This window comes from Lissotriton vulgaris, chromosome 4_1 (genome assembly GCF_964263255.1).
Source record: "Lissotriton vulgaris chromosome 4_1, aLisVul1.2, whole genome shotgun sequence".
Lineage (NCBI taxonomy): Eukaryota > Metazoa > Chordata > Amphibia > Caudata > Salamandridae > Lissotriton > Lissotriton vulgaris.
This window is the reverse complement of record NC_141691.1, coordinates 600,237,767-601,391,199: the sequence shown is the minus strand read 5'-3', so window position 1 is coordinate 601,391,199 and position 1,153,433 is coordinate 600,237,767. Positions and strand designations below refer to the sequence as shown.

General features: G+C 45.5%; 1 protein-coding gene, 1 long non-coding RNA gene and 1 pseudogene across 7 annotated transcripts; all 3 read right to left on the bottom strand.

The window, feature by feature from the left end:
- Positions 1-432,736: 432,736 nt before the first annotated feature.
- LOC147722309 (uncharacterized) lies at positions 432,737-439,452 on the bottom strand. Its single transcript, XR_015309868.1, has 2 exons — positions 438,820-439,452; positions 432,737-434,800 (listed from the first exon to the last, which is right to left on the bottom strand). It is a non-coding gene; the product is annotated as an uncharacterized LOC147722309 (long non-coding RNA).
- A 3,023-nt stretch (positions 439,453-442,475) lies between these two features.
- Positions 442,476-950,990, bottom strand: SEPTIN7 (septin 7). Of its 6 annotated transcripts, none has more exons than XM_086964822.1 (14): positions 950,929-950,990; positions 838,653-838,755; positions 752,624-752,730; positions 704,832-704,932; positions 644,011-644,145; positions 618,605-618,722; positions 612,400-612,492; positions 554,309-554,405; positions 521,897-521,948; positions 511,775-511,900; positions 495,245-495,265; positions 489,237-489,372; positions 468,442-468,581; positions 442,476-443,167 (listed from the first exon to the last, which is right to left on the bottom strand). In XM_086964822.1, the coding sequence occupies exons 2-14, from the start codon at positions 838,660-838,662 to the stop codon at positions 443,128-443,130; spliced, it is 1,176 nt and encodes a 391-aa protein (XP_086820948.1). In that variant the 5' UTR covers positions 838,663-838,755; positions 950,929-950,990; the 3' UTR covers positions 442,476-443,127. The 6 variants fall into 6 exon arrangements, with proteins under 6 accessions (XP_086820948.1, XP_086820950.1, XP_086820949.1 ...); XM_086964824.1 differs by lacking the exon at positions 950,929-950,990 and adding an exon at positions 869,302-869,514; XM_086964823.1 differs by lacking the exon at positions 950,929-950,990 and adding an exon at positions 869,146-869,164.
- Positions 950,991-1,085,445: 134,455 nt separating this feature from the next.
- LOC147722307 (uncharacterized) lies at positions 1,085,446-1,086,414 on the bottom strand (annotated as a pseudogene).
- Between the last annotated feature and the right edge of the window lie 67,019 nt (positions 1,086,415-1,153,433).

Sequence of the window (1,153,433 nt, the reverse complement as noted above, 5' to 3'; positions counted from 1 at the left end):
CACTTGTGTTCTTTGACTCTCAGTTTTGGTTTGAAATGATTATATAACGAAAGAGTGTTCATGTGTTCCACGATTCCTGAGGTATTCTAAAGATCATGTTCTGGTTTGTCTAAGACATGGATCATTCCATAATGATCCATGAGACACTGTAGCTAGCTAGGTAAGGGGATTTCTGACACTGAGATGAGTTTTGGATCATCCTAACTCACTGAGGTTCTAGATCTCTATGCACAGTTCTGTGGGAGAACGGAAACCCTGCTACATGGCGCCCAACGGTTTGGTTGGTCTTAAAACATGACACTCGAGTAGTATAACATTCATACCTTGACACCTTCATTCCCGTTTCCGGTAAACGGTGGTGTCGGAAAACCTACCTGTTTTTGAAATAGGTCTTTTCAAGCTTGAATTCTTTTTTAAACGGTTTCTTTGAATTGCAACCCAGTTGTGCTACAAAGTGTTCTTTGTCTTTTTTCACTTCCTGTGCTACCATGGCCGTGGACATAGCGCAGCATAGCCGCGTCGCGGTTCGCGACCACTTGAGGGCATATAATGTCCCTGCGGAAGGTTTGGCTGTGGTTCTAGTGGTGAGTGCGGAACATGCGTACCTGTACGAATTGTTTTATTCCTGGGTGACGTTTCCGGAAGTAAACGCTAATTCGGGTGTCTACCACTCATACACTGCCTCGGCTGTTCCGGCGGCTTATGCTCCGTACAGAGCACTGGAAGTACCTATAGATGTTTGGCAGCACGGAGTTTGGTTTGGTGGCGCCCTACCCCATTCTTTAACGGCTCCGAGGTTAGGTCCGTTGTCCATTGCGGGCACAGCCTGGCCCGCCTTGGGCGGATTTACTCCTCATCCTAATCGCGCCACTTGTAATGTGGGTGATCTGCGGCGTCTTCATGATGTCGCGGTTGACGTGATTAGAGCGCTTGTTCATTACATTGGTCGTAATATACATGGCGCAGCCCCCGCAGGTGCGCAGCTTCGAGCGGAACAGGCTGGTTTAAAAATCAGTCCTGTCTTGGTGAATTCCGTAATGGGCAAAAAGCCAGAAAATAAGGATGATTTTCCTTACTGGCTTGCCGAGAAATTCGACCAGCTGGAGGCTGTATTTCCTAATACGACTCCGGGTGAAAAACACCGGATTCTTACGCTTAGTTTACCGAAGGATTTAGCCCCTGAACTTGCTGACTGTGAAACATGGGGTAAGACTTTGCAGCGGTTTACTCGAGGTGCTTTGGCACCCCGTCAGTGTCGAACCTGTCTGCGGTCCTAAAACGTGTTCAGGATGATCACGGACCGGAGTCGGCGGTTGAGTTGGGTATGCGCCTGAGCGGTTCATTTGAGACGGTTTGCGGTATTATCCTTGCTAATGTAAAAGGAGATGCAGTGAACTTTCAGGTGGCCAATGGTCTGGCGTTAGTTCCCGATGCCGAGAAACCCCGTCAGCTAGCAAGAATTATTGTGGCGGCTTATAAAACGGTTGGCCGCAATTCTAAGGGTGTAAAGGTTTTTCTTGAAAAAGAAAAGAAGCAGCCCCAGGGACAGTCTTCGGAAACGGGTGGAAAACCCAAGTCCAAAAAACAAAATTGGCCTAAAAAACAGAATCAGGGTAAGCAACAACAACAACAGACACAGGTTTCTAGTCCGGCGCCTTCACAACCTGCGCAGTCGGATCGAGTTTATGAATTGCGCGATCGCGCTACGATTAAATCGCCTGACAGATATCAGGCATCTGACCAACGCTCTCCTCGTTCCTTTCAGGACTCATCGGCTCCGTCAACCGGTGGTGGAGGGGGCGGCAGGGGCAGGGGTGGCCAGCAAGGACGTGGCCAGCCCCGCACGCGAAGTGAAGGGGATCAGCGGGACGACTCTACGCCAAAGAGACCGCAGTTTGCCAAGAAGAAAGTCGCTGCCTTAACGGCGCATCGATATGCCCCAGATAGTGAGAACGCGGCTTCGGAATCTGACGTGGGCTCTGACCTTGCTGGACAGCGCGGCGGAGATTACCATAGTGAGAGAGGCCCTCCGTCCACTGTTGAAGGTGACAGCGACTGAGACTTTTATTGTGATTGAAACAGCTGATACACATGTTGCTCCCCCTGAAAGACTTTTTGAAATTGTCCTGTTAATTGAAGGTGACATGCAGCGAACTGTAAAAGGGGTATTTTGGGAGAATCTTTCGGATACGTATGACATTTTGCTTTCGGAGGCTGACTGGCCCCCACCTTTTGTTCTCGCAGCTCCGCGAGGGGAGGAGGTAATCCTCCCCAGTTTCGCGCACACTGTATCGAGAGTGGAAGCGCTGCATTTTGCAGAAGAGTGGGCTCTGGCGCTTGCGCCGGCTGTGTACCGAAATCAGTGTGGCTGGGATAAATTGTCCCCTAGCCATGAGATTCCTTTACGGTCACAGCCACAGCCACAACCCCAGTATCCCATACGGCGTGAAGCTAAAGCTTCGGTCGCGGCTATCCTTGAACAATTGGAATATCAAGGTGTAATTGAAACGTGTGTGTCACCAATGAATAATCCCCTTTTTACTGTTAACAAGCCGGACGGCTCATATCGTCTGGTTTTGGATTACCGGCATTTGAACTCGCATTGCCGTAACTGTGCAGTACAGAATACTCACGGCTCTGCCCTAGTGAATAGTCTTGAGCGGAAACGGTTCAAAACCACGCTTGACATTTCCAATGGTTTTTATGCACATAGATTAGATGGTCTAAGTTCCCAATGGACCAGTTTTACGTGCGGCGGCGTACAAAAAAAGTTTAATCGACTCCCAATGGGATATAAAAATAGTCCTGGAGTGTTTTCCGCCCGCATAGTCTCTCTTTTAGAGAGTTTCGATCCAGTTGCATGTTCGTATGTGGATGATATTTATCTCACAGACGACGAACTTTGGGTGCATCTGTGTCGAGTAAACAGCATAATTTGTAACTTTGCAGACATGGGTTACAAGTTTAACTTTGCAAAATCGCACATTGCGGAGTACACAGTGTTGTTTCTAGGTTATGAACTTAACCATGAAGGAAAGGGATTGGCTCCTCAGTTCCTGGAGAAGTGCGCGCAGTTGCGCTCTCCGACAACGCTGAAAAAATTACAGTCTTTACTGGGTTTTTTGAATTTCGGGAGGACATACATTCCGGAATATGCCCAGCGTATCAAGCCTTTATATGCCTTGGTACAACCATCTTTTTCCAAATCATGCTGGCTGCCTGAGCATTCAGCCATTCTGCAGTCCTTGCAGGCTGATATGCTAGCTTCTGACTACTTACAGACTCGTGATAACCAGACCAACCTGGTGATAAGAATTATCCCTGGGACGGTGGGTTTCACGTACCTGACTTTTAATGAAGGGGATACTGTACGTATTGCTTACAAGTCACACTTGTACACTTCGGCTGAACTGCGTTTTTCCACTGTGGAGAAAGTATTAACGGCTGTGCAGATGGCAATTCTTAAGGAACGTGCCCTGTCACAGGGAAAGCGCATGTTGGTTGTCACCCCGTGTCCAGCCTTGGAGGCGGTCACGAAAGCCAGTGTACCGAATTCTAAAGCTTTGCACCCTCGGTGGATTCAGTGGGCTACATCCTTGACATCTCAGGATGTCACGTTTATTTTTGACGCCGCTTTACGGTCGCAGGAGTATTTACAGTATGAATTTGTTCATCCTGCTCCTTTAGCAATGCGGCCGTTGGAGGATTTCCATTGTATCATTTACACGGATGGTTCGGCGCAGGTTGCGCATGGCTCTAAACACGCCTACGTTTCCGCTTGCGCCATTGTGGTCGGTGCCATGGTGAACGAGGAGTTCAAGTCCAGTGTTGTGCACACGCAAACGCTAGGGGACTGCACCGCACAATTAGCAGAGCTTCGTGCTCTTATGCTCGCATTGGAGTACGCTGATCCTTGTGTGACGACTTTAATCGTAAGTGATTCTTACTACTGTGTCCAGTCATACAATGAGAACTTGTTCTTTTGGATTCAGAATGATTTTCGTGATTCCAAGGGTAGCACAATAAAACATAAAATGATCTGGGTCCGAGTGGCGGAACTTAAAGAGAAACTGCCGCTCGTGTTTGTGATTCATACTCTCGGCCACCAGCGCGTGGGGGTCCACGCTGTTGGCAACTCGCTTGCTGATGAGGCAGCGAAGTCAGCGGTATCAAAATACTTAGTTGCAGCGGTCACGAGGTCCAAAAGCAAAATAGATGATGACATCTTGGCGGCTGTTGCTGCCACGGAGAAGGGAGGTAAATATCCTGCGGGGTTCCCTTCGAAGTACACATACCACTTAAGTCCCGATAAGGTTCCTTATGTGAAAATTCCTGAAGTTGGAGAGCGTCTAGTTCCCAACTCGGATCGCAGAGCTTCTCTGATTACAGCGGCTCATGAAGGTGTGGCGTCTGCGCATGCGGGCGTCTCAGCCACTGTATCTCAGCTACAACAGAGGTTCTGGTGGCGGGGACTGTACAAACAGACGCGCGATTATGTCCTTATGTGTGACATTTGTCAGCAGATCAAGCCTTCTACTGCTGCGCGTCCGCCTCAGACACAGTTGTACATCTCTAATAAACCACTTGGTTGTGTTTATTTGGATCACTGCGGTCCTTTTTCTTCTGATACTGCGTATAAATACATCTTAGTAGCAGTTGACTCATGCACACGCTTTGTATGGGTATGGCCGCATCGAAGCGCTGATTCGCGAACTGTCATTAAGGATTTGCGTGTCTTTGTGGGAATCTTTGCTTGTGGTACTTTCCATTCGGACCAGGGTCCGGCTTTCGCCTCTAAGGCGTATAAGGATGCTATGGTTTCGTTGGGAGTACAGGTGAAGTTTTCAAGCCCCTACAGGCCTGAGGGCAATTCTGTAGTAGAAAGAATGAACCGCGACTTAAAGCAATCTTTGACAGCCCGTGTTATAGGCACTGGTAGAAACTGGCTGACCCACCTCTATGGCGTGCAGCGTGCGCTTAATAATCTCCCTAGAAGGTCTCTGGGTGGGCGGACCCCATACGAAATGCTCTTTGGTATCAAGATGTACGTACCTGACCTTGATGGTGCAGACTGCCAGGCCCAGGCCGCGGCCTTTGACGTAGATGAACATTGCAATGTTTTACAGGATCTACAAAAGACCAGAGACAGTCTTGCAAAGGAACACTTGCCCTCCACGTCGGATGATGCGTTGCAGATCCCGGTAGTTGGCTGGCTACCCCAAGTTGGAGAACTGGTTCGAGAGAAGATCGATAACAAGAAAGAGTTTGGTCCCTCATATCGAGCACCAGTCCGAGTACTTGGAGTGAAGGGCACAAGAACAGTCATTTTACCACCACTTCCAGGTCGTAAAGAAAACAGATTTATTTCTATTGACAATGTCAAGACACACAGGGTGGCCGATTCTTCATAGCATGACACCGGCTGTATCCTGTCCTTCCATGGTGAGGCACTCTGTGCTGGCTATTACATCTGGTGCAGATCAGGAGGTGTCCCTCGAGATGCCTGCCATAACTAGTCCTTTATTAAATACTATTCCTGTTACTAACATTGATGAGGTGACCTATGCAGATCCTGCTGATTTATCCATGTCCGATTTACAAGCTCGTTTGGCTAACCAATCCAGATTCTCTTTTGACTCTGATTCGGAACTTTCAAAGAAACCATCGACTATTGCAAAATATGCCACGTTGTTTAAAAAACATTTTTTAATTCCACCTTGGACATACATTTGGCTGATACTATTTTTATTTCATCTTTTTATGTCGATTGGTTTTGTGTTTTATTTTTTCCGACTGATCGATGGCCATTATGTGAAAGAAAGAACAGGAATTCGGTACCTTAATGGAACATTGGCCCCTCTTTCCTCCTCACATTCAGTACACAGACTAAAGAGAGACTTACATTCAGTACAGATTACTGCTTGGCCAGTCCTTGATGGGATTGTGTGGGATGCGGTTGGGTTTCAGATACATGGCCCCACAGAAGTTATTAATGTTCCTAATGTGCTTAGAGTAAACATGGGAGATGTGATTAAGCAAAATGTTCGTTCTGATGATTGGGATCTTCAGGCCGTAGAAGCATTGTTCTCTGATTTGAAATATTATGCGGCCTTTGATGCTGAGGATTTGTACTTAGATTCTGTCAATTATGGTGATTTGTTTTGTTATCAACATTATGGGAATCATTTCTTACACAAGACAAGTTCCAGGAGGGTTCCTGTGAATTACACTCAGTGGGAACATTTCCCTACTCCCTTACAGGGGAGCTCAAGTACATTTCTGGGAAAATACTCTTATTTTACAGATTTTAATCAATCGAATCCTGAGTCGTTTTATTTTAAAGTGAACCAGAAATTCATGCCCAAAGTTAGACTTACTGATACAAAATTGCTGTATTCAAAGTCCTTTTTAGAAAGGTTATCTGTGGATGGCTATAGTTATAGTTATAGTTATGGAAGGATGCTATTGACCTTAAATCGGTTTGGGGTACCAAAGATTGGCAGGTACAAGGCACTGAGGCTTTGCATCGTGCATGTCTCATCCCGAATCACATGTTGTTTTTAAATTCTACTGTTTCTCAAACAACATGTTTTGGATTGGCTACATCTAAAAAATTAAATACCCCCACTATCCCTGACTTGGAAGAGTATTCAGGTTGGAGTAATTTCACTACAATATCCATCAGTGGGATACAAGCGCTTTTGCAGAATTCCTCCTTTAATATTTCCCGTTTTGATCCGGAGGGGTGGCTTTTGTGGCAAAGAAGCACTGATGCTTGCCAACGTAGGTTTTTGGGTTTATCTGAAGGTTTTACGCACATCAGGCCAGATCCCAGGTTTGAAACAGATCACACTGTTACCACTTATTCAGTAGGTAAATTGTGTCAGAACTGGTTACAACATTCCACTTTGGCTGCAGTTAAACTGCATCTGTCCCAGTTGAATGAGAATATAGAGCTAAATGATTTTATAAAAGGCCTGACTAGGGGTAGATCTAAACGCTTTATTTATGCTGTATACAATGAAATTTGGAAATTTTCACAGGTTGAGGCAGCTAAACGCCTGAGAGCGATTGATCAAGCAAATTTGGAAAAAGTGCTAGCAGTAGTAGATAACAGTATTAACATGCTTTCTTCCAGGATTTACACATTGGATAATATTGTTTCTTCTGTTGTTGATATTGTACATGATGAAGTGTCCACGTTATACCATGGTCAAAATCAATTGCGTTCTGTAATGCAGTTTGCCTGGACTCTACAGACAATTAAGGCAGGTCGAGTTCCCTGGAACTCATTGAACGTTTCATCCCTTTTCGCCCCTTTTAATCTTACTGAAAAACAGCGCATGCTTTCAATGCGTGATGCATCATTTTCTATGTTACATATTGAGAAGCTAGAATCCTTGCCTTTCTCTGTTGCTGAAACCACTACTGCCACGTGGCTGATTCATAGTTTAATTACATTACCATTTCCTTTATATAAATTTACTAACTGTATGCGGTATATTGCTATAGGACGATATGAACCACTAGGCAATGCATTCTTACACGAGGCATGGTCATTACCATACACATACAGATGTCTGAAGGATGGAAAAGAAGTGAATCTTAATGGTGAGGATTGCACACAGTCACCTGACCAGTCATTAATATGCAGACACATTCAGTTACACGGTTCTTGTAATCAGGACCGCCCAAATTTAGCATGTGTTTTAAAAGGCACGCCAGTTCCAGCAGTAGTTCCTACGTTTACATTATTAGCTAATGGTAGTTATTTACTTTTAAACAACGAATTATGTTGTGGTTTATTAATTGGTGTGGCTTATGTGGTAACTGTATCAGAGCGTGTGGTGTGCTGCAAGAATGTTCTATACCCACCCACGCATGGGTCTTCAGATGTCTCCATCTGGCCACGGATTCCAACCTTGGAAGCAAAATTCAATGGTTTAAGCAGAATAAGGGCCCTTTTGTCTCAAAAACAAGTGACCCTGAGTTCGGCCCGGGAAACTTATGTCCTTCACATAGCTAACACCCGCACAGAGGTGCAGGCGCTTTTAAATACTGATTTGCCGTTTCATTTCTGTGAACTGGTGCACCAGATTTTTAACGCTTCTTCAACGACTGGGCTTGCACATTTTTTTAAATTAGTAAGCAGTGGCCTCGTGACTACATTTGAAAAAGTTTTTGGAATCATTCCCACGTTTTTCCACACTATTTTTTCGAGTTTGTTTGGTGGACTACCTGTGTTGCTGGCTGTAGCCGCAGGAATTCTGTTGGTGTTTTTCTTCATAAAACATGGATGCCCGTCCTGCGCAAGACGCCGTTCAACGCCTCCTGACACTGTGCCGTAATCGGATGCTCAATTACTATGGAACATTGCCGCTTGCAGCATTAAGCACGGCCTATAGATTGTCATTTCGGTTCACCGACTTCACGTGTGTCCAACCTGTGTTTCACTGCCTGAGCTGCGAGTTCGATTGGGCCATTGATTTGTGCCTATGCTTGAGGACTGCTCCTGACGTCGATTTTGATCAGCTAATGCGTCCCGTGGTGGCTCACGAGCTGATCTGTTCTGGCGAGAGAGTTATGGCCTTGGCAGCGATAAATGGAGTTCTGGGCCAATGGGAGATCTCTGCAGCGGCGGATGCCTTTCTGACACACAGCGATCTGGTGAACCCACCGAGTTGTCCTCTGACGTTACAGGAGGATCCGATGCTGGAGGAGCACGTATGTTCTTTCCCATTGCTAAATTGGATTGCTGAACTATTTTCGGATGATGGCAGTGATTTCATGCTGGAGGCTGTGGCAACTTTCTTTGCATATACTTTCCAATCATGAGATGCCTGGGAGGAATGCTTTGTTGTGAAATATGACTTTCCCCTCGCTGAATTGTAGGGATGGACTATGTTCAGCTGATGGAGAGTACAATCATGTGATGTCGCTGGGGAGAACGTCAATGTGGCACATGACTTTGGAAATCGGATAAGTGCCTTGTTTTTTCTCTTACAAACATTTGAATTGATGAAACCTGGTCCTACATTTCATATTTTTGAGACCTGGCGGATGACTTTTGGTTCAAAAGTTTTGTTTTTATTTTTAGATTTGAGGCCACTGTAGGCATTCATACATATTCATTCATACATATTTTTAGCTTATTTTAGCTCAAGATTATTGAACTTTGCTTTCAATTGTTGTGTCTGATTTAGTATTGCCTTTTCCCTTATGTTTGACGGTGCTCGGACCAATGGGGGGGTGTCATATGGATACTTCATTACATATATTGCGTTAAGTTAGCATGAGTGTATTACATGTTTAAACAGCCGGTTTGCCTTCGGCTTCAGTTTTGCACACGACACATACTTGTTGTTGTAGCTTTCACCCTAGAAGCGGTGAGGTGGTTTATTTGAGAATAATATGTTATTTCTATGCTATCAGCTTCGCCTGGTACACTTGGTACAACTGTCTGCACACTGAGAGCTGCACACTCTAAGATTAACCTAACACAAGGTTGCTGGGAGGCCTGATCCTCGCACCACATTAGACATAACACAAATAATGTTGATGCCAACATTTTGGGCTCTACGCGGGTTTAAGATAGAGTTACACGGAATGAACGTACACACTTGGTGCTGCGCAAGAAGAGAGCTGGTAGCTGTTGATGTGAACTGCTCCTACTGACATTGAGAGGTATGGGGCCGCCCTGCTAAAGCCCGAATGAGACCTTCATATATATAAAATAATATGCTAGATAGGGTGCGCGAAATATAGGTGCTATCGACTTCTATAGATTTTGCATTATAACATGCTAGCACCTTTTGCTTACTATGGATTAGTGACTATGCTGCTGACTCTGATTTTTATAATCTGCATTTTGGTATTATACAAGATACTGCGTTTGAGAACTTTGCATTGAATAATAAATATTTCAAACTTGCACTTGTGTTCTTTGACTCTCAGTTTTGGTTTGAAATGATTATATAACGAAAGAGTGTTCATGTGTTCCACGATTCCTGAGGTATTCTAAAGATCATGTTCTGGTTTGTCTAAGACATGGATCATTCCATAATGATCCATGAGACACTGTAGCTAGCTAGGTAAGGGGATTTCTGACACTGAGATGAGTTTTGGATCATCCTAACTCACTGAGGTTCTAGATCTCTATGCACAGTTCTGTGGGAGAACGGAAACTCTGCTACACTCCCTTTCGGTTGTTTTGAAGGCTGGTAATCTGTATGCTTTGTCTAGTTCGAACGGGTGATCAAATTTGATGTTAGTAATTTTGGGAATCATTTCTTTGATGAGGGCTATGCACGACCCCGCTTTGTCTTCCTCGCCCTCCGGGACTCGGATTCTTATGCTCCCCCTTCTGTTTCGATCTTCTAGATCCGCCGTCTGCCTTTGGAGTGCTGCTGTGGTCCTAGTTAGGGCCATAAGAGCTTTATTTGTTTGTTGGTCTCCGTCCTCTATGTCGCTTACTCTCTGTTCCACCACCGTCAGTCTGTTGTTTGCCGCGTGGATGTCTGCTCTGACCGCTGCTTGTTCCAGTTGGATTACATACGTAGTCTGTTTTCTTGTTTTGGCAAGGTCATGGACCTCCGCCAGTTTTTTCAGAATCATGTCGAGTGTGCTGTTGATACCTGGTCTTTGCTTGATGGGCGCGTCTGTTAGTGTTTCTCTTTTGTTCTTTTTCGACTGCGGTTGGACTTTCCCCTCGCTCCCTGCCATGATGGTCAAAAAGGATACAGAAAAGGGGGTGGTGATGAACAGAGTGTCTGAATTAAGCAGACCACTCTTACCCAATCAAGAGATCAGGGCTTAATCCATCACCGTTTTTTAGCTCACTGCATCACCCCAGTTCAGAACCTGGCTATATGCAAATTAGCCTGACCCCGTGCCTCATGGGAACAGGGCAGACCAAACTACCAAGCCAATTCTTCACTGGTAAGGAGACAAGCTTCCGGGGACCGGTTTCCGGCATTTCAGCCGTCGTCGGCCCGGCTTGCTTGAATCCTGGTGGTGCAGTGAGCAAGGGACTCATGTCTGAGTATACCCTGCCACACCTGTAGTGGCCAAAAACGATACAGAAAAGGGGGTGGTGATGAACAGAGTGTCTGAATTAAGCAGACCACTCTTACCCAGTCAAGAGATCAGGGCTTAATCCATCCCCGTTTTTTAGCTCACTGCATCACCCCAGTTCAGAACCTGGCTATATGCAAATTAGCCTGACCCTGTGCCTCATGGGAACAGGGCAGACCAAACTACCAAGCCAATTCTTCACTGGTAAGGAGACAAGCTTCCGGGGACCGGTTTCTGGCATTTCAGCCGTCGTCGGCCTGGCTTGCTTGAATCCTGGTGGTGCAGTGAGCAAGGGACTCATGTCTGAGTATACCCTGCCACACCTGTAGTGGCCAAAAACGATACAGAAAAGGGGGTGGTGATGAACAGAGTGTCTGAATTAAGCAGACCACGCTTACCCAGTCAAGAGATCAGGGCTTAATCCATCACATGATGGTCAGTCACCTCTTCGCTTGTTGGAGTTCGAATCTTCTGCCCCCTTTCTGAGTTATGGGATGGTATCTCTGCTCTTGTGAGAGTTCGTTATTATCCCTTTTGGCTTTCTCTTTCAGCCCAGCTTGTTTTGTTGCCATGCCGGATTGCTTTGTGGGGTTCTCTTGGTCGGGTTTTCTTCGCGATGACCGTGTTGACGCCACTCCACCTGTTTGTTTTGCCTTTTAGGGGTGGTCGTGCCCCTCCCTACTTCTGTGGTGGTGATTTCCGGTGTATGGCTGCCCTATCCCTATCCAATTCTGTGCCTTGCCTCTTCCCTTGGCGATCTAGCTTACTCACATTGGGGGTGCTGTCCCTATGGTTATCCGTTCTAGTGTTGTTTTGTGCAGGGGAGCCAGGTAGTGTGGCGCCTGCCTTTGCCGCCTGTTCTGCTCTTCTACTTTCTGCTCTACCCCCTTTAGGCGTTCATGTGCAGTGCTCCCCTCCTTTTGAATAACGCCACATCCGTGACCCCGTCACTGCGTGCTGTAACCCCACGTCTGGTGTAGATCGGCTGTACTTAAGTCTGGCTGTGGCGCCACTGCCGGTCATCCACTATAGCTCTGTGGCGTAATCCCTGCGTGATTCCTGATTCCCCGCAGGAGGCGGTCATACACGCGCCTTTGGTCGATCTTTCCTCGCATCTGCTCTCCTCAGCTCGCATCAGCTCAAGTTATGCAAGTGAGGGGACATCTTTGTCCTTACGCTTCTTAGACGGTGTTGGGCCTGCGCTCTTCTCTTAGTTTCACTTTCCCTGTTCCCTCGCCGCTCGGGGCTCGCGATCTTGCAGGGCTTGTTTGACCTTCACCTGGGCTCAGCTCTCTTGCAGCTGCTCCCCTCACTTCCACACTCTTGTGATCCGGAAGCTCTCCTTGTCAGCTATTATCACTGGGTGGCTTCGGTTGTGGCATGGCGATCGGCACCCCCCTGTGTGAATGACCTGACCTTAGTGTCCTCTTGAGGACCCACGGTCCACACTGAGGCTCGACTCGTGGCCCCCACCGCTCGCTTGTTGTTTCACTTTGAGCTATTGGCTGTTTGTGCGTCTTTAATAGCTCGTTAGCCACCCCGTGTCTTCGGATGATCGTCTTTGCTTTGCTCTGCCCCCTTAAGATTAAGATGGTGCCCTTTGTGCCTTGTGTCTCTCCTTTCGCTTTTGTTGATTGTTATGTTGCCGCCATTAGCCTCTCTGATGCTTTTTGTGGGGTTTGGGTTGGGTTAGTGCCTGGAGAAGTGCGTCGCCAGACGGGTCCCGTTGTTCTCCTAGACTAGGGTTCTCAGCCGCTTGTACTCCTTGTCTGGATCCCGTCTGTGTATCCTGCCTGCTGCTCCTATCTATCTGCTGCTTATTATTTTCATCGGGTCCGCACTATCCCGCTGTCGCTTCTGCTCTGTGCACATCACCTAGGTTCGCGTGACCTCCATTGTTCGTCCTCTTTCCGCACCTAAAATGGCAGCCCCCTCTGTTTAATTTCAGTTTCACTTCTTCGACCGGGGTCAGGGTCTTCTCTCCTACTCCCCACGGGGGTTTAAGGGGGGGTGTCGCGGGAAGGGAGGCCTCTGCACTGACCTTAAATGTTTAGGTGCCGAGTGAGACGCTGCTGGTCCAGGCGCTCTGTAGCTCTATTTGGCTATCGTGGTGGTGTTTTCAGTTTCTAGGCGCCATCTTTGGGGTTCATCCACTCTTCAGAAAGTTTCGGGATTTTGTCGTTTAAACTTCGCTGCGGGAATTTGCATCAGGGGCTGTCGGCTTCTCGAGCCTTTCCAACGCACATGGGGGTCATTCTCTCTTCTTTTCGTGTGGTGGTTGTTTACGAAATCCTTCGGCTGCTCCCAGGGTGTGACGGAGCGGCAGATTTAGGCAACTTACCTCATTGCCGTCCAAGCCACGCCCCATAATTTTAATTTCTATCAACATATTACATTATGTAATTTTATCTAGTCCACTTGAAACTTTTCTAGCTATGAAAGGTTTATTCTCCCTGTCTGCGATCATTGATTTACATCCATAGTATGTTAGAGTGTTAAGCTGTCTACTGTGATTCACTTTGTAAGTGAAAGAAAACTCTTTTTCCGAACTAATCATGTATCATTACTCTACAGTGGTTATTTGATGAAAAGTCTGGTTCAATGTGCTTTGTAATATATTGTAAATATTAATCTTTTTAATATGTATAGATTGTAAATTAAAATTTGTTTTGTATGTATTTTTATAGCCTTGAAGAAGTCCTGTGTGCGACGAAACACATTGCGTCGGCTATCAATTCTGTGCTGTTTTTAATGAAAGAAAACTTGAATAAAAGAATAAAGAATAAAAGGAGAACACTTTTCCCAGTATCTTGACTGGCAACGTGATTTATCTGGGAGACACATTGTTCATGTCATTTGCATTAAATTGTTGACATCCAGTATCATATATTGGGAAAAAACTATTTTTCTTTGGCTTTTAATTCTGGATACAAATCTCCATTAGTAAGTAGTTTATTACAGGATTTGAGTGCAGAGCCATTTTTTGTCTAATATATCTTTATGTGGTAGGCCAAAGGGGCAGCTGAATTGAATTGCCCCTTTTCCCTTGGGCATTTTCATATGATAGAGAGGTACAAGAGAAATGTCGCATTCCTGCCTGTTCAATCTGCTTTTTATTTTTAAACTTTATGTTTGTTCAAGATAATACCACGGATAGAAGCACCTTATGGAGGGATAAGACATGACATTTCAAGTGGTAATTGTAGGTGTTATTTCTCCCCACCAGGAATGCTCTCCTACAATTTGACAAAAGTTCAAAACGTGGGTAAACGCAGTCATGGCAAGTTATTATTCACTAGAAATGGTCCCTTCTGTTGCTTATCTGTTTTAGTGATAGGCTCATTCAAACCTACTCATCCTGTATTTGTAGTGGTTGATGATTTAGAGGTTTACTGCCTGTGCGGTAATAGTTCCTCTGGGTAGTTTGGGAGCTATATTTTCAGTGTTTTATGTAGCATCCAAAACAGTAGGTTTGCAATTGGTCGGAAGCACTCTCAGCATCTCTGAACCCTTCTAGGTTTTACAATGCCCCAACAACAAAGAGGTCCTCTGAGAGTAAGATTCCCATCCTGGCTAAATGTTGCCTTGCAATTTTAACTAAGGTCAGCGGTAGCCCAGGGCTATGTCGTATCAGGACTTGGGGTGCTGTGGCAGCTGGTTAATTAAAATAGTAATAAGGGGGCACACACATGCACACTCACTTCCACCCACCCACAAGCACACACTGGCGCACATACTCACAGCTATCCTTGTACAAGCACACACTGGTGCACATACTCACACCTACCCCTTCATTCACAAACATGCACGAGTGCCCATACTCACACCCATCTTTTCGTATGCATACACATGTGCACAGATTCCTACCCACGTATTCCTTCATAAGCACACAAGCACGTACATACTCACCCTCACCCATTCACTACCACATACATCCACACACCACTTCACAAGCACACACATGCAAATACTCATACATTTATACATACACACGCACCCAAATCTATACTACTATTATAAAGAGAGAACTCTCACCTTTGAGCCAGGTAAACTCGGGAACCACAGCGCCAATCTACACACCTGATACATCTTTGAAAATGTCAGGGTGTGCAGATGGACATAGGCTACATGAAATAAAAAAAAAACGTAAATTAAAAAAATTAACTTTAAAAACAAAGTAGTCCCCTGAAAGAAGCGCTGGCCGCGACGCGCTGCCCGCAACGTGCGTGATGACGGGACATGGAGCGGCGGTGATGTGAGGAGCAGCAGATCAGGTAAGGCATTTACAAACACGGAAAATGTCGGGGCGGGAGGGGGGCTGGAGGTGGTCCGTGTCCGTGTTCTGACGGCAAGAAGGAGAAGGAGGAATCCCGTCAGCTGCAGCACTTCGAGTGTAGGGGAGCAGAGCAGAGCTGACCGGCTGATGGCTGAGGGCGGCCGAGAACGGAGCGGAGCAGGGTGGAGGAGCAATCTGCCAGCACAGGGGGTCGGGGCTGCGGGGGCCGTGAGGTACATCACACCTACCTCTGCTCGCTCCACCACATGCTGCCCCCGGCCCCCTTCTGTCCCGGCCAAAAATGCAGCCCTCAGCCCCCTTCTGCCCCAGGCAATGCTGGGGCGGGCTGCTAGTATTCAATAAAGTAGTTACCTGGCGTGCAGTGGCAGTGAAGGCAAGACCAGTGAGCGTAGGTAGGGAGAAGCACAAAGCCCTAAGAATGAGTTGGAGGCTTCAAGAGGAAGGGAAGAAGCAAAAGAGCCTAGAGTCTTCCCTTATTGGCTGATCTTGTCATGGGCCAACCAATGAAAGGAGGACCTTCCCTAACTCATCAAAGAGTGGGGTGGATTATATGAGAGTTGCTGATTCCACTCTACCTTGTGACGACTTGGGAAAGGATGGTGTGAGGTGACTCTGATAGGCAGTCAGCGATGGGCACTTCAGGGCTTAAACTTAAAGCTTCGAGGGTTGACTCCGTAAGTGATGCTCCCCCATGTCATTAGTGGCAGGATCCTCACAGGGTTTTTCTGGGCTGACGATGTGATTGCCCTAAGTTCTATGAAAACGTCAGCAACCTTTGCAACAAAGGAAACTGGGAGGGTGGGTTGATGAGCACAGGATGAGGGCGGGAGTGGGTTTTTCAAAGAACAAGGGCAAGAGGGTGGGTTTTAAAAATAAGGGAGATTGGGGGGAGGTTAGGGGTGAAGGAGAGAGCATGAAAATTCAAAAAAGTAGCACCTGCAGGAGCCTGCAGTGCAAGGACACTGGCCACAAGAAGCAGTACTTGGTCCATGTTCCACAGCATGAGGAAGACTTAACACGCAGGAGGAAGCCAGAGGTGGGAAGGAGGCCCTGACCGTAAGAAGCAAGAAAAATATAGTGAAGTGGGAGCCAGCCAATGAAAAGCAATAGTTATTGATGGACGGGCTCTCAGTACCTTTTAAGATTTTTTTTTTAATGCAAAAGATTCTGCAGGCGAAACCTAAAAAGCAATATCGATCTTTGAACTAAAAGGCTGCATATGGTCACTATTTTGCCATGCACTGGTGGCTCTATGAAGTTGAGAATGAAGCTAGGAAGCTGACTGCATGGTGTAATAAATGTGAGGAAGGTAGGAGATGGATAGATCCAAGGTAGGATAAAGATTGAGCAATAGTAACTAGGAACTCACAGATACACACTTTTCCAGCATACTCTCAGTGGCTCTACACCATGGTGGGAGTCGGTTTGACAGATCTCCTGGTCTTTATTCAGGAGTTGTAGATGCATATGAACCACATCGAAGACCGACAGACACTGGTGGAAAAGGTCATAGTGGAGAACATTTTGGGAGCCATCATTCGACTACAGAATGGTAAAGCTTCCGGGGCTTAACTGCTTGCCACTAGAATTTTTTTAAGAGTTGTCTTGGAACGTCACAGGACTGTGGATGCTCAAATGGTCTAGAATAGCTAGGTATGTATCATGGATCTATCACACAACTTTAGATGCGCTGCTATTGTCCGTATTAATAAGGAGGCAAAACCCAAAAGCGAGCGCGCTTTGTATAGTCCGGCATCACTTATAAACACATAAATAAAAATCCTTGCTAAGACACTGTTAAACCACCTCCATAGAGCGATTGGATGCTTAATCTACCCAGACTAGTCTGTTTCATGCTGGAAAGGAGCAGCAGATTGCATCTTAAAAGACCATGTGGGTGTGGTATACTTGAAAATTAATGCTGAACCAACTGTGGCTCCCTTTTTAGACGCTGCCAAGGCCTTTGATTCAACTGAATGACCATATATGTTTGTGGTCTTAGAGAAGATGAGCTTTTATCCATATCTGATTGCTGGTTTCAGCTGCTGTATGCGGCCTCAGCAGCCTATAGGGTCCTCGCCGAACCGTTTTGTTTGGGTTTAGACATTTATATGGGATGTCCACTCTTCCCAGTGTACTTTGCTTGGAAATAGAGCCTTTGGCTCCATGGATACAGATATTAGAAGGAGGCCTTTGATTGCATTTCTACTGGGAGGAAATAATATCCCTTAATCTGGACGATTTACAGTTATATAGTGTAGATCCCGAATCCTCCCTGAATCTAATTTTCATGATATTGAATTTTGTGTAAACTGAGACAAGCCTGTACTTTTCTATGTGACCTCCTGGCGGTTGAGCCCGACTCTCGGTAGGTACTTTAATTAAGGGCTTTAATTATTTAGGGATATGAGTCACGGGAGACAGGAAGATTTCCCTAGATCGCAACTTACCTCAGATACTGGTTACACTTAAAAATGGTGTATACAACACTGGTGCTCGTTCCCCCTTTCAACTTTATACCAAATCATAGTACTCAACAAGATCAATTATGTTCTGCAGAACATATCCAATTGGGTACCAAACGACCTATTTAAGAGCCTGGATGAGACACTATGCATTCTACTATCAGATGGGGTGGGGAGGGGAGGGACCCAGATTTGATCTGCCACTCTGCAGAGGGGTGTGTGATGGGGAATTGGACTTCCGGGCACACATAAAGTCTACAGTGCATCATAGGTGTGGCACAAAATGAGAGGGCCTTATGGTCTCTACAATAACCATCTCTTAGGGGAGAAAGGCAAGTGATGGGCAACCCTGGATTTCTGGCAGTTATATATGGGAAAGAGAAGGTGGATTGCTTGTCCGAACACTTGGTTAGAAGTTGGAGCGACAGTGTTTAGAATCTGGAGTGACTCGGGTTAGAATATGGAGTGGCTCTACCAAGTAGCTTTTTGGGGTGGGTATGGATTGGGAAAGCTTATGTTGATACACCCCACTGTGGGTAGTTGACAGACTTACAGAGCTGAAACGACTACCTTACATTTGCCGATGAGATTTGATTGAAATTACAACGCTGCCTGGCTTAAGTGGATTTAGGGCTTTAAAACATTTACTCATTTTCAGAAAGATGTTGAACTAGTTGAAACTGAGGTTTTCAAATACTTACAATGTAGACATGCTCTTAAACTACACACTTAGGGTGACAAAGTGGTCCCGGAATGCTCACCACTGGAACACTTATTACTGTCTGAGACATTATCACAAAATAAATCTTAATGATTCAGGGAACTTTAATTAATAACACTTTGTCACTACTAGAATGGAACCTAAACTTAAGAGAGGTGGTTGACTCTGAATAGAGGAAGCCCTGCAACACACCAAAGAAATTGGCATAAGTGGTCATAGGATGAGATATGAAATATAGCCTTCAGTCCCTATAAACTCACCCTCTACATCTCTGCAGACATAGACTCCCATGATGAAAATGTTGAGTCCTCTGCATTGCTGTTGCCTTAATGTATTTATTTATTTATTTATAGTATTTGTAGAGCGCACTGTGACCAGATGGTATCCTGGAGCTGAGGCGTCTATTGTCCAGGTAGGGGAAATGGGGAATGGTGACAACAATAGCAGGCACTTTGTTTTGGGGACAACCAGGTCTTCAGAGTTCTTCAGAATTTCAACAGGTCGGTGTGTGATATTAAGTGAGGGGGCAGCTTATTCCATAACTGAGCCGCTTTAACTGAAAAGGCTGGTCCGCCTTGGCGCACCCTTCGAAATCTATGTTCCTAAATGAGACTTAGTGGCCTTCTCTGGTGTATCTTTATAATCTACCTTGCAATGGTCTTGAACTTCTATGTGCGTCATACTTAATTTGCCATCGATAATTGTTACAAGAAAAGTAACCAAATACAATTATTTTACGAAAAAAGTTCGAAACAAAGCAACTGTGTCGTGAAGCCTCTATGACATTTTCTCTTAACTAAGTTTCCCTCAACATGTTGAAGCCACCATCGCCCTAGTGCTTTCGTACCTTGATTATGCAAACCAGGGCTGTGATGTATCCACCTGCAGCCCCTCAGGTGCAGGGGGCCCCATCCTCCAGTAACACCAATTCAGCCTACAACGTATGAATTTCTGTCAGATATGGGAGTCTTATGGGCCCCCTACCACATTCTGCAGGGGGCCCCCATCATTTTATGTTGTGCCACTGGATCCAGTGAACTGACTTCTGAGCCTCTCTCTACTTACTGTGTGAGTCACTGAGAATCCATTAAGCGACTGCCAGACAGCTCCAAGATCTACCCATCCGGACTTGCGTCTCTATCCCTTAAATCCTTACACATATTTCCGGTGGATAGATGCACAACATCTAAAGCAATGTGCACCCCTCTGCCTTCATGAGAAACTCTGGGGCATATTATCAAGCAGGGCGTTAAAATTATCGCCATTTTAGCGGCAGAAAACTGCAGCTAATGTGGCGCTAATGGGCTTGATAATATGCCCTGGAGAATTCGAATAGCAGCCCATGTTCACACCAGAACATGAGTTTCTATTGGAATTCACAAGCCCATATTATTAAGCCCATTATCGCCCTTTAGCTGCAGTTTTCTGCCGCTAAAACTGCGCTGATTTTTAACGCAATGCTTGATAATATGCCCCTTTGCACTTAGCACCAAACAAAATCATTATGCGTTTTGATGCCCCATCTCTTGCCCAGCCTTTCCTATAGAAAGTAGCAAACTGGTGGAAGCTCTGTTAAGATGGATAAGCTGTGCAAGCAGTGCTTAATTTGAGCTGGTGCTTTCAGGTGCTCGACACTGACATGTCATTGTCAAAACCGACCCTTATGACAGTCTGCCACTGTCTGCCTAATTTAGGTATGTCCACAACAACAGCCGTTTATTAATTGGACATACACTAACAATGACTAAAAACAGCCACCCAAATCATTCTTATAGCTTTGTGGGCTTGAATACTACCAATTGTCAAACCTATGTCACCAGGTGGGCAACTGCAACTATTCTCACACTTTTCCACAAGACTTCATCCTTATGTGTAGCTAGCAGTTCACCACACCATGGGCCTGATTCTCAAAGGAAAACTTACACTTTTGTGTAAGTTTACTACTTTTCAGTATTAACAAAGGTGAGTTACTACTAGTAAAGTTAGACTTTTGGTCTAAGTTTATCTTTGTGAATACCGAAAAGACGTAAAGTGAGACTTTTGGTCCAAGTTTACTTTTGTGAATACTGAAAAGTAGTAAAATCATACAAAAGTGTAAGTTTACCTTTGGGAATCGTACCCCATGTTTGGAGCACATCTCCGAGCCTCATGCACTTGGCCAACACTTCCATGTGCATCAAACTGCAACCCACAGCCTCTCAAGCATGCACTCCAAACAGGGGCTAGAACCTCCTATATCAAAGTGCTCTGTGGCCTTGTCAGTGGAACGAAGTGCTGTATAAATTCTAAGATACAGCCCAATATGTGTATAGCAAGGCCTCCCCTTTGAAAACGACATATATTCCTTGAAGGATACGCAACTATGGTTTGAAAGGCAAGCACAAGCAATAATTATATTAATGTTTAATGCACAGACTTCCAAAAATAGACACCAGCATTCATTAAATATTTATACTTTGCAATTCAGGTTAGAGGAAGAAGCGTCACTGGTTTATGCAGAAGCTATTTTTGCTGAAAACATAATGCATTTACGATAGATTTTCATGAAAATTCTTGTTAAGTGAAAATTTCTATTTTGGGACTTCCGCAGAGAAAATATGTTGCAGACTACCAACACATTTCCTGGTTAAAAAAAAATAGTGCATAATGCACGTGTATCTAAACAGAACATTTTAAATAACATAACAGTTGTTTTTTTCTATTGCACATTTTTCAGATTCCATTATCTACATATAGTGCAGTATGCAAACCATGAACATTTCGAGCAGTTTCCCATAGCCATTCGTAGCGTATCTAAAATAATACCAGATGAAGTGCTTCATAGACATACATGCCATACGGGCAACTTTGATGCATGGCCAGAAGCGTCTAAGCATAGATGAAGCATACAATTCCATCATCAATGAAAAAAGAAACTTTTTCGTGACTACAAACTTCATAACTAGCCCGCACCTGCACCGTGTACTAGGATAAGCGATGTGGCGATAGAGCATTCATTTAGGTAGTCATGGAGCTTAGAAGATGAACTATATCACTCCTTGTGTATAGCGCCTATCAAACATAGCTAACAAGTTAATGGGGGCAGCGGCTGTAACATGTTAGGGGGTAGTGGTCATCTCTCAGACCAACTTGCAGTTCCTCCAGGAGAGTGTCCCACCTGCTGAAAATAGGTGGCCCTTTTTATAAGGCCTTGCAACAGTTTTGCGCTTCCGTTGCGTCACTTTTTGTGATGCAACGGTGGGATAAAACATGCTTCCTGTTGCGTCCTATTTACAAAGTGACGTATCAAAGCAGATGTGTCACTTTGCAAACCCCTGCGCTACATTATACCTGCGTCAGGTACAATGTATGCAGGGTCGGCGTTTCCACGTAAGTAAGCCTCGTAGAAGTGACGCAGTGAAATCTACGTGATTTCACTGCGCTACTTCTAGGGTGCAAATGGGTCAATATCTTACGCCTGCCTCCCAGCCGGCGTATGACTGATGCAGGCCCTTTCACATGGGCCCCATGTGAAAGGACCCATTGCTGGAGTTGCGTCACTTTTGTGACACACTCCAGCAATGCATCACTTTTGCGCCTACAGATACGTCAGAAATACTGACGTATCTGTAACTCCTTGCGACATCATACAGTAAATATGACGCATCCATCTTGTCGCAAGGAGGGCGTACTGAGAAGTGATGCATTGCTGCATTCACGCAGCGATGCGTCACTTCTCATAAATGAGGCCCCCTGTACCTGCGCAAATACCCTGGGGCATATTCACAAGGCCCTTGCGTCACTTTTAACATGGAAAAAGTGAAGCAAAAGTGGCGTAAGGGGGTTGTAAATCTGCCCCCTAGTGCGCCGACGTGGAGAGTGCAGGAGGACTGGAGGACTTCCATCTTTGGGTGATCAAGCGCTTGGCAAGGTCTATGCATCCTATCACTGCCTTGTTTTTCTTGGTCCAGCGCAGCATTCCTAGCTGGCACATCTCCCAAGTGTGCAATGTGGAGTATCCTGTGCAACACGCTAAATGGCGAGTGACTCCTAGCTAGTAATGGATGAGATTGATGGGCAGGTCCTGAACATATAAAGGAAGTTAGCATCAAGGGTAAGGTAGTGAGGTAGACAGCATCTGTTCTGTAAAAGTACCGGTTGATTTTGTGAGGGGTGAGGTCAGCTCTCTGTACAATATGTAATATTGTATTAGCTTGAAGCCAGTATTGCGGGACACCAGTGCAGGGTATGCCAGGATGTTCTGCCACTCTTTATCCGTGCAAGGGCGGGCCAATTTAGTGTCCCAGTGTTGTTGCATTGTAGTAAGTGGCACTGCGGCATGTGTGCATAATGAACGGGCTAGCCATCGTGCCAGGTGATGACCGCCCCTATTACATATACATATTGGATTGTTAGGTGCATAGCTTGTTCTTGCTGTAAGGCACCCCAGTACATTCCAATTCACGTATTGAGGGAAGTGTACAGCAGGGGTGGGCACAGAGGCAGTCCAGTCTCTGCAGTTAGGTCCTCTATTGAGAGAACAGCTCAGTCGCTGTACATGTAAGATTGTAGGGTGACCAGGCGTCCCGGATTTGCCCGGACGATCCCGGTTTTCACCTGCTGTCCTGGCAGATTTCAGGAAATGTAGCTTCTGTCCTGGTTTTTAGAGAGGGGCAACTGAACATTGTGGGAGGTACTTTTTTATAATTAACAGGCAAGCTACTTGGTTTAAAGATTTCGGGGCATATTATCAAGAACAAGTAGAACAAAAGGGGAGTGGAGAGAGGAGAGAGTAGTGGATTCGGTCTCCCCGGCCACGATTTTCATAAACAAAAAGAATCCACCTGAGTGTTATCGGTATGGTCCCTACAATGGTGGAGCACTGATGTAATCACTATGGAGGTATTTTGTATTTTAAGGTACAGTACCTCTCGTGTGCGCACACGTCAGGTACTGTACATTAATATACAAAATACCTCCACCACACCTCTTTTAGCAATACCAGCACGGAGGCTCATTAAAAAAATGTTTAGACCTCACATGCCAGGTATTTTTTAACTTTCACTCATTAATTCACTTCTGACCTCACCACTCACTTACCATCAAAAACCCTCACGTACCACACATAGTGATTACATCAATGCTCCTGCGTAGTCCTTGGTTGGTAGCACACCGCGTTCCGTTGAGGGATGCAAAGACCCCTATGAGGAATCATGACACCAAGGCCCTTTTGGTGTGTGAGGGGTATTTAACCCCTTCCATGCTGGGCCGTTTCCGCCGCTGTGCGGTAAACAAAAGAACAGGGCGGGCCGTGACGAACCCCAGCCGTCATCAGCACACGAGCGCCGCAGAACGTGACGGCTGGGGTTCGTCACCAGCATGGAAGGGGTTAAAGAAACACAGTGTGCTCCCCACTATTGTAAGGATGATACCGATAACACTGTTTATGAATATTATCAAGAACGGCGTTAAAATTATCGTCGCTTTAGCGTCAGGAAACCGCTGCTAAAGCGGCGATAATGGGCTTGATAATATGCCCTTGGGGGGCAGTAATGTATGGTGCCGAACTCTGGGGTTACTCGTGTAGATCGTAGATTGTTACCACAGAAAACAAATTCCTCAGACAGTTGTTAGCTTTGCCCCCCAGCACGCCTCTCTTACCGCTGAGGCTCGATTTGGGCCTCAGACCAATAGACGAGGAATTGGGTCTTAAACCGTTAACATTTTGGCGAAGGCTCTGGACCACGCCGGAGCTCCTCAATTACAGGCAGGAGCTTCTAGAAATCCTGAGCCTCCCAAATGTGGGGAAAATCCCATGGTTTAAGTATATAAAAAATGAATTTGGGAAATTGGGAGTTCCCCTACTGTGGTCTGATACAGAGACAGTTTGTAATAGGGTCTCACGCAAGCACCTGGCAAAACTGTATTATGATAGCAAATTAACTGCCTCCATACATAACTCACAAATCGGCACCTTATCTGAAACATTTTTAATGACCAAGGATTTTTATAATTTTGAGTATGTTTTAGATTACATTTTGCCTATTTTAACCAGAAAATTATATTTACAATGGAGATACGGCAGCCTGCCAATTAGAGCTTGTACGAGCAAATGGTGCCCGTCCTCACCAAAATACTGCCCTGGTTGTAACTGCGAGCAGGAAAATGATTTGCATATATTGTTTTTTTTTCCAGCTTATCATAAGTCTAGAAGGTATTATATCATACCTCTCTGTAAAAATCTGGGTTTTACACACTGTATGCAAGCCTACAGAATTCTTAAAACAGATATATCCAGTGCGACTGTTTTTGCTGTAGCAAAATTTTCTGGCAGCTATATATATAAGCGCAGGTTTTGAATAAATACTGGCTAAATTTAAATTTATTCGCACAAGCACTTTTTAACTGACTGCTATAGATGATTGGATGGATGTATTTTAACTGTTAGGTATGTTAAGTATAAACTGATGGATGTATTTTAACTGTTAGGCATGCTAAGTAGCATTTGGAATTTTGATATCTTCATTCTGCTTGCTTTTACTGCCTTGACCATTCTTGTATACTGTATAAATTTTTTTTTATTTGTAAAATGTTGCGAAATCTTTTATGGCAAAAACTTGCCGAAATAAAGAATCAATGATGATGATGAATTGACATAGAAGCCCATGTTCTGGTGTGAACATGGGCTTCTATGGGAATTCACAAGGGCATATTACCAAGCCCATTATCGCCGTTTTAGCAGTAGTTTCCTGACGCTAAAGCGGCAATAATTTTAACGCTGTTCCTAATAATATGCCCCTTCATTTTATGTATGTTCTAACTGCCTGTTCTGTAATTCACGGCTGAGGAGCACTGTCATTCTGTGCGCTCGCTTGAAATCAAACTGTAGTCCTTCTTCTATTTTGGCAAAATGTCCCGGTTTTTGGCTTTAAAATTTGCGTGCTATGTCCTCCAGGGTCGCGGTGTCCTCCATTTCGCAACCCCTGAGCTATCTTGCTACCCATTGTAGTTGGGAGGACAGGTGATAGTTTTCTAACTTCGGCACTCCTAAACCACCATGATCAGACTGGAGACAGATTTTAGCAAGTGTCACCCTTCCACGCGTAGCATACTAAATAAAGTTGCCTGTCAGGCGCTCAAGGGAGTTGAAGAAGGGATTGCTTCCATATAGGGGTAGTACAATATGCGTGGCAGCATTACCATCGTCGCGAGGACTATACGGCCGACCACTGTAAGTGCTCGGGTCTGCCAGCATGACATCTATGCACGCAAGGAGGACATTGCAAGGGTAAGATTTCCATCCCGGAGATTAGAGGGAGTATGATACATCCGCATGCCCAGATAACGGAATGTTGTGGGCTGCCATGCCGAAAGGGCACCATTTATCTAAAGAGCAGTGACAGGCGTTGTGGCAGTAAATGGGAAGAGGTAATATTTAGCCCATTTAACCCTGAGTTCCATTACCTCGGCAAACCTGCTAAGTAATTGTGCTACGCTTGCCGGGAGGACCTTGTGGATGTCTTTAAGATACAGGAGCAGGTTGTCTGCATAGAGCAAAACAGAGTGGTCATTGTTGAGCTTGCGCCCGCAGGATGTGGGCCAGCTGATAGTGGGTACCTCTGTGGATCAGAATTGTGTCAGACATGAGGTTCCCCGTTTTTACCCTGGCAGTGGGGAGATTGTAGATGAGTCTGATCAAATGGACAAAACAGATCACAAGGCCAAGTCGAGGAAGCACCTCAAACAGATAGGCTTACTCCAGAGAGTTAAAGACCTTTACTAATTCAAGCACCAGGCATCTCGCACGTGGCCATGTGACTTGGTCATACTTTATTGCACAAAAGAATCACTCAGATTTCTTGTTGGCATAACTGCATTTTGGTTCGGATGGACCAGTTGTGGGACTAGGGGGGACAGCCACTCTGCTAATATCTTAGCAAGTATTTTACAGCCTGCGTTCAGAAGCACTAACTGTCGGTAGGATTCCAGCACCTCTGGATCCCAACTAGGGGCCTCATTTGATAATAATAATCATTTATGAGGCCGTGCATGACTTTTACGCCGTCGGTGCGTCACTTTTTGTGACGCACCAGCAGCGTAAAAAATGTGCCTTGTTGCACCATATTTACAAAGTTTCGCATCTAGGTAGATGCGTCACTTTGTAAACCCCTGCGCTACATTATACCTACACCAGGTATAATGTATGCAGGGGGGGCGTTCTGACGCAAGAAAGGGTCATCGAAGTGACGCAGTGAAATCTATAAGATTTCACTGCGCCACTTCTAGGACACAAATGCGTCAATTTCTTACACCTGCCTCACAGCAGGCATAAGACTGACGCAGGCCCTTTCACATGGGGCTTGCCCCAGGTGAAAGGACACATTGCTGGAGTTGCGTCACTTTTGTGACACACTCCAGCAATGCGTCACTTTTGCGCAATACAGATACGTCAGAAATACTGACGTATCTGTAACTCCTTGCGCAATGATGCGTCATACTGTAAATATGATGCATCTTTGGTATCGCAAGGAGGGCGCAATGAAATGTGACGCACCGCTGTTTTCACGCAGCGATGCATCACTTTTCATAAATGAGGCCCTGGGTTTGGGTAATTCTTTGCGTAGTGTGAGTGGGAGACAGGCAGCTGACATGGCTTCGTTGTATAATGTTTTCAGCCTTGGGGCCAAGGATGTGGAGTAAGCTTTGTAGAATTCAGGCAGTAGCCCGCCAGGACACGTGGTCTTGCCTGAGGCAAGTGCTTGAATGGCCTCCTTAACCCCAAAGAGTGTAATGTTTCCACGAACCTCTTCTCCCTGCTCAGGAGTTGCCCTGGGAAGGGTCACTTCGGCCAAGAAGGTCTCAACCTCATCCTCATCTACCATCGCAGAAGCTGCCGATGTGTGTATAATGGAGCAAAGTGCCGCATAAATACAGCGTCTATGCCCCTTAGTGTGTGTATGAGGACCCCAGAATCTTCACAAGTGACCAGTTTGTCCACCGTGGCTGGTCTTGGTGAATCAGCCATGCAAGAAGTGTCGGTGGTATCATTGAATCAATTAGATGGTTGAAGTATTCCCTAGTTCGTAGCTAATGTTATTTCTGTTTGTAATTTGTGATTGTGTTCATTAGGGTATCGCCTTCTGATCCTTCAATGAAACCATTGCACTTCCCCAATCGGGGTGGAAGCTTCCCCTAAAAGCACCTTTTTTTATCCCAGGTTGGAATGTTCTCAAATTAATCAAGAACGTTTTAAAGTGAATTCTCTTCAATGCTTGTCATCCAAGTACAGGTTCTTTGAAGTTTAGTTCATTTAAATAACAGTGAAATTAAAGGCATTCCAACTGTGTTCAATTGTATACAAATAAATGTTTGATTCTAAAATTTCACATGTCTCGATGCATTTCAGGCTAATACCCTTCTTCGCTGGATATATTACTCTGTAGAATAACAGAAAAGACTAAAAAAAACTAAATTTCAAGAGTAGGCTATAGGCATAAATGAGTGTCATGCTCATTATCTCTTCTGGACACTCCAATGGTGAAATCCATTGTGTGTTAGGTTTCTTACCATCGCTGAACATGACCAAGTTATGGGAATGGTAAAGCTTCTGGAATTATTGAGCGCAAAGTGTTAGACAGAACCACAGTTTTGTGACGGTGAAGCCAGGAAGTAGTCCAATGAAGAGTATCCATTGTTTTGACCCAAATAACTAAAAAATGACAATCCTATTCTGTGTAGGGAAAACTGGAGATTCCAACTTTGACGGGGGTGTGCACATGTATACTCCTGACCATATGGTCTAATCCATTTGATTCAATAATTCATTCAAACAAAAATTTCATTTTCCATGAGTATTCAAATGTTTTATTTTGTGTTATACTCAATCTTCATTTTGTGCAAATAAATTCTTTGCAGATCCATATTGCTTTTTAGTTATCCACATATACCCAATGCATTTCGAGTTATACGTCACCCTTCCTCAGGGATCTGTGTGTGGAAAAACAAGGACATTTTGAGCCAGCCTCATAATACATTTAATGTAATCACAAATACATTCTATGCAACGTATTGGTCAATGTAACACAATGTAAAACTTCAATTGTGTTATTCAATATACATTAATTCATCAAGAATATCAATAAACGCTACCCTGTGATTACTTATTCAATGAAAAACGCAGAATAACATGATTCGATTGGTTGAGGTTACTTTCGATACATACGTTCAAAACAAACAAGCTGTGTAAGATAGTCTAACTTCTCTCAATTCGAGAGTACCAGTACGCAAGTTAAATCAAAACAAATGAAAACCACGAGAGAAAATAACCCCCGTTTTCCCGGGTTTACTTACAGAAAAGTGGAAACTAACTGTTCTCTCGATATTCGGCCATGCCGAGTCCCGCTAACTGTATTCAACCTGCTCGTGTTGATAACTATCATGTTATTAATGTAACTCAAAGACAAAACTCACAAAACCCTGCATGGATTGGAATGGATGGCAATTTCCAAATAGCATCCAAGTGGCTGGAAGTCAGCATATGCATGTAGATGAGGGGTATGGGGGCGTGGGGCGGAAGCTTATTAAAACAATAGAAAGTCTCACAATACGGCCCCCTGGTGGTGGGCATGAGAGCGCAAGGAGCCAATGGTGACACACATCTTGTTGAATTTGCAAGTTTTCCACTTCAAGTCATGAGCTATTTTCTCATATCCGAGCAGTTGCCACAGTTACTGAAGCCACAGTTCTATAGTTTGAGATGTTATCTCTTTCCATTACCCCAAAATAGTTGTTTAGAAGCCAATAGCAAATGCAAGATTCTTTTCCCTCTGGCTGAAACAATGGATGTGTACTAACTTTTGGGATCCACAAAATGATAGATACTGGACTTTTATTAACCCCTTCACTGCAGCGGCTATTCCGCCGCAGTGCTAAGGGGGTGGGAGGGCCGCGCGGCGGTCCCGTGCACGTGACGGAACCGCTCCGTCACGGCACGCGGGTGAGCTGTGCTTGTGATGGAACAGTTCCATCACGGCCCCGCCCACGCTAGAGAACGTTAGCGCAGACGCGGAATTCGCGCCGCGCAGGAGCGGCGAGAGGGCCGTGACGGAACCGTTCCGTCACCAGCACAGCCCACCCGAGGCGCGTGACGGAACGGTTCCGTCGCGAGCATGGGAAGGGTTAATGTGTCTTGGCTCAATTCGGGCTATATTATTGAGAACAATTTCCCAGAACAAACCAAGTTTGGAGCATAACCATAGTATGTGCAGATTCATGCATGATTTCCCACATTGTCTCTAACATGCTTCGGGCATGTTTTATCTATAGCATGTAGTGACACAGGGGTGTAATGCCACCAGTATTAAATCATGCAAAGAGTTTGTTGCCCCTGTGCATGGGAAAATTGTTCTTTTGTTTTTGTGTACACCGCATCCCAGCTTTTCTGATCCAACAGAACCCCACGTCTTTCTCCCAACTTCCATGATAAGCAATGCCTTGTCTTGAGAGTAGTATATATTATAGAGCAGTGCTTCCCAAACTTTTTAGACCCTTGTCCTACTTTTTAGCATGACAAACGTTCTTAACCCACCTAGCTTTAATGGACATGTGGTGGGAGATTTTTTTATGTAACTAAAGTGTTTTGTGGTAGCACACTGTCATGTACAGACATTTTCAGTTGAACTGGCCGCTGAATGTTTACAGGCATAAAGTTTTACTGATAAAACTATATTGTTCACAAAAGAAAATGTGTGAAAGTCGGGTTTCAGTGAATATTCTTCATTTGCACTTCACCAAGAAAAAGTGCCTCTATTTGTTTTGACCCTATTATTTGTTTCTATCACACAGAATTGCAAAAAATAATGTGCTTCATTTTGGCTTTTGGAACAGCTGAATGTGTACATTACATTTCCATATATTTACATGTTGTTGTCTGTTGCAAAAGATTATATCCTACAGCCTTTCCTTTCAGAGTCTCTGTACCCCAGCAAGATTGTCACATAGTTCACTTTATTTTACTTTCCTGGACTGCAGTGTGAGGAATTGTTAAACACCAATCAATGCCCTCAGATGACAGTCTGATATTTGACCTCTGTGATTAAAGCACAGCAAATGTGACAAGAAAAAAACAGAATCTAAAGACATCTTTATTTATTGCTTGGACTTTCCAGCACCAGTGGGTCACAATGCACAGTTTGGGGAAACCTTTCTAGAGACTAGGAAAATGCTGTGCTCCGTGATTTATTTGAGCAAGTGGTTTCTGGTGCTGGACACTGGCACTTAATTGGCAGCACTGGCACTTATGACAGTCTGTCACACGGAGGGCTGTTTGACTGATTTAGAGTGAGCACAAGTTTGTTTATTAATTCAATAAACGTTAAAAATGATTAGCTGCCGCCCATGCTAATCTTAGAGCTTTGGGGCCCTGGAATAGTCTGAATTGTCACACTTGTAGGAATGTGATGCTCAGTAGCTGGTTTGGTACTGTCATTGGCAGGGCTGGCAGGGGCAATGGGTCGTGTAGGCTGCAGTGGCCTCCTGATGAGGGCCCTGGCTCTTAATTTCTTACAAATTAAGCACTGGTTGTGCTATTGTGAGAGTTTAGAGCAATTTTTCAAAAGGTGCTATTGATCATGTAGCAGCCTCCTTTATGTGTAGTTGTATGATTGTAAGGAATAGTATGTCTCCCTCTCATCATTCGACATATGATTTTGAAGAGCTCATATTCCCATCACGATAAGTTCTGTAGCCAGCCGCAGCTCTTGCAGGTAAGAGTGGTGGGCGGTGGGGCCGGGTGGGGGGATTTCGACAGACGACCACGAGGGAAAATTAAATAAATAATTCATTTTCTCTCTCCTCGTCTGTCGAAATCCCTCCCCACCCGACCCCACCGGTCTTACCTGCATGAGCGCGGCTGCCTGCGGCCGCACACATCGCTGTGTTTTCCACACCTGGAATCAGATTCTGTCAAAACCTGAGGAATATTTTGCGTTCCTCACTACAAGTGTTATGAGGGTGGGTAAGAGGTCAGTCTCTTGTACTGGGTCTGCAAGTTAATATAAATAAAGCAAAAACAATGGTAATCAATAGAAAAATCAATAAGCGGGGAACCTGGCCTTGAGGGTGCCTGAGAATACAAATACTTGGGATTAATTATTGACTACAAAGGTTCATTCTTTGCTCACAAGCAGAACATTCATGCAAAGGCCCCGGCCTTACTATCAGCCTTTATACCATTATATAAATCCGTCAATGGCTCACTACTTGATCCAGTGGTGAAAGTAATTAATGCAAAATTGCTAACTGTGATTAGTTATAGCTTTGATGCCTTGCGAGGGAGAGAAGCATCCACTCTAGATAAAATTGTCACTAAAACTTATAAAGAGCGATTTTGTTTACCAATATCTGCATCCCCTGCTTAGGTCCGATTGGAGTTTGATGCTGTTAAACAAGTCATTGCAAGAGAAGGAACCCTTTTAAACGACTGTCTAACCTTAGATCAACAAGACTATTCAATAAACTCTCTGCTCTGGGCTGATTGTCACACAGTTTGCCAACCCCCTACTAGAATGTATATGAGAAATGCCTTTACCAATCTCGGAGGGTGAGAACTTTGGAATGCACTGGTCACTTCACAAGTCTTTAAGAAATCTATTATTAAGAACATGAGAATATTGTCATGAAACAAGGATCACTTGACTTTAGCTAAATGATCTCATGCTTGGATGGTCATGAACTGTTACACAGCACTGCTCGGCCATCTGTATTATTCTGCTAGATCTTCAAGTCATATATCCTAATCCTCATCTTACTACTGTGATCTCCCAAATAACACTTTCTAAACTCTTCCTTCCCCCAATCCCACCATTATCCTATTTAGTTAACAGACTTGCATGTCCACCACTCAAATCAACTCATATTTCCATATACTACTCCACCACTAATCCTTTTTGGTCTACTGAGTAGCGTACTACTCACCAAAAAGTGCTTTGACGCCTCATCCTGGGTAGTAAGCGCTATATAAATATTATTGTTTAGCCTACCTGCCAGCCCCTGACCAAGCCTCTTGGTGGGCTAAGAAGAGGGACAATATGTTGTGCAGTCTTTACAACAAACCAGATACCTGTATTTGTCTGGCGCTTTTGATCAAAAGACAAAGACTGTTAAGGCAGCTGTTTAAGATAAGAGTTAGATCGGAATGATCCGATTTTAAACAAGCGCCTGGTGAAATTCCTGATACTGGCAGAAAAGAAAAGAAATTCTAGAATATCTCAAATATCCCTTGACATTTTACATTTATTATACTTTTGAAAGATATGGGATTTTATCATTTAAATCTTTCTAATATGAATTGTTGCCTAATATTTTAATTAAACAGACCCAATGGCCCCAGGTCTCTAACATCACTCTTGTTCTGGGTGAGACATAGAGGTTTTGACAGCTCTGTAGTTTTGGAACCCAGAGGACCATCCACAGCAGACTTGCCATCAGATTTTGTTCCATGAAGCACTGTATCTTGTCTTTTTCATCCAGGAACCATTCTACCAAATAATACATTTGCACAGCATTGTAATTGTGGCGTATGTCAGGCAAATCCAACCTTCCCTGTTTAGAGGGTGTCTTGGCAACTCGGCAATGCAGTCACAGTTTTTTCCCCTCTTACATCTTGTAGCTGTGGGATCTCAGCCTTCTAGGAAGGCAGTGGCAGGGACTGAAATGCGCAAGGGACTGAAAGATGTATAATATTTTCTGGAGGATTCACATTTTAAATTATTCTACTCTCTTGAGCCAGGATAGGTCATGGTTGCACCACGAAAATATGAGAGCTTTATCTGTCTTAAATAGAATATTAAAATAGCTTTTAGTGAATTCATATAAGTCTTGGGTTAAAAGAATCTCCCGCCATGTGAGTCTTTATGTGTCCTTTGGAAGAGGGTCTCAGTCTGTAAAGTCGTAGCTAGTTTTTGTCCCCCTGCCAAAATCAAACCAACCAATTTACTGAAATTGACTTGGAGGCCTGCTAGTCAATGATATTCCTCCAAGACAGAGATCAGCCGCTGGATGGAGTAACGGAGTGCTCTGGGAGTAAGCAGGATGCCATCAGCAAAGGTCAACACCTTAAAAGTGAATTTCCTGGTGGTCATATATTTTTGGTTAGAGAGATTCAAGGTAGAGTGCTAAGAGCATCGGTATAAGGGGACAGTCCTGGTTTGTGCCCTTCTGGATCACTACCCTTGGGAGAACTTGCTATTCACTAGCACTTTAGCCACATTAAGGTGTAAAGTGCCTTGTCTCGGCCTATGAATCTACTCTCAAAGTCGGCTCTGACAAGCGTCGCCTTCATCATGTCCCGATCAACTCTACCAAATGCCTTCTCTGCATCCACAGATGGCATTATCTCCTCCCTGTTTATCATATGGAGAACTTATTTGGTGCTATCACTAGTGGACGTGGTCAGGACGAAACCAGTTTGATCTGCATGATCAGGAACAGCACTATGCAGTTCGCCGAGATCCAAGTCAATATATTTGCATCTATATTCAACAGGGATATAGGGCGATAGGATACACACAAAGTGGGGGTTCTTATTAAACTTCATGATCAAAGTGATAGTGGCTGGGGATGGTTAAAGCTATTGAACACTTTGACAAGGAGTGGAGTTGAGTTGACTGAGTATTAAAATGCTGTTAGAATGCTGCGATATTGCCGTCTGGAAGCCTTGCCTGATTTTCAAGTGTTTAATCACAGTAATGATCTCCACAACTACGATATGTTCTCCCAGTTGCTCTGCCTCAGGGGCAGACATGGTGGGAAACCAAGCCTTCTCTAGATCTCATTTGATTTTAAAACCGGACCAGACATTATCAACGTGACATTCAGGAAGCCATATTTTTAGTGATTGTCGATAACACAAGATATGGTAAGAGGTCAAGCTTTTCTTTTTTCACTGGATGGGTACTGTAAACTACCAAAAGGAAGTTCCACTTAACGTTGGTATTTTTTTGTTGTGTTGAGTTTTATAGAACAACAACTGATAGTCCCCTCGCATCCATACTGATGGACACAAAGGCCCCCTTTTTACCAGCATGCCGTGCAGATCTCAACATTTTGGTAAATACTTGCCATCCGCAAATCTTCCCTAGGATTGATCCTTAGTCCTGCCCCCGCAGTCTTCCCGGTCTGTGTTTAGGTTAGTCTATTTAAGTCTGAGCTCCAGGATACCCGTAGGGTGGCAGTTGCGCTATATAAGAACTTAGTTCAATTCAATTCAATTCAATTCAACCTCTTTATCAAGTTTAATAAAGATTCTGTCTCTTCTCCCTTCGCAGTTAAGATCCTCTCCTCCCAAATGATAGTACATTTTCTGCATACTTACGAACAAGCATTCCATTCCTTCACTGACTTTTGGGTTAATTGCATTTGAATCTTTAATCAGATTGATTCCATCTGGCCACAAATAGGCGCTTACTTGGCTCTTAACCACTATATAAGTAAGTTTCTCTGAGCTAACCCATTAACACACTTCTTGCACACTTGTATTTAAGACTGACGGAGTGCCAGGCACTTTTTATCGTAATGTATTTATTTCAGTTCCCAGGGGCTGTGTTACGGAAACTTTGCAAGAGTAAAAATACAATTCAAAACATGGTGCCCTTTTTCTGCTTGCGTAACATGGGATGAAGCAAGCACATTTTCCCTGACTCTGTATTACTGAATTGTTTTCTGTGAGGGAAACTACGCACAAATGGATTGTAGAAACCTTCCTAAACATATAAAACGCATTAAGTATTCATTTGATATGTTTCATATGTAGTTATAAAGACATTTTAGTACATGTCCACTCAATAAAATAGAGCAAGAATGCATCATGCATAGAAAGAGGAAAAAACAAAGAGAAAAAAAAATGTTTCTCCTTGTTACCATCTGGAATGCATACCGATTTCACGCCATCCTAGGTTTACAAATTTAGTGGCCAGATGTGAGAGGTGAGGAATGTGTTCCATGCCATAACTGGCTCATTAGATGGATAAAAAAATAGAACAGTTTAACATAAATGATTATTGTTGGGGTAGAAAAGTCCGCTGTGCTACAGATGAGCATTTGATATGATATGACACATGTGAAGTACTGTAAAAAAAATCTGAACGCCATCCTATTGCAAAATCAGGCAGCAATCAGCCCTGCAATTGTAATTCCCATTTGCATTAAAGCTTCTTCCAGGGCAGTGAAGCACAACATTAAAAACACAAAGAGGCTTCATGATCTAAAAGCTTGCTTGTACAGTAAACGTAAGATCACAGTTGACCTGAGCACATATGATGCTCCACAGAATTATGGCGAGCATATTCAATTACCCACAACTAACACCCGCCAAAAATGTGTAGCAAACATATTTAATTACTGACTGAAGCTCCACTCAGATTGCATACTTGAACACTTGCCATTCTATTTTTGACCTTTGCCAGGGGTTCAAATATACCACTTGCCACTTTGTAACCTTTGTTGAGCAGGTCAAATCATTCCCACTACACAACAGTCTCGTACATATGTAATGCTTTGGGATAGTCTATCAGAATACACTTGTATGTTTTGTGCCTAAAACTTTTTTCGCAGAATACCACACATTACGTTGTTAATTCAACAGAATAACTATTTGAGGAGCAAACGTGCATGATTCTGTAACTCGACACATCTCTCTTGCCACACACCCATCACTCATCATTCTTGAAACCTTTTAAATAAAATGCAGTGCTTGCAAGAAACAACCTAACTTAAACTCACGGATGACGATTCAGCATAATACTAGCGGGGTGACATCTCCCACCCTTTGACGTTAATGACATTGAAGGAAGTGACATCATATGACCTTTGACCATGAGTCTTCCCAGAAAGTGATGTTACATGGCTTTAACCCTGATGACATCACAAAAATTGACATAGCTTAAATGTCATAACTGTATGATTAATATTAAAGCACAACACAGACTGATGCCTAAATTAGATTTCACCTATATTAGGGTGCCAGGGGGAACATTACTCACTTCTCTTTGAATTACTTTAAAAATGTAGTGTTAGTCTGAAGAAGATATAGAGCCACAAAACACAGAAGTGCATTAGAAACCTAAATTATTTATACCATAAGTTATCATGATTTGAGCTTCATTAAAGTATTTCACAATAAGACATCAATGTATACTTCACAGGGAGAGGATAAATAGATGTTAAAAAGACACAACAGTGTTTATGTTCACATTAATTAATTGAGAGACCATATGTTGAATGTGAACTATGTTAGTGGTTAAAGTATTCCTTACTGTAAATACATTTTGATTTCTCATCATTTGCTAGGTACTGTGAAACAAAGAGGTGAAGTTTTATTTAAAATACGTATTTTTTCACGTATTAGCAGTAATGAAAGATGCCAACAAAAGGTGTTTGTTTTTAGACTATTTTTTAGTTGATCAGAAGGGTGCACATTGCACTGCTGAATTTAAGTGCAATGCCCCAGCCATACTGAAAGATGCAGAAGTAACTACTGCTCATCAAGGTATTGTTTACCTTCTTTCGTCTTCTGTTATTGTAGTGGTGGGTGGTTATCTTTGAAAGGGGTGCTTCGTAAGGCTTGTCCTGAATTGTAGCAAGGAAGCAAAGCTAGTGAGCCTGACCTCTTCAATGAAGGTTTGGGGTGGGGGGACTCTCCTCCTGGGAAAAGTTTGAAACAAACAGGACATTTTAAACTACAATTTTCACATACATTTTCTGAAAAGCCATAGACTCTGAAAGGGCACTCATTAAGTATTCATGTGCTTTGATGGTGTGAAAAGCCAATGAATCATGATGCTCACATTGAATTTACACCATCGTTTTTTAAAAAAAGTGAAGGCTGTCACCAAATGTAAACAGTTGTTATTGTGCAAAGGCCAGCATTTTATAATGAGTGACAGCTGTATGCAAGAGAGGCCCCATTAAACCAAAAAATGACATACATAGGCCAGTGCCAACATTTTGCTGTAAGTTCCATTCATATAACAGGGGTGCTCATTATGACAAAAAGTACCTCTATTATGTCAGGGCATGCATTTTCAGATGGTTGCTCTCGTCCCATATGCCCCAGCTATCCTCCCTTATAGCAAGAATTAAATCCGATGTGCCCCATGACAAGAATTTCCTCCAGGAAGTCAGCAGTTGCATTTTGCCATAGTTGTTCCATATGCCAAGTATTACTTCTAGTATTTTAATACTAAAGGGCATATTCACAAGTCCCTATCACCACCACAACGTCACTGAAAGTGACGTTGTGGTGGCGATAGGGGCCTCACCTTATTCACAAGGCGGGGTTAAGCGACGTAACGTGGCTTAACACTACCTTGTGAATAGTCCCCCTTTCACGCTGTGTTTAGCGGGCAGTGGGTGTTGTGGTGGGCATTCCACCACAACACCTATTGATATTGACACTGCCCCCTATTCACAAGGGCAGCGTAAATAGGAGCTAACGCCAAACTTAAGACCAGGAAAACCCTGGTCTTAAGTTGGCGATACAAGGAGAAATGCTTTATTTCTACTTGTTTTTGCATTTTCCATGTGTGCTGCCTTGTGTAGCACAAATGCAAAATGCCATGGTTTGTTCATGTACAGGAAGGTGTCCCTTCCTGTACAAAAACAACCCTTTTAAAAAAAATGCAGTTTTGTAACTTACATTGTTGTAGATGATTCTAGGACTCTAGTAAATATTCCTGATTTCATGCCCTTATGTGGTTATATCAAATCATACCCATATATAGGCATAAGAATCATACCCATATTAAGACATAGCCAATGCAGTCCAAATACGGCATGGCTACTCCCATAGACTCCTAGAAAGCACAATGCGTTCCTAAACAAACCAAGCCTCCAGCAGCCCGGGAATTCCCCCTGCTTCTGTATTGATTTGTCCTAGAACTCCTGGAGTCCTGAAAGAACTGTGAGTTCTTAGTGACGTCTTATGTCCAACCTTACGTCAAACTCGGCACCTTCCAGGTATAAATATTCCAGCATCTGCCTTAAGCAACACACGGTGGTTTGGAGCAGATCGGCTATCTACTTGCCCGACGCCCTGCTGATGCGAGTGCCGAAGGAAGCCGACCCTCCCTGCTGACGCACTGAGAGAGACACTGTCTTTTCTCCTGCCGAGAAATCCAGCTCCAGTGTTTCCCTGTCACCCTTGCGGGTTGCTGGGAGATCGAGTCCTGAGAAAGAGATACAAGACCTCCTTCATTCTATAACCAAGGTACGGAGCTGATTAGACCCATAGAGAATTCTTGATTCAGATTCTTGGCAAAAACAATAACTCATCTACTCCTTCCCTGCACTAGGCTTAGGTTAGGTACACCGGGGTAGGTGTATCTTAGAAACACCAGTTGAGTACGTTTAGTCATTATTTTATCACTGTATGTATTTTATCCATTTTAAGTATCCTACGGGTTAGAAACCATATAAATGCTTTTACAGTATTATTTCACGATACTCATTTTAGTGTACGCACTTTACTTTATGACAAGTATTGCAATTGTGGCAATTCACTTCTCTTGCATCAGAAAGAAGACTGCTCAATAAATAACCTTTTTATTGAAAACGCCCGTCTCTCTGTTTCTCTGCAATCCTGGTGAAACTAAGCATGCTCGATTAACTGAGTGAAATAGCTATCCATTATTTCCGCGACTCTGGAGATATACTCCTTATTCTGGGGGATCAAAGTTGTCATATTTATGCGGTTGTCGGAAACTAATCCCTTCTTGTCTCTTCAGGAAAGTTAACACCTTCTTGTTTACTCGAGAAAGTTTCTAGTGACCTCTGAGCTAGCTGGCATTTCATAATTAAGTCTAACATATTCAATAGAGACCTAGTCGACCTAAGTGCTACATCTAAACTATTGTTTATGTTATTCCAATGTGCAGAGCCTATTGGGACTATAGGAACTACACTACATGGCGCCCAACGTTTGGTAAGGCGATAATTTAATGCTAGATACTAGAGTAACTCAGTCGTGCTTTTTCACACAGACCCCTTTTTCCGTAAAATCTCCAATAGACTTCTGGAGTGGGTAAAAGGTTAATATCCGCCAGAACTTAGTAGGAAGAGATTCCTATGTATTAGTTTTTTGGTTTATTCAACGTTGAAGGATACAGTGTTCCAAAATATTGTGCACCTAATCTTTGTTTCCTTCAAACTTGCTCTGTAAACTTTCATTAAACAATGTCAACTAACGGCGACAACAACGAAACCGGTGGAGCTGCAGTAGATGCGACTCAACCAGGTTTTGACGTTACAGGGTTTAATGAAAATGACCTGGATGCGAAAAACATCCCGGTAAATGTATGGAAAAGTGTAACTTACAAACTAATAAATAGTGGTGTATCATCGAGAGGTGGTACAGTCATATTTGTGATAGAGGCACATGAATGTCGGCAAACAGAGGTATTCTATTCTTGGATAAATTTTCCAGCAGCAAATGCTGTAACACACGAGTTCCACTACTACAAAGCAGGGGACCTCCAGCGGAATACGTTCCTTTTGAGGACGTTGAAATTCCACTAACTTACCAGGAGCATCAGCTCTGGTTTAATGGTGCCCTAAAACATCAAAATCACATTACCAGGCTCGGTCCACTAGGTAGACCAGGAGCCACATGGCCGGTTCTAGCCAGCTATACACCACATCCTGACATTGAAGAAATGTCTGTCAGAGAACTTTTAGTTCAACTAAAACAATTAATTAAAATACATAGACAATTGGTACAATATGTCATGCGGACTTTAACAGTCCAACCTGCTGTAAAAATTCCACAGCACACCCCTCACCAGGGGAACACTAATAAAATTACACCACAGACTATACAATCAGTCATTGGTAAATTACCCGCAAAACGGGAACAAATTCCGTTCTGGTTAGCTCAAAAAATTACTCAAATAGAGGCAGTACTTCCTGATACTACCCCTCACGAAAAACACAGAATTCTGACACTCTGCCTACCAATGGGGATTGCACCACATATGGAGGACTGTGACACTTGGGGAACAGTCTTTGCTTCAATCTACACAAAAACACATGGTGTTCCGTCTATGGCGGTTATACCAGACGTACTAAGACAGATTCAAAATGAATACGGTCCAGAGCCTGCTTTAAATCTAGGCATGAAATTACTGAAAGACTTTAAGCAAGTCTCGGCTATACTACTAGCCAACATAAAAGGAGAAGCAGCATCCGTGGCGATCCGTCAGAAATTAAAAGAAACTGAAATAGCAGACCAGCCTTTTGAACTAGCCAGAATAATTGAAAAATCCTATGAAGAATTAGGTAGAGATAGTTTGGGTGGGAAACCACTAAAACCACAACTAACAGAAAATCCTGAAAAGACTTTCATTATAAATAATCTAATAAATCCTAAAAAGAAATGGGAAGGTAATAAACAGACCTCTCCCAGAGAAAAACAGTTTCAGTCCAGAGGAAGGTCTCCCCAACGGAGAGATAGATCTCCAGAACGGGGGGGCAGGTCTCCACAACGGGAGCCCTCTGAGAAAAGATATAACTTTAGAAATAGGGATAATTTGAAAAAACCTGACAGATATCAAGATATTGATACACGTCCCTCTCGATCTTTCCAGACTTCCTCACAGAAATCGGAAAGAAGAGGACGGTCAGAACATAAAGAAGAGCGCGTCAAGTCCAAAGACAAAGAACCTGCTCACCAAAGTAAAAAATTACAGTTTCCCAAAAAGAAGGTAGCCAGTATTAAAGTAAAACATGCCGAGGATCCTGAGGACACAACTCAAGAATGGAGAATGGGCCCAGTCAATGCTAGACAGCGCAGCAGAAGTGACCATAGCTCGCAAGATCCTGATGAATCTTCTGGAGACAGTGGACACGAATGAATACATTCAGGTGGAAACTGCAGACACCAGAGTTAGTGTACCCCATAAATTATATGAAATAACATTGCGTATAGAAGGGGACATAACTAGGAAAATAAGAACTCTCTTTTGGGAGAAGCTATCTAAAGGCTATGATATTCTTTTAGCTGAGAAAGACTGGCCACCAGAATTTGATAGGGAGTGCCCACATGGCGAAGAAATGATTATGCCTGCCTTCTCAAATCACATTCCAATTCATAAAAAATAAACATATGCTAGAAAATGGGCAGTGGCCCAAGCTCCTGCATTATATAAAAATCATGTAGGATGGGATGAGGATTCTCCTAACCATACAATCCAGTTAAAAAATCAACCTACTACACAAAGGCAGTATCCTGTTAAGCAAGAAACTAAAAAACAAGTCCGGAGATCTTAGATCAACTTGAGTACCAGGGGTGATTGAAACATGCACCTCACAAATGAACAATCCTTTGTTTCCTGTCTCCAAACCAGACAATTCATATCGTCTAGTATTGGATTACAGACACTTAAACTCCTGTTGCGAAACATTTGCAGTACAAAATTCACACAGTGCAGCACTGATGAATAACATCGTGGGCAAAAAATATAAAACAATATTAAATATTTCAAATGGTTTCTTCTGTCAAAACATTGCACCAGAAAGCAGATATTTGACCGCTTTCTCTAGTATGGGGACCCAAAAGCAATTTTGTCATCTCCCACAGGGATTCAAGAATAGCCCAGGATTATTTTCAGCCAGAGTAACAAAGTTACTACAAATGTATGATGATGAGGCATCATTATGTTATGTTATGTTATGTTATTTTTGTCTTGTATAGCGCACGGCTACTCCAAAGAGTGTCCCGGCGCTTTATTGCAAACCTGTATCACAACATAACGGAAAGGAAAAACAGAACAATGGGGAGATCCCTAACTAACAATCAAGACTAATATCTACAGAGTAAAAAGCCAGGTTTTAAGGCCCTTCCTGAACGCCAGCAGATTGGAGGTACTGCGCAGTGTCACTGGCAGAGTATTCCAAAGCTGCGGAGCCAACAGTCTGAAAGATCGACCTCCTATACGTGCCCTTTTTATGCGAGGGACCACGGCAAGAAACAAAGACCCCGACCTCAGGGACCTTGCAGGATGGTAAAAAGCTAGCCTTTTTTGAAGATATTTTGCTCCTGAAGCATGTAAAGCTTTATGGGCCAAGGTCAGGGCCTTTAAGACTAGCTGCTTTCGGATGGGGAGCCAATGGAGTGACTGCAGGAGGCCCGAGGTTCTAGCACGGCCGGGTAATCCAAAAATGGCCCGTGCTGCCGAGTTCTGGACCACCTGCAGTCGTTGCAGCAGATACCCCGGCAGGCCGAGATAGAGGATATTTGAATAATCCATTCTCAAGCCGATTATAGCCTGAACCGTTATCTTCCTGTGATCCTCCGGTAGTATAGGAAGAAACTTGCGGAGCATCCGGAGGAGACCGAAACAGGTGCCAGTGAGACCAAGAATCTGGGATCTCAGCGTCAGGCCATTATCGATCTTAATCCCCAGGTTCTTGGCTAACTGGGAAGAGCCTGCAGGGGAAAACATATTAGCAGGCCACCATTCCTGCCAGTCTGGGTCCGATCTGCAGCCGAAGAAAAGTACCTCCGATTTATCCGAGTTGCACTTGAGGCTGTTAAGCTGGAACCAATTAAAAACAGCCCCAAAGCAACCCCGGATACTCTCTCCATCAAAATCTGCTCCTTTCCCGCAAGTAAAGAGGAGCTGGGTGTCATCGGCATAGGAAACGATCTGGGCCCCGAAAGATTCCGCCAATGCCGCCAGAGGGGTCATAAAGATGTTAAAAAGAGTCGGGCTCAGCACTGAGCCCTGAGGGACTCCGACGCCCAGTGACGGCATCTCGGCGGAGCTGGAGGAGGCCCAGACCGTTTGTCGACGACCAGCCAAGAATGATCGAAACCAGCTGAACACCGTCCCCCTCAGACCGATCTCATAAAGTCTGGCGAGGAGACCCTCGTGGGGGACGGTGTCAAAGGCCGCCGACAGATTGAGCATCACAAGCATCGCTTTGCCTCCTGAATCCAGCACCTCCTTAATTGCTTCTGAAACTTCCAGGAGCGCTGTTTCGGTGCTCAGGTTGGAACGGAAGCCGGATTGGGTGGAGTGCAGTAGTTCATGGGATTCCAGATAATCGGAGAGCACCATGTGCGCGTGCTTCTCGAGGATCTTGGCAAAGGCGGGCAGAAGCGAAATAGGCCTGTAATTAGCCAACACCTCCGAGTCCAGGCCGGGCTTTTTAAGCAGAGGGATGATCATCGCCTGCTTCCAGGCCTGAGGGACCACACCCTCACTCAGAGAGCGGTTCAAAATAGGATTCACGATGGGATTAATGACTTCAGCCATCTTAGCCAAATATTTGGCAGGGCATGCGTCAAGAGGTGATCCTGATTTAAGGCAGGCCATCAGGTCCAAGGATGAGGAAACTGAAAGTGGTGGAAAGTCTGCCAGAACCGGGTCTGCACTAGCTGTTAAAACAGAGACACCCTCTGAATAGTAAGAAACTTCAGACCCCTTCAGGGGAAAAGAGTCCTGAATCAGTTTGATCTTGGAGGTGAAGAAATTGGCAAGGGCACTCACCCATGCCTCCGTGGGGGGTACCTGAGTCGAAGGAGCACGAGGGGCCATAAATTCCCTCACAATGGCGAATACCTCCTTGCATGAATTGGAGGCAGTCTCAATTCTCCTCGAAAAATAGCCTCTTTTTTCAGAGAGAATGTCACGATGGTATGCTTTGACAGAGGCTCTGTAGGCAGACTTTGCCGCGAGATCATATTGCGAATGCCACGCTCTCTCTGCCACCTTGCACTGCCGCGGTGAGGCCGCCAGTGCTTCGGTAAACCAGGGGGCAGACGCCCGTTTCGCAGTATTGCGAGGAAGCCTCACCGGGGCAAGATCATCCAGCCTCTCCGTGAGCCATGATTGCAACAATTCTGAATCCCTTTCTAGGTCCCCTGTCAAGAGGCATGGGTGAGCCAGACATGCCTGTGCCAGCAGTTCTGGAGTCACCCGGTGGTACGCCCTCGATCCTTGGCAGAACTGCCGGGGAGGAGCACTAGATGGTTTTCTTGCCTCCGACGCATAGTATTTGACCAGCCTGTGATCCGACCATAGCACCTGTAAAGGCACTGACATCTCTATAGAAGTCGTTGAGAAGACCAGATCCAGGATATGGCCCTTTTCATGCGTCGGTCCACGGTGCTATGGAGAAGGCCGAGAGGAGCCGTCACATCCATCATTTTGATCGTGTCTACATCCGTTTCATCATCCATATGGATATTGAAGTCGCCTGCCAATATGCAGTGCTCAGATCTCAGCACCAATGTCGAAATTATCGACTGGAGCTCTTCAAAAAAGGTGCCTGTCGGCCCCGGGGGCCTATATACCAGAAGTCCTTTAAAAGATTGGTGCGGCGATAATACTATGGAGAAAGCAAGGGATTCGCATCCCATGATAACATCCATAGGAAGAGTGGTGCACCCCCCCCTCGCCCTTTCAGTCTATCTTGCCTAAAGATATTATAATCAGGGGGGGTAGCTGCAGCAATATCGGGGTTAGAAAGCTCCCCTAGCCACGTCTCAGTCAACATCAGGCACAGAGGCTTTTCTGTTACCAGAAGATCATAAATATCCAGAGCGTGCCGGCTGAGAGATCTGGTATTTAAAAGCAAACAAAGATGCTTGACGCTATCTACCTCCCTGTCTAATACGGGAACCCGAAATTTCTGTGGCAGCCATCCACAATCAGGGCACCGACTCTTACCCTTGTAGCGGGCCGGAAATACCTTACGGCAAGAGCCCCCCATCTTTTGTAAAGACCGGAGCTTCTGCGCCAAATATTGGAGCATGATGGTAAAGAAGATTAAAGAGGCCGCCAGAGAACAGTCCAGTCCGTCGCCCTAGTCGCCTCCGGGACGCTGACGGGCGCAGACGGGCTGGACTCTGGCGTGACTCCGGCGTCACTACAGCGAGAACGCTGCGCGTAAGAAGGATCGCTTTATATGCAGGCCAACGTGTCCTTGCGACAGCTGGTCTGCTAGCAGAACTGGCGCCGCCAGGCGTCCAGGAAACTACCCCCAATATGGCGCCCAAACCTGCAAGAGACCGGGGAAACCAGTGACCCGCCAAGCGCGGTGAAATAACAATTATTGTGCAAGTGAGGGAGAGGCGCTCTACCTAAAAACAAGGTACAACAAACAGAAATTAAAAGAAATAGAAAAACGGGATAAGTTTAAAAACGCTGCCGCGTTATTCCTGCTATGCGCTGCGAAGCAGTCTTGCGTGTCAGGTAGCTGTCATGTAGCTATAGATGATAGGAAGGAGCCCGCCTATAATGCCCCCTTATATGCAGGCCAGCTTGTCCTTGCGACAGCTGGTCTGCTAGCAGAACTGGCGCCGCCAGGCGTCCAGGAAACTACCCACAATATGGCGCCCAAACCTGCAAGAGACCGGGGAAACCAGGGACCCGCCAAGCGCGGTGAAATAACAATTATTGTGCAAGTGAGGGAGAGGCGCTCTAAATAAAAACAAGGTACAACAAACAGAAATGAAAAGAAATAGAAAAACGGGATAAGTTTAAAAAACGCTGCCGCGTTATTCCTGCTATGCCCTGCGAAGCAGTCTTAAGTGTCAGGTAGCTGTCATGTAGCTATAGATGATGTCCTATGTCGACGATATCTATCTAACAGACGATGACCTGGAGACACACTTGAAAAGAGTGAACACCATAATACTTGGGTTCACATCTGAAGGGTACAAATGTACTTTTAAAAAGTCATGAATTGCCCACCTCACTGTCCTATTGTTAGGATATGAGTTATCAAGTGAAGGCAAAAGCCTAGCAGACAACTTCTTAGAGAAGTGTGCAGTACTACAAGCTCCAAAAACGCTGAAAAACTTACAATCAATTCTAGGCTTCCTGAATTTCGGAAGAACTTACATTCTAAATTATGCAGAGAGGGTTAAACGGCTGTACAAACTAATAAAACCTGATTGCAAAGCAATTAATTGGACTCAGGAACACACAGAAATTTTACGATCATTACAAACAGACATGTTAACTAAAACAAAACTGCAAACATGCGTAAACGAACGTAACCTTGTAATCCGAGTCATCCCAGGAAGAGGCGGATTTACATACCTAACCTCTAATGAGGGAGAAACGGTACCAATAGCTTACAAATCACACTTGTATACACAAGCTGAAATGAAATTCAGTTCCACTGGAAAGATTCTAACTGCGGTACAAACTGCTGTAGCAAAATTAAAGAGCCCTGGCACAAGGTAAACGCATAATAATCGTTACACCGATACCTGCCCTAGAAGCAGTAACAAGAGCAAGCATTCCGAATGCTAAAGCCTTACATCGGAGATGGATACAATGGGTTACTCCTCTTGCAGTATCAGACATATTATACTAATTTAATCCTAACTTAAAAACGCAAGAATGTCTCCAATAAGAATACGAATGTCCTCTGCCAGCTGAAATTCTACTTCTGGAACAGTACACCTGTGTAATATACACAGACAGATTTGCACAACACTACGTTGTGGATAAAAAAGTTTACAATGCTGCGTGCGCGATTGTAAAAGGTCGCTGGCGCATAGGTAAAATTTAGACCGTTAATCACTAAAACTGAATCGCTCAGAAACTGTACAGCTCAGCGAGCTGAACTACAGACTTTTAAGATGGCGCTTGAAAATGCAGATCGCGAATTCCCCACACTAATAGTGTGCGATTCGCATTCCTGCTTCGAATCTTACAATAATTCCATGCAGACCTGGATTGAAAATGGTTATAAAGATGGAAAAGGTGGCACAATAAAGCATAAAAAGCTTTGGGAACAAGTAGTTCTTTTACAGAAAGAATTACGAAAGTCTCATGTGATACATACGCAGAGTCTTCAACGTGATGGCGTTCACGTTGCAGGGAATTCATTGGTTAATAAAGCCACAGCGGCAGCTGGTCAACCGGCTTCCGTAGCTACGAAAAAGCGTTCTAAAAAGCAAATAGATGGAGAAACGCTACTAGCAGTAAAAGCCTCAATGGAAGGCAATTATGCGGCGTTACCTCTAAATTATCCACTCAGAAATATATACATAATTGATGCGAACTCGGTTCCTTTTGCTCAAATCCCTGGGGGAACCGGAGAGTCTTCTTGATTCAAGAAGCACACATGGGAATGGGTCTGAGGCACCAAGAGATCCTGAAATCTCTAATAGAATTGCAATCAAGATACTGGTGGCCGGGAATGAGCGTGCAAGTTTATAACTTTGCAATGGATTGTGAGGACTGCAATAGAGATCACAGTTATGAACCGGACCAGATATCTGACTCTAGCACAGTAAGACCAGCCCAGACACCTTTATTAGACAGCATTAGACTATCTACACGCAAGCGTCTGACCATACAAATGCGATCCCATAAATATTAAGACGAGATTCATTTGGATGTGGCCCCAGCACTCGGCTGACGCCAGAACTGTTATAAAAGATTTGCAAGTCTTTATCGGCACATACGCAATTGGCATGCTACATTCTGACCAGGGTCCAGCGTTTAGCTCTCGAGCTTACAAGGAGGCCATGACCAGCTTGGGTATTGCATTGCGGTACTCTAGTCCATTCCATCCTGAGGGAAATGCGGTAGTGGAGAGAAAAAACTGTGACATAAAGCAATCTATAACAGCGAGGGTATTTGGTTCGGGTGATGGGTGGGCCGAACATCTAATAAGTGCCCAACGTAGTCTTAATAATCTGGCAAGAAATTCTCTGGGTGCAATCACTCCGTATGAACTTTTGTTTGGTACGAGAATGATAATCGAAGATCTTGATTGTCAGACTTCAGTGGTGGAACAAAAAAGCGTTTGATATCAAAGATCGTTTGGCTGTTTTACAGGACTTGAATGAAACAAGAAGAAGTCTAAGTAACACAAAGCTAAAGCCAACGGCCACTGAAGAGAAACCACCTGTCCCAGCAAGACCTGTCTGGATTCCAAAGATTGGGGATCTGGTCAGAGAAAACATCGCGGTAAAGAAGGAATTGGGCTTTCTTACAGAAAAGCAGTACCTGTCTTAGCTATCGGCGGAACAAGATCAGTCGTACTACCGCCACTTGCTGGTAAAAAGGGAAACAGAGTTGTATCAATCGACCTGGTAAAACCACAACCATGTGGCCAATAATAAGTAGTAGGCCCAGTGGACTCCCAAGAAGTAGCAGAAGACCAAACCTTGCTACAATCCAAGAGGTTCAAACTGAGAGACTAATCACATTCGATAAACCTGCAGTGAATAAAAAAGGACTATGCAACAAAGCCATGGAACTTGTGCCTCATGAAACCCAAATTGCAACAGTTCGTCAAGAAACACCTGTCTACAATGATATAGCCTCTGACTATACTAACATAACAAAGGAAGAAGCAACTACAAAGATTAATAACAATCCTGATGCCATCCAAACAATTGACAGAACTGCATCTGGCTACTTCATCAATTTCGATGACTTCTCTCATGATCCAAGTGAACATGAAGACAAGCCAGCAAAAAAAACTTTCAAAGACAAAATTACAGAACTCTTTCATCAACTTGGGGAAACATATCTGATTTCACCGTGGATCGAATTATGGGTTGTGTTAGGTGTACTTTTCCTCCTGCTCTGGCTCATTCTAATTCTAAGCTTGGAAAGAATGATTGATGGAAAATACAGTGCAATGGACACTGCAAGTCAGAACATCAACTTGGTTCTAAGACCTCACAGATCCTCACACATTGAAAAAAGAGAACTATCATCAGTGAACATCACAGCCATTCCTATACCTGGTGGTGTAGCATGGGACGCTACTGATTACTACATCTATGGCCCGGTTGAACTCTTGAAGTATCCACATCAATTCAAGATTTCTTTAAGTGACTTTGTATCACCTAGTAGTTTCTCTGATGATTGGGACTTTGAAAATATTAACAATATGATATCAGATTTAGAAATGTCAGCTAAATATACAGAACATGATTATTTACAGGGTTCATCAAATTATGAAGAAATGTATTGCTATAATCATTATGGGCATCACTATTTGCATAAATTGGCAAATCCTAGAAATGTTTTTATGTATAATCAATGGGAACATTGTCCAACTCCGCCAAAAGGCAGCTCAAAAACATTTTATGAGAAATTCCCATACTTTTCAGGGTTTAATATCACTGATCCAGAAACGTTTTATTTTAAAATTATGAATAAGACAGGAATGAAAAACATGTTGACAAATACTAAACTGATTTATTCAGAAAAATGTTATAAAAAAATGTTTGGTTTTGAATTTTGGTAAAACAACATTGAGACAAAAACCATTTGGGGTACAAAAGACTGGCAGGTACAGGGTTTAGAATCATTATTCAGAGCCTGCATGATCCCAGAACAAATAATGTTCCTGAATGATACCATTCAACAAACGACCTGTCTTGGCATAGCCAGGATAAAGGACTTAAACAAACCGTCTATACCAAAACCCATACATGATAGTAATAGCACTACAGAAATGGAGATAGACGTATCCCATATTTTAAAACATAACAGAACACTCCCTAACTGGAACAAATGGTTGATCTGGCCCACAGACACTAATAACTGTCAAGATAGATTCCTGAACAAAATACAGGGGTTCAAACAGAATAGGCCAGACCCAAGATATTCCCAGAGACAACATCCAGGGATAATAACAACCTATAATGTAGGAAAAATATGCCTTGAATGGCTACAGAAATCCACACTGCCTGAAATTAAGCAACACTTGACTTTACTTAAAGAAGGTGCTGACTTGCGAGATTTCTTACTGGGACCTCGCAAACAGCGCCAAAAACATTTCATATACGCCGGTATATACGCAGCTTACAATGAAGCTTGGAAAGTAACGCAAATTGAAACTGCAGAAAAAATACGAGAAATTGATTGTATTCATTTGGAAAAATCACTGTCTGTAGTGGACAATGGGTTAACGACTCTGTCCTCCAGAATTTATTCACTGGACAGCATTGTATCATCTGCTATTGATATAATAGAATAGGATATGCTAATGTTACAACATGGCCAGTCCCAATTATGTTCTATTGTACAGTTAGGTTGGACGTTACAAAACCTGCGTTCAGGCTACGTGCCATGGCGTCTGATAAACACAACGTCATTATTTCTATCTTTAACCTTACTGATAAACAAATCTCTTTGGCACAAAGAGGGGCAGACTATACGGTGCTGAGCATTGAAAAACTAGGAAGATTACCATTGACAGTCTCCGAAAGACCTGTTATTGAATGGATAATACATGGCACCATTACAATTCCGATAACGACTTTTCTGTTTCAATATTGCCAAAAGTATATACCAGCAGGCCTGTATGAAAGGTTGGGTAAAGGGTACATCAAGTCAACCTGGAATTTACCTTACACACATAGATGTTGGAGTGGGGGCAAGAAAGAGGTATTCCTTAGCGGTAACAACTGTAAAAATTCACTAAGCGCTACACTTCTGTGTCAAGGAATTAACTTACACGGAGCCTGCGAAGGTTCTGCAAATAACCTTTCATGCCACCTGCACGGCACCTCTGCTACACAGATAGAGCCTTTTTTCAGACAACTTTCCAACGGCAGCTACGTTCTAATAAGTGACCACAGCTGTTGTGGCATGGTGCCAGGAACGGCCTATCTCGTGAGCGTTACTTCCAGGGTCACTTGTTGTATGCAAGTATTGTATCCAAACAACAAGCCAGACATGGAGGCGGCAATATGGCCTTCTTTGAATATAATTTCTATTCGAATTGATACTTTAAGCATAATGAAGTCTATTCTTTTACAAACAACTGTGCCTTTAACCTCGTCCAGAGAAACGTATGATCTGCAAGTTGCAAGGACAGCAGCAGAGATACATACATTATTATCGACAAATTGCCCCGTACATTTCGTAGAAATGTTAAGCCAAATCTTAAACATGTCTGATACCAGTGGCATCGCACATGTATTTAAGACAATTTTTTCGGGACTATTAGCACCCTTTGAAGCAGTCCTGAGCATCTTCCCGAATTTTGTGCACTCTGTGTTCGGCGGCCTGCCTCTCATCTTGGGACTCGTAGCAGGAATCTTATTTTTGTTCCTTCTGCTCCGATATGGCAAGTCAAGTCACAGACAGAACTCAGGCTACAATGGAAGACACAATCCTAGCAATGCAATACCGAGAGCGGATTACTAAAGACCTCGGCTTGGCTCGGCTAAGAGATCTGAATACTACCTGGTTTCTTTCATTCAGACCAATCTGGCAAGATTGCATCTTACCTGTTCTACGATGCCTGCTATGCGGAGAAGAATGCGTGTTAGACATCTGTCTCACACTTCCATCAGCAGTATCTATGGATATCAATATTTTGCTTGGTTCAGTAACGGCTCAAGCAACGTGTTGTCCCCAGCGGCTACCCATTCTGATGACGGCATTCGTTAAGACCTCACCATTACGATTAGGTGGCGGTGAGGTACGAGATGAAAGAGGACACAGGTACAACCTTCTGTGAACATTGCTGACCCAGATAACGCTGACGGTAATGCATCTCACATATGCACTATTTCCACTTTTTCGGAAATGGCCAAACTTTCACCTACTGTTGTAGACGATTTTTTTGCCAGCCTATCTGAATTAATGTTCTTTCCTAACAACGAGAATAACTGTTTAAAAAGTAAGCACATGGCGTTCCCTGAAATCTGAATTCGGCCTTCAGTTTTGGTAAACAGAACCTAAAAAACTTTGGAACTATTTTTTTTTCCCCCCATAGAGCGAAATTGATTTTTTCCAATTCCCAAAATATATATATATATACTTAGTCTCCAGCACATGTACAGTCTTGTATAACCATGTGATGAAATGGTCTCGAACTTCTCTTCTGTATTAAGAGCCATTTCATAAATGTAAATTTCGTGCTTCATTCAGTCAACATTTTAAATGTACAATATATGCATTATCTGAATGACACCACTGCTTACAAAGAAACGTACAGTATAATACTCATTTTCGTGTATATACCATTTCAAATGCATTTTATGTATTTCGGGGTGGGATGGAAAACACATGCATAGTTATGCTTAAACATTGTTTAGTATTTAGTAATGATGGACATTATACATGGAGTGGGTGTTGTAGATGATTCTAAGACTCTAGTAAATATTCCCGATTTCATGCCCTTATGTGGTTATATCAAATCATACCCGTATATAGGCATAAGAATCATACCCATATTAAGACATAGCCAATAAAGTCCAAATACGGCAAGGCTACTCCCATAGACTCCTAGAAAGCACAACGCGTTCTTAAACAAACCAAGCCTCCAGCAGCCCGGGAATTCCCCCTGCTTCTGTATTGATTTGTCCTAGAACTCCTGGAGTCCTGAAAGAACTGCGAGTTCTTAGTGACGTCTTATGTCCAACCTTAGGTCAAACTCGGCACCTTCCAAGTATAAATATACCAGCATCTGCCTTAAGCAACACACAGTGGTTTGGAGCAGATCGGCTATCTACTTGCCCGACGCCCTGCTGATGCGAAGGAAGCCGACCCTCCCTGCTGACGCACTGAGAGAGACACTGTCTTTTCTCCTGCCGAGAAATCCAGCTCCAGTGTTTCCCTGTCACCCTTGCGGGTTGCTGGGAGATCGAGTCCTGAGAAAGAGATACAAGACCTCCTTCATTCTATAACCAAGGTACGGAGCTGATTAGACCCATAGAGAATTCTTGATTCAGATTCTTGGCAAAAACAATAACTCATCAATAACTCATCTACTCCTTCCCTGTACTAGGCTTAGGTTAGGTACACCGGGGTAGGCGTATCTTAGAAACACCAGTTGAGTACGTTTAATCATTATTTTATCATTGTATGTATTTTATCCATTTTAAGTATCTTATGGCTTAGAAACCATATAAATGCTTTTACAGTATTATTTCATAATATTCATTTTACTCTACGCACTTTACTTTATGACAAGTATTGCAATTGTGGCAATTCACTTCTCTTGCATGAGAAAGAAGACTGCTCAATAAATAACCTTTTTATTGAAAACGCCCGTCTCTCTATTTCTCTGCACTCCTGGTGAAACTAAGCATGCACGATTAACTGAGTGAAATAGCTATCTATTGTTTCCGCGACTCTGGAGATATACTCCTTATTCTGGGGGAGCAAAGTTGTCATGTTTACGCGGTTGTCAGAAACTAATCCCTTCTTCTCTCTTCAGGAAAGTTAACACCTACTTGTTTACTCGAGAAAGTTTCTAGTGACCTCTGAGCTAGCTGGCATTTCATAATTAAGTCTAACATATTCAATATAGACCTAGTCGACCAAAGTCCTACGTCTAAACTATCGTTTATGTTATTACAATGCGCAGAGCCTATTGGGAATATAGGAACTACACTACAACATGTGTGATGCATGAAGCAGCACACATGTAAGTTACAAACTGGCATTTTAGAGTTGTTTATGTGCAGGAAGGGACACCTTCCTGTACATAAACAAACCCACCTTCTTAAAGACACCCTTGCACTCTGGTGCAAGGGTGCCTGCGTTGGCGCTAAGTAGTGAAACCATCGCAGGGGGAATAGGCAAGGCAGCACCATGTCCTTGTGAATATGGTGCAGCCTTACTTTTCCGCTTATGCCTCTGTCCGCCACTTCCTTGTGAATATCCCCCTAAGTATTTCCTCTGATATGACAGTATGTTGTCATAAATACCTGGCGTGCTAAGAATATGCCTGAGCCAGCATTTTGCTATGAGAGCCTCTATAAGCCAAGAATTATATTCAGAATGGCAAGGCCAAAGGCAGACTTTCAAGCATTGCCCCACATTCGCTCTCATGCTCTCTTACATTCACTCACACTTACTAAATCACTCTCATTCCCTCGCATCCACTCATTCATTCTCACTCACTCTCTTGTACTTACACTTACTCTCACTCATTCTCACTCCTTCACACTTACTCTGTTACTCACTCATATTTTTTTACTCACACATATTTGCACTCGCTATTACTCACAGTCACATAGTCTCACTCACTCACTCATTCATTCTCACTGTTAGTCACTCACTGTCACTCATGATCACTCACTCACACACATTTAAAAGCATTTTCTTCTATGGCACATCCTCTTGCTCCATTTTGTATTACCAATACAAAGGGGGACCCCTGCAAACGAATAATGGGCAGGTGGGGCAGGAGAAAATTCAAGAAAGCCACCACCAACAACGGTCACCCGTCCATATATAAAAATTACAACAGGCCCAAGGGCAGGTTTCTAGTATTGCATACCAACACCTTGGGCTGACAATAACATAAGTTCAAAAATTCAGGGAAATGATAAATTAGCAAAATTATTTTTATTTTATTTTCATGATATCAAACACAGTTATCACATTCCAAGACAGTGCATAACTAGATACATACAAAATACCTATAAGTATATAAATGTAAATATGTCCCACCCGTAACAATCATAGCCATCAGTCATACCTGCACTCGCTCAAGGTGACATACTCGTTCATTCCTCAAAACAAACACATTCCTAGAACATCGCAAATCACTCCAGATGGTAGAACTGCCACTTGATGTTAGAATGGAGCATTCTCGTGTGTCCTCCCGATAGTGGATGGAAAACAGAGTCTAAGAGCACAAGAAGATTTAAACGCTAACGCACGTTTCGGTGTAACGCTCTCAATGGGGCAACACCTTCATCAGGGCGGAGGTAGATACACAGTGTGGGACACACAAACAAACACGTCAGATATGCCTTGATGAATAGGGAATTCACTAGGGGGCATATTATCAAGACAGGCGATAAAATTATCGCTGCTTTAGCGGCAGAAATCTGCTGCTAAAACTGTGATAATGGGCTTGTTAATATGCTATATGGAATTCCAATTGAAGCCCATGTTAGATGTGAAGGACATCTAACTTGGGCTTCAATTGGAATTTCATAGAGCATATTATCAAGCCCATTATCTCCGTTTTAGCGGCAGTTTTCTGCTGCTAAAGCGGCGATAATTTTGTCGCCTTTCTTGATATTATGCCCCCAGATTTCTTTTTTTCAACATCCTCAATACGACCAAACCACTCAAAAAAAGCGATATCTATGGTCCGAGGTATTTCATATAGATCGATCAGAGAACTAGTCCGAGGGCCGTAGAAGCTGCCAGGAGCGCCACCGGAGGATCAGTAATAAATCTGCTCGAGAAGTCAGTCAGGGGATACATCAATGAAGGCTAAAGAATTTGAATAGAGGTGATGGGTCCGTCCTGTGGGGTGATCCTCCGTTCGTCTGCGGGGTGGAGATCCCTCCAGTCGAGACACGTAAACGGAGCTGGGCCATTCTGTATTACACCAAGAGTGTAATAAAAATGCTGCTTATTATCATTATTAAAATACCAAAAATGGGCAGGAATCAAGGATGGTGCAGCCCCGATGGCCATAGAGCTGTTGCACGTACGAAGCTGAATCTTTATGAGGGGTACCAGTGGTTTGTTTTATTTCAAACTAGCTTACCCGTCGTGCGTTGCTGCGATCTCAGAAGAAAGGAATTTAAGGAAACTTGTTATGATAACTGTGAGAAGTTGGCCTGGTATATAATGCTCACTAATTCTTAGTGATCACTTTGTACCATGCCAAGCAACCCTTATGGTGATGGTTGTAATTCAACCTTGTAGACCAGTTATCCTAGTGGTAACGTGGACAAAGCAGTCTTAGGCTAAACTCTGAAAGGCATGTGAAGCCAGCTGTATTACCATACACAACCCCCTTGAATACCAAATGAAAGGGACACCACACAGATATATATTGAAAATATATATTGATTTATTAACTATAAAATCCCCTGGACTCTTTATGAGCACAGAAGCACAAGCGTTAAATCACAAGACAGTTTAAAATACACAAAAGTTGCACAATATGGAGGAGCCCTAGGGGCCACCTAAACCATATACTAAGAAAGTGGTATAAGAGATACCAATAAGAAAGGGAACAGGCCTAGGGCCTTGGGAATCGCTGGAGCTATTCGAGACTAGCAGTGACTAAGTCGGGAAAGGCCCGCGGGACTCGGGTGCAGTGTTCAAAGTGCACACACTTTCCAATGCAAAGTCTATGGTGCGTAAAAAGTACAAAGTTAGAAAGTTAGGAACCTTCCGAGTGACCTATGGAGCTGAAACTTAAGTCACAGGCCCTTGAGATGTGTACCAGTGTAGGAACACCGGCGGAGTTGAGTTACCTCACCCACAGGAAGCGGGTGCACAGGGTCGAAGTAGTGTCGGGTTTCGTCACGCTGGTCTATGGTGCTTGGAGCTGAAGATGCTGCAGGCGGCTCGATGTGAAGGGTTACGGTGGATCCAAGGGTGGATCTGAAGATGTGAAGACCTGAAAGCAGAGGGGACAATGTTCAAAGTCACTAGCCAGTGACTACCGTGGAACCAGATTGGAACCAGGCGATGTCGGGTGCAAACAGGCGTTGTCGGGTAGCTTCTCTCTGCAGCCACGTGGACACCAGGAGTCGAGGACGTCCAGGAGTCGGTCACGAGCTGTCCCACGCAGGTTTCTCGCTATTGGCGGTGTCGGCGACCTGATCATAGCAAACAGGCCTTGGCTAATGCAAGCCACGCAGGAATCGAAAGATGCTTAACACTCGGACCAGCAAGGTCAGAGCGAGTGCTCCTTTTAACAGGAGCTTGGGTAGGTCTGGAGCAACCAGACCTGCTGTGTAGTTAGTTGGTTTCGTCGCCAAGATGGCCGCTGACCACGTGGCTAGTGGCCGGGATGGCGCGTCGAGTGGCACAATGCAAAAGGGCCCCACGCAGATCGTGGAGATGCTGGAGGGCTCTTCTTCGGTGCAAGGGCTGCTCGATGGTGGGGGTTCTCAGTCCCCAAAGCACAACATCGAGGATGCCTCAGATGCTGCGCAGTCAGCTTTTCGAGTGTCTTCCAAGATGTCCGGTCCCACGTCACTCGGTGCTTCCACAGGTCCCTTCTTTGCAGGGACTGTGGATCGGGCTCTGAGAGGTCTGGGAGTCTGGGTCTTGTCGGGCTCTGGGCTCGGGCTCCGGCGGGAGGCGGCGGCAAAGCAGACGTCGAGTTGCTGGTTGGTGCCTGTGTTCACAGGGTGACCACTCCTAGGCCACAAGGGAGATTCTCTTCAGTCTTCTGAACAGCAGAATGTCGAAGTCCAGTCTTCTTCTTTATTTCAAGTTGATTCAGGATGATCTGCTGTGCAATGGCACTGCTCCCACTCTTATTCCCAATCTGAGGGGTGGATCACATACTAGGTCCCTCCTCTGGGAGGAACCAGGAAGGGGGGCGGTTACACCCCCTTTCCTTTGTCCAGCTCCTCGCCAGCCCTGGGTCTGGAAAGTCCCAGGACCGGTTTGGACTGGCTTATGCATGGGGACACCTTGTGTGCCCCGGGCATGTCTGATTCTATTCAGCCCTGTCCTACCCAATACACAAAACCCTGTCTGGGGTGGTGCTCGCACCTCCCAAGGCAGGAAACCCTTTGTCCAGGCCACCATCTGCCGAGTTTCGGTCAGCAGCAGGAGGCCAGACTCGTGTCTGTGGTGGCAGCATCCATTTTGTGATGCTGAGGCTCTGGTTAACTTTAACCGGGGTTAAGGCTACACACATGTCGTGTCCCTCTAGAAGGGTGGAATGCTATCCCCGTTGACAGAACTGTCGAGGGGATAGTATTCCAATTCGTATAACACCTTACTCAACATGTTTTGATAAAGCCAAACCAAAGATAGCATTTAACCGCGAGGATTATAATGCACTTAAGAGTATATGGTATGGCAATATCCCGGAACAGCTTAGGGAGTGGTTCCCGACAGCTGCAGACAGGCTCAGCTCCTGCTAGAGCACTATCTCACATATTTCCAAGCACTCTGCCTCCAGGATTGATGAGGCCTTCCATAGGAGTGGCTGATAGGAACATATGTGTCCAGTTTAGGGTTAGGCACAGACATACTGTACCTAAGTAAGAGGTGATTACACCAACTTACCCCAGCTGAGTGATCAGCCAGTTGTGTCAAATATGGAGGCCAGGCCAGGGGTGGCACAATACATGCTGCAGCCCCTGGTAGGCCTTGGACACACCTATGCCCTGGGTACCTAGGGTACACTACTACAGGGGCTAATAAGGTGAACCAGTTCCAATTCTTAATGCACCTAAAGTGCATTTGCAGTAATTTAGAGAGAGAACAGCAGGCTGTGGGTCTGATTAGCAGGCCCACAGCCACATTGAGTCATAAACCAGTGAAGCAAAAAGCAAAAATTTGGGGTGACCATAGGATAGCAGACTCTACTCTCCTACATAACCCCCCCCCCCCCAAACGCAGGGACATTAGACTAACCTTGACCAGTTGTGTCTTCATGTTCTAAGTGGAAGTACCTGGAGAGACCATCTGCGTTGCCATGGTCAGTCCCTGGCCGGTGCTCCACTGTAAAGTCCATCCCCTGTAGGGAAATGGACCACCTGAGTAGTTTGGGGTTTTCACCCTTCATCTGATTAAGCCATAAGAGGGGCTTGTGGTCGGTCTGAATCTTGAAGTGAGTGCCAAATAAGTATGGTCTCAACTTCTTCAGGGCCCACACCACATCAAAGGCCTCCCTCTCTATAGCTGACCAACGTTTCTCTCTGGGGGTCAGCCTTCTGCTAATAAAAGCAATGGGCTGGTCCTGGCCATCTACATTAAGCTGTGAAAGCACTGCTCCCACTCCCAACTCAGAAGCATCTGTTTGGACAATGAACTCTCTTGAGTAGTCAGGACTCTTCAGGATAGGTGCAGAGCACATGGCCTTCTTCAGGTCATCAAATGCCTTTTGACAGACTTCTGTCCACTGAACCTTTTTGGGCATCTTCTTAGATGTCAGATCATTAAGAGGAGTCACAATGGACCCATAGTTCTTAACAAACTTCCTGTAGTACCCAGTCAGGCCCAAGAAAGCTCTGACCTGAGTCTGGGTAGTTGGAGGGGACCAGTCCTTTATGGTCTGGATCTTACTCTCCAGTGGTTGAACTTGGCCTCCACCTACAAGGTGGCCCAGGTATACAACCTTGCTCTGCCCTATCTGGCACTTTGTTGCCTTGATAGTGAGGCCTGCCTTCTGCAGAGCCTCAAGCACTTCCTTCAGGTGGACCAGGTGATCCTCCCAGGTGGAGCTAAAGACAGCAATATCATCCAGATAAGCTGCGCAAAAGTCATCCAACCCAGTAAGGACTTGATTCACCAACCTTTGGAAGGTGGCAGGTGCATTTTTCAAACCAAAGGGCATCACCACAAATTGATAATGCCCACTAGGGGTAGAAAATGCTGTCTTGGCTTTAGACTCCTCAGATAACCTGATTTGCCAGTAGCCAGCTGTCAAGTCAAATGTGCTCAAATATTTGGCAGAAGCCAACTTGTCAATGAGCTCATCTGCCCTTGGAATAGGGTGTGCAGCTGTCCTGGTGACAGCATTGAGTCCTCTGTAATCCACACAGAACCTCATCTCTCTCTTGCCATCTTTGGTGTGAGGTTTGGGGACCTGAACCACTGGGCTAGCCCAGGGGCTCTCTGAAGGCTCAATAACACCTAATTCCAGCATCTTTTGCACCTCAGTCTTTACACAGTCCCTGACGTGGTCAGGTTGCCTGTAAATCTTGCTCTTTACAGGAAGACTGTCACCAGTGTCCACCACATGTGTACACCAGTTAGTCTGACTGGGTGTCAATGAGAACATATGCCTGTATGCCTGTAGAACTTGTCTGCAGTCATGTTGCTGATGTTCAGTGAGGCTGCCACCTAAGGCCACACCATCAACTGAGCCATCCTCAGGGTTCTGAGTGAGCAGGTCTGGGAGAGGGTCACTCTCTTCCTCCTGTCCCTCATCTGTAGCCATGAGCAAGCCCATGTCTTCCCTGCTGACATATGCCTTCAATCTGTTTACATGGAGCACCCTGTGGGGGCTCCTGGGAGTTCCTAGGTCCACCAAGTAGGTAACCTCTCCCTTCTTCTCCAGAATTGTATGGGGTCCAGACCATTTGTCTTGGAGTGCTGCTGGGGCCACTGGCTCCAACACCCATACCTTCTGTCCAGGCTGAAACTCAACAAGAACAGCCTTTTGGTCATGCCAAGCTTTCTGTAATTCTTGGCTAGCCTCAAGGTTTTCGGATGCCTTTTCCATGTACTCTGCCATCCTGGAGCGGAGACCAAGTACATAGTCCACTATGTCTTGCTTAGGCTTTTTGAGAGGTAACTCCCATCCTTCCTTCACCAGACACAGGGGTCCTCTTACAGGGTGCCCAAACAACAATTCAAAGGGGCTGAAACCAACACCCTTTTGTGGGATCTCTCTGTAAGCAAACAAAAGGCAGGGCAGTAGGATATTCCATCTTCGCCTGAGCTTTTCAGGTAATCCTTTAATCATGCCCTTCAGGGTCTTGTTAAATCTCTCAACAAGCCCATTACCTTGTGGATGATAAGGAGTGGTGAACTTGTAGTTGATACCACATTCCTTCCACATAGCTGTCAAATATCCTGACATGAAGTTGGCATCTCTATCAGATATTACCTCCTTAGGAAACCCCACTCTGGAGAAAACTCCAAGTAAGGCCCTGGCCACAACAGGAGCTGTTGTGGTCCTAAGTGGAATTGCCTCTGGGTACCTGGTGGCATGATCCACTACCACCAGTATGAATCTGTGCCCAGATGCTGTAGGGGGATCCATTGGACCTACAATATCAATCCCCACTCTCTCAAAGGGAACCCCCACCACAGGTAGTGGTATTAGGGGGGCCTTTGTTGTTCCAACTGCTTTACCACTGGCTTGGCAGGTTTCACAGGAGCGACAAAACTCCTTGGTGTCTTCAGAAATGTGGGGCCAGTGAAAGTGAGGGACAAGCCTGTCCCAGGTCTTATTCTGGCCTAAGTGTCCTGCTAAAGGAATATCATGGGCTAAGGTGAGAAGGAAACCCCTAAATTGCAGAGGTATAACCAACCTCCTGGTGGCACCAGGCTTGGGGTCTCTACCCTCTGTGTAAAGGAGTCCTTCATCCCAATAAACTTTATGGGCACCTTGAGCATTCCCAGCAGCCTCAGCAGCAGCCTGCTGTCTGAGGGGTTCAAGAGCAGGACAGGTTAACTGAGCCTGCCCCAAGTCTGCCCTAGAAGGTCCCCCTGTCCCCAGAAACTCAACCTGATCAGGTTCAAGTTCTTCAGAGACAGTTCCTTAAGGGGTCTCAAGACCAGCTTCCTTTGAAGCTTGATCCTCACTTGCAGGCAGTTGGGAAGGCACAACCTTAACCCTCCTGTTCTTCTTCTTGGAAGGTGCTTGGTCCATTGTTCCAGGATCCAAGACCTGAGGTTCAGAGAGGCACTTTTTGGCCTGTGACCTGGTCACAGCAAGGACATGTGATGATATCCCTAACATCTCTGCATGAGTCCTGTACTCAACTTCTGACCATAGAGAGTTCTGCAGGTCATTGCCCAACAAACATTCAACTGGGAGATCAGCACTAACCACAACTCTTTTTAGGCCAGTTACCCCTCCCCAGGAAAAGTTAACAAGTGCCACACTATGTGTAGTAGTGACATTGCTGGCATTGGTCACCAGGTAATTATCACCTGGCATGATTGTCCAGGGTCCACAAAGTTAGGTGTCACCATAGTGACACTGGCACATGTGTCCCTGTAAGCTTGAGCCACTTTGTTATTAATCAAAGGCGTCTGCCTGTATTTGCCCAGGTTACTGGGGCTTATGTCAGGGGTCAAATCTATGTCCCCTTCACAAATCAGAACAGCCTGAGTTGAGTTGAGTTGAGGTGATACCCACTACCCCCTTGGTTTGTGGACCAGCACTGCTAGCTGTACTAGTGGGTGCAGTTGCCTTAGGGGCTGCAGTGCTGGGGGCTCCACCCTTTTTACACTCACTTGTCCAGTGAGAGGTGTTTTTACAAGTTTTACACCAGGGTTTCTTCTGACCTTCTTTCTTCTTCTTCTTGGAAGTTTGGGACCCACCCTCTGTATCATTTTGGGGCCCTGTTGAAGACTTCTGGTCTTAGCTTTCTGCTCCCCACCCTTCTGGTCTGTTTTCTTCTGGTCACCACCCTGGTTCTGGTTCTGGTTCTTTTGCTTAACTCTGGTTCTTACCCATTTATCTGCCCTCTTTCCCAATTCTTGGGGAGAGGTCAAATCTGAGTCAACCAAATGTTGATGCAACTGCTGGTTCTGACAATTATTTAAAATTTGTTCTCTCATCAGCAGATTATACAATCCTTCATAGTCTGTAACCTTGCTTCCCAGCAACCATCCCTCCAGAGCCTTAGTGGCACACTCAACAAATTCAGACCAGTCCTGAGTCTGTGTCTTCTGGGTATCTCTGAACATTAACCTGTACTGTTCAGTGGTTAAGCCTAACCCATCAATCAGAGCACTCTTCAGGACCAGGTAGTTTCTAGAATCCCCATCACTAACTGTGAGGAGTCTGTCTCGGCCTCTACCTTCAAAGGAGAGCCACAAGATTGCTGCCCACTGCTCCTGAGGGATCTGCTGTACTCTGCAGGCTCTCTCCATTGCAGTGATCCATTTATGGATATCATCCCCAGCTTTGTAGGGGGGCACAATCTTACTCAGGTTTCTATTATCAAAAGACCTGTCTTTATCCTTGTGGATATTGCTGCCACCAGTGGGTTCTATTACCCCACTCTCTCTAGGCTGTCTTGCTCTAGCAAGTCTCTCTTGGACCAGGGCAACCTCTAGTTCTCGCTTCTGGATCCTAAGCTCAGCCTCTCTCATTTTGGCCTCATGTTCCCTTCTCTGAGGGCTAGTCATCTCCCTTCTGGAGTGACCATGAGAGCCTCTAGAAGCATGGGATTTGTCAGAGTCACCTGAGTGAGTCCTTCTCCTCCTAGGCTTCTGGTTAAGTCCGCCTGGGGGTCTGAATGGGTTGTTACCAGATTCATTCCCAAGTAGGCTTAAGTTAGCCTGGTTCAGTCTACTGACCAGCACCTGACTATTTCTGTCATCATCTGACTCACTGCTTCCCCCCTCTTCCTCTTCTTCCTCTTCCTCTTCCTCCTCTTCTACCTGAGGAGCTCCAGTGATGGGGGCTTCCTCATCTACCAGGATGATAGGTGCAGGGGTGTCTACAGTGTCATCCTCTGAAGGATGGCCTCCTTCAGCATCCCCTGTGGGGTTTGCCTTAGAGGGCTTTAGAGTCTCTAACTGGTCTAAGAGCTCTCTTAGGTGGTCTGTAGTAGGGGAAGGCCCTGTCTTCAGACCCCTTAAGACACAAAGCTGTCTTAATTCCTTAAAGGAAAAAATAGCAAATTTGGATGGTGCCCTTGGAGGGTCACTCTCAACAGGGATGTTCCCAGTGGAACCCTCTGCTCCAGACATTGCTCCAGTGTGGGTGGATGTGTTGCAATCTACCTACACTGGTGTTTACCGACTAAACCTATCTAGTAGTTGTAGCTAGGGTGTGCTACTCCCTTTACTCTACAACAACTAAGTTCAGTAGAACTTAAGTATACTAGTCTTGTTTTATATGTACCTAGCAGGTACCTGTATGATCTTTCAAATGATAATCTCAAAGATTGTAATGGTAAAACAACAGCAAGCTCAGATCCCAATCCGCTGCTCACCAATGTGAGAAGTTGGCCTGGTATATAATGCTCACTAATTCTTAGTGATCACTTTGTACCATGCCAAGCAACCCTTATGGTGATGGTTGTAATTCAACCTTGTAGACCAGTTATCCTAGTGGTAACGTGGACAAAGCAGTCTTAGGCTAAACTCTGAAAGGCATGTGAAGCCAGCTGTATTACCATACACAACCCCCTTGAATACCAAATGAAAGGGACACCACACAGATATATATTGAAAATATATATTGATTTATTAACTATAAAATCCCCTGGACTCTTTATGAGCACAGAAGCACAAGCGTTAAATCACAAGACAGTTTAAAATACACAAAAGTTGCACAATATGGATGAGCCCTAGGGGCCACCTAAACCATATACTAAGAAAGTGGTATAAGAGATACCAATAGGAAAGGGAACAGGCCTAGGGCCTTGGGAATCGCTGGAGCTATTCGATACTAGCAGTGATTAAGTCGGGAAAGGCCCGCGGGACTCGGGTGCAGTGTTCAAAGTGCACGCACTTTCCAATGCAAAGTCTATGGTGCGTAAAAAGTACAAAGTTAGAAAGTTAGGAACCTTCCGAGTGACCTATGGAGCTGAAACTTAAGACACAGGCCCTTGAGATAAGTACCAGTGTAGGAATACCGGCGGAGTTGAGTTACCTCACCCACAGGAAGCGGGTGCACAGGGTCGAAGTAGTGTCGGGTTTCGTCACGCTGGTCGATGGTGCTTGGAGCTGAAGATGCTGCAGGCGGCTCGATGTGAAGGGTTCCGGTGGATCCAAGGGTGGATCTGAAGATGTGAAGACCTGAAAGCAGAGGGGACAATGTTCAAAGTCACTAGCAAGTGACTACCGTGGAACCAGATTGGAACCAGGCGATGTCGGGTGCAAACAGGCGTTGTCGGGTAGCTTCTCTCTGCAGCCACGTGGACACCAGGGGTTGAGGACGTCCAGGAGTCGGTCACAAGCTGTCTTACGCAGGCTTCTCGCTGTTGGCGGTGTCGGCGACCTGATCGGAGCAAACAGGCCTTGGCTAATGCAAGCCACGCAGGAATCGAAAGATGCTTAACACTCGGACCAGCAAGGTCAGAGCGAGTGCTCCTTTTCACAGGAGCTTGGGTAGGTCTGGAGCAACCAGACCTGCTGTGTAGTTAGTTGGTTTCGTCGCCAAGATGGCCGCTGACCATGTGGCTAATGGCCGGGATGGCGCGTCGAGTGGCACAATGCAAAAGGGCCCCACGCAGATCGTGGAGATGCTGGAGGGCTCTTCTTCAGTGCAAGGGCTGCTCGATGGTGGGGGTTCTCAGTCCCCAAAGCACAACATCGAGGATGCCTTAGATGCTGCGCAGTCAGCTTTTGGAGTGTCTTCCAAGATGTCCGGTCCCACGTCACTCGGTGCCTCCACGGGTCCCTTCTTTGCAGGGACTGTGAATCAGGCTCAGAGAGGTCTGGGAGTTTGGGTCTTGTTGGGCTCTGGGCTCGGGCTCTGGCGGGAGGCAGCGGCAAAGCAGACGTCGAGTTGCTGGTTGGTGCCTGTGTTCACAGGGTGGCCACTCCTAGGCCACAAGGGAGATTCTCTTCAGTCTTCTGAGCAGCAGAATGTCGAAGTCCAGTCTTCTTCTTTATTTCAAGTTGATTCAGGATGATCTGCTGTGCAATGGCACTGCTCCCACTCTTATTCCCAATCTGAGGGGTGGATCACCTACTAGGTCCCTCCTCTGGGAGGAATCAGGAAGGGGGGCGGTTACACCCCCTTTCCTTTGTCCAGCTCCTCGCCAGCCCTGGGTCTGGAAAGTCCCAGGACCGGTTTGGACTGGCTTATGCACGGGGACACCTTGTGTGCCCCGGGCATGTCTGATTCTATTCAGCCCTGTCCTACCCAATACACAAAACCCTGTCTGGGGTGGTGCTCGCACCTCCCAAGGCAGGAAACCCTTTGTCCAGGCCACCATCTGCCGAGTTCTGGTCAGCAGCAGGAGGCCAGACTCGTGTCTGTGGTGGCAGCATCCATTTTGTGATGCTGAGGCTCTGGTTAACTTTAACCGGGGTTAAGGCTACACACATGTCGTGTCCCTCTAGAAGGGTGGAATGCTATCCCCGTCGACAGAACTGTCGAGGGGATAGTATTCCAATTCGTATGACACCTTACTCGACATGTTTTGATAAAGCCAAACCAAAGATAGCATTTAACCGCGAGGATTATAATGCACTTAAGAGTATATGGTATGGCAATATGCCGGAACAGCTTAGGGAGTGGTTCCCGACAGCTGCAGACAGGCTCAGCTCATGCTAGAGCACCATCTCACATATTTCCAAGCACTCTGCCTCCAGGATTGATGAGGCCTTCCATAGGAGTGGCTGATAGGAACATATGTGTCCAGTTTAGGGTTAGGCACAGACATACTGTACCTAAGTAAGAGGTGATTACACCAACTTACCCCAGCTGAGTGATCAGCCAGTTGTGTCAAATATGAAGGCCAGGCCAGGGGTGGCACAATACATGCTGCAGCCCCTGGTAGGCCTTGGACACACCTATGCCCTGGGTACCTAGGGTACACTACTACAGGGGCTAATAAGGTGAACCAGTTCCAATTCGTAACGCACCTAAAGTGCATTTGCAGTAATTTAGAGAGAGAACAGCAGGCTATGGGTCTGATTAGCAGGCCCACAGCCACATTGAGTCATAAACCAGTGAAGCAAAAAGCAAAAATTTGGGGTGACCATAGGATAGCAGACCCTACTCTCCTACAATAACATTCAATTTACATTGTGTAATTTTTATTGAAACTTATTCATTTTAATATGGAAAACATTTTAAAGTGTTGTTTTAATTCTGTTTATTTATACGAGTGCTTGTGGATACACAGTATTTTTTGTTTTTCCGTCTGGTGCGTACACGAATAAATCAGAAGGTTTTGCGACGAGTGAGCTGGCCACATACAGTTGTTCATGTGAGAAGCACGGATTCTCCAAATCTAGTCCACACACTTGCAGCGATTGTCCTTGTGCTTTGTTGATGGTTATTGCAAAAGCGAGTCGCACCGTAAACTGTAAACGTTCAGTATTGGAAAGATTATGAAGGCCCTGGGGGGCCGGGGGACCGATATTTAACAAATGTTTCTTTTTTTGCCAGAATCCTTCGCGGAAGTGTACTCAACAAGTTTTAACAATTTTATTCATTTATTTATTTATTTTTTGCCAGAAACCTTCGCGGGAGTGTACTCAACAACTTCCCAAAGTTTCATGGCGTTTGGATGAATTGTGTAGTAATGCATAAAGGACAAACAGACATACTTTCGTTTTTATATATATATATATATATGTCACTTTAAAAACTTTAGGTGCAGCTTCACTATTAAATCCTATCGGGAGATTTTATGTCATTGCACCTGAACCCCATGTTGGTTGCTCACATCTGAACATGCAAATCCCGTGTCTTCCCATTCCCCGGGGGACTGTGTAACCCTGGATGGCCTAGCAGAAAAAATGCATGAAGGTGCACATACATTTTATTTTGCTTTTCATAAGGCTGACATCTTGTTCGATGATGTGACATCATCATTCAGTTCTGCCTTTTGAGTCAGCAAAATGTGGCATTCTGGTGCTTATATTGTCATTTACAGATCATAATCGCCAAAAATAGTACGTTATGGTGGCTCAAAAGTCAGAATTGGCTGGGTGTGTCAAACATGACATGGGGCCTCTTACCACTTATCTTTTATTTTTTTTATAAAATACTCTAATGCATTTTAAAGAATGTCTCACATGCAAAACCAAAAGTACTCTTGGCTAACATGTTTTGAGGGCTTACTCTTTCAATTACATTGTCAAATAAAACAGAACAGACAATGCTAATCTTTCTGGTTTTAGTGTAATGAAATGTGTTATCCTTACTTCACTAACACACAACACAAGTGCAACATGGACAGCAGTAGTGCAACCTCCTCTAATGCAAATGGACATGCCATTTTCCCACCCTTCAACCTTCCTTACATAAGACATTCTCTTCCTCACATCCTTTTTTTCTGCTCCTCTTTCTTACACGTCTTTACTTTTCGCTCTCTGCAATTATCGAAGGAACATTTTTAAAATGTGCTTTATTGAACACAAATTTGTATTCAACAATTTAGCAGCATCAATTAAGAGACCCCATTGTGGATGTCTTAAGAGAAAACAATATGCAGGAAAGATCAACATATTGGTAATTTCGAGGTAAAACAAATCTTCAATTGTGAAAAAGCTAAATAATGAACTGCTGGACTTGTTGTTGATTTTCTGGTTTTCTACATATTGTGAGCAGTTATAACCTACTAATACAGTATTATTTGGTGCAGTTCTGCTTCCTCTTAAGTAACAATGACGAAGTTAGGCATACACATGCCAAACTCTTTGCAGTCTGCCCATTGCTTACAATGGGCTCTATTGCTGCCTTTATTTGCTTTAGGCTGTCCTGTTTGAGCTGGTCCTTCCGTTGGAACATCCCTTGTTTACTGTATACACTTTCTTAAATCTTGTTCTTATCTTGTCCCCTTTGCTGTGTTTTCAAAAACAGAGGTCAATGGTCAAGCTTTGTCTTCTGAGGAAGCTTGGAGTTTATTTTTCTTTCTCTGACATCAAAGTGAGAGAATTTATGTGACAATCCTACTTGGTAACCACATGAGTGGAGAGGCTGTAGAATGTTATTTTTTGTAGCACACACCCAAAATTAACTTTACTCATATTTCAGAATGTATAGGAATTAGTAAAGTACAAATTAAGCACTTTTTTTTGTAATTCTCAAGTGTGGTGGAAAAAAATATTTGAATACGATCAAAACACTTCAGTACTCTAGGTGATGTAATTTCCACACATGATCATTTGTGTGCAGTAAAACTGTATGTCTGTGCAAATGTAATGGCCATTTAAATTGAAAATGTGTTGTCTGTAATGGCAGTGTGCTACCACGCTATGCATACTCCACACTAAGTCACTGTACTTTACACCACTTCAATTTACAACCCTCTACTCCTCTCTATGGCTTCCTCTCTAAGCCACGCCACTCCATTCTATGTCATGTCCCTCCACTTTACGATATTCCACTCCACATTTACCCATGTGACTTTCAGACTTGTCTGGTCAGTGAGTCATGTGTTCTCTAGCTGTGCTACGATCATTCCACACTTTATCGACTGCATGAAGACATACTGTACCTAAGTAAGAGGTGATTACACCAACTTACCCCAGCTGAGTGATCAGCCAGTTGTGTCAAATATGGAGGCCAGGCCAGGGGTGGCACAATACATGCTGCAGCCCCTGGTAGGCCTTGGACACACCTATGCCCTGGGTACCTAGGGTACACTCCTACAGGGGCTAATAAGGTGAACCAGTTCCAATTCGTAATGCACCTAAAGTGCATTTGCAGTAATTTAGAGAGAGAACAGCAGGCTGTGGGTCTGATTAGCAGGCCCACAGCCACATTGAGTCATAAACCAGTGAAGCAAAAAGCAAAAATTTGGGGTGACCATAGGATAGCAGACCCTATTCTCCTACAATAACATTCAATTTACATTGTGTAATTTTTATTGAAACTTATTCATTTTAATATGGAAAACATTTTAAAGTGTTGTTTTAATTCTGTTTATTTATACGAGTGCTTGTGGATACACAGTATTTTTTGTTTTTCCGTCTGGTGCGTACACGAATAAATCAGACGGTTTTGCGACGAGTGAGCTGGCCACATACAATTGTTCATGTGAGAAGCAGAGATTCTCCAAATCTAGTCCACACACTTGCAGCGATTGTCCTTGTGCTTTGTTGATGGTCATTGCAAAAGCGAGTCGCACCGTAAACTGTAAACGTTCAGTATTGGAAAGATTATGAAGGCCCTGGGGGACGGGGGACCGATATTTAACAAATGTTTCTTTTTTTGCCAGAATCCTTCGCGGAAGTGTACTCAACAAGTTTTAACAATTTTATTCATTTATTTATTTATTTTTTGCCAGAAACCTTCGCGGGAGTGTACTCAACAACTTCCCAAAGTTTCATGGCGTTTGGATGAATTGTGTAGTAATGCATAAAGGACAAACAGACATACTTTCGTTTTTATATATATATATATATATGTCACTTTAAAAACTTTAGGTGCAGCTTCACTATTAAATCCTATCGGGAGATTTTATGTCATTGCACCTGAACCCCATGTAGGTTGCTCACATCTGAACATGCAAATCCCGTGTCTTCCCATTCCCCGGAGGACTGTGTAACCCTGGATGGCCTAGCAGAAAAAATGCATGAAGGTGCACATACATTTTATTTTGCTTTTCATAAGGCTGACATCTTGTTCGATGATGTGACATCATCATTCAGTTCTGCCTTTTGAGTCAGCAAAATGTGGCATTCTGGTGCTTATATTGTCATTTACAGATCATAATCGCCAAAAATAGTACGTTATGGTGGCTCAAAAGTCAGAATTGGCTGGGTGTGTCAAACATGACATGGGGCCTCTTACCACTTATCTTTTTTTTTTTTTATAAAATACTCTAATGCATTTTAAAGAATGTCTCACATGCAAAACCAAAAGTACTCTTGGCTAACATGTTTTGAGGGCTTACTCTTTCAATTACATTGTCAAATAAAACAGAACAGACAATGCCAATCTTTCTGGTTTTAGTGTAATGAAATGTGTTATCCTTACTTCACTAACACACAACACAAGTGCAACATGGACATCAGTAGTGCAACCTCCTCTAATGCAAATGGACATGCCATTTTCCCACCCTTCAACCTTCCTTACACAAGACATTCTCTTCCTCACATCCTTTTTTTCTGCCCCCTCTTTCTTACACGTCTTTACTTTTCGCTCTCTGCAATTATCGAAGGAACATTTTTAAAATGTGCTTTATTGAACACAAATTTGTATTCAACAATTTAGCAGCATCAAGTTAAGAGGCCCCATTGTGGATGTCTTAAGAGAAAACAATATGCAGGAAAGATCAACATATTGGTAATTTCGAGGTAAAATAAATCTTCAATTGTGAAAAAGCTAAATAATGAACTGCTGGACTTGTTGATTTTCTGGTTTTCTACATATTGTGAGCAGTTATAACCTACTAATACAGTATTATTTGGTGCAGTTCTGCTTCCTCTTAAGTAACAATGACGAAGTTAGGCATACACATGCCAACCTCTTTGCAGTCTGCCCATTGCTTACAATGGGCTCTATTGCTGCCTTTATTTGCTTTAGGCTGTCCTGTTTGAGCTGGTCCTTCCGTTGGAACATCCCTTGTTTACTGTATACACTTTCTTAAATCTTGTTCTTATCTTGTTCCCTTTGCTGTGTTTTCAAAAACAGAGGTCAATGGTCAAGCTTTGTCTTCTGAAGAAGCTTGGAGTTTATTTTTCTTTCTCTGACATCAAAGTGAGAGAATTTATGTGACAATCCTACTTGGTAACCACATGAGTGGAGAGGCTGTAGAATGTTATTTTTTGTAGCACACACCCAAAATTAACTTTACTCATATTTCAGAATGTATAGGAATTAGTAAAGTACAAATTAAGCACTTTTTTTTGTAATTCTCAAGTGTGGTGGAAAAAAATATTTGAATACGATCAAAACACTTCAGTACTCTAGGTGATGTAATTTCCACACATGATCATTTGTGTGCAGTAAAACTGTATGTCTGTGCAAATGTAATGGCCATTTAAATTGAAAATGTGTTGTCTGTAATGGCAGTGTGCTACCACGCTATGCATACTCCACACTAAGTCACTGTACTTTACACCACTTCAATTTACAACCCTCTACTCCTCTCTATGGCTTCCTCTCTAAGCCACGCCACTCCATTCTATGTCATGTCCCTCCACTTTACGATATTCCACTCCACATTTACCCATGTGACTTTCAGACTTGTCTGGTCAGTGAGTCATGTGTTCTCTAGCTGTGCTACGGTCATTCCACACTTTATCGACTGCATGAAGACATACTGTACCTAAGTAAGAGGTGATTACACCAACTTACCCCAGCTGAGTGATCAGCCAGTTGTGTCAAATATGGAGGCCAGGCCAGGGGTGGCACAATACATGCTGCAGCCCCTGGTAGGCCTTGGACACACCTATGCCCTGGGTACCTAGGGTACACTACTACAGGGGCTAATAAGGTGAACCAGTTCCAATTCGTAATGCACCTAAAGTGCAGTTGCAGTAATTTAGAGAGAGAACAGCAGGCTGTGGGTCTGATTAGCAGGCCCACAGCCACATTGAGTCATAAACCAGTGAAGCAAAAAGCAAACATTTGGGGTGACCAAAGGATAGCAGACCCTACTCTCCTACAATAACATTCAATTTACATTGTGTAATTTTTATTGAAACTTATTCACTTTAATATGGAAAACATTTTAAAGTGTTGTTTTAATTCTGTTTATTTATACGAGTGCTTGTGGATACACAGTATTTTTTGTTTTTCCGTCTGGTGCGTACACGAATAAATCAGAAGGTTTTGCGACGAGTGAGCTGGCCACATACAATTGTTCATGTGAGAAGCACGGATTCTCCAAATCTAGTCCACACACTTGCAGCGATTGTCCTTGTGCTTTGTTGATGGTCATTGCAAAAGCGAGTCGCACCGTAAACTGTAAACGTTCAGTATTGGAAAGATTATGAAGGCCCTGGGGGGCCGGGGGACCGATATTTAACAAATGTTTCTTTTTTTGCCAGAATCCTTCGCGGAAGTGTACTCAACAAGTTTTAACAATTTTATTCATTTATTTATTTATTTTTTGCCAGAAACCTTCGCCGGAGTGTACTCAACAACTTCCCAAAGTTTCATGGCGTTTGGATGAATGGTGTAGTAATGCATAAAGGACAAACAGACATACTTTCGTTTTTATATATATATATATATATATATGTCACTTTAAAAACTTTAGGTGCAGCTTCACTATTAAATCCTATCGGGAGATTTTATGTCATTGCACCTGAACCCCATGTAGGTTGCTCACATCTGAACATGCAAATTCCGTGTCTTCCCATTTCCCGGAGGACTGTGTAACCCTGGATGGCGTAGCAGAAAAAATGCATGAAGGTGCACATACATTTTATTTTGCTTTTCATAAGGCTGACAACTTGTTCCATGATGTGACATCATCATTCAGTTCTGCCTTTTGAGTCAGCAAAATGTGGCATTCTGGTGCTTATATTGTCATTATCAGATCATAATCGCCAAAAATAGTACGTTATGGTGGCTCAAAAGTCAGAATTGGCTGGGTGTGTCAAACATGACATGGGGCCTCTTACCACTTATCTTTTATTTTTTTTATAAAATACTCTAATGCATTTTAAAGAATGTCTCACATGCAAAACCAAAAGTACTCTTGGCTAACATGTTTTGAGGGCTTACTCTTTCAATTACATTGTCAAATAAAACAGAACAGACAATGCCAATCTTTCTGGTTTTAGTGTAATGAAATGTGTTATCCTTACTTCACTAACACACAACACAAGTGCAACATGGACAGCAGTAGTGCAACCTCCTCTAATGCAAATGGACATGCCATTTTCCCACCCTTCAACCTTCCTTACATAAGACATTCTCTTCCTCACATCCTTTTTTTCTGTCCCTCTTTCTTACACGTCTTTACTTTTCGCTCTCTGCAATTATCGAAGGAACATTTTTAAAATGTGCTTTATTGAACACAAATTTGTATTCAACAATTTAGCAGCAGCGAGGTTAAGAGGCCCCATTGTGGATGTCTTAAGAGAAAACAATATGCAGGAAAGATCAACATATTGGTAATTTCGAGGTAAAACAAATATTCAATTGTGAAAAAGCTAAATAATGAACTGCTGGACTTGTTGTTGATTTTCTGGTTTTCTACATATTGTGAGCAGTTATAACCTACTAATACAGTATTATTTGGTGCAGTTCTGCTTCCTCTTAAATAACAATGACGAAGTTAGGCATACACATGCCAACCTCTTTGCAGTCTGCCCATTGCTTACAATGGGCTCTATTGCTGCCTTTATTTGCTTTAGGCTGTTCTGTTTGAGCTGGTCCTTCCGTTGGAACATCCCTTGTTTACTGTATACACTTTCATAAATCGTCTTCTTATCTTGTCCCCTTTGCTGTGTTTTCAAAAACAGAGGTCAATGGTCAAGCTTTGTCCTCTGAGGAAGCTTGGAGTTTATTTTTCTTTCTCTGACTTCAAAGTGAGAGAATTTATGTGACAATCCTACTTGGTAACCAAATGAGTGGAGAGGCTGTAGAATGTTATTTTTTCTAGCACACAACCAAAATGAACTTTACTTATATTTCAGAATGTATAAGAATTAGGAAAGTACAAATTAAGCACTTTTTTTGTAATTCTCAAGTGTGGTGGAAAAAAATATTTGAATAAGATCAAAACACTTCAGTACACTAGGTGATGTATTTTCCACACATGATCATTTGTGCGCAGTAAAACTGTATGTCTGTACACATGTAATGGCCATTTAAGTTGAAAATGTGTTGTCTGTAATGGCAGTGTGCTACCACGCTATGCATACTCCATACTAAGTCACTGTACTTTACACCACTCCACTTTACAACCCTCTACTCCTCTCTATGGCTTCCTCTCTAAGCCACGCCACTCCATTCTATGGCATGTAACTCCACTTTACGATATTCCACTCCACATTTACCCATGTGACTTTCAGACTTGTCTGGCCAGTGAGTCATGTGTTCTCTAGCTGTGCTACGATCATTCCACACTTTATCGACTGCAACAAAGATGTTGACCTATCCCACACTGATAGCATGTGAATCTGAATGAGAAGCGCTTGTGGAAATCCAAAAGCGATGTTGCTCAAGTGGCCGGGGTGAATACAGGACTCTGACAGTAGGGTGTGGCCAACGGCCATTCCATGTGACGTCTAGCGGAAGCAGGACAAAGTGCCAAACCCGGCACCCATAACTTTCTGAACGTAGCCATTGGTCATGCCCTCTAGCTTCTGCTGGAAAGCTGTCGGAGTGCAGTGTGTGGCTGAAGCCACGTCATACTCCCGGAGTGTGCAGGGAAAGGCAAGTGTCATACCCAAAGGGCTGTTGGAACCAAAACCAGGCTGCTAGGCTAATAGTTCAGCTTCTAAGAGGGGGTTCGATCAGGCAGGTGACTAGGGACCTCCATTGACTGCCGCGGCCACAGAGATGAAGATTTAAGGCATGCTGCACGGTGTTCAAGGCGCTGCATTTGAGATGCCCAGGCTTTGTGAAAGCTCGCATTGTAAAATATTGTCTGATGGGAGAACTGCGATCAAGCCATTTTCACTACTTGGTCACCCCACCTACAAGAAACTCAGGATTAGAGGTTGTAGGTTCTCTATTGCAGCCCCTCGCCTCTGGAACACACTTCCATTGGAAATGAGGTCGTCATCTGCCTACACCAAATTTAGGCAACTGCTAAATAAGTGGTTATTTACGCAGGCTTATAAATAGTAGGGAAGCATCACTTTTCATTATCTAGCGCCAAGAGACCTACCTGGTGATCACGATCTCTATAGTTAACCCATAACATAACATAACATAACATAACATAACATAACATAACATAACATAACATAACATAACATAACATAACATAACAGAAGTGCAGGGAACTTAGATCCTGCTGGGTATGCTGTAGGCTCTGTTGGCCAGGAACAAGGGGCAGGGTTTTCTATAGCTGGCTCTACAAGGCCCTCTCTATGCAAAGCCAATGTGGTTCCAGGGAAAGTGGAACTGGCTGCAGGAATTATACAGGGAAATCCGTACCCCCAGCCCACTAACTATAGGTTTACCACAGGTCTCCATTTTCTCTGCACAACTTTTCCTGTTCAGGGCTTTTCATTCACAAATCATTGGTTTAGGCATGGTATTTTTACTGGTCCTATTGAAATTAACCTTCCCCCTCCCAGAATACATGGATCTATTAACGGAACATATAGGACTTTGAACAACAATGATGCAGAAATACTGAACAGACTAGGCCAATAGTCAGGCTTATTAAGTTATAACGTTGGTGCAGTGAGCAGAGGACATGGCCGAAGTGTAGAGCCCGTGCCCAGAGTCTAGCTGGCATTGGCGATGAACGTGCCTAGCAGGTTGTGCAAGAAGTGGTCCTGAGCCCAAGGCCTGGCATCTACTAGACATAGTCAAAGGTTGAGCCCCACTGGCTCTTTTGGAAAGGGTTGATAAGTTCACTCCGGTCCTGCAAGCAAACTCTCATGGGCATTGGCAAAGCTGCAGCCCAATGAATTGTCGACTAAAAGGCCACTCATCAGCTTCAGTGGGATCACTGAAGATGACCATCTTGTTGAGGTATGTGATGCCCGGAGGGATGTCATTTCCAACGTTGTCTGTGACATCATGTGTGTCGTCTGGAGCAGCCAATGGAAGGGAGGTGTGTGTGCACACCTCACCATAATTGGTAAAGACACACAGCTCTCAATTTAAAGGGCCTGTTTGATATAAGATCTATTTTTATATTTGAAGTGCGTTGCCCTGCAATTATATTTTCAATCAAATCCAAGAATGACATCCAGCATGACTTTTGTCCCCGCACCTCATTATTTTTCTTTGGGCATGTCTCTGTGATGTTACAAGAATGTAATGGGCTGATGTTTCCCTTCTCGTATAAAGGGCTTCACTGAGTTGCAAAAAAATTGAGAAAAAAAACGAAGCATTGTTTATATTTATAACTGTATGCATTGTAAAGGATTTTCAGTGCACAGTCGGTTGCATCGCAGAAACACTTTTGGCAGCAGACCAGCGCCTCAATTTGATCTCGGGCTTCCATCAGCAATATATTTTCTGCCTTCCTCAACAAACCCCACCGCAGTGCTCTCATCTCGAGCCCTGTGATGTCATTTGGCTTTGAGGAAGTGACTCTTGATTATTTAATGTACTTTCATTTCAGAGTCTCAGGGCTTAATCTTTGTCTTAGTTCCCGTTCCGCCTTAATGCACTGCAATCTAGTATTTATCTTTTGCTAATGAAATTGTGTAATTATGGGACCATTTCATTATTATCGCCATTACACGTCTGCAATGTTTATATTTATTTTTCTGCTGTACCTCAAGCAGCTATCAGATTAGCGGAATATCAAACTCGCCAAGTTTTTTGTTTTCTAAATAGAGAACAATCAGTGGCTGTACCACACGTCATTACCGCTGCTGTTAATAGTCTGTTGTCTCTGTTGTTTATTAAGGTTGAGCTAGTAAATTCACCCAATAGTAAATCTAATCATGAGTTCATGATATCCACCATGAATACATAAGCGATTAATTGACAGAAAAAGTATTTCTATTGGATGTTTCCATATTTTTATTGATAATTCTCAAAACAGGACTGCTGCTTATTAGTCGGCGGCTTCCACCACCCTAGCCCTAATTTTCATCACTAAAACTGCTTTGGAGGCATGGGTATGGCTTCCCACATGACAACAATTATTTTATTTTTGGCAAATTGCATTATTTACTTATTGTTCCTTTTCCCTTGTGCACTTATTTTAGCTGTCTAAATTGGAAGTCCTTACAATTGGGCTCAAAGCCCGTCTTAATTGTTTAAAAAACGAACCTGCTCAGGATGAAAGAGTGTAGTGGTGTTTCGAGTAAATTATGAAATTATTTTCATTGATGAGATTAACAGCCGAAAAGAGGCGAGAGGACATTGTACCACCTCCGAGGATTGCAGTTCATCCACCAACCACCGTCATACAAAACGTTTCATACATTTCAGAGCCCTCTGTGGCGTAATCTAAAATGATGAGTTCCCCTGCAGAATGTGAGTGCCTAATTTGAGCTGGTGGTATCTGGTGCTCGGCACCGGCATTTAATTGTCAACACCTGTACTTATGAAAGTCTGTCACATGGTGGCGCTGATTCCCTATGTTGGAGACAAGCTCAACAACACAACAGCAGTTGTTTATTAATTAAATATGCATTAAGAATCACTAATACCTTCTGCCAACGCCATTCTTTTAGCTTTGGGGGCCTGGAATAGTCAGAATTGTCATACTTGTGGTAGTGCAATGGTTAGTTGTTTTGTACATTGTAATTGGCAGCGCTGACAGTGACAGTAGGCTGCAAGCGGAAGTGGCCTCCTGACAAGTGCACTGGAACATATTTTTTCCGGAATCAAGCATCCTAGGACCGGTTTCTGGCTATCAGCCGTCTTCAGCCCGGATAGCTTGACTCCAGTGGGGTGGAGAGCATGGGACTCACGTCTGAGCATACCTATCCCACTCGGGGTGACAAATGCAAAACAACAGTTGATGGACAGAATGCAGAACAATGTCATACATACACCCCAGTACAGAGATCTGGGCCTAAATCCATCGTTTTTTTGCACTCCACACAACCCCAGTTCAGACATGACCATATGCAAATCAGCCTTGACCCTGTGCCTCATGGAAACAGTCCAGCCCGAACTGCCAAGCCATGTCTTTCCTGGACCGGAATCAAGCATCCTAGGACCGTTTTCTGGCTATGAGCCGTCTTCAGCCAGGATAGCTTGACTCCAGTGGTGTGAAGAGCATGGGACTCACGTCTGAGCATACCTATCCCACTCGGGTGACAAATGCAAAACAACAGTTGATGGACAGAATGCAGAACAATGTCATGCATTCACCCCAGTACAGAGATCTGTGCCTAAATCCATCATTTTTTTGCACTCCACACAACCCCAGTTCAGACATGGCCATATGCAAATCAGCCTTGACCCTGTGTCTCATGGGAACAGTCCAGCCCGAACTGCCAAGCCATGTCTTTCCTGGATCGGAATCATTCATCCTAGGACCGGTTTCTGGCTATCAGCTCTCTTCATCCAGGATAGCTTGACGTCCATCACCACCCCCTTTTGTACCGCTATGTTCGCCATAAGGTGGCAGGGTATGCTCAGACGTGAGTCCCTTACTCACTTTGCCACTGGATTCAAGCAAGGCGGGCTGAAGACGGCTGAAATGCCAGAAACCGGTCCTCGGAAGCTTGTTTCCGGTCCAGGGAAGGCATGGCTTGGTAGTTCGGGCTAAACTGTTCCCATGAGGCACAGGGTCAGACTGATTTGCATATGGCCATGTCTGAACTGGGGTGGCATAGTGGGCTAAAGAACGGTGATGGATTAAACCCAGATCTGTTGACTGGGTGTGAGTGTTTGATTGGTTCAAATGCTCCGTCCATCACCACCCCCTTTTGTAATGCCTTGTTTGCCATAAGTTGGCAGGGTATGCTCAGGCGTGAGTCCCTTGCTCACTTTGCCACTGGATTCAAGCAAGCTGGGCTGAAGACGGCTGAAATGCCAGAAAACGGTGCTCAGAAGCTTGTTTTCGGTCCAGGGAAGGCATGGCGTTGCAGTTCGGGCTGGACTGTTCCCATGAGGCACAGGGTCCGACTGATTTGCATATGGCCATGTCTGAACTGGGGTGGCAGAGTGGGCTAAAGAACGGTGAAGGATTAAACCCAAATCTGTTGACTGAGTGTGAGTGTTTGATTGGTTCAAATGCTCCGTCCATCACCACCCCCTTTTGTACCGCTTTGTTCGCCATAAGTTGGCAGGGTATGCTCAGACGTGAGTCCCTTGCTCACTTTGCCACTGGATTCAAGCAAGCTGGGCTGAAGACGGCTGAAATGCCAGAAACTGGTCCTCGGAAGCTTGTTTCCGGTCCAGGGAAGGCATGGCTTGGCAGTTCGGGCTGGACTGTTCCCATGAGGTACAGGGTCAGACTGATTTGCATATGGCCATGTCTGAACTGGGGTGGCAGAGTGGGCGAAAGAACGGTGATGGATTAAACCCAGATCTGTTGACTGGGTGTGAGTGTTTGATTGGTTCAAATGCTCCGTCCATCACCACCCCCTTTTATACCACCCCTAGGAATGAACTTGAAATACAGATTGGAGTCATTGGCACTCCCAGGGATAACCTCTGAACATAGGTTGGAGTCACTTGCACTCCCCAGGATACACTTGGAGCAAAGGTTGGAGTTACTTACACTCCTGGGGATGCAATCAAAACACAGGGTGGGGGAAAAAGGGAACATGGTGGCTAGCTGATAGCGCTGGCCGGAATTTTCCCTCTCTTGGGTGTTATAATCATGCAATTTTGATGTTTGCCACTGGGAAAGTTTAAACACGTTTCTTCGGGTTCGTGTATAGGTCCTCACATGATTCTGGGGCGCTTCCTTGATTGGCATTCACTAGCGGGGTCTGAGTACCCAAATAACAGACAAGAATCAGCTCTCACCTCAGCAGGAGGGTTGCAGTGAGTGCAGTGAGTGCCGTGGCTCAAAGACTCTGGGCAGAGGCAACGCTGAGGCTTTGCACAGATTTGTTTCCTGGGAATACCAGACAGTGTTAACACTGACTGGGGGTTGTCTCTGATTTCTTTGATGACGGCGCAGGAGAAGAAGAAGAAGGAGAGTAACAAAGGAATGTGCCATATAAGCTCAGAATGAGGAGTCTGGTCATGGGACATAGGAAACCCCTGAGACACTCCTGTACTCCCAACTTCAGGCAGGAAAACAAGAGGAAAAAGTTAGGAGCAATTGGGGCAGGAGATGCTATGAAAGCTGATTTGGGGAGAGTGAATAATAGGTGTGGGTTGCGAAACAAAAATACATGTTTAGAGGGATTGACTGATGGCAGGAGTCAGCAGTTATCCCTGATTTCTCCTCCTGTACAGACTATCACTGGGAAAGGAGAAGCTAACCACACTGATTAAGATACAAGAAACCCTGACTTTCAAATAAAAGCACCTGGTCTTATTTTGAACTCTTTACATTGTTCTGTTGACAGGAATAAGCCAAAGAAACTGTAATGAGTGTGGCTAAATCCACTGACCGCATTAGGATTATCCCTCTTTAAGATCTTTCTTTAAGGTCCAGTCCAAAAAAGAAGTTTACAAACCCTCTCTATTTCATAAACATTGCTTGACAAACTTGTCAGGCCCACAACAAGTGTCTATTATCCCCTTGGAAACTGATAAGAAGAGCACAGGGGAAGACATGGTAAGTTTTGATATGGTAATAGATTTCAGGTGTTATCAGGGAAAGGGGCAGAAGAAGACCAGACTGGTGAGATACAAACACAGACCTATGCTGCACAGTCCCAAGGCCCCAAAGGTCATACAAGAGTTGAAAGGATTCTAGCACCTTTAACAAAAGAGATTAGAGGAACATTTTTTGTTAAAAAAAAGCAAGGATACAAGAGGCCTGTGATACTCTGTAGGGCAAAAAGAATGCTCTAATGGAGAGAATGTGCATTATTAAAGACTGTCTAGAGGAACTCAATAGAGAGGTTGAGGTTATTTGCAGTGAGATCCAAGCGTTAAACACAGGAGAGAAAGAACTCCGTGATGAGATAGAATCTTTGGAAAACAACACAAGATGAAATAATGTAAGAGTATTGAAAATTCTTGAAGGCACAGAAGGAGATGACCTTAAATAGTGTTTATGATAAAGTAGTTTAAGGAATTTACTCCTTTTGTTGACTCCAACGAGTTTGAAGCAGATATACAAAGGATCCATCGTGACCCTTTTATGAAGAATCTAAATAGGAAAAACTGTGGCAGGATCCTGATGAACTTCATATCATACTCTCTAAAACAGCAAATTCTATCTGAGGCCCTAAAAAACGTCAAAAAAGGCGAGTGGTCTTTCTGTGTTAGGTCAGATATCTCCAGGGCTACATAGGGTAGACAGGCGGAGCCGGGGACGTTTTTTCCAAAATCTTAGAGTGGTGGGAGTCACTGCCCAACTGAGATTCTCGACAACGCTAACAATTATGTGGAATACCAAAATGCATCACATAAGAGGCCCAAAGGAGGTGGGAAACCTAGTGGAACAGATTAATGCACAACAGAAATAAAACTAAAACTCAAAGGGCTCAAATGGGTATAATGAGAATACCCAACATGAATTCAGGGAGGGCTGGAATGGGTTCCGATACAAGAAGAAGGTGGATAGATAAGAAATCCAACGGTGGGGAGCATCTGGGAGAAAAAAAAAATTTAGTCCTCTTTCGCAAAAAAGCAAAGCAAAAAGATGAAGGACTAAGGAGCTCACATTAAAGAAAAAATTGAATTCCCTAGAGTACAATGTGAGATTCAAATAAGTATTTACTACTAAGTGCTTTAGCTTGGAATGTGAATGGCCTTACAGTGAATAGTAGAAGGAGAACAACCCTGGAGAATTGAAGGCAATCAGACACTGATATTATAATACTACAGGAGACTCACCTATTACGAGAGGCCTGGAAGAGTTTTCTGCAGAAACAAAAATGGGTTGAACATTTTGTGTGCACTTCAATAATGCTGAGTAAAGAGTGTGGCAATCCTGATTAAAAGCTCCACCCAGGTAACTTTGGGGGAATGCATTGTATATTCAGGAGGTCCATGGCTAATTGCAAAAGTAAAAATATACAGGGCATGTTAGGCTTTTGTAGGATTTTATGGGCCAAATATTGATGATCTGGCACCCTCCGAGCTATGTACTGCTAGCTGCTGGAGGTTAAAACCTCTATAGTGATAGGAGGAGATTTTAAGGTATTATTGGACTCCACTCTTGATAAGTCCACTAAAAGGGGTACAGCAAGCTCCCCTAAGATGAGGATGTGTGTGAGGCAGTTGATGAAAGACTTGTGAAGTAATCGATTTCTGAAAGCAAAGGGCCAGTAGAAATAAAGGCTTTAATTTTCATAATAAAAAATATGGATATGCTTCCAGAATCGATTTTTTTCTTGTGGAAGCCGGGCTAGGTGAAAACGTCAAATAGATAGGTCACCTCCCTGAACACCTTACAGACCACTCCTCAGTGAAATTAGAACTCTTCCTTGACAAAATATCAGTTCCCCCTAGATTGTCTCTAAATGGAACATTACTGCAGGACCATGCAGTAACTGACCAGCTGAAAAAAGATACAGCAGATTTTTTCAAAATAAACAACAACTCCGCTCCCCCACAAACAATCTTCGACACTTATAAGGCTTTCATTAGGGAAAGAATAATAAAAACAGGCAACTTATAAACATAAAGATACTAAGAACAGATGAAGAGATTTGAAAGCTAGAATTGAAAGACTCCAGAGAGATGTGGAGATCATCTATAGTGCTAAGGATCAGAGTACTTTGGACAATAAAATTAAAGAAGCAAGAGCTGGATTAGCAGAATATCTGGAAGGAATATTACAGGGCTAACAAAAGACTAGTAAACTAATTCACTATGAATATGGAGAGGACTATGGGAAATTATTAGCCTAGAAAATTAAAGTGGGACACAGAAAAAACACCTTCACGGGAATTGAAATCAAATAATCTGGTAAATGGTACATGGCTAATGTAGCTATACATCGGGGCGTCACCAGTGTTTTTCACGAATTATTTAGAGATGATCTAGGAGCCTCCGAAGACCAGCACTGGAGATGGCTCAGGGAGGATGCCTTTCCGGCACTTGACTCTCAATTAAAACAGAGCTTAATTCAGGAGATTAGCATGGAGGAGGTGAGAGGGTTATCAAGGCATTAAGGAGAGGATAAGCATCTGGCTTACCAAATGAACTATATATGGTTCTAAAAGATGAGCTATTTTCAGTTTTAACAGACGTATTAAATGACCTTTTTTCTGAAGGCCACAATTTGCCACGGTCCTGGGATGAAATAGCCATTAGTGTAATCCTGAAACCTAACAAGAATCATAAATTTGTTGAATCATACAGACAAATCTTGCTATTAAATAGCAATTATAAGATTTATACACAAGTGTTAGCAAAGAGATTGGAGAGTGTGATCAGGGGCCTATACCTGAAGATCAAAAGGGCTTCATAGAGGGAAGACAACTCCACGAGCTAACACATGATGTGGTGGGTTTGATCGAGATGGCTACAGAAAGAAAAATTCAATTGTCAATACTAACGTTTGATGCCACTAAGGCATTTGATAGGGTGAGTTGGCCCTTCAAACACTATGTGATAAAGCAATATGACTTGGGAGTACAATTCTCAAGGGCAATTGTAATGTTATGTTGCGTATAGTTCTAGAGCGCACGTTTAGCAAATGGTTTCATTGCACAAAGGTCGATTTACAAAGAGCCTACAGCGAGAATTGTAGTAAATGGAAATCTAACTAAACAGATCAATATAGGAAGAGGGAGGCTGCAGGGGTGCCCGCTGTCACCTCTGCTCCTTAACATATATATCGAACCCTTAGCAAACAGAATTAGACGAAATCAGGACATTATCCCCTTTGAACAGTGGCGGCTTGTCCGCTTTGGCAGAGGAGCGTCGCCGCACTACTTTTAAGCAGTGCAAAGTACAAAACATAAAATGATAATAACTTTGAGTTGCTATTTTATGCTTCAAGCTGCTCTCGGGCCGCCCAAACCAGTCATGCGTACTTTCTCTGTTCTCCATGCAGTCTGCACTACAGCCTGCATAGAGAACATGCCCACCCCTCCAGCCCTTTGCTGAGCGCCGTGTCATGAACAATCACAATGCTGCATTGAAACATTGTGATTGGTAAGCACCCAGGCTCCCCTGACCAATCACAACGCTGCATTTCAGCATCGTGATTGGCCAGTTGTGCCTGGCTGGGCTTCCTATTCCAAGATGAGGAGAGCAGGAGCAGAGAACCGGTGGCCGGTGACCCCACAGGAATCTGTAAAGACAGTCCGTAATCTAGGTGTTATCTTTGACTGTCAGCTAACGCTAGAAGCGCAGGTGACAAAAATAGTGGGTTGTTGTCTGGCCATCATTAGGTCACTGAGGAAGATTTTTCCCCTGCTGCCCTCCATTGCTCGCACAGTGATGGCGCGCAGTACTATTCTCAGTAGATTAGACTACTGGAACGCCCTACTGCTGGAAGCTCCCAACTTCCTATTGGATTGGTTACAGAGAATACAATCTATGGCAGACAAATTGGTCCTGGGTTGGCCTAGAAGGTCTTCTTCCTCACAGGCTTTAGCAGAACTACACTGGCTGCCGCTAAGGCAAAGAGTTAAATTTAAATCTCTTTGCCTGGTGTTTAAGGCCCTCAATGGGAAGGGGTTGGTCTCCTTTCAAAATAAATTTTCCTGGTATGCACCCATGAGAACCCTGCGCTCTTCTGGGGCAAAGCTGGTGAAAGTACCTAAATTCAGGAAGGTGAGATCAGGTGGCAGATGTTTTGAGGTGGCGGCAGCAAGGCTTTGGAATGCCCTGCCTCTGGAACTCAGACAAATTAATGAGATTATGCCTTTTAGGACAAGGCTAAAAACATTGCTCTTCCCAAAGATTTAATTATATGTTGTAGTGCGGCCTCATGAGTGCGTATTTCTGAAAGGTTTAGCGCCAGGATGCCTGCAAGTTGACAGATGCGCTTTAGAAGTACAATAAATAATAATAAATAAAGGTACGTTTATTTTATTTTATATTGTGCACTCCTACACCCCCGTGCATCACCCCCGCGCTCTTCACCTGCAACACACGCCGCGACAGCCCCCGCGCGCCATGCCATGCACATAATGGAGGGGTGGAAAAAGATGCGCTCTACGCGGATGATCTGATGGTTTACACCCAGGACTTTGTAAGCTCCTTTCCAAGGATTAAAACACATGTGTAAGATGCAAAGAGATTGGAGAGGCTTGATCGAGGGCCTACTTCACAAAGATCAAAAGAGCTTCATTAGAGGAAGACAACTCCACAAGCTAACACACGATTTGGTGGGTGCAATTGACATGGCTACAGAAAGAAAAACTCAATTAACGATACTAACCTTTGAAGCTGCTAAGGAATTTAATAGGGTAAGTGATTCAATAGGGTGTGATCAAGCAATATGAATTGGGAGAAGAATTTTCAAGGGCAATTGTTATATTATGTTATGCTATGTTACGTGTATTTCTAGAGCGCATGTTCACCAAATGGTTGCATGGTGCTATGGTCAATCTACAAAGAGATGACAGCGAGAATTGTAGTAAATGGGAACCTAACTAAACTCACCTCAGCTCTTTAACCCTTTCGATGCTCATGACGAGCTCAGCTCGTCATGAGGCACAGTTGAGCTGTGGTGATGACGAGCTGACCTTGTCATGAACAATGATAAATCTGCAAATCTAGCACCGGGGGGGAAAACCTCTAGCAGCCAAGGTGTTAACCTAGCTATCGAGCCTCCACAAACAGAATTAGAAAAATTCAGGACATTATCCCCTTCAAATATAATGGAGGAGTAAGAAAAAGTTGTGCTCTATGCTGATGGGCTGATGGTTTACATCCAGGACTTTGTAGGCTCCTTTCCAGCGATTTTGCAAACTCTGAATAATTTTGGGAGGGTTTCTGGATATTTGGTAAATCAGTAAAGAATGGAAATAATGGCATGAAATAACCACTGTGATAGCCCTCTTGAAAAAAGGAAATAAGATACTTAGCGGTCCAGGTAGTACAGGAACTTTATAAAATGGCCCAGGTTAATTTTGATAAATAATGACAGAAACCAAGAAATGACTGAGATCATGGGGGTGCCTCCCCCTTTCGATCTTAGGAAGAACAAACGTAATAAAAATGGTGATGCTCCCAAAAATGTACTTTAATTTTTAATATAATCCCATTAACTTTTAAACCAGACTGGATTAGGGAATTACAGGGGGAGATAAGTAGTTTTATCTTGTTATCAAGGGGGTGAGAATTGCCTGGAGGAAACTACATATGAATAAAGCAAAAAGAGGCATAGCAGGGCCAGATTTTCAGCTTTACAGCTGGGCCTTTCAGCTAAAGAATATAAGAATATTGCTAAGGTTTTCAAACTCCTCCTTTATTCCAAGCACTGATGAACAATCTGCCCCAGGGTGTCGACCACTTCCGTTTTAAATTTGGTCACCCAAATTTCTTCAAAAAGATTAGACTGAATTCTCTGAATGCTGCTTGTAAGCTTTGGGTCCAGGTCAGGCGGGTGCTTGGGTTACCCTATTATAGTGGATTTGCACCGATATGGAGCTCACCTGGAACACTGGAATGACTACAGAATATCTAGCAAGGCTCTTGATAGAACCTGGTGTGACCAAATAGGGTCAATTTATCGAGGAAAATCGACTGGTCTCCTGGGAAACCTTAGCTGGGATCACAAACAATATGTTATCTAAATTTAAGTTTAATTAATTGGCAAGTTGGGCACATGGATCGTGTAAGGATGGGGAAGGAAACATGGAGTGGGAAGAAAAACTACAAGGGTACCCACCTCAAAAAAGAGAGGTCTCTAATTCGTACTGGATGCTGGTGTGAGTCTTTACCTTGCCAAATGAGACTTGGAAGAGGGACCTGCCGACGCTGAAGTTAACACACTTATGGCAAGTATCTATGTCTTCTCTCTGGGTTTCTGTAAAATCTGGACCTCTCAGAAAAAAATATCTATTTACAATAGACAGAGCATAGAATGCTGAAGAAACTATCAGGCTTAGGAGGTCAAGAGACGAAGTTTTGCCTCAAGTGTGGCATGGAGAGGGCAGGCGACATCCAAATGTTCTGGAAGTGTACCACTATCCAAGCATTCTGGCAAGAAGTGGTTAAGGCTCTATCAGATATATTGAGAAAGGAAATTAAGGTACACCTTTCATTGGTGATCTTTGGCATTTTAGAATGTGTTGGGTCCTTGTTAAAGTTACGGAAAAAACAATCATCACTATTATTTCTACTAATCTTGCTTGGACAGAGAGACATCTGCATGAAATGGGTGTCACCTGCACACCTGATCTTTATGGATTAGGTAATCTCGGCTCAGGGGGTCAGCAGGTTAGATCACAGCTGTTACTCGAGTAAAAGAGTAGAGATGTGGGAGTCCTGGGAGCTCTGGTATAAGGGATTGTTTAGGGAAATATGAGTATCCTCAGCAATGTGAATCTAATGTCCAATGATTATCGGATAGAAAATCACTAAAGTGAGGGACACCAAGGCCGTTACGAACATCCTACAGATTGTTGGATAAGGTCTTGGACCAGGAGGAAGGGAATTACAATCTCTAAATTGAATGTCTTTTCTGCCTGAGCTTCCAACTTTTATCGAACATGAGGACAAAAAAAAAGAATGTAACACAGGGTAGGGTACAAAGTTGATGCATATATCAAAGACTTGAAGTGCTTTCTCTTGGCATTACTGCCCATCAGAGAAATACAGGACTAAAGTCATTAATCATCCTTGCACTGTGATAGTTCTAGCATCAAGGTTGAAGAAAGGGTCCTGAGGTCGAACACACCAGAAGCCCTGGAGTAATTCACACAGGACATGGAGAGGACATGGAGGAAAAGTCTATAGTCTTTGAAGACGGGGATGCTCGGTCCTGGAGGTGGTTTAGTGTGCACTACCTGATATCAAGTACTTAGTCTAGTTCTTCCACTTGTCTGAAGTTCAAAGCAGATCTCAAGGCTTTGACTCCAGGAGTCGCTGGGATCCACAATAGCTGTGCAGGAGGGAGTGAGGAGGAAGGCGTCAAGGGAGCGGGTGCCACGGGAACCACTGGTTCAAATGGACTTTAAGGAGACTGGAGCTCTTCTTGGTTCTGGCAGGATTCTTCAGGTGAGTGGGAAGGGTGAAGCTTGTTTTGCAAGGAGTGAAGCCAAGCCGTGATTTGGGTTTGTGCGGGGTTTATATACACTCTCTAAGGCTCTATGGATTGTAGCTAGATCACTTGTGGCACATGGGGCACATAGTCGTCTGGAAGATTCTTGAACCTTGGGGAACACACATGTTAGTACACTCTATTTGACCTTACAGAATGGATAGGGGCAACGTGTTGATCTGAACCAAATAACAGGAAATTAATGTATTGTTTTCACTCGAATGTGCATTATGGAAAATACCACCAAGGCCCCAGTAACAGCGAGAGCAAGGCTAGCCATTGGCTCACAGGATTCTGTGAGAAGCCTGCAGGGATTTAATGGAAGAACACACCAAGGCACTAGGAACAAGGAGAGCAGTTAATCCATTGATCCCCTACATTTGAATATTCCAATTCCAATTCCAAAAATTCTTTATTTCGGCCGCATGGGCCATAAAAGATACAGTAAAATACAGTACATAAATACACAGTAAAATGGAATGCATATATTACACAATATTTACATATAAAAAGGCTAGAGGGTCTGCATGAGGTAAGGAAACACAGTGGCACCAATTCAGGGGGACATTTTCTTCCTTATTAACCAAGCTGCCATTAGGAATTTTGATACCGCAAAGACAATGTGTCCCAGGGTATTGGTTTTCATAACCCTATATGCTTGTAGGTATTCCCGAAAATCCAGGTTTCGGCACAGCGGAGCAATCCAACGCTTCCTGGGATTCTGGTATGCGTGGCAAACAAACATTATGCGCAAATCATCTTCATTCTTGGTTTTACAACAAGGACAGAGTTTGTCACCCCCAGTGAGCCATTTGTGGGTAAATACTTTGGTGGGGAGTGTGCCAAACCTCCATTGCAGGAACAATTTCCTCGCCAAAAGAGGAAAAATAAAATCCATAAAAGGTTCAAAGAGGTAAGAATTTTTGGACTCCATAAAACGACTCGTCAAGGTGCCGGTGCTATGAGCATTGTCCATGTCAGCCAAATTTTTGTTTTTGTACAGCTGGGCAAGAGTTTTGCGTGTGATCCTTTGACAACCCTGAACTGGATCATCCCAGAGGTCTGGCAAGTTCAAACTGGACAATTCTGATTTAATAAAAGCCAGCCAGGGGATTTTGTTACTGCCATTCAACCTCAGTACATGGATAAGGTCCTGTCTATAGTGATGCAGTTCCTCAGTGGACCATATCCGATGCCAGAACTTCACGGGTTTGGATAAAAGATCTTCAGCGATGGAGTGTAGGCCCAAATCCAATCTTAGGGGGAGGAGTGGCGTTCCCTGCGGGAGAGCAAGTAGACGTCTCAAGAATGTATTTTCCACCGCTAACAATGCCTTCCCTTCTCTGTAACCCCACAGCTCGCTGCCATACATGGCTGCTGCCTTCGCTTGAGTTCTATAGGTTTCAAGGGCCGGGCTTACAGGCTTAAAGGTGGATTTATTTGCCACCTTCAGGAGTGCGCCCGCTAGCTGGGATAGCTTCAGCCTTGATCTCGCTATCTGGCAGTCCCAGGCCAGGTTTTCTTGTAATGTTACCCCCAGATAGACAAAGGTCGAGACCCTCTCAAGACTAACTTCCCCCAGTTTTGGGTTGGGTCTGGTTCTGGCAGGGGGATTAAAGATCATAAACTTAGTTTTTTCTGTGTTGACCTCCAACCCGTGTTGCCGACAGAAAAGGCCAAAACCATTTACAATCCTCTGGATCCCCATGGGGGATTTGGAAAGCAGGAGGGTATCATCAGCAAACATGATTGCCGGAACCCTCCTGCCTGCCAAAACCGGGGCGTCATTGTCCTCGACAGTGTCAAGATGTTGAATGACACTGTTAATGAAGAGGCAGAAGAGGGTTGGCGCCAGGACACAGCCCTGTCTGACTCCTCTAAGGACAGGGAATTTGCCCGAGAGCTTACCATCCCTCCCACACCTTACTTGGGCATAGTTGTTCTCGTGGAGCCTGATGATAGTACTAAGAAGGTGTGGGGGCACTCCTAGCTTCTGCAAAACCTCCCAAAGTTTCCCTCTAGGGACTAGGTCAAAGGCTGACCTCAGATCCACGAAGACCATGTACAGTCTTCCACCCTCTATGGTGACAGTCTTCCAATATAGGAGAAGAAGGCGGAAGATCTGATCCATGGTCGACGTGTTCTTTCTGAAGCCAGCCTGAAGGGGGGTCATGATGTCATTTTCCTCCACCCAGTCCAGGAGGTGATTAAGGATGAGGCGCGCAAAGAGCTTTTGGGGGACATCTATTAGGCTAATGGGCCTGTAGTTGGCGGGGAGCAGAGTAGATCCCTTCTTGTGGATCGGAACAATCTCTGCCCCCAGCCACGACCCGGGGATTGACATACCTCCTAAGATGGCATTAAAAAGAATAAGGAGGTATGGGCCCCAGATGTCCAGGTGGTGCCTAAACAAATCCCCAGGTAGCCTATCTAGACCCGGCGCCTTCCCCGCTGGTAGTTGCTTCAGGGCTGCCTCCACTTCCCCCAGGGATAGTTCCAATTCACAGTCCTGTGTGCCGCAAGGCGCAACCAGAGCTGTGACAGGACAAGGATTGGTATCTTGATAAAGTTCCCCGAAATGGGCCTCCCAAACCTCGGGGGCGATATTGGGTTCTACTGCATTTTTGAGTTCCCCTGTGCCATTATTAACAAGGGCCCAGAATTTACGGGAGTCCCTAACTTTTAGGGCATCACAAAGATCATGCCAGTGGTTCCAGTCCCACTCGGTCCTGGCAGACGCCATCACTGTTTTATAGTGTTTCCTATGGGCACGCACCTTGGCCTTGTTTGACCCCTCTTTTATTGCAGCAATGAGCTCAGACTTTGCTGCCCTACAAGAGGAGGTATACCAGGTGGGAACATGGGTCTTTTTCTTTCTATTTGGCACCAGCGGGTGGAATACCTCAGCCAAATCTCTTACAAGACCCTGGTGGATATCACCCAGTTTCTCATTGTATTCCGGGGTTCTTGGTGCGTTTAGCAGTGCATCCACCTCCATAAACCTTGGGATTGCCAACCCGTATAGTTTGCTAATGGCCTCTTCTGAGCTCACAAGTTTTCCCCACTTAACCCGTCGCCTGCTGGTTGTGAGGACCAAATCCCCCTCATCTCCCCCTGAGTCTTCTACCACTTTTCCCGCTACATGGGGAGGCCACTGGATATTTAAACACAGGGCATTATGATCGCTATCTGACCTGTTTATTACCCTGAAATCGTGGACTTTAGGCCAGAGTGAGATATCCACCATGATGTAATCTAGCCTCGACTCATGACCCTTCCTATTAAAAGTGCACACTGAGGGAGTATCGGAGATGGTGCGCCCATTACAAGCCCTCAGTGCGTAGTTCAGGGTAAGGGACATGAGCTGTATTGCAAGGGGGGACCAGGCTTTAGGATATGGGGAGGACGAGGGTGGGACTCCCCAGTAGTCATCTTCAGCCGTGAGGGCACCCTCCGACATGCCCTCAAGGGGTTCAAAGTGGCAGTTGAAGTCTCCTCCAAGCACCACCTTGAGGTCTCCCGGCAGCTGCCCCAGGAAGGAGGAGAGGTCGTTTAGGGTGGGGGATTCGTCAGGCGCGGCAACCGGTCGAGAGTAGACATTCACAATGGCCCAAGATGGTTTGCCAGGCCATGTGAGCCGAACACACTGGATGTCCTGCGAGGACGTAAGTACCTGTTCCGCCTGACATCCGGTGTGACTCGCAATCCAGATTGCCAGCCCGCCTGACGGCCTCCCCCTCCCACCCCATTTGGCAGGAATCTCAAATACATCAAACCCATTCCTGATTACAGTGTCCCGCGCCCACGTTTCTTGAAGGAGGAGGATGTCGCTACTGGCCACTAGATGGTCCCACTCCGGTGTGCCTTCCTTGTTTGCAATACCCGCTACATTCCACGAAACAATTCTCAGGCCCTGATCTGTGGGTAGAGCGCCTTGACCCACAGTGGGGGATTGCGTAGGGACTGTGGGTGGATGAGTTCCTGGCACGATGGTAGATGGACCAGCCAGCTCGTCCCCCCCGGGTTGCAGGATGTGGCCAGTCCCGGTGTTGTGAGAAGTCCCCTGTAAGCCCAGACTGTCACCGCTGTTAGGTGGTCGATCACTAGCGTTAACCTGCGGGGCGTATTCTATTGCGGGGGCTACAGTCATTCCCACCCGACTTTGCGCTTTGACTTTAGCATTAACCTGGGGGCCAGGTTCAGCTACAGGGGCTCTGCTCTCTCCCACCCCCCTGAGAACCTCATCTACCATCTTTCCCGAGCCAGACGACGTGTCACTGATTTGTAGTCAGTCGACCTGGTCTAGGCAGGAGAATCTGTTGTGATGTATGAAGTTTACCTGGGCATGTGGAAGGTGGTGCCTTGGTCTGTAGCGTGAACCATCCACAGCAAAGCCCACTCTAGTCCACCCCTTCTCCCCCCTTGCCTCTGTGCTACTTGCATTTGGGTAGAAGTACGAAAGGGGGACTAATTCTATGTTGGACTTGTCAGGCCTAGCAAGCCAATTAGAAATGTAGTTGGCTACGTGGGGGCTTTTAAAACTTATGATGATGCAATCCCCAGCCCTATTCTTTGGGGTGGACCAATCCAAGGGATCCTCCTAGCCATCAGGACCTCGCCTTTCAGGTTAGGAGGCAGCGGCCTGTTGATGCTAAGCCAGCTTATCACCTTGTTGCGTAACGAGTCTTGGGGCTCCCTCATATCACCAGTTAACTCAGGTACTCCCACCATGATTACCGTGTAAGGGACAGCTTCTGGGGGCAGGTTGACCACCCTACGCCTATCACATTGGGGAGCGGGACCATCAGTAGAGCCATTTGTAGGGATCACAGCTCCCCTAGTCTGTGGCGCTGGAAGTTGCTTTGATCTCCTTGGGGCCGGAACAGGGGGCCTGGGAGCCGAGGGCAACAAAGGGGGCGCCTGAGGAACAGGCGCACCGTCCGTGCCTAGCAGCACCGCATTAGCGCCCTGTGACGGTGTAACGGACCGCTGGCTATTCACCAGGGAGGCCCGGGGGACTGGAGGGGGGTTAGTCACATTTGTGTCTGTCCCAGGGCTTTTCCTTAGATGACTGCTTTCCAGGGCCTTCAATCTGGACTCTATGGCGTCCAGTTTAGCTGCAATGGGGGTTAACAAGTTCCTCATAATGTCAGTGAGTGTGTTAACTAGTGAGTCAGTGCTAGTAGAAGTGGAAGTTGCCCCACCAAAAATAAAAGGGCCCGTGTGCAAGGGTAGGGAAGTAGGAGCTGGAGAGCCCGTGCGATTCGGCCTGGACCCTGATAGGTTGAGGTCAGGAGAGGCAGAAATGTCTATGCTGTCAGTCTGATTTAGCTCTACTGTGTCCACTTTGGCCCTCTTAGCCTTCTTTGCTTTCCTGGACCTTTTCCTTTTGGGGGGGTGTTCTACTATGCTGCCTACATCATCTATGGGCAAGTCGGCCTGACCTGCATCTTGCAGGACTGTTCCCCTGCTTTCCGGAATGGTAGTATGGTCAGAGACCCCAGATAGCCGGGAGGAGTTCCTGTCCCTCTGCGTCAAGGGAGTTCTTAACTGCTGAAGGACCGACTCAATCGTCTGGTCAATGCTGTCCATTAGTGACATGTGGGTGGCATCCAGTGTGATTGGTGTACTCGCATCTGTAGAAAAGGTATCCCCCTGATCCAGAAACACACTTTCCGGGCCCATCTCGAGGTGGGCCTCAGGGATTGACGAGCATTTACTAGCTAGGCTACTCGTCTTTGGGAAAAATTTATCCAGAGTGCTTGTACCTTGTTGGGCGGACTTGCTTCGTGAGGTTCTGGTCGCCATGATGGAGTGTGTAAGGGGAGCTAAGAAAGGCCCGGGGCGTCAGAGGGGTGGCCCGGTCCGGTCTCTGCCGGCCTCTAACGGCCTAGAACGGCCCGCTCTTTGCCCGGTCTTCGCCCCGGTGTCCGCCCCGCGCGCGTCCCGCGATGCGCGTGGGCAAGTTCACCTAAGTATGACAAGGGGGCGTGGCACTGGGAGGGGGCGCGGCGCGGCGGGAAGAGGAACCAGCTGACGATGACCAATGGAATGCTGGTCCTCGCAGTCCCGCTCGCCTGCGCCTCTCACCTCCACTGCGGCCGGACTCTCAGGCGGTGTCTCCCCAGGCAAGCAGACGTTGGCTCCCAGCCAGGACAGTGGCGAGCAGGTCAGCAGGGCAAATACTCCACACGAGCGGCACCCGCGGAGCGGGGGCCGCGAGGAGTTAAGTAGTGGCTCAGGCGGGGGGGCGCGGCACTGGGAGGGGGCGCGGCGCGGCGGGAAGAGGAACCAGCTGACGATGACCAATGGAATGCTGGTCCTCGCAGTCCCGCTCGCCTGCGCCTCTCACCTCCACTGCGGCCGGACTCTCAGGCGGTGTCTCCCCAGGCAAGCAGACGTTGGCTCCCAGCCAGGACAGTGGCGAGTAGGTCAGCAGGGCAAATACTCCACACGAGCGGCACCCGCGGAGCGGGGGCCGCGAGGAGTTAAGTAGTGGCTCAGGCGGGGGGGCGCGGCACTGGGAGGGGGCGCGGCGCGGCGGGAAGAGGAACCAGCTGACGATGACCAATGGAATGCTGGTCCTCGCAGTCCCGCTCGCCTGCGCCTCTCACCTCCACTGCGGCCGGACTCTCAGGCGGTGTCTCCCCAGGCAAGCAGACGTTGGCTCCCAGCCAGGACAGTGGCGAGCAGGTCAGCAGGGCAAATACTCCACACGAGCGGCACCCGCGGAGCGGGGGCCGCGAGGAGTTAAGTAGTGGCTCAGGCGGGGGGGCGCGGCACTGGGAGGGGGCGCGGCGCGGCGGGAAGAGGAACCAGCTGACGATGACCAATGGAATGCTGGTCCTCGCAGTCCCGCTCGCCTGCGCCTCTCACCTCCACTGCGGCCGGACTCTCAGGCGGTGTCTCCCCAGGCAAGCAGACGTTGGCTCCCAGCCAGGACAGTGGCGAGCAGGTCAGCAGGGCAAATACTCCACACGAGCGGCTCCCGCGGAGCGGGGGCCGCGAGGAGTTAAGTAGTGGCTCAGGCGGGGGGGCGCGGCACTGGGAGGGGGCGCGGCGCGGCGGGAAGAGGAACCAGCTGACGATGACCAATGGAATGCTGGTCCTCGCAGTCCCGCTCGCCTGCGCCTCTCACCTCCACTGCGGCCGGACTCTCAGGCGGTGTCTCCCCAGGCAAGCAGACGTTGGCTCCCAGCCAGGACAGTGGCGAGCAGGTCAGCAGGGCAAATACTCCACACGAGCGGCACCCGCGGAGCGGGGGCCGCGAGGAGTTAAGTAGTGGCTCAGGCCGGGGGGCGCGGCACTGGGAGGGGGCGCGGCGCGGCGGGAAGAGGAACCAGCTGACGATGACCAATGGAATGCTGGTCCTCGCAGTCCCGCTCGCCTGCGCCTCTCACCTCCACTGCGGCCGGACTCTCAGGCGGTGTCTCCCCAGGCAAGCAGACGTTGGCTCCCAGCCAGGACAGTGGCGAGCAGGTCAGCAGGGCAAATACTCCACACGAGCGGCCCCCGCGGAGCGGGGGCCGCGAGGAGTTAAGTAGTGGCTCAGGCGGGGGGGCGCGGCACTGGGAGGGGGCGCGGCGCGGCGGGAAGAGGAACCAGCTGACGATGACCAATGGAATGCTGGTCCTCGCAGTCCCGCTCGCCTGCGCCTCTCACCTCCACTGCGGCCGGACTCTCAGGCGGTGTCTCCCCAGGCAAGCAGACGTTGGCTCTCAGCCAGGACAGTGGCGAGCAGGTCAGCAGGGCAAATACTCCACACGAGCGGCTCCCGCGGAGCGGGGGCCGCGAGGAGTTAAGTAGTGGCTCAGGCGGGGGGGCGCGGCACCGGGAGGGGCCGCGGCGCGGCGGGAAGAGGAACCAGCTGACGATGACCAATGGAATGCTGGTCCTCGCAGTCCCGCTCGCCTGCGCCTCTCACCTCCACTGCGGCCGGACTCTCAGGCGGTGTCTCCCCAGGCAAGCAGACGTTGGCTCCCAGCCAGGACAGTGGCGAGCAGGTCAGCAGGGCAAATACTCCACACGAGCGGCACCCGCGGAGCGGGGGCCGCGAGGAGTTAAGTAGTGGCTCAGGCGGGGGGGCGCGGCACTGGGAGGGGGCGCGGCGCGGCGGGAAGAGGAACCAGCTGACGATGACCAATGGAATGCTGGTCCTCGCAGTCCCGCTCGCCTGCGCCTCTCACCTCCACTGCGGCCGGACTCTCAGGCGGTGTCTCCCCAGGCAAGCAGACGTTGGCTCCCAGCCAGGACAGTGGCGAGCAGGTCAGCAGGGCAAATACTCCACACGAGCGGCTCCTGCGGAGCGGGGGCCGCGAGGAGTTAAGTAGTGGCTCAGGCGGGGGGGCGCGGCACTGGGACGGGGCGCGGCGCGGCGGGAAGAGGAACCAGCTGACGATGACCAATGGAATGCTGGTCCTCGCAGTCCCGCTCGCCTGCGCCTCTCACCTCCACTGCGGCCGGACTCTCAGGCGGTGTCTCCCCAGGCAAGCAGACGTTGGCTCCCAGCCAGGACAGTGGCGAGCAGGTCAGCAGGGCAAATACTCCACACGAGCGGCACCCGCGGAGCGGGGGCCGCGAGGAGTTAAGTAGTGGCTCAGGCGGGGGGGCGCGGCACTGGGAGGGGGCGCGGCGCGGCGGGAAGAGGAACCAGCTGACGATGACCAATGGAATGCTGGTCCTCGCAGTCCCGCTCGCCTGCGCCTCTCACCTCCACTGCGGCCGGACTCTCAGGCGGTGTCTCCCCAGGCAAGCAGACGTTGGCTCCCAGCCAGGACAGTGGCGAGCAGGTCAGCAGGGCAAATACTCCACACGAGCGGCACCCGCGGAGCGGGGGCCGCAAGGAGTTAAGTAGTGGCTCAGGCGGGGGGGCGCGGCACTGGGAGGGGGCGCGGCGCGGCGGGAAGAGGAACCAGCTGACGATGACCAATGGAATGCTGGTCCTCGCAGTCCCGCTCGCCTGCGCCTCTCACCTCCACTGCGGCCGGACTCTCAGGCGGTGTCTCCCCAGGCAAGCAGACGTTGGCTCCCAGCCAGGACAGTGGCGAGCAGGTCAGCAGGGCAAATACTCCACACGAGCGGCACCCGCGGAGCGGGGGCCGCGAGGAGTTAAGTAGTGGCTCAGGCGGGGGGGCGCGGCACCGGGAGGGGCCGCGGCGCGGCGGGAAGAGGAACCAGCTGACGATGACCAATGGAATGCTGGTCCTCGCAGTCCCGCTCGCCTGCGCCTCTCACCTCCACTGCGGCCGGACTCTCAGGCGGTGTCTCCCCAGGCAAGCAGACGTTGGCTCCCAGCCAGGACAGTGGCGAGCAGGTCAGCAGGGCAAATACTCCACACGAGCGGCACCCGCGGAGCGGGGGCCGCGAGGAGTTAAGTAGTGGCTCAGGCGGGGGGGCGCGGCACTGGGAGGGGGCGCGGCGCGGCGGGAAGAGGAACCAGCTGACGATGACCAATGGAATGCTGGTCCTCGCAGTCCCGCTCGCCTGCGCCTCTCACCTCCACTGCGGCCGGACTCTCAGGCGGTGTCTCCCCAGGCAAGCAGACGTTGGCTCCCAGCCAGGACAGTGGCGAGCAGGTCAGCAGGGCAAATACTCCACACGAGCGGCACCCGGGGAGCGGGGGCCGCGAGGAGTTAAGTAGTGGCTCAGGCGGGGGGGCGCGGCACTGGGAGGGGGCGCGGCGCGGCGGGAAGAGGAACCAGCTGACGATGACCAATGGAATGCTGGTCCTCGCAGTCCCGCTCGCCTGCGCCTCTCACCTCCACTGCGGCCGGACTCTCAGGCGGTGTCTCCCCAGGCAAGCAGACGTTGGCTCCCAGCCAGGACAGTGGCGAGCAGGTCAGCAGGGCAAATACTCCACACGAGCGGCTCCCGCGGAGCGGGGGCCGCGAGGAGTTAAGTAGTGGCTCAGGCGGGGGGGCGCGGCACCGGGAGGGGCCGCGGCGCGGCGGGAAGAGGAACCAGCTGACGATGACCAATGGAATGCTGGTCCTCGCAGTCCCGCTCGCCTGCGCCTCTCACCTCCACTGCGGCCGGACTCTCAGGCGGTGTCTCCCCAGGCAAGCAGACGTTGGCTCCCAGCCAGGACAATGGCGAGCAGGTCAGCAGGGCAAATACTCCACACGAGCGGCTCCCGCGGAGCGGGGGCCGCGAGGAGTTAAGTAGTGGCTCAGGCGGGGGGGCGCGGCACTGGGAGGGGGCGCGGCGCGGCGGGAAGAGGAACCAGCTGACGATGACCAATGGAATGCTGGTCCTCGCAGTCCCGCTCGCCTGCGCCTCTCACCTCCACTGCGGCCGGACTCTCAGGCGGTGTCTCCCCAGGCAAGCAGACGTTGGCTCCCAGCCAGGACAGTGGCGAGCAGGTCAGCAGGGCAAATACTCCACACAAGCGGCACCCACGGAGCGGGGGCCGCGAGGAGTTAAGTAGTGGCTCAGGCGGGGGGGCGCGGCACCGGGAGGGGCCGCAGCGCGGCGGGAAGAGGAACCAGCTGACGATGACCAATGGAATGCTGGTCCTCGCAGTCCCGCTCGCCTGCGCCTCTCACCTCCACTGCGGCCGGACTCTCAGGCGGTGTCTCCCCAGGCAAGCAGACGTTGGCTCCCAGCCAGGACAGTGGCGAGCAGGTCAGCAGGGCAAATACTCCACACGAGCGGCTCCCGCGGAGCGGGGGCCGCGAGGAGTTAAGTAGTGGCTCAGGCGGGGGGGCGCGGCACTGGGAGGGGGCGCGGCGCGGCGGGAAGAGGAACCAGCTGACGATGACCAATGGAATGCTGGTCCTCGCAGTCCCGCTCGCCTGCGCCTCTCACCTCCACTGCGGCCGGACTCTCAGGCGGTGTCTCCCCAGGCAAGCAGACGTTGGCTCCCAGCCAGGACAGTGGCGAGCAGGTCAGCAGGGCAAATACTCCACACGAGCGGCTCCCGCGGAGCGGGGGCCGCGAGGAGTTAAGTAGTGGCTCAGGCGGGGGGGCGCGGCACCGGGAGGGGCCGCGGCGCGGCGGGAAGAGGAACCAGCTGACGATGACCAATGGAATGCTGGTCCTCGCAGTCCCGCTCGCCTGCGCCTCTCACCTCCACTGCGGCCGGACTCTCAGGCGGTGTCTCCCCAGGCAAGCAGACGTTGGCTCCCAGCCAGGACAGTGGCGAGCAGGTCAGCAGGGCAAATACTCCACACGAGCGGCACCCGCGGAGCGGGGGCCGCGAGGAGTTAAGTAGTGGCTCAGGCGGGGGGGCGCGGCACTGGGAGGGGGCGCGGCGCGGCGGGAAGAGGAACCAGCTGACGATGACCAATGGAATGCTGGTCCTCGCAGTCCCGCTCGCCTGCGCCTCTCACCTCCACTGCGGCCGGACTCTCAGGCGGTGTCTCCCCAGGCAAGCAGACGTTGGCTCCCAGCCAGGACAGTGGCGAGCAGGTCAGCAGGGCAAATACTCCACACGAGCGGCTCCCGCGGAGCGGGGGCCGCGAGGAGTTAAGTAGTGGCTCAGGCGGGGGGGCGCGGCACCGGGAGGGGGCGCGGCACGGCGCGAAGAGGAACCAGCTGACGATGACCAATGGAATGCTGGTCCTCGCAGTCCCGCTCGCCTGCGCCTCTCACCTCCACTGCGGCCGGACTCTCAGGCGGTGTCTCCCCAGGCAAGCAGACGTTGGCTCCCAGCCAGAACAGTGGCGAGCAGGTCAGCAGGGCAAATACTCCACACGAGCGGCACCCGTGGAGCGGGGGCCGCGAGGAGTTAAGTAGTGGCTCAGGCGGGGGGGCGCGGCACTGGGAGGGGGCGCGGCGCGGCGGGAAGAGGAACCAGCTGACGATGACCAATGGAATGCTGGTCCTCGCAGTCCCGCTCGCCTGCGCCTCTCACCTCCACTGCGGCCGGACTCTCAGGCGGTGTCTCCCCAGGCAAGCAGACGTTGGCTCCCAGCCAGGACAGTGGCGAGCAGGTCAGCAGGGCAAATACTCCACACGAGCGGCTCCCGCGGAGCGGGGGCCGCGAGGAGTTAAGTAGTGGCTCAGGCGGGGGGGCGCGGCACTGGGAGGGGGCGCGGCGCGGCGGGAAGAGGAACCAGCTGACGATGACCAATGGAATGCTGGTCCTCGCAGTCCCGCTCGCCTGCGCCTCTCACCTCCACTGCGGCCGGACTCTCAGGCGGTGTCTCCCCAGGCAAGCAGACGTTGGCTCCCAGCCAGGACAGTGGCGAGCAGGTCAGCAGGGCAAATACTCCACACGAGCGGCACCCGCGGAGCGGGGGCCGCGAGGAGTTAAGTAGTGGCTCAGGCGGGGGGGCGCGGCACCGGGAGGGGCCGCGGCGCGGCGGGAAGAGGAACCAGCTGACGATGACCAATGGAATGCTGGTCCTCGCAGTCCCGCTCGCCTGCGCCTCTCACCTCCACTGCGGCCGGACTCTCAGGCGGTGTCTCCCCAGGCAAGCAGACGTTGGCTCCCAGCCAGGACAGTGGCGAGCAGGTCAGCAGGGCAAATACTCCACACGAGCGGCACCCGCGGAGCGGGGGCCGCGAGGAGTTAAGTAGTGGCTCAGGCGGGGGGGCGCGGCACTGGGAGGGGGCGCGGCGCGGCGGGAAGAGGAAGCAGCTGACGATGACCAATGGAATGCTGGTCCTCGCAGTCCCGCTCGCCTGCGCCTCTCACCTCCACTGCGGCCGGACTCTCAGGCGGTGTCTCCCCAGGCAAGCAGACGTTGGCTCCCAGCCAGGACAGTGGCGAGCAGGTCAGCAGGGCAAATACTCCACACGAGCGGCCCCCGCGGAGCGGGGGCCGCGAGGAGTTAAGTAGTGGCTCAGGCGGGGGGGCGCGGCACTGGGAGGGGGCGCGGCGCGGCGGGAAGAGGAACCAGCTGACGATGACCAATGGAATGCTGGTCCTCGCAGTCCCGCTCGCCTGCGCCTCTCACCTCCACTGCGGCCGGACTCTCAGGCGGTGTCTCCCCAGGCAAGCAGACGTTGGCTCCCAGCCAGGACAGTGGCGAGCAGGTCAGCAGGGCAAATACTCCACACGAGCGGCTCCCGCGGAGCGGGGGCCGCGAGGAGTTAAGTAGTGGCTCAGGCGGGGGGGCGCGGCACTGGGAGTGGGCGCGGCGCGGCGGGAAGAGGAACCAGCTGACGATGACCAATGGAATGCTGGTCCTCGCAGTCCCGCTCGCCTGCGCCTCTCACCTCCACTGCGGCCGGACTCTCAGGCGGTGTCTCCCCAGGCAAGCAGACGTTGGCTCCCAGCCAGGACAGTGGCGAGCAGGTCAGCAGGGCAAATACTCCACACGAGCGGCCCCCGCGGAGCGGGGGCCGCGAGGAGTTAAGTAGTGGCTCAGGCAGGGGGGCGCGGCACCGGGAGGGGGCGCGGCGCGGCGGGAAGAGGAACCAGCTGACGATGACCAATGGAATGCTGGTCCTCGCAGTCCCGCTCGCCTGCGCCTCTCACCTCCACTGCGGCCGGACTCTCAGGCGGTGTCTCCCCAGGCAAGCAGACGTTGGCTCCCAGCCAGGACAGTGGCGAGCAGGTCAGCAGGGCAAATACTCCACACGAGCGGCACCCGCGGAGCGGGGGCCGCGAGGAGTTAAGTAGTGGCTCAGGCGGGGGGGCGCGGCACTGGGAGGGGGCGCGGCGCGGCGGGAAGAGGAACCAGCTGACGATGACCAATGGAATGCTGGTCCTCGCAGTCCCGCTCGCCTGCGCCTCTCACCTCCACTGCGGCCGGACTCTCAGGCGGTGTCTCCCCAGGCAAGCAGACGTTGGCTCCCAGCCAGGACAGTGGCGAGCAGGTCAGCAGGGCAAATACTCCACACGAGCGGCACCCGCGGAGCGGGGGCCGCGAGGAGTTAAGTAGTGGCTCAGGCGGGGGGGCGCGGCACCGGGAGGGGGCCGCGGCGCGGCGGGAAGAGGAACCAGCTGACGATGACCAATGGAATGCTGGTCCTCGCAGTCCCGCTCGCCTGCGCCTCTCACCTCCACTGCGGCCGGACTCTCAGGCGGTGTCTCCCCAGGCAAGCAGACGTTGGCTCCCAGCCAGGACAGTGGCGAGCAGGTCAGCAGGGCAAATACTCCACACGAGCGGCACCCGCGGAGCGGGGGCCGCGAGGAGTTAAGTAGTGGCTCAGGCGGGGGGCGCGGCACCGGGAGGGGGCGCAGCGCGGCGGGAAGAGGAACCAGCTGACGATGACCAATGGAATGCTGGTCCTCGCAGTCCCGCTCGCCTGCGCCTCTCACCTCCACTGCGGCCGGACTCTCAGGCGGTGTCTCCCCAGGCAAGCAGACGTTGGCTCCCAGCCAGGACAGTGGCGAGCAGGTCAGCAGGGCAAATACTCCACACGAGCGGCACCCGCGGAGCGGGGGCCGCGAGGAGTTAAGTAGTGGCTCAGGCGGGGGGGCGCGGCACTGGGAGGGGGGCGCGGCGCGGCGGGAAGAGGAACCAGCTGACGATGACCAATGGAATGCTGGTCCTCGCAGTCCCGCTCGCCTGCGCCTCTCACCTCCACTGCGGCCAGACTCTCAGGCGGTGTCTCCCCAGGCAAGCAGACGTTGGCTCCCAGCCAGGACAGTGGCGAGCAGGTCAGCAGGGCAAATACTCCACACGAGCGGCTCCCGCGGAGCGGGGGCCGCGAGGAGTTAAGTAGTGGCTCAGGCGGGGGGGGCGCGGCACTGGGAGGGGGCGCGGCGCGGCGGGAAGAGGAACCAGCTGACGATGACCAATGGAATGCTGGTCCTCGCAGTCCCGCTCGCCTGCGCCTCTCACCTCCACTGCGGCCGGACTCTCAGGCGGTGTCTCCCCAGGCAAGCAGACGTTGGCTCCCAGCCAGGACAGTGGCGAGCAGGTCAGCAGGGCAAATACTCCACACGAGCGGCCCCCGCGGAGCGGGGGCCGCGAGGAGTTAAGTAGTGGCTCAGGCGGGGGGGCGCGGCACTGGGAGGGGGCGCGGCGCGGCGGGAAGAGGAACCAGCTGACGATGACCAATGGAATGCTGGTCCTCGCAGTCCGCTCGCCTGCGCCTCTCACCTCCACTGCGGCCGGACTCTCAGGCGGTGTCTCCCCAGGCAAGCAGACGTTGGGCTCCCAGCCAGGACAGTGGCGAGCAGGTCAGCAGGGCAAATACTCCACACGAGCGGCTCCCGCGGAGCGGGGGCCGCGAGGAGTTAAGTAGTGGCTCAGGCGGGGGGGCGCGGCACCAGGGAGGGGGCGCGGCGCGGCGGGAAGAGGAACCAGCTGACGATGACCAATGGAATGCTGGTCCTCGCAGTCCCGCTCGCCTGCGCCTCTCACCTCCACTGCGGCCGGACTCTCAGGCGGTGTCTCCCCAGGCAAGCAGACGTTGGCTCCCAGCCAGGACAGTGGCGAGCAGGTCAGCAGGGCAAATACTCCACACGAGCGGCCCCCGCGGAGCGGGGGCTGCGAGGAGTTAAGTAGTGGCTCAGGCGGGGGGGCGCGGCACCGGGAGGGGGCGCGGCGCGGCGGGAAGAGGAACCAGCTGACGATGACCAATGGAATGCTGGTCCTCGCAGTCCCGCTCGCCTGCGCCTCTCACCTCCACTGCGGCCGGACTCTCAGGCGGTGTCTCCCCAGGCAAGCAGACGGTTGGCTCCCAGCCAGGACAGTGGCGAGCAGGTCAGCAGGGCAAATACTCCACACGAGCGGCACCCGCGGAGCGGGGGCCGCGAGGAGTTAAGTAGTGGCTCAGGCGGGGGGGCGCGTGCACCTGGGAGGGGGGCGCGGCGCGGCGGGAAGAGGAACCAGCTGACGATGACCAATGGAATGCTGGTCCCTCGCAGTCCCAGCTCAGCCTGCGCCTCTCACCTCCACTGCGGCCGGACTCTCAGGCGGTGTCTCCCCAGGCAAGCAGACGTTGGCTCCCAGCCAGGACAGTGGCGAGCAGGTCAGCAGGGCAAATACTCCACACGAGCGACTCCCGCGGAGCGGGGGCCGCGAGGAGTTAAGTAGTGGCTCAGGCGGGGGGGCGCGGCACTGGGAGGGGGCGCGGCGCGGCGGGAAGAGGAACCAGCTGACGATGACCAATGGAATGCTGGTCCTCGCAGTCCCGCTCGCCTGCGCCTCTCACCTCCACTGCGGCCGGACTCTCAGGCGGTGTCTCCCCAGGCAAGCAGACGTTGGCTCCCAGCCAGGACAGTGGCGAGCAGGTCAGCAGGGCAAATACTCCACACGAGCGGCACCCGCGGAGCGGGGGCCGCGAGGAGTTAAGTAGTGGCTCAGGCGGGGGGGGCGCGGCACCGGGAGGGGGCGCGGCGCGGCGGGAAGAGGAACTAGCTGACGATGACCAATGGAATGCTGGTCCTCGCAGTCCCGCTCGCCTGCGCCTCTCACCTCCACTGCGGCCGGACTCTCAGGCGGTGTCTCCCCAGGCAAGCAGACGTTGGCTCCCAGCCAGGACAGTGGCGAGCAGGTCAGCAGGGCAAATACTCCACACGAGCGGCCCCCGCGGAGCGGGGGCCGCGAGGAGTTAAGTAGTGGCTCAGGCGGGGGGGCGCGGCACTGGGAGGGGGCGCGGCGCGGCGGGAAGAGGAACCAGCTGACGATGACCAATGGAATGCTGGTCCTCGCAGTCCCGCTCGCCTGCGCCTCTCACCTCCACTGCGGCCGGACTCTCAGGCGGTGTCTCCCCAGGCAAGCAGACGTTGGCTCCCAGCCAGGACAGTGGCGAGCAGGTCAGCAGGGCAAAGACTCCACACGAGCGGCACCCGCGGAGCGGGGGCCGCGAGGAGTTAAGTAGTGGCTCAGGCGGGGGGGCGCGGCACCGGGAGGGAGCGCGGCGCGGCGGGAAGAGGAACCAGCTGACGATGACCAATGGAATGCTGGTCCTCGCAGTCCCGCTCGCCTGCGCCTCTCACCTCCACTGCGGCCGGACTCTCAGGCGGTGTCTCCCCAGGCAAGCAGACGTTGGCTCCCAGCCAGGACAGTGGCGAGCAGGTCAGCAGGGCAAATACTCCACACGAGCGGCCCCCGCGGAGCGGGGGCTGCGAGGAGTTAAGTAGTGGCTCAGGCGGGGGGGCGCGGCACCGGGAGGGGGCGCGGCGCGGCGGGAAGAGGAACCAGCTGACGATGACCAATGGAATGCTGGTCCTCGCAGTCCCGCTCGCCTGCGCCTCTCACCTCCACTGCGGCCGGACTCTCAGGCGGTGTCTCCCCAGGCAAGCAGACGTTGGCTCCCAGCCAGGACAGTGGCGAGCAGGTCAGCAGGGCAAATACTCCACACGAGCGGCACCCGCGGAGCGGGGGCCGCGAGGAGTTAAGTAGTGGCTCAGGCGGGGGGGCGCGGCACCGGGAGGGGGCGCGGCGCGGCGGGAAGAGGAACCAGCTGACGATGACCAATGGAATGCTGGTCCTCGCAGTCCCGCTCGCCTGCGCCTCTCACCTCCACTGCGGCCGGACTCTCAGGCGGTGTCTCCCCAGGCAAGCAGACGTTGGCTCCCAGCCAGGACAGTGGCGAGCAGGTCAGCAGGGCAAATACTCCACACGAGCGACTCCCGCGGAGCGGGGGCCGCGAGGAGTTAAGTAGTGGCTCAGGCGGGGGGGCGCGGCACTGGGAGGGGGCGCGGCGCGGCGGGAAGAGGAACCAGCTGACGATGACCAATGGAATGCTGGTCCTCGCAGTCCCGCTCGCCTGCGCCTCTCACCTCCACTGCGGCCGGACTCTCAGGCGGTGTCTCCCCAGGCAAGCAGACGTTGGCTCCCAGCCAGGACAGTGGCGAGCAGGTCAGCAGGGCAAATACTCCACACGAGCGGCACCCGCGGAGCGGGGGCCGCGAGGAGTTAAGTAGTGGCTCAGGCGGGGGGGCGCGGCACCGGGAGGGGGCGCGGCGCGGCGGGAAGAGGAACTAGCTGACGATGACCAATGGAATGCTGGTCCTCGCAGTCCCGCTCGCCTGCGCCTCTCACCTCCACTGCGGCCGGACTCTCAGGCGGTGTCTCCCCAGGCAAGCAGACGTTGGCTCCCAGCCAGGACAGTGGCGAGCAGGTCAGCAGGGCAAATACTCCACACGAGCGGCCCCCGCGGAGCGGGGGCCGCGAGGAGTTAAGTAGTGGCTCAGGCGGGGGGGCGCGGCACTGGGAGGGGGCGCGGCGCGGCGGGAAGAGGAACCAGCTGACGATGACCAATGGAATGCTGGTCCTCGCAGTCCCGCTCGCCTGCGCCTCTCACCTCCACTGCGGCCGGACTCTCAGGCGGTGTCTCCCCAGGCAAGCAGACGTTGGCTCCCAGCCAGGACAGTGGCGAGCAGGTCAGCAGGGCAAAGACTCCACACGAGCGGCTCCCGCGGAGCGGGGGCCGCGAGGAGTTAAGTAGTGGCTCAGGCGGGGGGGCGCGGCTCCGGGAGGGGCCGCGGCGCGGCGGGAAGAGGAACCAGCTGACGATGACCAATGGAACGCTGGTCCTCGCAGTCCCGCTCGCCTGCGCCTCTCACCTCCACTGCGGCCGGACTCTCAGGCGGTGTCTCCCCAGGCAAGCAGACGTTGGCTCCCAGCCAGGACAGTGGCGAGCAGGTCAGCAGGGCAAATACTCCACACGAGCGGCACCCGCGGAGCGGGGGCCGCGAGGAGTTAAGTAGTGGCTCAGGCAGGGGGCGCGGCACTGGGAGGGGGCGCGGCGCGGCGGGAAGAGGAACCAGCTGACGATGACCAATGGAATGCTGGTCCTCGCAGTCCCGCTCGCCTGCGCCTCTCACCTCCACTGCGGCCGGACTCTCAGGCGGTGTCTCCCCAGGCAAGCAGACGTTGGCTCCCAGCCAGGACAGTGGCGAGCAGGTCAGCAGGGCAAATACTCCACACGAGCGGCACCCGCGGAGCGGGGGCCGCGAGGAGTTAAGTAGTGGCTCAGGCGGGGGGGCGCGGCACTGGGAGGGGGCGCGGCGCGGCGGGAAGAGGAACCAGCTGACGATGACCAATGGAATGCTGGTCCTCGCAGTCCCGCTCGCCTGTGCCTCTCACCTCCACTGCGGCCGGACTCTCAGGCGGTATCTCCCCAGGCAAGCAGACGTTGGCTCCCAGCCAGGACAGTGGCGAGCAGGTCAGCAGGGCAAATACTCCACACGAGCGGCACCCGCGGAGCGGGGGCCGCGAGGAGTTAAGTAGTGGCTCAGGCGGGGGGGCGCGGCACTGGGAGGGGGCGCGGCGCGGCGGGAAGAGCAACCAGCTGACGATGACCAATGGAATGCTGGTCCTCGCAGTCCCGCTCGCCTGCGCCTCTCACCTCCACTGCGGCCGGACTCTCAGGCGGTGTCTCCCCAGGCAAGCAGACGTTGGCTCCCAGCCAGGACAGTGGCGAGCAGGTCAGCAGGGCAAATACTCCACACGAGCGGCTCCCGCGGAGCGGGGGCCGCGAGGAGTTAAGTAGTGGCTCAGGCGGGGGGGCGCGGCACCGGGAGGGAGCGCGGCGCGGCGGGAAGAGGAACCAGCTGACGATGACCAATGGAATGCTGGTCCTCGCAGTCCCGCTCGCCTGCGCCTCTCACCTCCACTGCGGCCGGACTCTCAGGCGGTGTCTCCCCAGGCAAGCAGACGTTGGCTCCCAGCCAGGACAGTGGCGAGCAGGTCAGCAGGGCAAATACTCCACACGAGCGGCACCCGCGGAGCGGGGGCCGCGAGGAGTTAAGTAGTGGCTCAGGCGGGGGGGCGCGGCACCGGGAGGGGCCGCGGCGCGGCGGGAAGAGGAACCAGCTGACGATGACCAATGGAATGCTGGTCCTCGCAGTCCCGCTCGCCTGCGCCTCTCACCTCCACTGCGGCCGGACTCTCAGGGGGTGTCTCCCCAGGCAAGCAGACGTTGGCTCCCAGCCAGGACAGTGGCGAGCAGGTCAGCAGGGCAAATACTCTACACGAGCGGCACCCGCGGAGCGGGGGCCGCGAGGAGTTAAGTAGTGGCTCAGGCGGGGGGGCGCGGCACTGGGAGGGGGCACGGCGCGGCGGGAAGAGGAACCAGCTGACGATGACCAATGGAATGCTGGTCCTCGCAGTCCCGCTCGCCTGCGCCTCTCACCTCCACTGCGGCCGGACTCTCAGGCGGTGTCTCCCCAGGCAAGCAGACGTTGGCTACCAGCCAGGACAGTGGCGAGCAGGTCAGCAGGGCAAATACTCCACACGAGCGGCACCCGCGGAGCGGGGGCCGCGAGGAGTTAAGTAGTGGCTCAGGCGGGGGGGCGCGGCACTGGAAGGGGGCGCGGCGCGGCGGGAAGAGGAACCAGCTGACGATGACCAATGGAATGCTGGTCCTCGCAGTCCCGCTCGCCTGCGCCTCTCACCTCCACTGCGGCCGGACTCTCAGGCGGTGTCTCCCCAGGCAAGCAGACGTTGGCTCCCAGCCAGGACAGTGGCGAGCAGGTCAGCAGGGCAAATACTCCACACGAGCGGCACCCGCGGAGCGGGGGCCGCGAGGAGTTAAGTAGTGGCTCAGGCGGGGGGGCGCGGCACCGGGAGGGGCCGCGGCGCGGCGGGAAGAGGAACCAGCTGACGATGACCAATGGAATGCTGGTCCTCGCAGTCCCGCTCGCCTGCGCCTCTCACCTCCACTGCGGCCGGACTCTCAGGCGGTGTCTCCCCAGGCAAGCAGACGTTGGCTCCCAGCCAGGACAGTGGCGAGCAGGTCAGCAGGGCAAATACTCCACACGAGCGGCACCCGCGGAGCGGGGGCCGCGAGGAGTTAAGTAGTGGCTCAGGCGGGGGGGCGCGGCTCCGGGAGGGGCCGCGGCGCGGCGGGAAGAGGAACCAGCTGACGATGACCAATGGAATGCTGGTCCTCGCAGTCCCGCTCGCCTGCGCCTCTCACCTCCACTGCGGCCGGACTCTCAGGCGGTGTCTCCCCAGGCAAGCAGACGTTGGCTCCCAGCCAGGACAGTGGTGAGCAGGTCAGCAGGGCAAATACTCCACACGAGCGGCACCCGCGGAGCGGGGGCCGCGAGGAGTTAAGTAGTGGCTCAGGCGGGGGGGCGCGGCACTGGGAGGGGGCGCGGCGCGGCGGGAAGAGGAACCAGCTGACAATGACCAATGGAATGCTGGTCCTCGCAGTCCCGCTCGCCTGCGCCTCTCACCTCCACTGCGGCCGGACTCTCAGGCGGTGTCTCCCCAGGCAAGCAGACGTTGGCTCCCAGCCAGGACAGTGGCGAGCAGGTCAGCAGGGCAAATACTCCACACGAGCGGCAGGGGTTCAAGCATAATAGAAATTTCGATTGTGGGCAACGCATCAGTCATGAGGGTGCCGGGGAAACAATAGTCATGAGGGTTTTAGAGGGGACATCGGTCATGAGGATGCTGGGGAAACATCAGTTATGATGTAGCATTCCATAGAGCGCCATAGGAATAAAGCAACATGAGCGTTGTGTGCTAGAACACTACGCAGAGGATACAAGAGGGAGTTGTGACAGAAAGGGGGCAGGAGGGGTCGTGACATACCCTGCTATGCAGATATGGTGATATCTTAAACAAACAATAACTTGTTTAGTATTTTGTTATTAAAATTTCAAGTCATTGTTCCTAATATAACACATGATATACCTTTTAACAATCTCTGTATTTACAACACGCAACCTGTGTTTGAAACTAGGGGACCTCTTAAAGCTGAAATACAAATAAAACGTAAATGACGGATGCAGGAAATATGTGAACCACAAGGCGCATTTCTACCTTCTGTGATTCATAATTTATTACTGGAATTATTCTTAATGTAACAAGTACATCAGCCGCAACATCATGACAGCACATTAGTATCATACCATTTCCCTTAGCAGAAAACATTCACTTTGTCTCCAGTGTCAATACTTTAATACCATACCTGAATCAAAACAAGACTGTATAGGTTGAGGCTTCATCGCGATCTTCACGTAGAAATAGCAAGAGCAACTAGAGATCATAATCTCTGAACAGTGAACACTGAAGTCATCTTCAGTGATGGAAAGCAAACATCACAGGTCTAAATCTTTGATCTTTCATTCTGTTGAAAATACTTCTCTGTGTCCAGCAAGTCTTTGAATGCTCCAGACATAGCTCTGTGGGTTTACAACTCTGGCAGCAAGGGCCCAGCTGCAGCAAATAGCTAGTTTGATTGCGGAGAACAAATGTTCTGAAACACGAGGAGCTTTTACTCATGAATCTAAGATTGCCACCAGCTTGGGAAGACCCTTCTGAGTCTCATGGCACCCTGGGCCTAGTCTGCCTCGACTTCATCTGTATGTTTTGTGTGCATCACAAATATGTAGTTTCATACCAGGCGGTGCCCACAGTTTGTGCATACTGCTGACCTTTTCTGCAGAGAAAACCCTAGGATGAGCAGGTCTCCATCTAGCCAGTACACAGGTGAGCGTGGTCTGTGGTGTGTAAAAGCATTCTCAGGGATACAATATTCTTGTAACAGCATGAGCTGATCTTCACATGATGTCATCTATGAAACACTGGATGGGGCTTGGGTTTGACTGAAAAGCATAGAACATTTGGAAGTTGGGAGTGGAGAGCTGAGAACAGCAGGGAAAGGGGTCTGAGCCTAGGGAGGTTCAGTGACCAGCTTCTCCCAAGAGAAATTTCACAAATGTTGTCCCAGGTTAGAGTTTACATTGAGAAAACTACCCAGGAATATCCCTTATGCTAGCCAAGGAGAAGGTCTGTGATGTCTGTAATGCTAGCAGAGTATCCTGGGTAGTGATGAGACCTGCGAGGTCTTGTTCATCACCGACATACCAATTTACCAACAAATTACTTATGTTAAGTGGCATTGGAGGAAAGTTTAACCCTTTCCACCACAGGCACTGACTACCAAGCTGGGAGGTAGATCAAATTGATTAAGAGAATGAATGCTGTCCAGGACAATCTAGGTCAGTCAGTCTGACATCTCCCTAGTACCTTAGCATAGGTATAATGTAGGATGGCGGTAACATTGCTCATGCATGCAGTAGGAGGAGGAACAGAAATGAATGCTGCACCTCAAATAACTTAGAGAACATAGGGAAACCTTTTAGTGTTGCATACACAGTGGAGAAAATATCGTTAACCCAGTTATCACATGTAATATGAAAGATTACTTTGTTTATTAACTTATGGGCAAGATGCCTCTAAATTAGACACATTGGTTGATAGAGTATTCAGAGCGAGTAAATCAAAGGCAATATACCCCTAGATATCTTCAACACATTACCTCACCTGCTTAATAGTTAATAATGTTAAATTTTGGGAGCAAGTTGAAGGTGTAGATCATAAGTTCACGTATAACTTCACATTACTGGATAAAATACGGCTAGATATGGACCTTTACGTATTTTACTATTTCCTCAGGGCCGCACGGTATAAAGTTGCTGCCAGGTTGTTCTCTTAAGATATTAATCGAAATATTTTAATTGTTATAAGTAATGGGTCAAATACAAACAAACGCCTATGCACGTCGGATGATGAATGCCCAATGAACTGATAGACTGTAAATGTATTCGTTTCACTAGTTTGCTTTCACTGAGGAATATAAAAAAGTTTATGTATTCCTAAAGTATTACTGGGTAGAGAGAAGTTTATTGGAACTTCCTGGTTGGCGATTAATGTGATGGCACCCCTGAGAATTAACACTGTCTATGCACGTTGATTTATTAATAGGTACTAAACACTCTGACATTTAGTTAATTGAGCATGAAAAACATACAAGACGTCACAAAGGAATAAAGCAGGAACCTGCAAGAGAGGAAGTATCTTTTAGTGGAGGTGAATTGAAGAGTTTTCAGCTTTGATATTTGGCTCGCTGGCATTTAATTGTCCTGGGAGGCTACTGAGCAGAGCTTAAGGCACAGCACACATTCATTTGCCAATTAAGCACTGACAGTGATGTATACATTGTACTTGTACAACACAGAATAGGCTCTCTAGAAATATTTTTATAAAGAAACAGCTGGCCAAACTAGAGTACTAAACCTTTCAGCCGCGTTAAAGAACTAACAGGGACATGCATCAACCTATTTAGGAAGTGCAAACGGTGCGAATCGCAAAATTCGGCCGTTTGCGATTCCTAAATAGGTTTTTGGGATGCATCAAGCATTTTTGGTAAAATCGCTATTTTTAGCGAATTCCAAAAATGCGATTGCTTTTAAGGAATCGCAAATTTGCGATTCCTTAAAAGCAATGCATGAATAATTTTAAAATTGCGAATTCGCAATTAGGGGGTGCAAATTACCACGAGGTTGAACCTCGTGGTAATTTGCGAAAATGTGTTAAAATGCTCTATTTTGCATTTCAAAACACTGTCATGTTACAGACACACATGTCCTTAGGACATGTGTGTTTGAAACATGCACTTAAAAATAAATTTCAGGGGTGCAGGGGGGGGTCCTTTGGACCCCCCTGCACCCATGGAATGCATCAACATTTTGCGAATTCTAATTTGCGAATTCGCAATTCCCATTGATTCCTATGGGCCTTTTGGCCCATAGGAATCAATGGGAATTGCGAAATCGCAAATTGGAATTCGCATAATATTTGCGATTCAGCAAAAATTGCGATTTTTACTGAATCGCAAATTTTGTGCACTTTCAATCATGCATCACGTTTTGCGATTCCTTATTTGCGATTCCTTAAAAATCGCTAATAAGGAATCGCAAAACGTTTTGTTGATGCATGTCACCGTAAGCCACGTTTTCTAAATGCAAATTGAGTCTACTTTCTATGTCAAAACATACTACAAAGTGTAGTTTTTAGATCAGGACCTATGTGTCTACACCAGTAGAAAAAAGGTACGGGACATACTCCTCATCTGTGCCATTGCGTGCAGGAAATGTCCTCAGAAAAACAAACTCAGGGGCATATTAGGATGTTGGACGGACCTGCGTCCGTCCGCCACCCCAGAGTAGGAGGGACCGTCCACAGGGGCTGCGGCGGTCCCTCCGTGCAGATTAGGATGTGACCGCCACCCTGGCGGTCACATCCTGTATATTTAACATTGCGGTGGGTGCTGCTTGAAGCAGCACACGCCGCATTGTTAAAAAACCATGTTTTCCATTGCGTGCACGAAGCTTCAGGTACAGCGTGGTGCCTGCTGCTTCGTGCCGCAAAGGCAGGGGGGTACCATAGGTACCCCCCATATGCACCCCCAGCCCCCCTTCACCCCTGGGGGCCCACAGCAGGCCCCCAAAGAAAAGTCCCTATGCCTTTCCACAGCGGAAATGCCGCCGTGGAAAAGCATAGGACCACTGCCATTCTTATATGGCTGGCGGTGTCTGATAGACACCGCCAGCCATGTTAGAGCTTTGCCGCCACGGTCGGGAGGCGACCGCGGCGGAGATGCGGCGGATGGAAAAAAGATCCCCCAGCCATCCTAATCTGGCAGGGGGTCTTTTTTTCGTCCGCAGCGGTTAATCTGCATCCTCCGGGCCGGCGGTGGCTTCCGCCGGCGCCACCGCCGGCCCGGAGGATGCGGATTAACCGCAATCCTAATGAGCCCCTCAGATGGGACGAGTCTCTGCACTTTTAAATCACTCCAGACTACAGAAAGAGTATGTCTCTGCTTCTACTCTCGCGACCACACCCTTGAAGAACTGCTCTAAATATAATGTACCTGAAGGCTGGCAGGCTTACCTTAAATAGATAGCAATATATATTGCATATATATATGAGTCAAGAACTGGATGATGACAAAGTCTCTCAAATGTCCTACTTGTTTGCCCACCCAAAGAAAGGGTGACTTCACCTAGTAACTACTGAGCCATTCTGCACTTAGTATTCAAGTTGAAGGTGTGAAGGGTCTTGTAAGAGGGTTCACCTTAGTAGTCAAAAACATAAATGAAAAAACACCTCCTTGGCAAAGTTGGAGATGTCGGATTGTAAATTAGGAATAATGCAATGGTTGATATACAAGACAGCAAAACTAACTTCAACCAGTTTTGGAAAATAGAAAAGCATGCAGTCTTCAGAACTAGAGAATCTGATAAAGAATCAGGCTGTAGAAAAATGGATAAAAAATGTATAGACAAAGGGGCTTTAATGTTGGAATTGAACACAACGCAAAATAAGGGAACTTATGTGTTTAAGCACATCCATTTCAAAGCAAAGCTGCCAGGCAAGAAATGATTCACAGCAAAAAGAGTTAGCACCTTCTTGGATTGGGAACTTCAGGTAAAGACTCTAAAGGCAACCATCTTCGATAGGATTAGATACACGGATAGCCATGCCTTCTTTGGCAGGAGAATATGAACCCCTTGTTTTACAACCATTCTCTTTTTCACACTCCAACACTCTGCCTGCCACCCTTTTGGCGGTTGCTTCACTTGGCATGTTGCACAGTTAACCGGCCAACCTAAGATACGGAGATGCCCACATTGGTAGATAAGTCTGGGAAAAGACACCACACCTTGCACTTTGCTCATGGACTACAGATGAGCTGCCATGAAAGTGCTGCTGTCTCTTGTGTGGATGTACCAGACCACCCCCTCCCGAAACTTCGGTCTTATCAGGATACCATACCAACAAGGGGACATGAACTGAAGAAGCACTTTCCCAAGAATGTTAGCTGGATGGAAAACATCAGACTTCATTCAATGTTCCACAGGGGAGACATGGGCTAGTGGGCCTCAACCATAGTGATTGGGATAACGTGTCTCTGATATCATGAGGTCTGTTCTACTATGGCTCAGCAAATTGGACCAAGCACAACCTTACCACACTTGAGCCTGACGGTAGTGAGGGCGAGCAGTCAAAGGCTTCTCATTGAGTTAGATTGGGGAACAGTGGCCCAGAACTCAAACAGTCAAGCAACAGACACAATAATTCTCTGTCAAGCTCAGTGCTTATCTTTAGTAAGATGAAAGTATAATGTCAGAGTAAAACTAAATACTACACAGTTCAATAGTGGTTCAGCTATAGGGTTCAACAGTTCTACCTCTAGGCTCTGGTTAATCTCCACACCACCTTCAGTGACATATAACAATTCTAGGGTGTTCGCCAATCTCTACGGTGACTTATCAGGGGGTTGGGTCATAGACAAAGATTAGGCACAGGTGCATGTTTACTAAGCGATTAGCACATAAACTATATCTTAGTACAGTTAACACTGGTAAATATTTACTTGCTAATGGCAGATGTATCAATGTGCATTACAGACACAGTCTCTCTGTTTTTGATCTCAGGCCCTGTGTTAACTGTGCAGTTGAGGCAAGGCTGAATGTGGGACTGGCTGGTGCACTGTGGCAGCATCTTCTCAGTGTTGCTGGCAGGGTAGCAGCCTTGGTCATCACTTGATGGGGAAGTGATGAAGATCATCAAATGGTAGATCCAGTTGTATATTGTACTTATCTCAACAATAATCTGTAAACTATTTGGAGTGAATTAGTTCTATATCTCTCCTGTCCCATTTTTCATTTTCTTTCCTCACCTATTTTAACTTTTGGCCATTTAGTAACATAATTAACAACACAACTTTCAGATCCTATTTTACTAATAGGTGGCTATGGTGCTTTGGTTTGTGATTATATATGCACACACAGCTAATTAAGCTAGTAAGCATAGAAAGAGCTCAACGTTAGTTCACTAATGGGATGAAACTATCTAACTAGAATTGGAACTTAAGAGATACAGTTTAATCATATATATCTGCAATGTATGCGTTAATCTGATGTCTTTACCCATTAGCATAGAGCCTCTGACCTACACGTTACTCCAGATCTCTGATAGTACTTGATCTATTTCACTATGATTGAAACCCATGACTTATGGGTTACACACCAATCTCTCCACCCACTGAACTTTTGGACTGCTATTATAAATTGAGGGCCTGATTTACAAAGGGTCTCTGCACTCATGGAGGATTCTCTGCAATGAGAATTCGCATTGTGGAGAGATTTTGCCATGAGAGCGGAGACTCCCCCACAACTGCGGGACCTCACCCATGAGTTTGGGGGCCCTTTGATGTTCAAAACCTGTGACTTCTATATTACATAGTAATTCTGCAGTACTTTATTAAACCAATTATATTTCTCATTTGAGCTGGAGCCGGTGACCTAAGATTTGAATTGGTTGCATAGTTTGTAGTACATACATGTAGACACTGAAATATCTCAACCATATTTATGTAGTGCCTTCTTATTTTCCCTAGTGACTTTTTTTCTCTTTTTGTTATTTTACCTTTTCTCTCCATTTCTGTTCCTATTTGCCAGCTGTGCTGAACATTTCTATATTTTTATCCACACAATGTCTGAGGTTTCTGCAGTATGTTCCTATTTTGCTCATTTTCCAGTTTTTCTTTCCTCTCCATCTATTCAATTCTAGTTATTTTCCAGTGCTTTCCTTTCACCTCTTTTCCTTCTCATTTACATTTTTCTGTCTTGTCTTTATTTTGTCATTCATATCTCCTATCAGTTTTGAAAAATGTATTGGCAGCATCATTATAATTTAATGAGAGAGATAGCATAACCTTGAACATAATTTGATCTATGCCCTCTGGTCCTCTAACCTGTTCTGTCCCATTTGCTCATTCTCTTTCCTTCTCGTATCCACCTCGTACACATTTACTTTCCCAACTGAAAATTGATCTTCACTGTTGCTCCTTGTGTTAATCTAATGAAACTCACTGAATAATACATTTATGAACTAAAGCGATGGTGGTTTTATAAGCAAACAAGAGGACCTTGTTAGACAGTCAATGGTGGTGCCAATGTTTAGCATGAAAACTATACTGCCTTCGTATACAGTAAACAAGCATTTGCAATACAATAGGTCTCGCATTTACATGAGTTTGAGCTATTGACATTGCAAATGACAATGCCTTTTATTTTTGTTTTCGCTTTTAAAACCTAAATAAAAGGCATTGTCATTTAAAATGTCAATAGCTTAAACTTGTATAAATGCGAGACCTATTGCATTGCAAATGCTTGTTTGAAGGAGGCCTCGAAACAGGTCTCTATCGGGCTCAGGCTGCCCATTCTTTTTCCAGACTGAAGTGACAGCAGACACATCATGTGCGCGTGCTCACGCTGCTCACTTCTCACTAGTGGAGAAGTTACGGCATGACGTCATGCCAGGTGAGCGTTGTAGGAGAAGGGAAATCCTTTAAAGAATCATTTTCTCTCTGGATTTACCTTCTATTTTTGAGACTCCTGAGCAGCAACATTATCGTGATCTCACCAGGGCTTTAAGTGGAAGCTTTTTCACTATTATATACGAGGTATATTTGCTGCTTATTTATCTTATGCGACTAACAACCATTGACAAAGCCAATAGTCCTGACGTGTAGCTAAGCTGTTACTTGTTGTATCATATATCTGGATGCAATGACAGAAACAGCAAAATACAAGATGGCTGGCACACTATGCTAAGCACAGATTTTTAGCTTACGTGTTTTTAAGTCATGCCCTTAATTACATTGGCCAGGCCCCTTTGAGAGACCCCCAGTTTTTTCATCCCACTGAAAGCCCTGCATAGGGACACCCCCCTGTATTGCATGAGCACTAACTTTACATCTGCGCAATGACCTTTAGAAAAGAGACTGTGCAAGCATTTTCCATGAATACGTCAAAAGCGACTAAAAAGGTGCAGTTGCCTGTTTCGCACTTTTGTTTCCTTGCTTCTATGTTAAATGCAAGCTTCTCATTAGAAAAGAAAAATATCACAGCACACACTTGCCAAACTGCTTGTACGCTATGGACTATCACTGTTGCACGAAGGGCTGGATCGTGATGCCATGGTGTGAATATGTGAAGTTGACGATGGTCTTTTTCTGTCTAGATACAAAATAAGTTCGATAATCAATTGAAAAGAAAAATGACATAAATCAAATGTCAGGATAAACTAATAAAATTTGGTTCATCTGTATTCAGGCATTAATTGTTTGAATCAATATTAGAGGCTTAGGTAAACTCCCTTTTTCTACAGTATACTGTATTTGGTGGCCCGACCTACCCTCTTTCCCATTTGGCCCAACCCCACCTTCTTTCATAAACTTTTAAAAAGTTGGCATGTTCATCATTTAACCATTCTGTGCCTCTGCCTGCCTATGAATACATGGTAAACAGACATAATAATGAGTTGTTAATGTCGACTTGCACTTATATTGAGTGCAAAATATAGTAATACAAAAATATCGACTGTCAGAATATTGTTGTCAAGAATATCAAATTTAAGGTAAGTAATATAGTTTAAAAAAATATCAGTCATTAATATCTTTTGCTAAAATATCATTGTTAAAAATATCGTGGTTTAAGTTAGTGTTATGTATTTTAGTGTGTATTTTAAATTAATGTGTTCTATTTTTTGTGTAAGGATTGCATTTGTTTTTTAATATATCTCTTTAATTTTTAGTAGTAGGGTGGGAATTAATTTAATTATAATACATTCATTAATACTTTTTAGAAGTTATGACTTTTTGTATAATTTAATTTTGCGTTTTAGTTCTGTAGCAGGCTGTGGGTTCATAGGGGAATAGGGTGAGAAGTAATTTAATTATAATAAATGTATTAATAATTTTTAGAAGTTATAATTTTTTAAATACATTTAATTTTGACTTTTAGTTCCGTAGCTGGTTGTGGGTTTATAGGGGAATAGAGTGGGAAGTAATGTAATTAGAATTCTTTAATTGATATTTTTTATAAATTCATATTTATGTATTTAATATTTTACATTGTAAATTGTGGTGACACATGTATTATTAATTAGTTATTAATTGGTTGTTAATTATTAATAATTAATTAGTAAATGTGTTAATTGTGTCTTTTTTAGGAGTGGGTTGTGCATTTATATGGGAGTAGGGTGGGAAGTAATTTAATAATAATTAATAAATTGATATTTTCATTTAATTAATATTCATGTATTTAATATATATTTTCATACTGTTAATTGTGGTAAATAATCATTATTAATTTGTTATTAATTCATTAATAAAAAATATTAATTAATTGTTAGTTATGTTAATTGTGTCATTTTTTAGGAGTGCATTGTGGGTTTATAGGGGAGTAGGATGGGAAGTAATTTATTTATAAATAATGAATTAAAATTTTATTAAACAATATTTATGTATTTATTGTTTTATATTGTTCATGTTAGAATTAATTGTAATATTATGTATTTATTAATTGGTTATTAATATTTATTAATTACATTAATTGTGTAATTTTTTTAAAGTGCGGGTTGTGGATTGAAGGGGGAGTAGGCTAGGAAGTAATTATATTTTAATATATTTTAAAAAAGAAATTATATAATATTTATTTTACGTTACTTTATGATGTTAAATGTCTGAATTAATGTATTACTATTTGTTTTCAAATTGCTTGTTAATTGTTACTAATTAATTAATTAATTATGTTAATTGTGTTATGTTTTGCAATATTGGTGGGGTAATTTATAGGGGAATATGGTGGGAGGTAAATTATTTTGTATTAAATAATTAATTGTTTATTAATTAATATTAATTAATTTTCTGGGGTGGGAATAGTAAATTATTCCCCTCCGCGATTCGACACTTTCCCTACTATAGCACTTGCTGGAGTGGGAATAGTAAATTATTACTCTCTGCAATCCAACACTTTCCCTACTGTTGCACTTGCTAGAGTGGGAATAGTAATTTTTACCCCTCCACTTTCTAACACTTTCCCTACTGTTGCACTCTCTGGAGTGGGAATAGTAATTTATCCCCTCCACTATCCAACACTTTCCCTATTGTTGCACTCCCTGGAGTGGGAATACTAAATTATCCCCACCGCTATCCAAAGCTTTCTCTACTGTTGCACTTGCTGGAGTGGGAATAGTAAATTATTCCCCTCCGCTATCCAACACTTTACTTATTGTAGTACTTGTTGGAGTGGGAATAATAATTTTTACCCCTACGCTATCCAACATTTTCCCTACTCCTGCACTCTCTGGGGCAGGAATAGTAATTTTTACCCCTTCGCTATCCAACACTTTCTTTACTGTTGCACTCGCTGGAGTGGGAATGGTAATTTTATCCCCTCCGCTATCCAACACTTTCCCTACTGTTGCACTCTCTGGAGTGGGAGTAGTAATTTTAACTCCTATGCTATCCATCACTTCCCCCTACTATTGCTATCCCTGTAGTGGGAATAGTAATTTTTACCCCTATGCTATCGAACGCTTTCCCTACTGTTGCACTTCCTGGGGTAGGAATAGTAAGTATTTCTCCTCCGCTATCCAATACTTTCCCTATGGTTGCACTTCCTAGAGTGGGAATAGTAAATTATTCCCCTCCGCTATCCAATACTTTCCCTACTTTTGCCCTCTCAGTAGTGTTGAGAGTAATTCTTACCGCTCCTCTATCCAACATTTTCACCACTGTTGCAGTTAATGTAGTGTAAAATGTATTTTAAAAAGATTAAAAATATTTTTATTTATTATATATATATTTTATTTGTATTTGTATGTTACAGGTGTACTTGTATATATATATATATATATATGTATTTATAATGTTCTAACAATTTATAATGTATTCAAATAATTATTTATTTAAATTATTAAGTACATATATATTAAAATTTTAAACATTTTCTAATAATGCTACCTATGTTTTTTTAATCATATGTATTACTTTTTTTACATTATTTTTTAAACATTTTTAAAAAAATGATATTTTTAACAATATTTTTAACAAATATATTTTTGTCACAATATTTTTGTAGGTTGACATTTCTGTCAGTGATTCGAATACACATCTGGGTCAGGATGCCAGTTGGGCTATTTATGCATTCACTCCAGACTGTCAAACAAAGGGAGCTGATGTTTGCCCTGCATATCCTGATCACTAGGCTGATGGGTCTTCCTGAGCTAGAGCGGGGGGAGGAGTTGACACTGACACCTAAGTAGGGCTGTGCCTGTGCTCACACAAAGATGTCTACACCACCGTAGCATGTCTGGAGCCAGGGCCGGAAAGTGTAGGGTCTTGGGCACTACAAAGACCTTTCTTTGAAGTTTGCCTACATCAAAGACTGTAATGGGTATAAACACTGGACCTCTGACACAATACACTCATAACACTTCTGGGTTGAGCCCATTCTGCCAGGAAGACGAGCTAGATAGCTGTCAGGAGGGACTGTCACTTTGCTGTTTGCTTTGCTATGTCGGTCTGCTGCTTGCTGCTTCTGTCCTGGGAATGAAAGGACTGGACTTTGCTCTCAATCATAGACCCCTAAAAATCCGAAATCTTGGATAAAGAACCTAGCTAGTAAAAAAGCAAAGAGGTTTTTCGCTCAGTAGGAGTCAGAAAAAATGGCATGAAAGGAAAAGTGTCCTTTCTTGAGTCCCCTCACTCACCAGGGTTTGCCCACGGTGACATGCTTCATCATAGGGACCATCCAACTCGCTGCGGGTTGAGGCGTGCTACGGCTTGCGACACTACATAGGAGCACTTTTTGTGTGTGACTATGTGTCGTGTAGTGGTGTAAGTGGAGTGGGTGAGTTAAAAATATCTAACTAGTGGGGCTTAACAGCTTTATTCAGGCTCCTAGTTGATATGTTAAAAACGGGGTCGATCTTTAGGGTTCCTGTCTTCAATAGGTCAGGGGTCCCTAGTGGACGAAAACTAGTTTTCAGCTTCCCTAGTGCTCTTCTTCAGTACAAACAGGGTCCAGTCCTGTGTGTACCACTCCTCAAGTGACCTAAAGTGAGGAAAAATTCGGTCGCGCTGCAACTATTAAGCAAGCGAGGTTAATACATACGATACAATGATCACATAGTATCTGTAAATAGAAATGAAAACAAAATTATCACGTACAACCTACTCCCTGTGGTGTAGGTGAGTTCTAAAAACCACAATACAACAGTTCACTCATCCATTTAGGGTGTGTATACTCAAAGCTCTCACGCGCTTTGCCATGCTAGGTTTAGAAGACAATACACACTCCTTATGCAGCCACATATGAATATAACGCCGTAAACCAGTGCTTGGTATAAATTAAAAACAAAGGGTTCACCACGTGACACTACCCTTAAAAACATGACGACCCAACAACAGTTTTTTTTGGTTACGTTCTAGTGTTGGATCAAGCTTTTTTAGTGAATTCAAGAACACACAAAAGTAAAAGTTAGTATATGCCTCTTGTAATTCCTATGGTGATGTTTAGTAATGCGCGTCATGCCATTTTTTCTGACTCCTACTGCTCGAAAAACCTCTTTTCTTTTTTACTAGCTAGGTTCTTTATCCGAGATTTTGGATTTTTTGGATCTATGATAGAAACAGGAGGGTGGACCTAGCATATCCCTCTTTCTTCCCCCGTTTTTTGATTTTGGGCTTTGCTTTCTACATCCTGCTTCCAAGGTTTTCGAGAGCTTGAGGATAGCTGCCAAGGTTTTAGATTGCTATGTGTGACATTTTCATAATGTCAGTGTAATTATGAGTGACATTTCAAAGACTATGAGTGACAATTTCTCGCGAGCAAAATCAAACAATGAAGAGGGAAACAGATAAATATCAGCAATTACATTCATTTGAGCAATAAGAAACTCTAAGATCTTAAAACTGCAGCAAAGCATCAGAAAGAGAAGGGCACTAACCAAAGAAAACGTGACTGCTCCCCCCACCTGAATAAAATGAAGCACTTAAGTCCATGGAAAAGCTAAATATCAGGAATTATGCCCTCTAAACCAATATAAAGAGATTTAGAAAGACATTTAAGCTACTGCAAAACCCCTGATTTGCAAAGTAACTAGCCTACTGTCCCTTTCTAAGATGACGGTTACAGGAAGGGGATCTGAGAGGAGCCATTTCATTTTTCAGGCTAACAACAGTTGTGTCTTTTAAAAGTCCTTGGAGATAGACATAGCACACAGATGATCGATCAATCATGTAATTAAGAAATGATTTTTAGAACAATTTAGGGGCTGATTCTGATGCGGGTTGGAAACCTTCTCGATCTAATTGGTTTGGAAATGGTTTCCAACCCACTCAGATCGGTAGAGTCCGACCGATGGAGTAGGATGCATCCGGATGTTTCCCGGTACGATTTGGTTGGACTCCCATTGACTTCAATGGGATCATATGTTCCTAACCGCATCATAATTGGGCCCTAGGTCAGTAAGACATGTTCCCGATCTGATTTGGAAGGAGCAAATGCTGTTAGGAGGCCTTCCTAACCGCATCAGAATCAGGCCCTAGGTGGGAATACTTTCCTAACCACATCAGAATCAGGCCCTAAATGTGAACTGTGACTAGTCCAAGTGTTATCTACTTTTTTTAAGGGACCAGTTCTCCCTTTTCCGTTGTCGTGCTGCTTTCCAATAAAAGATTTTTGTTTTTGGCAGGCTAAGACCACGTGAGCTGTGTGAATTAACCTTGCTGGCATTGAAAGTAATTGTAATGGGCTGGCAGCACTGGCGGTGTGCTAGCGCTATCAATAATATTTCAAGTACATTTTCAAGAAAAGAGTACTCACTGAGGCACAACACTTGCTTTGTAAGGCTACTCAAGAAGTGACAATTGTACTGGCCGCACCTTGCTCCTGCCGCAACTACTCCCACCACAGCAAACACCGGCACGATTGTGAGTGTAGCTCAGCAGCTGCTGCACAGGAGGGGCTGGTGGGCTGCTGAAGAACAACTCCAGAGGCCCCTGCGGTCCATGCGGGATTAAGCTGATCTGCTGGTCGGTTTGCTTGCATGTCTGACAGACTGACTGAGATAATAAAATAACCATGCAGTGAGCAGCACGCCCTGGCAACTCCCTATAGCCTGCCACGACTAGTTCATTCAATTGCAGCCACCACTCGCTCACCACACACGCCACAGTGTCCTGAACATATAGTCATTAATCATGCTGCGGCGCGTGTTGCTTGAATCTGTTACATTGTAGCAGTGTATATCTGCAGACTCGCCCCAAAGCCTTCCGGCAGCAGCTCACATTGTGCTGTGCCACTTTAGACCACACCAGCTTTCGTTTAAGTCAGGGAATAATGGTGCATGATTATTTAGCGCTGAAGAGGCGCTATTATACATGACTTTGCATTGCAGTGCACCTGATACGTGGTACTTGGCAAGGCTGCTTGAATTGAGCGTGCCTCTTGTTTAGAAATCTCAGATCCATCAAAGACTTAACATGCAACCCCTGGGCCCCTCTGCTGAGAAGTCCTAATTGCCAAGTGGTGCCAATTCCAGTTCCTAGGCCCTGGAAAGTGAGTTTGGGGTGGTACTAAGACGAACCCAAGGCATCAACACTGATCGTCTTTGGAGCGGGCACCTGTCTGCAACTCAGAAACCGTGCCGCTGCCGGCACCTGAGCTGTGGTCCCGCTCAACACACCGTTCGCGATGTGTACCACAGGCTATGACAATGCCGCAGCACCTCCAAAGCTCCACCCCTACACAAGTCTCGATCACCTCACCACCTGCTCTAAATATTTTTGCAGGTTGATAATGGGAACACAATATTGAGGTATAACACCAGTTCTTATACTTTCCTTCCTCAACTGCACACATCTCGCCATCGTATCCAATCAACTTCTCTCCTGATTTTTGCCTCCTCTGCCAGAAATCTTAGGGGGCCATTACGATGTAGGGCAGATCGCCACCTTCCGACCGGCGGTGGCGATCCGCATGACATCTTTCCCTGCCTGCACTCCATTTACCCCCGCCATATTAAAATGGCGGGGTACAGTGGCGGACAGAAAGACTGTCCGCCACTTTAGAGCAGGCAGGCAATCATTACGATTGCCTGCTGTGCGGCCCTGGGCCATAATATGGTGGCAGTACCTTGCAGGCACCGCCCGCCATATTATGATATGTGCGGACTTTAGCCTTTCCATGGCGGTGATGCCACAATGGAAATTGGCTGCGGGCTCGCAGGGTGTTGGTGGGGTGGGGGATGCACTTGGGGGGTACATTTGCATACACAATGTGGCAGGCACCGTGCGGTGCCTGTCACGTTGTGCGTGCCAATGCACAACATGCAACTTTTGCATTGCGGCGAGGGGTGCTTACAGCACCGCCCAACGCAATGTCAAATATACGGGATGCGACCGCCAAGGTGGTCGGTCCCGTTTACCGTTACGGTGGCGGGCGGATCGTAATGGAGCCCTTAGTGTCCCTTTCAGTTCTTTTTACTTTAAACATTTTTTTATCAGTAAATAGAATTAAAGCTGACCAAAACACTTGCAAGAACAAAAGCAATGGCAATGGCTAATCCATACAAAAGGAAGATGGTTGTTTACTGCAACAAACAGTAAAATGATGGAAGGAATGCCTCAATTAATCTCAGCCACAGGTGATTGCTAAGGCTCTCATTCCAGCCCATTGTTAACAACCACTTTGATGTTGTAGAATCTAGGGCCATATGTATTAAAGTTTAGTTTTGCGATTCTCAAATAGGGATTTTTTGGGAATCGCTATTTGAGAATCGCAAAACGCTATGTATGTGGGATTTGCCAATAATTTAGCGAATCCTACATATTCCTTAATTGCGAATTGCAAAGTGCAATTCGCAATTAAGGAATACCTCCCCATTCATTCCTATGGACCCCTATGAATGGAAGACATTCTCAATTTGCGATTCTCAATTAGAGAATCGGAAATTGAGAATGCAATTTCAAGGGTGCAAGGGTGTCAAAAGGACAACCTGTTGCACCCCTGAAATAAGCATGGGTGCACATGTGGCGCACATACATGCCCTAAGGGCATGTATGTACTTCACATTGCACTTTGAGAAATGCAAAAAAGTGAATTTTTCAAAGAAATCGCAAATTACCACCAACTTGAAGTTGGTGGTAATTTGCTATTCCTTAAGGTCAAATTGCACTTTTTTGGTGCTTCTTACATTGCATTTAAGGAATTGCAAAATTTGTGATTCCTTATTTTGCACGCAGATTTGCCTCATACATACTACTAAGTAAATTTGTGATTGCAAATACCAAAATTCGCTGAATTTCAGTGTTTGCAATCAATCGCAATTTTGCTTGATACATATGGTCCATACAAAGCAAGTGATTGACCGAATGTGGATCAATGTCACACATTCATCCCAGTCCAAAGATCTGGGCCCAAATCCATCGTTTTTTTGCACTCCACAACACCCTGGGTTAGACAATGGCGATATGCAAATCAGCTCTGACCCTGTGCCCCATGGGAACAGTCCAGTCCGAACTACAAAAGCCATGTCCTTCCCAGAACGGAATCAAGCATCCGAGGACCGGACCGGTTTCGAGGTAACACCTCTCATCAGCCCGGCTAGCTTGACTCCAGTGGTGTGGAGTGCCTGGGACCCACGTCTGGGCATCCCCAGTGCACTTAGGGCGGCAATTGCAAACAAAACAAGTGATGGACCGAATGTGGATCAATGTCACACATTCATCCCAGTCCAAAGATCTGGGCCCAAATCCATCGTTTTTTTGCACTCCACACCACCCTGGGTTAGACAATGGCGATATGCAAATCAGCTCTGACCCTGTGCCCCATGGGAACAGTCCAGTCCGAACTACAAAAGCCATGTCCTTCCCAGAACGGAATCAAGCATCCGAGGACCGGACCGGTTTCGAGGTAACACCTCTCATCAGCCCGGCTAGCTTGACTCCAGTGGTGTGGAGTGCCTGGGACCCACGTCTGGGCATCCCCAGCGCACTTAGGGCAGCAATTGCAAACAAAACAAGTGATGGACCGAATGTGGATCAATGTCACACATTCATCCCAGTCCAAAGATCTGGGCCCAAATCCATCGTTTTTTTGCACTCCACACCACCCTGGGTTAGACAATGGCGATATGCAAATCAGCTCTGACCCTGTGCCCCATGGGAACAGTCCAGTCCGCACTACAAAAGCCATGTCCTTCCCAGAACGGAATCAAGCATCCGAGGACCGGACTGGTTTCGAGGTAACACCTCTCATCAGCCCGGCTAGCTTGACTCCAGTGGTGTGGAGTGCCTGGGACCCACGTCTGGGCATCCCCAGCGCACTTAGGGCGGCAATTGCAAACAAAACAAGTGATGGACCGAATGTGGATCAATGTCACACATTCATCCCAGTCCAAAGATCTGGGCCCAAATCCATAGTTTTTTTGCACTCCACACCACCCTGGGTTAGACAATGGCGATATGCAAATCAGCTCTGACCCTGTGCCCCATGGGAACAGTCCAGTCCGAACTACAAAAGCCATGTCCTTCCCAGAACGGAATCAAGCATCCGAGGACCGGACCGGTTTCGAGGTAACACCTCTCATCAGCCCGGCTAGCTTGACTCCAGTGGTGTGGAGTGCCTGGGACCCACGTCTGAGCATCCCCAGCGCACGTAGGGCGGCAATTGCAAACAAAACAAGTGATGGACCGAATGTGGATCAATGTCACACATTCATCCCAGTCCAAAGATCTGGGTCCCAGGCACTCCACACCACTGGAGTCAAGCTAGCCGGGCTGATGAGAGGTGTTACCTCGAAACCGGTCCGGTCCTCGGATGCTTGATTCCGTTCTGGGAAGGACATGGCTTTTGTAGTTCGGACTGGACTGTTCCCATGGGGCACAGGGTCAGAGCTGATTTGCATATCGCCATTGTCTAACCCAGGGTGGTGTGGAGTGCAAAAAAACGATGGAATTGGGCCCAGATCTTTGGACTGGGGTGAATGTGTGACATTGATCCACATTCTGTCCATCACCTGTTTTGTTTGCAATTGCCGCCATAAGTGCGCTGGGGATGCTCAGACGTGGGTCCCAGGCACTCCACACCACTGGAGTCAAGCTAGCCGGGCTGATGAGAGGTGTTACCTCGAAACCGGTCCGGTCCTGGGATGCTTGATTCCGTTCTGGGAAGGACATGGCTTTTGTAGTTCGGACTGGACTGTTCCCATGGGGCACAGGGTCAGAGCTGATTTGCATATCGCCATTGTCTAACCCAGGGTGGTGTGGAGTGCAAAAAAACGATGGAATTGGGCCCAGATCTTTGGACTGGGGTGAATGTGTGACATTGATCCACATTCTGTCCATCACCTGTTTTGTTTACATATGGTTCATAGTCATTTAGCTATTCGCAAAAAAGTCAGTAAGACGATATATTCAACAAGGTAATGACAGTGTGGGTCACTCTGAAGATTGAGATATTCAGTAGACTGAGGATTTTAGCAGTAAAATAATACATCATATAACTGCCTATATTACAAATGACTGAGGCACCTACTATGTTTGCTTTATCCAAAGCTGCTCTGTCCAGGGTGTCTACTGCAGCAAACAACAAAATGATGGAAATAAAGATGGGATTTATTCCCTCCAGTGGGGAATGCTTCAGACCACTTTCCAGTCCAATGTTTTTGACAACTGTGCCACTCTAGACCGAAAGAATCCAGTAACAAATCAGTCTTGGCCATGCTCCAAAAAGAACAGTTCAGTCTAAACTGTGAGACCCAATCTCGTTCAGAAGGGAACATCAAGTTAGGCCTACTTAGGCCTTTTCAGTTAGATAAAACTAGAGTCCTGTTGCACGGCGAGAATGGGACCCACATCTAGGCATACCTGCAAAACATCACAAAATGATGGAAGGAATGCTTGAATGAATCTCACAGGACATTGCTCAGGGTCTAATTCCAGCCCATTGTTTTTCACCCATTTTGTCACTGTAGACATAGATTAACCATATACAAATCAGTAATGAATGGTACCCCTGAGCTCCGCGATAATAAATATCAGAGTTTAAAATGTTTCAATATGCTCTTTCAAATTGCTTTTTTTTGTCTTCTCATACATCCAGCAATTTCTCCAGTTTTGTAGCCAACATGTGTTTTGTCATATAGATACATCAACCAATGACTTCATCAAGGCTACAACAATAATGTAAAGTTTGTACACATAAACAAATGACCTCATTATGGCTACAAAAATAAATTAATGGGTGTACATCAGTACCAAAACCACGCTATTATAAGCTCCCCATCACTGCACCGTGTCTGGTTATTTGGATTGTTCGATGTTAAGAAACGATATAAGAACCCACTTAAGGCATGAGGGTGCACATAAAAGAGAGGGAAGAAAGTGAAGTGGGATATAGTATCAACAATAGAGAGTAGTGTTTAGACAGCAAAATAATATAAAACCTTGGTAGAGAAAAAGAAAAGACATATCTACCTTATATTACTGTAATAACCATGTAAGACCAAGCTAGGGCTTAAAATTACAATGTTCACATGGCCCATGTGCCAACAAGGATAGGGTAGAAGAAGCTCAGGAATTGCTGAGAGATATTTCCACTGTCAGATGAAACAGTCTTGAATTAATTTACGATAATAAATAATGTTTGTGGAACAGCATGAGTGCCTTGCCGGAGCTCCTGCTGAGCTGCACCAAAATCCGACATAAGACTGTACCCCAAGAAGCCCAGACGCTACTCAGCAGAAGCCAAGGCACTCTGGAAGCTGGAGAGAGTGCTGCAGCAGCGAAAACAAGCTGGAGTTGGCAGAAAAACGAGCATAAAATCCGACCCGGCGAAACACTGTGCGGCCAAGATGGCGTCCGCGACACCCGACTGGCACCGGAGCACCTAGGAGCTCGTTCGCAGCCCTACGGAGACGGAGCCCGCAAGCGGAGGCGCCGTAACATGAAAGCCTGCCCAGCGGTATAGTATAGCTGCTACTGGGTGCCTGGAGGAGGAACGGGGGAACGGCCGAAGACCGGCCGCCTTTACCAAGATGGCGGCCGGCGCGATCGGTAACCGGTGACGAGGAGCTGGGGCCTTTTGCTGCCATCCCCGCTTGGAGGTGAGGCGGGGGGACGGCGAAATCGGAGACCGGAGGAGCTGCAGTGTGGCTCGCGGTAGGAGGCGGTAACTGGCCGAGACCGCGAGGCGCGGGAGACCAGGACACACTCGGCAGCCACGGGCAACTGCACCAACATGGCAGCGGCGGTTGGAGGACGCCCGGGGGGGCGGCCAGACGGTGAGAGCCTTGACTTCGCCCTCCTGCAATGCCCGCCCCCCCCCTCCCCGCCGGAGCGCTGTGCACTCGCTGCACCGACGGCCTGGCCCTTTTTGAGGGGGAACTTGCACTAACAGCGGGAAGGACTGGTTTGGAGGTCCTGGGCGGCCGGTGGCACAGTAAGACGGTCCCCACGATGCGCAGAGGCGCCTCCAGCCCACTATAACCGGTGGAGAGACTAAGGACCGGGTCCAAAGTGTTGTGAGGAGTCACGAGTCAAAGGTTCCTCCGTGGGGAGGCACCGAGGGGCACCATACTGCACTACAACACTACCTACGGTGCTGAAAGCTGGACAGTAGCCGCCTCCTGATCGGCCCCAACCACTTCTTAGACACGCCAGAAGTCGGTGGCCTGCATCCTACTGCGGGAGCCCTTCCCGAGGAACGGGCAGCCATGGGGAAAAGAGACCCGGTCCCTAAATCCAGGAAGCAGGGCCCCATGGATAACTTTGCGGCGCCAAGACATGCGGCGGAGCAGCAGTTTGTGCCATCCGGAGCGCGGACAGATACGGCGATGTTGATGGAGGCCATTCAGGCGTCCAGAACTGACATCCAGGAGTCCCGGGCAGCCCTGGAGGTGAAGATTGGGGAAGTGGGCTCTGAGGTTACGCTGCTGCGACAAGATTTTCGGAATCTGACGGACAGGGTGGCGGCGACGGAAATGAGAATTAGCAAAAATGATGCATCAATATCATCCCTGAAAAAGGATATGGCAGAGCTACAGGTCTCACACCGTCAGTTGCAGTGGAAGGTGGACGATGCGGAAAATAGATCGAGACGCAACAACCTTCGCTTTGTGGGCTTTAGGGAGGGAATTGAGGGGAAGAACATGTCCTCCTTCCTCCACGCCTGGTTGAAGACCACCTTCCCAACAGCACAGATCTACACGTGCTTCATCATTGAGAGGGCGCACAGGGCCCTTCTGGCAAAACCTCCGGAGGGGGCGAGACCGAGACCAGTCATAGCGCGCTTCTTGAACTATGCAGACAGAGACTTGATCTTACGAGAAGCCAGGAAGCTGGGGGAGATCCGTTTGGAGAATACGACCATAATGATTTTCCCGGACTACAGCCAGGAAGTCTCGAAACAGCGCCGCTCATTCGACTCCGTGAAGGCAAAACTGAAGACCTTGAACATAACGTACATGCTCCTCTTCCCCGCAAAGCTCAAGGTGCTCTACAAAGACAAGTCCATATTCTTCTCACACCCAGAAGATGCGTGGCAGTGGCTTGAGGAACGTCCTATCCTAAATAGCCGCTGGACGGGAAGCACTGGACAGATCATTCCAGGAAAGGTGGCGCTAGGAGCTTCCGAAATCACAGCGACGGAAAACACGAAGGATAAAGAAACAGACACCGGCGACACCGTATCAAACCTGTGGTACAGGGGACATGAGAGGAGGCAGATCAACATCGCCGGGAAATGACTCGGTGGCAGGCTCTAGGTTCAGTTGCCTGCGGAATCGAATCCGTTCGGAAGGAGATGAGGAGGACGATTCAGAGGGCCGTGCATCCGGAGGAGAGGAGGAAGATGTCATGGGAGATTCAACGCACCCGCTAATCAAAGAAATTCAGCATTTGGAACAGGACTCATCGGGGCAGGTGCCCACTATGGACACACAGGACTCGCACTCATGAACGATGGTGCTCGGGGACCAGGGAGATTGCAGCTCGACTAAGGGGAGCACGCAAGTTGACACGCCCGTCACTGTTTTTTGAGTTTCTCTTACTGTTTTTTGGTTTGTGATGGGAGGGATGTGTGGGAGGGCGACAGGCCTTCTCCCGTGGATAGTTTGGTCCCATGTTGGGATGCGACTGGAAGGGGAGGGAGGTGGGGAGTGTCAAGGTTTTCGAAATCCCTCGAGTTGGGGCCAGAGAGGGACAAGGGGGGGAGAAGGGGGACAGTTAGCGGGACGCAGCAGCACACCTTGATCTACCACATCACTCTTCCACCACAGGGACGCACCAGGAAAGAGAGTCGCCTTACACTATGGCAAGTACATTAGACACCCCGCAATTGGGTGACAAGGGGGTCACCATCTTAACATGGAATGTGAATGACTTAGGGTCAAAGATCAAGGGGGGCTGGTGAATGCCTACCTCAAGAGAGTAGCGCCAGATATCATCCTACTACAGGAGACTCACCTCAGAGGCAATAAGTGCGCGTTCATAGCGAGAGGCCACCACGTGGTACTGGCACATGCAGGGTACACGTCGGATTCCAGGGGGGTGGCGATCCTAATTAAAAAAACGGCCCCATTCAGTATCACCCGCACATGGCTGGATCCTCAGGGGACTTATGTGGGCGTGCAAGGGACATGGAAAAGATGTAGGTACACTATCATTTCGGTGTATGCACCTCCAAAGCTCCAGGCGCGCACCCTCAAAGCAATCACCTCCATTCTCATGGATACAGCGGATACCATACAAATAGTAGGTGGCGATTTTAATGATGTTATGTGTGAAGCACAGGATCGTACAGGGACTGCACGCAAAGGGGGGACACGTTCGGCTTTAGCACGACAGATGAATGTCATAGGACTCACTGATGTCTTGAGGTGGCTCCACCCTACGCAAGCGGCTTACTCTTTCTACTTAGGGGCGCACAGGGTCTTTTCAAGATTAGACTACATATTCACATCCAGACAGAACCTAACCTCGAGTGACATGGCGGAATATAAAGCGAGGGGAATACCGGACCACTCTCCACTATAGGCACAGTTGGGACAGGAGAGGGGAAGGGGAGGGGCTGAATGGCGCCTAGCGGCATGGGACCTCCAAACACCGGAAATACTACGTGGCATCAGAGCTGACATTAGGGTGTATGTGGCCAAAAATGAGGGAACGGTCGACTCAGGAGTCACCTTCTGGGAGGCGATGAAGCCGGTACTGAGGGATCGAATACAGAACAGGCTGGGGGAGGTACGGCGGGCACAACAGGTCGAGGTGACTAGCCTGGAAACGTCTATCTTGGCCCTAGAGGCGGAGCACCAACTGCGGAAGGAGGCAGTAATACTCAGACAACTGTTAGATACACAAAGAAACTACAGGGAAATGGTCTCCAATGAGGCACGAACCCAATCATTGGCAACCCTCCACCGATTGTATGATGTGGGGGACAAGTCCAGCAAACTCCTGGCCTGGCTTAGCAGAAAGGAAAGGGCGGCGAGGTGGGTGGAACAGATCACATCGGCAGAAGGTAGGCAGGTGCACTCAGATGAGGCCATAGCAGACGTATTTGCGTCCTATTTTGAACGTTTCTATGAGGCCAAGGACCTGGGTACGGGTGAAGATGCACAGCGCTATATAGGAGACACGGAGATACCGGTACTGTCCTCCGAGGCCAGCGTGGGTTTGGAGGCGGAGGTGACTCTAGAAGACATATCTGATGCAATAGCCTCACTGAAGCCGGGGAAAACGCCACGGCCGAATGGCTTTCCGGCGGAGTTTTTCAAACGGGCGACTGATCTATTGCAACGCCATTTAAAAACCCTCTTCTTAGAGGCATACCAGGCGGGGAGCCTACCACCGGACCTCGCCTTGGTCACTATTGTCCCGATCTATAAGGAAGGCAAGCCAAGGGACGAATGTGCCTCATATCGCCCCATCTCCCTCCTTAATATGGAGGTGAAGATCTTGGCCACTATTCTAGCTAAACGTCTGCGGTCAGTCATAACAGACCTCATACATATGGATCAGTTGGGGTTCTTGCCAGACAGGGCGACCAAGTTGAACCTCCGCCGCACGCATAATTGGTTGCAGGAAGTCAAGGGGAGGAGTGCGCCCCAGTGGTTCCTCTCCCTCGACGCGGAGAAGGCCTTTGACGCGGTACACTGGCCATTTCTAATGTCGGCACTACAGAGGTTTGGGTTCGGCCCCAAGTTCCAAAAATGGGTCCGGCTCCTATACACAGCTCCGAGGGCACGGGTTCGGGTTAACGGGAGGCTGTCCCGTGAATTCCAGATCGGCAGGGGCACACGCCAGGGATGCCCGCTGTCCCCCTTCTGTTCACACTCACCATAGAAATTCTAGCGGTAAAGGTCAGACAGAACCCTGGGATTCGGGGCTTTTCATGGGGAGACTCCAATTCCGCACAGGAAAAAATATCCTTATACGCTGATGACGTGTTATTGTATATCACCGAGCCGGAAACTACAATCCCGGAACTGTTCAGGGAGCTAGACGGCTTTGGTGCTAGGGCGGGTCATACCATAAACTGGCACAAATCGGTCCTCTATGACCCGCAGGGCCTGGAGCGAGGGGGGTGCCTCCCGGAGCAACTAGTGCATACCCCGGAGGGCTTCCAGTACCTGGGTATATACATTACCCTGGATAGGGAACTTTCCTTAAGTAAAAATATAGCACGAATCACGGCAGCGCGACAACAGAGATGACCAGGTGGCGGCAGCTGCCGCTCACTTTATTGGGCCGAGCGGCGATATACAAAATGATTATCCTCCCGAAGTTTCTGTATGCGCTCCAGAATGAGTACTACCAGCTGCCAGCTAAAACGATAACCAAAATTCATGCGGACCTTCGGGCCTTCCTGTGGTTAGGGAAACAGCAGAGAGTGGCCCTGTCGACTCTACAGTGCCATCAGTACAGCGGAGGGATCTCCCTTCCCAACCTAGAGGCATACTACTGGGCCGAACACCTCACTCCAATCAATGATTGGTTACACGCATCAGCGGACCACCCGACCTATGCGTTGGAGAGGTTTAAAATGTCCACCAAAAACCTATTGTACTATCTATACGGAGGGGCGGTGCGGGCATCGCTTTGACCGGCCACGATTATCACACTGAACGCTTGGAACAAGGCCACTAGACGTATGGGGTGGGACAAGAGGCCTACCCGACAGACGCCGCTGTGGCACTGCCAATGGTTGAGAGAACTCAGTAAACTGCACGGCTTCCGGAGGTGGGATGATATAGGAATCTCAACAATTGGGGATGTGATTGCAAGGGGTGAGCTGAAGTCCTTTCAGGCGCTTAGAGATGAATTTGGGCTGCACAACACTCAGTTCTACAAATATACACAGTTGAGACACGCATGGAGGACACAAAACATCTTGCTCGCAGATATTCCAGAGTATGCACCGTTGGAGGGTAGGTTGCTTCAGGAGCAGGTCATGGGCCGGGCGGTATCCCTCACATATAAAACCCTGACAAACCACATGCTGGGCGACCTGACAGGGCTAAGGAGAGAGTGTGGAGGCAGACGTGGGAGGAATGGAAGATCTGGATTGGGAGATTGTGCTCATGCATCCCCGTGAGGTGACGATTAAATCGAGGCTACGCCTCATCCAACTGAATGTGCTCCACAGAACCTATTTTGACAGGGTACGCCTCCTTAAAATGGGAAGAATAGCAGACCCGGCATGCCTTAGGTGCCGCCACCAACGAGGTGATTTTTTCCACACGATTTGGGCATGCAACATCATACAAACATATTGGGGACACATATTCACAGAGCTAGATGAGGTCTTGGGAGTGGCTCTGATGCGCGACCCTAAATTAGAGTTATTGGGCATGACAACCGAGGTGGACCTGCCTCGCCCCCAGCTTATCTTCTTGGTACTCGCATTGGTGGTGGCAAAAAGGGACATTGCAAAATATTGGGGGGCGGCGGAAATGCCAGACATTGAGGAGTGGAGGAGGGGCCTGGACTTGTATATGGCCGCTGAAAGAGTCACTTTTAAAGCCAGAGGCTGCCCCAAGAAGGTCCGGAGAGTGTGGGAAAAATGGAGGCAATATCATGGATTGGAGGGGGGCCAATAAGGGAAAGAGCTGAGGGGCGAGAGGGACTAGAACACAGTGGATCTGTCAGAAGTAACAACGTGGGCCTTGTGAACATTGACTAATCAGACTATATGAGGGGGATGGCAGGACTCCTTGATCCGGAGGATGTAAGGTGGGTCCGGGGGAGTGGGGGGGGGAAAGGGGGTGTATGCGGCCTTTTGAGGGGTTGTTTATTTGTTCATGTTGTGGATATACTCGACACACTAAGAATTGTGGAACCAAAAAGTTGCGCAAACAGCGGACAGAGGCGGAATGTTGACGCCCTGCCGGCTGCTGATTATCTAGTTGACTATGCTTACTGATGCAACAATAAAAATAAATTTAAAAAAAAAAAAAAAAAAAATAATGTTTGTGTTCTTATCCACAAGTCTTTTCTCAGTTGGGGGGTTGGGGTCGCTCACCTAGGGTGCAGGTGCAGGGCACCCCACAATAGGTGAAAGGGGGATATGTGGTTTGCGGGACCAGTGGAAACCACATTAAGGAGGAGGGGAGGTTTGGTTGGGGGGTGAAAGCATTTGTAAAATGAGCAGCAGCAGTGCCTTATAGACATAGGATTGTAAATGATGAGTAAGTGTAGTATTCTTTCGCTCAATGTAAATGGGATTTTGAACAAACAAAAATATGGAGCCTTAATTAGATGGCTAGCTTCCTTTCAACCCCAAGTACTAATTTCCAGGAGACACACTTAAAAAGTAATTATTCTAGAATATTCCTCCCAAGATGGTATTTGCCTTTTTTTGCCTCTGCAGGACTGGGTAAGAGAGGAGTAGTGATATATTTCTGCAGGGGTCTCCCAGGGGAGTTTGGACAAGTGAAGAGAAATCCTCAGAGGAGATGGGTATGGGTTGAGGGTAAATTAAATGGTATGATATTGCATTTCATTACCTACTACGGCCCCATTGCGGATAACACTACTGCTGTGTGCAGAATTAGTGAATTATTAAGGGGGGTATCCGGGAAAATAATTATGGGAGGTGATTTTAATTCCATTCAGGATTTAAAGAAAGATACCTCGAATAAAAATAAAAAAATGAGCTCAAACCCAAAACTAAAAAGGTGATTGTGGCTTTAAAACAGGAGCATATTTTGATGGATCCTTGGCGTGCTGCCAATCCGTTGAAATTGGAATTTTCATGTTATTCAAATCAATACCATACAGCTTCTTGAATTGATTTTTTTTTTAATATCACAATCCCTGGGTTGTACTACCTCAGATATAGATATGAATCCATTCTCCATCCATTCTTTTATTAAACTTAATATAGAAATTGGGGTAAACAGGAGGCTAAGATCCAGGTGGCAGATGGATCAGCTCCTTCTGCCGGACCATCAATGGGTGGCTGATACAAAAGATTGGATTGCTGAATTTTTTAAGATCAGTGAGAATACAGCAGCCATTTTTTCAGTTTGGGGGGTTAAGGCTTCCCTTCATGGGCAATTCATTGCATTATCCGCCTCTCAAGTTAAATTGAGGAAAGAGAAGATTTCTAAACTCCAGAAACAACAAAATGTAGATATGTACAGTCTATAGGTATGGGGGACGCTAAGGCAAAGATAGACAGAGCCAAATACGAGTTAAAGGAGTTTTTTACGCTGGAAGACATTGCCAGCTCCAGAACTTATCTTCAGCGCATTTATGAGGAGAGTCAGATGGTAGCCAAATTGCTTTCTGGTAGCACTAAAACCAAACAGGAAGCAGCCACCATCACAGAAATTATAGAAAACAAAACTAGATTGTCTTTAACAGGTACAGAGAAGATAGCTCGAGTCTTTCTAGATCATTACTCCCCTCCCAGTTATGCACCACTAAATATGAAGCTGGAATGACTCAAATTAACAACTATTACGAGGGGGTCGAGCGTCCTACTCTTTCAGGGTCAATTGTGGAACAGCTCCTGCTAGACATTTCTGAAGAAGAAATTACAAGTGTTATAAAGTTTATTTCAGGAGCAAAAGCCTGCGGAGCTGACGGCCTCCCAATTGAGTTTTATAAAACTTTTTCAAAAGAGCTAACCCTGTTTTTGGTAAACCTTTTTAACAACATTTCTCAGGGAGGCTGGGTTCCTCCATGTTTTAAGGAATCTATATTAGTGAGTTTCGTTAAAAAAAGGGAAAAATAGCAAAGATATTAGCTTGTATAGGCCTATCAGTCTTCTTAATGCGGATTTGAAAATATTAATGAAAATTTGGGCACAATGCTTTACTCCCATCGCCCAGGAGCTTATTCACTGTGATCAAACTGGGTTTGTAGCTGGAAGGTCCATGTCCACAAATACTGGGTTTTTAATTCAAACTCTTGACTATGTGGAAAATAATAAAATACCTACCCTCATTACCATGGTCGATGCCGAAAAAGCATTCGACCTGGTAAATTGGGACGCACTTTTTTTTGGTTTAGGTAAATTCGGCATTCCGGCTCAAGTTTTAAATATGTTTAAAAATATCTACCAAGGTGCTCAAGCTAGGGTGATAGTTAATATCGACTCAATAGGGACAGTGGAAATAAACTGCGGTACTAGACAAGGGTGTCTGATGTCGCCTCTACTTTTTACTTTTTCCATTGAACCCCTTGCTGTAAGAATCAGCGCAAATCCTCTAATTAGAGCTCCTTGCGAAGGGATGTTTAAGTTAAAATTATTTGTAGAGGATATAATTATGTACCTTTGCCTGGATAAACATATCGTGGAAGAAGCTCTTCTAGAATTTAGCAAATTTTAGCAAATAGGAGGCTATAAAATGAACCAAAATAAAACAGAGATTTTAGTGCTCAATACGAACTGCAACTTTTTACCCACGATTTTAAGAACCCAGGCCTTGCAAGAAGAGCCAATCAGATATCTGGGTGTCAATGTCTCGTGCCACGTGGATCAATTATTCAATCTGAAATATATAGCTGGGCGTAATAAATGAAAACCCTATTGGACAAATGGTCCCTTCTGCCTTTGACTTTGATCGGGCGTGTAGTTTGTCAATGTACCCATAAAAATGAATGGCAAATATTTTAAGGAAATTGACTATATGTTTAGGCAATTTGTTTGGAATAAAAAGGCATCAAGGGTTAAACTGCCCATATTAAAATTAGAGACAAATCAAGGGGGTTTAGCCTTACCAAACATCCGCACCTACTACGAGGCTGCGTTACTAGATCTTACGGCACGTCTATTGGAACCCAATGACCAGTTGGACACATACTTTTTTAAAGAATGATTGATAAATCTGGCACACAAATTCCAGTTTTTTTAAAAAACATCTAAACTACCGAAAAAGTCCCGTTATAAGACCGTTTGTGACTATTCCGACCAACTCCAGTTGTGGTTAATAAATATTTCTGATGTCTCTCCCATGGCGAGGGAGACTGGCTTCATATATTTTTCACATGCCCGAAGCTTGAAGCCTTTTGTAAAAAAAAATGTTTTAGCAATGAGCCAGTCAATTAAAAAAAAGGCCAATCCCGAAACAGAAGTGGCTCTCTTCGGGCTCTCTAAAGTTAGGTCGGATTCGACCAAAGCCAAAGAGACGTACATCTCAATCTGCGCTACAGTAGCACGCTCATTAATTTTCCAAAATTGGAGGTCGGAAGAGATTCCTTCCTATTCTAAATGGGTAAATAAAATGGCAAGAACAAGGAGATTTGAGGAAGTATATGCTGAACGTGTTGACTCAACAAAAAAGTTTGCAGTGGTTTGGAAGTTCTGGGAAATTTGGCTGTATTATAGGAATCTTAGCACTTTAGCATTTTGCACTTTAGAAAATTAAGCACTTTAAATGCATGGCACTTTAAACCCCTAATAGGGGGAAAAGAAATGTTGTTAAATGTTTTTATTATATATGTGCGTCAAATACGGATTCACGAGGGTTGTTGTTTCCTGATTAACAATGCGATGTAATTCTTTTCTCTGCTCTGCTCAATAAAACATTTAAAAAATAAAATTAAAAAACAAGGATAGGTACACTATGATCACCACTATTGGAAAGCAATGATTGATAAATCTGGCACACAAATTCCAGTTTTTTTTAAAACATCTAAAATACCGGAAAAGTCCCGTTATAAGACCGTTTGTGACTATTCCGACCGACACCAGTTGGTTTTTAAACAGGCGAACTTGCTCAGGTTTGCCTTTTTGAAATTGGAGGAATGTATGGGGTTCGGCCCGCATATAATCTCTTTTAACCGGGGTTCCAATCGCCCTGGTTAATGATCTATATAAAGTTAAATTAAAGGGAGTGGAAAATTGGTACTCCTTAATTATGAAACACAAAGCACTCCCCCTGGTTGATGAATCCTTGGACAAAATAACTTGGGAGACCAATTGTTCCTTCTCTTATCAGGAATGGCAGGCTATAGCCCAGCTAGGAAGTAAGGCCCTGAGAGCAGCTAATTTTAAAAGGATGGCCTTCTTGTCACGGTGGCTTTCTTATTATACTCCGAAAAAGCTAAACAAATGTAATCCTGAAGTGGTTAATAAATATTTCCCATGTCTCTCCCATGGCGAGGGAGACTGGCTTCATATATTTTTCACATGCCCGAAGCTTGAAGCCTTTTGGAAAAACATTTTTTAGCAATGAGCCAGTCAATTAAAAAAAAAAGATCAATCCCGAGACAGAAGTGGCTCTCTTCGGGCTCTCTAAAGTTAGGTCGGATTTGACCAAAGCTGAGGAGACGTACATCTCAATCTGCGCTATAGTAGCACGCTCATTAATTCTCCAAAATTGGAGGTCGGAAGAGATTCCTTCCTATTCTAAATGGGTAAATAAAATGGCAAGAACAAGGAGATTTGAGGAAGTATATGCTAAACGTGTTGGCGCAACAAAAAAGTTTGCAGTGGTTTGTCCCACAAAGTTTGCAGTGGTTTGGAAGTTCTGGGAAATTTGGCTGTATTATAGGAATCTTAGCACTTTAGCATGTTGCACTTTAGAAAATTAAGCACTTTAAATGCATGGCACTTTAAACCCCTAATAGGGGAAAAATAAATGTTGTTAAATGTTTTTATTATATATGTGCGTCAAATACGGATTCATGAGGGTTGTTGTTTCTTGATTAACAATGCGATGTAATTCTTTTCTCTGCTCTGCTCAATAAAAAATTTAAAAAATAAAATAAAAAAAAACAAGGATAGGGACACTATAATCACCACTATTGGAAAGCAATCTTACCCAACTCAGATTCTTTTTAAGGTAAAGCAGCTTCAGTAGGCAAAAAAATACATAACCAAAAACAGTTACAAGAATTAGATAAAACAGTAATAATAATAATAATAATAAGACCATTTCTTAAGCGCCTGGTTACACCTATGACGGTGTGTCCCCGCGCTGAAAACTACTGCTCTCAGATGAAGCTAAAACCAAGTTACACTAAAATCCTAGATTATATCAGAAAGCTATTTACTTGGGAAAGAGAAGAGTTTTTAGATTTTGTCTGAATCTTGTTTCGGAAACTAAGAAGCATAAGAATTGAAGGTGTTTAACAATTTTGAAACTATACTAAGGAGAGGGATGAAGGGGAAGAAGGGGAATAAATAACAGGAAGACCAAGTTAACAGCAGTTAAACAATTATCAGAAAAAGGGGATAATAATAATATATAATATAAAAAATCTGAATAAGGAGTAACACAATTTAGAACTCAAGGCAGAGAGAAAGAAAATCAAGGGGGTTTAAAATTTTCAGATGAAGTACAACTGGGGGATTTATGAGCAGCCTCATCCAGTACAGAGGTCAATGATAACCAATATAACATTCTATTTCAGAAGGAAAATACATAGAGGAGAAGGCAGTATCTAATATATGATAATAACGAACATTATTCCACCAGGCTACATAAGAGATATTTGAAGAACATTTCCAATTAATAGCAATCTTTTGAAAGGCAAAAGCCAACATAAGATCTAACAAGCAGAAAATTACAGTGTGGTGAGTGGATCTCTTTAGACACACTACCCAAACAGAGAGTCAAGGGGGATAATGGACAATTTAGATGGAATAATAGGGACAATTGAGACCAAACATTTTCTCTGAAGTTATAGGGGGACAATGGAACAACATATGCATAAGGTAGCCAGATTGGTGATCACAGGACCAACATTTTGGAGACGAGTACATGAAGAATCTTGCTAGCAGAGATGGGGTGAAGTAAAGTCTATGATAGAGGAAAAACACAGATTGGGAAGTGGAGGCAGTTCTTAAGGTTTTAAAGAGTTTGTCCCACATGTTATTCCAAAATGGGAGAGTCCAGGTACATCCCAAATCCAGTTCACACTGCAATTTTATCTTAGATTGGATCTGGCATAAGATAAAAAGCGGAGAAGTTTATAAATAAATGAAGCATTAGGAACAGAGGTGAGAACTGAACCAAGAGAGGAATGAGAAGAGGGGGAAGGGAGAGTAAAAAATAAAGAACATTGGGAAGAATATTTATAAGAAGAAAAAATTTGGGTAAAAAGGAGTGAGGATTTTTGAATAAGAGTTGGAATTGTGAAAAGGGTAGAGCATCATTATTAGCGAATAGATCGTTAACCCAAATGATACCTCTTTGTCTCCAAGTTTTCAAACAAATCGGTTTGTTGTTGATAAGGATACATTGGTTGTACCAGAGAGGGGAATGATGAAATAAATTGTGAGATGCAGGCTGCGAGTGGTAAATTGGTTTTAGAATATTACACGTATGTCTAAAATGGGAAGAGGAGATTATGGATGTTTTAGCTGAGAAGGCTATGACTTCACGAGGGATAAAAGGAGAAAGAAAGGAACATTCAATGTCCAACAAGAAGGGGGTAAATGAGGATCGCTTCAAAGAAAGCCATCTAGAGGCTTGTCCGAGACAGAAATCCCTGTGCTATCATAAACTACACCATCTTGTTTTGCCTTCCTAAGAGAAGCTAGGGAGATTCTGGCTTTTTTTGTTATTCCAAATGAAACTTAAAAGGTTAGAATCCAATTTCTTGAAGAACGAAGCAGGGATATTAACTCAGATCATTGAAAGTGTTTCTGAAATTATGAGTGGCACCATCATTTTGATAGGGTCCAAACGACCTCACCTGAAGAGGAATTGGGGATTCCAGGAAGAGAAGAGCTTGCAACTTTAAGCATATATTAACATTAGCTGAATCTGAACCAATAATGGAGGAGGTAAACCAGATGCCCAAATAATTAATTTTGGAATTATTCCAATAAAGCCCTGTGGCATAGAAAGAAGGACTAAAAGTAAGCTTATTGTGGGGCATAACTTCGGTTTTGTCAGAATTAATTCTATAACCCGAAACCGAGTAAAATGAAGCAAGTTCCTGAAGAAGAGCTGGAACGGACTGATCAGGCGAGGAAATTAAAAGGAGTATGTCGTGAGCATAAGCAGAACATTTCAGATGATCAGTTCCATACATAAATCTACAAATTTCAGCATTATTTCCAATTCGGGATAGGAAAGACTCCAAAGCAAATATAAATAATTGAGGGACAGAGGGCATCCCTGACAGACCCCACTGCCCGACAGAAAAAAGCTTGAAATTTTCCCATTACTAAATCGGAGGCCATGGAAGATTGGTAGAGTAAGGAAACGTATGAGATTTGGGCCTAGATGTATCATCGTTCCTATTTGCGATTTCTTAATAGCGATTTTTACCGAATCGCTATTAAGAAATCACAAATTGGGATGTATGTTTAAAATCGCTATTTTTTTGCGATTCCTTATTATTCCTAATTTGCGAATTCGCAAGTTGCGAATTCGCAAATAAGGAATAATTTCCCATTCATTCCTATGGGCCAGGAGGCCCATAGGAATGATTGCGAAATAATTCTCAAATTGCGAATTCGCAATTTGCTAATCGCAATTTGAGAATTATTGCAAGGGTGCAGGGGTGTCTCATGGACACCCTGCTGCACCCCTGAAACTTACATTTGTGTGCATATGGCGCACATACATGCCCTATGGGCATGTATGTGTGTCACATGCCACCCTCAAAATTACCAAATTTTGGTTTTTGAAAGGATTTCGCAAATTAACACGAACCTCTAGTTGGTGTTAATTTGCGATTCCTTAACCTGAATTCGTAAATTAAAAAAGCTTCATACATGGCATTTAAGGAATCGCAAAATTGTGATTCCTTAAATGCTTAAGCAAAATAAGGAATCGCAATTTTTTGCGATTCCTTATTTTGCTAATTTCACGTACATCCCAAAAGATGCAAAATGTCCGTTTGCGATTCGTTAAGGCCGAAATTCCGCGAATTTCGGCCTTAACGAATCGCAAAATGCTTGATACATCTAGGCCAAAGTGAGGACCTAACCCATGCCATGCTAGGGATTTGAGCATGAAGGCCCAATCAATTCTATCAAATGCGTTCTCAGCATCAATAGTTTTAGCTGCTAGAGGGTGCGAAAGGGAAGAATCCTTGCATAAAACATTTTTTTTTAAATCTAGAATAATCCGAGGTAGTTCTTCCCCTAATGAACCCTGACTCATCCATCTCAATCATTAAAGGAAGAGGGGATCGAAATGTAAAGCAAGCAATTTGGCAAACATTTTATATTCAACATTGACTAATGAAATAGGCCCGTAATTTTTACATCTTTATGAATGAGACAGATAGTAGCTTCTTGGAAGGAACCACCAGTAGAACCTGATGCAGAGGAACATTGATTGAGATGTAACAGCTTATGGAGAAGAAGATTAGAACAATGGAGAAAGAATTTAACAGTGAATCTGTCTGAGTCAGGGGACTTATTCTTCCTAAGATATTGAAAAGGCTGAAGGATCTCAGATATAGAAATGTCAGCCTTCAAGGATGAAAGGTCTCTCTGAGTATCAAGGGTGATCTTAGAGTGTCTATTAAAAAGGGTGGTGGAGGATATTGAGGGTTGTAGAGAGATCGGTAATACTTAACACATTCTGCTAGAATTTCGGAGTCTTTAAAAACAGGAAGACCTTTATCATTCTTGTCAGAATCTAAAATACGAGACTGTTTATGGATTTTCAGCTAATTAGCTTGGAGCTTACCCATTTTATTGCAGCCATCGTAATAACAGGCGCTACTTCAAAGTCGAATTGAAGAGGCATTATCTGTGGAAATTTTCTTAAACTTTAATTTTGCACAAACAAGAACTTTTAAATTAGCTGGAGAAGAAGAAGAATGTTGATGTTCCAATCGTTTGATATCAAGAAAAAGGAATTGATGTTGTTTAAGAAGAGATCTCTTTCTCTGAGAAAGGAAGTCAATGATATGACCTCCAGCAAAGGCTTTGAAGGTGTCCCAAAGGTATTGTGGAGAAATAGTAGGATCTGCATTAACCTCAAAACATTCCTCAGAGAAAGTCAAAAAGGAAGATGTAAAGTCAGGATTGAGCAAGAGACAATTACTGAATCTCACTCTATTGGATTTGGAATGCACAAGGAGAAGATCAAGGTCAGTAATGACAGGGGCATGGTCAGAGATTACAGTTGGTTCGATAGAAGAAGCAAAAAGATTTTTGGAGAGTGATTTAGAAACAAAGATATGGTCCAGTCTAAAAAGAGAACTATGTGGAAGGGAAAAGAAAGAAAATTCTTAATTAGAGGGATTGCAGATTTTCCATGAGTCCACCAGAAGACTTTGGGATATAAAGGAAAGGAATTGCATTTTGTGGGGAATAAATTTAACTGGAGATTGATGATCGAAAAAGGGGTCCATTACTTGATTACAATCACCACCCAAGATTAAAAAAATAATCCCCATATTGAGTACACTTTGGGGAAATATTGTGCCAAAAGTAATTGTCAGCTTGGGTAAGACCATAAATATTACAAATAGTTATGGGTACATCGTTAATAATTAATTTTACCAAAATCCATCTGCCTTCAGGATCAACGTCTTGAGAAACAGTTACCAACTTTAACTTCTTATGGCAAAGAATCCTTCGCCCTATTTAAAGAAGGAGAAACAAAAACAGAACCCACCCAACCTTGTTAACGTCAAGGCCTCGGGCTCTGAAAGGTGAGTTTCTTGAAGAAGAATGAGGTCAGGAGAATATTTAGCTACATGAGATAAAATTCTCTGCCATTTCATAGGATTAATTACTCCTTTAACATTCCATGAAACAACAAGAAGTGCAAATATATAAACAGTAACAGTCTTGTAGGACAAAAAGGTACATCAAACATGAAAATAAAAAAGATATCAGGAAGAAAAGGGAGAAAAACAAGGGTAGAGAGAAAAAGCGAGAGAGAGAAAATAAAGAGGATCAGAGAAAGAGAGACAGAGAGACAGTACATGTCAACAATGACGACTGCAAACACATAACTGATGAAGATGAACAAATAGAGAACAGTCGACGATAGCCCCTGGCAAGACGGCACAGCAAGGGAGATGAGTCGACAGACAAACGGAACGTAACAAGGTAAATGACTAGGCATTAGAACATCGAGGACCCTGAAAAGAAAAAGGTGAGTCTATCATCACGAAGAACACTAAGGTCATAGAGAAACATAAAGAGCAAGTCTGTTTATACAGAAGAGAAGCTTCATCCAAAAACAAGGATACCATGCAGGAGGAGGACCTTTCAACACAAAAGTCAATTATTTTGATGAAGAGGCTGAGGTCTCCATAGAGCTGGGAGAATATAAATGACAAAATTGTCATAGCTCTGCAGAAGCAGTGAAGGAGGATGTTTTATTCTCAATTGTTACTTTAATGAGGCAAGTATGAATCAAACCAAAGCAGGTTCCCAAAGAACATAGTTGTGGTCGAAGATCTAGGCGCTCCTTCCGACTAGCAGCTGCAGCTCTTCAGAAATCCTGTGAAATAAAGATTTTAAAACCTTGCTATAGGGGAGGAGCTTCGTGCGGATCCAAGATGGACGCGTGAGCACAGGGCTCCCGAGACCCTTTCCGCCTCCCGCATTTATCCTGCCACATATCCTGGTTCTGACGACGGGTTCTACTAGCTGGCGCCCTGCTGACACAATATCTTCTTTTAAAAATCGATTTGGCCGCCGGGAACCGGACTCTCTGCATCTTGAAACGTAGAGGCCTACATCGACGATTATCCGCGGACTCGATACTTTGAAGTACCCAGGTGGCAATTGAACAACAACGGTCACTGAGATCCGACCGTCGCCCCTGTGGTACTTTCGGTTTCGTTTTTGGTCACCATCTACTGCGACTTGCTGTCTGTTGAAACTGCTGGCCTGTGCCTTGCTGCCGGCCCCAGGCCTATCTCCTGCCTCTCACCCTCATCCCTGACTTCGCAAGTTGGTTCTGCGGAGAGCCATTCTCACAAGATCTCAAATGGCCCGACTGGGCTTGATACCCAACATGGCGGGCAGGTCGGATAGTGAGAAGCGGGCCACCAGGGGCACATTCCGAGGGGGTGTTGCCCAAACCAATACTATTGATCGCTTCGCCCGCCCGAAGGGATCCCCTGGTGGAGTGGGTAAAATCTCGGATGAGACTAGAGATGGCTCTCCTGCAACGGAAGACTTGACATTGCGGGATGTCATGGGCGCCATTGCCAGTGTGAAGACCTCGATGGGTCAGCAGTATGAGACCCTGGCTTCAAAGATAGACACTGTGGCGATTGAAGTCAACCTCATCAGGACGGATCTCGCAAAGACCAACGAGCGGGTCAAGTCGCTGGACATTAAGACCCCAAGTCTCACGACCGATGTCTCGGACCTTCAGGCGGAAGTTCGTAATCTCCGGACATCAAATGACTTGTTTGCCCGTCGGCTGGATGACTTCGAGAGCCGGGCCAGGCGCAACAACGTTCGCATTATTGGTGTTCCGGAAAACTCCTCAGAATTATCTACGGATCTTTTGGTGGAGGACCTTGTGCTGCATCATCTAGCACCTAAGGGCCTCAGCAACTTTTTCACAGTGGAGCGCGCCCACAGAGTTCCAGGTGGTAGGCCTAAACTGGGCGCCGCACCAAGACCTATTATAGCCAGGATTTTTAATTTTCGGGACAGAGACGCTATCCTGCAAGCATCACGCACCAATGGACCCACAAAATTTGACAAGGCGTCGATCAGTTTTTATCCAGACTTTACCCAAGTGGTGCAAAAACAACACATGGGCTTCACCGGGGTGAAACGGCGCCTTAGAGACATGGGACTAAAGTACGCCATGCTTTTCCCGGCTCGATTGAGGATCGAATATGAGGAGCGTGCACTCTTCTTTGACCGCCCGGAGGTTGTCCGTGACTGGCTTGATACTTTGCCGGCGCACCGTAACCGACCGGAACAATCAAAAGTCGCTGAAGGTGGCCTGGAGGAACGGGTGGAGTGAGTCCCTACCGGTGTGCCAACTATACAGACTTACGGCGGGGTTTGATTATTCCTATGTACATAAATTGTTGATTACCCGGGGTGGGAGGGCTCGGGATTCTTCCTCCTCTAGGGGGTTCGTTCTCTCTTTTCGTAGATTAGTTTAATGAGGCGACAGGCACACTGCAAGTTGGGGTGGCTCGCGGGTATAACTCAGGGGTGCAGGGTGGGAGTGTGTGCTCTAGGGACTTTCCTGGGTGTGGGGGGGGGGGGCTTTTTTTTTCCTTGTTTACTCCGAGGCTCTATTTTGCTGCATACTTTGTCCATTGTGCCTGTTTCTTTGTGGGGGGAGCACAGTTCACGTTTCTGGAATGGGGGGTAGGGGGCTGAGGGTGCTGAGTTGGAATGTTAATGGTCTGGGTGATTGGATCAAGCGGGGGATAGTTTTACAATATTTGAAGCGTCTTTCCCTGGATATAGTGTTGCTGCAGGAGACACATCTGATAGGGAATGCTTGCCATGCATTGAATAGAAGGGGATATCGTCTGGTGGCAGGATTTACTACTGGGTCGAGGGGGGCGGGCGTCCTGGTTAGGAGTTCCCTCCCCTTGGAGATAGATGATACTGTGCTGGATGATAGAGGCCGATATGCGGCCATTACGGGCCGCTGGGAGGGGAAGACGATCTCCATACTCTCTGTATATGTCCCACCGGGTTTACAGTCCACCACGTTTTCTGATTTGGGTAGGGTGGTTTTGAACTTCCCTTAGGGCATGTTGGTTGTTGGTGGGGACTTTAACTCGGTTGTTTGTGGCAGCGAGGATCGTAGCCTCCCCAGGACTCTTTTGACATCACAGTTATGGTTGGGCAACTTCCTGGATACGCTGGGTTTAGTGGATTGCTGGAGGTAACTGCACCCTGGACAGGCACAATATACTTTTTATTCGGGAGCGCATGGGAGTCTTTCGAGGCTTGATTATATCCTAGTGCCAGCGGTGCAGATGGTCTCTGTGAGGGAAATTCGACATCTAGCTCGGGGGATCTCGGATCACTCCCCTCTTTGGCTTACAATTGATGTGCAGCTGGAAACTGAGGGCCGGGTTGCTCCAATTAACCCCTGGCATCTAAGTAATCCGAAAACTAGGGCTGGGGTGGTTAAATGTATGGATCATTACTTTGCCGAGAACGTGGGGTCTGTGTCCTCCTCCCACTCCTTGTGGGAGGCCTATAAGACAGTTATCCGGGGTCAAGCCCTGCCCCTGATTGCTAGCGCGAGGAAAAGCAAGAACGAGGAAGTGGTGTGTTTGGAGAATGAAATCACAGCTTTGGAAGAAGAGTTGGAATCTGGGGTTACATCTGAGGGTTTGCATGTTTTGGCTCTTAAACAGGCCGATTACAGAGCTCTGGTGACGGATGCGGCCAGGATGATGAGTCGTGAGCAGCCGGGGCGTGTGTATGATGTTGGTGACAAGGCCGGGAAGTTGATTGCGTGGTTGGATAAGAGAGAAAGGTTGAATCGGGTGGTGCCTGTTGTGGAAAGAGAGGACGGTGCGTGGGTTGTGGACCCGGTTGAGATAGTCGCGGTCTTTGCTCAGCACTTTCAGAAGGTCTACGCGCCGGTCTCGGACAGGCCGGAGGAGGATTCACATTTGCTACTTAGGGATATCGCGCTGCCTAGCCTTTCGGAGTCAGACAGGGAGCTTATGGAGGTGGATTTTTTCACTGGTGAAATAGCGCTCGCTATCCGCTCCCTTCGCTCGGGGAAGGCCTCCGGCCTGAATGGTATCCCTATAGAGCTGTACAAATTGTGTCCAGACAAGATGGCGCCGCACCTTCGCCAAATGTTTCTGGAATCGCGAGATCTCGGAACCCTTCCCCGGGATCAGAGATTGGCGTCCATTGTAGTCACCCACAAAGACGGGAAGCCCCGTAACCAATGTTCGTCATACAGGCCGATCTCGCTTTTGAACGTTGAGCCCAAAATTTTGGCAAAACTTTTAGCAAATTGTCTGATTACAGTGATCAGTGATTTGATACACCCTGATCAGTCTGGGTTCATTCCTCATCGCAATACTGCCCTCAATCTTTGCCGCCTTCACGGTGTACTGGCAAGGGGGGGGTCACTTCGTGAGCCGGCCATCTTGGTTTCTTTGGATGCCTCGATGGACTTCGACACAATAGAATGGCCGTATTTGTGGGCGGCCCACGCAAAATTTGGGTTTGGCCCCAATTTTATTGGGTGGGTCAGACTTCTTTATGAACAACCACTGGCCCAAGTGGTGGTCAATGGTAGGGCCTCAGAGCCTTTCGTCCTCGGAAGAGGCACACGACAGGGCTGCCCGTTGTCACCGCTCCTCTTTGCGCTCGCTCTTGAACCCCTTGCCGCGTGGCTTCGGTGGGAGCCATCGCTTAAAGGCATTAGTTGGTCCTCTGATTTTGAGGACCGTATATCGTTGTACGCGATGATATTTTGTTATACCTCACTTCCCCTCGTAAGTCATTAGGAGTGTTGTTCGACATGTTACGCTCATTCGGGAGGAACTCTGGCTTGACTATCAATTGGGCCAAGTACTGCATCTACCCGCTTACTGAAGAACTGCCCCTGTTGCCCCGTGTCTGTCCGATACCGGTATCGCACGACGGCTTTAAGTATTTGGGGATTTACATTTCCTTGGACTCAGCCGTACGGTATGAGAGGAATTTGCTTCCGCCACTCCGCCGGCTTCGATCGGACGTTACGGCGTGGTGTGGTTTGCCCCTGTCCCCGGTAGGGAGAGCGGCCCTGTTTAAGATGATGTCCCTCCCCCGATTCCTGTACGCCCTCCAAAATACGCTTGACTTGGTGCCTGCCAGTTATTTCCGAGAGATCGAGGGCCTCCAGAGGAAGCTGGTGTGGGGCGGGCGACCTCGCATTGCACTGGTGAAATTGACTCAGCCCTGGTACGACCGTAGCATAGCGCTGCCCGATATAAAACGAGACAGAGGGCTTGACGGGTATGTCCCTGATAGTACCATCTCTCTCATCTATAAAAAGCTCATCAATGACCGCTCAGATCTTCTTGTACAGCTTCGTGGGGCATGGACCGGTGATGGGCTGGAGTTGGATGATGAAGATTGGCAGGCCGCGATATCATCCCCTAAGGAAGTCGCGATTCCGGCGCGTCTCCGGGTGGTGCAATTGAAGATTTTACACTGCGTGTATGTCATGGGTCGACGCCTGATGAGTATGGGTTACTCTATGGATGGGTTGTGTAGATGCGGCTGCGGTACGCTTGCTACTTTTCTCTATATTTTGTGGGAATGTCCGGACGTTGTGGTATACTGGAGACGTGTGCATGCTGTTATGGAAGAGGTTACGGGTGTTTCATTATTGCCTGAGGCCAGAAGGTAATCACATGCTGAGGAAAGGCGTCTTCCTACTGTCACGAAAACTTAAGACTAAGGAAAAGGGAAAAACTTACGATTGGAGTACCCTGTTACCTTTTCGAAATTGGAGCGGCGGGTATGACTAACTTGGCTGACTCCTGGCACTCAGTTATTTGTGTGTGTTTGTCACCAGCAGATTTTTCTGCTCTCCACTGTTTGTCACAATTTATGTTCGTTTGTTTTGGACACTTCTTTTCTTTCTTCTTATTTCTTTTGAGAAGCAAGTGACTACCGATGATGAGACAGGGGCCTGTCTGGAAATTGCATACCAGTTACCCAGTTGGTGGTGTTTCCGTGAGGCGTCTCTTGCTTCTCGCACATTTTTTGTCTCTAGTAAGAGCTTAGTCCAACATTAGGTGTGGACTTTTGCGACCAACCTTTGTTTTTGGTCACTACTTGTGTTGTTCTGTGGTGCTGTCCGGGAGAACAGGTGTTTTTTAACGTGGGCGGAGTACAGTGCATCACCTCCTTATAACGTGTATAAGAGAGTGTCTGGGAGCAGGATGTTTTGACCGCCCCTCTTTCTGAGTCACTGATATATCCTTACGCCATTGGATTGGGTCTTTAGTTGAATTATAGATTTAGAGTGGAGGGCGACCCTTTCCTTATTCCCTCTGAGCTCCGAGTTAAGGTTTGAGGCCAGAAGGTGCCTGTTGAACGTTTGGGAGCCGAATGATTACAGCATTGCGCAGACTCAATGGGCCACCCTCGGCAACATGGTAGCGAAAAGAGACATAGCCCAGCTGTGGAGGTCTCAAAGGGCACCTCTGGTTTCAACCTGGAAGGAAAACATGGATTGGTGCATGTTTAGAGAAAAAACTGTATACATCGCCCGTGGTAGGCTCAAGAAATGGGGGAGGATATGGGGTCAATAGAATTTGCATCGTGGAGAGATCTGCACCCCCCCCTTTTGTAGAAACCACTGATATTCCTCTGTCCCCATGACCGAGCATTCCACACATCCATATCCTATTGAATATTGCTTGCTTGCCTACTCTCAACCCCTCTTCCCTCCTTGAGACTCCTTATCCATTCTCACATCAGCTTTTTAGCTGGGTCGCTCCCCCTGCTATCTGAGACAGCCACTTATATTATAGATATCACCTCGGATTTTTGTTGGTATGTTTGTTTTAAAAAAAATGTAAAATGTGAAACCTTTCATTTATCCTCTTACCATCACAAGATCATCGCATTGGCATATAATATCGCTGCCGGACCCACGGGGCGTTGGCTGATGAGCTGTGTACTATTTTTGATTTCGATATTTACTGCTACTGGCCGGCCCCTGTGGTTGTGGGTCTGAATTTGTATTACTTTTCTTGTAATAAAGGTTTTAAAAAAAAAATAAAAAATTCAAACCTTGCTAAAGAATTTGCTTTTTAGCCATTGCTGCGTTGAAAACTTTCAGTAGATCATTCAGCTCCAGGAAAAAACATGATGACACCTCTGGGTTTGGACGATGAGGCGAATGGGATAGGGCAAGGACCTAGACGATGCGCTCTCTGAATATTCAAGTGTGTCGAGGAAGGCAAGTTCATCAGCTGAGGCAAAAAGGAAGTAAAAAAGGATACAGGGTCCGCACCCTCCAATCCCTCTTGAAGACCATAAAGGCAAAGGTAATTCTTTGGATTTCTATTTTCCAACTCTTCGGAGTGATCCTTTGATACCACCACCTCCTTCTCCAGTATTGCAATTTTCAAAGATTCATCATGCACATCACTGACACATTGTTCTAAAACCAAGATTCTGGATTTCATTTGAGACCAGTTATCATGCAAATTCTGGATATGCCCATTGGTTGGCTGATTTTAAAAACAACGTTAATTTCTGTGAAGAGGAGGTAGCGTGAAGAGGTGACGCCTTAAGTTTCTTCAGTCTGCCCATAAAGCGATCTAGGGAGGTTTGACGTGCTGGATTTTAGCAATAGTATAATTTACTATACCAACTCCAGCGTGCGCAACAGCAGCGAAGGTGATGGAATAGTAAATTATACCATTCCTTAGGTTAGAGAGCCCCCTACAGCAAGTCGATCTAATGACTTGCGATGTAAAAGTATCGCTTTCTAACAACGCGGTTGTTGTAACGTCCGTATTGTAAAAGGAATGCAATGTAATAGCAGCGTTGTCAACGCCGTTACCCATGCCGTTTTATATATATATATATATATATATATATATATATATATATATATATGTAAATGTAAATGTAGGTGTACTTATATAGCGCAACCTGTCACCCAAAGGGCATCCTGGCGCTTGCTTAGGGAACCCGTCCTGGTATTCCCCTGTGAGAGGCCCCGGCAGGGTGTCCACAGGGTGAAAGCCAGGCATCCCGCCGCGAGGGGCCGTAGTGGAGATTAAGCAAGCTATTGCCCAGAGTTGCAGAGTGAGACCCCGTGAGTCGAGTAGGCACCAGAGTGAGAATTATCGAGGCCGTGGAATTTTGAGCCCGAGACCCGCTGAGGCGGGTAATCGAACCCTGGTCCACGGTCGATCCCAGCTTCCGGGTCTGCCGCCTCTAACCACTGAGCCACACTACTCCAATATATATATATATATATATATATATATATATATATATATATATATATATATATATATATATATATATATATATATATATATATATATATATATATATATATATATATATATATATATATATATATATATATATATATATATATATATATATATATATATATATATATATATATATATATATATATATATATATATATATATATATATATATATATATCCTACTGGCGCTCGCCAGTAGGTATATATAGTTAGGATTTTTTCGAGGGGCGTGGCTTGGATGCCGAGGAGGTAGGCAGCGTGAGCTCGGAGCTCCGTGCCCGATCCCGGAAAATATCCTGAAAATTCATTCGAACCCCGAGATAAAGGACACTATCCGGTACTGGACGGTACTGCGGAGGGTCCGGGACCCACGGAGGACGACACCGAGCCTTCCCACAGCAGTATCTCAACTTTGAAAGCTGAACTCGGCCGAGAAGTCGCGGACCCCAAAATGGCGGCGAGGGCATGAGATAGCTTGTGACGGAGACATCTGCCCGGAGACCCACTGAAGACCGCTCCCGGACACGCTAGAGGTGTTGGCGGCCGCGTCGCGCCTCTCCCCAGGTGCCGGATGGACTTTGGGCGCGCCCTTGGGCGGTGGTTGAGGACCGTCTCCTGATTGGGGCAACAACGGTGCGACAGTGACCCGGAGACGAGAACCCCGGACCTCTGGCGCAACTGGCGCTGGCCGGGCCACGACCGCTCGGTGCTTCCTGCTTCTTGGTGACATTTCTGGGCCTGAGAACCCGGCCGGAGGACGGTGCCCGGCGACGCTCGGAGGGCGACCAAGAACACACTTGAGGACCACCGCCCATCCCGGCCCAGATGGGGAAGCCGAAGGGGAAGGGAGATGGCGCGACCGACACTGAGGCGGCGGATGGAGCGGAGAGAGACCAAGCGGCGTTACAGCGGATGCAGGATCGTATCCTGGAAGCCATCGCCACCACAAAGGATGCCCTGCGGCAAGATATAGCTGAGGTGGCAACGGGCTTGGGCCTCCTGAAGGCCGACCACGACAAACTTAAGGACAGGGTGAAATCCGTGGAGACCACGGTTAAGGACTTAGCCCCGGCCCAGGCAACGGTGAAGGCCCAGATGGCCGACGTGATGGACCGTCTGAAGGTGCTGGAAAGGAGGGCCGAGGATGCAGAAAACAGGAACAGGCGCAACAACGTACGCCTAGTGGGCCTGCCGGAGAAAATTGAAGGCGACGACATGGTGGGCTACTTGGATAACTGGCTGCGGACGGAGGTGGCACCAGAAGGTCTGTCCCCCTTCTTCTCCCTGGAGCGGGCACATAGAGTTCCGGCGCGTCCGCCAGCCTTGGGCCTTCCTCCTCGCCCGGTGGTGTTCAAGTTGCTCCATTACCGGGACAGAGACTGGCTTTTGCAGAGGGCGAGAGAGGCAGGGCCCTTTCAAGTGGAAAACAACAGAGTCACCATGTTCCCGGACTACACGTTTGAGACTCAGCGACTCCGGGCAAACTTCCTGTCCCTCAAGCGGGAGCTCCGCCAGGAAGGCATCAAGTACTCCCTGTTGTTTCCTGCCAAGCTAAGAGTGGTGGTGGATGAGAAGTCTTTATTCTTCACGACTTCCGCGGACGCATGGGACTGGTGGGACACTTATAAGGCGGGAACGGACGGTGCTAAGGCCAGGGAGGAAGAGGCTAAGGTGGAAAAGCCGATCAGGCAGTCCCAACGGATCAGAAGGAACCGCAAGAGGACCGGGAAACCTTCGATGTCGCAGACGGAGGCGGAGAGGCAGGCGGCCCTACAGGCGGTGGTGGACTTATCTAGAGCCGCCAGGACTCAGTCTGGGAAGGGTACGGATTCGGAGGCCCCGGGCACGGGCTCAGAGACAGGACAATCGGAATTTGGTGGAGCCCGGGGCCCTATTGTGACGCCGCAGACCTCGGGAGAGATACTGGAGGCGTGTTGAACTGGTTTGGCGGAATGCACTCGCTGGTTGGACACCGGGGCGATGGACCCGCAGCAGTGGAAAGATATTGATTGAGGTTTTGGGGAGCTGTAATGTGGGGATTGTGGGGTGGAGCGCGCGGGGCTGATTTGTTGGAGGTCTTATAGCATTGAGCCGCGCCTTACTGGCCCCTAAGGTCATCGCAGTGGGGACTGCGAATATTACCACCTTTCCTTGAGGGGTGGTCGGGAGTGTTGGTTTGGATGGGGGTACTTCCAGTTGCGGGGGGGCCTGTCCTGGGAGGGTGGGAGTTGAGAGCAGTTGGGGTTGCTCAGGGGGTTGTAGTTGTTGGAGGGGTTTGGCTTCCTGTTTGGGGAGGGTGGGGGGGGGGGCCCGTGGTCACGGGACTTATGCGAACACTGTTCTTTGCTGTATGGTCTGGTTGTGTAGGGGGGAATGGCTAGTACTGGAGCGTTGAAATGTGTGACCTGGAATGTGCGGGGTATGCAGTCCATGACGCGCAGACATAAGGTTCAGGCGTACCTCAAGCGTAGGGGGGTTCACATAGCGTTTCTGCAGGAGACGCACCTAAATAAGCAGGAAGGGGCGGCTCTACAAAGGCGCTGGAGGGGGCAGTTATTCTACACGACATTTTCAGCATTTGCGAGGGGGACATTGATTTGGATACGGGCGGGGGTCCCCTTCCAAGTCTCGAAGTCGTCGATAGACCCAGAGGGCAGGTATGTGGCGGTGGAAGGAAGGCTGAGAGGCAGGATGATTTCTCTCTGTAATGTGTATGCTCCTAATGTAGACCTGCCCGCTTTCTTGTCTAACATCTCGGGCAAATTGGCGGGTTATTTGGCAGGGCCGGTCCTCTTGGGGGGGGACTTCAACTCAGTTGAGGATGTGCTACTAGATAGGTCCCATCCCCCGCTGCGCGCGTCCCCAGCACATAGGATCGCCAAGCGTAGATTAGAATGGCAGGAGAGCTGGGCCCTCACGGATGCATGGAGGGCGTTGCACCCCACCACTAGGGACTACTCCTTTCACTCGCACCTGCATGATTTACATGTGAGGCTGGATGCGTTTCTTTGTTCGGAATGTGTGCTCCCCGCGGTGGGAGGGGCGGAATACTTGGCCAGGACGATATCGGACCACAACCCCTTGTTGATGTCTCTGGAATGGATGGTGACTGTTAACTGCGTGCCAACATGGCGCCTGCAACCTGACACCCTGGACGACTTGTTGTTCAGGGAGGCCCTGAGTGAACGTATTGAGAGGTATTTTGAGGAGAACAGTGGCTCGGCTTCCACGAGGGCGGTTGAATGGGATGCTTTCAAGGTGGTGGTGCGGGGACACTGTATTGGGCACACGGCAGGGGCGCGGAAGACTCTGTTGGATGACTTAGACAAGGCTGAGACACGGCTGAGGGATCTTGAGAAGAGGCGCCCGAATCACCCTGAACTGCAGGAGGGGCTTAGCGGGGCGCGGGAGGGGCTGGCGGTAGAGCTAGAGCGGCTGCGTAGCTTCGACCACAAGGCGTACGTGACGAGGGCGCATGCGGAAGGTGATAAGGCGGGGGCGATGTTGGCTTGGCTTGCTAACCCTATCCGGGGGGGAGGGCCGATCATGAGGATCCAGGAGCCAGGGGAGGAGCCTTGCCACTCCCAACCCGGGATCCTGAACAAGTTCCGAGCTTATTATGAAGGGCTCTATCTGAGTGGTGACACGGGAGGGACGGAGGAGCTTGAGGAGTTCTTAGACGGGCTAGAGTTGCCGCGAGTGGAGGACTCGGAGGCAGAAGAGTTAGGGCGGCCCATCTCCCTCGGAGAAATAGGTTGTGCTGTAAAACAGATGGCTAGAAACAAGACCCCGGGCCTTGACGGTCTACCGATCGAATTTTATGGCAAATACCTAGAGCATCTTGCTCCGCGGCTGCGCGAGGTATACAATGAGGCGCAGGAGAAGGGCCGACTCCCGGGCTCTATGTGCGAGGCCCTTATGATCCCACTCTTGAAGCCGGGCAGAGAGGGTGCGGCGCTGTCCTCGTATCGTCCGTTGTCTATGTTGACGACGGACTACAAGATCCTCAGTAAAATTCTGGCCAACAGATTGCTAGTGCACATGACGGGCCTGGTTCATGGTGACCAGTGCGGTTTCATACCGACACGCAATACCACTCATAACATCCGTAGACTTACGAGACTGATGGGTGCGGACTGGCCAGACACCGTCTCCCCATTTGTCCTGTCCATCGACATTGAGAAGGCATTTGACAGCCTCGAATGGGGATACCTGTATGAGGTGATGCGTCGCTTCGGGTTGGGAGACGGATATATACAGTGGACCAAGGTCCTCTATACTGAGGCGGTAGCGAGGGTCCGGGTGGGTGCACTGATCTCAAGACAATACCCGATTAGGCGTGGCACTAGACAGGGTTGTTCCCTATCCTCGCTACTGTTTGCGTTGGCAATGGAACCCTTCGCTGCGGTAGCCAGACTGGGCCGCCACTACGCAGGTTTGCCTTTTAGGGGGAGGCCACACCTCATCTCCCTATATGCGGATGACTTGTTGATGTTTTTGGCCGATGCCGGCGCCGAACTTCAGGGGGCGCGGAGGCTACTGGAGCAGTTCGGTAGGTTATCGGGCCTGAGGGTCAACTGGCCTAAATCCTGTCTGTTTCCCCTGAGGCCGGGAGAGCCGTGCCCACTCACTGCTCAGGAACTCCGGTGGGAGCCGCGCTGCCTACATTATCTAGGGGTTTATGTTTACCACGCCCCGTCCAACCTGCTGGATGGCAACATAACTCGCTGTATTAACGCCCTGCGTGGATCTATGGACTTCTGGGCGACTCTACCGCTCTCCCTGGCTGGTAGAATTTCCCTGCTTAAAATGATAGCCCTGCCCAGGCTTTTGTATTATTTTAGGACACTGCCGGTATGGATCCCGAGTTCGGTTTTCAAACGCCTGAGGTCACTGATCATAGCGTTCCTGTGGGGCACGGGTAGGAGACGCATAGCGCTCGACACGCTGTTACGCCCCAAAGATGAGGGAGGTATGGCAGTGCCGGACTTCGAAGGATATTACCTCGCCGCGCAGCTGCAGACTTTTACTCAGGAGGTGGCGAGAGTATATAGAGGTCCCGAGGACGCGAGAGCCGAAGGCACCCCGCGACACGTTCTGGCTTATATTACGCTGCACCAGAAACTCCGAGTGGGAGACCTGACGGTCGAGGAGCAGACTTTCCGGCTATGTTGGGACCGGGCCCGTAAGCGGGCGGGTGTCCGCCTTATGTATGCCCCCGAAATACCGCTGGGAATGGTCACTGCCCTCCCACATGGAGGTGACTGGTCACGCTTGCTAGGGTGGGAGGAGGCGGGAGTACACGTGCTGGGTGACCTCTACGAAGATGGGGTGTTGCTGCCGTTTCGGGACCTGCAGGAGAGATTTGACCTACCGAGGGGTGACTACCTGCTGCACGCGGCAGTCACGGGCGCCATGCGAGCCCACTGGGGGGAAGGGCTGCAGGAACCAGGCACCTCGATGGCTTGCCAGTACGCCATGATGGCGGCGGGAACCTTTAAGGCCGTCACGTGCCTGTACTCGAGGATGCAGCGGGAGGCCTTGCAACCTTTGGCAGCCCTGAAGGCCAAGTGGGAGCTGGACCTCCAGGTGGAGATACCAGACACGACCTGGGGCCAACTGCTGAGGAGGGCGCGGAAGAGCTCGAGGAATGCCAGGTTCCAATTGATCCACTTTTATGTTATCCACAGGGCATACCTCACGCCCGGGAAAATCCAACAGTACTTTGGGGCGACCGACGCTGCTTGCCCCAGATGTAATACAGCGGGGGCGGATCTATGTCATATGCTGTGGGATTGCCCCTCTTTAGGCGACTATTGGCAGGAAGTTGGGCGGGCCCTTAACGGCGCGACGGACAGGGATATCCAGTATACTAAAGCAGTTGGCATCCTTCACTGGTTCCCACACACACCTAGAAATACGATGTCAAGTAAATTTATAGATTTAGGGCTTATCTTGGCCAAGCGGGAGATCACACGAAATTGGAAGTCCAGAGTGGGGCCCGCGTATAAAAGATGGTATGGGGAGTGTCTGAGATGACCCGCGTGTGATAGTACCCTACGATACCAGATGGCCTGGAGGTCGAATGACGAGAAAGCACTGGAAAGGGCGACTGCATGGGAGGTGATGGTGCAGGCGCTCAGGGATGTGGACGATGAGGGGCAGGAAGGCGAGAGCGAACTAGCTGGAGCAGACCCTAACACTATACAGGAGAACACACCTTAGCGATTGTTTGCTTCCTCCTACAACACACCGGGCACTAATACATGGTTACTCAAGCGCAGCGCGACCACGGGGGAGGGCGGGTAGGAAGCTGGTTTGGAGGGATGTTGGGGCACCGAAATTTGGGGAGGGGGAGGGGCGTAAATCACAAAAGCATTCCAGGGTTATGTGCAAAATGAAGCGGTCAGACAATGTAAGAAGTACGAGACCAAGACGGAAATGAAGCCACCCGCGTCAAGAGCGGGGTGATCCCCCCGGATGAAGATCGAATGTCTTCAATTGAATCGGTTCATGTCGTGCTATTTTTGCTAAATATCTTGTCTGTACATTTATATTGGTGATGCAATAAAAATGATGTTATAAAAAAAAAAAAAATAGTTAGGATTTTTTCTCTATGGGATTTTTGAAAATTCTATGTCTAATAACTTTGGCGTTTGTGGACGGAATTGGCTGAAATTTTCTGGAAAATGGCACATTTTGTTTCTGAGCAGCCCCTGAAAATTTGGGGGGGTTTCATCAAGGGGGGGCAAGAAAAAAGGGGGGTCCCAAAACGCGTTTTTCCCATGTTAATTTCCATAGGACGGTTGGCCTCACTTTTAGCCCGAACGGCTGAATGGATTTGCACGAAACTTGGCAAAATTGTAGGGACTGTTAGCCCGATGTGCCTTTGCTAGGTCTCAATATATGTGCTTCAGTGGATTTTGAGAAATTAATGTTTAAAACAAGATATATATCTGTAACAGCGCTCCGGGCTGCGCTCCGGTCCGCTTACTTTTCGTGAAACGGAACTTTGCGATGCGAAGCTGATTGGCTCTCCGGTGTCTGTCAACATTCTAAACAGTCCGGAGCGGCCGCCATCTTAACTCTCGGTAGGATCGAGAGAGAAGAAGAGGCCAAAACAAAGGGGGAAATTACCATAAGGGGGCATAGTAGATCCTCGTTGACCCCCTAGGTTTTATGTGGAGGTTTTAAAAGGGCCCAGGAAGGTAAAAAAAAAATAATTTTTTTTTTGCCGTGGTGAACGCCAAGTTCGCGAACCGGGAAGTGTTCTGGGCAGCAGACTATAAGGATAAAAGAATGATAGACTTTTCTAATACTGTATGTTAATTGTTTGTTGTTTTTGTTGTTTTTTTTTGTTTTCTTTATTTTTAAAGTATTTTTTTTATTTTGATTGTGTTTCATAATTCATTAAATTTTCTAACATTTCAGTGTCAGAAATTTCAAAATTGAATATAGGGTGTAAATTGTCCTCATTTTGAAGCAGGTTATCCACTGCTTCAACACATTGTAGTAGTTCCTGGTCTCTACTTTGATCCATAAAATCATCAATTTTTTCTTGGCTGCTCTCCTCCAGTACAATTGTAAATTTAACTTGTTGCTCGCCTTCCATTTTGCCTGAAATTTTGATTAAAAAAATATATATTAGTAGAGATAGGGCACTGTTGGGAATAATTTTAGATAGGCAGTTTTTATCAGTGAATTTATCTTTTGGCAGTGTATAGTATCAGAGTGGAAATAGGACTATAAAAAAGTGTATGTGATTTAACCAAGACAAGCCTAACTCCATTCATAACTATAACAGAGAAGTCTATCTAAATCTATAACTACTATAGAGGGATAGTATATATCTATCAGAAAAAGTCTACCATATTAAGTTATAGTGCACAATATACTTCAGTTTTAAAAATAACAACTTACCTTCACAAAGAAGTTGAATTGTTTGATAGCTATTCAAATGTGATGTACAAGTACAACAAGAAGTAGCAGTCAAAATGGCTGTGTTTTCTTCTCCTCCTTTATATATATACAGGTATATAACCAATCAAATGTTAGATAATAAAAGTAGAAAATGAAAGTAACATTTTTATTGGTTGTCAATTCCAACACTTCAGATGTGTTTTGTGAAGTAATTTACCTCACGGTACTTAGAGAGGTCTACAGGCTTAATGGCTAAATGGAATTTCAATCAAATTTGTGAAAATGAAAGGGATTGTTATGTAGTATGAGCTAATCTATATTTGGTGAGAGTGTCTCTAGTCGTTTTTCTGTAAATTACTTTCCCACCTTTTTTTTGGACCGCTTCACAGGAAGCGGCTCGGTTCGCGAACTTTAAGCGTCACGGGGGTCCACCATTTTGTGTTTCGGTCGCATTAAGATACAAGATGGAGGACAAATAATGTTTAGAATGGGTAGAAGGGGTCATGGTAGACTTATCTTGACCCCCTAGGTTTTCTGAGGGTGGCTGAGGAGGCTTATATGTGCGGAAAAAAAACATTTTTTTAATAGATTCCGTGAGGTTAGCTTTCGGTTCGCGAACCGGGTAGCGCCTCGGGGAGCGTAATTTGTGGAAAATTAGTGAAAAAAGTTAGAAAAAAATAATAATTGAGAGTGATCAGATGAAGGGTAGCTCTGAGAAGAGCTTTTGGGTTTATGGTACATTTAGGTACTTATAAGTAGGTACCTATGCACAGTCTTAAATTCAGAATGAAAATTCTGTTGCCCTCATCTGAGAAGTGAACTCCATCTCCTCTGTAGATATCTTGCATGTAGTAACGTAAGTTATTGTTGTACAAGGAGCCCATTCCATGGTCTCTCATGTAAGCTGAAACAGATTTGTTTACATGCTTCCTCGCTTTCTCAATTTGTGGACAAAATTGGTTGGACCACCTCCATTTCTGTCTTTGGCATATATTGGAATATACCAAGGCAGTTTGAGGTAAAAGTGCCATTAATTGCTCAAAGGTGTCCTTTAAAAGCATTTCCAGACCTACTCCAGTCAAAGTGCCCAAATCATTACCTCCACAGTGCACAATTAACAGGTCAGGTTTTGGCAAATGCATAAAGGTTTTCACCAATGGTATCAATTGGTGACATTTTAATCCTCTTTGGCCCAACCACTTAATTTCCACATCTTGTAAATTGAGGTTAGGTAAATTTCTGTTCTCAGCATACCTTTGAGCCCAGTGGATGTAACTATGTCCAACAATCCAGACTTTAAACATGGTGAGAGAAGGTTGTGCTGCAGTCAGATGAAGTGTGGTAATGAAAGGGCAGTTGAAACAGTAGGAGTTTGTAAAGAAAAAAAACTGTGGAGTTTCAGTGCTAATGATTCATTAGCAGTGATTGGTGCATTTCCATTTCTGAAAACAGAAGGTTAGGGTGCATGGATGTGTTCTTTGAAAGATGCAATTTGAATGGTCAAGGAAAAAACATTTAATGAAAGATTGCACTGGATACGCAGGTGCAGTGAGAGTTCAGAGTTCAATTGAAACATTGTTGTGTGAATTTGCAAACATGAGAGGTCTTCCAGGAGGTGGTTGCTATGGAAAAAAGGCAGAGAGGGCAGAGGGGGAAGGGTTTTGATTTGAAAAAAGTGAGGGAAGAGTTATGATTGGCCAATATGAGAGATATGTGTAATGAATATCTGTATTTCTGTGCTTTTAATAGCTGCAGCCTCTGGAGTGCATCCTGTTTGATCTGCTCAAGACAATTTGGTGTACTTCTGAGACTGTTTTGAAACTCAAAAAGTATTTGCTAAGGTGAGAAAAGATTTATTTAATTTAGAAAGAGAATAGTATGATTTAAGGAGAAAATGATGAAGAAAGCTGTGTTTTTAAAATGTGGCTTTGTCTCAAGTGAAATACAAATAGATTTTGTTTCTTTGAGAAATTGTAATTGCATATTCGGTTTAGCATTCTGGCATGCAGTAACACAAGTTATTGTTGTACATGGAGCCCATTCCATGGTCTCTCATGTAAGCTGAAACAGATATGTTGTGTTTAAAAACGATTTTTGAAAAGAATTACATTTTTGGATATGTTCTGCTAGAGCTTCATAGGTTGTTTGGGTCATATTTATAAGGCATTTGAGTGTCTAGGATGTTATTTTTCCCTTTTTAAATGGAAAGCGTTCTTCATGGGGCAAGTTTGTTGTAAATATGTTCCCACCTGTGCTTTGCAAATTTAGATTTTGATTATGGGAGTTACATAGCCATGTTAATAATGTCCCAAAAATGGTGCAAGGGCATTCAATAAAACGCTTTCATGTGTCTCAAGGACATTTTCAGTCATTTCTTCTTGAATGCAGGTATACAATTGATTTATATGCTGTGTTTAAAAACTATTTTTTCAAATCAATTACATTTCTGGATATGTACTGCTAGAGCTTCATAGGTTGTTTTGGGTCATATTTATAAGGCATTTGAGTGTCTATGATGTTATTTTTCCCCTTTTCAATGGAAAGCGTTCCTCATGGGGCAAGTTTGTTGTAAATACGCTCCCACCTGTGCTTGGCAAATTTAGATTTTGATTATGGGAGTTACATAGCTATGTTAATAATGTCCCAAAAATGGTGCAAGGGCATTCAATAAAACGCTTTCATGTGTCTCAAGGACATTTTCAGTCATTTCCTCTTGAATGCAGCTATACAATTGATTTATATGCTGTGTTTAAAAACCATTTTTTGAAATCAATTACATTTGTAGATATGTACTGCTAGAGCTTTATAGGTTGTTTTGGGTCATATTTATAAGGCATTTGAGTGTCTATGATGTCATCTGCATTCGTGTGTTGGCCTCACCTCAAACAAACAAAACAGGTGATGGACCGAATGTGGATCAATGACACCCATTTACCCCAGTCCAAAGATCTGGGCCCAAACAAACCTTTAGATAGGCCACACTTTATCGTCAACCTGAATAAATCATTTAAAAAGTTAGGGAGAGATTTATGATTGTTGTATGCCTGTTTTATACCACTGTGTGTCATTTTTGTGACGCAGTGGTGGTGCCAAAGATTTGCTATGTTATATAATAAGTAGGGTGTTAAGTTTATGATGACTGTTATTCATTTACTGTTTGGTAATAGTGGTTAATAACAGTTTTTTTATTATATTTTTCCACAGATTCAACTGCACATCATTTATAAATTGAAAAAATGCCAACTAAAAATCGTATTACAAAGGCGAGAAAACGTCAAAGACAGCAAGATCATGTATTATTGCAGCAGTCCTCTATCCAAAATACTCGTAAAATCACCAAGAAAGCTCCGGGTAAGAGCACGAAATCATTCATAAGAAATATTTGTAGTAAAAAAAGTATTTCTCCCAAAAATGTTTTAGTCCAGAAAAAGAAAAGCAATTTAAATGGAAAGGAAAGACCCATCAAAAATGTTACTGGTAGAGGAAGAGATAACTCTGTGCATGATAGTAGAAGGAAACAACAGTTTAGGGACATTCGAAAACGAATGTTCCGCAACAGAATAATAGTTAATTTATTAAAAAATATTAAAAAAGGCCAACAGAAAGTGGCATTTTATAAGAAGAAGAAAAATGTAGAGAAAATTATTGATCATGCTTTTGAAATTAAGCGAAAGTTGTTTATTTTGGTAATCAATAGAATTAGGACACTAAGCAAGGTAATTTCTGATTTCAAATCAAATAGTAGATGGAAGAGAGTAGTAAATCGTAGTAACTTTTGTGAAGTTTTTTCCGGAGAATGGATGCATAGTTCAAGTTGTGAGGCATTTTTTAATGAGGAGAGTTATTTTCAGGATAATGATTTGGTGTTTGCAGTTGACACCAGTGGTCGAGCTTATGAAGTGAAGGATGGTTGTCCAGTTGAAAAAGAAAAACTTGTGACAACAGAGACAGACGAGGTGTTAGGTAATGAGGTTTTAGGAAGACGTCCTAAGCGTCCTGTGTACACCTGGAAGTGTAGTTCTATTTGCAGTGTGCGACAGGATTCCATCAATTTGCTTTGTGATTTTGTACGGACATTTAATAAGAAAAGTTTGAAGCAGAAAATGAAGTTGTTGCAAGAATTAGATCCTTGCAGAGTGAGACAAGTGACAGGTTTGCGTGGTCATTCACTGGCTTGTCTTTCCAGGAGAGTATGCCAGAGTGTTTTTCATCATTTCAGGATGCTAGCAGTGCATCATAATAAAGTCAGGAAAATAGTGAGAATGTTGTATCATGCTAAGAGTCCAGCAATTATGCTTAAACAATTATGTGCTGCTCTTTTGCATGGTTCTGAAATAGATGTCAAGAATATTTGTGAAGAAATTGAGTTTTGTTACTTTAGAAATAAAGATGAGAATGTTCAAATTGACCCAGAAGTAGAGGATAATGTTGAAGATAATGTACAGGTTTCCAGTACAGATAATTTTCAGAAGGAAATTGCCACGTTTCAGATGAAATCAAGTGAGAGGCCTAATTTCACTTGTGTGTGTTGTCGACGCACTTATTATAAGAATCAGACTAAGTTAGTGGATTTATATGCAAAAAGTGAAAGGGAAAATAATAGTGAATGGAAGGATTTTGCCACATATTTGATGGTAGAAAATTCTTTTAATTTGGGATCGGATCAACGTGTGTGTACTTATTGTTGTAACAAATTAAACAAAAACCAGATGCCTGCTAGGGCGGTTCATAATAATCTTGAATTAGTTGAGATTCCTTCTGAATTGAAGGATTTAAATACTTATGAATCTATTTTGATTCAAAGTATTCATCCCTTTCAGGCTATTGTAAGAATGGAGCCAAAGACAGGGAAGTTACCTCCATCAGATTTACAGAGAGGATTAAAGGGAAGAGTTGTTTATTTGCCTCTAGATTTGAACAAAAACATTAACACAATTGGAGTAGAAAAAGTTGAAGAGGAACCTTTGGTTATCTTGGTTAATGGTGTTCCGACAAAGAATAAGAAAATATGGCAAGATTTAGTGGATGTTAGGAAAGTCAAAAAGGCAACATTGTATTTGAAGAAAAATAATAAGTACTATATAAATGTATATGTTGCAGAAGAGGAAGTAAGTGATGAAGAGGATAGCGATTTGTGTGCTGGCCAAATTGAGAAAGTAGAGGCCTCTAAAAGTGAAGAAATATATGAACATTATAGTGTTCATCCTTTGCATTCCAAGGAAGTCATGGGGAATGCAATTGAGTTGTTTCAAATGAAACAAGCCAAAGGGAGTCCCATTAGTGTTTGGGAGGAAAGTTTGGAAGCTCGGTGTTTCCCACAGCTATTTCCAACAGGTCAAGGAGGAAGATATGATGAGTGGTCTCATCAAATTCCTGCGTCTGAATACCGGACTTTACGATTGTATGCAGAAGATCCTAGGTTTCGTCAATGCATTCCCTATTTGTTTCATCTCTTGTTTGAAAGCGATCTGTCTGGACTGTCATATGCAGTGAACCACATCTTAAAAAGTGGTATACAGATGCGAAACATCTCGGCAAGTGACTTTATGCATAAAGTCAATGTCCAAGACAGTATTTTGGATTCTCACCTAATTAATCTCATGGCGTGTCAGCGTGGTACTAATGAGTACTGGTATCGTCGTCATGGTGATTTAAAATGTATGCTGAGGAACTTAGGAACTCCAACATGGTTCCTTACTCTGAGCTGTGCAGAGTATGGCTGGGAAGACTTACTTGAAAGTCTACGAGAGGCAAATGGAAATATTGAAAACATTGAATTCAAGACACCAGGAGAACTGTGTTCTTAGGATCCAGTGAATGTATGCAGGTACTTCAATCATAGATTTGAAGCTATGATGTCTTTCATCACAAATAAGAAGAATCCACCTCTTGGAGAGGTGTTGGATTTCTTCTGGAGAAAGGAGTACCAAGCAAGAGGTGCTCCTCATATACATATGTTGCTGTGGATCAAGGATGCACCTAAATTTGGAACAGATCCGGATGAGTTAGTGATGAACTTCATAGAACAGTATTCTACGTGTGCTGTTCCAAACGCAACGGAGAAGAAAAGCCTAAGAGAACAAGTTCTACGTTTCCAAAGCCATCGTTGTGGAAAGTACTGTCGTCGTAAATTCAGAAACAAGGACAAGTTCTACACCAAATGTCGTTTCAACTTTCCACGACCGGTGATTTCTAAAGGAAGAGTGAACAGTTTGATGTCTTCGCTGCGACATAATGTCACGAGGAAATCATCCAAAAATATATACAGTTTGAAAAGGAACGAAGAGTCCAAGTACATCAACGACTACAACCCAGTGATTTTGTCCATGTGGAATGCTAACATGGATATACAGTTTGTGGCTGACAACTGTATGGCTGTGGCTCGGTATGTGACATCTTACATCACCAAAAAAGAAAAGACAGAACTGAAGGATATGTGGGAGGACATTTCCCATGAAAAGAGCCTCAGCAAGAAGTTGTACAGTTTCAGTCTGAAGATGTTGTCGCATCGAGAAATTGGAGCTTATGAATGTTCTGACCGGTTGTCTTCAGCAAGTCTCTATGCCAAATCCAGGAGTATCGTTTGGGCGAGTCTTGGTCTTGCTGCAACGCGAAATCGAGTTCTAAAACCTGTCCGGGAAATTGAGTATTTGGCAGAAAAGGAACCAAACAGTACCAACATTTTGAAGACCAACATGTTGGATACATATTATCCAAATCGAAGCAGTCACCTTGAGAATGTTTGTCTATATGAGGTTCTACAAAATTATATATTCAAGAGGAACATCAAAGAAGATATTGAGAATGGAGTGTATGCTGTAATTGGAAGTGAGGGATGTCTGGTCAAGCAAAGAAAATGCCAATTAGTAAACCATCGAAAATTGAGTGGCGAATCTCCAGAAAAAAAGGAGTTTTTCTATTTAGCATTTTTGCAACTTTTCAAGCCTTGGCGTGCAGAAGAGGAACTGCTTGGAGATTTCCTCTGTTACGAAGACTCTTTCACTGCTGCTAAGGAGACCATAGAATGTCCTGCTTTTCCCAAATATCAAGAAATGCTAACTTTGGAAATTGAGCAGGAAGCAACGATTGCAGCCGAGATTGCCAGAGACAGTTCTCAGGACAGTCAGAGTTCTGTTTCATTGAGTCAAGATCCACTTGGAGGACCTATTATCGAAAATGAAGCTGCCACTGCTATGAATGAAGTGGAAAGAGCCATGGCACATGCTCAGGAGGATTCAGTTAACTTAGAAGACTTGGAAAAACAACTCAACGTTGAGCAGAGGAAAATATATGATGAAGTTACCAAGCAAATTGAGCATGGATTAAGTCATGAGAAGAAAGAGTGCTCATGTACATCGTTGAAGCCTGTCCGACTGTACGTGAGTGGAGAAGCGGGAACTGGAAAAAGTTTCCTCATTAAAGCAATTTCTTGTTATTTGCAGGAAAGGACTGAGTCATCGCTGTCTTGTGTTGTCACCGCTCCAACTGGACTGGCAGCACATAACATTAAAGGTATTACTTTGCATCGTCTACTGATGCTGCCAGTGGAGCATGACAACAAATTACAATACCACAAGTTATCTGGGGATGCTTGTTTTGAAGTTTCAAGAGTCTTGAGGAAAATGAAACTTCTTATCATTGACGAAGTAAGCATGGTTTCCAATGTCATGCTTGCCTTTGTGCATTTGAGAATTGCAAGAAGTTCTTAAAACTGAGTATGATGTGTTATTTGGTGGCAAACACATCATTGTTTTCGGAGATCTTCTGCAGCTGACACCAGTAAAAGGTCAACCTGTGTTCAAAATACTCACGCATGAAGATACCAGGAAGTGCCTAGGGAGCATTGGCAACGTCAATATATGGTTAAACTTCAATTATGCTGAACTGCATGAAAATATGCGTCAGGCGAAGGATGAAGATTACAAGAATATTCTACAAGATATTAGAATTGGAAAAGTGACCGAGCATGGGAAAGAAGCTTTCAATGCACGATTACTGTCAAATTTATATCCAGAAGAAGACGTTGTGCCTGAGAATATTTTTCAGAAAATTACTGAGAAGAAATCTGGAATATGTTTGATGCCAACTCTTGCAGAATGTTCCATCTTCAACAACAAAATGTTGAATTTAGAAAAGCAAGAGATTGTGAAACTTGAAGCTATTGACAAAATAGAGCATATGGGATCAACAATTATTTTGTCAGAGAATTTGAAATCAAAATTGGATTCATTAGAGAAGACTATATCTAAAACAGCGGGTTTTGAAAAGACTTTAAATGTGTGTTTAAATTGCCGAATTATTTTGAGAAGGAATTTACATGTTGAAAGAGGTCTGGTAAATGGATCAATGGGTAATGTTGTTGATTTTGAGAAATACAGAAATAGAGATGGAATAGAATTTTTAAAAATTAAATTTGATGGCATTGAGGAAGTACAGCTAATTGGTCGTTGTTCTGCTAGGTTTTTGCTTGTTAAAGACTTATATGTTCGCCGTAAACAGTTTCCTGTTTGCTTGGCATATGCGGTGACAATCCATAAATCGCAAGGTTTAAGTGTAGATAGTGCATTGGTGAATATTGGCAGTTCTGTGTTCAAGGAGGGTATGGCATATGTGGCATTGTCACGAGTTAGAACTTTATCGGGATTGTACTTGATTGACTGTGATGTCACAAACATTTGTGCGGATCTAGATTGTGTTAAGGAATACAATAGGTTAAGAAGAGAGTATGCGCCACATTTGCCTCAATATCCTTTGATTGAGAAACGTGTGGTAGGCCGTAAACGAAGAAATATCAGTAATAGTAGGGAGGTTGTAGCAAAAAGCCAAAAAGTCGATGAACCGAAAATTGTAAGCAGAAAGAAAGTGGATTCTGTTGAAGATGTTGTCGGTTTTCAATTTGAAAACAGTTCTGGTGTCAACTGCTATGCAAATGTAGTGGTTAATGTTCTCTTTTCACTAGAGACTTTAAAAGAACAGATTGTGTTCAATTCGGAACAAAGTTTATGCTGTTTGTAGAATTCTGTGTTAGAGAAATGTAGCACTGATCGAACAAAAGTAGAAAGTGTGTCTGAAATTCGTTATCTGTTAGATGAATGTTCAGGTCAAACAGACTTCTCTGAAAATAATCAGCAGGATTGTCAGGAGTTTTTAATGTATATGTGTAAAGCTGGCGACCTCACCCGTCGGGAATGGTGGAGTCCGACCTCTTCTGATCTGTCATTTCCGGCTTCTCCACAGGATCACGAGTGGGTACACGGAAACGAGACTACTAGCGAGTACGAAGACAATGGGCCCTTTAAGTGGGCGTCGGCATACGAGGGTGGAGCCCCGTCCCTCCGTGACGTCCCTGGCTCTGGATTGGTTAAAACAGGGGAAGTCCTGTACACAGTGTGTGGAGACACCGCGAGGAGAGAGGCGGAACCCGAGGAGACGGAGAAGCGGAGCACGCTGGAAGCAGAGACCGGAAGGACCGAAGAAGGAGCCTCCAGAGGAGCTGGAGGAGAAGCTGAACCACAAGGCGAGCCAGGAGGCCAACGACCCTGCGGACCGCCGTGCCACACTCCCGAGGGAGGAGTGTGGCTGACACAGGTACGGCGGCGTTTGGCGGCTTGGCTAGGAAAGCGTAACGATAGCGTGTAGTGCGCAGCTGTGTATAAATCTTTCCTCCACGACCTTCCACTCCATTTTCCCCTACCCTCACCCTACCTTTTTCTTACCGTACCCCTCTTGCACTGAGCACTGTAGATACCAATAGTCACACCGGGTGTAAACCACACACTCCCTGGGCCCCCTTGGTGAAAACCCTGTAGAGGACTGTGACCTAACGGCTTTCCGTCCTGTTGGTCTTCTTTCTTACATGTGGAGAGATTCCCGACGCCCGAAGAAAGAACGCCACTTCCTGGGGAAACGCCTATAGACGAACAGCGCCACGGACTCCAGTACCTTTGCCCGGGAGAGACTAACTTTCAGGACTCGAAAGACGTTGATTAATAAGCCTGTCAGAACTATAAAAATAAAACCTTCCTTAAACCCTACGGTTGGTGTCACGGTCGTCCCTTCACCCACGTCCACACTGGTGTCAGAAGTGGGATCCTCTCCTTCCCAAACGACCATGGCAATGGAACAAGTGATCCAAACGCTTATTGATGGACAACAAAAATTAGAATGGGCAATAGGCCAACAGATAAATACAGCTGACGCTGACCGGGACTTATTCAAAATGTCCATGACCCAACAGTTGGACGCCATCCAAAAAGTTGTACAAACTCCCCTCTCGACAAACGCCACAGACCGGCGACCCATAGGGCCACACCCGTCAGGGGTAGCCTTACAAAAATATGTGAATGGGGAAGACCCGGACGCGTTTCTGCTAAACTTTGAACGGGCCGCCAGGGCATGTGGGTGGCCGGAAGAAAAATGGCCTTTCTTTTTGGCGCCTTTACTCTCGGGAGAGGCACAAACTGCCTATCAAGTGGCAAACCAATCAGGAACATCATCGTATGCCGAGATAAAAGCGGTGATTTTAGATCACCTAGGCATGGATGCGGAAGCATACCGGTTGCGGTTTAGAAAAGAGAAGGGAATACCGGGTGAGAACCCAAAGACCATGTATCTACGAGTAAAAATGGCGGCTGAGAAATGGCTCCGACCAGATATCCGGAGTAAGGAAGAGGTCATGTCCAGTATTATACTGGAGCAGTTCATGGAGGTCTTACCATATGGGACACAGAGATGGCTAAGACAACATCCCGGACTAACGGCAGCCCAGGCCCTAGAAATGGCAGCCAATTATAATCGAGCAGCACCCCGGTCTTTTCCCTGGGAGAATGAGAAAAGTACCAAAGCTATAACATCGCCAACCAAACCGGAGAAAAAAAAAACTATGCCAGAACCTGTTAAAACACGGCAGTTCAAGTATGACGGCCCCCCTACGAGAGGACCGCAGTGTTTTGAATGTGGGGAGTGGGGTCACATAGCCCGGATGTGCCCCCAAAGGAAACCCTCAGAAGAACCCATGGAGGTCGGATACATCCCAAGAGCGGTCATGTACTCTTCAGAAATGGGCCCCTCCTTTTACGTAAGGGTACGAGTCAATCAGAAGCTAGTGAAAGCCTTACTAGATTCGGGTTGTCGACAATCAGTAATTCAGGAGCAACTCTTACATCCCGATCAGATAGGCCAGGAAGGGACTGTACTGATTAGGTGCGTCCATGGAGATGTCAAACCCTACCCCATGGCCAGAATTACACTACACCCTATAGGTAGAGATCCCTGTTCAGTAAAGGTGGGGGTCGTGAGGTCTTTGCCCGAAGAGTTGATACTTGGAGTGGATAACCCAGACTTCCTATCCTTGTTTAAAAGAGAGTTGAAAGAAAACTCTGTAGAAGCCTACCTGTCAGCAGACCCATGGGTGTTAGACAAAGGGTTTAAATTCGCACAAGTCAATGATCCCTCTCTGTTAAACGCCTGGGAAGCAGCACACGTAGCACAAACCAACACCACCAAGAACTACCCTAGGTTCAGAATAGAAAATGATCTGCTTTACAGAGAAAGCAAAGAGGGAGAACCAACCCAACTGGTAGTACCCCAGGAGTTCAGGGACCAGATACTCTTCTATGCTCACACCCACCTTACTGCTGGGCATAGCGGTAGTGAAAAAACTACACAGAATATTCTAAGACTCTTTTATTGGCCAGGAATATATAAGGAAACTGACGCATATTGCAAACAGTGCGAGGTGTGCCAAAAAAAGAATCTAACACGTCCACCAGCAGTACCTCTACAGCCTATGCCCATTATAGGCAATCCCTGGGATAGAGTAGGGATGGACCTGATTGGTCCACTACCACGTACATCCCGTGGCCACACATACGCTCTTGTTGTGGTGGATTACAACACTAGGTTCCCAGAAGCCTTTGCGCTCAGTACCCCGACTACTAAGAACGTAGCGGACAAGTTGGTAGAGCTGTTTTCAAGAGTAGGGTTCCCACGTGAAATTCTAACGGACCAGGGAACACCCTTTGTTTCACGGATGATGAAAGAAGTGTGTAAAACGCTTGATCTCCATCACATCCGAACGTCCGCATATCATCCGCAAACGGACGGCCTCGTGGAGAGGTACAATAGAACCCTAAAAACCACCTTGAAAAAACTACTGACTTCCGAAAATAAGGATTGGGATAGAGTCTTACCCCTAGCGTTGTATGTAATAAGAGCTCAGGTACAGAGTAGTTTGGGATTTTCACCCTTTGAATTGCTCTATGGCCGCCAACCCCGATCTTTGTTGGAAATCACAAGGGAAGCCTGGGAAACAGAAGGGGCTGCAGAGCAGAGAAGTTTGTTAGACTACACCCAGCAATTGAGATCTCGGTTAGGTAAATTGAGAGACCTGGCGTATTCAAACCTAGAGAAAGCTCAAGTTGCTCAAAAACAATGCTATGACAAAGGAAAGAAGTGGAGGACCCTAGAAAAAGGGGACTGGGCTCTGGTACTACTTCCTTCCTCAACCCAAAAATTCCGAAGTGAGTGGAAAGGTCCCTATAGAGTTATGGAAACGTATGGACGTACAACATACAGTTTACAAATGTCCCAGAATAGGAGACAAACTTTCCATATCAACCTTCTAAAAAAATGGATTGGACCATGTCCACGTCAGGCCAACTTAACTCTACCGGAAGACAAGAGTGGGTCCACCCTGAATCAATTACCAGTGAATTCAGAATTAACAGAAGTAGAGAAAGAAGAGCTACGGTCGACTCTCCTGCCCTTCTCCCCTATTTTCTCAGACACACCTGGGTGCACCCATATGGCAGAGCATCAGATACGTACAAAAGAGGGTCAAATAGTAAAGCAAAGGCCTTATCGCATTCCAGCTGCAAAAAGAGCTGATGTAAGAAAAGAGGTACAGGACATGCTTCGCCTAGGGGTAATCAGACCATCTAAAAGTAATTGGTCCTCACCCATAGTTATGGTCCCTAAACCTGACGGGTCTACCCGGTTTTGCATGGACTTCAGAGCCCTAAATGCCGTGTCCTCTTTTGATGCATTTCCAATACCCCGTGTGGACGAACTAATAGAGAGGATTGGGGATGCCCGTTACATTACCACTCTTGACCTGACCAAGGGCTATTGGCAGGTACCACTCAGGGAGGAGGACTGCCACAAAACGGCATTTGCAACGGAAGATGGGCTCTTTGAGTTTACTGTCTTACCATTTGGACTCCATGGGGCCCCTGCTACCTTTCAGCGGTTAATGAATAGGGTACTGGCAAAACACACCTCATACAGTTCGGTGTATCTGGATGATATAGTCATCTTTAGTTCATCCTGGAAAGAACATCTGATACATGTGTCCAATATATTAACCGCACTACAGGCAGCCGGACTCCATGTGAATGCAAAAAAATCAAGAGCGGCATTCCCAAAGGTGAAGTACCTGGGGTTCATGTTAGGGGAGGGAGTCATAGCACCCCAGGAGGAAAAGATCAAAGCCATTACAGGAACTCCTTTCCCAACCACGAAGAAACAGTTACGAGCCTTTCTAGGTCTTATAGGGTACTATAGAAGGTTTATAAAGAACTTCGCAGATCTTTCTAGTCCCTTAACAGACCTTTTGCAGAAACACGTCAGAAACGTGCTGCCAAGCCCACCCTCAGACGATGCCATCAGAGCGTTCCAAACACTGAAAAATGCCCTTACCACCAGTCCAGTTCTCATCCCTCCTAACTTTGAGAAGCCCTTTTCACTAGCGACTGATGCCTCTGACACCGGCATAGGAGCTGTGCTATCACAGGAAGGGGATGACGGTGTCGAACATCCTGTGCTCTATGTCAGCAGAAAGCTCCATCCAAGGGAACGGAAGTACCCCACGGTGGAAAAGGAGTGCCTCGCCATCAGGTGGGCCGTTGACAAACTGAGGTATTACCTGGAGGGTAAATCTTTCATCTTGTATTCAGATCACGCTCCCCTCCAGTGGATGCACCGAAACAGGTCCCAGAACGCTAGAATACTTCGCTGGTTTCTCTTCCTGCAACCGTTTGCCTTCAAGGTTGTGCATCGAAAGGGGGTTGACAATGGGAACGCTGACTTCCTCTCCAGAATGCCCATTCTCCCCGATCGGGAGAATCCAGGGGGGGAGGAATGTAAAGCTGGCGACCTCACCCGTCGGGAATGGTGGAGTCCGACCTCTTCTGATCTGTCATTTCCGGCTTCTCCACAGGATCACGAGTGGGTACACGGAAACGAGACTACTAGCGAGTACGAAGACAATGGGCCCTTTAAGTGGGCGTCGGCATACGAGGGTGGAGCCCCGACCCTCCGTGACGTCCCTGGCTCTGGATTGGTTAAAACAGGGGAAGTCCTGTACACAGTGTGTGGAGACACCGCGAGGAGAGAGGCGGAACCCGAGGAGACGGAGAAGCGGAGCACGCTGGAAGCAGAGACCGGAAGGACCGAAGAAGGAGCCTCCAGAGGAGCTGGAGGAGAAGCTGAACCACAAGGCGAGCCAGGAGGCCAACGACCCTGCGGACCGCCGTGCCACACTCCCGAGGGAGGAGTGTGGCTGACACAGGTACGGCGGCGTTTGGCGGCTTGGCTAGGAAAGCGTAACGATAGCGTGTAGTGCGCAGCTGTGTATAAATCTTTCCTCCACGACCTTCCACTCCATTTTCCCCTACCCTCACCCTACCTTTTTCTTACCGTACCCCTCTTGCACTGAGCACTGTAGATACCAATAGTCACACCGGGTGTAAACCACACACTCCCTGGGCCCCCTTGGTGAAAACCCTGTAGAGGACTGTGACCTAACGGCTTTCCGTCCTGTTGGTCTTCTTTCTTACATGTGGAGAGATTCCCGACGCCCGAAGAAAGAACGCCACTTCCTGGGGAAACGCCTATAGACGAACAGCGCCACGGACTCCAGTACCTTTGCCCGGGAGAGACTAACTTTCAGGACTCGAAAGACGTTGATTAATAAGCCTGTCAGAACTATAAAAATAAAACCTTCCTTAAACCCTACGGTTGGTGTCACGGTCGTCCCTTCACCCACGTCCACAATATGTTTGATGTATTGCAAGATGAGGGTGTAGATGTAGATCACCTGTTTGGGCTTTCTTATCAATGGCAGCATGACTGCGAGAACTGTAGGGTATCAAGTACTACTAGTGTAGACTCAGAAAGATTTATATATTGAACTTTGCCAGACAGTAAATCAGTCTCCTTTAATAAGCTAGTAACTGCAGCGGATCACAACATGGAGTGTAGCCAATGTAAATCTGAAATGCTGTCAACATTATTTATTCGAAGTTATGGCCAGTATGTCATTTTAATGATCCAACGATGTAGGCCTGATGGATCAAAATTGTCAACTTTAATAAAAAATGTTGTTGCTTCTCAGCTGTCAATATCAGGAAGGACTTTTGTAACTGTAACAATTATCTATCACGATGGTCCTTCAACAACATCAGGACATTACACAGCTTATTTAAAGTCTAAAAACGGCTGGTCATTCTGCAACGATTCTGTTGTAACTTTCAAAAAAAAATTGCCGTTTGACCTTAAAAATTCTTACCTGGTGTTTTTAAAACCAAAATTTTAATGAAAGAATCTCGGGATTTCCTCTGATGAATTGCAAAAGGTTCATCAAGTAGAGGGAATGTAAGTCTGCAATGCTGTCTAGATTATTGGTCCAAAACTTTTAATTATAATGTCGATTTAAAAATCCAACTATATAAACCTGATGCAAGTAAGTCTGCTTCATAGTAAGCAGTATCAGTGTCATAGGAAAAGGAGAACATGAGTGAGAAAGAAGGGTAAGATATTAGTAGTCCAGGATTGTGAAAATAATCTTAAATGTTTTCTTTTTGAAAGTTGCGAAAATAGAAAATGACGGGATTTGATTGGAAGAATTACAAGAGTTGTGAATCGCTGCAACATGATTTGGCCAAGTGGAAACATGTGGTAGAATGTGAGAAGTCTTTTCTTGTATGTAACATATTTTTCAAAACGATGGAGGTTTTCTTTCAGAAAGTGGCGGGCTGAAAATATTTATAGCACAACAGAGTGGACGCTGTTCATAGGACATCCTTCGACGTCATTGAAAGTAAGTTAATTTTAAGGAGTTTTGAATTCAGATTTCTTAGGTTGAATGGGTTTTTTAAACACAATCATTTTGATTGTGGTTTTTTTTCCCCGCTGTTACATGATGAATACCTTCAAGTCACTGATTTAAGTGAAATTTGATACATTCTGAGAACAGCAAAAATAAACCATTTAACATGTATAATTAATGTTCTGCTTTTTGTACTTATGATATACATTTAGAAATGTGAGGTAGATATGGAGAAACTGAGTCTTCTGTAAGTGTCAAAGTAAATGCTTACAGTGCAGTACTTCTGGGTACTGTTTTCTTAAAAAAAACTGAATATGCCTCACCTCAAAGAAACCTCTTGAAAGGACACATCTTATTTGCATCCTGAAACAATCATTTACAATGTTAGATACAATTTTATGATGGCTTTACATCTCTTTTGCGCTGCTATTGCATCACTATTGTGAGACATCAGCAATGCAAAAGAAGCACCATATTCCAAAATAGGCCTCACTTCATCAGCATGAAGATACTGTTTGTTTAAAATAAATATCTTTAGGATTGTGTAGGGGACGTAGAGAAGCAGAGGCTTCTGTAAATGTCAAAGTTGTTGAAAAACTGTTTCTTCTTGAACCTTTTCCCTTCTTTTTTCTAATTTTTAAATACATGTTTTAATATTTTTGGAAATGTTTGTTCTCTCTTTTACAGATTGAAAGTATGAACAAATATTTTTAAAAGTTAACAAGAATTATAAGGTAAATGTTTTCTACTCTTTTTACCCGCAATGCACTGCTGATGATGTCACTGACCATGTCATGAATGATGTAATAAGAGGACATGACTTACTTCATTGGTAGGCCTTCACATGTATTATCTCCTCTGTATTCTTCAACAAGCGTAAAATTGATATGCAACCCTGAGTAGGCCTCACCTTAAACAAACCTCAGGAGACACCACACCTTATCGTCATCTTGAATTAAGTATTTAAAATGTTAGGGACAGATTTATGATATATGTATGCATGTTTTGCGCCACTGTGCGTCAGTTTTGTGACACAGTAGCGGTGCAAAAGATATGTTATGAGGCGTCGAAATTACAAATTGATGCATTTAGGCAAATGTGTCATGCTGTTTTAAAATCGTGCCACATGAAACCGATGCAGCACTGATGAAAAAGATGCACCATGTTGCAAGACAGGCCTCACAAGGAGTCATATGTATCAAGCTAATTAGAATACTTTGGCGACATATTTCTGCTGATAAAAAAAGCAAAACTTTTATTGCCTATGTTGATGATATGGCTCTATGTTATTTACATTTCTTTGCTGTTTCAATTAATCTTTTTCAGTTATTTCTTCTTTTCGTTTTTCTATTTTTTCTCTCTGTTATTCCACATGTTTTAATTTTATTTTGAACATTCACTCACATTCTCCAAGAAACTCTTCTTTGTTATTGTTCTACTCTCTTTTTTTTCTTTCACTTCCTTATCCATTTTGTTTTTCGCAATTATAACCTCTTCCATCTTTTCTTCGTTAAATAGATCTATTAAACAGTATCTCTGGTTTACTCCCTATAGCTGTCTTTCTTTTAACATTACTCTCTGTTTACTTCCCTTATACTAACTCTTCTTTTTAAAAAAAAAAAAATTTTGGGTTCGCTTCTAGTTCGCGAACCGGGCAGCTAACTGGAAAGCGAACCAAAAGAAATAGAGCTTGCCAGAGTGCTAAACATTCTAGCAATTTTATTTGAAAGGGGAGGTAGTTCTGAAAAGAACTTTTTTTATGTTTTTGTTGTTTTATTGTGTTTTTTTTTTCTAAACATTTTTTTGATTTTTTTGTATTTTTGCACAGTTTTATATTTTTTTTTTGTTTTTGATGGAGGGGAAACAACAAAAACAGGCATTGAAAAAGGCTCAACAGGAGCAAAAGAAAATTACTGTTTGGGTGGGTTAGGGCAATTGTGATTCTCGTAAGCAATGTTCATTAAGTTTACGCTCATGTTCCCACATGAAAGCAATGCCCCACAATACAAGCAGGTTAGCTTCATGTGTTTGAAGTTCTTTTGAATGTTTGGCACGGTTTCCTGTGCCTCTCCTCCAGTCAGAGAGATATGCAAAGTTGACCTGGCCACAGGAGTTGTTGGGGGATTATCCTGCAGGTCACGCAACTCTGCACGGCTGTAGTTGAGTGGATGCCACCTGGTCATATGGCGATGCATGGTATAGTTTCCCATGCTATACTTTTTTTCAGTGCCTCTTGATAGCCTTTTTTTACAGATAAGGCAGGTGGCATATTTGGCATTGACTTTCTTCTCCCCTCGAGGGATTGAAAAAAACTGCCAGATAAAACTAGTTTTCCGACGGGAAACACGGGGCAACTCCTGTAAGAACTCTTGTTCTTCTCTCTCCTCTTCTTCAAGTTCATCCTCTTCCTCCTCCTCTGTGTTGGCAATGAACCGAGATGATGGTCCTCTCTTCTCATGAGGAGGTGAAGGTGGTGGTGGGGGTGCACCAGCTGAAGCAAGTACAGAAGCCATTGCTCAATTATATGTAAATGGTCTTTCTCTCACCAAGATGAAAGTCAGAGTGAGGAAAGAAGGAGGGGTTTTCATCATTTGGGAAAAGCAAAAGTTATAAACCAATGAAAAGTGTTAATTTAGATCACATGACCTAGTATTACATCATTAGGAAACCAAAAGTGAAATGAACCAATGAAAAGTTTTATTAACAAGTCATATGACCTGTTCCGCTCACGTTACGCGGTGCGCGCCGCGTCCCGGATCGTTTCCGGTTCGCGGTCCGGAGCACTTCTGGGAGCGCTAACGCGGCGCGCCATAAGACGCATTACGCGACAAAGTGATACGTCGCGCTTCCGCAAAACGTCACAGTTGCGCAAACGAAACGTTTACCGGTTCGCGGACTAGGTCGCGGCATCAAGATGAGCTAACGGAAAGCTTCCCAGTTCGCGAATCGAAAGCGAAGCAAAAAAATATTTTTAAAAAAATTATTAATAAACATCTAAAATATATTTTTGGATTTAAAGAAGAATACATTTTACAGCTTCAGATGTTAGCTTTTAAAAAACCAATCAAATTCACTGAAAAAACCATAGGTTATAGACCATATATAGTTAGGAATTAGCATTTACAAAACCAATGAAATTCACTGAAAAAACCATAGGTTATAGACCATATATAGTTAGGAATTAGCATTTACAAAACCTTAATTTACTCGCACAAAACCATTGAATTTCGCATATATAGTTAGTTGCGCTAACTATATATCGCGCACCCGCAATCCACTGCTGATGATGTCACATATTACATCATTCATGACATGGTCAGTGACATCACTGATGACATCACTGATGACATCTCAAATGACATCACTGATGACATCACTGATGACAACATCCAGTGACTGTATGTTTCTGTAAAGTTAAAATATGTCTTACATATTGAAGAATGAGTGGATGTATAAGTGTCTGGAAGAAGGATTTAGTAGGTGCATGACTGACTGTATGAGAGAATGATTAAATGTGTCTTACTGAGTGCATGGGTTAGTGACTAAACTGTCTTAATTTGTGCATCATTATATCTGTTGTTCTACAAACTGCTGCATGTGTTGATCAGTAGCTATATAAGTAACTGTATGGGTTATTCATTGGTTGTCCAAGTATTTGTATGGGAAACTGAGTGTGTGTGTATGGGTGGCTGGGAGGTGTGTGACTCTGTACATAGATGTGTGAGTAGTTGATTCACTATATGTATGGGTTCAAAAGTGCATGTGGAAACAGCTGTATGGGCGGTTGACTGTGCATGAGTGTATTAGTGAGTGAATGGATATCTCAGTGCTACATGTCAAAGTAAGTACATATGTAAAACACAGTACATGTGAGAGTTGACATATATAAATAACTGTGCATAAGAGCCAGTGAATGTGTGAGTGGCTGTATGGATCATTGTGAACATGTATCAGGGATTGTATAAGAGAGTAAATATGTGTTAGTATATGTTTGAATAAGTAAGGTGTGTATAACTGTATAGTTGAGAAAATGGAGGTGTGATTGATTTTTTGCATAACTGACTAGGTGTGTGAGTAACTCCATGGATGAGTGACAGTCTGTGACTGTCTGTTTACACTGATTGTATCTAAGGTTATATTAGAGTCTGAAGAGGTTCATGGCATTATCACATGAATGATATCATCAGTGATGTGATCAGTCATGTCAAATGAGATGTTATCAGTGATTTTATCAGTGATGTCATTTGAGATGTCCTCAGTGATGTCATTTGAGATGTCATCAGTGATGTCATCAGTGATGTCACTAACCATGTCATGAATGATGTAATATGTGACATCATCAGCAGTGGATTGCGGGTGCGCGATATATAGTTAGTGCAACTAACTATATATGAAATTTCAATGGTTTTGTGTGAGTAAAATAAGGTTTTGAAAAGGCTAATCCCTAACTATATATGGTCTATAACCAATGGTTTTTTCAGTGAATTTTCAAGGTTTTGTAAATGCAAATTCCTAACTATATATGGCCTAAAACCTATGTTTTTTCTGTGAATTTCAATGTTTTTTTAATAGCAAATATCAAAAGCTGTCAAATGTCAAGTACGTGACAGGTAAAAACTTTTTCGTGTTTATGCACGCTGATGTGCTTTGAACGCTGCCCCCCCTCCCCTCTTTTCTCTTAGTAGTACTCTCTCTTTGCAGATAGTGAAGAGTAGTTAACGCAGGCCTTTACCCCCGTTGTAATCCGTCGTGCCTGCTTGTCTCTCCATTTGATTGATTGTTATCCAAGCATTTACTGTTTTACAATTGATTCTCTTTGGTTCATTCTCTATTTACAAACAAGCACAAAGTCGCAATACTCTGTTTAGTCTTTGCAGATAGTGAAAAATCGTGAAAAATCGTGTAAAAAAATAAAGTAATCGAGCAAAATCAGTAGGCCACTAATTGGATCTCTTTTTGACCTCGCTAAAATAGAAATATTAGGAACAACCCTTCATGAGAAATACGAAAATAGTGAGATGAACTGAGCTCCACACCATGAGGGCTGCAAGACAGCTCGGCTCCGTCACCCACCCCGCCCAAAATAACGACAAACCCTATGCAAATATTAAAAATATATACAACACACCAGCAAAGAAACAGGGTAAAACATTTTATTAAATAACTATTTACATAACTATTTTATACTTTTTATTGCCCGATCCGGCTAGCTCAATCGATCGAGCATGAAACTCATGCACTCTGATAGCAAGCGTTGCTACTGATGCTATGCAGACCAAAACTGGTTTTCAGTTTGTACATTTTTCTAGATTTTTCCATCCAAGGTTGGTTGAGTTTGTAGAACGATGGCTTCAGATTTTCAACATACGGTGTGGTGGCGCGGACTGGGAGGGGGCGCTTCGCTCCTGCCCCCTCCCCAAGTAAGATTTTCATACGTGAAAGTACGTTAATGGTTTTGGTCCCTGAGTTGCTTCGATGTCACTGCCATTCTCAAATGGCATAATGTTGTATTCTCTATACTTATGTTTTACTGTATCCCTTTAAGTCTTACATTCCATTTCCCTGATGTCACTTTCCATTCTGTTCTGCCTTGTCAGTTAGCTCCCTGCTTTCTGATGGGATCACCAGTTATTCTCTGTGGTGCATAATAAATGCCTTATATTTAATTAATAGCCTTATATCTTCATTTACATCACATGGCGACGATGAGCAGAGCGAGCTAAACAACCACAGAGGGAGAAGAACTCCACTGGTGAGAAAAGAACCACACAATTATTTCAAAACTTGACAACAGAGGAAAAAACGTCATACTGAGAAGAAAAGAAATTTAAAAGAAAAGGAAAGAAAAACACCTTTTGAAAAATTACATCTTCTTCATGGGAAAATTCAAATAAAGAACTGCATCTTCTTCATGGGAAAATTCAGATAAAGAAAGAGACATTCTTTGGGAAAAGAAAAACCATAAAGATCAAAGAAATCGACATATACCAACTGATTCAAACTATTGGTGAGTTCAAGAGACTTATGATATATTTCGAGTTTGTTTGTGTTCCTTGCAAGTAGTGGACAATCGTCGTTTGAATCCTCAATTTAGTAGAAGCAGAGCGGAGTATAACTGTTGTAGTGCCTATTTCCCTTTGGACTGCCTAGTGGTTGACTTTTGAAACAAGACGCACTATTTTTGTGGTCGACTTTTTATTTTTGCCATCAATCTTAGTCGGATCCACGAAAAAAAAAGGTTTTCTGCATCATTTAAACTTTCTGCATTTTTCAAAGTGCCGTCACGAAGACGCAGCGCGAGCAGTCAGCGCTTACCTGGTCCTTCGTGCACATCGTGTCACCACCAGTCATTGTAACGTCATTCCGAATGCCCAGCAGGAAGTCAGGCAACGCGAACACAGCGTCAGGCGACGTTGGGCGGCAATGACGCATTGACGCCACGCAGACACCATTTTGTTTCAATTGTATCTAGGCAACGCGCTACACGAGCGCTGTTTTCATTGAACAGTAACCTAGCAACGCGTTATACCAGCGCTGTTCCTTACATCGAATCGACGAGGAATTTAGATAACGCAGCTTATAACTAAAGACACACTCTGGGACTTGTTATTCAAAAAACAAGCATCAACAAACCACGTAAGGAAATCATTTCGTTTGTTTAAAAGATAGCACAAGTAATTTCTGAAACAGTCTACAAGTACTGATTGACTTTAAACTGAATAGTCTATTTAAAGCACCTTATAGCTTTGCAAATGTGTTCCTTTGGTTGTGTGTTTCGAGTGGAAGAGTTCTTGCATCAATAAAATTCGACTAGCTGTATGTAGAGAAGAAGAGTGGCACCTACAATAATTTTTTTTTTCCTTTTAAAAAAGGCCATATACCAATAGTGTATTATTTAAAAGAAATTATTATTTTTTTAAAATGGAAAACCTCAATGTTATTGTGCCTCCTATGTTCCTTCAAACTACTGGAGATCCACCCATTGAGTGGGATGAATGGATAGATATCTTTGAAAATTATATAGAAGCGCTGGATGGGAAGGATTTCAGCGCAACAAGGAAAAAAGCCCTTTTGTTAAGCGCCCTAGGCAAGGAAGGACAACACTCATTCAAATATCTTCCAGTAGGACTAAATCAAGATGGAAGAGCAATAACCAATGTGTATACAGAAGCAAAAGCTCGTATGAAGAAGCAGTATGCAAAGGAGGTAAATATTGTTATGGCCAGACATAAATTTTACACTCAACCCCAAAGGATTGACGAGTCAGTAGACCAATTTGTGGCTAGGTTACGTGAACTGTCCATCAAATGTAGCTTCGGAGAGATAAGAGACGAAATGATACGAGACCAGTTGATAGTGCAGTGTCGCAATAAAAAGATGCAGGAAAAACTGTGGGCTGCAAAAAATCCTACCTTGCAAATGGCCATCGATATAGCGAAAGTGGTTGAGGAGTCAAATGCATGCATGAAAGAGATGGAAAAAAGAGATAATGGAAAGGATAATGCGCAAGGGAATGGGGTTTCTTGTATTGAACATGATGAAGTCGCTGCAGTAAACAAGAAAGGTGCAGATTTTAGTGATAGAGGCCCGAGGCGATTCAACAATGGCTTCTCTAGCAATGAAAAAAACAGATTTCAAGGAAGGATGTGCAGTAGGTGTGGGAGCACTTTTCATAACTCAGATTTTAGGAGGTGCTTTGCAATTGATAAAGTATGTAGAAAGTGTGGGAGGAAAGGACATTTCTCCAAGATGTGTAGAAGTGGTAATACAGACAAAGTAGCTGTTGTGGAGAACAGGGAAACAGTGAGAGACATTGTTGGTGTTGAGGGTGCCAACAAAATATTGTGTTTGGGTGAAGATGGTGTGAGTGAAGGTGTGCCTGGTAGAAGATTCAGGCCAAAAGCTCAATTTCTTATTGATGAAATAGAGATCCAGTTGATGGTTGATCCAGGGTCATTGTGGACCATTATTCCCAAGGATATGTACTTAGAGTATTGGAAAGATGTACAATTGCTACCCAGTGATATTAGTCCTTGTGGTTACCAAGGTGAGAGTATAGATGTAATAGGATTTATGGTCTGTGTAATATCATTTCAGGACCGTTCCGTCAAGGGAAAGGTGTATGTAGCAAGATCAGGTCCAGCAATTTTGGGATGGGGGCAACAGTATGACTTGGGTATAATCATTAATCCTAGGGCAGCACAACAGGTAATGGTTGTAGACAGTATAACCACGGATTCAATTGTTGAAGGGATGAATGGTTTGTTTGATGAACACATTGGAGAGTTAAGAGGTTATGTACATAAGATTATTCTGCGTGATGATGCTGTGCCTATGCAACACAGGGTAAGGAAGGTTCCATTCATTGCACGTGAAGAAGTGAGAAAGATGTTGAAGGAAATGCTTGACCAGGGAGTGATAGAACAGATTGAAACATCACCCTGGATTTCCCCCGTAGTTATTACAACCAAATCTGACGGAAAATTTCGTTTTTGTGTGGACCTTCGCACCCTGAACCAGAACATTGTAGTAGATAACTTCCCGTTACCAAACATCAACGAATTAGTTCTGTCACTAAAAGGGGGGAAATACTTCTCTAAGCTGGATCTCCGCAGCGCATATCATCAGATAAAATTACATCAAGACTCCAAAGCATTGACAGCTTTCATAACAACAGAGGGCATTTATCAATTCACACGTATGCCCTTTGGACTTGCCTCTGCAGCTGGGGTGTTTCAAAGAATGATGGGGGCTGTACTAAAAGGGGTGAACAACGTTGTGTATTTCCAAGATGACGTTCTGATTTTCGGAGAGACTGTCGAAGAACACAATGTGATTTTAAAAAACGTTTTGGAGAGGATGGAACAAGCTGGGTTGACTCTAAAAAAAGAGAAATGTAAATTTGCGGTGGAGGAAGTTGAATACCTTGGATATACCCTATCGGTTGATGGTGTGAAACCCAAGAGGGATTTATTAGACTCTATTAGGAATGCACCAGCTCCAGGCGACAAAGATCAGTTGAGGTCATTTCTCGGCCTCATCGAATACTATGCCAAGTTTGTGAGAGACTTTGCAGAGAAGACTGAAAATATTAAAATGTTGTTGAGGAAGGGATGCAAGTTTGTGTGGGGTGCGGAGCAAGAAGAGTGTTTCAGAAGGATCAAGGTGGAGATTTGTGATGCAGGCATCCTTACACCATTTGTTACCAACCGTAGGTCAGTCTTGACTGTTGATGCGAGTGCTGTGGGTGTTGGAGCGGTGTTGGCTCAAGTGCACGAGTCAGGGCTCAAGACTGTTGCTTTTGCCTCAAGGACACTCACAACAGCTGAGAGGAACTACTCCATAATCGAGCGAGAGGCTTTAGCCGCAGCGTGGGGTTGTGAGTATTACAGGATGTACCTGTGGGGGTTCAAATTTACGCTCCTGACAGACCACAAACCCTTAGTTAAAATTCTGTCACCTGGGGGAGCTGGGAAGGGTTCTGCGAGGTTAGCTAGACTCGCTGCTAGGATTCAAGAGTACCTGTACACTGTTGAGTACATTCCGGGTTGGAGGAACTGCCAAGCTGACGGACTCTCTAGACTCCCACTACCTTGGGAGATGGTAGACAAGTTGGGTGTAGAATCACTCAATTCTGAAGGGTCTGTGGCTGCTGTAGATGAGGTGGTGGATATTTGTGCTGGGGCGATTAGTAAGAGTCTGTGGAACACCTCTATGGTTAAGGATGTGGTGCTAAGAGAAGTGAAAGACTTGATCGTGAAGGGTCCAAGGAGAGAGAGTTGCCTATCCCCCGCTCTTCGGCCTTATTTAAAAGTACTCGAACAGTTGTCTGTCTTGGATGGAGATGGGTTTTTAATTTTAATGGAAGATAAATTCATCCCTCCACAAGATGTGAGGTTTACATTATTCAAGCTAGCTCATGAGGGTCATCTGGGCCAGTCCCTCACTAAGAGGAGAATTAGGGAGAACTTTTGGTGGCCCGGGATGGACTTAGAAATCTCCCAGTGGGTAGAGAAATGCACTGATTGCTTAGAGAGCGAAAAGAGGCTTAAAGTCGGTAGTCACGTTGGCTGTGGCTCAATAGTTGACCCTGGGTGTCCATGGCACACTATATGTCTCGATTTCATTGGTCCGTTTTACCAGTTGAGCCAAGATATGAGATTTGGGTTGGTAGTTGTTGATATTTCCTCAAAATGGTTAATTGTTAAGTTCATGAAGGAGATCACTACAAATAACACTATCACTGTGTTGAATGACATTTTTAGAGAGGAAGGCTTCCCGACAAGGATTGTCACTGATAATGGGACGCAATTGACTTCTCTAGAAATGGCCAATTTCTTGAAGAAGTGCGGAATTGCACATTCAAGAACCTCACTTTACAACCCTCAAGGGAATGGAATAGTCGAGAGGGCGAACCGGATGGTTAAAGGCGCAATTCAGATGGCAATCTCCTCTAGATCAGACGTGAGAGGATTAGTTAATGACCTGGTTTGGGCCTACAGAACTACTGAAAATGGCGTGACTGGGTTGGTCCCTTTTAGTATCATGAGGGGACGTTCTGCTGGCACCAAACTTGTCGCTGCTTGGATGAAAGAGTTGTTAAATGTTGGTCCTGACAATCCTGTTGTTGTTAGTGATCCGGTTGGAAGTTGTAAGATTGCAGTAAATGATTGGGTGAAAGTCAAACCTGGTCGTGTTGGGGTTGGATTGACGAAGTTCAGGGGGCCATTTAAAGTCAGGTCTGTCCATAAAAGATTTGTAACTCTATTCAATGGTGAGAGTTGGAACTTGAGGCGTGTGGCACTGTACAAAAAGGCTGAATGTGACCGTGAGATTTCTTCTAAGGAAGCTAGTGCCCAAGCTGAGTCTGGCTGTGATGTTTCCCCCAGGGAAGTTAGCGTTGGGAGAGCTCACAGGGTGAGGAGACCTCCAGGTTACTTACATGATTTTGTTTGCAAATAAGGTCTCTCCCTGTAATGGAGAGCATGTGCTTGCATTTTTTTTTTTTTTTTCTTTCGCTCCTTTCTTATGAAGGGGAGAGGATATGTTGTATTCTCTATACTTATGTTTTACTGTATCCCTTTAAGTCTTACATTCCATTTCCCTGATGTCACTTTCCATTCTGTTCTGCCTTGTCAGTTAGCTCCCTGCTTTCTGATGGGATCACCAGTTATTCTCTGTGGTGCATAATAAATGCCTTATATTTAATTAATAGCCTTATATCTTCATTTACATCACATAAGTTCTGGATGTTGGGTGCCATAGTTCAGAGTTCTGAGCAGCGCTTGTAACACTGTCTGAAGCTTATTTCCACCTAATGCAGCTTCACTATTCTCAAAGTAAGTGAGGGTCATTTGTGGACCTGACTGCATTTGAAAACAATGTGATATGGTACCTCCCTAAACCGCTTGACGGAGGCCCCCGAGGGGCGGTGTGATGGCGCGGACTGGGAGGGGGTGCTTAGCTCCGACCCCCTACCCAAGTCTTATAGCACTGGTGTAGCCTGAGATCGCCCCCGACAAAATCCGCCATTCAGCTGAGTTGCGCCCACTCTTGCGGTTCAGCGATAGGCGGCTGCCACAGGACTCTCAAAATAGCCGCAGGCTCTTTCCTTTTTGGGCGTGGTCCACTAAAATGGCCCTGGGACACCTTGGAAAGCGTCCCCTCAGCCTTGAAGATTCTACAAAAGTCTTGGGGGCCCCCGACTCCCGCAGGCTTCTGGTGGGGAGCGGCTGCCATGATTGCTCGTGGAATGGCCACGACTGAGCTACGAGATGGTGGTGCTCTCATGCTGACGCCAGCTTTAGTCTGAAACATCCAGAAACACTGTAGACTACCAATTCGATCAGTTCCGGTAGCGCCCCAACATGACCCGGTAGAGAAGAACTTGCCCTCCCCTCTTTGACTGATGGTTCTTGTTGCCTGTCCCCTCTGTTGTCATTTAACAGAACTTTTTGGACTGCTGAAAGGGGTTGTGTTTCGAACGCTGGTTGGTGGAGACATTTTGACTATATTCTTGACCTACGTTGTCGCGTAATGCGTTATATGACACGCTGCGTTAGCGCACCCGGAAGTGATCCGGGGCGCGGCGCGCAGCGCATAACGTAAGCATAACAGGTCATGTGACTTGTTAATAAAACTTTTTATTGGTTCATTTTACTTTTGTTATTTTAATAATGAAAAGCTTGGTCATATGACCTAAAAAATATGCTTTTTATTGATTTCAAACATTTTTTTTTTTTAAACATATATGTTATAATGTTCCAGGCTAATGTGCTTTCCCGGAAAATTTACAACTGTCCTGCAAGTAAAATATATTCCTTTTTCGAGAAAAAGGGCGTTTCTTCGTCCCATGACGGGGCCGTTGAGTAAAAGAGGCTCGGCCTGCTGTCTTACTCGCCGATACGCCTGATTATCAGATTCTTATCGATCACTTTATGTTGCAGGAGTGGAAAACACAACTGCCCTTGACCATTTATCTTTACTGCGTTCCTACGTATTATACCTTTTATCCGTCATGTAATTGGACTGCTTTATTTCACTTGCCTTTTACTGATTCGAAAACAGTGACTAAAAGTAAAAACTTTACCAATGTAAATACTACTACCATGTTTTGTTTTAAAAACCTTTATTGTGAAAATGTCAGTATACAAATACGGGCCTATAACCACGTGGGCCGGCCACGGAGCAAACTGGAAACGTATATGATGAGGAGACATTTACACTGTAGAGGAACATAACGAGCGGGCCATTAGGTTGCAAGAACTAAGGTGTCTAACAGTTGCGGAATCGGTGGACGTACATTTTGTAATTAAAATACGACAAAGCCACTTACAAAAAAATCATCTAGATATACATTTGCGGGCAAGTACCATTGGTGACGTTAATTCGAACTTTCAATAGTACAGTAATCAATAACACATCAGAACTTAATATCAATAGGGATGTCGAAATATTCAATCAATTCTCGTCCCCGCCCGCCATGAGCATCAAAACTGCATTCATATCTCGTGATATCAAGGTTGTTCAACCAGTACACAACAAGGAGTTACGAGTCCCATTTATACCGCCGCCATTTTGGGCGAGGCCGGGCAGGTCCAAGATATAGTCAAAATGTCTCCACCAACCATCGCCCAGACCAGAACCCCTTTCGGCCCTTTATGCTACAAGATGGTGTCTTCCATTCAGAAAATATTGTTGGCAGCATTTTGAAAGGAAAGATAAACAGCCGTTCTCCTAGTGAGTCTCACATTGTTACATTTAGGAAGAATGTTGAAGAGTAGTATGTTGAAAATCTGAAGCCATTTTTCTACAAACTCTCAATCAGCCTTGGATGGAAAAAAAAATCCTGAAGAATGTACAAACTGAAAACCAATTTTTGTCTGTATAGCATCAACAGCAACGCTTGAGTCAGCTTTGTGTGAAGCCGCCATTTTGATTCAATCAATAACGTCCCCCTGCACACATTCAGGGACCTTGTCGTGTCTTCAGGTCAAACGGATTGTGGGACAAGATGCAGAAAGGAAAAGGAAAAAAGTTCCGCCGGACCTCGGGAGCCGGCCGCCTATGTCATGGGCGATCTTTGGCCACACCAGGGCAATAGTGAAGCTGCAGCAGGTGCAAATAAGCTTCAGACAGTCTTACAAGCACTGCTCAGAACTCTCAACTATGGCACTCAACATCCAGGACTTGCCATCCGGATCTTGGCGCCTTGTGCTGGTTCCAACCTATTCACACATCGGTCCACTACTGACATCACCTCATAAGCCAACGGGGCACCCCACGCCGACTTTCGGCGCAGCATTGTAGGATGGCCACACCAGTGCGGCAATTTGCTGGACACCACCTCGGTGCCATCCGGATCTCGGCGCGTTCGAGTCACTGTACCGCAAGAGTGACCGGAACTCAGCTGGACACGCCGTCTTTCGGCGCAGCATTGTAGGATGGCCACACCAGTGCGGCAACTTGCTGGACACCACCTCGGTTCCATCCGGATCTCGGCGCGCTGTGCTGCCTTCGGCCTACTGTAGCCGCAAGTGCGGACGCAACTCAGTTGGACGGCGAGTGAAAAGATAAGGGGCGCCGCACTGCAGCCGAGGAGCCTCCATCTTGGGGGAGACGCACAGCCCCCACTGACTGACGCGTCCTTACAGGCCAACGGGGCACCCCACGCCAACTTTCGGCGCAGCATTGTAGGATAGCCACACCAGTGCAGCAACTTGCTGGACAACAACTCGGTGCCATCCGGATCTCGGCGCGTTGTGCTGCCTTCGGCCTATTCGCACATCGGTCCGCTACTGACGCCGCCTCACGTGCCAACGGATTTTCTACGCTTTTTGTAGCCCTATGCCGCATAACAGGTCATGTGACTTGTTTATAAAACTTTTCATTGGTTCATTTTACTTTTGGTTTCCTAATGATGGAAGGCTTGGTCTTATGACCTAAAAATAACACTTTTCATTGGTTTAGAACATTTTTTTTTTCCAAACGATGAAAGCCCCACCTTGTTTCTGGATGTTTCAGACTGAAGCTGGCGTCAGCATGAGTGCACCACCATCTCGTGGCTCCGTCGTGGTCATTCCGCGAGCAATCATAGCAGCCGCTCCCCACCGGAAGCCTGCAGGAGTCGAGGGCCCCCAAGACTTTTGTAGAATCTTCACGGCTGAGGGGACGCTTTCGAGAATGGAGCCCAAGCCCTAGCAGGCAAGCGTCCGAGTTCCAAGGTGTCCCAGGGCCATTTTAGTGGACCAGGCCCAAATCCGAAGAGCCGTCCTCCATTTTAAGAATCCAATGGCAGGCGCCTATCGCTGCACCTCAAGAGTGGGCGCAACTCAACTACATGGTGAGCGAGACGCTGTAGCCGCAAGAGCGGGCGATAAACAGCTGAATGGAGGATGAGGCACAGTGTAGCAAAAGCGGGCGGAATGGCAACTGAAACGGTAAAGGGGCGCCCCAGTACAGCAGACGAGCCTCCACCTGGGGAGGCCCATTCACGCCGCCTCCCCCACGCCCCCCCCGGGTGCCCCACGCCGTTTTTCGGAGCAGCATTGTAGGATACCAAAACCAGTGCGGCAAGTTACTGGACATCACCTGGGTGCCATCCACATCTCAGCGCGTTCTGCTGCCTTGGGACTATTCGCACAACAGACCGCTACTGACGAGGCCTCCCCCCGCACCACCCGGGACGCCCCACGCTGTTTTTCTGAGCTGCATTGTAGGAAACCAAAAACCAGTGCGGCACCCAGGTAACATCACCTGGGTGCCGTCCAGAACTCAGCACGTTGTGCTGCCTTGGGACTATTCGCACAAAAGACAGCTACTGACCATTGTTGCTTCTTTTTGCCAAAAAATGTTTAACGGTATTTACAGTTTTTGTTGCGTTCGATATATTTATAAAGTTAATAAAGTTTTATAATCCTACTTTGTTGGAGTACTATATATTTTTAAAAAATCGGGTGAATGGGGCCTTGAATCGGGTTATTGTCATGTGTGGGCTTTGGAAGTGTGCTGCTACAGGATCGGACATTTCAAACTCAAATGCACGTTCTTTTTCTTACCTTTCCGAAGCATGGAGCGCAATAGCAGGCAGAGAAAGGGTGATGCAAGTGTTGAACACTGCCTGGCCTGGCAAGTTGCTGGCAGTGCCCCCCCCCCCCGCCCGCTCCTGAAAGAGGGCACACACACACTGCCTCCCCGAGTACTTCACATATCTTTAAAAGACCATGCGCTTGTTAATGAGGTTTAAATGGTTTATCACCCCTTCTAGAGCCCCTGCATCGGCCCTCTGACGTTTCCTGGAAGAATTAGCACGTAACACAATACCAAGCCCTGTCAGCTGAAACCCCCGAGGAATCGGTTTTTGCTTGCAGGAATCGGGAGGCGGGAGACTAGCACTGAAATCGGTAGTCTCACGCCTGAATCGGGAGGGTTGGCATGTCTGGATTCTCTGCAGCTGGGGCCATAAACTACATCCGCAGGGCTAGGTGATAGCCTGGGACCGGCCTGGACAATCGGACACAGAGGAAGAGGAGTGTCAGAGGGTGCGGTAGTGAATAGGGTGAAAGGGAGGTGTCGGGCGGGCACAGGGTGTGATTCTCAGGGAAGAGCAGCGCAGATGGGGGGAAGTTTATGGCCCATGCATGAGAGAGAGAGCGGGGGTGACCAGTGTGTGGGGGAGATGCTTGCGAGGGTGGGGAGCCGTGCTGAGAATCGACGGCGTGCAGAGAGTGGGTCTGGTCAAGGCATCTAAAATGGCTGCCGTGCACGACAAAATTGTGCCATTGGAAAAAAGGCAAGATGGCGCATACAATGTTTATCAATAAGGATTCATTTATAACAAAATATTTTATCGCAGTGACAAATTGGCGGTCAACACTTCCTGATTTCCATCGAATCAAACGTTAACAGACGTCACGCAGCAAAAAAAAAAAAAAAACGCTCACGCACAGCCGCTGGAAGACATGTATCAACATATATGAGCCTCCTCAGCCACCCTCAGAAAACATAAGGGATCAGGATACGTCTCCCGCCACCCCCTTATACCTAGTAATTTAATTAAAACGAAACACAAAATGGCGAATTCCTGTTTCGCTACCAGTTTGCGGCCCAGTTCGCGGCCCGAGAAGCACTTCTACCGTGAAAAATCAATTTTTTTTTATTTTCCCCACGGGACCCTTTAATAACCCCAACATCATTCCTAGGGGGTCAAGAGGGGTCTACCTTGCCCCCTTTCATTAAATTCCCCCTTCGTTTTTCACCTCTTCTTCTCTCTCGATCCTACCGAGAGATAAGATGGCGCACGCACAGCCGCTGGAAGACATATATCAACATATATATGAGCCTCCTCAGCCACCCTCAGAAAACATAAGGGATCAGGATACGTCTCCCGCACCCCCTTATACCTAGTAATTTAATTAAAACGAAACACAAAATGGCGAATTCCCGTTTCGCTACCAGTTTGCGGCCCAGTTCGCGGCCCGAGAAGCGCTTCTACCGTGAAAAATCAATTTTTTTTTATTTTCCCCACGGGACCCTTTAATAACCCCAACATCATTCCTAGGGGGTCAAGAAGGGTCTACCTTGCCCCCTTTCATTAAATTCCCCCTTCGTTTTTCACCTCTTCTTCTCTCTCGATCCTACCGAGAGATAAGATGGCGGCCGCTCCGGACTGTTTAGAATGTTGACAGACACCGGAAAGCCAATCAGCTTCGCATCGCAAAGTTCCGTTTCGCGAAAAGTAAGCGGACCGGAGCGCAGCCCGGAGCGCTGTTACAGATATATATCTTGTTTTGAACGTTAATTTCTCAAAATCCACTGGAGCACATATATTACGACCTAGCAAAGGCACATCGGGCTAACAGTCCCTACAATTTTGCCAAGTTTCGTGCAAATCCATTCAGCCGTTCGAGCTAAAAGGGAGGCCAACCGCCCTATGGAAATTAACATGGGAAAAACGCGTTTTGGCACCCCCCTTTTTTCTCAGCCCCCCCTTGACGAAACCCCCCCCAAATTTTCAGGGGCTGCTCAGAAACAAAATGTGCCATTTTCCTGAAAATTTCAGCCGATTCCGTCCACAAACGCCAAAGTTATCAGACATAGAATTTTCAAAAGTCCCATAGAGAAAAAATCCTAACTATATATATATATATATATATATATATATATATATATATATATATATATATATATATATATCCTTTTCACGAGTGCTGGTAGTGGAGAAGCACTGTCGGCGGGCGGTCCGAGCCGGGCACCAGCGGTCCCAATTAATTCTTTTCACAAATCAAATCTGTATGAAATGATAGCCCGGACACCTTTTCTGTGCAAATATAATAGATTTAATGGCAACAACAACGCGTTTCGGCGGTTAAGCCTTGATCACGCTTACCGTCTCGCCACAAGAACATCAGTTTAAATCCACAAACAAGTGCAAAAAACAGGACTGTTTTGCAGGTACACTCAACATGATGGTAAATGTGTCGGCCATCTTAGTATGTCTTAAAAGCTTAAATAATAGCAATGTGACAAACAGAACATATATAAGTCCAATATTCAATGCAAACCCAACATAGCGCCCTAGTGGGCGATCACGAATTGTAACGGTGATTAAACAAAAACATAATGCCCAAGTGGGCAAATCAAGACCTCGAAGCACTGAAAGCATATACAGCGCCCTAGTGGGCATATAAGGAAAGTCAATGCCTTAAAGTTCTTGCCCCAGTGGGCATTATTGATGATGGGTGCTGTGTCCCTTCAAAAGGTAAGTTCTTCACAGAAAACCTACTCTGCAAAACATGTTCTAAAAGTCTGAAAGAAAAAGAGAATTTAAAATTACTGAAAGTCAGTACTGACAAGCTACGATGCCACTTGTAATTTTACCGCAGATGTATTGCAAGTTCTTCATTAACATTTAGGCCACCGGGTATAGTACATTCGAAATCGATAATGTAGGTCGATTCAAGTTTCCTCAGGGAAAGTTCACGGTTACCCCCTCTCATTCCCAGATCTATCTTATCAATCACCACCATGCGGAGTTTAGTTTCATCGCTGAAGTGGTGTGTCTGAAAATGACGAGCGACAGGGTATGTTTTAGTTTTATTTCTGATGGCTCGTAGATGTTCCAAGATTCTTTTCGTGGCTGTGTGTTTGCTGCTACCAACATACCACTTATGCATGGACATATTAGAATGTAGACACAATAAGTGGTATCACAGGTCAGGTGTTTTCTTATGTAGAATTCCTTTCCCGTGGTTGGAACCACCAGTTTATCACAATTAACACTTCCCCTGCACGCTTTACACTTTCTACAACACTTATAGCCAATTCTGGTAGTGATATTCCTGGTAAGTGTGACATGATTGTGGCTGAGTTCATCTTTCAGGGATCTACTTTTTCTGAATGTAATCTGCGGATTACTGGCCAAATCAGATTTGAGATGTTCATCATTCAATAAGACATGCCAATGCTTATTGAATATGTCTCTTATCTCATTGGCTTGACCACAGTAAGTGGTAATAAACCTTACACTCTTGCTACTCTCTGGTTCTTTGGTAGAGTAGAGCAGGTCAGTCCTAGCAATCTTGTCAGCTCTTTCACATGCAGATTGAATGGTTTTGTTGTTGTAACCACGTTCAATGAATCTGTCACACATCACTTGTTTCTCCCTTTCAAACGATTCTGTAGTGCTACAGTTCCTCTTGGCCCTCAGCAATTCCCCGTAGGGGATACTTTGTATCAGATTACAATTCGTGATCGCCCACTAGGGCGCTATGTTGGGTTTGCATTGAATATTGGACTTATATATGTTCTTCACAACTCTACTTATATATTATTTAAGCTTTTAAGACATACTAAGATGGCCGACACATTTTCCATCATGTTGAGTGTACCTGCAAAACAGTCCTTTTTCTATGTTTTTTGCACTTGTTTGTGGATTTAAACTGATGTTCTTGTGGCGAGACGGTAAGCGTGATCAAGGCTTAACCGCCGAAACGCGTTGTTGTTGCCATTAAATCTATTATATTTGCACAGAAAAGGTGTCCGGGCTATCATTTCATACAGATTTGATTTGTGAAAAGTATATATATATATATATATATATACATATATATATATATATATATATATACATATATATATATATATATATATATATATATATATATATATATATATATATATATATATATATATATATATATATATATATATATATATATATATATATATATATATATATATATATATATATATATATATATATATATATATATATCGACAGCCACTCCAGGAAACCACCTCCGAACCAGCAGGGTCGGCGAAGCAGGAGATAGACCACAGCATTCAGGTGAATAAATTTATTTTTCCAGATTTTTTCCGCTAGCAACCAAACATATATATATATATATATAGATATATATATATGTGACTTAGCGGATACATTTATTTTTGTTAAAAACTGATATTGTATTGTTTATAACACTTCTTTCTCGAAGAACAATTTATGAAACTTACAAAAAAGACAAGAACCAGTGCTTAGTTTGATGTTTTGGTAACAAACATTCCATACTGTTATCTGAGTTCTAGTTACATGGTATTGGAGGGTATCTGATATTTCATTAGGGCTTGCAGATTCAACTAAAGGATTTATTTAGCCCCTAAGGTATTATTGTTGGGCTTCTGTCTTCTTCTGCCAGAGTTAATCATGGTAGACCTCAAGAACCTTAAGTCTGGCTCTTCGAATGAACTCAGCATTTTGTCTGATCCACTGCCCGCCCTCCTCCCTCCAGCAACTTGAGCCCCTCATGGGTGAGTAGCTGCGCTTTACAAACCCTGATTGATTTGGTTGGTTGTATTGGAATGGGCAATCAGCATATCTTATTTTCTTTTGAGTTTTAGCAGTTTCAGTGCCTGTGGACACAAAAAAGTAACTTCTCTTAAAGGCTATAGGCATACCTTTCAAAGCTGGACTGCAAAACTGAGAAGTGAACAATGGGCTGTTCCCTACTTCATTGGGATTTTGTGGATTTAAACCAAACTGTGGGAGGCAGATAAGAGTGAGCAGCACTGGGGATTCATACAAGATAGCTGTTTCTAGCCCAGCTAACATACAAAAACCACCTTCCTGGGACTCCACATATTCAAAGGTGCAACCAGCATTGGGTATCCCAACCTCTAATGATAACAAGAATCATGTCATGCGCACACACACACAAACATGAACACACACACACACATGCATGCACACACACACACACACACAAGTTGTGAAGTTGTGGTGAATGCATATTTTCATTTACAGAAGACTACCAGAGAACCAGTGGTCAGGCTCCCAAACTTGGGCTGCATGTAAAAAGGCCTGTCCCCTGCAATTCTTAATCAGCTTCTACCAACTATTAGTTACAATGAGGCCAGAAGTCAACCAGTTTGAAGAGTATTGCTTTGGGTTGTCTCATCTCTAGCAGAGTCAAGTAATATTTTGGTGAGCAACTCACACATTGAAAACAGTACCTGCCACGAGACATGATGTGAGTTAGAGGTGTGAAGTTGGGCACTTCAGGACAGCCACATTTTCCTGAATTCACCTGACTTTTCTGAGGAGAACTTAACTCAATCTACAGCCATCACAGTGGGGTGGAGGGACTACCTGCCTCAGGATGCCTCAACCAAGAAGGGTAGGATATCTTGCAGCTAGAAAAAGGCTTATGGTATGGCATGGGGTGGGGACAATGTATCTTATGTTATTTTTCATTTATAGCACGCATGGATACTCTGAGCAGTGTCCTGGTGCGAGCATTTAAGGAGTATAGAGATCAAATTAGGCAAAGAGAAATGTTTTCAGGTTTTTCTTGAACAGATTTGGAGATGTAGAGGAAGAAAGCTGGTTCATAGTGGGGCTCAGACTCTAGTGATGGTGAGGGTGTGCATAGGTAGACAGGGCAGATGGGACTTTGTCATGCGGTACGGTGTAGGGCTGGTTGAGCTGGGTATGGGAGGTGGATGTGCCTGTAGTAGAGGCCCTAATCGGCATCAGCTGTTTCTTTCGACCCGTGCTATCGCAAAGGAATGTTTTTTATTTACGTTCCAAACTTTGCAAACTTTACACTTTTCATAGACTTCAGGGGCACATTTACAAGAAAGTGACGCATATGTAGAGATGCATCAGTTTCCCTGCGCCAGCCTGCGATACCCTTGCGCCACCTTGGATGGCGCACCATGGCATAAGGATTGACAGATGCATCAGAAATTCTGATTCATCTGTTGGTCCAAAAGTCACGTATTGCTAGAGTCTTGTCGCAAGCATGAGGCAACTCCAGCAATGCGTGTTGAGGCCTATACTTATTGTACTGCATCACTCCTTATGCCTGCTTTAAGCATGTGGAAGGTTTTGACGCAGTAGTGTCCTAGAAGTCCTAGTGTCCTATAAGTGGCGCAGTGAAATCCTGTAAATTTCACTGCGTCACTTTTATGAGGCTTTCCTGCGTGGGAACACCCACCCTGCATACATTGTACCTGATGCAGGTATAATGTGATGCTGGCGTTTACAATGTGATGCATTTCCCTAGATGCGTTACTTTGTAAATTGGTCGCATTGTTTGCCCTGCCATTGCGTAAAAAAAGTGTCATAATGGAAGTGTAAGGAGTCGCAAGGGGCTTGTACATCTGCCCCACAACGTTTAAAAAAAACTCCTAGCTGTGAATAACTGGTACCTCGTACATAATGATATCAAGAGCAGGATCACACAGTGCTACTGCGGTGTTATGGACATCCAACACTGCACAGCCTACACATGGTTGCCAGCTGTGTTTCTAAACGTGATACATAAAAGGAAGAAGAGTTCATAGATCCCCCCATCCATGACAGCACTGGGAGTGCACAGAAGGATGACTTATGGCCTAATTGTTAAGCTCGTTGTTGTTTTCCAAGAGATCTGTGTACAACACATCACAGAGGCCACATATTTATCATATTGGTCATTCTGCATGACGCATATTCTTCCATTGGGATTTGTGAAGATCTGTGTTGTTATGGTTACATTACTGACCCAAAGAGTCATTTAAATATTTTACTTAAGTTGGAAAAATAAAATATGTGGTGCCAAAAGAATGAAGCATGCTGGAACGGTTCATTTGAAAGGGTTCCAAAGGAGTCCAAAACGTTGAAAACGTTTAAAACAAATATCCATCAGCGGAAAATATTTGTATATACAATTTGAGAAACATTGCTTGGCCCTTATACTGCATGGTTTCATGTGTTAAATTCAACCCATCCCAATTGTGGGTTTTACTGCATGCGATTTCATCACATCCAGTATTTCACCCAGTGTTTCTGTATACGAAATTACCATGCACTAAATAGTGTACTGAATATGACATGGGGAAATAGGCCCTAAATCCTACTCTTGCTCAGAGCATTTCGGAAACGTGGAAAAAGAGAACTGCAAACAAATCGCATCAGAAAGAAAAGATATTTACCATACAAGTTACTTTAACACCTTCGAATCTGATGACGGAGCCGCTCCGTCATCAGCTGCGGGTGCGCTGTGCTGATGACGGAGCGGTTCCGTCATGGCGCGGCACTGATTTCGCGCCTGCGCAGCGCGTTCTATTAGGCGGGCGGGGCCATGACGGAACTGCTCCGTCACGAGCACAGCGCAACCGCGGCTGGTGACGGAGCGGTTCTGTCACCAGCATGCGGCTGCCGTGCGCCCGCCCCGCCCGTTTAGGGCTGCGGCGGAATAGCCGCCGCAGCGATGTGGTTAATAACAATGCAAAATGATTTTGCACTTGTAAACACCTTCAATCGTAGGAAGTGGGGCTTGATTCCGCCCCAACCAAACGCACAGCATGAAAGTGCCTCATTAGCGAACATGTATACATAGTTAATCTAAAAGATTTTTCTTGAATGGGGAGGAGGACGAGTGGTCGTAATGATCTGTGACAGTTACCCCTGACGAAGGGCACTGCGTTGCCTGAAATGCATTAGGTTTTTACCAAATAAACACTGTCTGATGAACCTCAAATGTGTTCATGTTTTTACAAGAGGCCAGAGGAGCACATTTTAAACATTAGAAATTTGGAAATGGCGACGAGGGTAGGCCACGCCCACGAGGAACATGGCGGCCGGCTGAGAGCCGGTCGAGGCTGCACCTAGGAGCCCCTGATGACTGAAAGAAAAGGCCGAGCTTTTCGCGAGAAAGATCCGAAGTCTTAAGCCCCCTACACTAAGGTGAGATGTAGATTACCTGCGCCTTGAAAGGATCCCGCGCATTGCTAAGTTGGTTTCGTTTGCTTTTCCCCTACGAGGTAACGGCCGGCTCAGACACGCGAGGAAGCGGCCGGCGCTAGGACCTGCGCCTACCGTGTCACTGCTCATGCTGGAAGAACGCCGGCGGTGTTTGTGGAGCAGCTCTCGCTTCGCTTTATTCCAGCTCCGATTAAGAGGACCAGCGTTTAACGTGCATAAACAACCCTGTAATGCTTTGGCAGGGGAGCAGCTTTACCTATTTGCGGTAAGGTGGGGGGAGAAGGGGGACTTAGTAGTAAATCCCTCGTTTTCACTAGGGAGGCAGGGTTGTATGGAGCAAGCACAGATTAAGACTCCAGCTGTTAATAACAACTCTGTACACCTAAATGTGCTACCAGTGCAGGAACAGGCTTTAGTGAAACCTGTTGATTTAGCCAAGGAGCCAATAGTAGTTGCTTTAACTGCAGTTGCCGCGCCTGCTACTGTGAACATAAGCCTGAGTGCGGTGAGAAAAAGAATTACCCCCCACTAAGAAGGAACAGGTATCAGTTGAGATCAAGGGTAGAGCTGAAGGAAAGGGGTGCGCTGGAATTTGAAGAGAGGGAGAGACATATGGCATTAACCCCCTGCAAAAGGAAAAACAAAAAGGCAACTTTAGTAAAAAAATCTAAAGGAGTTATTCCCGATAAACAGGTGGTGAAAAGTACCCCCTCGCTTAAATCTTACTGTAAAGTCCTATATCAGACTATGAGTTCCACTACGCAAATGGAGGGTAGTACCAGCACTGTACCCTTAAAAAATCGTTTTGGGCCTCTGGAGAACTTGGGCAACATGGAAGGCGCTGGGTTATTGGACCCCTTGAACGGGGGAGTGATATGCGAGGAAGTTGGGGGCGCAGAGACCCTGGTATTGGCTGGTTCAGGGCATCAACAGGTTCAGCCGAATCCTCCTGAGTCTAAAAATTCTGGTATACCCCCCACACCTTCTATTCTACTTTCCTGCCCTGTCCCGCCTGTAAATTTAACTAAAGCACTATCTGGCGATAAAATGCAAGGAAAGCAGGACACCAGACCTAAGAGTCAGTCGGTAACAGCTAAATCTGTACAAAATAGCTCTAAGGGGGTTTGTGAAGGAAATACGAGGCAGGATCTCAATAAGGACAATCACTCAGACTCAGTCTCAGCCCCTCCCAGAACTAGAAGAGGACCTGAAGAATTATGTGAGCAAGAGAATGATCGCTTGGGTGATCTCTTCCGATCATTGAGAGGCGACATGATGTCAAAATTTGAGATATCGGAGACCAACCAAAAAACAATACATGATAGATTTGACCTTTTGGAAACCAAGTTACATGATGTCATTCTTCGCACGGATAAATTGGAAACAGAATTAACAGCATTGAGCAAAACTGTACATGGAAATTTAAAAGATATAGATACTTTGAAAGCTCAAAACAGAACATTGGCCATGGATGTTGAAAGATTGGAGACCCAGGCACGTAGAAATAACCTAAGGATTCTGACAATACCAGAGGGGGAAGAACTGGAAGACATAAAGGGATTTGTTTGCAAGCTTCTGAGAGAAGGCGTATTAAAAGATCGCCCAGATATTGACCTGGAAGCGGAAATTCAAAGAGTACATAGAGACCCTTATAAGAGACGCACAGACAGGAAAGCCCCAAGGAAAATATTGGTAAATTTTCAAACATTTAGTGTTAAGGAGCTCATTCTAGGGAGATGCCTGTCGAAAACAGACCTTCGTTATCGGTCCAGTCCCTACCTTATCAGGTCCGATATAGGAGCCAGAACTGCACAGAGACAATGGGAGCTGGGCACCAGGATGCCAGACCTGAGATAATTGGGAGCTTACGTGCAGATGAGGTTCCCTGCCTTGCTCAGAATCATGTGGAAAAATAAGACCTATAGTTTTTCACAGCCTGAAGAGGTTGATAATCTTTTAGGCCGCATGAGAAACGATCAGGAATATCAATAACGGGTAGATTTTGTGATAACTCTTAAAAGTACACAATCCCCAAAAAAATATAAAAAGAGGGAAAAAAATATATATATATATTAGGGATTAAATAAAGAATAAATTCAAGCACTGAAACACTAAATCAAGGTATAGGGAACACGACTCAATTAACGTCACACTTTTTACTCGCTATAACATAGTTGATTCGGTCAGGGGATCCTCCTAGGTGTTCCAAAAGGCGAAGCCATCGTCTGGTATGTTGGGGGAGTCCCTCAGGGGGAAGGGTGTTCACTGGGTGGAGGGAGCAAAGGGAGAAAGATAAAAAATAAAAAATCCTCATATATAGGCAAATATATTTTGTATATAGCTATGGATGGATACGAAATGATAGCAGGGTTATGAGTAATTTATATAAGCTTAAAGCCCTCTCATGGAACATTAATGGCATGGGGGAAAAAAAGAAACAGAATAGGGTTTGTGAATTCTTAAAAAACTCAGATGCGCATCTTATAATGCTTCAAGAAACCCATCTAGAGGCAGATATCTGTAGTTCCCTTTTTAAGAAACTAAGGTGGGTTCAGGAAATAATCTGCTCCAAGCAATCTGGCACCACAAGGGGGGTCTCCATCATAATTCGAGCAAATTGTGGGATAAGTTTGAAAAAATATGAGACAGACCAATCAGGAAGATGGCTGGTAGCAGCAATACATATTCAAAACATCCCATATACACTGGCTGTATATTATGGTCCAAATGATGATAACCCCGGCCCACTATCTAAGCTAGCGACAGCATTAATAGGGTCAACTGGCCCGGTAATCTTGGGAGGAGATTTCAATCTGGTCTTTGACCAGAAGCAAGATAGAACTTCTAAAGCTAAATATCACTCTCCCTCAAAATCACTCGCTACCTTAGATGCTATAATGAAGGACTTCAGTCTTTTAGATGTATGGAGGAAAAAATACAGAACTTTACCAGGGTTACTTTCTATAGCAAGAAATATAAGAATTACTCTAGGATTGACCATTTTTTAGTTGATTAGCATTTCCTCACAGATATCAATTACCTTTCCTTCATACCGGTAGGGATGTCAGACCATGCAGTATTGGAAATGGTAATTGTATTGAATTTATGTCCTTTAAAAATAAGATGGACCCTGGAAAGATCACTCTTGTTAGATGACCAAGTAAAAAGAGATGTTAAAGAGAGAACTGCAGAATATTTTATAATAAATTCAGGCACCTCAACCCACAGGTAGTGTGGGAGGCTTATAAGGCCTTTTTGAGAGGGGTTTTAGGCTCTTTAATGACTTATAAAAGAAAGAATATGAAAGTTAAGAGAAAGGAAGACCTGGCGGTAATAACAAGAAAGGATCTTGAGTTACAAAATGCAATTTTAACTAACTCCAAAAGGGTTCATTTGATAGAGAAGGAACTTACTGAGCTACAACTTCAGCTTAAAGTCTGTGATGAGAAAATTCTTAAAGAAAAGTGGGAGACCAGTAGATTAAAGAACTTCGAATACGGAGAAAAATGTGGAGCCCTCCTAGCCTGGAAATCTAGAGAAGAAAGAACGAGGAACAGCATTAAAGCCTTACTACAAAGACAGACAGGAGACCTGATAGAGGCAGATGCCGAGATCAGAGAGGAAGCAAGGAGCTTCATGAGAAGCCTCTACACGGAAGATAAAGACCCTAATGTGGATGAGATAGAAACCTGGTTGCTTTTGAAAAATCTACCTCAAATTTCAGAACTGGATAAAATATACTTGGAAAGTGAGATAACAGAAGGGGAAATATTAAACCAACTAAAGAAAATGAAACGGGGAAATGCTGCAGGCTCAGATGGGCTGCCGGTTGAGATCTATATGGACTAAAAAGATCAGCTATTACCTATACTTAGCGCACTTTTTAACCTCTTATTAACTCACAGCTACTCTATTCCCCCTTCATGGGCTGAAGCCACAATAACGCTCATAGTAAAACCTAATAAAGACCCCAAGAGAATAGAGTTGTACAGACCAATTTCACTTTTAAATACAGATATGAAAATATACTCCGGAATCTTAGCAACTAGACTAGCGAAGATAATAAAATCTATAATCCATCCTGATCAAAGAGGTTTTATTCCAGGGAGACAGCTAAACGAATTAACATTCCAAGTGATAGGGGCTATAGATTATGCTAATGATAAAGACCTCCTGTTGGCCCTGGTTGCGATAGATGCAGCTAAGGCCTTTGATCAGGTCAACTGGAAGTATTTATGGGCTACAATGACGGCATTCGGGTTCCCTCTAACTTTTATTAAGGGTGTCAAATCATTGTATCATAACCCAAAGGCAAAAGTCTTGGTAAATGGAATATTATCTGATTGGTTCGACATATCTCGAGGCACCAGACAGGGTTGTCCTTTATCCCCTCTTTTGTTTGATGTCTACATGGAGCCTTTTGTTTGTGGAATTAGAGATGACCTTACAATTCAACCTTTCAAGCTGGGTAATATGACATTAAAAACTGCCCTGTATGCAGATGACCTCCTCTTATATACTTCTAATCACTCTGTAGCAATACCCAGGCTATTTTACTTATCAGAAGAATTTGGAAAATTATCAGGCTACCAGATTAATAAGGAGAAAACAGAGATAATGGGCTGGAATAATAACATACCCATACAGGGCGTGAAACAAAAAATGCGATATTTGGGAATTTATTTAACTCAAGAATTAAAGAACATACCATTACTTAGTTGGCAGACAGTGGTCAAAGACATTAATAAAACTTTAACAAGATGGGGGAATCTGTCACTAAATATCTATGGCCGAGTTAATCTCATCAAAATGACTATCCTTCCCAAATTGACTTTTTTATATAACTGTATCCCTTTATCATTCTCTTTGAAAGACATTAATATTATCCAGGGTAAGATTGGATCATTTATATGGGCTTGTAAATCATCTAAGATAGCCTGGAAAAAATTGAGGAGGGGTCTAAAAATCGGAGGTTTAGCCCTCCCAGACTTATTATCATATTGCCATGTCTTTCACTTTAAAACCTCAGGCTACTTGCGAATACGTTAGACGCATCATCACAGGGCCGCTTGTTCCAGGCTTTACTATACGATCTACCTTATGACCACGACTACTTCTTATTCAAGTTTGGAGACCAGAATTTTTTTAAAAAATTTGCCTTAAGATACTTCAGACTGCACTTAGAAACTGGGGGTTTATTCGGAAGGTTTTTAATATTCCTTATTATCAAACACACACTCCAATTTGGGATTCCCCGGGAACGCCCCTATGTCTCCAAGATCAGCTCTCACAACCTTTGAGAATAGCTGGACTACAAAAGTGGGGAGATCTATGGGTAGACTCGGGCCTAATGGATTGGAACTCCTTAACACAACTTACAAATGGACAACTTACCAGGTTTAAATATTACCAATTATCTGCTTGGTGGTCAAGTCAGAATCTGCAGCGGGAAAAAGATCAAGCTCTTCTTGATGCAATTTGCAGGGGGGGGTGATGGATAAAAGAAGTATCGTTTTGGTATAAGTTGATAATCAAGGATGAAGAGAACAAACTACATTCAGAGGTGATAAATCTATGGGAAAACAGTATAGCGGAACTTCCCGAAGACGGTAGTAAAATATGGTTAGACACCTTTACCCTATCCCAGAGGTTAATCAAACCAGCTAATTTAAGACGTAATCACTTATTTACAGTTTATAGAGTATATTGGACCCCGGCCAAATTGCATAAGATAACGCAAAATAACTATTACTGTCCCCGTTGCAACTATAACACAGCATATGATGTCCATATCTTTTTGGAGTGTCCGGTAATTCAGGACTTTTGGAGAGCGATAGTTGGTTTTTTAGGTGAGGTATTAACAACAACTATTATATGCTCACCTAGACTTGTATTTTTTGGTTTACTGAAAGACTATAACATTAACAGTTTAGATACACAGTTTATCTTTTATGTAGTAGTTATTGCTAGGAGACAAATTTGCAAAGAGTGGAAGTCAACTGCCCCCCCCAGATTTGCAGAATGCTTAAAATATATAATGGAAGTATGCAAGATGGACATGGTTGGACGTAACGAGAATACTGAGAATGTCTGGTCTAAACTTGAGGTCTGGTCGAATAAGTAAATGGTCCGATGATTATGCCAGAGGTTGTGTCGGTCCTGTCCTCCCCCTGGCTTAAAGCTTTCTATCACCGGCTAAGCGGAGTTGGATAAGGAAAACAACCTACCTCTGGGACATCCCTGTCTGCTATGATACTGTCTCCAGGGCGGACTCGGAAATGTCATTATAAGAGGCAACAGCGAGACCCATCTAGAGCATACAAAATCTGGTGGCATATATGAGGACAAAAAAAAATTTGGAAATGGCGTTTTGAAATCCATGTGGGTACTAAATTGGAGAAAAATTAGGACAAATTGAGAACATTAGTAGAAAAGTTCACGAAAAAGTTTAGACTAACTATGTAAACATGTTCGCTAATGAGGCATTTTCATGCTGTGCGTTTAGTGGAGGCGGAATCAAGCCACACTCCCTATGTTTATGTTAACCCTGGTGTCATTTGGGCAGGGCACTCACCAAGCTGCACACAGCAACAGAAATAACATTGTATTAAGAACACAGAATTCGGAGTGCATCCCGTAACTATTGTTGTATGTTCTACAAACATCTTTAATCGCACATAAATAACAATGTTGTATCAAAACTAGTACCATAGCACAATAGAGTACAACACCCACAGCATCTACTGTCATTCAAGTTGTGCCACCCATGTCCTATAATGGACACATTGCAATAAGATCTGACACAGACACATGTTTAACACTCCCGGGCGCTGAGATCCTTGGAATAAGGATCCACTAGATCAGCATATTATGTCATCATACAAAAAAAGAGTGCACAGTAATATAAGCCCAACAAAAAATTGGTCACAACAACTTTATTAGGTGAACTTAACCACCCCTTGGTACACACTTAGAACTATACCCCCATAACTCTAGTGAAACTATCTAATTCCAGTTGCGCTATCCTACTGCCCACCCTCTCCCCAGCTATCCTTGATCCCTGGCAGCTATATCCTTCTAAAACCCACTCTCCAACTAATCCATAACATATTCATACATCCTCTTACAGCTACACACCTATCCTCACTACCATAGCCCCAAACTATGTACAAATATTAAGAGAGGGTCTATAGAGCACTCTTTTGCCTGGGATGTGGTCTGGTGGTACAAGCTTACCTCCGCCAAGTTCTGATTTTGGAGACTTGCTGGGAGGAGTGAGATGGGATGAGGGGAAGGGCTAGTGGCTGCTAGCATGCTGGATGGTGGGCATCTATGTGGTGGGCAGTTGGCGCAGCTGTCCCTGTAGTGTCTGGGTATGTGATTTCAGTTCCCCAATATGGCCATATGTCCAGTTGTGACTTGGCTGATGAATTCCTGGACAGCATGTATCCCCCTGTTTGCTCTCTACTCCGCAAAATCCACCGCACATTGCCTTTCGTGAATCTCCTGATGCATCATATCAGGATCCTGTGTCATTTGGGAGACCTGGACTTCTGTTGCTGGAACCAAAGCAACTAAGCAATGTTTTCAGGCAGTGACCCAGGATAAAGCAAAATCAGCAAATTCTCATGGATTCCTAAGGGTTTCTCAGCTTTATAACATCTAGTGAAAAGTCTGTGCCACAGTGCTGCTGCTCTTGCTGCTATAGGCTTGACAGTCTTCTGCTGCTGACACCACATGTGGGCCCCAAGCCTCTGTGCTGTTTAGCCGTGGCATATCCTCCTGCTTTTCCACATCCTCCTACTCCACACTTTCCAGCATGATGACATCTGGTAAAACAGATGTTCCTAATCTTGAGTCTTCTTGCTACTTGGGGGCAATGGAGGAGGTGCATGGCTTGTAGAGGGCGAGTCTAAGTCCTCCTGTGGTTTGTCGCCTGCTAGTACAGAATTTTGTATTGTTAAATGAAATGACACTAGTGACATAAAACAATTGTGATGTGATGATATGAGTAATGCCTGACCACATAGAGCTTCATTTGAAAGATGTCTCTTCTGTTACCATCTTGCCCTGCAATGGCCAATATTGAAATAAACTGTGCCCTTTGGGACCTGCCTGCCCTATTTGTACTGGGTCATCATTTTCAGAAAACCACATTAATGTTATATATCACCATTTCTCAAATCTCAATTGAACACTATGCATATTCTATTATGTATGTTTTATTGGCATCATAAGACACCATTTTGGTAGGCATTCTAGTTGTTTTATAGCTGTCCTAACAGGGATGTTTAATGATGGCCACTGCATAGTCTCTCCACTTTAAAGACTAAGCTACGATTAAGCTACTGTTTCTTTGTAGTTGGCTGCTATATGTGCCACTTATTTGATGCATTTTGGGAAAATTATTTTTAGCAGTTGTCAATGTTTGTTTAATGTGACATTGTAATAAAATTTAAAATGGGATTCAAATATTTGCTCAACTCATAACCACCCTTGTATTTTTTTTACATAACCCCACTTACATCTGGCCCAAAATGGTAATAGACTCAGCTGTCGCGTTCCCGAACCAGCTCAGCTCTGGATGCCATTTTGAGAGGGCAGTTTCTATTGACATCCTGACACGTGCTGTCATCGTTTTATCTCTCCCCTAATGGGGTCATGTAACGTTGGATGCTTCAAGGCTACTCAGTGGGCGTGTGCTACAAACACTACCAAAGGGCTGAAGGCATGCCTAAGGTATGTTCACCTAGCCGTAACCTTGCAACTCCCCACTCCTGGCTTTTCTGCAAAATTTCCACAAGAGCAGATGGTGAGCTTCCCTACTATTACGAGGCTTTTAAACTATTACAACTATTGTGTGCTAATCATTAACTTACCACTTCTAGTGTAAATATACTGACGCACTATAACTTACACAAGGAAAACAATTTAGAGCAGTCAATAGCTCATTCTTTGGAAAAAACCCAACACTAGTACCAACACCCTCCTCAATGAGAGGTTGATTTATGTAAAATTGCCACTGTATTAATGAGACTAGTAAGGAACATGATTTGGATATTGGTTGTTTAACAGAGACTTGTTTTAAAGATACCTGCGGACTTATATAGAGGTTTGCTTCCAGAAAATCACAGCAGTTTTTTTTCAAACCAAAAAAACTGTTTTTTAGCGGTTTTCCTTAAAAGTTCCCTCTAAGGCCTTTTTATGGAAGCTGAACAAAGTAAGGTGCTTGGAATTCTCTAGGTCAAAATCCAATTTTGCAAGCACACTCCTAGAATGCTCTTCTGACCTATCACCCACAATCTGTCTCAAATGTATCCCTTGATTTACTTGCTGAATTCCTTTTGTGTATTAATATAGATAATTCAGCAACCCTTCTAATAGGTGACGTAAATAAGCATTTTGATCATCCTTCATTAACATTGACCACATGTTCTTTGGAGGTGTTTGAGATATTTGGTCTGACTTTGGACAAACTGATACCTACATATAACAAAGTATTTAGAAAACAGGGTCACGCCTTTAAGGGTTGTTGGGGATAGGGCATTGAATATCAACCTAAAAAAAAGGAGCGTGCCACAAACGACCATCAATTATAATTTTGATGCTCAGAACTTTTTCTAATGTCAGTTGGTAATTATAAACCAATTACTTCACTGTATTTTCTGTATGGTGTATATATTGCCACATATAAGTTTTTCAATAAAAAATTCAGCAATATAAAATCCTTTTCATATCAGGAATTGTGATCCTGAAAATATTCAGCAATAGCAAACCTTTTCCATACCTAGAATTTCTTCAGATCATGCTCCCATAATCTTAAACCATCACCACTTTGATTCAAAATAAGATGAGAAACAATGAACCTAAATTATTAGAATAAGATTAAAACAGTGGTTTTGTAAAAGATTCAGACATTCATTTATCAATTAATGAATTACATTCAGTCTATTTGAGGATACAAAAATGTGCGCAAACCATTCTTTCTTAGAGCCTACTTGCTTAGAATTAACCACTTCACCTGAAGTTGAGCTTGATACCCACTCAATGTCTTTTAATGGTAAATTGCAGAACCAAAATGATCCCCTGGTCCAATCCAGTGCATATTTTATACACTCTGCAGGTCTACATGAACGTGTTTCGGCCTCATGTGTTAGAGTGTAAGCATTTCATTTGGAAGCTCTTCATCAACGTAAGTGGTGTTCATCAGCCAATTATCTTCTCTCTGTACTTGAGAGACATAATACTTAGTATTTCAATGGCCCTGTTCACAATTTTCATTGACTCCACTACTTTAGTGAAAGCTCCTAGCGACCCTAATAGTCTTTAAATTCAATAACTCTTATCGAAGTGGGAGCACAATTTTCAAAAATTCCACATATCGAAAAAGTATTTATTTGGTGAATATTTAAGAGACCAAGAAAAAGGTTTTATATTGATTAAAATTTTGGTGAAATTGTCATATGTGCCTGTATATTTGTTTGCAAAAAAGATTATGAAGTAATTGGTTAATAAACAATGACGGACATTATAAAAATGTCCGTATGTCAGCATTATAATTGATGGTGTCATTTATGATTGATTGAGGCACCATCTTTTTTTCACTTCAATACTCATAACAAAGGCAATACTCTTGATGTCATATGCATAAACTCTGCATCATGAACTATGCTGACACCTGTTGCTCTAACCTATGCAGACCATACTGGCTTTTCCTTCCTTTTCTTAGATCAGTGGTTCCCCATCTTTTTAGAATTACCACCCACTTTTTAGAATGATACATTTTCGTGACCTGTCTAGCTTTAATGGCCATGAGGAGGGTGATTTTTTAATGTAGCTAAAGCATCTTGTGATAGTGCACTGTCCTTTACAGACAGCACATTTTCCATTGAAATAGGCATTACATTTGCACAGACATACAGTTTTACTGATACAACGGCACACAAATGACCATGTGTGGAAATATGGTTTCAGTAAATATTTATCATTTGTACACCACCAAGTAAAGTGCCCTTGATTTGTTTTGATCCTGTAAAAATCTTTGATTCCACCACATTTCAGATTTACACAAAAGAATGTGCTTCAGTTGTTGCTTCCCTAACTGCTGAATGTGTACAGTTCATTTACAGGAATGCATATTTTGTTGTGTGTAACAAAAAAAGTCTGTCACATAAATCACTTTACTTTTCTTTCTCCGACTGTAAAGTGAGGAGAGTCTGTAAACACCAATCCTCATGTTAAAAATCAGCAGTTTTTCAGAAGACATAGCCTGACATTTGGCCTCTGTCTTTGAAGTGCAGCAGACGCGGTAAGATAAATACAGAATTTAAAGGCATCTTTATTTAGTGCTTGGATTTTCACAACTGATCCAGCGGAAACTGTAATTTTTTTAATAATCATTCACTTTATCTCTAATCCGAATCTTTTCTGTAACTAAGAGTTTAGGGCCATATAATACTCAGTTTTCACTTAAACATCTCTGGTCCTCCAATCGATCTTTAGTAGAGCTAATAGGGACTCAATAATAAGAGACACAGATGCAATTTCCTTCATGAGGCCCTATAAAGAAGGAAAAACCTAACCAACAACTATAATCACAATAAATATGTAAAATATCTCATCAATAAAGACAAAGTCTGAATACTTATCAAGTTACTTTTATCTAAATATTTCAAAATATGAATGGTCAATATACAAGTACATAGGATATATCAATTCTTCATTATTTTGTTATTACAGGTAAATTCGCAATAAGGAAAACCAGTTCATGACATATACATCATAAAATTCAATAGCAGATGTGAGAGGGAGAGAGATAGAGAGACAAAAGAAAATAGACATCTTTGCAATATCAGTATTGGGGATTTCTCGAGGTAAAAGACCAGTTCCTTAATAAGGTCTATGCCCTCAAGATTTGCAAAGGTGCAGCTAAAACAAGAACTGTAAAAGATAGCGATCCCACCACCCAATCTGGCGGCACAATCAATGTGAGTGATTGAGTAGCCTTCCATGATGGCCAGGGCAAGAGCTGGGGTTGAGTGGGTGTTAAGCCAGATTTCCATTAAGAAGAGGATATCCCAGTTATTGTCATTTAGCAAGTCCCAAATGTAGCTTTTGGTGGTGAGGATTTTGCCTGCTTGGTCCAAACCTGCCACCCCTCCAGTTCACTTTAAGACATTCTTGTATATCGAATTCATAAGAGCCTACTATTGACGGAGGGTGATCTGGGGAAACAATATAATTTCTCCTTTAGTAACTGGACTGGGTCCAGCTGACTAGAAACCATTGTTCTACCCATTCTAGAGAACCTGTCTTTGGACCATAATCTATTGATATGCTGTCACCCAATTTCAAAAGTCCATCATTTCTCACATTATTCCCCCACTCTGTGCAAGCAGGCAGTGTCAAGAGAGTGGTAGCCACAGCTTTGGATGAACTAAGATGATCCGTTGTCATGGATCATTTAGTGGCACTAATTTAGTTTGTTCTATTGAGTGTGTTAGAAACCATAAACCATGACCTCTCAATAGATCAGCTCATGAGGATTGGTGTACACAAAACCACATTGTTTTGGACCCAAGATTTCTTACATGCTTGAACTCTGAAAGTTATTCGCTTCATTTTTCTTGACTAAACACAAACTCACATACAGGGACCCCACAGATTCAATCTTTTTCACGCAATTATTCAACCTATGTATCCTATATCTTTCTTTTCTCATTCAATTGTTCCAGCAACTCTTTTTATGTATGTGGACGACGCACAATTGGTCATAAAAAACAAATAAGATCAGAGGGCAATCAAAGCAATTCCGTTTCAGTGCCTAATTGCGTTTTATACTTGGATGAGCTCCAACCAGGTGATACTGAATGGAGATAAAACTGAGATTTCACTCCCTATGTCTCATTATTTTTCCTACAACTTACCTTCTGCCCACTCGTAGTGGGTTACTGCCCTGCACCATTATCTTGTGTTAGGAACCTGGGGGTTAAGTTTGTTGCACAATTGTCTCCTACACGTTAAATTAGAGCAGTGGTCAGCTCATATTTTACAATCAAAGGCATTCCAAATTGTGATCATATTACACCCTCACTCGCTCTACTGCACTGGCTCCCCATTAAGTCAAGAGTGATATTCAAGTCTATGTGCCTGGTGCATAAAACTCTGTATGAATGAATGAAGAAAGAAGAGATATTCATAAAAGCGCAACTGGTGATTCAGAAGAAGCACCCTGTTGTTTGCGTAAGGCAGGTAGGGGAGGAGTCTTACAGCTCACCGAACCTCACTGTTTTGAATTGTCCCTTTAACAGGATTTCGGAATATATGGGAGGGAGGATCGGAGATTATTCCAGAGACCTGGAGCTAAAACAGAGAAACACCTGCCCCTAGATCTGGCTATGCAAAATATGGAGATGCACAAGAGGTTGTGGTAAGGAGATCGGAGAGACCATGCATGAGAGTAGTATTTTAGCTTGTCTTGGATATAGCAGTGACCCCTTTGGTGGAGTGCTTTGTGAGTGATCATAAGCATTTTGAAATGTATTCTAGAGTTGATCGGTAGCCAGTGTAGTTCTTTGAGCCCCTGACTGAAGACTGACGTTTGGAGATATTCCAAATAAGGACCTGATTTAGATTATATAGATGGATTACTTTGTCACAGCGGTGATGAATATCCTGTCTGCCGAAATATAAATCCCAATATGTCCGATTTATATTTCGGCGGATGGGATATCTGTCACTGTCATGACGGAGTAACCCTTCCGCCGAGATCTAAATCAGGCCCTAAGTCTGACTGTGGCATTTTGTACACACTGCAGACAAGACAGCAGATTCTGGGAAGCACCTAGATAGAGTATGTTGGCATAATCCAACCTGGAGGCGATAAGTGCATGTACAATCCCCTTTGGGGGTGTCCAGTGGCATATATTCTAACAGCTTTCTCAAGGAGTTTAAGACACTGAAGCAGGTAACTCCTGTGGCATTGACATGGGGTTTGAAGGAGAGGGCAGTGTCCATCATGACCCCCATGTTCCTAGCAGCTGTAGAAGAGGTGGAGGCTGGCTCTAAGTCAGAGGGCCAGAGACACAGAGCGCCAAGGGGAAGAAGATACAAATATCAAAATTGTTGGAATTGAGTTGTGTACAGCTGTTATGTATTCATTGCGTAACAGACTTAAGACAACCCTGAAAGTGTCCAAGTACGGTGTCGTCAAGTTGATGGAAGGATAGCACTAGTTGGGTATCGTCTGTGTAAGAGATGATGTTCAAACTCCAACTTTGCCCAACTAAAGCTATTGGGGCCAGATAGACAATAAAGAGGGTTGGACTTAGTGATGACCCCTGAGGAACACCACAACTAATGGCTCTAGACTTGGGAGGTAAAGGGTGAGAGAAAAACTGTGTGTTGTCTATCGGCTAGAAAGTAACAGAGTCATTTCAGAGGACAGCCCCTGATACCCGCCTGCTCCAGCCATTATAAAAGGATCATGTGACACACAGGATTGAAGGTAGCGGAAAGGTCTGGTAGGATGACCCCTTCTGCTGCCCTAAGTTGAGGATATAGTCGGTGATTCAGAGAAGAGCTAGTTCTGTACTGAAGCCCGCACAGAAGCCAGACTGGGTAGCATGTAGAATCTTGTTCTTTTCTATATAGCTTGTGATCTGATGGTTCACCAGGGATTCTAGCATCTTGCCAAAATGTGGGAGGAGAGAGATGGGCCTATAATTACTCAGGGTGCGTGGGTCGGTATTTGTTTTCCTTAACAAAGGAATCACCAGTGCCTTTTTTCCAGTTTAGAGGCACTTTTGCACACTCTAAAGACAGATTAAAGAGGGCATTGATTTGCGGATTAATGACAAGAGCGGGCTTGGCGAGCATGAAGGGGGCAGGATTGGAGAGTCGAGTAATATATGATTTTATGAATTTTTTTCTCTGAATCAGCTCGTGAGATTGACTCAAATGATTCAAACCGTGCCATCATCTTGTGTATGCTAAATGTGGAGTAGATTTTTTCCACTTTTGGATGGAAGAATAAGGGGATGTGTTCTGACAGAGACTGAGATGCAGGCACACTTTGTTTGCTGGCCTCTTACTGCAAAAAAGTTTTGACAATTTTGAAAATCATTCTGGGGGTGCTATCAGTGGCTGCGATTTGTGAAGAAAAGAAAGCAATTTTAGCATTGTTTATGTTTCTCCAGAACTGTTCACGGCAGTGCTATAAGCTCACTTGGCCTCAATGTCAAAAGGGCTGATTACGATGGTTTCCGCCTGCCATCGCTGCTGTAAAAGGGACCACCCGCCATAGGTGTGGCGGTCCCGCAAAACGAATTAGGATGCGCACGCTACACTGGCGGGCGCATCCTGTATGTTTACATTGTGGCAGGTGGCAGCACCCGCCACAATGTAATAATACAAGTTTTGCATGTGCATGTACAACGTGGCAGGCACCATGCGGTACCTGCCATCTTGTACGTGCACATGCAGGGGGGTACCATAGGTAACCCCACGTGCAGCACCCCACCCCCCACCCTCCCGGGGGCCCGCAATGAGCCCCCAAAGGCATTCTCTGTCTGTCTTTTTGCGTCAGGAACTCTTCAGCAAAAGACAGGCATCATAATGCCCACGGCGGTGCCTGCACGGCACCACCTCCGTTGCCCCATAGTACCGGGTCCCGCAAGGCGGGCAGAAAAGTTCCGCCTTGCGGAACCATGGCGGACGGTCTTTCCGTCCTCCGCGGTACCTTTCCCATTCCCACTGCCATCCTAATGTAGCGATGGGAATATTCAGGGTGATGATTGGAAGTCCGCCACCGCCGGGACGGCGGTCCTCACTGCCGGCCCGGCGGTGGCGGACTTCCCACCATCGTAATCGGCCCCACTTGCGTTCCAATTGCATGCATTTGAGTTTTTCTTCCTGTAGACTAGATGTAAACCAGTTAGTGGACTGTGTAGTTTGCTCACTGGAGAAGGTTTTGGAGGAGTCAAAATATTAAAAACTTGTACTAGGGAGTTGTTGAAGGAATTGATTGCATTCTCCATTTCTTCCAAGGGGATCACCTCAATTTGAGAGAACATATGTGATAAGCTGCACTCAGGGATGTTCTGCCCCGTCTGGAAATGTTCATGGGCATAGTATGGCCCGACTTGGCGAAAATGATACATGGAAGGGCACTAGAAAGTGATCTGTCCAGACAAGTGGTGGGGGGGACCAACTGTAAGGGAGTGGTAGTTAGAAAATATCAGACCCAGAGTATGCCCACCAGTGTGAGTGTCCCCCGTTACCAGTTGTGGAAGTTTAAAGTCACACATGGCCTCACTGAATTGCTCTGTTGGTCTACAGCTAGGATTGTTCATGTGGACATTGAAATCTCAGAGGACTACAAAATTGGAGTATTGTAGGTAGAAGAGGGTAGGTGCAGTGATAAGAGCATTGGGGGCTGAGGCAGAGGCTTTTAGAGGGCAGTAAACTAAAGGTCCTGATAGGGAGAAATTAGGGATTACTCGAGGTAAAAGACCAGTCCCTTAATAAGGTCTATGCCATCAAGATTTGCAAAGGTGCAGCTAAAAAAAGAACTGTAAAAGATAGCGATACCACCACCCAATCTGGCAGCACAATCAATGTGAGGGATTGAGTAGCCTTCCGCGATGGCCAGGGCAATAGATGGGGATGAGCGGGTGTTAAGCCAGATTTCTATTGAGAAGAGGATATCCTAGTTATTGTTATTTAGCAAGTCCCAAATGTAGCTTTTGTGTCTGGGGAGGGATCTTATGATGATTAAATCAATATGAATATAATTTGGGGAGAGGGAGGAGGATCTCTTGCCACCCTTATCCCGAGATGGAACACAGGAGCTCAAGGTGTTACATGGGGCTGCACTGGAAGAGGGTCAATTAATCTTACTCATAAAGCAGTGGGAAGAAAGGCTAGCCTGCTGGGCACGAAACAGCTGGGTACCGCAAGGTTCAGGACTGTGGGCCATGAAGGCATCCTTACCATAGTGTAGTTTTGTTGATTGGGTTGGGGAGAAAAGGGCAGCATGGCTGGTGCTGTATGCGCTCCGGATGCGGAAGGGAGCAGACGGGCTTGCGTTTGGTGCGACGGCAGCGCACCCGCTGGACACAGTCGCTAATTGTCCTTTCCCTTACTGACATAAAATAGGCTGAGAGAGCTCTGGTAGCCCTCCCACCTCAACCACTCGTGTGCTGACCAGAATAAAAGGTAAAAACGGCGTCTGAGTGGGAATTACCCCAGAAGAAGGACTATTTTGCAACTAAAGTGCTTGTGCATTAAAAATGGGTTTATCTTAGCAGTGCGTGTCTGCGCCCTTATTGACATGAAAGAGGCTGGGCGAGCTCTGATAGTCCCTTCCACCTCAATCACTCTTGCCCTGAGTAGAACACGAGGGAAAAATGGCGCCCGAGTAGGGATTACCCCCTTTTTCCCAACTAAAGTGCTTGTGCATTTAAAGAAGCTTTTCTCAAAGGAGTCTGTATTTAGCAGCTATAGTTTTCAGAGTTTTCACACAACGCTTTCACAAATTTCACAGATGTAACAGTTTTAGCATAGCTTAAATAAAATGGCAGAGTAATGATCCTACATGTCTTAGCGCCCTTATTGACATAAAATAGGATGTGTGAGCTCTAGCAGCCACTCCCACCTCAACCACTCGTGCACTGAAGGCAGCTAGAAGGAAATATGTCATTTTAGTGGGGATTATCCCAGAAGAAGAACTATTTCCCAACTAAGGTGCTTGTGCATTTAAAGAAGCTTTTCTTAAAAGAGTTCTTGTGTGCACGAACTAAGACATCTCTGACAGAGCATCTCAGTTGGTATTGTCTTTATTGACTGTAGATCTCAGCATCAATGACTTCTTCATGGTCTCAAAGTTTAGCGAACAAGAATTGATGGCCAGGCCTTCTCGTTAGCCACACAATGGAATAGCCTTCCCCTTACTCTGCAGTGTGAGCCGAATGTCCTGAATGTTCGGAAGTATTATAAAGCTTGTTATATCCATTTAATACTAGCTATCTAACTAGCTGCTGTCCCTGCTTCAGAGTCTTGGTGACATCGGCTAGAAAAGTGCTCTATAAAAGCCTAAAAATAATGAAATGAGTGGCTCCCAGGCTTTTCATTGTGAAAGAGCATTTTTTTTTCACCAGATAATATCTGTGATGTGATTGCTTGACACATATATTTCAGCAGTGGAGAATCAGACAAGATTAACAGATCAGAAGTTGCCATGAAATTTGTGTTACCTAATGCACATGCCATGTTTACCTGAAGTGTGGCATGGGCTTATTTAGATGTGTAGTGATGGTATATCTAGCACTCAGATGGATGCTCAATACCTTCTTCTTTAGTTCCACCTTTTATTCCCTCAATGCTACAACTGATTGTATTGATAATCTGCTCCACGCATAAAGTCAGTTCGACTCCGGTGCACTTTCACCCTCGGTTCTAAGGGTTTCATGTCTGTGTTTGAAAAGGAGGTCCCTGACATGCTGTTTGTAGCCCTGAAACGTCTTCTTGTCATCTACAACAGTGCAAGGGGACTTGGAGGCAGCATTGATCTCCTGTATGATGTTATGCCACATCTGCGGTCTTACCTTCATTCACGCTAGTCTTGTGAAGCAAATTACCCATGAGCCTGCGGTCTTCCTTTCTTGCTTCTTCAGCAAGTACCAGCAGTTTAGGTTCATTAAATTTAGCCATTTGCATTCAGTCAGAAGCCATGGTAACCAGTTTGGTGTTTTTAAAGTCTGGATTGCTTTTACCTTTTGAGACTGGAATGGATTTTAAATCCCAGAATGGCTTTCAGTAAACATGTTCATTAAAGGCGGCTTCCACAAGCGAGCAACATATTCAGCAGGTTGCAGTAGTCAAACTGCCATGCATCCAGATGGTGTTTCTTGACACTGGCAGAGAAGATGGCATCCAAAAATGTTTTTTTTCCTGTATTTTTACGTGGTTTCCTGGTGATGCGGTGTCATCGTGCATGGAATTGCTGGTCAGTAATATTGCTTGGTGTTACCAGCCGCAGATTCCTTGCAAAAATATTGCATCACAAATTTGATTTGATTTGAAAATTTATAGAGTGTGCCCATGCCAGAGGGGGGGTCTTGGCGCTTGGGTTGATGTAAGTAGGATTGCCAAGGATGTAGTGATCTGACTATGGAGTGAAAAAGCAGGTTTTTTCGACTTTTCTAAACGCCAAAAGCGAGGGGCTGTTTTTTATCGAAACTGGGAGAAGGTTTCAAGTCTTAGCTGCCTGCAACATGAAGGTTCTTCCCCCGACCTGACCTGCTTGAATTTATGTACTTGTAAGAGTTTTGCGTGAACAGATCTCAGGTACCTAAATGGCTCGTACCGTTTCAGATGTGTTTTTAAAAAGTGTGGTCCTGGACCATGAAGGGCCTTGTAGGCTAGGCAGACTGTTTTAAACATTATCCTCTTCTCCATCGTCAGACCAATGAAGGGCTCTCAGTCTGTGGGCGACTGGCTCTGATCTGGAAATATCCAGCACCAGCCTTGCTGCTGCATTCTGTAAAGGCTGAAGTTTAGTTAGCTGTTGAATTTGTATCCCAGCATACAAGGCGTTGCCGTAATCCAATCTGGACAGGGCCAATGGCGTTACGAATATTTTACATGACTCTTGGGGGATAAAAGGTTGTAGTCTTCTTATAATTTTTAAAATGAACCACACAGCGGAGGACAAATTATTTATCTGGGTGTTAAAGGTCAATTTATTATCAAATATAACTCCCAGATTTCTGACTTTGTCCACTGGGGTTGGGCTCTCGCCCAAGCTATCCGGCCATCATTTTGGCGACCAAAAGTTCATATCTGCCCCCAGTAGCATAACTTCGGTTTTGTCACCGTTCAATTTTAAACAGTTGAGCTGCTATTTATTCAGCAATTTTTTCAAGACTTTGGCTGGGAATGGGATTCTTGAAATTGGTCTGTAGCTACTGGGTTCATTAGGGTCCAAATTAGTTTTTTTTATGAGAGGGAGGACTGAGGCTGTTTTCCCTGCATCTGGGAAGTAGCCGGACTGTATTGTTTTAGGTGAATACCAAATTCAGTTGTTCGCTAAGCAGTTCTGGGAACATATGCATAATCTTAGGTGGACGGGGGTCTGTTGAGTCCCAGACCTAATTGTCATCATTACCTGGCTGATTTGTTCCGTTGATGGGGGTGAGAAACAGAGCCCAGAATCGGTGTCCATGCCTCGTTCTGATACTCTGAGACCCTAAGAAATGTATTACTTCTGGGTATTGTACATGGAGTTACTGGACGGAATTGGGAGTACTGGGTCTGGTATAAGTGCCTCTGATTTCCACCCCACTCATAATTGAGAACTTGATGCTTGCAATGGAAAGAGAGGGGCGGAAACTAGAGTAAGGCAACTTACTCTGCCCTGGGTAGGCGTTCCATGGGCATTCCATGGGTGTTTCGAAGCAACCCCAACAGGTTTTGATGCATTCCCAAATTTACAAAGACTTGCAAATCCGGGAATGCTCCAAAATCTTCCAACTTTCCAGAGTGGCGTAACTAGGAGAAATATCTTTATTTCTCCTTGTTTTTCGTGTTTCTATGTATACTGCATTCTGCAGCACACATAGAAAGAGGAAATAGCCTCTAAGGATTGTTTTTGTGCAAGAAGGTGTTCCTTCCTGCACACAAACAATCCTGCCCACAACAGAGGCACCCTTGTGCTAGGCAGCCAAAATGGTGCCATCGCAAGGGAAGAGGACAGGAATGCGCCGTTTTGGATAAATACAGATTATTCTCGCCCTTTCCCTGTGAAGCAGGGCAGAGCAGCAAGGTGAATTGCTGAACTGCTCTGCGCCACAATTTTCATAAATATGCCCCAGAATGTTCACTCTATGCTAAGTAGAGAGGCAGGGAAGCTAAAAAAGACTACTGAAGAACAGACACGGTACAAACCATATGAACCACACCGAAGACGTTCAGCAGCAGTTTAACAAATTTGTGGCAGTGACTCGTTTCATATCTTCTCCTTATGCTCCTTTTCTATATCTCCCTTGTATATTCCTTATGTTTCTGGACAAAATTAAAATATACATACATTACTGATAGAACAGTAAGCGTGATTCATTTATTGCCCAGTTTTATATTGCTCAGACCCTACACCAGGCTGCAGATCTAGCTGTGTAATTAAGAAGCGGATAAAGGGTGCTCGCAAGAAGAGGGGTGCAGTCTAATGCTTCCACTGCCTTGAGATGTGTGTGACCCTCCTGTTGGCTTCATCGCTTGATTAGGGGAACCCAAAGATTGTGGCTCCATAGCTAGACATGTGTAGAAAAGAATGGAGAGGAATGTCCATGGTTCCATGACACACTAAATGCAGCTTGACTCCTGTGCTGCCAGATGGGTCTCCTGCCCGGCCAGGCGATGTCCAGTATCTCCATGTGGGAACCCTTCTGCTAGGCTGATCTTCACATCTGATTCGTCAACGATGGGACCAGCATTGCATTAGATGACGGGGAGGCGCAATGGGGTCTAGCAGAAATAATGCTGCCTCCAATATCTTCTGAGTTCACGGCCGGAGTGGCCATTGGGTGTTTTCCCAGGAGGCTGGAAGGGTGGTGGCCAGTTTTGTTACAGGGAAATGGTTTTGCAGCGGGGCTGCAATATTGGCCCCTAGTAACAAAAGCAACAAGCAAGCATTTCTAGACTCCAGGGGCCAGGCAGTGCTTCCCCTGGGACTGGTCTGATGAAATTGCCAGCGCTGCTTTGAGTTCTCAGTCCGGGTCAGATTGAGTAGGGGTCCATGCATGCGCTTTGGAAATAATCTTATTCAAATAATGACACCATTTTGTTTTCCGTATTACATGTTTAATAATATGATATCTGCACTCCTATAGATGCTGTGTTAGAGCAAGCAGAAAGAGGACACTAGCTACAATGGGGCAGGATGTGGGCGTGTGTAGCAGGGCGGGGAAGAGACATATGTTGAAGCAATGGGAGGGGTAAGGAATAAGTAGCCAATCAACTATTTCTTCTGAATTATGTTTCCCTGAAATTCCAGTCATTAACCGATAAGGAGACATTTATTACAGTATGTTTATTTAATGCTCTGTAGGCATCTGTTTGTTCACGTTCTGAACTTCAGCTGCTTTTGGAAATGACACAGTAAACTTCTTACAATATTTGGTTTAAACAATTATAAGGTGCATAATTGTGTATCTATTTCACATTGAAGAATTCACATTAGGTTAACGTATCTGCAGCCATTGAATCTCTCTGCATGATGTGAGATTGTAAGTAATGAAATACCTTCTGATGTACTTTATAAGGATATTGAAAGTCCTATTAGAGTGTTATGGTTTTAAAGGAGGGACCCATGGGTGAGGTGCATTTTCCATACTTGGCTAGATTTAGAAACACTTTAGGGGTGCAGCAGTAGTGGCATATTAATTATTCACACTCACATATGACACAGGCTACATGACATGACAGGTAGTAACTAGTCTTATTGACTGGCTCTGAGGTTAGTCATACCACAGGAGGCTTTCCTGAGTTGGATTCTCACTGCTAACACATGTGGTGATCTGAAGGTCACCAGCTCGAATATCAGCAAGGCAGAGTCAGCCTTCCATCCATCTGAGGTCAGTAAATTGACTACCCTAAATTGATCTATATGTAACATCTGTAATTTAAAGCATTTAGAAACAGCAGCAGTGAGGAATGAAGGGACTAAACAAAAAACATTTATTATTATTATTATGGTTATCAGTAATAGTAGTAGCAATAATAATAATAGGACTAATAATAATAATAATAGGAATACTAATAAAAACCATAATAATTACAATAATCACAATAATAATAATAATAATAATAATATCAACAATAATGTTATTATGGTTATAATATCAATGCCCATATGTTCTATGAATGTTCCTGATTCTATTACAGGACCGGAGGCTTCTGATTATGCTTCTCAAACTTTACTGCATCAACACAGCAGCCAATGAAAATGCATTATTTTCACAATAAACAATAAATTACTACATTTCCCATGAACACCATGGTTATAGGCACGCCCCCACAGTCCATAAGAACCCCTTGCGTGCATTTCACATCCTCTTTCTTTGCTGCTCAAGTCAGAGTTAAGTGCACCTCCCCTTGGGTTCCCTCACTCTGCTTGTGTTTGGGTTTTTTCCCTGTGGGGTTAATGTGCTGATTGCTGTGCCGATTAAGGGCAGATTATTGCTTTGTGCGGAACGTTCCGCGTGTTAAGTGGATTGCTATTGCCAAATGTTTATTTAATGCTTATTTAATGCGCTTTTGTTAGGCTTTTCATCGAGCGCTGCAGCACTTTTTCTCTGACCTGTATTGTGAACCACTTTCAGAGCCGGGTGATCGGGGGCTTCTCCCGCGGGACCACGCGCTTCTGGAGCGCCGATGAAAGCGGTCTCTGACCGGCAGGGGGGCCGCCACGCAAATCACAGAGCCCGGTACCGGCAGCCTAAAGGCGCGCATAGGCTTCCCTCATACGCCCTGACGCTCAGGCCGGGTGGCTCTCGGCCGACGCGCGCGCCCAAGACGCTTACCAATTTGGGCTAGTTTTTGGTAGGATTGGTAGCGTTTGGGCGGCGCGCCTCGGTCCGACTCCTCGGCTTCCTGGAACGCGATTTTCGCGCGTTCTACACACCGGCAGGACCCCCTGTAGGATCGCCAGCGTTTTGGGAGCGTCTGGTTGTAAAACAATTGGCCCAGAGTGCGCACACGCTCAAGGGATAAAAAGGGCCCAGGTCTCTGACCTCCTTTGACTACAGCATTGCTGAGGGGGTTTGGGAAACGTTACCTACTCTGTTTAGTGTGCTTGGGCTGACCCCCCCCCATTACCCCCATTACCTCCCAATGTGTGTTTCTGCGTTATCTGCAGTGTGTGTGCCTTCATCATGGAAGGTTGGGTGAAATATCCAGATGAGGACTATAATGATGGGGATGAGATTGTGGATGGACTGCAGGAGGCTGTCCTTGATGACAATATAGTAGAAGCATTGGATGCCTCGGTCCAGGCTTCAGTGGCTAAAGCTATAGAGACGAAAGTCCCGCAGACAGTGCAGCAGGCACTTGCAGTGGCTCTACGTCCTATTCGTAAACAGCTGGAGGGTTTTGCCAAACGTCATGGTTATGAGGGGAAGAAGAAACAGAAGCAGGCAGCCACTTCTTCCGCAGCAGGCTCGGCCGAGCAGACACAATGGCCGCATGCACAGTCATTGGCCTCCCTGCCAGCGAGAGGATCATCTGACCACCCTTATGTGGGTGGGAAAGCTAAGGCTAAACGCCCAATTCCAATTGATACTGACACCACTACAACAAATACGGACACAGGTACCGATACAGATACCTCGGAGGAGCATCCTCCTCCTCCTAAGAAGGCCAGGGTCGATCCAAAGGCGACGGAGGACAGAATCAGAACTTTTAGCTTTGATCCTTCAGAGATAGTCCATCCCCAGTCTTCGGACTGGATCCCGCCCTCGGCGGTCTCCGAATACCTACATGAGAACCTCCGGAAGAGCTTCAGTAGAGAGGTTCGTAATCGCTTAAGGTCGGAGTGTCCGCGCCCTGAGATTCTGGATGGCGTAGCAGACACTCCGGAGATTGATGCAAGCATGCTTACCTTCTTAAGAAAGTTTTCAAAAGATCCCAAGAGGGGGCTGGACAGGGCTTGGCGGGGCTGCCAAGACAAGATGCTGGACGTCGTGGGGCCCCTAGCAAAAATTTTGGAGATGGCCCTGAAGGCCAAAGAAGGAACGGAGGCTGTGGATCCGGATATCTTGGCGGGCTGGGCTCAGCGCGCCATTTGCCTAGTGGGCAACGCCAATTGCGCTATCTCTTCAGAGAGGCACAAGTCACTACTACTCAGGATGGACAGCAACTTAACAGAGCTTGCGGAAGCGGAACCCGGACCTTTGGCCAGGGGTTTCCTATTCGGTGATAGATTCGTTAAGGATGTCACGAAATATGTAGGAACTTTCACCGCCCTAGATAAGGCTCAGAGTGGAATAAAGCGAGCCCTTACTCAGGGGGTTTTCACCAGGGCCGGACGAGGCGGGGGTCGCTCGTCAGGCCGAGGATATCAGCAAGGCTCCCAACGTGGAGATTTCGGCCGTGGACGTGGGGAGTGGGACTCCACCCGCGGTGGCACCTTCTACCCGTCCAAGCGGAGATTTAATAGAGGACGTTTCCAGTCGGGAAACAATAGAGCGTCCTTCAAATCGTATCAGAATTCCGGTGAGTGTCACAAATGTTTCCCTTCTTCCATTGGGGGGGCGCATGCAGCATTGCATGGCGCAGTGGCGAGCTTTGACGCAGGATGCGTGGGTACTACAGACTGTCCAAGGGTTTCAGCTGGAGTTCTACTCCCGCCCGGCGCAGGCGTTTCCCCCTCCACCTCTCCATTTTTCCCTACAAGATCACAGTTTCATAAGCGAAGAGGTGGCAGACTTACTGAAGAAAGGGGCGATCTCACGCTGCCAGGGAGGTCCTCGAGCTTTCTTCAGCAATGTCTTCCTTGTCCAGAAAAAAGGGGGTGGCAACAGGTTGGTGCTCAACCTCAGGGACTTCAACCAATACCTGACTTACAACCATTTCAAAATGGAGGGTATTCATCTCCTAGCAGACTTGCTGCAGGAAGGGGATTGGTTTGTCCGCCTGGACCTCAAGGATGCATATCTGTCTATACCGATTTTTCCTCCTCATCGCAGGTTTTTACAATTCATGTGGGACAACCAATGTTACGAATACTTAGCTCTTCCCTTCGGTCTCTCCTTGGCTCCATGGTACTTCACAAAAGTGATGAAGCCAGTGGTAGCATTCCTCAGGGAAAGAGGGGTACGGTTGATCATCTATCTAGACGATATCCTACTCATGGCACAGGATCAAACCAGTCTTCTGCGACATCTGACCATGACTACGTCCTTACTCCAAAGCTTAGGATTTGTAATCAATTTGAAAAAGTTGGTGATGATTCCGACACAGGCAATATACTTCCTGGGGTTCATGATCAACTCCCAGACCGCGCAACTGTGTCTTCCTCAAGCCAAGTTGCGGGATTTGAAATTAGAGATAAGGAAGTTGTTAGACAGTCAAGTAGTCACTCTCAGGACGCTGGCCAGGGTCGTGGGTATACTGGCATCGTCCATTCAAGCTATCTTTCTGGGGCTGCTGCATTACAGGGCCCTTCCACGCCTCAAGATCCAGCACCTACAAAAGGGCCTCTCGTACACCGACTCGGTTCCTCTATCGGAGGAAGTACGAACAGAGCTGCAGTGGTGGCTAAGCCACGTGGATGCCTGGAACGGCAGGGCGATCTTCAGATCCCAGCCAGAGGTAGTGATCGAGTCCGACGCCAGCAGATGGGGCTGCGGCGCGCGCTGTGGAGAGGTTTCTACAGGCGGCAGATGGTCGGTACAAGAGCTCGAGTTGCACATAAATTGTTTGGAGCTGCTGGCGGGGTCGTTTGCGATTCGCACGTTATCCCCGAGGCAGACATCTTGTTGCATCCTCCTCCGTTTGGACAACGTGTCAGCGGTGAGGTATATCAACAAGTTGGGCGGCACGAGGTCGTCGATGCTTGTCCAGATAGCCAAGGATTTTTGGCACTACTGTCTCCAAAATCACATCTCGGTTGTAGCGGAATACATTCCGGGTCAGGCCAATCAGGTAGCGGATTGGAATTCCAGACACTTGAGGGACTACAGCGATTGGAAGCTGCTCTCTCGTGTTTTTCAGTGGCTTCAGGCGACATGGGGACCGTTTCAGACTGACCTGTTTGCCTCCAGGCTAACGTTTCAGATTCGCCGGTTCTTCAGCTGGAGACCCGATTCGATGGCGACGGTGACGGATGCCTTTCTTCAGGACTGGTCACAGGGGATTCAATATGCCTTTCCCCCCTTCCTCTTGATTCCCAGGGTGATGACACAAGTGATCAGGCAGAAGGCGGAAATAGTCATGGTGACTCCGTGGTGGACGTCACAAGCTTGGTTCCCCAAGCTTTTGCAGTGGAGCTGCGATCGTCCGCGGATGCTCCCGGACTCGAGGTGGTTATTGCAGGGCCCTCAACAGGAACAACACGCGTTGCTAGTGGAGGGCAGACTATCACTGATGGCATGGAGGCTTTCCGAGAACAGTGGCGGTTGCCGGGAATTTCGAGCAAAACTGCCGAGTTCATCAAACAGGCATGGGCGCCTTCCACCAGGAAACGTTATTCCTCAGCCTGGAAGAACTGGGTGGATTGGCGCGTGGGACGACATCTGGATCCCGTGGGGGCAGAGTTGTCCCAAGTTTTGAATTTTCTAACGGAAAAGGCCGGGGACGGCCTAGCATACCGGTCGGTCAATAATTTCCGTTCGGCTATTTCAGCGGGTCATACTCAGATAGACGGGAAACCGGTAGGTATGCACCCGATGGTGTGCAAGCTGTTAAAGGGCATCAGGGTAGCCAACCCACCCAAACCCAAGTATACCGGGTTGTGGGATGTGACTTTAGTATTATCATTGCTCAACAGTTGGCCGGTCAATGCTCTTCTGTCTAGAAAGCAGTTGTCGGCAAAGTTAGCTATGTTGCTGTGTTTATCGTCTTGCAGAAGGTCTTCGGATGTGAGAGCGCTCGACGTAACAGGTAGAGTGTTCACCCCGGAAGGGGTTTCTTTTCATATTACAGGTCGAACTAAAACTTTGTCTCGACACATTTCATACAATGCTTTTCCTGCAAATGAAAAATTGTGTGTGGTTCAATGCTTAAAAGCATACGAGGAATGTACCAAGGCCATGCGGCCGCAGGGTTGCAATCAGTTATTAATTGCCATTCAGAAACCTTTTAAGCCTGTGGTAGCAGCCACGATAGCTTGATGGCTTCGATATGTGATGAATGAAGCTGGTGTGGATACACAGATCTTTGGTGCTCATTCAGTGAGAGGCGCTATGGCGTCAAAATCATTTGGTTTGGGGTCAAGTATCCAGGATATCATGCGTTGTGCAGATTGGTCGTCTGAATCGACATTTAAAACGTTTTATCATAAGCCGGTGGGAGATATTACTTCAGTTGTATTTACTCAGCGTTAAACTAGCATAATCAGAAGCCTCCGGTCCTGTAATAGAATCAAAAATTTGCTAGCATTCGCGACAAGAATTTTCAATTCTATTAAGGACACGAAGGCGAGGATTATCCCACCCGGCTTAATGTACTGTATGTCATACGCTTGCCCACCCAAAATTTCAGTGATTACGGTGGTGCTATTTCCTTTATTTCAGGAGCTGAGAAAAAGTCGGACTGAAAGACGATGGACGTCGAGATGTTAATCTGAAGTTGTTCTTCCATGTTGGAGGATTCGTTTTGGTTCAAGTTCTGGACTTATCGCCTCAAAGAAAGAGGATGTGAAATGCACGCAAGGGGTTCTTATGGACTGTAGGGGCGTGCCTATAACCATGGTGTTCATGGGAAATGTAGTAATTTATTGTTTATTGTGAAAATAATACATTTTCATTGGCTGCTGTGTTGATGCAGTAAAGTTTGAGAAGCATAATCCTCGCCTCCGTGTCCTTAATAGAATTGAAAATTCTTGTCGCGAATGCTAGCAAATTTTTGATTCCCTACACATTGAAATTCTCCTCTGCACTCAAGCTGCTTCACGCTACAATTAAAAGATGAGGCTCTCAACATATTTTGATCTACATTTCGCATCAGTCCATAAATAAGTCCCAGACGCTAGAGTGCCACAGGTGAAGAGACCATCAGATTGCTTCAAAGGTGCTTGGGAGGTAATGCTGTTATATGAGACCTGATTGGTTCAGTAGGAACAAATATTTAAAATGCCATAGGAATGATATTTTAATATGAAAAGCTATGATTAACGCTGACGGCCCTACATATTGATTGCAAAAAACATAAATTAAATGTAGTAGGTGATATTTCACTGTATTAAAACCTACAGTTGGGAATTTTGTTCCACAAAATGTCACTGATTATTTGTTGGGAAGGAATTCAGCATTGGTTAAAGTCTCTCACAAACTCTAGGGGTAGAAGATTGATACTGTATAATTCTTGCCAGATTCTCTTCGTAGCTGTCTGCCTGGATCTTGTAATAAAACATAATTAAATAATACATACATCTATGTATATAAATACATATCTATATAGATACATAGAGGGCCTTTGGGGTGTCTATGATCTGCCATTGGTCTTTCTGACTGTCATTTACAGATGCTTCCATCCTCGATAGCACTGCATGGGTTAATGCTTCATTCCACATCAGCCATTGTCTTGCTTATCTTGTGCAGGTCTACTTTTTCACATCACAGATGTACGCCCACCTGAAAATGAGTGAGCTTCAGTGTCATGGCTTAAGTTTAAAATTTTCCTTTTGTAGTTCCACTTTCATTTCTTTGCTTCTTCTCTTTTTATTTTAATATTTCTTAAGAGGATACAACTGTCCAAATTCACAAAGGGTTTGTGTTGGGTTTGTGTTAGTTCTTTATCAAAATCCCAACACAAAATCCTTTTTTGGGGTTTACAAATCAACGCAAATTGGTATTTGTGTTGGTTTGTAAGAAAAAGTAATGCAAACCAGTGCAAGGAGCTCCTTTGCATTACCCTGCATCTACGTGGCGTTCCTTAGGTGGTACATGGGCGTTTCAGCACAACAACCCATGTTTTTCGATGCAAAATCCTACCTACTAACATTAGTAGACAGGCTTTTGCACCAACAATGAATGCCACTTAAGGACAGGCGTTAGAAAAAGGAGAAATGTTTTTATTTCACCTACATCCAAAGTGGGAAAAGTTTAAATTTAGTTTAAGCATAGTATTTTGGACTGGCTGGGTACCCTTTCACTACAAAACGTTTGCTAGGCTCATGCAGACTGTTTTGCGCGTGGTGCTTGGCAGCCTGATTGTCGCCAGCGATAAGAAGAGAGTAGGATAGTGTCATATCTCTTTGAGTGTTGCGCTGCATTGTGTGACAAGTTTGTACATTTGTGCCCACAGCTCTCCAGACAGTGCTAAGGGCTTGCTTGCTTGCTTCTCATTTCATTAGCAGTGCGCCACATACCACATGGCCACTTCCCATAAATCAGGAGACCATTATGGAACATTATGGAATGCTGTTGTCCATAGTGTATCATTGTTTTACCAGTCCAAGATGACCAACAAGTTGTTTATATATGTGGCGGCCATGCTGGAACTTTAAAACAACTATACACTATTTACAATATCTGTGAAAAGATGAACACCTGCTGCTACAGTTAATATAATTGTTGAAAGCATTTTCCACCCATGTTGAGAGAGCAGCATGTTTTCTTATTTCTACTTGTCTTCTTCTATTATATTGTGTATATACCGTTGAGTTTCTGGGTGATCTAAAGCAGTTGTGGCAGAGGGTGAATGCAAGAATGAGTCGGTGGATTGACAAATGGATGCACGAGTTCAAAGGGTGCATACATGATGACTTATTGAGTACCTAAACTCATCAATGACACCAAAGGCAATTTTACTAATAAGTCCTACCTATTGGCATTACCAATGCTTGTTCAGTCTATTCCAGTTTCTAGCTGCTTTAAACAGCAGGAGGAGGCAACTTTGTGTCTGCTGCTGCTGTAAACACTGCATGATTGATTGCGGGCCTACTGGGGTTTGCTTACATGTACTCCAGCACCGGATAACTATGCACTTGAAACCCTCCGAGTATATAATGGATACACAATGCCTGCGAATAGTGACGTGCATGTGCATCGTACTTAAAGCAGATTCCATTTCCACAGCACTTGAAGCTAAGTCTGCTAAGTGCACGTCTTTGTTTGACCATATATTACATTTACGTAAACTGTGAACTGGTGAACTGTAAAGCATTACTTATTGAAATCCATCCTAAACATGCAAAAGTTCACTGGCGCAGTGCGGGGTACCGCCTGTCACGTGCGCAGCTTGGCCTAATTAAAATAGCCTGCAGTCGTAATCAGTGTTACTCTGGGCATGGCCTGTGTTTGTCATCCAATATGCAGTTATGCTGGTCACGGGTGGAATGTGCGTATGTACATCTTTGCATTGCAGCACATCTCCAGCGTTCTGCCTGGCAATAGCCTGACAGGGGCTAAAATTGGTTGGCCGTTCCCCTGGTGACCCAGGTTTCCAGTCAAAACACCCACTTGTTTTCAGGGATGTGCGTTTTCCATGACACGCTGCATTGCTGGCATCGGGAGGTGTACCCTTACTGGAGGTTTGCCACAGATCCACTGTACGGCTCAACGCACACAACCCGGTACTGGAACATATGCTAGAAATAACCAGCAGTGTGCTTGTCTAAGTCAGCTATTTACAAGCTAGGGGTTTACAAAATGTCTCAAGTTAAAATAATTCGAGGTGACTATTTATGATGCCAGGAACACGGAGGGGGTCTGGAACCTACTCTTTCGGAAGGGAACAATCAGTCATCATACTGAGATAACAATGTGCTCACAAATATTTATATGTCATAAGTAGCATATTTGCTTCTCGGTAAAATAAAATGCAATGGCAAAAGCACTTTTATTTAAATAACTGAACAAACTCACTTACGTATCAATTTAGCAAAGGTCAAAAACGAAATGTTTCGTAGTTCTTAGTAATGGAGCGCGATGGTGCTCTTTAATTTGTAGGGGTGTATTATGATCACAAGTAGTCTGCACCTACATGTTTTCCTTCGTTGTGTTAAAATTTGGTCTTTAGGATGTACTCTGTTAAAACATGTGAAAGTGAAATGTTACAACTATTATGTGCCTTGTAAAGAAAAACTTGGCAGCTGTGTTTTGAATAATGTAATAATTTTGCAATTGCTTAACAAAGTTGAATATAATGCATAGACATAAACGTGCGCTGGATTAAAGTTGTACACATGTGGCAACTAAAATTTAAATGTGTAAAAGTTATCAGGCTGCTTATAATGATTTGTGCATTCAAATGTGCTCATGTAACATGATTATTTAGAAATGCTTAAAGAAACTGTTCATATATATGTATTCTCGTAGGGCCTATGTGCTTTATTCTTATGTTGGCCGATTTCTGTTGGCCTGAAGTGTATTCTCCCGGGCGGCTCTCATAGTGGGGTAGAGAGATGAATTTCATGTGTATGTTGGATTTGTTCTGTTCCCACAATTCTATTGCAGGTGGAGAAAGTTGTCTTTGTTAGTTAGAATAACGTATTTTGTTTTAGGAGTTAGGCTCAGGAAGAAGAGGAGAAGATACTTTTATGCAAGAAAGCTGATAATTAGGAGCCAGTGTTCTTTCTCACTGAAGGAGGTTTGGGAATCAAGGTCATTGAGCCAGGAGCTGGGAGTATCGAAACTAAAGGAGAAAATCACCTATGAGAAGTGCCCCGCAGGATGAGGTGGTCGAGATGCAAGCAGTGGGAGTGTTTTACGTTTTGTGTTTTGAATTAGGAGCAGTGTCCCGGGGGTTGAGTCAGGAGAGGAGGTAAGGAGATCGATGGAGAGGGACGGAGCATCATAGAACGAGCTCTGTAGCCTTGGCTACTTGACTCATACAACACAACTGCACTTCATAGGAAGTCTTCACGAGCTGACACTTTTCCTGAACTGGCCCAGGGAATGCTAAGTGAGGGTGTCACAGTAGTGATAGTGTAGGGATAGACTAATGCTTTTCATTTATTATTCCCAAATGAATATAGATCTCGACGTGGGGCAATCATTGACTGTGTCCTGGTTCTGGAAGTTGTAATTTAAAAAAAAAATGTAAACTTTATTTTTCAGTTATAGAATAGTAGTCACATTGCATTTCAAACAGTAATCCAACATATCTATTGAATCGTACCTGACAGCAGCATATACAGTGATGAACATTAAAGTATTCCACATGATGGACCAGCCCATTACCAAAGCGATCTGGTCCAACCCCTCAACCCCCGCCCGCAGCTCCGTCTCAAAGATTCAGATCCCAATCGGCAATATTTCCCATATGTAGTAATGGAACAAGGTCTAAGTAAACCTACCAATTCTGAAAGGGAAACCAGTGCTCAAATAAGGAAAAACTTCCTCACTAGCTCACCCCCTCAGGCACCAACCCAGCATCCACCTGTGTGGCAGAAGTGCGCTTGGCGGTCTCAAAATAGGACCTCAGTGGCCCCCATATGTCCCATGGTCGCGACACAGTCAGCATTAGACTGGTGTATGTTTAAGTGTTAGTGTTGCAGTTTACCAGACTCCCCAGCCAATCCTACAGTTTAGGAAAAGACTTCTTACCCCAGTGTATGGCCACCACTCATTTAGCCAAGAGCTACCCCAATGATGCAAGTTTCCTGATTTTCTTAGGAATTTCTACAGTGTAACCCAACAGGGCAATCTCTGGAATGGGGACCAATGGAAGACCGATTATCTTCCCTAGTGTCTCGTGCACCTTCGACCAATAGGATTGCAAGCGTGGACATGACCAAGCCAAATGTATAAAATCGGCATGTGGCGCAGTACATTTCAAACAGGTGTGTAGTGGTTCAGCGTCAATCCTGTGTGCCAAGGCTGGGGTAAAGTAAGCGCGGCGGAGAAATTTAAAATGTAGCAGCTTATGGCGAGTATTAAGTGAAATGTCTTTGGTGGCCTCACAGCATTTGACCCACTGCTCATCTGTGATGGTGCACCCCGTGTCTGCCTCCCAGGCTTGTCTAAGGCTAGAGTCATTCGCTGGCAGGATCCTGGCGCAGGCCCTATACATTTTAGAGATGAGGCATGTGCCGCCGGGGGTCTCTAACACCAGTGTGAGTGAAGGGAACGAGTCCGGCTCCGTAGGGTACGTGGGAAAGGTAGCGCACAGCGAGGATTTCATGCGGCTCAGTAGGAACCTTGTCATGAATTTGCAATCAGTGAACCGGGTGTCCTCGTCTATTGAAAAAACATGTCCCCCCCCCCGGAAAAAAATCACTGACTTTCGTGATGTCTAGCGTAGCAAATGTGTTCTGCACCAGCCTTTCCCCCGGATTCGGAACCATCTGGCGTTGGGTAAGGGGAGGGTGGAGGAGTACAACTGCATGGTGCCTGTACGCTTCCTCAACTTATCCCACGCCCAGGCAGTTCTGGACACCCTCTGCATGTCTTGTCTGTCACGAGGAAATCCCCGGGGGAGTACCTCGCATAGTTTGTCAGGCAGCACCAGGTCTGCCTCTGGTCTCAGGAAGGGAATGCGTGCATCAGGGTGGAAACAAGCGAACGCATAATGACATTGCGCCACCAAATAATAGAGTTGAAAATCCCGCACATTGAATCCGCCCCTGTTGTACAGCAGTGTCATAGTAGTCCAGCGAACTCGCGGTCTCCTCCCACCCCACACCAGTCGGGTCATGAGTGTCTGCAAGGTGCGGAAGAATTCATCAGAGAGGGGGATTGGGATGTTATTAAAAAGATATAAAAATTTAGGAAGCACCACCATTTTTAGATAGCCCCCGGCCCGCCAGAGACAGTGGCAACCGTAGCCATCTTTCTACCTGTTCCTCTAACTTGTGAAAAGTCCACCCGTACTTTAAGCGAATGATTTGAGTGGTGTCTAGATGAATATGTATGCCAAGATACTTTACAGAATCCTGGCACCATTCGAGAGGAAACTCACAATCCCATTGGGTCGTGCAAGTCGTAAGTGGGAAAATGGTAGATGTGTGCCAATTTATACAAAACCCTGAAAACCGCCCAAAACAGATGATTTCCCGGATAAGCGGGGGCAAATTGATGCACGGCTCCCGGACGTATAGGATGGTATCGTCAGCATATAGAGAGGAAATTAGCGGACCTGTGCGTAATTGTAACCCTCTGTGTAGATGCTGTTCCTGGAGATGTCGGACCAACGGATCCATGGCCAGGATGAACAAGAGCGGGGACAGGGGGCAGCCCTGTCTGGTGCCGCGATATAACCAAAATGGCCTGGACTGGGTGCAGTTCAGATGGAGCCGCGCCAATGGGCCACTGTATAATAGGGAGACTGTCGAAATGAATCCATAGGGGAGTCCCATGCGTTGCATCACCTCTACGAGGAAAGGCCACTCTAAGGAATCGAACGCCTTTTCAGCGTCCAACAACACCGCAGCTGTGGGTACATCGGGCTGTATCCTGTGTAACACAGCAAACCACATGCGGAGATTCAGGGATGTAGAGCGCCGGGGAACAAATCCAGACTGCATTGGGGACATGATATATTCCATTAGTTGTGATAGCTTATTGGCAAGGACTTTTGCTAGAATTTTATAATCTAGGTTCAATAGGGATAGTGGTCTGTATGAACTGCATTGTTTGCGGTCTTTGCCGGGTTTCGGAAAGAGCATGATTACGGCTTCCCATAGCGTGGGGGGGAGGGTCTGTTTCTCCAGTGCCTCCGCGTAAACCTCAATTAATTAATTGAGGGGCCAATATGTCTTTAAATTCTTTATAAAAATACCCGGTGTAGCCATCAAGCCCCGGTGCGGAGGAGCTGCGCAAGGTGTCAATGGTCAGTAGAACATCAGTAACTGATATAGGCTCTGACATAAAGTCGAGCATATATTTCTCTATGAACACTAACGCGATCTCATCAAGAAACTCAGTTTGGGCAGTACCATTAGGGTCAGCCTTTGATGAGTATAGCGCAGTGTAATATTCCAGGAACCTTCTTTGATGGCCGATGTGGTGGTAAGTGTGGCGCCAGAGGAAGAGTGTAGTTCCGTAATGTAGGATTTGCTGTAAGGTGGTCTCAGCATTTGTGCTAACACTTTGCTGGGACGTTCGCCCTCACCATACCTGCGTTCAGCCTGGTACTTCCCCATATACAGAATCTCCCTCTCTGCTGCGTCTCTATAGTCTGACAAAAGGGCAAGTCTTTCCGCCCGATCTGTCGGATTCTGGAGGGAAGAGAGTCACGAGTCTAGCCTAGCAATGTCTTGTTCGAAGCAGGTCAATGTATTACCAAGATCTCTGAGCACAGCAGCCTGCTTGGAGAGGCATATCCCTCTCATGACTGCCTTGAAACCCTGTCCACAAGAATTGTTTATGCCGTTCTTCTCGTGTTGGAGTCACAAGTACAGCAAGAGGCTGCGTCCCAATATGCCCTGCTGGGTTTATAGTTGGGAATCCATTTGTTGGATTGTAATGCCCTCACACACCCTTTCCAGTGTCATGCTTCATCATATGGGCTGCTCCTTGTTGGGTCGGCGGTGCAATACCCAACGGGCTCCCTCGAAAAGGGCACTTTATCAGAGATCTTTTTCCAACAGCTGTTAGGTGAAGTGCGGGTGTGGGGTGTGGGTGTGGGGCCAGAACCGTGTAGATGTGTAGTGGTGAATTTAAAATAGGATTGGGAGTACCTAGCATGAATTTAATTTATTCTGGGGCGAGTGTTACGTCTCGTGGTGGAGTGTCCTTTGTTAAGAATTGTTGGTCAACATGTTTCTCGCTTCTAGTAGACTATACAAGCGATTCTTCAGGACCATGAGAAAGAACTATCTACACTTACTGCTATTAAAATGAGAATTACTCACTGGAAATTGTTTTAGTTGTAGAAGTACCTGATGTATCCTGGATCTACCTGTTACAAGGGAAACATAAAGTATTGTAGGTATCATACAGGTGCATTCAGGGAGTGTGGTTAGGGAGCTGAACCAACCCACCACGCAGGGGGAGAGTAGCCAGTAATCTATCCTCGACCATGTGCCATGTGGGCCAGAATAATGAGTGTATTTGGTTAGGGTGGGATTGTGTTGTCACCAAATGTCAATGAGTGTGTACTGAGCTCAGAGAGCCTTCAGGGCCTGTCTAGCCCGTGGTTTAGCGTCTAGTGCGCTGGACAAGCTATCTAGTGTAGTGTCTATTAATAAATTTAGGTCTCCCCCAAGGAGTAGTGCATGAGGGTCATGTTTCGTAATCTGGGCATTCAGGTCATGGAAGAACTCCGGGACATCTACATTTGGAGCGTATATCTTAGCCAAGGTACCTTTGTGCCCGTATAGGGTAACTGTGACTATCACAAATCTACCCCCGGATCACGAGTCACATCAGTAAGAGTAAAGGGGATTCTTTTGTTTATCAGTATGGCAGTGCCTCTATCGTAGTTACTATAGTTAGCAAAATATCTATGTGTGCCCCAGCTGGTGCCAAACTGACCCGAATCAGTAGGGGGGAGGTGTGTCTCTTGTAAAAAGATTATGTCGACCTTGTGTCGGAGGAGATAATGATTCACCAGGCGCCGTTTACGAGTATTATTAAGGCCCCTGACATTCAAAGTCATAAGAGTAAGAGCTAAAGGCCCCTGAATATTACCTAAACGTGACATTGAAATTCCATAGAAAAGCATTTTTGTCAGGGCTGTGAGGAGACCTTAACTTAGCAAGCAATGCGACACTAACAAGTAACCTCGAACATTCGCTGTACTTGAACTTTCCCATAACCCCCCTCCCCCAACCCAGCCACCTATCGTCCCCTAGGTGGCCAACCCCTAGCAAGGAAATTTGCTCGGGGATCATAGTGATCGCCGGGCAATTAACTGTGGACCAATTAACCAACGTTGCAGATACACCAGAGGGTGGTGGCAGCCCCGTATCAAGCCGGCAAGTGTCACATCCATATGAAAATATCAAAAGAAACAAAGCAATTTCCTCTGTAAACAATGTAGATCACATAAGAAAGATAAAATGCCCTCATTCAGCACCAGTGTTCGAAAACAGATCCGCACTTGCGTCAGAGCCGCTGTGATGTGGGTAAGCAAGTGCACCTTCCATCAAGTTATGTGAGTTCCGTGTTTTATAGGTGCGGTAGAATTCCTGGGCCTCCATGGGGGAGTCAAATATCCGCGATCTGCCACCCACACCCACCTTCAGTTTCGCAGGGTAAAGGATGCTGTATTTTAGTCTGAGATTGCGCAACTTGGCCTTAACTCCCAGATATTTGCGCCGTGCCTCCTGGACCTTTGCAGTAAAGTCAGGGTAGAATAACAATTTGGACCCCTGCCATTCAACGTGCAGCGTTCTCGTGCTGGTCGGAGCGTGGTATCCCGGTCCCTAAAGTTCAGCAGGCGTGCTACGATGGGTCGAGTGGGGAAGCCTGGGTTCGGTCTGGGCCCCAATGACCTATGGACCCGTTCTATGACAAAACCAGGAGTAAAGGCCTCACTCCCGAACAAGTCAGTGAGCAACTTTTCAACAAAAAGGTCCATTTGGCCCGTGGACGTCGTCTCTGGAACCTCCACTATGCGGACGTTGTTGCGGCTTCCGCGTGCTTCCAAGTCCTCATTTTTATGGCCACTTCTTTAAGTAGCCGCTCCGCCCTCTCCAGCCGCTTCAGTGATTGTGCTGTCCCATCCTCCAAGTCAGAGACACGAGCCTCAGCTACGACGAGGCGTCTGTCGTGGCCCTGCACTTTGGCGCCCAATGATGCAATTGTCTGGTCTAGGGAGTCAAAGCGAGAATCCAGCGCCTTAAATCCCACCATCATTTCCAGCAGCGATGAGGCAACGGAGGCTTCTGAGGTCCCAGGAGGTGCTGTGGCAGGGCCCTTTTCAGCCATGGTCGCGCTGTAATGTTGTGCACTCTGTCACTTTTTCAAAGGGCAAGGTTCTCTGTCTGGGATTCTTGCGTCCCATTCCTCGAATACAGGGCGGCAGGCGAGAACAGGGGAGGGAGGGGGGTACAAGAGGCAACGTAGCGCTCACAGTAAGTGGGTCAGTCGTCAATGACCACAGGCCTTGGGAATTCCACGGCACAGAGTAATAGGATGAAGCCAGTGCGTGTTCTCGGTGGGAGCTGTGGCTTGCTGGCGAGGGCAGGACAAAATAGCGGCACCCCTTCTTGGCGATGTGAAAAAAGCAGTGCCAAACGTAGGTGTTCCAGTGCAGGCAGAGCACAGAGGGTCAGCGCGCCGAGTGCAGTGGCGATTGCTTCATTCAGCAGCAGCGCTCATTAATGTGCCACAGGCAGGGTTGTGGTAATCTGGAAGTGCGGGCTTCATTGTTGTTATTATGGCCTGGCACCGTCCTGTTGGCCTCTGCAGCACTTCAGGGAGTCCTCAAGGGCAAACGGGGCCACTCAGCTATGCTAGGCGGCCGCCAAGCGCACACCCGCCTCCGCCGCAGCTGCCACAGTGCAACACCAGTGCCCAACCCCCAGCGTGGGAACTCGAAGGGCCCTGCCCCCCTCGCGTGCCCAAACTATCGAGGCTGCGGGGGGGGGGCAGAGCGACCGCCCCAGCAACCGCAGCGCATCAAAGCGGCAAGGAAGGAGGCGGCGGCACTACAATCACGGGCCAGACTCACCCAGACTGATTTATTTTTTATTTTATTTATTTTTTTAAACTTATAGAGCGCAAACAAATACCACGAATGGTGTCTCGGCGCTAGGCTGACAGAGAGGCAGACAAAGAGGCAACTCCTTTACATTTATTGACTGAATAGCCAGGTCTTCACTTGCTTTCTAAAGATCATCAGTGACGGGCTGCATTTTATTTGATGGGACAAGGTATTCCAGAGCCTCGAGGCAGCTACCAAGAAGCGTCTGTCTCCCCATGTAACTGTTCTAACCCGTTGAATACAAAGGGATGCAGATGAGGCAGATCTTAAAGCTCTCTTAGGGACATAAACCAGCAGTGATTCCCTAAAAAAGTCAGGTCCTTGGCTGTTCAACGCCTTGTAAATAATGCACAATGCCTTAAATTTGGTTCTTTTTTTCACTGGAAGCCAATGAAGTTGGTAGACAATGTGGGAAATGGGCGCAAACTTAGGAGTTTTGGTCAGGATTCATGCAGCAACGTTCTGCACCATTTGTAATTTCTTAAAGACCTGCTCCTGGGCATTCAACAGAAGCCCATTGCAGTAGTCCACCTTGGATAACACCAAGGAGGACATAAGTGTTTTCCCGGCAGACAGGGGAAGGAAAGGTAATAACTTTTTCACTTTTCGTAGCGTGTAAAAGGAGGAGGAGACCACTGCATTAGCATGATTGGTGAAACTTAGTTTGCTGTCAAACAATACTCCTACGTTTCTCACCTTCGAAACTGGAGTAGGTGGATTACCCATTTCTGGTGGCCACCAGACCGGGGACCAAGCTGGTTTTAGGTCTCCAAACACCATTACCTCGGTCTTATCGGTGTTTAGTTTTAGACAATTACTGTCCATCCAGTGACTAATGGCTCTCATGCCTATCTGAAAGTTGGCCGCTACCTCACTCCCGTTTTTATGCACTGCTAACACCAACTGAGTGACGTCGGCATATGAAGTCACTCCCATTCCATGGATTTTAATGACCCTCGCCAAGTCCGACACATAGATGTTAAAAAGTGTCGGACTTAGCGAGGATCCCTGGGGGACTCCACAAGGCAGCACAAATGTAGGTGAATAAAAATTCCCCATTCTTACCGACTGTTCTCTGTTAGACAGAAAAGAGACCAGGAGCTCCACAGCTTTGCCCTGTATGCCCATAGCTGTGACACGGTCGATCAAGATGTTATGATCGACCGTGTCAAAGGCCGCCGAGAGATCCAGCAAGATCAGGATTGCCGTGCCACCCTGGTCCATGATCTGTCTGATCTCTTCGGAAGCCTTTATAAGAGCCGTCTCCGTTCCATGGCCTCTCCTAAACCCGAACTGGGTGTTATCTAGCAGGTTGTAGTGATCAATGTAACTGGCCAGCTGTTTATTTATTATTTTTTTGAAGTATTTTGGATGGAAAAGGGAGGGCTGCTATAGGGCGATAACTTTTTAATTCCAAGGTGTTAAGAGTGGGTTTCTTTAGCAGTGGCTTTATTATGGCAGTTTTCCATTTTTGAGGATAAATACCTGATTCGCAAATAGTACTGCAGATATTCTCCAAAATTGGAGCTACTACCTCGGTTGTTGACTTAATGATGGTCGGTGGGCAGGGATCCAAAGGGGAACCCGACATAGTTGTTTTGATAAGATCTTTTATTTCTGAAAGTGATGGAGGGATGAATTCATTCAGAGAAGAGGATATGAACTGTGCGTTCTTGTGGCTCTCTGATGGTTCCCCCATTATATTATTGTTGAATTTATTGAAGATTTCTGTGACCTTGGTCCTGAAAAAATCAGCCATCTGATTACAGAACTCTTGAGTAACATCTGTAGTATTTGCTGTTGGTATATTTGTTAATGTTGCCACTACCTGGTATAATTGTTTACTGGAATTCTGGGCTTTTTCTATCTGTTCGGTAAAATATTTGATTAACAGCTTCCTGTAGACTGATAATGCTTGTTTGTATTTCTCTTTATCATTGTTGTCGTAGTTGATTCGCCAGCACCTTTCTAGATTGCGGCATTTCTGTCTTTCTAATCTTAAAGTTTCGGAGAACCAAGGGGCTGATGGTGTTGCGCGATTTGGGCGCAATTTCTTAAAAGGCGCTACTTGATTAAATGTATCTGTAAGCCATTGGTTATAGTTATTTGCTGCCAGTTGAGGGTCTGGCGTTCTAGATGGTTTGTTATTTTCCAATTTCTCAGATAGTGTCTTTATATCTATATTTTTCCAGTCCCTGCACGTTCTAAGTTGCTTTTTGGCCGAATGTTGATTTTTATAATTTTTAACACGGACGTGAAAGACCACCACTGCATGGTCTGACCATACAATAGGGACAACAGTGGGGGAAGTAATGGCCTGGTTATTTGTAAATAGGCCATCAAGAACATGACCTGCTTTGTGCGTGGCTGTAGTGACTAGCTGGTTTAGGCCAACGGCCTTAAAATCCTCAGTAAGGCTCAGTGTGTCTTTATCTGCTGTTTTTTCTAAATGAAAATTAAAATCTCCTAGTATAGTATAATCAGAGGCTTCTGCCACTGGTTCTAATAAAGTGCTAATAGATTGGAGAAAAGGCATTCTAGCAGCTGGGGGACAATAGAGCAGAACTCCATTAAACATTTGAATGGGAGATAGAGTGATGGAAAAGGCTAATGTTTCTGCAGGAATGTTATCTAGTGTCTCTGTTTTTAGTGCTAGTTCTAGCCGTAAAATAATAGCAAGGCCACCCCCTTTTTTTCCTGTCGGTCTATCTTGTCTAGTGATATAGTAGCCCTCCGGAATGGCTGCCACAAGGTCAGGGTCGGAAGCCAGATCGGCCCATGTCTCTGTTATAAACAGAATATCTAATTTGTGTGCCGAAATTAATTCGGCCACATCTTCTCTATGTTTACACATAGATCTGGCATTCACCAGTGCGCATTTAATGCGTGTAGTCTCGTTACTAGAAGCTCCTGATATCAATGGTATCTGTGTGAGGGAACCCGTTGCTTTAAAATTACAGTTTGGGCAGATTATATGTGACATGTTAGAGCACTCCGCTAAGTTAAAATGTGGGCATTCTTTCAGAAACATAGTGTTTTTTATGTCTAGCAGGTCAGAGAAAGTATATTTCAGGAACTTACTAGACTGGCGAGATACCCGGCCAGGGGAAGGGGCGCTGGGCGCGGGTCCAGCGCGGACTGGCGCAGACTGGCACCCCTTAGGCGCGGCTTCGGCACGGAGACGGTGCTCCCGCTGCGCTCTACCGCTGCGCTTCCGGGTGGCCATTTTATATCCTGTGCCCCGCCCCAACTGTAACACTACCTCCGTTGGGATTGGTGAGCCAGCGCTGAGGCACAATGGAGCTGACCCTGCCCTCCACACAAACGGCACAGAGCCGCGATGGAACGGGGCTAAGGGTACAAAGGGCAGAACAATAGTGGTGAGATTTTTAAGTTTAAAAGGACATTAACAAGAATATACAATTCGTACATCAATTGCATCTAGTAAAATACGTTTTTTTTTTGATCCGCAAAGCAGCGGTCCGCTCCCGAAGCGGCAGGCGGGCGCTCCACGCTGTTGTTCCGGGACACCGGGCGTGGCCGCGCTGGTCACCCCCCCCCCGCTGTCTTCCGCACGACGCCTCTCCGTCCCAAAAGGATGTAGACGAGCAGCACTCAGCTGTTCGTGTGCTGCCTCGCTTCCGCCGCTTTGTGCATCATTTTTCGCATCTCTAGTAGGGCGATGGATTGGGGAAATTGCTCATGAGTCCGGCTGATAGCTGGAGCTTCGCCAGCTGGTGGGCATCTTTGCCGCCGGCTCGGCCACGCCCCCCCTGGAATTTGTCATTCTTTTTATGATTCAGTGTCTTGGTCTTGCTCGTAGATTTGGATTCATTCCCATGTACGTCTACAACCTCGTCTTGAGGTGCTTGTATGTCCAGCTATTTTTGGCTTTGTAATAAACCCACTAACTTGGAATTCGGAGTCTAAGATTCTTCAGAGCCATGGTTCTTTAAAGTTGTTAAGCTTATCATAATGAGTTATCTCTCCCCTCTACACTTCTCAGCAGGCAATAAAGATTCATTGACCAGGGGTTCCAGAGTAAAATTGTAGTGAGGAAACCGGCCACATCATTAGATTTGTCACTGTCCTAAAAAAAAGTACAGTGATACCTCTGAACGGTGTATGAGAAGGAAGGCCTCTCATCCATGCTACCAGCCTACTAACAATTGCCTGTTTGATGAAGTTTTTCTAAAGGTTGTGCACCAAACTAGCTCCAGAGTTAAATGCACACAGGTCCTCATAATGCTGCTGAGGAATAGCAAGTCAAATATTAAAAGCAAGGTTTCCAGTAATTCCACACATTATTCCATGTTTTTGGGAAATAACGGGGGAATCGGATTTTACTTTCTAGCAGACGAAGCCTAGAGGCGAAATACCCGAGGTATGCAGAGGTCCTTAAAGGCTTAGAATTTCCATGGAGCAGCTGCTCGCATTACTGTTCAGTTCAGTTCATTATACTTTACTGGTCTTACTGGAATTCTCAGGTCACTTGTGGTGAAGGACTGAGGGCCCGATTCTCAAAGGTACAATTAGACCAAAAATCTAACTTAGACCAAAAGTCTACCTTTACTACTTTTCAGCATTCACAAAGGTAAGTTACTATAATAATTTTACTACTAGTAGCTTTACTACTAGTAATGTTAACTAGTAGTAAAGTTACTAGTATTAACTTACCTTTGTGAATACCGAAACGTAGTAAAGTCAGACTTTTGGACTAATTCAGGCTTTTGGTCTAACTTTACCTTTGTAAATCGGGCCCATAGACTTCAGGTGTGACCTTAGGCTTCAGGTGTAAACTTAGACTTTGCAATGCGACTCACTTGGCTCTTGTCTGCAGAGACAATGACCTCCTATCTCTCCTAGGGTGGCATCTGTTCAGAGAATTATAACCATGAACAAACTGCTGCCCCAGAAGGGAAGGGGGGTTGGGACAAAATAACAAAACAGGGAGACTTACATGCCCTCCATCTCAGTCACTGTCTTCTTGGAGCCATAGGTATGTATCTTTTCAGTCCTTGAGAGTGTTGTCATGATATGTGAGCAATGCAGTGCACAGCCAGCTGCACTGCAAATATAAGTAGAGAGGTTATTCAACAACTGAGTAGTCATGAAATATTCCCTCCTTCCTTTGACAGTCATACACTATAATGAATCTATTGCTGCATAGACTTCCAATAATCAACTGTTACCCTTGAAGTTGCAGCACTCTCGGCAGAAGCTATATTGTGTTTTCACATCTCACACTAGGTAAACTTGTTTGTTCAACCCTAGTCACAAGGTGCACAAGAGTGTGCTTTCGGATTCAGACAACAGCACAATAAAGGATGGCGCATAAAAATGTCAATGGGTGCTAATACCAAGGCCGCTATATACGTGTGAAATAATACCCACAATGTCTCAATGTTCAAGAGTTGTCCTGGTTTCTGATTTTCAGCATCATTAAAAGAAGTCTTTGGTTGATACGCTTTTTGTTAGTGCACCAACCTTAAGGATGGTACGTAGCCATGTTTTCTCCTTTTAGGTGCGGAGTTGTAGAGATGGTGTTTGCTGCTTCACTGGATTTGCAGGGGAGAAGATGTCCGCAGCTCAGAGATTCATAGGCAATCCTTCTGGCGTAGCAGGGATGGGGTTTGCAACATTGCTGGATTTGCAGGGCAGGAGATGTCCGCAGTGTTGGAGAGTTGCAGGAGAGCCATAAGGCAGGAGGAGCTCGGCAGAGTCGTGGAGACGTTCAGGTGAGTGGGATCGCTGAAGAGGATCCATCCTCTTCAACCTGTGGGATCCTCGTTTGAGTATGGTATACATACCGTTCCCAAATCCTGATGAGTCAGCCCAAATATCTCCAAAGTCATGTGCCTATGAGTCAGCCCAAATATCCCTATAGTCATGTGCCCAAATATTACTGTAGTCATGATGAGTCAGTCGGAAGGTCCTGGGGGACGTTACTGTTTGTACTTTGGTGTTTCATGACTCGGTAGCATGGGCCTCAGGGGATAATTACCATGCAAAGAACGTTGTCAAGTCCATGGGACAATGAGTTCCATAAACAGCCAGGAAAGGATTGAGACGTGTGCTCGATCCCACAAGCCCACCACACACAAGTTACAAGAGGAGTGAGAACACAAGGATGTCAGGGTCATGACTGACTTCAGGTGTAATGTCATACTTCAGATCTAAGTTTACCTTTTTGAATAGGGCCCTTAGTTTTCAAACTTCACAGAGAACAAAAAAGGAGAGGGATGCTGGAATTGCATCCATTCTTATCCTCAGATCCTGATTACATTGAGGTGATGCTTTCTCCAGTGCAGAGTGTGCTAGGTGTTTTTCCTCAGACAATCAAGCAATCAAGAACTGGTGAAGCATTCTTTTGCAGTTACCTGTATTTTGATAATTAAAATTTGGGATTTAAGGGGGGGCGTGGCTTGGCGGGCGAAGATGGCGGTCGCAGCCTTGTAGAGCTCCCGCCGGCCCGGACTGAATCCGATCATTTATCCTGACCCCCGAGCCCACTGTTGGTGCCCAGTGACTGAATTCGATCCAGTGAGGTCTCCAGTCTGCTTTGGTGTGTCGATCCTGCGATTCCTCCCTTCCTGTGATCGAGGGGAGACGGCGGCGGAGTGCGGCCTGGTGGCTGACCGGAGACCGGGGTCCTCGAGTTTCGCGACGCCTGGTGGCACTGTGACCTGGCGGGTGCGGGTGGCATCCGCCGCGCCGTCCTTGGCTCATCTCATCGGCTGCGATCGCCTGGAGTCTGAGGCGAAGCCAGCGGCTCCTACCCGTCGGCTCATCCCCTACAACGACCGGCGAGTGGTGGCAGTGAGGCGGGACCCGGCGACGGTCGGGTGGCCGGACTTCTTGTGCCCGGGGGAGATCGGGGCTGGACTGGTGGTCGGCTGGGCCGGCTGCTCCACCTCCCCTGGCCTGGCCCACGGGTTACGGCGACCCATGGACTGCGGATCTACTGATTCATCCTGATACCCTGGACGGCTGCTTGTGGGGTCGAGTGTGGGTGCGGCCTGACCTGCTGGGGTGAAGCCGGGGCCTCGATTTCCGCGACATCCGACTGCGGCGTCCCTCCCTGGGACCTCATCTGGGCCGCTCCGATCCAACTACTGTGGCGGTGCCCGAGAGTGGGGGTGGCCCTGCCCAGCGATCGCCATGACCAGGGACAGAGGAGGAGGCCCGCCCAAGCATGGACCCATCGATAAATTCACGGGGCCGAGTGGTGGCGCTGGGGCGACCGGTGGCAGCGGCGGCCCCGGACCAGACAATACAGCTATCCTGGCGGCCATCACCCAGTCTCGAGACATGCTTGATGCCAAGATAGGAGCGGTTGGGGCGGATGTCACACTCCTACGCCAGGACCTTCGCAATGCAGTGGAGCGGATCGCCGGGGCCGAGACCCGTATCACGGAGACTGAGGCGGACGTTAGTGGCCTAAAGAAGCGCCTGGCGGAGGTGGAAAGCGTCCAGAGGACACTGGCGGCCCGCGTGGAGGATGCAGAAGGGCGCGCGCGGCGCAACAACCTCCGCTTCATCGGTTTTCCGGAGCGGTGCGAGAAAGACAGCATGGAGAGGTTCCTGACCGAGTGGCTGGAGGGCTGGCTCCCTGAAGGGGCGCTTTCTAAATGCTTTGTGATTGAGAGGGCCCATAGGGCTCTGGCCCAGCGGCCACCGGAGGGTGAGCGCCCACGGCCGGTTATAGCCCGCCTGCTGAACTATCATGACCGGGATGTTATCCTGCGGGAGGCGAGGAACAAGGGCTCCCTCGCCTTCGAAAATCATACCATCATGATTTTCCCGGACTACACGAAAATGGTGCAACAGCAACGGCAATCCTTTATGGACGCTAAGGCTAAGCTCCGGGGCCTCAAGCTCCAGTACTCGCTCCTGTATCCAGCTCGTCTGCGGGTGATCTATCAGTCCCGTACCCACTTCTTCGACTCGCCCGAGGAGGTATTTCGCTGGACGGATGAGGCGGTGCGACTCCGGCCCCACGCACAGCCGGGACTGGATCCGGGCAGGTCTCCGGGATCGTCGCCGGAGCGGACACATCGCCAGCCCAGGAAGGGCCGACATCGGCGGTCTCGCTCCAAGAAAAGGTCGGCGTCCGCCTGTGCGTCGCAATCGGGTGGCACTAGGGACTCTGAACACTCCGATGCGGGCAGCTGAACACTGTTGGGCCTCCACATATTCTATATGCTGCGAATGGACTTGCTCTGCTTTGGCCGGTGAGACTGTTTAATTTTGTTCTTGAGGTGCCGGCCGGCTCCCATGTGGAGACCTCAGCTATAGACATGGGACACTGTGTGGCTCGGAGGGTACCGTATGCGGGCCTCAGACCCTCACGGATGTGAGTGTTGGTTGGGGGGTGGTGAGTGTGCATTTTGGTGGGGTTTTGGGGATCCATTGGTATGGCGGGCCTTGAGTCCTCTGTTCTGGGCTCGGGTCTCTCCATGCCGCGACAGGTACTTCACTGTTTTCTGAGGTATTGGGGTGGTGGGTGCGGGGTGTGGGGGGACGTTTTGGTGTTGCACTTGTTGTTGGGGGGGCTCTGGGTTGGAACGGGGGTGTTGCGTTGGCGGGCTGGGGGGGTGGGTCCACACATGTCGGGGGCTGGGTTTTCTGTCAATCTGCGGGTAGCACCTGGGTGGGAGGGTGGGCCGGATTTTGGACTGTATGTCGATAATGGCTAATGCTGCGAACGTCCCTCCTTCGAAGACCCTGCGGGTGGTGACATGGAATGTGCGGGGTGTCCTGGATAAGATTAAGCGTGGGGCTGTGTTGCGGTGGGGGAAACGGGAGATGGTGGATGTCCTTCTGCTTCAGGAAACGCACATGTTGGGCTCCAAGGCCCTTAGCCTCCAGAGATTCGGCTATCACCAGGTCTATCATGCTGGCTTTACGAGGGGCTCACGGGGGGTGGCCATACTGATTCATCGTAGGGTGGCCTATGTCCACGAGAAGCAATGGATTGACCCCCAGGGCAGATTTGTCTTCGTTAAGGGCCTACTGGGTTCCGAGCCGGTGGTTTTTGGAAGTGTTTACGCCCCTCCCCCCCTGCAATGGGCACTGTCTGAGCGGCTGTTTGCGTTGTGGGACGAGATCCCGGAGGTCCTGACTGTGGTGGGGGGTGATTGGAATGAAGTCATGGATGTGGGCCTGGACCGCCAGCGGCGAGCGCATGTGGTGTCTGACCCCCCCCCCGCGGCTGCCCCCACCCGGTTGAGTGCGACGGTGCGCAGTCTGGGCTGGATAGATGTGTGGCGGCATTTTCATCCTGCGGTACAGGCCTTCACGTATGTATCGGCGGTGCATGGGTCTTTCTCGAGGCTCGACTACTTGTTTGTACCAGGGGCCTGCCTGAGTCGTGTTCGGGACGCCACGATACTCCCCAGGGGCCTTTCAGATCATTCCCCCGTCCTGGCCACTCTGACCCTCCCCGCTAAGCGACAACCTTTTCGCTGGCGTATGTCCGCCTGGCAGCTGCAGCGGCCGGACTATGTGGCGCACCTTCGGGAGGCAATCGACCACTTCTGGCGCGAGAACCTGGTGGGGGGCGCCGACGCTGTTGTGGTGTGGGAGGCACTGAAGCCCACGATCCGGGGCATTGACATAGCTTGGTGTGCGGCCGCTCGGAGGGAGCACCGGGAGGCCATTGTGGCAGCCGCGGCCCGTGTGGAGGAGTTAGAGCAGCGTAGTAGACTTGGGGGTGAGGAGGTCGTGGTGCGCCGGCTTCTGCAGGCCCAGCAGGCTTACTCCTCTGTCCTTTATGAGGAGGCCCGACTAGCGTGGCTCGCCACGCGTAGTAGGGTGTATCAGTGGGGCGATAAGTCCTGCACCATGCTGCATAGACTATGCCAGGCGACTTTCCAGCCCCTGGAGCTACCCGGCCTCATGGCAGAGGATGGCTCAGTCATGACCGATCCGGACCAACTGGCGGCCAGCTTTGCCCGCTACTACGAGACGCAATACGCTCCCCGAGACTCACTGGGAGAGAGCGAGATTGCCTCGTACCTAGATGACTTACTCCCACAGGCCGTCCCGGAGGAGACTAGAACGGCCTTAGAGGCCCCGCTTACGTCTGAGGAACTGGGGGAAGCCCTTGGCCAGCTGAATACTGGGAAAGCGCCCGGCCCTAGTGGCTATCCTGCCGAATTTTATAAAAAGTTCCACGTCCAGCTGGGACCCCACTTCCGCAATGCGCTGGAGGCAGCGCGGTCTGGTGGCGAACTACCTCCTGATTGGCGTCACGCTGAGATAGTGGTCTTTTTGAAGCCTGGTAGGGCGCCTGACCGTCATGATTCTTACAGGCCTATCTCCCTCCTCAACATCGAGGCCAAGATCTTGGCGAAAGCCCTGGCGAACCGTCTTCTGCCCCACATAGCCGACCTGGTCCACCCCGACCAGGCCGGGTTCATGCCGCACAGGGCCACCCGACATAATATCCGGCGGGCGCAGGCAGCGGTCGACGCCATGAGCGCTGGGGATGAACAGGCCGCGCTTCTCCTGGCGGACATGGACCGAGCCTTTGACTCGGTGAGCTGGGCGTATCTCTTCACCTTGTTGGCCCGCCTAAACCTCGGGCCAGTCTTTCTGTCCTATGTCCGTCTCCTTTATACCAATGTTACGGCGTCGGTCCGAGTGGCAGGCGCGGTCTCAGGTCGCTTCCCAATCGGCCGCGGTACCCGCCAGGGTTGCCCGCTGTCCCCATACCTCTTTGCCCTGGCCATGGAGCCCCTCGCGTCGCGAGTGCGACTAGATGCCCAGTTGCGGGGATTTGTCTGGAGTGATACCCTTACGGATAGAATTGCACTCTACGCGGACGATGTCCTCCTATTCCTTACGGACCTGCGGCGCTCTGGCCCTCGAATCCTGGAGATCATGCGGGGGTTTGGCGAAGTCTCTGGGCTTACCCTTAACCCTTCTAAGTCGACCCTATGGGTTTTACGTGGTGGAGTGGTTGCCGATGGTTGGGCGGCTGACCTGCGTGTAGCGACGGACGGCCTGAAATACTTAGGTGTTTTCCTCTCGACTTCGCGGGCCGCGGCCTGGTCTCGTAGTGTCCTGCCGGTGTGGGAACGGGTCCAGACGGATGTTAAAACGTGGTCCAGGATGCCACTTACGATCTTTGGGAGGTCGGCCATCTTTAAGATGGTGGCATTGCCGAGGCTGTTGTACCAACTCCAACATTTCCCGCACCCTATTGGCATGGAGTGGTTCCGCCAGGTGAACTCCGTGCTGGGCCGCTTCCTGTGGGAGGGTGGAGCAGCCAGGGTGGCCCTGAAGACATGTTTCTTATCCACCTACTGCGGTGGCTTGGCCACGTCCGATCTCCTCTCCTACTACCAAGCTTCGCATCTACTTGTTCTTAATGACTGGTGGTACGGGGACAGGAGTGATCCGGCATATGCTCTGGAAAGGCATCTTATGGGTGAACGTACGCTCCACACCATTCTCTACTCGGCGCGTATACGCCGTGGGTTGCCCTCGGTAACGAGGGTGGTCTTTGCAGTGTGGCGGCAGTCTTTGCGTCGCATGGGATGGTGGGGCAAATTAACGGCGGAAACGCCGTTGTGGCATAACGGTCTGCTCCCGGAACTGGCGGCCCTGGCTGGGTTCGAGGGTTGGGAGACTATCGGAATAACGCAACTGGGCCACGTCATGTCCGGCGCGACTCTCAAATCCTTTGCAGACCTCCAAGTGGACTTTCAGATGCCTCCGACCCAGTTCTTCCGCTACTTACAGCTGCGTCATGCCCTCGCCCCAAGCATAGCCGGCCTCGACTCCCTCCCGGAGTTCAGTCCGATTGAGGCGAAAGTCTTTATGGGTGACTTGGGAGACAAGAAGGTCTCTAGGATCTATCAGACCCTTGTTATTCACTGCTCGTCTACTCTCAGCTCCCTCCGGGAAACTTGGGAGGTGGACGTGGGCACCTTGGATGAGGACGACTGGAGAGAGGCTCTGGAGTCCCCGCGTGGCGCCGCTATCGCGGTCCGGCTCCGCCTCATACAATTCAAGTATCTGCACCGTGCCTATTACACGCGTGAACGACTGTGGAAGGCTGGTTTGATTGCGTCGTCGGAGTGCCTGCAGTGTGGAGAAGTGCCTGGCACCTTGTTGCATACAGTATGGTCATGTGGTCGCGTGGCTGGCTTCTGGAGGGGTGTATGGAATTGCCTGGCTGAAGTCCTGGGCTGGGACCTTCCCCGTACCCACCGGCTAGGCCTGCTACATATCATGGAAGGGGTTGGGGGCAACATTTATAAACGTCATCTGCTGCTTCTGGGCCTGGTGGTTGCTAAGCGAGACTTGGCTCGGGCCTGGAAATCTGTGAGGGCCCCCCCCCTGTCGGCATGGAAGGCGGGGCTGGACTACTTTATGGGTCTTGAGAAACCAATTTTTGAGGCGCGGGGCTGCCCGCGCAAGCACTTCAAGATCTGGAAGCGGTGGGCCGAATACCGTGGTTTATCCTTGGAGCCCCCGGCAGAACCGGAGGAGGACATATGATCGCAGCACTGTCTCTGGCCCTACTGGCGCAACCCGGGTTGCATCGTACCTGCTTCTCTTATGCAAACCATTTATATGTTGCCTCTGTACATGTGTGGAAGGGGGGGTGGGATGGTGGGTGCGGGTGGGGGTATAGTTGGGGTCGGGTTGGGTGGTGGGGGGGGTTTTTAATGCTGAGCTTCATTAATGCTTGATTAATATCTCTTGTGTATGTTATCAATACATTGATCTTGATGTGGTGATCTTGGTGTGGGAGGGTGCCACATACATGTCATTCTTTTGCTCAAATAAACTTGGTTGTGAAAAAAAAAAAATTGGGATTTAAAATGTGCAAATTGGGTTCCATTTTATATTGAAAGATTGTACTCTTCATGCCAACTAATGGTTTGCAAAGTACATCTTTTGTCTGTGTAGTTGGGTGAAGTGAGGCAACTTCACTTCGGTGAAGGCAGCAATTGTGTAACTTTGCTCTAGTTTGCCTGAAATAGGCCCACCCACTCATGTGGGTACGGTTTTTATTGGGAGACATGTAAGAATATTGGGTAGTAGAACTTTTACAATTTGTCTAAAATTCTGTAGTTTTTTGTCACAGTCTGTGATCCTTGGCATGTTGGGACTTGATTCAAGTGACATCACAGTGGACCCTCCTGTTTCTCTGGTTTTCAGAAATGTCTGAGATAAATTGGTTCTCCTAGGTGTCAACTGTCCCTAGGACGCCTTTTCCACCATAGTGGTATTTTGTCCAAAATATCCTGATGTGAAGAATATCATGGGCTAGAAAATAACAGGCATGAATATAATTTAGATTTTATTTCTAATATCATTGTAAAAAATATCACAATGTTTAATATTGTTGTAATCTATATCATGTTTTTAATATGCACTGAGTGTTTTGTTTTAAAATATTTTCGTAGTTTATAAACTGCATGTTATGTTATTGCATGTTATATCTTTTATTTTTTATTGTTGCAGTGGGATGTAGGGTTTAGAAGGAAAAAGTGTGGAGTATTCTTTTTACTTTGTAATTTTCTTACATATATATATATATATATATATATATATATATATATATATATATATATATATATATATATATATATATATATATATATATCCATTTTTGATAAAAAATGTGCCATTTTACTTCAGTGATATATTAACATTTTGTTGAAAAATGTTGGTTAATTATTAATCATTTTAAAAATATAGATATGCTATTTATATATGATATTGTGTCCTTTGGCTTTTTTCGTAATTGTATGCTCTTTTTTATTTAATTGGGTTAATTTTTTTATTTTAATATTTTGTTATAATTAATGTGAAATCAATAATTAATCTGAGATTTATTACAATTTTCAATGAATTTTAATTAAAAGTCAATAATATGTTTACATAAAAACATTGTTTTTAACAAATTGCATTATTAGATATATGTTTATGTTTAGAGAATTTGTTGAGCGCACATACACTGAAACGCCACTTGGCGCTAATTGGAGTTTGGAAGCAGTCCCAAGGAAGCTTCTAACAATAAGCTTGGGTGAACAGCCAAGTTTTCAGTTTTTCCTGAAACCAATGTAGCCCGGCGTTAGTCTAATATCAATCGGAAGAGAGTTCCACAATTTGGGGCCTAGCATAGAAAAGCGTGAGCCACCCATTCTCTTATGCTTGAATCTAGGAGTTGCCAGCAGATTCATTGAGGCTGATCTTAGATTCTGTTTGGGATGGTAGGGTGAAATCTTAATGGAGATAAATTTAGAGCCCCTATCGTGGAGTGCATTGCAAATTATGCAGCTTGTCTTGAGCATAGACCGCTGAACCATGGGAAGCCAGTGAAGCTGCTTCATCAATGGCTTAGTGTGGCACTGTCTTGGTTGCTGGGAGATTAATCTGCAGCTTGGTTCTGTATCATCTGCAGTCTATGGGTTTGATTGACTGGGAGACCCAAGTAGATAGCATTGGCATAATCCAGGCTGGACATGATCATGGGCAGCATGATCACCATATTTGCTTCCCTAATAAAGAATCTCCTGATTTGATTGAAATTTCTTAGCTGGTAGATGCATGATGATGTGACCAGGCTAATATGTGCATGCATAGATAGTTTGGTGTCAATTTGGATGCCCAGGCTCTTTACAGAGCTCTTAGGGATAGGGGAAGTGCCTACAGTAGTCGGCCAGTGGCCTGGCATCCAACGGTGGAGTCTCTTGTTTTAAATGACTGTCTCTATTTTATCAGAGTTCCATATTGATGTGGTTATGACCATATAAAATTAACCCGCTTAATTGTACTTAGTATATTAGTATTTATCAATATTGTAATTGAGGGTTTTACCTTTTTTAAATTAACAGTGAAATTTTAAAAAACTGAAATATTCAAATAGGGAATTATTCTTTTTAATTTCATTTTATTTTTAGCATTACATTTTTTAAAGATTAGGTGTGAATGAATATATAGTTTGTTTTTTAAAACAAAAATCTTTTTTTTTTAAATATTCATTTTTTTTACTTTGCATCTGTAATATTTACTTATGTTTTATTGTAGTCTCTATTGTAAATTTTGTATTCTTGTATTTGTTATCGTACATGTTAGTGTTACCCCAGAGTCCAACACTTTCCCCAATGTGGCTAAGTTTGTGTGAGTAGCAAATTTAGCCTCTACAAATTCCAACGCTTTCCCCAGTTTGACTAAGTTTGGAATGGGAATAGTTAATCTGACTTCTCCAAAGTCCAATGCTTTCCTGAATGTGGCTGTACTCAGAGAAGTAATAGTAAATCTGACCCCCCAAAGTACACACTTGCCCAAAAATGGCTCTGTTTAATGTGGGAATAATACATTGGACCTCCATGAAATGATACAATTTGCCAATATTTGTAATTTTGTAATTTGGGTATTTATATAATATGTATATCCATATGTATATATTGTATTACATTTTAGTTAATCACTCCAACTTTTTATTCTATTCTATTCAGGTGCTGCCCAATCCGGCATCCCAGTGCTCCAGACAACTTACCTGCCAGTTTGCTAGATATGCTTTAAGGTCGGACCACTGGGGGCGTGCAAGCTGCCAGGCTGCTTGGCCTTCGCTCTGCTGGGTTAGGGGAAGGGTATCCACGAATGCCGGGCCCTTCAGTTGCACGTTTACTGGTGGGGTGAAAGCTCTTTGCATGAAAGAACAGCCGAGGGTGGCCAAGCAGTCCATCCCTAAAGGGACCTAAACAAACGTTTTGGTGACATAATTTTATTAACACAAAAGAATCTTTTTTTATAGTACACAAACATTATTTTTTATTTGTCCACATACATTTTAACATGCAATTCATTTAAACATAGTATACAGTTTGTTTAATATGAAAGCATTTTTACACATTATTTTTATACATTGTTATATATAAAAAGTATGGTAAAAATATTATATTTATTTTTTAGTTTTTTTAATGTATATATATTTATTTAAAATGTTGTATCTATTTCACAGAAGAAAATTCAATGTAAATTGTTTTCCATGCTGTATATTAATGGACCGCCATCAACAATAGCTGTTTGTGTATTCGTTCTATTGTTTTCTAAAAGATGTAAGTATTATTTACGTCAGTTTTGTTGCCTGTTTAACCTTGATTTTGTAGTCTGTCTTTGTCATTTTCGGCTACTTGTGGACTTTGCAGAAAAGAAGGGTGGTTAATTTTTTAACCAAAATAGCATTTTCTTTTTACTTAATTTTCCAGTTTTCATGAAGCATTTTTAAAACAACGTATTATGTGGGTTTTGGATGGATTTCCAGGATTTATAACATCATATTGGGGGGCGTGGCTTGCCGTGCTGTGAAATGGCTGCTATCTAGGCGAGCTCCGCAGGCCAAGACAAAATCCTGGAAATATCCGTGTTATTGGTGAGCGCATGTCGAACTGCCGGTTAAGGGAGCGGAGCGAGGAAGGCGGCCGGCGCCAAACTTGAGGCTGCAGCATCGCTAAAGCGGTGGGCCGCGATCTCTACACGGGGTTTTAGATAAGGTGTTTCCCCCGAAAGTATATCCCCGGATCGGAGCCGCCGGAGGATAAGAAGTACCCGGAGCGGGCTTGCAGCATTGAGCGGACTCCCCCGACGGTAAGAGGGCGGCGAGGGGGAGGTGTGCCCTCGCGGCTGCTCTGGCCGTAATGGAAACCTGCCACTGACACGAACATCGTCAATACCCGGCAGGGGCCCTGTGAAAGTGTGATTTGGGAAAGAGATGCGCCGGAGATTACAGGGCGGGATTAAGGCGGAGGCCCATTGACGCTGCATGAGGCGGCCGCAGTCCGTGTTGTGGGGACATCGAACCTACCTCTCGTGCCCTGGGGAAGGGTAAGTGACGGTTCCTGTTGCTGCCTGTGCCCAGTTTCTTGTAGCCCACGGAAGACCCTTAACCTGGGTATTCGGCATTAATTGGACTTATCACTGCATATCCCCCCTGAACGGAAACACCATAGGAGAGCACAGGCACTGGGGGCCCTGACCGAGGACTGTGTGATTGTTTTGGAGGCATATGCTAATTGCGCAAGGGCAATGCGGGCCTAAACTGCTGCGGCTCAGGTCCAGTGACTGGTTGGTAGACGGTGTGGCCTGTTCTGAACATCTCTGGATCAAGCAGCGATTGACTGGTGCAGCGCACGTTTTAAATTCCGATCAGTTACCGTCTGCGCCATGGGCAAACAAGACACAAAACAATTGAAGTTAACCTTCGAGCAGAGGAGAAACACACGGTTCATGGAACATGACTCGGAAGCAGGAACGGAGAAGCCATCAGACCCACAAACGGAGGACAAGGGAGAAGATCTACACACTTTAATGCTCGAAATGAGGTCCAGTTTGCGGACTATAGACTCTAAGTGGGACACATTGACCTCTCAACTAGACACTGTGAAGACGCAAGTGGATGCACACGAGACTAGGCTGGATGTGCTGGGGAACAGGGCCTCAGACTTTCGTGACTTTCGAGTGGGGATGAAAGAACAACTCCTCCAGATGGACAAAGTGCTTGGCATAATTTGCGCAAAGAATGAGGATTTGGAGGCCAGGTCTCGGCGAAACAACCTCCGTATTACTGGCATACCGAAGACGACAGCAATTGCTAAGATGGAGACCTACATGGCAGACTTACTCCACAAACTATTTGACCCGCACCTTTCTTCAGTCTTTGCCGTGGAAAGGGCGCACCGCGCTCTAGACCCTCGGCTGCCGGTTGGCGCTACTCCCAGACCCATCTTGGCCAAGATCCTGAATTATCAAGATCAAGATACAGCCCTGCGACTAGCCAGAGGTAAAGGCACGATCACCTATGGGGGAAATACTGTCTCCTTCTACACAGACTTTACCCCTGCTGTGCAAGCGGTGCGGCGGAAGTTCCTGCAGGCCAAACGTCTCCTGTTGCAAGCCCAGATTCCATTTGCACTTCTCTATCCCGCCAAGCTGAAAGTATCTTATGATGGCACTTCCCAATTCTTCACGGATGTTAAATTGGCCCTCAAATTCGCAAAACATATTGGGGGAAGGCATCCAAACAGCGCTCTAAAGAACTGGCTTCTGAAGTGACAATGACTGACATGGATCTTCATCCTGAGACCCCCTTGGAATATTCAAAGAAAACTCTCACCTGCATGGTTTGGTTTTTTCCTATGTTGTGTTTGGGCAGTGCAAATTATTTGTTTATTTTTCATACTGGTATTTGATTTACAGCACTATCGAGGTTGTCTGCTGAGTTTGTGGGGCCGCATCTGTTTTTTACATTAGGTTGGAACTAGCGAAGGCATCTTCCATTAGTATAGATTGGGAACAGGCATCGCAAGCAAACCTGTGGGTTTGAGTATCTGGGGTTTTTGGTGTTACGGGAAGATAGCTATGGTTCATCGTAATGCTCTTGGCCACCCTGAGTAATCAGGGGAGTATGCCAGCGACACTGCGCCCCTGAGGGTGAGCTTCCGCTAGTAGTTGCAAGTTTTGAGTTGTTTGGGATGGGTATTCTGCAACCTGTTTGGGGTTTGGAGTGGGTGGTGGGTTGGGGGGTGGGGTTGTTTTAATGTTCGCCAGATCCATGCTTTTATATTTGTATGCTACATGTCATGTGAAAATGTCTACGATAATATGCTATGCTCCTAATACTTTGCTGCATTATATTGCATAACTCCCTAATGTCCGTCAGTGTGGCGTGAATATAGTAGAGATAGCACGTAAAAATATGAAGCCAGCTGTGGTTGTTCACCAAGCTGGCCTAGCTTTCAAGAAAAAATTCTTGGTTTTTTCAAGAAACCCTCACTCACCCTAGTGGTGACATGCTTCATCATCGGGTCCACTGGGGAGATCGAGTACCTCCCCAGTGTGCTACGACGCCAGGAGACTGCGGAGCAGGTTTTGTGAGAGTGAAGAGTGAAAAAAAGGTGTGATTAAAAATGTCAGAGGTTGTCCCAAAAAATCATTTATTTGCTGGTCAACTTGACATATTAAAATTAAGAACTATGTGCAGGGAAACTATCCAAAAGAAATACAGGTGTTTCCCTGTTAGGGGAAGGTCAACATGTTTCTGCCCTTTAAGTGTTTGAATTTACAGGGCTTTCGTCAGGACCAGTAAGCGAGTGTTGCCTCAACAGGTATAGGCGCGCTAAGGCCTACCCTGCCGTAGGCAGTGAAAGTTAAAAAGTTGTGCTATGTGTAAAAATTGGTGCGTGAAATACAAACCAAAAGGCTAGGGGATTTTCCTCTATTGCGAGGGGCCCAGAAGTCTGCAGGTGGGTGAAAGACAGACAAACAAACAATACACACAACATAGAAAGAATAGACAGTCATTACTGATCTAGCATTGTTGCCATTCAACTCATAGTGCGGCGTGGTACGTGCTAACAAACCTATCAAAGGCCGTGGCCGTAATGGAATGCATTCTGGAATGGAGGTTGTGCCCAAGAACCAGCTTTGTGAACAACCACAGCTGGCTTCATATTTTTACGTGCTATCTCTACTATATTCACGCCACACTGACGGACACTCTTCCTTTGTTGATATATCTACTAATTGGGGACTGAGAGTGCCCTTGAACCCTGTCTCTCCCTTTGGTGACTGATAACTCCCTAATGACCTCGTTCAATTTCCTTACATGGACCATCCGAAGGTTAAATGATGGGAGAAAGGCCAGGTTAGTGCATTCATATTTACTCAGACATAATATCGATGTTTGCCTGCTACAGGAGACACACTTAAACACTCTCATTTTGCCTAGATTGCGCCATAGCAGATGGGATGCGGTTATTCCTCTGCATACTCTAACTACGCTAGAGGAGTCACCATGCTGATGAGACATGGGATGGATTTGAAGGGAGGTGAACAACAACTAGACCTTGAAGGTAGATATGTAATTATACAAGGTAACCTAGCTGGCAGTCGTCCACTGGTGATAGTTGCAGTATATGGCCCCAAGACTACTGACACACCTGAATTTTTTCAAAATGTATGGGCGAAAGTGAAAGCGACAAATTGTGATACTATTATCTGGGGAGGGGACTTTAATGCCTTTCTTGATGATGAACTAGATAGGAAGGGAATATCTCGAGCACTACACCCTCTAGCTAGCGCTACATTGCAAGCCATTCTATCAGATGGTTGACATCTGAAAGAGGGAACACTCATTGATTAGGTAGGGCACTTGCACTTCAGAATACCATAAGGCATGTTCGCGACTGGATTATTGGTTAGTATCTCGAGATGTAACTATATGGACGAAAGGAGTCCTGCATCTTCCCCGATCCCTTTCGGATCATGCATCCTGTCTCTTGCGCTTGGAATTACCACATTCCATACCTAGGATGTATACCTGGAGATTGCCCCAAGACGCCCTTTTAGATGACGCCTTTAAGGAAGAAATAAGAGGTGACATTAACGACTATTTTTCCTTAAACACGGGATCGGTGTACACGGTGGCTACGTTATGGGAAGCCTTCAAAACTATGATAAGGGGCAACTGTATAGCAAGGCAGGCCGGAGTGTTGAAGGCCATACGGGGGACTCTAAACTCACTTGAGAAACAGATTAGGGACTTGGAACAACAATTCTATACTACTGGTGAGCCCACCACTATGGCCTCGCTGAAAGAAAAAATATTGGAATTTGAGGAAGAAGCGATCAGCGAATTCAAATTCCTAGGTAAACACGTTCAGGCTAGGAGATATGGAGAGGGCGATAGGCCTGGGAGAACGTTGGCGGCAATGCTCCGACCCCCCAGATCCTCTACATTTGTCACTGAATTGAAGACGGCGGACCACTCTATGATCAGGGGACAGAAAGCTATACTTGATGAGTTTTCCAGGTTTTATTCCCAGCTCTACACCACTACACAGAGCTCCAGCCCGAGGGCCTGCTGCCTTTTCTAGACTCTCTCGAGTTGTTATGGCTGAGTAATGCCTACAGGGAATATCTGGATTTCCAATTTACAGCGAACGACATAGCGCAAGTCATAAAAAGCCTACTTTTAAACAAAGCCCCCGCTTCAGATGGTCTAACCACCGCCTTTTATAAAACTGATGTTGAGGAATTAGTGCCCCGACTATTAGAACTTTTTGAGGAAGCCCGTGAAACAGGTGTTCTACCGCCGTCGATGCAGGAGGCTATTATTATTGCCCTTTTAAAACTTGGGAAGCCTGAGGATGAACTAGATTCCTATAGGCCACTCTCACTGATTAATGTGGATGTTAAAATATTGGCAAAGCTCATTGCTAACTGGTTGCAACCTTTGCTCTTATTGGTGGCCCGTCCGGACCAATCAGAGTTTATCCCCAGGAGGTCCACCTCCCAAAATCTTAAAAATGTATTCTCTGTATTGCATTATTTGCACCCAGACTTACAGGCAGCCGCTGTATTTTTGATGCCACAAAGGCATTCGATACTTTAGAATGGCAATATTTATTTGTGATCCTTGGACGTATGGATTTCAGTCCGTTGTTTATAAATTTAATTTGTCTGCTTTACACGCAGCCACAGGCACGTGTGAGAGTGAATGGTCTCATCTTGGCACCCTTTAATATTTCACATGGAACGAGGCAGTGCTGCCTGCTGTCTCCCCTGCTATTCACGATGGAACTACTCGCGGCGAGTATTCAGCAACATCATACTGCCCATGGGATTGGATGTAGTGCCCTAAGTCTTCTAATTTCCCTCCACGCTGAAGATGTCAACTTGTATGTATCTGATCCAGAAGCAAATTTAGACCCGTTATTGAAAGAATTCATCAAATGTAATGTAATGTAAAAAAGTTCTTATATAGCGCAAACTGCCACCCTACGGGTATCCTGGTGCTCAGACTAGAGGAAGTAACCGTCAAGCGGAGGGTCCAGAGAAACTGAAAGGGGAGGGATCAAGCCTTGGGGAAGACCCAAGTTTTTAGGTGCTTTCTGAACTCAATTAAGGAGTTGATTTGCCTGATACTCTGAGGTAGCTCATTCCAAAGGTGAGCAGCAGCCACGCTAAAAACCCTCCCCGCATCCTAGAACGCTTGAATCTAGGAATTGCCACCAAACTTGCGCTGGAAGAGCGGAGCTGTCTCTTGGGGAGGTACCAGGTAAACTTTTCATGTAATGGGACAGGGCTCAGATCGTGTACCGCTCTGTGCACCAGGCAGAGTGATTTAAAGTGAGACCTTTTCTCAATAGGCAACCAATGGAGATATCTCAGAGCAAGAGTAGTGGAGGATCTACGTTGCCTATTTAACGCCAAGTTTGCTGCTGCCGACTGGACTCTCTGCAACCCCTGAAAGATATACTGTGGAGCCCCAAGATACAGGGAGTTGCAGTAGTCCAGTCTGCTCAGCACTGTGCTTCTCACTACAAGGGGGTGCAAGTCCTTTGGTCGTATTGGAAGTATCTGATGCAACATACGCATCAGAGCAAAGCACACACTGGCTGTCTTGTTTGTCTGTGATTCCATTTGGAGATTCTTATCTATCAGAACCCCCAGATTACGCACCGTGATGACAGGGACCAAAGTTTCCTCCTCGGGGGTAAGCCTAAACTCCAAAGGTATATGAGAAAAGACATATTGTCCCTGAGCACAAAACAACAGTTACTAGTGAATTCTGAGAGAAAAGAAGAACCAAATCATATTCTTTCTTTTTCAAAGTTCATTAAATCAGTTCCTTTTTATTTTCTTTTTTTCTTTTCTCTTCAAATATCAAAGGGTCTTCATCACATTTTCAATCTTCATAATTCATAAGTTCATACAGAATGTAGCCAACAAAGCAAAAACCAATGCCAACACGTGTTTCGTCACGGGAAACAATCACCCAATGACTTCTTCAGGGCATAAAGGGAATTTTTCTTTCTTTCTTTCAAAGACACAACAACCACATTCCAGGTGTCACCTATTTCTCATGTAACAATATAAAATCAAATTCAAATATTCTTCATATGCAACAATCTACATCCTTCATCAATACGCTCCGCTCAATCGCTCAATATGTTTCCACAGGTCAAAATTGTTCAGAGAGAATAGTAAAATTATATCTGGGAGAGTACTCCCTTCGACATCAACTAGGGTTCCGAAATCATAATCAATTACTCCAAAGGTATATGTATAGGCAACTTCGCAGAGGAGCAGTACAGCACCTCAGTTTTCCCTCCATTAAACTGCAAGGAGTTCTTCTGTAACCACCCTGCAGTCTGACGCATACACTCCTGAAACGCATCCAGGGAAACTGCATGTTTTCGTTCCATGGAGAACGCCAGTTTCGTATCATCCGCATAGTTGACCAGGTCAACTCCGAACGATTTGATGATGGGAAACAAAGGCTGCAAATAGATATTGAAGAGAATAGGGCTGATTGCAGAGCCCTGCGGTACCCCATAAACTACCGGGGATTTGCAAGATGAGAACGGTGCCAAAGTTACCACCTGCTGTCTCCCAGCCAGAGAGGACCACAACCACTGCAGAGCCTGTCCCTTCACCCCAATCTTCTCCAGTCTTTCCACTAGAATTGAGTGGCTCATTCCCGTTGTCGGCCCGCATACGTAGGTTGTCCAGCATAGTGGTTAAAGCTGACTCAGTCCCATGACCCGGCCGGAACCCAAATTGGTCCTTATCCAGTCATTGATTATCCTCCAGAAAACAAGATAAAATCCTGCTTACAGCCTTTTCCAGGATTTTAATTGGAAAAGGGAGGAGAGAAATCGGTCTGAAACTTGCTGGAATTGTAGGCTCCAAAGAGGGCTTCTTAATCTGGGGTGTCACCACCGCCTGCTTCCATCCGTCCGGAACAGTACCTTCTTCTAGGGACTGATTACATATCTGCCGCAGCCAGGGAAAGGTTGTTTGGCCGAAGGTCTTCCAGACTTTATGGGGCAAGGGGTCAAGGGGAGAGCCTGAGGTCACACTATGCGCCAAGATGTTAAAAGAGAGGTCTGTAAAAATCTGGAAGCTAACCAGAGTGGTTAGCTGCCCCAGATCCCCTTCCGTCGCATGTATAGAATTGTCCTACACAACGTTATCGATGGCTTGGAAAGCACCAACAATTTTAGCCACTTTGTCAATAAAGTGGAAGGCAATCTCATCGCACAATTTCTGCGAAGCCACCACTTTATTACTCAAGCTAGTTGGGGCAGAGAGATCCCTAACGATCTTAAAAAGTGCTTTAGTACCATTAGATGCTTGTGAAATAGAGTTAGCGTAAAAGTTAGCCTTGCACTCTAGAATAAGCTCCTTATATTTAATCTGCGCTAATCTCAGTTCTTGCTTATTCACCTCTAGGTACTTCCTTCTCCATTTCCTCTCTGCCTTCTTGCATATTAGGCGTAGCTGTTTCAGTTCATCGTTATACCAGGGTGCTGTGATTTTATTTTTAATTTTTAGCTTCTTTACCGGAGTTAACTGATCCAAAGCGTCAGTTATATATTTATAGTAGGTGTTGTAATTCTCCTCTAGTGTGACGGAGGGGGTAAAATAATTTACATTAGGGAGGGTTGGATGAGCACTATTCTTCCCTAATTTCGCCCACTCCCTTCCTCTCCGGTAGGTCGGTGAGCATTTAGAGTTATCTACTGGGCAAGGTAACATAACATTAAAATGAATTAAATAATGATCCGTCTAATTTTGAGGTATTATATTTAATACTTCAGTTTCGAGTGGACTGGCACACAGCAAGTCCAGAGTGTGTCCTCCTTGATGTGTGGGGGATTTAACCAATTGTTGAAGGCTAAGGTTCGCACAGGGGTGATTCAAATCTCTCAAATGGCTGCTCAAATTCCCATTCTCTCACAGATTGAAATCTCCCAGAATGATCGTTCTGGACTGTGTTAATGTTAGATTAGAGATGGTATCTAAAAATGATTGATATTGAGTGGCACACCAGAACTGACACCTCCACATGCTCTTTAACTAGCGACCGACTGTTGATCAGACCGTAGGTAAGGGGTTTACTCACATAGTTCTTTGTGGACAGCGGGTGAATAGAATCTTTATATACCCTCTTACCTAGATCAGTCAGCTGTTCCCTGGAGTATGTCCAACGTCCTTGTTCGCAACCGAAACGGACATCGTGGCTGGCTCTAGGTGTGAATGGGCACAGACGGGCTTGCATCTGGCGCGCCTCCGGTGCACCATGGGCGCGCCCGCTGCGCACTTGCATTGCCCGAGTAAAATAGGCAAGCAGGTATAGGCAGCCTCACCACTAGTGCGCACAACAATATGGCACCCGAAAAATGGCAAGAGACCTCAGCCAAGATAGCGCTGATGGCGGGATTAAGGTTGTAAACCCTGCTCGAACAGCGGGTGAAATAAAGTTTTTACAATGCGAGTGTGCGGACTTTTAATTCTACATAAGTGCCCTTTTACAAAAACAGATTTGAAACATCAACATCACACTAAAGATTTAGTGTTCTACAAGAAGGCAATTCACAAGTCAATTTGCAGCATAAACAGCCCCGATGTTCCTTTCCTCGAAACCAACACAGGAACAGGTCAAATCCTTAGCCTTAACGCTGCTCGCTTGCATTGCTCGAGTTAAATAGGCAAGCAGGTATAGGCAGCCTCCACTAGTGCACACACCCATATGGCGCCGAAAAATGGCAAGAGTCCTCAGCCAAGATGGCGCTGATGGAGGGATTAAGGTTGTAAGCCCCGTTCGAACAGCGGGTGAAATAAAGTTTTTACAGTGCGATTGTGCGGACTTTAAATTCTACATAAGTGCCCTCTTTTAAAAACAGATTTAAAACATCAACATTAAACTAAAGATTTAGCGTTCTACAAGAAGGCAATTCACAAGTCAATTTGCAGCATAAACAGCACTGATGTTCCTTTCCTCGAAACCAACACAGAAACAGGTCAAATCCTTAGCCTATAACCTTGGTGGCCTCTCCGGAATATCGATTAATTAGGCTAAATCTGTTATTTTCCCCCTGACTGACACAACTATCCAATCTCAATCTGAGTTCCCCCCATGGATGACAGAACCTGTGAAATATTTAGACATATGGGTTAGCAGGGATATCCAAGTCTTGTGGTATGTGAACTATGGTTGGAAGAGAAAGTCGCTGCTTGGGCTGGGCTCCGGCTCTCATTGGCCAGGAGGATAGCTTTGGCCAAGATGGTGGTACTCCCTAAATTTATTTATTTATTTGTAAATCTTTCACTCCCTCTCACAAAAGCCTTTTTTTAAACCCTAAGGTCCCAATTGATCTCCCTGATATGGACGGGAGGACAAGCTAAAGTCTCCTGGGAACTTCTGACACTTCCTTTGCGGCAGTGGGAGCTTGGAGCTCCGGACATACAATTATATGCATGGAGCGCACAAGCGCAGTTCCTTCACTACTGGGCACATCCTACTCCATTTCAACCCCATGATGCAGTGGAGGTGGCAGTGGAGGCACCTCTCCCTCTACAGCTTGCCCTATATAAAGAATGCAAACGCCCTAGAGAAGATATAGATACAGTAGAAACTATGCAATGGGCCTGGAATGAGCATTGGAAGAGGGCCGGCCCGCCCTTCCTGTATGCCCTGGCAATCCCCATAGCACATAACCCAATGCTATTCCCCACGGGAGAGGGCATTGGAAGGACCTGGCACATAATATGAAGCTACACACATTTGCGTATCTTTACCCCTAAGGGTCTTTCCAACCACCCCCATCGGCCATGGAGGAGCGACAGGTGTCTTTTTCTGGATTGTTTACATATCACAAATTCCGAGCTATGTGTAGGTCCCTACATGGCACTTTTCCGGAAGCCCCACCCACCCTCAGCGCATTAGAAATTGTTCTCAAGTCAACCTCGCCCGCCGAATAATCACCAGAATATACAACCACACGCAGAATTCAGCCCCTTTGACAAAACCAAGGGCAGTACAGGCATGCAATGCAGATCTATAGACTCCATTCACAAAAGACCAGTGGCTTTATTGTTGTAGCCAACTCACAGCCCTCTCCCCTAATTATAAGCTTCGGCTAATCCATTTTAAGTTCCTACATAGATTTTACAAAACACCTAGTAACATACATCACATAGATCTCAAGGAGGATGAAGGTTGCTGGAAATGCGGGCGGGCCCCGGCTGGCTTCCTACATGTTGCATGGGATTACCCAAGGTTAGAAAAATACTGGCTTTACGGGGACTGCTAAGGTATGTTGAAGACACTCCTGCCAAGCTTAGGAAACTACACACACTGTTGCTCCTTTTCACTAAAAGGCGGGTTGCCATGCATTGGGGGAGAAAGCGGGCCCCATCCAAAACTGACTGGATAGCAGACATAACATTTGGGCACTCACAAGTGACCACATTCTGGGAGCTGATGCCTTCCACATCTAGACCCAAAGACATATGATAACCATTTGTGGTGTGGGCCCATGAACATCAAGAGCTAACTGCTACCGAGATACCTTAGGAATAAGCATGTGGGAAAAGGGAGGGTCCGCGACATATAGGTTGGAGATATGGCAAATATGCAAATGTGTCAGATTATATTATTAGCTTTTTAAATTTTCTGGTTGTTTAATATTGAATGCGATCTGTCTTGCAATGATTATTGTATTGATGATATTTCTTCATTCTGTTTAAGGAATCTACCTTTCCTGCTGTTGGGACTATATGTCGGAGCAATCAATAATGCATATGTCGTCGTAATTCACATGACTATGTTACGTAATGATAATTCTGTATTGCATAAGCTAAAGACTGGCTGTGTTTTCAACTGGTTGTCTTGTTGTATTATTGAAACTGTCAATTAAAAAATGTAAAAAAAATAACATCATATTAGATGTTTTATTTTTGTGTGGTTTATATTTCCATTTTTTTAGGATCTTTTCATGGACACTTTTTTGGAGATTACTTTATTTGGTTTGTGATGTTATTTACGAGTACTTCAACAAAACTGTAAGTGTTATTTTAATGTATATAATGTATATTATTGGATGGGAAAAATTAATGTGGTGATGTTTTTTTATACAACGTGGTATTATGTATTCCTATTTTTTTTTATATGTGAGGATGTGTGAATACGTCCTAGACAATTGTTTGGCTAATTGAATCACTTAAGATCATGCAGGTTTTTATATGTATTTATTTATAAATTACTTGCAATTTTCTTTATCATTTTGAATAAATAGGTATTGAATATTTACTTTTGTTTTGAGATTGATATTCAAAAAGGGTTTAAATATTACGTATAAAAATAATTATGAAATATGTTTTTTATTATTTGAGAAGGTTTACAATGTGTTGATGTTAAGTGTGGTAGTTTTAAAGCAGTGTTCTTGCAATTAAGGCCTAGCTAAATGCTAACATTTATTTGCTACAATTTAATGCATTTCTTTAGTTTTGTTGGATGTTTTTGGATTGCTTTGGGTTGAGGATTGCTTCATTCTTAGTCCCTTGCAGCTTTAATCTTCTTTGAGCAACTCTACAAATTGGTATAGTGCAGAGTGGCTTTTCCGAGGAATTGTGCCACCTTTCCACTGCGTTATTTGTGTTTGCTTATTGGGGCATGGTGCTGTGGTGCGTAGTTCACCATGAAATCTGATTCCTGGATTGGTCTCTGTGACCTGGACTCTGAGTCCTGATTGGTGCAGTCGACCAACTCATGTATCTTAGAAGTTATCCTAGTGGGGCTTTATATCGTTTGAAGTTTAGAATATCATAATATATAGTGGTTTCTTTTACATGGATGCCTGCTAAAGGTGCATGATTTGTAATCTCTTGTGTAAATTCTAGGTTAGCTGCATACTCTAAACTCAGGTTGGATTTTTTGGAGGTGCCCCCATTTGCTCTAGTTAAAATGATGCTGACACCCCTGAATTGGAGTGTGTGGGTAAGTTTTCTGTACAGTGGAAATTATTGCATGTTCAAAGTCTGTGTCGACTTCCTGAGGTTTATATTTCTATGTTTGTTGTTTTCTTTCATATGTGTAAGCATTTTATTATAAGTTCACTTTGTTTGTTGGGTAACAGGGCACACACTAATGAGATATTTGGATTTTGGTATTTAACATGTATTGTGTACATTGTATGGTGGAGGGCACAACTTAAATGGGCCATCCATCATCCATGTAATACATTGTGTTCAGGTTACTAAAGAAAGTGTTATTAGTTGCATAAACCTTAATTTATCTGCCATTTGTGGGTTGTCATATAGTAAGCAAGTGCCATTTTTATGTGTGGTTCGTAAGTGTTAGGGCACGTCTATTCCTTCAAATCTTCTGGGTGCTACTCGTGTTTCCCTAGATGTTCTATGTGTTCTGGTGATTAATCTTTTTTTGATATACAAGGGAGTTGGTCTTTTGCCTGTTCACGAACATATGGAATTATATTTGTCAGTATTAGTCCTGCTGATCCTTGTGAGCTTCTACTGGCCTCTTTCAGGTCCTGTAAGACATTTCTTTTTGTGTAATATTCGGGGAATTATTTTGCTCCTTAACATTTTATGCAATGTCATATTTAGTGGTAGCCCTGCCATGGCATGCAACTGAGTAATGTTTAGTACAGTTCCATTCTGTTTTTCCACTGGTGGTGGTGGTGCTCTCTTTACTATATTACGATATTTCTTATAACTTAATATAAGCTTCTCTTCTTGAGATTTGATGCATGTTGCTGCCTCTATCATTTTAACTGTGTGTTTTAAAAAATAAAAATTCTATATTCCTTTAAAAAAACAAATATTACATATTTTAATGTTTGTGTATACATTTGTTCATTATAACTGCACATCATTTCTACTTACATTTTGGATATTTTCTCGACTTAGGCTACGCTATACATTTCTGTTGCAAAGGGCTGCTTCAGTCTGGTTTTGATGCCAGTTGGCATTTCTTTCAGTCTGTTGAGATGAAGAGCTATATTAGTTGCACTGGTTTATTTTGTCGTAATACTTTCTGTTTTGATTATGTTAGTATTTGTTTAGTTTAAATTATGTTAGGTAGTTATTTTGGTTACTTTTTAGTTTGCCTTTCTTCGACTTGTAATTTTTAAATATCTGTGGCTTTATTTTCTTTTTCCTTTTTTAAATTTTTTGTGGAGATACCTGTGTTTTGGAGATAAAAATGAATATTATTGTTTTAGTTATTTTTTTTTAATTGTTTAATTTAATTATTTTTGATTGAAGTTACTATAAGGTTACATTATTTGTATACACAAGGAGATGATGGTCGGAGCACTGAAACTTTTCAGACACTCACCCCCAGTCACAGATCTGGGATGAATCCATCATCGTTCTTTAGCTCACTTCGCCACCTCAGTTCAGACCCAGCGATATGCAAATCAGGCGGGCTAGCTTGAATCCAGTGACAAAGTGAGTAAGGGACTCCTTGTGTTTGCTACATTCTTTGTATAACTTACTTCATGGGTTGAATGTAATATTCTTTTGAAGTGTAGCAATCGTCTTATGTGGAGTTTCAATCCAGCTTAGTGATGCTTTGCTGCTGTGGTTGCTTGTTAGGATTTTGTTGCATTTTTTTATGTCCTTTTTTTCTATTTTTAAATTGGAAATATGTTTCTATTTGTTAATTGCTTTTTTGTTTAATTTCATAGGATGTTCTTAGAGTAGTTTTTTTAAAGTGTATTATATATATCAGTCAGGCATTCAAAAAGCTTTTATTATCGGTTAAGAACCATAAATAAAATGTGTACAAATTTACAAATAAGATAAATAAATAATTTAAGACATATTACATGAGAGTCCTAAAGCGTATTGTCCAGATAACATTTTTTTTAAAAGGGTTAAGAATGTGCAAACATACAAAAGCACTGCATGAATTAAAATAACAGTCCCTTTGGAAAAAACCTAGGCATTTAGTGGAGAACCTTGTGATACAATAATTAGATTACTAAAGTATCAGTAGTATGTGGGCTTCCAATTTTCAATTTTGCACACCTTGTGTACCACATTGACAGGAGAAATCTGGCCGTTGCAAACACTGTCATAGGGGAGGTGTCGTATTAAAGAATTCTAAATACCTCCCAATAGTCCCTCAAAACCCTGGATTTACAAAGTAAGAAGATCCATTTGGCTCTTGCCTTAGAGTAAGATGGGCAGAAGAGCGGAACGTGCAGATCTGTCTCACTACTGCCCTCACACCCTGGGCAAGAACTCTCTACTCCTGAGACTTTGGACCACTTAAGAGTTAAAGCCCTCAGTGGTAATGAGCCATGTCTAAACTGGGTATAGAGTTTTTTGGCCAGAGCGGGCTGGATATCATCCAGGAATTTTTCAAAGTGAGGGTGGGCCTTAATGTCCAAAAAGGTGTTAGTCAGCCTGCCCAAAGAGGAGTTAGATAATATGAGACCAGTTTGGTAGCGCTTGAGTGTCAAGCTCAGCGATTTCTTGGATGTCAGTACACAGGTCTCCTCCGGCGAAAACCACATGTCCCCCAGTCCCAGCGCCTGACAAAGGAGCTTAATGTGGTTTAGCCAGGGGATCTTCTCCACACCCCTTCTCGACAAGAGATCTCCCAAGTCCTCCCTATAGCATATAAGCTCCGGGGTGGACCGTAGACGTCTCTAGTATAGAAGGGGGTGGTTTGACACAATGTCCTGTATCGGTACCACACCTAAATCCAACAGTAAAGGAGTCAGAGGAGTACTTGAGGGAGGTCTCAGGAGGCGCCTGATGAAACTGTTCTCAGTGAGTGAAAGCGGGGCAGTAGCAACATGGCCCCAAAGATCTGCACTGTAAAGCGCAGCCCTTCTCGCCTGCGCTTTATATATTTCCATAGGCGGGCCCAACAATTTTAGTGAGGATTCATTAAACACCTTTAGGATACCGCCAGATGATTGGGCCAACTTCAGGTTGGCCTTTGCCAAGTGGGACCCCCAATCCATTCTATCATTGAGTGTAACCCCCAGATAGTCAAAGGTAGACACTCGGTCCAGGACTTTTCCATCTAAATGGGGGTGGGGTCAGTTCGGGACTTTGGTATTAAAAACCATGTACTTGGTTTTGGAGAGATTAATCTCCAAGTTCCTTGCTCTGCAGAAGGAACAAACTGCCTCTAATGTCTGCTGAATGCCCATTAACGATTTAGATATTAAAAGGGTATCATCCGCGAACATTAGGGCAGATATCTTACGCCCTGCAAGGCTTAGAGAATCTAGATCTCTAGATCCCTGTAAATGTTCTATCAACCCATTGAGGAATAGCGAGAAGAGCTTGGGGGGCAGAACGCATCCCTGCCTTACTCCCTTTTCCACCGAGAACGGAGCCGACAACTCCCCATTCCTTCCATACCTCAACCTTGCGTAAGTACCTTGGTGCATTTGTTTAAACAAATGACACAGATAGGCCGGGGCGCCCATCTCTAATAGTACGGCCCAGAGCTTATCCCTCTGGACCAGGCCAAATGCGGCCCGTAGGTCCACAAAAATCAAATATAGACTCCGCCCCCAGGGTGACTGTCTTCCAATAGACCAACTGTAATCTAAACAGTTGGTCAATGGTGGAGACCTTTGCGCTAAAGCCCGCTTGAAAGGAGGTTAGGATGTGATGGTCGTCCATCCAACTCTGCAACCTTGTTAATAAAAAGCGGGCAAATAATTTCTGGAGGACGTCTATCAAACTAATGGGGCGGTAGTTGGCCGGGTCAAGAGGGGAAGCCTTTTTATGGATAAGTATGATTTCCGCACCCAACACGGTTGGGGGGATCTCCATACCCTGGAGGATGGCATTGAAGTATACCCAAATATATTATATATATATTAATTATATTTTTTATATATTTTGGGACATTAATTCCTGCTGATTCCGCTCTGGAGAGCACGGAGAGCAGGCAAAAAGCATAATTTTGTGATTAATGGGTTTGGTTTGCTAATTCCGCTCTGGAGAGCACGAAGACTCGTCTTACAGGATTCAAGATTCCTAACAGACTTCCATGTCACGAACAGCTGGAGACAAAGAAACATTCACTACGTCTAGAGGATTATCTGCGTTAAGATAAGTACCTTATTGCCTGACTTGCTTCTTTGACACAGACATTATCAAGCACCTTCTTCTTTTGAAACTGAAATGCATAGTTTATTTTATTTTTCTTTATTTTTACTTTGGTGCCTTTTTATGATGGGAGAAGAGCCGCTGCTATATACGTAAGTGCATGACACATTAAGAAACTTTGTGGTTAACTAGTATTGGGGGGATCCTACTGATGTGTGTGTGTGTTGTGTCTCACTTACAGGACAGAAGGGGTAGAGCATAGGAGAAGGGTCTCCCACTCCCGAAGACATCCCTATTCTGTGTTACGCAGCAGCAACGTTATTGTTTCTTTTATCCCTTTTCCCCTTTCCCCTGTGGTGGTGTTATCTGTGGTGTGTGTATACAGATACTCATAGGTATCACCATATAGGGGACAGGATTAACTAGCATCTATCATCGTTCCTGCCATATCCGCCTGTAAGGTTAGTGGTTAACCTACTCTGTATGACAGAGAGGTATAGCTTATAATAGTACACTATACATTCTTGATTTGTGAGTATAGTAGTCATGTGGGGAAGAGTCATCTTGACTAATCTTCTGAAATGGAGATGGTTGTCTGTGGAGCTTGTGTTTGTGGGGAGGGAATTCCATAGTTTGGCTGCATGAACAGAGAAATATGTTCCACCCATGTTTTTTTTCTTGTATGTATGAATTATGAAGCGGGAAGGCATTCTTGAGCGTGGGTTACTTTGTTGTATTTGTTGATTTTCTTCCTGAAGAAGAGTGGTCCTTGCCATGTATTGCTTTGTATGTGATACAACGAAGCTTGAAGGAGTATCTTCACGCAACTGTTGACCAGTGTAGTGTCCACAAGGCAGGGGAGATATGGGTGTGTGGCTTTACATGTAAGAAGGGTTTAGCAGCAGCATTCTTTGTTAAACTAACTTTCTTGTCAAAGCTAATAAATACATTTGTAACCCTTTTAACAAAAAAGATGAATTGTGTTTTAATAGCTCTATAACCATGTGAAATGCATCTATGTTATGCTCTGATTATGTGTTTAAGAAGAAGAGAGAAAACAGACTATCTTTTTAAATGTATAATGTGATGAAAATTGGTAGCTAGAACCAGTTGTTTATTTACTCGTATCTGTAAAATTATAAATTTGAATGGAAATTACTCAAGAAAATTCCTTTATAGGAAAGATATTATCACACTACAATCAAGGTGAATACCTTGGCTTCAGTCAACTGTCAGTAACTTTAGATCTCTGTTTAGTTAAGTGCTAGCATTCTTGTCCCACTAGTGTAGACTTCGGTTTGGTCTGAAAAATTTGAGAAAAGCGTTTGAAATATCCATTTCTTTTCTCCTGAAACAATGTAATGCTTTGAATAAAAAAAACTCATGATTTGCCTCTAATGTGTTGCCCTTCTAATTTCAATTCTTCAGTTTTCTTACAAGTATCATCTGCATGCACCCTGAGGAAATGGCGTGTATTTTTCAGTACTCTGGGTTAAAATTTTCACCACCACCTTTGAGGCTGGAGTAAGGATTGCTTTTGATGCTATTGCTTCTAGGGACTTGGGCAATTTGGGTAGTCATGTAAAATACTGTGATTTAGGAGGAAGCGGTAAAGCCAGAAGAGAATTCCCCACAGTGGCAACTCCTGCTTCCTGGTACTCCTCAAGTTTTATGAGACCTTTGACATCATCAGTCATCTGACTTTGCTATAGATTACCTTTGTATGCACTAACATCAAAGACACAATATTGGAATGGTTCCACTTCTTCTTTGACAGAGAACAATTCGCTGAAATGGACGCATCTACATTTTGAGTGCTGACTGCCACATGTGGCACCTCGAAGTGTTCAATACTAGCCTCCATGATTTATAGCTTTATGTGGATCGAATGAGAGTATTATTTTGCCAACAGTATTTTACACTTTACAAATATGCCAATACTAGACGTTTTTACTTGAAATTGTCATCAGACAACGACGTTCTAAAGCTAACATCATGTCCGTTTTATGGCTTCAGGAGTCTATTCAGGAGTTGTTGTTGGATGGGCCCTGGTTCTTTAGTGTCTAGAATGGGGGACTCGCTCTCAGTGAGGACTCACAACTGTTTTTTGGTCTCGCATAGCAACGCAGCACATGATCTGCTCGCTCTTGGCGAGATCTTTTGTTGTCGATTTAACTTGCGAAGCGGGGGTGGAAGCTCCCATGCTTCTTATTGGCGTGGCTCCCAAATGCATATTTTTTTATTGGGAGGGAGGAATTTTTAGCTACCTCCCTGTCTCCTGCTCGGCGTGCCTGCCCGGACAAGAGCTGTGCGCGCGCACAGTGTCTCCTTTGCTCGCAGTGAAGCACATAGCTCTGGAGCGCCTAATCACCAAAAATTGCGAGTAGGAGTAGTGCTTGTTAATTATTCCAATAAATGTAAGTCACTGTCAGGGATACTTCGGCACACAATTCAGGGTTATAGTCGCTTCCACAACGATTGCTTCACACTACGATTGGTATGAGTCTGGGCACTTATCGTCCATCCTCGTTCTGAACTTAACGCCGTTTTAAGAGGAGGACCAGTATGGAGGTGGACGCAAGATTCGTGTCCAAGCTGCACCTGGCAGTGGATTACGCAGCAGGAGCGTTCTTGCTTGCGATAGGTGTGTTTGGATCAGAGGAGCAGAAGCTTCAGTGTTTTGAGGTGTGTGCGCATCTTCTCTGCCGAGCAGAAGACGTGCAGCATTGCAGGTTACCGAGACGCCGATTGGTGCGCCGACATTTTGGCAGGTAAGGGAACAATAAAGCCAGCAGAGATAGTGACCTGCACAAAGTCACACAATTCGTGCACGTAGAGGAGGCACGATTCTTACTCAGATTTCCGGGTTCGCTTAAGTCACAAGGGCACAAACCGAAACAGTGCTACACAAACACTATGGGGTGACACTAAAAATAAGTATGCTCAAGCATAATGCAGCTAATTATGTTTTTTTGTCGTGGATTTTATGAAGCTCATTTCTACCCCAGCGTCATCTCGCATTTTTAAACACATGAGTGTTACCTACCGGAATTTGTTTTATCAAACTTAGAACGATGAAAGGCAAAGTGCACCGCTGGGGTCAAATATGTGAATGAACAGGTGAATTGAATTGTGAGTCATGCTCTGCATATTTGGGGTGAAACGATGCACCCAGCACCTTGCAAAGAACATCAAAATGGCGAAAATGCAACAATTATAAGAGCTGTTCGATTTCGCATTCATTTTCATGTAGAATAGATGCTTGTCGCGACATAACGAATGCTAATACAGTTCTTTAGTTAGCCATGTATGAGCTGTCACAGTTTCCGACACCAGCTGCTGTATAAATGCATGCGTGAGCTTTTCTCCTCTCTGACACTGTTCTCTGATGTGCTCTTTCGTCCACTGATTAACACGCTGATCTGTCCAATGCTCCCTCTGTTAAACGCTCGCCGCTGACACGTGCTGTTGTCTTCTGGTCGGTCACTCGTTCAAACCTTGACGAGGTCAACGCAGCTTTCCTAAGATGACTATGTTGCCTTAAATTTGGCGATAAAAGCACCTGCTTTTTATGACAGTTAATACATCAATTGAGGTATTAAGCTCTCTACGTAATTCTGGAACTCGTAACTTCTGTTCTAGGTGTGAAATAGTTAAGGTAAAAGTTTCTGCTATTTAGTGCCAGTGTCCCCTCTCCACCTGCAAAGTTGTGATGCCTCCTGCGCTGCAGTAGGGGTTACATGTCACACCCCAACCTTACGAAGGAAAATAACAACATGTTCCCTCGGGCTATGTCTGAGCTCAGCCAAAAGTGATGTGAATTAGCTGATAGGCGCACTACATAAAATATGCAAACAAAATTGTCAGGATGGCTTAGTGAGTTGATCGCAGGTCTCTGAAATAGGCCGTGATCTGCGTGTCACGCCTGGAATCACACAGGGAGACAGTTGCATCTCTGCACGTGATTTAAGGGTAGAGGTTTTGCAATGGACCACCGATTAAAGAGATAGAGCCACCTAAATGAGAAATTGTAACCAGTTTTTGCGGCTGTATACACACACTCGTGCACACACACGCACACACACACACACACACACACACATACATGTGTAATGTATAAAACCACTAACTTTAGGTTCTAGATCAGCGTGCTACCCACTGCAAAGCACTTCGGTGCCTCGTCAGGGGTATTATGCACTATACAAATGCCATTACTATCCAGTACAATACAATATCCATCAACGGAACACTGCATGCTGGGGCATGTAGTTTCATTGGCCACATTGCAAGTCAAAGCATGCGGACACCATACTTGGATTGTGTGACCCTGGTGACCCGGCCACTCTTGGCATCCATGTATTTTTTTCTAACAAGCATTTGCAATGCAATAGGTCTTGCATTTACGCGAGTTTACGCTATTGGCATTGTAAATGACTGTCTTTTATTTAAGTCATAAAAACAAAAATAGGGCGGTAATTTACAATGTCAATAACTCAAACTCGCGTAAATGCAAGACCTATTGCATTGCAAATGCTTGTTTTCTTTGAGTTGAGCGGGAGGGTACCTGTCTTTAAGGTGCACACCTTATATTAGTGGGGGCTGGGATGAGGAATAAATGCATCTGGTTAAAGCCTGTGAACATCAAAGCCTCATGTAATCACGTTCAAAATGCATTTCTTTTGAAGCCCATGGCAGATTTGTCTTGACTAGAGCCTAATTTTGTAGGACATTTTCACTCTCTCACAGGTACACACATTATATTAGTAGGGACTGGGATGAGGAAGAAATTAGAATATCATTTTGCTACAACAAGAAACAGTCATCCCCTGCCTGACCATTAGAGGGTTACTCACTGAGGCTTGGGTTTTTTCAGATGTTTGTTCCAGCGATTACTTTGAATTTGCACACAATGAGAAATCACTTTCCTAGAAGACATTTTACAACCTCTTCCGGGTATGGACTTCCCAAGATGTTGCAGCGCCCTTTCCCCAAACTTAAAATGTTCTGAATGTGTGTGCATAACTCTTTGAGTCTCCACAGCCCGCTGTAGTCCAGGGTCTCAACATGAATTTGTGAACGAGCTTTGTTGCGTTACATCATGGATGTTAAATAAACTGTAAAATTGTGTTTGCCTACCTGAGATAAGAGCCCATTCAATCAGTTAGCACGATCGGATCTCGTGCGACCTTTGTGCTGTCCTGCTGAAACTGTAAGTAAAAAAAAAAAACACTTTGAACTCGATATACAACGTAGGCTTAAGAAGACCTAGAGTAGTGTTCCACGCAGCAGCTAAACACACACAAGCGAAGCAGAAAACAATGCACCACAAATCACCACTGCTTTGTTTTCACCGACTAACAGCCTAAAATATATGCTATCATATTGAGTTGAAAAAAGCCCATTAAATAGGTTAAAATTGGAAGCTCGCTATGTGGTGGTGATGAGTACCAGATTGTGAAAAAACAACCCCAGCTGTAATGGAAAGAATATTCTGTTGGTTTCACAAAATGAATTGACCTCTGTGGGAGAGCCTGGTCTACGGCCAACATGAATGGGACTCCCTGCAAGCAATTCTGTTGTGGGACAGATTGGGGCAGATTGAGGCAGATTGTCAGGCAATTATGACTCCATTGTTCTGGAGCATACTCTGAAAACATCCTAATAATACAACATTACGCAATTATTATGTCTGAGCTAGATTTTTCCATACTTAATTGAGACAGATGTTTTAACGATGTTCAAAATGTATGACAGACATTCCTACTAGTAAAATTGCCACACAAGAGAAAGGGTAGTAGTTAGGACACAAGGGACAGAATAAATACTAAATACATCGGTTTACAGTTTTAGTCTGCGCTGCAGTCATAATGAGCTATATCTAATTTTGTTATTTTGTTTTTTTTTAATCTTAATTGGCCACAATATCTTTTCTATTGTTGGTACATGCAAGAACCTGCTATTGTCTCAGGTCGCCATTCACCCAAGAGCACAGTGACGAATCAAAATGAAATGCCAATTTACCTATGGTCCACAAAAGATGCTTTTCTCCATTTCCGGTGTACCCCCATTCTTTGTTTGACCTTTAAACATGTCACATAATTTCGGAAGCAGCTACCAGTTGCCAGTTTCCTGACAGAGCAAAGTGTGTTGATGTTCCACACAGAGCTGCTGTAAATTAAACTAAGGCTTTTATTTATATTTTCTCTTTCAAAAGAGGTCAGATGGTGACATGAAAAATGCACTTAATAAAATGCGTACTCTTTTTTTCCTACATTTTAATAAATAAAAAACATGAAAAGTGTCATTCACTGTTTGCTCCCTACTTATTGATCAAAAAAGCATTTAATTTCAACCATAATCCATTTTGTGCTACGGAGTGCGGTACATTTTGACTTGTCAACAAAAATATATGGACTGCACCTTTCAAGCACATTATGTACCTCTAGGAACCCCTCTGTAGGATTCGGAAGACACCTATTTACTGCCCATAATCTATAGACATACATTTCGGTATTTACACTAACAATTTCTAATACAAACTGGGGGAGAAGGGTGAGGAAGAGTGAGCAGAGGTTTAACTCTCCTTGTCGAACCTGGGAAGTTTGAAGCAAATTTATCCGGGTTAAAAGGGGTGTTATGGCCTTACAGGAGAGGAATAACATTCATATGAACGGCGCAGCGTTATCTTTAAATGATTAGAGCTTCATTGGGTGGATAGGAGGCAGGTTGGATGGTGGCTCCTACTTGCATGTAAAGTGTGTTATTTTTAGGTATGGGTGTTCTGATATTGTTGACTTAGGGCTTCAATAGAGTATGCCATGTCATTGCTATAGGGCCCTTGTGCAGGCCCCTGTCCTCCTCCTCTGCTCTCAGCTGCAGCCCAGTTGAATGGAGTTCGAATCCAAGTTGCCTCTGAGGCTGGGAATTAGAATTTCCAAAGCAGGGTAATGTTGCACTTTGCAATGAGAAGGGTAAGATTATCTAGCTTGTAGAAGCACTATCTTTCTTGGATCATTCGTAACTTCCAGCGCAATTGATGGCCAATCATGGGGAATAGGTTTTGCTGTGATGATGGAGAGAGAGTTTGTGATGTAGGTCCAGCATGGTCTTAGGCAGGGACAGGACCAAAGCTTCTGATCTCAAAAGAGCCCCGGGGGCAGGAGGCAGACACTGGAGGGAAGCATTTGTTGACAGTGGCAGGAAACAAGTAGTCTCTGTGTGGGATAACAATAATGAATTCGTTTGAAATCTGTGTTATGGAATTCGAGGGCCTGTGCCTACTCCCTGTCACGAAGGACACTGCTCACATCAATTTCCTATCTATCAGTTGTGACTGCAGTATTGGAAGAGGCGGGGGAGTAGGATCACGGTTTATAGAACTGGGATATATGACCACACCCATTCCGCACAGTATACAAGGCCTGGGCAACTGGGTGAAATTCCGGTGCAGTGGCAGTAATGAACATTTACATAAAAGCATATACTAAAGTATATACAAGAGGTATCGAATACTTGACCTAAAAATGTGCTCGACCTCAAATGCAGAAAGAAGTTCTGAGCGAGCCAGGGACATTTTTCTTCTACTATTCACCAACACCCTTGATGGGTGAGCAGAGGTGAGGATATCTGCCAACCCCACAAGCTGCTGGATGGCACTCAAAAGCATGAGCCCCAACATCATAAGAGCCTGTTGTGTCCCGCATCCAGTGCTTGTAACTGAAATCTAGCCCCACTGAAGAGTATTCATATGCGATAGCCATTTAATTACGCTCTCTCTACAGCAGACTCAGATGTCAATATTGCCATTGATCTCTTGAGAGTGTGAACTTACTTGGGATGTAACGAAGAGGTGTACATGAGAATGGATATTGGTGAAGGGTCCTTCATATTGAGCATTTAGCAGTAAGCAAGAAGTGGTACCCGATGGGAAGGTTCCTGTGTTGAAGTAAGAACAGCCAAGAAATGATGGTCATTATCGATGATGGAGGAGATGCTCTTTCAAGCCAGGGACTTATTTATACAAAACTGCTTGTATCACACACAATGCCCTACATATGGTCAGTCCACACTACCTGGGTGACAATCTAAAGATCTCCAGGGGGCACTGGACTACTGCGAAATACCATAACACTGCTACTTGAACACCCAACCTTTAAAACGGAACGACTCATGACACAATCATTCTCAGGAAGCCCGACCAGATTATCGAACTCCTTACCTCCGAACCTGCGCAACACCACTTCGACCGCTGTCTTCAAATCCGAAAGATGCTTTTTATGCCTTTAACTACTCTTCTCGATTTGGTAATCTTTAGGCAAGCTGCTAACTCCAGTAATGTACATACTTCTTGGGAATATCTAATCTGTGACTTTATATGGCTTGTAATCCTATTTCTTTGTAATCATGTATCTCTGTAACAAACCTTGTTCATTGTAAAGCACTCTAGCACCTTGGGTATGTCCGCACTACATGAAAATGCATATATTAATGTTTGGTGGCTGATTTACTAAGATTTTATGCCATGTTTGAACCGCAAAAGTGACGCAAATCTGTGCAAAATCTTTATGTCTGATTTTCTTTCCAGCACTAAACTTGTTTAGCACTGGAAATAGTGCGAAAGTAAAGCGCATTACTTAGCACCAAGAGGCCGTACCATGGGTGGTGCATGGGTTTTCACATGCAACCACCCAAGCCTTCTGACGCTAAACTCAAATTATTAAATAAAGTAGATAGGGTTTAGTGTCAGGTAATAGCGCGCCCTTCAACCAGGCGCTATGAAGAAGTACTTTTTTTTTCCTCTATTTTCCGACTTTGCATGTGTGCTGCACTGTAAAGCACACATGCAAAGTGGGGAAATGTGCAAAGTGGGGAAATGTTTAAAATGAGTCTAAGCATAGAATTTAGTACTGGAAGGGTATCCTTCCAGTACAAAACCTATGCTTGACTTAGAGAGCGGCATGAAGTAGTCCTTTCTTTATCACATCGGAATCATTATGCAGGTCCGTTGTTCACGTCAGCTTCTTTGAAGCCGATACGGACGTTTTCCTTAGTAATGTGACAATCGCCAAGTAATGAGGCGAGCAGTTGGTTAAAGCATTGGAGCCACTGCCCTGACACTAAGAAGCAACCTAGATGTAATGTGTCTTTAACCGCTATCTTTGTTTCCCAAAGTACCTAAGGACGACCATAAATTAAGATTGGTCAGATCCAATTTATAATCTTAAGATATATATCGCTCAAGCAAATTTCAAGTCCTGAAGATGACCGCACAATAATATAGCGGTCGAAACGCCGTTGACGCTTCTCTGTGGACCAAATTGAATTAAGGACACAATACTCATGTATATGTTGTTCCTTTATCCCAACATTTCATGGTTTTGTTTGCCACCTGTCTGGTTTGTGATATATGTTTCCCTTTATGTACACCAGCACTTTTGTCTTGAGCATATCTGTTTTTTAGAACTATTTTTGTATTATATGTAATAAATATGGAATTTTGATATCAGTAACACTGTCTTAAAGGGCTTCTTTAACCACTGTTTATCTCTCTCTTTCTGATTCTTTTTATTCTTTAACTGAATATGTGGGATTATATATAGTGTTCATTGATCTCTCCCCCTGAACCTTTTGTTAGATGTACTGACTTACAGAGACACCCTTGCACTATGGCGCAAAGGTGTGCCTGTGCCCTAATTCTGTAAATGTGTCACTCTGCTGTTCTCTCCTTCTACCGCAGTGCAGCATTTGCGACTGCTGCGCTGCAATGCACTGCACGAGAAATTGTTAAATCTGGCCCCTTGTGGTGGTTAAAAGAGGTTGATGGATTTCCCATATGAAATGATGTTCCTGCCGGATGTTCAGACAGGGAAATCCTAAATAACCAGGGAATGTCCAGAACTGGCAACCATAGACCTCGTTCAAAGGCCGGTACCATGTCTTTATAATTCGAACAGTGGATATAACACAGGTAATAACGAAAACATGATGACATAATAATGAAGCTGCACACTCAGCTGTAAATGAGGGGGCATATGTACAAGCCCCTATGGCCACCACAACGTCACTTTTTCCGACGTGGTGGTGGCGATAAGGGTTGCCTTATTTGCAAGGCAGATTTAGCCCACTTAACGTAGCTTAACAATGCCTTGTAAATAAGGCCCCCTCTCACGATATGGTTAGCGTGAAATGGGTGGGCAGTAGGTGTTGCAGTTGGCGTTCCACAGTAACACCCATGGATTCTGACACTGCCTCCTATGTACAAGGGCAGCGTACATAGGAGGCCGTGCCAAAATGAAGACCAGGGAAAACCTGGTCTTTACTTGGAGAAACGAGGAGAAATGTTTTATTTCTCCTCGTTTTTTGCTTTTTCCATGTGTGCTGCCTTGGGTAGCACACATGGAAAAAACAAAATGCCTTGGATTGTATATATACAGGAAGGTCTCCCTTCCTGTACATAAACAATCTGTTAAAAAAGAAAAAGGCCATTTTGTGACTCTCATGATTGTTTATGTGCATGAAGGGAGACCTTCCTATACATAAACAATCCTCCCCTGCACACAGACACCCTTACACTCTGGTGCAAGGGTGCCTCCGTTGGCGCTACACTGCTATGTAGCGCCAGTGCAGGGGGAAACGCAAGCCTACACCACATTCTTGTAAATATGGTGCAGGCCTGCATTTCTGAAGTGGCAGAACGCAGCATTAAGCCATGCTGGCTAATGCCTCACTCCACTACAACCTCGTACATATGCCCTGCAGGCTCATCTCTCCTATAAGGTACTGCGGGCATATTACCAAGCAATAGCGATAATTATTGCTTGGTAAGAGACAAAAATTTACCGCAGCGCTGCGGCGATTTTTACCGCAAATAAACCTTGGTATTACCAAGGTTTAATGCAAATGCGGTAAAAATCGCCGCAAAGCATGAATATCGCTGAAAAGTCAGCGATAATCATGCATTAGCGAGCTAATGCTCTTATCCATGTTATCCACCTCCCATTGGATAACATGGCTAAGAACTGCTCAGGGCAGGTGTTAGCTTTTGGAGATATTCCCGCTTAGCGTGAATATCTCCAAAAGTTGGTAATAGGAGATAGCGATGTTAGCAACTGTTTTCAGTCGCTAACATCTTGGCACGCCCACTTTGCATCTCATTAGTGATAAATATCACTGACATGCAAAGTGGGGCCCAAGATGGTCGCTATCTCCTACTAGCTGTCGCTAACTGGTGTTAGCGGCAGCTAGGTAATAGGGAGATAATTTTATCTCCGCTTTCTTGGCTTTTAAAGCCAAAAAAGCGGAGATAAACCCCCTTGATAATATGCCCCTGCATCCTCCTCACATTATTGGCGATAAATTGACAATATCTCACACATTAGGAGGCAGAAGGAAATATCCTTCTGGGAACCGTGCCCGACTATTGCAGCTGAGCCAAATGACAGATGAATTCTAGGAACACGAGTAACACCTAGCCATGCCCTTTCCCATTAATTAGAGGCCATTTGGCGTGGGTGTGTGTTACTATGTGTTTTTTTTTCCAAGATTCATTCTTTTGAGAATACATTCAAAAATCACCACCACAGGTCTGCACAGGCACAATTCCTTAGAAGCATAAAGTGTTCTGTATTAGTTAGTCCATGGACTGGACTGAACGTGAGTGATGAGGGCGCAGTCAGTCAGTCCGCCTGCAGGATGGGAGCCGGCGTGACCTTTGAGCTGGCCTGCTGCCACTGAACATTAAACACGCTCTCACCGCGTGTAACTCGATCTGCGCTGCAGGCTTCAGGACGGGAATAGTGTTCAAACCCACAGCTGAGCACACACCGGCCAGACAAAAACCAACGTTACACAAAGCAGAACTGCTTTGTTTTCACCCGCTAAACAGCCCCGAATATTATGGTGTCATGTTCAGTTCAACAAAGACCCAAAACACGGTGAAGTTGGATGGTCGCGCCTGGGCGGTGATGGCTGTCAGATTTTAGAACCAACTATCTGAAGGCATAAGAAAACATGTTCAGTTGTTTAATTGGGCTCTTCAGGAGAGCTCGCACCTGGGCTGAGCAGGAGTGAATGTTGCAGTACGTAGGTGTGTTGTGGGACAGGCCATCCATTTCCGCTGAGCTAAGGACTGTGGAAAGGTGAAGTGGTCTGACTCAGTGGCGGCTCCTCTGCGTCCCCCACTGACCAGGTCCAAAAGGAATAAATCAAAATGATGATAATTAATTGTTATTATCATTTTATTCTTCCCCTTTCTCAGCTGGGTTGGAGCGGGCCTGCTCTGCTCACAGAGCAAGGGAGGAGTGGTTTGCCCACTCCAAGTGCGCATCACCCTTCGGCTGGCCATCTCGGGCCAGTCAAACAGTCATGCGCACTTTGTATGTTTTTCACATTTAGAACATGCTCAGCTTCCAGTTCTCTGGCCGAGCGCCAATCCACGACGCTCAGACCAATCACAACGCTGCATTGCAGGATGAAGACGAGGATGCGGTGGCTGCTGTGGCGGCAGAAGACAGGTAAGTGCTTATTTACATTTTTTTCATTCTCTCCAATCCCCCCCAACACCGTTGAATACCAGCCGCCACTGCTGTAGAAGGCAGGAAAAAAGTCCTAGTCACATTTAGCCACATTTACTTATCTATCTTTAGTGATTGTCACATAGACTTCAAGCATCATTCTTTTAATTTAATTCCATATAGATCGAAATCGTATTAGATTGTCAATCGAGCACAAACATTGGCAAAGCCAATAGGTCTGCCATTGTCTGCTGTTTTGTTTTGTCATGGTCTTTGCAAAACTTTGTTTGAGAAGCTTACGGGCGTTTATCAATCTAAACAAAAAATTTACTTAAGCCAAACTCTTTTTTAATCTAAAAAAGCACATATAACCATGGTATTGCCTGTTACTGGAGGGAACTACTTCGTGTGAAGATGTGCTCCTTGTGAGGTAACTCATAGTGAGGTCAAGCAATAGCTGAAGTGAGGTGAAGCATTGTCCCTTGATGCACGTTTGAGTGGGTTGGAGAAAAATATGAATGACACAACAAGGGAAAGGTGTGGTGCAGCAGCCAGAGTGGCTGACTCTGGAGCACAGGGCTCATGGTCCGATCATCGACGGCAGCTCAGTTCAGCATCCTGTGACTCTGGGCAATAGCTCACTCAATCTCCCCGATAGCCCCCAGCACCTTGAGAGACCTGGGGTGAGTAGTTCGCGCTTTACAAAAACCGGATACAGATATGCAACCAAAGAAATGTTTGAAGTGTAGTTGAAACCCCCTATATGTAACTATGTCATACACCTAATTTTAGTACAAAATCAAAAGGCCTAGGCTAACACAAACCTAAAATAGCCAATTCTTCTGCCTCCTGCTTTTAACCCCTTCGCTGCGGCGGCAATTCCGCCGCAGCGCTAGGGGGGTGGGGGGGCCGCGCAGCACTCCCATGCTCGTGACGGAACCGCTCCGTCACAAGACTTGGGTGCGCTGTGTTGATGACGGAGCGGTTCCGTCACGGCCCCGCCCGCTCAACAGAACGTCCAGCGCAGGAACGGAATCCGTGCCGCACAGGCGCGCAGAGCGGGCCGTGACGGAACTGCTCCGTCATCAGCACAGCGCGTCTGTAGCTGGTGACGGAGCGGTTCCGTCACCAGCATGGGAGGGGTTAAGAAAGAAAGAAACAATGAAATAAAGAAAGCTCAAAACTAAAAAGGAAAGAAGGAAGAAAGATAGATAGAAAGAAAAAAGGAACAACAAATGGGAAAAAAACAAGAAAGAAAGCATGAAAGAACGATAGAAAAAAAGAAAGAAAGAATACTTTCCTAAAGCAAGCATGAAGGAAGACAGTGTTTCCTATGTTGTCAGGCTTGTGCCATGGGTGTATCCCAAACTATGTTTTGGTAGTGTAATTTGAAGGTGTGGGTTTTCAAGGACTTAATGTATCTCGCAGGGTTGTAAACCAACGATAACAAGAGCTGGGGTGAGCATAATGTTATGCTGCCAGTGGGTTGGAAGCCAGACTAATGTTATCTTTCCAGGAAAGGTAGGCTACCCATGGGTGCCAAAAAGTGGCAAACCTGCCATTTATGTCACTTATAACCTTTATGGGTTATATTTATGAGCCCCTGTGCGTCGCATGTGAAAAAAGAGATTTATAAAGCCACGCAAGGCCACCTTGCATTTCCCTGCATGGATTCATACATCTCAAGTAATGTAATACACAGACGATCGCTGAATTGCATTAGTCTACACCAGGGAGGCGTTTCCATGGGTGTTGCATGGTTATTTCCATGCAACATCCATGGATTTTGACAAATCTCTAGATTTACAAGAAGTTGTAAATCTGGGAATGCGCAATAAGATATGCCTCCCCAGGCGTAAATGAGGAGAAAAATCTTTATTTCTTCGCTTATTTTCCTCTTTCTATATGTGTTTCATTCTGTAGCACACATAGAATGAGGAAAAAGTCTCTCTGGGTTGTTTCTGTGCAGGAAGGTGCCTCTTCCTGCACAAAAACATTCCTGCATGCAATGCAGGCACCCATGCACTACGGTGCAATGGTGCCTGCCTTGGCGCTAGGCAGCCCATTGTGCGCCAGTGCAGGGGGAAAGACACAAATGCACCTCATTACCTTAAACATGACACAGTCCTGCCCTTTCCCAGTGACGCAGCGCAGTACAGCAAGATGACTTGCTGCGCTGCAACACTTTTTCAAACATATGGGACTTAGTGTATTGAAGCACTTTAAAGGAGTCAGACAGTCTAAGTGCATGGCAATGAAGAACTTTTAATTATTGGTGCAGTGAGGGTAGCCTGGGGACAGAAATAGTTTCTGAATACTTCTCATTATTAGCAGGCCGGGAAAGAGATGCTTATAGTCTTTCATGTGCTTGAAAAGGAAAGCCAGAGGCCACCACCGGTAAGTTAGGATAACAGGCTGTAGTGTAGTTCCTATCTTCCCAATAGGCTCTGCACATTGGAATAATATATCCTGTAGCTTAGACGTAGGACTGAGGTCTACTAGGTCTCTACTGGCAATATTAGACTTAATTGTGAGTGCCAGCTAGCTCAGAGGTCACTAGAAACTTTCTCGAATAAACAAGAAGGGATTAGTTTCTGACAACCGCATAAAACATGACAACTTTGTTTCCCAAGAATAAGAAATCAAATGTCTAGAGCCAGGAAACAATAGATAACTATTTCACTCAGTCAATCGGGCATGCTTAGTTTCACCAGAGGTGCAAGAGAAATAGAGAGACGTTTTCAATAAAAAGGTATTTATTGAACAGTCTTCTTTCTCGAGCATTGAATATGAACTGCTACAATAGTAAAGCTTACTATGAAGTACGATGCATATAATACGAACAGTATTATAAATTAGTACTGTAAAAGCATGATATGGTTTCTAAGCCATAAAGTGCATAACATGTATAAAATACATAAAATACATACAGTGATAAAAGGATGACTAAAATGCTCAACTAGTGCTTCTAGAATACGCCTACCCCGGTGTACCTAACCTAAGTCTGATAAGATGGAGGGAGTATAAGAGGAGGGGTTTAAGTCGAGGAGTTTTCTGCGAGGAATCTGATTCCAATAATTCTCTAAGAGGTCTAATCAGCTCTGTACCTTTGTTCTAGAATGAAGGAGGTCTTGTATCTCGTTCTTGGGACTCGATTTCCCAGATACCCGCAAGGGTGGCCTAGAAACACTGAAGCTGGATTTCTCGGCAGGAGAAATGACAGAGTCTCGCAGTGCGTCTGCGGAGGGTCAGCTTCCTTCGGCACTTGCTACTGCAGGGCGTCGGGCAAGTAGATAGTCGATCTGCTCCAAACCACCGTGTGTTTGTTTAGGCAAATCAAGGCATATTTATACTTTGAAGGTGCCGAGTTTGACGCATGTTTGGACTTAGTAACGTCACTCAAAGGCTCATTTCTTGGAAAACGCTGGGAGTTCTAGGAGAACTTAATATTCAAGCAGGGGGAAGCTGCTGAAGGCGGGTTTTTCCAAGAAAACGTTGTTAATTCTTGGGGCTTAGTGGAAGAATCCATGCCGTATTTGGGCTGTGTGGTTTAGGCCAAATAGGGTAATGATTTCTATGCCTATATAAGGGAATGATAAAGTATACCTATATAAGGGCATGAATTGGGACATTTATGCTAGGGTCCATGATTCATTTACAACAAGGCTGCTCTCAGGGTGCCAGTCATATCTCACCAAGGAGTAGCGTGTGTAGAGGCAGAATCTGGTTAATTTTAGGTGCTCCACTGGGATAGGCTGTCACAATTATGTCATTAATACACAATACCTGTTTGCTAGCTCTGCAACCATAACATGAGAGCTGAGGTCCAGCTTTTTTGGTTTATGTCGTGGAGGGGAGCTTGGCAGCAGCTCTACTCAGACTCGTTTCTACTATGTCCTCCTTCCTTTGAGAAGGTAGGTGTGCTGCATGATGGCCACAAAAAAGCAATGGCAGCCTCCTATGCAATACAGCCTGCGTGGAGAACGGCAAAGTGCGCATGACTGGTTTGGGCAGCCAGAGAGGGCTGACCAAACAGTCTTTGTGCACTCAGGAGTGGGCAAACCATTCCTCCACTGCTCAGAGAGCAGAGCAGCCCGCCTTCCCGCCCACCGCCCCCAAAGCAAACATAAAATGGTAATAACTTTTAGTTATTACCATTTTATGTGTTGGCTTCTCGCAATGCGAGAAAGCAGTGGGGCAATGCTCCTCCACTATAGTGGTGGAGCCGCCCCTGACCCTGAGAGGGTACTTACAAGCAGAGACGCTGAACATATGTTTGCTGGGGTGCCCCAGCACCCCTATAATAACCATGCTGGCATTCTGAAGGTGAATGTGCATTAAAGATCAAATTTAGCTTTTATTAATCAGTCAGGACATATAAAGCACAGCAAATCACTCGAGAGGGTTTCAAGGTGTTAGAGATGCTAGCTGCTTTGAGGTACTCTGTTAATTCGAACAGCCAGGCCCTGTGTCCTTTCCTGTTTTCCTGGAACGATGATGGGTCCTAAGGGGCATCTTGACACATTTGCTTTGTGTTCAAAGACAGAGGTCAAATGGCAGCCTAGTTTTTTTGGCCAATTACTGCTTATTCTTTTGAAATGGAGACTGATGTCTACTTTTCTGTATCTAACTGCAAAGTGTGAGGATTTTTTAAAGTGCACTATGTGACATTCTTGCTGGTGTGAAAAGGAAGGCTGTAGGATGTATTTTCCTCTAACACAACAAAATGTAAATAGCATTAAATGAATTGTATAATATTTCAAAACAAATAAACATTTTGGAAAACCCAAATGACATTTTTTCCTAATTCTGAAGTGTGATGGGCATAAAGATGTTAATACTATCAAAAAAACAAGATACTTTTCATGGTAATTTACAAATAACAAATATTCGCTGAAAGCTAATTTCTGTACATTATCATTTGTACAGTATATAGTTTTGTCAGAAAAACTGTATAACTGTGCAAAGTTAGGGGCATATTATCAAGAACAGCATTACTTTTATCGCCGGTTTAGTGGCAGAAAACTGCTGCTAAAGCGGCGATAACGGGCTTGATAATATGCCCTGGAGAATTCCAATAGAGGCCCATGTTCACACCAGAACATGGACTTCTATTGGAATTCTCAAGGGCATATTATCAAGCCCATTATCGCCGCTTTAGCAGCAGTTTTCTGCCGCTAAACCGGCTATAATTTTTAACGCATTTCTTGATAATATTCCCCTTAGTGGTAATTTCAATGGAAAATGTGCTGTCTGTAAATGACAGTGTGTTACCACACCATGCTTTAGTAATATATTTATATATATATATGTCAGCTTGGTCCTAAATGCAACACCAGCTGCATAGTACACTCTTACCACTCTCTTTCTGAAAGATCTGGATCATTTGCGACAATTGCTCTTTGTGTGATCGTTGGATTTTTCAGAATCCCGATGAGTTCAGTGATGTAACATTGATGGCAGCACCACCAGTCTGAGAATTGTTCCAGTACCAGTGCCCACTAGAGCTAAAGTAGCTCCTTCTGCATTGGGAGCTTTCTCTCAGATTCGTCTGAATGCTCAGCTGCAGGAGTCAGACTTAGAGCTGCAGAATTTACTGAAGCACCTGCAGGGGCACTGTGAAGGCATCATTCATTGTGCATCCACTGAATTGCCGAGCAGTGTGTGTGCTCTCTTTTGTCAAAGCAGAGTCTGCCATTCTGCCCTGGTTGCCTGCCACCAACCAAGTTCAAAGTAGAAGTTATGCCCATGCTTCTTTGCTTCTGAAGACAGTCATAGTAATCACAGCGTTCAGCCTGACAGGTGAAGAGCAGATGATGGCAGTTAGTAAAAGTACAAAGACTACAAAGAGCTGGAACTGAGAAAAGGAATTTGAGTTTTGTTTGTTTCATTTTATGCAAAAAAAAAAAAAAGTTTGATAATTTTAAACCAACTTCCTGGGGTCACTAAAGCACAATTTGTCCTTATTAAAAACAGAAGTAGGAATAGTTATTCTTCTGAGACCCATGTAAAACTGCCAGAATCTCAGAAGGGGGCAACATGATGTTGCTCCTCAGAGCGAGATAATGAGAGCGAGGGAATTTGAGAAATTGTTAAACAGGGTACTGTAGAAGTGTTGCTGAGCCAACAAATTAACAGTGAAAGCCAAGCCAAGGGTATCTCTTGGCTCTAAGAGCCCAGGCACTAGCTGAGCCATGGGAACATTTGGCATGGAATTGGCAACACATATTTTCTAAAAATATGATAAAGTGTCTTAAAAACTCAAAAAAATAAATTTCTTTAAGAAGTGTTTTACCTTAGTACTTCAGATTATACCACTGCATTCAGAGGCATTTATTTAAAGTGATAGTTTTTAAACATGAACTTAGGAACATTAAAGCCCCCTCCCAATGACAATGCCATTGGTGAACTTAGAGGCAAGTCAGTTTGGCATGTGCAACCTCTAGGTGGGTTGTATTTTTATTTTACATGGAGCAATATTATACCCCATTGCTTCAAACACAAGATAGACTCTTGTACAGCGCAAACACTCAACATTTCTTCATATGCAATAATGAAAAATAGGAGGCACAAAAAAGTAATTAATTGCCTAGGGCTTCACTATTTAATCAAGTGGCCAAGCCGGGATTTGTACCCGGTTTCCAGTTTTCACATTATGTAATTCAGCCCTTTCTCGCTCCTGTTTGAAATTAACGTTTATTGCTATGTCTTACATTTTTGGTGCATGAGGTTAGATAGCAAGCAGAAGCTACATGAAAGCTCAGTTTATTTTGGGCTTGAGGAGTTAAGAGGATCACAAGCACCTACTCTCGTTTGCAACTCAGAGACCAGGACACTTAACTAATTGTTGCCCCTACGAAGGAATTTTCTAGGGTGTATTAACAATAAATCCCTGAATTAAGGGTGTTTATGTAGAAAACAAGGATTCTCTATTGTTCTTTCTTTTTGTCGCTAGTATGACTAGAAACCTTTTTTGAATTTATTGATTTGTGTAATATATGCAATGAGGATTGTATTGTGAGACTGGCTTGGTATGTGTGTTGTAGTGATTGTGAGCCGGATTGTGGTTGTTTCAGGGTTGGTGGAGCCTAGGTTTTCCCAGGGTATATACATACTGTTATAAGTATTGTTTGTTGTGGTAAAGGCAGTTGAATATATTGTTTATAACCTTTCCAGTATTATAATAATCCTTGGAAATTGTGAATACATTTTTTGTATTCAATTTCTTGATAAAAACTGTGCGATAAAAAGAGTTGCTTTTGTACTCAAATCTTTGGGCTGTGCTGCGACGTATTGCACACTGAAATCATTGATGAGATATACTTCTTTTATTCATTTACCAGGCGGTTTATTTTTTTTTTCAAGGATCATCAGCAGAACCTATACTTTACTCTGGGTATTGTCGCAGGAATTCTGCTCCTACACAGAACTGTGCACAGAGACCCACAACCTCAGTGAATTGTGGTGTACCAAAAAACTCACCTTAGTGCCTAGAAACCCTAACCAACCAGCTTCAGTGTCACATTAGCTCTTTGTCCTATAGCTATGGAACCAATGATTAGACAACCCAGAACATGCGACATGTGTTATACTCAGGAATGGTGGGAAGCAAGAACACTCTTTCGTTATACTCTCATACCAGTCCACAACAGGAGTAAAAGAGACACGGAAAAGGGTAAAATATTTATTTTAACAATTTGCTCTAAGATGCAGTATCTTTGCTAACATAAGCAGACATATGATTAGAAATAATATGATCAGCATTGTTACAATTCCATAAAACACAAAGGGAGCAATCATATTACAATGATGGTGAAAATAGGTCCTAGAGCGCCTAGTAAATGAACCTCCCTAGCTAGGAACTGCGGGGCATATTATCAAGGGGGTTTATCTCCGCTTTTTTGGCTTTAAAAGCCAAGAAAGCAGAGATGAAATTATCTCCCTATTACCTAGCTGTCGCTAACACCAGTTAGCGACAGCTAGTAGGAGATAGCGACCATCTTGGGCCCCGCTTTGCATGTCAGTGATATTTATCACTAATGACATGCAAAGTGGGCTTGCCAAGATGTTAGCGACTGGAAACAGTCGCTAACATCGCTATTTCCTATTACCAACTTTTGGAGATATTCGTGCTAAGCGCGAATATCTCCAAAAGCTAACACCTGCCCCTGAGCAGTTCTTAGCCATGTTATCCAATGGTAGGTGGATAACATGGCTAAGAGCATTAGCTCGGTAATGCATGAATATCGCTGACTTTTCAGCGATATTAATGCATTGCAGCCGATTTTTATCGCATTTGCGATAAACCTTGGTAATGCCAAGGCTTATCTGCGATAAAAATCGCCGCAGGTCGGCGATACTTTTCTGTCTCTAACCAAGCAATAGCGATAAATATCGCTATTGCTTGGTAATATGCCCCTATGTTTTATAAAATATAGAAGGTCTCTTAGGCTTGTGTGGGGGACACCATACCTCTAGAATCAGCAGGAATGGATCACATCAGGATCTGCAAAAGCTCTCTGTCTCTCTGGAAAAACGGGATTCTTCCAAGTGTCTGAAATCATGCTTACAGTGCAATATTAAAGGCGCCAGAATCACGTTGGCTGCAGCTGCATATATGTTATGGCTAAAACGTGAGCCGTTCATCCCGAACAACAGCTACTTTGTTATGATAACCTTGGAGGCTTTAGCACTCAGTGTGCAGACTAGAGTCACGATGTAAGTCTAGGGATGCTGAAAACAAGCCATTCTCATGTGAAGCATTTCACGCAGACTAATTTACAACAACAGTTTATATGCAGTGTCGTGTGCAAAAGCAGTAAAAAGCTAAAATGGCGTTTAAACTTCTAATAAGCCTATGCTAACATAGCAATGTGCGCAACAAGGCCTAGCCCACACTACAGTATTCTGTGCCTAAAATAAACCTGGACACTGCTGTCAGTGTGAGAACTGTTTTGTATGAAAGGATATCATAGCAAATCTGAAAAATCACAAATGTATTGTATTTAATGGAGGCATTAAATAATGCTGCTAGTTTGACACTTGCTCCATGTCTTTGAAGGAAGTTTGCTTTGGTTGTTCCTGCAGTACCACACTTGTTCCATGTCTTTGAAGGAAGCTTGCAGTGACCCTGCGGGGAACATACTTTACGACGCGGATGTTACCCCGCGCTACCATTACGACGCGTCTCTTACATCTGCAAGTCGCAACCACGACTTGCGCTGGAGGGCGCTCAAGGACAAGGAATAGTTAATTTACTATTCCAACACCTTCCTTACTATCCACGGGGACTGGTGTTGGAATAATAAATTAAACTATTCCTAAGTCCGCACCCTACAGCGCAAGTCATGGTAACGACTTACATTGTAAAACACGCGTTGTAACGGTACGCGTGGTAATAGCCCGCGTCGTACCGTCATACATACGACCCTGCAGTGCCACACTTGTTCATGTCTTAGAAGGAAGCTTGCAGTGGCCCTGCAATACCACACTTGTGCCATGTCTTTGAGGCAAAATTGTACTGGCCCGGCAGTACCACATTTGTTTCATGTCTTTGAATTAAGCTTGCACTGGCCCTGCAGTACCACATTTGCTTCATGTCTTTGTGAAGGAAGCCTTTTTTTATATATTTAATTTGTATTACTGAGGTATGTTAAAACACATTACAAATGAACTAGGCATCCCCTAGTTCGTTAAATTCACAGGAATAGCAAATAGTAAAACCACAGCCAGTAAGAAGGCACGGTGGTAGAAAACAGAGAAACCTCAACAAATGTCGCTCTCGGATTAATAAAATCCAAATAAACAGCTTCATCTTCAGCCACCAAAAGGCAATCTCATAATTCCCCAATTTGTTTTACTTTGCCCACGCTCTCCCCTTATATCCTCTTTCTACCCCTTTGTCACAGGATGAGTCCACAGACCAAGAGGTTTTATGTGTGATATGCTATTTATTGTTTAGACATGAAGCGACACCCTCCAACAAGTCCTAACGAAGGGTAAACCAGTTCTCTGCTTCTATGCTTCTGTATGTCCTCCGACCTTCTCTCTGTAGTTACTTCACTTCTGGAGTGGTTCCTCTGAAGCCAGGAGGTCCTCGGGGAAACAAAGGCACAGGCGCTAATAACTGCGTCCTTTAACTGACACATGTACCCTTCACCATCACTGTGATTATCATGCACACTCACTAAGGACTAGGAAGTGGTGGATTCATCAGGTGTTCTTTTATCATCTGTGTCTCTATTTAGCAGAGACGTGCTCTTTGGTGATGGAGGAAAATGGCGTGGAGATGAGGTGTCCGAAAAATAACGTGTCTTGCTCCCAGGACATCGCCTTACACTTTAATGCACCCTGTTAGGCCTGTACTGTACCCTGAAACCCAAACCCATCTGCTTGCCCAACCCGCAGAAGCCCGAAGCACTTGCCTGAAGCCGTGGCTCCTCGACAGAGCCACGGCCACCACGTCCCGCAAGCCTTCCCGTTGGCCGCCCTGGCTCCCGTCCTCCACTTGTTCCTTCTATGTCTATGTCAGTGCATCCCATCTGGGGCCAAAGTCCTCTTGCCGGACTGCTCGCTCTCCACTCTTTTTCTCCGCTGCCTCGCTCTCCTTTGGATCCGTGCGTTCTCCTCCTTGTGCCAGCGTGTCCACAGGTGCTGCTGACTCCGGAGAGGGTAATGCCGATCCTCCCCTTTGCACCAGAAGTTCTGGTCCCGCAACAGATGACGCGAACAGAAAACAGGTTTTCTCTGTGCCCTTGGGGCTCCTGTCACAAGCCCCCAAGGCCTCTTTATTACACCCTTACTCTCAGCATTGTCTTGAGCCAATCAGCAAAGTGTGGCACTACTTTGGACCTCCAATTTTGTAAAACGTACGATCTTGCCACCAGTATAGAGAGAAGTATTACCTTCTGATGTCCCATCGCTAATGGCATATGACCCAATTTTGTACAATGCCAAATCATATGAGACCAGTTTCTGTTATCAACCTCATCATTCCTAAAACATTGATTCAGATGGTCTTTATTTTATTTAAAAACTGTGGAATCTGATAAATTAAACACTTGGGGAAAAACTGCATTCTGCCAAAATTAGCTCCCCTCAGTTTTTTAAAATGTAATTCATTCGATCTTTGCCAGATGTCTCTTGTCAATGTTATCCCTTTCTCCTCTATTAACACCTTAGCAGCTATGGAACGTCCAGCTCCAGTGCTGAACGTTCCATTGCGCAGGTGCAGTTGGAACGTCCAACGGCCGACGGCAGCACTCCCGAGGTAGTGGTGCCGTCGGCCGCTGGTATAGGCGCAGCGCTTAAGAGGTTAATGTTGCTGAGATCTGGCTATAGGTATCTATGTTATCACATGACAACAGGTACCAATGCCAATACCTACTTTCCTCTTCTGCGGAATACAAATCACATTTTCTGTTAACTCCTTTTTCTCTACCAGGGCCTTAGGGTCAATATGCTGTAGATAACCACACATAGCCCTAAATGACTATTGGAGCCAAGCTTTATTACCGCCAGGTTTTCTGTTTTTCACTCCCCAGGAAATCATATAATTTATCAAACCCATTGGCTTGGCAGCTTTTAACAGTGTGGGCGTCCATAACTTTCCCATTACCCCACTCAATATGCCCTACAGTTGATTCATAACTTGTGTAAGGGAGATAATTTCTTTTAAACAATAGTGCTTTTCTTTTTAAAAAAAAACAATTGTAGAGTCGTATACCTCACTTTTTTAGGAAATTTAGAGAAATATAAGGGATCAAAAATGTGGTTCTCTGAAGTCATTGTATCCTCAAGATCATTGTGCAGATGATTAAATAACAAACAGGGGTTTCTTAATCTAAAAGAATAATGTGCAAAATAATAAGTGCTCAGGTCCGGAGTTCCTATATAAAACTTCTAATAATAGTCTATGACTACCTTTAACCCATACAAATTACAATTCAAAGAAACCGGTACTGACTGGCGCTGCAGTAGCACACTTGTTCCTTGTCTTTCAAGGAAGCATGTTCTTCCTGCCACTGCGGTACCACACGGATTCCATGTAATGGAAGAAAACGTGCACTGGTTCGCCAGTACCACACTTGTTCCATGTCTTTCTGGGAAGATTGTGATGTGCTTGACCAGTGCTGTATGTCTTACGCTTATGAGCCAAGGACCCGTTGCACTCCTACTCCCTGCACTCTATCTATTTCTGTGTATTTTAGACCAAAGACTGCTTTAGATGTCTCACTAGCATGATGTATTCTCAACAATAATACATAAGCTTGGCTTTGGGTAAACCCACTTCAGTTATTCATCAAACAGAGTGTCAGTTACATATTGGGTCAGCCGTTCAAAACAGCATACATACAATTGGGCCATGTATAAGTTCTCTTCAGATATTAGCTTTGTTTGCAATATTTGGCCCTGCCTAGTTAACAACCACTGACCTTTAGGATGTAAGGTAGTCTGGGTAACAGTATTTTGCCTGCTTGCTCTGTGTTACTCTTCATCTAGAGGAGTCCTACCTCAGAAGATATTTCCTTTAGTTCATCCTTCAACAACTCACCAGTAACTGCAGACTAGAGATAATTGAGTAATGAAAATGCCAGAAGCTTCACTGCTATTGCTACTGGGCTACAACAAGGCATCCCTCCTGCAAGCTTCAAACCCATGACACCATATTGAAACAGTATTCTGAGTACTCTACCATTTTTACTGTTCCATGATGGCAGACTAGTTCAAAGTGTTACTTTTTTTTGTGTAGGTGGCATATGTTTGCACTACAAAGAAAACAGCCACCTTGTTTTTTACAATTAAATCAATTTTTATTAGCAAAACACTTGGCAAAACCTTACATTGCATCATTGCCTACAACCCAACGGGCTGGCTGCATTCAGGTCATTAAATCGGAAGAAAACCCATGATGTACAGCAAATCTGTATAGGTTAAGTACACATCAAGCCGACTACAACCCAATCTGGGCTGGCCGTGTCAAAACTGGGAAAGAGAGCACGAGACGGCCAAGGTCATACTGAAACCAATATGAAAGAAGACCTGCTGAGTGTGACGTATATTTGACGGAATTAGACGGAATGTATTCTTTTGAAATATGAGTTGGATATACAATTGTTAATCAAATATATCGACTGATTGAAAAAATCTATGAAACTGGAAAATATCAAATTTCAACAAGTATGAATAAAATACTGAAGTGTTGAACAGAAAACAACCTTTGTTGAAAACTTTATTGTCCACAACTTTGCTGACAAGTTCAGCACACAACTGTCTGTGCCCTATGTGACACTGGCATTGTATAGTGCCAGCGCAATCCTCAGCCATAACAGCAAGACCAGGACTACTAAGTCTGGCTTTTCCAGAGCTAATAAACTAGAACACAGCAAATGAAAACATGTAAAAGCCTGTCCTAATATGACCACAACACCCCCCCCCCTTCCCTTCCCCCTCCTCTCCCACCCAAACCCTCTGCAGGTGATTCGCGAAATACAGGCATCGGCTGGATGCGGCCCGGCAAGGAGGGCACATGCAAAACATGTCACAGAGGAAGCCCAACAGGGGCCAGCAAAATCAGCCAACCCCTATTGGTCCTGTATCAATTTCAGAATAACCAAGTAAGCATGGAAACATGGCGGCCGTAGGCTAACGCGGCTCGCACGTCGGCAGTCTCCTGAGACCTTTGCTGCTACTACGCGATGGCTGTAACTAGCTGCAATTGATGGAAACCGATGGAAACTGTGCGCGGTAGCAGACCTTTCTCCCCGTTACTTTGGAACTGCTCTTTCTGACCTGTAATCACTGAGGGACGCTGCGATATCGAGGACGCTGTACTCCTGTGGCTTCCCGTTGCGGCTTGCTGTCTGGGAACTGCTCTCCCCGCGTTGATCCGCCAAGCGGCGTTTTTTGAGAGCTGAGAGCGCTGCATCCCCGTGAATGTGCCCGCCATACGTAAGATTGCTCTCCACTCTCCCACTTTGTGGGCGGGCAGCCGTGGAGATCAAGCGCGGCCGGGCGGCCGCTGCTCGGTGCACGCACACGGCGGCTGCCGCAGTTACCAGCGGGCGGAGAGGGGAAACCTCCTTGAGCGTGCTGTCGTCTCCTAGGGAAGAGCGAAATGCTGCGAAAGCTGCGAAGGCTGTAACGAAGGCTGTAACAGAGCGCGCTGAAGTGGAGAAGGAGAGCCAGGAGCTAAGTACACAAAGCCTGGAGGACCACGATACAAGTAAGGTATTTGATTTATTTAAAAAGGGTGCAGAGGTAGAGGCGAACAGTCTGCTGCATACTCCCCACCACCACCATACCCGCAATTAAGAGTCACTAGAAGTAAAACTAAAAATAAAGGAAAAGCGGTAAGTTTGGAGGGGGATAAACTACCAAACCCAGAAGTCAAGTCAAGTCAAGTCAGATAATTTATATAGCGCGCTACATACCCAGAGGGTCTCAAGGCGCTTGAAGAAGGGTGGGGAATTACATGTAGAATATCCAGGTTTTAAGTTGCTTTCTGAATGCTAGGTGGTTCTGAGTGAGGCGAAGGTGAATGGGAAGTGAGTTCCAGGTTTTAGCCGCCAGGTAGGAGAAGGATCTTCCTCCCATGGTGGTTTTGTTGATGCGAGGTACAGCAGCAAGGGCTTGGTTGGAAGAGCGTAGCTGGCGGGGGGGAGTGTAGAAGGAAAGTCGTGTGTTGAGGCATTCGGGTCCAAGTTCGTAAAGTGCTTTGTGTGCGTGGGTTAGGAGGCGGAATGTTATCCTCTTATTGACGGGGAGCAAGTGGAGGTTTTTCTGGTGACCAGAAATGTGGTCTTTATGCGGGATGTCTAGTATGAGTCTGGCTGATGCGTTCTGGATGCGTTGGAGTTTTTTCTGAAGTTTTGCGGTGGTACCGGCGTATAGGGTGTTTCCGTAGTCCAGGCTACTTGTAACCAGTACGTGGGTGACCGTTTTCCTAGTTTCGGTGGGTATCCAGCGAAATGTTTTTTTGAGCATGCGAAGAATGTTGAAGCAAGATGATGAAACGGCGTTGACTTGTCTGGTCATCGAGAGTGAGGAGTCCAGGATGACGCCCAGGTTCCGTGCGTGGTCCGTCGGGATGGGTGCTTTTCCAAGGGCCTCTGGCCACCAAGAGTCGTCCCAGGCGGAGGGGGAGGTACCTAAGATAAGGACTTCTGTTTTGTCTGAATTCAGTTTCAGACGGCTGTGCTTCATCCACTCGGCTACTTCTTTTATTCCTTCATGTAGGTTGGTTTTGGCGGTGTTAGGGTCTTTGGTGAGTGAGAGGATCAGTTGAGTGTCATCAGCGTAGGAGATGATGTTGAGGTTGTGTTGCCGTGCGATGGCCGCGAGGGGGCTCATGTATACGTTGAAGAGGGTGGGGCTGAGTGAAGATCCTTGTGGCACGCCGCAAATGACTTCAGTGGCCTCTGACTTGAATGGTGGGAGGCGGACTCTCTGAGTTCTTCCGGCAAGGAATGAGGTGATCCGTTCCAGTGCTTTTCCTTGGATTCCGATGTTTCTGAGGCGTTGTAACAGGGTGCTATGACAGACTGTGTCGAAGGCTGCGGAGAGGTCGAGGAGGATGAGGGCGACTGTGTCTCCATTGTCCAGTAGAGTTTGAATGTCGTCTGTTGCTGCGATGAGTGCGGTCTCAGTGCTGTGTTTGGCTCGGAAGCCGGACTGTGAGGAGTCAAGGCATTTGTTGGTTTCGAGGAAGGCAGCGAGCTGGTTGTTGACAGCTTTCTCGATGACTTTGGCCGGGAATGGAAGGAGCGAGATGGGGCGGTAGTTTTTGAGTTCGGTGGGGTCAGCTGTGGGTTTTTTCAGAAGGGCGCTGAGTTCGGCGTGTTTCCAGCTTTCCAGGAAGGTGGCGGAGTTGAGGGAGCAGTTGATGACGTCTCGGAGGTGTGGTGCTATGATGGAGTCTGCTTTGTTGAAGATGTGGTGAGGGCAAGGGTGTGTGGGGGATCCTGAGTGGATGGAGTTCATCAGGCGGATAGTGTCCTCAGTGGAGATTGGGTTCCAGTCATTAAGGGTGTTCAAGGTGGGTGAAGGTACGGCAGAAGGTTGGGAGGGTTGGTGTCCAGGTTGGTTGTCGAAGCTGTTGTGGATGTCTGCGATTTTGTCGTGGAAGAACGAGGCTAGGGAGTCGCAAAGGGTTTGAGAGGGAGTGATGTCGTTGGAGTTGGCAGTAGGGTTGGTAAACTCTTTGACGATGTTGAATAATTCCTTGCTGTTGTGGGCGTTGTTGTCTAGTCGGTCTTTGAATGCGGCTTTCTTGGCAGTCCGGATCAGTTGGTGGTGTAGGCGGGTGGTGTTTTTGAAGGCGTCCCTGGTGCTGGTGTTTGGGTCTTTTTTCCAGGCCTTCTCAAGGGAGCGACAGAGTTTCTTGGATTTCTTAAGATCATCGTTGAACCAGGGGGCGTTTTTGCTGCCTAGTTTGATTTGACGTTTTTTCAGAGGTGCTAGGTTGTCGGCGCTGTTGGTTAGCCATTGAGTGAGGTTAATGGCTGCTTGGTTGGGGTTCGAAGAGTGGGCAGGGGCGTTTTGAAGAAGCGATGAGGAGATCTGGTCGATGGTGATTTTGTTCCAGTTTCTTCGCAGAGTAGGTTGAGGATGGTTGTGGGTTGTGGTCTTTTTGTAGACAAAGTGAACGCAGTTGTGGTCCGTCCAATGGAGAACTGTGGTGTGGCTGAAGGAGATATGTTTGCTGGAGGTGAAGATAGGGTCGAGTGTGTGACCTGCGTAGTGAGTGGGGGTATTAACAAGTTGTTTGAGTCCGAGGTTGGCGAGATTGTCCAGAAGGGTGGTGGTGTTGCTGTTGTTGCTCTTTTCCAGATGAAAATTGAGGTCTCCCAGTAGAATGTAGTCCTCGGAAGGGAGGGCGTGTGGGGTGATAAAGTCAGTGATGTCTTCACTGAATTGTGCACGGGGTCCAGGTGGCCTGTAGAGGAGGGTGCCTCTAAGTGTGGTATTGGGGTCGGTGTGGGTCTGGAAGTGAAGGTGTTCGGCGCTAGCGAGGTTGACGTCTGAGCTGGTTGAGATGCGGATGGAATTCTTATGGACGATAGCGATGCCTCCTCCTGTTTGGATGGTGCGGTCCTTACGGATGATCTTGTAGCCTTCCGGGATGGCAATGGTGATGTCTGGGGCTGAGTATGCGTTCATCCATGTTTCTGTTAGGAAGGCGACGTCCGGAGAGATGGTGTCTAGTAGATTCCAAAGGTCGATGGCGTGTCTGTGGACCGAGCGGGTGTTGAGCAGGATGCATTTTAGGTGGTTGGTGTCAGATCTCTGTTTGGTGTTCGTGGGTGAGGAGATGGTCTTGGTGCCGTCATACTTGCAGGAGTTGCATGCGAAGGGTCCATGGATGTGTCCAGGAGCGGCTAGGGCGCAGTTGGGGAGTCGACCGGGGTTAAGGGCTAAGAGGGTGGAGGCGTCGTATGTAATGCGGGTGGGGAGGGTGAGACGGGGGCCAGGGGGTCTGGCGCTGGGCGCGGTCCAGGCGCGGACGGGCGTAGACGGGCTTACCTTTGGCGCACCTTCGGCACGGCCGCAGCGCGTGGACGCTGCGCGTTGGGACATCTGACTTAAAAGGGTAGTGTAGGGGGGCGGAGCGTGGGATGGTCAGGTGGGAGGCGGTCGCGGGGAGGCGGGCCAGGGGAAAGCACAACAACAAAATGGTGGGAGGGATTCAAAACAAAACTTAGCACAAAGCCCAAAATGAATAAATGCACCAAACAGTGAGAGCGCTATTCAGTCAACACTGCTGCAATTCCACAGTATAATTCCCAATGCAATGCTATTTAATGAAAGCGCTACCCAATCTCAATGCTGCACAAAGCGCTATGAATTTTACAGCAATAACACGCACGAGTTTTAGCAGCAGCAGAGCAGCAGAGCTACGATACCAATCACGAGTGCTTCAATGAAGTGAATTCAGCTGTGAGCGCTGTAGCAGTGATAGCGAGCTAGAGCCAGGGAGCGTGGGGGAGCGACCGTTCGGGACGAGGTCCAGGCGGTCACAGATTAGCCAGGGAGGTGTAGAGCCCTGTGCCTGTGTTCGTGGGTGGGAGGGTCAGGTGGGAGGCGGTCGCGGGGAGGCGGGCCAGGGGAAAGCACAACAACAAAATGGTGGGAGGGATTCAAAACGAAACTTAGCACAAAGCCCAAAATGAATAAATGCACCAAACAGTGAGAGCGCTATTCAGTCAACACTGCTGCAATTCCACAGTATAATTCCCAATGCAATGCTATTTAATGAAAGCGCTACCTAATCTCTATGCTGCACAAAGCGCTATGAATTTTACAGCAATAACACGCACGAGTTTTAGCAGCAGCAGAGCAGCAGAGCTACAATACCAATCACGAGTGCTTCAATGAAGTGAATTCAGCTGTGAGCGCTGTAGCAGTGATAGCGAGCTGGAGCCAGGGAGCGTGGGGGAGCGACCGTTCAGGACGAGGTCCAGGTGAGCTTCAAAAGAAGGTGAGGACAAAAAAAAAAGAAAATAAACACAACAAAAGAAGAAACACCTACCACCCAAAGCAAATCTCAAAATAAGAATAAGAATAAAAAAGCAAAAGCCCCTGGAGACATAACCCCCTCCTTGAAAACATATTTCAAGGCCCTACCACAAGTGCTGCGGATTACCCAGGACATGGCTGCGGATTTGGAAAGCACTAGCTTATTGCAGGAAGATCAACAAACTGAATCTACCCTAGGATTAAGTGCATCTTTTGTTACTTCATTAGAACAGGTGGCATTGGAAACAGTTGAAACATCTTTCAGGCCCGAAGAGATTGATCTGCCGTTATTAACAAAACACACAATAAGTCCTAGTGATAATCCTCTTCCTGACCAGTTAAAGAAAACCGCAGGAAAAGATGCCCTGGGAGTAGAAGCAGGGAAGGAGAAAACCGCAACTCCCCATAATTCTGACTCGGCTTTCGGTAACGCACTTGAGGCAATAGTATCCTCCATCGCAGCAATGAGGGAAGAGATAAGGCAGGACTTTGTGGTCTCCAAAACTAACCAAGCTGAGATAAGGGTAACATGTGAGGAGTTGAGCCAAAAGGTCGACAGTCTGGGCGGAAGAACGGAAATGCTGGAAAACTCGGTAGGCGTTTTGACCGCAAACCTGGAGTCAGTAAGCTCTAAAGTACGTACCCTCCAAGGGGAAGGTGAAAATATGAGAGAAAGGATCGAAGTCTTGGAAAATTATTCCAGACGTAACAACATTCGTCTCTTAAAAGTTCCAGAAGGGAAAGAAGGTAGCGATCTGAAATCTTTCATAGTACAGTTATTAAAAAGCTCTCTCACATTGGAAGAACCAGCTGAGGTGCTTGATAGAGATATCCAGCGAATTCACAGAGATCCGTTCCGTTTAAACCCAGCAAGAACCAAACCGAGGAGAATCTTAATTAACTTCTTGACCTACACGCTCAAAGAAAAAATTTTGAATCTTGCCTTGAAAGCAGGTACTATGAAAGGCCCTGATTTCTCGTTTGAAATACGATCGGACCTATCCAAAACCACACTGGATAGGCAGTGGGAGCTCGGAAGACACATGTATTCCTTTAGATCACTTGGAGCAACAGTACAAATGAGATTCCCTGCATTCTTAAAAGTTATGTATAACAATAAGATGCACAATGTTAAATCTATACATGATGCTGATGAACTGTTAAATTCTATAAAAGACCACGTTCAAATTCAGGTATGGCTCATAAATAGACAAGTCAATATAGCAAATCTCGGAAACGAATAATAAAAAAATAAAAAAAAGGGAAATCAGGTTAAATAATCAAAACTAATAAATAAAAAGGGGAAAGGAGAATATAAATAAAAAAGGGGAGGAGAAGGGAGGGGGAAAACAAAAACAAACAAAAAAGAAATGTATACATACACAGATATATGATACTGAAGTAATCTATAGATCAAACTTTGATTTGAGCCTTATGGTTTAAAACTACATCTTATCTTTAATAATAAAATCAAGTCTCCCATCTTTCTTGTCCTTCTTTGTTTATTTAACAGAGGTAGCAATGAAGAGTTAAGGAGACTGCGGAGTGACGTATATCTGGCTAAACACCAAGCCAGAAGAAATAAGGGAGGGTTTCCAAGGGGGTGGGGGGGAGGTGTGAGGGGGAAAAAAATGAAAAGTCCTCATTTGGAAAACAATGTCGAAATTCTAACCATAATTTATACTTTTAATCACATACGTGATACGTTTAAAATAAAAATAATAAACATCAAAGCTTTAAAGAAAGGGATGGAAGAAAGATGCCATAAAGAAACAAAAATAAAACATGACAACAGTTAATTATATGTCCTGAAACGTAAATGGCCTGCGCGTGAAAGGGAGAAGAGAGCGAATTTTCCAATATCTAAGGGACTCTCAGGCGCTGGTCATTGTGTTGCAGGAAACACACCTTCTTAAGTCAGAGGCAGCTAACATAATGAAAAAACAAAGGTGGATAGATAAATTTTGTTCTACAGACCACAATGCAAATATAAGAGGAGTAATATTTATATTAAAAAAATCAGCAAAAGCGCAAATATGAGAATATAAAGAAGATAATACAGGGAGGTGGCTAATAGTCAGAGTCTCTCTTGATGGACAAATGAGAACATTGATAGGCTATTATGGCCCTAACTCAGATGATCCATCACACTTGGACGCTGTAAGAGAGCAATTAATATCAGTACAGGAACCAATAATTTGGATGGGAGACTTTAACATTGTTTTAGACCCTAAACTAGACAAATCTACTAAATCTAGAGTCTCCAGTTCTGTCAGATCTAGAAATACTCTTAAAAACATCATGACACACCTGGGTCTCGCTGATTTATGGAGAGAACGCGCCGGCAACAAACCCGGTGTGTCTTTGAGAAACAGCCGATTCAAACATAAATCTAGAATCGATTATGTTTTTTTTTAGTTATTGTCTAAACGATATAGTAGAGTCGATCGACTATATACCATCACACCTCTCAGATCATTCTGCAATAAAATTCGCTTTAAAATCTAGTAATCTGGCTAACCACCCGTCTTGGTCTTTTGATCGGACATTGCTGTTAGAGGATGAAGAAGTCAATTTTCTCTCAATTGAATCTTTAGTCTTCTTTGATATAAATAAAGACTCCGCAGGTCCAACAGCTGTCTGGGAAACCTTTAAAGCCTTTCTAAGGGGGCAGATCACTAACAGAGCCTCCTATAGGCGGAAAATATATATTCAGAAAATAAAAAACCTAGAACAGGAAATGAAACTTTTGGAACCTAAGATCGCTCCGTCTCTAACAACATCTGATGGTCATGAAAAAATGGCTGAATTGAAATCTCAATTAGAAATCACTTTACAGGAAAGAATAAATAAAAGATGGGAAGCAAGTAAATCCTCTCATTTTGAATTTGGAGAAGCTGCAGGGAAGGTACTAGTGGAAAATAAGAGCTGAAAAAAATCTCAATTACATCAGAGAAATTAAGATACCTGGAGAAGCAGAAACAAGATCCACTAGTTCAGAGATAGGAAGAGCCTTCTTCGATTTCTTTGAGGAGATTTATAAAGAGAATCTCCCTAACGATCAGCAAGCAAGGGATAGTTGGCTAGAAGCCATAAACCTCCCGGCTCTATCAATAAGCCAGAGCAACCTTTTGGAGGCTGAGATCACTGAAGACGAGGTCAAGAAAGCAATTCGCCACTCTAAAAAAGGAAAGGCGGCCGGTCCAGATGGACTGCCTGGAGAAATTTATAGAACTCTTGAAGATATAGTAGCCCCAGTGCTCACGTCACTTTTCGACGGCATATTGATACAAGGGAAGCAGCCCCCAAAAACCTGGGGAGAAGCAACAATCGTGCTTATCCCGAAACCAGGGAAATCAACACTGGACTGTGGGTCATACAGACCAATATCATTACTCAACAATGACTACAAACTCTTCACAACTACAATATCTACAAGACTGGCTAGTGTCATTGGAAAAATTGTTCATCCTGACCAAAAAGGTTTTATCAAGGGCAGACAACTAGCGGAGCTTACACATGAAGCTGTGGGAGCTATAGATATTGCTACGGCTTTCTCTCTACCATTAGCCACATTAACCCTAGACGAAACTAAAGCATTTGACAGGGTTAACTGGCTATACCTTAACGCTGTCTTGAAAAAATTCAACTTTGGGGAGAATTTTCGTAGGATAATTAAACAGCTATATAGTACTGCTTCTGCCAGGTTACTGGTTAATGGATCTCTAACCGAACCATTTGAAATAACTAGAGGCACAAGACAGGGCTACCCGCTTTCCCCTCTCCTATTTAATCTTTATATTGAACCGTTCGCTCAGCTTTTAAGGGACGAGTCTAATATTCCATCTTTTAGCTTTGGAGAGTGGGAAAGGCGGGTAGCAATGTACGCTGATGATATCATGGTTTTTACATCAGACCCAGCTAGAGCATACCCAGTAGTTATCCACCGGGCAGAAGAATTTGGAAGAATATCGGGATACGACATCAATTCCAGCAAAAGTGAGATAATGGTTTGGAACATACCCAATATCCAGTTGGAGGCAAAAATATCCACATCGATGCGCTATTTGGGAATTAGAATAACTCAAGACGTTGCGAGAATTGGGCTTATTAATTTGGAAAAGATACACACTGAGACCAAAAAACTTTTAAAATCTTGGTCACATCTTCGACTCTCTACCATTGGTAGGGTGAACCTGGTTAAAATGTGTATCCTCCCAAAATTCACCTTTATGTTTAATTCTATTCCTACTGCCTTTGACTCAAAAATGATTGAAAAATCACAAAGAGAAATAAATTCCTTCATATGGAACTACAAAACCACAAGAATTGCGTGGAAAAAGCTAAGGAGAAGGAGAGAGAATGGAGGCCTTGCACTGCCAGATCTACTATATTATTCATGGGCATTCCAACTATCACACACAAGAATGCTTTTAAAGATGCCATCTAACCTTGCAACTGACTCCATGTATAAGGCTATGCTAATCGGGGCTAATCTAACATCGGATAGTTTTATGGTTAAATTTGGATGTCAGAAAAACTTCAAAAACATTAAATTAAAAATCGTACAATCATGGGCAGAAATATGGTATAACATCAGTAAGAAACTGGGTCTCTCATATTATTCCAACTACGCCCCCATTTGGGATTCACCAGGATTGCCACTTTGTCTGAGGGATAGTCTTTCCACCATAATTGAACAATCAGGTATTATAAGATGGGGTCAACTACTCAAAGAAGGCTGCCTTATAACCTGGGACGAGTTATACAAATTGGTTGGTGTAGGGCTGTCAAGATTTAAATATATTCAACTAAATAGTTGGGTGAGATCTCAGATTCGTACTGATGCGAACCTAGGGAAAACAAGCTTAATAGAACAAAACTTGGTAGAAAGAGCTATGGGGGGAAAGGAGGTAACTACCTGGTATTGGCAGTTGTTAGAGGAAATTGACGGGGAATTTCAACTCCCAGACGATCTATGGAGAACGGCAATTGGTACCTCATGTGAGGAAAGATGGCAAAATTATTTTTCTCTACTATACAAAACAGTAAAGCCTTCATGGCTAAGACGGAACCATCTATTCTCTATACATCGTGCATACATAACCCCACTAAAACTATCTAAATTCTTACCAAATAAAAAATGCAATAAATGCAACTGGCCAGGGGCCTGTGACATACACATGTTTTTTGAATGTCCAGACATCCAGAAATTTTGGATCAATGTGAAGAAAACTCTAAATTCTATCTTAAATACATCTTTAGAAATAACTCTTTCTCTCGTAATTTTTGGATTGGAAGATAACATCAAAGGATTGGCAAGGTCCTTTCTCTTCTACGCAATTTTGCTGGCAAGAAGACAAATTTGTATAAATTGGGTAGAGAAAACACCTCCATTACACTCTCGGTGGCTTTCCTCCTTATATGAAACATCTAAAATGGACCTTAAAAGAACAACTAGTAAGAGGCATATGGCTTTTTGGAACCTATTAATTAACTGGAGATAAACCCGGGTTTTTTTTTTTCTTTTTCCCCCGGGTCCAATGATTATGCCTCTTATACTCCTGGACCAGGGTCAGTCAAGTCGTGTTAAAGGTCCTACAGGTTGAAAGATACCTAGATTGAGTAAAACATCTCTAACTCTTCTTATGGGACATCTCTACTACCAATATATCAAATCACGTCTACAAGCCGTGCAAGGTGGTTGGTATGCTCCTTATTGAAGAAAAGGCAAATGAGGACACAAAAAAAAAAAAAAAAAAAAAAGCAGGGCACGCCAACTCTTGGAACTCTCCATAGAAAGAATGGAAATAAAGGGGGCCCATATCTTTGCATAGTCAGATTTCACCCCCATGGTGGCCATGGGGGTGATACCCAAGAGAGACCACAGATTATGGAGCCATTGGGTGTGGTCCAGAACCGTATCTGTTTTCCAGGCCGACAAGATCACTCCATGGGTGGCATTTAATGCCAGAGTGATCTGCCTGCCTTCGAGAGAATGCAGAGGAAAGGTCAAAGCGTTGGGCAAACCTAGTATAGTGTAAGCAGGTAGCCTGGGAATGGTGATATCAAAGGCCCTGTCTATCTCGTCAAGGATTCTTTCCCAATATCTCATAATTTTCAGGGAGTTCCACAGCAGAGGAAGCGAGGGTACCAGGGCTCCCACCCCCCCTCCAGCAGAGACCTTCACACTGAGGATTCCATTTGGCTAAACGAGCCGGAGTGTAATACCAGTAAGATATGATTTTATATGATGTTTTTGTGTGGCCCTTGGAATGTGCAGTGTGGTGAGTCCTGTAAAAAACATCCTCCCACTCTTAGTCTGATAGTGTGCCCCCAATTTCCGCCTCCTGTTGTTTCTGCCCCACAGTCCGATCCTTACGGATACCCTGGGAGAGGAGCCCATATATTTCTGAGATAAGTGTGTGGTCATCCTTTTTCAGTAATAGCCATTTTTCGAATGAGAGCATGGGCCTGCTTGCCAGAGGGCGTATTTGATAGCCCAACACCCAGTGCAGCATCTGTACATGAAGGTAGTGGTCCGAACGGGGGAGGTTATAATCAACTGCAAGTTGATCAAAGGGAATATGGCCCTCGAGGTCGAACAGGTGGCCCAGACGCTTGCAGCCACCCGCCACCCAGCACGAGCTCGCCCCCTTTACCATACCCGGAGGAAAGTCAGGGTTCGAGAAAATGGGGGACAAAGGAAAAGGAAACGTTGTGAGGTTCGCTGTAGAGGACACCCACCACACCTTGTTTTTTAGAAGGCAATTTGGACTTTTATTTATGCCAAGGCTCTTCTCTGCAGAAGTCCACAGAGATCAGACTGACATAGTCTACAGTGCTCTTTCAAGTGTGGCTGATGGGGGATTAGATAACCTCAGGACACATTCAGGCTCCAGTGTAGCTTACCTCAACTGAAGTGGATCATACTATTGGATAGATGTGCGAAATGCTCAACCTGTGCCTCCTATGCCACCATATGTCCCAACTCTGCTCCTTCCTAATGAGCAGTGTACCTGTGGATGAGCAGGTTGCTTGTGTGAGGGCAGGATAGTCACCTTGTTTTGTTAGTGTATTTTGACGGGTGTACATGTTTGAATCTAGGATTAGCATTGTCTTTTGTGAGTGCAGGTTAAGTGGCCTACAGCGTAAGGGGTGTGACACTGCTGTAGTGTGAATGTGAGTTCCCTGAATGTCATATCTTTGTATGCATGCACTTTGCAAGGGCCAAACCTATTGGCTTTGGTCATGCTTTTTAGGGTTATGACTTTATCTTGCATAAATGCAGTGCAGAGAGAGGGAAATACAATAGTGTGTGTATGAGAATGCTAGTGAGTTTTGATATGGTAGCTGCACACTATATTGAAGGAGATCGAGGCATGTCGGGGACAGCTGACAGACTGAGATGTCACCCTAATAAGGGGGCGGGGCAGTTACTTTGCTTGCATTAGTGCCAATGGAAACCTACCTACGCTACTGCACGTACACAGCTAAAATTGAACCGGGCAGTTGATTGAAGTCAATGGTGATTGAAGTTTGTGTTAGAAAGGTTACACGGAGCGATATAATCGAAGAATAATAGTTGGCTCTGAAGGTTACCTTATCTACCGGGGTCACTAATCAGCAGGGTACTTCCATAGTAGAAAAAAACAAGAAAAAGAGACGTGTCAGTTCACTGACCGGTTAAACAAATAGCATGAGCATAGGCCCATCTGACGTCACATTCATTGCCCCGGTGCTGGAGCACCGCCACCAAAGATTAACTTGATGGTATTTGTACAAAAGCAGACCTTTATAGTGCCAGGTCTGGCTTGACTGAAATACCAGGATGCAGCAGACCATGGTAAAAGATTACTATAAAAAAATGTGTCCAAACCTTTCAATAAATACTAACACACTGAGTGTACATTTGGGAAATAAGGTTAATAAAAGATCAGTGCTGACTGAAGAGATTCTTTTGTATTGTATTGTACTGTGCTTACGACTAGGCATGGGCGGAAAATCCGTTCCGCTCGCGGATTTTGCGGATTTTCGGGAAATTCGCAATCCGCGAGATTCGCGAATCTCCCGCAAAATCCGCAAATCCGCGAGCAGCGGATTTTGCTCGCACTGCTCGCACTGTTCGCGTGAGTTCGCGCCCCGCGAATAAGTGCAAAATTGCAGAAATACGATCTTAGCAAAACTGAAAGTAACTACTTACCAGGTTCAAAAGTTCAGGCTCATCATTAGTAGCCATTTCCTGTAGTGCTTCCTGAGGGGCCCCTCCAGAGTTCAGTTGCCAGTTGAAACTATTATGTGACCCTGCTCTGAACCTCAGAATAGTTACACATATGCCACAAAGGTCCTGAATTACAGCTAAGGGAGACAAGCAGGAGCCAGGCTGGAAGTTAAAATCCATTAATCAGCCCCTAATTCATTATTGTCAGTTGGGGCAGGGCAGGTGTTGTAACTAATTTTGCAACAATGAAAGCACTTAGCAAGTGCAAAAGATCACTAATCAGGGCGCACTAAGGAAGCAGGTGCCAGCTAAAAAAATATTCTGTGACACATTAATCAGCCCCAAATTAATTCAGGTCACTTGAGGCAGGGAAGGTGTGCTTTGCTTTGCCGAAAATAATGTACACTGGACAACCAGAGGGTGTGGTGATGAAACAGAGGGTGGCATGGGTGGGCCAGAGGGTGGCATGAGTAGTCAGAGAGTGGCAGTGGTGACAGAGAGTGGCAGTGATGAAGAAGAGTGTCCCAAACAGGCTGGACACGTAGAAACAACAAGTTTGCAAAACTTGCGACCCGACAGGTAAGTTCGCAAATTGCGAAATTGTAAAAACCCTCGCGAACTGGCAGAAACACGGGCGAACACAAAAAAAAAAAAAAATCCGCAAATTCGCGGGAATTCGCGGATTTTGCGGATTGCGAATCCGCAAATCCGCAAAATTCGCGAACGCGAGATCCGCAAAATTCGCTCATGCTTACTTACGACCCCTATGTGGGCGGGGTCTGAAGTGCTTCTCGAAGATTAAACAATTTTTATAGGGTTTTACCAACTTTAGACATTAGCAGTTGTAGCAGGATGAGATCAACCATATGGGCAGCATCCTTTTTTAGACAATAGCAATTGTAGCAGGATAAAAAACAAAAACAGGTAGCAATTTATAGATGATATACAATTTCAGTACATGAAAGAAATCAATGTTCAGTACCTGCACAAACAATAGGCTAGTAGTAAATTGCACAGGCTCATAATGATGTAAAACGTCAGAGTCTTTCAGCTACGTGATGCCATGTAAAAGCTTTCTCCCTATGTTCTAGAAGGAGGCTCAATGAAAAATGGGGATGGGTTGCGGAACTTGGAAAAAGAAACCAGGGAAAGCATGAGTGATAATGGTATAATGCTTACCATATTATGAAGGAGGTGGCGGGTAGCCGGGGACCTGTGGCCTTTAAATTTGGCCTGCATAGCATTGTATCCCAGGCAGCGGCTACAGGACCCCGGCGTATATGACGGGCCTCCTCCCAATGCAGTGCAGAGCTTTCTCCCTCTCCCCATCTAAGTTGTGCCTTGTTCAATTGGGAGAGAGCCGGGGGATGTTGGGTTCTCCAGTGCATTTTTAGTCAACGCTTTTCCAACAGGAGGGAGAGGTGTCGAAGCGCAACCAAACCCTGTGATTTGTCTGTGGCCAATACCTAGGGTGGTAGCTTCCCATTAATTTAAAGTGGTAAGTTCTGTGACTGTGGTTAATGAAGTATTATTGGATGGATTTGTCAACAACAAAAAAGGAGAGGAAAAAGGGAAATGCAAACAAACCAAAATCATTTTTAAAAGTTAGTGTTATTGGCTTTCTAGTCATATCAGTTGACTGTTCTCAGTTTTCATTTTGGTAATGTGGAGTTTTCTACTGTGCGCGCTGTGAAAATAAAGCATGCCGAATATTCGGTCAGGATGGAGAAAGGTACCTGGCTGGAGACGACTGTATATACATGAAGCGAGAGACACAGTTTGGAGGACTCAACATTTTCTATCAGGACTTAAGGACTGGGGGGACAATTTAAGAAGTAAAAGAACAGTGGCGGAGGAGCGTCGGCCCACTACTCACGGAGCAGTGTAGAAGAAAAAATAAAATGAAAATAACTGAAGTTATCCTTTAATTATTAGCATTGTCCTGATTGGGCGGGGTTTGGCTCCCCTGACGTCTAAAGTGTGCATGACACTTTGGTCGACCATGTCGAGCCGGCCAAAGCGTCATGCACACTTTGCATGTTCTTCACCCAGACTGCATTACGGTCTAGGTGGAGAACATGCCCAGGCCCCCAGCTCCTGTCTGAGCACAGAACCACAGCGCTTAAACCATTGCAGTGTTGTGATTGGCTCAGGGGAGTCTGACTGCTTACCAATCACAATGATGCATTGCACCATTGTGATTGGCTGTTGGGAGCATGGGTGCTTCTTCCTGGAAGAGACATGATGTGGGAGGGACGGAGAAGAGACGTGGTGAGATCAGGTAAGCCAATTTTATAAATGTTTTAAACTCTCCCCCGCCCCCCGCTCCGTGTCCCCGGTACCGTACTGGCCACCACTGTAAAACAAGCTATAGAAAACGATGTAATAGCAGCCGCACCGTATGACTCATGATCTAGGATAGCAGAGCATGCTATGAAAGTTTGGACACAAAATAGACCAAATAATTCATTTCACATCGCACCTTTTGGAAGTTACAGCCACAGGCGTCACTGCACTTTTCGACGGAAACTAGTGCAAATACCTCGATATGTCATGGTCTGGCACAGTACTAGAATAATTTGCCTGGAGCAGTAAATGATGCCTATGCCTATGAATATTACTGTGCCCTAGAGAAATTCCTAATGCACAGCAGACAGATATTTCTACCACTGCTTAAACAATGTAAAAAGGAAACAGTAGGCCCAAACTGAACTAAACTAAACTAAAGAGCCTATACAAAATTCTGTCAGGAGAAATACAACTGGTATTAAATATTTCACCAGGATATCTATTCTTCATTACTGTTCCTGTGCAAGTTAATAGCCAGCCAAATGCATGTGCTAGTTTAAAAACGTTGGGGCATATTTATGAAAGGGGGCCCAAAATGTGATTTATGAAGCCATGCAAAGCCACCTTGCGTGGCCCTGAGTGGCTTCAAATATCTGGAGTAACAGAATGCAGCGCAAATCACTGCATTGCGTAACTGTGTACCATGAAGGCGGTTCCATGGGCCTCGCGTGCGTGTTCCCATGCAACTTCCAGGGTTTCTGACGCATTCCCACACTTACCAGAAGTGGTAGATGTAGGAAGGCGCCAAAAAGACATGCCTTCGCAGGATATGCGTAACCAGTAAAGAATATGCCTTTCTAGATTGTTTTTGTGCAGGGAGGTGTCACTTCCTGCACAAAAGCAGTCCTGCGTGCAACTCAGGTACCCTTCTACCATGGGGCAAGGGTGTTTGTGCTGGCGCTATGCAGCCAAAATGGCACCAGTGCAGGGACGAAAGCAGAATTGCTCTGCCTTCTTTTAAATACAGCGAATTCCTGCTTTTCCCTTTCACGCAGTGCAGTAAACTGGCTTGCTACTCTGCATGTCTTTTTTGTAAATATGCCCCAAAATATCAGAGTGGATGGTATTTCATGCCAGGTTCAGCCATCCCATGCCAGGCTACATCTGGGTGTTGCTAAACCTTTCAAATATGCTGTCAATTAAATTAGGATGCTGCTTGAAATTTCACATGATGTTTCCATTAATATAATGCTCAATGTGCTAACATTACTTAGATATGCATCGGACTGCTAGCTATCCATCAGTTTACACACTACCGTGATGCGAGATCCTCAGTCTGTACAGCATGCATTGCCATGCCAGGTTCCACTGTGACCCTTTGTGTACAGGACCTATTTCCATGGCAGTGTCCTCATCCCCCCCATAATGAAGGAGAACACTGCAATGCTAGTTTCCATTTTGGCTCCAGTGTGGGTACTTCACCACTGCCCTATCAATGCCAACATTGTTCCAGGTTGGAAATACCCATAGCAAAGCCAGTTTCCACAGTGTCCCAGTATGTCAGGAACACTACTAAGCCAGTTTCCACATTGCCCAAGTACATGAAGGATCATTAAAATATTTGCGGCTCCATTGCACTGATGTGTACATCATAGGTAGATTGTCAATGTTTATATTTCCATGAAATAAACAGTACAGTGCAACATCCATGTAAGTTTTCACATTACCCTAGATTAATGCATACAGTGTGGTGCAGTGTTCTACATTGCCACAGTATATAGATCTCTCTATTTCAAATAACAAGGGGCCCAAATAGTATCAGCGAGGGACCTCGGGGAGCTTATTATACAAACACAACAATGGTCCCAAGCAAGGAGACAGAGGATAGTTGAAAATAAATATAGACTCAGTCAGTTCTATATTGCTGACGACATGCCCAGCCGGACAGAGGTCTTCAAAGTTTATACTTGAATAAGGATTTGTAACACAAAATAACACCTTCAACAATTCACGTGCGTGGGGCACAAGCCTGTACCCAACCACAACAATACATAGACACAGACAACACATAAAAGGGCTTGCAAGGAAAGAGCAGCAGTCTCTGTAGAATTCCAGTCATACAGAGACATTTTTGTAGGTACCATTACATAGCATTGCATAGAAATTCATTACACAAGTATATGGTACTCAAAAAGTCGACGGCGTTTCGCAAAAGAGGCTTATATTCAAAGGCAATTATTGTTTTGTCCTGATGATGGACCCCATCATTTAGTAGGGGGTCCGAAACGCCGTCGACTTTTTGAGTACCATATACTTGTGTAATGAATTTCTATGTATTGTTGTGGTTGGGTACAGGCTTGTGCCCCACGCACGTGAATTGTTGAAGGTGTTATTTTGTGTTACAAATCCTTATTCAAGTATAAACTTTGAAGACCTCTGTCCGGCTGGGCATGTCTTCAGCAATATAGAACTGACTGAGTCTATATTTATTTTCAACTATCCTCTGTCTCCTTGCTTGGGACCATTGTTGTGTTTGTACAGTATATAGATCAACATTGCAATAACATAACTTAATAAAACTTTTCACATTAGCTGGGTCTGACAAAGCGCCATTGAAATTTGAGAGTTACCATTGGCACAATATACAAACATATGTCAATTCCCACAATCGCATGGTATGTTAAGCGCCAATGCCATTTCCCATGGTCTCATTCCTTTGCTGGTAAGGAGCATGCTGGGGCTGCTCAGACAGACCATTCTTCGATCCAAGCCATGAAGTCAATTCTAGAGCACATTTCTAACATGGGCTGAAGAGAAATTAGTTTCATAGGTAACTTGTAAATTCAATAGAAAGAAACAAGTCACCTGTGAAACCAGTTGATTTTAACGTAGTGAGTCTCTGGTGCGAGGAACAAGTTGGTCAGCCACTGTGTTGCCGCAGAGGGAGAGCGGGTTCAAGAGAGATTCAATCAAGAGGGAATGGGCTAATAATCCCTCCCCCTTCTGCCTGACCGTATTATCGCCTCAGTTATATGTAAAAGTCCTCAAAAGAAGAACCCATTGTGTGTCTTCTATGATTGTTCCTCAGCACAGAGCACATTTTATGAGACAGGCTAAAAATGACTGAGAGTAAACCAACCAAAGGCACACAGTAGATGAAGCCGCCACATTAGCAGCCACCCTACCAGATGCAGGTGGGAGGTACATCAGGGGTGGTTGGGTTCTGACACACTTCAAATACAATCTCGTTTTGGTAGTTGGTTCAGGTGACCCTGAATTTGGTCTGCTATGTCTGTGTCAGTTCTTCCCTTCATTCTAATTTCCAGACGAGGTTTTTTTAGTATAAAAACATGCTCTATTTATAACCATAGAAAGCAATGTCATCACAAGGTCGTCTGTTACAACGTAGAATCCAATGAAAAATGACACAGTTAACAAAAGCATAATTGAGTATTATACTGAGGTTATCAACATAAAGTTACCTAGCATTTCTGTGGGTTTTATATGTAGGAATAGAAAGGGAAGAGAAGGGAAGGGAAGGGGAAGAGCTTTACAAAAGAACCATTTATCGAAATGTATATCATTCACCAGTAAACAAACAATCTTAGACAACTATCATATATTTGACTTTAAGAGGGGCAAAATACAGGAGTTGCTCGTATTGGGGAAAAAAACCGGGGTGGGGTTCCGGGGGGGATAATGGGGACAACGTAGATAAACAACGTAGATAACAAGCATTGGCATAGCCAATACGACTCGCCTTTGGAACCTTGTAAAGTATTTAGCCATGCAACAGTTGATGTTGTTGCACCAAGGATATTGTGCTGGATAACTAAACACTTGTTGTAGCTAATCTTACTTGTTGTATGATATATATGGATGCAATGACAGAAGCAGAAAAATGCCAGGCATGCGGCACACTATGCTAAGTACAGATTTTTATTTTAGACGTTTTAAGCCATGCCCTTAACTGCATCAGCCACGCCCCTGTAAGAGACCCCCCAGATTTTTCATCTCACTTAAAGCCCTGGTTTCAACCTTTAGACAAGCTTACCAAATGCGTCACTTCCTGCATGGGGTGTGCGGACGACGGCAGCATGTATCATTGGCCTTTTTATGTGAATCTTGTACGTTGCCTGCATGACTGCTTCGGTTTGAGAAAGAGGGGATTGAGGCCTTCTTTAATCGCACTCACTGAAGCGTCCCAGCTTTCAGCCCTAATGGGAAATGAGAGTCCAGCTTAAGATATTATATCGGAGTTGGCTTTAAAGCCAAGTATGCAGGCCGGCTGACACGTCCCCGCAGGGGACACTCATAAGAGGGCGGCCCCCTTAGTGCCACAAGATGGCACACGGAGCAGACCAGTGTTCCGAGATCCCTGATGGAGTCCCGCTCGTCACTTCCGGCCGGGTGGGGGCGGGGGAGAAGTATATATTCCTCCCCCGCCCACCTGGCGGCCTCTTTGTCCTTTGTCCCCTCACCCTGTCGCCGTTTGGGTGCCCTCTGGTCGCGCAGGCCAGAGGCCTGGTCTGGCGTTGGTGTGCTGTCTTTTCCGCCGGGTTAAGGCTTGGTCTCTCTTGCGGTGAGTCGGTTTGTTGAGGGTTTGGTATTTATGCCGTTTCAGGTGAGGGGACAGTGGGGGTGCAGAGGCGAAGCCTCGGGTCGCGGGCGGTGTGTCCCGCCCTGCACCCTGGGAGGTACTCCGGTGCACGGCCTCGGCTTTTGCGGGGACATGTGGGTCGTTTGAGTGGGCCCGCGTATTGTTTAAAGTGTGCACTTGTGCTGGATTCCACGCAGTGGACATAGATGGAGATATGTGAGGAGAGAAAAGGGGCCGGTGGTTAACACTGCTGACTTTGGTGCGTGAGTTCAGGGTTCGAAGCTCGGCTGGGACCTCATTCAGGGTTTCCTCTCAGAAGTTCCTTTTAGCTTGTCTTTATTGTTCGAGCGCGTTTGTATTCAAGTTGGTACTTTGGGGAGTTAGTGGGGAAGGCTCTGTCCGGCCATGGCTGGATTGCTGATGTATAAGGGGGGGGGGGGGGGGGGGGGGGGGGAGTTTAGGAGTTCTCCTGATCTTATGCAGGCACACAAAATTTTCTTGACCCGAGAGTAACTACAGGAGGTGGCGGGTGGCCATCCCTTGGGCTCATTATATAGCGATTGCAAGGGGCTCAGTTCAGCCGGTTGTGGACCCTGTGGTCTGGCGGTGGGGGTGGGGGCCTGTGTGATGGGCCCAGCACGTGCTTGGCCAAGGAACCCCCACAACTGCCTCACGTTGCACGACCTGGTGTGCATATTTTAACTTCTGTCCATCTCTCCCGCTTTGGGTCATTTTACCTTCGACTTCCCAGACGAGAAATTGCTTAATTGTTACCGCTTTCGTAATCTAGCGCGATCCCAGTAGGGCTTCTGCTAGGCCCAGCCTACCCCCAGGTGCCTCAGAATAGTCATGTGAGAGTACGGTATGCAGCCCAGACAAGGAGAGAGGCCGGGGGTTACAGTCCCTTCTCAGGCAACTCTTCCCTTTTCTCTTTTAGTCATAAAGTGAACTATGTGACTTGGATACCAAGATTGTTCGGCCAGTTGGTCGCGCGTCTTCTGTTTTGGCTAACGGTGTGGTGTCGTTTAGTTTGTAAGCATTTGGCTTTGTGGTAATTACTGCTTTAAGACGACACATTTAAGGTTAAACAATTTTATTTAACTAATGGCTGCAGCGTCTGGCAGACTTGGAGATTTTTGGCCTGACGACCGTGCGTGGGAAGTTCATGGATTGAATGATTGAATCACTGGCCTCATGGGGCTGGGAAAGCGATGTTTATTGCGCGTTGTTTCAAGAGTTGAGGACAACATTGGAGTGGTTTCGAAGTAATCATTGTCGACTATTTTGTTTAGTTTTAGCTAGAGTGCGGACTGATATGGGTACTATTCGCATGCTTTAATGCGGAAGTGCCAGTTTCACAGACACCCCCTTAACCTCCTATCCGCATGAGCCTTTTCGTGCTGCTCTCAGCAGAGAGGCCAATGGCGGTATGGGCTCCAGGTGGCCGCTTCTCGGCTTTCATACGCAACCGGTAATTTTTTACGCTTCTTTAACTAACTAGCGCGCTCCGGGCATGGCCCACTGGTGTTCCTGCGTCTAGCACGGGCTGCGCTGATTTTATTAATACAGCTTTCTCTGTCTAATGTATACTTCATTCTCTATGTATGGTTCTTATAGGCGGTGGACCAATGGTTCTCCGGAAGTGGGAGGGGCTATCTCCTCATCACAACCGCTAAGCAACGATTGGCTAAGGCCACAATGCAAATTGGCCCATCAGGTGGTAGGCTGCGAGGGGCGGCTTGCCTTTGGATCGCCTGTAAGATAACCCACCATGTTGGCATATGTGTATGCTAATAAACCTGCAGCTAATTTTCTCCAACAAAAAGTTGTCTTGTCTGCTTATTTATCCGACATGCATGTTGCTGCGAGAGGGCTAGTGTGTGGGCCGATATTGGCACTATGCAGACCGACCGACACGTCCCCGCAGGGGACACTCATAAGAGGGCGGCCCCCTTAGTGCCACAAGATGGCACACGGAGCAGCCCAGTGTTCCGAGATCCCTGATGGGGTCCCGCTCGTCACTTCCGGCCGGGTGGGGGCGGGGGAGAAGTATATATTCCTCCCCCGCCCACCTGGCGGCCTCTTTGTCCTTTGTCCCCTCAATCTGTGTCCGTTTCCCTCTCTACCGCATACCCGGCGCTTTCAGGGTGGGGGGAGGGAAATGTCTTCTAATCTTTTTATTTGTGTTGCAGGCGGAGTTACAGAGCGATCCAGAGGCGGAAAGGTACCCGGGAGTACCCTCTTCAGGAGCACAAAGGATGCTGAGGCCTAATATCCCCAGGAAGTCTGTGCGGTGGACCCTGGGGTGCGACGGCGCCCTGCTATCCTACGAGCGGTTGGAAACCTGTACAACCGGGGGTCGCTTGAACGCTCCGCCCCTCATAGGGGGGGGCGTGAGCAAGAGGTTTGACCAATGGTTCACCGGAAGTGGGAGGGGCTATCTCCTCATCACAACCGCTAAGCAATGATTGGCTAAGGCCACAATGCAAATTGGCCCATCAGGTGGTAGGCCGCGAGGGGCGGCTTGCCTTTGGATCGCCTGTAAGATAACCCACCAGGTTGGCATATGTGTATGCTAATAAACCTGCAGCTCATTTTCTCCAACAAAAAGTTGTCTTGTCTGCTTATTTATGCGACATGCATGTTGTTGCGAGAGGGCTGGTGAGTGGGCGGATATTGGCACTAGGGTTGGTGGATCGCTGGATGTTAGGGACATTCAGGATGAACTACAAAATTTAATGAAATCAGTAACTACAACTTTGCTGCTCCCCCCTCCCCACCCGCTTGATCTTCCCTCTGTCTGTCACTATTTTCCCCCTCTCCTCTGGCTATCTTACTCCACGCCCCCTTTCTCTCACCTACTCTTTCTTTCTACACTCTCAGCGCTCTCGCTCCTCTTTCTATCCCTTACCTACACTTCGTTCTTGCACCGCTCCTGTTTCTTTCGCCTCGCCCTCTCCTCCTCTGTCTCTCTCCCTCTTCCTGCTTTCTGTCTTTCTCACTCGGTCTGCCTTCTTTTACTAGTGCCACCATTCCTCGACCTCTAGTCACGCCTGCCCCCTTTCCCATCTTTCAACTTTCGCCCCTCCATTCCATCTCCTCTCTACCATCTCCTTCTCTCTTGAAGGTTCTCTCACACTAGCGTGCGCTTGTCTGCAGACATTCATTTTACTGATTGACATACGCAGCCGTTTCTGAGCTTTCCCAAGCTACGAGCCTGTACACCAGAAGAAATATTTCTAATTTCTGCCTGAAATACAAATATTTATTTATTTATTTGTTGCATTCTATGTAAACAATTCCTTGTTTCCGTATTGTTACCGGAAACGTGCCTAAAAACTCGACGCTTCCCCTATCGACTGTACATCCAGTTCACAAATAATGAAAAAAACTGTGTCGAATTAGAGGGGGCTAAATTTCCCTTTGTTTTTACGAGGACTTCTTTGTTCACTAAAACCATTATCACGCTCCTTCTCTGGAAATGCACCAAAAATCTGGAACGTTATCCCAATCCATATCAGAACTAACCCATCCTTCAAAAAATTCAAAAGTCAGCTCAAAGACCTTTTCCTCAACCAAACTCTTCCGAAAGGATAGCTGCCGCCTAACACTGAATAGTCCCCATTGGAGCATACAGTCACTTTGATAAGAAGGCTTTTATATCACCTACCTCTTGAATTGCTCCTCTGTCCCCCCTCCCTGAACAGGATTCGTCACAAATCAATGTGTTTACTACTGTTATACTTTGTATTTGATTGCTACATAACAAATGTTGTAAAGCACTCTGATACCTTCGGGTCTGGCCAGCACTTATATAAAACTCTTAAATATTAAATAAATAAATAAAATTGTGAATCCTGATGTTGCCCATTGGCGACCTAGATAAATAGTTTAAATGTAAGACTGCAAAGCCCCTACTTGGGTGCCTCTTTGGTGCAGGCAGCAACATTGTACATTATAGAGGCATGTGGGAATATGAGGGTACAGTATTGGGCAGTGTTCTTAATATTCCTTCGACTTACGCATAAAACAAAGGGGTTCCATGCTATGCTCTGAACACAGTCAGGATACACAGTTACACCCACCAACACAGTGGTTAACTGTAAACAGACATCCACTCTCTTCACTTCGCTAAACTGTGTGATCTTGAGCAGATACCATCGCCTTCCCGGTTCCTTCACTTTCCCTCTGTCTCCATGCCTAGCAAAATGGAGAATCCTTATGAACAGGATGTGTGGTGGTGCTAACAGAATTTACGCAAGTCTTTTACGTTGAGAAGATGTCATATAGAAGTGGTGTCAGCTTCACAGCACTGTGCCTACGGCGCTACTTATGCTATTAGAATCGAAAGACTATCAAAGCGATTGTTGACAAAACCCGGCTAGCTGCTGACAGGCTATTCCTCTAAAACCTTGGCAGGGAGCGGAAGGTTTGAGATATTCCAAAGGAAGAGAAACAACATTGTAGATCATGAAGGGGTTCCGGGCTAGGCTCTGAATACAGTCAGAGTACACAGTTACACCCGCCGTCACAGTGGTTAACTGTAAACAGACATCCACTCTCTTCACTTCACTAAAGTGTCTGATCTTGATACCGTCACCCTCCCGGTTCCTTCACTTTTCCGCTATCTCCATGCCTAGCAGAATGGGGAATCCTTATGAACAGGATGGTGGTGGTGTTGACTGAATTTAAGCAAGTCTTTTAGGTTGAGAAAATGTCATATAGAAGCGGTGCCAGCTTCACAGCACTGTGCCTACGGAGCTATATATGCTCTTAGAATCGAAAGACCATCGAAGCGATTGTCCACAAAACCCTGCTACCTGCTGACATGCCATTTCTCTAAAACATCGGCAAGGAGCGGAAGGGTTGAGTTATTCCTAAGGAAGAGAAACAACATTGTAGATCATGAAAGGGTTCCGTGCTATGCTCTGAATACAGTCAGGGTACACAGTTACACCTGCCATCACAGTGGTTAACTGTAAACAGACTTCCACTCTCTTCACTTAACTAAACTGTGTGATCTTGATACCGTCGCTCTCCCGGTTCCTTCACTTTTCCTCTATCTCCATGCCTAGCAGAATGGGGAAAGCTTATTAACAGGATGGTGGTAGTGTTAACAGAATTTACGCAAGTCTTTGACGTTGAGAAGATGTCATATAGAAATGGTGCCAGCTTCACAGCACTGTGCCTACGGCGCTACGTATGCTCTTAGAATCGAAAGACCTTCGACCGTTGTTTTTTGCGCTTGTCGACAAAACCCTGCTAGCTGCTGACATGCCATTTCTCTAAAACCTGGGCGGGAGCAGAAGGGTTGAGTTATTCCAAAGGAAGAGAAAAGAGTTTTCGACGAGGTGCGCAGCCCGTCCCGCTAGTGGTGGGTGTGAAAGTGTGAAAGTGAAAGCATGCATAGCGTGCTTCAAGAACAAAACAAAACTAGTGTACACAAACACACTGCCTCCTGTGACCATTTGCAGCGGCGGAATAGAATAAAAAAAGTACTTACCCACTAATTAGAAAACAGTGTCTACCCCCGCCAGTAAAACATCCAATCCCTGGGGGGGTGGGCCAAAAGAGGACAGGGATTAAAATGCCTCTGGTGCAATCATTACACTATATTTAACATAATCCGTGACGACAAATGGCACACATAAATAAAAATTGGGGTTGGAGCTGAGACACGACTTCTGGAACCGTATTGATTCCAAGAAGCCCTTGCATGGCGTTAGCAGTGAATGCGCGCTGCTAACGCCAGGCGAGATCTAAAAACAAAGGTACAAAAGAGGCGGGGAAGGGAGACAACAAATACAAAAAAAGAAAAAAGAAATCGTACCTGCTGCCCTCTAGCATGGCGTTGTGCTCTTCGGCTCCTCTCCACAGCTGCAGGCAGGCAGGCACAGACTCCCAGCCTGTCCTGCGGCCAATCCTGAAGATGCTCTCAGATGAGAGCAGCTTTAGGATTGGACTGAGCGCCAATGATTGCACTCCAGGACAGACTGGGAGTCTGTGCCTGCTCTCTCCAACTCCAGCAATGCAGCTGGGGTTGGAGAGGGATCACTGCACATGTGGTTTTTGTCCGGCCTAAGAAAGCCGGCCAAAAACCACATGTGGAGTGTAGGTAGAGCACACCACTCCCCTCCAACCTATCATGACACTGGCCCCACCCCAAGCTAAATAAAACCATAATAAAATGTGTATTAAACACGTTTAATTATCGTTTTATTTTTGCATTTTTTAAAGTGCGGGTGGAGAGGCAATGCTCCTCCACCATAGCGGAGGAGCTGCCCCTGGCAAAATACCCGGCTTTCAGGAGATGAACCTTCAACATGACCTAGAAAAAAAGGAGCACAGACGCCTCCACAACAGGTCCTTCTTAATCATATATTGAACAAAAGATGAATGAGCCCTACCGAGTCTATGATTATGACACAATAAGTTCCACCATCTTATGAAAGTAATCTGCATAGTGTCTTTCCAAACTTAACTTATTATTTGCAAGGCAATAGCAATATGAAGGTCCACACACTTTCCAGTCATGGTATCAACAATTTTGAGAGGATCCTCCTAGAAAAATGGATGCTATATCAAATGGTAATTGAACAGAGCATATATCAACAATTTTATCCCAAACCTGTAACCGAACAGTGTAAACTTTAGGAAATTTGAAAAACATGTGTAAAACATCTCTGATATCTGCATTACATGACCATCACTTACATCTGCTGAGAGTTTAATTTTTAAAAAGAGTAAGGTGTTAACAATAACCTGTTTTAAAGAAAAGAAATGTTTAAGTGGTACTAGCGGAACAAGAAGTGGAGTGGATTTTAGACCTGATTTTATTTCCACAGGGATATTGGAAAGGATTGACTGTAGTAGTTTTCCCATTGCAATTCAACTTTGATTTTGTCTCTGCGATAATCTAAGGAAGATAAAGGGCTAGATGTATCAAGCCATTTGCAATTCGCAAAGGCCGGAATTCGCAGAATTCCGGCGTTTGCGAATCACAAACGGTCTTTTTGCATGTTTTGGTATGTAACAAAAATTCGCAAAATAAGGAATCGCAAAAATTTGCGATTCCTTATTTTGCTTAAGCATTTAAGGAATCGCAATTTTGCGATTCCTTAAATGCTAAGGGCCATATGTATCAAGCAAATTAGCATTTGCTAAATGGTATGTATGAAGCATTTTGGCAGCAAAATAAGGAATCGCAAAATTTGCTATTCCTTATTTTGTGATTGCACTTAAGGAATCGCAAATTGTGCAATTCCTTAAATGCAATGTATCAAAGGAAAATTAATGCAAAAATGCCCATAAGGATTCGCAAAAAGTTGCGAATTCTTTTTAAAAAGCAATTTATTAAAAATCCAAAGGTGCCATATGACGCTCATGTCATTTTCAGGGGTGCAGCAGGGTGTTCTTGTGACACCCCTGCACCCTTGAAAATATTCCTAAATTTCGATTAGCAAATTGCTAATCGCAAATTTCCCCTGGCCCATAGAAATGAATGGGAAATTTGCGATAAGCAATTTGCAAATCGCAATTTAGGAATGTTAAGGAATCGCTAAAAAGAAGCGATTTCCTACATACATACCATTTTGCAATTTCTAAATAGCGATTCCTTAAAAATCGCTATTTAGAAATCGCAAATGGTCATGATGATACATATGGCCCTATGAATGTAGCATTTTAGAATTGCGAATTTAGGTTAAGAAATCGCAAATTACCACCAACTTGTAGTTGGTGGTAATTTGCAAATTCTTTTAAAAATGCACAATTTGGAATTTGTGAAGGTAGCATGTGATGTACGTGCGCCATATGCACACACATGTAAATTTCAGGGGTGCAGCAGGGTGTCCTTGAGACAGCCCTGCACCCTTGAAATTATTCTCAATTTGCGATTAGCAAATTGCGAATCGCAAATTGCGAATTATTTCACAATCATTCCTATGCGCCTCTTGGCCCATAGCAATGAATGGGAAATTATTCCTTAATTGCGAATTCGCAAATAAGGAAGATTAAGAAATCGCTAAAAAATAACGATTTTCTACATACATCCCATTTTGCGATTTCTAAATAGGGAATCCTTAAAAATCGCTATTTAGAAATCGCAAAAGGGTATGTGATACATCTACCCCAAAGACTTGTAAATTTTAGACGCTTTCCATTCAATACAAAAATCAATGACATTGAAGGAAGGGGCAGTCATAAGGAAAGATGTTAAAGAAAGAGCAGGTAAAAGCTGTGTAATAGAGTGACTCAATTTGTCAAATGTGTTCTGTGAAGATGATCACGTATCAAAAATGGGTTTTAATGTACTAAAGGAGATGAATTGATTACATGTAAAGAGTTGATCCACATTGATACATTTATAAATCTAATGATGCCAATAAATGAGTTTATTACGAATTTGTATTATACCTTAAAAGGGAGAATCTAAACATATACAACGAAAAATGAGGTGGAAGAATAAAAAGCTTAGCATAGAATAGAGAATGATTTATTGTAAGTGAGGAAAGAAAGTGGGATTTACGTGAAAAATATAGTAAATCTTTGAAGGAAAAAGGAAATATAAAATTAAATTCTATTTGCTTCCAGACTGTGGGGGGAATAGCAGAGGCTGGAGTGAGGAAGGTCCACATTTGTTTGAGGATGAAAGAAGATTGGCAACAATTGAAATCCAGAAGTGAACTTGTATAGGGAGATGTGTGTTGTTTTAACATCCCATAAAACATTTCTGAGGATACTGGAATCTTCACAAGCAGCACCAATAAACGATAATTAACAATTGGGAGCATCATAATTTTATTAGTATCCGTTCTACGCACCAAGAAAAAAATAAAGGCAACCATTGTCATAGCTCCCTAATTGAAGAAGAATATTTAACACCCAGACATTTAATGGCTGTAGAGTTCCATGAGAAACCAGAATTTGAAAACATTTCTTTTAAACAGTATTTATTTAATTTCATAACCTTTGTTTTGGCAATATTTATTTTGTATCCAGTGACCCTCGAATAGTCCTGCAATAACTGAAAGCATATTGGAAGAGTGTATTAACAGAATATTGTCTGCATAAGCATTAAATATGACCTCAAATACACCATGCTTGGAACCTATATAACCAGGTGATCTACTAATTTCTTCAAGTAAGGTTTCTAAGGTTCATGTAAATAAAAGTAGAGAAAGAGGACAATCCTGTTTTGTACCCCATTTTAAGTCAAAGTAAGGAAACTGGAGACCATTAACAAACAAAGACATTTGAGGTGTAAAATAAAGCATATTAGGGCCAAATCTGTGCCAGTGTAATGCTTTCAGCAGAATTTCCATTCACTCGGTCAAATACTTTTTCAGCATCTAATCTAATTGCAGCTATATGTACCTACTATGTGATGCAGAGTGTAAAATATTGAGAAAGGATCTGGAATTATTAGTGATATATCTTCCTCCAACGAAACCGGGCTGTTCAATGCTTATTAAGTCAGGAATACATTTATTAATTTAGAGTCTTCATAGTGTTTGTGAACAGTTATTGTGTACCGTTCCTTTTATATTTTTTTAGATTTTCAAGAAATTAGTTATTTGATATTTATTAGTTTATAAAGCGCCTCAACCACCCCCTAAGGGGTATCTCAGTGCTATGGAACTGCTGCAGCCGGTCAGAAAAGGGAAACAGATTAAAACAGTACAGCTTTGAGGAGCCTTCTGAACTGTACGTGATCCAGGCATTGCCGCAGATGGATGGGAAGTTGTTTCTAGTAGAATGGGGCTAGGTGGAAGAAGGCTTTACCACCTAGACATGATTTTCTGCAACGTGGGACAAGGAGTAGAGATTTGGTCCTAGATGGCAGATATTTAGTACATTTTTGTGCCAGTTAGCTAGGACCTTTGCCATTCAAGGATTTATGCACAATGCAGCAGATCTTGAATCTGATCTGCTTACACACTGGGAGTCAGTGCAGTTGCTACTAGAGAGGGAGGGAGGCAGTTCGGGCGGTAGCATTAAAGACCAAGCGAGCAGCGGTGTTCTGGACTACTTGCAGTCTGTTCAGTGAAGCTTCATTAGCTGAGATCAGAAGAGCATTGCAGTAGTCCACCTGACATCTTGCCTGCTCTTTTATGTCCACCCATGGCCGGACAGGGATCCAAATCTAGCCCTGGCCCTGGCAAAGTGCTCGGGGGAATTGGGGGTGCGGCTGAGCTGTTTGCCAGGACCGGTTTCGGCCGATTTTGTTACAGGGGCCCAAAGCCATCCCCCACCCTGGGAGTCCACCGCCACCACCGGGGAAAACCTGGTGCCCGCTACGGCCAGTCCGGCCTTGTTTCCACCATTGTATTTAGCTTTAATTTTAAGTAATGTTTCACAAGAATTAAGGGTGGAGTTCTTATTGAAATTGAATTTGGTTTGTCTGAGATGGGCTAATATAATTGATTTGTACAAGGAGAAATATTCATGTGCAAGTCTTCAATTATTTTTTAAAAGGGAAGTAGTTTCAACCGTTGCAGTTTTTTTCTTGGCTGCTACGTAATTGATAATAAAACCTCTGGCTGTCATGTTGAAAGCATCACATACCATATCAAAGGAAATATTGAGTGAAATTAATTCCTCAAACTTAGCAACAAAAGATTTATCATTTAAAAAAGATGATCAAAAAGACATCTATTTGATTTAGGAGTGTCAAAAACAAGATCCCAGTCTAAAGTAGCAGGGGCCTGGTCTGAAATAAGAATAACATTTATATCTGCATTTTTAAATAATTCTAACAAGGTGGGACTCAAAAAGATGTAGTCAATCCTGGATCTAGACTGGTGTACAATTGAATAAAAGGTATGTTCCAATTGTTTCAGAACTGGAAATACACCAAGCATCAATCAAACCCCTAGATGAAATAGACTGTTGTAAGGCTTTTTGCATTTTAGTAGGTGTAAATCATGCAGTAGAATGTCTGTCAAGAAATGGATCCATAATTCGATTAGTGTCACCTCCCATCACCAAATTGGTATTGAAGCAAGACATTAATTTGAATGAAATATTTGGCCAAAACTTCAAATCAACCCCAGTGGGACCATACACATTAAATATCGATAAAGGTACATTGTTTGTCTAATGGTGTAGCAAAAGCCTTCTACCTTCAGCATCAATTTCTTGATGCTCCACAGTGATCAAATAAAGATTTGTGAAGTAAAAAAATAACCCCATTCCTATTATTGACGGAAGAAGAGCAGAAGCAGTGGCCAACTCAGTTTTTCTTCAATGAAAGTACGTATTTTTCCATTAGATGAGTCTCTTGCAAGAGGGCAATTTGACATTTTAATTGCAATAGGTGAGTAATAACCCTTTGTTTCTTATCTGAATTGAAAATACCTGTACTATTCAAGGAAAATATTCAAAGTGAATGCATAGCTACAAGTACAGATTGTTAATATAAAACAGTCCAGAGAAATCATATCAACATATCAAAGTAGCATATCAACAATAACAATTCTGGTGAAAAATTAAATAAGGTGAAACATATATGCAGTAGAACAAATATGTAAGTAATAGGGAAAAGGAGATGAGAAAGAAAAATGAAGAATGACCAAATAGGAAAGAGAAGAAGAAGAAGGAAAAAAAAAAGTAAAGTAGGATGCAGCCAATAAGTTCCTCTGAAGATAGAAAGAAAAGAATGGCAAAAAGATGGAGCTACCCAACTATAATTAGGGCACAAATGTAAAGAGAAGATAGAATTGGAATCAAGAAGTGATGAAACGCAGAGGCAAGAGCCCTCAAGATCCCAAAAATTCAAAGACTTTATGAGTAACAATCATAGAAGTACAAAAGTACTGCGCAGGGAACAATATGGAAACACTAACCAGCCTGGAGAGGAATAGAAAATAAACAGATGGGTGAACGGGGAGACATGAAAGATGCAACAACATTGTAGGTATATCCCTCCACTCAGCTGACAAGACAAGAGGAACCTGTGGTGGAGAGGAGGAAAAACAATACATCAGTGAAAACATAATTAACCAAGTTTAAAAAGAAAATTCGAAACAATACAAAGGAATAACAGACTATGAAGATATTTCAAGACCCATAGCATCTCCTTGATGACGGTGTAGGAATTGTCATAGTTGGGCTGGAGACTCACAAAAAGGGGTCTTGTCTTGAAAAGTAACCTTGAATAAACATGGGTGCAAGAAACCAAATCTAGCATTCATTGATTTCAAGGCTGGACGTATTACAGTAATTCCTTATGATGAATGGGTGTGACCTGTTGCACGCCCTGAGCACTGTAGACTTTGTGACCTAGCCATAGCATCTGCTTCCTATGTTTTGCCACTGAAAGAATCTTCATAAGATCAGTATATCGTAAGAAGAAAGCAATAATGTCTCTAGGCAGGGCATACTGGCTGATGTGGAGGTTTGAGGACCAATTTGATGTGCTTGTTGTATATTAAAAAGAGGAACACTTGAGAGGTGACTCAATTTAGGAATAGCAGACTGAAGAAAGGTAATCATTTTAGACCCCTCCTCTCCTCCAGGAATACCTTATATGCTCAAATTATCATGCCTGTTTCAATTTTCCAACTCTTCGATTTGCTTTTTGAGGAGATGAATTTCCATAGACATGGAGTCCACCTTGGTGATGACATCCTGTGCATCACTAATGCGTTGTTAAACATTTGCTATCCTGGACTCCAAGCTGCACCATTTCTCTTCAATTTGTTACAGTGTTAGATTGGTTTTAACTATGAATGCTTTTACGTTCTTAATTTCCTCCAGAAGATTCTCCAAGGTGAGAATAGGTGTTGATTTAGGAGGTGATTTGGGGTTGGTTTTATGGCATTTGTTGCCTCCAACAGATGAGTCTTTACGAGGTAAACCTCTGAAGTAGGAGAGGTGAAGCGTTTCGGGATAGATATTGCTGAGGCCATTTTAGTGGTTATAGACTCTGACATATCAGAAGAATTAACACCACAATGAAGGGTACGAGAAAGTGTGCTCCTGTGGGGTGAAGTTTTACTGATTGATTTGTGATGTGTGGATCTTTCCATCTACATTTGAGAGTGAAATAGCCAAAAAGATGATAGAGGATAGTCTCACAAGTGTAATTGCATATGGAAGAAAGTTATTCTGCCATCTATCAGCAAAGTACTTAAAGAATAAACAATTTGTGAATATAGAGCTTAGTGAACGTGGATAGCTTGTTTATTAAAAGTCTTAGGCATAAAAATCATCCAGTGATGATTATTTGCCACAATCACAAGTGGGATGAAGATAACATGCTTCCACAATATAGGTCTACAAAGAAGGCACCAGTAGTCGGGTTATGAAACTTTAATACTTCTGGCCACAGCCAAAACAGGATGGAATAGACAGAGAGGTCTTTTTGTGTAAAGCATACATTTCAGGGGAGGGAAGCAATGACAATGGCAGCTGCAACAGCAGGATGCAAGGCGAGGCAATTAAATCAATTTAAGTGAAAGAAGAGGTACGAACATGCTCTGAAAAATGCTGTGTGCCATGTCCCTACACCACCCTGCCACCCACGCTCACCTTCAACTCATTATAAGTGTTGGCAGTACCACAGAAACCCTCTCTTAAGCCACCAAGGGAAAGAGAGCTTCACAGACTGTCGGCCATCATGCGAGCACTCAAGCCACGTCCCCCTCACAAAGAGGTTTTAACTTGTTCATTCTTTGGATCAGAATCGGGACTTGCAATGTTGCACCAGTCTCAGGTTTCCAGGCACAACAAAGGCAGGCAAACACCCAAAAGGTGAGGATGAATGCTTGCAAATAGTCTAACCAGTGGCAATCGCTCAGGTTAGCATTCCAACCCATCATGTTTCTCCCACTGTGCCTCTCTAGACAGAGGCCCACCTAATGCAAATCAGTACTGACCATGTTCCTCATGGAGACAGTGCATCCCGAACCTTGTCATCTCACCCTTCCACCCTGCAGCCCATTGCTTTTTAGTTGGGTAATTCGAGATTCACCCCCCTGGAATCTCACTGAATAAGCTATGCCCCTACAGAGAAGTCACAAGGTATCTGGTGAGGTATTGTCACAAGGTGAGAATCATACACAACAACTAGGGGGCACTATTATCAAAATTTGAAAGTAGGGTAGAAAGCTGGATAAAACACCCATTATCATTTTCAGGTAAAACTGCCTTAAAGAATTACAGTAATACCCAAATTGTTCTACTTATTTCTTAACATCCTTTCATTCTAACAAGATTTTCTAATGTTTAAAAGCTTGATGATCAGGCTAGGTTGGGCAGAGAAGCAGTCCGAGTATGGGTGTGCGTACTGCAATCATCTCCATGTCGCATATATAGGACAATAAAACATTTTTCTGAGAGCAGCAGATATTAAAATGGGCCATGGCTAGTGATGTGTGAGGCTGAAGGATGAATCTAGAACTGTGTTTGATAATCTAAAAGGAAATGCTGTCTATTGTGCAGAGACTATCATTAAAAAAACTCATTTTCTGATTTTCCTTGTCTCTTATACATACGCTGACCACGGCTTGGCCTATCTTTCATCCAATATGATACTGCCAATTAGTTTGCTGAGCCAACACTCAGAGTAGACTCTATAAATTGCCTGTTAAGCAACAAAAGAGGATTGCGGAAGTGTGTCTGAGGAGATGAATAGTTTCTAAGCACTAAAAAGATGTTGGTTTGGATCACATGGACGAAAGCATACACACCTTAAACTTACCTTCTGAAATAAATGAAAGAAGCCAAATAGTGAATAGCTGAAACAGTAATGAAATGTTCAAAGAAGAGCGGAATAAAGAACACAAGAGCCAATTCTAACAGACATATTTGCACTTTGTGTGCATTTTTAGTCAACACATTTATAATTTACCTTTGTCTGCCTCAACATCTTGTATTCACGAGGCAGCGAAAGTATGTATTTTTTATGCAGTCAGAAGCATTTTACCTCCTGGGGAAGGCCATAGATTCGAAAAATTATGGGTGCCCGGCAAGTTCATGCCTTATCCTGTGGTTTTAAAACTGATAAAAGTGAAGACATTTTGCTCCAGGACAACATACATTAACTGACGTATTAAAACGAGTGAAGAAGTAATATGTAACTTAAAAAAGGTTTTTCTTTATAAACTTGTGATCAGTTCAAAAGCGGAGTGAAAGTTTTTTTGCTAAAGGAGAGAAAACAGGTCGAATTGTGTATGTTATTAATTTGAAAGATATAGTGGTAAAAGTGGGCATTTTAAACCACATATGTTCAGTTTGGGGATTCTTGTGTATGATATCACCCTTTTCGAATCCCGTGTCTAATTCATTCAGTTTTGCCCCATGCTCCTAGTGGTGCAGGTTTTAGTCTGTCTAGTGCCTCAGTGTTTATTAGATTCATATTGTATTTTTGGGCTGGATGGCCCAGATTGCCACACAAACATACTGAGGACTTCTAAGATGTTACCGAAGAAAGAAAAGAGTCGGTTAAATCCTACATTCAGTCTCAGATGAGTCTTTGCAGGATCTAACGTGGTACTGTCAACAGGGAAGGCTTGCCCCTGAGTGACAAGCCGGGCCAACTAGAAGCAAAAAAGAGGTGCAACGCAGGAGTTGCATAAAGGTTCCATCAAGGTACCACCTCTCTGACTGGCTCCTTGTATTCTTCCAGAGTGCTCGCTCTCCTTGAACTCTTTCTTTCTTTTCATGAGGCGCTCCATGAGAGTGTATGTCGTTTCAGCTGTCTCTCTTGTATGCAAGTTCAGGAAACAGTAAACTGCTGTATTTCTTTGAAAAGGTTTTCTTGCCTCCTATCTTTCAGCTTAACTGATTCCATGTATCTATTTCTCATATGCCAGTGATTAAAAATGTTCTGTCTATGAGGTAGTTTAGTTTAGCCAGTGCTATTTACAATTAGCATAATGTAAACAATCCTCTTCCTCAATTCCACATCTATGCCAAAGGCACTGGGCGTAAGGGAGTGGGAGGTGCTGAAGCACCCTCAAAATAACCATGCTAGAGTACAGAAGTCAAATGAGCAATGAGGAGGCCTTTACATTTGATTTTTATCCTGTCACATTTACTAAGCATTCAAAGACAGAGATCAAATGTCAGGCTTTGTCTTCTGACAAATTGCTGTTTATTCTTTTTAAAGGGAGCACGTGAGAAACAAAAATGTTCATATAATCAAAACAAATCAATACACTAGAAGATGCCACTTTCCACAAATTATCAATTGTGCAATGTATAGTTCTATTAGTAAAACTGAATGCCTGTTAAAAAGTACTGCTCATTTCGATGGAAAATATGTTGTCCGTAATAGCAGTGCACTACCGCACCACGTTGAAGTAATATAGTTTTTCACATAATGTGCTCCAAAATGTACCACCAGCTACATACCACATCCTAACCAACCTGCTGTTGACTATATTTACTATGCTTGTTCTATTGTGTGACATATGGATTTTTTATAACCCCTGTGACTTCAGTGATGTAACATTATTGCCATATACACAATATATAGTATAGAAACTCAATGGAAGCTATACAATTCAGGTTGTCCTGACCCAGCCGGGGCAGGAGTTTATTACCAACAAACAATGTCAGATATACAATACAATTTTTCAAGACACAAGCCTGTGCCGTACTGACAAGGAAGGAGGAAATAGATATAGGGTGAAAAAGAGGGTGATTTTCAGGCAAGGAAAGAGAGCAAAGACAGGGCACTGCAAAAAATGCAAAGATTACTGGCAGTGTCGCCTGGAGTGGAATGTACACAAAATTTTTGAGAATATTACGAGTGTCAACCCACTCTTGGGTGTCGACGTTTCGATCCCTAAAAGCTCTAATAGATGCACGGGATCATCATCAGGACTTATTTAAGTAGCAAAACATGCCTGAATGAGAAAAGCCTGTTTAGAGAAAAAAGAACAAAAGGAAACAAAGTTTTTTACAGATCCTTAGCCAACAAAGAGTTCATATAGAACTAACTGCCCACGTTGTAATTACATTCGAAATCGCGGTGCGTGACCCAGTGCATGGTGTTTTGTGTTGAGTAAATAGATTAAAACATACAAAGCTACACAATGCATATTGTCATAACTTACGGAATCGCAGTGGCATGCGTGAGTTTCATTCAGCTCTGGGGCTCTGTGATAAATGTGAGCCTAGTCTAAGTATATTTGACAGTGCCAAGTTATCTTGTCTTTAGTTTAACAGATCCGTGAAGGGGATAAGGTCAGACGGGTAGTGAGTCTAAGGAAGCTTTCAAATCACAGTCTAGGGAAGAATGTAATCTATTCAAACCATTGGAACATAACCAGCGTTTTAACGTACCATGTGGTTGAGCTTACACATAAGATTCAGTGGAGTTCAATGGTTGTCTTGATATGGTCGTTTTTTAAAAACTTCAACGTCCGTCTATGAGTGGCTGCACTGTAATTAAGGAATCAGTCAGGGGTTTAAAACCGGGAAGTTGCAAAAGCCAGCAAGCATATCCCGTGTGGGGATGAGATGGTTACCTTTTAAGTCGCGTGCTAGCGTCGGAATCTGAAGTACAGAGGCATCAATGGTACCGTACTTTTGTGTCAGTATTTCCAACTTTTTTCTTTCTGGGGAAATGAAAAGGAAACTCGGCTTACATAGAAATGCGAAGTGGTGGTCAAACCGTGATTTTGTTTAAGACATAAGCAGGGTACTCACGAAGTTACAGTTTTCTGGCTTGCCTCGCCCTGGGCTTCAGTAATGTGGATACCGGGCGCTGAAACAAGGGTTTAAGAATCAGCGTGCGCGGAGTAAAAGCTGCGCCCGATTCGGTAATGGGGGTCAGAGATAGCCTGGCGGCACGAGCGTTCCACTTACTTGGTCATGATATGACAGCCGCCTCTCCCAGGGGTGCTCGGTCGATGCCGGATACAGAGTGGAGGCATGTCCGCAAAAGCGGCTTGTAAGACTGGCTCAGATCACGTGTTGTGAACGGTAGGCGCCATTTTTGAACGGCTAACGCGCTAAGGTGCCGGCCATCTTTGAATGGAGGGCGAATAGCAAGCTATGGATAGACAGTATTTGGTTGCGAGTGCCATACTGCTAGGAAAGGGCATTATGGAGACAATGATAGAGTGCTATCATCAACTCCAGATGCCTGGTTGCGCTCAGAATTTCTCATCAACAGAAATTCTGAGCGCAACCATTCATCTGGAGTTGATGATTGAGAATTATTTTATTACTATTAGTCACTTCTTCACTTATGCACAATTGTCACTTCTTTGCACTTATGTCACTATCATCTTAATTGTTCCAAGTAGGTTCACAATAACCCCTGAAGATAGCACTCTATCATTGTCTCCATAATGCCCTTTCCTAGCAGTATGGCACTCGCAACCAAATACTGTCTATCCATAGCTTGCTATTCGCCCTCCATTCAAAGATGGCCGGCACCTTAGCGCGTTAGCCGTTCAAAAATGGCGCCTACCGTTCACAACACGTGATCTGAGCCAGTCTTACAAGCCGCTTTTGCGGACATGCCTCCACTCTGTATCCGGCATCGACCGAGCACCCCTGGGAGAGGCGGCTGTCATATCATGACCAAGTAAGTGGAACGCTCGTGCCGCCAGGCTATCTCTGACCCCCATTACCGAATCGGGCGCAGCTTTTACTCCGCGCACGCTGATTCTTAAACCCTTGTTTCAGCGCCCGGTATCCACATTGCTGAAGCCCAGGGCGAGGCAAGCCAGAAAACTGTAACTTCGTGAGTACCCTGCTTATGTCTTAAACAAAATCACGGTTTGACCACCACTTCGCATTTCTATGTAAGCTGAGTTTCCTTTTCATTTCCCCAGAAAGAAAAAAGTTGGAAATACTGACACAAAAGTACGGTACCATTGATGCCTCTGTACTTCAGATTCCGACGCTAGCACGCGACTTAAAAGGTAACCATCTCATCCCCACACGGGATATGCTTGCTGGCTTTTGCAACTTCCCGGTTTTAAACCCCTGACTGATTCCTTAATTACAGTGCAGCCACTCATAGACGGACGTTGAAGTTTTTAAAAAACGACCATATCAAGACAACCATTGAACTCCACTGAATCTTATGTGTAAGCTCAACCACATGGTACGTTAAAACGCTGGTTATGTTCCAATGGTTTGAATAGATTACATTCTTCCCTAGAATGTGATTTGAAAGCTTCCTTAGACTCACTACCCGTCTGACCTTATCCCCTTCACGGATCTGTTAAACTAAAGACAAGATAACTTGGCACTGTCAAATATACTTAGACTAGGCTCACATTTATCACAGAGCCCCAGAGCTGAATGAAACTCACGCATGCCACTGCGATTCCGTAAGTTATGACAATATGCATTGTGTAGCTTTGTATGTTTTAATCTATTTACTCAACACAAAACACCATGCACTGGGTCACGCACCGCGATTTCGAATGTAATTACAACGTGGGCAGTTAGTTCTATATGAACTCTTTGTTGGCTAAGGATCTGTAAAAAACTTTGTTTCCTTTTGTTCTTTTTTCTCTAAACAGGCTTTTCTCATTCAGGCATGTTTTGCTACTTAAATAAGTCCTGATGATGATCCCGTGCATCTATTAGAGCTTTTAGGGATCGAAACGTCGACACCCAAGAGTGGGTTGACACTCGTAATATTCTCAAAAATTTTGTGTACATTCCACTCCAGGCGACACTGCCAGTAATCTTTGCATTTTTTGCAGTGCCCTGTCTTTGCTCTCTTTCCTTGCCTGAAAATCACCCTCTTTTTCACCCTATATCTATTTCCTCCTTCCTTGTCAGTACGGCACAGGCTTGTGTCTTGAAAAATTGTATTGTATATCTGACATTGTTTGTTGGTAATAAACTCCTGCCCCGGCTGGGTCAGGACAACCTGAATTGTATAGCTTCCATTGAGTTTCTATACTATATATTGTGTATATGTTGAATAAGCTAGGTTCCACTGTTTTTTATAACAAAGTTATACCCATGGCTCTTAGCTATCCGTTGGGTTCCCCTTGTCTTAATAAAACGTAACATTATTGCCAGCACCCCCACTCTATAAATTGTTCCAATACCACTGGTGCATTTCAATTGTAGAATGTCAGTTCATGCAAGGGCCCTTGTTGATACACATCTTTTCAACTAACCTGTTTTGTACGCAGGTCTTGAGTGAAGCATCATACTGTTATTTAAATAGCTCAAATATCTGGAGAACACTTATCAGCTTTTACTTCAGTACTGAGTGTTAACACAAAAGTTCTGAAAAAGACTAGTGTTCATCAATGAAGCATACACTGTGTTATCCATAATTCACGTCACAAAATATAATACTTTTTTATAGGATCCACTGAAAACAGTGCAGGGACCCATTCAGAGGACTTTACACAAGTTTCTAAAACTACACAGTGATATAACCAAAAGCAATAAAGGAAGTATGTGCACAGACATTACAGCTGACTGTTAGAAAAATCACCCAAAATACTTCTTTTATCAGCAACACTGTTGGACCTGCCCTTTTGCCAGGGTTAGCCCCAATCTTTTTGCTTTCTTTCTCCTATTCTTTTGACCCTTTTCTGTTGGCCTTAGGACTCTGGGCACTTTACCACTGCTAATCAATGCTAAAGTGTGTGTACTCTCTCCTGTAAAAATGCTATGATTTGGTTTACACCTGTTTAACCTATTTAATTTACTTGTAATTCCCTTGTACAGTGGTATCAAGTATACCCAGGGCCTATAAATTAAATGCTACTAGTGGGCTTGCAGCGCTGATTGCGCCACCCACAGAAGTAGCCTTCCAAACCTGTCTCAGTCCTGCTACTGGAGGGCTCAGGTGTGCAGTATACTGTCACATTGGCGTGGCATTTAAAACGATTTGCCAGACCTTAAACTCCCCTTTTACTACATATATATATATATATATATATATATATATATATATATTTCAGCGGTAATTCCTGATCTGAAAATGTTTGGAATAGTGCCCAAAAATCCTGCTTACTGTAGTAGGTGGATTTTGCATTACTATTTTTGGAAATGTCACTTTAAGAAAGTGAAGCGGAGGAGAAAACTAGGACCTATGCCCTAGACACAAGGTGCACTACTATAATTAACTCAAAGAGTGTACACCATTTACATTCAAGTAATGATCAAGCTTAAACACTATATATTCCAGAACTAGAACCATGAGCAACCTTCCAATGTACACAAGTCCATCATAAAATCATCACTGAAGCGCTGGATGTAGCTCATTCATGCTTTTATTATACAAACATAGGCACATCACAGGAAGATTTGTTCCACATGTGATAGATGGTCTATAAGCAGTTCCCATGTTGATTAAACAAATCCCAATGCATTTCGGGTATAAACAATAGCCCTTCGCCAGGGGAATCCAGTACCTCCGAACAATGGGGTCTGGGGATGAGCCAACGACTCAGGCTTCCCCTCTCTTCACCTCGGTATCAGGTTGCATGACAGATTAAGCACCATCTTTTCAAGTAGACGCTGTATCGGGTTGACAGCGCCCTTTCACTCATTCCCAATTTGAGTTTCGGTTGTTGACACTCGTGTGTACAAGACGATTTTCTAGCCGCTGTTTGGAGGTACTGGATTCCCCTCACGAAGGGCTATTATTTATGCCTGAAATGCATTGGGATTTGTTTAATCGACATGGGAACTGCTTAGAGACCATATATCTCATGTGGAACAAACCTTTGGGTGGCCAGGCTGAGCGTCCTCAGAGGGTGCACACTTTGGAAATCTATTCTGTTTCTCCTGTACACATTGAATTATAATTTTGTTTACCAGAGTGCAAAACAGCTGTTATTTCGCTTTTCTACTTTAAGAAAGTGGGAATTTTTCAGTGCTTATGACTATTTGTGCTTTACAGCCTGGCTGCTATCCATGTCTGGGCCTGGTTGACAGCTACACTTTGTGCATACTTCCCAGACAGCCATTACACTAGAAGGGTTGGGTGTGACAGAGTTACATCTGCAATCGTCTGCATACTGTTGCCCTTCCTGGGTTGGGAGAGAGTGAGGTGGGGCACACTTACATTTCTATAGACTGACATGTACCCCCTACTGATGTCTGGAGCCAGGGTTGGGGTTGAAAGGGAGTGTTGTGCACTTCTAAGGTTTCTTTTGAAGTGTCCACTAGACCAAAGACATTTTAGGTATAAGTACAGTGGCTCTGACCCCATGTTTTCAGAGCCTTTTTGGAACGGGGACTGAACCTCATGTCAGAAGGACTGTTGCGCCAAGGACTCATCTAGACTGATCATCTACTGTTGCCCAGCTGCCTGCTATCTGCTGGTGCCTAAATGACTTACTGGATTGCTTTTCTGCTTGTTGGCCTGCTGTCAGCTGCTCCCTGACTCTGATTTCACTAGGGACTTTTGGGCTGCCAGAAGGAACTGCAATATAGCCTATTTGCCATATTGTGCTGGTCTGCCTGCCCCTTTGTGCCACTAAGGTGTCCTCTCAAGAGCCCCAGTGTGGGGTAAACATTGGTTGCTGCTCCTGACCCCTGTTCTCCCTCCAGCATGTGGTGGGCGCTTGAATTTCCATTTCAAAAGCCTAGCGCGCGTACATCGCTTTGAGAGGCCAGAGGATTGGTGTATTTATTTGCCTCAATACGCCAGATGCGATCTGTCCCTAATTTGCTGCATTGCACATTACCAGGGAAGAGTTCTGCCCATTAAATCAAAACTGGACCCGAGCTGTCCCTCTTTTGCCATCCTGTGCTCCGACAATGAGGAATTTTTGCCATGCAAATCAACACCACACACGAATTGTACCTATTTTGCCATGTTGCATCCCACGCGGCAGCCTGACCACCCCTTGCCGATCACTTGAACCAGCAGCCCCTTAATTGGAGAAGTGCACAGCCAAGCGGGTCCAAGGAAGGCCTCTTGTGCTTGCACTGGGCATACTCCATATTTAAAGATCCCCAGATCATTCACTGGAACCTTTGGGTGCTTTGCTTTGTACGCACCAAAGGTGTCTGGGGATTATTCAAATGGTGTTCGTGGAAGGCGAATTACCGTTTTACAGGTACTAGGTGCCCAGGTGTTCTGGTAACCTACAGTCTAATCCTAAAGGGCGCACCATTCAGTAGTGTATGAACAGTACCATATAAGACCTAATAGGAGCACAGATGCTCCTATGCCCCATGTTTTCTGGACACATTTGACATTCTCCTTCAAAAATGCCTACCTGAGGAAGTCTTTGGGAGTACTTACACTTAAAATTATATGCATTCAAAGCTGACTACTACTTAATTCACACAGTATTTATGACTTCATATTGTTTTGACCTAACTGAATTCCCCTAAAGAGGACCTGTAATACCTGAAAATTGATTATAGTTGCATAGAGATATTTGGTGGTTTATGTGGTTTCCCTCTAACCTAGCTGCTCCCTTTCATGTCCTGCTGTCATGGTATATGTCATGTTTCCTTGCATTATCAGGATAATGAGTCCTAGGATTTGCATGGTATGCACAATATTTCCAATTCATGTTGTTTTAGTTTGTGATGTATGTATAAAAAGCTTTATATTTTTATACAATCTTGTGTGGGCTCTCTTTTGTAGTGAGTTCATTGTGCTGCTGGTGTGAGGGTTTGGAGCAAACGCTTTACACATTGCTTCTAATGATAAGCCAACCTGCTCTACGCCAAGCTAACAGAGGGTGAGCACAGGTTATCTTTGGTGTGTAACTTACCTGCCCTGACTACAGTGGTGGGTTCTGCCTGGATCAGGTGCATACCCTAATCAACCAGAAGCCCCATTTCAAACAAACACTTATAGTGCAAGTCTTGACAAAGCGGAGAGATAGTTTTCAAAGAATTTTTATAGCACTTGCTACCTTAACAAAGCCTGTTTCTAAGCTTACAAACAAGAGACCAAAGGAATAAGAAGATTGTGAGGCAAAGGATTCTATTTCATTCCAACTCAGTAACCAAGTTTCATCCTTTGCACACTTGACTCGCTAAAGGTAGCAAAAGCAACAGAGAAAACCTACCCCAGTGAGTGGTAGAAGGACAGCACATCAGACACAGTATTGTTAAATCTGTGTCACTTCTAGAGACGAGGGGCATAATTTAGAATGCAGTATAGAACAAAACCCTCAAAATAACCACACGACTCACAGTCCACAGCATGTACATCTTTCACTCCACTTACAGCCACTTTACATCCACATATGCCCTGAACCCCAGCCTTTTGGCATTAATGCATCCCTCAGCCACTCTACAGACCATATTGTTGGGAAAATATTTACGAGTGCCCATGGTGTACAGCATCACTAAAAACCACCGGCAGAGCCTCTGAGTCCCAAAGGCGAGAACTATTGGCTTTTCCAATGCTTGTTATTAGTTTGAAAGGGGTATTGTGCTCATATCGGGAAGAACATGAATATAATGTCATCCTCCTTATTATTTTCCAGTGCTGTATTAGAAATGTCATGCCATAGATGTGCCAGCCACTAGGGGACTAGTTAAAGAATTCTTTGTATGTTCGGATGGAGGAGAATGCAGTGCCCAGCCTTGGGTTTCTATTGCTGATTTTTAACGTACTGAAAAAATCATTTATTGAGTGTGTGTGTGGATGGTGTGAGCTTTAAAAAAAAAATATTTTGAGAGGGCGAATCTCCCTGTTAAAGACGCTGCTTCTTTCATTTGGGAGAATGAGTCTGAGTACTTCCTGCTTGACATTTTCCATTGCCATATTAGAGTGTTAGCACTCTAGATGTGCCAACAACTGGGGGATTATTTAGAGAAGCTTCTTGAGATGTGCTGTGGTGGTGCACAGTGTGCTAAAGGCCAGGCCGTCTACACTCATTCACACCTACCCAGGACTATGGCCGACCATTATGCTGGAAAACGAGTTGATTCAGCAGACAAACTCTAAGCTTTGAGATATGGAAGTTTCCCAATACCACTTGATACAAGTACCACCCTATTGCAATATGGTATATTTAAAAAGCAAATAGGGATCAGTAAAATGTTACCTTCCATCCAGAACAAAGCAGAGGTGCAGAAATGTATACACATTTCTTATTTAAAGACATACAGCCACATGCACCAAAGTCCGGTTTTGCGATTCCTAATTTGCGATTTTTACCGAATCGTAAATAAGGGATCGCAAAACAGGATGCATGATTGAAAGTGCATAAAATTTGCGATTCGGTAAAAATCGCAATTTTTACTAGGGGTGAGCGGGAAATCCGTTACGCCCGCAGATTTTGCGGATTTTTGGGAAATCCGCAATCCGTGAATTTTGCGGATTTCCCGCAAAATCCGCAAAAAAAAATCCACGGACGTAACGGGTTCAAAAGTTGAACCCCCACTCATGTAACTATTTTACAATGGCGCCAGCAAGCTGCCAGCGCTGTTGTAAAATAGTTACAAAGTTAGCTTGCACAGGAACCACTAGATAAAACGAAGCAGGTGCTGCTTTACTTTATCTAAGTGCTTCCTGTGCAAGCTAACTTTGTAACTATTTTACAACGGCGCTGGCAGCTTGCTGGCGCCATTGTAAAATAGTTACAGCTCACTCAAGGGACCCCTGCGCCCTTCGGGCGATTGCATAGTAACACACACATGGTCGCTCGAACTAGTTGATGCTCAAATTCAGTGACTCATTCATTAGCCCAAAAACAATCGTGAGCATCGTCGAGGCTGGACAGGTGTGCCTTCTTCCCAAATCTACCGTGGAAAATCAGCTGTGATGCTGGATAGACTTTGCATCCTTGACCTTCACGAGCGCAATACCCGTGCTGTTCCTGTGACCAGGAGCTTCTTTCTCTTCATCTGCTTATTTATTTATTTATTTATTTTCTGACACTTATAGAGCGCGAACAATTACCCTTGGGTGTCTCGGCGCTGAACTGATCTTTCTCTGACCTTTTATACACACAAGAGGCACATACATGAGTAGGCACATTGTGTTCGCACGGGTTTCTGCAAGTTCGCGAGCGTTTTGTACAATTTCGCAATTTGCGAAATTGTACAAAACCCTCGCGAACTTGCAGAAACCTGTGCGAACACAAAAAAATAAATCTGTGAGGATTCGCGGATTTTGCGGATTTTCGCAATCCGCAAATTCGCAAATCCGCAAATTCACGGATTGCCAATCCGCAAAATCCGCCCATGCCTAATTTTTACCGAATCGCAAATATTATGCGTATTCCAATTTGCGATTTTGCAATTCCCATTGATTCCTATGGGCCAAAAGGCCTATAGGAATCAATGGGAATTGCGAATTCGCAAATTAGAATTCGCAAAATGTTGATGCATTCCATGGGTGCAGGGGGGGGTCCAAAGGACCCCCCTGAAATGTATTTTGAAGTGCATGTTTCAAACACACATGTCCTAAGGACATGTGTGTCTGTAACATGACAGTGTTTTGAAATGCAAATTAGAGCATTTTAACACATTTTCGCAAATTACCACGAGGTTCAACCTCGTGGTAATTTGCACCCCCTATTTGCGAATTCGCAATTTTAAAATTAATCATGCATTGCTTTTAAGGAATCGCAAATTTGCGATTCCTTAAAAGCAATCGCATTTTTGGAATTCGCTAAAAATAGCGATTTCACCAAAAATGCTTGATGCATCCCAGAAACCTAGTTAGGAATCGCAAACGGCCGAATTTTGCGATTCGCACCGTTTGCACTTCCTAAATAGGTTGATGCATGTGGGCCATATTCCCTTCTAAAACACAAAATCATAATCTTCGACCTTGTAAATTATGCCAATTTAGATAACGTATTACTAAGTGAACCTTGGTTTTTAGAGGATTCTACTCCAGATACCTTAGGCACTCTCGGAGTTAGATTGTATCTATTTAATTGTAACAGAGAGGCGAATAAAAAGGTAGCGGGGTTGCTGCAATTATAAAATGTCATGTTCTGATCTCAGCGCTGTCCATTGAACTGCTTCATGATGCAGACACGCTGCTGTTGAGGCTGCATCTCATTATTAGCTCACGCACGATTTTACGTACATACAGCCACCCTAGCTAAATGTGGATTTTCCCAACCAATTTTTTTGAACTTCTAAGCTCTCCACTGATTAATCATTCGCATGTGATGACAATTGACGATTTCAGCTACTGGGCCAATGGCCCAAGGGCAGGACCCAAGAACCTACAATTATGGCATTAACTCGTTTCATTTTAAAACTCTTGACTTGAATATTTCTCCATGTGTTTGGTCAGACAGAGTTAAAATAATCAGCAGGTAGTAGAAGATGAAGCCTGAGGCCATGATTACTACGCTCAGAAACACTCAGCCTAAGCTGAACTTGAAAGTAGATAATGCTGAAAAAGAATTTACATTATGGCTAAAGAAGCAGGTAATTTACTTGCTCCTAGGGTCAAGAGCTAAATATTAAAAATAGCTAAACTGACTCCAAGGTTTGCTCCAGCTAGTAGTAGCTAATACAGAAGTATGCCACCTTCAATGTCAATCGTGGAAGAATTATGATGAAGTACATAAGAACAGATTCAAACAAGGCATGATGAACTGGAAACTTACATTATATAGGGTAAAAACAGCATATTACACCAATAAGAATTCCGAAGTCTCTGACATCCTGAAAGAGGTTTTTAAAATTGTGAACAAACTTTCTTCAGCACGCAGAGCCTCACCAAGATTTACACCCTCTCAAAGTTTGCGAGAATTATTTTATTTGAATTTTAAATGAATAAAATAGAAGCAATTAGATAAGCCAAGTCAAGTTGAATTACTGTATATTGAAACTCATAATATATCTATAGCTAAATGTCAACTGATTGATTTGGAAATGCTAAAATGTTTGATGACAAAACTAAGTCTGGGTCCTCTTTATGACCGTGACCTCCTGAAGCTATGAAAATAATCGAGTTTGCAATCATAGAATCCTTGTTGACTAGACTACACTTAATGCCTCACTCACCTTACAATAACTGACCCACACAGGGCATAGTATCAAAATCTTTATAACATGCCATTGAAATCCCATTGTTAAAGAAACAGATGGCAATCCTTTAATTGCTAAAAATGATCGGCCGATCTCTTTGCTACCTTTTGGTGGTAACATATTAGAAGTGCGTGTAGCGCATGGTATATGCAGTCATCTTCAAGTCTCCAGCTATCTTGATCCCTCACAAGCTGTTTTTTGTCCAGCACATTGTACCGAAACTGTGCTGTCAGTTATGATTGTTCTAAGAAATGTTATAGACAAGGGATTGGTGGTTGCACTATTGGACTTGTCGGGCACCTTCTACAATGTTACCATGTTCTGATGGTGTGGATGAGGCAGCAATCCTTAGCATTCCCCTTTGATTTGAGTGAAATCATTTCTAGAGGCTCATGCAAAGGCTATACAACGTTCCCCTTTTTTGGCAACAAGTGTGCCTGTAAAATGTGGAGTCCATCAAGGCTACTCTTTAAACCCTCATCTATTTACTATATATGTCAGACCTTTAGGCTAGACAGATGACATGCAGATCATACTATGTTTGGATGGTAAAACTTCCTCACCAAAGGATTTTAAAAACATGCCCTTCATCTGTGGATGGGAAATAACCACTTGACATTAAAAGCAGAAAGAGAAGTTTGCAATTATTAATAGTAGACTCGTATCGACCTCTGGCATCATCAATACTAGTCCCTGAAAATGGATCCGTCCCCATACCCAAGGACGCCCCAACATGTCTTGGTGCAAAATGGACAGCAACCTCTCAATGACACCCCAGACTGCGTCTGTGGTTTTCAAATCCCTCTTTCTGCTGTATGTTCAGGACGTCAGTGCCCTTTCTTTCTGCGGAGGCTCTTAAAATGGCACTCATTGGGTCAAGGCTAGTTTATGCAAACTCTCTGTACCTAAGACTCCCCAGAAATTACATGTAAAAATTGCAAGCAGTGAAAAACACAGCTGCACAGTTACATTTTCAAAGTACCAAACAGCTTCATTGGTTTCCATTTAGACCGATAATTCAGTTTAAAAGATGCACCTTCAAGGCACTACATAGAAAGGCACCCTCATTTTCGGCTACACGTATCACTCGACCTGAACCTACTCGTGCCCTATGTTCATCATCAGCGAAAAGCCTAATGTTGCCCAGATATGCCAAAGAAAGATCTGGAGGGAGCAGTTTCTCTGTGCAAGTGCCTGGGTTGTCGAGCTCTCTAACTAATCAGTTCCAAACTGAAAGGGAGTTCATTTCCCTCAGAAAGAACTTAAAAACAAGAGTCTTCAAATTAGTCTATACCTACACAGTCGTTTTTCTGATCAGGGTTCTTTTCAGTGTTACCTCACACTTGGTCACACAAAGAGTTACGTACCTAGTTCCAAGAAACCATTGGTGAACGTGTCCTTAACATAACAGAACATAACATTTTGGTTTTACGCCAACCTCAGCTCTTACGTCCCTTTCCCACTCCCACCATTGACTTCCTGTGCAGACTTGCGGTCCTTAGCCTCCTGTTCAGTCTGGTCAGTCTGGACCTCGGTTCCAGCTCCACTGTGCTGTGATCCAACAGCAAAACGACCTCCCGCCCATGTCAAAGGGCTCAATGCCCCCACGGTGCAGGCATGAATGCAAGTCTTAGGTGAGGCTAGTCATCGCCCCATTGGATTCTGCAAGAGGAGAGCCACTACCCCCTCAACTCCTTCCACAGGGACTCAGTTCACATACACTGGGTGCCCCTTGGTGCAAAATTGCTTCCAAGCTTGAACTGTTGCGAAAGAGTATGTATCCTTACTCCAAACCTAGTGCATGCAGATGAGAGCCAATGGCAGAGCTCAAAGAGGAGTCATCCTCCCCAGACCTCTGCTGCACCCCCTTCAGAAAACTATTGTTTTTTGCTCAGTTGTTGTCAAACCAGAACACTGTTAAAGAACCAATCGCAAAGAGAGAGTAGAGGGGTTACATTTTAAAACACATTTTTAGTAAATGTTTCCTAACTGTGCAATACCATTAACTTATCTCATCATGTCTGGGGTTGATCCTGACCTGTGTAGAAGAGGACCAACCTCCCTGGTTCAGAGTGTGGGTAAAAGTGAAGCAGTATCAGAATTCATCATATATTTGGTGCCTCCACCCGGTTAGTGGGGTACAGTAAACTCCATTTACATTAATCTCTCTGGCTGAAGAGAAACACAGGCTCTGCTCCCACGTGTCTCAGCAGTCCAAAGCTCCATCGACTTGTTTACACCCAGAACTCTTCAGAAAGTAGAAGGCGCATACATCTCACTCACTCATCTGTGGAAGCATGTTGATCACTAATACCAAGCACACTGATTTTTGTGGCACTCATTCATAAGTACAAGGCAACATTCCATTATTTCTTTCTTCCTCATCTTGGATAGGGCAACATCTTTCCTCTCTGGAGGCCCATCACTCAAACGTGTCCTGCAAGAGGGCTATTACTCCACAGTCTAGAGGTCTCATCTGGAAAGCTTGTGGTGGTCTGACGTAAGCGTGAGCCAATATCTGGAGGAGGTTCAACCCCTGGATAGCGGGGCATGATCTGACTTGGTACCTTAAACATCACCCACTGGAGTTGGTGGTCTTATCAGTAGTGACTAGCGTTGTGTTACCCACCTACTGCCTACACAGGAATCTGCAGGTTTGGGTACAAATGACTCCTCTGCATCTTCTGCATCGTGCACCTGATGAGATGGGCTGTGATACAGATGTCCCCAGGGAATGTGCTCCTTTCAGACCTGTCCTAGCACCGCACAGATCCAGCCATGGGATGCTCAGGGGTCTCTCCTCCAGGTGGGGGAGCCTCTGATGTTACTGATTCTCCCAGAGGCAGATCTTTGATCTTCACCGGGCAGTGTCCAGGGCAAGAAGGACTGCAAAGCAGAAAGAACTCTCGCTGTCAGATCTCATGCAGAACTGTGTGTAAACTTTCAGACATACATACTCTCACTTGGCTGACTCTCCTTGCAGAAACACACTGGTCATAATACGGCAGACTCCTTGACACCCGGAATGGATTACCTTACCTTTCCTTCCTGACTCGACATACAACGTTCTTAGAGCTATTTGTTATATCAGGGATGCCCTAAATCCATTTTTAAATAGTACTTTAAATGTTTAGTGAATATTTTTTGCAAACAAATATTTTACATTTGTTTAGCCTTCTTTCTAATTAAGCTCAAATAGATTCAATTAAATCTATTTTTAATTACGTTTTCATTCTCTTAAGTATGAGGTATCTTAAGTGTCTATTACAAGTATTTTTACATTACATGTTAGGTGTATTTATTAATTAATTTTAATTACAGTAAATCATTTTGCATTATATCAATTATATTAACCTTTGACTATCTAGTGCCTGTTGTATGAGTGGTTATCTTGATGCAGAATTGGTGATGTGTTGATTTTCTGACGTCGGCATATCTTGCTCCTACCTCCTTCACTCTTCTTTTCCCACTTCTTCCTGCCATGAATCTTGTAGAGATGGCTTTGTTTATTAAACCAGATTTTATTGGGTTTTAAGAAAAATGTTTAGTCACACGGGCCATAAAGTAGATACAGGATGTTGAAATGAATATACTCAAAAGCGAAAACAACAACAGAACGTACACAGTGACACCCACCCATCCCACCCCAATATCAGGTGACATCATGCATGTCTCGCAACAGAATAAGCATTAGTTGTGGCTTTGTATCCCGAACTTCCTCTTCCAGAAGGGAATCAGCAGAGCAAACAGGATCCAAAACACCTCTCCAGGCACACTGCAATTTCTAGCCCCATACAATGATCCATCCTCTTTTTCCACACCCCGGGGGATGGAGGCACATCACCTTGCCATGTCTTGGCTACATCCCTTTACTCCAGAGTAAGACCCGTAGTGCTGACTCTTGACTTTGCTTTCTTCATTACAGGGCATTCACCCTTTCACCTCCTCTTTGTGCCTCTCCCACCCAGCCCTCATTGTCAGGAAAGACACCAGGAGAGATGAGGACGCCATAAACTCAATCAACGCCACTGAATCGGAAGCAGACGCAGAGGAGTGGACCAGAGATTGGTGGCTACCCCCTGAGGACGCTGAGAGGCCCGCCGCAACATGTAGTGTGTGCGTCCGGATAAGCAGGGGTTGGGTCAGCTTTGTGGGGAGGAGAGTAGGCCATTTCGCGGGATGGGCACTGCACGTGTAACACAGGAGGACTTCACTATTGAGACATGTATCACAAAGACCTCTTCACTGTGCCTCCCTTTATTTCACTTTCCTTTCTTTTGTTTTGCACAATAAACAAAAGCCCCTTGTGTAGAATATCTGTGACAAAAGAACAGACCAACCCTTGATTTTGTTGCATAAGAAGAAAGGAGATATGCTCCCTCCTTCTGCAATGTTTGAGTTCTTTGTATTGTTTCTTCACATTACTTCTACAAACTGGCATTCTTGTCGATAAAAGCCAGGGTAAGGAAACTTCCATGGTGATCTGTTGTTTAACCAACTGTAATACCACAAATGTGGTGTATGTGATCAAGTGTCCATGTGGGCTCCTGTGTGTTGGGATGACAATACGCAAGGTGTGTGTCCGCATCTCGGAACACTGCAGCACAATTAGGTGCAAAAGGGACGTCACCAAGCTCACTGCCCACTATATCGAGAAGGACCATAGGGCCTATCAGCTATAGTGGTATATCCTGGAGAAACTGATACTAAACCATACGGACAAGACAAACACACTGCTCCACTTTGAACAAAGATGGGTGCATAGGCTTCACACAGATCGCCTTGGGCTCAATGATAATATTCCGCGGGGAAGCCTACTGGCAGTATGAAAAGAAACGCGCTCACTCGGAATAGTGACAACGACGGGGTGACAACCTCTATAATCATTCCCCTCTGGGTAAACATAATAATTTCCATGATCCCAGTCGAAATAGAGCATACTTGGGATCTATATATTACTCAAGCATGTTTAGCCTCAGTCCAGAATAAACAAAAACAAAATGATACATAAAATAATAATTGTTATCTCCGTTATTTTTTCGTTCTGAGTGGTCTTTCGGGTGAGTTCATATATTTCCCCTACGAACTTTCCGGCCATATATGGCTACCAGACCAGGGTAGGGAACTACATCCTCCAGACTCTCTTGTTCACACACGTCATTACAATCCACGACATCCACGTTCAGGCAATACCCCGACGTACACCCCTCCACGTTGTAATCCAGGAAGCTTATCAGCCCCTCTGCTTCCTCAATGTGGTGTACCAGCAGCAAGGAGCAGAGAGCATTAGGTGATCCTTGAGTGGCCTGCCTTCTTAAGAAGTAAGGAGTGCAGGGTGGGTTTGGTCGCTCCATGATGACTAGGAGATCCATAGTTACCATGGAAGAGGAATTGTATAACTTTGCAGAGAGCCGGTCACACATTGTTTTCGGTCATGTTCTGCTGCGGGATTATTTCTCAAAGGACCATCCTGTTATACCTATCTCGATTTAATGTTTTGCATCTGTTAGTTATGGTTAAACTTGATTACAAGCGTGAGAGTGTTTCCATATCTCTGGCATAGTAGACTGTTCAGACCTGCCAACACAAGACTCTAGAATAATGTAAACACATGTAACCAGTGTTCAACTATTATATATGAAAATACCAGAACATACTATACCAATTTTAGTTCTGGAGTTAAGTACTATTTTTAACAGATGATGTTGTCATCTCCTGAGGGGGATTCCTCCCAGCTGTAATGTTTTGATTTGTTTATATTTTCCTTCCCTATTTGTGTATCCCTGGCTGCTTTCATTAGTGTGCGACTACAAAGGACACCACCCCTCCCTTGACCGATTCTCTGGTATCCCCTAAAGCATAGGGTAAGGAGTAGTCTTTAAACTATGATTAATTACCAAATACTGTTGACATTTTAGGACCTGTTTCAAATAAGCATGTAATGCTTTGCTTGATATGGTTAATAACAACTAAATGCAAGCTTGAAGTCTTACATACAATTGATGTAATGACACCCCCTCCTAACACAAGGGGGGACCTACTACATGAACTACACACACTCACAAACCACTGTTTACCCTGACTAGCTACTTGCATTGGGCGGGGTGTTAATCAATCATAGGGTGCCTTTGTAAATATTCATGCAGTTCATTAGATAATGTTTTTCGGCATGTATGTGATAAGTGAAATATGGATGCAAATTGTCCTTCGCTCTTTCCTTTTGTGTGTTTTACCTGATCCAGGTGAAGGACAAAATATGGATATTAGTATCCCAGTAGGATCACTTGGGTTAACATATAGGTGTAATGTCTCACATTAGTGTGTACTACATTGGTGGACCCCTATAATTGTTTTGATATGGATCCAATAACACTGATGAATGTCCTAGACCTAGTAGGCTAAACAATATGGGCAGAAACATGTTGGTCATTTTAAAGATGGACTAAGGTCATCACTCTCTAAGGTTGCATCACTCAATTTGATTTTAGTGTATCTAGGGTCCTCACTATTATAGGCAATAGGCAAATCACTTCTTCTGTGGTTAACTTAATTAACTCCTCCCTGCACCCACCTCACTCACCTGTTAGTAAATCTGCAGTTAAACAGAGGTAGAAGTTGGTCAGGTATATGGGGACCAGGGTGCTCATGTGTTTTTAATTTTACAAAAACAGTTCCCTTACCGGAATTGTTAATGGGGATCTGGAGGTACCTCCGTATGAGAGTGAAAAGGGGTGGGTCAAAAGCGGTTTAATTAATGGAGTCACTTGAAGCGTCATGATGACTAAAAAATATATTTTTTTTTAAAGATAATGTAAGGATGCTAAGTTTTGGAAAGTCTCCTTGTTATGGATTTCTAACAACATCTGCACTAGGTACAGTCTGGTTAGCTATTAGTATTATGTGTTCTTTAAGCACCTGTTTTATCATATATCATATGTACTAAATCATTGTGTGGCAGACTATCTTATACAGCGTGCAATACAATTTAAAAAATATGACTTACATGTTTACAATGCTTCCTGTTACATATTGGGACTTCATAGCTCTATAAATACACAAGTCACCATTATACACTGCACCAACCAGGATTCAAATCTGTGATTCACTGGTCTCACAAACAGACATCTGCAGTGTTTGCGTTAACCAACTGAAGTTTCATATGTAAAAGAGTGCATTTCCCATCAATTAGTTCAATGTGTATTTATTTTTCATTTTAGGTGCATGCATTATTTGATATGCAGTTGCTGTGCTGAAAAAAACTAACAAAAGGCTTATATACTATTTTGTTGTTTTTAGCCATGTCTTTGACCCGACCGCCACAGGGCTCATGATCAAAGTTGGCATACTTTTGTATGCCAACTGCAACCGCTTCATGTAAATAAAGTTAGTCTAAAAACACGAAAAATAAACAAAGACGCATTTCCAGGCCATCTTCATTTACAAGTATTTACTGAAGCATTTGTGCACCCCTTGAAATGCCGCAATGGACCCTCAGGGGGACGCGCCCACCAATTTGAAGACCTCAGTGTATTTATGACTGGTTAACTTGGTTGTTAAGCACATTCTGCCCATCTAGTTTTGTAACTCTTGCTACCATTAGAAGAATTTCTTTGGAAATCACTTGTAGGTACTTTTTCAGTAGCTGAGATGTGTTACTACAAGCAGTGGCGTGTTTTCCAGAGCAGGGGGAGGTGCACTTTGACTCCCTTAACCTTTGCACTGATTTGTGGTGTGAAGGAGAGCTGGGAGTCACAGAAAAAAATGCCAGGCTTCTTAGGGTTGAAGGAGGCATCCATGGTCTGATAGCCAGATGAAGGCCAGTGAGTTGGCTTCTATTCTGTGTTGCTCCTCGTACCATTGAGGGCCTGAAGCACTTCTGGGCTGAGTGGTAACCATTCCTCATCATTAACAAAACTTGATGGCCCCTTCTGGTTGCACTAATCAAGAGGCTCATCACATCTGACAGGATGTGACATTACCAGTGATATGAACCAATAAGAGATTTGTTAGAATAGTGAAGCCTGGTCAGGTGAGGTGTCTCGGCTTCCACTGCTGGAGGCCAGGTCATTTTCAGGGTCTGTCTAGCATCGAAAGCAACGCTGAGGGAGTAGCACATCAATTTCTTACATATGTGATTTGCAGCTGCGGAGAAATAACGGGCACACTGCACCGTGCCAGATCCTGATCAATTGGAAGACTGAGAAATGCAAAACTATTTGTAGGCAATATATTTGTAACCTGAAAAAATGTAAACTAAGTAATTTTTCTTTATTTTTTTAATACAAGTAAAAAAACAACATTCTTGTTGCGAGGACTAATAGCCTAACTCCTTCAGAAGAAATTCGGAGGCAGTCTCTGCACTATGGAGCCGGCACCGAAACATTAATCATTTAATCCGTTGCCACTTTTTAAAATTCTTAGTCCTGTTGTGCCTTTGGTAAGGATTTGGGGCCTGCGATGTCTTTATGGTACAGCCCCCTTCTGTTTCACCCACACCAATGCTGTCTTTGTCTTGCTGATGAAATGATGAGTACTGAAGAACCGCTAGCAACACAGATTTAAATGAAGCAAAAAGAACCCAATATGTTCTTGCATCACATTTCGTGCATTTCAGATGTAAAAGATGATACACAAAATGCAACTCTGCAGAAAGAGGAACTCTGACTGAAATACACATGATGTCTTCACAGAACCAACTATTTAATATGTATCCTTCGATATTGCAATGCAAATAGTGAATGATTCACTTTTTTTCCTGTATATTCAATTTCTTTAGGGGAAGAGTTCAGACAGACTCCGTGAACCCCAGAGTTCGGTGAACCCATATTGGCTCGCGCTGAGCCCTTTCACAGAAGCAGCGCTTTGTCAGCAAGACATGAGGCCATTCTGACGCAGCCAATCAGAGAGCGAAACGTAATCAGCAGGAACGCAGCCGAGGCCAACAAGCAGCCCACTTGGCAAAATGTGTATCGAAAAGAACTGGCGGAAAGGGCAACTTAACTTCCTGGCAATACATTAGGCTGTGTTATGGTGTTTGTTGGAGTTTCCTTAACTGAACGTGTTAGTTAATATGTGGGAATTTGTCACAATGCAGGATTTCTTTCATGATTCGTTTTAGACGAGGAAGACAAGATTGTTGTCAGGTTTTTTACTCCCAATTGTGTGCAGTTACAAGGACATTACACACTAATAAAGACGAGAGTGTTGCCCGGACGACACATACTACCTCTGAGATGGGAAGCTGGCTTGGCCATCCTCCCTGGCTCGCCTGGCCAGGTAAACGTGGACGAGCAGAGACATTCTAGTTCCAAGGAGGTGGAGGAATGCGTGTAGGTACAGTACAACACAATTACACAACACAATGTTAATAAAGGTGTGAAGGCCCATTCCACGTTTTTGTACATACACACTTTAATAATATTTCAAAACATATAAATATTGTATAGTAGAATGGGGATCAAATGGCATAACATACACAAAACACAATGAAAGTAATTCTGAAACTAGCAACAGTCTTGAAAATGAGAACTCATAACACAATACCAACACGGTTGCTGCAATGATGGAATGTTCAACATATGTACTGTTCGCAATTGCTCCCTGATCACAAACACAGCACTGTAAAATGGAGAATCCCAAATCTCCTCTCCTAGCTGACCAACTTTATTAGGGATCACATATCATTATAACCCAACACATACATAGAGCAAACACACAAACCAAGTGAATCAAAGAAAAATAAGTGGCCCTCATAAGTTAAAGTAGGGAGAGCCCACATCCTGGTATCCTTAGATGCTCCAGGTATGTGGTTCCTCTCTAAGGGGGCACCAACCTCAATAATGGAGGGGGACATATTGCAATTTTGATTCACAGGTAAGGGTGTACAAGTCCCCCATTCCCATTGACAAAAATAAACCTCTCTTTGGTTAAATAATTCATTTTGTTAAATTTCGCTTTTTCCCAGTTATGGGTATTTCTATGTATTATTTAAGTAAATTGGTTAAAATACTCTGTGGATCAGTAATTTGAGATTTGTTTTGAATATTATATATCATAATACCAATCGAGTAACTGTTTGCTAATCAATTTGCTGGTATTAAGGGGTTCTGTGGGAACATAAGTTATGTTGTTGCTACAGTACAAACCCATCGACACAACACTCTTACTAGCCCAATCCAACCCTTCTCAATCCAGCTAGCAAGCAGGGCACCCAGATGATGAATCGCTGCACAAATTCGAGGGTGAACTAAAATCAAAACAATAAAAATTGTTGCACGGAGCCAGTTTCTTCTGCAGGCTTAATCACCATTCAGTTCATTTGTCCTAAAGCTGTAGTTTCTTGAGGAAGCCCCTTTTGGTTTTTTGATGAGGGACTGAGAGGGCTTCAAGGCACCTCTAGACTCATTGGGCTGGCCGCAGCCTTCCAAACAGCCAAGGTCAGCACAGTGGACCAACAGCTCTTGTTTCCAGCCAAGAGGAAAAAGGTAGCACCACATTCTGGAGGCACAAACATCAACCGAGTCCAGAGCAAAACACCCTTTCAAGATGGTGGGCTTATTTGTATATTTTGCAGTCTTACAAATGTGATTTAATACATTTTTAATTTTCGTCTGGTTTACCTTTCTGACTTCCCCCTCCAAGAACGGTAGGCCTCTCTCCCTCTAACATCACCTAGTGGCGCTGTGTTGGACAGGTCTCAGGTCACGGGTTTCCACTGGCATAGCCTGCTGACGCTTCCTCAGTGGAAATCCTGGAATTCCTCCACCTCTAAATGTGCAGGGCCACTACATGTTTAGTGAGATAGGTGAATCGCCAATTTATGATGTTTCATATGCACCACCAAACTTGACAGTTGATCAGGTATGAATATTTTATGGGGAGTTTAGATTGTTCATTGTCCATAAGAGCTGCAAAACGACTTCTTTGACAATAAAAATGGCACTCTGATGATCAGTAATTTTTCTCACATATTCTCTTTGGATAAAAACCCACAAACATAGGCTTGAAAAAGTCAAGACTATGGCCAGATCGGTTTTCACCTGCACATAAGAGTAGATTTTTTGGTTTTCGGGGCTTTCACCAAGAATCACAGTAAAAATCCTAGAAATCTGTGACAGTTGTATAGTAGAGAAGTGTTCCTACTTCTTAAAGTGAACTAATGCAGATGTTTACCCAATACTCACATAGTCGAATTATGGAACTCTCAATAAAGACAGGCCTGCCCTTTCGTTATTAGGTAGTCTGGCAAAAGGCTTATATTTGTGAAATAAAGTATGAAAGAGAGATGAAGAACGGGAGCAGTTTTGGAGTGTGCATTTATTTTGATATGGTAGGGAGCCAGGAGTGCATGTTTTGATTGGGCAGACGTTGTGTGCTTCCACAAAAAAAGTGCTTGCACTCCACACACCTGTGATCATTTTGTTTTATTCATGCAGCTATCTGAGCTTGAACTTTCAGGAGCACACAAATAACATTGGACAATTTATGTTGTTGTAATCTGGCAGCACCACAGATGGGAGAAGGGCAGTTATTAACCTACTTGGAGTTTTAGGTCTGGCTTGACAGTTCAGCGGTCACATACCTTTTTAACCCACGCCAGCATTATTCCAGAGTTCTTTGCTTCTACACAAATACATATCCATCCCCTTGCTATTTACATTAGAGGTCCACATTACCATCCAACTTTAAAGTCAGTCCTACTGGCATTGCCAATGCTTGTTTAGATTCTGGCTCCAACATGGAAGCAGTTTATTTTATCAGTATGAGCATTCGCATGGAAGGCCCAGGCTTACATTCCAGCTCTTTGGGGGTGTGTGGTCATTTGCATTCTTGCCCCTGCTGCTGCTCTCTCTTCCTCAGCAGCAGTGATCCTCAGCTCTGTATTTTCCACTTGCTCATTTTAAACCTGATTTATAAAGCTAATGAACTCAGCCACTGCTCTGTGAAGATTGCAGCCAAGATCATTCATCAACTGGGTAAAGGAATTCTTGGATTCTCCACGCTGCACGATTGCAAATGACGCCCTCCAGCAATTTCTTTTAAAGACTGAAGATGCTTGACCTGCCAGGTATGCTCTACCAAGGCTCTCAAGGATAAAGCAGAGTTTCTTCCAAAGCAAAATGTAATTTACTCCTCTCCTGGCACATTATAATCATTCAGTTTACAGAAACGTGTCTCAATAAATGTCTATTCGTAATCATCATCCTCTATTTTGGGCTCTTACGAACAGCTCAGGATATATACGTATACTCTACAGTTCCTTGAGCTTTGATTGATATTGCTTTTACCACTTTTAATGTTGCCCCCTTAGTTCTTGTGTATGAGAGACTGTGGTTCATCTGGAAATTGGGTTTAGCTTTTTACCACATACTAGCTTACGCGTTGCTGCGATCTCAGAAGAAAGGAAATTTAAGGAAACTTGTTATAACATTCAATTTACTTTGTGCCATTTTTATTGAAACTTATTCATTTTAATATGGAAAACATTTTAAAGTGTTGTTTTAATTCTGTTTTTTTATTCGAGTGCTTGTGGATACACGGTATTTTTTGTTTTTCCATCTGGTGCGTACACGAATAAATCGAAGCTTTTCCGACACGTGAGCTGGCCACATACAGGTGTCCATGTGAGAAGCACAGATTCTCCAAATCTAGTCCTCACACTTGCAGCGATTGTCCTTGTGCTTTGTTGATGGTCATTGCAAAGGCGAGGCACACCGGAAACTGTAAACGTTCATTATTGGAAAGATTATCAGGGCCCTGGGGGGCCCATATTTAAAAAATGTTTTTTTTTTTTTTTTTTGCCAGAAACCTTCGCGGGAGTGTACTCAACAACTTTTAACAATTTTTTTTTTTTTGCCAGAAACCTTCACGGAAGTGTACTCAACAACTTCCCAAAGTTTCATGCCGATCGGATGAATGGTGTAGTAATGCATAAAGGACAATCAGACAGACATACTTTCGTTTTCATATATATAGAATTAGCTATGTGTATTTTCAGACACACAGAAACCTGTAAAACACTTGTAACACTCTTGCAGTAATAAAACTCTGAAGAGTGCTATCAACACATGTCCAGCAGGTCTAGGTTTAGGGTAAGTGTCTGGGGTTCGGTATTTCTGAGATTTAGATTAATATTGAGGTTAGTTTTCGGGTTGGTGTGGGAAATTGGATTGGCTTGTCCTTATGTTCAGGGTTAGTTCGGGAATTTTAGTTGATGTTGACTTAGTGTTACGTTTAGTTAAATTAGGTTTAGGGAAAGGGTAGGTTACGGGCAAGGTTAGATTCATTTACATAGATTACAGAGGTGACATGATTTGTAACTTAATTGAGGCACAGTGTGTGTTATTTGATGTATTTATTTTGCTGAATGTCATTTTCATAGCTAATTTATGACTTGTTTGTTAGTGTGTTGGCTTTTTGGATGCATTACATGTCATAAAGTGACAGCGCTGACCACTAATTTTTACTTTTTAGACACGATAACATGTTTGGATTTATAGTTAAATTTCTTCACACAATAAAAAAGAGCGTGCGCAAAGGTTGTCTAAAAGATGCAACTAAAACACTGGCCCTTTGTAAAAAATATCTACTATGCAACAACTATCATGAATGCCTTTTAAATTCACTTCATCTTCTAACTCGGATTCATGACATTCTTCTTTGCAGGCGCAGCTTAACTCTGTTATTGCTGTTTGTGCAGCAACGGGGCTCTAATTCCTACTTCCACATTGTAGTAACCCAAAGTGTTTGGCATTATGAGATTCTCTTTCTACGGCAGTTAGAGGAAACATACACAAATCTGGGACGTCGTCAGTTTTTCGCTTCACTATTCCACGCACTCCAACATGGAGTACAAAACAATTGTCGGTACTGGAAAGCAGATTTCTAATTTGGGACCATTTTAGATGGTAAAAAGAGATCATTCTTTAGAATGGGGAGGAGGGTGTGCAGTGAGGAATATGCAGTTAGATAGAGCATTACAGAGGTAAGTCACTTGTTTTTCTGATGGATACTTCTAACCATAGATTCCTCACCTTTAGAACAGATAAAACAGCAGTAACTTCTAAGGTGGAGGGTCCGTGTAGTGAGCTCACACCAAAAAGTCTTGCAGGACTGAACCGGAAAAATGCCATTCTCAACAGACTTTGCTGTCAAATCAGCAGTTATTCATGATCATGTGCGCTGATGCTCACATTGTCGGCAGGCATTTGCCCAGAACAGGCACTCTGCACACCAACGTAGTGGTGGCAGCCTTTACCCTTTTGGAACAGGCTTTCAATCAATCAATAAATCAATCATAGCATTTGTAAAGCGCACTACTTACCCGTGAGGGTCTCAAGGCGCTGGGTGGGGGGTGGAGGGGGGGGGGGGGCGGGGTAGAATGCTGCTACTGCTCAAAGAGCCAGGTCTTGAGGAGTCTTCTGAATGTCAGCAGGTCTTGGGTCTGCCGTAGGTGGATGGGGAGGGTGTTCCAGGTCTTGGCCGCGAGGTGGGAGAACGATCTGCCGCCAGAGGTCGCTCTTCGGATGCATGGGACTGTGGCGAGGGCGAGGTCGGCGGAGCGGAGCTGGAAGGTGGGGGTGTAGAGACTGAGTCGTCTGTTGAGGTACGCTGGTCCGGTGTTGTGAAGAGCCTTGTGTGCGTGGGTAAGGAGCTTGAAGGTTATCCTCTTGTTGACAGGGAGCCAGTGTGTAGTGATGTAATAATTACCTTTTTGGACTCTGCTGCGTTCAGTCCGTCGTTCTCTGGATTTAGAATGTTCATGCCGCTGTATTCTATGAGCGGCAGTTGGTGTTTGGCTGGAGTGGGATTAACACACTTGCTTGGTCGCTCTGAGGAACCTGTTGTCATGAAATAAACCCATGTTCATTAACCCCCCGGTGTCCGGTGTCATCACTAAATTTGCAGGTCTCCCAGGTGGGGTGTATGGCTGCGGCACGGGATGTCGAGGATCAGGCATGCAGAGGCGTTCTGGATGCGTTGAAGCGGTTTCAGGAGTTTGGCCAAGGCTCCAGCGTAGAGGGCGTTTCCGTAGTCCAACCTTCCGCTGACGAGGGCCTGGGTGGCTGTTCTTCTCGTTTCGGTGGGGATCCACTTGTAGATCTTGCAGAGCATGCGGAGGGTGTTGAAGCAGGCGGAAGAGACTGGGTTGACCTGCTTTGTCATGGAGAGGTGGAGTCGAGCATGACCCCTAGGTTGCGTGCATGGTCAGTGGGTGGTGGAGCAGTTGCCAGTGCGGTCGGCCACCAGGAGTCGTCCCAGGCCGAGGGGGTAGATCCGAGGATGAGGACTACCGTCTTGTCTGAGTTTAACTTTAGTCAGCTGTTCCTCATCCATTTGGTGACAGCTTAGTTTATTCGTGGAGGTTTGCTTTGGTGGTGTGGGGGTACTCGGTGAGGGAGAGGATCAGCTGGGTGTCATCGGCGTAAGAGATGATGTCGAGGTTGCGCAGCCGAGCGATGTGGGCGAGTGGTGCCATGTCGATGTTGAACAGCGTTGGGCTGAGGGATGAGCCCTGGGGTACGCCGAAGATGATCTCGGTGGCTTCGGAGCGGAAAGGGGGAGGTGAACGCTCTATGTTCTGCCAGAGAGGAAGGAGGTGGTCCAGCCCAGGGCCTTCTCTTGGATTCCAACGTTGTGGAGGCGTGTGCATAGTGTGCGGTGGCAGACTGTGTCAAAGGGGCCTGACAGGTCCAGGAGGATGAGGGCCGCGGTTTCTCCGTTGTCTAGCAGGGCCCTGATGTCATCGGTGGCAGCGATGAGGGCAGTTTCGGTGCTGGGGTTGCTGTGGAACACGCACTGAGACGGGTCCAGAATGCTGTTCTCCTCGAGGTAGCGAGTCAGTTGTTTGTTGACGGTCTTCCCGATGACCTTCGCGAGGAACAGGAGCAGGGAGATGGACCGGAAGTTCTGGAGGTCCTTGGGGTCCGCCTTGGGTTTCTTGAGTAAGACGTTGATCTCGGTGTGCTTCCACAAAGATCTATTTTTGTAATATTTTTTTTAAAAATTTGTTATGTCAAGAAAAAAATTTTGGATTAACTTTTCCAAGTTATGTAAATGATGAATTGCTAATCAATGTTTTGTACAAAAAATAAAAAACAAACATTACAAAAATGGATCTTTAAAATGAAAAATATACAAAGAGAAACAAATAAAAAGTGAATGTAAGTCACGGTTTTCTGTATATCTAGATTATGCTGTACGTTGTTCCTGAAGAAAATTGTGTTTAGAGTCATACCAATTTGTGAAATAAAATAGGTCAGTTCAGAGGTTTTTCATATTATGTGGATCTGACGGGGATCCGGAGTGGATGGTGTTCATGATTTTGATGGTGTCGTCATCATTTATGTTGGTCCAGGAGAGTACAATATTGATAAGGGGGTTATACCCAGTTAGAGTCACGGGGACCTGGGTGGACAGTTAGTGATAAGAAGGGGTCCCAGTAACGTAGAAGTAATGCTCACACGGTACAAATGGAATCAAGCAAAAAGCAACTTAGTCCACAATGTTTTATTCACACTGTGGAAGCATATTGAATATACAATGATTCAAAGCAATTAGTGGTTTTTACAGTGCCCCAAAGTAGTAGAGAGGAAGGGAGGGTGTGATAGTGTAAGGAGGTAGTGAAAAAAGGAGGGGGAAATTTTAGATACTGGTGTAATCAGCAAATATAACGATTACTTATATATGTTACATAGAACTGTACATAAAACAGGACCGTTAGGTTCATACAACTGATTCAGGCAAAGATCATACTCCACATAGTTCATAAATGAAGGCAGTCTGGAGTGGAGTTGATATAAAGAGACTGGTAGTTGTCGACGTTTCGACCCTCATATATGCAGACAGTGATATTCTTGCTGTAGGGTCTTCATCAGGACAAGGCGAGTGGGACACACAACCTATTTAATGTAAAAATATAGTTTTAGAGTAGGGTAAATTATCCCTATGTTTAGTATGAACAAAGAGCACATCAGCACATGAGGATTGGCATATTCCCGCTCAAATTTACTAGGGCTAAGAATGGGAAAACTTAACATTGCGTTGAAACCTCAGAATTATTTAAATCTCAGAAGTCAAATTGGCATATTACCGCCTAAACTTTACTAGGGCTCAGAATGGGAAGAAACTTAACATTGCGTTAAAACGTCACAGTTATTTAAATCTCTGAAGTCAGGAGCAGTTGGGAATAGGCTGGCCGTCATCAATGGATATGGACAACACACTTATAAGAGAAAACATTCAGGGGGTTCAGAGCTGTTGAAGTCATAGACTAATGACCTCAGAATTAGTTCAAGACTGATCAAACATTCATCGAATGTCGAACTTACCACGAAAGTGGTATAGTCAGGACCCGATGTTGTCTGTATTAAGGTCGATCTAGTAGATCTGTGGGTTAAAATTCAAAGAGGGACGATATAATCGTAATGGAATAAAAAGGGGGTCAGTACGTCACATGGTTGGTCAGCCGGAGACAGATGACTCACCATATTGCAAGATTTCTGTTGTTTAAAATGCATGCCGTAGTCCTGGATTTCAACGATGAAGCCAATTCTGTCAAATACAATAATAATTGGCCATTTAGGGAATCTTATCACATCCCGGATAACAACTTATCATTTCACATACAAGAAAGGCACTCACCCGATCGCCGTATTTAAAACACGTCCGACGGGACTGGGGTTGATTTGTTCGAATTACAATCAAGATGCGTCTGGAAACAAGGGTTAGATTACCGTTAGGGACATGGCCCGTACACCCGTAGACAAGGACTATGACTAGCGGGTATGATTGTTAGGGATTTTTGATAATGCTTACCAAGTACGGAGTGAATCACGTCCTGTTCGCTGCTCCAAATCGCAATGGCGAAATTGGGTTCCGGCTTTGGTGATATCACCAAGGGAACGGGATCACGCGATCTACTCGGACCGTATCTGCATGGTAGATAGACTATTATGGGTTGCTAAGTTACCGCTTGTCAGCCATAGACATGGTGAAAAGACTATCCGCGTCGCTCAGTAACATACACTTTGTATGATTGGAACGTATAGTCAAAAGTTGTTCTCAGTGTGACAATTGAAGGCAAAGCACGGGTCAACGTTGTAATGAACATGAAGTAATTTGCAGGAGATGCATCGCACCTGATACATTGATAATAACGATCATAAATACATCATGTAAAAATAAACATTTAAGAAAAAGAGGAAAAAAGCGATTTATCCCCTTGCAAATGCAATATGAACCAAACATGGTGTACCTCTCACAAGAGGGTATAGGCCATTTCTTGGATCTAAAGTGGTGTACCTCTCACACGAGGGTAAAGACCACATCACCTGGTCGATAGATTGTAGGGAATTTGAACATTAAGTGACGACTGTGTCATTCATTGGAGACATATAGGGTTTGTTACATAGGAAACATGGAATAGCTATACATTTGTACAATGTCCCAAATTACGAGAAATGACGTACCTCTCACATGAGGGTAAGGCCATACCCCTGATAGATGAAGCGGTAATTAGGATAAAGTGGCTAATTGGGAGAAAGAGCTATCGAGTTCATTGAGCCCAGATTCAATTGAGTCTAATGCGTACATCCATTTTAACTCCCGGGTGTTGAGGATGTTGGCGATATTCCCACCCCGGGGTCCCAGCGTGGCCTTTTCAATGATAACCCATGTAAGGCTCTCAGGTGAATGTCCAGCTGTGGTGAAGTGATCTACCAACGGAGCCCCTGGCACTTGGCACCGAATTCTGCTCATATGCTGGAGTATTCTTACTTTCGCTTTCTGCTGTGTCTGGCCAATGTATATCAAGAGACAAGGACAGAGAATGGCGTAGATGATATTTGACGAATTGCAGTTAGTGTGCGTCTTCATTAGGATCTTGTGATGACGGTAGGTGAATTCTTTCGTTTGAATGGTGCTGTCACATGCTTTGCAGCTGCCACATCTGAAGTGACCGACTATAGGGGGTAAGTTCCACAGAGTGGTGACAGTAGGATCCATTGGTGTCTTGAGAAAGGAGCGGACCGCATGGTCTTTGATGCTTCTCGCTTTTTTGAAAGCATGTAGAGGGGGCTCTGTTTGGTTGATATCATCAGATATGAGTTCCCAGTGGTGGTTGATTATGCGTCTTATTTTGTTACTTTTGGTATTGAAAGTAGTTACACATACTATTCTTTGTTCTGGGTGATCTGGGTCGACCTTGGGAGTCAACAATTCTTCTCGGGGGTAGAACCAAGCCCTCTTCCTAGCTCGTTTGATTAGTTGCTTGGGATAGCCTCTGCTTGTGAGTCTCTGTTTGAGTTCTTCTGATTCCCTAAAATAGTCATCTTTGTTCGAACAGTTTCGGCGTATACGTAGGAATTGCCCGAAGGGCAAGTTGTCTCTTAGGGCCCTCGGGTGATGACTGTTATAGTGTAACAGTGAGTTCCTTTCTGCTGGTTTGCGGTATAGTTTTGTTAGTAGGTGTCCAGAGTTTTCATAGATGGTAAGGTCAAGGAAATTTATTTGGTGATTGTCAGATTGAATGGTGAACTTTAAAAATTGAGACTGCGTATTCAACCAATCGAAGAACCTTGTTAATTCCTCCAGATTGCCATTCCATATCAGTAGGATATCGTCTATGTATCTCATCCAGAGACCAAGGTGGTCTCTGAATGGATTCACCTGATTCAACACAGTGTCCTGTTCAAAAGCTGCCATGTATAGGATAGCTACATCCGGTGCAAAAGGAGCCCCCATTGCTACTCCCGATGTTTGGATATAGAATTTATCCCTGAAGATAAAAAAGTTTTTAGTCATGGCTATACGGAGTAGAGCCACAATGAATTCCGTGGGCACTTGAACTGGCGCTGGTCGTTGTTGTAGGCACCGAGTAATGACCATCAATGCTTCATGTTGAGGAATGCACGTATATAAAGATACAACATCGTAAGTCGCCAGACGTTGTTGTTGTGTATCAAAGGATACGTTTTCGACAATATTTATGGTGTGCATGGTGTCACGAAGATATGCTGGTGTGGCCTCTGCAAGTGGTTTGAGAAAGAAATCGATGTATTTTCCCAAAGGCTCAAGGATGGAACCACATCCCGAGACTATAGGATGACCTGGAGGGTCTGCCATGGATTTATGAATCTTCGGGATGGTGTAAATTGTAGCCAACCGAGGGTGCTGTTTGTTTAGAAAATTGAATTCCAGTTCTGATAGGAAGCCCTGGTCAAGGCCAGCCTTAGTGATCTCCAGGATTTCTAGAGCAATGGCTTTCGATGGGTCCGCTCGTAGTTGCTGATAGCTTGTTCCATCATTTAATTGGCGATAGATTTCAGACTCATACGAGGTAACATCCTGCACCACGATTGCACCACCCTTGTCCGCAGGTTTAATGATCAATTGCTTATTGCGAGCTAGCGACTGCAAGGCCAGTTTCTCTTCTTTGCTGGTATTGTATCTGGTAAAGCACTTGGTTCCCAGTAACTGTAATACATCACGTAGTACCACTGATTCATAGGCCAATATTTTGTGTGACAGGACACTGTTGAATGGTACAAAAGTTGATGGGGGTCTTAGCCCAGTTACAGAAGATTGCATAGTTGGCACTGAGTTACGGAAAAAATATTTTAACCGTATTTTGCGGAAAAACTGGAATAGTTCAGCACGGATGGTGAAGGCATCTGGGTGGTTGGTAGGTACATACGATAATCCTTTGCCCAGTACTTTAATTTCATTTTCGTTCAGAGTGTGCTTAGATATATTTACAACCGGGCTGGCAGCCGCCTCAGGGGCACCGCCCAAGAGTCTTAATCGGGGATAATTCTCATAGTTGCCTACCATCTGTAGGTTTTGTTCCTGGTAACACGTTCCCCGTGTTGTGGTTCCGTCTGGAAATGTACCTGTTTTTGTGGTTGGCCACGACCTCCATTCCATGCATTTGTGTTCTGTTGAGATCCACGTTGTTGGCCGCGTTGCCAGGTGTTGCCTCTGCCGCGAGGGGGTCGCCATGTCCCCTGGCGTTGCCCTAAAAAAGGGGGGTTTTGATACTGATATTGCTGATGATAACCAGAGTCTGAGTAGTTTTGCTGGAAACTGGGTCCCGGCTGTTCTTGCTCGCCCTCCGAGCTATAGGAGGAGTCCGAGAAGGTGTAATAGTTTCGTCTTCCTCTGGGTGTACCCCGGCCTCGGTTGGTGAATCTACCTTGGTTATCTTGTCGGAAGTAATCCTCTTGGAGATAGGGATAGGTCTTCTTTTTGTCATACAGCCTAATATCACGCGCCAATTTCTCTAGTTTTCGATTTTGAGTTGTTAGATCAAAATCCTTTAATATTGCTTCTAGGTTGGTTAAGGTCTCCTTAGCACTTGCGAAGTTAGCATCAGCCGCTATTTCTTCTTTTAAGGTCTTGATTTCCGCTGTGATTAGATGGATTTGTTCCGCGGCGGTTTCCACGCCAAGGACCATCCAGTGACGGGAGCAGTTGTTCGCAACGTGACTGAAACCCTCTCTGAATTTTGGTACCTCCACAAATATAGCTGGCTCGATCTTTATTTGCAACCCAATGGGGATAATGTTTTCTTTAAGGTATTTGGTGAGGAGGTGACCATGCCACCGAGTCCGGACCAGCTTCTTCTCCAGCCGCTCAAGACGGGAAATTTTATCTTTCAGTGTAAAGTCAATGGTAGAGATATCAGAGGAAATGAATACGTTGTTTGGATCTTCTAATAATTTATCTATATAATCCTCAGAGTAGGATAAGAGTTCTGCCATGATGTGCAAAGATCAAATAAATTGAACATGAAGTGAAACCTCGCAGAGCATTTTCTGCACGAAGTACAATATTGATAAGGGGGTTATACCCAGTTAGAGTCACGGGGACCTGGGTGGACAGTTAGTGATAAGAAGGGGTCCCAGTAACGTAGAAGTAATGCTCACACGGTACAAATGGAATCAAGCAAAAAGCAACTTAGTCCACAATGTTTTATTCACACTGTGGAAGCATATTGAATATACAATGATTCAAAGCAATTAGTGGTTTTTTACAGTGCCCCAAAGTAGTAGAGAGGAAGGGAGGGTGTGATAGTGTAAGGAGGTAGTGAAAAAAGGAGGGGGACATTTTAGATACTGGTGTAATCAGCAAATATAACGATTACTTATATATGTTACATAGAACTGTACATAAAACAGGACCGTTAGGTTCATACAACTGATTCAGGCAAAGATCATACTCCACATAGTTCATAAATGAAGGCAGTCTGGAGTGGAGTTGATATAAAGAGACTGGTAGTTGTCGACGTTTCGACCCTCATATATGCAGACAGTGATATTCTTGCTGTAGGGTCTTCATCAGGACAAGGAGAGTGGGACACACAACCTATTTAATGTAAAAATATAGTTTTAGAGTAGGGTAAATTATCCCTATGTTTAGTACGAACAAAGAGCACATCAGCACATGGGGATTGGCATATTCCCGCCCAAATTTACTAGGGCTAAGAATGGGAAAACTTAACATTGCGTTGAAACCTCAGAATTATTTAAATCTCAGAAGTCAAATTGGCATATTACCGCCTAAACTTTACTAGGGCTCAGAATGGGAAGAAACTTAACATTGCGTTAAAACGTCACAGTTATTTAAATCTCTGAAGTCAGGAGCAGTTGGGAATAGGCTGGCCGTCATCAATGGATATGGACAACACACTTATAAGAGAAAACATTCAGGGGGTTCAGAGCTGTTGAAGTCATAGACTAATGACCTCAGAATTAGTTCAAGACTGATCAAACATTCATCGAATGTCGAACTTACCACGAAAGTGGTATAGTCAGGACCCGATGTCGTCTGTATTAAGGTCGATCTAGTAGATCTGTGGGTTAAAATTCAAAGAGGGACGATATAATCGTAATGGAATAAAAAGGGGGTCAGTACGTCACATGGTTGGTCAGCCGGAGACAGATGACTCACCATATTGCAAGATTTCTGTTGTTTAAAATGCATGTCGTAGTCCTGGATTTCAACGATGAAGCCAATTCTGTCAAATACAATGATAATTGGCCATTTAGGGAATCTTATCACATCCCGGATAACAACTTATCATTTCACATACAAGAAAGGCACTCACCCGATCGCCGTATTTAAAACACGTCCGACGGGACTGGGGTTGATTTGTTCGAATTACAATCAAGATGCGTCCGGAAACAAGGGTTAGATTACCGTTAGGGACATGGCCCGTACACCCGTAGACAAGGACTATGACTAGCGGGTATGATTGTTAGGGATTTTTGATAATGCTTACCAAGTACGGAGTGAATCACGTCCTGTTCGCTGCTCCAAATCGCAATGGCGAAATTGGGTTCCGGCTTTGGTGATATCACCAAGGGAACGGGATCACGTGATCTACTCGGACCGTATCTGCATGGTAGATAGACTATTATGGGTTGCTAAGTTACCGCTTGTCAGCCATAGACATGGTGAAAAGACTATCCGCGTCGCTCAGTAACATACACTTTGTATGATTGGAACGTATAGTCAAAAGTTGTTCTCAGTGTGACAATTGAAGGCAAAGCACGGGTCAAAGTTGTGATGAACATGAAGTAATTTGCAGGAGATGCATCGCACCTGATACATTGATAATAACGATCATAAATACATCATGTAAAAATAAACATTTAAGAAAAAGAGGAAAAAAGCGATTTATCCCAACAGAAATCTTGCAATATGGTGAGTCATCTGTCTCCGGCTGACCAACCATGTGACGTACTGACCCCCTTTTTATTCCATTATGATTATATCGTCCCTCTTTGAATTTTAACCCACAGATCTACTAGATCGACCTTAATACAGACAACATCGGGTCCTGACTATACCACTTTCGTGGTAAGTTCGACATTCGATGAATGTTTGATCAGTCTTGAACTAATTCTGAGGTCATTAGTCTATGACTTCAACAGCTCTGAACCCCCTGAATGTTTTCTCTTATAAGTGTGTTGTCCATATCCATTGATGACGGCCAGCCTATTCCCAACTGCTCCTGACTTCAGAGATTTAAATAACTGTGACGTTTTAACGCAATGTTAAGTTTCTTCCCATTCTGAGCCCTAGTAAAGTTTAGGCGGTAATATGCCAATTTGACTTCTGAGATTTAAATAATTCTGAGGTTTCAACGCAATGTTAAGTTTTCCCATTCTTAGCCCTAGTAAATTTGGGCGGGAATATGCCAATCCCCATGTGCTGATGTGCTCTTTGTTCGTACTAAACATAGGGATAATTTACCCTACTCTAAAACTATATTTTTACATTAAATAGGTTGTGTGTCCCACTCTCCTTGTCCTGATGAAGACCCTACAGCAAGAATATCACTGTCTGCATATATGAGGGTCGAAACGTCGACAACTACCAGTCTCTTTATATCAACTCCACTCCAGACTGCCTTCATTTATGAACTATGTGGAGTATGATCTTTGCCTGAATCAGTTGTATGAACCTAACGGTCCTGTTTTATGTACAGTTCTATGTAACATATATAAGTAATCGTTATATTTGCTGATTACACCAGTATCTAACATTTCCCCCTCCTTTTTTCACTACCTCCTTACACTATCACACCCTCCCTTCCTCTCTACTACTTTGGGGCACTGTAAAAAAACACTAATTGCTTTGAATCATTGTATATTCAATATGCTTCCACAGTGTGAATAAAACATTGTGGACTAAGTTGCTTTTTGCTTGATTCCATTTGTACCATTGGTCCAGGAGAGTAGGCGGTTGGTGCAGATGGTGGTCGTGGGGACAGAGGTCTCAGTGGTTGTCGGGGCAATCGTGGCGTTGAAGCTGTCGGGGATGTCAGCGGTCTTGCGATGGAAGAAGGTGGCAAGCGAGTCGCACAGGTCTTGCGAAGGTGGGATGTCGTTGATGTTGGAGCTGGGGTTGGGGTTGAAGAGTTCCTTCACGATGTTGGAGAGCTCTTTGCTGTTGTGTGCGTTGTTGTCTAGGCGGTCTTTGAAGGAGGCCCTTTTGGCGGATCTGATGAGGTGATGGTGTCTGCCGGTGGCGTTCTTGTGGGCTGCGAAGCTGTCCGGTGTTCGTTCACGGTGCCAGTTCTTCTCTAGCTTCAAGCAGATTTGCTTGGAGGTCTGGAGGTCTTAAGTGAACCAGCTGACGTTCTTGCTGGTGTGGCTGTTGGAGGGTTCCTTGAACGGGGCGAGGGTGTTGGCGCAGTCGTCGATCCACTGTCTGAGGTTGCGGGTGGCAGTGTCGGGGTCGGTGGGGTCGGCGGGTGGGTTCTGGGCGAGGTTGGTGGTTAGCTGGTCTTCGGTGACTTTGCTCCAGCAGCGGCGAGGGATCTGTTGGGTGCGGTGGTGCCTGGTGGATTTCCGGAAGGTGAAATGGATGCAGCGATAGTCAGTCCAGTGGAATTCGGTGGTGTGAATGAAGGAGACGTGGGGGCTTGTGGAGAAGATGGGGGTCAAGCGTGTGGCCGGAGGATTGGGTGGGTGTTGTGACGCGTTGTCTGGGTCCAAGGTTGGTGAGGTGTTGATCAAGGTGGTGGGGTTGGTGTCGTTGTTGTTCTCGAGGTGGAAGTTCAGGTCCCCGAGGAGGATGTAGTCCATGGAGGTTAGGGCGTGTGTGCTGACGAAGTCGGCGATGGAGTTACTGAACTGTGGTCGAGTTCCGGAGGGTCTGTAGATGAGGGTTCCTCTGAGAGTGTTGTTGGGGTCGGTGTGTATCTGGAAGTGCAGGTGTTCGGCGGTGCTGAGGGTGTCGTCGGTGTTGGTCGAGACTCTGAGAGTGTTCCTGTGGACAATAGCGATTCCTCCTCCTACTCCGTTGGTGCGGTCCCTGCAGGTGATCTTGTAGCCTTCTGGGATGGATATGGCAATGTCGGGTGCTGAGGAGGGGTTCAGCCAGGTCTCCATCAGGAAGACGACGTCTGGGGAGGTTGAGTTGAGTAGGTCCCAGAGTTCCACTGCGTGTTTGCCGGCGAAGAGGGTTTTGAAAAGGATGCATCTGAGGTAGATGAGTGCTCTCCTGGTCGGTGGGTTGGTGGGTCGGATGCTGCTGAAGCTGCAGTTCCGGCAGGAGAAGGGTCCTTGGGTGCGCTTCGGGGTGGCCAGGAAGCAGGTGTGTGATCGTTCGGTGTTGAGTGCATGGAGGGTGCTGGCATCGTAGCGGTGTCGAGCGTCGTGGTATTTGCGGGGATCAAGGCGTTCTGGCACTGGGCGCGGTCCAGGCACTGACAGGCGCAGACGGGCTTGCCTTAGGCGTGCCTGTGGCACGGGCACGCAGCGGCCGCCATAAGAAGGGGAGGTGGGAGGGAGGAGCAGCTGGGATGTGGGAGCAGATGAATGGGAGAGCAGGGGGGCGGGGCCGCAGGGGGCACAGCGGCGGGAAACGGGAGTGAGGAAAGGCGAGGGGTATAGAAGACAAAAAGGCCACAGGGCACAGAATGGCACAAGGGGGGAAGGAGCAATGAAATGCAGACAAAATAACAGTGTCAACAAGCAGCACAATACGCTAAGGCAAAAGTGAAGCTAGTGGGGGCGGGGACGCAGAGGATGCAGCGGCGGGGAAAACGGGGGCAGGAACGGCGAGGGAAATGGCGAGGGGAAACAGAAAGGCACAGAAATAACAAGGTACAGGGGGGAAACAAAGGGCACAGAAGTAAAGTACAGGGGGGAAGAGACAAAGTATACAATGAACACAGGGCAATACAATACAACAGAACAGAGCAACAGCACAACAGACCAAAGTACAGGGGGGAAAGAGAAAGTATACAATTAACTCAGGGTAATGCAATACAACAGAACAGAGCAACCTCAGAACAAACCTACGGCCTACCACTGACCACCAGGGATGAGGTGCAGGTGGTATGCTGCAGGTGGAGGAGGGACTCGCACTTCTTCAGTAGCAGCAGCAGATGGGCTGAGGGCACGGGCACACAGGTGGTGCTGTGCATCGTGGGGAGCGACCTGCTTAAGAAGGTTCAAGGGTAAAGGCTTTCAGACTTTCTGGAGGCTGCCTTTTGGACAATGCACAGCAGATGTTAATGCAGAGGACAATCCACCTTAATGGAGTCCTTTTCTAATTCTGCATTTCCTGACCCAGAGAATCCCACAAAAAGCTGATCGTCACCCGATGGTCTTTGGTGCGATTTATGTAGAACCTTAAAGCCCATTTGGGGACAAGCCGATGGAGTCTCTTCTCCTTCTTTCAAGAGGTGAGATGAGGCAAAGAATGCTGGAAGAGTGAAGGACGTGAAAAGGAGTCCCAATTTTCATCAAGAAAATAGACAAGGTCCACAGCACCACTTGGTCCGTAAAAAAAAGTTGCTGTAGAGCAGCTAGAAGTAAAGAGCTCATAATGCACTCACACGGTAAGCTTAAGTGATTGCAATGAGGAAGACAGTTTTGAATGTCATAAGACACAGTGAGCAGCTGTGTTTTGGCTCAAAGAAGGCACCCATGAGGAATCTCAGGACCAAATTAAGGTTCAACTATGGCATTGCAAACAGTTTGGAAAGGAATCTTGAATAAACTGCATTAAAACAGGTGACTTAGACAAGGATGGTTGAACAGGGACACGTAAAAAGGCTGACAAATAACCTTTAATACTGCCCACCACAAGACTTTAGTGGGTCAAAGTAAACAAGCATCCAACAGTTTGGCTTCTAATGGGTCTGTATTTGATCACTACACACCGGGCCACAAATATGCCCCACTACCGGATGCAAATAGACTTTGTAGAGGGACGTGTGGCAGCAGGGATAAAATTCATATCCTCAGATGGTAGATGGAACACAGTCAGCTGCCTGCTCAGAGGATAGATACTCATGCCCGGAAGTTCTGGGTACCACATGCTACTGACCCAATTTGAAGCCATTAGGATAACTTGGGCCAAGTCGTTCCTCATCTTCTTCAGAACCTTGGGAAGGAGAATCAGGAGAACAGGAGTCCTGTAGTCCTTGTTAGCCGGAATGTTTCTACCACAAAATCTTTCTTGAGAACTCCAATGAACAAATGTTTTGACACAATGCATTCTTTACAGTGGCAAAAAAGTTCCAGCCAGGGTTCTCCCCACTGTTGGATGCTGCCCTGTGCAACCACCATTCATGATACACTAGTAGGCTCCTGGCAGAGCTCATCCATCCTGCTATTTAAATATCCTGCTAGGTGGTTAACAATCAGGGCGATGTCCTGACACCCCGCTAACTCCATAGGTGCAGTGTCTTTCAGCACTGGGCCCAGAACCTCTCTCTGTCCTGCTTGTTTCAATACTGCATGGTGGTGTTTCTGTCTCTGTGAGCACCGGTAGAAGCTTCCCTTTGATGGATGTCAGAAAGGCCTTTAGCACCAAGTGAATTACTCTCAACTTCAAAAGAATGATATGGAGCTAGGTTTATGCCGGAGGCCAGAGTCCTCTGATGTCCATCTCCCCAAAATTACCTCTCTACTCCAGCAATAACTGGGTGGAGCAGGGAAAGGGGGGCTGCAGTTTCTCTAATTGCAGTCCAGCAGCCACCATTGCAGATCTCTTACAGTCTCATCCGAAACCTGGATGGAATCAGACAGCTTTCTTTGGTGATGGGCCCATTAAAACTTCAAATTTCACTGTAGAGCCAAAATATGCCGTCTAGCGTAGTCACCAAGCAGGATGAAGGAGGTAAATAGGCCAAGAAGCCTCAGAACTGCTCTAACAAAGATCCAGGACCAAGTGTTATGAATGTCTGGACTTGTGATGGAGGGAAGGCCCTGAACTACACCATATTCAAGACAACTCATATAAAAGGAAACCTCTGAGAAGGAGTCAGGTGCAACTTCAGCACTTCGATCGAGAACCCCAATGATGTCAGGAGTTTTGCCGTTATCTGGCGGTGGTGCCCTGCTGACTGTGGCGAGCCAGCACTATGCAGCCAGTCATCAAAATACGGAAAAGCTGGTACCCTCAAACTCCGAAGATGGGCCGCGAGCACCAACATCACTTTCATGAACACTCAAGGGGCACTGCTGTGGCCAAAGCCAATTAATAATAATAATAATAATAAGGGGATCTTATCATGCGCAGACTTAGCCCAATGGGCATCAAGGCGCCTAATTCCAAATCCAGCTCATAACAAAGAACTCTGCAGCTCAACCTGTATAGGCTCTAGAGAAGCACCATGTTTTTAGGGCCTTTTTAAACAGCGCCAGAGAGGATAGCGTCTTCATCTCCGTCGGCAGGATGTTCCAAAGCTGTGGAGCAACGACGGAGAAGGCCCTAGCTCCCCATCTGGTGAGCTTAAAGCGAGGGACGGCAAGTTGGAGTTGTCCAGAGGAGCGTAAACACCTTGGAGGGTGATAGCGAGTAAGCAGGGAGCTGATAGCGCCTTTAGGTCCATCCTCGAGAGCTCTGTAGGTCAGAAATAGAATTTTAAAATGAATTCTGTGCTGGATAGGCAGCCAGTGAAGGTCTCTCCTCGCATCAGTAGCAGAGGAAGACCTGGGAAGATCCAGGACAAATCGTGCAGCAGCGTTCTGCACTACTTGCAGTCGATGTATGAGGCCCTTGTTGGATTCCATGTAGAGAGAGTTACAATAGTCCAACCTGGAACCAACAAGGGCGACTGCAATCTGCTTGCGTGCTTGGGGGGACAAGTAGCTGCGGATTCTGTTGAGTGTCCTGATCACGCCCCAGCAGGTCGCAACAGTCCGATTCACCTGTAGAGACATCGAGAGTGATGTATCGAACACCACACCCAGATTTTTGGCGGATTGAGAGGGAGTGGGGCAAGTACCAAGAGAGGAAGGCCACCACTCACTCGACCAGATATCTTGGTCCTTCCCAAAGACCAAAACCTCAGTCTTGTCGCCATTTAGCTTCAGGGAGTTGGTAACCATCCAATCTGCAACATGTTGCATACATGACCTGAAGCTAGAGGCAGATGTTATGACAGAGGACTGGGTGAGTGAAATCATAATCTGGGTGTCGTCGGCGTATGATACCACCTCCATCCCTAGCGATCTTACAAGCCTAGCAAGGGGGGCCACGTAGATGTTGAATAGGGTCGGACTTAATGCCGACCCCTGTGGCACCCCACATTGCAAAGACTTTGCTGGGGAGAGGTGGTTGCCGAGCATCACTCTCTGTTCCCTATCCAGGAGAAAGGAGTTGAGGAGACTCAGGGCCGAACCAGTGACACCTGCCTCCCTAAGCCGATATGTTAAAATGGCGGGAGACAGGGTGTCAAATGCGGCCGTGAGGTCCAATAGCACCAGAACAGTTGTTTGTCCAACATCAACCTTGCGTCGGATGTTATCGACTACAAAGGTGAGGGCAGATTCTGCGCTGTGATGTTTTCGGAATCCATGCTGGGTAATGTCTAGGTACTCTGAAGCTTCGAGGAAGGAGGATAGATGGCGATTCAAATGTGCTTCTAAAATTTTAGCAGGTGCAGGGAGCAGGGAAATGGGTCTAAAATTTTTCAATAGACCGGGGTCAAGTGAAGGCTTCTTGAGAAGCGGCTTCACAATTGCCTTCTTCCATTACTATAAATTGAAATGATTCTGGTCTACCTGGAATCTCAGGTAATGTATGTGGAACTGCAGGAAGGTTATATGAAAATACACGTTCAGCAGGACCAAGGCACCATCCAGTTGCCTAGATCCATAGAGGACAGAACCTGGGCCAGCTTGAGCATTTTGAATCTGTCCTTCTGTAGGCAATTCAGAGGGCAAAGATCTAAAGTAAAACAGAGGCCTCCATCCTTTCTTGTCATGAAGAAACAGTGGGAGTAACAACCTATCCCTACTTTGTAAGCTGGAACACTCTCAATGTCTTCTTACGAAAGTAAAAAACGCAACCCTTGCAGCAAGATGGAAACTGTGCTACTCAGAGCTGCACTGATGTTTGAGGAAGTGGCAGTGGGTCAAAAAGGAATAGAAGGGCAGAGCCCTGCTGAATTATCTGGAGGACCAATCTGTTAGATGTGATGAATCGCCACCCTGCCAGAAAGTGTTGGATACTGCCTTCCACATGGTGGGTACGCTCAGCTAAGGACTGCAGGAGAGGTGAGACTGAGAAGATTGCTGCCCTCAGGGACTTGTATCCTGACTGCTTGATATTTACCCTCAGCCAAGAAAGGACTGGGGCAACAGCTGAAGGGTTGGTGAGCCTGGTGCTTCCTGTACGCCAACCCTCAAGAGTAGCCCTGGAAAGGCCATAATTGGTGGGGAATCTGTCTGGCAGGGGGTGGAGAGACATAAAGAACATTGTGTGGCCTGGCTGTTTTTGAAATGTTCTGAGGTGGAGTCAGCTTTTTAGCCAAAAGGCACCGTCCATCTAAAATCATATCCATATGGGATGCCTGCATATCTCCAGAAACTCCCGTGGACTGCATCCACACATGGTGACAGAGCATCCCACTAATGCAGACTGCTTGTATTAAGCAATTGTTCATATCCTGGCCAACATGAATGACGTATTTCACAGCATCCTGACCATCTTGATTGGTTTGAGCAACAGTCGGTCAGAACTCTCTGAACTTGTCCCAGAGGGCATCTCTGTATTGGTCTAATAGGCAAACTTTATTAACTGAGCTAAACATCAAGCTGGTCAAAGAGAACATTTGATTCCCTAATGTCTCAATTCTCTTTAATTACCCTGTCCACATGGGTCCCAGGGAACTAATTGTGATCCACTTTGCTGGTGGAAGCCCGGATCACCAGACTCTCTGGAGTAGATTCAGCATCAGAAAAGCAGCATCACTTGGCAACGGTCTGCGGCATCTGGCCACCTGCGTGTTCACCAGTGGGGAAAGAGCAAGGCTTAGACCAGGTGCCCTTCAGAGTATCCATTAGGGCTTCTTTGAATGGAAATATTGGCTCAAAGGAAGTTAGCTGAGGCTTGCATGTAAAACAGAGTACATTTGTGTCTTCCCACAAACTCAAAGGGAGAGAGTTCCACAGTTTGTGCTCTACTGTAGTAAAACACAGTCTCCATAACTGACCTATCTGGACCTGGTTGTAGCAAATAGAATTGATTGGCCTATCTCAGGCAGGATGACGGTTGATAACTAGAAAATGTATTGGCCATAAAGGAGGGTGATCTGAGGTGTAGGCCATTATGGGTAACTGTTAGGGCTTTAACGCTACCCAAGAGAAAATAGACAGCTAATATAGCAATCGCAATGCGGGTGACATATGTGATCTTTTAGCAGAATGAGAACAAAACAAAGATGTGAAAGAGAATTACTTGTTTTGTGCCCCAAAAAATGTTGAATAGTTTTTAAATTATACCATTGGAGCATGACTGAAAACGAGCCTTGGTATAGGCATAAAGGGCAACACAAGACAAATCACAAAACGTGATTATCCTCAAAATGTCTTTTGTGGCTCAAGGTTAAGCAAGACCCTTGAAGTATGCAGGAATTACCACAAATCAATATTTATCGACTAATGTTACTGCATCCAAATATACCATCTCACAAACTACATAGGTATTGGTTAGCTAACTGAGTAAATTGGCAGGTACATCATGCTTGTATTTCGTTCAAGAATTTATAAAGTCACGTAAGTAGGGAGATGGGTCTACAGAGCACACAATGCTGGGGATGTCTGCCTTCCACTGGAGCAACAGTTATATGAGAATGCCCCCAATCGGGGGAGAGTGTATCTCTAATAGTTCATTGTGCTGTATGCTTGACACAAGATGTATGATTACATATGGAAATAGTTTTAATATGTCTTTGAAAATCTACCTATTTTTCTAGTAAAGCGATTTTATAACTTATAACAGCTCCACCTCCAGTGTCTTGTATTTCATGGCAACTCCTTGAGAAAGGCAATTTCATTTGATAGGAGTATGCTGGATTAATGAAAAGTGTTGTGAAGAATTTGGAAAAGGTATCATTAATTGCATTGTCCTTAGAGGTGATACAATAGTTGGCTTTGAGTGAATGAATGTTCTGTTGGAAAGTCAGTTTGCATTATACATTAGCTTTCCTCCACTCTTACTGACCCCCAAAACATTTGATGTACGAAGAAGAGGGTAACTGTTGCTCTCATGGTATAGATGTTATTTACATCATCTTAGTCTTTCCAGTTTGCCACACGTCTGAACTGGGGTCAATTTAGGAAGCGTCCTCCTATTTAAAACCGTAAAATTATTTGCTTTACTTTTTTTTTCCAATGTGCAATAGGTGATATATTTTCCCCAACCAAAGCTTTGGGGGTTTCTCAAATCATATTCACATTTTTAACACTTCCAGAACAGTTGCAGAAAACCGAAAGTTTGCCTTTGATATGCTGCACGGAGACGTGTAAGTTCCATGGTGGATGCTTTACTTATCTGTAGGAGGTGAGACAGAACTAAACTAGCAAAGGTCTAGAAACAAAAAGATATCTCTTATGTCTGAGGTCATGATGTCATTCGTTTTTAATGTGTTTATTGAGAAGTAGTCAATGCAATCATAAGATTGTGAAGAACGTAGCAGCGAGTGCATTCTCTTGTGGTGGGTTGGTTTAGTCACCATCAGTTAAGCCAGGACTTGTTTGAAGGAGATTAAAGTCGAGATGTCATTCTCGTCTCTGATTTTTGCATGTTTTTTTCTGTCTTCAATATGAAGTGGGGTTCCTTTCATCACACACAATTTACAACAGTTCCTTGCACAGATCTGATAAGACTAGTTATGCATTAATAAACATTAACAATATGTATAGTTTCACTTTCTGCTCCTCCCAACTGTCAATTGAGAGCTTCAAAATCTGAAAGATGTGTTTGTTGGAGAAGAAACAGAATAGAGAGTATTTTTTTGTCAAACTTATTTTTATTGGCATTTGGTTCACATAGGGCAATAACACAAATAGTACTACATTATGCAGTTATTCAACATGTAGTATACCCAGCCAGAGAATATTTGTAACTTTTTCTCTGGCTTTTCGAGTCCACTAAAACACATTATTGAAGTGATGTTAACAACCCGATGAATCTCGAACATTATATTGCATCGCAAATTAAATAATATAATCATGATAATTGCCCCGTACAGCTAATTACTGCTCTTTTTGGGAGTGAAAAGTGTGGGAGAAACCTTCAAGCTAGCAGCATACGCTGACGACGTCCTCATTGTGACAGAAGACCCAGAGAGATCTATCGAAGCTCTAATGGACACTGTAGATCAATACGCGCAGGTGTCAGGATACAAACTAAACAGGAACAGGAATATTTAACTTCTATAGACAAGGGAAGGGGTCAACGCTAAAACTAAACAGAAGGGGCAATGGGTGACTAAACGCTGGCTCAGAGGTATGACCAACTACCTATGAAATATTAGCGAGGGCAGTTACAATGCAGTGTTAGGACTACTGAATCTAGTTTAAATGCAATATTCAAAGAAGGCTCCTACTGCAACTCCGCATGCACGCAACCACGCAGCACTCCAACAGACCGTGCTCTGCTGGACCCTGCTCACAATAGAGGATGCGCTCAAGACCATGAAGAGCATCCACCCAGGAGCCTGTCAGATCCTTGCCTGCAGCACATCTTCCACAGAGCAACAATCACCCCCGAGCATCACCGCACCATCAACTGCTCCATCGAAACCACCACCTATGCGACAACTGGAAATGTGTTGAGATCAACCGTCAGCTGAGGAAGCCCTCCTCAGACCCGACCGATTCCAAGAACTTCAGACCCATCTCCCTCCTCCCCTTCCCAGCCAAGGTCATAGAGAAGGCCATCAATCCCTAACTCTGAGTTCCTAGAAGTAAACCGCGTGTGGACACCTCTCAATCTGTCTTACGAAGCAACCACAGCACGGAGACCGCACTCAGCGCTGCCACCAACGACATCTATTCCCTCTTCGACCGGGGTGAGACTGCAGCTCTCATCCTACTAGACCTCTTGGCCGCCTTGACACCGCCTCCCATTGCACCCTAATCACGAGACTCCACAACGCCGGCATCCAAGACAAGGCAGTGGACTGAATCCACTCCTTCCTCACTAGCCGGACTCAGCGAGTCAGACTACCCCTGTTTCTCTCAGAAGCTACAGAGACCAGCTGTGGAGTGCCCCAGGGTTCCCACCTGAGTCCTACACTCTTCAACATCTAGATGGCCCCCCTTGCAGCCATTGTCAGAAGCCACTGACTCAACATCGTCTCATATGCCGATGACACCCAGCTGATCGTCTCCCTCATCAACAAACCCAAAACTGCCAGAACCAACTTCCACAGGAGAATGAAGGACTTTGCCATCTGGATGAAAGATAGCTAGCTCAACTCAAACAAGACTGAAGTACTCATTCTGGGACCCACCCCTTCAGCCTGGGATGCCTCTTGGTGGCTAGTCGCACTGAGATCTCCTCCCACCCAGACAGACCACGCATGCAACCTTTGCATCATACTGGACTCATTGCTCACGATGAACTGCCAAATCAATGCAGTTTCCTCAGCATCTTCCACATGCTCTGCCTGCTCTAAAAGACGTTCAGATGGATCCCCCACAGAATCCAGAAAGATGGTCACACACGCACTCTCACCAGCAGACTCGACTACAGCAATGCACTCTAAGCCAGAGTCACCCAGAAACTGCTAAAAAAAAAAACGACAGAACATAGACAACGCCACAGCCAGACTGGTCCTTGACATCCCCCATCACAGCCATCTCCCATATGGGCGTTTTCTATTTTGGACAGGGAAATTAAAAGTAAACAAAATGGGTGCCACAGCGTAATGATGCTTACAAGTTATGCACACATGTATATCATCACAATGGGGCTGACCATTCTGACTTTTTTGTTTTTGCCAATGTTGCAACAATGTTTTTTTTTTTGCCGATGCTGTTCAGTGCGGACAACAAGCATTGGCAAAAGATCAACTAATGTAAATGCAAGACTTATTGGCCTTGCCAATGCTGGCCTCTCTTTTCAAAATAAAAGGAAAAATAATATTTCCCTATACCTCCCGCTAGATTTGGGACTGTCCTGATTTCTACCTCCACCATGAACAGGAAAGGAATTCACTAATGCATTTGTCAGGACATATGCGACTTTTGGCAGGGAAGGGGTTGGAGGTGTTAGTGGATAGCCACAAATATGCAAGTTTATGGAGCCATACGGCATTCCAGACCAGGACAGTACTCCCACTTCCCTGAAGTAGATTTACTTATGACAAAATCCTTTTACAAGTGCAGAACGTTTGTGGATTAAAAAAGAGATATCGCACTTGTAAAAAGGGATTTTTTGCATGCGTAAGCCAAACCTACACACACAAATATCTTCATGAACAGTGGCTAGCAGGTACAGAACTTGGCACATTTATGGTTCAGCAATTATGCTTAAGGTCGGACGACTCATTTATCTAAAAGGACATCGTCCATGGTAGCGGGAGGGGGGGTAGATGGAGCTCTCTCTGTCACGTCGTGATGCAGTCTAGTAGTTGGGGGGCGGAGCCGGGAACCAGGAACAGGAATGGGAGGGACAGGAGATCGAGGGGCAGTTAAGAATAGAACATGAATGAATAAAGAAGTATGGAACCATACTCCCCGGCTCCTGTAATGATTGAGGGGAAGGCATGACACTGGCGACGAGGGTGGGATAGTAACTGAAGCCCCACACTGCCTAAGACCCCTGCCGCCCATAGACGGCCAAGAAAACAGAGAGCCTGCAGCCTGTGTCAGCGCAACGCGTGAGGAGCGCGAAGATGAAATGCCCACACGCCGCGCCTGAATGCTGCCTTTCTTGAATGACCAGTAACTGAAGAAAAGAAGGGAGCTGCCCGCCGAGCACGGTGAGTCTGCAGCCTGTGTCGGCATAGCCTGCGGGGGCTCGGAACCAAGGTCACATCCAGCAGTGCGCGCGTATGCTGCACAAAACGCGAAGATTAACGCTGCTCTAAAGAAAGTGCTGCCCGTGCCCCAAACCTGCTGATCAGCACAGCGGAGGCATTGCCCGCTTACCTGTGTGCCTCCAGAGGGTGATTGCCCGTTTGCCTGTGTGCCTCCAGAGGGTGACCTGACACCTGAGAGCCTGCAGGGGTCCCGACGCGACGCTCAGAAAGAGCGCGAAAAGAGAAAGTGAAGACCGGACTCGAGACTGCCTGCCGACAGCACCAGAGAGGTTTGGGGTGAGTCCTGAGCATTTGCGCTCCCACATAATGAGCCAGCAAAAATAAATAAATCAGAGACTTTGAACTCAGCATTTACACGAGGAAATCTCGAGCAGATACAAGCAGAGTCTGTCTCGAGCGGCGGCCATCTTAGAGTCAGGCGCCAGCCATAGGCCCCCCATTAGACTGTACGTGTCGGCCATGGTAGAGTCAGGCAGTTGTAGAATCTGCCAACAAGTGTGAGAACATACAATTCTTGAAGTCAACAGAAAAGCACGAGCAAAGGCAAGAGGCCTACCAAAGAAACAAGCACAGGCAAGTGCAAGAAGAAAAATAAGCGAAAATACAATACTTGAAGTCAACAGAAAACATAAGCAAAGGCAAGAGGCCTAACAAAGAAACAAGCACAGGCAAGTGCAAGAAGGAAATAAGCAAGACTGACACACACACGACAAGCATTGATGAATGCACGACAAACAAGTAATAAAACAAGACTGCGTAGACACAAGAGATGGAATGAGGAAACAAGCACAAGTAAAAACAACGGTAGAGTGAACAAGCACAAGTGACCGCAGGAAACAACCAGTGGTGAAGACTAGAGGAAACCACAACATGCCTTGGCAAATACAAGAGAACAAGCCCTAATGAGCACACACGACCAGTGCAAGCAAACACGAACGACCAAACACAACAACCACAAACAAAGAATCATACCGCCAACGGCTGAGTGGCGACCAAGCTGATCTCAAGAAATTAAGTCCGTTTACCTGAAGCTTGCATACTACACCATCGTGAGCGAACACGAACGACCAAGTGACGACCAAGCTGATCTCAAGAAATCAAGTCCGTCTACCTGAAGCCTGTGTACCACACCATCATGCCTATGAGGAAAGACATGCATAAACCCAATCCCTGCATTGGAGTACCTCCTCCAGTGGCACAGACCAGCGCTCACTGTTTAGGTCCTGAATGGTCCAAGTGGCTGGAGTCGGTGGACGAATTCCTCACAACGATCGGTGAGTGGAGGGATAGCAGACGTCGACTACTACTGCTTCAGCTGGTGGGTCACGAAGGCCGACGTCTAATCAAAACACTTCTAGCAAAAGACACAGAGACATATAGGGGACTCAGAGAGACGCTGCTCGCTCATTTTTATGCGAAGGAAGACGTGGATCATGCACGCATTGCTTTCAACGCAGCACGGCAGGAACCATTAGAACCCTTACCAAGCTTTATTACCCGACTGCAACGTCTAGTGACATGTTGCCACTTCGACACCTTCACAAATGAAGATGCAATCCGACTGCGGGTGATTGAAGGCTGTTCGAAACCCGACACCAATCGCAAGATCATTCAAGGGCGGTTCTCGCTAAAAGAGATCATCAGGAGAGCCGAAATTGGAGGGCGGGTCACAGCGAGGGAAGCGTCCAAAGAATTCCATCAAGAAGCAGGAAACAAAAAGAGAAGAAAGGAGACACTCCCCATGTCCGCGAGGAAAGCTCAGGAGTCAAACAAAACCCGAGAGAGGGAGGGCGAAAGCGGACTAGAAGCAAGACACCATGAGAGACAAAGTGACAGGGAAGCAGGAATCGGACTAGAAGCAAGACACCATGAGAGACAAAGTGACAGGGAAGCAGGAATCAAAAAAAAGAGAAGAAAGGAGACATTCCCCATGTCCACGAGGAAAGCCCGGGAGTCAAACAAAACCCGAGAGAGGGAGGGCGAAAGCGGACTAGAAGTAAGACATCATGAAAGACGAAGTGACAGGGAACTCCCTGAGTCACCAACACAAAGGACAACGGATAAGGGTGTGCGAAAGACTGGGACGACCAGGAACCGTGACAACCGGTTTGACATACCGCCGAGAAGCCACCCAACACACTACTCTGGAGACATGTCAAGCAGTGACACAGACCACACAGAGGAGGCCGAAGACAGTCTACTCAATGGTCTTAACAAACACTACAAACACCGGCGAGGGGACAAGTCACGTCCTATTCGGAAACCAACATACTACTCCGGAGAACCATCGAGCAGAGACACAGACCACACAGTCTACTCCGGAGAACCATCAGGCAGAGACACAGATTGCACAGAGGAGACCGACGACAGTCGACTCAACAATTATGAAGAAAGGACCAAACACCGGCGAGGGGACAAGCCACGTCATCCCCAGAAACCGATACGCACGTACACTAGAACAACTCAAGATACATATGCTCAAGCCATTTGTGATCTGGAGAAAACAGAGAAGAGTCAAATACTCCAAGACCAAACCAAGGAAGTAAACACGTGGCCAGCAAACAACCCTCGAACAACTCAAGACGCATACGCTCAAGCCATCCGTGATCAGGAGAAAACAGAGAAGAGTCAAACATCTCAAGACCAAACCAAGGAAGCACATACGTGGCTAGCAAACGGCCCCGTCATAGCAATAACTCAAAAGATGCACCCAGAGGAGCATCTCCTCGATAACGTCGACTCCAGGAGTGCGTCGTTGACCGACTCAGAAAGCATGTCCGGACAATCACTGAAATCAACAGAGCCCTGGTACCGACAACGGTCACAGTGTCCACCATTTGAAAATACAGTGGAAGCAAAGGCCGCCTTCCCTGTCCAAAGCAACACACCTCAGGCCAACAACCAGCAATGTCTGAACTCCCCACAAGACAACATGCCATGTCAGCCCCAGGAACACCATAATGTGAAGAACACACGTCACCATTGAAGGGGTCAGCAAGGCTTACGCAAAAAGGACACAGAAGAAGCACAGATGCAGGTGACTGTACCCGCTGGGCGGAAAAGGACCACCCAGTCACCATACCCAGAGGGGCCAACACGTTGGGAAAGAGAGGGCCTCATCATCAGTCAGAAGGAAAACGTGCATCTGTGTTGTCTGAGATGCCTGTTCAAGGACAGGAGGACAGTGCTGTCTTTGACCGAATAAGACAACGAGAAATAGAAGTGCATGCAGGCGCGCGGAAGAAAACTAAAACAACGGGCACACGTGCAAGCGATCAATTGCCGCTCAAACAAGAACTACAAAAGAATACGAACAGCCGACATCTAGTGGAGCCATCGACAACCGCATCTCAAGAAGCGATACTCCTGTCAATACAGCCGGAAAGACACAATGAAGTGTCTCCAACAGACTGCACCCTGCTGACACCTGAGAAACGGACCGAGTTTGAGCCTGTGATGGAGATGTGTCTCATGACTCAAACAGGCGGGCCGCCACCCCGTGCAGCTGATCAAGATATCATAGAAGTGTCGGGAATCAATTTTGTTTGTTAAAAAGGGGGGAGATGTCACGTCGTGATGCAGTCTAGTAGTTGGGGGGCGGAGCCGGGAACCAGGAACAGGAATGGGAGGGACAGGAGATCGAGGGGCAGTTAAGAATAGAACATGAATGAATAAAGAAGTATGGAACCATACTCCCCGGCTCCTGTAATGATTGAGGGGAAGGCATGACACTCTCCAGCTCGCCAGGGTACATCTTAGCAAGCTCCGCGGAAGCACAAGGGAGACAGAGGCAAGGGAAAGAGAAACAGAGGTGAGGAAAAGTGTGGCTACATTAATAGAGGTAGGCTAGAGAGAGTAAGGAGAAATGGAGCGAAACAGAGAATGGATGAAAGGGAGAGCAGGGTGTGGTTGGTAGGACTGTTTTTTTTTTTTTAAGGGCTGCTTCGTTTGAAAAAGAATAAGTAGGTGGCCCCAGGGTTTGCTTAGAAGCACGAGGCCATTGTTATAAAAGATCAGGGTGCCAAATACCAAGGCTGCGGTCTTGATTCCATCCACCTCGTGTCTCTCTAATCCAACACCAGACACTCCCTGCCTCTTTACTAGGTTCGCAGATCTTCTTTTACGTCCCTGTTTTCTCGCTAAGTCACTGTTTTTCAGCTTTCTTTTCCTTCTTCATTTCCCCGTTCGTGTTTTTCTCTCTCTTGTTCTGTATCAAACCTGTTGAGGAAAACTAAGTGCCAGTCCCCAAAAATGAGTAGTGATTGGCACCACCAGGGGTGTAGCTTTAGGGGGTGTTGGACCCCTCCCTAAAAAAAGAATTATTCTGTAGTAAATAGTTGAGGACACTGCTCTCACTCAGTGGGGTCTGTTGAATTTCACCCTGGATTTTTACATGCACACACAGACAAAAATACACACACTCTGTCTCTCTCTCTCTGTCTCTGTCTCTCTCTCTCTCTCTCTCTCTCTCTCTCTCTCTCTCTCTCTCTCTCTCTCTCTGTCTCTGTCTCTGTCTCTCTCTCTGTCGCTCTCGGTCTCTCGTCCCTGCCTTAAAACGTGGTTAGTTTGAAAACTATAATTGTAACTACTCCTAACAATCCGCACTCCTCTCTTTCCACTGCCTCTTAAGCCCCTGTCGTGTCCTGTCCTGCTTTTAATAATGTATTTTAACAAGGTATGCAATAGTGATTGTTGGGAAATGTGCAGCTTAACTCTCCCCCACCTGTTACTGACCAAGCTAAGCCCCTGGGCCCCACCTGCAACCACCAGTTCATATTAAGCACTGGGCTGTTTTGATTTAGCATTTTGACCCCGGTTATGCTGGGCAGGGCTTTTTGCTTGTGGGAGCTGGGCCCACGCCCAGGGCGCTGACCTTCAGAGGGGTCCTGGAGCTCCCTGCAGCAGTCTCCCTGCACTAAGGTCGAACGAAAATTTTGTTAATAAACTTTTTCTGAAGGCTGCTGGCACCCTCGTTGGTGTTTTTTGTTTGGCAGCACTCTTGCATCTTGCCACCTCACCTTTCTTATACTCCTCCCAAATTTTCAATAATTAAGACATTTAAAGAGGGCAAGTGGGAGAAAGCCTCAGATTTGGTTTCACCCAGACAACTCCATAAACAAAAGGTCAGCTCTAATGCTGCGGGCTGCACAGATAGTAGGTTCATCCCAGCATACTTCCCATCAGCACCCCATCATTTAGCCAACGAACAGACAAGGAGTGTGGGGGACAAAAGGCATTCTGTAAGCTACAGTAAGGAATTATGTTATCTACCCCAGTGCTAGAAAGTAGGAGGATCCTGCCAGATCCCTGTTTCAGCAGCTATTTTGGGCTGGATCTGGGATCAAGCTGACCCAAGGAATCATGCTGAATTTGTCCTAGTGGCATTTTCCAACACATGGACATAATTCAGCAGTGCTCGCATGTGGTCTGCATTTGTTTGAAGCAGAAACCTGCAAGCAGCAAGTGGGATTTCTAATTTTCACTTACAACTGGGCACCAACAAAGGCCAGATTTAAAACACCATCACACCTTCTTTTGGTAAAGTATCAGCCTGGCTTGGAGCTATCTGGAGCCTAACACCGAGACACCTAAGCAGTGGAAGGAAAAAAAGGAGCCGACAACAAGCACTGGCAAAAACCAACTATGGTTTTTGAAAGGCAAGACCAATTGGCTAAGGAAACAAAGGAGCACAGGATGTTATCACTTCACAACTATTTAAGAGAAACTGCCGGGACAGTTTTTTAAAAACTTTATTTCAAACCCTATCTAAGCGATATGCTTGCTCTGCAAGACTGCAAGATTTATCTGTCTGAGTAATTAGAAAAATATTGATTTAAATGCCACCTACCGGTTTAAAAAAAATAATAATTCTTCGATTGCGATACTCATCCTAGTGTAGGGTGTCATAGTGCTTTACATCACACACAGAAGTATACAAATAAATGTACAGGAAATTTTACAGAAAGCAATGATGGTTATAAGGTGTAGGAATCACACATCATCCATACTTGTAGACAGTATATGTTGAGTGAATGGTCATGAGAAACACCAACTCAGGATATAGAACATAACACAATGATTCGGGTTCTCTGTACTAACAAGAACTATCAGGTAGATTCATCAAGCCGAAATTGGCTCGTAAAGGGCCAGATTCTGAGAATCTGGCCCTTGGCGAGCGCTATTTTAGAAATCGCTAAATTGCGATTAATTGCATTTAAGGACTCTCAATTTGAGATTCCTTAAATGCAATTCATGAACCAATTTAAAATTCCGCATTCGCAATCTGGGGCCGCTATTTACAGCGAAGTCTAACTACGTGGTAAATAGCAAAAACTTAGAAAAATGCACTTTAGTGCATTTTTCTAAGTGTATGTTACACACACACATGTCCTTTGGACATGTGTGTGCGCAACACCAGTGTACATTACCATTTCAGGGGTGCTACAGGGTGTCCTTTGGACACCCTGGCACCCTTGAAATTGCTTCCTTATTTGCCTCCCCATTCATTCCTATGGGCCTGGCCCATAGGAATGAATGGGAAAGCCATTCCTTATTTGCGATTAGCAATTAGCGAATCGCAAATAAGGAAGCAGTAGAAATCGCATAAAATATTGCGATTTCTACATGCATCCTGTTTTGCGAGTCTTTAATAGCGAATCCTTAAAATTCGCTATTAAGGACTCGCAAAACATAACCATGATGAATCTGGGGGTTAATTACTTCCCAAAGGAACCCTTTTTCGCAATCTTAGAATAACAACAGATTGAGAACAAAACAATAAGAACTTAACCCATGACTTACAATTGGCCTGGAACCCCTTGATGCCTGTAGAGAGATCATAGTGCTGTATTAGAAAGCTTCCAACTTATGAACTGCAAGTAACAAAATGATTTCAGTGTCAAAAGCAGTAGCACACTTGCCTATCTACAGAAAATGCAAATCTGTGACCTCAGGCGCGCAACACCCATTGGACTCACCGGGCTTCAGCCCCAACCCCCCCCGCCCCCCCCCCCCCACCCCCGTCGTGTGTGGCAGCCCGGGATGAGACGCTTCCCGGGCACACACTCAGCCGCACCCAAACCCTTCACAGGTCTTTAAAAGACCATTTGAATGTTAATTAGGCCTTGCAGTTGTATCACCCCTTCTAAGAGCCCCTGCAGCTCCACTCTGCCTACTGATTAAAGGTTCGGCCCCCCCCCCCCCCGAAATTTTTTCTTATAACCCCCCCCCCCCCCCCCCCCCCCCGAAATTTGGCTCAGTGTGACCTGCATGTTACATAATATGCTTTGCAACAGGCACATTAACCCTCTATTCTACAGTAGGAGTCAAAACTGTGACTGAACACAGAAGTCTCCAAGAACTGAGTTACACTGGTGTAGCTTGGTCAGTAAGGGTGGAGGGGTGGGGAGTTCCGATTTTCCAACAATCACAGTGGGATATAATATTAAAAAACATTTTACGACTAGCAGGGTGCATGATAGGGTCTAAGGGGGCAGTGGATAGGTAGATGAGTATGATTGGTGAAAGAAAACACAACATATATATTTTTTAAATAACCAAAATGTTGGACGTTTTTAAAAAAAGAGAAGGAGTGTGTGTGTGTGCGTTTTGGTTGTGTGTATGGAACAATTTCTGGTAAAATCCAACAGAAATTTCACAATACCCGAATGAAAGCCCATGTACCTATTTATCAGAAAAAACATTTACTAGAGAGGTGTAACACCCCCCCCCCCTTCAATCTACGCCCCTGCTGTGTTAGCCACTAGAGTTATCTTACTGCTATTATAATCCCCCAAAAATTTGCTGACGACATAATGATCCGTGCATCAGGTGTCTTAACCCTGTAAGGTATTCTAAAATGCAGCCTCTTTGTGACCAATTAAGTAATCTAGAACAGATTTACTGTCACATACGTCCTTGTTCCCCATTTCATTGCAGCAGATAAAAAATAAACGTATATGTTGACTGTCAGACTACTTTTTAAACGTTGCCCCTCGTGAGTCCACCCACTTTCTTTGCCACACCTTGACAACAAATTTATGGCTTCCTGGAGATCATTTTCTCCGATTCCATCACTGATCCAGAGACCCGTCTAGTTTTAACACACTGTTTTTTTAAAACAAATGTAAGTGATGTAATTTTGTAACTTGTGACTCGCTGATCCGCATGTAAAGCGCTCTGATACCTCCGGGTCTAGCCAGCGCTATATAAAACTGCAAATAAATAAATACATCTTCTTTAAACTAACTGCTAGCTTTCATCGAACTGCTTACGTACAACTGAGTAGAGACTGCCATCTGCTGGCTCCATTAGGAAGAACAATATGCTTGATGTAGAACTGATAACTTTTTATAAACACCAAGCGCAGTAAAAAGAGTTATTGCGAGGCGGTTTTCCCCAAAACATCTCAATATCTGAATATGTTTTGGTATCAGAGGGGCATAATCTTTGTAAACTTATGAGCGAAAGCATTGTTTATAGGACTATGTGACCAAGGAGTCACTGCCACACGAGACTGCTCTATGTATCAATAATCCCAAATCTATCAGACCCCTAACGATTTGTTTAGTTTTCTTTTGGACGAAAAAAGTAAAATTAACCCCTTTTTATATGAGGGAATATTCTTCTTGGGCCAAGGGTGACTATCTTGAAGCAGCATTTCTTGCTATTTATTACTTTGTTTCTCCTACATGGTGGAACACATTAGAACCAAGTACTCATCCAAGGGGTGCTTTGAAGGCGAGCTAAGCTTTTTCCAACGAATAAGTAGGTTCGTTTTACTCCTTCTTTAGGTGGCAACTATTAATCTTATTTTAGGCTGACTCAAAGTATGCGAGTAATTGTGTCTTTCTTATCCCAACCTTTGGTGTAATCTGCTCACAGATCCTCAGCATTAGCATATTCAGACATGCAAAAAACGTGGTGAAACAAGCCCATGAACCATCGTAAGCCACAAACCGGGCTGTGGTAAGACACAACTACCCACAGAATAACGTTTTAGGAATAAGGACCAAAAATTCAGGAGTAATTCAGAACTTTCATTAAGTATAACACAAGAAGCTTCAGAATAACTCGATGACTCAGACCTCTATTTGTCAATTAGCAAAATCTCTGACACTGCACAGTATGCTAGTAATGCCTGTGGTATATGGAAGTGGCAATGACAACCTAGGCCTCGTAGTGGGGCCTACCTTACTGCTGTGCAAATAATCGACACATAGCCTGTCTACTGTTTAGGGGCAAAGACCACGTGCGGTCTTACGCCCGTTTATTTATAGCCGAGGGCTACCCCGCCCCCGGGCTGTATGCGTGCGTGTCTGGACGGGCCGGGTGGCTCCGACAGTACATCCCTCCAAACTCACAGATGTTCAGTCCAGCCTCACTCAGTCTTTTCCAAAGCGTACTCTCCAAGCGTAGTCTCGGTGCCTTTGACTGGGGTTTGGGTTTGGTCTCAGGTTGTACCGTTGGCTTCGTTGCGATCCGGCCCTTGGCTCCTCATATGATCCTGTAGCAATATTCTCCATTGTTGGGGGTGCGGTGATTCCTCCTGCACTTCCTCGGCTTGGCTCGGACTCTCTCTCTCAGGGCTCCTGGGCTTCCTCCGCAGTGACCGGCAGGTCTTCTGCAAAGTCCCAGTCTTCCTGCCTTTGCTCGGGCGCGGTTTCACCGGGATTCACTCTCTTGAACCAGGATATATTTCTCGTTACAACTCGGGTTCCTCGGGATGCAGACACCATGGTGCCATGAATGTTCACAACTTCCCATATCTCCGGCTCAAATGTAGTTTGGTATTTCCACTGATGGTGGCGAGTCTTGAGGACTACCCGGTCGTCAACCGCAAGTGGTCTTACTCCTGATCCCCTCTCTCGACTCACTCTCTCATTGGTCTTCCTTCGCCAATCCTGAGCCTCCTCGTGGTCTAACTCTGGCGCCTGCCACGCAGGGCTCACGGGTATACAGTCTCGTGGTGGCCTCTTAAACATAACGTGTGCCGGGGCGCACTTGGTAGTGCAGTGAGGTGTTAGCCGATACGCATTCAAGAACTGTGACAGACATTCCTTCGGCACCTCGCCTTTCTCCACGCCAATCCGGAGTGCTCGATTCATGGTCCTCATAAACCGCTCCACCTCTCCATTGGCCTGGGGCCATTGCGGCGTGATTTTCCTGTGTCGTATGCCTCTTCTTGCTAGATACATCTGAAATTCCGCGCCTTGGAACGGAAGCCCATTGTCCGAGCGTACTTCATCGGGGAACCCAAACATGGCGAATACCCTATCCTGAGCTGGCTTCACATGGCTGAACGCCGTAGATGGGAGCACCTCCACCACGGGGAACCTTGAGCACGAGTCTATCAGCACCATGGTTTGTCGCCCATCCGGGAAAGACCCAAAATCAATGCTTATTTTGGACCACGGGGTATCACACAGTTCTTGAGTGATGATGGGGGTGTGGAGTGGGCTCCCTGCCCGTGATGACGCAGGAGTGGCAGTCGCGGATTTCCTGCTCCACCGCATTGTCCATGCCCGGGAACCATATTCCCCCCCCTCAGCCGAGCTTTTGTCTTTGCTATGCCCTGATGGCCTTGATGGGCTAGTCGAACTACTTCCTGCTGCAGACTGGTGGGAATGACGATCGTGTCCCCGCGCAGAACCACGCCATGGGGTCCTGTGCTTAGCTCGCTTTGCGCTCGCCACATGTGCTGGCGAAAAGTCTGTTCCTCGGCCGTGAGGGCACCTGCTCCCTGTAGAAAGTTCTTCCAACTCCTGTCCTCTAGAGTGCGCTTCACCTTCCGCAGGCATTCATCTCTGTCAGTGGCGGCCCCAATTTCTTCCAGAGAGTGCTTTGGGGCAGGCTTCCTGCGACAGAACCTTCACAAACTCCTCCACTTCCTCGAGGTCCTCGTGTTCCCGTCTCGCTGATTCCTGACACGGGTGGCGGGATAGGAAATCCGCCGGGTTGTTGACCCCTGGCCGGAAGATGACCTTGAATCGGTACGTTTGGAGCTGGACAGCCCATCTCTCAATCCTGGGAGGCGCGAGCCTGGCGGTCCCCGCGAACAGCGGAACCAACGGCTTGTGGTCGGTGACCACGGTGAATTCATGGCCAAACAAATAGAGGTGGAAGTACTGGCACGCCCACTTGATGGCCAATGCTTCACGTTCGATCTGTGCGTAGCGCATCTCAGTCGCTGTCAGTGCCCTGCTTGCGTAGGCCGTGGGGACCCACGAATGATCTTCCGCCTTCTGTAGCAGGACTGCTCCCAACCCCACCGGGCTGGCGTCCACTAAGACTTCAGTTTGGCGATGCGGTCTGAAGTATGCCATGACCTTGTCATCCACTAGGGCCTCCTTCACCGCCCGAAAGGCCTCGTCTTCCTTCCTCGACCATGTCCATGGCCTGCCTGACTTGGTAAGTACTCTCAGTGGTTCCGACAGGGACGCCAGATTAGGGATGAAACGGCCACAGTAAGTGGCCATCCCTAGGAAACTACGAACCTCCGTTGCAGATGTTGGTTTCGGTGCTGACCGGATGGCGTCTGCCTTTTTGGGGTCCACTCTCAGCCCTTCACGCGAGAAGATGTATCCAAAGAATTCGACTGATTCGTTGTAGAATGAACACTTCTCCCAGTGCAGGGTTAGCCCGTGATCCGCAAGGCGTTGAAGCGCAGCTCGCAGGTGCCCGTGGTGTTCTTCTAGGGTTTTTGAGAAGACTAAGATGTCATCGCTTAGGTTAATGACGCCTGTCAGCCCAGACAGTGTCTCTCTAATCGCATTTTGAAAAACCTCAGCTGCAGAGGACACCCCGAAACTTAGGCGCTTGAACCTGCAGAGGCCAACATGGGTCGAGAACGTTGTGATGTTGCGACTGTCCTGATGAAGCTCAAGCTGGTGGTAGCCTGCATTAAGGTCCAACTTTAAAAACCATTTGGCCCCATTTAAGTCGGCCACGATGTCATCCATCGTCGGCGTTAGGTGCCGTTCCCTTTTTATGGCCATGTTCGGGAGGCGCATGTCCACACATAGCCTGATGGCGCCCGGCTGTTTCGGCGCGACCACCAGAGGTGACACCCAGGGTGTGGGTCCCGACACTTTTTCAATCACCCCTAGTTTCTCAAGTTTGATCAGCTCGTCTTCCACCTGCGGCCGCAGGTGGAACGGCACCCTCCGATGTCTGAGTGCGGTTGGTTCGACCCAGTCCTTGGAATAGTGTCGGAAAATCTCGCAACAGGGCATCGGCGTGCCTCTCGTGCACTTGGTTGGCGAAGAACACAAGTTGGAGATCCTCTGCTGTGTGGCAGCTTAGCAGTGTGCCTCTTCTGCCCCCCGTGACGTGGAACTTGGTGTTCACCTTTTGGTCGTTGCACGATACCTCCACATCGATCACCCCTCGCAGGGGTAACAGCTCATCACTGTCATATGTATAAATCCTTGCCCTCGAAGGCAACAGCGGCGGACGAGGATCAAGTTGTTCATATTGTGTGCTGTCCATGACATTTACCGACGCCCCTGTGTCGATCAACGCTTTCACCAGGGACCCTGCGATGTCAACTTCGCACATCGGTGGTGGCCTTCTCCTTGACCCATCTCTCCCCACAAAAGAGATGAAGACATCGTCATCGTCCTCCTCCTCCAGCCGGAACGCCGTCTGATGCGTGTCTGCGCAGGGGCCAGGGTCATCCAGGGAGACTTGACGCACGGCCTGCGTGATGTTCCTTCCGCCAGAGCCGGCACGGCGGCTGCTGCGGCACACCTTCGCAAAATGGTTTAGTTTTCCGCAATTTGAACACTATTTTCCCCGTGCAAAGCACCTTCCGTTCGGGGGATGTTCCATCCCGCAATTTCCACACGCCGACCGGGGGCGGCCGAGGCCTGGTTCCGTGGCGCTGAAGGCGGGGCACGTCTGCGCAACACATCCACGTGCTCCTCTTTAACCGACACCTGTTTCGCCGGGACCACCGGACCGTCGAGCGCGGCCTGCATTGCCTCTGCCCGCGCGTTGGAGAGCTCATGGGATCTGGCCAGCACCAAGATCTCTGTCCAGGCTGATCCGAGGCTGGCGCAAAATCAATCGTCGCAGCTGGACAGACCTGCATCCTTGGATCAGTTGCGCCCTGATCTCCAGCGTCCGATCTGGCAACTCGCAAGACGTGGCAAGTTTCCGTAGCCTGGCATAGAAGACATCGATAGGCTCCCCTTCCGCTTGACGGGCCTGGCGCAGTTTGAACCATTCAAAATCCGGGTTCGCACGGGGGTCGAAGTGGTGGTTAAGGGCCGTGACGGCCGCGGTGTAGTTATCACCATCGCCTCTGTCTGGTAGAGTCTCGAAGAGTTCATATAGCTCGTCCCCTCCGTAGCATAGCAGGAGCGAGCGTTTAACTCTGTCGTCAGTCTCTCTTACCCCAATGAAGTAGTGTTCCAGGCGTCCTAACCATAAGCGCCAACGCGCCGCTGCAGTGGAGGGTTCCGCCAACTCGCTAAATGGCGGGATCGGAGCCGCCATGGCATGGCCTGGCGCCGCAGCGCGCGACGTTCGGGGCAGGGTTTTGGAGTGGTAGACCGCCTTGCACCTGTCCTGCGTTCGGTAGTGGCCCTGGTGGCGGGGTGGGGACCCGCGGGGCAGGCCCTGTGGCCGCCACCCCTCCGGTGGCTTGCACACTCATCACTTGGGTAGGTCAGGCCAGTGGCCCACAGATGCGTCGGGCCAGCGATCGTAGATAGCCTAGCAGGGAACGTGAGCAGGGTAGCAGCAGATCCTTCTCCCCCAGTGAGCCTCCTGTCCTTCTTGGGGTGTGAACACAGGCTGCAGCTGGCCGCCTATTGGGAAGGGCGCAAGGAAAAACGGGCCTCCTCAGTCCAGGAGCAGCTGAGCTCGGAGCTCCGCGAAATGCGTGAGCAATCACTGGGTGTCGTCCGTTTTCCGCATCCGCGAGATGCGTGAGAGTCGGCAGGGGGGCGCGGTGAGGACCAAACCAGTCCCTCCGATAGGAGCGGCGCGCGCTTCCCCTCCCCTGCGGTGGTAGGCCTGGAGCGGCGCGGGACAGCGAACGTCACAGGGCTCAGCAGCGTGCACCAGCCCCCAGGCGCCGCGCACCTTGGGTCATGCGTCTCACCTCCAGCGCCGCGACAGGCGCGAAAGCACCCCTGGCTCCTTGAGGACGGAGCGGACTCACTCACGGGGTGGCACCCACCAAGGATGATGGCGCTGGCCGCCGGCTCCAGCGCAGACTGCGCGAGCGCGGCCCTGGCAGCCCCGTGGGACGGCAGCAGGTACGTCGGTGTGGCGAGGCGTGGGTGGGGACCCGCCTCGTCGCCAATGTGGTATATGGAAGGGGCAATGACAACCTAGGCCTCGTAGTGGGGCCTACCTTACTGCTGTGCAAATAATCGACACAGAGCCTGTCTACTGCTTAGGGGCAAAGACCACGTGCGGTCTTACGCCCGTTTATTTATACCCGAGGGCTACCCCGCCCCCGGGCTGTATGCGTGCGTGCGTGTCTGGACGGGCCGGGTGGCTCCGACAGTACAATGCCCAATTATTAAATAATTACGAGAGCAGAAGTAAAATTGAAATTCCTTGTCTTAATGGCTTCAGAGGCCACTACAAAGAGGAGTAGCGAACAAAACATAGAATATCAATGTTCAGCAGTAACCAGGTAATCATTATGCCCCCGATTCACAAAACTGCCCCTGGAAAAGAGGAACATTTACAAGGGTCAAGCTTACAAAAAGATGGAAATGTGCTCTTCCTAATTTCTTCCTACACGTGGAGTAAATTTCAGATTTATTTTTTGGAACTCACAAAGAATTCGATGAGTACTCTGGGAAGTCAGAGGTTTGCAGGAGAGTCCAGATTTTTTTTTAATTCCCGTTTATACCAAAGTGAAATAATCTTTACCTTCATAATCGTGCAATGGTGCCCATTTAAGTGTGCATAAATGTGTGCATTAGTGCAACTGCACTTTAAAATTAAAAAATGTTCATCTAATAATATTCTTCCACATGGAGAAACTCCTCCTCCTCCTGCAAACCCAAGTTTTGCTCCTTCACCCTGTAGATATCCTGAAAAAAGAAAGTTGTTGGGTTCAACGGCGTCTGTTGACTGACTGACTGACCTGGGGAACAAAAACTAGCATGGCATTCTCCAGTGCTTGTCACATGGAGGACACCCCCTCCAATTTGGCTGTGGCTCCTTCTGTATATCGAATATGGGAGTTGACGGACAGTGGTTTTTAGGTCTCGCCTGTCGATGCGCATGCGTATCGAGCTTGCGAGACTATGGGGGCTTAACCACTCTTTAACTAACTTGCAAGGAATCGTGGCGATTCCTTGCAGTGCCCGTGACTTTTAAGCTCAATACGCATGCGCATTGAGCTTAAAAGCGCGTGCACATCTCACAGCCTCCCCCAGCTCCGCCCCCTCACTTCTTGATTGCACGGCTGCTAGTCCGTGCCTCCCCTACTCTCCTCCCCCCTCCTCCTCCTCCTCCTAACACTCGGGTAAAATGTCTGAGATCTTTGTGTGGCGTAACATTTAAATTGCCTATGAGGACCTCCCCTAGCGCTTACGTCACTCTGGCTCCTTGGATGGAGTGGCAACCGAGATCGGCAGTACACACGGAGCACACATATTCTCTTCTACCCGTGTGTCGAACCTTCTTCGGGAACTTGTAGTCGTGGTACCGATATCTATGCGTTTTTTTCCTCCTGTCAGATGTCTCCAGCTGCATTCATTTCTGGTAAGCCCCCTCTCTTTGGTGTTAACTTTCGGAAAGCGACGCGTGTTCAGCTCCGCCCCCTCACTTCTTGATTGCACGGCCGCTAGGCCGTGCCTCCCCTACTCTCCTCCCCCCTCCTCCTCCTACTCTCCTCCCCCCTCCTCCTCCTACTCTCCTCCCCTCTCCTCCTCCTACTCTCCTCCCCTGCCTGCCGTGTCGCACCTCTCCCCGCTCCGCCCCCTCCCCTGCCCGCCGTGTCGCACAACAACTACTGCCGATATCCCCCAAAGCAGCACCGAGAACTAGAGGCACCTATAACCTCATCCGAAATCAAAGATGCGAAATGCTAACTTGCCAAGGCAAAAGTCAGACTCCCGCTGGAACTTTACCAAGCATATGCTGACTTCCTAGTCCCAAAACTGGATAAACTGTACAGTCAGCAGCAACTGAAGTCACCCGACTGCCCACCCTTAGGGAGGCCCTTTTGGTCTCGATCCCCAAGCTTGGCAAAGACACTAGTGATCCCTCGTTTTACAGACCATTAGCAATCTTACTCTCGGATTACAAAATTATGAGCTGAATTCTCGCAGATCTCATGCTACCATTGATTTCTCACTTCTGCAAACTAATTTGGTGCAATGGTTGCCACAGAGCGGCACTAGCTAAACTTGAATGACCCACTGATGGAGGCAGCCTGAGAATAACAAACTTTGAGCACTACTACCTTGCATAGCAGCTACAATGGGTTTGCCGCTGGTGTCACTCATCTCAACAATAAGGACACAGCACCAGCGGCATAGTAAGTGGAAATAGTATTGCACCACTTCTGTCAGTTTGTGCATTCTGTCCCTCCTTGCTACGGCTTAATAGGAGTGCTACACATGTTTTCATAGACGTTTACATATCACTGCACAGACCCCCTTCCTATGCACGACCATCCTACTTCAGAGCAAATTAAACCCTGAAACTGTCTAAACCGCAGCTAACCTGAAGCAGTGGCACTGTGCAGGATTAGTGACTGTGGTTGGCGTGTTTCACTATAAACATCTTTTGTCCTTTCATTCGATTATGGACCAATCCAACATCCACAGAGGTGAATTCTTAACCTACAACACTTTGACTCGCAATCTTCAATCTAAATGGAATACTGTACTTGATGAACAGCAAACACATGTGGTCATACAAAAGTGTTCATACTATGGGCTCTGGCCGACGTCTCCGCTAGGTGACCAAGGCGCTTGGTGCTCACATAGATCACCTTGGAATGGCTCCAAGACAAATGAAAAACAGAGTTGGGGAGGGCTTTAAATAACACAGAATGAGAGAACACTGGCGTACCCAGCAACAGTTTCCAGAAACACAACATTCAAACGTGTACAGTTCTTTGTAATGCACAGAGCCCATTTTGCTGCTGGGAAAATACATATTTTTTTCCCTTTGAATAAATGCCCACTGCCGATTTCAGACATGTTGGACATGCTATGGTCATGTCCCTCTCAATCAAATTTCTGACTGAAAGTCACCTCTAACCTAGAACAGATAACAGGACATACCACTTAGCATACCTGGGAAGTTTGCGTTCTAGGCATATTAATCAATTGAATTGGGCATTTGCTTAGTATTTTCTTTAGTCTTCAACATGACTGGAGCAAATCTTCCATCCAAGCCCTAACAAATATAGATTTTTGTAATGTATTAAAATGTATGACATTTTGCTTGTTTCTGAACAGTAAGAGATTTTTCATTCTTTGCCTACAAAACAATAACGTTGGCATTTTCCCTGCTTACCTCCCTGCCCGTATTATATCCATTGGTGCATAACCATCCATTTAACCACTTTTCTTAGGTTATAGCTCCTCTGCCTGAAAACTGGAAACCAGTTTTCTGTGTTTTTAGCAGCAAGGAAGGTATTTAGACAACAGTCCATCAGTAAAGTCAGTCAAAGACTAGGGGACACCACCACCACATCCACCACATCCACCGCATCCACCACCGCATCCACATCCACCACTTCCACCGCATCCACCACTTCCACCGCATCCACCACCACCACATCCACAACCACCACCACCACATCCACCACCACTTTCACCACATCCACCACCACCACATCCACCACATCACATTTGTATTTGTTAGATGAATACATCTAAGTCACGTACATACAAAACATGTTGCATTACAAATGGTATAGGTGTCACATTTGAAAAAGTTTAAAGTATTGGCATTGTAAATGACAAAGCTATTAATTTGGCTATTTACAAGACCAACACATAAAAAAGAATTTATTTACAAAACCAATAGCTCCAACTTTTCTAAAGCGAGACCTATTGCATTTCCAATACTTGTTTGAAGGTGGGGCTCCTCATGGAGGGCTGTACTTCTGTTCTTCACTTAGGGGTATGGCAACTCTGGGGTAGAGTTAGCGGTTGGACAATATCGGACTCTTTCTGTTATGCTGAATAATATTAGCCCCACCTCTGAGTACAGTATCCATTTAGACCTGTGACTAATATTCTGTGCCTTCTTCCCACCTGTCAGAGCGGTGCACCAAGAACTCACACTCACAGCCTTCTGCAGACCTGGCACCCAACCCATCAAGCGCCCTGATCTAGGTCACTCAGCTTACCACTGTCAGTATTGTTGCCTCAGTCCTCTACCACGTATGTTGCCCTAGTCATGGTAAACAGGGCAGTGCGACGAGAGCAGACCTCACTCTAGGCATTACACTAGTTTCCACACGACTAACCTTAATCTGGAGTCCCCGGGAGAAATGTACTACTTAACACAGTCAATACGTAAGGTTCTAGAATGAACAAATGGGAGGATCCGGGATTTGGTGTGCTTGTGAAGGGACAACCAAATCAAAGCAGCATGGTCAGTAATGAGTTCAAATGTCCGGCCTGCTAGATATCAAGTGAGATAGTTAATCACCCCATTGCATGCAAGATATAGCTTTACATTGATGGAGTAAGACTTCATCCTGTGCCAAGAGTTCCAGACTGGCAGAGAATGGGCTATTTGCAATGATCGAGAACTTGTGAGAGAACGATAGACAGATCCTTGGCCGGAAGCATCCATCAGCAAAAGAAAAGCTAGAGAAAAATCAGGTGTGATTAGCACAAGGTGTTTTCATAGGGCATGCTGTAAATCTCAAAATCCCTCTTCTGCCCCAGAAGTCCAAAGGACCCATTTTGGTGCATCTATCCAGAGTAACGAAGTAAAGCTGTAACTTGATCAAATACATTTAGAATAAGCCGTGCACAGTATTCAACAAGCCCCACAAAAAGCATTAACATATTTTTTACATTTGGGATCTCAGGGTCAGCAAAATGGCCTGGACTCTTACACTGAGGTTTGATATAACCACTTTCTTGCACGGCCAGGCATGCTTGGGTTAGACAGACAGTCTAGTCAAGGTCTAGAGAGGATGATACTATGTGATTAGGCTGCCACAGAGCTCTAATGGTCCTGAAACTCTTTGCTGTTTAAGCATTGTAAAGTTGACGGTGTACCATGTGAGCCAAAGGACTCGGTTCTAAAGTGGAAGAGGCCATATGGAATGTCAAATACAGTGTTTTTTCCAATCTTCAAAAGGGAGAGGACTTTGTGAACATTTCTATGTCTGGTTTCTGGCCAAGCAATACACTTTTGCCCAGGTTGAAAGCATTTTGGCATTAGAAAACTATCAGTTGCCAATTTATGCATATGCGTAGACTTCTAACATGCTTTAGTACCAAGACGATACGTGAATTCCATTATCTGATGAATTCTTCTATTAAGGCTAACAGCTTAAGGAACTAGGCAAAAGACCCAATACCTTGTCTCTATTTTGAAAATTACCGATTTTAGCTCAATAGTCATAATGTTTGCCTCACTTGGCTGACTTTATTGGCTCTCATACCAAAGGACACTCGTCCAATTCTTTCGTGTTGTAATTTAACAAAAGAACTGGTAGTATTTTTTAAACAAATGTATTAGCTTTTATAACATTCATAAAATTATTTACAGACCAGCCTATGCTGGCCGAGTACACATATCAGTGCAACATTGATCTCACCACAACTCATGTATTAATGTCGTACGTTTTCGGGTCCAAAAGAACAGGTAGTATGACAGCATGCTCCTTACTTACCCAATTTTACTTTCAACATTTGTAACACTTCATGAGTTGTCCACTAGGTACTAACAAAAAGGGGTAAGGCCTCTGGAGCGTTAATGCTTTGACAGTAAATAAGAAGTGAAGTAGTAGGTCTTCAAGGTGGCCACACAAGTTTTATTAATAACCCCTTGAAGGTTTGACGCTTTCAACAAGACCATCTGTTTCAGGGTAGAAGTTGGTGATTTTTATGGCTTTTATTCATAGTACATATTGAATTCCCTTTATTGCTTGAGGAAAAAACCAGACCCTGGTCCATTTTCAGCATAAAAAAGCATGGAGTGTGGTTGCAATCCTTGGAATACCAATATAGATTATACCCTCTTTTGGAGAGTTTATAGGGCTCACTAAATTAAAGATAAACAGCGGACATACACTTCAATGATGGGGAGCAGTTGGAAGCATGCTTACAGGATTTTCTTTTGATATTTCTGATAAATCTTACAAGCTGCCCTGTGTCTCTGGACTTCAGCCAGGACCATTGATCAATAGAATCATCTCAGCATAATTTTGGTCACCTTTTGAACACCAAAGCTGTGGCCCACAGGTTTCCATGTTGCTCTGGTTCCTTTTGTATTTGGTTCATTCGGTACAGGAGGCCTTCTTCAAACAAAAGGAGGTTCTATCTTTCTGAGTAAATGGTTGCGTAAATATTCGACTTCGGTCAATTTATTTTCTCTGTCCTGGCCCATATGTAGACACTTGTACCCAAGGCTAACAGATGCACCAAAAATGCTTATCTTTAAAGTGCGCACTAATCTATGGTACCTTAGAAGAGGGTTGTAGTAGGAATGGGTTAATTAGGAAAAAGGAGCATCAGATGTCCAAGGGTGCTCCAGACAGGAGAATTCATTTTAAAATCGTTCCTGTGAGCTTATTACATGGGGATTCTGGAATTAAGGCTACCTGTCAGCCTTCATGTATCTCCACACCTTGCATTCATATACATTACGACAGATATACTGGTGAGGCTCCATGAACAGGTGATCGTGATATCCGAACCTTACTCTTGAACACAAGACAGATACTTTGTGCTGATAAAGATACTCAAGCAGCCCATCAGGAAGGTGGTCATTGTGTACGCCATATATCATGGACTCATTGAAGCTGATGACCTAGTGTAAGAAAAATATGCGCTAGAGTAGGCAAGGCTTCTACAAAATGCTTGGAGCAAATCTGCCTTTTCTGCATAGTCGCCGAAAAATTTCTCCTTTTTCTGGAAATTATTTTTGCTGGCTTTAAGACTTTGTCACTTCTAAACGGTAGTAAAGTGCCTGTGCTTCCCCTCCAAAATGCATGTACATTGGAATTCCTATTTAATGCCCCTATAAAGTAAATTATAAATAGTGCCTAAAGTGTACCTATGGCTGGAAAATTAAATGTCATAAACGGGCTGCAGTGTAAATCTACTTGATCCACATATGTGGCAAAGATAGGTCCTTCAGAGAAGCACCACTGTACTCTGGCATGGCCTAAATATACATGTCCAGCAATGACAAATGGCAAGGAAAAATGCCTTTGCCATGTAAGCAAGTGCTATTTTTATATATGCAGAAGTAACTCCTAAAGTATACTTTATAAGTCCACAGGGCAGGGTCCCGATTTATAAAAATAGGGCGCCTTTACATATCTGGGTTAGTGTGCCTTCACAATGAAATAAAAGGCAAAATGCTTTTCACTGTGTAGGCCTGACTAGACTTTCCCCAAAAGGTCTAGGTGAGATGAAACTCTTTATTTTCCAATCCCAGTTATGAAAGGGCTATATAAATGCTTCAGAGATTTTTGCTATTTTGATAACTTATGGAAGTAACTTTATAAAAATTGCCATTAGACTGTCGGAGCCAGAACTGGCTTAAAATCAGTTCTGCCACTCATCACATCTCCAGACGTGGAATACACATCCTTGGCTGGGACAGTTAACTTTAGTAGGGAGAACAATGGCCTGCCTCTGGGCACAGGAAGGTCCATGGGTGCTAGCTGCTGACCATTTAGTAGAGATTAGCTATCTGGGAGTGGACGGAAGCAGTTTTCAGAACAAAAGGCTACTTTTGCGCTACATCATTTGACCTTGAGATGCCAAGAAGAACTTATCCTATTCACTCCCAATCCTCTCCTTGACAGTGAGGCTCCAACCACAGTAGGAGGGAAACCAGACTTAGCAGGTAGGGGGTGACCAAGAAGCTAAGGACAGATCTGCCTGATGGCAGTTGGGTTCTGCCATGTTAAAACAGGGGATCCCAGATAAATATGCAGTAAGGCAAAGAGGAAAATACGAACAAGGCACCCGAGACATTGTGGAATATCTAGTCCCAAGAAGGTCTAAGACAATGCCTTTCTGGGTACAAAGTATTGACTACGCCATCAAATATATGTAAGACCTCACGAGAAAGGACAAAGGATATACGTAAAAGGCGTTTATCAGGGATAGAAAAAGGAAGCCCACGCCTGATTTGTCTCCTTCGGGGCCTGCAGCCGTTTTCAACTGGCTGTTTTGATTAAACGTGTAGTACCCGAGTGCAGTATTCCGCAAACAAGAAAGAGTTTTAAATTTAAAGAACACACTAAGATTACGACATTGAAAAAACGATTTGGTTTGTTCCGACTTCACGCGTGAAAGTGTTTAAAACGAAGTCTACATCTCTACGCCGTTTTAACTTCAGAAACCTTCCCTTTTCTGTATGTTTAAAGAATCTCACTGAATTTGTCCTGATGAAGACACAAAGCATGTGTCGAAACGCGTCGACAGGAATCAGCATCTTCAATTAATTTCGGGAATCATCTATGTGTTAACAATTCCCTGATTACTGTACAATCTTTATATTGAAGATTTGTCTTTAAAAACAAACATCTATCCCCTTTCTTTTAACCATGTGTATTATTGAATATGTTCATATCAATTTTTATAAATGTAATTAAATTTTCTATGTTATCATACAATAATTTTCCTTGAGTCTTTTTCTCCTTATGGTGTGTTTACCTCCCTGCATACTTGTTTCTGCCAGACATTGTGTTTTTTATTTTGCCTGGGCTTTTACCCTTGCACATGATTGCTTTACCCTGACCCAGGAAATTCATCCCATTCAGGGGGTCCTTGTTATTTTACCATAAAGTATGGCAAAGAGGAAACACTGGAAATGGAGAGGGGGGGGGGCTGCAATAAAATAGTATTGGGTAGGAGATTTTCTCCAGTCACTGGCTAGAACACAGGATACATTAAGCAGCTCAACCACAATCTCCTAAGAGCATAATTTAGAAGATTCCATCTGAAGGAAAAATTGCTTTAGGAAGAATTCCAACTTCTGACTCCTGCTGGAAGAAGACTCGCACCAGGACTCCTAAATTCTGCTAGCACCCAGGAACTCTAAGAGTCTAGTGGTTGGCCTCCTGTTTACCTGCTTCAGAGAGACAAAAAGCATAAGGACTCTTGGCTCCAAGAGGGCCCTGCTGACTAAAGAGGACTAGAACCTGCAAGAGACCTGGCTGGAGAGAGAGAACAAGGTGCCCAGAAGAAACGTGCCCTGAGGAGCTAGGACCAGCAGGACTCACCAGTAGAAGATTTCCAAACAGTTGGAGACCAAGTCGGAAAATAAAATCTCTGTCAGGTACAGCCCACTTGGTGTATCCAACCTCCACTCCAAAATGGTAGGACTGAAATTGTGCCTAGGTTCCATATCTACCGCAAACTGTTTTTTCTGTAGTGGTCGACTTCTTTCTAGGCACTTTTGGCCTTATAACTTTATAAAACCATATCACCGGTTCCTCCTAAACAATTTTCATGACCTTGGTATCTTTTTGCTCATTCAATTTTTTTAGATTGGTTGGGGGATTTTATTGTGTGGTATTCTTTACTCTTAAATTGCTGGTATTGCTTGAACTTTGCACACACCTCTCTAAGGATTGGCTTCTGCCTGTGACGTAGCTACTAGATGTTGAACAGAGATTCTCTAAGAACTATGTTTTGAACTAACTGGAGTGGGTTTATAGGTGTACACCATCCTAAATAAATAACCCCATTTGTGACAGTGCTCCAAATAGGCTTAGTTCATAATTAATAACTTACTTACCTTTGGTAATACCTTATCTGGTAGAGACAGGATCTAGCCACGGATTCCTTACCTTTGAATTATCCCCAGGCGTCAGACTGGATCCCGATTTTTTATTTTTTTTACAGCGGTTCCACCTCTGACGGTGGTAGAGGGCATCAAAGTACACTGTAGAGACATCGTCCCCTGGATTGTGGCCTCGACAGAGTCCATTCTAAGCTCTCCCCTGAAGTGCTGATAACCGTTTCTTCCGTTACTAATTTCTGTGCCAAAAATGCAGAGTCACTTAAAGAAACTGCCTATGGAAACAGTGTGCCCAAAAAAGAGTCACCTTTATGCCAAAAAAATTACTAAGTCTTAATGAAATAAATAAGAATGCGCAGAAAGTGATCTTGTAGGTAAAAGGAGAAACCAGTTCACAGAACAGGGAGGATTGGAGGGTAGGTAAGGAATTTGCAGCTAAATCCTGTCTCTACCAGATAATTGTGTTACCATCGGTAACATATTCATTGATAGAGACATCTAGCCGCAGATTCCTTACCTTTGAATTAGATGCACAAGCAATACCATGCCCAGATGAGGGTCTGCAAACGGATACCATCAAAGATCCCTGAATAGGACTAGCCTGTCTGTAACAAGACAGAGTGACCGGGCTGTCTTAGGAATATAGGTGAGGCAAGGGAGCCGTCTCTCCAGAAGAACTGTCTTAAAGTCTGTAGGGAACTGAAGTCAGTAAGACATTAAAAAGCATGGGGAAAACATTACCCCTGGTAGAGGAATAAAGAAGTGTCAGACGACAACGTTCCATGCAAACAAATACTAGGCAGTTCCCTTGATGGTACCCGAACCGCGGTTGGACAAGGCTGAAGGACATAGAACAGCCAATGCCACTGAGCCAGAGCTCCATGTCATAGAAAACAAGTATGTGATATAAACCTGCCCTGAGAAACAGGGAAAAGGGAATCTGAGAATACATCCACGATGGAGAGAGCACCAATCAATGCTTCAACAGAAGTACTGCAAGAACAACAACAACAACAACTATTGGTATAGACAACTCTTGTTTCGAGAAAATACTTCAAGAGAAAAGGTAACCCTCTGGGACTATCTAACATAGAAGCTACAGAGAAGGAAAGAATAAACAATTGCATGTGCAACAACCAAGTTAAGGTCCCACTGGAACACAAAGAAAGGCAGAGTTACATAAGCAGAATCGTAAGCCCTTTGAAAAATTCAGCATAACAAAAAGATACATATAATTACACACATCCATCGGCCATAGACTGAAGCTGTCAAAATTATTGATACATATACGAGGACCGAGTTGAGTAACCAGCAACATGGTACTGTGTAAGAGGATAGAGGTAGTAGAGGACATCACACACCCCAAAAAAATAATGGCAATCAAAACATGAAAACAACTCTATTGACTGATATGACTGTAATCAGGCGGGTGATAGATGAATATGAAAGAAAAATGCAGGTGTGAAAACCCTGCTAGACTAGCGAAAGGAAGCCCACCACTGGGGTCTAGAAAAGATTACGTTGAAACAAAGGCCAACACACGGAAGGCCTGGACAGATAACTGGCCTCAAATCCAATAGAAAAATAAATATCAGACAAAGCAGGACCTGACTGAAGCATTGATAAGAGATAGAGTACATAGTTGTGCAGGGAAAAGGCCCCCACGGAAGTGGAATTCCGAAAACAAAACATCAGTATGGGGAAATAAAACGGAAGTAACAGAGTTGCAGAGGATACAAGCAGAATAAATGTTGAGGCCAGGAAGGAATGTTTCTACAGGAGACAGGACCCAGAAAATTGAATGGAAGGTATAGTCTAAGTATAGCAAAAAAAACCTTCAGTAAACCACAATTAGGGAGGAGAAAAGACCCAGCATCTTCCATAGGAACAGGACAGAAGAAGAAGAGAGAATACTTCAAGGAGAAGGAATCCACAAAATAAAGTAGAAGTGGTATAACTAACACCAGAGGGCTAGAAACCTTATGACGTCCTGTGAGTAGTGGGAGGAACTCTCAGGAAAATAATCTGAAGGGAGCACCAAGTAGAAATAGAGAAATTAATCAATGGAATAGACTAGAATAACGTTGATACCACCACTAAATACGATCTGGTGAACACTCCCACTGGTAATCAAACCCTACACAATTGGCCGCCTATAACAATGGATATTCTTAAATCCATCTTGAAGTCTATCAAATCCGGCTCTCCGCAGGATCCTATTCCTATGAATATTATGAAAGAGCTGGACTCCTCCTCCCTTAAAATCATTGTCGACTCCTTAAATTCATCCTTGGAGCTTGCCGAAGTACCCGGTCTATGGAAACATGCTATAGTAACCCCTCTCCTAAAAAAAACAACAGCAGACCCTGATATCTTAGCTAATTATAGACCCATCTCCCTTCTCCCAGCCTTCTCTAAATGTCTGGAGACACATGTACATTCTGCCCTGACCACTTTTGCCGAAGAAAACTCCCTTCTCCATCCAACCCAATCGGGTTTCCGAGCGGGTTTCTCTACAGAAACCGCTCTGCTGGGAGTCTCGGAGACTATCCGGAAACTTCTTGACGATGGTCAAACGGTTGCGCTTATTTTACTTGACTTAAGCGCAGCCTTTGACACTGTGTCTCACAAAAAGCTGCTTATCCTGCTTGAAAATAATGGAATTCAAGGCAATGCCTTGAAATGGATCAAATCCTTCCTGGAACAACGGACCTTTCAGATAGCGTCATCCATGGCATGCTCAGAATTATTCAACTACCCACATGGAGTACCGCAGGGATCAATTTTGAGCCCTCTTTTCTTTAATCTGTACTTAAGACCCCTGGCAGATTTAGCCGAAAAATCTGGGCTGACGTTTATGATGTACGCGGATGATTCCCAGATTATTTTCAGGCTATCAGAATCCCATCCTTCTTCTCCGTCTCTGCTCAAACAAGGTCTCCAGAACATCTCCAATTGGATGAATGTGAATCAGCTGAAACTAAACGGAGACAAGACAGAGATTCTTTTAATGGGAAAACAACCTGACCTATGGAATGCCACACACTGGCCTTCCCAGATAGGAAATGTTCCAACACCAGTTTCTCATGCTAGGAATCTGGGGATAATCCTGGACGACACATTGTCTATGAAGCAACAGGTAAGCAAAGTGGTTGGACTCTGCTTCACCATCTTGAGATGGCTCAAAAAGATACTATGGATGCTGCCCATCTCTATGCAGAAAACAGTAGTCAATGCCTTAGTTACATCCCGGCTTGACTACGGGAATATTCTATACCTAGGTGCCAACAAAGGAACAATAAAAAGACTTCAAATGATTCAAAATGCGGCTGCCCGGATTCTCTGTCAAATACCCAAAAATACCCATGTGACCCCTTACCTGCGCAAACTTCACTGGCTCAGAGTGGAAAACCGCATCAAATTTAAGACCTTAAACTATATGTTTAAAATAAAAGCAGGCACTGCACCCAAATACCTTCAGGCACTAGTGCACCCCTACATCTCTAAAAGAAATTTACGGCCACTCTCAGCAGCAACATACTGTGTGCCCAGATTTAAACTTTCCAGAATGGGAGGGAGATCCTTCGCACATCAGGGTCCCTCTATGTGGAATACCTTACCTATCCACATACGCAAAGAAGAGAGCTATTCTAAGTTAAGGAAAGAAATAAAAACCTGGTTATTCGATCAATAATTCTGAATGACCTATAACGTTCCACTCTCACTGCTTGCTTTGTCTGTGGCGCCGGGAAACCCTTCTTGGGTAGCAGCTGCGCCTTACAAGTTCATAAAATAAAATAAATAAAAGCCCCCTTGTGAACCAATCCCAAGAGAGATGGAACCATAATGCTCATGGAACAAGCGTTTGAGAATGGAACTAAAGAGGAGAACAGCCACGAACACCAAAAAAAGGGCTACGTGGCGACATCTGAGGAACAACACTTTCAGTAACTAAATGCCATGGTTGGTATCTGAACGGTCATAGAAATGTTGCCTGTGGGAACAAAGGTACAAGGCATTTCCCCAAAGCGAAAAGTAAAAAACGAGTCTTGCAGGGATAAAGCAGAGTAAAGATAGCAAGATGGTGGCACAGGAGAAAAGAGTTGTGAGCGAAAGCCACCTATAGCCAACATATGGATAAGATACCGCAACAAGGGATCAGTGGCAGAAGCGATTCTTGCCAATGCACAGCGAGAGCAGCAACATAAGTGCCAAAACACACTGAAAAAGGACCTAAGTTGGAACACTGCCTAGGCCAGAAGCGGACAATATACTGAAGGCCAAGGACTAAACCACGCATCCTCCTGCTTTTGCTAGGGAAAGAAGGACAGCAGATTGAGATTAAGGAATGCCCCATGGTGAAGATAGATGCACCTGACAAAAAAGGAGAGGGGGCACTGATGCAAGGCAGAAAAACTTGCACTATCTTTCCAGAGATACATAAATTGACGTCCACCATAAGGGAAACTAAATTGCCAGAACCATATGTAGGAATGCCTATAAGGGAAACTGAAGATGGTCCCTGTAGAACAGGGAACAAAACAGTTCACCCACACATTGCAAGCAAAATACCCTATACAGAAAGAGAACTTTGGAGGAAAAAACTTCTTCAGAAAAGAAAAACACCATGAGCAACAGGCATTGAAACCCACATATCGCCAAAAAGTAATACACGTCCCAGAAAATAGGAACCATAGCCTGTCATTGACAGTTTAAGAAAGAAGAAAACCTGCATAAGGCAGGAACACCTCAACGGGTGCAAACAGTAGGTTGAATGGGCGCTTTGAAAAGATAAAAATAATACAACGGGCTCTGCCCTAGGATGGCTAATATGTGAAAGAAATCAAAGAGGAATGTCCCCCCCGTACAAGTCTAGTACGGGAGGAAGTAGGTAAACAGTGTAGAAAAACAGAGTTAGGATTCTGTTCCACCCCAACTGTCTGAAAAACGCTAAAATGCAGACTCGACCTGAGTGCCAAACAGATGTACACCATTGAAGGCATGTCTATCAAGGTGGCTTAAACCGCTTTCAGAAAACAGAGTTGGGTAGCCAGGCATGGTGGCGGAGTGCCACTAAAAAGCCATGACTCGCCCTACATAGTCTTTGGTATTCATGCCACATCCAATCAGCAATTTAGCTGCTTGGTGCCCATTGTGGAGTATCTGGGTAAGATCATTCCGGGTCTCATCCAGAAAGGAGGGTAGCAGGGTCATGATCAAATCCCACCTCCCTGAGAAAATCGACCAGATCACAAGTTGTATTAACTGACCGCAAGGCTGAACTTGCCGTAGAGAAAATATGCCTACCATAATTGTCGAGACTCCCTGTCCGGAGGTACATTACGAAGGGTGCTTATGAGGCTGTACCCGCTTCCACCACAAAATTGTGCAGAGTAGGCTGCCATAGAAGACAGGCCGGCCCCTCTGGGCAGGGCGGTGTCTAAGTGCTATAGACAGGTCCACAGAGGCCCCAGTAGAGGGATTAGCCCAGGACCCCAACAAAATATCATATAAGGCTTCGCTGAGTGGGGTGCACAGCCTCAACCCCTTTGACCCTGAAGAAGCACACCAATCAGTGGTGAATAAACAAAGTCTCTTCTCCTCCAAAAACCTGTTCTCCGAGAGGAAAAACAGTAAAGGGTTCTTCACAAGTAGGACAGCTGTCCGAAGCGCCTCCCGCACCGCCCCCTGAAGCCATCTGGCGTAGATGTGGCGATGTCCTCCGACATCAATGTGGCGATGCTGTCCAGCATGAATGTGGCAACGCGGTCCAGCATTGGAGAGGAGAGATAGTAAAGCATCATTTGGCACCACCAATGTCGAAGTTGGCTGATCGGGCACTGGCATCGCAGGTGGGAACCCTGAAGGGCTGTGCACTGGAGCAGACATGGATTTGACTACAGATCTAGTGGGTCTAACTGAAGCCGAGGGCGACCACACCAGCATAGATTCAGTCAAGGCTCCTCTGACCTGCTTGTGGCTGAAAAGCACACAAGAGGGAGGAGAAGACTTAAAGATGGCACTTAGGGAGGGATAATACTCCCAGATCTTGCCCAGAGTCTCCCTGGCTCCAGGGAAGGTAGGGAGGTGCGGGGTAGACTTTTGCCCCAACTCCTCAACCAGAGGCCAGGAAGGGTCATCAGAGATGCAGAGCGTACACAGCAAAGTTGCGGAATTTCACCGCTTGCATCTCAACTTACCTTTGGAAGTTAAGGTCGTAGGACGCCCTTGAGAAGGATTTCTGGAGCAGGCTCTTGAACTTTCTCTGGAGCGAGAATAATACCATGGACATTGTGAAGTCTGTCACAACCGTGCCGCCAAGAGCTTCATGCAGCATTCCCGCAACGCCTTTGGGAGAAGTTGGCAAAAGGAGTCGCACTGCTCAAAGTCATGGTGCTCCCTGAGGCACCACACACAGAGTCTGTGGCCAACAGCTGCCATCCACAGGACCAACAGGGTTTGAACTACGAGTACATTAGCAAAAGGCACCAAACTGTTCCGTCTACATAAATGTTAAGACAGGCCTGAAGAATCACTCTCCGGATCCGCACTAGAAGAGCTGAAAAAAAGATTCTTTGCATTAGCACCCAGCTTAGCATGACTGTACAAGACTTCAGAAAAATATTAATCTATGATGAAATCAACCCTTTTGTGATGAATATATTAACTTGGAGGGTGCTACTGCTGCAGATGAAAGCTTTATACATTGGCTGAACAATACCGACCATCACTTAGATTTCACTCAAAACCTTAGTATAGTTGCAATACCAAATGTTGTATCCCCTGATAAACTCAGTTCACAGGAAACATATCAGTTACGTTTATAGGAAATCCACTGATAAAAAACATTCCTTACTACTCTATGACCGCCATCATCCAAAGGCCTTCAGAGATAATCTCCCATGGAAACATTTTAAGAATTTGGAGAAACTGCTTTGGCTTAACCTTTTATGTATAACATAAAACATTGGCTGAGAAATGATGTCATCAGAACTATCCCAATAGAATAATTAAATTTAAAAAATCCTATGTAGGTGCACAGATTTAGAATAGGGATGTATTACTTGAGACTCGCATCAAAGCCTTCATTGATAGAATCACCTGTAACACAACATTCTCCTTAATTTGCAAAACAAAATATTGAAAAAGATTGGAGCATTCTAAATGCAGGCCTCATCTCTCTAGAAAAACTTTTGTGCTTCTCCAAATAGGGAATAATCTACATGGAGTGTTGATCCAGACAAAACCCCAGAAAGCAGTGGCCCCTGGCGTTCAAAAGACACTGGGGTCTTTACCAGATGTGGCTGGCATTTTTCCTTGTGGGAACTGCCGTGTTTGCAAGTATTCTAAACATACCAGTTCCCTTGATCTGGGCCTTCCCTGTGCCTGGGTATCAAAGATCTCAGACCAATTTGCAACACAGATTCTGTAATTTACCTGTATTTGGGCACTTGCATACTACAATACATTGGCATGACAAGTTGGAAGAAAAGACATGCATCATTGAACATCACAGTAACATTAAAATCAGGAAAGTTACAGACAAAACTAGTATCAAATTCAAATTCAAAAGTGCTTTATTCGAGTATTACTCATAAAAGCAGACGTACAAACATGTAATAAGAAAGTCAATTAAATTACAGTAGTCATTTTAGACATAAGCACATAATCACATTATTAAAAAGTTATTTCTCAACATAATCGCAGGTGTAAAGTTCATTACTATTAAAAATACAGTTAAAAATGATTATAATAACATTGTACCAAAAATCATTAAAATTACATTCCGAATGACACATAAAATGAACCGTTACAGAGAATAGACAATAGTCTAGCAGTCTCTGGACAGCTAGGCAGAGAGTAGTTACCCTACTAGCAATCTCTGCCTTATTACCCATGCCCACCCCAAGTACTTTGCAGTGGCAATTGTGATCCAAGTCGAAGAAGTAGATCTAACAATACGCATCACTACCATGCTGCTTTTTGTACCTAGGTTCCTGCACATAGGTGCCAACCAGGCTCGCCTTGGAGCAGAATATGCTTGGCAGGAAAACAGAAAGTGACCAAGAGTTTCGTCTCCTTCACCACAAACTGGACAAATAGCTGGACCTCCTGCTTTCCACTTGGATGTTAAATTGCGGAGAGGGAGGGAGCCAACCCTTAGTTGAAAAAGCAGTTTCCTATCCATGGGGTTCGATATGTAATCCCAATACAATTCGTACATAGAGTACAGTTTAACTTCAAGAAAACTGCTGGTCATTGACCCACTGTTGGTACTAAGCAAGCTCCTACTAGCAACCCGTTCCCAAAAGATGTTTTTTAAGGTTGACTTGTTGGGAAATGATGCCCCAACTGGATCGGACCATAATGCATTTAGTCCTAGTTCGAAAAGTGCAAGTTTTAATGCTTTGAACCATCTAATTTTATTATAGCGATCTGCTTTGATAACATCAATGAACCCATCCGCGTAGTGGGAGAGCTCAGGCGTGGTCCAAAGCCTACGCCAGTATAAAATCGGTCGTAGTTTGGCCATTTCCGAGATTTCTCTCCTGCCAAGCTCATATCTCAAGGGCAATAACGGACTACTCTGTGGGGTACCTCTGAGTGTCCTAAGGAATTTATTCTCTGATGTTTGGAGTTCCTGCAGATTTTCATGCCCCCACAGCTCAGCCCCATACAAAGCTGACCCAATAGCTTTTGCCTCGTAAATGATCAGGGGTGGTTTAATCGGTTTGGTCAGCGATTTCCTATGTTCCTTTATAATGGTACCAGCTAATTGCTTGTGCCTTAATATTGCAATATTAAGATGTTGGTGCCACCTATTGTCATTAGAAATAAGGATCCCCAGGTAGGTAAATGATTTTACAACCTCGAGAATGTGTCCACTCAGAGATATTAGGTTTAAAATTTTTATGCGGGTTAAAAACCATGAGTTTTGTTTTAGAAGCATTCACCTCCAAACCGTGATCCCCACAGAACTCGTCAAATATTGCCAATGCTTTTTGCAAACCACTTGGGGTTTTAGATAAAATTAGAGTGTCATCGGCGAACATTAAAATAGGGATTTTTACACCTGCGAGAGAGGGAGCATCCACAACCTGTGATTGCATACGGGGAACGATACCATTGATAAAAAGAGTGAACAAAGTTGGGGCCATTGAGCACCCTTGCCGGACCCCGCGCTCAACAGGAAATTCGCAGTATCATTACCGTACCCACCCCATTGGATTTTGGCGTAAGTACCTTCATGCAGTCTCATAATCAAAGATAACAAGACCCCAGGAACCCCTACAGCCACAAGCACATCCCACAGTTTAGCCCGCGGTACCAGGTCGAAGGCAGCCCTCAGATCGACAAATGCCGCATTAAGGCTGCCTCCACCTAGCACCACGGTCCTCCACTGGATCAGTTGGAAACGAAACACTTGATCCACAGTGCTGGTTGCCCTGCGGAACCCAGCCTGGAAGGGAGATAAAATATTGTGATCCTCCACCCAATCGAGCAATCTGTTAACAATCACTCGTCCCACAATTTTTTGGACAGTATCAATTAGACTGATTGGGCGGTAGTTGCAAGACTGGGCACAATCTCCCTTTTTGAATACCGGAATGATAACAGCACCCCGCCATGATAACTGGATATCTGCATCTCTGGCAATGTGGTTTATTAACAGGTAAATGAATTTACACCACCTTCCAGTGTCTTTTAGAAAGACGTCCGCTGGAACCCCATCGTTACCAGGAGCACGGCCACTATGGACAGTTTTAAGGGCAGACAGTATTTCACTCTGCGTGAAAACATTATCTTCTGCCAATAAAAGGGTCGGGCAACTACTATTTACCGTCAGATCCCTAGTTGCATACTGTTCGCTAAAGAACTTGACCCAGTCATCCTGTGGGACGTTATTGGTACTTGCCTCCTCAATCCTTTCTTGACCCCATTTGACAATGTGCCAAAATAATCTAGAGTGTTTTCGGTCACTTGCACATTTCAGCTTGTTCCAATGGGCTTCATCCCAGTCTCTTTTTGCTTTGGCAATACAGATTTTATAATGTTTCCTAGCAGATCTAATAACCCCCACATTTTTGCTCTTGATTGCGACTCCCAGAGAGGTTCGTGCCACCTTACAGTCATGATTATACCATTTAGCAGCTCTATGAGCACATACCCTTTTTCTGTTTACAGGTTTTAAGAAATGGCATTTGATTTCATTGAAGAGAATCTCATGAACCTTGGTGGTATTATCTTGGCTCGGGGAGTTACCAACCACACTCTCTAGGGCCATAATAGCCTTATCTGTCGCCTCTCCTATTTTCTCTAAAACCAGCTGGTCAGTCCTAACACTTGACCACCTCAGCCTGCGCATGTCGTTTGTTGGTACAATCAACGGGGTAAAAATTTGTCACAGGGGCTAGGAACAATATCATCAGACATAACACATAAAGGGTTATGATCGCTCTCAAGCCTTTCCATAACAACCATATCGCTAACAAATGACCAAAGAGACATGCTACAAATGACATAATCTATGCGGCTTTTGCTTCTTCCGTTGTTGAAAGTCATAGCTGGTACTCTATCTGACTTTGTCCGGCCATTCAAAGCTCTTAGTCCTTGTTCGAGACGCATTGCGTTTAGACCAATGATATCTTCAGTCCATCGTGTTACTGGAGTAGTGTCTAGTGCAGGAATATCCCATTGCTTATCTTCTTCAGCACCCAAGAAAGCCTCACCAGTATCTAGAGGCTCAAACGTGCGATTTAAATCGCCAGCAATGATTATATTCTTCCTACAGGAATGTATCTCTAAAAGGTTGTACAGGGTCAGAAGGACCTCCGATTTTCCTACACTTCCACCTCTAGCATATATATTATAAATATCGATGGAAATGGATGAAACACTCGTGAGTCTGATGAGCTGGATATCTTTTTGATGGAGCTCCACATTTTTCACTACAGCTGTTAGGGACTGACGGACCCATATGGTGAGGCCCCCCATCGGGCGACCTTTAGGGCCCTTAGTTGCCGGAACATAAAAATTTAAGTACCCCAGAACGAAAACAGGATCACAGGCCCATGTCTCTTGAAAAATACAAACATCGTACTGGCTAACAAACCCAAACCAGTCTCCACAGTCCAGTTTGGAGCATAGCCCAGCCACATTCCAGGACAATAAATTCCCAGTGCCATTTGCCGTGTTTAATGTAGAGCTGGGAACAGACCCATCAGTACCATTATCATTTACATTTACATTAGTTGGTCCTGCTACAACCTCAGAGTTGCAAATCTCATTTTGAGCACCTATTAAATGGCTGTGCTCCCCAGGAGTACATACATCAGGGGTAATTTGCAACAAAGACATGGGTTTAGATGGTTGTCAATCACAGGAATCTAAGTTTGAAAGGGCAGAGAATCTATTTTCCAAGCCTAGTCCCCATTCAGTAAAACCAACACCCTTGCTGCCCCGTTTGGACACAACGTTCCATTTTGTTCTTAAAGTACTTGAATTCGGGCCTCTACCTTTCCGAGGATAGAAAAAGTCCAAAGTCAATGGAACAATTGAAGTGGATCTTCGCTGAGGAGGTAAGATGTTAGGCAAGATGTTTGGCAGGACCTCAGGGTCTGAAAAGTTGAGGACAACACAATCCCCCTTGAGCCTTTTTACCCTGTTACCAATCCACTCTACCCTTCTAGCATTTACAAGTTCTTCTGATAATTGCTGCTTTCCCCAGGGAGAAATTACCATGTTGTTGGTGAGCCATGATAAAGATTTGTTTATTAAGGATGACGTTGTTTCGACCTCACCAGATGCTAGTGGAGGAACATTTGCAAGTACGAGAACTAGTGGCGAAGCTTCCACTACCAGCTCGAAAGACTCTTTCCCAGAATTAGGATCACCAATTGGAGGAACGAGGGGAACAGCACCAGAGGCACCACCAAGTGGATTAATCAATGGTACAACTAGAGGATTTGGCGCAGCAATAGGAATAGGTCCACTGGTTTCGCATGATTGTATTTTATTCACCAGTGGCTCTACCCTGGTCATGATAACTTCAGGGAGGTTTCCTACTTCCCCCAGGGTTTTTTCTAGTATACCTTCCAGTTTGCTGACCTCAGCTGTTAGTTTGTCTATTTTACTAACCAGGGGTTTAACTATAGCTTTGATTTTTGAATCCATCATGCTCCATATTTTGTTAAATTGAGCATTGGAGAGTGTAACATAAGCTTCCCCAGTCAGATCATCCTCCTCATTTTCAAGTATTTTCCTTGGTGGTGGTGTTGCCACTTTGTTTCTAGCAGACCTTAAACCCCCCCGTTTTTGTATGACCCTCCTTTTACCCCCAGTAACCCTCGGGCTGGAACAGGGACGGCAGTAGGAGTAGGGGGCTCATTATTAGTAGATATCACAGCCACCTCTAAACTGTCACTAATGTCTTCAGAAGTAGCAACTATGCCACTAGGCTGGATGGTAATTGTATCCTGCAGATAGTCATGTACCACACCGGAGATGCTACTGTTTAGTAGTGCAAAAGGATCCTCCATCTCTTTGTCAGCCAAAGGAGATTGGCTAGATAAGTCTTATCCCAGTGAGGTTCTCCTGTCACTATTTATTTTAGCCACGACTTGAACAAGATAGTTCTCCATGGTGTTATTAACTGGAGTTTGCTTTTTCCCGGGCATGATTTAGATGGACAATACACTCAGAGCAAAAAGGTTACTCACAGGATTCGGCAGAAGATCTGATTACCTGATACAGAGTAGACCAAGGAGGCCTGTGTCCAGACGTGTGCAGGAAAATTTTCAGGCAGGGTCCCTGGCCCAACCCAACCTAGTCCAACCTCAGACGGCCCGCCCTTTGCCCAGGCTTCGCCCGGCGTCCCGCTCGCGTCCCACGGAGCGGACCTCAGCGCCGATTTAAAGCGCCTCCGGGCGCTGGCGCGAGGTCAGAGGTGCGCGCCGCCGCTGAGGCTTCCGGGAACTGTGGTCCCGGGGCGGCGGCGCGATGGAATGCAAAGATTGACTCTCGGGCGGTGGCGGCGTTCGTGGACCCTTGAGCAACACACTCCAGGTAAGTTTCCAGGTAAGCTTGTAGATGTCCCGAGGCTCCGCCGACCTCAGCGCCGATTTAAAGCGCCTCCGGGCGCTGGCGCGAGGTCAGAGGTGCGCGCCGCCGCTGAGGCTTCCGGGAACTGTGGTCCCGGGGCGGCGTCGGTCCGGCTGAAATGCCAGAAACCGGTCCCCGGTAGCTTGTCTCCTTTCCAGTGAAGAATTGGCTTGGTAGTCTGGTCTGCCCTGTTCCCATGATGCACTGGGCCAGGGACCGACTAATTTGCATGTAGCCAGGTTCTGAGCTGGGATGGTGCAGTGAGCTAAATAACGGTAATGGATCAAGCCCTGATCTTTGGACTGGGTAAGAGTGGTCTGCTTAATTCAGACACTCTGTTCATCACCACCGCCTTTTCTGAATGGTTGCCAAGAGGACATCACAAACTTTAAGAGGAAGATCAATCACCCTCAACTGTCACCTCTCCATCTCTACGCATGAAGCTGAAGGGTATGCTGGTTTTGGCACAGCACTTGCCCTGTTGCTGCGACACAAGGTCCTCCTGTATGGTCAACCTGATAGGAGGAGAAATGCTCAAGCTCGGGGGATGTGGGTAGCACAACCTCTGAGCCTAATCCAGAGCCACTACGATAACTTGGGCTTTGTCGGTCAAATCTTCTTGAGAACTCAGGGTAGTAGTGATATTAGAGGAAAGTTTGGGCTGGACTGTTCCCATGAGGCACAGGGTCATACTGATTTGCATAAGCCATGTCTGAACTGGGGTGGCGGAGTGAGCTAAAGAATGATGATGGAATAAACCCAGATCAGTTGACTGGGGGTGAGTGCTTGCATTGTTCAACACTCAGTCCATCATCCCCTTTGGTTTTGATTAGAGGAAAGAGGTACAGCAGTCCTGAACTCCACTTGAGATAAAATGCGTCTCTAAGCAAGAGGTAACCTTGGAAACTCCAACTTGCAGAAGCAATGACTGCGTATTCTCAGCGGTGGTAAACTGATCGAACTAAGGCTCTCCACACTCCTTAAAAGGTGTGTGCTACCTCCGGATGTAGATGTGGTTCGCCAGGCACCTCCAGCTGAACTTGTCCACCATGGCATTCAAAGAGCCTGCCAGGTGCTGAACAACCAGGAAAATGTTCTGGTACTCAAGCCAGTTCCAGAGGGGCAGAGCCTCTTGACACAGGGCACACAACGCCACCCTGCTCTGCTATGTACAATACCACATGGCTGTAGTGTTGTCTGTGAACACCTGAACCAGCCGCCTTTGATGGACGGTAGTAAGGCTTTCCATGCCAGCTGGATCGCCGCAGATCCAACAAATTGATGTAGAGCTGGGACTCCACAGGAGACTTAAGTCCTCTGATCTCCATCTATCCCAGATGGCTACTCCAACACAGAAGTGACACATATGTCACTGGGATAGGGGTCTGCCACTCAACCAATCACAATTGATAAGCCACCACTGCAGGTCTTTTGCAGTGCCCTCCGATATCTGAAACAGGTCGGAGAGAATCCCCTGATGCTGTGCCCACTTGGACTTCAGGCATGTTTTACCTGCAGCAGGCTGTGAGGCAGAGCAGTCTCTGAGCCAGCCTCACCAAAATCTAGGATAGAGGCTAAAACATTGGTATCATCACCGGAATATGCTGGACTCACTGTTCTGGAGGATAGGCTGCAAAGTGCACTGTGCCCAGAATGGCTCTGATGAAAGGGAGTATCTGAGAGGAAGTCATGCAAGAATTCAGCCCGTTGATAAAAAACCCTAGTGAATGCAGGTGGCAGATTACTGTCTGGGTCAAATACTCCTTCAACAGCCAGCCATCGAAGTAAGGGTGGACTGGAACCCATGACCTCTGCAGATGTGCTACAACCACCGCAATCCCCTTGGTGAATACCAGAGGTGTGCTCGTGAGGCCAAAATGGAGCACTGCAAATTGAAAGTGCTCATAGCCGACCATGAAAATCATGCAACATCTATAGGCAGGCAGGCTGGGGACGTGAAAATAGACACCTAAATAATCCTGCAAGAGCAAGGTCAGTCTCTGGGATCCAGGACCAGCAGAGCCTGAGCAAACATGAGCATTTAAAACGTATTTTTAGAGTAAGAAACTGAGATGGCACAGGTCTAAAAGGGGACAGAGGCCTCAGTCTTTCTTCAGTAGCAGAAATAGCACCCATGGCCACTCTCTTGGTGAAAACGAAGGGGGGAATTTTGAGAAGTTTGATGCTGTGTTTTAGTATATTTAATATCCGCTTGTTCGAGATGATTGACTTGAAGGTATCCCCCTATTCTTCCCCTCTGGTGTTGTATTGCGTGTGTGGCTTTAAGGAGTCACTTGTTAGCTGGTATATCTCCCTTTGGGCATGGACCGCCCTCAAAAGGGCTGTCTCGGAGAGTACAGCCAATACTGGAACACAGCCTATGCAGTGGTTGCTTGGCTAAAGCCTTGTTTTGGAGGGGCTGCACCATGTTGGAAACCTCCACTACATGGTAGTCTTCTGGCAGGCATGCCTCACTCTGTGAAGGATCCACGGAATTGCAGTGCTCCCATTGTCTGCCCAGTTTCATTGTGCTTCTTGATTTGTTGCAGTGGCACATTCACCACTGGGCTCAAAAGGGTGATGCATGAGAAGGGCATATTAATGAAAGAGGTTTTAACATCTGTCTTGAACCCTGAGACTCTCAGCCAGGTGTGTTTTTCTGAAGGTTGTTCTGGAGCACATATGCCGGCTGGTTGTTTCTGTCGCATCGAGAGCCAACGTCTGACAGGTGTTGCGGATTGTCTTGCCATCCTGTTCACAGTATTAGCTCTTTTCTTATACTCCTATGGGAGAAGCTGCATGAGTCTTTCTAGCTTGTCCCTCTCTTGATGGACAGAGCGGTTGACAAGGGTGTTGGAGTTTTAAATTCTCCAGAGTTGCTGCACCTCTCTCAATCTTCCTCCTTACCAGCTCCATGAGTTTACACTGCCTGTATGGCGGGCCCGGTTGATGTGAGTGTGTCACCTCTGTTCCTTGCAAAGGCCATGATGATCCACAGAACATTCTCCTTAATGTAGATGTGATTCTGCAAGGAATGCTTGTATGTCTTTGACACATTTTTTCACTGTAGCATGCTCTCAAAAAGACTCCTTCCTCTGGTCGAGGATATACTGTAACATGGGAAGATACAAGTTCCTCTCTTACGAGGGCATCAGTGTCTCTTAATAGGAAACAGGAAACCTTTTCCTCCTTGAGCTACATTGCTGTTCTCTTGACAAGTGTGTTGTAATAGCCAGGTCATCTGGAAGAGAGACCAATGAGGGATATGTCTCAATGCTCTTCTCAGGAGAGTCCGTGTCAATATCATGTCAGACCCACTCCTGTTGTTCATGTCCATCGAAGAACGTGGTCTCTAAGTCTTCATAGTCAAAAGAATACCTAATTCTTTTCTTCTCGATGGTTGCGCAGATTGATGCTGTGGTAGCGCTGAGTGATGTTGTGATGGCGAACGAGTGATGCTGTGGCGTTCTGTGATGCTGTGGTAGTGCATAGTGATGTTGTGGTGCCCCTGAGTGATGCTGTGGTGGTGCTGAGTGATGCTGTATGCTATGCTATGTTTTGTTTTGCTATCCTATGCTTTGATTTGTTATGCTATGCTATGTTTTGCTATGCTATGCTTTGCTATGCTATGCTATGTTTTGCTATGCTATGTATTATGATATGCTAGGTTTTGTTGTGTTTTATTATGCTATGCTTTGTTTTGCATTGCTATTTTTTATGCTATGATATGCTTTTTTGTGTTTGGTATGCTATGCTATGTTTTGTTAAGCTATGCTATGTTTTGTTGTGTTTTGCTATGTTTTGTTATGCTATGTGTTGTGTTTTGTTATGCTATGTTTGGTTATGTTATGCTATGTTTTGTTATGCTATGCTGTTTTGTTTTGCTATCCTATGCTTTGTTTTGTTATGCTATGCTGTTTTATTATGCTATGTTTTGTTGTACTATGCTTTGTTTTTTTATGCTTTGCTATGCTATGTTTTGTTATGTATGCTATGTTTTGTTGTGTTTTGTTATGCTATGCTATGTTTTGTTTTGCTATGTTGTGTTTTGCTATGTTTTGTTATGCTATGCTTTGTTTTGTTATGCTATGTTTGGTTATCTTATGCTGTTTTGTTCTGCTATGTTTTGTTATGCTATGCTATGTTTTGGTATACTATGCAATGTTTTGTTTTGCTTTGTTATGCTATGCTATGCTTTGTTTTGTTATGCTATGTTTTGTTGTGTGTTATGCTATGCTTTGCTTTGTTGTGTTATGCTATGCTATGTTTTGTTTTGTTATCCTATGCTATGTTTTTGCTATCCTATGCTTTTTTTGTTATGCTATGCTATGCTGTGTTTTGTTATGCTATGTTTTGTTATGCTTTGCTGGTGATTGAGGGTGAGGGTGTGTGAGGGTGAGATGGTTGTGAGGGTGAGGGGGTGTGAGGGTGTGTGAGGGTGGGGTGTGTGTGAGGGTGGGGGGTGTGAGGGTGAGTGATGGTGAGGGTGTGTGAGGGTGTTTGAGGGAGAGTGAGGGAGGGTGAGGGGGTGTGAGGGTGGGTGTGTGAGGGTGAGGAGGTGTGAGGGTGAGGAGGTGTGAGGGCGAGTGAGGGTGTGTGAGGGAGGGTGAGGGTGTGTGAGGGAGGGTGAGGGTGTGTGAGGGAGGGTGAGGGAGGGTGAGGGGGTGTGAGGGAGGGTGATGGGGTGTGAGGGAGGGTGAGGGGGTGTGAGGGAGGGTGAGGGGGTGTGAGGGAGGGTGAGGGGGTGTGTGGGAGGGTGAGGGGGTGTGAGGGTGGGTGAGGGGGTGTGAGGGTGTGTGAGGGGGTGTGAGGGCGAGAGTGGGTGAGGGTGAGAGGGTGTGTGAGGGTGAGAGGGTGTGTGAGGGGGTTAGGGAGGGTGAGGGACAGGCATTGGACATTGAGGGACACAAGCACGGAGCGCTGAGAGGAGCAGGCATGGGGCAGTGAAGGACACTGGTTTGGGGCAGTGTGGGTAAAACATGAAAACAGGTCGAGACCTAAAAAAACTGAAGACCCAACTTCTACTAATGGCACCAGCAATACTGATGTGATAAAAAAGAGCTGTGGGTGAAACGCACTAAGATAAATAACGCAGCGGTCTTTTGAAATGAACGGCCACATGACATTCTGGATAATAATAAGTGTTTAGCCATGCAATAGTTAATGCTGTTGTACCAATGATATTGTGCTGCATAATTAAATACTTATAAGGTCCCAAAGGCAAGACCTATTGGCTATTCCAATGCTTGTTCAAATTGAAGCAGTTCAAGCGCTCAGTACCTGCCCATTTAAAGCACCCAAGCATTGCGACTGCGCTTCTGAAATGTGTGTGCACTAACGAAACCTCATAGCATAACATATTGTTGTAATTAATGCAGCACCCCAAATGCAATATATTGTACACAGCTGCAGAGTTCTCAGTGCAACAGCAGTTTACAAAACACCCAATCACACACCAAGACGCTGCACCAAAACCACAACAAGCGAATCACACTGGTCCTTAGACCCATCAAACACTACTCACGCAGATCACATGGCAGACTGACACTTACACCTAGCGCTCTGAAACCCACTTCAGCAACTCATCGGGGTTTGAAGTGTTAATGCAGCTACAATACAATATTGTATACAACATTGTTTCCTACTTGGAGCCCAATGAAAGAAAGAACAGGACAAAGAGGTAAGAGAGGCAGCAAAGGGGCAAAAAGTGAGACCTGATACTTCTTTTGTCTTTTAATCCCCCCCCTTTTTCAGTTCACTACCCTCCAGTTTAACTCCACTGCCCCAGTACAGATATGAATGTGGTGGGATTGAGGGATGAAGGGGCATGCACACAGCTGTCTCATGGGGCTCGGAATAAATCATAGTCCATTTGGGCTTCATATACTTGTCGGTAACACGGTTTGAAACCCATGGCACAATATATCCCTGTTAACAATGATTGGCCAATGCCTTCCACAGGTCTGTGCGTTAAGCTACAGCATCACTCATTAAAGGGATTTTACATATTCTGGGTGAATACCTGATCTAAACTGAGTTTTTTGCACTTAACTGGATTCCCCTGCTCTGGGAAGAAACAAAATGGTGGCAGGCTATCCATTATATTAGAAGAAACGTACAGTCTCACTTTTTATAAAAACAAAGGATGGCAAGCATTTTAAATATATGATGTTAGTGGAAGATGTCAGCCTCCCTTTATTTGGATGTTGTCATGAAATCTAAAAAGAGATTCATTTGTGGAGCAGAAAATGCCCATATATATTCTCTTGGTCTGAACACCATTTTAGTAGGGACATTGTGAAAATGCAGAACAAGCTCGGTTTTTAGGTCTCGCGACCTATCAATGCGCACAAGCGCATTGAGCGGAGCGAGAATTCAAGTGCTCAAAACACTCGTCAAACCAAGGGTTTCGTTCCTGCGGTTTTCTTTAAGTTCACGTGGCCACAGGCACGTGCTTTTGGACCATAAACTCTGTTTACCAGCTCCAGCACCTCCCCTCTCTCCAGCACCTGCCCTCTCTCTCCCCGCAAACACAGCCTTACTTGCATTTCTCCTCCCCCATCCCCAGCCAGCTTCCCCCAGGCCGTAGCAGCACTCCTCCCACACCTTTGAAGTGAAGCTTAGCTTCACTTCAAAGGCCCCTGCTGCTTCACACCCTCATCGCCAGCTCTCCCCTCTCGGCCCCCTCCCCTGCCCGCTGACATCACTATTGTCAGCTTGCGGTGTCATCAACATGAAACATGAATATGATTATAATTTCTGCCAACAGAAGCACTCATAATAATAATATTACTGTTAATAATAAGGATTATGGATGTTCTAACTCTCTTCCAGGATATGGAAGTTACTACGTGGCTTTCTCCAATCACAGGCCAGCTACAGACACACCCTTTCAAGGTCTACCATTGTATCCTTCTCTAACAGCGTGGCACCTCCCTCTAGGTGCCTACGTCACTTTCCTTCTTGTGCTGGGATTGGTGCCATCTACATTCGCAGGTGACATCACCTGGCACAGTGACGTTTGACTGCCCCCAAGGGACGGAGAGAACAGGTTACACACAAAAATGATATCGTGAGTTTTAACAAATCAGCGGCTACCTGCCCACCTCGCCACATGGCCGTTTCTAGCATTATCACATATGTAGTGTGGACGGCAAAAATGTGTGGCACACCCTTCTCGAGAGCGGCACGCCTTTCATCACTAGCGAAAATGCAGAGGCAACATTAACGCGGGGCATCTTTCTCGACATCTCCCTATGCACAAGCACCCGTGTGCTGGCCAGTCATAGTCCTAGTTCTGAATCGTAGGGATCATTATTGAAATCATCAACTTTGAATTATTCCTTGCTGCCTGCATGGAATCCGGAACACCTCTTTCAATATATATTACCAGTCAAGGAAAAGACACTGAAGAATGTTCATCACTGAAAGTAATTTTCCATATAGTCTCAGTGAAGTCGGTCAGGGACGTATTTTCCTCCTGAATGCTGTAGGAGAATTATTGAAACAGTCTAATGTAGCCTTTAAATGCCCAACACTCTGTCATGGAAAAAAGGCTGTCTGTTAACAAAAAAACAGCAAGAAGAGGAAAAGCAGCCTGATAGACTACCACTAACGAGATTAACAAGCACTGGCGTTGCCAATAGGTCTCGCAGTAGGAAAGTTGGAGCTATTACAATTGCAAATAACAATGCCTTTTAGTTTTGTTTTGATTTTAAAAACATAAAGGGCTTTATCATTACAAAACCAATAGCTCCAACTTTCCTACTGCGAGACCTATTGGCAACGCCAGTGCTTGTTTTTGTTATTTTTTTTTAAATACGATTGCTCCACCTAAAGAGGAAATATGGGCAAATGTATATTTAAGATTCTAGTGAGAGACGAGGTAGAGAATGTATTTTATTTATTTAAAAAGAGCATGAGCTGTAGTGCGATAAAAATGGCGCTACATAAAAAAGTAAGCGGATTTCGGGCATTTCTGTCAGAGGGGGATCTTTTATCAGAAGCGATACAGCTCGGTTTGATTTGTAGTAGATGTTGAACTGAACCTCAGGCTTGGAGCTGTCACTCTCTCATGATGTTGGGGCTCTGATATGAACTCTGGGGGCTCAGTGCCGGAGTGTGGTGAGACTTGAAATATTTGACGGTGTTTATGCTGTGAAATTCCGAGGGGAGACGTCAAACTAGACCTCATAAACCTTGCTGGCCGGCCGGGAGAGAGGCAGCGCTGTAGGTGCTGTGGAGGTGGGGACGGAGTAAGGGAGGGTAGGGGTTGGTCTAATACGGAAAGGAAAAAATCAAAACACACCATGAAGCTGACAGCACGTGTACTAAAAAAACAAATCAAGCATTCTTAGCACTCCACTGTGCTGTCCAAAGTATTAAGCACTGTTTTGCAGTTTACCACGCTTCATGTTTTAAACAGCACAGCGCTATCAATGGGTGTTTATATTAGTGCGGTTTTGCTAAAATAAACCAGCATTGTTAGCACCCCGGTGTCCAAAACATGAAGCGGGTGTCGGGTAACAAAACGTGAAGCGCAGTGTTGGAGTATACGGCACTTCATGTTTTAGACAGCACAGCGCTCTCAATGCTTGCTTATTTTAGTTTGGTTTGCTAAAATAAACATGTATTGTTAGCATCCTGCTGTCCAAAACATTAAGCACAGAAGCGGGGAACGAAGGAATGAGACAGAATACTACTGCAGGGGCGGTGTGCACTCCAAGGGAGGTGTGGCACTTCAACAAACTGCTACAAAATAAAGAATCATTGTTAACATGAAGTGAGGTGTTCAAGAAGTGGGTTCGTGTGATTTAAAAAAAAAAAAAGTTAATGAAAAACTTCCCAGTTTTATTGATGTGGCTGAGAGGTCCATTCACACTTAGAATTGTATTAAAGATGGTGTGGGCTGTCCTAAAGTAAATATGACAAAAAAAAAACACCAGTCTTACGGATCGGAAAACAACTGACGGTATGATCTGTGGGACCCAGACAACAAGAAGGACTTTTCCTTAGGAATGTCAATGTGCACGTGTTTCTTGGCAGCACAAATACACCGAGCCAATAGTAAGGTGTCCATCGGTATTCTGCAGCTCCTCACTGTGGCATGGGCTGAAAGTTAAATAAAAGACGCGATCTGTGGTGGGGGAGGGAGTTGAAGCGCTGCTGGGCTGACGTACAGGTCAGTGGCGGAGAAACATTATTTATCACGAAGATTAATAAAACAAGGGAGAGAGGCTGAGTGCTGAAAGCAAAAGAAAACCAAGCCGCGAAAGGGAAAGTGATCGGATGGAGGCAGAGGGGAAAGCACGGGAAATACAAGCACTCGGCATTGCTGTGGGTGGGGGGGAAGGGGAGCTTGAGCGCATTGCTTTGAAGTCGGATGCTGGGGCGGGGGAGCAGCAGCTTTGAAGTCTAATGCGGGGCAGACAAATGGTGTTTTGTAACGTGGCTTCCTTTCAAGTTTAATGGGGGGGGGGGGGCGCGGGAGAGGAAATGGTGAGCACGCGTTCCTGTGAAATCGGAAGGGTGGGAGGGAACAAGCATATGGGGTGTGAGCGAGAAGTGAGGCTGAGCGAGAAGTGAGGCCGAGCGCGCGCTGGCGCAGCTTCGCGCTTTAATGCCTCACATGCATTGGGGAGAATCCGCACACCAAAACCCTCTTGGAAGGATTGCTGGTGGCCCTCTATATGTCTCGCCAGCAATGCTGCACATTGGCAGACCGAGACCTAAAAAGTCAGGAACTAATTTATATTTTGTATTTCTTCACAAGCCTGCTAAATAATACTCTGACATATAATCAGGGCCACTGGAATTACTTGTTTCTGCCGCCACAACATTTTCCAAATAATCTAAGATTTTCCGGCAAATGTAACAACTGCTGCATAATTTGAATGGTTTCCCCCCCCCCCCCCAAAAAAAAGTTGTTTCTAGCACAATTGGATCAAAACGTATTGAACAAAAAGCTTAACAGGTGGTCTATAGTTTTTTCTTGACAGCTGATATTATGAGATCAAAGCACCAGCATGCACAGTGTTGTTGGGTACAATGCCATTATTTTCCTTACGGTGTTATACATGGCATTAAGCCGCTTTGCAGGTACACTTTTACAAAACATCGATCAATTTAGTAAAATAATCTTGCTTCTTTCACACAAAGCCATAAGGAAACTGTACAGATGGTTCTCGAGGGTTCACGCTTTCATTCCCATCATGTAAATAAATGAGCATTGCCATTTTGTCTCTGGTGTAGTGGAAAGTTTAATATGAAGGGTGATGGTGTCGGCAGCAGCACAGATTTCCTTAACACAGAATAAGACAGTTCGTAGAAACAGGATGGACATCACATGGTTCCTTCACATATAGCAGAATCGGTACAAAGCAGGTAGCTAACACACTAAAGAGAGTGAGAGGAGTTAAACTATTGTTACATGCTATCGCTGAACAGACGTAAACATGCAAGAAATACAACAATCCTGGAAGAAACAGCCAAAGGTCCTATTGAATTATCATAGATTCATGTACTCAACATAGGATGATGAAACCTCACCTACCTATGGCGGTACCCCACTCTTTACTGGTTGGAGTTTCCTAGGTATGGAATCCCTAGTTTGAGTGAGGCTATGTCCCTCAAACCAACATTTGTGTTCTCTCTTTTTAAACTTAGATCTATATTTAAATTGAGCTCTATATTAAAATTGTGTGTAGATGAGGTAAAAATGATTTGACTGATGTCTCCCCATTACAAGATTCAAAACAGGAGGGTCAAGCAACGGACATTACTTCTCTTTCGGGTTCCCATGTTTCGGAGCTCAACTATTTCTCCTATGGGATCAGATACCTTACTCAGGTTAAAGTTCTTGGTATCTTACATTAAATATTGTGAAAAAGTCCTTGATTCATAGGGCATATCATACAAGTACCTTTAAAATATAATTTGTTTTATGATGGGACGGGACAACAGCAGTGGAAACAGCTATCGTACTATCATCTTTTCTCACAGCTACTCTTGAACTAAATTTTTCATCCTCTTCCTTTTAATGCTCGAGCCTTACATTTTCTATTCTTACTACTCTAATTCCCTTTCTCTCACATGCATCCCTTTTCACTCAGATTTCTATTTCTGTCCATCCTCTGACATTGTTCTCTTTCCATCCTTTTCAATTCGCTAAAGTTCACCACATAAACAAGTCTTCCAGACATTTATCTCACTATTGCATCCCACACATTTCTTCATCACATCTTTCTTTCACATATCTACTAGTTTTACCTTCTTCACACACCCTGCTCTCTTTTCTGTTACACGCACTCCTTTTATCATAATCATTTGTTAAGTGCCTGGTAACACCAACGGTGTGTCCCCACACGGAGCAGAAACTCACAAATTAGACGAGATAGGTAGGAAGGCCCTAGCTGTAATATTTCACAGTCTATTCCGGTTTATAGGTGAGAAAAAAGCAAGTGTCCAGCCTTTTCATAAAGGCAGCTTGACGTGGCTCTTTCCTCAAATCCATTGGAATGAATTCCAATGTTTTGCTGCCAGGTATTTGAAAGAGCACACTCCTAGCCTGGCCTTCCTGAATCTGGTTACTAGAACCAATGACTTTCCTTTTGATCTTAGGCTTCTATTGGGGGTGTAGGGTGTAATCATGGCTTGCAGATAACTTGGGCCTTAATTTGCTAGGATACGATGGCAGAAACACATTGCACTGAACAGGATCCTCTTGCCCACAGGCAACCAATGCAATTTGGCGAGGGCCTTTGTGTTGGACGATCTTCTAGGTAGATTCAGCATTAGCCGGGCCGCGGCATTTTAGACTGATTGCAGCTTCATCAGCCTTTTTTCTGCTACACCTAGGTATAGAACATTGCCGTAGTCAATCTGGGAGGTGACCACTGCATGTATTATATTTTTTCTGGCTTGAACCAGTAGTAGGTCAATTATTTTCCATAGGGTTTTCAGCATTCCGAAACATTTGCCTGTTATTTTTCAGATTTGAATTCATATATTAGGTGGGGGTCAAGCCATACTTCAAGGTTCTTGACTTCGGTTTTAGGGGTTGGGAGCTGGCCAAGTGCTTCCGGCCACCAAGCTGATGTCCAGATAGAAGGCGCTCTTCCCATTACCATCACTTTTGTCTTACTGCCATTAAGTTTTAAGCAGTGGCCTGCCATCCATGCTGTTACTTCCTCCATACATTGGAAAAATGTATGTGAATTATGTTCGAGGTTTTGCGATAGTGTGACAATAAGCGGGGTATCACCAGCGTAAGATACAATGGACACTTTGTGGCCTTCCACTATATTAAAGAAAACAACTGCTAATGGAATCCCCACTAGTAAACCAAATGCACTACTATTGTAAAGTATAACACATTATACAGTGCTTGATATGAATCATTTGTAATCAATGAAACGAAACTGTGTTAAAAATTCTGTTCTGTATTTTCATTTATGTATTCACAAGTTCAAAAGAATCATTAATAAACTGTGTACTCTGATTTAACAAAACTCAATCTATGCAATGATGTTGGTTAAACACATTTTGAAAAAAACATGACCGTCAATCAGCAATTAATATACATTGTTGACAACGTTATCATAACTCAGAAAAGGCCCAATGCATTTCGGGGTGATCCCTTCCTCAGGGGCCCTATAAGGTAATGAACATGAGAAATATAATCAATCTTAAATGTCAAACTAGATTCTTAAACAACTTGTAGCTCAATACTCGCTCAACTTTGTATTCAAAAATTCTAATAAGGGATTTACTGAATAACAATTCAACAGAAAAGACACTCTGATGAAAATATAATTACATTGCGATGTAATGATGAACTTATTGATAGTTCAATTAAAAACTAGTTGTGGTGAAATATGGAAACAAAGTTACATAGCCAAGATCCTCCACCAAGCTACTACTCGTAGAATTATCCAAATGTGATAAAGCATACAGAAGTGCATGTTCAGAAGCCTCCACCAAGCTTAAATTCCAAAAGAAAACTGTTGATATAAGATACATCATTATCCAATTAAACCTCTTTGCCGGAGGTTGTAGACTAGTAAATGAAAAAATAATCTGTGGTGTATATTTAAGTCTGTGAGTGCACTCACCGATAAAATCTAATCTGTTCACTCTAAATTCGGATGTCGCAGAACTGCTGAGCTATGTATGACGGTCCTCAGCTGATAAATCTGTGATGATTAAGCATAGTGATCTAAATATTGGTTGTGCCCACTATTTGTCACTTTTTAATATCAACGTGAGAAATCTTTGAATGACTCACCAGGCTATAAAACACTGTCGTATTCTAGGAGAAACGTGGTTAGTTCGATGGTGCTCCGTTTCTGCGGAGAAACCGTCGTGGTATTAATATAACTGATAGAAACCTAAGTGGGTGCTATTATTCTCCAATACGTGTCTCACATATAATAAGCGGCGCATTCCAAATGGATGTGCCGAAGAGTAAAAAGCCGACTCACCCCAAATATGAGAATGTCGCAGGGTTCCTTTAAACCCAGTCTATGTTCATACAATCGTTTAATCTGTAACAAGTCCGGAAGATGTAATTAATATCTATGCAATAATGTTTCCCTGAGGCAGGTTCTCATTTCATTTACGCGCTATAGCAGTGCTTCACTCACCAGTAGAAAGCATCTTGAAATAATCTCTCCATGACTCGGGAAACGCGACAAACGCAGAAACGAGAGTCGGCGGAAATCGAGTTAAATGCACACGGGCTTCCTGATTGCATTACTCGCATGCGCATGGAAAGTGGACTAGACAGAATTGCCAATTACTAAACAGAGTCGGTTTCTACGCCATGCTGGAGCTGTTAAGTAGTCCATCTAAAATGAACTATCTCTATGTAGCAGCTAAATAAGTTAAATGGTATGGAAATTCTTTGCTGCAATGAACGGACATATTTAATCAACGATGGTGATGATGTGATGTACAAAACTATTGCGGTACTAAGTACATATAGTGTGTTCTCAAAAGCACGAAAAACGCGACAAGCGCAGAAACGAGAGTTGGCGGGAGTAGAATAAAATACACACGGGCTTCCTAATCACATTACTCGCGCGCGCATGGAAAAGTGAAAGAATTACCGTTTTGCAAAACTGCTCAGTGGCATGTGAAGAAAAACCATGAAACAACCTCTAGGGTTTTTCTTCACATGCCACTGAGCAGTTTTGCAAAAACGGAATACCCTAGTGTATTAGCTGGTTACGTAACTTGACCATTCACTCAGCACCGCATGCATTTAGTATCACACTATCCCTAGACTCGCACTAGCTCGTTCATTTAGCACAGCGTTACCACACTACTACACTCACTATGTTGTTATCTGCCAGTTCTCACATGGCGCACTAACTGATTTTGTCTACTACACGGTAATTCTTTCACTTTTCCATGCGCGCGCGAGTAATGTGATTAGGAAGTCTGTGTGTATTTTATTCTACTCCCGCCGACTCTCGTTTCTGCGCTTGTCGCGTTTTTCGTGCTTTTGAGAACACACTATATGTACTTAGTACCGCAATAGTTTTGTACATCACATCATCACCATCGTTGATTAAATATGCCCGTTCATTGCAGCAAAGAATTTCCATACCATTTAACTTATTTAGCTGCTACATAGAGATAGTTCATTTTAGATGGACTACTTAACAGCTCCAACATGGAGTAGAAACCGACTCTGTTTAGTAATTGGCAATTCTGTCTAGTCCACTTTCCATGCGCATGCGAGTAATGCAATCAGGAAGCCCGTGTGCATTTAACTCGATTTCCGCCGACTCTCGTTTCTGCGTTTGTCGCGTTTCCCGAGTCATGGAGAGATTATTTCAAGATGCTTTCTACTGGTGAGTGAAGCACTGCTATAGCGCGTAAATGAAATGAGAACCTGCCTCAGGGAAACATTATTGCATAGATATTAATTACATCTTCCGGTCTTGTTACAGATTAAACGATTGTATGAACATAGACTGGGTTTAAAGGAACCCTGCGACATTCTCATATTTGGGGTGAGTCGGCTTTTTACTCTTCGGCACATCCATTTGGAATGCGCCGCTTATTATATTTGAGACACGTATTGGAGAATAATAGCACCCACTTAGGTTTCTATCAGTTATATTAATACCACGATGGTTTCTCCACAGAAACGGAGCACCATCGAACTAACAACGTTTCTCCTAGAATACGACAGTGTTTTATAGACTGGTGAGTCATTCAAAGATTTCTCAGGTTGATATTAAAAAGTGACAAATAGTGGGCACAACCAATATTTAGATCACTATGCTTAATCATCACAGATTTATCAGCTGAGGACCGTCATACATAGCTCAGCAGTTCTGCGACATCCGAATTTAGAGTGAACAGATTAGATTTTATCGGTGAGTGCACTCACAGACTTAAATATACACCACAGATTATTTTTTTATTTACTAGTCTACAACCTCCGGCAAAGAGGTTTAATTGGATAATGTGTATCTTATATCAACAGTTTTCTTTTGGAATTTAAGCCTGGTGGAGGCTTCTGACCATGCACTTCTGTATGCTTTATCACATTTGGATAATTCTAGGAGTAGTAGCTTGGTGGAGGATCTTGGCTATGTAACTTTGTTTCCATATTTCACCACAACTAGTTTTTAATTGACCTATCAATAAGTTCATCATTACATCGCAATGTAATTATATTTTCATCAGAGCGTCTTTTCTGTTGAATTGTTATTCAGTAAATCCCTTATTAGAATTTTTGAATACAAAGTTGAGCGAGTATTGAGCTACAAGTTGTTTAAGAATCTAGTTTGACATTTAAGATTGATCATATTTCTCATGTTCATTACCTTATAGGGCCCCTGAGGAAGGGATCACCCCGAAATGCATTGGGCCTGTTCTGAGTTATGATAACGTTGTCAACAATGTATATTAATTGCTGATTGACGGTCATGTTTTTTTCAAAATGTGTTTAACCAACATCATTGCATAGATTGAGTTTTGTTAAATCAGAGTACACAGTTTATTAATGATTCTTTTGAACTTGTGAATACATAAATGAAAATACAGAACAGAATTTTTAACACAGTTTCGTTTCATTGATTACAAATGATTCATATCAAGCACTGTATAATGTGTTATACTTCACAATAGTAGTGCATTTGGTATACTAGTGGGGATTCCATTAGCAGTTGTTTTCCTCAAGCAGGCTGGCTGCCTTTCCCAAATAGCACACTAACCTATTCTAAACATTTACTACACTTGAAAAAACATAGCATCACAAAAAGGTGTGCGCAGGTAACTACTTTAAGTTTAAACTTCCACTATATTAGCAAGGGGTCCCATATATAGGTTGAACAATGTGGGGCTCAGTATTGACCGCTGGGAACTCCTTGTAATAGGGGAGATCTTTTGGAAGTGAATGTGTCTTGTGTAACCTGGAAACCCCTTTCCACCAGGAAGGATTTCATCCAGATTCTAATCTCTGTAGGAAAAGGCCATGGGAGACTGTATCAAATGCTGCACTGAGGTCCAACAAGATCAGTGCAGCTGTGTGTCCTTCGACGACCCATTGTCTTAGAGTTTCTGTGGCCAGGAGCAAGGCGGTTTCAGAGGAATGTGCGGCACGGAAACCTGATTGTGAGCAGTGTAGTAGGTCCTTACTATCGCTGTGTTTAGTGAGCTGATTGTTAACTATTTTTTCTGCGATTTTAGCAAAGAAAGGTAGGAACGAGATGGGGTGTAGATTATCTAGTACCTCATCATCTATTTGTGGTTTTTTCCTTAATGGGCGGCCCATAGCTTGCTTCCATTCATAGGGAACTTCTCCCGATTCGAAGGAGCGGGAGATAAGTTCTGATATGAAAGGTACAATACATTTTGCTCCTTGTAATAATATTTCAGGACGGGCTGGGTCACTAGGTGAACCTGGCGTTAAAGTTAAAACATGGCTCTTCGCTAGACAGCTCTAATTATACATCTTTAATGAACCAGTGGGAATTCTCAGCGCCAAGACGCCCTTGGGCAATCGCGCGCTATACAAATAGAAAAATCAAATCAAATCAAATTTGATTCAGTTTTCAAATTTCCTTATTACATTTGGCTCTGGCATTATAAATTCCTCTAGGGTTGCAACTTTGACCTCTGTGGATGTAGTGTCTTTGGGGCTAGTGGCCTGGAGTGTTTCTCTAAGGAAAGTATCATAGATTTTTGTCACTTTCTCTGCAAAGAAGTCAGCAATTCTATTGCAGGATTCCACTAATGTGGAGTGGGGCTCTGTTAGTCGATCTGCTGACTGTAGGGATTTTAATATGGCAAACATCTCTTTTGAGGAGTTTTTGGCCATTTGAATGTTCCCAGTGAAGAACTCACGAGTTTTATTTATCAGAGCGTAGTATGTTTTTTGTGGTTTTAATATTCTCCTTTAATGTTTGCACACTTATTCTTACTCCACCTGCGTTCCAACTATTTGCACTTTTGTTTGGCCTTCATTAAGGTGTCAATTAACCATGGAGCTGAGATGCTCTCCCTTCTTGTCTTTTTGGTCATCAAGGGTGCTATTTCATTCAGCGCTTTGGTTATCCATGATCCCATTTGTCTATTGGCTAGGTTAATATCCTTGTCCAGCTCCGGCTCATTTTTTCATAGAGCCCGAGTGAACGAGTCAGGATTAAACTTCTCCCACTTCCTATGGGTTACTAACTTTTTAAGTAAGTGGACTCTTGTGTTTGTGTGTGGGATCTGAAATGGGATTACGTGGTGATCGGACTATGGGATTGGACAAGATTCTCCCACTTCCATGTCAGTTGGGTTAGTGAAAATAGGATCTAAAATGTGCCTTGCTTGATGTGTAGGTGCGTTAACATTTTGGGCAAGGTTGAAGATCAGGAGGTCTTCACACACAGTGTGTGCCTCTGGTCTAGTAGTTTCATTAAAATGTATTTTAAGGTCCCCTAGAACGAGGAGTTTGCTGTGACGTATGGCTGTGTGTATGATTTTTTCACCTAAGCTGGTTATGAATTGTGTTTCTGGGCCTGGAGGACGGTAAATCCTATTTTCACTTACACTCACACTGTTACCGCTCATTGACATGCTCCTCTCACAAACACATGCACACATTACATTCACTCTTTCAAATCCACTATCCCTTGCAAGCCCCACCAATTTCAGGATTACCTATTATGCAAAGTAGGCACCAGCATGTGAGACTCACTCCTTTCAGCGGGCGTGACAATAGATCAAAATAATATTGATTTGATCTTGAAAGAAAATTACAATCTAGTTTTCTTGAATATTCTTTCAAAAAGATAGAAACATTTTATCATCTCAAAGAAACAAAACCTTTCCATTAAAGACTATAGAGAAAATACTGTATTAATATAATGTACTCATTAATAACAAAGTACATAAACCAGAGACATCAGATTCACATAACCGCTTGTCTCTTAAAAGCTAATTTTCTGGCAGCTGCCAGTTTGTAAAACAATGCGGTGTATTGGGTTTTAGGAGATAATTTGCGAGGGGGCTACTGAACTTTCGACTGCCTAGGGGCCCCTCCACATGGTTTAATCCGGCACTGAACTTGTCCTTCTCACACACCTAAGCTCCCTTACACTATGCCCTCGGTTTATCATATTCTCTTACTCAGCTACCGTTTCTCACAACACTTTCACGTTCACTCTTACCCAGACGCACACACTCAAGGAGGGCTGTGGTCCCTATACCAGTTTAAATGTTGGATGATCATTTCTGAAAATTACCATGAAGAATATAAAGCTGTTTTTCACAGTGACAGTACTGACTTGGAGGCCCTGCTGATAAGGTCCGAGAGAAAATCCTATGATGGATTGCACACTCAAATCAATGCAGTGTTCATTTCAAGATGAAACATGGTTATTTAATAATAAAATTGGACCAAAAGTAATGTTTGAGGTCATTTACAAATTACTGGCGTTAGTGTCGATAATTTTTTTTTTGTTTTCATATGTGTTGAGAAGTAACTTTTACCTAGTAGGCCTTTTTTTTTGGAGCAGCCCAGCCACAGTCTAAATATGCTATATATTGGAATGTGTGTGCTAACCTCCTCGTACAGGATTTGAATGTAAGCGCATCACACATTGTGCAATTCCAGCCTCAGTGTTCCACCTGTTCAAAATGCTGAGGTCAGTCAGTGAATGTCATGTCCATTTCTAAGTGTCAGTATGTTAATAGCAGCCACCAACTATCAGGAATGCCCAACTTATGCCAGCATGGATATCAGAAACACACAAAAAAAAATCACTTTTCCATAAAAAAAACTGAAAAGCTAAAAGTTGAAAAAATGTACCTCTCACTAACTTATTTGAGCATTACTTTGAATCTGAAGTCCTATCCGTCTCACTTAAGGCAATGTTGCTCAACACCAATTTAGCTGCCAAACACTGACATGAGGTTGCAGGCCGCACTGAGTAAAACTTTTCAGACATGATCAGTCTTATGAAAACGTATCTTTCCACACTGTCCGTGCCCCTACCTTGGAACATTTGAATGCTGCTGGATTGCACATTTTTAGCGTAGTCTGCACTAATCGTTGAGGAGGTCCTGTGGCCATCGGTGGACCATTCCCAAGATTTTTGGGAGAATCCGGTCTAAGAATAAAACTTATCCAAACTGCTCTTTTTAACACTGCTCTCTTAAGGACTTTGCTTAATCACCACTCGATTAATCAAGGTATCACTTTCATAAAAAAAATAAGTGGACAATTCAGATAGCATCCGCATATCTTACAAAGTTCTATGTGTGTGATATTTTACAAAACAAAAAAAAGTAGAAAACAGCACTACATGAATACAGTTAGATTTGGCTTAGTAAAATACAGGCCTGGTTGAATATAAGCAATACCAGTTTTATATTGAGGACATTATGAAAAACGGCCTACTAATGCATCTAGATAATGTGAGGAACAAACAGACAAAGACAATTAAAACACGCATCGCGATCTGTTTACATAAGAGAAGCTACTTTTTTTATTTGAGCAGATAACAGATGGGCTATAACACATTTAATGGGTGTTACAGAACTCATTTAGTACTGAATCGTTTCAGGCTAAAATATTACATGACAACAGAATATGTTTACAGAACACTTTAAAATGAAGTAAAAGAGGGCGCTATAAAAAGCCTGAGGTACATTGTAAGCATATACCATTTTCACCACCGAAAATGTCGAAATAGGCTCAATTGAGTTTAAGGTAACTTGCAACAAGCTACGTTGCAAGGAAATATGGTCCTCTAGGTATGTAACAGTCGTAGCATATTATGGAAACTTCTAATCCAGACACATTCAAAGGTTTTGCATAATGGTATACCCTGCAAAGCAGCAAACACCAGAACATGATTGTGCATAAGTAGAATTATTTTATTTGCTTAAAAATGATAAAAATAAATTTTAACAGAAAAAGGACTTGGGGTAAACAGCTTGCTTTGCTACACCCTAAACAGTTCAAGGCATCTCAATTTTCATCACGAATTATATAAAAAATGTCATACTGTTAAATCCATTATTAATGGTACAAATGGTGCAAAATTGGTCGATAGAGCCCAATCAAAACAGATGTCCCGTCTGGCATTTGGGCCACTAATACAAGTGTTGTGCTCAAAATATCTTTCCTTTCTTCTTGTTCTTTTCCAAAGTTCTAAGGAAAATGAAAGAAAATCGTTAAAACATTCGCATTACAAATCGATTAACAGGTTTAAAAAAATTGTATGCAAATAAACACAAAACAGATGCTGTAAAAACCCAACATAGCTCATTACGCCCTTTATGCACAGCTTAAGTTAAGCAGTTAAGTGCTTCTAGAATTAAACTTCTAAATTTCCAATCTGAATTATTTCTTGTTAACCTCCCTTTTTTCCCCCTTGAGGCGACTTGTCACTGGGAACAACATATAAATTAAACTGGGCACAACTACAACACACAAGACACAGGATCTATGGATTACACATCAGCAGAACAAGCACAATTCTCAAGGCAAGGTGGTTGGGAATAGTATTAAGTTGGATTGAAGCTCATTCCAGAGCTCTGGACTTAAAAATCCCAAGGGGGATCCCCCTGTACATTTGACTTAAAGTGCCCTATAAAAGTAAAAGGAACCGTGCTCAAGGAGAAAGAAACAGGTAAAGACAATGGTAGAAATCATGCCCTAAGGCAGAGGTCCTTGAACCCAACGTATTGCTCCCACTGGTAGCCAGTGCAACGCTCTGTATAAACCTAACACATGCAGAGACGAGGATGCATTTATGGAAACATCTTGCTGTGATAAAGTAGGTCTCTTAATGATCACCTGGTGCTTATAGCTTAGTTAAAAGGAAAATGCTACTTACCAGTATGCATCTGTTTTTGGCATGTACAGCTGCTGAGTTGCACACTATGCATAGATCGCCACCTAGTGTTGGGCCCAGATGTTTGCAGTTTGTTGTTGTCCTGAAAAGTTATTTGGAAGTCACGAGATAGTCGACTCCTCCTTAGGACCACATTGCGCATGGGAATCGGCTCCATCCCCAGATTGTTTTCCGCTATTAGGGAAATGATGGAGCTTTGCAAGAAAAGGAAGGGTGCTGATGTAATTTGTATCTAATTAAGATAATACTGGAATAGACAAGGGTAGCCAGGGAGGCGGGTGGGCGTGTGCAACTCTGCAGCTCTACATGCCAAGAACAGATGCATACTGGTAAGTAGCATTTTCTGTTCGAGGCATATGAGCTGCAGATTGCACACTATGCATAGATTACATAGTAGTACCCACTCTTAGCGGCGACCACCCCTATCTGTTGCAGTAGTTTGGAATAATGTTTTAACCCCTTCCATGCTGATGACAGAACGGTTCCGTCATCAGCTACGGGTGAGCTGTGCTGATGACGGAACCGTTCCGTCATGAGCCCGTTAGAACCTTAGAACCCTCAGCACAGCGCGAAAATTCGCGCCGCGCTGAAGGGGTTAAAAACAGCCTGGCCCACATTAGCTTGTTGCTTTGTTTGCACATCTACACAATAGTGTTTTGTGAATGTGTGCGGTGTAGACCATGTAGCTGCTCTGCAGATGTCATCTAGGTGAATGTTCCCTAAAAATGTCATTGTAGCCCCTATTTTCCTTGTAGAGAGGGCTTTAGGAGGCACAGATAACGTACGTTTAGCTTTGTGGTAACAAATCTGTATGCATTTGACAATCCATCTAGCTATCCCAGATTGTGAAATGGGATTACCCTTGTGTGGTGGTGAGAAAGACACAAAAAGTTGTTTTGTCTTACGAAAAGGTTGTGTCCTTTCTATGTAGTATAGCAATGATCTTTTAACATCTAATGTGTGAAGAGCTCTTTCTGCTACTGCTTGTGGTTGGGAGAAGAAAACTGGCAGTTCCACAGATTGATTGAGATGGGATGGAAAAATGACCTTGAGCAGGAATTTTGAATTAGTACGAAGAACTACCTTATTTTGATGCATTTGCAAGAAGGGTTCTTGGATGGTTAGTGCTTGTAGTTCACTAACTCTCCACAGAGAAGTAATAGCTACTAGGAAAGCAACTTTCCATGTTAAAAATTGTAATTCACATCTGTGTAAAGGTTCAAAGAGAGGTCCCATTAACCGTGTGAGAACAACATTTAAATTCCACACAGGCGAAGGTGGTACACTGGGAGGAATTATTCTTTTAAGGCCTTCCATAAAGGCTTTAATGGCAGGCACTCTGAACAGAGATGAATGTTGTCTGTTTTGCAGATATGCTGCTATTGCAGCAAGATATAGTCTAATAGACGTATAGGCTAAGTTACATCTTTGAAGATGCAGTAAGTATCCTATGATGTGTTGAATAGACACATTTAGGGGATCAATATTGTTGTTGTGACAATATATCACAAATCGTTTCCACTTGGCCGTGTAACATGCCCTAGTGGTTGGACATCTAGCTTCTTTAATGACATTCATGCAGTCTGGAGGAAGGTTCAGATATCCAAATTCTAGGACTTCAGGAGCCAGATCGCAAGGTTTAGCTGAGCTGGGTCCGGGTGTTCGATCTCTCCACGGTTCTGTGTTAAGAGGTTTGGAGACATGTGCAGTTTTTGGTGCGGTACTACAGACAGTTGTAGCAGTGTGGTGTACCACGGTTGTCTGGCCCACGTTGGAGCAACTAGGATGAGGGTCCGAGAATGCTGCTGTAGTTTGCGCACTACTAGTGGCATGAGTGGTAGAGGTGGAAAAGTGTACGCAAATCTGTTTGACCAATTCATCCATATCGCATTGCCTTTTGACAGTGGGTGTGGATATCTGGCGGCGAAGCTTTGGCATTTTGTGTTTTCGTGGGTGGCAAATAGGTCTATTTGAGATTGTCCCCACATCTGAAAGAACCGTTGAAGAACTTGCATATGAAGTTCCCACTCGTGGGTCTGTTGCGTTTAACGACTTAACAGATCCGCTGTAGTATTTTGTACTCTCGGAACATGCTGGGCTAGGAGGAATATGTTTTGAGGTATAGCCCACCTCCATATGTCCTGTGCTAGTTGAGTTACATGGAGTGTGTGCCTCCCTGCTTCTGTATGTAGTACATTGATGTCATGTTGTCCTTGCAGACTAACACAGCTTTGTTTGCTACTTGCTTCTGGAAAGCTTTTAGTGTTAGGAATATTGCTAGTAACTCCATCTGATTGATGTGGAGTAATTTTTGTTGCGGTGTCCACCTGCCTTGCATGGTGTGTTGCAGCAGGTGGGCTCCCCAGCCGGAGAGTGATGCGTCCGCAGTCTAGATTATCTGAGGAACTGGCTCTAGGAAGGGTCGTCCCTTGGAAAGGTTTTTGGTGTTCCACCACTGCAGAGAGCGATGAGTCCGACCGTCTACAAACACTATGTCTGTTAAGTGATGTTGAGCCTGGTTCCATTGACGTGATAAGCACTCTTGTAGCGGACGCATTTGAAGTCTTGCATGGGGTACTATGAAGATGCAAGAGACCATCATCCCTATGAGTTGCATGAACACTTGTGCTGGGAGGGAGTGTTGTAGCTGAAACTTTGTTAGAAGAGTTTGCATGCTGGCTATCCTTGCTGGAGTGGGATAAGCTAGCGCTGTTGAGGTGTTTATTATGGCACCGAGGTACTGTTGTACTTTGGATGGCTGTAGAGGAGTCTTGGTGTGGTTTATTGTGAAACCCAAGTTGTGGAGCAGTTAGATGGTGGCATGAGTGTGTTCCACGCATTGATTGTATGAGCTGACTTTTATGAGCCAGTCGTCGAAGGTACGGGAAGACATGGATGTGCTGTCTTCGTAGATTCGCTGCCACTACTGCTAAGCACTTGGTGAATACTCTTGGTGCTGTTGTGACTCTGAATGAGAGTACTTTGAATTGATAGTGCTGCCCGTCTATCACAAATCTGAGATACTTCCTGTGACTCTTGTGAATAGGAATGTGGAAGTATGCGTTCTTGAGATCTGGTGTAGCCAGGAAGTCGTTTTGCAGCAGGAGCGGAAGGACTTGTTGGAGTGTGACCATGTGAAAATGGTCTGACTGTATGTATATGTTTAGCGATCTGAGGTTTAAAATAGGCCTTAGAGAGACATCCTTCTTTGGAATCAGAATATATAGAGAGTAAACCCCCTTGTTTTGTTGGTGCAGAGGAACTGGTTCTATTGCACTTTTTTCTAGCAGGGATACTACTTTTTGCTTTAACAGTGATAGATGTTCTTGTGACATTGGACGCTGTTTGGGTGGTATGTGTGGGGGAGTAGATGTTAGTTCTTGACAGTAACCTGACTGAATAATTTGTCGCACCCACCTATCTGATGTGATGTGATGTTGATCTAGGCAGGCAGGAATTGTTGAAGTCTTCCCCCCACAGGAGTGGAATGTTGGGGGGGAAGGGGAGGAAAGTCATTGGGTAGGGGTAGAGGCAGAGCGGGAGTTGTTGTTTTTGCCTCTGCCTTTGTTGTGGTTACCCCTGTAACCCTCTCTCTGGTAGCCCTTAGTGAATGTGGATTGACCAGGGGTTTTGTAGGAAGTGGAGGGACTTTCTGAGGAGTAGCCTCTTGTGTTGCCTATGTATGATTAGCGACGAAAGGAACGTCTGGGAGCTTGCTGCTGAAAGGCTCCCATAGATTTTGCTGTATCGGTGTCTTTTTTCATACATGTCAACATTTGGGCCAAATAAATGTGTCTCATCAAGTGGGTGATTAAAGATGGAATTTTGTACCTCAGGTTTAAAACCTGAAATACGTAGCCAGGCATGTCTACGTAGTAGGGTGCTGGATTGATGGCCCTTGAGGGGGTATCTGCAGCGTCTAGGGGACAACGAATGGAAGTATTAGTGATATTTTTACCTTCCTGTATAAGTTCATTAGCCCTGTCTTTGTATTTGTCTGGTAGGTGCTGCATTATGGTCTCTAGTTCATCGTAATGTGCCCTGTCATATCTTGCCAGCAACGCTTGGGTGTTGACAATGCACCAGATGTTAGCTGCTTGTGCCGCTGTTCGCTTGCCGGAGGCGTCAAGGAGCTTAGATTCTTTGTCTGGTGGTGAGGCCTCACCTGATGTCTGGGAATTAGCACGTTTACGTGCATTAGATACTACTAGAGAATCTAATTGTGCTGGACCTTTAATATAAACTGGGTCTGCAGGGGCAGCTTTATTTTTTCTCAATGTGAGGATTGAGGACCCTAGCCCTGACAGGATCCTTGAAAACCTCTGTTAAGTGCTTGATGACACCCTTAAGCATTGGTAAAATGGCAGTAGACCTTTGTGTGTTATCAAAAGTGTCTAGTAGGAAATCTTCCTGCACTGCATCGGTGTGTAAGTCCACCCCATGATATTGTGAAGCCCTTTGGACTAGTAGGTTAAACCCTATAGTGTCCTCTGGCGGGGAAGGTCTGGAAGGGTATACATCATCTTGTGGGACTTAAGGCACATCAGGGGTATGGAATCATCCCATGGATTAGGTGACTGAGGGGGACTATTGGTGCCTGCTGGGTCGTTTGCACCATGCTATGTCGTCAGAATTTGGGTCTACATCATCCTCTGGATTAGTAGATGGTGTAGGTGAATAATGTGGTGGTGGAGGTGTAGGAGGAGGAACAATATGGGGAGGTGGTGGATTAGGGATCCTTAATGGAGAGGTTGCAATGTCCGTCTGTGGAGGGGGAGGAGGTGCTGGCGCCTCAAGTGGTCTCTTCTTGGAGCTGAGAGTAAATTGTCCGGTTTTAGGATCCTTTACAAGAGTTTTCTGATTGGGATCCGGTGTAAAAAGTTCTTCTGAGTGGGACAAATCCTTTGGCGTTGAAGTTTTCGGCTCTGTAGGTTTTTTCGGCACAGAGTCGGTAGCTGGTGCCGACTCTTGGCTTAGGAGTGTTCCTTTTGCAATGTCTTTTACCGGAACCTGTTCCGGGTTTCTTTTCCGGCTCCTACGCGTGTGAATCTGGCACTTTGGGCGTTATTTTTACTTGCCTCCGAGTGCGGTTTCGGCATTGATGAGCTGCTGCCAGTCTTCAGCGCCGTGTGCTTAGGTGTCGGAGCAACGGTCGCACAGTGGAGGAAGATGGCTTCTTCTTCGGTGTCGGTATAGGATTGGCACCGGGAATAGGCTGGCTCGAGTCCGAGCCCACTGAAGGCTTAGTTGGCTTCTTTACCGGGCCCGAAGGCGGGGCGTGGGAAGCAGCGTCTTGGTGTGCACCCGGGCCCGAAGGGGAGGGTGTGACCGAAGCCTTTTTTGAGGGTGTCAAGGAAGGGTTGGGGGTCGACTGTCTTACTTACGACCCGTTGAGCTGGAGTGATGTCCTCGACGTCGGAGTCTCCGGCATCTGAGGATCCGATACTCTCTTCGGCGTGCTGGTGTTCTGACACTACGACACCCTTTTCGAAGATGTCGTCGGGGATCAAATCTGACGATCGAGCCATAGTTCTCCGGGCTCGTCGGTCCTGAATGGTTTTCTTGGAGTGGAATGCGGCACACGCCGAACAGTCTTTGGCCCCGTACTCCGGTGAAAGGCAAAGGTTGCACACCTCACGTAGATCGGTGTGGGGAAACTACGACCCACATTGAGGAAATTTTTTGAATGGCGTTCTTTCCATAAGCCAGAAAGTAGGGCCTACATAGGCCTGAAGGCCTTCGCCGACGACCGGAATCGAAGACTTCGAAGTGAGAGAGAATCGCGTCGATGTAGCGCGATCAAAACAATACCATTGAACTGGGTGAGGATTGCACGCCGAAGGAAAATTGGTTCCAAACTGGAGCACAGGAAACACATCCGAGCCCGATGGTGGAAAAAAACAATCTGGGGATGGAGCCGATGCCCTGGCGCAATGTGGTCCTAAGGAGGAGTCTCCTATCTCGTGACTTCCAAAGAACTTTTCAGGACAACAACAAACTGTAAACATCCGGGCCCAACACTAGGTGGCGATATATGCATAGTGCGCAATCTGCAGCTCATATGCCTGGAACATAAAATTTCTGCACTGTTCGTAGCCAGAAGCATGGATGAGAGAACGGGCAATGCACGACAAAGCATGTATATTGTCACTAGCGGAAGCAAAGTTTTACACGTCTCTTGTCCATGTGGGCAGGCTTCGCAATGGAAGATTTAGTAACGCGCTTGGCCCCTCCTGTTTCACTTCATTTTAGTCCATGCATAGAAGACCTGGGCAAAAGGACTTTGTAAAGAGCGGTCTTTTTGTGTTGTTGATAGGTTTTAATTACTTTAACTGCCTTACTGATCCAACCCGCTCATCACGTCAGAATCCTTGCACCTGTGGTATAGAATACCTCTGTTTTGAGCCAGAACAGCAGCAGTGAATAGCTGTACCGCAGACAGCAACAAAGCCAGACAGCAATTTCCCTAGGTTTTTAGTGTGAGCATAATTTTGAACGCAATATTTCCTAATCTTAGCCTACATGGGGTCTACTGGCATACCAGCTAGCCACCTATGAATTTCTTTTTGGCTTACTCAAATGCAAGAATTTGGTTACTGGATAACATAAGGAAAATGTTATTCATAAATAAAGCGGAGAAACTTAACCCTGCTCACAGTAAAGCAAGTTTTACGAAAGAACCACTAGCCCACCCACGAGGTATTCTAAAGACTGTTAGAAACTTTGGTGCTAAGTTTGAGTGATAATTTAAAACCAGGTTGCTGAATACTGGTCAACATCTCTGGCCTGTGACTGCAGTTAATGCGGCAAGTTCCTGAATGCTCATATGCCCTTTAATCCAGATTCACAAAGATTTTGTTATGAGTAAGTTTGACGTACCTTTCTTGTACTAATGCCTTACTCCTGAATTACACGAGCAAGGCAAGATTAATCCTGGCTTACTCCTGGCACTCAGGAGACTCACAAAACTATCAGCAGCATTTTTGGTTATCAGCCTTGATGGTGTTAAACTATTAAGGAAATCAGACAACGAGAACATACATCTGGGATACAAATATACTCAAATTGTATATGATGATCCACATAACGGTGTTGGATTACAAGTATGTAATGTTTTTCAGCGAGCCAAGTAAACACATTTCTAAGACAACCTGTCCAACTACCTTGTCATTACGCAAAGTAGGACACATGCAAACTTTGTAAACATTTTTAGTAAACCGAGGCCAATTTTCAACAATGGAGGTGGGGAGGGGGTGGGTGTAAGAGTGTTCAGGCTAAGTGATAAGGATAGAAGGACTACCACTAACACAGGGATTACAAATATCACTTCTGCAACAGAAGTGGCCCATAAATATGCTACCCCATAAAAAGAGAACATTTAAAAACAGATTAATGAGGCCCATAAATATACATTGGAATCAACCTGTCCAACTCACATTTTGTAATATAGTGAAGAATATTAGAAAAGTAAACATTTGTACTTTTTCTTGCTAAGATCAAAAGTCTCGTTTTCAGTGAGGTTATCTGGTATCAGGTAAAGAAAAGAGATCGGTTCCAACCGTTGTGCAAGTTGAGCACCCAACCATGCACTATATCTAGAACATACAGTAGGTAACTGTTTAACATGGTCCAATATTACATCGAAGGGTTCTGGCAACATGCCCACTAGGCCGAAGGTTGTCTGCATTGTTAATGTCACTAGAACCACGAGATGGTAATACAGTATCAAATCACCATATATATATTTTTTATATATTACTTCAAAGTGCAGCTAACAATGGGCACTGGTTGGAAGTAGAATGCCCAGGTTTTGTTTTGGCCCAGATCTACAAAAGGCTTCGAAATAGATGACAACACACACTGGCCCCTACCACCACAGGAAGGCTGGACTAAAACCTTAAAATTGTTGCTCTTCTAATAATGATGTACTTCACCCTGATGCTTTCCCACTTTTGCACACACATCTTGTATTTTTGATTCTGCATAAAGCAGTGCTATGCCATATTTACACATGTTTAATCCTGAAATGTCCGAGCTGCACCTTGGACCACCATTAGTCTGCTGGATTTCTCACCTGCATTTCCTCCAGTGATTCTCGAGGATCTTAACAACAACCGAGATTGGTTGCATGCTTGTATGCAATTCAGATACAATATTATTACTTACACCAGCATGCAAATCCAGAAAAGATCCATGCTGCAAAATGAAATGGCTACTTACCTGCAGGAGTAATTTTGTGGCTTGACGCATTTCCTGGATTTGCATGCTGCTCATTATTCCGACATTAAGTGGTTGGGTTTAGAATTATCTTGAAAGTCTACTCCTCCTGCCCCTCCCCTCTTTGGGAATCAACCATTTAGTGCCATGTCGTTCCCTCTGACGTCAGACGCCCCCGCCCGAAGTCATATTTCATCTTTGATTCTTTTATTTGCAATGTTCGGCTACCTTTCCCTTTCCAGTATTTTTCTCTGCTCTCTTTAGACTTTCCTGTTTGTCAGTCTCCTCATTTCAGGAGAGGTTGGAGGATTTCAAGGGAATACAGAAAATTCTTCAAACTGCAAAACTATTCCTACAGGTAAGAAACTATTTAGTTTTGCCCCATGAATCTTTTCTGGATTCGCATGCTGTGCATCGATTATGTAGCTGTATTGCCCTTCCCAGGAAAGGTTGGGTTGAAATGAATTTGAGGATGTGAACAGGTGTTTTTGTACTTTCCGTCCCACCTGTGACTGTTTGCATGGATACCCACGTAGAATTTTTAGGTTTTGCCTGGCGAAAGCTGCGCTCTGCGCAGCTTTTCCGCGCAGGCGAAAACCTAATGAGTATTGTAGTGGAGTTAGGAACGACCCCCGTCATTTATTGGCTAGCTCCATAAATGGAGCCTAGCCATTGGACGATGGGCCTGTCCGTCAATGCCGGACCAGATTCGGGGGCGTTCCCGAGATTTTTTGGCTTTTGGCGACGTCACGCAACGTCAGCCAAAAGCCGGGAACGCCCCCGAATCTGGTCCGGCATTGCCGGCACCTGCCTTCCTGCTCCTGATTGGTGAAGCTGTGTGGACGTCACTGCTGGTCCGCGAGGGAGCCCACTCCTCGGGAAACTTCGCCGCCCGCCTGCCTGAGCTAGAGACGGGCCGCCGCGCTGCCTGCGGCGACCCGGAAGTGACTAGCCGGCCGGCCAATCCTAGCGCGGCCGGCCGGAAGTGCCCGCCCCCCGCAGCCCGGGGGAAGAAGGAAGACGGCAAGAAGTATGGCGGCCCACGCGGGGCTCCCGTGGCCTGGAGGGAGCCTCGGGAGATGCGGAGGACGTTGCCGGTCTCCCATGCCGAAGAGGGAGACCGGAGAAGTGCCCAAGAGATTGCCACCGTCGACGTTGCCGGTCTCCCATGCCGAAGAGGGAGACCGGAGAAGTGCCGCCGTCGCAAGGTGCAGGTGAGTCGATTTGTTTTATTTGGGGCTAGGGGAGGCTCCCTCCCGCTACCCGTGGCAGCAGTGGGTGTGGGGGGCACGCAGGAGTGTTGAGGTACGCCCCTGTGGGTGTGGTGAGGCAAGGAGGAGAGTTGAGGTACGCCCCTGTAGCGGTGGGCGGGCCCAGCACTGTCACCCAGGCTCGGCCCCCTTGCTCTGTATTGCTCACAGTCACACACCCCCTGCAGTGGAGCCGGGACTCGGACGGAGGCAGCACCGAGGCCATGGCGGACAAGGACCCCGAACAACCCAAGGCCCGCAGGGCGAACGAATATTTACAACAAGGGGTGGTGAGGGACAGAGTCTCTGAATTAAACAGAATACTCTCACCCAGTCAAGAGATCAGGGCTAGATCCAACACCGTTTTTTAGCTCACTGCACCATCCCAGTTTCAGAACCTGGCTGTATGCAAATTAGTCTGTTCCTGTCCCAGTGCATGATGGGAACAGGGCAAACCAAACTACAAAAGCCAATTCTTACACTGGGAAGGAAACAAGCTACCGGGGACCGGTTTCTGGCATTTCAGCCGTCTTCGGCCCGGCTTGCTTGAATCCTGATGGTGCAATGAGCAAGGGACTCACATCTGAGTATACCCTTCCACGCTTAGGGTGGACAAAAATATTTACAACAAGGGGTGGTGAGGGACAGAGTCTCTGAATTAAACAGAATACTCTCACCCAGTCAAGAGATCAGGGCTAGATCCAACATCGTTTTTTAGCTCACTGCACCATCCCAGTTTCAGAACCTGGCTGTATGCAAATTAGTCTGTTCCTGTCCCAGTGCATGATGGGAACAGGGCAAACCAAACTACAAAAGCCAATTCTTACACTGGGAAGGAAACAAGCTACCGGGGACCGGTTTCTGGCATTTCAGCCGTCTTCGGCCCGGCTTGCTTGAATCCTGATGGTGCAATGAGCAAGGGACTCACATCTGAGTATACCCTTCCACGCTTAGGGTGGACAAAAATATTTACAACAAGGGGTGGTGAGGGACAGAGTCTCTGAATTAAACAGAATACTCTCACCCAGTCAAGAGATCAGGGCTAGATCCAACACCGTTTTTTAGCTCACTGCACCATCCCAGTTTCAGAACCTGGCTGTATGCAAATTAGTCTGTTCCTGTCCCAGTGCATGATGGGAACAGGGCAAACCAAACTACAAAAGCCAATTCTTACACTGGGAAGGAAACAAGCTACCGGGGACCGGTTTCTGGCATTTCAGCCGTCTTCGGCCCGGCTTGCTTGAATCCTGATGGTGCAATGAGCAAGGGACTCACATCTGAGTATACCCTTCCACGCTTAGGGTGGACAAAAATATTTACAACGAACGAAGGCGTGGGCCACTTCGAGGGTAAGAGGGGGCGCGGGAGATCGGAGAGCTGGAGAGTGGGCCTGGCTGGGGAGGTGTGTGACGGGGGGAGAGGGCAGGGGAAGGGGTGTGTTGTGGAGACACGCAGTTGGGGTGGTGTGTGGAGCAGGGTTCAGAGGAGGAAAGAGGGTCTGAAGTGGGGTAGATGTTCTGTGGGATCCCCACGGGAGATCAGGACTGGGAAAGGGGCGGGTGATATTTGCACCAGGGCCCAGGGGGTGAAAACGATCAGTAGTTGGTAGGGTTTGCAGGGGGAATGTATGTGTATAATATGTTGATGATGATTGATGACGTGGCGCCGCCGGCGTCGCCGCGGCCCTTACTTTAGTGTTCCTGGCCCGGTGGGTGGGGAGGGAGGGAGGGAGTGACGCATTATTTGGGCTGGTTTTGGTCCTGCAGGGGATTGGGCTGTGCGCACGTAGTAGGCAGAGTGCACAGTTTCTTTTCTTCAGATTGCGCCCATTTGCCACGCTCACCCCCAGTGACTGCCCAGTGCCCACCCCAGCATACCCTCACTGGCCGGCCGCACCTCAGCACACCGAGTCATGCGAGCCACTGATCTTACTGGCTCCATGATTCAACAACAACTTCAGCGCCAGACAACCAGCGCGAGTGCGAGACCCGATGTTGGTGCAGTTGAGGACTCACTCAGGACAGGCAGCAACTAGTACTGTGTGTTGTGTACTAGTAGCCTGCCAGCTAGAGCCAGTAACACCAACAACACCAGGTGATGAGACAGGCTGGGCTGGCAGTAGCAGGCCTAATGCTGCCATTAGCAGCAACCTAATGCAGTTCACTCACTGTCTATGAATGCGTGCAACTAGTGCTTAATTTGTACCTGTAGTTTCCGGTGCTCCGTACCAACGGTCAAATATCAACATCAGGACTTATGTCAGTCTGCCACATGTTGGCATTGTTTATCTGATTTAGAAAAGAGAACAACAGTTGTTTGTTAATTCAAAATACATTACAAATAACTAATACCTGCAACCCAAGCCATTCTTTCAGCTTTTGGGTCCTGGAATAGTCTGAAGTGTCACACTTGCAGGAGTGGGATGGTTAGTAGTTGTGTAGGTACTGCTTGGCCCAGTCTTGGAATCTGGCTGTGGATGCATACACAGTAGAAGTCCCTCTCCAGCAGCCTGTTTTTAAGTCTGGCCTTTGTTTTGTTAGACTATTGCTTGCCTCAAAATCTTACATAATATGTATAGATAGAAGGGCTTTTGGTCGTTTGGCATCATAGGTTGGGCCGTTAAATTGCCCCTCACAATTTGCTTCCGCCCCCACAGCATGAGGCATTGGGTCATCATACTTAACTTATTGACTCCCTTCCGTTTGACTGACCGCACAATGAAGTGTGCTTTATTCTGTATGTTTTTATATTAACTTTAAATACTAGCTATTTTAGTTTGCCTGGACTCTTTTTTTAATTTAAAGTTTATCTTCTAAAGTGTTGAAGTGGCATTGTAACATTGTAGCTGCCTGCAATTTGAGTTCTTGGATAGATGGTGATTTGTTTGGCTCGTTAACAGCAAATAATACAGAAATGCGCAGCATAACTGAAAGGCTTGTTGTTTGAAGGACATCACTAATAACATCACTACTTAAATGTAAGATGTTTTTTTTTGCAAGCGTAAGGTGACCACATTCAGATGGCACCATATTTTTCTATTTTCCTTTTTTAAAATGTTTGTAGTATGTTTGTAATAAAAACCTAATCGTCACAGAAGCTTTCGAAGGCCAGATATTTTGCTTTGTTACTGCTTGTTAGTAGGAAGAATTGAGGGTGCTCCGAGCCACTCATTAAAGTCCATTCTCCTTCTCACTATTGAAGTGAATTTATGGACTGATCATATTTACGATAAACATGACTTTTTTTTACTTCCCACCGACATAGATTTGGCTTAACCTCATAGATGCTCGTAAACATCCCTCCCCAGTGCTGCGCTGTCCATTGGAACTAGTGCTGAATGGACGTCCAATGGTCGTGCGCAGCACTGGGGAGGTAGTGCTGCCGTCGGCCAACGCCCCGGCGCAGCACTTAAGGGGTTAAGATGTCCAGTTGACATGTATTCGCCATTCATTAAAGCAAGTTGAAAGCCTTGCCTGCTGAAATTTGTGATACTGTGAGTAGTTAACTAAGAGAGATAACAAGTATTATAAGGTGAATGTACCAATATGCACTTTAACATGCTAATTTGCACATGTGCTGTAGAATGACTATTTATAGGGCGGGGCACTTTTCAAATAAAGCCCATTGTAAAAAAGTTAACTTCTGTTTTGTGTAAAGCTGATACAGGCTGGTAATGTCTAGCTCTTGGTATCAATTCTAATCCTAGCTATGATGTCACGAAAGCCCTTTAAGCAAACACACCCGTTCCCTTCAATAAAAGAAAATAATCTCAATTTTTGGGGAAAATTGTAAATTCACCGATTGAAGAGACCGATAGGTGTATGGACCCAATTACCCCACGGCATCAATGTGTGGCACTTTTTTATAAGCAATACAACATCGCCACTTTAATAGATATGCCAGGAAGCATAAATAGTAGTGATTCCCCAAAATTACCCTAAAGGGAGGTATTAAAGTGCTGGGCCTAAATGGGGTCCCTATTGACTTATTCAAAGACAATAGATTGGTGAGCCCCACTATTATTCAACGTATTGAGGAGTGCAGAATACACTGACCCCCCGGCTTCTTGGTATAACTCAGTCATTGCCCTATTTTCATCTTGATCCCCAGTGTGTGTGGGGGGTCTCGCAGTGTGTGGGGGGGGGGGGTCTCGCAGTGTGTGGGGGGGGGGGTCTCGCAGTGTTTGGGGCTCGCAGTGTGTGGGGGGGCTCGCAGTGTGTGTGGGGGGCTCTGTGTGTGTGTGTGTGGGGGGGGGGCTCTGTGTGGCTGTGTGTGTGTGGGGCTCTTTGTGTGTGTGGGGGGCTCTGTGTGGGTGTATGACAGGAAGCATAAATAGTAGTGATTCCCCAAAATTACCCTGAAGGGAGGTATCAAAGTGCTGGGCCTAAATGGGGTCCCTATTGACTTATTCAAAGACAATAGATTGGTGAGCCCCACTATTATTCAACGTATTGAGGAGTGCAGAATACACCGACCCCCTGCTTCTTGGTCTAACTCAGTCATTGCCCTATTTTCATGTTGATCCCCAGTGTGTGTGGGTGGTCTCGCAGTGTGTGTGGGGGGGGGGCTCGCAGTGTGTGGGGCTCGCAGTGTGTGGGGAGGGCTTGCAGTGTGTGGGGGAGGCTCTGTGTGGGTGTGTGGGGGGGGCTCTGTGTGGGTGTGTGTGGGGGGCTCTGTGTGTGTGGGGGGGGCTCTCTGTGGGTGTTTGTGTGTGGCATTTGCGAGAGATTAAGCTATTGGCATTGTAAATGACAATGCCATTTATTTATGTTAGAAAAAAACATAAATAAAAATAATGTCAAGAGCAATGCCAATAGCTCTAACTTTAACAAAGGCAAAACCATTGCATTGTAAATGCTTGTTTTTTAAGGTGGGTACGAGAGACCATGTGGCTGCCATTCAGATATCTTTAATGAAGACATTCGCTATGAATGCTAATGTGCTCCTTTTCTTCCTTGTAGTGTGTGTGCTTGGTCTCTGTCCTAGCACTACTCCAACTGTTTAGAAGCATGTTTGGATTGTTTTATCTATCCACCTTGCAATGGTTTCCATGCTGGCCGGTGGTTGGTGCAAAGATAAAGAACTGGTTTGCTTTCCTGATCTTTTTTGTAAATAATACATGAATGATTATGTGTGTAGGGTTCCATTTTCCTGTGTTTTAAAATCTTGAAAAACAAGCTGGCAGCTGTATTGCCTATTGAAATGGAATTTGTAAGAAGGGTTCTTGTGTTGCGAGTGCTTGCAGTTCATTAACTCTTCAGAAGGATGTGACTGCAATCAAGAAGGCCATCTTGAGTGTAGGCATTTCAGATCTACTGTGTGGCTCCGCTCGAATGGGGGTTTCTGGAGCTGTGTTTGCATTAGTTTTAGATTCCGTAGCAGTGCAGGCACTGTCTTTGGTGGAACTGTCCTATTTCCTGTTCCAAAAATCTTTTTATCGCGGTCGTATTGAATGCACTTATTCCTATGACCCCTGAAGTTTTTGCTACTATGGCAGAAGTGTGGATTAAGAGAAGCATATGATAACACCTCGAGGTGAGTGAGGTACTTGAATACCGTGGTGCTGTGTCCAGTTACCCGTTAATCTTTGTCACACTAGTATATGGGCATTTCCCTGGTTTTCTGTGGGAGCCCTTGTTGACCAAACTCCATTTTCTCAGTAACCATGCTGCAAATCTGAGGGTTACTGGTTCTGGGTGGGATATATGTCTTCTATTCACAGATAACATGTCTGGGGGTAAGATGGCAATCTCATTCTTCTGCTATTTACCATCTCTAATGGCTATACAAATGATGTCTGTCTGGCCTACTGAGAAGCGATGAGTATCACGGTCATGGGTATCATTGACATTGGGGGGGAAGGCATATGCAAATCTCCATGATCAGAATATTGACCGGGAATTCTCCCACGACCACTGGTTTGGGAACCTTGATGCAATGTTTTGGAATTTTGCATTCGCTTGTGTTGCAAAGCGGTCTATCTGTGGTTTCCTGAATTGGTGGAATAGGTCTTCAAATATTTGCTGCTTCAGCTCCCACTCACGTGAGAAGTTTGTCTGCTTAGCCGGTCGATTTTTGTGTTTTGAACCCCTGGTAGATTGACAGCTACTAATGTCTTCTTCTCTGAATGGCCCGCCTCCATACATCCTGCACTAACTGGGGAAGTGCGTGACCTCGTTCCCGCGTTTGTTGAGATAAAACATTGTGGTTGTATTGTCTATTTGAATATGGACTGTTCTTCCCATGACATGTTTTGGAACGTCTTCAGTGCCAAGAAAACTGTCTTGAGATTCAGTATTTTATGTGCTTTACTGCTTCTTCCTGGACCCACAGGTTCCTAATGTTTATTTTTCCCCATAAGAGCTCTTCACCCTCTGTGGGATGCGTTTGTTGTGTTGGTCAGTGATGTTTTTTTTGTGTTCCCCCCCACTGTATTTCGCTAAAACATTTGTGTGTCAACCCCTAGATTTCCCCAACTCATCGACCCTGTAACTACCTCTATAGTGGTCATGTGTAGCCTTGCATGTGGTACTAGGGTTATGCACGATGCCATTATTTCCATTGTTTTCTCCACTGTCCTCAAAGTCAGAGACTATCCCTTCAGGTAAAGGTAAGTTTGTTCTGTCATTTCCATGGCTCCTTTGCATATTGGGAAGGTTTTTGCTTCGTTCCGAGTTTAGTCTTGCCAGAAAGTCTTTTCTCTTTGTGGCGCTGATGAACTCTCCTTGTTTTTTAAAAATCCCAATTAATAGTGTTTGTATAACAGTCTTTATGCTCTTCTGGCATTGCTGGTCAGGCTCTGTACTGGATAAGGAGCTTTCTATCTGGCTGTACACAGTGTGTCAGCATGGGCTCTTTTTGTTCTGCCTCTGTTGAGCTCACTAAGGGGGTGCCGCAGGGCTCTTGTTTGAGCCCAACACTTTTTAACATCTATGTGCCCCCCCCCTAGCTAACCTTATGAGAACGTACGGATTCATCCCAGTGTCATATGCTGATGACACTCAGCTTCTCTTCCCTTTTAAGACACTTAGCGCCGCGGTCAAACAGTCCTTCTCTGAAGGTACAAAGGCCGTATCGAAATGGATGGCCTCAAATTTTCTACAGTGTAATGTGGAAAAGACTGAAATGATGCTCGTTGGGGAAGCTACATTATTGTGGACTCCAGACTGGTGGCCCTCAGACCTAGATTCCGTCCCCAGCCCTAAGCAGGTTATGAAGAACCTTGGTGTGCGGATTGACCAGGGTCTCTCTTTAAAGGAACACGTAAATCAAACAGCTGGGTCCTGTTTTCACGTTATAGGACTTATACGTAGAGTGTTTCCTCTTTTACCAGATACTGCTAGAAAGACCCTTGTTCAGGCTCTAGTGCTCAGCCGCTTGGACTATTGCAATGGACTGTTGCTTTCAGCCAATGATAGCCTACTCAGTAGGCTTCAGGTGGTGCAAAATACTGCCGCTAGGTTAGTTCTAAATGCACCGCCTAGATCCCCCCACGCCCGTTGCTGGAAAAACTCCACTGGCTGCCGATCCGTCAACTTTAAGATCTGTTATGTTGTTCACAAGGGCATACACTGTCTGGGCCCAGCGTATCTGGCTGGGCGGTTTGTCCCCTACAACCCAATATGCAACCTTCGTTCGAGCAACCAGTCCCTTCAAATTCCAACTATCAGAAGGGCTAGACAGGGTGGGAAAGCTCTTTCCAATGTGGGCCCATGCCTTTGGAATAAACTCCCTGACTCCCTTAGGCAGTGCACCAATCACCTGATATTCAGGAAACTTAAAAACATTCTTATTCCAATCTTCGCTTCCTTAGTTTTCTAGTTCCTTCCATCTCTGAGCTGTTTTCTTTGCCTTAGCGCGGAAATACTCCTTCGGGAGTCGATTCCAGCGCGGTACAAACTCATAAATAAATAAATAAATTGCTACATAAGGGTAGGCATGTAGCCTGTGTCTTCTCAAGTGTGCCACCTCAAAAGAAAGGTTCTGTGAATACCCTTTGTGCAGACTTTATGTCAAAGGGAATATGCATGAACTGGTAAAGTATCTGGTCCACTGCGAACCTCGAGACCTTCTTATGCTTTTTGTCCATCAGGACATTGAGGGAAGTGTCCGCAAGTTCTATGGTTGCCATACTTTCTCACTTCCGCAGGTACAGGATAGCAGCTTGCCGAGTGATCCTTTTGAACATTTGCAGCTCTATGAATCTGGTTAATGCACTCAAGTACAGAATAGGTCTGAGTGATTTCTGGCTTTTATGCCAGGAAGTAAACTAAATAGACCCTTTTGTTTTCCTATCCTTCTGGTACATTTTCTATTGCACGTTTGCTGAAAAGGTCCTCGACCTCTTGCGGAAGTTGCAGTTCCCAGTCTTTGTTGCAAGTTTTTTTTTCAGTTCTTTACAATATCCATGTTGTATTATGTTTAGAGTCCATTAGCCATAGGTGATTTTTTACTTCGTTCTTTGGGGAATTGTCAGTTGTTACCTCCTAAAAGTGTTGAATGTAGGGAGGGCCCAGATGGTAAATCATTTGCTTGGAAGACCTGCTTCTGTGGGTGGGGTGCCTCTTCCTCTAGCCCTTTATTTAAAAGACTGCCTTGCCACACTGGGTATAGCCACTGAGGTGGTATGTATTCTGAGCTGGCTGTCCTGCAGCACAAAGCTAATGTGAAGGGTGAGTGGTTGTGATGCTCCCCTTGCCGATGGTCCAAATGGTTGGCAACGCCCAAAGGAGAAAGGGGAGGGAGGGATTAAAGATAGACTACCAAGATAATACAAGAGTCAGCCACTATATGGTGGAATAGTGCACAGATTGGGAATCCAGAAAGGAGTCATGCTGAAAAACGACATGTTCTACATGGCTTCCCCTAATGTAGACCTCACCTACTAAAATCCTTGACTTAGGCGTGAAATAAGCGTTCCGAGACAGGCTGTTGTTCATGACAGGAACCTCTGACTGATGCATACCTTTGACCAGCCCATGGTGCATGTGTTTCTGAGTTGGTGCCCAATATGATCCTGCAGTCATGTTCTTTTCCAGTCACCAGTGCATGCAGATTATGTAAAGCATTCCTTATTAGCAGGGATGCAACATCTGCCTTGCCTACGTCGTGATAGGGAAACCTGAACGCAAGAAGCAGCCCTTACACTTGCAAAGGTTTGGCCATGGGTACAAGGAATCCTCTCCGACATTTTGCCTCTAAAGGACTACCTCTTCCATCCACCCAACTCAGAGTCTATTGATGAATGAAAACATGTAAAGCCTGAAAGAGGTCATTGCCTCCATACTATATGGACACCAAACATTCATGGATAAAATCGACGATACTGCTTCACAACTCCTAAGTTTCTATGGGCAAACTCACTGACTGAAAACAGTATGAGTGAAGTGGACGATATAGACTTGTCTAAGAAAAAAGCCCATCAAAGCCTTTTCGAAAGCCTAAAAAATTCAGCAGCATAAAGTCAACGAACCAGAAAATGGCTGTGCATAGTCTCACTGAGAAAGACAAGGATGAAATTCAAGATGCACTTGCTCCGAGGGGCAATCACATAAAAGACCAAACTCTTACCTCACCAAACAAGCTTTAGCCGCTACCAGGCTGCTGCAATCATCCTCAAGTTACACTAAGAACACTACTCCAAAAAACTCGTACTGTATCCTACAGGGGTGCAAGGCTTGAGAGGAATGTTAAGAAGTATAACTCCACCAAGATGTCCTTTCCTAACTTTAGTCAACTCATTCAAAATACAAAATGATCCTTTACTCTCAGAAATGACTTTAAAGACACCAAATATATCAAGACGCTTCCGACCATACTTGGAGCCCCGTTGGGCACTACGGCCCACACCGCTTTTTGAAAACAATGGTGGCTACATACAGAAGTACAAGAGGGTCCTATTTACCAAAGACTCTGCATATTTGCTCCACGTGGTGTCAATTTCGTTTTAAAAAGGTACATTCTGCTCCATACAGGTCACGATTTTAAAATCTATGTTCCCGATACTAAATGTCTCATGTTATGAGTAACTATCCACATATTTAGATTATCACTTCTTCAGAAGGGGGTGACTTACCGAGCTCTGCACCCAGCAATATATTATCTCAGATACTCTGCCTACCATCTGTGTACAAAATATATTTCATAAACCCTGTTGGCTTACGCTTTAATTGACTGTTCTGAAACTACTCCACTGTCCATGACAGTTTTTCCCAAATGTTTCATTATATAGTCCCCCTAAATAGTACTTGATGGAATGTCTGACACTCTATATCTGAGCAGAAGCTTCTCTGATCTCATTTACATCTTGGTCCCTACCTCAGACATATCCAGCGCAAACTGTGGAAGCCAAAAATTAGAGATCCAGTGCAAAGAGAGTTTATTCATAGGCTGATACAGGGAAACTTCAAATTAAATTCCCTGTCAGCATCAAGTCGAGGAGATATTTCAAGAAATACAATCACAGTATCTGCATTGACACTGAATGATGTCTGAACGACACTAACACCAAACAGCCTCCTTCTGAGCTCTGATGTTGATATCAAACTAGGACTGGTGGACAACACGAAAATCTAAGTTTTCAGCCTACCTGAAAATTATCTGTTACTTTTACGACTTTCAGATCAGGATCTAAGGCTAGGAGTGGGTGGGGTGGGCTTCTTAGAGAATCCAGTCCTGGAAGTGATTTCATCCCAAGGATTACTGGTGACATTGAAAAAAAACCTCCTTTCTTGTTTAATGAATCGATATACATCAAAGCACCTTCAAACAGGTAAAATCAGACAGGACCGACACCTTGCTCACTTAGCTCAATTAACAGTACCCGAATGCAGTAAACCCCAGGACCCTTGATGCACTGCATACTCTGGGTGAGATTCTCTCAGTAATGGCCTCCATGAATAGAGTGTCTCTTGGGGAGGTTGGGTGGGTTAGATTCTACCCAGACAGTGTAGGATTTCTAGCCCGTCTCCCTATATCCCTCGGACAATCTGCTTTGTGTTAATGGAGAACTACCTTATACCATGCTCCGAGCATGCTCATTTTAATAATTAACAAGGATCCCTCAGGGGGCATCTAATTTCGCCCAATCCGACCTACTAAAGGAGATAGATATAGGCAAAAGTCTTGACAAACCGACTTCATCAGGCCTGCCCGGTCTGATTTTTCCATGACCAGCTACCTTTACTGCAGCTTACTCCACTGGACTACACAACAACAGAGACCATTCTCAATTCACTGTGATATCTGTCAACACTAATTTAAAAATAAAAAAACATTTGGTGGACCAGGCCTGGGATCTGTCAATCTTGTCATGATGCAACTACAATATGGTCCAGCCAACCACAACACCTGAACTAAATGAAAATCATACCTTGTAAAAACTGGTGTCACCAGTGATTTTTGTCATGGTGATGGAGTCACTCTGCCATGTCTGTCCTAATCACACAGGTGTATGTAACAGAGACTGAAGCACACTTCTCATTCATCTGTGCTCCTGATATCCTTTTTTTGGGTTATCCTCCATGCGTCTCTGAAATACCTATCCAAAAGCATCACCTTCTGCAGTGGATCTCCCTCGCTGGGTTTTGTAGGCCTGGTCAAGTTACTGCCCCCCCACCGTTTCTTAAGACCTTTCTTAATACCTCCATTGCGAGTCCAAAATCAAGATATACAACACTCCACAGAAACCTTACAGATTTTTCCTTGGGGGAGAAAAATGTACAGAATACAACTGAATTCAATGTTGTTCCAGATGTCAGATGGAAATTTTACAGTACCCTCCTTTCAAGGCTATTACTAAGTAACGTAACTGATGTCTGTCTTATTGATTGAAATAGCACCCCAATACAAGCAGAGATATTCCAAAGCATTTTTAGCCATTACCCACTGAAACAGCTGGTTTACCTAATCAAGTGTTAAATTAACATATACAAATAACCATTTGCGTCCATTCGTATTGCGCGTCATAGGGTTCTAAAATACATTATACTTCTCAATAGATTTCTGCTGCTCATAATGATGTGGAACAATCTAGACTTACGCCATTCTTACAGACAGTGGAAAATGGCATTTAGCTTCATGTTACCACGAACCGCATTTAGACACGTCACTCAAGTCCTGCAAAACTAATTTGGAAATGGCTATTACCACAACACAATTCCTATCCTATGAACAACTTAAAAAGGTCTTGATTCAATATTGTAACATCATCTGTGCCCTCTCTTACCATAATTATAGCAGATTTTATCTAATCTGGAAGACTGTTTCCAAACAATCAACACTATTAAAAGATCTACCTGGGATCCCTAGGAGGACTAACTAGATGTAGAAAGCCAGAAGATGGCCCTTGATTGTGCAGGTATCGATCGATGTATGCTAGACATGGACAAATCCTACACACGAAAAAATGTATGCTGGCTAAACTATATAGCATGGATTTATCCCAGCCGCTAGATGTCCCTGATTTTCCACTCTAGCTTCTACATTCAAAAATATAGTCTGGGATTCCCCGGAAGTGCACTGCTTTGGAGTATAGAGACAACAAGTTTATGAGCACCTTCACCAGGATCTTATTGCTCCAATACAAAATTATTTGTATACTTGACTTTCAAAGGCAGGCATAACATGCAATTGACAGTCAAAAGATATCCTGTTTGCCCTCTTCATGATACAATACCACACTGTTGTACACTGGCTGGAACCAGTACTCCATGATATCCCCTTTAACTTAACAGGTTTATGGCCAACGTTAAACTGCTGAGAAGGCTTTGTCGTCACTGTCACCTCCTGCAGTGAGACCACACATCTAGAATGTACATTTTACACAGAAGAATCCTGGGTTCATTTCAGAGAAATGCCCTCTCTATATGAAAAAGACGGATTTCCCAACAAATCTTTAGCCTCATTTTACGATATAATGACTTCTCTAATTCAAAGGGGGAGTGAATTTAGTGTTTACTTTCACCCCTGTCCACCTACTTTACTGTGCTATAATACCAGGAGTAAGGCCCAGTACTTATAACACTATTAGTCCATCTGATAGGAGGAGCTTTCCAATGACCAGTTGGGGGTTCACGGACAATTAGGAATCTGGTATCCCAGAATGGTGATTAATCATCCAACATTACCCATAGAACTTGAACCACATGTCCAATTGGGCTACTTATCTGCTTGGGGTAGGGTACGGCCAGCCACTGTAGGTACCTCGTTTTTTAAATTAACTGTTTGGGTTTAAGCCTGGTTTCCTTCTTTAATATAACCCAGAGTGGGCCTGAAACACATTCCTCTGCATTTAAATCTCTCATTCCTTGTAACGTGCAACATGTGAAGAACATCACAAGGGGATCACCTAATAGGCTTATACTCTGAAAGTACTCTCAAACTATAGGCATAATCAAGTGATTGATGGTTAGGTCTATTCACATGGGTCTGGGTATCTTGGAAGGACAGCAAAAAGCACTCTTAAAATTTTAATTATGTAATACAAGGGGCAAACGTGTGCCCTTCGCATAGGTTTATTGTGAAATTCCCTATTTGTAACAGTTCCATTTTCCATGTACCCTCAGGTCCGACAATCTAGCTTGAAAGTCACATAAGGTAAAGTAGAAACTGAGTTGAAAGATGAATGGAAGACTTTTAATGGCAATGTAGAATAAACAGACCACTAACAGCCGTGGAAATGCTTTGGGCACCCTTGTCAGTTTCCTAACAAATGGGATCATAATATGAAGCAGACAAAAAACTCAGATGAAACAGATTATTTCTAGGCTTTAAAAAAATCATATAGCAACACATTTTGTCAAAGCAACCCTACAGTTGTATAAAGTAAGCGGTATTGAAGAATGACCTATGAGAGAGTGACATTTTTATCAGTGAAAGATGCACAGCATAGTCCAGTCAGCTACAGAAGCTAAAGAGGCTAGGAGCCCTCCTCGAACGCTGGAGGGAGTGGACAAGATGGTGACACAGCCTGATGCACTTGGTATTACTTTGACTGACAGCAGGACTGAATCAGGCTCACGTTTTATTTTGCCAAGTCACCAGACACCAGAAATGGTACATACATTATAATGTATCCATATTGTACTTTCTTAGTTGCATTTTTGCCACTTCCTGTTCGCAGTTTGTGCTCTTTTCATTCAAAACTTTTCAGATATTTATAAGTACTAATGAGCAATTAATGCATAAATGCCTTAGACTGATGGGGAAGGGCGGAGGAGGAGGTGCTAGGAGAAGAGGAAGTAAAGGGAATCCGTAAGCATCCTATCTCTTTAGAATGTTCACAGTTGTTCTACGCATTCACACATGAAACAACCTTGGCAGTGGCACCAGCAGACTCCCAATACCACAATACCTCTACCTCCCACAGGATCCAACGCAGAAACTCCACAGTTGGGCCTACATGCTTAGATTCAATCCTACGCTGACGTCACGCCTGGAGTTCCCCTTGTCTGCGTCAGAGTGCCCCGCTAGAGAGGCTCCACACTCCTGCCCCCGCATGCGTGTAAACAACCCCGCGCGCCTTTACGCCGTAAAAAGGCAATGACATCACCCGCACCATCGATCCGGTCGTCACATAATTGTATAACTTCCTAACGTCACCCACACTTTCACGCCTATTGTTGACAGTTCACAGTTTCACATCGGTAGCTATGACCCCGATGACAGTTTGATGGGAATACATTCAAACAAGACTAAACACGATAACACTGGGAAAATATACACAAAAGCAGAATATTCATACATGCCCACTGGTGGCAAACTCAACCAGAACATGAAACGCTACCGATGAAAAGCACAAATCAACCGGAGGGCCCCTCCCCAAAAGTTTTTCTCTGATGTCTAACGATTGTAATGGTTGTGAATCAGTAACAATATGTATGCTTATGTTTACAATTGCTCCGCAACCAACCGTAATGGAGTGTCAATATAATGTAATAATGTAAAGATGTCAATGAGTAATTAGAAATTTAAAATCCCATAAAAACAAATTTTAAACAAGAAAAATGCCTTAGACTGAAAGTTAGGAGGTGGAGTTTATATTTTTCCAATGGGAGACTAACAATCAATACAGTTAACAGAACAAGGTGTCACTGCAGTACCTAGAGGAGTTCTGCTGTTCCAGAATACGCTGTTGAGCTTCCCAATTCAACTTCTCATCTTCAAACTGGCGGCGCTTCTCCTCCAATTCTTTGTGTTGTGCTTCTAAATTCTTTTTCATTTGCTCATGACGCCGCTGGAGCTAAAAATCAAGAAAAATATCTCAAGAAAATGTTTTGTGGTTGTGTTTCAGGTTAAAATCCCACCTCCACAGACTACAAACGTGTTTGCGGTATGGCCTCTACTAATTTATACAGTAGATTACAAGAGGAAAGTTCCATAAGGTCTCATTGATAGAATGACTCTGTTTTTTGCAATGGGGATGTTGTGTGCAATGTATATTAAATAAAAAAGTATTTAAATATTACAATGATATATACTTCTATTATTTAGAACACAGAGAGTGGACTTGTGGTTGCGAAATAGAAGTAAATAAACAATTAAAGTTCCCACTCATGCCTAGCTCGGCAAACAACAACACCTACACCAAATTCACTGCTCATGTCCTCATCCTTGATGTAACAGAGGACTTCATAAATAACAAATGATCTCACTAGTAACATGATATATTACCTTTCCTTTAACATTATGAATGGCACCTATGGATAAAATGTAAGCTCTTTGAGTATGTTGTAATTTAAAGATGAGAAGTGTAGTCCACTTATTTTTGTAATACATTTTATGAGGTCTTAAAAATTGCATTTGGTACGCTAATTATGGTTTGCATGGCAGGTGTGTGAGTTATAGTTTGTGGAATTTCGGAGTGATTCCTTAACCATAATTGGACTTTTTTTGTGAATTTCAGAGGCTTTTAATGAACACACATTACACCTTCGGCCGTGCAGAGTACGAGCTAGTCACAAGGCCTTCAGATAAGGCTAATGTCTAACCCTCCACTGGTGGCCAACCTCTACTGTGTACAGCTCTTGGTTGTGCGTAAATGGACATAGGTTAGGCCTAGCCCTGCCGTCAAAGCTCCATGGACAGTCGAAACCAGCTATACATGCTTTCAGTGGTGAGCTGAGAGAGTTGGCAGCACAGCATAACCTATGCCCCTGCAGCCAACCCTCTGAACTTCACCCAGCAGCAGCTTTGTCCCTGCAGCAGGGGCCACCCCTCAACAGTTGCAATATTCCTTTTAAAAAAAAAAAGAAATTAGCTTTAAAAATAGCAATAGCTCAACTATTAATTAAGTGGATCCTCTGTGGATTCGGCAGAAGATTCTCTATTCCAGTTTGAAAAATGAAGGCATGCCAATGGACAAGAGAGGTTTTCCTCCCTTCATCCATTGCAGATCTGTTGATCTTACGCCAAATTTAACCGTCCACATGGTCTGGGTGGCTGGCTATCGCATAAATATTTCTGTTGCTACGGTCATTGTTTAAAGTAATGCACTGAGCACCATAGTGTAAAAACTGAATATGGCATTAAGGGAACAGGGTGTGTTTGCCCTGACCCCAGAACCATTTTGAAAGCTCCAAAAGGACCCTTGCGCATTCAAATAAAATTATAATGTTAATGTTAATGAGATTTCTAAAGCGTGCGAATACCCTGGGGTGTCTTGGCGCTGAACTGGAACGCAAACCCTGAAGAGAGTTGGAAGGGGGTGAGGATTAATTTAAAAAATAACCAAGTTTTCAATTCTTTTCTGAAGGAGAGGAGAGAGTTAGCCGCTCATGTGTGCAGGGAGTGTATTCCATAACTTGGCCGCGCAGTAGCCAAGGCTACGGTCTACCCAACTCACAGTTCGGAACCTTGGTACCAACATTAATCTGGCATTAGTAGATCTTAACTATCTGCCTGGGTGGTACCATGAGAAGAGGTTTTTTAAAGGTACCGGTCCTATCCTATTCACTGCTCTATATGCAAGGCAGAGTACCTTAAACTTAATACGTTGCACCACAGGCTACCAATGGAGCTTCTGGACCTCCTCTTTGATTGATTGGTACTTGGGTATGTTCAGTAAAAGCCTGGCTGCAGCATTCTGCACCATCTGAAGTTTTTTCAGATGTTGTTTCTGTAGCCCAAGGTATAGGCCATTACAATCTAATTTTGACAGCACCAAAGTTGTTACAACTGTATACTATAAAATGATGTGTATATTATAAGAGAACATTACTCTCTCAGGACCCTCAAATATCCTAGTTTAAAAAAACGGCAAATCCTGAATAAATGCCTTTTAAAATATTAATTTCTGAACCTCAGCAGTACATGCCTAAGGGCCATTCATAGCAGGGGTTAGCCACTGGCGAAGGGTAAGGTGCAGGGTCTGACTGACGGCCAGGCTGTGTGGTCAACTCCTGGTGCGCACAGTCAAAGGTCCTATGCAGAGGGGGTTCGCTGACTGTTGAGGGCTGGATAGAAGGCCTGGTTGCAGACTAGGCCTGGAAGCTAATCCCAAGTATGCATGAACTATGAGTGCACGTAAAAGAGACTGGCCACCCATGGGAGGCAGTAAACAGGGCCTGATGATAGGCCCTATGTACAACTCTAGTTGCGCATGGCTGATAGCCGGAATGGATTTACCATGACAACTTAAATCTAAATCAGTTACCTCAAATTTCATGCAAACCATTGAAATGGTCCCAAACGAATTAAATAATAGATTTACCCACGGTGATCCCTGCAACAGGCTTAATTTGAAAAACAAATAGCAAATTTAACAATTAATTTCCTGTCAAATTTAGCGCATATACGTCAAAACGTGTTAACATTGAGAAATTAACACTTTTTGCCCCTCTTAGCCATGCCCTTTAACACATCTCCATAAACTTCACCATGTTAAAAGTGTGTAAAACATGCCAAGTATCCGACACATTCCGTGCAAATCTATGAAGGGCACCAACAATACTGTCAATTCAAAGACTATTGACCCTCCATACCATCCACTTTGTAGGCCCCATCGGCTTTCAGTGAAGCGGAGATACCTGCACTGGAATTAACCTCGTAACAATCTGCATATTTCATGCTAACTCATTATACAGCACAAAATGCATCAACAAGCGATCACTTTTCAACCACCTAAACTGTGCACTCGACAGATGTGTATGTAACTAAAAGCATCAAGAGTAAATTAAATATGCTAAGAGCCTGCCAACTGCTGTTCAGATCTGTGAAACTGTGCCAAAGTTACTAGCAAATCAAACGTTTTTGACACCCCTGCTTTTCATTTTAACACCATTTACCTTTCAGATCTACAAGAAAAATCAGTTATTTACCTCAGTATTGCTCCTTTCGGTGGATGGTATGTCGAGCCTTGGATTTCCCACGTTTAGAATATCCCCTTGTCTTTTTTTATCGCATCCTCAGAGGCACAGTGTAGAACAATTGTTTGTGACAGTGTGTCAAACTCTAACCTGAAGGGCATTGCCAAAAGGTAAGAAACTTGTTCTTCTGATGGATATTTCTAACCACAGATTCCTCACCTTTGCACTAGACATCAAAGCAGAACTTCCCAAAGGTGTAAGGTATGGCGAGTGAATGTGGCATGGCAGATGTCATGAAAAGGAACTTCTAATGCTAATACAGTCTTCTTGGCCTTTCCTCCGTTAGCTCTTAGACCCGAGGGTGGCTTTTAGCTAGTGTGTAGCAGATCTGAATGGTGAGTGACTAGCCTCCTTGAAAGGGTCCTCTTTTGCCCCAACCTGCCTTACTTGAATACGTGAAGTTTATAAAGACCTGTCTGGTGTTCTTTCGTCCTGTTGATGTGCGAGCTCAACTTCCTCTCTGTGTGAAGGTGATGGAGCTCACTTCTTTCAAGTGGCGGGGAGGAGTGAAGAATGCAGGCAAGGCGATCTGCTGGCTACTGTGAAAGAGCATTACAACCATCAGACATTACCGAGGAAGGCCTCCCAACACAAATATAGAGTGTTCATTGACAGTACCTGCAGCTCACTAACAGGGCCGCACGTGCCATGCCCATGCGGAATACCTTTTTCAGCATCAAGAGCTTTAAGGAGCAGCTGAGCACAGGCTTGAAGGGTGTACACAAGGAATGTCAAACCAGGTTATGGTCCTTAAGGGGTATTACAAATGTTTTGGGAGGAAGCATGTGTTAATCGTTTTATGCAACCCATCACAGCTGGTGGCCTAAACAAGGGTGGTTAGTGAGGTTAATACAGAATGGCTGAAAGGGCGGAAGAGTAACCTTTCACTGTGACCACTGTAAGGCCTTGCTGGGCAAGGGAAAGAACAAACAAAGGAGCACTGGGAAATGTGTCTTATAAGGTGTTGGTATTTCCGGCATTAAAGGACTTCGTGGAAGGGCGTCTGGCAGCAAGCACAACATCCACCAGCTCAGACAACAAGTCAAGCATTTTAGCGGCCACTGTTCAGTCTCTACATGTGGAGGGATACGTTGAGGAGATTTGTATGCTGGAACCTGTCCTTGTGCTGGACAGGAGGTGAACCAAAACTGAAACGTGAATGGAGGATAAATGATCAGAATCTTTGGGTACCACACTCTCCTCGCATAGTCCAGGGCAAACAAGATGACTTGGGCCTGATCTTTCCTGATCATCTTCAGAAGCTAAGGCAGGAAAGGCATCAGTGGGAAGGCATACAGGAGTCCCTTACTTCATTCCAGCCGGAATGAGTCTCCCAAAAAGTGCCTTGGTTAAAATGGCAGGAAAACTGCTGACACTGCATGTTCTCTATGGGACTGCAAAATGGGTACAATAAAATATACGACTGGCAAGCAGGGATACAATCTAATCTTCTGGGTCTAGGATGCCAAGGCTGTGAGCCATAGTAAGCATTCTTTATTTGTTGATCTGCAGAAAATAATTTAAACTGCGAAGATCCAGGATAGGCCTGAGGCTCCTTTCCTTTTTTGAGGATGAAAAAGTAGCACTAATACCATCCACACAACCCTCCCCCTACCGCACCCCTCCCCGGTACATGGAGAGTGAAAGATGTACCTCCTGCATCAGGGTTGCTAGGTACGCCTCCAAAATCTGTTCTATCGAAGGGAAGATGGGGTGGGTAGGAAAAAATGACAGGGCATAGCCCCTTTGAATTATCTGTAAGAACCATTTGTCTGATGCACTGGACCTCCAGATGGGGAGGAAATGTTTAATCCTGCTTTTCACTGACCTGCCATGGCCCGCAGAGGTCAAACTAAGGTGGCTTAGTAGCTGTTGCAGCAGAGGAGGAGGAAATGGTGGATTGTTGACCCAGCTGACCTGAGCTGTGTCGGATGATGCCACACCCATGACGTGCCACACCTATGATCTGAAAGGACTGGACAGTTTGCTGTGCCACCAGTTGAGAAGCTGGACGTTCCCTACAAGCTAGACCTCCTTTAATAGTCTCTGAATTTCCTAAATTGATGGTGAAACGGTCGCTGGAGCCAGTAAACACAGACCGCATGCAGTAGCACGGCTGTCCATAAATCTTTATAGCACAGATTCCGGACTCATTGAAGGGCATATCTATTAGGGGCACCTACATAGCACCTGAAAATCATGTCGACCTTATCCATGTGCGCCTTTGAAGCACAACACAGGTGCCAATAGCCCTGCCAAGGAATTCAGCAGTATCCATGCTTGCACGGATGATGCACTTCACTGCATTGTGTCATGCACTGCCTGAGACAGAGAATTCCAAGGTCCTCCAGGACAGCTAGAAAGATCTTGCTAGTGAGAATATTCATTTGCCAAAAGCAAGAGTTCCAACTATGTTAGCCATGGTTGAAGAATTGCTCTAAGAACGTTTATTTTCATCTCAATGGAGGGCAACTGAAAGTCTAGCAGCTCGGCTGCCCTCCAGACCACTGCCACAAATGAAGAACTTACTTCCATTTGTGTCCATGCAGCACGTCAAGCTTCATCGCAGAGAAGGTATTTAGCTGACTGGCATTTGTATATCCAAGCATAGTACATCTTCAGTATAGTGATGGGGAGTAAATCGCCTCGCTCCTTCTGTGATCAGTATCTTGGGTGATCCTATGTGTTTCTCGTACAGGGTCAAAGTCAAAAAGAGTGAAGCTGCTGCTGAAAGCTGCATAGCCACAGAAGCACCAGGTGAGAGTCAGGCTGCATAAAACCCAGTTGCCCTTGCATGCTCTTGCAGCACAACATCTGTTGAGCTCAAGACAACATCAGTTTGGGGTCAGATTTGGGAGTCAACACTGCTCTTCTATTGATGCAGTGGAAGCGGCTGGTGTGGAAGTCTGTACTAGAGTTGGTAGGGACCCATAAACAGGTTTCAAGGCAACAAAGTATTGGAGGACATCCTGAAGGCAATAGAACTGGAGGCCCCGCAACTCTATGCTGCTTGAACGTGCAATAAAGGTAGTCAAGATTGTGGTGGGGTGGGTTAAAGTCTGGTTTTGACTTTTTATGTTTCCGCTTGGACTTCAACTTACCTTAAGACTGAGTAAGAAGTGGATTGATTGACGGAACCACCCTGTCACAGGGACTGCAAACTGAAGCAGGAGCTAGACTTGTATTTCAACTGCAACCTCTTGTGTACGGTGATGAACAGCTTCTCCTCCTGGTCCTTGATCACCTTTGGGTGCTTGTGGGCACACATGCTGCACAACTTAAAGAGTCATGCTAGGAGCCCAAGCACCAAACACACCTCATGCAGGTCCATAACCAACCCCTGCTCCCAGCACCCTTCGCATGGCTTTAAGCCTGTAGATTTCAGAGGGGTTATCATTTCAGAGCACAATGTCGGAAAGTTATTAGAAGTGGTCTGTAAAACAGAAAAGCACAGAGTAAAACTCTGTATTCACTGCCAAAGTTGCAGAGTAACAGAAAATGGCGCCAGCACAAAAGTGTGGCGCTTGCATGCAGCTCTGCTCCTTCAGTTCCGGGGCACTATGGAGCCAACACAGAGCTGCACATGACCCTCACCTGCTGGCACGTGGGAGCACAGCTGCTGAAACTATGAATCCAGTTTGGCACCTGGGGATACTCTAAAGATGAAGAACCTGCATTTAGAATTTTCCATCATAAGACTAGGATGTCTGCACTAGGCTTGACTTGCGAACAGCCCGTTACATTGTATGCAGATTGCTTAAACAGCACTAAAGTAATTAGTCCACAAAAATGTCACCCCTTTTTTACCTTGCCCCGATTTGATGAACCTCCTGGAAACTTGTTCTACAAAAGAAGACTAAAAATGGTGAGTCTGCCAAATGACATGTGGATTCATAAAGGAATGCAATAGTAATTAGCAAATTAACACTTCTTTAGCTCAGCCTTTTAACTGTGGCCCCACCCAAAAATCAATCTGCATGAATCTAAAAATGAGAAGGGTAACCTAAATAAGCACCAGAATCTAACTATATTTATCCAATGCGCTGATCTTGTAGGCAAACCAAAGAAATCCTCTTCAACTGTCAGAGACCTCTCTATAATTTAACCCTTTGAAGCCCACTCAACACATTTATATTGTAATACAAATTTCTCAAAAAACTACTAAACTGATTTACCATAAGTCAAGCAAAGGCACTGCTCCGAGTAAAGTTCAAGTTTTATAGCAAGCCTGGTGTAAGTCAAAATAATATTTTTTCCTCTCTAAAGAAGAGCACAGTTTACCTTTTTATTCTACCCCATCCTCTTTTACACACTTAAGCCCCTGATGGAGTTGGTCTTGAAGGTTAAAGTGAATTTATGGTTAGGAGTGCTTATAACACCTCAATGAGGTTAGAACCACAATCCATAACTTGCTCAGGAGTCAGCAAACCATAGCTCGTACACCAAAGCACAAATATTTGTTGTATAAAATGACCAATGTCCAATACTTCCAGGCCAGATAAACGGAGATCTAAATAAAAGGTACAGCGTACAGGACTTACGCAGTTACTAAATAAGACCACTTTCACAATTATATCTGCCTTTTTTAAACTTCTGGAGAAAACAAGAGCTCATTTGCTCTTCTGAAATCCTCCCACACATTCTCAAAAAACGTTTAATGGAAAACTTTCCATATAACAACTAACATTCGACTGCCAAAACAGACCACTGAACTTAACCTTGCACTTTAAAAGAACACTGTGCATATAAACAGTGTTAACCACTTTAGCAGACATTGTTCTATTTATATTTTACTCGTTGAGTAAAATGTTGACAATAAGCAGACAGACACGAACCTCCCATTAACTTTCTCAAGCCACCCTTTAATGATTCACGGCCCATCACCTCCAGTAGTCAAGCTTTGAGTGAATTCTCTACGCGCTCCTCCAATAGTTTTCGATCTAGGGTGTTGTGGTTTGACAGTGGACACCAGGGTCGGATTGGGATCACAATTCGGCCCGGGCACTCACCAAAAAAGTGGCCCACATTCCCGGATCCTCCCTTTCATCGGTCACCATCTAGTTAGTCTCAATAAACAGAGAAATGTTTGCTAAATTAAATATTTTAAAGCTTCTAGAGGCACACTGGTTCAGGAACCCCTTTCTATGCTGCATAACATCATCCATGTCTGACAGCATAGGAGCCTCTGATAATTAGATCTACAAAGTTTGCCTTTTTGCTCACGTTTTACAGGTGACGTTCAGTTCATGATATAATACTCTACTGAATTCATCTTTACTTAGTTACCCGCAATCAGGGTCCCATCTGGTGTTGCCGCATGAGTGCAATTAGTTTAGGACTCGCTGACATCTTCATGTATAGTACTGTTCATTTATTTTAAGTCTTGTTTTAAATGCTTGTTTACAGCACTGACATTGGTCCACTCAGTGCTTTCTGTACTTTTGTAGGTACACGTTTTCAGGACTGACCTTAATGCCATATCCAGTTATTTACACCCGGCACTCCCAACAAGGCCTAAAAGACAATGGGCCTGTGGTGACAACACCGGACCACTTCTCCTACCCCCTCCCAGCCCACCATAGCCTGAGGGGAGAATGGCCCTACGGCCACAAAATCACCTCCTCCCTCGGGCCCCCATGGATGCCTCTGAATATTCACACCCTACCCATAACCTGAAGACCAGGGCCCAGCAGGGAATGACACTGCTTCTGCCCAGGCAGGTCCCACGAGGCAGGGGGCCGAGGTGAGAATGCCCTGAAGGCCAGAGCAACACCAATCTCCAATTACAGCAGGTCGGGAGAGAGCCTGTGTTGCTAGTGCAGCATTAGAGGCCTGACGGGGACTTGGGAAGACAACAATAAGTCTCTCGATCTGGTTTTTAAAATAAACGGCCCACAAGTGTCCCTGAAGCATACATGCCAATAGACCCGATTCAGGCGGGAGTCTACCGATTTTTCAAGGCAAAAATTGCTTTCTTTGAGCTGTCTCCCGCCTGAAATTGCATTATTTATAATAGAAGTCAATGGGGAATTTTCATTCTCCCGATTTTATATTGTAAATTTCCCACGTCCCTGTCCTAAAATGTTGGCATGTATGCTGAAGCACCGGCCCACCGGCCAATGCCCGACTGCCCGCCTTCCCAATCCGACCCTGGTGGACACCGGAGCTAGCATTGAGCAAGTACGCCCGGTACCAGTTGAAGATCGCAAGTGTATGCCACTCTCAAAATAAAAATAAAAACATTCCACTTTAGATGCAAGTAAGACTACTCACCTTCTAGACAATGTGACAGACATAACCCTTATGGAGACCTTTGCTTAGGCCAAACAGAGCTCAAGATATGCTGACACCACTGGGGTAATGATTCATACAAAAGCAAAAAGGCTCTATCCACTATTATTTTCTTTTCAGGAGGCAGGCACAGACGCTTCTGACCATGAGAGTGTGAAACGTCGGCCTAGTAGGCCAAAATCATGCCTGGATTCCCAAAGCATTACCATCACCGTAAAATAACTTGTTTTTCACACAGCACAATATATCACGGTTTATTCACAAGCGCTGATAAATAGGAAGTGTGCCATTACACTGTTTTAAGTTTACTGACAGGAGTCAGAAGCATTAAAGGTGGATTTACAAACTCATGACCTGTTGGTCTCACACAAGGTTTGCAATGCCCACTTAACTTGCCGAATCATTTTAATTACTTAGGGGGGGGGGACCAACAAAAAGTTCAATGCTTGGCATTGAGTCCCAACTTTAAAGTGACAACACTAGAAACACTTAACCTTCTTAAGGGGCATTGATGTTACTAGCATTCGTTGATCGCACTTGTCAAAGTGTCATTGATGGAAAGGGGTAGGCAAATGTTACTGACCAGTCTATTGACAGTGCATTCCCTTGGGATAGGTGGTGAGGGTACCTGAAAACAAAGTTTTTATATTTGTAGGCATTGTAAACAGGTCTATTTGTGGTGTTCCTCTAGGCTTGGAAGATTGTGTCTATCACTCTTGGTTTAACTGTCAATTGTGCAAGATACTTATTGCCTACTTAGTCAGTCTGCTTTTGTGTGTTGTTGTCTACCAAGATAATCCTCTTTTGGACCGACCATCTCCAGATGCCCTGTGTAACCTTGGATAGAGCATTTGATCTTGTGCCCCTCCCGCCGTCCCCCACACCTCCCTCTCCTGTTCATGTGTACAATTGGGTTGAAGTTGTCTGTGTGGATCTGCACTACTTTCCCTGGATCTTTGCAGAATGCATTTCCAAAACATCTGTACATTTTACGGCCTCTTGTGGTGTCCACCAATCTGTGAATTTTAGATTCCCCATGTGTGCTCCCAGCCCTATGTGGGATGCATCCATCGTTATGGTCAGTGTATAGACAGATTGCTTTAAATGTCTCCTGTTATGTATTGTAATAACCACCTCTGTATGTCTGTGCAATTTCCTCGTGACAACCACCAGACCACTCCAATACCAGTTGACTGAGACCACTGACTTTCCAGCCACTCTTGTACAGGTCTCATAGGTAACCTGGCGGAGGGAGAGAGGCTTATGGGAATCCAAAAATCCATTATGGCCAACGTAGTGTGGTAAAGGCAAACTTGGCATTATCAGTGCAGCACCTCATTTTGGAGTTCGAAAGGTTTGGCCTTTTCTAATTCAGCCCCCAGGCAGGTCTTTTTATTCGTCGGGTGGGGGTGAGGATTTCTCATTGTTCATTTAGACAACCACTATAGAGCCACATTTTGCGAAAATTTGCATTGCTGATTTTACCTCAACTGGTCTGACTTTAAATTGCTAATGGTGATTGGTAATGGCTCTTGTTCATCCAAATAGGGAAATAAGCTTTTTTTCAGCTAGCGGTCATGTAATCTCCCCTCTGAATCACTTTCTGTAGAGTGGTCATTTTTGAATTTCTGTGTCGAGATAATTTTTTTTGGAATCTTAAGTCAATTAGTGGTCCTAATGAAAGGTCTTATTGTGGATTTCGGAGTCAACTCCCTGACTGCATTCTCCCTATATTGCCCCCTTCTTCAGGAGGTCCTGTACTTGCTGCTGCAGTAGCTTTAGATCTTCTGTTTTGCAGGCTCTCTATTTTGGCTTGATGTTGGGAGGTATTTCAATGCAAAAGCCATATTTTAGGTTCAAACTCGATTTGATGGAGGTGGTTTCCCAGCATTCTTAAAGGAAGCCTCCTATACCCCGAACAGATTTACATGTTGGGGCGTACTGGCTGAGGGTTATTTGCTTGGTGTGCCATATCATCTTGGGCATTTGCTCCTGCCTCTGTGCTCTGGCAACAAAATTAGTGTCTCTGCAGCAGAGGGTGTTCCCACTATGGATTTACCCCTTGCATGCCTGTCCTATGACTAATATGTTTTTTTGTGGTTGAAGGAAATTAAGCCGTCTTGTTGATATATTGGTAGCGAGTATGGATATTTTGAGGACACCTCTAGCTTGTAGTGCTCCCATTGCCTTAGCTGTGTTATCCTTCTCCATTTGTTGTAAGGATTCATCTACTGCTGGTCACGAGAGGATCTACCCTGTACAGGACATGTTGATTGTCAATGCCTGTGTTTCAGGCTTGAATCCTCAGACGGTGAGCCAGTGTGGTGTCACTTCACAGCTGCCTGCTAGTCAAATCTGCAACATCCTGGGAGAAATTCAGGCATGTATTTGAAATCATTTTCTACTCCTGGATGACAACTTTAGCCATATTTTTTTTATTGTTTTGGCAGATGTTGCACGAGATCTTCAATTTTGACTCATTGCTGGTAATCATATATGCAAAGCAGGGCATGTGTGCCTTGTGAAACACAACTGGAAGCCTGCTGTTCCTCTCCATTCTTCAACCTACTATGTTAAGTCTTTTGCTCTCCCTATCTGAAAGTGAACCTGTTGATGCAGGCACATTAGCCCTCTTCCTAGTTGTGGACACTATTAGTGAGTTCGCTGTCATGTTGGTGTAAAGGTGTATAGGTATAGTCGGTCCTAGCTTGAAGGCTAGCATTTCTTTCCCAACTTGTGGTGGTTGCCTTCAAAGAAGCTAGCTCTTTAAAGGCCTCTTTGCCTTGCTCTATAAAGCTAGAGAGCCTGGGCAAGAACTGGTTCCTCTACTAAGATGGTTGAGGTATCTCTGGTAGGAAGCAAGTCTTTGCTTGTTCTTTCCTGAGTTGCACTATGTAGAAGTCTCCTCTTTTTTTTTCTCCAAGGTAGCTTATTACATTTTACCATATCAAAGGAAAAAAGTCATAGTAGGATGTCTCTGCGTATAAGTATAGGCTTCAGGAAGTACTTTCTGTATTTCCTCCTCTCCCTTTGGATTAACATTCGCTTTCCATTTTCGCGCGATCCATTGTTTAGCATTATTCTCCCTTGTTATTCACTGACACTCAGTTGATTTCACTCAGTTGATTTCAAACCCAGAAGTATTACCACGGGGTCTGGATTCACACAGATGCCCAAGGTGTCTCTGAAGTGGCTCAAATATTCCTTCCAAAAGTTCTTTTAGACAGGCCATGACAACTATACCTGCAAGTCAACTCTTTCATTGGCACTCATGTGAGCAAGTTCCCTCTACAGTCCCATACATATTCTTTATTTTAGCTGGGGTAATGTGCCACAAAAGCATGTGCTTGTACATGGATTCCCTATTCTGGATACTGCGACAGGGAAAGACAACTGTCACACAGGCACCAAGCATTTCAAACTAGGATCCTCTGCCATTATTTCATATGGCAATTGTTTTTCAGGCCCTGTATCTAAGTATTGCATATATAATCTGATACTCTTAACCACTCCATTACAACAAGAGGTCATCTGGAGAAGAGGGTCATAATGGATAGAAGATCTGTTTCTACTCTAATAAGGGTTGTTTATACTCCCTGTAGAGCTACTCCTGAAGCTTTCTTTGGAGTGACTTGGTGGCTTCCAAGACTATGGGTGTCTCAACCCAAGGCCTCCTTTCCCCTATTTTTCCAGGGTTTGCTGATTGATTTTAAAGAGGTGTTTATTTATTTTATTTATTTTAAAAGTTTTATATAGCGCGGACAAGATCTTTGCAGATATCAGAGCGCTTTACATAGATGGATACATGATGGGGCGTACTCATACCAATAAATCAAATCAAAACAGTACAAATAGGTTACATAGAGGGGTACATGATGGGGGCGTAATCATACAAATAAATCAATAAATCGAACAGTACAACTAGGTTACATACGGGGTATGTGAGGGAGACTACTCATACAAGTAGGCAAAGGGGTCAAGCAGGTAGAAGCATGTAGTACATTGTTAACATAGTTCTAGATACTAGTTCAAGTGCATTTAGCCATGAGGATAGCCTTTACCTCTTTTTTAAAGAGTGTAGTAGATGGGATAAGCCTGGTTTCTGGAGGGAGAGAGTTCCAGATCCTAGGTGCCATTCCAGAGAAGGAGCGCTTATATGTTTTTTCCTTCCGGAATCTTCGCGGTTTCAGCAGAAGATTATTTGTGCCTCTAGTGTTTCTGGTTCCGCCAGATATTGTCAATTTCTGGGCGAGGTAACCGGGTGATTTAAGGTGAACCGCCTTGTGTGTCATGCAGGTGATTTTCAGGTGTATTCTGGCTTCAAATGGCAGCCAATTCAGGGCTCTCAGGTCAGGGGTAATGTGGGAGTGCTTTTTTGACCCAGTGATGAGTCTCGCTGCAGCGTTTAGGGAGGCTCTTAGTGGTGCGGTTGTGGTTAGGGGGAGTCCGACTAGTGCGGTGCTGCCGTATTCAATTCGGGGGAGGACTATAGCTTGTACTGCGGTTTGGAAGTCTTTGGCTGTGAGGAAGGGTTTAAGTTTTCTCAGAGTATTGATCTGAAAGTTCGCGCCCTTAGTTGCCTTGCTGATGTGTTGCTGCATGTTGAGATTGGTGTCAAGTGTAATGCCTAAAGATTTTGCTGAGTCCACGATGGTGGGTTGGACATTGAGTGCAGTTAGGTGTTTAAGCCAAGTTTGAGCAGTGGAGCTCTTAGCTGGAGGTGAGATCAGAAGGAACTCTGTTTTCAGGGCATTGAGTTTGAGGTGATTATCGGCAAGCCAGGATTGGGTGCATCTGATTGTTGCGTTCAGGAGCAGGATGTCATTGGGAGATTGTAATTTGAGATAAAGTTGGGTGTCATCGGCATACATGTGAAAGTGTACATTGGATGCTTGTAGCAAGGTGGTGAGTGGTTCCATGACTAGGTTGAACAGAGTTGGGGATAAAGAGGATCCCTGGGGGACTCCTAACGTTACAGGTATTGGCGAGGACATCAGGTTGTTGCTCTTGAATTTCTGCGTCCTGTTGTGAAGAAAGGAAGTAAACCACTTGAGAACAGTTCCAGATAAGCCCATTCTTGTGTTTAGGAGTTCTAGCAGATTCTCATGTTTAACGGTGTCGAATGCTGAAGAGAGATCAAGAAGGATGAGGAGGCAGGTGTCGTTTTGGTCTAGCATTTGAAGTGCGTCGTCAATTATGTGCGTCATGGCCGTTTCAGTACTGTGTCCCGCTCGGAAGCCTGACTGGTGCGGGTTGAGGAGATCAAATTGCTCAATGTGCTTAGTCAATTGTAGTTGTGCGCATTTTTCTAGTAGTTTGGCGAGGGTGGGAATATTGGTGATGGGTCGGTAGTTGTGGAGGTCAGAGGGGTCGGCTGTGGGCTTTTTTAGTAGAGGTGTGACTTGACCAACTTTGAGGGAGTCAGGGATGCTTCCTTGTTGGAGAGAGCTGTTGACAATTTTAGTCCAGAGAGGGAGAAGCAGAGGGGTAAAGTCTTTTACTGCGGAAGCAGGCAAGGGGTCCGTGAGGTGATTGGATGGTTTCAGGGTGTTGAGCAGTTTACCAATTTCTTCTTCCGAGTATGTGCCAAAGGTTGACCATGTAGCATTGTTTTTTGGTTAAGCGGTTGTTGGGCACTGGGGTTTGGAATGGAGGCTTGCATCAATAAGGAGATCGCTTTTTATGTTGTCAGTTTTTTGGATAAAGAAAGCAGCGAAGTCTTCACAGGAGGGAGCTTTACTCGCAGTGTTAAGTGGTTGGGGTTGTTCCTTGGATTGTGATCTGATAAGCTCAAATGGTTTTCTCGGTCTGTTTTTTGCCTGGTCGAGCTGGCGGCTGAAGAAGTCTGATTTTGTACGTTTTATTTTCCTGAAGTAGGCGTTTCTCTTTTTCTTCAGGTCTTTTAGGTGCATTGCAGAGGGAGCTGCTCTCCAGATACGTTGGACTCTTGCAAGAATGCTGCCCCTTCAGTCTTGAGATACTGTTTCTTCCGTACTATGCTGAGCACTTGTTGTTTGGAGTTCCTTGCTGAGAGACTCTTATTTACTGGCAATGGTGTGTATCCCTTCTCTCATGTATGTTTTCCTTCCACCTAGCTAGAGCCCTTCTGGAGTTGAAAAAGTGTGAAGATTTGCCCCTACATGTACCTTTTGGTTTCGTCCTGAGGGAGCTCCTTCAACTTCAGTGGTGAACAAACAGTTGAATTCCTCACTGTTGAAGGCTATTTAGGTGTCTTCTAGACCAATATTTTGGGTCAGACCTAACAAGACCATGCAGCATTAAGGGACTAGATTTTTTGACGGCGGACAATGCTCTTTTGGTGTCTTTTCCGGTAAGACCATAGTTACAGTCGTTGAATGGATGGAGATGGTGTAGTGGTTTGGAGAGCAGGATGGAGATGAGATATCGAGGTATATGATGTTCCATTCCTTGAGAAATCCTTCAATTCCACCTCCTGCTAGTGTTATGTATAGGGGAACCCTTAAATGTAAATCACTTGCTGCTGTGTCAAGACTTCAATAATGCTGCTCCTCTTCCTTGGATCCTCCTTTAAGAAGGTCTGTCCTGGCATGCTGGGGTACTATCATTGTGTCAGGGCACCCTGGCTTGATTCCTGTGTCATCAATTGGGAGTGAAGTGCTGTCAGCTCCTTCTTGCGGGCTGATCTTCTTCTGAATTCTTCTCTAAAGTGAGGTCTCCCATGGACTTTGCGCTGTCATTATTCATTTTCTCAAGCAGGTCATCGATTGCCACTCCAACAAGGCTTACCCTAGTAAATGGCATGTATACCACTGATGTTCTTACCTCCTACTTGAGGCCATACAAATGCGGTCATGCAGGTCTCCTGAGTATTGTACCAGTGCAAAGATGTCTGCTAGCTGTATCTGCAGCATCCAGGGCTAACTTTAAACAGGTGCTTGCTGCCTTTCTGTCCTGGATGAAATTCTTTGCCCTTTTGTCGTACTGCTCAGGGAGGCGTTTTAGGAGGGTCTTTATATGTTTCCACTGCTGTTGTCTGTACCCGTTTAGCAAGGTGTTGGCGCTGGCAACCCTCCACTAGATATCTGGACAACACTACATTTTCCAATTCACCGTTTCCACCCACTTGCTTTTCTTGTCAAATGCTGGGACCATTGCTGAAGGGTCATTAGTCCTCTTTTGTGTCATGGAGACTATAATGGAGTCTGCACTGACACAGCCAATGATGTATGCGTGTTCCAGACCAGAATGTTTGTATGTTGTAACTATAGGGGTGACTGTCTTGGCTATGGACGGCTCTCTGAATGCCTCTCTTCTGTAGTCCAACACAATGGGCAGCATGGGCAGGAATTGCATTCTCCTTCAATAGGCCAGCAATGTTTCCAGAAGCAAGCAGGACGCTGCCTGCTCCTCCCAGTAGAACGCTGCTTCAGTAGCCATCTTTATGATGGCATTATAATGGATATCTTCTGGCAGTGAAGGTCTCGAGTGGAATGGATCGACACTGCCAGTGAATCCTGTATCTCTTAATGGAGTCGTCTAACTCCTTTTTCCTCATCAGAGCTCCCATCTTGGTCTCAAGGTGTCTCTTCTTCATTTTGACTGAGTGCTTTCGATTCAATGTTGATTGTCGAAGTCTTTCTTTTTGACGCCGAAGGCTCCACTGCATTCCTCTTGGTCGTCCTTTGGGGTCAAGGTCAGTTCACAGGATTTGAAACCTGTGGTATCCCTGGATTTGGGCTAGTTTCTGTCATCCACAACAATTACATTTTTTTTTTGCCTGTGTGACCTCGGGGTACTTTGAATCCGAGGAGGTCTGCTCCATCCCCAGTAGCCCTTGGGTTGTTAACCTATTGCTTGCAACATTAGGTGTCTCTTGATGTTGATTTTTTTTTAATGACTTATCACTATGGGTGTCCTCAGTTCTGGGATGGAATCTTGACTCTGTGCCATATCAGTCACCCTCGCATGCTTCATTGTAGTTTGCCAAGTTCTGTTTTTCTCATGCCTGTAGTATTTTTGGCTACAACTCTGCACAGGCGCCGCAGTCCTCTGTCTGGTGGCACAAGTTGCATACCCCATGATTGACCTCTTGTTTAAATTTGTGGTGGCAGTTAGGGCAGAACCTTAATGGCATTTGCTCCATTTCTGCGCTACATTCTCCGGGGGACAAACTGGTGGGTGAGAGGGGCTCAAAACCAATTTTGAGAGGGAAACTGATTTTCATGTAGGTCTTTCAGTGTTTTGTTCTCTGATAAAAAAACCTGTTTATTTTCCTGAAAAAACTGCTTTTTTCTTCTGCTTGTCCAAGGAGGAGCTCCTACCTTGAGATCCAGACCTAAAGGTGGGGGACAATAAATAAAGATCCTAACTACACTGGAAGGCTTGCAGGACGTGTGTCTGAGCACAGTAAAGGCTGGAAATAACACCAAATGGTAGGCAGCGCATACTCACTCAAAAAAAGAGAGAGAGAAGCACTATAAGGATAAACAGTTCTGGACCTAACCACTAGACTTAAGAGGATGTCTAAAATCCATACGGTTTGACTCACACAGACCATCCGCCTCCAATGAAACACCATTATGTTACAAATGGTCCCTGACCTGAAGAACATCAACATTTAATCAGACCTTATATGTTGAAACACATCTCAATTTCCCTTACTGGGTAGGAATAGACAGATTTATAAACATTATTCATATTCGACCTGTACAGCACACCAGTGAAATTCTACTGCAAGGACTACCACATTAGACCATTAGACAGACGCCCCAGCCATCTGAATCTGGTGAGGACATTTAGTCCCAGGCTGATATTGTTGCTCAGTCAGTGTAGATATTATGGCCTTAGGATTCTACCACTCCTATATTAACTACACTGACTGACAGCAACCCTCTTTCCATACATAAAACATTCATATACTGTATCCTGCAAACCTTATCTCCTAGCATTCCCTCTAACCTTCGCTAATAATTTAAAAAAACAAAAAGAACATTACATAGCTAGTTGCCTGTCATCAACTCATACTCACCCCTCCCCCCCTCAAGAACCCCAACCTGCATATAAAATATTACTAAAAAACTAACAGGTGTTCGGCAAACCTGTTCTACTAACCTTCCTTGTGGATCCCTGAAGGCCTTGCTCTCCTCCGTAGACTAGAGCAGAGAGCCTCAGCCAAGCAGGCTGCAGCAGGTCTTCGAGAGTTGAGAAATCAGCTGACTCCTGGTCTGCACTGAACCATGCGAGGCAAGGGAGAGAGGGCACCTGCTTTTCCCCTGGCTGCCTCGAATATTTGGAGACCAGTCAAAGGAGTTAAAGGCTGAGAAAGCATTTGGACATCCACATTTCATCTACCATTCTACCACCTCCATCAATTCTCTGGATAAGGAGCGGAGGCAGAGAATCAGTGCGAGCCCATCAACCTCTCTCATTAGATCTGTGAAGACCTGGGTGAGGAAGCTACTTGCTTCACGATTAATCCACAGATAACAGCAATTTAGAAGTCACCTCCGTTAATAACAGGATTCTGACTCTGGTATTCACAATAGGGGCTTCATACGGAGGCAATACACAAAAAGATAAATAAATATAATACATATTTTATTAATGGGGCATGATACCATATGCCACTTCAAGGCTCTTTGACTCACTGTAAGATTGGAATAGACAAGACAATAAAAATCTCTAAATGATGACACCGGTAAGGACGTGCAAGCATCTTCTATAACGGTTAATAAGGCACACTCCAGGTGAATGTAAAAAGCACGTGAGAGAAGTGAGACCTTTGACAAATTTATATGGAGCAGGAAAAATCTATGCACAGCATATTCATTATTTTAAGATTTAGTATCTCCAAGGAGAAGTTAACATTTGGGAAAGGTTGAGGATGATGTCCCCATGTTGGTATTAACTAAAGCACCCTTGCTAGAACGAATTACCGCTTTAGGGGATAGGCTGACAAGTATAGAGTCTGCTATTAAAGCCAACTCTTCACCTGTTATAAAGATGGCAACACCCAATTGCTCCATTCCATTAACTGCACCTGAAGTGCCTATGTTAATTGACACAACAAAAACTGTTTTAGCTCCCAGCATGTTACCTCCAACTGCTACTAAAACCGCGCACAAACCTTTGTTTAATACAAAAAAGGTCCGGATTGAAAGACAACCTCCTAAGAGTCAACCCCCACTGGTCACTAAAATCGCCCCTAATCCTTTGTCAACAAATTACTTGCTATTAGAGCAGAGCCAAACAGAACAGCACGTATAGACCTACCTCCGGAAGCCGCCCCCTTTGTGCTCGTTCTTTCAGGAGTACCAGCTCCCGCTCACAGGAAACCCGAGAGATATCAGGACCTATTATACAAGGTCATTTTCTGGTTAGCTAAAAATAGACCCCTGCCACCCAATATGGATGGTGGTATCCTGAGTGTTAGAAGGGTGGGCTGGTTAGGGTCATTACCTAAGGACATTCCTGGGGACCTAATCCTTGTTAAATTTAGGAATAGGAACATCGTCCCCTACTTACGATCCTCCCAGCCCCACGAAGGTGACGGCCCCATTTCCATTTGGGATTTGTATGATTTTTATCCGTGTACCCCACACATCCCTTTACCAAGATCTACAGCAGCATACAATTATTTGCTAGAAAGGGGTGGTATCAGCTTACCAGCCCCCCATAGATATGACTTATTCTATAAATACTGCAATGTTTGAATAGCTGTTATTAAGGGTCAAGCTTACATTTTAACCCAGTCAGTAATGCGGTTTTTATGTAGTATGTTCTTAAGCGAGGAAAAGGCTCCTATAGATTGGGCATATGTCTCTTTTAACTTGTATTATATGTAATTATGAAGAGCCAATAGCTGAGTGTCAAACTTGTTAACCTATTTTTCTTGGGAAGCATTCCTGAATTGACTCTTTATATCTGTATTAACATTGACACAAACGTCTTTCTATGCTATTTAATTGTTTTTTAAACAAGATTCTTGAAGGAAAATTTTAATTGTTTGTATAAATTTGTATATATTAGTTGTGTGTTTTGTGTATGTATTTTATATGCTTGTCTTTTATGAAGAAAAACTTCGAAATAAAGACGTTAAAAACTGAAACTGTATTAACTAAAGCATCAATACAAATTTGATTCAATGAACAACACTAAAACATAAGCAATTGGACATGTTTGCCTTTTCACAGAAGATTAATAATGTGTGTACAGTAGAAAATGTGCGAAGTTGTATTAGGTCATTTGTCATTAAATACCTCTGCTTCAGAGTCCTTCAGTTTCTGAATTTTTTCTTTAACCTTCATTTCAAAAACCTGCTCCATTTCCATCTCCATTTTTTTCATCTTGCTTACGTGGTCTCTTCTCTCCTCTTCCATTTGTGCAAGCGGGCTCCTATTTTAAATCCAAGGGAAAAATGAGGTCCATAGACTTGACACTTTTGATGCACAATAAAATACATGCTGTATGCAAAGAAAAAAACGGTACTCACTTTTTCATTGAGCAACATCTAAAAATAAGTAAAGACATCAGGAAATCACACTAACATCAAAATTCCATATTAAGTATCACAACATGAGTGAATCTTTATGAATTTCTTGCGCATACTTCAGAGACACAACTAGAAGTCCTGGAAAACCACTGCTTTGTCAAATGAATCACTCATAAGTGCAATGGCTTAGGTTTATCTGATCCTGTAGCAATTCCATTTGGCTGACTACTTAAACATCCAGATATGCGTAAACAAGAGTAAAAAAAAAACACATGAAAGTTTGAGCTTGGATAATAGTCCCAAGAGACTCATTAAATATTTAACTTTGGGAGCTTGTCAGCATATAATTGATAGTAAGCACACCACTAAGATGGGAATAAACGCATTCACGGCAATCTACAGCAATGAATAATTTTGTACACACCTAAACTGTAAACAGGACCTTTAGAAAGCATTAAATACACCGGAGCGTGTTCAGTCCATGACACGAATTAACCAAACATCACCTATTTGGACAACTTTTAGAGTTAAAATTCAGCATAATGAATCATCTCCAAGTTAAATATAGCAATTGTTTTAACACACAAACTATCTCCGAGGCCTTTGTATCGCAAAAGAACACATTTCAAATTCCAAAGAAGAAATCAGACCCCCTTGGTGCCAGAAATGTGACTCTACCTTCTCATATACTTCAAAGACAAAACAATCCACAACAGCACAACTGCTTCCTTATCATTAATCCAAGATAATCTGATCACAACTATAGCAATTCAGCAGTTTAAATGAAGCATTTGAAGAACCTATAAGAAATCCTTCGAAATTGTAAGGTACAGAAACCCTTTTAGCTCTAGTAAATATCTAATCCCACCAAGGTTGCGCTGTACTGACATTCTTGCAGCACTCTATTTTCCATTCTTTCCTTTCGCAACGCAAAGAATATATTTGACCTTGTTTAAACTTGCTAGATTTGATACCTAAATATACTGACCTTTTTGCAGTTTAATTATTTTAATGGCAAGGTACATGTACGTCAGGAATTTGAATGAAGGCAATGAATTAATGGTAAAATGAACAACTACACATACCCTACTGCCAACTGTAAACTGAATGGAAAAGAAACAACTCCTGCCCAGTCTTGCTTGGGTTACTTCTATAATAAGCATTGGCAAAGCTAACCAGTATAACAAGATAACAAAAATACTCCCACTGCTTCGCCATTCCATAGGAGCGTGCAAGTGTCACTATGTAGGTCTGTGCCTAAGGAACGGATGTGGGCATTTTTTTTGTATTTACCTATTTAAGATAGAAATGTGGAGCACCTTGGCAACAAATAGAAGCTGCCAGGACCTCTAAAAAATTAAATGAAATACAGTTCTTTAAAGGACCGGGTGAAAAGGGGGGCAATAGAGGAGCTCATGGGGCAGGTGGGGGAAGCAACAGGTAGTAGGCGGGGTGAGGTAGCAATAAAGGAGTGGGGCAGAAAATGGTAGCTGCTGGGCTATTCCCCCCAAACAAAAACTACATTCAAATATTTTATTTAAAGAAGTAAGGGAGCAATGGGTGAGAAGCAGGGAGTTGTGGGTAAAGTAGTCGGGTGCTTTTTTTTAGGGGGAGCACACAAGAGCAATAAACACATGAACTCAGAGTGCTTAATTAAAAAAAAAGTTCTTCCATATAAATTGTGAGAAGTGGAATGATAGTCAACAGACAATCTAAAGGATGGTAAAGCATTCTTGCTCCCATGGGACAGAAACAGAAGAAAAGTAAAGTAAGCCATTAAATAAGAAGCAAACAAAAACACATTAACTGATGGCTATGCACAGTAATGTCTTTAACTCCCTTGTGCACATCATTATTCATTTATTGCTAAAAAGTGATTCAGTATCTAGGGACCAAAAAGGCCTTGTTGCCACAATTAACAGACCCAGAGGGAGAGAGTGCACCCTGCTATTTTCTCTATTTATTTAAACTGTACAGGCCTAAATCTACTGGCAACTCTTGATCTAAAAGTTTAACTACACTTCTGAAAGTCAAAACTCCTCCCAGTGTGGACTGGGATTTCACCTCACTAGTACGAGTGAATTCTCTGAATTAAGCATTAACATTATTATTGGTCCTACATAGCTCCTTTATGAATACATTTGCAGCAATTTTAACCCCTTAAGCGCTGCCGTCGGTCGTCGCGTGCACTACCTTGGTAGTGCTGCGCACGTCCGTTGGCCGACGCGGCCCCACCCGTTAATCGAACATTCAGCATTGGGCGCTGAACATTCGACGCTCTAAACGGGTTAAACACAGTTGAAAGAGATGGAGAGTTTCAAGGATCTCTTTTTGATTTTAGCTTCACGTAACCAGCAAGTACAGCTGTAAGTACATTTCACCGATTGACTCCAAAAGTAGCTAATCGAATAGGTTTACAGTTTATAGACACATTTTTGGCAATTCTTTTCCTTCTTACTGTCCCTTTCCATTTCATTCTCGGATCTTACAGTATTGGTTCCACCAATACTGTCACACCTAGTGTATCTTAAATGCCTGCACATATTTAAGATATGGCTTTTCAATCTGAAAGTCTCCTATGCAGTTTAATTTTGAGCTGCTCCTCAAAGTGGGAGCTTAACCTGAAATTTCCAAAAGGTAACGATTTCACTTCAGGTTTCACTATTGCTTAAATTATCTTTTTAAAGCTAAGACTGCTGAGGCTGAAATTGTGAATACAATGCGTGCAGTGATGTAACACACTGATAGTGGGCTCTGGAGTCAGAGTGACTTTTTCACAACACCTGTTAATGGTTTACAGTGGTAGATAAATTTAAAATCCTCTAACTAAATTAACTAATGGTTTTGCATTTTTATATAACACAAGTGTAGCAAGGAAACGATTGATCAACAAGACAACTGTCAACCCCTTATAAATAAACAAGTGCCTCCTTCAAAGTTTCCGACAAGGTGTTACTAATGCCCTCCCCACAGAGGCGCACGGCTCTCTGCAGTCGGACTAGAGTCAGGACTCAGGAATGACTTGTAGGCTAATCATTTTACTCAGAAAGCAGATATTTACTCCAGCCCAGAAAGTCACAGCACAGACCATTTGGTGGGCAGGTTAAATTCAGCTGAACTGGGCAGGATGTCCAGTTTCATGCATCCTGGCTATTATTCCACCAGCCACCGTGTAGGGCAAACTTAAAATTTCCATTACTCTGTAGTAGTAGTCTTGAATTCCTCGAAAGAGTTAACTTAGCTGATTTCTGAAAATCTTACAGACGCACAGTCCTACTCCGTAAGTCGAGGCAAAATCTTTGTAGATCGAACATAATGCGTGGCTGGTCACTCTAATCAGGAAACATGCCGCTAATGGACGGTCTGCTGCTTTTACGCAAGGACGGCGAGATGGTGACTACATAACTTCATTTCAGCATTTCTAGGCTTACAAATGAAAATAAATTGCGTACTATTTGTTGTGCACATGGAGCCTAATGGGGTTTTCGGGTTTTGGAAGTCGTACAGATTAAATACATTTTATTTGGCTGCATAGTTACAAATAACATTTTTGGCATTCCAAAAAAGGAGGAGAGAAGGAGACACTCTTACACTATACCTTTTCCACCTTTAACTCTAGAACTAATAATGCCCAACTGACTGCTGTATGGCAAAAAAGTGTAGTCTCCCGTGACACTGGCTCTACACAACGCTTACTATGCTCTACATGAAACTGGAAAGCCTGGTGCATAATCATACACAATTGAGATAGGTTTGCAGAAAACATCTCTCAAGTAGGACCTAGGTCTAGTTGGTGGCCAAACGCGCTTCAGATGATCCCCCTAGTAATGCTCAACGACAAACGAATTCCCCATAGGGAAAAGCTGGCGCAGGTGGAGCTAGATGAGATCTGATGGCCTACGATAAGCAATTATTACCCATCGCACACAACGGTCTCAGAGGGGGCGCTGGCACAAGTAGTATCTGATGGAGGCTCCATTTGTTTTGAGAACCCGCTGACAAGTATCCTAAACTAGTTGTTTCATCCAAGTTTTTTAAGTTGGCGTCTCTATCAGTTTCTTGCACATTGTTCAGGCTGCTGGCTTTAGGAGTTCAAAGAGAATGTAGAAAGGTCATCAGATGACAAGGGGTTTTGCAGAATGTGACTAGGGTCAAATCGAGTAAAACGGCACAGTTCCATTCTGTTATGAGCAGGCTGAGCCCAGTGCATACAGGGGCAGAACACCACACTTATTTGTGTGTTTTACTATCGCACTATTGAAGGAGATGGCATTTGGGCGCTTTATAGAAAACTGCAGTTACATGTGCACTATATGTTTAAATTCAGCAAACAGGCTGAGAGGGGCAGAAAGGAGGAAGAGAGAAGAGCAGGATGAAAGGAACCGTTCCAGGGAAGAAGGATCAATATGGAAAGGGGGAGGGAATAACGGTAAGGGTCAATCAGTAAACAACCAAAAAGATCAAAGCAGAAAGCACTGTCTTCCGTGGCACGGAGGGCTCATTCTTTGGTGCGAAGTGTGTACCCCTGAAAGTCAGACTGGGGGTCACGGGCCAGGTTTTAATGCAGAATAATTGACAGCACTTTCATTAGGTAACCTGGATTACCCCTTGAGATTTTTTCTTCTTTACCCAAGTTTATGCAACTCTACTTAGGAACAGATGAACATTGTCCCTTTCATACCATTAGCAAATGATAAATAACTGCCTGAAAATTATGTAGCGGATGTGACGTCACTAACAGCATCAACAGACACAAGCAGTAAATTACATGATTCCACACGCATACAGACATAACTATAGTAAAGTTATGATAACCTTGGATGCAGCAGACAAATTATTCTTTCAAATCGATTTAGATTCGTGGGGCATTGCTGTAGAGAAAGTTGTGTATATTCTCGGCGATCTAAGAGTTAACTTCTACTGTTCTCGTTTAACACAACTTGTAAGGTAGGTGTGTAATGCGACCTTTCGTAAATAGGACGTATCAACACAATTCTGGCAACCCAGCATCCAGAGTACAAAAATGCCAAAATTGGATATTGGATATTGGATGGGTATTTATAGAGCGCTAACGTTCGCTCCCAAGGGAGCATCTTGGCGCTGTAAAACCTGGGACCAGAACGACGGGAAGGTGGTGGGGGGCTAGATGGCTGCTTTAGTCCAGTCATCGGAGAGATTAAAAATCCACGTTTTGAGGAGCTTCCTAAATGGCTTCTCCTGCGTCTGAAATCTAAGATGCCTAGGCATGCTGTTCCAGGCTCTAATAGCAAGGGAACTGAGTGTTTTTCCACCCTTAGTCTTCAGGTTGAATTTGGAGGGGGTCATAAGGTTTTCTTGTGAGGATCTGAGAGTGCGACCCGGGGTGTAGTGAGGGAAGCGTCTCGACAGGTAGGATGGGCCGGATTTGTTGAAGGCACAGATGCTGCAATTAAACGTTATTTCCAGATGGTTCGCAATAAACAACGAGAAAGTCAGATCCGCAAATGTAAAAATTTGGAGGGAATCGTTACAAAAATCAACTCTCTACAGTACTGAACATGAATTTCAGAAATAGTTTCTCAAGGAAATTTTGAGATCACTTGTGGATATTTTGCAGTTTGAGGGATAGTAAATTTAACGTCACAGATAAGATTAAATACAAATGTGCATTAAAGATTAAAAGAAAACTTGCATTAAAGATTAAAAGAAAACTTGCACTTTGAAAAATCATATAAAATTTAATATAATTTCAAGTAGTAGCATCAGCCTTTGAAATAAATTAAAAATACCACTTACATGCCGTCAACAGTGTCATATCTAAAAAACAAAAATATAAACTCAGCATGCAATAAAGCAATCAAATTAAAAGCACAGATTGCAAACGTATGGTTCAATTAAAGAAGCAAATTAATGTAAACACAGCAAAATCAGTTGGCAAAAAAACAAATCTAGGCTTAGGAAAAGTGAGTTAATTAGAACTTAACAATTAGTGTGCATTAATAGCAGGTGATTCTTAAAACGCTGCACCAAGCAGATTACTACGAAATGGCATCACTGGTACACATGCATATACATTGTGTGAATTAATATATACAAATTCCTCAGAGACATGAAAAACTATTACTTTGATTTTCTGCTACATTAAATATATGCTTTTTAAAGTTTCAATCCTTTTATGAACTAAAGGTCTACAACCCTAATGTGTATGTGATATGCAATGCAATATACACATTACAGTTACATTATTCTTTTAAAGGATTATGTTACTTACCCTGTAGGCATCTTTTTTTGGCATCTATGGCTGTTGACTCGTATGCTTTGCATACTCCTGCCATCTAGTGTTGGTTCCGGATGTGTGCAAATGGTTTTTCTCCAAAGAAGTCTTTCCAGTCACGAAGTAAAGTGACTCTTCCTCTTGGTGATAATGCACATGGGCATCAACTCCATTGTTGGATTGTCTTCCGCCAGGCAGGTGAGAAGGGAGTGTGAGCAAGCATCAGTAAAGAGATGTCCATGCATATAGAAAAGCAAAAAGGAACTGCAACGGCCACAGGTGTACGGGGAGGAGGGTGGGCGCATGCGAATCTGAAGCACTACATGCCAAGAACATATGCTTACAGGGTAAGTAACAATCCGTTCAAGGCATGTGTGGCTGTAAATTCACATGCTTTGCATGGACTGTAAAACCATATTCTCCAAAAGCAGTGGCTAACCTGTGGGTGTTGTGTTTTTTTTTTTTTTGGAAAAGAGTACATAGCACTGGCTGACCTACATTAGCTTGTTGGCATGCTAGAACATCCACACAATAATGTTTAGAGAGTGTGTGATGTAGATCATGCAGCTGCCGTACTTATGTCAGCTATTGGGATATTGCATGGGAGACCATGGAAGCCCCTATTTTACAAGCAGTGTGTGCTCTAGGGGGTGTAGATTTAGTCCTTTTAACTTTGACGTAAAATGTCTGAATACATTTAATTATCCATCTAGAAATGTTGGATTTAGATATGGATTTTCCTTTTGACGGGATGGAAAAGCAACAAAGTTGTTTAGTTTTACAGAAATCTCTGGTTTTGCAATGTAGTACATTAGAGCTTTTTTTTTTTTTTTGAAAAACTATTGACAAAATAGGTGCAGAATTTAATTTCGACATTTTCATTGCGGAAATCCGGTACATATTGCTTCGGTATGGGTGTATAGATGGTGAAATTACAAGAATCATAGGCGTATAAGGTGAATGTGCACTACATACAAAGTAAAGAGATTTATACACAATGCAGTATAGAGATATACAGTCCAACATTCCACATTCTGTTCTAGTTACCATTTTTCCCACCTATTAAGACTGCAGTTAGTTCCTAGTGACTTCTAGGTATGGAGAAAAAATGTTTTTTTTTTTTTGTTTTTTTTTGCAAAAGAACTTAACTAACGTCATCACCACAGCATACAGTTGCGTTTCTTCATATAATGGTGTCTTCCACTACATAGAGCTTATACATTGGTTCAGAGGTCACAATTGCTGCTCCTACCACCCCACACAAATCAAGGAAGCTCATAGCATTTCACCCTTCTAATCATCCTCCTCCTCCGACTCCAGTTCTTCATTCTCCGACAATGGTTCACATGGTTCCCCCCTATATTTATTCCAAGGCGTCCATACTTTATTCCATTTACGCGGACAAGCCCGCAACATATATACTGCTCGTTCCTTCACCATGAGGAGGTCCATATTTCTAACCCAGCCCGACACTGTTGGTAATTCCGGAGCACCCCATTTTTGTGCTATGTCCCTTTTTGCCACTGTCATAGCTAATGTGGCCCACAGCTGTTCATACCTGTTCAGGTCAGTAGGATCCCAAATGTTTAACAGACATTTGCGAGGTTCCGGCAGGAGTGACGTCTCAAGGGCCTGGGAGACTGTTCGCATAATCTGTCTCCATACCTCTTGAAGCAACGGGCAGTCCCACAGTGTGTGAAGCAGGGACCCCTCCTCCCCGCATCCCCTGAGACAGAAGGGGTGTGGTGTCTTCTGTATCTTGTGCAAGAGTGTTCTGGTATAGTAGGTGCGGTGTAGGATCTTGAGTTGTACCAGCCGAAACCTAGCTGAGATGCCCACCTCCCTTGGTGAGGCCAACGCCTCGTTCCATTCCGAGTCATCCATATCCCCGAGTTCCCCGGTCCATCGCTCCCGGAGTTTCTGTGTGGGGTCCGGCAGGTTATTAACTAGTTTTTTGTATGTAAGGGAGGTTGCCTTCTGTTCCATAAAGTCAGTCAGCAGCCTGTCCTCCAGTGGAGAGGACTCCGGGAGTACTGTGTCGGGAGGGATTGCATGCTGTAAGGCGTGTCGGATTTGCACATACCTGTAGGTTTCAGTGGGCCTCATATCATACTGTTGCTGCAATTGCGAGAATGCGACCACTGAGCCCGCATCCCAAAGGTCTCCTACAACCGAAATTCCCAGTCGGTCCCATTGTGCGAAGCCCTTACTGGCTCTTAAGTTCCCTAACGATTTCGTGTCCCACAATGGCGTCATTTTCGTAATTTTCCCCTGCCATCCGAGCCGTGACTGTGCCGTATGCCACAGGGACACCGTGTGCTGTGTCGGACCAATCAGTTTACGGGCCCGTGTGCGATTGTACAGTGCCGCAAGCATGCCGTCCGTTCCCAGCTGTGACCAGTCCGCTTGGTAAGCGGGGTCCCCCCGCGGGACGTGGATCCATTGGTTTATTACTTTGAGCTGGGAGGCCCAGTAATACAATTGAAGGTTGGGTAGTGCAATCCCACCTTCGTACCAGCTTTTAACTAATTTATCGTGAGCTATACGGGCCGGGCTATTGCTCCATAGTAGCGCAGATACAAGTGTGGCGACCTGTTGGAAGTAGCGTGGGGTCACAACGTGGGGAGTATTCTCTAATACGTAAAGAAATCTAGGGAGAGCCATCATTTTGTATAGTGCTGCTCTTCCAAGGAGGGTTAATGGCAGGGTGGCCCAATATTTAACGTCAGCACGGAGACGTGCCAGAGGCGGCACCAGATTTGCATTATAGAAGTACATTAGAGCTTTTAACGTAAGTTTATGAAGAGCCTTTTCAGCAACTGAGTCTGGTTGAGGGAAGAAAACAGGCAACTCATCTGATTGGTTAAGGTGGAAAACAGAAACCACCTTTGGAAGAAATGTAGTGTTGTGCTAAGGACCAACCTATCCCAATGTAGTTGAAAGAAAGGTTCTTCTAAGGTTAATGCCTGGAGCTCACTGACACGCATAAGTGAAGTAATGACAATTAAAAAGGCGACCTTCCAAGATAGAAATTGGAGGGGACAGTTATGTAATGGTTTAAATGGTGGACCCATAAGTCTGGTGAGAACAAAAGTGAGATTCCAGGTGAAATTCTGGGTGGAATTACCCTTTTAAGGCCTTCCATTACGGTCTTAATAACTGGCGCAATGAACAAAGGTAAGTGTTGTCTGTTTTGTATATAGGCAGCCACTGCAGCTAAATGTAAGTGTATTGAAGTGTAGGGAAGGCCAGAGAGCTGTACATGAAGGTAGCAAAGAATGTTTTGTATAGATGCATGAAATGGATCAATGTGCTATTACAGCAGTAAAAGAAAAATATTTTCCATTAAGCTGCATAACATACTCTACCCGTAGCCCTACAAGCTTCTTTAAAAATGGTCATACATTCAGGTGGGAGATTTAGGTAACCGAATTCTATGACCTCAGGAGCCAAATCTCAAGGTTGAGTTCCCTTGAATTTTGATGCCTGATTTCACCATGGTTCTGAGTGAGACAGTCCGGGTTGAGGTGAAGCTTCTCATGGGGAACTATAGGGAGTTCAAGTAATGTGGTGAATCAGGGTTGTCAAGCCCAAGTGGTAGCTACTAGAGTGAGGGATGTTTGCCTGAGCCTCCAAACCAGAAACGGGAGAAGCGGAAATGCGTAGGCAAATATCCCTGACCAGTTCATTGACCTTGGAGGCAAAGTTTAAGCATTTTGTGTTGTCTGCGGATGTGAACAGGTCTATCTGTGGAAAACCCCACTTGTGGAGGTATGGGAGGAGGTCCTGGGGCTGGAGTTTCCACTTGTGGACTTGCTGCCGCATCCTGCTGAGGAGGCACGAAAAGTTCTCTGCACCCAGGGGGTGTTCCGCTAACAGATGGATGCTGTGAAGTATTGCCTAATGCCAATTGGTCTGACACTGGCATGATAATTGTAGAGAGTGTGCCCCCATAATTGTAGAGAGTGTTCCCCCCCCCCCTCATTTTTTTAACATAGTACATGGCTGTCATATTGTCTGTCCAGTCTTAGACAACCTTGCCTATCAGGTGTGGTAGGAGCACTTTCAATGCTAGCCTGAAGCTCAAGGTAATTGAGGTGGAGACCCTGGTGTTTGGTGTCCCATAGACCCTGAACATTGAGATCCTGTAGGTGAGCTCTCTATCCTGTGAGGGAAGAATCCGCTGCAGAATAATTTGGTGAACAGGGTCGACGAATGGTCACCCTTTTAACAGGTTTTGTGTGTTCCACCACTGCAGAGAGAGATGGGTGTGGCTGTCCATCATCACAATATTTTCTAATTGACCCTGTGACTGAGACTACAGTTGTGCTAGACATTCCTGCAATGGTTTCATGTGTATTCGTGCACGTGGCACTATGGTGATGCTTGAGGCCATCATACCCAGCAGACTCCATTATTTTGACTGTTAGTTGTTGATTGGCTCGAAAATGTGGTAGTAGTCTCTAGAAAGTTTGAAACAATGCTGCATTGCGATAGGCTAAACTCACCTGTGTGTTGAGAATAGCCCCCAGATACGGTTGAACTTGTAAAGATTGAAAATAGGATTTTTGTACATTGATGGTAAACCCTAGTTGATATACTAACATATCTATAGTGACCAGAGTGTGTTGGTGAAACAGAGAAAGGGTACTGCCATGGATAAGCCAGTTGTCCTGATACGGGAAGACATGGATGTTTTGACTGCGTAGATATGTTGCGACCACTGCTAAGCATTTGGGGAACATCCGGGGTATAGAAGTCAACCTAAATGGCAGGACTTTGAACTGATAAGGTTTGCCAGCTATGACAAACCTATAAGGTTTTTGCGGTGTTCTTGATAGATTGTGATGTGAAATTAGGCTTCAAGTGTAGTGCTGACAGTCACCTGGTTGGAGAACTGAGATCACGTCATGGAGGGTGACCATATGGAAATACTCTGAAAGGATTTAATGATTTAAGGGCCTGAGATCTAAGATGGGCCGTTGTGAGCCATCCTTTTTGGGGATGAGAAGGTACAGGGAGTATAACCCTGACCCTTGATGTTGAAGTGGGACAGGCTCTATAGCTGCTTTGAGCAAGAGAGTTTTAACTTCTTGTTTGGGCAGGTTTTGAGGTTCCACAGAGAGTTTGTGTGCAAGGTGAAATGTTTGGAGGTGTGATGAGAGGCTCCAGACAATAACCATGTTGGATAATGTCCAACACTCACTGATCCAATGTTATAGATCACCAGGTCGGGAGAAATTGTTGTAGTTGGCCCACACAGGTGTTAAATGATTGGGGGAAGAGAAGGGAGTCACTATTTAGTGGTGGATGGGTCACCATGTGAGGAAGCACCTTTGCCATGACCTCTGGAGTTTCTAACCCTGTACATGCCAATGTAGTAGCCTTGTGAAGGAGAGTTGTGATTGCAGTTGATATATGAAGAGGCATTTTAAGATGCTGCTTTTGAACATGCCTTATCTGAAGAGTGGCAAAAGGAGCCACTGGGCGGGGGATGGAGGGGGGGGGGGGGTGATGGGAGAGTGATATAAACGTCCATGTACTTCATCTTTTCTAACGCTTGGTCAACTTGTAGATCAAGCAGATGTTTCTTATCAAATGGGGCATTTGAGAGTGTTTGCGGAATTTCTGGCTTAAAACCAGTTATGTGCAGCCCAGCATGTCTTTCCAGCAACACACTGGTATTACTATCCCTGGTAGTACACTGGTATTAATATCCCTGGCAGCTGTATACACGAAATCAAGAGCTTCTATAGACTCTTTATGGAGCTAGACCTAGTGATATGCTGTAGCCCTTGTCAAGAGGTACTGACATCAGGTGGTGTCATCAGGAGGCAATAGTTTAGCAGGGTACAGGTATGGATCAGTGTCCCCTGGGGGAACAACAACATAATCTGATCAGGGTCTGTGGGATGCGGTACATCATGAGAATCATCACACCCATGCCCGCCTGTGAGGAAATGTGGGGGTCACTCAGAGAATGAGGTAGAGATGGCGATAGTGGTGAAATGAAGGGTGGAGGAGGGGATAGTAGTAGTGGTGGTGGTAGGGCTGGTAGAAAAGAGTGTAAGGGACTAGTAGCCTTGTCTGTCTTCCTCTTTTTAACATGCACCAGCAAGTCCAATACTTCTTCAAAGGAAAGTTGGCGCTTTGATGGAGGTCACTCCGATACCACAATCTTGGCTAGGATGTGGCCAACCTGAGGCTGTATGTGCAGCCATTTCTGCCGTGGATCAAGCAGTTCCACGGTTACTTAGCGTGGCACCTCGGACAGAAATGGAATGGAGTCCATTCCATTTCCAAGGCATTCTAAAACGGAGCAGAAAAGATAGAAATATAGGCCCGTAAGGACAAGGCTCGAAGGCCGCGGTTGGGCACTTAGATCCAATGGTCGGTAGTTTCCTAAATTTCAAAGTGCAAAGACGGGAACGCATTCGATAACAATACAAATAAGGGTAAGGATAGATTATGAACCAAAAGGAGTCCTAAACAGTCTTAAACCGGAGCTCAGTAATACACTTCCGAAACAGATGGCAGAAAGAAAACAATCTAAAATGGAGTTGATGCTCATGCACATTATCACCAAGTGGAAGAGTCACTTTAGCGCATGACTCGAAAGACTTCTTTGAAGAAAAAGAACTTGCACCCAACAGAAGATGACAGGAGTATGCAAAGCAAGTGTATCTACAGCCAGCCATGCCTCAAACAAATATTTTATGAAATTCTAGCAGTACAGAGCCTGGCTTTCTAGTAAGAGTTACTATGGTTACATATTCAATTACCACAGTTATTTTTAAGCATTACATTAATTGAAAACAGAGAAGTAGCATTTGAACAGTTGAGAGGTATATTTGATGGCTATGATAGTTAAAAGCAGTTGGAGCTACATAACCTATAGCTTCATGTGTAATACTTAAGACAATGTCAATCAATACTGAAGTGTACTTAAGTATTACATTAGCACTTTGAAGTAGCAGAATCAAAGTGAATAGGGTGTTATATAAGTATGTCAATGTGAAACAGAAAACCTGCATTCTTGTGTACAGCATATCGGGTTAGGGTAAGGTTATTTGTAGTCATTGCCTTTTACTTGATTAATCTAGATCCAGATCAAACAAAGAGAACTGAACATTGCATTTTTTCAGAATGAAAAAAGATCGGAGTCATTTTGTCACCCTAGCTAAATGACAAGGAGTGCTGGTTCATTATGGCCAAGGGGAGTACTAAGTCTGTGAGAGGACGCAATGATGTAGGAGGGAATTATTCAACACGCACTTAAACATGTCCCAGGAAGCAGAAGTAGAAGTATAGAGGGTGACATTTTAGCAAAGGCAAACAAATATAGAGAATGGTCAAAACAGGAACTTGCCATAGGAAGGTTTTGGAGTGGTATGGACGCATTGTTATTTAAAAATAAGAGGTTTATGAAAATTGTGGTGGGCCAAGCCAGTGGACTCCGAGTACAAGGGTCCATGTTTTATTCTAAGCCAGCAGGCCTGGTGTCTTAATGAAAAAAAGGTGGCATTAAATATCACCAGACCTAAGATGTCACGAAGATTAAGACCTTTTGGAATGGGCAAATAAAACTATTGAGAGCCTATCAAGTAACCTACAACAATGAGTAACTTCTCAAAGTGGAAAGGGAGGCAACACAGGGTGGTAACACAATGCTGTGGCAGGGAAGGAGATCAAGATTTGAAGTAGTGACCGCTCCACCGCAATGGTGGAGGAGCGCTGCCCCACAGCCTGACTCAGAGCCAGCAAATGTAAAATAAAACTAGGTCTTGCATTGTTTAATTAATTTGGCGGCTCCTAACCAGCAGTGTTGGGAGGAGTGGGCTGAGGAATGGGATTGGGGGGGGGGGGTCAGGGGGGGAGGAGGAGTGCTACATGCACTCCACTCCCTAAGTGCTCATCTGTGTTTGGCCAGCCATCTCGGGCCGACCAAAACACACATGCTCACTTAGGTTTTCTCCAGTCCAGCTGCATTGAGCAGCCAGGCTGGAGAAACCCCACAGACTCTTGGTCTGAGCAGGGCATCTTTCCTGACCGCTCAGACTAATCCCTGCACTGCTCTGCAGCAAGGGGATTGCATGGAAGTCTGTCCCAGGGGCTGCTGGGACCCAGGAAAAGGAGAGGCAGCTAACGCGATGCTGGGGGAGGCTTGTGGCAAAAGGTAATTTTTGAAAAAATTATTCTATTTTTAACCACCCATGCGCTGTTCGCAAAGCCTCCCACCCGCCCCTAACCCTTTGTTTATGGTGGCCGCCACTGGTGGAAAGTTGCATGCTGCAAACACAGTGAAACCGAAGGTTGGTCTTTATGGAAGACAGATAGCAAGGTCAGGTAGGGCAATGGATGTCCAAGCGCCCCTTTATCCCCCTTTGCCCTGCATACACACCGATGGCACATAAAGGCACCACCACTATCCACACACTGAACGTGCGAGGCATGCACACCGCGTGCAAGCGATACTCAGTGTATGCTTACATCAAGCCCCACCATGCGCAGATCGCGCTTTTGCAGGAGACACACCTCACCTCAGGGGAAGTAACGAAGCTGCGCAAGCGATGGCGAGGACTCCTCTGCGTCACTACATATTCAGCTTATGCCAGAGGTACCCTTATATGGATTCGGCTAAGCGTCCCATTCCAAGAACAATCCCGAACCATCGACCCCGATGGACGCTTCGCCCTTCTACAGGGGTTACTAGATGGGGGGGGGAGTATATACACTCTATCCCTACCCTTAAGTACATATACACAAGCCCCCTGGATTCTGGGAGGGAACTAAAATTGCGTACAAAACACAGCACTGGATAGATCCTATCCTCCCCACCCAGCATCCCACATTACAGTGCAGGCAAAACGTTTCACGACATGGACAGCGCATTGGTCCCTAACGGATGTCTGGCGTTCACAGAACCCCACCACCAGACTTCACTCATTTCACTTGGTGCCCCATGATCTCAAGGTACGCTTGGACAGTTTCCTCTGTTCTCCCACTATCCTGCCCATCATTTCTGACTGACTACCTAGGTAGGATCCTGTTGCACCATGACACCCACACAATCACGCTCCAGTGGCGCCCGCCCTGCCCATCTGTCCCCACTTGGCGCCTCCCCAAGGACTGTCTAGACGACCAGGTTTTTACACAGACTCAGGCGGAGCACATACATGCTCAAGGGAATGGGACGCCTTTAAAGTTGTCATACGGGGCACATGCATTCAACACATCACAGGAGTCCGTCAGGTCCTGGAACGTGACATCCAAAATACAGAGCAAACTCTGGCCGCACTCACGAAGAAGGAAAAACCCAGACTAGGCCACGCTGGCTCAAATCGCTGACGCCAAGACTGCATATGAGGAGGCGCTGCGAGATTGCGTCGGTATAAATTTGCAGTGTATACTGACCGGGTGCACGAAGGAGGAGACAGGGCGGGCACGCTATTAGCATGGCTCGTCAAACAAGATTCGACCCTCCCGCCAATCACGACCATCCGCAGAGACCTAGACACTTTCCTCCACTCGCAGGTCTCCATTCTAGAGGCCTTCCGAATGCATTATGCACTGCTATACACAAGCCCTGCTCCAATATATGCAGCAGTCCTTACCAATTCCTGAGTCAACACCAGCTGCCTTGTATAGATCGCAACGACCGACAGGACCTTGACGAGCCCATTGGTGCGACTGAAATCAGGCAGGCGATGAGGGCGTTGGCCACTTGTAAGGCCCCCGGTTTGGACGGCCTTCCAATGGAGCTCTATCGCACCTTTGCACGCCAACTAGTACCTCAACTGGTGACTCAATTTCAAGCGGCACTCGGAGACGGCACCTTGCCCCAGTCCATGCGCTTGTCGGTTATAATGTCCCTTATCAAACCGGAGAGAGACCCCCACCAACTGGGTTCCTATCGGCCCATGGCTCTATTGCCCGCGGATATGCCACAGTCCTCCCAAAACAGACCCACCCGGATCAGAATAGGTTCGTGCCGGGCAGGAACACCTCCTATAATATACGGCAACTGTTCCATGTACAGGAACAGATACGGGATCGCTTCCTGGTTTTGGACCTGGAAAAAGCATTTGATACCCTCTCATTGCCATATTTGCTTCAGGTCCTGTAATGCATGGGGGTAGGGCCTCGCCGCCGGGCATATACCAAGCTCATGTACTCCACGCCCACCTCCCGAGCGCGGCTGGTAACCCTCATTTCCGCTCAGTTCCCGGTCCGTCGAGGCACCCAGCAGGGATAGCCACTCTCCCCCCTGCTCTTCACCATGGCGATTGAACCACTGGCGATCCATCTTCGTGCCGCGGGCGAAGGGTGGGGAATCCCAATTGCTGACTCCACTCATGTAGTATTGATGTACACGGATGACGTGCTCATCTATGTCCATGATATTGCGGTGGACCTCTCCCCTATACTCCGCATATTGCAGGATTTTGAGGAAGTAGCAGGACTCAAAGTCAATTGGCCAAATCTACCATATATCCCCTAGTGCAGGCCATTCCCCAGTGCCCTCTGAGGCTGGGTAGTGTAAACATCTCCTGGAGCCCCCTAGCGGTCCGTTACCTGGGAGTCCGGCTATATCACACACCTCAGGACATTTATGAGGGTAACTACCGCAGAGCGATGGCTGGCATCAGATCCTCCATACACTTTGGGAAAGATCTTGCACTGTGTCACAGGGAAAATGGCAGTCGCCAAGATGATCCTCATTCCGAGACTATTATACTACTTCTCTAACCTTCCGGTAGTTCCCCCAACGTTCCTTTTTTAGAGACCCTCATATGGGGATCCGGTCGCAGGCGCATTTCCCTTGCCAAGCTGCAGCTGCCCCTCTATCAAGGGGAACTAGCTGCCCTATCCTTTGAGGCTTACTTTCTAGCCGCTTAGCTACAATGGGTATCGCGCTGGACAGCAGGCCGGGCACATGGGGAAGTGCTCACAGCAGCCAGGCAAATCAAGATTCCAATCACCAACCGAAAGCTACTGCCAGGGGCGGCGACGCCTCAGACCAAGCCACTCCAGGTGATGACAGCACATGCCTGTGTTGCGCATCCAAGGGGTGGACCAAGTAGCACCCCCATACGCCCCCCTCCTGGCGCTGATGGGGTTTCCAAAGAGTCGAGTACACTACATGGAGCGGATGCTGCACACATGGTCTGAATGCTCATTGACGGACGTAGGCTCACTATACCTCAACTAACAACTTCAGACCTTTGAGACGCTCATGGAAGACATCAACCTCCCTAGAGGACAGTTTCTTCTATATAGGCAGCTCACGCAAGACTGCCGCAAAATGTGGCAAACAATAGATACAGAACCCCCTACACACATGGTGATTCACACGATACTACAGATGGGTCCCGGGCAACACTTAGTCACATGGATATATAAAGGCATACAGACCCTTATGCAACCCACCCTTGCACCCCTCCGGGAGAAATGGGAAACAGACTTCCATAGGCTACTTCACAATAAGGAATGGACTCGTGCATTAGAATTTACTAAAAAAGTGTCCTGTAACTATCGCTTTAAAAACATACAACTGCATATATTACACCAGGCGTACCCTACTCCTGAAAAGTTACAGAAGTACTTCCCCGAAAGCTCCTTCAACTTTCCCAGATGCCAGGAGCCCAATGCCTCATTCCAACACATGCTATGGGATTGCCTGACGCTCCACGGCTACTGGGACACAACCAACACCACACTTATGACGGTCACGGGACTCCCAGACCTATAAACATGGGAGGCTAGCGTCCTTGGAGTCTGCAAACGCCGTAAAAACATGTAAGTGGAAATGCGCTTTACATCCTTGGTGCTCCTCCTGGCTATCCTCCTGGCTAAGCGATGCATCACTATGCATTGGAAAGCACCGGGAGGCCCTCTTCTAGCGGCATGGGTGGGTGCAGTCAATAAGTGGGGCGCTGCAGAAGAGCGAATACTTCGCACAGAAGAGGTTAAGAGAATTCGTAAGCATCCAATTTCTATGCCATGGGCCATGTTACTCCACTCCTTTACACAAGAAACACTGGCGACACCGGGATTGCAGACTGCCAGTTCTCCTGGGGCACTCGCGGCCCCTGTGGTTGCCCGGGGTGACTCGCAGAGGGCCTGGCCGCCTGGCGGATCGCGACTGGCAGCTACGAGCGGACCATAACTGCATCTCCATATGGGCAACCTCTGACACTCTTCCCCCCCCCCCACCGCTCTCACCTGCGAATGCCTAAATAGCCACCCTGCACCATTCAGGCGACTACCCTTAAACGGTAGCAATATACGACAGTGTACCCCAGTTCTATCTCCCAGATCTGTTTAAGTTTATATTAATGCTGGCACACCACCACCCCTATGATATAATGCTCACAGAGAGAGCACGCCTCACATCCCAGCGTACAACAGACTGCCTCCCATGAGTGCTGACACTACCCCCCCAATTGTCCCTTAGAACCATCGTCGACTCTGAGGCTATGCAGGAGATTGTAGACCATGATGTTACTCGACCTCATGCCAAGATGTAAAGTACATGTGAGATATCTTGTGTATGTCAATGACCTCGGTACTGATGTGATGTACGTAATTACAGAAATGCCAATAAAAATGTTTTTTTTTTTAAAAAGGTAGGGCAGTGGATGAAGTCACGTCCTTGAGACTCCACAGCAATGAAAGTGGAGACGGTGGTCATAGATATTAGACAGAGTAAAAAGAGTAGACACAAGATAAGGGAGATGCAGTGCAATTGTATTTACAATTATTGAAGCACCTTCACAGATGGAAGGTAGTCCCGTTTATAGAGTTGGTGACGACATACAATGGTTATGTAGTTGAAGGGGATATGTTTAGGAGTCCCTGCTTCAGGATAAAGGGACCTCAAATTGCAGAGTGGTAATGGAGTGCTGCATAATATTAAAAGGCTAAAACAAAGCTGACAAATAAAATAGACTGATTTATGTTGTAAGTAAAATTTAACAATTTTGAGACTAAAGTCTGCCTCATCACATAGGCCATTCTGATGCAGATATGAAACAAGAGGGCACACACCATGCTATCCCTTTACACATATCCCATCACACTTTTCTCATGGTTGCCACAATTTACCAACAGCTTGACCTTCCATCACATTTTGTATGCTCACCACATCACAGTTTTCCTTTGGCAGTCCCCATCGTGCGGTTCCTAAACATTTGAGTGTTTTGTCAAATTTGTACATTAAGTTTTACAGTTTTTAAGACCTGGGAGAGGGAAAATTGTATTTGCTCTACTGAAAAGGCATATAATGAGAAGCAGATGGGGAAACCAATATCAAGCGCGTGGAGGGAGAATGCATCAACGGTACATGGAGTATGGGAGACTAAAGGGGAAGTTCAGGAGACTGCAGAACAGCTTAGAGAATTAAGGGAAAGCCCATGTTTTAAAGAACAGGGGATGAATTTGGGAAAGTGCAGGAGGATCCCATTCCTTGGTGAGCAGTATTGCCATCATAGTCCACATCGGGAAGCTGTACTACTTTACAGTAACATGAGGATAAGCAAAACAACTCTGCTTTTGCTCATTTGATTTTCCTTTACAGCCCTCTGTCACGATGAGAGCTGACATAATGGAGTTACGGGATTGGTGCAATTAGTGTGCGAGATTTTGAGCACAAACTATTCCAGGACTTCCAGATTCACAGAAACTAGTAAATTAATTCGCCAAAATCAGTTTTAAGTTTACACTTTAGAAAACGCGCTGTATAAATAAACTCAGGCGGGTTCAACTAGCAAGGATTAGTTTCACCTTGCAACTAAATAAAAAGCTGCACACAACAATTGCAGTTAAACACGTAATTTCCATTCGTTTCTATGCACCATCCATGTGAATCACTACAATTAAATTACCACTGCACAATGTAACGTTTCATCTGTTGCTGTTTTTTTATACTTTAAATCACGCTGGCTGCCCAGTTGTAAACGCTGCTTCTCACTTAATTTACGCTAAGGGGTCGCAAGAGCTTAAAATGGTTGAAAATATTTGGAGTTGAAGTGCTCCGCATAACTTTATAAATTAATTAAGAGTACAATGCACTGTGTTTGCTGCTAATAGATTGTATGGCTGCAAAAGAGGTCTTCAAAAGCATGGAGAACTCTTTTCTATATAAACAATCTTTCACCTACACAACCTCTTGTTCCATCTTTTATCAGGTTATTAAATGACATTCGAATTTAACAGGAATACAGAGATCCTCTATGTTTGCATACTTTCTGGGGCCAAAGTTCATTTCCCTGGGAAAGCGGCTCTGCTGACAATCCTTTATGAATCTCAGACTGTGGAATTTCGGTTTCCGGATCTTTAAATGGCAGAGGAAAGATAAAGCAGGCGCGTGACATCCATTTCCGGTGCTTGATCAAAAGACAGAGCCCGGCACTGTTCAGTTCTGAACATCAGCCCGTGCAAACGTGCAACTCTGGAGGATGAGCAGCATATGGATTGATCGGGGAAGGGGGCTGAGGCTGGTAAATGATAGACATCACCAGAACTGTAATAAGTCGCAAGCTCTTTATTTCGAACCCTGCATCTGTATCCTGTCACTAAAAGAGTAAAGCATTCCGCAGCCGCCGAGCTGGGCTGCAAGTAGAATGGATGCCATTCCCCATGTTCTGGAGGGCGTGCTTTCCTTCCGCCATCTTTAGGTGATTTTCATATATGTGTCTGGTTGATGAGACTTAAGGTTGAACTGAGTGTACAGTGAATGGTGACATTTATGTAAGGGGCACGATATAACAGAAAACGGAGGGCGAGGATATCCTCTAGCCGAGTTTGCAAGTTTCCAAGATGGGAGCTGGAGGAAAGAGACGTGCCTGGAGCAGACTCCAGTAAGAGCTATGAGAATGGAGGGCAGTGGCATTTCCTTGCAACATGTATCCCAAGGCAGATGAAGACCTTCAGGGAACAGGGGTGGGGGAAAGAGTTAGCGGGTAAAAGATGCCTATGACATGTGGTAACATCAGCAGGGTCAAAGTGAGGTCTCCCGGTTTGATGGTTAAACTTGACTGGGTAAGGAGCATTTCGCTTTCTCATCTTCCAGAAGGCTTGAAGACCTGGCTCTTCAGCCTCCCTTAGCACACTGTGGCTGGACAACTCTAACTCGCCCTCACCTTCTTCTGTCTCCGCTAGCGCCAGGACACCTCAGTTGGGGGTAGCTGCGCGCTTTAGAAGCTTAAATACATACATACATTTGCTGGACAGTATTAAAAAACCATAGGAAGGATTTCTTTTTTTGCAGGCCACCATGAAGACGGGAAGGGTTCGTGGACGATGATGGAGATGATTTGTTAACAGGGAACCTAGTGGAAGGGCAGAGAGAAATGGTGGCGGTATTACCAACAATTCTGAGAAAACTGGACAGAGGTAAGGAAAACCCCTGTGGTAATGGGAGTCCAGACTGAAAGTGGTGGAGAGACAGGTGACCGGAAGGTAAGCCAGTGCATTAATGCTGGACTATAAGGTATACACAGACTTGAGGACGGACAGATAGACAAAGGTTTGTGGACAGGTGGAGATCCAGGAATATAGTTTGTGAAGGACGGCAGGATAGAAATATAGGCAAACATGAAACCTGCAACAAACAGGTATTTGGGGTTCCCTGCCACCGTTCCAAACACGGTGACAGGGGCATTGCAGTTATATTTTGCAGAGCAATTGTTTCCCCCTCCCCCAATCTTTCCACCACCAGGAAGGCACAGTTTGTCACCGGTGCCAAAATGAATCAATTGAAAAAGCACAATTCCCTTGTAAGGTAGTCGGAACAAGCATCTCTGAACACGTTAGTCAAGTGGTTATTTTCAAATTTCAAAGTAAATCAGATCACACTGTCGCCTTTTTTTATTTTTAACAAAAACTAGAATTGTATCTGCATATCAATCAGCACAGGACTATATGCTGAGATTAAAGGATGTGACTTTGCTAAGAATCATGGCTTTTCTAGCAAAAGCGTTAGCTGTAATAGGAACATTCGAAACGGCATATGCATGCTTCCAAAAGAGCTGCACTACATCAATACCTACTTTGTGAGCTGCCCTTTATTTTTGTTGTTATCTACTCCATTGCACGTCACAGCTGCCAGTTTTCTGCTTCTGTAGTTCTCGTAATGTACATTGTTTGTGACATCTTTCAGGTCCTGCATGTGAGTTCTGTGAATAGAAATCCAAATGTGGGTTATACTAGCTGTCTGAACCGGGTGCAGCTCACTGAGCGCTCTCAAGCAGTAAGGCCAATTGCTCTGAAAGAAAAAGTTACTTACCTGGAACTGTAGTTCTCCAAAAGCGTCATCTTTCATAGATTCACATGTTTGAACCATCCCAGTCGTCGAGCTGGGGGTGCCACAGTAAAATAAAAGCAGCAGTTACACACTAAAATGATAGGGCAGTGAAGTGACTTCATAGTTTGGACTATGCCACTCTTTAATAGTCATTTGATGGGCCTGCAAGCATACTAATCTTGTGCGCACCCAAACATTTTGTCCCTCTAAAGATAGTGGGGTGTCTACATTTTTTCCTGCTACCGGAGGGTGACTGCCGACATTTTACACTTGCCTAGTAAATGTTAGATCTTTACCTAAACATGCTGTAGATGTATTTGCCCTTCTATCACCTGCCACCTGGATATCATTTTCCTTAAGGAAACCTGGATGACTGACTCTTCACTCCCTGATTTGCGAATGCCATACTTCCAGGTTATCTGATTTCCCATTTTGATAGACAGGATCCTAGAGGAGTTGTAAGTAGCATAATATACCAGTCTTCATAGTGTAAAGCAATCCATTTAATTTTTTACGGAGTTTTATATAGCGCGAACTTGACCCGGTATCGGGTATCGGAGCGCTTTACATAGCACCACGTTACAGGAGGACAAACATTCATTTAAAAAAAATATATATGTTTTTGTTAGGCACGGGGAGATTAAGTGATTTGTCCAGAATCACAGGATGTTCAGCTTCAGTGCCGAGACTCTAACCCGGTTCCCCAGATTTGAGGTCGACCGCCCTAGCCGTTAGGCTAACTCCTCTGCCAATTAATATAAATAAAAATATTTAATTCAATATTTCAATCAACTATACGCAGCAGAAGGAACTGTTTTCACCATTAAACTGTGGTCATAGCGCTCTTTCCCGGGGGCACCGATTCATCCCTCTCCTGGTCACTACGTGGAGTTCACCAACTCTTATAGATATAATTTCCTACTACTGTGCTCAGTTGTCTAATTTTACTATATTGTATTGGATTTCAAACTCCACAGCTAAGACCTAACAAAACACAGGCCCAAGCACCGCCTCATGTTTTCCTTGCTTTGAATTTAAATCTATTGGTCACTTCTTCGACTCTCACAACAGGACACACACTTGATCTGATATTTTAGAATAAGCATTCTATTATAATTGGCATATCACTCTCAATTACGTGGTCAGATCATTTTACTGTGCTTTTTCATTTTAAAGATGGCGACAACCAGTCCCTGCAACACTTTGATTTTAAACCACTTTAGACTTGGAGCAAGATTCGTGAACAGTCCCTTGTGAACGTTTTAGTCTAATCCTTCCCCCATTGGAGGGCGCTTTTCAGGATAATATCAATCATTGTTAATAATTGGCTCATATCAGCTGTGACCATCTTAGCCCCCTAAAGTAAACGCTTCAGGTTGCCGCTACACCTCAGGCCCATGGTTCTCACAGGCCTTGAGGGAAGAAACAAGCAAGTGTAAAGCACTGGAAAGAATATTGAGAAGGAATTGCATCCTTTCAGACAAATCCTTCTACAAAGTAGAGGTAAAGTATCAAACTTATCAAGAAGACACAAGGAGACTTTTATATGCAGACAATTAATGAGGTCCCTAATGGCCCTAAGGAAATCTTCACAACTGTTAAATCTTACTTAAAACCTTGGATGTGCAGTCCTGCCAATACTCCCCTCCTTAGACCTTTGTGAATGCTTGTATCCGAACTTTTTATTGACAACAGGGAAAATGTAGCTCGATTTTGTTTTTAGCTCCTTCAGGTAGCATTGACGCTTTGCCTGTTACGGAGCCGGCTACCTCTCCTAATGGGCCGCAGCGCTTTCAATTAAACAGCTGGCTTGAGAACTTGGCACAAGCTTTCCTAAAGTGTAGATTCGGCTCCCCGAATGAACCTTCCTGAGCAAGAGGGATGGGAAGAGTTGCCACTGACACCTGAATAGGGCTGTTCCTGTCCTCGTACAAAGCTGTCTCCAACCCCATGAAGTGTGTACGGAGGCAGGTCAGGGAAAGGCAGGGTCTTGTGCACCACAAAGACTTTTCTTTGAAGTGTGCCTACTTCAAAGGCAGAAAGGGGTATACGATTGTGACCTTTGACACCCCAAAAGCAGAACTCTCCTGGACTGAGGACATTTTGCCAGTAAGAAGAGCTGGATGCTGTAGGAGGGACTGCTACTCGGTCTGCTGCTTTGTTGTGCTGGCCTGCTGCTTTTGTCCCAGGAGTGAAAGGACTGAACATTGCTTTCTGTATTCTGCTTCCAAGGCTCTCCAAGGGCTTGTGTGTGCTAGCCTCCTGTTAAGAAGTCTCAGGGCCATCAAAGACTTCACTTGCCAGTGCCTGGGCTTTTCTGCTGAGAGTCCTGACTTGCCAAGTCGTGCCAAATCCAGTTCCTGGCCCTTGGAAGTGTAACTTGGCAATTTTTGGGAGAAAATCCACACATCAACCCCCAGCTCCTGTTTTCAAAAGAAATGCTCTGCTGCAAAAGATACAGGCATTGCTGCTGCCTGCACAGATGCGTGGTTCCCGCTCAACGCACTGACAACGTCTTAATTCATGCCCCAGCGTGCCATCGCAGCACATCAGACAAATCGCCGCAACTCGAGTCCTGAGCATTTTGACACCAACATCCGTGGAACCCGCTCCGACTCCAACACAGCACCTGCTTCGCAGCAGAGAAACTGACAAATTGCTTGCTTCGCAGCTGTGACATCGATCCAGCACCTGCATCGCTTCCCCAGTGTAGTAAGGACAGATACATCGCTTTGCTTTCCAGCACCTCACCTCCCCTGCGCCTGGCACCGTGTCTTTGGTTTTATGACGCATCTAAGGTACCTATGCTAAAAAGAACACATCCATTGATTTCTATGGACTAAAACTTGCTTAATCTCTTAAAAGTTTTGACTTGTTTATGTTGGATTTTTGTCATTTGGTATTCAGATAAATGTGCCTATTTTCTTAACTGGTGTGGATTCCTTTTGCAAAGTTTTCACTGTGTTTCACTGTGCCTGGGTACAAAACACTTTACACATTGCCTCTGAGATAAGTCTGACTGCTTGTGCCAAGCTACAAAGGGGGTGAGCAGGGGTTATCTTAGCTGTGTGACCCCCTAACCCTGATTAGAGGAAGGGTCCCTATGTGGACAGGGTGCAAACCACTGCTAACTAGAGACCCCACTTCTAAAATATCACATTTTCTGCAAATTCAATTACAAAGGTAAAATGTCACACGCCATGTCTTCTGCTGCTTATTTTTTTAATACAAAGATTGGTGTTTATGAAGTCCTCTCACTTTGTATTCAGAGAAAAAAAGTAAAGTATATGACTCCTGAAGTCTGTAAGGAAAAATGGAGGATATCATTTTTCGTAAAAATAAACAAAATGTAAATAGCCCTAAATGAAATGTACACATTCAGGAGTTAGTAAAGTAAAATGAAGCCCATTTTGTTTTTTGCGATTTTGATGTGTGATGGAAGCAAAGATTTTAGTAGTATCAGAACAAATCAAGACACTTTACTTGGTGATGCGCAAATAATATATTTTCACTGAAACTCTACTTCCACACATTATCATTTGTAAGCAATATAGTCTTGTCTGTAAAACTATATCTGCACAGATTTCGTGACCATTTCAGTGAAAAATGTGCTGTCTGCAAACAGTAATGCACTACCACGCGATGCTTTAGTTACATAAAAAAATTGCTTGCCTCATTTCTGAGTTGAGAAAGTGTGTTGTACTATAAATTGGGTCGTGGTTGTAAAAACATTTGGGAAGCACTGATCTGGAACACAAGCTTTGGCACTGAACCCAGTTCAGTTTTTGTCCAAATCACTGAACAGAATAGACACTGGTGGAATTTTATAATTTATTAAGTTCAGCTTGGATCAAGGTCACTTTATTGCTCTCGTGCGGTTAGACTTATCCACAGCATTCTACAGTGTTGAACTTCATATTGCTTACACAACTTTAAAGTGTTTGGGTCGATGGGCAAAAAAATGAATACATTTTTTGCTTTCTAACAGAAGCCAATCAATCACTATCTCTACCTTTAGGTCAAAATACTGGGTGTCAAATTTGACACAAAATTGTCCTTCTACCCCCATACATTGGCCACTGCTGGCAACTGTTTTTTTTACTACATTCTTTAAAGAGAGTTTAGGACATGTCGCCTGTCTCAATGCTTTTGTACATGCTCTGGTTACATCCAGATTGAATTTATTTTACCTCACTTCATCAGTGTTTGGTAAGTTTGCTTGAACTGGTTCGTAATACTGCAGCCAGGTTGCTGTTGAAAATACTGCATCATGGTCATAACACCATATCCATACACTGCCTCCCAGTGAGAAAAGATTTAAATTTAAATATCTCGTCCTTACATACAGGGCTTTTCATGGTATGGGTCCCAGATATATGAGTGAAAGTGTAAAACATTCTCCAATCAGGTATTTTAAATAGTCAAATGCAAGAGTAAATTCCTAGGATCATGTGGTTGAGAAGAGCTTGGTTTCTCCTTTGCCTTCCTGGCCACAAAACTAAATGATTTTCTGGTTACTTTACGTGTAAATGACAATAAGATTTGCTTCAAATAACAGTTGAAAGCCTGGCTCTTTAGATCTGCTTAACCAATGCTCACATACACTCATTCTGTCTCCTCCTACTCTTGTAGTGAAAGGATGCCCGATCGGGGTATGCGTTGAGCTTAACCATTGACATACTCAACTCATTCATTTAAAACATAGCACTGAACCTGTAATAAATCATTCACATTATTTTAAAAAAAAGAAAACTTTAACCAATTTGACACAGTCAGATTGAAGACCATACCCAGAGAGAGCACCATCCTTCAGATTTCATAAAGCACTAGTGTGAAGGAATAATACAAGTAGGTGACACCTGCTAATGGAGAGGAACATGGGTCACATATCAACCATCAAAAGATTCCAATTCTGGAGAGCTACAGTTACAGGTAATTAACTTTTTTCTTCTCCAGAATTGGATCTTTTCAAAGATTCACATGCTTGAATCAAAAATAACAAGCAATCATTGATATAATACAATTATTTGGGAACGGAGCGTAATTGACAAGAAGGCCTAGCTATATTGACAATGGTGGCATGGAATGGCATGACCAACTGCAGCATTCTTCTGAGCCATAGAGTCTAGGCAATAGAGTAGAGTACATGTTTGCCAGTTTTTAAATGTTGCAGCACAGCAGAGGTCTCCTATTAACACTCCAATAAAAACAAAGCTGTTGGTGTAGACATGCATTTAGCTGAATATGCTGGAATCCGTCCTCGCAAAGGATTGCTAGCCTTATCATGGCAGACACCAAGCAAGCTACACTCCGTTTCAAAAGAGATTGTCCTTTCCTTGGTGGACCATACACTATGAGCCATTGACCACATTTTCTAAATGTGCTCGCTCTGTCCAAGTAAACTTTAAAGCAACTTATGACATCCAGAGTATTATGATTTATTTCTGTAGGACAGGGATTTGTGAATAAAGTTTTAAGCATTACAGGCTTTTTCATGTGAAAATCTGATGGTACTTTAGGTATGAGGCATGGATTAGTTCCTAAAATAATTACTGTCAAAATTGTACATTAGGTTCATTCACTGTAAAAGCCTGAATTTCTCCTACTCTTCTTGTGTAGGTAATGATAATGCATTGAAAGGAAGGAAGCACAAAACACCTTGTAAATGGTTTTTATGCATCTTGTACAGAAAATCAGAAAAGCCCTGATGAGAATCTAGGTATTGATTCCCCTTGATTCAAAACGCGTCGGCACATCTAAGAAGCAAAATAAGACAAAAAGACAAGATCCTGTTTTCAAACAGTTTGAATCAAATTCTGTTTTTGATCAAATATGTCATTAATGTTTTGTTGCTCCTTTTGACTATAAGTATTTGGTCTTAAAATGTTGATAATGATTCACTCATTTGCAATTTATTGAGGTCATAAGTATTTGTTTGTTTCATGTGAAATTGTATATTTAGATGTAGTTTGTTAAGTATGTCCTAGTGATTATGTGGATCTTAAATAGTTTATTGTAAATAATTTGCATAAGTGTTTGTATCTATTGTACAGAAGAGTGGATTATTCTTTCCTTTTCACACATAAAAGATCTAATGAAAATATTTAAAAATTGGAAATCAAAAAGGTATAAATAAAATACCGGGGCAAACAGAAAGAAGTTGTGTTTGGCCATTGAGCAGGAATTATAAAAGCTTAAAAAGAATGTGTGGTTTAAGCAATCTTGTTGTTGACCACATCACTTTAGCATACAGAAATTCTTTTGCGAGATATAAATTTACGCATGGCACTAACATTTGTTTTCATTACTTGGCTGCTGCTGCCTGTGTTGGTGTGTTTACGACTTTGGAGGCACAAGTGTTCTACAGTAATAACGACCACTGTCAACGTCAATGGGGCACATGTATTGGAGAGCTATTAGCTTTGCCAGTGTCTTTTAGCCATGTTGTAAAGCAGTGTGGCTAAAAGTTATTTTTAAATAAACACTATTACATGGGAGGGTTTCAAAACGCTTATAGGCCTATTTAAAATAACTTTTAGCCATGCTGCACAGCAGCCATGGGGCTCTACAACATGGTTTAAGGATGCTGCCAAAGCCAATAGCGCTCACATAGGCGAGACCTACTGGCTTTGGCATGCTTGTTTCTTTCTGAAGTTTCTGTATTAAGTTGGTTAAATGAGTCTCTGGTTCTCTGGATGGGAAAGCTCTGCATTGGTCTGTATAAAAATGGCTCTCAATATTTGAACTTTCTCTGGATTGTAAGCACTGACTTGTACTTGTTGATTGTTAGACCTAAATGTTGAAAAAGTTAAAGAGTATTATCAAGGGAGCTCTCTGTTGCTTCGAATGACCTTCCTTGACCATTGAATCATTAAGGGAGTGAAACATCTGCCATAAGGGAGCACTATGAACTGAAAATGCTCCTGTCCTACTGGGAACCGCAAACAACATTTACGGGCCTACAAGACCAGAATATCAAAATCATTGTCCTGCAGGTCCAACACTACCACCCAGTCTTCAGGACCCAAGGTAGACTGAACCTGGCGTAGCAAAAGCATCTTAAATATGTCAATCTGCAGGAAGGTGTTGAGAGAGCAACAGTTTTACACAGGACAAACACCTTGTTCCTTCTTTGAAACAAGGAAAGGGGGGAGGGGAGAGCAGCACGGGAGTAAAACCCAGTTAAATGCTTCAGCAGCTGGTACCCTATCTATAGCCCTCTGGCTAAAAGGGCATGCAATTTTGTCTGCGAGCAGACATGTGTTTTTTTGTCAGCGACCCTGATGGGGGTGGAAGGTGCAGAGGGTTAGAAAGAAATTAGTGGGAATAGGCATGTTTTACACTTTGGAGGACCCATTTGTTGGCAGTAATGTCTTCCCATACCTGGAGAAAAAGACAGATCCTGCCACCTGTAGAGTGGCTGTGCGCCGGCAAGAACACATCACAGTGGGTTCGAAGTTTTGGCTGCCATGGGGTCGAGGGACTACACTGTGCATTGTCCCTTATGTCCTGAGAATTACCTCTGGGAGCTACAGCCCGATCTCAAAAGGTCAGTGGTGCCTTTAATGGGGCAGTAGGGTCTGGCTACGTTGATATGCCAAACTCCAGGCACACATCTCCTGCCCTCGCTGAAGAGCAAGTGAAGTGGAGTAGGCGCCCCTGTCAGGCTGAAAAACCTCTGTAAGGCTGCTCGTATTAACCTCCATAGTCAGGAGCTACAGGTGAAAGACCTCTGCAGCCATTCTGATCACTATAGCAAAAGAAGCACTAGGGAGAGGGACTAACCCAGTATCTGGTGAAGTAACCAGACTACTGGCTTCCTGGACGTCTTTGTACAGATTGTCCTCATCGTACGGTGGGATAAATGTGTCCCCATCATCTCCAAAAGTCTGCCTTCAGTCTGAATCTGAGTAAAACGTTTGAAGTAGCACCTGTGCATGGCTGAGTGGTAAAGGCAATGTGTCAGATTAGAAGGATTGCCAAAAGGCTGCGCCCCTAAAAGCTTAGAGAGTGGCCTTAAATGAAACTTGTTGAGCTCAGAGTCAGAGATCAGAGTTGTTGCGGAACCCAAGGTGGGCTCGAGAGCCACAGACCATGCCAGGGGGAACGTGCCAACAGAAGTTTAGCTGATGCACTTGTGGATCCTTAGCTGCCCCACGAGGGAACCAGATGCGTGCTGAAAATAGGTAGCATAACCTCGCTAATGGCCTCAATTTGCAGCGACATTGGCAATTGACATGGAGAGTCGGTAGGCATTGGGGCAGCTCAAGGGTTCGGGAGCAAGACTGTTGTCCTTGCGCCTTCTCTGGAGAGTGATAATGGAGGAAGGAGAAGATTTACGCTTCGACTTCTTGTGCTTCATCATTCACTTACCCGAAGACTTCAACTGCATCGATGGCTGCCACAGCAACAGGACCATCCTTTCTACTTCGACCAGTCATGACGCGGAGTCTTGTGGTGTTTTGCAACTGAGCTCTGCCTCGCGATCCCGAACAGCCTTTGGGTTCATCTGGGCAAAGTCACAGGCTCAGAAATCATGCTCTGACCCCGAGATGCATACCTGGTGGAGATCTATCACAGTCGTTTATTTGGGGCAGTCCATACAAGGTTCAAACCATGTTGTTTTACTCGCTAGTACTGTCAATGAAGTTTGTTGCCAGGAGCTAGAAGTGTGACTTCTTGCAAGAAGGAGACAACAGGGAAGTCATCAACTTAAGGACTGCACACTCTAGGAAGATTTCTCCTTGACGTTAACAAGAGCACAGAAGTCAGATGGAGTGGATACCTTCCTGTGCCTCTGCTTTATATTGTGCCTTTTGTGCTTCAAGGGGTGCATGGTTAACTCACAGCACTGCAGTATGAAAAACTGGCTCAAAACCATTTTGCAGCTGACCTCTCACAACCAAGAAGGGGAGTCAACACATAAAGGCAACAGAGACTATGGTGCAGGTGAGGGCTTGTTTCTTCAAAAGCACTGCATACAAAGACATTCGGCACTGTTAACCTGAACTTTAACAACCAGAGCCCTAAGAGCAAGGTTCTAAGGCAGCAGGAGAAAAATGGCTATGCAACTTGCCACTTTCACCTTCTCTTGCACTGTACATGTGTACATGGCCGATAACTCCAAATGAAAGGGTGCCTGCGGAGGTGTTTTCCTGACAGGAGGATGCTTGGTACAGTGCCTGGATACCTTTTAATGCCTTGATGTTCTATCAAATTTCTGTTGTGGGTAGGATTTTCATTACTCTGCATGAATAACAGTTGGCAATTGTGGGACCTTTAACCAAATGTAGAACACAGAGAACAGGAGTCTAGAAGATGACTTGTTTCTAAATGAGGAAGACAATTACGATCTACTGCAAAAAGCAAGTGGCAGGGAGAAAATGGCTTGAAGCCAAACAAATGCAGCATAATTTACCTTAAGTAAAGGTAAAGGCAAAGAGAACCTTCAAAACACCAAAAGAATCTTGAGAAGATAAAATACCAACCCACATAGTGCTGTTCACCAAGTAATGAGTTATGTTTTACAGGATTGTTGTAATACACTTAAGGAGTTAAGAAAACATTTGCAAAATTAAACGCCATGTGAAAATTATGAAAATTTAAGAGCAATGACATTCAAACTATGCATATTTTTATTATCTTATTTGAGGGTCCTTTAATACTCGCCAACTTTTTGCAGATTCTGCACAAAACAGGTTGCAATTTTCTGCAGCATTCTGTACTACTACATTTAATTAAACAGGATTGTTTTGGGTAAAATGTGTGGATATGCTCAAACTGTAAAAATATTTGGATCAATGTTTTACCACAAAGAGAAGCATTATAAAATATACCACAGCCTACTTTTATGCAAAAAAAAGCTTACCTTATCAACATATTTCGTAGAATTGTAAAATCGCAATGTTCACCATTTTCCACTAAACAAATAGGAAACATTTATTAGGTTACAACATAAATACTTTCCAAATCCTGTAGCATATACTACGATCCATTCAATTCACACAAGACCATAACTTTTAAAACATACCAATCATTTTGATTTATTTGGCCAACTATGGGTAACCTCTTGAAACTGGCATTGTTAAAACAAAATAGAAACGAACACTTGTCATAATTCTGCGCAGGTTGCACAAATTCTGAATTTAAAAACATTTGGAAAAAGGACATAGCACTTCGTAGAGTGAAGACCATTAAACTATTGTTCTCACAAACAAAAATTGGGGTTAGACAACTTTTTTTGATGATGGAAAAAAGATTTAATTACTAAATTATATAAACATTGCTTTAAATCGAACAGTATTATGGCTCTAAGAGAGATTCCGTCCAACAGCTCCTGAATAGCATAAAAATAGAGGAATAAAGCAGTTCATGTAACAACATCCAACAAAGGTTTAACACGGTCTAGCGGTTGTATCATCATGCACCATCTAGGAAAGAGAAGCATGTGCAGCATACATTTTTTGTGATGAGAAGTTGTTTAGGTGGGTGTGTCAATAGTATGTTTTACTGTTGGAAGAAAGCTATGGAAGGGGCACAATAAAGAATAAATTGAAGAGCTTATGTATCCATAGTCAAAACAGTGGGGACATGTCAGCAGGGAGTGAGCATTAACAAATAATATCAATGAGCCCTGCTCGCTCTCAATGGGGAACCTAGTAACTAGATTTACTCTTGCTCACCAGCTGGGTCCTTTTTCCTCTGATCAGCATAACTGACCCTACCACTCTACCCTACCCACATCTAATTATGCATTCTCATTAGCAGGCCCATTCGTACTTTGAAATCTGTTTTCCTTTTAGAACCTGCTGCAAATTTGCCCCACATCATAACAGGCACAATTCTACAAGCAACTGTACCAGAAGGCAAATGTTGACAAAGATGAAAATTAGGAAATCTGTTATATCATTAAAAATAGCAATATCAGAACTCAACAGAAGACCAAAGAGATATCAGCCACAACTTCCATTCAATTCAGCTTCTAAATTTGAAGTAAACTCAATTCGGGAGCCAGCTAGCAGTGGTGGTACATATGTGATAAGAAACCAGTTTGAATAAATAGGAATACGGCATAAAATTAAATCTCATGCTTCGAAGTACTTATAAGAACCTTACAAGTTTGGTTTGGCAAGCAATTTCAATTGCCTCACAGAAATAACATCTTGGAATGGTAAGATGGAACTTATATCGACAGTTAAACGTCAAAAGCAATCGTGCTAAACTTATAAAGTTTTATGCTACCTTTTCAGAAATGTCTTTTCTGGGAGTGCAATATTCACCCCGCAGCGTGCGGACAATAGAAGATTGATGCATCTGATGCTGTCTTATACCCTAGTAATACTCAATTGTAAAAGGCTAGGTTTAAAGTTGGTATGCAGAAAGAAAGAATGTGACAGGCACTGACAATGCTGGAACAGACAAAAGGGATGGCAAACTCAAACAGAGATGAAGAGGTGGAGGATACACGGACTCAAATTTGATCCTCTCGGCCAGTATAGAGGCCAACCAAAGCGATAAGTTATGCAACTGTTAAAGTTGTTTATGCAGGGTACACACAGTGAGGCATAATACCTGCATTGGTCGGGCATTGATTTCCCAACCAAAAGCCATTCAGATCACCATCATTTTTTTATAATATCAGGCATCCTCGTGGTAACATTGGACACCTGGTTAATAAGAATCAAGGTTTGGACACTGCCAAGGATGTAAAGGCCAATCATTGGGCAGTTGCCCCAGTGATGTGTTGCAGAGATACACCATGAATGGAACCGCAGTTAAATTCAAAGTCAGCAGTACATATGTACTGTAAGAAAAAGAAATACGTATTCCATTTCATTTCTGGAAAAATGCAAATATAAGACAGGTAAAAATAGCAACAAAGGTTGGATGTACATGAGAGATAAATTGCAAGACAATAAACAAATCAAAACTCCTTGCATTATGCCCAACATGGATGTCAAAAAGAAAAAAAAACCCAATCATTTATTTATTTATTTGTTGTTTTCTATAGCGCAAATCAGAACCAGAGCTTGGGTGTCAGAGCACTTTACATTTCAACCAACTTCGATATTCGCAGATATAAAAAAATTTCACATTACGAGCAAGTCCAAGTAATCACTAACATTGGCATATATTTTTCGATACATCAAACAGAAATAAAGAATAATAATAGAGATCATTAGGTTTTAATCAAGACTGCCATTTCGTGTTTAAATTTAAGATAATAACTTTCCTGATATCTTCGATATCCAAGCTGTTTATAGCATTGTTATGTTAGACTCATTGATACGCTATGGGAGAAATGTACCAATCAGAAAGGATTTTGTCTCCTATTTAAATCGTGGCGCATAGGTGATTATTCTGATAAACGTGGGAGCAAATTCCAAATCCTTGGGGCAGCTCCAGTAAATGCTCGATGGCTGTTTTTTTTTCTTACGGAGTAATGCTAGTTTCAGGAGAAAATCCTTCGCTCCTCTCGAGGGTCTATTGCCTCCGGACAGCGTGATTTTATGGGGTAGGTAATGGGGCGTTTTGTAGTGTATTGCCTTGTGTGTAATGCACACGATTTTTAGCTCTATTTTTACCTCAAATGGAAGCCAGTTGAGCGCTTTCAGATGTGGGGTGATGTGGTCGCATTTTTTTGTTCCTGTTATAAGTCTGGTTGTTGCATTGAGACATGCTTTTAGGGGAGCTGTTGAGATCTTAGGGAGTCCTGATAGAGTTGCGGAGAACAATTGTTACTTACCTGTAAACAGGTGGTTCTCCAGTATTGGTGTCTTTCATAGATTCACATGCTTGAATATTCCCCGTCGTCGAAGTGGGAGTCCCACGGTAAATAAAATAGCAATAATGCTAACAAATATATATATATATATAAATATATAAAGTATCATATAAGTAGTAAAACAGATAAAATATATACTGAAAAACCTTTACAAAGGTTACTACATAGGAATGCATTAGAGAGAAAAAACTCATTTGCAACATATCAGTGTCATTATGTTAGTCCAAACTGCAGCCAATCAGGCTCAAGCACCCTCTAGAACCTTCTGCTCAGAAGCTCAAGCCCTCAGATTTTCGTAGCACTAGTAATAATAGCGCATGAGGAGAAAAGAGCCTCTGAGGGGAGGATGGGTGGGTCGCATGTGAATCTATGAAAGACACCAATACTGGAGAACCACCTGTTTACAGGTAAGTAACAATTGTTCTTCTCCAGTATTAGGGGTGTCTTTCATAGATTCACATGCTTGAATAGAATAGATAGCAGTAACCTCCTAGAGCTGAGATTGCAATATTTCCAAACAATTGAAGAACAATATATAGCATACAAGCAAGGCAATCTCAAGGATGGAGGAGGGAAAGAGGCTCACCTTATTTGAAAAGATGACGAAGCACTGCTTGCCCCACTGCGGTATCCGCTTTGTTGACAGCTTCCAAACAATAATGTCTGGTAAAGGTGTGCCTGCTGGACCATGTCGCTGCACGACAAATCTGGTGTAGAGGCACTCCGGCAAACAATGCGATGGACGACGCCATCGCTCTCGTAGAATGTGCTCTCACTGGAGTAGGTAAAGGCCTGCCAGCCTGCTGATGGCAAAACGATATGGCTGAAGAGAGCCATCGTGTTATTGTCTGTTTAGTCACAGAGTGTCCTTTGCGCAGTAGTCCATATGCTATAAATAGCTGATTGGATTTACGGAAAGGGGCTGTTCTAGAAATGTGGAATTTTAGACAACGTTTGATGTCTAAAGAATGTAGTCGCTGTTCCGCAGGGGATTTAGGATCCGGGAAAAAAGTCTTTAAGAAAACTGGCTCGTTCAAATGGAAGTCAGTAGGTACTTTTGGGAGAAAAGAAGGATTGGTACGAAGTGACACTCCATCAGGTTTGAACTTGCAAATATGGAGGTTTGATGGTGAAAGCGTGCAAGTCACTTACACGACGAGACGAAGTCAAAGCCAAAAGCAAAGCCACTTTCCAGGTTAGAAACTTGAGGTTTGAACGATGAATTAGCTCAAATGGAGGTTTCATAAGTTGTGATAACACCACGTTGAGGTGCCACGCTGGAGGAGGGCGCCTTAACGGAGGGAACTTCCTGAAAAGTCCTTTAAAGAACTGTCGGATGATTCTGGATGAACAGAGAGACGTAGAGCCATCATGACGGTAGCGTGAGATGGCCGCCAAAAAGACTCTCAATGTGGCATGTGAAAGACCAGACTGAGCAAGACTTAAAAAGAACGGTAACAGTTGGTCTGGAGTGGAACTGATAGGGTGTACGTTGGATGCTGCGCACCAATGACAGAAACGTTTCCACTTTAACCTATATGTTTTGATTGTTGATGGAGCTCTAGCTGACGCTAGAATGTCTCTACAGTCTTGAGGTATACTTAAAGAGGCAAATTCAATGAATTCAGGTTCCATGCCCACAATTGAAGCGTTGACGGGTCTGGGTGACAAACTTGTCCGCCGTCCATTGTCAGTAGGTCCGGACGTGGATGGAGACGAATGGGTTTGCATTGGGACATTAGAAGGAGTTCTGAAAACCACGCCTGTCTGGGCCAACGTGGGGCGATTAAAATCAAGCGGCAGGGTTGCCTGCGCATCTTCCACAACGTTCTTGGCACCAATGGGAGTGGTGGAAACGCATAGGCAAATAGGCCGGTCCAATCCATGAGTAGGGCATTGCCGCTGGATTCCGGATGTGGATGCCAACTGGCGAAAGTCTGGCATTTCCGATTCACTGGAGTTGCAAAGAGGTCCATCTTGGGATGACCCCATTGGTGGAACACGAGGTCCAGAGTCGGCTGGTGTAACTCCCATTCGTGAGTGGATGACGCAGACCTGCTTAGGGAATCTGCCAGTATGTTTGACGCTCCCGGCAGATGGACTGCTGTCAAAGAAACGTGGTGACGAAGTGCCCATTCCCAAATCCTTTGGGCAAGACAAGACAGGGGCTGAGATTTTGTGCCTCCCTGTTTGTTCATGTAGTGCATGCTGGTGGTGTTGTCTGTTTGAACCAGCACCGATTCTCCGTGCACCACTGGTAAGAAAGCCTTTAGCGCTAGTAAGATCGCCAGCAATTCTAGCCTGTTGATATGCCAGGTTTTCTGAGTCGCCGTCCACTTTCCTTTGATGGAAAGGTCCAGGAGATGGGCTCCCCATCCGTCCATGGACGCATCCGTGGTCAATGTCAGATCTGGAGTCTAGGTAAGGAAAGAGACCCCTTGGCTCAGATTGGTCCGTTGCTCCCACCAGAGCAGACTGGTCTTCATGCAAGCTGTGACTGTCACTTGGTCGTTGAACGACCCCGACACCTGTCGCCATTGTAGGTCCAATTCCTCCTGAATAGGGCGGGTACGTAACCTGCAATTCGGGATCAGTGTGATACAAGATGATGCCATCCCCAGAAATGATTTTAACATTCGCACTGAAACTGACTTTCTTGATCTGATGGTGGAGACCAGATGAACTATCTTCTGTCTCCGCTCGGTGGAGATGAACGCTTTTGACACGTCCGTGTCTATAACAGCCCCGAGGAATGTCCTGCTTCGCAGAGGTGTGAAATGTGACTTCTTTACATTGATGGTCAACCCTAGAGAATTGAAGAGGGTGAGGCACAAACGTGTGTCGTGATGCAGCTGGCTTGCGGATTGGGATTTTAAAAGACAATCGTCCAGGTAAGGAAATATTTGGACTCCCTGAAGACGCAGATAAGCCATGACCGGGGCCAGAACCTTCGTGAACACACGAGGAGCTGATCTGAGGCCAAACGGTAGGACTTTGAACTGATAGTGATTGTGTCCCACTTTGAACCTCAAGTACTTTCGATGTTGAGGAATGATTGGTACATGAAAATAGGCGTCTTGCAGGTCTATTGTCGTCAAAAAATCGCCGCTGCAGAGAAACCGCAAGACTTCTGACAACGTTAACATGCGGAAGGACTGTTGCTTCAGGAAGAGGTTGAGATACCTCAAATCCATAATGGGACGCCACTCCCCCGTCTTCTTTAGAATGAGGAAGAACCTCGAATAGAAGCCTTTCCCCCGCTGAGATACAGGAACCACTTCGACTGCACCCTTTGTTAATAATAGTTGAACTTGATGTTGCAGTTCTTCTAGATGGGGAGGTGGCGGACCCGAAGGCGGAGATGGAGGAGGAAACTCTGTGAATTCCAAGGCGTGACCCTTGCGCACAATGTCCAACACCCATTGGTCTGATGTTATTTGAGACCACTGAGAGTAGAACTGCGAGATTCGACCTCCAACATCCTGTTGAACTGGCAAGTCATTGTCGTTTGTTGGCGTTGTTGGCACCTCTATAATTGGACTTTCCTCTATAGGGTCTGGATTGTGGTTGACGAGCAGATTGCTGATTTGAGTACCGTTGGTTTCCCTGATTGTACTGGCGGTACTGTGACTGTCCTCCTCGGGAAAAATTGGACGAGGTGCCCCGTCCCCGTGCTGCACGAAAGGGCTGTTTCTTAAATTGTAAGGATCCAAGCGACTTTGCCGTGTCGGTATCCTTCTTTATGGTTTCCAAAGAAGCATCGATTTGGGAACCGAACAAAGATTCGCCATCATACGGCATGTCAATTATCATTGACTGGACCTCTTGTCTGAAAGATGTAGATTTTAACCATCCCTGGCGTCGGAGCGCCGCCGCACTGGCAAGGATACGGAATGCAGTATTCGCCACATCCACAGCACAGTCTATAATCTCCTCCGAAGCTCTTTGACCATCCTGAAGGACCTGGAGCGCTTCCGCTTTGGATGACTCTGGAAGCTGCGCAAGAAAGATGGACATGTCTGACCACATTTGTCGGTCGAAACGACCCAAAATTGCGAGAGCATTCGCAGCACGGGCTGAAGTTGAAGCCATGGACGAAAACTTCTTTCCGATTGCATCCAATCGTCGACCCTCTCTATCGGGAGGGGAAGTGACAGGCGCTGCAGGATTGCGTGCACGACGTTGTGCTGCCTGAGTCACCACTGAGTCTGGCTTTGGATGAGAGAGCAGACAAGCAGGCGAGCCAGTTGGAGCCTTGTACTTTTTCTCCAATCTAGGTATTTGGGCCGGCAAGGAGTTAGGAGCCTTCATAATCTTCTGCCCTTCCTTCCAAATAAATTCTATAATTGGTATGGTATGCACCTGCTTATAAGGCTGATTTTTAAAATCATACAGAAAACATTCTTCGTCACGCTGGACCCTTGACAACTTGAAGCGGTCCGCCGCTTTGTCCATAAGCTTATGAAAACTAGCGATGTCCACAGGAGGTGAATCACTTGAAGTGCCCTGTTGTGGCGAGGGTGTTTGAACCCGATAGTTATCGAATTCCGCCATATAAGGATCCTGCTCACCATCTGAATCCTGATAAACCTCTCCTTCCTCTCTCTCTGGCTCTGAGTCAGTGTCCGTATGTGGATTAGGAGATAGAGGAGCACTCAAATGTACTGACGGAGCAGACTGTCTAGGAGGTGTTTGTAGAGGTTGATGCGAAAGTGCTACATCAGCAGATTCATGAACCGGAGTACCCTGGGGGGTAGGTGGAAAGCGTCTATTGTAATCGTCCAACATGTGTTGGAGGTTAGAGAAAAGTGTCATTGGAATAGACGTCATTGGAATTTGCACGCATTGGTCTTCGTGCTGATCTACCTGCTCAACTTCTTCTTCTTCAGAAGTAGTGTCCTGGCATTTAATGATCAAATCTGATGGACTCCGGGCATCCCCATAAACAGTGTCATCCGGAACTGACTCAGTCTCATGGTCTGACACGAACAACTGAAGTGGCGGTTGTAGAGCAGGGGATTGAAAGTGGAAAGCGGAATCTTCCTCCTTATTGAATGAGGACTGTACAGCAGAAACTGAAGTGTCCAAGGGCACTAAAGGCATGTTGGCGTAGGATGAAGAACTGGAAGTTGCTGTCAACGCAGAGCTCTGCGTAGACGATGACGATTTAGAAGCAGTCGCCGTAGACGGTGAGTCTGTAGGCGTCTCCGTGGACCTAGAAGGCTTAGGCACTACTGTCGCTGATGTGCTCATCGACGAGCTCGTCGACGATGTTGTCGTCGACGATGTAGTAGACGTCGACTGGGCCGTCGACGGTGATTGTGTTGTAGGCGGCATCTTAGACATCGACGGCGCCTTCGTCGACGGCGCCTTCGTCGACGGAATCTTCGTCGACGGAATCTTCGTCGTCGCCGTCATCCTCGTCGTCGACGGGAGCTTCGTCGTCCACGGGAGCTTAGCCATCGACGAGGTCTTCGTCGACGATGGAATTGACGACGATGGTTTCTTCGTCGACGATGGCTTCTTCGTCGACGATATGATAGGGATCGTCGACGGGATTGAAGAAACAGAGGCTTTCGTCGACGTGAGAGCCGTCGTCGAGACTCTCGTCGACGATGACGACGCCGATGTCGTCGTGACTGCAGTCGTAGCCGAAGCCACAGCAGCCAATCTCGTCGTCGGAGTGGTCGTCGACGAGCCCGTCGACGACCGCGCTTTTAAAAGTGTAACCACTTTAATAGAAGCTGGAAAAGACGCCTGAGAGCCAGGTCTCGTGGGCGTAGTTATAACAGGCACAGAAGTAGTAGGTGGCACTGTAGCCACAGTCAAAGCCAGCTTTCTTTTCTTTAGGAAAGGAGATGGTAACTCCTGAACACTGCCACGCTTAGAAGCCACAGAAGAAGGAGCTGACTGAAGGCTTTCTGCGTCAGAAACAACCGTGTCCTTATCTTGAAGGCGCTTAAGCCATAATAGAAGGCGACCCTCCCTGTCCTTAAGGGTTTTAGGATTGAAAGTTCTACATAACCTACAATCAACCACTTTGTGATCAGGATACAGGCAGTAAATACACTTGTCATGAGGGTCCTTCTCAAATAAACGCAATTTCCCACAGGAGGAACAAGGTCTAAATAAAGACTTCTTACTTGACATCTTGTGAAAAACTGAGAAGAGTAGATAAATGGAAAAGAACTGAGCAGAGCTCAGGGAGACTCCCTTCACACGACGTGCGGTAGAAAATCTGAGGGCTTGAGCTTCTGAGGAGAAGGTTCTAGAGGGTGCTTGAGCCCGATTGGCTGCAGTTTGGACTAACATAATAACACTGATATGTTGCAAATGAGTTTTTTCTCTCTAATGCATTCCTATGTAGTAACCTTTGTAAAGGTTTTTCAGTATATATTTTATCTGTTTTACTACTTATATGATACTATATATATATATATATATATATATATATATATATATATATATATATATATATATATATATATTTGTTAGCATTATTGCTATTTTATTTACCGTGGGACTCCCACTTCGACGACGGGGAATATTCAAGCATGTGAATCTATGAAAGACACCCCTAATACTGGAGAATCCATTTTCAATTCTTGATATGACCAGTGCCTGTACTAGCATTTTCAGATCCCAGGATCGAGGAGTGGAGTAAGTTTCTGAAGTAATTCAGATGACAGCGAGCTTTTTTTGCCATTGCGTTGTTGGTTGGTCGCATGTTTAGATCTTTATCCAGTGTGATACCGAGGGATTTGGTTGAATCAACTATCGTTGGGGTAACGTTTAGTGCTGTGAGCATCATGGTCCATTCTTTAATCTTGGCTGAGCTTTTAGGAGGGGAGATCAGATAGCCATTCAACTGTTTTCTTGAGGACTTGACTCAGTGTTCATCTCTTCCGGTGATGATATCTTCATATACAACTGAGTGTAGTCAGCATACATGTGAAAGTAAAAGTTAGCCTTATGCAGTCCCTCTGTTAATGGTTCGCACTATAGGTTAAATAGTGAAGGTGATAGTTGATCCTTGTGGAATCCTAATTTAAATCGAAGATGGTGAGGATAGCTTGTTATCTACCAGGAATCTACGCAATTTGTTCTCTAGGAATGAGTATAACCATTTCAGTACTATTCCCGATAAGCCCATCCCATTTTCCTAATAATGTGGGGTGGTTTACTGTGTCAAATGCCGATGATAGGTCCAGAAGGATCAGGTGACAGGTTTCATTACGGTCGAGGGCTAGCAGAGCGTCATCTATTATGTGTAGGATTGCTGTTTCCGTGCTGTGGTTTGGTCTGAACCCCGATTGGCAGTCATTAAGTAGTTCAAAATCCATGATGTGTTGACTTAGTTGATTATGCGCACATTTTTCTAGTACTTTGGCTTGTAGGGGAATGGTTGTTACTGGGCGAAAGTTGTTTGGGCCAAATGGGTTCTCCATAGGATTCTTCCTGGGACCCTCAACTTCATCCTTGACTCCTCCCTCACCATGACCCGCCACATCAACGCCGTTGCCTCCACCAGTTTCAACTGCCCCTGCATCCTCCGAAAGACCTTCAAATGGATCCCCCCCCGAGCACAGAAAAACAGTCACCCACGCACTCATTACCAGCAGACTGGACTACGGAAACGCCCCTATGCCCGTATCAACCAGACCCTTCTACACAAGCTCCAAACCATCCAGAAAGCCGCAACCAGACTTGTTCTTGGGACCCCTCTGCACAAACACATGACAACACCTTTGTGACCTACATTGGCTCCCCGTTGAGAAGGGAACCTTCAAGCATCTCACCCACGCCTACAAATTCCTCCACAACATCGGACCCAAATACCTCAAGGAGAGAGTCTGTTTCCACGCACCCAAAAGAAATCTCCGATCCGCCGACCTCGACCTAGCAGAAACCCCCTGCATTCACAGGAGCAGAGCAGGAGGAAGGGCCTTCTCCTACATCGAGGGCAAGGCCTGGAACGAGCTCCCAGTCAGCATCAGACGCTCCCCGAACCTGCACGTTTTCAAGGAGGACCTCAAGACCGTGCTCTTCAACTGAGCAGGAGCTGCCAAACGCCCCCACCCCCTCAACCCCCAGCACCTTGAGACCCTCACAGGTGAGTAGCGCGCTCAATAAACCCCTGATTGATTGATTCTTTAGGAGAGGGATAACCTGGCCTATTTTTTGGCAGTCCGGAATTGATTCTTGGGCGAGCAATTCATTAATTATTTTAGTCCAGTAAAGAATGACCATGTGGTTGCAGGAGAGCCAGCATTTTGATGGCAGGGGGTCATTGTAATGATTGATTGGTTTTAGTGATATTAATATTTTGGTAATGTCACCCTGATCACATAATTTGAAGGTTGACCAATGGGCATTATTTTTGGGCATTACTTGTGTTAGTAGTGCCTGGCTCTTTCTCTCATCACTCCTTAGGTTTGAGGCTTTTTCAGCGTTATTTTTTAGCTCTCTCTCCAATGAGCTGGCTTTATCAGTAAAGAATGTTGAAAAATCTTCACAGTTCAGATCTGATTTAGATGCTAAAAGGGAGGATTTGGCTAATTTATTTGATTGTTCCTTTAGTAGATCGAAGAGTTTCCCTGGTCTGTTCTTTGCGTTTTCAAATTCCTTTCTAAAAAATGTTTTTTTTTATTTAAGTAAGCTTTTATTGTAGGTTTTTCTGGTCATTCTTAGTTCTTTTAAAAGTGTGTGTGTGTTGGGGGGGGGGGGGGGGGGGGGGGAGCTTGTCTCCATTTTCGTTCTGTTATTCTGAGTTTACATCTTTCTTCCTTAAGTGATCAGTTGAACCATGGGTTTTATCTTTTATCTGTAGTCTTAAGTTTTAGAGGGGCAATATTGTCAATTATTTTAAATATCGTACGATTGTAGTGGTCTGTCAGCTCACTGACGTCCGTTAGATCAGAAGGTGGCTGAAGTTCTTTCTCGGCCTGTATTGTTAGAGTCAGGTCTCTAGTGTCTCTCACCCTATGTTTGGGTTTGATTGGTTGTGAGATGGTTTTCTTTTTTTGGCTGGTATTTGGAAACTGATGACGTGGTGATCAGACCAGTCGCAAGGAACAATTGAGATTGCTTGAATCGTATTTTCTTTGACGATGATCCAATCTAATGTATCTCCTTTGGAGTATGTTGGTAGGGCACATGTTTGTACTAGTGAGTGGTTGACTAGGAATTCTTTGAGAATTTTGACTTGATTATCTTGGCTGTCGTTCCAGTGAAGATTGAAGTCTACTAGGAATGTATCATTGGTGTGAAGTTCTGAGTTAGTTGAAATAATTTCTATTAGATGGTCTATGAAAGTTAGGTTTTTGCCTGAGGGGTCATAGAATGTGTGTATTTTGTACATTTGGTTGTCTGTGAATTGAGCTGTGAGACCCATGTATTCACAAGAGTCTATAGGGTTTGAGGATACTTTAGAGATGGTGATGTTTGATCTGTGGCTACAGGCCACTCCTCTACACCGTTTGATTAGCCTATCTAGTCTTATAATGTTATAGTTAGGTGGCACCAGTATGTCTAGCATGGGGAGGAGGATTCAGATAGCCTTGTTTCAGTTAGAATAGCCATGTCAGTATCTTGACACAAAATTAGGTTGGCAATGTCAGCGGCATGTTTCATCGCTGAGCGGCAGTTGATAAGTAGGCATAAGATCTTTTTTGTAGGCTTTTCTAGGTCCGAATTGGAGTCCGGCCCCTCTGGGCTTAGAGTTATTTCTTTCAGGTTATTAGCACTTATTTTCCTATGATTTGCATGTGATATTCTGTTGGTATTAATAATTGGTACCACCTGAATTTTCTGGTCCTTTGTTTAATCTTTAAGGTTGGACGTCGTGTCATAGGAGAGTATTATGTTTTGGGTTTCTATGTCCGACAGATATCTAAAAAAGATAAGTGGACAGTAAATTCTGTTGGAAAGAGGCAGTGGGGTTGTGTTGAGCTTTTTGTGGAGACTGTGAGCTAATTTTTGGCTCCGGATAATTTTGAAGATATAACTTTCTGAGAGCAGTAGAGTATTCTTCATGCTCCTGAAAGTGTTTCGCATGTCTGTAGCTATTCTCTCTGTTTGGGCCATAAGCATTTCTAATTCCTTCACTGATGGTGCAAGTTGGTGTTTTTGTAGAGGGACTGCTGATCCGTGGCTGTTTGTTTATAATTTTCATTCTTTCAGGAGTTTTTTTTTAGCTTTGAAGGGCAGGTCCTGTGTTAATATTGGTCAAGTAATTTCTCGCCTCAAGGCCCTGATTGTTGTGTGCTGTGTCCGACGGATCAATGATTTGCGAGGTTGTGGAGGTATTAGCATCTGATGTGAGAGGATTAAGCAGCTTGTTAGATTTTGCTTCTATTGCTTCTATAGGGTTATTGCTGCTTGTTTTGCAGATGTCTATTCTTGGGTTGTTTGTTGTAACGTGTGTCTTTGTGTATTGACTAGTATAAGAGCATCTAGAGTGTCGACTCTCCTGGCTTTCTTTTCAGTTGCCCTCATAGGAGTATGTATGGAGGTGTCTAAGGGGTCGTATTGTTGGCGAGTTGAGATTGGGATGTTAAGGACCTGATCTTTTAGTGTGGTAAAGTAATCATCAAATATTTTTTTTAGAGGCTTTATATAGCGCTGGCTGGACCCAGAGGTATCCGAGCGCTTTACATAGGAAGAAGGTGGTCACAATATAAAACAAAACAAAACAGTCAATAGCATATAGAGCCAACATGTCAACATATTAGTAACAGCTTGAGTTAACAAAAAATAAAATACATTGGTGGGAGAGGGTGAGTGCTATAAACAAATAAAACAGGGAGGTGAGAGATCAGATTTTGTAGGGTGTTATGGGGAAGGGAAGGGAAGAAGGGCAACAAGGTGTAGGCAGTTAGGTTTGAGATAGGGAGGAAACAAGGGGAAAGGTAAGTAGGTAGGAGGGGTGGAGGTGGGCGAGGAAGGGAGAAGTGGGCGCTGGGGAGGGGGGCTGACCCAGTAGAGTGTAATGGGAAGGTGAAAGGTTGGGAAGACGGGGCACCGTAGAAGTGTAAGGGGAGAGTTCAGGGCGCTGGTAGGGATTCCCAGTATTTATTAAGGTGGTGTATTTTGAGGCCTTTTTTGAAGCTGGAGTAGGAAGGATTGCATCGCAGGTCTTTAGGGAGAACATTCCAGATGTTTGGGGCATTTCCAGAAAAACAGCGGGCTTGAGAAGATTTGTTTTTTAACATGGGTGGGACTAGGAGGAGAGAATTGGTGCTTCTCATGTGTCGTGTGCTGCCAGCTTTGCTGATTTTATTGGCCAGATAAGGTGGAGTATTTCGATGGATGACTGTGTGTAAAGCAAGCAGTTACGTAGGCGGATCTGCCTTCAATGGGGAGCCACTTAAGGGGTTTGAGGGCAGGGGAGATGTTAATGTTAAAAATGATTTATAAAGCGCATGTACCCCAGATGGTTTCATGGCGCTATAAAGGCTCGGAGATTATTAATGGACAGCTTTAGTTATAGGCTTGTGCAAATAGCCACGTTTTAAGGGATTTCCTGAATTGCATTAGCTCAGTACAGGAGTGGATCTCCAACGGGAAAGTGTTCCACAGTCTAGGAGCAAGAGTGGCAAATCTGCAGCCGCCCTGACGGACTCGTTTGAATACGGGGATGGTAAGAAGTGAGAGGTGAGCAGAGCTGAGGTACTGGGACAGGGTGTGCCTAGATATCAAGGTGTTAAAAAATGTGGAATTACTACCATGCAAAGATTTAAAGATGAGGCAGCCCACCTTAAAGGCACAGCGTTAAGGGATTGGGAGCCAGTGAAGTTTCCTTAGTAAAGGGGTGGCAGACTGCCACCTGGATTGATGCAGGATCAATCTGGCCGCCTGATTTTGGGCCATCTGTAACCGTTTGAACAGATAGATAGGCATGCCCAAGTATACAGAGTTGGCATAGTCCAGGAGAGACAAGACCGTGGCGACCACCACTTGGATCAGGGCTTCTTGTGTGAGGAACTGATTTATCTTTTTGATCTTCCGCTTTTGAAAGAAACATTTGGAGATGACTGTGCCAACCTGGGTTTTTAGAGTCAGATCATGGTTGAGGGTAACGCCTAATGTTTTGGCCGAAGGGGTAGGAGAAGGACCCAACTCTGATGGCCAGTAATGAGTACCCCAAAATTTAAGGCTGTCCCCAATAAGAACAAGTTCCGTATTCCCAGGGTTTAACTTAAGGCGGTTATGGTCCATCCACTGTTGGATATGTAACATGGTGGCCTGAAATTTGGTGATGGAACTATAGGAGTTATCAATCGGGCAAACTAGTTGCAGTTCATCTGCATAGTTCAAAACCGTCACATTCCTGTCTTTAAGGGACTGGATTAAGGGGAAGATGTAAAGGTTGAACAGATGGGGAGAAAGAGCAGAACCTTGGGGTACACCACAGTTGGTTTTGCGTTGTGGGGCCCTAAAGTGGCCTAGGCGGACGACCTGGAAGCGATCCTCCAGAAAGGAGGAGAGTCAAAAAGCCGCTATACCCAGAATGCCGGCTTGTTTGACACGGTTGACCAAGGTAGCGTGGTCGACCGTGTCAAAGGCGGCGGAGAGGTCCAGTAAGACCAGTGCTTGAGGAGAGCGTTTATCCGGATTGTCACGGAGAGTGTCCAGGACAGGTAAGATAACAGTTTCAGTAGAATGGGCTGGCCAGAAATCTGCCTGATAGGAATTAAGATATTTAGATTCTTCCAGGAAGGCTGACAGGCATTTGGCTACGTAAGCCTCTAGCACTTTTTCCAAGAACGGGAGTAGAGAGATGGGACAATAATTGGGTAAAAATGTGGGATCAGCACCAGGTTTGTTCAGAAGGGGGACCACAGTGGCTTTTTTAAAGGCTTTGGGAACTTGACCGGTAGCAAGTGACTCATTCAGTAATGTCAGTGCTGAGCCTGGATAGACTGATAAACAGTCCTTGAGTATGTGAGGTGGGCAGCAGTCAGAGGGAGCTCCAGATTTAACTTTAAGGAGGAGCTCCTGAAGAGTCTCAGTGCTAATGGGGGGGTAACAGCTGAGGACGCATTAGTTTCTGTGTATGGTAGTAGCGGATGACATGGTGGGGTGCAGAGGAATGCTGGCTTTGATGGTAATGATTTTTTCTATAAAGTAGTCATTTACAGAATTACAGAGAGCTTGAGAAGGCATGAACTTTGTGAGAACCCTGTCTGGGTTGGACAGTTCATTCATAATAACAAAGATTTCTTTGGAGCTTTTGTTAGAGTTAAGAATGCGTGAAGAGAAATGAGCGGCTTTCGCTGCGATGATAGTCTTCATATATTCTTTCCGGGTTGATATGTACAGCACATTCTTATCAGGGAAGTATTACCATCGCCACTGCCTCTAGTTGGCGTGAGGCCAATTTCTGGGTTTTAAGTTCAGGAGAAAACTATCTCTGGGCGTCGGCACATCGGGCAAATGTAATTTTCCTGAGAGGTGCGTGCTCGTTACTGGTCTCGAGAAGCCATTGGGAGAGGTTTGCCTCAGTGTCGTTGATGTCATTGCCTGGAGACGGGGTGGTGTTAGTCAAGGTGTCGAGAAAGTCTTTTTTATTGATAGCATTCCATTTCCTGGCATAGCCGCCTTCAACTGTTCTGATTTTATGAGGGGTCTGGAGTATGATCATGACTTTTAGGAGATAATGATCACTCCAGATCCAAGGGTCAGTTGTAAGAGTTGAAGTGGTCGTGCCATTAGTCCACACTTGATCTAGAATGTGCCCCTTCACATGGGTGGAAGAGGAGACCTGCTGTGTAAAATTTAAGTTAGTAAGAAGATCAGACAGCTCAACAGATTGAGGTCCTTCTAGGGGATCATTGTACCAGTAGTTAAGGTCACCTATGAGGAGGACCTTAGCGTGATCGGTGGCGAGTTTCGCCATCTGCTCGCTAAGTAAAAGGGGAAAGTGAGCCATCTGATAAGGAGGCCTATAGACTAATACACAGACAAAGATGTACATGGTGGAATCCAATTGGATTATTATGTTATCCGCCTCATTGAGAGGGAGACAGGGCAGGGTACTGAACCTGAAGTTGGTGTTGATAATGGCTGCGACTCTCCCTCCCATTTTACCTGTTGAACAGTTGGCATATATGATATAATAGTTAGAGTTTATGGCTGCCAGCAAATCAGGGGCAGAGTCTTCAGTAAGCCATGTTTCTGTCAGCAGCAACAAATCAGGTGTGTCAGTGAGCAAGAGGAGAAGTTGGTGTTTAACCCCTTAAGTGCTGCTGACGGCCAATGGTCGTCAGCAGCGCTACCTCCCCAGTGCTGCGCACGACCATTGAACGTCCATTCAGCACTAGTTCTAATGGACAGCGCAGCACTGGGGAGAAATGTTTACACGCAGCTAAGGTGTTAACGAGGGAGCGTGTGTTTAGGTAGTAGATCGATAGAGGCATGGGCTGAGGTTTAACCAGGTGAGGCAAACCATGTTCGGAGGTGGTAGAAATCTGTATTTCAGGGAATGCACACCTTTCAGAAAGGATTCCTTGCTCCGAGAGTAAAACCTGTTTTTCATTAGTAAGATAAAAAAAGGGGTGAGTGTATCAATTTTAGGGTGTCTAAGGAGTAGGTAATAGCACGGGCATGGTGCCTGGGCCCTGGGTCCGGATGGGCACGGACGGGCGCAGAGGGGCTTGCCTTTGGCGCGCCTTGGGCACGCCGCCGGTGCGCCCGCTGCATGCATCTGCTACGCTTCAGCGCTGCTGCATGCATTTAGCTCCGGTCCCCGCCCACAGCTCCGGCCTCTCGACACCTGATTGGCTGTTGCAGAGAGAGTCACTCGGGGCAACAGGTAAGCCGGAAAAGCTGACTTACACACAGGGTCGAGTTATAGCAGTTATTAAAAGCACAGGAAAACACAGTAAAATAATTCTATCAGTGCAATTTTCTAATTCTGAAGTTTTAAAAGTAGTGTTTTGCGGAGAGGATAGCGTTTCCGTAATCAATACGTGACAAGACAAGGGATTGGACGACGAGTTTAAAGTCACCAGTGGGTATGAAGGGCTTAATTTTCTTAAGCTGATGGAGCAGGAGGCGGGCTCCTTTAGCTGAGTTTTTGATGTGAACATTAAGAGATAGACTATTATCGATGGAGATACCTGGGGATTTTACTGCGTTAGATAAGGAGCAGTTGAGGGCGTTGAGGTTGGAGACCCAGGTTTGGATGGGGAGATGGTTATTTTTAGGGGAGAAGAGAATGATTTCAGGTTTTGGGGGGTTATGTTTGAGGTGATTTAATTGGAACCGGGATTGAATCTTAGTAAGAGTGTTGTTAAGGTGTACGATATCAGCATGGGTTTTGATCTTGTGGAAGAGTTGGGTATCATCGGCATAAAGGTGGTAGTTGATACCAGCTTGTTTTAGAATGAGAGTGAGAGGTTCGATGAGATTGAAGAGAGGGAAAAGAGAGAATAGAGCCTTGGGGGACTCCTAGGGAGACCGGAGTGGGTTTAGATAAGCAGTTGTGCATTTTTTGATTTGCTGAGATCGTTGTTGGCGGTATGAGACAAACCATTTATGTGTTGTGCCATTTAGGCCGAATTGATCTTTGAGAACATTAAGTAGGGCAGAGTGGTTGACTGTATCGAACGCGGCAGAGAGATAAAGGAGGATCAGTAGGCAGGTTTTACCATTGTCGAGGAAGTGGTGGATGTCATCGACAATGTTAAGCATGGCCGTTTCAGTGCTGCAACCTTTACTGAAACCGGATTGTAGAGGGTCTAGTAGGCTGTAACTTTCAATGTGATTATTTAGTTGGAGCAGGACACATTATTCGAGGGCTTTGGAGAGAAGGGGGAGGTTAGAGATTGTTGTGAGTGTGTGTACAGGGCTGTGTTTGATTGAATGGGGAACATATTCCTTTCCATCAGATTTGCTTCTATTTTGATCTACAGCAAATAACAAGTGTTAAGCAAATGTAAACTCCAGTGCAACTTGTTCTAAATAGGAAAAACATAGATACAATACCTGCTTCTAATATTGAACAGTAGTTTAAACAACTTAAACTCCTTTGTGTTAATTAAATTTCTTGATTTTAACATTATAGGATTAAACACTACAAGTAATTTACAAATAAGATCACAGCATTAAAAACAAATTGCTCATTTATGAGAATGTTAAAATAAACTTGGCTCTGATGATGTCTGAGGCTATCATGTGCCTAGGAAAATTAGAGTGAAATTAATGCTCAATCCATGTTAATAATATTCAGGATATTGGCATTAGTAATTTAACTACATTTAATGAATGAAAGATTTTACATAGTTGTTTCAATAAAATTATGGCCTTGATTAAACCTTCCTGGAACTAGATTGGACACCACAGGTCTGTTTAGGATATCACTGTTTTCTTGAGAAATAATACCTTTGTAGGAGATACGCAGGGTGGGTTTATGCCACTGAATAACATTATCAAGGGGTGGAGCGTAGATACCAGAGAGTAGATAAGAGTATGGTATGAGTTTTATTGTTGAACAGTGTTTCAGGATGAAGATATCAGACATGCCCATGGAGAATCTCATGTTTCCACTAAAGTGGAAGATGTTTCCACTAATGTAGGAGATAAAGGGATACATTTCACAACTTTAATATAGATAAATATAATTTTGCAACAGTATATATATATTTTTTTTTTATTAAATGGAATATACTCGCAAATACCTAAGGATAGGCTAGAATTGCAAATGCTACTTACCAGTATGCATCTGTTCTTGGCATGTAGGGCTGCTGACATTCATATCTGTGCATAGATCGCCGCCTAGTGTTGGGTCCGGATGTTTGCACATTGTTGTCCTGGAAGAGTCTTCGAAGTATCACGAGATAGGTGGCTCCTCCCCTGGACTACAGTGCGCATGGGCATCGACTCCATCCCCAGATTGTTTTTAGCCATTGTGGCCGAGATGGAGTGAACTATGTGAATGATGACCATGCCATGAAAAAATCTGTAAATACTGCAGCTGCTACAGGCGCCGGGGGGAAGGGCGGGCGATATGAATGTCAGCAGCCCTACATGCCAAGAACAGATGCATACTGGTAAGTAGCATTTGCAGTTCGAGGCATGTGGGCTGCTGAATTCATATCTGTGCATAGAATACATAGCAGTCCCCCCATTAGCGGCGGCCGCCCGTGCCAGCTGCAGCAGTTTGGAAAAGTGTCTTGAGAACAGCCTGACCCACAGCTGCCTGCTGTTTGGAATGCACGTCTACACAGTAATGTTTAGTAAATGTATGTGTGGTAGACCATGTGGCTGCTCTACATATGTCCTCTAAGGGAATGTTTCCAAGGAAGGCCATAGAGGCCCCTAACTTTCTGGTGGAGTGGGCTCTCGGTGGAATTGTAAGAGTGCGTTTAGCTTTTGCATAACAGATCTGAATACATTTCACGATCCACCTAGCAATACCAGCCTTGGAAATAGCGTTACCTTTGTGGTGTGATGCAAAGGCAACGAAAAGCTGCTGAGTCTTTCTAAAATCCTTGGTCCTGTCAATGTAATACATTAGGGCCCTTTTAACGTCAAGGGTGTGGAACATCCGCTCCGCCAGTGACTCAGGATTTTGAAAAAACACCGGCAACTCAATTGTTTGGTTTATGTGGAACTGAGACACAACCTTGGGTAGAAATTTAGGGTTAGTGCGGAGCACTACCCTGTTAGCATGAACTTGGAAGAAAGGCTCTTGGATTGTGAGGGCCTGCAGCTCACTAACCCTCCGTAGCGATGTAATTGCTACTAAGAAAGCCACTTTCCAAGTCAAGAACTGAAGTTCGCAAGAGTGTAGTGGCTCAAAAGGAGGACCCATCAGTCTTGTAAGAACCACATTGAGGTTCCATTCTGGAGCTGGTGGTGTCCGTGGTGGAATGACCCTTTTGAGTCCTTCCAGAAAAGCTTTGATAGCAGGCACCTTGAAAAGTGAAAGGTGCTGTCTATTCTGGAGGTATGCGGCCATCGCAGACAGGTGAATGCGGATGGAAGTATATGCCAAATTACACTGGTACAGATGGAACAGGTAACAGATGATGTTCTGAATGGAAGCATCCAGTGGGTTAATGTTATGGTTTGCGCAATAAATGACAAACCGCTTCCATTTAGCCGCATAACATGCTCTAGTAGTGGGCTTTCTTGCCTCCCGAATGATGTCCATGCAATTGGGAGGAAGATTGAGGTAGCCAAACTCTAGGACCTCAGGAGCCAGATCGCCAGGTTGAGCTGTTGCGGATCTGGGTGCTGAATGTCGCCATGGCTCTGCGTCAGAAGGCTGGGTGTGAGATGAAGCCTTTGATGCGGTACCACGGAAAGTTCCAGAAACGTGGTGTACCATGGTTGGCGAGCCCACGTTGGAGCAACTAGGATGAGAGTCATCGAGTGCTGCCTGAGCTTGCGCGCCACCAGTGGTATCGGAGGTGCTGGGGGAAAAGCGTACGCAAATCTGCCTGACCAGTTCATCAATATCGCATTGCCCTGCGATTGCGGGTGTGGGAACCTGGCGGCGAAGCTTTGGCATTTTGCGTTCTCCCTTGTGGCGAACAGGTCTATCTCTGGATGACCCCACCTCTGGAAGTACGGTTGGAGTACAGATGGATGTATCTCCCACTCGTGCATTTGGTGGCTGTGTCTGCTGAGCAGGTCCGCCATCTGATTGTCCTTGCCCGGGAGATGTTCTGCCATGAGGAAAATGTTCCTCTGAATGGCCCACTTCCACATGCTCTGAGCCAGATGAGACAGCTGCGGAGAGTGTGTGCCCCCCTGTTTCTGAATGTAGTACATGGCCGTCATGTTGTCCGTCCGGATCAACACGACCTTGTTGCACAGATGTACTTTGAATGCCTTTAAGGCCATGAAGATTGCCATCAGTTCCAGTACATTGATGTGCATCTTCTTTTGCTGTAGTGTCCATAGTCCCTGCACTGTGTATTGGAGTACATGCGCTCCCCATCCCTGGAGAGAAGCGTCCGACGTCAGGACAATCTGTGGCACAGGCTCCTGGAACGGTCGGCCCTTGCAAAGGTTTTGTGGATTCCACCAATGCAGAGAGTTGTATGCCCGACCGCTCACCAACACTAGGTCTTTCAGTTGCCCGTGAGCCTGAGTCCACTGACGTGCTAAGCACTCCGGAAGCGGACGCATATGTAGTCTCGCGTGCGGGACAATGGAGATGCAGGAGGCCATCATGCCGATCAACTGCATGAACACTCTCGCTGGAAGCGAGTGTTTAGGTCTGAATCTTTGGATCAGCGACTGAATACTGGCGACTCTCACTGAATTTGGCTGCGCAGTGGCCGCCAGAGTGTTTATTGTCGCACCCAGATACTGCCGTATGTGGGCGGGCTGGAGATGGGATTTTGGGTAATTCAGTGAGAACCCCAGATCGTGCAGGAGGTGAATGGTGTGGGACACGTGGTCGGCGCACTGCTGTTCCGACTTTGCTTGAATGAGCCAGTCGGCCAGATAGGGGTAGACGTGGATGTTCTGACGTCTTAGATGCGCCGCCACCGTTGCTAGGCACTTCGTGAAGACCCTGGGCGCTGTGGTGACCCCAAAAGGCAGAACCTTGAACTGGTAGGGCTGGTTTTGAATGGTGAACCTTAGATATTTTCTGTGTGAAGGATGCAGGGGAATGTGAAAGTATGCATCCTTGAGATCCAGAGTCGCCAGGAAGTCCCCTTGCCGAAGCAGTGGGAGAACCTGCTGCAACGTGAGCATATGGAAATGTTCTGACAGAATGTACAAGTTGAGGGGTCTGAGGTCTAGGATGGGCCTGAGGGATCCGTCCTTCTTTGGAATTAGAAAGTACAGGGAGTAAACCCCTGTACCCCTTTCCTGCAGTGGAACGAGTTCTATTACCCCTTTTTGCAGCATGACGTTGACTTCCTGCTGCAACAAGTGCAAGTGCTCGCCGGACATAGGACGGCTCTTTGGAGGTATGTTGGGTGGAGTGGATGTGAGCTCCAGACAATAACCGTATTGGATAAGAGATCTGACCCACCTGTCCGTGGTGATGGACTTCCACACGGGAAGGAACTGCTGTAGTCTCCCCCCGACCGGTGTTGCGTGGTCGGGGGGCAGTGACAAGGCGTCACTGTTTGCTGGCGGTGGAGGACCTGGAGCTGTTATTTCCACGTCCTCTGCCTTTGACGTTGTTGCCCCGGTATCCACCCCTACCCTTGTTGGTATATGAGGATTGGGTGTTACTTTTATAGAATTGCGTGGATTGTGATGCTTGACCCCTTGAGGTGCCTCTGTTATTGGAGCGGCGAAAGGAACCACCCCGAAATTGCTGGGACTGCAGGGCACCCATAGATTTAGCAGTGTCAGTGTCCTTTTTCATTTTTTCGAGGGTGGCATCCACTTCTGGGCCAAACAGGTGGTCTGGATTGACCGTTTGGTTTAGGATGGTAGTTTGAATGTCCGGTTTAAAGCCTGATATCCTGAGCCATGCATGTCGGCGCAGCAGAACGCTAGTGTTTATCGCTCGTGAGGCGGTATCAGCCACATCTAGAGCGCACTTAATTGAGGCGTTGGTGATAAGCTTCCCCTCCTGAATCAACATTTCGGCTGCCTCTTTATACTGATCTGGTAAGTGCTGTAGAAGGGACTCTAGAGTGTCATAGTTTGCCCTGTCGTAGCGTGCAAGTAGCGCCTGCGTGTTGGATATACGCCACATATTGGCTGCCTGCGCAGCAATACGTTTCCCTGAAGCCTCAAACACTTTTGATTCTTTGTCTGCGGGAGGAGCATCACCCGTGGTCTGCGAGTTGGCTCGTTTACGTGCGTTGGAGACAACCAAAGAGTCAAGTGGCAACTGTCCTTTGATATACGTTGGATCAGTGGGCGCTGCCTTGTACTTCTTGTCAATACGAGGATTAATGACTCTAGCCCGGGTGGGCTCCTTGAAGACCTCTGGCGCATGTTTTAACACTCCTTTGAGCATTGGCAATGTCTTCACAGTTTTTTCAGCCACTGAAAAGGTGTCAAAAAGAAAATCGACGTCCACTGGGTCTGCATGGAGGTCGACGTCATGGTTGGCTGCAGCTCTTTCAATTAGAGCGTTGAAGGCCGCAGAGTCTTCTGTTGGGGAAGTTTTTGCAGCAAAAAGCTGTGGCTCGTGTCCCGAATGAGGGTCCCCAGGGTCGCCCCCGGCAGACCATGGCTCAGTGACATCCTCCGGGTCTGAGTGAACTGGATAAGCATACTCATCCTCATCGTCTCCATCACCCTCCCCAGCATTAGAATGAGTGGGTGAGAGTTCCTGATCCTGTGGAGATGCAGGCTCCATAGGGGCAGATGTACCCGCAGAGTTCAACTTCTTTTTAAGTGGGATGTGAAAATGCTCCAACGCTGGCTCCGGGGTGATTTTCTGTTTAAGGAGAGAGAGCTTGTCTATGTTGGCGTCGATGATCACCTCTCGACGCTCCTCCTCCGCTAGCGGTTGGTGGCGCGGGTTTGGAACCACCAACGATGCTTTCGGCGTTGAAGCCAACTTTAAGGGCACTCCGGCCCCATGTTTTGCTGCAAAAGCCTTTGGCGCCGTCTTCGGCGGCAACGTGAAGAGAATCGGCGTCTGCGCCGGTTTCTGTAGAGGCTTGGGCGGCACAGTGTTCTTTGGCTCGACCGCCGCGCCCCCCTCCCGAATACGCTGAAGGGACTCCGTGACCTTCTTGGTGAACGAGGCGGAGGGACGGACCTGCTCGAGAGAGTCTTCCGAAGCCGGGTTCGGGTCGGCAACCAAGGCCGCAGTCTTCGGAGCCGACGCAGCTCCCCCCTTTGCCTTGTCAAGTGGAAGCGGTGCAGCCAGAGACTTGGGGTCATCCTGCCGCTTCTTCGGGGCCTTCTTATGGTCATCGACCTTCTTGGTGTCGACGCGACTCTTCAGAGCGTCGACCAACTTCGGGGCCGACGCCGCCGCGTCGGGCGTCTTCGCCTTCGGCTTTGACACCGTAGTCTTCGGATCGGCCATTTTGGCGTGGCTCTTGAGCTCGACGGCCATCTTGGATTTCTTCGGCGCCGAGGCCTCCGAAGCCTTCGATCCAACCAGTGCGACTTGCGCTTTCGGTTTCGATACGGGTGTCGTCGACACCGATGGTTTCACTTTCGGTTTCTGCACCGGGAGTGGTGCCGCACCAATGTCCGTGTCCGGGCCGGAAGGCGGAGCCGTGGGACGGGTATCGAGGTCTTGGTTAAGGCCCGAAGGCGATCCCTCGACCTGGGCCTCATAATGGCTGATGGCCCCGGAGTCAGTCTGAGGAAGCTCCTCTTCCGAGCTATCCTCTACGGTGGCAATGGCCCCGTCGTCGTCCCCTACCTCCTCGACGACTTCCTCGAACTCCTAGTCTTCCGCGTAGTAGTGTTCCTCGACCTCCGACGCCGGGTTAGAGTCCGAGACATTCTGGATGGTGTCGTCGAGCTACCGGAATGACCTACCCACCCTCAAACGACAGAGATTACCAGTCCTCACCGCTATACCTAGAGAGGCTAAAGACAAAACCACCAGCAATCAGGAGAAAATCACCAACTGCCTCCTAATCAACTGCAGATCGGCCTCACTACATGCAACGGACCTAGCCGAAGCTATCCTTACACATGACATTGACGTTGCGTTCCTCACGGAGACATGGCTAAACAAGGCATCTCCTCCCTGCCTTGACATGCTGGTACCTCCTCGTTTCTCCCTCATCTCCAAAGACAGGATTGATCAACGAGGAGGTGGGGTTGCTATCATCCACAAGGACAGCTGGAGCATCACAGAAACCTCCTCCTTCGAGTACAACTCATTCGAATATCTATCCGCTGTCATCAAAACCAAAGACAACGACTCTCTACTTTGTCATCTACTCTATCACCCCCCGGGCAGAAACAACGAGTTTGGAGATCAACTATCCAACCTGATTGCACAAGTCGCCCTCGGTGATTCCAACAACATAATTCTTGGTGACCTGAATCTCCGATGGAACGAAATCCACAACCCTCTAATCAAATCGCTATCCAGCCTCCTCGCCGACAACAACCTTACGCAACATTGCACTGAGGAGACGCACTACAAAGGAGCCACAATGGACGCCATCATCGCACAAAAGAACTCAATCACGGTCAACCACATACTACCTGTTGACTGGTCAGATCATCATATGATCCTATTTCACATCAATCACCCCATCATCCCGCTCAAACCTCCCCAAGACCCCCCCAAATGGTCAAGAAACCTCTCCCAAGTACCCCAAGACATTCTAGAAGGTCAACTAAGTTCACTTCTTCCAGACAACACTTTGCACCTCTCGACCAATGATCTCATCGACCACTACAACTCCGAGCTAGTTTCCATTCTCGATAATCTAGCTCCACTAAAGCTCAAAAGAAGCCGTGCCACCCCTTCTAGAACCTGGTTCAATGCGGACCTCAACGCAGAAAGAAGATCCTTGAGAGCCAAAGAAAGAAAGTGGAGAAACAACCCAACAGCCATCCTTCGCTTACAACTAAAAACAGCACGCAGGAAATACAACAACCACATCAAAAACAAGAAATCCAGCTTCTTCCGAGAGGCACTAGCCAATTCCAAAAACAGACCTAAGGAGCTCTACAACATTATCAGACGTCAAACATCCAAGCCTCTGCCCTCACCCCTGCAAGAGTCCAAAGAACTATGCGATAACTTTGCCACCTTCTTCGACGATAAAGTCTTAAAAATCGAATTATCTCTAGACATCAACAACTCACACCTCCCGAAGAACAACGCGGCCATCCCACAGGCCCTACCATCCGGCTCCTCCCCCCTCCGTTGGCTAAGCTTTCGCCACGTGCAGGAAACTAAGATAATCTCGTTGATCTCGACCTCCAAACCATCAGCTCACATCTCAGACCCCATATCCCCCTCACTAATCAAAAAAACGAAGCTCACCTTAGCACCTATCTGGGGCAAAATCATAAACAGCTCCCTACAAAGCGGAGTGGTCCCCGACTGTCTAAAAATGGGACAAGTCACCCCTTTGCTGAAAAAACCTGGTCTTGACTCTACTGACTTGAACAATTTCAGACCGATATCTAACCTCCCTCTACTTGCCAAAACACTGGAACGATGCGTTCTCCTGCAATTGACTCATCATCTGGATAACATCAATCTCCTAGACCCCCTCCAATCCGGCTTCAGACAAGGCTGCAGCACAGAAACCGCGATGCTGAACATCATGGACGATATTCACGGTTCCCTTGACGCTGACAAATGCTGCCTCCTCATACTCCTTGATTTATCCGCAGCTTTCGACACGGTGGACCATGAGCTCCTCATCAAGACTCTGCAAGTAAGAGCTGGCCTCGGCGAGGTAGTTCTCGATTGGTTTCCTCCTTTCTACACAACAGCTCGCAAATAATAAAAATGAAGAACTTCACCTCCGAATCCCAGCAAGTCAACAGGGGTGTCCCCCAAGGATCAGTACTTTCTCCTCAGCTCTTCAACATCTATATGGAGCCGCTCGCCAAACTACTCAGGAATGCCAATATCCACTTCCACCTCTACGCGGATGACACACAGATCTACCTGGAAACCTCTTCAATTAACGACATCCACCGAGTAAATGCCGTCTTAAATGATGTTCAAGATTGGCTGACAAAGAATCACCTGAAATTCAATCCCGACAAGACCGAAACTCTTCTCATCTCAAACAAAGAAGACAACCCTCAAATCATCGAGTGGCTGAAGTCGATCGATGCTCTTAAAGGTTCTCTCACGCTAGCTGATTCCGTAAAATCTCTGGGCTTCACCTTAGACCCCAAACTAACCTTGACAAACCACATTAAGAACTCGGCAAAAAGCGCATTCTTTAACCTCAGACTGCTGAACAAAATCAAACCTTTCATTCCCAACAAGGACCTCAAACTAGCCACGCAATCTCTAGTTTTATCTAGACTGGACTATGGGAACTCAATCCTAACAGGCATCCCCAAATCACACCTGGCTCCATTAAAAACAACATTGCATGCAGCAGCAAGAATGATCACAGGATGCAAAAAATCCGACCACATCTCCCCTGCACTCAAAGAACTTGAATGGCTCCCGGTGGATATGCGTAGCACCTTCAGAACGGCCTGTCTAACCCACAAGGCCCTCCACACCGGAAAACCAGAATACCTGGCAAACAAACTCACAAAAGCTGGCCAAAGTAGAATCTTGAGAAGCTCTAACTCCCTGCTGCTCATCCTACCAAAAACCAGAAAGAAGAAAACTGCGGACTGCTCCTTCTCAGGGAAATGCCCCCAAAATATGGAACCCTATCCCCCCCGCATATCAGAACCATACCGTCCTATGCGGAATTCAAGAGCCAACTCAAATCCTTGTTCCTCATCCGTTCCCTAGGTCCTGGGTAACTAGGATCAACATCCATCCCCAGAACTATGTGAGAACTCTGTACCCTATTGCCAAGAAGTCCTACTGTACAAACTTCTCCTCTCCCCTAACTGTCATTTGATGATCACCTTTATTTGTTACTTGTCTTTTTGTCCACCTTTTCATGCCTTTACTGTAAAGCGCTCTGCTACCTTCGGGTCTTGTTAGCGCTATAGAAAACTTCTAAATAAATAAATAATAAATAATCCTCCTCGAAGATGTTCGCCGGAGGGGGTGCCGAACTCTGGGCCTGCAGTCTTGCGGCCCGGCATAGCTTGAGAGTCTTCTCCGACCGGAACTTGGAGCAGGCCATACACTTGGCCTCGTCGTGGTCCGGTGACAAGCACTTATTGCACACTGGGTGCACGTCGATGTGCGGGTACTTTGAGGCACACACTGGGCACCTCTTAAAGGGACTTCGTTCCATGATGAAGTAGTCTGGAGCGTCGTGTAGGCCCGTCCGCGCAGAAAGCACGCGGAAAGGCAGCAATGGTTCGGAGCCGATGAACAAACAAACCCGAACGATAGACAATACTGACGCGAGTCCTAAAGACCTTTTGGTCTCAAGTAAAGAAAGTTAAACAACTATCGATTCCGACAGAGGGAACCGAAACACATCCGAACCCAATGGTGGAAAAAAACAATCTGGGGATGGAGTCGATGCCCATGCGCACTGTAGTCCAGGGGAGGAGCCACCTATCTCGTGATACTTCGAAGACTCTTCCAGGACAACAATGTGCAATCATCCGGACCCAACACTAGGCGGCGATCTATGCACAGATATGAATTCAGCAGCCCACATGCCTCGAACTCACTGTGCTTACCCCGGGCGTGGGCCGCAGATGTTGCCACAGGGGTCAAACACTTCCCAGGAAAGACCATGGGCAGACAGGGGTCTCTCGCCACTCCACAATCTAAATTGAGGCCTCACTACCTGGGCCCTGTGCCTCATGCACCCGCCTGGTCCGCGATGAGGATTGTTGGTATGGAAACCCAGGCTGCTGTGGCTATGTGTTGTTCCTCAGGAAGATATGATCTTCTTGCCTTAAATGTTGAGGTCAGATTTCGGTGAAGCGGTCAGTCTTGGGCTGCTCTCTGACCTCGCCCAGCTGCCCGTGGGTGTTGCTGGCAGATGCACCTCTATGGGGCGGATTCGGACGCTTGAGTTCCGCACCACTCTTGGTGGCGTTCGGTCTGTGATGGGTCCGGTGTTTCAGTGTGCTGCATCATACCATCTCGTAGCGCCTTCCGATACAGAGCTGGCGACCCCCGCCCCCTCCATGCAGTCCCGCGGCCTCTGTCCTCACCTCAGGCAATATTCCTCACTTGCGTGTCTCTGGGGGTATGGCGGCGCGGTAGACCCAAGGCCAGCGGCTTGGCCAGCCTGATTAAGTGGGCACACACACCGCCTCGGCACTCACGCGAGGTCCGACGCACGCACCCGCAGCAGGCTGCACTCTAAAATGGACTTTATCTGGGCCCCCGGGTGATCAACAAAATCCACTGATGAACAGGGCACCGGACGTCCTCCGGTAGTTGAATCTCCTTTCAGGTTGCGCATAGATGAGCCGGATATACGGGGGAGAGACGGGATTTGCGGAGCTTTTATAAGCGGCGGCCATTTCTCTTCGCCGCTCAGCCACTCCAACAAAATATTCTTTATGTGTTTTGTTGTTTTCAAACCTTTACAGCTACTGCATTTAAACTGATGCGCACACTTTTATTGAAAAATAAATGTGAATTAAAATAATTGATGGGAAATGTACTCTTTTACATAATGAAATGCCAGCTGGTTAATGCGATCACTGCAGATGTCTATTTGTGAGACCATAGTCACAGAATCTGTGTTTATAGGGCTATGAGGTCCCAGCACGTAACAGAACACACTATAAATATATAACTCATTAATTTGTATTACACACAATACAAGATAGGCTGCAAAACAATGACTTTCTGAACATGATAAAACAAGTCTTCTCAAAGAATACATATTAGTAATAGCTAATCAGACTATCTAGTGCAGACAGTTTTATAAATCCATTAAAAGGACACTGTCGAAAACTCAGCCTCCTTAAATAGCCTCTCAAAAAGAATAAAATGTTTTAATCTCAATGCTTGAAGAGACTACATAAATACCGAATCCTCTTTCACTCTAACACAGAGGTACCTCCAGATATCCCTTACCGATTCAGGGATGGTTGTTTTTAACAAAAAGTATGCAACTGTTTTTGTGAAATTAAAAACACATGGACACCTTGGTTCCCATGCACTCGGCCAACTTTGGCCTCTGTTTATATGCAGATGTCCTTTCAGGTGCATCAAAAGGGTGGCAGGGTGAAAGAAGTCAAAAAGGGTCCTATTCGGAGCCTTAATTGCCCGAGCCACTGGGGCATAAGAGTACTAGAAAGCAGAAAGGAGCAAAATCCATGGATAACAGCAAAGAGATAGCCTAGAGAAGGACTTCTCATAGAGATGTCCTCAAGAAGGTGTTGAGAAATGTGGGTTCTTTTTTTAAAAGGACATTTTTACCACTAGTGAAACAAGTGGATTTGCACTGGGGCAAAGGTGAAGGGCACTTCACCCCAATTATGGATTATCATAAAGTGGGTAGGAGGCTTTTTCCTTCTTAGCACTGGGGCCCCGATCACCCTTGCTGCACTGAGAACAAATCCAAGCAACAAAGGGGCGAGGCGCGGGTATTCTTCCCCTTTTTGACAAGGGGTTAAGACACAGGAGTTATGCCCCAGTGGAGTGGGCAGGAAAGTAGGTATCATTGGTGCAGTGGAATTGGGGCCCTGGGGTGCCTATTAGAACTGTTGTACTACCATTACTTGTTTGTATTAAGGCTCAGTCCACCTTTGCAGTGGCAGTGTGGCTTTGGGCATCGGACCAATGGCCCAAGAAAGGTAAACATTGAAGCAGAGGAGACCTTAGCATAGGCCTCACAACTGGCAGAAAGAAGGGTGGGAGGTTGGAGTAGGGGGGTAACAAGAGCCTGCTTCGCAAGGCATTAGCTCTCATTATTAGGCAGGCGCAGTGAGACTTGGACAGGAGTGCGATAGGTCCACTGCATCACAATTATCACTGTCTTGCTTTATAAAAATGGCTTGCGGGAAGCCTCAATGCTGAGGCCACCCATGCTGTAATGAGACCGGCAACGTGTTGCAGCTCATTTTCTCTGAAAGAGAGAGAGTGTTTCAAGACTAGAGTGAAGACCAGGCTTGGTGGGGCAGGGGTGAAAGAGCAAGCAGGGATAGCATGCTACTCAGACCCTCTGCAGTTATCAGTAGTGCAGAAGGTGCAGTCGCACTGCAGGCCGGAAGAGTGAGGGGTGCAGAATACCCCAATTAATTGGAGAAGTGTTTCTTGTTGTCCATTTCCGTTTTAATTTTTTTTTTTTTACGTGTTTGCACTTTTAAAAGTCTCACATTTGGTGTGGATTCCGAGCTACTGAAAAAGAACCCCAGGAAATGATTTTCAGGGCTGCACTCCCTGCGTTCTTCCCATGTTTTCCACAAAGCTTTGGAGGAGTGGCCCGATTTCAAATCATTTTGGCTGAGGGGACTCAGAGCAAAATCTTTTGGAGACCTCTGACATTGAAATTGAATTGAATTTAATGTAGACAGAGCGCGAATTGCTGCCCGGGGGCGTCCAAGCGCTAGCATGACAGAGCGCTAGCCTAACATAGGGCTACCCATTCGCTATCAGCCAGGGTCTCAACAGGTAAGTCACATATACAACATATGTTACATTATTGCACCATTTGTAGACCGCAGACATATTGAGAACACATTCAGAGATTTCACTCTACGCAGTTCCTTCACCTTCTCACGCAACACTAGGTGGCATAGTCAAGCAAAGGATGCCCACTCTTTACATGCACACGCTGCATACAAGACAAAACTATGATCGCGATGGTAAACGAGAGTCCGATCAATACCTGCGAAATGGGAGATGGAAAGAGCATCAAACAGAGGTCGATTAGTGAGAAAAAAAATGCCCTCAAGCTGACAACTAACTGTTGGTAGACTGCAGCATAAAAATAAAGGGATCAACAGCATTTCGCATAATAACTACAGGTACCAGAGAGTCGTGCACGTCCTTACCTTCTGCTACTCCCCAAGGATACTGCCGCCCACGGACTCTTTTGCCATTCACTTCAATGGAAGTATTACTACCGACCACGGCAAGAGGTAAGCGGTCCTAAAAACAGAGAGGAGATTTAAAGAACTGTGTTTAAAAGCTACTACATTAAATATTTTGAGGTGTCGGCTTGTACGTCAGGAATGAGAAAAGTCTTAACAGCAAAAACACGTAGCAAAATGTGACTTCTTTTCATACTGGCATTACAAGAAGTACTTTGAAAATGAGTTTTTAATAGCCTCAATAACCACGTTGCTGACAACATGGGGGAAAAGGTGAGCCTAGGTCTGGATCGGTGCGGACTCAACGGCCACAGGCGCTCTCATCAGATAAGAGGGAGGCACTATGTCTTCATAGGCGCACCCTACAGATTGTTTTTGGTCCAGGGTGCCTTCACACAAACCTCACAGAAATACAGTTTTGAAACTTGTAACTTGAATTTTGACCTCAGAAAAACGTAATGTAAAGACCTAAAGTGCTTATGTATTTGTAACTGCTCTTATGCAAAGTGCTCTGACGCACACCGGGACTAATCCATGGTATACAACACAGATAAATACTGGACTATGGGCCATGTTCACACGGGTGGGAACCAGTGCAAGTTAACTACACTTATTTCCCTTAAAAAAATGAAGTTTCAGTTAAGTTAGAGAGTTATGTTTAGGGGTGTACTGGCTACAGCGTAAAACTTAGGCACAAAGGGCCTTATGTTTGTACAATGCATTTGGTAAAAGTGGTCGCAATATGCATCGACTTTTACAGAATGCATTGTTTTTTTGCAAACCAGCATACGTTTAAACAATCAAGTTACTTACCTTTGGTAACAATATATCTGTAAGAAACATTAGTTAGTTATAGATGCCTTACCTTAGAATTACCCCCAGGCGTCAGACTGGATCCGGAAAGTTTTTTCATCAGCAGTTCCTCTGCACGTCGGAAGGTGGCGCCAGTCGGTGCCGCGTCCGTCGTCAGCGTCGCGGTCCCCGGGATTAAGTCTGAGTAGCTTCTTATACGCCACCCTCGCGCGCTGTCAGTTCTGTACACGACTTTCCGCATCAGAAACGCAGAGCCATGCAAGACACTGACCACTGGTGCACAGAACTAGGGCTCCTGAAAGGAGATCCTTAACCCTAGAAATCAGTTGGCAGAACGGGGAGGATGGGTGGGGCAGTAAGGAATTTATAACTAACTAATATTTCTTACAGATATATCGATACTGAAGGTAAGTAACTTGTTCATCTGCAAGAAACACATTAGTTATAGATTCCTTACCTTAGAATAGATACCCCAGCAATACCAAACCCGGTGGTGGGTTTGCAAACCAAGATCACACCAGAAAGTCCTGGAGAACAGAACGGCCAAAGAAACAGTCTCTCCGGACTTGGCTGTCCAGACAATAGTGTTTCGTAAACGTGTGCAGTGATGCCCACGTAGCTGTCCGACAGATGTCATGTACAGGAAATTCTCTACCCAAAGCAGTAGTGGCTGCCGTCGCCCTGGTGGAATGGGAGTCTCCTTTTCAGCCAGAGAATAGCATGCCTTAGTACACAAAATGACCCATCGAGAAATAGTGCGCTAGTGTACGGACTGAACTTTCACATAGCCAACAAAGAGTTGGTCACCTATCCGGAACGGTTTTGTGCGATCCAGATAGAAAGAAAGCACACGTTTTGGGTCACACGTTTTGGTTCCAGACTGTGGAGCCTCTATTCCTCTTTCAATGGAAAGAAGGTGGGCAAAGTGATGGTCTGCCCCATGTGAAAGGCAGTAACAACTTTAGAAAGGAAGGATGGACGGGTCTTGAGAACCACCTTGTCAGGATGGACAGACAGGAAAGGGGGTTTGGAGGAAAGAGCCTGGAGCTCACTCACTCTTCTGGCAGAAGTGATGGCCATCAGGGACGTAGTTTTTAAAGTCAGGAGTCTCAAAGGACAGTTGTGAAGTGGCTCAAAGGGAGCGCACATTAAATTGGTTAAAATGAGATTCAAGTCCCACAGAGGCATAATGAAGGGAATAGGAAGAAAGAGATGAGTTATGTCTTTCAAGAAACAGCTAACAACCAAGGACTTGAAAAGAGAAGGTTGATCTGGCAGGTGAAGGAAGGAAGGCAGAGATGGCTGAGAGATAGCCTTAGATAGTGCCCTGAAAAGAGCCCTGCTGGGCTAAAGAAAGAATGAACAATAGGACTTCAGAAAGAGGGACAGAAAGGGGATCCACAGCCTTTGATGTGCACCATGCCACAAACGTATTCCGCCGGCAGGTGTATACCTTCTTAGTGGAGGGACGCCTGGCTGCCAAGATTACATCTCATACTTCCGGAGGCAGGTCGAAAGACGTCAACTGCCGCAGCTCAATCTCCACGCAAGGAGGTGGAGGCAGGACAGGTTCAGGTGGAGGACCGTCCCCTACTGCTGCGACAGAAGATCCTCCCAAAGAGGCAGGATCTATTGCCATGTTGAGCAGCTCAGGATACCAGACTCTTCATGCCCAATCCGGAGCCACAAGAATGACTTGGGCTCGGCCGCGCCTGATCTTCAGCACTTTGGGCAGAAGTGATATAGGAGGAAAGGCGTACAACAGAGCGCAACTCCACTCACGGCGAATAGCGTCGCCTAGCATGTGCCGCCTTGGAAATTCCAACGCGCAGAATTGCTGAAATTGTGCGTTTTCTTCTGAGGCGAATAGATCTAACCAAAGCTCTTCCCACTGTTGAAAGAGACCTTGCACCACCTCCGAGTGAAGACGCCATTCGTGATCCATCATGCATCTGCATTTGGTTTTGGACACCCTGGCGTTCAGGGAAATTAGCAGGTTTTGAACCACCAGGGATATGCCCTGATGTTCCAGCCATGTCCAGAGGCGGAGGGCCTCCTGATATAGGGTACACAACCCCACCCACCCTGTTTGTTGCAGTACCACATGGCAGTGGTGTTGTCTGTGAACATCTGCACTACTCTCCCCCAGATAGAGGGAACAAATGCTTTTAGTGCAAGACAAATCGCCCGAAGCTTCAGAAGGTTGATGTGGAACCCGGACTCCGCCGGAGCCCAGAGGCCTCTGATCTCCGCCTCTCCCATGTGGTAGCCCCATCCCAGAAGGGATGTCTCTTTCACCACTGTGTGGTCTGGTTGGAGAAGGGAGAGGGATCTGCCGTTGACCCAATCCCGGTTCGTGAGCCACCACTGCAATTGACGTGCAGTGTCCCTCCAAGATCTGGATGCAATCAAACAGATTCCTGTGATGCTGTGCCCACTGGAACTTCAGGTCCCACTGCAGAGCCAGAATATGCCACCTTGCATGATCGACCAGCAGGATGCAGGAGGCCATAAGAGCTAGCAGCCTCAGGGTCACCCTGACCAAAACCCGGGATAGAGCCTTTAAGATCAGAATCATAGCCGGAATATCCTGGACTCACTGCTCTGGAGGATTGATCCGAAACCGTGTCGTGTCCAGAACCACTCCGATGAAGAGGGAATCAGGTGTGACTTCGGCACATTGATGGAAAACCCCAGCAAATGCAGGAGGTCGGACATAGTCTGGAAGAGGGAGACGACTGCCTGGGGCGAGTCCGCCTTCAACGGCCAGTCATCGAGATAGGGGAAGACTGACACCTCTGATCTGCGCAGATGAGCTGCGACTACCACCATCACGGTAAGTTGAAAATGCTTGTGGCCTACCATGAACCATAGGTAACGCCGGTGGGCAGGCAGGGCGGGGATGTGAAAATAAGCGTCCTGCAAGTCCAACGCTACCATCCAGTATACCGGGTCGAGGGCAGACCAGGCCTGAACAAGCGTCAACATCTTGAACTTCCCCCCCCAGAGGAAGTGGTTGACGTTCCGGAGATCCAAAATATGAGGCAGGCCTTTGTCCTTCTTGGGGACCAGAAAGTAGTGGGAATAACAACCACAACCTACTTCTGGGACAGGGACGCACTAATGGCTCCCTTGGCCAAGAGAGCCGTAATTTCCTGCTGGAGAAAGGCCAAATGATCCTTCAACATGCAGTGGTATTGCAGTGGCATGGCTGGAGGGGTAGCCTTAAAGGGGAGGCAGTAGCCCCTTCGGACTATCTGCAAAACCCACCTGTCCGACGAGATGGTGCGCCAATGGGGAAGGTGATGGCGAATCCTGCCTCCCACTTGCGTTTGATGGGCCTGAAATGTCGTACTAGGAAGGTTTGGAGGCTGCCGCCGAGGGGAGTTGGTGGACTGGCCCACCCGCTAGCCCCCCGGAACCACTGCGGTTATTCCCACATCCCCGGCCGCATGACGGTTGGTTACCTTGCTTCGGCCTGTGGCTCTGGGCGGGACGTAGCGGGGCAGCCCTTCCGTAGCCACGAAAGGGGCAAAAAGCAGACTGCGCAGAGAAGCCGGAGAGGCCCAAGAACTTGGCCGTAGCCCATCAGTCCTTGAAACGCTCTAGATCGTTGTCTGCTTTGTCGCCAAAAGGCGACGGCCATCAAAGGGCATGTCCATCAAGGTGTTCTGGACTTCCCCCGAAAAGCTATTGGATCCCATCCAGGAGTAGCGACGAAGGGTTACAGACGTGGAAATTGTCCTGCCTAGAGAGTCGGCGGTATCCGACCCACAATGGATGGTAAACTTAGGGTCATCCCTCCCGGCGGCGATAGCCTGGGAGAGCACTGTCCGGGCCTCCTCCGGAAACTGGGGCAGCACCTGCGCAACCGAATCCCACACAGAGTGGGAATAACGGCCCAATAGACATACATTGTTTACCAACCGCAGTCCCAAGCTGGCTGAAGAGAAAATTTTCTTCCCAAGACGGTCCAGCTTCTTGGATTTCCCTTTGTGTGCGTGTGTGTGTGTGTGGGGAAAAAAGGGGGGGGGCTGGTGGAATTAGGGAATGCGCTCTTGAAAGTGGATGCTTGGACCACTAAGCTCTTCGGGATGGGGTGTTGGGAGAGGAAAGTGGGGTCGCCTGGAGCCAAGCGGTGGTGTTGGGCAATTATCCTATCCACAGGCCATGACCAAGTGCCCAAAAAGAAATCGGTAAGGACCTCATTAAACCGCAGCTGGGGCCGCCCTACGCAACACCACTGTGTACGACGCTCCCTCCTCCATAACCACGGTAGGAGGAGATAACATATCAAGGTCAGGATATGTGTCAGGACCACTGGCATTCCCCAGGTCCTCTCTCTAGTCCTGCTCAGATCCCATCTGATCAGTCAAAAGGGTCACCTGACCCCTCCCAGTACTCCTCCTCAGCCTCAGGTTGCCAATCTGGCCAAAAAGGGACCCCAGGAGTGAACAGGGGCACAAAAACCCCTCTCGGCACTGGATCAGCTCCGGGTCCACTTTGGGATGGAGGCCGGGGTCGATGACGGCTGGGGACACGACCGGCATCGGTGGCGGTTGTGGTGCCAGAGGAAGTGGCGCCAATGGAGGTGTAATGAAGTCTACCGGCCGTAGCCGAAGGAGGAAAAGGGCCAGGCCCCCCAACCGAGTCTGCGGGGGCCGAAGGCACGGCGGCGGGTTCGGGCCGCCCAAAGATGGCATGCATCGCTTCACAGAACGTGCAAAGTTGGACGGGAGTCGCACGGGTCCCAGAAAGGGAGGAAAGCCCGGAGTCCACTCTTAAGTCTCTGCGCGCGGAGCCGCAGGTGGGGCACAGCCCGCTCTCTGGTCGCATCAGCCAACTGACTGGGAGAGGTCGAAGAGTGACAATACTTCTTCGACTTCTTTTTGTGCTTCGACTTAACCGAACCAGAGTGCGAAGACTTGGACGAGTGGTGATGGCTTTGCGACCAGGACCTCGAACGGCGCGGAGCTGACCGCCAGCGATCAAGCAGCTTTAGGGACCGCTCCCGCAAAGCTTTTGGCACAATCGACCGGCAGTCTGAGCACGACTTGGGGTCGTGATCACGCTCCAGGCAAAAGAGGCACGCGCGGTGCGGATCCGTAACCGACATCAGTGGGGGTCAGGAGCCACTGGCCTTAAAACTGGGCATCCCTCATGCACCAGGAGTCGTAGACTCAAAAAAGAATTTGAGAAAAAGTCAGTCAAGAAGTGACTGGAAGTACCGCTCTCTTCGGATCTGCACCCGTTTCAATTTGTGATTCTGTATGTAATCGCAAATCTATTTTGTGGTTCGGTAACAGGTTGCCAAACTGTACTTTGGGTTTTGAACATACCAAAAAGCTATTTTGCAGGTCACAAAGGCTCCGATTTTGCAACTCAGAGGTTTTGTAACATTAAAATAGCTTTGAACGTAAGGTCCTAAAGTTCACCAGTTAAGCTAAAATCTCTGCTTATGCTCCCTCCTCTAGTACCGTCACTACATCTTAACTTCCATACTGAGCACACACCTTTTCCTACAGCATTCAACTACACACACATAGAAAACCATTAAGTAATGTAAAATATCAACAGCTACACCTATATTGAAAGACACTCATTCACACAGAGGAAGGAGTCGGACTTCTAGTAACAACACTGCCCTTAGTTTTTGCCCCTAAGCTCCCACAACATCAACTCTCCTGCCATTACTTCTCAAAGGTGGAAATGAGATGTGAAACTGCATCATGGGTGAGAGTTGGCATTCGCCTCTAATCTGAGTTTTTTCAAGGAATTAAATTTCTTTTTTATAAACCTTACGAGCTAGCCTTGCATAAGAGTAGACGTACTTCTTGGCACCCTAGTGTTAACCAAAGGATTAGGCTGAATCAGCCTTCAACACCTTCGCAAATGGCAGGGGTGTCTTTCTTTACTAACTCTGCCCTTGCTCAAGCGCAGGGTATTTATTTCCCTCATTCCAAGGAATATAATTTGCTTTTCTCATTCACCTTCCCAAAAGTGGTTTCTCTGTAGGAAGCTGGCTCTGTATACAATATTGCCACTAGGTGGTAATACCGTGCACAGAGTCTAGGGGTTCCCCAAAAGTGTACAGGGCTCAATTTAAGACTAAAGGTGCTCTATTAGTGGTAGTGTGGGCGAGCAGCCTTAGGCCTAACAGAGGAGTGTAAGAATTTTATTGCACAACAGTGATCAATAATTGACACACAAATCAAGTAAGAGACAGACCAATTTTATAAAATTCTTTATTTTAAGACCCAGGTCTTCGTAAATAGGCATGTTTTTAATTAAACTTACTTTTCACTTTGAAAACGTTTTGGGGGTAAGCACAAGCATGGGGGGACCCCAAAGAAGCTCCAAACATACATCACCAGTGGCACAGTGGTGGCAAGGTTCAAGGTGCAATTTCAACATCGGGCACCCAATGCTTTTCACTGAGGATTCTTTGGTCTGCAAAAAGGCCGCAGTCGTGGCACCGGTGGTGGCAAGAAGACGAACAACAGTAGAGGTAAGTTGGGATGTAGGGGGTCACAGGTGTACCAGCGTTTCAGCTCACCAAGGCCTGGGGACTTTGGGTGCAGGGGTGCCTTTCGATGTCGAAGTCGTCTTATTGGAGCTCGTTGCAGTCATTGGGAGCCTCTGGATTCACACTTCAGGTGCCGTTGGGGAGGGCAGGATAGGTCAGCCAACGCTGGACAGGAAGTCAGGATCGCCGGGGAGACTTCACTGTATAGGTGAGCCACTCGTACTCAGGCTGTGGGCGTTGAGCGCAGAGTGGGCAGGAGACACAGATCTACCTGGATCCAGAGTATTTGTAGTAGGTTTCTTCAGGACAGATCTTGTGTACACGCGAGACTTGAGTCTTTTTCGAAGGCAGCAGTCCTCCCACAGGTTTCAGAGGTCGCTGGCTGCAAGACAGGTCGCGGTTCGCAGATGCTGGAGACAGGCCAGTTGGGATGGGGCAAAGGAAGTTGTCTTCAATCTTCTCTACAGAGGTTTTTGAGGGGAGTAGCAGGTTAGGCCAATAGGCACCTTAAATGGGGTGACCACACCCTCTATTATGACAAACTCCTGAGGGAGGGCGGCATAGACCTAGCCCTGATGGGGGGAGGGGGAGAGGGGGGGTCCACCCATCTTTAAGGTGGCAGGGACTGAAAGATTTGCTTCACCTCACCTCCCCTACCTAGGGGTGGAGTTAGCATTTGGGCACACCACCTATTCTTAGGTTTTGCCGCTGGTTTTCCCACCCAAAGTGAGGGTGTAAACATGGGGCTGCCATCTGCTGCAAGCAGCAGAGGCTGGGGTCACATTACAAAGTCAGCAGGCCTTTGAAGCTTCCCTCTTCGAGCACTGGCCCATCGTGGGGGGAGGAGGTGTGACACCTCTGCCCAGGATATGCATTGTTTCTGGTTCCAGAGAGCAGGGTCTCTCTACCCAGGGGTCTAGAAACATGTCTGGTGGTGGCTGGCTGCTTACAGCTGGTCAGACACCACGCCAGAGTTGGCAGGTTTTTAGGGGGCACCTCTGAAGTGCCCTCTGGGTATATGGTACAATAAGTTCCACACTGACATCAGTGTGGATTAATAGAGAGGAATAGTTTGGAACCAAACACTCCTGTATTCAATGAAGCCACCATGGTGTTGGAAAACTCTAGTTGACAGAGCGCTATACAAAACCCCCTTAAGGTAAGATAAGATAAGTTGTCGAGTTTCCAGCCAATGTACTCTCTATGGTTCTGCTGGCACATACAATATCAAGGAATGAGCTCTGATATTGTAGGGGCATACCGGCTGATGTCAATATGCCCTCACCTGAGGTATAGTGCACCCTGCCTTAGGGCTAAGAGGACTGCTAGAGGGGTGACTTACCTATGCCTTCAGGCAGTGCTAGCTGGAATGGCACCCAGCCTGGGTGCCTCTCCACTTTATCGTTTTCACCCTCACAGGTGCATGCATGTTGCGACGGTAGTGGCATGGTCCCAGCAATAGGGGATCCCAAGGGACCCTCTTCAGCCTGCAGGCCCTAGGTACTCAAGGTACCATTTACTAGGGACTTACTGGGGGTTAGAAGTACCAATTGGGAATTTGTTTTTAGGGCAGAAGCACTGGCACAGGGGTCCTGGTTGGCAGGAATCCTGTGCAATACAATCGAAAGCACATCAAAACCAGGCAAAAAGTGGGTGCTTAATGATGCAAAAGAGGCACTTTCTCACAGTCCCTTATTAGCTCCAATGCCTTTTCTAAATGTAGAGGGTGTATTTCCCCCTTCTTGGTGAGGAGCAGGTGGGACCTCCTGTTTTTGCTCCCTTGCCTTGGATGTATTGATATCAGTAATCTTTGGCAATAGCTGCGGACTTTAGAAGTGGAAGCAGAGCTGAAGTATCGGAGGAGAGCAAGGAGAAGTTTGTGGCAGACGGAGGTTATTGGAATGCGGCTCCCACTCACTGCTTCTGTCCTACACACCTGATTCCTGCGATCGCGGCCAAATGGTGCGTGTTCAGGAAATTGACGGGTCCTTGGAACAAAGCATCTACCGCTCCCACAACACCAGGAGGTGCCGTGCCTCAGCTTTTGCCCAGCCCAGCCCCCAAGAAATGAGCCACAGATCCAAAGCGACGAGCCACCATATTTCGAAAAAGACCATGCACCAGGATATAGAGGGGTGGTGTTTCCCACACTGTCAGCCTGGGCTTTTTATTTCCCACGCTCGCCCCCACTCTTCTGCATTTCTTGCCTTTCCCGCCTCAAAGATTCCCTGCAAAGTGACACCTGTCACTATTCTATTCGGAAGCAGGCAACTGCTATATGCTTGCAATTACATACATGGCAACATTTTAGGAACAAATCTTTTTAAATGGCACTTCACAGAATGTACACAGCCAATCGCCTACAACCACATGGGCGGCGGCTATGGAAGGATGCTCAAAGTATATATGTACATACATAGCTACAATGCCTACATTCCGGAGGCCGGCAGCGCTAAGAACATGCCTAATATATAAAAACAAACTAAAATCAGCAAAACACAAGTGCTGGCCGAAAAACAGGAACCCGGGCCAGGAAAGGCAACCCCTCCCACCCTCTGACAAGAAAAGTAAAGAGGGAAAAGAAAATTTGGCCCATACCATGCTCCCTCAGGTGCTAGAAAGTGACCCGACCGCACCTACCCGGTTCAATCCAGATCCACCTGTCAACCCCAGTAAGTAGCACTCTATTACTGTGTGTGCGGTATCAGCTGAAGGACTTGCAAGACTGGGGCAAGTGACTTCACGGAGGCCTTTTGATAACTCAATGAACGGGGCTCATAGTTCTGCATATTTCTCGCCTTTCTGGTCCTGCACCAGAGAGGCGTTCCATAGCGAGGGTCATCCATAGCCTATGAAGCCAGGTCTTATGTTCCAGGATGGTAGCAGTGCCCAGGTGTACCAGAATCGCTCGACAGGCGGCGAGAAGCGCTAATGCCATCTGCCTACCTAGCAATGACTAACAGGAAGGTTATTGGGTTCGAGAGTCCTAGTAGAGTGTAGGCGGGGAAGCAAGGAATTTCGGTCTCGAATGCTGCATTAATATCATTGAGTACATGCTCCCAGAATCTCTCCAGTCTCGGACAGTGCCATAGAAGATGTGCAAGGGATCCCGTCATGCCGCAACCACGCCAGCATTCCTCTGTATGGTTCTTATCCCATTGATGGATACAAGCAGGCGTGAGGTACCAATAAGATGCCACCTTATATGCAGACTCCACTCCATGCCGTATGAGGAGTTCTATAATGGATATGGTCCCACTCATTGTCCGTAAGAGCCCATCCCAGTTCCACCTCCCAGCGGAGTTGGCCCCTCGAGCGATTTCCTTTCTGGAGTGGCGCAAGGAGAACATAGAGTACCACTATAAGATGTTTATCGTCTTTCTTGTTCGCTATCCATTTCTCGAAAGGGGTACGTTTGAGAGAAACATGAGGTAAGCATGCCCCATAGGTGGCCCAGTGCTTTAGTTGGAGGTAATAAAACTCGGCAAGTGTGTGGAAGGCCGAGATCCTGACGCACCCTATAGAAGGAAATGATGCCATCAAGTTCAAAAAGGTGGCCCAAGCCTTTACAGCCCGCTTCATGCCAATGCTGAGCAACCTCAGACCTACATCCCGGGGGGAAGTCAGAGTTATTAACCGTCGGTGTCATCGGGGAGGGAAAGGTGGTTAGGTTTCTCGAGAGCGCCACAGCGTCCCACACCTTATAGTCACAGCCGTGACTGGAGAGTAAGGACCCCACGCTCCGATCGACGTGAGCCAGATCTCCCGCCAGATATTCGCCCCAGCTACTGCCTGATCCATGAAGGTCCAGTGCTTCTCGGAGAGGGGTCGATTCTATTCCAATACAAATCGGAGTTGGGCGGCCTGGAGGTATCTATGGACCAAAGGTAGATTCAGCCCACCCTCGCTTTTAGGTCCCGACAGCTGTGCTATGGAGAGGCGCGCCTTCTTGTTGCCCATATGAATTTGTTCAGGGCCAGGTGCAGAGCCCGGACCGCCTTGGGAGGAGGTACAAGAGGCAGAGTCTGGAACAAATACAAGATCTTCAGCAAGATTGTCATCTTAACCGCAGCAATGCGCCCAAACCAGGACAAATTATGCCAGGTCCAGCCAACTAACGCCTTCTTGGTCTGGTCCACCAGTGTCTAATAGTTCCGCTCTAAACTGCATGGGAGCGAGGAGGTGAGGTAGATGCCCAAATAGGGCACCGGGTCGCTAGACCAGTGTAGAGGAAGGCTCTGACTGAGGGCATCTGTGTCTGTGGCAAGGACAGGTTGAGCACCTGCGATTTATTAAGATTAACTTTAAAGCCGGAGATTTGTCCAAAGCACTCCACTTCTCTTGTCAACACGGGGAGGAACTGGAGAGGCTCAACCAGGGAGAGGATGACATTGTCCGCATAGAGGCTTACTTTATGAGAATCACCCCCAAAACGCAGACCCTGGATGCCCGGGTGGTCTCGGACTCGCTGAGCGAGGGGCTCCATGTACAGGGAGAATAGGATGGGAGAGGGTGGACACCCTTGCATCGTGCCCCTGGCAATCGCAAAGCGGATCTAGGAGGACCGCCATGAGGGGGTTCAGCCGAGCCACCAGAATGCCCACGAAGAGCTTCGCATCAATGTTAAGCAGCGAGATCGGGTGGTAGGAGCTGCAACGCCCAGGGTCTTTCTTAGGCTTAAGGATTAGGGAGATTGCGGCCTCAGACATGGAATCCGTGACCATCCCGCAGTCCAGGAAAGAGTTAAAAAGCCGGGTCAAGAGAGGTGCCAGCTCCTTACAGATTGTTTTATAGAACAGGTCTGGGTAGCCGTCGTTACCCAGGGATTTGTTCAGCTTCAGCCGCGAGATGGCGGAGATAACCTCCTCTAACCGAATGGGGTCTTCGAGCGGCTCCGCCTGCGCTTTAGGGTGGCGAGTAAATTTACTGGACTCTAGGTAAGCGCCTGCGTCATGGGACCCACCCAGGTCCTCGCTGTAGAGAGATTTGTAGAATTGTCTAAACTCCTCCACAATTTGAGAATCCAAGGGGACCTCCTCGCCTGAGGACCACTTCAAGGAGGAGACGGTTACAGCCACGGCTTTGGCGCATAGTCTTATCACGAGCATCCTCCCATACCGATCACTATTCAGATACAACTTGTGACGGAGGCGCAGCAGCGCATATTCTGCCCTATTAAGGTCAATGCATTTTAGGAGCATTTGCTTGTTCTCCAAGGTCCTGCAGACCCTTGGGGCCCTGTGCGTTTATAAATTCCCTCTAACTCTGTTACTTTGAGTTCTAGACTCTGACGGGCTTCCTTACGCTTTTTGTTGTCAGTTGAGGAGATTGCTATGAGTTCCCACGTATCACCACTTTGAGAGTTTCCCAGACAGTTGCTAATGAGGTATCACCGTTGTCATTGTGATGGAGGCAGTCTGTGAGCTTCGAGCACACACTCTCTACAATTCTAGGTGAGGGTAAGAGTCCCACCCTCAACCGCCACCTGGCGAAGGTGGATCTAAACCCCTCCGGTTGGATGTGAATAGAGATAGGAGCGTGGTCAGAAAGGGAACGGGTGCCTATAGACGCTTCACTAACCATGGGTAGGAGCGTATTGGAGACAAGGAGCAGATCTAAACATGCAGGTATTGTGAGCTGCAGAGTAATGGGTGAAGTCCCGAGCGGTCAAGTGTTTAACGCGCCACACATCGTGAAGCACATTGTCGGCCAGCCATTGTTTGCCTTCTGAGGAGAGGGCACCCACCAGAGTGTGTCGCTGGCCGGACGGATCGGGGTCGTTGTCCATAACCAGGTTCAGGTCTCCACCAACCACTACCGCAGAATCAGGGGAGGCCAGGCCTTCAGCTACATTTCAAAATAAAAATGGCTCTTGATGTGAGTAGATATTAATCAGAGTAAGAGGTGTAACCTTCCATTGTATCCGGAGTGCAGGGACCCTGCCCTTGGATTCGTAAAACGTGGAGAGGACCTTACCCTCAAACTTTGCCCCCAGGAGAAGGGCCACCCCATTCTTTTTTACGGCGCACAAGTATTGGTGCAGGAAACGCTGCATGCACACCCGATTATTGTCCTTAGATACCAAGTGGGTCTCCTGCATCAGACAAATATCCCCCTCGGAATGCTCTAGTAAAGAAAGGATAGCTGTGCGCTTTAAAGGGTGGTTTATGCCCCAAACATAAGACTTACTATCTTCAGGTCCTTTACCATTCAGAAGGGGGGTGGTATGCGATGCGCAGATATGTCAGGCCGTGTAGCACGCTGGAGGAAAGCCTAAGCAGGCAAAGGCCAGTGAGTGGGAAACTGAAGGACATGACCTGGTACGGGACCCATCAAAAAGGAACAACGACAAACACAAATAAGCAAACAACCCCTTGTGATTCAGCAACATAAACCCCCACCTCCCCCAACTAGTGAAAGTTGAGCCAGACAAAAGTTTGTCAACAGAAAGTAGACAATGGAGGACGTGGCTCATTGGCAAAGTCAAACAACAAGATACTTGATCCATCCGTAGCAGCAGACGTACCACTCTGTGGGAAGATATGAACTGTTCCTGTACGCCTCTCCGGCCTCCGTTCAATTACTCCATCCCGGGTACGCCTTACCATTCATGTCTAGGGGAGATCGGACGTTCAATAGGCTAACTCAAAGAAAGCACTGCCTCTCTCTCTTTGGCCATCGTCACTGGATCCGGACGCAGTCCCATGGTAGACCTGCCAACCTGTTGCCAGGTTGGAGGTTGGCGCGATGGGGCATCTCTAGAACCCTGATCATGCCCGGGTGACGTGGGGGCCTCCAGCTCCTAGACCTCCAGTGCTTCCTTGAGGGAACAAATCTGGTGCAGCCTACCTTGATGTTTAAAGAAGATGCGAAATGGTCACCACTCAAAATTCTCTCCTTTTGAGTAAGGTGGACTTTGCCAGGTCTTGATATAAAGCGGGTATGTCCTCTGAACTGGATAGGATGGAACTCTCGGGCCCTGCGAATTATCAACTCAACTGGAAATTGTGCACACACGAGAATGTCTGGTGGCGGTGCCTTATTTCCTCTGGGTAGGCCCAGTCGATGCACCCGGTCCATCCGAATCTCTTTAGTGTCGACCTCTCCCAGGACCTGGCGGAAGAGCGCCAGCACGTAGGCACGAAGATCGTCCTCCTCCGCCTTTCATGGAACTCCCCGGATTCGCACATTGTTTCGTCGAGAACGGTTCTTGAGTTCTTCAGCGTGTGCCTGGAGGTCAAGATGTTGTTCCGGCAGATGGAGAAGGTCTTGCTGCAGCATATGGATCTCTGCAGCAGCAGCAGATTGACACTGATCACTCCTGAGGCACAGCCGGGAGAAAGCGCTTGACATTTGTTTTTAAAAACCACTGTATTAGTTGTTATTTTATCTTAACTGCTACTCACTTCTGGGCATTTTTCCCCTGCACTCCAGCCAAAATTCTCCCGCGCAGCGGATCTTTGCGCTGCCGCGGGTTGAGATAGCCACTGCTGCCATTTCGCGCAAAGCCCTTGGCCACGCCCACTCTTGTGAGGCCACGCCCACTACACCCTACATCAATGTGCATTCCCCAGACGCGCAGTGGGCGCGCCATCAGCGCGTCAAAGATAAGCCCGTCAGCGCCTGTCCGTGGCCGAACGGGGCAAGGGGCATGTCACTCTGCCCATTTTATTCAATACTCCTCTACCGATCTGCTCAATCTGCATGCCCCCTGGCCTCTCGCCCTGACCGCCGTGTTGCAGCTTGACCAACTGGGTCTGGGCCATGCCCGAGAAGTTTTTCCTGAGCTTGACGCTTGCTCGGCTTCTGTCCCGCATCGGCCCATCATCCATCCCCCTCTAACCATATTACCCCCTAACCCTGAGCTTAAAGTGAGCTACCTCAATACTCGCTCACTAGCAAAACACCAGACAGAAATTTTTCACCTTCTAGAGACCGATAGTCCCGATATATTGTTTATAACGGAAACCTGGTTGCATGACGGATCCTCTCCTGACATCCTGGCAGCCATTCCACCTGGCTATTATATCATTCAAGCCAACAGGGCCTCTGGCAAATCCGGAGGGGGAGTGGCAGCCATCATCAAACTTCCAACCAGATTCTCCGTTCTTACCGTACCCTGTATTCCTCAGGTCGATTGTTTAGCACTTCGGCTGGAATCCTCTGTGTCACCCCTTATTTGTGTCTTAGTTTACCGCCCTCCTCCGCCTATGCCTGACTTTCCGACTATGTTCGGAGACCTACTGTCTCAGGTTGTCAATAACTCTAAAATCTTAGTCCTCAGAGACTTCAACTATTGGCCCCTGGACGAGAAGGAGAGTGCTTGCTCTGCGGCCTTCTCTGATCTCTTACGTGGACTGAATTGCTGTCAACATTAACTCTGCCAAGCACACAAAAGGCCATATATTGGACCAGGTCTGGACCTCTAACCTAGAGATCTCGGCCCCCCTTATACTGCTGTGTGCATGGTCTGACCACTCCCTTATTTCTTTTACCCTCAAAGCCCCTATTTTCCCCAATAGGCCTCTGGAGGCGAACTTCTCGGCCCGGAACTGGAATAGAGCTGACATTAGCCAATTTGTTGACCTACTCAGCACCTCCATTCCCCCAAATCCGACTCAGTAGACACTCAAGCTTCTGACCTAACCTGCTGGCTCGAATCGGCCAGCGACACGGTTGCCCCCCTAAAACGGGTCAAAGTTAGGCGCCCTCATGACGCCCAAAAATGGTTTACAGAGGACCTTAAAGTCCTGAAACTCGAACTTAGAGAAGCGGAGCGCCGTTGGCGTAGAAATTACGTCCCTGAAGCTAGGCAAGAGTATTCAATTTTACTCAAAGGGTACAAGTCCTCCATTGTGTCAGCGACATGAGGCAAGACGACCGAACAGACTTGGAAAAATAACACAGCAAGGTACGTTTAGCAAGCAATGAACATCACAGGAGGAGAGTGCTGCCTATGTAAAGAAACTGTATCTCTCTGGGTTTAGCACCGGTAGCCAGTAGTTAAAATAAAATTCTAATGTTAGTGTGAAATAGCAGAGTGAGATTACTGCCGATAACACTAAGTTCGACTTGGAGTTTGTTTTCACTGGGTAGGACATCTGTTTTTTTATCAGGCTGGCACTGGGTCTGGGACATTAAATAAATACTTGACACGGCACATTGGTAAAATGCGGTTACCAGTTGGGGGTTGTTTATAATACATTCATAGCTTCATCGCTGACTGGCATGTGACGTTTTTATACATATGTCAGAAAATATGGCTATAATTAGAGATAGAGGATACATAGGAAAGGGATTGGAAATAGGGGATCGTATAACAATGAGCAAGGTAGAACATTATATGATTGAATATCAATACATAGTTTTTCCATTATAGACTGCAGCTACCAAGGAAGAGAGGAATTAAAATCGATTTGAAAAAGGCATCACATTAAAAAGGACTGAAAAGTATACCTTACCGTTTTAAATAACAGGTCAGTTTACAAATGTAATTTTGGGTAATTTATATGCAAACAATAGGTATACAGGGCAATATGATTTAGTTTGAATTTACCCTGTTTAGGACGTCTCTTCAAGAAAGTTATACCACGAATCGCTTGCCTCCCCTCTGCAACTGGAAACAAGGAACATTACCTGTGTGAGGTACCCATGATATAACTGGGGGTAAGAATGCTTTCCATGTTAGTACTTAGGCCCATCAATTAAACAAAGTTACATATAGATGTTCCAACTCTTACAGTTCCCTTCTCCCTTTTAGGTTTTATCTTCTCACTAAATTAACTTTGAAGATTAACTTATATTTATCTATAAAAGAATCCAGATAGTTCAGGCTACCATCAGAATTTAAGGTGAGATTATAACTGTTAATAACCTCTGTATTTTGTGACATGTCTGTAGTCAACCTAATAGTACCCATGCTATGCCCCTTAGTGTCCCTGACTGCTAACAACTAAGTCCAAGTACTTATTAGTATCTCAACTCATTAGGAACTTCACAAACCCTGAGAATATAATACCTTTCCTTACTCAGCCACCTTATGTGTAATGTGGTGTTTCACAGCCGATGTAAAAATGTAATTGTGGCATTAAATGTTGGTGACTAAATCACTTGTCCTTCTTTTTTAGTTTAAGGCATGGGTATATTATATTTTGTTTGTAATTTCAGGTACCCTGCACACACTTACGGAAGAGAGAGTCAATACTCTCTCTTGTCTGGTCCTGAGGAAGGTGGTTTCAATCCACCGAAACACGCGTGGACCTGGCGTGGACAAGACACAAATGACATCTGTGTCACTTTAACCTTAGAATCAGCCTTTTGCTAGGATTGGAATAAATGTGGAGAATGTATGAATGTGTCAGTGTGATTGTTGGTTGATGTGTGAATGGCAGGGATATATTGTTTTTGCTTTATATAAAAGATTGAAATTCTAACAACTCTGTGAAGATCATGGTACTGTGTACTACAATTTTAAATTGAACTGAATTGAGAATGATATTTATGAACTTGATGTATATACAAAAAATGATTTAAAAAAGTAAAATATATAATAAAAAACTATATATATCTTTTGATACACTTTAAAAAAAAGAAAAAGAAACAAAATATATAAAATGAAATTTTTGTCGTTGCCTTACCTATGCTATTAAGAAGGGGAATAACATTGCTTGATGACACAAGTTGTGTAAGTAGGAACTGGCCAAGGGGGGATTTTTGTATGCTCATATTGTCGTTTTTCTCTCTTTCCCCTGGTCATTTATCTAAACATAGAGAGGGTCCCATTTTTCATGTGACTGCATTCACGGTTCTTTAACTGTGGGATATTTGTTAAATGTATGTTCTGTAACTAGGTTTGTTTTCCTAATTGTGATTACATGGCTGTGAAATATCTGTGCACCGGGTAGGTCTGTTTGTGGTTTGTTGACCCCATTAATCCAGTGCCCAAATCTATACTAGTGCTCTGCAAATAACAACGTCTAGTAGAGATTTCAATATTATGGATAAACTCGAACATTTGGGTTCTCCGATGAGGAGTTCCCCTCCCTGTTGGGTCTGGTAACTGATGGGAATAACACTGCCCCAACTACACTGGGAGATAATAGTGAGTGGCAAAATCTACTAAATTTAAAGAAAAAAAATGAAGCGTATAGAGTCACATGCATTTTACATGCTTGCATATCTGAAAGAGGGTGTTATACCATCTGGCCTTAGGGTTCGCAATGCCCCCGCTCTTTTTATTGAGGTTCGCAAGTTTCTGGAGCGGTGGTCACTGATTTCAAACCGCTGCTCCAGAGACTGGATGATGTTAATCATAGAGACTGCGAAAGACCTATTAATAGCCCTTAGTAAAGAAATTCAAGAGTTAGAGGATAAACTACAGACCTCTAGTGCTGTAGATGATGCCAAAAATAAACTTGAAAAGATACAATCGGAAATGAAAGACTTTGATATTTATCTAACCAATAAGAAAACTGAAAAATTGAAAAAAGATGTACGTTGGTTTGCAAAAGAAAAAATCTATCCTTATCTGAACCCCAATTACTATCAAGGAGGCAATCAGGCAGGTTACAACCCCAATTTTGACAACACCTATAGAAGAAACTATACAAACTTTTCAGATACTGGTTCCTCTGACTCTGAGAATGATAATTACCAAGACTCAGGGAGGGGACGTTACAACGCCAGACCTCCTTACAGAGGTAGACAAGGATTTCAAAATACTCATACCCGGGGTTTTTTATCGAGAGGCCAATACAGGGGGAAAAATGTGCACTGGCAACAAGACAGGGGAGGACAACAAATGATGAGCCCTCAACCTCAGCAACAATATGTAAAGACGCGAAACCAGCAATATTGGTGGTAGACCCATCTGACAAGACGAATGCAGACAAATTAATGGACACAATACCAATATACAACTTATCGTCCGTCCATCTCAATAATGAAGAAACAACACTTCTCAGCAGGGGGTTGTCTTTTGTACCCTGTACCCCCCTCAATAAGTTTAAACTCCATGAGGACTTGTTTGCATTCTTCAGAAAAGTCAGACTGAAGAAATACTTTGAGGGTAGAGTAAAGGAAGAAGAAAATCTCAATCTATCAGGTTGTAAACCACCCTCCATTTTTACACCCACCCTGGACATGGTAGGACCCGAAGTGCAAATTTTTGAGCGCAAGGTACTTCAAGACATCACACGTCTTCTTACAGGTGTTAACAAACCTAGCTTTAATTTATCAAAACAAGAAAACTCAGCCCTTAAAAACATCGAGAGAAACACAAATTTGATAATAAAACTATGTGACAAGGGCGGGGGTATCACTATTTTTGATAAAGAGGAATATAACAAAAAGATGCTAGATATGCTGATGGTTGAGGAGCATTACAGGTTGGCCCATCCTAGGGAGTTACAACGTCTCAGTACCACGATAAAAGAAGTGACCAACACTGCCTTTGAAGAGGGATTCATCTGTGAAGATGAATTAATCTTCCTTAATAAAACCTGTCCGGTAGTTCCAGCACTTTATGGTCTACCTAAGACGCATAAAAATGAAATCAGTCCACCCATGCGACCAATTATCTCCACGATTGGGTCCAACACGGAGCCACTGTCCAAATACGTGGACAAGTTCTTGTGCCCTTTGACACAAAAATACGAATCATTCATCCGTGACACAGGAGACATGATTACCAAGATAGAGGGGTTGTCCTTTGATGCAACTACAGACATCCTAGTGACGCTTGACATTGAGGCATTGTATACCAACATTCCTCAATGTCAAACGTTACAGGCAGTGTCATCCTTGCTACATAGGCATCCTGGAAACAGACCAGATAGGTTTATCTTGCAGTGCCTGGAAATTGTATTGTTATAATAACTTCTTTGACTATGATGGTGCCCTCTACAAACAAGTGAAGGGCACCAGCATGGGAGCTTCTTGCGCTCCCAGCATAGCGAATACCTACATGGGCGAGTGGGAATTAAGAAATATATACAAGGAGGTCGCCCCCTTTTTTGAAAATGTCCACCTATGGCGTCGATTTATCGACGATATTTTTTTTGTTTGGCACGGGACTGAGGTCCTATTGCAGGAGTACATAAGATGGTTAAATTCAAGTGACCCAAATCTTAGATTTACTTCTAATTACCACACAGACAAGGTAGAGTTCTTGGACATAGAGATTAAGGCAAATAATGGAGCACTGGAGGTAAGCCTCTTTCGAAAACCAACTGCAAAAAATACAATCCTTCAATTCGGTAGCTTCCACCCACACTGTCAGAAGGATTCAATACCGTTCGGCGAATTTCTTCGAATACGCCGAAACTGTACGAATCTAATGGAATATCATCGCCATGGAGAAGCATTAAAATCTAGATTAATCAGCAGAGGTTACCCCCATCGACTGGTTAGGCAAGCTTTCAAAAGAGCGAAGTATTACGACCGTGACTCTCTGAGTGGTACCAAACGGAAACCCACAGAGAGATTAACTTGTGTCATTAATCACTCATCGCTGAACTATAAGATCAAGAATATAATTAACAGAAACTGGGGGATACTTGAAACAGAAGAGAGCGACACCTTTACCTCTAAACCACTAGTGGCTTATAGAAGAAACAAAAACTTAAAGGACCATTTAGTCCACACTAGGAATAAACAGAGGTTGGGCAGTACACAGACATCTATAACAGGACAAAATCCAATATTGGCTAACCATAGATGCGGATCGTGTCATGCCTGCGATGCCGCAATTACAACTGATTCCATAGAGTATAACAACTATAAAGTAATTCTAAGATCACTGACAAATTGCAGGAGTAGCAATGTCATTTATGCTATCCTGTGCCCATGTGACCTCGCCTATATTGGTGAGACAGGGCGAGAATTCCGCATTAGATTCAGTGAGCACAAGTCAGCAGTGAGACTGAAGAAAATCTCAGCACCCTTAGTGCAACACTGCATAGACCTGAACCACAATGAGACAGAATTGCGGTGGTGTATCTTAGAAAAGGTACAACATAAAAGAGGACAGCCTATGGAATATATCCGCAGGAAACTGGAGAGTTTCTGGATATTCCAATTTGATAGTGTACGTCGAGGACTCAATGAAAACATAGCGTGGTTTGTCACGAAACGCTTATAAATTGGTTAATCCTATTTATATAGCACTAAGGAATCTGTTCTACTCTACAGTTATGTAAATCTTGAATTTTCTGTGTCCTCCCTGACAAGATGTTATTTTACTCAAAATATATTTCCCTACTGGGAGATACACGCTATTTAAAAAGAATCCAGTCTCTTCCCAATTTTGACTGTTAATTATTTACTTTTTAGGTATGAACAGAATCGGACTCCATTCATTAATGGCGTCCACACACAAATGTATCAGTAGTGTGGTAGTCTGTGGGTTTTGGGTCTTTAATGATATTTTGCTGCTTTTCTTAGAATATATTTCCCCACTGGGAGATACATGCTATTTAAAAAGAATCTAGTCTCTTCCCGATTTTGTTTCTTAATTATTCACTCTTGATGCACGAACAGAATCGGACTCCACTTATAAATGGCGTCCACACACATATGTATTAGTAGTGTAGCAGTCTGTGGGTTAATAGTCTAATATTAATATAAATAAATGTCAGACCTTGAATTTAGACACATGCAAATTCAAACGTTGCAATATAAACAACGCGCTCTGACCCATGACAACAACTCTTATATTTCACTCCTAATAAAATCTTTATTTATGTCAGAAATAACGTAGACGCCTTGTAGGAGTATTAAGGTGATACCATCTAAAGATGGGACCGCACTTCGGGATCGAAAATGCCAAGTTGCTGCTTGCTTTAACCACTTCCGGTTCACAGAACGCCATACACACAAATCGCGCGCACCTTTGACTACTTAATGCATGGGTTTCAGGAACCCTGTTCTGCATTAATCTGAACGAGCGTCATGAGGCAAGACGACCGAACGGACTTGGAAAAATAACACAGCAAGGTACGTTTAGCAAGCAATGAACATCACAGGAGGCGAGTGCTGCCTATGTAAAGAAACTGTATCTCTCTGGGTTTAGCACCGGTAGCCAGTAGTTAAAATAAAATGCTAATGTTAGTGTGAAATAGCAGAGTGAGATTACTGCCGATAACACTAAGTTCGACTTGGAGTTTGTTTTCACTGGGTAGGACACCTGTTTTTTTATCAGGCTGGCACTGGGTCTGGGATATTAAATAAATACTTAACACGGCACATTGGTAAAATGTGGTTACCAGTTGGGGGTTGTGAGAAGTTGGCCTGATACGTAGTGTTTCCAATTCTGGAACCACTTGGTATCAGTCCAAACAAACCCCAAAGATGTCTGGTTGTAAGTCAACCTTGTTAGACAAGCTATCCTAGTGGTAGCATGGACTAAGCAGCCTTAAAGGCTTAACTTAAGAGGTCGTGTTAAGCGAGCTGTTTTACCACATACAATCCTGTAATCAAATGAAAGGACACCACACAAGTATATATTATAAAAATATATGTATTTATTACTAAATTACTCCCCAGTACTCTTTATGAGGAAAGGGGCACAAGCGTTAAATCAAAAGCACAGTAAAACATATAAAGTTGCACAATTATGGATGAGGGCGGGTGGCCACTCAAACCATATACTAAAAAAGTGGTATAAGGACCACCAATCGAACAGTGGTTAGGCCTAGGGCCTAGAGATTCGCTGGGAGCAGTCAGGACTAGCAATGCTGAAGTCGGGAGTAGCCCACAGGAGACGGGTGCAGCACGGAAAGTGCGGCTCGCACCAATGCAATGTCAATGGTGCGTAAAAGTTACTTAAAGTGAGTTAAAAGATACTTCCGCTGAACCTAGAGGAACAAAACTTTAGACAGACCCTAGAGGTGTGTACCAGTGTGGGAACACCGGCGTTGCAATGTTACCTCACCCACAGGCCGTGGGTGCACAGGGTCGAAGTGGCGTCGGGTTTTGACACACAGGCTCTTGGTGCTTGAAGCTGTTGCAGCTGCAGGCGATGTGAAGCAGAAATGTCCGGTGCGATCCAAGGGTGGATCGAAGTAGAAAAGTACCTGAAAGCAGAGGGGACAGAGTCTGGGTCACTCAGCAGTGACCAGGGTGGAACCAGGACGGAACCAGGCAATGTCGGGCGCAATCAGGTGGTTGTCGATAGGCTTCTCTCCGCTGTCACGTGGGCTCTGGGGCATCTGCGACGTCCAGGAGCGGGTCACGATCTGTCCCACGTAGGCTCTCGCCGTCAGCACCGTCGGCTTCAAGATTGCAGCAAACAGCACTTGGCAAAAGCAATCCACGCGGAACCGGGAGATTGCTGATCACTCGAACCAGGAGGGTCAGAGTGGGGGCTCCTTTTCACAGGAGCTGGTGCAGATCTGGAGCAACCAGAAAAGCAAGTCGTATTTCGGTTTTCGTCGGCACAGGGGCCACAAGCCAGCTGGCAAGTGACCGGGCCAACGTGTCGAGCCGCCACAAGCAGAAGGGCCCCACGCAGCACTCGTCGAGTGTGGAGGGGGTAGCTTTGGTGCAAGTGTAGCTCGGGGTGGGGGCTTCTCAAACCCCGGTGCACAGCTTCGAGGGTCACTCGTGGGCTGCACGGTCAGCGTCTCATGGCCTTTTCAAGATGGCGTGCCCCACGCTTCCGGTCGCCTCCACTGGTCTCAGCTCTGCAGGGACTGTGGATCGGGCTGGGAGAAGGCAGGCAAGCTTGATCTCGTCGATCTCTGTCGCTCGAGTTCCGGCGGGAACTGCAACAAAGCAAGGGTCGAGGGCTGGATGGTGCCTGTTTGCACAGGGTGGTCACTCCTTGACCACAAGGGAGATTCTTCAGTCTTCTGCGTTGAGTAGAAAGTCGAAGGGTCCAGAATTCGTTTCTTATGTTTCTTCAGGATGATCTGAGTTGCATTGGCACTGCTCCCACTCTTATTCGAATCTGGTGGGCTGGACATCCTGCTAGGTCCCCTCCTATGGGTGGGACCCAGGAAGGGGGGGGTTACACCCCTTTCCTTTGATCCAGGCCGCGCTGGGACAGGGGCTGGGAGGCCCCAGAACCGGTTTGGCCGGATTATGCAAGGGGCAGCCTTGTGCTCCCCAGGCAGTGTCTGGTTTCTTTGAAACCTCCCTACTCCAATCCACTATCTCCTGTCTGGGGTGGTTTGACACCGCCCTGCGACAGGAAACTCTTTGTCCAGGCCACCATAGGCTGAGTTTCGGTCAGCAGCAGGAGGCCAGACCCGTGTCTGTGGCAGGGGCATCCATTTTGTGGATCTGAGGCTCATTTTAAATCAACCGTGTTTCAGTAAAGTAACATGTCTTATCCCTCTAGAAGGGTGGAATGCTGCCCCCGTCGCCAGAACTGGTGAGGGGGTAGTATTCCAATTCGTATGACACCTTACACGACATGTTTTGATAAAGCCAAACCAAAGTTGCTATATAACCGCGAGGATTATAAGGCGCTTAAGAGTATATGGTATGGCATTATCACGGATCAGCTTAGGGAGTTGTTCCAGACAGCTGCAGACAGGCTCAGCTCATGCCAGAGCTCCATCTCACATAAAACCACGCACTCTGCCTCCAGGATTGATGAGGCCTTCCATAGGAGTGGCTTACAGGCAATATATGTGTCCAGATATAGGTTTAGATATAGGTATACTATATCTAAGCAAGGGGTGATTACACCCACTGGCCCCAGCTGAGTGATCAGCCAGTTGTGTCAATTTAAGAACCAGCCAGGGGTGGCAAAAGCTATGCTTCAGCCCCTGGTAGGCCTTGGTGGCACCTATGCCCTGAGCACCTATAGTGCAAAGTACAGGGGCTGACAAGGAGTCCATTTCCAATTGTGGTATGTACCTATAGCACATGTATTATAAATTTAGAGAGAGAACAGCAGGCTGGGGGTCTGATTAGCAGGCCCACAGCCTCAGTAAGTCGAAAACCAGTGAAGCAAAAAAGCAAAAATTGGGGTGACCATAGGATAGCAGACCCTACTCTCCTACACAACCCCCCCCCCCCCCCCCCCCAAACGCAGGGACATTAAACTTAACCTTGACCAGATAAGTCTTCATGTTCTAAGTGGAAGTACCTGGAGAGACCATCTGCATTACCATGGTCAGTCCCTGGGCGGTGCTCCACTGTAAAGTCCATCCCCTGTAGGGAAATGGACCACCTGAGCAGTTTGGGATTTTCACCCTTCATCTGATTTAGCCACAAGAGGGGCTTATGGTCTGTCTGAATTAGGAAGTGAGTACCAAACAAGTATGGCCTCAACTTCTTCAGGGCCCAAACCACAGCAAAGGCCTCCCTCTCAATAGCTGACCAACGTTTCTCCCTGGGGGTCAGCCTTCTGCTAATAAAAGCAATGGGCTGGTCTTGACCATCTTGATTAAGTTGTGAAAGCACAGCTCCCACCCCCAACTCAGAAGCATCTGTCTGTACAATGAACTGTTTGGAGTAGTCAGGACTCTTCAGGATAGGTGCAGAGCACATGGCCTTCTTCAGGTCATCAAATGCCTTTTGACAGCTAACTGTCCACTGAACCTTTTTGGGCATCTTCTTGGATGTCAAGTCATTCAATGGTGTCACAATGGACCCATAGTTCTTTACAAATTTTCTGTAATACCCAGTCAGGCCCAAGAAGGCTCTGACTTGTGTCTGGGTAGTTGGAGGAGCCCAGTCCTGGATGGTCTGGATCTTGCTCTCCAGTGGTTGAACTTGACCCCCCACCTACTAGGTGGCCCAAGTACACAACCTTGCTCTGCCCTATCTGGCACTTAGTAGCCTTGATAGTCAGGCCTGCCTTTTGCAGGGCCTCCAGAACCTTCTTCAGGTGGATCAGGTGATCCTCCCAGGTGGAGCTAAAGACAGCAATATCATCTAGATATGCTGCACAAAAGTCATCCAACCCAGCAAGGACTTGATTCACCAACCTTTGGAAGGTGGCAGGTGCATTCTTCAAACCAAAGGGCATTACCACAAATTGATAATGTCCACTAGGGGTAGAGAATGCTGTTTTGGCTTTTGACTCTTCAGCTAGTCTGATTTGCCAGTAGCCAGCTGTCAAATCAAATGTGCTCAGAAACTTGGCAGAATCCAATTTATCAATGAGCTCATCTGCTCTTGGAATGGGATGAGCATCTGTCCTAGTGACAGCATTGAGACCTCTGTAGTCCACACAAAACCTCATTTCTCTCTTCCCATCTTTGGTATGAGGTTTTGGCACAAGGACCACTGGGCTAGCCCATGGGCTCTCTGATGGCTCAATCACTCCAAGCTCCAACATCTTTTGCACCTCAGCCTTTATACAATCCCTGACATGGTCAGGTTGCCTGTAGATCTTATTCTTCACAGGCAGACTGTCACCAGTGTCCACCTCATGGGTGCACCAGTTAGTCTGGCTGGGTGTGAGTGAAAACATATGCCTGTGGGCCTGCAACACCTGTCTGCAGTCCACCTGTTGCTGCTCAGTGAGGCTGCCTGCCAAGGCTACTCCATCAACTGAACCATCATCAGGGTTCTGGGTAAGCAGGTCTGGGAGAGGGTCACTCTCTTCCTCCTGTTCCCCATCTGTGGCCATGAGGAGACTCATGTCCTCCCTGTCAACAAATGCTTTCAATCTGTTTACATGGAGCACCCTGTGGGGGCTCCTATGGGTTATAAAGTCAACCAAGTAGGTGACTTCTCCCTTCTTTTCAATGATAGGGTAGGGTCCAGTCCATTGGTCCTGGAGAGCTGCTGGCCCCACAGGGTCCAACACCCACACCTTCTGCCCTGGTTGGTACTCAACCAGAACAGCCTTTTGGTCATGCCAAGCTTTCTGTAATTCTTGACTTGCCTCAAGGTTTTTGGATGCTCTCTCCATGTATTCAGCCATCCTGGAGCGGAGACCAAGTACATAGTCCACAATGTCTAGTTTAGGCTTTTTGAGAGGTAACTCCCATCCTTCCTTCACCAAACTCAATGGACCTCTTACAGGGTGGCCAAACAAAAGTTCAAAAGGGCTGTAGCCAACCCCCTTCTGTGGGACCTCTCTGTAAGCAAAGAGCAAGCAGGGTAAAAGGATGTCCCATTTCCGCCTAAGCTTCTCTGGTAAACCTTTTATCATTCCCTTTAGGGTCTTGTTGAACCTTTCAACAAGCCCATTGCACTGTGGATGGTAGGGTGTGGTAAACTTATAGCTTACTCCACACTCTTTCCACATTGCTTTCAAGTATCCAGACAAAGTTGGTACCTCTGTCTGAAAGAACCTCCTTTGGAAAGCCCACTCTTGAGAAAACTGCAATGAGGGCTTTTGCCACCACAGGAGCTGTGGTGGTCCTCAGGGGAATTGCCTCTGGGTACCTGGTGGCATGATCAACTACCACCAGTATAAATCTGTGCCCAGATGCTGTTGGAGGATCCAGGGGACCCACAATGTCTATTCCAACTCTTTCAAAGGGTACCCCCACCACAGGTAGTGGTATCAGGGGGGCCTTTGTTGTGCCACCTGACTTACCACTGGCTTGGCAAGTGACACAGGAGCGACAAAACTCCTTGACATTTTCTGACATGTGAGGCCAGTGAAAGTGTGGAACAAGACTGTCCCAAGTCTTATTCTGGCCTAGGTGTCCTGCAAGGGGAATATCATGGGCCAAGGTAAGAAGGAAACCCCTAAACTTCAAAGGTATAACCAACCTCCTGGTTGTGCCAGGCTTGGGGTCTCTAGCTTCTGAATAAAGGAGTCCTTCATCCCAATACACTTTATGGGTACCTTGAGCATTCCCTGCAGCCTCAGCAGCAGCTTGCTCTCTGAGGGGTTCAAGTGAAGGGCAATCTAATTGGGCCTGCCCCAGGTCTGCCCTTGAGGGTCCCCCTGTCCCCAGAAACTCAACCTGGTCAGGTTCAAGCTCCTCTGAGACAGTCTCCTCTTGGACTGCAGAATCAGTTTCCTGTGAAACTTGATCCTCAACCTGGGGCAAGTGGGAAGGCACAGCCTTAACCCTCTTGCTCATTCTCTTGGGTTGTGGTTGGTCTATTGTTTCAAGATCCACCACTGGTTCAGGAAGGCACTTCTTAGCCTGAGACCTTGTCACTGCAAGGACATGAGCTGAAATCCCTAGCATTTCTGCATGAGTCCTGTACTCCACTTCTTACCAAACTGAGCTTTCAAGATCATTGCCTAACAGACAGTCTACTGGGAGGTCTGCACTCACAACAACTTTCTTTAGGCCATCTACCCCTCCCCAGGAGAAGTTCACAACAGCCACACTATGGGAAGTAGTGGAGTTGCTTGCATTGGTCACTAGGTAACTTTCACCTAGTACAATCTGACCAGGGTCCACAAAGTCAGGTGTCACCATTGTGACACTGGCACAAGTGTCCCTGTAGGCCTGAGCCAGTTTCTCGTTGATTAAGGGAGTCTGCCTATATTTGCCCAGGTTACTGGGGCTTACTGCAGTGGTCAAAGATAAGTCCACATCATATAGGAGAACTGCCTGTGTGGGGATTCTGACTAGGCCAGATTCCACCTCAGTACCCAGGGTCAACCCTACTAAACCCTTTGGCTGTGTACCACCACTGCTAACTGTACTAGGGGGTGCAGGTGCTTTAGGAGCTGCAGTGGTGGGGACTGGATGTTTCTTAGTGCATTCACTGCCCCAGTGTGAAACTGATTTGCAGGTATTACACCAAGGTTTCTTTGGGCCATCATTCTTCTTTTTCTTGTTTCCATTTTGGGAACCCTCCTCCTTATTGCTAGTTTGGGGGCCTGAAGACTTCTGGTCCTTTTCTTTATCTTTCTGATTCCCACCCTTCTGGTCAGTTTTCTTCTGGTCACCTTGGTTCTGGTTTTTCTGCTTAATCCTTGTTCTGACCCATTTGTCTGCCTTCTTTCCAAATTCTTGGGGAGAGGTCAAATCAGAGTCAACAAGGTATTGATGCAACAGCTGGTTCTGACAGTTATTAAGGATCTGCTCTCTCATCATAAGATTGTACAATCCTGTATAGTCTGAAACTTTACTTCCCTGCAGCCAACCCTCCAGCGCCTTAGTGGCACAATCTACAAAATCAGTCCAGTCCTGAGTCTGTGCTTTTTGGGTGTCTCTGAACAACAACCTGTATTGCTCAGTGGTTAGGCCAAACCCTTCAATAAGAGCACTCTTCAGAACAGAGTAGTTTTTGGCATCCTCAGGTCTAACAGTGAGGAGCCTGTCCCTCCCTTTCTCAGAAAAGGAGTACCACAAAATTGCTGCCCACTGATCCTCAGGGACCTGCTGTACCATGCAGGCCCTCTCAAGAGCAGTCATCCATTTGTGGATGTCATCCCCTTCCTTGTAGGGGGGCACAATTTTTGTCAGGTTTCTATTGTCATAGGCCCTGTCTTTTTCTTTAGGAACTTTGCTGCCACCAGTGGCATCTAAGCCAAACAATTTTCTTTCTCTTGCTAAAGCAAGTTTAGCTTGAGCCAAGGCTACCTCTTCCCTTTCTATTTGGAGTTGGACAGCCCTCATCCTGGCCCCATGCTCTTTTCTCTGGGAGGGAGCCATCCCTCTTTGAGATTCTCTTGAGGCACTAGAAAGATGAGAGTCCCCTGATTGAGATCTCACCCTCCTGTTACCTGGGAGGATTTGGTTATGAGATCTGGAGTGGTGCTGGCCCTCTCCATTCCCATGTAGGTCTAGGTTGGCCTGGTTAAGCCTGGCAACCTGTACCTGGTTTCCCCTCTGATCCTGATCTTCAGGCTCTTCTAAATCTGAGCCTTCCTCTTCCTCCTCCTCCTCCTCTTCTTCTTCTTCATCTGGAAGATTCTCATTCTCAGGGGAGTGTATCCCTTCACCTGCTTCTAAGGGAGCCTGACTCACCTTATCTAAGTCATCCTTTTCTAGGAGAGCTACTAGGGAAGGAATGGTAGGGCCTCTGCCCTTTTTTAGCCCCCTGGCTGTGCACAAGGCACTCAGGTCTTTGTGGCTAAGGTTGTCATATCTGGATGTTGTCCCTATAGGATCAACTATTACAGGAGCAGAGCCTGAGGCTCTACCTGTATCAGACATGACTGCTAGTGAGGTGTAAGTGATGCACTTACCTACACTAAGTGTTTTCCTACTGTACCTTGCTAGTGAGTTGTAGTCAGGGTGTGCTAATCCCTTTAATCTACAACTACTAAGTTCAGTAGAACTTAATATGCTAAGCTTTTGATTTATATGTACCTAAGGGACTTGATGTGATCTTTCAATTTGATGTAAAGATTGCAATGGTAAAACAAACAGCAAGCTCAAATCCGCACCGCTGCACACCAATGTGAGAAGTTGGCCTGATATGTAGTGTTTTAAATTCTGGAACCACTTGGTATCAGTCCAAACAAACCCCAAAGATGTCTGGTTGTAAGTCAACCTTGTTAGACAAGCTATCCTAGTGGTAGCATGGACTAAGCAGCCTTAAAGGCTTAACTTAAGAGGTCGTGTTAAGCGAGCTGTTTTACCACATACAATCCTGTAATCAAATGAAAGGACACCACACAAGTATATATTATAAAAATATATGTATTTATTACTAAATTACTCCCCAGTACTCTTTATGAGGAAAGGGGCACAAGCGTTAAATCAAAAGCACAGTAAAACATATAAAGTTGCACAATTATGGATGAGGGCGGGTGGCCACTCAAACCATATACTAAAAAAGTGGTATAAGGACCACCAATCGAACAGTGGTTAGGCCTAGGGCCTAGAGATTCGCTGGGAGCAGTCAGGACTAGCAATGCTGAAGTCGGGAGTAGCCCACAGGAGACGGGTGCAGCACGGAAAGTGCGGCTCGCACCAATGCAATGTCAATGGTGCGTAAAAGTTACTTAAAGTGAGTTAAAAGATACTTCCGCTGAACCTAGAGGAACAAAACTTTAGACACAGACCCTAGAGGTGTGTACCAGTGTGGGAACACCGGCGTTGCAATGTTACCTCACCCACAGGCCGTGGGTGCACAGGGTCGAAGTGGCGTCGGGTTTTGACACGCAGGCTCTTGGTGCTTGAAGCTGTTGCAGCTGCAGGCGATGTGAAGCAGAAGTGTCCGGTGCGATCCAAGGGTGGATCGAAGTAGAAAAGTACCTGAAAGCAGAGGGGACAGAGTCTGGGTCACTCAGCAGTGACCAGGGTGGAACCAGGACGGAACCAGGCAATGTCGGGCGCAATCAGGTGGTTGTCGATAGGCTTCTCTCCGCTGTCACGTGGGCTCTGGGGCATCTGCGACGTCCAGGAGCGGGTCACGATCTGTCCCACGTAGGCTCTCGCCGTCAGCACCGTCGGCTTCAAGATTGCAGCAAACAGCACTTGGGAAAAGCAATCCACGCGGAACCGGGAGATTGCTTATCACTCGAACCAGGAGGGTCAGAGTGGGGGCTCCTTTTCACAGGAGCTGGTGCAGATCTGGAGCAACCAGAAAAGCAAGTCGTATTTCGGTTTTCGTCGGCACAGGGGCCACAAGCCAGCTGGCAAGTGACCGGGCCAACGCGTCGAGCCGCCACAAGCAGAAGGGCCCCACGCAGCACTCGTCGAGTGTGGAGGGGGTAGCTTTGGTGCAAGTGTAGCTCGGGGTGGGGGCTTCTCAAACCCCGGTGCACAGCTTCGAGGGTCACTCGTGGGCTGCACGGTCAGCGTCTCGTGGCCTTTTCAAGATGGCGTGCCCCACGCTTCCGGTCGCCTCCACTGGTCTCAGCTCTGCAGGGACTGTGGATCGGGCTGGGAGAAGGCAGGCAAGCTTGATCTCGTCGATCTCTGTCGCTCGAGTTCCGGCGGGAACTGCAACAAAGCAAGGGTCGAGGGCTGGATGGTGCCTGTTTGCACAGGGTGGTCACTCCTTGACCACAAGGGAGATTCTTCAGTCTTCTGCGTTGAGTAGAAAGTCGAAGGGTCCAGAATTCGTTTCTTATGTTTCTTCAGGATGATCTGAGTTGCATTGGCACTGCTCCCACTCTTATTCGAATCTGGTGGGCTGGACATCCTGCTAGGTCCCGTCCTATGGGTGGGACCCAGGAAGGGGGTGGTTACACCCCTTTCCTTTGATCCAGGCCGCGCTGGGACAGGGGCTGGGAGGCCCCAGAACCGGTTTGGCCGGATTATGCAAGGGGCAGCCTTGTGCTCCCCCCCAGGCAGTGTCTGGTTTCTTTGAAACCTCCCTACTCCAATCCACTATCTCCTGTCTGGGGTGGTTTGACACCGCCCTGCGACAGGAAACTCTTTGTCCAGGCCACCATATGCTGAGTTTCGGTCAGCAGCAGGAGGCCAGACCCGTGTCTGTGGCAGGGGCATCCATTTTGTGGATCTGAGGCTCATTTTAAATCAACCGCGTTTCAGTAAAGTAACATGTCTTATCCCTCTAGAAGGGTGGAATGCTACCCCCGTCGCCAGAACTGGCGAGGGGGTAGTATTCCAATTCGTATGACACCTTACACGACATGTTTTGATAAAGCCAAACCAAAGTTGCTATATAACCGCGAGGATTATAAGGCGCTTAAGAGTATATGGTATGGCATTATCCCGGATCAGCTTAGGGAGTTGTTCCCGACAGCTGCAGACAGGCTCAGCTCATGCCAGAGCTCCATCTCACATAAAACCACGCACTCTGCCTCCAGGATTGATGAGGCCTTCCATAGGAGTGGCTTACAGGCTATTTATGTGTCCAGATATAGGTTTAGATATAGGTATACTATATCTAAGCAAGGGGTGATTACACCCACTTGCCCCAGCTGAGTGATCAGCCAGTTGTGTCAATTTAAGAACCAGCCAGGGGTGGCAAAAGCTATGCTTCAGCCCCTGGTAGGCCTTGGTGGCACCTATGCCCTGAGCACCTATAGTGCATAGTACAGGGGCTGACAAGGAGTCCATTTCCAATTGTGGTATGTACCTATAGCACATGTATTATAAATTTAGAGAGAGAACAGCAGGCTGGGGGTCTGATTAGCAGGCCCACAGCCTCAGTAAGTCGAAAACCAGTGAAGCAAAAAAGCAAAAATTGGGGTGACCATAGGATAGCAGACCCTACTCTCCTACAGGAGTTGTTTATAATACATTCATAGCTTCATCGCTGACTGGCATGTGACGTTTTTATACATATGTCAGAAAATATGGCTATAATTAGAGATAGAGGATACATAGGAAAGGGATTGGAAATAGGGGATCGTATAACAATGAGCAAGATAGAACATTATATGATTGAATATCAATACATAGTTTTTCCATTATAGGCTGCAGCTACCAAGGAAGAGAGGAATTAAATCGATTTGAAAAAGGCATCACATTAAAAAGGACTGAAAAGTATACCTTACCGTTTTAAATAACAGGTCAGTTTACAAATGTAATTTTGGGTAATTTATATGCAAACAATAGGTATACAGGGCAATATGATTTAGTTTGAATTTACCCTGTTTAGGACGTCTCTTCAAGAAAGTTATACCACAAATCGCTTGCCTCCCCTCTGCAACTGGAAACAAGGAACATTACCTGTGTGAGGTACCTATGATATAACTGGGGGTAAGAATGCTTTCCATGTTAGTACTTAGGCCCATCAATTAAACAAAGTTACATATAGATGTTCCAACTCTTACAGTTCCCTTCTCCCTTTTAGGTTTTATCTTCTCACTAAATTGACTTTGAAGATAAACTTATATTTATCTATAAAAGAATCCAGATAGTTCAGGCTACCATCAGAATTTAAGGTGAGATTATAACTGTTAATAACCTCTGTATTTTGTGACATGTCTGTAGTCACCCTAATAGTACCCATGCTATGCCCCTTAGTGTCCCTGACTGCTAACAACTAAGTCCAAGTACTTATTAGTATCTCAACTCATTAGGAACTTCACAAACCCTGAGAATATAATACCTTTCCTTACTCAGCCACCTTATGTGCAATGTGGTGTTTCACAGCCGATGTAAAAATGTAATTGTGGCATTAAATGTTGGTGACTAAATAACTTGTCCTTTTTTAGTTTAAGGCATGGGTATATTATATTTTGTTTGTAATTTCAGGTACCCTGCACACACTTACGGAAGAGAGAGTCAATACTCTCTCTTGTCTGGTCCTGAGGAAGGTGGTTTCAATCCACCGAAACGCGCGTAGACCTGGCGTGGACAAGACACAAATGACATCTGTGTCACTTTAACCTTAGAATCAGCCTTTTGCTAGGATTGGAATAAATGTGGAGAATGTATGAATGTGTCAGTGTGATTGTTGGTTGATGTGTGAATGGCAGGGATATATTGTTTTTGCTTTATATAAAAGATTGAAATTCTAACAACTCTGTGAAGATCATGGTACTGTGTTCTACAATTTTAAATTGAACTGAATTGAGAATGATATTTATGAACTTGATGTATATACAAAAAATGATTTAAAAAAGTAAAATATATAATAAAAAACTATATATATCTTTTGATACACTTTAAAAAAAAGAAAAATAAACAAAATCTATAAAATGAAATTTTTGTCGTTGCCTTACCTATGCTATTAAGAAGGTGAATAAAATTGCTTGATGACAAGTTGTGTAAGTAGGAACTGGCCAAGGGGGGATTTTTGTATGCTCATATTGTCGTTTTTCTCTTTTTCCCCTGGTCATTAATCTAAACATAGAGAGGGTCCCATTTTTCATGTGTCAGCTAAATCCCTATACTTTTCCAACAAAATTTTGGAATCAGCTAATAAAGCTACAGATATTTTCTCGATCGTGGAGGAACTATCCCACCCTGACATGGTCTCCATTAAACCTCTTCCCTCACAGGGGCTTTGCGATTCTCTCAATCACTTCTTTGTCGAAAAGATTGAGAAAATCAAAAACAGCATCTCGGTATCGCCTTTATCTGACTCGCCCGGGTCCCTCGCTGACCCTTTCAACCCCCTTTCTCTCACTCAGATCCCCCTCATTTTGGAGGCGGACTTTCCCGCTCTTCTAAGCAAAGTCACCTCAGGGTCTCCCACTGATTGCTGCCCTCCCAGAATCTTACGCGAGGCCTTCACTGCTTGTCCAGCCACCCCCCTTAGCACTTCTGAATAATTTCCTCTCCCTTGGCCTAGTCCCTAGCTCCTTTAAGGCAGCCGAGGTAGTGCCTATTTTAAAGAAACCTACAGCTGACCCCCACGATCATGAGCAATTTCCGCCCTATCTCCCTCCTTCCATATCTTAGCAAGGTGCTAAATCTCACGTCACCAACATCTTGAGCCCGTTTGTGGAGCAATCTCATTTCCTCGACTCTCAACAGGCTGGGTTCAGACCCGCCCACTCCACAGAGATGGTCATACTCTCTGTCATGGAAGAACTGCGTAGGGGGGCCGACTCTAACATCAGTCAGGCCCTAGTGCTCCTGGACTTGTCGGCCACCTTTGACACGGTCGACCATGCCATCCTAGCAGACTGTGTCGGACATGCTGGCATCAGGGGCACTGCCCTGGACTGGGTCCGCTCGTTTCTTACCGGCCGCCAACAGGCGGTCCGGCTATCTCAGTTCTCCGCTGACAGGGTGGGGTTGACCTGTGGCGTGCCGCAGGGCTCCTCTTTATCCCCGTTCCTTTTTAACTTATACCTTACCCCCTTGAACCGGTCTCTCCGAGATAGGAATGCCACTGCTTTCAATTACGCAGACGACATCCAGCTGGTCTTCAACATCGACCCCTCGGACCAGTCGGTTTTAGATTTTCAAACCACCCTCTGTCACATTAGCAACTGGACGGGGGAAAATCACCTTAAGCTTAACCCCGACAAGACCGAATTGGTTCTTGTCGGGGGGCCTTTCAACCCTTGGAACTCCAATTTCTGGCCTACCAGCTTGGGTCCTCCCCCTCTTCCAGCTGACTCAGCCAAAAGTTTGGGGGTTATCATCAGTAAAGATCTCTCGATGAAGCCCCAGATAAACGCCACTGTCTCCTCCTGCTTTTTCCAATTGCGGAAAATTCGGAAAATTGCGCCCTTTCTCACCACCGAGGCGCTCACCTTAGCCCTCTTGGCGCTAGTCGTCTACAGGATTGACTACGCCAACTCCTTGTACGTAGGCATCCCAGATTATCAACTCAAGCGTTTGCAGCTTGTCCAGAACCAGGCGGCACACCTCATCTTCCATCAACGAGGCATCATCACGTCCGCCCCCTACTAAGATCTCTGCACTGGCTCCCTGTTTCTGAACGCTGAAAATGTAAGTTGGGCTGCCTTGTCTTTAAATCTCTGGCGGGCCTAGGTCCCACCTTTATCTCCTCCCTCATTCATCCCTATATCCCCTCCCGCAATCTTCGATCAGCTCACTCGGCCCTACTCAAAGTCCCGAGAGTCGAGCGTAAGAAATGGGGAGGTTTAAGATTCTCATTCTTTGCTCCATCTTTCTGGAATGCCCTCCCATTGGACATAAGGCTTGCTTCCCCCTATACCCACTTCAGAGCTCTCCTTAAGACTCATCTGTTCCGCATTGCGCACAATTGAAATGTTCCTTTCTTCTCCGGCCTTTTTATTTTGCCCCTTTTCCCTCTCCTGTTGTTGCTTTGCACCCCCTTGCCCTGCCCAGGCTGTGCCCTCTGTCCTTTCTATACCAGCGCCAAGAAACTGTATAGTGTACGTCGCGCTTTACAAATACCTTTCACATCACATCACATCACATCCTCGTCCCTGGTCGTGTCGTGATCCTCGAGGGAGGCTGCACTGTCGCCAACCTCTTCAAATCACGCCGGAGCTCCATGGCAACGTTTTAGGAGGGGAAGTGGGAGATTCATTCAAAATAATCAGGAGAATGTATTTCTCCCATTGACTTCTATTGAGGCCTTAATCGGGTCTGTTGGCATGTACTGTGACTAAATAAATTCTAGTTTGTAATTACCTTACCTGTCAGGAGCACGGATAAAGCACCGTGGCAGGCAGGTTACTGGCTGTGCATACTCTGACTTGCACAAGACCAGTCCCTTTTTGCAGACGCCTGCCAATGGAATAGGGTTTTTGCAAAACGGAATTGGGAGGCATGAGACTAGCCTTGAAATCGGTGATCTCCTGCCTGAATCGGGAGAGTTGGCATGTATGAGGGTATCCCTCAATTATGAGGCAGGAGAGCACCAAATTATGCTCAACGGGTGTCTAAATTATGCAGCATGAAAATGCAAACTAAGCAGAATATTTGTTGATATTAATTTTTCATTATTGTGTAATTTTGACAAAAGGTAATGCTGTCTGGCCAAGTGCTTCTTCTGATTAGCGCGTTCAATAACCAAATACAGAAATAAATAACTGAAAGATGACCAGTTAACATCTGCAAAGGCCTTTCCGCTGTGTGCGAAAACATTTTGCCACAGTGTTTAATAACCTTGAATCAGGTTCAGTTAGAGACAATTTATTTTGTTAAAATATGCAGAATATGCAGCAGATGATAGATTATCAGGCAAATGCTGCAAATCCATAACTAAGCGAAAATGCGGCACCCACAGAATTGCATAATTCCAACGGCCCTCGTTGCAGCGCTCAGACTAACAGGCAATTTTACAGGTGTACAGATAATACAAGAATAAATCAATCAGGATTTATAAAGCACTGCTAATAACCCAATAAGGTATCCAGGCGCTTGCAGGTCCCGGAGGCGTATTCAAACAGCCAGGTCTTGAAGGCCATTCGAAATTCCGGAAGCGAGGTGATGACCCGGAGTTGCGTGGGGAGACTGGTTCCAGGTCTTTGTTGTGATGTGGGAGAAGGAATGTCCTCTACTTCTGCTTTGGTAGATGCAGGGAGTATGGGCAAGTGAAAGGGAAACAGAGTGTAGTCTTCTAGACGGTTGATGGAAGTTCAGGCTGTGGTTAATGTAAGAATGTCCTTGGTTGTTTAGGGCCTTGTGTGCATGGGTGCGCAGCTTGAATCGGCATCTCTTCTAAAAGCAGAGCCATTGACGTTCCTGGAGGTGGGCTGTGATGTGGAATCATCAGGGAAGGCTGGGAAGGAGTGACTGTGGAGTTCGGTATGTTCTGAAATCTCTGCAGGAGGTTAGCGGCGATACCTACTATGCAGAGGGCGTTGCTGTAATGAGGGCCTGTGTCACGGTGCGTCTCATGTTTAGGGGTGCCACTTGAAGATCTTACATAGCATGCACAGAGTGAGGAAGCAGGCAGAGGAGACTGCGCTGACCTGTGATTTCATGATGAGCTTGTTGTTAATGATTAGGATTCCGAGGTTTCAGGCGACGTAAGAGGGATTCGGTGTGCGCCTTTGGTCAAGAGTTGTTCTGCTGATGTCGAAGATCAGTACTTCAGTCTTGACTGTGTTCAGCTGCAGGCAAATGTTCATTCAGTCGGTGACGCTTTTCATGCATCAATGGAAGTTGGTTGTAGTGGTGGTGGCGGAGTCATCGGTGAATGGGATGATTATTTGGGTGTCATCTGCACAGGAAATTATGTTGAGACTGTGGGATATGACTATTTAGGCCAGCGGGTTAATATATGCGCTGAAGAGTCTATCCAACCCTGTGACTGGTCAGACCATCATATTGTCACATTCCACATCAATGAAAAAGTCAAACTCAACCCGGTTCAACCCTCTAGACCTAAAGTCTGGAAAAGAGACCTGAAAAAACTCAACCCAGTCTCCTTACCCCCGAACAGACGCGACATCCTACTCCCGCCCACGGGCGCTACGGATGTACAATCCCTGAATGACCACTATCTCAACGCCATGACCTCAATAATCAATGAGGCTGCTCCTATGCAGCTAAAAAGAGTCTCCGCTAAAATCTCCAATCCATGGTACGACGGGAGTCTCAATGAAGATAGACGAGCCATGCGAATGGCAGAGCGCACCTGGAGGGCAGCTCCCTCTGCACTGCACCTGAAAACCCTTAAGAAAAAGAGAAACGCCTACTTCAGGAAAATAAAGCGCTCAAAAGCAAACTTCTTCAGCCTCCAGCTCGACCAAGCAAAAAACCGCCCAAGAAAACTGTTTGAGTTAATCAGAACACAAACCAAGGAACAACCCCAACCTCTCAGTACCTTGCACGAAGCACCCTCCTGTGAAGACTTCGCCGTTTTCTTTACCCAAAAAACTGACAACAAAGAGTGATCTCCGCGCTGACGCAAGACTCCACACCACACTCAACTGCATAACACCCTCTGGACCCAAAAACAATGCTACATGGTGAACCTTTGAAACCTACTCCGAAGAAGAAATAGGCAAACTGCTCAGCACCCTGAAACCTTCCAATCACCTCACGGATCCCCTCCCTGCTAACGCTGTCAAAGATTTCACCCCACTACTCCTTCCACTCTGGACTAAGATTATCAACAGCTCGCTCCAAGAAGGAACCATCCCTGACTCCCTTAAAGTTGGACAAGTCACACCTCTGCTAAAGAAACCTACTGCCGACCCATCCGACCTAAACAACTACCGTCCCATTACCAATATTCCCACTCTCGCCAAATTATTGGAAAAATGCGCTCAACTACAACTGACTAAACACATTGATCTATTTGATCTCCTCAACCTTCATCAATCAGGCTTAGGAGCAGGTCACAGCACCGAAACTGCTATGACTCACATAATCGACGACTCCCTTCAAATCCTAGATCAAGAGGATACCTGCCTCCTCATCCTTCTTGATCTCTCTTCAGCGTTCGACACTGTTAAACATGAGAAATTACTCGATCTGTTGAACACAAGAATGGGTCTTTCCGGGACTGTTCTCAAGTGGTTCACCTCCTTTCTACACAACAGGTCACAGAAATTCAAGAGTAACAACCTGATGTCCTCTCCAATACCTGTTTCGTTAGGAGTCCCCCAAGGATCCTCCCTTTCACCAACATTATTCAACTTAGTTATGGAACCTCTCACCACCTTGCTTCAAGCATCCAATGTACTTTTTCACATGTACGCAGATGACACTCAACTATATCTCAAATTACAATCCCCCAATGACATCTTACTCCTGAACTCTACGATCAGAAGCACCCAATCCTGGCTTGCTGATAATCATCTCAAACTCAATGCTCTGAAAACAGAATTCCTGCTGATCTCACCTCCCGCGAAGATCCCCATCACGCAAACCTGGCTTAAACAGCTAACTGCACTCAATGTCCAACCCACCATAGTGGATTCAGCGAAATCCCTAGGCATAGCTCTCGACTCCAATCTCAACATGCAGCATCATATCAGCAAGGCTACTAAGGGAGCGAACTTCCAAATCAATACCCTAAGGAAACTTAAACCCTTCCTACCAGCCAAAGACTTCCAAACTGCAGTACAAGCACTAGTCATCCCGCAAATTGAATACGGCAGCACCGCCCTCTGCGGTCTCCCGTTAACCACTACTGCACCCCTAAGAGCCTCTCTAAACGCTGCAGCGAGACTCATCACTGGATCAAAAAAGCACTCTCATATCTCCCCTGACCTGAAATCACTAGACTGGCTGCCTTTTGAAGCCAGAATACATCTGAAAATCGCCTGCATGACACACAAGGCTCTACACCTGGGCTCTCCCGGATACCTCACTCGGAAGCTGTCAATCTCTGGCGGCTCTAGAAACACCAGAGGCACAAACAATCTTCTGCTAAAACCTCGAAGATTCCGGAAGGAAAAAACTTATAAACGCTCTTTCTCAGGAATGGCACCCAGAATGTGGACCTCACTCCCTCCTGAAACTAGGCTCATCTCCTCCACTACACTTTTTAAGAAAGAAGTGAAAGCTATTTTTATGGCCAAATACACCTGACCTATGAGCATGGATCTAGAAAGACTATACACCGACCTGTATCATTATGTTCGAACTCTATGACTATGTATTTCACCTGCATTATTGACGCTACTGACTATCTATGCACACTTTTAACTGTTATATTTATACTATTGATTTGCTGTACTAATTTGCTCCCTCACGTACCTACCCTTCCCATTTATTATGTTTAAATTCACTCTTGTTGGTATTACCGGCTTTGTAAAGCGCTCTGATATCTGCAAAGATCTTGTTCGCGCTATATAAAACTTTCAAAATAAATAAATAAATAAGAGTGTGGGGATGTGGGATGAGCCCTGGGGGACATTGCCAGTGATCTCCTTGGGTTCGGAGGTACACGGTGGAAAATTGATCCTCTGGGTTCTTCGGGTGAGGAAGGAGGTGATCCATCTGAGCACATCGCCTTGGACGCAGATGTAGTGGAGTCTTTTGATCAGCGTGTTGTGGGATACAGTGTTGAAGGCTGCCGAGAGATCGAGGAGGAGCAGAGCTGCTGTTTCTCCTTGGTCGGATGTCGGTGGTGGTTGTGATCAGAGGGGTTTCGGTGCTGTGATTACAGAGGAAGCGGGTTTGGGATGTGTCAAGTAGCTGGTTCTGCTCCAGGTGTGCCACGAGTTGATTGATTATCTTTTCCAGTACCATCACTGGGAATGTGAGCAGGGAGATTGGCCAGTAGCTTTTGTGTTTGCTGGGGTCAGTGAAGGTTTTTTTACGTAGTGGTCTGACATCGACATGTTTCCAGGCGTCATGAAATGTTGCGGTAGTGATAGAGGTGTTGAGCAGGTTGGTGAGTTTGTGACCGATCCATTGCTTTCCGAGGTTGACGGTGTGGGCATGGGTCTGTGGGAGCTCCCAAATGGATGGATTTTATGGTGAAGGTGGTGTCCTGGGAGGAGAGGAGGTTCCAGGTGGTCAGTCTGTGGTTTCTGTCGGTTGCGCTGGTGGCGTATCTGTCTTGGAAATCCATAGGTGTGGGCTAGAGTGTGTGTTTGGGGTGGTGGCAGCTCCCTGGGACTCCCGCTTTGCTTGTGGCCATAACTGTTAGAACGGCGGTGATTTGGAGACTGTCAGTTCGTTTTTAGAAAAATGCTATCGTTTCCTTTCTGTTCATTTTTAAATTCTGCCTAACCACCTTTTGTTATACAGGTACATCGCGGGCGAGCTCTGACTCACCCGTTTATTTTGGCAAGCCTCTCCTGGCCCCTTTTCACCGCAGCGGGTGTTACGGTGGTGGTGAGGGCGGGCGGCCATCTTGAGAGGAGTCCCTCTCCCCAGCTGAACTGGTGGCAGCGTTCTAGCTGGGGGAGAGAGGACACGGCATAAAATTAGCATGCCTGCAACAGCGCGCAGCGGTCGCGCATGGCGGGCGCGCCTCAGGCGCGCCGAAGGTAAGCCAAAGGTAAGCCAAAGGTCAGCCAAAGGTCAGCCCGTCTGCGCCCGTCCGCGCCTCGGACGCGGCAGACGCTGGACGGGCTGGCAAGCAGGCCCTGACCTCGACTATAACTAATATTAGTTATACACGATCGTTTCTGATATCCTTACGCCCATCACTAGATAAAGGTCTGCCAAGTGCTACTATTGACCCTGTAAGGCTTAGCTCATGCTCGGCCTGCGGCTTTGCATGCGGTATCAGTAACTCTACTTCACTGAAATCCAGCTGTGATGTAGCCTCTATTTCAGCAGCCCTAATAAATGCGCGATCAATGTGTAAACATGCTTTAGAAACCTTTTCTTTGTTGGAAGATGGTACTTTGGACCTGATATTTATTACGGAAACTTGGTTGGATGGTTCGAGCGCTCCCGACATCGAACTAGCCATTCCAAGAGGGTTCAAGATCCGTAGGAAGGATAGGGTTAGTGGTAGAGGTGGAGGGTTAGCAATCATTTTTAGAGAGTCTTGGGAGCTTAATGTGGAAGATTCAGATGATCTCGCGGACGGCGAGATTGTGAATTTCTCGCTAATTTTGTCCCCTCATTTCACTCTGGGTGGCTCCCTCATTTACCGTCCCCCTGGCCCCGCGGGACGATTTCTTAAAGCTCTCTTGGAGACTCTCGTCCCCAGAGCAGTAAGATTCTCTCGTTTTTTGCTGCTCGGTGATTTAAACATTCATGTCGATTGTCAGGAACGTCAGGAAAGTAAGCTCCTATCTGACTCCTTTGACCTGGCCTCTCTTACCCAATGGGTCTCCTCCCCTACTCATTCGGGCGGTCATATTTTGGATGTCATCTGTTCTAACTTTTCACTGAAGGTTGAGGCCCCCCAAATACTAACTTGGACTGATCACCAGCTTATTAGATTTTCTTGGTCAGCCTTGAAAGACTCACCTAAAGTCTACCTGAATACACGCCTCCCAAAGATCAATGTAGGCAATTTTTCTGCTTGGCTGGATCAGAATAGGCCCCATTTGGGAGGAGAATTAGATTCTGCTGTGCAGATTTTTGATAGGTGGATTCGAGCAGCCCTGTCTGTCTCATCGAAGGCGACTGACCCTGGTAGAAGCAGGATGACTCCCTCACAACCATGGTATTCGCCCCATCTTCGAGCTAGTAAATTAGTCTGCAAAAAACTGGAGCGAGCTTGGAGGGTGGCTTATTGCCCACAAGCAAAGGTAGCTTACCGCTCCGCTCAGCGAGAATATTATGCCAATATCAAACTGGCCAAAACTGAATATTTTGCCAGAAGAATTGAGAAGGCGAATAACAATAGCCGTGAGATTTTTTCTATAGTAAAAAGTTTCCTTTCTCCATGTGCTGAACAAATTTCTATCAAACCCTCTACGGAATGGTGCGAAAGCCTCTCCTCCTTTTTCTTGACTAAAATTGCTAAAATCCAGCAAAGTCTTAGAGCTATTGGTGGGGGGAGCTGGACTGAGGATAGGGTTGGATCTAATGTTGAACCCACGCACACCATGGATGATACCTTAGTGGCAATCAAATCGTTAAAATCAGGTGCCCCTGGTGATACCTGCCCGGCCAGGGTGTTGGCTGAAGTGGCAGAAGCAGAGGCACCTGAGGTTTCTCAAATAATGGGTCTATCTTTCACATCAGCCAGGGTTCCTAACGAATGGAAACAGGCTAAGTTGCTTCCTTTGTTAAAAAAGGTAGGTGCAGATCCTACTGTGCCTAGTAATTACAGACCCATATCTCTACTTCCAGCTATGGCAAAAATTGGGGAGAAACTTGCTTTTGCCCAGCTGAATGCCTTTGTAGAAGCCTCGGAGGTCTTACATCCTGCCCAGTCAGGCTTCCGTGCAGCTTATAGCACTGAGTCGGCGCTGGTGGAGATTACTGAGGCTATTAGGGAGTGTCTGGACAGTGGCGGCAGAGCGGCTCTGATTTTATTGGACCGCCTGCCGCGTTTGATACTGTCCCTCACTCACTCCTTTTGACCCGCCTGGCGGAGATTGGTGTGGTGGGTTCAGCACTGAAATGGGTGAAATGTTTTTTATTTGACAGGTCTCAGCAGGTTTGGATCCCACCTTTTTCATCCTCAGTCAGGCCCCTCACTACCGGGGTTCCTCAAGGTTCCACATTGAGTCCCCTGCTTTTTAATATTTATCTTACCCCTCTTATTGTGCTGGCCGAACAAATGGGAGCAAAAATCATAGCGTATGCAGATGATACGCAGCTTTTATTTACCTGGCAGGATGCAGCAACTAACACAGAGGTTGTCCGTTCGTGCCTTTCCGCTGTGTTTAACTGGTTAGCAGCTGCACAGCTGAAGTGCAAGAAGACAAGACAGAAATGTTGCTGTATGGCCAATTCCCATCCAATTTCAGAGAACTCTTGTGGCCGTCTGATTTTACCCAGCCAGGCTCAGTTACTATCGCTGCCAAGAATTTGGGAGTCTGGTTTGGAGAGGATCTGAGATTCGAGGCACACATAAAAAAACTCACTGCTGTGTGCTTCGGTTCTCTCAAAGCCATGAGAAAGTTCTTCCCGTATCTGCCATCATCAGCTAGAGAGTCGGTTGCGAGAGCTTTAATTTTATCTAGGCTCGACTACGCCAACTCTCTTTTTAGCGGCACTCCAGCTTTCTTAGTCGCCCGACTGCAGATTATCCAAAATGCGACAGCACGGTTGCTGTGTAATATTCCAAGTAGAGAAAGCGTGCGAGCACACCTAAAGGAACTTCATTGGCTGCCGATTGCTCAAAGGATAACTTTTAAAATCCTCACTTTAGCATTTAAGGCAGTCCATGATATGGGACCATCCTATCTGAGAAAAAGATTCAGCCGCTATGTCCCCACTCGGCCGCTACGTTCAGCCGGCTGTAATTTCCTGAGTGTGCCCCGCTTTCAGCGAGTACGACTAGGAGGCTACTCGCTTGCTGTTGTCGCAACTCGGACTTGGAACTCCCTTCCCCTCTCCCTGAGATCGACTGAAAATTTTGTCTCTTTTAAGAAAACACTAAAAACTTATGTTTTTAGAACAGCCTATTAGTGTTATTATTCCTTTAGTTGGCCACTTGCTTGTTTTTCTTTTTCGCGCCAGGATACTCTGGTAGTAATGGAGCGCGCTATAAAACAGCAAATAATAATAATAATAATAATAATAATAATAATAATAATAATAATAATAATAGAGTTTGAGGTTTCTGTGTATGGTTGTGGTCTTGTAGTGGAAGAAGTCAGCGAGGCTGTCACACATCTCCAGTGAGGGTGTGATTATTTTGCTGGCAGCCCGTTGGAGAATTCCTCAACAATGTTGAAAAGTTCCTTGGTGATGTTATCGCTGGTTTCAATACGTGCGGCTAGGACGGTCTACTTTTTTGCGCTCAGCAGGCGGTGGTATCGGTTGAGAGAGGTCTTGAAGGCTGGCATGTCAGAGGTGCCTTTTCTGGGGTACCATCTCCTCTCCAGCAGTTCACTGTCTCGTTTCTCTGTTCTGCGTTATACGGTGCACCAGCTGGTATTTTTTTGGAAGATTTTCTCTGTATGTCGCTCTTGATGGGGACGATGCTCTCTGCACAATTGGTGATCCAGGCGTCTAAGTTTTTCACTCCCTCCTTGAGGTTGGTGGCATTATTGGGGTTGGGAGTGTTTAAAGCATCCATCCAGCTGGTCTTTGAGATTTTGTTCTACCTACGGTAGGGGGTTCTGGTCGTCTTGAGGGGTGGCAATGCAGGGGCTGGAGATGCTGAAGTGGATGATGGAGTGATTGGTCCATGTGAGTTCTGTGGCATGGCTTTATTTGAAGTGGTTGCTGGAGGTGAAAATGGAGTCCAGCATGTATCCTGCTGTGTGTATAGAGTCGTGGAAGATATGCACAAATCCAAGGCTTGTCATTAGGGTAGTCAATGTGGAAATTTAGGTCGCAGACGCACATGTAGTCCTTGTAGTCTTAGGCTAGGAGCGCAATAAAGACCTGGGGTCAGTATGAGAGGGTGCCTCTAATGGTTGCCTTGTCATCCATGTGGAGCTTTAAGCGGGTGGTGGTGTTTGTGAACTGTATGGAATTTTTCTGGATGATGGCTGTTCCTCTTCCCGGCTTGTAGGTGCGGTCCAGGTGAGCGATTTTATATCCGTCTGGGATCGCTGTGGCAATTCCTGAGCCTGGTCTTGGTGAGGAAGACTATGTTGAAGGCGAGGAGGTCCCATAATTCGAAGGAGTACTTGCAACGTGAGCTTGTGTTGAGAAGGGAGCATGAGAGTTGTTTTTGTTCAAGTGGTGTCTCTGATGTGTTTGGTGTTGAGGTGGTCGGTGAGCTGGTGTGTGTGCTATGGCAGGTGAAGTGGCAGTGGGTGCAGCTGAAAGGTCCTACAGTGGAGCATTTTTCGGTGTAGTGGCAGTGTTTGTTGTGGCTTTCGGGATCGAGGGTGTAGAGCTTGTCGATGGTTTATCTTTGGGGGTCGGGAGGGTCCAAGGTTGAAGGTCTGAGTGGGCACGGGTTTGTCTTTGGCCAGTGTTAGACCTGGCCCCATTGTTGTCGGTCTCCCTTCCATTTTTCGGTTTTGTCTCAACTGTGTTTGCTGGTGTTAGATGCTCTGGGCGCTGTGCCACTGCCATTCAGTGCCACAGCACGAATGCTCCCTATTGTAAATTGACTGTATGAATTGGTATAATCTTAATTGACCCAAGGAACAGGATAGGAAAATCGAATTTAGTATGCCTGAGCTCCGAATATTACAGTGCATCTCTTAGTGACGATTATTTTTATATTCTGTGATTGAAAATTGAAATTGAAAATATCACTTTTAGGAAGTAGGTATTTTCTTGCCTAAACCTTCCAGTGTGCTCTGCTGTTATGTGTATTGGCTGTCCGATTTTGGAGGGTCAGGGCAGGCTGAGCCCGACCTGGATTGAATAGAGAGATCTGCAGTTGGAGCATGGGGAGGGGTGACCTTTTGATCTGAGCAGGGCTGTGCCTGGCAAGGTGAATGATGGCGCCACCTCCCACTGTGCGTCTGATGGCAGACCCCCTCTTCCTGAAAAGCAGGATGCAGACTTGTAAACAAAGTGCTCCAGGACGACACCAAACTGGTTCTGGCTGGGTACAGTGATTTGTGACTTTCTGAGAACAAAGACTTTTGGGGTATAAAGATCTGTGCTAAAACCCCTACACGGTGTGTTACTTCTGGATGCCAAGACGAACCTCTGTCCATGTAGCTAGAGGGAAAGGACTCCAACTTTCATCCGTCTTGCTGAAGCAACTACCCAAGGGCCTTATTTGAGCTTGCCTCCTGCCGAAGTCTCAGGGACATTAGACTTCAGCCATCCGGATTCCTATTTGAGGGGGATTCTACTAGCAGGTGAAGTCTCTTGAGAATTCCAGAGCCTCTGGTTCTACTGCGGGGAACGCAGGCTGAAAGTCATTGCATCGCTATTGTGGGCCGCCGCAGCTGAGGAGCTGTTGCCGTTGAGAGCCCGCATTGGCCTGTGTTACCAAAGTCATAGTGATCGCTATTGTGGGCCGCCGCATCTGAGGAGCTGTTGCCGCTGAGAGCCCACATTGGCCTGTGTTACCAAAATCATCGCTATCGCCATTGAGGGCCGCTGCAGCTGAGGAGCTGTGCCGCTGAGTGCCCGCACTAGTCCCCACTTAGAGGATCTTGTTACCACCTGCATGTGCCCGCATTTAAGCCCCGTCCCAGGATTATCGTGAGTGCACGCCACGGACCGCTACAGCTGGGAGATGTGGCCGCTGCAAGTCCGCCTGTCATCACCGCGGCTTCCTTGTGAGGCTGCGTGCCTGGTCCCTTTAAATCTCAGGTACATTGTGCACCACCTGGTCTCGTGGACCCAGGCCTTGAACTAAGTTCGTTCCACACGCTTTTTGAGTGCCTTTATTGCTTTTGAAGTGAATCTGTAAGTATGTGCATTGTGGCTACTTGAGCGCTTTTAAGCCTCGTGTTCAGTCAATATAAAGATAACTTTTTCTAGAACTACTTGTGATGTCCATTTGTAGCGTCTTCCCTGCGTTATTGTGTATGGTCATAAATGCTTCACACACTGCCTCTGAGATAGGCCTGTCTGCTCGTGCTATGTTACCACAGGGTTGAGCAGGGGTTATCAAAGGGTTTAGCCCCCTTACTCTGACTTAAGAAGGATCCCTATTTGGACCTCGGCACCAGCCGCTGCCAACTAGAGATCCTCATTTCTAACAGCCAGCATAAAGTAAGCTTGGGGTTGGCAGGGCTTCTTTTGGTGGGAAGAACGGTGAGTGGAAAAAACCAGTCGGGAAAACTCCAGCAGGATAACCCAGGCAGAAGCTTTGTCACTGGATCAGTGTGGAACAAGCAGGAACCGGAGGCCACAAGCAAGTGGCAAGCTAGGTGTCCAGGTGCCTGAAGAGGAACACACATCACTATTTAAGTGCACAAAAAAGCAAGATAACTCAACATGCTGATCCAGACAACACAAAAGGAAAACATGTGCAGCAAGACATCAGCAAATTATAATTGATTGTCCGACGCGGGCTTAAACAAACATAAGGAACGAAAGAGGACTGCATTTATATGTGTGTTTATCCCTCAAAGACACCTGGAACTCATACCAAGCTAAAAAAGACAGAAGGGAAAAGCGTGTGGACATGCCAAGTCTTCCCACTCTAATAACTGGATAAAGATTATTATCCACAAATAAAAACATGTTTTGAGAGAGTTCAGAACATCTGCCTTTTTCGGAACTGCTATATTATGCAACATTAAACTGCTCTCCTAAATTAACTTCTGTGCGGATTTTGGACTTCCTAAGCTTCTGAAAAAGACTCAATGGGTTAAGAGCCAACTATGTGAACTGCAGATCACAGGCTGGAATCCCGGCAGGATAAAAGCCTCAATACTGTGGCAGCAAACACTTCAAGTACTCAGAATAACTTTTAGTCTAGTTTAATTGCGGTCGCACTGAAACCAGGATGGCATTTTTGCTTAGTGTTATATCACGTTCTGAAATGTCAAATTATTTTCTGCCTCATTGAGGAGTAAGTCCAGTGAATGCCAAATCTCTCACGGTGGCTCGATTTCGTGGTGAGGTACACACTTCTAAGTGTGCCTACTAAAAACGGAATGAAGGTACTAAATATCTAGTGCCGGTGAGTTTGTGAAAGGTAAGATTCCACCGAAATACACATCAACTAAGACCCATGCTAATAGTCTGAAGGATGAACGTGTTGCTGTACAACACTGTTAAATGCTCCGTAAACCTGCATTTCCAATGCAGCTACATACTGTTCACAAAAAAAAAACACGAATAGCAAATCACACCAGTGTAAGAGAAAACAGGAGCGTTTTTAAGGGCACCTGTGTTAAACGGGTACCTCTTCAAGTTTGCTCTCTTCTGCTGTCTCGAATGTTGAAAATGCTTCGTTTTCCCAAGTCGCCAAACAGCTGCACAAATCAAAAACAAGCAAAAAATAACCCAACCTTGTTATGTAGGCTTAGATAATTGCTGCGCAAACGAATCGGCCAAAAGGCCTACTGCCACAATATATGTTGGACTAGAATGCTCATTCGAGTCAGCCCTCGCTGCAGAGGGTACTAGGGCGCTGTCTGACAGCTAAAGCGCTCCCTTCCAGAACGAGAACACACAATTGCAAGAGTTTAAGCTATTGGCATTGTAAATGACAACGCCCTTTATGTAACCGTTTTGATAATTAACACATAAATAAAAGGGACGGTCATTTACAATGCCAGTAGCTCAAACTCTTGTAAATGCGAAACCTATTTCATTTCAAAGAAGCGGACGCTATTGTCCCGGGCTGCTTGGAAAGTGACACAGCGCATGGCACGCTGACTGTTGCAGGAAAGCAAGTGGTGCCTGCAGTAGGGGAAACTCATTGTAATGGGCTTCCCTTTCAGGACAAAACCAAATCTGGATTTCAAGGAAAATGGAAGCTGCACTTGGTTTAGCCTCAGTAAAACCTATTTTGCAAATGCAGCAGCTATGGAAGGAAGGTAGCATAACAGAGCAGAAAATAATATATCCACTCCATTGGGACACTTAGCACTGCCGATGGAGAAAAACACCTTGCAAACATCAATCAGACATGATGTGTCAGGGACCACTGATGGAGCAAGTATTCGAACGCTAAGCGACTTGCTTGTATCAAGAACCTCGAATAATGTTAATAGATTAATTCAACCTGTTTGTCTTACTAATATTGCATATTTTACACTACACGGGATGTCCCAGTGACGCTTGCCTATGTGTTTACTAAACAGTAACAACGCTTGCCTCTAAAATGACCGCTGCTTTGCGGGAAATTAGTCTGCGCATGCGGTGGTCATACCCATGTGATGTGATGCATTCGCAGTTCTGGAGGGAACTTGTTGCTCATGCGCAGTACTGCTAAAATGGCCGCTTTGTTTTCTTACATGCTCCGTGCTTGCATTGCCGCTTTTGTCTGTTCTGCTTAACTTCTAATGCTATAGTTATTATAAAGTAAGGGTTGTAGTATAGCCAATCACGGTATACAGTGTATTCATTTTGTCCAGTGTTTCTAAATTGTTTTCGCTTACTTTTCATGTATCCTATTCCTTGGGCCTGGGAGGCGCTTGCTACTCCATATTTGAAGCTCCTATGGTCCCAGTCACGTGATGGGGGGAAATGAACCTTGCCGCAGTGGAACTCAGCCAGCTGGCAGCCAAAGCTAAGATGCTCATGAGAACCGACCGGTTACCCAGCAAGACGAAGCTGAACTGTACCTGCAGTTGCAACAAATGTATATAACTAATGTGTACCCCATTGTTCTTTGTAAACCATATGCCATGGGAAGGTAGAATTTAAGGGCTGGGTACGAAAATGAATATTAAGCCTGAGAAAGTCTAAAATTTAGGAGGTGCAATGACCTAACCTCCTCCTTTGACCAATCAAAAATTAGGGAACCTCTCACTTGCAACATTGGTGGGTGGTACACTGACCCGAAAACAGTATAACTAGCCTAGGTTTAGCTAGAGAATTTGTCCGACATGTCCGAATAGCTGACCTGTCACTGACCCAGCGAACTCTATAGGTGATTGATACAGAGAGCTGCGGAGCACTCTGTCCGTATTTCCACAGACTCAGTGGGGGTTTGGGAAACCTTAAGTGCTGGCGAAGCACTTTGCTGGGAGATTCGAGAAACCCAATCAGGGTTATTGGCAGATTCCTTGCAGAGAGGGGGTAGCGCAGGCGTTGCATCCGAAGCTGCAGGTGTTGGTCGTATCCTTTGGTGAGCCCGGTCCTGATCCAAATCCTGGGGTTATCCTGTGCTGACTGTCCACGAGTTGTACCTGCTCGCCTACTGGCAACCTAAGTCTTTGAGGGTCCCTTCCCGCCTTTTCCAACTGACCCGTGGCCAGGGTTAGTCATCAACCTATCCTAGGTAAATATAACTGAGTGTGGGTGTTTATCTAAATTTCTCTCTTGTCCTGAATAAAGCGTAACTGCCTACGTCCTTTCCCTGTTTCCATAAATAAGGTTTTCGTGCAAAACTGGTCTATTAGCATGTTCCACTTTCTTCCTACCCTTAGTCAAATGCAGAATCGTTTGCATATATAGTTTGTTCCATTCTTACCCTCCCTTTAGAGAATAAGCACATCTGGATAAATCAAGTTGCATAAGTTTCGTTTCTTATGAACCGTTAGTGACTTTCGAAAGCCTGCTTTGATTAGTATGTTCCCTTTCTTTACCCGCCTTTAGTAAGGTTGTGAAAGTCTGTTGATCTAAAATAGCGTGTTCCTTATTTTTCCCTTCCCTTTATTTTTGATTTCTAAATGTTTCTTACTCTCATTCATAGCTATACAATAGTTTTAATTCGAGGTATAGATCGAGTTATAGATAGTTTGATCTGTGTAAATTTGTGACTCATGGCATATGATGAAGAAGAAAATTAGATAAAGGTGTTTAAAACTTCTTCCGTCTGTGGTCATTATAAAAGTACAAACTGTTATTTCAATATTGCATGGTATTTTTGGTGCTGTCTACTTAATCCCACAGCTAGCTCCTGATCTATTGGGATCTTAGGTACCTGTTTCAAGGATTGGTAAGTCAGGTACATTAAACAAACAGAAAGGAACTGAATTGCTGATAACAGTGTGTAGGTTACCTGATTAAAATATATATATGAAAGTTATTCTTATGGGCCCAAGTGTGCATTATGTTTAGTCCAGTGACCTGCGCGCTCTATCACCACCAGCTCTCCTTGCACAATCTAAGATGACACTCAACATGGCTTGACATAAGTGAGTAGTAACTCAAAGAGCAGCAAAGACACCGGTGCGTTATTCATTGGCTGGAATAAAGTTTCAGCTAAGAACGCTGTTTATGTGAATACACATGGCATGGGTGCCCGAGTACCTGGGTGATAAGGAAGAGTGGCATAAATAGAACTTTCAGACGGGTCCTGCACGTCATTAGCACAGGTAAGCAATCAGGTAGAGGTGTATATGGACGGGGTTAACCCTGGACTGTACACAAAAATCCTTTGCAACCTAGGGCTGCTATACTGAAGAGCAAACAGAACATCAACCATCCGAATACAAAAGGCGCAAATTACAAATATTCCATGCGGCACCGTAGATTTCACCTCGTGGGCCTACTCTGATCACGGAAGCAAGTGACGAGCTACATCCTGTCCGTGCGCTCCGTGGAAAAAAAAGATCTGTAAAATATGCTGGCAGGCTTAGAGACTGCTCTTCCATCGGTTTGAGATCCGAATAAAGCCTATTTATAGAAGAGTGCACTTGGCTCTGGGCTCCTTTTCCTTGGTTAAGGGAAGAGGGATGGAATGTGGCAAGGCTCCAGGAGCGAGAACAGATCTTTCTCGAGAAAGATTGCACTTGGCAGCTAACTGGACCTAATGTTCCATACGCTACTGCTCAACAACAAAACAAGGAGAATAGGTTACCCTGCTCCCAAACTTTGCATAAACATGGAATATTCCATTCGGGCTGGCCTCTCAGTTACTAGAGAGCACACGCGAGAGATATGCTCTGCCTTCCAGTAATCCAACTGTTCACCACGGCGCATGCTCTCCACACAACACCATCTCCAGGACTCACGTCTCGGTTCAGAGACCGCAAAGGTATCTCTTAAAGGGGAATGTGTGCGAGCAACATTTGTTATGTCTGGCGAGAGGGGAATGGTCCCTGCGTTGTATTCGGCGGTGCTCCTCTACGCTCCGTGCCCAACTGCATTTGAATGTGCTAGCCTGAATTGTAGTCACACTGACCTAGCATGTGCGTAGAGGCCCGGTACAGCCCCTCGCAATGTGAGGTCCCAGACCGGTCTGTGCTAAACAGCGGACTACTATTACTGTCCAGGGTTCGTCACAGAGCAGTGGTGGCAGCATACCATGTTTGGTGATTTACAGGTTGACAAAACCTTTTTATTGTGTCAGTGCGTTTAGCCTTCCCACCCCTCGTGTAAAATTCCTCTCTGTCCGACTCATCACTGTCAGCTGACATTCTGTGTGTATGTTGAGTGCATTTGCATGTACAGTGAGCCTGAGCTCTGTGCGTCGAGTGCAGGTGCAGTGTTGTGTGGGTCCGTCTGCCTGTATTTTGGGGCCCCCTGGTTTAATCTGGCACAAGATGGAGGGAGAGGATAGCTTCCACAAACAATACATTGCTTGTGTTCTTGTGACGGAGGGGTAGAGACTCCACACCGACGTGAGAAGGATGGAGACAGGGCTAGCTTTCGAAATTCCATGAAGATGGTATGTGTGTGTCCAACAGTGGGATCCAAAGCATCCCACATTGCTCCAGGCCCAGGATCTTCTTGACCAAGGGAGGGAGTACTCCGTAGTGTACTCAAAGAAGTGCTGTTTGCCCAGATTTATGTCTGCCTGACAGCCAGTCTCCCACAAGTGAGGTGACATCCTCTGAAGTCTCCACTCTCTGCAGGAGTAGGCGAGGAGCTGCCTGAAAACACTAGAAGCCTGGATGCCTGCTGGGAGCGGAAGCCTGGCGGAGGTGAAACTGTCTGGGAAGGAGAGGCCCATCGTGTTCTAGGCATGAAGAGCACTTGTATGAGGCTGGCAAGCTTAAGAGTACGCTCCAGGAGTGAGATGCGTGGAGAAGGGGGTCCCATGGTCTCTATACATAGTATCTGAGAAGCTGTAACAAAGACCGAACCAGAGCAGGTCATCTCAAGTTAACCCAGCAGCCTGAGACAAGTCACAGTGAGGAGTACTGATACTGTCACCAAGTACATTCCATTGCAGGCGAAGCCCCAAACTGACCAGATTGCTGCAACTGCCCTGCACGAAGGAGAACTCGGCCGCAACTCCCAACAGCAATAGCTGGTATGCCGGGTCTAAGCCAACGTCAGACCATCACAGTATCAGGAGACCGCCTATGCACACCTCGAAGCATTCTGCACCAGAGGCCAGACCATGCCTATAATCTAGCTTATGGGACAGTATCTGCGGGATCCTCGAACTCAGGAGGACGATTACAAGGGATAGGAAGTTAGCACAACTTACGCTCTATGGTGAATGACCGAACTGTGCTATATTTATTTTTGAAGTGAGATTAAAAAAATGCTTTGTCTTAAAAGATACGAATTTGGGCTGGACATTATATTATTCAGTTTCAGGACTGTGGAGTCCTGAGAACCTGCCGCCCAGAAGGCGGTGACTGCTTGCCCTCGCTACCTTGAGTTTTTTGCGGAAACGGTCGTACTTGGCCCACTTTGTAAAGAGGCATAGTGAGATGGCCCCAGTGGCAAATGACTTTAACCACCACACTTGGGGCAGAGTAGCTACGGCCTGTCCTGTGCCCCTCCCCGACCGGGATCCGACAGTGCAAACAAACATCCTAAAAAATGTATCAAAGTACCGACCATGCTTATTTTAACAACTTTATGTATAGTGCTTTTTACTATGAAAGTAATCTGTCCCGTAACCAAAATAAAAACAACTCGAGCATGATGAAGTGGTCGGCTATTACAAAGATGTGGAAAAATCAAAGACCTTTAGGGGATAATGATGGTTTTCAATATGAACAGGAAATATAGGAGATGAAAAAATTACTCAAGCTGTAAGGCTGGTTAAATGGTAAAGTGGAAAGGGCCGATGACTTTCTTACAGCAAGTTAATAAATGGCCAGTTTTATCGTATAATACTTGCTGCTTCCAGCTCTATGGAATGTAGCAATTACATTGTTCTTAAATCACTTACCTGGTAAGTAAGAAGCTCAGAATCAGCCCTGAATTGATTTGGACGCGAGACATGTCCATCACACAAGACAGCAGCCGCAAATGCTCAGTTGAGTGCTAGCTCATGGGCAACTTAAACCACTCCTTTGCTCCTTTTCATCTTTCAGGGGAGGTTTCTGCAATACCTTTTTAGGCCTGGCTAGAAAAAGCTGTGGCTGTCGAGAGAATAGGAAGCACATGTCTGAACTGCTGAGTTTCTATTAAGTTCCAATGTGATGCCAGTCGCTAAACTAAAAAACAGGGTCATGGTTCCAGGAATGTAGTAGTTATACGTTGGTTCCAGGAATGTAGTAGTTATACGTTTTGGGAGGCTTGGAATCCTTATCAGCAGTGCAAAAGCAACTGATGAAACAGGACAGATTGTGACGGCTTCGTATTAATAGCCCCCCTGCCTGAAAGGTCCACTCTATGAAAGAAAACTGCCCTTATTTTGAAACTGTTACCAAGAGGGGGAAGGCGGAGAGTCAATCGAACGCCTTCATATCTGCATTGGTCATGTCGGCGTTTTCAAAAAGTGCCCCTAACCACGTTGACCCATTTTTTCTGGTACAGGAGTGTGCTTGTGAATCAAAGGAAAAATGAAATGATTAAATTCAGTTCTGTATGTGAAGGTGAATCTCACATGACTTCTTTACACATATTTAACTACTTGTATATTTCTGTTACAATATACTTTTTCGTTCTGGCATATAGACTGCTTTAACTATCTGAATAGCCTAAAAGCATTATATAAAACATACACATAAATATATACCTAAAAGGGGCCTTTAGGTCAGTCCTGTGCGTACATTGATCTAGTCAAATGTCATTAAAATGTTGCCTCAAACCACCCCAACATACAGCTTGGAAAAATAGGTGAGTGCACACCAGCCATTAGCTCGCTCACATTGTGAGTAATGGCATTTTGCTTTAAAAAAAATTCTAAACAAAATGTTATTGTTTTTAATTATTACCAGCTAGCTGTCTGTCACCAAATATGACAAATAAATATTAAATCTCGGCAAATTGTAATGCTCTGACCAAGCATAAAACCTCTACTCCTCCCGGACTCAGTATCTTAGACTTTCCCAATATGTAATAGCAAAACTACTAGACTGAGGATGTTGTCACATCAACCCTTGCATCATAGGCACAGCATCTTAGGTTACTTTCTCCCCAGCCCGAGTGTGCCATGGCTGGGCATGCTAAGAGTTATAATGCAGCAATCAGACTTTTTCTCCATCGTGGAATCCAGAGGGTGTTGGACGAAGCCCTATTATGATTATTACCCAAGCCCTGAAATCCTCTACGAGCGCACATATGAGGAAGTTCCCAACATGTGTGCTCAGTTACATTAAAATTCTCTACAACCCAGTCTAGGCTCACAGAGCTACCGTTAATGATGGTGGTAAAGCAGAGCGCATTAAGGGACACAGATTAAGGTGACTTGGACTCTAAAAGCTTACTTCACGACCAGTCAAGGAAGTCATCATGGAAAGTGTCAGATAATTATTGAATAGTTCCCCCGCAAAGGGGCTGCAAAATGGGCCTATCATGGACGTAAAGGGACTAGTAAGATACGTTCTTATGATGAGAGCTTGCAACCCAAAGTACTAGTTAGCATCATCACATGTGAATAATGGACAATTTTAAAACTAAGCATACCCCTTTTGAAATTACTTATACATGGCATTTAGGAGCTAGGCCTGGGTTGTGAACTCTGCTCTGTTCGCAGGGTTTGCAGAGTTTTCTGCACTCCGCGGAGCTAAAGGAGTGCTGAAAACTCCACTCCGCGTAGTGAAGCAGAGTTTTATCCCCGCTTGCAAATGGTAAGTTCGCGAGCGCGAGCTACAACTAGGGTAGGATTTTTACCAGAGCGGCAAAAAAACCAGCACGAACAGCAGTTAGCAAAGCACTCTACCCCTTGCGGAACTTCAGAGTATTTTTGTCACAGCGCGGAGTTCTGCTTAGCAAAACTCCACGAACTACGCCCAGGCCTGTTTAGGACCCGGAATCTCCACTTCAAACAATGTGTCCTTGGCTTCATGGTCAGCAACTGGAAAACAATTCTACTGTTAACACTGATGTGTATTTCGAAGACTGCCAACAGGCGCAAAACCATTTAAGGCATCTCACAGACCTCAAAACAGGTCAGAGTGTCAATGTCCTGTGGATACCAAAAAAACGGTCTTTGTACATATGAATTTAAAGAGGATGACAGAAAGTGTCACTTTCTAATACAGAGAAAGCTTGCAAACAACTTATTTCCCCAGTTTGAAAAAGGTTTTTCAAGTTCACCACAGCCCAGATGAGAGATCAGATAGTGGTGCACAGTGGAAAGAACAATCATAACAGAATTACCTTACTTTAACAGGTTTATGTACCTTGATTTTTTTTACAATCCGGTTTTCTTCTTCATCATCTGTTTCAGGAAATTCGTAAATCTTAATTTTATGTTCTTGTATTTCTTTCATTATCTAGAAAATGAAAGAAACCAGAATCAATTTTCAATTCTTTTCATTCGACATTTTTCACCAACTTGAAATTTCCTCAACATTTGGATTTTGCGACATATTGCTTGTTTGTTAGCTTTGAATTGTTTTGATAATGCTCAAAGTGTGCTTATTTCAAGAAAATGTAGTACTGTAAAAATAACTGAACAGAAAGCATGCAGGTAAGAAGCAATTATGACATTAACCGCAAGCAGCATTTTAAAATTGAGTTTCATCAGGGCCTTACAATACACACGGCATACAGGTCTATCAATCAATAAAGATTTGTAGAGCGCAGTTGCATCACCTGTGAGGGTCTCAAGGCGCTGGGAGTTGCATGTTCTCCTATTGGTTGATCCTCCAGGTCTTGAGGCCCTTTTTGAACTGCTGGATCAATGGTGAGGCTTGGAGGTGTAGAGGGAGGTTGTTGCAGGTCTTCACCGCCAGATGGGAGAAGAGGCGGCCTCCACTGATCACCCAATTGATGCGTCGAGTGGCTGCTAGGGAGAGGGATTCGGAGCAGAGTTCCCTAGTAGGTTGGTGGAAGTTCAATCCATTGTTGAGGTACGCCGGTACTTTGTTGTGTTGTGCCCTGTAAGCTGGGGTGAGAAGCTTGAACTAGCATCTCTTTGCGACTGGTAGCCAGTTAAGTTTCTGAGGTGTGGGGTGATATGAGTCCGTCTGGGGAGGTCGAGGATTAGTCTGGCTGCTGTTTTCTGGATAGTCTGGAGTTTAAAAAAAGGAGTTGGGGCAGTTATTCCTACGTAGAGGGAGTTCCTGTAGTCTAGTCTGCTGGTTACAAGCGCTTGCTTGACTGTTCGTCTGGTGTTGGGTGGGAGCCATCTGAAGAAGTACAGAGTATTCGGAGGGTGAGGAAGCAAGCAGAGGAGGAGTTGTTAACCAGCTTCTTCATGGATAGCCGACTGTCAAGGATGATACAGAAGTTGTGGGCATGTTCAGTGGGTTAGGGCCCAGCTCAGGAGGCCACCATGCGTTTTCCAGGGGGTGTCCTTTCCTTTCCTGAAAAGGAGTACTTCTGTCTTGTCAGTGATGAGTTTGAGACAGCTGTTCATCCAGGCGGCCACGTCTGTCATGCATCTTTGGAACTTGTCTTTGGTGGTTGCTGGGTCATTAGTCAGGAAAAGTATGAGATGAGTGTCGTCGATCGCAGCTGGCGGGTCGGCGTGTAGAAGGTCAGGCGGTCGTTGAGGGACCTAGGGCCCAGGTCGTGGAGGGATTTGTGTGCGTGGGTGAGGAGTCTGAACGTGATCCTCTTGTTGACAGGGAGCCAGTGTAGGTCTCTCAGGTGGCTCGAGATGTGGCTGCGTCGGGGGACGTCCAGGATGAGTCGGGCGGAGGCGTTCTGGATGCGCTGGAGTCTCTTCTGAAGCTTGGCTGTTGTTCCGGCGTAGAGGGTGTTTCCATAGTCCAGTCTGCTGGTGATGAGGGCCTGGGTGACCGTCTTCCTTGTCTCGGTCGGAATCCATTGGAAGATCTTGTGGAGCATGCGGAGTGTGTGGAAGCAAGATGAGGAGACGGCGTTGACTTGTCTAGTCATCGATAGGGAGGAGTCCAGGATGATGCCCAAGTTGCGTGCGTGGTCTGTTGGCTTGGGTGCGGCGCCTAGTGCTGGGGGCCACCAGGAGTCGTCCCATGCGGAGGGCGATGATCCCAGGATGAGGACTTCTGTCTTGTCCATGTTCAACTTTAGGCGGCTGTTGTTCATCCATTCGGCGACGTCTTTCATCCCTTCGTGGAGGCTCGCTTTGGCGGTGTCGGGTTCTTTGGTGAGGGAGAGGATCAGCTGGGTGTCATCGGCGTAGGAAATGATGTTCAGGTTGTGATTGCGAGCGATGGCAGCTAGTGGTTTCATGTAGATGTTGAAGAGAGTGGGGCTGAGCGATGATCCTTGCGGGACGCCGCAGATGACTTCGGTGGCCTCCGAGCGGAACGGCGGGAGGCGTACCCTCTGTGTTCTTCCGGAGAGGTATGAGGTGATCCAGTCCAGGGCCTTCCCTTGGATGCCGGTGTCGTTGAGTCGTTGGACTAGGGTGCGGTGGCAAACAGTATTGAATGCAGCGGAGAGGTCTAGGAGGATGAGTGCCGCTGTTTCACCGTTGTCGAGCAGGGCTCGGAAGCCTCGGATGTCGTCAGTGGCTGCGATGAGGGCGGTCTCGGTGCTGTGATTGGCTCTGAATCCGGACTGCGATGGGTCAAGGGATCCGTTTGTCTCGAGGAAGGCGGCCAGTTGCTTGTTGACGACCTTTTCGATGACTTTGGCCGGGAAGAGAAGGAGCGAGATGGTGCGGAAGTTCTTGAGGTCAGTCGGGTCCGCTGTTGGTTTCTTTAGTAGTGCGCTGAGCTCGGCATGCTTCCAGCTCTCAGGGAAGGTTGCTGTGTTGAAGGAGGTGTTGATGTCTCGGAGATGGGGTGCGATGGTGGGGGCCGCTTTGTTGAAGATGTGGTGGGGGCACGGGTCGGTCGGCGATCCGGAGTGGATGGTGTTCATCATGCTTGTCGTGTCTTCGGGGGTCACCTCGGTCCATGTCTGGAGGATGGCGGCTGGGTGCGTAGGTTCGATCGATGGGTGCGGGGGTTGAGCGCCGAAACTGTTGTTGATGTCGGAGATCTTGCGGTGGAAGTACGAGGTGAGGGAGTCGCAGAGGTCCTGTGAGGGGGTGATGTCGTTGTTGCCGGTGCTGGGGTTGGAGAATTCCTTGACGATGTTGAAGAGCTCCTTGCTGTCATGGGCGTTCTTGTCCAGTCGTTCCTTCAGGGATTTCTTCTTTGTGATGCGGATGAGCTGGTGATGTCTGCGGGTGGCGAGTTTGAGGGCGGTCATGTTGTCGGTGGTCTTGTCGAGGAGCCAGGTCTTCTCGAGGGTGCGGCAGGCCTTCTTGGAGTCCTTGAGTTCGTCGGTGAACCAGGGAGCCTTCTTGCTTCTGGGCCTGGTGAGTGGGTCCTTCAGTGGGGCGAGGTCGTCAGCACTTGTGGTCAGCCACTGCGTGAGGTTGCAGGCTGCTGTGTTAGGGTCCGTTGTCCTGACGGGTGGGTTCTGGCTGAGGGAGGTGGCGAGCTGGTCGGCGGTGATCTTGCTCCAGTTCCTGTGGGGAACCTGCTTCGGGTGGTGGTGGACCGTGTTCTTTGCGAATCGGTTGAGGGCATCTTGGCAGCATTCTAGGTCCTTGAAGGTCTTACTGGCATTCCATCTTCTTTCCTTCTCTCTGCAATCCCGTTTCTGGATTTTCAGTTTTTCTGTGAACCAGTTGGGGTGTTTTGTTCATTTCTTGGAGTAAGTGGGTTTCTTTGGTGCGACTTCATCGGGGTTTGCAGTGAGCCAGTTAGCAAAGTTGCCCACCGCTTGTTCTGTGTACAGTGGTGGTGGGAGTTCAGGGCGTTGTTCTGATATCTTTGCCAAGTGGCACGTTGTCTCGCTGGCGGTTGAGGCGGGAGGTGTTAGTGGTTCTGAGGTAAGAAAATGGATGCAGTGGTCGTCAGACCAGGAGAGTTCTTCTGAATATATTACCCTGTTGCTGGCTGAGAAAATACAGATGAGCGGTTGCCCCGCTGTGTGGGTGGGGTAGGAGAAAAGCTGTTTAAGTTCACGGTTGACCATACTTTCTAGGAGGTCAGCCGTGATAGCATCTTCAGTGTTCTCTGGTGGAAGCATAGGTCTCCTAGGAAGATGTAAAGAATCAAGTGGATGGCAAAGGGTGGATGGAGTCTGAGATGCCATGGCAGAAGACAGGGCGAGATCCCAGGGGTCTGTAAGATCCGAGGCACCCTTGCCTACAGACCCCTTGGTCAGAGATTAGAGTCTCTCCAGCAGTATCAAAGGTAACTTGTTCCTTTAATTGAGAATTCAAACTACAGACTCCTCATCACGTGAATAGATACCAAAGCACTGTTTCCCAAGGTGGGTCTGTGAAATGATTCAGACCAGGAAATCCTGCAGAACTGATCAGCCGAAGAGCCAATTAAGCCGAATATAGCTATCCAGGCAATAGTGCTTTGTGAATCTGTGAATGGATGCCCACATAGCAGCCTGCCAGATGTCCCAGACAGGTACACTGCACAGCAGAAACTTTCGCTAAGGTGGAATGAGCATGTAGGCTTTCTTTTTTTGGGGGGGGGAAACCTTTATTTGACATTTCAACCAAGTACAAACACGGGCCTACAACCCCCAGGGCCGGCCGCTAAGCAGTTGCAACACAATAAAACAATCAAAACCAAGACTCAGCATCCCAGGGAGCAGATTCGCCACGTCCACCATACGTACTGGTTGTAAAACATATCAGGTTGGTAACAGGATAAAAAGGTTTCACTTTATAATATAAGATAGAAGGATCAGGTGCCATACAATATCTCAAGTTGCGAAAAAAAGGGGGGGCGAAATAGCTATATGTCCACGGTTAAATCATCTTCGTGTAAGTCAGCGGCGTTAAAACATACTATTCAGGATTAAGCAAGCATACAAATACAGTTTGCGCCAGCTGAATGTCCACCCCGTAGCACTGAAACATCGCGAGAATTGAGGCACATCTGAAAACAGCAAAGATGGCCATAAAAATGAACCCATTACACTGACCCGGAAAGGAAGAAAAGAAAAGGGCAAATAAAGATAAGAAGAAAAAAGGCCATATGGTCGATGGCAATATGCCATCTTCACCCCTAACTGGGGTATCGGGAGAGCTTAAAAACGCTTTTGCATAGTTGGCAACTAGGAGGGTCCTTCATGGCCCACAGAATTCTATAAGTAAAATCACCTACCCTCCACAGTGTGCCCCTTGCCAGTGGACTGCTAGCAGCCTAGCACTGAAGGAAACTGGTGGCAAAAGTATTGGAAATGGGTGGCAATTGCAGAGGGAGCCTGAACCTACCCTTTTCCCAAATTCAACAAGCCCGAAACACACAGGGGTCACAGTAACTGCTTCCTCACGGTCAATGCAAATTGTCTTTCAGAGGTCACGCGATTCCTGCATATCTAGGCTGAGCCATACTGCAAATTTGCGTTTCCACTCTTCAGGCTTGGCGATTTCTTTTTCCTACGGCTATGTTTCAGAATGGAGCCTTCAGGCCAGTTCATTCACTGTTCGACCTCCGTATAATCGATACAAACTCCACTAAAACTATGTGAGCGGCATTAATAATAAGACTTAAGAGACAAGGCAACAGAATGTGAGAGTTTTAAGAGACAGCCAGAGGCAGCAATTCTGTATGCAAGTCTGAATCCCGGTGACATTCACAGTACAAGAGATTTTGAAGGGTGACTCACAAAGGACAGGGATAAGTCTAGATTCTTAAAGATAAATCCTGCTTCAATGATGGGCATCTCTGAGACTGCATAAACAAGACACTGGCTTAAGGAATGTGTGTACAGGTGCAGGAAGAGACAGACCAATATTTCACAGGATTTGAGGGAGTCTCTTTGTTCAGCGAATAATAACAATTTCACACCAAAGTCCTTTACGGTCTTTCAATCCAATCTGTACTCTCGGGCAATAATTCCGCCAGAATGCTGGGGCAACAATTCCACCAGAATGCTGCTCCACCACCATCAATCGCCTTCTCTGGGTCAGTGTTCATGCCCTTCACCAAATCAGGACCTCCAACCCTACTTCATAGCACCACCTAGTCACTCTTTACAGCTTATACACGTTCTGTTCACTCATACCACACCGATAGGACGAAGTCACTACCTACAAAGGGCTATGGCTGCCATCCATGTAAATCCAGTGGAGAAAACAGTCCGTCTGACCTATCACGACTAAGTCTTAACTTAAGGTGTGGGCAGAAAAGCAAGACTGATTACTGTCCTAACACATTGCTTTATTGAGGGTTGGGCTACACGTGGCTCTAGTAAAAGAAATGTCAATACTTTTCACGTCTACAGAGCAGAAAAAGGTTTTCAATGTGGCCTACTGTTTCACTGCCAGATCCAGTCAAAATCAAGGGCTGAATACACCATAGGTTGTTCGGATCAGTATTTTTCAACATTTAGCTTCCAAACTGAAGCACCTCATTTATAGGCACGTCAACAGAATGTTATGCAAACAATCTAAGAATTGAAGCAAACAACAATCTCCTTCCACCTTACCTGTCTTTTAAACTGTTGGCATTCTTCTGGCGTGAGTGTGTCTGCTTTGGCAATAAGTGGAATGATATTAACTTTTTCATGCAAACGCTTCATGAATTCTATATCCAGTGGTTTTAATCTGGAGAAAAGTTAAAAACACAAATATGAGAAATACTGCAATAACACTACACGCAGAATTTCTTGCCAAAATAGTCTACTTCAACTTTAAGAAACAAAATGCATTAAATTGATAAATATCTTACTGCAGGATACCACATGAAAGTTTCTGGTTTTAACTAGGATGGTTAATGTAGAGTAAAATGGTCACCAATTTGATTATTTAGTGCAGTACAAGTTAAAAAACATCCTTTGCTATTTAGCCCTATCCTAGGTCCTCGAAAGCTATATATATATATACACACATACATACATATATACATACAGACACAAATTACACACACTGTCTATCTAGCTTAACCATATGGATATAAGACTTGCCTTATTGGCAGACAATTCTCTTACACAGACCCATACCATGCTACTAGAAACAGGCATCCAAACGATTTGTGCTGCATAGAGTTGGTCCTACTTTTCCAGTTGACAAAATAAACAAGCAACTTGTTCTCTTGGATCCCAATCAATACACCTGCGTTTTCGATTAGAGGAATTACACACCCCTGCCTCATGCTCAAAGAGGTTGCTGGTGAATCATGGTTCATTCTGTTGGATTCCTCTCTCGAATCATAATCCATCAGCTATGATACTGGTTGTAGTGTCCTCTTTTGCTCCGTAGCCTCACCTATTTTCGGTGGTTAAGTCTTTTCCTTCACTTATCGTTATGATTGTGTGGAGAAACCTTGGCATATTTTGTGTAACATGCATGAGACAAAAAATACTGGCACTGATAGTAGCCAATATATTTCTGGTTACTGGTTAGACCCTTGTAATATTGATGCACAAATAGGATTCATGGCACAATACGAAGCAGTGATATCGAAAACTATTAAACTTATTTACAAAGTTTCAAACAAATGGCTTCATATATTTAATACTGATAACTAAGGCACATGAACATATTATAATAAGAAGCTTTGTTACGTTAATGGAATATGCAAGTGTATGTCATGGCTATTCTAGGTTGGACTTTGTTTTTTTACAAGCAAAAAGGTCTAAGTGACTCATCTGCACAAACAAACAAATTAAAACTATCTGTTTTAAATACATAACGCATGGGGCCACTGATGGTTTATTTCGAACCAAATTGTACACCGAGAAGGTATACTGCCATTTTTCGCTTAAAGACTCAATTGACAATGATTGTCCTATGGAACTTCAGGTGCTAGAGTCCAACAACCCAACATTTGAAAAATAACACCAATGGCTATGCTGGACCACAAGAAATATTAAAAGCTCCAGTGATTTACAAATGTGTACTTTAATTTAGATTACATCTTGAACTTTGAGTGATCCCATGGATCTCTGAAGAGTATGGGGTGGTGAAACACACTTAAGGAGGAAACCCCCCCTGTGGCACAATGGGCGTTTGCCCGACTTAGCGGCCCTTCAGGAATTTTGGGGCTGGGATGCCATTGGCAAATCCACCCTGGGCGACGTTGTGCGGAATGGTTCCCTCAAATCGTTTCGCGATCTGCAGGAGGAGTTTGGCAAGCCCCAGTCGCAAATTTTCAGGTACCTCCAGCTCCGGCACGCGCTCACCCTTAATCTGGAGGGTCTTGACTCTATACCGGAGTTTAGTCCGCTGGAGGCAAAAAAATTTATGGGAGACCTCGAGACCAAAAAGATATTGCACATATATCAGACCCTGGTCATCCATAGTGCGTCCCAGTTGGAGAAACTGAGGGGGGCATGGGAGGAAGATGTGGGGGTCTTCGAGGAAGAAGATTGGAGGGAAGCCTTAGCCGTACCTCGGGGGGCAGCCATAGCTATGCTTCTCCGCCTCATCCAATTTAAATATCTCCATCGAGTTTATTTTACTTGGTTGCGGCTGTGGTGGGTGGGGCTGGTGGCATCCCCGGAATGTCTCCGGTGCAGTGGGTCGGAAGGCTCATTCCTACACACAGTCTGGCAATGTTTGTCGCTGGACCGGTTTTGGAGAGGGATATTCGCCTGCCTTTAGGAGGTCCTGGGGTGGTCGCTTCCACGTACTCCGCAGTTTGCCCTTGTTCATGTGATGGAGGGGATTGGGGGCAACCTTTATAAGCGGCATTTGTTATCGTTGGGTCTCACATTGGCGAAACGGGATATCGCCCGGTTGTGGAAGGATGTGCGGGCACCCTCGGTGGCTGCCTGGAAAAATGGATTAGACTTCTGCATGGGGTGTCCGCGTAAGCCCTTCAAAATTTGGAAGAGGTGGGCTGACTATAGGGGCCTGTGGCTGGAGCCCCTAGCTGAAACAGACGATTTTTCGCTGGAATGTGGATAGGGACAAGGTGGGGGGGGCCTGGCGCAGTGTGGGTGGTTGGTTGTGGTGTGTGTGTGTGTGTGTGCTCGGGTGGGTGGGTTTCAGTGGTGGTAGGGCAACTCTGGGGGGGAGGAGGAGGGAAATAGTTGGGGTTTCAGGGGGTTGTTATTTTCAGTAATTCTTACAGTTGATTATGCTGATAATCTTGTTTTTCTTCAAAAGTCAATTGCTGCTTCATGCCTCTGTAATGTGATGCTGCAGTGGACTCTGGTGTACAGGGTCATGCGCCTATTGTGCAAATTGACGAATAAAGATTGTTTTTTTTGTTTTTTTTTTTAAGTAGTAGTTCCTCCTCACAGCTTCTCCAGCTCTTCTTCTTGGCAGTCTTCTTTGTGCAAAGGAGTTCTAAAGTTAAGGGGTCTGGGCCCCACTTTTTTATAGTCCAAAATCCTTTGTTCTCAGGGGCAGAGTGTGTCTGTGCTCAGCCAGAAGCACAAGTTACTACTTGTGTAACAATATATCTGTAAGAGACATTAGTTAGTGATAGATTTTCTTACCTTAGAATATCCCCAGGCGTCAGACTGGATCCGGAAAATTTTGCGTAGCAATACCCCTCCGCGTCCGTCGTCGGCGTCATTAGCACCGGAATGACGTAGTCTGAGTACTTAGACGCCGCCCATGCGCGCTGACGTCCATTCTGATACACAGCTTTTCTGCGCCAGATACGCAGAGCCATGATAGAACCAACACTGGTGTATAAAACTAGGGCCCTGAAAGGGGATGACCTTAACCCTAGATATCGGTTCGCAGAACGGGGAGGATGGGTGGGTCGGTAAGAACCCTAGATATCTGTTCGCAGAACGGGGAGGATGGGTGGGTCGGTAAGGAATCTATCACTAACTAATGTCTCTTACAGATATATCGTTAAACAAGTAGTAACTTGTGCATCTGAAAGAGACACGTTAGTGATAGATGCCTTACCTTAGAATAGATACCCCAGCAAAACCAACCCCGGTGGTGGGTCTGCGAACCAATAATCACACCAGAAAGTCCTGGAGGACAGAACGGCCAAAGAAGCCATCCCTCCGAACTTGGCTGTCCAGGCAATAGTGTCTCGCAAACGTGTGCAGCGAGGCCCACGTAGCTGCCTGGCAAATGTCCTGCAAGGGCACTCCTCGGCCCAGGGCAGTGGTAGTCGCCGTGGCCCGAGTGGAATGAGCGCTTAGTCCAACAGGGGGTTCCTTCCTAGCCAAGGAGTAACATGCCTGGATACCCAAGATGATCCACCGCGAGATGGTCCGCTTGTGCACCGCCTTTCCCTTCTTAGCGCCACACGTAACCATCAAAGAGTTGGTCATCCACCCGGAACTGGTGTGCGATCCAGATAGTAAGAGAGTGCATGTTTTGGGTCCAGACGGTGGAGCCTCTGTTCCTCTTTCGAGGGATGCGGAGGCGGAAAGAAGGTGGGCAAGGTAATGGGCTGCCCGATGTGGAAGGCCGTGACAACCTTAGGCAGGAAAGAGGGTCTCGTCCGCAACACAACCTTGTCCGGATGGACAGAGAGGAAAGGAGGTGTAGAAGAAAGAGCCTAGAGCTCACTCACTCTCCTGGCAGAGGTGATGGCAACCAGGAAAGCAGTCTTCAAGGTAAGAAGGCGGAGAGGACAGTTATGGAGCAGCTCAAAGGGAGCACACATTAGGTAGGTAAGTACAATATTCAAGTCCCACCGGGGCATCGCGAAAGGAACAGGAGGAAACATGTGTGTGATGCCCTTCAAAAATCTATTAAGAATCGGGGACTTGAACAAGGAAGGCTGATCAGGGAGCCTTAAGAAGGCGGAAAGGGCAGAAAGGTAGCCCTTGATAGTGCCCATAGCAGAGCCCTGCCGGGCAAGAGAAAGAAGGAAGAGAAGAACCTCGGAAAGAGGGGCAGAGAGAGGATCCACAGCCTTTGCTGTGCACCATGCCACAAATCTGTTTCACCTGCAGGCGTATACAGACTTCGTGGAGGAACGCCTGGCTGCCAGAATGACATTACAGACTTCGGTAGGCTCCGATTAAGAGCTTCTGAGAGGGACACAGGTGTGACTTCGGCACGTTGATGGAAAACCCCAGCAGATGCAGGAGATCGGCCGTAGTCTGGAGGTGGCTGACGACTGTCTGCGGCGAGCCCGCCTTCAACAACCAGTCGTCGAGGTAGGGGAAGACTGACAACCCTAACCTGCGCAGATGGGCTGCGACCACCGCCATCACTTTGGTGAACACCCGTGGGGCGCTGGTAAGGACGAAGGGGAGCACGGTAAATTGAAAGTGCTCGTGGCCTACCGTGAACCGGAGGTAACGCCGGTGGGCCGGCAGGAGTGGAATGTGAAAATAAGAGCCCTGCAAGTTTAACGCTACCATACAGTCTCCGGGGTCCAGGGCAGCTAAGACCTGAGCCAGGTCAGCATCTTGAACTTCTCCTTTCGGAGGAAGCCGTTGACGTTCTGTAGGTCCAAGATAGGGCGTAGGCACCCTTTGACCTTCTTTGGTACCAGAAAGTAGTAGGAGTAACAACCACATCCTACTTCTGGCCCAGGAACGCGCTCAATGGCACCCTTGGCCAAGAGGGCCGTGACTTCCTCTTGCAGAAGTTGCAAGTTATCCCCCAAACACGGTGGAATTGCGGTGGCATGGCTGAAGGGGTTGCCTCGAAGGGGAGGGAGTAGCCCCTTCATACGATTTGCAGCACCCACCTGTCCGACGTGACAGTGCGCCAGTGGAAGAGGTGATGGCGAACCCTGCCCCCCACTGGCGTCACATGGGCCTGAAAGCACGGACTAGGAGGGTTTTGAGGCAGGGCTGCGGGGGAAGGTGTGGACTGGCCTCGCCGTTGTCCCCGACCGCCGCCACCGCGGTTTCCGCGGCCGCCACCGCGCTGTTGAACATTCTGCGGCCCGTGGCTGGCAGCACGTGTGGGGGCGCCCCTTCCGTGGCCGCGAAAGGCACCCGTTTGCTGGCGTGGGGCCGAGAGGCCCAAGTACTTGGCCGTAGCCCTGGAGTCCTTAAATCGCTCAAGCGCATGGTCTGCCTTGTCCCCAAAGAGACTAAGGCCATCAAACGGCATGTCCAGGAGAGTGGCCTGGACATCGGCCGAAAAGTTGGCGGACCTCAACCAGGCGTGGCGTCGAACCGCCACCGTCGTTGCCATCGCCTTGCCCAGTGAGTCCGTGGTATCCAGCTCACACCAGATGGAATACCGCGCTGCATCTCGAACCTCCGCAAGGGTTTGGGTGAGTTTTGCCCGGACCTCCTCCGGACATTGTGGCAGCACGTCCGCGACCGCGTCCCACAGGGTGTGGGTGTAGCGGCCCAAGAGGCGTGCGGTATTAACTGACCGCAGTCCCAAACTCAGTGACGAGAACACCTTCTTCCCGAACTGTTCATAGCTCTTGGATTCCCGATCGGGCAGAGCAGTCGGGAATGCGGTCTGGGAAGTGGGGGCCTGGAGGACCAGGCTCTCGGGGTGGGGTAGGTGGACAAAAAGCAAGGGTCGCCCGGGGCCGGGCGGTAGCGTCTGGCCACGTTCCTATCCACAGGCGGACCTGTGGTGGGCTTGGACCAAGTGCCCACAAGAACGTCACACAAGGCCTCATTAAACTGCAGCAGAGGCTCATTGGAGCTTGCCTGCGGTTTAAGGACCTCAGTGAGGTTGTTAGTCCTCACGGCCGCGACAGGGAGCTCAAGGTTTAAGGCCTTGGCCGCCCGCGTCAACACTACACTATAAGCAGCCCCCTCCTCCGTAGCCACGGTGGGAGGGGAGACAAATCCAGTGTCTGGCGAAGTGTCAATTCCACTGGCCTCCCCAAGCTCATATGTCCAGTCCAGTGGAGACCGGCACTCCCGTGCCAGAGGGTCCTCAGACAACCCCCAATCACCTTCGTCACCCATCTCCTGTAGTTCAGGGTCAACATGGAAATAGAAATCTCCAAATGCCGTCGGTAGCGGCGCCGCTACCAGACCAAGGGTAGGATCAGGGACGGCACCCATAGCAGGCGCCGGGGGAGACACCCGCAGGGCCAGCGGCGGTGAGGTTGACCAGCGACGACCTGGATCTGGAAGCGGATCCAAAGAGGGCCTGTGGCGCCGGGACAGAAGTCGGCGGTGGCGCCGGGGCCGAAGCACCCGACCCGCTAGGCCCTCCAGCTGGGGCCGTTGGGCCCGGAGGCGCCACGGAACCTGGCTGAGGAGGGGTGGTGTCAGCCGAATATATAACCCCCAGGTTCCACCCCCCCCCCCCCCCCCCCCGCATCGCGCGAGCTTCGGGGTTGGTCGGAGGATCGATGATGTCTCTCTGTCCTCTCATGCCTCTTACCGGAGGACTTGGATCCTGACGACCGATGACCACTCCCGGAGCTGCGAGGGCTCCGACCCCGCGACCGATACCTCGACCTCCTGTGGGACCGGGACCTGGAGCGGCGCAGGGCCGACTGCTGGAGTTCCAGTCGCTTGCGGGACCGCTCCCGCCTAGCTTTAGACGTCAGGGCCCGGCAGTCGGAGCAGGTGCGGTCGTCGTGGTCGAGGCCTAAACACTTGAGGCACCGGCGATGGGGGTCGGTAACCGACATCAGTCGGTCGCACTTGGAACAGGGTTTAAACCCGGGCATCCCTACCGGCACCGTTGGAGTCGAACACTCGAATAGAGAAATGATCAAAATGATCAAAAAGATCAAAAAGTTTAGTCAAAAAAGACTAAGGGGTAGAGCTTCTCCGGATCTGCGCTAGCCGGCGCGGAAAAAAGAAGAACTGACGTCAGCGCGCATGGGCGGCGTCTAAGTACTCAAACGAAGTCATTCCGGCGCCAATGACGCCGACGACAGACGCGGAGCCGCGGGCGACGCCTGCCGGCGCGCAGGGGTATTGCTATGCAAAATTTTCCGGATCCAGTCTGATGCCTGGGGATATTCTAAGGTAAGGAATCTATCACTAACGTGTCTCTTTCAGATCCAGTGGTGTCCTCTCTGCTGCAGCTTCCTGGAAGGAGGAGGCAGACTGGGCCAATTCAGGTGAAAGGAAATCTCCTCCGCCCCTACTCTAAATGCAGCCCAGGTATGTTCAGCCCATCCCTGACCCATCTAGATTCTCTGGAGCCACTGCTCCTCCCCAGACGCTGTCATCCCAAAGCCAGACAGTCAATACACAAACCCAGCAGAGGCACACTGGATGGCAGAGCAAGAAAAAAACCTACCTTCTAAAAAAGGTATTTTCAAACACAAAATGTAAAAATCACCTTAAATAAAAGAAGCATCTTTAGATTTGCAGTTCAGGAACACTGAACTTTATTTTCCTACCTTGTTCCCAGGGGTAGTAATGTGTCTAAAATGTTATAAGCAAACTACCCATTCTGTCCTATGGGAACAGGTAGCTTTGTAATAGTGAAAAACTACATTGGCAGTAATTCACTTTCAGGACATGCCACACACACCAAGGCATGTCCTACCTATCACATACACTGCACCCTGTCCACAGGGGTACCTTGGGCCTACCTCAGGGGTGACTGATATGTTAAAAAAAATGGAAGGTTAGGGCCTGGCAAGTGGGTACACTTGCCAAGTCGACATGGCAGTACCAGACTGCACACAGGCTTTGCAATGGCAGGACAGAGTTACAGTTACAGGCTGCTTGTGTGGGTGGCACAAACAGTGCTGCAAGCCCATTAGCAGCATTTGCCTTACCGACCCTGGGCGCACACTGTACTAGGGACTGACTAGTAAATCAAATCAGCCAATCATGGAAATAGCAACCCATAACACAATTTACAACAGGAGCACTTGCTCTTTAACACTGAACATCAGTGAGAAAGTGAGCAGAGACACTAAATCAGCTAAACCAGAATCAAAACCGGGAGGTCAGAAAGCAAAAAAACAGGGGAAACAAGCCAAAAAATGCCAAGTCTAACAATGTATATAGCACCCTCAAAGAAACGTCCATATACCATTTTATCCAATGTGCAGGAAGGGTATTTATTATCAGTGGTTCAAAACAGTCAATTTGTTGTTATGAATATAGTCAGTCAGCAATTTCTTTGAAATTTAGTATAATTGAAATAAAATAAAACAATCAGTAAAAACACCTTGAGAATAGGTTTACAATAATTTCTGCATATTATCAGAGATGATCCTCAAATAGGAAATCAGTTTAACACCATCGCCGCTGCAGCAATTCCCCCCCGGTGCTGAACTTTTCAGATTTACATGATTTCATGACGAGCTGGGCTCGTCATCAGTGTGCGAGGAGGCTACACCATGACGAGCCCAGCTCGTCATGAGTGTGGAAGGGGTTAACGTGACTCCCTTTATGAATCAGAAGCCTACAAATCACCAACTCTTAGTACCTTACTCAGATATTCGCTGGTCATAAGGGCATATTTTTGAGATTGAGGGAACGGTAACTCTTCCCATTCAACCACATAAAACTAGAGCAAAATTAAGAAAAGAAAAATCACAGCTTCATGCAGCCAACATGGTATAGATTCAGTAAGTAACAGGTGCGTTATAAGCCCTTTAAGTTCTCGGTAAGTCCACAATAGGTGATTTGCAACCAGACAGCTTGTGCTGTTGGGCTGGCTCAACCCAATAAATTATTCAAGATAGATATTACTTAATCTACATGATATCTAGGAGTACAAAATCAAGATCCAGCTTCATCAGGATGTTAATGCGATTCCAGTACATACATTAAATCATTAAGTGTGATATTCCCCTTCCTTTCTGCTTTTCCTCAATTTTAACCATCCTTCTTCCCAACAAGCATTTGTTAATAGATTGCATTGTTTTGTCACAAGTTTTAGATTACTTTTTTGGTGCTTTATTAAATAATAAAACCAATCTATTGAAAAAATCCTACACTTGAGATCAAAGTTAGATTGACTTGTGGCTTTCTCCGTTAACTTCTATTCTATTCAAGGTTTCCGGCATCCTTGTTGACAGATGCAGTGTTAGAAATCGGGGTCTCTAGTTGGCAGTGGCTTGCATCATGCCAAATAGAGACCCTTATTCTAGTCAGGGTAAGAGGATTATTCAGCAAAAATAACCCCTGCTCACCCCTTGGTATTTGGCACAAGCAATCAGGCTTATCTCAGAGGCAAGTGTAAAGCATTTGTACACATACACACAGTAACAGAGAAAATGCTACAAATGGACACCTCACCAGTTTAGAGAAATAACCAATATTTATCTGAATGAAACAAGACCAAAACGATAACAAGCATTGGCATAGCCAATAGGTCTCGCTTTTGGGACCTTATAAGTATTTAGTTATGCAGCACAATATCCTTGGTGCAACAACATCAACTGTTGTATGGCTAAACACTTATAAGGTTCCAAAGGCGAGACCTATTGGCTATGCCAATGCTTGTTAGTTTTTGTTTTTCAGCAGTTTTAGTAGATATGCATAATTAATCACAGGAGCACCATTGGTCTTTATAGATTAACATTATTTAAGAAGCGGCATGTATCGGACTCCTGTTTCAGCAATCTGCATACAATCAGTATCCAGTAATATATGCAATATCCATACATATGTGTGATGAAGAAGGCATTTAACAAGCGTTAACTTAGTTTAAATGATTAACAACTGTACAGTTATAGACGAGATGAGTCTTCTAAGGTAAGTACATACAGTTTTGTGAGGAAATCAGCACACGTGAAGCTGTGGGATGTACTCAAATTGTGGCTAGGTAAAGGACATTTGTGATTGCATTAGACATTTAGGACCTGAGGGAGATTGAATAAATTGTGTGGTGTCCAGCCGTTTTTTAATATGAACACCTGGCATAAGTAAATCGGCAGACGTTTGTACTTATCAGGGGGTCTGGTATCCTCTTTAATGCAGTTTTAAAGGTGAAGAGCAATAACAAATAAGCCATCAGTCTGGCAATAAGCCGTTTTCGCAGACACCCGGTCTCCTTTCTCCTCAGAGACAGAATCAACTTTGGCCCACTGTGATACAGTAGAGTGCCAATGGGACTTACCAGGTATGGATGAGGCCCTCCATCTCATAGTGACTGAGTGTCTAACCCAGTAAGAAGGGTAGGTCTAAACACCTGCCCGCAACCTTACCAGACATGGGGCACTTTTAGAGGCCCAGTAATCAATGTTCTAGACTATGAAGTTCCTGGTGGCCGGTGACAGATGACAATATGGTGCCAAGATCGCCCCAATAGTTGACTTTCTCAGACATTCCAGAAGATGTGCTTGATATCTGCCCCAATGCAAGGCAACAAGGGCAGTTTGAACTGGCGGTAACATATTTTACTCAACCACATCTATGACCGATAGGCCTGATGCTAAATATCATGGTGCATGTGTTGAAATCTAACAGTTGTAGTCCTTTTTCATTTAAATTGAGCCAACTGGACCAACAAACTGGATAATGATATGTGAAAGCACAGCCATGGATTGGAAAATGGTGGCAATATTATGGCAGCAAATGAGTTTGAGCCCTGGCATTGTTGATTATATTTGATAAAAATAGATTGGCTGAAGTTCTCTTTTAGCATTTCTGACTCATCAAAGTGAACCAATCGTGTGATGAAATATCCTAACAGTCTTTGTTGGTTTCTTTCTTTGTTATTCTGACAGAGGGCCGTTGACCATCTAGAAAAAGGGTCATTGTAGTTTACTGCGTCCCTGCTCCCAGTAGCTTGTACGCTAGGGTTGTGTGTGGCAGGCTAGAGTGTTGCATGTGCCCTGTTGGGCTTCAGTATTTAGCATTCAAGCGTTGAGAGCTGTGGCTTTCTGTTTTCCAAGTTGGCACCGCTTTGCAGCAAAGTTTGGTTCTTTACATAGAGTGTTTCCTCTCCGGAAATGCGCCGCAAAGGGCAGACCCCAAAGTGACTTTACAGCAATGAATTGAGCAACAGCCAGGAGTTGAGACTGCCCTCAAAATACCTCGGAGCTGAGGCTCTGCTGCCGCCGCCGCAAGTGAAGTGGGTGCCGTGTGATAATAGGCCGACCCGGGGGATCTCTGGGACTCAGCGCTCAGACTTGTCGGTGCACCAGAGGACATTTATATGAAATATGACAGCATGAGGATTAAGGAGATCTCTTTGCAAGAGGAAGGAGTTGGCGTTGCTGGCCCGGGGCTGTGGTTTTGTCTTGCCCTCTAGGTTCAAGAAGAGACTAAAGGCTTTTCTGCAACTACAGGTTTGATGCTGCCATTTGCTTCTGTATTTTATTTTTTCTTTTTTACTCGTACCCTACACCCACGCTCTGTGAAGTAGCAAAATGTATTTTTGTTCAAACTGCCTACTTCACCGTGTTGAGAATTTTGAGAAACTTGTGTGCCTACCTTTTGTTTGTTCAGTTTTTCCCAGTTGTGTGATGGGTGGCGTTTGTTGCCACTATCTGACCTAGAGCAGGTTTAACAAACCTTGTTTTTCAAACAGTGCTGTCCGTGCACGTTTAATGGTGTGAATATGCAGCTATATGCATGTTTAACTAAGTATATATGCTGAAAGCTAGATTCAGATGTGCACACATTTGACAGATTGTTCAGGCTGAAGTTACTGAGCGACGCTATCTGTGGAGGGGGAGGGAATTGAAGCAAGCAAGGCGGAGAGAGGCACGCAAAGCTTAATGAGCCTTGACAGAAACCCACATGGCGGCTGCGTGCGTGAACGCAAGCTTGAGGCCAGCAAAAGCCTCCGGTAGCATTTCAAAAAGCCACTCATAAAATTTCTTGCAGCGCATGCGCTGGCTCAGCAAGACCTAAAAATCCAACATACACAAGTAAAGACATCACTTTTAAAATGTTCAAAACAGTTTAGTCCATAGGAAACTAAATATGCGTCACTTATCATAAAGTGCCTGGGATGCGTAAAAATCAAAGATTAAACAGGAGAAGGGGAGGTGACGCGCTGAAAAACCCAAGCGATGTGCCTGTTCCTTTTTGCCAGGGGAGGTGATGCGTCTCTTCCTTACTGTCAGGGGAGGTGAGGCGTCGATCTCCAAATACACTGCTTCTGCTCCTTACTGCTAAGCCACGTCGAAGAAGAACTTGGCACAGAGAGACAATGCGTCGAAAATCCGGATGCGCTAGGTCGATGTGGCTGAACAGGTGCTGGGTCTATTTCTCAGTCACAAAGCAGGTGATGCGCTGATTTCTTCAGCCGCACAGCAGGGCCCGCATCGGAGCGTGAGCCAAGGATGTTGGTGGCACAGTGCCCGGAACTCTAGCTGCAGCGATCTTTCAGCCGCACGGCTAGCGCTGCATTGATTTATCAGCCACAGCGATGCGCGATTTTTTCTACTGTACGGCGGTGCTGCTTCAGAAACACAGGCGCTGAGAGTCTATGCATGTATTTTCTGAGTACTTAGCAGCAAAACCACCTCTAAGGGGCCAGAACTGGAATTGGCACCACTTGGCAAGTCAGAACTTCCAGCAGAGGAGTTCAGGGGCTGCAGAAGATGTCTTTGATGGCCTTGGGATTTCTTAAGAGGAAAGGAAGCACACAAGCCCCTAGAGAACCCTGAAAGTAGGATATAGAAAGCAAAGCGCAGCCCTTTCACTCCCTGGACAGAAGCAACAGGCCAGCGCAACAAAAACAAAGCGACAAGCAAAGTGGCAGATCTCCTCCTAACGCATCCAGCTCTTCTTCCTAGAAGAATGTCCTTCAGTCCAGAAGTGTTCTAAAGCTATGGTGTCACAGCTCCAGTACTTATACCAGTTTCTGCTTTTGAAGTAGGCAAACTTTGAAGGAAAGTCTTTGTAGTGCACAAGACTCTGCCTTTCCTTGACCTGGCTCCAGACACACTACAGGGGGATGGTGAGAGCTCTGTGTGAGGACAGACACAGCCCTATTCAGGTGTCAGTGACAATTCAACCCACCATGTTAGCTCAGGAGGACCCATCAGCTTGGTGGTGATGGTCCATCACGATACACAGGGCGCACCATCAGATCCCTGTGTGTGACTGTCTACAGTGAATGCACAAACAGCCCAACTGTCACCCTGCCTAAGACGTGAATTCCACAGGCAGGCAGTGGCACAGAATGTTAAAGCAAGAAGATGCCCACAAGATGATGGATGGAGTCATGAAACCCTTCAACCACTTGCCCCCAGTCAAGAAATCTGGGTTTAATCCATTGTTCTTTTGCTCAAAATGCCACCCCAGTTTGAACCCAGCCATATACAAATCAGATTTCACCCTGCTCCTTACGGGAACAGTCCAGCCCGAACTGCCAAGCCAGGTCCTCCCAAGACCGGAAATCAGAATCCTGGGACCATTTTCGGGGTATCACTCCGAGCATGCTTCATCATAGAAGCATAATAAACATAGCTGCCAAGGTTTTAGATTGGCATGTGTGACGTTTTTAAAATTTCTGTGTAATTATGAGTGACATTTCAACAACTATGAGTGACACCAAGTAATGAAAACCAGATAAACAAATAACAGACATGCCAAGCGGCTCCCCCCACACACAGATGTAGCCTGTGGTTAACGTTAAAGGTATTGGTAAGGTTTTTCGAACTCAACGTTATAAGTCACAGCTGTTACCTTTAATTGACTGTAGGATGTGACCAGCTAAATGGAAGAACTGTACTTTTCAATTCAACTTTAAACTCAAAATTATGAAGTCGCAATCGTGACTGGAAAATCAATAAATATTTTCGCACCAGACACAAAAGCTAATATAAGCTCCCTCAGTTGAGCCAGTTTGCGCAGCACATAAACAAGCTCGAACCAGGAAAATCACCACTTACACATTAGCAATATAGATATCTCGGTAGTCAGTATTTCAGCTGCTCTATCGTTGCCCGCCGTTATACTCTCAAAGCCAACACCGGGTTACCAAACATACATCAAATATGATCTGCTAAAAGAAAGTATTTCTTCAAATTCTTGCCCCTGTGGTAGCTTCACGCTTTTCCGACAGAGCTCGTTAAGCAGTGTAATAAATCAATAGATGCGCCCTCATACTGCCCCCGTGGTCTGGTGTGCAGCCACTTGCTATTTTTAACGATTTGCATGCACCTCTACACACCCGGTCCTACCACGTAGCAAAAAAACAACAAGCATTGGAAATGCAATAGGTCTCGCACCATTAGAGTTAGTGCTTTTAGAATTGTTTATGGGTTTTTTTTGTAAATGTTTAGCATTTTTGTTTCCTGTAGCCAATGCTAAAGAATTACAAATAAAAAAAGCCATAAACATTTCTTAAAGCTCTAACTGAAATGGTCTGAGACCTATTGCACTGTGTGAGGGTGAGGGGTTGAGGGTGAGTGAGGGTGAGGGGTTGAGGGTGAGTGAGGGTGAGTGAGGGTGAGTGAGGGGTTGAGGGTGGGTGAGGGTGAGTGAGGGTGGGTGAGGGTGAGTGAGGGTGAGTGAGGGTGAGTGAGGGTGAGTGAGGGTGAGTGAGGGTGAGTGAGGGTGAGTGAGGGGTTGAGGTTGAGGGTGAGGGGTTGAGGGTGAGGGGTTGAGGGTGAGGTGTTGAGGGTGAGGGTGAGTGAGGTGTTGAGGGTGAGTGAGGGTGAGTGTGAGTTAGGGTGAGGGGTTGAGGGTGAGTGAGAGTAGTTGAGGCTGAGTGAGGGTGAGTGAGAGTGAGGGTGAGTGAGGGGTTGAGGGTGAAGGTGTGAGGGTGAGGGGTTGAGGGTGAGTGAGGGTGAGGGGTTGAGGGAGGGTGAGGGTGGGTGAGGGTGGGTGAGGGTGGGTGAGGGAGGGTGAGGGAGGGTGAGGGAGGGTGAGGGAGGGTGAGGGTGAGGAGTTGAGGGTGAGTGAGGGTGATGGTGAGTGAGGCTGAGGTGTTGAGGGTGAGTGAGGGTGAGTGAGAGGTTGAGGGTGAGTGAGGGTGGAGGGTGAGGGGGTGAGGGTGGGGGGGTGAGGGTGAGGGGGTGAGGGTGAGGGGGTGAGGGTGAGGGGCCAGCAGATGCGGCCCCTTCATATCCTCTCCCTGATTGTTTGTTATATTTGAAAAATTCAATAAAAATAATACAAATAAAAAAGAACGCTTTACATTTTGTCTTTGGCCAGAGAAACCAACCTTCTAGGTTATTCCAAAACACTCTCTCTGGCTGGTTATCCAGTGTCGGAATTACTAAGGCTCAGGCTGCAATAAAATAGTTCATTGGGTCAGTCTCAACCTATCCTGTGTGTCAAGTGACAAGAACAGTCCAGAGGGCAGGCAGACCTTTGAATCATGCTAATTTTCAATTTCCAATTGTTTCTCCTTTAGCATATATTGGAGAAGTGGTCGGAGAGAATTATGAAATAAGCACATTTTTGTTCAGATCGCAGCTATTTCATACTCTTGCTGGCATTTGATTACCAACTCTTTATATGTTTGTAAAAGCTCAGAAATCCTTCAGTTTCCCTTTTGCTCTCGAGGTGCCCACGTGCATTGATGTTCCAAATACTTTATCACATCTAGGTGCAATGCGGTTTAAGGGATGCGTAATAGAAACAATCAAATCAAAATCCAAAATGAGACCAACCCAGTACACTTTATGGGAGACTGGTGGTGGTGCATTAATGTAAACATCTGCTATGAAGCAGGAACTGCACTAGTTACCCAAACTAATGAGAAATTGTCGAAGTCAGATGAAGTAGAGGTTCTGTGGCAAACATGCCACAGCCTCGTACCGCTTAAGAAACATGTGTTTAGCGAGAGGGGTGAGTTGACAGTGAACCCCAAACAGTTATTTTTGGTGGACTATTCACTATTTTTGGATCTAACCCTGAAGGAGTACATATACGCTTTGCCGTCGCTGGCACAGGGTGAAAAGGAGCTTAGCTCACATAAGGCAGAGCTGTCATAGCTTACAAGCGAGAGAGAAACCGCGCGCAGCTTGGCACTCTGGCATCGCTGCCAACGACTAGCAGTAGGCCAGTTTTAAAAATGAGCAAATTATCTCGTATGTAAGGAAGGAATAATGGCTCGGATGCGAACCATCTACGCAGCCTTTTCAACATGCAATATGGGAAAAATATTATTTAGTAACTCGTTTGCGCGATGACAATTAGCAAGTCTTGAAACAGCTGTTACTACATTTGATCAACATAAATTATTAGTTAAAACCAACTGCTGTCTTCAAAAGTATCATCTCTGAGCTAATTAGTTTTCTATTTACAACGGATGCCTTCTCCGAGTCAGGCTTCGCTAGCACCACGCCAGCCCCTCTCAATGTCTCGAATTCTGAACTCATTAACTAGAAAAAAAATGCATGTACAGGCAAAAACAAAGCCCCTGTAATTGCCGCATTTTCATGTGCTGTTCAGTTTGTCGACACAGGAGGGGAGATTTAAATATTGCGCCACATCACTTTGTTCAAACCTACGCAGGAAATAAAAGCTGCACAAGGCACCACAGATTGGCGGCGCATCCTGATTGAATTGAAATTGCTCCAGAGAGACACCTTAATCCAAAATATGAGCAGGGAATGAGGCTGAGGTTTAGCTGACAGACATTTTTCCACCTACACTAGGAGGAAAAAATGTGTACTCAGAAAAGCATTGCTACCACATTACCGCCTCCACGATAGGAGCAGAGCAGGCGCCAAGTGGCTGCTGTGCCCTGCAGGCACCAGAGATATGATTACCTCAGGATAAATGAGAGGGAATTCAATTCTCGTCTTGTCTCGAACAGACGGCGGGCAGGGGAGGGGGCGGAGCGGGGAGAGGGAACATACGGAGGGAAGGCCAGATAAGGGGAGGGGGGAGGAGAGTAGGAGGAGGAGAGTAGAGGAGGCACGGCCTAGCGGCCGTGCAATCAAGAAGTGAGGGGGCGGGAGAGTAGGCAAGGCAGGCGGCTGGGGGGAGGGGGGAGGAGAAATGCGATGCGACATGGCAGGCAGGGGAGGGGGCGGAGCGGGGGTGTGGGAGGAGTGCGGGAACAGACGGCGAGGGGAGGAGAGTAGGAGGAGGAGAGTAGGGGAGGCACGGCCTAGCGGCCGTGCAATCAAGAAGTGAGGGGGCGGGAGAGTAGGCAAGGCAGGCGGCTGGGGGCATGTGCACGCGCTTTTAAGCTCAATGCGCATGCGCATTGAGCTTAAAAGTCACGGGCACTGCAAGGAATCGCCACGATTCCTTGCAAGTTGGACAAAGAGTGGATAAGCCCCCATAGTCTCGCTTGCTCGATGCGCATCGACAGGCGAGACCTAAAAACGGATCCTCCAAAGACACTGGAAATGAATATGCTACTTACCAGTATGCATCTGTTCTTGGCATGTAGGGCTGCTAACATTCATATCTTAGCATTAGATCGCCACCTAGTGTTGGGTCCGGATGATCGCACATTGTTGTCCTGGAAGAGTCTTCGAAGTATCCTGAGATGGGTGGCTCCTCCCCTGGACTACAGTGCGCATGGGCATCGGCTCCATCCCCAGATTGTTTTTCGCCATTGTGGCAGAGGATGGAGTGAAAAGTGTAAAGGATGTCCATGCTAATGATTGAATACAATAGTATATCTGCAGCTGCGACAGGCACCGGGGAGGAGGGTGGGCGATATGAATGTTAGCAGCCCTACATGCCAAGAACAGATGCATACTGGTAAGTAGCATATTCAGTTCGAGGCATGTGGGCTGCTAAATTCATATCTTAGCATAGAATACATAGCAGTCCCTCCATCAGCGGCGGTTGCCCGTGCCAGCTGCAGAAACCTGAAAAAGTGTCTTGAGAACAGCCTGCCCTACAGCCGCTTGCTGTTTGGAATGTACATCAACACAGTAGTGTTTTGTAAAGGTATGTGGTGTAATCCACGTGGCTGCTCTGCAAATGTCCTCTAGAGGAATGTTTCCTAGGAAAGCCATGGATGCCCCCAACTTGCGTGTGGAGTGTGCTTTTGGGGGTATTGTTAAAGTGCGCTTGGCTTTATGATAGCAGATTTGAATGCACTTAACAATCCATCTGGCTATTCCAGCTTTGGAAATTGGGTTGCCTTTGTGTTGTGGTGAGAAGGCAACAAAGAGTTGTTTCGTCTTCCTAAAGTGTTGTGTCCTGTCTATGTAGTACATCAATGCCCTCCGTACGTCTAACGTATGGAGCATTCTTTCTGCCACCGTTTGTGGGTTCTGGAAGAATGCCGGCAAATCGATAGTTTGGTTGAGATGAAAATGTGACACCACCTTTGGAAGGAATTTGGGGTTAGTACGTAGCACTACCCTATTTGGATGAATCTGAATGAAAGGCTCTTGTATTGTGAGCGCTTGCAGCTCACTAACACGCCTTAGTGACGTAATAGCAATTAGGAAAGCAACTTTCCACGTTAGGAACTGCAGTTCACACGAGTGCATTGGCTCAAATGGTGGTCCCATCAGTCTGGTGAGGACCACATTGAGGTTCCACACCGGAGCTGGCGGTGTTCTTGGGGGAATGACTCGTTTCAGACCTTCAAGAAACGCTTTAATGGCAGGCACCCTGAAGACCGAGAGGTGCTGCCTATTTTGAAGGTAAGCTGCGATGGCGGATAGATGTATCCGAATAGAAGTGAACGCTAGCTTGCACTTATAAAGGTGTAACAGATAGCAAATGATGTTAGGGATAGATGCATCTAGCGGGTTTATATCATTGTCTGCACAGTAAATGACAAAACGTTTCCATTTTGCGGCATAGCATGCCCTGGTTGACGGCTTCCTCGCCTCCTTGATGATGTTCATTCATTCAGGAGGTAGGTTGAGGTATCCAAACTCTAAGACTTCAGGAGCCAGATCGCTAGGTTGAGCTGTTGCGGATCTGGATGCTGAATTTCTCCATGGTTCTGCGTCAGAAGTCTGGGCGTGAGGCGCAGTCTTTGATGCGGCACCACTGAGAGTTCGAGGAACGTGGTGTACCAGGCTTGGCGCGCCCACGTTGGAGCAACTAGGATGAGTGTCATCGAGTGTTGCCTTAGTTTTCTCGCCACCAGTGGTATCAGAGGTGTCGGGGGAAAAGCGTAAGCAAATTTGCCTGACCAGTTCATCCATATCGCATTGCCCTGCGATTGGGGGTGTGGGAACCTGGCGGCGAAGCTTTGGCATTTTGCGTTCTCCCTTGTGGCGAACAGGTCTATGTCTGGATGACCCCACCTTTGGAAGTACGGCTGGAGTACCGATGGATGTATCTCCCACTCGTGCATTTGATGACTGTATCTGCTGAGCAGATCCGCCATCTGATTGTCCTTCCCTGGGAGGTGTTCTGCCATGAGGAAGATGTTCCTCTGAATGGCCCACTTCCACATGCTCTGAGCCAGGTGAGACAGCTGTGGTGAGTGGGTGCCTCCCTGCTTTTGGATGTAGTACATCGCAGTCATGTTGTCCGTCCGGACTAACACCACCTTGTTGCACAGATGTACAATGAAGGACTTGAGTGCCATGAAGATCGCCATCAGTTCTAGATAGTTGATGTGCATCTTCTGCTGCTGCGTCGTCCATAGTCCCTGCACCGTGTAAGTGAGCAGATGAGCTCCCCATCCCTGGAGAGATGCGTCCGTTGTCAGGATAACCTGTGGCACTGGCTCCTGGAACAGTCGGCCCTTGCAAAGGTTGTGTGGAGTCCACCAATGCAGAGAGTTGTATGCCCGACTGGTAACCAACACTAGGTCTGTTAATTGTCCCTGAGCCTGTGTCCACTGATTTGCTAAGCACTCCTGGAGCGGGCGCATATGCAACCGTGCGTGAGGGACTATGAAGATGCAGGAGGCCATCATGCCTATCAACTGCATGAACACTCTTGCTGGAAGTGAGTGTCCCGGTCTGAACTTTTGGATTAAAGACTGTATGCCGTCTATCCTGACCTGGTTTGGTTGCGCCTTGGCCGTCAGGGTATTGATTGTTGCACCCAGAAACTGCCGGACATGTGCCGGCTGAAGGTGTGATTTTGGGTAATTCAACGAGAAACCCAGGTTGTGAAGGAGGTGAACGGTAGTCGACATGTCCGCGGCGCACTGCTGTTCCGACCTGGCTTTAACGAGCCAGTCGTCGAGGTAGGGGTAGACATGGATGTTCTGCCTCCTGAGGTGCGCTGCTACTGTCGCCAGACACTTGGTAAACACCCTTGGGGCAGTTGTGACTCCGAAGGGTAGGACTTTGAACTGATAATGCGTGCCCTGGATAGTGAACCTGAGGTACTTTCTGTGGGACGGATGTAGCGGAATGTGGAAATAAGCATCCTTGAGATCTAAGGTTGCTAAGAAGTCTCCTTTGTTTAACATAGGAAGAATCTGTTGCAGTGTAAGCATGTGGAAATGCTCTGACAGTATGTACAGATTGAGGGGACGGAGATCCAGAATTGGTCTGAGAGATCCGTCCTTTTTTGGAATGAGGAAGTACAGGGAATAAACCCCTGTGCCTTCCTCCCCCACTGGCACGAGCTCGATTGCCCCTTTTTGCAGCATCACCAACACTTCCTGCTGCAATAAGTGCAAGTGCTCTGCGGACATAGGTCTTTGCCTTGGTGGAATGTTGGGTGGAGTGGATTTTAACTCTAGACAATAACCGTACTGGATAAGCTGTCGCACCCACCTGTCTGTGGTGATGTTGATCCAGACGGGCAGGAACTGCTGTATTCTCCCCCCGACAGGTGTTAAGTGGTCGGGGGGCAGTGACAGAGAGTCACTGGCTGCTTGTGGCAGAGGAGCGTGAATTGTTGCCTCCTTTGCCGCGTCCTTTGTTGCTGTTTCCCCTGTAGCCCCTCTTGTTTTGTTTGGGGTACGAGGATTGTGTTCCACCTCTAGGGAACTGTGACTGTTGACCCAACTGTCCTCTGGTCACTCCACGGGCACCTGAGCGACGAAAATTATTGCCACGAAACTGCTGTGATTGTAGGGCCCCCATAGATTTAGCAGTTTCAGTGTCTTTTTTAATTTTTTCCAGGGTGGTGTCAACATCTGGACCAAACAGTCTATCCGGATTGACTGGCTGATTAAGTATGGTTGTTTGAATGTCAGGTTTGAACCCCGATATGCGGAGCCAAGCCTGTCTTCTGAGCATGACACTGGTGTTAATGGCCCTAGCGGCCGTGTCCGCGGCATCAAGTGCACACTTTATGGCCGCGTTGGAGATCAGTTGTCCTTCTTGTATAATCATTTTGGTGCCCTCTTGAAACTGCGGAGGCAGGTGTTCCACAATCTGCTCTAGTGTGTCGTAATGTGATCTATCATAACGTGCCAGTAGTGCCTGTGTATTTGCAATACGCCAGAAATTGGCGGCCTGCGCAGCCACTCTTTTGCCTCCTGCCTCTAGCACTTTGGACTCCTTATCCGGGGGAGGAGCTTCACCCGTTGTTTGGGAGTTGGCCCTTTTGCGTGCGTTTGCTACCACCAGGGAGTCAAGCGGCAACTGTCCTCGAATGTATGCAGGGTCTGCAGGCGCTGGTCTGTACTTCTTTTCAATACGTGGGTTGACCACCCTCGCCCTGGTAGGCTCTTTAAAGATGTCCGCAGCATGCTTGAGGACCCCTTTGAGCATAGGCAGTGTCTTTACAGTTCTTTCCGAAACTGAAAAGGTGTCGAATAGAAAGTCTTCCTCAACTGGGTCAGCATGCATGTCCACATCATGATTAGCAGCTGCCCTCTCAATGAGTGCATGAAAACCTGCAGAATCCTCTGTAGGGGATGCACGTGTACTGAAAGACTGTGGGTCTTGTCCCACATCTTGGGTGCCTTGGTCCCCAATGGCATCATATGAATCTGGCTGTGCATCAGGTTCATTGACTGGGAACGTGTATTGTTCGTCTTCACCATAGCCCTCACTTTCAGAATGGTCTGGAGACGGTGTTGGGCTCCTTCCCAGAGGAGGCTGAATAGGTTCCATGAGGCCTGAGGCGTCCTGTGGAAACTTTTTCTTCTTTAGGGGGATGACATAGGATTCCACTGGCTGCGAAGTGATTTTCCTTTTGTAAAGGGTTAACTTCCCTGTGTCCGCGTCTATGAAACACTCCGAATCCTCTTCTGGGTCGAGCACCTGACCCGAAGATGCCCCTGCCGTCGAAGATTCCGACTTCTTTGGCGTCGATTTTGATGAAAAGGCCTTCGGCACCACTTTTGCGGTAGAAGGAAGAGGAGTTTACTAGCGGGCTTGACCGGGACGTCTGCCACCCTCTGCGTCGATGGCGTTGGCGTCGACGAAGAAAAAGCCTTCTCCCTAATTCTTTGTAGTGAAGAAGCAACGAGAGATGCGTCGGTGACCGATGTCTTTGGCACCGACGAGGTGGCCTTGCCTTCGGATGCGACGTTCCGTTGGTCTTTTGGAGGGATGGACGGCGCCGACCCCGAGTCCTTGGAGCGATGCGCAGATGTCCCCGTTGGAGCCGGGGCTGTGTCGCTTGCTTTGGCTGGCTTTGCCGGCGCCGGCGCGCTTGTCTTGTGCGTGCCACCCTTTTTAGAGGATCTCTCCTCCGGCGCCGATTTTGACCCTGTGGAATCGCCGTGTTTCTTCGACTTCTGCGGACCTGAGGTCGACGGAGTCGATGAGGCTGCCGGTTTATTTGTTTTTGCTGTTACGACCGCCATCTTAGGGACGATGGAGCCCTTAACTTTCGGTTTCGGGTCGGCCATTTTAGGTGCTGTCGAGACCGTTGCTTTCAGTTTCGGTTTCGAAACCCTCGGCGCAGCAAGTATGTCCGTGGCCGGGCCATCAGGCGGGGCCGTGGCTTGCGCTACAGGGTCTTGGGTAAGGCCGACAGGCGATCCCGCGACCCTCTCCTGATGTCCGTCAACTTCGGGGCATAGCTCGTCCCCTGAGCTATCTTCCGCGGCCCCATAAACCATATCGTCGTCTCCTACCTCGTCGACGTATTCAAGGCCTTGACCCACGACTCCGTCGTCGTCATATTCCGGATCAGCCTCGACCTCCGTCTCAGGCGGGGAGATTTGAAGATGATGGCTCTGGTCCTCCTCTTGGTCGTCGAATATGTTTTCTGGATCCGGGGCCGCCTGTTTGGCCACAAGGCGCACCGCGCGCCGAATCGTGAGAGTCTTCTTCGACCTGAAACTCGCACAGGCCCTGCAACTTCCTTCGTCATGGTCTGGCGAAAGGCATTTATTACAGACCGGGTCCACGTCTATATGTGGGTATTTGGACCCACAGAGCGGACAAAGCTTAAACGGACTCCGCTCCATGTTGGGAACTTGGTGTCGAGTCGCGATGAGAAGGCCTCGATGTCCGAAGAGTAGTAAAAACTCCGCTGATTCCGGCTCCGAGAGACGGAAGAACTCGAGACCGTACGCAAACAATACCGACGTAAAGAACCCAAAGCCTTTTGGCCGTTAAGATTGATGTTTATTCGGTTCCGACGGAGAGACGTCGAGACCGCATCCGAACCCAATGGCGGAAAAAAACAATCTGGGGATGGAGCCGATGCCCATGCGCACTGTAGTCCAGGGGAGGAGCCACCCATCTCAGGATACTTCGAAGACTCTTCCAGGACAACAATGTGCGATCATCCGGACCCAACACTAGGTGGCGATCTAATGCTAAGATATGAATTTAGCAGCCCACATGCCTCGAACCTTTAATTTCAAGCGACTCCATCTGAAAAGCAGGACGTCACCACAGGATAGAAGGAGGACAGGGGGCAGCAGCACAGTGGGATTCAGATCGTGCTGCAAAGGAAGGGAGAACGGCACAAGCACCCCTGCGGCTCTTGTTAACACCTACCAACGCGCCAAACTGCCAGGCCGGCAAACTTTACAACAATGAAATTACAGCATGGCACGTTTTAACTATTTAAAACAAATACTCACTCCGACAGCACTTACTGATGGCGCCATTGTCCAGGCTGGGGTCAAATGCATGGCCTGGGCGGGAAGATCCACGTTGCTCTAACCACCGGCTGCGGCGGCGACGAGGAGCACTTGGTTCTCAAACTAATCTCCTTTCCCAGCCCCCGCGCCACGCTTGACTCTCACCCCCCACTGACCTTAGCCTAATTAATGCTGACAAGCCGTGACTTCCCGGGAACTGATTTTGACTTCAGTTATGCTGGGTATTGCCCGTGGTGTCAAGCTTGGAAACATTGTTGCAGTGAGAGAGAAATCGCAGAGCTGCGAGCTGACAGACCCTTAACTTGCCGGGAACACCGCGCTACTGCTACTTACACAGTTATGACATTATAGTGCATTATAGCAGCACTCTGCGGTGACGGCTGAGCAGCGCTATAATGCGTGATTAATGCATTTCAGTGCGGTGTTGCGAATCACCACACTGAAATGCGTTAGAATCACGCCTGATACGTGACACTTGGCAAGACTGAATAAAATCTAGTGCTTTCTCTGTCCTGTGGAGGATCAGTTTACTAAGTACGGATGGGCTCTTTTGTTTTTGATGGTACAAGTCAATAGAAGCACAAGCTCCTCGTGGATATTCCTCTTATCTTCCCCTTTATGTTGAGACTGGCAATGTCAGTGTAGACTAAAACTCTATTGTTATGGAAAAACAAAATAAGTTGATTTTGGAACAGAAAGATCACCTACACAGAAAGCAGCCTGAGTTGGGCAAGGGGAGAGTCATAAGGCATTCATGCCATCAACATGGGAGAGGATGTGCAACTTTATGGTGGAGCAGAAAGTGTAGGCCTGGGAGTAGGGTTGGATTCTTTGTTGGAGGCTCATGGCATTTTTGCAGAAGGGTTGGGTCAACAACTTGGTGCAAGATTTGTGGAGCAGGGGGGAAGTGGGGAAGCTTTTGGGACGTATGGATTTCAACAAAACTTCAAGGTTACACCTCAGCCTTGATCAGGATACCGTCAATCTCAGCTCATGTAACTACAGGTAGAATCAGAACGTCCAAGACTGGATAGTATCCAAGCCGTGGCGTGGGTCCTGGTTGTCAGCTGGCACCTAAGTTACAGATTAATGTCATTTGCACTGTAATAGGCTAAGTTATGTGTGGATAAAAATACCACTAACGGTGAGGATCTGAAGATTCAGTTTAAACAACATGCTCTCCAGTGCCACGTGAAGCACTGGGGTCACACAGAACGTCAGCACCCACTTCATGAAAGACTTAACAAGTTAAACTTGTCATTTCTACCAAGTAAGTAACTTGAATACTGACCCATGTCCTGAAGGGGCGATGAAGTATAAGCAACACTGAACTCTGTTGTCTGGCATCTGTCGTCTGTTCACACGAGATTCAGCATTTAAGTAGTCTTCAAATTTACTGTCAATGTAGTCAATGACAGGCTGCCAGCTACAAATAGAAAATGTAAGATTTTAAAAACAGTCCATTTTGACCACCATTTACCTTTCACAATCACTTAAGCAACAGTTAATATAAAGGCATGGGCAACATTTAAATGACAGTGCAATTTGCATAATTCTGGAAATTTTACATTGCGCTTGGTACGAGAAATTCCGCCATCAGGCTACTTTGTCTAACTATACAGCATTTGCAGGAAAAATGTAGTGAAACTCGCCATTTGCGACCACAAGAGTGCAACGGAACATGAGCAGTGCTTTTGTTAAATGCATCCTTGCATCAAAAATTAAGCGGTGACGCATTACGCGCTAAAATGTAGGCTCAGAACGAAAGATTTGCATTTCACTTAATTACATGTAATTTTGCATGATTTTGCTGACATTTTGGTTAACTACAGAAAAGCGAATTATGGAACGTTAGCACACTACCAGGTATACATTTTTAGAGTTTCCTTTAAGGCTAGAAATCTTTGTAGAATACCACATCGACTCAAAATCGAGCAAGACCTACAACTAGTTGCTAAAAAGAATATAAATGTTACGAGTTACTACACTTCCCTTTTCAACCATCCGGTTCACTTTTGAGTTTTTTTTTATATGATCCCACGAGTCCTCTGGACCAATTAAAATCAAAAAGATGTTATTTTTTATTACTAACTTTATACTTCACAGCCTCAAAGCAAGGCTGTTCAAGACTTAGCAAAGCACTGGTTTTGCACTTAAAGGGGAAGTTTTACCCAATGCATTTTCGATCCACAATTTAAAATTCCATAAGCATATAGATATTTAATATCTCCTAGGTAACTACTGTCACTTCCTCCCAGCTTCAGGTGAAAAATGATTAGACAAAACTGATAATTTATAAGATGGGACATTTCCACCTTCAACGTTAAAGATTTTTGCTGAAAGTGAAAGAACTCTTAAGAATTTGCTTTGTCTAAGCTTATGATTGTGTAAGAGAGCAACCTGCAAAAAATTATAAATGTGTGCCACAGAACAAATAAAAACACCTAGCCTGGACTTCTTACGATGACAATTTTTAAAGGTAATCACAGCATTTATAGAATGAACAAATACAGAGATGGAAGCTAAATGCTGTCTTCTTTGTTGCAGGAGCACAACAATGGGTACACTACACAAGTCCTACGAACCTCATTTAATATAAACTTTTAACTAGCTTCTTATTATATAAAACTACTTTCAAAGAAGTGTTTCTGTAATGTATTGCATGCCGGGATCCAGCCTGTGCAGTTGCTGATACTCCTTAGCACGAACTTGAGGAGAGAAAAAAGATGAACTTGTACCAGACCTGGCTGTTTGAAACACAGATGACTCCATGAAGAGTAAACAGGATGGGTATGTGTAAAGATACAAATTATCTGGATAGAAAACGGTGACAGGTGGGTGGACAAACTGATAGTGCATGAAATTCTTAGACCCTATGAACTGAAGTTATTGGCAGTAACAAAGCGGTCTTCCGCGTAAGAAATCGACTCAGGAAACTATGTATTAGCTCAACCGAAGAAGCTTCAAAAAAGCCAAAATGGGATTTAAACCCCACTTAGGAACAATAAAGGAATGAATGAAATAACGAAAATAAACCTTTTAGAAAGCGCACCACTTGAGATTATCTTACTGGAAAGGTTGATCAGGCAGACATTTGGGAAGGCATAGACGCCAGATAGCCCTTAACAATAGTCAGCAGTAGACCCTGCTTTGCAAGAAAACAAGACAAATAGCAAGACAGCAGGAAGGCGAGGTTTGAAAGGGTTGATGCATTCTTACTTGCTTCATTGAATGAACTCTTCCCAGCAACCTCCATATATGGGATTAGAGGTTGATTCCAAGCCTTCAATATGACATTTGCGACTTCATGAGGAAGGTAAAAAATGACTAACTAGCACTACATAATCCCCATGTGTATAGCTATAGCATTTAGAGGTTCGCTCGGGTGGAGGACATGACCAACCTATTGCGACAGCAGATTGACACTGCACTGAAGAGGAAGGGGCAGCCAGATGCTAAATGCCAACAGACCAACATTCAAGATCCTCCAAGCACAATCTGAGGCAATCAAAATCAGTTGAGCGTGTTCCTCCCGCACATTTTGCAGTACCTGAAAGAAGGGGGGAGAATCTGTGACAATGCATCACCCCACAGCAGAGCCGCAGTCCAGATGAACCAGAGAGTGCATATGCCCTCAAACTGAGACAGTCTGCGAAGGTGAGCTACTACAGGGAAGATTACCCATTACTAAGCCCATTTCTACATGGGAATCACCTTCCAATAAAGGGTCCACAATCTTACACCACGATGCCTGTTAATGTAACTGGTGTTCTAAGACCGAATTGCATGTTGCTACACAAATTGGAAGAAAACAATACTTTATTGTAAGACAGACCATCTGAAGCTACAGCAGATTGATATTCAGGCAGTGGTGAGATGTGGACCAAAGGCCCCAGTACAATTGTGATGTCCAGTTTTACACCTCAGCCCAGCGAGGAGGCATCAATGACATTGGCATAGGGCCTTATGGACTGTTTGCCAAAAGGTTGGAGGGGTCCATAAAAAGGTGCAGAATTGGATGAATAATATCTGAACCTTGGCCATGAGACTTTCCGGACTCTGGAGCCATTTAGACCTCTGACACCACAGAAGGTCCTAATCCAGCATCTGGTGTGTGCCTCCAAAAGTCTGCACACGGCCAACCTGATGAAATTCCTGCAGAACCAGGATCCATGCAGGAGTTCGAAATCTCAGAATCCTCGGAGGTGGATTGAAGGGCCTTCTTGCATGTTGTGTCTGTTACGCCTCTTATGAAGGTTAGCCTCTACCAGGGAAAGAAGTGGTACTTTGGGGCCTTGATGGTAAAGCACGAGTCACAGAGCAGTCTTGCCATATGCTAGTGGTGATACCGGACCTGTGTTAAGGGATTTGCTTTCACCAGCCAGTCATAGTCATTGAAGTTAAAAAGTAGATGGACACCTGACTGTTGTAGGGATTCCACCACACCATCAGCACTTTGGTAAAGACATGTGGATCAGTTGATAATCTGAATAGGAGTGTGAACTGATAGTGCTAGGATCCCACCCTGTGAAGCTCAAGCAGTGTAAGTAATTAATCAGAAAGGAGAAACAGACACTTGTTACACTTCTAGACCATTGGTATAGAAGATTTTAGAGTAACCTCAAAAAACCCAATGCTGATGTGGTTGTGCGGTATATCTGGTTCATCCGCCCCGCATTCGGGTTGTTGGCAGTTATCATCGGGTACTCCAAAAGTAGTGGTGTTGCCCGCCTCAGCCCGCGGCACCTCTGGTCTATTGTGCAGTGTCCAGAGAAGTGAAGAAAGTGTGCAAAATAAATTCTCAAAAAAAGGAAGAAATAGTTAAAAACTGGAGAATCACCCTTAGAGACTTTTAATATTGGTGTGATTTCCAGATTGGTTAAAATGGTTTCGGTACTACTTGGTAGATCGAGTTACTGGATCTGGGTAGTTTTATATATACAACGTCGACATGTTTCAGCTCTCTGGGCCCTAGGGGTCTATAGAGCTTTCGTCAAGACTCACATACACATAAACAATGGACTTTTTACTCACACCATTTGTGTAGTTTTAAGTAGTTTCCTGTTTTTATTTCAGGAAAATTGGCTCCTCCGGTTTCTGAAATAGAATGGGGAGAGTACATAGAGAAATACACACTTAATTTATACATCCTGAGTTAGGTTTACGCATTTGTTGAATAAAATTATTAATCATTTACTGAGACTTTGGGTATGGGGAGGGTCTAGAGTTCGAGTTCGAGCATTGGTGGCATTTTTTGACAAATTAAAAATTAAGTTGGATAGCTTTACGCGCTGGCTTTTAAAGGGGCGCGCTAATTCATGGTTTTATTAGGGCATCTGTATGTGACAGGAGACTCTCTGAAGTCTGGATTAGTCTTTCCACATGTTGGTTTTAAAATAACCTGGTATACGGGTGGGAGGACTTGCAGAGGAATTTGGTATAAACGCTGTGCGCTGTCCTACCTTATACCGGAAAAACTCTTGCTTGCATCAGGGAAGTCGCTTGACCCAGAGCTGTATTTAGAGATTATCGCATTAGTTAACATATCACGCAGGCATCTTACCGGGGTTCTGTGGTTTCAGTAGCCTCCCTCCGCCACTACCCGCGTGTATTTGGGATTCCGTCTTGTGCTGGCTCTGCCCCCGGAAGTGACAACCTCATGGGAAGGAATCATTTTAAAGGCGCAGGCAGTCAAAGCGGCTCGTTGTTATGTTTTTTATCAATGCGAACTTTATTCAGTCACCATGTCGGGAACAGAGTTGGTTACTTGTATGCCCAAATCATTACCATAGTTAGCGAGTGATCATTCAGATTAGGTTGAATTCACGCTTCTAGATGTTTAAGGACCTTTTTACTAATGAATTTTGGGATAGCTTTATTCTGCAAACTGGTGCCACGGGATTGAATCATTAAGTCCGTGTTCGTGGGTTTTAAGACGTTCCACCCACCTCTGCTCCTTTTCAAAGAGTGTTCTCTCACATCTCAGAGTTTTGTCATTCAGCATTTCAAATACAGTCCAGTGAATGTCGTCGCAGGAATGTCCTGCTTCCACGAAATGGGAACATAACTTGGTGGTGTTCTTTTTCAATCTAATATTGCTCCTATGTTCTCCAATTCTTGTTTTTACTTTGCGACACGTCATTCCAATATATTGTTTGCCGCAAGGGCAGCTGACCATGTAAATGACGTGTGTAGAGTTGCAAATTGTATGTTGACGTTGATGCCAAACTAGTGTGTCTGAGAGTTGTAATGATTTGGATGCTGTTGTTGTTTTATAAGCGACGCAAGAACCGCAAGGGTAATGCCCAGTTACAGGAGCCATGGTTGCATCTCTGGTTGTGACCAATTTCACTTTTTTTAATGGTCGAGTATGTACAAGGACATCTTTAATATTCTTTGATCTTCGATTTGCAAATCTGGGTTTTGGCCAGTTGAATGAACCCGTGTGCAGGATGTGCCAGTTTTTATTGATCAGTTTCTTTACTTCATAGGAAGCTTGGCAGAATGTTGTCACGCAAGTGGTCAAATCTGGTGTTGGTACTTTTGGGAATGTTTGTAAGAGACAGTCTCTGGGTTGGTTATTCGCTCTTTTTTTGCAGAGTCTGATTGTCTTTTGCAAATATTGTTATGTCAAAAAAATCGAGATTGTTACTTGTGGCCGTATATGTGAACTTTAGCCACATATGTATACACCGAGACATTTTATACTCGAATGCTGCAAACTAGCACTAAAAAACTTTTTTGCTTATGAAAATGAAGGACTTAGTTCAAGGACAGAATCCATGGCTGCCTAGACGGTCAGCTGCGCACTGCATTCACTAACTTCAAAATCCAACGACGTCCATTCGGACAAATGAAATGACCCCACCATCAGCCAGAAATTGCGGCATCCCAACAGTATAATTGAAGGATGATTTCAGTGGTCAGGTTGGCTTGGAACCCTCCTTTATCCCCTGGAGCCCCCAAAGACATTGCAACCCAAGATGGCGTCCGCCACCTCTGCATGCCTCTGACATCGGCTCCATTATTCCATACAGGCCCTATGATCAGTAATTGATTGCATCGACCGGCTGATACTCACAGCCTTCAAGAGGCATCTCAAATGGAGGGGTCAATGTCATTGCTGCCATACTACTACATCTCCGACACACCTAACTACTATACATCGCCGGCTGTACATCACCTCCTGCATCAGATAAGTAGCTGGCTCTTCAGCTGCCGCAGCAACTTGCCTCCCCTGCTCCAGTGCCACTTTACATTCCCCATTCCCCGCGCACCCGACCATTTGCCACTGCACCCTGCACTTGGAGGCTGCCTTCCCGAAGTCCATCGGTGCTCCCGCTGCAACATAGGCTAGCATCCTTACGTCCGCCATGTGGGCATTAGAGGTCTAAACTTCCAAATGCACAGCACCTAGAGTTCTTCATCTCCCGCACGGCTCCTGCCGCCATCGTGACCTAAGAGTGCGCTCTAATGACTACATTTACGATATTCCTCGGTCCTGTGGTAATGGGCACTTATCGAATATTCCTGCAGATCATCTGAAGAGCACTACTCTTTCCCTGACTTTAAAATGGCAGCCATATAGCAGTGACACAGATTACTCTGTGCTTATTCTGAACTAGTCATCAACCTATTTGCAAAAACATAAGGAAATTTCCGTCCTCTCCAATACATGATCATCAAGGATGTTTATAAATAACCAGGATCTTAAAGAAAAACAAAGATCACCATAGTAAATATCTATGCTCCTAATGATTAACTGTCGCCATTTGGCAGACGCGCTAGAGGCATTTAACTAAGTACAACGAAGGCGGTTAGTCTGCGAATCTCGGAAGCGCCTGGTAAAGGTCTCCCGAGTCTGTCTAATTTCTGCTGTTGCATGTAAAAAGGGAAAAGCACTATTTCTTTTTAAAATCACTCTTTCTTGCTTTCAAACTCACCTGGGACATGATGCGTGTTCCCTGGTCCACCGCGGTTGTTACCGTTTGCGTGGAGGGAACGTTGCACACACAGGAAGTACCAGTGGGTAACTTCCAGCAGGGACACACCAAGGTCAGCACTAAAACTCCGGACTCATCCCCAATGCTAACCCCACGCCCAATAACCCCCTTGGCCTAAAAGTAGCAGTTTTAAATACTCGATCCTTACAGAAACACCACCTTGACATTTTCTCACTCCTCCAAGATGATGAGGTAGACATCCTAGCTCTCCCTGAAACCTGGCTCAAGGACTCTCCAATCCCAGATATTATCGCCTCACTTCCAGAGAATTATGATGTCCATTGGCATAATAGACTAGGAACTACCCGGGGAGGGGGAGTAGCCATCTTCTTTAACAAACGGCTACAGACTACCAAAATAGTAGCAGAAAGTGTTGACCAAGCAGACATTCTAGGGGTCAAGGTCTCACTTAAATCATCCTGCTTCTTAATGGTAGTGGTCTACCACCCCCCCCTCCCCCCCCCCCAAGGTCAACCCCCAGTTTTAACAAACTATTCCTGGAAATTGTCACCGATCTATGTTCCTGCTACAAACGGCTCCTTATCACAGGGGACTTCAACTATCACTGGGACACTGCCCGAAGGAATCCCATGCTAGGCAACTTGAAATAGGAATGGACGCAATGGGGCTTCATCAAATTGTAGATGCCCTCACTTACCAGAAAGGGCATACCCTGGACCTCATCTGGACCTCACAGCCTCGGGCCAGTCTAACGGAGGTCAGCCCCTGCGCCTGGTCGAACCACGCACTCCTAAGGTGCTGGGCCCCTATCGATTGCTTAATATCACAATCACACCCAGATTGGATCAGGGCACGCAACTGGAAGACAATTGATGCCGCCAACCTGGTAGAAGTTCTACTCAGATCCCCCCCAAGCACCCACGCTCAAATCAGGAAACTAAGATCTAGAGAGTGAAACCCTGACAAACACTTTGCGCCAAGCCATAGATAAGGTAGTTCAAGAGAGAACAATCAGAGCTAGAAACAAAGGGAAGGGAGCACCTTGGTTTAATTAATCTCTAAGAGCTCAAAATCAAAGCCTCCGCCATGCTGAGCGGCAATGGCATTAAGACGATGAACCAGAACAGTTGGCACTTTTCAAAATCCAACTTTCCCTTTATAAAAAATCTATCACCGACAGGAAGGCTGACTATTATGAGGCAAGGATTATAGCGGCCTCTAACAAACAGAAAGACTTTCAAAATATTGAGAGAACTTAGCCAAAAAACAAAGGGGAAAACTACTGATGTCTCTTTAGACTAATTCCTTCCAGTCTTACTTCCTGCAAAAAGTCAAGGACATCATCACCGAAATCGACAACACCCTAATCAACCAAAATGAGCCAGTCCACTTTCAGGCAGATCACCCCACTGGCCATCAACTTACAGCTTTCCCTCCACTAGACCACACCTCACTAACTCAATTAATGAATTGCACTAATTAAGGTTCCCCGGCCGAATTTGTCCCCAAAGATCTTCCGAATGGCTGCGCCGGGCTTGGAACACCAGATTCTGGCACTACTGAGCAGCTCACTGGAGACCGGTTACCTGCCTTCCAACTTAAAAGAAGCAAGAGTAACTCCCCTCCTAAAAAAAACAGCAGCTGACGTGGCCAGCCTCAAGAACTATAGACCGATTCCCAAATTCCCTTCCTGGTTAAAGTGATAGAACAACATGTTCTAAAAACACTTTCACTTTTCCTGCAGGAACATCAACTATTACAAGCCTAACAAGCGGGCTTCAGAGCACACTACAGTACTGAACTTGTGATGCTCTCGGACCTTGATGACCTAAGAACTATGGCTGATAAAAAAAAAACTGAGGGCCCTGATTTTATTAGATCTATCAGCGGCGTTCGATACGGTCAATCACACCCGACTCCTGGACCGTCTAACAGCCTTAGGTCTTCAAGGATCGGCCCATCGGTGGCTGAAATCCTTTCTCACAGGGAGATCCCAGAAGATTCCGCGGGGGAAACAGGCATCGAACAGGGGCGCCCTAACCTGTGGTGTCCCACAGGGCTCTGCCTTATCCCCGCACCTTTTCAACATCTACCTACAACCCCTGGTAATAGCCCTGGCCCTCATGGACTGCCGTGTCTTTAACCATGCAGATGACACCCAGCTCATTTTTCGGATTGACAACACAGCCCGCGCCCAGGAAACGGCACAAAATATTCTCAGATTCACCATAAACTGGATGACCAAAAATTCTCTGAAAATTAGCCCTGAGAAAACTGAAGTTCTTATGATCTCCACAAAAAGCAATCCATGGAATGATTGTTTTTGGCCCCAGGAGTTGGGTACCACCCCCACCGCCGCCGTAAAAAGCCTAGGCATTACGCCGGACCAAGAGCTCTCCATGACAAACCAAATCACCACTGTGGTAGGCACCTGTACAGAGCTCCTAAGACAACTACGGAAACTTGCCCCCCTTCTCTCCACTACTTCCCTACAAATGATTGTCCAGGCCACAATTACCTCTAGACTGGACTATGGAAATGCGCTATATCTTGGCCTTCTTCAAAAACTCATTAACTCCAGGTGGTGCTTAATGATGCAGCCAGGCTGATCTTTAGGCTGCCCAGACGAGCCTCCCCTCTGCTCCAGAAACTTCACTGGCTTCCCATCAGGCAATGAGTGAAGTTTAAAGGCCTTTGCATTGCCCATAAAGCAATTTATGGCAAAGCTCCGGCCTACATAAAGGAGCGCGTGAAGATTTACGTACCAGGGCGCACACTTCGGTCAGCAGAGGCCTGTAACATGGCCACCTCTAGATGCACCTTGGCATCAAAAGGGAGGAGAACCTTCTCTGTTGTACTCCCACAACTCTGGAATCAGTTGCCAGACTATCTACGCAAAGAACCAGGGCTCCTCTCATTCAGGAAACAACTTAAAACACTTCTGATTAGGGAAGCACTGACCACTGTCAAAACCGCCTCATCGCTGTAGGACTTCTTGATCTGTCTACGACTCCTGGCCTCGCCTCCAAAAGCGCTTAGAGACCGGTCAGTGATTAGCAGTATACAAGTACAAATTGGCAAGACCTGGACAAACGCCTCTCAAATACCAGAGAACATTGGCATCATTGTTGGGGAGGAGGGGTGGTATGGGGGTGTAATGAATTCAACCTACCAATGGATGGTGTACTGGATAGAATATCCTCACAAAAAATTCCTGTCCGCAGGTCTCACAAACAGATTGCAAGAACAACAATTTAATCAAAAGTTCAAGACTATTCAACACGAGTGGCAGTGACTGCATGTTCTACTCCCCTGCTCACCATACCTTCAACAGAATGGATTACATCCGAATAGAAAAGTCTATTCCCGTTGGCACAGAACCCCAAAATGTAACCCATACAAACTAGCTCTTGATAAGTCACTTATTCATCCACCCCAAAAGATTTGGCACCTTAATGATGCACTCTTGGAGGACACTCTATCAGAAGCCAAAAATGAGTTAAGCAATCCACTAATTCCAGCAAGACAACAGAGCAGGTGACACCTTGGATTTAATTAGGTGGGATGCCCTGAATGCCACCCTCCGAGGCACCTTAAAGAACCTAGCTACCAGAAACAAATCACTGAATAAACGTCTCAACTCTATCGAATGAGAGATCAAATCCCTAAACAAATCCATCAGACGCTCGGCGGGCTCTTAAGACATCAATAAGCTGCGGAAACTATATTAAGAATACAAACAATAACTAAGTATTAGAACACAGAAATGGGTGGACATTGCCAACATGGAGAAATCGACCTTTAGGAACAAACAAAGGAAGGGTCTTTCTAACTATTTGAATTACTCCTAAAACAAAACCATCATCATGGCTATCAAAAGATAAATCTGGCATTAGGCACTTCCCCAGCAGAGATTCTGAAGGTCTTCCATAACTTCTTCTCTGACCTCTACACCCCCAACAATATAATACGCAATCTTTGTGGCTGATTGTATCTCAACACCTGTTCACTCTTATCAGCCTCTGCAGAAGACAAGCCCCAATCGCCTCTGAGAAAATCCACTTGCCAATTAAATCCCTCACACGAGGTAAGGCTCCAGGCCCTTAAAGGTACTCCTTAACTTTCTACATAACGTTCTTTGCTTTTCTATTAGAACCTCTCTATTCCAATTATACGCTTCCACCTGACACGTCTCAGGTTCGGCCTCTGAGGACACAATAGTTGTCATCCCTAAAGAAAGAAAAGACTCATTGGACATCAAAAACTACAGTCCGATATTATTAATAAACATTGACTGTAAAATATATGCCAAAATATTGGCACAAAGACTAGAGAAAGTGATACTAAAATTCATTGCTCCAACCCAAACTGGATTTTTGAGAGGTAGGCTAGCCGCTCACAATATCCGAGTCTTCTGCCACGGTCTGTCCTTGCCCTTGCGGCGATGGTTCTTGACACAGAAAAGGCCTTTGAAAACACTGAGTACACAAATTCAAACTAGGCAAAAACTTCGCCCAGATGGTGATGGCTCTAAATGCAATACCGGTGGCAAAAGTCAGGATAAACAGCTACTTGTTCAACCATTCTAATTATCCCAACGTACCATACAGTGATGCCCCCTCTCTTCACTCCTGTTCCTATTAGTTATCGAACCCCTCCTATTCTCCCTAAAAGTTAATATCAAAGGCTTCCAATTTCAATCCGGCAGTCAACTTGTTGCAGCTTACGCAGACGACATTCTAATCTTTACTGAAGATGCAGACAAAGCTATTACCCACATCATATTTGAAATCAACAATTACTCTAATGTAGGGGGCGCGTGGCCAGGCGCCAACAAAGATGGCCACCTAGGTACTGAGCTCCTGCCGGGACGACTGTTGTCCCCGTAAAATCCGCCATAAGATCCTAGCTGGAGCGCACCCCTCTAGGCGCACCAGCTCCCTTAAGTGAAGCGCTGCCACACTGAGCTTGAAGCGGAGTCCGAGCCCCATCGGGGACGAAACGCCGCGCCTGGCTGTGCTGCGGTGGACCCCGGGATCGCAGCTTGGAGCCCGAGTGCGGGGGAGAAAGCAAATAGAGGCCCCGGCCTGCGGCCTGCTCCCTGTAAACGGCCGGAGCGAGGCCCGACATCCCGGCGGCTGGGCGCGAGGCGGCGCCGGGCCGCAGTGCCGACGGTGGTCTTCGGAGGCCCGCGAACCCGACAGAAGAGGATCCGCGAACCGGAAGTGGCATCGAGCGCGTCTTGTCCACCGCAACCATAGACCCGCTGGGGGGACAGACCTGCAGGCAGAGATAAGTCTCCGTCGCAGCTCTGCCACGAATGCACCCCCAGACACCAGAGGGGACTGAGGAGCCATATCCAGGGACACTCGAGGTGGTGGTGGTGAGGTGGCTGGAGCGGCGGCCCTAGAAGCCACGGAACAGCGAGCAGCGACCTGGTCCGGGGATCCTGGCAGCTGGGCCTCCGGGCTGTCGGCTGCGGCGCACCAGTTTCAGAACTACCTCCGGAGGGGTGTGCAAGCTGCTAGGCTTAGAGCCCCTTACGCCTGCAACAGCGGTAGCCACAGCCTCGGGGCCAGGTGTGACAGGCTACACTGACCCACCCAACATCCATACGAGACTACGGCCGGCTGGCTGGGGCCTAGCACGTACTCCGCGACCGCATGCGTGGCGCCAGTTACGACCTGCCACGCAGAAAGTCCGATCTGCCCAAGAGAAGGAGCGGTGGTGAAGCAGGAATAGCGGTGATCGACGACTGGCTTGGCGGCGCAAAGTTTGCAGGTGCCTGCACTAATATCCAACATGAGGCCCAAGACTAGAACGACGACCCAAACAAACTGGATAAATATGCGGTGCCGACTGGGCCAAAGGAGTCTGGAGCTAAGGGAGGTGACGCCGCGGACCCGGCGGAACCCTCACTGACCTCAATAATGACCGCAATACAGACGCTTGGCACAAATCTGGAGACCAAAATGGACAAGATCTCAATTGAAGTTAACTTGCTGCACACAGACTTCACCAAAACCACGGAAAGATCCAAGGCCAACGAGACGGACATCAAGGCACTCCAGGCTTCCGAAAAACGGCTCGAGGGGCAGGTTAACGAACTCCTTCACCAACACCGCCAAATAGCTTTGAAGCTCGAGGACCAGGAAGGGAGGGCCCGACGGAGCAATATCCGCATGGTAGGTGTACCGGAGAATTCAGAGGGGCAGAGCATGGAGCTCTTTATGGAGGACTTAATCCTACATCACCTGAAGCCAAAGAGACTCTCCAAGATCTTCACCATTGAGAGGGCGCACCGGGCCCTGGTCCCTAAACCCAAGCCAGGCCTCCCACCGAGAAAAATAATTGCAAAAATACTAAACTACAGGGATCGTGATGCTATCCTCCAGACTGCCAGGCAACAGGGAGACCTGCAGTATGAGGGGGCGACCGTCCGATTCTTTCCTCATTTCACACTGCAGGTCCAACAAGAACGACGCTCCTTCGCGGGAGTTAAGGCGGCGCTCAGAGAAGGGGGCATCAAATATATGATGTTCTTCCCTGCGAAACTTAAGATCATTTCGGGGGCAAGTCCCGATTCTTCACTTCACCTGCAGCGGTCCAGGAGTGGCTCGACGAGACTGCGCTGGAGGCGCGGGAAATGCAGGAACGCGACAACTGGAGAGAGGCCAGGGCCTCCTATCCTGGATCTGCGGCCAGGAGATCATTGGTGGACGAACAGAGCCAAAGGTTGTGGCATTCTAGATCCAATAGTCCTAGCTGGGACCCGCTCCAGGAAAATACAGCGAGATGAGGACTCAGACTGCGGAACACTCCTCGCCGAACAGTAATGTATAAAGCATGCACGGGGGGAATGCTCGATGTCACTGAGGTGGGCTGCGGACCCCTCCGTCCAATATTTCCGGAACTCCGCACCTGATCCTCAGGTGCACTGTAAGACTTAAGGGACCTATAGTATTGAGGCTGATGGGAATGGCGGCTGGAGTTGAGGCCGTCCACGTTCTCACTAACCGAGTTCCTCGGGGAGGAAGGGTTCACTTTCTCCGGGGAGGGGTGGGGCGACAGGCGCTCTGCTAATTGGGGTAGTGGGTAGTTTGAAACCTACAGAGCAGGGAGCAGGGTGGGGGGGTAGTTCGGAGGGGAGGGATGGTGATTCAGGAGGGGCGGGAAGATTGAGGGTAACGGGTCCATTGCAAGTTATGCCAATTACTTCATATGCTGTTTTGAAAGTTTGGGGAGGGTGGCGGGAGGGAGGGGAGGTTGAGGGGTTGTTACGGTCACACATTTACATTGCTTACGGAGTCGGTTGCTGCACTGGTGTACAGGGACAGGCCAGCTCGAACAGTAACGGATATGGCTAATAGATGGGAAAAAAGTTTTAAGATCCTCAGTTGGAATGTGAACGGGCTGGGTGATAGACTTAAATGTACCTTAGTTTTGCAATTTATTAAACTTCACCTTCCTGATGCGATATTCTTGCAAGAGACACACCTGATGGGCAACACCTGCCAGTCACTCAATAGATGGGGCTACACTCTGGTGGTACACTCCGGTTTCACCTCTGGCTCCAGGGGGGTGGGAATCCTGTTACGCCGCTCCCTGTCCCTCCACATTGACAACACGAAAACGGACCCACAGGCCCGCTTCGCGGTGCTGTCGGGTAGATGGGAGGGCCGCAGGCTGAATTTGATTTCAGCCTATATCACCCCTGGCCTCCAGTCCCCCTCCTACACAGACATGGGCAAACTTCTGCTTTCCCTCCCGGACGGTCATCTGATCATTGGGGGGAGACTTCAATGCAGTAGTCTCAGGGACCCAGGATAGACACCCGCCCAGAGACACAGCGCAGGGGCAGAAATGGCTGGCAGACTTCTTAGAAACCTTTGGGCTCACCGACGTATGGCGACTAATGCACCCCACTGACAGACACTTTACGTTCTTTTCCGGCCCGCATCATTCCTCCTCCCGTCTAGACTACGTACTGACGCCGTTGCTGACAGACACTATTATACGGGAGGCTACACACCTGGCGCGCGGTATCTCCGACCATTCCCCAGTCTGGGCACACATCACAATCGGGAACAGGCGCGAGGGAGATGTCCTGCCTATCAGCGCCTGGCATCTGAAAGACTAGGAACTTAGGGAAAAACTATCACGCTCCTTTACTCGATATTTTGATCATATTGTCGGATCGGTCAGTTCATCCATAACCCTTTGGGAAGCTTTTAAAACCGTGCTCAGGGGAGAGGCCTTGTCGGCCATTTCAGGCCGCCGTAGAGACAGGGAGGCACAGATTACCTCGGTAGAATCGGACCTGAGGATGCTAGAGGAGGCGGCACACGGGGACCAGGAGCCGGAGGTTCGCCATCAGCTACAACTTAAGACTGCAGAATATAGGGAATTGGTTAAGCAGGCTGCCCAAACCATTGCCCAACACAAGGCGGGTAGGATATACGACCAAGGAGACAAGGCTGGCAAACTTATCGCATGGCTCGATAAGAAACAGCAGACCAACAAGATTGTACCAGAACTGCAGACAGTTTCGTGGACCAAGGTCACAGATCCCCGTGAGATCACAGCGGAATTTGCTAGGCACTTCCGGCAGGTGTACAGCAGGGGGCCCGGAGGAGGACTCTGTTGCTCTTTTGACTGACATTCGTATGCCAAGCCTGTCCGAGTCGGACAGGGATGCCCTGGAGGTCCCACTTGCCACGGCCGAACTGGAGCGTGCGATAACGGACCTTTGCCCGGGTAAAGCCCTTGGACCCAACGGTCTCCCGATAGAGCTGTACAAGCTGAAACCGGACACCCTTAGTGTGCACCTCCAACAAATGTTTGAGGAGAGCAAAGAGGCAGGGATGTTGCCAAGAGACCAGCGTATATCCACTATCGTAGCTATACCAAAGGAAGGTAAACCGAGAGAATCCTGCTCCTCTTACAGGCCCATCTCTCTGCTTAACGCAGAACCGAAAATATTAGCAAAAACTCTCGCTAACAGGCTTCAATCTGTCTTGCCCACCCTGGTCCGCCCGGACCAGTTAGGCTTTATGCCTCACCGGAACACGGCGCTCGATATCCGCCGCTTGAATGGTGTACTGGGGAGGAGCCACACGCTGCAAGAGGATGCAGTGGTGGTTTCGCTCGACGCCACCATGGCATTCGACACTCTAGAATGGCCATACATGATGGCGGTGCTCCGCAAAATGGGCTTTGGCCTGAAATTTATCGCTTGGGTCCGTCTTCTTTACTCGGAACCTCTGGCCCAGGTGGTGGTCAACGGCAAGGTCTCAGAGGTCTTCGCCCTGGAGAGGGGAACTAGACAGGGCTGCCCTCTCTACCCCCTCTTATTTGCACTCTCCCTTGAGCCACTCGTGGCGTGGAACAGACAAGACGTGTACCTCAAAGGTATACGCTGGGCGGATGAATGGGAAGACAAGATCTCCCCATACGCCGACGATATCCTCCTCTACTTGACCAGACCACTGAGGTCTATAGTGGCAGCGATGGACATATTCACTAGTTTTGGGAAGAACTCTGGGTTCCGGATCAACTTGAGCAAGTCTCTTCTCTAGGTCCTCCACTGCAGCCTCCCCATGCTCCCCAGCAACTGCCCACTCGCAGTTGCAGAGGACGGATTTACATACCTGGGAGTTTTTGTCTCCACAGACAAGGCTGTCCTATACGACAGGAATCTATTGCCGCCCCTGAGACGGCTCCAACATGACTCCAGCACTTGGCAAAGGCTTCCACTATTCCTGCTGGGCCGGGCGGCCCTCTTCAAAATGATGGCCCTGCCCAGGTTTCTCTACGACCTACAAAACTACCCTGATCTGGTACCAAACTCCTATTTTGTGGCAGTGGAGGCGGCGCAGCGCGCTCTCCTCGGATGCGCCCAGAATAGCGCTCCACAAACTCACGCTGGGATGGTACGATGGAGGCATAGCCCTTCCTGACATCTGTAAATACTGCTGGGCCGCCCACCTGTCTGCGATCAACCAGGGGACATATAGCGATGGTAACGATCCAGGCTATGGGATGGACAAGTGGTTACTTCCCGATGGGAACTATGAAGTGGCACTCTACTCTAGACCGGGTAAACATCAACTGACGGGGCCGACAAAATACTCAGTACAAATTTGGCATGCGGCACAGCGTAAGCTTGGATGGTCCAATACTTTGACCATGGCCACTCCCCTGTGGGCATCCGAGAAGTTAGGCAATCTGGGACGCACAAAGGGTTTCCATAGCTGGGACCTTATAGGCATCTCGCAAGTTCAAGACTTGTGGGGCCCCAAGGGGATCAGAGCCTTTACTTATCTGCAAGAGACATACGACTTGGCACACACTGAATTTTTCAGATACATGCAAACAGACACTCCCTCCAATCTAACATACAACCGGGAACGAAACCCCCACAGGCCTCCCCACTCGAGGACAGACTGCTTGATGGCCACATACAATAGCACGCCACCTCCCTTACATACAAAAAACTTATAAATAATCCTCCTGACCCACTCCAGTCCCTTAAAGAGAAGAGGGTGACCTACTGGCTGGAGATCGATGATGAAGAATGGTTGACTGCGCTTGCGTCCCCAAAGGAGGTGGCGATTTCGGCCAGGCTCAGGCTTATACAACTCAAAATACTGCACAGAGTTTACATCTCCTGCACTAGATTACAGTCGATGGGAGGTGGGGGGAGAGGGGCTCTGCAGGCGAGGCTGCGGTGAGACGGGCTCCTTTTTCCATATACTTTACGACTGCCCCTTGGTTCAGAGGTACTGGAGACGTGTGGTGCACTGTATGCAAGAGGTGTGGGAGGTGGACATAAGCCTGGAGGCGAAGAGATTACTCTTGAACATTTGGGAGCCCACAGACTTGCCCGCGAAAGGGAAACTCTGGGTCACGCTGGGGAAGATGATGGCGAAGAGGAACATCCCCTGCCTCTGGGGTGCACCCGCCCCGCCGAAACTAGTCGAATGGCAAAGAGACATGGATTGGTGCATGCTGCAGGAGAAAACTGTATATATCGTGCGGGGATGCCCCCAAAAGTGGGGGGAGGTGTGGTCCTGCTGGAACGAATACAGAGGTGGCATCTGTGAGCCTCTACAGACCCGCCGATCTGGGGTGGAAGATATGGTGTGACTTGTAGCTCTTCACAGCTGAATCGATACATATTCCACATGAACACGGTCAATGTTTTGTACTGGTGCCGTAATTGACCCTAATCAGACCCTCCAGCATTTCGCGATTTGCAAAATAATCGCGAAATCAGCAGAGGAGCGCGATTCCCGCGATATTTACCCTTTTGGCCGCGAAAAAGGTCTCCGGCAGACAGCAAAAGAAATGATAACATCTTATTGGCTGTACGCACATAGCGCACACGTCACTACCTGGCTCCTACACTGTAATACTTGCCTGCTTCTTACTTCGGCCGGCATTAGGGAATATTTTCCTTGTTTCTGCTTTTCACCGAACTTTACTAAAGCTTTTCACATAAACACCATTGTGGATCCCGCACATAATCATTGTGTGCACCAGTGAACGGAAATAGAACCTAAAATTCTACAATGCGAGGTGCACAGCTCGGCAAATCGAGAGAAGGAAAGCAGGACACGTTTGGAAGCGACAGGCAGCAGAGCAAGCGCCCTCCCTTCACTTATGAAGGGCAGGATTAGGAGGCGGCAGAGTCCACGGTGAGCTAAGACAGCCAGTTCTTCATCCCTTTTTTATGGATCCAACACTCTGCCTATTGTTCATTAATAAGTCGGCTTTCTTTATGGAACACTTAAAAAAAAAAAAACTCAAAATATAATCACACAACACCAGTCATTTCATATGCACAACTATTTTGCCTGTAATAGTGTAGAAGAACATTTCACTGCACAGGGGCATCTCTGGTGTGTATTTTACCCGGAAAAACGAGACTGAGCACGAATAGTCAAAGTTTACGTAATGGAAAACAGTGCAAGATTGTCTGCCACGTGAACTGAATTGAATTAGTGATGGGTGAAAAAAATCTGCTATGTAGCTCTATGTTTGATTTATCTGTCTGAAATAATCTCCCTACATTCTAGCTTATTTTCTTTTCTGATTATAGTCCCGTTCTACCATACACGCCTGTAATAAGAAATAAGGTGCAACAAGTCATCTGTAATAATAAGTTATTACAAGTGACTTGATACATCACAATGCTTTAGGAACAGGCCAGCTACCGTTTGTCAGTATAAAGGAGGTTCATGCAGAGGAGCCTGTGGCGTTGTGAGTTGTAAGCCTACAAGTCCCTTGGAACTTCTCAGTGACCTGCTCTATCCATCAAGGGGGTACTTTATCTCATACATTTACCTGGTCTACCCAAACAAACCAATGCATCATGAGCTCAGAGAAAATGCTGCTAGACTGCTACATCGATTTTTGATAAATGTGATAAATTCGTAGTACGACATGATATAAATTATAAAAGGTTTTGGGAGCATATGGAATTCCAAAGTGTAGAAGGCATTGCACATGCCACTTCAACTACTAGCTTTTTACTCCTCTTGGCCCACAGGTGTAGTACATTCTGGACGGGTCCAGGAGGCAGCGGTGCCTCGGCAGGGGTGAATACAAGGGTGCTAGAACACCCCAGGGAGAAATAGGGACCTCTCTCACGAGGTGCAGATTGGAGCTGTGCTTCTGTAGAGCAACAAAGATTTTAAACATGCCTATTTCACAGTGGAAAACTCGGCTAAATCAGTTGGCATTTATTTAAGGCTGAAAAGGAATGATTTCAAGTAAAATGAAGAGCCGCAAAAATGCTGCTAAATTTCCATTTTTGTGCTGCTAAATTTCCATTTTTGTGCCGCTAAATTTGCAAATCTATGCCGCAATATCCTGGGGAGTCTGCCTAATGCACGAAATGTACAGACCGAAATTTGTTATTGTTACTCTGCAAATAAAAAGTAAAAAAAAAAGAAAATTACTCTAATGTATTTGGCTACACTCTTAACCGCACCAAAACTGAGATCTTGCCCATGAATATCCACTGCAGCCTCTTGATTCTTAGTAACTCTGGGCTGAAATGGCAACATGGGGCACTCTAATACCTAGACATCTGGTTTGGCAAAGACTTTCATGCCTCGGTAAAAACCTTTCCGAAATTAAAGACCTATTAAACTCTTGGTCCCCCAAACACCTAACAGGGTGGGCAGGGCTGAAACATCGAAAATGATGATAGCACCCCCAGTCAATTTTCTCTCCAGCATGCGGCCCATAAATCTATCTAACTCCTTCTTCAACGCAGTGAACAAGGCTATCTCAAACTTCATATGGAAGGAGAAACAGGGTTAGGATTGTCGGTCCCTCACTTAAACTGAACAAAACCAGAGAAGGCCTAAACATGCCTGACTTCCATAGATACCAACAGGCGTTTCTGGCCAGGGAAGCTGGTGGCTTAACAAGACCAGTGACTCACAACCACCCCCACCCCCCCTTCCAACCAGGCTCCAAATTGAATCCCATTTACAACAAGGGGTGGTGAGGGACAGAGTCTCTGAATTAAGCAGAAAGCTCTCACCCAGTCAAGAGATCAGGGCTAGATCCAACACCGTTTTTTAGCTCACTGCACCATCCCAGTTTCAGAACCTGGCTGTATGCAAATTAGTCTGTTTCTGTCTCAGTGCATGATGGGAACAGGGCAAACCAAACTACAAAAGCCAATTCTTACACTGGGAAGGAAACAAGCTCCCCAGGTTCTGAGCTGGGATGGGGCAGTGAGATAAATAACGGTGATGGATCAAGCCCTGATCTTTGGACTGGGTAAGAGTGGTCTGCTCAATTCAGACACTCTGTTCATCACCACCCCCTTTTCTAACCCAAATTGAATCCCAGCTTCTCTCCTCCATTCCGCTAAACTCCACGCAGATTACTCACAGCCTCAAAAAACTACCCACGGCCCACTCATTCCCCATAATAGCAGATATGGTATCAGCCCTTATTTGTGTTGATAAAACATTGCCCAACTATCTCGTCAACTCTACCGTGGCCTCTCTATGGCATAACTGCCAAATTAAACTAGAACCCAAAACCCTATACTGGAAAAAATGGGCAAAAAGAGGAGTTAACTCTATTGATGACGTAGGCACAACACTAAACCCCATACACCTTGCTGACCTGAGCTTCACCATGACCCCCCCTCCCCCATTAAATTCGACAACTTCTAAAAACAGAAAAAAACATTAGGAGGCTCCCTAAGCCACACAATCCAGAACTTCCCAAACGGAAGAGGAAACTCAAAAGCATAAGTCATGCCGCATCTCTCATCTGTTAGACTCACCAAGAGTGCGCCCCCTTAAAAACGTAAAAACAAAATGGTTCTCATATATTCCAGATTACCTAGTCTCACACTTCTCAGACTCTACCTGGCATAGAATATGGTACTCCTCATATATTCCAGATTACCTAGTCTCACACTTCTCAGACTCTACCTGGCATAGAATATGGTACTCTCCTTTCTGGCTAAAACTACACCTGCCGTCAAACAATCCAGAATCTGGCTGATACATAGATCCTAATAAACTCAATCTAGGCTACACAAACTGTGGATCCTGTAATCAGACAAATGCTGCCACTGTGAGGAATTCCTGGCTCGCTTGAACATATGTTCTTCACATGTAAATTGCTCCATCTGCATTGGTCCAAAACAAAACAAACCATTCAAGACTTTTTCCAAATTAAATTCAATCTAACCCCCCTGACCTCGACACTTGGCCCAGGGGCACAACACCCTAACATCAGCCTATCCACACATGACTCGATTCTACTCTGTTTAATGCTAGCCAGAGGACCTACAATAATTTTACTAGAATGTAAAGCCACCACAGAAATCACCCTCAAGAAATTGTGGAACATTTTATGTGACACCAGAAATGCAGACAACATTATGCATAAAAATATACAGCAACCGCACGCGTGGCCTATGAAATACACTGGACCTATATCTTCAAAAGGTGGACCCTCAATAGCTCCCGAATATTAGTGTGACAATCATGCCCACTCCCCTCATGCCAAGCAGACTACATTCACCTGTTTTCCCACACCCCAGGGAACGTATCCCCCTCCAGTAGCCCCACTCCTCACCCTTGTATTTTCTTTTTCTATTTCTCCTATCTTTCTCTTCCTTCTTTTCTTCTTAAACTTCCTGTAAACTCAGGATTTTTAAATATGGCCCTACATAGAGTGACTTTGCTTTGCTCGCCTCCACCATTGGATACCCCTGCATGGTCCCCCCCCCCAAATCAGCTCCCACTCCACGTTTGCTACTGGCACCCCTGATGCCATATCTCCTCTTATGGTTAACTCTCCTCAACATACTGTATTTTGTATAGATTATCATAGCTTACCAACAGAATTGTATGGTGTTCTATGTCTTATTCTGTAGTGTGCATAAAAGTTCTACTATGTAAGTTTTTTTTCTTCTCAGTGGTTCTGAAAATTAAAAAAGGCTTATTAAAAAAAAAAAGAAAACAAGTTTAGCATTTTTAACTTGTCCTGTTCAATGAAGGTAAAGATCCACAATAAGTCTCAAATCTGTGCCCTTCTTGGGGACCAAGTAAAGGGAAAAGAATCCCAAGACCGTTTCTTCCAGGGATAATACTTTTATGGCCCCTTCGTTCAAAAGGGTCAAGAACGCCAACTTCCAAAACTTAAGTTTGTACTGGAGAGGAAGTACTGGTGACGGAATGGCAGTTCACAGGATGTGACAGGAAGGTCAGGGTGTAGCCCTTACAAATTAGTTGAAAGATGACTTAGCAAGCTGCAGCAATAGCCTTCTAATCAGGGGCTAAATGGGAGACCCTCCCCACAAAGAAAGATGAAGTATGGTGCGGGAACAAAAGTGGAGGTTTTGAGGCAGCAAATGTGGCAGAGAATGGAGGACACCACATCTGCTGCTCCTTTTGGTTCCATCCCCTATATCCATTGTTTTCCTGACAGGGATGGCATAGCTGCTGGGGTATCTGAACAGGCTGAGAGGGCTGTCTCCATGGGCTGCACTGGCCCATAACAGCCACAAAACGGTCCATACTGTTGAAAGACTTAACATGCTGGGAGTTCAGGTCCCACAAGCTGTAGCTCTACTATTTTTTTTTTTTTAAAAAGAGGTCCAGATAGGAATATGATTTTTGCTCTGAACAATCACTTGCAATCCAAGGGAATGTCCAGGACGTTGGCTGAGCCAATTCCACAGAGTACAGTGGATAACTTCTTAGTGTGCAGACGCAACATGACAACTGTGCCCATAGATCAAGTGTGTTGACATTTCAAGATCTGTTTGGATGCATATAATCTCTCTTTGATTACGTCTGTAAACATCTTTTTTTATTTGTTTGGAAAGCTATCTACTAAGTTTCCAAAAGTTCACACAAGGGAGAACACATTGACCCAGAGTATAGGTGGCATTACCATAGGGGAGGGCCATGCCGCCAGAATCAAACTCTTTAAAAAGTCAATCAAATCCTGTTTCCTTGACTTTATCCGTTGATGCCCGAGACAAGGTATTTAGGTTCAGCTTTAAAGAAGAAGTTTGGGCTCCCAGACCTTCCAGTGTCAAGTGTGAGGACAAGAAATGGGGATCACCAGGCGCAGCTACATGACATTTGGCAATCTGTCTGTGGGCTACTGGGTTTGAAAAGGGTTTTCTTCCATGTAACCAGTGGCTTCACTAAATAGAGGCAAGGGCTCTGATACCAAGGAGAAGGGTTGCCAAAGCTCCCAAAATGTTAGACTTCACCTCTCAACAGGATAAGGTCAATTCCAAGACTTCGGATGCTTTCTGTACAACAGTTGCAAATATGGACATTTCCTTAGGGCGGGGGTAGAGGAATAAGCGATGTCCTCTTCTAGAGAAGTGTCCAGGTATAGTAGAAGACAGCATCAATATTATAGGGAGGAAGGTTGTTTATTTAATACTGTAATAGTGTTGGGAGTCTAAGCTGAAAATCTATTCCATCCTGGCAAATTTCTGAACTCTTTGGGAGAGCTCTGACAAGGGAGCTTCATTCAGGAGGCATTGGGGTTGAAGCCACTAAGCCTGCAGAAATGTACACTCTTGAAGGGCACCCCAAAGGATCCAGGAGCCATCCTGAATAGATAAAGCAGAGTAAGCCAGAAGGACTCCACATGCTCCAGGGTAGGCAGATTGACCAGAAACTTTGGAATTTTATCAGATGATGAGAAAGAATTTGGCATTCGGAAAGAGCACCCATATTTCATACGGTCATGGGAAAGAGACCATTCGCTGTAGGGAAAAAGAGAACAGTTTCTTAGACCAAAATGGTTTGGGTCCTGCTATCTAGTGGCCTTCAGGTGCATAGGAGGCACAAGAATCGCAGACTGCAACCTTGTGCGCTCATCTCGATCACCACATGCATTCGTCCTGTGGATACAGAAGAGCCCTTTTACGACTATACCACCTCTCCAAGCTAAAAGTCAACAAGTCCGCTCTCTGGCGAAACCCGAGCCTGAAGATCAACGGTATCTTTTTCAAACCTCCAAAACTGGCACGGACTAAAACCAATGGACTTTTATAGCTTCCTAAAACTAAAATCTCTCCTCAAGATGCACTCTATTAAACTCCTCGAGCCAACAATAGTCACCAAGATTACACAACTACTAGAGTCAGGACACACCGTATCGAAAATATATCAACTTCTTTCTCCCAAACCCCGTAAATCTCACAGGAAGTGTGAAGTTAAATGGGAATCTGAACCTAACACCAACAACATCCCATATGACTGGGATCAAATAAATATCACACAATTTTCAAACAAAATATCACCAATATTGTTGCAGGCCAAACTTATGTTAATAAATAGGACATACTGGACACCCGAGAAAATCTTTAAACTCAACCCAAGTGAGAGTCCGACATGCTGGAACTGTAAATCCAACGTTGGTAACCTCTACCACATGCTCTTCTCTTGCCCTACCTTATAAACATACGGGGACAAGGTCTACGATTGTATAAGCAACACTTTCAACATAACCCCTCCAAGGAAATTTTCATATATTATGTTAGGTGCCTTGGATCCTTAAGTTGAAAATGTAAATGACCGGTATCTGCTAGACCTCATGCTTACCTTAGCCTGTTAAATTGTATTGTGTAAGTGGAAAAACACCAACAATGTTTCTTTTAGACTGTGGCAAAAATGGCTATCCTCCCTCAGAGGAGCGGACAATGCGGCACTCCATACTTCTCCATGGCGCAAAACCGACAGTAAACTCTGGAAGGCCCTTGATGCCTCATCATTCTCATGACCCACCGTGAAAATCTCCTGTACTGTATTGTAACTCATGTCTCTATAACAGCGTGGTATGTAAGTACTTGACACACTCATGCTACACTTCTACTACACATCGCACTGTCTACTGTATGCCATCGTGATTTCCCGTGTTGAACTGTGCTGTACTGTGTTATGTCTTCTACGATCTAACTGTGAATGTCTAGTCTGGGCACTTGAGCAATTTATAACCTATAATTTATAGCTTACTTTTTTATTACTTACTTATTTACTTATGTGCGTTCTCTGTATTAGTTTTTCTTTCTCTAAAAATTCAATAACAATGATTTGAAATAAAAGAAAAAACCAAAAGGGACTAAATCTTGTTTTGGAGGAGATATTTGCCCTAGCCGCTGTCTAATGTGGAGGTATTCGGTTTGCAAGACAGCAAGGGAACCTTGAAAGGACTTCAAAGCATAGGAAACAAGCATTTGTAATGCAAAAGGTCTCGCATTTACATTATTTTGAGCTATTGACATTGTAAATCATAATGCCTTTTGACTTGATGCAAATAGGTTAGTATAAAGAAGGTCCAATTGATACGAAGTTTGCTAAATTTGCTTTTTCAAAATAAGTATATGTGGGGGCGGGGAAATCTATAAAGGTCCTTTTTACCCCAGTGTAAATGACCCTTCTTTCTGTGTCAGCATTGGGTGTGCCTGTCCAATCCTTAGTGGCTGCCATGCACAAGGAGAAGTTTGCACTTAGGAAGTCTGCTGAGAGCCCGCAGAAATATTGTTTGGATGGCACGCGCCCTTTAGCAGACACTGATTAGGACAGAATATTACAGGACGCTCAGTTCATCGTCAGTCTAGGGGCGCCAATTACCAGGAACAGCGGTTGTTAACATGGGCAAGGTACCGAGAGTACCTGCACTTCTTTAATTAAAATGGAGAGTACCTGCACATCTCTGCACTACTGTAGTACTTTTAATTGGGAGAATACTAGCACTCTTCAGGACCAAGTTGGTACTCTAAATAGTGAGTTCCTGAACTTGTATATTTCCATTTCAAGCGGTGCAGAACAGGGAATGTCATACTAGAAATCCATGTGTGGCTGTACAAGAGACGCTGCAGGGAGGCAGAAGTGTGCACAGATGCATATACAAAAAATGGCCAACGTGATACCTGTGTGGCGTTAGGACTAGAAACATGCAATCTGGGCTGCAGAGAAATTAATAGATTTCCTGTGAAGGCACCCTACGCTTCACTGAGTTTTCTCCAGCTCCACTGGCATATTGGGGTGACTTCAAAAGGCTCCCCTAGCTGGTAGTTTCCTTGGAAGTTTTTCTAAGTGCAGTGAATGATATGCGGGGCAGAGGGTGAGCAGCCCTGGGGCTGGCTGGTAAGGTTGAAAAACGAACACGTGGCTCCTTGCTGCAGGGGTGGGGGATGTGCTCTGCATCCGATGATGCAGGGTATATGGGGAAGAGGGTGCGTGGCCCGAAAGTACATGTTGACAAACTACCACAAACAGGGCGAAAGGGCTGTATGCAGTGCAGGCCACAGGGACATTTTGGGTGCAAAACAAGGGAGATATTAGTTCAGGGGAAGAATAGTGCCCTGCACACCACAACGCGCAGGACTGTCACTGGGTGTATCGAAGAATGAGGTATCTGACGTGGCGCACAAAGGAATGAGGTAGCGCAGAGAAACAGTGCAATGACAAGTGCTGTTCAGTGCAAAAAAAAGAAAGCAGGCAGGCGATGCAAGTGGGTCAGGGGGTTGGGCAGGGCTATATTCGTATACCCCCTTGCTATGCCCAAAGCGTTTCCTGAGTGATTAAATAGCGACCATACTTTCATCATTTATACAGCGCTTCCTACCACTGGGCGAGGTCGCGAGGCACTTCGACTTGCATATGAGTTTGAGCTGAAAGTAGAGTGATAAGGCGAAAGTGAAAGCGCACCATGCACGTGCTCTGTTCACAGTGGGACAGGAGATGTGCACGCGTACGGAGTGCACATCTCCTGTCCGTACGCATGCCATCTCCTGTCCCCCTTCAGAGGAGACGCCATGCGCGTGCACATCAGATGTCCATGCGCGCAAATGGTTTGTCTCCCTTCGCTAACAAAACCCACAACAACAGAGTCTCACCAAAGCGAAGCTACGCATGCGCTGCGCTCGCTAGGCAAGACCTAAAAACAGAACGACTCCACAACACTGGTTGGGCCTGTCTATACTCTGATCTCACCATTTCTTGAGACAGCTGCATAGCAGGACCTGGTGGCACTGAAGAGCTATTGCTGGCTACTGCTGAAGAAAAACTTTTTTCGAACTACTGAAAGTCTGGTAGGAATAATTTTAAGGGGGGGGGGGGGGACTTTGCAGGCAGATGCATCATCAGAATGCACTCTTCTACAGGCGTTTATATGCTCTAAAACAAAAAAGGAATTAAAAGTCAAAACACCCGTCATAGCTCTCTCAATCATGGATTCTATGGCAGGACCAGAGGCTTCTGATTATGCCTTTCTTCCTTCGCTTTATTGCACAAACAGCAGCAAGAAAACTACAAACTACATTTCCCATGAGCAGCAGGGAAAGAAAAAGTCACAATGCTAGTCCTTCGTCGCTCTCCGCACTCCGGCAGCTCTCATCATGCCTTGCAGCTGCTTCCTCTTCCTTCGCGGCTCAGCAGCAAGTTAAGTGGTTTTTGGCTTTTCTCTGTCGTGTTTGGGACTGTGTGGGTAGCGTTATGTGTTTTTGGCAAGCGCTGACCTTTTTCATTCCCACAGAGTCCCCTGTGGATCGCGGGACGCTTTGCAGCGCTCCTCACGCGACCTGGTCCAAGTGTTGGGTGCGGTATGCGCTTTCCACCTCTAGGGGGCGAGTCTTTTCTGTGACTGGAGCGCCTGAGGGACGTTTTTAAAAAAGACGTTTTTCGGCGCGTTTGGCCTACAGGCTGTTGCGGTGCCCCTGCCTCCCGGCTTGACACCCTGCGGGGTCGTAACTGTAGGGTTGCCCCGTGTTTGAACGCCCTGTTGGGTTGTAACCTGTTGCTTCTTGGACACCCTGCGGGGTCGTAATTAGCGCCGGCTTGCTGGTGCTGGGGACGCTTTGCCGGGTTGGTGCCCTGTGAGCTGGAGGGCTGCAGCGTTCCCTGGGCTCTGACCAGTGAATGGTGTGCCTTAGTGCCCCCTCACTGTCTGGGCCCCCTCCCAGCTTACATTTGGTGCCTGTTGAGGCCCGTATGTACTGGCTGTGCTGCAGATCCCTTCTTGCCAGAGCCTAATTTCACGCATAATGCAAGGGGATCACGAGCAGTATACAGAGGGAGAGCCCCTCAACTATGAAGCTTGGGATGACTATTTCTACCAAGCCGTGGATGATTCCATTTATAGGGCGGTTGACCAAGCCATGGTGCCCCTGGAGCAGCGCCTCACGGCACGATTGGATGAGGCTTACACCAAGATGTCGGCTCGGATTCCTGCGCCGACCCCAGCCCTGGACCCTGCGTCCTCGCCCACCCCCCCCTCCACCCAAAAAGCCCTGTGCGGAAGGGGTTGACGCAGAAGCTTTCGCTCATGTTAAGAGAGCCTTCACGGCGCTTGAGGGGTCCCAACCCGCCCCCGTACCTGCGGAGGTTCCTCCCCCGACCCCGCGTACTATGTCCCCAGTTCCCCAGGACGCTGAGGATTCCCCAGATTCAGACGAGGAGGCTTGTTCCACGAGATCGTGGCTCTCGTCTCAGACCACTTCCTCCGAGGGTCCTTCGGGCATGTTGGACCCGGACGACATCGTCCACCCCCGGTCCTCTGACTGGGTCCCGGGTGATAAGGTGGCCCGGTACGTGGCCGGTCGCTTACGCAAGCCCGTTGAGGACGCACGCAACCGCCTTCGGCCAGAGTGCCCTCGACCTACCTTGGAGGGCAAGGTGGCTATGACGCCTGACATCGACCCTAAAATGGCGACTTTCCTGGCAAAGTTTGTCAGGGATCCCCGTAAGGGGATTGACAGGTCCTGGCGCACTTGCCAGGACAAGCTATTAAGACGCGGTAGGTCCTCTGACCAAAATCCTGGACATGGCCGAGGAGGCCAAGGTCACGGGAGATCAGATTTCCACGGAGGTCCTGTCCAACTGGGCCCAGCGGGCCATTGTCTTCCTTGGAAAGGCGAATAGTGCCCTCTCTACGTAGAGGAGGAGGTCACTGTTGATTAAAATGGACCCAAAATTGGGTGACCTCGCTTCTTCGGAGGCCGGCGCTGTGGCTCAGGGGGGTCTGTTCGGGGACCCTTTCATTAAGGAGCTTATAAAGTTTGTGGCCACCTTTACTTCCTTGGACAGGGCACAGTCCAATATCAAGAAAGTTTCTGCCCCTCAGGTTTTTGAGGGGGCCGGACGTGGCAGGGGCCGCTTGTTCGGCCGTGGCAACCCCTCTGATCGGGGACAAGGCTCCGGCTGCGGGCGGCCCCACCCGGGGTCAGCAATTCCAGGGCCGTGGCGGCCAGAGAAGACAGCAACAAGGTGTTGGAAGAGGTGAGTGTGCTGCCTTCAGCGAGTTTGCGGGTTGGGGGGCGCTTGGCGCAGTTTCTCCCAGCATGGGCTTCCCTGACCAACGGGGGGCGCCTGGTCAGCCCTCGAGCAGTCCTTGCATATCAACTGTTTGGAATTGCTAGCAGACTCCTTTGCGGTCCAGTGTTGGACGAAGGACAGGGTTCAGTCTTGTGTCCTCCTCCGGATGGACAACGTGTCTGCTGTCCATTATATCAACCACCTGGGAGGAACCAGGTCCAAAATGCTAGCGGACCTTGCCAAGGATTTTTGGCACTTTTGCCTGGAACGGCAGGTGTCGGTCACGGCGGAGTACCTGCCGGGTCGACAGAACGCAAGTGGCCGATTGGCACTCCCGGCACCTGCTGGACGCCAGTGTATGGAAGTTGGACCCTCTGGTGTTCTCCTGGTTAGCGGACAGATGGGGCCCCTTCTCGGTGGACCTGTTCGCATCGCGCCTGGATTATCAGCTTCTGAGATTCTTTAGTTGGTGACCGGACCCGCTGGCGGAGGCGACGGATGCCTTCCTCCAGGACTGGTCGGGCGAGCAGGGGTATGCGTTTCCCCCGTTTTCAATGATAACGCGAGTATCGGCGTTGCTCCGCCGTCAGATGGCGGAGGTGGTTCTGATCACCCCATGGTGGAGGTCTCAAGTTTGGTTTCCGGTTCTTCTGGAACTTTCCTGGGATTCTCCAATCCTGCTCCTCCACTCTCCTCACATTCTGCTCAGTCCGGAGGGGCTTCCCCACCGGTTAGTACAGGAGGAGTCTCTGCGTCTGATGGCTTGGCGGATCTCCGGCGTCGCTGGACACTCCCAGGCCTTTCGGGAAATGCAGAAGACCTACTCTCCAAGGCATGGGCTGATAGCACGACCAGGAGATACCGGTCAGCTTGGCATAGATGGCGTCGCTGGTGTGTGCGACGGGGTCTTGATCCCGTGGGGGCAGACGTAGTGCAGGTTCTGAACTCGCTGGGTTGGCGGCGGATGGCCTTGCTTACCGGTCAGTTAACACTTTCCGTTCAGCTCTCTCAGCCGGGCACGTCCTGGTGCAGGGTTCCCCGGTTGGAGAGCATCATTTGGTGTGTCGGCTTTTGAGGGGGATTCGCCTCTCGTTGGCGCCGGAGCCACGTTATTCGGTCCTTTGGGATGTGAACAGGGTTCTGAACTTTTTTTTGTCCTGGCAGCCAAATCAGTTTTTGTCTCGCAAAGAGCTCATGGCTAAGTTGGCTATGCTGTTGTGTCTGGTATCTTGCAGGCGGGTTTCGGATGTGCGAGCATTAGACATCACTGCTAGAGTTTTCTCCCCTGACGGGATGCCTTTTACGGTGGGTAGGCGGACTAAGTCCCTTTCAAGAGTGATCTCGTACCAGGCCTTTCAGGACTCCCTAAGCTGTGTGTGGTGCAGTGAGTCCGTGCCTATGAAAGTTGACTGAAGACACTCGTCCTCCGGGCGAGAGACAATTGCTTATTGCCCTACGTAAACCGTACAAGGCAGTTTCTTCCCCAACTATACCCAGGTGGTTGCGTTGGGTGATGCAGGAGGCGGGGATTGATACTCAACAGTTTGGTGCATATTCAGCGAGAGGGGCGATGGCCTCTAAAGCTTTTGCCCTTGGGGCTCGATTGGAGGATCTGATGAGGGCGGCCGATTGGTCCTCAGACTCCACTTTCAAGAGGTTCTATTTTAAGCCAGTGTTGGAGGTTGCCCGGCTAGTGGTCGACAAGCTTTGAACTAGCATTATCCGAAGCCTCCGGTCCTGCCATAGAATGAGAATTTGCCTAGCCTTGGTGCTGGTAAGTTCCAATTCTATTAAGGACTCTGAGGTGAGAATTATCCCCCCCAATGACTTCAGGGAAGTGGACCTTCCCCGTAAGAAATGTAAGTAATGCAATTATGAGGTTTTACTACTGGCTATGCTGATAGTACTTGTAATGTTCTTGGACATGCGTTTTACACTTGCTAGTGGCTGCTCGGTGTCTGACACTGCGTATTTTGCAGGAAATGACGGTAATAAACAGGAGGCTTAAGATGAATGGAGCATGGGCTTCGCGCGAAGGAAGAGGAAGCAGCTGCAAGGCATGATGGGAGCTACCGGAGTGCGGAGAGCGACGAAGGACTAGCATTGTGACTTTTTCTTTCCCTGCTGCTCATGGGAAATGTAGTTTGTAGTTTTCTTGCTGCGGTTTGTGCAATAAAGCGAAGGAAGAAAGGCATACTCCTCGCCTCCGAGTCCTTAATAGAATTGGAACTTACCAGCACCAAGGCTAGGCAAATTCTCATTTTTAATGACTCCCTCTCATTATAACAATGACACAAAATGGAGAATACATTTCTTACAAAAATCTCATGATTTTTATGGAAAAAGTATATCAAACCCAGGTTGGAATCCAAATCGGAAATCAATTAAAAAAAGCAAAAACTTTTACATTAGGAATTGTATGAATAATTACTCTGAACTTATGAAAGTAACAGAAAAATCATCCAAATCTGTAAGTTTCATTAGCATTTAAAAAAAAAAAAAACCTCCTTACTGACCTCGCTATTGCCCCACTGCTCGTATCGTCACTTTCCCCACTGCTCAACAGATGGCAAAACATCTGCCACACACACACCGACCTTCCTCAAGTGTAAATGGTATCTGCAAGGCCAAATCCATGAATTGAGATATGGGAATTTGCACCTTTGAATTTAACTTGTGTACTTAGATGCACAAAACATTTTGTGAATCTGGACCTGGATGATAACTTGATATACAATAAAGAGAGATCTCAGTTTAGCAGCACTGAAAACACCTAGACTGATGCCGCCACTAACAAGAAAGTGCTATTGCAGCGTGAAATCGCGAGCTAGTATTTTTAGAAAGTGTTAAATTGTTTGCTTTTATAATGATTCTACTCTAAAAGGAATCCAAACGCAAATGTATCAATTATTTCAAATGAATGAGCTCCTTTCTAAAGCAGGCGTCTCTAAATTTAAAAACATGGCTATCCTTTGTAATCATATTAAAATTGATCACTGGATTTAGAGCCGTCAGCAAAGGAATGCTTTGTGCAGGTGCACATGGATTAAAGTTTGACAGGACACAGAAGTGGTTTGGCTAGATGCCCAGGAATCCTGGAAAGGGAAACACATTGCGTTTCTGAACTTGGATAAGAGTGAGGCTGAAAGCAGGAAAACATGAATCTTCCGCACAATAGTTGCTTCTGGATGAGAAGCTTAGTCTCTTAGTTTCAATCTGGTTGTAGAACTATAGAGTACGAGTAGAAAACGGAGTACGTAAAAATTCATGAGTGTTTTTTCCATCTCTGCTATTTAGCTGTACATTTCCGATTTTTTTGTTGTTTGTTTTGCATTTGCAAAGATGCATGCTTCTATTAGTGTCATACAGGCACCATTTCCGCAATCTACCCCACATGCCTTGATGTGCAGTTTGCAGGAATACGTTTTATGCAATGGAAACCTACATCACGGGAAACCAAGGGGAGTAGTGCAGCAATTTTTAATTTGGTTAAAACATACTTGCTAATCTCTGGTTGTTTATGAACCAATTTCTCAAAATCCCACACAAAATAAAGATCCACACGATGCAGATCAAGTGGGATTAATGAAGACTAACTAACCTACATGCCATTCTAATGATATCTACTTTCCATTGCTTGCTTCAGGAGACAGCACTATTAAAACCAACTATTTATTTGACATTTAGTCAACAAGAGTGTATGTCATTTTTAAACAGATTTGAAAAGACACTGCCTTTTTAGGATTCGTTTGATAGCGCGGGGGCGGGGTCTAAGAAGCTCTGTTGGGTCGAAGAGCCAGGTCTTGAGTGTCTTCCTGGAGATGTTCCGGAAGGGGGCACGTCTGATGTTGATCGGGAGCTCGTTCCAGATCTTGGCCGTGAGGTAGGAGAAGGCTCTTCCACATGTTATGGCTCTGTGAATGCACGGGGGTTCGGCGAGGGTGAGGTCGGCGGATCGGAGGTTTCTCTTCGGTACATGGAAGGAGATTCTGTCATTGAGGTATTGGGGTTCAGTGTTGTGGAGGCATTTGTAGGCGTGGATGAGTAGCTTTAAAGTAACTCTTCTCAACTGGGAGCCAGTGGAGGTTCCGCAGGTGTTGGGTGATGTGTTTGTGTCGAGGGATGCCAGGGACAAGTCTGACTGCGGTGTTCTGTATGGTCTGGAGTTTGCGGAGCAGAGATTTGTTGATCCCGGCATAGAGGGCGTGTCAGTAGTCCAGTCTGCTGATTATGAGTGCAAGGGCGGTCTTCCTTGATGCGGGGGGATCCATTTGAAGGCCTTTCGGAGGATGCGGAGGGTGTTGAAGCTGCTGGAGGTGACGGCGTTGACCTGGCGGGTCATGGAGAGGGAGGAGTAGAGTATGATGCTGAGGTATTGGGTGTAGTCCGTGAGGGTGTGAGGGCTGCCGAGGGCGGTGGGCCACCAGGCCAAGGGGGAGGGTCCGAGTAAGAGGACCTCTGTCTTGTCGGAGTTGAGCTTCAGGTAGCTGCTGTTCATCCAGGATGCAACATCATTCATGCCTGCCCGGAAGTTTAGTCTTTGTGGTGATGGGGGTCCTTGGTGAGGGAAAGTATGAGCTTGGTGTCGTCGGCGTAGGATACTATGCGGAGTCTGTGCTGTCGGACGATGGCAGTGAAGGCGGCCATGCCATGTAGATGTTAAACAGCGTGGGGCTGAGCAATGATCCTTGGGGTACTCTGCAGCAGATTTGCGTGGGTTCAGAGAGGAAGGGTGGCAATCTGATTCTTTGGGTTCTGCTGTTGAGGAAGGAGCGGATCCAGTCGAGGACTGTTCCCTGTATGCCGGCGTAGTGGAGTCTGGCGATGAGTGTGCGGTGGGAGACAGTGTTAAACGCTGCAAAAAGGTAGAGTAGAATCAGGGTCGTGGAGTGTCCTTGGTCCTTATTACTTTATTAAAATCTCAAAAGGTATTGTTTTACATGGATTTTAAACAGTTTACAGTAGAGGGAAAGGATTTTAGTGTTTCTTACCCTTTTTAACAAACCCTGTAGATTTGCACTGTGATAATAATCCTCATTAGGCCCTCTTAAAAGGCTTTACCAAAGGCAATGCTGTTTACATATCTAACTTGGTGACTGTAGGCCTGATGGTTGCCTTGTTGAAAAGCTTACTTTCAATGCAGTTGTCACAACTTGCTCCCTGCGTTCTCGTGGCCACCATCATGGGGCTGAACTGTGGAATTCTCCAGTGTTCTATAAGCTTCCAGATCCTCCCCTTCAAGTACATACTGACTTCCAGCCATTTGGAGTCTACTTGGAAATGGCCATCCATTCCCAATCCATGCCGGATTTTGTGGAAGCCAGCCTGCTCATGACAAACTCCATTACCTAGAATTCCCTGATCACTGCTTCATCTCCACCCCTGTAGGCCAAGAATGGGAGAAGGAATTCAGCTCACCTGTGGCTAGCGGCTGCTAGCCTGCTCACACCAGAAGCATGCGATTACTGTGAGCTCTTAAGTCCCATCTTCCTTCAGTCCAAAGTTGGTCATTGTAGCTGTGTACCTGTGAGACCGGCCCTTGTTTCCAGTGTTTCTTGAGCTTTGTCATACCCTTGTTTCCTGAGCTTTAGTTATTCCTTGTTCCCGAGTTGCTGCGGTTTTCCTTGTTCCTGAATTAGCAGTGCTACCATGACTCCTGAGCCTTACCATTCCCTGTTTCTGAGCTGCAGCAGTTGGCCTGGTCCCTGAACTAGCACTGCCTGCAGTGCTGCCTTTGCTTTTGAGCTTTTGCTAAATTCTTGTTCTTGCTCGAGCACAGCTTTAAGTGGTACTTTGCTTTTTTTTTACTACTGATCCAGCACTATTCTAGTATACTCATGTAGCCTCCCCTTCTGCAAATCCTTTTCCAGTCCCTGCCTTCCTTCCCATTTCCTTGGTTCCGATTCCTAGTTTGCGGTCTTTCTATTCTACTGTCTTGCTTCTATTACCTTGTATGTTTATTACTTACTGTCTGCCAAGTGTGCCCTGTGATTTACTTCCTTTCCTGTTAAGCACTCCTCCTTGCTAGCTCCTTGTCTATTGTGCTTGTCTCTAGTACTACCCCCATGTTGTTACTGCCATGCGTGTTCCTGTTTGATCGCCAGGATCCTTGGGCACAGCTGACTACCTAGGTGTGTTTATTGGTTACTGTGAGTATGGTCTTTGAGTTACGTTTATAACATCACCATAGGTATCAGCTCCACAAACCCTGCCTTTGCATGCATATCCTATGTGTGGGTATTTGCAGTCAGTATGTGTAACAGCAATTGTGGGTGAGGAACTTTGTGAGCTTTAGTCCCATCATGTGGAGCTCCTGAGTGCTTTACCCTACATTCCCTTTATTTTTAATGTTGTTTTATATACATGCTTGCACATACGTCCTGGGTGAAATATTCTGAATGCTAAATTACTTCTTGAGTGCCTATCCTTTCTGAGTTCTAGTTACCCATTTCCTTTGTGCAGGCTTCCACTTTGTATCCCTTTTCTCCTCTCTGACCTCCTGTGTGATTCTGGGCAGTGCTGTGCTCCCTTTTCTGCTTATGTAGTCTGAGTCACCAGTCCTTCCCCAAGACCCTGACTGTGTCCCAGACAGTCCCTGACAGCAGTAGGCCGGAGGTAGTTGTGGTGATAAGGCTATGATGAAGTATACAGGCCTGATAGGGTCACTGGAAAAAATGTTTTAAGCCACAGGAGTGATCTATTTATTACAAAATGTTATGACAAAGGTAGTTGGGTCATTTTAATGTGCATTGTTGTGATATTATGACAGCACATTAGTGTGGGTTAGGCGATACTGAGGGGGTGCAATATTCAATTTTAGCCATAGTGAATATGCTTAATAGGTTTTCAAAAACTTGGAATCTTGAGATAATCATTATGTCAGATCCCGACACGGGCTTACTCCCAAAGACATTTGGGTGTCGAAGTCTGGGTCTACCATAGACTTTATACTAGCTTCCGAACCTCTTACTGGAATAATAACCCAAGCTGAACCATTTTTCCTTATTTAGTGCTCATGCGGCTCTTACCAATAATATTGTATGGCAAACGCGTAATAGCCTAGTAGCAGATAAAAGTACCCTAGCCAGTTTTAGCAAGAAAGAATGGATACTCACTAAAATGGGCAAAGATTGATAAAGACAGTTGTTCCACTGATAATCTCCCAAAAACTGAGTGAGGTTTTGGTATGTTTAGATCTATTCCATAATCAGGAAGGCTTAATGATCGCATTTGCAGATATACAGGCTGATGTGAAAAAATAACTGGTTCCGTAAGAGTTCCCCCTCATCTCACCCCCTGTGGTTGGCTGGTTTGAAGTGGCCAGTTCCAAGACCGTACAAAAACCTGCACATTGCCCTCAGAACTAGTCCAAGAGATCAAAAAAAATTAGAGGGGCTTGTGTATAGCATACGGCAAGGCACGGAAAGCGAGAATAAGGGGCCTAATGGAGGATGCGTGGTAAACCAGTCACTCGAAGTGGTTAAATCTGGGGATTTCTGGAGAGTGATTAATGCCCCAATTCTTAAAGATAAATTCCGGTCCTACCATAGATACACACATTGGTGAGGTTAGATGGGTGGCTAATTTTGAGCAAATTTTCGGAGCTGTTAATGTGCCTGCAGAACTTCCCTGCAACTCTGTACAGTTATCCTGTAAGGAGAACTTAGTCTTTGATATAGCAGAGGTGAGACTGGGCCTGGCTCACCGTAGCTGTAAGCCCGGATGAGCTCCCGATAGATTTTTCTTAGCACATCAAGAGATCTGGGCTCCACTTTTAACTAATATTTTTAACACCAAAAGTAAGGCGGGCCTACCAGCCTCATGGAACTCAATGATAATTCCCCATCTATAAAGAGGGGAATACGTCAAATCCACAAAACTATAGACCCATTGCCCTTTTAGATGAGACGCTTCATTTTTAGGAGGTTGGAGGATTGGGTTAGTGTGGAACATCTCAATACCAGTGCAATATGGTTTCCAAAAAGGTACGGGGAAAATAGACCAATGCCTTAACCGCAGTCTGACCATAGTCAAATATAAATTGGCAAAATCTGAGAAAATCTATTTGACCTGCATGGATTTGTCGGATGCTTTTAATTGTGTTTCCCACCCTATATTATGGATCATCATGGAAGAGATGGGCAGTGATAATTATTTTTATCCGTCAGATGTATGCCCAAGCTACTGCTTTGTGCGCTATGGCAGAAATGGAGAGTGTACGAGGAATTTCGAGATAAAATGGGGTGCAAGACAGGGTTGCGTTGTTGCCCCTTTTTATTTTCAATATACACTAATAGGGTGCAGGCAGCCGTGACCGGAGCCACAAAAGATGAACCCATTTTCAAAGCAGCACCCCTCCCCGTACTACTTCATGCAGACAATGCTGTATTCTCTGGAAGAACCTGGGTGGGGTTACAAAAACTCAGAGGCCTATTCAAACTTTATAACTGCATTGGACCTTCATGTTAACAAAGCTAAATCCTTTGCACTTGTGGCAGAGACACGCCCTACAAGACTTCCAGCATTTAACAGAGTCAAGCAGGCTGGCAGTGGTGGACACCTTTTCCCATTTGGGGGTTGTGTTTGACACAAAACACACCTGGTTAAATAAACATGGTTGATAACATAGCCCTAGTTATGGAAAACAGTGTAACGGCCATCTTTAGCTTCATTAAGCTGGGGTCAAAGACGATAGAGGTAACAAAAAGGGTGTATGCTGCAAAATCAGTTTCTATAGCATTGTGTAGAGCGGGGATGGGGGATGGTGGCGATTAATCACCTACAAAGAATTAAGGATGGTTTTTATAAAAGAATATTAGCCCTCCCAAGTAATTATTCAATTTTTAACTATCACGCCGAGGAAGAGGCCCCATACCTTTCAGATATATTGAAACTAGCACCTATTTTGTTATGTCATTCGATTTGGAAGAGATACACGTTTAGCCTGACCCAAAATATTGGCAGGGACTGTTTAGCCCTAGATAATGTACATAAGATCACTTGGTTGGAATATGTGAAATCTACGCTTGAAACTATGGTTCTGGGAGATCTATACGTTAATCCATCTAGCTGTAGGTCTGCGTCCAACGCACAAGTATCAAACTGATTTTCCTAGAGAAGACTGTAGGAGAGAGAGTGGAAGCAAGTCATAATAAAACCTCAGTAAAGCTGTACCTCACTTGTCCCCTCTCAACCCAGGCTGGCGTATCATACTTGGTATGTGGGTCAAATCCCCAACATAGTTTTATTTTAGTTGGGTTCAGTTTGAACGTCATACCTCTAATGATGGGTATCCCAAAGAATATCTATTCGCTAAATGATTTACGAATTTGCCCTTGTGATAAAAGGTCAGCCCAGTCAGATTTGTACATATTGCACAGATTTGTACCTATTGTTTTTTTGTAGCTTTTATAACTTACATTGGAAAATGTATATTCTCCTGCATTTTAAACCATGCTGCCCTGAGCTCCATTTGTAAAACCAATGTTTAATCCCTCGTTTCTATCGTCCTCCTTGGTTAGTATAAGGGACATGACCGAATGGGAGAGCAAAGGAAAAATAAAATACATATTTGTGGTGATAATCCTTTTAACTTTTGGATTTTAAACACGGATTTTAATTCTGCCTCCAAGAGGCAATTTATATATGTACCCATTTTATTACAGATTTTTTTAAACAGATTTTTTTATTTTATGTACTTTATATGCATTGGAAACATTGCAAAATAAAGGATTTTGATGATGGTGACGACAAAGGTAGTAGGTGTGTTCTTTGAAGCCAATTGGCCTTTAACAGTGGATTGTTATTACACTCTTATCCCAGATATGTTACAGGCTGTAGACCGGTATTTAGTATCCATGATAACATTGTACATGGGGCAGCGCTCAGTCATTTTAGACGAGGACTATTACCCCACTAGTGGTAGCATTTTTCTGATCACGTGCACATCGAGCTGAAAAGGAGTGTGCTTCAGTTGCATTATTTTTAGTGCATACTGCAGCTCTCCGGGCAGTGCCAAAAGTCTGCTTGCTTGTCATCTATTTGATCTGCAGTGCACTGCATCCCACGAGGCCACAGCCTCTTGACCAGGCTACCATCATGGAATGGTATTGTCTATATATTCACTGATTGACAATTCCAAGATGGCCAACAGATTGGTTATAAAAGTGGCGGCCATGCCGGTAAACAACAAAAGTGTAACCTCGAATATTGCACTCACTTTTAAATGTTGAACTTCCCCTTCAGCACTTTCACTTCACCAGCCTTCACAGAAAATGTTTTTAGCCTGTTCTGTCCAGCCCAGGCTATTCAGGCCTGACAATCTAATTTTTCACTTCTGAATCAGCTTTTCAAGGTCTCCGAGCTAGATTTCCTGAACCCTCAACGTCATAAAAGAGTATCTACTCAGCAGGTGAAGCACTTAAGTAGTTAGTTCTCCGGCAAACTTTGACAACGGCAGATTCCTAGAATTGCCACATACTTTTTTTTGTAGACTGTTGCAGATATTGGTTAGAATGATGGTTCAACCACAAATTACTACTGGCCCGGGCTATAGAACTCCCACACCTTTCAATATGCGCTTGATAATCCATTCACTTTAACCTATAAAATTGCATTGACCTCATAAAAACTTTAGTTTAGCTGATTTGTTGCGACTTAATGTGTACAAAGAGGGACATTAAAAAGCTAAGTTGGGTACATCCTTTTTTTCGGTATATGGTCACATTGTTTATTCTATCAATTCAATTGTGAGACAAATTTCACAGCACAAGCATCTTGTGCCTTCAACATAACTTCAAGTGAATCTTCATTATTTACATTTTTTGTCACGTTAGTGTACGGACACTAAGCCGACGTACTATAGACTCATTTGGCTTTGTTAAGTGATTCCATCTGTTATCGAGCATATACGAACATGTACCTTTACTTCTTCCTAACCCGTTTTCATATCAACAGAATCTGCTCAAAGTCAGTACACTCTGAATCTCTTTAGGCTGAAATCTGCAGTGGTTGCTCACTGTATGCTGTTTGCAAGCATTACTTCCATTTTTTGGTTACATTTATTGTCATTGTTCGAAAGGAATATGGAGGCTTGGAGACCGACTGGTGCTTCGGATTTCTTCAAGGTTGAAGCCCATGTACTCTTATTTATCCTACCTTTCACAGCCTTGAGAAAGCTCCAGGCTAATGAGCCACCAGAGGGCCAAACACATGTCGGCTGGTTTTGCATTAGTTACCCTTTGAAATACTTCAAAAATGTTGGATTAATGACAATTTTCACTGTAAATAAAAAGCAAAACTGAAAAAATAAAGAAAGGAACTTACTAAGTCTCCTTTGTATGGGGGGGGGCAATTTCTGCTCAACCAGTGATAAAGAGGCACGGAAGGTCCAAACCTCGAGTAGCGGTCCACCCACAAGAAACTGGGTATTGCCCAATATGGAGGGAGAGTTGGATCTTGCATTATATCACCACACTTACTCTTATATCCACAGGTGATCACTGCTTTAGTCTGTACCCAACAGTGCACACTAAAACAAATTCATCAGTTTAAATGTAAAACACGGATGTTTTATTCTTTTCATACACATCTGGTTCAGGTTTATGTATTTTACTACCTTCTGCTGCTCATCATATTTAAGTTCATTGAGCTCCTCCGTGCTACCTTTTCTCAGGATTCTGTTGGCTTTTCGATCAATTAAACATGAAATATGTTTCCGAAAAAAAGTGCTCTATATTCTTCTGCTTTCACCAAAGGATAGCAGAGAGGCAAATGAAACGTAGATGCCGGTTTCTGCTAAGCTATCATTTATTTACAGGTTAAGTTACAGGCTAGTAAATAAAAAAAAGACCCCTATCCTGTTTGAAGGTCAATGCCAAATGGAGGCTAGCACAATAGTTTATCTGACCAAATGATATTTATAGGGTATTATATTTGTCTTCCAGAACACATTCAACATATTTTACATTTACTAAGCTGTACGGTAAAGCAATAATAAGTCCCTTGAGCAGAAGATATTTTGTGTTAAAAACATAAGCTGCATTGAGATGCCAAGTAATCAAATAAGACTCCGAATACTAAAACAAAAGCAAAAAAACAGGCGCTAAATAGAACTCTCTTGTATTAACACTGCAGGTTTAAAGGCCATAGCAGTCAAGGTCTTAACGCCCAGTCCCTACGATCTAGAAAGATAAATAGTCCAAGTGAATAATAATGTTGGGAAACCTCAGAAGACTTGCACAGGGGATCAGATTGAAAGGTGAAAGATGAATTGGGAGGAAGTAAAAGGAAGCAAAGTAAAAGCATGATTAAAGGTGCTGGAGTGTTCCTTAGCTAGGATAGTTGGAACCACTCCTGATCACAATCACACAAAAAAAATGGTTAATTTTTTTTTTTTTTAAAGAATTTGAAGATCAATGGGATCAGTTAGGCATACAGATAGATAGAGTCTTAGTGATGGTGCTGCCCCGAAAGGAATAAACTATTGCTAATGCTTAATTTAGTGATTTCAAGGTTTGTTTCAGAGCTGATCGATAAGATGCATCTCGCTGAGCTTCCTGTAACTTGGACTCTGAGATAAATAACCATCAGCATACTAACTAAAATGGATGAAAATCTATAAATGACATTCATAAGCTGTCTTCTCTTATCTTCCTTTTTTAAAGATATTTAGCAACAGCTCAAGATGGCGGAAGAGACTGCACAAAATGACATGCTGTGGAAGAATTCAACTGACTGCTGTTAATGGCCACTTCTGTAATTAGGAGCACAATCCCACCGTGAAGGGATGTATGGGGAAAACTGCAATTACCGGCTGGAATTCCCAACATCCTTTTCCTTTATGTCACGCCAAGGTATTGGAATAGCAGAGATTCTGCCTTGTGTATGCCCTTTTATCACTACTGTTGATTATGGTGGTTTTCCATGTGGTTTTGAGGTTTACACTGCAGACAAGAATCTCATTTGGTGTGAATGTTCACTGGTCTAGCTTTTACGTCTTCCTGGGTTACTTGGTTGCATCATATTCACTTATTGTGGCTGGATGAACGCTCTTGCTGTGTGAAGAGGCGAGTGCAGATGACGTTAAAAAGTGATTATTGGGTCTTCTAATTTGGTACACATGCCAAATACCCAGCAGATGGCTATGTCTACATTGCCAATAAGTTGCTGTGTGTGCTTCTATATGCCATAATCGTCAACTGCATGGCTTCTGTGTTATACTGGAAGCAATTAGGAGTTCAGTCTAATAGTTTCTCTTGTAAGGTGAATACCCCATTGATAGCGTAAGTGCAGTTTTCAGCACAGTAAAACTAAATGGCTTTTGCAGAATTGGAATAGGCTAATGTTCTCCATCAGCATGATGTATTACACAATAAGAAATGGCAGGAGGAAATCGTTACCTGGCACAGGCATACAAGTGCAGTGTTTGCTCTAGTGTGCTCTGTTGGATATTGGAGTGCACTGCACCAGAAACACAGATTCTGCAAGACAGGAAGCTGCGTAGATGGAAAGCACATCCTTCAGTCTTGACGACGTGGAATGAAACCAAAGGTTTGGTAATGATACATTTCATTTGACCTCAAAGCACAAATCAATCTATGCAGTCTGTAGAAGTAAAACTTGTTATTAGACAATAGTGCCTAGTACAGGTTTGATTTAGTTAGCATACCTTGAGCGCATTAATAAGGTATTTAGCGCATTGTAGAAAAGTGGATGTTTATTTGTTGTGCAGGATCTACACACATTCCTATATTTATTATTTAGTGACAATCAACTGCAAAAAATTGTCCGTCCTTGTGTGCAAAAGTAACATATTTGGCTTCCTCAGGAAGGGCTGTACTTGTATTGCAACACTGTAAGGTTATGATTAAAACCTCTGTTATGAATTTGTAGAAGTAATTCTTTTGTTCTCCTGTGTTTTTGCATTAGTAAGACACATGAATTCTTCAGTTTAACAAATAATTTAACAGCCGAGGAGAATGTGGAAATACATGTTATTACGGAATTAATAATGTGACTGGTGCTGTGAAAGTAACATTTCCTATTACTTAGTGACCGATATGCCCACTGGCATGGAGGGCACCAACAAAGGACCTCCTGTCTTTGGCTAATCTCTGTACAGTGCCCCAGCTGTGGTTCGGGCTCTTCATTTTGGTTTCACTGTTCGGCTCTAGGTGTTCTTTGGCCCGCCTGTCTTTCGTTTGCTTTCTGCGGTTCAGTGGAGAGCTGTTCTTGTGATTAAGTTGTGTTCTCTTCTAATGGTGCGTTCAATCCATCTCCACATTCTCATAATGATGGTGTCCGTGCTCTCTTGCTTGCATCTTACAAGCAGTTCCTGGTTGGAGATGGTTTGTGGCCAAAGAATGTGCAAGATTCTTCAAGAGTTACTGGTGTGGAAAGTTGACAGTTGGTGATGTCCCTTTTCATTATCGACCATCATTCTGAGCCATACAAGATTGTGGACAGAACACAGCTCCGAGAAACGCCTCAGCTTGGTGTTGGTGCTACTCTGAGATTACCTTCACACATGGTTAAGCATTCTGAAGGTGTTCCTGGACTTGTCTGCTCTTGGTGTCCCTGGCTGCCTATCCATGTCTGATAATACTGCCCAAGCAGTACCCCTCTTCAGTCATGGCTACACCCTCTCCATCCACCTAGAGTGGCAAATATGTTCTATGCTGCCCTATTAGGAAAAATCCATGCTATGAATTTGCGTGTTTTCTTTGTGCAGAACATTATTAAAGACAGGCTTTTTGGGAAAGAACCAGGCTTTTGATATCTTTTTCTTTTCTGCTTGTTGCTTAGAGAGGGATAGATTGAGGTCCTTTCAGTAATTAGGTCAGTTAAACATTTTAATTTGATTGTTTGCCAGATGTGCTGTGCTCCTTTAATTTCTTAAAGTCACACTGCATTAGTGCATTTATTAAAACTTTGGTGTTTGTGCTAATTCCATTGCCTCTAAGGACTTTTGCTTTTTGCAATGATATACATTTTTGAACACACCTACAAATACTGAGAAATTGAAAAGTCTTGTAGTGCAGGTTTTATTAAAGTCTTGGCTTAGAGGTAAAATTCAGGATTCTCCATTTACTGCCTATAAATCCTCCTTAATTTATTAGTGGTGAAGAGTCAAGAAGTTGATACAAATGGATATTTCATCAAGGCATCACACTTTCTCCCAATAAGGCAAGTATTTGTCATATTTAATCTCTGCACTCCAAAAGAATGTAAACATCAGGTAACACTTAAGATGGATTGTCAACCCAACACACTTTACTCTGCAATACAAGATGGGTGCACGTGCAAATGAGTCCAATTTTATCTGAATGTTTCCAAGCATAGCAAATTAAACACTGAAAGGAAGAAAGTACGTGAAAACTGAAAAGCTGCCTATTGTGGGCCGATCAGGTCCAGAACCATTTTCAATCAGAGAACCGCAAAGGATTCCTGTGACCACAGCCAATATAAGAACGCTTCTTTATAGCAGCAGGGTCAAACATGAAGCAGAGACAGAGGTACAGCCAACAAGACTATCACCATCCTTGCTTCTAATCTTGCCAGCAAATGGAAATACAGTGAGTCTAACTGACGGATTGTCCACGGCTGCTTTATGCTTCTGCTTCACATAATACCTTAAAATGCAGGCAACCAAAAGTTGGACAGTGCCTTTTCAGAAAACTTCTTCGATGAACCAATCTGAGCATTCCACAGAGAACACGAACAAACGTTAGGCGGGGTGATATATGAAAGCCTGACCTCCCCCCACTTTGCAGTACCATGATATTGACTCATCACACCTTTAGATGAGTTCCCATTTTTATCCTATTATGCTGCTGTCAATGTTATATTCCATAGGGAATTTATATCTGCTACTCCACCATCTTCTATTGATTATAGATAATCCCTAGTAATCCTTTTGCAGGCCCAGTCTCAACTGGTTCAACTCAGGGGAATGAGAAATACAGATAAATGTTATTGATCACAAAACTATTCTGACTCCCCAGCTAAAGACTAGGGGTTGATATAAATTAGGAATGGAGTGCAATTGTCTTTTCCCATTACAAATGCATGTAACCAAATTAAAAACTAAACGGGACAGAAAAGTGGTGAGTCTTACCAAGTCTATCACTTTCTGGATTTGTAAAGATTTTGGAAAGGTATTTGGGAGACGTTTGATGGTTGGTTTTGATAAAGAAATTGATTCAGCCAGCGATGGGGAGCCCTCATTGAACGGTGAAGATTGCTTTCTTGAGTTGATGCTCAAAAACGTCATAGCCTGTAAAACGGATATAAAACTTGGTAATGGTATAAAACATGCTGCTACTTATTAGCCAATTTGGGAACATGGTCGAAATGTTGATCCTGTCGAATCTGAAGGTGAAGATAATTTGGACTGGCTTGGTTTGTCATTTTAGGAGTCGCACAGTCTGATGATCATTCTTCCAAGTGGGAACAAAGTTATAGAATGTTTTCGTCTTAAGCTAGGAGTACCTTTTTTACAGAATCTGCCTTGGGAAGAGATTCAGCATGACAGTCTCCCATAACTTAAAATGATTTTAATTGCCATCAAGGACAGATTCACTTATAATAGAAAATCAGCCGTGTGCTGGTGGTTTTGGAGTCCTGTGCTAGCTAAGGCGGTTTTCAGGAGTCCAATATACAAATTTTATAAGCAGACAAACTGGTATAGCCAATTGCATTGGTTTTTGTACCGTGAATGATGATTCTCAGCCTTCTATAAGACTTTTAACAGGTAACATGTGCAGCAACACTGCAAGACTTCCTCGCACATTTAAGACTCCCAGCATACACAAAGGCAATGTAAACTTCATTGAAACAAAAGAACTATATTTTACAACAGCTTCTGCTCTTTTTACAGGGAACAGGTAACTCCTAATCGATTTACGGCTAATGTGTTGATTAGACTAGGGAATAAGGAAGAGCAGTGCTACAGAACAATTAGCGGCGGGTAGCATAGAAGCACATATCGGAGTCACTGGTTGGCAAGTCCAGGGAAGGTGTTGGGTACATTTGTATATGAAGTATAGCTAGGGAGGCAAGGAAACCACAATATACTGTGGGATGATAGAACAGGTGGAAGGTAGTGTAAGGAGTGTGCAGGGCAGAGTGTAATCAGGAGATATTCTGCTACCCAACTCAATACTGTACGTTTCTTTTAAAGGATATGCCGTTCAGATGTGTAGTCTCATGTGCGAGCCTTTCTGTGGTTGCAGATCTATACAGAATACATATATGATAGTGTTGTATGTTATACAAACACATTAACTGCCGTCGGTAATGCCTTTTCAGGTGGAGACTAACTGCAGATTTTTCACCAAATGAATTTCCTCAGGCTTAAGACTGAATTTGGAAAATGTAGTAATTCCCATGAGTGTCAGTGGATGGCATTGTGCAGCTCCCTTTGGATACGTCCCGCCCTGGACGTTGGTACCACCATAAGGATGCGCAACATCTCCACTGGTGTCAGTTTCTTTCTGATCTCCGTCCGCCCAACTGACAGAGCCATAGAAACCAGAATATGGCAATGTGAAGCCTTTATAGATTGGAATCTTATTAATGGACTACGAGTACATTCAACAAAACAGGGAAGAGGGTGGTCGGGTGAGGAAAACGCAGTTAGGGTCTTCATAAAAAAAAAGGCGTGGCCAAAAGTAATTAACTTGTTCATCCGATAGAAACTTTTAACTACACATTGTGAATAGATACTAAAGCAGTGCCACCATAGGTGATGGGTCTGTGGAATGGTTCAGACCGGGAAATCTTGTAGAACAGATCAAGAGAAGAACGCTTCGTGCTGGACCTGGCTATCTAGGCAGTAATACTTGGCGACCATTTGGAGACACTCCCATGTAGTAGCGTGCCACATATCCATAACTGGCACACCACATGCCAGTGCAGTGGTAGCAGATTTTACCCTGATGGAAAATGTGTGCAAGCTTAATCGGACTGCTTCATGGCTAGCCCATAGCAGATTGTGATCTATAAAACTATCCATCAGGAGAAGGTTTCCTTTTGCATTGCTTTGCCTTTTTTTGCTCCAGGGAAAGAGAGGTAGCCTCTGGGCATCGGGTCCAATCGGTGTAAAAACTAAGAGTCCTTGAAGGAGGGGGAGGGAGGGGGGGGGGGTACAAGTCAGTTAAGGTGTTCCTCTGCCTGAGAGGGGCGAGGTGGAGCACAGAAAGCAAGCAAGGTGATGGATTGACCTTTATGGAAGGGCGTGCCTACCTTCAACAGGAATGCCACCTTATTGCTGAGTAGTTTGTCCAGAAAAAATTAAGTGTATGGTTGTAGGAGACACAGCCCGCAGTAAATTCACTCACCTGGCAGAGGTTATTGTGATAAGTAACAGTGTTTTGATAGTCAAAAGACGTAAAGGACAACTGTGCATAGGTTCACATTAGATAAGCGAGAACCAAAGTAAGATCCGACTGTGGCATCGCAAAAGGTGTTGGTAGAAACATGTGGGCCAGCCCTTTGAAAAGACGCATCTCAACAGGTGACTTGAAAGGGGATGGCTGACCTGGTAATCATGTTAAGGCCAAAAGTACCGACAAATAACCTTAACTTGTGGCCACCGCGAGGCCTTGCTGGGGCAATAAAAGACAAAACAGAAGGATGGCTGACAAACTTGGTTGCAAAGGTTGAACATGAAGGAAGGAACACCACAAACTTCTCCCAGCGCTCTGGATAAACACATTTAATGGGAGGGCTCCTGGCTGGCAGAATGACAACAACTACTTCGGAAGAAAGACCTAAAGTCTTCAACTGTTGCTGCTCAACCTTCACCCATGAAGGTGTAGGTTGAGCAGGTCTAGGTACAGGACCCGGCTGCTGCTGGAAGCCAAAACGGAGGAAGTGGCGAGACGTTCTAGGTACCACAGTCTCCTCTCCCGTCTGGGAGAGGTAGGATAACCTGGGCACGGTCATTCCAAATCTTTTTCAGCACTCTGAGAAGACTAGGTTGGGGCGGAAAAGCATACCAGAGTCTGGATCTCAAATGCAGGCAGGAGAAATCTACTAGGGAGCACTGCCTGGGAAATTCAATGGGCGAAAATTAGGACACTGCATTCTCTGGCAGCTGCAAATAAGTCAACCAAAGGTTCTTCCCATTCCTGTCGTACGCCCTGTGTCGCCACCAAGTGTAGCTGCTACTAGTGATCCGCAAGGCACTGTCTGCTGAGTTTGTCTGCCATGGTGATTAAAGATCCCGATAGGTGCTGTGCAATCGGGGCGATGCCCTGAGCATTCAGGCACTTTCAGAGGTGTAGAGCTTCCTGACTTAGCAATCACAGCTCCACTCTACCCGGTTTGTTGCAGTACCAAATGATGGTCGTTTTGTCCATTAGAACAGGTTTACGTTCTCCCTTGATGGTCAGGAGGACCATCTTCAATCTCAAGCAAATCGCTCACAACTCCAGCACGTTGATGTGAAGTCAAACTTCGACCAGGGAACAGAGTCCTCTGATCTCCACATCTTCTACATGAACTCCCAAACAAGCAACGATGCAATCATGACCGTTCGCTCTGCGAGGGTTAGAGAGAGGTCAGCAGCCGGTCCAAATGCGGCCAAGCAGATCTTTTACAGCCGCCCCCAACACTTGTAGGGACTCTGACAAGTCCCAGTGGTGTTGAGCCCACCGAGACGTCAGATCCCACTGCAGAACCCATATGTGGCTCTTGGCATGACCCACAAGCAGGACGCCGGAGGCCAAGAGGCCCAGAAGTCTCAGAGTTGCTCTCGCAGAGTCCCAGGTCAAAGGTTGAAACCTCTGGATCATATCCCAAGTGCCCTAGACGGGTTGAGGCGGAGGGATGGCTTGGAAAAACACTGTATAGAAGATGGCTTAAATGAAGTAGGTGTGATTTTGGTAAGTTGATGGTAAAGCCCAATGATGTCAACAGGTCGGCCAGAAATTCTACTGCATCCCCACATCTTCCTCTTCCACACTCCTTAAGAGTCACACACCCTGAATGGAAGTTTTGACCCTCGAACATCTGATGTGGACCCACTGCCCCTAGGTCTCCTGGATCACCTCTCCAGGTCAGGCTCAACTATCTAGTTTATTCATCACCCACGCATATGGATTGCAGCTCTGAACATTTCACCTGTTTCCACTCTCCAACCCTGCTTTGTTTCTTTAATTTACAATCTTTTTGCTAATTGCGTATGTCATATCACCACAGTTAGGGGCACAGATTCCATCCTCTCTGCTTTCAGTTCCCATCCAAGGTTACTGCTGCCCATTCCCTCTGAACCCCCTCCTCCCCTGACTTTTTTTTTTTGCAGTTTTATATAGAGCAAACTTGACCCGAACCGAATCGGGTATCAGAGCGCTTTACATAGCACCAGTTACGTTACATTAGGACACTCCTTCATTTTTGTTAGGCACGGGGAGATTAAGTGATTTGCCCAAAATCACAGGATGTTTGTCGTTGTTACCGAGACTCGAACTCAGATCCCCAGGTCCGGCCATACATCACCTATGTATCCCATTATAAATCTATTTTTTGCCAAGTGATTCATTTGTATATCTCTCCCAACCGAGATAAAACAGCTCCAACCTTTACCTGTAGTTTAAGCTATTATTGTTCAATGCTTCGTGAAGTATTTGTTTTGCAAAGTATTAATAAAAATTATTTTAGGAGAAAAAATAACGAAACCAGGCCAGTTGTAGTTTGGAGGTGGCTTTCGACTGCTTGAGGCAAGCCCACATTCGTCGAGGTATGGAAAGACTAGTGTGCCCGTCTACTGCAAAAATGCTGCGACCACCACCATCACCTTGATGAACACCTGAGGTGCAAAGGTAAGGCGAAAGGGGAGCACTGAGGGTTGTAAATGCTCATGGCCTACCTGAAACTGCAGTTAATGTCCGTGGAACTGAAGTACAGGATGTGAAAATAAGCTAGAAGATCTAGGATAGGACAAAGGCCTCCTCCCTTCTTGGGTAGCAGGAAATAACAGGAGTAACAACCAGTACAGACTTCTGATGTTCCCACCCTCTGTACTGCACGCTTAGCCAAGAGAACATGAACTTCTCCGCAGAGTATGGACAAGTGGTCCTCTGGGAGGTGTTCTGGTTTGAGTGGCCTGTCCTGGGGATAAGACCTGAGGAGTAGGGGGAATCTGTGTTCCACAATTTGGAGCACCCACTGATCTGACATGATGTTTCTTCTCAATCCAGAAAGGTGACTAACTCCAACCGGGTAGTCGTGTGCTGCTAAAGGCAAATTAAAAGGGTTTTACAGCAGCTGGGTGGTGATAAGCCTGAGCCTGCAAAATCTGTGAAACCTAAAGTACAACTTAGCTGTAATTTGCCTAAGCATGTAGGCTCACCTAAAGGTGTGTGTATATCAAGATGGACAGCTTTACTCTTGAATGCCTGTGCCTGTAACACTTCTGTAACATGAGAAACAGCCCTACTGTAAAAGAAGTTAACTTATAAGATCTATTTAACTTTGGTGACAACTTTAAGACCAGAGCCAGGAACCCGCAAGAAGATCTGTAGATGGAAGGACAGCTATGAAGTTACAGGTATGGGCCTGTGAGCATTATGTAACCTGGCGGATTACTATCTCAGGAGTTCGTTTAGGGTTTGGCAGAGTGGGAGAACTAGCATAGGTCAGTGTGTTTCCCTGCTGCATTACTGATGTTGGAACAGCCATGCTTCCAACAGCAGATCCTTAGTCAGCTTTGCAGTCTGAAACCTTCAGTCAGTGTAAGCCTGCAGTCACAGGGCCTCAGCTAATCAACGTTTAATATTTTGCTCCATTATGGCAGGCTTTCCAGTGTTTACATTTCAGCAAGGGCTGCGATTTCAGCCTGGACAGGCCTCAGAGAGGAAAAAAAACCACACAAACAGAAATGACCCTTTCACCTCTGTAAGAATGGTACCAATACGCCAGCGAAATGTTTTTTGTTTCACAGACACAAATTGTTAGGGTGAAACAGAGAAATGCCAAGTGAGTCACCATGAGATGGTCACCCACCCAGCATTACATTCTGGTGGAAGTGCCTGGATGGAAGCACTTTCATAAAAAATGCTCAGGCATGTCGGTAATGAACTCACAATAGTGGCTTCAGGTTGTCCCAGCAGGGCAGAGGTGGGTGCTCTGCCCTACAAGTGGCTTGGTGGCCAGCCCTCTTATTTTAACTACTGGGCCCCAATAAGCTCTGTTACCTGGGGGATACAGTTGTTGTCCTAAGTTAGAGAGATCTGTGGGACATATTGGGTAGCGCAGCTGTCCAAGCTGTCTGAAGTGTGAGTTTATACAATTGACAGCTCTGAGACGTCAGCATACAATATCTCTGCAATGTATTAAAGGGGTGTTAAATTCTCTTGTGAGAGTGGAGTGTAAACTCTAGGGCCACTTTCCTGCATGGAGGTAGAACCTTCATGGAGATATCCTTGAACTAAAAGATTGCGTTGGTCTCTAAATACTAAATCTTTATTTTGTAAAACCTAGATGATAGCTCTCTTTTCCAAAAGTTTCAGGTTCCGACATCTGTATTGTCCCCAATTAACGCAAATTCTATAACCCCCACTTACTGGTGGGAACTGGATTTATCACTATGCCGCCCATTAGTGAAAAAGTCCAACTCCTCAGCATACAATTGCACAAAAATCACTTTGTAAATTGCAAGTTAGAGACAGTAATAATAGCTCATCTGCTTATCTTTAATTACTGACAAACCAAAATTTAAATACAACTATGCAAAGCTTCAACACATTAGTGTAGGAACCGGCTCCCTCTACTTTAGTGTTAAGAAGCAATTTAATGAACCCGACCTTACATATAACTCTGCTCAAATAATTTTAGATCAAACAATATATTCACATTATAGATGAGTATCATGAAATATTCAAGAAAAAAAGCTAAATTAAGCCAGTTTTATCAAGTATACCCCTCCTAAATGTATTCTGTGCATGTAATCACTTCAGAATTACTTTAGCACTTACCCCACCCCTGCAAACTACTCCCCGCGCACTTTCCGCCAGTAACAGCCGATTTTAGGGCCGTTTACCGAGCAGAAGGGTAGCGTTTCCTCACGGCAGACATCTTAGTGGGAGGCGGAGCTGGTTGAGCGCTCTAGCCTTTCCTACAAAAGGAGGCCAGGGATTTCAGTTGCGAGATTCTATGCGCTGACACTGGTGCTACCTGCTATAATCTTGGACCCCTCCTGAGGCTTGAGCCGGGAGGTAGAATTCAACTGTTGTGCTTACTGTATGACTTTGGCTGTGTGTGCAATTGTCGCTGATTACAAACGCTTTGCATTTTAACACGAGCTGCATTTTTAGACGCCGATTTTTAAAAATTCACGAATTGCGTAAATCACTTCAGAATTACTTTAGCACTTACCTCACCCCTGCAAACTACTCCCCGCGCACTTTCCGCCAGTAACAGTCGATTTTAGGGCCGTTTACCGAGCAGAAGGGTAGCGTTTCCTCACGGCAGACATCTTAGTGGGAGGCGGAGCTGGTTGAGCGCTCTAGCCTTTCCTACAAAAGGAGGCCAGGGATTTCAGTTGCGAGATTCTATGCGCTGACACTGGTGCTACCTGCTATAATCTTGGACCTCTCCTGAGGCTTGAGCCGGGAGGTAGAATTCAACTGTTGTGCTTACTGTATGACTTTGGCTGTGCGTGCAATTGTCGCTGATTACAAACGCTTTGCATTTTAACACGAGCTGCATTTTTAGACGCCGATTTTTAAAAATTCACGAATTGCGTAAATCACTTCAGAATTACTTTAGCACTTACCCCACCCCTGCAAACTACTCCCCGCGCACTTTCCGCCAGTAACAGCCGATTTTAGGGCCGTTTACCGAGCAGAAGGGTAGCGTTTCCTCACGGCAGACATCTTAGTGGGAGGCGGAGCTGGTTGAGCGCTCTAGCCTTTCCTACAAAAGGAGGCCAGGGATTTCAGTTGCGAGATTCTATGCGCTGACACTGGTGCTACCTGCTATAATCTTGGACCCCTCCTGAGGCTTGAGCCGGGAGGTAGAATTCAACTGTTGTGCTTACTGTATGACTTTGGCTGTGTGTGCAATTGTCGCTGATTACAAACGCTTTGCATTTTAACACGAGCTGCATTTTTAGACGCTGATTTTTAAAAATTCACGAATTGCGTAAATCACTTCAGAATTACTTTAGCACTTACCCCACCCCTGCAAACTACTCCCCGCGCACTTTCCGCCAGTAACAGCCGATTTTAGGGCCGTTTACCGAGCAGAAGGGTAGCGTTTCCTCACGGCAGACATCTTAGTGAGAGGCGGAGCTGGTTGAGCGCTCTAGCCTTTCCTATAAAAGGATACGGATATCCTCCGCGACAGCGGACGCGTACAGTGGACGCGCCTCGCCAGCGCCGGAGTCACGCCAGAGTCAGCCCGTCTGCGCTCGTCCGCGCCTCGGACGCACCAAGCACCATGGCACCTCTTCCTTCAGGTACCAGGGATTTAGTTACATGCCCCCCTATAACGGAGGCACAAAGTGACACGATCAATCACTTACGCCTAAAATACTCCTCGGAATGTTTACTAACCCTTCGACCCTCTCGGCATCCTGCTTGCAGGACAATAGATCCTTATTTAAAGAAAACTACATGCTAATGCCGTCACTTATCCACTAACCATGTACAAATTAAAGCCTTACAGGTTAGAAACCCTACAAACAATAATAAGATATCTTCAGAACAGTTTCTATTCCTTAGCATTAATTGTCGCTCACTACCTAAGCATAGAACTGAAGTCTTCAATTTACTCCTGGACGAGGTTCCCGATGCTGTTTTTTTAACTGAAACATGGCTTCAAGACAGCTCTGGACCTGACGTAGCTATGGCACTCCCTGAAACTTATGCAATTGTCAGACTTGATCGAGAAAAACCATCAGGAGGAGGAATAGCAATTATTTTTAAAAAACGCTATAACTGCGAATTCAACAAACTCCCATGTGAGGGTTGTGAAGGCGCAATTTTTAAACTTTCACTCACACCGAACTTTACTTTCTCGGGAGCACTCATTTATAGGCCACCGGGAACTGGCTCTAAATGGATATCTCATCTTGTAGAACTTCTTGGACCCCTAATTATGAAAATGGCCAGCTTCACTATTCTAGGAGAAATGAATCTCCATTTGGAGAAAGATGATTGCCCAATAGTGAACGATTTTAAAACGGATCTTGCATCCCTTAACCTGACCTTAAAGAACTCTGGCCCTACACATAGAGCCGGTCATTTGTTGGATCCTATCCTCTCCAACCTTAATGACATATCTAAACCCACGGCCATTCCAGTGCCTTGGTCTGACCACTTCCTGATTAAATTTTCCCTTCTTGTAAAAAACTCTAATGGGGTGAGAACATCAACTCCTACACAACTAATCAGGAAATGGAAAAAGCTTGATCTAGAAAAACTTAACTCCCTTCTCGAGGGTCATCTCCCTTGTACAAAATCTACAGTACAAGAGTTTTCTACATCAGTCCAAACTTGGCTTCTAGACGCCATTGACTCCATTTTGCCCAAAACTAAATTAAAACAAAACTCCCATCGTCCCCCTGCTCCATGGTTCACTGAGACCTTGAAACAAGAAAAAAGTATATGCAAAACTGCAGAACGTCATTGGCGGAAATCCTACTGTCCTGAGTCCAAATTGGCCTATAAAAGTAAACTCTCAAATTATCAGATGCTCTGTGCCAAAACTAAAGCTGAATATGCCTGCACGATAATTACTGAAGCCCTATGCCAGTCCAAAGCACTTTTTAAAACTGTAAGAGAACTAGCTGGTTCCCTCACATTACAATCTCCCCCAGATCTAAACAAATCACAATGTGACGCTCTTGCAACTTTTTTTGTAGAAAAAGTCGACAAGATCTATCAGGGTATAGAACAAACTACAAAGGAAATTGCCAAGTCCAGAGCAACTCCACCTTCTATTAATATTGGCCTTGAAATTAATACTTCAGTCCCCATCACTCCCATGGAAACAGAACTGTCCTCCCATATATCCCCACATGATGTAACATCTCCAGCCATTCTAGATAAATGGCCGTTGCTTGACTTAGACCTGGTTCGAAAACTTTTGAATGCCATCAAATCAGGCTCACCAAATGATCCACTACCGTGTTATATCCTGAAAAAATTCAATGATAAAACCCTAGAGACAATTACCAACCTTCTTAATAAATCACTACAGGAAGAAATCGTACCAAAAGAGTGGAAACATGCAATGATCCACCCTTAACTGAAAAAAGCTGGAACTGATCCCAACTTGCCATCCAACTTTAGGCCTATCTCTTTGCTGCCTACCTTTGCAAAGATATTGGAAAAGCATGTTCACAGAGTCCTCACTGATTTCATTACCACCCATGATCTACTACCTCTTCATCAGTCAGGATTCCGCACAGGTTTCTCTACGGAAACGACTCTGTTGGGCGTAACTGAGAATATCCGTCGACTGTTGGACCGCGGAGAAACGGTTGCCTTGCTGTTACTGGATCTCAGTGCAGCATTTGATACTGTGTCACATGTTGTACTTGAGCACACCCTTCACGCCACCGGTATCAGGGGCGCCGCTTGCAACTGGATTAAATCTCTGCTAGAACAACGCACCTTCCAAGTTTTTTCCCAATCAGCATGCTCTGATACTATGACCCTTAAACATGGAGTTCCGCAGGGCTCTATATTGAGCCCACTGCTTTTCAATGTTTACATGAGTCCACTGGCCAAAATGATAGAAAAGTCTGGTCTACTCATGTTCTCGTATGCTGACGATTCCCAGCTTATTTTCTCTTTATCATCTTCGGATCCCAACAACATCTCGTCACTAAAAATTGGCCTCACTAACATCGCAGAGTGGATGAGAAAAAATGTTCTCAAACTTAATGGCGAGAAAACAGAGTTACTTGTTTTGGGCAAAAACAAAGAACTCTGGGGACCCCAGCACTGGCCTGATGTGATGGGTACACCCCCGATCCCAGTCAAATCAGCCCGCAATCTCGGAGTCATCATTGATGAATCATTAAGTCTTAATCAGCAAGCTACTAAGACATCATCCACTTGCTTAGCGATTCTAAAGTGGTTGAAGAAAATCTGTTGGATGTTGCCCAAACATACCCAAAAATCGGTCATCAATGCTTTGATAACCTCCAGGCTCGATTACGCCAACGTGCTTTATCTAGGGGCCAACAAGGCCATTACCCGACGACTACAGACGGTGCAAAATGCCGCCGCAAGATTGTTGTGGAAAATCCCCATCTCCACACCTACCACCAAATATATCCGCGAATTGCACTGGCTAAAAATCGAGAATCGGGTAAAATTTAAATCCTTATGTCTTATGCACAGGATTTTAACCAACAAGGCACCCAAATATCTACAAAACCTTGTTTAGCCCTACCGTCCATCCCGCACCCTTCGTTCAGCTACAGCCAACCAATTTGTGATCCCTAAAATCAGGCTGGCGAGAATGGGCGGCAAATCTTTTTCATACCTTGGACCCTCCCTCTGGAACACTCTTCCATTGACCCTTAGGCAGGAAACTAATCACCTGAAATTCAGGAAAGCCTTAAAAACTTGGCTGTTTAACATCTAAAAACCTGACTGTCTCAATGCACTGAATCATCAGCGCCGGGAAACCCTTTGTTGGGTAGCTGTAGCGCTTTAGAAATGAAATAAAATAATCTATCCTCCTCACTTTATTTATTATTATAGACCTTTTGGGCCTAAATGTTCTATATAGTAGAACACAAAATAAGATGGGGCTAGACCTAAGCTGTTAACACATTGCAGTCCCATCTTTTGGTAAAATTATGTCTGTATTTTAAACAAGCCTTTACTCCCCATCTCTTACCAAAAAGTAATTTATGGAAGTAAGGAATTGCCTCTTTTGCATTATCACCCCCAGATTTTTGGACTCATGCGGCTGGGTTTTCAACTCTGAAGGCGCACAGATGCCTGCTAAACAGAACTCTGCACCAGTGCTCTGACCCGTAAAAGGTATATGTCCGATTGGTTCATCCACAATCGGCATAGTTAACTTACTTATAAGCCCCTAGTATATGGTAGGGTACCAGGGCCTTTAAGTTGAAGTGTCTCTTTTGTACTGCAGCACTTATTGTGCCAGTACGAGTGCGACTAAGCAAAGTATGACTTGTCACTGCTCGCTGGCAGAGCATTTGAAACTGCTAAGCCGACTTTACCTTTCAAAGTAATGGCAAAGCCCAATCCTCTGTTTATCAGTCACCGCTAATAGAGACCTACTGAGCCGTAAAGGCAGGGTGCCTTCTATTAAAAAGCTGGACATGTAGTTTTAACTATACTTATCCTGAAATTAAAATACAAATTGTCATTTGTACTGTGGAAAACTGAGTAGCCCCATTGGTGAGTACAGATTTACACGCTGACAACTCAGCAATGTTAACGTTTGACTGCGACTACTAAATAGGATACTTCAAGATATCAAAAGAATACTTACCTTAAACTAGAGTTTATCCTAACTTCTACACAAGTGTCTCCTTTAGTATGTAGCTATACCAAAGGGGGATGATGGACAGAGCGTTGGAGCAAATCAAACCCTCACCCCCAGTCAACTGATCTGGGTTTAATCCATCATCATTCTTTAGCTGACTCCACCACATCAGTTAGGACATGGCCATAGGCAAATCAGTCCGACCCTGTGCCTCATGGGAACAGTCCAGCCCGAACTGCCAAGCCATGTCTTCACTGGACCGGAAACAAGCATCCTGGGACCGGTTTCGGGTTCATAACACTCATCAGCCAGGCTATCTTGAATCCAGAGGCAAAGTGAGCAAACAAACTATGGATTTAGGCCCAGATCTCTGTACTGTGGTGAACGTATGACATTGTTCTGCATTCTGTCCATCAACTGTTTTTGTATTTTTCACCCCGAGTGGGACGGGTATGCTCAGGTGCGAGTTCCGTGCTCTCCATGCCACTGGAATCAAGCTATCCTGGTTGATGAGGGCTGAAAGCCCGAAACCGGTTCTAGGATGCTTGTTTCGAGTCCAGGGAGGACCTGGCTTAGCAGTTCGGGCTGGACTGTTCCCATGGGACACAGGGTCAAGACTGATTTGCATATGGCTGGGTTCAAACTGGAATGGCATGGTGAGCAAAAATGCGATTGATTTAGGCCCAGCTCTCTGTACCAGGGTGAATGCATGACATTGTTATGCATGCTGTCCATCAACTGTTGCTTTTTCCTTTAGTATGGAGCCACTTTGTTGCCCAAAGTTTCCCAGTCAGCGTTTATGGTTGCTGGCTACTAGACAGCCTTTTGCCGTTCTGTGGAGGTTTGGGGGGGTGGGTCGGTGAACTACCCTCAGGAAGGAACAGAGGGCCTGCCATTGGGAGAGGTGGTGGAAGGAAGGCCAAAGAAGGTGTGAGCCCAAAAGGCCTTTGAAGGGCAAATGGTGGACACACACTAAGGGGGTCCTCTTTTGTTCGTGCAGACAGCTTGGCGTCAAAGAGAGAGGGAAGCTGTTGTAAAAAAGGTTTTTCCATGGACATGAAGCCCCGGGTAGTCCCACCGCTGGTATGGGCTAGGGAGCTGCACACACAAAGAGAGGGGTTATGCCATCTTGGGAGTGGGCAGAACAGTGTATTCTGGGATAGCTTCCTGTAAACTGTGAAATCCGGAGGCGGCTTATTAGCCTAAAGGCTAGTAGCTGCATCATCCTCCGAGCGCACTAACTGGGCAGTAAGGTGGCAACCCTGATACCCAGACCTCAGATTGTCAGATCTCGTCTGTACTGATGAGTAGACCAAATAATGTCTGGCCTGCTGTTCCCTGGACCCAGTAAATAAAGATTACACCAAGAATGAACTGCACTTGCTGCTCCTTGAGCTTGCAGAAAGGACTGTGCCTGCAGTGCACTGCTCAAGGAAATCTCGCCCCAACCCCCACCCCCCACCCCCACCCCCCCCAGCCTCGGACAGAAGAGCTAACTCCAAGAGTAAGTTGGTTAACTTCCTCTTACAGCTACAGGGGCACAAAAGCTGGAGTAGTCTACCTTGGCGAGTGGGCACCCAAGAACGCCTGATTGCTGTAGTGCAACCCATGAGATCGAGTCAAAAGGTGCAAGAGAGTCTGCTGGACCCACAAGAGTCATTGGAGCGCAGTTATCCCCAGTTAAAGGGAATAGCTGGTTTTGCTGTAACTGGAGTCAGGTAGACCAGTGGCAACAGGCTTTTGACTGTACTTCAAGCTTACTTGGAGAAACATCAACCTCTCCAGCCAAAGTTAGCCCGCAGTGACCGCGGATCGAGGACTAGCCCCAGGAAACATGCTCCCAGCCAGAATTTGTCGCCCAAAGCAGGCCTGAGTAGTAATTTACAATTTTATAAAATCTTGCCAAAGTTTGACGGTGTTCACAGTCCGTTGCAATGATTTATTGCATTGATTGAAAAAAGCAGTGCTTTATTGTTCATTTAAAAATTATTCTCTCTGGAACCCTTCAGTGGATGTTTGTCATTGAGGTGTAATTTTGAACATAAAAAATAACCTCTCTTTATAAATTGGTGTTGGATTTTTATTGAGTTTTGTTTCTATGTTATGCAATTCTTTTAGTACTTCTTAACTCTTTACACTTGCCCCTTTGATAGTCTGCCTACTCAGAGCCACAGCTACCTAGTGTTAAGATACGTTTTTTTTTAAACAAATCTGACTGCACCCAGTACAGGTAGTGAGTTTATTACTCTGTGAGGTCTCACAACCACAACATATAATAAATAGCTTTCCGCACAGAAGACAATAAAAGGTAAATGTCCCATTCTATTTCAGAGAGATAAAGTATCAAAGTGAACGCAGAACTAATTGGCTGACTTTTGGTATGAACATTTTATTTGACAAAGACTAACAGTTTGGGGGGGTGGAAACAGCAAAATAAAGACATTCAGCTAGGCATAAAAATGGACTGCAGGTCTATAAACCAGTTACTGTTTTTATACACGAAAAAACTAACATTAATGGTTTATTTGTTGTACCACATCAACATCAGCTTCTCCATAGCAGATTTCGACACAGTTTCAAAACAATCCCTATTGCAATAAAGGAAAAAAACATTTCATAAACAATTCACATTGCGTTAAAGGTGTTTATGCTGTGACCACACCAATTCTTAATAAAAATCAAACATCACTCAGCAAGCCTCTTACAGAAATGCCACTGGAAACTCTGAGGTGCAGGCTTCAACACCATTGACAGTTAGGCACATATTACTCCAAATTCACAATTACAGAAAGACGTTTTACAAAAAGCATCACACTAATGGGTACATGACTTACCAATTGCTATTGTCCACCGCATCTCCAAATCCTGGTGTATCAACTATGGTAAGCAGTAACTGTACACCTCCTTCTTTGACCAAAACCTTCGACTGTTCAACCTTAAAGAAAATAATCAAGGGTTCATTTCCTAAACATACAAAGCTGATAATGCATGGAATTCACTGTAACAAATAAGGAGCTTGTTCAAAGCCAAGAGGTAAATTCAAGAATTCCTCACAAAATACATAATCTGCCTCGAGTTCTCAGTAGCTAGTCTGGGTGAAGTTTATCAGGTAACGCAGTTGTGAAGCAGATGTATTGTATGCATTCAGCAACCTGTCAGATAGCAGTTTATCAGGTAACGCAGTTGTGAAGCAGATGTATTGTATGCATTCAGCAACCTGTCAGATAGCATTCCAGAAGTCTCTGTCTCTTGAGGGGAGAATAACTAACTGTTGAATCCAACCTGTGGAACCATTTTGCCTTTCCTGCAACCATCCGCATTCTTTTTGTTTCTACACTTAGCGGAGTAGTAGGCGATTTTGCATTTTTGAAGTAACAAGTACAAGTCAAAACAAGCAAAACAGCATTGCTGGAAATGAACCAACAGCATAATTAATCAACCTGTAGGATTCCTGGAACAGACGCACCTTTTTAGTTCCCGAGTCATGAAATTACTCGATTTTTCAAGTACCTGACAACAGCTAAACACTGGCTAACACTTTTCTTCATTCAACATGTTTTGCTGGATGGGATTATTTTCTACATGATCATTTTCTACAAAATTCTGTAGTTTTAAATGCTGCCCCTGTCCTGTCCACATGTGGTCCCGATTATGGTGAACACCCCATTTACTGTCCCCAAGTCATGCATTAAAGGAGGTAATCAAGTTTTACTTGGGCCGCATGCACTTTGCATGACTGTCACTCCGACCTCAATGAAAAAAAAACAAAGCATTTTTTAACTCCAAACCTAATCATATTTAGTTGATTATTTAAAAGCTATTCCATAGCCTGAGCCACTTTGTCACCTACAACAGGCATGCATCATTGGAGCCAAGGGGTCTCTCACTGATACAAGAGGATCTGTCCACCAACAAACAATGCTGTTTGGTGAACCAATGTTGACCATTAGACCACATTACGAAAAAGTGTGCAGTCTGCTTTCACGTTATCCGGGAGCATTCGTATTAGCTGAATAATCTTAGCTGGCCAACCCCCCAGCCAGATCGCAGGCACTGAGTGGATGACTCACTCCACTCAATGGCCCACCCAGTAGGGTACTCTCTTCTTACCTTTGTCTCTACAAGTTATGACGGATAGTATCTCAGGCAATTTAGTTTCTTCTGACCACATATCCATTCAGCACCTCAGTGCCTTGCCCTCCCTACCTTCTGCAAGCATTGAAGAACAACATGTGTATAGGAACTGTAAACAAATTACTTGTTTTTATAATATTACTCCATACAGCAGTCTTGCCTTTTCTAAGTGCCAAACATTATTTGTATATGTACATACACATTTACGCACACATACACGCACACACACACACACACACACACACATTGAAGGAAAGGCCCTGGATGTACATATATTATACATTGTTTTCATTGACTTTTGAGTAATCAGGATGCAACTGTTGATTTCACTCCTCTTTTAGTTCGATAGTTTTATTTTTGTAGCTGCAACCTATTTAGCCGTTTACTAAATTCGAGTTGAAAGGTTATTGACCAGGCTAGAGTACTCATGTAAAAAAAACACAGATTTGTTTTCAAGTATCGATGCACTGTAACTTAAAGCCTTGTGAGATAATTTTAACTCAATTTAGTTTCTATACTGCGATTTTAAATAACATATCTACACCATGAGAAATAAATCTTCCCAATAGCCTCAGGTTTACTGAAACTTGAGCATTACTTACAAACAAAACCTTAGGAAAAATAAAACATTTCGAAAAATACTTAGTTGCCCCCCCTGACACAAGCAAAATAAGTTATTCTGTTTTTACAGGAATTTAGCTGCATCTATACATGAAAATTATTGCATGCCACAGGGATTGGATTGCGTTCAGCGGAATGATACTGCTGCATCATGACTAAGCCAGTCTCCATCGGGTACAGATGTGAGGGACAAATATTAGAAACATGTCCCAAGTCTACTTGAGAACTTTGTTTTCGTTGGTAGATTGCAGGATCAGGAGTGCCCATAAATGGTCAAGCACAAAAAACACCAACATCTGGAAAGGATCCCAGAGAATAACTCACTGTAAACTAGTGTCAGTCACAGAAGAGAAGCAACTGTATCCGATCATCCGGCTCCGAAAGAATTCCCAGAGAGATCAGGGAAAATAAATTAGCGCAAGCACAGGAATGCTGAACTTTTCTTAACAAATCTTATCTAAATATTTGTTTTCCCATGCACCCGTGAGAGGAGGTCATATCAGTGCGTTTTCTTATTTTAGAAATAGTTTTCCGACGGGATTTGTTAATGGTACAAGATTAAAAAGAGGGCTGTGCTGCTAATTAACACATTAACAAGCATTTACAATGCAATGGTTTTGCCTTTGTTAAAGTTAGAGCTATTGGCATTGCTCTTGACATTATTTTTATTTATGTTTTTTTTAACATAAATAAATGGCATTGTCATTTACAATGCCAATAGCTTAATCTCTCGCAAATGCCACACACAAACACCCACAGAGAGCCCCCCCACACACACACACAGCGCCCCCCCACACATGCGTGCGTCAGGCCCGGCGGCGCACACGGGGGTGCATCGATCCGCTCCCAGTTCAAATTTAGCTCATAATCATGTTCCGCCGCAGCGCCCGGAGATAAGAGGGCGCGGGGAGAATGGATTCGCGTCCGCCGGGCCCGCGCTGTCGTCATCGGCCGTGTGAGGCGGGAGAGGACCGTGTGAGGCTGCAGGGCGGGCGGAGGGGGCACTGCAGCTCGCCGGGGCTGCGTGTGAGGTGCGTCTGAAGTTACCGCACGCAGCTCTACCTAACAGGCCCGGTTCCAGGAATTTTGATCTGGATGGGCCAATGGTTTGTTTGGGTGGGCCAATGTACGTCCAATTTTTGTCAATTGTAATCCCAAGTTTTACATCATATCTTCTTCCAAACCGGCATAAAGAGCATCTAGAGTGTTATTTTAGAGTAGCAGCTGAGGTCTATGCCCAACAGCTCAACTTGTATAATTTCCAGCAGGCTAGGCTTTTGCACCAGCACCAAGATTCCATGAAGATTGTAATAGCAGTTTCAGGTTAAGGAGGTAGCTGTTACCACACCTGCGCCTTGACATTTCGCACTAGGAAGACAGGCACTGAAAGCTTCATCCAGGCTTGATCCTGAAGCCTGCTTCCTGTTGGAAATTCGAGCCCATAATGAACTGAGCTATTATGTACCTTTTGCATGCTACCCTCAATCTCATCAGGGGGTGGCGTTACAGCAAGAGCTTCCAACTTTGGAACTGAACAAGCTAGGTTTGAGTCATGGTGTTGGCTCAAAATCCTGTGCAAATCTCAAATGCCTAAAATAAATGAATGTGACCTTGTATAATATAAATGGTGTTCATGTGAACGCTTCAATATCTCACACTATATAAAAATCTCAGAAAAACTGGGTGGTAAAAACAAATCAATAACATATGAAGGAGAGACAAATAGCCATTAAGCGGCTGATTTGTACAAAGTGAAAACATAAAACCTGGATAAATTGCAGCACCTCCACTTAAATTGTGTGAGCTTGGGCAAAAATTTTATTTCACCAAAACTCAATTTTTTTCACATTTGCACATAAAAGCACATTCAAATTCATGAATTAGAAAACTAACTATACAAAAGCTATTGCGTTTCATTTAATAGACTAATGTTGGTATATAATAATCAAGGCCACATACAGGGTCCACGTGAGAACTGTCTTGCCTGTTAGTTCACTAATAGCACTGTCACCAGTGTGAGGATGGGGCAGGAATGACTGACTCTAAGCTCATGTTTAAAAAACATCACTTTTAAAAAATGTGTCTTAGTGCAGCGCTATATTGTGACATACTTAAGTCAAAGAAATACAGTCTCATAACATTTTTAAAAAGTGTATCAGATTTTACGTGATGTTTGTTATATATTTTACAAAGCAAACATTTTCAGGGCTCGGATTGTGCATGGCTCTGAGAGCCAAGCCAGAGCCTGATCTCGGCTCTCCCTGTTCATTGGTTTCCTCGCACACCTCTAACCCCAACCCAATTTCAGTTTTAAAGACCATGAAACAACATTTCGACATTCTGACATCGAGATTGATGAAGCACTTACCAGGTGCCTTCTCCATGGCCTCTTCTTCCATGATTGGGTGGGCCAAAGGTCATGGTTGGGTGGGCCTGGCCCACCCGGCCCCCCTGCTAGAACCGGGCCTGCTACCTAAGCACACCGACCTCCCCGCACCGTATGATACCGCACACCGACCTCCACGCAGCGGTCTGAAGTTACAGCTCACCTCTCCGCACACCGCACCGGTCTGATGTTACCGCTCACCGACTTCCACGCACCGCAGGGGGGCTATGTGTGAACGTGCTGCGCCTGAAGTTACCGCACACCGACGTCAACTCACGGAAGGGGGGACTGTGCAGCCGGCCAAGGAGGTGCGTGCACAGACTGCGAGTGACGTTACCGCATACCGACCGCATCACACAGATCTGAAGTTACCGCACAGCGATCTGCATACTCCAGAGAGTGGCTGTGCTCCCTGCCAGAGCTGTGCTGTGTGTATGCAGCTGCAACTGATGTTACCGCACACCGACCACCACGCACCGGTCTGAAGTTGCCGCACCGTGCAAGGGAAGGGGACTGTGCATCTGGCCGGTGTTGACATCACCGCACACTGTCCTCCGCACACCGGTCTGAAGTTACCGCACACCGATCTCCATCCTCCAAGGGGCGCTGTGCACCATGCTAGGGCTGTGTGCATTCGGCTGCATCTGAAGTTCATGCACACCGGTCTCCATCCTCCAGGGGCGCTGTGAAGTGTGCACCCTGCCAGGGTTGTGTGCATACGGCTGCATCTGAAGTTATCGCACACCGGCCTCAAGGCTGAGGTCTGTAATTACCGCACCCCTCTCCAGACACCCGTCTGAAGATACCTCTCACAGACCTTGGCGTAGGGCAGGGCTGTGCCGCCGGCCAGGCCTGGGAGTGAGCGGCCTGCGTCCGAGGTTACCGCACGCTCCAACCCCCGCACCGGAGTGGCTGTGTCTGGACAGGTCTCCTCCAGCGGTTACTTTCACCTCGACCCCTGCAGAGGGCAGGAGGGATGCCCGCCCGCACCATGGACGTCGACGCCCGCACCCTGGTGGCCTGCGCCACGGACGCCGAAGTCTTCACTGTGCCCGAAGTTCAGGTAGGCTGGCGGGGCTGGGGCCTGGCACAGCCACTCACTGGCTGCACCTCACTCGGGGAGTGGCTGTAGTGACTTTATGCAGGGATCGGTGGCTGTCCTCTGGTCAGTGTGTCTCCCATGGTCTGTGCTGCAGGGGGTCCCAGGCTGTCTCGCGCCACGTGTGTGTGTGTGTCATTGAAGCTATGCTGGGCTCTGGCTCTTCTCCTGTCGGTGTGTCTACCATGTTCGAATCAGAGATACAGAGTGTCCCATGTCCAGGGCAAGTGTCTCACCAGGGCTCTTCGGCCATCCGTGGGTGACAACAGGAAAGCACGGTCACCAGCGGGAGGGGGGCGGGAACGGGGAGGGGAGACGCTGCGAGCAGGAGAGGGGGTGGGAACAACGGAGACCAGGGGGAGGGGAGTCTGCGGGGAGCGGGCCTGGCTGAGACAACAGGAAAGCACGGTCACCAGCGGGAGGGGGGCGGGAACGGGGACGGGAGCACAAATCGACTCACCTGCACCTTGCGACGGCAGCACTTCTCCGGTCTCCCTCTTCGGCATGGGAGACCGGCAACGTCCTCCGCATCTCCCGGGGTTCCCTCCAGGCCACGGGAGCCCCGCGGGCGCCGCCATACTGCTTGCCGTCTTCCTTCTTCCCCCGGGCTGCGGGGGGCGGGCACTTCCGGCCGGCCGCGCTAGGATTGGCCGGCCGGCCAGTCACGGGGCAGGAGAGACGCAGAAGTGCCGGCAATGCCGGACCAGACACGGGGGCGTTCCCGGCGTCGCGTGACGTCGGCAAAAGCCAAAGAATCTCGGGAACGCCCCCGTGTCTGGTCCGGCATTGACGGACAGGCCCCTCGTCCAATGGCAAGGCTCCATTTACGGAGCCAGCCAATCAATGACGAGGGCCGAACCAAAGCCACACTACTGTTCTCATCAGGTTTTCGCCTGCGCGAAAAAGCTGCGCAGAAAGTGCAGCTTTCGCCAGGCAAAACCTAAAAACTGCACAGAGCGACTAAACCGGGGCAGCTTCCAAAATACACAACGTGAGTAGAGAAACCCAAATCAATGGAAACCTTCAAGCCACTGAAAGCTTAATCAACTGAAACCCTTAATCAACTCAAACACTAAACGTCCAAGTAAAGTGTGCAGACTGTAAAGCCACGTTTGAAATCGACTTTGCTGCAATACCCTAAACCTGTGGTCTATTCTGCATTACCATCATTACAAAGGTTCAACCAATGGGAACCTTAGTGGACATTTAACATGTCCACAAGGGCAGAAACAAGTAGATAAAGGCAGGTCAGTCCCCTCAATAGAGTTACGCAGATTGACGTCTGCAGAGCTTTTGCAAAATTCAAAATTACCAAATATCATTGTCCCATCCACAGAACTTTTCCAACCCTTATTCAATACACTTCACTGTTTTAAATTCTTAATCCAGTGTTGCAGTTGGCTGCACCACGACTACAACCCCAGAAAGAACTTTTACATGAAAGCTCCCAAAAATAAATTAATATGTAAATATATATGTGTATATATGATCAACAATGTGGTCGTGTAGAAAATTGCCCTGCTCTCCAGCTGGTGCAGTGCAGAGACCGACCATCTTCCCCAAAGTTATTCACAACAAACAGAAATGCAGTACTCCGTGGCCTGTATTATCAAAAAATCATTAATCCGATTAAGACAATTGTATCAACGCGTATCGACCTTGCCGGTCTTTCTCACAGTTGGTGAATCCTTTGTTAATTTTTACTTATGTACAAACAGCCCGTCCTATCCATTAGGAGGCGTTGTAGGATATGTAGTCATGCAATTAAAGTTCAAACAAAAATACAGTATGAGCATTTTTAGTCAATTGCCACAAAAACCTTCACGATCACTCAATTGATGCAGGTCTTGGAATAGTACCATCATCATATCCTGTCATGATAGTTACCCAAAGTCGTTGCAAACAATCAATTATAGTCCCCTCAGACCGCCTGAGATGGTGAAAATAGTCATTGTCAAGATCACTGGTTACCATTAATTGCTGTCAAATATATAACAATCAGTGAAAAGTACAGCACTTTTGCTTCCTAGCCGAATCCCAGTGATTTCCTGTTCCATTTCATCAAGGAGTGATTATGTTACAAGCTGATAACAGTATCTTTCAGATATCGTACCTAGTTAACAAAGTGCTCTCCAACTTATTATCGGTTATTTAAGTATAGTACTGTTTAATTTCTCAGCAGGTCTAATGCTGAAATGGTAGTCAAATTAGTCAGCAAGATTTTGATTAGTTACTCAGCAGTGTAACATTCATTACTGGATTCTGCATCATAATAATCCGTTTTATATAATACAAGCTCTATCTAGACTGAAATAATACCATTATTACTCATTAATGTCCACTTTTCAATCCTTGGACCTTAAGAACAGTTTTCACATTGTCACAATTTTCATTATAGGTGTACATAAAGTTCCTCTTCATTGTTCAATCCAAATGCGGTCTTAAATTTCTAATCTAATGCTACATTTGGATTGTAGTCTGAGCACAGCGCAAGTCTGATTTCCTCCAAGTTCATGGTTTGGTATCATATCTATACCATTCTACCTCAGTGTATGCCAGTCATTGTCATGACATTGAATCTGATGTTTTGCAATTGCAAATGTCAGTCTTTGTTTTTGACTGCTCTGATGTGTTCCAATGTCCTCTTTTAGAGCCCACACGTGGTGCTTCCCATGTATTTGAGGCCACAAGCACATTCAATTACATAAACTAAACAAGCACTGACGTTGCCAATAGGTGTTGCATTTGGAAAGTTGGAGCTATTGGTTTTGTAAATGACATTTTATATTTATATATCGTTATTGGCATTGTCAGTAACAATATATAAATATAAAATGTCATTTACAAAACCAATAGCTCCAACTTTCCAAATGCGAAACCTATTGGCAACGCCAGTGCTTGTTTATTATTCTTATTTTCTTTTAATCTTTTGCAAAGGTTTTAATTAACTGAAAGAAATAAACACTTCATACCATGCAATGTCCATTTTGTCCAGTCTTAAGTGTTTGGTTAGAGGAGGGAATGTGTTTTTTTCCAGCACAATGACAGAGGGGGATGGCCATAGGGAAGGAGTTAACATCCACATAGTTGAAATTAGCTTCAAAGCATTTCTGATGTACTCTCACTTTAAGAATGGAAGCATCTCACACAGAAACAACATAAAAATGTGAAAAAAGATCTAAACCAGTCCGAGATAATAGGAAAAAAACAATAACGCCACACGTGTGGATCTTTCAAGGTTTATGTGAAAGGGTAAGCAAGCTTTCTTCAAATTGAAATTAGAAATGTGCTTGCCATTACTTCCCAATGTGCTTTGTGTGTCTTCCCTGTGCTATCAATTTCCCTGTAGCTTTGTCCGTGACATCTACTGTGGCAAAGGCGAGGCTTCTTCCTTGCTTCCAAATCTGAGCAGTGATCAACACAGAGTCTCCAATTTTAGCTGCATTCATGTACGTAATGTTCATATCCACACTGAGCCCTGGAATTCCTTTTTCAATGAACGCAAGCGCTGCGGTTGAAACAACATCTATTAGAGTGGCTGTCATACCACCATGCATCCTTCACGCTGTGCCGGTGTGTGTGCACTTTCGAAAGTGAATTACAGTGACAAGCAACCACTCGAGATAAGATAACACCAGCAAGAATGCAGCCAGGCCTCATTGATGGATGTCAGACGTCGCTCTATAGCTGCCTTCTGCTCGTGGGAGTTAATGCCTGTGTGCGAAAGCGCGATGCGCTTGGAGAGTATGCTGGCAAATGGCCGGAGGGAAGCCGGATGGGGGCGGGAGAGCCTGGTGGCGGGGTGGGAATGCGAGCGAGGGGAGGAGAAGTGTGGCAGGCGGATTAGGGAGATGCGCGGAGGGAAGACGGATGGGGGCGGGAGAGCCTGGTGGGGGGCGGGAATGCGAGCGAGGGGAGGAGAAGTGTGGCAGGCGGATTAGGGAGATGCGCGTGCTTGTGTGGTCACGTGACCCGCTTTTGTGGTCACGTGACTCACAAGCACTGTGGAAAAACCGCAGTGATTTGACGAGTCGATAGAGCACTTGAATTTTCGCCTATTACATTCGCAAGCGAATGATAATAGGCGAAACCTAAAACTGTGTGCTGCAAGTAATTTTGTGTTTGATTTTTATCGCTGGGTTCTCTCTTTCCATCCAAGACTGTTTTCATACGGACTCCAATTTTGCAAGCTTTGCAACTGTTAGGCAACCCAAGTTGTAATTCGTTAACCACTTTTGTTTTCATCTGAATCGGTCAAGATTAAGTGCTAATCTTTTTTAAAAATATGGCTGATCTTGGAACTTTCTTTACTGTAGTCCTGACACATATTGACAAGTTAAAAATACAAAGACATCCTGGTAAACAAGAGAATCTGACCATAAAACAACGCAAAGCACTTGAAACCTAAATGGATAATGATTTGATCATCCTCAAACCAGCTGATAACAGGGGCAATATTGTTCTCCTAAATTAATATGATTATGTGAAAGAAGCAGGGAGTCAAACTCCTAAATAAGATAAACTATAAAAATTGGCAAACTATCTGATCACTCAGATGACAGCTACTTTTAATGATATTTGAAATAGTGGCATTTATCAAGAATGAATACCCTTGGATGCCTACAATATATTTCTTACCAAAGATTCATAATGCGGTTAAATCCACCAGGCAGGCCTATAGTATCGGCCTGTGACTCTTTGTATGATAAAGTTTATGTTAATGTAGATTACTATCTGGCTCCTTTTGTAAAAACACTAAGTTGAAAGGGAAATGTATTTACGATGTGATAGAGGTATGGCTAAAACGAAAACAAGGAGAGGTATAAGCTTGAGAGGAGCTGGCCTGGAAGCTAAAGGCACCCCTGGAGCGGGTGGGTCTACCCAGCTTGGAAAGAGGAGGAGGTTGAATAAGAAATTGTGTACCACTCCCTTCATGCTTAGGGCTGGATTGGATGGCGAGATAGATGCGTGTGATTAGGGTCCTCTAGTTCACCAAGCCCTAAAGCAGCCCCCTGTACTTAATCTCCGACTGCGTGTCATAAGTGGCCTATCAAGAACAACTGGAGAGGTAACAAAGCAAAGGGGAAAATAAAATTATAGCACTCGAAACAGGGTGCAGGAAAGGAGAAGATTTTGATGGAGAGAGTATCCGTGAGTGCCTTGGGGCTGTTTTCAAATGGTTCCAGCTTAACAGCCTCAAGTGCAACTCAGATAAATCTGAGGTACTCTGCTTCGGCTGTCCATTTGACCCAGATTGGCATGAATGGTGGCCTGCTAATATGTTTCCTCCAGCGCGCTCGTCCCAGCTAGCAAAGAATTTGGGAATTAAGATTGATAATGGGCTGACGTGAAGATCTCAGATCCTTGCTCTCACGGGAACCTGTTTTGGCCTCCTCAGAATGCTCCGGAAGTTTCTCCCTCTGCTCTCAGAAGATCATAGGAAGACTACGGTGCAGGCCTTAATTGGTTCAAGATTAGACTATTCCAACGTACTACATCTTGGCCTGCCGTAGTATCTCCTGCAACGTCTGCAGGTGGTCCAGAACACGGCCACGAGGGCCATTTTTGGCCTTCACAGGTGAGCCAGAATCTCTGGCCTTTTGCAGTCACTCCACTGGCTGCCTATCCGGAAGCGGATAGTGTTTAAGGCCTTGACCTTGGCTCACAAGGCTCTTTATGCCTCGGGAGCTAAATATCTCCAAAGGAGGCTTGCCTTTTACCATCTGGCCCGATCTCGGAAATCTGAATCATTGTTCCTTGCTGTGGTTCCTGGAGCAAAAAAGGTCCGCATTGGAGGGCGCTCTTTTAGGTTGCGGGCACCACAGCTTTGGAATACTTTGCCCGTGGCATTGCGCAGCACATCTAATTTACTGACTTTTAGGAAGAGCCTCAAAACATGGCTCTTTGCCCTTTAGTGTGCTCTTTTTTCTTTTGCTGGGTCTGTTTTTATTCCTACTGCTCTGTTTTTGTTTCACTGTGTTGTGTTTGTCTGTTTCTGGCTGTCAATAAAAGCGCCGGGACACTCTATCGGAGTAGCCGTGCGCTATAAAAGACTAAATTAACATAACATTACATAACATGAACAAGCATTGGCATAGCCAATAGGTCCCGCCTTTGGGACCTTATAAGTGTTTAGCCATGCAACAGTTGATGTTGTTGCACCAAGGATTTTGTACTCCATAACTAATTACTTATAAGGTCCCAAAGGTGAGACCTATTGGCTATGCCAATGCTTGTTGTGTGGGATGGGCTTATTTTTTACCCTCAGAAAATTAGACAGGAGAGGAAGAAGGTGGAGAGATAGGAAGACAGGTGGAATGTTGGGATGAAAAATAATTTACACGAATGCCAATAAAAGGATAAATAACAGGAAAAACAAGACCATTTTGGTATTTGACAACCTTGCATTCGGCAGTGCAGACGGTGGATTCCTTAAAAATATCTGGGGCTCTGCACTTTTCACAGCGTGCCAGAAATGTTCAATATCAAAATCATTACATACAAACGGAAAGCCACCAGCAAATATGTATATCAACAAAGTACAAGTTAAAAACTGCTTTCTAGTTGTACAATACCCCTAGGGTCTATGTAAATAAAAACACAGGAAGATATGCGTTATTGCAGTCCCATTTGTACGCTGCCAACGTTGCACCCCGGCTCGCGCTCTTTTGTCTGCTCAGGTGCAATGGTGGATCAGTTTGTGGGCAGGTGGAAACAAATGTGTAGAAATCTGCCATTGTGTCAAAATATATTATTTTTATGAGGGGTTTTATACCAAACATCTGCAGTATTTATGCTCTTGGATAGCTGTTATTATGACCAATGTTAAGAAGCTTTATTTCCTAACCTAAGCAAATAGAAGGCTAGACGCGCGACCACCACTCTGTCGCAAGTCTCAGCTGCGAGCGTTTATTCCACTGAGCACTCCTGCAGGCCATGACGTATACCTTTACACACACGTGTGGGCACACGTTCACAGCCTGGCAGTATGTGCGCTTTAAATCAAACACTGAGTGCTACGTTGGACTTGTTTCTATTGCTGTTTCACGGATCACCCTCTGAAACGCCACTTGTAACATCTGGATCATTTTAGAGCGCTTCCAATGAGTCTCCCAGACAAATAACTATTTAAGAATACCCGTAGCGCTTAGAAGCCGGCTAGATGTTTTGTGCTCTGGCCGCTTCATTAAGTAGCCTCCTCGTGTGACACAGAGTTGTTGGCCAGCTGGCAGCCCTAGGCCCGGAGGGTCCGAACCCGCCAGAGAGGAAGACTGGTGGGTCTGCGCCTGGAACCCCGAAAAAGATGCAGTCTGCACCTCTTACATGGCCAGCATAGTTTTTAACCGCTGTGCATGTCATAAAACACGGAGTATTAAAATGTCCTTTAAAATAAAAATCAAACATTAAAATTGTGTGCAGATGTTCAATAAAAAAAAAAACATGGTCGGACTCTAACATAAAACCCAGGCAACAATGTACAAATGGCCCCCATTCACCAATCAGATAGCTAATTAGTAGCCCATTATTGGAATCCTGGCATTCTTGACCTTCCAAGCACAAATTAGGGTCCGTCTGTATGGCCTTTGGGGCAGGGCAGCGCCGCAAGCCACCTTACTGCGCGTTTTGCGAGATTGCCTGAATATAAGAGACACCACCTGTAAATACCATACCTCCAAGCTACAAACCAGACCCACAGGCATCCCAAAAAAGCTCACACACTGATCTGTCAGACCATCCCTTTTGGCAGTGCCAGATTGCCACTTAGGCCAGCCGGCCTCTGAAAAACGGTGTCTGAGTGTTTTCTCCAGTACAAACTCAAAACACTTAATTGGAAGAAAATAAACCCCTCGGTTGCCTGCACAAAAATAATCAAACTTTACTTCATTAAAGCCATTTTTTTAAAAAGTGAATAGCCAGCCCCATTGTGAATCCTCGTGACCCCCATACTGCCACACACCTACACAAACACATCGTCTTTGGAAACAAGAGATTGATTTTATAAACAAGTTCGTAGCGCCCAGCACCAACTGCCTTGTCTCAGGGTGCGCACAGATAACGCGCTCTTGAAATTCCATAGAACGCTAGGTACCCTCTTCGCGAGCTCGCAAGGATGAAAGGCTGAACCAGGTCTGACAAGATTATCGAGATGGTGCAAAAATAAAAATAAAAATACATCGATATCTGACTGAGGTTGTGTGAGGTGTAAACAATAAACTCTATTTGAGTCTGCAACATGTTCTAAGAATTTAAACTATTAAATTCCAATATGGATTTTGGGTTTAGATTGCAATATCCCTTTGCTTTCCTTTAAGCTGAAGCAATGTCTCTTCCCACTCAATAGTATTATTCCAGAGTACAGCCATCATCTAGTTTCGTTCATTCACTTAAGTCTGCATAAGATGCGCCTTCTCCACGTAAAAGCCATGCACTCTGTGTTAATTAAAAAAATTGCAGAATGAGAGGTGGAGTCTTGGTGATTTTCAAGCTCGCCGCTGACATCTGCTGTAATCTGCACGGCACACGTTCGAATCCTAGTAGGCTCAAAGCCTCCTGTCCTTCTACGGTCGATGTGTGCAGTAATATTGCACTTTTTTAACTGTAAAATCTTACTATTTGCAGCACCTACAATCTAAGGGCGACTTAAAGCGCTATATGAACAAGCATTGGTGGCCGCGATATGAAATAAATTAAAAAGCGCGAGTGGTGACGCGCGTGGTGTGCACGCGTGTCACCGCAAGTGCTACCTTGCCGGAGATCAGTATGCTATAACGCGCATGCGCTCGCTCTTGTGCGTGTTCTAGCAAGCTGATCGCCGGCAAAGTAGCATTTCTCAGAGGCCTACTAAATGTCTCGGCCGAGACCAGCATGCGCTGGATCAGGCCGAGACCTAAAAAAGGCGAGCATTCAGATTGTGCTAAGAATCACAGCAACAGGTAAACTGTAATCTAGGTCTACTAAAAGGCAGAGGAAAACAGGGAAGGTATTCATAAAAGATGAGGTGCACTCAGATGTCAATAATCAAAGACACTACATGACTGTACAATTGTTACTGTCCTGGCTCATTCAGCACCACTTCTAGAAAATGAAACATCTGCAACTGCCCTATAATCTGTTGCATCCTGCAGAAACCCTTAGATGCTCACTGGCATGCCCTACTTGCTCTACCCGGTGCAGGTGAACAGACTTTACGCGTGTGCAGCGTGTGACGTAGGTGTGACTATGAGAGTACAGGCTAGGTAGATAGGGGGCTCATGACCTAGGGCAGGAGGGATCGCTGCAACTCTTTAGTGTTTGAGAGAATGTTGAACTTTTGCTGTCTATGCTTTAGCCCTTCTGTGAATGAGAAAAACTTGTACTGTTGCAAGCTGCTGTACAAAATAGAAAACAACTGCCTGTTGTGTATTGGAGTGAAATGAAGAGACGCAGAGGTAGGGTTGAAACTGAGAATGAAAGAAAAATGTAATTGCATAAAAACCACAAAAAAAAGGAAACACTTAATTGTTGAAGCAATACTTAAATTAGTATTCACAACAGAAGGAAACTTATAAGGCTTACAAATTAACTAAGAACAAATGCTTCGATGGGAAGAGGTGACTGGTGGCTTAATTGCATAATAAAGGAGTGTTTATTTTATCATCAAACACTAAATAAAAATAGATTCAAAATAAGAAATTCACAAGTAAGCAATATAATAGACCTCATCGATGCACTCTAGTTTAATAGATATCATAACGAACAAGTGTAATGGAAGAATTAGGATACAGGGTAATGGTTAAAGATGTGATGCAGCCAAGAACATTAAAGAAGTATTGACAGATGCAAAGTGCACCACTAACAACAATGCTTAATTGTTCAGTACAAAAGAGAATCCGGGAGAGCTGCAGAAAGATGGAAGTGGTCCCCACTCAATAACAGTGATAGTCGGGCAGACATTGGAAATGGCGGGCCGGTCAGCATGCCTTGAATGGTGGAGAAATATATATAAAAATCAATCAATACATTTGAAGGAGATATTAGTGGAACATCTTGCAAAGAGCGGGAACCGGTCCATTGCTAAAATGAAGACATAAAAAATTAAGAAAAAAAACAAGGATTACATCTATCTCAATGCCTTGGAACTTTACTGAAGACAAAATCCCTGGGAATGTCATTTGCTACTTTCAATGAATGCTTCCACAATCTGTATTGATGTTTCTTAGTCGCTGGGAAACCCTTTGTGGGTATCTGTGCGCATTATAAGTGCAAAAAATAAATAAATAAATAAATAAGACGGTTTAAAGAGAAGGCGGCCTACCAGAGAAATCTACTTTGGGAAGAGCAAAGATCAAGTCATGAAGATGTCTTGTAAAAAAGTTTAATAAACTGAGTGCCCAGCTGAAAAACCAGGTAGGAACTGCCTAGCCAATGTTTACCAAAACCTATGTTATACATATTTATAAGGCTTGCATTCTACCAACATGCAGCAAGCTTGGTGAGATGTGCATTAACCACGGGATGAATTTTCAGTTTTGTGATGAAGAAAAACAACTGACGTTTAACAAACAACGTGCATCTGCATTAGGATACCTGCTGCTGGTGGTGTATACATTGAAGGAGGTTTGGGGGAGACAAAACTCATCCTCGCTGGAGCAGTTTTTGAAGAAAGCTAGAAAGTGAATGACTAGAAGGGAGTAAAATACACCACCGCCCCTCCCCCATATTTCGGTGCACGATTTGACAACCAATATATATTATGGATGGGCACACAGTGCTATGCTCAAAGGAAGCACTCTGGAACTGGTTTGGAAGCACTCAATATTACCCATTATTAAAAGGATTGAACTGGTTTGGAAGCACTCAATATTACCCATTATTAAAGGGATTGAACTGGTTTGGAAGCACTCAATATTACCCATCATTAAAATGATGTATCTCATGTTTACCAATGCCTTGCAGAAAATTAAATCCTTGGGGGGAAAACCATGTCAGTATCAGTTCACTGAATGCTTGGTGGGCAATACACAGAATGGAGGGTAATTATCAAGGAACTCTGATAAGCTAAAGACGACTCAACAAACCCTTCTACAGATCTGCCTGGAGCCACAACCAAGAGCACTGAAGAGATCTGATTTTTTAAAGCACTAACACCCAAGTGAATCCCACCCAAAGCTATTGCTCATTGCACTCCTACTCCTCTTGAACCACCCTTCGGTTAGTTGCTGAAATAGACTCATGATTATCATACGCCTTACTTCTCGGTTACTAGTGTTGCCGAATACCACTTGCAGTAACCAATCACCCTCTACAGTTTTGTAATTCATCCATTACTTGAAAGAACACCGAACCCTATGTTCTATTACCAAACTCTACCTTGTCTTTTCCTCTCAAATGTTTTTTATTTACATTAAAATATACAGCTTGTATTACCTCACGGGTTTCTCGCTCGGTTTTGATCTTGAGTGAATCCAGTGACATCATTTCTATCCCTCTCTCATTGTGTTCCTGGGTTTAAGTTGAAAGGTTATATTTTAGTAAATGTAGGGGGGAAAGAAGTATGGCAGTGCAATGGCGGCCTCGCGGGGCAGCACCAGCAGCTGGACTTGTTCAAGGCAGGTCGATCACAATGGTGATGCGCATGTTCCATCCAAGTCACTATAAACTCATGCCAGGAGGAGGGGCGCCATATTGTTTTTCTTTTGCATCTCATCAGGCATACACAGATGCTGCTGCTCACAATGGTCAGGTAAATAACTCTTTTACATGCCTATTTTTCATTGAGTGTTAATATTTGCCCATTATCAGGGATATGGCCTTATTTGCATTTGAAAAGGTATTGCTGCCCTCTTACCCATTGGGCTGATTAACCCGTGACTGTCTACCAGAAAGGCAGACAATTAGGAGCAGTATTCTATTTTGAGTCTGCCAAGTGGCACAATGACATGATACCATCAGCCAATCTTGGCTTTTCATCCAACAGGATGTTGCACTGTAGGGCTCGTCGTTTAGTGTTTGCAAATGTTCGTTGCGGCCTCAAAATCACATCATGCAAAGTACTCTTGGCTAAAATGCCAGAATTTGCAGGTGATGTTATACATGACATGAAGTCACTTTTCAGCTAAACTTAAAGTGCTTACAAAGACGTCTAGTAAACCACATAAACTGCTTGTTTAGCATGCAAGACGCATCCAAAAGTATATATACTTCTTTGACTACAGTCTTTAGTTATGGATTCCCTAGTTTGGATGAAGTTAAGTCCCCTAAGTCGACATTCCTTTGTTACACTGTCAAACCTATTTTTGCAAAAAAGTTATGAAAGTGTGAACTGGGCTTGGAAAGCTGTGCTAGTCTCAGGTTTCCAAGCTTACTACTGGCATTCAAACCCCTCAAAATGTAATGGGAAGAATACTTGAAAATTAGTATAACCACCGGCAATCGCTCTTGGTGACACTCCAAACTACTTCTTTTGCCCTTTGTGCAACAGTAGCCAAAGGATCGGATTCAGGGTTTGGCAAATGGAGTAAAGGTAGACAGGGTGGGGGAGGACTTTACGTATGGCTCCCTGCCTTTACTCTACCTGCCAAATTTAGAGATGTCTGCTAGCCCTACAGGCATTTGTACACATGGACGGGAACCAATGGCATGGCAGTTCCTGTCAATGTAGGAAAAGTTTGACAGGTGCCTCGGTCAACCATTACTGCCGACCATCAAACTTTTCCGAAGTTTATTTTATTTTTTCACAGACTCACTCCCAAAGCAGGAATTTGTTTTTTCAAGATATACAAAGAAGCAATCCCATCCAAACTAAAATCGGGCAGACATTTGAATAGATTATTTCTGATGCCCGCTACTCCGTTGGGCCAACAGAGGTAGTTTTACTCAGATGGAGGTCATTTTACTTCATTAACCTAAAACTTGCAGACAACCAACACAAAATCAGGTGAGCAGCCCTCGACTTTGACAGACAGTCTACCCCATCGCAATGCAGTATATGTCCGCTAAACTCTATAGCAACCCAGAGGCCCACCTAATCAAATCAGCACAGAGCCTGGCCCCTCATGCTAACAGTCCATCCCAAACCTTATCAAAATCAACTTGGACGGGCCCGAACTAAATAGCTGTCTGATACTGCAGTGCCTGGCACCACAAGTGTTTGTTAGAAGAACCCTCACACACTAACCTAGTTGGTGTCATGCTTCATCATCGGGTTCCCAGCTGAGTAGCAGAGTGCGACACCCGGTTACAGTGGAGCGTTTTTTTTCTTTATTGTGAATGTGATGAAGTGGTGTGGGATAAAAATACCTTCAAGGATTCTTACTGATAATTATTTATTTCCAGCGACCCAAGGTATGTTTAAAAGCAAGATGAGGATAATTCGTAAGACTAGTGTTTGGATCTTAATTATCCTTGGTCTACATGTTTCAGCCTTATATGAACAATTGTAAGGCTTTCTTCAGGACCTAACAAGTGTGCAAATGGTGATTAAAAAGTGAAAAAATGAGTGGAAAACATTACACCACCTGTTTTTGCATTTTAGCACACATGCTAAGGTGTGCTGTGCATGCTGTGGACTAACCGTTTTTTGGGTCCACTGCTAGAACGTACTTGAGTCGTGAGATTTCCACAACTAATCTAGTCCCCGGAGGGGCGAGCCCCTATTGTCACACTTTCGTCAAGGTGCTTGCCCGCTTGTACACCTACTTTGTTCTCCTCTGGAACAGGATGGATCTTCTAACAAACTCTTGTGGTGCCATGCACTGCAGTATCAGACAGCTATTTTGCTTGGGTCCGTCCAAGTTGCTTTCGATAATATTACCTAGGGATAGAACGGTCCCACACAACAGTCCTTGCTCTCTCTTTTGTTTTTCCCATCCCAAACCTAAGTCATCTCACCCAATCACCTGAGGTCCGCTGCATTTTTAGTTTCAGATTGACACCACACAAATCTCACTTATTAAGCGTTGGCTTATATGATTTCTCATCAGAATCCTGAAGGTCTTGCTGCTGTCACTCAAGAGACTGCTGTTTGTGGCGATTCTTTGTTTTTCAGGTATTGAGAAGTTGCCGTTACCTAGTAGGCAAATGATATTTGGAGCGGCTTAGCGAAAGCCTATGTAAACTATGCTCTAGATAGACACATAAGTGCTATCACATTTAAAAAACCTTTTGAATAAGGGCCTGAAACGCTATGCAGTTACTGCCTTGGTGGGACCATTGTTCAAAATGTCGAGGGCCACAGTGTTGTGATGCTTTTTACATCAAAGCAGCGTTAGTCCATTTTAAAATGCGGGAGAAAGGGACTAATGACAAGTCATTACATGGCCCAGAACATGCACTATTCTCTTTGTCTATATACCAACCACTTGGCAGTCCATGAGTTCCTACAGAAATATAAATGTGTTATTCTGCAGCGCATTTATAGGGCGAAATCAGCCGGCACGACGCAGGTGTAGGAAACGCCACGCCCTAGGGGGAACATTGGCGCCTTTTGAGCTGAAATTGAGTTTGGCTATTAAAGCTTTCCAGGGATTCCCACAGGTCCCGTTTGGCGGCAACACCTGTCGGAGCAAAAGGCAGCAGGGCCAAGAGGTTTCCCACTGCTTTTGTTTCAAAGCAGAGGGTAAAAAAATCTCGGTCACACTGCTGTAGCCTGCGTTGGCACATGGAGCCCACATAACAATGCAATCTTTCAAAATGTCATATAGGAATCTGTCTAGAAAAGATTAAATGTCCCTTTGTATTGAGTCCAGATATCCTAACACAAGGGGTCAACTTACTTTGTTAAAAATGTTCTTAATGCTGGATCGGACCATAAACTGTCCACGGATCCGTTATTATAGAAAATATTTGTAAACTATTCTGAATTGACCTTAACTCACACTGGAAAGCTGGATAAAAATCCAAGGGCTGAAAATATTGACAGTGCAGTCGGCCTTGAGCACACGATGTACATTAGGTACCAACTTTAAATACACATGTAGCAGCACCAAACAAATCCAGTTCCACGATACTTCTCAGATATGAAACACGACGAATTTACACCAGCTCCACAAACACCAATTCACCTCTCCTTAAAACACACCTCACCACGACAACCCAAACAGCCTGGCACCCGCTCTCCCGTCCATGCACAACAGAAGGGCAACTTCCTGAATCGGACTCTCGTTATTAGTACAAACCGCGCAGAAGGAGGAAAGTGGGAAGGGGTCGGAATGATGAGTACATTCTAGAATTACTGCACAGAACACTTCCCCCCAGGCGATTGGTTTTTTACTGGATGTGGTGACCGCACTTCTACAAACGTTCACCCTGACATTTCATGGGGCAAAGCCATCTGAAATGGAGCAGGGAAAATTTGCAGGACAGAAAAAACGTCATCCATGATATAGCTCATATCTAGGCCCATACCGCCTGGTAAATAAAGAACATGACACTCCATGCCAGGCCACTCACATCACATTAGTGTCTCATACACAAATCCCATCTGCATGGCGGCAACGCACTACTTGTTGCAATCCACACTCCACCTCAAGTAAAGACCAGATTGCATATAGTTGTGCACTTGAAAGGGCTGAAGGAGAGCAACACCATCACTTTCACACTAATAGACCAGCACAGGTTGCAGCAACAACTACTGTACCACCCTAACAGACTGAGAAAAACCATCTCAGAAACAAAGTGAAACTCACAACATTGTCAGATTTGAAATCAAGGACAAAATGCAAAATATACCTTTAAGCCATCTTTCCCTAGCTATTCGCCGAAGCTCTCAGTAATCCAACCCTACATCAGCCTTGCACTACCGCCCGCCACTCGTCAGAAACAAATACACAAGTGTTGAAGAAGCATATCTTCCTCCACAGAAGGGAATATCCTTGATTATTCAGGCCTCAGGCCCACCGACATTTCACTTCGCCCACTCCCTTCTTTCTTTTGTACAAAATCCGAATCATTCCCTCCACCAGGGCTTTAAGTGGAATGAAAAAACAGGGGGTCTCTCTAGGGGGTATGGCCAATGTCATTAAGGGCTTGGCTTAAAAACACCTAAACTAAAAATCTGTGGTTAGCAAAGTGTGCCATCCGACTTGTATTTTGCTGTTTCTGTCACTGCATCCAGATATATGAAATAAGTAACATCATAACTACAACAGGGCAGGACTATTGGCTTTGTCAATGGTTGTTAGTTGCATAAGATGAATAAGCAATGATTGAGTGCATACATCATTATACATTATAGGGGTACATTATACTTATAGGTCCGAGACATTCATATATGTTTCTATCTTGTGCATTGTAACTGTCCAGTGTATTATTTTATTGAATGTATTTATTCAATATCGTAAACTTAGGATTATAATGTGCATCTTTAAATTAGGATTCATATGTATTAGAAGACACCATTATTTCTGTATGCATCTGTGCAGAAAGACATTATATTCATATTAATGTAACTGTGTGTTGTTAAAGTTGCCTGCACTGCAGGCCCAAAGTTAGAAGTTGTTTACAGTTTCGAAAGCCTCAGCAACTGAAGAAATAATTAAATGTATCTTTGTATGTGCCAGAACAGTGTGCTCTCATCCCATTGCAGGTGTAAAGAATTATTTTAGTTTAAGGAAATAACTGGAATGTCTTTGAAAAGCCTGAGAAGTGAGAGGGGAGGATGTCTTCTGTGCATGGCCTATCTACACACCAAGGTCACAAGAAGCGAGGAAGATTTAATTAAAGAAGTCATGGAAAATCACCGCAGTCCTGGAGAAGTGAAATAATTTGTCATGTGATACATTTAGGAGGGGGGTAAATGTACCCTTTTGTATTGTGCGCAGGGACAGAAAATCAGACTTCTAGATTTTCGGAGAAGGAGCATCCTAAGACCGAGCTACATAGCTTGAAGCTATTTTGACCAATTTGACGTGAGTACTTCTTAGGAAGTCTAGACGTGCTGACACTTGAGAAATGAGACAGGGGAACCAACTAGAAACATTATTTATAAGAGTAGTGTAGGGAAAGATATTTCATGCTTTCCTTCCTAATGAAAAAGGATTTGGATTCCGCCTCCATCTTGGGTTGTGTACTAATCTTGGAGTTTATTATTCTGTGTCTCCTGTGCCGAATCAATTATATGCGTAGATTTAGCTCTGTATTAATTTTCCTGTACTTATACTTGCGTGTGTATACATTCAGCTATTTTTGGCCTTATAATAAAACCCATAAACTAGAATTCAGAGTCCGTGGTCTTTAAAGCAGGATTACATTTTAAGTATAACCTTGAAGCGTTTATTTCCCATGACAACTTTCAGCAGGCAAATAAAAGACCATTAGTGCTAAATTTGGAAGGTAAGGAAAGTTCCAAATTTAACTAAATCAGCAACGACTATGGTTTGTATATGATATTGAAAAAGCTTCTACTTGGTGACGCCACGACAATGTTGCTGCTCCTGAGTTTCAAATAGAGAAGGGAAATCCAGATAGAAAATGACTCTTTAACCCCTTAGGTGCGGCGGCTATTCCGTCGCAGTGCTAAGGGGAGGGGGGCCACGAGGCGCTCCTGTACTTGTGACGGAACCGCTCTGTCACGAGCCTCGGGTGGGCTGTGCTTGTCACGGAACAGTTCCGTCACGGCCCAGCCCGCCTAATAGAACGCTCAGCGCAGGCGCGGAATTTGCACCGCGCAGGCGGGTTGAGCGGGCCGTAACGGAACTGTTCCGTCACCAGCACAGCCCACCCGAGGATCGTGACGGAACGGTTCCGTCACGAGCACGCAAGGGGTTAAAGGATTTCCCTTCCCCTACAATGCTCACCTGGCATGACGGCATCACGTCATGCCGTCATTTCGCCACTAGTGAGAAGTGTGAGCACGCGCACATGGATGTGACTGCTGTCACTGCCGTCCGAAAAAAAAAAAAAAAGGGCCTCCTGTGCCAGGGCAAAAAACAGAGCCCGATAGAGACCTGTTTCAAGGCCTCCTTTAAAAAACTGCCGGTGATCAGCACCGGTGAAACCCGGCCCCCTTAAAGCCCTGCCCTCCACCATACTTACTTAAAAACCTCCTGTACAGTGTACAAGGCTCGGTTGCTTCCTGAAGCAAATCTTCCACAAAACTTGACTCAGGACCAATGTTCCTATGTGCATTATCATAAAAGCAGGATGACCTCCTCGACCCTCTTGCTCATTTCCATTTCACAGTGAGGACTCGTAGACACCTCCCTTATAAAATGTTCACACCCCTCACATCTCCTGTTTTGTGTCTGTAGACACGGATGGTTGAGTGTGGTGCGCTTGCTTCAGCGAGTGTTAATTAGAGTTGGTTCTTAAATCTTAGCAGCTCCTTTTCTTCCACAATATTTCTCCTAGCATGGATCAGTTATTATTCAGCTTGAATAACTCCATTCTTTGAGAGTGTCTTGGGAAGGCAGAGACTCCGGAGCAGCACAGCGTTCAAGGCCGGTCTGCAAGTGTCAGAGCGGTGCTTGGATTCCGGTGTGGAAAAGTGGTGCAGTAATCGGCCAGCCTGAAAGACCTGGCTTAGAGGGACTCCTAGGGCTATAGAGCTCCCGAGGGTGTGTCAGGGTACTTCATAGCAGTGCTCCGTCTGTCTCTGACGGGGTGCTGCAGAGGCGTTATGGTGCTGCACACATTCTGCCTTTTCTGTGTGGATTATGGGAATGCTGTGCCTCTCGGAGTTTGCAGTGCATGAGAGCCTGTTGGGATGCGGTGATCCTTTCTGCTGGCAAAACAGTCACTGAAGGTAGGACAATCTTTGTTATACAATGTGTATCTGTGCTGTACTTTTGTGATTGCTTGTTTCCTGACCAATGGCCTGGTCCTGTTCGAATTGGTTGTTGGTTTTCCTCTGTGGCTTCGGATTAGTTTTCAGGGACCATATCAAGGCTTTGGGGTAGTGGTTAAGCAACCCAGATGATGGGTTTTCAAGTATCATTGTTGGTAACCATGAAAGGCAACCATGCAGAGACAGCAAATAAGAGTGATTCAAAGACTGAGGAGGCTGGGGCTGCTACCCAGTCTATTGGTGGTGCTGGCTTACTTTCAGCTATCGAGGTGCAGACCATGATTAGTGATGCGGTTGCCAAGGCGTTGGCATCTAAGAAAAAGTCTAAATCGAAGCATTTAGACAAACCTGGAGTCTGAATCGTACTAATTAGTCTTCCTCTATGTCTAAATCTGCTGGTGGGAGGTAGGTTTCCCATGAGGAGTTGTCTCTTGTATTGGAACACATAAGACCAAATCTTGGTTTGGAGCCATCGGCAGTGCCTGAGCATGGGGAGATGTTTCGCCAGTATTCCTATCCTGCTGGGGTGGCTTTGCCTCTTCTCCCTATGATCAAGGAGTCTATTTTTCGAGGGTGAAAGGAACCTGACAATTTCCAGGCCCCAGATTCATGATGAAGGCTTATGTCCTGGAGCAGGGGGAGAATTTGCCACATTCAGTGAAGGTGGATACTATCCTTGCTCCGCGGATTGTGTTTTCTTACTGGAGTGCGGAGGACTGCTCCCAGTCTGATCAAGTGGACAGGAAGATTGATGGGGGCTTGAAGAAATCTTTTTCAGCTGCTAATCTGGCTTTGAGAGCAGCATCTTATGCAGCCCTGACTTCTCATTCTGTGGTAAAGGATTTTGAGATGTTGTCTGATGACCTGCAGGAGGGCTCAAAGATTTCTGATCATTTGGCAAGCATGGAGCTGAAGGCAAAGCTTTGTTCAATATTTCTGCAGATGTGACTTAAGCAGCATCAGTGGCATCCAGTGCTATGGTTATGGCTCAGAGGCATTTGTGTCTGTGGGATTGGAAAGCTGATTTTGCTGACAAGTGTGCTTTCTTAAAGTTGCGGATTGATGGGTAGAAGCTGTTCGGTGAACAACTGGATGAAATTATTAAAAATACCTCCAAGGATAAGAAGCTTACTTGGTCCTTTAAATCCTCTGCTTCTAAGTCTTACGGATCCTGGAATAAGACTGCATTGGACAGTAAGGAGTCATCATAATTATATGTGGCACAGAGGAAGAAACATCAACTGAAAAAGGAGAAAGGCCAAGCTTGTCCTACTACCTCCAGTATCTCCTTCAAGAAAAAAGTCAAACTCTTTATTAATAATTAGATTTCTGGTTTAGACCCTCAATCTCTCTCGTCCATATTGTTAATTGTTTTTCTGCTACACCATATGTACCTTTATCATGTTTTAAATGTTTTATAGATCATTGTTCTCCTCATAGTGTAAAGCGCTCTGATACACGAATGGGTCTTGTTCGCGCTATATAAAACCTTTCAAATAAATACCAAGGCCGGATCTTCTAAGCAGAGGGCCTGACTATCCTATGAGTGGTCGGATTATGCACTTTCCCCAGATCTGGGCAAATTCAATTTCAGATCTCTGGTTGGTGAACATTGTGCAGAATGGTTATTTTAAGGAATTCAGTTCTTGGCCTCCAGACTCCAGTTGCATCCATACACAGGTACGTCAGAAGCCGGAGAAAAGGAAGGCGCTGCTAGATGGTGTTACAGCATTACTTTATAAAGGGGCGATTATTCCAGTTCCTCCTCAAGAGCAGGGACATGGAGTGCATTCTATCCTGTTTCTGCTCCAGAAACCTTCAGGAGCTTGTCTACCAGTGCTGGACTTGAAGAAACTCAATGGGTGGGTCAAGATCATTCATTTCAGGATGCTGTCCCTTTAACAACTGATTCCGCTGATGGCTCCAGGGCATTTCATCGCAACTACAGACTAACCAGATGCGTATCTACATGTCCCGGTGCACAAGGACCTTCAGGGGTTCCTCCACTTTGCAGTAGGGGACCGGCACATCCAGTTCCAGGTGCTTCAGTTTGGGCTAAATTCGGGTTGAGTGTTTACCAAAGTACTAGCTCCATTGGTAGGTGTTCTTCATCTCCGATGAATAGCAGTTCAGCCTTATCTTGACAACTGGATTGTGGTAGCTCCTTGCTTTCTGCATGTGGAAACTCATGTTCAGATGGTTCTGAAGTTGTTACAGGATCATGGGTTTATGTTCAATCAGAAAAAGTCCAACCTGGTTCCGGTCCAGGATCAGACGTTCATTACGGCACTTTTCTGGAATGCAGAAGGGAAAGTGTTGTTGCCCAAACACCGGGTGGGGACTCTTCGGTCCCATACCTTGGAGCTCATGTCAAAGTCTCATCCTCCTCAGTCACTCTGGAAAAGCGTTCAAGGGGCTTTGGCAGCTTCTTGGTTTGCGGCTCCTTGAGCGAGGTGGCATTTAAACATCCTGTTGCTTTTTCTCTTAGCTCATTGGAATCTGCAGTCTCAGGATCAGACTCAGGTGGTGCCCATGACCGAGGTCATTTGTCAAGAACTGGGATAGTGGCTGCAGCAGGAGAACTTGGAGAAGGGGGTTTCGCTGAGTAAGGTGGATCTAGTTGTCGTAACTACAGATGCCAGCTAGATAAGTTGGGGAGCTTGTTTGGGGTCCCACCAGGTCTTGGGGTTCTGGTCTACAGTCCAGGCTTGCCGCTCTTCCAATTGGAGGGAGCTTCAGGCGGTGTGGCTGGCTCATCAGCATTTTTTTAGATCTTGTTCGGGGGGAGGTCGGTGTTGGTATGTATGAACAACATGACCACCACAGCCGATCTCAATCTGCAGGAGGAGATGAGTTTCCACTATCACTAATCTATGAACAAATTTTTGCTTGGGCACAGGAGACAGTTTTTTCCCTAAAGGCAGTGTACACTCAGGGGCATCTCGATGTTTGAGCAGATCAGTTGAGCAGAGATATTCCATCCTCCCAGATTTATCTGGCTCCCCAGATATTTGCCAAGATTTGCATTTGTTGGGGCGACCCCTTTCTGGATCTTTTTGCTTCAGCCCAGAATTCTCTTCCCCGGTTCTGTTAGAAGGGCTGCATGTTGAGGGCTCTGGCCGTGGAGGCAATCTAGTGTCCAGAGCTATGGAGGTTGCTGTATGCTTTGTCCACATTGCCACTCTTACAGCAGTCTCTTCTTAATGTTTGGGACGAGAGGGCTTGGGTGATCTTGTGCTCCGCTCATCCTGGTTTCATCTGCTAGTGGAGAGGAGGGTAGGCCAGGAGTGTGTGTGTTCCTGCTGGTTCCATCTCCTCTGATGTTCTCGGTTCTTCCTTTGGAATCCCTGGGCAGGCACTGGTTTGAGGCCTGGCATTTGAACGGGAAGGTCTGAGAGCGCAGGGGGTGTCTGATTCTGTGGCATTCTCTATTCAGGCCTGTAGGAGAATGTCTAACCGGACTGCCTATGCTTGTCATTGGGCTAAGTTTGGAAAATGGTGTAAAGGGCGTGATTATAGGCCTTTACATGCTCCTCTTGCTCAGATTCTTGAGTTCCTGCCGGATGGGTTTTCTCTAGAGATAGATGCTCCAAAACACCAGTAACACGAGTCACTCCAATAGCGGGTGCTGTTGCCGCTGTTGTGCCCTGCAATAACAATGTTTGCTCCGAATTCCCCAAACAATACCCAGCCGGGTTAGAATACAGCACTCTCGGGGTTCCAGTTCTCTTGGTAATAAACCTTTGCTGAGAACTGGAACCCCGAGAGTGCTGTATTCTTCTAACCCGGCTGGTTATTGTTTGGGGAATTCGGAATATATATATATATATATATATATATATATATATATATATATATATATATATATATATATATATATATATACACACACATGATGACAATGAGAGGTTCTATGAAATGTAGTGACGCCTCATTTCAAATTTTTTATTCAGTATTCCAATTGCCGATTACAGATATTGCAGAGTATTTTAAATCCATAAATCGGAATGATAGGCGAATTTCTATTGATATTACTTTCATAAGACACTGTTCAATTCCTCTGTAGCCGGGGTACGTTTATTTCACTTTGTATTAGGGCTAGGCAACGCAATAGAACCACCACGTTTTGTAGGTTCTCACAGGTATGATTATAATGTTTTAAGGTGTGATGAGGGGGACTCATTAGAAAGACTTTTTAGCTGGTGTTTAAAATAGAGTTGATTATATGGAGTGCAGCACAAACACCAGGTTGCACAAGTGTAGCCTTTGGAATTGAGTATATGTAGACACTTTGTGCGTATGTGCTGACCTTGAGATTATGCAGACCTCTGTCTGGCATGTGAGCAGACAACTCTGTTACGTGCATGTCTACGAAGGAATTGCATGCAAAAAGACCCAAGGTTGAACAAGGGCAATGCAGTTTCTAGGTTTATATAGATCTGCAGTGCTTGCACACACCTCAAAGCTGCACCCGATCGGACTATGTGAAAAGAATGAGAACATGCACATTGTGGGGCACCCGAGCTTCCTGTGCCAATTAGGGAGAAGGGCAATATGCCATGATCCGCCAATGAAATTAATGGAAACGGTCAATTAGGTGCTAAGTGTGCACAACGATAACGAAGCAAGACTTGCTACCAAACAAAAAACACTAGCCACGACTTTCCAACTTTACAGTAGTGAAAAGTACATTAGATATGGTCAGTTACAGGCTCATCAGTCATAATGGAAACTGCCTAAGAGCTAAATGGATATTATGGGTACTGTTAATGGTGTGCTAATTTTACATACTGAAAATCAATGTATTATTTGGGCATGACTAAAATTGACCTCGATGTCCAGCTATGAGGTGTTTATTGTGCATCATATTCATTGGCCATGATGCAGTCACTGGGCTTATTAGTAAGTGGGCATGATGTTCAAAGGGCAATCATAGAACTAGGCTGTGTGTGTAACCAGGTTTAATTGCAAGTGGCCATAACGTACAGACTAAGGATTGTTGGAATTGAGCATAAAGTGATAAATGTACATTTTGTTAACTGGTCATGACCTGCAAAAAAGTAGCATACTGGAAACCGGTCATGATGTACTATCTGTGCATACTGCAAACTATGTATGCAACGGTATTTACAGAGTATGGACATAGCTAACAACCAATATGGCTAACACCCAATACGGCCCTGTACGATTTTGAAGTTTGTAAACAATTTACGATAGTTTACAGTACATTGGGGAGAAGAGGGGACATCGGGGTTAAGAAGAATGGGCACTGAGATTACTTTTGTAGAACTTTGATCAGATGCTGCTGAAGATTTTAGTCACCAGATCCTTTGAGAACTGCAAGAAGGATGTCCAGTGGAGAGACGGTGTTCCAGATTCTTGGTGCACAGACCAAGGTTTGCCTCTAGCTTCTTTTCTTTTAGAATTTCTCATTTTCAGGCATGGCATGGTTGAGGATGATTCAAACGGTGCTGGCAATAGTATATTTATTTAAAATATTTTAGGACTTAATGGGAGCCAATGAAGGTCCAAACAAGATTGAAAGAGGGGAGATTAGTGGGGGGGGAATTCAATATTTTTTGTAAAAATGATAGATGAGTCTAGCGGTGCCATGAAGGATAATAATCAGTAGCAGCTGGGTGTATGAAGAGTTGGCCGGCAGTGTATCACCTGGACCAGAGCCTGGACTGTGGTTTTAATTCGGGATAAACTGTTTGACATGTCATAAGCTTGGTATCTGGTACCAGCATGCTGGAGTGGTCTTCTCAATGTAGGACTTGAAAGATGAAATCTAATGAACAGCCTTGCAAAGGCACTGTTGGATCGAAGCAATCAAGCTTCACATCACTGAGGCGTTACTAGAGACTGTCTCCAACTATATGCATCATATGGTGTGAAAATAAAGGGTGCACAAAACATTCTGATGATTGTATCAGAACATCTGAAAGCATAGCAGAACTTCAAAACAATTCGGACAAACATGGACATTGTGATCGCTTACATAAAATATTGCGGAAGTAACGAGTTTTGTAAGACCGATGGACAGTGCAAGAGATTAATAGCGATTATGTATACATTTTGCAGTAACGTTTCATTTGTACTGAAAAAGAATTCGCAAATATGAAGGCAGTTTTTCTATGCTAATGGGAGCAGAAGAGCTCCTAATAAGGTCGATATTTGTTTGCAAGCGGTGGAAAACATTTTTGGCAAAGGCCAGCGCAATTATAGCCTGTCAATAGCATAAATGCATTCAAGTGATGCAGTGGGATGGCAGAAAGGAAGAACTATTGACGTTTGCTGAATTACTGTCCTCATGTCATGACGTTCGCAATGAACATTGGTAAAGGAGGGGTTCATTACTGCGGTATGCCAGCTAACTCCTAGAATGAGTGCATTGCGGTCAACATCTCTGGATTCTAAGGAAAGACAATAAGACAAAATAAAATCACTCTTATTATGACATTTTGATGGCAGTAGTGAAGCTACAGTTTAAGTATGCAACCCATACTAAGACCAGCGCGTGTAGGGAGATTAGCATACATCACTCTTCCTCAACAGCTCCATGGGTGGAGTAGGAAGAAGAGTTCTTACGGGAATCATTTATTTTTTTGTGGGAAGGATTCACAGGTACCATGCCAATAGGAAGATGGGATCAAAACGTTCGAGTCCCTGGAAATCATGGCATTGCCTTTAAGTTATTACTGGATAAACCTTCCAAGAGTTGATGAAAAATAAAATGAAACTGCAAGTACAAAAATGTGGTATTTTAAATTAAAAAATGTAAAAAAACTGGTTCTAATAAACAATAAAATAAAATAATCCTTAAGTGTTCATGACCATACAGAAGATAACTTAAAATAGAATAGTGTTGACCTGTACCCTTTGATGTGCCAAAAATATGCATTAGCTTTAACCAAAGAAAGTTGGGGTGCCATTCAAAGTGAATACTGGACTCAACCCAAATTTGTTTATAATGGAAAGTGTCCACTGTAAGGTAAATAGGAATAGCAGAAATATGCAATGAGCAAATTTGACTTCACAGAAAATTACCATGGTGTACTAACATGGCATATCTGTCCATAAAGTAATAAATAAGCATACAAGAAACTGGTCTTTATGTGTTAATTGGGCATACGTAACCTGGAAAAAACGTAAAGTACCTATCCTGGGCTAACTGATCAAACAAAATAGCCATCAGGTACTAACTGGCTAGAGTGGAAACTGTTAACGAGGTGCACAATTGTAAGATTTTTGTTTTTTATTAGTTTTTTATTAAGCATGCTCCTGAAGTTACATAAACTGAAAAGAAAAGCGTATACATTCAAATGTTCAAAATGTAATAAAGTACCATGTTACAGGGTCAATATACCATTAACATTCCAGTCTAAATCTGGTAGGTTGCCTCTCAGTTAGGTCTGAACCAATTAGGCAGTCTGTATAGCCTTGTGTCTTCTTCAGTCACAAGCCGTGCTTGCATCCCCTGACTCGCATACTGTTGATTCCTCGCCCTTGTTTCTGTATTTCTCCAAGGGGGACAATATTTTAACAAAGGTACCTCTTCTCCCGTGACCCTTGACATTATCGTCGCCACTCCCTGCAAAAAGCGGTTGATTACTGGGCATTCCCATATAATATAGAAAAAGGATCCATCCGCCTGCCAGCTTCTTATGCAGTGCGACAACTGTACTTTACCCATCTGTACAACAGTGTGCTGGGGTAGTAGAAGCGGTGCAGGATCCTGAGTTGTATCAGTCTGAATCTTGACCTAATCGATAGTTCTCTAGGGCCTGCAACACTTTGATCCACTCTTCGTCCTCTACAGTGCCTAAATCGGCCACCCAGGCTGCTCGTAGGGAGGTCAGGGGGTCTGGTACGTTGTATATTAGTTTTTTATATATTGTAGAAGTCCCATTGTCATGTATGGGGTCTGCTAATAGTTGGTCTTCCAGGGGGGAATAGTCAGGGATGGTCTATCCTTGTTTTACATGTCTATGTAGTGCGTGTGCAAATTGCATGTAGGGGAAGACCTGGGTACTCCACCCAGAGAAGCCCGCTAAGGTGGTTACTTTCCTCAGTTGGTCTCCCACCCACAGTGGTGTCATTGCTATCAAACAGCCATGCCATCCCAAATATTTGTTCGCTTCAGACCAGCATTCTATTACTGTTGCCCTATGAGCCAGAAGATCTTGAGGCGGCCTTCGAGCATATAGAAGGGCCTCATGATTCCCGTTGGGCATTGCTTCTCTATCAATTGTATAGGCCAGTTCTCCTCTATCAGTATATATCCATTCATTTATAAGCTGAAGTTGGGAGGCCCAATAATACAGTCTAGCGTCGGGGATCACAAGCCTACCTTCGTAGACTCCTCTTTGCAATTTATTCAATGTTATTCTACACATTAGCAGTAAGGAAAGCAAGTGTCCAAAGCAACAAAGGTGGAATGCCTCTGATCTCACAGAAAATTGTAATCTGGATTTACAGCAAAACAAATAACTTTTCTACTTTGCTTTTCATTGTATGTAATTTCCAGGTTTGCCTTAACTGGCTCAGTTTACCACTGGGAAGTGGGATGCATCATTCGTCGCGCGATATTAGGGGACTATTCTGCCTGTCAAATGTGAGGAAGGCACAAAACAGAAAACCATCATCCCGGACGCCAGAGGATACGTTACTAAAGAAAGCTACTAATGACTGAATGGGAGAACTAATGTTTTGAGTACATCTGAGATTGAACAATAATCAATTTCAGGCTTGGAGTAGAAAAGCATATTCTAGAGTTACAAAAATAGTAGACCTGATCTAATAGAAATACAATATAAAGCTGACAATTCATAAATCTCCAACATGTTCATGATTCCTCTCAAGGTCTTCAAGAAGGCCAATGATGTTACATGCAGAACAATGCGATATATGCATAGTTGTGTATTTTCCATCAGTCTTGTCAAGTAACAAACATTGGCAACTGTTGAGCTTCGTTTGAAGTAAAGGATGATGTTCATTGGAAGTACGTTTACCAATGTTAGTGCTTGCTGGAGTAGGCAACGTTTAATAATCTCCAGAACTCCAGCCAAAATCACTCAAGGAAGTCTAGGACTGCGGATCTACTGAAAGAGCAAGTGACTGTAGATTTAAATTTTTTAATATTAGAAATAATCTCTCCTTGTTAAGCAGCCAACACCTGTAAATGGTCACAATATTAACTGCATCCTTCAATGATGACCACTAGGAGTGTTTTTGACAATTTTTAGACTATCCTCATTGAGTGATAGTTTGCATGACTTTATCCAACATATTCTGAGCCCAGCCATGAGATACTACCACCTTTTCCAGGTCACATCAACAATCTCTTTATGCCCTCTGGGTCAAATCTACGACAAAAGAAACAAGGCAATGCAAATGGGAAGTTTAAGGTTAAGAACGCCAATATAAACAACAAAGGTTTGAATACCGCTAACTGATGCAACAGTAAGACAGCAAGTAAAAACTAAAATACTTAAACAAGTACATAAAAAATCTTTTAAAGATTACCTCAGACCAAACATGTTTCAGCTGCTCTCACCGTCTTTCACAGTCCTTTGTCAAATAGCCCAAACTTCACATTTCCAATGAAATTATGAATATAAGGCAAGCAAACCTCGAAACAATGACAATTGTCTGCTAAATGGACTGTCCTGACACGTAGACATCTGATATACATTCTCTTCACTTACAACGCTGTCTTTAGTATAATTTAGACTTTTTTAAATGCCATTAAGAAAATTTCACTTTATAAGATATTTCCTCAACCACCCTCTGATCACATGGATACATCCCCGTGGTCCCAACACAGAGGATTCTTGGTCCCCATGTGGGTTGAGCAGAATTTGGGTGCCATCTGCATAGGTGTGATAGGGGACCCAAAAGCAGCAATCATACATTTCAGAAAATAGACATACATATTAGAAACAAGTGAGCAAAGACTAGAGTAGCTCTTAGGCACATGACAAAACAGACGCAAGTATTCTGGCAAAATTGGGAGGCAAAGAGAACACGTGGGAGACTTCAGACAAAATGGAAGACAGACCACAAAGCAGACCTTTTAAGAAAGAAATACTTGGTTTCCAAATGCTAGCACAAACTGTGAGCCAAGACATTTCAAACTGTTTAGACAGGGGAGTAGTGTTTTTTAATGACTGAAGCCAATGCATAACTATGTATACGTAGGGTAAAAGTAAGCATACAGGCTATTGTAACTGTACTGGTTTGTCACAATGAACAAAGCCTTCCTAGAAGGGAGAACTTGGCTGCAATCAGGAGTAGGTGGGTTCTCAGATAAGTCATTTCTCACTAACCTTTTTAAAGTACAGAAAAACTATTCTGTTGTCGCTCCTGTTCCCTGTGCATGCCCAACATTCTTCACAGACATTTCTTCATTAAGATTATCATGCAACTTCAACACATACAACTGTCTGAACTTCACCTCATTTTATTCCTTCTTTTGATCTCCAAACTGGCACAACTGTTAGAACTCCCCAACTCCTTTTACATGAACACTACTAAAAGAGAAATACAGTCTTCCATGCACAACACATTACCTAAACATCTTAAGGGGCACAGATTAACACTGGCATCTTGATGTGCAACATTGGTCTAAGAATCCTGTGCATGTTTTTCCTTTAGTTGTCACAATGTATTCTGTTGCCCATGTGCACAATCTGAATTGAGTTAGCGTTAATCCTGGCACTCGATGTTGATAGCTCTTTTCAAATAATATATTACAAAAAACAGTGGACCCTAGTAGTTTGGGGGATATGGGTAAGAATAGACACATACTGGAATAGTATGTATGTCCTTTGTCCAGCCGGACAGGAATTTATTTGGCGATGCACACAATCAGAAAGTAATGTCAAGGGAGCACAGCCCGTGACCTACAGTGAACAAGACAAAACAACAAGTATAGGCAAGAGCGAGCAAATCGGTCTGTATACTTATAATCAGTGAACAGACTTGATTGTAGTTTGAGTGATCATTGTACATAGCATTCACAAGCATATTCAGTACATATGATCCTATTGTGTCGACGACGTTTCGATGCCGAAAAACAAGATAAAGGCATCATCTTCAGGACAAATATATAAATCATGTTTGTCTCGGAATTATAAACAATTGCCTTTCATGCAAGGCAGATCCTTAGGCGGGGAGGTAGTACAGGTCGAGAGGAGTGGTTCAATTAGGACCAATGATAGCATGGATTTCAGGATATCCCGCTTTTGAGTCAATTAGACTGTCCAGATCACGGCTCGAGTTGTGCCTGTTGCAGAATCGCAGGACGTGGCATCTCTGGCATTTTCAAGTCTTTTCAAGACATGCACAACGAAAGGCCTCACAAACATGCTGGTGATTTTCATGTGTTGACTTAGCGGCAACTTCGAAGCACTAATAGCAAAGTAATGCAGTGGTGTTACAAGATATGAGCCCCATTTAATGCTCTAACACTTCCTACCTCCTGAAAAGAATGTTATGCATTGTGTGATGATTTTTAATGTGAGAGGGAAGAATGTATTGCTGATGCATGTTGTGTGGGAGTGTGTGCTATAGGAGAGTATGTGCATGTGTAAGTAAGACCAGTTGAGGACTGTCAATACTGTATTTTTCAGTCTGGGATTCGAAAGGGCAACTGTCCAGCAAGCCCTATTGCTAACAATATGCATTGAGCGAGTTTTGGGCAGCCCCTTTAAACCACCTGCTTTCTTTGAGTAGCTTTGTATGCGCTGGGTGAGACTGTCAATTATGCCTTGGCTCAGCCCAGTGGAATATTCATCTCTCGCCCCATGTTAATGGCTGTTTGAGTGTATCTTTCCACTTCCATTTGAGTGCTTGGACTGAACCACAGAAGCAACAATTTACTCCGTTTGCTCCTGCTTTGTGTCTCTCTTGTGTGATAGAGCTGTATGTGTTAGCATATTAAACCCACTCTTACTGGCTTCACGAAGGCTCGTCATGCCATACACTGCTGCTGCCCATGCTGTACCGATTTTGAACATGCAAAGAGGACGAGTTTTGGGGTAGGTGTGTGCGTCGGGTTTTTGCACTGCAACTGTACATATCGTACCTGTGCTGTGCGTTAGTGAAACTTGGTAAAAACCTCTTCACTATACTAAAAAGCTAAAACAATTGTCAATGCCTTTTGTTAAGCCATTGAGCAACAGGAAATGAACGAGCAGTATTCTGCATGTCTCCTGTTCTTGCAATAAATACCCTTGGCTTGTCCACCACAGTTTCAAAATTAGATGGAATGCTGAACTCAGGGCACTTGCATTAGAACAAGTCATTAATTAAAGAAATAGAGTTACCATGGTGCGTTACTATGGTGAGTAAGAACCAGTTTACCTCGATTGTTTATTTCATTTATTCCAACATGTTTTGGAAAGTCCTCAAAAGGCGCCACTTGGCTTCCACTCAGAGAGCGCGCTAATGAAGAATGCGAACATTTATACACCACAAAAACTTCAATTGCAATTAATCGAGCATTAACAAGAAATATGCACCTAAAGTGTGCAGACAAAGGCTGCAGTAAGTATAATTCCTTCACTATTTCCATTAACACCAACGATAATCCAAGTATCGATCTACTGGGAGCAATGTAAATGGTTGATGCTTATGTTACCAACTTGGCTAACCCTTGATTAACCTTGATGAACTTGTAGCTAGCAAAACCCTTCCCTCATTAGCTACGAGACCAGAACAACCTTGGAAAAGTGGGACTGAGTTGTTGGTCTGTTGGAGAAGTGTTCAATGTATTATCCAGAGAGGAATGGAGAGAGGAAGATTGTGCGAGGTGGAGAGCAGAGCAGGCTGCAATAGCCAGACTGCAGATGAAGCTCAAGGTTGTGGGGTTTACTGGAGCAGTACAGATTACCGTAGTCACATTGCTCCTATGTTCCTTCTCTTTCTTTTTAAGAATGAATCAATCCTTAACCACAATTTTGCAGCTTTACCTCTTTTCTCCACGTTATTTCTCCAATGGTTTTTTACAGTGTACCACTCCCCTCCCGTGATCCTTTTTTTGGCCATCACACAAGGATCAGATTTTATCTGTTTCAACCAAAAGCATCCCCTGTCAGAAGGCCTGCCGAGAGGAGCAATTCACTGTGTGCACGTGGCAAACAACTGACATGGCTTTATAATAAGCAAAACATCACATTCCCTTTGTGCTTCTGTTACCACCACACTCACATGGCACTCCCCTGCTACCCGCTCTTGTTCCACCACCTTGCCTCTCCGATCCATCCATCCTCTTTTCCTTATTTGTCTCTCTCCAGTTCCTCTTTTCTATTTTAAAGCTGCCTTATAGTGGAGTGGGTAAAATAAGTGTAAAAAGCTGTAAGGCACATTAAGGCATGACATTTTAACTCTGAAACGAAGGTAGCTGCAGAAACCAAGCCACGGGTGACACTATAGGCAGACAACACCAAAGAATCAATTATTGAAGATCAATTGGTTGAGGACATGTCTGCCTCTTTCAATCACAAACCATGAATGTTCGTGCGACAACTTTCATATAGTGGACTACAAGAATCAAGTATAGGAATAAGCAAAACAAAAAATATATAAATCATGCTATAGCAAAAACAGTTGTTTTAAATGTTGTTTAGCCCTTTGGGTAAAAAGGAATTTTTGGTCACTCATCTCTGCTCCCAACACTGTCAAATGTTTACTTTTCATGGCAGGTTCTCTCTATATCTACCTCATCATTATCTTCAATTCAGAGTAAACAAAAGTATTTGCACTGTATCCAGAATATTTCTTCCTAGATGGATCCTTTGGTACACTTGCAAGTTTATTTAAGGGAAATCTTAGTTCTATCAACATGTGTTGACATTATAAAAACTCCATGGGTCAATATAGATTTCTATAATAAATGCCTTCCGATAACATTTCTGTGGATTTTTTTTTACTTATTGTAAAAAGGTATCACGACCTCTCACATGGATTACAATTGGGTTGGGCCTACAATACAATAACAACCGTTTCTCGAAACTCAAGTAAATATAGGTTTGGGTTTTAACAGCACAGCTTTCAAACAGACCTATTGCTAACAATATACATAGAGTGGGAATTTGAGCCTCCTGTTTCAACAATCTGCATTCGTCAAACACTCTTATTTAGAAATTGGCTTGAGACTGGTCAATCAGTTCAGTTCAATAAACTTTATTCGGTTAAAAGCAAATAACCATAAAAGTAACAAACACAAAACAAAATACAGTAGTACAGTAATTACAATAGATACTTCTCATGATTAGTAGTACAGTGAGGTAGATCGATAGGGAGTCTATGATGTTTCAGTTTGAATTTGTTTCCTGAATTTAAAAACACTCTTTAAATAGTTTAAAATCACAGTAACAGTTAAAATCGTGTCCATTTTCTGTACTTCTAAAAAAGCTGGGCGACATCTGGTTAAATTCATGTTTTTTAAAAAAGGGACTATAATTTTCCTACGAATAGCAGTATAAAATTTGCAGAAGAAAAGGATATGAATATCAGATTGTTGCGATGTACCATCACACAAGCAGGTGGGCAAAATATGAATCCAAGAGTTCACACATGGAAAAGACACTAATCTAAAAAATATACAAAATCTAAAACGAGTTAAAAGAAAACGATCATAGTTAGTCATGGGCAGGGATAAATATGGCTGTACAGTATTAGTCTCACAGAGGGTAGGAAGGTGCGAGTGTACTGTAGATTTCAAAATTTCCACTCTCTTCCTCTTATCCAGCAAGTGGTCCAGGCAGATAGTTTTTAGTAACTTCCTAGGAATAGTGTCCATTGAGGTTGGGTCCAAGAAATATAAATGTAGTCCAATCTCGGTCAAAAAGTGCTTTACGTAGCTCAACCATTCCATTCTGTCCGCATGGTCCAAACTGAGGGTGTCACGTAGCAGGGCCCGGTTCATAACGCATTCGTTAGTAGTCCATACCCTGTGCCACAGTAGGATAGGTTGAATTCTGATAATATCCGTTATGTAGGGTTGGCCAAGTTCAGCGTGACAATTAAATGTGGCTGCACACTGTGGAACTGCTAGAACTCCCCTCAGAAATTTGTTCTCTACCAGCTGGATTTGATCAACATTTGCATATCCCCACAGACCTGAGCCATACATAGCCACAGACAAGCATGTAGCTTTATAAATGGTTAACATTTCTTTTATCGGTTTCCTGCCCAGTTTCCTAACAAAGTTCTGTAAAGCCATGATCGTTTTCATGAATAAAAGAGTTCTAGCCTTAATAGCGCTTGTCCAGGAACCTGATTCATGGAATAAAATGCCCAAATAAGAAAAGGTTGGGGTGTTATCCAGCGGCACATTGTTTAAGAAAATACGCTTCATTAATTTACCTGGTTTTAGGCCACAATTCATTGTGAAGGTCTTACTACAGTTTACTAGTAGATCCAGGTTCAGCATAAATTTCTCAAAGCTAACTACTAGTTTTTGTAAAGCGCAGGGAGTGCGTGCCATGAGTACTGCGTCATCCGCATACATGAGCGCAGGGATTTCCCTCCTCCCCACCCTGGGCATATCCCTACACTCCTGCAGCAGGTGACGCTCGAGACCATTGATATAAAGAAGGAATAAAAAAGGTGCCAATACGCAACCTTGCCGCACTCCACGACCTATACTAAATTGCCTGGAGCATTCTCCTCCCCTGCCATAACGAACAGAGGCTGTAGCTCCACTGTAGAGTTCCCTCAAAAAACAGATAATGTTATTGTCCACTCCCAAACCTTTCATTATATCCCACAGTTTAGAGTGTGATACACAGTCGAACGCTGAGGAAAGATCGACAAAAGTAAAATACAATCGTTCGGATTTGATCCTTATATATTTATGCTGCAAAAGCATTAGGTTTAACCCTTGCTCAATTGTGCCAATCCCTTTTTGGAAACCAAATTGCAAATCGCTAATAATATCGTTTTCCTCTGCCCAGCTTTGGAGTCTTGCCAATACAACACGTCCTAAAATTTTTACTGAGGAATCAAGAAGGGAGATTGGTCTGTAACAGGCACAGCTGTTCCTATCCCCCTTCTTGTAAATCGGGACAATGATTGAGGTGAACCAGGATTCTTTTAGACCCAATGAGAGAGCTGCATTAAAAAGTTGTACTAACATTGGCCCCCAGATTTCAATATTCGCTTTGAATAGGTCTGCCGGAATCCCATCAGGTCCGGCAGCCTTACCGCATTTAGTTGACCCCAAGGCTAAAAGCACTTCATCAATTGTTGTAACCAAGTTGTAACTCTGTTGTGCATCCAGGCTAGAGTTAATACCCCCACCATGGATGTCATCCTGTGCCTTATAGAGATTTGAAAAATGGTCTACCCATTTGTCCTCATCTATTGCAATCTCGATTCGTGCCTTATGGGTTTCATAGGGGAAAGGGGTGTTAATTGCTTTCCAAAATGCAACAGTATCTTTAGATTGCGAGGCCTCACAGAGGGAATCTAGTGCCTCCTTATTCAATGCGGTTCTCCTTGCTTTCAGGGCCTGAGTATATGTGTTCCTACACTCTCTTATTTCATTTTTATCCCTAGGGCATCTGTGTACTGCCTGTTTTAAATTTTTCAAAGCCCTTGTACATGCAGTATTAAACCAGCTCTTGGGCCCCTTGCCTCTGCGTTTTGCCTCCACCCTTAGGCTACTTTTTATATTTGTAGCTATTGTTCCAAAGTGCTCAATAATTTGATCGTTAGTAGAGTTCTCATTTAGGCAAATCATAAAGCTATTTGAGCACACCTCCCATAGTTTCTCAAAAAAGGTTGTGGGGATTATTTTACTCCATTTAAGTGTGTACCCGTTTTGTCTCCCAAGGACAACATCAACCGCTGTCTCTATAAGAGGCGCGGCCGTCGATGGGTCTGGGAACAAATCTGCTACCTTAACAGATTGTGGAAGGTGGTCACTTATGGGTAGTTGGATGTTCGTAACCCCCATGAGTCTATGATTGAGGTTACTGGAGGTAATAATAAAATCAATAGTTGTCGATAAGCCTCTACCAACGAAAGTCGGAGCAAAGGGTGTGGGTTCTGGGGCAGATTCATTGGCAAACCCCAAGTCAAACATGAATAATAATTCATTTAGTAAGTCCCCCATCAGGGTATGATCAAAGTGTGTCAAGTGCATGTCTCTCTCAATCATTAGGCCACATAGGCCCTGATTCCTTTTAGTACATAATGAACAATTAAAATCCCCCCCCCCATATGATTATCAGCTCCCTTTCATTTCTGTCTACCTCTAACTGAATTTCATCTTTAAGCTGCTTCATTACAACCAGAATATCATCTTTCGGGACATTGTTATAAAAATTAATAATTAACACTACAGCTCCTTTATGATTCCGCAAAGTTATAATTTGGAAATAACAGGAGTTTAAATGGCAATGAGCTTGTTTAATTTTAAGTTGATTTGAGACAAGCGTTGTCAACCCACCCTTAGCTCTTCCAAAATGACCTCCAACAGCTGGTGTAAAGAAGGTTCTATAGCCACTTACATGGATTGATTCCTGTATCCAAGTTTCTTGCAAGGCCACTATATCCTGACCATTTATTACTAACTCCCAGGCTGGATTTGTGATTTTTTGCCTAAACCCTGCTATATTCCAAAACAACAGTGCACATAGATCTTTCTCTTTCTGGGCCAGGCCTTCACCTGCCTGTTCCCCTCCCCTAATATTGATATCAACTATGGGGTGTTGCATCTGTTCCAGGGTATTACTGTTGCATGGTAACAAACTGTCAGTATTAGGGGCCTTTTGTAAAGTTGGCAGATCTTGGGGAATCCCACTCACAATCTCAGTAATTTTAAGGGGAACTATGTCCTTAATCAAGGGGTGAAGAACTGGAGAATGAAACTTGTTCCCAACCAAATTTTCTTGGGATGTCTGAGCTTGTTGTCAATCCACCCCGTCCAGACCATTAAAAATCTGGAAGCGATTTTGAATAGGTAGATTGTACATGGATGGGTGGAACTCTCTATTATTCCATGGCCTCCCTTGCAGCAGGTTGGGCTCGGGGTGTGGTGGGTATAGGCTGTTTATAGGGGGGTATTGATAATCTGATACCCGGTATCTGGGATAGGACTCCTCCGGCCTTTGCATATGGATATGGGGGTCCTGTGCATTTGCATAAACAGGATAACCCATCAAAGGTGGTGGCCCCATTAAACCGGGCATATCCCATGGTCCCACTTGTCTAAAACCCCGCTGTCGGTGTGATGTTTTCTTAAATGGCTGCCTATTCCAACCCTGTTTGTTAGAATCTTTTGACGGTGCATAGGGATAGAAATAGGATAAAAGATGTGTGGAGATGGCATCGCTGCTACTAGCATCGAACCAATCTCCAATGTGCCTCACGGCCCTATAATCCTTAAAATTGATGACTATCACGTCACCACTTCTATCCTTAGGTCTGACTCCCACCCAATGGGCACGCCTTACACTTAGGATTTCTCCATTGATGGATGCAGGCAACAGTCTGTTGTCTCGGAGCCAGAATGTGACCTTGTTCCGTAAGGCAACATGATCTTCCCATTTACCTGCAGGTAGTTCTGGAACCCCTGCCATTACAATGACAAAAGGGGCAGAATCTGGGGGTAAGTCTATAGTATGGCTCGTTTTTGCTAAGGCGGTGGTTGGTGGATTCTTATTTCTCGGATTAGTTGTTGAAGGGTCTTTTCTGCCTCCCTGATTTTGAGCTCCCCCAGATTTTTGGGTTTGTTCTTCAATTACTGGGGCCGCCGGCTGAATCGCAGGCGGTTGCAGCGTGGGAGTTGATGGCAAAATCGTTGGGCTACCCACTCTTCCCTTTTCTTGCACTAATTTATTTTTTAACGCGGGTACTGATTTCTTGACTACTGGAGTTATAGGAGCTGGTGTTATAGTAGTCGTTACAGCATTAGATTTTGCAGGAGGGTTAGTCTTAACTGTGGGATTAGTTTTAGCTTTTCCCGGGCCTTTTATTAGGTCATGTAAAAGGAGGGAGTTCTGTTCAACCTTTTTCTCTATGATGTTCAAGTGTGTGGACATTAGATCCGTCTTATCCAAAATCGGTTGCATCACACCCCTGATTAATTCTAAAATTTTGGCCAACATGGCCTCTTCGCCTAATAAAGTTTGCCCAGTATGTGACTGTGGGGTCTGAACTACCCCTTTCCTTATCTTCCGAGGTCGATTACACAGTGGCTCACCCCCCCTTTTTTTACTTGTTCTTATAGTGGGGGGTGAGATAGATGACCTAGAAGATGCCTCAATGGGCATTTTTGGTGATCCTGATAGCCTTCCATTATCATTCCCTGTAGATGAATCTAGTAAAGATGGGCTAGTTGGCGTACTAGACAAAAGATGCTTACTCATTATAGTGGGATCAAGGGGAAAATTACCAGTATTCTCTATAATCCCTGATTGTGAAAAATCAATAAGCATCACGGAATCTGTGGGTCGGCTCTGTGAAATAGCATCCCCCATTCCTCCCAAGTTTGAAGATCTCAACTCAAGAAGTAGAGGTGCAGTTTCAGGTACACTCCCCCCTCCTTGTGTAATTTTATAACTTGTCTTACTTTGCTTCCCCCTCCGTCTCACTCGGGCTTTCTTAAATTTTCTAGGGGATTCTTTAGTTGCACGATCATGTAATCCTGTAGGTGATATGGGTAATACTGTGGGAACAGGAGCACAAGGAATTTCATCATGCTGGCCTGCATGGACCATGGCTGTTACAATGGTTACTTTGCCTGCAGGGACCGAATGTTCCTTAGCCACAGGATTATCAAAAACAGTTACTGGGGGTTCTGGTGCAATAATAATAGAAGGTGAGTGTTCCAGACCCAGTGAAGCCCTCCTGTTACTGTTAATTTGCGCTACCTTCTTTATAAGGAAATTGTCCATAGTAACCACTTTAGTAGTCATAGTGGCTGTTGATTAGATGCTAGCTTAATACGAGAAGTATATAGGTAAAATAACAGGGTCTCACTCACATAGCAAGAAGCTGCTCGAATGATGGATAGAGGGACGTAAAGGGTATGGCCCCGGCCCGGCTCCTCGGTCCCCGGAGGGCCACAGAGGGCCCGCCCTTAGCCCCGGGCGTCCCGCTCGCGTCCCGCGACTCCTCTCCGCTTTAACCGTCCGTGTGCGCTCCCTCAGCGCGACCCGCGTCACTCAGCACGCGCCGCCGCGTTGCCTGCCGGGAGTTGTAGTCTCCCGGAGCGGCGGCGCGGAGTCCTGATGGCGTCTGACTCTTGGCGGTGTCGGCGAGGTCTGAGGTGAGTTTCAATGGCTCTCCGGCCTCGTGTGACTCCTTGGCGGTGGCGGCGGTGAAATGTCAGTGTCCCCCGCTCTGCCGGGCTCCTCTCCGCTTTAACCGTCCGTGTGCGCTCCCTCAGCGCGACCCGCGTCACTCAGCACGCGCCGCCGCGTTGCCTGCCGGGAGTTGTAGTCTCCCGGAGCGGCAGCGCGGAGTCCTGATGGCGTCTGACTCTTGGCGGTGTCGGCGAGGTCTGAGGTGAGTTTCAATGGCTCTCCGGCCTCGTGTGACTCCTTGGCGGTGGCGGCGGTGAAATGTCAGTGTCCCCCGCTCTGCCGGGCTCCTCTCCGCTTTAACCGTCCGTGTGCGCTCCCTCAGCGCGACCCGCGTCACTCAGCACGCGCCGCCGCGTTGCCTGCCGGGAGTTGTAGTCTCCCGGAGCGGCGGCGCGGAGTCCTGATGGCGTCTGACTCTTGGCGGTGTCGGCGAGGTCTGAGGTGAGTTTCAATGGCTCTCCGGCCTCGTGTGACTCCTTGGCGGTGGCGGCGGTGAAATGTCAGTGTCCATCAAATGTTGGGTCAGCGCTGTGGAAAGTTCATCTTTCAACTAATGCTACGGACTATTTGGGTGTTATCTTTGATCTTCACTCGAGTGCTTCCACTGAATTGCAGGGTGGCCTATTTTACAACTTCAGCCATATCTGTAGGCTCCTTCCTATGTCTGGCTATAATGTGCCAATGCTGCAAAATCAGACCGACTGGTTTTGTCAATATTATGATACCTTCTATTGTTACCATAACAGAAAATTGTAAACAATACAATGGAATACGCAATCTGTTATACATCAAAACTGAAAAGATTTCCATTGATCATCTTTAAACTTTGCAAAAATGCTGAAATTAATGTTATACATTTCTATATATATTTTTTAATTAAGTGGAAAATGTGCAAGCTGTCGGTTTGAAATATTTGTCTTTTTAAACATGTGTACTGTTTATGCATGTACTATAAATATATATTTATACACATATATATGCACACACAAATGCTTTCATACACCTACATATATTCATACACCTACATATATACATACACCTACGTGTATACATACACGCAGACACAAACATAAGTGTGCCCATCATGGAAGCAGTGGAGTGAGCAAGAACTTTGCCCTAGAGAGATAGGGTGTGCACTCACAAATGTACCATTACTTCCTGGAGCATCAATGTGAAGAAATCAAGATAGAGGCACCCAATAAATGCTACAGAGTGATATGGAATTCTAATTGAATAATGGTCCATTAGTAAAGTTCCAATTTCATCAGAACGCTAGATTTCCAAGTGAAAGTAGTAGGTACATAAAATCCAATTACTAGGCCAACACGTATTTCAGAATCCTTTAATTGCTTTCTCAAGACCATAAGTAAATCACGAAAAACACCTTTAAGGAATATGCAATGAAACCCTAATTCCAATATGAAAAATCCATGATAAACCTCCACACAGAGTTCCACACCTAAGGGCCTAGAGTAACAAAAGAGTTGCACGTATTTAAGGTTTATTATACCGATTCTCTAAACCTGCCTCCTCTCCATAATTTCGGCATCTTCTTTCAGTTTGTTTTCATATTTGTTTATGTCTGTTGAGTATTTTGTATAACACGGACCTGTTTGTTTTCCTAAACTTGAAAGTACACAAATTATGAGTTGCAGGATTTGCATATTGGAGTCACTGTACACAAGTTCTTTCCTTGCATAACTTAGTCAATTGGTGTATCAAATTATTCAATATAACCATTTACAAACAAAAAATAATGGAACTTTTCTTGAGCAAATGACGATTTCTCCATGACAAAGTTACACTTAGTGCCTTATTTCGACGTCGGGTGGGCCCACCATTGCAGGTACATGTCTAAAGGACCTCCGGTACCAAACGCAGAATTTTGATGCGACCGCACATGGTACGATCGCAAGCTTCCTTATCTGTATGGGAGCTTGTGCTGCGCTCGAAAACCGGCCTCAGCACAAGCTCCCATACAGAAAAGTGAGCCTACCACACAGGGATGAACAGGTGGGCCTCATTGGTGCCCCCTCTGCCCCCAACCGGAGGCACCTAGCTCTCCTAGGGGCCCCCAAAGTCACTTTCCGACAGGATTTCCATGTCGGAAAGCTCAGCATGGAAACTCTGCAGGAACAGACATCGAAATCCAGACGGCGTAAAACGCCTTCCATATCGATTACGTGCCAGCTCCGAGTATGGGAGCTTGTGCTGCGCTCGAAAACCGGCCTCAGCACAAGCTCCCATACAGAAAAGGGAGCCTGCCACACAGGGATGAACAGGTGGGCCTCATTGGTGCCCCCTCTGCCCCCAACCGGAGGCACCTAGCTCTCCTAGGGGCCCCCAAAGTCACTTTCCGACAGGATTTCCATGTCGGAAAGCTCGGCATGGAAACTCTGCAGGAACAGACATCGAAATCCAGACGGCGTAAAACGCCTTCCATATCGATTACGTGCCAGCTCCGACTAGCATACTTTTTCCTTGATCCCGTCGAAAGCCAACGGGAATGACCGTCCAGTTTCAAAACAGACAGCCTCTATTGTAATGAGGCTGTCTAGTTTGAACCCACGATGAGGCGTGGAAAGCATCCGAACGGCATTCGGAGGATTTCCAAGCCTCATTGTAATGATGTCCTTAGTGTGTAATCAGATTTAGAACTTTGATTCTGTGAGTTGCACAATATTCACACTAGATGACAGATTTCATTCTCCCTTCACCTGCCGTGGAAGCATGAAGTACTGGTATTACCAGTTGGGAAATTGGCCAGCTCATGTTAACAATGAAGAATACAGGATACCTTATGCACAGTGTAATTTGAGATGTCCTCACAAACGTGAAAATTATGCATAAGATGCCATAGCTGTTGGAGATCCTTGAGGGTGACTTTCTGAACCTTTCCTTGGTGTAGGGCATGCGGAGTAGAGAGGTCTCCACCTCTCTACCATATATTTCGATAACTAAGTAACTGTACTCAGGAAGAAACTAAAAATAAGGCATCGTTTAGGCTTCTTTAAAAGAAATACCAGACACTACTGTTCTATTTGAATAAAGTGCACAAAGTGATCTGTGAAACAATATACCACACCCATGTACCGCTTCTCAAAACCACTATCCTGGTTTAAATCATATAAAAATGAAATACACTGAGACTTCTCTCGTTATTTGCGGCTCAGGAAGCCTTAAAGATTAATTACCAGGAGAATCAGTAGCTAGACATGGGACCTACATTGATCAATGAAGAATGGAGAAAAATAATTTATAATTTTTTTTAAAGAACTAACAAACACAATCACACATACCTGCACAGTCTTTTTGACTCGATGCGAGGGACCCGGATATTCTGAGGAATACAAGTCTGTTAAGAATAAGGAGTTGATGAGCGTCGATTTTCCCAATCCAGATTCACCTAAAGGAACAGAAAGGCAAGGTAAGTACTGCTGTTTTTTTATTTTTTATTATTTAGTCTCATCTTTACATTAAATTAATAGTACCATAATCTGCTATTTACAGCCAGGAGAAAGCCACTCAAATCCATCCAGATTAAGAAGGAAGTTAACACAGGTGCGTGTGTTTCTATTAAAAAAAGAAAGTGCTGTAACTGCTGTAACTGCTAAGAGGTATTCTGAAATTTTGTAAATGATGGCTCGGATTTTTAAACTCGATATAAACAATGCAACAAGCATACCAAAAAGGAATCACTAAGCACAAAATAAAACTGCATTTTTGTCTTGAATAAAGTCAGCCTGAGTTTATGTGTGCTGTGAATTTTTAGATGCTTTACCCTCATTCCTATTTCCGTGACAAACCACAACTCATTGGCAGCTTTGATTACGTCAATAGAGGGTGGCGTTGAATCACTTGCTGGCAATGCACAACATGTAGACTCCACGCGACAGTGAAGTGTCGTGGCCTAATTCAGCTGGGTGACTATGTGGAGTGCAGTGCCCTTGATAGTCAGTGAAAAAAGTATGCACACACTGGTCTAAAGAAATTATGCCCCCTTTTAAAATGGCGTTCCATGACTAAAGACCATATTCCAAAGATATGATATAACATCGCTGCTCTGAAACAAATCACAATTTTTCAACGACAACCCTGTTTTCTTCTTTTAAACGCATGATTACAACCATAAAACGGTGTTATTGTAGACTAATAAAGCCACATTATTACTGACTTACTTTTGTGCTTGTCTGTAAGCAGTATACATCCCGGCAAGTGTCAGTCATTTAAAACCTCAACATAAAATGTAATCTATTAAGAGAATGTGTTATAGCCTGATCAACTAGATCACCTTTTTATTACAGCGTACCATTTTGCCAGCCCCATATCATGTAGAGCAAAAGTACAACTTTTTTTATCATTCATTTTTTAATTTAATAATTTAAGGGAAGCGATTTTGTCTTGTGACCCAATATACAATGTTTTTGCCCTTGAATTCTTTATTTTGAGTTTAAAGATTTAGAGACGTAATACACTTTTGCATAAATGCATGATCACCCACACATCTGTCCCCTTTACGTGACCTGGCTCATTTAGAAAAATCCTGGAATAAGGAAGAAGAGGACCAATCCGGTGGTGGCTACAATGCTGCCAATAGCAGAGCAGGGCGCAAAAAGAAAGTGAGCGATCACAAAGATGAACATCTAACATACCAGATTAATGAAATCATTAGCTCTGCTTGTGTGTGTCCAGGAGTCATGTCTATAACTACTGGCATGACAGGGTACATCTGATGGAGCTATTCTAGCGTCTCAGTGTTGACATTGAAGAGACCAATTTCAAACAAGGGAGAGCTGCCCGTCTCCTCGTGTGATTGTGATTCAGGCATGTCCTAAGCAGTAGTTCTAAACCGGAGTTACACAACTCCTACCCTGGAACCCTGCGATTACTTAGAAAATTACATAATATTACCACACTGATGAGGTATTTATACATAAAAAGCAAAATTGAAACGTATCTGATAATGTTAAGAATTTTGAAACTGGAGGCAAAAAAATAAATTGCGGTCCTTTTCATGATTCGTGGGCGCTGCATATGTACAGCAGACAGAATCTAGTATTGACAATTTGTGTTCTCAACTGAAACACTGATATGCCCGACAAAAAGACAGCATGCATTAGCAGCAGAAAGGCCTATGTAAAATGCTAAAATCTAACAGCTTTTAGCTATAAAACTTTATTTTGAAAATCTCTAACCTTCCCATTACAATGCTGAAATTAGCATTTTTTTATGGTTTATTATACACGATTTCATAACCTGTATTTGCTTCTGTATTTTGTGTGTTGCTTTGAAGTTTAAATCATAGAAATTGCTTAGGTGGAATACTCCGCTTCCAGCACCGATTCAGTGGGGGTCCACAGAAGTTCAAACAAAGAATAGGAAGCTTTTGCAAGAAGGACAAAGCACTGATGTTTGCAAAGCAATTCCCTTTTTTATCCACTGCTATATTCAGCGTGTGGTCTTCACATAGCGTCACCCCACTAAGTAAAAAAAAAAATGATAACACAACGTTAAAAACGTTACATTAGAATTTTCTTCTTGGAACCAGCCAGGTTAGGGTGGGGATGGGCGTGCCTGGGAGAGGGCAGAGGAGTGGTTCCTGCCCTCAGTTAAGTGTTCAAGACGGTTTGGCCGGTCATGTGCACTTTGCATGTTCTTCACCCAGGCTACATTACAGCCTGAGTGTAGAACATGCTTAGCCTCTCAGTCCCCATCTCAGCGCCAAACCACGGCGTTCAGACCAATCACAATGCTCAGATACCAGCGCTTCGACTGGTCATGGGATTCTGGGGATCCCGGAGTACAGTTTCAAATCCAAAGTTAATTTAAAAGGTATTATGGTCCTGTGCTGGAAGCAGTCCGACATCTTATTTGGCTTGAGAGCAACAAAATCTAAATGTATTGGTTACGGCTAGTAAATGCGGGGGTTGCATCTGGGGGATGCATCTGATCATTGTGTAACTTTGAGAGGTAATTATTTTGAGGGCGTAGCCGAAATTAGATTCATAATGAATATATGCTATTAGTTTGTCACCCTGGATGGAATTTATGCCGATCCACTTCAGTGCTCTCCTTCAAAATGTATTTTTATTTATATCAAGCACCACTGCCCGGCTTCGGAGTGTGCTTTGTACATGACTAATCACAGGAACAATTGGAAAGGACATGGGTGCTATGAGCACACAGAGAGCCTAATTAGAATTTATATATGGAAGTCGTTACATCATATTTATTTGGAAAACTGATTTGTAGTTTGAATATCGCCAATAACATGCCTTTATTTAAAAAAATAAAAAATAAAATGACTGAATCAAGTATGCTCGCTCAATTGAGCTGATCGAGCAAAGCATGAACAAAACTGATCAATGGGACATAGCCTGGAGCCCATGAACTAGCACGCATATTGCTTGGGTACTGCCACGCTCCGCCAACATCCTGATACAACAAACGCTGAAATCATAACCAAATGCAATTCGAATTTAGAAGAGGAAGCGAAAAACTAGGGTTGGGGGGAGAACTTGTGTCCAAAATGTCAGTGACAGACACATTCTAATAAAGCTCACCCAGTCTTGGTGAAATCCTCCCACAAAGCCACCTGAATGTATGAAATGTGCACTGCATTACTGCGAGTTGAGCAAGTGATGCGACAGAAGGCCAAGTGAGACAATGGCTTATCGGTCCAGCTTGTGGAACGGGCTGGAAGCCAAACAGTGGAGGAGACAGAGACCAAGTGGCACACAACAGCGGCAGATGGGGCTACACGTGGCAGCATCAAACTGGAAAGTGGAGAGCAGCAGCCTTTGACCAAGGGCATGACAGAAAAACATTATGTGCCAGACTGCTGGGGACCTGGGCCGCGCACGTCACAAAGAGCAGAGAGCTGGGATCTGGGGCGAAGCATTAACAGAGGAGCCCAAGGCAGAGTGCACAGCCTAGGTGGAAAACATGCACAGCCTCCCAGTCCCTGTCTGAGTGATGAACCACGGCGTTCAGACCAATCACGAAGCTGCTGTAAGGCAGTGTCATGATTGGCTAGGGGAGCCTTCGTGCTTCTGGGAGGCAGGATACAGCAAAGAGGGAGGAGAGGCGGCGGCTGGCGACCCACAGGTAAATTCTTTTTTTATTTTTCCCATCTCCTCCACCCCTCACCACTGGCCCCTGCATTCCCAAATCAAATATTGCCCGAGAACAGGAGAAAGGGAAACCACTGTGCCCAGGTCTAGGATGGGGTTGGGTATGCCCAAACGTGGGTCCCTTGCTCACTGTGCCACTGGATTCACGCTTGCCTAGCTGATGAAGGGTAATACCTGGAAACCGGTCCCAGGATGCTTGTTTGCGGTCCAGGGAGAACCTGGCTTGGCAGTTCGGTCTAGACTGTTCCCATGAGGCACAGGGTCAAGCCGGATTTGCATATGGCTGGGTCTATACTGGAGTTAATTGAAAAGAAGGGGTGGGTAACCCAATAAACCCTTGCGGGCTTGGGCAGATAAAGTAAATTAAAAAAATTGCCAGCAAGGGATTTGATTTAGAACAATTTTCAGAAATCGAATTCGATTATCACTTATATTAGTAAATTCGACCCAACTTGATTGGTATCTGATAGCAGTTTTAGTTTGTTATACCTCTATATCAGAGAGTAATAATACAACACAGTTACGGAAAAGGAGAACAGCAACACTGGAATCTTTTTTTATCAAAAAGTTATTCTTTTCTTATTGTGCAACATTTTTCAAGGGTACATATCAATCATAACAAAAATGCATTCAGATGAAGAAGGATTAAAACAATTTCTCCTATAGTACATCAGAATAGAAAGTCCAAACTGGAATACATAATACAATGACTTCTAATTTTACTAGAAGTCACTTGTGTCATCAATCTTAGATGGAGAATTGGACTTAGAAGTTGACGTTTCGGTCTTTTTTTGTTTACTCCACAAGACCTTCTTCATGACAATGAAAACCTGAATCCAACGATGACCCCTTATGATTTGGATCCCACCAGAGATTCCTAAAGGAGCGCCTGTATGACAGTCCTGATTGTCTGGACGTGCGTCACACACACTGATCCGCGTCAAAGTACATTTTCTTCCTCAGAGGGAGTATTTCTTTGAAACTCAAGTGTTTTCTTTTAAGAATTTGAAAAAGTAGTATATTGGCGTCCGATCAAAGCTTTCGTCACAGAGAGCCTCTAAAACGGCGTGGTCAAGTGAGAGACAGCTATATGAATAGAGTGGCATGATGAGCAAAAGAACAATGGATTTAACCCAGATCGCTTGACTGGGGGTGAATGTATGATTCATTCAGCATTCCGTCCATCATTTGTTTGCGTAGCACAGGTCTAGGTTAACAGCAGATACCCCAATGGAATACATTCAAGAGCTCACAGGCTCAAGAAGCCTCCTACAAATTGAAACATAGGACTTCGGCTGGCTGGGGAGCCCTCCCCGGCTACAAGGTTGAGGTTCATTAGGAGAATGGGTATCTCCATACCGGTTCACCTAATCAGCCCAAAATTAGGCCCAAGTGGCAACAGTACACAATTGTGAGAAATAAACTAATGCAGACATCCCAAAGACCCAAAATAGACAAATCTTTCAAAACCACTGCAGCGAGTGATCTGCCTGCAACAACTAAATAAAAGAAAAGGCATGAGATTCGAAGAAGAGCAGCACAGAGAACTGACACCATGACAGTACTGCCATGAATAGACAGAACTAGGCAAGTACTGTCAACTCAGGTGAAGTAGGATCAGACTTAGTTCTCCTATGATAGGATTTGACGAAAACTACTGAAACGCACATAGAGGCAGAAGGCTGAATCACAGGAATGGAAGGCAATTAAAAGCTTAAAATCCAAGTTCAGCAAGCTATTCACTACGACCAAAAGTCTCCTTGATAAAGGGAAGGATGCATAAGGAAGAATCTGTTGTAAGAACTTATAGCTGATGGCATTCTCCGAAAAGGCAAAGTGAGCCAAACCAGATGCTTCCTGGTAGAACGCATCAATAAGCCTGGGAGCTCCAACTCAGCCATTCATCACTCAGATACCAAAACATTTATACATTGATCCAACTTGCAAACAGCACAAAAACAGTGAACCTCCTCCCACCTGTAACTCCTCTAGGATCCTAATATTCCTGCACTATACAAAGTTAAAGTAGTAACAAAGAAAATCATTTGTGGGGATAAAACAAAAATTGCAGGCCATGCATTTGGATTACAGACTTCTGTATCCTGCCATTATCGAAGGTGCCCTGCTAGTGTAATGCCTTCTTTGACAACCCCAAAAATGCTTGAGACTGGGCAGCAGAGTAAGTAAGTGCTAGAAAGAAACCATTGAACTAGTAAAACAGTCAGCTACTACAAAGTCCAAGCCAAAAGTATGGAAAAGGAAATAAGGGAAAAGTAGATTGAGGGGGAGTGGAAGAGAGTCTAGATCTCATCCAAGCAGAGATTTTATCTCGGCTGACAATGCCACTCAGGAAGGGATCCTTCCTATTCAACCTTGATGTAGAAGATGTAACATCCCCTCCAGGCATCAGAAAGGTGCAATTATTCAATTGTGTTTAAGATATTGCCACAGGACTCGTGCAGCCCCAATTTGCCCAGAAAGACAAACAGCAGGTGGCAGGCAGCTTGGGGCAAAAAAAAAAAATGAATAAGGACAGCTTCAAGATTTTTATGTAGAAAGAGATGCAACTTTGTGGATCCTGTTTTGGCAGAACCTAATCAGTCAATAGATAAGGAGCACTAGTAAAGGTGTGGGAGATGGCACTGAACACTTTGGTACTATGCTACTGGTTAAAGGGGCAAGGAGCAATTGGTCTATCTGAGCTATCACCCACTCAAGGATACTGTAGAACTTATGTGAGCTTCAGAATGGTATAGGTATCGGGAAACAGTTTATTTTTACAATTGTTATGGTTGAGAAAAGGCACTGGGAATTATTAACGAGAATTAAACTCTTATACACTCAGCACCTGGGAAGCAATAATGAGGCATGTATTTATAAAGAGCGTCTGTTATCCCATAAAGGGTGTCCTGGCACTAAATGACTTATGACATGGACAACACCACACAACAGGGAACACAGTAATCTGGAATATAAATGGACTGCTTAATCAAATTAATGATATCCAGTACTTAAGGCTAACAAGCTATATAACATGGATGTACTCATACAAAAAACAACTATTGGGGAAAAATGCACCTTCCTTGCCCGGCATTCCATGGCACTCTGCAAAATTTACTAGAGACTCGCGGGTAGTTGTGAGGCAAATATGGAAAAACAGATTTTTTTCTACATCTCTACATACATGACAACCACCCTGCCCCAACAATGTGCATTGTCCACCATCTTCCAGGCATGCATTATTTAGCTATCACAGCTCACAACCAAGTAACAGATTATGTGCATGGACTTGAATAGTTAGCTGAAAAATCAGGGACAAGAACACCCACCCAAATATGGTCCACATCCCTCACAAATTTTCTAAGAACATTGACTTGTGATGTAGGACGTCTCTTTACCTAATCCAGAAAAACTCTTGCCTTCTTCTAAGCTGCTCATATATCCTTGTCCAGATTAAACTGCTTCCTGATGCCCGAGACTTCAGACCATTCACCAGTAGTACTCACACGGGGACAGGTGGGTTGGAAACGAATGGTGGGATGGCCCCTCAGCGCATTGTGGTTGGCATATGAAGATTTTAAATGTAATGGAAGAAGGATACTTTGCACAGAACCACAACTCCGTGGAGTCATGGGAACTTCTTTGCTGGGTAAGATCATAAGCTATGTGGCAGGGCACCATAGACGAAAAGAAGAGTGTAGTTGAGATGCCACTCTCATACAGTTAGGCTCCAAATACACAATATCAGCAGAGTCTGAAATCCTCAAGAAAATAGCAGCACTGCATCAAACTCACAAAACATGCTAATGGGAGACGTAAGAGTGGCATCGCCAGCCTCCCAGAGTAAGGTATATAAGTGTGGGATAGCAAAGCGAGCAAACTGTTAAGAGGGCATAGCCAGTGTGAAAACACCACAAGACATATTAGCTTCATCAAAGTCATAGAAGCATAGTAGATAATAGGACATCACCAAACTGCACCAGCAATTGCAGTGCTTTATCAACAAGTATATGCCAAATATGCCCACAGGATTGGGCTGCAATGTGTGAACTTTAAGGGACCTTCCAGTGTGAAGGCTCACAAACAAGGAGAACAAGATCTCCTGGATGAGGAGATTTGAGGTAGAGGAAATGTCAGACACCTTCAGCCAGTTACAAAATGAGAAGCCACCCGATTCCAGTAATTCCCCAGAGGAATTTATTTTACCACATGACTTTCGCATCGCAAAGGGCTGCTGAAACATACACTCACAGTGGAAGAGCTCCCACTAGATTTATGAATGGCAGAGATCATGATGGAAAAAGCTCTCCATACGCTACGGGTCCCTGGTGACTCACACTTTAGACACATCTGAGGAGTGCTTGAGAATCGGAAAATGATTAACTCAAAGATGAGAAGTGGCAAGAGGTCAGAATGAAGCCACGAGTGGGGGCCATAGCGACCCAATGAAGGATTATCCAATCCCAGTGTTTTCACTGCAGATAAATTACGCATCTCAAACTATAGTGATTTAGCGGGACAGACTCCTCGGATTACCTGAGATGTCCAAAACAGCCAGAGGACTTCATTCATACCCTGGGATAATGTCCCAGGATCAGTCCATTATGGAATGGAGAAATACAAATCTTTGGATATGTGGGTGGCTAGAGCTGCCGACTTGGGAGCTGGGAAACAAAGGTTCGAGCCTTGGGTCACGTGCACATCCTGGGATTCTGGGCAAACCACTTAATCTCCCCGTGCCTGCCAACAAACAAAAATTAATATGTCCTTGTGTAACATAACCGGTACTCATGCAAAGTGCTTTAATACCTTCGGGTCGAGTTTGCGCTATATGAATCTGCAACAACAACAAAAAACTCCAGGTTGTGGCAGATAATTGTGGCGGCTTTGGCAACGTCTTCTGTGCTTAACGGTTTAACGAATGTTGTCACACCGTGGCCTTTGTATTCTGTTCTTCCCACATAAACTGTGTTGAGATAAGATGGCTGCGCCGCAGCGTAGGCCCACTCTGCACTCGTCTACCTTATTCCAAATCCAAATCCAAAAATTCTTTATTTCGGCCATATAGACCATAAAAGATACAATACAAAACACAATAACATACATTTTAAAAATACATATTAAAGAGAAAGTTATAAAAAAGTTCCCTTCTTATCCAGCGAGGAAGTAAAAATCGTATCAGATCAGTGACCACAGTTTAAGGGGCTTTTTTCTTCCTAATTAGCCATACTGCCATTAAAAATTTGGCTATTGCAAACACAATATGGCCAAGAGTGCTAGTTTTCATTACTCTATATGCCTGTGAGTAATTTCTAAACCCCAAGTTTCTGCAGAGCGGCGCTATCCAGTATTTTCTAGGTCTGTGATAGGCAGGGCACACAAACATAATGTGGAGGTCGTCTTCCTCGTAGGTGTTACAACATGGACACATTTTATCACCCCCCTTAATCCATTTGTAGGTAAATTTTCTGATGGGGAGTGAGCCTAACCTCCATTGTACAAACAATTTCCTCGCAAGGATGGGGAAAATAAAATCCATAAAAGGTTCAAATACATAAGAATTTTTGGATTCCAGAAATCGCACTGTAAGGGTGCCGCTATTTTGAGGATTCATCAGAAGTGCGAGACTCTTGTTTTTGTAGATTTGGGTCACGCCTTTGCGTGAAACCCTTTGGCAGCCTTGCACCGGATCCTCCCATAGCTCAGATAAGTTCATAGTGAGCAGTTCATTTTTTTTTACGAATGCAAGCCAGGGGATTTTATTGCTTTGATTCATGTTCATGACATGAATAAGGTCCTGCCTATAATGATGTAATTCGTTTGTGGACCAGAGCCTGTGCCAAAACTTCACTGGCTTTGACACCAGCTCCTCGGCAATAGAAGGGAGACCCATATCTAATCTCAATGGCAGGAGTGGTGTGCCTCGTGGAAGAGCTAGTAGGCATCTAAGGAAGTTATTTTCCACTCTCGCCAAATCTTGGGCTGCTTTATACCCCCATAGCTCGCTCCCATACATAGCAGCTGCCTTAGCTTGGGTCCGATAGGTTTCAAGTGCCGGGCTTATAGGCTTAAAAGTGGAGGTGTTGGCCACCTTCAAGATTGCGCCCGACAACTGGGACAACTTAAGTCTTGATCTAACTATCTGACGATCCCATGATAGATTTTCCTGTAGTGTTACCCCCAAGTATGTGAAGGTAGTTACCCTCTCAAGGCTGGCAGTGCCCAGGGTGGGATTGGGCCTGGCGTTAGTTGGTGGATTAAATATCATGAATTTGGTCTTTTCTGTGTTTACCTCTAGACCATGTTGTCTACAGAAAAGACCAAATCCATCCAAAATCCTCTGGATCCCCATCGGGGATTTGGAAAGCAGGAGGGTATCATCGGCAAACATGATTGCCGGAACCCTTCTGCCTGCCAAATGTGGGGCATCATTGTCCTTTACGTTTTCTAGATGGGATATAACGTTGTTGATGAAGAGACAGAACAGGGTTGGGGCCAAGACACAACCCTGTCTCACCCCTCTACGGACAGGGAACCTGGACGAAAGAGTGCCATCCCTCCCGCACCTAACCTGCGCGTAATTATTCTCATGTAGCCTAATTATGATACTGAGTATCTGAGGGGGTACCCCTAGCTTTTCCAGGACCTCCCAGAGTTTCTTACGCGGGACTAGGTCAAAGGCTGACCTCAGATCCACGAAGACCATGTACAGCCTTCCCCCCTCCAACCTCACCGTCTTCCAGTAAAGCAGGACAAGGCGGAAGATCTGGTCCATGGTCGACGTGTTTTTTCTGAAGCCAGCCTGTAGGGGGCTCATGATATCATTGGCCTCCACCCAATCTAGCAGGTGGTTCAGGATGAGGCGCGCAAAAAGCTTTTGAGGGACATCTATGAGGCTAATCGGCCTGTAATTGGCCGGGAGGAGAGGAGACCCCTTCTTGTATATTGGCACAATCTCTGCCCCCAGCCAAGAACACGGGACCGCCATACCTCCTAAGATGGCATTAAAAAGAATAAGAAGGTACGGCCCCAGATTTCAGGATGGTGTCTGAAGAGGTCCCCCGGTAACTTATCTAAACCCGGGGCCTTTCCCAGCGCTAAGCGCTCCATTGCAATCCCCACCTCACCTAGAGAAAATTCCAGGGCCACTTCCGGGGAGTCGGAGGGCTCAACCACCACTCCATCGGGCAATAGGATGGTATCTTGGTAAAGTGTCCCAAGTGGGTCTCCCAGACAGAGGAGGCGATATTAGGCTCCACTGCGGATTTGAGTTCCCCTGTCCCAGTATTCACTAGGGCCCAGAATTTCCTAGAGTCTTTAGCATTTAGGGCTTCAGACAGGTCATGCCAATGGTTCCAATCTAACTCGGCCCTTGCGTTGGCCATTGCTACTTTATACTCCCTCCTGAGATCTGCAACCTTGGCCTTGTTAGAGCCCTCTTTAATAGTGGCAATTAACTCGGACTTGATTTTCCTACAGGAAGAGTTGTACCAGGTCGGGGTACAAGTCTTTTTCCTACGAGACGGTACCACCGGATGGAAAACCTCGGCAAGGCCCCTCACTAGTTCCTCATGAATGTTAGCTAGCCTCTCGTTGAAATCAGTGGGTCTCGGTTGGTTTATAAGATCATCCACTTCCTTGAACCTGGGGAGTGCTAAACCGTATAACTTGTTCATACCATCTTCTGTATGTAGCAACTTTCCCCATTTAATGCGGCGCCTGTTTGTGGAGAGAAGCAAGTCCCCATGGTCGTCGGCGAAAGGAGTAGTAGACGACCCATCTAAAGGTGCAGGATGCTGAACCTCCAGTTGTAGGGCATTATGGTCGCTATCTGTCCTTGGTAGCACCCTGAAGTCGTGAACTTTTGGCCACATGGTAATGTCTATTATTATGTAATCCAACCTTGACTCATGGTCCTTTCTATTGAAAGTACACACTGAGGGGGTATCGGACGGAGTACGCCCGTTGCAAGCCCTCATTGCGAAGTTCAAGGTAAGGGACATAAGCTGTACTGCCAGCAGGGACCAGAATTTAGGGTGGGGTGAAGAAGAGGGTGGGACTCCCCAATAGTCATCCTCAGCGGTGAGAGCACCCTCCTTCAGTCCTTCCAGGGGTTCGAAGTGACAGTTGAAGTCCCCTCCCATCACTATCTTGTGGTCGCCTGACAATTGACCCAACTACCTTATTCCTTCGTCCACCTTTGCGGCAAAGGATGCAGGCTCCCGTTTCCAGGAGCGTAACACAGGCCCCCGCAGCCCACGCGGAACCAGGGGGGGCTAGCTCCAAGGGCCCCCCTCGGCACTGCACTCTGGCCGGAGAGCTCCGGATTGAGCCCGGAGGCCCCCTAAGTACCGTGCAGGGAGGCCCCCTCACTTTTCGTTACGCCAGTGCCTGTTCCACACACTGTTTCTGGGCCCCTCAGATTGGAGATCGTGAGTAAAAGAGAACCCAATTATCGAGCAACTTTTAAACTGAGTGCATCGGCTGTGCCAAGCGCGAGTCTAAAAGAAGCGCGCCCTTAGGACCCGGCCCCCGGCCCCGCCCTCAGTCACGTGGTCAGTGGCAGCCGGCTTGCCCAATGGGCGACCGGCCGCCAATTACTTCCGGGTCGGGATGACGCATTTCTGGAGTGGCAGAGGGCGGAGACCTTTGGCCTATTTAGGGTCAAGTCACCGTGGCCTCGGTCTCTCTTCCCTCTGCCACTCCAGCCGCCAATTACTTCCGGGTCGGGAAGACGCATTTCTGGAGTGGCAGAGGGCGGAGACCTTTGGCCTATTTAGGGTCAAGTCCCCGTGGCCTCTGTCTCTTTTCCCTCTGCCACTCGAGCCGGCTGATCTCGCGCCGTGCGCTCTCACCCCCCCTCCTAGAATCCTGTTTTAACTGGGCTCCTTAACTCCTGTTGGATTGTCGAGGGAGAGCTGAGGCGGAGGTCGGGGACCCGGAGCACAGCGGCGAGGCTCCCCGGCTGAGTCCAGGAGAGGAGACGGCAAAGACGAGCGCAGCTGAGACGAGGGAACGCCCATCTAGCCAGGTGAGGAGTCGGGTGCCCGAGGGGGCCTGCTTGCAGCCGTAGATTGCGGGAGGGGTCTGAGGGTATACAGGAGTTGCGGGTCTGTTCCGGTGGTCTGCGGCTGCCGGCGGGGCTCAGAGGGTACAGGCTCCTTCAAGGGCGACGTGGGCGGTGCTTCGCGGGTACCGGGTGCGGGGAAATCAGGAGCACGAGGTTATGGGCAGCCGGTTTAGCGCAGCAGATAGGCGCGAGGCAATTGTTGAGTCGAAGAAAGCGCGCAATTACTAGCGCGACAGAAGGTGATTCAGCGCGCCGGGGACTGGGCAGCCGTGAGGGTATTTACTTTACTTCTGTTGCTAGGCAACCTGTAAATACCGGCAACTGACACGCGGCAGGCTGTATTCAGGAGCCGTGTTGAGACGACGAAAGCACGCGTTTACTAGCGCAACAGAGGGGGTGTATCAGCGCACCGGTGAGCAGCCGTGAGGGTAATTGATTGACTTCTGTTGCTAGACGACCTGTAAATAGTGAGCGCTTTTACACGCTAGACAGGGGACATAAATAAACAATTGCTCCTTAGAAAGTAAGCCATAAAAGGAAGGAGAAGGACCCCGAAATTGCCCAGTTACTGAAATTAGTACTGGCAAAATTAAGCAAAGACCATGAGGAGAGCAGCGAGGAGAGTGAATCCTCGCAGGAGGAAAAGGCGCAGGGAGGCATAGGAGAGCGTCCTCGCAGAGAAGGGGTGCCACCCAGGGCTGCCTTCCCCCCATTAGTGAGGAAGCCCAGGGTACAATGGAAAGGGATGGGGAGGGGGGCAAAGCATAAGAGAAGTAGAGCCAGTCAGGATATAGGAGATGAGGACGCGAGATCAGTAGGTCCCGTTCCCCCTCCAGGTGGGGATGTAACAGCCCCCCCACCCACACCGGCATTACCATGGGCAGGCGCACAAGGCGTAGATTCTACTCTGGGGGCAGGACCAACAAAGGAGGCGCCCGCGCCAGCGGATCCAGTGGGATCAGTACGGGCAGAGATCAGGGAAGCTTTGAAGACGTTGGCACCTGCAAATGGAGCTACTGCGATACTTGACCCACCGACCCCCCGCCAGAACCGGTGGTTTCAGCAGGGGGTGCGCAGGACCCTATGACTGGCCTGTTGGCGTCAGTAGCCTCCCTGGTGGGACAGCTGGTGTCCCTGGCTGGAAAAAATAAACCCAGTATCTTAGCAGCGGCCCCTTGGGTCCCCGCGCATGCGGCAGAGCAGGGTGCGCTAAATGAGATCCAGAAGCAGTTGGGTCTTTTAGTAGAAACGCAGAGTGCGAATCCCAGCGTGGCTTCAGGAGCGAATCTCCCCACACCAGCAGTAGCAACAATACCTATAGAAGGTAAGGCATGAGAAGCAACAACCAAGGGCTTGGAGGTGGGAGTAATGTCAGGGGGGGTGCACGGGAATGTGTTGTCCCAGCCAGGAATGTTAGCCACGCATGTTACCTTAGAGGTGAAGGAAAAAATTTGGAAGGGGGTTTATGTGGACATATTTGCCCTCATCAGACGTTGGGACATTGAATACAAGGAGAGGGAAGGGAAAGAGGGCTCCTTCAGGGACAGGAAGCAGAGAGTGGAAGAATCTTTGACTAATTGGCTGTTTGGTTTTCATGTGTTTACAACTGTGTTGTTGGAGAAGAAAACTGAGTTGGCAATATCTTTGGTGTTTTACACGAATAAGATTGTGAAAGCGCATGCAACACATGGTGGGACAGCATGGTTAGACTATGATCGGGAATTCCGGTGGGCTAAGGAAGAGAACCCTAACATTGGGTGGGACCAGCACTGAGTGGGGAGACGGTAAGCTCTCCGCTGGGAAAAAATGACCACCGGCTGGGGAGGCTAGGATGACAGATTACGAGCCTCCTGGGTCCCTGGGCAGACTGGTGGTCAGGGGCTGGGCCCTGGAAATGACGGACAAGGATCAGAGGTTGGAGCCCACCACTCTAGGGCGCAGGTGCGCGGCACCTTGCGTGGGATGCTCAGTTTGCGAGATGCGAGCCAGAGGGCCCCTTGGTGCTGGGGTGATGATAATAATCTTGCAATCATGAAGGTAAATATCAAACGTGTGTTGTAGATATGAATTATGCATGTTATTTGCTTTTGTCATGTTTATGAAATGTTGTGATTAAACATGGCCGTTTTTTAACCCACTCAAATCTCTCTTGGTGAAATAAATGTGGGGTTGCATGTCAGCTTAGGGGGAGGCGGGGACTATGCTGGAGGATCCGGGTTCTATGGACCCGCGCATCGGCTGCGGGCCCCATGAGTATGTGCGAGTTCTTATTTGTCTTGGAGGACAGTTGGGGCACCTGATGCCGGTTAGCCTGTAGATTGAAGCGAACTGCTTTGTCTGTTATTTGTAGTACTATCGACCTTATGGGTTTGGAAGATGGCGAGATAGTTCAACCTGTCAGTGCACCTGCTACAAACCTCTCTAAGAAATTTCTCTTGCTGTAGTTATAAAGGCACTAGGTAAGTGCTCTTCCAATTCTAGTGCTCTGTAGCATTTTCAAGATCTTCGATTTCCTTTTGCTTAAATGGGTGTAATTTCTGATATAGGTTTCCCTGAACTGCATTACTTGATTGTGCTTGTGTTAAAGTGACACTCTAAGTGTCACACACAGTCGTTGAATGCAACTAATAAGTACACGGAAAATAAGAAAATGTCACACATAAGCAATTTGAAACTTTGGCAGCTATGTATCCAGGGTGGTGATGTGACACAGGGCCATGCAGTGAAGGGAGGTCCCCAACCCTTCAGTTGCACCCCCTGCCAACATTTCAAAGAGGGTGGTGGGGGGACATTCCTCCCACGGTCAATGAATATCTTGGAAATATGGCAGACTCAGAGGGCACTCGTCACATTCTCGGGAGGGTCCGCCATTTTACGTTACGTCACGTCACTGCTTGTAACACAAATTATCAGGTCGCACGTGCACCCACCCGTTCGGAAATCTAGCAGTCTGCAGCAGCCTCCTGCTTAAAGACCCACTGACATCGCGAGTGAGAGAAAAGCTCTTCAGAAAATACTGTGTGTTTATTCTTGGGAAGAGCAAAGTCGAATAATGGTGTGGGAGGAAGCCAGGGCTCCAGTCCAAAGTAAATGCCAGTAACTGAGCAGCAGCCAAAAAGAGGGGTAGCGTGGCTACGGAAACCGATCTCTACTCCCATAGCCAAAAGTAGGACACGTTTTAGTAACTCTCAAGGCGTGCCTGCAAGTGCTAGAGTCGAAAAAGTTACCAGTTACTGAATGTAAAGCCCCACTGATCTCTGAATGAAGACACACGAAAAAAGCACACACCGGAATACATATCAGCGAATGACAAAGTATCTGAGCAGCCTAAATAAACAACATCCAAAAAAACGCATATTATATATATATATATATATATATATATATATATATATATATATATATATCCATATATATCAGCAACAAAGGTCACTCCTGACTCACCAATGTCTCAGCGACCACACGAGGAAGGACCAACGAATCCCAAGAACGGCAAAAGGTACTTTATTTCGAGAAGGTTACAGCAGCGTGGCAGATATATATCGGAAATTATTTTAACAGTTACACAACTTGAATAAGTAAAGCCAGTGTCCACGTTTCTCTCCCAATCACAAGCACAGCAAACGAAAAAGCAGCCCAAGCTCCCAACACACACACACACACACACACACAACAGGTTAAGCACAAAGATCAGTGCATAGGTGCCTGAAAAAGGCAGGGGCACAGCACAGTCGGAAGCTGTGAAAGCACTCCCACAAATGGGACAGCTGCAGCACAGACCATGATAATGCAAGCTTCCTACTCAAACTACAGCACAGGCAGTAGTAGCCAAGCAGCTGTGGTACATTACAAACACGAGTCGATATCTTATACAAACACCCTTGTCTACCTACCTCAGTAGAAACATATCGAAACCAAACATCAACCCTATGCCCTATCAGCTATTTTGCTAACTAATAAATGTCAAGCTAATGAACAAACATGCAACTCATTAATGACTGCACTTTGTATGAGCAGAGGAAATTTAGGCACTTAGAAATGTAAATCAGTTGGATAATATTGAATATGTGCCTCACAGTGAACAGTTTAGCAACTACAACTCTCCTCAAAGGAAATGTCAGTGCAGCTATTCCATGGTCTTTCTCAGCAATATAAATGAGAAGCTGCCTACCATGAAAGACCTTTTTATAACAAATGTAAACAAGCATTTACAATGCAATGGTTTTGCCTTTGTTAAAGTTAGAGCTATTGGCATTGCTCTTGACATTTTTTTTATTTATGTTTTTTTTCACATAAATAAATGGCATTGTCATTTACAATAGCAGGGCACAGGGAAGGGGGGAGAGGAGAGACTAAGGAGAGCTGCGGGCTCAGGGAAGGGGGGCGAGGAGAGACGAAGGAGAGCTGCGGGCTCTTGTTGTAATGCTTGCATAGATGAGTTGGTGGATGCATGCATGGGTGCATGCATGGATGGGTGTATGGATTGGTGTATGGATAGATGGATGGGTGGATGGATAGATGCATATATACAGCCAATCCCTCAACAATTTATGCAATCCACCAACCCATCCAACCAACAACCCATCCATGCATCCACCCATACATCCATGCCTCATGCATACATCCATCCATCATGCATCCATCCACCCACTGTGTCCCACTCCAACCCCTCTAAATACAACTCATTTTTTCTGTATAAAGAGATGACTGTATTCTCAGTATATGCAGTAGTGTGTGGTGGACTTAGTTTGAGTGTTTGTTTCCTGCACACTCACACAATGTGCACTCTGCTCTCACTCGGCTCTCACTCTCACTGTGCACTCGGCTCTCACTCGGCACTGGCTCTCACTCTCACTGTGCACTCGGCTCTCACTCGGCACTGGCTCTCACTCTCACTGTGCACTCGGCTCTCACTCGGCACTGGCTCTCACTCTCACTGTGCACTCGGCTCTCACTCGGCACTCACTCTCACTGTGCACTCGGCTCTCACTCTCACTCTCACTGTGCACTCGGCTCTCACTCTCACTCTCACTGTGCACTCGGCTCTCACTCTCACTCTCACTGTGCACTCGGCTCTCACTCTCACTCTCACTGTGCACTCGGCTCTCACTCTCACTCTCACTGTGCACTCGGCTCTCACTCTCACTCTCACTGTGCACTCGGCTCGCACTCTCACTCGGCTCGCACTCTCACTCGGCTCGCACTCTCACTCGGCTCGCACTCTCACTCGGCTCGCACTCTCACTCGGCTCGCACTCTCACTCGGCTCGCACTCTCACTCGGCTCGCACTCTCACTCGGCTCGCACTCTCACTCGGCTCGCACTCTCACTCGGCTCGCACTCTCACTCGGCTCGCACTCTCACTCGGCTCGCACTCTCACTCGGCTCGCACTCTCACTCGGCTCGCACTCTCACTCGGCTCGCACTCTCACTCGGCTCTCACTCTCACTCGGCTCGCACTCTCACTCGGCTCTCACTCTCACTCGGCACTCACTCTCACTCGGCACTCACTCTCACTCGGCACTCACTCTCACTCGGCACTCACTCTGCACTCGGCACTCACTCTGCACTCTGCACTCACTCTGCACTCTGCACTCACTCTGCACTCTGCACTCACTCTGCACTCTGCACTCACTCTGCACTCTGCACTCACTCTGCACTCTGCACTCACTCTGCACTCTGCACTCACTCTGCACTCTGCACTCACTCTGCACTCTGCACTCACTCTGCACTCTGCACTCACTCTGCACTCTGCACTCACTCTGCACTCTGCACTCACTCTGCACTCTGCACTCACTCTGCACTCTGCACTCACTCTGCACTCTGCACTCACTCTGCACTCTGCACTCACTCTGCACTCTGCACTCACTCTGCACTCTGCACTCACTCTGCACTCTGCACTCACTCTGCACTCTGCACTCACTCTGCACTCTGCACTCACTCTGCACTCTGCACTCACTCTGCACTCTGCACTCACTCTGCACTCTGCACTCACTCTGCACTCTGCACTCACTCTGCACTCTGCACTCACTCTGCACTCACTCTGCACTCACTCTGCACTCACTCTGCACTCACTCTGCACTCACTCTGCACTCACTCTGCACTCACTCTGCACTCTGCACTCACTCTGCACTCTGCACTCACTCTGCACTCTGCACTCACTCTGCACTCTGCACTCACTCTGCACTCTGCACTCACTCTGCACTCACTCTGCACTCTGCACTCACTCTCACTCTGCACTCTGCACTCACTCTCACTCTGCACTCACTCTCACTCTGCACTCACTCTCACTCTGCACTCTGCACTCACTCTCACTCTGCACTCACTCTCACTCCGCACTCACTGTCACAAACACGTTGCTCGGGGCATTGGTTGACAAAGCAAAGCAGTTCCATTAAGTGTCAAACAGGTATGGAGCAGGTTTGCTTTCCCATGTATGTCTGTATTTGAGGTGAGTTGCATGAAAAAGATGCATCACCTTATCAAAGAGGAACTCCAATAGCCCCCAGCACCTCCCTTTGCCAGGAGGATGTGAACTCCTACACAGAAGCAGGGCAGAGTCCTCCATGCTGGGCCCTTGGCCCAGGATAGAAGGAGACGCATTCTATGGAGAATGACAATGTGCTAAATGGGGACCCTGCCCCAGACCTGACAAACAACACCTACATCTGACCTCGGGAATTTGTCCTCGGGCCCCAGAGAATAAATCCGACCCCGTCTGAAGCCTAGGCCGGTCAGCAGGTCGAAAGCAGCAGGGCCGTCATCCCATGCGGATGTTAACAGTGGAAGTGCGCAGTTTTTCTGTCGACCTAAACTTCTACCGCGTGTCCCCTCCACTCCAAAATCTAGGGGGGAGGGGATAAATCCCTTACGCTTCCTGTTCCCATCAACGAAAATAGTCAGCAGTCACAACAGACACACATGGACATGGTCATACACGAGCAGTCACCGAGCAGGAGCTCACACAGACGTGTAGGCGCACACAAACCGGCGGTGTCACCAGCAGCATTGAAGTTTGACAACTCGTCTGGACATCATTTAACAATAGTATTAGACAGGGGGCTTCTTGCAGACAGTCACAGGGCCTCGAGAAGAACCACCGATAGGTCCTCGACAGACGTTCGTAGTCTTTACGGTCTATGGGCGCGGACATTTCCAGTGTCCTGCGGATCCTGCTTTGGAGGTGTTTATGGGATGGGGAAAGAGACGAACACCCCCACCCCCACCCCCTGCCTTTTTTTTTTTATTCAGTCTTGGTACACGCACTCTTCCTGCGTGCTGGGTTTGCCCTAGTTGCCTCCAAGTTATGAGCACGAGGGGCAAATATGAGTGTATCCAGACCACCCCCCCCCCCCCCCCCCACACTTCTTCGGGCAAGAAAGTCGTGCCATTTCCAGGGAATTCCAAGGTTAGGAGACAGACGACTGCTGACATGACACCGTGCCAGCCCCTCCGCCTCGCCTCCTCCTGCTCTTCCTCTTTTTACCTCACCGGATCGTACCCGCAAGAACCTTCTGTTTTGGGAGTCGCTGGGCCTCAACCCTCCGCGCTGCCAGATGTTCCTCAATGCCACTCCCTTGCCTACATGTTTGTTGTCCCTGGCCCTTCGGATTGTGGCAAGCCCTCAGCGCCCCCTCCCACCCACTCTCACGTGACCAGCCCCTCTGACCACCCTCCTACCCACCCCTCCAGAACCCAGTTTGTCCTCCCAGGTTCCCAGTCACGTAGCAAGCGTGACACGAACTATAGCTTAAGTGAAGAACATAGTCTACGAAAGTCCGCGCTATATAAAATTGCATAAATAAATAAAAAAATAATCACCAGTTGCTTTACACACGTACACACTAATTTTGTTATGCACAGGCAGATTAAGTGATTTGCTCAGAATCACAGGCTGTTGAGCGTTCCAGCCGAGACTCGAACTCTGTTCTACAGCCAGACAACCATGTAAAATATATTTATATGTGAATTACACTGTTTTATTAGCGTACAAACAATGGTTTCCAACCTCTTAATCCGCATTAATAGTGTCCTCAATTAAAATTATTGGCATCATCTTCAGGGGTAGCCTCATTGTAATGCATTTGCGATTTCAACCAATGGCAGAATTAGAAAGAAAAATTACATTTTCGGAACATAATATAAAACATCTTCAGAGTTAGGTTAGCATGTTATTCTTCTCCAGGGTGACCCACACATATACACGCTGATGCTGCCGATTCTCTTGCTGTCAGGGCGTTCTCTCTCACGGTTTAATCTTTCTTCCTTCCGCACACATTTCATCCTTTACATTCACTATCACGCTTTCCTCTGTCCCGCTTACACACTCACAAACTCACTTTTTTTTCATTTTATTCAAGCTCACTCACACACCCTTCCACCTGAGCGCATCTTTGTAAGTAATATATACCCTTTCACATCTTTTTATGTAATATATACTATATTATGTAATATATAGCCTTTCACACTTCCCCCATTCCCTCGGAACCCTGCTCTCTCACACGAGCGCGCGCACACACACACTATAAACCAAATCTAGGCATCTCTATACCCACAATTATCTCTTCTCTTGCTCTCACATCGTCTCTCTACCCTTTCACGCTTTTCCGCGCTCTCACGCTTTTCCGCGCTCTCTGACCATCCCGACCTTAGCTCAATCTTGGCTGCCTCTGCAGCAGCTCTCACGTCACGTGTGATATACTGCATGCCAGTCAGGCAGACAGGCATCCCGTCCATCTACAAAGCAGACAACTGCTGTTTTACTTGGAGCTGGAGCGCTTCTCTTGCGATGCATATTTCAAACCCATTGACATCATAAAAGACGGCATCACTCTTTTTCGAACGAAAAGCTTTTCCAATGACTCCGACTCCTTCATTCATTTGGGGCATGCATCTGCCGTGGTCGGCATGGAAGAGCGGGCGGGAGAGGGGGCGGGAAAGGCGAGCACGCCCACGCGAGCAGGAAGGCAGGTGCAGTCAATGCCGGAACAGACTCTGGGGCGTTCCCGAGAACTGGCTTTCGGCTGACGTAGCCAAAAGACAAAAATTCTCGGGAAAGCCCCCAAATTTGGTCCGAGATTGACGGGCACAGCCTTCTCCCAATGGCTAGCCTCCATTTATGGAGCTAGCCAATGGGAGGAGGGGGCTGTTACCCGACTCCACACACAGATCATTAGATTTTTCCTAGCTAGCGCATGCGTACTTCGTACGCATGCATCGCTAGTCAAAACCTAAAAAGAGATAGCCAAACATTCACCATCAACCCACCTCAAACACAATGAGCAGCCCGCAGCATGTATAGTTATATTTTATAACCTGTTAATACAAACGCGGAACAAAGCTTTTTATTTAGCTTAAGGTTTAGACATTCTATTGCAAACTGATTGTTTTCTGGAATCTTCTAGAAAGTTGATCCGAGCAGTGGCGGCTCCTCCGCTAAAGGCGCAGAACCGTCGACCCACAAGGAAAAAAAATGCTAACAACAATGCTATTTTATTTTTCACTATTGTCTGGCGTTGTAAAGGTGAGGGCGGGGCTGTGCCACCCGCAGAGCAAGGGGAGGAGTGTAAAAGAGGCAGAGGAGAGCCAGACGCCGGGAAGGTAAATGCATTTTACTATAATTTATTCCCCCCTTTACTTTTTTCCAGCACCCCCCACCCAACCACTACCTCCCCCCCCGGGCTGTCTTCTGATGCTGTTTCCAACTAAAGTACATTCATTAGCAAATGACTGTCAGAAGCAGTAAAGATATTTGGTTGCGAGTATTTTCAGACTACCACTAAACATCCCGTTATTTAAGCAGGACCGTCTGAATCAAAGTTGTGTAAGAAATGTACCGCTTGAGAAAATAACTGTGCATTGGGAAATGTTGTCTCGCACCAAAGTACAATAATAAGAACGAATTGAGATGCAACAAACAGATTTTCTTGGATTATTTTTTCTGTTTTAAGTCATACAAACATGCAATGGATGCAGGTCCACAAAGGCAAACAATGTAGCTGTAACAGGTGGCAAGATAAATAGGCTTCAACATTAGAATTAAAATATAATCACATTGAAAAAAGATAGTATTATACATTTGGGGATGCAGGATGCATGGCTTGCCTAAAATACTAGATGACGGCAGCTAATTCAGTGTACAATACAAGGTAACCATGAGTATCTGCGGCTATTGTGATCCACATATTTGTGCAAAGTTCCTGTTCCCTACTCTACCTATCCCTCGGAGTTTTGAATTAACAGAAAAGCTGGCTAATAAGCCATGGTCAAAATTATTGGCCCTCTGGACAGACAAATGGGTCTAGAATAGCTCAACAAGACCAAACTGTGCCTGTGAACCAGTACAATTGAAGACGGAGATTCTAACTTTTTCTGACTGCCACCATCCTGTTAAACAAGTGCAAAGTCAGGAGCAAGAATCCAGCTTAAATTGCTCCTCTACTTTTCTAAAAGGACTGAGTGACTGTCTATGGAAACAGCTGGGAAGTATGTGCAGTTCCAGGACACTTGGTCGCCCAATAAGTAGGAGAACCCAATCATTTTCTGTAGTATATGGGCACAGAGGAAAATCTGTTGCCTTTAACACTGGTTGAGGGAAATGCATGATCCCTGAAAGTGTCCATGATGTAGGGAAACCAGTGTGCTCCTTTGAGTAGCCTCAAGGAGCTTTGGGAAATATCTCAGCTCCCTCTAGGTCTAGGGGTTTCAGACGGGGAACCTGAAAGAAGTTGTCTGGATTCCAGAGCATTTTGTTTGTCTTGCTTGGTGAGGGGGCCAGAGTGTAGCCTGGTTCTGCAGGGACTTCTGGTACAAAGAAATTCCAACTCTGACTTGCGGTGACAGAAATATAGGTTCTGTTGAACATCTTGTGCTATGTGCAGGAACTCTGGTTTATGAGCACCAGAACAAACTATAGCCCCTCGACAAAAACCGCAGATTTGTGAACTCCTGCAAAGTCACAAGGTGATCATGAACACTCCCCAGGCTTAGCACTGACCCTAGATTCCAACATTAAAGGGAAAAAATTATATCAACTTAGAGCTGAAACAACACTTCTGGTGAAGTACCCGGCCTGGAAGGAGCTAGAGAGTTCTGGTTTTCTTTGTGCATAAATATTTTGTGTGTGATATCTATTTTGTTGTGCATTAAAGTGCTTTTCTTTCAAATAAAGCATTGATTGGACACCCACTTAATAAGGGGTACCATGATGTTTTACTGTGGTCCAAGTGTCTAACCCTAAATACCTCCTTGAGTAGGTCTTGACACACTGTGCCTCATATCCAGTGAGACTTCAGTGTTAAAGGGAAGTACTTGGTAATTCCAGGACCCCATAGGGGTCCCCCAAAGCACAGGTTAAGAACCACTGTTGCTGTGGTTGCGGCTGCAGCTACTCTGGTCTTGTTCCCATTTGTTTTAGAGCTAGTACGGTGTGATAAATAACCTTCGTTCTTGGGCCCTTTGTATCTGCTATATTCAGGTCATTTTTCTTTGGAGCACATTCTTTTAGACGATCTTCTCACAATTATACAAATTGTTAGCTTATCCGATGTTCAGCGTTCACCATGTATCGCAGCACAATATGGTGGGTGTGTGCTTGTGTGTCATGTGCAGGCCAAGACATTTTCATGTTCCTCCACATTACTCCACGTACACAATACTCAATTTGTTCAAATTACATTAGAAATAGGATCTAGTTCTGGCCCATGCGTGGTTCTTATCAAGAGAAAAACTTTTGGCCAATAGCACATACTAAAATTGAGGAAATCCAATCCAAGAAAGAGCTGGTAGGCATCCTCCCTCCACTCCTCCCCCCGCCCACTTTTCCCCCACTCCCGCCTTCCTAGGGCAGGTTGCTTTTTAGGCCCTTTCATGAATGTGTCCTCATGCATAAAACCTTGTGTGGTTAAGAGGTCTGCATCTTTAACGTAACCCGGAAATTCTAAAGGCTAAAGCCAATCACAATACTGGAAAAGTACTATAGTAAATATTAGCGTCACAGAACCATTAATGTTAGTTTGATATTTGTCAGGGGGAAAAATGCAGTAACTTTATTAAAATCCTTCTCCCATCCCCGAATGTTGCCCAGTCCGATACTATCACAGCAGCACTTTAAAGCGCTCCACTGGCCGCCTACCGAGCGAGCCAAAATTCCAAACCCTCCTCCTAGATACTAAAAGCATGTGGCATCATCTAAAATTGCATTTTTTTACATTTTAAATGGAAATTCAAGGATGACAACTCAGCTAAGTATTTTGCTTGAACTGCTGCCAGCGGCCCCATTTACAAGCAGCCTGTGGTGCCAGGAAAAGGCTGCTACTGCCCACCAAGCCTGACGTCATTCAATTGACTTCTTCCTGGAATCCCCTCCAGGCCTCTCTTGTCATGCAATGCAAAGAAAGCACACCTGCTGTCAATGGCAAGAAACAGTAAATAATGCAGATGAAAATACAACCTCTAATTGAAGGCTATCATTTTGCTGTTTTTTAAGGTGTTCTCTTCGCCCATCGCAACTACGGTAATACTTTTAGTCGTATTTGCACGATAACCGCAACAGCAATAAAAGAAAATCAGTGTAAAGTATGCCCTGTCAGTAAAATGAAACAAATCCTAAAAAGGTCATTTGCATTTAGCTTATGCATCTAAAAATATTGTAACTTGTTCGCAAGCCTTAACAACAAGTTTGTCAAATTATATTATGGGTATTTCAGCCTTCTTCCTTCTGGTCCCAAATTGCCCAACCTTTGTATGAAACAATGTCCATCGCCATGGCTACTTTTACTAATGTCCCTCTTAACATGCTTACAGGCACACATTTGAGAAGCAACATTTTATCGCATCGCCGCTAAAAACCTCCAGTGCCATGTTTGCCACCTTCAACCAGTCCTGCTTTATGTATCCAACAGTAAATAAAGACAGGGCAACCCAATAATCCCCAAGGAACTGGGTAAATATGCAATATAGAAAAGGTACCTTGAGGAATTGTTTCCACTATTAATTAATATTTTTCATAAGCCATCAATATGTACATTCAATCAAATAGACATCGGAACCATGGTATCGATCGTTTTTCAACTTTATATCATATATTATATAAGAAACAATGAATAATTTGCAACAAATAGAAAAAGGCAACACAAACCACACTATTGTTATACTGTTATACTGTTGGTATTGTATGTATTATATACATATATACATAACGTGCTCCTGAAGCCTCAGTCAGCTCATTCAACAATTTTTGTCATGAATGTTGTAGTTCTTATTTGTAACCAAACAGTATATAGGCGTCAAATATACTGTTTGGTTACAAATAAGAACTACAACATTCATAATACATACAATACCAACAGTATAACACACTATCGGAAGGATATTGATTGTAATAGTGTGGTTTGTGTTGCCTTTTTCTATTTGTTGCAAATTATTCATTGTTTCTTATATAATATATGATATAAAGTTGAAAAACGATCGATACCATGGTTCCGATGTCTATTTGATTGAATGTACATATTGATGGCTTATGAAAAATATTAATTATGTATCCAACAGCACTTTGCACGCTGGGATAGGTACGCCGACTCTACTACTGGCAAAAACAAAGCGATACACCCCAGAAACAAATGTGCCATGTTCGCCCTAAGTTGGCAGGGTATGCTCAGACGCGAGTCCCTTGCTCACTTGGCCACTGGATTCAAGATAGCCTGGCTGATGAGGATTATGAATCCGAAACCGGTCCCAGGATGCTTGTTTCTGGTCCAGGGAAGACATGGCTTGGCAGTTCGGGCTGGACTGTTCCCATGAGGCACAGGGTCAGACTAATTTGCATATGGCCATGTCTGAACTGGGGTGGCTGAGTGAGCTAAAGAATGATGGTTTAAACCCAGATCAGTTGACTGGGGGTGAGTGTTTGATTTGCTCAAGCGCTCCGTCCATCATCCCCTTTTGTATCGCCTTATGTATCCAACAGCACTTTGCACGCTGGGATAGGTACGCCGACTCTACTACTGGCAAAAACAAAGCGATACACCCCAGAAACAAATGTGCCAGTGACTAACTTGAGGGGCACCAATACCTTCAGGTGGAGCTCTACCTTACGAAGATCAGGGAAGGAAAGAGCCCCTTTTCTTTAAATAACCCTCACACACTCTTAGTAGTGCAATGCTTCATCATCGGGTTCACCCTTACTCCTAAACGGGGGAGGAGGGGGGTTGCGAGGGGAATCACACACCCCTGCTGGAGGAGCTCATTCGTGCTGCATGAGACAGGGATGAGGAGGGAGAGGTGGGGTCTGTACCACCGAGTTTCAAGTCTCATAAAAATGTAGGCCATTTCCATCCTTCGATCAGTCAAGTACATGGTATGAAACCACTAAACGGCAACGGCATTACAACAGAGGAACGCTAGGTGTTAAAATCCATAAGATTTATAATACTTACTGCTAAGCAGCCTGGCTGTTAAATCTGCAGAGATTGCGGTAGGATAATACGTTAAAAAAACAAAACATTTTTTTAAACCAAGCACAGCAGCGGTTTCCACGAAACAGAAGGTCCTACCTACATTTCTTCAGTTATTAAACAGGCAAACCAAACGCACACAAAACTACATTTACCAGAAGCATTCCATTTAGTGCCGTGCACTTGTCAATCACCTGACAGTTGGCAAATCCTCATAATGTGATTATTTCTGTCCTGGTGGATTACTTTCCTGGCAGGCTAATCCTTCGAGGCAATGTAAACAAGTCTCCCGAATGCAATTCAGAGGGAGAAAGTAATGGGGCAGCTAATTGGTTAATCCACGCACTTAAGTCTCTGAACCTCTGCATAAAGATCTGTTTTCTTTACGGTCTTGGGAGGCGAGGCTTGTTTTGCTTCAACATGTCAGCTTTACCTAGTCCGACGGACTGTTCCTCTGAGCGCTCTCTGTCTGACAGGCCCACCCCTAACCCAGCATGGATCCGTCCACATAATACATTCCTCACCAATATCATGATCGTGTCTCCTCCGGCCTACATCCCGATACTATTTAAAGAGGAGGGATGGGACACAGATAACGTTTACCAGCCTTTTCCGTGGTGCTGTAAAGAGAAAAGTGTTAACGAGAAACCGTGAAACACGGAGAGTCGGGAATTACAGCATTATTTTAAAACCGGAAACCCTGGAAGAGGAAATAGATGAAATAAGAGGATAAAAAGAATGGATCTGCGCCCTGTGCACAAGAGAGATGATCAAAGCAGGGCCGGCTCTAGGCATGTGCAAGCTGTGCACCTGCACAGGGCCACCACGCCAATATATATCATTAATATATTAATCCTCTGAGAATGGATACATATTTGCGTGGTGGCCCCTGGCAGGGATTTGGCGGCCTCCAGCTCTGTTCCACTTCTAAACTCCCTGACCCCCACCCCTCTTTACTGGCCAGCGCGCTACGCCCTGCCCGGACCCCCTCTTCCGGGCCCCCTACCTATGCTCCCTGGCCAGGGCCGCCTAGAGCCGGCCCTGATCAAAGTTACGAATCGATTACTACTAATGAGAAAGCACAGACGACAGAGCGAGTTAAAGAATTCGAGAGAACGAGCTCCGATACTCATTCTTTGGAAGGGCTCCATGGGAACAGAGCCTGGAGGCACTGAGTGACAACAGGCAGCGGGAAAGGTGCAAAAGGGATTTTTATAATTTGTGGTTGTAGCTTAATGCATGCGGTGGCCTGTGTGTTTTGAAGTATATGTACTTATAAGTGGCAGGAAGCATTTTAGTAGTTCACTGCACACTGACAGTACCTGGAGACGAACAGGTGTCAAATACGAATCTGAACGGTGGGGTCAATAAGCACTGGCGGGCAGACCTTAGGCTTCTGAGCCACTGGTAAGACCTAGTTTTACAAGGTAGATCAGCAAGTCTTCTTGGAGTGCCTTGCAAATAAAGTAAAGTGTTTCATAGCTTGCTTCATCACTTAACAAAGAGCATGTACGAGAAGTTGTGAACGGTTTAGTCCAAAAGCAAGCGAGCTACACAGATTAAAACGAGAGATATGTCAGGAGACCCATAAGTAGGCTATTACACTAATTGAGGTATGACATGAGACTGCAAAAATGACAATTTTCTGAGAACCTCTCGTAAACCACTTGGGACTGAAAAGAGGCAGCCAAACCAAGAGGCTGTATGAAAAAGGGACGTAGGAGGATAAAGCAGCCTGTAGTATTAGAAAATTGAAAACATACTTCAGCATATGAATTAAGAAAGCACAATTTTGATAAGATTTCGAAACCTTTATTTTGAGAGTTTCCATCCCCAATTAAAATCCTTTCATAAATCAAAACATAAGTGCTTTAAATGGAAGGTTTCACTATCTTTTAAAATATTTTAATGGAGAAGCCCTACATTTGCCATAAAAGTGGTCTTCACGTGTAAGGCAAGGAAGTATGTGCAACCTAACAAGATTCACATGTACTCCTGCCTAGATGAAACCCTAAAGAGTAGTCCCTTCTTTGTTTTAATGATCTTTGTGCCTCAACTGCTGCAATAACTCATATCTGCTTTTCACATGTTTAACGCGGGTCCTGTTTTACCTATTATGATATGTTTTTTTTAGTTATTTAGGCAAGCGTTTCATCAAAGACTCTTATTACAGCACTTACTGCCCTTCCTTCGGATTCTTTATCTTCTCCTCCCTCACGTTTCTTCGCAAACTATCTGAGCAGGTGCAGAGATATAGAAATATTTAAAATGAGCCCAGTGGCTTGACTGCACAGTAGGCAAACCAAAGGCAAGCCTGTCTGTGTTGTGTGAGACCAGTAATGCTGCATTTTACTACCAGACGCCAAACTCTTCCACGGGAAGGCTACTGCTTTCTCCTTGCCTCCCTGAATCGGGTGTGATAAGAAAGAGCTGAACACATCAACAGACTCTACGGTTCCTCTATTTTATTTTTTAACATAATATTGACCCAGAACAGCCAGCTGGCTGTTCCAGCTGTGGACTTACCTCAGCCGCTTCTTCAACTTGACCCTAGGGTGTTTGCATGTTGGCAGGAGATTGTGAGGATTATCGGTGATGTGGCTGGGAGCCGTAGGACAGCTTAACCAAACTATTATTAAAGTATGTCAAACATGTCCATCTGGCAACCCGACATATGGCAGTGGTACTAATCATCCTCACAAAACGCTATCTATTGAAAACTTGGATGAAAGGCATGACACCTAAAACACACAAATGGTTGAGAGACGCAGCAAACTGCAAAATGATGGCATCGGACTTTGTCCTAATGCAGGTCCCACAGTCTAGTCGTCGTGATACCTGTGGTCCCCTCAAAAACTATCTCATCCGCAACGAGGAGACAGTAGAAATATCAGCATCCGCCAGCTAACCTATGAACATTATGGGTAAGGATTTGTTGGCACTCTGTGGATTCAAGAGCATTACAAATTCTATGGTTTGTTGTGTCTCCAAGGGGGTGCATCGACAATTGTAATGACATTTATGGGACCACAGGACCAATACACTAACTCGTAATGAGGTGGTCTGTTCTGAGTTTGTGGTTTTGATAGCAGACCTGGTGATCTATTTGCATCTGCTGTTCTGATGAATGAAAATAAGTTGTGGCAGCGCCTATATCTCTGTACTATATGGGATCTGCCAATATTTGCTATGTGATTTAAGTTTATGGAATCAAAAAAAAAAAGCTTAACACATTGCAAGTCATGCCTCCCCCATATCCAAATAACTCTCGAATCCTCTTGGGTCTCTGCATATTTCTTCAGCTTATGTCCACAATAGAGAATTATCACTATTCTTAGTCCTTAAGCTTTGAAATCCGCACTTATCAAGACACATTTGCTATCCAAAAACACCACTGAGCTCTATGAGCTATTAACCGACCTCAAATTAGACCGGTTATTTCTAATGGAAACCTGGATCAATGACGGATGCTAGACTGACTACACACCTGCCCAGGGACCAGGCAGTTCAACCTGGCGGTAAGCACAGTGCTGGCATTGCCATTTTTATCAAAAGTACTCTTATCTATTACACACACCCCCAAGCCCCCCCCCCCCAGCCAATTCAGTATATAGATCTGCTTTTGTTAATCTAATGTGGTCAGAATTCCTTAAATACTATACAGTTAAATCTATTTTGGTTTGCACTCGCAATTCTGTTTTCATTAGCAATTCACATAAGTGTAATTTTCTTGTCCAAAAACACAGGACAAAAGATCCATTCACCTGCACAATTGTTTTGATCTTGCAAGCCCTATCTAATGGCCTCAAACCCCAGCCCAGACAGCAATAATGCTTCTAAAATGTAAAGCAAACTTTTAATGTTCTTTTTTGCAAAACGTCCTTGCAGGGCAACCGCCATGCCACCAATCAAATAAATGGATTACCTATCTTAATGATAAATATTTCAAAAGTTAAACTACCGTCTAAAATGGATAATGCATTAACACTGAATTGGCAGTAGAGCAGGCTGTCGTCTGCATGGTACGCTGATTTAAGTGGTATCAACATCACCTAAGAAAGACCTTAATCCAACCTGGATCAAGTCAGCACTTGGATAAGAGCACTAAAATACAATAATGTAATAAAGGATTTTGGTTTCCTTATTCCGTGAGCTTAGTAAATTCCAGAATTTGTCAAATGTTTTATATTTCGTACAAGCCTACGCCAAGTGTTAAATGAGGCGTGCAAAGGTAACTAAGACATTTATTGATATTATGAAGTAGCTCGTGGTGCTGAAGAAGTGATAGCCAGTCTTAGAGTTTAATTGACTGAACAGACTTACCTTTCGGAATTTAAATAAGACCCTTTGAAATACTACAATATAGCAGTGTAGTACGGTAACTGGAAGACAAGTAACGGAGCTACAGGATCTCCCTGCGATTCATATAGGACATAAATATATTCAGTGATAACAGCACCCAGGGTGCTTCAAAGGAGGCTCCACGAATTTTAGATCTTGCAGCAGCCAGCACACATACACTTTGTGCCAAGGTAAAAATAAGGGCCCCGGTCGCAGAGATGACCATCAATGCCTATTCTCCATGGCAAATTACAGAGGAGTCGTATCAGTAAGAAGGCAATGCACATTTGTGCCACAGCGTAAACAGATGCAGGTAAGTTAGAAATTACCACATCTAGGTCCCAAAATAGGGACACAACTTATTCAAGAGTCAGAGCTATGATATAAGTGGAGCTGCGAGCATTACGGATACCCATACAATGTTCACAATAGACTGTTAAATGTACCTTCGTGTACATTTTACAATTAGTTTAAAAATAGGATCAGCATTTTGATTTGAATTGGGTAGACCAGAAAGCATCAAATAGTGGCAGGGCAAAGAAGGCTCCCAGTCCCTACTAAATGTTCTTCTTGAAGAGAAGCTTCCACAACTGAGAATAAAAGTGGTAATTTTCACACCACATCACTTATTTAATGTTTTTTAAAATCTATTAAGCCAAATGCATTGGAGGTGAAGCCTAGCCTTCTACAAACAACGCTGGAAAGCAAGGGAGCACTGCACATTTCATTATGGAGGAGAACAAGTCCGGTTCGTGTATATGGCAGAGAGGGACAACTCTTCACAATTTTGGCCAGGGGCAAGAGGAGCCCAGAAGCTCCTTATTAGTGGCAGATGAGGGCCTTCACAAAGATTTCCACACTTTTCACTGCAGGACAAACACCCAGTCACCGTTGACACCTCTGTTTGCCATGCAGTGAATGGTTTTTTTTCTCCACTATCTCTTCTTCCTTGTTTTCAGAAGTCTAACATCAGATGCAAGACTATCACACGTTGTACCATAATGTTCCTAAAATCATTCACTACCTAATTGTCTCAAAACTATATCGGTGGACATTTGCAGAGCAGATTGTTCTGTTTAGCAACCTTCAGGAAGTCACTCACACAGCACTTTCACAGACTGAGATATTGAAGACAGATCTACCAACGGAGGTCATTTACAACACTCTTGCTCTATCCCCATCCACCTTAAAAGTGCAGTCTTAAACCTACTCACTGCTGCCAAGACATACAATCACATAAGCCATGTATTTCGAGGTGCTAACTTCAATAAATACCTACAGACACTTCCTTATCTACAAGGTGATGTTCACAACTAAGGGATACAATTTAAAGAATTTCTGATCGGAATGAAACCCCTATAAATTGAAACCAAACCCATAAACCTCGAATGAGCTTAGAAAAGCACCACCACAATGCTATGCAGTAAAATTACACCAACCAAATATTTACTAAATACAGTAGTAAATGTGTTGCATCTCTTTAACCCTTTCGCTGCTGCCGCGATTTTACCGCTGTGCGGTAAACAAAAGAACAGGGCGGGGCCATGACGAACCCCAGCCGTCATCAGCACACGCCCACCGCGGGGCGTGACGGCTGGGGTTCGTCACCAGCATGGGAGGGGTTAAAACAAGGTAGTTCCCACATTTAACATTTTGATCTCAAATGTAAACCAAATATTTTGAAGTACACCAACTGGTTTAGCATAATATTATAAACAACAAAAAACTGATTCACTAGAAGACTTCCAGACCGAGTGGGTGGACTTAGTACGGTGGTAAAATGAACCTTCAATAGTGGACATGTCAAATAATGAAGATGACAGCAAGGGGGTAGATGTATACTGTGAATGGGGAGTGGACGGGGTCTGGCCTACTACCAGGGATGTGGAGTGATAAAGTGTCTTAATGGGGATAGGCTACAGTGTAGCCAAGTTGTGGGGAGGTTCCCCAAGACAGGGTGGGTCATGGAAGATTTCACAGGCATGGCCTCGTTCTTCGACCAGTTTATTATATACCAAGAGACGATGGAGAAGTTGTCAATAAGCTTGGTCAGGGTTGGGATCGAGGTCTTCAGGTTCCCAATTCGTATTACCGCATTTTCTGCGTATAACATTAGCTTGAACTGTCTCACTGCCGTACTGATCCTGGAGCCGTACTGATCCTGGAGACATCCTGATCATGATAGCTATGGTTTCCAAGGCTTGCAGGAAAAACAGTGGTGATGAAGGACACCCCGGTCTAGTACCTTTGCAGATCTGCATGATCTTGGACATAAAATCTTTGCAACTGATCTGCACTGTAGGGGTGTATTAAAGCCACTGGACCATTGTTATGAATTTGAATTCTAGGCTGCAACGTCTATGTTCTGGACAGGTACATCCATTCCATCTGGTCAAACCCTTTCTCAGAGACGAGAAATAGCAGTACATTTCAAAATGTAGTTGTGTCAAAGAGTCTGCATATGGTTCCGAAAGTAACGGTGATGTACAAATCCAACTTGATTCTTGTGCATCACCTTGCTCTTGATTGATTCTTCATATCGCAGCTGAGGAGAGCCATAGGACATAGGGGCTAATGCATGGGAAATGAAATTAAATGAGTCTCTTTAAAGGCTTATTTTAGTAAAGTGAAAGCGGTATCTCAATTGAGTCTGTATTGTGGGCTGGCCTAGGAAGGAAGAGGCACGGTAATATTAAAGCCAAAAGAAATTAGGAACTGGTATGAAATAGCATCAAGTTGGGCACCTTTCTTTATTTTTCATGCATCTCGTTTGTACTAGGGCACTTTATAGTGAAACAGTATAATATACCATCAAAATAGGGGAGGAGGCAGATCATCATAATAGTTAAAATGTACTAAACATTAAAGACAGAGCATTTAATGTTACTAAGCCTGGGTGGTGAACTTAATTGTGGAGTTTTCCGAAATCCGTAGGGCTCACGGATTTCCAAAGAACTCAGCTCAGCTGAGTTTTTTCCCCTCGCTCGTGCTCCTCAACGTCTAGTTGGTGAGCAAGGAAAATCAACCTCCTGGCGAGACTCCTCAAAACTGGCGGTCGTACTTCTCAATGCGAGAGATGGTGCATGCTCGTGACCGCTGGCGTTCAGAAACCTTCCGTTTGCAGTGAGAAAGCTGCCACTCTGGTAGAAAATCTACATGAGTCGCAGAAAGAAAGCAGCGCCCTCTTGCACTGCGCATGGTGCCGCTCGCAATGAATTTCCAGCGCGGGACAATCACCCGGCGCTGAAAATCACCAGGAATGGCATGACCCTAATGCACTCAGTCGCTGGCGGAACTGCGCCATCGTGGTAGAGGTTTTTTGTCTATCCATGGAGTTCCGCGTAGTGGAACTCCTCGAACTTCGCCCAGGCTTAAATGTTACACGAGTAAGTAATGTCTAAACAGGGGGGGGGGGGGGGGACTTTAATGGTTTCTGAAAGCTAGTGATTGGTGTCAATTATGTGAGTTCTTAAGGAAGAGAGTCCTAGGCTTAAGGTGCCACACCAGAGAAGAATTATCTTTGAGCAGTGAAAATTCTGAACTTAGGGGTTGCAAGAAGATAATTATGTCTTCTTAGATCTCTTTGACTTCCACAAATCTTAAACATATCTGCCTAGCTGCAGACTTAAGTACTGCTTTGAGAAGGGCCAAGGAAGATCGAGGAACTGCAGACAGTAGTGCGTTAAAACACACACATTTTCAAATAAACAATGTATGGACAGTAATTTTTAGTATATCAGGAGAAAAAAGGGGACTTTTTTGTGTTTTGTGTAGGAGATAAAAATGTATAGCTTTCACCTTCTTTATTAAAATGAAGTATAACATTTGATGCGGAGTCGAGTAAAACAAGGAGATTTGGCTGTTAAGCTTGGGGCGGGCACACAGCCTTCTAGTTTTAGCAAGTTGAGGAGCTAGGCATGAATTTGCTTTTGGTATAAGGTGAAATTCTGTTTTGTGGGGATTGTGAAGAAGGAAGTTTGGATGAAACTAGGACTCTGTAGTTGATAGTTTCTGAGGAACAGGTTGGCAGCTATTTTTGAAGTCTTTAGACAGAATGTAGTGTCATCCACATATTGGCGGAGAGCAACATCAGGAATTGAAAAGGATCAGGCTTCGAGGCTCAATGCAAAAATTAAATCAAGTTGGACCAAGTCTTCAAGAACCCCCATAGCACAAGTTGGTAGTCTCACTTCTTCACTAGCTGGGATCTATCAGTCAGGAAAGATTCAAGCCAACTCAGAACTCTGCCTCAGTATCCTACGTGGTGCAAGTACCTGAATAGGTCTTATGTGGTCGATAGTGTCAAAGCAGCTGAGCGGTCTTGTTAAGTATATGGTCATTCCATCTAGAATCATTAACGTTGCAGTTTTGATGTTGCGGACTATCTAAAACCAAACTACTAGATAGCTATTCCATGATTGAATGGTAAAAATGCTCTTGCTAAAATGGGGTCACACAGACTGATGAACGGCCGGGCTCGGCTGACTGCTTTCCCCTTTTTGTCTACCCTAAATACTAATTTGTAGCACACAGATAGGTTTAATAGTTTCTATAGTAACATTAAATCTTCTACAAACTTCCGTATTTGTTTTCCGAGGGCTCCTTTATATCATGCAGTGCAAAAGAAAAGAATAAGCCACTGTTTGTAATCGAGCAAAATGGGGTTTTAACTTTAAGTGAAGAAGCCACATTCTGCGGCTTTGCCTTTCTAGGTCTCGGGGAAGTCCGAGATTTATTGTCAGTAAGAGGGCTGCTTTATCCCTCCCTCTTTTTGGCTCTCCCTCCATTGGCTGGCTTCCTAAATGGAGGCCAGCCATTGGAGAAGAGAGGCGTCCCTCCAAATAGGCTCCGTCTTTTTCGGATTTGGGGGCGTAAGTTTTGCTGTTCTTTAGACAGTGACGTCGTCCGTCACTCAGGACAGCAAAAGCACGCCCCCGATTCCGAAAAATTCGAAAGCTTCCGGCCGCCGTTTTACGTCTCCTTAAGATAAGGTAGGCTTGCTGTCCTCGTTTCCCGCTGTCTTTTTCCCGCCCCCTTCCCGCTGTCCGTCTCGGTTTCCGCCCTCCTCCCGCGGATTAGGTCGGCGTTGTATTCTTTCCCTGCCGTGGTCTTTTTTCCGCCCCCCCTCCCGCTGTCCGTGTTTGTTCCCGCCCTCCTCCCGCTGATCTGGTCGGCCGCTGTGCTGTTGTATTCTTTTCCCCACCCCCCTCCCGCTGTTAGTCTTTCTTCCCGCCCACTCTCGCTAAATAAATCATTCAGTGGTGATAGTAAGTTTGCAATCTTGCGGAACTGTGAGCTATTTTTTCCGGTGATGGCCGAGCTAAACTTTGTAGTTCCACCCCGCGATGTGATTTCACCCCACCGAATGTTCTGCCTCCCTTGGCTTTGGTGGCACTGCGCGTCATCCAAGGGTTGTTCGTACTCCGGGTTCTTAAAGGGGGGGTACTGGTCATTTCTGCATTAGGGAAAGTTTGAAGAGTTATTTTATTTTACTTTATCGTGCAGCAATGTCTACGCCGGCACGAAGAAGACTAATGAGGGACTTCAAACGGTATGTGATCCGGACAGTTTTCTGTCTTGTAGCAAGGGAACAGGCTTAACGTATGCTCTCGGCCCGGGATTTGAGTCTAGTGGGCAACCAAGGTGGGCAGGTTGGAAGACTAATAATAAAGACCTTAGCAGGGGCATTGTCAGCAGAAAAGTCAAACTGTTCAAAAAGAAAACCGCACGACTTGTTTGTGTTGAGAATCTGGTTACCCTATGGCACAAGGGAGGCTGGAAGAGCACTGGCGAAGGGGGAGCGCTGTTCTGCACTCTTCCTTTCAAGAAATGCAGCCCAGCACATTTGGTTGCTGAGCTTCACTGCACGAAATGTTGGTGCATCTACACCTAGTTTTGTGGACGACCATGCAGGTGCAGTCCGTCTTATTTGAAAACGAAGGGATGGGTTTGAAGTGGTCTTCGCGATGCAGCGCAGGCCTTTAGTTTTGACTTGCACGCTGAACATATTCATGGGTGAAGGAAGCCTTAATGTGAGCAGAGCTTCTGTTTTGGAAAGCTATTTCTTGTCTTGATCTGCCAGCCCTGCCTGCTGCTCCTCCATTTGCGGGGGCCAAGGAATAATGGAGCTGTGAAAGTCCTTCCACAGCCGGGGCAGCACGAGGCAGCACATCTCGCACTGGGCCACTGGCCCATGGTATGTTATGCAGATCTACAAGAGAATCTGCGGAAGTGCAAATTTTTAGGTTGCTCTTTCCGTTACGTTTTTTTCCTAACCCGAGAACACAGCCCATGAAGCCGTCAGAGAACGTGACAAACTTCCGTCCTCACCAATTTTTCTACGCAAACAACAACAGTCAATAAACATCTTTGTGCAAGTGTCTGAAACCCTTGATTTAACAATGCTTTCCCTGTGTACCATCCCCAGCACGTTGCGGGATTACAACTAGTCTTCTAGCTCGCACGAGCTGTGTGGTAAGTTTTACGTAAATGTATTAACAAATATTCGTGACAGTCATTTCCTTTATCAATCTTCGAAACATTTAAGGCGCTGGCAGTCGCTCGCAACTAGCTCGTCAACCCAATGATTAACAGTGAATATAAACTCAGAATCTCTCCAACACTGCCTAGTAATCACTGGTGATCCACATGGGAGCAGCTATGCCCTGGCAGGGTCATCTTTCTCGTTTCTAAAGCTAACCCTCCCAATGCCTCCTGCCTCAGGTCCTTGAAGTATGGTGTGTAGTGCTGCAAGGTACTGGCCTCGGGCTGGGTAAGGGATGCCAGACAGGGTTATCCTTCCAGCTCAATTTGTGATATCACAGCTGGCCAGACTCTTCCCAAGAACTAGAACCGTGAGAGTGGACGGCCATGGTACCGATCCCTGCTGCATGTTTTTTATTGTTAAAAGCAGTAGATCAGTCACAGTTCAGGGCCTTGAGGGTGATTCAGTGAGCTAGTTATTGACAACTTCAATAGAACGTCCTCTTCTACAATTTCATCTCCCTCCTCTATACTTTCTTTCCCTTCTCCCAGTGGCTTAAGAAACAGACTCTACCAGCAGTACGTGTATGATTTTATATCCATGTCTTGTCACAATGACTGGGAGACCATCAGACTGCACAACTTGCTTCTCAGTTGGTAAACTGTCTACAAAATGAAAATGTACAATCTAGTTCTGCAACTAATAATGCACTACAGGCCACACTCCCTTTGAGTCTACTAAACGCCATCCGCGAGTTCGCCAGCAGACCTGAAGATTGTGATCTTAAATCATTCCTTTCTCTTTAAATAAGAAAGCCATGTCCTAGGCTGACGACTCAGTACTTTTGTTACAAGCACCTTGCTCCAGTACTGGGAGCCTCTGCTACGATATCAAGGAAGGTTAGGATAACACTTCAGAGCGCCAGCACTACTAACCAATGCATCGCGCCTCAATGCATTTATGGGATTACAAGACTAAATATAACATTCTATTCTAGATGTCCAAAAATACAAGAAAACACTCCTGAGCCACATTCCTCTTAGGCATGGCAAATATAATCCCTAAAACTCACCTGTTCTTTTGCACAGCCTTCTCAAATCAGAAGATTCTGGTCCTGATGAAAGCCAGCTGACCAGCACAACCGTAACCTGGTTGAAACATGTCGACCAATCACTAGGTGCAATGGACCAATAAAGCATCCATATAAGCATCTGCTCTTGTAGTTTTTAGGTCGAGGACTCCGTCGCACTGCGTAGCTCCGAGATTTTATGTTTCTTAGTTAGGGGGTTTGAACCCGCCCCTCTTCTCCATTGGCTGGCCTCGTAAATGCTGGCCAGCCATTGGAGGAGATGGGCGTCACTCCCTTTAAGCTCAGTCTTTTTCGGATTTGGGAGCGTGTTTTTTAGGTTCTTTTTATCTGTGACTTCTTCAGTCAATCAAACCTAAAAAACACGCCCCCAGTCTGAAAAGGACGGGGCTTGTTTTTATTGGGTCCCCCGGTTACGACCGAATGGGCCTTCTTCCAACCCAATCCTGCTCCACACTCCCTTCTCCGTTAGCTTAAACAACCAATGTTTCCCTTAGCAACATCGGACTCACTCACAGACAGTGTAGCCAGGCCGCCGTTAAGTCACTTCCGACGGGGAGCCCAGCATTCGATTATTTGGCTGGGTCGAACGGAAGTGCAGCGTCCATCTTGGATGGGAGCGGAGGTATTGGTGGAGGACCGGAGTTTAGCAGTGGTAAGGGGATCTGCTGACACCCATGAGAGCCGCTCGCCGGGTCCGAGAGTTGCGAAGGAGTCCTGGCAGTGCGCCCGTTTAACCCAGACTTCGCCCCTCCCCTCCCTGTAGCCTCATCTCCTATGCTGCCATTAATGCTGCCTGACCACATGGCAACCCTGCCTCATTATGACGCGCGCCACTGTCCTACAAGACACCGCCTCGTCCTTCCTTGTATCTGATCTCTTTGTCACACTTACTTGTAAATTCTGCGATGTCCTTGCCTGCGTGCGACAATAGATCTCTTGCCCCTCAGACAGCACCCATGCCCGCCCCCGTTCCTTTCCCCTTCCGCCATATCCTTTAGCTATCCCAGCAACTCTTAACCTTTCCTCGCATTGCCCCTCTATGCGTGTCCCTTCCCTCTCCTTGTTCCTCTGACCCATTGCCGAGCAGGACCCAAGCTGATCGCCAGATAGCGACCCCCCCTCCCCTTGCGCCTCACTCTCCGCACTACTAGCCCCTAACGCCCCCCCCGCCCTGTGCCCTTCACCCGCCCATTGAACCCTCTGCGTTAAAGGACTGTAACTCGCCCCACTTCTGGACTAGCATACAGCTATTGAGACAACCCTTTCAGGGATTCTCGGATATCCTCGCCTGTGCAGAGGATTTTCACAACAGTTAGTACGATGCCAACAAGAACACCTCTGCCCACTGTGAACGAGCGGGACACGGAAAATGCGAGTATTCTGTGGGGAACTTGTTATTAGTGAGCCATCCGTCTTTGAAAATAGCTTGGGTGACTTAGGATAGGTATATTGAGATTAGTAGCGCTCTAACGAGGCTGTTCTGGAAATTCTGGCATAGTTTGAGCTTCATTTAAACAGCGCTGGACGTTAAGAGAGTTTTGTAGTTTCCTGCTTGAACTGGTTATGTTATTTATTGATTGCACATGAGTATCAGTCAATTGAAATGATAATTTGATAGCAGTCCTCCTGAGTGCCTTAAAAGACCTGAGCCAGTGCACTTCCATCTTTTGTAACCTGAGCATGCAGCTGTCTTGTGTATACACCCTCCAGTGTAACTTGAGCGAGCCATGACACAGTCTATGTCTAACCTATACTTCCTGGGTCTGAGTATGATTATTTCTTTTTACGCCAAGTTGTCCTGATCTTGCATGCGTGCAGTGTGCATTCTATTCTCCTGCGTATTGTGATCAAGTTTGTCTTGTGCATGCATCTTCCTGTTGTGTATAAGTTGCATGGAAAAGTAAGTCTGTGCTATCGTTCTAGCATGCTCAGTAGTATGCCTCAATATCTGGGAGGTGTTCCCCTGGCTGTGCTTGCTCCCCTGGCTGTGCTTGCTCTCCTGCCCCCTGGCTGTGCTTGCTCTCCTGCCCCCTGCCCCCTCGTTCGTTGTGCTTGCTCTCATGCCCCCTGGCTGTGCTTGCTCCCCTGCCCCCTGGTTGTGCTTGCTCCCCTGCCCGTTGGTTGTGCTTGCTCTCCTGCCACCTGGCTGTGCATGGAAAAGTAAGTCTGTGCTATCGTTCTAGCATGCTCAGTAGTTTGCCTCAATACCTGGGAGGCTGTCCCCCTGGCTGTGCTTGCTCTCCTGCCCCCTGGCTGTGCTTGCTCTCCTGCCCCCTGGCTGTGCTTGCTCCCCTGCCCCCTGCCTGTGCTTGCTCCCCTGCCCCCTGCCTGTGCTTGCTCCCCTGCCCCCTGCCTGTGCTTGCTCTCCTGCCCCCTGGCTGTGTTTGCTCTCCTGCCACCTCGTTCGTTGTACTTGCTCTCCTGCCCCCTGGCTGTGCTTGCTCTCCTGCCCCCTGGCTGTGCTTGCGCTCCTGCCCCCTGCTCTCTCGTTCGTTGTGCTTGCTCTCCTGCCCCCTTGTTGCTTGTGCTTGCTCTCCAGCCCCTGCCCCCTCGTTGCTTGTGCTTGCTCTCCTGCCCCTGCCCCTCGTTGCTTGTGCTTGCTCTCCTGCCCCTGCGTGTGGGTGCTAATGCAATAGATCTCGCATATGCAAACGATTAAGCTATTGGCAATGTAAATGACAATGCTATTTATTTATAATTTAAAAAAATAATTTCAGGAACAATGCCAATAGCTCTACCTTTAATAATGCTGAGACCATTGCATTGTAAATGCTTGTTTCTTATAACATCCCTTTACAAAGGACCCGAATCAGAGCCTTACAGAGCAATATAATATAAATGGAAAAGTCACGAAGTCTGGAATGTGGTGTGAATTAATTCTGATGTAAACAGCAAAGCGCGTGGATAATTTTACATTACTTGCAGTGGTACAGTTTGTTTTCAAAAAGCGGAAAATAAACCAGTACAGGGCGTATTTTCGCATTCTCTCTGTACCCTTGTTCCTTCCTTCCCCTGTACAGACTTAATGTATGCGCGCACTCAAATGTGTAACCACAGCCAGGAAGCAATCTGCCGGCACAGCTCATTCTGCAGGATAATACGTATCCAGAGAAATTCCTTTAAAGCTTCAGCATTCTTAATTTTAGAGTGAGTATGAGAAATGGTATGCGACAACCAAGGGACGAAGAATAGCAGTCATTTACCCCGTCCCCTTAAGTAACAAGGAGTGGATCAGTAATCACAATTCAACTATAAGATGCCAAGTAATCTGTGGAGAAGTGTCACTGACTCACTGAAAATCTGCAATATGAATGAAACTTTCTGTATTTTATTTATTTGTTTGATTAATTAAAATCTTACAAAAAAGCAGATAAAACTTTACCAAATTTAAAATTATAAAACAATTGGATTTTCAATCAGTTTTCAAAAGTTAGATATATATTATACACATAAAAAGGAAAAAAAGCTGCATTGTATAAAGTCCATATTCACGTAGAGAATGAAACTAGAAAAACGACTTTACTGTAGGCAACATCCTATTTAAAATCTCTAGTTGGTAGGCTTCAAACTATTTATTATAATGAGATCTTTTAAAATCTGTACCCAGATCCTTAATGTTAGTTGCAATTCAAAACAAGCATTTGCAATGCAATAGGTCTCGCATTTGAGAGAGTTTGAGCTATTGGCATTATATATGACAATGCCTTTTATTTATTCAAACGCAATTATATACTCACACACATGGGTTGAAATGAGTTGTGCAGTGGGACCAAGGTGTCTGCTGCTCATGAGTAATACAGCGTGGCCGGTCCCTTGTGCAGTGCTGCTACTGCTCAGATGTGAGTGGACCTTTGTGGCCTAGACAGATGTGAGCCACTCATCTCCTTTCAACCCCCCACCCCGAAAGAGAACTAATATACAGTCCTGTAGCACTTTATGTCGTTTTTGATTACAAGGTAAAAATAAAAATCTTTTTTTTTAAGTAAATCACAGCCGAAGGGCTGTGAATATTTCTAACATTACGAATCTGAGAGGGCCCCTTGACTGAAAAATGCACTAAAGCAAAGCAGCCTTTTCACCCTCCTCTCGAAAACAGGGGTAAATAGTGGTGTCTTCTATTTGTCTTCTTTTTCAAGGCCTGATGGGTTTAGGTGGCATGGAAATGACAAACAGAACTGAGGGGTCCAAGAGAATTAAGTGGAGCTTCAAGTGCAGGCAATATAGCAGTCAATGCTTAACTTTAGCAGGTGTTATCTAGAGCTTGGCCACTGAACACATTTTATAGCAGCAGATAAGTGTGGAAGCCACTGAATGTGTCCTCTGGTCAACTACACTGAGACACAGTTATCACAATTTACTGAGGCCGTCCTGGACCTACTTCAGCAGCAGCTACAACACCTGCACTGCCTCGACCATCTTTGTGCAGGTGAACACAGTATTTCTGAGGATGCCCAGTGAGTGAGCTGCCTCAAGTACGCCCCCTATTGGCCTTCTTAGAGCTTTGCGCATAGAATTTTGATGCATTGTCAAAATGCAGCCTATCAATGCAAAGCAAGTAACAAACAGGCATCTGTAGAGTCTGTGGCTTCTTCGGTCTGGTTGTGCAGTAGGGTCAGTGGCGGGTGCCTCACAAAGGGGCTGGGGGATTTAATGCACTTAGAACATAACAATCCTCACAAATTCAACTGTAACCCGATGCTGTTGAACTAAGGATTGTGGTGCTCTGTGAAGTGTGTAGTTTTTATTTGTGTTTGGCAATGTTTGAGGCGTGGTGTTAGAGAACTGTCACGGACAATACACAAGCCATCCGTGAGTGGCAGAAGGTCGAACCATCTGCAACTGGCAGTCAAAAGGGGCTTAGAGGGTCTGCGACCCTCCAGAAGATGGTGTTTTGAAACCTGATCTGTCTGCCAGCTCCCTTTCCAGCGCGTGTATGGACAGGCACCGGCTGTCCTCTAGGAATGTTTGCCTTTGGACAGGTGGCTGGGTGAGTGCTAAATTACTAATGCTAGTGGATGTGATACCGCAGTAGAGTCTCCTGTTTGCTTAGAGCATGACAGCTGGCCTCTGCATTAGCGCAACTAGCACACGGAAACGCGTAGTGATGTGAAAGGACGCCGTGAAAGGTCAGCCAAAACCTCTACCCAGGGCACAGTATGCACCAGGTGCTCTCTATACCAAGGTGAAAGAATGTTGATGGGCTATAAACATTCAGGGTGCGGGCGAGGACGACGGGAGCCTATTTTTCATTGTTCTGAGTTTTGTTGGACACAGGTTTAAAATGACCGGGCATAAAAAAGTCCAGAGTCTAGAAAAAACAACTTCACCCTCAACTTGTGCACCTGAAACAGACCGTGAACGCAGCGGAAGTTCCTCTCAGGGGCACACGTGCACATCGCCTGTCCGGGCGTAGAAGCCCGCTCACTTGAAGGCAGGGTGAAGTGACGCGCACGCCTCACTTGCAGAACAAGCAGCAGATGAAATCGTCTGAGAGAAAACGCATGTGCACATCACCAGGCTGCCCGAGCGAGTGCACAGCTCCTGTCCCCCTTCCGAACACAAAACCGACGACAATAGATATCGCCAAGGCGCGCAACGCATGCGCTGCATCGCTAGGCGAGACCTAAAATACAACCACACACAACTTGATACCAAGGGATCCATCACTTCCTATTACTGCATAGCGTGAATTGCTTGATACCAAAGCCCCTATTAGGCGTACCTTTTTGATTTTTTACTTCAGTAGGACTCGCCTAGGGCCTTAATAAAAAATACATATACATAACATGTTGATGCAAAGAGTGTAATATGCTATTTCTTAGGACTGTTGAGTATGGGGAGGACCATTGTTACAAACTCTGCTTAACCTTAACTGAGAAATGCGTACAGTGAGCTAGAAATCACACTAACTTGGCCTTATGAGTACAGTTTCATTTATTTTCTTCTGTACAGTGATTATAGAATTGAACCAGAGGCATTAAGCAATGTTTTATCAAGTCTCGTACACTCTACACCGTAATAACACCTTTGTACTGTAGTAATATATGGGTGAAGCAGCTTATTAATGCACGTGTTCCAAATAAAGTTTAACTGGGCCACATATTACACACACCCATAGGTGCATGAATACCTACATGCAGGCACTTTGGTAAGGCCGGTTCCTTCACTGATCTGTCAGAAAAACAATGGGGGAGACAGAGGAAAAAGGAGAGGACTTGTCCTCCAAAGTATTTGCAAATAAGCAAAAAGTGTCCCTCCTAGGAGAATAGAAATTAATATCAACCTCATCGTGGGAAGAAAAAGGTTTTTCTTTTAAGTAACCTTCGCCCACCAGAGTTGCCCCTTGGTGGCATGCTTCATCATAGGGTTCATCCCTAATCTGCTATGGAAAGGGGCGTGCTGCGACCAACTGATGCACAGGAGCACTAATAGTATATTATTCCTATATACCTATGCTGGTTGTTAAGGTATTGGAGTGTTTTTTTTTGTGCATATAAAAAAGGGCTTAAAATATCTGACTAGTGGGAAAAGGGTTACTTCATTCACTCCCCTAGTGAATATGATTAAAATATGGGGATGGTGTGAAACTGCTACGGTATATGGCTCCCCTCCCTATTAAAAAAATACATGTTGAGGGCCTGACCCAGGGAAATGGGATCCCCAGGGCCTAAATAGACCTGGGGAGGGGTGCCACGCAGCCCCTCTCCCATGTGAAAAACAAAGGACACCCACTGAAGATGGGGTCCCTGAGGCTGAAATCAGCCCAGAGGAGGCCCCCCACGCGGCCCCCTCCCTTCCAAACATATTTTTTAAACAAAATCTTGCAGGAGGCATCAACCCCTTTCTCCACTACCCTGCAAATGCGCCTCCTTGTTGGGGTATTAAGTCCCCTTGGTTGCGGAGGGTCCTTAGTGGCCAGGAAGACCTCATATTACGCCAGCAAGCCCCACACTGCTGTATTGATGATAGGTTGTCAGACACCACGCCCCTTTCTCCACCCCTCTGCAAATGTGCCTCTCTGCACACTGCTGGGGGGGGGGGGGGGGGGGGAGGGGGGCGATGACACCGGATTGCCTCCTGAGGGCCTCAAGGACGAAAGTGGACTTTTTCCCCCAGTTGGTGTGTAAGTGGCTGTATGGATTGGTGAGTAGGTACATTAGATGCTTTATGGGTTATTGATTGGTTGCCTGAGTACCTGTATCAGTGTATGAGTGTCTGGGTGGGTGAGGGTGTGTGACTACCTGCATGGATGAGTGAGTGGGTGGGTAGGTGAGTCAGTGGCTGTATGGGCTTGAGAGTGCATCTGTGAGGGGCTGTATGGATGAGTGAGTGTGCCTATGGCTTTTCCGGTGAGTGAATGGATGGGTCAGTAGTTATATTGATGGGTAACTGCATATGTGAAAGTATATGCGAGTATAGGTGAGTATATATGCGACTATGTGTGAGAGTGACTGTGTGAGTGATTGCGAGAGTGGCCGTATTGGTGTGTGTGCTTTTGTCTGTGCCTTTATATGTAAGTGAGTATGTGTTAGTATCTGTATGAATAAGTGAGTTGGTGTGTGTATAACTATACAGGTGAGTAAGTGGATGTGTGATTGACTATATATGTGTGTGAGTAGCTCTATGGGTGGGTGACAGTGTGTGAGTGGATGTATGGGTGTATGAGTGGATGTATCAGGGGTTGTATTAGGGAGTGAGCTGGTGTATGGGTGACTGGGTGAATAGGTTTGTGTGTAGACCTTTAAATCAGTGAGTCGTGTGTACGCAATGGTATGATTGTGTAAATGGTTTTGAGAATGATAGTGTGTAAGTTGGAGTGGGTGAATGAAAGGGTATACTGGGGTGTGAGTGGGTGTGTGAGAGATTCTGTGGATAATGACATCTCAGATGACTTTTCAAATGACTGAGATGTTATCAGTGACATCACAGACCATGTCATGAGAGATGTATTATGTGAGGTCATAAGCAGTGCATTGTGAGGGCGCGAGTAATAGTTAGCTCAGCTAACTATAAGTATGGAATGTCAGTTTTTTTTACAAGAAAAATGTCAGCCAAAATATAACGTCCCTGTAACCTTTGGCAGTGATGTGTATATATATATCTATATATCTATATATATATATACACATATATATGAAAATCCACAAATGCCCTTAAGCTTTCCAGGACACACTCGTGTTCGGCCTGCCATCCGGCTTATCTGGATACTTCTCTCTGATAACTCCCAGGTGAGTTATGATGCCTGACGCGTTTCAGGGCCAACTGCCCCTTAATCATAGGCGACTCAGTATGTGCTATTTTATTTGTATTGAGTTTAAAAGCATGCTTTCTATTGGTTCCCAGTTCGTGTTTAGTTTTGTTGCATGCTGGGAGATGTATTATTTCCATTCGAGCCTCAGTGTCACATACTTGTTTAGAGCATTTTTTTATGTCCCTGAGTGGGATACCGTGAGTTTATGGAGAGTCCTTTACATCCGGCTTCACACGCTGAGCAGATTGACAGCATTTCAATTCGCAGCCTCTCCTGTCCATTCCCCGCACACACGGTGACAGAAGATGGTGCATCCTGACGCGGTAAGGACCCCGCGCTGCAAATAGAAATCCACAAATGCCCTGGAAAACACGAGAAAGGGGCAGGGTAGAGACCCCCAAACCCTCTAGCCGTTCAAGGGGGTCCCAAAAGGACCCCCAAGGGCAAAAAAAAAAAAAAAAAAAATTCGGAAAAATCGCGGGGTAGGCGCACCGTACGCATACCCCGCGATTTAAATTAAAAAAAAATGTTTGCACTTGGTGGTCCTTCTGGGACCCCCTGAGAAGGACTAGGGGATCTCAACCCTGCCCCCTTTTCGCGTTTTCCACTCTTGTTTTGTGCTCTCTTGTGCCTCACTTCTCCTGAGAAACAAGATGGCTGCTCAGGTGGTCCCAGAAGGATAACAACATATATAAACGTTATCCGCTAATAGAATTAGCATTTACAAAACCTTTGAAATTCACTGAAAAAACTATAGGTTTCAAGCCGCAATCCACTGCTGATGATGTCACATATTACATCATTCATGACATGGTCAGTGACATCACTTATGACATCACTGATGACATCACTGATGACATCTCATTTGACATCACTGATCACATCACTGATGATATCATTCATGTGATAATACGATGCACCTCCCCACACTCTAATATAACCTTTGATACACCCAGTGTTAAATACAGACTACCATTCTTGAAACCATTGACACTCCAATACCAGTTACTACATACGCACTCACTGATTCCTAGGTCTACACACACATTCACCCATAGAATCACTCATACATACAGTCACTCAACAATACAACACTATCATATGAACTAATACACCTACTGAATCAACTGCTCACACGTGTATGCACAGAGTCACATCTCCCAGCCACCCATACACACACTCAGTCTCCCATTCAAATACTTGGGCAACCAATCAATAACCCATATAGCCACTCCTATAGCTACTGATCAACACATGCAGCAGCGTACACAACAACAGACATACTGATGCACACAGACAGTTTAGTCACGCACCTACTAAATCCTTCATCCAGACACTTATACATCCACTCATTCTTCAATATGTAAAACATATTTAAACTTTACAGAAACACAGTCACTGGATGAGGTCATCAGTGATGTCAAATGAGATATCAGTGATGTCATTTGAGAGGTCATCAGTGATGTCATCAGTGATGTCAATGACGATGTCACATATTACATCATTCATGACATGATCAGCAGTGCATTGCGGGTGCGCGAAATATAGTTAGTACAACTAACTATATAGGAGCAATTTCAATGGTTTTTAAAAGCTAATTCCTAACTATATAAGGCCTGAAACCTATCGTTTTTTTAAATATATATATATATATATATATATATATATATATATATATATATATATATATATATATATATATATATATATATATATATATATATATATACATCCAGGGAACTGCTCAGAGAAACCGCTTCCCACATGGAGCTCCCGTAAGCAGGAAACAGGCAGACACGAACCCAAGCTGTGTGCAAAATATGTGCGTTTATTTGTTGACGGCCATAACACGTTTCACCACCGACGTGGCTTGATCACATATTATATGTTATATATATATATATATATATATATAGAGAGATCACCAGTAGATAGTTAGTTAGGACCTAGTTTCCATAGCAAAAGCTCTTTTTGACTTGCCTATATCTTTCTCGCCGTATGACGAATCTTCACAATATTTTCCCCAAAAAAGTGTGCTGCTGATTCTACTTGTGGATGGAAAGTTTCAGGGTGATCCGCCAAGCAGGGGGCCGCGAAAAAAAAGGGGAGTACAAAAAAAAATGTTTGTTAATTCCCATAGGGATTTTAGACACAACTACAGACCAAACCACTGAACGGAATCACACCAAATTTGGTAGAACGGTAGATCTTGGTCCAGAAAGCAAACTTTTTGCAATTTGGTGTAATCCGTTCAGTAGTTTGAGATAAAAATGCAAATCTAAAATCCAAATCCAAAATTGTACATCAAGGGGTGTGGATCCTCACAGGATCCATGAATACACGGGCCAACAGCAATGCTGTGATGGGCTGGGCCCCAACCTGAGAGGAAAGGTGTGGCCACCATTTTGTTTATTGGACTTGACTTCCAACAGGGAAAATAATTTTAAGTGATATAAAGGTTCAAGATAGAGGTACCCCGACACCATGGGACTAATGGAGGGGTCTTTCTAAGGTACCACTCAAAGGAAGAAATTATCCAAAACCCTTTTTATTTTACCACGCAAGGATCCACAAATCCTCCTGGATTTGGGTGGATAACATGGCTCCAGACCCAGATTTTAAAATAACACACAAAAACATACTCACTCACAGACTCTCACACACCCATACAGTCACTTGCACACCTACTCAGACCCTCAAAACCACTCAGCCAGTCACACACATACCTACTCACACACCCACACAAGCCCTCCCACACCCAGGTTGAAGGGACGTTATATTTAGGAAATACAATTTTAATAACCCTAGAAATTCACTCAAATAACCAAAGTTTAAAGGGACGTTCTAGTTAGGTTCAGATTTTACACACACAAAACCACTGCCATTCAGCAATTCTAGTTATCTCAAGTAACTATAACTCGTTCCCAAAGGTAATTTTAACTTGCCCACTCGTCATGCACTGATAATTATCCTTCTGTGTGCTCACTGGAATGCTATTTTTTTTTTTAATTTATAGAGGTCCAGCATAACAACCCATTTCAAATGGTGAATTGCCGTAGTCATTCCTGGGCTCGATTAGAGTATTTAGATTATGTGTTAGTACATTATATGTGCCCAGCAGAAGCTGGTCATCTCACACTGGCTCCAGAAGGTATCAAACAAAGCAACATTCTAGGATTCCCATTGTTGGCGATCGACAGAAGCAACCTTCTCGGTTGCCCATTGTTGGCGATTGACAGGCCGGGACAGGCAAAAATAACTCTTATCTTCACTGGATGGCCTCATAGACCGGAGTTTTTTAAAGAATCCTCAAAGGTAAAATGTAAAAGTGGACTGGGGACACCAGCATGCCACTGTCTGCTCGACAGGAATACACAGCTGAGAGCACTACAAATTACAAGTCATGGCCTCCAGAACCATAGCTTGAAGCAACCACAAACTAGTTGCATATTCAAATCCTCTTTACCAGCCGTCTGCTGTTCCTGACACAAACTGAATGACCTGGAAATATTCTTACATCGTTTCATACTACTGCAATGAGATCATTACTGAATTGATGTTTCAGCAACACAGCACCTGCATGGCATGAGGAGATCCAACCATATCATCCATGCCACATCATCCTCAGCACAAAAGTACTCCATTCTCTAATGACAGTCTGGGATCTTTATAAAGACCTCAGTCTGGGGCCCGAAAAATATATTGTTGTACGCTTCAATACTTGAATGCATCGTTCTCCTTACTAGAAAGCCGGGTGAAAAAGTAAACTTGCCAAAGTAAATGCATAAAAGACGCGTGGTAAAGAAACAATGATTGCAGAAAAATACAAAAGATCTTAATTTACATTAAAGATCGTACATTGCTTTATGAGATTTATAAAATATGTTTCTTCAGAATCAAGAGACCACTTGGTTTGCAGGAAGCACTTAAGTAATAAGTTACTAACTGTAAGAAAAAGAAACGGGGCAATGCTATTACCAGAATAGGGTAGAAAGGACTTGGAATCCAACAGTTTTACAGGGGAAGTCAAATTAGGCCCTGGAGCAGCTTAAGTTATACTCGCTTAGCTAAGCATAAACACAAATTTAAATATAAACTTAGGTATTGAATTACAATATTAATATGACTTCGAGAGAAGACCTGTGCAGCCGTATCATTAAGTCGCACAAGATCCTAGTACCGAACCATAATATTATTTCATTTTTTTGTGCGAATTTCTATTTTTTTTTAAATAATGGCATGCTTTAAATAAAGTCCACAGTACACATAAGTAATGATCCTGCAATGCCCTCTCTGTACACCTCACAAGACATTCACCAAGACCCAAAGTATACCCGGTTGTAGTAACCGGGTATACTTACGGGCATGGGGGGCATTTCGGCTAAACATTATGCACAAGGGCATGTTAAGACAGATCCACTCTGTAGAAAGTAAAACGACAAACATGAACATTGCCTGCTCCATCTTGTTTAGCGAGGGCCTCTGCGTGCGCGTAAGCTACAACCATTTTAGATATTGCGGCCATTTCGTACTCTGCTGGTCACCTATGTGTCACGCTGACCTCACTATCATCCCCCAGCGCTTGACTAAGCCTGAACAAATGTACTGGGGTTGTAAAACCTTGTCATAATGACAAAGCCCTGGAGTCACTTCTTGCGCCAAACCAGTTTGTCCTTTCATCCTCCACGCACGGGCAAGCCCTTTTGATAACCTCCTTCACTGCACCTGGCTACTCAATCCAGTCCCAGGCACTAACCGACCCCTGTGGACATGGTTTATTACCCACACACGGCAGGGCTTGTTTCACTGACTTAATCAATGACACAAACCCTTAGATCTGACCCATCCAACGCGTTTTTAGATCCTGTTGGAATGTCCGGCTGCGAGATAACAGCCATCTGTTAGATCTGTGTGGGGGGATGATTGCTGCTGGGTTTGTGTGAGAACCTGCCTGAGGCGGGGATTCCAAGGATGTTTTACCATGCTAATAAACTGGTACAATGTGTATAAAAGACCGAACCACGGAGATGCAGGCAGAGCACCTCCTGACGACATCCCTGTGTCTGAAGTGATGTGTTCTCCTCTGGAGTAGTAAACCTGTTTCTTGCCTTCCAGTTTCCCGCGCCTGCCTCGTTATTTTGATAGATAATCGTAAGGTGAATTAAAGGTGTTTTGCGCCGGGCAGCATTGGTGGTCTTAGGAGATTCGCTGCTTCTCATCAATTGGCGTCCCAAGGCGGGGCCCATCAGCGACACGTGGGTTCGGAGAGAGAGGTCCTAGCGACGGAGTGAACATCTAACGATTGGAGTTAACCTGCCCTGAAAAGACCCTTGTCTGGCTGCCGATCAACTGAACTTCACCAGTTCCGAACAGACCTCTCTCGAGTGACCTGCAGTCCTCACTGGGACCTTAGAGAAGTGCCACATTGAGATTGGAGTGAGAGGACAAACAGGCGCAGAAAGGGGAAGACTAAGAACTGTACATACGGTCCGGGTAAGGTCGCGAAAAAGCGACAAATTGATTGATTGAATAGTGTGATCGAATACTAGTAATCCCCTTTTGAAGTTATTTGAGACATTCCCTGCTTGCAAACAGAGAATAGGAAAATTCTCTCTTTGCAGACAGCGAAGGACAAGTAGTTCAGGCTTTTGGCCTAATTTGATTGTTTGAGATATTCATGTTGACCGTTAATACGTCATGCCGGTAGGTTGTTTTGGGCCGGACCGTTGGTTAGAGGTCTGTCATCCTGCACCGCCGGAAGGCACCCCTAACAAAGACATGTACGTTAAAAAAATGAATTAGCCTCGTGAATATTGATTGAACAGAAGTTACTATTTGCAAACAGTAAATGGCAGGTAATGCAGACTTATCGTCTGAATTTAGGATTGAGAGATTTATTTTTACTGATATCCATCATGCATGTCTTTTTAAAGTTGTTGGAAAATGGTTGTTTAAGCTCGAATTGTTTGCTAGATATAGCGTACGATATTTGTCCCCTAATGTATGGATCATTGTGGAAGAAATACGCAAAGAAGAAACTCGATTTTCAATGGCCAGTAGAATAATACAATTCTAAAAAATTAATTAATTGAAAAGAGGCAGTATGCAGAAACAACGCTAAAAGAATAATTAAGATCTGTTTCATTCTAGAACATAAGCACTTTGTAAGATCCTGGCGTTTAGATATGTCAATGAAGAGGATAGTAAATTCAGCCTCTTTTACTTTGCAGCTCCCTTGACTGAGCAAAAGCACACATTTTTGTACTACTATTATATGGTTTCCAAAGGGAGTACTTTAGCCAAATATTGGTTGACTGAGCCCCAGGTGCATTCTGGTTCTTGGGGTCCTAGACATCGTAATTTTTTTTATCAAACAGATTTCATTGTTTTCCACAGCTAAAGATTCAAGGCACAATCCGCCAACAAGCCCACGCAGGGGCGCTTCGAAATATTGAGCTCATCATATACAACATAGGCAAGCGGAAGGGTCGATACTTCCCAAGGTCCTGAATCCCCTCTGGACTGTCTGCCTTAAGTTCATAATGTTCTGCGCTGGGGCGGACAGGATTGAGTCCCAGTTAGACCCAGAAGGGATAGTCAACAAGAGCAGTGGTGCATCAAAAGAATCCTTAAGCACAATGTGCTCTCCCAACTCTCGAGCCCAACCAGTTGCCAGCGAGCGCGTTCCGCTAGTATTGATTCCCCAGAGCTCAAGGAAACCTAAAAGTGGACTTTTTACCTCAAATCAAATAGTAACAAACCCAGGTCCCTCAACTTTCCCTTCCCACCCCCCCTCCCCCAAACTCCCTCTCCCAGCCCCCTCCCAGTGGTGGAGTTGCCATACAGTAGTGTGTCAATCGTGTGAGGCCTTTAAATCTGGAACAGAGGCATGGCCCTGAGTAGAGGGGCACACCGCAGATGGTAGGCCTTTCGAGGGACATCGTAATTTTTATTTTGCACACCATGTGTTTCACCTACCTTCCCACCCACGTTCCACTCTAATAATCTTGCTGACTTTCAGAGGGGTTTTTCAAACGCTCCTGAACCTTACCAGGGGTATGCCATCCAGTCTAACATTAGACAGAAGTAAGATGTAAATCTATTAAATGAAAAGAGAGAAAATATCTTCCCTAATTGCTTGCATTGCCAAAACCAGGGCTTGGAGAATCGTCACAAGAAAAGCTCATTTTAAGTGTTCGCATTTGATGTCCATGCACAAGTCACATGACCTGAATGAGCATTAAAGGAAAGTCTTGCTATGTTTTAACAACCCACAACCTGCTAGAAAAAAAGGTTATCTGTTTAGATTGTGACATGGAAAAGTTTTTCTAGCGATCGCATTTTAGGAATCAGGCGCAAACACATTACTGGTTGTAGAAAAGCACAGCTTATTTTATATCAGAGTGGTGCACCCTAAACAAGCATTTAGGACCCCATGGGTAAGTCAGCCAGTCCTGGCAGTTACAAATCTGTAGTTTCCTAGCACGGCTGTGCCCACACGTTTTTTTAACTGAAGCTGCACTGTTTCCCCCCATCCGCCCGCAAACTGATCTCCATGCAAACATTAAACAAGTTTGTTAGTGGTCTTGCCACTGTAACAAAAATGCACACCCTTAAAAACAAGGATACACCCGATGAAACTTGCCAGCTCCTATAGTTTCCCCATTTTGTGAATGGTGACAGCCCCAGACCACTGTAGATTGTTTTTTTTTATTTTTTAAATGAAAGCATTAATACATCACCCGCCTACTCTATACTAAATACATCTGGCATCCAACCTTTTTCTACACGCGGTCTAATGCTGCACTTGAACAATCCATGTAGTGAACGTTCTGCCATTAGTTAACCTTGCCACACTGAATCTTTCTGAGCTTCTATACCAAGGTGCCAAAGACTGCATCTCAGAGATGAGTCTGATTCATGGTGGGTTAAAAATCTTCGTCATCACGCATATTGATGTGCTTTAGAGGCTGTCCCTTCACCCCTTTTTAGGTCGAAGGTCTAAAAGGCTGCGCTTGCGCAGTCTTAGGCCGGAGATTTAATGACTTAGTAGCGCAGAAGGTCCCGCCTCCCTGCTCTGTCTCTCCACCATTGGCTGGCTTCCTAAATGGAGGCCAGCCATTGGAGGAGAGAGCCATCCCTTCAAAGAAGCGCAGTCTTTTTCGGATTTGGGGGCGTCATTTTTGCTGTTCTTTAGACAGTGACGTCGTCCGTCACTCAGAACAGCAAAACACGCCCCCAATTCCGAAAAATTTCAGAAGCGCCGGCCGCCATTAAACTGTTTGTTGTAGATGAGGTAGGTGAGGTAGGTCGCATGCTCCCGCTGTCCTCGTTCCCGCCCCGCCCCGAATCCGAAAGTCGCTGTGGCCGCCGTTTTGTTTTTGCCATTTTATTTTTGTTTCCATTAGCAGGGTGGCTGATGTCAGAAATACACATTTTTAATTGCTAGGTAGGGGTGTTTTTGACAAGCTCATTTGCTTTGGAGAACTTATCTTGACGACTTTGATGAAGAGTGAAAGGTGAGGAAAAGCTAGCGTCTTCAATTCACGCGCCCTTTCCTTTCTCCTTTGGCAAGTTGTAGAAATCGGTGTAATCCGCAATATTGTCCCTCACAAAATCCTCACGAACCGATTGTTGGCTGCAAACACGTGTTTCGCGGAACTGCCCTCAGAGGAGCCTCGGAATGAAACGCGCGAGATGTATTTTAAGAACTTCTATTTTATACAACGCGTACCGTCATTTAAGCGCTGTAAAATTTCGTGTTTCCTGTATCTTCCAGCATATTACTGCTTGACGGGTTCAAATTATAGCGCTCTGGCGCAGATTAGCGCTGTATATTGGCGCTAGGTAAAAACACATATTACGGACAGTGTCACTTAAAAACACCCCGGTTCTGAGTTCCGAGCTGGTTCTCATTTGGAAAACTCGCTTTGCAGTTGACAATGAGAGGCAGCTCACCACTGGTAGATATGCATTCCCTAAAAATAGAAATGTCGGGTTTAGATTTTGCAGACATCGGTTTTATTGGGGAGGGGCGCGGAATACACGTTCTAAAAGAAACAGTAATGCGTCTCTTGGGAGTGAGTAGTGGTTTACTGAGCACTCCGTGCCCCTTCGCTCCCAGCGCCCCTTCGCTCCCAGCGCCCCCCGGGCTGTTGCGGACCTCTCCTCCCCGCGGTGGAGACGCCTCTGGAGGCTCTTGTGCGAGGCAGGGGGCGCGCTGCTTCACCACCTCTGAGTGTGCACAGCCCTGCGCGGTGCTAGTGTGTCCCTTCGTTCTGTCCTGCTGCTGACAAACACCGCCGGTGTACAGAGTTAGCGTCACGTGTGCATTCATCTGGCGTCTGCATTGCCTCGGCGGACGCGCTGTGTGGTCTTGGCCCGCAGCTGTACTCCTAAAAGTGCCTTCTTGTTGAGGTGTAACGTGCAGCTCGGTGGGCCGGCGCGAGGTTACTATCAAATGTGTTTAGTGCCCCTTAATTCACACTGAGTACAATTTCGTCAGTAATTAGAGAATTAACGAGGGCGCAACAGGCCGCACGTTTATTGCCGATGGAGAACATGGGCGCCGAATGGAAGTGCTCGCAGCATGCGCCGGGATCAGCTCTAAGCCAGCAGCGTTTGACACTTTACTCCGCATGCACTTGTTTTTTGGGGAGTTGGGGAGTTGGGGAGTCACGGGCCATTCAATGTGAGGATCGTTTTCGGTCGGGGGTGGGGGGGGGGGGGGGGGGACCTCCCCATATCTGCGTAGCATCATGCATGACTGAGGCCTTAGCCCCCCTTCCGTACACATCACACATTTTACAGAGGTTGTGTGGTAAAACGGATTAATCTACGCACTGCCTGGGTCAGCTCGGCTTTACGTCCTCTCTCTTTGTTGCTTTTATGTCCTGGTTTGGGGGCAGGGAGTTTTTTTTTTACAGTGCCGCATTCAGGTGTTTCTAAAGTGGCTGTCACCTGCCACTGCATAAGCCCCAGTGTCGGTTCTTCGCGGAGCAGGGCAAGTGCTAGCAGTGTCTGCCCCCGGGTGCACTGCCTGTCCGCACACACCGACCTGGGGAACGCATGGAGGCCCATTACCCTGCCTCGGAGCACCACACCAGGGGGCAGCCCCACGACTCATGGCTCCTTTACAGCCCTGTTCCAAAAATACGCCACTGCCTCTGCGCTACCGCGTCTGTGGCGGCAAGCGCACCCCTGTCCTGCCCGAGACCACCTAGAAAGAACAGTGCTCGTGACACCCACTACTTTAAAACTGTCCGAAAATAGCCCCACTGTCCCTCCGTGCACTGCGCCAGAGCAGGCATGCCCAACCCTCTGCCCGTGGGTGAGGCTACTTTAGAGAAGCCGCCGCGTCCTTCCGCGAAAGAGCCCCCAGATACGTCAATGTAGCCCCCCACAAACACACATTCACTGTCTGCCCCGGAGGTTGCGACCCCGGAGACAACTGCATCAAACGAGGGCTGCTTTTCACTCCAGTTGCGTGAGAAGGCCGTCCCGGTCAGCAGAAGGCGTTTATTTTATTTTAAGACTTTATTGTTTAAATGAGCACAAGCTGAAAAAGTCGTCAAACTTGTGAGGGTGATTTGTATAACGCCGTACTCGTCCCAGGGACCACCACGGGGGGGGCAACCACGTCCCCGCACTAGCACATCTTTCTGACAGATGTGTTCATAATGTGCCGATCTCCTCAAACAAAGCTATGAGATTTAGACACGCAAAACTGAATTGACGCGTTTACAGATTGTAGGCGAAGGCTCTCCCCGCTTCAAAATGTATGAAATCCTGGTTTTGATGTAACGTTAAACTCGCAATATTTCAGAATTAAGCGCTGTAATAGACTGGATACACGACTCATGTCAGTGGGGCAATGTCACGTGTTTCACACATATATATATATATATTTGAACAAAAATGCCCTGAGCATTGAGAAGGCACACGTCATATCCCGCCTTCCAGGCTGAATGTGCTGTTTTGCATCTTTCTTCCCCGGCAATCTATTATCTTTCGCCGACGCGTTTCGGGGCTCAAGGCCCCTTCTTCCTGGGCGTGAACAAACGAACTCGAGGCCTGCATTAGGTTATTGCTTGTTTTATTCCACCTCAGCCCCGCCTCCATTGTCATGTGATTAGTTGATTCCACGGGGTGTTGTGGGGCACGTAGTTTGCCATGCAGGAGTAAGTTCGAGTCTATTAGTTAAATTAAAAGATCCATTATTGACTCTGAGTGAGTTCCAGGGAAGGTTGGTGCAAGCCCATTATGCACCTAGGGACATGACACTGTTTAAAGTTCGGACCAGTTCCAAGCTTCAGCTCCGTGCAGCCGATGGAGGGCGTTTCCCTCAGCTGCCGGTGGTGCTCTTCTCCACGGCCGGGCCGCCGTGCGCTAATGTTTGAACAAAAATGCCGGGAAAGAAAGATGCAAAGCAGCACATTCAGCCTGGAAGGCGGGAGATGACGTGTGCCTTCTCAATGCTCAGGGCATTTTTGTTCAATATATATATATATATATATATATATATATATATATATATATATATATATATATATATATATATATATATATATATTTCAAATGTGCATATCAATATCCAGAAATATAAATTAATTGCGCAGATTTCACCTGTTGCGTCTAAAACGCCTTCATTTTGTTTAGAAATGCGGCTATCATTATGATACATTGCTGCAATATCCTGGTCTCATTTCAAAATAAATTCGCATAAAAATTCAAAAGCCGTGGCTCGGTGGTTCCGAGTGCTTTTAGTGCCCAGGACAGTATAAAATTCACCCCTTTGACCTGTGTGCTGCCCTAGAACCACCCGCGGCATCGGCCTTTTGGGCACTACACGTGTTGTATAACTTTGGAGTAAAAAGCCCACACTTCCTTCAGACCCACCCGGTTTCTTGAGATCCTTGGAGTAAACACCGCAGGGATTCTCCCTGCCAGTTTCTTTATCGATTGAAAAAGAACAGTCTACATATTTTTGGAATAAATGTCACGCCACTTTTTTCATATCTTTGGAGTGAAAACCGCCCCAGGTGCTTTGTAGCTCTGGAGTGCTTACCAACTCAATTTGTTTATATCTTTGGAGTAAGTAAGTTAATGTATGTGGAGGAAATGACACCAAATTATTTATAGATTTGAAGTAACTACGGTATACATTTTCTAGATCCTTGGAATATACAGCACCACACATTATTTATATAATCGTTGTAAACCTTATCTCGAAAATGTCTTTATCTTTCTAGTAAACACATATCACGTTCTGTATTTCAATGAAATATGAACTGCCCGAATTATTCCTATTTATTTTATTATTCTGTTTTTTATTTATGAATGTATTTTTTTTAACGTGTTTGAAATAAATTCTACCTATAATTCTATATATCTTTGGCCAGCACTCTCTTCTCCACCTACCCAATATTAATTATATGATTTGGAGCATAGAATGCCCAATATTCCGAATACATCTTTGAAGTATAAACTCTCATAATCTTAATTTCTTTTTATGTCCCCACATTTTTTTTTTTTTATTGAGAATTTTTACAGAGCGGGTGTTAGCCTATTGTAACTTCAGGGAAGTTAGAATATAATAGGGCTGGGCGGCATGTGTAATGTTCGTGAACAAGATCCCTACTCGGAGAAAATATTTTTGTATCTTTAGACTAAATACCACGCAATATTTCTTATATGTTCAGAGTAAATACGACCCCATATAGTTTATACATTTTCATAAAATACTGTGCAGCTTTTTAGGTCGAAGGCCTAAAAGGCTGCGCTTGCGCAGTCTTAGGCCGGAGATTTAATGACTCTTAGTAGCGCAGAAGGTCCCGCCTCCCTGCTCTGTCTCTCCGCCATTGGCTGGCTTCCTAAATGGAGGCCAGCCATTGGAGGAGAGAGCCATCCCTCCAAAGAAGCGCCGTCTTTTTCGGATTTGGGGGCGTCATTTTTGCTGTTCTTTAGACAGTGACGTCGTCCGTCACTCAGAACAGCAAAACGCGCCCCCAATTCCGAAAAATTTCAGAAGCGCTGGCCGCCATTAAGCTGTTTGTTGTAGATGAGGTAGGTCGCATGCTCCCGCTGTCCTCGTTCCCGCCCCGAATCCGAAAGTCGTTGTGGCCGCCGTTTTGTTTTTGCCGTTTTATTTTTGTTTCCATTAGCAGCGTGGCTGATGTCAGAGATAAAGGAGCGGGCGCGCGGGGGCCCTCTGAAGCTCTGCGTGCACTCATGACATGTCCCGTGGGCTCGGCCGGTCTCGGCGTATCACGGAATCATTCTGAGACAGGACAATCGAGAGGTGAGGATCCCCAACGCGCGCCCTCTCCGCCATGTGCCACCCGCAGGCCGCGGCTGACAGCAGCTTGGGCCGCGGCCTAGGCTCTCAGCGCGCGACCGCCCGAGGGTGGGCGCCTCTGGGCTCTTAAGATCCAGGTCCCTGGAGTAGACATAGGGTGGTGGGCTGCTGTGACCTTACCTCGCCCGCGCCGGCTGAAGGTTATGCAGCAGGGGAGGCTGGATAGCCCGGGGAGGAAGAGGACGGTATAGAGGGAGGGAGTCATGGACAGGTCATTTGGAGGGAGTTAAGGGGGTAGCGTCGGGATACGAGTGGCAGAGACGCTTGGGGCAAACTGAAATAATGTCCGCTGCATGGGAGCGAATTACAGGGGAGGGGCACGTCACGTGTGGGCAAGAAGGCGATCTCGCCTCGTGTAGCTCCTTGAACTGTGGATTAAATTACTATATGCCTTCAACTTTTCGTTACAGGCCGCTAGCTCATTTTTTTGAAAACTTGAAGTGTGGTGTTGTTTAAGTACCCTTTTATGATGGTAAACTTGTGGACAGGACAATCTGTATTTAGGAAATTCTTCCTACCTGGTAGTTCCCCCCCCCCCCGAAGAAGGGAGGGGAGTTGCTCAGAAACACCCGCACGAGCCCAAATCTGTTCAGACACGCCGACGTTCAGCAGCCACATTCCAGGAGCCGCTGCTTTTAATCCCACCTGTGTCAGCACGTGCCCACAGCTAACCTGTCATTTGACACGGGTGTATGGGGGCAAGGAGAACGTCACGTGGAGACCTGTGTCGGAGGAAACCATCACTGTCGGAACCCCAGAAGCAGGGCATCGGTCGGGGTGGGTGGGGTGCTGGAGGTGGGGCTGTTGACCCGGTTGTATGGAGTCCCTCCCCGTTGTGAGCCCACTTAACCCGTCTGCATTTTCAAATATTAAAAGGCATCACATGGTGTTATAACGTGACCAGGGGATGTTTTCAACCTACCGCTGGCGAGTTTCATTTGGGACGATGGCTCAACAAGGTGTGGATGTAAGAAACAAGCTAACGTCCACAGGTTAAAAGCGTGTCACTTTCGGCAGTTTCTAAGCACAGTTGCACTTTCGGAAATCATACACGTGAAAAATAAAATAGTAAAGCAGACTTCAAAAAAAGTTGCTTTCCGTTTGTGTAACTGCATTCGTTTGTTGTTTTCGTGAAGCCCATATACAATCAAGAGGCCACTTCGGATCATAAACCCCCTTCACCGACTTCCGAATATACAGTGGATGTTAAGAGTGTGTAGTTTCCTAATCAATATCTCTATCAATCATTTTTATATTTGTTTGTCATGCTATGCTCACAAATGCAAGGATTATACTACAAGTATACAGTCACTTACTGTCTAAAACATTCACTGCTTTACGTTCCTAGACAAGTTAAACCATGTGAATGCTAGGTTTCGATATTATTACATACATTGTATAGATATATTTACATTCTTATGCATATCAAGTACAGTGTCGAAAGTTTGACTGTACAATAGGCCTGTTTCCTTTTATCTGTGGAATATCACGTAGGCGTGATGTCATTTTCTCTGAAGTCACTGCATTTGTCGTCATTGTAGATGCTAATTTAAACAAAACTACAGAGTGGTGTGTGCTGTTGAGTGCAGAGTGTGAGTGTGTGCAGAGTAGTGAGTGCAGGTGCAGAGTAGTGAGTGCAGGTGCAGAGTGGTTTGTGCTGTTGAGTGCAGAGTGCTGTGTATTGGCAATGTAAATGACAATGCCATTTATTTATGATTTAAAGACAAAAAAAAGAAATGTCATGAGCAATGCCAATAGCTCTACCTTTAATGATGCCGAGACCATTGCATTTGAAATGCTTGTTTCATTAGGCTATAGTGGTGTTTCAACTGAAGGTTGGAAAGGCTTAGCACACTTTCCTTTATGCGAGAATAGGCTAGTGTTATGAAATTGTGCTTTGTGTGTAGGGACTATCTCGGAGTACGAGAAATGTTTGTATAGTATGTATGTGTACGTGTCATGTGCGTATGGGTCCATATGAGAACGCTTTTGTATGGCTGGGTTGCTAAGAAGGTGACCAACAAGATTTGAAAAACAGACCCAAACCTGGTGCCCACTTGTGAAAGACAAATAGCATTTATTTTTTTTATTTTTTTAAAGAGGGACACATTTCTTGCTAAAATGTGTCTCCTAGAGGCCAGTGAATGGGAAGGCAGTTGACATCAGGAGCCTGAAGGTTTATTGCAGTATAAGGAGCCCGGCTCCAGCAGGTATCACAAGTGTGCAACCTTTCACTTTTCTAGGACTGCTTTCTATTCTATTTAGACCAAAGTGACGCATATTAGTGAGAATGATGAATTTGATTTATGAACTGACCAAATGAAGGAGTGAAGTGCCCCCTGGGCTTGGGTTCATGCTATCTCCCTCCAACTAGAAGTTAGAGACATTGTCATGTTTGAGAATTACCTCTTCTTCTTCCATCCACATAGAAACATAAGAGCTGTGCCAGTGCACATCTGACTGGCATCCCTACTTTACGCATATACATCAACTCGAATTATCGCTGCTAGATATTGGGGGACCCCACTGTAAGTATTAGTACGACTGTGCTTGTGTCCAGCCATCAGAAAAAAAAGTAAGTATTTTCAGGTCATCTGCTTAGATCTTCTACTGTCAAAAGGGGAAGGAAGGAGCCTGACCCCTGGGTAAATTAAAATGAACTATGAGATGCGCAACGTGCATGAAAAAGTCATTTTGTGTAACTAACACTGCGTTTTTCTTTGTGCTTGGTACATGTATTGTCACGTCCTATTCTGTATTGTGTGTATACAAAGACTGTGCGTTTTGTGTTTTCCTTTGGTTTATGTGCTTAATATGCGAATTGCCCTGTACTGTTCTACGTGGTAAATGCACTGGATAACTTGTTGTAGTGCTCTCTCACTCTCTTTGAGTCTACCTACGCTGTCCAGTAATGACCATGCTAGGATCAATTCCATATGACAACTGGGTGGACTCACTCTTAGCTGTTCACTTCACAGAATGCTGTGAATTTGCTTTTGAATAAATGACGACACTGTACCTCACAAGTACACGTCTAATTGGCTTTAACACAACAGTGTTTGAACAAATTGCCAGAAACACAATACCATATTGCGCCATGTTACTACCCCTTCTTTCTGTAAAATGATGGAATTTGATTGGCTGAAAATGAAAGGACGGGTAAGAGGACTGATGTCCCCTAATCTGACCCTTAAAAGGGAGCTAAATGTTGGTGGCTTTCGTTTTTAATGCCTTAGTGGCACCTCCATCATCGTTCATGTTACCACATACATTGCACAAAAGTAGGGTGACCAGACGTCCCCGTTTTGCCAGGACGGTCCCAGTTTTTAACCAGCTGTCCCAGCAAATTTCAAGAAATGTAGCTCATGTCCTGGTTTTTAAAGAGTCGACTAAAAATGGTGGGATGTGTTTTTTTCGCTCTACAAAACAGGGATAGTTAGCAGTTGTTTCAAGAAAACAATTTAATTAACAGGCAAGCTACTGGGTTTAAAAATTGCATTGTTCTGTAATTCTCTGCTGAGAACACATTAAAAACCCTTTTTGAATTAAGGAAAAGCAAATTCAGATAAGCCAGTAGAGTACAGGTCAATGGGAAATCTTCCAATCCTTTGTGAGGTTACAGAACATAGTTGAAGGACAATTACATATTTTCAAGTATATTCTTCTTCTACATTCTTATCCACCACAGTTGTATTGCGTCTGTCTGGAATAACTAATATCAATCTTGAAACTGATCCCGCTTCAACTCTGCAATATGCCTGGACACGGAAGGTCCACCAGCTGCATCTTAACAGACTGTAATCATATTGATCCTAAACAGAGAAAAAAAAACTTACAATGAGCACACACTTTCTTAAGAACCTAAGATCCATTAGAGATCACAGTTCAAGATGCCTGTACTGAATATAGATAAAGGAACCATTGTTTCCTCTTATGAAAAGCTGCATAATGAATACTACCCTGAATGGGCCTGGAAAACTTTTCAGAACTGTATTACACAAATCCTCACATGGGTAGTGTTAAGTTTAATGTAACTCCGTGCTAAAAACACTAAGGAAATCTTTCATCAGGTTGTATCGTTCTCCTAGTAAGCTATTTGCGGTCTTTCTCGTACGGTGCACTGCTTTCACTTTCATTGTATTGATTATAAGAAATATATGTAGGCAAACAGATTGTTTTATTTACCAAGGTACCATTACAATAATACCATGTATTCTCTCGCTCACAGAGTTCAGCCGATATGGACGAGAGCTAAACATGCACAATTCTCAACAATTACTGTCTCGTACGATGCAGGAGATAGTTTACGCACTAGCATCTTATAGGTATTATGTATATAGGGAACTGCCCAAACATTTCATACCATTTAGATAGTCACAGATTATTATAATTCCTGCCAAAGGCTGCTGGCCCGCAGGTCATAATAAAGAATGGCTGAAACATGTTGACTATACCAGATGGCAGTGCATTAATAAACCACATCCGTTGCCAAACACCACAGGCAATTTTCTTTTATCCCAGCACGGACATCTCACAATAAATAATTTGAGAGGATAATCCTAGTCGGCTTTCATTCTAAATTTTAATTCTGGAACATGGAAAAACATTTTAAAAATAAATCCTTTGTCCTATATTATGGGGTTGAGCACACATGGACTTATAAGAGGCCCAGATGTGACAAGCCCAATGATGAAGCATGCCACCATTTGTGCTGGAGGGCCTTGCTTTTCCTAGAATTACTGTAACAATATACAGGGTCATATACAGGGTCAAACCAATAACACTACAAACCAGGGTAATGAAGCTAAAAAAAAAAATACTAGAGTTCAATTGGGAATATCAAAATTGGAGAAAACCAAGCTAAGCCAAAAATTATCCATGTGCAAACATTATTATAGTTCCTTATCAAATGACTGCAAAACACGCTTGGCAGATTTCAGAAAAAAATATTTTTTAACTTTTTTGTTTTACACAACTTACTCATGTCTTGAGAAATTATAAAATTAAAGTCAATACCTTTTTCCACATAGTATGGACTGTAAAATTTGCTTGAGTTACAACTGAATAATTTCAATTGACTATTTGACATTTTCAATTGATTAGTGGGCATTATTTTGTACTATTCTCTAATTGCAGCCCATTATTTTGTATTCTATATCAGTACCTTTTGATTGCACAAGAATCTTGATTTTTCTGTATTATGGTTTTGTCTCTATTTCTAATTTAGCAATTTGTTACAAAATGAGAAATGGGTAATTGTTTTCTTTTTTATTGTTTTTCTGAAATCTGTAACGTGTTTTGCAGTCATCCATACCTTGGTTGTTTCTCCAATTTTGATTTTCCCAAGTGAAATCTAGTTTTGTTATATAGTGTCCTAAATTTACATTGGTCTCAGAATTAGTGGGTAGGAGGTATAATAGTCCTATTCTTTCTCATTAGAGTAAAAATTAATCTTTTCTGGGCCATCCAAGCTTAGGAGAAACGCTGTAGCCCATTCTATTCAGTTAGTGAACCACAAATTATCACCAGCTGAACATCAGGGAAAACCCACTGTATTTTGGGATCAGGGTCCTTTTAGGATTCATCAAATCAAGGGGACAGTGAACAATGTTTTTTTCAGGTCGCATACAATTTGATGAAACCCTAGTCTCATTTCAGTGTCTTTTCGCCACGCTCAGATTGCCAAATCAGGCTTTGGGCATAGGGCAAAAGCTTGCCAGGCTCAGGAAACTGCAGGTGAACTCACACAGACTCAGTAATAGGTAGGGGGTTCAACTGATGTCACCTTAACATAAGGCGAGCAGCAAGTCAATGGAACAGATGCAAGTACAATAACCACTTAATGCTTAGGTGAAACAATTGTGGATGGATGAGACTTCAGGAAAGGAGGCACCAGAGGTACCAGGAGAAGGCTTCTTGTTCCACAGGCATGGAAGACTTGCAACTTTTCTGTGGAGAACAGAGGATTCCCTGAGGTGGCACGAGGGTGCTATTTTAACTGTAACTGAAGCTAACCTAGAAACCCAGTGATGTTCCAGTGACAAGAAGATGAGGAGTTGTGCAAGGAAAATAACTCAGTGAGGTAGCATCTCCCAACTGACCCTGAAATTGGCTGTGCAGCAGAGTAGAGATATATTAGTGTCACAGCAGAAAAAGCAGGCAGCCAACAGCTAAAGAAAGATAAAGAGCTCTCAAGGCCCCCACATGCATGTAAAGAAGACTATGGCTTGACAGACAACCTGGGTAGGTTCAACTGGAAATGAAAGTATCCATGGACATTATCCTGTAAAAGTTTTAAAAGATGTGACCGACATCAGTGGCAGAGTATTGGGCTGTGAGCTCTCAGTGAAGTCACTGTATACTAGGATGGAGAAAATGGAGAGCTGGCTGGGCCAAGTCGGCTCCAAGCTCAGATGGCACACTGAGATACTGAAAAATGCATGTGTGCGGTTCTACTTCAGAAGTAAAAGTGATGCACTAGGCAACATAAGGAAGGCTTCAAACGTTATTGGGCCTTAGGATTTATGGCCATAGAGCACTTATTCTCCTAAGTGATGCAGGCTTCTTTGCGTAACACAAACCCTCTGTGCAGCAAGAAATATTTGCTAGTAAGAAAGGTGTACATGGCTCCAGCAGGTCTTCAGGACTCTAGAAAAGCAAGGATGACAGGATGAGAATGTGGGTTTTTGGACACTGAATGCTAAGCGGATTTCGATTTTCCCAGACTTTTATGTGAACATCAATGTTAGAGGAAGAAGCTGCAAATGTCATGTAAGTAATCCGAGTCTGGGCCCTAAAACATCCTGTTGTAGAGCCCTGTGTGTCTGAAGGTGACTTTGCAGCAAATCTTTTCACAAAAGGAAGCAGCATATATTTATTGAACATCATCAGGGGCATTGCATCTTCAGACCATTGCTCAAACTCTGCTCACAATGTTGGTTGATGAATTCAATTCAATTTATCTTTATTTCGGCATGAATACCATAAAAGAACAATACATTACAACAATAAAACATTCCATTAAAATACATAACATACTGTAAAATTCATTCAGTTTTCATGTCGATTCTAAAATCAAGATTAAGAAGTCTGAAAGGTCATAATAATTATTCAAAATGAATTCAGTCACGGTGAGGCGGCAGGCAAAGGCTCCGGCGCGGCTCCTCTCCTCAGCGCGGCTCCCGTCTCTCAGGGAAAGACCGCGCTGAGGAGAATGAGACGCGACTGCTCCCTCTAGCGGCGAGAACACATAGCCGCGACCCTGGGGACAGTCGCGTCAGGGGCGAAATGTTGCTGCGACATTGACGAAACAAAAAGGGGCTCTGCAAGAAAAAATACACACAGCAAATCTCAGACAGTGGCCCCTAATCGAAAAACAACAATTGCACGGTGCCTGAAACCCAAAACACCCCCACAACACAGTAACGAGTGAGAGCATAGGAAAAGGCACTTAACTGGCTGCGAAGCAGCAAAGAAAGAGGAAGGGATCACAAGATGGACGCCCTACCTTAAGATTGTGGACACTGTAGAAGGACTATGTTCATGGACTGATTGGATTTGTAGTCTACCCTATATGTTCTGGCTTTGTATATGTTCTTTTTGGCCCAGTGTTGGGGTACATGAGATATTTTTCGCCATTTATTGCTTTTCTGGCTGCTATGTGGTTTTTGTTAATAAACAGCGAAGAGAGAAAAGCAGAATCCTCGCCTTCGTGTCCTTAATAGAATTGAAACTTATCGTTACTATGCTAGGCAAATTTCGATTCAGTTCTGTGTACACCGCTGAACGTCTCTTGTTAGAGACAAAGTAGGGATCTGGATTTGGTGGTTTCATATATTACAGCCACAAGAGTTCTTTTTTTTATGCTTCTCAACCTTCCTTCCTGTCGCACCTCCCTTTCTCATCTTTTCCCTTTGTTCCATTGCAGTCTGCCTTCCGCTCTTACTCCCTGGCCAGATTTCTTCATTCCTCTCTCCCACAGTGTTCAACATGCTGCTCGGTACCGGGCAGCATTTTGCAAGTTAAATATAAAAATCTCTGTGGTCAGTGGGCTTTCCCAATAGCCCTGAGCTCCATCCGAATGTGGTTATGCTGGGAATATTTTTATTTTTGTATATCATTGGCTTTGAGAGGTTGTGTTCGCCAAAAAAGAAGAGACTATATATCAAAAATGCAGAACACTGTTAGAAGTATTTTTACAACCTTAGACATTAGCCGCCTATACCAGGGAATGCCCCTGCTCTGCTGGCTCGAAGAATCAGCACATACAACAGTCATTTTTTTAAGGTGGGGGGGATTGTTTTTTTATTAAACAAATAGTCAGCTACACATCATAGGTACACAGAAATATCAGGTTATGGTCTTTCCAACACAACACAGTATCAAGGATACCAAGCCCACTGACATTGAATTTAGGGGAGTAGTCGCGTCCTCCCTTCCCATAACACTGCTCACTCTTGTGGTGCTTCAAATCCCTCCTTATTCCACCCCACTTACCCCACACCTTGCTCCACTTTCTCGGGCACCCATGGCTTTGGTATACCACTTTTTCAGCTGTGCAGCACCAGTTAAGGTCCGTCTCCCATTCTGTGACACTTGGGGGTTGCGACGCCTTCCCGCCCCCATCCCCTTGCAACATTCATTTTAACTACATTATCGGCTAACATTAACCATATCTTGGTGTATTTCAGTCATGGGGTGTCCCCTGTCATGCATAATATATGCCATTGAGCATCCAATGTGACCTCTTGGCCCGTCACTTTGAACATCACCCGAGCTATCTCACTCCAGTATTTTTGAAGCAGGGGGCAGTCTTACAGTGTGTGAAACACAGTACCCACCTCACCACAGCCAGTCATGCAACTGTCCATATCGCTTAGACCCATTCGGTGGAGCATCGTCCTGGTTATGTATGATCTGTGTAGGATTCAGAGTTGTACGAGGCAAAAGGTCTTATGGCCACCTTACTGGGGTCCTGTATTGCCTTCAGATACAGATCTCGGTCTCACAAGCCACCCTGAGGGTTCCAGGGGGTCAGGGTTATTATTCATCATCTTTTTGTATACAAGGGAAGTGCCCTTTTCTGGGACCGGCTCCAACAGCACCCTGTCCTCGAGCGGAGCGTATTCAAGTTACTGATCGCTTATCGGAATGTGGGTCTTTAGTGCATGACAAACAGCTGTGTCACTAGTTTTAAGATCTGCCACCCTCCTTTCGGAATTCACATACTAATTGCTTACCAAAAGACATTGCCATTTTGTCAAAAAAGTCCAAAATTACAAAATGGACTCCCAGATATTGTGTGTAGAAAAGAAAATGAAGGTGAGACAGCCGACCGCCATAGTTTCAGGCAGGTGATCGACAATGTGTCGGCGGTCCCACCTGACCGATTTGGATAGAACCGCCCTGCAAGCGCTCGTAAAATGATTTCTTTCTACTGCAGCTTGTGCTGAGGCCCAGGAAAAGGGCTGCAGTACAAGTCGCAGTAGAAAAAGGCACTTTGTGCACATCCATGCACCGTATGGTGTATGAATGTATTGGGGGCCACAACATATGCACCCCAGGTCACTTAGCAGTGCCCCATGGAAGAGACCATGTAGTACTCGGAGTGGCAAAGAAGTAGCTAATACAGAAACAATCTGACTAGCTGCTAGGTAAATCGGGAAAGACATGGCACTAGTTAATAGTAACAAAACAAGTGGGCTCATATTTCTTCCCAACCCCATTACCAACATTGCAAATCTTTACTCTGCCAGCTCGTGGACCAGGTTCTCAGGTCTAGCATTGGAAGGGAGGGGTACAGAATCATACTGTTTTTCATGTCAAGAAGAGCAGGAGTCCGAGGAAGGTTGAGTACAATTAAAAGATGGGCCTCTGCCAAATCGTGTTCGTATTATGAGAACACAAATATACATTTCCACAGAACAACCAGTGTGTGTAAAATCTTTATTTGGTTATAATCATAACTTAAAAGAACATAGCATCAACATACATGCATATCATACCTCAAACATCATATACACAAGATAAAATACTTATTAGAAGTATGATAATAAAATCAACAGATAAAACCCCATTAAAATTGCAATTCCGAAATCACCCAAATATTATCCAATAGCAGCAACAGTTACATCAGGCATAAAGTACCTCAATCTCATTACAGCTCTTAAAAAGCAGGAGACTTTAAAAATAACGTGTTCATTAGATAGAAGCTGGAGGAACATATGAGTAGGCCCTACTTGCATAAACGACAGGAATTTCAAATGAGTGATGAAACATTCTCCTGGATAGCCTAAAATAGCTACAAACCATCATAAAACAATGGGTATCCTGTGGAGACATAGTCGTAGCGATCCAGAAGGCCTCCTATCACTAGGAGAAGCCAGAAGATAATGCAACATATTACATTTAAATCTGGCCAACAGAAATCTCTCCATATCCCGATTTACAATTAGATATGGTTCCATGGTCTGAACTGTTTTTAGCAGCATGAGCCCCTAGACCATAGATTCTATCAGTCCTGACTGTTCTCTAGTGACTTGCGCTTCAAAAAATGGTCCCTCACCCACTTCATTTCTGAGAACTACAAAGACTGGTGCAGTAAAATAAGTCCTCTATACCCAGGCTGTTGAAAGTATCTGTGACATATGCAATCCACAGGATCTTGATTGCGTGGGCAGGAGACAAACAGTCCCTAAGCATCAGCCTGTTCAACTAGGATTCTCTCCTGGTCCACACAGTGATCCAGCTTAACAGTGGCCTGTGAATAATCATAGCTCCTATATATTTTTCTCCTTCAATAGAATAGGCGTATTCAATCTTGTCTGCATCAACAACACAGGAAGGTCAAGAGCTACCATTTGAAAAGGATTGTTTTCTGTATCTGTAACAAACATTGCGATTGGATCCTAATCCACCACACCACCCTTTCAGATAAAGAACAAAGTTTAGGAAACATACCCTAAAACTTCTACTCACTGGGCAAGTTTCAGGCCCACTAAAATAATAGTTTGAGTACAAATCCATGGAATAACCAAGAAGTGGCATGTGGGAAAGTTAAGTCAAATTGGACAGAGGAAGACAAATAATGCATGAATTTTAGAAAGCTAGAATTGAAACTCAGGTTGTGGGACAGAAGAGGCATAACTGTTTTATCAAGAGATCAACAGATATCCTAGAGGAAATCTAGACATACAACGGTTTTTGTGTCACTGCCACCTTGCTTTGCAAGCTGTTAAAAGTTCGAAACCGGTTAAATGTAAAAGAAATTGAAGTGTCAGCACCGAGTGACTTGCTTGTGCCTAATCCAAATCAGTATATCAGCAACCTTTCTTCAGAACAAAGTTAAAAAAAGATTTATCTGGCCAAGAAATATCTATGAGGAGAGGGAAGGGCAGGGAAACAGCACATTTAAGTGGGAAAGGAGATTAGAGAAAGGGACCAGGGGGAAGGGTACGGGCAGGGAAGTGCTAGAAAGTGAAGGGCTGGAAACAAAGTGTAGACAAGCGAGGAATTATGTGGGTTCTGTAAAGGGTGGAGGGTAGGACACCGGGGACGCAGAGAGAAAGGGATGGGTTGTGGAAAGCGAAAAAGCAGGAAGAGAAGCAGAAGATAGATAAGGGGGTAGGGTGAAGACAGTTTAGAGAAAGGAGGAGAGCGTGCGTAAATATCCAAGAAACCAGTTTAAGGGTGAAAAAGCCAGGAAGGTTAAGAACATCTGCATCTAAGTTATAACAAGCAAATGCAGTGTAAAGAGATGTGCCCTAAGGAGATGTAAGAAAGAGTGAAGGGTGGTTTTGGTCCTAATTTCCGCAACTAGAGAGTTGCAGAGGAGGGAAGCAGCTCCAGAGAATGACTAATGCACAGCATTGATGTTCTGAATAAAGGAATTTCCAGACGAATCTAGTCTTTACTTCTGAGCTTTTTTGTGAAGCCAGATATCTTGGTAGATGGGCCAGCTACGGTTGGCTGCTTTGTAGGGTAGACATCTCAGTTTAAAATATATTCTGGCCTCGATGGGCAGCAAGTGTAGTTCAATTAGGCTTAGGAAAATGTGGCCAGATTTTTCTGATAAAGATAAAAACCTGGCTGTGGTTGATAAGACTGGTTTGAGCGACAAATGGACAAACTAGGAGACCCCCGCTAGGACCCACATACAAAACTCAAGAGGTGAAAGATTTAGAGCATGGGTTGCATTTTTTGGAGATCAGGTTGCAAGAACGACTCAATTGTATTGTTTTCTTCAATTTGGAGATGAAAGTTAGTTGATTAAGAGATTTTTTTATGAGATATAGAAAGACAGCTGTGCCAAGTTTGAGTATAAGGGATGAGACTGTCCGTGAAAAAAATGGTCAGGGTGGAAGGATGTCTTGAGATTATGAAAGAACAGGATAAATTCACTCTTTTTTAGGTTTAAAATGAAGAAATTCTCTTTCATCCAGGTCTGAATCTTCAGAAGGCTTGTTCAAAAGGTGAGGATGTTTAAGAGCGTTGTGTTCAGATAGATCAGTGTATCATTTGTGTGTCAGCCTGTTTTAAGAAACATCTGTTCATTTACATATTTCTGGAAAATAAATTGGGCTAGAAAAGTCCTGCGCATGCCAATGGATGTGCACCCCAGTCCTGAAAGTCACAACTGAACTGATGTCTGGATTCCTAATGCTGATTTTTGTTGTGTTAGGGAATCACTGATCATGCGTGTTGGTACCATGAGATAGGCTGGTCTCATGGATTGTGGTCTTGTTGGACCGGGAGGAGTGCCCATAGCACTACCCTCCTAGTGTTGAAGGGCCACTGCCTTTACTAGGAGTTAAGCTGCTCACACGCGATGGTGGCAGCATACAGTGTAGCAATTAGGTCCTTTTTACCCATCACACTGGAAAGAGGCCTACAGGCTCCTTCATTTAAAATTCTGCTGATGTGTGCTTAACTCATTCTTGGCCCACATTGGATTGGTGAGTAGTGTTGCGCAGTGCATCAGTGGTGTACATATACAAGGTGTATAGATGCATGTGAACGGTACAATACAGGGATAATGCAGTACTGTGCAATGCATGTTATATGCATGTGGGTGTATGTGTCCCTATGAAAGTAGGTTTCTGATAGATTCGGACTGATATTGGAGGTGGTACACCACATGAAGGATGTAGTGCTGTGCAGTGTGTGTATGTTATACATATCTGCTCAGCATATATGTGCCTTCAAGTGGGACAATACATGGAAGACTCTGGGTTCCATTTTGGGAGACCCAGGGCTGCATGGTGATACATAAATGAGGAAAGGAGGCAGAGGAATCACACAAGACAAATTTGTGTATTGATGTGTTCCTGCAAGCTGGGTGGAACACACTAGAGAGAGGAAGAGCCAGGGCCCCCCAGCACACTTTGATTCAGAAAGAGTCACACTTAAAGGACCTGGGCCGACCTCAAGAAGGAGATGCTACTAATAAGAGAGTCCTAAAGGGTACGGCTGAGGCCCTGAGCTAACTGTTTGATAAGATATCACTGGCTGGCATCCAGTTATGAACTCTGGTCACTGACATTGCCTGTGGTGTGTGGCTATCAGCTTTGGAGTCTTTCATTATGTGTCAGGCTGCTTTCTAGAGAAAGTAGCAGATGAGTGGTGACTTCAAAAGGAAGCAGACCACCAAGAAACTTCAGAGATTCAGACGCAAAACCAAATCTGGTGCCTTTAAATGTAATATAAGATAGGGAGCTTGAGACACCCAAAAAAAGTTAAGTGTAATGCAGCCAGTCAGGCTGCCCAAAGAGAAGAAGCTCTGCAAGACTTCTGCCTGTGACCAGGATGTGGCCATGGCCTGCTAATCTCCCAGCTTGGCGAGGGGACACCACCCAGGGAATCCCACACCATCTACCCTGGAGCTTAAAGCAGAAGCACCTGCTGGCTTGCCATGACCAGTGTTCTCTGTGATGAAGAGGAGAGCATTGGAGGGAGCAAGGTCCAGTGGGGTATCCTGCTGAGTTGATTCCCTTAGCGAGGTTTAAGGAGACAGCTGCTGCTGTAATCGGGTTGATGCCCATGTGCAGGGAAAGTCTGATCTTCATATGCCAGAAGAGGGCTGCCATGAAATGAGACAGGATTGTTGCTATGCCGAATGGGTCACAGCAGTGAGGAACCAGTGTCCCTGTATGGTAGGAAGGGGCGCCGTAAGGAGATTGCCATACCAAGTGGGCCATCGCCCATGTGCGGAGATAAGATGAAGACCCAAGTATGCCAGGAGGGCAGCTGTGAAGAAATCTGCTTTACAGATCGGGTCGTAGCCAATGTGCAGTGGAAAGACTGATTCCATGTACCAGAGGAGGCAACTGGGACCAAGCAAGAAGTGTGACCTGATCAGGATCGTCACGGGAGAGAGACAGCCATGGTAAACCCTTCTGCCCTGACTGAGGATCAGCATCAGAACTTCTGCACTTGGGAAGGACCAAAGAACTTACCTGGCTTGGAGGAGCCTCTGGCCACAGTGGCTGCATTGCCGCGTATGAGGAACTCGAGGTTTCCCGAGCGCAGGCCACCTGGGCCACATACAAATAACTTAGTAGCGATAGCCATGGCAACTCTGACACCCATGGAGGGGCACACTAAAAGACTCTAGTCACTCCACACCTGCAGGCGCAACTTTGACTGAGCAGGGGAACTTGCTTGCTACATCGCGCTTCAGCGCTGGAACACTGACTTTTATACAGAGTCTGAGTGGGACTCCTGAGACACTGAGTAGTGGGGCTTCACCTGAGTGCTGCCTACAGTGAATGGGGAATAACCACCACTACTAGAACCAGGAGGGAGCGAGACTCAGGGAGCCACCCAAGAAACACTAGAGCCCAGACCTCAGGGAACTGTGGAAGTCTTTGTATTTCTCTTTGTAGTGGTAGCTTTAAATTAAATGCTTGTATTAATAAAATCAGGAATTTGACTCGACAATCATTTATTGTTGCATGTATTTTGAGTTGTGAGCCTCCATTTCCATATCTACCTCCCCCCATAAGACCTGAACTGCTCATTCCATGCTACTACTGAGAGTCAAGTGCTGAAGGGTTCTTGGCCCAGTTGCTAAGGACCCATGGTAGGTCAGCCCTAAAACAGTAAACGGCCTCAACCACCATGGCTAGAGCCGGGGTTCTGATGTACGTTAAACAGCATAAGGGCTATGATGGAGCCGTATTGAACAACATAGATTACTGGCTCCAGGTCAGAGACTTAGCCTTCTGTCTTTACAAGTTCAGAACAGTTAGAGAGAAAACATGAAAAACAATTGAAAACGATGTACTTGAATCCAAAGTAGCATAAGCATTAAAGTGTGAATATTTGTATCAAATATTGCTGTAGGATCATAGAGAACAAACAGACATGAGTCGCCACCATTCAGCAGTCGGTCCAATATTTTTAACGAAACAGATTCAATTCTGGGAGCCACTCTGAAATACAACTGAGACGGAATAGGCTTCCATCTTTGATGAACTCCGTGAAACAATCCTTTTTCTATGGGCTGCCCTATGCATAAAAAACCAATAAAAGTAGTCAAAAATCAAGAGTCGACGCGGCGTTTCAGTGGCTTTACAATGGTTGCACCTTCATCAGGACGTTTTGGCAATATTGACTTGCAGTCTAAAAGTTAAAAACATTATTTTAGATACCTATTTTTGTACAGTGACACATACATGCAAACATTGTAAAGCCACCGAAACACCGCGTCGACTCTTGCTTTTTGACTACTTTTATGTTTACTTTTATTGGTTTTTTATGCTTAAATCAACTCTTTTTAAACAAATGTTTTTAATTTAGAGTGTAACCCTAAAAGGGAGGTACCTATAATAAATTGTGAAACTTTACAGTTCAATTTTTCCTTGATTATAAGTGTGACACTTAATGGGATTAATGTTTATTGTATGATGCATTACAGTTACACCCCCCCCAATAGCCCTCCACACTGTTTCTAGCAATAGTCAATATTTGGACTTTTTTATAAACCACAGGACTTTACTTTCCACTTAAGTAATCAGAGACCACCACATAGAGAAAACATTGGCATAATCTAATCTGGACTACTGATTTCTGAGCTTCCCAGGGCAGAAATTAAATACATTTTCTTAACATTCTGAGTATTCAACAGGAGGCCCTAACAACAGAAGTGATCTGGGGTGGATATCTACCCCTAAATTATTTTCCACCTATGTTGGGGGGAATAGGGGGCGTGAACAGCTGCTCGGCCAGGCCCCCAACCAACCGAGAAAAGGGTCGTGTCAATGACCAGGTTCTCCGTTTTGTTCTGATTACATTGCAGGCGGTTGGCTTTAAGCCACCCCATGAGCCACCCACAATGCAGGCTGAGAAATTTTCTTTGGCTATGGACGAGCTGCCCTGATAGGCCAGCAATAGCTGGGGTCCTCCTCACATGAGACAACTTGGATACCAAGGGGACTCAATCAAGAAAGCAGATGGGGACATGTAAATGTTAACGAATTAAGTTGTGTGTGTGAAAAGCTGGATTTGGCTAGCATGGTGTGTTGCTTGTAGATCCTCCTTAGTGCCTTGGGCTTCTTACTTATTATTGGGATTGTAGAATCTCTATTCTCTTTCACCTCCTGGATTTCGCATCATGGAATTGTGGTCCGGGCAAAACCACTGTTGACAGGGTCTAAATCGCTGTCGCTTTAGCTTATAAATGTTAAATGGGTCATATTAACGTATACCCCTACATGGAACCATGGAAAATATAAGAAGCAGGGGAAATTGACTCAGCAGAGAAAAATGTGGCTACAGTCAGGGTAAAATCGGAGAGCCGTCCAGCGGTAGCGACAAGCGAGAATCACTCCGAGCCCGGCCCTCCCGAGCTGGGGAGCGGTCCATACAGTGATTTAAAAGAAAGACAAGCAGGAAGGAGCTCTGTTCTTCAAAGCCTGGGTATTCTTTGCCAATTGACATTAGCCGATGCCTGCTGAGACCGCGAGAGCAGGAAAACATCCTGGACATGGGATTTATTAGGGGAGCAAAAGTCCATTACTGGCAGCACATTGAAGGCAAACGATGCATCCAGTGCATATCCAAGACCCAAAAACCACTTACTAATAAACATAGCTCAGATCAACTTTGCAGCAATAAATAATAAAACATTATTGTGTCTGCGAGGCAGAAATTTCAGCAGAAGTGAACTCCTCGCTTTCCCTAGCTCTCGATCCAGAGTGCATGAATGAAAACACAGGAAGTTTCCCACCCTCAACCAAAGCAGCTACACAAAATCCTCTGCCAAGAAAAATACTTTGTCCTAACTGAAGGATGAATAAGAATCAAGGAACGCTGCTCAGTGCGTTTTTTAAACAAAAAAAGGCAATTAAAACATGAAAATAATGCAACAAAAGGACATTTTGCAAAAATGTGCAACGTTTGTCAGCTGCGTCCCAATCGATTTAAACAACATCCGAATCACGAGTGTCTGGCTGCGGGCGCATACACGTACAAATGGCTAAAAGTTAGTACGCGATCTGCCGCAGATCTTCGACAAGCAAGGCAGTGTAGAAGCTCGCAGGGGCTTCATTAAACGAGATGTATTCGCCAACCCACCTGAAAACCCAAACCCAGTGACCTGTCAGCGCTGTTTTATATATTTTTTATTTTTTCCGACAAGGTGCACCAGTTTCCCAAGTCGCACAAACCACAACCGTGAGAAAAGCATGCTTTAAAAAAAGCACAGGAAGCTTTTAACCACAAATTACTTGTTTTAAAAGGAATAAATAACATGAAATGTTTTCTCCAGTAACTGATAACAATAATGTGCACAGACAAACCATTTATATACAGCGCTCATTAGCATGATCTTCTAAAAAAAGATTTATTTGTACACAAAAATATTTTCAAATTAATTATTTTCACATGCAGTATAAATATAAATGATTTCATACTATAAGAACCAGCAGCTTACTACAAGTATGTAATCAGAGTATCAACATTCAAAAACACAACATGTTATACCTATACAACTTGGAATACACGTACATATCCACAGAAACAGTTTGCGTCATCTGTGTATTTCACTATCACACTATTGTACGACACCATGTATAACCTCCCGCCCTGCATGCAGGTCGTCACAGGTTTTAAAACCTATGGGCTTCTCCACAATTACTCCAACTCAGCTCACTAGTGACTTTCACTTGAACCTCAATTTTTTTATCTTGTCCAACGCTTCTTTAGGACATGGTGGGGTTGACTTCACAGTCTTCTAAGTAGTGCTGCTCTGAACACTGTAATCGCCCCTGGAAAAACATGCAATAACGGCCCATATGGCGCTAGGCAATGATAACAGTCAATCATGTGCAGGGTGGCTTGGGGGAGGCCCCTATCAAAAGCATAATTCCGCTGCAGCCACAAAAGCAACCCAGCCCTTTTTAAATGGTATGGCCCAGTTACTTCTTGATTCCCCTTCTCCAGCTAAACCTTCCTACCCAAAAATAAATTGCTAACAACCGATAACCCCGTCTCCATTCTATTCATCCACTGTCCATCATCCATCCATCCATTCATCTATCCACTGTCCATCAGTCCATCCATGTATTCATACCTTAATTCATCCATCCGTCATCCATTTATTCATCCATCCACTGTCAAAACATCCATACGTCAATTCATTTATCCCCTTTAATAGCCATTCACTCTGCCCATCCATCTACCTACTCGCTCTGTCACCCATCCATCCATCCATCCATCCAATCCATCCAATCCATCAGCTACCAGTGCTAAGCCCTGCTCCAGGACATTACCTTCGCTCACACATCTAGGCATAGAGGTATATAAAAGAAATCACCACCCCAGATGCACAGTAGATTATTAGCACAGAAAATAGACTATTAAGTAAAGTTGGAGGGTCACAAAATCGCCAACCACTGTACCTACGTAGGGAAAACTTTTCTTACGCCACACCCCCAAATGTACAGTCTCATTACGGAGTAGCCTGGGAAATGCGATTTTTTTCTGTGCAACCCTGCAGATGCACCACGGATACCACTAATTCCAGAGGCAGGGACAGTTACACCCAGTACCGTTTGGACCACCAGTGTCCCCAAAACAAATATAGGGGATTACCAAAGAAACAAGTAATTCCAGGTGCGATTTTCTTGGTATTTATTTTTTTCGGGAATTTCAACCAGAATTTTTGGTAAATATAAGCAAATGAAAACTCCAAGTAAATGTAAAACAAAAACAAAACAAAAGGGACCAGTAAAATCTGTTAACGGCCCATCAGATTTAAGTGGCCACTCGTAATAAGGGCCTGGTTTGGGGTGGGGGCAGATTGAAATATCCCACATAGAAATCTCTATCGAGTAAACAGACAGGATTTGCCCGCGAGAACAAAATGAGCCAAGAGGCCAAACCAGCATCTCGGTCACACAAATACCAAAGGGGCTCATAGTGGTTTCTCTGAATAAACCTGTTACTTTGACCCAGCAGCTGCACCGCAAAACCACGGTATTCCCAATAGGGATGCCTAAACAGTCCCCAAGTCAGTGGCCAGCAACCATTCTAGCATTAATGCCTACACACCAAGAGGAGCACACCTCCAGTGGTCATCAATAATTTCTATTGTAGCCTTCAAATTAAGAATGGAATACACCACGCAGGACTAAGCACAAAGGTCCTCCATCTGGCATGCCGATCAGTTGTGTTTATCTCCAGCCCCTGAATTATTCGCTTCAGGTCTGAATCAACATTGCACAGACTTCCTGTGAGGCACTCGAACATTTCTTCCACTCTACACAACGGTGTTTTAATATTTGACGCTATCTCCCAGATTTGTTAGAAGGGCAACAACTGACCTCATGAAAACCTTTAACTTGTAGCCAAGTGGCCTCTTCTGACACTTGAGGCTCAAAATCTTTAGGGTCCTCCTGAAGAAAACATTGTGAGGTGCAAGGGGAACTGCCTTTTTATTGTATTTAGGTCTGCTCACCAAGGCGTCACCAGAAGGCGATTGAGAAGCTCCCCACACTCACGCTTGCTTGCAACAAAGGGGGTGCAGCCGGCATGATGGAAGGATGTGCTGCCCACTCTCATGGTCAGTACCTCGTGAAGGAAATCCATTTCTCTGGTATCAGAAAACCCTCTCTTAACCTACTTTGCACGGGCACTGGCACTCTCCTTAGATCTTTGCGGTTGACTGCGGCACACTGGTCAGTCTACACACCAGTCATTTTGGCCCAACTCCTTTACGTGAAATAGTTTCTCCTGGCTGTCTTGTCTCACCCTCTAGTAGGAGACCACCGCAAGATGACCACCACTAACACTCTCGGTTACCACAGTCAGAAAGCACACAAATGATAAGTTACCAAAGGCGAGGAAGCCCAAAGCAATGTTTATTCCCAGGTTTTCAGTATCTGTTGAGGCACACTAGATTCCTACAGATGTTTAACTTTTCAAAGAATAGCAGGCGCTTGTGGGAAGCAGATGCTTAAGCAACTTGGTCGTGGCTTGTGCAAAATCTTACTCTTTTTTAAAATTAATTTCGGTACAGTGAAACATAGGACACTGTAGGAAATCCACCTTTTCTTCTTAGTCAACATATATTTTACGCCTTCTGCTGGACCCTCTACATTGTTGCTTGCTTTAGATCTCTGTACACATTATCCCTGCTAACCAGTGCTATAGTGACTATGCTCCTCTTTTAAACATGGGTCGATTTGGCATACTCCAAATTGATTTTGACTTGCCTATAGGCCTCTAACATATCATACAAAATGCACCCAGGACATGGAAGTTAAATGCCACTACTGGACCTAAGCATCTATTGTGTCATCCACTATAGCAGTGCAAATGTAGCCCCAGGCCTTCTAATGTAGCCTGGCTGTAACAGTGCAAAACATCCCCTCAGACATGTCAAAATGACATCTTTTGACAGCTAAAAACCTCCTTTTTAAACATAAGTAAGCCACCCCTGTGCGAATCTTTTAGCCCACAAATTAGGGTGCGTGATATGCAAAAGTGAAATGGCCCTAAAAGCTAATTTCACTGTGGCAGGCCTTGCTGTCCTATGGATAAAACAAGAGTACAGATTAAAATACTAACATTGCATTTTAGGAATGGGACTACGTAGCAAAATAATCAAATCACTACTTGATAGAAATATCAATTTAATAGTGAAGTTGGATTATAATAAATATTAAGGAAAATCACCTTTTAGAAAACTACCCTTTAACTACTTGAAACGTCAGAGGGCTAATTATCAGCTCTAACACCGTGCTTAGCCTTGAATAGGTGTGAAAAAGTGTTAAATGCCCACAAAGGGCAAACAATAGGCAGACTGGAATAATGATTCATCTGAACTCCACAGAAATTGCCGGGTTGGGAAGAAAGTCATCTTTTTGACACTATACGGTCAAACCCTGCTTGACACGTCTGCGGAGCCACACTTGGGCACACTTAAAAGGGAGAGAACAGGATGCCAAGACACTTCTTGTTTCCCCCCTGCTTGATTGCTAGAGTCCTACCAGATTTCTGTCTCTGGGTTTGAGGAGGATACAATGCTTGCCTCAAATTGGATTTTAGAATTAAATGTGGGAGGACTCTAGGAATACCCTAGTACACTCCCCATACACACCCCGCCCTCAGAGCCCATGTTTAGTGTGTCTGAAGACTTTCAACAGCTTGAAAATGCACTGAAACATGCCAGTTTTGGCCTGTTTGCAGAGAGGCAAACAGGAACTGCTGCAAAACTGGGTAGAGTGACCCCTGGGAACTTCAACACCATTTTTTAGGGGGTAACCAGAAGTAATTCCCACCCAATATCTGGAGCCAAGCAAAAATGTGACAGCTCCAGGCACCCAATTCAGAACACTTTCTGGTCTTGAGGAAGATCTTAAGAGGAGTGGACTTGCGGTCTGTGACCTGTTACCTCTTTTACTCAGGACAGAGAAGTGAACTTTAAGTGTCAATTGACTTTGCCTGGAAATACTGGGCTGCCCAGTACCCTGCTGTTGGCTATTGCCTGTCATCTTGCAAGTCGTCTTGTGTGCTTCTTGTTTTTTAAAAAAGGTTACAGCAGTCGCTGCTTCTGCCCTTTATTGGGTGTGTGCATGTTTAATGAGATTTCCGGAAGGCCATGTTAGGCAGCAGCTACAATTTACCGAAGTTGATTCAGTTCACCTGCTGGCCCGTTTATCCATAGGTCTCGCATTAGTAAAAGTTTGAGCTTTTGGCGTTGCAAATATTAATGCAACACCAATAGCTCTAATTTTTAGAAATGCGAGGCCTATTGCCAACAGACAGCTAAGCAAAAATAACGATCAACACAAAAATCCCTCTCAATAGAAAGCAACAAGCTTGAGACTCCAATGCCAACCAATGGAATTGCTTAACCTCAGGGTGACGGGAAGGCCCCTTTAAATGAAGTGCCTGGAAACAGGGTGAGAATTATAGAGGCGGGACGTGTCTGCTGATTCAGCGTTCTGCTGCCAGGGGTGTCCAAAATCAGGGCTGCTGCTGTGGAGTCATTGAAGGCGCTTCTTACTGGGTAAGGGCAAGGCTGCGAAAGCAACACCCGCCCTCCCTAGGATTTTAGGGAAGGAACTGCCCGCACCAAGGATGCACCCGCTCAGTGCTTAATTTGTGCCGGTCCTTGCACGTAGTAGGGAGCAGCCCTAATTTTTGGGGATCGGAGATCGAAATGTAATAAAGGGACACAGAAGATAGAAGAGAAAGCTAGGAAAACAGCGACAAGGAGAGCAAACCACCCCTTTACCCAACCCCTTCCGAATGTCTAGCTCCCCCGCAGAGAGAGATAGAGTGTGTGTGTGTGTGTGTGTGTGTGTGTGTGTGTGTGTGGAGTGATCCTTAGCATCAGAAATTCGGCCTTTATCTGTATAGGTTGCGATGCGGCACCGGTTCAGCAAGAGGAGAGGCTCCCGGTCACCAAAAAACGAGGTAGAAAATGTGTAGACTGCAACCCGGTCCCCGGTAGCTTGTCTCCTTCCCAGTAGAAGAATTGGCTTGGTAGTTTGGTCTGCCCTGTTCCCATCATGCACTGGGACAGGAACAGACTAATTTGCATATAGCCAGGTTCTGAAGCTGGGATGGTGCAGTGAGCTAAAAAACAGTGATGGATCAAGCCCTGATCTCTTGACTGGGTAGGAGTATTCTGCATCATTCAGAAACTCTGTCCATCACCTTTTCCAAAATTGATTTTATCCACACTATGTGTGGGAGGGTATACTCAGACGTGAGTCCCTAGCTCATTGCACCATCAGGATTCAAGCAAGCCGGGCCGACGAGGCTGAAATGCCAGAAACCGGTCCCCGGTAGCTTGTCTCCTTCCCAGTAGAAGAATTGGCTTGGTAGTTTGGTCTGCCCTGTTCCCATCATGCACTGGGACAGGAACAGACTAATTTGCATATAGCCAGGTTCTGAAGCTGGGATGGTGCAGTGAGCTAAAAAAACGGTGGTGGATCAAGCCCTGATCTCTTGACTGGGTAGGAGTATTCTGCATCATTCAGAAACTCTGTCCATCACCTTTTCCAAAATTAAAATAGACTGCAACCCACGACATTCATTAGGGCGAGGCCTGCGATCATCCCAGAGGCCTGCAATCATCCCCCTAGCGGCGCTTGTTGCGCCTCCCACCTTACAGGCAGGTGGCACAGTGCTTGGGCACAGGTACTGGGTACAGTGTGAATGCTAGGTACCAAGTAATGTTGAATATGAATCCTAGAGCGTTGCACTACCCGTCGCTGAGAAGTGTGGTATCCGACAAAGTCAATAACCTGCTTCCATTATGAGTCCTGACGAAGATTGTGAAAGAAAAAACAAAGCAACAAGCTTGTGAGTGGTGCACGCGCCACACAGAGACATCCGTTTCCTATTATCGCGCACGCCTCTGTGCACGATAATTGCAAACAGATGTCAGGTCTGCGGGTAACGGACACCAATAGGCCATGGGCGGAGCAATGCACCCGCCTTTGGCCAATTGCATGCTATCTTTGTTAAAAAAGACGCATGCAAAGGCCAATAGCGTGGCACTAAAGGAAAAGCACATGCACGAGCATGTGCGATTCCTAGGTTAGTTTTCAAACCCCCTACAAGAGGTCGCTTGCTGCGTGAGCAGTGCTGAGCACTGTAACACTAGGCGCGAGACCTAAAAAACATGTTCAACTAAAATTACATGGAAAGGTTCAAATCATTAATGTACTATGTAAAGACATGGCTATGCAAAGAGAGGAAAATAAATTAAGGATTAATAGTAACTTCAAGCAAAAGAGAAGCCTGGACCAGATCAACTATTTAAGTATAAAACCTTCTGAGCACATAACACTGTTCTGAAATTCTTGTTTCTGGACCTGGGAGACCGGTGTATAATATCCAATGTGCATAATCCTGGACTTGCGGTGATACCAACTGGGAATATGCCAAAGGCCATCAAACATTTTTACAATCTATCATAAATTCACTTTTAATTCAGAAAAAAAATAGGATTTATAAAAAAATACAATCCGAGCATTCAGAAGCCCCTACGGTGGGCAATAACCCTTGTAAACAAACTGAATCAATGTATCACTTAGTAACAAATATTTCCCCTGCAGATCTTTGTAGAAGCAATTTGAATCTACCAAAATCAAACAGGTTATTGAAAATATTGAAATTTCACTTTGAATTGGATGATTCACATACAGCATATTTGATGTTCAATGAGTGCTGTTTTTAAGGCAGGAGAAATGCTTAATTCAAACGTTTGATCAGTCCACTTTCAACACCTCATTTGTTATTGAGGGGTACACAACGTTTCTCTTCATAAACAAAAATAAAAAGTGAACTACTGAGGAGGAAGGTTCTTTAATTTGGATATTGATTACTTCTTTGTGCTTGAAGGTTTATGTGAAGCAATGTTATGTGAGGTCTACTGAGCTCAACATTAGATTAATTTGTTAGTCTCAGCACTTCATATAAAAATGTCTGAGGTCAATGACTCATCCCTGGGGCTGAGTCACTAAGAAAATGTGTTTGCAGTCATAGTTTTTATGGTTCCTTGTATATTTGTATTATTGTTTCAGATGTATTGTCGCATTCAGAAGAGACTGCAACAGTGTTAAAGTACAAATACTCAAGACGAGTTAAGTCAGATCAAGCATTTGAATAAATAAGGCAAAAACTGACTTACCTACAACCATAAGCGTGAACTCAAATCCTCTTTTCACAGACTTTCTATAGACTTGATTTGGAAGATTTGCAAAACCCACATATCCTTCAAGGTTTTTCTGTTGCTAAAATTAAAATTTGTGTGAGATTAGTAATTCTGTAAAGAAGGATACAAGAAAAACATCTAAAAATCATTTATCTCGATTCAAAATAGGAAACTTTAGGAGTACATTATTTTTATTGACAACAATCACAACAGTAACTCATTTGTGCAGGTTATCTGTATAACCCAGGAAATTTCTCCCAGGATAATTACACAATGAGATTAGAACGTTTTCTACTGGTGTCACTACGAATGAGACTTCTGCGATACCACTGGTTTGGAAATTTAAGGCAGTGAATTAGGAAGAAGGGAAAGGAAAGGAAGAAAAATGAGACAAATGGGGGAACGCAGTTAGAGGGGGGAGCACACTTTTATAGGACCATAACTACCGCTGGGACCTGTCGCCCAAGTATGCAATGGTTAGGAAGAAATGTAAGCAATATCACAATGCAGGGTTTCAGTGCTAAAGCTATAGCTGCAGAAGACCCAAATCAAGTTACCTGAATAAGTTCATCATTAAAGGATAGTACGCCATCCATGTTACACAATATGCACTTTTCAGCATGCCAGGATTTTAGTATCACTGGGTTCTGAACAATTTCTTTTATACTAGAGCCAACAGTTCTTTGCAGAGGGGCTGCATCCAACTTCTCTTTTGTTGTGTTAAATTTCTAAATTCCGGGAAAGGCAGCAATTGCCAATCACCTTTTTGAAGTGAGCCCCACCCCGCCTCCCCGACAAGGCTATTGTCTGCAGAAAGCATGCCCAAACGTCTGGGTCCCACAGAGCTTCCATTATTGTACCTCTGCCAGGAGGGCATCCTGACGGAGACTCTAGAGGGCCAACTGTACGTCCTGTGAACCACCTTACCATCATCAACTTGGGCAGAACCCAAATGCTCCGGGAAGATTAAGCATACAAGTAAAGGAGTTTTGGGGAACTCCAGGGAAACCCACGGGTCAAACATTAGCTGCTCTCTGCTCGTTGTAACGTACTTCAATCTTGTTATCCAGCTGGATCCAGCATGGTTCCTTCCACCACCAAGTTCCTAAAATCTCTTATCTGGTGCTGGAGATTCAAGGTTTTTATTTTGCTGCAGCTCACCAGTGACATAAGTGGCTCCTAGTGTAGAGGAAGGATTAGAATCTTCTTCGGTTTAGGAAGACTTTTAAAAAATGTGTTTCCGTCTATATCACAATGGTTGAGATTTTCAGTTAGTAATCCACTGTTCAGGTGCCTATATGTATGATTTGCTAGAGCTTCAGGATACCCATATATAGGGGAGCTAGATTCATACTTTAAAATTGAATAGACACAAATAAAAAACAGGTCCATTACCTGTAAACTTCGGTTCGCCCGTATTGATATCTTTCATACACTCACAAGATCAAATCTTTCTCGTGGATGTGGGGGCCATGCTGCAATTATAACAAGTAGTAGAGAGCTAAGCAGTACACAGTAAAGCCCAAACGAGTGACATTGTTCGTCCATTCACATCGCTTTGGGAAGAACCAAACTTCAGCCAATCCGAGAACAATTCTTGAATTATCCTTGCCTCTCAAGGGTCACAACACCTCACATTTCTAAGCATGAGTGTACAAAAAAGATAAATGAGGTATTTAATGTTGTGAGCCACGCCTAGGGGAGGGTCACATGTGAATTTATGTAAGATAGCAAAACTGGAGAACCAATTTGTTCTCTTGTATCGCAACTTTCATAGATTTACATGCTTGAATTGAATAGTAGGTAGTAAACAACGCGACGAATAAAGAGATCATGTGGAAGTGGGAAAAATACAATGTACAAAATGGAAACATTTCTTTTATAGGGAAAAAACAGAACAAAGGTGACAACTCATTGAAATAAGTAAAACAACTTTCTGGCGGGAGGGCTAAAAAAATGTGCGCACTGGTGTGCGATACGGGTAATTTATCACTGAGCTCCAACCACCCTCTACTTTCTGTGGTCCCACCGCCACTGGGTCACTCACAACCAAGCTACAACCTGTACAAAAAGGAGCGCACAGATCATTAATCCTTCACAAGCAAGGTGCTTAGAAGTAGTACATTTGACATTCCCATTCAAAGAAAGTCCGTAGGGAGTCTTATGAATTTTCAGTCTTTGTTTATTTTGTTAATCCATTATTTCATCCAGAAAACATCACGAGCCAACACATTCCGTCCAATGTGGACATCATCAGGGCTCTCTATTTCAAGAAGATCACAATCTCTATACTGCCTATTGGGCTCTGCCCATTAAGCCCCGTGGTAAGGTGCTCATCTGTAGGCTTCCGCGTTCCTTCTCACGCGTTTCTGTCTTGGGCCGATTCGATAATTTCTGCCGTATTCATTGAAATAAGTAACGAAGAACTGCTTGTATAGCAGCCGCTTCTTGGTTGAGAGTAGAATCTAGGCAGTAATATCTAGTGAACATATGTCAATTTACCCACATGGTCTCTCTAGATATATTAGGTACTGATACTACAGCAAACTGTGCCATAGAGGTTGCGACACTTCTAGTCGAGTGAGATCTAGTTTTAGTATCCAGTGGTCTTCCTGCCATTTCATGATAAGGCTCTAGCTGCCAAAACCCATCTGGCTATGCTGGTTCTTGACAAGGCTTCGTCCTTCCTTTTGGAGTGCAAAAGCAACTAGAGGTTGGTCAGACTTTCGGAAGGGTTTAGTTCTTTCGATATAAAAACGTAAGGCACTATTTCGTGTCTAGGAAGGCCGTGCTCTTTCAGCTGTATTTTATGGATTTCGAAACTATGCTTTTAGGATAACTGGTTCATCAAGATGAAAGTCTGTTGGAACTTTAAGACTAAAGCAAGGGTTAATCCATAAAGTAACACTTTCCTTTTTAAATTGAATGTAAAGGTAACTGAATTGTAAAAGGCCTGTATTTCACTAATTCTCCTCGGTGACGTCTATGCTAGGTGAAGAACCATCTTCCATGAAAGATTGTTAATATATGGCTTACAAATTGGTTCGAAAGGCCTCATCATTAATTGGATCAGCAGTGTATTGAGCTGCCATGTAAATAGAGGCTTCTTAATCAGGGGGTAAGCTCTAAACAATCCTTTACCAGCCTGACAGACCATATGAACTCTGATTCAAGGAACGTCTGAACCTAGAAATCACTGCAAGGTGAACGGAGTTGTGCAACATGGCAGGCTGACCCAAATTAAGCAAATATGGTAGTATTTGTGCAGAGGTTGAGGAAAGGATGGCAATTGTTAGAGGAACACCAATAGCAAAACCTAAGCCATTTTGCTCTGTACGATTATTTCGTAGAGTCTGCTCTTGCTTTGGCAAGGGTATCTTTTCTATTGAGGAACCAGTCATATGAGTTGAGTGATTCTGGATTGGAGTTAATCAACTAGCCATTGTTCCTAGAGAGAATTCCTGGAACTCATCTGAGTGGAATGTGGTGCTGTTCTGACTGAAAGAAGTTCAGTGAACCAATATTGCCTAGGCCATGCTGGGGCTGTTAGAATAATTTAACATGGTTCTCTCTTTATCTTGTTGAGAATTTGAGAAACCAGAGGGAGAGGTTTAAAAGCCCAAACAAATATTTGCATACATGCTATCTGAAAGGTGTCCCCTCACGACCCTCTGTGCGGAAAGCTGCTTGCATAATATAGGCATTTTCAAATGAGGAGTAGCAAACAGGTCTAGCGAGGTGCGTCCCCATTTGTGAAAAATTGTTGACAGCACAAGAATATGGCTCAGCTCCTACTTGTGGCATTCCTTTGAAGATCTGCCTAGCTAGTCTGTCCACCAGTAGTTCATCCCTTGGACATGCGCTACATTTAAGAAAATCCTGTGATGCAGAATAAAACTAACAATATCTTGTGCTTCCTTGGATAGGAGGCGGAATTTCTTTCTGCCTGGTTTGTTTCGATAAAACATTGAAGTGGTATTATCTATGCGTTTTAGGACAGTAGATCCTTTTATCCTTGCTAGAAAAGAATGCAGTCCCAAAGCCTCTGCTCTTAATTCTAGGAAATGTAGGTCTTCTATTCTCCGTGGTCGAGCATTTCCCTCTTTCAGCGAGGTCCGGCAGATAAACTCCCCCCAATCCCTCTATGGAGGCATCTGTTGTCATTATGAAGCGTGGTGATTTGTTGAAGAAGAAAAACTCCCTCGAAATGCTCCTTTTATCCATCCACCATTTCACAGCTGTTTTTATTTCCTGTGTTATAGTGATGACATAGAAGGATCCCATTCCCTGCATCCATTGTTTGTCAACTTATTCCTCCAGTAGGCTCATGAACAAGTGACAATCGGGAATTAATGGAATGCAAGAGGACATCACCCCCAGGAATGATTTGTCATCTCCTGACTGAAGTTCACTTTTTTCTTGAAAGCACAGAAGTCTACAGCATCTTGATAATTCTTTCCTTTGTTGAAAAATAATAGCACACTCACATATCAAGAATTGTTCCTAAGAAAGTAATTTCCGTGTTCTGAACAAGGCAGAATTTCTCTGTTAGTTTGATGTCCAATGTTTTAAGATTTGGATACTGGAGTCTGCTGGAGAGTGCTTCCAGGTATGATGGTACTTTTATCAGCCAGTTGTCTAAATATGGGAAAATCTGGTGACCCTTTCTTTTCAGGTATGTCGCAATTGAAGCCATGCATTTACTAAATATTCTTGGGACAGACTTTAATTCAAACAGGAGTACTTTGAATTAGTAGTTACATCTGGCCACTTCTAGAGAACGTTTGTGTTTGACATAGATAGGAATATGAAAGCAGGCACGGAGTTGGTCTAATGATGCCATAAAATCTACTGGCTGCATAAGGTGGAGGATATCTTGGAACATAATTTTTTATATAAAAAAAATAAGTCATTCAGGATTCAACTGTGTCTACTTTCTGTCTTTTTATTTAGAAGAAAAAACTTAAGTAGATACTTGTGTTCAGTTGTGCTTGTAGGACTTCTTCTAGGGCTCCACTGAGTATAAGCTACTTTATTTCTTCCTTTATCACAGAGGATTTGATGTGACCTCCTGCAAGGTGGATTTCTCAGAGGTATTGGAGTAAATTACAAGGTGTGACCATGTTGGATAATGTCTAATATCAAACGGTCTGAAGAGATGTTTCACCTGTGCTCGTAACAGAAAGAGTGATGATTACATTCAAGGGAGTTGCCCATTAAAGGAAGACCAGAGTCATAAGGTTGTCACTGTCTTTTGAAAGGCACAGGTCCCCTTCCTGTACTGGTAGATATTCTTCTGGGGGCCAGTCTATTGTAAGCTGCCGCCGGGATAGCTTGGTATTTTTGTAAATGTTGTTGGCTATATCCCTGTTGAACATGGATACCTATTGGTCTGGTAACCTTCCCTGAATAGGTACTGTCCTCTGCCTCTGGTTGCACAAAATGGTTGGAATCAACATTGTTGAAGCACTCCTAGAGACCTTCCTGTCTCCATATCAATCTGGACCGATTTGAGCGCATCATCTACATGCTTTTCAAAAAGTTCATCTCTATTGCATGATATATCTAGTACCTTAGAATGTACCACAGGTTAGAAAGAGGTAGCCGTCAGCCATCCCTTGCATCTTAAGACTGCTACTCTAGCCAGCTGCCTGAAACTAGTTAATGCCACATCTATTGCTTTATCAATAACCCCTGAAGATGTCCTTTTTTCTTCCTGAAGGATATCTCTTTCCTCATGTCCTCCGGTAAAAGGTTGTTAAACGGCGCTAAGTCTGACGACATTTAATAGTCATACCTGCTCAATATTGCAAGGGTGTTGTACGCTCTTATAGACATTACAGTCATAACAGAGAAAGGCGGTACACCTAAACTCACCCGGCTACCTCGCTCAGAAGTTGACAATCTCTGGGGGAATTAGAAACACGAGAGGCACAAACAATCTCCTGCTGAAACCTCGAAGATTCCGGAAGGAAAAAACATACAAGCGCTCCTTCTCAGGAATGGCGCCTAGGATCTGGAACTCACTCCCTCCCGAAACCAGGCTGATCTCCTCCACTACACTCTTTAAAAAAGAAGTAAAAGCTATCCTCATGGCTAAATACACTTTAGCTACTATTTCGAATCCTATTAACACCTTGCACCGTTCTGTATTACATGTTTGACCCTTGACTTATTTGTATGAGCTGTTTTATCATCCACATGAGTGGTTTTGTCACTTAGTAGTACTATTATACTGTGATTTATTGAGTTACTCGTTTGAATATGCTCCCCCTTGCACCCTTCTATGTAAAGCTTGATTTGCCTGTTTGAATTTGCTCCCTCATGTACCCGTCTATGTAAAGCGCTCTGATATCTGTGAAGATCTTGTTTGCGCTATATAAAACTCTTTAAATAAATAAATAAATAAATAATATCCAAGCTCCAGCCCTACGTTTCAGGAGGCTTGGAACATGGTATGGTGGAATTTGTTTGATCTGGTTTGTGATTATCACTGAATCCGACTTAGTATGTCCTATTAAACAAGCTGGAGAAATATTGGGGGCTTTGTATATACATTAAGCCCTTCTGCCATATATGATGTCTTACGAGTATCAATTTCACCAATTTCCTAGTGGTTTCCTTGAAATCATGTAGATAGCAATCAATTTGTATTATGGGCACATGTCATTCAATTGTTTTGTTGCCCTTTCCAAAAGCGCAAAGAGACCCCCCCCCCCGAGCCACCCCTCCATCATTAGCAGTAGAATTGGTAGCCAAAGGTGCTGGAGGGTCTTACACCTGTGACATAGAATCTCCCTATTCAGTTTCAGTGATAGTAGCCCAATCGTTCGGTATTTGGCCTTCCTCTGGTTAATCCGTCATCCCCATTCCACATAATCGCTGTGGATAATAATGGTCAATCGGCTGTGGTTGGGTCGCAACAAATGCTGTATAACAGGATTTTCTTCTTGCACTAGGAGTTGACGAGAATGGGGAGGAATACAACCAGACTGTTTTGCTGCTGCTGTCGATTTGGACTTTCGTTTACCAGAGCTGCCGAAAAGCAGATACTGGAGCTATAGGAACCTGCATCATTGGCTCTTGAAACAACTCACTTCAAAAGGTAATTTCATATCGATATTGCTCTTTAAAGTCAGGAAAAGATCTTGATCTATCCTGAAATGAGCATACATCAGGCACGTTAGTTGTTCCTGCATGCTCTTCCTCCTCTTCTGCATCGGTCCCCTGACATTTCACAAGCAGTTGCGATGGGGTACTCACGGCCCAAACGGTCCATCCGAATCCGTACCGCTATCTAAAGAAAGCGGGCAGGTGGCAAATGTGAAACCTTGCTTAGTTTACTCAGATATGGTTTAGGAGTTTGTTATAACCGTTGATGGTGCTGGCCATGTGGGAAGTGATATAGTCTGTGGCTGCGAAGCCTTGGTTGGGAGTCGTTAACAGGGCTGCCGTCACCAGTACCCATAGACGGAGTCGATAACTGAGTCGATGTCAATGGTATAGCTCATCAAAAAGCTGTCATCTACGGTGCAGTCATTGGCTGTCTTGCAGACAAAGTGATCGTCAATATTTTTGACACTTGTATGAACGTAGATCGTCTCATCAACGAAGTTGTTGACACCCGACGAAGATGCCACGGATACTGTGGTGGTGTCGTCCGTGTAGACTAAGTTACTTCTGACCTTGTTTTCCTCTTTTTAGAGGACCCAGGAGATGAAAGAGGGCTGGATCTGTGTTGTGGATTCCAGCAGTAATCTTTTTGCATTCTCCTTTTGCCAGCTTCTTAGAGGGCTCTTCCTAGGATTCTTTTGCATACATTTCCCAATTTTTTTTAGGTTGGAGTGGACGTTGCCGGCTCATAATATCAAGAAACAGGAGTGTCTGCAATTTTTTTCTTCTGTAACCACAGAAGTCTTGCCTCCCTGTCCTTCAGAGTTTTTTCAGAAAAGGTTCTGCAAGCCTTCAGCCTTGTGACCAAGATTTAGTCAACACAGACTATCTTTGTGAGGGTCTTCTAAGAAAATACTTTTTTCAAGGTGTAAATAACTAATTTTTGGACCCTTCTGACAGGTTATAAAATTGTCAGGAAAATCACAGATCCAGTTTAAGTACAGAAACAATCCAAAGTAATAGTTTCTCAGAGAACGGAGCAGAGTTCAAGGAGGCTCCCTTCACAAGACGCATGGTTAGAAATCTGAGATGTGGTGAACCTGGAGAGGAAGGGCGATTGAAGAACTGTTCCATGATTGGCTGAAGTTCGGTTCATCCTAAAACGCTGTGAATTGTCTAACAAGGTAACTAACAAGGTAACTCCTTTGGGCTTTAATGTATAATACTTCAGTCTCTACTATTTGCTATAATTCCCATGGGAGTCCACTATCGACGAAGGAGAAAATTCAAGCGTGCAAATCTATTAAAGATTCAATACTGGAGAAACAAAATATTTTGGGCTCTGAACTGTCCACAACCTCAACATACGAAATATGGCCTGCTCATCAGCCATGGTACCCGGGCTGATGCAGGTGGACAAGAACAGATGGGCACTGGCGGAACTAAAACAACGTTCCAGCCTACTCTGTCTAGGCAGTCATGTGTGGGTAGAACTCCCTGCATCTCTCTGTATAGTGTGGCAATGAATTTACTGGGACTTTTTGCTGTGTTAAGCGGCTCAACTGGTTAAAATCTATTCGTTTCCAAGAGGAAACAAAGTGTTATTCATCTGCATTTAATGCATCTCATCGTATACTGCCAGATGTACGCAAAGATAGCAGCCACGGCCCGACAGTTATGACCGACATTCACTGAAGCCCCAGAACACTCACAAACATTGATCACTATGATCACAATGGCAGTCGGTGGAGGTTTGTAACCCACCTATATAGTCCGTTGACAGAGGATATAAGGGGCAAAACCCTTAAGATTGAGGAGATATGGCAAGAGGCCAGTGACCAACCACGAACGCGGACAGAATAGATAAAGAAATACATGAAGAAGTCCATAGAGTATCAGTAAGTGCCAGGTTTCAGGAAATACAATATAATATCGTTCACATGACATACCTCTCACCTCGGCGACTACACAACATGAATGCAAGACGAGACCAGTCAGGTCTGCGATGTTAGCGCGCGCACACACAGGCTGATTTCGTACATATGGTCTAGCAATGACCCAAAACACAAACATACCGGACTGAAATACTAGAACAACTTAACAGGATGACGGGGTTGGAAGATAGCCCTTGAAATATGGACTCGTCTCCTGAGATTGATACCTAGAAATACTAGCAAACAATTTCTGAAACTTGGACTTATAATAGCCAAGAGGCGAATAGCTATACACTGGTTAACCTCGCAGGGCCGAACTATAGATAGGTGGTAGACAGACCAGAAGGAATGGGCAATGGAAGAAGAGGACCACATGAGGAAAACTAGAAGGAACGAGAAGTTGCCGGAGGAGTTGCAGGCATGGGGGACAATGATTCAAGAGGTACTAGATCAAAGCCCACCCACACAACAAGATCCATCAGAGGGGGAATAGCAAGTAATGGATGATACGAACAGGAAGTGCGCGTCAGTGACAATCAAGGGCACCTCTAAAGTATTCATCAAAAGAAATTGGCAAACAGGAAGCCGTGGCCGGGGGGATGGGGGGGGGGGGGGGGGGAGGAGTTGGTAGTATTGATATGATGTCCTTTATACACAGCAAGGAGAAGTATGATCCGAAACTCACAACAAAGGTTAATTGAACTGTAATAACGGATATGGCTTTGCATTTTCAGTACATGCCTGTATGTGAACGTTGCTTTCTTAACCCCTTAACCATGGGGGTAATTCCCCTCCTGTGCGGGGGGGGGCTCGTCATGAGGCACAGTGCAGCTGTGCTCATGCCGAGCTGGGCTCGTCATGACTCCGCCCGCTCCCATAGAACGTCCTCACAGGTGTGGAATTCGCCGCGCGGGGGAGTGGCGCGGCCGTTATGACTAGCCCAGTTCGTCATGAGCACAGCTCCACTGGGCTTGTCATCAGCAGGCAAGGGGTTAATGAAAATAATAAAGAAATGTTTTTTAGAAAAACATTAAAAATAATAAAAATCATATACTGCAAGATCTCTACACTACATTTTGGCTGCATTGAAGATCCTGCCTCGTTGTGGACCCAAGGGGCAAAGTCCGGGAATAGAAGGATTCTGGTTGTCTGGTAGGTGGAGGGGCACTTCAGCCTTAAGCTGCACAGCTCCGTATTATTTGAAGTGCTAAACAGCACAGGCAGGAAGATCCAAATATAGTGAATTGCAATAATCATAGTTTGAGATGCTTGTGGAGAAAAGGTAGAACCTTAAAGACCGTAAGCTATACAAAAATTAAACGATAAAAGAACAAGCAGAATTAAGCTTTACTGAAACCAGAGTCTGAAAGCTAACAGTCGAAACACCTTGAATCACAAGATTTTTCACAAACAACCTTAGCTGGGACCAGTGAAGAAACCACAAATTCTGGCTACCATACTGAGGACTAGGACGAGAAATTTCTAAGGATATGTTCATTTTATTAAAGTTTAACTTCAGACAGTTTCTGGGCATAAAGTCAAGGAGATGAGCGGACACTGTGGCGGAGAAGCAGATGTTGAGTACAGCGTGCTGCTGATATGAGTGTATTTCAAACCTCACACTATCTGGAGAAAAATTCTAAATGTCACCCCTGAACCATTCTAGACTCCAAGCAACTTTCAAACTGATTCCAGATCTGAAATAAATTTGCGCTCGTTGGATATGTGCTTAGTTGGATTTAATAAGGTGAGAGGGTGAAGTAAAAAATGTGCAATTTCAATATAAAATGGCCACATCAGCTGTTATGGCCAACAGATATAGACTTTTGTGAGGTTCTTGATTCCAACAAAATTTGAAATTAAGGTACTTGCATGACCGATTCGAGCTTCATTCGTAGTCATAGGGAGGCTGTCTTCCACGAATGCTTCCAATCAGGGGCACTGGCCACGAGAAAGTCGAAACGCGATGTGTGAAATGGGCGACTTAAAGAATAAATAACTATATAACTGCAAAATGATTTTTTTTAATTGGGAAAATTACTATGGTAACTTTGACTTGACTGCACACCAGAAGTCAAATTCGGACTATGCTAAGACCTGGAGTTGAAAAAATAAGCCGAAGATCAAATTTCATGTAGTAGAATGGGCCTCCCGCATTGCCAAATACCAATGTCTGGAATAATCATGGGAGCAACTTGTTTCTCACATTATTGATCTATAATCTAATTTTGGTTGAATACTCGATATTTATCTTTCAGGAAAAGTAGAAATGGAGTGCCTTTTTATTGATGCATTTGCTTGGGAATTCGATCCCTTCAAACACTGGGCGTTCAGCATGAACCTAGCTGGTATTTGTATTACTAATCTGAGAATAAGTGGTATAGTTGGAAACAACTTGTAACTGAGCTGCTTTATTACAGCTTTCAAGGAGCAAAGAGTAAAATAATGTATTAATTTGTTTAAAATGTATATATAGTTCCCCTCAATATTACCATGTTCGAAGCTGAATTAACAAATTTAGACAACGATATGTTTAATTTGTGCTGGTGTTTTCCAACTGTCCTGTTCATAATAGCAAATCTTAATCTAAAAAGTATGCTTTTAAGTGCCATTAGGTACCTAGAAGAGCAATTGCAAAGCTACAAGATACGATTTGTGCCTCTTGACTGGCCATTGCTCTGGTAGAAGCAACCAGATTTAACAACCTTTGTACAACATCATTTAATTCATTTTAATTAGCGATTTCAAAGTGAGGCTGTGGACAGCCTTGCTTAGATGTGGCAGTATATGGATTCCAATCGACTATGTATTAATACCTCTTGATTAGTTTGGGACTACTGATGACTTTAGGGTGATTGACAGTTGTTGGCGACCACCTGGCCATGGAAATCGTGTTTGAAAGAAAGCGTGTGAAAAGGACTGAGCCAGTTCTTTACTTATGCCTAAACTATAATAAGAGATTAAGGGTCTCAATTACTGATGAATATCTTCAATAATTATTTAAGAACAACATTGAGAAGACTTTGTTAGATAAAAGTGGGACTAGTATTGAGTCGATTGTGGGAGTACTCTCTCTCCTGAAAGTAATTTATAAATCATAACCTAGAGGAAGCATTAGGAAAGGAGACACCTCTGAAGCGATGGTTTGATCAGGAGCGTAAAGAGTTACAAAAGGACCCAAATAACCTGCAACTAAGAGTAGGTAATGGTGGGGCTGAAAATGAGAGTATGGAATTTAGAGCCCTAAGAAAGTATGAGTCCAACTACGGTTATATACATTTCAAAGATTTATTCCAAACTTTTTGACGAATGGTAAATAGTGAACGTGCAATATCTCCTTCAAGCCTTAAGGTCCAGGTAACAAACTCAATATGTATGTCATGTCTATATGGCACTGCTGTAAAAATCAGCACAGACTGCGTTGTGGGCTGTGTCAGATAATCAATTCATCTTATTCCAGGGCACTAGGACAACCTTCGAAATAATCAGCAACACTAATCCATCACGAGCAGAAGCCCGAATAACTTCCACTCCATACTATTTAAAGCAGATTATTTTTGGTGGGAGGATGTCCTTAGCTCCCTTAAATGGTTTTCACTGACAGGGTCCATGATGGACGCATGGGGGGAAGCAGTTATAAAGCCAATCCATATGAAGGGTCAAAGGGATGATCTGGCAAGTTATAGACAGAATTCCATCTTGAGCGAGTGTTCCAAAGTTTATGCCCAAACGTTGCTAAATTAACTTGAACCTTGGGCTTTTAGGTTGGGAATCATCCTGAAGGAGTAAGTGGGTTTCAGCCAAAACTACTCTTGGCTGCTGTTTTGTAATATGGGGAGCAGCAAGGAGGTACACAGTAATGGTTGACAATTTTGCTGCAGTTTTGTCGACTTCCGAGCTGCATATTCACAGAGTCAAGTCATCCTCTAAGAGAAATTACACAGACTGGGTCCACCATTAAATAGGTTGTCTATGCTCCAGAGATAGGACGGTAATAACTGGGCTCAGATTGATTAATTTTCAGGCACACTTTCAGAAAGAATCCCAATGGATAAAAGTCCAAGTTAAGGTTGACTTTAGCCCACCTCATTTTTTTATCTTGTTTATCTAGGATTTGCCAATTGCACTAGCAAATACAAATTCGCCCTCGCCCCAAAGAGGGAGTTCACTTGTCAGCTGCTTTATTTATGCAGACAACTTGGTTGGTTATAATGTACTGTACACCTGTAGGCCTACTATGAAAACTTCAGACCTTGCTGCGCATTGCGGATTGAATAAACAAAGACTTTTTGTCTGCTCGAAATGTCCAGAGGAGTTTTTTGGTATCTAAATAATGGTCTGTTAGAACAGATGAGTGTATGTAGGTATTTAGGAGTTACATTTACCAGTAATCTCAAATAGGATTAACATAGGAAAGTTAAGAGTTTAAATGTTTGGTAAACGTTAACGCTCTGTAAAGGTTTGATTCTAGCAACGGGGCTTACGCGCTAGGGCCTTCAAGGAAGGCCATATTAAACAAACTGATCCCACAGATAATTTGCAGTTCAGAGGTCATGCTCGGTGACCAGTGTGTAGAATTCAATGATGCATGAAATTAGGCAGGAATTTGACCTTGATGCTTGGACTCTAATTAGCGCAGTGGGGAGTTGTTATATCTTCCTCTCTATGGTTGTTTAGTTCTTTTCTTATTATGCTCTCCTCCATGGTTCATTGGAATCTTAGAATGTGAATATGTCATAGGGTAAGCCTTGAGCTAAGATCAGTGACAGTTGTTCCCTGAGCCTGGCTGGATGAGATCTTCATCTTCTATGAATAAAACCTACTTCTACATTTACTTCAAGTCTGTTACTACTGAATTCCACACTGGCGTAGTCGGCAGCGCAAGAAGATTAAGATCTCAACAACAAGACTACATATTTACGCAGTGAGACTTTTCCAATTTTAACCTTTAAGGTTTCATCATTGGGAACAAGCCATTCTTGACTTTGGATTTCACTTTGGATTTAAGTCTAGTATTTAGTCAAGCGGTCTGCTGATTTAGACAATAAATCACCATTTTGTCTAATTGTTTTACACCGAGAAGAGGGACACGTTTCCTGATTGTTTACTTCATCTGGAGAAAATCCAAGTGTCTTTGGGCCATCTAAAAAAAAAAAGCGAAATGGTGTAATTATTTATTACGACATACATATGGTGATATGTATAATTAACTTGATGTTGGTTAAGTAAACTGCGCCAGGAACGTGCGAGCCAACTTTGAATTTAAACATTCCAAATCATTAAGGAGTTTGACTGACTTCATCTTGTCGTGGTGAGATTCCATACTCAGAACTTTAAGGAGCACTCCTTTGCGTGTCATAACATTTGATGTCATCACATGGAATGGTACTCATCGCGTCGTTACCTAGCAACCCGGATTGTATCAATGTCATTACGCTGTTTTGAAGATACGTGGAAGCCATTTTGTTGGCACACAGCTTCTTAGCAACCATCAGTTTCTTAGCAACTACAGCGATACGCAATCTATTGTTACAAGCGTGTGTTACGTCTAATGATTGCAACAACACGTATGCTCATATTACAGTTTCTGTGCTTTTGGATTGTGAGTTCTTATTCGGCAACCCGATACGCACGGAAGCGTAAAATTTGTTTTATGTGCGTTTCCTAGTGGTTATTTTATACCCACCTACAGTGATACGCACACTTTTTTAATTACAAAAACCACCATCAGTGATACGTACACTTGAAGTTTGTCAAGTGATACGTATCCTATTATTACAAGCGTGCTTTTCTCAGTTTTATTATGCATCGTCAGCGATACACGCGCCATTAGTAAATTTGGTTTCAATACGGTGTGTGTGTCTTCATGCGATACGCACGCTGTTATTACACGTGTGCGTTTCTCATTTCAAAAAACTATCAACAGCGATACACACGCTATTTGAATATTTATTTGCAACACTTGGTGTAGCTTCATGCGATACGCACACTATTACACGTGTTTGTTTATCACTTCAACTAATTATCAACAGCGATGCACACGCTATTGTTGCATTCAGTGCTAATACTTGGTGTGTCTTCAAACTACTCATTATCAGGGATGCGCACACTTATTATTTACATTGGTTCATAAAATTATATATTTGATAACTTTTTTTTTAGAGTTTACAAATTCATGTAATAATGATTACACAGTTGATAAAGTGATGAGTGTTTATCTATTTCGATTTTGATGTGATTATAATCCTTTTATACATATCTCAATATAATTTGAGACTTATTACACAATCTCGATTTGTGTGTGTAATTACCTTAAAGTTAAAAAAAAAATCTTTACATATTTGGTGCCATACAGAATGTTACAGCGGCTCCATTTTTTCTGGCTTCTCCTGGTGAATCACCAATCAAGTGGAAAAAAATGGAAAAAAGTTTTTGGGAAGATATGGGAGAGAGTATGGTGCATCGTTAAGTGCTGAGAGAAAGACTTCTCTATTGCTCAATTTATTAGGCTGAGGGGCAAGATGTTTTTGATCATCTACCCGAACTGTCCACTTTGGAATCAGAGGGTCTGAATGATAACGAGATATTCATTTTTAAGTTGGATAAACATTATCTTCCTAAAAAAAGTACGATTTGAGAAAGGTACCATTTTGGTAAAAGGATGCAGAGAGAGGAGGAAACTATTGAGGGCTATTTGACTGATTTGAGGAAACTTGCTTCAATCTGCAAGTTTGAAGGTTTAACTGATGAGCATATCTGTGATCAGTTTAGGTTAGGCTGTAATATGGACAAAGTAAGAGAAGAACTCTGGTTAAGAGATGAGCCCACACTTCATGAGGTTGTAGCTGTGGCAAAAAAAATGGAACATTCGCTAAAGTGTGTGGCTATTATTAAAGATTACAACTCAAAAGAGGTTAAAGTGGAGAGCGTGAGTGGAAGAAATTCTGACACTAAAGTAAAGGTTAAAGAGAAATATTTAACTAACAAAAGTAAATCCAGCAGCATTCCTGTAACATTTAAATGTTATAGGTGTGATAAGATTGGGCATCTAGCAAATGATAAAAGATGTCCAGCCCTTGGGCATACTTGTAATAAATGCAAAAAGAAGGGACATTTTCCATCTGTATGTAAGACCAAATTGGTCTCTAGAGGTAAAAACAAATGAAATTTATGATGGAGTGAATACAAGTTCAGATTTTTAATGCGGTCAAATCGCATGTGGAATTTCCACGAAGTCTTGTCCATTTGATGAAATTTTAGTCGATGGAGAATGTACTCTGGTATTTGATTCTGGTGCCAAAATCACTATTGTTGCAAATGATTTCCATGTTAACAAGTTGAAGCACAAGATTAATCTTATTAAGCCTGATATAATTCCATTGGCTTATGGTGGTGAACCAATAAAATTGCATCGTTACTTCATGGGTTTGATTGAATATAAAGGTAGAATGATTTCTGGGAAAATGTATATCTCAAAAAAAGCGGATAGTATTATTAGTTGGATACATCAGGAGAGTTAGGTGTATATTTAGATCCTAATTCTGATCCCCAGATGCTTTTGAAAGACATGATCTGAACCATAAAAAAAAATCTGATGATGGTGAGTTTACACATATGTTGAAAAGAGAATTTCCTAAAGTCTTCAGAGAAGGTCTTGGATGCTTAAAGGGCTACCAACCTAAGATAAAGCTTAAAAACAATTCTGTTCCAACGTTGTGAAAAGTTAGGAGCCTACCATTATCTGTGAAGGAAGATATGTAAAAAAATCAAAAAACTTAAAGGAAATGGCATCATGGAGGAAGTTCAAGGGACAGAATGGCTTGCTCCAGTGGTTGCAGCCCGCAAACCCAATGGCGATTTACGTCTTTGCATAGACTTGTGCCAATTAAATAAAAAGTTAGTGATAGACAAATACCCTCTTCCAAATATTAGTGAATTACTAGTTTTGTTGGCACATTTCTTTTTATTAGAATGCCTTTTGGATTGGTTTCTGCCTCTTCTGTTTTCCAACGTGCAATGGAGAGTGTCCTTAAGAATTTTGGTGGAGTATGTATCTATCAAGATGATGTACTTATTTTTGGTGACAATCTTGAGCAACATGATGCTCGCCTAATATCTGTTCTGGCGAGATTAAGTGAGAGTAACTTGTCGATTAGAATGGAAAAATGTAAGTTTAGATCACATTCTTTGAATTATTTGGGGCATAAAATTACTGGGAATGGAGTTAGACCAAAAGAAGATTTAGTGAATACTATTCGCAATTTATCTTCCCCATCTTCTAAAGAAGATCTTATGAGTTTTCGGGGTATGATTGAATATTATGCCAAATTTAATAAGGGTTTTGCAAGTTTAACATCCAACATGAGATCTCTTTTGAAAAAAGGGGTTAGCTTTTCTTGGTCTGAAAAATGCCAAGAAGAATTTTCCAATATAAAGGAATGTCTGTGCAAAGCTTTGTTCTTGCAAAATGTTTAACCTAAACTGAAATCAATATGGACAATTGATGCAAGTGAAAAAGGAGTTGGTGCGGTTTTGCAACAAGTTGGTCCTCAGGGCATGAAGACCATAATGTTTCGCTCACGGAGTTTAAGGGACCCGGAAACAAGATATTCAGTGGTTGAGCAAGAAGCACTTGCTATTTTTTGGGCAGTGAAGAAACTTAAAAGATTTTTGTGGGGTGTTGATTTTGAAATAGAGGACCGACCACAAACCATTAGCAGAAATTTTTGAAAAGAGAGGATTAGATCTGATATCAAGTCACTAACTATAATAATGGGTTACAGCCTTACAAGAGTATTCTTTTTCTCTCCGGTATATTCCAGGTGTTGAAAATAAAATTGCAGCGGTGTTGTCACATTTGGTTTCAAGTGAATGTGACGATGAGGATGAAGGTGATGGCAGTAGTGATTGGGTTTGTGCATTCGAGTTCAGTCATATTTTAGAGGAAAAATGGTCACAGGAAGTTGCGCAAGATGTGACTCTTAGAGAAGTCATATCTTTAATCCAAGGTAGATGGATAAATGTCAAGAGTGGGTCTGATAGTTCTAAACCTTTTTGGTGTGTGAGGAATGAATTGTCGGTTGATAAAAACATTTTGTTTCGTGGTGCGAGATTAATTCCACCGGTGAGTCTTAGGAAAGAGTTAATTAATCTAGCTCATGTTAGTCATCCTGGGATTACCAAGACTAAATAAAGATTATGTTCAATTTACTGGTGGCCTGGTATGGATAAAGCGATTGAGAAATTCGAGATTTCATTCCCTGTGGGATAAATGATTAATCCAAATCTCCTAGGGTGCAACCTATGATCATGAGAAATCGTCCCAAGCATCCTTGGGATGACATTTCTTTAGAAATTTTAGGACCTATTAACAACAATGGTACTCAGGTATTTTTATTGGTTGTAATGGATATGTACTCTAGGTGGCCTGAAGTATTTTTTTGTCTAATATTGATTCTACATGCATTATCAAATGTTTGAAAAAGTTATTCTCCAGGGAAGGGATACCTAGATCTCTATCATCAGATAATGGTGTTCAGTTGATAAAAAAAAAAAAAAAAAAAAACGGAAGAGTTTCTGTCATCATGTGGTATCATTCATAAGAAATGTCCTATCATCCAGAGGCTAATGGGATGGTGGAGAGATTTAACAGAGTTATAAAGGAGACTATCACTTTAGCTAAGTCGTTAAACTTAGCGATTGGAAAAGTGAAATTTTTAGGAAAATTTAAGAATACAGATTAACACCACACTCTACAACGGGTAATACTCAATTTTTTCTTTTCCGTGGTAGAATACCCAATACAAATTTGGAACCTTTTTGGGTCATCAATTATTGCTCTGCAATGGGTAAAGAATGTGTGTGCAATAGTGATGATGTTCTTGTGCAATAAGAACAAAAGGCTTTGCAGAGAAAATTTCATTTTGATAAAAGAAAAGCTGTCAAATCATTAAAAGTTAATGTTGGTGACTTAGTGGCCAATAAGCTACCTGGATTGCTTGGGAGCTCAAGCTCTAAATACTTTGATCCTATGGTTATTAAAGTTTTCACGAATGCAGTGAAGACACAGGACCATCGTGTTTAGAACCTTAACAGAGTTGTTGTCTAAAAAAAAAAAAAGGGTTGAGAATTTGGATGATAACCATGGTGATCATAGTACGGGAATATCTAAGAAGTCATGCATGAAGAACTCGGTTGCTCCTGAAGAGTGGAGTCTTCGACGGTCATCAAGGTCAACAAAACGTCCAAGTTATTTGAAGGAATACGTTTAGAACTTTGTTAGGATTTATTTCTTCTTGTGACTAACATCTGTCATATTATTTGTTTTAATTTAGGTTATTTCATTTTGGAAGAGGGGAGATGTGTTATATCTTCCTCTCTATGGTTGTTTAGTTCTTTTCTTATTATGCTCTCCTCCATGGTTCATTGGAATCTTAGAATGTGAATATGTCATAGGGTAAGCCTTGAGCCAAGATCAGTGACAGTTGTTCCTTGAGCCTGGCTGGATGAGATCTTCATCTTCTATGAATAAAACCTACTTCTACATTTACCTCTGCTTCAAGCCTGTTACTTTTAAATTCCACAGGAGTGTTATGATGTCTGTTTTGTATTAAAGGTTATTGGAACATTTTCCTCCTTAATGCTACGTGATATAATGTCACATGCGGACTCGTTCTCACGACTTATCAGTAAATTTGTCATCTTTGATTGAGAAATTGGCATTTTTGAGATTGAATCTTCTGTGCCCTTAAACAAACTTTAGGCTGGTCTTAAAGATGGGGTAAGGTAATCTACTGTACTTCTCAATAGACCATATCTAGAGATGAGTCAATTAGTGCACATTATTAGAAACCTTGGTGATGTTGGGACCTTTCTTTATCTGTTTAGGATCCATGAGAAAAGAATAAGGAATGCCATTCTCTTTTCTGTACAGGTTCTCACATAAATCATAGAAGTCTGACTAACATTTAGATATTTATCCTAAAGGTGTAATAATTCACATTTTGTTGACACCTTTACAGCCACACGAGTAAGGATAAATAAGGAGCACAAGAAGAAATACTCACAGTTTAAAGTGATTTCACCTTTTGTGTGCAGCACTATACACTAAGGTTTATATTAAGATTAACATGAAATTTATATTACGGCAATTTCAGCCTTGAGAAAGACCAGGCTGACAAGCCACTTAAAGTACGAAACATGTGTTAGCTGTTTACGATTCATTAATAGAGGTTTGTTTAACCACCAAGATGAATAACAGCTGTATTTGACCCATTACCAAGGAGGAATACAACAAAACATGACTGGGATATTAAAAGGCTACGTTTGATATACTATCGAGGAGAACTATGGGAGAATTTGATTCACAATCATGAAGGCCATCTAATGACTAAAATATAAGAAATAAAAACTAAAATAAGTTAAAAAAAACAACTGTTCTCGTGAATCTTTAAAAAATGTTGCGTAGTTACTGATATCTCAACCTTCTCCAGTAGTGATTTTTTCGTAGATACATATGCTTGAACTATGACGGACTAATCAGTATGAATAAAACGTGGGAGGCAGGACTGGGGTGTGCCTTAGCTTAAAGGGTTATGGCACTGCGTCAGTGAACTGTTGCTTCAGAACCCAATTGGATGTCAAAACAATACGGTCATGAGAAGGTTTTACAGACTAAGTTAAGGCTAGGTAAACCAGAAAAGAGCTCTGTAGTAGGCACTCTAGTGGTGAAATGTGCTACAGCCATTTACTAAGCCATTCCCACTTTAGCATTACTGAGCATAATACAGGCTGTGATTTAGTGAGCAATTCTATGCAATCAATCAATCAATCATATCATTTGTAAAGCGCACTACTCACCAGTAAGGGTCTCAGGGCGCTGGGGTGGGGAATGCTGCTACTGCTCGAAAAGCCAGGTCTTGAGAAATTTTCTGAAGGTCAGCAGGTATTGGGTCTGCCGTAGGTGGGTGGGGAGAGTGTTCCAGGTCTTTGCGGTGAGGTGGGTATTGGGTCTGCCGCCTGAGGTCGCTCTTCAGAAGCGGGGGACTGTAGCGAGGTCAGCAGAGCTGGCGGGTGGGGGTGTAGAAGCTGAGTCGTCTGTTGAGGTACGTTGGGCCGGTGTTGTGGAGTGCTATGTGTGCGTGGGTGAGGAGCTTGAAGGTTATCCTCTTGTTGCCCTGGAGCCAGTGCAGGTCTCTCAGGTGGGGTGTGATGTGGCTGCGGCGAGGGATGTCGAGAATCAGGCGTGCAGAGGCGTTCTGGATGCGTTGGAGCCGTCTCATGAGTTTGGCCGAGGCTCCTGCGTAGAGGGCGATTCCATAGTCCAACCTACTGCTGACCAGGACCTGGGTGACTGTTCTTCTCGTTTCAGTGGGGATCTACTTGTAGATCCTACAGAGCATGCGGAGAGTGTTGAAGCAGGAGGAGGAGACGGAGTTGACCGGTTTAGTCATGGAGAGGGTGGAGTCTAGGATGACCCCTAGGTTGCGTGCGTGGTCAGTGGGTGTTGGAGCGGTTCCCAGTGCGGTCGGCCACCAGGAGTCGTCCCAGGCCGAAGGGTTGGATCAGAGGACGAGGACCTCAGTCTTGTCAGAGTTCAGCTTCAGTCGGCTGTTCCTCATCCATTCAGCAACGGCCTTCATTCCTTAGTGAATGTTGGTTTTGGCGGTGTGGGGGTCCTTGGTGAGGGAGAGTATCAACTGGGTGTCATCGGCGTAGGAGAGGACGTTGAGGTCGTGCCGATGGGAGACGTGGGCGAGCGGTGCCATGTAGTTGTTAAACAGAGTTGGGATGAGCCCTGGGGTACGCTGCAGATGATCTCGGTGGCTTCGGAGCGGAGGGGGGAGGGAGGAAGGCGGACGCTCTGTGTTCTGCCGGAGAGGAAGGATGTGGTCCAGTCCAGGGTCTCCTCTTGGATCCCAGCGTTGTGAAGGTGTGTTCGTAGTGTGTGGTGACAGACCGTGTCGAAGGAGACTGACAGGTCCAGGAGGATGATGGCCGCCGTTTCTCCATTGTCCAGCAGCGAATTGATTTCATCGGTGGTAGCGATGAGGGCAGTCTCGGTGCTGTGGTTGCTGCGGAACCCGGACTGGGAAGGGTCCAGGATGTTGTTCTCCTCGAGGTAGCGGGTCAGTTGTTCGTGGACTGTCTTCTCGATTACCTTTGCCGGGAACGGGAGCAGGGAGATGGTCCGTAAGTTCTTGAGGTCCTTGGAGTCCGCCTTGGGCTTCTTGAGTAAGGCGTTGATCTCGGCGTGCTTCCAGCTCTCCGGGAAGGTTGCTGTTTTTAAGGAGGTGTTGATGACTTTCCGGAGATGAGGTGCGATGGATGTGCTGGCTTTGTTGAAGATGTGGTGTGGGCATGGATCCGACGGAGATCCGGAGTGGATGGTGTTCATGATTTTGATGGGGTTATCGTCGCTGATGTTGGTCCAGTAGAGCAGGCGGTTGGTGCGGATGGTGGTCGTGGAGGCGGAGATCTCAGTGGTTGTCGGGCGGTCGTGGCGTTGAAACTGTAGTGGATGTCTGATCGTGCGGTGGAAGAAGGTGGCCAGCGAGTCGCACAGGTCTTGCGAGGGTGGGACGTCGTTGGTGTTGGAGCTGGGTTTGGAGAGTTCCTTCACGATGTTGAAGAGCTTTTTGCTGTTGTGCGCGTTGTTGTCTAGGCGGTCTTTGAAGGAGGTCTTTTTGGCGGATCTGATGAGGTCATGGTGTCTGCGGGTGGCATTCTTGTGGGCGGCGTGGCTGTCCGTTCACGGAGCCAGATCTTCTCCAGCTTTTGGCAGGTTTGCTTGGAGGACCGGAGGTCTTCAGTGAACCAGCTGGCTTTCTTGTTGGCATGATTGTTGGAGGGTTTCTTGATCGGGGCGAGGGTGTTGGCGCAGTCGTTGATTCACTGTCTGAGGTTGCGGGCGGCGGTGTCTGGGTCGGTATGGTCGGCGGCTGGTCTCTGGGCGAGGGTGGTGGTTAGCTGGTCTTAAGGGACTTTGCTCCAGCAGCGGTGAGGCATCTGTTGGGTGCGGTGGTGCGTGGTGGGTTTCTTGAAGGTGAAGTAGATGCAGCGGTGGTCGGTCCAGTGGAGTTGGGTGGTATGGGTGAAGGAGACGTGGAGGCTTGCGGAGAAGATGGGGTCAAGCGTGTGACCGGCGGAGTGGGTGGGTGTTGCGATGAGTTGTCGGAGCCAGAGGTTGGCTAGGTTGTCGATCAGGGTGGTGGAGTTGGTGTCATCATTGTTCTCGAGGTGGAAGTTCAGGTCCCCGAGGTGGATGTAGTCCGTGGAGGCAAGGGCATGTGTGCTGACGAAGTCGGCGATGGAGTCGCTAAACTGTGTTCGGGGTCCGGCGGTCTGTAGAGGAGGGTTCCTCTGAGGGTGGTGTTGTGGTCGGTGTGGATCTGAAAGTGCAGGTGTTCGGCGGCGCTGAGGGCGTCGTTGGTGTTGGTCGAGACTCAGAGTGTTCCTGTGGACGATGGCGATTCCTCCTCCCGCTCTGTTGGTGCGGTCTTAGCGGGTGATCTTGTAGCCTTCCGGGACAGCTATGGCTATGTCGGGTGCCGAGGCGGGATTCAGCCAGGTCTCCGTCAGGAAGGCAATGTCTGGAGAGGTTGAGTAGGTCCCAGAGTTCAACGGCATGTTTTCGGGCAGAGCGAGTGTTGAGAAGGATGCATCTGACGTGGTTGGGTTCTTTCCTGGTCGGCAGCATGGTGGGGTGGATGCTTGTGAAGCTGCAGTTCCGGCAGGTGAAAGCTCCGTGGGTGCGCTTCGGGGCGACCAGGAAGCAGGTGTGTGATCGCCCGGTGTAGAGTGCATGGAGGGTTCTGGCATCGTAGCGGTGTCGGGCGTCGTGGCGTTCGTGGTGTCAAGGGTTCCTGGCGCTGGGTGCGGTCCAGGCACGGACGGGCAAAGACGGGCTTGCCTTTGGTGCGCCAGCGGCTTCAATATGAAGGGATGTGGGAGGGAGGAGCAGCTGGGAGGCGGGAGCGGGGCAGCGGCGAATGGGATTGCAGGGCGGCGGGGCCGCAGCAGCGGGAAATATGGGCGGGGCCGCGGGAGAACTAGGCACAGGAAGGAAAAACAAGTTTAGGCAGGAAAACAAGTACAGGCACAAATGAATAAAAACAAGTCAGGGCAAGAAAGCAAGTACAGGCACAGGGGAATAAAAACAAGTCTGGGCAAGAAAGAAAGTTAGGCACAGGGAAAAAATACAAGATTAGGCAAAAACAATGCAGGCAGAGCCGTGCAGCAGCGTGGAGAGCGACCTGCCTGCGAGCAGGGTCATAGGTCGCTGCAATGAAACTCTGGCCTTTTTCGGGATGCCCAAAGGACAAATACCAGGTCAAACATGCAAATAGGTTTCTCTAACTGGGTCGCAGAGTCTGAAATGAAATAAGGAGCTTGGGTAAGAAGGCATTTTGAGTGCAGCCAATTGGCTAATTCAGGAAAGTCCTTTCATGCGCCATGTGTATAGTTCTTTCTGGATCACCTTAAGTAAAGGAGAATAAATGGCTACAACTACCTACTTCACCCCGTTTTTGATTTTTTTTAAGATTGGATGACACTGTGGGCTTTGCTCGGCTGGAATACAGTGCTTTCTACGAATAAAACACAAGCCACACAGGTAAGTATGATGTGAAGTTGTGCACCTGAGGGTGTGGTATATTTATGCTTGTTTTATGGCAATGATGCTAATGGAAAAGATAACCTACTTGTAACAATGGTTTTGCATTCTACAATCCCAAACTACATATTTTTCCATTGTCTAATTCAACTATCTCCAGTGGATAAAGTAAAAGGAGGAAGTGCATTTCAAGATGAAAGTGCCACAAACAGAATTAACATGAACCCATTTAATACTGGATTCAAATTCCATACTGGATGAGGTGTTCAATCCAGTGGGTATATTCGGTTCACGAGCCACCTCTCGGCTTAATCACACCATTTTTTGGCAAACTGAGATTCTGCTGCATTACAAAACCTTCAGCTGCATTGCCCCTATTGCTCCTCTAGCAGTCTTTGTCCTTTTTTGAGCCTCTGCAGTGTGCCAATATCGATAGTACGATCAAAAAAGTGATCAACATTAAACTAGAATATTTAATATATTACTTTGTGCCTCTGATCTGAAGGAGGACATTCTGGGTCCATTTACGTTGCTTGATATCAAAGGCTCTGTCAAACTGCCTTCTGGCTGAGTCACATATTCTAGAGAGGATTCTGAAAAAATTCTGTCTCCTTCTCTAGAGCAGTAATTGCCATCTTTATGTCTATCCCGTAAAAATGTGGCAAAACGCCATGCATCTCTTTCCCAATGCTGGTGCTATATTTCTTAATAAAGCATTAGAAGTAGAAGTAGGCCTGAACCATTAAGTAGCTGCAGCTCTTTCACTTACTTTTCCCTAGTGCCCCCAGGCTTCTAGCATTTTTTAGGGAGAGGTGGCCCTTTGATTCTATGGGGTTTATCGCCCTCCTAATAGCAATGGGTACAGCGAGACAGATTCAGCATGTCATAACATGTACAGTGAGCCTGGTTGTGATGACCTATTATTCCTCTCCAATCTTGTGGGTACTGCCTCAGCAGTAGCCGGGGTCATACGTTTCTTACCCTGATGTATCACACTAGGTAGCTTGAGCTACTGAACCCTCTTTTCAAGTGGGCTCTTAGTCTTTAAAAATGAACAACAGTACGGCTCTATTTTGACACTATGCCTGTCCTGCATGATGTGCGCAAATGTCATTTGGCATTGCAGCAAGGACAGTATAAGTAGTGGCAAGGGCAGGATAAGTAGAGGCAAGGGCAGGATAAGTAGAGGCAAGGACAGGATAAGTCTCCTACTCTTGTTCAGAACATGTTTGTTCCAACACATGCACATCATGTCTATCCATTAGTTCCTGAACATACTGGACACCCTAATGGATTTCTTCCTCTTACATGAGTCCTGGAGAATGCTACAATGCAGGGCAATGGCCATTAAGAGTTAACATTTCCCAATTAAACTTTACGTGGGAAAGTTACAGTATTGCAAAGCCTCATCCAAAGGCTTCTTTAGTACGATAGTCTTTCATGCCAAAAATCTGGAAGCACAAGCTACTACTTGTGTAACAATATATCTGTAAGAAACATTAGTTAGTGATAGATTCCTTACCTTCGAATATCCCCAGGCATCAGACTGGATCCGGAAAGATTTGCTTAGCCCTACCCTTGCACGTCAGTAGGTGGCGTCCTGCGGCTCCTCGTCCGTCGCTGGCGTTGTATGCGCAGAGAGGACGTCGCGGAGACTACCTAGGCGCCACCCATGCGCGATGGCGCCCGATCTGTACACGACTTATCCATGCCAGGAACGCAGAGCCATGCAAGATACTGACCACTGGTGCATTGAAACTAGGGCCCTGAAAGGGATGACCTTAACCCTAGTAATCAGTTCGCAGAACGGGGCGGATGGGAGGGGCGGTAAGGAATCTAGGTAATGTCTCTTACAGATATATTGTTACACAAGTAGTAACTTGTGCATCTGAAAGACACATTAGTGATAGATTCCTTACATTAGAATCGATAATCCAGCAATACCAACCCTGGTGGTGGGTCTGCGAACAAGATTACACCAGAAAGTCACAGAGAACAGAACGGCCAAAGAAGCCGACTCTCCGGACTGGACTGTCAAGGCAGTAATGCTTGGTAAACGTGTGCAGCGACTCCCACGTAGCTGCCAGACAAATGTCCTGCAAGGGAACGCCACGTCCCAAAGCAGTAGTGGCCGCCGTCACCCTGGTGGAATGGGCACGCACTCCCACAGGAGGCTCCTTCTTAGCCAACAAGTAACAGGCTTTGATGCAGAGAACGACCCAACAAGAGATGGTCCCTTTGTGCACGGCCCGAACTGTTGTGTGCGCTTCAGATAGAAAGAGAGCGCACATTTTGTGTCCAGACGGTGGAGCCCCTCTTCCTCTTTCAAGGGATGCGGAGGCGGAAAGAAGGTGGTCAAAGTGATGATCTGCCCGATGTGAATGGGCGTAACAACCTTTGGCAAGAAAAAAGGACGGGTCCTTAAAAGCACCTTGTCCGGATGAACAGAAAGGAAAGGAGGTTTAGAAGAAAGAGCCTGGAGCTCACTCACTCTTCTGGCAGAGGTGATAGTTACCACAAAAGCTGTCTTTAGAGTAAGACGACGCAAGGGACAGTTATGAAGGGGCTCACAGGGAGTGCACATCAGGTATGTCAAGACAAGGTTTAAGTCCCATTGAGGCATTATGAACGGCACGGGAGGAAACGTGTGCGTAATGCCTTTCAGGACTTAAAAAGAGAAGGCTGATCAGGAAGCCGCAGAGATGGCAGAAAGATAACCCTTGATAGTGCCCAGAGCTGAGCCCTGCTGGGCCAACGAAAGAAGGAACAGAAGAACCTCCGAAAGAGGGGCAGAAAGGAGATCCACAGACTTATCTGTGCACCATGCCACAAACTTGTTCTACCTGCAGGCGTATACCGTTTTAGTGAAGGGACGCCTGGCTGCCAGAATGACATCACAGACTTCGGAAGGAAGATCGAAAGCTGTCAACTGTCGCTGCTCAATCTCCACGCATGGCGGTGGAGGCTGGACAGGTTCGGGTGAAGGACCGTCCCTTGCTGCTGCGACAGAAGATCCTCCCGAAGAGGCAGTCACATCGGGGTATCAATCGCCATATTGAGTAGCTTGGGATACCAGGACCTTCATGCCCAATGCGCCTGATCTTCTTCAGCACTCTGGGCAGAAGTGGTATAGGGGGAAAGGCGTACAACCAACCGCAGCTCAACTCGAGACGAAAAGCGTCACCGAGTGAGTGTTGCCTTGGAAATTCCAACACGCAGAACTGATGACACTGCGCATTCTCTTCGGTGGCAAATCGATCTAACCAAGGCTCTCCCCACTGAAGAAAGAGACCTTGTGCCACGTCCGAGTTCAGACGCCATTCGTGATCCATCATGCACCGGCGGCTGAGTTAGTCCGCCCTGGCGTTCAGAGAACCCACCAGGTGTTGAACCACCAAGGTAATGCCTTGATGTTCCAGTCAAATCCAGAGCCTCCTGACATAGGTTCCACTACCCCACCCCACCATGTTTGTTGCAGTACCACATAGCAGTGGTGTTGTCCCGTGAACACCTGCACTACACTTCCCCGCACTGTGTGCTCCTGTTGGGGTAGGAAGATGGATCTGCCATTGACCCAATCGAGATTCGTGAGCCACCACTGCAAATGCTGTGCAGTGCCCTCCGAGATCTGGACGCGACCGGGCAAGTTGCCCCGATGCTGCGTCCACTGGAACTTCAGGTCCCACTGCAGAGCCCGCATATGCCATCTGGCATGTTGTACCAGCAGGATGCAGGAGGCCATCAGGCCCAGGAGCCGGAGGGTCATCCTGACTGAAACCCAGGATAGAGGCTGAAAGATCGGAATCATAGCCTGAATATCCCGGACTCGCTGCTCGGGAGGATAGACCCGAAACCGTGTTGAATCCAGAACTGCTCCGATGAAGGGGAACTTCTGAGAGGGACTCACGTGCGACTTGGGAAGGTTGATGGAGAACCCCAGCAGGTGCAGGTCAGCCATAGTCTGAAGGTGGGTGACAAGTTCCTGGGGCGAGCCCGCCTTCAACAACCAGTCGTCGAGATAGGGGGAAGACTGACACCCCTAACCTGCACAGATGAGCTGCGACCACCGCCATCACTTTCGTGAACACCCGAAGGGCGCTGGTAAGGCCGAAGGGGAGCACAGTAAACTGAAAAAGCTCCTGGCCTACCGTGAACCGCAGGTAACGCCGGTGGGCCGGCAGGAAGGGGATGTGGAAATATGCGTCCTGCAAGTCCAACACTACCATCCAGTCTCCAGGGCGGCCAAGACCTGAGCCAGAGTTAGCTTCTTGAACTTCTCCTTCCGGAGGAAGCGATTGCCGTCCCGAAGGTTCAAGATAGGATGCTGCCCCCCTTTGTCCTTCTTGGGGGCCAGAAAGTAGTGGGAATAACAAACACTCCCTACTTCTAGCCCAGGAACATACTATGGCCCCCTTGGCCAAGAGGGCAGCGACTTCCTGTCGGAGAAGAACCACATGATCCCCCAACATGCAGTGACACCGAGGTGGCATGGCTTTGGAGCGTATGGGGGGGGAACTGAAAGGGAAGGGCGTAACCTTGGCAGATTATCTGCAGCACCCACTTGGCTGATGTAATCTCGTGCCGGAGGGGGAGGTGGTGGTGGTGGTGGTGGTGGTGGATTTTGCCATCCACCGGCGTGGGGTGCTCCCTGAAGCTCAGATTTGGAGGGCTTGGAGGCGGAAGCAGCGGGGGTGGTGGTGGACGGACCCGCCTGCTGGTTCCCCGACTCGCCCCGGTGGAAACCGTGACCACGGCCACGTTGGGGCTGGTTCTGCACAGGCCTGGTGGAGGGGCGTGCCTGGGTGCCTCAACCCACCCTGGCCATGAAAGGAACGAAAACCTGGAGTGGCCGGGTTCTTAGTAGGCAGACCCAAGGACTTGGCCGTAGCCCGCGAGTCCTTAAAGAGCTCCAGTGCACTGTCAGCCTTGTCGCCAAACAGGCGGGTGCCTTCAAAAGGTATGTCCATGAGAGAGCTCTGGACATCGGGCAAGAACCCAGTCGAATGCAACCAGGCGTGGCGCCGCAACGCCACAGTCGTAGAAATCGTCCTGCCCAATGAGTCAGCGGTGTCCAACCCACACCGAATGGCGAACTTAGCCGCATCCTTGCCCTCAGAAATTGCCTGAGAAAGGACAGCCTGCACCTCCTCAGGAAACTGGGGCAACACCTGAGCAACGGCATCCCACACCACATGGGAGTTGCGTCCCAACAAGCAGGCGGTGCACACCAACCGCAGCCCCAGGCCGAAGAAAGCAACCACTTCCCAAACTGGTCCAGCCTCTTAAGAGTCCTTTTCTGGCGGGGCAGCGGGAAAGGCACTCTGCGACGTCAAGGCCTGAATGACCAGATTCTCAGGCGTAGGGTGAGTGGTCAAGAAAGCGGGGTCACTGGGCGCCGGTCGGAGGCGTCTGGTGACGTTTCTGTCCACCGGGCCCCCGTGGCTGGCCTCGACCAAGTGCCTCATGGAAGGTTGCAAATGAAGACAAGGTGGTACTAAGGAGAGACTAACAAGCCTATTAATGAATTAGAAGGTGGCATTCACCAAAGACAATGACACAAGCCAATGAAAAATATGGGCGGAGTGTGGGCAGGTTTCAAGTCCATACCTCAATACAGAATGCCTAGCAGAGTAGTGCATGGGCTGCCTAGGCTCGACCTAAAAACAACCCAAGTGACTAACCCACAATGCATTTCTTTAGACAGTGTCACTGCAGACACCGTGCCATGAGTGCGTTGTTTCTGTGGAGGTGTGCAGGAATGTTCCAGACGTCACAGGAGCACTGAATGCTGATGCTATCTAGCACCTGCCAGCACAAACTATGCAACATCATCTGCCTGAAAGGGGACGAGGAGAAGAAGATACGTGCCCTCTTCCCCGCTGACATCATTAGATTGTTGTATTTAACAGCAGAAAACAGGCATTTTAAATGGCATTCAGGTAGAAAGGTGATATGGGATACTCACAGCTACTTTGTAAACAACACATTTCCGTCATTCCAGCGTTGCAGATAACCGGGGAATACATCCACAAGGGCGCAGTAAAACATGGAATTCCAAATATTGCACATTACAGCAACCAGTCCGGGCAGGAAAAACAGCAAAGAAGCAGGCCAGAGATATAGAAGGGGGAAAAAAGGAAAGTTACTTACATGTGCACAATTACAAATTTCACAACACACTGTCAAATAATTTTCAGTAAACTGCATAAAATACAGAAAAGGCCATTTTGATAGAATAACAAAGGAGTGGTTCTAATAATAAAGTTTAAAACAATGATGCCACCTATATCTGCATGTCAGAAAAATCACCAACTTGAAAGCTATAAGTTCTGATTTCCTAGCAACAACAAAATCATCCCTACCAAATACAGTCAATGGAGACTGCAGTATGACACACTATTAGTGATAAGTTCATGCATAGCATAAATATAAATATAAATAAGTAATTCCGATATTGCTTTCAGGCTTTGAAATAACCTACCTCTGAACTTAAGCATTGGCAAAGCCAATAAATCTCGCCAATGCAAGAGCTATTAGCTTTGTTAATACATTTTAGTCATGTTGTACACCAGTGTGGCTGCACTTCAGCATGGCTAAAAGTTAGTGGGGTAAAGGAGTGGAGTGTGGTAAAAAAAGAGTAGAATGGTGTGTCATGGAGTGGCGTAGAGTTGAGTGAAGTAGAGTGTCATGAAGTGGCATAGAGTGGAGTTGTGTAGAATGTCGTGGAGAGAGTAGTATGTTGCGAAGGGAGTAATGTGTTGTAGAGTGGAGTAGTGTGTCAGGCTAGAGTAGAAAGTTGTGGAGTGGCATAGACTGTCTTGGAGTGGTGTAGACAAGAGCGTAGTGGGGCAGAGGTTGATGAGTAAAGTGATGTAGCGTAGGACGACTCAGAGCAGAGTATAATGTAGTGGAGTAGTGTAGGAGAGTGGTATGGCAGAGTGGAATTTAGTGAGGTATAGTAGAGTGGCATAAAGTGGAGCGTCACAGAGCAGTGGTTCTTAACCTGCAGTCTGGGTACTCCTGGGACTCTATAAACAAATTTACGGGGGGTCAAGGGGAAATATTTTAAAGACCTGTCTACTCACGCCCCTTCCAACTAAGTGCATAAATACAAAAAAGAAGACCAGGTCTGTGGTGGTGAGTTATGATGTGCGGTAAAGAAAGTCACATGGATGCATGTATCACAATAGTTGAGTCGCACTGGGCTATTGTATTCCCTTCAGACCACCCACGTGGCGGATATTCATCATGTGGGAATAAGCATTCGCTCCAAATGCCGCCCAACCGACAACTGACGGTGCGGAAAAGGAAAGCGACGCATTAAGCCACAGTGTTGCTCAATGGGTAATACTGAATGGGTGCAGTGCTATAATGATAGTGCTAACTAAGATTAACTACCCAAACTTAAGATGAATTAATAAAGACAAGAGTGGGTGCCAAGATTAAAAACACGCCTCGCAGTCAAAAAGTAAAACTACATTGCGGCGCTGTGCAGAGTGGTCAACTAGTTTCAGCTACATGGAAAACTATTCCAGCTTTCGTCAGGACCTAATGAATACTAAGCTACTGCAACAATTTTATACTAAATATGTGAAATTACAATCAAATATTTGCATCAGAAAAACATGAAGTGTACTTGGAGAGATCAGTATCTGCCAGGAACTTGGAGCCCCAATGTCCACTGGAGACAGGTAGGTATTCTTCTGCCTATTGACAAAATACAGAAAGTACACACCATACATTAAAGTGTACATATAAAACCACATAACCTCACATATACCACACAAACACAACTCACATGCGGAGACAATTTACGTTCCACATATCAATGAACATACTAGCTCAGTGAACATACTAGCTCAATCACACGGAGGCATTTCCTCCTAGTGATACTCACCCAGCTTTGTGTGGGTGACGACCTCACCTCGCCCGGCAACCGCTCGGGAAGAAGAGGCCCCGCTCTGATGTGTAGGAAAAAGAAGGCACAGTAAACGCACAGAGCTTCTGTACCTCGCCACATTATGCTACACATCTACCCCAAAGAACGTGTGGTAGACACCAAACTGCCCCTCCATATATATACCTCAGAAACACGGCGCATACCAGTAGCTCAGGAATGACAGTTAGCTCTGGTCAAGTAGTGAATATGGCCACTTACAGGCCTCTAGGTCACATATTGCAACAGTCTATAGGGCACAGCATGATTGTAAACATGTGCCAGAAAGTCAAAGGGATACCATGTCATTACGAACAGAATGGACAATTGAATGCAGACACGTTCTGTTTGTGTGCGCTACTTTTATACGTGCATACTGGGCACTTTCCATATTATAACTGTTTTGACTAGTGCCTGTGATTTCACATAAAACATGTGACTTCTTTATCAGCCTCCGCCTTTTTGTATCAATGGCAGATTCTGCCTTGGTTGCCCCTTCCTACAGAAGACGCTATAGAGCATGCGTATGACACAGACTCTGCTGCAGCAAGTAGGTTGCATGCACGCATGCGCTAAGGATTAGCATCGGGTCTGTGCCGCGACGGTAATCTTCTCTATGACAGCATCCTAATGCGCAACGTCTGTAAAGGAGGGGCGTGCAATAGTATCTAAGGTCCTAACACCGTGATAGGCGGCAGAGCTTAATCATCCGGATATTTAAAACAGGTGGATGACCCCGCCGTCACCTTCCCTTCCGCTCGAATTTAACATGGGGCACCGACGGATAGGTAAGCCAGCGGACGCGCTGTTTATTGTACTTTAATATTGTATTACAGCGCCGCTTTGAGCCTGATATGTACAACTTAATCCCAATGTAAGTAAAGGATATTAAGGTGTTTAATCTCTCACCTCTTGCAATAATAGATTAGGGTCCATTCTGTTCGTAATGACATGGTATCCCTTTGACTTTCTGGCACATGTTTACAATCATGCTGTGCCCTATAGACTGTTGCAATATGTGACCTAGAGGCCTGTAAGTGGCCATATTCACTACTTGACCAGAGCTAACTGTCATTCCTGAGCTACTGGTATGCGCCGTGTTTCTGAGGTATATATATGGAGGGGCAGTTTGGTGTCTACCACACGTTCTTTGGGGTAGATGTGTAGCATAATGTGGCGAGGTACAGAAGCTCTGTGCGTTTACTGTGCCTTCTTTTTCCTACACATCAGAGCGGGGCCTCTTCTTCCCGAGCGGTTGCCGGGCGAGGTGAGGTCGTCACCCACACAAAGCTGGGTGAGTATCACTAGGAGGAAATGCCTCCGTGTGATTGAGCTAGTATGTTCACTGAGCTAGTATGTTCATTGATATGTGGAACGTAAATTGTCTCCGCATGTGAGTTGTGTTTGTGTGGTATATGTGAGGTTATGTGGTTTTATATGTACACTTTAATGTATGGTGTGTACTTTCTGTATTTTGTCAATAGGCAGAAGAATACCTACCTGTCTCCAGTGGACATTGGGGCTCCAAGTTCCTGGCAGATACTGATCTCTCCAAGTACACTTCATGTTTTTCTGATGCAAATATTTGATTGTAATTTCACATATTTAGTATAAAATTGTTGCAGTAGCTTAGTATTCATTAGGTCCTGACGAAAGCTGGAATAGTTTTCCATGTAGCTGAAACTAGTTGACCACTCTGCACAGCGCCGCAATGTAGTTTTACTTTTTGACTGCGAGGCGTGTTTTTAATCTTGGCACCCACTCTTGTCTTTATTAATTCATCTTAAGTTTGGGTAGTTAATCTTAGTTAGCACTATCATTATAGCACTGCACCCATTCAGTATTACCCATTGAGCAACACTGTGGCTTAATGCGTCGCTTTCCTTTTCCGCACCGTCAGTTGTCGGTTGGGCGGCATTTGGAGCGAATGCTTATTCCCACATGATGAATATCCGCCACGTGGGTGGTCTGAAGGGAATACAATAGCCCAGTGCGACTCAACTATTGTGATACATGCATCCATGTGACTTTCTTTACCGCACATCATAACTCACCACCACAGACCTGGTCTTCTTTTTTGTATTTATGCACTTAGTTGGAAGGGGCGTGAGTAGACCGGTCTTTAAAATATTTCCCCTTGACCCCCCGTAAATTTGTTTATAGTATTTAGAGCAGCTTTCTGGCTGCGGGTCTATTTATTGTGGTTGTAAACTCAGATTTTTGTTTACACGAATTGCTCTCGCCAATTAAATTGTGTTTGACTCACTCTGCCCCCATATTCTGCCTTAGTCCTGCGGACAATAAGATGTATGCAACAGAATAGGAGACACCTCACTATGTGGTCCTGTCCCCTATTTAGCACTATTTTAAGAAGGCTCGAGCTTTTTCAACTTGGAACAATGGAGACGTGAAAGTCATTGACACATTCCTATTGGGACTCTGGTTTTATTGCCCATAGAAATGTGCTGAGGTGTTTCTGTCAGCTCCACCTTAAACGGCGGGTGTCACTGGGGATTAGCTCAATTGCGGTCATTTTGACTACCTCCTACAATTGAATGCAGACACGTTCTGTTTGTGTGCGCTACTTTTATACGTGCATACTGGGCACTTTCCATATTATAACTGTTTTGACTAGTGCCTGTGATTTCACATAAAACATGTGACTTCTTTATCAGCCTCCGCCTTTTTGTATCAATGGCAGATTCTGCCTTGGTTGCCCCTTCCTACAGAAGACGCTATAGAGCATGCGTATGACACAGACTCTGCTGCAGCAAGTAGGTTGCATGCACGCATGCGCTAAGGATTAGCATCGGGTCTGTGCCGCGACGGTAATCTTCTCTATGACAGCATCCTAATGCGCAACGTCTGTAAAGGAGGGGCGTGCAATAGTATCTAAGGTCCTAACACCGTGATAGGCGGCAGAGCTTAATCATCCGGATATTTAAAACAGGTGGATGACCCCGCCGTCACCTTCCCTTCCGCTCGAATTTAACATGGGGCACCGACGGATAGGTAAGCCAGCGGACGCGCTGTTTATTGTACTTTAATATTGTATTACAGCGCCGCTTTGAGCCTGATATGTACAACTTAATCCCAATGTAAGTAAAGGATATTAAGGTGTTTAATCTCTCACCTCTTGCAATAATAGATTAGGGTCCATTCTGTTCGTAATGACATGGTATCCCTTTGACTTTCTGGCACATGTTTACAATCATGCTGTGCCCTATAGACTGTTGCAATATGTGACCTAGAGGCCTGTAAGTGGCCATATTCACTACTTGACCAGAGCTAACTGTCATTCCTGAGCTACTGGTATGCGCCGTGTTTCTGAGGTATATATATGGAGGGGCAGTTTGGTGTCTACCACACGTTCTTTGGGGTAGATGTGTAGCATAATGTGGCGAGGTACAGAAGCTCTGTGCGTTTACTGTGCCTTCTTTTTCCTACACATCAGAGCGGGGCCTCTTCTTCCCGAGCGGTTGCCGGGCGAGGTGAGGTCGTCACCCACACAAAGCTGGGTGAGTATCACTAGGAGGAAATGCCTCCGTGTGATTGAGCTAGTATGTTCACTGAGCTAGTATGTTCATTGATATGTGGAACGTAAATTGTCTCCGCATGTGAGTTGTGTTTGTGTGGTATATGTGAGGTTATGTGGTTTTATATGTACACTTTAATGTATGGTGTGTACTTTCTGTATTTTGTCAATAGGCAGAAGAATACCTACCTGTCTCCAGTGGACATTGGGGCTCCAAGTTCCTGGCAGATACTGATCTCTCCAAGTACACTTCATGTTTTTCTGATGCAAATATTTGATTGTAATTTCACATATTTAGTATAAAATTGTTGCAGTAGCTTAGTATTCATTAGGTCCTGACGAAAGCTGGAATAGTTTTCCATGTAGCTGAAACTAGTTGACCACTCTGCACAGCGCCGCAATGTAGTTTTACTTTTTGACTGCGAGGCGTGTTTTTAATCTTGGCACCCACTCTTGTCTTTATTAATTCATCTTAAGTTTGGGTAGTTAATCTTAGTTAGCACTATCATTATAGCACTGCACCCATTCAGTATTACCCATTGAGCAACACTGTGGCTTAATGCGTCGCTTTCCTTTTCCGCACCGTCAGTTGTCGGTTGGGCGGCATTTGGAGCGAATGCTTATTCCCACATGATGAATATCCGCCACGTGGGTGGTCTGAAGGGAATACAATAGCCCAGTGCGACTCAACTATTGTGATACATGCATCCATGTGACTTTCTTTACCGCACATCATAACTCACCACCACAGACCTGGTCTTCTTTTTTGTATTTATACTCCTGGGACTCTGCATAGAATACTCAAAGGGCCCGCGACTGCTTAGAAATTGAAATAACATTAACAGATTTTAAAAGTGTACAGAAACAACAAAATTATTTGAAAACATTCTGAAACTGTGAAGGAATTTAAAATAGGAAGCTAAAAATTAGGTTAGTGTTATCAGATTGATTTGATTGAGCAGTGCAACTGCATCAAGCAGAATTTAGTATGAATGATGAGCGGCCTCCATTGAGTTTAAAAAAGCTCCAACCTGTTCATTAAAATTTTCATTTTTTTTAAATATTGGTGTTTGAATTAAAAACAATATTTCATTATTTGTGCATGTGTTTGATGTGTTCTTCTTGAAAATCAGAACATGCTCCAACATTTGGCCAGTTTTAGTTTAATTAAACAGATGAATGTTTGTTTCTGTATTTTTGTTTATTACTTTGCAGTTAAAATCATCAAAAAATGCTTGGCGGAGACCCCCACTTCCAGTAATTATTCAGTTCTGGTCCTCAGATTATAATAATGATTGAGGGGGGCGTCACCAGGTTCCAAAAAATGTTTAAGTGGAAGTCCACAGAAGTCAAAAGATTAAGAACCACTGGATAGAATGTTAAAGTGGAGCAGTGAAGTATAATGGAATAGTGTGTTGCAGAATAGTGTGGAGTAAGGCGGCTTGGAGTGGCATAGAGTGACATAAATTAGTAGAGCGTCCCAGAGTGCAGTATTGTGGAGTGGAATGTCGCAGAGTGGACTAGAGTGAAGTGGCCTAAGGTACAGTGGTGCAGAGTAGATTAGTGCACTGGTTTCGAATAAAGTGGTGTAGAGTCCATAGGTGCTGAATACAGTGTCACAGAGTGCAGTGGCAGAGAGTAGATTGTTTCAGAGAGTGAAGTGGTGCAGAGTGAAGTGGTGCAGAGTGAAGTGGTGCAGAGTGAAGTGGTGCAGAGTGAAGTGGTGCAGAGTGAAGTGGTGCAGAGTGAAGTGGTGCAGAGTGAAGTGGTGCAGAGTGAAGTGGTGCAGAGTGAAGTGGTGCAGAGTGAAGTGGTGCAGAGTGAAGTGGTGCAGAATAGAGGGCAGTGATGCAGTTTGGAGTGCATGGAGTGGAGCAAGGCAGAGTGAAGTGGGGTAAAGAAGAGTATGTACGGTGTGGCAGCACACTCCTATTACAGACAACACATCTTCAATTAAAATGATCTTTACATTTGCACTCAAATTTTGTTTTACTGATAAAAGTATGCGGCACCCAATGTGTAGAAATTTCAGCACCTAGCGTATTGGTTTGTTTTGATCATATTAAATATGCTTCCACCAGAATTCAGAAATACAGAAAATGGGCTTAATTTGTGCATTCCACAACCTGAAATACCTGCACAGTTCATTTACAGACATTAACATTTTGTTTGGTTCTAGAAAAAAATAAACAACGTACATCACAACTTGAGAAGCCAGCATGATTATCATATAAATCCTCTCACCTTGAAGTCAGAGAAATAAAAGTAAACAACAAGTTCCCTGGAAGACAGTCTGACATTTGACCTCTGTCTTTGTATGGACATCAAATGTGACAAAACAAAACAAGACTTAAAAGCTTGTTTACAGAAATTCAGTACTGGTGGGAGAACACATAAAATAGGATTTGGGCAAGGGAAGAGATGAACTCAAGCCGGACAGCCTAAAACAAAGCCAGCAAATGTGAGTGACAGACCACAAAGCCAATGGTAAGCAATGGGCGGAATGCATTCTTAAAGAAGCTTTCCGAATGTCCCCAAGGGAAGGTTAGCGAACCAGACAGCTGCACTGTCTGGGTGGCTTCGACCTAAACATGAAAGTTGAATTACGAGGTTTACCTGCTTCATACTACATGGTCCCTACCCTAGCTGGAGCGAGAAACCCAAAGAGGCAGCAGAGCTCTTTGATCATGCCTTTGAAACCTGAAAAGAACCACGTGAATCTGGGCTAACCACCCAGTAACCCTGTGTGTAAAAATTGCAAAACATGCAAAATAAAATGAAAATGTATATTTCAAATTTGTAGAATGCTCACGAAAAACACTACCTGGTACGTCACTCCCTGGCTCAACAACAATATGATAATTATATTTATTTTATTCAATATTTGTTATTTTAGTGTTTTAAGGGTACTTCTTGCCAAAAAGATGTTATTCCAACAAAAGTTACCCAAATAGAAATTCCAAACCAGTAAATAGTCCAGCAACATGATCCCTTCGTCTGCACACTTCAAATTTTGCAAAAATTCCATGAGTCTCCCAGAAGCTTGTTGTGATTCGGAAATTCTGAGCTCTGTCCTCCACCTTGGCTCTTGTTCTCAACAGACATAATCCGGAGTTCAGTGCCAATAAACAACTGCTTAGTCAGCACACATTTTTTTCCCGCTGAAACAAACAGCAGTTGCACCATTATCTATGAATCCTTCCCTTTGTGTCCATATCTTTATTAATATCCTATTACGTGTGGCTAATGCCAGGAAGAACTACTAGTAAGTCAGCAACTGCAATAGCAACTTTACCACTTAAAAGCCGCAAACTGTGAAGTTCAGCTTCGATCTATGGAGTGGGATGCTGAGAGCATTTCTGTGAGCCCTCGACTTGTAGACACACTGAATAATTGTCACCTTCCCACATTGCATGTGCGTTCAGCATTTACGTAACTGAAGGTGCTATGACTTAAGTAGCTTATTATGAAACAAGCTTACAGAATGTGGCCTTGGAATTAATGGCTACTTTACTCTTGGGGCCAAGACCACGAGGTAAACAAACCCAATCAACCCATTCTTTCCTAAAAGCATGAGGACACATTGGATCATTCCAATCACCTTTGTAACCTAACATTTGCCACTGCCCATTAGCCAATACCAATTAATCTCCACCAACTGAAGTATCATGTCTGAATGACATTTGTGTTTGCCCGGTAGAACATTCCCATTTGAACTGTGTCGGCTTGAAGAAGGTGGAGTCGCAAACAGATTCTCAAATTCCAGTGTCGAAGTATCTCCATCAAAAAAGCTGTAGCCAATGGTTTTGAAAGCTACTGATACCGACATCACCAACTGTCTCGTCAAGACATGCAGAGCCGAGAGTACTACAGCTCCATACTTATACCCAGCTAAACTCCAACCTGAAAAAGATCGAGTTTCAGATTTGTTTCTTCACATGTCTGAAGTTGAAATGTAACAGCAATTTCCGACATCTAGGAAGTATATTATTTCAAAAGACAATGTAACCCAAAGGGCATTGGTCAGGGACCTTGGGTATATACGTTTTCTAAAGACAGTGGTCCCTAGACAAAAAGGAATACTAGAATACAATAAATATAGACTAAAAAGGTACTATATTCTTTGTCCAGCCGGACAGCATTTAATAACAGATATGCATATACCAACAGATACACATAAGGTATATGGCAGCAACAAAATAAGACCGACATTCATTTTTGGGGGATTTGAGACATTTTTCTAAGAAGTAGTATCACGACTGAGGCTTTACATTTAGGAGGTAGCAGGCCTAGGATCAAGAAGAAACTAAAATTGTGAGGTTTCATCTGTCACAAAAGACTATAGACACTTGCTACTCCAACCATTGTGCATCCAAAACAAGAGATACATTAACTGTTACTTCTTTTGGCCAACCAATCAGTATATTTCAAGGTTAGAGCATGCGCTATCAAATCATGGTCCGTTTTCAGGCTATCAAGCACCATTAGGTGAGTAGATGGGCTAGTGGAGTACTTACTATTTCTTGAATGCCTCAGATTTGGGAGCAATGCATGCTCTGAGCAGTTTATAATATTTTCCAAATTCTGATTCTCGCTAGAAGCTATTTCCTACAGAAATGTGTTTTTCCCTGCTATCATCCGGGGTTTGATAGGTGGGATGTCATTTGTATCTCAACAGTCAAAGACCTGGTAAAAAGAGGAGCTATTCTCAGATTTGAGGAGTTGCAAAAGGCCTACCAATTGACCCCGGGAGAGGTTTTTAGGTATCTACAAATCAGGCATGCTTTGCAGGCGGCCTTCCCTAGCTGCGACGACATACCGGAATAGTCACCCCTTGAGGATCGCTTGTTGGATGGGCTGTTGCAGTCCAAGGCGATCTCCTTGACCTATAAAAAAACTCAGTAATAATTTGCCCGATCACTTTGGGAATCTTAAGGAGCACTGGGAGGAAGACCTTGGGCCGATTGATGAGGAGGAGGATTGGAGACAGGCGGTTATGTCGCCCAGATAGGCTGCTATCACGCTCCGATTTAGACTAATCCAGCTTCATATCCTACACCGCTAATATTGGACAGGAATAACACTAGCAAAAATTGGGTCGCGACATGATGACCTGTGTTTGAAGGGTTGCCGGCAGCCGGCTACATTTTCTCATATGGTGTGGGAATGCCCGTTTGTGTGGAAACTATGGGACAGGGCCACAACTTATGTGCAATCTGCATTGGGGAAGACGCTAAGCCCGACGCCCCGCTTGGGCCTGCTTAATGTATGGGAAGATACAGACCTAACTGAGACGGAGCAGCAATTGGCAACGCTAGGCTTCAAGCTAATCAAGAGGGAAATAGCGAGAGGGTGGGACGGAGTGGAGCCGCCGGCAGTGGCAGTATGGCTGAAAGAATTCGACAGATGTATGGTAGCTGAGAAAGAAGTGTTTATAGCTAGGGGGTGCCCAAAGAAGTGGGATAGGAAATGGTCAAAGTGGAATTCCTATAGGGGGGAGATATATGTATCACCTGTGGTGGAATTGGAAATGCGAAGAAGCAGAGACAGTGAAGCAACTGTTTAATATATATGCTTTTCCGGCCTTTGTCTCAAGTGCGGTGTTAAATGTAATTTGCTAGTACTGTATGTAATTAATGTCTGTCTGTCTGTCATGCACTTTATTAATAAAAGTAATTTAAAAAAATAAAAAATACAATAAAAAAAGAAATGTGTGTGTCCCCCCACTGACATCAGCCATGGATTAAACCCCTTCCACTTGAATTTGCATGTAGCTGAAGAAAGTTTGAAACTGCTGATGCCGAGGTTACATAGCCAAACACAGAGTCACCAAATCACATGTTCTTACAGCATAACACCGCTCTTGGTGCTACTAAATACTGCTAAAAGGGGCACTCCTGACCAGCATTTCCAGCTTGGAGTCCCACGTGACTGTGGGACGAATTTCATCAACTTCCAATTAACCTCGTTTATAGGCTATAATTCCAGAAATCTCAGAGGAAAAACGTCCCCCATCTAAAGTGCATCAGTGTGATAATAGCCTTCTGTGAATTTTGTTACTTGGAAGCAATGTTTTCAGTGAACAATTAAAATCAGAAATCAGCAAATGATAATGGTAAGGCCCTCGAAAAGGACGTGCAAGATGACCACGCAAGCACTGCCCGTCAGACAATGGTTCTAAACTAGTGCTGTACCCCACTCACATTCAGTACAAACAATGCTGCCAGTGGGGGCAGGGCACACTGGCCTTTTGACTATCGTGTCTTCACAGACCCAAAGAAGGCAAGAGAAGAATGGTGTATTGCCTGCGCCAACCACAACCACCACATTTGCAGTCAGCTGCAGGTCTGCAGATTTGCGCTGGCAGGAAACCTGCTGCCCCGAGTACCAGCTCTCACAGAGCTGCGGTCCGCACGGCACAGACTCCTACCCTTAATGTGAGAACAGAGCGCGCGCCTTGGTTGGGAAGGGGAAGAAGAGAAGAAGAGGGTGGTGGAGTGAGTGCGGGTGGCCAGTTATATCAAAGTGCGGGTGGCCAGTTATATCAAAATGGTAATATAGAGAGCGGCAGAAGGTAAAGTATGTTGTTTCCTAATTTGGGAGGGGATATGAGAAAGGTGTTTGTGCGTGTGGAAGAATGCTAAGTGCTCTTTTCAACTTTGGGGTGGGATGGGTCGGAATAACAGACATAGTATAAAATGGCCGGTGGGCAAACATGAATAATTTGGGAGGAGGGGGTAGTCCATCTTTGGTTCTCAGTGACAAAAGGCACCTTGAGCTTCGCTCTTGTCTATTTGAGGTCACTCAGATTCCCTTAGTGATTATTCAATGTTACCCATCTATAACCCTGCATATTTTTCATCCAGGGGTGCCAAGTGACAACAGACAACACAAGCGAAGCTCAAGTTAAAAATGTCAACAGGAACTCATGTCAACAGGAACTCATGACCAGAGTTCTATTTCACACATTGAGTCCAGACTGAAACACTGAATTAAGACATACAAGACAATCTCTACAACAATGACCGCTTTAAAGACTTCACTGACTGCACTAGTCATTACGGTGCAGAATGAGGATAGCCCCAGTCTGGCAGGTTGAAAAGTATGGGTTAGACCCCCACTAGCACACAATGAAACTATTTTCATTTGTAAGATAAGAAACGCATTAAGAGATGTCTCGAGTGTGTGATACTAGAAAAAGCCAAAGCATAGAGCTTCTTACAACACAGGAAGGGATTGTCCGAACGGGGGCCGCTGCCAAATGCTGACATGTGCTCAGTCAGACCTCTGGAAGGAGCTCTATTAATGACAACACGGGAGGACCTGCCTAACACGATGTGAAACTAATTAAAGTGTCAGCAGCTTTTAAGCACAAGCATTTCTCATTCACGGTTATGTTTATCTAGACAAAGGATCTGGGTTATGGAAAGCTTCTATCCCAAAAAAACGTTGCCACTAAAGAGTGTCTTCCTGCAAATCATGAACCCAGTGCATATCACGTGATAGAAAATGATCAACCAAAAAAGCCTCTAATGTATAGGTTTGTAGTTATCTTTTTGCACAGCAACAATGTAGGGCTGTTTAATGTGCTTATTTCCAGCTAAACAAAATGGTTTCTGGGAATGTTGCGCAGTACCAATAATAATAATAATAATAATAAAAACATTTATTAAGCGCACGGCTGCACAGCTGTGTATCCCCGCGCTGATTGCTGAAAAAACTCACAGAGACTCAAGTCAAAGGAAAAGGGTGGCAGATTTATTGAGGGAAGAGGTGGGTTTTCAAGTTAGCTCTGAAAAGGGTTTCAGAGGGTTCCATTCTTAAATGAATCGGGAGAGCATTCCAGTGTTTCACTCCTAGATAACGAAAGGAGCGGCCACCAATTTTTGCTCTGTGGACGCGGGGGGAGTTTGAAAAGGGACATACCTGAGGACCTAAGGTCTCGGGTAGGGCGGTGAATGGTCATGAGGCTTCTTAAGTAGGTGGGACCCTTGTTGTGGGCTATCCTGTGGGCATAGCACAGGCTCTTGAATTTTATTCTCTACCTTACGGGGAGCCAGTGCAGTTTGGACAATGCTGTCTTGGCAGAAGTTCTTTTAGGAAGACCTAATACCAAACGGGCTGCCGCATTTTGTACACATTGCAGCTGGTGAAGATGTTTTTGGTTGATGCCTAGAAGGAGGGCATTCCCATAGTCCAGGTGAGGTGTAATAAGTGCATGCACGATGGTTTTCCTGGCTTTGATAGGAATAAGGTCAATGATTTTTCTAAGAATTCTTAAAGTGCCGATGCATTTACCAATGATCTTGTTAACTTGGGATTTTCCTGATAGATCCGAGTCGATCATGATCCCCAGGTTCTTGACTTTCTCGACAGGTCGAGGGCATTCGCCAAGAGATGTGGGCCACCACGCTTGGGACCATAGAGAGGTTTTGTTCCCTATCACTAACACCTCTGTTTTGTCTCCGTTAAGCCGGAGGCAATTACTGTCCATCCACACGGCAACAGCAGCCATGCACTCCGAGAAGTTGGAGGCATGCTTCTCGGTATCAGGAGTAAGCTTAAACATAAGCTGAGTGTCATCGGCGTAGCTGACGATACCAACCCCAAAGTTCTCTATGATCTGAGCCAGGGGTTCCATATAGATGTTGAACAATGTAGGGCTCAAGCTAGAGCCCTGTGGAACCCCATAGCTCACGGCCCGAGAAGATGATTTAAAGGGCGGGCAATGAAGCTGGAAAGTTCTATTGGTGAGGAAAGATTCAATCCACGCCAATGCACAGTCTTTTACTCCGATATCTGAAAGACGGGACAGCAGCGTGGCATGTAGCACAGTATCGAAAGCGGCGCTTAAGTCAAGCATGACCAACGCTGCTGTTTCACCCTCGTCCACCATCTTGCGGATATATTCCGTGGAATACAAGACAGCTGTCTCCGTGGAGTAATTTGGTCTGAAACCGGATTGAGTGGGGTGAAGAATGTTTTCTTCCTCTAAAAACGCCATTAGTTGGGTGTTAACTATTTTTTCTATTATTTTGGCGCATTGAGGCAATAGAGATATTGGCCTGAGATTTTGGAATTGGGTGATCGGAACATTAGGTTTTTTTTTCAGGGGAATGACCTGGGCGTTTTTCCAAGCCTCCGGGACATGGCATTCTTTGAAAGAGAGGGTAATGAGTTGGCTTATTTGATCCATAAGGGTATTGTTCATGATGTCTTTGCATTTATCTAACGGACACACATCATTAGGGGAGCCAGAGTGGATGCTGTTAATTATTCTGGACAGTTTTTCTTTGTCGGGAGTATGAAAATGGGTAAGAGTGGTTTTGTGAAGAGGGGGTATTGTCTTACCAGATGTGGGGGGAGTGGAGAAAGTGGCATGAATTTTCTCCACTTTATTGACAAAGAAGTCTGCAATTTTTTCGCATAACTCATTAGAATACGTGTCCTGCGTATCCAGGCTCGACGTGTCTGTTAGTTCCTTATAAATCCGAAATAATTCTTTAGATGGATTTATAGCCTCTTCAATTCTGTTTTGGTAGAAGAGACTTTTTTCCTCTCTTATAAGTCTCTGATAAGATTTTAGTTCTTGTTTGTAGATCTCCTTCAGTTCCGTGGAGTAGTTCTTTCTCCATTTTCTTTCAATCGCTTTACAGCGGGCTTTAGCTACCTTTAATTTTTCTGAGAACCACGGTTCAGATTTTGTTCTCCTAGCTGGGGGCTTACAAGTCCAAGGAGCAATTTTATCAAGTGCCTAACTTAACCATAATTCATAAGAATTCCAGGTTTCTTGTAGGGACTGACCATGGGGAGGGGGGTGAATTTTTAATTCGTCAATCAGACGTTCTGGGGTGTAGTTTTTCCAGTTGCGCCGCTTGGCATGCAAGGGTTTGTGGACAGTGTTCTTAGTCCTGGTCTTGGGTATGTTGAACATGATCATATGGTGGTCTGACCAAATGATAGGGACCGGAGGTTGTATATCAATGCCTTCCCAAGTTGCAAAGATAGGGTCGAGAAGATGGCCATGTTTATGTGTGGGAGAGGTGGAGAGCAGGGTAATCCCCAGAGCATGTAGCGCAGTCTTCAGTAGTTGAGCTTCTTTAGCATGTAAATCTTCGAAATGAAGGTTAAGATCACCTAGTATCATAAAGTTGTTATATTTGATGGTTAGTTGCGTCGACGTTTCTATTAGCTGGTTGCAACAAGCATTGGAAATGCAATAGGTCTCGCAGCATTAGAGTTAGTGCTTTTAGAATTGTTTATGGGTTTTTTTGTAAATCTTTAGCATTTTTGTTTCCTGTAGCCAATGCTAAAGAATTAAAAAAAAAGCCATAAACATTTCTAAAAGCTCTAACTCAAATGCTCCGAGACCTATTGCACTGTGTGAGGGTGAGGGGTTGAGGGTGAGTGAGGGTGAGTGTGAGTTAGGGTGAGGGGTTGAGGGTGGGTGAGGGTGAGGGGTTGAGGGTGAGTGAGGGTGAGGGGTTGAGGGTGAGTGAGAGTGAGGGTGAGGGTGAGTGAGGGTGGGTGAGGGTGGGTGAGGGTGAGTGAGGGTGAGTGAGGGTGAGGTGTTGAGGGTGAGTGAGGGTGAGGGTGAGGGGTTGAGGGTGAGGGTAGGTGAGGGGTTGAGGGTGAGTGAGGGTGAGTGAGGGTGATGCTGAGGGGTTGAGGGTGAGTGAGGGTGAGGGGTTGAGGGCGAGTGAGGGTGAGGGATTGAGGGTGAGTGAGGGTGAGGGGTTGAGGGTGAGTGAGGGTGAGGGGTTGAGGGTGAGTGAGGGTGAGGGGTTGAGGGTGAGTGAGGGTGAGGGGTTGAGGGTGAGTGAGGGTGAGGGGTTGAGGGTGAGTGAGGGTGAGGGGTTGAGGGTGAGTGAGGGTGAGGGGTTGAGGGTGAGTGAGTGAGTGAGGGTGAGTGAGGGTGAGGGGTTGAGGGTGAGTGAGGGTGAGTGAGGGTGAGGGTGAGGGGTTGAGGGTGAGTGAGTGAGGGTGAGTGAGTGAGGGTGAGGGGTTGAGGGTGAGTGAGGGTGAGTGAGGGTGAGGGGTTGAGGGTGAGTGAGTGAGGGTGAGTGAGGGTGAGTGAGTGAGGGTGAGGGGTTGAGGGTGAGTGAGGGTGAGGGTGAGTGAGGGTGAGGGTGAGTGAGGGTGAGGGGTTGAGGGTGAGGGTGAGTGAGGGTGGGTGAGGGTGAGTGAGGGTGAGGGTGAGTGAGGGTGAGTGAGGGTGAGGGTGAGTGAGGGTGAGGGTGGGTGAGGGTGAGTGAGGGTGAGGGTGAGTGAGGGTGAGGGTGAGTGATGGTGAGGGTGAGTGATGGTGAGTGACGGTGAGGGTGAGTGAGGGTGAGTGAGGGTGAGTGAGGGTGAGGGGTTGAGGTTGAGGGTGGGTGAGGGGTTGAGGGTGAGTGAGGGTGGAGGGTGAGGGGGTGAGGGTGAGGGGGTGAGGGGTTGAGGGTGAGTGAGGGTGAGGGGTTGAGGGTGAGTGAGGGTGAGTGAGAGTGAGGGGTTGAGGGTGAGGGTGAGTGAGAGTGAGGGGTTGAGGGTGAGGGGTTGAGGGTGAGGGGTTGAGGGTGAGGGGTTGAGGGTGAGGGGTTGAGGGTGAGGGGTTGAGGGTGAGGGGTTGAGGGTGAGGGGTTGAGGGTGAGGGGTTGAGGGTGAGGGGTTGAGGGTGAGGGGTTGAGGGTGGGTGAGGGTGAGGGTGAGTGAGGGTGAGGGTGAGTGAGGGTGAGGGTGAGTGAGGGTGAGGATGAGGGAGGGTGAGGATGAGTGAGGGTGAGTGATGGTGAGGGTGAGTGAGGGTGAGTGACGGTGAGGGTGAGTGAGGGTGAGGGTGAGTGAGGGTGAGGGGTTGAGGTTGAGGGTGGGTGAGGGGTTGAGGGTGAGTGAGGGTGGAGGGTGAGGGGGTGAGGGTGAGTGAGGGTGAGGGTGAGGGGTTGAGGGTGAGTGAGGGTGAGGGGTTGAGGGTGAGTGAGGATGAGTGAGAGTGAGGGGTTGAGGGTGAGGGGTTGAGGGTGAGGGGTTGAGGGTGAGTGAGGGTGAGGGTGAGTGAGGGTGGCTACGGTATGGGATGTCTCATATTAAAATTACGTGTGACCTGTGAAAACGTGAGTGAGATACCGGCATGCCATGTTCTCTTGTACAAGCGCAATCGGGTGTTCAACAATGCCATAGTGGGCCGGTTCATGGCTACGTGTTCTATCATAAAAATAGTGCAAATGCTCATGTTTAAAAACGTCAAAGCCAAAGGAAAGTGCGATTTAATTTTAAAATCAAATAAGTAGAAAAAAATATATAATTAACAGCCATTAGGTTTAAAACAGAACCAATGCAAGGAAAGGTGTATTTTAAAAGGAGAATAATGATGTTAAAAATCGAACACAACACATAAGGAGGTCCAAGCCCAACGAGCGTGTAATACAAAATAGCAGGTAGCCAAGCAAAACTATCAAAAGTCTATTGTCATTTAAATGAACCCCGGCTGATGCTAGAAAATGGCCAGGTGGAGCAGCATGCTTACATAATGTACATTTTGGTCCGGCATATATACATTTCCTGCTAAAACACATCAATGCAGAGAGATTATGAGACAGCAATTAGCCTCAGCAGCAGAACGAATGTAATATGCAGGTAGCTGAATGTTTTCCTCCAAGGAGGCACAGAAAGGCATTGAAAGGAAGCTAGCATCCATGCCCACAAATACAAGAATCTCCTCACAAAACACTGCTTCCTTTTGCTAGGTTTAAAAACAAGGTTGTACTTACTAAAATATGCAGTGTACAACATGGAGCAGCAGCGTTCCTGGTCACACTTTGACCCAGCAAAGCCATCAGTAAATGCAACACTGTAATGGTTTAACCAGAAGGAAACACTATTTCTGGTCGGCCCACAATGAATATATTCATAAACATTCCTACGTTGTCTTCCTTGCAGAACGCCTGCCCGCCTGTTGGCTACAGCTTCGGGAATCCCACCAATCGTCTCTTCTGGGATAACCTCAAGGTGAATGACATCAAGTGGAACTTCGAGAAGTTTCTGGTTGACCCGGATGGGAAGCCCGTCAGACGCTGGCACCCCCGAACCAACGTGTCCGTGGTGAAGCGAGACATCATTGAGTACCTGCGGGCGGCGCGCAGTCCACAGAAAAAGATTTACAATCAAGCCGAGCAGAAGTAGAGACCCCGCGTGCAAGAGGAGGGAGGGGGCGAATGAGAGAGAATGTATGTGAGGTTAAACTAGGGGCACTGATTTTGTGGGTGGACCTTCAGAGATCTCTTGTTTTTAGGGGAGGGGGGAGGAGAGCGAAAGGATCGGAGACACGCGCAGGCAGCTGGAGAGCTACCACCACTAGCTCACGAGTCGCTCTGGAGACACCAGGTATAGACCAAAGCAGAATGTTTCCAAGAAGTACTTCGTCACAAGTGGCGTCTAAAGAATTACTGAACAGAAGTGGCCATAATTCAGGCAATGCTGGTACACAAGGGGAATGTGAACCTTAAAAATGGAAGCAGAAGCTGTTTGGATTAGCGAGAGTGCTTTTAAGTAATAATTTGACTAATCCATTCTAAGTAATGAGGTAAAAAAGTCGCTACTCGGAGGTTAAGAAAAAAGAAGCCGGAGGGAAAAGAGGGGAGGGGGGAGGAGAAATGCGACACGGCGGGGAGGGGGCGGAGCGGGTCAAATAAACAAAAAACAAGCTGGAGGGAAGAGAGGGGAGGGGGGAGGAGAAATGCGACACGGCGGGAAGGGGAGGGGGCGGAGCGGGTAAACAAAGACGGACGTGCACGCGCTTTTAAGGTCAATGCGCATGCGCATAAGCTCAATGCGCATGCGCATTGACCTTAAAAGTCACGGGCACTGCAAGGAATCGCCACGATTCCTTGCAGTGTGGATAAAGAGTGGATAAGTCGCAATACTCTCGCCTTGCTCGATGCGCATGCGCATCGACAGGCGAGACCTAAAAAGGAGTGGCATTGCCAGGGGGCCGATAAATGAGAAGCCCAGTAATGGTCATGCACGGGGTCACTTTAATGGTGAAAGTGCCGCTTTCACTGTTCGTGATGCCCTTGTTAGTGAGGGTGCATTCCAGTTCTTTTTTAAAGATCATTGCAAGACCTCCACCGCGCTGTATAGGCCTATCAATTCTCAATAAGCTGTAATTCCGCGGGACTGTCTCAAGTATTTCGGGGGATGAGGAATCTTCTAGCCAGGTTTCTGTTAAAAACATTACATCAAAGTCATGATTTAATAATAGGTCGTGAAGTTCCAGTTTGTGTTTGACCATGGATCTACAGTTAAGTAGCATCAATTTAAGATTAGGTGCAGGATGGTTAGGGTTGGGAACATTGACAAAACAAAAGTTGCATGAATTGCATTGTGATAACAGCGCATTGGGGTCTATGGAGTGATAGCATGGTTTAGTGGGAGTCTTACCGATTTCAAGTAGCGTCTCGCGTGTATAGCGGAGTTGCTGATGAGAGAGCGCTATCTCGGATGCCTGCGTGATGACATTATGACCAGAGTCCCCTGCCCCGCGTCCCGTCTGGTCGCGGACGGGCGCAGACGGGCAGGACTCTGGCTTGACTCCGGCGCGCGATCGGCGCGCCCGCAATGCGCGTCCGCTGCGCGGAGCCATGGACGTATGCTTTTAAGCGCTAGAGCGCGACGTGCAGCGCGAGCCCTCACAAAGATGGCCGCTGCCTGACTCACAGCCTAGCTATAGTCCCACCTGATGCCGGTCATGTAAACGACCGCTTCCCAGAGCAGGCAAGATGTTGTTTTAAAGTGCAAAATGCAGTCCGAGTACAAATCCTCGATCAGCGCTAAGGTGGCAGGTAATTCTACACTCTTAGATTAGTGCAGGGGGGGGAGCGGACACACGGGAATAAAGAGAATAAATCCGAGCACAAATTTTAAAAACAGCCTCCCGGCTCAAGCCTCAGGAGCAGATTAAAAGCAATCGATTTCCTGCTGAATATTCCTGCTTTTAAGCGCTAGAGCGCGACGTGCAGCGCGAGCCCTCACAAAGATGGCCGCTGCCTGACTCACAGCCTAGCTATAGTCCCACCTGATGCCGGTCATGTAAACGACCGCTTCCCAGAGCAGGCAAGATGTTGTTTTAAAGTGCAAAATGCAGTCCGAGTACAAATCCTCGATCAGCGCTAAGGTGGCAGGTAATTCTACACTCTTAGATTAGTGCAGGGGGGGAGGGAGCGGACACACGGGAATAAAGAGAATAAATCCGAGCACCATGCAGAAAAACTAGAGGCACGGTTCTTCCAGACACACTACTCGTTTATCCAGGCCGCACAAAACAAGGACTATTTTATTTGATCTGTCTGCTCTATGCTTGAAAGGGGCATACATTATTCCAATAAAAAATATGCTTATTATTTATGTTAAAGCCTCCCTGTTTTCCATTTTTACTGATTTTTACAGATAAATACAGACAGAAAGCCATGTATTTTCCGGTCTGTATTTATTTTTAAATGTGGATAAAAAACAGAAATTGTATGAGTGATTTGATTATAAATGTTACCACTTGTGACTACTAGGCCAATAGCTGTGCGGATTGACAGCTAAGAGGTTTGAAAAAGAAAGATACTTCAGTAAAACAACGCCAGTTGATATTTACAAGGTGGACACTAAAATGTGCATAGAAGTGCACGGATGTATCTTCTGTAGGTGTTTATCTCCCTGAAATCAATCAGGTATTCAAGGGCAAGTGCACATTTATTGGTTAAATAAATGTGGAAATATACTAATTTCAGCTTTATGTTTTCACAAAAAAATTAATAAATACATATGGATAAATACAGAAAAAATAGCAAAAAGAAATATTGATAAATACAGACAGAAGTGTCACAAAAATAAATACCAGGACACCGGGAGCCCTATTTGGGTTTTCGCTTCTCACGAAGGATAGCATTTAATACAAACCTTTTCTTGGGCCATCTTGTTTTTTTCATTGTCAAGCACTTTTCTTACTTAGGCTTCCCTCCATTTTGTGATCTCAACTCCGGACACAGGAAGTGAGAGGACACTGCCTTCAGCTTGTGTACAATAACAGAAAGGTGAAAAGTAGCATTATCTGTCCCCATCAAGATGTTCTACTTAACCATGGGTTTCAATTGGTATTGGCATATACATCTGCAACCCAGATTTTCTTTAAAGCTGATCTACGTTTCTCTCCTATTGAGTATCAGTTATTGGGTAATGGTGGCACTCAGACAGCAGAAGAGGAGACAAGAGCCATTACCTCAACAAGGAATGACCATATGAGGTTGTCCTTCAGTAACAAGTGGAACTGAAGATAAGGTGTGCTGTAGGTAGTGTCTGAGGAAACAACTTACCACCTGCTCCTTCTGTAGGATAGGAGGGTGGGCTAGAAAGCAAACTCTTCAGTTTTGAAAACTTGCTCCAGAAACTGGAATTTTAACAGGAAAATGCTCAAATAAGTTTACCTACCCCTAACTAGTAACAGAAAAACAAACCTCTTCTACAATCTGTGTGCAAGGCCATAACCCTCTCCACTAAAGAAATATTCACTTTAAAGAAAAAGTAAGAAAGTAATTTCTTTGGCAGGACCTCAAAAGTACACTATTTCTAACAACCTCAGCAGGTGTTGTTCAAGTAACTATTATCACTAGGGTACGGACTAAAAAGTGGGTACAGAGGGATTGGTCTCAGTTAAATGCAGTAAAATCAGAACTGTTGATGCTAAAAGGTCTAGTAATAGCAATATTGCAATCTACCAAGTGTAATACCAGTCATTAAATGCCATCTACCCCAGTTCTAGGCCTGAACTGTAGACAAGGGCCTACTGTGAAGGTTAAGCACTTGACAACTGGTATATCTTGAGCCATAAAGGCTATGATAGTAATGGAACATTCCACCTAATAAGGATAGAATATCCTAAATGAAACCCTAAGAACTATATCTACCCAAGAGATTCATAGCTATGATCCGAGACGAGCCTCATTATAGTGCAACCTACTGTTCGCATCCGATTGATTTATAAAAAGATTCAGTTTTTAGGAGTCCAGCACAATGCAGAGCAACTGTTGCCTACACCATCCAAATTCAATAAAAAACACTTGCTACAGTTTCAGAGTGACCCTTTAACAGATCAACATAACCCACCTACCTTCTGTCCACCCCACTGCTTCCCATGATGGAAACACCAGATATGGAACACGTCTCAAACACACCTGAATGATTGCAGCAATAAATTACATATGGCCCCAGGATGTAATACCTAAACAAACGAGTCAGATGCACACATTCCTAAACCCAAACAAATGCACAGCAGAGGTCCAGAACAGCAAGTCAGTTGTATAAATCAGTTAAGGCCCAAACAAAGCCCAATAGTAAGAGTCACCCTAGATAACCCACACGACACATCCGGCCACCTGGACTACCTTAGAATGTGACCTCCAGTTGGTATTTATGGCCCCTTATGTCAGGGTTGGTTCATGCATCTAAATACGCATCTCATCCCCCACTGTACCGGTATTTACTGCCCAAAGCGGGATGAGCTTCTCTTTACTGCACCCACGGTACAGTAAAAACATGCCATATACCTAATGCAAATGAATTGCAGCACGCAACTGTAAGATGTGGCTGTTATTCCAGCCGTTATGGTTTAATTAAACTTAATCTGTTCCAATTGCCAAGCCTCGCTGACTATTAAATCAGACCCTGCTTCAACATTTGGCGAGCCAGCATAGGAGCTGATAATGGCAGACACCCAGACCGCAGTCAAGGGACATGAGGATCCAGCCACCCAAGCCCACTCTACATGCATTTCCGAAGAAAGTGTTGCAGCAGGCACCGCTCTACTGCAAGCATGTTCGCAGTGCAATAAACCATGTTTGCAAGCGTCTGTTTGGTATTTGGAACCCGTTTGTGTAAGAGTGTCCATGGGTTGAGAGGGAAAATAAGTTTGTGGCAGCTGGTGGTGTTGATGTTAGTCGTGGCAGAGTTTATAGCCCCCCGCTCACATACCATGTTGGTCAGAGGGATGCTAGTAAGAGCAGGGTGAAACAAAGGTGACCAACAGAATACAAAATGGCTGCAGTCGGTCAGAATGACTTTAGCTTATGTGCAAGTAGAAACTTCCACCAGACAAGATTGCGCAGGTAATGTTTATGATTGTCGTTTTGCTTTTAACAGGTTGTTGGGGTGGGAAATATATATGATTTGAATTAAAGACAACTGAACCCTCTCATCATAAAAAGGTCATCGATCCGTGAACCCATTCCGCCCTGCCTCTCTTCCGAAACCCTCCCCAACACCTCCAAAAAGGAAGGACTGAACTAACAGCAACTCCACCATATATTTGGAAGTGGATGGGTCATTTCACATTTGTCACATGTGTTGTGTTGTCTGGCGAGAAAAAAATATAAAGACCCACAACTTGCAAAGTGGAGCCGTTGTAGGTCTTTCATCTAAGTGGTCTGCATGGCATGGGTGATGGGCACAGAGCTCGGCTGGCTATTTCAGCACTCCGACATTTCTTAGGTTGCAAGCTACACAGCTGATTCTAGAGCAAGATGAGCAGCAGTGAACCAACCATGTGAAATTCTACTCACAGCTTCCACCAGAGAGGGGCTAGTTCTCTTGTTTTTGGAGAGGCTGTTTTTTCAGTTCCAATTCTACAAACAGCCACATAGGGCAAGGCAGGAAAAATCTGTGAACCTTTTATTTTCCAGGATTGCCACAGGCATCCTGGCACCCAAATCCAGACTATTTTAATAATAATTGTGCGTTTTTGGTGGCAAGGTAAAGATAATTTGCCGTTCATTAAGAATTCAGGCTTGCAATCAGCAGTTTATGCTTTTCTGGCTTTTTAGGTTTAACACTTTTACTCTTCATCAGGGACCCGTTGTATCTCGTGTCTCCCAATGTTCTGTATGTCTGTTGGTGTTCAAATGCACCAGTACGGCGGTGTGTGGAGGGATATTGGGGAGTGCGGGTGTTGTATGTGTGCAGTGGATGTCTGTAGATAGTTACAGTTGATGGATGGAAGGATGAGGTTCTGACTAGAGTTTGTACCCAACGCTGTATCAAAGGGACTAGCACGTCAATAAACATGAAACCCTCAATCTACCAGTCTAGCTCCTGACCCATCTTTAGGACCATTTTTTGAAACTTCACAGGCCCAGCTTCCTTAAGTCGAAGCTGCTCTTTCGCTTGGTTTTCGCATGTCAGGTGCAAAGTTAGTTGTGCTTTGGTGCATCTAAAGCTTAAAGTGCACATACAAAGTATATGTACAATCCCCTTGAAACCCCACGGCATATCACCAATATGAACACATGTGCCATAAAGGTAAGAAACACACTGTGCAGCACTCCACAGTCTGCATGTAAGTGCCTGCAGTGTGGGCCCCACTGCAATGCTGGAAAACTTTTCATTTCCTTTACCATGTCGAGTGCAGGAGGTGATGAAATAAGTTTATTTATTTTATTTATTTTCAGAGTTTTATATAGCGCGAACAAGATCTTCGCAGATATCAGAGCGCTTTACATAGACGGGTAAATGAGGGAACAAAATCAAATAGGTAAATCAATAGTTCACACAGTACAGAAGGGTACATGAGGGAACAAAGTCAAATAAGTAAATCAGTAGATCATACAGTACAAATAATACAAACGGGTGTCTGCAAAGCCAATCATGTGAATGATAAGGCAACTCGTACAAATAAGTAAAGAGGTCAAGCAAGTAATACAGCTCATTGCAGGGTGTTAATAGGGTTCGAGATAGTAGTTCAAGTGTATTTAGCCATGAGGATAGCTTTTACTTCTTTTTTGAAGAGTGTAGTGGAGGAGATAAGCCTGGTTTCGGGAGGGAGTGAGTTCCAAATCCTAGGCGCCATTCCTGAGAAAGAGCGCTTGTATGTTTTTTCCTTCCGGAATCTTCGGGGTTTCAGCAGAAGATTGTTTGCGCCTCTCGTGTTTCTGATTCCCCCGGAGATTGTCAATTTCTGAGCAAGGTAGCCGGGTGAGTTTAGGTGTACCGCCTTGTGTGTCATGCAGGCGATTTTCAGATGTATTCTGGCTTCAAACGGCAACCAATTCAGGGATTTCAAGTCAGGGGTAATGTGGGAGTGCTTTTTTGACCCAGTGATGAGTCTCGCTGCAGCATTTAGAGACGCTTTTAGTGGTGCGGTTGTAGTTAGTGGGAGTCCGCAGAGGGCGGTACTGCCGTATTCAATTCGTGGGATGACTAGTGCTTGCACCGCAGTTTGAAGCCTTTGGCTGGGAGGTACGGTTTAAGTTTCCTCAGAGTATGGATCTGGAAGTTCGCTCCCTTTGTTGCCTTGCTGATATGTTGCTGCATGTTGAGATTGGTGTCGAGTGTTATGCCTAAAGATTTTGCTGAGTCCACGATGGTGGGTTGGACATTGAGTGCGGTTAGGAGTTTAAGCCAATGTTGAGTGGTGGATATCTTCACTGGAGGTGAGATCAGAAGGAACTCTGTTTTCAGGGCATTGAGTTTGAGGTGATTGTCGGCAAGCCAGGATTGGGTGCATCTGATCGTTGAGTTCAGGAGCAGGATGTCATTGGGTGATTGTAATTTGAGGTAAAGTTGGGTATCATCAGCGTACATGTGAAAGTGTACATTGGATGCTTGTAGCAAGGTGGTGAGAGGTTCCATGACTAGGTTGAACAAAGTTGGGGATAGAGAGGATCCTTGGGGGACGCCTAGCGTTACAGGTACTGGCGTGGACATCAGGTTGTTGCTCTTGAATTTCTGCGACCTGTTGCGGAGAAAGGAAGTGAACCATTTGAGGACAGTTCCAGATAAGCCCATTCTTGTGTTTAGTAGTTCTAGTAGATTCTCATGTTTAACGGTGTCGAATGCTGAGGAGAGATCAAGAAGGATGAGGAGGCAGGTGTCGTTTTGGTCTAGTATTTGAAGTGCGTCGTCAATTATGTGAGTCATAGCAGTTTCTGTGCTGTGTCCTGCTCGGAAGCCTGACTGGTGAGGGTTGAGGAGATCGAATTGCTCAATGTGTTTAGTCAATTGTAGTTGTGCACATTTTTCCAGCAGTTTGGCGAGAGTGGGGATATTGGTGATGGGACGGTAGTTGTTGAGATCAGAGGGGTCGGCTGTTGGTTTCTTTAGTAGAGGTGTGACCTGACCAACTTTGAGGGAGTCAGGTATGCTTCCTTGTTGGAGAGAGCTGTTGATGATTTTAGTCCAGAGAGGGAGAAGCAAAGGGGTAAAGTCTTTTACTGCGAAGGCAGGGAGGGGGTCCGTGAGGTGATTGGATGGTTTCAGGGTGCTGAGCAATTCGCCAATTTCTTCTTCCGAGTATGTGTCAAAGGTTGACCATGTAGCATTGTTTTTTGGTTCAGCGGGTGCTGGGCATTTGGGTTTGGAGTAGAGGCTTGCGTCAATGAGGAGCTCGCTCTTTATGTTGTCAGTTTTTTGGATAAAGAAAGCAGCGAAGTCTTCACATGAGGGTGCCTCACGCCCAGTGTTGAGTGGTTGCTCCTTGGATTGCGATTTGATTAGCTCAAACAGTTTTCTCGGGCGGTTCTTTGCTTGGTTAAGTTGGAGGCGGAAGAAGTCCGATTTTGAGCGTTATATTTTCCTGAAGTAGGCGTTTCTCTTCTTCAAATCTTTTAGGTGCATTGCGGAGGGGGCTGATCTCCAGGTCCGTTCTGCCATTCGCATGTCTCTTCTATCTTCATTGAGACTCCCGTCGTACCATGGTTTGGAGATTTTAGTAGAGACTCTTTTTAGCTGCATAGGTGCAGCCTCATTAATTATAGAGGTCATAGTGTTGAGATAGTGGTCAGTCAGAGTTTGGACGTCCGAGGCACCTGCAGGAGGGAGTAGGAGATTGCAGCTGTTAGGGGGCAGAGAGCCAGGGTTGAGCTTTTTCGAGTCTCTTTTCCAGACTTTGGGCTTGGAGAGTTGCGCCGGGTTGACTTTGACTTTTTCGTTGATAAAGAATGTGATAATATGATGATCTGACCAGTCACAGGGTTGGATGGATTCGAGTTGGATAGAGTGCTCTTTGGAGATGATCAGGTCGATGGTAGAGCCTTTCTCGTGGGTCGGGCTGTTGCATATTTGGGTGAGGTTCAGGGCATCGAGGAAATTTTTAAGACTATTTACCACCGCGTCGTTGCGGTCATTCCAGTGGAGGTTGAAGTCACCAAGGTATATTTGGGTGAGCTGGCGTCCGGAGTTGGTTGAGATCATATCCATGATTTGTTGGGAAAAGGTGAGGTTGTCCCTGGGTGGGTGGTAAATGCTGTGCAGAGAGCATATCGGTTTGCCCTCACTAATAATGTCGAGGCAGATGTATTCCCAGGATGTTGGGGATGGTAGGGATGTGGAATTGACTTTCTGAACAGAGAGGTTGTTCTTGTATATGCATGCGATTCCGCCACCTATTTGGCCTGTTCTGTCGAGCCTGATAATGTGGTAGTTGGGAGGAACCAGAATGTCCATTATGGGTGTCGAGGATTCAGTTAGCCACGTTTCAGTCAGGATGATTAGGTCAAGGTCCTGCGATAAGAGGAGTTCAGCAATGGCTGCTGAGTGTTTTGTGGCCTATCTGCAGTTGAGAAGAGCGCATTTGAGACGGGGTGTGTAGAGGGTGTTAGATGGTTCTATCGAGAGAGGGACTTTTCTAAGGTTATTGGGGATGGAGGATCTGCTGTTTAGTGTGGGTGGTCTAAGGGGATTTGGGTGTATCGTGGGAATGTTGCGGTGTGGGGTGCTTGTGTGAGTTTGGGGGGCTGGGTCATATGAGCGGAGAAGGGTGAGTGTGTCGAGGTCAGAAGAAGAGTTGTGGGTGCGGCGAGGGCAGTTGTTGCGATTAAGAGCTGGGATTGATGTCAGATTGGGGGGTAGCTGAGAGCGAGAGTTAGTCGGAGGGGTGGGGGACAAGTTTGGCGGGGCGGTGTAGATGTGTGAAGCGTTGCAGGGGCGATGCTGGGGACGAGGGCAGTTGCTGCGCCTATGAGTAGGGATTGGCGCCTGGTGTGGGGCGTGATGAGGGTGGGGGTCCGCCGGCGGAGTAGGAGACACGTTGGGAGGGGGGGTGGAGGTGGGTTGGCGGTGTATGGGGCGTGTGGAGAGTAGTTCTTTGATGACGTGAATGTCCTCTTTGATCTGAGTGAGGGTGGCCGTGATGTATTCCATCGTAGGGTAGGTGGTGGGGGTGGGAGTGGCAGTCAGGGGTGAATGGCTGGCCAGGGAATTTGTGTGCAGGTGGGAGGGAGGGCTAGTGTTCGGGCAGGTCTGCGTTGTATTGGTGTGCGGGATGGGGTTAGGGAGGCGAGAGGTTTAGGACGGGAGGGGTGTGGATGAGGTAGGGAGGAAGTTGGTGTTATGTGTGGGGGCATTGGCGGTAGGCGGGGGGGACAAGGTGTGGGCTGGGAGATTGGTAGCCGTGGTGGGGGTGTAGGGAGGGTAGTACGGGCTGAGAGTAGGAGGGGAAGTGGGATTGGAGATGGTCCTGTTGAGGGGAGGGGGGAGTTAAATTAGGAGAGGGAGTACGTTCTGCGAAGTTGGTTAGAGGGTAGTGAGGACTGAGAATGGGGGAGGATAAAGGGGGGGAATTGTCGGAATGCGTGTTATTCTGGTGCTGGACTAAGTTAGGAGTGTTATGGGTGGGGACTGTGCTGTAAGTAAATGACGCATTCGCGAATTTATCAGCATTTCCATTATATGGGTGTAAAAATATGATATTAAGAAGGCTACACGTTGAAGGGGAAATTATTTCATAGTTTAGTGACCACTTCTCTTAATCCCAAATGCTATGATCAAAATGTGGTAAACTGTCCCACTGGATCTGGTGGCTGCAATAATGGGCCTTATTTTTTTTGTACTATAAACCCCCTACTCCAAGTACGGACTGCTGGGACAAGCCACCCTACACAGATGCAAAGAAAACGTACATTAGGCCCTGCCAATCCAACCTACGAAGGACGATCCGATTTCTGAATGTCTCTAGTTGCGAGCTTCCCCCACCCCTCAAAATCCACGACCTCCTGTGTTAATGTAAAAGCTGCACTTTCAACCTTCAAAGGGCCCCGTTGCAATGGGAATGACGCTGCGCCACGGGGTTCTGCAGCTGTCGCTGGCATCCTCGCCCGTCACATCCACTCCTTTGAAGGCGGAATGTCTTCTCTGGAACCGTCACAACTGGAGCTTTCAAGCCGCACGCATGGTCAGTGCAGGAGGACAAACACGCATTCAGTGTCCTCGTTCCGCTGTCCCTCCCACTTGCACTGCCTTCCGCTTCCCTGGCGTCGGTGCCAATGCTCCGGACTCAACCACCCCTGGCAGTATGATTTGCGCGTCTAATTCTTTTTGTCACATGTCGTGCCAATAAAGAGCCTGGCTGGCGTTCTAACACTCATCGAAACCAACTTAAAGGCGCACAATTTTCAGACCACATGGAAATATACAGAGCATTCAAGTGTAGGAAAAAATACAAGCTCAAAAATACACTCTGCTTTCAAGGAGGTGTAATGTATGCCAGGAAACCATCACGTGCGCCAAAATTTGAGCCATCGCCCAATAGAGAGGCCCAGGGGGAATGCACGCTGCAGGGAACGGAAATCAGAAGCCACTCGAATTAAAAGAAGTAAATGCATACCAGCAATCTGAAACTAGCGATTCTGCCATGTCAGAATCACTGCTACCGCTAAAGTTGAGGCACTGCATTGACTAACTAAACAAAAAGCAGACGCGTTACCTCCATACACACATGGACACAATCCCATACACTGACATACAGGAATGTTTGCACTCAGACCCAAACCGTGCAAGCCACTTACCGTGCACTGACAAAAAGATAACAATCTAGGTACAAGTTACAATAAACCCATGAACTGACATGTGCACAAGCCAAAATAAACAGTCTTATACACAGTGACGTGTATCCATGCACACATGACCAATACACATTATAAGCGGTTTACACATAGTAATAAATGCCACACCTCGGACTTTAAGTTACAGAAATAACAGGTGTTGTTAATACATAGCACACAATGTGCTCCTTGGAAGGATTAAAGGCTCACTTTGCCATACCGAGACTCATCCTTCAGGCCTCCAGAACACCACATTGGTCAGAGGTGAACGTTCTGCTCACTGAGCTATCTCCTTTCTGCAATACAGGGCCTCACATGCAGAGGTCCGACATACAGGCACTATAAGCAACAGCCATATAAGTAGACCAAAATATAAAGTAAGATCCAGAAGGCCATAGTGGGTCCGCATTGGTTGTATAACGGATTGACCTACGTACATAGGGTAGTTGGGTTGCTTCGGAAATTCAGGCCTACTCATTTGGCCCTCTGCAAAGGAAATCACATTTGATGTGACAAATGCGAGAGTATCCTGTTGAATCCGTGGCCTCGCATCGGTAGAATCACAGGGTGATGGAGTACTTTTGTCTCCAGACCTGTCCAGTGTTTGCCTTCTTAGGAATAATTTGCACCTCAACCAAAAGGTTGTCAGTGTGTTGTACATCAGAACAAAGAAGTAGCAAGAACGTGTAGTAGGTAAACTGTCAAACAAAAGCCATGCAAATTGAACAGTATCTGAAAATGGAGGGAGAGAAAACCATCAGAGAATCGCACATTTTGATGAATGAAACATGATTAGGGGAGGTTTAGGTAAACTCTATATGGTATAAGAAAACATTACTCCAGGGGTACCAAGTATAGACTATCCTGTCATTGACTCTCCAATAAATCTCAGGCATAAAAATCTAAAAGGCCCAATTTCAGCAAAGAGACGTTTACAAGCACACCATGCTTACTATATTGTTTTCCGTTTAGCACAAATGGAGTTGGTATTGTTACAATGCAGTCAGCATACATTAACATTAATAGGTCAACATTTCTAATCAAAACACACATTTTGTTTCCATCAGGTTGGCAATTTCATTTAGTTTTTTCCAAAATGTCAAGTATAATTCAAGTTCATGTTCCCCACTTTGTGACTGAAGATGGGAAAGTACACTTATTTACAAAAATGTCTTTACTCTGCATGCTCCCAAAAAGTTTTTATTGGCTTCAGTTCACATTTCCATGTAGATTAGAAGTATCCTATGCAATGCTCCGTTTTTAATGGGGCACAATAATAACTGCTGAACCACTTGGGAAATGAGGAATTATTTCTGAGAAGCAGGGAAGTGAATGGTTACAAGAACTCAGTGACTAGCCCCTAAATTGGTCAGTGATGTAGGAGGCGGTGCTTAGTAGAACCATCAATGACAGCCGTGGATGCCCCACTAGTTTCCATAGCATACATAACACTTGCATATCTCTACCTTTTCACAAAGGCAACGATATCTAGTGTGCTATATTAAAGACAAGACAAGAATGCCACGAGTGATGTTGAGAGAAAACAAATGCAAGGCATTCATTTATTGCATACACGCTTAAAGGGTTCAAAGATAATTGATGGATATAGATATTTTTAGGGAGAACAAAATACAGGGTAATATAGTAAGCAGGAGAAACAACGTGTAAAGAAGAAAACATTTTGAGATCATAGACCAGTTCATACATAAATCAGAGTAGTAGACTTGAACATAGGAGGAAAGCAGGTTCTAGGCTTACTGCCTTTGTTTTAAATTTGGGGAATCAATGGCTGACTACAAAATATAGAAGATACCAGAAAGAAAAGGTTTAACCTTTAATAGAAAAACAACAACACTGTAATGGAAATTTAAGCTACTGACCCACTGGTCTTGGTATTTTTGGAGATTTACTTATCTGGTAAGGACACATTTTAAGACTTAAGAATGTTATAGGACACAATCAATTCAAAAGATAATAAATCAATACACCAGGAGCAGGATAAAGGTGGTTGTGGATAGAAGAGGGGGATTTCAAGCAACAGTGGGCAGTTACCGAGCCATTCTGTGTTACCAGAGATAATATACACGCAGGGCATGTGCAACACATCATGCACATATGTCATTGCCTGCCAGTTAAGGAATACTGTTTACTGGTGAGAATTGAACTCTTTCCCATAACCATGCACTTGGTTTCTCTTCGAAAGCCACCCTAAATTTATTCAGAGTTGACCAGAAGTCTGCCCTACAGCACTGAACCTAGGACAATCTGGCTCTGTTCACTTCAGTTATACATTCAATATCCTGCCTGGTGTTTCATTAAGCTCTTAACTGGCAAAATTGTTAAGATTTTAACCACTCCTTCTGAAGTCCCCAACAAGAATGTGTGCTTGCTCAGAGCCTTAAACTGTGGCCCACAGGGCTTTACAGAATTGACCTGCTAGACCATATTTATTGGCTGAATGTTGCTACAGTAAAACACATCCCCCTACTTTTTTCTCTAATAATGTATTCATTGAAACATAATGACGATCAGAAGGTCACTGCAAATAAAAATGAACTGATCCCAACAATACATAGGAAAGGTGTACATTACAAGAATGCTGCATTTGGATTGGTTCCAAGCATGTCATTATCTACTAGGCTCATAGCCAGAAGCTGAGACAGGGCTTATTACACTCACAACCCAAACATTACTACACTGAGTGAAAATGTAAATCACATGTTATGGAAACAAAGTATTAATAATTAACAAGAAACGTAACCTAGCTCGTAAAATGCACCAGCCCTTGGCACTCATGCTGCTGAACACAACAGCTCTGGGATCTTCACTTCTTTAAACTACAGGCTAAATATGCAGATGAAACATGTTCTCCCCTTTGATGCCACAACTTTCATAACAAAAGACGACTCTCAAACATGTTTTCTTCCATTGGTTCCTCTTATATATTGAAAGTGTAGGACTGAAGATTCCTCTGAACTAGGCAAGCCAGTGTATGACACTGTACAGTAAATATTACTGCATGAACTAAAAACACAATTTAAAATGTTACTAAGAGCACTGCAACAAAAGCAGTATATTAAGGAAATGGCTCAAGAAGGAACGGTGCAAATAATTTTGGATACAAAGTAGAAGAATTATCTCTAACCAGCACAGGAGTAGGCTTTTAACTCTCCACTGTTATATCTATTTGCTTCTGTGACCTAAATGTGCAGCAACTAAGATCTCTGCATGATAAAGACCCTTTTTAGAAAAAGACTTATTTACAAGTTAATTAACTTTAAATGTTATTATAAAATGGACCTTGCGCATCTGTGCTTACATGTTTGTAGCAATATAATTTCTGTACATTTTACTCAAGAAAAAACATTTTCAAGCCTGTGAGATAGATCAGGATTCAAAAGAAAGCTACTGAATAGGAAATTGAAACTGCCCAAAAAATTAAAATCTCTATCCAGAAACTCTTTCTAGAGTATGATCTCCCCTTTGAGTGCTAAACTATTCATTTTAAACACGAGACCCGGCGGCAAACAGATTCCTGACCCACTACAAAAAGAACTCCAATACATAACAATGAAAGAATTAAAATACTCATTTACTGAAATTCCGTAGTTAAAAAAAAACAAATCAATATGTATTAAGTTAAGAGACTATTCGAGGATTCAGATGTAGAAAAGGGTTTGTGCAACATGGGTCGTACACTCCCATTTAACCCTTCAAAACTATTTTATCTAAAACACATGTAACTTGAAACAGCAGTTTTTTTTAATATTCTGGTTACTATTAAGTAAATGTCACATAAATTAGTTTCAAATCCCCTCTCCATCGTGGGTTAAAACAGTTTTCCATTCAAGTTGTTTTAGGCAGTCTACACAAAAAAAGCTTTTCACGGGTGTGCATAAGCAATGATGAAGTAAATATGAAAATAGATATGATGGCGAGTCTTATGATACAAGCTCAAAGATTATTGTGTTAACCAAATTTTTCTTACACTCCAAGAAGTTGGTGGCAGTGTGAGAAGCAGGACAGCTGAGAGGGAGGAGTGCCCGCAAGAACCCGCGGCAGGAGTATAGCTAGTTCGCCACTGACTGACTTGCGGAGGAGCCACACAGACACACGCACGTACGGAGCTAGAGGCGGGAGCCGAGAGCCGGGTGCCAGGTGCCGGGAGCTCGTAGTATGGGCAGGTAAGCTTGAGCAGCATAAGGACCGCTCGCTCGCCCATCCCGCCCCCTGGTCACCAGTGGCGGCTGGTGGATTTTGCAAGTGGTGGGGCGAAAAATGTAGTACCCTAACTTAATAAGCGAGCGAGAACGAACTGCAAGAAAATTTTGAAAAAAAATGGATTCAAATGTTGGGTTTTTCACCACATATTTACTGCACATTTTTGAAAAAAGGGGATCCAAATATAGTATTTTGAAACTAAAGAAGATGGTAAACAGGGAAATGCGTGTTTGAATAGCACTGTTTCAAGTGTTTCCTAGACCCTAGACCGAATAAAAACCTACGCAAGTCATCTCGGAGAGAGTGCCATGGGACAGGAACTTGTACTGAGAAGCTACAGCCTCCTTTACTTGTCTTTACTAATAAGATTGGGGATATATTTATTGACTCTCCTGTCCACAAAGCAAGGAGCCATGCCATTCAGGACCTAAATGCGGATACAGCAGGTCTTAAACTGGATCCTGTGTCTGGCTGGTGGCCAATACAGGGACATCAATAATGAAATGAAATGAAATGAAATGAAATGAAAAGAGATTTGTAAAGCTCATGGCTGCCCTTGAGCGTCCCAGCGCTGAAACAAAACACAGGACCACCACCCAAACACAACTGAAGCAAAGCCTAACGGGGGAAGAGATAAGTTTTCAATGCCTTGCGGAAACGCACTAGATTGGGTTCTTTCCGCAGGGCCGTCGGCAGAGCATTCCATAGTTGGCCTGCATTATTAGAGAACCGGCGACCGCCGGACTTCACCTTTTTGGCTCTGGGTATCACCACAAAATTACCATCATCCGAGCGAAGGGCTCGCGTAGGTTTGTAAGGGCGCACCAGGTCTCTAAGGATTGGAGGGCCTGATCCTTGCAAAGCTTTGAACACGATGCAAAGGGATTTAAATTTTATGCGAGCTCGGATTGGAAGCCAATGCAAGGCCTTGAGAGCAGGCTTAGCTGATGATCTTTTGGCAGTACCAGTGAGCATTCGTGCAGCCGCATTCTGAGCTCTTTGGAGCACATTCAGGGTGGATTCTGGTGAGCCAAGGAATAAGGCATTGCTATAATCCAGCCTTGACATGACTAATCCTTGAACCAGAAGTTTCCGGGAGTTTTCCGGGAGTAGCGGGAGGATCTTCCGTACTGACCTGAGCAGTCCATAGCAGGTCCCTGCCACTCGTTTAGCTTGAGTGGTCATTGACAGTTCAGGTTCTAGCCAAACCCCCAAACTTTTTATTGCAGTATTGCAGTGACATATGTAAAAACAATGCTAATTGTGTGCAGTTCTCAGTTGTTACCTCCTAGTCCTTTCTTATGCAGGCCCAATATCTGGATTATCTGAGTGGAAAACTGTGCCTTTCATCTGTCAAAAGTGGATAAAACATTGTAGACCCATAGCAATCACTGAAGTTCTAACAGACAATTTTTTAAATAAAGACATGAAGGGTCACAATGAAGGATGGTAGGAGCACTGTATGCTCCGTAAACCAACACATTACACATATAAAACCTAAAATATGAGAACAGGCCATATTGAAAACAGTAAAAGCATAATAACCATATTATTGATCCTAGACAGACGTACCTGATTATAGAATTCAGAAGCACTCGGGTAGGAGGGGGATTCTCGCAGAAATGCGGAATGTCAGAGCAATATTCCTGAGAAGTGACTAAAACAGGAGTAGTATCTCAAATTCATAATGCCCATTGTTAATCACTATACACAGATGCTAGCCATGGCCCGGCCGTGCGACCCCAGTCCAAGGAGGCCTCTTCCAAAAGGAATCGAGGAGTCCCAGTGGTGCTATTAGATCAGTGATAGATACCAATCTTTAAAAAGATCCACAAGTAGTCAATCCTGATTAGCAGGATGAGAAGCGGTGTTGCATTTAAAAACCACTACATTCCAGGGGAGTTACGTTCCCATCAATAGATTATACTTGAAGCAAACAGGGTTCCATGTAGTCATAGTGTATCAAAAAGCCACAAATAGACTTGCAAACCGTGAACACGAACTATTGCTGAACCAGTACTTAAAGTCAAGGTATAGAAGCCTGAAAGGACTCACGCACCATCGGGACAATATTTCAACAAGTGCTTAATTAAAGCTAGTAGGCATTAGCACATCAGCGCTCTAATGGTTTAAAAGCGCCTTGTGACAAGTAGTCATTGTAATGAAAAAATGTGACCCGGAACAGAGTTCAAAATTTGCAAACATTCGTGACAAGAATTTTCAATTCTATTAAGGACAAGGAGGCGAGGATTATGCTTTCTCATTTCTTTAAAGAAATGCTCAAAAAACAGAACTACAAATCCCATGAACACTTGGGAATGACCTCAGGAAACAGTATAAAAGGTCCATAAATCAGTCTTTCTTCCTCTTTCTTTCTGTACCAAGTTCGATATCAAATAATAATCCCAAATAAAGTAACAGAATCAGCTCCAGGCAGGCCGCCGAAATCCACAACATCTTCAACGCAAAGGAGGAAACATCCGGGGTCCGTGCACACGGAGACAGGTGAGGTTCACGATGTAAAACCAAATCACTTCTGGTCGGAACCTGAAACAGAGACAGAGCCGTAATATCCCAACATCAAGGGAGTAAGAAATATAGGGGAGGGAAAAAATACAGAATTCATCACAACTGTAATAATACAGATTCGATATACAGTACATGCTAATATCAATTAAGCATAGTCCGGGTGGGATAATCCTCGCCTCCTTGTCCTTAATAGAATTGAAAATTCTTGTCACGAATGTTTGCAAATTTTGAATTCTATGTCAGGACAGGAGGCTCCGATTATGCTTGTTCAAAGCTCGTCAATTACAACAGAGGCAACACTAACAATAGGTTTATAATAGAATTGCTTAAAAACAGAATCCGAAGACCAGTCTGCAGCCTTCATGATATCAAACAAAGTTACACCCATAGAAAAGGCTTTGGAGGCCATCGCCCCTCTAGCAGAATGCGCCCCAAACACAGAGATATCAATGCCTGCCTCAGACATAAGCCAGCGCACCCAACGAGCCAATGTAGCTGGTGCTACGGGGCGAAAAGGCTTCTGTAAAGCTATTAATAGCTGACCTTGCAAATCCGCGCGTAAAGAAGCGGTACTCACCTCGTAATCTTTTAAACATTGCACCACACAGGTTGGGATGATCAGGGAATGAAGGATAGGAAATGGATGAGGTGTTGGTTTTAGTCCTTCGAGAAAGAGTAAAAGTAACACCTTCAGGTGTGAAGGAGCGGCCCGCTAGGTCCAAAGCCCTAATATCTGAAACACGTCTGCAAGAAACTAGGCATAATAACATTGTTAGCTTTGCAGACAACTGTTTTCGGGACAATAGAAGATTAGAAGGCCAGGCCTCCAAGAATCTTAGGACAATCGAAACATCCCACAAAGACACATACTTCGGTGTGGGAGGTTTCGCGAGGCGGATGCCTTTCAGAAGTTTGGACAGCAAGTGATGTTCCCCAACAGGTTTACCATCAATATGGATGTGACCTGCCGAAATCGCCGACCTGAAACTATTGACAGTCCGGTAGGCAAGGCCCGACGTGGCCAAAGAAGTCAAGAAATTTATAACTAGACCGACATCTGCCGAAACGGGATCAACCTCCCGTTGAGCACACCAATCACTCCAGCGTTTCCAAGCTCCCCGATACCGCTTGTGTGTATTGGGAGACCAGGCGTTACTGATAAAAGTGGCAGCGTCGCTAGAAATGCCTGGGACCGACCAGCGATCCCCGAAATTCGCCACGCCAGTAATTGGAGAGTGCCGGCGAGAATGAGGGGATGCGGAGACCCGAGAGGATCCTGCAATAGAGTCCGCTTCTGGGGAAGAAGGAGAGGAGGGGCGCAGCACATCTCCAGGAGAACCGGGAACCATGCCTGAGCTTTCCACAAGGGAGCAATCAGAATCAGCTCCGCCCGAAAGCGTTTGGCGTAAGCCAGGACTCTGGGAAGCATCATGAACGGGGGAAATGCATAGCAAAGAGTCGAGGGCCACTGCTGGAGAAAAGCATCCGTGGCCAGAGCTGATGGGTCCGGTCTCCAGCTGTAAAACTGGGGAAGCTGCGTATTGAGGCGAGAGGCAAAAAGATCCAGGTGACACTGGCCCCAAAGATGAACAAGGGCACGGAAGACTCGAGGGTGAAGTCTCCAGTCGCTGTAGTCCCGAAGATGACAGGAGTGCCAGTCCGCCACTTGATTGTTGCGGCCCGGAAGATACTCGGCAATAACTGTGATCTTCCGATGAAGGCAAAAATGCCAAAAATCTTTGGCAATCTCTGCTAAAATCTTGGACCGTGTCCCGCCCAGTTTGTTCACATAACGGACTGCCGACACGTTGTCCATCCGGAGAAGGATGCAACAATTCGCCTGCAAGGGGGAAAAACACCGGATCGCAAAGGACCCTGCCAGGAGTTCCAGGCAATTGATGTGAAGGGACAATTCTTGGGGAGACCAACGACCCCCCGTCGAGATGGACCCGCAACGGGCTCCCCAGCCCCATTGACTGGCATCCGATTCTATCACCAGCTCTGGAGAAGACCCGAATAGGGCTCGACCGTTCCATGCCTCCATGTGGTCTAGCCACCATTGCATCTCCATCCGCACTTCCTCCGAAAGAGGAATTTGATCTGAATAGCGGAGACCTTTCCGAAGATGCTGAATCTTCAAGCGTTGCATCGCCCGGTAATGTAAGGGACCCGGGAAGATCGCTTGAATGGAGGACGCCAGCAGGCCCACTACACGCGCCAACGACCTCAACGACACAGTCTGTCTGGAAATAACAGACGTCAACTCTCTCCTGATGTAACGGAGTTTCTGGTTGGGTAAGAGAAGCTGACAGGTCAAGGAATCGATCCGAAAACCCAGAAAATCGATAGATTGAGCGGGAACCAAAACCGATTTGGGTACATTGACCAGAAAACCCAGAGATTGCAAAAGGGTGATTGCCCACTCCAGATGCTGCAAGAGCTTGAGGGGACAATCCGCCATAAAAAGGATGTCGTCCAGGTAAATAATCAGTCTGACCCCCCTGGAACGAAGGTGTTCCACCACAGGCCTCAGCAATTTCGTGAAGCACCACGGGGCTGGCGAGAGACCGAACGGGAGAACCTGGTACTCGTACCACTGACCCAGCCATTGAAATTGAAGGAATCTGCGATGGGGACTGTATATCGGGATGGATAAATAAGCATCTTTCAGGTCCAGCCGGACCATCCAATCCCCCTCCCGAAGGAGATCCCTCAGAAGATGGATGCCCTCCATCTTGAAATGCCTGTATACAACCCCGCTGTTGAAGTCTTTCAGGTTGAGAACTAGGCGAGAGCCGCCTCCCTTTTTCTCCACCAGAAAGACTGAGCTGACAAAGCCCTGAGGATGGCGTACTGTTGGAACAATCGCTCCCTTGCTGAGGAGCTCCTGAATCTCTTTTGACATACTTTCTCGAGAGTGACATGAAAAAAGCATAGGGGTCGGCAGACGGGTCTGATGAACTGGGTGATAGAATTAGATTCTGAACCCTTGAACAGTTTCTAGCACCCAAGCATCGCTGGAGATCAAGCGCCAATTGTTTAGAAAAAACTGAATCCTGCCCCCCAGCATCACATCGCATGCCTGAATCAAGCTCACCTGTAGCTCAGGAATCCTGGTACTGTCCTTGGTGACCACCAGATCGTCCCTTGCCGTACTGGCCTATTCCTTTCCGGGAAGGATAGAAATTTGCGCGGGTGGAATAACCGGCGTCATACTGACCGCCGCGCTGTTGAGGAACTCCCCTGTGGGACTGCTGCTGTGACCCGCGGCCGAACGACCGTCCCCGTCGTCCGGCCTTGCTGAAAACCGGGCGCATAGCCCGGCGCAAAGACGCCTGCGCCTTGTCAATGCCGCTAAAGGCGGACACGAATTTGGTCAACTCTTTGAGGAAAGGTTGACCAAAAAGGAGGCCTTGCGCCTCTGGGCCGGCTTCAGACGTGGCCAATTCCGCCAATTTAGGGTCAAGCTTGAGGAGAATAGATCTGCGTCTCTCCGCTGAAATGGCGCAATTAACGTTGCCAAACATACAGACAGCTCGCTGAGCTCATTCGATAAGTTCGTCAGGGTTGACGGTCGCGGATGCCTCCTTGGCCTTGAAGCCCAAATCCAATATCTTAGAGAGAGGACCCAGCATATCCATTAACTTGTCCTGACAGGACCTCCACGAACGGTCAAGACCTTTCTTGGGGTCCTTGGCGTACTTCTTGAGGTACGTTACCATCATTGGATCCACCTCAGGTGTCTCCGCCATGTTGTCTGCAAGATCAGGCCTCGGACACTCCGAGCGCAGACGAGCTCTGACAGGAGCCTCGAAGGGGTGTCGAATGTGCGCCTCAAGATAGGCAGCCACAGCTGGAGCCGGCAACCAGGACGTTGAGTTGGGGTGGATAATATCCTCCGGCTCAAAGTTCAAGAGAAGAGGACGTTCAGGTGCGTCCACAAAACGTTCCTTACGGAGACGCTTCTTTGGGGGTGAAGAGTCGTGCTCCGAAGAAGCCTGAGCCTGGTCCGACTCGTCGACAGAATTAGACACAGAAGCTTTGGTTTTGTCCGAAGACAAGGCCCGTGCCAGCCTTTGAAAGTCCGATTTATGCGGATTGTGAGGGGACTTCGCAGCCTTTTGAGAAGGCGGCAACCACCCCTGCTGCACAGCATAATCACTGAGATGTCTCTTGAGAGGGGTAATGGCTCGAACCAAGGCCTTGTTGACAGAAAATTGGACACCCTTGTCCAACTCCTCGACCAGGTTGTACTCCATGGAGTCATCCTCCTCCTCATCGAAATAACAGTCATCGTCTGCGTCGTAGTATTCAGACATTGTATCGAAGTACAACAGTAGATGCCCACTAGATGACTGACTGAATATGGGGTATCGAAATACCAGTAAGGGGGAGTGAGAACCCCAAAGCAGGCTCAAGAGACGGTCAAAAGAACCGAACTCCGAAGGCAATAGAACGTGGAGGGAGAGAGCCTGCCAACAAACCACTCTAGGCAGAGCCTATGCACAATTATCAGCCAAAACACCTCAGCGTGCTCCGGCGTAGACGGGGTCGAAAGTTCAGGGCTGTGGGCGTGAGCGCTGGTGAGAAGCTTTCCTTCACTCGACCGGCGTGAGGCAAACAGCCAGAAACCGGAAACAAGCAACGCGCATGCGCGACGTCGCTGCCACTGAAACACCGGCACGAGAGCGCTCGCGCTCCCCCAAGAAGCCGACGACCCCTGCTCCCACTCCACCAAGGCAACCGGGCACAAGGACGCGGCCAGGCGCAAGGAGGTGAACACACGCTCCCAGGAAGACACGCCGCTAACGGACGCAGGAAGGGATATCGGTAATGAAAACCGAACAGAAGTACACAAGCAACTCGCAATAAAGCACACGCAGCGCAATACAAGGCAAGTGTACACACCAAAGCAGAGCAATTACAAGTAAAGCAATGCAAGTAAGGCAAAATAGACTTAACTGGCTGCGGAGCAGCAAAGAAAGAGGAAGAAAGACTGATTTATGGACCTTTTATACTGTTTCCTGAGGTCATTCCCAAGTGTTCATGGGATTTGTAGTTCTGTTTTTTGATTGGCTGCTGAGCATTTCATTAAAGAAATGAGAAAGCATAATCGGAGCCTCCTGTCCTGACATAGAATTAAAGGCAGCATACACTTACAAGAGTCGTGGCATTCAAAAACTAACATCACGTTACACACCCTGCACGCTCCGGTTAATTGATACCGATTTCCTGTCTGTCAGGAGCTTGACAGCAAGGAAAATCAAGCGCCAGTGACTAATGGCAAACAGCGCTATCACAACATGAGGGTATCCGACAGCTCTTGGTAACACAGCAGCAAGGCTGAGGGGGGAGGTGTTTACCAGAAACAGATTTAAAAGTAACCCGACAGTCAAGCATGGCGGGTAGTGTTCTAACAAACTCAAAGTTGCGAATCCCAAGTAAATAATCATGAAATCACCCTGCATGTAAGAAAGCAAAACCAGGCGCCAATTACTGTCGGTGCTTAGCGCTAAGGTACAGTAAGGAAATCCAAAAAGCGCCTAATGACGCAGCACTAAGATAAGGCGGGAGGTGTTTACCAGGAAAAAAAAGTACATAGGGATCTATGACCGCGTAAAGTAACGCGGCAGTGTAGCATGGCGGGAGGAATTCTAACAAGAGCAAGGTAACGAACCTCAGATTGAAAGAAACATTACTAATGCGAACTTAACCCCTTTGCGCGCTTTATATAAATGCACTAAATAAATAAAAATTGTGAAAAACGACGAACGAGGCTTTGATGTTTTACTCCATGCCAAAGGCACGCGGCTGAGTTGAGCCGTACAAGTTGTTAATGACTAACCTACTGCAAAGTCTTCCTTTTCACTCATAACCTGCAGCATTCGCACAACCCTCATTATTTGCGTGTTCTGGTTTTGAGGTGCGGGCACCGTCACAGCGCAACTTTCCCAGTGCACAGCCAGCAGCAATAACTTCAAATGCGCCCTGTCCCGCGCTCCCACAGGCAGTAGGAGGGAACTGACAGACACCATCATTTGATTGGTCACAGTCAGGGTAGGGTGGGGTTAGCATTACAGTGAGGCTTCCTCATCTGTGATTGATGTGTAGCCCTGGCTTTGCGGAGCTGAAACCGACAGCGCCCATGGCAAGCTTTAATGGCGGGGGAGGTCCTTCAGCAAAGACTTCAATGGCTTTGCCGAGCTGGTGATGTCCCAACCCTCAGGGCTGTGAGCTCCTCAGCCGGCAAATCTGTGTTGCTGGCGCATGCTCAGAGTGCATGCTTTGTGCCTGCCACAAACCTGACTAGCGAACCTGTAGTCATCAGACAGCCCGAGTCAGTTTACTGGCACTTTGGCACAGAGTTGTTTTTCACTCGTAGATGTTATTAGTCACAATTGAATTGTGCAATAAAATAAAAGCACAAATTAGGGGGCAGAAAAAGGACGAAGGCGTAGCCCCTCCGCCCATATTAAAGAACCGCCACTGCTGGTCACTCGCCCTTCACCTCCCCAGGAGCGTAGGGGTCAACGAGCAGCACGGCTGCACGGAGGTCTTCTGATTTCTGTGCTCTGAGGCTCTGAGCGCCACCGCCAAGCACAAAAGGGGAGAAGCACGCTTGAGGCTGCAAGCGACCGGTGGTAGCCGGTCGATAACAGCAAGCAAGCAAGCCAGCTGCACCTGACAGCACCTGCTGTGGGGTAGAGTCTGCTGCAGGGAGCGCGCCCCTTGCGAGAAAGAGTACGCCCGAAGACTGAGCCAGACCGAGCGAGCAGGCTCAGCGGTGGATGGGTAATACAGAGAAGACGGGGAGACTGAGAAGTCGCTGGGGGGGATGAGGGGGGCAGGAGAGAGTGGGAGCGAGGGGGGAGTCAGCCCAGCACCCTAATCGCCAAAACAGCCAAAAATGCCCCCGCGGCCTGTCAGAATCTTATAAATCCAGCATAATCCACCATTCATCTCTCCCACAGACAGACAAAGCCTCCAAATAAACAAAAAGACAAACAAACGTAAAAAACATATTTTGCTACGGAATCTGCCAAAAAAGCGACCCTCTCCAAAAATTTGCGGTCACATCTTTAGCAAAACCTTTTCCTGCAGCACCAGGTTGCAAGGTGGGTGGGCAACAAACTCATCATGAGGTCCGGAGGAACGAGGGGGTGGGGGGGAGGGAGGGAGGAGATAAAAGAAAAAAAATCATCCTATCCTAAAAAAAAAAAAAAAAAAAAAAAAAAAAAAAGAAAGGGAATGGGAATTGGAAATACAAATGGATGCCCCCATGGCATTGGTCATGGAGGATAACAGCACTCCATCTGGAAACGCGCAGGTAGGAGCGCTCCTTATCGAGCAGAGGCAAACCAATAGTGACAAGCAGCACGCATCGGGAGCCGCATCACGGGGTATTGCAGCTACCTCTAGATTCTCAAGCTCAAAATCAACCATCACCAAAAAAGTCACAGACTTTGCCCCTCCTGCCACTCATGATGGCGGCAAGAAGGGCACACCATCTGCACCTACTAGGCACCACTCATGCCAAAATAGTAGCAAACATGCATTGATCACAGACTTCCTAAAAGTGGCCACAAAAACTGTCAAAAATAACCAGGAACGCAACGACCCTAAACAATTTAAACACTCTAAATACACCAATCTCAGCAATGACGGCCTAAGTGAAGCCATAATGAATACCTCTCAGGAAAGGGGCATCAAGAGTTGCAACAATGAAACAGTAGAACTTTGGGAAACTGGAATAGATCTTGATCACGCAATAAAAAGCGAAGCCCACAGCCCCCAAGTTCTAACAATTAAACCCCGTTTAGAAAATGGTCATACCCGCAAAGTCAATGCCATCGAAGCACAAATACACCACCATCCGCCCATCCCAGAACTACAACTGAAGGGGCAACAACGATTGTTACTCAGCCACATTGGGAATTACAGCAACAAAGAAGCCATTACAATACATAAAATAAGCACAGGCATTCTAAGCCCTTTCGGAAATACACACATGCTGCCGCCGGCCCTACTTACAGACGACCTTGTGAAAGCAAATACCAACAAGCAGGACCAATTCGCCTTGCCACATTATTCATTTGATTCAGTCCATCAAAGCAGTAGAAAATCATCGCTTTCTATGCAACGTGATGACTCATTTCTTAGTTTCAAAAATCTCGAAAACTCTCCCACGGTGCCGCAGTCGCAAAAAAAGGGAGAAAGTATGTGAAATTCCTGTTCCTTTGGAATACACGTCTTCGGAGCATCCACAACTACAGGAACAGGCAGCCAGCCCACCACCCTCAGCAGTCTGGCTCCATCTGTTAAACACTTTGGAAACCAAGGGCAAAGCCATGACTTACCATGCAGACAAGTTAGATGTCCAAGTGGATCTTCTAAACATTCTAGCAATTTACGTTCAGGGGGGGTGGAACAAAAGCTGCAAAACCTAAATAAGATGATCAAGAGGGTGCAGCAAGATCGAGAAACAAGTTACCCAATGAGTCACTGCCACTGCACCCAAATAATAGACCAACTAGCCGTAGTTCCAAACTTAATGTCCGAACTACTGGGGGTCGTCAGGGACACCTCAGCAAAGACTAATTCACCAACTGTGAAACCCAAAGAAACACAACAGGAAATTGATCAGGTTCACCCTAGTTCCCTAAAAGAGCATAATGAAAAAGCATTGGGGCCTAATATAGCTCAAATACCCAAAAGCACAAAAACATTACAACTAAAAACAGCTTTGGGCAACACAGGCATCTCGACCAGCCCATTATTTGATCAGTGCAACGAGCAACTTGCAAAAAAAAACAAATGCTACAGCTCCACTATCGAAGCGGGAGAGAAAAAGCTTAAGAAAGGCTAGAAAGGGAAAAAAACAAGACAGGTACAGAACGTAACCAGCAACAAGAAGGAGCTAAATGGGATTCAAAGTGAAGACGACGCAACAACTACAAATACTGAGAAAGCAAGTCTTGAAGTTGACACGACCCATCTATCAATAAGCCCACCACCTCAAAAATCCATAACCAATCTATAATGGAACATTCGCAACCAGCAAACGTATACAGTATATTCAAGTCTGTTGAAAAGGAAGAGAAAAGGCACACAACATCTCAGGCCACTCAAATCCTAAAAACAACTCCCAGACGCAACATGACAGAACCCGTTAAAACCAGCTTAAATGATGTAAACTTGTCCAATGAGGGAGATAGTAAGGACGGGAGTTCCCTCGACATAACATACAGGAACGATACGGAAAGCGGTGCTCCAACGACTGCAATGAATAACGATACACCACCTCAAAATATTGCATGCAATGCTCAGAATTTCCGCCCGATCACCCCGGGACAACCCTCAGAGGAAAAACAAACCAAAAAGAGCCAATACACCGAGCTGGTCTCCTCCGACATCAATAACATCTACAATAATAAGCTGCACTTCATGCTTCAATACGTATTGAGGGGAATTCACGATATTCTCAAGAGAAGCGTAATATTAAAACTGCTCAAAGCACTTCCTTCTCTGCATCATATTGAGACGGGCTATCTTGAAATATAGAATTTAGACCTAATCCCGACCCATCTGGCCGAGAAATCACCACAGCAACCTTCTCTGACAATTTCATCACAGAACAAAATCTGGCAGCAGCAGGTTTTATTTGCTAAATGGGGTATATAATTAAAAAAAGTAGTTCCCCCCTTGCTACTCAACTCCGTTACAACAACTAAATTCACCAGAGGGCTTGCGGAGAGGCGCGAAAGGCCCAGAACAACAAAGCCCGACAAAGGGCACAAACCAAGTGGGGAGGAAAATTACCATAACCATCGCCCACCCCGAAGCAGGCAAATACACCGGGCAAAGTAAACTGAATCCATCCGGAACCCGTCAACGTATGGCATGAACAAACTCAACCAAAGCTAAAAACAGCAGACAACGGGTGTAACATCTGTTCCTGGAACATAAACGGCCTAAGCCCAAAACTAGAAGATCCGGATTTCATGGAATTTTTCAAACAGCACGATCTACTCCTCCTTCAAGAGACATGGCAGACAAATTTTTCACCAATAGTAGGATACAAAGAATACCTTAATCCATCCGGCCAAGAAAGACTCTCAATCTACGTCTCGACCCACATCTCATGGAAGGACTCGGAAGTAGATTTAGACACAACATGGATGTTATGTATCAAACTAATGGCCTCGAACTTCTTCAGCTTACTAATATTGAACATCTACATCGATCCATCATCCAAACAAAAGAGATCAAATATCGATAGCCTAGTAGCAGCATTGGACACTCTTAAACTTGCTCACCCACACACCAATATCATTCTATCAGGAGATTTCAACATGAATTTACTAAATTTCAGAAAAGAAAGCGTAACAGGCCATATTCTACCTAGCAAACAACCTGATACACACGGTAACAGATGCGCATCCCTGCTGGAAGAACTATCATTGGGTGTGTTAAACGGACGAGTAGCAACAGAGAGCCTCCCAGCATATACTAGGGTTACGCAGAAAACATGCTCAATCATTGACTATACATTAACCGACCTAGACTTTCTCCCACATCTCTAATTTCGAAATTAACGAAATGTCAGAAAGCGACCACCATCCTCAAACCTTCACTCTACGCTTAAGCACGGCTAACTCAATAACAGATAAAGTGATGTCCCAACAAACGGAATGTTACAAACTGAGACGTTTAATTTGGAAAAAGGAAAACATTGGTGACAGCATGGCCACATGCACTGCCCTTTTGGAGAGTCTTAAATTCGAACCATCATGTAAAAAGGCCTGGGAATCTTTTGCTCAAGATCTAAACAAAGAATTCTCAAAACAAGGAAACGGCCGCAAAGCAGGTAGACCAGCAGGGGCAGGGTGGTTCACCAATAGTCTACGCAAACTGGATTCTGGGCTGGAATGGGCATCCTCACTAACATCTCCGCGGTCAGACTCCTAGTCAATCAAGCCATGGCAAAATCCTGTTCCCTCTACGCCTGCTTCATTGATCTTAAAGCAGCATTTGATAAAGTACAGAGGGCAAAACTATGGGCCAAAATGCAAAGCCTGGGGGCACCAAAAAAACTTCTGGAGGCAATTATCAATCTTTATTCAGATACGTGGGTCCAAATAGAAAAGGAGACGGGCGCAGCATAACAAGTAGGATCCAAACAAAAAATGGGCTGAAACAGGGGTGTGTGCTGGCCCCCCGTCTCTTCAAAATCTATACCTCCGACCTAGAGAAACACCTTCAACAAGTTCATACTATCCCCCCCATAACTGGGCAAAACACTAATTACCAACCTTCAATACGCGACGATATCGTCCTTCTGTCAAAAACACCGATAGGCCTGCAGCGATCAATGACTCAACTAGGAGCCTATACCCTCCCAGCCCAATTAACAATTGATCTCAAGAAAACTACGGTGCTGTGCTTCTCAAAACAACATAAAAAAGGGTCAAAATGCAAATTCATCTGGAACCTAGGAGACAAACTAATATCCCAGGTGGAGTCTTATAAATACATAGGGTTTCAACTTGATCCAAACCTCAACTTTAAACAGCTTAATCATGGGAAAATGAAAGCAAAAAAAAAACGTCCACGCCTTCAAAACTTTACATAAACTAAAAGGCTGCTCAACAGGGCATTTGCTGAAGGTAATTGCAGCAAAATTCATACCAACAATATCATACGGGTCGGAAATAATGTATACAAAAGACTCAGCCACCCTAAACCAAGCCCAATCAAGCTTTTTCAAGAGGTTGTGCTCAATCCCTCAGCACATCTCTCAGGCACAGATTAGACTGGAATACGGGCTTAAAAACCAGAAACCAGCCAGACAAGGGGTGGTTGTCAAATACTATTGGTGGGTGAGGCAAGCAGAAGATAACTCATTAGCCCACTCTTGCTGGGAAGAAATCGAAAAGCAAGCAAAGCTAAACAATTCCATTGCCACGGTTCTAAAAGAATCACTGAAGGACCTACACCTCGAAGAGGCATGGCATACGAACAACTCTTATTCTGGCCTTAAAAATGCAGTAAACAGTGCAACCAAACAAATTTCGCAGTTAATGGACAAAACTGCATTCTCAAAGAAAAATCACACTTGGGCAGATCTTACCAGAAGCTTGAACCAAAACAATATTTGTTAGAACACTTTCCACAACATAAAAAGCATTATCTAACAATACGAAGGATTTAACCCCAAAACGGAAAAATGTATGGCTAACATAAGAATGCCAGTTGTGCGGATAAGGAGAAGAGAGTCTTTTACATCTCCTATGCATCTGCCCCTCACTTTTAGAAATTCGGAAAAGGGTCCTCCTCTAGCGGTTGAGAAAAAACAAGCTACGGACATGCAGAGCCGTAGTCACAAAATGCCTTGGAGGCTCCATCGAACTATCTTGTAAAGCCATCACGCTCTGGAAAATGGCAACGAATTAGACAATTAAAATGAATTGGAGCGGTTCCGTCAAGACTGTTTGGACCTTTTTCTTCTTATGCACTGATATTATTTCCAGTCTCTTTGCTCACAGCACCGCCTTGCACGGCACAAAATTGCATTGACTATAAATGTATACTTTGTGTACTATCTATTGATGATGATTCAGCACATGACAGCATCGTGTTTTAATCATTTGTAGCTTTTTAACCCTCATTTTTTAACATCTTTGCATTAATGTGCTTTATCCACTCCTTTATGATTTTTAGCTAAATCAAATAAAAGTATTTTTGACTGACTGACTGTTAACCAATAACTGCTTGACCTTGATGGTTTAATCTGGGCTTCAGGTTGGTAGAAGCCTTTGTAAAAGTGCTACAGGAATGAGAACACAACGTAAAGCTAAGAAGTTTAGTTAATAATAGCAGCTGTGTCCCAGTTTAAGAAACGTGTGTGATAAAACTGTAGAATACAGAGTTAGTTATCTGGCAGGACATAATTATTCCTTGTATACACCACGAACAATGTCTAGCACAGGCACTGTAGGGTTATAGAGAGGTATTTGAAAAATAATGCATCATATTATTTCTAAGAACTTTAAAATGTGTATCATTCCGTCCTACAACTTCAGATCCGTGGGAAGTGGCAGTCGGAAGTCTTCGATGGGAGCTATGAATATCTTATAGAGTCTTAAAATGCACTTCAGCATGTGTAACAGTAGGTCCCCCATTTTTTTTTTAAGTTCAGAAAAGATTGTATCCCCTATTCTTTTAAAGTGCTAGGACAGTGTGAAGAAATTAATTATTTATATAACCTCGAAGGAGCAGTTCACTTTAAGCCGCATCTAAATCAATTCCATTTATGGAAGAAGAAAAAAAATTCTGCCATAACAAATGTTTAATCAAATGAAATAGAACCATCTTCAGTTTGCTCAAAAAGAGAGTAAACAAGCATTTATAATGCAATGCATTAAAGATAGTTTGAGGTATTGGCATTGCAAATAATAATGCAATGCCAATAGCTCATACTTTCAGTAATGTGAGACCTGGTGCATTGCAAATGCTTGCGTAGTGAGCAAGGAACCAGCATTGTATGTCTCAGTGCAGTACCGCAAGCTGTTCCTAGAGGTCCCAAGTGGGCAAGACACAAGCATTGCATGTCTAGGTGCAGTACGGCAAGCTGCTACTGGAGGCCCCTAGTGAGCAAGGCACCAGCACTTTAACAAAGTTGGAGTTATTGGCATTATAAATGGCAATGTTACGTACTAACCCATGTTGCAGTACTACATGTGGCCAAAAGGGGACCTCATTTGGTCACATATGGTACTGCACCCTGCAGAAGATATGGTAAATCCACGCTACCCATAATGCAAGACATTACTACGAGTACATTCAAATAGCTATGTCCATTTATACAATTAGTAACTTTGATATGTGACAAAAGAATTATTAATTTCGGATTAGGTTGTACTCTGTGTAGAGCAGATTAAGGAAAATTTATAGATGGTCTCATATAAAGGAGAGATGTTCTAGTGAGTGAAGTAACTACTGCCAGCCTAGTTTAGGACCAAGTGTGTACTTCCCGAAGCCTTTAAAAGAAATTATGCCTTGAGGCTGTAATTAAAACCTAGGGAGTAACAACACATGTAACAGGAGGTGTCATCCGGGGAGGTTACAAGAATAGACAAGGCGGTACTAAGGAGGGACTTCTAAGCCTATTGACCAATAAAAAGCTACCATTTACAAAGGACAGGAACAGGAGTCAAATAAAGAGATGGACGGAAAGTGGGCGGAGCTTTATGCCCATATCCTGAATACAGCATGCCTCGAAGAGACAGTGCAAGCGCTACCTAGGCGAGACCTAAAAAGAGAGAGGGGGGAGACAAACAAGTGGTATAAGATCTCAGGAAGTGTTATTATAAGGGTCTTTCAGATACGGCACATACATTAATATAACTGTTTAATTATATGCAATAGCATTCTATAGAATATATTCATCCTCAAAATACTAACTTCATTTACATTCATTCTGATTAGTCTACAAACATGTTGAGGCAAAAGACGGAGTATTTTTGTTACACGAAATGATGATTTCTTTCGTGAATGGCAGCCATTGAATACAAATATCTCCAATAATAAGAAAAGGATAAGACTTTTGTTAAGGGACAAAATGGGAACATTGGAAAAAAATGCAAGCTTCTATGGTGGTATCATCATTAGTCATATTTGCTGGTGGAAGCCAGAGCCTTTGATATTAGGGCAAATTCGTTCTGCTGGGCATGTAAAAAGACGGCCGCAGATGGAGCTATCTGTGAGAAAATCACGTTCCCATCTTCGTTCTTCCATGAATGTGTAAATTTAGAAAGGGGGAGAACGAACACGGAACAGTACTGCAGTTAAGGGAAGTGCTTCATATTTTTGAAAATGACGGAGGCCATTACAAGCCTCTCGCCCAGACATCAGTGAAAAAATGGGTTCACTAAGCAGACCATTAAGTAAGTGTATTTTAGGAGTAGATCTTAAGATCTGCCTGTAAACAAGTTTGCCTTTTTTGTTTGTCTGTAGAGTGGTGATAACTACATTAAATAAACAAGGAAGCTGTGGGGAGCGATGGCTTGCTTGGCTTGTGCATTTTGGCAAGGTGGTTAGTCCCCGCCAGTCATTTCAGCATCCATCAAGGTTATAAAGTAAAATTATAAAATTAAAAAAAAAAAAAAGACTCCTTAGTTTACGTAAATATAACCCTGGTTGCACAGTACAATACTTCAGTCATAAAAGTACTGAACAACTTCAGTTGCTGGGCTTTTAGAAAAGAATCATGTAACAACGCTGTAAAACCCTCCACTCACGCTTTGAAGATCATATGGAATACTGAAAAAGCTGCTCAGTTGAAAACCAAAAATGTGTGCGAGATATTAAACCCAACTATTAACATTATTTGTTCATGTCATTTTAAAGTTTAACAGAGTTTCTGACTGAATTCGTCTGTCAATGGTGCAGAGTTCAACAGTTACTTGTACAAGAAAAGCAACAGTGATGTATTAGATTGCCAGGGCTCTGTAACCCCGCAGGACAGGAAGACAAGCAGACAAGCAGACAGATTCACCCCTTCAGTTAAATGTCTGGCAGAAGACTCAGGAGGGTTTACAATTGAGTGATCTCCCTAAAGGTCAAAGAGACCATCTTTTTCCAGAGGCGCCTGGTCCGGATCTTAGATACAGCGACAGAATAAAGCTATTTCCTGCACCTTTAATGTAGGCGCAATTAACAGACCCACTAGGGTGCAGCCACATGAAACGTGTGCTCCTCTGTGGGTCAGTAACCACGTTCTCCTTAAGGCTGCCAGTAAAACAAAACAATTTAGAAAAGGGGGTGGTGATGAACAGAGTGTCTGAGTTAAACAGACCACTCTTACCCAGTCCAAAGATCAGGGCTTGATCCATCACCGTTATTTATCTCACTGCCCCATCCCAGCTCAGAACCGGTGTTGGATCTAGCCCTGATCTCTTGACTGGGTGAGAGCTTTCTGCTTAATTCAGAGACTCTGTCCCTCACCACCCCTTGTTGTAAATATTTTTGTCCACCCTAAGCGTGGAAGAGTATTCTCAGATGTGAGACCCTTGCTCATTGCACCATCAGGATTCAAGCAAACCGGGCCGAAGACGGCTGTAATGCCAGAAACCGGTCCCCGGGAGCTTGTTTCCTTCCCAGTGTAAGAATTGGCTTTTGTAGTTTGGTTTGCCCTGTTCCCATCATGCACTGGGACAGGAACAGACTAATTTGCATACAGCCAGGTTCTGAAACTGGGATGGTGCAGTGAGCTAAAAAACGGTGTTGGATCTAGCCCTGATCTCTTGACTGGGTGAGAGCTTTCTGCTTAATTCAGAGACTCTGTCCCTCACCACCCCTTGTTGTAAATATTTTTGTCCACCCTAAGCGTGGAAGGGTATTCTCAGATGTGAGACCCTTGCTCATTGCACCATCAGGATTCAAGCAAACCGGGCCGAAGACGGCTGTAATGCCAGAAACCGGTCCCCGGGAGCTTGTTTCCTTCCCAGTGTAAGAATTGGCTTTTGTAGTTTGGTTTGCCCTGTTCCCATCATGCACTGGGACAGGAACAGACTAATTTGCATACAGCCAGGTTCTGAAACTGGGATGGTGCAGTGAGCTAAAAAACGGTGTTGGATCTAGCCCTGATCTCTTGACTGGGTGAGAGCTTTCTGCTTAATTCAGAGACTCTGTCCCTCACCACCCCTTGTTGTAAATATATAGTAAAACAAAACAAGCATCGCATCAACAAAGTCAAAAGGTCTGGTCTTGGCAAGCATATCATTATTTATGTGTTATTTGCAAGCGCATGTAAACAAATAGCAAATAAATCACTAGAAAAACAAAGGGGGATTGGTAACGCTAACAAATCTCACATATGCGTGATCTACTGACTTTGGTATTGTTTTTTCACTTATGATTTATGGAATGCATATCATTGTATGATTCGGTATGGTCTTTTATTGTGTAGTGTGGTACGGCTTATTGGATAGTATGGTACTCCTGGTGTCATACTGCATTCCAGCTGCTGTCATTTCCTTGAGCTCCAGCTGCTGTCATTTCCATTAATATTTGACAAAGGCTAGGACCAATACAGAGACCTTTCATACTAATGTGAAAAAGGATGGAGTGATGAGACCGCCCAGTAGTGCTAACTTAAAGCAAAACAAATGGCTAAAAACATGCCCCTCTACTGCTCGCTTGTTCTCCACCCACAATTGCCTCATTTGTCGCATATATAGTACCCATATCCATTAGATATTCCTTTCTCTTTATAGTTTTTCTATCTAGCCTCTACCCATTCTCTCCTACCTTTCTTTTTTCTCTCTCATTTTCTTCCTCTCTAGTATGCACCTCTTCAGCTTACATTTATATCTTCAGTCTTTTCTATTTCACCGTAATTTGTCTTTTCCCCTTCTCCTAACATAACAGCCCTCATGCTCTTCATTTACATTTATTTGCCCCTCACATTCTTTTATACCAATTTAATCCAGTACTCCTATCTCTCTTTGCCACACTCGTCTCTTACCCATGCTATCACCCCTATATTTCTCGCATACCCCGTTCTGTTTCTTACTTGTCTCTAGTGCTTTTATCTCCATCATATAGGGCCAGTACAAGGATGTTTGCCATCCCTTGTTCAAGGTACAGATACTCTACCACCTGCAATGGTGTCACAATTACTACTTCTACTCAAATTATGAAATCTCCTGCTGGTGGCAGCGTAGGCATCCAACAGAGAGAGAGAAGCTGCAGGCATGGCACCATGGAGCTCACTAGCCTGTCTCTTTTTAAGAGTCAAAGACACAGCTCCACCCCAACACACAGGCCGATCTCGGCGAGAGCGAGCACGCATCAATGCATTAAGATGCATGACTATGCATCTTAATGCATGGATGCGGACCACCACATTAAAATACGTAGTCTGATGTGTGGTACTTTGAAAGGCTGTCTTCTGGGGAACCTGGCTATTTCCTCGATCCTTGTATGACATGTAAAACATGCACTCTGCTTCATAGTACCAAGAAACATGTAATTGTGACTGTATGATACACGCAGGGGTAGTGCGTACATTAGGGTGCTTGGGTGTTGCCCAAACCCCCCGCTGAGTGTTGCAGTCAGTCACTCTCTCTGACTCTCGTCTCAGTCACGCAATAATTCTATCCCAGGCCGCCGGAGGCAGTTATCTCAGAAGGAGGCGGGGCAGCACTACAGGAGTTCAGCTGCTGCAAGTGTCTGAATGATTGACATCCACATGTATCACAGGTGGTCGGCGGAGCGACCACCACCAAGAGTGCGCATGCTCTGTTTAGGGTTTAAAAAATGTGCGACCAGTCCGAACAAGGCACTAGGCGGTGCTCATTAGAAGAGCAAGGGTTGTTCCATGCCGCTCTTCTAATGAGCAGCCTTGTGCGCATGTCCAGGTTGGTCGCAAAAAATGTTAAGCCCTAAACAGAACATGCGCACTACTGCTCAAGCTAATCCCGGCACAGCTGCTGGAGCAGCATCTGGATTGGCTGAGACCGACGCAGGCGGCACTTGCCAAGGCACCAACGCGGGAGTCAAATTCAAATTCAAAAACTTTATTCAATCATTAGTTAATAATCATAAAAGTACATACATACATAAGTAATAAAACATGAGGATACAGCAAATTTAAGGATAATCACATATCAAAGAGCATGTTATGCCTCAAGCATATCGCCTTTAAAATGAATACAGCAGTAAAAAAACAGATGTCCTGCGAATCAAGTCCAAATAAAAGCCCCATGGCCGATACAATAGTGGATACATTATATTTTTTTAAAAGCGGTTTCAAATATATTTTTCGAAGGTGAAGATAAAGAGGGCATAACAATAAAAAGTGCTCTGTGCTTTGCTTTGTAGTCCCGTCACATGGACAGGAGCAGTAGTATAGGTCTTCATAACAGGATACGCGACAAGCAAATGAACAATCCCCATCCGTAATCTTGTCAATACATATTGGTGGGATCGGATAGTAACCATTTTAAGGTATCCTGAGAATCCCATTTCTACCTTTTTGTACCTGTCGTAAAAAACATGTGTGGAGAACTGAGCAGTAGCTACATTACGCTTCACCATACTAACCCTCAAAAATTCATGTTTAAGCTCATTCTTCGGGATATCTAAAGCACAAAAAGGGTTATCACGCACAGTAAGATTAAAGACATCTTTAAATGCTCTTATAATATAGTTAAGCCAGGGGATACGGGAACATTTATCCTGAGACAGTCTAAAATAATCTTTCTTGTGAAACCAGTCTGTTCCTTAATCCATATAGATCTCCATACTAACAGGGGTCTTAATCTGATCAAGTCAGATAGATGTTCCAGGCCAACCTCCTGATGGATCAGTTTTGTTGAAGCAGAAGATGGTAAACACAAGAGTTTTTTGACAAATTTGTTTTCCTCCACCTGGAGCATATTGTTATTACAATGGCCCCACACACCTGAGCCATAAAGGGTCAGAGCAACACATTTATGGCGATATAGGTACAGCATGTCGGGTATCCGTCTAGAGCCTAACTTGGATGCAAACTTAAATATGCCAAAAGAACACTTGGCCATATTAGCTCTTACATTAATCATTTCTGGCGCCCACATCCCCCCACTGTTAAAAGTGATACCCAAATACCAGAATTTGTCAACCACTTGTATAGTTTGGTCCATAACTGTAAAGGGCCTTAAGTTTTTGATTTTCTTCCCGCAGGGCATTATAAAAGTTTTTGAATTATTGATTTTTAATTTTCTCCCATTAATAAAATCTGCAAATTTGTTCATAAGTTTTTGCAGCCCAAGAGGAGTTTGTGAGAGCAGAACCGCGTCATCCGCATAAAGCAATATTGGGATGGAAAGGCCGTCAGCGGTCGGTGCATCTGCATTGACGGTCCGTAGTTCAGACTCAATTGCATTAATAAAAAGGGAGAAAAGAAGAGGTGCAAGGACACATCCCTGCCTAATTCCAGAGCCTACCTTAATACTAGGTGTACACTCCCCCGATTGCCCGTAACGTATCTTCGCCGTCAAATTCCTGTATAGTTGGGCCAAGAAATAAATAATATCCTGTGGAGCGCCCATATCCAATAAGGTTGACCACAGAAGACCATGGTCAACCAGGTCGAAGGCGCTGGTCAAGTCAGCAAAGCAAAGAAACAATGAGCCTTGTTTAGCCTGTGTATATTTGCCTATAATGAGGTCCAAATTTATGCACTGTTCTATAGTGCCTAAACCCTTACGGAATCCAAACTGGGGGTCCGCAAGGACCCCTTTACCTTCAACCCATTCCTCCAGACGACTCAGTAATACCCTACTCATAATTTTTAGGGAAGCAGTGAGGAGAGAAATCGGCCGATAGTTTTTTGCCTCACCCCTTGCCCCTTTTTTGTAAACCGGGATAATGATTGATTCCCCCCAGGTCTGTGGGGCCGCAGTCATTGCAGCTGCATTAAAAACCTTGGTTAACAATGGACTCCAGATGGAAACCTCGGCTTTATAAAGATCAACGGGTACCCCATCAGGGCCCGGTGCCTTTCCCCCCTTACTGACCCGGATGGCAGCATCCAGCTCGGAGACTGTGATGTTAAGGGGTAGGGGGGTAGTAGCTACGGTCTCCCTATCACCCCCTACAACTAGTCCTTCAGGGTTAAAAATACTAGAAAAATGAGCTACCCATTGTTCCTCAGTCACCTGAGCAGACATTGCCAGGGCTTCTTCATTTTGAAGAAAGGGACTGTTGACAGTGGACCAAAAAAGCTTGGCATCCTTAAGATCCACTGCCTTGGTCAGGTTGTTCCAGGCCTCTTCCCTTAGTTCCTGTTTCCTGTCCTTCAGATGAATTGAGTATTCCCTTCTCAGGGCCCTAACTGCTTCCTTATCCCTGGGTTTACACTTAAGAGCGGCTTTAAGTCTTTGTAAGGATTTTGTACATTCCCTGTTAAACCATCCCCCAATGTTCCTAGGGCCTTTCGGTTTTATACCAGTTAAGATTTGTGCAATGTTTTTATTAATAATATCAAAACTAGCTAAAATATCGGCATTATCCTTATCGGGTTCAAGACAGCATTCCACCTCATCTATACAGGCTGACACTATGGTACATAGTAAACGATCCTCATTTTGCCTACCCCATTTAATTCTAGGGCCATTGGATCTATGTGGAACTACATCTGTCACTACACCATGCAACGCCTTTACCTTATCCCCCCACAAAGAAAGATACATTGTTAAACAGTTGTGGTCACTAAGGGCTGGGTCGACTATTACAGGTGAGGAACACAAAGCCATAATGCTGGAGGAGGCGATGAGGTAATCGATAACCGTGGCACAGTTCCTACCAATAAAGGTAGGTACCGAGTTTCCCTCACTGTCTACGCCAGGTAACATGATGCATAAATCCATTTTAAGCATAAGAGTGTTTAGAGATTCCCCATAAGCCGAATGTAAAAAATGGGTCTGATCTTCCCCAACCTCCCCCCCCATACCCACACACCCTTTTGCCAACGAAGGGGCACATGTGAATGTTGAAATCTCCACCCCACAAAATATCAAAGGACACACCACTGCAACCGCATAGCCTTTCCACCTCCGCTTCAAGTTCATCAACCATAACTGTTTTAGAGTGGTTAAAGACATTGTTATAGTGATTTATTACTAGAACATTTCGCCCATTCCTATGTTGTAACCACAACAACTGAGTGCAGACCAACAGTCCGGTGGATTTTCACTTGAACCGGTAACCTCACAGAGAGCAGTATCACCATCCCGCCACTGGCTCTCCCCGTGTTGGATGGCTGTGCATGACAATTATAGGCAGCATACCCATCAAGATAGACATCTTCGGCCACCCAAGTCTCCTGGAGACACAAGATGTCAAATTGGGTTATAAATTCTAACCATCCTAGACGATCTATCTTATTATTCCACCCTGCAATATTCCAACTCGCCATCTTATAGCCCCTTTCTGTTAAACTAACAGCCTCAATAGATAGTGGGGGCGTATGGATGTGGGTTACTTCCCCAAGCACGGGGTCTTCAGATAGTCGAGTAGGTGTTATACTTCCATTGGCCGGGGTAGGAGAGTCTGGGTTACATTGAAGCTGGCCAATATTACGTATATCACAACCAGAGTTACAAGTAACATTATACCCATTGGGTGAGTTAACTTCAATTGGGCCTTTTACCCCCATGCATACGCCCATGTCTCTCCCTGTGTCTCCACAGAATCCCTCACCCCCCTCCCCTGTGGCTTGATGGCATCAGTCACAGTCTTCCAGGCCACTAAACACGTCAAACCTGTTAGTGGTCTCTAGGGGCGTAAAAGGTTTAAGATGATCCATTCTCCTGTGTGTTAGGGAATTATACCTTGGGGCTACAATATTCCACCCATACGGGTCTACTGCTATAGATGAATGATTATCATTAAATATAGGGCCGTTATTGTAGACGGGTGGGCGGTATGGATTTGAGAACATTTGCCTCAATAATGGGGGGGAGGGGCTCGTTGAGATTGATGATTGGGTGGGAACACCACTGAACGAGGATAAAAATATGTAAGAGGGCGGGGGGTAATAGATTTACTACCGTGATCAGAGGACCAGTTAAGTATAAAATGAACGGCATTCTGGTCTCTAAAATTTATGACCACTATGTCTCCCTCAATATCTTTAGGTCTTCCTCCCAGCCAGGGGAGACGGCGAACATGGACAATTTCTCCATTGATATTATTTGCAATGGGTCTATATAGGCTTAACCAATGCGATATTTTGTTTTTCAACTGGGCAAAGCCCTCCCGTTTGTTCTTCTCCAACTCAGGTACCCCAGTAAGAACTACCACAAAGGGTACAGCTGCTGGTGGAAGTTCTGGAAGGGGGCCCTTGTTATAATTACCTCGAGCAGCTCGCTCGTTTCCCCTTTCTCTCTTATTATTCCCTAGGACTTGACCAGGATTATTCGTCTGTCCATTAATCGTTACAGCTGGGGGCAAAGTGGATTTACTCTTCGATATAACAGAGTTACCCCCTGATGTACTTTCACTCACAGTATGTAAGGATTGAGGCAAGATGGTAGTCTGGACAGGGGTAGGTATAGTAGTTATAGCTGGAATACCTGATGAGGTAGGTAAAGTTGGAATTTGTGTAGTGGGATTAGGCAATACTTTATTAATTGCTATCTTGATTCCCAGTTCATGCTCTATCTTCCCAAGTCTATCATCTAATTTATTAAGTCTTTCTACGATAGCCAGAGTGTAGGCCCTTATTATAGACTCTATGCTATCGATCAAGGCGCCATTTGGAGGTTCCTGTAACGTCACAGCAGCAGAAAGGCTGTCAGAGGTAGAGATGACCGGATCTATTATGGGGATTGCACATGGATGTGTAGGTGATATAACTATCCTTCCTTTATCTGTTACTTTTACCCGTCCTCCCCTAGTACTGTCGTCATTTTTAATGCCAAAATCAGCATGATTAATTTTCCTCTTTGGAAGGTCAGATTTTTTACGCCTTTTTGTCGGAGGAGGGCCATACATTTTAACTGGCGTGACTTTCTTTGCCCTACTTTTTGCTGCTTTAGTTTGCTTAGGAATAGGGGTTATTTGTGCCTTGGTTATAACTATAGATTTAGTTGTACTTGGATGAGTAACATTGGTTGTCAATATACTGGTAGCGCCTAAGGGTTCAATTTCGCTCGTAGATATTCCCTCTCTAAATATTAGAGGAACGCTGTCCTGCGAGGGGGTACAGACATTCTCAGTAAGGGTTCCTTCCCCCGTAGAACTAATTAACACTGGTGAAACCGGAAATGGTCTATTTTTTAGGCTTTAAACCGAGCGCCGACGCTCAGCCCGAAGTTCTTCAAGGGTAGGGGTAGTTGGAGTATCCATGAGAGATTTCTTAAAATAATTATCTAATTTCCCATTAATCAGACTCACAGGTTTCTCTGGGCCAACCAGCTCCGGAGTTAATATTTCAATGGACATAATGGTTGAAGATATAATATACCCCCCAGGCACTTACACAATAGTCCTAGGCAGGTCAATAGTCGACCAGGGATTCTGGCCCAGTCCAGTCTCTTCGGGCCTCAGAGGGCCCGCCCTTTGCCCGGGCTTAGCCCCGGGCACTGCCGCGCAGCAGGGCGCTGCAATTCTTATAGGGCGATTCCTCCAGTTAGATGAGGAGGCGGGACGATGAGGGAGAGCAGCCCAGGTGTAACGGGCGCGGGGTTTCCCTTGGACTCCTGGGAAAGTGAGTCCACTCCCCTTCGCTCGCAGCCCTCTGTCCCAGTCCACGGCCACAGGTGTTCAAAAATGCTTCTGGCCAAGACCCAGGGCGACGCGGTACCCGCGAAGCGGGTTCCGCTAGCAGCTACAGGAAAATCCGCAGTTTCAGGAAAAACGGCTGTTGGGGTCAAGCAGCAATCCGACCCAGTCACAGGCAAAGTAGGTAAGTGTCCCGCGTTCGTGAGCCAAGCGGGGCACTTTATCTCGATCCGATGAGGCGGGAGGCGGGACGATGAGGGAGAGCAGCCCAGGTGTAACGGGCGCGGGGTTTCCCTTGGACTCCTGGAAAAGTGAGTCCACTCCCCTTCGCTCGCAGCCCTCTGTCCCAGTTCACGGCCACAGGTGTTCAAAAATGCTTCTGCCCAAGACCCAGGGCGACGCGGGACCCGCGAAGCGGGTTCCGCTAGCAGCTACAGGAAAACCCGCTGTTTCAGGAAACACAGCTGTTGGGGTCAAGCAGCAATCCGACCCAGTCACAGGCAAAGTAGGTAAGTGAGTCAGACCCCGCCCAGGACACAGAGGACTCGCAGAGGCGGCGCGGACCCAGTAGTTTAGTTTGCTTAATAAATAATGCTGCTTTATTTTAATCTCCCCCGTGAAGTGCGCGACCCCCAACAACCGCCCCACCCCGCAAGTATTGGAGCTCGAGCCGTGACTGTTAGGTGATCATATCCCTCAAATTGGATTTTTTTCGAGAGTAGAGACCACTCAAAGTCACTGCTAGACAACAATTTGAAGCGCACCAAAAGTATTGTAAATTCAGTTTACCTCGTCGTCCATGTTGCCTTAGGCAGTCAGAGTAAGCGAGCCACAGGGACACGTGTATTTTTGGTATGGAAAAATTATATTTAATCATTTCGAATTAACGACAGGGGTCTCATATTTAATTTAATTTGCCAGTGACTTGTTCTAACATTCTGACACCAAATGTCCCCTTCTGCGTTGTCCATTGAGAACTGGGAAACATATGAAACATTCAGTGAAACATGATTTCAACTGTTATGTTTTCCATGAATTTCTAATTACATTTGAAAAAACAATATTGATTTCTCAAACAAGGCGTTCGTTAATAATGCCTCGCATGCTCGGGGATATGGGAACTGGTGTGAGTTAGAAAAGGTGCCCAGGCTGACAGCAAGACAAGGCACTCACAAAGAATGTTTTCAAAAACAGTTCAAATCGGTGGTAAAATCCCTATCGACTTTCATGTTATCCGATTATGCGTTCAGTTCATTTTTGTCGCGGGCTAGGTTGGTGCAAACTAAACGCTGCAAAACTGCAATTTTAGGAGTAAGGATTATAGAAAAGGAAAGACAGTTGCGCACATTCCAAAAAAAACAAAGAAATAGCGCTATAGGTGGCTGATGCAAGAGAAGGGAGTTTTATTCATTTGCCTTAGGAAATTTGCTTTACTGTATGAGTGGTTTAATGAATGTAAGATGGCAATCAAGAAAGAGGGCACAGATTATGGATCTGGAAGTTAGGTTTTAAAAGACACAAGAACTTTGTATTGCAGCTGTACGAAAAAATACATAATAAGTGTCAAAGAGAGACCTCCCATGTGTTACATCGTTTCTCGCTCTGCTTTTGTTTTTGCATGTGTTTTGTTTCCAGCATGCAGCGCAGTTTGGATGTGCAGGGTTGATGTTTAGGCTTTTGGACTCCCTCTAGGCACTCCCTCCCACCTCGCTACCATCATGATGCCCTCAGTCTTCATTCCCACTTAGCTCATTCTGGATCTTTGGCTCCTGCCAGCACACCTGTCCTTCTCCTCCATGGAATATCTCGCCTCGCCATGTGCATAGACGGGCTCTCTGGCGCTCAGGGTTTTTCTTTTTTTAAGTTAAGTTTAAATAAGGTGTATTTAGACAAATAATGATAAAAGAAGATAAACAATTGAAAATATATATTGTACTATTGATCACTCTGGGTTACTAGGAGGTGGATAATAAAGGGCAATGCACTGATTTATTTCAGGCAAGTGTGCTGGGGACCGAAAGAGGCTCCATTATGGTCTTTGGGTGCACACAAAATGAATAGGTTCTCCACTGAAATCACACAAGTCAATAATGTAAATAATGAGGGTCTTGGCAAAAGTGTCTGAAACCGGTGACCTGAAGACTGAAGGTTGGGAGCTGGTTTCCGGCGTGTTAAACATGTAATACATCCCTGTGTTTGGTTTCCAGTTCCCTGGGCGAGGCAGGTATGCCCGTTAAACTTGTGGGTGCTGCTGAGCTCAAGTCCTGGGCAGCTTATAATCAAGGATATTTTTCAGCACCTTATTCTTTTTTCATGTCTTTCATGTTTCCATATTGCCTCTTGGAGTCTTGGTACAGCACTGTGGCTAATAACAAAATGCTTCCTTTGATATTACTCAGCAAGTTGGTTATGAAACTCTGTGGTTATACTGAATAAGCAGCTACCTATGTTATATGACATCTCTCTATTAATGTAATAACCAGTACTGGTAATAACTGCACTTTCACAATTGCTTTATTAACCTTCTTACTTTCTCAAATTTGCTTGAAAATGCACCATTTTTTCTTCTTTTTTCTCTTGGGTAGTTCGGGCTCGCTTGCTATGGTGCAGTATGCCAATCATTTTACACGTCACCACTTTCAAATGTCACCAGCGCCCCTGGCTACAAGTACCAGAATGAATGGGAGACATGCCTCCATGCCCTAACACTCGAGAGAGGGCACTGCTTAGGTGCTGCTCCAAAACTGCTGACCAGGATACTCTGCAGCCAATGGCCCGTTAATTTACGTTAAAGCTTTGGATTTTTTTTAATTTACATTCCGGGGATTGTAGTTTTCCCCGTTATAAAAAGTATATAATTACAAAAAGAGCAAATATTGGGCAGCGATGAGAAAACTTCAATATGACATTGTGAATGAAAGAGAAGAGGATGATTACTCTTTCTGTTAAAGTGGCACAATTTAATTACAGGGGAGAAAGGCAATGTGGTTAGTAGATACAATAGTTAACATTCTTTTGTATTAAGGCACAAAGATACTCACAGCTCGAACAAAAACACAGCTGCAAAAGGCACAAAGTCATTTGTGACATCACTTTAATCTTTCCTGGGGAATTTGGGCATCAGTGTTAAATATTTTAGGATCAAGACTTCAATCAGAAAGCTACAAGTCCTAGAATTGAACGCCTGAGTCACAATGCCAGAAATGGCAGACAAGATATTAGGGACCTGGATGGCTCAATGTAATATCGAGAAGGGAAAAAATCACTTATTATGTAGGTAAATATTGTTTTTTCAACGCTGTACGATTTTATCATCATGTTCAGCGTTTGCATTCCGACTATTGCACGGCTGCAGTAGTAAATTTAAATTAGTTTCATTTATCCTGCTCCCAGAATGCTTACTTAACCCATGTTTAAGTTTCAATCCAGGCACCATGCACTGTTACAGGAAATGTAAAGGATAGCCGATTCTCTGCACTTTGGTCGGGAAATGCTCTGCCAGACTTTATTCACTGCCAATTATTTCTGTGGAAAGAAGTTTACTTCCCAACCAATGGTGAAATGATTTTGTTAAGTATTAGTGCTCCAGTGTTGAAGAACAACGTTGGTAGCTCAACTGATCGTAAAGGAAACAGTTGACCCACCCCTCTCTCAACAATGATTCAATCAAACAGCTTTTGGAAGAATGCAGCACTGTCATCCTAGGTATTTATTGCTATGTCCGCGAAAAGCCAGGTCTTGAGTCTGTTTCTGAAGTCTGCCAGCGACGGGGCTGTGCGGAGCTGGAGGGGGAAGGTAGCTCCAGGTCGTGGCAGCGATAGAGGAGAAGGAGTGGCCACCGCTGCTAAAGATCCAGGGGTGAGTGAAGACGAGCACAAATGTCTAGCGGGTTGGTGAAAGTTCAGTTGATGGTTGAGGTAGGCAGGTCCTAGATCATGGGACTTTGTAGGCAAGTGTGAGGAACTTAACCGGCATCTTTTCTGGATAGGTAGCCAGTGGGGGTCTCAGGAGGTAGGCGATGTGGGTTTATTTGGCGAGGCTTAAGATGAGCCTAGCTGCAGCAGTCTGTATGGTCTCGAATCTTCTGAGGAGCTGGGTGGGGATGTCGGCGTAGAGGGTGTTGCAGTAGTAGAGGCAGGTGGTGACAAGGGCCTGAGTGACTGTCTTTCTGGTGTTGGCTGGGATCCATCTGAAGATTCTGTGGCACATGGGAAAGGTGTTAACTTGTCGTTTCATGGTCAGCTGGCTGTTGAGGATGATGCAGAGGTTGCATGTGTGGTCTTTGTGTGTGGGTTTGAATTCTGCAAGCCCTCTGCTGTGGTTCCATGCGGAGGTATTCCTACAGAGATCAGTATTTCGGTTTTGTCGAAAATGAGTTGAAGTCATGTTTGTCTCTCATCCATTTGGCTACGTTGGTCATGGTGTTGAAGAAGTTGGTTTTGGCATTGGAGGGGTCCTCGGTGAGCAGGAGGATCAGTTGAGGGTCATCTGCATAGGAGTTTGTTGAGTCCGTGGGATCAGACGATATCTGCAAGAGGGTGTCATGTAGATATTAAATATGGGGGGGCTGAGGATTGATCCTTGTGATATGTCATCTTTGGGTGCGGAGATGAAGAAAGGCAGTCAGATGCTTGGTGCACATCTTGCGTTATGCCTATATTGTTGAGTCTGTTGACAAGGGTATTGTGGGAGACTATGTCGAACACCGCAGAGAGGTCAAGGAGAATCAGGGCCACAGTTTCTCCATGTTCAAGGAGTGTTCTGATGATTTCTGTGGCAGCAATCAGTGCTGTGGCTGGCACAGAATCCTGAACCAGAGGCGTCAAACAGGGGATTTTGTTCCAGGAATTCAGTGAGCTGATGGTTCTGTCAAGAACTTGGGCCGGGTAGGGGAGCAGGGAGACTGGATGGCAATTTTTTTTTTAGATTGTTGGGGTTAGCGGAGGCTTTCTTTAAAAGGTGTCTGATATCTGCATGGTTCCATCTGGCCAGGAAAGCTTCTGTGAAGCTGGAAGTGTTGAGGATGCTGGTGAGTTGCAAGCTGATTTTGTTTGTTGAGAGGTAGCAGAGGTGGTGGGGGCAGGTGGGCGCCCCAGAGTGAATGGATGACATGGTGCCTGAGGTGGTCAGGATGAGCAGTGACCAGGTGGTGATGGTTTAACTGGTGGTTGAGGGTGGCGGGTTGGTTGTTGAAATTGTTGCAGATGTTGTGATCTTGCTGGGGAAGTAGTCTGAGAGGGTATCGCCGAGATCTTGGGAAGGGTGGATGTTGTTATCTATGGCTGTCAGGGTGGGGAACAATTAGACTATTTTGAAGAGTTCCTTTATGTGGTTGGCTGCGGAGTCTGTACGGGTGGTAACGGCTGCTCTCTTGGCTTCTTTGATGTGCCAGTGATCGATGCGGCGAGCTGTTTTGTGAGCTGCTCTGTTGGCAGGGTTCTAGGTGGCATGCCATCTTTTATCCAGTTGGTGGCGGCAGCGCATAGTGGTCCTGAGTTCTGGGGTGCATCAGCTGGCATGTTTGGGGACCTTGTTGGATTGCGTAGATTTCAGTGAGGCAACTGTTGGTGCTGCTCGTGATCCAGGCAGTGAAGTTCTGGACAGCCTGGTTGAGGTCTGTTGAGGCCTCGGTTTGGGAGGACCTGCGACCACTGAGTTTTAGTGACCTTTCTCCAGCTGCGGTGATAGGAGATCTGATACCTGGTGATGGTGTGCTGGGCATCCGTGATGGAGAAGTGTACAATGCTGTGGTCAGTCCAGGAGAGTTCTGTGGTATAGAAAAATTAGATTCTGTCAGTGTAGGGGAAAATGGGGTCAAGTGTGTGTCCGGCTTTGTGCGTGGGTTCGGTGAGCAGTTAGGCAAGGCATATGTTGCTCAGGAACTCCAGGGGGGCAAAGGAGTTGGTGTTGTTGATGTGGAAGTTGAGGTCAGCGAGTAAGACTTGTGGATTGTTAGTGGTGCAATGAGGTTGGGGATGGTGTTTCAGAATGTAGCTCTGTGTCCCGGAGGTCTGTAGGTAAGGGTGCCTCTTTTCATGGTCTTTGCATCAGTTTGTAGTAGGAAGTTGAGGTGTTCAATGAGAGGTGTGGGGTCACCAGTGGTGATGGTGCATCTAATGGTTTCATTGAAGATGAAGGCGATGCCGCCACCTTGTTTGTTGGCGTGATGTGAGAAAGACCCCGCACTCACCAGGATAGCGCAGTCCCGAACACGGTATCTGCCGCACCCCAATGGACTACAACATTGGCCCTTCGCGGCGGGATGCCTGGCTTTCACCTTGTGGATACCCTTCCAGGGCTATCTCACAGGGGAATACCAGGACGGGTTCCCTAAGCAAGCGCGGAGATGCCCCAGGGTAAGTCCTGCGCTATATAAGTTTCATACATTTACATTTACTACAACGTCCATGTTCATCTCCCGTGTTTCCACAGGAGGAAGCCGACCGCCGGCATGAACCGGAAGTCCCACCCCCATACCTCGGAAGGGAAGAGCGCGAACCAATGAAAGGCGCAGAGGGGCAGAATACCGATGAGAGAGTAGACGCGAAAGAGGAGCAGGAGGGCGGCATACAGCGGAAGAAGAGACCGAAGACGCAGGACCCGGTTGGACCAGTGAAGAAGTGGGACCCGGTAGTGACCAAGAAGACGCAGGACCCGATTTGGAGGACATCGGAATGTCAGGAAGCCCGGAAGACGGAGAGGAAAACTGGTCGGAGGACTGGTGGTGTCCGGAGGAGGCTGGAAGACGGCCGTAACTCGGAGGAGAGTTCCGGCGGGGCCGGTGAGTGTAACTGGCTCGGGGTCACACAGAGGAAGGGGGAGGAGGAAGTCATAGTGGGAGGGTAGAGCACAAAGTGTTAGAAGACGGGTTCCAACTTGGAGAAGGAGCGGGTAAAGTATCAGGGGCATAGTGTACACCAGGGCACTTTGAAAGCTATGTCACCTAAAAACCGGTAATATACTCACTAGTAGCCGGTCTCTGCACGTATATGCACACTGTTTCCTCCCTTCCCTAGGCACCTAAAGTTCACCATCCCTGAATCCCTATTCCTGACTGATTACTAGGAGAGCTCGGTTCCATCCTGAATCTTACTGGGTAGTCACAACGGGGTGGTGAAGGGACAACCCCATATACTCGTAACAAACCCCATTCTGACGGTTCCCCTATTCTTTCTTTCATCCTTCTAGGAGCCTCCGGAAAGACCATCACGGTCCAGAAGAGCCAGAGGGCAAGAAAACACCTTTGCAAGCCTCAAGTTCCTCCAGCTCATCCCAGGAATCGTTAGAAGAAGAACAACCACCCTACTAACCATTTCCATCTCACCCTATTATCAATAAACCCATTTCTAAACCTTTATTGCAGCCTCCACGCCTGTTTATCAAGCCTGCGCTCCCACACGTGGCCACAGTGTATCATCTTGTACCCTTCGGGAGTGGCAGCGGTGTTGTCAGAGGTGATGTCAGAGTTCAGGGAGGGTTTAAGCAATGTTTTGGTGATGAAGGCAAAGATTGTGTAGAGAGTGGTGATGTTATCCCATATTTCTATTGCAGAGTGAGTGGGCGTGGAGCACGATACAACGGAGTCGTTGCAGTGTGTTCTTGTCGGCAAGAGTGGATCAGAATCTTTAGTAGGTTGTGTAACAGGATAAGAGACAGAGTCTGCAGATGAAGGGCCCTTTAGTGGATCGTGGGAAGGAGGAGATGCAGCTGTTTCGAAGTCTGGGGTCCAGGGGTCCTGGATGTAGTAGGCAGGCAAGCAGGGAATGTAGGCATGTGAGGAATCTTGAAGGAAAGGAGATGTTGATGACTTGAAGGACTTCATGCTCGAAGGAGGAGGAATTATGGAAGATTATAGTGGCTCAAATGTGGCAGGGACAAGTAGCGTGAGTGAGGGAAAATAGAGCTCCTAAGAGAGAATGGCCTTCACCAGTCAAGCATAGAAGTAGGCACAATGAATAAATCAATTACTAGTAATGGATTTATTCGGAATTAAACAGGTTTGTTAAAGCACCAGAGAAGCATTAGAAACATCAGATACAACCACCTATCAGTGTACACATGTGCCAACCACTAGCGGACCATATAAGGTCCCAGTGACCTCAGACAAGGTTTGCTGGCCAGGCAGTTGGAAGCTGCTTCTCCTGTTCAGAATCTCCTAGGAGACAGACAGGCTCAATACACACTTTGGACTGCTGCAGGTAAAGGCTTCACTAACTCGAAATCTAACAATACTGTTTGAATAGAACTTTACTCCCCCTGCTGGCCAAAAAACGAAGTGCTCGGGTCCCAGTAAATACAGTTTAAACAGCTCACAGAAGCAGACTCTGTTGCTGGGGGGGGGGGGGGGGGGGGTGTACACACTGGCTTGTGAACACAAAATGGTGGCTGGGGGTGCACTGTTTTAACACACAGGTCTTAGCACAGAGCAAAGGAGAAATTTGGAAAGCAAACAGATTTTGCACCAAGGAATGAGAGGGACTAACTACAGAGGTTGGACTGCTAATCCCACAATTCAACAGGTTAAATGCAAGCAATCATGGGCAGGGAAAACCACAAGTTTAAAACACAAAACAGGTGATAGGAGATCCAATCACAGGCAGGTCAAAACTGCAATTTTAAACTGTAACAACCACATGCAAAGACAGTAATCACAGAAAGGGAAAATCGTTTTTAAACAACTTTTGTTTTGGGAAGAGGCAGCACTAGTCTGTCTCTTTACCACTTCCTGGACTCTGCTCACTGCAATCTGGGGCACAGGTAGGCTGCAACTCACAAGATGGAGGAGAATGATTTGGAGTGCATCCAGCAAGGACTTAAGGGGCCTGGGCAGGTGTGAGAGGAGGGCTCAGACTTGCCTGGTAGCTGAATAGCCAATGGTCTGCTGGCCTGAGGGTGGGGGCTGGGTAGCTGTTTCGGATTCTCTCATCTTGGGTTTTCTGTTCTGGTCCTCGTTGATTTCACTGTAGAAATTGGACAAGGACACTCATTTTTAGGTCTTGCATATGCAGTGTGCATGCGCTGCTTAGGAGGACCTTTAGCCGTTGCTCTTCACTTTTTCAAGCACTGCACTTGTGCTTGTGGCGGCATCCACCCTGCAGAAGCGCGCAGCGGTGCGCCACGAGTGCAGTGCTTGAAAAAGTGAAGCCTGCTCTCCCAAGCGCGCGCCAACCTACTGCTGTAGCCTGCACATTTTTTTTTTCAGCGCGAGGCGCTTTGCTTTTAGCACTCCAAGGCAGCGCATATGTTTATTTCTTCACTCCATTCTCCTTTGTGTGCTGCTTCCACGTTCACACCTCAACCACTCTGTGCTCTCATTGTTGTTCTCTAACCCCCCCAGATCATCTGTTTTTCCACCCGTCTACATCCTACTCCGCTTTTTATCTATTTAATATCTACTCCCCTGTACCTCTGTTGCTTCAAACCCCATGTGGCATCCTGTTTTCATGGCCACTCCTTCCTCTGCTGCATTACAATGCTGGGTGCTTTTACAATGCCCTGGTCTATAGCGGCGACCGGCCAATCTAAAAGTATTCTTTTAAGACTTCCACCACGTTCCTTGATGCAACGTTACAAAGTAACACAGTGGCCATCAGAAAAGTGTTAGAAATGCTGTTTTCTATTATTTCTATGCTCCAAATAGGTCTGCCACATTTCATCATGCAACATCATAACAAGCGTCCTCACATTGCATCACCCAATGTAGCGCCCTTCTTGAGAATACATAAGAAAATCCAGAAAACAATGTTTTTTATATGTTCCAGACAACCGCCATGGTGTGTTGTCGCTTTGCAACAGGAGATCTGGGGGACAACTTGTAAGACTAGAAAACAATGTGTTTTATACTTTTAGCACAGCTGGTCTCCTTTGTTGAATTTGCCAATGACAGAACATTATAAAAGCATCTGGCAAAGGCACTAATCAGCGGCCACAAAGCTTTAACCTATTGGCTTTGTCAATGCTTGTTCTCTTTAGGCAACAGGCCCACCAGTGTGGAGTTCAGGGTTTGAGTTGGCAGATCAGGTCTGAGCTTGCTTACTCAAACAAGCATTGACAATCCCAATGGGTCTCGCCTTTGGGGCCTATTAGATTTGGCAGTTCATTCTGCTCGACTGTTCAGGATCGGGAGACACTGGCCAGCATCTTTGTAATAAACCAGCATGTGCAATGCAATAGGTCTCGCATTTAAGCATGATTGAGCTATTGGCATTGTAAATGGCAAAGCCTTTTTTATGATTTGGTTTTTAAAACAAAACAAAGGCATGGCCATTTACAATGCCAATAGTTTAAACTCTCGTAAATGTGAAACCTATTGCATATGCTTGTTACTTTTGCTTCCGATTCTCTTTCTATTGATCCTAGCATTAATCTTTGACATGCGTTTGACTTGTTAATGTGCATATAATATTGCCTCTACTGGACCTCTTTTCTACCTATGGAGTTCTGTATATTTTGGCTATTCTCACAGCTATTGCGGATGTCAGCATGCACTATTGGTTCTTTGAGCTTCAGTTTTTTGGCACGTCTGCTGAAATGTATGTAATAATGCATTGTGTTGAATGTATTGAGATACATTTCATGGTTTCCAGATTCCCATGAAGAAGGGCTATTGTTTTAAGCCCGAAATGCATTGGGATGAACACTTCCTTTACGCAAGAAGGTGGATTGCCTTGTTTACCCAATAAGCACACTTGACGAGCAACAGGAGGAGTTTGGTTTCTTCCCCTTGAAGATGGGATTACTATGAATATGGACATTTAACATAATCCTAAAATAGTTCAAGTTATTTTATTGTTGTAATAAGTGAGGATTACACTGCATTTACACTCGGAGTGATTTTTTTTGTAGTGCACAAGCAGGCCAGGACTTGGTCCTAGGTTTCTTTTTTTACTACTACTATGTTAGCATTTCCCAATTGTTTACCCCTCTCCGCCCTACACACAAGATCCTCACTGGCAATTTTTTGGTCAGTACTTAGTAAATCAATTCTAAATAGTTCATTACACTCGCTCAGATAATTCTCACCACATTGAAAGAAAGCATCTGGGCATTTAAAAGACTCGCTCTTTAGAAAGCAACATTAGCGGACTTGTAATTACACATCCATGACAAGACAATTAACCCACTAATTCATAGGTGAAGTGCCCACGGAGGTGCGCACTTTATATTTGGTGCTGGAAGCAGATCACTGGCTTGGTCAATGCTTTTCGATAAAAGAAAACCATAGGCTCCGTTGAAAATCTTCAGCCGTTCAGGTAGTGAGGGTTCTACAGCTCATTGTAGTACAGCCTAAGCCTCACCCTACCACAATCGTGGCACTCTGAAAAAATTAGAACAGACGAAAAGAGTACCCTTTCAAGCACGTCACGTTAAAACATCACTTTCCAGAAACAAAGGTTACTTTATCAGGCCAACAAATAATCGTTCCACTGCCCTAGGACAACGAGCTTAATGTTTTTCACGCCAAGGGCATCGCCTCAAAATAGGTTTTAGCCTTGGTGACAAGAGTGGGACAAGGAGTGAGCAGAAAAGCACACAAAATAAAGTATAATAAGGCGATTTAGAAGACGGGGTGGAATAGCCAGACACAGGATATATACATGGAGGGAAGTCTAACCACAGATTACTTCTCACATTTGTTTTCTCATACAAGGTTTTTTATATTATTCACAGAACAACTATTAATGTGCATGGTCAACTCGCGTTCATGTATCAAATGTGAGATATTACTTCAATAAAACAAAATTGTAACATTAAATTTAGTGCATTTCGCCCTAGAGGGTATCAACATTGCTGTACAACAGAGGGGACGCGGGCTAGACGGTGTTGGCCATGTATTGGTTTTTAACACTACCACGAACATTAAAACACCTCAAGCTCTCAAACCGGCACCAGTAAAAATAAAAACGAAATATGGAAAAAACGTTTGTTGTAGGGAAAAGCACATACACGAATAGTTTTAAATAAGCAGCATAAGATGCATATTAACTCATGGTCAGCCACTACATACAAAAACGTTATTCTTTTAACTGCAAGCTAACAGCAAGATGTTCTTAATTACAATGAGCTAAGAACATACATCTCCAATTTGAAGAGATGCGCTAGTGCACTTCACAGAAAGGCTTAAAACACTAGCAAGGCCAACATCCTTTAGATGCCAGTATAAACAAAAGCAAACATTCAGCCGCACAGAAGGATGGCATACAAAGGCAGATTGGTTTCTTAACAATGTAATGCATTTACGAAATACAGCAGGACAAACACATGATGCAAACATTTTAAGTGGAGTCTGATGCTGGAAACTGACAAGATTTGGCAGGACATGTAGGGCAGGGCTACAGTAAGTATATTATGAATTGTAATTTGTCAAACAGACATGAAAGTGAATTCTGTGGACTTCCCTTCACTCAAGATGGAAGCAGTGAGGCATGGGAAACATAATTGCTTGCTGTGGAGGTCAAAACCGATGACCGTCCCACCTTGAGCGCACTGACTGATAAGTGTGCACTCACCCTTAATCCATTCACTGATGTCGCTAAGATGCTCATGCTCTCACTTTTCCCTACATCGACCGCTACTCCCTCCTAGTCCTCACTCACTCCCACCTCCCCTGGGAAGGGTCTCTCCCTGCCAATGCACGACCACTTACCTACGCACAACTACGCTAGTGGTCCAATCACTTTATCAATCTCTCTCCACTGCCTGCACCACGGACCCTTCGGCCAGTACAATGGAGTCACTCAATAGTGATTCACACCCACACCCCGATGGCATAATTAATTGATTGTTGTAGCATTACAATGAATATGTTTGGACTGAACATGCTATGCCTAGTACACCTGAAATGTAGAGCTCCTTTTATTAGATCGTTATCCCCCCCCCCCATTTTCCTTTCTTTCCCAATACTTATTCTTCCCCTACTTTATAACAAGCATTTGCAATGCAATAGGTCTCGCATTATGAAAGTTTGAGCTATTGGTCTTGTAAATGACAATTTTTTTATTTATGTGTTGGTTTTGAAAATAGCGAAGTTATTAGCTGTCATTTACAATGCCAATAGTTTTAACTTTTGCAAATGTGACACCTATAGCATTTGTAATGCAATATGTGTTGTATTTACGTGACTTGGATGTATTGATATTACTAATAATGGCTTTTATTTTTTTTAAGTAATTAATACTTAAAAGTTATAGTAATTTATAATGGCAATAGCTTAAACATTTGTAAATAACTTTTGTGAGGATTATGTTCAGTGTATTTTATTGTGACGAAAATACAAGAACAGAAGTGAAATATTAACATCTTTTTGTGACATTTGTAATAAAGCTTGAAACATTGAGAGAACATATTTAAACCAGTTGTTGTTGAATGGTTGCACAGATTGATGCTGTGATGGCGCTGAGTGATGTGGTGGCGACGAGTGATGCTGTGGCGTTCAGTGATGCTGTGGCGTCAGGACTTTTAGGATGAAATCCTGTGGATCACAGTCTGAGCCGAAACTGACTCGTGCATCATTTAGCCTAGGAGGCTTATTCTTGCTTCTTGCTTTCTGTAATTTTACATTCATTGTGAGAATGGGGCTTCGTCACCACCCTCGAATCCCGAGCAGCGTTTTAAAAAAAAACCTCTCACATGAGTTGATACTGTTGCGGTTGGGTTCTCTCGAAATCCCCTAGATAACAACAGGGGCGTCTATTTCGTTTGGCAGCATCACAGCTTATTTACACACAGCAGTCGCCATAAACTTATCTGGATTAATTATAAATTGGTGGTCTACACACACCTTTATATGATACACCTAATCCAAACAATGTCGACCCAACTATGCTACTGGTGGTTTTTGCACAACAAATATCCAGGCTTGGTTGGCAGATACAATAAGACCTATTAACTAGTGTTCCTGTCCGTGATCAACAATGGTTCAAGTGATGGTAACTCCATGATTCTCATTATTGTACTCCACAATAATATTTGACATTATTCTAGCACAGGCAGCATACTCTCCTATTGCCTGCTTATAATTTTGGCGTTTCTGTATTTTTTCCTCACATGATGTTTAATTTAATATCTAGGGGCGATCTTCGAGGAGACACGGGGTCTCGAACCCTGTAGTCTCGTATTTCTACATGGCCCCTTTAAATTCTGTTACAGCACCCGAGGCAGGCCCAACGTCACCAACGTCTGCGCACGTCGGTCACGTGACTCGCTTCAGGGAAGATGTAAACAGCCTGGCTCCATTTCTAATTCACTTTTCGGGCAGACGGCAGTCCCTGAATGTAGGTGGTGGGCGGGGAGTCGCGAGCGTATAAGTGAGTACGAGCCCAGCGTTTTCATCTGTTGTTTTGCTACTGTTGGTGACAACAGTTTTACGGAGGTGTTTCTAACTGCCTACCTCCGTCCTGACTTATCCACAGAGGACGCGCGTGAATACTTCCCAATCCGTCCTGACCCAGGAAGTCGATGCTCTTCCCTTAATCTGTAAGTGCCTCCTCCCTGTTCGGCAAAGTTAACCTTGTTGTATTTACAAAGTTAACCCTGTTCGGCACAGTTAACCCTGCTGTATTTACATAGTCTGCCACTGGTGTTCCACCTCACTGAGGTCCTTATTAATTTCTTGTGAGTCTTCCAAATTGATATAACGGTTTCCTTACCCTACCCAGCTCTAATACAGGCTGGATACCAGCAAGGAGTTCCCAACCACCTAATTGGTGGAAACCTGTACATGCAGATATAATCACATTTGCTGCATCTCGGGGAACGCATGTTTCCACAGTCCTTGCTTGATAATTATTCTAAACAAGGCACCATTTATTTCCTCACTTAAAGAGTATTATGACCTTGTAACCACACGATGGGGTCCATGACACAGAGGTATTGTCGAGCCTTAGTGTTGTCGTATGACATGTGACTCATATGGATTACATGATTCACTGTTGTTTGTGTTTTAAGGGTCAGTTTGTTCTTTTTCTTCCCTCTACAGGTATCTTTTGGCTACTGTACTCCACAGTGTGCCGGCACGGGTAATGTCCGTGAGTAACTAACTTTTCACAACTCAATTTTTATATTTTTCACATTAAGTGCCTCACGGGAGGGTGTACCTTAGCGCGTACATACCACCGGAGTGCCATTTAGGTGTGGTCCTGACGAATGCTGCGGGATCCCGCTTTTTGACAGCAGAAACATGTTGACCAGATATTGCAATTAAGGACGCAGGTCTCCTAATATAGAACCATTGGTTGCCCGACTTTCACGTTTTTAACCTCAATACGGGTTGGCCCGCATTAAATATTTTGTTTGGGTTCTAAGCTTGTATTTTTTAACCTTGCACTCACTTATTTTGCACATTCATTTGAGTTTAATCACTAGTACACTCACCATCAACCTGCTCCGCTGTAACTCAGGCGTTGTAGCACGCTGGGGCGGCATTCGGCTACCCCAGCGGGGACCCAATGATGAAGCATGTCACCAACTAGTGGTGAGTGAGGGTCCTTCTAAACAAAAGGTTATTTGCCTTGCCTTGTTGGATTCAGTCATCCTTGTCCACAGGGTGGTCGCCTCCTGACTATTAGGACTGGACATGCTAAATCCTAGTTCTGCCTGATCCAGGTAGGGGTCCGGGAACAATCTGTCACTTTATTTTGCTTTAGTTTTTTGATGTTAAGTTACACATAAGCACTCCTTTGTTGTTTCTAATATAGCTCTTAGTTTAGCCCCAATAGTCTTGTCCTACTCATTCCTTGCAGAATGGAATAGGACGAGACCTAAAAATGTATGGTAAGAGAGTACTTATTCCATCCTGTGTCTCAGAATGTGTCCGGCGTACAAAGGCTGAAAATCCTATAAGTGACATGTATCCTCCTGCCCCACTCACATGTACTTGAGGCTGTATGGCTACACTTACATATTGGTGTATTATTAGTTATATGTGTTCCGGGATGAGCTCTCCACTGCTTACTGTTCATAACATATTTTATTACCAATAAAAATCTTTTTTTTTTTTTTAAATGTAAGCTGCGAGGCCTGGGGAGAAAAAAACCAAGCATTTGCAAAGCCAATAGGTCACCTATGCAAGATCTATTGGCTTTGCCAATATATGTTGTTATGTTGTACATCAGTGCAACTGCTGTTAAGCAAAGTTAAATGTTAAGAGTTAAAGGAGAGTGGAGTGTCGCAAAGTTGACTAGAGTGAAGTGGAGTGTTGTGGAGTGTTACGGAGTGGCGTAGAGCAAAGTGGAGTGGCATAGAGGGTGGTGAGTGGAATCGAATATTGAAGGGTAGAATGACTTAGAGCGGAGCAGATTGTAATGGAGTAGGGAAGGAGAGTGGAATGGCATTGAGCAAAAGCAGAGTGTTGGAGTGGCATACAGTGGAGCACAGTGGAGTAATGTGTTGTAGAATAAAAGTGGAGTAAAGTTATGTAGAGCGGAGTCATGTTGTAGAATGTCAAGGAGTGGAATAGAGTGTTGTACAGTGCAGTGTCAGAAGTTGTGCATAACAGATTAGAGTGGTGTAGAGTGTAGTGGGATAGAGTGCAGTAGAGTTGTGTAGAGTAGAGTGCAGTGGCGAAGAAAGCAGTGGTGCATAGTAGAGTGGGGTAGTGTGCACTGGCATTGAGCAGAGTGGTGCAGATTAGAAAAGGGGAAGAGTGAAGTGCTGTAGAGTGCAGCACTAGACAGATTAGAGTTGCAAAGAATGGATTGACCTAGAGGTGCACAGTAGAGTGGCATAGAGTACAATGGCAGAGGAGAGTCTGTGGCATAGAGTGCAATGTCATAGTAGAGCACAGCGGAGTAGAGTATTGGTTTTGAGTTAAGTGGCGTAGAGTGTATTGGCTTTGAGTACAGTGGCATAGATTATTTCAGAGTAGAGTGAAGAGGCATACAATGCAGTGCTGCAGAGTAGAGTGGCTTAAAGGGGATTGGCAGAGAGCGCAGTGGTGCACAATACTGTATTGTGAGGTAGAGTGGATTGGCATAGAGTGGTGTGGTGTGGTGCAGAGCGGTGTGGTGTGGTGTGGTGCAGAGCGGTGCAGTAGCACACTGCCATAACAGAAAAGACATCTTCAAATGAAATGATCATTACATTTCCCCAGACATACAATTTTACTGAGAAAAATATACAGCGCATAAAGGGTAATGTATGGAAATGTCATCACAGTGTTTAGATCATACTAAAATATGTTTCCAACACTTCAGAATTACCAAAAAATTCGCTTCATTTGTGCTTTCCATATTCTGAAAATCTGCAGTTATTTACATTTTGTTTTGTGCTAGGAAAAAAAAATAGTGTACAGAAGCCACAGTGGCGTAGCATTGGGGGGAGAGGGAGGGGAGTGAGTCCACCCCGGGTGGCACGTGGTTTTTTTTTAGGGGGGGGGGGGGGCTTCACCACCCCGCTCTTACATGCATTTGCCACAGGGGTGGCAAATGCCGAATAGGGAGCCAGCACGCCCCCTTCAGCCCGGCCGCGGGCAGCAAGGGCAGGGACCGCCACTGGGGGCAGAGTGCCTAGCTAAGCCACTGAGAAGCCAGACATTTGACCTCTGTCTTCGAATGCACAGCACATGTGACAAGACAAAGATTTACAGAAATCCAGTACTGGTGGAAGAATACAGTAACTAGTGCTTGGGCAAAGAAAAGGACGAACTCAAGCTGGGCAGTCTAAAAATAAAAATGGGGGGGGGGCGGGGGGGGGAAAGCATGCAAATGTGAGTTACGAACCGCAAAGCCATTGGTAAGCAATGGACGGAAAGCATTCCCAAGGAAGCTTTCCTAAGGTCCCCAAGATGTTGTTAGCAAACCAGACAGCTGCACGGTCTTGTAGGCTTTGACCTAAAAATATTGCTTTGGGTTAATAGTTGAATGAACTGGAAGAAATGGTAAAGGTTGTCCCACATATCAGGTGTGTCCTTTCTTGTAGGTCATAAATGCAATTTTCGGCCTCAATGGTTTAATGAAGTGATTACATATCCTGAGAAATTAACTTACTCAAATGAATACAGAGTAGAACAGAAATGTGCCACACTTTCTAGGTATAAGGTCGCATGGCACCTGTAGAGTGTGGAAAGTCCAATATGCCTAAATAATAGCCTTGCTGTTGCCTTTTTGTTTAGGAAGAGATAAAGACAAGACAAGTTTCTCCAAAAGACCGACTAAAGCTATATCTCGCAATAAATTAATTTTAAAAAATCCTGTAGTGATGATTAACAAAATGACTTGTTATTGATATACAGTGTTTGCCTATGTTTGGCCTTGTGTCGTTAATTGAAATTGTAAAAGTGTAGGGGACTTGGCAGACATCGGTTCAAGCAGCAGTGGCGTGATAAGTAAGACATTAGTGTGGAGTCTGTTGCTACCAAATACATTCTCCCTTGGACAAAATATTCAATAGATAGAGAAATTTTAAAATGACCGGTGCAAACGCAGGTAGAGCAAAGTTTGTTTTTCCTTTTTTGGCTTCTCTTTAGTTTACTTTAATATCACGGAACATGATTAGTAACAGTGTATAAAAAAGTATCCTTGTGTTAGGATTACACGATATACCCCAACTCATTAGAAAGTTTGCAAAATGACACTAACATTTATGATGTTTACAACATAACATTCAAGTAGGGGAGCAATTATTTAGTAGGCATTGTAGGCAGTAACATTGGAACAGAAATGCTACACAAAATAGTGGCAGTACATATCTCACTAATTGAAAGGGTGAGGTGGTTAGATCAACTACAGGAATAACTAATTGAGGGTGTAAACTCGAGATCTCATCCCGAAGTGCAATGCATTATATAGAAATCGCCATTTCTCTATTATGTAGCCTCTAACATGCCGCTGTCACCACTACGTGAACGAGGTCTGCTGTGCCCATCTTGCTGGAGGAAGTTGCTTGGTGACATCAGGCACCATTTTCTGCAACTCTACCACTCTGACATCTGGCGGAACAAGCTCCAATTGTTTGACACAGCAACAAGAGACCACATTCATTAAATTCTTACAAGTTCACATGTTTTCTTCATTCTCTGGATCCGAGGAGGGGCAGCAACAGCTTGCCACACCCGGGAGGCAGCGAAACGGTCCGTGTAGGACGAACTCTGACGCCCGGCCAGGCGCCTGCTGGCCCAGTTCACATTTGTCACACCTGGTACTAGCACATCCAGAAGCCCAGCCCTGGCCCCAGGCTCTTCTCACGCGGTCCCTCCCTCGGCTCAATTGCGATGCCGAAAAGGCTGCACCGTAGTTTGTTTGTTCCCCTAAAAAATGTACACACGCTGTGATTTAAACATGTTGAAAGGGGCGTAAATTGTATTGCACGCCGCAGGGGTTGTGACCCTGCCGGGAACCCTTCTCAAGACACATTCTTGTGTAGCATAAACAGAAACATCAAGAATAAACATGATTGGGAGTGGGCTGGAAACAACAATAGGGAGGTGGTGGTGCAAATGCATCCTGGGTTCGGTGTTCTGAGACATGGGGCGGTGCGCCATCATACATTTGATTTTAGTAGCCCCTCGCCAAGAAAATAAAGTTATGTTTCTGAAGTTATCAAAACGTTCACACTAAACCAATTATGGGACTGAAAATACAAAGCTCACATGGTCAAACGACCATACCTTTCAATACAGTAAATACAATGAGTAACATATGACCTTCCAATATGATAGAAAATGAGATACAATACGTGAGCTGCTCTACACACCCAAACACAACAGTAACTATCCGCGTCACGAGGCCCATCACAAACATGTTCTAAATAAAAAATGTCATCGTTCACTTATTTTGACAGGAGTTTAATCATTAACTATAACATTTGCGCTCGTTTTGTTTTTAAACATTAATTAAAATTAAGAGTACACTTATGGAAATGCACTGTGTCAAGATTCAAAGGTGACGCGCAGGACGTTCGAACTGACATTTACATTTACATATCACGACTTTTCAAATGGGGTTCAGTCTGGTATGCAAGGAATCCCCTAATATCGAGGCGGCCTCATGCACAGATCCTCCTCGCCTCCACCCAATCCACAGGATATGAGAAGAGCAGCTGCACAGATGTGAAAAGAGGGGGGGTTCAGATTCCACAACGAACCAAATTGGAAACAACTCCATGCACCGTTGCGTATTTAAAGTTCGTTTCCCCCACAGACTTGTAAATTAAGTCTCCCTTCAAGAAATGCCAACTCCGGTGGGGTACAGGGGCAATGCCTGCCCGGAGTATGGGGACTTTGGAGCAGATGTCTCTGTTGCTACTGCCGCCTCCGCGGCGGGAGACACTCACCCATGGTGGATGCCGCTGCGAAGCCAATACGCTGCCGTTAAAACGCTCACGCCGCCCGCCCTGACTGCTCGGATTCACCGTCTACGACCGACAACCCGACGCCCCGCCCAACCCTCCAGACAATTTAGGACATAGATCCGCCCCAGCAGACGGACTCCACCCTCCACCCAGCATGCAGGGCCTGCCTCCTCCGACCAGCTGGCGGCCCCCATGGCCCATCAACCAAGGGCAGGTACCGCCCCTCCGGGGACCAATACCCAAGCTCCGCCCCAAAGTTCTGAGCCAGCCCCTCAACCTCAGACACTCCCGTCCTACCCACACAGCACTTTGACTCCTAGACCAATCATTTTCATCTCGAAACATCCCAGACCCCGCCTCCTGAAGAGAGCGGCATCAGTAACAGTCCTCTTTCTATCGCCCCTCAACGACCGGCTGTTTCTGTCCCACCGCTTTGCAAACAAACTTTAAACTTGCAACTCGAGTCTCGTCCTGCCTTAAACTAGACGCCAATCAGAATTTCTAAACCACGCCCTAAGATGCACTGTGTATCCTCTTTCTAAAATACTGACAGCAAGCAACGACCTGGCATCTTCTGCTTCATGCAGGCAAAGCCTCACTGGATGCCAGGCTGAGGCGGGGGTGTCATAACTGAAGTTAACGTGCAATGCTTATTTTACAGTTACACGTGGTACCCCGACTCGAGCCCCGGATAAGACAGAAGCTTTGCGAACAGCTAGATACATTCATTTTCTAACGGTAAGTTAGAGTTATACTAATAGTTTAGCACCTAGTACAATTGGACGCCGTGTAATAGGTTGTGCCAAACCTCTTTTTCTAATACATAATTCTTCATCATCCTACCACTGGATTGAAAATAATATTTTCTTGAAAATGTCTGGCAACTTTTAGATTGAGAATAGCTATGACAAGATGGCCCCTTCTCTTCCAGGGTCATAGCACGCCAGCTTTCGTCTGGGTAAATATGGCTGCCATATTGAACTGTGAACAATTTCGTTGCTGAATTGAGCATTTTCTTCTCCTCCACATTGTCATTTTAGATAACAGTTACATTGTTTATATTTATGACTGGTGTTTAGAATCTAGTGTTTTGTTTGTATATATCATCTTTGGACGTTTGTCGCAATTGTGCAAATTATTGTTTTTGTTACAAACATGTTCTGCCTAAAGGGAGTGCCCAATTTCCAAGTTCAATTTAGTGCTTCTAAGTGGGATTAAAAAGGTATTGTGGTCTCCAAAATGTAGTGTTGCGCTCTAGCCTCCGACGCTCCCGCGTGATGACGCGGTTTGCCGGGGCAGGAGCGGAACACTCGCGCATGCGCAGTAGATTGTGGCAAAGCGCGTGAACAGCGATTACAGGATAGGAGCGACCGGAGCCTATCATGTTCAGACGCTCGGCGCTCTCTTGCATAGCGAAGTGACGATTTAATAAAGGAACCAGTTAGAAGTCTCCAGCAGTCTTATGTCCTCGTTAGGGGTGAAGCACCATCATTACAGTGGCGACGAGGAGTGGGATCTCCCACCAGCTTCACCCCAGAATAAACCAAGATTGGAACCGCTACAACGGCGACGCCAGCTACACACCTCAGGTCAGAAACCGGGTGGGAGCACTAGAAAAGAAAGCACGCCATAGGGAACAAGCACACTATTCGCAAGAGAGCGCGGCAGCAGCGCACGAACCCAGAAAACGACGGCACCACGGTACCCAGGGCTTACCACCAAACGCCCCTGAAGCGCCAAAGGGAGCTGTGACGACACACAACCAAGACCCTGGCAGAAAAAGGGGATAGTGGCACGGGGGATGAAAAAGAAAACCTCCCCAGCAGGACACGAGACGGGAAAACCAGCGCACCCGGCAGCCCCAAAAGCCAGGGAGAAAACCCGGATCGAGCTGAAGATAACAGTGCACCGGGCAGCCCCGGGAAACTAGGTGTAGGACTAGAAGTAGTACCCAAGATGAGCAACCAAGTGACGTCCCTCACTGCACCCATTCCATTCCTACCCAGACCAGGTGAACCCCTGATGAAATGGGAGGATTGGAGGGAATACTTCAAAAACTAAGTGGAAGCCTTAGAAGACGAAAATGGAGAACCGTTTCCCAGTGCCAGGAAGAAACGATTGCTGTTGCACAACCTAGGCCCAGAAGGCGTAAGAGTGTTTGCAAACATAGTACCTGTGACTAGACAAGCGGCGGACAATGACGTCTTCAAGCATGCCCTAGAAGACCTAGATAATCACTATCGCCCGGCAGTGTGTATCTCCATTGATCGGTTCAACTTCCAACAACGGAAGCAAGAAGAAGGTGAATCCATCGACGATTATGTCGCCGCGTTGCGACGATTGGCAATCACGTGCAAATATGGACAACTTCAAGATGAATTCATCAAGGACCAGATTGTAATGCACACCACGAAAAGATCACTCCAGGATAAGTTGTGGGCACAAGTAGAAGCAACACTTAAAGAAGTGATCGCAATGGTAAAGAAGGCTGAACTCTCAAAGCGTTGCGCAGAAGTAGCGAAGAAGGAGAACACCCAAAGACAAATGGTCAACAAAATTGATGATGCGCAAACCCCAAACAGGCAGAGAAAAGCCACGGGAGAGGGGAGACACGAGCCCAAATGGACAGGCAAACCGGGACAGCCAGGAAAGCAGTCCACGGACAGCAGATTCTCGTGCTACAGGTGCGGTAGCACAGCGCACACAGCCCAGGACAAGCGGTGCCCAGCGTTTCGCGCCAGATGCACGTTCTGCGGGCAGGTTGGACATTATGAGAAGGTGTGCTGCAAGAAGGGGAAGAAGTCCATGGTGAAATGCATTGATCAATCCCAGTCGAAGGATCCAGCTGAAGAAGATCTGGAGGACGATGACATGGTTCTATGCGTCGAAGAACAAGTATTGAAAGTAACAGGCAAACGTTCAGACAAACCACGAACAGACATGCTGATTGGAGGGGTGAAAATCCGTATAGCGATAGACTCTGGATCGCCATACTCCATAGTGCAAAGATCAGTATGGGAGGAGGAATTCAGACCCAGTCTTGGCCCGCAGTTAAATCCGCCGGACATACGACCAATATCGTACACCAACAAAATAATCCCCATGGTGGGGTACCGCACCCTGAAATTCGAATTCAGAGGGAGATCGGCACTATGCAAACTATATGTGGTGGAGCGAGGACCCTCGGTGCTGGGCTGGAGAGACCAGGGTGACCTAGGAATAAGATTAGACCCAGGAGGCAAAGAACAAATACTACTGACGGAAGAAAGCGGCTGGCCAGACCTGGAGAAATTGAAGCAAGTCTTCCCCAAAGTGTTCGGAGGCACTGTCGGCAAACTTGAGAAATTTGTGCACAAAATACTTCTCAAAGAAAATGTGAGCCCGGTGTCCCACAAAGTCAGAAACATTCCCATCGCAGTCAAGGAAGCCGTACAGCAGGAACTACACAGACTGGAAGAGCAGGGCATAATCGAACCAATCGACAGCTCAGAATGGTTGGCCCACTTAGTAGTAGCCAAAAAACCCAACGGCAAGGTACGTCTATGTGTGGACCTGCGCGAGCTCAACAAGTGCCTGATAGTAGAAAAATTCCCATTACCAAGGATTGAGGAAATGTTGGCAAAAACGAGAGGGGTAACGTGGTTTTCCACCATCGACCTCACCTCAGCGTATCATCCAATAGACTTGCACCCTGCGAGCAGGAGGCTCACCTCTTTCATCACACCATTCGGGTGTTATCAGTTTCGCCGCATGCCGTTCGGACTGGCGTCTGCAGCAGCGGTCTTCCAAAAGCTGATGCACCGCCTGTTTAAGGATCTGGAAGGCGTCCAATACTTTCAGGACGACATCTTGATAATGGGGACAGACCGAGAAGACCATGATAAGAAACTGACCAAAGTGTTGACGGTGCTGCAAGAGAAGGGCCTCACCGCTGAGTGGAACAAATGTAAGCTAGGCATGTCGACAGTTACGTATCTCGGACATGAGATTGGGAGTCAAGGAATCACGCCAAAAAGGCAGAACGTGAAAGCCATTTGTGACGCCAGAGCCCCAGCCAATAAGGATGAAGTGAGGTCATTCCTAGGAATGGCGGAGTATTATAGTAAATTCATCAGACATTTCGCTACCAAGACTCACAGGCTCCGTCAATTAATCAGTGAGAAGACGACGTTCCAGTGGGATGGAGAAGCCCAAAAAGAATTTAAAGAACTGAAAACCAACATTAGTCAGGCTGCACCTCTGCATGGATATGACCCCGCAGGTCGCACTGTCCTGACGACCGACTCCAGTGAAAGAGGTTTAGGAGCGGTGCTAGCTCAAGAGAGAGAGGATGGCACAGTGGAAACGCTTAGCTTCGCCTCCCGGGTGTTATCCCCCACAGAACAGAAATTCAGTGTCATCGAAAAAGAAATGCTGGCCGTCACATGGGCTATGGGCAAGTTCAGGCAGTTCCTGTGGGGCACCCGCTTCAAACTGCAAACGGACCACAAACCACTGATCAAGGTGCTCACCTCAAGTGGGCATGATACAGCAACACCTCGCATAGCCAAAATGACCCTCAAGTTGTTGGATTACACCTATGACGTGGAGTACTTACCAGGGACATGCAATAAGGTAGCGGATTATCTTAGCCGGGCCTCAGCCATGGAAGATGCACTGGAAGTCTCGCCAGGAACGGACGAAATGGTGGCCGCAATGGCGGACTCTGAAAGAACAATCAGCAGGCAAGAATGGGCCCAAGCCTATGAAGGTGACAGTGTGTTGAAAGACGTCAAATACTATCTGATTGCAGGGTGGCCAGAAAAAAGGAGGCTTGAGGAAACCCTAAGGAAATACTATGAAGTGCGAGAGGAACTATCAATGAGTGATTCAGGAATCTTCATGTACCGCGAGGACAAGGTGGTACCCCCCAGGGCAGTGATCCCTATACTATTGAGCCAACTACACGAGGGACACCTCGGCATCGTAAAGACGAAGATGCGAGTGAAACAAATGTACTGGTGGCCGGCCATGGACATTCAAATAGAGAGACAAGTGAGAGAGTGTGACCAGTGCCAGGGAGCGGACAAGATCTTGAAGCCAATGAGGCCCCCTTTAGGTACGTTTGAGCAGCCCCGCAACCCATGGGAAGACATAGCTGTAGACATTTTAGGACCAGTACTAGACACCAGAGGAACAGCCAAGTACTTATGTGTCGTCGTAGATAAATACTCCAAGTGGCCAGAGGTGGATGTGCAGGAAGTCATGGACTCAGAAGCGGTGTTGAAATTTCTCACATCGGTGTTTCTACGAGAAGGAATTCCGAGGACAATCCTAAGTGACAATGGGCCACAATTTACTTCGGAAAATAGGCCAGATACATGGAGAAAAACGGAATTAAGTCCAAGCACACCGCAGTGTACCATCCTGCGAGCAACGGACAAGTGGAACGGTTCAACCGTGTCCTGATGGGGTCCATACACGCTGCAATAATGCAAGGCAAGGATTGGGAGGTGGAGATACAGAGCATGCTGTGGGCCTACAGAATCACCCCGACCGCGGCAGGCTACAGCCCATTCCAAATTTTGAGGGGTGGACTCCCCTTTATGAAGGACAACGTTGTCTGGAGAGAGAAGACAATAACGAGCAAGTGGAAAGAGCCCAAAATGTGTACACCGATCATTACAACCTGCGGCACAATGCTAAAGACACAGATCTGGAGAGAGGGGAATGGGTGAGAGTCAAACTCGCCACTCTCAGAAGAAAAGGAGAAAGTAAGTACAGCAATCCCCTGCAAGTGGAGGAAGTGTATGGAAGAGCTGCTTTACTTAGCGATGGTAGAGTGTGGTCCAGAGACCGGATGGCGAAAATCAACAGGATCATGCAGTGGCCCGCCGGTCAGGAGAAAGATCAAGGAGACCAAGAACAAGCCAGTGGGACAGAAGAGATAATCGCAGGAAGAGGAAATCATGAGGAAGGACAATTGCAAGTAGAGAAAGGAGAGTGTGAGGAAGTAAGGGTAGAAGACGGTGCGGCCCCAAACAAAACCCCTGCCATGGAGAATGATGCTGGGACACCGAGGATGGTGAGGAGTCCCGCACGGGAAAGCACCAGAGAAGAATCCACTCCGGTAAGACGCACCCGTGCTGGGAGGATAGTGGTCCGACCCACTCGATTCAAAGACTTTGAAGTAAATGACTATTGAACTTGGGACTTATAAATGTTTATTGTGTTGTTGGAAAAGAGGAGATATGTAGTGTTGCGCTCTAGCCTCCGACGCTCCCGCGTGATGACGCGGTGCGCCGGGGCAGGAGCGGAACACTCGCGCATGCGCAGTAGATTGTGGCAAAGCGCGCGAACGGCGATTACAGGATAGGAGCGACCGGAGCCCTCATGTTCAGACGCTCGGCGCTCTCTTGCAAAGCGAAGTGACGATTTAATAAAGGAACCAGTTAGAAGTCTCCAGCAGTCTTGTGTCCTCATTAGGGGTGAAACACCATCATTACACAAAAGAGACCTGACAAAAGTGCAATTTGAAGAAATTGGGTTAGTATTTGGGGTGGGTGTCTTTCAACCTCAAGGAATAATCCCAATCCTAGTTGGGGTGAACCCTCAAAGTCACTAAATTAACCTGAGCTCAACCTCCTGGTTGCTAAGGCACATAGCAAATAGTCTTGACTTAGGGCCAGGGCACAAGTCCTATAAAAAGAAGTGGGGGGACTGACCAAGTTCGACACTAAGCAAGTGACATCCTGACGTGTGCCATCACAGCACATGACGTCACGACATAGCGCTATAAAAGAAATAAAATAGTGCTATTTAAATTATTTATGTAAATACTGGGACGGACCACCCCATCTGAATCTTACATTGTCTGCACTTATATACATGGACAGAGCAAAGGCAAAAGCATGCATCTCTTAAGTACCGAAGAGATATCAAGCTGTGTGCCTTTGTTTCCTTCTGTGTTACAGCAACAGTGACAAAAAGTGGGAAGGGTATGTCCAGACGTGGGTCCCGTACTCACTACACCACTGGATTCAAGCTAGCGTGGCTGATGAAGGGTGATGCACTGAAACCGCTCCCAGGATGCTTGTTTCCGGTCCAGGGAGGACCTGGCTTGGCAGTTCGGGCTGGACTGCTGCCATAAGGAACAGAGTAAAGACTGATTTGCATATGGCTGGGTCCAAACTGGGGGGGTGTGGTGAGCAAAAGAATAATAGATTAAACCCAGATCCGTGTGACTGGGGGTGAATGTTTGCATTGTCCAGCATTCCTTCCAACAATTTTTTCTTTTGCGTTTGTTTCCCTCTGTTGCATTTACTTTTGCGTGAGGTTCCAGGAGGCCTCCAATCAAGATATTTAAACAAAAGGAGGCCTGATGGGCCCTTAACTTTGGCCTGGCTGGAGGTCAACAACAAAAATACCCCTCACTGCCTGCACGTTGCTGCTGGAAATGGAAAGCAGACAACGTGCAGGCGCTGCTGAACGTGTCCTGGTGTCTTACACCAGGACTAGTTCAGCATATTTCCGCGGGACCCAACATCTTGGCAGGGGGGACGGCGTCCACTTTGTGAAAATAGTGGGTGGACGTCATGTACCTGCATGCACCCCCGACTCGTGCCCTGCTTAGGACAAGTATTAATGCAGTTTCAAACAGTATTAAAGTCAAAATGCAGAGGCGTAAGAATCCCATCCTGAACCAGAAAACAGAGTTACATTTAATAAACAAAATGACAAATCTCCAATAAGGGGCCCAGAGATGCAATTAACATTTTTTTTACGTTGAAATGGCGCCCAAAAAAGTATGACACGTCAAAGATAACCAGTGGTTGAGGTAGACCTGGACTTAGGCATAATTTGAGGCTGACCACAATGTAGTGTGGGTCGGTTACACCAATCATGTTCATCCTGGTGAAATATTTTACCTTCTGACTTCATCTTTTAAGCCCGAATCCACTACAGGAGTACACACCGAAATCCCCAAAAGACGTAATGGGAAGCACTTAGAGACTCAAAGGGTATTGGGCAGCGGCAAATGACAGGGTCCAGTTTCCACTGGTCTGCTGGGTACTTCCAAGAAAAATCCTCTTTCAGCTTGTTGTCACTCTGTAGCCACACAGGAAGTTAGCCAACTGACCCTTGGAGTTCACTTCTTTGCCCTGGGCACAAAAAGGAGTAGGTGCAGTCCTTCAGGGCTCCTCTCGGGTCACATAGAGCATGTTCAGCCCCTGTCTTATCTTTGACAAGTCCAGAAAGTGTTCTAAAATAAGTGCCTGAAAATGCCACATTTATGCCTAACAGGAGTTAGTTGGTGGAGTGACCCCCCTAACCAATGAGGTAAAAGTTCCCAGAGCCAACCTTACCCACATTTTCAGTGGTTCTTGTTTGCCTTACTACAAGCTGGCCCAAAATATAATATATCAGGGCATTTTCAAGATCGTGAAGGTCTTCGGTCAAACTGAACTTGGGCTCTGAGGGCTGAGGATATGTGGGGAGTGTACTATGTTAATCCTAGAGTTGTGGGGGGTGCACTAAGGTAACCCTAGACTCCTGCCACATCCAACACTAAAATTCAGTTTGGAGCAGGTACTGTACCCACAACAAACACAGATAAATAATTATTGTAGGAGAAAAGCAGGATCCTCCAGCAACCACAGTGGATACATATGAACTGTCTTGGCATCCTGCTCTCTTCCTTTCAAGTTTGCCCCAAGTGTTACTTGTGGCTCAACCAACTTGTCAAGCAGGATTTGACACTGTAATGTCAAAAAGGATGCCAACAGTCCACACCATGAATATGTTTGTGGAGTTGAGAGGAGTCATGTCTACCCCTTAAGTTGAGCCTACTGTTCGCTCCTAGGAGGCTTTTCACGCCCCTTTCACATCTTTTCAAGGCTGAGCACAGGCTGAGAGCTGATAGTGACTTATGCTAATTCACTTTGTGACAGTTCAGACAGCTATATTATAGCTTTCTAAAAGCTATGTTTCCTTAATATTTATAAAAAATCTGACCACCATTGAATTTGATTTTTTTTAAATATAGGTGTTTAATTTTTTTTTCTGGCTGGTCCCTAGGTACCGTATTATTTATTTATTTTTATTTATTTATTTATTTTTGCCATTTGTTAAGCGCGCGATTACCCATAGGCCTCTTGGCGCTAGATTGTTCCCTAGATCCTCCCGGAAGCTCGTCAAGTACTGACCGTTTATTGGTCGAACAACCACGTCTTGAGGCCCTTACGGAACTGTAGCAAGGAAGGGCACATCCTAATGTGCTGGGGTAGAGAGTTCCACAGCTTAGATGCTGCAACCGAAAAGCGACGGTCCCCCCAAGAGACAGTTTTTGATCGTGGGGTGACTAGTAAGTTTAGATTGGCCGAGCGAAGCTGTCTGATTGGTTTATAGAATCTGAACTGGTCCTTAAAGTACAGAGGTCCTGAATCGTTCAACGTTTTATATACAATACACAAGGATTTAAATTTAATTCGATTGGAGATGGTCAGCCAATGATATTTCCTGATGGTGTTTGCTATGGAAGTGAACTTAGGTGTCCCAGAAAGCAGACGTGCAGCTGCATTCTGAATAGTCTGAAGCTTGGTGATAACCCTTACCTGAGCATTGAGAAACAGTCCATTACAGTAGTCTAGGGACGATAGCACTAGGGAGGTGACCAGGGTTTTGGCAGCAGAGTCCGGTAAAAATGGGAGAATTTTTCTGATCAGCCTTAGCTTATGGTGGGCTGTTGCTGCTACCTTGTTTGCATGAGCTAGAAAGTTGAGGTCGCCATCAAAGATTATGCCCAAATTCCTAACCTTAGAGGCCGGCCTAGGGGGGTCACCCATAGCTGCAGGCCACCAGGTTGCTGACCAGTCAGGAGAAAGAGGTCCAAAAATAAGCACCTCCGTTTTTCCGGAGTTCAGCTTAAGGCAGTTCGCTGCCATCCATTCTTCGATAGCTAGCATTCCACATTGGAAGCACTCTGCCACCTCTGGTCCATTGTTTTTAATGGCTAAGACCAGTTGAGTGTCATCGGCGTATGAGGTTATGCTCATCCCGTATGCTCTGATGACATTGGCAAGGTCCGACACGTATATATTAAATAGTGTCGGACTTAGGGATGAGCCTTGTGGGACCCCGCATGGGAGCGACATCTCAACTGATTGATATGGGCCCAGGGTGACTGCCTGGGTTCTGTCAGCCAAGAAGGATGCAATAAGATCCCTTGCAGTAAGGAGAATGGCATTCTTTCCGACACGGTCGAGTAAGATCTTATGGTCGACCGTGTCGAAAGCCGCAGATAAATCCAGCATTACTAAGATTGCCGTTGCTCCCTGGTCTCTGATGGTCCTAATCTCATCGGCGGCTTTAATCAAAGCAGTTTCCGTGCCATGATATTTCCGAAAGCCGAATTGCGAATCATCCAGGAGGGAGTGTTTCTCTAGATGTTCGACTAGCTGGTGTCGCAGCTTCCAAGATCTGGAACACCCTACCTCACTACGTTAAATCCAGCCCCTCACTCCTACAGTTTAGGAAAAAATTGAAAACGTGGTTATTCGACCAGTAACACATCACTCAGCCCACTGTTCCTACTTCTAAGGAGAGACATTACTGCAGTCTAGCGCCAAGACACCCAAGGGTATTTGGTTGCGCTCTATAAATGCCAGTAATAAATAAATAATAAATAAATAAATTCATGGCCTTTTCTGTCACCTTGGCTAGGAATGGAAGACTTGCAATGGGCCTATAGTTCTTGTTTCTCTATGGGCCAGCCAGCCTTCTTACAGTGAAAATTGCTTTTGGATGCTACTCACTCTAAGAACTTATTATTAACTTCCTATATTTCTTATTTTTAAATACCATGAATCCTGCCTTGAGAGCTACAAGGCCTACATGGGATGACTTATTAATATTTAAAAGGGAGGCCCTGATCTGTCAAAAGGGTTTATTTTGGCAGCTCGAAATGCAGTTTCTACACTCCGTCTGAAATCTGCAGTGATAGGTCTGAAAACATGTTTGTACTGCCACTGTAGTTGAGAGCATAATACGTGCTGCTGTCCACTATTGGCATTTAACTTCAGGGCCCTAAGTACACTTTGTCACTTACACATAACCCATCAGGGGTTAGAAGCGCTATATAAATACAAACCGTCTTTCCTCTTCTATCCTTCTGCTATCCTGCAGAATCAAAATAACTGACTAACATATCCTTCACTTAAAATTTTATTGCATGTTTCACTATACTAATTCAACACTAATCCTCTATGGTTCCTGGATTAGCGCGCTACTCGCCAAAAAAGCGATTAGACGCCTCTTCAGGAGTAGTAAAACGCTATACAAATGCAAATACAATACAATATAATAGGGACCTTTTGGCAAGTTAAATATCCCAATTAGGAGTATACCAATTCAACCATGTTTAAAGGGGGGGGGGGGAGGTACAGACACTTTACTACTGGTTATCAGGGGTAAAATGCACAGAGTTGTAAAGCCAGCACAAATATAGGGTACAGTAAAAGGCGAAACATCTGAGGTGACATTGCAGACAAGGCTGTTTTCCTACAACATTTAACTTAGAAAGCTATATAAGGTGCTGCCTACATAACTAAAAGGGTATCCTAAACCCTCCCAACTGGACTAATAATCACAAGTGGCACATATGCAGAAAGGCCAAGAATTGCATGATCCAGCAGCCATTATAGAACCACAATAATCATAATAGAAAAAAATGTCCTTTCCCATGAAGCTTAGGGAAAGGAAGAAACAACACCAATGTCAGTCCATCCAATCAGGATCCAGCATATTCCCTCAAGATCCTCGGTAGACCTCCTCCCCCCTCTTTCTTTCTATAACACATGCCAGTGAATATGCAAGTTAGTCCTATGTAGAAGTCTCTTTCCCTACAGAAAAAAATAAAAAACCTGTGAGTAAGGTTATGTCCTGATCTCTGGCAAACACCTTTTTTTAACAGCCTGGCAACAAGAAAACATCTGGCCATCTTAAAGACAACCTTTTGAAAGTATAAACAGAGCATAACTGTCTGCGACAAGAAAAAGTTTGAGAAACTACTTACATGCAAAGCAATGTCAATCAAACAAGATCGTATGACCTGGCAGGGCAGGTAAGGGACGGATAATCCACACCTCTGTGTCCTCAATAGAGTTTAAACTTTCCGATACGACAGCTAGGAAATTTTACATTCACAGTCAGGACCGGATGCAAGGATTACGCTGGTTTAAAGCTTCACCACTACCAGCGAGGCAATAGTAGGGACTGGTTCAAAGTAAAACCTTTTAACGGTAGAGTTGAAAGACCAGTCCGTTGCATTAAGGATGACCTCAAGACATGCTCGTAAGGTAAACGCTTCGGAGACCATAACTCCTTGTGCTGAATGTGCTCCATGAGTGTCAATGCCCGTCTCTTGTATGACCCATTTCACCCACCCAGCATTGATGAGAGAAGAGACCGCCTGATGTGGCTATGTCAATGCAAGGAGCAGTTTTTGTTTCCCAGAGGGACGAATATCCTCTGTCATGGACTCATACATCTTAATGGCCTTCACCACTCACTACTAGGGGCATCTGGAAAACTAGGATATGAAACCACATGAGAATTACACTTAGTTCTCCTCGAAATATTGAAAGTAACTCCATCTGGAGTAAATACTCTTCTCTACTCTAGGGTTCTGACATCTGAAACCCTCCTGCAAGAAATGAGGCATAACAAGGTAGTCAGTTTTGCTGACATTTGTTTAACGTGATAAATATTTATTAGAATGTCATGAGACGAACAAACTCAGTACTTTATTGACATCGCACAACATGGAGTATCTAGGTTCTGGAGGAATGGCCAGAATCCACCTGAGGAGTTTACGTACCAAATGATGTTCCCCTGTAGGGTGATTACCAATCTAAACATGGCCCGCAAAGGTCACTAAACGGAAGATATTGATGGACATTTAAGCCATTCTCTCTGAAGCCAAAGAGGCAAGTATATTAAAAATGTGGATGATTTCGGTCCCCTCAGGATCAAGATGTCGTTGCCTGCACGTACCCAGCCATCTAGTCCAAGCTTACTGGTACCGTTTGATAGTGCTATCTGCCCATGCCTTGGAGATTAAGTCTGAAACTTGTCTCGAAAGCCCATGGACTTTCCAACGCTCCCTGTAATCCTCCAAGCCGTGAGATTCAGAGAACCGTCCAGCAGTCGTTTGCAGACAGAGCCCCAATGACAGCTCGCGCAGTCTGACATTTGAGACACATCGCGTAAATTTACTTTGAAAATATAATCGGATTTCACCCGCCGCCATTGACAGCGTGGTATTGGAGAGCACGATTTTGGACGGCTTTCTTACCAAATTGATTTTACATACGTGGCACAGCATTAAAGGGTGTCCACCCACAGTACAGGGGTTACATGTTTCCTATGTAACTAAGTGCCCCCCCACCACCCTATCCGTCCTGATGAAGACCCGTTCATGAGGATACCAACTGCCCTTCTTATCCTTGGGTCAAAACGTCGACAACATTTTCCCCCATTTCGAGCCTGCATCTTTCTGTGCCCCTGTCCCCTCTCTCTCCATAAATAAGAAACACGGATGAAATTCCCCACCGTGGTACAGCAAGAAAGAATAACATTTTTTGCAAATGAGACTCTCAGGGCAGGCTCTTTAAAATCTCTCTAAGGATTATTTAACCTTAGACCCTCAAAAAAACAGAACGCATTTTTCCAGACCTTTTCAGTCTTTCTCTATCTCACACGAGCACTTAACTTTCACTCTATCCTGTGCACGTTACTTGATGGTAACCCCTTTTGCTTCTTTAAATTGTATATTTGTATATTAAACTATGATGAGGACTTTCTATGAAAAATAAATAGTGGAGTCCTTTTCTCTACTTTTAAGACATTCCGAAACCTATTGTGTGGTCTGTTGGACATTTGTTTTTGGGCTATTGTTTTCTCCTTAAAAAAGTTCTTGCATTGCAGGATTAATTCGCATGTGGAAGAAAATTGAATTATGTTTTGCTAAAAAGTACCAATAATTGTATTCAGAATTAACGTCTAGGACCACTTTATCTGTAACACTCCGTTGGGGAGCCAGCGTCTTGCGGCTCATGCGGGGGGCGTTTCGTTTCTTTGGTCCCTTTGCTTCGTGTACCGCATTTCCACGCGGTTTGTTCCAGGGCCCTCCGTTGGAGAGCCAGCGTCTTGCAGCTCATGCAGAGGACAATTGATTTGTTTGTTTACCCCTTTGATTCCGGTACCGCATTCCTACGCGGTTTGCTCCAGGGTCCTCTGTTGGAGAGCCAGCGTCTTGCGGCTCATGCGGAGGACGATTATTAATACTAACAGCGGGAGCTCATACAGAGGCCAGTTTTCGGTACTAACAAGATTTGTCATCTGGGATAGAGAAGGGTCATGGTCCAGATAAGGAGACACACCTGATGATGTTGTGCGTATTTCTCCAATTCTCCAAGACCACCCAAATGGATCCGACCTTGAATGTTATGTGTGGGTATAATGGTGTGGGAAAATAAATTGCAGTGAGGTTAATAATGTGAAACAAAGATCAGAAAAGGTGCTAGTTAAAATTGGCTACCATGATGTAAGGAAATGTTTATTGGGGATAAATCATGGTGTCAAGATTAAAAGAAAAGTGTATGGCGGTCTGAAATAATGACTGCCCTATAAAGTTGGTATCGTGGTCAACATGTTTCTGCCATGCAGGGGCGTCTCCCCTACTAGGCTTTCATCAGGACCAAAAATAGAATACACTACTGCAATGATTTACATAAATCAAAGTGAATTATGTTACCAAATAATAGTACTGGAAAATGGGCCGTCCGCGAGTTACTCACTGCGTCGGTATTTCCAGAATTCTCAAAAAGGATTCTTTGCTGAAAAGAAGTTAAAAAAAACACATAGATATTTCCATTGTACACCTGTATCTAACACAGGCACAACATGCCCACTATTGAGAACATATAGATTTTGCTTCATAGTCAACCTTTACAGTGATAGTGAATAACAATAATTGAAAAAAGCTGAAAAAAAGTTAAATATTACTCACCCGAAGTCTTGGGAGTAAACCTCACCTCTCCTGGCCACGGCTCAGGATTTGGAGGCCCGCTCTGTATTTAGTAGAAAAAGAAATTTACATATCTGTGGGTTATCCTAAAAAGTGAGACCCATCAGGTAATTTATCCACTGCATGTGCTGCCATATTTATTTATTTATTTATTTATTTACGAGCTTATATAGCGCTGGAATCGACTCCAGCTGGAGTATCTCTGCGCTTTTGGGCCAGTCAACAAATACAGTGGAGAAAGTACAGATGTGGATTAGATCTCATTTTTAAATAGAACAGTTTTAAGGAGTTTTCTAAATTTTAAATGAGAGGTACAGAGTCTAAGAGTCAGAGGAAGCCGGTTCCATAAAATGGGTCCTGCTACAGATTCCGCTCTGCCTCCGTGTCTGGTCTTTTTGGCACGAGGTACTACCAATAAATGGCTTGTACTAGATCTGAGTGACCTGGAAGGGATGTAAGGGGTGAATTTCTGTTTCAGGTAGGTGGGGCCTTGTCCATTTATGCTTTTATGAATGATACAGCATATTTTAAATTTTACTCTTTGTCGTAAGGAGAGCCAATGGAGCTGATGTAGAAGAGGTTTGGATGCTGTTCTTGGTGGGGCATTCAAGACTAGGCGTGCCGCTGTATTCTGGACTACCTGAAGTTTAGCCAGCACTCCCTCGTTGGCAGATAGAAGCAGGCCATTGCAGTAGTCAATACGGCTCAGAACAAGGGTTTGCACTAAGGTCTTCCTAAACGTGTCTGGCAATAGAGGGAAAATTTTTCGCAACATGCTGATGACATGAAAGCATGAACCTGCAACAAGGTTGCTGTGTTGCTTTAGAGACAGATCCTGATCGAGGCGGATCCCCAGGTTTTTCACGACCTGTTTGGGTTCTGGGACCACGCCAAGATCGGAAGGCCACCAATCCGGAGTCCATAGAAGCTTGATTTAACCGAATAGCATAACTTCTGTTTTGCTAACGTTGCACTGTAGATAGTTGGTGGACATCCACTGTGCAACGGCCTTCATACCAGCAGAGAAGGAGTTTTTTAACTCAGCGGTGAGAGTTTCAAAAGGGAAGAGGAGCTGCGTGTCATCCGCGTATGATACGGGGATGAAACCAAATTTTCGCATCACTCTTGCCAGGGGTGCCACATAGATGTTGAAGAGTGTTGGGCTCAAACAGGAGCCCTGTGGCACCCCTTTAGAAATCTCCACCTCAGCTGACCGTTATGCACCCATGGTGACAGTCTGGGTGCGATCGGTTAGGAAACTCCTTATCCAGTCAAGGGCTTTGTTCTTAACTCCTACGTTCGACAACCGGTCAATAAGGATGTTGTGTGACACGGTGTCGAACGCTGTCGACAGATCTAATAACACTAGAATCACGGAGTAACCTTTGTCCTGAAACATATGTAAATCATCAGTGACAGACAAAAGGGTAGACTCCGTGCTGTGTTTCGGCCTAAAACCAGATTGGGAATAGTCTAGGCCGCCAGTAAATTCAACATAGTTGGAAAGATGTTGATTTACATATTTTTCTGTCAGCTTACCCAAAAAAGGAAGCAGGGAAATGGGCCTGAGATTTGTTAATTCAGTCCACGGAATGGCGGTGTTTTTCCTAATAGGCCTAACTAGCGCCTGTTTCCATTGTCTTGGGACAGAGCCTGTACTAAATGACAGATTGATGAGTTTTTCTATCATGGGGCATAAAACCTCCAGCAAGGAGGGCATAAGTCTAGCTGGAATTGTATCGTCGGGACTACCACTTTTAATTTGCATGGTGAGTGCTGACAACTCCTTTGGGGTAATAGGGGGAAAAATATCTAGAGTGTGATCATTGTGATTACACTCTATTTCGTATGAAGCAAGACCTGCATCGCTGGTCATAGTGTTATTAGAATGAATAATTTTCTTATAGATCAAGTCTATCTTATTAGAAAAGAATTGGGATATCTCATCACAAAGCTTTTGTGATGAAGTGTCAGGACTTTCACTTGCTGTCGGTTTGACAAAAGATTGTAGTATTTGGTACAAAACCCTAGGGGAATTATCTGCCTCTGTAATAAGAGATGTTATGTGGGTTTTCCTTGCAGTGCGAATAGCTTTGTGATAGGTATTTGATGATTCCCAGTAAATGCTTCTATCAGTAGCTAAGTGAGAACACCTCCATTTTTTCTCTAACTTCCTGGTTGTTAGTTTTAATGTTCTAAGGTTGTCAGAGAACCAAACTTCCTGTTTATTAGCTGGCCGTGGTCTGAATTTTTTCATAGGGGCTATAGCGTCTATGACAGTCTTTGAGGCTTTTTCAAATTTATTTAGAGCATTTTCTATATGATCCGCCGTGGTAAAAGAGGGTTCAATGAATTTATCTGAAAATGCAGTTTTGTTAACTTTATGCCATTGTCTTCGTTCACTGCGAAGGCCCATGAGAAGTAAGTTTTGGGTAGGGTGTGTGAAACTCAATAATATAGTGGTCAGTCCAGCTGACTTGGATAGGAGGGGAGCAGATGACTGAGGAGAAATTAGCTAAAATTAGATCTAGGGTGTGCCCAGCCTGGTGTGTTGGGCCCACGTTGCATCGTTTTAGTCCTAGTAGGAAAAGATCATTAAGAATGGATTGTGCTTCTTTGCAATCTTTCAGCTCGCTATGTATGTTGAAATCTCCAATTAAAAGAAAATCTCTGTCATTACAGACATAGGGTGCAAGATTCTCAAGTAAAATATTTGAGAAATTGGTACTGGGCCCCGGAGGACGATATACTAAAGCACCCATTCTTGTATGTCTAGGGGATAGGGCAATTTTAAAAATAAGTAGTTCAATGTCAGGCGTGCTTAGTTCTGCTACTGAGGTACAATTAATTTCCTGTTTATGAATGATCGCAATCCCCCCTCCAGTTTTCATGAGGCGATCTAATCGTATTATTTTATATCCAATTGGAATTGCCAAAGCGATAGCAGGGGTTGAGTGGGGTTTGAGCCAAGTTTCAGTACAGAAACATAAATCTGGCTCGGTGGAGGAAATGAGGTCCCAAACTTCGGATGTATGTTTGGGTAGGGATCTTGTGTTACACAGAATATTTTTCCCTCCAGTAAGACTGGGGGTGTTGGTATCTTTTTCCCTAACTCTAGGGAAGGAAGTACATACTGAAGGGTTTTCCTCAACACCGGCTTCCTGGCATTGAGTGGAAAACTGGGCTCGGCAATGAATACAAGCGAAAGGGCCCTCCAATGAATTGTTTGTATCTTTACCACAAGCATGTATAGGACTTACATGTAAATCCCGAAGTGTCTTAGGAGAGTATGTTATCCTGGAGGAGAGAGGATTGTACACCTTATGCCTGATTTCCACCATGGCCCCTGGTCCCGTCCTGTCGCGGACGGGCGCAGACGGGCTGGTCTTTGGCTCGTCTTAGGCGCAGGCTTAGGCGCCACCCTGCGCGCAACCGCTGCGCGCTAGAGCCGACGAGTGGCTAAGTAGCCCTGTGTGCTAGAAGGCTAGAGCGCTAACCGCTCGACTCGAGCTTTCAGGAAGTGCCTGGGCGTGTCTCTCTGGCTCTTACCTGTCCCGCACTTGAACGCACTTGGAAGCACTTGAACAACATTGGTATTAAGTCACTTAGAGATTTGGAGAAGGCTGGCAGAATAAAAAGGCTAATGTCACGCACACCCAGTGTGTACATTTCAACACTCATTGTTAGAAAAGCAGTGTTTTTATTTAAAAACATTTCTTGCTGTATTTGAGGTACATAATTTAGACCCTCCTCTCATAGCCCGATTGATTCAGCTTCATCTCAGGGGGTAGATAGAGTGGTTCCTTCAATACCTTGTAATTGTTTAGGGAGTAAGAAAAGCATGAACAAAAGCTAAAGAAAGAACAGAGCAGCGCAACCCACTCCTATTCCTTACCTGTCCGTCGGTACCTCTGGACTCGTCCTGAGGCTCGGGGGGAGGTGCCGACAGGACAAAACTTAGTTGTTAATAAGTCCATGCTCAACCAATCGTCAGGCCATCCTGGATCATGTGGCCCACGGACCCATTTGGGAACCGCTGTAGTTAATCAAACACCTGTAAATGGGAGGCGACTCATGAGTTGATACTTGTCATTGGCCTTCTCATGGCCAATCGAATTCCCAATCACAAGTGATGTCTCAAAGCTGCTATTTCCGCTAAGTGCACACGTGTGTCCCTAGCGACCGCTTTTATCTTGTTAGTTGTTTTGATTAGAGGCGCGTTATGCAATAATTTCTCTCGTTTAGAAACCGGACCCATCACTCGACTTTTAACCCAAACCGGATGATTCGGAGTCAGCCGACGGTCCACATTCATTAAGAACCAGGGATTGGTTAAAGGCTCGAAATGGTGCTCCTGATTCGCTCACATTGAGCCAATAATATCTCGCGTTTAAGTGCTATATACGGAGTATGATTCAAGACCCGATCAATATTCCACCTCTGATATCGTGTATTTTTTTACACAACATAAACCTATCTTATAAATCAAGGACCATCGCGTGTCCTTCAATTCTGCCAAACTCGTCTCTTTTCAGATAGACAGAACCCGTAAATCAGTTTCTCCCAGACTAGGAAGTTTCTAAACAGCCGGTGTTCGTTTTCTCTAGGACTCAGGATTGGTTAAAAATCCAAACTCAACTTACTGATTGGTCCACGTCTAGCCAATAATAGCTCGCATTTGTGCACACAGTAAAGAAAGTTATCAAAAGCGTGTTTAATATTGTTCCTCTACTATATTAAGTTGTCGTGCATAAGAAAGCTATGTTTTTTCTACCTCTACTGTATCATCTTGTTGTACCCTATGAGCCTATTTTGAGATCTGGGGAATATCGCGTCTCCTTGCAGTAAGCTCAGACGACTACTCACCCACTCATAAGTCACAGATTGGTTTGTTTCCTAAATCAGAGCATCTGATTGGTCCATATGTGGCCAATCGTTGCCCGTATCAGTACACTTCTCCGAAATCGCCTCCTTGGACGCTCTTATCTAGATTCTTTAAATTATTTCTGGCAGCGAAATTGTGCAGATATCACATATATCGCTCCCTCAGAAAGTGACTTATTCACCTCATACAATTTTTGTTATTTTATTACGTGTAAACGTACAGGCTGGGAGATCTCATAATCAATATACTCCACCGGCCAAAAAGGATCATAGCCGGGTATGATGGTGCTTAAGCAACAGCACAACATCTGCCATGTGTGCAAGCGTGGGTTCCATCGAGTATTTGTTGTAATTTGGTTATTATCGCAAACACAGTTTCGTTATTATCGCAAACGCACTGTTAACAATAACCTAATGTACGTGGGCTGACCCTTTTGGTCATTATATATTGAGGATGTCTCAATTCCTAAAGACAGCGTCTAGATATTATCCTTAGCATAGGTTTGGTCATGGCGGTGTATACTCCAAAGTACAGGACATATATCAGGCCTACATCACCGGGTACAACCACATGCATACAACCACAAAGGGACAACTGTCCTTCAGAAAAGCTTTTCAACAGAATACATCCCTCTATATTAGTTAGAAGTACGTTTTTAAAGAGCAGCAGCTGAAGATAATGACAGTACTGAAACCACATGGGGAGGTTAGATGGACACCCATGGAATATCATTGTTCAGTCCTTCAATGTCACTCTTTAGGCGGAATATCCATTTTTGCTCTTTCAGAAAAAGAAACCTTGACACGTCTCTTACGTGGGATGGCACAAATGGTTTCTCCAAGACTGTCCAGCTCATCTCTTCTGGAGTGTGCTTCCTTTGGAGAAAGTGATTGGTGAGCCTGGTTGCTTGTTTATTGCACCGGATGGTGCTTTTATGCTCATTTATGCGTGTTTTTATTTTTCTAGTCGTCATCACTATGTAGCGCAAGGAACACAGACATGTGATGAGATATATTAATTTGTCACTGTTACAATTTGTGTGAGTCTTCAAGGTCCATGGCCTCGAAGTTCCACTGTCAATAGAGAGGGTCTTCCTTGTTTGTGGACAGGCAGTACATTGTCCACGGGGGAAGTGACCCTCTACTGGGGGCAGATTCCACAGAGTGTTTGCTGATATTAATTCATTGCTTTTGCCTCTCGGCCTCGTATGGACAAGGCTGTCTCTCAGGTTGGTGCCCCTCTTAAACGAGAACAGCGGTGTTTGGATGGATGAGCCAGCAATGTTCAGGATCTTCCAATTCTTTTTCACCGTTTTCTGTAGTTTATTGGACAGTGTACAGAACGTTGTTACAAATGTCAGTCTGTCCAGTGGTGGTTTCGTGACTGGGGGACTTAGCAAGGCATCCCGATTGTTATTCATTGCACGCTATTGCGCACTTTTAATCAGATGTTTTGGGTAATTGCGGTCTTCCAATTTGGATGCAAGATCTCTGGAAAAGAGAGCAAAATCTGTTGTCCTAGAGCAATTCCAACAGGCAAGTTCTCTCATAACGCCTTAGGATGTAGCTGGCGTAGGACAGCAAAGGGTTCCGGGCCATTGGCTTGCGGTATAGTTTACTTCCAAGGCATCCATTCTCAGGAAAGATGGTAATGTCCAGGAATGCTAGCTCTTGTTGGCCGTGCTCGACAGTGAACTTTAGGAATTGATTTTGTTCATTGAGCCACTTCTGAAAGTTGATGACAGTTTCTGATGCCCCTTGCCAGATGACAAATATGTTGTCGATGTAACCTTTCCACACCAACACCTGATCAAAGAACGGGTTGGTGTGGTTGAGGACGCACTTCTCTTCAAAGATGTGTTCGTAAAGATTCGCTAGGGAGGGGGCGAAAACACTGCCCATCGATGTCCCTGATACTTGCAAATACAGGGTATCCTCAAAGGCAAAAAAGTTTTCGGTCATAGCCAGACGGGCACACTCCATTATGAAGTTAATCGGAGTGATGGAATCAAGCTCAGAATCTTCCAGGAGACTTCTAACCGCTTGCAGAGTCTCTTGCTGGGGTATGCAGGTGTAGAGGGATTCAACGTCGAAACTGACCAATAGGTCAGTCTCGGCGTTGAACTCAATCTCTGGGAGAAGTCTTAGGATGTCTGAGGTGTCCAGTAGAAATGTTGGCATTTTCCTCACCAGTGGCCTCAGAAACACATCTACAAAAGTAGATAAAGGTTCCAGCAGCGAGCAGATGCCTGAGATGATCGGGCGTCCTGGGGGCGGTTTCTGTGCCTTGTGTATTTTTGGCAAATTATAAAAATACGGGGTAACAGGATGGGCTGTTGTCAGGTAGCGAGCTTCAGATTCAGTAATCCACCCTTCTGCGGACGCTTCCTCCACCATATGTTTGATCTCATTCTGTAACCGGGTGGTAGGATCTTCCGAAAGAAGGCGATAATGTCTTCGGTCTCCAAGCTGCCTGAGACATTCTTCTCTGTAGGTGGTCAAGTCCATGATTACTGTGGCTCCCCCCTTATCCGCTGGTTTGATTATAATAGTGGGGTCTTTATCCAGTGATCTAATGGCTGATCTTTCTTCCCGTGACAAATTTGAGAAAGGCTGCTTCTCGCAATTCGCAAGTAGGGTGATGTCATGTACCACCGCCTTCTCAAAGGCTCCTACTTGGGGTGGAACCTGGTGTAGAAGTGGAGTGAAAGTGGAAGGTTTCTTTAGTCCTGTGTTCGTAGGACTGTCATCTGTTTCCGGTGTTTTATCTTTGAAGAAAAAGTGCAGCCGCATCTTTCTAAATAAATTTTCATTATTTTGAGCAGTCTTTTTTAGCCCAGGGCCGTGGACGGAGCAGGGGCCGGAGGAGAGGACAGGAACAAGTACAATGGGAAGACGAGTTAAGCTACCCAACCACCAGAAGCAGCAGCAGGGGCAAACAACAACCACCACCACAACAGGTAGGACCAAGCTCAGAGAAAGTCTCGTAGTGAATTTGAGCTCTCGGGCTATATCAGATCTAGAAGAACGGGTCCTTAACAAAGGGTTAGGCTTTGTGCCTACCAATACTACTGATCCCTTCCAACTCCGCTGTGAAGATGAAAAATTCTTTAGAAAGGTGCGGCTGCACTTTTTCCTCAAAGATAAAACACCGGAAACAGATGACAGTCCTACGAACACAGCACTAAAGAAACCTTCCACTTTCACTCCACTTCTACACCAGGTTCCACCCCAAGTAGGAGCCTTTGAGAAGGCGGTGGTACATGACATCACCCGACTTGCGAATTGTGAGAAGCAGCCTTTCTCAAATTTGTCACAGGAAGAAAGATCAGCCATTAGATCACTGGATGAAGACCCCACTATTATAATCAAAGCAGCGGATAAGGGGAGAGCCACAGTAATCATGGACTTGACCACCTACAGAGAAGAATGTCTCAGGCAGCTTGCAGACCGAAGACATTATCGCCTTCTTACGGAAGATCCTACCACCCGGTTAAAGAATGAGATCAAACATATGGTGGAGGAAGCGTCCGCAGAAGGGTGGATTACTGAATCTGAAGCTCGCTACCTGACAACGGCCCATCCTGTTACCCCGTATTTTTATAATTTGCCAAAAATACACAAGGCACAGAGACCGCCCCCAGGATGCCGATCATCTCAGGCATCGGCTCGCTGCTGGAACCTTTATCTACTTTTGTAGATGTGTTTCTGAGGCCACTGGTGAGGAAAATGCCAACATTTCTACAGGACACCTCAGACATCCTAAGACTTCTCCCAGAGATTGAGTTCAACACCGAGACTGACCTATTGGTCAGTTTCGACGTTGAATCCCTCTACACCTGCATACCCCAGTAAGAGACTCTGCAAGCGGTTAGAAGTCTCCTGGAAGATTCTGAGCTGGATTCCATCACTCCGATTAACTTCATAATGGAGTGTGCCCGTCTGGCAATGACCGAAAACCTTTTTGCCTTTGAGGATACCCTGTATTTGCAAGTATCAGGGACATCGATGGGCAGTGTTTTCGCCCCCTCCCTAGTGAATCTTTACGTACACATCTTTGAAGAGAAGTGCGTCCTCAACCACACCAACCCATTCTTTGATCAGGTGTTGGTGTGGAAACGTTATATCGACGACATATTTGTCGTCTGGCAAAGGGCATCAGAAACTGTCATCAACTTCCAGAAGTGGCTCAATGAACAAAATCAATTCCTAAAGTTCACTGTCGAGCACAGCCAACAAGAGCTAGCATTCCTGGACATTACCATCTTTCCTGAGAATGGATGCCTTGGAAGTAAACTATACCGCAAGCCAATGGCCCGGAACTCTTTGCTGTCCTACGCCAGCTACCATCCTAAGGCGTTACGAGAGAACTTGCCTGTTGGACAATTTTTAAGAGTCCGCAGGAATTGCTATAGGACAACAGATTTTGCTCTATTTTCCAGAGATCTTGCATCCAAATTGGAAGACCGCAATTACCCCAAACATCTGATTAAAAGAGCACAAAAGCGTGCAATGAATATCAATCGGGATGGCTTGCTAAGTCCCCCAGTCACGAAACCACCACTGGACAGACTGACATTTGTAACAACGTTCTGTACACTGTCCAACAAACTACAGAAAACGGTGAAAAAGAATTGGAAGATCCTGAACATTGCTGGCTCATCCATCCAAACACAGCTGTTCTCGTTTAAGAGGGGCACCAACCTGAGAGACAGCCTTGTCCATACGAGGCCGAGAGGCAAAAGCAATGAATTGATATCAGCAAACACTCTGTGGATCTGCCCCCAGTACAGGGTCACTTCCCCTGTGGACAATGTACTCCCTGTCCACAAACAAGGAAGACCCTCTCTATTGACATTGGAACTTCGAGGCCATGGACCTTGAAGTGTCACACAAATTGTAACAGTGACAAAAATAATATATCTCATCACATGTCCGTGTTCCTTGCGCTACATAGGGATGACGTCTAGAAAAATAAAAACAACATAAATGAGCATAAAAGCACCATTCGGTGCAATAAACAAGCAACCAGGCTCACCAATCACTTTCTCCAAATGAAGCACACTCCAGAAGAGATGAGCTGGACAGTCTTGGAGAAACCATTTGTGCCATCCCACGTAAGAGACGTGTCAAGGTTTCTTTTTCTAAAAGAGCAAAAATGGATATTCCGCCTAAAGAGTGACATTGAAGGACTGAACGATGATATTCCATGGGTTTCCATCTAACCTCCCTATGTGGTTTCAGTACTGTCAATATCTTCAGCTGCTGCTCTTTAAAAACGTACTTCTAACTAATATAGAGGGATGTATTCTGTTGAAAAGCTTTTCTGAAGGACAGTTGCCCCTTTGTGGTTGTATGCATGTGGTTGTACCCGGTGATGTAGGCCTGATATATGTCCTTTACTTTGGAGTATACACCGCCATGACCAAACCTATGCTAAGGATAATATCTTAGACGCTGTCTTTAGGAATTGAGACATCCTCAATATATAATGACCAAAAGGGATCAGCCCACATAACATTAGGTTATTGTTAACAGTGCGTTTGCGATAATAACGAAACTGTGTTTGCGATAATAACCAAATTACAACAAATACTCGATGGAACCCACGCTTGCACACATGGCAGATGTTGTGCTGTTGCTTAAGCACCATCATACCCGGCTATGATCCTTTCTGGCCGGTGGAGTATATTGATTATGAGATCTCCCAGCCTGTACGTTTACACGTAATAAAATAACAAAAATTGTATGAGGTGAATAAGTCACTTTCTGAGGGACCGATATAAGTGATATCTGCACAATTTCGCTGCCAGAAATAATTTAAAGAATCTAGATAAGAGCGTCCAAAGACACGATTTCGGAGAAGTGTACTGATACGGGCAACGATTGGCCACATATAGACCAACCAGATGCTCTGATTTAGGAAACAAACCAATCTGTGACTTATGAGTGGGTGAGTAGTCGTCTGAGTTTACTGCAGGAGACGCGATATTCCCCAGATCTCAAAATAGGCTCATAGGGTACAACAAGATGATACAGTAGAGGTAGAAAAAACATAGCTTTCTTATGCACGACAACTTAATATAGCAGAGGAGCAATATTAAACACGCTTTTGATAACTTCCTTTACTGTGTGCACAAATGCGAGCTATTATTGGCTAGACGTGGACCAATCAGTAAGTTGATTTTGTATTTTTAACCAATCCGGAGTCCTAGAGAAAAGGAACACCGGCTGTTTAGAAACTTCCTAGTCTGGGAGAAACTGATTTACGGGTTCTGTCTATCTGAAATGAGACAAGTTTGGCAGAATTGAAGGACACGCGATGGTCCTTGATTTATAAGATAAGTTTATGTTGTGTGAAAAATACACGAGATCAGAGGTGGAATATTGATCGTGTCGTGAATCATACTCCCTATATAGCACTTAAACGCGAGATATTATTGGCTCAATGTGAGCGAATCAGGAGCACCATTTCGGGCCTTTAACCAATCCCTGGTTCTTAATGAATGTGGACCGTCGGCTGACTCCGAATCATCCGGTTTGGGCTAAAATTCGAGTGATGGGTCCGGTTTCTAAACAAGAGAAATTATTGCATAACCCGCCTCTAATCAAAACAACTAACAAGATAAAAGCGGTCGCTAGGGACACACAAGTGCACTTAGCGGAAATAGCAGCTTTTAGACATCACTTGTGATTGGGAATTCGATTGGCCATGAGAAGGCCAATGACAAGTATTAACTCATGAGTCGCCTCCCATTTACAGGTGTTTGATTAACTACAGCGGTTCCCAAATGGGTCCGCCGCCACATGATCCAGGATGGCCTGACGATTGGTTGAGCATGGACTTATTAACAACTAAGCTTTGTCCTGACGGTACCTCCCCCCGAGCCTCAGGACGAGGCCAGAGGTACCGACGGACAGGTAAGGAATAGCAGTGTGTTGCGCTGCTCTGTTCTTCCTTTAGCTTTTGTTCATGCTTTTCTTACTCCCTAAACAATTACAAGGTAATGAAGGAACCCCTCTATCTAGCCCCTGAGATGAAGCTGAATCAATCGGGCTATGAGAGGAGGGTCTAAATTATGTACCTCAATATATAGCAAGAAATGTTTTTGAATAAAAACACTGCTTTTCTAACAATGAGTGTTGAAATGTACACACTAGGTGTGCGTGACATTAGCCTTTTTAATCTGCCAGCCTTCTCCAAATCTCTAAGTGACTTAATACCAATGTTGTTCAAGTGCTTCCATATGGCAGCACATGCAGTGGGTAAATTACCTGGTGGGTCTCACTTTTTAGGATAACCCACAGATATGTAAATTTCTTTTTCCACTAAATACAGAGCGGGGCCTCCAAATCCTGAGCCGTGGCCAGGAGAGGTGAGGTTTACTACCAAGACTCTTTGGGTGAGTAATATTTAACTTTTTTTCAACTTTTTTCAATTATTGTTATCCACTATCACTGTAAAGGTTGACTATGAAGCAAACTCTATATGTTCTCAATAGTGGGCATGTTGTGTCTGTGTTAGATACAGGTGTACAATGGAAATATCTATGTGTTTTTTGAACTTCTTTTCAGGAAAGAATCCTTTTTGAGAATTCTGGAAATACCGACGCAGTGAGTAACTCGTGGACGGCCCATTCTCAAGTACTATTATTTGGTACCATAATTCACTTTGATTTATGTACATCATTGCAGTAGTGTATTCTATTTTTAGTCCTGAGGAAAGCCTGGTAGGGGAGACGTCCCTGCATGCCAGAAACATGTTGACCACGATACCAACTTTATAGGGCAGTCATTTTTCAGACCGCCATACACTTTTCTTTTAATCTTGACACCATGATTTATCCCCAATAAACATTTCCTTACATCATGGTAGCCAATTTTAACTAGCACCTTTTCTGATCTTTGTTTCACATTATTAGCCTCACTGCAATTTATTTTCCCACACCATTATACCTACACATAACATTCAAGGTCGGATCCATTTGGGTGGTCTTGGAGAATTGGAGAAATACACACATCATCAGGTGTGTCTCCTTATCTGGACCATGACCCTTCTCAATCCCAGATGACGAAGTTTCGCCACATGGGTGGGCTGATGGGATTCATTTCCTTTCATTCACACACATTAGTTGTCTAACACAAATGCGCTTGCTTCTATTTCATTGGCTCAGTCTTCAGTATAGACCACAACCAGTTTTTCTTTTTGTTACTAGTCTATTTGGGGGTGCAGGCTTGTTTGAGTGGTCTTTAAATATAGTTTCCCCTGGACCCTCCCCACTTTGTTGTGCTATATACTAACAAGCTTTGCCTGCCTTTCGAATATATAATTTGATGGGGTAACTTGTTCCTGAAATTCAGCATTCAGTGGACCACTGTTCGAGGTACTGTACATTTCTTATGCTTGGGGGTGACGTAACCCCGAAGTTTATGTCCAAGGGAATCAGGGGCTTTCAATTGTTCTACAAAGGAATTCATGTGACATTGAAGAGTTGGAGAGTCTTATCTTCTGCCTTTGAGAGCCTTTTTTTCTTACAGGTATTGTGAGGATCATAGTGATCTATACTACTATTATAAAGAGAGAACACAAACCTTCGAGCCAGGTAAACTCCGGGCCCACAGCGCCAATCCACACACCCGATACATCGTTGAAAATGTCAGGGTGTGCAGATGGACATAGACTATATAAAATAAAAATTAAACGTAAATTTAAAAATATAACTTAAAAAAAAAGTAGTCCCCTGGAAGTAGCGCCGGCCGCGACGTAGCACTGGCCACGACGTAGCGCTTGCCGCAACGTGCGTGATGACGAGGGGGAGCGGCGGACATGAGCGGCGGATAGGCGGGGGAGCGGTGACGAGCGGCGAGGAGCGACGGTGAAGTCAGGAGCGCCGGCTCAGGTAAGGCAAAGGGACACGGACAATGTCGGGGCGGGCGGGGGCCAGGGTGGGCGCGGGCCTGGGTGGGCGGTTGGCCCTGAAGCCTCATTTCCCCCGGACAACATCGGGGCGGGCTGCTAGTATTAGTATATATTGTTCGTTAGATGAAACTACATGATTCTGTGTTTGTCATTTCAGGTCTCTCTTCCTGCTGTTCCCTTCCTACCCTTCCCTCACTTGATCCTTCCTTAGACCAGGCTATTATAGCAATCTGGGCTTGGTTAGATCAAGAGGTGGATCCATTTGAGCATCACTCCGACCCTGAGGACCAACAGGATAACAGAGGGAGACCAATTCCAGTCATGTAAAATCTTGAATAAGCAACATTTCTGCTGTGCTTCTCTGACTCCTCTGGTTAAAGTTTCCAAAAGAGTAAGCCATTCTTCATCGTTATATGTAAGTGAAAGGCGTCTTTGCCATTTGAGACGAAGAGCACATGATAAGGGTTGGGAGAATAAATGAGATGTGAATATTTTATATAAACCAGAAATGACCCCTTCATGAGTCCCTCAAGTATATAGTATTTGGCTTTACAATGATTCCAAATCATTTACATGCTGGAAGATAATTCTCATACACCACAATGGGTGCACGTAGAGGGTCATTTACTATCCACTGAACCTGGTCTCTCAGTTGTTTATACCACAGGTACGAGTCGCCAAGACCCTCGCAATCCACTATTGGCTTCAATGCGTAAAACATGGCAGAGAGCTCATCGCCTCTTAGGTTCTAACCCACGTATTCATATTAAAGCTCCAATATGGAACTATACTGCCATACGTGTCAAAGGCAAAACCATTTCCTGGCCCCAATGGAAACAGGATGGTATTTATACTCTAGATCAACTTATACATACTGGTGAGCTTAAACCCTTTACCCAATTAGCTGAAGAATTTGGTCTTCCGTCGCATCAATTCATGAATTATACTCAACTTCATCTCGGTCTTACCAAAGCCTTGTGGGCATGCCCATGGTTTTTCCAAACTTCACCAATCATATTCTATCCAGCTGGGCTTTTCGCTTGAATTAAAGGGATGGAGGGCGGCCCAGCGGGAAACAAGGCACGCTAAGCATGAGAATCAATAGAGTGGCACCCTTCACGCGGAGGCCGTATTTCTGCCAAAAGCAGCTAGAAACTAAAGTGTGCGGCCTCGAAGGAGCATCTAAGCATTCCAGCTGCAGCGCTAAACGGGGAAAAGAAAAGTTAAGCACACAAAACAATGAAAGCGATGGAGGCCAATTACACGCTACTGTATCTAACGGAGTTGCATTATAAATAAAGACAATAGTGTGAGGGGAAAAACAATTAACCAGTGACAAATGTTATCAGTCCAATAAAGCACAGAAACTAAAATACTTAACTGCCGGCTGCTGGATCAGCAAACAAAGAGACGGAAAGAAGGTCGACAGAGGCTCTTGAAGGAATATGCGGGATCCTGATTGAATGGACTCCTGTTGATGTTTCTTCCTCTAAGACTCATGGGAAATGACGATTTTATCTATTATGGTTATTGCGGTTCTTTAATGGCTGCTGGCAAACACAGTAAGGAAAGAATAGCGTAATCCTTGCCTCCGGTCCTAACATAGAATTGCTGGGCAGTCCTTACCAGAAGTACTGATAGAATATTGCTACAGCAACCAGCAGTGAAGTGCCTATGATGTACTCTGCACTAGTGAGAAATGCTGTTTGGTTAGTCAGCGGTGCTGTGAAGTGCTTTACAGTATTCCTGCACTAATGAGGCTGCTAGTAGATGTGAAAAGTTGGCTTGGTAAATGGTGTACACTTATGAAAGTGGCACCATGCACAAATCCAGAGAACCCTTATGGTGATTTTAGTGGTGTTAGACAACCTTAGAAAGCTCTCTAAGTGGTAACTGTGCACAACAGCCTTCAGGCTTAGTCCATAAGGAGTGTAAAGCAGCTTGTTTTACCAGAACATAATCTTATAAGTATAGAATAAGTGAAATGGAACCACACAATGTATTTATAAAAATAGGTATTTATTATAAGACACTCACCAACATATACAGATATCCCCTACACGGAGACATACACAATACTTTTAGATAGAAATAGGTAAGTAGCACTTAATACACAGTGGTCACCAGAGTGGGACCAAACCATATACTAAATAAGTAGAATGTGAATCACGACTTGAATCAAGACTATACCCAGAAAATATAGAAGTGTTGGGGAACCAAGGAACCACCCGTGGTAAGTAACTTGAAGCCACACAAATGTTGTGTGCTTAGTGAAAACACAACCACGTGATCAATTCAAGTCAATGGGTAAGTCGCAGTAGCAATTTTAAAGAATAAGGATGCTTCCCAGCGGACCCTGAAGAAACCCAGTGGAAGACAGAAGCTTGGAGAGCCACCCCACCTGTGAATACCTTAGGAATCAGGGAAGCCGGGTGCATAGGTGGGAAGTGGCGTTGGAAACCACCATCTAACCTAGTGGAGGAGTTCAGAAAGATGCCACTGCTGGAGAAGGTGAAAGTGTTTGGTGGAACCCAAAGGTGGATTCAAGATGTGAAGAACCTGCAAGCAGAAGGTACACAGAGCCTGTGCCACTCAGTAGTGTCCAGGAGGCACGGAAGACTAATGCCCACCGATGTCAGGTGTTGCAGGGAAATTGATGGTGACCTTTAAACTGTAGCTGTACAGACCAGGTGATGCTGAAGATGACCATGAGCCGCATACGAGCTGTCCCACGTCGGATGTCGTGAGTTGAGAGGTCGGTGTCCGGCGGGAGCACCAACAAGCCTTGGCAATGTAACCAGCGTGGAAGTTGAAGAAGGTGCAATATCGTGACCAGCAAAGTCCAGGAGACTCACCACAAGCATGAGAGTCAGGGCCAGCCCCAAGCAATCAGAGAAGCCCAAAGAATACGAAGATGACCCTCAAGAGGACCCACAGGCCGGAGGCACTGGAGTCGCAAGATGACCTCGAGCAGCTCACCAAAACTGCAAGCCCATGATGCAAGAAGGTCCGGTGAGGATGAAGATTTTGTCACTGTAGAAGCTTGAGGTTGGGGCTACTTGGAGCCCGTAGGCCTTGGTGGAAGGAAACCAACAAGCCTTTACAACTGCAAGTCGATGCAGTGCACAGGGGTTTTGGTTCCAGTGGCTCCAACGAGGGATACTGGCCTCAAACTTGGTGAAAGGACAGGACAGGCCTTGAGGGATGTGAAGAACCACCACCTGTGTTGCTGAGCCTTTCGAAGTCTGTGGGAGCTCAGGATCAGCAGACCGGTCAGCTTAGTTGCGGTGCCTGTAGATGCAGGGAAGTGACTCCTTCACTTCAGGGGAGATTCCTTCAGGTGTCTTGGATGCCCATAGGCCTTGGAAGGTTCCTGTATGATGCACAGGCACGAACGTTGCAGCAAACGAGCAGGGTGACGAGATCAGGAGCAGCAGAAGTCTTCCCGGTTGCAGACTTGATGCCCAGAGCGAAGACTAGAGTGCCCAGACAGTTGTAGAAGAAGTGGTGTCGGAAATGCATCTTGTCCCACGATAAATCTAGCGACCCACCCTCAGGTAGGCCCTTAAATACCCTAAGAAAAAGGCTGGGATGATACAGGGGTCCCTCCCTAAGGAGGGGCTGGACAAGGGGAAGGATACTCCCCTGTCCTTAGTCCAGGTTCGAGCCAGTGACGGAGCCAACACCTCCCTGAACTGGTTTGAACTGGACTATGCATGGAGGGCACCAAGTGTGCACTGCACGCAGACTATGTGGTGCTAGCAAGCGCTCCCACCCTGCCCCAATACAGTGAATCCTGCCTGGGAGGTGGTCACACCTCCCTGTGACATGATACCTATTGTTCTGCCTCCCTCTGCCCGAGCTTGGCTCAGCAGCAGGGGGGAAGAAACATGTCTCTGGCCAGCAGAATCCCCCGTTTGCTGTCCGGGTCTGGAAGACTGGTACCGGGAGCACCGAGGGCCTCCCAGAGGAGCTTCACAGTGCATGCAATCATACCTCCCATTACGGTGTGGGAGGTATGATTCCAACATGTTTGATACCAAACCTGATAGGATTAGTTGAAGCCAGTTTTGAGATAGTCACAACATCATTTATTTATTAGAAAAGTTTTATATAGCGCTGGCTAGACCCGGAGGTATCAGAGCGCTTTAATGACACTGTGCACCTCTATATGTCATATAGCTGGACTCCATGGGCTGTAGAGGTGTCCTGCTCATGCAGGGGCACCCTCACACTCAGAACCAAGCACTCTGCCTTCAGAATTGAAAGGCCTGCTCTAGGGGTGACTTATAGGTTTTAAGTGCAGTGACCTTAGATATAGGGAAACCTATATCATTTGTAAGTGGTGCTAGCACCAGCTTACACAGGCTGCAATGGTAGGCCTGTAGTTGCAGATTGAGTGGTCTCTCATGGGAGGCATAATGCATGCTTCAGCCCATGGGGGGGGGGCGGTGTAGCTATGCCCTGGGTACCTTAGTACCATATACTATGGACTGATAAGTGTACACCAGTATCCAATCTGGGTTGTATTTAAGTACTTACCAAACCAATTTTGGTGAGAAAGCACAGAGACTGGGGTCCTGCTTAGCAGAATCCCAGTCAGACTAGTCAGAAACAGCATTGTATCAAGCAAAAAGTGGGGGTAACCATGAAAGTAGATACTTCTTTCCTACAGTAGGGTAGTGCAACTCTGTAGTGAGGTGTGTGCAAAGAATTTCAACAACATAAGGTAAATCTTATAAAATCCATCTAACACATGTTGATAAAATACTGCTACCCTCTAGCTTTGCACCCTATCATGAGAAATGCTGGTAAAGTTGTGCATCTAAACTGAAAAGCACTGCTCAGAAGGTCAGCCTTCTGCAATTCTTTTACTTAGTCTCCCAGAGTCTAATGGTGAGTCCTGGAGATTCCAACCAGCTCTTGCAGATTGTTAAACCACAACCCCCTCAACCTGGACCATTTTGGCCTGGCATTGCTGGGAGGACATGATCTCTAACCCACTCCTGATGTGGCACCTGTATAGACTAACAGATATACTGTTTTGGGTCTCTAACAAGAAGGTGACTATGCAGGAAAAATAAAATGCAAGTATTTTTCCAACTTTAAATTATTGAAGACTTGTTTTGTCCCCAGCCTTCCACCCCAGTATGCGCACACCAGTGCTTTCATACATAGAAGTTGTAGGAGGCTGGCTTAGTATATGGTGCTCACTTATGTAAGTGTAACACCATGCATTAATCCAGACAACCCTTGTGGTGATTTTAGTGGTCTTAGAAAACCTTAAAAAGCTCTCTAAGTGGTAGCTGTGGAGAGCGCCTTCAGGCCACCAGGAGTGTAAAGAAGCTTGTTTTACCAGCACTTAATCATGTGGTATGGGTTAAGTAAAAAAGAACCAAACAGTGTAGTTATAAAAAATATGTATTTATTATTAACACCCACTAACGTGATCCAGTATCTCCTACAAGGAGATATATGCAAAATACTAGCGTGGGTGGAATTTGCGTAATCGCGTTATGCAAATCACCGCGTAACGGTAAAAAATCTCTGCGAACATGCAGAAATTCCACGAACACGCGTAATTGCTTGTTCCTGATGCTTTTTTCCTGTTCGCAATTGCTGTTTGTGTGCTTGGGGGAAAATATCTTGCGAACACGCATTTTGAGAACTCAAAAAAGCAAAAAAAAAATCGCGAAGTCGCGGAACACAGAATTTTGGACAATTTTGCGTTCTCCGCGGAGCGCAAAATTACCCAAATTCTGCAAGTGGAATGGAATTTACCGCCCAGGCCTACAAAATACACACAATACTTGTCAATAGAATAAGCGAGAAGCACAAATACACAGTGGTCCCGACCGGGAGACCAAACCATATACTAAAATAGTGGCATGCCAACCACAACTCAAGACAAGAGTGGACCCAGAAGAAGTAGAAGTGTCAGAAACCCAAGGAACCACCCAAAGTAAGCATCTAGGAAGCCCACGGAGGTAGTGTGCGGGGTTCGTCACCAGCATGGGAGGGGTTAACTGCCTGTGTGACCACTGGTCTCCATAGATCGATATTGGATTTAAATAGATCTACTGGGACACCGTCAGGACCTGGAGCTTTTCCTCCTAATGGCACCAAAATGGCCCTTGTCACCTCCAAGGTGAATTGGAGGTCGGAGTATTGGGTATTATTGGCTGACAAAATTCCATCTGAGGTATTATTAGAGATGTCTTCCCCGTTAAAAACCCTGGTGAAATGTTGGATCCACTCGTCCTCTGTAATAGCAATCTCTAGTGTCGGACCCCCTTCTGCCTTTAAAAAAGAGCTGAATCCCATGCTTCGTTTCTCAAAATAAGTTTCCTTTCCTTAATTGCTGATTTATACATCCCTCTTGCATGTCTTATGACATCCTGATTTTTAGGGTTAGTGTGGAGGGCATTTTTTAGGTTTGAATGCACTTTGGTACACTTTGAGTTGAACCACCCAGATGAATTAACTTTACTAGATTTCTGTACGTGTAATACCACCCTCACCGAGCCGGAAATAAGTGAAAAAGAATTCAGTATATTCGTAGGAGTTGATGTCTCACGCAAACAGACTTCAAGTGCGTTATCTACCACCTTTTTGATAACACGTTCGGGATCCACCATGGACCATTTCAACGTGTAACCATTATGTTTATCAAGAGCAATAGAGTTTAGGATTTGATCACGTTTGTTACTGTTATTTGGGTAATTCAACCACAAGGTGACTGTCAAGCATAGTAGAAAATGGTCGCTCAGGGAAATATTGTCAATGAGAAAATAACTAATTATTGAAGCATAATAATTTGACATGAGTATAAAATCTATGGTAGAACACAGGCCCCTACCATTAAAACTATAACGTATTGCAAGAGGATTTGGACACATATCATTTTTGAACCCTAGATCTAGAAGACACAGCATCTCATTAAATATCTCCCCCTGGCTAGAATGACAAAAATGGGTACTGCTAAACCCCTCTTCAGCTTCACGACCACAGATATTATTTACAGAATGGGTACATAAAACACAATTAAAATCCCCACCCATGATAACTGTTTCTTTGGCCGATTTTTTCCATAAAGATTATATGTTGTTGCATAGCTTTTTTTTTTTCAAAACCAGATTTTATTGACATTTCAAATATGGATTGCGGAAACATTCACAGCCCTCCAGACACTGGATAGGCTGTAAGCAAATAATCAAGAATCACAGTTGCAGCAGTCAGCATAAAAACCTGGATAAGACAAATGACATTAACCTCCCGGATCCCCCCCTTCAACTCCACAACATCCCCCTACCCAGTCACCACCCCGTTGCATAGATTTTTAATTACATATTTTATGCTAGGCGCTGGGATATTGTTACAAAAGTTAGTCAGGATCAGACTGCGCTTACTGTCTAGTTCAATCCTAATTATCTGGTAATAGATGTCCTCTATATGAAAGTCAGCCTGAGCATTTAAACTGTTAAATATATAGGTACAGAGCCCGCCTTTTGATCTTCCTCTGTGTCCTTCAATTGCTCTAGTATGTAAAGTTTTAAACCCATTAATGTGAATCGCCTCTCTAGTCCATGTCTCCTGGAGACAGAGGAGATCATGATTTAGTAAAAACTCACCCTAAATGGGCTCACTCAGCTTTGAGCGCAAACCAGCAACATTCCAAGACACCAGATTACAAGGAACTTTCTCATTAGTAGCGAGTGAACAATTACACATTATGGGTGTTGATTCCGGAATATCAATGATATCCGTTGCTTGTACTGACCATAATATTGGCGTATTGCTACTAGAAACTTCCTGGCTCTTAGTGATGGAACTCGGACAGTCTATCTGTAGTGCTGACTCACTATTTAGCATATCTGTTGTGGGATGGGCTGTTATAACATTATCAGCTGAGGACAACTCTGGGTCAAAAAGTCAATTGATGTCTTCTAGAGAGTTAAGGATTTCATAATAATTATTTGTCTGTACCGCATAGGAATTTTGTCTATTCTTTAAGGATAACCTTCCTCCCTGCTCACCATGTAAGACAGTTGTGGGTTGATAAAAAAAAACCAGGGGTAGGATGTTAATACCATTTGTATCCATCTGCCAATTCCTTGCCCTGTCAAAAATATGCTGGACTAAGCTGGGAGACCCAAAGGTTAAGATCACACAGTCACCTTGTAGGCACTTTGTGGATCTGCCTAACCATGACACTCTACGAACCATTTTAAACTCTGAGAACAGAATATTTTTAGCCCAGTCTCAGACTTCCCTAAATGAACTGCTTTATTACGTAGTGTAGACCAGTGTTCAGGAACGATTGAAGCTAGGGGTGGAACATTCGCTAAAACAACAGTATAAGGGGTTGCTTCTGGTGGAAGATTTAAACACAAATTATAAGAAAAATCCTTACCTACCACATGTTTCACTCCCTGCACTTGTGACTCACCAACGTCCCTTGCGGCAAACCCGTCCCTAAAACGTAGGCTATGACTTATTGAAGACGGATGCGGAGTGTGTAATAAGGGACGTGGTCTCCCTTCTGAATGTAGGGATCTGATACGTGTTGAATTACTTGTACTAGAATAGACAGGTTGAACACTAAGACAGTGGTCATTGGTTGTAGGACCATCCCTTACATTACTCAAAGTCCTCATCGGCGGAGGCTCAGACCGAGTGGCTATGCCCCCGCAATTACATGTACCGGGATTAACTAAGCATACTTCAGTGCTAGTTTGCTCTAGCTTATTCAACCTGTCTTCTATTTGGCACAATTTCTGCAATAATGGGTCTAATAGAGTGGAAATCATTAATACTAACCTTTTGCATATATCATCCTCACTTGCCCATAGCGTGCTCGTGTTAGTATTGTCAGTAGTAGCCACTGGTAATGAAGTAGTGGTAGGTGTGCCACAGCTGTCGGAAATATTAACATGTCCTTCAGGTTTATGACCTGGTAGTTTTGATTTTGGAATCTGTGTTTTAATCTTCCTAGTGGCAGAACCCTGTCCTTTTGTTAAACTTGTCTACTGCCCTCTAGTTCTTACTCGCTATGTGCGGTTGGTCATTAGTTGACTTCGCTAAGGGCATAGTTTCATTGGTTAGCAAGTCATTAGGCATTACACCTGTCAAATTTGAGACCCGACTTTCCACACCAATGACTGAGCCAGGATGCTGGAAGAGCTGAGATTGAGGCTCCAATGACAGCCGACACTCTGTAAGCTATATCTCATGCATAAGAGCAGATTCTGCTCGGACAAGAAAAGCATCAAGAGTCCCTACCATACCCACTCCCACCCCTGACTTACGCCTACTCATAGTCTACTTATAATGGGGGTGGCAAATGAGAAAGCAGGTATCTAGTAGAACAATACCTCCTAGCCCACATGAACAAGTTGTCAGGTCAAGCAGTCCAGAGCCAGTCCGCAGATGTTAATGACTTGGCCCAACCCGGCCTCCTTCGGGCGCAGACAGGGGCTGGGCGGAGGTAGGTGGAGTGCCGCGTCACAATGACATCAGGTCTGCTGAGAATTGAAGTTCAGCCGTTTCCCCTCATGTTCCCCTCACGGCGCGTGGGAACCAGCGTCTGCCCTTCCCCTCATGGCATTTGGTGGTGCGACAGTGTGGATGTCAACAGGTAAGAGCTGCCCCCCTCACGACTGCAATTTCAGCAGCAGCAAGCCTCTAGTCCCTTGAGATGCGAAACAGCCCTCGAAGATGACTCACGCTGTATCCACTGAAGGAAGTTCATCTTCAAGAATCACACTATATGGATTTTCTACCATACAGCAGAAGACCACTAAGTGTCACTGTCTCCAATGCCAAACCAGATACAGCCTCTAAAGTCCCCACAGTCTAGGCAGAATCAGTATGGATGTCCCTTCAGCATAGCATTTCAGTGTGTTGGCAAAGGTACTGTTTGTACTTCGCACCGATCAACAGCTCAAAACAATGGCGAGGATCCTGTGAGCAGAGCTGGAAGGAGAGCATAGCCGAGGAGTTTGGCCACACAACTGGACAACTCTGGACAGATGGGGGCCACGCAGTGTGGACTTGTGTCTTCTTATGTCCCCCTTCCTTTTATTTCTCCTTTTGTAGGTGTTGTAGGTGTCCTGTAGGACCTGCGCACTCCTGTGTGCCCCTCAATGTGAGTGTGTGGGCTGGCCGAGCAGTAGGCTGTGGCAGCACGTAAGTGAGGTGGCCCTCCAGGGAATGCAGGCACTCACCAACAAGCAGATGGATAGAAGCTTGGATCTTGAAGCCCCTCACCACTGGGGGCACCGGAGCGTTTTCGGCCACCCACAGAAGCAGGCAGTCGAGGTCCTCACGGCAAGCAGGCTGGGCCGCAGAGCCTGAACAGAGGTGTGCACCCTGCGGGCCACATCACTCGTGCGATGGCAACGACCACGCGCAGGACGTCACTGGAGAAGCGTGGTTCCCATGCCCATTCAGGGGTAAACTCCCTGTGGGCTGCAAGCACGACGGAGCAGACGCCTTCACGGACTTCACGGAACCGGGGCAGCCGATGGCAAGGAGAGTTGTGGGCGGAGCTCACCAGGTGAGGCTGATGCGGTGCAGGCGAAGATCTTGGCTGTAGGAGATTCTTGAGGCTGGAGCTTCCTGGAGCCCTAAGATCTCGTGAGGAGAGAGACAACAAGCCTTGGCAACGGCAAGGCAACACAGTGCACAGGGGTTCTGTTTCTGTGGTTCTGATGAGGGATACTGGCCTCAGACTCGGTGACAAAACAGTGCAGACCCACCGCCTGTTTTGCGGAGCCTTTTGGAGTCCACAGGAGCCCAGGATCAGCAGACCGGTCAGCTGTGTTGCGGTGTCTGCAAATGCAAGGGAGTGACTCCTTCACTCCATGGAATATTCCTTCGGGTGTCTTGGATGTCCACAGGTCCCGTGAGGGAACCTGTATGGAGCACAGGCACATACTTTGCAGCAGACTTTCAGGACAACAGTTGAAGTAAATATGGTATTGGATCTGAATCTTGTCCCTCGACGAAACTAGGGACCCACCCACAGGTAGCCTTTAAGTACCCTAAGGAAAGGGTTGGATGATTCAGGGGTCCCTCCCACAGGAGGGGCTGGACAGTGGGGAGAATACTCCCATGTCCTTTGTCCAGTTTCGCACCAGAGCAGAAGCCTGGTGCTCCCTGAACTAGTCTGAACTGGAGTATGCAAGGAGGTCACTAAATGTGCCCTTCAAGCAGTCTCAGTAGGGGTGGCAAGGGCCCCGACCCTGTCCCAATAAACTAAGCCCTGTCTGGGAGGTGGCCACACCTCCTTGTGACAGGAAACCTATTGTCCTGCCTTCCCCTGCTCGAGCTTGGCTCAGCAGCAGGAGGGCAGATTCGTGTCTCTGGTCAGCAGCAGCCATAGTTTGCTGTTCAGGTCTAGAATACTGATATCAGGAGCACTTAGCGCCTCCCAGAGGAGATTTACAGTGCATGGAATCATACTTCCACACCATTCACAGTGTGGGGGGTATGATTCCAACATGTTTTGAAACCAAACACGTTTAGTTACAGCCAGTTTAAAGCTATCCAACGCGTAATGATGTATGGCTACCAGTGGCGGCTGGTGACATTTGAAAGTGGCAGGGCGTAAAAAATCAGGTACACCTGTCATTTAGACCCAGCATACAAATTTGAAGGTATGCCTCACCGCAAACATGGATAGCGCACCCTATTTGTAATACGGCTGCAGGTTTGCTGCTATCTGCTACATTTCCACAAACTATACTTTTACAAAAGTGAAATAACACTTTACAACTAAGAACACAAGAGAATAAGAATTACGAATTAACAAACACTGGTGCAATACAGTCCATCCAACTGCCAAGCACTGTTAAAAACACAAGTCAAACACTACACCCCTTCAGGAATGCATGATCCCAGCACTAAACAGTTCGAAATAACACTAAAGAATCAACATGGTCCTTTGGACAACCACATATAAAACATTGTGCAATACAATATCACGTTACAATTGTCTCTCAAAATGTCCTACTTTGAAACAACCTGAACTGTAAATTATGTGTTGGGCTTCTCAAAAGAACAGCTGCGGTTCACTGCGCAATAGAAAAGAAAATCCATCAAGGCTATATTTAGGAAATAAATATATGCTTTCAAACATTCTGGCTTAAAACGTCCCAAAAAGTTCATTAAGTCGTGTAGCCACAGCACTTACTAAGACGGAGCTGGCCTCACACTGACCTTCACCGAAATTCCCATTACTACCGGCGGCACTGCTCACAGGAATAAATATTCACAAGGATACTCACGTGAATACATATTTTTAAAGTGTGGGTTTACATTGAGTTAAGAATGCACAATAAATTAAATAACGCATGATTTCACACCACTGGGAGAGAGTTCTGCATTGTGATAGAGTCTGGTCGGCACTGAAGAGCGTGGCCTGGCGTACCTCGAATGGCCGTGCAGGTGCCTCACTGTGTTGCGTGTAGTGACAGCATAAAGACACCAGTTTGGGTGATGGCGGTGGGATACTATTGCTCCCGCTACAATGAGCCTCGCTCACCTTCAAAAGCCAGCAGGAATGACTCGGCCAAGGCCTAATTCAACCGGCCCTGGAGGTGCCTTACTATCCCGCAAGGAGTGACAGCAGCACTGCGGGGGCCCTGGGTGCAAATTTCCCACCATTGGCGGTACCAGCTTTGGTCGTGACGACCTGAGGGAATGAGGGGGGAGGCGGGAGGGGTTTGGAAACACATTTACACAAATACATGAATACAAATATAAATAAGTTAAGCAAACTTAACTTACCGTCCAGCACACTCCAGAGACTTCGTACCGATTGCCGCCATCCTCGCTTTCAAATCCTGCAGGCAGCACCAGCACGTCATCAGGAAGGCGGCGCAGCAGGCAGCCTCCCTCTCCACTGACGCGTTTTCCATTGGTGCGGCCGGCTGCCCCAGGTGACGTCATTTTCTCTCTGTAGGCTGCTGCTGCAGCAGCCTACAGAGAGAACAGGGAGAGTTACTCGAGGGCAGGGGGGAGTGGCTTGGGGGAGTGGCTTTCCCTCTGTTGGTAATACTGTCTGTTTGGGCGGCCCCAGGCTGCCCAAACAGTCAGTATTAACAACAATGGCCAAGCCACTCCCCCAAGCCACTCCCCCCTTGCCTCGAGTAACTCTAACCAGGAAGTTCTGCTTTCTCTTCGTGCGAGAAGGCAGAAACAATGGTAGTTATATAATATGATAACTACCATTGTTCTGCCTTCTCGCACGGCGAAAAAACAGGGGGGGCGGCGCCCAAACGCCCACATGGGAGAACCGCCTCTGATGGCTACTCTATGTATCTTAATGGCTGATGTACTTACAACCAGGGAGAATGGACTACGAAGGTTGTAGGGGTGTCCTGCTCATGCAGGGGCACCCTCACACCGAACCGAGCACCCTGCCTTCAGCATTAAAAGGCCTGCCTTAGGGGTGAAATCAGTTTAAGTGCAGTGACTTCATATATAAGTAAACTTATATCTATCGTAAGTGGTGCTAGCCCTGGGTGGTCTCTCATGGGTGGCATAATACATGCTTCAGCCGATGGGAGACCCTTGTTGTACTTATGACCTGGGTACCTTAGCAATATGTAGTAGGGACTTACAAGAGTACAACAGTAGCCAATCTGGAGTGTACCTAAGTACTCACCATGTCCAATTTAGGGAAAAACCCACAGACTGGGGTCCTGATTAGCACTATCCCAGTCAGTCTAGTCAGTAAAACTGTCAGGTGTTGGTTAGCCTCAGGATCAGATCGATGCTCAAAATGGCCCATCTCTTGACAACTCCAAAGTCTGAACGCTATGATAGGACAGACTGTTGAAGGAGTCAGGCGACGGAAGGTAAGGAAGGGAACAGCAGGGAGGAAGACTTGTAGGTACAAAGAAGAGGATTACACTCTGAAGCGTGTACCTACCAACTAATGGTACTGAGAATGGAATCTCAAATGAAATACCTGTAAATGAATAGCAAGGAGGCTGTAACCAGACACCTTCTGCGATTTGCCTGTTAGAATTCGATTTTTGCTTATCTGTATAGATGTGACTTATCTGATATTCTACATGTAGATCCGATTAAACTCAGTGCCTTTAAACTTTATAGGCCTTTTGCATATTTAAATCCAAACACTCTAGGTCAGTAGATTAGAAACAATTTTTCTGATTTTGTATATTTTTACCCTTAGCAACACGATGGTTTAAACTTAATATTATGTCCCGGGGGCATCGAGTCCGGGACATTGGAACACAATGACTGTATTGATGAGACTATGCCGTTCTTACCTCTCCCCTCACAGCAACCCGAAACCTTGAAAATGGCAGGAGCGACCCTCTTCAGACAGCCAGAGGAATCGGGACCATGTTACTTTAACTGGGCTGAGTCCGCGGAACACCCCGCCCCCTGGGACGTCACAGTGGGTGAGGCTGAAAACCCAGGAAGAACGGAGGAGGAAAGAGACCGGCGTGAGCGAGAGTAGGAAAGAGTGAAGAAGCTGTGGAAGGAGTCGAAGAAGGTCGGACTGAGGTCCCAAGAAGAGGCGGGACCCTGCAACAGAAGGCAGAGCCAGGAGGCCAACGTTTCCACTCTTCGCCCAGCCACTCGTCAGGAGACGCGTGGCTCACCCAGGTACGGGCTCGAGTTTCGGGGTGGGCAGGGACGAAGGGATTCAAACTCCCGTAATTTTCACTTTGGCACCTCCCATCACCTCCCCTTTCCCTGAGCACTTCTCGGCACGCGTCAGCTGGTATCAGTTGCTCGTATTTCACCTGCTTGAAATCGTTTGTGCACCGTGTGCTCCCTCACTCCCCTTTCCCTCGTAGCAATTGCGCAAAACCCCGGACTGAATCCAATTCCTTGTTTCTTTTATTTTTTATTGCTTTCCGGACCGGCGGCTGACTCTGGAGGAATCCTGGAGTGGAGAAAGAAGGGAAGATCCTATCTAAAAGGACAGGCGACCACAGACAAAGACTCCGAAGCTGCATTACCCTATTATAGACAAAGCCCCAGAAGGAAAAAACTCTTGAGCCAATAAAGGCAACTTCAAAACCAATACCGGTATCTGTGAGTTCATCAGGCCCGCTTACAGTGGTGGAGAATGCGGGCACAGAAACATCCATCTGTCAAAAAAAGATGGAAGACATTCTGCAGCACCTAGTAAAAGGTCAAGAGCAGTTAGGGTGGGCTGTCGAGCAACAGCTAAACTCCGCCCAAGCTGACAGAGAGACATTCAAAACTACCATTGCCACACATATTGAAGGATTGCAGCAATTGATAGGAGAGACTCCAACCAGTGCTTACCGGGAACCTCGAGGCCACCCTCCTAATCCCTCGGGAGTATCGCTCCAAAAATACATACCTGGAGAGGATCCCGATGCGTTTTTATTAAACTTTGAGAGGGCTGACCATGCGTGCGGCTGGCCCCTGGAGAAGTGGCCATTTTTTCTCGCACCCCTATTATCTGCTGATGCTCAGGCGGCGTATCAGGTATCCAACGCATCGGGGAACATCCCCTACGCCACTATCAAAACCATTATCCTAGACCATCTTGGTCTCGATTCGGAGGCTTATCGAGTAAGGTTTAGGAAAGAGCGAGCAACACCAGGGGAAAACCCAAAGACTCTGTTTTTTCGTTTAAAAATGGCGGCTAACAAAAGGCTCACCCCTACAGTGTTCTCCAAGGAAGAGATAATGGACAAAATCTGTTTGGAGCAATTCTTGGAGGCACTGCCATATAACACTCAGAAATGGCTGCAGCAACATCCCGGTCTCACCACAGACCAAGCAGGAGAGATGGCAGTAACATTTGTGAGAGCTCAACCACGCTTACCCCCGTGGGAACCAGAGAAACCTAACAAAGGGGTAGCAACGAGAACAGACAAGAAATTCAGACCGAGCAGTGAGGCATACCAGCCCCGTCCTAACAAACCAGAGATACCCAGCTTCAGGGGGCCACAATGTTTCGATTGCGGAACATGGGGCTACATCGCCCGTCTGTGCCCTCAAAGAAAGATGCCGGAGGAACCCATGGAAGTGGGATATCTCCCCAAGACTATTCTATATTCAGCGGAATTGGGAGGAGCATATCATGTGAGCGTAAGGGTGAATGGGGAAATGGTTAGGGCGCTGCTGGATTCAGGCTGCAAACAATCTGTCATCAAAGGGGTATTCGTCAAGGCAAACCAGGTCCTCCCCAATACATGGGTGTATATTAAGTGTGTCCATGGGGACATGAGGGAGTATCCAGTGGCCCACATAACACTAGAAATGAAGGGGGGGAAAGGCCTATACCGTGAAGGTGGGGGTGCTTGAGACTCTCCCAGAAGAGATAATAATAGGGACAGACAACCCCAACTTTCTAGAACTGTTCACGCACGCCCTCAAATTAACTACACACAACAACCAAAAGAAAACCCCTACTGCCCCCTCTGTGCCAGCTCTACTGTCCCAAGAACCCTGGGCCACTGATCGAAGTTTTAAGTTTGCGCAGGCTAACGACACCTCACTTTTTAATGCTTGGGACCAGGCCCATATGACCCAGGATACCCCGGACCCCAGATTTCCCCGTTTTCTGATTAAAGAAGGGCTACTATACAGGCAAGGGGATAAAGAGGCCCCGCATCAGCTTCTCATCCCTGTATGTTTTAGAGAACAGATCATGTTTTATACACATACACATTTATTGGCCGGACATATAGGGAGCGAAAAAGCAACCCAGAATATAGTGAAGCATTTCTACTGGCCTGGAATTTACAAGGACATTAAGATCCACTGTCAAACCTGTGAGGTCTGTCAAAGACTTGCACATCGTCCACTTGCTGTGCCCCTGCAACCCCATCCGATCATAGGCACCCCATTTGAGAGGGTGGGGATGGACTTGATAGGGCCTCTACCCAGAACCCGGAGGGGTAACCTATACACATTGGTCATTGTAGATTACGCCACCCGGTTCCCCAAAGCTTTCCCCCTGAAAGACACAACCTCCCGAGCCATAGCTGAGAAGCTGATCGAACTATTCTCAAGGGTAGGGTTCCCGCAGGAAATTCTAACTGACCAGGGAACTCCCTTCTTCTCCCGGCTGATGCGGGAAGTGTGCAAGATGCTCGACCTCCGTCACATTAAAACATCAGCCTACCACCCGCAAACAGACAGACTGGTTGAGCGCTACAATGGCACACTCAAGTCCATCCTCAAAAAGATGCTTTCAGTAAACGGGACGGAGTGGGACCGCATTCTACCCCTGCCCTTTATGTTATCAGGGGACAAACCCAAAGTAGTCTGGGGTGTTCTTCATTTGAATTATTGTATGGCCGACAACCAAGGACACTTCTTGAAATGACTAAGGAGGCCTGGGAAACCGAAGAAGCCGGAGAAGAATGCACGATCTTGGAATACAGCCAGTTCTTAAAAAAACAGCTAACCAAGAGAAGAGAACTGGCCTACTCCAGCCTGATGAAAAACCAAGAGAAACAAAAGAAACTATACGACAAAGGGAAACGATGGAGGAGACTAGAAGTGGGCGATTGGGCTCTAGTTTTATTGCCCTCCAGTACAAAAAAATTCCAATCTGAATGGATGGGACCCTACAAAGTGACGGGAACAGTGGGAAAAACGAGCTATAAAATCCAGCTATCCACACAGAAAACCCATATTTACCACATCAACTCCTTGAAAAAGTGGATAGGTCCAGTACCCAAGAGCTCTCATCTCGTCGTACCCACGAAATCTCCCTCTACGTCGACTCTGGAGATGTTGGTAATAAATGACGAACTAAGAAAAGAAGAACAGGAAGACATCCAGACCACCCTGCGCCCTTTTTCCCCCTTCTTCTCCGATCGGCCAGGGTAAACCACCGTAGTGGAACATCGAATAGAAACACCGGCGGGGGCTGTGATAAAACAGAAGCCATATCGGATACCAGCTGCCAAGAGAGCGGACGCGTGTAGAGAGGTACAGGAGATGTTGCGTCTGGGAGTTACAGACCATCCAGGAGCGAATGGTCCTCGCCAATAGTGATGGTTCCTAAACTCGAAGGTAGCACCAGGTTTTGTATGGACTTCAGGGCACTGAACCATATCTCCTCTTTTGATGCTTACCCGATACCCCGCATTGATGAGCTCATAGAAAAACTGGGAGAAGCCAGATATATCAGCACATTAGACTTGACGAAAGGCTACTGGCAAGTGCCTTTAAGAGAAGAGGCTAGGAAAAAGACTGCCTTTGTAACACCCGACGGACTCTATGAGTTCAACGTACTCCCTTTCGGCCTGCACGGAGCGCCTGCAACGTTTCAGCGCCTTATGAACGAGGTACTACGGGATCATCAATTGTTTAGTTCAGCCTACATTGATGACATCATAATCTTTAGTCCAACCTGGGAGAGCCATATGAAGCACATCCAAACCGTCCTCATTTAACTGGAAGAAGCAGGCCTACACATCAACTCAAAAAAATCGCGCATTGGCTATCAGAGGATGAAATATCTTGGGTATATTCTATGGCGTCATTGAACCCCAAATAGAGAAATTATGAGCGATTGCTGAAACTCCCTTCCCCCAGAACAAAAAGGAAATGAGAGCCTTCCTGGGCCTAATCGGCTATTATCACCGATTCATTCCGGCTTTCTCAGAAGTAGCAGCCCCTCTAACAGACACCCTGAAAAAAGAGTCCAAAAATACCACCTACCACTCCCCTACCCCGGCCATGTGGAATGCTTTCAATAACTTAAAACAAGCCATCACCACAAGTCCGGTATTAACACCGCCAGACTGAACACGTCCCTTCCTTCTACATACGGATGCATCAGAGTATGGGGTGGGGGCTGTCCTTTCCCAGCTAACAACTGAGGGGGTGAAGCACCCTATTCTGTACATAAGAAGGTAGTTATTTCCACGAGAGTTAAAATACCCCACCGTGGTGAAAGAGTGTCTCGCGATAAAGTGGGCAGTGGATAAGTTGAGGTATTATTTGGAAGGACATCCCTTTACACTCTACACAGACCCCGCTCCCCTCAAGTGGATGAGCCAGAACATTTCCCAGAACCCCCGGGTCATGAGATGGTTCTTATCCTTGCAACCATTTTCATTCACTGTATGCCATCAGAAAGGAACGAGCAATGCCAATGCCAACTACCTTTCTCGGTTTCCTCTCCCCAATCGGGAGAATCCAGGGGGGTGGTATGTCCCGGGGGCATCCAGTCCGGGACATTGGAACACAATGACTGTATTGATGGGACTATGCCGGTCTTACCTCTCCCCTCACAGCAACCGGAAACCTGGAACACGGCAGGAGCGACCCTCTTCAGACAGCCAGAGGAATCGGGACCGTGTTACTTTAACTGGGCTGAGTTCGCGGAAGACACCGCCCCCTTTGACGTCACGGTGGGTGAGGCTGAAACCCCGGGAAGAACGGAGGAGGAAAGAGACCCGGCGCGAGCGAGAGTAGGAGAGAGTAAAGAAGCTGTTGAAGGAGTCGAAGAAGGTCGGACTGAGGACCCCAGAAGAGACGGGACCCTGCAACAGAAGGCAGAGCCAGGAGGCCAACGTTTCCACTCTTCGCCCAGCCACTCGTCAGGAGACACGTGGCTCACCCAGGTACGGGCGCGAGTCTCGGAGTGGGCAGGGAGGAAGGGATTCAAACTCCCATAATTTTCACTTCGGCACCTCCCATCACCTCCCCTTTCCCTGAGCACTTCTCGGCACGCGACAGCTGGCATCAGTTGCTCGTATTTCACCTGCTAGAAATCGTTTGTGCACCGTGTGCTCCCTCACTCCCCTCTCCCTCGTAGCAATAGCGCAAAACCACAGACTGAATCCAAATCCTTGTTTCTTTTATTTTTTATTGCTTTCTGGAATAGCGGCTGACTCAGGAGGAATCCTGGAGTGGAGAAAGAAGGGAAGATCCTATCTAAAAGGACAGGCGACCACAGACAAAGACTCCGAAGCTGCATTACCCTATTATAGACAAAGCCCCAGAAGGAAAAAACTCTTGAAGCCAATAAAGGCAACTTCAAAACCAATACCGGTATCTGTGAGTTCATCAGGCCCGCTTACATATTAGTATCTTCATTCCCAGCATTTATTACTCCCAGATAGATGGAGGTACTGGGGCATATGTTTTTTTATGACATTCCGAAATGAGGTGCAATTAGTAATACATAATTGCAGCGTGAATATTACTTTTCTAGACGCTTTTGTCTGTTTTATGTAACATTTTGATGTAATATTTTGAACTCTGGTGCATTTAAAGCCTCCCAATTCATGCTGTTTAATATGTGTTGTCCATATAGTGTTTCAATGTGCATCAAACTATAGCTGATTTACATAGGATGTCGCTCGGCTCATGTTTTTCTCCCACTCAGGCGTACCACCACACTCTATATATTTTTTCCATTATTTTGTACTTCATCAGCTATTACAATTATGTTTACTCTTGATCATGACTTTCTTTCGTCGTAGTAATCATTTTTGGAGGATTTTGAATCCAATAATCCACACTACGGTTTCTCTTATGAATTGTGTGATGTCACTGATACCTTGTATACTTTTCACTTCCATAGGGTTTTCACTCATGAGAAGTGTTTTTCCTGCGCTTTTCACCTTTGGTCTAAGAGCGCGTGTATATGTCCAACACTGTACCAATTCCTTTATTCTTTCCCCAGCCCTGAAGAGGCACGGGCTCAATGCCCGCTTGACAAAACACGTGTCGGCTGGTTGTTTTGCTTTGATGTCTCTCTTCCAAAAGGAAGACCTAATACATTGCATTTAAAAAGAAACCATTCACGTGTCTACCTTGTTTCATTAATTAAGTATTTGCTTATAACTGTTTAAAAAAAGTTTGATATTGATTTAAGGCAAGATGTGCACAGGACGTGTGTTGTTTATATTGGGTGGGCCCTTGCCACCACTTACAGAGGTTTGGGGTCTCCTCTGACCTTGTAGCACCGTTCTTATCTTGCTCTTCATTTTTTTACTTACCGCTACCAGCCCAGGCGCCATATTTCCTGCACACTCTAAAACCCTACACAGAACCCTCAGTACCTTCTGGTTCCTGGACAAATTATAATCATCTAAACATGAGCTGTAATATAGAAACAACAAACCAACAGAGATAACGAATACTGTCTCTATCCTTAAGTATAACTAGATATCAAAGGAGCTATACTGTTACACCTCACCTACCCTTTGTGTTATGCAGCATTGATTCACAGGGAAGAGTATACCACAAAATGCTGGAACCACTTCCAGCCCCTGTGTAGTAAGGTAACAAAACAAAATAACGCAGCTGTAAGTGCATATTTCTGTCATAGCGCTATGGAATCCATGTCTTGAGAACTATCATCCAAGATTATATCAAAGGACACTTATTTTCAATGCCCAAAATTCGAGGAGCTGAAATACCACTTTGCAGCACAAACACATTTGGCTGACAAACACGTTCTCCTCAAGTATTCATATGCACATATAGAGTCTCTGATCCAGTTCATGAGACTACTCAATTGATCTGCAAGGTTCAACCATGTATACGTCCCCCTCCCGCAAGAGAGCCTCCTGGTTCTCACCAACCGGAAGGGACTATGCAGGGAAATGGACACTGGTGAACTAAAGAGACTCCAGAGGCACCCAGACTATGTCTTTATTCCACAAGGGATGCAGAGAGAGGCAGCACTGGAAAGCCACAAGCCTTCCCCTCCTATTCCCAGCTTGAGCAGAAGGATCTTCCGGCGAAGTCTGGAAGGGAGGCAAAGTTTGCTTAGAGACTCACCGCAAGAGTCCCATCTGCATTCATGCCTCGCCAGTGGGAGCCTCACTGGGAGTAGCACAGCAGCACGTTGTAGTGAGAGCGCTTCTGACACCGGCCATTTGGCACGCCAGCAGTTTCACAAGCGAAACCCAACCGAACAAGAAAAAATAACTGAAATGTGGTGTCAGAGCACCTTACCAGACCAGCCCAAATTTCACGTGCACTGGAAACTTTAATTAGTGACCACGTCCTCGGCGGTCGCCATGTTTTTACCGTCAAATATGACCTCACACTGACGTGCGTGTGTCTCATCCCATCTCTCGCATTAGTTCATGGGATATGTAGTCTCGATGGTCCTGTTACCCTTTTGACTAGTTTAATGACATAAAATGTATCTATAATCTCCTGTCCGGCCTTACAGTGTTCAAAATGACAAAGAAGAGCTAGTAGGTTGCGTGAAAAACATAATGACACCAGCAACAAGTGGGGGTGACCATGAAAGCAGATCCTACTTTTCTACATAGGTCCATGTAGGCTTGTGCTCACATTCATTTAGTTACACATGGTTTGAGGTACTTTATTATATTATAATGTTTTATACTTGCCTCATTCAAGAGCATTTTCAACTTTCATGGGTACTGCTCCTTCAATCATTCCTCTCGCCTCTCTCCTCTCTTCGTGATTGAGTACAGCACTGCCAACTACCCTTACCACTAGTGAAAAGTGTGCATAAGCAGCACATCACTAGAGATCTTTGAAGCCCATTTGAAAGCCTGCCTCTTCTGAAGAGTACTGCTTGTTAGGTTCTAATACACAAACTGCATGTGCAAGTTGACCTAACTTAGAGGCTGGGCCAGACATGTGCAGTTCGATTTTTTTCCTGCTTTTACTCTGAGAGTTTGATGCAATGTGTTGCACAGCATTAGTGTTTATTCTGTCAGCCTTAGAATGGTCTTCCCCCAAACCTTTTGCCTTCCTCCTCCGTCATTGAGTTGTTGCTGATCCCGTTTTTGCTGGCCTTCAGACTCTGCGCACTTTACATCTGCTAACCAGTGCTGAAGTGCATGTGCTCACTCCTTAATAACATGGTAGTATTGGCTTATCCTCAATTAGCATATTTAAATTACTTGTAAGACCCATATAAAGTGGCACGCCCAGGGCCTGTAAAGTAAATGCTGCTAGTGGGCCTGCAGTCCTGATTGTGCCACTCACTTAAGTAGTCTTTTAAACATGGCTCAGGCCTGCCATTGTGGCCGGTGTGTGCAGTTTAACTGCCATGTCGACCTTGCAACTTAAACCTTTTGCCAGACCCAAACCTTCCCTTTTTATACGTATACGTCACCCCCAGGCTAGGCTCTGGACAGCACAGAGGGCATGATGCGGTGTATTTAAAAGGTAAGGCACATATTTTTAAGTCTTACATGTCCTAGTAGTGAAAAACTCTTACATTTTGTTTCACTACTGCAAAGCCTACCTCTCCCATAGACTAACTTTGGAGTTACCTTATTAGATTTAATAATCCTAAATTTCTAAATGGGATCAGGTACCCTGTTCATGTCTGGTGTCTTTGGAATTATAATGAAAAATCCTAACTTATGGTAAATTTGGATTTTAAATCACACATTTGAAAATGAAACTTTTAGAAAGTTCAGTACCAAAAAAGGAGGGGCTTTGTACCACACAGCCAGATTGGGCCAATGTGAGACTGTGGGCGGGGCGGACCAGAATAACAAGCGGGGAGGCCGGATGTAGTGCGCTATGGTCAAGGATTTATTGATGGAAAGTAAACACAAAGTCCGGAATAAAGAGTTCGTAGGGAAGAATAATCCGCCAGGAAGCTCCCAGCCGGGAGGGGAATCTGGATGGAAGGTAGAAATCCTGGCTGTGGTCCACTGCTGGTCTGTTGTCGTCAGGTTACGGCCGGTCGATGGGTCTCCTTGGAGATAAGTAAGAGAGAGTATAGGGGTTAGTCCCGTCCAGTAAGGACTACTGAGTACTACCACCGTCACCGGTAAGTGAATGGCCAGGTAATGAACGTGGGGGAAGGAGGGAAGGGTAGGTAGGGATAAGACCACTCGGCAAGCAGGAGGGGGTTGTGATGGGGGTGTTCGGGATAAGTGTGGGGACTATGAATACAGTGCTCGTGCTAATACTCCTAAGTACTAAGGCTGGTGCAGAGTGCTCGTGGGGGCTCAATATACAATATCTTACAGTTAGGTACAATATTTACACTAGGGAAACACGGATAAGGATAGAGCGTACTCACGTGCCCCGCCGTAACTCTCATCCGAGTTACGGCCGCTCTCCCGCCACCTCCGGAGGTCGCCACCAATCCTCCGTCCACAGGTCTTCTTCCTCGTTCTCTTCTCCGGTCTCCGCCTCCTCTCCGCTCTCCTCCTTCCTTCCGCTCTCCGTCGGGGGTTCCGCGCCGTTCGCTGTCTCCTGCCACGAGTCCGCTGGGCTGAACCCTGTCTCCTCGCTCCTGCCGTCTTTTCTAGCGTCTCGGCTGACTGCAGTGGATGTACTTCCGGTACCGGTCAGTTTGGTTTCCGGGTCGCCGGCGGGAGTTCTGCTTCCGGCATCCTGTTCTGGTTCCGGGTCTTCGGGGGTTTGCGGATCCTGTGGGCGAAGAGAGGAAGCCGGATGACAAAGGGACGACGTTCCTCCCGGTGTGGGGGTGTGGCTTCCCCGCCTACTCTGCGCTTCCGACGAGGTAGGGATCCCGGATCTTTCACATCCCCTTTCCCTAGCTGTCCTACTAGTAGGGGTGTAAGTAGTTGGAAAGCGTGAGAGGTAATCGGCTTTGCCCTGGTCTAGTCCCTTTCGGTGTAGTGTCCTGAACCGAAAGGGTTGTAGGGAAAGGAACCACCTGAGTACCCGGTCGTTGTGGCCCCGGTTCCGGGCCATCCATTCCAGCGGGGCATGATCCGTATACAAGAGGAACTCCCGGCCCTCCAGATAGTATCGGAGACTGTCCACAGCCCACTTAATCGCCAGAGCCTCTTTTTCTACAACCGCATAATTTTGTTCCCGTGGGAAGAGTTTTCGGCTGAGGTATAGTATCGGTTTTTCGACCCCTCTTTCATCTTGTTGGGACAGGACAGCCCCCAAACCCTGATCGGAGGCGTCTGTTTGCAGGATAAAGGGACGGGAATAGTCAGGACTGACTAACACGGGTTCGGACAACAGGGACTGTTTAAGGAGGTCGAAGGCTTTCAGCAGTTGGGGAGAGGGTTGCTGTAACTTCTCTTCGGTTCTGGAGGTTTTTCTCAATAGGTCGGTCAAGGGGGCGGCCATTTGGGAAAAATTGGGAATAAACCTCCGGTAATACCCCAGCAACCCGAGGAAGGCTCGGAGTTCTTTCTTGGTATGAGGGAAGGGTATGGAGTGAATAGCCTGAATTTTATTGTTTTGAGGGCGAATGACCCCCTCCCCTAATAGATACCCCAGATACTTCACACTTTGTGCCGCCAAGGTGGTTTTGGCAGGGTTAATGGTAAAGCCGTGTTTACCAAGGGATTGTACTACGGCCTGCAAATGTTGTAGGTGTTGTTCCCAGCTGTCACTATGAATGACTACGTCATCTAGGTAGGCCCCGGCATAGCTGGTATGGGGTCGTAAGACCAGGTTCATGGCCCTTTGGAACGTGGCCGGGGCCCCATGGAGCCCGAAGGGCATTACTCTGAACTGGAACAAACCCTCAGGGGTTGAGAAGGCCGTTTTCGGTCTGTCCTCAGTTTTTAAAGGGATCTGCCAGTACCCTTTGCACAAGTCTAGGGTACTGATATACTTGGCTTTGCCGATACGCTCTACCATCTCGTCTACTCGAGGAAGGGGGTATGAATCAAAGGCAGAGATCTTATTCACCTCCCTGAAATCTATACAAAAACGAGTAGAACCATCGGGTTTGGGGACGAGGACGATTGGGGAATTCCAACTGCTGCAGGACGGTTCGATTATACCCATCCTTAACATCTGGGTCGTTTCGTCCTTTATGACCGCCCTTCGCGCTTCAGGGATCCGATAGGGTCTCTGTCGCACTGTTTTTCCTGCTTCAGTGTGAATGGCGTGTTCCACAATGGTGGAGTGTCCGGGCATGGAGGAAAATACTGTTTGTACAGAGGACAAGACCTGTCTAAGGTTCTGTTTGTTCTTTTCTGGGAGTTCTGGATCGATACAGTTCTCAAAGGGTAGAGAGGGATTGGTTGTCATTACAGGGAGGGGTCCCACCCATTTCTTTAATAGATTAACATGGTATATTTGGGTGACCCCTCTGGTGGCATCAATATCGAACTCGTAGGTAACAGGAGTCACCTGTCTTACAATAGGAAAGGGGCCCTGCCATTGTCCCAACAGTTTATGGTCGGAGGAGGGTAGAAGCAACAATACCAGGTCTCCAGGGTTAAATGTACGGGCCTTGGTTCCCTTGTTGTACTGTTGTGTCTGTGAGACCTGAGCGGCTACCATATTTTGTCTCACTATTTCTCGGATTTGTGTTAAATGGGTTCGAAGATTATCCACATATTCCGGGAGGGGCCGGGTTCGGTCGGGTTCAGCTTCCCAGGCCTCGCGGGCCATGTCCAGTAGTGTCCTGGGGGCTCGGCCATACAATAATTCATAGGGGGAATACCCGGTGCTACTTTGCACCTTACAACGGATCGCAAAAAGAGCCAGAGGAAGCATCTCCTCCCACTTTTTGCTCTTAAGGCCTAATAGTTTTTTTAGCGTGGTCTTTAGGGTGGCGTTATAGCGCTCTACCAACCCATCTGTCTGGGGGTGATACGCCGAAGTTCGTATCTGTTTAATACCCAGATGGTCACAGACTTGACGCATGAGGGAGGACACAAAAGGCGTACCTTGATCTGTTAAGATCTCCCTAGGAAACCCTACTCTACTAAAGATGGAGATAAGAGCCTTGGCGATGTTTTGGGTAGTGGGCTGTTTCAACGGGACGGCCTCCGGGAACCTGGTGGCATAATCTACCAATACCAGGGCGTATCTACACCCCGTCCTAGAGGGCAACAGGGGTCCTATCAGGTCCATCCCAACTCGGGAAAAAGGCACATCAATAAGGGGAAGGGGCTGGAGCGGGACTCGAGGGGGCCGATACCGGCTGTTTTTCTGGCAGACCCGGCACTCCCTACAGTATTGCTTTATTTGACCGTGTACGCCCGGCCAGTAGAATTTTTCCAAAATAATTTGGCCAGTCTTTTCGTCACTGAAGTGCCCACCTAGCAAGTGACTGTGGGCCAGATATAGGACTTTGTCCCGAAACAATCCTGGGATAACCAACTGGGCTGGTAGCTGTGGGCCACCTTTTCTGTATAGGAGACCATTTTTTCGAAAAAAGTAAGGACCTACGTGTAGTGGATCCTCATTATCCAGGGCGCGATTCCAGGCTTCCTGCAATACGGGGTATTCTTGCTGGGTGGCTCGGAATTCGCGGTCCGTTTCCCAGGGATGAGCCTCGACCTGAGCCGGATAAGCGCCAGTAAAGGTCCTTTTCTCCCTCTTCTTTTGCTTCTTGGACTTCCCCGGTTTTGAGGGTGATTCGGCTGCAGGGGAATCCTGGGGAAACGGGGCCTCTGCCCACCACCTCTTTAGGGAGTCCGTAGTGTCTTTCAGGAGGTGGGGAAGACCACTGTAGTCGCTTCCTAGTATGACTTGTTCAGGAAGGTTAGGAACCAAACCGACGGTCAACATTCTACCCCCATCTGCCTGTTGTTGTACCCGCACTTGAGCTGTCGGGTAACTCCGAGTGTCTCCATGGACGCACTTGATCGCTACTGTTCCTGTTAGTGGCCCAATGGGATGGGGTAGTTCCTGGGGTCGGAGGACGCTATGTCTACATCCCGTGTCGGCCAATGCCATCATCCGGTGTCCCTCGATTCTCACGGGACATCGGAACGGCGGAGGGGTAACTTCGTTGGTAAGACATACATAATTTCGGACCATTCCAATGTCCATTGGTTCCTCTTTTTGGGGACACACCCGAGCTATGTGGCCATACCCTCCGCAGTGATAGCACTGAGGACCTGGTGGGGTAGGTCGCGGCATGACTGGGTAGGGTATCAAGGGAGTAGGATCTGGTCTTCTGGCCGCCGGTGGGGGTCTTTGGGGACGAGTGTGGCTTCCATGAGGAATCCGTGGATGTGTTTCCTCTCGGACCCGTTGTGACTCTTGGGCTCTGCTATAAGCACTGGCTATCTCCACTGCACTGTCCAAAGTCAGGCGGGCGTGTTGTCTCACCCATTTTTGGGTGGCCGGGTGTAGAGAGGCCAGATACTGTTCCAGATATATTTTTGAGAGAATCTGGTCTTTGGTGGCTGTGGCGGGTTTCAACCACCTGTTTGCCAGGTCCTGTATTTGGAATGCGAGAGCCCGTGGCGTTTCTTGGGGTCCCTCTTTGGCCTGCCTCAGACGTACCCTGTATGTTTCGTCGTCTATTCCCAGCCTCTCGAGAATACATGTTTTTATGTCCTGGTAGGGAGTCTGACCCTGGATATTGGCCTGCTGATATGCTGCCTGCAGTTCACCAGTCAAGAGGGGACCTAGATAGTGGCCCCAGCGATCTTCAGGCCATGCTGCTGCTTGAGCCAGGCGCTCGAAATTGGTAAAGAAATAATCGGGGTCTTCACCCGAGACATATTTTTGGAGAACTACTGAGGGCAAGGAGGTTGTGGGTCTTGGTTGCCCAATGACTGTAGTCAGTTTTTCAAGGGCTTGATCCTGAGCGGTCCCCTGCCCCTTAAGGACGTCATGGAGTTGACCACGATCATCTTCGGCAGTTTTCAGGAAGCGTTCCATCATCTTGCCAAGCTGCTCTTGGCTCTCTGCTAGCTGTTTGACGGCGGCCTCCATGCTTCCGGCTGATCCCACTTCTGACACCACCTGTGAGACTGTGGGCGGGGCGGACCGGAATAACAAGCGGGGAGGCCGGATGTAGTGCGCTATGGTCAAGGATTTATTGATGGAAAGTAAACACAAAGTCCGGAATAAAGAGTTCGTAGGGAAGAATAATCCGCCAGGAAGCTCCCAGCCGGGAGGGGAATCTGGATGGAAGGTAGAAATCCTGGCTGTGGTCCACTGCTGGGCTGTTGTCGTCAGGTTACGGCCGGTCGATGGGTCTCCTCGGAGATAAGTAAGAGAGAGTATAGGGGTTAGTCCCGTCCAGTAAGGACTACTGAGTACTACCACCGTCACCGGTAAGTGAATGGCCAGGTAATGAACGTGGGGGAAGGAGGGAAGGGTAGGTAGGGATAAGACCACTCGGCAAGCAGGAGGGGGTTGTGATGGGGGTGTTCGGGATAAGTGTGGGGACTATGAATACAGTGCTCGTGCTAATACTCCTAAGTACTAAGGCTGGTGCAGAGTGCTCGTGGGGGCTCAATATACAATATCTTACAGTTAGGTACAATATTTACACTAGGGAAACACGGATAAGGATAGAGCGTACTCACGTGCCCCGCCGTAACTCTCATCCGAGTTACGGCCGCTCTCCCGCCACCTCCGGAGGTCGCCACCAATCCTCCGTCCACAGGTCTTCTTCCTCGTTCTCTTCCCCGGTCTCCGCCTCCTCTCCGCTCTCCTCCTTCCTTCCGCTCTCCGTCGGGGGTTCCGCGCCGTTCGCTGTCTCCTGCCACGAGTCCGCTGGGCTGAACCCTGTCTCCTCGCTCCTGCCGTCTTTTCTAGCGTCTCGGCTGACTGCAGTGGATGTACTTCCGGTTCCGGTCAGTTTGGTTTCCGGGTCGCCGGCGGGAGTTCTGCTTCCGGCATCCTGTTCTGGTTCCGGGTCTTCGGGGGTTTGCGGATCCTGTGGGCGAAGAGAGGAAGCCGGATGACAAAGGGACGACGTTCCTCCCGGTGTGGGGGTGTGGCTTCCCCGCCTACTCTGCGCTTCCGACGAGGTAGGGATCCCGGATCTTTCACAGCCAATAAATACAAAAACGTGAAATATCTAGCTGACCATTTAGTTTTGCTGTCAACTATTCAACAGACTCAGACCAAAATCAAGAATAAGAGAGTCTACATAATTTAATTATTCCCTATTGAAAAGTTATTATACATTTTTTAGTAGTACTCCTGGCGGAGAATTTACACAGTGTAACAATTAGATTAAACAAAGTGAACAAGAAACATAAATGAAACAAAGTACATTTGTGATTTCACAAAGGAAAACTTCACAGTGCAAAATCAAGTGAAGACAAAACATATATATATCATTTGAAACTATTACCAGTTAAGGAAAAAGACAATAAGGTGCCCCATATAACCACTAAAACTTATTTAAATGGGACACATTTGGGCTACCCTCCAACTGGGGTGATTAGCTTTTATGCAAAAGGGATATACATTTTGGAACCATTGATCTCAATTGCTATACACTTTTTATATAAAACAAACTATTCCCCTGTTGGTAAAATTGTGCAGCGTTTCAAAACTCTTTTTATTTTATGGCTTCTCTTCAGAGCTTTGACTGGGTTCTGTTATTCCTTAAGAATATATCTTCAGAATTGTAAGGGGCCTGGTTTATTCACGCTGAGGACTGTGAGGCTTGTGGGTCCTGTTATTGTTGGCAGAGCTAGAGGGTTTTGAGTGAGGCAGGTTGTTGTTGTTTGGAAGCCAAACGTACAGGGCCATCCTTTTTTAGGTCGAGCAGACCTACATTCAATGCGTAAGCATTGAAGGTGTCTGCTTTTGACCTATTGTTACCCGTATTTAGGAATGAAGACACGACTCAGACGCGCGCTTTTGCCGTCTCAGTTTTGACCGCAGGAGCGCGCGTCTGAGCCGCGCTTGCGCAGAGTAACTCACAGCCCCTGCTCACACACAGACACAGCCAGCCCCCACCCCTCTGCATGCACGCACACACACACAGGCGCGTGCACACATACACACGCTGCTGCCCCCCACCCCCCCTGCACACACACAGACACGCACGCATACACACGCCGCCGCAGCCCTCTGGCTCTGGAGAGATGCCGGCACTATCGTTGGAGTCCCGCACTGGGGACTCCAAATACCATGGCCCCCGCAGCCCTCAACATGCTCTTAGTACCTCCTGTCCCCAGAAACGCAAGCACGGAGCCCCACTCACCGGGACTTCTACTCCGCAGGACTCTTCCGGGGAGACAACGTGCCCAGTCAGGTCCCGCTCCGGGGCTGCTCCCTCCGGCGTCAACGGGCACAGGGACACCGGCACTCCGCTCCTTGACTTCCCGGGCGGACGCCGGCTGCACGCAGGGCTCTCCTCTCTCTGCACCGGAGCCTTGCACCAGCCACTGCAGCCTGCCTCCTGGGAAGCTCCGGTCGCGTGTCCGGCCCCGCCCCCGTCCCAACAAAGGTTGCCTGGCTTCCTGTTGAAGCCGGGCTGCGGCGGTGAGTTTGCTTGTTTAGTATTGTCGTGAAAACTCAAGGATTTTATACTATGTCAACATCACCTTTACTTGTACAGGGTACGTTCGCCTTTGGATTTCTTGCAAGTGAAATTTACGATGTTTTTTGTTTTATTTTTCTTGTTGTTTTGTCTGCCCTCTGCTTTTACCTGATTTTCCAGCCCCATTTCTAGCTTAATTCTTCGTTCTTTTTTATCCTGTTTTGTTTTCCTGCTATTGCTTTCTCTTACCCCTTTCTCCTTTGTCACTTTCTTGCTCTGTACTTTTTGGTCCTCATCGCTCCCGGTTTTCGCTTTTCCCTCTTGGCCTGCATGGGTACAGAAAAACTGACAAGTACAGCAAGAATGATCTTTTAGAACATCTGCATTTGAGCTTGTGCAGAGCTCTGTCCAAGGTGCACTCGGAGAATTGCAATAGAAACGGGAGGAAAGTGCCGCGCACCATCTGCCTATGCTCCTGTCCCTCTTACCTGTTCCTCTTAAACCATTGGATCTTTAGCCATGGGGGACGCCTCTTTGGGGATGGAGAACTGCATCTCAATGAGAGGTAGGGTTGCTGGCAGGGGTTCATAGGCAGAGACACCTACTGCTACAAGGCTGCTGTGAGGCAGGCAGTCTCTCCAGCCCTGAAAACACTTTGATCAGCCTCCAGCCTCCTAAGAAATCCCCAGGTCCACTGCAGTCTAAAAACGGCCTTCCCTCATTCCTTCTGGCACTTTGTATATTATGTCATTGATAAAGAGAATATTTTCCCCTTTTTATTGTGACATAGTTTTTGAGTTGCACTGCTTATACAATTTGTGCAACCATTCAACAACACCTGGTTCAAATATGTTCACTCAATGTTTCAAGCTTTATTACAAAGGTAACAAAAAGATGTTAATATTTCACTTCTGTTCTTGGATTTTTGTCACAATAGAATACACTGAACATAATCTTCACAAACGTTATTAACAAAACTTTATGCTATTGCCATTATAAATTACAATAACTTTTATTTAAGTATTAATTATTGAAAAAAATGTAAAGCCTTTGTTATTTGTAATATAAATACATGTAAGTCACGTAAATACAACACATATTACATTACAAATGCTATAGGTGTCACATTTGCAAAAGTTATAACTATTGGCATTGTAAATGACAAAGCTATTAATTTCGCTATTTTCAAAAACAAAACATAAATAAAAAAATTGTCATTTACAATACCAATAGCTCAAACTTTCCTAATGCGACACCTATTGCATTGCAAATGCTTGTATTCATTTATTTAAAGGATGCTGTACCGAGAAGGCATTTCACTATGCCAGCTTCAGTCTGAGCGTTAAGTTTGCTTTTGCTTCGACTTGCAGAGTGAAGAGTTAAGGACGCACGCATGAAACAAACCCTCCTGTAGCGCGTTTAAATAACTGCATGCGCTCACCGCATTTGAAAATTACTCGACCTGACAGCCTAAATTATTTACATCATGCCGCAGGGAGTGTGCCCCATTTCTCGCAAAAGTCTGGGACAATGGTCTGCGGAATGTGTATTCCCAGTAGATATACTGGGTTGGCTGTTGTTTGACATGTTAGTACCAAAAGAAAGGGGGAGACCAAAGGAATTGCTAGAGGGGCCCGTCCTCCTAACCGGGTAAACATAAAAAAATAGAAGGCCTACTCTGAACTAGAAAAGAACAGTGAAACCTCTCAGAGGTCGCAAAAGGAGACTGCTTTTGTTAGTGTAACCCTCACCCACCAGGGTTTCCCCCAGGTGGCATGCTTCATTATAGGGTTATTCCCGGTCCGCTGCGGAAATGGGCATGCTACTACCAGTGAGAGACACGGGAGCACTTGAGTGTTAAATACCCAATGAATGATGGAATAGGAGTAGGAGAGGTTGGAGGTCCAGAATTAAAAATTCCTGCCTGATAGGGAAAATTATGTTATATTCCGCCCTTCAAGCGGTATGAAATACACGGTTATAATGCACCAGGTTTCTGTATGATCTATGTCTTTTAATCCACTCTTCCCACTGGCTAACTTCAGGCCCAAGGAACTAAACTCCATATATCTACTACTAAATCAAATGTTAGTATCAACTGTCGTGATAGAGGGAGATCATGCTCATTTAAAATAATAATACTGTGAATAAGTCGCATCGAGAGAGCGAGTAAAAGAATCCCAATTTCGAAAGCAGTCCTGTGAATGTACCAGAATTAGGATAGGATATAATGAAAAGTAAATGCAACTTGAATTAATCTGTGGAAACTGCATTTTTTTTTCTAGTTAGACAGTTTGGATGGATAGTGTGATCACTTTAGACATCTGTGGGTGTAGCCAGATGGTCGCTGATTTGAATCTTCGTCGGTGCCCTGAGCAAATGCGCCAATTGGAGCTAATTCAAACCTTTTTTATAGATTTGCTTTAAAATGACATATTCCAGATTCTAGCAATCAATTAAAATCTGTACTGGCTCGGAAGCAGCCTTCAAATTTGCAAATTAACCAACTACACACATTTAAATTTCTTTCAGATAGCAGGCACCCTAGAGAAAAGGCTTATTTCTTCTTAGGCTGTCTTTCCTTTCCCACACTTCACAGTATGGAAAAGCGTGTACTTTAGGAAGTGCGCCATTAATGCATGAACCCCCCCAGGGTCGCAGCCATGCCCCCGTGGCTCTCGACAACTCGATTGGCTATGGCGTAGGTCGCCAAATCAGAGTCCAGGTGAGGAGCGTCATCACTTCAGCTGGTGCAGGTGTTGAGGGGGGGTGGTGGGGGACCTATTTAGTGCACCTGGCCCTGGTCCTCGTCATATTTACCCTCAACAATGGCCTGAGAGCGGAGGAACGTCTCCAAATCTCCCACTCACCCATCCCTTTGAGGTAGAATTTCTAGGTGTGTAATAAGTTCAGATCGAGTTCCGGTAAGGAGACCACATAGATTGCCTTACATTGTGAAGGGGAGTCCTCCTGCATACTCACTAGGCCAGCACTGAGGGGGAGAGATGGTAAGCTCACCCCAGAGAGAAAGGGTACACCGGCTGGGGGCTAGGGCACTAGGTTATACAAGCTAGGGCATGGGGCTACTGCCACTGGTTATACCCTACGAGCCCCCTTTGGTCAGCCTGGTGGTGGAGGGTTGGGCCCCTAGGGATGCGGACAAGGAGCAGATGGCACGGGCTCACCTCTCAAGGACGCAGGTGGATTGCACCTGCGTGGTTCTCCTTTGTGGGAGGGGGTTGCGAGCCAGAAGTCCCCTCACTGCTGGATTGATAGATAACATGCGAGAAACTCATGGACTTGTCTTATGTATATAAAAATGATTCTGCCATTTCCTCTGCTATGATTATTATGCTAATATGAACATACTTGTAAATATGATTTGAGGAACTTATTTTTTAATGTCAATTTCATGTTTAATTTTAGATCATACTAGATATGTATTGTCATGTTTATTTGTGATGCTTTTAATAAACATGGTCTCTGTCCCTCACAATGCTTGCTCGTAAGTCATTGATTCGTGGGATTGATGGGGGTGGGGCCGGGAACAACCTTCGGGTCCGTGTCCTGTGGAAAAGCGCATACTTTAAGAAGTGCGCCATTAGGGCACGGAACCCCATGGTCCTGGCCACGCCCATGTGGCTCTCGGCGACTCGATTGGTTATGACGTAGGTCGCCGAATTACGTCTGGGTGATGAGCGTCGTCACTTTCGCCGGTGCAGGTGTTGAGGGGGGATGGTGAGGAACCTATTTAGGGCACCTAGCCCTGGTCCTCATCCTCTTTACCCTCAACACCGGCCCGAGAGCGGAGGAGCGTCGCCAAATCTCCCACTCACCCATCCCTTTGAGGTAAAATTTCTAGGTGTGTGTTGGACTTGGCCATTTTTGGCTAAAGTTCCCTAAACATTTTGCCTTCCCCCTAGACCTTTTGTCTGACATGGTGTTGCCAACTTAGATGCTTTGGGCAAATTGCCAGGGCTGATCAGTGTCAAAGTGCAAGTGCTCCCTGTATAAAGTGTAATGGTAATTGGTTGTCCATGATTGGTATGTTTATGTTACTAGTAAAGTGCACTATGTGTGCCAGGGCTGGTAATGCAAATACTACTAGTGGGCCTGCAGCATTAATTGTGCCACCCCCACCAGTAGCCTTAAAGAGAGAACTCAGACCTGCCACTGCAGTGCCTGCGCACAGTTTGTTGAACTGCCATGTTATCCTGACAAGTGCACCCACTTGCCAGGCCTTATCCCTCCCTTTCTTTGCAAATCAAACACCCCTATAGTAGGTCCAAGGTACCCTCCTGGGCAGGGTGCAGTGTATGTGAAAGGTAGGACATGTACTTAGGTGTGTACCATGTCCTGACAGTGAAATACCCTCCATTTCGTTTTTCACTGTTGAAAGGCCATCTTGTCCATAGGACAGACTGGGGAGGCTGTGTAATTTGTTTCCAGCCTTTCTTCCCATAGGCTTAAGATGGAGAGGTGAAGTTTTGTATGCCTGAACTCACAATTTAATAACACATCTTTTTGTGAAGGTTTTTCATTCATTGTGTGTTTAGAAACCACACTTTAAGAAGTGGCTGTTTTTTTGTGTTCTTACGTTTCTGTGTGTCTCTGCCTGGTTGTGGATTGACTGTCTGGATTTGAAAGTGATAGGACCTGCATCTGGAGTGTAGGGGGGAGGAATAGTCCCTGGAGTTGAAGAGGTCTGGGCTGCTGCAATAAAGCAATGGCTCCATTTCCTGCTGAGTGATTGAGGATCGAGACCCCCACTATCAAAAGAAAGAAGGTGTCACTGGCAGGGAGACACCCAGACTGCTTTGGATAGGAGTTATTGCCTCCCTGAGCACAAAGACTTCAAAGACATTTAGAGGTATAACATCTGAAGAGACAGAAGCAAAGGACTGGCATTGTGGGGACAGTCGAAACTGCAAGATGGAGGAACCAGTGACACGGACCCAGAGAGCTAGGCAAACAAGATGGCGTGCATTAAGAGTAGAATTAACCAACCCCAAAGGTAAAGCTTCATGGGGAAAGTAGCAGATGGGTCTGAAAGTAGGTAAGGTTGAAGGTCACTGATCTCTCCCAGGAAATCCAAGGCAGAGGAGACAGCGCGGTCACTCAGGAGGAGGCAGCTGCAGAGTTAGGAGGACGAGCAACTCCGCAAAAAAGGAAAGCAAACTCAAAACCCTAAACAAGGCGGCACATGTGGGGGCTGGCCGGGCACTATAGAACCGCGCTCACGTCTGGTTCCCTCTCATCACTGGTGTTGTTGCAGGGGGGCGCTCTCTTGCCTTAGAATTTTGCAGGACGCTCTAGCAGGCAAATAAGTGGCCTTCCGCTGTTCAAGGCGTCACGGCTTGTGCAGTGTTGTCCGCATACTACTCCTTACCGCATCAGCCCCTCTCCCACTGATGCTGCACCGACATTTTGGGGCATTTTGCGGCCACGCTCGGCCCCTTCTATCTGCCAGCGTCGTCACGGGGGAGTGCCATTCAAGTATTTTGGCCAGACTCACTTGGAGGCAGGAGTGGTGGGTCTCCGCATATACAAGCACCTCCGTTCCGGTGACGCTGCCAGACAGATTCTTTTACTGCTAGGCTTCCTCACACCACAGGTGATGCCATCTTGTCTTTTCGCCCAGGATCAGCCGGCGCGGTCAAGACCACTGGTTCTGGCACAATCATCACTTCTCCATGAGTGAACACAGCCACCATTCGGGCACCCCAAGGCTTGCAGGCGTGACTCCAGCTAGCAGCCCTTCGCTCCAAGGGTAGCCGATCTCCAAAGCGCTCCGAGCCAAACACCGGGGTAAGCCCGGGTTGATATCTGTCTAAGCCCCAAACAGCAGGTCCAAACCTCTGGGAATGAAGAAAGGCATGGGCGGAAACAACTTCCCTGCTAGGCAAGGAAGTGAGGTTATCAATGTCGTTTAACATGTCATGAGTGATGTAATATGTGAGAATATATGAGGTGTATGGTGGGGTGCAATTTATAGTTAGCTCAATAAATTATAGTAGGTGAATTTCAGTGTGTTTTTTTTAAACATTAGTTTTATAATATTACTACACCTAACTATGTCACATTACCCTTTGTTTTATTAGTGAATTTCTAGTTTTTTTTAATGTAAGGTAAGATCTTGTTACCGTACCTAAATATAATGCCTCATTAAGCTTTGTTTTTTCAGTGTATTTCTGGCGTTTTTTGATCATATCCACCAAACTCCCATAATGTGCATAGTTTATCGTAGCTGCAGTGGCAATAGGACATAAAAAAAAAAGATGTCTTTGCCATACTGAATGCTTTGCTCTTTAGTTGTGAGCGAGAGTAGACATATGTGTATCATCAAGCCATGCCTGTCTATTCAGAAAATGCCATACATGGCTGTATTTACATAATAATTACACAGGTTGATACACTTATGACTCCTGCCAATAAAGACAATGATAAATTGTGGTTGTACCACAGTTACAAGCGTCCTCTGTATGTCTTTTGAAAGTTTCTCATTCGACATCCATGTTTGGAAATCTGATACTGCATGCCAAGTAGCATAACCTTATGAAACAGCAAGAAGATTTAGTGGTCAAACCACGAATGATTCACAAATTTACTGCAAATCTTGCTAATGCAGTTTCCTATTACACTGTCAGGCGTGTCGACCAATGTCATAATTTCAAGCTTATCAGGCTCCTGGGCTCAGACATAATGCTAATCTTTTAATTGCATACACACCCTCATGTCTGCCTGGTGCAATAAAAACGTACACTTGTTGTAATTCTGCAAACGTTGCAATCGAGGTACTTTATTGGTTATGGACAGTGCTTAATTAGTAAATGTATGAGCGGTGGTGTTCACAGATGTGCTCAGAAACCTGCGGCCGGCGCCTTTAGTCAGCGTGCCGAATACCAAGGCTGCTTAGATGCGAATTGACCTCGTGGCTATTCCGTCCTGTACCAGACACTCCTCCCTGTCGCTTAGCTCACCGGGCACGCCCCTGTCTCCTTTTGAGACGGGGTTTCGGCTTCCCCTTCCTCCTTCTTTCCCCTTTGTGTGCTCTGCCCTCTCTTGCTTGTGATCAATGTCTGATTACTAGACATAATAACTCTTAGCTCACTATGTACCGCCCTCTCATATCAAAATAATTACATCTCCGCAAATTTCACTGCTGGAAAGTGAAAAGAAAAGCTCCTAACCAGTCAAACAAGCATTTACAATGCAATGGTCTCGGCATTATTAAAGGTTGAGCTATTGGCATTGCTCATGACATTTCTTTTCATTTAAAAAAAAACACATAAATAAATGATATTTTCATTTACAATGGCAATAGGCGAGCATTAGAGAGTAGCAGAGAGTATTTGCAGACACAGAACCACACACGCACACACACACACACACAGACAGAGCTGTGCACACACACACAGACAGAGCCGCACACACACACATAGAGACAGAGCCGTGCACACACACCCACACAGACAGAGCCACACACACAGAGCTATACACACACACACACACAGAGACAGAGCCTCGCACACACACACACACACACACACACAGAGCCACGCACACACACACAGACAGAGCCACGCACACAGGCAGAGCCACGCACACACACAGACAGAGCCATGCACACACACAGACAGAGCCATGCACACACACACAGACAGAGCCAAGCACACACACACACACAGACAGAGCCACGCACACACACACAGACAGAGCCACGCGCACACACAGAGCCACGTGCACACACAGACAGAGCCACGCGCACACACAGACAGAGCCACGAGCACACAGACAGAGCCATGCGCACACACAGACAGAGCCACGCGCACACACAGACAGAGCCACGCGCACACACAGACAGAGCCACGCGCACACACACACACAGAGCCACGCGCACACACACACACACACAAAGAGAGCCACCCACACAGTCATTCACATAGAGCCACCCACACACACCGAGCCACCCACTCCCACAGCCACCTACACACACACACAGAGCCACCCACACATAGAGCCACCTACAAAAAAACACAGACACACACAGATGACAGATGACACTGGGCTCACGTTCCTTACAGAAAGCAGATTGAGAGTACCAAAAGGGACGGATTAAGTTCTCAACGTCTTTTACTCATGATAAATTTGCATAAAGTTCTTCATAATCCCATACCTAGATCCTATAACACTATCCTGCATATCTCCATCCACTGACATCTCACACCACAAGTCCATCATACCACTCTACAACCCATATCTCCCTATTTAGGACTACACCCCATATCTCCAACCTATAACATTGTGCCCTAGATCGTCATCCAAAATCACTACACCATACAACTCCATCCTATAACATGACACCCTGTATCTCCACCCTGTAACACCAAACCCTAAATCTCCATTCCATGAAGCTGCACCCTATGTCTCCCTCATATAACATCAAAATAACTACACCCACTATCTCCATTAATAGCACTGCACCTCAAACCTCCACCCCATAACACCCCAAAATAGCCACCCTATAGAACTTTACACCCTAAAGTAATCTTATAAAACACCTCCATATCGCCACCCTATAACACTGCACTCTATATCTCCATTTTACAATTTGTACCCAAAATCTCCATCCTGTAACCTACACCCCAGCTCTCCATCCTATCCTATCACTCCATCCCATAACTCCGTTTTATAACACTACCCACCCATACCATATTAGGCCTCGTTTTATACCCACCCATACCATGTTAGGTCTTCCAAGTCTTTTCAAAATATATCAGAATATTACCCCACTTCTGACACTGATTGTTCTTTTCGGCTTTTTACAGTATTGTTGCCTGTTTTTTAATTATAAGTCATGAACGTAATGCATTTTCAATGAACTGCATATTGTACGACGTAGAATGACCCCCGAGCTTTGCAGGACCCCTGACCCAGGAAGTTGTTGGCCTGTTGCCCATGACCACGGTGAGTGAGGAGTTAATGGAAGGGATGTAAGGTTCCGCCGGAATGGCCAGTGGGGTGCACCTTGGCTTGGTTTGGGGGGATTCGGGTAACCACTATGAATAAGGGGCCTATGGGAGGAGAGTTGGCCTTTCGAGAAGAAGGAGGGACTCTTTGGCCGGGAGTTAGGGGCACATGGACACCTTGAACGGAAGTCAGGGCTCATAGTTCGGGTTGGAGTGAAAGCCCATGGAAGAGGACCAAGGGGGTGGGAGAGGACAGTCCTGCGATGCGGGGTAGTGGTCACATTGCTTTTGAAGGGGGGTGTGGATGGGGGCGGGGGCAAGGGATGGAGGGTGAAGGACCTGTTAGATGAGAAAAAAATCCCCAGGGAAAGTTGCGAGGAAGCCATGGGTTTGGGGCGGGGGCATTGGGCGATGAAAGTGTTTGGAGGGAAGGACACCTTTGAGGGGCGAGCGAGGGGCGCGTGGATTGAGAGCGCCTGGTCCCGGGGCACCAGTACCTGTTGTGACCAAGCAGCAGGTGAGCAGGGCGCCGAGCAGGAGCTTCATCTTCAGCAGGCTCTGGGTGACTGTCTGCCACGCGCGCTTCTCGCAGGGACACTGCTAGACCCTCGGGCCATACATGCCTTTTATAGCCCTGCCTCAGGCATAGGGAAGGACATTATCTGAGACATATGACACCTGGGCGAGAGGTGCACGCGTCGCAGCAGGGGCAGGTGACTCGTGTTGCCCAGGGCAGTTCTTACTTTGTTGTAGGTAGGGACTACACTAGGCCTGAGCAGGGCAGCATCTTAATTACGCAGCGAGGGTGCGTTCTTGGAAGGAGCCCGCATTGTGCAGGCCCCCAGGAGCTCTCTTCCATGGCATGCAGGAGCCCTCCATAGCTCACAGGTACCTGATTGTCATCAGCAACTGGCTCGAGGGAGTCTTATCGTAAGAGTCTTGTTGTCAGCGTGCATTTTCATGCAAGGCGTTTCATTTTTTAGGCTGTTTTTTGGTATACTCGCAAAATAAAACACCACAAAAAAACGCAAGTTTCTCGAACCTTGCTCTCACTTCTCGGGAATTTTACTGCCGCCCTTTGCTAGATTATTAGATTCCTGAAAGTAAACCCTTACGTGACCGCGCAGACCCCCCTGTCGGATTTGATCTGAGGAGGCTGCCTCATGGGCACGAGTTCAGGAGAAACGGGAGAAGGTGGCAGCCAGAACGACTGGAGAACCCCGGTCTGAATCCGGGTCCTGGAGGGAAGCACTTCTGGGTCGCCGCGGGCAGCGCGGCGGCCCCTTCAGGTCACTGCAGGCGGTGCGTCAGAGCGCTTCACAATAGGAACAGAAATGATCCATGAGAAGATTACGATACGAGTGAGCACGTTACAAAAGCAGACGTTAAGTTACATGAGGCAAAAGTGACAATTGTGAGCAAACAAAATACAAGAGGTAGCAAAAGGTACAATATAGGAGGAATAGACTGGGACCTCGGCGAGAGGGAGAGTGTGGGGGGCGGGACTTAAAAAAAGAGACAGAAACGCCCACGGATCGCATCAAGCCGGGGGAATAGAGTAATTGACACACATCTCTTCCAATGGCTAGCCTCCATTTACGAAGCTAGCCAATGGAAGAGAGAGGCGGGTTAAAGCCCCACACTGTTGAAGTCATGAAATCCGCCCCCACTGCTTCGCAGTGCGACGGTAGCCTCGACCTAAAAAGCTAAATACGTTTTGTTTTATGGGGGCCGTTACCTCCTCAAATGTCCCGCTTAAAATGCCTCCCAACTGTTAATTTTGATGTGAATGAACGTGCGTTCGCTTTCTATATTCTGTTCTTGTTAGTCTTTATTTTAAAACGTGGTTGGTAAGTTTAGTTCCGAACACATTAAAATAGTACTAGGTGTAGAATGATCAGGCACTTGTATTTAAGAGTTTTTAAAGTGTTTAAAATGTACGCTTTTTTATGCCAAAGTATTATTGGGCACGTGAAAAGTCGACTTCAGTTTCCTGTTTATACTTTTAACTCTCGGCTTTGGGGAGACACTTTGACAGCAATGCTGATTTTGAACGCATGTCTCAGTATCAATGAGCTTTACTCTGATGCAAGTCACTGATGTCCCCCAGGGGAAAAGCACATTGCAGACTTGTCTTTCCCCATGGGAATTCGTGCACAAAACTGGACATTGGTGGGGATAGGTCTGGGGTGAAGGGGAAAACATTTTAAGGTCTGGAGAAGCGTGATCTTTACTATTCCAGTTGCGCTGAGCCGCTGTGTAAAGTAAATTATTTAATGCGGTCCTGGAACGTGTATATTTTGTTTTCGCAGCGTAAGTCCGCACAGTATATCACTGAAGTTCCGATATATTATTCGTTTTCTAGTGCAAATGGAAGGGGACAGGATGTGGTCAGTCGGCTAAACCGCCGACTTTGGTGTTGGAAACCAGGGTTCGAGCCTCGAGTTCGTGCTATATATGTATGCCAAAAAAAATGCATTCCCACAAATATTACTTTTCATGCCTTTTTCTAACGTAGACTGTAGTCGCCAATTAGAGTGTTCAGAATCAAAAGAACGTAAAATACATTAATATTAATTGGAAACAGAACCCTGTTGTGGGTTTTAATGGGAATCCTTGGAAGAAAATGCCCTCGGTATGCAAACCGTGGGTGAAATGGATGCAAACTGTGAGAGCTATTGCGCTTTCGTGTGGGTATGCAAACACTGGCATGGTCATCATCTTTTCGACACAACTGGGAGTCTGCAGGGCTGCACTGTGGAAATTAAAATAAGACAACAAGTCTTAAAATGGCCGCCTACTTCGAGTTGTCATGCTTTTGCTGCTGCCTATGCCACATCGGCGTCAGCCATTCAATCCCTTCCCCTCTCGTATTTTGACCCACCTGTTCCACCGCACTATACCAGTGACAGGGATGCAGGTTGGAATTGGGTAGCCTCTTCAACAAGAACAGGTACAAGACAGGTTAGACGCAGAGAATCCCTGGCAGCTGAGGATACGTGTCTATATAACAGATTCAGTCCCTTAGACATGGTGGATTGACTAATCCCCAGTGAATTGGACACCAACGCCAGGGGCACACAGGGGGTAAATAGTGAACGGGAGGAAGCATACAGGAGGAAAAATTAACAGGGAATGACACACGTGGTGTGGCAGCCTCACCAAGTCCAGCAGACTCATCCAAATCTCAACCAGCTAGATGACCTGTATTTGATATCAGTGGGGGGGGGGGGGGAGGGTTGATGACTGGCAATAGGCATAGAACTGGCTTTTTAGATGGGAGGAATGAGGCACAAACTGAGAGAAGAGTCCCGGCCACAAACCCAGAATCTATAAAAATTGTAACATGGAATCTTGCTGGACTATCTAATAAAATCACATATCCAGAATGGGGATCATTCATGGATAAAAATGACGTGTGCCTCTTTCAAGAGACCTGGGCACGCACGGAGGAATTCAGAGTGGGTTTTGCATCCTTCCACGTCCCAGCAGTATGGAATGGGAGGGGGCGCCCCTCTGGCAGCCTTACAACCTGGGCCGGAACACACCTGGGTTGCAAGGCTAGTATTCTTACAACCCACTCCAGAGACATACAATGCGTGGTCCTAGCCTGGCCAAATCGCTTCAAGCTTGCCCTGATCAATGTTTACTCACGCCCAGTCAGAGCAGGCAATGAGTCCAGTACTATTGATGATCTCTCCAATTTTATTTCCACTATTCCAAAAGATTGCAATATAGTGGTAGGGGGTGACCTAAACTGTCATTTTGAGCCCCTATAGGGGCTAATGAAGGTGCCCTTACAGCAGAAGATGACCATTGGTCAATCCCTATGACCCAGGCACCGTTTGTTAGGGCATGGTCCCCACTAGCTGTCCAAATGAATGCTCTAACCATCACCCACTCTCTAAGAGCATGTAATGGTCGTACTAAATCGGACATCCCAGCCAAATATACATACAATAAACCCAGTCGAACATCACATCTCAATTACATTATGGTGGAATCCAGGTTATGGCCAAATGTTATCGATTTTGTTGTAACACCAAGAGAGGACAGTGACCACAACGCCCTAATCTTAGAAATGGCTTTCCCAAAGATAGGCAGGCCTGGGGATCCAGCGAGGGGTGAAGGTATTAACAACCTGACCCTGACAAATAACAGGTGCAGAATTAGATGGTCGCGACTAAAGGAAAAGCAAGAACAGATTGCAAAATTATAAAATTTTGCAGTTCCGCTGCTGGCAGAAGCTGCTGTTCTGAATGACTTACCACCATCCTCTGATTCACTCGTACAGATAGAGGCTCTACATGGGAATCTAGTATGCAGCTTGGCTGAAGTATTAAATCCAAGAGTGGCTAAGGAAAGAAACAGTACCATCTGACTAAGAGTGAGTGTGGTGTATGTTGTGGTCCTGAGGCGGAAGCCGGGACAGTGTTGTTACTCTGCCTAAATCTCTGACCGCGGATCTGAATAGCAGGACTTTGTTTTAAAAACGCGCACTTCGGAAAGCCTTTCTTTTAAAATTGCACTTAGCGAAATATTGCCTATTTTTGAGCTATACTCACGATTTAGGTCGCCGCTGAGCCAGAGCGGACCTCGCCCCCCTCGAGAAACTGTCAGAGCCTCCTGCTCTCCCGAGGCATTGGAAAATCCGGGCCCGCCATCTTGGGTGAGGAACCCGAGCATCTCGCTAAGCCCCTCCCACCCCGAGGCCCAGCTGCTACAAAAGGCGCGAATCTTTTCACCACTCCCTACTGACTAAGAGTGAGTGTGGTGTATGTTGTGGTCCTGAGGCGGAAGCCGGGACAGTGTTGTTACTCTGCCTAAATCTCTGACCGCTGATCTGAATAGCAGGACTTTGTTTTAAAAACGCGCACTTCGGAAAGCCTTTCTTTTAAAATTGCACTTAGCGAAATATAGCCTATTTTTGAGCTATACTCACGATTTAGGTCGCCGCTGAGCCAGAGCGGACCTCGCCCCCCTCGAGAAACTGTCAGAGCCTCCTGCTCTCCCGAGGCATTGGAAAATCCGGGCCCGCCATCTTGGGTGAGGAACCCGAGCATCTCCCTAAGCCCCTCCCACCCCGAGGCCCAGCTGCTACAAAATGATTCCCACTCCCAGGAGGCGCAGCGGACGGGCGCAGCGGCGGCGCCGAAGGCGCGCCAAAGGCAAGCCCGTCTGCGCCCGTCCGCGACCGGCCGGGACCAGGGGCCACCGCCGCTGGCCAAAATTCGTTCTTATGTTATTCCTCCAAAGCTTTACATCAACTACGGGGCCACTCTAACGATCTCTGTCTCTCATCATGGGACCCCACCTGCCAACACTTTAATTGTCCACACTGTAGGTTCCTAAGCCACCCCTCCATACATCCCCCCTCTTTTAGCATGTTTCTGCTTAACTGCAGATCTCTCCCCAAACATGCCACTGAACTATCCTTGCTGATCTCGGACAAAGATCCTGATGCCATATTCCTTACGGAAACCTGGCTTAAAACCGACTCGGACCCTGAAGTCATTCAAGCTCTCCCCGCTGAATACCATATACTCCGAGCTGATCGCGACTTAGGAAAAGGAGGCGGCATAGCTATCATATACAAAAATCGCTACACTTGCCGCTCCTCCCAAACCAACCTACCCAGCTGCGAACACCTCACCTTTTCACTGGACTTCTCCCCCACTTGCACGTTCTCGGGAACTCTCATTTACCGTCCACCTGGCACTCCGACTAATTTTATAAACCAGCTTGCCCCAGAGGTAGCTAATGCTATTTGCTCCTCACCTAACTACACCATATTGGGTGACTAAATGTGCACCTGGACGACCCCTAGGATTCGGCAGCCACCGAACTGCGTAATAACTTACTAGCACTAGATCTCCCTCAGCTAGTACTGCAACCCACCCATGAAAAAGGTCACCTTCTTGATCCTATCTTCAGTAATTGCACTCATCTTACAGTTAGCCCACCCATCACCCTTCCCTGGACTGACCACTTTTTGATCCCATTCTCCTGGTCACCATTAGGATCCCGCCCCTCACCTCCCTCTGCCTCAAAAAGAGACCGCAAATGGTCACAGCTCGACACTAACCTGTGGACCTCCACACTGGAATCCTCTGTCCCACAAAATAACCCCGATCCGATTGTCAGCAATGACGCCTTCAACAACTGGATCACCACTTCTCTTGACCTCATTATCCCATTCAAGGATATTCAATTTAAACAGAGACCCAAAAATTCCCCTTGGTACTCAGAGGACCTACGCCTTCTCAAAAGACAATGCAAGAGACTGGAACGGAAATGGCGCCTTGACTATTCTCTTACCAGCAAAACTGAATATCGAGCGTCTATAAAATCCTACAAAACCAATATACAAAAAGCTCAATCCACTTACTTCGAAAACAAAATCAATGAAGCAGCATCCAAACCCAAGGAGATCTACAAGATCGCTAAAAATTTGCTCAAACTCCCTGACAAACCACCAGATCCTCAGACCGCTCAAACTCGCTGCAATGAACAGGCTGACTATTTTCACAATAAAATAGCCACAATCTATTCTTCTTTCACCCCATCCCCTCACCCCTGCCCAGAACAGCAGCGCGCTAGACCTACCCCCTCTATCCTCCTGGAAGCCTTCCCACCTCTGGAGCCTACCAGCCTGGAAACCATTATACTTCAGGTAAAATCTGGATCCCCCAGTGACCCAGCTCCAGCACGTTTCTTAAGAACTATTACGTCTACCATTCTTCCAACCATCCAGAATGTGATCAACAACTCCCTCGCATCAGGGCTTGTTCCCCCTAAGTGGAAACAAGCTACAGTTAAGGCCCTCCTGAAGAAACCAAACCTAGATCAGATGAACCCGGGAAACTACCGTCCAATCTCTCTGCTACCGTGGACAACTAAGCTTGCAGAAAAAACATGTAAACCAATGTCTCATTGAATTCCTGGAAGCAAATTGCTCCCTGGATACCTCGCAGACAGGGTTCCGGCCCATGCACGGAACTGTAACTGCATTATTAGCAGTAACAGAAGGAGCTAGAAAGATTGTGGACGAGGGTGGCACTGCGGCCATTATTTTATTGGACCTCATGGTCGCCTTCGACACTGTAAATCATGACATCCTATGTCATAGAATGTCAGAGCTAGGGATAACCTCCACTGCTGCAGCCTGGCTCCATTCCTTCCTTTCTGACCGCTCCTTTAGAGTCTGCGAGGGCAATAACGTCTCATCCAGTAAACCTCTCAGTTGTGGGGTCCCTCAGGGCTCATCCCTGAGCCCCACACTGTTTAATATTTACATGCTCCCCCTTGCAGAAATCATACGCCCCTTCGGCGTGCAAGTCGTGTCCTACGCCGACGATACGCAACTGGTGGTGACCCTGACCCATCCTTCCTCTCACTCCAATGATCTCAGAGGCTGCATGGAGGCAGTATGCACCTGGATGAATCAGTCTTACCTAAAGCTCAACGGCGATAAAACTGAGCTAATGGTGCTAGGAAACTCCCCCCAAAAATCTATTGACTCTCTGTGGCCACCAGCACTAGGCCCAGCCCCCCCAGCCAGGGATACCATCAAGAGCCTGGGCATCTGGCTGGATAGTGCATTAACTTTCGGCCACCAGGCAACCAAACTAGCAGCCACCTGCATGAGCATTATGAGGCTCATTCGAAAGATCTTACCACTTCTCCCTTTCAAGGCCAGACAGATCATGGTCCAGGGTCTTATCCTGTCCCGACTGGATTTTGGTAATGCCCTATACCTGGGTTCTCCCGCATCCACCTTGAAAAAACTGCAGGTTGTCCAAAACTGTGCTGCCCACACTCTCCTGCGCATTCCCCGCCGGCAATCAGTGAAAAATGAATTAAGAACACTCCACTGGCTGCCAGTAAAAGATAGAGTCAACTTTAAAAGCCTGTGCATCGCTCACCGTGCCTACTGGAGGAAAGGAGCAATCCTCAACCACACACTGATCACCCCCTACCATCCCAATAGGCAGCTGAGATCGACCCTTGCCTTCCAAGTCGTTATGCCCAGATACAAAAAAGAAAGAAGTGGAGGCAGAATGTTCTCTACTAACGCGGCAAGGCTGTGGAACTCTCTTCCACTTTCGATCCGTTCAGAACCAAACATCCTGCCCTTTTGAAGAAAATTAAAGACCTTTTTCTTCAGCAGATAACCCCGACCTGCCCCACCCACCTGTACTCGGTTACTTAGCGCTAGGACGCCTGCGGGTAGCTATCGCGCTTTACAAAAACCTACTCCACTCCACTCCATAAGGCATGTAGGAAAGCAAAGTCAGAGCTAGTGGCAGCCGTAAAAGACAACAATAGAGCCCTAATAAAACTCAAGAGGGCTTATTATAAGGAAAAAATTTAGTGCGCTAAGGATGAATGGGACCAGGAAAAGTGGTCCAGTTTATCCTCCGCCCTAAACTGTAAAGACTTCAAAACATTCTGGTCAATAATTAGTGTAGTCTCAAAACAACCAAAACAAGCAGTAGAATCTAACCTAGCGCCTGAGGTATGGGAAGACCATTTCTGGAATCTGTATTCCTATGAGGCTACTTCTGAAGACGTGCATGCAGATCTACTGGCCTATGGTTTGAGCACTTTCTGCCCTGAGGAGTGTAAGGTTACGGTGGTCGAGGTATGCACTGCCATTGACAGACTAGCATTAAATAAAGCTCCCGGCCTGGATAAACTCCTGGGCGATCTTTTCAAGCACCAACCAAAAGTTTGGGACCCCTACCTTTGTCTGGTATTTAATGCAATCCTGAGAGGGATGGTGTTCCCTAGTACTTGGCTGGGAGCAGAGATAGTACCTGTCTTTAAAAAGGGCTCGCCTCTGCTCTCATCCAACTACAGACCCATAAGTCTCATTGACGTCCCACAGAAGATCTTCGCACGACTTATTTTAGACCAATTGCAGGATTGTATGGAGGATTTCAAAATACTGAGCCCCTATCAGGCAGGGTTCAGGAAGAACACCTCCACCATAGATCAAATCTTGCGCCTAGTAGTATTACACTGGAAAACAGTGCATATATAGGGTGGCAGCCTCTATATGGTGTTCGTAGACCTGCGGTCTGCCTTTGATCTTGTACCAAGAGGCAAATTGTGGAAAGTCCTTTTAGATCTGGGCATCCCCAATCATCTTCTCTCTGTCCTGATTAGGTTACATGAGGCAAATTTTGCCAAAGTCCGATGCGGCAAGAGTGGTACGCATACATCCAAATTCCCCGTTGGCAGGGGGGTAAGGCAGGGCTGTGTGCTTGCGCCAACCCTGTTTTGCCTCTGTCAACGGGGTAATCACGCATTTGAATGGGGTGCTGAATAATGATGCGCCAAAGATAGCCGGGAATAGGGTACCGGCGATAATGTTCGCCGATGACACCCTATTGCTCTCTAAATCCCCGATGGCTATCCATAGAATATTGGACGGATTTGTAGAATTTTGCAACAAACATGGTTTAGAGATTAACTCACTGAAAACAAAATTCATGATCTTCAACCCACCCAGAACCACAAGACCCAATCCCACCCTGGGCAAAATAATACTGGAAAGGGTTAGTACCTTTGTTTACCTTGGGGTCACGATCAATGAGAACATGACTTGGGGTCCCCAGGCAACTAAATCCCAGGTAAAGCTTGCCCAATTAGCGGGGGATTCTGAGGCTATCCAACTCCTCAACGATAAAGCCGCTGGGTCCTCCACTGGAGGTCTACTAATCACAGGCTAGGGGTGCAAGTATGTATGGTGCCGAGCTGTGGGGTTATTGTGACAAATCTAAAATTTCCAGGGTTGAGAACAAGTTCTTAAGGAACTTAGTAGCTCTTCCGCCCAGCACCCCGCTCCTCCCACTGAGACTGGATTTGGGGATTACCCCAATTGAGGAGGAGCTAGCTTTAAGACCACTTAAGTACTGGCGCCATCTCTGGGTCTCACCTGAGCTGGTCAATTATAGACAAGAGCTCAAAGAAGTACTCACTAGCAGCTGTGCACGTAAAATACCATGGCTTGTCTTCATCAAGAAGGAACTTACTAAAATGGGACTTCCTAACCTATGGATTGATCCTGAGAGGGGATGCAATCAGATCTCGGCTACGATGCTCTCGAAAGGTTATCGTGCTGAGAGCTTGGATATGGCCATGCGCAAACCTATGCACGGCTCCAGAACGGTGTCCTTCTTTATGGTAAAATATATATACCATTTTGAAGGCTTCCTGGATGTTATCTATCCCCTCATAGCAAGAAAGCTCTATGTGCAATGGCGGCATGGTGTTTTACCTATACGGGCCTTCACATGCAATTGGAGCATGTCTGCACCGAAAAACTGCCCATTATGCCAATGCAATAGCGAAACAGAGCAACACGTCTTCTTCTTTTGCCCTGCATACCTCAAACCAAGGAAATACTGGCTGATTCCACTTTGCAAAAATCTTGGCTTCCGGCAGTGCATGCAAGCACTCAGACTAATGCAAACTGACACCTCAGAACCCATTGTTTTTGCAGTCTCGCATTTTTTAGCAGCCATGTGGCGTATAAGGAGATCTTCAATTACAAAGAGCTAAACAATATATTCTGCCATGGAGGTTCTCCCTGGTTCTTTTGCCTCCTAGAATAGAGCATAATGTGCCCTACCTCAAAAGATAACTGTAATCTCAAAGTGTTTTTATTGTGATTGTAACAATTAATCGTGTGATTTTATAATAACTTTTTTACTATACGATGCTGTATGTCTTTTAAACTTGTGCTTTTATGGTATTTTCTGTACCGAAATAAAGATTTTATGATGATGATATGTGAAGGAGTCAAACAGCCATCATTCAGTGTTCTTACCTAACGAATTGGCTTTAAAAAGTGCATCAACATTTATTCCAAGAATGACAGTCTTGGTAGCATTAGAAATCACAAGTGAAATGTCCCACAGAAAAAGTCATAGTGTACTATCACTTGCTGCAGAGGAACCACTGTCATAATGTCCAGCTGTAGGACACAGCACATGGACCGCAAGATAGCATCACTTGATTTGGTTCAGCTCTTTACCAGTGATTTTTTACACAGGACTTTTGCATGGCACAAACGTTTAAAACAAACATTGGCAAAGTCAATAGGTCTTGCCTTTGATATGTGTAGATTATGCCAATGCCTTTAGTTCATAAATAGAAAAAAAAAAGCATTATGATGCAGCCATGGTGGCAGCGTCATGTACAGGCCCACTCTTGTTTCATGACGCATGCGCATAACCTGGGTGTCATTTTTGTAAACATACCTAGATGTATCAGTAAATAAAATAAAAAATATGAAAATGAAAAAGCACAAAAGCATTTTTATTTCTAAAGCATGAGTGGTGGCAGTAAACTGCTGTCTAGCCCTACCAAAAAATAATACATATATAAACAGGACTGGGATGGTGACAGAGGAGCAGGTCAGGGGTATCTGGTGCAGGGGGGACAGAAAAAAAATTACACGAGGAAGAGACAGAAAGGAGGGGGAAGGAGATGCACACAAGGGAGAGTACAGCACCAGAACAAAAGAAGTAACACATGGGTAACGGTAACACAGAGCAAGGAGGGGCAGAAGCACACGGGCGACACATAGCAACACGCACTGAGTGTGGAGGAAGAGAAGCACATAAATGAGAGAGAGTAACACACTGCACGTGGGGGAGAAGCACACAGATGTGAGAGAGAGCAAAACTGAACACTAGGGAGGGGGGAGGCACCATGGTTGGCTATACATCCTTTCCAACCACCATATATCACTGTACATACCCTCCTTTAGGACTTGTCTCCAGACCACAATCCCTCTTAATGCCATCCCTAACACCCTAAATTAAATTCATAATAGCCTTCCGTATGTTGGCTGGACATCCTTTGATCTTTTCAACTGCCCTCTGGCTTTCAACTCTCACCCCACCCTCCCAGCCGCTTGCCCACTTTCATCAATGACACCAGTAAACCATCCCCAAAAAGTACTCAAGTATACACATTTATTCATATGATGACTTTTTCGCATGGAAGAACAGCTGGACTCCTCCAAGGCGATCTTCCCTCCGCTGACCACACCCCTTGATTCATAAAAAATCTGCACCCTAACTTCCCTGAACACTCACCCTCTGGTGCAACCCTACTTTGCCATGCCCTAACACCATTCAGACCAATTCGATAACCAAATGAGTTACTACCTATTTTTGACTCTAAACTCTTCACTGAATCATTAGGCATTCTTGTTAGGCCCCTCTTCCTTTTACTTACGAGATCCACCTGCCTCCCAAACAGGGAAGTCTTGTCCATATGGACTTTGTGGAAGTATGACATCCCCATGGACACTAATTAATATCCGTAATGATTATTTTTTTTTTATATAATTTTATTTTTCAGTTTACACAACATAAACAAGAACACCCAACTGGCTTCCTGGCTTCATATCAGTGTATGTAAACAGATCAGCGACCTCATTATCGGCACTTAGGACTACAGGCAGCATCAGGGGGGGAACGGACTCATGGGGAAGGAACACAATAGTAGACAATTAAAACATTGTGAGGGAGGAACCAAGCACGGCACTTCTGCAGATGGCGAATATCTCTAGGGGCCACCCCCTCGCTCCCCGTCAGACCCAACTGGCGTATTCAACCCACTGCCCCCACTGTCAGACACGTCATGGGAGGAAAGCTCCTGTTCTGCTAGCCACGATGCACACATGACTCGCCAGGCCAATAAGTCGTCGTGCAGCTTCTCATCCCTCCGAATGAGTTGCATGTGAGTTTCCTCAGCCAGGGACCACTCCCGTACATCTCTGAGCCAAATGGGCACCTCCGGAGCCCTCTGCCCCATCCAAGTAATCGCCACCCTGCGTCTAGCTAGCATCAACATTAATTGTAAGAGTTTACACGAAAGTTTATTTTTCTTGGGCTTGGGGACTAACGAAAGCAGACAATGCAGGGGGTCGATCGCCAACCGAAGGCCTGTAGCTGTGACTATGTGCTCCACCACCCCCACCCAGAAACGCCTGACCGCTTTCTCTGTGTTACATCTAGGGCATCCGTCTCCTCTTTCCCCAGAGATACGCCTCAGGGAAACTGGGGTTAGCTTGGTGCGGTGTAAAAAATTAAAGTGTGTCAGTTTAAACCGTGCGTTGCACAAGACCTTGCACGTGAGGGAGCCTATGCGCTTCCACTGCCCCTGTTCCAGTGCTGTGCCAAGATCCACCTCCCAGGCCACCGGAGACGGCAGCACCGGGGGGGTGGAATCCTGTTTCATGACCTTATACAGGAGAGAAATCAATTTACACCCCTTGCCGCAGGAAAGGAGGATGTCTAAGGTGTGAGTCAGTGGTGGAGCGTCCGGGTACTGGGGCCAGGTAACCTTCACCACATCTTGGAGTCCCCAGAAGTGTAAGTATTGTCCCCTTCCATGGCCAAAGGCCTCCTCTGCTTGCTCATACAGGAAGGACTCGTTGGGGTAAAGGTCAGACAGAACCTCGCAACCACCCTCCCTCTAGGAGTGAAAGGAAATGTACTTCCCCATGTCGATGAAGGGGGCCAGTATTGATATCGGGAGCTCCCTGGGAAAGAGTGCACTCCGTAAGACCCTCTCAACAAACCGCTGCCATATGCTGGCCGTGTGACGCACAACATAAGGAAGAGACGCGTCCTCCCCTCTACCCTGCATTATGGCGACCTGCAGCGTCTGGATGTCCGCCCTACCAGAAAGGAGGCACGTCTCCCAGTTGTCCGCGTCTGTAAACCATCAGGCCGCATGTTGTAACTGTGCCACATAGTAATATAGGTCGAAGCGTGGTGCTTCCAGGCCCTCCTTCTCGTAGCTGCGGACAACAGTGTAGAGCCTACAAGCAGGGACGTGAGCAGCATATTGAGAGTGCGGAAAACTCGTGCTGGGAGCAGACACTGTGAGTTCTGGAGGACATATAACGTCCTAGGAAGCATTACCATCTTGGCGATGCCAGCCATCCCATCAATGCGAGTGGCAAAGAATTCCAAAAAGACTCCGACTGCTGTAAGGACGTGAGTATATGATCCACATTCCGGGCTTGCACCTGCGTGTCTGTCGGAGCCACCTGTATTCCAAGATAACGGAACCCCTCTCGTTCCCATCGCAGCCCGAGGTCTGGTAAGTCTCCCAAGGGCACCGAGTCAAGCCCCGCCAGTGGGAAGATCAAAGACTTATTGCGGTTAAGTCGTAACCCCGACGCCTCCCCAAACCGATCTAAGTGTTGCAGCAGTATCGGCAGTGCATCCCTGGGAGCAGTCAAATAGAACAAGGCATCGTCCGCATATAGGGAGATGACGTTGCACGTGGCCTCCCACCGTGGTACCCTATTGTTCCATATCAGTACGGACTCGGACAGCAAAGGGCTCTATGGCCAGGGTGAACAGGAGCGGCGAGAGGGGACACCCCTGGCGTGTACCCTGTCCCGGCCGCCATTCCTCGGACCGTGTGCCCCCAAGTTTCATCCTGGCACGAGGGGCCATATACAGGATGCAAATCCAATGACAGAAGTTGGGACCCAGCCCCACAGCGCGGAGGACCTCGAGTTGATACCCCCAATGGACTGCGTCGAACGCCTTGGCGAGGTCGATAGACACCAACACCATTTGCTCCTCCTGACCACGCACCTCATGTATAATGTGATTCAACTGCCGCAGGTTCATAGTTGTATTGCGCCCCGGAATGAAACTGCACTGGTCTTCATGGACCAAGTGAGACATATATGGCGCCAAGCGCGAGGCCAGTAACTTGGATAAGATCTTTACGTCCGTGTTGATCATCGTGATCGTACGATACGATGAAGGTTCATGAGCGTCCCCCCCCCTGGTTTCAGGATCATACATATTTCCCTAGCGTCATGCTCGGCGGAGAGTCCCGCTCTCAAACGCCTCAAGATACACCTGCAATAGGAGTCGGGAAAGTGTACCCTCGAATGTCTGGTAAAATTCAGGAGGGAATCTGTCGCTTCCCGGGGCCTTAGCCCGCGGTAGGCGCTGCAGTGCGGTACTCACCTCACCCAATGTCAGAGCTTCGTCTAGTTCCTTTTGCGCTGATTTGGGAATAGACCGCAGGGTCAACTTGCGAAGGTAAGGGAGAAAAGAGGCCTCGGAAAAGGTGGGGTTCGCGGCGTACACCCACTGAGATGAGATTGAAGGACTTGTAGCAGTCCCACTTCAGAGTGGACCACACCCCCCGCAGGGCCACAATTCTCTCCGGGGCCTGTTCCCGTCGAAGAATCCAGGCCAAAAGTCGACCGGATTTACCACCCTCCCTGTGAAGGCGCTGTCTTTATTGTGTGAGGGTATACATATCGGGCCTCTCCATGATATTGTGGATACTCGTCCGAGTATCCTGTTCCCCTTCTCGTGTCATAGCGTCAGGAGTGAAATATCAACAAGGAGTATGCTCACCGCTGCACTCCGAATATGTTCTGAATGTTCTTAATGGTAAGACCAAACTTATAAATCTTATAGGTGCACCGGGTGTTCACCTCCTGGATCCTGAGGTGCTGTTAACCAATAGTCTGGGGAATCTTACGGCGAGTAAGAATAACCCGGGGCACTCTTGGGCACAATTAGTGCTGTATATCAGTAAACACAAATAGTCCAAAGTAGAATTGATTCTTTACTCAATTGAATTGTATAAATTCTTCAACAATTTCCAAGTGTTGCCATCATATTCATTTCATATGACAAGATCATGAAAGTGTATCCGTCGTTAATTATCCATAGTCGATATGTACATCAACATCCACATAGTATTAAATCCCCAATGCATTTCACGCAAATGCGCGCTTCTTCAGGGGGTCTGCAAGTAAAATGGGGAATATAAGTAACGATACTGATGCTCAGGAGCAAGGCAAAATAGTGTGCGTAAAAGAAAGTAGATAAAACATACATGCGGTGGTGGTTTAGCTAGCCCAAAAATGTGAAGAAAGCTTCATACGAGGTGACCGATCGAAGTCCAAAGTATATGAATGTCAATTAGAGACTAAATCGAATTAAAGGTGCACAAGATAGTGTAAGTGCCATCGTGATGAAGAATTGGGGATCAGGAATAACAAAGGAAATAATGGTGAGATACAGAATCCCAATCTAGGTCAGAAGCGCATGAGACTGTAAGACTGAAGTGACATACAAGGTCGTATAAGCAGTGCCCGAAACATAAAAGTGCCCGAAATAAAAGTGAAATCGATTTGTATGGCCAGTGTACCGAAATAAATCTTACCCGTGAAATGTGGAATGTGGAGACAGGTATACGCCGGTAGGAGTGGTGATGTGGCGCAAACCAGGTCCAGGACGTGTAGCGAACCCGGAAGACGCCACGCATGCGCAGTGCGTGAAGATATTCCACAAAGTGAATGAACATAAAAGAAAGACAGACGAGTTGCCAAGTATCCTCAACCTGAAGTATAGCAAGGGGCTACTTAATACAAGAGTAGACCCCGTGTATAAGGCTTGGGGGCTAAAATATAGAAACGCAGCGGTGTGTGCACAAGATATGGCTACCAAACAAGAGGAAAAAGTGCGAAAAAAATAATAAAATAAAAAATGTGGTGAGCTACGGTGTCGGGAGGGTATAGGTAAAAGATAAGACATCCTAGTGTATAGCAGAAATAGAACAACAATGCATAATGAACATATAAGTGGTGTGAAAACAGAGTCCTGGGGTTGAAAGCAAACAAACATACTACTAAGCAGCATAATAAACAAAAAAGTTACTGATCACAGCTTGTAGAGAGATCGAGAGGCACATAGAAAGGATTATGTCTGGTGTCAATAGATCATAAATGACAGCTAAATTCTAGTCTTTCATTTAGTCCTTTCGGCTGAACGGCCAGTAAACGATATATCCAGGATAATTCCCGTTGTAAAAGGTGTTTGTTATTGTCTTTGTAAAGCTTTTTTTCAACTGTTTCCAGAATCAGGAATCGGATTTGACTGGGATTATGTGACTGTTGAATAAAGTGTGCAGCAATGTTTGACTTCAAGTTTTTCGTGCGGATATTACTCCGATGCTCATTCAGTCTTACTTTAATTTTTCTCTCGGTTTTGCCTACATACGGAAGGCCGCATGGGCATTTAATCATGTATACCACGTTACTGGTATCGCACGTGGCATTCACTTGAAGGTTGATTAGTGTTCCTTGGGTAGGATGAGCCATTGTGGGTCCTGGGATTGCGCTGCTGCAATGGCTGCAATTGTGGCACGGGATAGTTCCTTTAAAGACGGTGTTGCTTGTGGTTGTAGGTTGTTTGATTAAAGCTTGTATAGTCTTAGTGCGTTTGTAGGCAAAAATAGGAGGCCTCTCAAAGATATGATTGAAATCTGTTTCGGGTTGCAGTAGTGTCCAGTGTTTGCAAATCACCTCTTTTATTTGACGTGAATGAGTTGAATATTTGGATACAAATACGGGTCGGGTATCTTGATGCTGATTTCTCAATGCTGGTTTTAGTAGTTCTTCGCGATTCTTAAGTTTTGCTCTGTCTTGCGCAATGAGTGTGATTTTTTTAGGGTACCCACGTTGATGGAATTTGTTGATGATTTTGAAGCTACTTTCTTCATACAGGTGCTCTGAAGATGCAATGCGTTTGGCTCTGAGTAACTGAGAGTAAGGTAAATGTCGCTTGAGACTTGGTTGATGAAAACTTTTGTGATGCAGATAATTATTACGGTCTGTAGCTTTGGTGTAGATGGAGGTTGTGAATTGGTTGTCACAAAATTTTATAAGTACATCCAAGAAGGAAATTTCAGTCTTGCTTAGTGTGTGAGTAAATTGGATGCGTTCGTTGACAGTGTTAAGTTCATTAATGGCTGATAGAAGTTGGATCTCGTTGCCATGCCAAATGAGAAAGATGTCATCAATGTACCGGAAATATGCACACATAAAAGGTTGCCAATGTGGATTTTGGAGTATGTGTAGTTGTTCAAATGCGTACATGAAAAGGTTAGCGTATGCTGGAGCAGCACAGTTGCCCATGGCTACTCCAGACAATTGCAGGTAGTATTGGTTGTCAGTAGTTTGGAAGTAACTATGATGTAGAATGAATTGCATCAATTCCATTATAAAAACTTGAAGCTCTAATGGTTTATCAGTTTGCACTAAGGCTGTCTCCAATGCTTCCAACCCCAGATTATGGGGGATTGAGGTGTACAGGGCATTAACATCAATCGTACACAAGATAATGGCTTGATCCTTTGGAATCAAGATGTTTTATAGTTTGTTCAGAAAGTCTGTGGTGTCTTGAATATATGTTGTCATGCCCTTAACACTAGCTTGTAGATGCTTATCGATGTAAGCTCCAGTAGGTGCATGTATGGAATTGGTGGTACTTACAATAGGTCTGAAAGGTGGTTGTCTCAGATTTTTGTGGATTTTCGGTACCAGGTAGATATATGGTACCTCTGGATAGTCTTTGATAAGATATCTTTTATCTCTGTCAGTGATAGTATTAGAAGATACTGCTTTATTGACGATCATGGTGAGTGTCTCTTTAAAACTGATAGTAGGATCCGAATTCATCAACATATATAAGTCAGAATTTTGTAGATGTTCTTGAAGGCATTGGTGGTAGTATGTGGAGTCTAGCACAACAATAGCACCTCCTTTGTCTGCTTTGCATATCGTTAGTGAATGATTGTTGGCAAGTTGTCGGATAGCATGTTTCTCTTGAATCGTTAGGTTACTCCGCTTGTTTTTTTGAGTGCTAAAGAGTGAATGTAAATCTTGTTGCACTGCTTTTTCAAATACATCAAGAACCTTGTGGCTTGTGGGAGCCATGAAGTTGCTCGAAGGACGTAGACCCATGAGTGTATCTTTGTCTTGAGTATTTTGGGGTACACATACGTTGTCGAAAAAGTGTCTCAACCGTAGTATTCTCATGAATTTGTAAAATGATATGGAAATGTCTAATTCATTGGTTTGATATGTGAGGACGAAGTTCATGCCTTTTTGTAGAACTTGTTCTGGTGCTTGGGTTAGAGGACTTTGTGAGATGTTAACCACTAGATTCTGTGGCTTCTGGTTGATTTGGCCGGTGGGAGTAAGTTGTCTCTGCTGTTTAGACCTCCTCGATCGTCGGTTGGTTCGGGGCCAACATCTAAAAAAGGCTCCGCGGTGTTGGTGGTATGGGAGGTATTTGTTGATTCAGTAGTACTTTTAGGAGTAGTTGGTTGTTCAGATCTTTTGCTCTCTGAAGTTGGTGGTTGTTGTCGTGGTCTTCCTCGTGGGGGCATTTTGCGGGTAGAATCCTCTGAGGATGATGTATCTCCATCTGTTGATCTGTTTGATTGATTTCGATTTTGTCTTCTGGCTGCATATATCTCAGCCCATTTATACACTTCACCCAATTTATAATCGACGGTGTCGCGTTTGAATTTTCTTAGTTTCCTTTCATTGATTTCCTTTATATATGTGTCTAATTGGGTATTGATGTCCTCTAAGATAGTAGTCAATTCTTCAGATGTGATTTTTTGACTAAGTTCATGTTTCAGTTGTTTAACCTCAATTTCGAGTTCTTCTAGGAGTTTGGATAACTCTTCAACTATTAGGAGAATGAGGTAGAGCGAACATTTATTTAATATTCCATACCATTTCTCCGTGAAACGTGGATTATTTTTGCACAGTGTTTTTTTTTTTTTTTTAATTTTTGGAAAACCTTTATTAGACATCATAAGCAAACAAATACGGGCCTACAACCCACCGGCCGGCCTCGAAATCGTTTAAAGCACATCAGCAAGCAATTGGACTCTCAGCAGCATATCGAACAGAACACGAATAATCCAAGTTACACTGTAATTAAGTGCGCCGCCGAGAGGTAGGAGGAGTGAAGGTTTAATTTTAAATTTTTAAAAAGGTCCAGAGTAATAGGAGCCAAGAAGGATCAGAGTCCAAACAATCCGTACCAGGACCGAAATGGGCATCAGTATGCAGGAGCATCAGCGAGCGTTATCCATTAAGCAAGAGGCTGGTGGCGAATAAAACAGGAGAGAAAGCAACCAAACATCATATGTACCCCAGCCACTACCCACAACGTGCCAATCCACCTCTTGACCCAGGGAAATAAGAAGAAGAAAGAGTAGAAGAAGAAGAAGAAAAATAAGGCCCATAGTAACTGAACAATCGAAGAAAAAAAAAAAAGGACACCCCACCCTACACGCATGCGAAGGCTACGGCCTACCCCCTCCTAAGCAGTGTGTCTGTCGCCCCAAGAGTACCCGAAATTCAGAAGAAAGAGAAAGAAGGAAAAGAAATCACATAAGACCGGAGGAGGGCCAATTAGATGTTCAAAACAATCAGCATTGTTACCCACGGCCTCCCATCCCCGGACCCCGACCCAGTACCTGACCAACATTTAACTCCCAAAATGTCCATTACTGTCCCAGTAAAGCACACAACCGGATACAGCCAAAAGAGAGAAACATCCTCATCCTTGTCCCCTTCGATCCAGCATGTCGACGGAGTCCAGATCTAGAACAGCCACCGTTGACGGAGAAAGCGAAGGTGAGGTCCACTGCAGCGCACGGCGCCAGCCACCAAAATCACTCCACCACAGAGCCAGACGATGAACGCACACCCAAAAAGGGGCAACGCACAGCAGCAATGTTTGAAGGGCAGCCGACAAATACAGCATTCTCAACTCCAGGATGGACCGGTGGGACCCGCGAGGAAGCCCCGAAGCAGTCGTGAGGCAAGGCGCCCAGACACAAGTCCCCGGTGTCCGCCAAGGACCAAGATCTTCACACATCCCCGCAACAGAACTGGGAAGCTCGGCAGCAACTACAGCGCTCACATCCAGCGCCATCAAAATCGTCTGTGCAGGGTGGCAGTCACAGACAAGCACAGGGTGTGGCGAAGTGCACAGCACAGGGGGTTCGACATGTCCATCCGAGGGCTCCGCATTAACAGAGTTATCCGGTTGGCATTGCAGGTCCAGGACCATGTCACGCACAGCAACACGGAGGTCTGTCAGGGCATGCATTACATCAGCCAGGCTGGGAGATGCCGCAGAATGAAAGAGAACTGCCGTCCCACACACCCCGGGCGCAGGATCACGTCGTAACCCTCGAGGTTGGTTGCCTTCGGCCATCACTTCAGCCCCTCGCCAGTAGCTGATCCCCAAATTTTGCCCCTCCGGGGAACACAGTTGCGGAACGGTACCCTTCGCTCGGCCACCCGGCGTCAGTACCGCACAATCCACTGGGAACATGCCAAATGGCCGCCGAGCGCCCAGCTCAAAATGGCTCCCAATGCAGCTCTGGGGAACAAGAAGATGTCCGGCGCCGTCCACCGGTAGAGGAGAGGGCGAAGTCTATCGTCCACGGTGGCAAAACGGGTCCGGCGCGAAGGCGTGCAAGGCAGGGCGGCCCGCTGCAGCAGGGAAAGCAAGGCGGCGATAAATCTCCGTCAGCCGGCCTCGTCCTGTTACAATGTCGGCCGTGGTTACAGCTTGGGATTACAGCCTCCGGAGAACAAAGACCCGATCTCAGCACTGCAACACTGTAGCAGAGACCGGAGCACCTCGCCGTCTCTACCACCAGGATCGCTCCGGGAAACACACCGCTGGATACAGGAGCGCCTCACGGATCCGGGACGCCGAAAAATGGGCAGTATGAATTGCAGGATGATCGGCGGTTCGGGAGATGAACGAGAGGGTCGGCGGAGCCGAGGGATCAGGCGGCCATCATGGTCGCGGGCTAGGCTCCGCCCCCTTTTGCACAGTGTTGATTTAAGAGGGATTCGTAAACCTCTGGGAATGCGCTGGACACGATGATATCTAATGAGTGTCGAGGCGTGGAGCCTCTGGTTGATCTCTCGTTTGGCTGTGAATAGTAGTTGACGAATATTGGCTTGTACTGAACCAGTACTTGATGCAATGTATTCTGGCTCCTGGATCAGTGAGTAAATCCTATCAGTATCATTGGAAGTGAATTCAAAAGTGTCAGCCTTGTTGTTAGTTAAGTTGGCAATGTCAGCATAAGACATGGTTGTGGGTGCTCAAGCGGTGTGAGCCAGAGGGAAATATCAACAAAGAGTATGTTCACCGCTGCACTCCGAATATGTTCTGAATGTTCTTAATGGTAAGACCAAACTTATAAATCTTATAGCTGCACCGGGTGTTCACCTCCTGGATCCTGAGGTGCTGTTAACCAATAGTCTGGGGAATCTTACGGCGAGTAAGAATAACCCGGGCACTCTTTTGCTCTCTGAAGTTGGTGGTTGTTGTCGTGGTTTTATTTTATTATTTTTTTCGCACTTTTTCCTCTCGTTTGGTAGCCATATCTTGTGCACACACCGCCGCGTTTCTATATTTTAGCCCCCAAGCCTTATACACGGGGTCTACTCTTGTATTAGGTAGCCCCTTGCTATACTTCAGGTTGAGGATACTTGGCGACTCGTCTGTCTTTCTTTTATGTTCATTCACTTTGTGGAATATCTTCACGCACTGCGCATGCGTGGCGTCTTCCGGGTTCGCGGCACGTCCTGGACCTGGTTTTCGCCACATCACCACTCCTACCGGCGTATAACTGTCTCCACATTCCACATTTCACGGGTAAGATTTATTTCGGTACACTGGCCATGCAAATCGATTTCACTTTTATTTTGGGCACTTTTATGTTTCGGGCACTGCTTATACGACCTTGTATGTCACTTCAGTCTTACAGTCTCATGTGCTTCTGACCTAGCTTGGGATTCTGTATCTCACCATTATTTCCTTTGTTTATTCCTGATCCCCAATACTTCATCACGATGGCACTTACACTATCTTGTGCACTTTTAATTCGATTTAGTCTCTAATTGACATTCATATACTTTGGACTTCGATCGGTCACCTCGTATGAAGCTTTCTTCACATTTTTGGGCTAGCTAAACCACCACCGCATGTATGTTTTATCTACTTTCTTTTACGCACACTATTTTGCCTTGCTCCTGAGCATCAGTATTGTTACTTATATTCCCCATTTTACTTGCAGACCCCCTGAAGAAGCGCGCATTGGCGCGAAATGGATTGGGGATTTAATACTATGTGGATGTTGATGTACATATCGACTATGGATAATTAACGACGGATACACTTTCATGATCTTGTCATATGAAATGAATATGATGGCAACACTTGGAAATTGTTGAAGAATTTATACAATTCAATTGAGTAGAGAATCAATTCTACATTGGACTATTTGTGTTTACTGATATACAGCACTAATTGTGCCCAAGAGTGCCCCGGGTTATTCTTACTCGCCGTAAGATTCCCCAGACTATAGCGTCAGGAGTCTCAGAGGTCTGCAGACCCAAGAGGCTGCTCTCGGCGTCCTGTAGCTCTCGTTGGAGCTGCTTCCGAACCCCGTAGGTTAGGCCCATGCACGCCCCCTCACCACCGCTTTTAAGACGTCCCATTTCGTGGCCAATGTGAGCTCCCTCCCCCCAGTTAACGACCACGTAGTCGGTTATAGCAGTTTCTATGTGATGCTTCTCCTCCTGGTCCTGAAGGATCTCCGTTGGTAACCTCCAGGTCCGGGGGCCACATAACTGGGCTCCCGAATTCACAATATCCATAATGATTTAATGTGTCATTTCCTTTTTCATAGCCTGTTTCCCTAAGTAGATTCAGACAAACTTTTTGTTCAGTCATGGAAGGAGACATTATCGTCTACTGATTGTCCACTACCTGTCAAGCTGAATTTGAAAAATGGCTAAAGTATTACTATCTGTGCTGCCAAGCAGTAGGGGCAATATGGTCTCTCTTTCTCTCGTATCAAGCTCCCTTCCATGGGATTGCAAGTCACTCAGGGACCCTTTCCCATGCCACATAGATCTCTACGAGACCCTGTCTCTCAGCCCTTTAAAACTGCTCTAAATAGGATCAGTAAAAAAATTGCCTTTTTCATGGAAGTGTTTCCCATTCTGCTCTCAAAAAAGCAACAAGAGTTGCCCTGTAAAATTCTTATGGAACCTTGGTGTAAAGAGATAAAGAGCATCAGTGTTTACACGAGGTATAAAAGTCTAAAATAAAAATAAGTGGGCGTAAAAAGGTGCAATAAATAAACCAGGAGCAGTTATTACCTAAAAAATATTATGAAAAAACTATTCATGAAGAAGTTAAGTTCCTTTCTTACAAGGCTAATTCCATTAGGTATGAATAAACAATATAAGTTATCGATTGTCGTGCAGTTGTGGGCTACATTATATTGGCTCACTTCCAGTAAAATCAAGGTTAGTGTCCAGGAACACATCAGTACCCTCAAAGCAGGGAAACTCACCACACAACTTGTCAGTCATTATCAGGAGGTGGGTCACAATTGTTGGGACCTGAGATGGACTATCCTGGAGAAGGTGACAGGAGCAGCACATGCCATTGAGAATTTGCTTATTTGTAAAGAGGCTCGCTGGATTTATTTCTGAAAAGGCAGACCAGCAAGGCATGAACGGTTCTATTGAGTGGCGTAAGGTAGTTAAATGATACCAGTTACATTATTTCTTGCTCTGATTTGCTGTGACGGCTCCTTGTATGATGGCTTGACATGTAGTGCTGCCAGGATCTTAATGGGACACGTATCACTAGGCTGAAAATAGCATATGTCTTATGGGTACCATATGTTGCGAAATGCAGTTTACTCACTCTACCCCATTATGTTAACTGGTTGTTCGGCCTCTTAGATAGATCAGGACCCATGTAACTGAACGTGAATCGAATATGCTTGTATTTTTATTTTTTATTTTCATGAAATGGTTGATATTTAAACTTGCCCATTAGCTGTATTTAACACCACTCTAAGATGGCGCCCTTTTTTTGTTTGCCCCTACTTGACAAATTGAATACCTCCAAGATGGCCCCTAGAGTGCACCGTCCAGGACTGGGGCGCAAGCTCTTTTCTAGATTGTATTGGCAATCCACTATCGGCATGCGAGTACCAGCCATAGTGATCAGATGGGTTTAGAACGCATTCAGAGTCCTTCTGGCTTCGAGGATGTGGCTTCAGACCCCCTTTCGTATTTGGCTTGGCCGATCTGTATTTTATACGCAACTGATCCCGCAGTTACTGTTGAGCATTGAAACGTAAGCACCTGGTCCGGCGGTGAGTTAGTACAATGTCTGAGGACATGAGAGTGATGTGTATGTGTTTGTGTGTGTTTTTAAGCATTGTTTCTTGAACACTATTTGACCATCAAACGTTCACATTGGTGCAACAAGGTTTTAACTGCTAATACCGATGGCACCATTATGGGGAGTGTTATGTTGTGCACAGCGACCTGTGCACCACCAGATTCAGGTACTGGAACTCTGCAAAGGGACTCTCGCAACACAAGTCACGGAGCCACTTCGTTTAGGTTACTGCTACCGCTTGTGCGCGTCTGCTGACGTCGCCAGCGTGGTAGGTGTATTTATTATCTGGTCATTATCTGGTCATCACGTGACCGGGACCATACCACCCGGCCTAGTCACGATAGGGGTATTCAATAAATGTCCCCTAATCGGAACACACTAATGGGTACAACTTCTCTGTCGCCGCTGTTACCATCACAGCTGCAACACCACATTCCTCCCAAAAACAAAATTAGAGTCCAATGTTAGTCCATTACCCTGCCACTACTGTCCATCTCTAGGAACATGTTCATGACAATATTCTAACCCACATCCGTAACATAAAAAGGAACATTCTTACATAAAGTAGTCTTTCAACTTCTGGGTCGACTCAGGATTGCGTTGAAACTGATACCGGGAGCTTCTTCTCCCACTGAACTAGACTACCAGTTCCTCCTCCAACGTCGGGGTCACAGAGTCTCCCGAGTCCTCCCGAATTTCTTCATGCTCTACTACCACGGTGTCATTGTCCATTGACACTCGGGGACTGGTTCCGGATACTGGGGATGACACACCCTCTGCTATGTGCCCACCATTCTGAGGCACTGGGTAAGTAACTGGGACTGGGGTCAGGTTCTCAGCACTTTGGCTTAATGCATCAGCCTCCACAAACTGACAATTCTTGAAGTGAGGGATGTTCCTCGTTACCACTTCCCCGCCCCTTCGAGCAACGATTTGTGTGCCTCTTATGACAGTCCAAGGGCACCTCTCATATGGCAGCTGGAACCTGCTTTTGTTCATGCGATTTTTAAGCAGCACCTTGTCTCCTCTTTGCAGCTGCATGTGTTGAGCTCTTCGGCGCTGACTGACTCTCTTGTGCGCCATACGCTTCTGGTCATCTATCCAACGATCCTTAGGGTTTTCGGAGTACCATCTGGGATGATTAGGAATCGAGTCCACGACCACTCGGCCCATTGACAGGTGTCCGGGAGCCAGTACTGTCGTAGTATGAGGGGTTTGGCTATAGTTTCTCAAAAACGTGAATAGAGCAAACTCTAAAGGCTGGTATCTGTCATGTGCAAAACGGATGACCTTATTCAAGGTGCACATGAACCTTTCATCCTCCCTGTTAGCTTGTGCCCAACGAGGAGTGATCCGCCTATGCTTGATTCCCAGGGAGGTTAAATAGGCAGCGACTTCTTGGCTTTGAAACGGCCCATTGTTTTTTAATAATGCCATGTGTCGCCATTATCTTCTCCAGCTTTGGTATGATCTCTGCTGCACTCAGGGTACTCACGATCTCAATTTCCGGATACTTGGAATAGTCGTCGATGGCAGCGAAAGTGTGCCGTCCATCTGGCAGACTTCTGAAATCAAGACTGACGCTCATCCATGGACCTGCTGGTCTTGGCTCCCTGACCACAGGAGCGGGGTTAGGGCTTCCTCCAGCCACCTGACACCACTGGCACTCACGGACAGCGGCCTCCACCAGCTCATCCATTAAGGGAAACCACACTTTTGTTCATAGTCTCAACTTCGTTTTAACCATTCCTTGATGTCCGCTGTGGGCCAGTTGAATGACCCTATCCGTCAATGAGGAGGAAATTATCAGCCTGTGTCCTCGCATGAGACAACCTGAGGTGTCTTCCGCCTGCTCTTCCCCAACATGGTATAAACTCTCCAGGATTCGGCGAGCACCCTCGGTGAGTATTTTCCATTCATCTCGGGCTTTATGCCAGTAACCATGTTCCATTGCTCGTTTAATTCTTTGCAGGCACTCGTCATTGTCGGTTTCGCTCTTCAGCTCACACATCGATAGAGGAATGGGGCATGACCATTCTGTGACACATCTTACATATTCCTCGTTGTCCGCAGCATCTTCATCTTCTTGGGCCGTAGCATCTCTGGGGTGTCTGGATAGATAACCTGCAGGATTATGGCTTCCTGGCTGACACTCAATGCAACAGTTATAATTCTGTAACTACAGAGTCCACTTTTCTATCCTCAGCGGAGGCTTTGAGGAAGCACCGTAGAACAGTGGCAGCAGAGGCTTGTGGTGTCTGGTCACCACAAACGGCTTCCCGCAGACGTACAGATGATAATGGTGACACCCCCAGTGAATTGCAATAGCCTCCTTTTCAATTTGGGAGTACCGCTGCTCTGTATCCGTGAGTGATCGGCCGGCGAATGCCACCGGGGCCCAGTCTTCTTCCTCCGTCCAGCGTTGCATGAGTTCGGCGCCCAGTCCCTTTGGGCCTGCATCCACCGCAAACATAGTGAGCTTTTGTGCGTCAAAGAATGCCAGGTTAGTGGCAGCCAACTGGGCATCTTTGATGTCCTGGAAGGCCTTGGCTTGTGGTTCTTCCCACACCCACAGGGCTGAGTCCTTTGTGAGCTCCCTCAGAGGCTGTATGAGGGTCGTGAGATCTCTGATTCAATGCCTGCAGTAGTTCACCATGCCCAGGAAGCTACTGACCTCTGTGACGTTGACGGGGGCCAGTGCATTCTTAATGTCTTTGACTTTGTCAGGGTCAGGATTCACCCCTTCGGCCGAGAAAATGTACCCAAAAAGCTGCTGCTTGGACTTGGACTTGAGAAATTCGCATTTTTCTCGGTGTAGCATTAGCCAAGCATCTTTTATCCATTGGAGGACTTGCACTATGCGGGAATGGGATGGACTTGGCATGCACCATAATGTTGTCACTCACGTTGATGACACCTGGGATGTCCATGATCAGTTCATGTATGACATTCTGAAACACTTCTGTGGCGCTTGATTTTCCAAAGCTTAACCGAGTATACCTCCGAAGTCCCACATGGGTGGAAAATGTTGTAATGTTCCTGGACTCCTGATCAAGGACCAGTTGGTGGTATACTGATCGTAGGTCGAGCTTCGAGAACTAACACGCCCGCCATGTCTCCAATCAAGTCATCAATTGTCTGGGTGATATGTCTCGCCCTCTTTATAGCCACATTGGGTAGCCTCATGTCGACACAAATTCTGACGGCGCCAGGTTGCTTTGGTTTTCGTGCAACAACAATCAGGTAGACCCATGGCGTGGGACCAGATACTTTTTCGATGATACCCGCCTGCTCCAGCTTGAACAATTCCTGCTCCACCAATGGGCGTAGATAAAAAGCCACGCGCCGATGCCGCAGGGCTACAGGTTGTACAGTGTTGTCAAAATGAAGGTGGATTTATTTCCCCCGGTACCTTCCAATACCTTCGAAGACCGACTCAAACTCAGTGAGTATGTGCTGGATTGACTCCTGGTGAATACCGAATGCAAACGATACGATGCCCAGGTCTTCAGCTGCACGGCATCCCAGGAGCATACCTTATCCATCCTTGGTGACATACACAGTGGTGGCGATCGATTTGTCGTCATTGGTGACTGTAGACCTAAATTTTCCTTTCATTGCTAACAGCTTGTCTTGTCCGTAAGTGAAGACCGTGATGTTGGTGGGCTGCAAAGTGGGTGCCGGGTGCATAGATCTGTGTAGAGCGGCTGCCATTATACTGATTGTGGCTCCAGTGTCTACGACGGCCGTGATCTCCTTTGTTCCCACCTGAATCCGCCATTGAGGCAACCGCCAGTTCGTGCTTGACGCCACTCCAATCAAGAGTACCTTGTGAACCACCTTCTCTTCCTCCTCATCAACGTCCATGTCGCTCGCCTCATTACCTCCTTCGGAGGCCATGTGAACGGTTTGCTTGGGCTTTCGGTATTGCTTAGAACAACATACCTTCTCAAAGTGGTTGAATCGGCCGCAGCCTGGGCATTTTTTGCCCTTCGCCAGACAATCTGCTGCTTTGTGAGGTGGACCAGCACAGTATCCGCAGTACCTGGTGATCCACCGGTAGCTGGCTTCTTGTTGCGACGGTCCGCTGGCTTTGTCGTGACCGCATTTACCGGTTCCGCCTTGACGGGTGCTTGCAGCGTCGTTCCATGTGAGCCGCCCTGGCCTTAGAGAGCTCCTTGGTGCGTCCAGAGTTAGAATGTCCGCTAGCGGCTTACCCGACTCTTCCAATATTCTTTCGAGAAGCTTCGCCTAGGCACACCTTTGAATAATTTGCCCTCTAATCTATAAGAGTTTTTGTGATGCAGTGAATGTCTTTTCCACCCAGGTGTAGCAACATGGCCCTCTTCTGGTCTTTATGTACTTTCGTGGCCTCAAAAAATATAATAAGGCATTTCACCCATTCTTTCCATCTGGATGGCTGGGCAGAGGGGGCCCCCTCCACAACAAAGGGCTCAATTTAGGCATTATTGGACATGATGGGTCGTCCTTTTGGCACCCTGCAGCAGTGGCATGATGCTGTGTGAACTTTCCCTGGGCCAGATGCTGAAAACACCTGGAACCCTGTTGCTGGCCTGACTGCTGTCACTATGTGTAGGCCGGTCACTCACCTGCAGCACTGGTAGGCTGACTGGGGCCTGGCTGCACTCACAATGTGCTAGTTCCACTGTTGCATTGTCGAATGTGCAGCTGTCTGCTTCCCACAGTACTTCTAGGCCAAACAGGAGCCAGGGGGTTAATGTCCTGACCAGGAGCGTGTGGTAGCGCAGTAGTGTGACGTCCTGATCGTCTTCCGCGGTGCGGGCCAATGCGAATGCGCGCGAGTCACTCGGGCCTAACGCGCACTTCTAGCGCCTGCCGGGACACACTGACAGAAGATTTCCCCATAGCATGAATGGCACAGGGCACAACCCCAGCAGCGATGAGGTCTCTGACCTGCTCACTCCTCCTATCGTCCTTGTGAGGAGCGCCGGCCGCCAGACGTAGGGGCACTAGCACCGCGGGACCACTTCCAATCACGCTCGGCCGCCCCGTGTAAAGATGCGACGGGAAACACCCCCGCCCTCGTTGCCAATGTTATGTTGTGCACAGCGACCTGTGCACCACCAGATTTGGGTACTGGAACTCTGCAAAGGGGCCCTCGCAACACAAGACACAGAGCCACTTATTTTAAGTTACAGCTACCGCGCGTGTGCATCTGCTGGTGTCGCCAGCGCTGTAGGTGTATTTATTATCTGGTCATCACGTGACCGGGACCATACCACCCCGCCTGGTCACGATAGGGGTATTCAATAAACGTCCCCTAATCGGAACACACTAATGGGTGCAACTTCCCTGTCGCCGCTGTTACCTTCACAGCTGCGACACCATAGGGAGCTTCAAGGAAGCTAGATGTACATCATAAGTAAGGCTCCCAGTTTTCCGTTTAAACGGATTTTTACACATAAATACAGACGGAAAAATATTTCTTTTCGTCTGTATTTATAAATAGAAATGGAAAAATACGACCAAATCGGTGCTCCAGCCAAGTGGTTGCCTCGCCACGCTGCTCTTCCTGATTTCATTGTGTGCCTGTCCCATTAATACCTGCTGGGCCATTAATCGTTGGATATGCGCGGGAAATTCCTTCTTATGAAGATCTTGTATTGACCTCTGGCCTGCCCTCGATAGCCCTTTTGTTTCACTGTTAGTGCGTCTGGGGAAGTGCTAAGTAGCTGATGAAAGGCCTGTAGAAATGAGTTGATGGCAGGATAGATTGTGAGGATCGGCAGGGTGACAAAGCATTAAAAAACTCTTTCAATCATTTCTCTTACCTGTGGCTTCAGTTATTTTCTTTTTTTTAAAACTGCTTATTGGAAGCGTGTGGCAATAATTAATCTTTTGAATATGACCTGAAAAGGGCTAAAAGACCGGCAGCATAAACACAGGTAGGGAAATTCGGTCAGATTAACATTCAGATCCTTGCAGGTAATAAAACAAAACTTTCCACCCTTACTTTGTTTGGCATGAAGAAACACAGCAAGAAAACAATAGTAGAATGTAAACATTCCTGCGAGGTGCATCTTGCCAGAGACAGCCAGGGCATATCTGTAAACTCTTTTCAAAGTTAAATTGTGTTTTTTCCACTGTGGCCACAGTTACACTGTGTGATATAGCACACTAATGCACCAAAAACGTCTTCAACAAACAGAACGTTGTCTTCTAAATTCAGTTCAATGCTACTAGGCAGTAAAAAGTAAAATAAGGCAAATGAAACACGTCTAAGGCCCATACTCTTCAATGCAGAGACTGACTCTCCCTTCTGGAAAATGTATTTTGCATTAGTGAAGGTATTAGTTGAAATAAAAGTGATTCAAAAGATGCCAGCTCATGTGGGTGTTGTTCATTATTTCAGGCTTCAGAAGTGTCAGGAAAATAGAGCCCGGAAGAACTAATGCAGGACCTTAATTTTTTAGTGCAACTTTAGTCCCACACCAGGTGGATGATTTATTCTCAAGACTGCCCTAGCCGCATGGCAGACTATTGCGAAAGGCGGAGATGGGACGAAGGTGTAGGCATGACACTTTAAAGATCCTTGGTGGTCAGAAATAAGAGCCCGCTGCCTCAAAGGAGGTTGTTTGCTCGCTCAGCTGTGGACAGCAACTTGCACCACAAAGTATGCTGCAGAGAGGAGCATTTGCAAAAACAAGTGATGGACCGAATGTGGATCAATGTCACACATTCCCCCAGTCGAAAGATCTGGGCCCAAATCCATCGTTTTTTTGCACTCCACACCACCCTGGGTTAGACAATGGCGATATGCAAATCAGCTCTGACCCTGTTGCCCCATGGGAACAGTCCAGTCCGAACTACAAAAGCCATGTCCTTCCCAGAACGGAATCAAGCATCCGAGGACCGGACCGGTTTCGAGGTAACACCTCTCATCAGCCCGGCTAGCTTGACTCCAAGTGGTGTGGAGTGCCTGGGACCCACGTCTGGGCATCCCCAGCGCACTTAGGGCGGCAATTGCAAAAACAACAAGTGATGGACCGAATGTGGATCAATGTCACACATTCCCCCAGTCGAAAGATCTGGGCCCAAATCCATCGTTTTTTTGCACTCCACACCACCCTGGGTTAGACAATGGCGATATGCAAATCAGCTCTGACCCTGTTGCCCCATGGGAACAGTCCAGTCCGAACTACAAAAGCCATGTCCTTCCCAGAACGGAATCAAGCATCCGAGGACCGGACCGGTTTCGAGGTAACACCTCTCATCAGCCCGGCTAGCTTGACTCCAAGTGGTGTGGAGTGCCTGGGACCCACGTCTGGGCATCCCCAGCGCACTTAGGGCGGCAATTGCAAAAACAACAAGTGATGGACCGAATGTGGATCAATGTCACACATTCCCCCCGTCAAAAGATCTGGGCCCAAATCCATCGTTTTTTTGCACTCCACACCACCCTGGGTTAGACAATGGCGATATGCAAATCAGCTCTGACCCTGTTACCCCATGGGAACAGTCCAGTCCGAACTACAAAAGCCATGTCCTTCCCAGAACGGAATCAAGCATCCGAGGACCGGGCCGGTTTCGAGGTAACACCTCTCATCAGCCCGGCTAGCTTGACTCCAAGTGGTGTGGAGTGCCTGGAACCCACGTCTGGGCATCCCCAGCGCACTTAGGGCGGCAATTGCAAAAACAACAAGTGATGGACCGAATGTGGATCAATGTCACACATTCCCCCAGTCAAAAGATCTGGGCCCAAATCCATCGTTTTTTTGCACTCCACACTCCACACCACCCTGGGTTAGACAATGGCGATATGCAAATCAGCTCTGACCCTGTTGCCCCATGGGAACAGTCCAGTCTGAACTACAAAAGCCATGTCCTTCCCAGAACGGAATCAAGCATCCGAGGACCGGACCGGTTTCGAGGTAACACCTCTCATCAGCCCGGCTAGCTTGACTCCAAGTGGTGTGGAGTGCCTGGGACCCACGTCTGGGCATCCCCAGCGCACTTAGGGCGGCAATTGCAAAAACAACAAGTGATGGACCGAATGTGGATCAATGTCACACATTCCCCCAGTCAAAAGATCTGGGCCCAAATCCATCGTTTTTTTGCACTCCACACCACCCTGGGTTAGACAATGGCGATATGCAAATCAGCTCTGACCCTGTTGCCCCATGGGAACAGTCCAGTCCGAACTACAAAAGCCATGTCCTTCCCAGAACGGAATCAAGCATCCGAGGACCGGACCGGTTTCGAGGTAACACCGGCTAGCTTGACTCCAAGTGGTGTTGTCAGGCTTCACGTCCAGGACTCTTCAGGATTACACCGATGATGTTATGGGTTCCATCTCATGACGTTCCCAGAGTCTGAAGTAATATAACACAGACTACCAGGAGAATCACACGAGGGAATAATAAGAAAAGAAGGAGATAGAAAGCCAGGAAGGAAAGGAAGGGAACAGCGGGGAGGGAGATCTGTAACGACAAGTAACAGATATTCAAATACATGTATCAAAACCAATGTTCTCTTCCCCTATTGTATGACTACTCTCTTCCTTCTGCCTACCTGTAAAGAAAAATACACTGGCCTATAACTAGGAGAGCTCAAGGGATGGAACTTGGACTTTGGATGACTGCAAAGGAGAAAACAGAACATTAAACATATGTTTGACATGTGAAACTCCCACTACCCATATTAACTTGGGAACACACCTGAGAACATGGTTCTTTTGGCCAAACCAAACCCACTGACAGTTCCTCCTGAATCAATCTCTCCTATAATGAATAAACAAAGACAGCTTCTAGCGTTAATTATCCTTAACGTTGATCACTGTAGGTGAGGTTGTGAGGGAATGGGTTATTTGTCACAGCCGTAACAAACACACAAGGTGCCGCATAACGCATAAGTATGTCCTTGCACCGAACCCAAACATTTCATGCCACAACAATATGATCTCCAATATTTCCACAGGCCTGGTAAGTCACATTAATGTTCCTGAATCAGAAAAGGGCTATCAACCAAAACAACCAATGACTCTTGCCTCAGAGTCTTCCCTTGAAGCCTTTCCGGAAATGAGGAGTAAGTAACATAAAGTGTTTCAATCAGACTAAATTGTTCTTAGTCACAGAGCCACTGTTGTATCCGCAGAACAAGTGGTTACAGGGAACCACCGATACAACTCTGAAATGCAGTTGGAGTGCTTGAAACGAGTCACTGTCTCATAGACACGAAAGAAATCACTCCCAAGTCAAGATACACGAAAAAAGATGGCGCTATTAATCCATAGCGTCGTACCAAAGCCAAGATGAAGCACAGAAGCAGGGTAAGCGTAAGAACGGTCTTACCGGACACCTGGAACCGCCGTCTGAGTTACACGAATTATCGGCAGCGAGATTGTGCAGCCCGGCTCCATTTGCTTCCTGGTTTGCGTCATTCCGTACGTGACGTTCTGCTCGCCGTCTCTCCCTTGTTGGACTGCCGGGAGTTGTAGTTCAGCCTCCCATCGTCACTTTACTATGGAAATAAAAGGGATTTGTGGCGGACCGGGTTACCAGACATCGGCCGCCACGAGTCAACACTGTAGAAACATGACAGGTGTGGAGTGCCTGGGACCCACGTCTGGGCATCCCCAGCGCACTTAGGGCTTGATTCCGTTCTGGGAAGGACATGGCTTTTGTAGTTCGGACTGGACTGTTCCCATGGGGCACAGGGTCAGAGCTGATTTGCATAATGCCATTGTCTAACCCAGGGTGGTGTGGAGTGCAAAAAAACGATGGATTTGGGCCCAGATCTTTGGACTGGGGTGAGTGTGTGACATTGATCCACATTCGGTCCATCACCTGTTGTTTTTGCATATTCCGCCCTGGGTGCGCTGGGGATGCCCAGACGTGGGTCCCAGGCACCCCACACCACTGGAGTCAAGCTAGTCGGGCTGATGAGAGGTGTTACCTCGAAACCGGTCCGGTCCTCGGATGCTTGATTTCGTTCTGGGAAGGACATGGCTTTTGTAGTTCGGACTGGACTGTTCCTATGGGGCACAGGGTCAGAGCTGATTTGCATATTGCCATTGTCTAACCCAGGGTGGTGTGGAGTGCAAAAAAACGATGGATTTGGGCCCAGATCTTTGGACTGGGGTGAGTGTGTGACATTGATCCACATTCGGTCCATCACCTGTTGTTTTTGCATATTCCGCCCTGGGTGCGCTGGGGATGCCCAGACGTGGGTCCCAGGCACTCCACACCACTGGAGTCAAGCTAGCCGGGCTGATGAGAGGTGTTACCTCGAAACCGGTCCGGTCCTCGGATGCTTGATTCCGTTCTGGGAAGGGCATGGCTTTTGTAGTTCGGACTGGACTGTTCCCATGGGGCACAGGGTCAGAGCTGATTTGCATATTGCCATTGTCTAACCCAGGGTGGTGTGGAGTGCAAAAAAACGATGGATTTGGGCCCAGATCTTTGGACTGAGGTGAGTGTGTGACATTGATCCACATTCGGTCCATCACCTGTTGTTTTTGCATATTCCGCCCTGGGTGCGCTGGGGATGCCCAGACGTGGGTCCCAGGCACTCCACACCACTGGAGTCAAGCTAGCCGGGCTGATGAGAGGTGTTACCTCGAAACCGGTCCGGTCCTCGGATGCTTGATTCCGTTCTGGGAAGGACATGGCTTTTGTAGTTCGGACTGGACTGTTCCCATGGGGCACAGGGTCAGAGCTGATTTGCATATTGCCATTGTCTAACCCAGGGTGGTGTGGAGTGCAAAAAAACGATGGATTTGGGCCCAGATCTTTGGACTGGGGTGAGTGTGTGACATTGATCCACATTCGGTCCATCACCTGTTGTTTTTGCATATTCCGCCCTGGGTGCGCTGGGGATGCCCAGACGTGGGTCCCAGGCACTCCACACCACTGGAGTCAAGCTAGCCGGGCTGATGAGAGGTGTTACCTCGAAACTGGTCCGGTCCTCGGATGCTTGATTCCGTTCTGGGAAGGACATGGCTTTTGTAGTTCGGACTGGACTGTTCCCATGGGGCACAGGGTCAGAGCTGATTTGCATATTGCCATTGTCTAACCCAGGGTGGTGTGGAGTGCAAAAAAACGATGGATTTGGGCCCAGATCTTTGGACTGGGGTGAGTGTGTGACATTGATCCACATTCGGTCCATCACCTGTTGTTTTTGCATATTCCGCCCTGGGTGCGCTGGGGATGCCCAGACGTGGGTCCCAGGCACTCCACACCACTGGAGTCAAGCTAGCCGGGCTGATGAGAGGTGTTACCTCGAAACCGGTCCGGTCCTCGGATGCTTGATTCCGTTCTGGGAAGGGCATGGCTTTTGTAGTTCGGACTGGACTGTTCCCATGGGGCACAGGGTCAGAGCTGATTTGCATATTGCCATTGTCTAACCCAGGGTGGTGTGGAGTGCAAAAAAACGATGGATTTGGGCCCAGATCTTTGGACTGAGGTGAGTGTGTGACATTGATCCACATTCGGTCCATCACCTGTTGTTTTTGCATATTCCGCCCTGGGTGCGCTGGGGATGCCCAGACGTGGGTCCCAGGCACTCCACACCACTGGAGTCAAGCTAGCCGGGCTGATGAGAGGTGTTACCTCGAAACCGGTCCGGTCCTCGGATGCTTGATTCCGTTCTGGGAAGGACATGGCTTTTGTAGTTCGGACTGGACTGTTCCCATGGGGCACAGGGTCAGAGCTGATTTGCATATTGCCATTGTCTAACCCAGGGTGGTGTGGAGTGCAAAAAAACGATGGATTTGGGCCCAGATCTTTGGACTGGGGTGAGTGTGTGACATTGATCCACATTCGGTCCATCACCTGTTGTTTTTGCATATTCCGCCCTGGGTGCGCTGGGGATGCCCAGACGTGGGTCCCAGGCACTCCACACCACTGGAGTCAAGCTAGCCGGGCTGATGAGAGGTGTTACCTCGAAACCGGTCCGGTCCTCGGATGCTTGATTCCGTTCTGGGAAGGACATGGCTTTTGTAGTTCGGACTGGACTGTTCCCATGGGGCACAGGGTCAGAGCTGATTTGCATATTGCCATTGTCTAACCCAGGGTGGTGTGGAGTGCAAAAAAACGATGGATTTGGGCCCAGATCTTTGGACTGGGGTGAGTGTGTGACATTGATCCACATTCGGTCCATCACCTGTTGTTTTTGCATATTCCGCCCTGGGTGCGCTGGGGATGCCCAGACGTGGGTCCCAGGCACTCCACACCACTGGAGTCAAGCTAGCCGGGCTAATGAGAGGTGTTACCTCGAAACCGGTCCGGTCCTCGGATGCTTGATTCCGTTCTGGGAAGGACATGGCTTTTGTAGTTCGGACTGGACTGTTCCCATGGGGCACAGGGTCAGAGCTGATTTGCATATTGCCATTGTCTAACCCAGGGTGGTGTGGAGTGCAAAAAAACGATGGATTTGGGCCCAGATCTTTGGACTGGGGTGAGTGTGTGACATCGATCCACATTCGGTCCATCACCTGTTGTTTTTGCATATTCCGCCCTGGGTGCGCTGGGGATGCCCAGACGTGGGTCCCAGGCACTCCACACCACTGGAGTTAAGCTAGCCGGGCTGATGAGAGGTGTTACCTCGAAACCGGTCCGGTCCTCGGATGCTTGATTCCGTTCTGGGAAGGACATGGCTTTTGTAGTTCGGACTGGACTGTTCCCATGGGGCACAGGGTCAGAGCTGATTTGCATATTGCCATCGTCTAACCCAGGGTGGTGTGGAGTGCAAAAAAACAATGGATTTGGGCCCAGATCTTTGGACTGGGGTGAGTGTGTGACATTGATCCACATTCGGTCCATCACCTGTTGTTTTTGCATATTCCACAGAGAGGAGCATGGAACTGGCAATAAGAGCAACGAGGCACCCAATATATCTAAATTACCATGAAAGCTGTCAGCTCTTTCATGTCCTATTTGGCCTGGTCACTGACAGTGCACTGGTGCACTCGTCTAAATTCTAAATGTGTTTGCATCTAATAATCATGGCTGGTGACATAGTGTTTCCAATATTGTAACTGCAGCAGCTCACAAATGTATTGCATTCACCTAATTTAGCATATATATATATATAAATATAGCTAAAGCTATAACAACTGTGTGCACTGTATATTTAAATAAACGTGGAAAAATACTAGCTCCAGAGTCTTATCTTGCTTGCGCCAAAAATAAATGCGGATATATTCAGATAAAAAGACAAAAAGATAAATATGGATAAATACAGACGGAAATGTTAAAACAATAAATACCATAAAACCGGGAGCCCTAATCATAAGTAGTGTGGTGTGTATATATGTGGATTCAGGAGGTAATAACATCCTTAGAAAGGACTTGGAGGACAAAAAGGAACCCTTTTTCTCCCTACGTGGGTTAAAGTGCACATGTTCATTTACAGGTGTATGCTCTTGGCTGCATTGAGTTGTGGGGGGCAGTTACCCTTTGGGTCATCCCCCAGGAGTCTTCATTAGGACCAGTGGGAATGGTTCTGTTCACATAATGCTATCGTTGATCGTTGGCAAAAAGTCTGGAACTCAAATAATGGAATGAAGTGAGAAATCACTGATATTTAACAAAGCTAGCAAGCAGTATGGTATGGACTGAGTCAAGTACATGAACACATTTTTCATTCAATTAATATAAGAAAGCAGATTGATCAATCAATTAATTTTAGGGAAGTGGCTAGAGTTCCATGCAGTTCCCACTCCCAAAATCATTATACCAACAATTATTGTCAATCACAATAGGTCTGGCGTTATAGGAATGTTGTATAGTAGAGTGAACAAAGCAAACACAAGGAGATGATGGATGGAGTGCTGAAACTTTTCAGACACTCACCCCCAGTCACAGATCTGAGTTGAATCCGTAATCCTTCTTTAGCTTACTTTGCCACCCCATTTCAGACACAGCTATATGCACACCAGTCTTGGCCCTGTGCCTCATGGGAACAGTCCAGCCCGAACTGCCAAGCCATGTCTTCCCCTGACCGGAAACAAGCATCCTGGGACCGGTTTCGGGGTAACACCACTCTTCAGCCAGGCTACCTTGAATTGCAGTGGCAAAGTGAGCAAGGGACCTACCTCTGGGCATACCCTGCCAAATTAGGGCGAACAAAGCAAACACAAGGAGATGATGGGTAGTAATTTTAAGCATTGCCAGTAAGTAGCATGGGAAGGAATTTGTATTTTGTGGAAGCAAAGACATGTTGAATATTTTTAGTGTAGATTTAAAGGTCAGGTCAGGGCTCGAGTCGGGGTACCACGCGGGTGGACGGCGTCCCCCCACTTATTTTACCGGGTGGACGCCATCCCCCCTGCTAAACAGCTGGACTTCACTCTTGGGGACGAGATCGGAGCTCACCTTTCGTGACGTCACTTCCTGGCGTGACGCCACTTTCGGTGACCGCGTCCCCCCACTTCTCTTTTTAGGACTCGTGTTGTGGGTCAGGTGGTAGTTGCACTGTCAAGCCAGACCTAAACATCCATGTAGGTTAATTACTGCACTCCTCCCCTTTGTGCTGCTGCCAGAGAAAAACACCATAATCTATCTAACACACTTTAAAAGTATTACAAAGGCGTTCCCCTGAAAGTTCAGGCTCAGGCAGCTGGATAAACAAAATGATCAAAGCTGTTTGGTGGACAATCACTTTTTTTTGGTAGCACACAACGTCTGCCCAATCAAAACATCTATTTTTGACTCCCAACACGTGGGCGGAGCCAAAGCCCATCTCAAGGGATGCTCACATAACTAACTGTCTGGCGACAGCTGCAGCCAGACCATAAAAAGTATATGATCTTCAAAAATGATGCAAACGAGGTTTGCTCAAGGGATGGAAACCTAGGCAGAGTAAATCACTAGCAGCGTTTTACAACTGGAGAAGCATTCCAGTGGGTTCCTACTGACCTGTGCTTAGTTGATAGTAGGTACTGCTGGGAGGCAATTGTAAGATTTGAATAAAGGAGATTCGTCACTAACCTTTCCAAACAAAATTGTAAAATGTGTAAACCGTTTGGGAAAAAAGGTAATGATGGTAATGTGTCACGCCTCACACTCAACATTTGTTAAACTTCCCGAAGGTAAGTTACTGTTGCCTTGTGGAATGCTATTGAAATTATTTCCATTATTTTGTATTTAAAAATGTTTTTAATAACCTGATCCAAAGTGTTTGTGGCCATGTGCCTTCTGTTGAGACCATTGTGCGGTTTGCAGGTCATTGGTTAGATTTTAGGGAAATTACAAATATATTCAAACAACGCTAACCGTGCTTTTTTAACCCTACAGACCAGTGGACAGTACCCATTGTTTTGTTTTAGAATAACTGAAATGTTTTGTGAACTATGCATTGATTTTCATTACTATGCACAAAGTGTTTGCTTGTTATATTATTTTAGTGTAAATGCTGCCACCTTGTGGCAGAATGAAAACAAGCACATCAGCCACTAAGCAGTGCTACCAAGCAGGTCAGGGATGTTTCCCACATTAAATCTTCACACTAACGATTTCACAAGTTCTTGCCTTCCACTTCAGCTCTCGGGTCAGGACCAACACGACAGCACAGACGTAGTCTCGCTAGGAATTATGTTCTTCACGTGGAGCATCCTCGGGTTGGATTGAGGTTTTCAGATCACCACATATTTCAGCTCCATGACCTTTTAGATAATGAAGTATGAATCTGTCTATTTATTCTCAAACCCCCCCACCCCCCACCCTCAACCAAAGTGATACTTCAGACCTGCTGTCCAGAGGTTAATCTGGTGGCTTTGATGTCTCAGCAGTAGTTCAGTTAAGATGGATTCGCTTCATTATTAGTCCTGGATTTCTCCTTTGGCTTAAACTACCACAGCTTTGCTGTGAATTGAGATCTTAAAATGTAAACACACTCCTTTTCCAGCAGACATAATGAAACTACGACATGATGATGTAAAATTCACACAAAGAAGTAAAGCCTACCTTATGGGCTACCTCTTTGTAAGCAACCAGGAAAGATGGAGGAACCTTGCCACTTAACGTTCAGGCTTATTATGTTTTTAATATATATGTGGCAACAGTATGTTTGCGTGCACAGTTTTCACGACTGTGCAGAATCAAGAGTAGCTAAGAGCTGCCACATGTGAGGGGTGCTCTCGGCAGAGATAGATGCCAGAGGTAGCACGCTGAAGTGGCCTCGCCAAGATGATTCCCAGAAAGGGAAGCAAGCTGCATCTGACATCATTGATTGAGTGATTGGTGTGCTGTTCAGCAGCCTGTCGGTGTATATGTGAATTTTATGTTCCCTCTCAAGCATCATATGGATACAAAGACAGCAATCCATGGAGTTGTTCCTGGGCTGAAAGCTGGCATAGGAGATCACACATGGTAAATGCAGCACAGCTGGGACTTTGCACCTTTGCTCTAAATCCACTGCTTGCCACTTGATAAGATATCAAGAGAAACACAGAGATGCTCATCTCAAGCTCTGTTCTTGGGTAAGATATGTAGCGATATCAGGTATGTGTCTCCATGGTGTACTTACATTAATAAACAATCGTATAGCACAAAATGATATGTTTCTCCTACTGCATATCTGACGGTTTTAAATGCTTTAAATAACAAATTTAACTTTCGTCCAATGTAATATTTTTTAATTCAGCAACCTCGGAATGATGGACGACTAGGTCGGCCTTGCAAAGATTCCAAAAGTGACTAGCTGATCACCACAGATATCATCATCAAACATTCTCCGTGAACTAGCCAGCTTATATACTAAACTGTTTTTGGCACTAATTAAGTGTGTAATGCTCCTTACAGAAACCAGTTTACAAACCTTACAATGACAAGTTGGAGTTGCTGTCTGACTACATGCAGGTGTTTGCAACGGGCTCATCATGCACTCAGCTAATTGTAACTTTTGACCTACAGTCTACATAACGATTTCTCAAACAATGCATTAACCCTCTGAGCTACCTTATATAAACTGCAAATATGTGGCTTTGACACCACCTGCAATAATATAAAGTATATAGATTAACCATCAAAGGTATACCTGTTACAGAGATTACACACGCCGGTATCTCCAGAGAATTTTCCCTCAAGTTGTCTCAACAGCATTTTATATTGAGATTTTCTGGCTACAGGTGGATGTCTGTGGCAGCTGACTTAACCTCCAAAACTGACAGTTTATGACAAATCAATAAAGGCAGGCTGATAGGGGAAGGTAAGAACCATCCACGTTACTATGGCCACCATGATCATTTACTCACCCCATAATATGAGGAGGTTGGTAAGGCCTATGGCTACACACATGATACCAAGTCGAACGTGTATGCCTGGAAAGTTGTTCTCGTATTGATGGGAAGTCAATCGATGGGCTTCCCCTATACAACTGAACCATACATTTGGTGTTTAAATGGTTTCCTTTTCTGCTTTCTGAAGAGACATGTGAGAGGGTGACAAAAGATGGAATCCCCTAGCATAGTGCCACCCTCTGGGATCATAATGAGGTGTGAGGAGCTGCTTGCGAGGCGAGGGTGCAGTATTCCTTTTGATGAGCTGGGAAAATGCTTGCTTAATGGAAGGTGACATACCTTCAGTTTAAGAGAGTAATTTATCTTTAGTGGCGCCCTTAAACAGCAGGGGACCGCCATATACCAACAAGATGTGAGCTAAGCCTCAAATAAAGACCAGCCTGCAGGCATTAGCCTATTAAGGCAATAATAGCCAATTGTTTAAAATTAAAGAGGATCTGTGCATGCTCTTAACATGTTTCTGCACGGCAAGAGGAGAGATGCTGTGCGGGCGCCCACTCTAGATGGAACACAGGTGTCACCGGGGCTTTAAGTGGGCCGGGTCCTGCTGGTGCTCAGCACCGACAGTTTAAACAAGCATTTGCAATGCAATCGGACTGGTCTTTGGGACCTTATACGTTTTTAGCTATGCAGACAAAGAAAACAATGAGTATAAATTCTTTGTTTTAGAATGCCAATGGATGCCATAACTGGTTCAGTGCGATTATGAAAATCTAGTCTTAGATATTACGCTGCCTCAAACACCATGATGCTATTAAAACAAGCACAGAGAAACAGTACGTCTTTCAATTGTCCTTAGTAACATGCAACTAACAGCCATTGACAAAGCCAATAGTCCTGGCTTGTTGTAGGTGTAATATTGCTTGTTGTATCATATATGTGGATGCTATGACAGAAGCAGCAAATTACCAGTGGTGTGGCACACTATGCTCTATGCTAAGCAGTGATTTTTATCTTATGTGTTTTAAGCCACGCCCTTTGTTAGATTGGCCACGGGTGCCGCTCACAAACCGGATTTGGACATACCTTTGGAAATAGCTCCTGAACTGTTGCTCGCAGCGCATTCCCTGTGGCAGAGTCGGCTGGTGGGAGCGCTACCGCATTCGGCGGGTAGACCATCTGCTCCCAGCGCGACCGCGCCCAGGTAGTAGTGCTTGAAAAGGGCGTCTCCTTGAACAGCCTAGCGGGGGACTGCGAGGCCCAGAATCCACCTTGCTGCTGGCGCCTCTTCCCCCGGAGACCACGCCCACCTAATTGGCCTCCCTATATCATCTTTCGCAACACCCGCTGCGCGGGTGCCGCTCACAAACCGGATTTGGACATACCTTTGGAAATAGCTCCTGAACTGTTGCTCGCAGCGCATTCCCTGTGGCAGAGTCGGCTGGTGGGAGCGCTACCGCATTCGGCGGGTAGACCATCTGCTCCCAGCGCGACCGCTCCCAGGTAGTAGTGCTTGAAAAGGGCGTCTCCTTGAACAGCCTAGCGGGGGACTGCGAGGCCCAGAATCCACCTTGCTGCTGGCGCCTGTTCCCCCGGAGACCACGCCCACCTAATTGGCCTCCCTATATCACCTTTCGCGACACCCGCTGCGCGGGTGCCGCTCACAAACCGGATTTGGACATACCTTTGGAAATAGCTCCTGAACTGTTGCTCGCAGCGCATTCCCTGTGGCAGAGTCGGCTGGTGGGAGCGCTACCGCATTCGGCGGGTAGACCATCTGCTCCCAGCGCGACCGCGCCCAGGTAGTAGTGCTTGAAAAGGGCGTCTCCTTGAACAGGCTAGTGGGGGACTGCGAGGCCCAGAATCCACCTTGCTGCTGGCGCCTCTTCCCCCGGAGACCACGCCCCTAGAACTATCCCATAAAAACAACACAAACTCCCCCGCGACGCGGGACGCGCGCGGGTCAGAGCCCGGGGCGAAGACCGGGCAAAGAGCGGGCCGTTTAAGGCCGTTCAAGGACGGCAGAGGACGGCCCTGGCCCTGAACCCCTGTTTCTTCGCCCTCAATCCATAGCCAAGGCAGGCGGCATTGTGATTCCCATCTGTTAGGTCAACTCCACAGATGTCAACCATGCGCAATAGAACCAGAAGCTGTACTAAAAAAGCCATGGCCGTAGCACAAGTGACTGGACCTATAGATCATTTTATCTCACGGGTGAATGAAACCATCGATAAAAGTATTATATTGCTGGAAAAAAGAGTTTCCTTGGATCTCATGAACGCCAAGCGCTCGTCCTTGGGCTCTCTTGCAACAGCAAATTCCCCCTCCCAGCAAGCTTTGAACAATTGTTCCCTACCCCTACCCTTAACCACCGCTGGCGTATTCACAGTACCGAACGCTGTCGACTTGTCAGGTACCCAATCTGACTCCGATCCGTCCTATGTCGATCTTGAGGCTACTCCAGATCTAGAAGCCTGCCAGTCATCTGACAAGACAGAACTGAGTGCAGAGGGGCAACTTGATAAAGGAACAGCTCCTGTATCTATCGACTCAGGGGGAAGGGTCACTATTCCTACAAAGGTTGCGCCCAAGACCAAGCCTAAGGAAAAACCCAAAGCTAAAGCCAGGAACCACAACCTGATATCACCTACCCCGCATTCTGCATCAGGCATACCCTGCTGGGTTGAAAATATGGTAATAGATCTCAAACTGGACCTTGAGGCCACAATAGCAGCGCAAATCAAGCCCTTAATTTCCAAACTTGACAGACTTACGTCACTAATGAACTCGAAATGGCCTAATAAGATGAGTGGGTCTGGGCCTACCCAGCCGCAAGGGATTAAAGAAACACTTCCCAAGTCTACACCTTGCGCCAAGCTCCCTAAAGACACATCCAACAAGGCCAAAATACTATTAGCTACCAAGGATTCGGCCACACTACACCTGTCCCAAACAGGGAACAACTTTGCTCAACCCTCACCCTTATCTACCCCGAAGGTGGTGGATCCTACTCCGGCATTGCAATCATCTGCTGGTGGGAATAAAACTACCATCTCACAAGCAAAAGATCTAAATGGGAAGTCCACCAACCCAACAGCTCCTCTCTCCACAAACAAGCCCGAAGGTTCCAAGACAAAACAGGCACGTTTTAAGACAATCAGCCTGCCACCGGAAGTTTCTCCTTTCGTGGTTGTGCTGACAGCTGTTCCACCGCTGAAGGAGGGAGTAAAAGAAACTTTTGTAGAGCTAAGAAATAAATGTGCTCAGTGGCTCCAGTTACACAAACCTTTACCTAGCCATATAAGTGGTGAAATTCTCACTGTGCGCAGAGGGGACTGGGTGGGCAGGAATAAGAAAACAATAGCAGGTGATGTAATTACAGTTAACTTCAGGGACATAGGGGCAGCAAGTTACATATGCAATACACCCAACAGTGGACCTGCTACCCAAATTAATCCACTCCCTTTGTCTTACTTTCTTCCCATGGAAATAGCTCCTGAACTGTTGCTCGCAGCGCATTCCCTGTGGCAGAGTCGGCTGGTGGGAGCGCTACCGCATTCGGCGGGTAGACCATCTGCTCCCAGCGCGACCGCGCCCAGGTAGTAGTGCTTGAAAAGGGCGTCTCCTTGAACAGCCTAGCGGGGGACTGCGAGGCCCAGAATCCACCTTGCTGCTGGCGCCTCTTCCCCCGGAGACCACGCCCACCTAATTGGCCTCCCTATATCACCTTTCGCAACACCCGCTGCGCGGGTGCCGCTCACAAACCGGATTTGGACATACCTTTGGAAATAGCTCCTGAACTGTTGCTCGCAGCGCATTCCCTGTGGCAGAGTCGGCTGGTGGGAGCGCTACCGCATTCGGCGGGTAGACCATCTGCTCCCAGCGCGACCGCTCCCAGGTAGTAGTGCTTGAAAAGGGCGTCTCCTTGAACAGCCTAGCGGGGGACTGCGAGGCCCAGAATCCACCTTGCTGCTGGCGCCTGTTCCCCCGGAGACCACGCCCACCTAATTGGCCTCCCTATATCACCTTTCGCGACACCCGCTGCGCGGGTGCCGCTCACAAACCGGATTTGGACATACCTTTGGAAATAGCTCCTGAACTGTTGCTCGCAGCGCATTCCCTGTGGCAGAGTCGGCTGGTGGGAGCGCTACCGCATTCGGCGGGTAGACCATCTGCTCCCAGCGCGACCGCGCCCAGGTAGTAGTGCTTGAAAAGGGCGTCTCCTTGAACAGGCTAGTGGGGGACTGCGAGGCCCAGAATCCACCTTGCTGCTGGCGCCTCTTCCCCCGGAGACCACGCCCCTAGAACTATCCCATAAAAACAACACAAACTCCCCCGCGACGCGGGACGCACGCGGGTCGGAGCCCGGGGCGAAGACCGGGCAAAGAGCGGGCCGTTTAAGGCCGTTCAAGGACGGCAGAGGACGGCCCTGGCCCTGAACCCCTGTTTCTTCGCCCTCAATCCATAGCCAAGGCAGGCGGCATTGTGATTCCCATCTGTTAGGTCAACTCCACAGATGTCAACCATGCGCAATAGAACCAGAAGCTGTACTAAAAAAGCCATGGCCGTAGCACAAGTGACTGGACCCATAGATCATTTTATCTCACGGGTGAATGAAACCATCGATAAAAGTATTATATTGCTGGAAAAAAGAGTTTCCTTGGATCTCATGAACGCCAAGCGCTCGTCCTTGGGCTCTCTTGCAACAGCAAATTCCCCCTCCCAGCAAGCTTTGAACAATTGTTCCCTACCCCTACCCTTAACCACCGCTGGCGTATTCACAGTACCGAACGCTGTCGACTTGTCAGGTACCCAATCTGAGTCCGATCCGTCCTATGTCGATCTTGAGGCTACTCCAGATCTAGAAGCCTGCCAGTCATCTGACAAGACAGAACTGAGTGCAGAGGGGCAACTTGATAAAGGAACAGCTCCTGTATCTATCGACTCAGGGGGAAGGGTCACTATTCCTACAAAGGTTGCGCCCAAGACCAAGCCTAAGGAAAAACCCAAAGCTAAAGCCAGGAACCACAACCTGATATCGCCTACCCCGCATTCTGCATCAGGCATACCCTGCTGGGTTGAAAATATGGTAATAGATCTCAAACTGGACCTTGAGGCCACAATAGCAGCGCAAATCAAGCCCTTAATTTCCAAACTTGACAGACTTACGTCACTAATGAACTCGAAATGGCCTAATAAGATGAGTGGGTCTGGGGCTACCCAGCCGCAAGGGATTAAAGAAACACTTCCCAAGTCTACACCTTGCGCCAAGCTCCCTAAAGACACATCCAACAAGGCCAAAATACTATTAGCTACCAAGGATTCGGCCACACTACACCTGTCCCAAACAGGGAACAACTTTGCTCAACCCTCACCCTTATCTACCCCGAAGGTGGTGGATCCTACTCCGGCATTGCAATCATCTGCTGGTGGGAATAAAACTACCATCTCACAAGCAAAAGATCTAAATGGGAAGTCCACCAACCCAACAGCTCCTCTCTCCACAAACAAGCCCGAAGGTTCCAAGACAAAACAGGCACGTTTTAAGACAATCAGCCTGCCACCGGAAGTTTCTCCTTTCGTGGTTGTGCTGACAGCTGTTCCACCGCTGAAGGAGGGAGTAAAAGAAACTTTTGTAGAGCTAAGAAATAAATGTGCTCAGTGGCTCCAGTTACACAAACCTTTACCTAGCCATATGAGTGGTGAAATTCTCACTGTGCGCAGAGGGGACTGGGTGGGCAGGAATAAGAAAACAATAGCAGGTGATGTAATTACAGTTAACTTCAGGGACATAGGGGCAGCAAGTTACATATGCAATACACCCAACAGTGGACCTGCTACCCAAATTAATCCACTCCCTTTGTCTTACTTTCTTCCCATGCCGCCAAGACTAAATTCTCATCGGCCCACTTTCCCAAATAACAGAGGGTTTGCGTATCCCCCGCAACATACTACCAAACACTGGCAGCAACCACCACATTTCCCATCTCTATTTCCACACCATACCAGTCTTCAGTGGCAACAACCTTTCCAACACCTACCACCCCTTTACCAGCCTACTCAGCAGTGGCAGCAACCCCTTCAGCCCTCACAACCCGCTAACCATCAGTGGCAACAGCCATGGCAAGACTTGCCCCCTCCTTTCGACCCCTTGTACTCACAGTTCGCTCACCCCAATAGATTTTGTGTGCTAGATGAGGTAGATTGACTCAAACTCATGGAAGCTCCAGATCCAAACCTTACTATTACTAATAATGATATGGAGGATGTTCCCCTAGCCATCTCTCTCCTTATCTGTCCCGAATCTCCAACATTGGCACCTGCTATACCACTTTCCCACGTATCAACTAGGGACAGTGTAGATCCACCTAACCCCAAAACTACTACCATCCTTGATGGCAATCCAACACATGGCGAGATAAAAATTCTTAGCTGGAACCTTGTGGGGATTTCTAGGAAACTAGCCCTGCCGGAGTGGAATGTCCTGATTGATGACCACAAGATCTGTGCATTCCAGGAGACCTGGAGCACCGAGCCACTGTATCGTGTTGGGTTTGTCACCTTCTTTACACCAGCTGTAAGATCTAAGATAGGGAAGGGGCGGCCATCAGGGGGGCTTATCATTTGGGTAAGCATCTCGCTTAACTGCCGAATAACCATAAAGCAGACAGGTAACCCAGATATCCTTGGTATCTCTCTATCGGGCCAACGTGGGGGACTACCTCTAGATCTCTACGATGTCTACGCTAGAGGCTCCAAAAATGGGTGTATCTCACCAACAATATCTGAGCTTGAGGCCCAACTAGGGGACCATAGCGAACCTGGTCACATCATAATAGCAGGAGATTTTAACTGCACATATGAGCCACTCCCCCTAGAAGGAATACCTGATCTAGGAGAAGAGGACAGTAGGTGGGGTATTCCCATGCTCTCTATTGCTCCTATTAAGCGCTGGACTCGTAGTGCAATACAGCTTAATGCACTTACTTTAGAGTTCGGATTAAGAGCAGCCAATGGCCGCACACCTTCTGATCAGATGGGTGCCCCAACGTTCAACAGAGTTGGCCACTCCACAAGGATAGACTATATTCTGTTGGACCGGGGGCTTTGGAGCTCGGTCATCGATATGGTTGTTATCCCTACCATAGAGAGTGACCATAATTCACTTTCTCTAACCCTAATGAATTCCTGGTCCCCCGGAGCGCCGATAGTATCACCGAACTGTCCACAGGAGATTACTGTCTCTTCTTGTGGAAGACGCCTTAAGTGGAATAAAATCTCATCCAATGTTAATAAACTGTCCACTATTGAAGAGGTGATTAAAGGCTCACAAGAAGAAATCAGCTCAATAGACCTACTTATGGCAGCAGATAAGGTAACAACTATCTATGAAGTAGCCATAAAAACAATAGGGGACCTTTTTTGGGTAAAAGGGACTGTAGGGAAAACCATGCCTCCAACCAAATCCAAAGGTAGACATGACTGGTAATCTGCATCGTGCAGGAAAGCCAAGACACGCCTAATTGAGGCAGTTAAAGGGAAGTCCCAACTATCAATACAAATAGCTAGGAGGGAACACAAAAGAGTTTTGCGGTTAGCGAAAAGGGAGTGGGAAGACGCCTACTGGTCAACCCTCAAAGAAGCCAGCTTGAAAAAAGACTCAAAATGGTTTTGGGACACTATAAGGGCACGCAATAGACCAGACAGTGATTTGTTAACCTGCAATATCCCAAGCCAGGCGTGGGTGGATCACTTCTCCAAACTGTATACCTGTCATGACGTTTCGGACGAGGGAGGGCTTGCTATACCTTCGCCCACCACAAATTATGCAATTTGCCCCATTGACCTTGATTTTACGATAAAGGAAGTGGAATACGCAATAAGCACTATCATTCCACAAAAAGCGGCCGGCCCTGATGGGATCCCCGGAGACCTGCTAAAATCCGACAGTGCTAAATGGGGTAAATTGATCCATTCCCTCCTTGTTGCCATTTGTAAAGGTGCCCCCATTCCCTCATCGTGGAAAGGGGCCGAGGTGGTCCCTATTCAAAGAAAGGTTCGAGGGACGACCCATCTAATTACAGGCCGATCAGCTTGTTAGACATTAGCCAAAAAGTTGTCGGCAAAGTCATGTTAGTCAGAATTCTAAATTGGGTAGAAGAAAACAAAATTCTTTCTGACTTCCAGGCAGGCTTTAGAGTGGGTACTGGAACGATTGAGCAAGCATTCAGGCTCATGATGGTATATTGGAAGGTAGTGGTTATAGGCAAGGGCAGTCTTTATCTCGGGTTTATCGACTTAAAGACTGCCTTTGACCTTGTACCTAGGGACTCATTATGGAAAGTACTTGCTGACATGGGGCTGCCCCATTATTTGCTGTCCTTATTAGTCAGATTGCATCAGGACAGCTTTGCCCAAGTCAGGTGGGGCCCTGGAGGGGAGAAAACGGGTAGTATTCCGGTTGAGAGAGGAGTCCGCCAGGGATGTGTTCTGGCTCCCACCCTTTTCTCTCTTTACATCAATGGGGTGGTTGAGCATCTTCTCAAACATCCCTCTGACGAGCCATCCCTGGCTGGTGAACGCATACCGACCCTCCTCTTCGCGGATGATACGCTTTTAATCTCCAAAACCCCAATGGGACTCCAGAGACTTTTGGACAATTTCCAATCCTTTTGTACCAAACGAGGCCTGGTAATAAACACAAACAAAACAAAGTACCTTGTCCTCAATCCACCGAAGCAACATGTGCGTTCTCCCACCCTAAATGCTGAGCTCCTGGAAAGGGTAAAGGTCTTCGACTACCTTGGGATACGCCTATCGGACAAAATGGACTGGACGCCACACTTAGATAAAATGCTGTTGAGCCACAAAAGGATTACAGGTGCCCTTTTTAGAGAGCAACGTTCCAGTACAGCAAGGCCCATAGGCACAGTCCTTGAGATCTACACAGCTAAAGGTGTTAGCTCTGCCCTCTACGGGGCCGAACTTTGGGGCTCTTCGACCACTGATGCCCTGCAGAGATCTGAAAATAAATTCTGCAGAGCAATTATGTCCCTCCCACAAGGCACACCCACACTTCCTTTATTTATGGACCTTGGCTGCACCCAGATTGGCGAAATTGCAAAATTTCGCCCATTATTACTATGGGCACGCATCTGGCGGGTGGAAGAACTAAGCGGATATGCCAGAGGCCTTAAGGAAATTATGTCATCGCCAAGCTGGCATAAAATCAAATGGCTAAAAGACATGAAGAGTTTATTAACTAAGTTGGGACAACTTGAATCATGGCTGAATAGAACTTCACCCCCAAAGCAAGCACTCAAAAAGCTCTACTGGGACTGGATTAGTTCACAAAGAAACTCTAGTACCTCTTTGGGCAGGCTTACAGAGGACTTTTTGAGGTTTAAAGACTGCCCTAGACGGGAATTGTACCTGGATGCAATTGGAAAACCCTTTGATAGGGCCTTGTACTTCAGGTTTAGAGTGGGAACCCTCCCACATAACACTTTTACCAAAAGATGGAAATCCAGTATGGAAATGTCTGAGCTATGCCCAGCATGTCTTTCTAAACCGGAAACACTGGCACATTTTATGTTCGTGTGCGGCGACTACGCAACTCCAAGGAGGGTCTGGCTCAAAAACCTATGCCGTCGGCTGGGGACTAGGAGTCATGACGAGGCAATCAGGATACTTATTTCGGACAGTAGCGTACCCTATGCTTGTGCCCTAGCCAAATTCCTATCTTGGGCTTGGGCTATTCGAGCCAAAAAGCTAAAACAATCTGTTTAATTCTACTTTTAGAAAAATTCCTTAATTGAACATACTGCCATACTTGCTTGATCTGTAAAAATTCAATCAATTAATTGGCCAGTTTAAAATTGTACAAGCATTTTCACTGAAATTAATGTCTTTTCTAAATGTTGTGTACACAGACACAAAATCTTTTTAATTTATTGCTGTTGTTTTTATCTGCAACTTTTTATATACTGAGCTGCTTTTATGATAATCACTTTTATCGAAATAAAGCTTTTTGACTTTGACTTTGAGATTGGCCACGCCCCTTTGAGAGACCTCCCCCAGTTTCTTCATCTCACTTAAAGCTCTTTATATAAGTTTCAATCAATCATTTCATTCGTAAAGCGCACTACTCACCCGTGAGGGTCTCAAAGCGCTGGGCTGGATAATGCTGCTACTGCTCGAAAATCCAGTTCTTGAGGAGTTTTCTGAAGGTCAGCAGGTCTTGGGTCTGCCGTAGGTAGATAGGGAGGGTGTTCCAGGTCTTGGCGGCGAGGTGGGAGAATGATCTGCCGCCGGAGGTTGCTCTTCTGAAGCGGTGGACTGTGGCGAGGGCGAGGTCGGTGGAGCGGAGCTGGCGGGTGGGGGTGTAGAAGCTGAGTCGTCTGTTGAGGTACGTTGGTCCTGTGTTGTGGAGTGCCTTGTGTTCGTGGGTGAGGAGCTTGAAGTTTATCCTCTTGTTGACCGGGAGCCAGTGCAGGTTTCTCAGGTGGGGTGTGATGTGGCTGCGGCGAGGGATGTCGAGGATTAGGCGTGCAGAGGCATTCTGGATGTTTTCGAGCCTTTTTAGGAGTTTGTCCGAGGCTCCTGCGTAAAGGGCATTTAGTAGTCCAACCTGCTGCTGACGCGGGCATTGTAACCGTTCTTCTCGTTTCAGTGGGGATCCACTTGTAGATCCTGTGCAGCATGCGGAGGGTGTTGGAACAGGAGGAGGAGACAGCTTTGACTTGTTTAGTCATGGAGAGGGTGGAGTCGAGGATGACCCTTAGGTTGCCTGCGTGGTCGGTGGGTGTTGGAGAGGTTCCCAGGGCAGTCGGCCACGGGGAATCATCCTAGGCCGAAGGGGTGGATCCGAGGATGAGGAACTTGGTGAGGGAGAGGATCAGCTGGGTGTCATCGGCGGAGGAGATGATGTGGAGGTCGTGCCGGCGGGCGACGTCGGCGAGCAGTGCCATGTAGCTGTTAAACAGAGTTGGGCTGTGGGATGAGCCCCGGGGTACGATGCAGATGATCTCTGTGGCTTTAGAGCGGAAAGGAGGAAGGCGGACACTCTGTGTTCTGCCGGAGAGGAAGGAGGTGGCCCAGTCCAGGGCCTTCTCTCGGATCCCGGCATTGTGGAGGCATTTTCGTAGTGTGTGGTGGCAGGCTGTGTCGAAGGCGGCTGACAGGTCCAGGAGGTTGAGGGCCGCGGTTTCTCCGTTGTCCAGCAGGGACTTGATGTGATCGGTGGCGGTGATGAGGGCAGTCTCAGTGCTGTGGTTGCTGCGGAACCCTGACTGGGAAGGGTCCAGGATGTTGTTCTCCTCGAGGTAGTGGGTCAGTTGTTCGTTGACGGTCTTCTCGATGACCTTTGCCGGGAATGGGAGCGGGGAGATGGGCCGGAAGTTATTGAGGTCCTAGGAGTCCGTCTTGGGTTTCTTGAGTAAGGCGTTGATCTCGGCGTGCTTGCAGCTCTCCAGGAAGGTTGCTGTCTCGAAGGAGGTGCTGATGACTTTCCGGAGATTGGGTGCGATTTATGTGCTGGCTTTGTTGAAGATGTGTTGTGGGTATGGGTCTGTCGAAGATCCGGAGTGGATGGTGTTCATGATCTTGATGGTGTCGTCGTCGTTGATGTTGGTCCAGGAGAGCAGGCGATTTGTGCGGATGTTGGTTGTGGGGGCGGAGGTCTCAGTGGTTGTCGGGCGGTTGTGGCTTGAATCTGTCGTGGATGTTTGCAATCTTACGGTGGAAGAAGGTGGCCAGCGAGTCGCACAGGTCTTGCGAGGGTGGGACGTCGTTGGTGTTGGATCTTAAGTTGGAGCGCATTGTACCGGAATCTGATTAATATATATTGCCTGCTGTGTGCTTTGACTGCCGCTTTGCTTATTTGCATTTTTAAATTGCCAGCGTGACTTTGTTGCTGATTTTGCGTTTTCCCCCAAGCTCTCTTGCCGTTCTGACCCCTCCGCCTCCATTTTGTTGTTGTTGTCCTCCTCCGTAGCCCTCCCCGCCTCCCAGCTGAGCCGCCCTCGCCCCTCCCCCTACACTATCCATATATGACAGTTGTTCCCGCGTGCAGCGTTCACGCGCAGCGATCGCGCCCCAGTCGCGCCGAAGGTGCGCCAAAGGTAAGCCCGTCTACGCCCGTCCGCGCCTGGACCGCGCCCAGCGCCAGACCCCCTGGCCCCCGCACTGCCCACCCATCCCGCATTACATACGATGCCACCAGCCTCCTAGCCCTTAACCCCGGCCGCTCCCCCAACTGCGTCCAAGCCGCTCCTGGACAAACCCATGGACCTTTCTCATGCTACTCCTGCAAATTCATCGGCACCGTCAACAACCCCGCTACGATCACACCTCAGATTCCCAACCCCAAACACCTACAATGCATCTTGCTCAACACCCGATCGGTCCACAGGCACGCCATTGACCTATGGAATCTACTAGACACCATCTCTCCGGACGTCGCCTTCCTCACAGAAACATGGATGAACGCCTCCTCCGCCCCTGACATCACCATTGCCATCCCAGAAGATTATAAGATCATACGCAAAGACCGTACCGGCCACACAGGAGGAGGAATCGCTATCGTCCACAAGAAATCTATCCACATCTCAACCAGCTCTGACATCAATCTCGCCAACTCTGAACACCTTCACTTCCAGATCCACATCGACCCCAAGACCACACTCAGAGGCACCCTCCTTTACAGACCACCAGGACCCCGCGCACAATTTAGTGAGGACATCACGGACTTCATCACTCCACACGCACTCCCCTCCAAAGATTACATCCTCCTGGGAGACCTCAACTTTCACCTTGAAAAGAACAACGACCGCAACTCCACCACCCTTCTGGACAACCTCGCCAGCCTCGGACTTAGACAACTGGTCACTTCCCCCACCCACATCGCAGGTCACACTCTCGACCCTATCTTCACCTCCAGCAATCATGTCTCCTTCAGCCACACTACGGCTCTCCTCTGGACTGACCACAGCTGCGTTCACTTTACCTACAACAAACCCAAACCCAACAACCACCCCCAACCAACTCTGCAAAGAAACTGGAACAAAATCACCATCGACCAGATCTCCTCATCGCTTCTTCTAAACCCCCCAGCCCACTCCTCAAACCCCGACCAAGCCGCCTCCAACCTCTCCCTTTGGCTATCCAACAGCGCCGACATCCTAGCACCACTGAAAAAGCGACAAAGCAAACTTGGCAGCAAGAAGGCCTCATGGTTCAACGATGATCTTAAGAAATCCAAGAAACTCTGCCGCTCCCTTGAGAAGGCCTGGAAAAAAGACCCAACCACCAGCACCAAGGACGCCTTCAAAAATGCCACCCGCATACACCACCAACTGATCCGAAAGGCCAAGAAAACCGCCTTCAAGGAACGACTAGATAACAACGCCCACAACAGCAAGGAACTTTTCAACATCGTCAAGGAATTTACCAATCCCTCGGCCAACTCTAACGACATCACCCCCTCTCAAGCACTCTGCGACTCACTAGCCTCATTCTTCCACAACAAAATTGCAGACATCCACAACAGCTTCGACAACCAACCCGGAGACCAACCCTCCCAACCATCTACCGGACCTGCACCCCCCTCGAACACCCTTAATGACTGGAACCCTATCTCCACTGAGGACACCATCCGCCTGATGAACTCCATCCACTCAGGATCCCCCACAGACCCTTGTCCTCACCACATCTTCAACAAAGCAGACTCCATCATAGCACCGCACCTCCGAGACGTCATCAACTGCTCCTTCAAATCCGCCACCTTCCCGGAAAGCTGGAAACACGCAGAACTTAGCGCCCTTCTGAAAAAACCCACAGCGGACCCCACCGAACTCAAAAACTACCGCCCCATCTCGCTCCTTCCATTCCCGGCCAAAGTCATCGAGAAAGCAGTCAACAACCAGCTCGCCGCCTTCCTCGAAGCCAACAAATCCCTCGACTCCTCACAGTCCGGCTTCCGAGCAAAACACAGCACTGAGACCGCCCCCATCGCAGAAACAGACGACATTCGAACTCTACTGGACAATGGAGACACAGTCGCCCTCATCCTCCTCGACCTCTCCGCAGCCTTCGACACAGTCTGCCATAGCACCCTTCTACAACGCCTCAGAAACATCGGAATCCAAGGAAAAGCACTGGAATGGATCACCTCGTTCATCACCGGAAGAACTCTGAGAGTCCGCCTTCCACCATTCAAGTCAGAGGCCACTGAAGTCATCTGCGGCGTACCACAAGGATCCTCACTCAGCCCCACCCTCTTCAACGTATACATGAGCCCCCTCGCGACCATCGCACGCCAACACAACCTCAACATCATCTCCTACGCTGATGACACTCAACTGATCCTCTCACTCACCAAAGACCCGAACACCGCCAAAACCAACCTGCATGAAGGAATGAAAGAAGTAGCCGAATGGATGAAACACAGCCGTCTAAAACTGAACTCAGATAAAACAGAAGTCCTTATCTTAGGTACCTCCCCCTCTGCATGGGACGACTCTTGGTGGCCACAAGCCCTTGGAAAAGCACCCATCCCGACAGACCACGCACGGAACCTGGGCGTCATCCTGGATTCCTCACTTTCGATGAACAGACAAGTCAACGCCGTCTCTTCATCTTGCTTCAACATTCTTCGCATGCTCAAAAAAACATTTCGTTGGATCCCCACCGAAACTAGGAAAACGGTCACCCACGCTCTGGTCACGAGCCGACTGGACTATGGAAACACCCTCTACGCCGGTACTACAGCTAAACTCCAGAAAAAACTCCAACGAATCCAAAACGCCTCAGCCAGGCTCATATTAGACATCCCGCGTAAAGAACATATCTCTGATCACCTGAAAAACCTTCACTGGCTTCCCGTCAATAAGAGGATCACTTTCCGGCTCCTAACCCACGCACACAAAGCACTCTACGAAATCGGACCAGAATGCCTCAACACACGACTGTCCTTCTACACCCCCTCCCGCCAGCTACGATCAGCCAACCAGGCCCTTGCCACTGTACCCCGCATCAACAAAACCACCATGGGAGGTAGATCCTTCTCCTACCTGGCAGCTAAAACCTGGAATTCACTTCCCACTCACCTTCGCCTTACCCAGACCCACCTAGCATTCAGAAAGCAACTTAAAACGTGGATATTTGACAAGTAATCCCCCACCCCTCCTCAAGCGCCTTGAGACCCTCTGGGTATGTAGCGCGCTATATAAATTCTTTGACTTGACTTGACTTGACTTGACTTCATGGTGTTGAAGAGCTCTTTGCTGTTGTGTGCGTTGTTTTCTAGGCGGTCTTTGAAGGAGGCCCTTTTGGCGCATATGATGAGGTGATGGTGCCTGCGGGTGGCCTTCTTGTGGGCTGCGTGGCTGTCCGGTGTTCGTTCACGGAGCCAGATCTTCTCCAGCTTTCGCCAAGTTTGCTTGGAGGCCCGGAGGTCTTCAGGGAACCAGCTGGCTTTCTTGTTGGTGTGACTGTTGGAGGGTTTCTTGATCGGGCGAGGGTGTTGACGCAGTCGTTGATCCACTGTCTGAGGTTGCGGTGGTGTCGGGGTTGGTGGGGTCGGCGGGTGAGCTCTGGGCGAGGGTGGTGGTTAGCTGCTCTTCGGTGACTTTGCTCCAGCAGCGGCAAGGCATCTGTTGGGTGTGGTGGTCCGTGGTGGGTTTCTTGAAGGTGAAGTGGATGCAGCGATGGTCTGTCCAGTGGAGTTCGGTGGTGTGGTTGAAGGAGACGTGGGGGCTTGCGGAGAAGATGGGGTCAAGCGTGTGATCGGCGGAGTGGGTGGTTGTTGTGATGAGTTGTCGGAGTCCGAGGTTGGCTAGGTTGTCGATCAGGGTGGTGGAGTTGGTGTTGTTGTTGTTCTCGAGGTGGAAGTTCAGGTCCCCGAGGAGGATGTAGTCCATGGAGGCGAGGGCGTGTGTGCTGACGAAGTCGGCGATGGAGTCGCTGAACTGTGGTCAGGGTCCGGGGGGTCTGTAGATGAGGGTTCCTCTGAGGGTGGTGTTGGGGTTGGTGAGGATCTGGAAGTGCAGGTGTTCGGCGGTGCTGAGGGTGTCGTCGGTGTTGATCGAGCCTCTGAGAGAGTTCCTGTGGACAATGGCGATTCCTCCTCCGGCTCCATTGGTGCGGTCTCTGCTGGTGATCTTGTAGCCTTCCGGGACGGCTATGGCTATGTCGGGTGCCAAGGCGGGGTTTAGCCAGGTCTCCGTCAGGAAGGCAACGTCTGGGGAGGTTGAGTCGAGTAGGTCCCAGAGTTCAACGGCGTGTTTGCTGACGGAGCAGGTGTTGAGAAGGATGCATCTGAGGTGGTTAGGTTCTTTCCTGGTCGGCAGTATGGTGGGGCGGATGCTTGTGAAGCTGCAGTTCTGGCAGGTGAAAGCTCCTTGGATGCGCTTCGGGGCGGCCAGGAAGCAGGTGTGTGATCGTCCGGTGTTGAGTGCGTGGAGGGTTCTGGCATCGTAGCGATGTTGGGTGGTGTGGCATTCGCAGGGTCCAGGGGTCCTGGTGATGGGCGCAGTCCAGGCGCGGACAGGCGCAGATGGGCTAGCTTTAGGCACTCCTTTGGCGCACCAGCGACGCGGCCGCTGCGCTGCCTCCATATGAGGGGATGTGGGAGGGAGTAGCAGCTGCAAGGAGGGAGCGGGCAGCAAATGTAGAGGGGCAGGGACGCAGCGGCAAGAAACACGGGCGGGGGCCGCGGGAGAACTGGGCATAGGAAGGAAAAAAAAGTTTAGGCAAGAAAACACGTACAGGCACAGAGGAATAAAAACAAGTCTGGGCAAGAAAGCAAGTACAGGCACAGGAATAAAAACAAGTCTGGGCAAGAAAGCAAGTTAGGCACAGGGGAATAAAAACAATTCTGGGCAAGAAAATAAGTACAGGCACAGGGGAATAAAAACAAGTCTGGACAAGAAAGCAAGTACAGGCACAAGGGAATAAAAACAAGTCTGGGCAAGAAAGCAGGTACAGGCACAGGGGAATAGAAACAAGTCTGGGCAAGAAAGCAAGTTAGGCACAGGGGTAAAATACAAGATTAGGCAAAAACAATGCAGGCAGAGTCTTCAGCAGCACGAGGAGCAACCTGCCTGTGAGCATGGTCAGAGGTCGCGCCAGACCTTGTTTTAACAAGAGTATACTAGAAGCAGAGCAGAAAGCAAACATTGCAGAGAATTCTATGCCTTTGATGCTACAATTGAAAAAGTTCTGTCCCCAGACAAAAAGAAGATTTCTAATTGGGTATTCATGTTTTTGCCATGGCTCTCTAGCTCATGCCAATGCTGTAAAAGACATTTACTCGCATTGGTAAATCTACGGCTACACACACCGAACAACAATCAACATTGCAACAATCTGACGACAAAACTTAAACACAACATCAACATATTAATCACAACAGATTCCACTCAACCAATCAGAAAGAAGAATCGGGTGTGTAATTGAATGATTGAGATCAAGGTTTGAATTCACCCGCATCTGACAAGGACACACTAGGGCAATACAACGAAATGCAAATCTACATAATGTGCAATATCATACCACTTTCTTCCCTTCTGTTTAGAATTACCAACTTTATTTCTTCCACCTCTCCTACTGGTTGGCAGTGGTGCTTAGATCGGTCACTTCGTGCCAAACAATTTCTCCCTCCCTGGCTGTTTCCCTGTTGCAGAGATGGGCAAATCTCATTAGAACACTTACAAAGTTGGCTGCAGTGCGCACAGACAGTCCTGACTGACGGCACGCAGTAGCAGGCAGGCGTTGTGTCAAGAAACTGTTTACTTTTGACGTGGCTCAAATAAACACTGATCAAAATAGCAAATAAAAAACCCCCAAAACACCAGAGACTGCTACCAGTTTTCCAAACAACCAAATGCGCCGTCGTCTGTGTTTCGAACACTTAATTTGAACTACTTTGATATATTAGTGAAAAGACGGTGGCACTTTTGAATACCTGATTTGACACATCTCCCCACTCAAACTAAAAGGTGGAACGAAATTAACAATAACAGAGGACAGCTGTGAAAAAAATATATTTTTATTTAGGACAGTGTGATGACTAAAAAAACTATTTATAAATGGCTGCAATTAGCCTGGCTCAGCTGAGGTTGTGGTCATATCTCAGAATACATTAAAATATGGTAGCAAATCAGCAAGACCAACTGAGGCTATTTTGCCCCATCTGGCTGTGCGCGACCCACCTGATGGGATAAGATGGTTTGATGAATCTTTATTCCCAGGAGCTTTCACGAGAGGAAGCAGAAACACAGCAACTGCAGACAGCAATAAAGTATTATGAAGCTGCTGTTTGCCTACAGCATAAAAATGAAATTTTCGCATAGCGCAAATGTACTTTACTTTTGTGTAGTCCTCCCTGGAGTTACCAAACATCAATCCATATAGTTTTGCTGAGTTTGCTCAGTATACCACCACTGCTTTACTCATCTCCTGCTTTGGGAACCCCACTGCGACCTGCGGATGGGGAGAAATAAAAAGCAGCAATCTCGGAGGGAAGCTGGGGTTGGGCAAACACGGCACAGGGAGACCAGCCTAATATAAATTAAACAACAGTGTGCCGCAAGTGGTGTGTGCGAGGGTTGGAAACCAAACACCCTCCTATCCACATCACTTCCTGTTTTTCCTCGTGCATGACTTTTGGCGCATGCGTACGATGTAAGGCATTGCGCGCATGTTAATGCACACTACTTTAAAAACAAGCATGTGCAATGCAATAGAACTTGCATTTACGCGAGTTCTGTTGCATTTGAAACGGGAGTGCGGGAGGCAAAAAGGCAGAAACAGGAGTGCGGGGTGGGGTGGTGGTGGTGGCCCGAGAAGTCACAGACTGCGAAAGGGGAGGGGGTGAGCCACGGGAACAAAATAGTTTTTAAAGTAAAGGGGCTGATAGCCATGGAAGTATACAAATGATAACATGGCCGTCAGGAGGAGGGACTAACAAGCTGAAAACGAATCAGAATGCAGCATTTAGGATGTAAGCCAATCAAAAATGTGGGCGGAGCTTCCAGGAAGCTTCCACGCTATAGTGTATACTGCATACCTCGCAAAGTGAGCAGCGCATGTGCGCTGCAACGCTAGGCGAGATCTAAAAAGTAGGTGCTGAGGACGGGTCCCATTCGGGCTCTCCATTTTTGTCCTCACCCTCAGGTTGAAAAAAAACCTCTTAACTCTGCAACAGTACCACCCTTCGCTGCCCTTGATGTAATTGCAAAGAGACTCGTTATAGTTCTTTCACAGTCTCATCATTTCAGAACTGAAGCATTTTCAATCATATATACAACAAAGCCATAGTTGTTGCTTATTTATTTTATGCAACCAACAACCATTGACAAAGCCAATAGTCCTGGCTTCTTGTAAGTGTGATGTTACTTGTTGTATTCTATATCTGGATGCAATGACAGGAGCAGCAAAATACCACAGCACAGCACAGATTTTTAGCGTATGTGTTCCTAAGCCACACCCTTAATTACATCGGCCATGCTCCTTTGAGAGACCCCCCAGTTTTCTCATCCCATTTAAAGACCTGGGTGCCTCAGTGTCTTTACTAGTTCATCCAGGGCCCTCAGCATCACTTTAAAGATCTCAGACCTTTTCAGCAAACCCTCTGGTTTTGGGTGGAAATAGGGTTGAAGTTGCATAGGTTTGCCCTCCTTCAACCCACTTGCCTTTTTAAAACATTTTCTTACTACATTTTAAAAGTAACATTATTTCTTCCTTAAAAAAGAAAATAAGATCAGGGGTAATTAACATTTGATTATATGCAACCATATTAGATTGTTGTATATCTTGTTTATTAATACTGGGTTATTTAATACATTAGAGCATAGGAAATTATATATGATCGTATTATGGGTCTTGGTTTTATGGTATTTATTTTATGGACATCTCATTCCGCCTATGTCCATATTTGTTTTTTCTCATTCTCATATGATTGGTGTTTAGCCATATTTATTTTTCAACAAATTCGATATTAGGCTGCAGCTGGCATATTTTCACAAAATGGATGCTCTTGATTTGACGCGGGCAGAATTGTAGTGTGCTAATAGTCATAAACATTGAAACCCATCCGAAAACGTTTGCTTTGTAGTACTAGCATATTTATAGGTCTTCTTTATTTTTGCTGCAGACTCCTCAAATACCAGCATCCTTGTTCATTATTTCAATCACCTACTTGGGTTTATGTTGCTCATCCTGTCTACAAATGAAAATATATGTGAGCACATTTTTAATTAATAGAAAATAATATTTGATTTAAATATGCTTGTTGGGATAAGCAGGTTTCAGTTGGCAGAACTAGGCTTGGGCAGCCTGCATTGACATTCGTTTTACATGGACGAGTTTCCAACGTGAACGTTTCTTGAGTGTTTTTTTACCTTTCAGAAAGTAACCAAAATATAATTAATTTAATGGTAGCGTTTATTTGTCGTGCTGACATTATTTAATGTGTGTTCCATGAGAAGGAAGCCATGTGCAGAATGTTTCTGTGTGTGCATCAAATTAAAGTCACTTTTCCTGGGTCTACTCTTTGTACCGTCTACTGTTTTAATTGATGCACAAATGGCATACTATTTCCTTCATTCCATATGTATGTCTTTTTATAATTATGCATGGAGGCAGGTATTCTTAAATGTTTCTTTTTTGAGGTATCACATTTTGTTCATTTGCTGCTGGTCTGTGTGCAAGTTACTTAATTGGTACAGCCCTGTTATCCTCTTGCTAAATTAGATTTTAGTTCTGGGTACTACTTGCTTTGGAGGTCAGCCCCTTATGGTCATTTCTCTTGCAATTGGCATTATTTGATGTATTATTGGTGAAGGTTTGAATTTGCCTTTTGTAATTTGGCTCATTTTGCCTTTTGTAATGACTCTTAAATTTGAATAAGCCATTATGGTTTTAACTTTGAATTTTGTCCGGTGAAGATTTTCTTTAATGGCACATGGCTGTTATTGAGACTCATATGGACCTGATCCTGCTCCTTAACCCTATTAATTTATTAGTTAAAAGTAGTGACAGGATTTTGGTGGAAAACAAAGCTAACAATGGCAGCAGTTAATTAGCATCATTTGCATAATTAATTAACTTACTTAAATTAGTAAAAATATTTGACCCCAAAAATTGTCAGAATGGAATCGCTTGATTTAATGCTGGTATATCTGATGGTGTTGTCAGGAGTTGAGTTATGTGAATATTAGTGAATATTAGTAGAGCATTGAGTGATGAATTGCCTTATTCGCAATGTGTTGTCTTGCATATTGCATATTGTGATGTGGAGAGAGACCATTTGTTTTGTGCTTGCTGCTCAGTGTGTTAGCTCAATGGTGTTACTAAGACCATCAATAAAATTAACATTAAGTATAATTGGTCTAATTGTAATGTTAACGTTTTTAGAAGTTGTTTTGGAGTGAAATTATTTGTTTTTCACCCACCCCAGGATGTGTTATGTTAATGGTGTTTTGTTTTGCGCATGCATCAAAAACTGCATTGCATTGTAAGGTGTTGCGCAAATTGCTAACATTATTTAAATTGTGGTTTTGATGAAAAGCTATTGTTATGTGCAAAGGTTTTTGGATTTATGTAAAGGTTACAGATTTATTGAAATCTAGGATTTTTATATAACCTTATAAGGTTGTCTGCTAAATAAAGGTGCCTTTGCATCACACCAGGTTATAGGTTTAAGTCCTACGAAACACTTGTGTATAAGGATAGTCACGCTGACTGTACGGATAGGTCAAGGCTGGGTGAAAGTCTACAGTGGTGTGACTGGAAGCACTATGGTGCTATGGCCTTTCCGTTGTGAGTTTGATATTCTGTTCCTTACCCTGATAGACAGGCAGAGGTTTGATATGTTTCATTTTGAAGTCCTATTGTATTTGGTTGTATTTGTATTACATTGTTACAAATGGTATACCTGGTTGGCTGTGGTATACACCCAGGCCAGGGAGAAACACCCACTCTAGTCTGGGTAAGCTAGATACACACTAAAAGATAACCTGTACTCATCCTCTGGAAGCTTGGCACAGAGCAGTCAGGCTTATATCTAAAGAGGCAATGTGTAAAGTATTTGTGCAACACACACACAGCAATACAATGAATACACCACAAAAAGACTCCTTACAGGTGTAGAAAAATAGATAATGTTTATCTGAGCAAAATAAGACTAAAACAACAAAAATCCAATTAGTAGAATTCAAGATATGAATTTCTAAAGATTAAATGCAAAAACAGTGCTTAAAAGTCAATAGCGCTAAAAGGTTACTTGAGGTTGCCCTAGGGCAGGCCTGCTACAGGACTCAGACAGGTCCCGCTAACAAATTACCTTGGATGGAGCAAATTGTTGATGTTGAGAATTCGAGGCGAGGAGGCGCAAGGTTGATTCGTTGATAGAAGTGAGCTTCAGCACTAATCCACGCCGTCGATGGAAGCTTTGGTGACGAACCTCTTGGCGATGCAGGCGCTGTGTTGATGTCAAGCTGTGCCGGCTGTAGAATCGCTATTGTCAAGTGGCCACTGCTTAGGCATTGAAGGAGATGCGTAGGTTCCGATTGGCGAAAAGTCAACGCTATGTCAACTTCAATCTTGGAGATGGTGCAAGAACCCACTTCTGAGGCCCAGAACATGGGAGGGCACCACAGACAAGGGCAAGACTCACAGAAGGCAGAGTCTAGCAGCATCAGCAGATTTGCAGGACGTCTTTTGTGCCCCTGAGACTGTTGCCGGAGAAAGAAAGAATCAACACGACTTCTGTTGACAATATAGTATTGAGTTTATCAAACATGAGCAGGAGGTCAGTCAGCTCCATGGAACTGGAAACTGAACTCAACTTACAACATAACAAACTATTTTTTATATAATGTAAAACCCCAAAATAAATTTAATTCGCATATCAAATCAAGCCCTTCCTCAAGCACATCGTTATCTCTTATATTTCAGCAAAAGCAATAGTTTCTACAAAAACATCTAACCACACGTTTATGGAATGCGACTCAAGTGCATGTGTTACTGATATATTTTCAAACTCACTGCACTACCGGTTGTCCTTGACTCTCTCGTGTTTTGAAGCCTAGCAACGCCTTTCCTCGATTCGCATCTACTGTTCTGTAATGCCTAACCCCCTACTTAACTATTTCCTTTTGTGTCTACTTTACCTACATATTTCTCAGAGGCGTGTCCTCGCAATGCATGTCTGCGGTGCAGGCTGTGACTTTCCGTTTGTGCAGTGTTTACTAATTATATTTCTATATTCTACTGAACCTAGTATCTGCTTTCCTCCTGGGCTTGCTCTCCATTCTGCTATTTTAAATAGCTTTGGCCTGTGTTTTTCTTTTACCACGTACATTTCTACACGTCTTTCTGCTGATGCTTGCATTACCCTAGGTGGGCTTTCTCCAGTTTCTCCATTCACTATAGCATTCCCTCCTTTAGTTGATGTGTCAACTATTTTCACACCTTCCCTTTTGCTTAGAGTCATTAATGTGTATATATGCTCTCCTCAATGTCCAGCATTTTATTGACCAATCTAGTGGTGAACATACCACCCAACCTCTGACTAACCCTTTTGCAGCATCCTATCACTAACTGGAAGACACAAAACATAAAGAGCACTACTACAAAGATAGGCAGCAAGGTCTTAAATAGTCCTGACATCCAGGATGGTATCTAACTAAACCACCCTGAGAACCATGCGTCGGGGGCTTCACCCTCGTCCGCCATCTTCTTTTGCAAGGTATGCAGAGTTTGTATGGCCTCTGATAATGTTCCATTATCTGCGTCATTTGCTGGAATGTACGTACAACAGGCAGTTTGAATCTTGGCGCATACTCCCCCCTCCATGGCTGTCATTAAGTCCAACACATATCTAGGCTGCATAAGCATTATTCTCATAGCTCACGATTGCATTGAAACCATCCTCAGTGGCATTTATGACCTTCATTAGTTCCCAGAGGGTAATTGGCAGCCAACGTGTAGTCGCTTTTGCTTGAATGAACGGAAGGATGCTGCCGAAAAATAGCTGTGCATCATTACACAGACTGTGCTCCTGTGGGACATCTTCCCAGGCTGTAGCACCAAAATACTCTGCAGCTCTCTTCCTCCGAAGATGGTGCTGCCAGGTAGTTGGATGGCTCATGGGATAGTCATGTAACTGGAAGATGTCCACTCACCAGAGATGGAGTGTGCACGGTGACTAAAGAACAGAGAACACTCCAACAATCTCCGCTGTTCCAGTAGTAGTCCATTAACCTCTTCGCTGCTGATGACGAGCTCAGCTCGTCATAAGCTACGGCGCTCGTATGCTGATGACAAGCTGAGCTCGTCATGTAACGCGGTATTTTAAAAAATGCTGCACACAGCGGGAAAAGCCACTGCAGCGATGCGGTTAAGCTGGAGGTGCCCCATTGCATGTCCGGATTCAAGGTTGTGGTATTGTAATTGATGTTTTTTTCCAACTGGGACCGTTCCATTACCCCTGAGACATAAAGAGAAAAGAATGGGGTTTCTATCTGCTTGAAGAGTTGTAGGTGTTTCTATCCAAGTTAATCTATATATGTTCTCATCCCACACTGCTTGGCACTTCTGTCATGTGCTATTGTCACTAAGGTTTCCCTTCCATAGAGAAAGGGCACTACACCCAACTGTGGCGCATCGGTGCCAATGACCATGAATGTATACTGATCCTTTTACTCAGAAATATGGCCTCTCTTGACAGTCGTGTGGTCGGGTGTGTTGGAGAAATTCTTACACAAAATTGTAGGTCGAGATACCCCCTAATAATCCCTGTTGCAATATTTTAACTCTCCACATTTCACTCTTGTACCTCATAATCCCTGTATTAGCCATTAAGTCTAACTTCACTAATAGCTCTTTTCAGTCTGTTAGGATGTTCATTATATCTACTAACTCTTTTTCATCATTGCATGGCGTTTACTAGGAATTTTCCCTGTTTTACCTGCAGGGGTGGCAGCTATGCTCATATTCTGCAAAGGAAAAGGTATAATAGACATATGGTAGTATTCCAGGGTGCCTCTTTGGATGAGTGTAACCAATATGAGACGGTGGCGTGTGGAATCAAGGAACAAACAAAACACGACTCCTTAAAAGTCTGTATACCAATCTCCTTCATATGTTGGTACCACATATTATCTAATAAGCTAGCATGAATACTACGGGATATATTTTTCTACTCGGGTACTGCTATCTGCAAATGCGTGATAATTTGACATAATGCCATACTTTTTTATTTTTTTTATTTCAAAAACCTTTATTGAAGCTTAGCATTTAACATGTGTGATCATTACAGTTCGTAAAGCTCAGTTTGCATTCTTCCACATTGACTTAGTTCACAGCTGCTTCAAATACCAACACAAACTCCCTCCCCCTCCCTCGTTCCCTGTAAAGTTCCTAAAGAGTGCGACATAGCAGGTTCTACACATGCAGGTGCACTGCAGTTTTGTGGCCTTGTACTAATCCCCCCTATCTCAGGCTGAGATCAATATGTAAGGTCTCAAAGAAACGTGCGTGACCCGTTATCATATGACTATATCGATTGAGTGCCGGTCAGTGCGATGCCCTCTCCCTCCCTGTTGCCTGCCTATTGGTACGCCTGATGCTTGTGGCTCCCTTCTTAGCCCCCCGTATTGTCCAAGTGTGGGCTGGTGGGGGAAGCAGACCGGAATAACAAGCGTGGAGGCCGTATGTAGTGGGCTATCTCGTAGCCGGTGTTTATTACTGTACAATGTTTCAATGGTATGATACAAGGGAATAGAGAGTTCCAAAGGATTGCGGGTTCTGGGTCCGAGGTAAGGAGTCTTCCGGGTTTGATCTTCAGCTGTTGGTCTTGACTGTAGTCGGGGCCGATCCTTGAGGTATCAGTAGGCTCAGCTCCCGGACGGTGGTTCCTCGGAGGGGGGGAAAGGAGAGAGAAAATAGGGCCGTTAGCTCTGTCGGTGGATCCGAAGATAAGATCCTGTGCCTTCACCGGAGTGTTGGGGCTAGAACGACTGTGAGGAAAGGTAGGGGAAGGTAAGAGAGGTGAAGAGATAGCGCGGACAGGGAATAGGGTGACGTTGGTGTCAGGACGTGTGGGGGTATTTATCTACAATCGTGATGGTGCCACTCTCACACGTATATACAGTCTATTCACAGTGCACGGTGAATCGTGAGGAGGGGTCTTTTATGTACACGGAGGTATTTACAGCCTACTTATTTACAGACTTTCGTAACGCCTAATATCTACACACACACACAGAACTAGTACTCACTTGGCCCGCCGCAACTCCGTCCTTGAGTTGCGGCCGCTCTCCAGTGTCCTCCTCTGGACTCCACCAGTCCTCTGTCCAGACCTCGTCTCCTGGTTCCGGATCGTCTCTCTTCTCCGGGGGTTCTTCGCACGCCGTCTCCTGCCACGAGTCTTCCTGCTTGAACGCTGTGTTGTTGGTTCTTCCGGCTTTTCTGTGGTCCGCCTCCGGAAAGGGGGAGGGACTTCCGGGGTCGCGGGGATGCACTTCCGCTGTGTCCCGCGTTGGTACTGGTTCCTGCAGGGAAAGAGAAAGGGGTGGAGTCCGGGTTGTTTTGGTAGTCCGGGCAACAGGGGACTGTGGTGGCGATCGGGAGGGGAGACGTGATATCCGCTCTGACGGGGCCGTGCTCCCATCACATCCCCTTCCCCTAGCTGTCTTTCTTGATCGGGTAGGCTGGCAAGGATATCGAGAAAGATAGTCAGCATTGGCTTGATCCGCGCCCTTCCTGTGGAGAGTCTTGAACCTGAAGGGCTGCAGGGAAAGGAACCAACGAAGGACTCTTTCGTTGTGTCCCTTGTTACGGGCCATCCATTCCAGCGGGGCATGGTCAGTGTACAGAATGAATTCTCTGCCTTCAAGATAGTAGCGGAGGCTGTCTATCGCCCATTTGATTGCGAGGGCCTCCTTCTCCACTACAGCGTAGTTTCTCTCCCGGGGAAACAGTTTTCTACTTAAGAAAAGGATGGGCCGTTCGTTTCCATTAAGATCTTTCTGAGAGAGGACAGCTCCTAGCCCCTGCTCGGAAGCGTCGGTTTGGAGTATAAATGGCTGTGAGTAGTTGGGGCTGATGAGAACGGGACTGGACAGTAGGATGTCTTTCAATTGGTGGAAGGCATCCAACAGGGAGGGGTGTGGTTGTCTCAGGGCCTCTTCGGTTTTTATGGTTTTCTTTAACAGATCTGTGAGGGGAGCTGCTATCTGGGAAAACCGGGGAATAAAGCGTCTATAATACCCTAAAAGGCCTAAGAAGGCTCGTAGCTCTTTCTGGGTCTGGGGAAAAGGGATGGAGTGGATAGCGGCGATTTTGTTGTTTTGTGGGCGGATCAGTCCTTCCCCCAACAGGTAACCCAAATACTTCACGGTCTGTGCAGCCAAGGTGGTTTTCAAGGGGTTGATCGTGAACCCATAGGACCCCAGGGAGTGTATTACTTTTCTTAGGTGACATAAGTGCTGTTCCCAATCATCACTATAGATGATTATGTCATCCAGATAAGCCCCGGCATAAGAAACATGTGGCCGTAACACCCAATTCATGGCCCGCTGAAAGGTGGCTGGGGCCCCGTGAAGCCCAAAGGGCATCATCGTGAATTGATATAGGCCTTCGGGGGTAGAGAAGGCCGTCTTTTTCTTGTCTTCAGGTCGTAAGGGAATCTGCCAATAACCTTTACAAAGGTCTAACGTGCTGATGAATTTGGCCCTACCGATACGCTCAATCATTTCATCAACCCGGGGTAAAGGGTATGTATCGAAGGAGGAGATCTTGTTGACTTCTCTGAAATCGATACAAAAACGGACCGATCCGTCTGGTTTGGGGACTAATACAATCGGCGAGTTCCAATCGCTACTGGAAGGCTCGATGATCCCCATGTGGAGCATCTGGGTTACCTCGTCCCTGATAATGGGTCTTCGAGCCTCAGGGAGCCGATAAGGCCGCTGACGGACCGTTTTCCCGGGTTCCGTGATGATGGCATGCTCGACTACTGACGTGAGGCCAGGAGAGGAGGAGAATACCTGCTGCAAGGGGTGAAGGGTGGACCGAAGTTCCTGTTTCTGTTGAACCCCGAGTTCTGAGTCTATACAGACCTCATAGGGGAGTTCCTGTTCTGGACAGTTGTTCAGGAGGACAGGACGGGGTCCCACCCACTCCTTCAGTAGATTTACATGGAAGATTTGTGTGGTTCGACGGACAGGGTCGAGCTCGATTTCATAGGTCACGGGAGTGACCTGTCTCAGGACCGGAAAGGGACCCTGCCACTGCCCTAGCAGTTTGTGGTCGGAAGAGGGCATTAAGAGGAGGACCAATTGACCAGGAAGAAAGGAACGAGGTTTTGTACCCTTATCATATTGTTGCTTTTGTTTGGCTTGGGCTGCTACCAGATTCCGGCGTACAATGTCTCTTATTTGCCCCAGGTGTGTTCTGAGGTTTTGTACGTACTCAGGCAGAGGTCGGGTACGGTCGGGTTCCGCCTCCCAGGCCTCTTTGGCCATATCCAGTAGGGTCCGAGGGGGTCTGCCATACAGAAGTTCATAAGGGGAAAAACCGGTGCTGCTTTGGACCTTGCAGCGGATGGCAAAGAGGGCTAGGGGTAGCATTTCCTCCCATCTCTTGCTCTCCAAGGCCAGGAGTTTTTTTAAGGTGGTTTTTAGGGTGGCGTTATACCGCTCTACAAGGCCGTCAGTTTGGGGGTGATAAGCGGAAGTTCTGATTTGTTTCACGCCTAATTGGGAGCATACCTGCTTCATGAGGGAGGAGACGAAGGGGGTTCCTTGGTCAGTCAGTATTTCTCTAGGAAAGCCTACCCGAGAAAAGATGGATATTAAAGCTTTAGCAATATTCTGACTGGTAGGCTGGCGGAGAGGTATGGCTTCAGGGAAGCGGGTGGCGTAGTCCACTAGAACTAACGCGTACCGACAACCGCTTCGGGATGGGAGCATGGGACCTATAATATCCATCCCTACCCTACTGAAGGGGATGTCTATCAGAGGAAGGGGTTGAAGAGGGACTCTAGGAGGTCGATACCGACTGTTCTTCTGGCAAATGGGGCAGGCCCGACAGTACTGTTTGACTTGCTGGTGGATGCCTGGCCAATAGAATTTTTCTAGGATGGCCTGACTTGTCTTTTCGTCACTGAAGTGGCCCCCGAGTAGATGGCTGTGAGCAAGAAACAATACTTTGTCGCGGAAGGGTCCGGGGATTATTAACTGGGACGGTTGTTGGGGTCCCCCTTTTCTGTACAATAGACCGTTCTTTTTATAGAAGTGGGGACCTACATGCGATGGATCTTCGTGGTCCAGGGCCCTTCCCCAGGCTTCCTGCAAAATGGGGTCTTCCTGCTGAGCAGCCCGGAATTCCTGGTCGACTTCCCAGGGATGTTCTTCTACTCTTGCTGGGAAGGCTGTCGTATAGTTCCTTTTTTCCTTTTTCTTTTGGGTTTTTGTCTTGGTTATCCGAATGGGAGATGTTCCGACTACTGGGGAGCTGTCGGAAAAAGGAGCTTCAGACCACCACTTCTCTAAGCTGGTGGTGGTGTCCTGGAGAAGGCGAGGAAGACCAGGATAATCGCTGCCCAAGATAACCTGTTCAGGCAGGGAAGGAACAAGCCCGACATTCAGGGTACTTCCAGGATCCAGGGAGTGTTGTACTTGAACCTCGGCCGTCGGGTAAACCTTTGTGTCTCCGTGCACACACTGAATGGCCACTGTACCGGTTATTGGTCCTATCGGGTGGGGTAACTCTTGGGGTCTGAGCACACTCTGTCTACATCCCGTGTCTGCAAGGGCCGATACCCGATGTCCATCTATTCGTACAGGGCAATGAAAAGCGGGAGGAGACGGCCCAGAGGATAGACACACATAGTTTCGGGCCATTCCCACCTCCATCGGCTCTTCTTTTTGTGGACAAACCCGGGCAATGTGTCCGTAACCTCCACAATGGTAGCACTGGGGACCAGGCGGTGGGGGTCTGGACATCACCGGGTAAGGGAACAACGGGGGAGGATCAGGTCTCTTGGTCAGGAAAGGACGGGGGCCTCGGGGTTGGCCATGGGCCTGTGCTCGGTGACCATGATCTTCCTTGGGCTTCTGCAAGTCCTGGGCGCGACTGTACGCGCTGGCAATTTCAATTGCATTGTCTAGTGTTAGACGTGCGTGCTGACGGACCCACTTTTGAGTGGCAGGATGGAGTGAAGCCAGAAACTGCTCCAAATAAATTTTAGAAAGTATTTCTTCTTTAGTGGCGGTTGCGGACTTCAACCACCGGTCAGCCAGATCTTTAATCCTGAAGGAGAGGGCTCTTGGTGTCTCCTGTGGTCCCTCTTTTGCTTGGCGGAGCCGCACCCGATAGGTCTCATCATCGATACCTAATCTTTCAAGGATACAGGTCTTGATGTCCGCATAGGGGGTCAGTCCCTGTACATTAGCCTGTTGAAAGGCGGCCTGTAATTCACCAGTCAGTAAAGGACCCAAATAATGACCCCAGCGGTCGGGAGGCCAGGCAGCGGCTTGGGCCAGCCGTTCAAAATTAGTAAAAAAGAAGTCCGGGTCTTCTCCCGGTACATATTTCTGGAGAACCACCGAAGGAAGAGATGTGCTGGGTCGCTGTTGGCCTAAGACGTCAGTGAGCTTCCCCAAAGCCAGGTCCTGAGCGGTTCCCTGACCCTTCAAGACATCGTGCAGCTGCCCACGGTCTTCTTCGGCCGTCTTCAAGAACAGCTCCATCATTATTCCGAGTTGTTCTTGGGAATCAGCTAACTTTTGCACTGCGGCCTCCATGCTTCCGGTTAATCCCACTTCTGACACCACTTGTGGGCTGGTGGGGGAAGCAGACCGGAATAACAAGCGTGGAGGCCGTATGTAGTGGGCTATCTCGTAGCCGGTGTTTATTACTGTACAATGTTTCAATGGTATGATACAAGGGAATAGAGAGTTCCAAAGGATTGCGGGTTCCGGGTCCGAGGTAAGGAGTCTTCCGGGTTTGATCTTCCAGGGACAGCTGTTGGTCTTGACTGTAGTCGGGGCCGATCCTTGAGGTATCAGTAGGCTCAGCTCCCGGACGGTGGTTCCTCGGAGGGGGGGAAAGGAGAGAGAAAATAGGGCCGTTAGCTCTGTCGGTGGATCTGAAGATAAGATCCTGTGCCTTCACCGGAGTGTTGGGGCTAGAACGACTGTGAGGAAAGGTAGGGGAAGGGAAGAGAGGTGAAGAGATAGCGCGGACAGGGAATAGGGTGATGTTGGTGTCAGGACGTGTGGGGGTATTTATCTACAATCGTGATGGTGCCACTCTCACACGTATATACAGTCTATTCACAGTGCACGGTGAATCGTGAGGAGGGGTCTTTTATGTACACGGAGGTATTTACAGCCTACTTATTTACAGACTCTCGTAACGCCTAATATCTACACACACACACAGAACTAGTACTCACTTGGCCCGCCGCAACTCCGTCCATGAGTTGCGGCCGCTCTCCAGCGTCCTCCTCTGGACTCCACCAGTCCTCTGTCCAGACCTCGTCTCCTGGTTCCGGATCGTCTCTCTTCTCCGGGGGTTCTTCGCACGCCGTCTCCTGCCACGAGTCTTCCTGCTTGAACGCTGTGTTGTTGGTTCTTCCGGCTTTTCTGTGGTCCGCCTCCGGAAAGGGGGAGGGACTTCCGGGGTCGCGGGGATGCACTTCCGCTGTGTCCCGCGTTGGTACTGGTTCCTGCAGGGAAAGAGAAAGGGGTGGAGTCCGGGTTGTTTTGGTAGTCCGGGCAACAGGGGACTGTGGTGGCGATCGGGAGGGGAGACGTGATATCCGCGCTGACGGGGCCGTGCTCCCATCACACCAAGCCCCCCTCTTCTACCCCTTGTCCTTCATCGTTGCCTGCATCCTGCGCCAGGAGATATGCCACCAAGGGACCCCGGATATCCTTGGGTCGAGATTTGATAGGTTATAGGTCTGCATAGTTATGTAATTGTTCCTGCCAAGTGGACAAGTCGTTCACCCACTCCTTAAATTTGGGTGCCAGCCCTCGCCCCCACCTGCATGCCACCCTCCTTTTCGCTATCATTACTCCCATTGCAAGGAATTTCTTATATCCTGTCTGTACCGTGTGCATCAGGCCCAGGAGGCCAATGAGTGGGGACATTGTAATCTGCATATCCAACATCACAGACAATCCTTCAAAGACCTCCATCCAGTACGTTTCCACTCTCGGACACCGCCATGCCAAATGCATGAAATCTGCACCCTCCCTCCCACACCGCTCACATCTATCATTCTCCCATAGCTGGAATCGGTGCAGTTTGGCAGGGGTGTAATACAGGCGGTGTAAAAATTTGAAGTTTATAAGAGTCGCAACGGACTACTGCTGGTGACCACTTCTGTCTGCTTGCAGCTCATTTCCCACTGGTCATCAGTTAGCGGCTCTTCCAGATCCTTATCCCATTCTTCCCTAGCCCACAAGAGCTCAGGAGGAGGGCAACTCCTAACCTGTCTGTATAACAGAGAGATAACGTGTGTGGGGGCATCTGCCTGCAGTAGTGCGTGCAGTGGCGCAAATATATTGGGTTCCGCTGGGAATACCTGGGCGATTGCTCTAATATTCTGCCTAAGTCGGTGTACAGAAACATGTCCATACTAGTGGGCTTGTGACTTCCAAAAAACTGCTCTACAGTGCGGAATTGACCTCCGTTTATAGATCACCCCAAGTGTTGTACTTCAGTGCCCGTAACATTCTGCATCCCAACCCCTCGCATGTGACTTGCAACAGTGGATTGCGCAGTAAAGCTAATCGGGGGGAGTACATTAGAGGAGCCTCCAACTTGCGCGCCATCCATTTCCAAGCCGTCACGGTACAGTCTACCGTGGATGGGTCCCGTCCGCATTCCTTCACCTCTGTGAACAAGTAACCCTCCAGGGGGTGGGAGCCATATAACCCTCCTCTACAGCTAAGTGTGCCATGAAGGGGGGTAGATGCAATACAAAACAAGAAGGGAGGTCTCCTCTACAATCCAGTAACGGGACGAGGAGTAAGAGAAAAGACAGAAATCTGGACAGTCCCTGTTAGAGTCAATCAAGTGGATAGTAATATCCACTGTATATAACCATAGCTCAAGAAAGGTAGATGCAGCCAGTACACTGCAAAATGTGCCTGTGCGCAGTAATAGTATTGCTCAAAAGTAGGGACGTCATATCCACCCTGATGGTATGGTAACATCAGAGTCGCTAAATTCAGCCTTGCCTGCCTCCTTCCCTATATGAGCCGAATCAGTTGTGTTTTGAGGGTGCGGAAGAAGAAACTGCCCGGGTCGTATGGTATGTTGATAAATATAAAAATTTGAGTAAAATCAGAATTTTAATAAGGGATATCCCTCCTGCCATCGAGAGGGGCAGCTTTATCCATTTGGAAATGCTGTCCGTAACCCTGTCAATAGCCTTGCCATAGTTCGCGCGCATTAGTTTGTCTTTGTTTCTGGTGACATTTATACCTAAGTATTTGAAATCTCCCATCTCCCACTGCAGCGGGTAGTCTAGCTGATGTTGCTCCGTCCTACTGGTCAGTGGGAATACCGCTGATTTGGACCAGTTAATCTGTACCCCCGGTATGGCTCCAAACTTCGTGATTTCCCTCAGCACCGGGTTTAGGTTTTCTTGGGGTTTGTGTATGTATAGCGTTATATCGTCCACATAGAGGGAAATTCATAATTGCCTAGCAGGGTACACTAGTGCTCTATGCTCATGGTGTTGCCATAGTTTTGCCGCTAAGGGTTCAATTGCTAGCGTGAAAAGGACTGGGGACAGTGTGCATCCTTGTCTCGTGCCCCTTGTAATGAGAAAGCTGCCTGATCTGGTTCCATTCAGTAATACCGAGGCCCTTGGATTGCTATATAGGAGTTTCACCCAATTAAGGAAGGTATACGGCATTCCCATATGACTTAGTGTTCCAAATAAGTAATCCCACTCTACGGAATTGAAGGCTTTGGTGGCGTCCAGACATTACTGCCAACAAGGGTCTGAGGTTATGTGCCGTTGCTCTATTGGGAGCGAATCCCGCCTGGCAACACAAGCCTCTCCATCAGGAGATTGAGTCGCAGTTTAGAAGCGACAGCGGGTGATAGGAGTCGCAAGAGTTCAGAGGCTCTTCTGGCTTTAGCAATGTTACAATCTGGGTTTCCCTCATTGTCGCTGGTAACATCACATGTCTGTGAAGGCAGCCATTTAGCCCGCTCTGCTGTGTTAGCGCTATGAATTGGAAACTGAAATGCGAACTGTTTTTAAATATCTGTACCGAATGAATAATGTTTTTATGAACTAATCTTGGGAAAACTCATACCTGTATTCTCATTGCGGCCTCTTGCTCGCTGAATCCCCGGCCCCCTACAGCTGCTCTGGTGCTGGTTGAGTGGAGGGAGATTGTAGAGCCCGGCACTTCCTGATTGGGCCTTTGCAGGCGGCCATCTTGGCAGGGTGACTTTCCAGCTCTCCAGGCGACCCAGACTATTTAAATAACACTAGGGCGCCGACGCGCAGGAATTGAAGGCAGACATTGAGCCCGCTCTGCTGCGCTAGCGCTCTGAATTGGAATCTGAATTGCGAACTGTTTTTAAATATCTGTACCAAATGAATAATGTTTTTATGAACTAATCTTGGGAAAACCCGTACCTGTATTCTCATTGCGGCCTCTTACTCAGTGACTCCCCGGTCTACCACAGCTGCTCTAGTGCAGGTTGAGTGGAGGGAGATTGTAGAGCCTGGCACTTCCTGGTTGGGCCATTGTGGGCGGCCATTTTGGCCGGGTGACGCTCCAGCTCTCCAAGTGACCCAATATATATCTTGAAGAATGACGCTAACTCGCAGCGGATGCGTGCAGCAGACGCGCGCAGCGGGCGCGCCAAAGGCAAGCCCATCTGCACCTGTCCGCGCCCGGCTGGGTCCAGGGGCCATAAACCCTCGCCCTTCTCCTAGTAATCGACTAACTCATAGCTCATCTCGCCTGTACGAGTTGAGACCAGAAGGTAAATCGGAATATCTACACGTACTGAGCCCTGCAAAATTTCCTAAATACTGTCTACACTGTAACTACAAGCCGCTAGTCAATGGACACTTTGAACCTTTGGCCACTAATTCCCAAAATATGTTTCTTCTAAACTGTAGGTCGTTGTCCAAACATTGCTTCAAAATAGCATTACTAAGAGACGATCATAAATTAGACGTTCTGTTTTTAACTGAGACATGGTTACAGACTGGGAACGATCCAGCTATTGTTCAGGCCCTTCCCGCAGGCTATGAAATATGTAGAACCAATTGTACCTCTGGTAGAGGCGGAGGCCTAGAAATTATCTATAAAGATATATATAAGTGCGGAATTCTACCATCTACGCTTGATGACTGTAAAAGCATGGCTTTCTCTGTAGAATGCATGCCTACCAGTACCTTTACCGGTTTGCTGATTTACCGCCCTCCAGAAGCTTTCAAATAATTTATTCCCAAGCTCATTGATTTAGTCGGAAACTCAGCTCTGGCTTCTGCTAACTTCACAGTGCTGGGGGATTTTAACATACACTTAGACGGTCTGTCCAATCACATAGCTAGCGGACTTCTATCAAGCCTTCGGGCGATTGATCTTAAACAAAAAGGATTACTCCCGACGCATGATAAAGGACACCTCTTGGATCCAGTTTTTAGCAATCTTGACAACCTGAGCACTGGGATCCTCATCCCACTCCCCTGGACGGACCACTATTTAATCCCTCTAATCTGGACCACTACTACTGCTTTGTTAGTCCAGAAACAAACCGCATCTTGGGGTAGGAAGTGGTCTAGACTTCCCCCTGCGGAATTGAAGGCAGCTCATGAGGCTTCAAAACCTTCAAGGGGAGCCACCATTAATGAGGCGAATAATAATTTTAATAGTTGGATCCAGGATTCCCTTGACGCAATTCTCCCTAAAACTCTCATTCTAATTAAAAACAGGAAAAATACCGCCCCATGGTTTTATCCTAAACTAAGGGATTTAAAACAATCCTGCCGAAGATTAGAGAGGAGCTGGAGACAAAATCCCTCACAACATAGGAAGGATGATTAAAGGAAAGCAATCAGGCTGTATGAAGCAGAGATTAAAACTGCACAAGCACATTTTTATGAGATTAAAATTAGTACAGCAGCTAACTCACCAAAAGAGATTTTCCAGATAGCTAAGTCACTTATTTCTCCTCCTCAAAAACCTATACCGATGGAAGGAGCATTAACACGCTGCAATAACTTAGCGGTGTTCTTTCACCAAAAAATCCAAACTATTTATACAGCCTTCCCTCTCACACTACCTGATACCGTGGAAACCGAGATAGGCGGCTCTGTCTCTCCACCTAATTGTGTGTTGGAACAATTCTGCCTTTTAAATGTGGATTCACAAGATCTGGTAGTTTCTAAAGTGACCTCTGGCTCCCCACTGGGTCCTGCTCCACCACAACACCTTATTACGGCTATTGAATCCATCCGCCCAGTTGTCCTTGACTTTTTGAAGTGCTCAATCATCACTAGTACAGTCCCCCTCTCTTGGAAAAGTGCGATGGTTAGGGCTCTTTTGAAGAAGCCAAGTTTGGATCAATCTAATCTATCCAACTATCGCCTAATGTCTCTCCTCCCCTGGTTGAGCAAACTATTGGAAAAACACATTAACAACATCTTGGTCATGCATCTAGAACCCAACAATTTGTTGAATGTCTCACAAACAGGCTTTCGCCCTCAACATGGGACGGAGATGGCATTGTTGATGGTGACAGAAGAGGCAAGGAAGTTGGTGGGTGAGGGAGGAATCGCTGCCATTATCCTCCTGGACCTCAGTGCCGTGTTCGACACGGTCAATCATACCATTCTGACCTACCGACTTAAAAGTATTGGAGTGTCGGGCGCAGCAGAGGCAAGGTTCTCATCCTTCCTTAGCAACCGCAGCTTTCAGGTCTTTGAGGGGGATGTGGTGTCCTCAAGACTGCCTCTGAGCTGTGGGGTTCCACAGGGCTTTGCCCTGAGCCCCACACTTTTTAATATCTACATGAGACCTTTGGCGGGGGTCGTCCATCCGTTTGGCATTAAGATCGTCAGCTATGCAGACGACACCCAGCTAGTGGTGTCCCTACACCACGCTGAGGGGTCGTCTAGCTCCCTGGGCCCTTGCCTAGAGGCAGTGGCTGGGTGGATGGAGCTCTCTTACCTTAGACTCAACGGAGACAAAGCAGAAATCATGCTGTTGGGCTATCCATCACCTACTGTCCCTGTCTCCTTGTGGCCGGCATGCCTGGCACCCTCCCCGAAACCACAGATAAAGAGCCTTGGTATGTGGCTTGACAGCTCTTTTAACTTCACTCATCAGGCAACCTCACTTTCAGCAACCTGCTACGGATTGATGAGAATGCTTTGCAAAATTATTCCCCTCCTTCCCTTCCAGGCGAGAAGGATAATGGTTCAAACGCTTATACCGTCTCGCCTGGACTATGGGAATTTTTTGTACCTCGGAGCTCCTCAAGCCATAATAAACAAATTGCTAGTAACCCAGAATTGTGCAGCACGGATGCTCCTCCAGATTCCACGATGGCAATTGGCAAGACCAGCACTGAGACGGCTCCACTGGCTTCCGATCTTAGCCAGGATACAGTTAAAGCTATGTGTCTGGCACACAAGACCATGTGGAAAACGGGTCCACCGATTATGCATTCATTAATAACCCCATATCTCCCTCATAGAACCTTACGTTCTAGCTCTTTACACCTGGCTGCCACCAAGACAATAAGAAAGGTAAGGTAGGGCGGACGCTCCTTCTCATTCACTGCTGCAAAGATGTGGAATTCCCTTTCTCAGGCCCTGCGGGGAAACAAAAATCTTTTGGTCTTCCGTAAACTTTTAAAAACTCATCTGTTTGGAACGCTCGTATAGCACTGCGGACTGACCCTACTCTGCTCTTCTTTTCATTTAGCGCTACAAGGCCTCCGGGTAGTTTAGGCGCTATAGAAATACATTTTCATTCATCCATCCATTCATCCATTGCTTCATAGTACACTGCCTTCAAAATGGGGGCCAGGATCGTCACATATGTCTTATAAAATTCCACTGGCAATCCGTCGAACCCCGGTGCCCACCCGGACTTCATATGCATTATAGCCTCAATGATCTCATCAACCTCCAGGTCCAAATTGAGGAACTTTTGCTGGGTATCTCCTAGCCACGCCAGAGCTGTATCCTCAAAATAATGTTGCAGATCCAAGGGTAGACCCCTCTGGGAGGTGTAAAGTGATGTGTAGTAATTTACGAACGTATGTAGTTGTTCCGGCAGGTTCCTGTGTGCCTGTCCATTCTCATCCCGTATTTCTACAATGTAATTTGCAAATTTGGGGGGCGCACCGCATTCGCTAATGCCCTCCCTGGTCGGTCCCCGTCACCAAACACCCGTGCCATATGAGCCTTCCCTCTAAACCGGCATTCCCTATCGGCTGCGTCTACATATTAAGACATTTTAGTGCGTAGCGCAGCTCTAGGGGCTCCCGCCTAACCCCCCTCTGCTAATTCTCTCTCTCGAGGATTTTAAGTTCCCCTTCCAGTGTATGCAAGCTTCTGCGTAACTCTTTTAGGATACCACACCCCCTTAGAAATGCACCAGCCGCATACCGTTAGTTTGAAGGCTTCCCACACTGTAGTCAAACTGGACGGTAAACAGTCAAAATATCGAGTTTTTAATTTCGACCTACACTTATATCGAGTTGCTAATATCGATGGGACAGAATATCGATGTCCAGAATATCGATGGCCAGAATATCGACCCTAAGGTAAGTAATATCGAAATTACTAATATCGATAGCATATATATCGATGTAAGTAATTTCGATTTACTAATATGTGTTAGAAATATTAGTTAAGTATTTAAATTAATTGTTATAATATGTGTTTAATATGTTTTTATAATTTAAAAATATATAAAAGTAAATAATATGTTTTACTACCACAGCGGGTTGTGGGTTTATAGGGGAATAGGGTGGGAAGTAATTTATTTGTAATTAAATAATCATTTTTCAATGATTAATTTATTTTGCAATTAAATATTAATTGGCAATGATTTATTTTAATTGATTAATTGATTAATTAATTGATAATTTATGTATATTTTTAACTAAATTATATGTTTTACTACTGGAGCGGGTTGTGGGTTTATAGGGGAATAGGGTGGGAAGTAATTTATTTGTAATATTAATTAATTTTGGGTAAAGGGGTATTTTTAGGGTTCAGGGTCAGTTTTCAGTTTTTGGGTAAAGGGGTATTTTTAGGGTTCAGGGTCAGTTTTCAGTTTTTGGGTAAAGGGGTATTTTTAGGGTTCAGGGTCAGTTTTCAGTTTTTGGGTAAAGGGGTATTTTTAGGGTTCAGGGTCAGTTTTCAGTTCTTTGGTAAAGGGGTATTTTTAGGGTTCAGGGTCAGTTTTCAGTTTTTGGGTAAATGGGTATTTTTAGGGTTCAGGGTCAGTTTTCAGTTTTTGGGTAAAGGGGTATTTTTAGGGTTCAGGGTCAGTTTTCAGTTTTTGGGTAAAGGGGTATTTTTAGGGTTCAGGGTCAGTTTTCAGTTTTTGGGTAAAGGGGTATTTTTTGGGTTCAGGGTCAGTTTTCAGTTCTTTGGTAAAGGGGTATTTTTAGGGTTCAGGGTCAGTTTTCAGTTCTTTGGTAAAGGGGTATTTTTAGGGTTCAGGGTCAGTTTTCAGTTTATGGGTAAAGGGGTATTTTTAGGGTTCAGGGTCAGTTTTAGGTTTTTGGGTAAAGGGGTATTTTTAGTGTTCAGGGTCAGTTTTCCCTACTGTTGCACCCACTGGAGTGGGAATAGTAATTATTGTTAAGTAATTATATATTATATATGATTTATCATTTTATTTTTTTATTAAATATGTATTATTATTTTTTTTAACAATTATTACATATATTTAAATATGTTTAAGTAATTAATAAGTATTATTTACAGTTTTTTTATGTTATTTTAAATTTAAAAAAAATCGATATATTTAACAACGATATTTTTAACATCGATATTAATTTTTCGATATTTTGGTACTTACCATGTTGTACATAGGGCGTCAATATTTTTGCTATCGATATAATTACGCCGATATTTGTGTAGGTCGAAATTCTGTCTGTCGAAATTCTGTCATAGATCCAAACTGGACACCGAGTTCACATTGCATTTGAAGAATTCCTGTATTTCGTGTTCTATTTCGGCCCTAAATACTGAGTCTTGGAGGTGTTGGGGATTTAGACGCCAGTGAACATACGGGGAGTGATCGACCGGGGGCTGCAATGCAATCAAAACTGCTAGTGATCAGAATATGTACGTGCTAGGTGGGATGCCCTCTCTACCCAATGCGCCATTCCGACCAACACCAACATATAGTCCAGCCTAGCCCAGGACCCACGCACTGCGGAATAGTCTGTCCCTTCTTGAAGTGTGGGGTGCTTGTACCGCCATGTGTCTAGCAGGTAATTAGTAGTTATAATGCCGTGAAGCACCTGCTGCGTGGTGGTGTAATGAATGGGGCAGGCGCGGGATCTGTCATTCGTTGGGTCTACTACTGTATTAAAGTCGCCTCCCCAAATCACATAAGAAGTGCCTATTGTCTGAGTCCTGCCCCACACTTAATGTAGGGTGTGCGGATCGTCTGTGTTTGGTCCGTAGTAGTTGGCAAATATTATGTCATGAGAATTCAGCCTCCCCCAAAGTAGACAGTATCTTCCATTTGCATCCACTTCCATTCCTCCCTGTACAAACTGTACCCCTTGTTTAATCAAAATAGCTACCCCTCTTGCATAGTTTGAGTATGATGCGAAGCAATGATGGCCTGCCCACTGGGCCGCAAATTGGGGCTGACTCTTCGGGCCTATGTGGGTTTCTTGCAACATAGTCACCTAGACATGATGTCTATCCATGTACCCCAACACTTGTCTCCTTTTCCTTGGGTCATTCAGTCCACGCACATTCCAAGATAAAACAGAAGTTCCTATTACTGCCTTGGCACCATCAGCCTTTATCCCAATCTGCGTTCATATCCAGCATATGTTTGCCATGTCTATTGCCCATCCCTACCACTAAGAACTTCCCCGTATCTCAACACCCCTCTCCCACCCACACCGGCTTCCCCAACTCGCCAGGCATGTGTCCCTCCCTACCAAAACAAACTCAATAGTCTGATAAGTTCTCCCTCCCTCTTGAGGGAATTCTGGGGTATGCCCTCGTATGGGGAACACTAGGGGCTCACAATGCGTCCTCTCCCCGCCTTTATTTCACCCACTCACAGCTCTGCTTAATAAAGCCGGCTGCATTAGTGGGGCGGAGGTGAGTGTCCTGGCGGAACTTAAAGGTTAATAATAACACTGTCAATACGTCACCAACTTGGAGATATTCGCATGTCTCGTATCTGGCTTGTCAGCCTGCAGTACATTGTCAAAGTCCCCGCTCCCAATCCGGGTTTGACGTACGTGAAAGGGACCTGTAGCGTCTGTGTTCTTCAGCCTCTTGGGATGCTGCTCTACGGTTCCTCTTGAGGTATTCTTCGGCTTGTTGGGGGGTTGTGAAGAAATGCTGCTTCCCTAAATGCGTGATATTAAGTTTCGCTCGGTATAGCATTGCATACTGGATGTTTTCTGCTAGTAGTTTTTCTTTACTGCTGCGTACTTGCGCCTCGCCTCTTAAACCGCCTGTGTGAAATCCATGAAGAATGCCAAGGTAGTGTTCTCATAGCGCACCTGTTTCATTTCCCGGGCAAGCCTTAGAACTGCATCCCGAGCTCGATAGTTTAAGAAGCAAAATATTACTGGTCCGGGTGGAGCGCCTGGTGGTGGACGTACGGCCAGCGAGCGGTGTGCTCTCTCTACCGTCAGATGGGCCGAGAAGGCTTCCCTATCAAACAGTTCGACGAATAGCTTTTCCATGAAGTCCTCCATCCGGCCCGTGTTGGTGGTCTCCGCCAGGCCTAGTACTCGGAAGTTATTTAGTCGGGAGCGCGCCTCCAAAACTGCGCCGTCCTCTAGCTGCGTCACTTTGGTTTCAGCCTCCTTTATTCTATGATCGTGCTGTTGCTGTTCAAGTTTGTTCATCACAGTGTCCATTCTGAGGTTCATGGTGTCTATCTTGGTGTCAATTGATGTGAGGCTTTGCTTCATCCCCAACAGAATCGCTTTCCAGTCGTCATCTTGCTGGTCTGCTGGGCCCGTGTCTCTTTGCTCTGCCAAGCTCGATCCTTGCCCTCTCCGGGGGTTGAACGAGAACTTGGCTTGTTTAGCGTCCGTGCGGCCCATACCGATCATGTTTCCTCCCACTATGCTCTGGGGGGGGGTCTAGACGTTCTCGCCCACCAGACAGGTCTCCGTAGTCCTGTTCACTTTGCGAGTTGTGCCTCCGTTGTGCTCTCCCCCCTCCGTCTGGGGTTGTGGGAGCGCGCTTTTTATCCTGGCCTGGAGTTATTCCCGCTCTGTGCGCTCCCAACCGGCCGGGCTGTGCAGCCGAGGTCCAGCTGAGCATTGGAGGGCCCACGGACACCGGCACCACTCTCACTACTCAAGTCTCTTTCTTCGGGGACACAGTGACCCCTGCTGAATCGGCGCTCAAACACAAAATGGCGGTTTCGCAGCTGAGGTACCGCTTCCCGGCTGCAGCGTCAATACTGGGGAGCTACAATCTCTGTCCCGCAGCTTAATTTAGACAGGGCATGTCAGGGACTCTTTTATTGCTATACTCCGTGTGTGGGTACTCTCCAATTTCCCTCCTTATGTGTGTATATTCAAAATGGCGGCTGCCGCTCCTCTCTTTCTTGCCAGTAGTAGCTCCCAGGGGCAAGGGGTGCCTTGAATATTGCGTGGTCGTCTGTCCAGTTGCGCTTCCACGCAGCTTAAGGGGCTTTTGAAGCTCTGCTCCTACTGATATTGTACCCAAAGCCACGCACTCACTTTGCCTCGGAGCCCCGAAATTCGTGTCGCTGGTTCCTCTCACTGTTCCTGTAATCTGGGATGCGTGTGTGTGCCTGCCAGTATCAGGCTACACCCCTCGCAGCATCTCCTATATTATCGCCGCCCTGGTCCGTGATCGGGGTAGAGCAGATCTATGGCGATCCCGTTAGGGTGACCAACCGTCCGTAAATTTCACGGACAGTCCGTAATTTCGGCCGTCTGTCCGTTGTCCGTGAAGGATTGTTTAACGGACGCCATTTGTCTGTAATTTTAACTGGTCGCACAACCGGCACAGCTGGCCCCCACCTCCCTTCTTGACTGAGATGCTGCCGAGGTCGGGTGTAACAGACTCGGAGGCAGTACAAAAGCTCAGATACCCATCAGCATTGGCGAGGCACAGCGGGAAAGCAACCCTCACACCTTCAGCCCTTGATGAGCTGTTAAGAGGTGCTTGAAGGTGACAGAGGGAGGGGCGGCAGCTTCGGCGCAGGGGCATCTATTCAAATGCAAACAGCACTGAATGTGTCTTGTATTTTCAATTGGTGTGAGACATTCCCTTTCTGCCCAGGGTTCCAAATATCCTAGAACCGGCCCTGATTACACAGAGGCAGCACGTGGCTCACTTCACAGAGCTTAATTACTGTCACTAAATTGTAAACAAACCTCGGTTCTTCAAACATGCAGTCTATATTGTAATAAAATAGAGAAATGGCACAATCACACTCACACTGATTAACAAAGTATGGAGGACAATCAGTTAAATCAGTTCTCTTGGAGTATCTCCTTTCAGTACTGTACATCAGTGTGGGGGGAGGGGGGCAAAACTAACATTTTGGAAACAGAGCCTGTCTTCTCGTTGTCTTATCCAGGAGGGGGTAAGGAGCCCTTCCCCACCCTGGAAGAGACCAAGGTGATACTAGAATACTGCATACCCACCCCTGTGTCCACCCTGGTGGATCCTGTTCCCCCTCCAGTGATGGCTCTTGTCCCCCCATATGGTAGATCGTGCCCCCCCCCCCCTCCCCGCCTGTGATGGCTCCTGTCCTCTCCTGTAGTGGATCCTGGCTCTGCCCTGGGTGGCTTCTGTCCCAGTCCTGGAATGTCTCCTGCAGCGAGGGTGAAGTTCTTGATGGGCCTCTTCTCAAAAAGGCTCAGATCCAAATTAATATGAAAAGGGGGGCGAGTGAGTAAGTGAAGGGATGGCTGGATGAATTAGTGAAAGGGTGAATGGATGAATGAAAGATTGAATAGATGGATAATGGGAGGGGATGGATGGATTGATGAGTGAGTAGAAGGATGGAAGAGAGAAGACGGAAATAGCTGGATGTATGGGTGGAAGGGTAGCTGGATGGGTAAAAGGGTGGATGGATGAGTGAAAGGATGGATGAGTGAAAAGGTGGATGATGAGTGAGTGGGTGGATGGATGAGTGAAATGATGGATGGATTGATGAATTGATAAGTGCAAGGGCGAATGGATGGACGGATTAGTGAAAGGGTGGATGTAAGGATGGATGAATGAGTGAAAGGGAAGGTAGATGGACAAAATGATGAATAGACCAGTGAAAGAGTGAAAGGATAAATGGATGAGAGAAAGGATGAATGAGTGATAGGGTCAATGGATGGAATCATGAGCAGATGAGTAGATGGATGGATGGGTAGGTGGATGGATGGATGGAAGGAAGGGTGGGTGGATGGATGGATGGAAGGAAGGATTGCTAAGTGAAAGAGTCGATGGAGAGAGAAAGGGAGGATGATGGATGACTGAAAGTGTGGATGGGTGGAAGGATCAGTGACTGGGTGGATGGATGAGTAGGTGAAAGGATGGCTGGAAAGGTGAAAGGGTAAATCGCTGGATGGATGAGTGAATGGATGGATGGGTAGAAGAGTGAATGGCTGAGTGTACAGATGGATAGGGTGAAAGGATGGATGGATAATGGATGGATGAGTGAAAGGATGGATGAGTGAAATAAAAGATGGAAGGATACATGATGGATAGGTTTGCAAATGGCTGAATATGTCTTGATATGGCTGGGCTTACTTATATACAATTGCGCGACCTCTGATGTGTCTGTAAAACTTATCCAATTGTCTTGAAGTTTTGTCCTGAATTTTGACCTCCTGTCCTGAATTTGTGTCCTGAATTTTGACCCTTTGTCCTGAATTTTTACACTCACCGTCCTGAATTTGCACCAATGCCAGTTGGTCACCTTAGATCCCGTGGCCCCTCTCGGGCGTGGCCCAGTCCTACCTGGACTTGCCTGAGGCACGCAGCCGCCGCTGAGCTCCTGCGCGTCTCTCCAGTCAGCCGCCCAGGGGTTCTCCGGCTCAGATCTCCGGTGCGTTGTGCTCCCGGGCGTCAGGAGTTGTTTCCCTGCAGGCAGGGTGATCTCCGCTCCGCTGAATATAATTCCGCCCGAACGGGCAGGAGCCTCGCTAGTGCGCGGCCATGCTGGCCGTGCACCCTCTAGCGCCCCCGACATAATGCCATACTTGAGGTAAAATACCAATGCAATGTAGCGGCCAGCATAAGAAGGCATAAAAAGAAAAACAAACAGCAATACATAAATGCCTGCTAGCAGAGTCGACTAAATACTCCACTTGCGCTTTGAAAGGAGACATTGTTACAACTGTGTCTCTCTTTCCTCCTCTTGTTCCCCTTCTATTAGTGGAGGTGTTTGAGGCACGGCGGGGTCCAGTCAAACATCCGACAGGTGGATCCATGGCTTCCTGCCGTCCACTTTTACTGCAGTGGGGATACTCATTGTCACTGAGAAAGGACCTTCGAACTTCTTGTTGCGTCATTTGCACACAAAATTACGGATGTAGACTCGGCCAACGGGTATCTGACTGGTATGTTTAGCTGCGGTGGTGTAATACCTGTTTACAGAATAACTTAGCAGGCTTCATTAACTCTGACACGTAACAACTCTTTTTATCCCCCAAAACCTCAGCCATCTAATGGACATCAGTCTTTTGCCACACTATGGTTAAAGGGGTCTGCATAGAATGTTCTGTAGCTATTTAATGCGGGGTCAAATGGTGATTGCTTCCTGGCTGATTCCTGAGGGTGTACAAAGTCAGTGGTAGGCAATTCAGCCATTTCTTTTGCAGAGTAGCACACAGTTTGCTTATTTTATTCTTGAGGGGCAATTCAGGCACTCCACAATATATTTACTTTGGGGGTGGTAGACATATTACAGTTTATGTTTTTTTCCTAGGGCGTTTCAAATGTGTTGAAATGCTGCAATATCAAAGTTGGGCCATTATCGAAGTGGATCACTTCTGACATGCCCTACATAGGTATTACCTCTCTTATCAGAAAGTTGGCTGCTGCTTTAGCATCATTATATACACATGGTCCTGCTTCAATCCGTTGTGAGAAGAGGCAAACAATTATTATAAGATATCTGTAATTGTTACATCTTTCTATCATGTCAACAAAATCTAAGTGTAGATTTTTAAATAGACCTGTTGCTATACTGTTGACATACTGTACATTCTGCAATGTACATAGTGATCAGTTCAGATAGTTGTGCAATAAACCAATCTGCCTGTATTGTAGCAAGAAGATACTCTTTTGTGGCATGTGCTGGGAAATGAGGTTGCTCTAGAGCTGGGCACAACAGGGCTTGAGGTATTACTGGCTTGCCTGTACTCTCTCTTGCCTATAAATGAAATCTGTTGGTGACTAGGTGCAGCCTCACTGTTCCCACAGCTCCCTTTCATGAGGCAGTGCTTGTTCTTGCAAATGTAACGTTACTGTCTCCTGATATGAGAGGAGGGGTAATTCAGTGGTATCCTGTTGCCTGCTTGTCATAATACGTAATATGTGTTCATCTTGTTCATTATAATTTGGGAATGCTTTGGCTGCTTCTTTTGCTCTCCAATCTGCCAGAGCATTACCTCTAGAGATAAGGTCTTGCTGATTGGTGTGCGCTGTACACTTTATCACTGCTACTTTAGAAAGAAGAGTTAGAGCTTTTATTAACTCTGCCAATAAATCTTGGTGCATCATGAGGGACGCAATAGATTTAAGAAATTTCCTCCTTTCTCATCTGTGGATGCTAGAAACACTGGGGGTGATGAATACTGAATCTGAGTTAATGGTGACCTCTAATCCCCCAACTTGCTGCAATGCTTCCATAATGGCCACTAATTCTGCCGCCTGTGCTGAAAAGTGAGAAGGTAGTTGCATCTGGCTAATAATGTGTAATGTATCAGATGATCCATGCTGTTCAGCTCTTACAACTGCTGATCCAGAATGTCTAATTTGCCACTCCACTCTACTCTGTGCCACTCTACCATACTTCACTCTATTCTGCTCCTCTCTCCCATATGCTACTCTCCTTAATGCCATGCCCGTAACTTCTAGGAATGCTAAACAGCCGCCACACTGATGTACAACATGGATAAAAGACATGGGCAATGTCAATAGCTCTCACACAGGGGAGACCTACTGGCTTTGCCAATGCTTGTTTCATTACCTTTCACCCCCAGACATAGGGCCAGATGTACGAAGCAGGCATTTTGAGACTCACAAATTGCGTCACTTTGCAACTCGCGATTTGCTAATCACAAAATGCAATGTACAACAGTGTCTCAGACACTGTTTGCGATTCCCAATGGGGTCGCAAATTGCATGCCTTATCAATATTCATGAGGCAAACGCAATTTGCCACCCCATTGGGAATGGCTAGCACTCATAGGGATGGTGGCCTGCTGGGGTCCTCAGACCACCATGTCTGTGACTGCTTTTTCAATAAAGCAGATTTCTTTAATGCATCCCATTTTCCTTAAAGTAAAATGGGATGCATTTAAAAAAGGAAAAATGAAACTTTTCAGTTTAATTTTTTAAGGGCAGGTAGTGGTCCTGGGACCATGCCCTGCTCTTAAAAAATATTTACGCACCCATTCACAAAGTGGAAGGGCTCCCCTGGGGACACCTTCCCATTTGCAAATGGTTTACCACCCTTTTGAAAGGGCGATAAACTGCGATATTTTGCCACCGCAAATGGGGTTGCCAAAACAATGGTACATGCCATTTGCACTCTCTGATAGTGAGTCGCAAACTATATTTTGCGAGTCGCTAATAGGTTTGCGACTGGCAAAATATGGTTTATACATGGGGCTCAACTTTTTTGCGGTCGCAAATGGGCTGAATTGCTGTTTGCGACTGCAAAAAAACAGTCGTACATCTGCCCTCTTGTTTCTAATTGAGGTTCTCTGATAATTTAATATGGGGATACCTGATTTGCCCTGTTCCCTAATACCCTTGAATGGACCTTAGTTTTATTTCTTAAAAATACAATGGGGTGACAAAATCAGAGAAACATAGTTTTTTTTGGCTTGGGTCATTCCATAAAGTTGGTGCTCCCTGCATCTAGAATGCTATTAAACAACAGTGTAAGAATGGTTAGAAATTCTTCTAGAAACAGCTTAAGTTTCTAGGATGTCAAGCTTTTAATAGCCTTGGCTACCTCTTTTTTTCTGTGAACACTTGTTAAGGAATTGCTTTAAGGCCGGTTTAGAGGAGAGCAACAGAAACAGAGCCAAGAAACGCATATTTGATCAAATGAGCATGTCTTTTAGTATAGAGCATTGTTTGAAAATCAACAAAAGCAGCGATACATTCTAAATATATACATTGTTAGCACAAATGTTAGAAATTACAATGTGTGACCTTTAATTAGCCGTCAGCCCTTTCCCACAATAGTCTCCTGTTTGCATTGAGTCTTATCACATTCAAATATTAATGTATGTACACTGTCTTGTTATTTCAAAGGTTCCTCGTGGTATTTCTTAAAAGAACAGAAAACTCATGCATTCCCAATTCTCAGAGATTTCATTGCTTTTTAGTTGCAGTAGCCAGCTGCTTTTATTGAAGGAAATCGATCAATACAACCATAGAAATGCCTTGATGGAGTCCCACAATATTGTGTCTGATTGTAAATCCTTTTCAAAACCAACACAAATATGTGTACTTGAGTGTGTATATATATATATATATATATATACGCAAACAAAGTCCTGTGAGTTTGGCTCACAACGCCGTTCTCCTCCTCCAGGTACAGATCTCTCAAACACCAAAAGTTGTGCATTAACGTGTCTTTATTCTCCCCTCACCATCAGCATGACGCGTTTCGGCTGTGTCACAACAGCCTTGATCATATATTTATATATATTCACTGAAAATAACCATAGGTTTTACAGATTTACAGATGTTATAGTTAGGAATTAGCATTTAAAAAACCTTTGAAATTAACCCATAAAAATAGGTTTCACTGATGTTATAGTTAGTTGGACATTTGACTCATATAAAACCAGAGAAATTCGCCCGTTCTAGTTAGTTGAGCTAACTATAACTCGCATGCCTGCAATGCACTGATGAGGAGGTCACATATTACATCACTCATGACATGGTCGGTGACATCACTGATGACATCACTGATGACATAATCCACGTGATAATCTGATGCACATACTGATGCCCTTATATAAACTTTGATACACCCACTCTAAAATACAGACTACTATTTTTGAAACCATACACACAGCAATGCCACATACTACATACCACCCACTATTTCACTATTTCCTAGGTCTACACACATATCCAGTCTCGCATACATGCAGTTACTCATCAATACAGTACTATAATATGCCCTTGTAAACATATACATACAGTCACACTCCGCCACTCATCCATAGAGTTACTCACACACCTAGTCAGTCATGCAAAGAATCAATTCATACCCATTTACTCATGAATACAGTTATACACACTAACTCAGTTATTTATACACACACCATATCACTTATTTATGCAGATACTAACAAATACTTACTGTCTTATACAATCACTGATACAAGCAGACACTTATTTATACACCCACTCTTCAAATAACTTACTCTCACCTATAGTCATTTATGTACTCCAACACTCACATATATTGTCTTAAATCATATGTAGTTACTCACACATATACCACTGAGACATTCATTCACTCACCAACACACCCATACAGACACTAACTCACCCATACAGCCCTTCCCCGATGTACTTTTGAATTCATACAACCAGTGAATCACCCACTCAGACATCTATGCACAGTCACACAACCCCCACCCACCCACACAGACACTCCGGCACCCAAACAGATACGCAGACAACAAATCAATAACCCATGTAGACACTCATGTAGCTACTCACCAACCCATGCAGCTGCTTACACACCAACTGAGAGACTAATACAGTCTTTCACACAGTTAAGTCACTAACCCATGCATTTAGTAAGACACGTTCAATTACTCACTTATACAGTCAGTCACGCACCTACTAAATAATCCATTCAGGCACTTGTAAATCCACTCATTCTTCAATACACCGTGGCATAGATATATATGAAAAATATTTAAACTTTACAGAAACACGCATTCACTGGATGATGTCATCAGAGATGTCATCAGTGATGTCACTGACCATGTCATGAGTGATGTAATATATGACGTCATCAGCAGTGCATGTGGGCATGCGAGTTATAGTTAGCTCAACTAACTATAACGGGCGAATTTCTCTGGTTTTATATGCGTCAAATGTCCATCTAACTATAACGTTCCTGAAACCTATGTTTTTTAGTGAATTTCAAAAGTTTTTTAAATGCTAATTCCTAACTATAACGTCTGTAAAACCTATGGTTTTTTTCAGTGAATTTGAAAGGTTTTTTAAATGCTAATTCCTAACTATAACGTCTGTAAAACCTATGTGTTTTTTCAGTGAATTTTGACGGTTGTTTAAATGTTAATTTCATATTTTAATATAAATAAAACCTATATTTTTTCTATTTTTTTGGGTAATATTTTGGAACTCTATTATCCTTTTTTAATTTTTACTTAAAAAATTATGTAATGTTTTATATCTTCACAAAAAAAGTATATATTTTTTTCTTTTTAGAAAACTGGAGTCCCGTACCGGTAGTGTACCAAGCTCCATCAGCACGCGAATCCTATCCGCCATATTGCTAAAGTCGTAAATGACGCGCATTGCATATCCGATGGGTTCCTGGCACCGCGTCCCGCGTAACATCATATAAGTACGAAGTTGCCCCAGCTGCTACTTTGGTATGCGACAGGTACGCAATACCAAGCCGCACATTACGTCATGTATGTATGGGGACGTGCCCGCTGCGCATTGCGTATGCGCCGAGTGCACGCTGCCAGGCCCTGTGTTACATCATAGACGTATGGTGTCGCGCCTGGTACACCATTCCCTCATTTTTTTATGTCTCAAAACTATATCTAAATACATTTAAAGTGTAAATGAGAGCAAGCAATAATCAAAAATATTTTAAACATTTCTAACTGTAATAAACTTATATTATGATAAATATATTTTCTCAAAATTGCGTCGGGTGAGGCCTCCTTGCGCGCTCGGTGCGCGACTGCCATATGACCTTAAAAAAGCATTTGATTGGTTCATAACATTTCCCATTGTAATATTTGGGAAACCCAACCCATTTTAGTCATTCTCTATACGGTGTTTGATGAGACACCTCATCTGCTTAGAGAGCTTTTTTGAAAAGGTTTTTGCTGTGTACACATATCTTATACTACACACAACATGTAACAATCATCTTGATCAATATTCATGGTCTGTACATTAGCCTTCCACTTGTGATGGCCATGCATCTGAAACGTTACATCGAAAAACAAATGTGTGTTACACGATGCCCCTGGTGTGATTGTGTGCATGCGCATTATTGTGCTGCTTTTCGGCCTGGTTATTGGTGGCTCGAAGGGGTATAATCAGCCACAGGCAGAGTGCACATGCTAGATCACATGTGAGAAACAGTAAAGAGTAATGTGTAGATTTGTGTTGCAGTATGCTCTGTTGTCGGGCTTTACCAGTATAGTAATGTGTCATATGTGAGACTTTCAGATTCACGTTTGACATGCATTGCTTGACTGTAATGAGCGTTATCACTGTGTATGACTTAGCCTCACTGATGATCTTCCCTCCATCCAAGCACATTTACATGTGTGCGCTTCGCGATAGCAACACTTTCAATAATTCTGTACACCATTGACATGCGTGTCTGCGCATATCCACAAGCTTGGCAACAACATGTGATCTTGGCCATTCAATGTTTTTGGACAGCATCTCATTAGCGATAGTTGCCGACCTCCCATTACATGCTACATTATGTAAATTGCGCATTCTGCGAGGTTAAAACTGCAACAGGGACACACACATAAGTACACTTCCTGGCCAGGCAGGAACTAAACAACACCCAGGTCCCCGGAATAATTATACACACCCCTACGCTGCCCTGGCGTATGCAAGCCCAGCCCACTTTACGTACGTATAAATAGGATAACGACTATGCCACATGTTCCAGTTCTTCCACACTGCCTCCGGTGATATGGCCGCATCCACCTCGCATATCACAATGCACAATAAAAAAAAGGGATCCATGAGGTGTACACCATCCTGGCAATCAAAACTGGATCTGAATTGTGAACCCTGCTGGCAGTCGTGTTTGGACACACAAGTAATAACAGCAGGTGAGCAGTGGGGCCTGGGTGCACAGGGCTGCAATTGAGCGCGGCGCGGCGGGAGGAGTGGGGTGCATCAGCCTGGGTGCGCAGGTGCGAACAAGCGATGTTGCCCTGCGTAATAATGTGATCTCTGACCTCATCCAGTCACATCTCTGTCTCATTTTAAAGACCTGCTGGGCCGTACTGTAGGCCTGAGCCAGCGGGCAGTGCTGCCCAACAGACACATGGCGTTGGCTTTTGGGGCACTGTAGTGATCTGATTACTAAGTGTACATGCACACAGGCTTGCGCCACTGCATTACACGTGCACATTATGCTTCTAGCACGCGCTCTGTTCCTTTGCATGTGAACGTTGGCATAACATATTATTATTTAACCTTGTGTATTCTCGTGCATTCCAACTCCTCTTTGAACCACGATTACCCCTAACAGTTGGTGGATCGTACTTCAAGAAGGAAGGATGCACTCAACTGGTGTTTCCTATTAAGCTTGAAATAAACCTTCATAGATCTCAAGACGTTTCCAGCATTATATTATTTCTCCCCTTTCAAACACTGAGTTGGTTGCACCAAAATAGGCGGAGTGGGTGCTCACCCCGTGACGATGCCTTGGGCATTCTGGCGCCTTCCATCCTGGTTTCAAGATACCGTCCCGGACCGGAGACCTGCTATGCCACCCTGAGAGAGGCACCCCGGAGTCAGGGCTCACACCGGCACGTCGTTGGACACACAGGTGGTGGCAGGTGAGCAGTGAAGCCTCGGTGCGCAGGAGCTGCAATTGAGCACAATGCGGGGGAAGGTGCTGGGGTGCAGCAGCCTGGGTGCACAGGTGCAGGCAAGCGATGTTGCCGTAGATAATAATGTAATCTCAGGCCTCATTTATATATGTTTCATTTCAAGGACTTGCTGGACCGCACTTTATCTCGCAGACTCCAGCGTCCCAGACACACGGGTGACGGGAGGTGAACAGTGAGGGTTGGGTGCAGTAGGCCGATGCTTTGTCTCCTCCTCCCTCTGTTCTTTTGACTCTCCCTCCCCTTCTCCCTTCCACCCCCTCGCTCTCTGTCCCATTCTCACATTCTTCCTTTGATACTGACTACCTTTCTTTTTCTCTTGGACATGGTACACATACTTATGTTTCTTTTTTGTCCTTGCAGGTTTGGTACACTGCTTCCGGAGGAGTCCCACCCACTTATGTCATGTTATACTTTTGTTTGTTCGAATAAAGTTGCGTTTCCATTTATTTGTCTTGTTTTAATAAAAGTTATTTTTTTACCAATAAATAAGTGAGTGTATGGGTCTTCTTTTTCTGACAACACTTCTCTGTAGTTTATTGTGAAAATCGGCGGTTGATAGGAGGTTATGAAGTGTAGTGAAGAGGCAGACAGCAGCGGATCCGATAAGTAGATTTATTGCAGGAAAACAAGACAGCCTAAACAGCCACCAACAGGCGCAGAGAGCAAGGCAATCGTCTTCTCCAGCACCATGTACAAACTCCCCAAGATTCCCCTCATGACAGCCCTAAATTCTTACATTACATACTTACATTCTAGTAGAATTACATACTATCATTCTACTACGACTTACATTGGAATACTACACAGAGCACATGACTTTACAGCAATGAGCTCATGGTTTCATCCACGAGTCTTGAGACAGGTAGGGGTGAGTAGTTCGCTTCCCACTCCCTGTATTGTATAAACGCAAACTGACACTACTTCCACAGGTATGCTACAGCGCCCAGAGCACATCACTTTACAGCAATGAGCTCACGGTTTAGGCTCACGATTTAATTCCCGAGTTCTTCAGACCAGTAGGGGTGAGTAGTTCGCTTCCCACTTCTTGTATAGTATAAACGCATACTAACACTACTTACACAGTTATACTATAGCGGCCAGTATGCTACAGCACCCAGAGCCCAACACTTTACAGCAAGCAGCTGGGTTTGATCCCCGAGTCTTCACACCGGTAGGCGTGAGTACTTCGCTTCCCCCTTCCGGTATAGTATAAACGTACGCGAGGGGTCAGTAGTTCGCTTCCCACTCCCTGTATGGTATAAACGCCTACTAACACTACTTGCACACGTATGCTACAAAGACCAGAGCACTTCACTTTACAGCAATGAGCTCACAGTTTATGCTCCTGCTTTCATACCCGATTATAGCAGCATTTCATCTCAGCACTATGTCACTCTGAGCAACACTGCACTTTCAGACCGGTAGGGGTGACTACTTCGCTTCGCACTCCCCCACAGAGGTAACAGAGCTCCTATCCTCCTGTTTCCTACTCTTTTTGCCCTTTGTTCCCCTTACTCATTTCAACTGAATCACAAAATGGCTGCCAACACTTCCTAGTTGCAACCGCTTGCAGCCAATGAGCAGCATGCTCGTGCTCGTAACGCCTCAGCCAATCAGATGGCAGAATTCCTAAATATCGATATCTGGAAATTTCAATATTTCTCCAAAACTACTGAACGGATTTACACCAAATAAACAAAAGCATGCTTTCTAGACCAACACCCTTCTCCCTGCCAAATTTGGGGTAATTCCTTTCACCCGTTCAACCTATAGCCTGGTCTAAAATTTCCTAGGGAAATTAACATGAAGAAAACACGTTTTGGGACCCCCTTCTTTCTCGGCCCCCCCTTGACGAATCACCACCAAACTTTCAACATAGGAGCTGATATGAAGAAAGAATTAGTTTGGAAACTTTCATTAAGATTCATCAAACTACGCCAAAGTTATAAGCAAAACAAGAAATGCTCTTCCTATGGAAACTTGGTCCTAACTATAACTACCTACTGGTGAATATATATATATATATATATATATATATCAAAATTATGCCAACTTCAACTTCCATGCAGGCGATGAAGAAAGGCTCGAACTCCACTTCAGGTTTGGCAAGCTGTTTATTTTTCACATAGAGTAGCCATAACGCGTTTCAACTGTCTTAGCAGTCTTGATCACATAATGAAATTTGTTCTTCCTGTGTTTTTCAATACCACCCATAGTGTCACGTGATACCCTATAAACATAGAGGAAATACTATGCTTTTAACCTCCTATTGTGCAAATTGGTGCTAATATAGTTAAAATTGTATTTGATATTATAATACTTGCACCGGCCGGTACTAAAGTAAAGATTTTTAAAACATATGTTTTAAAACAAGCAATGTTAAAAACGATATCATTACAAAAATGGAACAGGGAGTATTAAGGGACACAATAAATATTAAGATTCATGAAACAACACCGTCCCCACATCGTGATCATAAAATGTACTATCTGCATAAATGCACCTCAGTCCTTATTATTCAATAATAAGGATGGGAAGCATGACATAATTAGTATGAGGAACAAAATAATAACATCTTATATGATACTGGTCACGAAAAAACCTTCTAAGAGGTCATATTTCATATCTGCTTAAATGCCAATGCAGCATATGTCAGAGCAACATAACTATATGCCTATCGTGACTGAAGTTCCCATGCTACATATTTAGCTATCTATACTTCCTATAATTATTGAGATACAAACTGAACATGTTTTATCGGTGTTTCATAGATAACTCAGTTAAAATATATCTTGGATAGAGTGTTCCTACGTTTGTCACCTTAACCCTTATTGTGTGCAAACTATGCAAACTAAAGTGCAATGTGCTTAAGTAATAAAGTGCAAATAGTGTTAAAGGTTCAGTACCCGCATTCTGGCCTAAGAAATACACATCTAAAAAGCTCCTCCTTAATAAACTTGTTTATGGGATTTAAAAAAAAAATTCTCTAAAAACAATCATAGTGATCATTGTATGGTATATGTATTAAAATACAACTCATGTGACTGAAGCAAGTTACTAGTCAAAACCTAACCTAGAACTCATACAGTGTAAAACCCAATAAATACAAAGTTTCATCATATACAGTTTTCTCTAAGAAACACATTTTTTACCGGTCATATAAATAGTAATGCATATCTTCAGAGGTATTCAGACCATTAGGGACTTTGCTGTCAAATTCTATTATCATATGTTTTTCAAGTTTTCTAAGCATTAGTTCCCTATTACCGCCACGAGAGAGTGTAGGAATATTAGCCACCACATAATATTTCAGACAGCTAAGGTTGTTCTTATGAAAAACCTTGAAATAACGTGCTACCGGATAATTGCTGTCATTATTAACAATAGCACGGAGGTTCTGAAGTATGCGTACATGGACAGGAAGTTTAGTACTCCCTATGTAGTTTAAATTACACGTACAAGTAAGGACATATACAGCAAAGTCCGTACTGCAGGTAAAATGGCCTCTTATTTCTCTTTTCTAAGGACTAAATGGGACTGTATAATGTGTGGTGTTGCTACCAAATTTACATGCCCTGAATGTAGAACATTTGAAAAAACCAAATTTTGGTTTTAACCAAGTAGTCATAGTAGTAATTTCAGGGCTGTTTTTTACTAATTCCGTCCTCGTAGATTTTGCCCTCCTAAAAGTAAGGGTGGGTGCTGCTGGCAATATAGGAGCGAGCACCCCATCTGTTAATAAAATAGGCCAATTTTTCTTTATAATTTCCGTTACCTGCCTTTGTTGATGACTGAAAGTGGTAATCAACCTAGGTGCGACAACTTCCTCATTATTCTCCTGGCTAATTTGTTGGATACCCTCCTCTTTGTTTAAAAGAGAGTCTCTGGATCGATATGACACTTTTTGAGTAGCTTCTTTACGTGTTTTTTCATTATATCCTCTTTGTTTAAACCTCCCTAGGGCTGCCTCTGCACTTTTTTCATACTCTGCTGTCGTACTGCAGATTCTTTTTAACTTAGGGAGCTCACCGTATGGAATGCTCATTATAAGATGTTTCGGATGTGAGCTCATAGCATCCAGAGTAGAGTTGCCTGAAGTGGGCTTTCTATGCAATGTCGAATGGAGTTCATTATCCGCTACATATATAGTAGTATCAAGGAAATCAATTCCACCTTAACACAAAGCCCATGAGAAAAATCCAGGCCCACTCGCCCTTGCCGGCACAGCGCGTCCGTGCACATAATTTTTCCTTTTTAGGTCGAGCATACCTACTCTCAATGCGTGAGCATTGAGAGTGTCTGCTTCAGACCTTATGTGGCCCGTATTTAGGAATGTGGACAGCTACCAGACGCGCGCTTTGACGAGGTCAGATTTCACCTCGGGAGCGAGCGTCTGGTAGCTGCGCATGCACAAAGTTCTTGCTCTCACACATACACAGGCAGCCCCCACCCCTCTGCATGCACGCACGCACGCACGCACACACACACACACACACACACACACAGGCACGCGCATGCACACGGCACACATACAGGCACACGGCACACTATCCCCCGCCTCGCATTCTCTCTCAATCACACACAGTCACGCATGCGCACACACATGCACACACGCGCGCACACACTCCCCCCCCCTCCCCTCCCCTCCCCTCCCCCACAGGCATACACACAGGCACGCACTCACCGACTGCGCTCTTCCGGCGGGGCTCCGCTCCTCCTCCTCGCGGCGTGTCTCCTCTTCTAAATCGGGGCTCCCTCAGGTCAGAGGAGCCCCGCAACAGGCGCCACACTCCTCCTTCTCCCCGGCCCCCTCCTGGGGACCCGGGCTACCCCGGACCGGCAGGGCGCTCCATGCGCCGGCAGCTTGCGGCTCGCGGACCTCGGGAGGCGGGACTTCCGGTCGGCCGCGAGCGGATTGGCCGGCCGGATAAGAGCTTCCGGGTCGCCGCGGGCAGCGCGGCGGCATGTTTCAGACAAGCCTTGGCCCTGATGGTGCTCTGTGCCACATTCTGATCCTCTCATGGGTGGCTAGGGGGTTCTTTACCTGATATTTATTTTTAAATCACGCCAAAAAATTATTTTCAAATAAAGATTTTCGGTTTAGCATGAAGTTCTGAGACATGGATGTGCCAGTGACATTTTACTTTGTGGCTGCTTTCACGATTGGTGGGGCCGAGGGCCGCCCTCCAGCCCTCACCGCAGCCCCCTGCCCTAAAGCCCCCTGGCGAGTGCCCCATGTCCCGTATGCTCACTCCCACACCGAGGAGTGTCAGAAATAATTAGAGGAGCGCTTCGCTAATGCGTGCCTGGAAGCGGCGCATCGCTGCAAGGCTCCACGTGTGCTCCCCGAGGCTCTTTTCCGATGTCCTTAAACACATCTGCATTATTCTGAATCCTCCACCTCTAAGATCCCAGCCTCATCCTGGGTGTGCAACCAATGCATGTCCTGGAGGAGAAGGAAGAGCCGCGTTAGAATCAACAATCAGTGTGGCGTGTGTTTGCAGGCTTGTGAGTTCTTGTGTGTTTGTGCAGCTCACCTCCACAGGTTACTCGCAGCTTTCCTGCGCACAGAATTGTTTTCGTGTTCTTTTCGGAGGGTCTGCTCAGCTCTTATCTGCCCGTTCACACCGCCACCCTCCTGCAGGGCCCAGCGACTCTGAAATCAACGCCCGGTGACATGTAAGGCTCCGTAGTTTTACTCTTTTTCTCACTATTTCACATAGATTAAAAAAGTTTAGTCAGCAATTGTTATTCCGCTTATTATTTCATAATACACACTTCAATCAAAAAAATACTTTAAATATTTTTCTAATTTCTTTGAAATATTGCGATTTTGCCGTAAAAAAACATGATTTCTTCTGTTTTGGTGATGCCATAAAAAGTTGGTTCCTGATATATATGCCGCTTTCAGTTTTAAAATCCATTTAATAAAAACAAGAAAGGTTTCCTATTTTCTAGAGATTTGTGGGCTTTGAAATACATGCGGAGTGAAGGCAAGAAGTGCATGTTTTACGTAGAAGTAAATTGATTTCTCTTTATTTTTTGCTGATATCCGTTTTCTCTTTACAGATAGTCTGAATCCAAAATGGTATATGTACGTGTTTTAGAAAAATAATGTTCGGCAGGAAGAACCGCGTTAGAATCAACAATCAGTGTGGCGTGTGTTTGCAGGCTTGTGAGTTCTTGTGTGTTTGTGCAGCTCACCTCCACGGGTTACTCGCAGCTTTCCTGCGCACAGAATTGTTTTCGTGTTCTTTTCGGAGGGTCTGCTCAGCTCTTATCTGCCCGTTCACCCCGCCACCCTCCTGCAGGGCCCAGCGACTCTGAAATCAACGCCCGGTGACATGTAAGGCTCCGTAGTTTTACTCTTTTTCTCACTATTTCACATAGATTAAAAAAGTTTATTCAGCAATTGTTATTCCGCTTATTATTTCATAATACACACTTCAATCAAAAAAATACTTTAAATATTTTTCTAATTTCTTTGAAATATTGCGATTTTGCCGTAAAAAACATGATTTCTTCTGTTTTGGTGATGCCATAAAAAGTTGGTTCCTGATATATATGCCGCTTTCAGTTTTAAAATCCATTTATTAAAAACAAGAAAGGTTTCATATTTTCTAGAGATTTGTGGGCTTTGAAATACATGCGGAGTGAAGGCAAGAAGTGCATGTTTTACGTAGAAGTAAATTGATTTCTCTTTATTTTTTGCTGATATCTGTTTTCTCTTTACAGATAGTCTGAATCCAAAATGGTATATGTACGTGTTTTAGAAAAATAATGTTCGGCGGTTAAAACAAATAATATTGCTTGTTATTAATGTTGTTTCTTATCACCTAATGGCTGCGATTTTAAACTTTGACGAAATTAGGAGTGAAGCACTTTATATGAAAATGAGTTACTATAAGAATTTGAAGAAATTCTGTGTATTGTAGTTATCATGTTGATTTGACACTCAAACCTTGTCCGATGTCCTTAAACACATCTGCATTATTCTGAATCCTGCACCTACGTGTGTCTAAGTAATGCGTCCAGCGCTCTCCAATGTGTCCCATTTTTTTGGTTTTCCGTGCATTTTATGGCATGGCAGTGGATTCGTCCATGACATCACCTACATAATCATATTCGACAGGTCATCAGCTGAGCTGAATGAGGGGAAAAAGTAGTCAGAAATTGCCCCCAGTACCGAGCCGCATGACGGCTTTTTGTGATTTAGCATTTTGCCGTGGATGACCTATTCGCTAGAATGCTACATATGGTATAGCCAGCGCTTTAAGTGAGATGAAAAAACTGGGGGGGGGGGTCTCTCAAATGTGCGTGGTCCATATAATTAAGGGCATGGCTTAAAAACACCTGAGCTAATTTGTTCTTACCAGAGTGTGCCCCCATGTATTTTAATGTTTCTGTCTTTGCATCCAGACATATACTACAAGTAACATTACACCTAAACAAGCCATGACTGGTGGCTTTGTCAATGGTTGTTAGTTACATAAGATAAATAAGCAACAACTATGACTTTGTTGTAACTTTCTCTATTTTGCACTTTTATTTCCTCCTATAAAACTTGTTTCATTCAACTGCGCTTTAATTTAAAATGTGTCGCTCCTGCTAACGCACACATTTGTGCGTGTGCCACATAATTACACGTGACATAATTACACTGCACTCAATGCCACATACACTCCAAATACCACTCATTGCCACATAGTTATATGCAACATAATTACACTGCACTCAATGCAACATACACTCCAAATACCACTCAGTGCCACATAATTACACGCCACATAATTACACTGCACTCAATGCAACATACACTCCAAATACCACTCAGTGCCACATAATTACACTGCACTCAATGCCACATACACTCCAAATACCACTCATTGCCACATAGTTGTATGCAACATAATTACACTGGACTCAATGAAACATACACTCCAAATACCACTGAGTGCCACATAATTACACTGCACTCAATGCAACATACACTCCAAATACCACTCAGTGCCACATACTTACACACCTCATACTTACACTCCACTCAATGCAACATAAATACACTTTATCCATCTGTCTATCTATTGCCCTCACTCTATCTGTCTATCTATCGCCCTCACTCTATCTATCGCACCACCACAGCATCACTCAGGGGCACAATAGCATCTCTCAGGGGCACCACAACATCACTATGCGCTACCACAGCATCACTGAACGCCACAGCATCACTCGTCGCCACCACATCACTCCGCGCCACCACAACATTAATCTGTGCAACCATTCAACAACTAGTTCAAATATGTTCTCTCAATGTTTCAAGCTTTATTACAAATGTCACAAAAAGATGTTAATTTTTCACTTCTATTCTTATATTTGTCACAATAAAATACAATTAACATAATCTTCACAAAAGTTATTTAGAAAAGCTATTGCCATTATACATTTTAATAATTTTTATTAAATTATTAATTATTAAAAAAATTAAAAGCCATTTTTATTTGTAATATCAATACATCTAAGTCACGTAAATACAACAAATATTGCATTACAAATGCTATAGGTGTCACATTTGCGAAACTTAAAACTATTGGCATTGTAAATGACAAAGCTATTAATTTCGCTATTTTCAAAACAGACACATAAATAAAAAATGTGTCATTTACAATACCAATAGCTCAAACTTTCCTAATGCGAGACCTATTGCATTGCAAATGCTTGTTCCCATCTTGATTCAGGCATCAGTTTTTCAACTTCCTGTCTCAAGGACACCTACTCATCTCCTAAATGACGTCTGGCTGGAGTTAGTAAGAATGTTGTAATTTTAAAATTATTGGAATTTTCAATACTGTTCTTCGAGCACATCCATTCTTAGCCAACACTTACTAGGTTCAGTGGGGAATACCAGATTCTCTACAGGGTTTAATTTAAATATAAAAGCTCTGAACTTTAGTGAAGGTAAGTACATTTTTCAAACATTTCCTGGCTCATTAAGCATGTTTTTGTTGAGCCATGTTTATAGTATGCATTTTAGCGTGGATATGTTACATGTCAGCAGCCGGATACATATTCAGTTGGGAATCCTTCAGGGTTGTCTTTTGCAGCAGAGCTTTTAAATTGGTAATCCACATTCCAAAATTCTAAAGTTGCTAGAAAGAAATTTTCGCAAACTTGTTTTGCATGTTTGTTGTCAGACACTTTATTTTCTAATACACGCCCAGTAAGTTTTTTGGGCACCCCTGGCTATTCTTATTCTCATGTTCTTAACCGTGCTTTACTGAACTAAGCTTTTGAGCCTTGTATGTCAGCAACCCTTGCAGCTATACATATCTCTCGTTTACATTATGAACGTTGGGGAAAATTATGTTAAAATCTTGGGGTCCCACACTTGATTGTTCCTGTATTTGCACCGTGATTGAAGACGTGGCTTTCCACCCGGAAATGTGAATACCTAAAATTCTATTAATAACTCAAGAATATTATAGTTCAGCTGCCCGTTCCATAAATTAATTTTTTGAATTGCTAATAGCTTTGGGACCTTTTGATGGATGTGCAGAAAATGTTAACATGCGCTTAGAGAACGGGGCCAAGGTTTAACCTGCCAAGTACAAAACTAAACGCCTCCCCGAGGAAAACCGTTAACAAAAATTTATATTTTGCAGTAGAATTCGCAGAAGCAAGGCTTTGAGGTCCGTGAACCCTGCCCCAAGTTCAGAGAACCCCGCAGTAAAGCTTCTAGACCCTTTTTGAGGCCCCTGTCTGCGAAACCTGCAGGGGCTCTGTTGTATCTTGAGTCTCCCTGCTGCTCAGCTAGAATGCATGTGTTGTAGAATGTTGGATGAGTGGAATGCTAGTATGTTATGAATGTCAGGCGTCCTGCTGCTCAGCCCTCACCCAACTGACATTCACAGCACACCAACATTCCAATCATCTAACATTCCACAAGTCATACATACAAGCTGAGCAGCAGGAAGATGTAAGATACAACAGGCTCAACAAGTGATCATGAAACTCTAAGTGTTTGTAAACCCCCACTGAAGTTTCCATACCTCCCTAAATTGAAGAAACCTAAACATTAAAAACCAAATAATATAGAAAGGAACTGCCCTAGCATGGCTGTCTGAAGGCCAAGTTGTAGGGTTGGCCACCTGCGGCTGATTAAGCCTATGGCTCAGCTGAAGGCCCACATAACTTAATCTCGACACATGCGAACCAAGCTACGGTCCCAAAGGCATGTAAACATAGAACAGGTGTAGTAGCTTTGCAGCACTGGCCCCTGCAATCCACTATGAAAGTGATTTCAGTTTTTTTCATTAATCTTTAAAGACATGTCTGTTTAAACAAGCCTATTGTACCGAGTGGCCCCTCTGACCTAATCTACATCAGCAATTATGTGTTTTTAAAAGTGCCAATAAATCTCTGATGAATGTGCGCCATATAACCTTCATTAACATAACATAACCGCGCTTCAAATGCCATGCCTGTGACCTCACAATATTTGTACCAACAAGTAAGAACACTTGATAGAATAATGTCAATAAATCGCAACACGTTCTCAAACGGGTAAGTAAAGTAAAGGAACATTTTTTATTGCACAATTAGTTAAAATCATTGCAATCTGCACATACAAAGATGATCATTAACATAGAAAAGTGTATTCAGATCTGTTGAAGGTGACAATAGAATTGATGGGTAAGGTAAAGGGAAGGGAAAGCAGAGAAGCCAAGGGAATGTCACTTAGGGGGGTAGAAGTTCAAGTTTGATCAGATGGTAGAGACAAGCAGTTAATTTCTGTGATGAATTTTACAAAGCGAGTCGCCAACTGTGGCGAGTCCCCCCTCATACATGCCTCGAGCGCTTCTTGACATGTCCTGATGCCTAAAAGAAGCCAAATTGGTCTCAGCCAGAATATTCTTTGCGCCCGAAGGCAATGGCAGATGCACAAAATGTGGGTTAAGCTTTCCTCTCCCTGGTTACAAAAACGGCACTGAGAAGAGGCTTCTTTCTTATATCCTTGCCCAAACTTATTTGCATTCAATGGAATTAAGCCAAAACGAAATCTCATCAATTGGTGTTTGATGTACGGCTTCATTGCTGATGCGAAATAAGATGGGAGACTTTTCGGGGCATATAGTTTGGCAGCCCAAGTGCCATGAAAAAGCTGAGGAACCTGTTGCGTGTCTGATTGGTCTGATAGGATTTTAGCTTGCTTGGTTACAAGCTTCGATTTTGTTTCGTTGGACAAGGAAGAGGACCATATATCCCCCGCTTCCAGGGATTTAAGGCAGAATATCAGGTATTTATTCCACGATGTAGTTGGGTTGTTAAGCAGCAGCCATATGCAGCTCTTCAACGTGTGGGGGTTAGCTTGTTTCGCTTTCAACAGTATGAGACGTATCTTGCACCCATAATCCAGCGCATAGAGGATAAGGAAAATTCTTTCCGAATTTGGGCATGGGAAGTCGAATTTGGCAGTCGAAAGACCCGGCGATAGCATGATGATTGTGCTCTATCTAGCCAGTTGTTCATTTTGTCTTTAAAAATTATTGCACCAAAGGAGATTGTAGGAAGGAATTTTGCATTGATCAATTTTATCAATGGGACAAGGTCCTGGGAATGGAGAGCGCTCTTCCATCTCATGAAGGCCCACTCTAGACTACGAACCAATGCCTGCATCTCAGTTGTGTGCACCGAGCATCTCCCTTTATGATCAATCCAGACGCCCAGATATTTATATGCAGTGACAGTCTCAAGTGGTTTCCCTTCTATAAACCACATGATCTTTTTTGTATTCGCGGGAGAAATTGCCATCGCTTTGGTTTTACTAACGTTTATCTCTAGCATATTGTTGTTGCAGTACTGGGTGAGGGAATTGAACAATCATTGGAGGCCCACCTGGGTTTGATCTAGAAGAATGGTGTCATCTGCATATTGTAGAATTTGGATTTTGCTTTGACCGATTCCTGGGGGAAAGCTCTTGATCGGGACAACCATTCAGGCAGGTCGGCGAGGTACAGATTGAAAAGTAATGGTGCAAGAGTACACCCTTGTTTTAAGCCTCTATTTGTATAAATTTTGTTGGAGGTAGACCATTTCGATGTTACTCTGACTTTAACCCAAGTGTCCAAGTGTAGGGCTATTAGTGCGTTTAGTAGCGGCTGTGGGATACCCCATCTTGCCAGTTTTTCCCACAATTTTGGCCGACTAGCGCTGTCAAAGGCTTTGCATAAATCAATGAATCCTAGGTACATTGATTTGCCTTTTGCAGCTAGAGTTGTTTCCATCAGGTGGGCTAAGGAGATCAAGTTGTCCTCGATGTGGCAGCCTTTTCGGAAACCAGTTTGGCTGAAAGGGATCAGGTTTTTCGTTTCCACCCATTTTGTAAGTTCTTTTAGGAGGACACTTGCTTAGACTTTTCCATCCACATCAATTAGGGCTATCATCCGATAGTTATCGAGGTTGGAACGTAAGCCTTTTTTATGGAAGGATACAAAGAAGGATCCTTGCCAAGAGGGTGGGATGGAATGTCCCAATATTGCATCCTCGAAGAGAGGAGTCAGTATTGTGGCCCACTTTTGTACGGAGGCTTTGAGCACTTGCGTAGGGATACCGTTGGGTCCGGGGTCACCACCGGAGCGCATTTTCTTTATGACTCCTACAATTTCTTCTGTTGTTATCTTGATGGTGGGGGTTGTGCCATCCTCAGTGATTAGCTGTTCAAGCGTAAGATGGGTACTACTGCTGCTATTTGATATGTATGGTGCTGTGTACAATAGTTTAACATAATTCTCCCAAGCAACAGGGGAGATATTAGCTGCAGTGGGTGGTTTTGTGGCCTTGGTTGCCTCATTTACCCAATACCAAAATTTCCTTTGGTCCTTAGTTTTGATTATCTCAAAGACTGTCGCCCAACGAAGCTCTTCTTCCTGTCTTTTTAGGTCGAATCTAGCCTTCCTGTAGTTTTTTCTGGCAGCTGATATGTCACTCTTCAGGGATTTGTATTCGCTTTCATCGGTCGCATGGGCTCGTTGCAACTTATTTAATTTACTTTTTGTGGAGTTTATAAGTTGTTTTTGCTCTAACATAATAGTTGGGACCGGAAGGTCCTTCGAGGGGCTATTTGTTAGTTTTAATGCTAATTGGTCTCTGAATTCACTCAGTCTTGTTTCCCATGAAAGTCCTGTCGAATAGTCAGTGCCATCCAGACGCTGTTCAGAGAGAAGATTATCAACTTCCGCTTCTATTGTTTCACGATTCCCTTCAGACCATCTCAGTTTTCTTACATTCTGGAGGTTTGATTCCCTTCCAATCAGGGGAGTAATCGGGCGGTGTTGCTGCCTAAGGGCAATCTTGCATGTTAGGATTGCATGATCGCTGTCTAACGATGGTATTATCAAGAGTTGGCGCGCCAGATGGAAGGCAGTGAAAGATATCCATATATAATCTAAAGTAGCCATACAGAATGAAGATATATGGATATATGCAGCTGGTTGATCAGAGGCTAACCTTCCATTAAGAGTGCGCAGGCTGGATTGGTTTAATTTTGTTGCTTATTTTATACCATTAGGTTCCTTCCGTTGGTATTGGGACTTTATATCCGGGATTGCCCACTCTTCATTTACTGATGATATTTGAGCGGATTGGGAGGGATCAATGTCCATTAGGTTGGAGTTGAAGTCACCCATTATCAGCCACAGGTCATTTGGGAATAAAGCTTCAAGATTATTTGTTATAGGAAGCAGGTTGCTTAAGGTAGTCTCCCGGCGAATTTTTGCGGGATGTAGATAGACGCAGCCGAGGATGATTTTTTGCTTTATTTTTCCCTTAATATGGCTCTTGATCCCAATGCTGAGGAAAATAAAGTATCCTTCGCCGTTATAAAGTGTCTCTAGTTTTGCAACCAATGTATTCTTTACGGCAATCAGCACGCCCCCGGATGCATGGCCACCTGCTGTAGATGGAGTAGCAAAGGATTCGGCTACAGTGAAATCTTCCCAGATGGTATTCTCCAGGGCCCAGGTCTCTTGAATGGCGAAGATATCATTTGACTTCCGCAGGTCCGTGGTTAATCGGCCTATTTTCTCTTTTGTTAGACCCCGGATGTTCCAAGATCAAATATTTAAGCAACTGGCTGTGCCATTTTTTGGTTCATTTTTGTGCTGGATTGTCTGTGCACTACCCTAAAGTCTTGGAAAGCCATGACCGGTCTTGGGATTTGTTTGATTTGAATACGCATTTACGTGGTCCACCTGCTGATGTGGCTATCACTTGAAGCGGGGTATCAATCCAGTGTACTGCTTTTGATTCCTTTCTGTGGCCACGTAGCATCGGGGGAAGCTGCTGTTTGCTCCCTTCCAAATTTAAGTCAAGACTAATGTTGTTGGTCAATGAGGAGTCAGGGGTATTTTTTAGAAAGGTCGGATAGTTGATGGTGGTATAAAGGCTAGCTTGAATACCCCATTCGCTCAGTTGCTTTACGTTCTTGGATAGTGTTGCAGCTAGTTCTGGGTTTAGAAAAGTTACCAGAGTTGACTAATTTTTCTGACCCTTAGCAGGATCTATAAAATCCACTGTTTCAATGTCCGCTGAGTTGACACTTTCTAAGCCTGGAAGATGCTGGCATAGCTTTAAGATATTTCCCCTGTTTAGAATATCCCATTGGCCCTGAGATTCATATTCCGGGTATAGTAGTAAATTTTTGTGCTGTGGCTGTGTGGGGTGAGACTCTTGATTATTAGTATTGACTTTGTGTGGTTGTGGCCGATTGGGGCTACAGGTTGGACGATCTGTTAGGGGTTTTTCATTACCTAGGTACTCTAGATTTTCTTGAGTAATTGGCTTTAGAATCGAGGAGCAGTTGTTTGTTAGCGTATTTCTCGCGGCTAGTTCTTGGGTGAAGGGTGTCTTGATGTCAGGTCCTGCATCCTCTAGTTTTCCGTCTATTATTGGTAGTGCAATTTCTGAGATAGAAGTTCTTTTTGTTTGTCCTCGGTCTTCAATGATAGATATATTTTTTCCGCAGGTGACGGCAGAAGGGCTTTTAATAGCAAACTTAATAGATTTGTCATTTTGAGCTAAGTGATTACTGCAAGATTTTTTATTATTACTACTATTTTTAGGTGCTTTATCCTCCTTTGAATCTAATAGTTTCTGCATGGAATTTAGAGATGATTTCGGGTTTACAGTGATATCTTTTTTCAAGTCAGTTGATTTTTCTGGCTCCTCCGCCCGATTTCTAGGGGGGTCCCTCGTGTTTGTTCCAAGCCATTGCAATAATGCGTTGCTCTTTTTTTTTGCTTTATTTAATTTCTTCAGTTTTTTCTTGTTCTTTCTGGACATCGTAGTTCCTTCCTTCTGAATTTGTTTTGTCTCAATTATAGACGTGGAAGAACTTATTGTGGTAGGCGACTGATCGAGATGAATATTTATTGTCTCATTGAGTCGTTGTTGATCCTGTTTTAAGCTATTATGATTATCACTAGGGCCGACTGAGTTGTTGAGATTTAATTTTGGTGTTCTGGAAGTTTCTTGGGTTTGAGATTTATTTATTTATTTATTTTATGTAGCTTGTAAAGCGCGCAGCTACCCCCGGAGGGGTGTCCCGGCGCTGGAACCTGAGTCTCAGAGGGAAGGGGGGGAACAGACAGGGGATGTGACATGAAGATCAAAGTCTGGAAAAGAGCCAGGTCTTGAGTTTGGCCCGGAAGACATATTCAGAGGAGCAGAATCTGAGATCAACTGGCAGGGAGTTCCAAAGTTTAGCAGAAATGACGCTGAATCCTCTGCCGCCCATTCTGGAGAGTCTAAAGCGGGGAGAGATCAGGAGGCATAGGTCATTGGATCTTAAAGATCTGATGGATCTGGATATTAGAACTCGTTTTTTTAGGTAGTTAGGTCCGCGATCGTTGATGGCTCGATGAGTCAGAGTGAGGATCTTAAACTGAATTCGGCTAGCCACCGGAAGCCAGTGCAGTTCCCTACGATATGCGGCAACTGACTGACGATAGGAAATGTTGCCAATCAGCCTCGCTGCCGCATTCTGGACAATCTGAAGCCGATCAGTCAGGTATTGGGGAGCTCCGGCATAGAGACTATTGGCATAGTCCAGATGGGACGTGATGAGAGCGTGGGTGACTGTCCGGCGGGAATCCAAAGGGAGATAGGGAAGGATTTTCCGGATCATGCGCAGCTTTAGGAAGCAAGCCGATGTCACTTTTTGAATCTGGGTTTTACAGGATAGAGAGTCATTGAAGTGAAAGCCCAGGTTGCGGGCCGAATGGACCGGAGAAGGGGCGGGATCTAATGCAGTAGGCCACCACCAGGAGGAGGGGATAGAATTTTTCTGGTTAAAAAACAGCACCTCTGTTTTGTCAGCGTTGAGTCGTAGATGGTTTTCCGACATCCAATCACTGATGTTGTTAAGACACCGGCGGAAGCTGGAGAACGCGGAGTCAGAGTGGCCCCTAAAGGAGAACACTAGCTGAGTGTCATCAGCATAAGAGACCACCCTGACTCCATAGGACTCCACCACGCCTGCCAGAGGGGCAAGGTATATGTTAAAAAACAGAGGGCTGAGGGCAGAGCCCTGTGGCACACCGCAAGATAAGGGTTTTTTCTCCGATCTGAAGGGCCGCAACAGCACCCTTTGACTTCTTCCAGAGAGGAAGGACTCGATCCACCTGATGGCAGTGCCGCCAATGCCCATCTGTCGTAGTCGGTCGAGGAGGATGGAGTGGGATACCGTATCGAATGCCGCGGACAGGTCGAGGAGGACCAGCATGGCCTCCTCGCCTCTGTCCACGCACTCTCGAATGGTCTCCGAGACCTCCAGCAGGGCCGTCTCCGTGCTGTATCCTGCCCGAAACCCAGATTGCGAGTCGTGCAGTAGTCGGTTGTTCTCCAGGTATTCCGTGAGCTGCAGCTGCACGGCTTTTTCCAGAACCTTAGCAGGTTTGGGGAGGAGGGATATAGGGCGGTAGTTGGAGAATACAGTGGGATCGGCGTCTGCCTTTTTTAGAATTGGGATCACCAAGGCTTCCTTCCAGGTGGTAGGGAAGAAGCCATGGTGCAGAGAAGCATTCCAGATGGAGAGGAATGGGTCGGCTAGCAGAGGAGCCAGTTCCCCCATAGTTTTGGCCGGAATGGGGTCAGTGGGTGCGCCAGACTTGCAGAGAGTGAGTAGTCTAAGAGCATCCTCCTGGACAAGTTTATTGAAAGCATGAAGGGACGGGGAGTTAGGGGGATCGGTAGATTGAGTCCGAGGCATTGGCTCTTTAGGGAAGGAGACGCAGAGTTTATCGATCTTTTCAAGGAAAAAGTTCGAGAGTCCTTCGCAAAGTTTCTGGCTAGCTGAGACCTGGGTGGTCCTAGCCGGAGGGGTGATAAAATTTTTGACAATGGAGAAAAGAGTTTTTGAAGAATTTTTTGCCTTTGCAATTTGGAGCGAGAAGTGGTCTTTCATGGCAGTTTTTTTAAGTTTGAGAAATTTTTTCAAGGCCTCCTTGTAGGCGAGCTTAGCTTCAGAATCATAATTTTTCCTCCACTTCCGTTCGAGAGCTTTGCAGCTACTTTTTTCCTCGCGGAGGGAGGTTGAAAAGATGGAGTTGGAGAACTTATTTTCTGCGGTATAGTTTGAGACTTTGTCCTTAAATCTTCTATTAAAGTAGTCATTATTTCAGACAGAGACGAGTTTTTTTATTAAAGGCTCACGAGGGACAGTTGATCTGATTGTGATTTGGATACGAGATTATATTAGCAGGCAGTTCCTGACGTAGATGTGCTGTGGAGGTGCAGTTTTGGCCCGCATTATTTTGGGCTCTTCGTATCAGTGCGTTTAGCTGTTCCAGTTTAGAGTCTATACCTATTATAGAGTCTGCTAATAGTTGAAGGATAGCTATCTGTGTCTCCAGTTTGTCAGCGTGCATATGGGCAGCGTTAGCCATGGAATGCAAGGCTTGGTTGGTAGCTGCAAGAAGCATTCTCAAACGGGTGGTGCGTGCATAAGGGACATGTGGGTGTTGACCTTTTGACCCCCCAAAGCATCACAGAAATACTGGGACAACCTGAGGGCTGTGTTACTTAAACTACACTTGTCAGATTGGCCAGTGTTTTCACACTGGCCGGCCGGGCATGTGCAGTTCAGGCTCCCGCAATCTACAGCTGAAAAGCAGATAAGAAGCAGATGCACAGCCCATAGGTATGCGATGGAGCGCTGTATTTGCCTGCTCCAGCCAATCCTAGCTCTGCTTTTATGCTGTTTAGGATTGTAAGCAGCAAGAGAGCAGTTCTTGGATTGGATCAGATGCCTTTGTGCTGCAGAACATAGTCAAGAAAGGAAATTACATTTTTATGTTTAATGACATTTTTATGTGCCCTTCCCACTTTTAAAACGTAGCAGGCGCCACTGTTCTCAAACCAATAAATCAACTATATTAACAGTTTTCACACTGATAGGATTAATAGTAAGGTGATATTGACCCGTGAAATCATTTATGATATTTGAAATGATATGATTTGATGGGCCTAATATTAGCTGCACATTGAAGAAAAACGCTTTTGTGAAATTTACTATAAAAATACAAACTGTAACATACAAAATACCTGATGATATTCAGTAACTTTTGGGTTCTGGTGTCATTTACAAACCTCCCTGCCTTCGTTCTTATGGCCTATGAGGTCACCACAACCCCAAGATGGCAATATTGGACTACCCAGTCATTACAATTAAAACCACGTTTTCATAGGAAATTGTTTTTTTTCCTTTGCTAATAACTTTAGTGCCTTTTGACGAATCGTCACAAAACTTTCCCCAAAAAAGTCTCATCCACCTCAGCTCCTAGAATGTTTGGGCGTTCCATCATCAGGGACCCGAGAAAAACAGGTGTTCCCAAAATGTGTAGGGAAAATCGAGCAGCGATTCAGAGAATATTGCTGAACGAAATTACATGAAATTTGAAAGGCAGTTAGATCTATACCCAGAAAGAGTATTTTTTGTGATTTGGTGTAATTCCATTCAGTAGTTTTTTGAGAAATTAAACTTCCAAATATATATGTATATTTCGGAGTCAAATTAAAATACTTTTTTTTTGTGATCCTGTGGAACTGCGACACCCAGTGTGTAAATTCACGGGGGAACCGCAGATCCATGGTGTTGTGGAAAAAAGGAGGTGGCATTGCTGAAGCATGGGGGTTGTCTGCCCATGTGGCCATGCACTGCACGCAACCTCATTGTTGTGATGTTCGATAGGCCCTGGGCGCCAATACCTCTATCATACATGCTCACATTTAAAATTGACATATTTTAGACAATGACTTTTAACACACATTTGCTTGCGTGGCCTCATGAGATATTGTACTCAGAAATACTTTGCTTACAGTTACATTCCTTTGCAGGCATATTATCTGGCCGTAGAACATTCTGTACAAGGACTTAGTACACTGCGCAAAATTCTGTGGTTAGACCACTCTAAGGACTTTTGGCAGTCCTGCACACCCTATGCTTTATAGGATAGGCAGCGCTAGGTAGGAGTGCAAATATATGTATTCATATAATCCAATACAAATGCACAATGGTTGAAGTGTTCTTTCTGGTCACCATTCTTGTAACCCTGGTAACATTGTTTTGCTCCTTTCTATTAATCACTTCAGCAAACATGTTTTACACAAGAGTACATTGCTTCAATAAATGTTGAAATGCCATTTTGTGTACTTCTTGTGGCTCCCTTTTGGCATGCCTGAGCTACTAACAAAAGGGTAAGATCTTTTTTCACGTTTTCCTTGGGGACATTAGGGTTGTTATGTTCTGAGGTTGCAGACACCTTCCGGAGCCCTGTCAGTTTAGGGGCCTAGATGGCGCACTGTGAGCTAACCAGGAATTAAGTCAGCATATTCTGAAGATATGAGTGGACTCAGTCCTCGATAATTTTGAAGCTTATGTTACCTTAACGCACAGTCTTATCGAGAAATCAGGAGCTATACAACATCACCTTGTGCACGGTCTAAGGCCATGCACAGAACAGGGTTGGTATACTAAGGTATAGTATTAATTAAGTGTTTTACGTTATAAAAACCCTAGAAATCCACTGAAAAAAACCCCATGAAAGTTCCGTTATAGTTAGGTATGATAATATTATCTTACTTTATGTAAAAAATACCCTGAGAAATTAACAGAAAAATCCAAAGGTTAAAGTGATGTTATATGTAGGTGAAAATGTCACTTACAACATAATGTTTTAAACTAAAATGACTACTGAAGTTCACCAGTTATACTTAACTGAAGTAACTATGACTAGGTTCATGAAGTAACTATAACTTGTGCATGCACTATGCACTGCTTAACCCCTCACAAATTATATCACTCATGACATTTTCAATGACAGCATTGATAACATCACTGATGACATCTGAAAATACATCATTCATGACTACACTGTGCATGGTGAGGGTGCGCATATAGTATAGAATATGAATATAGTAAGATTTATGGTTTATGTAACTCCTAGTGACATGCTTTTTGGTGGTGTTATTGTTATAAATATTGTGAGGTCATGTACATAGCATATGGTGGGCAAATTATGGTTCGGATTGCTGTTGTATGAGGTATAGATTGGGAAACTAACAATAACTGGAGAATGTCAGTGTTTTTTAAAACAAATTGTAAGCATTAATAAAAGTACCCAGGGTTTGTGGATCCCCCTGAATGGAACTAAGAAAACAGCCAAAATTTAGCTATTTATGTTTGTGTGTATTTTTTTTAAATCGCATCATGTGCTTGGACTATCATCATCACAGCTTTCAGGAACAGGGACAGTTGAAAAAACATTTTTACACATGTTTTTGCATTTTTCTAGGAGGTAGTATATTTTTCCGATTTTATGTGGTTTTAACCTACTTGCACTTTTTGGTGGAAACAGGAGAGAAACACATGATTGGTCCCTGAAAGTTATACATTTTTAAAAAGTAGACAACAATCTGGATTAAGCAAGGGGTCAATTGTGTAGATCTCTCAAGGTTTTCAAAAAGAAACTAACTGTTAATGTAAACATTTTTTTTTTAAATGAGCACAGAAAAAACAGCCATTTGTGACAACATTTTCATCTGTAACTTCGTCTCATGATGGTCAGTTTACACAAGCAATATATCCCTACACACAACAAACCCTTCTGGGAGTGGCAATATATGTAGGATTTGTAGGTTCCCCAAAAGCATGCGATAGCCACTGCCAATAACTGAGCTGCATGATTTTCCATATGGTAAAATATGAAGAATGAAACATGGGTATGAAGGAAGCCTATGTATTTCTGAATGTACTAAGCTTAGAAACAATGGTTATTTGTATGCCTCTGAATTTGGGGTTACCCATACAATCATGTTATTCAGAGGGCTTTTCACAAAATGTTTTTTTTTTTGGCACACTGGCATGCATTTGAAAAGTACAAATGCAGATACATCCAATTGGTAATAACAAATGTTCTCTTATTATGTGTTTCCACACAGTTACCGATAAAAACAGTACCCCACTTGTGTGGCTGAACCTAGGGCCTCCGACACAAGACACCCAAAAAATGGGAGCTGGAGACATTATATATTTCACCCAGCAAAATCCACACAGTTTTTGTAATGTTGGTAGATGTGGATTTTCCACCTAACTAGGGAAATCTACCATACCCAGACATTTCTGAAAACTAGATACCATCCAAAGATCCAGGGTGGTTTTCTTGCCCAGATTTCCTTGCAAACCACTAACAATGGCTAAAACCACACTATTTTTTAAACATTTCCACGAGGGAAACTTCTGGAATTTGTAGGGATTCAGAAATTTTCCAAAATACAATGTTTCCACACATCTCCTGATAAAACAGATACATCACATGTGTAGGTGGACCTATTGTCTGCGACAGGTAAGGACCACAACGCAACATGGAGAGATAACATTTTTCAATCCCAAATCAACCATTTTTGGCAATGTTGGTGGTTGCAGATTGTGGGCCCTAGTCCAGCCGCCATCCAGGAAAACTTATCAAATGCAGACATTTCTTAAAACTAGATACCCGGGGGAGTCTAAGGTAGTGTGGCTCTCACAAGGTTTTCTTACCCAGAAGCCCTTGCAAACCTCAAACTTTGGCGAAAAACACAAAGTTTTCTCATATATCTGTGAGGGAAAATTCTGTATTCTGCAGGGATATAGAAAATGTATTTCACCCTGTGTTCCCCCACAACTCTCGATAAAAATTGTACCTCACTTTTGTGGATGGGCCTAGCTCCCAAAACAGGAAAGGAGCCGAAACCCAACATGGACAGATCACATTTTCCTCTCCAACCTGACTTTTTTTTGCATTTAGTGAAGCTGTGAATTTTGGGCCCGAGCTGTGCTGGTACCCAAGACAACCTACCAAACATAAACATTTCTGACAACTACAGACCCTGGGTGTCCAGGGTGATGTAACTTGTGTGGCTCCCACTAGGCTTTCTTACTCAGAAGTCCTTGAAAAACATTTCTGTGAAGGAAAGTTCTGGAATCTCAAAGGAGACCCAACATTCCTCCCACTTAGTGTTCCTCCATGATTAAAATAGTACCTCACTTGTGTGGGTTGGCCTAGAGCCCAAGAAAGGAAAGGGCCTGAAATGCACCATGGATAGATTTAAATGTTTGCATTCAAAATTGATCCCTTTTTGCATTTTGGGAAGCAGTGGATTTTAGACCTTAACTAAGCTGGCATCCAGTGTAACCTATCAAATCGACGACTCCCTCCTGATCTGGACTGGCACGAATGAAACACTACAAGACTTCCTGTCATGACTCAACACTTGTGACCCTTTCCTGCGCTTCACCAGCACTAGCAGCAATGACCAGCTACCATTCCTCGACCTTTTGATCAAAGCAAAAAATGGTAAACTTACCACTACAACTTACTACAAACCAACTGCGAGGAACTCATTACTCACATTCGGTAGTTTCCACCCACGGCCCCTGAGGAAGAATTTGCCCTTCGGGCAATTTTTACGGATCAGGCACAACTGTAGAGCCAAGGAAGACTACAATAAACAGGCAGCAGATCTAGCCCAGAAACTACAACAATGCAGCTACCCAAAGAGAATAATTGACAATACTAAAAAACGGGCAAGGAACCAAAACCGAGACTCCCTCCTAGAAGTCCCAGAACACACTAAAACCACGCCGCCACTGACCTGCGTCACGACGTACAACTCTATTTCAAACCAAGTGGCTAAAATCATCAGGAAAAACTGGAGGATCATAAAGCCAGGTAACCGCGACTGGGTTCTGCCACTGTCCGCCTACAAGAAGTCCAGCAGAATAAGAGACCAATTGGTGTCAACACGACCTAGAGCCCCCGAAATCACAACGAACAACACATTACATACGGCATGGGGACTACCCAGAGTGACAGGTCACTAATTCTGTGGCGACTGTAGTACATGCCACCTCACCACACACAACAAAACTCTAGACCTGGAGGAGGGCAGTACATGGCGCCAACTTAAACACACCAACTGTAACTCTACAAACGTAGTATACCTAATTGAGTGTCCATGCAAACTCCTCTACGTGGGGATGACCACCAGGAAGGTGCGCACACGGATCACAGAACATAGCAAGATCTGGTGCAAAAAAACATCAGCAAACACACTGACCACATGAGACATGGGCACACCACAAATGACATAAGGTGGACTGTAATTGAACAGATACCGATCCACCCCATTGACAACGAAAAAAACCTGTTATCTAAAGAACAGCGATGGATCTACAGATTGTCTACCCACATTGAAGGATTTAATGATAATATCCACTGGAACAGCCTGAATAAATAAACATGTAGCTTCACCACTGTTCCACATAATCACTCCATCCAGACAATGATCATCACCCAGGGCACAAGTTAACACCGTAGGCCTTAACATCTGCCGCAAAGCACGAGCTCCCAATACTTTGACCGCACTCAGGCAGCCTAGACACCTTTATGGGACCCACTTTATGCCACACCTGCGGAGGTTCAACATTACCAACGTATCTCTACTGCGCCCAGCCCATAGATAGAGAAGTCCTCTACCCACAAAGGCCCGCTGGCATCACCCACTGAGGCACAAATTAGGTGCAATATGACCCATGATGCTTCACACACGCGAAACACGCCTCACTGAACAGCGTGATTTCTGACATAACCTGAGACCTTCCAATCTCTTTACATGCTTACATTAACCTACTGATTCCCCCAGCCCAGTATTTACTATTATCTCTCTTAGTATTTACCGGGAACACCAATCAGGGCATGAGCGTTTGTATCTTTCTTCTATGCAGGGCCGGACTGGGAACCACAACCGGCCCTGGCAAAGTGCTTGGCCACCCCCCCTCCCTCGCCCCCCCCCCACCCCCACTTAGGTGCCACCGAGCTCTTTGCCGGAGCCGGTTTTCGGACGATTTTGGTACAGGGGCGATTTTGCAGCTATGCTATGCTGCAAAAACGGCCCTGTAACAAACGGCTCCCAGGGGCTCAAAACCGGCCCCCACCCATGCGGCAAACCGGGGGATTGCCCAGTGCCCACTATGGCCAGTCCAGCCCTGCCATTACTTAATGAATTGCTCTACTTTGCTTATTTGATGTTTGGAAGGCGCCTTAACGTGTGGAGACATTGCCTCATGAGATTGTGGTACAACACTATCTCCGGTCCGGAAAACTGTGGGAGGACTGAATGAGGTACATTTTGGGGTGTTTACATTTTGGGGTACTATTTTGGTCCCACAAATTTGGCATCGGAGGATGACTGTACGTTAAAGTGCACCTCCTTTTGCTGGAAGGCCCCTCAAGCATTAACAGTCCATGATAGTCCGAGCAACTAACCTTGTGTGCTACTCCTAGGGGTGGCAGAAGTAAAGAAATCACTAGTATATAAACTAGTTGGAGGACATTATCAACCTGATTACCTAATTAAGTTACTCATAGCCTGGATATTAGTAAAGTTATTAGTTGAATATGCAATTGGACTGCAACGACAAATGTGCAATGCTAAAGTTTTAATTGCATTTTTATCAACGTTTTGACAAGCGATTAGAGGTTTTTGCTATTTGCTCTTAACTATTCACCTTTTTCTGTTATATGACAAATTCGTGAATAATTAATTACCCGGAGGACTAAATAATAGGCCTTGTAACCAAGTATATGTATCTTACCTATTTAATTATAATAGTATTTTGTAAGGATTTTATTAAATGAGTTTAAACTATTAATGTGATATTTGTATAGTTAATTGATTTTATTAATGATGGTACATTGCAAGGCAATTTGCTGATAAATATATAATATTGATACATCAGTGGGCCTGCCTCCAAGTTCTAGGTCAGACATGACGTTTGCAGGTATACTACTATGATCTCTGCAGAACAGTTAGAGTCTAATCAGCGGCTGCTCCGCCGTTAAGGTGCAGGAGCATCGCCCCACTGCTCTCTCAGCATTGAAAACATAAAAAATAAAAGGATAATAACACAGGTTATTATCAATTTATTTTTCCACACTGAGCAGAGTCATGGACAGGGCGGTGCCAGGCTATGCTGATAGACAGTATATACAAGGAGGGAGTGGTGGGCACTGCTGCAGGTGTGCATAACAGTATGGCCGGCTGTCTTAGGATTCCAGGTGTAGAACAAGCAGAGGCTCCTTGACCTAACTGAGTGTTAAACCAGCCCGCTCAGGCCAATCACAATGCTGCTCTCATACGTTACAAGCATGAGAGCTGCACCGTAAATGTCATAGACGATTGGGAGCCTTGCATGTACTGGCGGAGTCAAGAAGAGAGGTACAGAAGAACACCAAGACAGCGGCCAGCGGGTAAGTGCCTTTTTATTTATTTCATTTTTATTCCCTCCCCTGTGCAGCCCCTCGCTTCCCCCTGCGCTGCCTTACCACTTTTATGTCACAGCAGCCGCCACTGAGTTTAACAAGATCCAAGAATTCTCTCAATAATAAGTATTTACATTATCAATGAGAGTGCAAAAGGTAGAAAGTACACAAATGTATAGCAAATACCAAACACAGTGAAACAGTAATGTACCGCAATAGTTGTAAAATCAAGACACCAGACTCGGCACACTGTACATTGTTCATAATCACTAAATGACTGTAAACATTGGCACAATGAAAACAAAAGGCGAGTACCACATCAACACACTTTTTGGAATGGTAACGATTAGCACTGCTTGGAAACATATAATGACCATGATTAAGCTGAACTTGGGTCTTATACAAAATGGAGTTACTTTGTTAAGTACGCAATGTTTACTATTTATGACCTTCGAGCTTGCACACAAAGATGCAAACCAGTTTCAATGGCTATATGATGGTCAGCATACCGTGCAATCTGCATAACAGGGGCAGTGTCTCGGAGTGTTTTCTGGGTTCACCAAGTTAAGCCATCTTCTTGGTTAAGAGTTAAGTATATCTTGCTAATTGGGAGTCCTGTAGGCTGCGGGTCAGTAGGATCTTTACTCAGGGAGTAACTAACTCAAAGAAAATGAAGCGTGGAAGCAACCCACTGCTTAGCCCCTATAAACATACTGCCATCCAAATGCATTAAGGGCTTTTATCAGGCTACACAGACTTCTTTTGATACGACTAGCTGGCAAGTGAACAGGGTGATGGGCCACTTCAACACAGTAGGGCCAATTAAGGAATAACAAAAGATGGTATAGGGAGGGAGTACGCTCACCTGACCGAGTCACCACTCGGAACATTTGCACTTGTAGGAATATTTGTCTTGGACAGTCTTCTTCTGGTCTATGGTGAAGGGAAAGAGAAGGCTTAAAAGCGATTTGACCCACTTCTGGACCCCTTGGGCAAGCTGGTGGCTTCTATGAAGGCACGATGAGCAGCGGAACAGGCTGGAACATCAGACAGGGCATGAAGCTTATTTCTAGCAAGGTGCAAAAGGGAAGCACTCTGCTCAATGTGAGCATCGACAGCAGCAGGCTCCACATAAGTAGATGTCAGAAAGTGCTCAACAAGCTGGACAGAAGATCCATATTATATGGTGAAGTTTTGGCCGCTAGCTCATGTCTCGCTGCCGGTGTCAGTCAGTATATCCTCCAGATTCAGAAAGTACAGCCAATCCCATTGGCATAGTTTCCCTCCTTGGAGAGGATCCTGGGATTGCCCTCTCCCTAGAATGCATTAAGCTGCTAATTGCCTAAGGATAAATGTCCACATTCATAATCCAAGGCACTGATTTGACTCTGAACCTTGTGTATTCCCTCCAAACCCTCCCTGAAGCAATGAAGATGGAGAGTAAGAAATAGCAGATGGGATATCCATATTGGGCAGCGTCCATCCCCCATTTCGTAACTGGCATTCTTACAACAATAAATGTTTGTGAACAGTCCTTGGTAACCCCAACACTAGGGGCACATCTAGTGTTTATAAAGTCCTAATGTGCATTTACAGCAACCTGGTGGAGCAAACGCAAAACGTTGCTCTGGTTCTGTTGCTATACAGTACTTGGATTGCTTTACTCCTATTCTCATTGTGAAAAGCTATATAGCAGTGGAATTCTACCTTTCCCCCCTCACTTCTACTGATATGTTACCTTTCCTTTTGGTATTGGAGGTTGTTCTAAAGAAAACTTGGAAATGGTTATGTGATAAGGTTATTTCAAACAAAGGGATCATTTGATCTCCATTCTCACACTTTTCATACTCGCTCTTTAGCTCCCTCTTTACTCTATGGCCCTGATTACGAGCGTAGGTGGTATCTATCGCTCATGATAAATAATGATATTATGGGGTACATTATTTATCAAGTGCGATAAATACCCCCTATTATGAGTTGTTGGGGAATAACATGTAGATTTTGATGTTTAACGCATCAAAATCCTCATAATACGGCAAATACTATATGATTTTCCCTTGTAAAATTTTGTTAGGTTTGCCCTATCGAAATACATGGACGTCGATTCACCAAAATCTCAGGGTTAGCGGAAGTGAGATCATCGTATATCCTTTGACCTAAATGATGTCACAGGAAGTGACATCATATGACCTCTGACCCTAAACTGTCCCAAGAAGTGATGTCACACAACCCTAATCCTGATGACATTACAATAATTAACATTGCTGAAGTTACATAATAATTGCACAATTAATATTGTATATTCTCCTAGGGGAGAACAGAGGAGTTGGGGATTTATCTCCCTTGAGAAAAGTTTGAAAACAAATTGCTTTACTAGTGCATTTTAATGCACAGATGTCACATACATTTGCTAAACAGCCACAGGCTGTGAAAAAATGCCCACTAAATATTCAAGTCCTTTCATGGCGTGCCTAGCTAATGAAACCTGAAAATCCCCATGAGTTCACTCAATTATGTTTTTTAAATGTCCTATGTGTACCCCCTTATGTCAAAAATTACCTCCATTGCTAGAACCTACCATCTGGCCCTGAGTTCCCCTGTTTACATGTATCTATATGTTCACTCACCGGATGTGTAACATTGGTGCATGCCCCAGTGTACTGTCATGAAGCTTTCACCATTAGGTCGACAATCTAAAACATAATACTTAATATATAATCACAGGTCTTTGGATTTCATTTACTTGGGATGGATTATAGGTAGCTGCTGCCGCACCCCAGAAATGATAATCTTGCTGCCAGCAGCCAGTTGCTGTGTAGAAGTGAGGCTAAAACAGATAAAATAGTGGTGAAATCAAAGGAGGGTTTCCCCTTTCAGGGCACACTAAAGAGATTTCCCTGAGAAGCACTATTATCTTGTCAAAAAGCTAAATGAGAGTGATGCTTTCAGGGAGAAGAGAAAATGATGGAAGAAATGGAAAATAGCACTTCAATAGATCCAGCTCAGTGCGGCATGCGGTTAGCCACCATTCAAGTTGCCGAAATTCAATCAGAAAAATATCTATTTGATTACATTGCTGAAATTTGTTCTACTGTTTAAAGTTGCATTTTTTATATACAGTTTTGATATGTCTGCTCCTGCTCCAAAGCAATGCTCACATCCCCCGTACCATAAAAAAGATGTCAAGAGCTCTCACAAAAGCAGGTAAGCTACATGAACACAACGTGGGTGAAGGGTACAACATGCAGTGCCCAGTGCCTTAGTATGGTCTGCCGTAGTCCATTATCCCAAAGGTTACAGTGGGGGGCTGCAGTTGGTCTGGTGCCCATACACTGTAATCCCAGAGCTGGACATAAAATACTTCACAGTGCTATATCTTGGAAATGGCTCATTGTGTTTAATTTTTATGGTATGAGGATGCCATCGAGACCTGGGACGAGCTACAACAAAGATGGAGATGGGCCAGTCCTTGTGTAGTGGACCAGGACCCTTGCTGCAGCTACCTCTCCAATAACCCAGTGTTGAGTGAGTGTTATAACTGTCAACCGTAGGGTGGTCTTCCCCCACACGTTTTACCTACTGAGCTCCAATTTTTGCTAAAATTCGTTTTGTTGGCCTTAGGACTCAGTGCACTTTACCACTGCTAATCAGTGCTAAAGTTCTTGTGCTCACTCACCTAAACATGGTTTGATCAGCATATACTTAATTGGTATATTTAATTTACTTATAAGTCTCTTGTAGAGTGGTATACCACATACCCAGAGCCTGTAAATTGGGTCAACAGCATTCATTGTGCCACCCACTTAAATAGCACTTTAAAACATGTCCCAAGCCCGCCATTGCAACCTGAGTGCAGTTTTGAACTGCCATGTCAACTTGGAATTTATACCCCCTTGCCAAGCCCTAAACTCCCCTTTTGTAATAGTAACCATTAATGTAGGCCCTGGGTAGTTTATAGGGCAGGATGGAGTGTAATTAAAAAGGTTGGACATGTACTATTAAGGCTGTAATTTCCAATTGGGACCCTGTGGCTATGTCGTGGTTGGCATCTATGAAATTGGAATGATAAACCCTCTTTAATGGTAAAGTTGCATTTTTCATCACAATTTTGAAAATCCGACTTTTAGAAAATTGGCATTATCCTGCCCTTAGCCCTTTCTGCCTGCAGCCTATCTTTTGATCACATGACTATGTGTAGTTGACAGTTAGACTTTGTGAATTCCTTCCAGACAGTCACACCATAGGTAGATTAGATGTGCCTCAATGGGCCATCTGCTGGCAGGATGAGGGCGGAGATGAGCACAGCTCCACTTACAAATGAATAGCTTGTGCTCTTCCTTCACACAAAGGGCCTAACGACCAAAGGGCCTTATTTCCCTGCATTGTCACTGCAGCCAGCTTGGAGCAAGGCCAGGGGAGCCAGGAACTTACATGTACTTTAAAAGACCTTTCCAGGCGCTTCAACTACCTTCAAGAAGAGGGGCAGCAGGATATACATATAGGATCTTCAGACCCATTCTTCAGTGCACTACTGGTCCTTTGGATAGTCTGCCAGGAAGAACGCCTGCTGTGCTGCTGAACAGAATGCCACTGTGCTGACCTGCTGCTGCATTGCTGTGTTGCTGCCATTCTGCCCTGCTGCCCCTTGGCTTGGGGAAGGAGAAATGGACCTGCAACTTCGTCTTGAATTCAGGGCTACGAGAGCGACTCCAAGGGCTTGTCTGTCTGCCTTCTGATCTGAGCCTTAGGGACATAAAAGGCCGTAAACATCCGTCAGGATTCGCCCCTTCCCGACCCCGTGGAACACTACAGGGACTCACCTTTTTTACAAACTTCTGCTTCTTTTCAGCTCCCAGACATGGAGGGTGCTGTTAGCAATCCGAGAACATCTGATATCCCTGGCTTCTGGCCCTTTGACACCGATTTCAGCCTACAGTCAAGCTCCGCTCCTAGAGACAACGCGGGAAAGGATTAGTCCGCTTTTAAAAGGTGGAACCTCAACCAGGAAGAGATCCAGAACCTCGAGGAAGACGCCGGTTAAACGACCCTGCGAGAGACAGACCCGGAGGAGAGAAGGACGGCCGCTCCAGAATTGATTCCCGACTGTGGACCGAGTACCAAGGAGCCAGGAGGCTTTCCCCGCGCAGCGCCCAGCCACGGACCCAGAGGTTTGTGGCTACAACAGGTACGTGACTGGCTCCGGGGGTCTGGGCGTGGGGCGGTTGACTCTTCCCTGGGGGGCCACTAAGACGGGCGCGATCCGGGCCTTGTTATAACGGCTCAAAAGTCCGACCCTGGTGCTGGTGTCCCCTGCCTTCACGGTCCGCTCACCCTGGTGATCCCTCTCTTCCCCCTCCCTCAAAACTCAAGAAAGTAGCCTGATAGTAAGGCTCTGTTTTCTTTTCTCTTTATGGTCTCCTCCCACATGTGGCTGAGTGGAAGAGTCCGTGAAAGACAACGTGACCCCAACCGAGCGAGGAGCTAATTACCCAGAAACTACAAGACCACCATCCATTGGAGTTTCAAACTTTCGTTATTTTCATTATACTGTGTACCCATTCCGGAACTTGTCCGAGAAGTTGAATAAATCAGTCCTGTAAAAATAACTCCCCGCCTCGAGCCATCACTTGCCCCGAAACAACGTCCATCACCGGCACCTGGATCCAGCTCAAGTGAATTCTTGACTCCCAAGTGTTGCCCCTCATGTCATGGACCCTTGGTGTTGCTCAGACAGCTGAAATCAATCTTTTGATCTCTTTGTGACTGTGAACGGGCCAGTTTGCACCATAACCGTGCTGCTTGCATCAAGAGTCAGTGTGAAGCTCGTCAGCTCTGCTCTTCGCACTGCAGCAATGACTGCTTGCAGACCGCCAATGCAAAGCTCCAGCAATACCCACCCGCAATACATGGCCTGCTCTCCGTGCTACACCTGTAGCCTTCCGCAATGCTTTCCCTGCTTTTCGCGACCCCTCTAACATGAACAGGATTCTTGGCATGGGCTTTCAGAAGGTAAACTTCGGCTGGGCTAACCTGGTGAACTGTGCCCATCGCAATTGCTCTACACATTTGATTTTTACCTGGTCCAGCGTGACCTGATCGCCATAGTTGGCACTTTGTGCTTGTTGCCACTAAAATATTTACACATTCATAACTTCGGTCCTACTGATAGGATTTTAGTCATTTTGGTGTCAAATAATTGATTAAAATTGGCTATATTTTTCTAAGTTTTCACATTATTAATGTCTGGGTGCTGCATAAATACCTTACACATTGCCTTCTGAGTTCAGCCTGACTGTTTTTTTGTACCAAACTACCCAGGGTTAAGCACAGGTTAATTTAATGACTTTTTGTGGTTCACCCAGCAAGGGATTGTGGCTGTTGCTTCACCATGATTCACACCCAAGCCAAACAGCATCCCAATTCTAACAGTGTGAGAGCCACGGGGATCCTCGGTGACTTAAGTAGGCAACTGAAGGGAGCATACAAGGGGCACTGCAGCACAGGTGGGTCAAGGAGAAAGCAGACTCCAAAACAGATGCTGGAGGCACTGACTCATCCCCTGGGCCTTCAGATGGGGCAGACAAATTGAGGTTGACTGTGCCCTCAAATGCTGAATGGGGGGGGACCTCATGTTCCAGATTTTATGTAGTCTTGTGGCTCCCTCTACTGGTCTCCTTGCTTCTTTGGTACTCTAGTTCTCTGGCAGTTTAATACTTCCCCTGGGATGACACACTACAGTGGCTACAGGTATTAATCCTCTTGGTGCAGGGCAACACAACAGCGTTTCTACTTTATTGCAAGATCTAGGCTTATTCCTAGAGTGGTGAAGGACAACCACTAGCACAGTGCCCCACAAATCTCTCCGCTACCCTGGTTTGTAGCTCTCTCTTGGATTGAAGACAAATTGTCGGAGTTGACCATTCAGCTCTGCTGCAGAGGTGAAAATATCGGGCTCCTTCAATCACAAACAGCTTGGCCCATGCATTATCAGCCCATGTCAGTATAATGAACAACAGGAGCCCATTCTGTGCAGGTTCCAAATGGTCAGATAAATATATTTATTAGTCTCAGATAGTAGACCACTGCCCACATTACTAGGAATCTGAAATCCCGCCCTATGTGCATTTGTTTGTACCTGGATTAGGCATCATGGGGTGCAATGTGAATGTCCTGTGAATGGGGCAGTCAGGGCCTCTTCTTTTTTAATCTTTCTGCATGTCTTTTGTCTGAACATTCCCACCTCCACCAGTCGTCTGAATAGGTGTGCCCAATAAATATCTCAAACTGAGCTAGATGTAACGTGCATATGAAGGGCTCCAATTGTCCATTACACTGACATGAGCTGATCATTGGGCCCTGACAGCAGACCACACCTTTCGCAGATGTGCTGGAGAAGGGACCTGGCAGTGTTCTGGCCAAAGCACCACAGTAAGCTTCAAAGAGAAAAGGCCTAGACATCCCCACCAACAGAGCCTCCATCCTCCTGAAACCTAATCAAAGGGGCAAGGAATGCACAAAGAGCAAAGTGAAGGTCAGTAAGAACCCGGGTAGTCTTGCTCAAAGCCTTCTATCATTTTAAGTTGTCTAACACATCTGGAATCCAGAAGGTTTCCACTACACACTCCTACCAAACGCACAGAAGCTTATAATCAAGCCTCGACACATAACATGTACACATGCCATCCTCCAATATTCCACACAGTGCTAGTGAAAGACAAGTTAAAGAAAGACGGGCACACTCTTTTAAACATGGAGGATAGTGTCCCTTTACTAGAGATGGAACCGCTACCGCTCAATTCTTGTCACTTTTCTGAAAGAAAATTGCAGGTCATCTATTCATGTTTTGAGATTCTGGAAGGTTGTCTTTGAGTAACACATTGTGAAAACATTTTCAGCGTTCATTTTTTCATATAGCAGTTCTGCCCCTTTGCTCAAAACTTGTTAATAATTACTTTAGAAAGCTCTAAGCTATTTTTGAGGAGATTTATTCTTGTATTTTTGTTGTTTTAAGGTTATGTTTAAGAGGATTAAGATACCGGATATTATTTATAATTTATTAACAATTTGTATGGCGTGACAAACAACAAAACAGGTGTATTGACTCATTTTAATGATTTTCCCACGGTTTGTCTGGTACCAACATCAAAAGGACAGCCTGCCAGGTGGCAACCAAGATTTTATTCTTGACAGACGCAAAGGCCCACGCAACACCAGGGCAGCACTTGTATACGTATCATGACAATGGGAGAGTTGTCAACGTTACAGGATGTAGTTATCGAAAATAGGAATATGCAAAAATCTGAAAGAAATGTAAACATTAGAAACTAAAAACATCGGTGTTACAAAATCCATGTATATGTTATCGTATAAACTCTCCAATCGTAATATTTGAGTACAGGTATAATTATTCTGGATATTAGTACCCAGCATTAGGTCTTTATGGCAGATCTTCATGGTGTGGCGCAGGGGGATAGGTTCAAGATACAGACGGCAACCATAATTTTAGCAAAGCAATATTAGAGAGGGCAAAAGCCACTCTCTTAACGAGGGGTGTATTTTGGGTGCCTCCTCGACTGCTTTAGGTGCCATTCAATTTCACCTAGTGGTCGGCAGTGAGCATGTCTGGCTGTCTTGCTTACTGGGAGGGGGGGGGGGAGATTGAAACCACAGAGACAGTCCTTGGAAAACTGACAGAGAGCATAGCAGGGGAGTTTCCATTCCAGCAGTACGGTGTTTGTTATATCTCACTAAAACTGACTTTATAATTCTCAGAGAATTAAAAGAATGAATTAATACATTTTTTAATGTAAACTCTTGAATTGTAGGTTACATGCATTTGGGTATAGCAAATGCACAGCTCACTGAGCTATTTTACAAGGATTGTAAGCTATGAATTTAATAAATGAAGATTATAGATGGATCTGTGGAACAAAAGCTCTAACCTTTGAACAGACTGCAGGACTTAATCAAGCATTGGCATAGCCAATAGAGACGCCTTTGGGACCTTCTAAGTGTTTAGCCATGCACCTTTAAAGTCATTTCTGCTTAAACATTGATTTACAACTCGTCTTCCTAACAGAACGCTGGCGAAAATACATAGCGAAGCCTTTAGTAAAAGCAAACAATTCATTTTAAAATATCCAATGGCATGGAATATTTTTCAGAAGAGAAAGCTTTGGCTATGAAAATAAACATGTTATAATTATAAATTTGATGTTTGCCCTTTTGGGCTGTTGGACACTTGTGGACGCTTTCCTCAGTGGTCGCTCCCCTCGCCCTCTGCCTCCCTTCAGACGCTGATTAGCACAGAAAAGTACATCGTGCTGCTGCCTGCCTGCCCTGGAAGAGCGCATCCAGCGCCCGGTATCGTTCTGCAGCCTCTTTATCTAATTATTTAATTAATTGCACACTCGGCGCCTGGATTCATTTGCCTGCATTATACGCTGATTAGCACAGAAAAAACATCGCACTGCTGCCTGCCTGCCCTGAAAGAGCGCATCCAGCGCCCGGTATCGTTCTGCAGCCTCTTTATCTAATTATTCAATTAACTGCACACTCGGCGCCTGGATTCATTTGCCTGCATTATTCCTATCTGTAATAGCGGCGCACTATTGGCATTGTTTGGGGGGAAGAGAAAATTGTGTGGAGAGTATTTAAAATTGTGCACCACTCCGGCTGTAACTCACTTTCGTTTCTAGGACCGGGCTGCCATTTTAGGCTTGTGTTTACCTGCGTGAGCCCGTGTCTCCTCCCAGCGCCCGCCTCCCAGCTGACCCTCCCACGCTCCGCCCCCTCCTCTTACCATTTATGACAGATATTCCCCCGTGCAGCGTTCACGCGCAGCGATCGCGCCCCATTCGCGCCGAAGGTGCGCCAAAGGTAAGCCCGTCCACGCCCATCCTCGCCTGGACCGCGCCCAGCGCCAGACCCCCTGGTCCGTGCAATGCCCAGCCCTCCCGCATTACATACAACGCCTCCTCCCTCCTAGCCCTTAACCCCGGCCGACTCCCCAACTGCGCCCAAGCCGCTCCTGGGCACACCCATGGACCCTTTTCTTGCAACTCCTGCAAGTTCTACAGCACCAAGAACAACTCCTCATCGACGAACACAAAACAGATATCTGACTCCAACCACCTAAAATGCATCTTGCTCAACACCCGCTCAGTCCACAGGCACGCCATCGACCTCTGGAACCTACTAGACACCATCTCCCCAGACGTCGCCTTCCTAACAGAAACATGGATGAACTCCACATCAGCCCCTGACATCACCATTGCCATCCCGGAAGGCTATAAGATCATCCGTAAGGACCGTACCGACCAAACAGGAGGAGGCATCGCTTTCGTCCATAAGAAATCCACCCGCATCTCAACCAGCTCAGACTTCAATCTCGCCAATACTGAACACCTTCACTTCCAGATCCACATCGACCCCAAGACCACACTTAGAGGCACCCTCCTCTACAGGCCACCAGGACCCCGTGCACAATTCTGTGAGGACATCACCGACTTCATCACCCCACACGCCCTCCCCTCCGAGGATTACATTCTTTTGGGAGACCTCAACTTTCACCTTGAAAAGAACAACGACCGCAACGCCACCACCCTTCTGGACAATCTCGCCAACCTCGGACTTAAACAACTTGTCACTACCTCCACCCACGTCGCAGGTCACACACTCGACCCCATCTTCACCTCCAGCAAACATGTCTCCTTCAGCCACACCACCGCTCTCCTTTGGACGGACCACAGCTGCGTTCACTTCACCTACAACAAGACCACTACCAACAACCATCCCCAACCTACTCTGCAAAGAAACTGGAACAAAATCACCATCGACCAGATCGCCTCATCGCTTCTTCAAAACCCCCCTGCCCACTCCTCAAACCCCGACCAAGCAGCCATTAACCTCACCCAATGGCTATCCAACAGCGCCGACATTCTAGCACCTCTGAAAAAACGTCAAACCAATCTAAACAACAAGAAGGCCTCCTGGTTCAACGATGATCTTAAGAAATCTAAGAAACTCTGTCGCTCCCTTGAGAAGGCCTGGAAAAAAGACCCTAACAACAGCACCAAGGACGCCTTCAAAAACGCCACCCGTTCACACCACCAACTGATCAGGAATGCCAAGAAAGCCGCCTTCAAGGACCGACTAGATAACAACGCCCACAACAGCAAGGAACTATTCAACATCGTCAAGGAATTTACCAACCCCTCAGCCAACTCCAACGACATCACCCCCTCTCAAACCCTCTGCGACTCCCTAGCTTCGTTCTTCTACAACAAGATTGCTGACATCCACAACAGCTTCGACATCCGGCCCGTAGACCAACCCACCCAACCTTCTGCAGCACCCCCACCCCCCTTGAACATCCTCAATGACTGGAACCCAATCTCCACTGAGGACACCATCCGCCTGATGAACTCCATTCACTCAGGATCCCCCACAGACCCTTGCCCCCATCACATCTTCAACAAAGCAGACTCCATCATAGCACCGCACCTCCGAGACGTCATCAATTGCTCCCTCAACTCCGCCACCTTCCCGGAAAGCTGGAAACACGCCGAACTCAGCGCCCTTCTGAAAAAACCCACAGCTGACCCCACCGAACTCAAAAACTACCGCCCCATCTCGCTCCTTCCATTCCCGGCCAAAGTCATCGAGAAAGCTGTCAACAACCAGCTCGCCGCCTTCCTCGAAACCAACAAATCCCTCGACTCCTCACAGTCCGGCTTCCGAGCCAAACACAGCACTGAGACCGCACTCATCGCAGCAACTGACGACATTCGAACTCTGCTAGACAACAGAGATATGGTCGCCCTCATCCTCCTCGATCTCTCCGCAGCCTTTGACACAGTTTGTCATAGCACCTTAATACAACGCCTCAGAAACATCGGAATCCAAGGAAAAGCACTGGAGTGGATCACCTCTTTCCTCACCGGAAGAACCCAGAGATTCCGCCTCCCACCATTCAAGTCAG

Excerpts from the sequence above, each read along its gene's own strand:
- SEPTIN7 (XM_086964820.1), bottom strand. Across the intron at positions 612,493-618,604 it reads GCCAACAGTTTAAAAGACAG|ATAATGAAAGAAATACAAGA; the intron begins GTAAGGTGGAAG and ends TTCATTTTCTAG. Across the intron at positions 511,901-521,896 it reads CTACGAAATATGTTGATAAG|AACTCACATGCAGGACCTGA; the intron begins GTAAGCTTTTTT and ends TTCTATTCACAG.